The 1,153,433-nt window shown below is 35.4% G+C and overlaps 1 protein-coding gene, 1 long non-coding RNA gene and 1 pseudogene across 4 annotated transcripts; 2 read left to right on the forward strand and 1 right to left on the reverse strand.

Annotated features, from left to right (window-relative positions):
- Positions 1 to 304,427: 304,427 nt before the first annotated feature.
- LOC117081283 lies at positions 304,428 to 305,212 on the forward strand (annotated as a pseudogene).
- Positions 305,213 to 369,275: 64,063 nt separating this feature from the next.
- LUZP2 (leucine zipper protein 2) lies at positions 369,276 to 927,044 on the reverse strand. Of its 2 annotated transcripts, none has more exons than XM_033205374.1 (12): positions 926,345 to 927,044; positions 677,783 to 677,900; positions 675,435 to 675,505; positions 669,334 to 669,415; positions 644,057 to 644,119; positions 501,282 to 501,344; positions 491,059 to 491,121; positions 446,248 to 446,322; positions 440,755 to 440,922; positions 399,782 to 399,874; positions 374,167 to 374,244; positions 369,276 to 373,355 (listed from the first exon to the last, which is right to left on the reverse strand). In XM_033205374.1, the coding sequence occupies exons 1-12, from the start codon at positions 926,788 to 926,790 to the stop codon at positions 373,251 to 373,253; spliced, it is 1,425 nt and encodes a 474-aa protein (XP_033061265.1). In that variant the 5' UTR covers positions 926,791 to 927,044; the 3' UTR covers positions 369,276 to 373,250. The 2 variants fall into 2 exon arrangements, with proteins under 2 accessions (XP_033061265.1, XP_033061266.1); XM_033205375.1 differs by having other exon boundaries at positions 677,783 to 677,896; positions 926,345 to 926,593.
- Positions 927,045 to 1,121,823: 194,779 nt separating this feature from the next.
- LOC117080081 lies at positions 1,121,824 to 1,142,878 on the forward strand. Of its 2 annotated transcripts, XR_004435710.1 has the most exons (5): positions 1,121,841 to 1,121,926; positions 1,128,335 to 1,128,405; positions 1,133,108 to 1,133,166; positions 1,133,824 to 1,133,889; positions 1,141,478 to 1,142,878. It is a non-coding gene; the product is annotated as an uncharacterized LOC117080081 (long non-coding RNA). The 2 variants fall into 2 exon arrangements; XR_004435711.1 differs by lacking the exon at positions 1,128,335 to 1,128,405 and having other exon boundaries at positions 1,121,824 to 1,121,926.
- The last annotated feature ends 10,555 nt before the right edge of the window (positions 1,142,879 to 1,153,433 follow it).

Genomic DNA, 1,153,433 nt, shown 5'->3' on the forward strand with positions numbered 1-1,153,433 from the left:
CCTATAGAGTCATTTATAGTTCTAATGAGTACCTAGATCCTTCACCATATAACCAAAAGTTATAAATGAGCCTAGAAATGTCTGAGGATTCTATTCACATGGAACATTATTCATAAAACAGAACAAAGGAGCATTGGCATCAGAAAAGGTAGACGTCAGAAACAGTTCACAATCTTCATTCAGAAAAAAAAAAAAAACTTCTCTAAGAATAACTTATTTCTCTTTGCTATAAATTTTACTGACTTTATAAGAGCAATAACAATTCTTATGTTATCTTAGAAAAATTAACTGAAATTAGAAATAAAGCAAGTGTTTACTTGTCCTGAGTGCAGTGTTGAGCTCATGTTTTTAATTGACTGGTCTATTTTACAACTTTAAACTGGCATAGGTTAATATATAAATTTTAATCTAACAGAAATACTATGCTGGTTAACTTCGTGCATCAACATTAATATCATTAGACTTTGAAATAATCACATTTTCCTGTGCAATTTGGGTGGGTTTCATCCATTCAGTTGAAGCTTTCAATAGAACAGAGACTGATGTTCACTGTGAAAGAAAACATTTCATCAGAAGACTGCCCTTGTGTTCAAATAGGAACTCTTTCCTCGGTCTTCAGTCTGCCTCCCTACACTGCAGGTTTGGGGTTCACCAAGCCTCACACAATGTGTAAGCCAATTTCTTAAAATAAAGTTATATATATAAATATATATATATATATAAGTATATATATTTATATGTATATATATGTGTGTGTATATATACACACACAAATACACACTTCCTGTTGGTTTTGTTTCTCTAAAAAATTCTAACTCATGCAGATACCAGTTAATTTGGATAACTTTTCCAGTAGAATGGAATCCAACAGTTTAGTTTAATGTTTGTAAAACATTGATCAGATTTGTGTCTGACTCGAAAGGGATGCCCTCTCTCACCATAGTGTTGGAAGTTCTGGCTAGGGCAATCAGGCAAGAGAAAGAAATCAAGGGTATTCAGTTAGGAAAAGAAGAAGTCAAATTGTCCCTGTTTGCAGATGACATGATTGTATATTTAGAAAACGCCATCGTCTCAGCCCAAAATCTCCTTAAGCTGATAAGCAACTTCAGCAAAGTCTCAGGATACAAAATTAATGTGCAAAAATCACAAGCATTCTTATACACCAGTAACAGACAAGCAGAGAGCCAAATCAGGAATGAACTTCCATTCACAATTGCTTCAAAGAGAATAAAATACCTAGGAATCCAACTTACAAGGGATGTAAAGGACCTCTTCAAGGAGAACTACAAACCACTGCTCAGTGAAATAAAAGAGGACACAAACAAATGGAAGAACATACCATGCTCATGGATAGGAAGAATCAATATCGTGAAAATGGCCATACTGCCCAAGGTTATTTATAGATTCAATGCCATCCCCATCAAGCTACCAATGACTTTCTTCACAGAATTGGAAAAAACTGCTTTAAAGTTCATATGGAACCAAAAAAGAGCCCACATTTCCAAGACAATCCTAAGTCAAAAGGACAAAGCTGGAGGCGTCACGCTACCTGACTTCAAACTATACTACAAGGCTACAGTAACCAAAACAGCATGGTACTGGTACCACAACAGAGATATAGACCAATGGAACAGAACAGAGTCCTCAGAAATAATACCACACATCTACAGCCATCTGATCTTTGACAAACCTGAGAGAAACAAGAAATGGGGAAAGGATTCCCTATTTAATAAATGGTGCTGGGAAACTTGGCTAGCCATAAGTAGAAAGCTGAAACTGGATCCTTTCCTTACTCCTTATATGAAGATTAATTCAAGGTGGATTAGAGACTTAAATGTTAGACCTAATACCATAAAAACCCTAGAAGAAAATCTAGGTAGTACCATTCAGGACATAGGCATGGGCAAGGACTTCATGTCTAAAACACCAAAAGCAATGGCAAGCAAAAGCCAAAATTGACAAATGGGATCTAATTAAACTAAAGAGCTTCTGCACAGCAAAACAAACTACCACCAGAGTGAACAGGCAACCTACAGAATGGGAGAAAATTTTTGCAATCTACTCATCTGACAAAGGGCTAATATCTAGAATCTACAAAGAACTCAAACAAATATACAAGAAAAAAACAAACAACCCCATCAAAAAGTGGGCAAAGGATATGAACAGACATTTCTCAAAAGAAGACATTCATACAGCCAACAGACACATGAAAAAATGCTCATCATCACTCGCCATCAGAGAAATGCAAATCAAAACCACAATGAGATACCATCTCACACCAGTTAGAATGGCAATCATTAAAAAGTCAGGAAACAACAGGTGTTGGAGAGGATGTGGAGAAATAGGAACACTTTTACACTGTTGGTGGGATTGTAAACTAGTTCAACCATTATGGAAAACAGTATGGCAATTCCTCAAGGATCTAGAACTAGATGTACCATATGACCCAGCCATCCCACTACTGGGTATATACCCAAAGGATTATAAATTATTCTACTACAAAGACACATGCACACGTATGCTTATTGTGGCACTCTTCACAATAGCAAGGACTTGGAATCAACCCAAATGTCCATCTGTGACAGACTGGATTAAGAAAATGTGGCACATATACACCATGGAATACTATGCAGCCATAAAAAAGGATGAGTTTGTGTCCTTTGTAGGGACATGGATGCAGCTGGAAACCATCATTCTTAGCAAACTATCACAAGAAGAGAAAACCAAACACTGCATGTTCTCACTCATAGGTGGGAACTGAACAATGAGATCACTTGGACTCGGGAAGGGGAACATCACACACTGGGGCCTATCATGGGGAGGGGGGAGGGGGGAGGGATTGCACTGGGAGTTATACATGATATAAATGATGAATTGATGGGTGCTGACGAGTTGATGGGTGCAGCACACCAACATGGCACAAGTATACATATGTAACAAACCTGCACGTTATGCACATGTACCCTAGAACTTAAAGTATAATAAAAAAAAAAAAGAAAAAAAATTAAAAAAAAATAAATAAAGAGATAAATGACATGGAGTGACAGAACTAGAAACAGACCAGGAGATACCATTGCTCTATGAGATCACAAGTCAGAAAGAAGGGACTCGGCTGAAATAAAACGACAGAATACGTGAAAAAAAAAAAAAAAGAAAGAAAACTTATCCTAACATTACTTTATTAAATTGTGTATATAACACTTGTAAAAACACAGATAAATCTTAAACACATTATGTTAAGTGAAATCGGTGATATACAGAAGACTATTTTCACATGATTCCATCACATGATTTGCCAGAAAAGGCAAAACTATAGGGAGAGAAGACAGACCTGTGATTGTCAAGGTTTGGGAGTGGTAGAAGAAGACTGACTACAAAGACATGAGAAAATCTAAAGAAATGCAAATAAACCCCTGACTTCCACTTTTTGACAATAAAATTTTATTAGCTACTATGACTAAATGTTCGTAGTTTATTTATAGTGTTTTAAGGTGGCCACAACAGCTCATGGAAACGGCCTCACATCCTTGTATACTTTATGATAATTAATTTGGGAGCACTGGGAATATAGTGAGAATTAGCTGATTTAAATCTTTTTAAGGCAAATATCATCAGCTTACGGGTATGGGGTATGTCATTTGAAACCTTGGATAAGGACTGGTCTTGTAAATATCCCATTTGGCTTGCTAGTGTATCATGACAAGTTACAGTTACCTAAAATAATTATGAGGAAGATATAAATAAAGAACAATGTACCTGTTTGTATATTTCTATATAATGTAGACATATGTATACTATGTATTCTGTACACTGACCTCCAGTGGATTTATGAAGTTGACAAAGTTTGTCCTTGAGAATTTAACATCTACCTTACAGCTCTCTGCTTTCTAAGACTGTCTAACCCAACAGGCTCCATTTGTGATTTCTGTACTTTGGGAATTAAAATGTGTATGATAATTCATATTGCAATAATTTATTCCTCTCATAAAATAGAAAGTACCTTTAATCAAAATCTTTTCAAGGGCTAAGAAAGCTACTAATTATCCCAGGCCTGACTTGCTTGAGCCTTTGGGTAGTATGTGGCACTGCTGAAAATCTCCTCTCTGTCAAAATTGCTTTCTATGGGCAATTACTGCAGAAAACTTTGTTCTTCATTTATTGTGTTCTACTTATCTGAATGTTTATTTCTTTTTTTGTTGTGTTTTTCCCATTTATCTGCCTTATTTTGTGGCTCTTCTTACACTGCTCTGTAAAAAATCACAAGGATTCTTCAACGGCTGAGGTATTGGATTAACTACAGCTTCTTAGGTCATTTGTATTCACCTGTTTGCCCTTGACTAGACACCAATTTATTTTAGTGATTTAAGTATGTTCCAATTGCATGTGCTTCTTAAAACTCAAATTTCACTTCTATAAATAGATCACTGAAACAGAATAGAGAGCCTAGAGGTAAATTCACACATACTTGTACTTTTTTTTTTTTTTTTTTTTTTTTCCCCGAGAGGCTGAACAACAGAAATACACATGGAGAACAAATCGTTCAATTAGTAGTGCTGGAAAGATTGGGTATCCAACTGAAAAAAAAAGTGAGCCTATATGTTTGCATTATGAATAAAAATTAATTCAGAAGGATTACCAAGCTAAATGTTAAACCTAAAATTATAGTACTTCTAAAAGAATGTATACCAGAAACAATTTATTTTTACCTTGGGATACACAAAGGTTACTCAAATATGATAGCAAATGCAAAATTTCAGAAGAACAAACTGAAAGAGTATACATCAGATTTAAAACTTTGGTTCTTCAAAAGACACTGACAACAGAAAGGAAACATAAGCCAAAGGTCAGAAAAAAATTATTGCAAAGTAGATACCTGACAAAATATTTTTATCTAGTATATATACAGAAATCTCAATAGTCAACAGTAAAAACGCAAATAACTTAACTTTTTAAAAAGTGGGCAAATGTTTGAACAGAGAATTCACCAAAGAAGATATTGTTCAACATCATTAGTCATCAGGTAACTATGAATTAAACCACAATTAAATATTACTATATACCTGTTAGAAGGAGTACAATTCAAAAAGATAACCGTACTAAGTGCTGATGAGGATATAGAGAAACTGGGAAATTAGCACTCAGATAACAGGGATGTAAAATGGTCCAACCACTTTGTGAAACAGTATTTTCACAACTAGGTATTTACCCAAGTGAAAAGGAAACATATGTCTATACAAATATGTATAAATTAATGTTTATAGAATCTTTCTTTCTCTTTCTTTTCATTCTTTCTCTCTCTCTCTCTCTCTTTTCTCTCTTTCCCTCCCTTCCTCCTTTCCTCTCTCTCTTTCTTTCTTTCGAGCTCGAGTTTCACTCTTGTTGCCCAGTCTGGAGTGCAATGATGTGACTCTGTGCTCACTGCAACCTCCGCCTCCAAGGTTCAAGTGATTCTATTGCCTCAGCCTCCTCAGTACCTGTAATCATGGGATTACAGGTACTCACCACCACGCCCAGCTAATTTTTGTATTTTTGGTAGAGATAGGGTTTCACCATGTTGGTCATGCTGGTCTTGAACTCCTAACCTCAGGTGATCCACCTACTTCGGCCTCCCAAATTCCTGGGATTACAGGCATGAGTCACTGCATCCGGCCAAAGATTTGTTTCTAATAGTCTCAAACTGAAAACAACTCAAAAGTCCATCAGCTTATTATATAAACAAATTGTGAGATATTCATACAACAGAATATTGCTTAGCAATTATTATTGATTCTAAATGTATAAATGTATATTCTATGTATATATTCTAATTATATAGACCCTTTAAATATATTTCCTTCAAAGAACATTATACTTTCTCCAAAAAAAGCCTGACTAAACAAAATCATAAGTCGTAGATTCGTATGTGTGAAGTTCCATCACAATAAATACCATTAATTTCAGATTTATTTACTATTAATGAACTATAGTTGGTAAATATATTTCATTACATTCATCCTCCTTCATTCAATTTTTCAACAGATCTTTGTTAAAAAGCTACTGAATGGAAAGCATTTTATAAGTTGCCTACTATTTAAGCAGACATTGTTTACTCTGTCCTTTTATTTATTTCTGTACACCTTCATGTAGTATCATTCTTTATTTAGCTAAAAAAGAGACACCAAATACAATCTAAAATATGATAAAAGTCCCACGTCATGTAGGCTTCTTGAATATTTTTGTATTCACCACTAAACCTATGAATATGTTCTGTGCATATTAGTACACCAAAATATATTTTTAACATTGCACTTCAAGTCTCAGAAACTTCACATTTATTGGAATGTATTATCAGAGGAACTACCTTGATCCAAATGGTGGCCCTGTTCTTAGATGGATGATCTGTTTGCTTCAAAAAATAATTTATTCTCTTCAACAATTTTTGTGACTGAGTATGCCATAGTATATTAAAAATTCAACACCAGCTGGATACGGTGGCTCACTCCTGTAATCCCAGCAATTTGGGAGGCCGAAGCAGACAGACCACCTGAGGTCAGGAGTTCGAGACCAGCCTGAACAACATGGAGAAACCCCGTCTCTACTAAAAATACAAAATTAGCCGGGCATGGTGGCACATGCCTTCAATCCCAGCTACTCGGGAGACTGAGGCAGGAGAATCATTTGAACCTGGGAGGTGGAGGTTGCAGTGAGCCGAGATTGTGCCATTGCACTCCAGTCTGGGCAACAAGAGTGAAATTCTGTCGCAAAAAAAAAAAAAAAAAAAAAAAAAATCAACAACAAAGATATTGTGCACCAACCAATCATGAAACAATTGACTTTTATATTGAATTTTCACAGCAACCAAGTTAAATTTAGGATATGTCGGGATCACATCTACATTGATTTTTTTGTGTGTGCCTTACTCTAGGTAGTAACTATTTACAAGAAAGCCACTTTTGTCTTTGGTTCATTGTGCCAAACTCTTTCACATCTCACAGCCTTTACATGACCATGCTCCTTCTGCCAAAAAGGCTTTTAACCTACAGTGTCACCACCGCCTTCATTCTCAATCAGGAATATTTACTTGGCTAGTTCTCACTCATTCTTTAAATTTCAGCTGAAATTTTATTTTTCCAAAGATATCTATCTCTCATTATATTGACATAATTTTGGCATTAGAATTATGTTTCTTATAACATAATTTCTAACGTTTGTATTTTATATTGTTTATCTTTTAATTTTAATGATATGTTTTATAAGTACTTGTAAAAACAATTTTTATATTTAGATAAATATGATTTATAAAACATAATTTTTACATTTAAAAATACATAATTATGACACAGTGTTTATAATTATTTAGAAGGATAATTATATTGTTCTTCTGTATTAGTCCGTTTTCATGCTGCTGATAAAGATATACCCGAGACTGGGAAGAAAAAGAGATTTAATGGACTCAAAGTTCCACATGGATGGGGAGACCTCACAATCATGGTGGAAAGCTAAGAGGAGCAAGTCGTGTCTTACACGGATGAGAGCAGGCAAAGAGAGATTGTGCAGGGAAACTCCTTCTTATAAAAATATCAGATCTTGTGAGACTTGTTTACTATAATGAGAATAGCACAGAAAAGGCCTGTCCCCATGATTCAGTTACCTCCCACTGGGTCCCTCCAACAACATGTGAGAATTCAAGATAAGATTTGGGTAGAGAAACAGCCAAACCATATCACCTTCCATGTATTTTAACTGTGTTATTAAAATGTATAGCAAGTTCTGTGAAAACAGCCAACAACCAAGAACCAATGCTAGCCTTATGCTTAAGGAGGGTCAGAAGATCCTCTCTTTAGAGAATTATTGATAATTTAGTTTTTAGATCATGGTTATTTTAGGAGGATTCAAGAGAATGGGTCAGGATGACTCAAGTAATGTCTATTTATCAACTGCTACAGAATAATTTCATTATTTTAAGCATTCTTAATGCTATACTGGCACATACAGTTAAATTTCAGTCCTCCTTACCACAGTGTTTGTATGTCTTTTAACCTGTATTATTGTTTTGGGCCATCTCTCTCACTAGATAATATGCTCCATCACAATATAATCTGCTTTTGTTTGTAAAACCATTAATGTAGTTAGAGACGACTAATGAACAAATAAATTACTCTGCTGCTAATGCCAAGTACTCTACTATACACACTTCTAGGAAAAACAACTATATGAGATTCTGTATCCTGTTCCAATCACCCAGAAATATCATCTTCCAATTTGTATTCGAAAAGCCTCCGTTTTTGTAAGCAGGGACATTCTGCATAGTTGAGCACTTGGGAGAGCCTGAATCCACTACGTAATTGACTAAAGAATGCTCCTTTTGGAGCCATTATAGCCCATCACATAATTGACCTGACAGACAATGGCTGCACTTCATTCTGTCAGGCACAGGAATTGATGGTTTATTAAGAACAACCATGCTGAGGAGCTAGGGAATAAAATACATGACACAATTTTATAGGTGTCAGAATTACTAAGTGGCGAATATTTCCAATAGACATTTTTATCTAGTTGATTATGATTGAGTGTAATGGTCCTCTGTATTTGAGTGAACCCTTGGAAGCCTGGATGGAGACAATTTTTTGAGTGACTCTTCTAAAGTACAATAGCTACAATAAATGTTTGTTGCAAAAATCCTTTCAATTATTTTTGTTGTTGTTTAACAACAACAACAACAACAACAAAAATCTCTAAGTCAGTAGGTAACTACAATACCAAATATTAGGTTTTCAAATTCCTCATTATTCTAAAAAGATATTTTATTTAAATTCATTTTTCCTCAATACGTTCTTCTGGTATGTTGCTCAAAGTAAGTTATTGTTTATTCATTGGGTATAAATTTAGAATCAGTTTATACAAGACTTAATCAAAATAGAATCCAAAACTCTCTAAAATACTGGGGCCTCAGAAATGTTGTGCACCTAATTGAGATGGTCAAAGAACTTTTGAATCTATGCTAGTATTCAACATCTTACATGATTAATCAGTTATTATGTATCCATTTTTTAAAAAACACATATTGAATCTTATTGTATGCAAGTCATATTTCAAGCAGTTTACAAATATCATTTTTTATAACAGCACTACAAAGTAAGTATTCAAATTTTTACTATATTCATGGGATTAATGGAGGCTAAGAAAGATATCTAGTAAGCTATAAAACACAACTATAATCCAGTTCTTAATGTCCCCCAAATCCATCCTTATTTCTCTCTACCTTCTCATTTCTTTTATTATTATTATTATACTTTAAGATCTGGGGTACATGTGCAGAAAGTGCAGGTTTGTTACATAGGTATCCACGTGTCATATTGGTTTGCTGCACCCATCAACCTGTCACCTATATTAGGTATTTCTCCTGATGCTATCTCTCCCCTAGTCCCCCACACCCTGACAGGCCCCAGTGTATGATGTTCCCCTCCCTGTGTCCATGTGTTCACCTTGTTCAAATCCCACTTCTGAGTGGGAACATGAGGTGTTTGATTTTCTGTTCTTGTGATAGTTTGCTGAGAATGATGGTTTCCAACTTCATCAATGTCCCTGCATAGGACATGAACTCATCCTTTTAATTTCGGGATAGGGGAGGGATAGCATTACCCGGCCTAGGAGGCCTGCTCCATTTTATTTAATACTGCTGCTTACACTTCTCTCCCCTCTTATAGCATCTAGCTATCCTTGTCTTTTTTGTTTGTTTTGTTTTGTTTTGTTTTGTTTGAGACAGAGTCCCACTCTGTTTCCCAGGCTGGAGTGCAGTGGTGTCTCCGCTCACTGCAAGCTCTGCCTCCCAGGTTCATGCCATTCTCCTGCTTCAGCCTCCCGAATAGCTGGGACTACAGGTTCCCGCCACCATGCTTGGCTAATTTTTTGTATTTATTAGTGGAGATGGGGTTTCACCGCACTAGCCAGGATGGTCTTGATCTCCTGACCTCGTGATCCACCTGCTTTGGCCTCCCAAAGTGCTAAGATTACAGGCATGAGCCACCACGCCCATCCCTAGCTATCCTTATCTTATTATACTTCCTTCTTTCTGGAACACTTAACTTTCTAATATACCATATAAATAAGTTTTGTTTTCATCTGTTTGGTTATGAATCATTGCCTATCCATCCATCCATTTGAATATAAGATAGATCAAGAAAGACATCCTGGCTTTTTTATTCATTAATATATCATTAAACCTAGAACAGTATCTAACACATAAAAGACACTTTATATTTAGTTGAATGAACTGATATATTTGATTTTTACACTGTAGCATGCCATAGAAGACAACTGTAAGGTTTTGAAACATTGTCTCAAAAATCATTGTCAAAACATAAGCAGTAAATTAGTACTAGATATTAAATATAACAATTATTATTAAAAATATATGGTTTCATATACTACTAAAATTAGAGTGCTATCAAATTATTTCATATCTAGTTAACTTATTTTTGAAATGTATAACTCTTCTCAATTAATTTTCAATGTCTTTGAATTGTTAACAAAATTATGACTCTCTTAAGTTTAAGTACACAAATATCTAGTACACAAATATCTACCAATTAGCTATTTTAATTCAGTTAATATACAAATTATGGTCATTCAAAATGAATATACATGCTGAAGCCAAGATGGGAAGATTTTTTGAGACCAGGAGTTAGAGACCAGCCTAGAAAACATAGCAAGATTCCATCTCTAAAATATTTATATGTGTGTGTGTGTGTATATATATATATATATATATATATATATATGCATCCTATAGGCTGAGAATTTTCTTTTTTTTTTTTTTTTTTTTTTTTTGAGGCGGAGTCTCGCTCTGTCGCCCGGACTGGAGTGCAGTGGCCAGATCTCAGCTCACTGCAAGCTCCGCCTCCTGGGTTTATGCCATTCTCCTGCCTCAGCCTCCTGAGTAGCTGGGACTATAGGCGCCCGCCACCTCGCCCGGCTCGTTTTTGTATTTTTAGTAGAGATGGGGTTTCACCGTGTTAGGCAGGATGGTCTCGATCTCCTGACCTCGTGATTCTCCCATCTCGGCCTCCCAAAGTGCTGGGATTACAGGCTTGAGCCACCGCGCCCGGCCGAGAATTTTCTTTCCATTTTTTGGATATGATACACAAACCTGCAGTCACTTCTAATTTTAACTAAAATTGGTTTTGGACTAGAGTCAGTACAGTAAGGCTTTAGAATTTGTTTAAATTAATAGCATTTTGCCTAATTAGAGAATGGTGAAAGTTCATTTGATTCTGCAAGAAACTAACTCATTGCTTGTGCTATTGAATCAAAAACGTTCTTTGAAAAAAATTATACCAAGTGCAAAAATGAATTTTAAAAATTATACATATATATATATTCAAAAGCATCCTACTTTAAAAGTAGAAAATTGGCTAAAACTCCCATAAAGATAACAAAAATTTGTCTAATAATTATAAATTCACTTAAAATAACTATATGAATCACTTTCACTTGCCTCTCCAATCATTATTATTGAAATGGATAGAATTAAATGTATTAGAGAAAGGTAGAGGATAAATGTAAGAAGACAATATTTTCTGCATATATTTAATTTACAAATACAAACACATTTTAAGAAGTATATATGACAAGATGTTCAAGCGTTATGACTTTCAATCTTCAAAACAATTATATGGCAAACATTTTTTATTATAACCATTTTGAACTGGAGGCAAGGGAGCCTTTGCAAACTCACATTGTTTGAATGGCCTGAGTCAGATACTGTTATGTGGCAGATGCAGGACTAATAGGCTAATACCAAAGCTTTACCTAAATTACAGATCTGGTGTGATGATTAAATAAGGTAATAAATACAAAATAACTAACTAAACATTAATTAAATGTGCTAAATAAGAATGATTGATTTATCTTATTTTCACATTTTATATTGTGTTTTGGACTTAGAATATTCCAAATAATTGGGGAAAAAAAAAAAAGTCTTTCTCCATTCTTTGTAAGGAAAAAATATGTTTAAACATCAACAATGTGAATTACATAAATGTTACACCTTTATTTTCAACTATAGTTCAGCTTAAACATTAAGATTTAAAGAAATTTCTGATAGGTGCAGCAAACCACCATGGCACATGTATATCTGTGTAACAAATCTGCATATTCAGCACATATATCCAAGAATGTAAAGTGAAATAAAATAAAAGAAAAAAGAAAAAAAAAAAAAACAGAATCACATGAAACAAAAAATTGTAGTAAAATATACATAAAATAAAGTTTACTATCTTAATCATAAAAAAAGAAATTTCAGAGAAGGAAAGTCTACCAGGGCTTATTTACTGGAATTAGGGTATATGTACATATGACCAAGTACAAATTTCTTCACTATATACATTTGAAAAAGGGGGTGTGAAATCTCCCCTAAGACCACTAAATTCTGAATTTCATATTACTTAAAGAAATTAATTGAAACACATGTTTTAAGAAATAAATGAAAATTATGGATTTAATATACCACATTTATTGATTGGACAAGGAAATACCAAAATGTAAAAATTATACTATTATCCTAAAAGCAAAGTTTTGGTTTTTGTTTGCTTTTGTTTCATATCTTTAAAATTTTTTATTTTGTTTCTTTTTTCATTATTTTTACTGGACAAACAGTAATTGTGTATGTTTAAGGGGTACAATGTGATTTTGTAATCTTAGTATACATTATAGCAAGTTATAATCCAGTTAATTCACATGTCCATTATCTTATTAACGTAACTGGTTTTGTAGATCACTAAGGCTTATTTCCCTAATCTAACAAACTTGTATCCTTCGATCTTATACAAACATATTTTAAGGAAGAGTAAAGAAACATGAGTAATGACTCTGGTTCTGCGTCCAGGTATTTTCCCTGAAAGAGATATTAGTTCTTGCTTATTTCAATTCTCACTCACAAAGTGGGAGTAGATACTGACTGGGGCGGGGAGCAGAGCAAGATGGCCGAATAGGAACAGCTCCAGTCTCCAGCTCCCAGCGCCAGCAACACAGAAGACAGGTGATTTCTGCATTTTCAACTGAGGTACTGGGTGTATCTCCCTAGGGAGTGCCAGACAATTGGTGCTGGTCAGCTGTTGCAGCTCGACCAGCGAGAGCCGAAGCAGGGCAAGGCATCGCCTCACCTGGGAAGCACAAGGGGGAAGGGAATCCCTTTTCCTAGCCAGGGGAACTGAGACACACAACACCTGGAAAATTGGGTAACTCCCACCCCAATACTGCACTTTAAGCAAACGGGCACACCAGGAGATTATATCCCACACCTGGCCGGGAGGGTCCTACGCCCACGGAGCCTTCCTCATTGCTAGCACAGCAGTCTGTGATCTAACTGCAAGGCAGCAGCAAGGCTGGGGGAGGGGCACCCGCCATTGCTGAGGCTTAAGTAGGTAAACAAAGCCCTGGGAAGATCGAACTGGGTGGAGCTCACAGCAGCTCAAGGAGGCCTGCCAGTCTCTGTAGACTCCACCTCTGGGGACAGGGCACAGCTAAACAACAACAACAACAACAACAAAAGCAGCAGAAACCTCTGCAGATGCAAAGGACTCTGTCTGACAGCTTTGAAGAGAGCAGGGGATCTCCCAACACAGAGGTTGAGATCTAAGAAGGGACAGACTGCCTGCTCAAGTGGGTCCCTGACCCCTGAGTAACCTAACTCGGAGACATCCTCCACTAGGGGCAGACCAACACCCCACACCTCACACGGTTGAGTACATCCCTGAGAGGAAGCTTCCAAAGCAAGATTCAGACAGGTACACTCGCTGTTCAGCAGTATTCTATCTTCTGCAGCCTCTGCAGCTAACACCCAGGCAAACAGGGTCTGGAGTGGACCTCAAGCAATCTCCAACAGACATACAGCTAAGGGTTCTGACCGTTAGAAGGAAAATTAACAAACAGGAAGGACACCCACACCAAAACCCCATCAGTACATCACCATCATCAACGACCAGAGGCAGATAAAACCATAAAGATGGGGGAAAAGTAGGACAGAAAAGCTGGAAATTCAAAGAATAAGAGCGCATCTCCCCTTCCAAAGGAATGCAGCTCATCGCCAGCAACAGATCAAAGCTGAACGGAGAATGACTTTGACGAGATGAGAGAAGAAGGCTTCAGTCCATCAAACTTCTCAGAGCTAAAGGAGGAATTACATACCCAGCGCATAGAAACTAAAAATCTTGAAAAAAGAGTGGAAGAATTGATAGCTAGAATAATTAATGCAGAGAAGGTCATAAACGAAATGACAGAGATGAAAACCATGACACGAGAAATACGTGACAAATCCACAAGCTTCAGTAACCGACTCCATCAACTGGAAGAAAGAGTATCAGCGATTGAGGATCAAATGAATGAAATGAAGTGAGAAGAGAAACCAAAAGAAAAAAGAAGAAAAAGAAATGAACAAAGCCTGCAAGAAGTATGGGATTATGTAAAAAGACCAAATCTACGTCTGATTGGGGTGCCTGAAAGTGAGGGGGAAAATGGAACCACGTTGGAAAACACTCTGCAGGATATCATCCAGGAGAACTTCCCCAACCTAGTAGGGCAGGCCAACATTCAAATTCAGGAAATACAGAGAACGCCACAAAGATACTCCTCCAGAAGAGCAACTCCAAGACACATAATTGCCAGATTCATCAAAGTTGAAATGAAGGAAAAAATCTTAAGGGCAGCCAGAGAGAAAGGTCAGGTTACCCACAAAGGGAAGCCCATCAGACTAACAGCAGATCTCTCGGCAGAAACTCTACAAGCCAGAAGAGAGTGGGGGCCAATATTCAACATTCTTAAAGAAAAGAATTTTCAACCCAGAATTTCATATCCAGCCAAACTAAGTTTCATCAGTGAAGGAGAAATAAAATCCTTTACAGATAAGCAAATGCCTAGAGATTTTGTCTCCACCAGGCCTGCGTTACAAGAGACCCTGAAGGAAGCACTAAACATGGAAAGGAATGACTGGTACCAGCCATTGCAAAAACATGTAAAATGTAAAGACCATCGAGGCTAGGAAGAAACTGCATCAAATAACGAGCAAAATAACCAGTTAATATCTTAATGGCAGGATCAAGTTCACACATAACAATATTAACCTTAAATGTAAATGGACTAAATGCTCCAATTAAAAGACACAGACTGGCAAACTGGATACAGAGTCAAGACCCATCAGTCTGCTGTATTCAGGAGATCCATCTCACATGCAGAGACATACATAGGCTCAAAATAAAGGGATGGAGGAAGAGCTACCAAGCAAATGGAGAAGAAGAAAAAGTAGGGGTTGCAATCCTAGTCTCTGATAAAACAGACTTTAAACCATCAAAGATCAAAAGGGACAAAGAAGGCCATTACATAATGGTAAAGGGATCAATTCAACAGGAAGAGCTAACTCTCCTAAATATATATGCACCCAATACAGGAGCACCCAGATTCATAAAGCAAGTCCTTAGAGACTTACAAAGGGACTTAGACTACCATACAATAATAATGGGAGCCTTCAACACCCCAATGTCAACATTAGACAGATCAACGAGACAGAAAGTTAACAAGGATATCCAGGAATTGAACTCATCTCTGCAGCAAGCAGACCTAATAGACATCTATAGAACTCTCCACCACAAATCAACAGAATATACATTCTTCTCAGCACCACATCACACTTATTCCAAAATTGACCACATAATTGGAAGTAAAGCACTCCTCAGCAAATGTACAAGAACAGAAATTATAACAAACTGTCTCTCAGACCATAGTGCAATCAAACTAGAACTCAGGACTAAGAAACTCAATCAAAACTGCTCAACTACATGGAAACCGAATAACCTGCTCCTGAATGACTACTGGGTACATAATGAAATGAAGGCAGAAATAAAGATGTTCTTTGAAACCAATGAGAACAAAGATACAACATACCAGAATCTCTGGGTCATATTTAAAGCAGTGTGTAGAGGGAAATTTATAGCACTAAATGCCCACAAGAGAAAGCAGGAAAGATCTAAAATTGACACTCTAACATCACAATTAAAAGAACTAGAGAAGCAACAGCAAACAGATTCAAAAGCTAGCAGAAGGCAAGAAATAACTAAGATCAGAGCAGAACTGAAGGAGATAGAGACACAAAAAACCCTCCAAAAAATCAATGAATCCAGGAGCTGGTTATTTGAAAAGATCAACAAAATTGATAGACCACTAGCAAGACTAATAAAGAAGAAAACAGAGAAGAATCAAATAGACGCAATAAGAAATGATAAAGGGGATATCACCACCGACCCCACAGAAATACAAACTACCATCAGAGAATACTATAAACACCTCTACGCAAATTAACTAGAAAATCTAGAAGAAATGGATAATTTTCTGGACACTTACACTCTCCCAAGACTAAACCAGGAAGAAGTTGAATCCCTGAATAGACCAATAGCAGGCTCTGAAATTGAGGCAACAATTAATAGCCTACCCACCAAAAAAAGTCCAGGACCAGATGGATTCACAGCTGAATTCTACCAGAGGTACAAGGAGGAGCTGGTACCATTCCTTCTGAAACTATTTCAATCAATAGAAAAAGAGGGAATCCTCCCTAACTCTTTTTATGAGGCCAACATCATCTTGATACCAAAGCCTGGCAGAAACACAACAAAAAAAGAGAATTTTAGACCAATATCCTTGATGAACATCGATGCAAAAATCCTCAATAAAATACTGTCAAACCGGATTAAGCAGCACATCAAAAAGCTTTTACACCATGATCAAGTGGGCTTCATCCCTGGGATGCAAGGCTGGTTCAACATTCGCAAATCAGTAAACCTAATCCAGCATATAAACAGAACCAAAGACAAAAACCACATGATTATCTCAATGGATGCAGAAAAGGCCTTTGATAAAATTCAACAGCCCTTCATGCTAAACACTCTCAATAAATTTGGTATTGATGAGACGTATCTCAAAATAAAAGAGCTATTTATGACAAACCCACAGCCAATATCATACTGAATGGGCAAAAACTGGAAAAATTCCCTTTGAAAACTGGCACAAGACAGGGATGCCCTCTCTCACCACTCCTATTCAACATAGTGTTGGAAGTCCTGGCTAGGGCAATCAGGCAAGAGAAAGAAATCAAGAGTATTCAGTTAGGAAAAGAAGGAGTCAAATTGTCCCTGTTTGCAGATGACATGATTGTATATTTAGAAAACCCCATTGTCTCAGCCCAAAAGCTCCTTAAGCTGATAAGCAACTTTAGCAAAGTCTCAGGATACAAAATTAATGTGCAGAAATCATAAGCATTCTTATACAGCAGTAACAGACAAACAGAGAGCCAAATCAGGAATGAACTTCCATTCACAATTGCTTCAAAGAGAATAAAATACCTAGGAATCCAACTTACAAGGGATGTCAAGGACCTCTTCAAGGAGAACTACAAACCACTGCTCAGTGAAATAAAAGAGGACACAAACAAATGGAAGAACATACCATGCTCATGGATAGGAAGAATCAATATCGTGAAAATGGCCATATGCCCAAGGTAATTTATAGATTCAATGCCATCCCCATTAAGCTACCAATGACTTTCTTCACAGAATTGGAAAAAACTGCTTTAAAGTTCATATGGAACCAAAAAAGAGCCCGCATTGCCAAGACAATCCTAAGTCAAAAGAACAAAGCTGGAGGCATCACACCACCTGACTTCAAACTATACTACAAGGCTACAGTAACCAAAACAGCATGGTACTGGTACCAAAACAGAGATATAGACCAATGGAACAGAATAGATTCCTCAGAAATAATACCACACATCTACAGCCATCTGATCTTTGATAAACCTGCGAAAAACAAGAAATGGGGAAAGGATTCCCTATTTCATAAATGGTGCTGGGAAACTTGGCTAGCCATAAGTGGAAAGCTGAAACTGGATCCTTTCCTTACCCCTTATACGAAAATTAATTCAAGATGGATTAGAGACTTAAATGTTAGACCTAATACCATAAAAACCCTAGAAGAAAACCTAGGCAATACCATTCAGGACATAGGCATGGGCAAGGACTTCATGTCTAAAACACAGAAAGCAACGGCAACAAAGCCAAAATTGACAAATGAGATCTAATTAAACTAAAGAGCTTCTGCACAGCAAAAGAAACCACCATCAGTGTGAACAGGCAACCTACAGAATGGGAGAACATTTTTGCAATCTACTCATCTGACAAAGGGCTAATATCCAGAACCTACAAAGAACTCAAACAAATTTACAATAAAAAAACAAACAACCCCATCAAAAAGTGGGCAAGGGATATGAACAGACATTTCTCAAAAGAAGACATTCATACAGCCAACAGACACATGAAAAAATGCTCATCATCACTCACCATCAGAGAAATGCAAATCAAAACCACAATGAGATACCATCTCACACCAATTAGAATGGCATTCATTAAACAGTCAGGAAACAACAGGTGCTGGAGAGGATGTGGCGAAATAGGAACACTTTTACACTGTTGATGGGATTGTAAACTAGTTCAACTATTATGGAAAACAGTATGGCGATTCCTCAAGGACCTAGAACTAGAAGTACCATATGACCCAGCCATCCCATTACTGAGTATATACCCAAAGGATTACAAATCATGCTGCTATAAAGACACATGCACACGTATGTTTATTGTGGCACTATTCACAGTAGCAAAGACTTGGAATCAACCCAAATGTCCATCTGTGACAGACTGGATTAAGAAAATGTGGCACATATACACCATGGAATACTATGCAGCCTTAAAAAAGGATGAGTTTGAGTCCTTTGTAGGGACATGGATGCAGCTGGAAACCATCATTCTCAGCAAACTATCACAAGAACAGAAAACCAAACACCGCAATGTTCTCACTCATAGGTGGGAACTGAACAATGAGATCACTTGGACTCGGGAAGGGGAACATCACACACCGGAGCCTATCACGGGGAGGGGGGAGGGGGGAGGAACTCTATTGGGAGTTATACCTGATGTAATGACGACTTGATGGGTGCTGACGAGTTGATGGGTGTAGCACACCAACATGGCACAAGTATACATATGTAACAAACCTGCACGTTATTTACATGTACCCTAGAACTTAAAGTATAATAAAAATAAATAAACAAACAAATAAATAAATAAAAAGAAAAAAACTGGGAATAATAATGCTGTTCCATTTATTTGACAGATAATGCTAGTATTTGAGAAACAAGTTAGACTCTGTAAATATAACACAATTGATACACATAAAACATATTCTAGCCAAGGTAGGGATTTTTAAAATTAATTAAACTGTTAAAAACATATGATACAGTGAATGGAAATTTAAATTGTGCTTGTGCAGGGGAACATAATAATATTTTCAGTAATTATAATGACCTACTGAAACACATAACAAAAACTGATGAATCTCAGAAATATTATACTGAATGAAATAATGTAGGCCCAAAAGAGATTATATTTAATGAGCTCATTCATATGAACATTCTAGAACAGGGAACACTAAGCCATGGTGATAGAATCAGAAAAATGGGTGACTCTGGGATGATGGAAATATTTTATAACCTGGTTGTATTAGTCTTTATTTGGATTTAGACATTTGTCAAATCTTACAAAGTTGTACTCTCACAATCTGCATTTTTATATGTCAGACATATTTGAATAAATTTTAAATTAAATATGTAAACAACTGAAAAAAAAGAGAGGAAGGGAATATAAATAAAATTAGAAATAAGATATATAAGCTATAGCGGAACAATAGGTTTTCCTTCACTTGAATACTTTAAATTTACTTTTTCAGTGGTTAAAAATGAATTTACGCGGTGGCTCAAGCCTGTAATCCCAGCACTTTGGGAGGCCGAGACGGGCAGATCACGAGGTCAGAAGATCAAGACCATCCTGGGTAACATGGTGAAACCCCGTCTCTACTAAAAAATACAAAAAACTAGCCTGGCGAGGTGGCGGGCGCCTGTAGTCCCAGCTACTCGGGAGGCTGAGGCAGGAGAATGGCGTGAACCCAGGAGCCGGAGCTTTCAGTGAGCTGAGATCCGGCCACTGCACTCCAGCCTGGGCTACAGAGCGAGACTCCGTCTCAAAAAAAAAAAAAAAAAAAAAAAAAAAAAATGAATTTAATATTAAATATATTTGCCTTACAGGCTCTGAACACAACTTTCTCTGTGTCAAACAAGTTCTCTCAGCTGAGTAGTTCATGGTCTGTTTCTGAACATAGAACTTAAAACACACATAATTCACAATAAAATTGTCTCTAGCTCATCATGCACTCTGCACAGCCTGATAACAATCTCTGTGTTGTTTCATGCCTAAGAGACTGAGACACAACAAATAATCTTGTTCAATTTAGAATAACCTTTTTCAATTTAGAGCTGTGATTTTGGTTTCAGTACAAATGATTCTTCATAATTATATCCCCATTTATTGGCTTTATTGCTTCCCATCAGATTTCTGAAAGGTCTGCTTGATTTCCTCTGGCATGCTTCATCTGCCACTACCTTTTTCTTACAGTTAGAGAGGTTACATGCTTTGAAGCTATAGTTGTCAAAAGAGGGTCAAAATGTTTATCCAGCCAGTTCTTTTGTTACATCAGTTTTATCGTCTGCAGCCCCTACAGCAGTTAGCTTGTTCCTGTATTATGGCCTATAATTCCCGACCAGATAATAAGCAAACTTCTTCAAACTGAAATTGTTTTATTGAGCATAAATAATCAAACATTAAAAAAATTTAGTCTGGGTCAATTTGGTAGAGTAGACATTGCAAGATCCTAGAAAGTTCATTATTTCACTTCTTTTAGTCATTCTCTACTCATTTATTCATCGATTTCTTTACTAGTTTTGTCACTCATCAATTCAGCTACTTGTCAAGCTTTCCATTAACGCTTCATCTTCCACTTCTTTACGTAACTCCAATGCATTATCTATGCATCTGTAAAATTGTATATCCATGTGTTTACTGATTCAGCCACCATCCAACTTTTGTCTAGCCAGTCATCCATCTAACCCAGCTATCCACCCACTCAGCCAAAATTATTAAGACTGATTAAGAATTAGGCATCAATTTATAGCAGACATTTGAGAAAGAAGAGGGAGTAACGTTAAGCTTATCTCAGACAAAAGGGTAGAGAAGCTTGATTTCTTTTAGTTATATATTTTTTTAAAATAAAATGAGTTTCAAATAATTTTTTCAATGTTCATCAATTCATATCTATTTACGTAAATGAATATTCAAAGCAATGTGGCCACAAGAAAAAAAGTTATCTGGGCAATTTGAGGAAGATATATAGCTAAGCTCCAAATCAAACATTTCATTGTAGAATAATCAGAAAATTTGAACATTAGAATATTTTTATATCTTCACATGAATTTTGGTGCACAGCCAGCACTGAGAACCATTGGCTTCAGAGAGATCCTACAATATAGTTTTCATTTAGTAGAATGTTTCCATGGCATACTCATGAAGAACACAAATATTTTAAGTAGACATTGCAGAATGCAAATCTTATATTTTGCAAAACTAGGCAAAAACTCAGTATGAAACAAAATATTCAAAGTGTGAATAATTAAAAATAATTTCACACGTGTCAGTGAGGTGAGAAATAGTGCATTTTATAACTGACATCTATCAAAGAAAACAAAAAAAGCTTAGATTTCTTGATACATTATTCTTATGGTTTTATAAAGAATTCTTCTCCTCTTCCATTTTCTAGGAGGCAATACTATTGAAGATGTATTTCTGGATCCTCTCCTCACTATTTCTCATTAGGGAAGGAAGGGAGAGTTTGTGAGTAGGTGGATTGAGAGTCTAAAATCCATTGGTCTTTCTTTATCTTTTCATCGGAGTTACGACATTAAATTTCTGTGTTTTTTAGAGATTCCTCTTTATTCCCTTTTTTCCCCAGTCTCCTCTTCTGTGTATAATAAATGAACGTTCTTCACCTCCATAAGGTAAGAATAACTGATAGAGAATCAAAAGTCTTCTCTTCTAGAGTCAATTCTGGAGCCCATTTCTCTATTCTGGTTTCAAGATTTCATGAATATTAGGCTACAATGTGCTTTGTAGCTAGTCTGATAAATGTCTTGGAAACCCATTTCTTGTATGCAGATATGTATTTAGGATGCAAAAGAAAAAAAGGAAGAAAGACACACAATACAGGACTTTCATGAACTAACATTTTTTACCGCTGATAAATCTGGAAAGGAGGCCAGGGAATGATTTATGGAGAGCTTCTTATGCTATGCTAAAGAGATTGATCGTAAACCTATAAGTATTGGGAAGACATGAAGGATTAGAGGGGAAGAAAGGAAATATTTGCATTTTGGATGGATAACTACTCAGTTTACAGTGTGGAAGACAAGAAAGAGGAGAAGACCAAAGCAGAGGAACCTGTATGGCAGACTTCTGCAATGATTCAGAAGAGGTGATGAGGTCTGGAAAAGTAGAGTGGTTATGGGAATGAAGAATATTTGGGATGAGATATTTATTTTAACTTTGTGTCATCATAAAATAGATATGCAACTATTATTGAAATATCTCTTGATTCTGGATTCCAGAGTTGTGAAAGTATGATCATCTGATCCATTGCTTTGGAATTTTCCTATTATTAAAACAGCAGGAAGAAGCACAGAAAGATGAGGAAGAGATGCATATTGACATCTGAATAAGTTTCTAAATCTTTGAAACTGGCAAATGGGAGTCTATTCATAGAAATATGCTTCTTGCCAGTGGCATCTGGCAATTCTGCTAAAATATGTTTCCCAGGTTGCAAAGGACTTAAGATTTCACTGAACAGTTTTAAAAGAAAAATTCTTTTCGTATCACTGCTCCCAAGTAAGAAAAGAAGAAAGTTATGGTTGTATAAATCTCATTAAATTTGTTGTATCCATATTAAATTTTGATTCAAGTCAGAAAGCTAGTACCACTGATGATTAGTGAAGTTTAAGATCCTTAGCCTGTCATGCAAAAATCCCCAACATCTGTCAAGCTCTGCCAGGTCACCACTGATAACTTGCAATATTTGTCAAATCCCAGCTCTCCATTTTCTCTCATGTCTCTGGGCATTTCTTCATGCCATTGACTCTGCCTCAGTTACCACTCCCCAATTCCCACACCTAGATGACCCCCCTTCTCCTCTTTCTAAACTTACTTTAAGCTTTAATTTTTTACTCAAAATATATTTTATACTCCCCCAAAATTTCAGCTCCTTTATACTCTTCTCATAAGCTATAGTAAGTTTTCCAACTGGGTACTTTTCTGATTTTTGTTAAGGTTTTATGCATTTTAATATATACATACTCAGCAAATAACCATATCAAGTTTGCTTAAGATAGGCCCCCAAAAGGAATCAAATATTATAGCAAAACTCCTTACATATGTAATCAAAATTAGAGCATTTCTGTTTGTTATTCCCAGAAAAAAAGTTTATCAGCAGTTGAAAAGAAAAATGTAATTTTCGCATTTACTTCTCTAGACAAACCATAAAAGCTACAGTTAAAGAATCGCATTTAGTCCTTTCTCTCAATATCTGTCTTTTAACATAAATAGATGCGTGCAAATTTTATTTAGACAAATATTACAGTGATAATCTCACTTTTAAAAAGTTATAAAGCATTGGTTTTTGATAACCTAATGCATATCGAGAATATGAGCTGAGTCCTCTCATGAATGGCCTTGAAAAACTTTGCCTCTAAAATACTTAAATAAACAAAACAAAAGTTTTAGCTCAAGTGAAATAACTGAATTGCTCTCTCTTAGCTTAAAGGACAGTTATATAGCTAAAGGCAAGAAATTAACCTGTGATATAGTTTGACATATCCCAGAGATTAAAAAGTACAAGCTCCAGAGTTAAGAAGGTGCAACGTCTATCATGAAAAAGAAAAAAAAAAATATTTTTAAACTTTGAAAAGTGGTCTGAAAATTTGTTGACAAATGACCTTTTTGAAAAACGCATGGATATTCATTGGGAGTGGAGAAGGTGAATCTCAAATATATATCTTAATAAAATGTCTTGCAAATGAGTGAAAAAATAGTTGTTTAAATGTAAATACCCATATACTCTCACTGAGCCTCTCAAATTACATTGAAGTGCATATATTTATCAAATAAGATACCATTAAGTTATAAAATATTGTTTCTTCAAGATTTTTTCTTCTGTTCTTTGTAATAAGGCTCAGTCTTAGCCCTTGGGTAGTATTTTGTTATGGTGGCATATGGATTGCTTGGTTGAATGCAGGAAGAGCTGATATCAGAAAAGTGTTTAACAATATATAAAATACCAGTTTTACACATCAAGAATGTATCCATGACTACACTTGACTATTTGCAACTTCAGTAAATTTTAATACTTATAATTGTTAATGTGGGAAAAAGGTTGAGAGAGATATGCAGATCATAAAGTGGCAGATTACAAAGGAGAGATCATGAAATACAGAATAAAAAGAAAAAGGTATTGGGGAGGCCGAGACGGGCGGATCACGAAGTCAGGAGATCGAGACCATCCTGGATAACACGGTGAAACCCCGTCTCTACTAAAAGAAAATACAAAAAACTAGCCGGGCGAGGTGGCGGGCACCTGTAGTTCCAGCTACTCGGGAGGCTGAGGCAGGAGAACGCCGTAAACCCGGGAGGCGGAGCTTGCAGTGAGCTGAGATCCGGCCACTGCACTCCAGCCTGGGTGACAGAACGAGACTCCGTCTCAAAAAAAAAAAAGAAAAAGGCATTGGTAGTTGTATATTAAGATTGGCTTTGTTTTTCAAAAATCTGGCTGATTGACATACATTCAAGAAATTGACATGATCGCCATAACTTTCTTAAGTACACCACCCCTCTATTTCTACTTTTCTCATCTGCCTTTAATTCTATGGTTAGCCATGACATGATTTCTTTCCTCTACTGAATACACAAACACTTCTGTGCACAGAAAGGAGGTACACCATTCACTTAAATTCTCCTTCACAAAGGTGTTAGAGAAATTGAGCATAGACTAAAGAGTAGGTACTTAAAGATGAAGGACAGGTAAGAGAAGAGAAACCAAACAAAAACAAAAACAAAAACAAATATAGAAGAAAGAATAAGGGCAGGGGGAAGGAGGAGAAGAAAAAGATGAAGACTGCAAGGATAATACATGCCCACTTTATTCATTGACATGAGCCTATATTATCTGTGAGTATCTGTAAAATCAGTTTTCACCAGAAAAGAGAGAAGGATTTTCCAAATCATAGAACTAGGTAAGGAGAAAATGGCTTGATTACAGTATAGCATTCTCCCAAACACTGCCATTTATTTACAAGCAAAGGCCATAAATGTACTACTGGGCTCTATATCTTGCAAGTGGCTGAAATACAGGACCTTTTAGGATCCTTCCAATTGAGAGATTCTGAGTTCATGGAAACTTCTGAAAAAAAGAATATATATTGAGATATTGGATACTCTTTGACTCAGTTCTTTTTTGATATAAGTCTTTCTTCAAGTAGATCTCTTCTGTCACATTCTAGGAAAAAAAACTAGAGGTGTTGGCCAATAGTGCAAGAATTCTAGAAAGTATAACTGCAGATTCTTCTTCTTTCATGACTTTTAAATTTGCTTTGATAAGCTACACATTGTTTGAAGAGTTTTTTTCTTTACTTTTGAAAAAAAAATGCGCTACTAAATACTGTCTGTTTGTTTTAGTATTTGATTTCATTACATTAAGAGATACACAGCTTCTTGTCCTATTTTACTAGGTTAAAAAATACTCATGTGACTTAAGAATAATTATGCAAATAAATGAATAGAATAATTTCACAAATATGGTTTTAAAATGAATCCTTATATAACACCCAAAATACTTTCAGATAAAGAATATTATTCAGAGGAGAAAAATAACACGTTCTTGTTTTCTGAAATTTTAGTTGGCGCCACTAGTAAGGGAAAGCAGATGGAAAGTAAAACTAAAAAAAAAATTGTTTAATAAGTGAAATTGCTGTATGTTTTTTCACTGTCATTTCTTTTGATTTTGTTGGTAATAATACTCAATATTTAATACACAGATCAACACTGTAATTTATCTATATTTTCATTAGTGATAAGTGATTTTCTGTGTTTGTAATAAGTACCTGGGCCATACTTCCATAATGCTTAAGCATATTTTTACATGCCACACCTACTAAATTACTTGTATCAAAATATCACATGTATGCCATAAATATGTGCAATTGTTATGTAATTATGCATTCATACTTATATCTAAAAAAAAAAAAAACCTCTAAGATAGATTAGACCTTCTTAGTGTTGGCCATTAAGTTTGCTTAGGCTATTTAAATGATGCCCAACAGTTTAATTTAATTTAATGCTCAACAGTTGAATTCAATTTAAAGTTAGAATTTACATCCTAATAGAAAAATATTTTTAAATTGATTTCTTATTCCCTAGGCTATAAATATGGCACAGGCAATTTTGCCAATTATGTGTTTTCCTCTAAAGGTCTGATAACAGCTCCACTGGTGCTGTACATATTTCACTTAAGGATGTTTTTTAGCCCTAAACGTGAAATATTAGCTTGTGTGCCCCTTCTCAAAGGAATGCCAGCCATCAGTGGACCAATGTGTAGAGGGTAATATTGGCAGGGAAAGCAGGTGCTGTAGCATTCAACTTGCCTTCACAGGCGCAATGAAACATATTCTATGATGAGCCTAAACTTACATAACTTTGGCCTGATTTACACCATAAAAGTCCCACTTGTGTTCCATACTCTAATAGTTCTTCACTTTTGAACTAGATTTCCCCCAAATTTTTACAAATAAAACTAATGTGATTAACTGCCATTCACAGGCAATGTGAGCAAAGCCTGGTGGAGATGCTTTCCAGAAGATGAAGACTAGATGTAAATATATATAAATATATAGCTACAGCACATGCAGTGACACAAAAATGTTAAGTCTTGAGAACCAACTCATTCATTTTTAAAAGGTAAACATAATTCTCCATTGAAAGAAAACATTCTGAGACTGGGTCCTAGCTCAGTGAGCAAGAATGCCAGGATCCATTTGCAAGGTCATAATGGGTACATAGGCGGGTAGGACTTAAGTATATTTATACATTTTTAACATGTTTCTCATCACAGATTACACTAGCAATGTCAAGATATGTCATAACATTTGATTTTCAAATTTTGAATTGGTGATAAAATTTCAATAACATTTCATAGCATAAAAATCAACAAAGTACATATTCAAAGAAGACCTTCAACCAAATTTGTACTAACATAATCATCTGTTCCAAAATTTTTTTTTTTCTTCTTTTATTTTTTGAGACAGAGTCTCACTCTGTTGCCCAGACTGGAGTGCAGCGGGGCTATCTCGGCTCACTGCAAGCTCCGCCCCCCAGGTTCACGCCATTCTCCTGCCTCAACCTCCGGAGTAGCTGGGACTACAGGTGCCTGCCACCTAGCCTGGCTAATTTTTTGTATTTTTAGTAGAGATGGGGTTTAACTGTGTTAGCCAGGATGGTCTCGATCTCCTGACCTCATGATCCGCCAGTCTCGGCCTCCCAAAGTGCTGGGATTACAGGCGTAAGCCACCGCCCTGGCCCCAAATTTCAAACCAATAGCAAGAGTAGGAGCTAAAGAAAAGGTAGAAACAAAATAAGCACGTTTTATTTATGGAATATTGTTCCTTCCACTGGAGAAAGCTACTGGGAATGGCAGATGGGAGGATGAGGATCAATCTACAAAGCAATGTTTCTTAACCATCTTGGGGTTACAGATTCTTTAAAATCTGACAAATTATATAGCTCTTCCTACAAGAAAAGAAAAGATATACTTATGATACACTTGTGAAATTTTATGATCAAAAGTGTCAGTGGGGATTAAAATATTCCATTGACTTCAGATAAATAACTTTTGCTTGTGAGACTTACTCTGCAGGTCAACTAGAGAAATTACTTATTGGTGCCTAAGAGATAAGACGTATTCAGTAAATATGTGTGGAATGAATAGGTCAATGAATAGGTAAGCTATGAGATTTAGATCGAAGCTTTTTGATTTTATATAAACCTCTAAAACATTCCGGAAGTTTTAATCTGTAAAATATGTAAAGTGGACTATGCTATCTTAAAATCCTTTGAATAACTCATTGTTACTATTTCTGATTATTTAGAAAACTAACAAGATTTGTAAAGGAATATTTATGTCTGCTTAAAATTTCAGTTGGAATGTATTCTGATGAGAATTTCTTATTCATCTGTTCTTTTATCTCGTTAGTGACGAAAAATAACAACTGGCTTTGAGTTTTCAACATGGCACCAAGATACCAAGGGAGCCGTTTTGCCAAGTCCAAACAAATTGCTTTGATGAATCTGGTTTCTAGTCAGTAAGATATACTCTAAATCCTTACAAAAGGTTTCTAAAAGAGATAATATTAACCATAAATGTGTGTGTGCGTGTGTGTGTGTGTGTGTGTGTGAGAGAGAGAGAGAGAGAGAGATTGAGAGAGACAAAGAGAAAGACAGAGAGGACAGAGAGATGGGGATCTGGATAAATGGCATATCTCTTCAACTCCATTTAGAATGCATCACATAAGGGTCATATTTTTACGTAAAAAAATGGGGTCAGTTACAAATGGACATTATGCGTATTTTCCGTATTGTCAAATATTTGTTTGCAACACTGTATTTTTGGAAGATATGTATTTTTAACACATTTTCAAAGGTGCAATCTGTACTTGAGTTTATGCTTTATAAATCCATCTATTAAGATGAAAAGTAGAAATATACGTTAGAAAAAAATGAGAAATTAAGTTGAAAGACTAAGTTTAGCATAAAACTCTGTCATGGAGCAACCTATGACTTATGGAACTCTTTTGACAATTGTAGTCCTTGTTTTTTTTTTTTTTTTTTTTTTTTTTAATGAGATGGGGACAAAGCTTCACGCCCTATATGCCTCACAGGACTATTCTGAAACACAATGATAACAGGAAAAGGGAAGTGTTTTGACAACCTCAAAGCTTGTTCAAAATACAAGGCGTTATATTAGAAAATATTTCCCAAAGACCTTTCAAACCTTTTCTTCAAGGTACCTATCCTTTAGGGCTGAAACTCATTTAACTGGAGACAAAATGAGACAAAGTGAAACTTCTAACAAATGAATAAAATCGAAAATGGTTGTGCTCATTGAAAACTAGTGGAATATGTTGATATTTTAAGTGCAAATTAATATTAAAAAGATGCACAAATTTTATATTAAATTACACAAGGGTCTTAAAATTAAGGGACAATCTCTTGGCATCATTTTCTTTTAGAAGGCTCAAAGCATTTGGAAAATAAACTGAAACTGTTGATTTTCTTTCTGAGAAATGTCTGTGATAATGTCTCCAGTACTGATAGCAGGTAACAATGGGATACCAACTCAAACAGGCCTGAAATGGCTTCTAAATATTTGGAGAGAATTATCATAGAACCAGCATTTGAAACATGTGCCCCATTGTTGCCTGACACCTACACTCCAAATGATTGTGTCTTGTTCTATCACTATAGATACCAGAATGACAGAATCAACCTTTTAACCCAATGACACAAGTATATGCTATAAGAAAAATTATTAATATGATAACTATGATTAGAGCTATCAATGTCCAAGACCCTTGCTAAAGATACTTTGAGCAATGGTGTTCCTCAAAGTCAATTAAACTTTGAACAACATGTAATAAATAAACAACAACAAAAAATAAGTTAAAAAAAAGTGTACTTCTGGGGACTACCAAGAATGTTTTGTGGCTATTAGTAATAATTTAGATTCTATGGTCCTTAATATTCACCTACCTGTAAATATTGGTCCAACCACTTTTCTGCTTAATTTATAGGACTTTGGGGTCAGAATCAAGCAAGAAAAAACAGAAAACATTTTCTTGAGCAAGGATTATAAACATTTCTTCAATGGTCTCTTGCCCAGAAATTGCGTGAGAGCAAATATCGCGCTTTACTCACAGTTCTAACTGAAGCATCAGAACAGTTAATGCCACATATTAGAACTTTAAAGATTCTTCCCAAATAAATCTAAAATAAATTGTTATAAAACAAATGCCACCTAATTTAGATAATTTAAGTCACAGTACTTGTAAAACAAACAGTTAAATTATATCTTACACAACTAAACCAAAATATGGATAAGGCATTGAAGAAACCAGAAGGGCTAAACATTGGAACAAGAAAGTGGATCAGTAATACAATGTGTGGGCACTGACAAAGAGGTCATGAGTATCAGAAGACAGAGCAAAATAGAATGTTAAAAATCTAAAGCAAGGAATAATAACTGAGATGAGAAGCAATTGAGAGAACACAATAATAAAGAGGGTCAAATGATCAGACAGCCAGAAATCAAGGATGCTGTGGAACTACAGAATTAAGAATTTAAGGAAAGGAGGAGAAAGCATATAAGGCAGAAAGGAGCAGCAAAGTCAGTGATGCACTTTTTTTTTTTTTTTTAGACGGAGTCTCACTCTGTTGCCCAGGCTGGAGTGCAATAGTGCTATCTAGGCTCACTGCAACTTCCGCCTCCCAGGTTCAGCCTCCCGAGTAGCTGGGATTACAGGCACCCACCAACATGCCTAGCTATTTTTTTTTTTTTTTTAAACTTTTAGTAAAGATGGGGTTTCACCATGTTGGCCAGGCTGGTCTCGAACTCTTGACCTCACATAATCATCAGCGTCAGCCTCCCAAAGTTCTGGGATTACAGGCGTGAGCCACTGCACCTGGTGACACCCTCTTTTTGTGGTTGCAATGTCATTGCTGTGAATTGTCTCATAGGAGTAGTAATCAAACAGACTGTGGAATGTATATCCTTATGTTTGAATCCCAGTTCCTTTATAATCTACATGAGCTTGGAAGTTTAACCTCTTGAACTTAATCTCTCTTGTTTTAAAATTGGTATTAGTAGCTATATCATCACGGTGTTTTAAGGAGTGAATATATTAATCTACACAACAAATGTACCAAAAGGTTTAACATATAGTTATATTATAGATGCTGTCATTTGGCCACTATTTTTACAGACTTAACTGAATTTGTTCATTTGGATCCTCAGTCAATGTAGGGCCAAGTATGATTAGATGGGCAAGAGATTCTTTAGAGAAAATATTTGTGAAGAGAAAGAAGGAACAGAAGTAGGTACTGAGTGATTTAAGCTCAAGATCAGTTATGATGTTTGTGAAAGAGGGAAGGAAGGTGAATGAGGAAGAAAGGCAGGGATGGAGGAAGTGAGAGGGAAGAAGGGAGACATGCGTGAAAAAGTCCTATATCACAGTTATGATAAACTATTGGGCAGGCCAGTGAGATTTCTCCAAGAAAAAAGTTGCCAGTTAGGAAAGTTTGGTCTCAGGCCATCTTATACTCCTTTTCGGTGGAAGCAGCCCAAAGAAAGTGTGACATTAGCAGAATGTCATATTAGATAAAAGGGTTAGACAGCTGAAGGCTGTCAGTCAGTTGTTATCCTCACGAAATGTCCTGCTGAGTGTAAATGTGAGAGTGCATTCCTTGGCTTCTACAGTTCATCTCGGGCACTGCACAGATCCATGTATGTTCAGAGAGCGGTTTGTCCATAGTTCCCATGAAACTATCTTCTTCAGTAAAAAACTTAGGACATGAGGAAGAAGATGAATTACAGCACTAGTTACTGCTGTTAATCTTGGCACTATGAAAAATAACCTTTATTTCCCTCCTGCATAATCTATTTGAAATAATTCTTAGCATCAGCCATCCCCGTGGCAGAGCTTTATGGCTTATCTGGTACTATTGAGCAAACTTTCATTCCTGAGTTAACTGAGACTGGCTACTCTTCTCAGGAGGTGATTGCTCCAAGTCTCCTTTCATAGTTACAACAAGCAAGGAAATGCCCTAGAGAGGCCCAAGTGGATCCCCTTGGTTCTACAGATATCTCTGCTTGTCCCCATCATATAAATGTCTTAGTCTGTAATTAGTGTCAGTCACCATTGAGAAGATAGTAACTCTCCTTCTGGATCTTGATCACTGGATGTCAATAATTCAAAGTTCCTTTGTAGCTGCCATACCATGTAGCACAATGGAAGCTTAGTTGTATCCTCTTATAGGAGTGTTCTCCCTTTGGGGGCCAGCACATCTAAATGTGTAAACAAAACCACCTCTATAATATGTAGGGTCCATTGCAAGATCGAAATGTGGGGCCCCTTGTTTAAGAAAAATGAGCCATTAAACAAACTAATACATAAAGCAAATTTTTCTTCCATATCCTCTCTCAACATGCTATAAAGATTTCTTTATTTTGTTGAATTTGTTATTTAATGTGGTTCTACTTATGGAAAAATAAAATTTAAATAATTAGCATGAGTTTTTCCATTCATATTTATTCAGTGCAGTGCCAGTTTCAAAGGTAATATTAAGAGCCCTTAATTTGTATACAAAATCGCTGCAATTACACAATTCCTATTTTTGTAGCTTGCATATGTATATGCAATTTGTTCCCAGAAGAAGAGTGGAAGCACTGCACAAAACCAATTTAACTGTTTTTATTTCACTTCTTGATACCTGCACGTTCTACCAGAATGTTTCTTCATTTACAAGGAAGAAGCAATAAAAACAGGAGCTATGATTTGCCCTGTCTTTCCTTTGCCTTTATACTTTTAAGTTTAAAGGTTTGATTAATATAGGAAAGTAACATGCATGAGAAAGGATATAATGAGATTCCTTAAGGAGGGGACATGCATGCTTCATTGTCCCATAGGCCTTCACTTACCCAACATAAATAAGTTCAATGATATAATTATTACGAATTTTAAGGCTAGTCATGGTGGCTTGCACCTGTAATCCCAGCACTTTGGGGGGCCAACGTGGGCAGATCACGAGATCAAGAGTTTGAGACCAGCTTGGCCAACATGGTGAAACCCTGTCTCTTCTAAAAAATACAAAAAAAAAAAAAAAATACCCGGGTGTGGTGCGGGCACCCATAATCCCAGCTACTCGAGAGGCTGAGGCAGGAGAATCGCTTGAATCTGGGAGGCAGAGGTTGCAATGAGCCAAGATTGCACAATTACAACTCCAGCCCTGGTGACAGCGCGATACTCCATCTCAAAAAAATAATAGTAAATAATAATTATAATTATAATTTTAAAAGGTTGAGATCAGAATATTTTATCAAATGTGAGCCCCTTTGCAAATGCACAAGTTCAACGTCCAGGAACTCAATCCTGGGTGCAGAACTTGGATCACCTGAAGTGACACAAGCAAACAAGAAGTGATACAGAGTTTGAGAACTGGCTCACTCACTGACTGACAGGTAAGGAGGACCCAATGAAGTGAGATCTGATGGGCACATCTCCAAGGCTGTTATACTGAGACACAGGAAAGATAAACCAATTGCACAATATTACACAACCTGATGATAAAAAAAATAAAATTCTCAGGAATATTTAATGCTAGTCTTCAGCTCATTTTTGCATATGAATGTAAATAGGCACATTAATATATATAAGAAAGTAATCAGTGAAATTTTAAAAAAAGAAGTAGCATTTATGATTTATTTTATTTAGAAGTGATAATTTTAAAACCCATTGTTATTTTACATTCAAAGAATTTCAGGTCAGGAAATTATTATGTGGATCCGAAACTTGAAATTTCTATTCAAGAAGTTTACTGCTGAATATTTATTTGGCAGTTTGGGTAAATGTTGTAGTCTGTCTTGTTCATAGCTACAATTAGTGGCTCTGAATGCTTGGACACTGACTCTACTTCCACATTAGTCTTCCCACTAAACTCTTGGAAAGAGATGTGTTTTCTTGACACAGAATTTGGCTTAAGTTTCAGAGGATTCCTGAAAGAGCCCTACCAAGTATGGATTAAGTCACTGATAGTCATGTGTCTCTGTTAAGGACCATCAGGTCGACTGGAAGGTACTGTGAGATATGCTGAATAAATTTATAATCACTTTGGTCAATTCTTCCATTTAGTTCTCTATCCTTGTATAGCTAAGCCGAGGGCCTAATCTAATCTTAGGAAGAACGTATTGAGTTGTAGTCCTTCCTCTACTCAACCCGGTGTGAGATGACTTAAAAGTCATACTAAAGATGCTCTGTGAGATCATTTTCAAAAGCACAGGGTACACATGATACTCTTGGTCAGATATTCTTGAATACTGCTTTGATAAGTTTTGCTACCTACTTCATGACATATTTGTTAATTAATATAACATGTTTATTAAAAACCTTGACACTACTGATATGAGGCTAAGAAATCAGATAAATTATCTTCCCTCAAAAAACATAATTTGAGCAGCCACTGTTGTTTTCTTTCCCAACAACTATGACCTTCAGATGAGTAAGCAAAGTTCTTACAATTCATGGTCATATAATCCAGTTCTGGCCAATGAGATGCAACATTAGTGAACAGAATTTTCTCCTTGATGAAAGAAACATAAAAGACATTTGACTTCTCACTTCTTCCCTGCATTTGACATAACTGTGTAAAGACAGTGCCTCGAGCTGTATTGGGCATATTGCAACAAGGAAGAGATAAGACTGAGAACAAATCAATTCACTGACAACGGAGTAATAAAAAATAGAACAAATGAACAAAAAATCACAAAAGCCCAGAACAAAATGAAAGATGGAACAGGAGAGGAAGAAATCCGTGAGAGTCTCAAGATGTTATGTGGTGGTATGTTTGCTCACAAAGAGGATAGCATTTGTGAAGAAGTTTAAATAAACATAATTTTATTTATGTATTTATGTATTTATTTGAAACAGAGTCTCACTCTGTTACCCGGGCTGCAGTGCCGTGGCACTATCTCATGACAACATCCACCTCCTGGGCTCAAGTCATCCTCCCACCTCAGCCTCCCAAGTAGCTGGGACTACAGGCGGGTGCCACCATGCCCAGCTAATTAGTGTATTTTTTGTAGAGGGAAGGTCTGGCCATGTTGCCCAAGCAGGTCTTAAGCTTCTGGGCTCAAGCAATCTACCGAATTCAGTCTCCCAAAGTGTTGGGATTACAGACGTGAGCTACCATGACTGTCCTTTATACATATATTTAATACAAATTTCACAGCCAGAAAAGGTTATTGAATACTCATTGATACAGTTATAGGTGAATCATATGAGATTATCACAAAATCCCAATTTTTCTAAGCAATTTTAATTTCAAACATAGTGATATGAGAACTTCAGTGTTATCTGTATTTAAATTTCAAAGGTCACAGATCCTGATTCTTCACTTTAAGAAAATAAAAACATTAAATAAAATAGTTTGCTACAGTCACGTAAAAAAAAATGGTGGTGAAATAGGAGGCTGTATTGAGACAGTTCATTCATTAATTGAAATGTTATTATTTGGCAATACTTTGGGGCATCTTGACTCTCCCATTGATTCTACAGAGAGTACACAGTGAAGTAATCATATATTATATTAGAAGGCTTTAAACTCTATCACCTAAGTATAGTTTACAGTGTTTGAGGTTTTGTTACAAAGATGCCATAATTCTTAAATCACTGTCCAATGCTGAGAGCAACTCTAATTATCAATGTAAACAGATTTTCAGTGATTCACCATTGCATAGTTCTAATATCGAACAGGACATTCTCCAGAGAAATCTCTGTTGTTATCCATCTACATTTCCACATCTATTCAATCAATAATTTAATTAAGGAGTCTAAGTATCATAAAAGGGAACCACAGCTGTGACTCTTTTGGATGAGATAATTCAACTCCAGCTCCCAAATGCAGGAATTCCTGTTTCTTACAAACTAGTAAATGCTTTCCCTTTCCGTAAATAGGACTCCCGGTTTTCTTGATATGATTAGTAAAAGTGAAGAACAGAAGACAATGCCTAGGAAGACCAAATATCAGCATTGCCTCTCTCTGATGAATTGCTGGCATTCGAAAGGGAAGCCCCAAACTGGAGGGTTTTCACTTCTACTTTAATATCAGCTCTTCCCTTTCTGTCAAAAAAAAGAGAACTGAGAGATGCAACTCAAAAATTACTCAATAAAATGAGAATCTAGATCCATGCTCTCTGTCATTTTACATTCATTTTATCTCTGGGATAATTCCTGGCTTAAAGGACTATTATATCTGAATTACCCATGTTAGCACAAGAACCAATACTGTCATCTTTCTTTTTTTTTTTTTTTTTTTTTTTTTTTTGAGGCGGAGTCTCGCTCTGTCGCCCGGACTGGAGTGCAGTGGCCGGATCTCAGCTCACTGCAAGCTCCGCCTTCCGGGTTTCCGCCATTCTCCTGCCTCAGCCTCCCTAGTAGCTGGGACTACAGGCGCCCGCCACCTCGCCCGGCTAGTTTTTGTATTTTTAGGAGAGACGGGGTTTCACTGTATTAGCCAGGATGGTCTCGATCTCCTGACCTCGTGATCCGCCCGTCTCGGCCTCCCAAAGTGCTGGGATTACAGGCTTGAGCCACCGCGCCCGGCACTGTCATCTTTCTTTAACCATGCAAATTTGATTTTCATCATCTACTTGCTCTATCAATCTGCTGCCCAAGACTCATTGAACCAGGATAGTTGTGCAGAAAAAGAAAATGAATTCCGGTGTTTTCAAACCATCTCTGATATTTTTCTTTTAAGGGTACAAATGCTCATTAGGAAATGGGAGTTAACAAATATATGTAGGCATATATAAGATTCCTCATCTCCCAACGATAACTTGTACACTCAGAAAATTGGATACTGTAATGTCTTAAATGTAAAACAGGTTTATCTAATTATTTTGTGTGTCAATACTTATAAATGATTTTTATATTAAACATGAAAAGTCTAACGTTTTCTATTGAGTTTGTTAAATGTTAAAGTTTATTTTTAAATGCTAATTGAGATATTAAAATTTAATCATCAAATTCTAACTATAGAGTCATCTGAAAAACCTGGCCAATACTCCTCAAAAATGTCCTCACAAAATAAGAAAAATTTGAGATACGATTACAGCCAATATGTGCCTTAGGTTAGATGATTAAAAAAATGTAATAAGGTATCCTGAAGGAGATCATGGAAGAGAAAAGACATATTTGATAAACATTAAAAAATGTTAAATAAAATATGGACTTTAGTTAATAATGATGTATCAATATGGATTTATTAACTGTGACTAAACAATCATACAAACGTCAAGTGTTAATAATAAAGGAAAGTAGCTGGGGAGTGTATGAAAACTCTCAGTGCTATTGTCTCAAATTTGTCTAACCAAAAATAATTATAAAATAAAATTTAACAAAAATACAAAAAACTTCCACCCAGATTAGACAAAATGAAGCCAGATTTGTATGTGTGTGTGAGGTGAAGGGCACTAAAAATGATTTATTTTATTATTTACAACTTCCTTTAATGATGAATTTTACAAAGTAATTCAAAACATTTAAAAATATCACTCAATGATTCATTCAGAATGGATTATAATACCTGGACTTTTGTTTCAACATTAAATAATGATAGGCAGCTAGATTTCTTGATCATTTGTGTCATATTTAAATTTTTGGTTCTATTTTTCTGCATTGTCCCTCATTGTCACTTGCCAACTATATATTGAAAGTGTGTCTGCAAAGCATACTCCAGACTAGGTATTTTCTTATTGCTGCTTCTAATCTTCAATTTGCTGGTGAACAGATCTTATCTCAGCATTTGATAAGAAAAGAGACACAATAAAATAAAAATATCTACATTCCGAATAACGGCTTGTCTTTTTATAAAATGTGGATTTAAACCCAACCAATATTTTGTCTGCTCCTTTGAGTTTTTCACATTGTTTTGTACAAAGTTTTTTAGTCATAATCTTCAAACATCAGAGGCATTAATATAGATGGATTTTAAAGGATTTAAATATTTATAGGTTACTATGTTTAAATTCAGTTTACTGAATTGCCTGTTAACAGTTATAGACTTTTCCTCTTAAAAATACTATAATAAAGGTATTATGGCATTTCTTCACATACTTATTTCAATTTGGAATCCATCTTATAGTTTGAAATTATTTCTTTTTTACCTTTATCATATTAAAATAACATTTTCTTTCATAAAATATGCTGCCACAGAAAATGTTTTAAAATGACAATATCAGGTCAGTTCAGAGGAATTTTTAAATTTCATCTTCTATAAATTAGATATTTGGCCTCATTTATTTCCATTTAAATGAAAGATTTGGATTATATGTCTTCATAATTTTACCTCCTGCACCATATTTAGGAGTTACTAACTATAACTACTTGAATTGATGAATGAAATTCACCTACCAATTTCTTAGAAGTGAAAGAGTAACTTTCTTTCTTCAGGAGTATTGAACTCTAAATCTACTCATTAAATAAATAAATGGGTACCTAGGGCAAATTATTCAGTTATAATGAACCTATTGCCATACATTTTAATATTATGCAGCACTAATATGTAAGACATTTAGGCATTAATAAATAAAAATGCAGAGATGGTAAATACTCCAAGTTTTTAATGAAGGCAACATATAAGTTATTATTAAATCAAGAGTCTAAAAAGTACAGGGAAACCCAGATTTTTTTTTCTAAATACCATGCTAATTTCAATGCTCTCACATGAAAGACTGAACGAGTTGTAAAGGGTTTAATTTTTGTGGAATGTGATAGCAATCTATAAATAAGTGAATAAATGGAACATAATTTTAAATTAGAAATTTAACTTAGTTTTATATGTATATTTTACATTTCACATCTTGAGGGTTTTATCTGTTAAGAAAGCATAAAGTCTTGGTAGTTTGTTAAAAATTAAGTATTTTATCAGTTTTTGGTAGTAAAACTATCATATCATCAGAATAAAATCCCCCAAAAAGCTCTTCTCTGAAAACAAAATTGGCAGAATCTAAACAGAATAAGTGAGTGAGTTTTTACTTTCTAGCCTTAACTGGATGAAAGCAATGTTGGTGCTATCTATGATCAGAAAATAATTCATGTATTAATTAATTCACTCAGATATTCTATTAGTCCTCACTATAAGCTACATATTGTGTTAGGACCTAGATATAGAAATATGAATATTAGGGCCATCTGCACTTACAGACCTTATATGCTAGAGTATGGTGTGGTACAAACTGGGATAAAAAATGTAAGCCATTTGGTTTTAAATGTGTGTGTGTGTGTGTGTATACAAAGAAAACATATACACTAATTAAATATTGAATTATATCTGTAATTACTACTATTATTACATTCCTATATGAAAACATCAAGTTGTATACAAACATAGGGGTTATAATCCTCTTTTCAAAAACCAAAAATCTGTACATAAATGTCTATACATGTGCTGATTGGGATACATATTTCATTAAAAATGAAGAAAAACATACTAGTTTGTTAAGTATCATAAGATTGCATAAGCATCTGAAAAATAAAATTCTATCTGTAATTATAATTCAAAATTAGATATAAAGGATTGAACAGGCCTATGTTTAAGGACTAGAATGCAAAATGTGCAAATAAAAATCTCCACTTAATTAACTCAGATGATTATGAGTAATTTTCTTCACATATTTATGTTCTTATTCTAATAGAGCTTAATATAGCAACAGAGTTGCAATATATATATATATATATATATATATATATATATATATCTCTACAGATTTCAGAACTAGACTTACATATTAAAACAATTAAAAACACAATACATATGTCAATGTAAAATGATGTTAAAGATGCTGTTGGTAAAACATAAAGAAATAAATACAGAAAGGTTGAGATTTGAATAGATATTTTTATTGTTGTTGCTATTTGCATTTTGTACCTACCCTCCCAGTTAAACTGAAAACTCAAATTGATTTTTCTTTCGGTTTCTGATATGAAAGACAGTGCCCCACTTGTAGTTTGTGCTTAGCAAATACTTATTGAACAATGAGCCCTATACTAAGAAAGAACCTGGAAATCTACAGTCTCAGAGTGACAATATGTATTGTATTACTTCCCTTGACAACAACTGAAAGATATACAACCTCTGCTATCTTAATCCACATACAACTTCTTGAAAACATAAATGAGAAAATTTTGTCTTAAATTCAGTGAAATGGTATGAAGACATATTCATTTCCCTGACGTGTTGGACACTCCTAAAAACCCATAGTGCATTGTAAAATTCCATTGCAATGTAAAAAATGACCCAGGTCATTGTATTATTTAGGGACATACTCTATGATGGTGGTCACATTTCTTCCAAGTTAACTGAGCTAGCAGCCTGTTATGTTTACGAACTATCATTTCCTTCAATTTTTTCTTTTTTAATTCTTAGGGATATTCTCAGTGAACAGCAAAAATCAGGCATTCAACAAGAGTTATTGAAGTAATGAATTAAATATGCTATGGAATGGTTGTAAACTCAGCTAGAGGATCATATATCTCAAATGGCAAATATAGTAAAAAATATTCATATCACTGGCTACTCAAGGTAAAATGTACTCGATTGTCTCCTTAATACAGATAAATTCAAAATATTACCATTAAAGAGAACTATGAAAGATTTGTCTAAAAATATATTATTTTAGGGATGGAGATATCAAATGTGTTGTACATATCTCAGTAAACAGAATTTTAATTTTTCTCTTAAGATCTCTGTTAGAAAAGTGAATTAATGTATGAATATAATGACAATACTTTTGCTCTTCTTTTAAATAACCTTAAATGTATACAAAGCATATAAATCTTTACCTGAAGATTTTTATTTTTATATGCAGTTTTGTCATTACAAAATATCTTAAAATTGTATATTCAGGAATAATTTTTTTGCGATTATTTATTTCTGATAAAATTATTAGTTATATTACTCTGTAAATGAATAATCTTATCTGTTGATGTCAGTAGATAATGAGTTCCTAGTACCTCACTATGTTTAACTGATGTATGAAAACTGCCATGATGCAATTATGATGTGCCTTTAGGGTTCAACACCACTTTACTTATCACAAAATCTTTATTCATAAATCAGGGTTACAAAATTGATTAGATGAATTGTCTACTAGTCACCATTAAGCATCTGCTTAGTTTACTAACAATTATTCCATGTGGTAACCTTAACAAGCAAAGAAATAGTACTAATTCTGGATATATCTTCCATAAATATCATGTGGGAAATAGCTATTTCTAGCCAATCATTTGAGTAATATTCATACAGAATTATACTATTAAAATATAAATCATATAACTGGATCTTTTAAATGTCACATTGCTTCTTTATTAAATCTGCATGTATTATCTGTTTATTGTGTTGTTATTAAATTGCCACCATTTGCATTGATGACTACTTGTCCTTATTATCACAGCTATAGCCCAATATAATTTTTTTGGCTCTACACTTTTCTAATCCACTCTTAGGATCGTATTTATGAGTAAATATCAAAACCTTGTATTTAAAATTAGCAGTGTGTTTAGTATTCATCTGCTTCTTACATTTGGAGGGAATCTTGTATACTACATTGTCCAATCACTTTCATATAAAGAAAATATAATGAAAGTAATATTTAAAATAGTTACAGGCCGGGCGCGGTGGCTCAAGCCTGTAATCCCAGCACTTTGGGAGGCCGAGACGGGCGGATCACGAGGTCAGGAGATCGAGACCATCCTGGCTAACACGGTGAAACCCCGTCTCTACTAAAATATATACAAAAAATTAGCCGGGCGAGATGGCGGGCGCCTGTAGTCCCAGCTACTCGGGAGGCTGAGGCGAGAGAATGGCGTAAACCCGGGAGGCGGAGCTTGCAGTGAGCTGAGATCAGGCCACTGCACTCCAGCCTGGGCGACAGAGCGAGACTCCGTCTCAAAAAAAAAAAATAAAATAAAATAAAATAAAAAATAAAATAGTTACAGTCAAGATCTATTGTTATTTTATTCTACTGGAGATAGCTTTCTGGATATTGAATACTCTAGGTTGACTACCAAATTGGAATTTGCTATGAAAAATAGTACTTGATGGTATTTATCCCGTCTTTTTCCCACTATAACTGAAATCTCCTTGGCAACAGAATCTGCTATCTACTTCTGTCACTGTTATATTATCTTTACCACAGTGCCCTTTTGGAGAATAAATAATAAATAAATAAATAAATAAATAAATAAATAAATAAATCTATGAGGCACCATTTACTACAGATGATAATTTTGTGAAAGACACATTTCTTTCTTCATCAAACATTTATTAAGTTCTTCTATATTCCAGGAAGTGGGGCTATGGAGATAATGGGGGAAATTCTCCTGCAGGAGCTCATGATCTAGTGGAGGAGGCTGACATAAAGATCTTAAGCTCTGAAAGAAGTGTAAGATGTGATTAAGTGTCCCACTAGTATATGTTTTAGCCGAGAGTTTGTGTGAGGATTTCTGGCAGATTAAACAAATAGACTGAGGAGAGGAGAGAATAAGTACACAATCCCTGTTATAAGCTCAGTTTGGATTTACATGAGGGGGTGGTGAGAGGGATAAGGGAAGACTGGAGAGGTATCGTAGTGGGAGATACACATGAAAGTCTTTATGCCAGATGAAAGCAAAGTTTTGAAAGTATTAAGTGGAAATAACCTCATTATGTACACCTTTAAAAATACCAGTACTCTACATTCTGAATTCAGTTATGTATCCAGGATTGCCCTTGTGAAGGGATATAGCAGTTAATTTATGCATAGTGTTTATATAGAGATAATAGAATTATTCTGTCTATGATTGTTTCCTTTCAAAGAGATTTTAATAGATTGATTGCAAGTATGGACCTGAATCTTTCCCTCTGTATCTGTGCCCCTTTTAGTGAAATTTGCAAACCATCCTAAGAAGTGGAGTCTATTTCTCCACACTTCAAATCAGAGCTGGCCCTGTGACTTGTGTTGCCCAATAGAAAGCAGCAGAAATAATTGTGTACCAGCTCAAGTCTGGGCTCAAGAGGCCTTGTGCACCTCTACCTTCATTCTTAACCCCACATCTCTCCCATTAGCACCACTGCTAGGAGAACATGTACGAGATAGCATGCTGGATGATGGAACCACATGGAGCAGAGCCAAGTCATCCAAGCTAAAAGCATCTGAGACCAAGTGATCCCTCATTTTCCTGCCAACTAACCACACACTCCTAAATAAGCCTAACTGAGTTCAGTCATGTGTAGCCCAGATAACATCTGTTTTGAAGATGCATAGACTTGTGAGCAAATGTAAATTTGCTTATTGTTGCATGCTCATTCGAGTTTTTGTGCAATGTGGAATGCACAGTTTGATAAGGGGTAACATACATAGGCAGTACACAGTGTTTTAATACATTATTTTATCTGATGGTCATATGTACTCTGCAAGGCAAATATTTTAACCTGAGTTTTGTAGATGATAAACGTGAGGATTGAACAGTTGATTTTATTTCTTCATTGCCACACAAATGCTAAGTTGAAAAGCTGAGCTTTAAGTTCTGACTAATTATTGCTAAAATCCAGGCTCTTTGCCATCAACTATGTCTTTTAAAATTCTCCTTTTTGAGAAAAGATAATAAAGCCAAGTTCTTTAGGTCTACAGTGTAAGTGAAGAAATGACTTGACTCTCAATAAACAAAACATGTTTATCCAGTGATTTAATCATAGATGAGTTTTTATTTCCAGAAGACTGCAGTTTTCACCAGATAATTCAGCCCCCTACGCAGATAATTAAGTAATCACACTTTAAAAAACATAGTTGTTCTTAGAAGAGAAGCTATGAAAAATAATATATTGTGAAATCATTAGGAAAGGTTAGTAATTTCATCAGAATTACCGCTGTTGGTATTCTCACCCAGAACTACCCAATTACCGTAGATAGTGATCTCTGAGATTGAAAACAGATTTATTTCTCTTCTCTCAACTTAAGGAAAACAACAAAGACTTTTCTGCTTTTTTTTTCTTATATTATCATTTTTATTTAATAGAGACAGGGCATCGTTGTTTCACTCAAGCTGGAGTACAGTGGCTTGATCATAGCTCACCGTAGCCTCGAATGACTAGGCTCAAGCAATCCTCCCACCTCAGCCTCTAGAGTACCTAGGAGTACAGACGCACATCACCATGCCTGACTATCTTTTCAAAAAAAATTTTGTTGAGATGGGGTCTTGCTCTGTTGCTCAAACTCCTGGCCTCAAGCTGTGCTCCTGCCTCAGGCTCTCAATGTGCTATGATTATAGGCATGAGGCACTGTGCCTGGCCATTTCTTTTTTAAAAAACAAAATATAATTTCCTTTTCTTTGGCCCAGAATACAAAAACGTGATACATATTTTCACATTCACAGGAAAAAGGAATGCTAGCTGTGTAAGACATACAATGTGATGTGTTTAAACAATAATCTTGTGTTTGATCCTGCCAGTTGGAAAACAGGGTATAGCAAGAAAATAAGATTTAACTTGCTAGAGGAATACATTCACACTTGGTTAATTATTTTTGCATTAATTGAAGTTTGCCAAATATTTACTGCTGTAAACAACTATACATTTATTTCTAGTTAAAATATATTGTTATAGTTCAAATTCGCTGTTAAAAAGCTATTCACTGGTTTAGAAGAAATTTCCTATCATTTTTGTGTTTTATCTTTTATTTCAGAAGAATCATTTAAAACATTTTATTTTTTTCCCACCAGGATAGTTTTAAAGCATATTCTGGGGAAATATGTTCCAATCCATAATGTTTATTATTTCAATCCAGAATGTTAAGCCTATGGATAACAGTTTTGCATTTTGTATTTATTGGGGATTTGTTGGGATAGAAGTGTTGTTTGTTCAATTGCATAAATATGACATAATAAAAAGTTATTTCAAGGTGGCAAAAGCAAGTATATGCATACGTTTGTGTCTCTGTGTGTATTTCTTAACAAATCCTTCATTATTTTCCTCCATGATATACTTTCTCTCTCAACCATAGCTAGACAAAATTCACTTCACATATAGTTTTATTTTCTTTTTTTTTTTTTTTTTTTTTTTTTTGAGACGGAGTCTTGCTCTGTCGCCCAGTCTGGAGTGCAGTGGCCGGATCTCAGCTCACTGCAAGCTCCGCCTCCCGGGTTCACGCCATTCTCCTGCCTCAGCCTCCCGAGTAGCTGGGACCACAGGCGCCCACCACCTCGCCCGGCTAGTTTTTTGTATTTTTAGTAGAGACGGGGTTTCACCGTGTTAGCCAGGATGGTCTCGATCTCCTGACCTCGTGATCCGCCCGTCTCGGCCTCCCAAAGTGCTGGGATTACAGGCTTGAGCCACCGCGCCCGGCCTTAGTTTTATTTTCTATTATTTCAATAGCCATATTTTTCCCCAAACCTCAGTATTGTTTTTTATAGGACATAGTCATATGTTTTTTTCACTCTGGAAATGTTTCATATTCATTATTCTTCTGTTTTGAATGTTATTTCATTTGTGTTTTTGAGCTTCCTAAATATTATTTTGAAATATTGTTAACTTGGTCCATAGAACTGATTTTCCTTGCAGTAAATCTATGTCTGAGCTACTTTATTTTTTAATATTTATTTATTTATTTATTTATTATTTATTTATTTATTTATTTTGGCGATGTAGTTTCGCTGTTGTCACTGAGGCTGGAGTGCAGTGGCCCTTCTTTGGCTCACTGCAACCTCCACCTCCCGGATTCAACCTAGTCTCCTTCCTCAGCCTCCCAAGTACCTAGGATTACAGGCACCTACCACCATGCCTGGCTAATTTATTTACGGTCATTTTAAAAATAAGAATGTGTGCTTATATATGTATATATATAATATATATACACACACATATATATGAATATATATACATATATATATATATCTACATATAATATATATACATATATATATCTACATATATAATATATATACATATATATAATATATCTACATATATATATATAAGAAAATGGTTGAAAGTCTTACTTTGTGAGGAAGTTTTAGCTTGATCTCTTAGTTTTCTGTTTGATCCCTTAATTCTTGTGTCTGTCTTCCACTATGCTTACTTATACCTGTTGAGTGAGAATATGTTACAGTAGCTTGGTCCTGAGTTTCCATAGTCAAAATATATATTTTACTTTAGACTTTCAGGGATCTTTTTATGGGAGATATTGTGACTATCAGATATTCATTCAACAACATAGTAGCTTATCTCAGATACACATTAAATGCTAAAAATTTATCAAATGCATGAGTTGTTACCAGGCATGAAATTTGGGAGTATTGGAGATTATTTTATAAGTAGCAAAGTCCCAACATAGTCTTCATTTTAACCTATGAACTTGGCTCCAGTGGTATGTTGTCTAAGCATTTTTTCTTCTTGTAGTTATCCAAATCTGAATTCTAGTCTGCCCCTGATTGTGATAAAGTTCAATAAAGAGCAATCTTCTACTTTAAATTTTTCCTGCTTCTGTTACAAGAAAATGTTTATTTTGTGTTTGAGCCATGTATCTTTTTTGTCATATGTGCTTTGTTTTATTTTGCTTTGTTAATGCTATGTATTACATCACCAGGATCATACTGATCTGTGAGAGTATTGAGTCCACTATTAACTTCTGAATATTATTTGATATATGATATACACTTGCAAAACAGTTGTCTTTTTCTTCTTTATATCCTCAGATTTTTTCTAAATATTTTTGAAACAGTCTGATCGTATTATAAAATTTTCTTCCTTTATCAAATCAAATGTAATTTTCATGAAAGAGTAATCCCAAAATTATATGGATCAGAAGTTAGTGACCACCCAGTCTGTAGCTTCTCAAGTTTGATTATTTAGGTATTCCTAGAGAATATAACTTGGTTATTCTAATTAAATATTTAATATTTTAGTTATATTATCAGATTAGGTTCTATTTTTAAAAACTCTGACTTTTAATTGTCTAGCATAATAATATCAATTCCGTGGGCATCGTTTTCAAAAACATTGACTCTCTCCAAATGTTATTTTCACATTAAAAGTATTGTATTTGATAAAATCCAACAGAATTTCTCAACTTTTTGTGAAAGATAATATCCTGGAAGATGTAAGTGATACAGAGATGAGTACAACATAATTCTGGTAGTTAATCTCCTTATTTCATATACAGGTTCTTAAATAAGTAGTCCATAAATTATAGCACAAGAAAATATTATATATCAGTTTTATTAGTGTCTTAGTAAGATTAATTATTTTAAGGATATTCTCAAGAAAGATATTCTCATGCAAAAACCTATATTTATATGATTAGAATAAGAATGTAGAATACATTGTTGGAAAGAGAATGAACCCTGCAGTTATACATGCCTGACCTGAAACCTTGGCTCTATCATTTACTAGCATGTGATGTGACCATTCAAGCATAGGAGTCCTGATCATTGAAAGGAAAATAATAATAGTACTTGTCCCATAGAATTGATAAGAGTACTGAGATAATGGAAGTAATGCACCTAGAAAGTGTTTTGGGGGAAAAAAAGGAACCGGTTAATAAGGATCAGCTGACATTAATCATAATTATCAGTATAACTTTCAACAATTTTCTTATTCTGTTTGCATTTCCTCGCTTGTAACGACTAGCCTAGAATACCTAATTCTTTTCCTTCACTGTAAATATTCAAGTTGAACACGATCTTCAAGTTCATCCCAAATTCTTCTCCTTTTGAAACTTTTTACAGAACACCCCCATAAATGAACTCTCTTCAATTCCGTAGTCATATTTGTTTGCAGTTTGATATTCTGCTTTTTAAAATTATTTTTTAAAGATTGTTTTAAAAAAATAGAGTCCGTAAGGATGCTGTATGTCGAATAACGTCAAAAATTATGTTCATCCCAATTCCAGTTACATTTTTTTCCACATAGAGTATACTTTTTAAATTTTAGCTTCAATAGCTTCTCTCATCATGAGAGACCAGACCACCAAGTAGACCAGCACACTCCAAACAGATATCCAGAAAGAAGGCATTGAGAGTGGACAGAGCAGGGATACAGATGCTGAGCTGAAAGAGGAGGAAGCTGGGAACCCTTCACAGAGATGCTGAACATCAGGACTTATTCCTAGCCCTAAGCAGCTCCTAGAGAAGAAGTGCGTGAAATAAGCATGGAGTGGCCCACTCTTGTCATGAACCTCTGGGATGCTCACTGTGGGAGAACCCACAACACCCATGGACAACTGAGCTGACAGGGAGAACTCCTCTGAGAGTCGGCAGGGAGAGAACATCAACTTGCGTGTAGACTAGAGGGTTTGGAATGGAAATGGCTGCCCTGAGCACAGCCATAGGCACCCATCCCTCAAGGATGCCCATTCTCTTTAGGTGGCTCTAGCCTTTGTTGGCTGCTGAATCTGGAGAGAATAGAGCTCTCTTGCCCATGGGATAGGGCCAGTCTGATCTGAGTGCCAGCCATTACCAGGATCCCAACCTAACCACACTCAGGTGCACTGCAGCCTCAATTTGACAGCAGCCACTAGCATAGATCTTTCACCAGTGGATCCCGAGTAACCATCAAAACACTTTTGCAGATGGACCCCTGCCAACATGCATGCCCACAAGCAAATACCTGCCCATAGCCTTCCCCTTCCAGTGTACACTCACCTGCAGTCTTCCTCTGCCAGCGCACACTAGCCCATAACTTCCCCCCACCACCCCATGAGCACATATACACTAATGGAATCTTTACTACCCCACAGGTGCACACATGAGCAGGGACCTACTGCCACCCCACCAGAGTATTTTTGCTGCAAGTCTCTGTCAGAGTGGTGTTGTCAGCAGACTGGGAACACCTTGGCCCCTTCAGTGCAGCGAGTACTTAACCCCGAGAAGCCAGAGAATAAGGCCTGGTCCTGGGGTCCCAGGATTAGAACATGTAGCCCAGGAGCGCTGAGCTGAGCTGTGCCCCCCAGAAAGCACCACGAAACTAAGCCACTTGATTAAACCCAACTTATGCCAGTATCAAAGAATATAAAAGCAAAAAGCCCTACCTGAGGTATAGCAATTTCAAAAATTAAAGGAAAATCACCCACCTCAGATAAGAAAAAAATGGCAGAATTCTGGAAACCTCTAAAAGTAAGAGTGGCTTTTTACCTCTAAACAATCATACTAGCTTCCCAGCAATGGTTGTTAACCAGAATAAAATAGCTGAAATTACAGACACAGAATTTAAAACATGGATGGCAAGAAAGTTCATCAACATACAGGAAAAATTTAAGGAACACAGTAAAACAGACCAAGAGTTGAAAGACAACATAGCCATTTTAAGAAAGAGCCAAATTGAACCTCTTGAAGTGAAAAATTTACTACAGGAATTTCAGAACACAACTGGAAAAATTAACAACAAAATAGAGTAAGCTGACAATAGAATCTCAAAATTCAAAGATGACTCCTTTGAATCAACATGTGGAGACAAACATATATATATATTTTGTTCAAAAAAACAAAGAACCAGAAGCTGAACAAAATTTCTGAGAAATATGGGATTATGTAAAGATACAAAACGTATGACTTATTGCCCTTCCTGAAAGAGATGGAGAGAGAACAAACAACTTGGCGAAACATATTTATGGATATTTTCCATGAAAATGTTCCTAATCTAGCCTGAGAAGCTGACATGCAAATTTAGAAAATTCGGAGAACCCCTTAGGGATACACCAAAGATGACTATCTCCAAGATATACCATCATTAGATTCTCCAAATTAAATGCAAATATAAACATCTTAGAAGCAGCTAGAGAAGGGGGCGGTCATGTAAAATGAAATCTCATCAGACTGACAGTAGAACTTTCAGCACAAACCTTACAAGACAGAAGAGATTAGGGGACTACTTTCAGCATCCTTAAAAAAAATTCCAGCCAATAATTTCATATGCAGCAAAACTAAGCTTCATAAGCAAAAAGAAATAACGAGTCTTTCAGACAAATGCTAAAGGAATTGGTTATCACCAGACCTGTCTTAAGAGGTCATTTAGAGAGTCCTAAACATGGAAATGAAAGAACGATATCTGCCACCAGAAAAACATACTTAAGTATATAGTCCACTAACACTATGAAGTAATTGTACAATCAACTGTACATAACAATTAGGCAACAGCGCAATGACAAGCTCAAGTTCTCATATATCAGTATTAACCTTGAATTTAAATAGGCTAAACACCCTTCTTAAAAGAAACAGAGTAGCAACTTGGGTAAAGAAGCAAGATCCAACTGTATCCTGTTTTCAAGAGATCTATTTCACATGCAATGACATGCATAGGTTCAAAATAAAGGGATGGAGAAAGATATATTAAGCATGTAAGAAACCTGCATATATATCTCCGTAACATAAAATAAAAGCTTAGAAAGAAAAAATAAATTAGTTTAATACCCACAATCAAACCTGAGTGTATATGATAGTGTAATACATAAGTTGTACACATATCCACTTACAGATAATTTTCAAAATCCATATTACTTTCATATCCATATCTATGCCATCATATTCCTAACTGTTTTACTGAATTTGAGTCTAGCAAAATAAATTAGTCCTATTTATTAATGGAGTGTTTGGTTGGAATACTGAAGTGAAGCAAAATCTCAAAAAAAAAAATGTTGTTTGGTTGGAACAGTGAAGTGCTCCACTGAAATGAAGCAAAATCTCAAAAAAAAAAAAATACAGATGAAATTGTATTTAAGCTACTTGAAGATAAATTACAAGCCAAATAATTTCTTAACATTTTGCATGCTATTGAGTTACAATTAAATTAGTTGTTCCTACACATATATGAATGTAAAAGTTAAAGTAGGAAGAAATTCCCATTACTTAGTGTTTGCTCAAAGGATAACATGGTTTGAGATGGAAAAAATGTACAATCTATAGACAGGACAGGCCTCTCTGTAGATTGCAGATTCAAATATTTGTTTCATGATCAGGCCAAGTTTATATTGATTGAAAATCTGATTCATCATTAGAAACAATTTGGCATAATAAATATAATTCCCTTTTTTTAGGACTGTTATATGTCATTTATTGCAGAACAATTTTTGGATGTAGCTAACTTGAAAAATAGAACAACTGAGTTGTGTTACCTTTACCACTGGTTGAATGTTTTTAGCTTGATATTTGTTCAAATCATTCTTGAACTTAAGCAGAGTTTGTAGAGGGCTTTAGCATTAACTGTTTGGCATTTTCTATTAAACAAAACAATTTAAGGAATTTGGATAGGAAAGGCTGAAGGCAATATGACATTAAAATCAAGAGGCACCTTAAGTAGCATCATACTCCACTAGTATTCATCAACTTAAGCACAGGCTTGCTCATACCTGTATGTGTGCTTTTGTTCTTGAACTTACATTCTGTATGCTGCCAGTTTGTCTTTCTTTTTCTAGATCCTATCAAACTGCGTAATAGTATTCCACTAAGTGTATGGAGTGATCAGGCTTATTGTGAGGGGAACAGTGGTTGCCTCTGAGAAACATGTCATGCTATACAAATTTTCCCTTTTGAAAGTCAGTCATAACAATATAACCTTTCTGCATTGGAACGAACAAGGATTTTACTTTTTCAGGAAACATTAAGTGCCTATCCATACCATTACAGAAGATGATCTCTTACATGATGATACTTGAAACAACCGATTCTCAAGAACACTTCTCTGCATCTCTACCCTGGCCTCTGAATGCACCAAAAATGTCACCATTAAACTGTTTCAGTTATTCATCTATCAAGCATTCATTGAGTATTTCATCAACCACATATAAAGAAATAAGGTAAAATACTTGACATCGGCCAGGCGCGGTGGCACAAGCCTGTAATCCCAGCACTTTGGGAGGCCGAGACGGGCGGATCACGAGGTCAGGAGATCGAGACCATCCTGGCTAACACGGTGAAACCCCATCTCTACTAAAAAATGCAAAAAAACTAGCCGGGCGAGGTGGCGGGCGCCTGTAGTCCCAGCTACTCGGGAGGCTGAGGCAGGAGAATGGCGTGAACCCGGGAGGCGGAGCTTGCAGTGAGCCGAGATCGCGCCACTGCACTCCAGCCTGGGTGACAGAGCGAGACTCCGTCTCAAAAAAAAAATACTTGACATCAAAGATGTCATTGTCTAATGGAAAACAGATATAAATGATGTAATACACTAAATTATATTAAATTGTATATATTACTATTGAAACTAAAACATATTAAGTGAAATAAGCCTGGCACAGAAAGACAACTACAGCATAATCTCACTCATGTGGAATTTTAAAAAATTCATGTCATAAAGTAGAGAGTAGAATAGTGTTTACCAGAGGCCCAGAAGCATAGGTAGGAGGAAGAGAGAGAGTGTGATCAACAGCTTCAAAGCCACAGTTAAATAGGAGGAAGAAGTCCTATTGTTCCATTGCATAGTACAGTGACTTTAGTTAATAATAAGATATATATTTAAGAATAGCTAGAAAAGAAGATTTTGAATGTTTCTTACACAAAGGAATGATAAAAGTTTATGGTAATAGATATGCTAATTACCCAAATTTCATCATTGCCCATTGTAAACATGTATTGTAACATCACACGGTACCTGATAAACATAACAATTATTGTGTGTGAATTAAAAATAAAATATAACTTTAAAAACTTATTAAAAAAGCATATTCGACCTTCACATAAAATACATATTTTCTGAGGAAAAATGCTGAACAATATCTGGAAGACATAAATACTTAATGGGTAATAGAATATCATTACATTTAAATCACAATCATTTTATAAAGCATGTTTTTCTAAATGTATTAAGCAGATTTATTGAGATATAAATCATGTGGTTTATAATTTATCATTTCAAAACACAAAATTAAACATTTTTATATATTCATGTAGTTGTGTAGCAATAAGGACAAACTAATTTAAAAATATTTTCATCACCCTCTAAAGAAAGCTCACATACTGAGTACAAGGTAGTAGTTCAGCTATTTAAAACATTTTTGCAACATTTGTGCCATAAATGTACTTGTATACCAAAAGAAAGGGATAAATTAACAGGTAAAATGTATCATGTATTCAATACACCACAGAGAGATAATGAACAGCTCATGGTAACAGAAAATGAAAATCAAGGTATGAAATGTGAAGGCTTCTTTAGTAAGATTTCATCATCCCTTGTGGGTACATGGGATAAGTCCAAGCACAGGATTCAAGTCAGAGAGACTGAACATCAAGGAAATAAAACAGGTGTCTGTTTTGACAGGGTCAGGGGGCGGCTTGAAAAAATTCTTAGTTTATAGGGTAGAAACATCTGTGTGGGTGCCTGTGAAGATTTTCATTTCCGTGAATCTTTGGAACCATCTGAATCTGAAGGTGTGCCACAACCCTCCCTATTAAGTAGTAGCAACCATCTCTTCTATGATGGAAGAAAATATGGAGGCCTATCTCCCACAAAGCAATATCTGCTCTCTTCAGGACTTACCTCTCTTCTTCTCTGGTTTAGCAGGCCTGTAACTAGGGCTACTCATAGCATAATCCAACAAGAGACATGCTAGGCATGATGTCATGGAGGAAAACTGTATAATATTCCTAAGGAGTTGCAAGACCTAACCAGCATGTACAACACTTTATATTCCGCCACTACTCAACAGTATAGATCATCATGTATGTACACACAAATCTTCATTATCAGTCAGTCTAGGATGAGTTGTGCTATGCTAATAAGAAATGACTCTATAATCTCATAATCTAATTGACTTACCATACTTATCACTCATGCTGCATCCACCTAGGAGGAGCTACTACTACTCCCTGAATTCTACTGTGGGACTCAGTCTGATGGAGCAGGCCAAATCTGTGACAATGGTTGTCTTTATAGAGAAAATAGAGTCAGGATGCACTGACTCTTAAAGTCTCTTTGTGACATGGCACGTGTTATTTCTCCTCACATTTCATTGGCAAAGCAAGGCTTACAATCAAGTTTGCCATCAGTAGGGCAATTAAGTATTTTGGAATAAGCAGGAAACATTTTAAACACTAATACAATCTTCCACATCTAAGTATTTATTTTTAATGGCTGAAAAGTATCCCGTGGTATGAATGTACTCTAATTTATTTAATTATTTTCTTATTGATGAACATTTCAGTTGTCTCTGATGTTTCACCATTACAAAAAATCAGGGCTGAATGTGTATCAATACCTACATTATACTTATCAAGATATTATTTTTAATGTTATATTTAATAAATATAAACTATAGATTTTTTCAGATCTGTAGGTCTTCTGGTCATGCTATTTACCTTTTTTGTTACATTTTTTATTTTCATATTTTTATAAATAGCTTCATTATTTCAAAAATACCTGACAAAAGCTTTTCTAAAATGTTCATCATTTCAGTGGTGAGTCAGGGTACAGAGCCACCTTTATATTTGGTCGTCGGAAAATAAACATTTCTATGTGTAGCAAGGGCTATCCTGCCATGGAGAAAGGAGGTCTTCCATGTTCTGCCACTGCTGTGCTCCACATCATTTTATGTCTTTTCTCCTTCCAGACCCAGTTTCCACAAAGAAATAAATTATTTATAAGCTTTGTTACTACATTTTGTCTAATAGCTAAGTTCTGATCAACTCTGGGATATCTCCTTTTCTTCCATGTCCATCATAAATACTAACTTAGAGCTGATGCTTCCTGTTTGAATGCAATAATGTCATTTTTTTCCAATTCACAGAGCAAAATATAAAATCTGTGTAACATATGTATCAATACAGAGATTAGTTATACATATTTTTAAGCCAACATATTTACTTGTGACTCTGTTTAAATTTGATTAACAATAAATGTCTAAGCAATCTGATGTAATCACAGCTAGCATATAGGGTGAAATCACAGTTTACATATTCAAAATTAAACATAATATTTTATATTCTTTTATAAATAATATAGTTTTTAAAAGTTTTCAATCATTCTCATGAGTAATGATGCAATAAGAACTGAAGATTTGTATGCTAGAAAGAGACCTTAAATTAAAGACAATAGTTGCTCCATGAGTACTGAGGATGAGGGAAAATTAGATGGGTATTCTTTCTGGGCACATGTAGAGGAAATGTTCATATATAACAGTTGAAAAGCTTTTTCTCCTATCACAGGAGATGTAGACAAGGGTATAGGTTTAGATGCCGGCAGGTTTGGAGATGTGATGATCAATTAAAGGTTTTCAGATCGAATGGGCTAAGAATTGTAAAATGATATGTTTAAAAATTACAGTTCTGACATCAGGCACTGAAAGTTCACACTTGGGCTTTAATATCTAGGAATTGTTTGATCCTCAGCAAGGTACATCAACTCATGGTGCATCAATTATTTTTAGCTGTAAAATGGGTATAACAATAGAATGTAGACCAAAGATTAATAACAAAGATTAAATGAAATAATACAGGTAAATTAATTAATACAACCACAGATATAACTGAACTGTATAGGTTAGATACAATAATAATATTCCTCTATAGAATGAGAAGTGACGTCAACTACTATAATTGCTGAGGTGAGTGTTCAGGTGTTGGATCAATGTGAAAAAGGTTTGAAACAGCAAGTGGTTTTCTGAGAGGGAACAGGTGGTAGTGGAGAAAATCTGTCTCAGTAGGAGAAATATTTTGTTACTGACATTGTTTAGACACGTGGGAGAATACTAATAATAACAAAAGACTGACATTTAGCTGGCTTGATTTATTTAAAATTATTTTTAAACTCTGCACCAACTTATGGCCTGCAGCAGGAAGAGACTGCCCCCACAATACCAACCCACTCCATTCACTAGAAATAGCCATCATGGAAAGTCACAGACAAAATAGACAATAGAGCAATATGTTTTTCAGGAAGTTTTTTAAATTACCTGATTTTTAGTTATAAATTAATAATGAGTCAAACTATCCTCCAAGAGTGGTCACTTTCCTGATTTGAGGCATTGAAGAATACATAATTAGCTTCCCCTGGAGCAGAGTTTCAGCAGACTAATGAAGAGTTAGAAAACTTTGGATCATAAGACAGTACAGAATGATGAAACATTGAGTCTCATCCAAATTAAGAAGGAAATATATCAAGATGTGGTTGATATGTAATGAAACAGAAAAAGATATATGAAAATGATGAGATGGAAAATAGCCACATCCACTTCCGAATTGGCCCAAGAATTGTAGGGAGGTGTCTAGAGCATGTAGTTGCATGGAGCAAAACCACAAATCCCCAAAGCCCAGGGAGGGTAGCTTCTCTCAGAATGGAAGTAGGGATTGTCAGGTCATAGCAGTTAAGGAGTGAGAAAACACCAAGGAAGAGAAGAGATGGGCCATTAATTACCTATAAACAGAATTAAGCAAATAGGGGCCCAAAGATGGCAAATGTAATAGTGTATTAGGTAGGGTGAGTCAAAGTGGGGGGATCCAAAGACACACAGCTACACAATTTTTTCTGCTTCCCACCAAAATGGGATGATCTCATAATTTCAACATCACAAGGAAAAATAAAGTGTCAAAGCCACAGTACATTAAATCAGTAACACAAATTGTGAAAATATTTTACTATTTCTATGTAAAATAACCCAGTTTTATAGAGATTGAAAATACATATAAACAATTTTATAGAGATATTTGCCACTACCAAGTTTTAATTTTTTATACACAGTTTCAGAATAAAGACAAATAATTCTGCTGTGAGTTGTTATTTTTTTATCTTCCTCTGCTTCATGCATATTAAAAGAAAATGCACATACATATATGTGTATGTATTGGTTGCAGGGTTCTGACATACCCCTTTTAATTTTATCTTTTGATCAAATACTGTGGTGCAAGATTGGCAAGACCATTTGTTTTGATGTGGTTTTTATGTTCAGGATTGAATGCACAGACAGTGGCCACCACCACCAATGAGACTTTTTAGTTCTATAAAAATAATGGACTTAATCAGTAGAGAAGATTGAGAAATAGGACAGACATTGAAGAAGTCAGATATTCTATTTTCATATTTGTGGTGGGGAAAAACAGCTGAACTTCTTTGCTTGAAAAAAAATTGAATAAAATTGCCCAAAATCCGATAATGTGTGTGTGTGTGTGCGTGTGTGTGTGTGTGTGTGTGTGTGAACAATTGTTCAATTGCTCTGTAATTTGAGTCTTGGAGTATCATAAAAGAGCATTTCAAGTAATGGAAAAAATAATCAATTTACTAAAAATGTCTCAACTTAGTTCTTTAGTCAGTGATCAATTAATCTGATAATAGAGTTTCAAGGTCAAAATGATCTTCCTGTCCACATAAGCTTGTCATTCAGTTCCTTTGAGTGCCATATCTATCATCAGTTTCATTTTAGTGTCCTCTGATTGATTTTATAAAGAGATTTTTAAGCCTTTTCTCTTCTAGAAGTGATATTTATTTGCTTGTGTTTCAAGAATGGCTGTATTTTAAACATATTATAGAATATATTTTTTGTAGTTGTTCAGAATGCAGAATTTAAAAAGCATAACTAAATATCTTGCTAACAGAGCAATATATAGTGACTTACATTTTAGGGATAAAGAATTAAGAATAATATTTTTCCATTCTAAAGGAGGAATTTTTTAATCTTATTGTTGAAGAAACAGAACACATGACAAGGGTAAACACACTGAATTTGGGACCAAAAAAAGACCTTTGAAAATTTGACTCTTGCAACTGTTAGCTATATCATATTTGATAAAGTTATCCAACTCTCTGAACTGCAGTGTCCAGCATCGTCCTCTCAAATGGGACAATAATACCTGCCAAAATCTGGTTAAGCATCAAATAAATTATTCATCAAAATGAGAAATAAGATTTGACATGTATTTACTGTTTGCTGTGGGCCAGGCATTTGCTAAGCACATCAGATGCATAATATTATTAAATATTCTCAGCAATCTTAGTAAGAAGTTGGTATTATGATCTCAGCTTTACAGAAAAATAAACAAAATCAGGAATGTTGAGTAACTTGACAACACTCAGAAAGCTAGCATATGACAGATCTAAGAATTAAACTCACATTTATATGATATAAAACCTTGTGCTTTTATGCACTACAGTATAAGGCGCATAGGGTTTGTACATGGTAGACCCTCTATAAATATTTTCCAAGATTAAAAATATCACTGTCTCCACTTATCTTCACTGGAAATTTAAGTGCCATAAAAATATCAAAGAAGCTGGATCTCACAAACCCTGAACAACAGAAGTGCAGATGAAACCCCAAAAGAAATGTATTAATTCATTTCATCATCCATCCATATATTCAGCAAGTTTATTGAAAGCCCATTTCACAATGTGCATTGTTATCAGTGCTGGCCGTAGAGAAGTGACTAAGAATGAATGCATTCCTATCCTCTGGGAGCTTACAGTCCAGTGAGAAGGATTCATGCTAAGCATGTGATCAAAATCCAAGTGTAAAACAAAACAAGTTGGGGGGACTACAGGAATAAAATCATAATTGCCCTGGGGAAGAGATATTTTAAGTTGATACCTAAAAGGTGTGTAAGAACTAACTGTTGGATGAAGTAATTGAATTCCTATAAGACATTTCTCATCATAATAGACATTGCGTGGTAATAGAATCAATGTGACTAGTAAGAGGAGGAAAAGCAACAGTGATATACCAAAAAATATTTGCATATGTCAAAGATATGGATTTTGGAGGAAATGACTCTCTGTACAGTATTTTATAATATTTTATGCCAGTGTGGCAGACAGACACATTTTTATGAGCAATTTTATGTACATCTACTCTAATATATTGCCATCTTTAAATAAGTTCCTGGGCAAGAATTAACACACATTCCAATGAATTAGCTAGGTAACACTGAAAAAAAAATAATCTTTTTTAGTTTTCTTAATGGCAAGCATTGGGAATATATCAGAATTTACTTTTCAATTTAATATTTTTCACAGCTACATCTTGAGTTCTACATTTGGCATTGATATACGTATCCCTCTTATCTGTGGGGGATACATTCCAAGATCCCCAATGAATGACTGAGGGTTTTGACAGTGTCTAATCTGTTACACACTATGAATACACCTACGATAAAGTTTAATTTATAAATTAGACACATTAAAATATTAACAACAATAATTGATAGTAAAATAGAACAGTTATAACAATACAGTATAATGAAAGGTGTGTGATTGTGGTCTTTCTCTGAAACTATCTTTTTATACTGTATGTACTGTTCTTCTGGTGTTGATATGAGATGATAAAATCCCTACATAATGGGATAAAGTGAGGGGAGAAATGCAGGCAATGTGATAAAGCATTAAGCTACTATTGAACTTGAATGTAAGCACTGCAATATCACAACAGTCAATCTGAAAAAGGTGATGCATGTCTCAGACAGAAGGAAGTGGGATGATGCGAGACTTCATCATGCTCCACTACTCAGAATGACTTGCAATTAAAAACTTATGAATTGTTTGTATCTGGCATTTTTGGAACACAATTAACTGTGGGTAACTGAAACTGCAGAGACAGAAATTGCAGATAAGGGGAAGACTACTGTAGTATGTGGAGGTTGGAAAAGTTCAGATGCAAAAAGAGATTTAGGATGCAGAAAGATTAGTGAGGCTATTTGCATGAGGAACAATTTTAAATGTATGGTAAAGCATTATGAACATTAATGTATTTATATGTGTCAGTATTATATATACATTTCCCTTTTCCTTTTGCTTTTCTGTATTTCACATGCCCTTTATAATAAGCATAGGTTAGCTTAATAATATGGAAACTCCCTAAATAATCAGTTTGGTTTATGTTGGTTTGCATTTCTTGCAATTCATTGAATAAAAATGAAAGCACTGGAAAATGTGAGAGCTAGGAAATAACTATTTTAAAAGGACTAATTTAAATACCCAGATGATATTTGCTTTTCTGTGCCTATCTCATTTCACTCAATACAATACCCTCTAGATTCATCCATGTTGTTGCAAATGACAGAAATCCATTCTTTTTATTGCTGGATAGTATTCTGTTCTTTAAATTTACCACATTTCCCTTTTTTCTTTTTAAAAAAATTGTTTTAGATTTGGGAAGAACATGTGCAAGTTTGTTACATAGATACATTGTATAATTCTGGAGTTTGGGCTTCTATTGAACTCATCTCTCAAATAGTGAACGTAGTACTCAACAGAGGGTTATTCAACCCTTTCCTCCTTCCTCCCTCCCACATTTTGGAGTTCCCAGTGTCTGTTATTCCCATCTTTATGCCTGTGTGTATCTATTGTTTAGCTGTCACTTATAGGTGAGAATCTGTGGTTATATACTATATTTTCTTTATCCATTCATCCATTGATGGATACTTTAGTTTGATTCATACCTTGGTGAATGTGAATAGTCTTGCAATAACTATCAAAGTTATCCCTTTAATATACCAATTTTCTTGCCTTTGGATACATTCCTTGTAGTGAAATTGCTGGATATTCTCACTCATGTCTAGGAGCTTAAAAAGTTGTCACATGGAGGTTAAGAGTAGAATGATAATTACCAGAGGCTGGGAAGAGGTGGGCAGGGGTATGAAGAGAGATTGGCTAATGGGTACAAACACAGTTAGAGAAAGGAAATAAGTCCTAGTGTTCAGTAACACAGCACAGTGACTATATTAACAATATGTTGCATATTTCAAAAGAGCTTGAAGAGATTTGAAATGTTCTCAACGAAATGAAATAATAAATATTCCAGATGATGGCTATCTTATTTACCCTGATATGACCATTACACATTGCATGCAATATCAAAATATTACATGTACACCATAAATATGTACAATGATTATGTATCCATTTTTTTAATCCAGATGAGGTAGTAGTAAGTAAAGTCTGGTAATAATTATAACCATTATCAACAGCAATGTCATTGCTATCATAGCCAAAACCACAATTTATTGAGCATTTAATGCACACTTAAGACTGTGCTCATTGCTATATTTTTTACACTTAGTCCATAAACAACACTCTAGAATATATATTATTACTATTTACCTTCCACACATGAGCAATCCCATTTTCGGATAGGTTATACCACTCCTCAAATTATGTGACTAATAATTATCTATAATAACTCTGATCAGTCTGACTCCAAAGCTTGAGGTCACAATTGTTAATTGTTAATCATAATTAATTCCTGGTCATATACCAGGATAGATGGTGAGATATCAGGTGGCAGGGGAAGTTCAAGAAGTAGTAATGAATAAGTTTGGTATGGTTGAGTAAGTTTTGCTTGGTAATGCCAATATCTCAGGGCTATGATCTAGGGAAATGGGCTTTACAAATGTAGCCCTGAGAAATTAGGCAAGTGCAGTTCCAGTTTGAAAAGCAAGGACAGCAGAAGTCAAGGCTAAAGGTAGACTTTGAAACAGAGTTTAAGGAATGCTCTTCCAATGAAATGACACGTGGAGAATGAGGCAAGTATTAATAGAAGTAGCAGGACCACTACCGTGTCCCACAGTACTTCTCTGAGAAAAAAGAAAGTCACACTACTGCACCAATAATTTTACAACACTAGAAAAATGTATTTCAATATGTAAAATCAAGAACTTTCTTAGTTAAATTACAGATCTTAGTGGTTAGCAGTTATATAAAAGGTGACAATATATTATTTAAAGAGTTTGAGGCTGGGCATGGTGGCTCATGCCTATGATCTCAGCACTTTGGGAAGCTGAGGCAAGAGAGTTACTTGAGGCCAGTAGTTTGAGACCAGCCTGGACAACAAAGCAAACCCTGTCTCTACAAAAATAAAAACAAAATATTAGTTGGGTATGATGGTATGCTCCTGTAGTGCTAGCTACTCAGGAGGCTGTGGCACGAGGATTGCTTGAGCCAGGAGTTTGGGGCTGCGGTGAGCTATGATCAAGTCACTGAACTCCGGCCTGGGTGACAGAGTGATACCTTTTCTCTAAATAATAATAATAATATAAAAATTGTTATACTCTTTGCACAGGACCATTTATTCATCTTATTTAGTCCACACTACAAGCGAATGAGATAAGTTTTATTATTTATGTTATCTATGAAGATGCAAGCTGTGCAAGCTTAAAGACTGCCATATTTCAAATTAAGGACCCAAAGCCTACATTGTGTTATACAAATTGTTTCTCCATAATCACATACTTAGCCACATTATTTATTTTCCTAAAAGAGAAAAGGAGGCAAAACTCATGATGGAGGGTGACTTTTCTTTCTACCTATCTTAGAGATATTGACTGGCTATTCTTTGAGGAGCTGGACCATTTAAGACAAAAGCAGAGTAAGCAGCTTTTGATCTTATTCTTACATGATGAATGATGTTTGACCTTCCAAATTCATATTGGATTTCTCTGTCTGACATTATATAGAGAGAATGATGCTGTGGAAAATACGTGGAATTTGACTGAGACAGACATGAATTCCAATACCACCATTTATTTGTGATATTAAGTTAGGCAGCTGTCATTGACAGAGTGCCAAAATCTCTTTACGATCCTAATTTTAATTATTTTGGATATATATCCAGAAGTGGGATTGCTGGATCATATCGTAATTATATTTTTACTTAATTTCTATATCATTTTCCATAGCAACTGCACCATTTTGTGTTCCCACCAAAAATGTACAAGGGTTGTAATTTTCCACATTCTTGCCAATGCTTGTGAACTTTTATAAAATAGTATATTGGCATAAAAACAGACATACACGCTAATGGAAGAAAATGGAGAGCTCAGAAATAAATCCCCATGTATAAAGTCAACTGATCCTTGACAAGGGTGTCAGAAATGCACAATGGGGAATGAATAATCTGTAACAAACAGTTTTGAAAAAAGTGGATGTCCACATTCAAAAGAATGAAAATAAACCTTTATCTTATGCCATATACCATGCACAAAACCAACTCAACACATAAAGAATTAAATATAAGTCCTGAAGCTATAAATTGCCAAGAATAAAACATAGGAGAAAAGCTTTCTGTTACTGATCTTGGCAATTGTTCCTTGAATATGACACCAAAGGTACATGAAACAAAAAATGAACAAATGGGACTACATCAAACTGAAAAGTTCTGCAGAGCAAAGGAAATGGAGTGAAAAGGTAGACTATTGATACAGCTTTGTTCAGTGTCCCCATCCAAATCTCATCTTGTAGCTCCCATAATTCACACATGTTGAGGCAGGCGCCTGGTGGAAGATGATTGAATCATGGGAGGAGGTCTTTCCCATGCTGTTCTTATGATAGTGGATGGCTCTCATGAGATCTAATGGTTTGAAAAATGAAAGTTTCTCTGCACAAGCTCTCTCTATGCCCTCTGCCATTCATGTAAGATGTGACTTTCTCCTCCTTGCCTTCCACCATGACTGTGAGGCCTCCCCAGCCATGTAGAGCCATGTGGAACCAATAAACCTCTTTACTTTGTAAATTGCCTAGTTGGATATGTCTTTATCAGCAGTTTAAAAATGCACTAAATCAGTAAATCCGTACCAGTAGAGTGGGGCACTGCTGAAAAGATACCCAATATTGTGGAAGTGACTTTGGAACTGAGTAACAGGCAGAAGTTGGAACAGTCTGTAGGGCTCAGAAAAAGACAGAAAAATATGGGAAAGTTTGGAACTCTCTAGAGACTTGTTGAATGGCTTTAACCAAAATGGTGATAAATATATGGATAATGATATCCAGGCTGAGGTGGTCTCAGACGGAGATGAGAAACTTGTTAGGGAACTGGAGCAAAGGTGACTCTTGTTATGTTTTAGCAAAGAGACTGGTGGCATTTTGCCCCTGCCCTAGAGATGTGTGGAACTTTGAACTTGACAGAGATAATTTAGGGTATCTGGTGAAGAAATTTCTAAGCAGCAAAGCATTCAAGAGGTGACTTGGGTGCTATTAAAGACATTCAGTTTTATAAGGGAAGAAGAACAAAAAAGTTTGGATAGTTTGCAGCCTGAAAATGAGATAGAAAAGAAAATCCCATTTTCTGAGGAGAAATCCCATTTTCTGAGGAGAAATTCAAGCCTGCTGCAGAAATTTCCATAAGTAATGAGGAGCTGAATGTAAATCCTCAAGATAGTGGGGAAAATGTCTCCAGGCCCTGTCAGAGGTCTTCAGTGCCCTCTGAGGTCCCTCCCATTACAGACCCAGAGATCCAGGAGGAAAAAGTGGTTTTGTGGGCTAGGCCCAGGGTTCCCCTGCTGTGTGCAGCATAGAGACTTGGTCTCTGCTTCCAGCTGCTCCAACAGTGGCTGAAAGGAGCCAAAGTACAGCTTGGGCCATTGCTTCAGAGAGTGCAAGTCCCAAGCCTTGGCAGCTTCCCTGTGGCGTTGAGCCTGCCAGTGCACAGAGTCAGGAATTGAGGTTTGGGAACCTTTGCCTAGATTTCAGAAGATGTATGTAAATTCCTGGATGCCCAGGCAAAAGATTGCTATAGGCGTGGGTTGTTCATAGAGAGCCTCTGCTAGGGCAGTGCAGAAGGAAAATGTGGGCTGGGATCACCCACACAGAGTCCCTACTTGGGCACCACCTAGTGGAGCTGTGAGAAAAGGGCTGTCATCCGACAGACCCCAGAATGGTAGATCCACTATCAGCTTGCACCATGCAACTGAAAAATCCACAGACATTCAATGCTGGCCCATAAGGGTGGCCAGGAGGGAGGCTGTACCCTGCAAAGCCACAGGGGCGGAGTTGCCCAAGACTGTGGGAACCTACCTCTTGCATCAGCATGACCTGGACTTGAGACATAGAATCAAATGAGATAATTTTGGAGCTTTCAGATTTGATTAAACCATAAAAACCCTAGAAGAAAACCTAGGCAATACCATTCAGGACATAGGCATGGGCAAGGACTTCATGTCTAAAACACCAAAAGCAATGGCAACAAAAGCCAAAATTGACAAATGGGATCTAATTAAACTAAAGAGCTTCTGCACAGCAAAAGAAACTACCATCAGAGTGAAAAGACAACCTACAGAATGGGAGAAGATTTTTGCAATCTACTCATCTGACAAAGGGCTAATATCCAGAACCTACAGAGAACTCGACCACATTTACAAGAAAAAACAACCCCATCAGAAAGTGGGCAAAGGATATGAACAGACACTTCTCAAAAGAAGACATTCATACAGCCAACAGACACATGAAAAAATGCTCATTATCACTCGCCATCAGAGAAATGCAAATCAAAACCACAATGAGATACTATCTCACACCAGTTAGAATGGCAATCATTAAAAAATCAGGAAACAACAGGTGCTGGAGAGGATGTGGAGAAATAGGAAACACTTTTACACTGTTGGTGGGACTCTAAACTAGGTCAACCATTGTGGAAGACAGTGTGGTGATTCCTCAAGAATCTAGAACTAGAAATATCATTTCACCCAGCCATCCCACTACTGGGTATATTCCCAAAGGATTATAAATCATGCTGCTATAAAGACACATGTACACGTATGTTTATTGTGGCACTATTCACAATAGCAAAGACTTGGAACCAACTCAAATGTCCATCAGTGACAGACTGGATAAAGAAAATGTGGCACATATACACCATGGAATACTATGCAGCCGTAAAAAAAGGATGAGTTCGTGTCCTTTGTAGGGACATGGATGCAGCTGGAAACCATCATTCTCAGCAAACTCTCACAAGAACAGAAAACCAAACACCACATGTTCTCACTCATAGGTGGGAATTGAACAGTGAGAACACTTGAACACAGGAAGGGGAACATCACATACCGGGGCCTGTTGTGGGGTGGGGGAGGGGGGAAGGATATCATTAGGAGATGTACTTAATGTAAATGACGAGTTAATGGGTGCATCACACCAACATGGCACATGTATACATATGTAACAAACCTGCACGTTGTGCACATGTACTCTAGAATATTAAAAAAAAAAAAAAAAAAAAGATTTGACTGCCCTGCTGGATTTCAGAATTGCGTGAAGCCTGTAGCCCCTTTGTTTTGGCCAATTTCTCCCATTTGGAATGGCTGTATTTACCCAATGCCTGTACCCTCATTGTATCTAGGGAGTAATTAACTTGCTTTTGATTTTACAGTCTCATAGGTGGAAGGGACTTGCCTTGCCTTGTCTTGGATTAGACTTTGGACTGTGGAATTTTGAGTTAAATCTTAAACTATTTAAGACTTTTGGGGCCTGTTGGGAAGGCAAAATTGGTTTTCAAATGTGAATATATCAGATTTGGAAGGGTCTGGGGTGGAATGATATAGTTTAGCTCTGTGTCCCCACCCAAATCTCATTTTGTAGCTCCCATAATTCCCACATGTTGTGGGAGGGAACTGATGCGAGATGACTGAATCATGAAGGTGGGTCCTTCCCATGCTCTTCTTGTGATAGTGAATGGGTCTCATGAGATCTGATTATTTTAAATTGAGAGTTTCTCTTTGCAAGCTCTCTCTTTGCCTGCTGCCATCCACGTGAGACGTGACTTGTTCCTCCTTGCCTTCCACCATGATTATGAGGCTTCCCCAGTCATGTGAACTGTAAGTCCAATAAACCTCTTTCTTTTGTAAATTGCCCAGTCTCAGTTACATCCTTATTAGCAGCATGAAAATGGACTAATACACCTACAGAATGAGAGAATATATTTTCAAACCCTATAACTAAGGGGTTAATATTCCAAAATATATAAGAAACTCCAACTCAATAGTAAAAGTAAAAAATTTGAAAATCAGGAAATAATCCAATTATAAAATGAATACAGGACTCAAATAGACATCTATTAAGAAAAATATACAAATGCTCAACAAGTATATGAGATTATGCTGAACATCCTTAATTATCAGTTTTTGCAAATAAAAACCACATTAGATATCATTTCATAACCCGTTAAGACAAATTTATTTTTGAGTTTATCTAACTCAGCTGAAATATTTAAAGTGTCATCTGAATATTAAACAATTAAACAAATATTTATTATTCGTGATTCAATTCACCTCTCCTAGTTTCATTGATTTGTTTTTAAGCTAAACCCATCAGCTCGTGTGCATGACAATTTTCAGTAGGCCTTTTAGGAGATGGACAAGAAGTGGAATTCTCTTAACACCAAAAACTCTAACACCTTCTTTTGTGGCAGAGTGTATGGACCAGACTTTCACTGTATGTAAATCTGTTATTGATTCACCATGAAAGAGGGGAGCTTAGTATTTGCTGATTCATAGAAAATATCCATAGTTTCCCTAGGAAGCCCAGGAGGTCTCATTATCTTCTTTTTTGGACTGTGGAATGATTTTTTTCCTCAAGTGGATGGCAAATAAAATATATGGATGCATGTGAATAATGGCGGGTAACAAATAAGAGAAGGCATTTTAGAAAACTTGAGAGGAAAACATTATGTCAGAAAAAAAAAAGTACTCTGGTAATACTGTCCTCTGTAGTTGAGAGACAGCACTGGAAACATTTGAGTTAGGAATATGCTTTTTGAACAAGTCACCAGTGTTTCCTTCCTTCCCTTCCTTCCTTCCTTCCTTTCTTCCCTTCCTCCTTCCCTTCCTTCCTTCCTTCCTTTTTTTCTTCTTTCTTTGCTAATTAATTAATGTTTGTAGACACTATGTTGCCCAGGCTGAACTCAAACTCCTGGGCTCAAGTGATCCTCTTGCCTGGGCCTTTCAAAGTTCTGGGATTACAGGCATGTGCCATTGCACCCAGGCAAGCCACTAGTGATTTTTAGCAAATGTCATAAACCTTCAAGATCATGAAATGATAGAGTTTGTATCTGAGTCCTCATCTAAATCTCATGTTGAATTGTAATTCCCAACCTTGGAGAGGGGTGACTGGACCATAGGGGTGGATTTCTCATCAAAGATTTAGTAGCATCCTGTTGGTACTGTCCTTGCAATAGTGAATGAGTTCTTGGGAGATCTGGTTGTTTAATTTAAAGCACTCCCCCATCCTGCTCCCTTCTGCTCCTGCTTTCTCCATGTGATGTGCCTGCTCACCCTTCAAGTTCCTCCATGATTATGTTTCCTGAGGCCTCCTCAGAACCCAAGTAGATTCTGCTATGCTTCCTGAACAGCCTGACAAACCAAAAGCCAATTAAAACTCTTTACATTATAAATTAACAAATCTCAGGTATTTATTTAGAGCAATTCAAGACAGAACTAATATAAGGAGTATAAATTCTTATTTTGTCTATTATGATTGTGCCTATGGGGAAACTGAGCCTCAGATGTATCAGAGAGTAATAAATACAGGAGTTATCACTCTTGCTTGTTAAATTAATCAATAAAATGCCAGTGATAATGACAGATTTCTCTTTTATACGACTCATTCATTGTCCTCTTCTGGTTCTTCAATTCCCTTTCCACAATTTTTTGTCTCTTTTTATAATATCATTTATTTGCCAGACATGCAAGTAAATCAAGAAATATTTGGCTTGAATTTTAACTTTATCATATAAGCCATTGTTTCCTTTCTGCTTAAAATGAAAATAATAATGACTTTACAAGTTTGAATGAATCATAGAAGACAGTAGATATAATCATATCTATCATGATTTCTAGTACAATAAAGATACAGCACAAATTTCTTTCTTTTACTCTTTTCTGTATTGCAGTCTCTTGAAATTTGTAACTTAAGTAACATCAGTTAACCACTTTTAGCAAAAATTTACTAAGTTTTCTTACAATTGTTAAATGGATGCATGCTACTCTGAAAAGAGTACCAGGAAATAGTGAAATATCTTAATAAATGTCATCATGATGATAAATAACTTTTATATTTTGAAATTTTATTAATTTTATTTTATTTTTATATTTTATTTATTTATTTATTTTTATTGTGCTCAGACCATTCTCTGTAACAAAACTAACATCTTTTATAAAATAATATGTAAATTTGGTTTTAGGAGCACTACTTCATTTTATCATTTTACCATTTATTCTAGTGGGTATTTTTGCCCTAAAAGTAGATGGCACATGAAGATGAAGATAAACTTAATCCAAGACATAGACTAGTAACTGATAGAGTCAAGAAGTGAATCTAAGTGGATCTCACTCTTAAATCTTTGTTTTTAAGCACTGATATTTTAAAAAACCTAATAATGATTATACTGCACCTCACAAGGGTGCTGTGAAGATTCTCAATGCTTAAGTTGGTTATGACTCTTTTTTTTTTTTTTTTTTTTTTTTTTTGAGACGGAGTCTCGCTCTGTCGCCCGGGCTAGAGTGCAGTGGCCGGATCTCACCTCACTGAAAGCTCCGCCTCCCAGGTTTACGCCATTCTCCTGCCTCAGCCTCCCGAGTAGCTGGGACTACAGGCGCCAGCCACCTCGCCCGGCTAGCTTTTTAAATATTTTTTAGTAGAGACCGGGTTTCACTGTATTAGCCAGGATGGTCTCGAACTCCTGACCTCGTGATCCGCCCGTCTCGGCCTCCCAAAGTGCTGGGATTACAGGCTTGAGCCACCATGCCCGGCCGGTTATGACTCTTAATAGCCTGAGTTATTGAGTAAAAATTTAATCTTCTCGAGTTTCATGTTCTCAGGTGTAAATTCTAGATGATTTTACATTTGCATATTAGCTTAAACAGGATTACCATAAAGATGAAAATTACCATATGCCTTTAGAAATTTTAATACCTATATAGAAGGCAAGCTACTTTTACTCTTGACTGATAACTCTGCATCAATCCTAAGTATGTTTAGGAAATTTTACGTTTGCTGCTGAAGCACCACTCTATTAGTAATTGATGATAGGAAGAGAGGTAAAAGAAAATGAAAAGGCTGTTCAATTGAGACATAACTCTAGTTTTGATTGATGACATTTCAAATAGATCTTGAAGCATCCAGGGGAGAAATTTCATGTAACAATGCAGTACTTTCCTCAAAGACACACTAATTATATTTAGAGATATTAGGAGATAATTAAATGAAAACAGTAGCTACACTAATAACAGTATCATGAAAGCTTGTGTAGCCTGTCCACAATGATTTTTGACCTATTTTTCCTATTAGAATTAAATGCATGAAAAATTTGTAAAGTTCAGCCACGTGAAATACAATTAATATTTGTGTGTACTACAGTCATCCCTATGGAGATGACTGTTCATAACCAAAATAAATGGATTAAGGTGCCTTTTTTTTCATTGCCGACTACAGTGATTTCTCATTTTTTAATGCTATAGTGTTATTGTGATAACAGTTTAGAGAACTATGTTGTTGCTGTTGCTGTTATTTTTCCCAGACTGTATTAATGCTCATGTTGAACATCTTGCATAATGTGGCTAAAATTCCTGTATTTAATAAAGGATTTTCTATTTCTATGAACATGTAAGAGCTGCTAATACTATGATGAGGAGGAAGAAAACTTCTCTTCAAATGTTGTTTTGGTAGTATAGAGCTTAATGTGGATCTTAACATATACTATTTCTAACTGTAATATTCATATATTAACTCCTTACCATTGAAATTCTCATAATTTTGTATGGATCAATAAATTATTGATATCATTTTTTCACGCCATCTCATGGTACAATAAGATTAGTATGTAAGAAGTATAATGTGGTTTATTATTCCTCTGAAGTTTGCAATTCACCTTCAGATGCAATCAGAATCTCCACAGCACCCTTGTAAATTGTAGTATAATTATTATTATTTATTTTATGAAAGAGAAAATGACCAATTTTAAATGTAAAGTCACCTAACTACTCCCCCTCAACTAGTTATTATGTGATTACAGAAAATAATAGAGTTTAATGTATGCTGGTAAAGTTTTAGAAGGCTTGGAGGGGACTGTATCTATTAATAGATTATAAGAGTAGCAAGCATAAACTTTTAGATGGGAAAAGAATACATGTGAAAGCCAAAGGTAAGTTGTTGTCTAGAGAATATACCAGTCTAACTGTAACAGGGGATTCTTGTAAAGCATAGAGAAATAGTGGTGACATAATGACATTTAATCTTGATTGAATCAGTCGGGAATGCCAGAATTCAGATTTTGAGCTTCAGTAATTAGAACAAGTAAAAAGAAGTAAGGGCTGTGAGACTGGCACTAGAATGGACAATTGATGTAAAAATATCTCATTTAGTCTTTTCAGTATGGGATGGTTCAAATTATTTTGATTATTATTGACATATTTAGTGAGACCACTGGCAATTTGAAAGATAGAAATATTACCTATTAAGATTGTGAATTGGTTAAGAAGATCTATAGGCAGAATGCTATTAGCCTATTGTAGAAGCATGCAGGAAACTGTTAAGTTTGGAAGCATAATTTACAAAAAAAAAAGAAATATATTTATGTATAGATAGATAGAGATAGATAGATGATAAATGTAGGTAATGTCAGGACAATCTAAGTAGTTCAGTCAGCAAAAGAAATGTGTGAAAGGCAAAGACCAAATCTAGAGCACTGACAGTAAATTGTGGGCACAGGCTGTGATTATAAAACACTTGTTAATATATTTTAATAATTTATGTTGTCACTTCTCAGATGATCTCTTCTAGACAAAAAGTATTTCTATAAATTTCATAGCATAGAATAAATAATGTGGATTCCTCAGATAGATTTTTAACTGGCTCAAAGCCTTGCCTAATAGACAAATGATATTTTGTTACATAAGAAGTCCATAATGTTTTTAAGAGAACTGCCTCAGTTTGGACTAAAATAGTCATACATTGAAATTCTGGACCTCAAATTTCCATAGATAAAAAATAGGTTGAGAAAACTACTCAACTGAAAACACAGGCCACATCTCATGGACAAAGAAGGATGCCACAGAAAGCATGGTCCCAAACACAAAAGACAAAACCAGGAGCCACGTAGAACAATAAAACAAGGAACAGTTCCCCAAAAGGCTCTAATTAGAGACTACTCACTGCTCCTGGAGACAGCATAGTTGGTAATGTGTGCCTGACTGGTTTTCAGAATGGTCTCAGATATGTGATTGCTCTTTGCCTTACATTCCTCCTCTAACTTTTTGAAGGGGAGTGTTTATGGTAGCTCTCCTGTTCCTGTTTCAGCATTCCATGTTGTCTTTTTCAGATAGATAGCTCGTCATTCTCATTCGCAGGTTTTTAGACTAAGAGCAGAATCAAACTCCATCCACTTTTGGAACTGTAAAGCAGATTACAAGATCTTGGGGTTTAAGCATGATTCCATGATGGGATGAAACTCCCAAGGAAAGGAGTAACCATATTTTGTAAATGGAGAAAATACATATATATATTTTTTTTTCAGAGGGTGAATTTTGGCACACTAATTTTTACATATTTCTTAGGATGCATATGCCACTCAACCCATTAAGAGATTATATCATATTCTTGATTAGTCCCAATGCGAGTACCTGGATGTTTCAGTTGAAAGTGTTGTATTTATTCACCCCTTCCATTCCTCTCCATGAGGAACCCTAGCTGCTTCTAGTAGGTTATCTTGTCACTCACTTATAAGTGGGATCTAAATGATGAGAACACATAGAAACGTAGAGGGGATTAACACACAGTGGAGCCTTTTTGGGAGGAGAGAGATAATTAGGAAAAATAACTAATGGGTACTAGGCTTAATACCGGGGTGATGAAATAATCTGTACAACAAACCCCTTGACAGAAGTTTACCTATGCAACAAACCTGCACTTGTACCACTGAACATAAAAGTTAAATGCACACATACACACACATACATACACACACACACACACACCACACACACACATATATATATATACACACACACACATGTATACACATATGATAGTTCTGTGTATAACCTTTGAAAGACTTGAACTTTTTGGGTGTATGCTCTTAGAACTCAGATCATATAGAAAGGGTTGAACAGAGTCAATGTAGAGAATTGAAGTTCCCAAGCCAAAGATAAGAACCTATTGGCAGACATATGATGAGAACTTACCTTACACTCTCAGCCCGGCTGAATACTGTCACATAATGATTCTGATGATGTGACTTGGAACAAAAGAACAATCAGCTGAGCTCAGTCAACACATGAGACATAATACATTATTGTTGATCTAAGTCTTTACATTTGGGTTGTTTTCTTATATGACAATAGATAACTAAAATGATTTATTTGAAAAACAATGCATTTAAATGTAAAAAATTTAAATAAATGAATTTTATCTCTCAGACAATAGAGGTTTCCTGGTTTTTTTTTTTTTTTTTTTTTTTTTTTTGAGACGGAGTCTCGCTCTCTCACCCAGGCTGGACTGCAGTGGCCGGATCTCAGCTCACTGCAAGCTCCGCCTCCCGGGTTTACGCCATTCTCCTGCCTCAGCCTCCCAAGTAGCTGGGACTACAGGCACCCGCCACCTCGCCCGGCTAGTTTTTTGTATTTTTAGTAGAGACGGGGTTTCACCGTGTTAGCCAGGATGGTCTCGATCTCCTGACCTCGTGATCCACCCGTCTCGGCCTCCCAAAGTGCTGGGATTACAGGCTTGAGCCACCGCGCCCGGCTCCTGTTTGTTTTTTAAATGTCCACTGGTAAAAAGTCCTTATCTATCAGACAATAAACAATAATAATACTTTATTCAACTTTACAACTTCTATTTTAAAAATTTCAGTTATGAATTTGAAGTATATCTCTGCAAGTACAAATTATCGTATCTTCTGGTTCTTTGGCTAATCCTGTGCTAGCGATGAATGAAAAGGGTACAAAATTTAGTTTGAGTGGACATAACATTTTAATTTCAGGAAGGACTAGCCAATGGAAAATGCAAGTATCCTTTTACTTATGTTTGGATCCTAGTCTTAATCAAACAATAGAGACGTAAGTCCTAATCTCTGTCTCTAACATTAGGTTCCGTTTGTCAGTTTGATAACATTTCCTTAAATAAGGGTTTATTTTTAATTAAGAAGCTACGATGCTATGTCTTCGATCAACTGCAGAACCATCCCGAGGCTGGCAAATCATAGCAGTCAATTGGATACTGGTGTCTTTTCATGTTCTATATGAATGTTTATTAAATCATTGGTAATATTTAAAATAATGTTTAATGAGTAATATAATTTGTACTAAAAAATATACTTCTGCCAAGCGTGGTGGCTCTCGCCTGTAATCCCAGCACTTTGGGAGGCCGACGCGGGTGGATCACGAGGTCAGGAGATCGAGACCATCCTGGCTAACACAGTGAAACCCCATCTCTACTAAAAATACAAAAAAATTAGCTGGGCATGGTGGCAGGCTCCTGTAGTCCCAGCTACTCAGGAGACTGAGGCAGGAGAACGGTGTGAACCCGGGATGTGGAGCTGCAGTGAGTGGAGATCTCGCCACCGCACTCCAGCCTGGGTGACAGAGCTAGACTCCATCTCAAAAACAAACAAACAAAAAAAACAAAACAAAACAAAACAAAAAAACGTACTTTTATAAACCACTAAATAAAATAATAGTGGTTAAAAGTATCATCTTCAAATTCTAGCAAAACAATTGTAGTACAAAAACATACAACATATCAATATATACTACATAGGCTAATGTTTAGCTATGAGTGACAAAAATAAATAAGTATGGCTTAAAAATACTTATTTCTCTATCAGGTGTAATTTGGTAGCACCTCAGAGACTGGAATAGGATTCTACTCAGTCAGAGAATCTGGTTCTTTCTACTTTTATTAATCTATTGTACATGGACTCTATTTCTAAATTTACCACATGATCCACTTCCAATGTTATGCTCACAATTCACCAGAGGAGAGAACAAAAGACAGAAGAAAAAAATGTCCTTGCCCTTTGAAGAAATTTCCTAGAGTTTGCAAATGCCAGTTACATTTTATATTGTACTGGACATAAGTTAGTCATAGAATTACACCTAAGTGTTGGAGATTGGGATATATAGATCTTAATGATATTCATGCTCTTATTACCAAGAAGAAAGGGGAAAATGTATATTTGGAAATAACTATAGATTGAGTTATTATTTGAAATGATTTATTAATTTCTTTTGAATATTCTGCCTGCATACTACATGGATACCGCCTTTTAAACATTTCTGGCATATTTTTAAATCCAACCAGAGATAAGGCACATTCTTCACTATGTAAAAGATTTAACTACATGGTTATTATACATTTTAATATAACTATGAGCAAAATATAATCATTCAATCATTCACATGTGAAAATGAGCCTTTGGTTATTTGATAGATGATAGATACATACATACATGCATACATACATACACGATAAATAGAAAGATATTCTCAACACTCTTGGAAGATGCTCTTCTTGGAGTGACACTCTGGAATGTGAAAGAAGTACCTTTTGCAGTAGCTCAGGTACAAATCACAAAGGTATAGAAACCTTTATGGACAATGGAGAATGGCCTATTGTTTCCAGAAATTTGGCTTTGAGTAAAAAGATATGTAAACACAGTGGCATGTGACTTAGAAGAAGGCATCTTCTCCATGCAGAGACCTTTCTCTATGTCAAAAAGTATTTTTAGCATTCCACAAACAAACGTAGTCTAAAATATATTTTAAAAAACATATCCAACTAGCCCTAATAAATACATTTAATTTAATAGATTTTTTAGGGTGGTTTCATACTATTTTTCTTGCTTGTTCTAGGAAGAAAAGCTCTCATATTATTTTTTGTTACCATTTCACATGCTTCTACATTTTCTAGTTTTTAAATAAAAAGCAGTCTTTCTCCCCCTCCTCTCCTTTCCTTTTCACCAAACCATACATAGTTTCATGGTCCTTGTAGAGCTAAAACCAGCTAGGTGTAGGTTTTTTGGCTATGGCAGAATTCTTATGGGAACTGGCTCACAGAATGTTTTTCCTGATTTATTCATATATTTATAGACAAGGTCTTGCTGTGTTGCCCAGGCTGAAGTGCAGTATCACAGGAACCTCAAACTCTTGTACTCTAGAGATCCTCCCATCTTATCCTCCCAAGTAGCTAGTATTATATGTGTGTGCCACCATGCTGAGCTAATTTATTTTTATTTTTGCTATGTTGGCCAGACTGTTCTTGAACTCCTGACCTCAAGCGATCCTCCCATCTTGGCTTCCCAAAGCACTGGAATTACAGGTGTGAGCCACCTGACTTGGTCATTGCTAGATTTGAAGGTCTTGAAGCTTATTTCTTTAGCCCTAATCCATTTTCCTTGCCTTTTTCTGTTCCTCACATCATCATAGCATTCCTGAGTTATGTGTACTTCCTACTTTTCTCTTCCCACTAATACATGCAATCTTCAACAATCACTATTTGAATATTTGACCCATAATATCACTTAACTTGTGTCCTTAGTACTTCCTCACCATATTTTACAATCTGCAACCGCCAGACACCAATCAACAAGATAGGGCAACCCATTTCTAAATTCTGCTTCTGTCAGAAAAAATAATAATAATAATAACAAGACTTGGCATGTTGAAGAACCATTTACTTTGGGAAACCAAAGCCAAAAAAATTAAGAGTTGCCACCATACGGGATTTTTATCTTTAACTGTTCTTCAAGTTTTTATTTAGGCAACTCTTCTGATTAATCCTGATATGTAACAAATAATTCCAAACACATAGTGCCTTAAAACATGACTTTATTACATCTAGTATTTTGCTTGGGATAGAGGGTTTGGGAATTCAGGCTGAGCTGTGCTAGATGAGTTTAACTATTGCAGGGTGTCGATTAAAGTTTCTTGATCGAATTCAGCTGGAAAATGGTGTGGCTGGGAAGATCCCAGGTGGCTGTATTCACACAGTTGTTGCCTTTGCAGGGAGGGCCAGAAGCCTTGGCTAATCTGTATTTCTTGATCAGAGTGTTTACACATGGTGTTCTCAGGGTAGGCAGACTTCTTAAAGAATAGGCCAGTCCTTCCAGAGAGGGCTCATAGAGATGGAAAATTGAAGCTGCCAGTTTTTAAACCTCTGATCTCTAAACACTCAACCCTTCTTCCTCAGCATTTTATTGATAAAAGCAGTTTATAGAATTTTCCGAGACTAATGGGAGGAATAATAAAATTCAATTCTCAATAATAAAAGTATCAAAGAATACATAGTATTTCTAATCTAACAAAAAATTTTTATCTGGATCCCAAACTAGTGGGAGCAGCACAGTCATGAAGCTGATCAGTAGAGGCTATGAAAGAAATCATCATTTGCATGGGTTTTTTTTTGGCATTTAATATTGAATAAAGTTTCTGAGTGTTAGGGGTCATTTTCATTTTCCACAACAACATGTAGAATCTATGCCGTTGTTCTAAATGATGAAGATAGTTGGTCATGTCTAGGGCTTCCCTAAAGCAAAATGCTCAAGGAAGTTTAGTCCACAGGTTTCTGCTGACCTGGCTAGCATTATCCAATACTGTAAGAATGCTTTGCCTTAGACAGTCTAAACTTCCGGAAATCTCATGAACTCACTGCCAAAATGTACTTTCTCACACCTCTATGCATAACTCTCAGCATGTGTCTTCCGCAATATCATGTTAATATTTTTAAATCAAGGTTAAAAGTCACTTCACTTTTTTATTTTCATTCTGGTTTAGTTTTCAGTTTTCTGAGCTCCAATAGTCCATCATAAATACTTATTTTATCATAATATATTGAAATTGATGTTACCATTTCAGGTTCTTCTACGAAGCTCTAAGCGCATATGCCAACAGAGATTAAGAGTCAATTGTTTTCCTTTCTTAGCACAGCACTTACTATGATATAGGTACTCAATGAATGTTTGTTGAATGAATAAGTGATTGAACAAATGAGGTATATTTACTTTTTAAAAATATTTGCAACTACTAAATACCTATTTTTATCTACTCATTTACTATCTTCTTCCAAACAACAGGTAGTTTGCTCTCAGCTACTTCGTTTCACCTACCAGGGCTTCATGTGCACTTCCCTCTCTATACTGTGCTTCCATTTTCACCACACCACTGTTTAAAACACAATGCAAATCCTGCTATAAATCCAGGTTCACACAGGAGCCCCCAGACCTAGTTTCTAGTAACACAACTTCCTCCCTCAGTTTCTCAAGTCTAGGAACTGTAGTGGCTTCCTATTGTTTATCATTCCTGGGTTTTCTCTTCATCTTTGTTTGGCTCCTCAACTATCCCGTAACAAATTTTTAAAACTAAATTCTTTATCATTTTAAATACTTAAAGATGATTCAATTATCCTGTTTGCATCCAAATACAGTCTCAAAAATGACAGAATTTGTTGACATGGTCAGGGGTGTAGCAAAACTTTTGAGGACAGAATTTTTTTCTTCTTGATATACTGTCATGTGAAAATTACATGCTACTTTGAGAGCTAACATGATTCCACATGATAGGCTCGATTCATTTCAATCATATTGGCAACAATCATTACTAGTAATCCATGGAAAAATTTAAATCTTAGCAAATGGACATGACTATAATAAATGGACAATGTGGTTATAACTACATACACATAATCACTAGAACACCTTTTTATGTCAGTTTGATATCAGGGTTCAGCTATAGAGCTAGTATTAGTTCATAAATCTAGAAGCCTAGTTTCATTTTGTTAAACGGAACTTAATCACCATAATTTAAATGTTATTTTCTATGTTTACACCTATATTAGACATGCCTGGTCCATGTTTAATATATAGTATATTCATTTTAAAACAAAAAAAAAACTTTATTCATTAGAAATTGAGAAAAAAAATTCATTTTTAACAAATGTTTGTTACTAAAGAGTCACCTTGCTTCAAAATCTGTAACTGAATTATTCTCCAGTATTGGAAGCTAGAAAATAGAAATGATAGCTTCATGAGAATTTCAACTACCAATAATACCAATAATAATTATCTAGTAAAATATTTACTAAAGTTCTATAAGCAGTTAAATCTTTTTTTTCAACGCCAGGCTTGTGAAATACAATGGATGGCAATGTATATATAAAATATATACTTCACTAAACCTGTGCTTATTCTGAATATAACATGTTTAATGTTTCTAATTTCCTAGTAATGATTAAAAATGTAATTTATGATTCCACACAACACTTCTATCATGGTCATGTATCTACAGACATGCCCACATAATGATACTTTGGTCAACAATGGACCTCATATACAAGACTCGCCCCATAAAATTATATGGAGTTGCAAAATTCCCATTGCTTAGTAACATTTTTCAATGATCCTGATCCTGTGTAGGCCTAGATTAATGTGTGTGCTGGTGTATTAGTTTTTAATGAAACATTTAAAATGTAAACACATAATAATAATAAATAGAAAAAATAGTAGGCAGCTAAAGGAAGAAAATATTTTTGCATAGTTGTAGAATGTGTTTGCATTTTAAGCTAAGTTTTATTACAAAGGGTCAAATAATTAAAATGTTTACAAAATTTAAAAGTTATAGTTAAACAGGGATAATTGTTTCTCAAGAAAGAAACATATTTTAAAATATATTTAGTGTAACCTAAGTGTATAGGTTTTATTAAATTTACTATAGTGTACAGTAATGTCCCAGGCCCTCACATTCACTCATCACTCACTCACTGACTCACCCAGAGCAACTTCAGTCCTGCAAGCTCTATTCACAGTAAGTGCTATATAAAGATGTACATTTTTCTTTTATACTCAATTTTTACTGTACCTTTTCTATGTTTAGATATACACATGCTTAACCATTGGGTTCCTAACGTCTATAGCACTGATTACAGAAGATGCCGTACGGGTTTGTACCCTAGGAGCAATAGGCTATACCATAGAGCTTAGGTGTGTAGTAGTCTTACACCACCAAGACTTTTGGAAGTACACTCTACAATGTTCATACAATGATTAAATCACCTACTGATGCATTTCTCAGAATGTATCCCTGTCATTAGGCAACACATGACTCTCTCTCTATATATATATGTGTGTTCATATTGTTTTTACGAAAGTATATATATGTATATATTCATGTGTATATATATTTTACAAGTATGGTTTTGAACTCGTTTGTCTAAAAGCTATTTCTCCTTGGAAACTTAGACTTCTAAGATGGCTGACTAGAAGCAGCTAGAATGTGCTGCTTTCACGGACAAAAGAAAGAGTGGCCAGTAAACACCATCTCTTCAACTGGAAAATCTGGGTGGACACATTAGGATACGTCAAGGAAACAGCTTGACTCACAGAGAACAGAGATGAGCAAGATAGAACAACCGCCCACCCGGAAGTGGTGCAGAAACAGGAGGCTCACCACTATGGAGAAATGGTGAGTGAGTGAGAGTCCCCAAGGGCCCACACTTCTGCCATGGACCTTTGCAACCTGGAGCTCAGAAGATCCCCTGTGACTCCACTCAACCCACTGGAGCCTCTAGACTCACATAGAGAGCTACACTAGTCAGGCAAATGCAGGGTCCTGGGGGCCTTTTTTCCCCAGGCACCCTGGCACCAGCAACTGCAGCTCTGTCAATGCAGGAAGCCAGGTTCCCTTGTATACCCTCAAGAAAGGGGCTGAATCCACAGGGCTGAGCAGCAGATAGACAGCAGACCTTGCCTCCACAGCACTGTGGTGAACAAGTACCACTGGCATAGGACCTTAGCACAACCACGCCAGTCTAGCCTGAGCTCTCAGGCTGGGAGCAGCTCCTCACTTCCCTGAGATGGAGCCCAGAGGTAGCAGGCTGGTCCGCCATTTTTACAGCTCTGCAGCCCCAGCTCCTGCTGCCCTCAGGCTCAGGAGGAAGTGCAGCGATTATGAACTAATGCGGGCTTCCAGCATAGCGCAACTGCCTTATGGAAAAAAGTGGCCAGGCTGTTTTCCACGTTGGTCCGTACCACAGCTACTCCTCACTGGACAGGGCCTCACAATCTGGGACCCCAACCCCAGCTGTGGTCTCAGGCCAGTTTCAGCCCTGTACTTCCCTGGGTCAGAGCTCACAGAGGGAGCAAGCAGCCCTGACATTTTTGCTGCTCCAAAGCCCTGCTACTACTTCCCTCAGGCTCAGCAGACTCAGGAGGGAGCAAAGTGATTTAAGGACTAATGTGGACCTCCAGCACCATGCAGCTCCCTTACGAAAAAGAAGTCAGACTGTTTCCCACATGAGTCCCTGTCCCTGTTATTCCCCCACTTGGCAGGGCCTCTCGACCTGGGCCCCCAGAACAACTGCCCTGCCCCTGTCTGTAGTGACTCTGCCTTTCACTGGAGAGGAAATTCCAGCGACAACCCACACAGCCCCTCTGCCCTTGCAGCTGCCGTGGTACTTCCCTTACTGCCCTTGGTTGGGGAAGAAACAAACGGCCTGGTCGCTAAGCTGGCACCTCCAGCACATTGCAGTCACCATGAAGAGAGAAGTCAGTCCCTTTTTTTTCTGTGAGACCACACCGCACACTCTTCACCAGGCAGATCCACCCTGTTGGGACAGCAGAGCAACCCGCTGTATCACCAGCTGAGTCTTCCCTGTGGTGTAGCTCTGTGATTCCCTGGGGAGAGGCTCCCAGAGGCAATGGACAGCCCCCATCTGCCACTGCAGCAATTCTGGGGAAGGAACAAAGAGCCTGAGGGTTTTACTCATGTTTCCAGCAAGCCTTAGTAACTCCCTAGTCTCTCCTTCCTTGTGAATCCCTAGCCACGCGCTCTTCAAGAAGCAGAGCCCTGACTCAGGCCAGTAGCATAGCTTTCCCACCTGATGGTTGAACATTCTCATTAGCAGTGCTGCGTTTCTCTGAAGAGGAGCTCCCAGAGGCAATCAAAAGCCCCTTTGCCCCTGCCACTGCAATGGTACTGCCCTTGATGCACTCGGAGAACGGGGGAAGCAGCAAAGACCCTGAGTGTTTTATTCACAACTCCAGCAAGCCATAGCTGCCCTCAGGAGAGGAGGCAACAAGGGACAGGTCACCTCTAAGGGGGAACCCGATGTCTGAGCCCAAACCAAACCATCGCATCTCCTGTGACTTGCACGTATACGCCCAGATGGCCTGAAGTAACCTCACCTTCAAGGTGTACAATAATAAAGTAGAGGCAGCCAAGTAGCAATGTATTTCTGAGTTGCAATTTCTTGCCTCTACTGTGAGAGAAACCCCAGCCACATCTCCAGCGCACAAGAACTTCCAAATGCCTGAACCGCAGCAGCCAGGCGTTCCTCCGGGACCGCCTCCCCCAGGAGCTTGTTACAAGTGTCAGAAATCTGGCCACTAGGCCAAGGAATGTCCACAGGCCAGGATTCCTCCTAAGCCGTGTCCCATCTGTACAGGACCCCACTGAAAATCGAACTGTTCAACTCACCTGGCAGCCACTTCCAGAGCCCTCGGAATTCTGGCCCAAGCCTCTCTGACTGACTCCTTCCCAGATCTTCTCAGCTTAGCAGCTGAAGACTGACACTGCCCGATTGCCTCGGAAGCCTACAGGAACATCAAAGATGCTCTAGGTAACTCTCACAGTGGAAGGTGAGTCCGTCCCCTTCTTAATCAATAGGTAGGCTACCCACTCCACATTACCTTGTTTTCAAAGGCCTGTTTCCCTTGCCTCCATAACTGTTGTGGATATTGACGGCCAGGTTTCTAAACCTCTTCAAACTCCCCAACTCTGGTGCCAACTTGGACAACATTGTTTCATGCACTCCTTTTTTGTTATCCCCACCTGCCCAGCTCCCTTATTAGGCCAAGACATTTTATCTAAATTATCTGCTTCCCTGACTATTCCTAGGCTACAACCACACCTCATTGCTGCCTTTTCCTCCAGTTCAAAGCCTCCTTTGCATCCTCCCCTTGTATCTCCCCAGCTTAACCCACAATTACAGGATACCTCTACTCCCTCCTTGGCGACCAATCATGGACCCCTTACCATCTCATTAAAACTTAATTACCCTTACCCCGCTCAACGCCAATATCCCATTCCACAGCACGCTTTAAAAGGATTAAAGCCTGTTATCACTCACCTGTTAGAGCAAGGCCTTTTAAAGCCTGTAAACTACCCTTACAATTCTCCCATTTTACCTGTCCTAAAACCAGGCAAGGCTTACAGGTTAGTTCAGGATCTGCGCATTATAAACCAAATTATTTTGCCTGTCTACCCCATGGTGCCAAACCCATATACTCTCCTATGCTCGATACCTCCCTCCACAATCCATTATTGTGTTCTGGATATCAAACATGCTTTCTTTACTATTCCTTTGCACCCCTTGTCCTGGCCTCTCTTTGCTTTCACCTGGACTGACCCTGACACCCATCAGGCTCAGCAAATTACCTGTGCTGTTCTGCTGCAAGGCTTCACAGACAGCCCCCATTACTTCAGTCAAGCCCAAATTTCTTCCTCATCTGTTACCTATCTCAGTATAATTCTCATCACACAGGTGCTCCCCCTGCTGATTGTGTCCAGCTAATCTCCCAAACCCCAATCCCTTCTACAAAACAGCAACTCTTTTCCTTCCTAGGCATGGTTAGTGTGGTCAGAATTCTTACACAAGAGCTGGGATAGCGTTCTGTAGCCCTTCTGTCCAAACAACTTGACCTTACTATTTTAGCCTAGCCCTCATGTCTCCGTGCAGCGGCTGCCGCTGCTTTAATACTGTTAGAGGCCCTACAAATCACAAACTATGCTCAACTCACTCTCTACAGTTCTCATAACTTCCAAAATCTATTTTCTTTCCCCCACCATTGCTCAAGACAACACTCACGCTGATAAGTTAGCTAAAAAAGCAGCTAACGTTCCTCCAACTTCTATCCCTTATGGCAATTTTCCTCCTTCACATCGATCACTCCCACCTACTCCCCCGCTGAAACTTCCACCTATCAATCTCTTCCCACACAAGGTAAATGGTTCTTAAACCAAGGAAAATATCAACTTCCGTCCTCACAGGTCCATTCTATTCTGCCATCATTTCATAACCTCTTGCATGTAAGTTACAAGCCGTTAGCCCGTCTCTTAGAACCTCTCATTTCCTTCCCATCGTGGAAATCTATCCTCAAGGAAATCACTTCTCAGAGTTCCATCTGCTATTCTACTACTCCTTAGGAATTTCTCAGGCCCCCACCCTTCCCTACACATCAAACTCCAGATTTTTCCCCCACCCAGGACGGGCAAATTGACTACTCACATACCTCCAGTCAGGAAACTAAAATACCTCTTGGTCTGGGTAGACACTTTCACTGGATAGGTAGAGGCTTTTCCCACAGGGTCTGAGAAGGCCACTGCAGTCATTTCTTCCCTTCTGTCAGACATAATTCCTCGGTTTGGTCTTCTTACCTCTATACAGTCCGATAGCAGACCGGCCTTTATTAGTCAAATCACCCAAGCAGTTTCTCAGGCTCTTGGTGTTTAGTGGAACCTTCATATCCCTTACCATCCTCAATCTTCAGGAAAGGTAGAACGGACTAATGGTCTTTTAAAGACACACCTCACGAAGCTCGGCCTCCAACTTAAAAAGGATTGGACAGTACTTTTACCACTTGCCCTTCTCAGAATTAGAGCCTGTCCTCGAGATGCTACAGGGTGCAGTCCATTTGACTTTTATATGGATGCACTTTCTTGCTCGGCCGCAACCTCGTCCCAGACACCAGTCCTCTAGGAGACTATCTTCCAGTCCTCCAGCAGGTTAGACAGGAAATTCACCAGGCTGCTGATCTTCTTTTGCCTACTCCAGATTCCCAGCCATATGAAGCCAACCTAGCTGAACGATCAGTTCTTGTAAAGAATCCGACCCTTCAAACTCGACAACCTCGACGGACCAGACCCTACTTAGTCGTCTATAGCACCCTGACTGCCGTCTGCCTGCAGGATCCTCCCCACTGGGTTCACGGCTCCAGAATAAAGCTGTGTCTATCAGCCAGCCAGCCTAATCCCTCCTCTTCCTCTTGGAACTGGCAAGTATTCTCCCCTACTTCCCTTAAACTCACTCGTATTTCTGAAGAACAGTAATAACCCTTATGAGTCTAATACATTTCTTCATTCTGTTAGGTCTGTTCATCCTTACCCTACTTTTTGCAACAGGGTTTTACGAAGTCACCCCCACCACTTGGACCAAACTCCAAAAACTAGTCATCCCTACTATCTTCTGTCTAGTCATACTCCTATTCTCCATTCTCAACTACTTACAAATGCCCTACTCTTGTTTACACTGCCAGTTTACACTGTTTCTCCAAGCCATCACAGCTGATATCTCTTGGTGCTATTCCCAAACTGCCACTCTTAACTCCCTCTTAGAGTGGATAGATTATCTTTGCTGGGAGGGCACCCTCCAATACTTACACCCTGATGAAGTTCTGTTCTTTACTTTTATACTCACTCTTATTCTCATTCCCATTCTTATGCCACCCTCTACATCTCCCCAGCTATCTCCACCACACTATCAACCTTACCCATTCTCTAATCCTTCCTTAGCCAACAACTGCTGGCTTTGCATTTCCCTTTCTTCCAGCGCCTACACAGCTGTCCCCACCTTACAAGCAGACTGGGCAACATCTCCTGTCTCCTTACACCTCCGAACTTCCTTTAACAGCCCTCACCTTTACCCTCCTGAGGAGCTCATTTACTTTCTAGACAGGTCCAGCAAGACCTCCGCAGACATTTCACATCAGCAAGCTGCTGCCCTTAAGTACGTGCGGACACTTACTTAAAAAACCTTTCTCCTTATATCAACTCTACTCCCCCCATATTTGGATCTCTCACAACACAAACTACTATTCCTGGGCCCCTCCTTTATGTATCTCTCAGTGAAGACCCACTGGAATTCCCCTAGGTAATCTTTCACCTTCTCGATGTTCCTTTATTCTTCATCTCCAAAGCCCAACTACACACATCACTGAAACAATTGGAGTCTTCCAGCTCCACATTATAGACAAGCCCTCTATCAATACTGGCAAACTTAAAAACTTTAGCAGTAATTATTGCTTAGGAAGACACTTACCCTGTATTTCACTCCGTCCTTGGCTACCTCACCCTTGCTCATCAGACTCTCTTCCCAGGCCCTTGTTTACTTATACTCAGCCCTGAAAATAATAGTGAAAGGTTGCTCGTACTCAACGTGTTCTCGTACATCATGAAAATCAAATCTCTCCCTCTATGCAGTTACCCCATCAGTCCCCATTACAAACTCTGATGGCTGCCGCCCTAGCTGGATCCCTAGGAGTCTCGGTACAAGACACCCCTTTCGGCACTCCTCACCTTTTTACTTTGCATCTCCAGTTTTGCCTTGCACAAGGTTTCTTCTTCCTCTGTGGATCCTCTACCTACATGTATCTACCTGCTAACTGGACAGGCACATGCACACTAGTTTTCCTTACTCCCCAAATTCAATTTGCAAATGGGACCGAAGAGCTCCCTGTTCCCCTCATGAAACTGATAAGACAAAAAAGAGTCATTCCACTAATTCCCTTGCTGGTTGGTTTGGGACTTTCTGCCTCCATTATTGCTCTCGGTACTGGAATAGCAGGCATTTCAACCTCTGTCATGACCTGCTGACCTGCCGTAGCCTCTCTAATGGCTTCTCTGCTAGCATCACAGACATATCACAAACTTTATCAGTCCTCCAGGCCTAAGTTGACTCTTTAGCTGCAATTGTCCTCCAAAACAGCGGAGGCCTTGACTTACCACTGAAAAAGGAGGACTGTGTATATTCTTAAATGAAGAGTATTGTTTTTACCTAAATCAATCTGGCCTGGTGTATGACAACATAAAAAAACTCAAGGATAGAGCCCAAAAACTTGCCGACCAAGCAAGTAATTACAGTAAACTCTATTGGGCACTCTCTAATTGGATGTCCTGGGTCCTTCCAATTCTTAGTCCTTTAATACCCATTTTTCTCCTTCTCTTATTCTGACCTTGTGTCTTCTGTTTCATTTTTCGATTCATACAAAACTGCATCCAGGCCACCACCAATCATTCTGAGGAGTGGAAAAATACTGAATATCAGAGGTCAGAAAAGTCAGGAAACTCCCCTTAATGCTAAAACAACAAGGTTATCTGGAAAGTCCCTAGCACGGCAAGCGGCCGTTTGTGGTTTGGTCAAAGGGCGGGAACCAATGAACAACTGACTAATGTTTAACTTTAAATGTCAGCCAATTGTAAACCTACAACTGTAAAAGTCCCCAGTGACTCTGTAACTTGCTGTAACTTGTTTGTGTCTGACTATAAAAGATGGCTGAACACCGAGCTCGGGGTCTCTCCCTAGGATCTGATACCTAGCTGGAGGGAACCGAGTTCGAACTCGAAATAAAGTGATCCCTGCCGCTTGGCTTTGTCTCTGGACTCTGGTGGTTGCTTTCGGGTCATTGCAAGTCTGGGCATTACAATTCTATATGACAAATGCTTCTAACAACCTCACAATATCGCCTCTTACCACAAAATCTTCCTTCAGCTTAATCTCTCCCACTCTAGGTTCCCTCGCCACCCCAATCCCACTTGAAGAAGCCCTGAGAAACATCGCCCATTATTTTTCCATACCACCCCCCAAAAATTTTCGCCACCCAAACACTTCAATGCTATATATATATATAATATAAGAAGGCAGGAAGGTCAGGCCTCTGAGTCCAAGCCAAGCCATCATATCCCCTGTGACTTGCATGTATACACCCAGATGGCCTGAAACAACTGAAGAATCACAAAAGAAGTGAAAATGCCCTGCCCCTCCTTAACTGATGACATTCCACCACAAAAGAAGTGAAAATGGCCGGTCCTTGCCTTAAACGATGACATTACCTTGTGAAATTCCCTTTCCTGGCTCATCCTGGCTCAAAAAAGCTCCCCTACTGAGCACCTTGTGACCCCCACTCCTGCCTACCAGAGAACAAACCCCCTTTGACTGTAGTTTTCCTTTATCTATCCAAATCCTATAAAACGGCCCCACCCTTATCTCCCTTCACTGACTCTCTTTCCGCACTCAGCCCGCCTGCACTCAGGTGATTAAAAAGCTTTATTGCTCACATAAAGCCTGTTTGGTGGTCTGTTTGCATGGACGCGCATGACACCCATCAGGCTAACAGCAGACCCTTCAGCAGAGACCCTATAAGCCAGGAGAGATTGGGGGCCTATATTCAGCATTCTTAAAGAAAGAAATTCTAACCAAGAATTTCACATCCAAACAAACTAAGCTTCATAAACAAAAGAGAAATAAGATCCTTTTCAGACAACCAAATTCTAAGGGAATTCACTACCACTAGAGCTGCTTTAAAACAGATACTTAAGGGAGGAGTGCTAAATGTAGAAAAGAAAGGCTAGTACTTGTCACCACAAAAACACACAAGTATAGAGATCGTTGACACTATAAAGCAATCACACAATCAAGACTCTGTAATAACCAGTTAACAACATGATGACAGGATCAAATCAGCACATATTAATGTTAACCTTGAATGTAAATGGGGTAAATGTCCCAACAAAAAGACACAGACTGGCCAGTTAGATAAAGAAGCAAGACCCAACTAACTTATGGTATCTTCAAGAGACCCATCTCACATGCAATGACACCTAATTCATTTAAAGTAAAGAGATGAATAAAATTCTACCAAACAGAAAACAGAAAAAAAAAAAAAAAGAGAGAGAGAGAGAGACTGTTACTTTAATTTCAGACAAAACAGACTTTAAACCAATAATGATCAAGAAAGACAAAGACAGGAATTACATAATGGTAAAGGGTTAAATTCCACAAGAAGACATAACTATCCTAAATACATATGTGCCCAACATAGGAGCATCCAAATTCATAAAGCAAGTTGAGACCTATGAAGAGACTTAGATAACCACACATTAATAGTGTGTTTAACTCTTTTTGTTAAAAGTCAGCAGGCTGACTTCAGCACCTAACTGACAGTATTAGACAGATCAATGAGGCAAAACTAACAAATGTATTCAGAACCTGAACTCAATACTTGAACAAATGGGCCTAACAGATGTCTACATAACTCTCCACCCAAAACCAACAGAATATACAGTCTCCTCATCACCTCATAACATATATTCTAAAATTGAACAAAAAATTGGCCATAAAACCATCCTTTGCAATTTCAAAAAAAACAAAATCTTAGAAAACACACTCTTGGACCACACCATAATAAAAAATATAAACGAATATTTTAAAAAGTCACCAAAATGATACAATTATATGTAAATTAATCAACCAGTATCTGAATAATGTTTTGGTAAACACTGAAATTAAGGCCAAAATCAACAAATTATTTGAAACTAATGAGAATAAAAATACAGCATACCAGAATGTCTGGGACACAGCTAAGCATTTGATGCTATTTCTATCATACTACCAATGACATTCTTCACAGAATTAGAAAAAAAAAAAAAAAAAAACTATTTAAAAATGCATATAGAACCAAAAATAAAGAACCAAATGGCCAAGACAATCCTAAGCAAATAGAGCAAACCTGAAGACATCATGTTACCTGACTTCAAACTATACTATAAGACTGCAGTAACTAAAACAGCATGTTACTGGGAAAAAAAAAAAAAAAAAAAAAAGGACATTTAGAATGATGGAACAAAATAGCCCAGAAATGATGCCACACATGCACAACCATCTGACAAATGTCAAGAAAACAAGCAAATCACTGAAGTAAATGGAACAATAACCAGCAACGGGGAAAGGACTCCCAATTCAATAAATGGTACTGGGATAACTGGCTAGCCATAGGCAGAAGATTGAAACTGGAACTCTTCTTTAAACCACATAGAAAAGTCAAGATAGAGTAAAGAGTTAAACGTGGCCCGGCACAGTGGCTCATGCCTATAATCCCAACACTTTGGGAGTCTGAGGAGGGTGGATCAGGAGGTCAGGAGTTTGAGACCAGCCTGGCCAACATAGTGAAACCCCGTCTCTACTAAAAATACAAAAAAATTAGCTGGGCATGATGGCACACACCTGTAGTCCCAACTACTCAGGAGGCTGAGGCAAGAGAATTGCTTTAACCCAGGAGGCGGAGGTTGCAGTGAGCCAAGAACAGGTCACTGCATTCCAGCCTGTGGGACAGAGAGAGACTCCATCTCCAAAACAAAAAAAGGAAAGAAAAGAGTTAAACATAAAACATAACACTACAAAAACACTGGAAAATAATGTAGGAAATACCCTGCTGGATATAGGCCCCGGCAAAGTTTTAATGACAAAGATGTGAAAAGCAGCTGTGCCCAAAACAAAAACAGATAAGCAGAACCTAAACTAAAGAGCTTCTGCACAGCAAAACAAAACAAAACACCAAAACCCAAAAATCAACAACTGTCAAAAGAGTAAAACAACAACCTACATAATGGGAAAAAATATTTGCAAACTATACATCTGACAAAGATCTAATATCCAGAATCTATAAGGAACTTAAACAAATTAACAAGCAAAAACCAAACAATCCCATTAAAAAGTGGGCAAAGGACATGAACACTTCTTTTTAAAAAGAAGACATATATGCGACCAACAAGCATATGACTAAAAGCTCAATATCACTGATAATTAGAGAAATGCAAATCAAAACCCACAATGATATATCATTTCACACCAGTTAGAATGGCTATGATTTAAAAAGTCAAAAAATAAATGCTAGTGGGTATTTAAAAAAAGAGAATGTTTTACGTTGCTGGCAGGAATATAAATTAGTTCAGCACTTGTGTAAATCAGAATGGTGATTTCACAAATAACTTAAAACAGAATTATCATTTGACCCAGAGATCTTATTATTGGGTACATACACAAAGGAATATAAAGCATTCTCCCACAGACAGAGGCATGAATGTATGTTCATTGCAGCACCGTTCACAATAGCAAAGACATTAAATCAACCTAAATGCCCATCAGTGGTAGACTGCAAAAGAAAGTGTGGTACATATACATCTTGGAATTCTATGCAGCCATAAGAAGAATGAGATGATGTTCTTTGCAGTAACATGAAAGGAGCTGGAGTCTGTTATCCTAAGTGAACTAATGCAAGAACAGAAAACTAAATACTCATTGTCTCACCTATAAATGTGAGCTAAACTTTGAGAACACATGAACGCAAAGAAGCAATAAACAGATACCAGGCACTAGTTCAGGGTGGAAAGTGGAAGGAGGAAAAGAATCAAAAAATTTTCTATCAGGTACCATGCTTATTACCTGTGTGACAAAATAATCTGTATACCCAACCCTTGAGACATGCAATTCACCTATATGATAAACTTGTACATGTACCCTGAGCCTAAAATAAAAGTTAAAAAAACAAAACCAAAAACTATGTCACCTTGTAATAAGCTTTTTGTAATTGAAAAAAAATTTTAACAAAAATTGAACTTTAAAAGCTCAATTGATATAATTATTTTGTTCATGATTGTTTCTTTATCAATGTATTAATTTATATAAATATTATTTTATATATGATTGCACTATTCTTTAGTTAACTAATACTACATTGAGACCTTAACATGTGCCAGAAATTGAGTATGTACATAAAAAAAAGAGAGAGAAACTGATTTTAAGGGGTTCAGAGACAAGAAAACATATTTGGTTGGATTTTTTATTTGTTTATTTTGTATTTAACATTGTCATATTATCTTAATAATGGACATTTTGGAATCTGCAGATCATCAGTCATTAAATCATTGTATTAAACTATGCTTTTATTGTTGATGACATTAATATTTTATTTCTCTGTATTACATATAGATGTGTAACATAGATATAAAATAATTATGTATTGAATATTTTCCACATGATATACAGTGTATAATAAAGCTTTAGGTATATAGTAAAGCTTTACTTTATATATACTAGTACACACATATATATGTATGTATACATATACTAGCATTATGTAATACTAAAAATAGATAGTAATACTAGTATATATAGTATTTTTAATTCATTATATTTAAATACAATATTTATGTAAACACTATTTTTTGTTTAACAATGTATTCTGGAAATAGGATAGCTGGAACAAAGGCTGATCATTTTAGAACTCATGGCATTTGAAGAGGGACTTAAGAGATATGAGCAAGGTGACAATGGAGAGAGCTGGATGAAAAGCACTCTAGGTAGAGGGAATCTCAAAAGTCCTAAAGCATAGGCAGGCCTCACAAGTTACAAAAATCATGAGTTAACCAATGTGACAGGGACAGAGCAGTAGGGAAGAAGAATAAAAAGGAATGCAAAATGAGAGGTAGCCGACGGTAAATCAGGTAGTTAGCATTTTAAATCACTTTAAGGAGTTTGTCTTAATTTTAGGCAGAAGGGACCTTATTGCAAGGTTTCAAGCAGAGGAAGGAAACAATCTCAAATATATTTTAACAGAATTCCTTGGATATTTGGATGACTGTATATTTCGTGGTTAGGGAGTAGCAGAGGGATGAGTTAGTGCCAGAAAGCTATTAAAATAATTTAAGTAAAAGATGATCATGACTTGAACACTAGTCAAAGTAAAGGTGGCAAAAATTGTTTGATAGTTCTAGATTCTGGATGTATTTATAAGCAATAGTCAAAACAAATTGTGACAATTGGCAAAGGGATATGAGAGAAAAAGAGGCATCAAGAATGATTCCAAGATTTTTCAAATAAATGAGAAAAGTGAAATTGTTGTTCACTGTAATCATAAAGAATTCTTGCTCCGAATTTTCCTTATACTGCCCGTGCCCTAGAGAGACTTTCTATACTTTAAATCACCAAGTACAACCTCAGTTTTAAATTAGGAATATAGAGAGTCAATAATCATCTGAAAACTAGTATTTGAGGAAAATGTATATATAAAACAGATACTTATTTAACTCATCTATTCAGCTGAATTCTTGCAAAAGAAGAAATGTAGATTATAAATAAGTCTTTGTAGATATTTATTCCTTGAGATGTTAATAAGTGACATGCATGAAACAGCAATAACAGCAGCAGCGTTAACAGCATAGGGATTTGGTAGACTATTTGAAATCACCGATTAAAGAAGTATAAGCAAAGATATTTACTACAGGCCTTTTAAGAGCCTTTAACATATAAATATGCCCTGTAAATTTCCAAGAAAGACACATACTATATAACATTTCTCAAATGTATTTGATCATAGAATACAATTAAACCTCTTGGAAACATTAAAACTTCTTGGAAATATTTTTGGAGAACAGGTATCAAGCAGAAAATTAGAAAAAAGTAGGAAATCATGAAAAGTTTGGAATATAAAATGGAACAAAATCAAAAAGAGAAATGCATGAACCACCACATCAGCCTTTCTTCTGACTTAGAAATGTATACATAAAAGAAACCTTGCAATGTAATAAAATAACATTTTTTAGTTCTATTTTAACTGATTCGTTATTATTAAAAAGAATAAAATTACATACTATTGGAACTATTCTGTGAAATACTAGGAGATTTTGAAAAATATACATTTTAATAACAAATACATGCAAAAATAATGAATAAATACAGAAAAACGTTCATTTTAATAATATTTCCAAAATATAAAACCAAGAGGATTAGCCCTGGATAGAACAGGAATGCAGTTTAGCCCTCAGTTTGAATTTAATGAATTCAATGAACGTGCAGCTTGTTAATATATCTGAAAATGTTGTTCACACTTTCACAGCGATGCCCTAAATTAAAAATTAAGCACCATAGAACCTTGAACAAAAGAGGATTTTCCAAGCAAAATTCCAAGTGATGAAACATAGAGCAATGTTAAGATGTAGAAGTTAATGTGCCAGGCACTCTACGTAGGATCTTTATTTTCACACTTTCTAGGATTAGTATATGATTGTTATGACAGTTTGATGAATGATGGTGATTTTTTTTTTTTGAGACAGAGTCTCACTCTGTCACCCAGGCTGGAGTGTGGTGGTGCAATCTTGGCTCATTGCAACTGGGTTCAAGTGATTCTCCTGCCTCAGCCTCCTGAGTAGTTGGGACTACAGGTGCACCCCATCATTCCCGGCTAATTTTTTGTATTTTTAATAGAGACGGGCTTTCACCTTATTGGCCAGGCTGGTCTCGAACTCCTGACCTCGTGATCCACCCACCTTGGCCTCCCAAAGTGCTGGGATTACAGGCATGAGCCACCGTGCCCAGCCGATTATTGTACTTACAGTAACTGAATTTCTCTTTCTTTGGAGGAAATATACATTGGTGATTTTCTTGGGACTGTTAGAGTAAAGGGAAAAGGAAGAGGATTGGTGGGGAAAAGGAAGAGGATGGGTGAGGAAAAGAAAAGAAACAAAATGGAATGGAGAAGAAAGTTTTTCCTAGCTGTGTAAAACTCAGACGTATAACAACAGGGATGTTCTTTTTCACAGGTGTTTGTATGGTCTTCCTTTGTGTTGTCATAGCACTGGGCTGTTTAGGACCACTGATAGTTTTTACCAACTAATATAATAATCACATGCATCTCTTTCCTTCATTCTCCAGAGGGCTCTGCTCCCTGATTACAAAAGTATTCTAATCCATCTGTGTATCACCAGCACCTACCCTGGCACCTCTTAGTCCTAACATTAACCTTATATATTGATTCAAAAACATCAACAAAAGATGTGACCATGTATTATGTATCAGAAACTATGACAGTCATTGATGATACAACATTGACCAATATCAGAAGCGTGAGAACCTGCCCTCGTGGCATGTACAGATTGAGGAAAGACTCTAAAGAACCATAAAAAACCCCACATACTATGTATGCAAGAAACACTACCAAGCAAATTCGTAAAAGGACATCTTTGACAGGCTGCTGTAGTCACATAAGACATCACTAAGAAGTACGGTATTCCACTATTTAGGCAGTACTTACCTTCTATTAGTGTTTTTAATATGACAAATTACAGTGATCCCAGACCCGAGCTCTGTAATGAGTGATCATCCTGAACCCTAAAGCCTTTTCTCAGAGTACAATGAAGAGAATAAGATCATTTAGGGCAAATTTTTCCCCACATTGAGTGGTGACTTATAAGAAAGGAAAAGTCAGTGATAAAATTATTACATTTTAGAAATGATCAATGAAAGGTAGAATAAATGACAAAAAAAGCTTTAAACTAATTCTAATTGAATCATATACTTTGAAAACTTCACAAGGGAGAGAGAAGTCCATCTGTCACTGTCAGTTCATCTTTGCTAGAATCTGCCTAAGGCAAGAGAGACATGTTTTCAAATATATTTTCTGCCTGTCATATCCTGGATGATATTCATGACTCAATGCAGTCTTCAAATCAGATGTTTACGCTGGGACTCATCAAATCTCTCTGTGAATAATACAGGAGGATTTTGTGAGACTAACTTTGTGAAGTTCTTCAATTTTAGAAACAAGTACTTTAAATGTTGCTGAAACCCAGATTTCAATTCTCCTGAAATTTCTCTTTTTTTTCTATGTTGTTTATTACTTCCCTTTTCTTTTGGGGCTGTATTTCTGATATTTGGATGGTAATCACTTTTACAGCATTTAATAATGTACTTACCAATTATTTATTGAGCATTTACTATATGCCAAGTAGTTTTTTTTTTTTTTTTTTTTTTGAGACAGAGTCTCTCTCTGACACCCAGGTTGGAGTGCAGTGGTGTGATCTCTGCTCACTGCAACCTCTGCCCTCTACTGGTTCAAGCAGTTCCCCCACCTCAAACTCCCGAGTAGTTGGGATTACAGGAGCATGCCACCACGTCTGGCTATTTTTTTTTTTTTTTTTTGTATTTTTAGTAGAGATGGGATTTCACCATGTTGGGCAGCTTGGTCTCGAACTCCTGATCTCAAGCAATTTACCCGCCTCTGCCTCCCAAAGTGCTGCGATTACAGGTGTGAGCCACCTTGCCCAACTATTAAGCACTCTTTTAGGCACTGAAAATACACTGTTGAGCAAAACAGATCATATTCCTGTTCAAATGGAGCTTACATTCTGACAACAAAAAGTTTATCCAGACGTCAAATATGAATATTTCTAAGGACTAAGTTACTATTTATTATTTATAAGCTTTTAAAAGTTGGAATGAAAGCTAAGATGGACACAAGCATAGAAACAAGAAATAATTTTTAATGGAACAAAGCTAATTTATTGTGATAGTCTTATATTATCAAAAACTTCACAAATCTTTTTCTCGCATCCCTTATGAAAAAGTGCTGAAGTGACATACTAATAGAGAAATGCTTGATGTCAGCAAAACCCTGTGTCAAAAATGGTATCATTAATAATTTAAATTATGTAATTACTTTTACATGTAGACATATTTACAGAAAGTTTATATTAAGAAATCTTGGCCAGGTGTGATGTCTCACACCTGTAATCTCACCACTTTAGGAGGCTAAATCAGGAGGATCACTTGAGGCCAGGACTTCGAGACCAGCCTGGGTAATGTAGTGAAATCCTGTCTCTACAAAAAAAATTATCTGGACATGGTGGCACATACCTGTAGTCTCAGATACTCAGGAAGCTGAGGCAGGAGGATCACTGTAGCCCAGGGGTTCAAGGCTGCAATAAGCTATAATTGCACCACTGCACTCCAGTCTAGGTGACAGCAAGATCCTGTCTCTAGGAAAAAAAAAAAAAAAAAAATGTATCTTTATATCTCAAATTCAGTATTGTGTAAAGCACAACCTAAGAGATTATTTCGCTGCTCCATAAGTCGTCTTTATTCTACTCTTAGTATAGCAGGTAATTTTGCAAACAATCTTTTGTTCATCTTTCTGCCAACTACTCTAAAAGTATTGCTATCACTCAAAAGAGCATGAAATATTTATTGGAAACAATGACTATAACTCTCCATAGTGTTACCTGATTTCTTTAAAAATGAAAAACAAGTATTTTTTCAACATTCAGCAGTAGTTAGGTGAGATCTATTGTGCAGGTAGAATGGTTAAATTTAGAAATTTCCTCACTTTCCTTCTTGCTACCTAAAATAATTCTTTTATGCCTCGTTACACACTTTAACTCTGGCATTTCTACTAAGGAAACATTTTGAGAACAGAATCTTCTGCTTGCCCCAACTGTCTCTACTGGATTGCGTGTGGGTTTTATTTTTATTTTTTTCCTTTTTATTATTTCGCTTTGATCACTTGACACTTAATCACTGGATGACATGCTAAAATGTAAAATTAAAATAGAAACTATTTTTGTACTCTGTGAAAGCAATCTGTGAATGGCCAAGAGTACAGGAAACCAATGCAATTCTAATAGGATACAGAGGATTCACTGGAGAATGGTAAAAAGACCCAGAGTCTAGGGAAAACATCGTGAATTTCAGAAGAGCAGTACGAATAACTCAACATTTACAGATTACATCTTGTGTACAATATACAGCCCTGTACCATAAAAATAATTAACTGAACCACACTCACTCACCACCCCAAAACAACAACAAAACTCTGTAAAGCATATTCTATTTTCATGTATTTTAAGGTGCAGAAAGTGAAATCAAAATCAAATAATTTACATAAGGTCGCTCAGTTGTGTTACATGCTGGGCTGAGATTTAAAACAAATACTTTGGCTCTAAGAGGAACCAGTGGTTTTTACTTTTTTACATTAATGGTATGGATAATAGCAATGTCAATATCTGAAAGCTTAAAGTTAGAATGATTCCTATAGAAATTTGGCATTAGAAGGTTATAATTTTGTTTTGATCTGCCTACATATGAAAACATTAAACTGCCAGCACAATATTTTATGCAATGTATTTTTGGCTTTGATTTGTTGCTTTTGTTATTTTTTATTGTAACATTAAAGTTTATTGAATAATTGGTATATTGCAACATTCATTTTATATATCCTTAGCCTCTGTCTACACTACTCCTCAGTAAAATGCGTGATTGAGAACATCTTTTGGATATCTAGTAGTTAGGTAAAATTTTCCCAAACTTCCTTCTATATTCCTCTATAGGCTGAGAAGTAGTCTTATGTAGCTTAACTTCTTTGCTTGGAGGTAATTTTTTGATCATGTTTCCAAAAGTTTATTTTTCTAGTTGAACTCTAAGTAACTTAAAAGTAATTTTTCAAAGACACAATTAATAGTGATATTTTTGAAAGCTGTTCCTACTTATAGATTTGAATCTTTATTATTATTAATATTATTATTGTTGACTTTTTATTCTGTAGAGTGGTTTTATGTTCACAGTAAAATTAAGTGGAAAGTACCGTATGCCTATATGCCCACATCCCTTACACGTGCACAGCCTCCCCCACTAGTGACATCCTTGCGTTAGAGTGGTATATTTGTCATAATCTGTAAACCTACATTGACATACAATAACTCAAAGTCTATAATTTACACTAGGTTTCACACTAGGTGTTGTACATTCCATGGGTTTTGACAAATGTATAATGACACATATCTACCACTACAGTATCATATGGAACAGTTGTTTCATTGACTGTAAAAATCCTCTGTGTTCTGCCTGTTCATCCCTCCCTCTTCTCAAATCTCTGGGAACCACCAATCTTACTGTCTATATTTTTGCCTTTTATGAATGTTATATGGTTAGAATTATATGGTACACTTATTTCTCAGATTATTTTATTTCACTTAGTAACATGCATTTAAGGTAACTCCTTGTTTTTTAATTGCTTAATAGCTCATGCACTTTTAGCACTGAATAATATTCCATTCTGTGAATGTATTCCAGTTTATTTATTCACAGACTAAAGAACGTCTTGGATGCTTCCAAGTTTGGGTAAGTAAGAATAAAGCTGTTATAAACATCTGCGTACAAAGAATTTGTGGACATATTCTTTGACGATTTATTTGAGTCTGGATCTTTCTTCCATTCTCCAAGGAGCAGATTGCCAGATCATATGTTAAGATGATGTTTAATTTTGTAAGACATTGCCAAACTGTCTTCCAAAGTGGTTGTACCATTTTGTATCCTCATCAGTAATAAATGAAGGTTCCTGTTATCTCACGTTTGTACTAGCATTTGGTACTGTCAATGTTATTTTGGCCCTTTTAGTTGGTGTTTAGTAATATTTAGTTGTTTTAATTTCCCTAATGACATATGATATTGAGTATCTTTTCATATGCCTTACTTTTTAGTTAAACATTTTCCATTAGCTATTTCTTCATTTACTCTAGACCTTTTTTTTTTTTTTTTTTTTTTTTTTTTTGAGACGGAGTCTCGCTCTGTCGCCCAGGCTGGAGTGCAGTGGCCGGATCTCAGCTCACTGCAAGCTCCGCCTCCCGGGTTTACGCCATTCTCCTGCCTCAGCCTCCCCAGTAGCTGGGACTACAGGCGCCCGCCACCTCGCCCGGCTAGTTTTTTGTCCTCTAGACTTTTATCAAGAATACCGAAAATAAGTAGGTTAGAATATGACTTGCTTTTTTATATTCTAGATGTAATTTACATTCAAATACACTTTTATCTCTTATGCACTTCCACTACTGTGTGCTTGTTTTCCTTCCAATCTTTTATTCCTTTTACTTGTCTGTGTCTTTTATGTATTTTACCTCTTCTAACAAGGCTTTCATCTCTGAAGCTTTGAATGTTCTAACACACTTTTCCCTAGGTATCATTCTTATTTTTCACTTCTCTTTGTTTTCCTTACCATATTCTCTTTTAGAGGAATTAAAGTAAGAATAATTTTAAGACAAACTCAAGTATACATCTTAAAGGTGAAAAATAATTTAAGTGTCTGTATTTGCAAATTACATGATTGCTTATGTACAAAATCCTAAGGCATCTATAAAAACTAGTAAATATAAGTAAATGTAGTAAGAACATACAAGGAGAGGGTTCAATAATCTATTGAATTTGTTTTTATTATAAGCAAACTATTATTAAAAATGAAATTTAAAACATGTGTAATTATACCATCAAAAATGAAATTCAAGGGAGTAAATTTAATAATTAGTGCACAGGTTATCTACATTAACAACTTCAAAATGTTGCTAATGAAAATTAAAGAATACCAAAATAATTGGATTAATGATATATCATTCCTATTGATTGGAAGACTCAATATTTTTAAACCAAAAATTTGCCTAATAAGCACATAAACACAAACATGCATGCGCACACACCAATCTCATTTAAAATCACATTGTCATTTTTAGTAGAAACTAGCAACCTGGCTCCAAAATTTAAATAGAAATACAAATGAATTAGCTTCAATTTCCAAAGAAATCATGAGAAAGAGACACTGGGAAATTGGAACACATACTATCTGATTTTAAGACTATTCTAAAGTTTCAGCTATCAAGAAGACATGATCCTCTTATTAGTATGAATAGATGGAGAGATTAAGGAAGAGTACACAGAGCCCAGAAATAAATATACACATAAAAAGCAAATTAATTGTTTGAAAACATGCAAAAATAATTAAATACTTATCGAAATACACCATTGAAAAAATAAGCATGAAATTTGTAGACTGAGAAAAAAAATTCTCAATGTGTGTGAACATATATAGTTGCACGTATACATGTATATATTTGCATATGTATACATATGTGTGAGAGTGACAGAGAGAAACAAGGAACTGGTATCCACAACATATAAAGAATTTCTCTAACTTAATAAGTGAAATATAATTAGTAGAAATATGGTCAAAGAATTGAACACTAAAGGAAGATGTATGAATGACTATAAACTTATTAAAATGTACTCAACATCAGTAGTCATCAGTGACTTGTAAATTAAAGCTATAATGCCAGTAGTAGAAGGGCTCACATTTAAAATATTGACCACATCAAATTTTAGTGTGCAGGAGAAGTAATAAGAACTCTCATGTGGTTGACGGGTGGGCATGTAAAATATTGCAGCCACTAAAAAATCATGAAAGTTTCTTATAAAACTAAACATGTAACTTTATATTGACCCATGCTTGGAAGAATACATATGTCTGTAAAAATAATTCCACAAAAATTTTCATAGAAGCTTTATTCATCATAGCTGACAATTTTAAAAGGTTCAAATATTCATCAACAGAATGCAATACAAAGCAAAAGAAAAACCAAGTGTGATATATTCATAAAATAAATATTACTTACCAATAAAAAGAACAAACTATTGATACATGAAACAATATTAAGGAGAGTCAAAAACATTACTTCCAGTGAAAGAAGTCTTTAGAATATGCTAAATTAATCTTTGATGAAAATTGTTAGATGCTAAATCTTGCTGGTCTTGAGAGAAGTAAGAACTCATTGGCAAGGGCCAAAGATGCTTTTATTTCTTGGGGTGATGGTGATGTTCAATATTTTGATAGTTACACATGTGTACTCATTTTTCAAAACTGTTCAAATAGCATACTTAATATTTGTTCATTTCAGTAATTTTACCTCCACCAATACAAAGAAATATATATGTACATAAAACTGTTCATTGCTATGCACACTCAAGTGTTTAGAAGTGAGGTATACTGAGACTATAATTAGGGTCGAAATGTATCTAAAATATGAGTATTTTGTCCATCCACAAACAGATGAATGAATGGAGAAATAGCTAGAAGGATAGTTATATGTTATATGTTAAATCAAATATAGCAAAGTATTTATTATTGTAGATTATATTAGGTGTATACATGGTTCTTTCAAAAATCCTATATGTCTAAAAGTTTTTATAATAAATGTTTGTGGAAAACAGTGCGATAAATATGTTAGAATAAAGGATATAATTCTGTGAAAGCATTCAGTAATCCACACAGTTGGTTTCTAGAAAGTCCTTACAGAATCAGTTTTGATAATGCTGTGAATGTTTTACCTACCAGTATTGATTTTAATCAGTATCTGAAAGGCAATAAAATTGCCCTTCCTGCTAATAATTATGAATTGTGCTGATAAAGGAGGCTATCAATGTCCCTTTGGGCACAATAATTTAGAAACAATCCGGTTTTATGAAAATAGAAACAACTGACACATCGTTCTGAATAATAAGGCCCCTCATTTTGCATTTTACAACAATGATGTCAAAAATATTCAAGGACATATGATCTTTCCTATTTAGAGGAAAGGCTGTACTACATAACACTTGAAAGTATTTTAGAAATTGTCTTTACATAATACTCTTTTTGTTTAAATCTGACTTCCAGGATGGTTTTCTCGTTGAAGGGAAATAATTCAGATGTTTAGTCTGTATTTTCAGTGGATTATTTATTTTCATCTCCAAAGAGAAGATAAAACCAGCTCCATTATTCCTTTAGAATTATACAAATATACAATATAAAACTTAGAAAATCTTCAAGATTGTCTAGATCATTGCCTGTCACATTCTTTTCTGTGGAACCCTAAATGTGTATAAAGAAGCCTCAGAGTTTGACCGAGGAAACCCAGCCCTCATTAAAATTAGAGAAAATTGTCTTTTATCTGTTTTTTTTTCTTTCTGTTTATTTCAATCTTTAGAAAATAGCTTAACTTTCTCAACCAATAGTCAACTAAAGAATCACCAAATCCCACCTATGACTTATATAAGCCCTTCCCACCTCCTCTTGAATATGTTCTGCCTTTTTGTGCTGAACCAATGTATACCTTTCATGTACTGGTTTCTGTCGTTGCCTAGAACTCCTGCCTTCCTAAAATGTATTAAAAGAACTGTAACCCAGTTGCCTTGAGCATGCTTCCTCTTGTCCATGGTCATTCATACTTGCTCAGAATAAACCTCTTTGAAATATTTTACAGAGTTTGAATTTTCTGTTAACAATTAGGTTTATTGGGTCCGGACTCAGTAGCTCACACCTGTAATTCCAGCACTTTGGGAGGTTGAGGCAGGAGGATCACCTGAGGTCAGGAGTTTGAGATCAGCCAACATGGTAAAACTCAATCTCTACTAAAAATACAAAAATTAGCTGGACGTAGTAGTGGGTGCCTGTAATCGCAGCTACTCAGGAGACTGGGGCATGAGAATCGCTTGAATCTGGGACGTGAAAGTTGCAGTGAGCCGAGATAGTGCCACTGCACTCCAGCTTGAGTGGCAGAGAGAGATACTCTGTCTCAAAATAAATAAATACATTTAAAAAACACAATTAGGTTCATTTATAGCTTTATGGGCAGCAATCTACGGTTCGCATAACAAGCAGCTTCAAGAGACAATTACATAGCATAAGGAAGAAAGTAGCAGGTGACTGCTGTCTGACTCTCATGCCTTTCTGAGCCTGATGAGGTAAGAGCCCTTTAGAAGGCTCATATTCCTCAGATATAAAGTGTATTTTCTTTATCAAACTAAAGGCGTTGCCTACATTTGTCTTGCTGACTAATGTCAGTTTTTTGTCTGTTTGTTTGTTTGTTTGTTTGCTTAAGGAAGAAAATGTGCCAAAATATAATAGAGAAAGAACCTAGAGCACTAACTTACAAGTAATTATTACTCAGTAAATGTTAGCTAGGTTTGATGGATATATTATAGTAAAAGTCCTAGGTCACTGCTTTAGAACCCAGAATTAATCAGTGATATAGAGGATTTTGCCCAATAAGAAAAAATATATATATATATGAAGGGTCCATTCTAGGACATATGCCACATAGGCTGCTTTTCTGTCTATAGCCAGGATGGTTGCCAAATCACGTATTTCAAGCTTGGTTCATTAGGATGGATTATTAGCTTTCTAGGGCTGCTATTACAAAGTACCACAATAAAAACTGTGGCTTAAGCAACAAACGTTTCTCATATTACTGTTGTGGAAGCTAGAAGCTCAAGATGAAGGAGTCAGCAGGATTGGTTATTTCTGATGGTTGTGAGGAAGGATTTGTTTTATGCTTCTCCTTTAGCCTGTGGTGGTTTGACGAAAATCTTTGGGATTTCTTGGCTTACAGAAGCATCACCTTGATCTCTACTTTTATCTTCACAGGACTGTATCCCAATGTGTGTGTGTGTGTGTGTGTGTGTGTGTGTGTATCTCTGTACACATTTCCACTTTTATAAGAGCACTAGTGATGGGCAAAGGTTTTGCCTTAATGAGCTCGTCTTAACTAATCATACCTCCAACAACCATATTTCTTCATAAGGTCATATTCTGGGGCTTAGGACTTCACATTGAATTTTGGGGCCACATTTTTCAGCCTGTAACAGATGGACTGAAATATTCAACAAAGGATATTCTATATAAAAATTATCTCTTCATATACTGTTGCATTTGAAAAATATATCAACTCCCAAGATCAGTTTTTTCCTGAGCCATTGGATTTTCACAGGACTAGAAAAAAAATGCACACTTTTTGGATGAGTTTTCTTTTGAGACTTAATTTTTTTTATGATAGCCTTGAGTCTGATCTCTGCGTTTATAAGATAACTTAATGGACACAGTTGATTTCTGAAAAATTCCACATGGGTAAAATGAGAGTATTTATCTAAGTATAATAAGGAATATTTATTTTCACAAAGCGGGACAAGTTTACTATAAACTCTGCTAAATGGGTAAGCTAAGAAGAATTTTTAAAGTGCTGTCACATAATGTATGTAGATAAAATTTAACTCACACTACTCACCCAGGCAGCAAAAACATTTTTCTTAATAAACTTAGATTAAAGAATGAAAAGTACATTGAACGTTTGTGTTGTACAACCTTTCCTTCTGACATTTGATATCAGTAGGATCATAGTAAAGAACTGAGGGACACCAGATGTAAATGTGTTGCAGATACTCTAGATAATTTCCATTGAATATGGATGCCAGTAGCCCTATACTCAGTAGCTGTGATATGGCCTATCTGTATGCCATCATTCTTTCTTTTTATGTGTAATATCATGAACCTCAACGGGTCTCTAAAAATAGCTATAACATATAGGACAACGCTGGTTTAATTGAAGATATGAGCAGTTGCTTTACAATCTATCCATTACATATTTAGCCACAATTTTTAATGACTATATTGGAATTGCTATCCCATTCCTTTTATAATATTAACAGGTGCAATCACAATAATAAGAATTATAATCATTCTATAAAATTAAGATATTACAATTATTACCATTATATAGATAAGGAAACTTAGGCAAAGAGAATTTATGTCAATTTCTCAAGTACACATGCTTAGTGAGTGACAAAGCCAGAATTTGAAATCCTCAACCAATTCAGGCTAAAAGATTAAACTAAGTATTTTTCTTCCTACACCAAAAGTTAATTCCTTTAATTTCATTTAACCTTGAAATGATAATTCTACTAAAATATAAATGCTAATTTAAAGGGAAAAATGAACGCTTCCTTAATATTTTAACCATAGACAATTAAGGGCACTCATCATTCATTCAACAGAGGATTATTGAACATGTACTCTGTACTGGTAACTAGGTCAGAACTGGAGCTTTATTTGTGAATGAGCCAGACAGAAGATCGTCTGTCAGTTAGCTGAATTTGGGCTTAAGGGGGCTGGAAGCAAAAAGCAAATAAACAAAAATAAATAATAAATAAAATAAACAATAAATAGATAAATAAGTTTCAGTGCTAAAAAGCAAATCAAAGACAACATGACATAAAATACCATCTGTTGCAAATCAGCTGAATTTGGGCTCAAGGGGGATGGGAGCAACAAACAAGAAAGTAAACACAAATAAATAATAAATAAAATGAACAATAAATAAATTAGTTTCAATGCTAAAAAGCAAATAAAACACAACATGACATGAAATACCGAAGAACAGGGGTTGCATTTAATATAGTGGCAAAAATGTCCCTGAGAAGGTGATATCTGAGTGGAGACTTTGGTTATAAAACTTGGGTTATGAGATAAATCTAGAGGAGAAGTGCAAAGAGAGTAAAAAAAAGACAAAGAAGTAATTTATTTGCCTGGTGTTTGCAACAAATGTTGAAGAATTCTGCAAACCATCCAAATCTTGGGATAAATTTCTAAAGATTTTGTGTAATTGAAGACACAGGTTAGTTCTACTTCTTCTTCAAATGCCATGAGACAGTTCTTAAAAAGGTATAAATGGAAGGTCACCAGCTTGTGGTTCCACACCAATTAGAATAATAGACTTGCAGGGCTGTAGGCCTCCAGAGGCCAAACTCTACTTGAAAACGAAATAAGATGATTTCTAAGTAATCAATATAGAATGTGATCTTCCTTATTTAAAATATTTTAGGGTTTTTTTCTTCTTATAAACTAATGTGTTATATATAACTATACAATCTCTCCATGGATATATAAATATACAAAATAATTTTATTTTAGATTAACATATCTGTACTTTCAATCTTCCTTTATAATTTGAATATTTTTAGCATTATTATTTATAGATTTTTTTCCTTTTATGGAATATCAGCTTAATAAGTGCAGAGATAATTACCTATTTTGTTCAGTGATATAAAGTCAAGAAAAAAGCTTGTCACTTATTAGATATTAAATAGGGGAATAGATTAATAAGTAAATGAATTTAAAATTGTGTTCAAAAGCTAAAAATTCAAAGTGACATATGGCTTTTGATAAAGAAAGAGATCAATTTTTTAGAGTTTTGTTATTGAACCAGGTTAACACTTATTATGAGATTTAGCAATTCATTTTATGTTGCAATAATTTAAATTAATATCTACCTTTGATTACACTAAATGCTTACATAATAGAAATATATAAATAAATAAATATTTGTATATACAGTATAACATTAAGTAAATATTTTGTTAAATACTCTTCATTTTTCCTTTAAAATATTATTTTTTTCTTTTTGTAAATCTCTAAAATCTGAAGAGGCAAAAATGAATTAGCTTTATAGTTTTGGTATGAATTTCTTCTTTGACATTGCTAAAATGCTAGGGAACATAGATTTTAAAATTTCAGTTTACTTGGGTTGAATAAATTTTAAATTGATGAAAATTTATTTGCTTTATGTGCAAATACATATGGAGATACCAATAGATGTGATTTTACAAGAAGCTAGAACTATGCAGAAAGAAGCAAGGCTTTAGCATGATTAAACTTAGAAACTTTTATTTATAAGGTTAATACACAGTTTTTATAACTATACAAAAGAAGACTTTTTTTTTTTTTTTTTGCCTTCTAGGGTCACACACAAAGTAAATATTAGGTATTTTAGTATTAAAAATTTCCCTTCTAACATTGGACATTCATAAACACTATCAATTAAATATAATAAATTTTTTAAGTAAAAATATATAGACTTACTCTATACCCAAATTAAAAATTACAAGAAATAAAAATTTTAAAAAAAATAGCATTCAATGTGTTTAGAGGAAAAATTCTCCTTAAACCATGTTTTTCCTCTAGTCTCACACCACAGCAGTCTTCAACACAGAAGACTTCTGTGACCAAATGTAGGTGCATTTTTTTACCCCACACACCAAGCAGCAGGCTCCCGCTGGGGGTCTTTCAGTTTGGATACTACCTACCCGGACACAGTGTTGGATCCCAGAGGTTGAGGGCTCAGTCGCAAGGACTGTTCCCTCAAACACACAGTTGCAAGGTCTCCAGAATTTCAAATTAATGGGCTTCAAGTCGAGGTTCCTATCAGACCTCTGCCCCAAACTAAGCCATCATATTCCCTGTGACCTGCACATATACATCCAGATGGCCTGAAGCAATTGAAGATCCACAAAAGAAGTGAAAATAGCCAGTTCTTGCCTTAACTGATGACATTTCACCATTGTGATTTGTTCCTGCCCCACCCTAACTGATTGCGTTTGTGACAATACACCCTCCCCACCCTTGAGAAGGTACTTTGTAATGTCCCCTCCTGCCCTTAAGAAGGTACTATGTAATATTCTTCCCCACCCTTGAGAAGGTACTTTGTAATATCCCCTCCTGCCCTTAAGAAGGTACTATGTAATATTCTTCCCCACTCTTAAGAAGGTACTTTGTAATATTCTCCCCATCCTTGAGAATGTACTTTGTAAGATCCACCTCCTGCCCACAAAAAAAATTGCTCCTAACTCCACCTCCTATCCCAAACCTATAAGAAATAATGATAATCCCACCACCCTTTGCTGACTCTCTTTTCGGACTCAGCCTGCCTGCACCCACGTTATTAAAAAGCTTTGTTGCTCACACAAAGCCTGTTTGGTGGTATCTTCACATGAACGTGCAGGACATTTGGTGCCAAAGACCTGGGACAGGAGGATTTCTTCAGGAGACCAGTCCTCTGTCCTCACCCTCACTCCGTGGGGAGATCTACCTGTGACCTCGGTTCCTCAGACCCAACAGCCCGAGGAACATCTCACCAGTTTCACATAGGGTAAGCAGTCTTTTCACTCTCTTCTCCAACCTCTCTTGTTATCCCTCCACCCTTCAATATCTCCCTTCCTTAATTTTGGTTCCTTTCCCTTTCTGGTAGAGACAGAGGAGATGTGTTTTATCTGTGAACTCAAAACTCTGATGCTGGTCATGGACTTAGGAAGACAGTCTTCCCTTGGTGTTTAATCACTGTGGGGACGCATGCCTGATTATTCACCCACAGTCCAGAGGTGTCTGATCACCATGGGGATGCCTGCCTTGATCCTTCACCTTGGTGGCAAGTAGCACCTCCCACCTCCATGTGTCTTACTTCTCTTTTCTCTAGGCTTGCCTCCTTCACTATGGGCAATCTTCCACCCTCCATTCCTCCTTCTCCCTTAGCCTGTGTTCTCAAGAACTTAATACCTCTTCAACTCTTACCTAAGCTAAAACCTGAGTGTCTTATTTTCTTCTGCAACACCACTTGGCCCCAATACAAACTTGATAATGGCTTTAATGGCCAGAAAATGGCACTCCTGATGTATCCTTCCTACAAGATCTAGATAATTATTGTCTTAAAATGGGCAAATGGTCTGAGGTGCCTGACGTCCAGGCATTCTTTTACACATCAGTCCCTCCCTAGTCTCTGCTCCCAATGCGACTCATCCTAAATCTTTCTTCTTTCTCTACTGTCTGTTCCTTCAGTCTCCACCCTGAACTCTGAGTTCTTTGAATCTTCCTTTTCTACAAACCCATCTGACCTCTCCCTCCTCCGCAGGCTGCTCCTTCCCAGGCGGAGTCAGGTCCTGATTCTTCCTCAACCTCCGCTCTCCAACTCTATAATCGTTCTATCACCTCCCTTTCTCACACTCAGTCTGGCTTACAGTTTCGTTCCGCGACTAGCCCTCCTCCACCTGCCCAACAATTTCCTCTTAGAAAGGTGGCTGGAGCTGAAGGCATAGTCAAGGTTAATGTTCCTTTTTCTTTATCTGATGTCTCCCAAGTCAGTTAGCATTTAGGGTCTTTTTCATTAAATATGAAAACCCAGCCCAGTACATGGCCTGTTTGGCAACAACCCTTAGATGATTTGCTGCCTTAGTCCCAGAGGGGCCAGAAGGCCGTCTTATTCTCAATATGCATTTTATCACCCAGTCTACTCCCGATATTACAAGAAGTTCCAAAAATTAGATGCTGGCCCTCAAACCCCACAACAGGACTTAACCTCACCTTCAAGGTGTACAATAATAGAGAAGAGACAGCCAAGTGGCAACGTATTTCTGAGTTGCAATTACTTCCCTCTGCTGTGAGAGAAACCCCAGCCACATCTCTAGCACACAAGAACTTCAAAATGCCTAAACTGCAGCAGCAAGGCATTCCTCCGGGCCTTCTCTCCCAGGATCTTGTTTCAAGTGCCAGAAATCTGGTCACTGGGCCAAGGAATGCTCGCAGCCTGGGATTTCTCCTAAGCCATGTCTCATCTGTGTGGGACCCCACTGGAAATTGGACTGTCCAACTCACCTGGCAGCCACTCCCAGAGCCCCTAGAGCTCTGGCCCAAGGCTCTCTGACTGACTCCTTCCCATATCTGCTCAGCTTAGCGGCTGAAGACTGATGCTGCCCAATTGCCATGGAGGCCCCTTGGACCATCACGGACTCCGAGCTTTGGGTAACTCTCACAATGGAGGGTAAGTCCATCCCCTTTTTAATCGATATGGGGGCTAACCACTCCACATTACCTTCTTTTCAAGGACCTGTTTCCCTTGCCCCCATAACTATTGCATGTATTGATGGCCAGGCTTCTAAACTTCTTAAAACTCCCAAACTTTGGGGCCAACTTGGACAACATTCTTTTATGCACTCCTTCTTATTTATCCCCACCTGCCCAGTTCCCTTATTAGGTCAAGACATTTTAACTAAATTATCTGCTTCCTTGACTATTCCTGAGCTATAGCCACACCTTATTGTCACCTTTTTCCCCAGTTCAAAGCCTCTTTCACATCCTCCCCTTGTATCCTCCCACCTTAACCCACAAGTATAGAACACCTCTACTCTCTCCTTGGTGACTGATCATGCACCCCTTACCATCCCATTAAAACCTAATCACCCTTACCCTACTCAATGCCAATATCCCATCATACAGCATGCTTTAAAAGGATTAAAGCCTGTTATCAATCACCTGTTACAGAATGGCCTTTTAAAGCCTGTAAACTCTCCTTACAATTCCCCCATTTTACCTGTCCAAAAACTGAACAAGTCTTACAGGTTAATTCAGGATCTGCACCTTATCAATAAAATCGTCTTGCCTATCCACCCCATGGTACCAAATCCATATACTCTCCTATCCTCAATAGCTCCTTCCACAACCCATTATTCTGTTCTAGATAAATATAGCTGACCTCATAAATCCTAAATCCTTTCCCCACTCCCCTTTACATTTCTTAAAAAATAGCCCTAGAAGCTGTTCCCACACTAGTTCTCCCTAACTCATCGCAACCGTTTTCATTACACGCAGCCAAAGTACAGGGCTGTGCAGTCAGAATACTTACACAAGAGCTGGGACCTGGGACCATACCCTGTAGCCTTTCTGTCCAAACAACTTGACCTTACTGTTTTAGACTAGCCCTCATGTCTGCGTGTGGTGGCTGCTGCTGCTTTAATACTTTTAGAGGCCCTCAAAATCACAAACTATGCTCAACTCACTCTCTACAGTTCTTATAACTTCCAAAATCTATTTTCTTCCTCACAACTGATGCATACACTTTCTTCCCCCTGACTCCTTCAGCTGTACTCACTCTTTGTTGAGTCTCCCACAATTACCATTGTTCCTGGCCTGGACTTAAATCTGACCTCCTACATTATTCCTGATACTACCTCTGACCTCCATGACTGTATCTCTTTGATCCACCTGACATTCACTCCATTTCCACATATTTCCTTCTTTCCTGTTCCTCACCCTGATCACACTTGTTTTATTGATGTCAGTTCCACCAGGCCTAATTGCCACACACCAGCAAAGGCAGGCTATGCTATAGTATCTTCCACATCTATCACTGAGGCTACCACTCTACCCTGCTCCTCTACCTCTCAGCAAGTGGAACTCATTGACTTAACTCGGGCCCTCACTCTTGCAAAAGGACTACGCATCAATATTCATACTGACTGTAAATAGGCCTTCCATATCCTGCACCACCATGCTGTTATATGGGCAGAAAGAGGTTTCCTCACTACGCAAGGGTCCTCCATCATTAATGTCTCTTTAATAAAAACTCTTCTCAATGCTGCTTTACTTCCAAAGAAAGCTGGAGTCATTCACTGCAAGGGCCATTAAAAGGCATCAGATCCCATTGCCCAGGGCAATGCTTATGCTCATAAGGTAGCTAAAAAAGCAGTTAGTGTTCCAACTTCTGTCTCTCATGGCCAGTTTTTCTTCTTCTCATCAGTCACTCCCACCTACTCCCCCACCGAAACTTCCACCTATCAATCTCTTCCCACACAAGGTAAATTATTCTTAGACCAAAGAAAATATCTCCTTCCAGACTTAAAAGCCCATTCTATTTTGTCATGATTTCATAACCTCTTCCATGTAGGTTACAAGCGGCTAGCCCATCTCTTAGAACCTCTCATTTCCTTTCCATCATGGAAATCTATCCTCAAGGAAATCTCTTCTCAGTGTTCCATCTGCTATTCTACTGCTCCTCAGGGATTGTTCAGGCCCCCTCCCTTCCCTATATATCAAGCTCAGGGATTTTCCCCTACCCAGGACTGGCAAATTGACTTTACTCATATGCCCCGAGTCAGAAAAGTAAAATATCTCTTGGTCTGGGTGGACACTTTCACTGGATTGGTAGAGGCCTTTCCCACAGGGTCTGAGAAGGCCACCACAGTCATTTCTTCCCTTCTGTCAGACATAATTCCTCAGTTTGGCCTTCCCACCTCTATACAGTCTGATAATGGGCTGGCCTTTATTAGTCCAATCACCCAAGCAGTTTCTTAGACTATTGGTACTCAGTGGAACCTTCATACCCCTTACGGTCCTCAATCTTCAGGAAAGGTAAAAAGAACTAATGGTCTTTTCAAGACACACCTCACGAAACTCAGCCTCCAACTTAAAAAGGACTGGACGGTACTTTTACCACTTGCACTTCACAAAATTAGAGCCTGTCCTCGAGATGCTACAGGGTACAGTCCATTTGAACTTTTATATGGACATGCTTTTTTGCTCTGCCCCAACCTCATCCCAGAGACCTGCCCTCTAGGCGACTATCTTCCAGTCCTCCAGCAGGCTAGACAGGAAATTTTCCAGGCTGCTAATCTCTTGTCTACTCCAGATTCCTAGCCGTATGAAAACACCCTAGTTGGACAATCAGTTCTTAAGAATCTGATCCCTCAAACTCAACAACATTGGTGGATCAAACTCCACTTAGTCATCTTTAGTACCCCAATGACTGTCTACAGGACCCCCACCCATTAGGTTCATTATTCTGGAGTAAAGCTGTGCCTATCAGACAGCCAGCCTGATTTCTCCTCTTCCTCCTGGAAGTCGCAAGAACTCTCTCCTACTTCCCTTAAACTCACCCGCATTCCTAAAGGATAATAGTAATCTTTATAAGCCTAATACATGCTTTCATTTTAATTAGGTATCTTTCTCCTTAACCTACTTTTTACAACAGGGCTTTATGCAGTCATCCCCACTACTTGGACTGTGCCCCAAATACTTGTCATCCCTACTAGCTCTGTCTAGTCATACTCCTATTCACCATTCTCAACTACTCATAAATGCCCTGCCCTTGTTTACACTGCTAGTTTACACTTTTCCTCCAAACCATCATAGCAGATATCTCCTGGTACTATCCCCAGTCTGTCACTCCTGACTCCCTTTTGGAGTGGATAGATGATCTTTGCTAACAGGGCACCCTCCAATACTTTCACCCTGATGAAGTCCTATTCTTTATATTCACTCTTATTCTCCACCCTCTACCTCTCCCCAGCTATCTCCACCACACTGTCAATCTTACTCACTCTCTCCTAGCCATTTCTAGTCCTTCTTTAACAAACAATTGCTGGCTTTGCATTTGTCTTTCTTCCAAAATTGCCGAGGCCTCAACTTACTCATTGCTGTGAAAGGAACACTTTTAAATGAAGAGTGTTGTTTTCACCTAAATGGATCTGGCCGGATATATGACAACAGAAATAAACCTCAAGGATAGAGCCCAAAAACTTATCAACCAATAAAATAATTATGCTGAACCCCCTTGGGTGCTCTCTAATTAGACATCTTGGGTCCTCCCAATTCTTAGTCCTTTAATAGCTGCTTTTCTCCTTCTCTTATTCAGATCTTGTGTCTTCTGTTTAGTTCCTCAATGCTTACAGAACCGTGTCCAGACCATCACCAATCACTCTATACAACAAATGCTCCTTCTAACAACCCCACAAATCTTTCTTCAGTTTAATCTCTACCCCCAAATCTTTCTTCAGTTTAATCTCTCCCACTGTAGGTTCCCATGCTGCTCCTAATCCCACTCGAAGCAACCCTGAGAAACCTTGCCCATTATTTCTCCATACCACCCCCCAAAATTTTTGCTGTGCCAACACTTCATCACTATTTTGTTTTATTTTTCTTATAAATATGAGAAGACAAGAATGTCAGGCCCCTGAGCCCAAGCTAAGACATCATCATCCTGATGACCTGAAGTAACTGAAGATCCACAAAAGAAGTGAAAATAGCCAGTTCCTGCCTTAAGTGATGACATTCCACCATTGTGATTTGTTCCTGCCCCACCCTAACTGGTCAATTGACTTTGTGACAATACACCCTCTCCATCCTTGAGAAGGTACTTTGTAATATACTGCCCCCTCCTTAAGAAAGTACTTCATAATATTCTCCCCCACCCTTAAGAAGATACTTTGTAATATTCTCCCCACTCTTAAGAATGTACTTTGTAAAATCCACACCCTGTCCACAAAAAATTGCTCCTAACTCCACAGCCTATCCTAAACCTGTAAGAACTAATGATAATCCCACTACCCTTTGCTGACTCTCTTTTCAGACTCAGCCTTCTTGCACCTAGGTGGTTAAAAAGAGTTATTGCTCACACAAAGCCTGTTTGGTGGTCTCTTCACACTGACACACGTGTCAGTTCCCATGACACCCTCTCCAGGTTTGATTAATTTGCTGGAGCAGTTCATAGAACTCAGGGAAACACTTAAACATTTATCCATTTATTTTAAAGGATATTGCAAAGAATACAGATGAAGAGACGCATAGGGCAATGTATGGGGAAAGAGACACAGAGCTTCCAAGCCCTCCCTGGGTGTACCACCCTCCAGGAACCTCCACATGTTCAGTTATCCGGAAGCTCACTGAATCCTTCCTCCTGCATTTGTATGAAAGCTTCGTGACATCAGTATTACTTCACCCATAGGATGGGACTCTCTCATGGGAAAATCTTAAGACCCACAATCACAAAGAAGGGGAAACATAAGAGTCAAAGGAAAGCAAGAGAAAGTCAAGGACCTTCCCTTGAAGCCTAACACACACAACATTATAATAAAAGATTGTATCAAGGGCTGCGGGAGTTATAAGCCAGGACTCATGGACAAAACCCAATATATATTATAACACCACAATGTGCTAAATCATTAAGTTTTACTGCAGCTTGGAAACAGAAACTGAAACCTAAAATTCAACTCATGCCTTTTGGCATATTAATTTTGCTTTTCTATATTTTGTTTGTTTACAAAGGTGATATCAATAAATATTTTTAATAGAGTTTTCACTATACTCTACCCCTAGAGTAAACATTAAACCCAGAAACAAACATTATTATATTTCTAGATAACCTTCAATGACTTATTTTGAAAAGAAAAAAAGGATTCACAATTGAGAATGTATTTTTGAAGCTCCTTGCAATATTACAAATTATGTGAAGGTTTATTTACCATGATTGTGGTCAGCCTTATTTTTAGTAAGAAATATTTTAAAATTTAAAATGTTTTTATAGAATCTTACTGATTCATCAAGCAAAATAAAAAAGATGTAATTGAGTGAAACCTAATTTACTAACATATATATGAATATTATTAATAAAATATTTTGCACATGCTTATCTCAACTGATGATCAAATCTCAGTTTTCCAAAATGACTTGAAAAAAGAGCTAGCATATATTGAAGCTTACCTGAGACAAGCCCTAGGAACAGATTTTATAGCAGTTAGATATCACATAGATGACTCCAATTAGTACCCAAAATATCTGATAAAGAAAGTATAAAAACTTGAATTTTGTATGTGAAAAGATTGAAAATCAAAGAAAATTAGCAAATTACCCATAGCTACAAAGTGAGAAATATGGGCTGCAAATCAAGTAGACTCAAAATTAATAATCCTGCAAATCTTCTTTTTGTGTTGTGAGAGGTGAGAAAAGGGCCAGCAGAGATGGAACAGAATTTTGATTAAATAAAATTTTTGATTAAGTGCATATCTGACTTAAAATGCTTATTTTTCTATCAACTTAAAATATTTTTAAGCATTTAAAAATTATTTTGTATTTTTAAATTTATTTTGGAGATGGGGTCTTGCTATGTTGTGAATACAGTGGCTATTGATACGCATGTTCACGAACACTATACCCTCAAACTCTGGCCTCAAGAAGTCTTCCTGCCTCAGGCTCCCAAGTAACTTGGACTGCAGGTGTGCAACACTGTGACTAGTTTAAAAAATATTTTAAAAATATCTGTGCCTCTGTTTCTGACTCAATAAGGTTTACCAAGTAAATCATTATAATGAATATATTTGTTTGATGGCTGGAAATTTTGCAGAGCCTAAGTGATCCTTTGAGACTAGCACCTTTTATGTATTACCATGAGAAAACCACCACACATTCCGGTTTAACAATTATTACACTCTGCTTCTATATTTAAACTACTTTGAAGCAAACAAAACAACAATCTCTCTTGAAAGACTGCCAGAAACTATCATGAGCAATCTTAATAATTTTAAGCCAAATAGATCTTCTTTATATCAGCCTCTTTGTCCAAATACCAAAAGACCAAAAGGTGATGAGTAAAATCATGATTTTATTGTGTAGTGGCTAAAAGTGTACATTATGGAGTCACATTTTCTGAATTTTAATACTAGATCATTTCTTTAATAGCAACATATTTTAGGTAAGTTAATATACCTCTTGATTTTCCCATCTTTAAAATGGAGATAACAATATTACACAAATCTTCATGTTTTGGTGAGGATTACCTGAATTAGAAAAGACTTAAGTTGGAAGCCTACTTGGGTTTTTATTGTCTGTATACAGACTCAGAAAACATCTGGCAATTTATTTCCATGAGTCTAGACAAACGTCTCAAGTTTGTGACTCTGCAGGTCTCCATCTGCAAAATGGGAATGTTTGATGGAATCCTCTTTTAAAGCAGTGAGAAGATTCTCTCTCAAACCAAAGAAACCTTCAATTACAATTTAATACATCTATATGTATATATGTACATATACATATATACATATTTATTCATATTTAATAAAAATAAAATCTCCAAGAATTCACTTCCATGTGTTTCTTAAACACATGGAAAAGAGAATGTTTTTTAAAAAAAGATGTATCTTAGCATTGGAGACAGGTATTCATATCAGAAGGAAACTCACTGTATTGTTCCATTCTCTTGCTGCTAATAAAGACATACCAGAGACTGGGTAGTTTATAAAGGAAAGAGGTTTAATTGACTCACAGTCCAGCATGACTGGTAGGCCTCAGGAAACTTACAGTTATGGCAGAAGGAGAAGTAAACACATCCTTCTTCACATGGTGGTGGCAAGGAGAAATATGAGTGTCCAGCAAAGGGGGAGGCCCTTGATAAAACCATGTCCCTCCCATGACACTTGGGGATTATGAAAACTACAGTTAAAGTTGATATTTGGGTGGGGACACCGCCAAACCATATTTTTCTGCCACTGGCTCCTCCCAAATCTCATGTCCTCACAATTCAAAACAGAGTCATGCCCCCTTCCAACAGTCCCCAAAAGTCTTAACTCATTCTAGCATTAACTCCAAAGTCCAAGTCCAAAGTCTCATCTGAGACGAGGCAAGTCCCTTCCACTTATGAGCCTGTAAAATTGAAGGCACATTAGTTACTTCCTAGATACATTGGCAGTACAGGTGTTGGGTAAATACATCCATTGCAAATGGAAAAAATTGTCCAAAACAAAGGGGCTGCAAGCCTCATGCAAGTCCAAAATCCAGTAGGGTAGTCATTGAAACTTAAAGTTCAAAATGATCTCCTTTGACTTTATGTCTCACATCCATGTCATGTTGATGCCAGAGGTTGACTCCCATAGCCTTGGGCAGTTCCAACCTTATGATTTTGCAGGGTATAGCCTTCCTTCTTGGCTGCTTTCATAGGCTGGCACTGCCTGTGGCTTTTACAGGTACAAGGTGCAGGCTGTTGGTAGATCTACCATTCTGGGGTTTGGAAAACAGTGGCCCTCTTCTCACATATCTACTAGGCAGTGCCCTGGTAGGGACTCTGTGTGGAGGCTCCAACCCCATATTTCCCTTCTGAACTGCACTAGCAGAGATTCTTCTGGAGGATTCTACCCCTGCAGCACACCTTTGCCTGGACATCCAGGTATTTCCATACATCCTCTGAAATCTAGGCATAGATTCCCCAACCTCAATTCTTGACTTCAGTGTACCCACAGGCCCAACACCACATGGAAGCTGCAGAGGCTTGGGGTTTGTACCCTTTGATGAAATGACCTGAGCTGTACCTTGGCCTCTTTTAGTCATGGCTGGAGCAGAAGCAGCTGGGATGCAGAGCACCATGTCCTGAGGCTGCACAGAGCAGGGGGGCCCTGGACTGTTCAGAAAACAAGTTTTCCCTCTTAGGCCTCTGGTAGGCTTGTGATGGCAGGGGCTGCTTTGAAGGTTTCTAACATGCTCCGGAGACATTTTGTCTATGGTGTTGGTGATACACATTTGGCTCCTCATTACGCAAATTTCTGCAGTGAGCTTAAATTTCTCCCCAGAAAATGGGTCCTTCTTTTCTATCACAATGAGAGGCTGCAAATTTTCTACACTTTTATGCTCTCCTTCCTCTTGAACACTTTGCCACTTAGAAATTTCTTCCGCCAGATGCCCCAAATCATCTCTTTCAAGTTCAAGGTTCCACAGATATCTAGGGCAGGGACAAAATGGCATCAGTCTCTTTGCATAGCAAGAGCGATTTTTACTCCAGTTCCCAAGAAGTACCTCATCTCCATCTGAGACCACCTCAGCCTGGACTTTATTGTCCATATTACTGTCAGCATTTTGGTCAAAGCCATTCGACAAGTCTCTAGGAAGTCCTACACTTTCCCACATCTTTTGTCTTCCGAGCCCTCCAAGTCTCTAGGAAGTTCCAAGCTTTCCACGTTTTCCTGTTTTTTTTTCTGAGTCCTACAAATGGTTCCAACTTCTGCCATTACCCAGTTCCAGTGTCGCTTCCACATTTTCAGGCATCTTTACAGCAGCACCGCAGTCTTTGTGGTACCAATTTATGATGTTAGTCATTCTCACCCTGCTAATAAAGACATAACTAAGATTGGGTAATTTATAAAGGAAAGAGGTTTAATTAACTCACAGTTCAGCTTGAATGGGAGGCATCAGGAAACTTACAATCATGGCGGAAGGGGAAGCAAACATCCATTCCTGAGAATGAACTCTGTATCAGGGAAACAGGATGCGAGAAAGCACCCCCATGATTCAATTATCTCCACCTGGTCCCTCCCACATCCGATGGGATTTATGGGAACTACAATTCAAGAAAAGATTTGCGTTGAGACACAGTCGAACCATATCACTCAATGAGACTGTGAAAACTGACATAATTATCAAATTAACTTCTCTAATAAGAAAAGAAGCTGGTGTTTTTATGAATGCTGGGGATGGTGAGACACTCATTTTAAATCATTTTATTTTATATCAGCCAGAATATAAGACCCAGCTAAGTCTGTTTTTGCCTATTCAGAAAAGTCAGTTCTCAAATAAGTATAGCTCAGCATTATTTCAGACCTAATTTTTCTCTCTCTATATAAAAATGAATACTTACTATTCAAAAAAGCTGGCCACAATGACCCCCTTGTGAAATATCTGTGCCAGAATGGAAAATTTCATTCCCTAAAGATGCCAATGCAGGCTATCCACTGTTGGAAGTCGTTTGTTGTAGTGCAGCAGATATTATTCAAAAAGTGTCCATGAACAGGCAAATGTGGGGAAAACTGCATCAGGCAAAATTAAATAGATTTCTTTACTGAAAGGCTTATCAGAGCCATTGACAAATGCATGGAAACTATAATAGTGTGCCCTCCATTTATGGGAATACAAAGCAATTTACAGATGAAATCATACCATAGAAAATGAGTGTAAAAAAAGTCATAAGATATAATTTGGAATTTGCCCAATGTGAATTGAAGTTCTACTTTTGTCTTTTATAACCTTGGGGAAATTACTTATCACTCTGAGCTTCCATCTTCTCATCCATAATAAGAGATAGAAATATATATCTCGCATTTATCATTATTTTTATATCTCTTATGCAAAGAACTAAATAATACATGTATTTTTAGCATTCAGAATTGACTTATAGAAGATATTCTATCAACTTTACTAAACACTGCACATGAATATACAGGCTAAGATGGACTTATTTAATTTGACCGAAGTTCCTGCCTCTTACTGTGTTTCTTGACTTTTCTCAGGGTCTGCCCCAAAGCGATTCTTGCCTTTGTCACTACTTTCTTATTACTTCACTGCAAATGACTCATGAATCCACATCTAGAACTATACCTACTCTCTTGGTCTAACTTCACATTTCTAGCAACCTCCTCAACATTTCTTCCTGGTATGCTTACCTTCTTTAAGTCATTTAAACAATTTTTTTTTTTCTATATATCACAGCCTTCTATATAGTGAGGTTACCTTGAATATATCATAACTCGCTTGATATTTATTTATTCACTTAACAAATATATTCTGAGAACTGTAAATTAAAAAAACAAAACAAAACAAAACAAAACAAAAAACTACCGTAAATTCAGTTAAATGGGTTAAAAAGATATGAAACAAATGACATATCCACATAAAAGACACGGAAGATGGGAGTGGCTTCAAGATGGCTGACTTGAGGCATCGGTCCTCCTCTCCTCATCAAAGAAGAACCAAAATAGTAAGAAGAGAATCATGCTTTGAATAGACCATCTAAGAAAAAACACTGAAATTCAACAGAGAAGTGACCGGAAACACCTCCAGCAAAAAAAAAAAAAAAAAAAAGAAAAGAGAGGAAAGTTAAGTCACCTGCACAGCCAGGACTGGCTTTAAGCCCAGTTTGGCTCTCTAATGTACAGAAATGGTAAGTGAGTGAAACACGGTGTTGTACAGTCACTATAGACAAGTGTGAAGATTTCTCAAAAAGCCGAAAAGTAGAACTATCCCATGATACAGTAACCGCAATACTGGAAATTCATCCAAGGAAAAGTCATCACTATGTCAAAAAGATAACCTCCACTTCCATGTTTATTGCAGCACTACTCACAGGAACAAAGATATGAAATCCATTTAAGTGTCTATCAACAAATGAATGGATGATAAAAATGTAGTGTACATATGCAATGTAATACTATTTGGTCAAAAGAATAAAATTATGTCATTTGCAGCAGCATAGATAAAACTGAAGGACATTATGTTAAGTGAAATAAGTCAGGCACAGACTGGCAAATATTGCATGTACTCATTTGTAAGAGAACTGGAATAGTTGATCTCATTGAGGAAGAGGGTATAATGATTAATACCAGAGTATAGGAATGAGGTATGAGGGGCAGATAAAAAGAAGTTGGTTAATGAGTACCAACATACAGTTAAATAGAATAAATAGATTCTAATGTTCTGTAGCAGAGTAGGGTGACTATGATTAACAATTATTATATGTTTCAAAACAGCTAGAGAATAGGGCTTGGAATGTTCCCAACACATAGAAAGGATAAATACTTGAGTTGATGGACACTGCAAATACCCTGATTTGATCATTACACAGTCTATGCATATCTCAAAATACCACATGTACCCTATGCATATGTACAAATATCATGTCTGCATTAACAACTAAATATAAATATAAAGTAAAAGCTAAATCACAGCATACTTCTTTAAAAAATAAAAACAAATGGCACAGCAGAATTATGAAGACTTGGAAAGCGCCAAGTTTATATAAACCAATGAAAATCAGTAATAAGTATATAAATTATCCAAATTAAAAGTCTTTAATATTATTTAATAATATGTTATTTAATATACTAGTAAAATGCTATAGATGAATCAGCAAGGTGACTTAACATGGTCTGACCATTTGTTCTAACTACTTCCATTATTTTACTTCACTAAGATTTTCCATATGCAACAAACATAGAAAATTATTCAAAATATTTATATCTAATTCTGATCTTATCTAAGTTCAGTGTGAGTCATCCCTTTTAAAAATGAAATTCAGGTATGGTAGTGACTTGCAATGACCTTCCATAATTAAAAACAAACAAACAAACAAACAAACAATTTTATTCACCTCTTTATTGCTAACCCCTATAGGAATGTCTGGCATAATAAAGGTTCAATAAATCATTAATATGTAGCTTTTAAAGAGGATGATACATTTAAGTTAACATCATAGAGTAAGTTAAATGCATTATGCTAGCTGGGTTTATTTTGCCCTTATGTTGGTCAGAACTTTTGCTGGCAAATGACAGAATTCAAGTTTAAATTGACTTAAAGAAATAAAAATATTATTGGCCCATGTGACTACAAATTTACGGGCTAATTTGTTTGAAAGAATTACTGGTTTAAAGGACTCAAATTATGCACTTAGAATACAGTCTCTTTCTCTTGACTCTACTCTTTTATATGTTGGTTTTATTCTTACGAAAGTTCTAACTACAAAATAGCAGTGTTTGTCTCTGTTAGTTCTAGCTTTTTACCCTACCATCTTTTCATTCAGTTAAATGAGAACATTTCCATCTGAATACTTTAAGCAGAACTGCTAGACTTAACTCTAGCTGTCCTAATTTAGATCACAAGTTAATACTTGAAAAAACAACTTTGATTCTATTAGACTAAGCCTAGACTACCATAATTTGGAACATTTTTCTTAAAGATATACCTGGGTGCTTTAATGAGAACAATGATAAATGTTGAGGAGAATTATATGTATCTTTAACTTGCTAGGTAAAGTAAAATTCCTCTGTGTTGCTTGCATTAATATATCACAGAAGTAAATTAATTTTAGAAAATTATTGAATATCTTTTTATGAGTATATTTGGTTTAACAGTCTTAGAAAAAATATGCATTTTATTTATAGAATTCTTAATTTTCCATAAAAACCCTGAAGCTTGTTAAAATTTGAGACTATCTAGAAAATCAGAAATATATAATAACCATATTATAGATTACAAAATGTCTGTTCATAAATGCTGTGGAGTAAAATAAAGCACATATTGACTCAGTAAGCAAAGACATGTAATCTGTCTCTCTAGATTTTTCTGCTGGAGGAATATGAGTTTATTAGAGAGTTGACAACTAATGCAATGCAGACTGAACAGGGAATTGAATTCCATCACTAAAAGGATTAAATCAGTTCATTATCTCTGATAAGCTGAGATAAGGATACTGAGCTTTAGGTTTAGCAAGTAACATTTATCAAGTGTCTACTATTTACCATGCACCCTGCTCACCCCTGTAATGCTCACAATAACTCCATGCAATAACTATAACCATCAGCCCCATATTACAGCTGAAAATCTAGCCGTCAGACAAGTTAAGGAATACATATCAGATAATATAATTACACAGATGAATATGTGTTTCTTCCCTTTGCTTCCAGGATTATGACTAGAGTATCCCTTTCTGCTTCTTTCATTGGATCCTTGAATCAGACATGCTACCTGGCTTTCAGGAAAACGTGGTATAAATGTTAAATGGTGATGTAAATATGACTTACATATGGTGTAAATATCAGTAATCTGATCCTCTGCAGGACATTTTGACAGCTTATCTTATTTCCACATTTAAAACTTGCCTAGGATAACATTTAAAGTTGGGAAAAATTTGTATCTGAGGGTTAATTTTTTTTTTCCTTTTAGAATGTATTATACCTGACTTACTAATGTAATAATAATTTATGTATTCATCAACCAAGACCTTCTCTGTGTTAAAACCAAATAATTAGACTTTTATATGATTTTTGTTTTGTTTTAAAATTTTTAGGTCTTTTTTTTTTTTTTCTTGTGGGCTGACTTTCCAGCAAAGTAGATCTAAACTCTATTTTTGAAGCAGTAGCTTTAGGAAATTAAATCACGTTAAAATGATTCACTACTTATGCATAGATGTCAAACAGGTTTCAAATCTGAGTCAAACATACTTGAGTCTGCCTGTGTGAATTGCTGTACTGAAAACAAATCCAAGGTATTGGAGAACCCCAGTGCCACGACTGAAGAGAGATATCTTCCATAGGAATGTAGGAATCACAAGTGGAACTATAAAATCGAAGATCTGTCATATCTGATTTGTATAGCACATAATGAGTCAATACAAGTTTAGAGCTTGTCATATGGAAAAAATAACTTCTTAGTATTAATCCACAGATATGTTATCTGCAAATGTGTTTTGTTTTATAATATTTGTCAACGTAAACCTGTTTTCAATGAAATAACAGAAAGATGCAGAGATAAGAATTCGACTTTGGCAAATGGCACTATTATAGAGAAATTCTAGCTGTGATTTTTATCTTAGGAAAATTTTGATTTTTATTTCTTTTTATTTAATGCTTTTAAATAATAAATTTAAAAAATAAATTTAAATAAAATAAATTTATATATTGCTTATATATATATAAAATAAACTTAATATATGAATATATATTTATATATTATTTAAATTTATTATTACATATTATATAAATTATTATTAAATATTATATAAATATTATTTTAAACATATAAATATATTATTAAATATAATATAAATATTATATATTATTAAAATTTAATATATAAATATATAAAATACATTTAAATATTGCTTTTAAATAATAAATTGCTTTATTTTTGAGCAGTTTTAGATTATTCACACAAAAATTGAGTAGAAGGTATAGATATTTCCCAAATACTCCCTGCCACTACATATGCACAGCTTTGCCAACTATCAATGTATTGGTACCAGAGTGATACCATTGTTACAATCTATGAAATTTATACATAATTTATACATAATTTTCAGCCAATGCCCATAGTTTGCACTAGGATTCAGTCTTGGTGGTGTATCTATCATTAAGGTGCCCTAAAAATCCTCTGTGGTTCAACTATTCTTTTCTCCCTCTTCCTTAACCTCTGGAAAACACTGATCCTTTTAATATCTACAGTTTTGTCAGTAGCTGGAATAATACAGAATATACCCTTTCAAATTGTCTTATTTCACTTAGTGATGTGCATTTATGGTCTCTTTTTAAGTTATTTGGATAACAAGTAAGGCATGCTATTGCTGGATCATATGATCAGGAATGTTATTTTTAAAAAAGAACGTCCTCAATCTAAGAATATATCTGATAAAAACAGAGATTGTAACATAATAAAATGAGACTATTATATAATTTTCAGTCATTTGCTTTTCGGGATATATTAGAGAGTCGTGGACACAGGTTGTTTTCTGGCTTAGATTTCTGCTAGCGAAAGAGTATATCTACTTCACAGATGTGGTGAGTGTACACAGCTGACTTTCATTTGTTTCCTATTCCAGAAATTTTAGCACCCCATAGTCAATAACTGAGTATGAGAAAGTAAAATTTCCAACCTCCTTATCTGAAGATGTGGTCAAACCTGTGGTGTAATTAAAGCTCAAGAGTTGCCAATGGCATAAGACGCTAGCTGAGGTCCCATATTGCTTAACTCTGTTCCTTGCCCTCTCCTGCTTCCCTCATCCCCTTTCTCTTGAGAGCACTCCTTCAAGAAATCCCTTACACTAAAATCACTGATCCAATACTTGCTTTTAAAGAAACTGACCAAACATATCAAAAATTTTTAAAAATTGAATTAATATTAAAGGATGAGCTGGGCACGGTGGCTCACACCTCTAATCCCAGCACTTTGGGAGGCCAAGGTGGGTGGATCACCTGAGATCAGGAGATTGAGACCAGTCTGGCACAAAGGTGAAACCCTGTCTCTATCAAAAATACAAAATTAGCCGGATGTGGTGGGCACGTACCTGTAATCCCAGCTACTTAGGAGGTTGAGGTAGGAGAATGGCTTGACCCTTGGAGGTGGAACTTGCAGTGAGCCAAGATCGCTTCCCTATACTCCAGCCTGGGTAACAAGAGTAAAACTCCACCTCAAAAAATAAAAAATGAAAATAGAAAATAATAATATTTAAGGATACTGTATTTTAAATTAGGCATCATGGAATTTGGGGGAAATTCACTTAACAAAAACAATATATGACAAGTAGTAAAGATAGTTATGAAACTATAATCTGGAAGTATTGCAAATGATAGCTTTCAGTGTCATTTTATGAATCAACAAGCATATATACAAAAGGTTAGCAAGAATTATAAAGACTTTTACATATTAAAATGACTCTGGCAAAAAGAGCTTTGGAGAATACTGAAGCAAAAGAGTAAGACATAGATTTGGAGCGAGATAATTGAACTTGGAAATGCTCTGCCTGTAATGATTCAGTGACTCTTATAAAAATTTTATTCCAGCATGAAGACCGTTAGTGACCCAGTCCTTTCCCATCTCTTTGGCTTCCTCTCCAGTTACTCTAATTTAAAATAAATAAGCCTCTAAGCCTAGTTCATGCAGCCTACACACCAGGCATAGAGGCTTATTTACGTTATGTACCCCTGACACACAATCTTCATTTGTGTTTCTGTGCCTGATTTGTTACAGACTGCTCCATCTACTGAGAATGCCTCACCATTTTCTCTGCAAGAGATAACAAGATTAAAAATAATGAATAGAACCTCATGGATCTGTGAGACAATATCAAAAGTTATTACATATCTGTAATTGGAGTGCCGGAAGGAGAGAGCAGAGAGACTGGAAAATAATAACGTATGTTTGAAGACATTGCAGCTCAAAATTTCCCCAATACGGAGAAAGGTAGATGTTTACACATTCTAAAAGACAAGAAAATTATAAGAAGGATAGTACATGCCATAGTTAAACTGCTGAAAATAGGACAATAAAATATTTTGAAATCCAACTAAAAAAAGATGACGTGTTACATATGGGAAACAAATCCAGCGAATGTCCAGTGCTTATTGGAGAATATGGATACCAGAAGATTGTGTTTCAATAATGGAATGCTAAGCATAAATATTAAGAAACAAAGATATTGAACATGACATATAAATCTGAGTAAATATAAAATACTATTTTCCATCTTAATTTCTTTAAAAATACATTTGAATTTTGAAGCAAAGCGAAAATTACACTGTAAAATTGTAAGGAAGAGTATTATTAGATATGATACATATAAACATTATGACATAACATGGTATGACTGTAAAAGGGCCTATATAAAGCCAAAGTTCCAATACTTTATGTGAAATAATAGAACATTCATTATAAATAAGCTGCAAATATTAATAAAATATATGTCCCCAGAGAAGCCAGTAAACAACTTTCCAAAACTTATAGCTAAATACTCAATGCACGAATTATATTAAATTCTAGAAATTATTTGAATAATCTAAGGTTCAAAAAAAAGAACAATTTTACAGAGTAAAAAATAAAACCAGTAATAAAACGGTAAATTTTAATTTACATATAAATATAGCTCTTCAGAGAAACAGAGCCAAATAGAATATACATGTATTTGTGTCTACTTACAGATATTTATACTTATATAATGATGTTAATAGATACAAAGTAATTTATTTTAAAATATTAGTCATGCATTTGTGGGGGCTGGCAAGTACGAAATCCATTGGGTAGGCCTACGGGCTGGAAACTGGTAAAAGTTGAGATGCCTTTTTTGTTTTTTTGTTTTTTTGTTTTTTTGTTTTTTTTTTTTTGAGACAGAGTCTTACTCTGTCCAGGATAGAGTACAGTGGCACAATCTCAGCTCACTGCAATCTCTGCCTCATGGGTTCAACTGCTTATCCTGTCTCAGCCTCCTGAGTAGCTGGGATTACAGGTGCATACCACCACACTGGGCAAAGTTTTGTATTTTTAGTAGAGATGGGATTTCACTATGTTGGTCAGGCTGGTCTCAAACTCCTGACCTCATGATCTGTCCGCCTCGGCCCTCCCAAGAGATGCCATTTTAAGGCCGAATTTCTTCTCAACAAAATTTCAGTTTTTGTTCTTAAGGACTTCAACTGATTGAATGAGCCCAACCATAATTTCAACCCTAAACTCTTTCTTAAGTCAAATCATAGTTGGTGTTAAACACATCTAAAAATGTCTTTGCTGCAACACATAGATTAGTGTTTACTTAAATAACTGGGTACCAGATCTTAGCCAAATAATTACAGAAAATTATTCATCACAAATGAGTACAGTAAATATTATGGGACAAAACATTCCACCTAAAGATAGAGTTTGTCAACATAAGTTTAAAAGAAAAGCAAAGGTCAACGTCAATGCTATCTCAAAGATGTCTAATTTAACAATAATAATATTGTCATTTGAAACTATGGGCTTGAAAATGTTTTATAATGCAAAGGTCAATAATCAAATGATAGAATGGCATATTAATATCAGATAATATAGACTTTGAGAAAACTATATTGCTAAAGAAAAAGATGTCCATTTCTCAACAATTAAAAAGATCAATCAATCACAGTGACATAAAAAGCAAAAAACTGGTCTAATAAAAGAGCTTCAAGAAATATGAAGCAAAAATGTGGAATTCATATGGAGAGGAAATTTACAAATAATAGAAGTTTTACACTTGTTTCACTACAACTGTTAAAATAATCTGATGAAATATTAGTAAAGTCAACAACCTTGACCTACATGATAATCATTCAGCTCTATATTTACCCAGCAACACCAGAGTACATATTATTCTGAAATGTAAACAGTATGCTCACGTATACATTATACAGTGATCCTTAAAACAAATCTTATTAAATGTAAAATCTTTGAAATCATGCAGAATATTCTCTCATCTCAACAGATTTAAATTAAAATTTACAAACATATGCAGAGAGCCTTCCTGCATTTGATAAACAACAAATTTCTAAATAAATTATGAAACAACTAATAAATTACAAATAAAATTATAGATTTTAAACTGAAAACAATAAATATAAAATATATCAAAATCTGTGGAATGCCGTAAAAGCTACGATTTGAGGAAATATATAGCTTTAAATGCTTGTGTTAGAACAGACAGATATACAATAAACTAAAATTCTGCATTTAGGTTTTAAAAACAATATCAAAATATGCCAAATGTAGGCATTAGGAAAAAATAACAAAGATAAAACATAAATTAATAAAGTAAAAAATAATAAAAATATTAGCAAAGTCCAAAAATTGGTACTGTGAAAAAAAACAATATTGATAAATACCTTGCTAAATTAGAGAAGAAATTAAAAAGTGAAAAATAAAACAGACTACCAATGTCAAGAGGTATAAAGAGGAATCATCATTACAGATAATATGGAAAATAAAATAATCATAAGGAAAAATAGTTACAACTTAAAACCTATAAATTTGACAACATTTAAGTTGTCATTAAGTTTCTCCATTTAAGGAGAAAAATCATTAAAAAGTACAACTTATTGAATCAGACACAAGATGAAGCAGAAAAAATTGATCTTACATCTATTTAAAATTTGAATCAATTATGACAATATTCCTATAAAAAACCAAAAGCTCAGATAGTTTTATTAGGAAATTCTATTAAACAAGAAAGTCATAGAACAAATCTTATGAAAGTATCTTTCTGAAAATACCAGAAGAACATAGGTTTAGATATTACAAAAAAACATAAAGTAAGATAAAATTTTAAATTTCCCTCAGGAACACAGAAACAAAAGGTTGTAAGTATATTAGCAAATTGATTGCACCACTACATAAGAATATTTCATTGCAAAATTTTATTTATTCCAAGAATGCACAGTTTTTGTAACATTCAGAAACCAATCACTGTGATTCACTATACTAACAGAATTTTAAAAATCAGATGCTCGATAAGTACAGAAAACATTTTATAATGATAAAAATCTATTTATAATACAAGTTAGTTGTCAACTAGATATATAAGAAAGATGTTCTTAAACAGATAATGTAAAAACATGATAAGCCTACATATAGTCATACTTAATTTTGTTGCACTGTGGGAATTAAATATTGCAGCCGAGAATTGTTCTAGGAGCTTTCTTTTTTGCAATAAAGCAGAAAAAATAATTGATTAAAATATAAAAATCAGGAAGGATCCCTGTTGTCAATCAACAACAGAATTGATATGTAAACAGTGATATGTATTTACAGTGGAATTTTACTGTATAAGAATTGCTGTTGTTTCATATTCTCTCAACTATTTGTTATTATGAGTTTGCTAAAGGTCATAATAGGGCATTTACTGAGCAATTAAAAGGAGCTAATTGCACATGCAACAACAAAAATAAATTTCTTTTTTTTTAATTTTATTTTTTTATTTTTATTATACTTTAAGTTCTAGGGTACATGTGCATAACATGCAGGTTTGTTACATATGTATACTTATGCCATGTTGGTGTGCTGCACCCATCAACTCGTCAGCACTCATCAATTCATCATTTATATCATGTATAACTCCCCAATGCAATCCCTCCCTCCTCCCCCCTCCCCATGATAAGTCCCAGTGTGTGATGTTCCCCTTCCTGAGTCCAAGTGATCTCATTGTTCAGTTCCCACCTATGAGTGAGAACATGCGGTGTTTGGTTTTCTCTTCTTGTGATAGTTTGCTAAGAATGATGGTTTCCAGCTGCATCCATGTCCCTACAAAGGATGCAAACTCATCCTTTTTTATGGCTGCATAGTATTCCATGGTATATATGTGCCACATTGTCTTAATCCAGTCTGTCACAGATGGACATTTGGGTTGATTCCAAGTCTTTGCTATTGTGAATAGTGCCGCAATAAACATACGTGTGCATGTGTCTTTGTAGTAGAGTAATTTATAATCCTTTGGGTATATACCCAGTAGTGGGATGGCTGGGTCATATGGTACATCTAGTTCTAGATCCATGAGGAATTGCCATACTGTTTTCCATAATGGTTGAACTAGTTTACAATCCCACCAACAGTGTAAAAGTGTTCCTATTTCTCCACATCCTCTCCAACACCTGTTGTTTCCTGACTTCTTAATGATTGCCATTCTAACTGGTGTGAGATGGTATCTCATTGTGGTTTTGATTTGCATTTCTCTGATGGCGAGTGATGATGAGCATTTTTTCATGTGTCTGTTGGCTGTATGGATGTCTTCTTTTGAGAAATGTCTGTTCATATCCTTTCCCCACTTTTTGATGGGGTGTTTGTTTTTTTCTTGTATATTTGTTTGAGTTCTTTGTAGATTCTGGATATTAGCCCTTTGTCAGATGAGTAGGTTGCAAAAATTTTCTCCCATTCTGTAGGTTGCCTGTTCACTCTGATGGTAGTTTCTTTTGCTGTGCAGAAGCTCTTTAGTTTAATTAGATCCCATTTGTCAATTTTTGCTTTTGCTGCCGTTGCTTTTGATGTTTTAGACATGAAGTCCTTGCCCATGCCTATGTCCTGAATGGTACTACCTAGATTTTCTTCTAGGGTTTTTATGGTATTTCAAAAATATATGCTAAGCACAATCACAAACAAAAAGTACATATTGTGTCTTTGTTTGCATTTCCATTAGGCAAAACTAATTCATAGCAGAAAAATAATCACACACAAAAAAATGAAAATGGTTAGTCTTACAGACTGAGGATGGAGACTGTCTAAGTAGGGACAAGAGTGAACTATTCAGGGTGATACAACATTCTTACTTTGATAATAGTTTGAGTTCAGTGTATGCTGTTGTCAAATCCAGTCAATAGAAATACTAATTTCTTCATTCCAACTTAAGTAAATTTGATCTTAAAAAAAAAACTACATAACAGTGAATTCTGATTAGTGATGTGCATCAAGAGAATATACTAATATCGCCATTTTTCTTTTCAATATACTTAATTATATTTGATGGATTCATAAAGAGATGAGATAAAATGTTTACTAAAATGTTAATTATAAATCTAAGTGAAGAGTATAATCATAAAATACATGTGGTCACATATATACAATTATAATATTATATTAACTTCCCTATATATTTGAAGGTTTTAAAAAAAAAGTTGGAAAAAAAAAGAACACCAGAGACAGACTTGAAATCAGCCTGTTCTTTTACCATAAATAATATATTTGTCACTGCATATGTTTCTGAGGGCACGTAGTATGGAATGTTGTATGAGAAAATTAAGAATAAGAAAAATAGTATTGCCTAAGAAGTGACTTTTTAAATGTAGTCTTAAAATTCAATAAATAATTCACTTCAATTGAAATATTTTGAATTTGAGTTCCAAGGCCTCCCACTTCTATGAGCTGTTTCTAAGACACTTGAAGGGGTCTTAGCAATTATCGACACTGTCATATATTTTTGTAAAATTTTTAAAGAGGTGTTATAATTGTCTTACTTCAGGCTATTATATCACATATACCATATACTCGATGGCTTAGAGAGCAAGCATTTATTTCTTATAGTTCTAGAGGCCAGAATAAAACTGGTAGCAGATTTGATATTTGGTGAGGGTCTTTCTGGTTTTTTAATGGCTGTCTTCTTATTGTATTTTTACATGGCAGAGAGCACAGAAGAAGCAAGCTTTCTCCAGTCTCAAGTTGTAATAATATGAATCCCATCAAGAAGCTCCATGTTCACAATCTAATTATCTTCCAAAGACCCCATCTCCAGATATCATCACAATGGACTGTAGAGTTTCAACATATGAATCTTGGAAAGACATTCAGTCCATAGTAATAACTGTTTCAGACAGATGACTCTTTTTACATTGACTGATGTTTTCTGTTAAATGTCTTGTGCATGGCGGTTTAGGAATGAACATTCAGTTTGAGTCTGAGAAATAATTACATGACTAACACTTCTATCCATGTGTAACTAAGTTATTAATTGCTCCTCCCATGTATTAATGGTTTCTCAGAACAGCATTGCCAACCATCCACTGTGTCAGGTTACCCACTTTGGGACACAAGGGTGCAGGAAAGAAGGTTTATAGGAAATAAACATCAGTGCCCAATACTGCAAGGACTAAGATGGTAAAGCAAAAACAAAGCAGCTTTCAAAATTCAGGAGATAAAAGTTAGTTTGCCAAAAATTCTTCTAAATAAGTACAACTCATTTGTGAAAGAAACTAGGTAGAGAATTTCCAACATTAATAACAATCCAGTCATCTACACAGCATTTCTTAAAACTAGTCATGTATGTGATAGTTTTCTTATACGTCAACAACAAAATCTAGCAAATATTGGTTCATCATGCTAGAGAAAAATACACTTCTTTTTCTTCTCTCTGAAGAAAAATCATTAAAAAATCAGTGTAATGTATTGAGTATGCATCAGTAATAAAATTAATTAATAAAACATTGTCATTTTCCTAAATATTTCTATGCTAGTAGTATTTGTCAAGATTTTGCCATTGGTAATTTGTAGAGATGTATTTCTTTTTCCAAATTAAGTTACCTAAATTTATATTAACAATTGTATTGATATAATACCCTCAAATTTTAAAAGCATCAGTATTTACAAATTCCAGATTAGACCTTCTCCTAAGTCAAATATTTTCCTAGCATTTCCTCTGAAATTCTAATGTCCTATTTCTCACACTGTTACTTACTAGATCCTGTCTGATTTTGAATCCTTCTAATCTAAGTTATTACTCTATTCTAGGATGCATGAAGTAGACATTCAAAAATAGAGAGCCCTGTCTATGGTATAACCCAAAGAATATTTAATAAATGAACATTTTAAATCTTTTCTGAAAGATAGAACATTAATGTTCTAATCTAATTAATCTAAAATTAATCTAATACATAATTTTTTCCCTCTTTCAGGTAGTCTCAGGGTAACTGGACTATGTCTGGTTGATGGTAGAGACTAACTTAAGAGTTTGAATGTTATGTTTTGGCATTGATATATGTTTTCTCAGGAGAGGAAAGCAGCCATTACTGGACTTAAATGGCTTAGGCAATGGGAGGGGCTTGTAGCTTTGGTATTTATTGTGATTAGGGGTTAGTATTGCATAAGAGTTTCTCTTGCCTTCTGCCTGAGTTTACATGGTTTGACCTTCCCTGCTAGTGCCAAAGAAAGCACGTTCAATGTTTCTTTTTGGATTTCCTATATATGAGGCAAGAGGAAAAGAAGAAAGTATAGAGTGTGAAACGTGTCATGGATCTAACATCAAAAATGGAGTCAGACACTTTATTGCATCATATTTAGAAGCATTAATCTAAATTGAGGAGGACATTTCCGTAGTAAACAGAATAGTACAGAAGTATCATTTCTTTTGTGTTTGGGATGAGTCATATATAAGAAAAAAAGAAAGAAGAAAAAGGGGAAAAGTTGGTGAGAGAGTAGAAAGAAGATAATGTACATAAACCTGCTGCTTAAAATTTCCAAAATTGTGGTTATATTGTGAACACTCAGATAATCCAAAATAATCTGCCTATTTTTAAGTCACTTGATTAGAATCTTTAATTCCACCAGCAATTTTAATTTTCCTTTACTATGTAGCATGACATGTTCATAAGTTTTGAGAATTAGGATGTGGGTATATTTGGGGGATCATTATCTGCCTACCACAAGTGTACATGGAGTGACAGGGTCCGGCCATTATTCTCAAGGTGAGACTCCTGTAGGGGCAATTTTTAGGCTAGAGCTTGCCATTAGTATGACTGGAAGTTTCTCTGTGTTGCACAGCACTGTGAGGATTGCTCTTCCTGATCTTTCGTTCTCCCTGACTTCTTTCACTGTCATCAGATTATCATTGTTGTTTGAAAGCTTTTCCTGCTTATACTACTTTCTCCACTATCTTTCACAGCTGTTACCTTTTAATAAATGTCCTGTAATTCTAAATCTGTTTTAGCATCTCCTTCATGGAGGACACAGATTGACACAATGAATCTTTGAAAGATATTAAGACAAGAGAGAATTCATTGTTTCCACTCTGAAGAAGAATATTAATTATTGATTTAGGTAATACTTAATAAATTCATTTACTTAAACTTATTAATTAATACACATTTGATAATTCACCACCTCACATCAGAAACATGATGAGTTAATACCATTCACATTAAAATATTTGTAAAACTTAATCAGACTTGATAAAGTTAAGGAGTAAGTACTAACTGATAGAGCGTAGTGAGTAACAAACAGAATCAACTCATATCCATGGCACACAATGGTAGAAAAATAAATCTATTTTCTCTAAAATGTCATCCTACCAGAAGCAGTTAAGTTAATTATGAGGCACATTCTTACAGGCAATGAGACTGACTAATCTGTTTTGTTTCTTCCACTTTAGATTAAGGAGGCTCAAGAAATAGTAATTCAAGCTAAAATAAATTTAAGTTCAAGAAACACTGGGGGGCTTCTAAGAAACAATATATTTTAAATAAGAAATTTAACTTTATGAAACTCTTAGAATTGGCTACTTGTCCGTGTGAAAATTTCGGGTCATGTCCTCTGATAGGATCTGACTGTGATTGTTGTGGTTTAAGGAGCAGAGTTGTGGGTCTGCTATCTCTGCCTAACTAGAAAGTCATTTATAGTAAGCGACACCCTGGATAAGACTCTATTTAAATAGTATGTACATGCACTTGGGAGTTGAGAAGTGTGAGAACAATGGCCACACTTGCAGAGCATTTTTCCCTAGTGATTCGGTGCCTTTCCAGTGTGTAGGAGTCCAAACATCAGTAATGGAGCAAGGTCAGGTAGGTTATAGATGTCTTTATAAACAACAGTGACTTGGGAATTAAAAAAAATAATAATAAAGCTCTTGAACTGGTCAGTTCAATTGATAAAGTCTTTTTATTTTGGACCTCCCCCAAAATTTTTAGCTTAAATTCATCCATTGAAGTGCTGGTTTCTTGAAATAGACATATCACACCTGACTTAAAAGTTAGCTTATGACCTTGTCAAGAATATAACAACTACACTATAAAATGTGAAACAAATATATCTATGACAACAAAATTAATGTTTCTCTCAGGCTAAAATAGAGCAATACAAAAAACCCGTGTAAAAAAATTAGAAATGTTTACATTGTTAAGGATCTACTGGCATTACTATTTTCATTATTACTTGTACAATTACTGCTATTAACAATCACTTACATATGGCTGGTACTTAAAAGTGTATCAATCAATTTTAAACAATTAACTAAATGTTCACACCAACTTTCCGGAATCCAAGTTATGTTTATGGTACAAGCAAACCTTTACCTTTATCAATGGTTGATTTCACTAATCTCATTAACTATTTCTCAGTTTGTTAACTGTGCTTCAGTTCTTATCTCCATGAGCAGAATACCTCTAACTGGGTCATTGTGAGAGCTAAATAAGCTACAGCTCTGGCAGGCAAAGAGCAACTTCTTAATCAAAGATTATTAAGATTTATTGTTCTTATTATTGTATTTGAAGATGAGAATCTGGTGCGTATAATTGGAAAGGAATGGTTATTGCTATTCTGGGTCTCTAACAGAGGTATATGAATTAAAACAATACTTCAATACTTAGTTTAAAAAATTAAAACTAAGAAAATATTTCTAAACAGCATGAATTACGCTTCAGCTGCAGAAATTATCTATTCTTTTTTCTAGGAACTTTCTTTAGAAACTTCTCAACAGTGGTAATTGAGAGATTTTTATTTTCTTTAATGATTAAGCTGTTAAAGGCTATGGAAAAATACTCAGGTTGTGATGTATAATTTATTTTATAGCTGCTTATACTTTTAAAACTAAATTTTATATGTTTGTATAGTGACATAAAATACCTCTTTTCTGTACATTTATTCAACAATTCTATTCGCAGCTACAGAATTTACTACATGTAATATCTAAGAATATAAAAATACTATAACTATCCTCTAAAAGAGAATAAATAACTTACTAAACTTAAGCTATTTAGTTTTAATTGAGAATATTCTGATTAATTTTTCCTTGTAAACACTTCTCTTTAGAATATGTGAAAGAGCTTTATAGCCATACTATAAAACTATTTTCATTTATCAAAAAGCATTTATACTGATTTCCTTTACATGTGTCTTTGACTTTTCTTTGGGGATTTTTTTTTTTAATGTTAAAACATGAGCCAAGTTTCTCTCTTGCCACAAAACAGAATGTATAATTAGAACAATTTGTATAAATTAGTAACATTGATTATAGAAATATGCATAAAAGTTACTTGAGAACATAGAGTAAGTTAGATATTAAGAAATTATTGGGACGTCCAGTTCAAAAATGTTGGCCAAAAAGGATTGATATCACCCACGCTAACAGGAAATCAGAAACAAACATACAGTGGTGAGATTATGACCAGCCATATCTCAGAACTCAAACATGAGGATGGGAGAGGTTTCTGAGCCATAGAGAAGTGAAAAATCTCCAAGCAAATGATAAGAAAATTGGACTTCTATATCCACGATGTCTCTGTCCCCAATATATGCAGCACCAAGGACCTGGAAAATGTTTCCCTGACTCTTAGTTTCTACAGTAAATAAAAGTCAGATTGAGGTGGACAAGCAACTTCCCCACCATTTTGAGTTCCCTGGCAGCAGACCTATCCTTGTCTTCACCCAAGGGAAGCATTGGGAGTGCCTACAGAGATAAATATCCTTGAGGATATCCAGAGACAAAAGGGAAAGGAAGACAACCATTCCCAGCCCTGGAAACTCTGCTCTGTAACTTGGGGAAGGGAGATGCCAAAGCAGCACCACGCTGTAGAAAGTGTGTTCCACAGGCCCCCCTGGCCACAAACATCTAGTCAGCCCTCCCACACTACTGTGATATCCCCTTTGAGACATCTCCAGTTGGGACAGATAGCACTCTGATTTTTTTTGTTTTGTTTTGTTTTTTTGTTTTTTTACTAGAAATGAGGCATAGCTCGGCCTAAAGCATCATCAAATGCCAGTGAGGAGGTAGTGATATAATAGAAAAAAGTAACCAACAGGTAAATAAAAAAGAATCTCCAAGCAAATATATCAAAAAAAAAAAAAAAAAAGAAAGAAAGAAGCTCAAGCCAGATAGAGAAGACTAGAATAAATAACTAATGCAAAGACCTTCAATGCAAAGACTAGTTGTAAATTAACAAGAAATAATGCAAACAGAAAACCGTGTTTCTCCTACTTAAACTGACAAAGCTAGAAATAGTAACAGACCCTAACAAGACAGCAATATGTTATTAGCTCCCTGACGAAGAATCCAAAATAGCAGTTTTAAGGAAACTCAGTGACCTTGAAGATAACACAGAGAAGCAATTTGGAAACTAATAATCATAAAAATTAATGAAAAGATTGAAATAATTTTTAAAAATTAAATAGACATCTTGAAATAAATAGATTTGACAAACTGAAAAATACATTAGAGACAACAGCAGACTGGATCAAGCAGAGGAAATAATTAATGACCTCAAAGACAGGCTATTTGAAAATGTAATCAGAGAAGGAAAAAGAAAAAAGAATGAAAAGATACAAAGATTATCTACAAGATATAAAAAATTACCTCAATAGATGAAACCTAAAAATTATTGTTGTTTAAAAGTGAGTAAAACAAGAGTTAATAAGAAATATAAAGCTTATTCAAACAAACAATAACAGAAAACTATCAAAAAGATAAATAGAAAAAGAGAAAGAGATAAATATGTAGGTACAGGAAGGTCAGAAAACACACAACACTTTCAACCTCAATAAGACCAACACAAGACACAATGATCAAAATCTACAAGGCCAATGGCAAAGAGAGGATCCTAAAAGGAACAGGAGAAAATAAGCAAATAACATGTAAAGGAGCTCTAGTTTATTCGGCAAGAGACTTCTAAATAGAAAGTACACAGATCAGAAGAGAATGGAACAACATTTTTAAGGTACTGAAAGAAAAAAAAATGCCATCCAGGCATGCTGTTTTCAGCAGAGCTATTCTTCAAATATGGAGATATAAACTATTTCCCAGAACAACAACAACAACAACAACAACAACAAACTGAGAGAATTCACTAACACCAGCTCTGTCTTATAAGAAATTCTAAGTGAATTTCTTCAATCTGATGAAAAAGAACCACTAGCATGCAAAAAGAAAACATGCGGTATAAAACCCATTGGTAAAATATACACAGAAAACCCAGAATACTCTAACACTATAATTGTGTTGTGCAATCCACTCATAATCCTCGTATGAAGTTCAAAACACAAATCTATGAAAAAAAAAATACCTACAACAACCCGTGAAGCAATGCACAATATGAAAATGTGTAAATTGAGACAACAAAAAGTCAAAACATAGTGGAGGGGATGGAGTTAAAATGTAGAGTTTTTTTTTTTCTTTTATTCTGTTGTCATTTGTTTCTATTTTCTTTGCAATCTAAGAGAAGTTATAATCCTTTAAAATAACTTGTTATATCTAAAATATGTTTTTTGTAAGACTCATGGTAACCCCAGTGCAAAAATATGATAGATTCACTAAAAATAAAAATGTAATGAAATAAAACATACTACCATAAAAATTAGGCAAATGTAAGACTGAAAAAAAGGAAGAAAGAGAGAAGCTATGAAACATTCAGATAAGTGGCAACAAAACAGCAGTAGTACGTTTTTCCTCATCAATAATGACACTGAATGTAATTTTACTCAATTATTCAATTAAAAGAGATAAAGTAGCTGAATGAATTAAGAAACAAGACCCAACTATATAGTGCCTATGAGAAACTGACATCACCCATAAAGACACCCAGAAAAAGGAAGTGAAGGGACAGAAAAAGATACTCCATGTAAATGGAGACCAGAAAAATCAGAAGTAGCTATACTTATATCAGATAAAAGACTGCAAATAAAATACTGAAAATAGAGACAAAGAATGTCACTACGTAAAGACAAAGCAATCAATTTATCATGAGAATATAACAATAATAAATATCTATGCACACAATACTGGAGCTCCCAAGTATATAAAACAAACATTAATAGATTTAAAGGAATAGACAAACTATAATATAATAATAGCAGGGACATTAAAAAAAAAAAAAAAAAACTTCCATAAACCAGGAATGAATAATGAAATAAAAGCACAAATAAAAAATCTTCCATCAAAGAAAAGCCCAGGACATGATGGCTTCACTGCTAAAATCCTAAAATCTGCCAATATTTTTTAAAAACTATTATCAATTCTATCAAAATTATTGGAAAAAAATTAAAGAACAAGAAATGCTTTCAAATACATTCTATGAGGCTAGCATTACCCTGATGTCAAAACCAGATAGTGATGCAACAAAAAAAAAGAAAACTGTAGATTAATATCAATGATAAACATAGCTGCAGAAATTCTCAACAAAATAATAGCAAATGGAATTCAATAGCACATTAAAAATATCATTCGCTGTGATCAAGCGGGGTTCATCCCAGGAATGTAAGGATTGTTCAACATACGCAAACCAATAAACATGACAAATCACATTAACAGGTTTGAGAGCAAAAAAATTATACTTATTTCAACAGAAGCTGTGAAAACATTGGATAAAATTCAACATCCTTTTGTGATTAAAAATTTTTTTTTTGACAAGCTGGGCTAATAGAAGGAAATACCTCACAATAATAAAGACCATATATGACAAAGCCATGGCTAATATCACATTGAGTAGGAAAAAAAAAAAAAAATTGAATTCCTTTTCTCCAAGATCTGGAACAAGGCAATGATGTTCACTTTTATCACATTTCTGCAACATACTACTGGAAGTCCTGGCCAGAGCAATTAAGCAAGAGAAAGAAATAAAGGGCATCCAAATTGCAAGGAAAGAAACCAAATTAACCCTTTTTGCAAATGACATGATCTTATACTTAGAAAAACTTGAAGACTCCAGAAAAAACACACACACAAACAAAATCTGTTGGCACTAATAAACAAATTTCATTAAATTTGCAGAATATAAAAGCAACATACAAAAATCAGTAGCATTTAGATATGTCAACAGTGAACAATTTATAAAAGGAATCAAGTAAGTAATCTCATGTACAGTAGCCACAAAGAATATAAAATACCTAGGAATCCATTTAACCAAAGAAATGAAAGATCTACATAAGCAAAACTATAAAACACTGATGAGAGAAATTGAAAAGAATACCAAAAAAGAAGAGATATTACAGGCTTATAAACTGAAATAATTAATATTGTTAAAGTGACAATTCTGCCAAATTAAATTTACAGATTCAATGCAATTTCTAGCAAAACATCAATGACAATTTTTGCAGAAGTAGAAAAATAACTTCTAAAATGTATATGGAACTACAAAAGACTAGATAGCCAAAACAATTCTGAGCGAAGAGAACAAAACTGAACACATCAAACTAAGTGATTTTAAAATATACTACAAAGTTACAGTAACCAAATTGCATGGTACTGTCATAAAGACAGACACATATGCCAATGGAAATTAATGTAGAACTCAGAAATAAATACACACATTTATAGTAAACTCACTTTTGGCACAGATTCCAAGGATATATAATGGGGAAAAGATATCCTCTTCAATAAATGTTCTTGGTAAAACTGGGTAACCAGTTGCAGAAGAATGAAACTAGATCTCTGCCTCTTACCATGTACAAAAAAATCAAATGAAATGAAATTGAATAAAATAAATAAATATAAGACCTGAAACTATGAAATTACTAGAATACAAGATTGGGGAAATAATGCAGGACATTATTCTGGGCAAAGATCTTTTGAGTGTGACTTCAAAACACAAGTAACTAAATTAAAAATAGACAAATTGGGATTACATCAGGATAAAAAACTTCCATACAACAAAGGAAATAATCAACAAAATTAAGAGACAATATGCAAAATGGGAGAAAATATTTGCAAACTACCAATCTGATTCATCTAGGAATAATAGCCAGAATATATAGGGAGCTCTAATAACTCAATAGTAAACAACAGTAATAATAGTAATAATCTTGCCCCCAAGTCCTGAGAGAATTGCTATAATTTAGGGCCATATTAGTAGGGAATGTGGAATACCATGAGGCAATCTAACTAATGTTACCTAGTGCTATTCTCTTCTCAAAATTATCCTACTTGAGACAGATCTGTTGCTTACAGGGCACAGTAAATCATGTTCAAAACAATAAGCAGAGCTTCATATGACATGAATGACTATCCAAGCTACCCTACAGTGAGCCATGCTGCATTTCCACTAATTGGTGGACTATGGCTCATGCTCTGACCGTTTAGTAGGTCCAGGGGCAAGCCTCAGACTGGCAATAAATCAAGCCACTCCATTGGGATGAGGCATTTAAATAAAAAATGGTTCTGCCCCTGATAAGCTTTTTGTTACCCTGTGAATACCTACCAGAAAAAACCTCTACACTGATGAAAAGGAACAAAACCAAAGAACACTCTTGTCAGTAAAATACAGAAACTGAATTGTTTTCCATCCCAGATCAAGCATATGTGCAACTAATTAATTCTAGATCATCAAGAGGAAGTCTCCTAAGGATTCAGACACTACCTAGACTGGGTCTACACACATAATTGCCATTGCCACTAGAAAATGCTGAAACAGGATGAAAAATCGTCTCACCTGTCAGACCTTGACTAATGCTAAAAGTACTGCCTAGGATCTGATACTTCCAGCAAAGAGTCCAGGACATTCTTGGACTATAGATCATGTTTGGTCTATTATTTCCCCCAGGTGTTGCTGTTTGTCTGGCCCCACCAGATGCAGTTCCATGGGAAATATAAAAAATTGCAAAGCTGAAGCTTGTTTATTACATCTTGCTTATACTTTGGCTTTAAATACATAAAGGTTTGATTGCAATTTTTGATTTTGTTCATTGTCCTAACTGACCACTTTGACATCTTGTGGTTCCACGGTTCCCCGGAAAGATGATAAGAATAATCATTTCTTTAGATTCTAATAGTTTTCTAATAATCTTTCTAATAGTTTCATCAGAAAATCTAGTCACTCTTAATATTACTTCTCCTAAAAATAATGCTTTGGGACAGTTTGAATCCACATGGCCTCAAGACAGACTCTTCTGAAACAGCTTACATGTAAGATCAGAAACTATGAAACTGCTAGAAGAAAACATTAGAGAAATCCTACAAGACACTAGTCTGGCAAAACATTTTTTGAATAAGACCTGAAAAACATAGGGAACAAAAACAGAAATGAAATGAAATTGCATCAAGCTAAAAAGCTTCTGCACAGAAAATCAACAAACTAGAAAGACAACCTATAGAATGAGAAAAAAAAAAATTCAAGCTATTCATCTGACAAGGGATTAATAAGGAATATATAAGCAATTGAAACAACTCAATAGTAAAAAATAAAAGCACAAAAATCTAATTAAAATATGGGCAAATAATCTGAAAAGACATTTCTCAAAAGCAGATATACAAAAGGCTACCAGGTATATGAAAGCATCAATGTCACTAAACATCAGAGAAATGCAAATCATAACCACAAAAAGATATGAACTTACCCCAGTTAAAATTGCCTTTATCGGCTGGGCGTGGTGGCTCAAGCCTGTAATCCCAGCACTTTGGGAGGCCGAGACGGGCGGATCACAAGGTCAGGAGATCGAGACCATCCTGGCTAACATGGTGAAACCCCGTCTCTACTAAAAAATACAAAAAACTAGCCCGGTGAGGTGGCGGGCGCCTGTAGTCCCAGCTACTCAGGAGGCTGAGGCAGGAGAATGGCGTAAACCCGGGAGGCGGAGCTTGCAGTGAGCTGAGATCCGGCCACTGCACTCCAGCCCGGGCGACAGAGCGAGACTCCGTCTCAAAAAAAAAAAAAAAAAAAAAAAAAATTGCCTTTATCAAAAAGAATGGAAATAACAAGTGAGAATTTGGAGAAAGGAAAACCTTTGTACTATGGTGGGTTATGTAAATTAGTATAACCACTATGGACAACTGTATGGAAGTTCCTCATAAACCTAAAAATAGAACTACCATATGATTCAACAATCCAACTGTCTGGTATACACCTAAAATAAATGAAATCAGTATATTGAATACATACCTGCACTTCTATGTTTATTGCAGTATTATTTAGATTAGCCAAAATATGGAGTTAACCTTAGGGTTCATCAATGGATGAATGGATAATGAAAATGGAATATACAGTGGAATATTAGTCAGCCATAAAGAAACAATGAAACTCTGTTATTTGCAGAAACATGTAGAAACTGGATTTCATTCAGCATGAAAAGTCAAGTGGAGACATGTTCTCACTCTTATGAGGAAGCTATAAAAATAGATCTCTTGAAGATAGACAGTAGAATGATGGTTGCCAGAGGCCAGGAAAGGTAGGGGGAAAGAAGAGAAGACAGGTTTATTAATGGGTACAAACATACAGTTTCATAGATGAAATAAAACGTACTACTTGATGAACCAACAGGGTGACTGTAGTTAACAATAATATATTGTAAGTTTCAAGATAGTCAGAAGATAATAATTTAAATGTTTCTAATTTAAGAAAAGGCAAGGATTTAAGGTGTACTATGATGGAGAATGTAAATTACAAATTATGTTGATTTGAGCTTTATAATTATATAATGTTGTTACATAAAATTATATTGATTTGATCTCTACAAATTATATAAATGTGTCAAATTATCACATGTACCCACCAAACTGTGCATCTATTATGCATCAATAAAAATTAAAATAAAAATTAATGACTATGGTACAAATTGCAAGCATACCTTGGTTTATTGTGCTTCATTTTATTGAGCATCACTTATATAGGCACTTCTTACAAATACACTTGGTTATTCTAACAATATTTCAATGTTTTTATTATTATTATAATACCTATTATAATGATCTTTAATTAGTGATCTCTGTTACTATTGTAGTTGTTTTAAGCCACCATGGACCATGACCTTATAAGATCGTGAAGTTAATTGGTAAAGTAAATTGTGTGTGTTCCACCAACACACACTCCACCAACCAGTCACTTCCCCAACTCTCTTCCTCTCCTTGACCCTTCCTATTCCCTGAGAAACAACAATATTAAAATTAGGTCAGTTTATAATGCTATAATGGCCCCTACTTGTTGAAGTGAAAGAAAGAATTGCATGTCTCTCACTTTATATAAAAAGCTAGAAATAATTAAGCTTAGTGAGGAAGGTGTATCTAAAGCCAAAATAGGCTGAAAGCTAGGCCTCTTGCACCAAAAATTTAGCCAAGTTGTGAATGTAGAATAAAAAGTTATTGAAGGGAATTAAAAGTGTTACTTCAGTGAACACGCAAATAATCAGCAACCGCCTATTGCTAATACGTTGAAAGTTCTAGTGGTTCAAATAGAAGACCAAATCATACCCAGCATTAACTTAAGCCAAAGCCTATTTAAGAGCAAGGCCATAATTCTCTTTGTTTTTGTGAAGGCTGAAAGAGGTGAAGAAGCTGCGAAAAGAAAATTCGAATGTGGCAGAAGTTGGTTCATGAGGTTTAAGGAAAGAAGCTGTCTCTATAACATAAAAGTGCAAAGTGAAGTAGCAAGTTCTGATATAGAAGCTACAGTAAGTTACCCAAGAACTCTAGCTAATGGATGGAGGTTGCTACATTGAACAATAGATTTTTAATGAGACAAAACAGCTTTCTATTGGAAGAAGAGGTCATTTGGTACACGCATTTTGAGAGAGGCAAAGTCCCTGTCTGGCTTCAAAGCTTCAAAGGACAAGGTGACTATCTTGTGAGGGGCTAAATGCAGCTGGTGACATTAAATTGAAGCCAGTACTCATTTGCTGCTTCAAAAAAGCCCAAAGCCCTTATGAATTATGCTAAATGTGCTCTGTTTGTGCCCCACATGGAAAAGCAAAGCCTGAATGACAGCACCTCTTTTCTAGCATGATTTACTGAATACTTTAGGCCCACTTGTGGAGACCTACTGCTCAAAAATATATATTATTTTCAAAATATTACTATTCATTAACAATGCAACTCAACAACTCTGATAGAAATGTTCAAGGATACTATTGTTTTTTTTTTTTTTTTTTTTTTTTATGACTGTTAACCCCACATCTATTCGGCAGCGCACATATCAAGGAGTCATTTTGACTTTCAATTTTTATTATAATACATTCTACAAGGCTACAACTACTCTAGATAGTGATTCCTCTGATGAATTTGGGCAAGTCCATTGAAGACCTTGAGAAAAAAAAATCGTTATTCTAGATGCCATTAAGAAGATCATTGATTCATGGGAGCAGGTAAACATGCTAATATTAACAAGAGTTTAAAAGAAAATTGATTTCACACCTCATGGATGAATTTGAGGGATTCAAGACTTCAATGGAGGAAGTCACCACAGATGTGGTGGAAATAGCAAGAGAATTAAAATTAGAAGTTGAGCCTGAAGATGTAAGCGATGGAATATCATGACCGAAATAGATAAGGATGTGCACAAAAAGTGGTTTCTTGATATAAATCTTCCTCTGGTGAAGATGCTGTGAATATTGTTGAAATGAGAATAAATGGTTTAGAATATTACATAAACTTAGTTGACAAAGCAGCAGCAAGATTCGAGATGATTGAATCCAATTTTGAAATAAGTTCTACTGTGGGTAAAGTGCTATCAGACAGCATCACAGAGAATTATTTTTGTGAAATGAAGTTAGTACAGCAAACTTCATTGTTGTCTTATCTTAAGAAATTGCCACGGTCACCCCAACCTTCAGCAACCACCACCAAGGTCAGTCTATATCCAACTACATTGAGGCAAGATCCACCACTAGCAAGATATTTATAATTTGCTGTAGGGTAAGATGATTACTAGTATTTTTTAGCAATAAACAATTTTTAGTTATGGCATGTACATTGTTTTTTTCAGACATAATGCTATTGAATTCTTAATAAACTGGAGGATAGTGTAAACATAATTTTTATGTAAACTGGAAATACAAAAAAATCATATGATTCACTTTATTGTGATACATGCATTATAGTCGTGGTCTTGAACCATGCCTACCATATCTCTGAAGTGTGCAAATACTGTAAAAAAGATTATCTCAGTGGCTCGAGCCTCTTTTTTTTATTTTTATTTTTTAGGCAGGGTCTCTTTTACTAATGCTGGAATGCAGTGTTGTGATCGTGGCTCACTGCATCCTCAACCTCTTGGGCTCAGGCCATCCTCCTACCTCAGTCTCCCATGTAGCTAGGACTACAGGAGCACATCAGCACTAACGGATAAAATTTTTAGTTTTTGTAGAGATAGGGTCTCGCTGTGTTACTCAGGCTGGCCTCAAACTCCTGAGCTTAAGTAACCTTCTGATTTAGCCTTCCAAAATACTGGGATTACAGGTGTAAGCCATAGTACCTCGCCTTGAACCCATTCTTTAAGCATATAACCCCATTGCAATGGTACATACAAACCCTATATTCTGAGCTGTTTTTCTCTACAACTCATTATTTTCTCTACAGTTACCCTAAACTCTATGTTTTCTTGATCCTGCATCCGCTTCATCTCTCAGATAGTAAATCCACATTAAAGCAGGATTCTCTTTCCAAATATTTGTGATATCTCTTCTGTCTCTATGTACCCAGAGGGAGAATAAAGAGTATAGGTTAAGAGTTTTATTTCTGGTATCAGAAAGGCATGCATTTAAATCTTAACAAATTGCAAACAGAAATCATGATGAAGATGATCATGTTGATGACAATGATGATGATGTCAAAAAATGTAGTAGAAAAACTCACTAAGGGGAAAGCAAAATATCACAAGGCAACAATACATGAAATACCAGGAAGTGATTGAAGTCAACACATTTTAAAAGTCTTAAAATATATTTTGAAGAAGGTAGAAATACAGACAAATTTTAGATATTCAATATTAACATTAAAATTTAAGACTAACACTAATATAAAAATATAATCTATAACTTTCAAAACATTAATGACATAATAAAAATAACATCTATATGTCCAGGCGTGGTGGTTCGTGCCTGCAATCCCAGCACTTTGAGAGGTCTAGGAGAACAGATCACCTGAGGTCAAGAGTTCGAGACCAGCCTGGGAGACATGGTGAAACGTCATCTCTATTAAAAATACAAAAGAAATTAGATGGGCGTGGTGGTGCATGCCAGTACTCCAAGCTGCTCAGGAGACTGAAGCAGAAGCATCACTTGAACCCAGCAGATGAAGGTTGCAGTGAACAAAGATCGCACCACTGCACTCCAGCCTGGGTAACAGAGAGAGACATCATCTCAAAATAAATAAATAAATAAAATAACGTACATAATATATTATAAGGAATTGGCTCACATGAATATGAAATCTGACACATTCCAAGGTCTGTTATTGGCAAGCTGCAGATCGAGGAAAACTGATAATATATTTCCAGGTGAGAACCATGAGAGGCATTGATATAAATTTCAGTCTGAGTCTACAAATGTAGTTAGTTAAGTCTAACAAGAATAATGTTATATCTCTAACACAGCCAAGCAGAGAGAGAAAATTCTCCCCACTTAGCCTATTTGCTCTATTCATGCCTTCAGAGGACTTCAGTTAAATGAAATATTCCACATTGGGGAAGGCAATCTGCTTTATTTAGATTATTAATCAGAATGTTAACCTCATCCAGAAACACCTTCCAAGATTCACCTAGAATAATATTCTCAAAATATCTGGGCAACCCATGGTCCTGTCAAGTTGACACAGAACGTAATTGTTACACAAAGTAAATATACTATATCTTGATTTAGATGATCATCACACAACTGTATTCAAACGTTAAAAGTTACGAGGCCAGGCGTGGTGGCTAACACCCGTAATCCCAGCACTTTGGGAGGCCGAGGCGGGCAGATCACGAGGTCAGGAGTTTGAGACCAGTCTGTCCAACGTAGTGAAACCCCATCTCTGCTAAAAATACAAAAATTAGCCAGTTGTGGTGGTGGTCACCTATAATCCCAGCTACTCAGGAAGCTGAGGAAGGAGAATGGCTTGAACCCGGGAGGCAGTGAAGGTTTCAGTGAGCTAAGACCGTGCCATTGCACTCCAGCCTAGGCAACAGAGCAATATTTTGTCTCCAAAAAAAAAAAAAAAAAAAAACTGCAGACTGTACATTTAATATTGGTGTACTTTATGTATGTTATGCCTCATTTTTTTGTTTTAAATGAAATAGAAAATGAGAACAGAAATGGTACCAAATATCCAAAGAATCTTGGATGAACTTTTGTGTTTCATTATAACTGTACTTATTTTCACCAATATATTACTTTATGGATATATGTTCATTCCAGACCATCCAGAAGTCAGTCTGGTCAGTCATGCGTCTCTTATGTGTACTTGACTTTGCTTTTGGGCTTCCTCTCTTGATAATAGACACTTTTTTTTACACTACTGGGTAAATTCTTCTTCTTAGATTATGATTTTGGATGGTACCTATTTTTCAATTATTATCTAAAATATTGTTTCCCTTTTCCTGTTTTCAATTAATATTATGGAGATGTTCAGAGCTGAAACAATTTTACACATCATCTTAAATGAGATCTAATTCTCTTACATTAAAGTCTGTAAAATAAAATGTTGGCTTATATTTTTCCATGAGTTTTAGACATTAGATTCCAGGAGAACTGAAAACTGGAAGACAAAATACATCAGGTGCTTGCAATGCATGAGAATGTTAACAGAATATTCATTTTTGCAAAATGCTATTTAGTTGTCTAAGAATACAATGTGTGTCCTTTGTTTCTGAGCCTATATTCTGTTAGGAGTATATTAAGTTTTCTAGACTATTCAGTTTTAATGATAAAGGAAACAAAATAAATAAAATTATCTTCTGCAGTCCATTAAGTGTTCTTATCCAGAAGTTTGAACATTACTATATTATCCTTCTGAAGAAAAAAGATTGTCCTGGCAAAAGTCTGCAAAGTATCCTAAATAAAGAAAGAGGACTTTGGAAAATCAAAACAGAACAAAGAATAAAGATTGCAACTTCGGAGCCCTAAAGACATACTGCACAAACAAAATCCAATTGTCTGCTAACTATTCTGTTAAACTGAAGTTTAATCTTATTCTTTCCAATTATCTGATCAAAAAGTGTTTAATTTTTTAACCTCATTTTGCTTGATAACAAAGTGAGTAATTATAGGACTGTGGTGAGGAGTGAGGGTTCAATGCAAAAACTGGAAAGCACTCAGTGTACTAACTCTTGCAAAAAAAAATGGCTTAATAAATAGTAAATAAGCACAACATCACAAACAGTATCAATAACAATAAACAGGACAGAGGATATACAGAAAGGCAGGAAACTTATGATTTTGTCTCCCCTGCATTGTTTGCTGAATTACTATTTTATTCAGAACTCAATTATCAATCTTCATGTTTTGCAAAGTTCTCATTAAGTGCACTGGACAGAGATAATCTTTACTTTGTAAGAACGCATCTCTTCTGTATACTTCTTATGAATTTAGTATATTCCTTGATTTTTAAGCATTTTCCATATTGTGCTATAATTATTTGTACATATCTTTGTTTTTATCAATAGATACTAAATTCCGGGAGAATTGAAAACTTTTCAAAATTATGTTTGATCTCTAACACTTTAGCACATAATGTAATACATATAATGGCCAGAAGGGTAGGGTTTTTTATTTAATCTTCTTATAACTTTATTTGAATTAAACATAAAATATTCTTAAGGAAGATAATTACCAAGAAAATGCCATTGGATCAGACTAGTATATGACTTTATACCTGCAATATATTAAGAGTCAAATTGGAGTTCCACTCAATTCTACCTGATGTAGAACATCAACAATAACAACAACAAACTCAGAACAATTATGGAGCCACTGGTTAAAAACATACGGATAATCTTAAATTCACTTAATAAATGTGATGTATTTCTCATATACTGTGGCCCATTTGTGCATCACACACCCCACGTCAACTGACCCACCTGTGTAAATGTTGGCACTGTACAACCATGCCTTGACCAAGTCCTCAATAACCTTTACCAAGGACACATGTTTTTAAAGTCGGGGGCTGCCATCATTTCGGACACTTTCCTTATCTCTACATCTCAGAATCTTTTTATGAACTGTGTTCTGCCACATGAATTAAAATTACAAGTAACATTTGTAATTTGCAGTTTTTATATGTAATGTATACAGTTTTGCATAATTATTTTACTAGATTTTCACTTTGATTGAAATATGTATTATTTATCATTGTTCCTATCTAATAAGAATGAAAATAAAACATAGACAAAATTAATAATACAAAACAAACAAAAAACAACAAAAAAAATCAACAATAACAAAACGTGCCCAGCGTCCCAAAAATAGTAATCTTTATTTATTTATTTATTTATTTATTTATTTATTTATTTTATTATACTTTAAGTTCTAGGGTACATGTGCATAACGTTTATATCATGTATAACTCCCCAATGCAATATCTCCCTCCTCCCCCCTCCCCCTGATAGGCCCCAGTGTGTGATGTTCCCCTTCCCGAGTCCAAGTGATCTCGTTGTTCAGTTCCCACCTATGAGTGAGAACATGCGGTGTTTGGTTTTCTCTTCTTGTGATAGTTTGCTAAGAATGATGGTTTCCAGCTGCATCCATGTCCCTACAAAGGACGCAAACTCATCCGTTTTTATGGCTGCATAGTATTCCATGGTGTATATGTGCCACATTTTCTTAATCCAGTCTGTCACAGATGGACATTTGGGTTGATTCCAAGTCTTTGCTATTGTGAATAGTGCTGCAATAAACATACGTGTGCATGTGTCTTTGTAGTAGAGTAATTTATAATCCTTTGGGTATATACCCAGTAGTGGGATGGCTGGGTCATATGGTACATCTAGTTCTAGATCCTTGAGGAATCGCCATACTGTTTTCCATAATGGTTGAACTAGTTTACAATCCCACCAACAGTGTAAAAGTGTTCCTATTTCTCCACATCCTCTACAACATCTATTGTTTCCTGACTTCTTAATGATTGCCATTCTAACTGGTGTGAGATGGTATCTCATTGTGGTTTTGATTTGCATTTCTCTGATGGCCAGTGATGACGAGCATTTTTTCATGTGTCTGTTGGCTGTATGGATGTCTTCCTTTGAGAAATGTCTGTTCATATCCTTTCCCCACTTTTTGATGGGGTTGTTTTTTTTCTTGTATATTTGTTTGAGTTCTTTGTAGATTCTGGATATTAGCCCTTTGTCAGATGAGTAGGTTGCAAAAATGTTCTCCCATTCTGTAGGTTGCCTGTTCATCTGATGGTAGTTTCTTTTGCTGTGCAGAAGCTCTTTAGTTTAATTAGATCCCATTTGTCAATTTTGGCTTTTGCTGCCGTTGCTTTTGGTGTTTTAGACATGAAGTCCTTGCCCATGCCTATGTCCTGAATGGTACTACCTAGATTTTCTTCTAGGGTTTTTATGGTATTAGGTCTAACATTTAAGTCTCTAATCCATCTTGAATTAATCTTCGTATAAGGGGTAAGGAAAGGATCCAGTTTCAGCTTTCTACTTATGGCTAGCCAATTTTCCCAGCACCATTTATGAAATAGGGAATCCTTTCCCCATTTCTTGTTTTTGTCAGGTTTGTCAAAGATCAGATGGCTGTAGATGTGTGGTATCATTTCTGAGGACTCTGTTCTGTTCCATTGGTCTATTTCTCTGTTGTGGTACCAGTACCATGCTGTTTTGGTTACTGTAGCCTTGTAGTATAGTTTGAAGTCAGGTAGCGTGACGCCTCCAGCTTTGTCCTTTTGACCTAGGATTGTCTTGGAAATGCGGGCTCTTTTTTGGTTCCATATGAACTTTAAAGCAGTTTTTTCCAATTCTGTGAAGAAAGTCATTGGTAGCTTGATGGGGATGGCATTGAATCTATAAATCACCTTGGGCAGTATGGCCATTTTCACGATATTGATTCTTCCTATCCATGAGCATGGTATGTTCTTCCATTTGTTTGTGTCCTCTTTGATTTCACTGAGCAGTGGTTTGTAGTTCTCCTTGAAGAGGTCCTTTACATCCCTTGTAAGCTGGATTCCTAGGTATTTTATTCTCTTTGAAGCAATTGTGAATGGAAGTTGATTCTTGATTTGGCTCTCTGCTTGTCTGTTACTGGTGTATAAGAATGCTTGTGATTTTTGCACATTAATTTTGTATCCTGAGACTTTGCTGAAGTTGCTTATCAGCTTAAGGAGATTTTGGGCTGAGACGATGGGGTTTTCTAAATATACAATCATGTCATCTGCAAACAGGAACAATTTGACTTCTTTTCCTACCTGGATACCCTTGATTTCTTTCTCTTGCCTGATTGCCCTAGCCAGAACTTCCAACACTATGTTGAATAAGAGTGGTGAGAGAGGGCATCCCTGTCTTGTGCCAGTTTTCAAAGGGAATTTTTCCAGTTTTTGCCCATTCAGTATGATATTAGCTGTGGGTTTGTCGTAAATAGCTCTTATTATTTTGAGGTACGTTCCATCAATACCAAATTTATTGAGCGTTTTTAGCATAAAGGGCTGTTGAATGTTGTCAAAAGCCTTTTCTGCATCTATTGAGATAATCATGTGGTTCTTGTCTTTGGTTCTGTTTATATGCTGGATTACGTTTATTGATTTGCGAATGTTGAACCAGCCTTGCATCCCAGGGATGAAGCCCACTTGATCATGGTGGATAAGCTTTTTGATGTGCTGCTGAATCCGGTTTGCCAGTATTTTATTGAGGATTTTTGCATCGATGTTCATCAGGGATATTGGTCTAAAATTCTCTTTTTTTGTTGTGTCTCTGCCAGGCTTTGGTATCAGGATGATGTTGGCCTCATAAAAAGAGTTAGGGAGGATTCCCTCTTTTTCTATTGATTGAAATAGTTTCAGAAGGAATGGTACCAGCTCCTCCTTGTACCTCTGGTAGAATTCAGCTGTGAATCCATCTGGTCCTGGACTTTTTTTGGTGGGTAGGCTATTAATTGTTGCCTCAATTTCAGAGCCTGCTATTGGTCTATTCAGGGATTCAACTTCTTCCTGGTTTAGTCTTGGGAGAGTGTAAGTGTCCAGGAAATTATCCATTTCTTCTAGATTTTCTAGTTGATTTGCGTAGAGGCATTTATAGTATTCTCTGATGGTTGTTTGTATTTCTGTGGGGTCGGTGGTGATATCCCCTTTATCATTTTTTATTACGTCTATTTGATTCCCCTCTCTCTTCTTCTTTATTAGTCTTGCTAGCGGTCTGTCAATTTTGTTGATCTTTCAAAAAACCAACTCCTGGATTCATTGATTTTTTGGAGGGTTTTTTGTGACTCTATCTCTTTCAATTCTGCTCTGATCTTAGTTATTTCTTGCCTTCTGCTAGCTTTTGAATGTGTTTGCTCTTGCCTCTCTAGTTCTTTTAATTGTGATGTTAAAGTGTCAATTTTAGATCTTTCCTGCTTTCTCTTGTGGGCATTTAGTGCTATAAATTTCCCTCTACACACTGCTTTAAATGTGTCCCAGAGATTCTGGTATGTTGTATCTTTGTTCTCATTGGTTTCCAAGAACATCTTTATTTCTGCTTTCATTTCGTTATGTACCCAGTAGTCATTCAGGAGCAGGTTGTTCAGTTTCCATGTAGTTGAGCGGTTTTGATTGAGTTTCTTAGTCCTGAGTTCTAGTTTGATTGCACTGTGGTCTGAGAGACAGTTTGTTATAATTTCTGTTCTTGTACATTTGCTGAGGAGTGCTTTACTTCCAATTATGTGGTCAATTTTGGAATAAGTGCGATGTGGTGCTGAGAAGAATGTATATTCTGTTGATTTGGGGTGGAGAGTTCTATAGATGTCTATTAGGTCCGCTTGGTGCAGAGTTGAGTTCAATTCCTGGATATCCTTGTTAACTTTCTGTCTCGTTGATCTGTCTCATGTTGACAGTGGAGTGTTGAAATCTCCCATTATTATTGTATGGGAGTCTAAGTCTCTTTGTAGGTCTCTAAGGACTTACTTTATGAATCTGGGTGCTCCTGTATTGGGTGCATATATATTTAGGAGAGTTAGCTCTTCCTGTTGAATTGATCCCTTTACCATTATGTAATGGCCTTCTTTGTCTCTTTTGATCTTTAATGGTTTAAAGTCTGTTTATCAGAGACTAGGATTGCAACCCCTGCTCTTTTTTGTTCTCCATTTGCTTGGTAGATCTTCCTCCATCCCTTTATTTTGAGCCTATGTATGTCTCTGCATGTGAGATGGGTCTCCTGAATACAGCAGACTGATGGGTCTTGACTCATTATCCAGTTTGCCAGTCTGTGTCTTTTAATTGGAGCATTTAGTCCATTGACATTTAAGGTTAATATTGTTATGTGTGAACTTGATCCTGTCATTATGATATTAACTGGTTATTTTGCTCGTTAGTTGATGCAGTTTCTTCCTAGCCTCGATGGTCTTTACATTTTGGCATGTTTTTGCAATGGCTGGTACCGGTTCTTCCTTTCCATGTTTAGGGCTTCCTTCAGGGTCTCTTGTAAGGCAGGCCTGGTGGTGACAAAATCTCTAAGCATTTGCTTATCTGTAAAGGATTTTATTTCTCCTTCACTGATGAAACTTAGTTTGGCTGGATATGAAATTCTGGGTTGAAAATTCTTTTCTTTAAGAACGTTGAATATTGGCCCCCACTCTCTTCTGGCTTGTAGAGTTTCTGCCGAGAGATCTGCTGTTAGTCTGATGGGCTTCCCTTTGTGGGTAACCCGACCTTTCTCTCTGGCTGCCCTTAAGATTTTTCCCTTCATTTCAGCTTTAGTGAATCTGGCAATTATGTGTCTTGGAGTTGCTCTTCTGGAGGAGTATCTTTGTGGCGTTCTCTGTATTTCCTGAATTTGAATGTTGGCCTGCCCTACTAGGTTGGGGAAGTTCTCCTGGATGATATCCTGAAGAGTGTTTTCCAACTTGGTTCTATTTTCCCCCTCACTTTCAGGCACCCCAATCAGACATAGATTTGGTCTTTTTACATAATCCCATACTTCTTGCAGGCTTTGTTCATTTCTTTTTCTTCTTTTTTCTTTTGGTTTCTCTTCTCGCTTCATTTCGTTCATTTGATCCTCAATTGCTGATACTCTTTCTTCCAGTTGATCGAGTCGGTTACTGAAGCTTGTGAATTTGTCACGTATTTCTCGTGTCATGGTTTTCATCTCTGTCATTTCGTTTATGACTTCTCTGCATTAATTAGTCTAGCTGTCAATTCTTCCACTCTTTTTTCAAGATTTTTAGTTTCTTTGCGCTGGGTATGTAATTCCTCCTTTAGCTCTGAGAAGTTTGATGGGCTGAAGCCTTCTTCTCTCATCTCGTCAAAGTCATTCTCTGACCAGCTTTGATCCATTGCTGGCGATGGGCTGCGCTCCTTTGCAGGGGGAGATGCGCTCTTATTTTTTGAATTTCCAGCTTTTCTGCCCTGCTTCTTCCCCATCTTTGTGGTTTTATCTGTCTCTGGTCTTTGATGACGGTGATGTACTGATGGGGTTTTGGTGTAGGTGTCCTTCCTGTTTGATAGTTTTCCGTCTGACAGTCAGAAGGACTGTCTGTTGGTCTGTTGGAGATTGCTTGAGGTCCACTCCAGATCCTATTTGCCTGGGTATCAGCAGCAGAGGTTGCCGAAGATAGAATATTGCTGAACAGCGAGTGTACCTGTCTGATTCTTCCTTTGGAAGTTTCCTCTCAGGGATGACTCCACCCTGTGAGGTGTGGGGTGTCAGACTGCCCCTAGTGGGGATGTCTCCCAGCTAGGCTACTCAGGGGTCAGGGACCCACCTGAGCAAGCAGTCTGTCGGTTCTCGGATCTCAACCTCTGCGGTGGGAGATCCACGGCTCTCCCCAAAGCTGTCAGACAGAGTCGTTCGCCTCTGCACTGGCCCCCACTGCTTTCCCTATTGGACCTCAGCTGTGGGCTGTCCCCAGAGGTGGAGTCTACAGGGACAGGCAGGTTTCCTTGAGCTGCTGTGAGCTCCACCCAGTTCGAGCTTCCCAGCGGCTTTGTTTACCTACTTAAGCCTCAGCAATGGCGGGCGCCCCTCCCCCAGCCTCGCTGCTACCTTTCGGATAGATCGCTGCAGACTGCTGTGTTAGCAGTGAGGGAGGCTCCCTGGGCATGGGACCCTCCCGGCCAGGTGTGGGATATATTCTCCTGGTGTGCCTGTTTCCTTAAAGCACAGTATTGGGGTGGGAGTTACCCGATTTTCCAGGTGTTATGTGTCTCAGTTCCCCTGGCTAGGAAAATGGATTTCCTTCCCCCTTGCGCTTCCAGGTGAGGAGATGCCTCGCCCTGCTTCAGCTCACGCTGGTCAGGCTGCAGCAGCTGACCAGCACCGATTGTCCGGCACTCCCTAGAGAGATGACCCCAGTACCTCAGTTGAAAATGCAGAAATCACCGGTCTTCTGTGTCACTCGCGCTGGGAGTTGGAGACTGGAGCTGTTCCTATTCGGCCGTCTTGCTCTGCCCCCCAGTAATCTTAATTTAAGAGCATATGGTCTTCTAGGGCCAAATTTTATTCTTCTTTATAAATACCAGTTATTCTCACCTATATTTCCATGGCAGCTTTTACATATGGCATAGCAATTAGGATGTTCTGTTTTGTCTTATTGTCGAATCATCCTTATGTTGAATGCACATACATATCTCTAATTTATAAACAGCATGAGGAAGGGCGTATGTTGTTTCCATAACAGTTGGCTGAATGAAAACAGTTGACTTCATTTTATGAGATCATTTTCATGCTCATCATAATTTAGTTTAGGACTCATATGATAAACCTTTTGAGGTTGTAAGAACAAAGATCATCTATAAGACGCAAACTGCAAGGCAATGAATCTTGGACAAGAAAAAGGTTAACAATAATTGGATATTAATTCTAGGAACTTATGGCCAAAGGAATAAAAATACTGGGATTGAAATTTAGAAAAGAGAGACTAAGGTGTGCTGAAATATTTCAACCCATGAAGATTAAAGTGGATTAAAAGATGATCATAAAACAACAGAGAAGACATTTTGATTCAGGAAAGATGAAAAAAATTTGTATGTATTTTTGGACAGAAAAAAACTGTTTTCTCTGATGATTAATAACGAAAGAAGACACATTATGGGTATTCTCTTATAATTAATTATAGAGAAACATCATCGTGGAGATGCCTCAACATCTTTCAGAGAAGTGTGACAATGTAATAGAGTTGACCAGCACACTTTATATTACTAGGATATCGGGAATTATCATATTTTTTGTCCACTTATTATAACTCTTCCACTTTTTCAAAATTTGTTTTCACTATTGGATTCATCTCCGTTAGAATCTAAACATATTTAACTTCTTCCCATTATGAAAATTCAAAGTAAAACAAAGCACAAAGCTTTAATGTCTTCGCTTGGATGTCACTCAATGGGCCACAGTTTGGAACATATTTCTCTACTTCATATTGCTAAACTTCTTCTCTCCAGTGTTAATTTATTTTAGGTAAACTTTTCCAAAAAACAACCAGTTGCCCTAACTAGAAATTTGAACATCACCTGTGTATAAATCCCTCTCCCTCAAAAACTTTTGAACTCACCAATAACCAAGTGTTCTTTCTTTCATCTGTCAAATATTTATCAAATCTCTCAGCTTTTATTCCTGTTCACTGATTGCATATTTGTACTAGCCTAATAATTTCCTACTTGAAGTACTGATATAATTTAATCGATATAGTTCATCGAGATTTTCTCTCTGCAATCCATTTCCCACATTGCTAGCAGAGTAATATTTTTAAATGCCTATCTTATTTTTATTTTACCCTACTCTTGTCTCCATGATTTACCCATTTAATTTTCCTTCACCTGGCACACAAATCTATACTTATTTTTCCCATTTGTTAAGCTAACTTCTATTTGTAATTCAGGTCTCATTTTAAACACAATTTCTTCAGAAAACAAACTCTAGGTTCTTAGCCCCATTAACAATACTCATCAATCCTTTAATCTCTGTTGTTTTGTCGACTGTCTAGATAATGTGACAATAATCAGTATCATAAAATCTCAGTGTCTGTAAAAGCATATTTCTCACCCATATCACATATTCATTGGGGCTTGAGGGGCCTTTGGGAGAGCTCTCATTCAGATGACCACTCATAGACCCAAGGTGGTACAGACTATCCCTTTTAAGATGTAAAATCTGTAACAAAAAGACCCCTAGATCAACTTGACACAAAAAGGAAGAGCCTGTAGAAACCTTAAAGCTTATTGCTGCCTAAGAAGGCATGTACAACACTTCTTATTTTTTATTTTCTTCACCAGAGCCAATCACATATTGGGCTCAGCTCCAAAGCACCTAGTCAGTGCAGTCTTCAAAATGCCAGGATAGGGGAAGAGCTAAATATCATTGAGTACTTGTAACCTGTGTGCTCCCTGTATTATATTGTAAGCTACACAAAGGAAGGAACTTGGTCTATTTTATTCACTGCTATACCTGGTGCAATGCCTTGTATCATAAGAGGTTAAACCATAAACACATATTAAATGAATAAAATAATATCATATTTCAGTTGACAGCATTGATCATTGGTTCCAAACACCAAGCCTATCACTTACTAACTGAGGGATTTTAATCAAGTTAACACGTCACCTATGAAACAGAGATCATATGGTACCTACACATCAGAATCTTTACAATGCTATTGTGCTTAAAAAATCTTAATCTTTATAGGATTATGTGTGTTAGCCATTGTTACTACTTTATTTTTAACTGAAACTCAAATTACTAGTCTATATATAAATAAATACTTAAAATATAAACTTATCAAGTAATCATTACACATATTATCATTGCTAGTTGCCATTTTGAAACATCAATTTACATGGAATATTAGAACTAGTGCAAGCTTAACATTCTTATGTACAGATTAGGAGACTACAGCCAAAATAAGCGAATTAGTATCCCAAAGATTACACTACAAGTTAGTGGCAATGCCCAAACATATGCCTAAATTCCTTCTCTCTTTAATTTTTGTTTAAGATAATCCATATGGAAACTCACAAATCTAAACAATTTTAATGCAGATGAATTATTTAAGCAGGCAAGGAAATGCACCAAGATAAATAATAAAATGTTGACAGAAAATTATAACAATTTAGTCAATAATTCTATGACATAAAAATTTAAATTTATGATCACTTAGAAATCAAATATTCATCATACTCGGACTTTCACTCAAGAGCATTAAGAATCGTGCAATCATCTTGGAAATAAATATGTGTCTACAATGTTTTAAATAACCTTTCAAAATTTCAGCTCTCCTAAAACATTGTTTCATCATGTCCTTTGTTTTCTTTATGAAATAGCTTTATTATAGTTGAAACAGGAAAATAGACATTCAGTGTCCCATGACAAACATTCCCTTGCTTTATACAAAACTTAAAATGAAAATGTTATTTTCAACTATTGATCTTCATTAATAGTTTTGTATCTTGTACAGAATAAAATGACACTCAATAACTTCCAAGTTTTAGAATAGACAAAGAATAGTAATGAATAGACAGATAGATCAGTGAAAATTGCTTTGATTATTTCCTAGGAATGATAATTTATATACTCTATATAATATTCAAATCAATAGTTTCAAGAGAAGTGGCACACAATTTGTTTTATTAGGAGCAACTGTATAAAAAGGAAGAATAGACAGCATTTTTATCATCATTTTTATTCTACTTTTATGTTACACCACATGGACCACCCAGAAATAAGTATGTCTTAAGTATAATCTACATGCTCAAATTTGTACTTTAGAAATTTATAAAATATTAGATCTGTAATATAAGAGTATATTTTAACAGAAATAAATAACTGACTAAACCTAATTCACAGTTTTGTCACCAGATTTAATTTGTTAATTTCTTCTCAATCAAAAATCACTTATGATAAATGTTTATGGTAATATCTAAGATTGTCACATAAAAATTGATTTTAAAAAGTAAATAAAATTGAAGAATTGCAGTTTCTCTGAACATATCTTTAGTTCATTAATTTTTAACATGCAAAGAAATTAAGATTGAAGGCAGATGTTACAAATAAAAATCAACTTTTTTTTTTTTTTTTGAGACAGAGTCTCTGTTGCCCAGGCTGGAGTGCAGTAGCATGATCTCAGCTCATGCAACTTCCACCTTCTGAGTTTAAGCAAATCTCCTGCCTCAACCTCCCAAGTAGCTGGGATTACAGGTGCATGTCACCAGAACCAGTTATTTTTTGTATTTTTAGTAGAGACGGGATTTTACCATGTTGGCCAGGCTGGTCTCAAATTCCTGACCTCAAGTGATCTGCCCTCCTCAGCCTCCCAAAGGGCTGGGATTACAGGTGTGAACCACTGTGTCCTGCATCAAAATCAACTTTAAACCTTGGTCTTTCACCAAGGCTCTCTGGGTGCATGGTTTGGTAAATTTGATCCAACTGTCATATTACCTTACAATGTGACTTTACAGAAGCCCAGTGAGATAATTTTATAGTTTTTATTAACGTGCTTAAAAGTTTTTTTTTAATGAAATAAGTGGCAAAGTATGCTAATTAAACAAAATCCCCCAGTTAATATTTGCATATCGTTATTACAGGATGACAGAAAAGTACACTAAACATCCCCACACTAAAAAAAAAAATCTACAGAACAATTTTGGGGAGGAGATTTTCATGAAGAGGAAGTAGTATGTGCCAGATATGAGGGAAGGACTAAATTTTATACGCATTAGGAGACAAAAGATGGCCAGTGAGACCAAACTCAGAAAGAAATGTCAGGAGGTGAGAGGTGAGAATTGACAGGAAAGTGTCACATCATTTACGGTCCTGTAGACCAAAGTAAGAAATAAGATTCTATTTTAAGTGCAAATGGAAGCCATTGTAAAGTTTTAAAAATGCCCATGACGGCCGGGAGTGGTGGCTCATGCCTGTAATTCTGGCACTTTGAGAGGCCGAGACGGGCAGATCATGAGGTCAGGAGATGGAGACCATCCTGGCTAACACGGTGAAACCCCGTCTCTACTAAAAATACAAAAAATTAACCGGGAACGATAGCAGGCTCCTGTAGTCCCAGCTACTTGAGAGGCTGAGGCAGGAGAATGGTGTGAACCCGGGAGGCGGAGCTTGCAGTGAGCGAAGATTGTGCCACTGCACTCCAGCCTGGCCGACAGAGCAAGACTCTGTCAAAAAAAAAAAAAAAAAAAAATTCCCATGACACGAGCAATTTAGATCGTTAGACTGCTGTGTGGAAGATTAATTCTAAAAACTTGAATTGTGTTTTTATAAATATTATATATGTAAATTTAATAATTGTGCATTTCTATAAACAAACATGATCACACAACAGAAATTTTTGACATAAAGTGTTAACTAGATCTTACTCCGTTCTCCTTAAATTACATGTGCCAGTTTTATTATGGGCCTACCAGAATACCTGTTACAGAAGGGGGTTGCATACCCACTACACCACCTGTAGATAACAGAAAGCTGAATATATTGTTACATGGAGAACACCACTTTGGTCTAGCTCCGATCATGTCTCAGAGGTAGAAAGGTAAGATTTGAATTTATTGAGAACTTGAAATTTAGTTTAAGACAGTACTTTCAATATAAGGGTTTGTGGTGTGAGCTGTGGGGGTGGATTATGGGATGGGGCCCTATTTGGATGGAAAAGAGTAAAGATATAACAATGCCACAACCTTCTAGGCAAAGATCAGAAAAAACAAACTTGTAATTGCACAAGTTGAGTTAATTATGTGAGAGGCAGCACACACACCATGAGGATCCATGGGGTTTCTCAATAAGAGGATGTTAGAAATGATTTATTACAAGGTTTGGGCTGGTCTTAGGTTATTTGTGGACGAGTTTGAGGAAGAGGAGCTTTGTTCTGGATTGGAGGATTTCAGGTAGTGAGGGTAATTATGCAAATGAGTATTTCAATAATCTTATATAGGAAGAGAGCATAGACTGAAATTAAAACTGTAATTGATAAAGAAATGGCAACTATTCAGTTTAGCTGAGAAAGGGAAATATATAATATTTTATGCTTTGAATAATGTTCATGTTTTTGTTTCTTTTCAGACATGTTCCAAGTTGGTCTTGTTTTGTCTTAATCCATGCTGGTGACAGAGTGGTCTTTTATAAAAGTGATGTTCTGCATAGATGTTTATGTTCAGCAGGAAAACAGCAAATTCTCTCTGATATTACCAGGACAGATACTAGATATCAAAGGCTGTTTTTCAGTTGGTGAAGACTGATGGAAATATCGAAGTATAGGTTTTAAGATTTTGGATTCAGAAAAGTCTTAGAGCACACACAGTGTGTTAAGGCTCTCTATTCAGGAATTGGTGAATCTTTCGAGAAATCAGCATAATTAGCTGGACATAATTAGCAAGACACCTGGACAAGAGTCTCCAAGAATTGAAAAGCTACGACAATAAGACAGAAGAATACAAAAATCATCTCAATTATACACTAAGTTGTAGGAAAAAGGGGTACCTAGTTTTATTTTTAGTGTTCATGATAGATACTTTCGGTTTTTAATGAACAAGCTATACATACAAAATATAGAAGTAAATGCCACTAAATGCAAAGCAAAGGGAGAGTTTGAGTGGAAACTTAGCTGCTTATCCTTTTGAGATTTGGAGAGGCAAGAATACCATTTTTTCTGCAAGTTAGAGGGAAATTTAAAATGACCATGGTCAAATGGGATTCCTCCCCTAAGAAAAAACAAACATACACTACAGAAGTATATATGTGACATATGTCAAGAGTCTCAGAAGAGTTGTTCAAAGCCAGTTGGAGGCTGTATTACCCATCCCAGTGAATAGCATAATGCAAAATCCCCAAAGGGCATGTGCAGAATTGAGAAGTAAGAGAGTTTCCAAATAATCGAATTAAAGTTTTTTTTTTTTTTTTTTTTTAAATATGAGAGCAGAAGACAGAGAGAGACCGAGAGAGAGAGAGAAGAGAGAGAGAGAGAGAGAAGAGAGAGAGAGAGAGAGAGAGAGAGAGACTAACTGTATGTAAATATTGGCCACACCAGTGTCAGGTCATAACACTACAAGTAGTTAGTGGCTTCTTGTCTTATTTTGCTTACACTCTGCCCACTCCCTGCTAACTCCGAAAGAGACAGAAAAACATAAAGTCTAGAAAAGAGAAAGTGAAAGAAGCAAGGTGATGGCCTGATGAAGTAACAGTTTATCCCCCGACCCCTGCTGCCGTCTTTACAACAGTTCTAAATTGAGAGATCAATCTTCAGTTAGGCAAAAAGGAACAGTTTTAAATTCCATGAAATATTAAAGTTTTAATGATAGATACTTTCTAATATTTAACATCCATGATGAATTGTTAAAGTGCACGGAAGTGACTAGACAAAATAAGGAATTTTCCTGAGGATAAGAGAACAGAGATCTCACAGAGATATGAAGAGTGGTTAGCACAGTCGTGAGCAGAATAAATAGACACTTACTATTCTCTCGTCTATAATCTACTACTTCGAAAAAGACAATGCGACAAGTTAGTGTGCATGTGTTTGTTCACAACCACACCTTAGGAGGATGGGTCAATTATTGATAACAAGAATATGCATTGAAAGTTGGATTTTTTTACGGGAAATAGAAGAAGATTAGCAAGGTAGACAGGAATTAGTATAAATCAAAACTCAACACTCCAGAGGCAACTATAACAAGGTATAAGCCCTGTTTATTTGAAGTCTGCATCAAATGGTTTATTATTTAAAAATGACTGATAGAAATGATCTTTGTTCCACTGGTAAAAATAGTGGTATTTGAAAAATATATATTTACTAAAAATATAGAAAGGCATTCCTGCCTTACATGAACAGGATATAAAAATCTAGGAAAGTCAGATTTTATACTCCTAAGAAAGATTTTCTAAGCTTAGGTTCTATTAAGTCATCTTTCCACTTGCTAATTCAGATGCTACTTGGAAGCCTGACTGCAGGTAAGTGACAAATTGAATCCTGTCTCTAGACTATTACTGTGTTTATTTCTGGTAAATGTTTTACACAAGGTGCTGATGGAATGCATACAAGGACAGAGAGGTGGAGCTTCACCAAGTTTACAGAAGAGGAAGCATTGTTTTATGCTTTCATTTTTAAACATTTACTCCTGTTTGTTTTGTTTTAATAATGACCGAATTTGTAGCAGAATTTGGTCATAGATTTGGTTTCAAAATAAACTGGTAGAAGGTTGTGGGGAAAAGACTTATTGTATTTCCTTACTTCTAACTGTACAAAGCTAACAATATTTATTAAAGAATTCGATATCTGTATAAGACCAGTTTAAGTTTGTTTGTTTGTTTTTACAAAAAAAAAAAAAACAACAAAAAAAACCTCTCATTTATTTTACTGGGATGAATTGGTCTTGTTATGAGGCTAGAGGAAAGGTCTTTTCAACTTTTGAAACTCAAGAACATTGAACCTGTATTGTTCCCCCTAAAATTTCCTTGATGGCTGGTTTCTCTTTCCAGATTGAAATAAAAGCCAAGCTGCTCACTAATACTTGAAGCCTATCACAGTTTGACTCAACTTGTCCCACACAAAGCACAGTTTAAATACACGTTTTTCTTTTTGTTTTTTTCCTTATACTTTGATTCAACAATTTCCTGTTGAATATATACCATCGGCCAGATTCAGAGCTAGTTTTATCAGCAATTGCTCCAGCCTTGAAGACCCTAAAAGGCTGATGGGCAGAATTAGCTTCATGGTTATAGGAATAAAGTGCTTTAGGCATTTGGGTGAATGGTTGACTAACTCTGGAGGATTCTGGGACAATTTTTTCCCCAATTTTATCATGCTTCTTCATACATCTCTGAATTCACTCACGCTTTTGCTTTCTGTCTAATATCCTCCCTCCTGTCTGCTTTAACTTTCCGGCAAAAGTCTTCTCATTTTTAAGGATTTTGTTCAGATGCTTCCTCTTCTATAAAATCTTCCCTGATATCATTTTTCTCTTCTGGCAGAACTTGTTATTCCGTCCAGTGTAGTATCATCACTTTATTCACAAATCTATTATACACAGAGTAAATTACATGGACATTCTATATGTGCATGGTTGTCCCTGCAAATAGATGGTGAATCCTTTGATATGTAGAAGAATGTCTGACATGTAAAAGATGGTTTAAGGTTAGTAAAATCTTTGATAGATATTTTTAAGAAATTTCAGTTTCTGGCCAATCGCAGTGGTTCACACCTGTAATCCCAGCACTTTGAGAGGCTGAGGTGGGAGGATCGTTTAGCTCAGGAGTTCTACACCAGCCTTGGCAACATAGCGAGACCCTGTATCAATTTTTTTTTTTAATAAAAAGAAAATTCAGTTTCTGACTGTCCCTATCAAGACCCAATCAATTTTATGGCTCTGGTAAATGCTGGTATAAGCCCATCTCTAGGTGACAATATTGTGTCCTTCTACTTTATGTCTACAGGCTACCTACCAAACACAATCACTCCACAAATGAACACCAAACACACAAGGAGACACTAGAAGATTAAGTAGAAACAATCTATCTAAATTATTTATCACAACTCCAACATGTGTTCTATTGATGACCCTTATTTCTGTAATAATATTGAATCAAGCACTAGCCAGTACTGAAAGTCAGTAAATAACAAGACACAACAATAACTATTGTACTCATTTAATGCATGAGAAAGCTAAGACCCAGAGGAAATAAGTGATTTTATAAGCCTAATTATAAATGTTTGGGTTTGAAGTAGAGTGTACCTTTTAGTCTTAAAATACTTTCTTATTTCTATTGTAGCATCCTATTTCTATAGTAATGGTCTGAATATCTAAATTATTACTGTCATAAATCCTAATGAGAAGAAAGCACATTACCACAGTAAGCTTTGGAATTCACAAACTTAACTCTCATGATTTCTAATATATTAGACATTTCAGTTTTTTAAAATTAACCTCTCAAATTTTTTATCTTTAATTTGTGACTTACAGAGGCCTATATTAAATTGAATGAGTAACAGCTTGTGGTCAAGGCCAGATTTTATTCCCAATATGATAGTATGTTCTATTTATTTTTCTCTACTTATCATTAAACCCAGAATAACAAAAATATTTCTTTTGTAAGAGATGGCCATGTCAGAAAAGATATTGTGCAGCTGTTTCAACAAGCAACCAGGCAATATGAAAATTGCCAACAGAATAAGAAAAAAATATATAGTTATAGTTAAAAAGAGTTAATTTGTGGTCTGGATCTATGGTATCACATTAGAGACTTTTGAGGGAATTTTAACGCAGGAAAATGTATAGAGCTTTGTAAAAACATTCTCTATTTATGATTGTGGGGGTTTAAAAGGCCTTAGACATATGGTTTATGAATGCTAATTAGCTTTTTTTTAATTGAAAAAAGAAAAAAGTCAAAAGCTAAGGATATTCAATACAGGGTTGCTTCAGAAATTTATTTAAGAGAAAATATTCATGGAAAAAAGTATAGGGAGAGATAGGCTTTGAGTTTTGCATTCATTTATTAAAATATTGTCAATTTATACTTTATATTACAGAAAATGTACTAGATCGTAATACGTAATACACACACACACACACACACACACACACATACACACAACAGACCTAACCTGTATCCTGTGAGTCCAAAACATCCTTAACATTGTATACGTCCCTTTTCGAAACACACGTCACATGTGTGACGTGTGTTTAGCCTCCTGGTTCAGTAAAGCCAGGAACCACATTAATATTTATTACTATGAAATCTTCAGGACTTGACACAGTGCAAGCCATAGCATAGATGCTCAAATTTTTTAAAAAGTATATTAGAGAGGTACAAATACACATATAAAATAAAATTACAATTTTGTGTGATACATGTTATGACAGAGAGACATAGGACTCAATTTAAGTGTCCAACAACAAATACATAGATAAGAAAAATAGTATTCCATTGTATGTATACAAAAGAGAATATTATTCAGCCATAAAGGAGAAGGAAATCCTGTCATTTGCAAAGGCATGGGTTAACTTATAGAACATATGCTATGTGAAATCAGCCAGATACAGAAAGACAAACACCACGTGATTTTCCTCATATGTGGAATCCAAAAAAGTTTATCTCAGAGCAGTAGAGGTAGAATATTGGTTACTAGAATCTGGGAACGGTAAGGAAGGGAGAGAAAGTTGAAGAAGTTGATCAACCTACATGTACAAAGTTATGGTTAGCTAGGAGGAAGAAGTTCTGGTATTCTACTGCACAGTAAGTTCACCATAGTTAATGATAATGTATTGTATACTTCAAAGTAGCCTAAAAGAGAAAGTTTTAAATGTTCTCACTACAGAAAAATGATAAATATTTGAGATTATGGATTTGCTAATTACTGTGATTTGATCATTAAATGGTGTTCACGTGTGTGGAAACAGCACATTTACCCCCACAAATATGTACCATTATTATGTGCCCATTAAAAACAAAACTAAAAAATTACAAAATGTCTTACTGTTTATGTAAAGTTTCATAATAAAGAAAATTGAATTATTCACAATTTGAACATTATTAAATCTATGAATTCATTAATTCAATCACTTAGTTTATTTTAAAAACAATGATTGCTTGATGCACAGTGCTACGGTATTTGGAAATTTATAGAAAAAAATGCAACATGGGTATATAGACAAATAAAATTTGGTCTATTTTATGTGTTTTCAACCACTGAAGAAATTTGTTTTCACTGAGTTAGAGAATGCATGCTAGCTGGAAATCTATGTTTATTTATTATTACTAAAACATTTTTACAAATGTGTATGAAAGTACATTTGTTTTAGTGACTGCTTCTAAATGCAAATACATGCAATGGGAAATATAAACAGTATCCTTTAAATAGCCTATACCCCACTTAAAGTCAACTTACACATCACAGTTTCTCCAATTTTTGTTTTCATTTTTGACATAGTGTTGCCTGCAAATTTGGGGGAGCACTCTCCTTCCCTCATTTCACTATACTTATAAATTTATGTTGGAAGAAGGAAACCATCTGCGATTTAAATGTGCTTATGTCCCCAGCAGAATACAAGGCATTAAAAAAAGAAAAAGAAACAGCCTATATTAGTGCCTCTGAAGAAAATTTTCAGGATAATTTATATTCTAAACTTGAAAGAAAATGTTCTAGTTGTTTATTTCCCCTTATCTGCCATTTTCATTAAACTCAACCTATTTGATCTCTTTACTAACTCACCTCACTACCCAGTTTATCAAATTACCTGGACCAGGTGAATTTTCTATACTTATTAATTCTTATTAATTAAAAACAGCACACAATCTTTTAAAAGGTTTTGATTATAAAATGTAAAATTTTCATGACATATACCTCAAAAATAGTCACTACAATGCTGGCTTAGTGTTTCAGAATACTTCATTTTCTCCATTTATATTTTATCACCTAAAAATAGGTCTCTTTGTTGTGTTTTGGCTCTCATGGAAATTTTCTGTTAACTTCTGATTACAGACAAAATGTCCTTTCTTTCACATCCTCTCCATCCCCCTGTATCTTCATTGAGTTTTACCTTCTATATACAAAGGTCATATTACCAAATCAACATTCAAGCAAACAATATTTTCTTCTTTTATATGAGCCCACTTTACCCCTTAAAGGCTGACACAAAGCTATATAAAAGGATGACACTTTAGGCAAATCTTTTGAATTTCAGTAGTCTCATGGCTATTATATATAGCTTAGATTAATCCTTTCCAAGTTTACTTGATTGAAATATTTGTCTAGAGAATACAAAAAAAAAAAAAAAGACATTTTTTAGCCTCATCGAACAATTAATGAACAAGAAATTTCTGGCTTTGAGGCTGGCACAACAGCATATTTCAACAAATCTCTGTACAATCTTGTTTAGGAAACACTTAATTACATATTCAACAGTGCCTTTCTGTTATTTAAGATATACTGATAGAAAATTGTGGAGCCTTTGTTTGGGTTAGTTCCATAGCATTCAGTTTCAAGTTGGAAAAGATCTTAGAGGTAAATAATCTAAGTTTATTTTTTAATCCTCTTAAGTAGGTTTGCTGAAGCTAGCTGACCCTTTTAGATTTCCTCTTGAAAATATTCACAACACGGCAGCTGTGATGCAAATAAAACAAAAACAAACAAACAAAAAAACACTTAAACTTTTTTAAGATTCCGGTGAGTTTGGGACTTCAGGAAAAATCAAGCCAGCGCCAGCACCTACCAACCACCATTGCATTTCTTCACTTGAACAGCGTTAGTTACAGTCCAGATGGGGGAATTCTTATCTTGGAAGAAGTTCGTAATTATCATATGTCTTAGACCAGTGTAAAGAAACCAGCCAGTCACCACCTTGCTAAACCTATAAGCTTGTAGAGCCCATGGGGGTGGCGGGGAGGGAGGAAAGGAGGGAAGGGGGGAGGGTGGGAGGGGGAGAGAGAGAGAGAGAGAGAGAGAGAGAGAGAATGCGTTTATATATGGCTGGGAGAAAAAAAAAAAAAAAAAACCTTACATTCCAACGTTTCATACTGGTTACTTGGTTCTTTGCCACTACTTCATGGATGTTTAGTTCAGAACTATTTTGTCTACTCTCTCTGGAAGCCATAGGCAAAACTTAGTTTATAATTATTGGGGAATAACTGCTGAATTTTTAACTGTTTCGAGTTGATTCACACTACTGTACCACAACTCATTATGAAACAACTATTTAACTAATTTACTATCTTGTGAAAAGTATACATTGAAAATTTTGTTCATACTGCATTTATTATAATCAAAAGCAATAGATATTCTTGAATTATGTTAAATTATGATGGCTGTTATTGTCAAAATGTAGAGTATATGTTATTTTAAGAGTGATATATGCCTTTTGCAGTTTCATTTGGTTATTTTATTGCAAATGTGTAAGATTTATTAATTTAAGAGATTGTATGTGATATTTCATTATTTCCTTGTTTACATAAATTTTGAAAGATTACATGATTTCTTTGCAGCAATTCATCATGAGGCTGTGGAAGTAGTTTGAAGAACATATTATTAGTTTTCTTAGAATGTATAATGGTTATAGCCTATCTAACTTAAAAAAATGATTACATACTTTGCAATCAGAGGTCAATATGGTGTATTTTTCTAATTACAACTTTATTATTTTTTATTTTTTTTATTTTTATTTTTTATTTTTTTGAGACGGAGTCTCGCTCTGCCGCCCAGGCTGGAGTGCAGTGGCCGGATCTCAGCTCACTGCAAGCTCCGCCTCCCGGGTTCACGCCATTCTCCTGCCTCAGCCTCCCGAGTAGCTGGGACTACAGGCGCCCGCCACGTCGCCCGGCTAGTTTTTTTTTTTGTATTTTTAGTAGAGACGGGGTTTCACCATGTTAGCCAGGATGGTCTCGATCTCCTGACCTCGTGATCCGCCCGTCTCGGCCTCCCAAAGTGCTGGGATTACAGGCTTGAGCCACCGCGCCCGGCCTTAATTACAACTTTAAAAACTAAAAAAAAAAAACCCTCTTATTCACTTAGTAAAAGTTCAAGCCTGTATCTAGCCTAAATACAAGGGTCAGTGGAATTTGTTCTATTTATAAACAGAATAATTAGACACAAATCTAAAATAATTTTTGACTGATATTTAACTTTAATTATACTGATTTTTTCCTTTGATCAAAATGACTTTTGATCTCTAATCTTCACATTAGTCATTAGATTCTTTATAGTAAAATATTCAGATTTTGACTGTACAATTATTGTTCACCTATATTAAATGACAGTTTCTCACAATTCCATAACCAATCAAGCTTCTTCTATATTAGAACTCATTTCCTCCAAATTCAATAATCACTTGCTTAGGAAAGAGTCGTTTGACCTTATAAAAATACACTGTGCACATAGGTAATGTATATTCCCATAGTACTGAACATCGGCTAAATTTCTCAAAACAGTTTACAAAAATTAATTTATGAAAACCAATCCTCCACACAGTGGATATTTACAAATTCTAGTTTCAGTGAAACATATTTAAATTAGTTATCTTACTACAAGTTTCAGTAGAAAAATAATGGAAAATTATGTATATGGATATACCAGTCCTGTGAAGCATTCACATTAGCTTCACAACTCATCTCCTAGGGGAGTGCTAATTTTTTATCAAACCATGTCAACATTTCTCACACTGCATAACTATTATCTTAAAGTAAAAGTGCTCATTCAATAATAGAGGATTACACACTTGGGTGTTTCTGAAAATAAGTCTACTGTGAAGCAATCAACTTTTAAGAAAGTCACAATACTGTGTCCTGATTTGGTTTTGAATGAAAAGACTTTATGGAATATAATGACAAGAACTAAAGAAGAAGCACCTTTATATTCACGGGGCAAAGGCAATGGTGGCCATATTTCAACAGGATATTTCAAACTCCCAGTTTTATCTGAAGAAAAACCCTAGAGTATTGAGTCAGCCTCCAGGTTCATAAGGTTACGGAAAAATATGAATCCTAAAGTTCTCAGACTCAACATTTGCACACGATTTTTTAAAAGAAGTATTTGCATTGTGTATTTCAGTGGAGTGAATAAGATAGATGCCATATTATCAAAACCAAACAGTACTGTCTTTTGATATGAATGGCTAGATGATGAACTCCTTGTAAAACTGTAAATGGTGCCTAATGGAGAACTGAACCATAACACTGACCCAGGTGTTATGATGTAAAATAATGGCTTGTCACAGATTTCCTTGACTTCTATATACTCAGAAAGATTAGAAAAGAAGCACAGCAAAATGAAAATAGTAGACACTCTGGAGTCATTAAGATTTGGGTTTATATTCTGAGTCACAGTAAGGTGTTACATGCCTCCCAGAAATTAATTTGCTTTTCTTGGCTCAAATGTGTAAGATGTTATATTGACAAGAATGAGACCACCTTTTAGGACTATTTTGAAGATTAAGCAAGATAATATATTCAAATCACCTAGCATGGTGTCTAGCTCATGACCACCCACTCATTTGATGCTTGTATATAATAGACAATTTGCCAGGCACATCTCTAGGTATAGGTAGGACATTGATCATCAAAATAAACTTGCTGACTCCATGGAGTGTTTATCCTGGAGACAAAGATAGCAGAAAAATACATAGTGAAATACAAGCAGTGATGAACTGAACACTTTAAATAAAAGCAAAATAAAGAAAGAGAAATCACTAAATGGTAGTGAGGAGATGAGCATTATATATGCTTAGGCAAAGAAGCCTTCAGGAAGAGTCTATGGAAACAGACTGTGCTGGACAGATTTGAGGGTCAATGAACCTGGAAAAGATTGGACAAGGGGAAGACCATAGAGAACCATCACATGTAAAAATTTTAGATTTTTTAAACAGGTTATCTAGAAGGCAGTTTAGTATTGAAATCAGATAATTTGATTCATATATTGAACTACTATTATAATTACTGTGTGGAAATAGACTTTAGCGCTAAGAGCAGCAGCAGGAAGACTAATTAGCTGTCCAATTAGTAGTAGTCAAGGTGAGAGAGAAACATAAATTAGATAGAGTGATAGCAATGGGTGTGATGAGATGGATTCAATGATGTGCTATATTTTGAAACTGTAGTTGATAAATGTGCTAATGGAATCATGATGGGGTGTGAAAGAATTAAAAGGGTTAAAGATGACTTTAAAGTTTACAGCAGCTATCATTTTTGAGTGTTTATTGTATGCTGGAATATAAACTCTAAGAGGCAGTTGTAATTATTTTTATCATCTGCATTAGAGAGGTGAGTCTCTAGAGCCAGTACACTTAGACTCTATAATACAGTGCCTCAGCAGAACCAACATTACTGGCCAGTAAGTTGACCTTTTAAATATATGACAAAATAGTGACAACACATTTTGATTTCATGTGATACTTACATGTGGCAACTTTATGTTTAGAGAAAGGACCATGAATATTCTTAACTGTTTAATCTGCTCTCTCCTAAAGGATAATCAGAATGTTTATCTGAGTTACAAAAATTGAATAATATTATAATTATGTATATTTCTTCTCATTGAAAATTTGAACCAAGACTAAATTGAAGACTTTCTATTAACTATGTCTAATAATTTCAAAATGCAGATGTGACTGTGACTTACTAATTTTGCTTCAAATGACTGATAAGTTATTCTTACTGTTAATTAGCCTATGATCTCAGAATTGGTGTTACACCCATCTTATCAAAAACATCAGATTAAAAACATCAGATCATAAGTGCAATTACAAAAAGTATCCACTATTCAACAATGCATTACTATCTTTTAATTCTTATTAATTCAAATATATTAATGTAATTCTACTATTTTTACTTTTAAAAGAATTGATATTCTTATATAAAAAATTCTAATAATAAAATATACTATTTATTGTGCACTAACCAAAATCAAGTACAAAATTCAATGACTGGTATATGTTATTCACATATGTCAATTTTTGTATCACAACTTCTCCAACAACTCTATGAAATAGACATTGTTTATATAAATTTGCTACAGGAACTATAAAGATTAGAAGGTTAAGAAACTGATAACTGCCCAAACTGAGAATCATTTCTCCACTTTCTGGAATTCCAAAGCCCATGCTGTTAACCCATAAGCTCTGACAATTCCCATATCATCCCCGTGTAGGTTGTAAGAAGTTCCTGAGTAAATACAGAACCTGATGGATGTTTCTAATACTTTCATCTTACTTGAAAACTAATAGTCTTGTTTCTATACCTACATCTTTTTAATATATATGCAGTAGTATATGCATATATACACATACATTGTTATATTTTAACATACCCAAAGTTGGTTATCTTGTGAAACTCAGGCTGTTGATGCCTTAGTCGTGATGTTCTAGCAATGTGTTGATATTCTGTGTTTCTTTTAGCAAATACTACAGATTATGTCTAGCCTAGTTGCTCTCATGCAAAATATTTCTTCAAGACTAAAGTGCAGCTCTCTAAGTACAGACGTAACTTGAAATACAGAAGAATGTGCTTTTTCAGTTGGTTAATTTCTCAACAGTTTGGCTAGTCCTCAATTTGATTTATAGTAAATTCAGAGAAAGGCCAGTGAGGTCCTGCAACAATGTCTTGTAAAAAGTAGCCCTGCTATCCCAGGGCCTTTTCTGTACGCTTTGGATAATGAGCACTTCAGTTCTGTTTCCAATTCAAGGAATAAGCAGTTATGCAGAACTGGCGGCAGGCAAGAATATAGGTTCCTTTGCAGAGCTTTTAACCTGCAAGATTTCTCATGCCACATTATGTATTTAGAATGCAGTATCTTAAGTCTATCCATTGAGCTTCATAACAATCATAAACGTAGAGATTCTGATCCTCATTTAACATATGAGAGAAATGAGATCCACATGCCAAGATGAGAAACTCTGTCAGAGTAGCTAAAAGCTGCGTCTCTGGAGCAAGGTTTAAATCTTGTCCCCGCCACTCCCTAGGGTAACCTTGAAAGTTCTTTTTTGTCTTACTCTCAGTTTTCCCATGGATAAAATGAAAATAACAGTACTATCAACTTCAGATTTTTTCAATGAGGATTACATAATATGACAAATATAAATCTTAAACTGGAATTTCACAAGTGGCAAACTCTCACAAAATGCTAGGTTTTGCTCTTCAGTAAATCACCCTGATGCCACAATGTTAATAAGTAGTAAAATTAGATTTTAAATGTAGATTGTCTTATTCTATATCTAAAGTTTATATTCCCTCTATACTAGAGCTGATCCACAAATAACATGCTTTGTTTACTTTTAGTCTTACAATCATTATTTTATACAGGAGAAATTTTTTATTGTTACAGGGATTAAGAGACATTTTACTATGCCTCGACATTGTAAATTGTACTACACTAGGTACGTGCTCGGTCACTGAATGGAGTCAAGCTGCCAAAGTTCTATCCTGCTTCTATCCTGGGCAAGTAATGCCACAGTTTAACTTATGTTTAGACTTTCTAATTTATAGAATGGGAACAACGATCTCAAAGCCTTCTTTTCAGAATTAAATGAATTTGTTTGTATGTATGAATGAATACTTATATGTGTATATAATGGATGTATATATATGCATGTATATGTGTTTATTAAAATATAAACTCCATGCCATGCTTCACATATGGAACCTAACCCCACTTCTCTAGAAATATAATGTAGGAAAAAAAATCGAGTTTTTAATAGACATTGTATACTTTCTTTCAGTTATGTGTTTATCCTGTTCTTTTCTTGCTTTGTTTTTGAATGTGTTTGGGTAGTGTATGACTGTTGATTTCTTTCAAGATCTTACTAAGAGTTAGGCTTTTTATTGAACATTAATGAGCTATATAAATAAACATTCCTATAATTGATGAATTATACAAATTCAAAGAATGATGCTAAATTCAAGAGCACATATCTTTAGGTTTTCTTAATAAAACTTTTGACAGTAGATGTTAACTATTTAAACATGGCTAAAATTTCATATTCTAAATAAAATGTGCCTTTTGGCACATTATAAATTTTAGACTAACAGTTTGCTGCTTGCTTTCCTATGAATTTTTCTGGGTAATATTATCTTATTGCAGATATAGATACTGAGGTGTGTAACAAATAATATAAGATAATGGGTCTTAAATGATTGCTTAGAAACTAAATCTTATGCTTCTCCAAGTTGATCTAGTACTGTTTAACTATGTCAGAGTCAGTTACATATTTATATTACTGTTAATTGTGAATGCTTTTAATTCCTTTTATCTCTCCAAATCTACAATGAAGCCCTAAACAATGATTTCAGCTTAAATTGATTAAATCTTCTAATAATGTGGAACTAGGTTGAGTTTGTATCTCACCATTTTTAGTCACAACTATGGACAGTGCTTCCTGGTTAGATTACAAAGCCTTTGGGAGAAGGTCTCAACTCCTGCCCTCAAGTGACCTGCCCACCTCAGGCTCCCAAAGTGTGATTACACAGGTGTGAGCCACCGCACCCAGCCTATACCATATCATTTTGAGTGTGTTTCCCTGTTCGTAAAATCAGGACAGCATTAGTTTATCAAGTATCCAATATCAAGTTTAAAGCAAAACAAAACAAGAAGAACAATCATAAAAAACAGATTCTGTTTCTCTATTTTATTTACAATATAACCTTTATGATGAATCCAATCATTTCATCCTGTTTTGGGCTCTCACTTATGGATGTTCTGCCTTGCATGTGTCTGCTAAATTTTCAGGAAGTTTCTGAGAAATTCCTCCAATCTTTACTGCTTACACTTCATTGGCAAGAACTTGATACTTGACTAAACCTATCAGCAAGGGGTATTGGGAAATGTAGTCTTTATTCCGGTATGCTGTGTTCCCATACATTAATTTCAGCTTTTATTATTCTTGGAGAAAATACTGAATATTTCTCTACTATCTAATAGTTTTCTCCACAGTAGCATCAATAATAATATTCATAGTAATTGAATAGAATCAGTAATTATGAACAGAATTAACTTATACTTGTCATAAATTCATTTTTGTGAAATCAGAAGCAATTTCTCTTTAGTTACTCATTAACACCTTCTCTTACCTTTCTTATCTTACACTTAAATATTCTTTATATGCAGCAGTAGTCCCAAGAGGAACAGTGAAGCTAGGGTAGATTTAGGTTTTTGTATAATTTGACATTGAAGAAAGCTATTTTACTATTTTGAGTTCATCTGCTTAATAAATATGATGACATGTATTATTGTTCAACAAATATTCACTTATTTGCCCTTCCTTTGTGAGTAGAGTTTTACTTCCCCACTTCATTTATGTTGGCTTTGGTCATGTAACATGCTATGACCAAGAGAATGTTAGAGGAACTGACAGAAACAGGCGCCTGAAATGTGCTTAGCTTTGGTGTCCCAATCTGTCATGAGAATATGTCTTAGCTGCTTTTGGCCTGCTCAAGTGCATAAGACATATTAAGAAAATCTGAATTCAACGCATAACATGAAAGAGAACCATAGTCTGTCTCAATCACACCTCAACTAATCCAAAGATCCATGAAGTAAAAGTAAATATGTATTGTAAGCCTGTGAGAATTCTATGTTCACTTGTTGTATAGCAAAATACGATGGACACCACTATTAATTTATCTCATCCAATTTAGTAGATTTCCTTTTTTCTATTAATACTGCCATTTAAGAGGCACCAAACAATTCTATCCTTGGGACACACTTCATCAAAGCTCTCCTATCTGGATTAGATGTTTCTGCTTGGGCTTTTTCTTCTAGATTAATCCGTATCCAGTTAGGTTGTAACCGATAAGGCTGTAACACACATTGAAATGCTGAAGAACTTTCAATCAAAATGATACCGCAAGGCAATTTCAGTAAGATTACTTTCGTCGTTTAATGTGCTGAAGATCCAAGAAGTAATATAGCCACATAAATCTTCAAGGAAACTTAACATTTCCTTGATTTAATTGAGCATAAGACCTAGATTCCTGGTCAGCTGCAAAGCTGCCCTGCAGCTTTGCAGTTGGTGAGATGGTTTTGGTCTATCCCAAAGTACTTCAACCAGTACTTCCATACAAACATATATGTGTATGACAAATAAAATTTCTGTTACCCTGCTTTGTTTGAAACTAACTGATTTCTTTTCTTCAATCTTTATCTAGTTGATATATGAGCATAAGTTAGTTAATTCTGAAGAGTTATGAACACAAAATAACTAACAGTACCTCCTTTTACTTTTCCTGTGTTGATATCAATCTTCTTCATGGAATTAAATTACTATAGCATTATTAATAATTGATATTTTCTGAAAGATTTTTCCAATGCCAATCCAAAATAATCCTAGAAACATGGTTGTTTGAAAATTGTGCAGAGTGATTTCTAAGTATAAATTAAGCATACATTGATTGCCAATCAATAAATTGGATTTACCTGCAATTGAGTGAAACTTAAAGATTTTAAGCTTTATAAAACTGAAAACAACAAACAAAATTGCATAATTTAATCAAAGTTTTGAAAAACTACTTCAGAACTATAAACTGCCAATTTTGTTTCAGCAATATATAATTCACTGATTATTTCTTCTTCCTGTAAGGACAGATATTTGTTTCAAAACTTGTTTATGTACTTGAAAAAATTGCTAAAATCTCATTTTGTCCAATATATATATTTTTTAATGTTAAAACTTAAATCTCACCTCTGGAACAAATGTTTTACTTCAGGAAGGCAAGTTTTTTTAGTTCCAGGAAAGCAACTAAATTTGTTAAACATCAGAGGAAAACTAAGAACATTTTTTTCACCCTTTAAACTCCCACTGCATATTATTTTATCTAAAAATAGCTCATAAAATGTAAGTTAATAAATACCAATTTGGAAACTCTTGATAATTTCATTCTTTATACTTTGGAACTCATTACCTAATTTTGTCTACTTTGGTACAATTAAAAGTATGAAGACCTAGCTAAGGCCCAGTGCCTTGCTGGGTTTGAAAGCTACAAACGAGAACAAGAAAACTTCTCTACTCTCCACTTCTTCACAATGCAAAAAACTGCATTTAAGTGATGCAAGTTGATTAGTACTTTGTTTTACCTAAAGGGTTTGGATTTGCCTCTGACAAGTACTGAGTAAAGAAACAATATTGAGCCAGTAATAGTCAAAAGATATGTTTAGCTTTGCTTGTAATAAGCCATTATTTTTAAAGAAAGCTATTGTATTCATATATTTTTATTGTATTTTTTTAAAGGATATTTCAAATAAAGTTGGGAGCAAGAAAATTAAAATGTTTTAGACAGTTGATTCTAAGATTAGGAATATGGGAAATTTTCATTTCTTCTTTGAACTAGTTTTTGGTTCTTCAATCTTAAAAACAAAAATCCCAATGGAAAACATATTACTAAATTGGACATTCAGATAATGGATTATTAACATAGAAACATAAATATAATTATACCAATCTGAGTAGAAATGATGAGATTTTAAATGAAGGAGGTACACCTCCATTTAAAGTATACTTTAAATATATGCTGGAGGAGACCTAGTTTACCAGCTCACTTCTGTATTACACAAAAAGAGGATAAGGAGGAGAGGAAGGAGGAGAGAGAGGCGACAGATACGTTTTATAGATCAATCTTCTTTCTCACAGTGAATTGCAGGTTATTCTTCATGAATGTAGAGATAGTTTTGCCTTGAAATTTGTGGGTTTTGTTTGTTATTGTCAGAAAAAGTACAATATAACAAAGTCTGAATGAAACAAGTGTGATAACTACAAATTATCTTCTAGATTTTCGTAAAGATAATTATAAACTGGTAAACTACCATTCAACCCAGCAATCCTGCTACTGGGTATACACCCGAAGGAATATAAATTGTTCTACCCAAAATACACACGCACTCATAGGTTCATTGACACACTATCTACAATAGCAAATACATGGATTCAACCTGGATGTCCATCAACAGCGAACTGGATAAAGAAAATGTGGTATGTATACACCACAGAATGCAATGTAACCATTAAAAAAATAACAAAATCATATCCTTTGCAGCAACATGGATGCAGCTGGAGGCCATTGCCCTAAACAAATTAATGCAGGAACAGGAAAACAAATACTGCATGTTCTCACTTGTAAGAGGGAGCTACACATTGGGTATATATGGAAATAAAGATGAGAACAATAGAGATCAGAGACTACTAGAGGTAAAGAAGGTAGAGAGGAGGCAAGAGTTGAAAAACTACTTATGGGGTACTGTGCTCACTACATGGGTAACAGGATTATTTGTACACCAAACCTCAATGACACGCAATTTACCCATGTAAAAAACTACACATTTACCCCCCAAAAATAAAAGTTGAAAAAAAGAAAAAGAAAAGTTGATATTTAGAAAGTTTAAAGCTCAGTGTTGAGAGAAACCAATCTACTGTTTAAGCCCTGTATGTAATTATTGTTGGCAGTGGAGAGAGGAGGGTACTTATCAGGAAGCTGAATGCATGCAGAAATCCTCAAATCCGAGATTCTCTCATGTTCTCCAAACTGACAAAACCCAAGGCCTGTAAATGACTTACTGTTCATTCTGAAAATGAAGTTTCTTCAAAATCCTAAGTCACTGTGGTCTTAGTATAAAACTATGGCACATCAAATATAAAGACATCTTTCTGAGTGTGTATGGGTGGGGGACACAATTACACAAGCAATACTTACATGAATTTCTTCAAATATCATAAGTTAAGAGAGTGCATAGTTTGATACTAGCATTATTTATTTTGACAACATGAATTCTTTTTAGTAACATATTTTACTTATATAATATGTTCATGGAGAACACAGTACATTATATAAACAGATTTTCCTACTCTTTTGAGCCTCATAATACCATAAATATTTCAATTTTTTATCATTACCTAACTATTACAGTGAAAGTAAGCATACTGACTATAACTCACTGGCATTACAGAACCACAGCAAGGGTATTGAGTCACAGCATTTATAGTTGCTGGAAAAAGGAAGTAATCTCAGAAAGAAAAAGAACTAAAGAGGTTGTCCCAAAATTCTATTTGCCCATATTTCTGGCTTATTCTATATCAATGCCTCCATAAAAGTAACATTTGAAGAGATATACATAAAATTGCAAATAACCCATGTTATTCAAGGAAACAATATTCCAGTCATAAAAATTGCTCAGAAAGAAGACTGGACTCTGCCTAATTTGAATTGCAGAAAGGTTTGTGTGACTATTCAGAAAAGAAGTGGTATAGAGTGAAATCAAGGGACAGATGTGAAATCATTCATTGTGAAGTGGAGTCTTTGGATGATTTTGAACGCAATTTAATTTAAATTGTATGCATCCGGGTGAAGTTTAAAATATTTACTAAAGAAGATTTTTAGGAGTCTACTTCAATATTCCAGGCTATAAATGAAGGTTTAGTCTGAAGAGGCAATATTGGAAGCAATGGTAATTGATTGTATTCGTAAGTTTTGAACTTCTAGTATATGAACACAGTTTGAGAATATGAAATAGCAGACTAAAGTGACTTCAAATTCCAAATCTCCTTTCTCTTTAACATTGATTAATTCTGAAGTGCCATACTGGGAGGTGTTCAACAAAAGTTAATTTTTAAATGGTGTTTCTGTTGTACAAGTAAGTATCCAGAAAACTAAATCCTTGCTTATGTTACTAGTTCTATAACTATCTCCTATGTGGATTGCTTTCTTGATAATCCTAAATTTGAAAAAGAAACAAGTCTCAAATGAATCCATTATTGCCAATCCTTTATAAAAATATTATAATTTAATGTACCTTGCATGACTCCATCTCTTTCAGGAGTATACATGAAAGTTAAAATACCTAAGTATCAATGTGACACAATCATAAGGATTAAAATTATTAAATTAATACTTATTAAATTATTAAAATGAAAATATTGCTTATTTTAAAATCTATAAAGATACTGCTAGCAAAGTAATAATTTCTTAATTAAAAATAAAAAATGCCTTTGGATTGACACATTTTATAATTTAATGTAGTACATAGACAAATACTATGATTCCCTAAGGTAATTAAAATCATTCTGGCCGGGCGCGGTGGCTCAAGCCTGTAATCCCAGCACTTTGGGAGGCCGAGGCGGGCGGATCACGAGGTCAGGAGATCAAGACCATCCTGGCTAACACTGGGAAACCCCGTCTCTACTAAAAAACACAAAAAACTAGCCGGGCGAGGTGGCGGGCGCCTGTAGTCCCAGCTACTCCGGAGGCTGAGGCAGGAGAATGGCGTAAACCCGGGAGGCGGAGCTTGCAGTGAGCTGAGATCCGGCCACTGCACTCCAGCCAGGGCGACAGAGCGAGACTCCGTCTCAAAAAAAAAAAAAAAAAAAAAAAAAAAAAAAAAAAAAAAAAATCATTTTAACACTGTACATTTCCATGATTTATAATGTATAATTATCTTACAGATGTAGAAGGAATTTAAATAACCTCATTTCCTTATTCCTTATTATTTTGGATAAATCATTTAGAATACATATACTCATTCCAAGGTGCTTTAACTATTGAAATATTTGCAAATTGGTGAATAAATGTAGTGATAAAATCAACTTCATAGAGTTGTTGTTGTAAGTATTAGATATGATAATAAATATAAAGCTTTTACAACAGTGTGTGGTGCAAGATAAGGATTTAATACATATATTTTAATTATATTAGGTGTTTTGCATTTATATAAAATGATTTTTGTCATTGTGTCTGAATGAACTCACCAACTTTTAAAATTCTTTCCACTCAAGAGAGTATAATTTAATGGTAATAATAAGAATACAATGTAAAAATCAAAATAATAATAAGTCTGAGAAGTAACATTTCCTTTAGCCAGTTCTGTGAACAGCTTTTCCATATCAGAAAAAGTAGGATAATTCATACCTGAATTACTTCTCTATCTCCTTAAATTGCTTTAAGGCTCATATTAGTGATCATATAGTAAAGTATGGATGCAAACTGTTGATTCTGCTTTCATATGTTTCCACTTAAGTTATGTACTTGCTAATTAGAGTAAAAATCTATGGATACTGGACATTTACTAATTAAAAAAATCAAAATACAATGGTAGTAGTTGTTGAGTGAAAAGCACAATACGGTGAAATAAAATCGGAATTTGGAAATAAGACGATCTGATATGGGATATGTGGTTTGAGCTTGCTGAGTTGTAGGAGGATACAGTACAAAGAAGTGAGAAAATATATATATACTTGGTTTCTAGCTTCAAATATAGTACTAAAATTCCTTTACAAAGGTAAAATTTTATCTACAATCTTTTCTTTTAAATTTCCCCTTAAAAAGAAAAACATTTTCTTAAAGAACAAAAAAGATTTACACACAGATATATAGGGATGTCTTTATAAGATAATCACATGATTTCTAGGGCTAGAATGTTAGATATTATAGATTAATTAGCACATATCCTTGACAGACCTGAGGCCCAGGGAGGTCTGTAACAGTGTCCTTTTTTCACAGTTTTTCTACAAAGTTTATTTTTAATTGACAAATAATATTGTATATATTTTAGCATACAAAGTGGTATTTTGATATATGTATATATTTCGTGGAATGATCAAATCAGAATTAGCATATCCATGTTCTCAACTGTTTATCATTTCTTTGTGGTAAGAATATTTAAAATCCTCTCTTTTAGCTGTTTTGAAAAATTCAGTACATTGTTCTTAACAACAGTCCTTTCGTTGTGCCATAGAATACCATAACTTAGGCCCGGCACGGTGGCTCACACCTGTAATCCCAGCACTTTGGGAAGCCGAGGAGGGCGGATCACGAGGTCAGGAGATCGAGACCATCCTGGCTAACACGGTGAAACCCCGTCTCTACTAAAAATTTCAAAAAAATTAGCTGGGCGCAGTGGTGGGCGCCTGTAGTCCCAGTCTGGGCGATAAAGCGACACTCCCTCAAAAAATATATATAAAAAAGGAAAAATTAAGTGGCTCACTTTGGCTGTTCTATCAAGAATAACCCTCAAAAAGCTGATGGGGGAGCAGAGAAAATACTTAGGAAGCCATTGCAGTAATGAAGGTGAAGGTGCTAGTGCTTGAACAGGATGTTAGCAGGGAGGTGAAGAGCAGCACTCAATGGTCATATTCTGGATATACTTTAATAACAGAGACAGAACTTTCTGGTGGGTTGAAAGTGGCATTTAAGAAAAATATAAAAATAAAAAATAACTTGAAGTGTTATTAAAGAAAGGAATTGCTACAGTTATGAGGAGGTTGAAGGTGAAGCATATTTAAAAGGAGGATGAGAATCCCATGTCTAACAAGTTAAGTTTCTTAAGACTAGCAGACCATGCAGTTAAGGTAAACAGTAATCATGTGGTTATATGGGTCTAGTATTTAGAGAATAGATAAATTGTGATAGATAGATTGACAGTTACATGGACAGGTAGATAGATTATGGCCATTACGTATAGATGAGTTGTAAAACTTTGTGACAACATAAGGTACTAATGGAGTCAGTATGGTTTAAAAAGAGAAGAGTTCCCAAAATTATGTTCCAAAAACCTCCATTTGTCCAAGCCAAAAAAGATGAAGACAAATCAGCAAAAGAGAATGAGTGGTGTCAGAGTGAGAAGAAAAAACAAAACCAAACAAAACACAAGAGTATCATGTCTTGGAGCATAAAAAGACATTTCAAGGAGGAAGGCTTACTTGAAAGCTTTATTTTTCTGGTGATATTTTAAGCATAGTGAAGGGTGACAATTCAGAATTTTAATTAACAAGAGAGAAGACATTGAGATTCTAGACAGCAGTAAGTACAGTAGACTAGTAGCCTGATTAAGACAGGTAAAACATAGGAGCCAAGGAGATAAATCGGAATATTGAGATGTATGTCTATATCAATGTATGTATGTATCTATCTATGTATCTGTCTGTTATCGGTCTATTTGCAATACAGACAACCCTTTTGGGGAGGACATTTACTGTGAATGTTATGTTACTTAAAACTCACTGCCCTAAACAAAGGAGCTAATCTGAATTGTTTCCTTACTTTAGTCCAACCCCATAAGATTAATCTGCTGACCATACCTATTTTTGAAGACCATGTATTCCTCAAAAACCACAAATGTTTCTACATTGTCTTTATTAAAAAGCCCTAACAGGTCAGGTGGAGCAAGATGGCTGAATAGGAACAGCTCCAGTCTCCAACTCCCAGCGCAAGCAACACAGAAGACCAGTGATTTCTGCATTTTCAACTGAGGTACTGGGGTCATCTCACTAGGGAGTGCCAGACAATCGGTGCTGGTCAGCTGCTGCAGCCTGACCAGCGAGAGCTGAAGCAGGGCAAGGCATCGCCTCACCTGGAACTGCAAGGGGGAAGGGAATCCTTTTTCCTAGCCAGGGGAACTGAGACACACAACACCTGGAAAATCAGGTAACTCCCACGCCAATACTGCGCTTTAAGCAAACAGGCACACCAGGAGAATATATCCCACACCTGGCCGGGAGGGTCCCACGCCCACGGAGCCTCCCTCATTGCTAACACAGCAGTCTGCGGCGATCTAACCACAAGGCAGCAGCGAGGCTGGGGGAGGGGCACCTGACATTGCTGAGGCTTAAGTAGGTAAACAAAGCCGCTGGGAAGCTCGAACTGGGTGGAGCTCACAGCAGCTCAAGGAAGCCTGCCTGTCTCTGTAGACTCCACCTCTGGGGACAGTGCACAGCTGAAGACCAACAGGGGAAGCAGCGGGGGCCTGTGCAGACGTGAACGACTCTGTCTGACAGCTCTGGGGAGAGCCATGGATTTCCCAACGCGGAGGTTGAGATCTGAGAACGGACAGACTGCCTGCTCAGGTGGGTCCCTGACCCCTGAGTAGCCTAGCTGGGAGACATCCCCCACTAGGGGCAGTCTGACACCCCACACCTCACAGGGTGGAGTACACTCCTGAGAGGAAGCTTCCAAAGGAAGAATCAGAAAGGTACACTCGCTGTTCAGCAATATTCTATCTTCTGCAAACTCTGCTGCTGATACCTAGGCAAACAGGGTCGGGAGTGAACCTCAAGCAATCTCCAACAGACCTATAGCTGAGGGTCCTGACTGTCAGAAGGAAAACTATCAAACAGGAAGGACACCTATGCCAAAACCCCATCAGTACGTCACCATCATCAAAGACCAGAGACAGATAATACCACAAATATGGGGAAAAAGCAGGGCAGAAAAGCTGGAAATTCAAAAAATAAGAGCGCATCTCCCCCTGCAAAGGAGTGCAGACCATCGCCAGCAACGGATCAAAGCTGGTCAGAGAATGACTTTTTACGAGATGAGAGAAGAAGGCTTCAGTCCATCAAACTTCTCAGAGCTAAAGAAGGAATTACGTACCCAGTGCAAAGAAACTAAAAATCTTGAAAAAAGAGTGGAAGAACTGACAGCTAGACTAATTAATGCAGAGAAGGTCATAAACGAAATGACAGAGATGAAAACCATGACACGAGAAATACGTGACAAATGCACAAGCTTCAGTAACCGACTCGATCAACTGGAAGAAAGAGTATCAGCGATTGAGGATCAAATGAATGAAGTGAAGTGAGAAGAGAAACCAAAAGAAAAAAGAAGAAAAAGAAATGAACAAAGCCTGCAAGAAGTATGGGATTATGTAAAAAGACCAAATCTACGTCTGATTGGGGTGCCTAAAAGTGAGGGAGAAAGTGGAACCAAATTGGAAAACACTCTTCAGGATATCATCCAGGAGAACTTCTCCAACCTAGTAGGGCAGGCCAACATTCAAATTCAGGAAATACAGAGAACACCACAAAGATACTCCTCCAGAAGAGCAACTCCAAGACACATAATTGCCAGATTCACCAAAGTTGAAATGAAGGAAAAAATCTTAAGGGCAGCCAGAGAGAAAGGTCGGGTTACCCACAAAGGGAAGCCCATCAGACTAACAGCAGATCTCTCGGCAAAAACTCTACAAGCCAGAAGAGAGTGGGGGCCAATATTCAACGTTCTTAAAGAAAAGAATTTTCAACCCAGAATTTCATATCCAGCCAAACTAAGTTTCATCAGTGAAGGAGAAATAAAATCCTTTACAGATAAGCAAATGCTTAGAGATTTTGTCACCACCAGGCCTGCCTTACAAGAGACCCTGAAGAAAGCCCTAAAAATGGAAAGGAACAACGGGTACCAGCCATTGCAAAAACATGCCAATATGTAAAGTCCATCGAGGCTAGGAAGAAACTGCATCAACTAACGAGCAAAATAACCAGTTAATATCATAATGACAGGATCAAGTTCACACATAACAATATTAACCTTAAATGTCAATGGACTAAATGCTCCAATTAAAAGACACAGACTGGCAAACTGGATAAAGAGTCAAGACACATCAGTCTGCTGTATTCAGGAGACCCATCTCACATGCAGAGACATACATAGGCTCAAAATAAAGGGATGGAGGAAGATCTACCAAGCAAATGGAGAACAAAAAAGAGCAGGGGTTGCAATCCTAGTCTCTGATAAAACAGACTTTAAACCATCAAAGATCAAAAGAGACAAAGAAGGCCATTACATAATGGTAAAGGGATCAATTCAACAGGAAGAGCTAACTATCCTACATATATATGCACCCAATACAGGAGCACCCAAATTCATAAAGCAAGTCCTTAGAGACTTACAAAGAGACTTAGACTCCCATACAATAATAATGGGAGACTTCAACACTCCACTGTCAACATTAGACAGATCAACAAGACAGAAAGTTAACAAGGATATCCAGGAATTGAACTCAGTTCTGCACCAAGCGGACCTAATAGACATCTATAGAACTCTCCACCCCAAATCAACAGAATATACATTCTTCTCAGCACCACATCGCACTTATTCCAAAATTGACCACATAACTGGAAGTAAAGCACTCCTCAGTAAATGTAAAAGAGCAGAAATTATAACAAACTGTCTCTCAGACCACAGTGCAATCAAACTAGAACTCAGGACTAAGAAACTCAATCAAAACCGCTCAACTACATGGAAACTGAACAACCTGCTCCTGAATGACTACTGGGTACATAACGAAATGAAAGCAGAAATAAAGATGTTCTTTGAAACCAATGAGAACAAAGATACAACATACCAGAATCTCTGGGACACATTTAAAGCAGTGTGTAGAGGGAAATTTATAGCACTAAATGCCCACAAGAGAAAGCAGGAAAGATCTAAAATGGACACTCTAACATCACAATTAAAAGAACTAGAGAGGCAAGAGCAAACACATTCAAAAGCTAGCAGAAGGCAAGAAATAACTAAGATCAGAGCAGAACTGAAGGAGATAGAGTCACAAAAAACCCTCCAAAAAATCAATGAATCCAGGAGTTGGTTTTTTGAAAAGATCAACAAAATTGACAGACCGCTAGCAAGACTAATAAAGAAGAAAGGAGAGAGGAATCAAATAGATGCAATAAAAAATGATAAAGGGGATATCACCACCGACCCCACAGAAATACAAACAACCATCAGAGAATACTATAAACGCCTCTACGCAAATCAACTTGAAAATCTAGAAGAAATGGATAATTTCCTGGACACTTACACTCTCCCAAGACTAAACCAGGAAGAAGTTGAATCCCTGAATAGACCAATAGCAGGCTCTGAAATTGAGGCAACAATTAATAGCCTACCCACCAAAAAAAGTCCAGGACCAGATGGATTCACAGCTGAATTCTACCAGAGGTACAAGGAGGAGCTGGTACCATTCCTTCTGAAACTATTTCAATCAATAGAAAAAGAGGGAATCCTCCCTAACTCTTTTTATGAGGCCAACATCATCCTGATACCAAAGCCTGGCAGAGACACAACAAAAAAAGAGAATTTTAGACCAATATCCCTGATGAACATCGATGCAAAAATCCTCAATAAAATACTGGCAAACCGGATTCAGCAGCACATCAAAAAGCTTATTCACCATGATCAAGTGGGCTTCATCCCTGGGATGCAAGGCTGGTTCAACATTCGCAAATCAATAAACGTAATCCAGCATATAAACAGAACCAAAGACAAGAACCACATGATTATCTCAAAAGATGCAGAAAAGGCTTTTGACAACATTCAACAGCCCTTCATGCTAAAAACGCTCAATAAATTTGGTATTGATGGAACGTACCTCAAAATAATAAGAGCTATTTAGGACAAACCCACAGCTAATATCATACTGAATGGGCAAAAACTGGAAAAATTCCCTTTGAAAACTGGCACAAGACAGGGATGCCCTCTCTCACTGCTCCTATTCATCATAGTGGTGGAAGTTCTGGCTAGGGCAATCAGGCAAGAGAAAGAAATCAACGGTATCCAGTTAGGAAAAGAAGAAGTCAAATTGTTCCTGTTTGCAGATGACATGATTGTATATTTAGAAAACCCCATCGTCTCAGCCCAAAAGCTCCTTAAGCTGATAAGCAACTTCAGCAAAGTCTCAGGATACAAAATTAATGTGCAAAAATCACAAGCATTCTTATACACCAGTAACAGACAAGCAGAGAGCCAAATCAGGAATCAACTTCCATTCACAATTGCTTCAAAGAGAATCAAATACCTAGGAATCCAACTTACAAGGGATGTAAAGGACCTCTTCAAGGAGAACTACAAACCACTGCTCAGTGAAATAAAAGAGGACACAAACAAATGGAAGAACATATCATGCTCATGGATAGGAAAAATCAATATCATGAAAATGGCCATATTGCCCAAGGTTATTTATAGATTCAATGCCATCCCCATCAAGCTACCAATGACTTTCTTCACAGAATTGGAAAAAAAACTGCTTTAAAGTTCATATGGAACCAAAAAAGAGCCCGCATTGCCAAGACAATCCTAAGTCAAAAGGACAAAGCTGGAGGCGTCATGCTACCTGACTTCAAACTATACTACAAGGCTACAGTAACCAAAACAGCATGGTACTGGTACCAAAACAGAGATATAGACCAATGGAACAGAACAGAGTCCTCAGAAATAATACCACACATCTATAGCCATCTGATCTTTGACAAACCTGAGAGAAACAAGAAACTGCGTGGAAGATTTGGGGACTGCTGAGTATATCAAAGTGCTTTATTGTCACCAAGTGAACTGCAGCACAACCATCTCCTCTCCACAAGCCCTGAAGTCAGTACTGCCTGCAGGTGAAACCAACCAGCCCTGTGTTAGAGGAGGAAAAGCGATGATGACATGGAAGTCTCCAAGCCTGTGCCATCCACCTGCCAAGGAAAAGCACAAGGTGCTATCTACTTTTCTCTCTAGGATTTAGATGATCATTTATGTGCTGTTACATAGTGAAACCTCACCTGTGTGGGCGTGAAAGTTGGTTGGCATTGTTTTTGATTCAGCTTTTTGGATGGCTGATTGTTTTCACTGTGCTGCGGGAATGCCTGTTTTTTTTCCCCTCTTTGGCCATCTTTTTCTGAAAATAAAGTGATGGATCCTCCAAAAAAAAAAAAAAAAAAAAAAAGAAACTGGGAAAGGATTCCCTATTCAATAAATGGTGCTGGGAAAATTGGCTAGGCATAAGTAGAAAGCTGAAACTGGATCCTTTCCTTACCCCTTATACGAAGATTAATTCAAGATGGATTAGAGACTTAAATGTTAGACCTAATACCATAAAAACCCTAGAAGAAAATCTAGGTAGTACCATTCAGGACATAGGCATGGGCAAGGACTTCATGTCTAAAACACCAAAAGCAACGGCAGCAAAAGCCAGAATTGACAAATGGGATCTAATTAAACTAAAGAGGTTCTGCACAGCAAAAGAAACTACCATCAGAGTGAACAGGCAACCTACAGAATGGGAGAACATTTTTGCAACCTACTCATCTGACAAAGGGCTAATATCCAGAATCTAAAAAGAACTCAAACAAATTTACAAGAAAAAAACAAACAACCCCATCAAAAAGTGGGCAAAGGATATGAACAGACATTTCTCAAAAGAAGACATTCATACAACCAACAGACACATGAAAAAATGCTCATCATCACTCACCATCAGAGAAATGCAAATCAAAATCACAATGAGATACCATCTCACACCAGTTAGAATGGCAATCATTAAGAAGTCAGGAAACAACAGGTGTTGGAGAGGATGTGGAGAAATAGGAACACTTTTACACTGTTGGTGGGATTGTAAACTAATTCAACCATTATGGAAAACAGTATGGCAATTCCTCAAGGATCTAGAACTACATGTACCATATGACCCAGCCATCCCACTACTGGGTATATACCCAAAGGATTATAAATTATTCTACTACAAAGACACATGCACACGTATGTTTATTGCGGCACTATTCACAATAGCAAAGACTTGGAATCAACCCAAATGTCCATCTGTGACAGACTGGATTAAGAAAATGTGGCACATATACACCATGGAATACTATGCAGCCATAAAAACGGATGAGTTTGCATCCTTTGTAGGGACATGGATGCAGCTGGAAACTATCATTCTTAGCAAACTATTACAAGAAGAGAAAACCAAACACCGCATGTTCTCACTCATAGGTGGGAACTGAACAATGAGATCACTTGGACTTGGGAAGGAGAACATCACACACTGGGGCCTATCATGAGGAGGGGGGAGGAGGGAAGGATTGCATTGGGGAGTTATACATGATATAAATGATGAATTGATGGGTGCTGACGAGTTGATGGGTGCAGCACACCAACATGGCATAAGTATACATATGTAACAAACCTGCATGTTATGCACATGTACCCTAGAACTTAAAGTATAATAAAAAAATTTTAAAAAAATAATAAAATAAAATAAAATTTAGCAAATAGAAAAAAAAAAAAAAGCCCTAACATACTGAAGTAACATTTTGAACATCTTACAAGCAACACAGTCTACTTTTCTAGATGTATCATCTATCAATTCTATTCAAGTACTTAAAGTTTCAGCAGCACCAAACCTCTTCACTGATACAAACTGTATTTCTAATACCCATAACCCTCCTGTTATTCCCTTCCACAGTATTATTCTCACTGGTATTTCCATCTCCAAAAACCCAATTTTATCCGTCAAATGCTACATTCTTCTCTGAAACCATCTCCTTCTGCCCAGAAGAAAACTAACGTAGCCCTTCTCTGTTCACCCCAAATGCTTTGTTTCTCTGTTATGAAATAATTACTGCCTCTTGAGACCAAGCATATTGTAAGTTAAAGGAAACAGATATGTATTACAGGAAATAGGTAAGTTCTGGCATGTAAAAAGCATTTTTTATTGTTTGTTGATTTGTTTTTTATATTCAGCTGAAGTCCCTTGATTCTTCCATTCAAGGATACGCTAAAAGCAGGACTAGGGCAGCATATCAAGGTGTGACTCAAAAAATCTCTAAGATATTCCCAGACTTACATTTTCATCATCCCAACTAGAGCTCTTTCTTTTTAAAAATTTTTATCAATACATAATTGTTGCAGATAGGTATGGCGGTACATGTGATATTTTGATATATGCATACAATGTGTAATGATCAAATCAGGGTAATTTGGATATTTATCATCTCAAATATTTATCATTTCTTTGTGTTGGGTTGGGAATATTTCAGATTTTCTCATCTACATTTTTAAAGATACATAATAAATTCTTGGTACTTATAGTTTCCTTACTATGCTATCCAAAATTCAAAATTATTTTTTCCATCTAACTGTTTTTATACTCACTAACCAACCTCTCTTTGTCCCCGTTCAGCCTCTAGTAACCACCATTTTACTTACTACCACAATGAGATACACTCACTTTTTTTAACTCCCACATATAAGAGAGAGGATGGCATACTTGTCTTTCTGTGCCTGGCTTATTTCACTTAATGTGATGTCCTCCAGTTACATCCATGTTTCAGCGAATGACAGGATTTTATTCTTTTTATGGCTGAATAATATTCTACATATATATATATATATACACACACACACATATATATATATACAGTTTTAAAAAATTTATTCATCTGCTGATGGACACTTAGGTTGATTCCATACTTTAGCTATTGTGATTAGTGCTGTAATAAACATGGAAGCGCAGATACCTCTTGGATATATTAGATACATTATTTTTCTTTTTTTTTTGAAATATATACCCAACAGTGAGATTGCTGGATTACATAATAGTTTTATTTTTAGGTTTTTTGGTTTTGTTTTGTTTTGTTTTGTTTTTGAGAAACTACCGTATTGTTTTCCAAGATGGCTGTGCTAATTTACATTCCTACAACAGTGTACTAGCATTCACCTTTCTCTGAATTCTTCACAACTTCTGTTATTTTCTGTCTTTTTGATAATAGTCATTTAATCTGGGATGAGATGATATTTCATTGTAATTTTGACTTGCACTTACCTGATGATTAGTGATTTTGAGCATTTTTTGTATGTCTGTCAGCCATTAATATTTCTTCTTTTAAGAAATGTCCATTCAGCTCATTTGTCATTTTAAACCAGATTACTGTGCTTTTTTGTCTTTTTTGTTTTTTGTTTTTTATTTTTTTGTTATTGAGTTGTTTCAGTTCCTTATATACCCTGGTTATTAATCCTTTGTCAGACGAATATTCTTCTCTAATTCAGGAGGCTGTCACTTTATGTTGTTGATTTCTTCCTTTGCTGTGTAGAAGCATTTTAGCTTGATGTAATTCCATTTGCCTATTTTTGCTTTAGTTGTCTGTACTTTTGAGGTCTTATTCAAAAAACCTTTAGTCAGGTTAATGTTCTAAAATATTTTTCCAATGTTTTCTTCGAGTAGTTTATCGTTTCAGGTCTTACATGTACGTAATTTCTGAGTGGCATAGGCTATGTGGATTCAAACTGTCTCAAGATTTCATTTTTAGAAGTCATATTGCATTTTAACAGGGACTAAATTTTCTGTTGAAAATTATTATTGGCATCTTTTAAGGGAACTGCAGAGCAACAAGATATCAAAGTGGTCAATTAGAATCATGAATCAAATCAAAAAGTAGCAATTAAACCTTTATTCGTTTACAGTAACCGTATAAGCAAGATGTAAAAAGAGGCCTCAGCTCTACAGTTTTCTGTATTTCTCGTGGAAAGACATCTGGTAAGGTCAGGTAAAGAGGAACACATGGAGGAAATGATGGACCCAACATAATCTGTAGGTCAAGAATGCCCTGGGCTATTTCCTGGAAGGATCTGGTCCTAGGCAGTAGTTTTAGCATTGGTCAGGGTCTTGCAGGTGAGACAGTTTTTCCTGTTTCAGTGTTTTCTAATGGCAATGGCAATCCACATGTGTAGGCCCAGTCTAGGATGATGTCTGAATCTCTAGGAGACTTCCTCCTGTGAATCTAATAATTAATTAGTTGCACATATGTTTGATCTGGAATTGAAGACAATTCAGTCTTCATATTTAGTTGACAAGAGTGTTCTGTTCTTCTATTTTGTTCTCCTTCTGGTAAGTATTCACGTGTGCAACCAAGAGGTTATCAGAAGCAGAGCTGTTTTTTTATCTAAGTGCCTCATCTGCATTGGTGGGGGGGCTTGGTTTATAAGCCAGTCCAAGGCTTGCCATTGGAAGAAGTAAACAACCAGACCTTTAGCCATAGTCCATAAGTCTATGAAAATGTAATACAGCTCACTACTGGGTGGCCTGGGTAGTCATTTATACCATATGAAGCTCTGCCTATTATGTTGAACATCTTTACTGTGCTCTGTAAGGGACAGGTCTATCTGAGGTTGGATTACTTTGAGTAGTCAGTAGCATTAGACACCATTAGTCAGATTGCTTCAGGTACTCTACATATCCTACCAAAATTACCCTAAATTAAAGCAATTTCTTCGGGACATGGGGGTAAAGGCAAGCAGAACTGCACATATGTAAGGCATCCAATGCAGTCACTTATTCAGTAGTGGGGGAACATAACAATGGGGGTTTGTAGGGGCCCAAAGGAATTAATTCATATCTGGTCTCAGTAAGAGTCTAGGTTGTGGTAGCTTCAGATGTAACACTGGAGAGTAGTATCTGTTTTAACCTCTTCCTGGTGCCAGGGGATGGGGGAACACAGTCAACCATGTACTGGCATCCAACAAGCTCAAGAAATGCAATTCTTTCCTCTCTCCCCCTTGAACCCTGACCTTGACATAGGGACTTTGGTATTGCTTGGGGACAAAGGAACACTGGTCTAGTCTTATTAATGTTTTTAGTCTTATTAATTTTTAAGAGCTGAAAGGTCTGGGAAAAAGTTGACAGAGTTCTCTGATTCATCTCAAAACTCATTTGGAGTGGTGTAGGGAATAGCACTGACACAGCCATAGAGCCATCATCCCGAGGACTCTAGAGTGACTTCTGTTGGGATATATGTTAGAAGTGTGTGTGTGTGTGTGTGTGTGTGTGTGTGTGTGTGTGTGTGTATGTGTGTGTGTGTAAAGGGCATGATGGGGAACAGGGAGTAAATGAAGGCAGGTGTGGAAATCACAAGAAAAGGATTCCAAGAAGCCTGTGGTAGCATGAATAAAGACTGACTTTTTTACATAGATGTGAGTATGCACAAAAAAATAGGCTCAGTATGTATAGCAAAGATATTTTTTCTTTGGACAGAAGCTACCCTAAGGACATTGTTAAGCTATGATGCCAACATTACTGTTGTGAGCTTTACATACTAATACATTTAAAGTTTAATAAACCTTTGATATGTGAAAACAGGCATAAAATAAATGAAAATGGGCTCTGAACTTTGGGATATATCACAGAATTAGTCAGAAGCTTTTGAATACTATGTAGAGACAAGTAGAAGTATCTAAAAGCCTTCTTCCCTGCTTCTGATGAAACTGTCTCTGTTTTTTCACAATTTGCAAATTTATCATAGTCTTTTGAAACATATTGAAACATTTACAAATTAGTCTTCATTATAGAGCTGGACACTTTTATCAATCAAAATCTGTATCCTTTTCTGGAGCCATCCTCTGAGACTTTCTTGACACAAATAATATAGCCACAGTTAAAGTGAGAACTCTACCACTCTCCTCTAGTGATTTATCTTTCAAAATCTTCTCTGAAGACTTAATTTTTTCTAGCTCCATGTCCATGGGAGCTTAGTCAACTTTTCTGTGATATTTGCTATTTCAGTAATGATGACTCAGTGAATGCACAAATGAATGGGATTTACATTTTATATGGCTATAAAACATTTCATTTTTATTACTGCCTATATAAGATGTAATCAATCCTTTGTCAAACCATCCATTTGAATTTGAGGTCACTACATTTAAGGTTAATTTTTCCAGTACACCTCAGCATCAAAGGGTAGTTAACTTATTAACAATTTTGCCCGCTTTATTTAGCTTTTTGAAGACAACACATGCTCTAATCTGTTCATGTTTTTGTTGCCCAAACTGGTTTGCATGTCCAGCTATGAAGGATGATAACCCGGTGATATATGATATTGCAGATATGAGATACACCTAATGCTATTAAAAATTGAGTTATAAATGCTTTTACTCGACCAGGATATTAAGATTGACACAAAGGTTTCACTTATTTTGTTACTTTTGATAAATGAAGTCCAGGAAAATGTTTTGGAACCATAAACAATATATATTGACAAGCTGAGTCAAGGATGGTGGCAAATTTCATTATTTGCAAGCATTCATTTTGACCATTAATCATTTATTTTCTTTTACAGTTACCTAAAATATTCAGCATTTACCCCAAATGTTGGCAAGATTCTAAACTCTGAGCACAGGGGCAAATGTTTAAAAAGAACATGAAAATAAAACAACAATATGGATGATAATACTGTCCTGAACATTCCTTTATGATCTCGGGAAGACAGTAGTTCTCAATAAATATTTGAAATATTGGAGTTGGAAGCCAGAGAAAATGTCTCATTATTTTGTTTAAATTTTGGAGATGAGGTCTCTCTATGTTGCTCGGACTAGCCTCAAACTCCTGAGCTCAAGGGATTCACCTTCCTGAGCCTCCCATATAGTTGGGATTGCAAGTGCACACTGCCATATCCAGATGGACATCTTAAATATTTGAAGACAGTGTTTCCCAAAATCTAGAGATGGAAAAAAATCTAAAACACAGTTTCCTAGAATGTAGTTTTATGAGCCCCACTTGAGCACCTATAAACTAGATATTCTTGGGAATTGTAGTCAGGGAAGGCTACACTTTTTATTGAGGTCATCTGGAAAGTTTCTGTAACGTCCAAATTGAGGAAGAGTGTCCACATTAACTTATACTGGAAGAGTCACTCAAGTCAGATACCTTGCAAGGAAAGTTAAGAGCTATGGATCTGCTCTGATTGAGGGCAAGTTTGGAAGTCAGAGTGTGACCTACTCAGCCACCTCCTCAGTTCATGGTTCCCTCACCTAGCCCTTAAGGATCCTTAGGGCATACTTGATAAAGCACTACTCATCTCCCTCAATTATTCTATATTTTGGTACAATTACCGTAAGTTATAGATATATATAAAACTAGTGTGTCAGATGGTGACTCATGTTAGGGCTAAAAACAAATCAGGAAGAAAAATTGGGAATTTTGGAATTGGAAGAGTGCACTGCAAATAGATTAGACTTTGTAGAGTTTACCTTCAAAATGCTTTGATTCTCTCAACTAGTTTTAGAGAAAGGTCATCAGCTGAGAATGATGGAGGGCAGTTTTTGCTGGAAGTTTGGGGAAAGAGGAGAAATCAGAAACAGTCATCTAGGAGAATAGGAGAGAAAGCAGAAATGGCACTTACTGCATGGTCACTGGGCAGCATAACAGCACATTTGAGGTTAGTGATCATAGATTTAAAGTGCAGCTCTTCGGTATTGTTTTCCAGACGTGTTCAGCTGCAGTTTTGCGATCTCCAAATATAGAAAGAATTTGATTTTATGAGTATTGTCATTTTGTCAGGGGATTGAAAAAAATAATAATTTAGGATGAAATGTAATGTTTGTTGGGGTTTTAGCTGGAGATAGTGTATAGCAGGGATATACACTGCACAACTAAGTACAGGCTTCTCGTTTATCTGAAGTTTGTAAGCACAGATGTTCTTGAAATACATCTTTTACTCATTTTTGTAGGAGAAAAGTAATCGTTTTGTTTCTTTAAAATGTAGGATGCCATATTTGCTTTGATCCCCCATAATAGTCTCCATACATCTCCATCAATACAATCACAGCATCATTTTAGTTAATTATCCCTGTGCCTGTCTCCCCAATCCCAATAACCTGCCGAGAAATAAAAGGCAAGGCAATTGTCTTCTTCCTCAGGCACAGAGCCTAGTACATAATAAGGACTCAATCATAAAATATTTTGATTTTACTTGCTTTGAATTATGTCACCATCTTGTAAACCTTAAAATATTGCCATTGTATGTTTTGAAATTGCACATTATGCTTAATAATGTGATTACTTGCTGACCTTTATCTATGAACTGTTTAAAATGAATAGATTAAAAACAGGAACTTACCTGGAAATGTTAATTTTGCATATCTCTTCCTTAATATCTGTCCATATAAGTAATATTTTGGTTATCTTTTCAGGTTGCTTTTTCAAAATGTTGGTGTCAAGGAAAATAAATATTGAAATTTTCATAAATTAAGAAGAGAATATTTACTATAGCAATGATTATATATCATAAAAATTAAGGAACACAATATAAAATATAGTTAACTTTTTGTTTTTCCAATTGAAAAGCCATCAGAATCCAAGCTAGTTTCTTAACCTTATATGAACAGGGAGTTCTTTTCTTTCTGCTTCTCACTGCTATTATTTTTCACAGTACTTTCTCAGCATATTAAGTGTTTTGGGTTTTGCTTTTACATATTTTTACTGTCTCTTTTCTCAAATGGGTTGTCATTTTTATTTTTGGCTTCATTGTTCTAAATAACCCAACTCCATCATCCAGATTCCTTTTTATCAACAGGCTCTATGTTTTGATTGACTCTTCATTTGGTGAGTTTTCCACACCTAAATGAATGAGCTGGGAAGTGAGTCAAGACCTGTGGGTCGATATTATCAAAAGAAATTATGGCTTCTTTTAAGAAATGATTATTCAGATCTTTTGCCTATTGTTTGATCTAGGGGCTGGAAGGAGGTGAGGATGGTTAATGGGTACAAAAAATAGAAAAACAAAATGAATAAGACCTACTATTTGATAGTGCAATAGGGTAACAATAGTCAATAATAACTTAGTTGTATGTTTTAAAATAACTTAAAGAGTGTAATGGGACTGTTTGTAACTCGAAGGAGAAATGTGAAAACACCTTATGTACTTCATAAATATATGCACCTGCCATGTACCCACAACAATTAAAAATAATAATAAAAAAGAAATTATGATTAAGAGAGTCATTAAGTGACATCTGTTAATCATGCTTTCAAATGATAATGTATCATTGACTGACAAATATCATTCCACAGCTACCTCTGAATTTATTTGTTGTACCTCTGAATTATTGCAGCTAATAAAATGCAAGATGTTTCTATAAAAAGTTCTGGAGACTTATAATTAAACTTGGAGCATCACAAAGTATTTATCATAAATGCACTATTTCATTTACTAAATCTACTATATATCAGACTCTCTGCTAGGTACCTTTCACAAATTTCATTTTTATTTACAGTAGGATTTGTTCTAGTCAAGTCTTTGTTTACAATATTTAATGGGCTTAGGTGGGGCTAAGAACAGTGGGCATGACATAAATAATGGATACAATAGCTGGCCTCAATAGATGTAATTTTGATAATTCAATCGAATGTTATAATACTGATTCCTGAAAAAATAAGATGATAGAGCAATAGAAGACAAATACTAAATTCAGTTATACACCCTTTTATTGACTATGATTAATGTAAGTCTCCACCAATGGAGTTCCTAATCGTGTCATACTTGTGCTGAAGAGGTGAAAGATGTGAGAAGGATGTTGTAGATGGAGCAATTGAGCAGAGACAAAAGCATGGAGGTGGGGATGAATGTTATACAGCAGAATAACATGATGATGAAGACATCATTGTGATCAAACAATTTTCATGTTATCTACTCAATTCTTGGTAGAAAGTTTCAGATGGAAGTTACAATAGCAAAAGTGCAAATAAACAAGGGAGAATATGACAGCAATCTGTTTCACCATCTGCATTTCTTTTGTAATTAAATTCGAATACCTTGTAAAACAATTGCTTTTGTAAATCTCAAACCTGAAAAAGTACCATGTAAATGAGTATCTGTATAATGTGGACACTGATGATGAAGGGTAAAACATGGATGGATTTAATTTATTAATTTCTGTGATTAAATTATCAACAGGAACATTGCATTGAATTTACAATTGGTGTTTTATTTCAAATAGTGTAATACTGAATAATGAGTTTAATCTCACATTTCTTCCAATATGGGTGCAAATGTGATCAACTTAATGGCAACATTCAAATAATTATTGAATTTGTAAAAAATATCAATATGCTAAATGCTCCAATTTTGACATTCATTAGGCACATCAATTTTTGGAATAATAGTCTTCATAATTTTGCATAATGATTCTATTTGTCAGAAATAAATACACTACTGGAAAATTATGCATCCTTTGCTTCTATTTTAGTCTTTTATCTAAAACCTTTTTTATAGACCCAAGAGAAGCATGCTTTATTGTAATTTTAAATATATGTTGCTTCTGATGGGTCTGAGATCATCTATAGATAGATCTTTTGACTGCCAGAAATAAATACTAGAAAAACACATGCTAGGATTTTGCTTTAGTCTTTCATGAGTAGCCTTTCTCCTAAACTGAAGAGAAGCATGTTTTCTTTATAATTTTAAATATATATTGCAGAGGATGAATCTGAGATCATTTATACATACTTTTTGTTTGTGTTCTGAAGCATAGAAGAGATAGCTGTTCTTTGAAACCTGAGAATTATTACTGGAAAAAAAAATCTGAATACTAACCAGAATTTCTTATTCCTAACTCCATCTTCATGGGAAATTAAGGTGAAAAGGAATATGAGTAAGAGATGGCACTGGAAAGAAGAGTATAACAACAGGTGTTTATGTGCAAATTTGCCTACTTTTTCAAAAACGGAAATGTAAGAGATAGAAGAAAAATAATTATTAAAATGTATTTCCACTTATAAAGTTGTTTTGTATTGGAAAAGAGTCTGGAACTCCCATCCTACTCAGTAAAATAATCTTCAATAAGCGTCTTCAGAATTGATTGAACTAATAATTGAGTATTTCTGTATTGAAAACATGGCCAATAAACATCATTTTAAATATGACCGCTACTGCTGTCTCTGTGGTTAGAAAAAAATAATATTTTAAACCATATATATCACAATAAGAAACATACTTTGAGAAAATGGTCTCTGTTTCAGATACTACAGTATTTTACTAAAAATGTGTTTGTATGTTAAGGTGTTTTTCTGTTGTTGTTTTGTTTTGTTATGCCAAAGCACTACTTATGCCTAGGTCATGGTCCTAGGGTAAAGATTTTGTAGAAAGCCTGTCCATCATTTTCAGTTTAAATTATCTAAATATAAAAATGAAGTATTAACTGTTTTAGAAGCTAGTACTAAAATATCTAGTCCTGAGTGTAAACTGAGAGAAAAGGGCTCACTGGCGAATGATGCACCTCATTGTGTAAGAGGTAATCTGGGCATTTGTAACCAGTCTATGGCTCTGTAATGCCAGTGAATTACAATCAGTGTATTGACTTTCACTGGAACTAGTCAAGTAATTATTAAAAAATTGAAATATTTATGGAATTATGAGGCTCAAAAGAGTTAAAAAATCTCTTTGATCTGTTTCTATAACATACTGTATTCTCCATGAGCATATGATATAAATAAAGCCTGTCAAAATATGGTACTAAAAGAGAATTTATTTTGTTAAAATAGATGACGCTAGTATCAAACTATGCACTTTCTTAACTTGCAGTATTTACAGAAAGTCACGTAAAAAGCAAAGAACAATAAAATCCCCGCCAAGGTATTGCTTGCATAATTGTGCCCCCAACCCCCACCCCCCACAACACATACACTCAGGAAGATGCCTTTATGTTTGAGATGCCACAGTTTTTTATTAAGACCGTAGTGACATAGTGACTTAGGGTGTTGAAGAAACATTTTCAGAATTAGCAGTAAGCCATTGACAGGCCTTGGATTTTTTCAGTTTGCAGAGTGTGAGAGAATCTCAAATCCCAATATTTCTGACCACACTCAGCTTCCCGATAAGTACCCTACTTTCTCTACTGCCGGCCATGAGTAAGCAGTACAGGACACCACAGCGAGCACTCCCTATACACTGACAGCTCCAGACATGTCAAGAAAACAACACTCCAATATTGAAAAGACATCTGCATTCACATGCATATCGCATTACTATTCACAACAGCCGAAACGTGGAATAAAACTAAATGCCCATTAAGAGATGAATGAATAAAGAAAATGTGGTATATATGCACAAACGAATATTATTAAGCCATAAAAAAGAATGAAATTTCATCATTTGGAGCAATATGGATGAAAAGGGAAGTAATTATCAGATCTTACATTTATAGCAATCTGATTAACATCTATTGAGCACTTGCTCTGAATCAAGAGAGACAAACATCTCTCTATCTCTCTCAATTGTATATATATTACTGAGAATGGTATCTATAGATATCATTGAGATATATCAAGAAAGGATAATATAGGGAGTAGCACAGTAGTGTCTCGAAGAAGACAAACCAGTGAATTCTGTTTGGGTTTAAAGAAATAAACCTGTAATGGGTTGTATCAATCACAGTCATGGCAGAAAACAAATTACACACTCAAATTAGGCAATTCACAGAGAGTTGGTATCAAATATATATATATATATATATATATATATTTTTTTTTTTTTCCAAAGGTGTATGAAGGAGAAAGGAAAACCACAAGGGCTATTCACTACATCAGGGCTAATATCAACACGAGGTAGATACCATTACAGCTCCTATGGGTAAAGGAGGAAGCAGTTATCTGCATGGACATTTAGATCTGTGAATAGAAGGACTGTAGTCTTTGAGCACAGAAATACAGCTTCCTGAGGAGATCCAACAGGGGAGAAAGCTGTGGGAATAAATAAACTGGCCTTGTTATTTTCACTTAGTTCTAGCTATTGTTATTTCTCTCCATGGTCAAAGCAAATAGAACCAGAAGCCTCCGAGTGATTAGTGTCATCCACACCAGGCACCAAGCAGAGCAGAAAAGGGTAGAAGGTTTATCTGAAAAGATAATAGAAGATATCCAGTCCAAGGCTCAACTTCTGCCTTTAGGATTTATTGCATACATTGAAGTCGAAAATTGCCCAATCATCTACTTTTTTTCTAGAAATATATTAACAATAAATTCATAAAATACTAGAGGTAGTACATGCATATATTTTCATATGCCATAAAAATATCAGAAGACATGTACATTTGTTTATTCATTTATCACAGAAGCAAAACAAACTAATTGAAATTCTCCCATGGTTTCATGGACTCAACTTTGGAATCAACTCATTCTGTTCTTTTTTTTTTTTGAGACGGAGTCTCGCTCTGTCGTCCAGGCTGGAGTGCAGTGGCCGGATCTCAGCTCACTGCAAGCTCCACCTCCCGGGTTTACACCATTCTCCTGCCTCAGCCTCCCAAGTAGCTGGGACTACAGGCGCCCACCACCTCGCCCAGCTAGTTTTTTGTATTTTTTAGTAGAGACGGAGTTTCACCGTATTAGCCAGGATGGTCTTGATCTCCCGATCTTGTGATCCACCCGTCTCGGCCTCCCAAAGTGCTGGGACTACAGGCTTGAGCCACCGCGCCCGGCCTCATTCTGTTCTTATCACTCAGTTATTAGGCCCCTTTCAAATTGCAAGGTACCAAATTTTCTATAAACAGACCACTTCCTATTGCTTACATAAACAGTAATCATTACTGGCATAATTCTAAGTTTTACAGGAATATGAAACATAAAATGTCAAGAAAATAATGTGAAATTTCTTTAGTCATAATCTCAACTAAATCATGAATATTACATTTTATATGCTATAGACACAGCAGTATCAAAAACCGTAAGAAATTTGTGTTCAAATGTTATCAGTTACTTAATGCCATAAGTACCTCAGTGACTTATGATAGGAGAAAGCAAAGCAATCATTTATCAGAAGTTGTATGACTTAGAAAGACTTTGCTATGAAAATGCAATTTCACAAGATGTCTATGGCCACAAATGTTAGGAACCTCTTTTGTCAACATGAGTTTTGATAGAAAGAATTCATCCAAGAAAATAATTTGGTCATTTTCTTGCATCTGTGTTATGATAATTGTCATGGATTATTCTGGGTTATATACTAGAGTTGATTTGAACAAAAGCTCCAGACACAAGGAAATATATGGGGCCCATAGTGTAAGCAATTTTTAAGGAGTTCAGTTTTCTTTGTATTATTGCTAAAATAATAATCATTATTAATAATAATAAAGGAAATATATTCAAATCATATATTTATTTTTAATATTTAAATAGGCTGTTTTTCAGTTTTTAAGTATATAGGTATTGAATCAGAGGCCATGCTGCAGAGAGAATTTAGGAGAGAAAAGCTCAGGTTTCTAGATGTATAAAGGACAAATTGTTTAGAATGATCATAGAATCATTAAATTCCAAAAGTTTTCTGGTTCTCTAGTAATATGATATGTATAAAATGTTTTGAATTACTAGATTTTTTATCGTAGACAAACTCAGTAATAATTATAATTCTAGAACTAAGAAGAAACAGTATGGTGTAATGAGACATGTATTGACCTGAGAGTCAGGGAGATATAATCTAATTTCTGTAAACATCAGGTGGTTCAACTTCAAAGTGTCTCAAAACCTTATGGAAACAACAACCCAAGCATCAATCAGTCGATAAGTGGATTAAAATTATACAGTATATATACACAGTTGAATACTATTAATATTCAGCCTTAAATGCTGTCATTTGCAACAACATAGATATACCTAGAGGACATTATATTAAGTGAAATAAGCTAGGTACAAAGATACAAATACCATCTGTTTCCATATGTGGAATATAAAACTATCAAACTCACAGAAGTAGAGAGTAGAATGGTGGTTAATACAGGATGGGAGCTGGGGTAGATGGGGAAAGAGGGGATCTTGGTCAACAAGTATAAAGTTACATTGAGGAGGAATAAGTTATGGTATTCTTTTTTTTTTTTTTTTTGAGATGGAGTCTCGCTCTGTCTCCCAGGCTGGAGTGCAGTGGTGTGATCTCGGCTCACTGCAAGCTCCGCCTCCCGGGTTCACGCCGTTCTCCTGCCTCAACCTCCGGAGGGGTTTCACCATGTTAGCCAGGATGGTCTCGATCTCCTGACCTCATGATCTGCCCGCCTCCGCCACCCAAAGTGCTGGGATTACAGCCGTGAGCCACCGCGCCCAGCCGAGCCACTTAAATTATGAATCAAAGTTGTGTCAATCGTACATGCAAAACCCATCCATATTTTTCCATCTCATTCAAAATAAAAATCAAAGTCTTGAGAGTCCACAAAATCTGGCTCCAATTAACCTCAGAGCCCTGCTATTATTCTTCCCCACATTTGTTCAACTTGAGTGGCACAGGATTTGTTGCTGTCCCTCAAACACAGCAGACAGGTCTCAATTAAGCACTTTACAATTTTCTCCACTGGAGTTCTCTTCTCCAAAGTATTGATTTGCATTGCCCCAAACTCTCACTTCAGATTTTACACAAATGTGACGTTATGATTGAAGCCAACCTTGAGTTACTCTGTTTAAAACTTCATCATCTCTATCCGAAACCCATCATCATAATTTCCTGATTGATTGTTCTCCAAATACATATCTCTATTGTATAACTATAGTTTATATATAATTCGTTTATATGTATTTGTTGTCTTGTTTCTCTAGAATTTTACATTGTTAACTTCTGACATCCAGTAAGAAAATCAGAATCACAAAACCACCCATATCTACAGAATCAATATCTTCATTTTAACAAGATCCCTAGTTTATTAATGTGCACAGTAAAGCTTGAAAAGTATTATTCAAGAAACATCATGAGAATTCACATATTTATCTGTTTCTTTGAAGGCCTGACATAAAGAAAGTTCTCAATAAGTATTCATTAAATAAATGAATAAATGAATTTTACCCTTGATAAAGTCTTTTACACTTTCCTTTAACTGGTTAAGACTGTTTGGACTACGTCAGAATAGTATAAGTCAAAAGTGTATTCTGCACTGCATTTTTTTGTAATTTGAAGAAATTTCTTAACAGGAAGGCTAGACTGTGAGGATAATAAATTACGACAGGAAGTGAGATAAGTGTATCAAAAAATGGATTGATCTTGAGTACTGTTGACTTTGATGTGGGACATGTTCTCAGATGGCAAAATGAGAGAAAAATTCTAAAGTACAGCATTTCAAATCAACCTCATATCCTTTCACAGTCATTCCCATATTATTCCTTTGTAAAAAGTTTAAATTTGCAAAACTTATAAGCACTTGAACTGAAAAAGTTACAAAAATACATGTTAAAAAAATAAATTCATGTTGAAAACTCTAAGCTCAAAAGCAGCTAACCAACAGAAGCAAATTTTGATCTGTGCTTCAGTAGGCATTTATTGTTTTACATGTTCAAAGCTGAACCTAATTATCTTATAAATAACCATGCAAGCAATGGTCAACTTAGGCCAACATTAGAGTGTTTGAAACTCATCAAACTGAAATGAAAAAAACATACCCATAGGCTTATTTTGCAAAGGTGAAAACTTTCCATTTTTATTTCAATTAGTGAGTTTTCAATGTTTGTAAAATGTGTTACATCTATCAGTGCTGTTAATTTCAGCATGTTGATAATTTGCACTTAATTTTTATGAAGACTTTGCAAGTTGTGATGTGGATCAGACTAGGTGTTATATTCTTATTGCTGCCTCTTAGTATTATAAATAAATTGTCTTGTCTCACAGGTAGGGTCATCTCCATTTGGGCTGGAAAATAGTCCTACTTGACACTAACACACTCCTGCACTAGAGCTTTTAAAAATATTTTACTACAACTAATAAGAAGTGCTATCCTTCACAATTATTGACATATTTATAAAAATTTATGTAGTATTGGGGAAAAATAGATGAAGAGTGAATTACTAATGCCAAAAGTTTCCAGGATGTTATTTGAAACACTTATATTTACGTTTTGCTTGGTGTTCCTATCATCTAGAACAACAAAATTACTTTGAAAAGGAATAAAACAGAATAAAGAAAACAAAAATATCTGTAGGTTTGCACAAAACAGTAAAGAAAATAAAAAGATAAAAGTAGGACTGACAAAGAAAGGCAAATTATTTTTTTCTAAGTAATAGATCAAAGAGAATCATTGAGAGATAATTCAATTTTTTGAAAACTTAACAGAAATGGCAACCTGCCTGTACTAGGTCAGGATGTTATAAATTGAAAGTGTAGTCTCACTACATCTTTTATAGTTTGGAGAGATTCCTTACACAACTAGGTCTTCAGCTTCCTCCTATGTAAGATGAAAAATAAAATCTGTGCCATGAAACTCTTATTTTATCCTATAGGAGTGAAAAGATGAAACATGTAAAATCAGTATATAAAATTTCAATAAAGTTTTACCCTGTAAATTTCAACAATAGAGCTGTGGGAAAATATGACAAAATAATCTTATGGATCACTTGATTTGTACTCAGCTTCCTTCAAATTGCTCATGATCTTATTTTGATAATGTTGAAAAGCATAGCTTAAGAGGGGAAATTGTAATTATCATTTATTCCATCTCTGTTGTTACACAACATAGAAAATTATGCTCAAATGTATGCAATGGTTGCCCACAGTTGCACAACTAATTGGTATGAAAACTTGAACGGTTAATTTTATGTGTCAATTTGACTATGTCCTGGGCAGCACTAATATTTGGTTAAATATTATTCTGGGTGTTTCTGTGAGGGGGTTTTTGTATAAGGTTAACATTTAAGCTGGTAGACTGGGTAAAGCAGACGGCCCTCCCTAAAATAGGTGAGCCTTATGCAAGTAGTCAAAGGCCTAGAATAAAAGAAAAGGAAGTAAGGGGAATTTCTTCTTACTCACGGCCTGCAAACCAGGACATATGTTTTTTTCTGCCTTTGGATTCACACAGAAATATTGGTTCTTCTGGAGTTTCTAGCCTTCAAATTGGAACTATATCACTGGCTCTCCTTATTATCTCACCTTGCAGATTTTGGGACTTATTAGTTTCCTTAACTGCATATATCATATTTTATAATAAATCTCTCTTTTTCTTCTCTTTCTCTCTCTCTCTACACACACACACACACACATGCACACATACACACACACACGTATATGCAAACATACATATATGTATACATATAGTGAAGCTGTAAAGGTAAACTTACACACACTGCAAAAAGCTTCCCTCCTTTACTTCATGCTCTGAGACGTCTCTATGTGTCTTAGCTTAATAAAGATTAAAGGCTCTGAGAAATCTGTAAGAATTAAGTCTTTTTGGTGAACTTTAAAAAAAAATTTTACCAATCGACTTAACAATTGAATCACTTATTTCCAGATTATCACAGCTTAGTAACGCATAAATTAATGTTTTCCTTAACAATAGGAACATGCTCTGAGAAATGTGTCCTTAGGCAATTTCATCATTGTGTAAACATCCTACAGTGTACTTACACAAACCTAGATGATATAGCCTACTGTATACCTAGGCTCTATTGTATAAGCTACTGCTCCTAGGTTACAAACTTATACAAAATGTCATTGTACTAAATACTGTAGGCAGTTGCAATACACATTGGTAAGTATTTCTGAGTCTAAACACAGAAATAGTAGAGTCAAATACAGTATAAAAATATGAAATGGTGTATCTGTATAAGGCAGCTCGATTATAATCCTATGGGATCACCATTGTAGATGTGGCCCTTAATTTAACAAAATGTCACTATGCTGTGCATGACTGTACTATAAAAGCATACTACTCAATGTGTGTTTTGAGAGACTGCAGCAAATCCATCACCTGGAATCTAGTTAGAAATGTATGTCTTAAGTTCCATTGCAGGTCTACTCTATCAGAATCTTCATTTTATTTTATTTTATTTTTTATTTTATTTTACTTTTTTTGAGGCAGAGTCTTGCTCTTTTGCCCAGGTTGGAGTGCAGTGGCTCTGTGTCAGCTCACTGCAAGCTCCGCCTCCCAGGTTCATGCCATTCTCCTGCCTCAGCCTCCCGAGTAGCTGGTACTACAGGCACCTGCCACCTCACCTAGCTAATTTTTTGTATTTTTAGTAGAGATCGTGTTTCACTGTGTTAGCCAGGATGGTCTCGATCTCCTGACCTCGTGATCCGCCCGCCTTGGCCTTCCAAAGCGCTGGGATTTCAGGTGTGAGCCACCACACCCAGCCAAGAATCTTTATTTTAATAAGATCTCCAGTTGAGAAACATGGCTGATTCACTACATGTCTTCTTAAATACTAACTACTGTTTGTGTTAGCCTCGTTTTTCATTGCTAAGCACCACCTATTGTGTTAGATGACTTATGTAGCTTTTAATCTGCCCCCAAGGCTGCAGTCTCTGTATCCTCTTACTATACTCAGAATTTAAAATATTTTGTACTCCTGGAGGAAAAAGGAGATGTAACTTCTGTACTTTTTCAACACACACAATCTCTAAACACATCTAAATACTTCTGTCACTTCAAGCACTGAAATTTTTGTAATCAAATGGCTTGAATATAAAATCTTATTTCTGTAGTTCTTAGTCACCTTATCTTCATGAAGTAACAATGTAAAAAGTAGGGTTTTTATTTAAATCATTTCTTTGGTGAAGGTGGTAGAGAAGATATTTCACTTTGGGATATAGTATGGCAGAGATGTTCATGCCTGGTGCCTGTTATAAGCTGCTGGATCTCTACCTTGAGTAGTTGAATAGGATCTTCGCAGCAATATTTGCATGGTTTAATTTGAGAACTTCTATGGCTGCACCTCGACCACCGAAAAATATGGCATACTATCTTATTTACTCTTTAAAAAGTCTTTTGCTGTTTAAACTAGTGATAAGTTCTGGCTGTGTCCCCACCCAAATCTCATCTTGAATTTACCTCCTATAATCCCCTTGTGTCATCAGAGGGACCTGGTGGGAGGTAATTGAATCATGAGGATAAGTTTTTCCCATGCTGTTCTTTTGACAGAGAATAAGTCTCACGAGATCTGATGGTTTTACAAAGGGCAGTTCCCCTACACACGCTCTTGCCTGCTGCCATATAAGATGTGCCTTTGCTCGCTCTTTGCCTTCCGCCATGATTGTGAGGCCTCTCCAAAATGTAACTGTGAGTCCATTAAACTTCTTTTTGTTGATAAAATACCCAGTCTCATGTATTTCTTCATAGCAATATGAAAACAGAATGATACAATTAGTTAGTGTGGGACCTTTTTGTTAGCCAGTGCAACACATGACAGATTTAGAAACCAATATATTTTCCTAAATATTTTGAAAGTCAGTTAAAACTTTTTATTTAAGTGACATATATAAGAGTTTCTATACATTAAAAGTTGGATGAGAACAGTGTTAGGCAAACAATAGGAGACATATAGGTAATTATGAATTAATTGATATTATTACTAGATTGTGGACTCTTTATAAATATTTTATTTTGAAGTGTATCAGCAAAACAGTGCAGTAGAAAGCCCTAAGCTTACTTTCTCCCATAAATACACTGATTCAGCAACAAATTAGGAACAAATTCCCTTTGTGAGAAATCCAGAAAAGGATTGAAAGGAAAGAACCTGCACCCCAGGAAAACATAAAACCAGACTTATTAAAGCCAGTAGAGTGACTCAGAACAGCTTCTATCCAGAATCCCTGCCGTTGACATAGTGCCATATAATTGAGAAGAGACTTTTAGGCTCCCAGATTCTCCTAAGGGATGGACAGAGTTGACCCATGTGTCCAGAACCTCAACTCTTCTGCGTGTGCTCCTCAGACTACTGGCGTCTGACTTGCCAGTCTTAGAACAGTAACTTGATCAGCACAATAAAATTGCCTTAGAGAGAACAAAGACAATGTCTTGGGTCAGTAGTCACCATAACTACTTCTGACTACTCCGCAGAGGAAACATTTCAGCAATCATCTTCTCCCTTGAAAGAGGAAGAGAGTTTCTGCATTTGTAAGCCCTCAGCTTTACTGAGGACTGCCCGAGGAATTAGTTTCTGTATGAATCTCAATTAGTCTCAAAGTGCTGATGACACTTGGAATAATCTAACCATTTGGAGGCTAATAAGAACAGGAATTTAGCTTACAGTTGACAGGCCCTCTGCCCAGACCAATACAGAGTATGCACATTTAAGAAAAAAAAAAAAGGAAAAGGAAAAACTAGCTACCAACTTCTCTCTAAAGAGTAAAAGTGATGGATGGATCATCCTTTGGCCCAACTTTTGTACCAGCCAAAGAGCTAGCTTCATTATCATTTTCACTAGTGCAGTGAAAGGATTTGGCATACTTTACATATCTGGGTGGGCTGCAAAAAGACAAAGTAGATTGGACTAGGATGAAGGATTGAGAGGCCTGTAAAGTCTCTGGCCAAGCTGATTGGTCTTTTCTTTACAAAACCAGTCTGTAAAGATTGAGAGAGGTGGATGAATTAGATAATATTCAAACATCAGCACAGAGAGTAAAGGAAGAAGAAATAGGCAAATATGCTGCAAACAAAGGAATAAGATAAATATTCCGAAACTTACCTTAATGAAATGGATATAATTTATTTATTTGAAAAGGGTTCAAAATAAATATCATGAAGATGCTCACTAAGGTCTGGGAAACAATATGTAAACAAAGTCCGAATTTAACGAAGGAGATAAAAAATAGTATACAAGTACCAAAACAAATACACCTGAAGATCAAAATAATTCAACTAAAAATTCACTAGAGATGTTCAACAGCAAACTAGATCAAGTAGAAAAAAAATCAGTAAACTCAAAGATATGCCACTAAAAATAATAAGAGGAACAAAAATAGAAATAGAGTAAAAAAACTTAAAAGAATTATAGAAGATCATAAAGTAGATCAATCTATGCATAATGGAATTTATAATAGGAGATAAGAGAAAGGACTAGAAAACATATACAAGGAAATAATAAAAATTTTCCAAATCTGGTGGAAGAAATGGAAATCCAGATGCTAGAAGCCTAAAGGGCACAAAATAAAATAAGCCTAAAGGAATCCCCACTGGGACACATTCTAATCAAATTGTAAAAAATCAAAAGAAAAGAGATAATTTTGAAAGCCACAAGAGAAAAACAGCTTGCCACATGAAAGAAAAGTCTTATCAGATTATTAGTGAATTTATAAAAGAAAGCTTACAGGCCACAGGAAGTATATTCAAGATGACGAAAACATACATTTTTTTAAAAACTGCCAACAAACTTACCAATTATACAATACATAGCAAACTATTCTTCAAAAATGAAGAGATAAAGTCTCTTTAAAAAATAAAGAATGATTTAAAAGTAATTTTATAAGGACAACATTTCCTTGATACTAAAGCCAGGCAAAAGTATTGAAGGAAAATAAGACTTTGGTCCAATACTCCTGGTTAATATAGATGCAAAATTCTTCAGCAAGATACTAGCAAATTGAATTGAACAGCAGATTTTAAGGATTATGTATAATTACCAAGTGTGATTAATGCTTTTGGCACGAAAGTGGTTCAACTTCTAAAAATCAATCAATGAATGCATTACATTAGCAGAAAGAAAGGTACAACTTGTATTATTATCTCAATAGATCAGAAGCAGCACTTAACAAAATTTAACACCATTTCATGACAAAAACTCGACAAACTAGGTGTAGAAGGAAACTACTTTAAAAGAAGAGCCATATATAAAAATCTCACAGCTAACAACATACTCCATGGTGAAAAACTAAATGCTTGTCTTCTAATATTAGGAGTAAAGCAAGGATTCTCACTCTTCCCACCTCTACTAAACATAATCATGGACGTTATAGCTAGAGCAGTTAGACAAGAAACATAAATAATAAAAGTCAATTGCAAAAGAAGAAGTAAAGTGTCTGCTTGCAGAAGACTTGATCTTAGGTATAGAAAACACTAAAAACTCCATTAAAAGCAGATGTAATAAACAAATGCAGTACATTTTTAGAATATCAAAAAAATCCAAAAATCAATTGCATTTCTGTGCACTAGTAACTGTCTGAAAAGGGAATTAAAAAAGCAATCCCATTTATAATAGAGCAAAAAAGAATTCAGTACATAGAAATAAGTTTAGCTAAGGAGATGAAATACTTGTGCACTGAAAACTACCAAACATTGATGAAGGTAATTAAATAACACAAAAACAAATTTAAAAATCTTTGCTCATAGAAAGTGTAACGTTGTTAAACATGTCCATATTCCCCAAGATTATCTACAAATTCCTTGCAATTTCTATAAAAACATTAATGGCTTTTAAAAAAGGAAATAGTAAAACCAATTCTAAACACATATGCAACCACCCAAAAAAAAAAATCAAATCATTCTTGAGAAAGAAGAACAAAGCTGGAGGCATCAGACTTCTAATTTTAAAAATGTCTTAAAATCCATAGTGTTTACAACAGTCTAGAACTAGTATGAAGACATATGAACTAATAGAACAATATAGACAGCCATTCATATACTTTCAGTTGTTCTTCTACAAGTATACCAAGAACACACAATAGGAGAAGGAAACTCTTTTCAACAAGTAGTGCTATGAAAACTGGATATCCACATTCAAATGTATGAAACTGAACAGAAAAACAAATTCAAATGGATCAAAGACTTACACCTTAGACATAAAACTATAAAACTCCTTGAAGAAACATGTGGAAAATGCTTTCTGACATTGTGTTTTAATATAGGATCTTTAAGATGAAGAGCATCCCTTTAATGATTAAGAGTAACACAAGATGGAAATAAAGATTTTATTACTTATAGGTCCTGGAGAGTTCATAACATGTCCAAAGGCAAGACACGTGGAGCTCAGGGAGCTCAGGCAGGAAGGAAGCATAGACTTGGGGCACTTGCCTTCATTGAGGTCCATAAGCATCAGACAAGCGGTGTGGCAATTGCAGTTTATAGCAAGCACGTATGAAATTTGAAACAAAGAACATGAAAAACCTTTACTGCAAGGAGGTTTATCTTCAAATCAGGCTGACTTTATGACTGGGTGTGTGGATTTAGAGAGAGAGAGCAATCTGCCCTTTACTAGAGGAATTAATACTGAAACTCATTACCTAAGCTAGAGAGCCAAACACAAACTGAATATTGAGGCAACATATTTGCCAGAATTTTCAATACATATTGGTTTTTTCAACGATTTCATGAATATGATACCAAAGACACAGGCAAAAAAAGCAAAGTATACAAGTGAGACTGCATCAAGCTAAAACACTGCCGCATATCAAGAAAAAAAATCAAAAGCATGAAAAAGTGACCTACAGAAGGGGAAAAGTATTCGCAAAACGTATCTGCTTAGGAGTTAATTTCTAAAACGTGTAAAAAAAATTCTAAAACGCTATTGCATACTAATAACCCAATTTTAAAACATGGATAAAGGAATTAAATAGACATTTTTCTTTCGTAGAAGACGTACAAATGATCAACAGGTATATAAAAACATATTCAACATCAATAATCATAAGAGAAATGCAAATCAAAACTGCAGTGAGAAAGCATTTTACACCGTCAGAATAGCTAATAATTTTTTAAAAGACAAGTGTCGGTAAAGATGTTGGAACCCTCGCACACTGTTGATAGAAATGCAGCATGATTCATCCACTATGAAAAACAATATTGATGATCCTCAAATTACTAAAAATAGAACAACCCTACTTCCTGAGATTTTTTCAAAATAATTAAAAACAGAATCTCTAACAGATATTAGCATTACTATGCTCACTTTAGCACTATTTCTATTAACCAACGTACGGAAAGAATCTAAATGTCTGTTAACTGGTAAGTGGATAAAAAATGTGTGTACATCTACAATGGAAGAGTGTTCAGCCTTTAAAAAGAAGAAATTTTGCAATATGCAGGAGCGTGGCTGCACTTTGAAGTCATTATGTTCAGTGAAATAAACGAGTCACAGAAACACAGATACTGCACAAGCTTACTTATATGAGGTATTTAAAATATTCAAATACATAGAATCAAAGACCGGAATGGTGTTTGCCAGGGGCTGGATAGAAGAGAAAATGAGGGACAGCTATTTAATGAGTATAGAGCTTCCATCATGAAATATGCTACACAATACTTTATTATACACTTAAAAATTTGTTAAAGGGTAGATCTTATGCATTCTATAATTCAAAATTATAACAAATAATATTTTGAGAATAACATTAAATTTTCCTTCAAAAAATTCCTACAAGGTTATCAAGATCTACAACAAATAAAAAATGTGTCTGACAAGGTGTCTTAGTCCCCACATTTTTCCCAATTTTTCCCCATCATAACAGCCTTTATATCCCCTGATAGCAAAGTAAAAAGTTGGCATCATAAGTGACTGAGAGAAATAGCTTTCTCTCTGATGGTATATTTCCATTTTGCTGCCTGGGAAGTAGTTAATACAGCCATGGCATTCAGTGAGTTAATGTAATTTTAGTGCCCAAGTGGCACTATTTGCTTTTCAAGAAATAGAACAAAATATTTTCCCATTTAAATGAGTCTACAGCTTGCTTATCACCTAGCAAAGCTATTCATACAGAGTGCATGTGAAACTTTAGATCAGCAGAGCAGCATCCATGTTGAAATAACTCATCTTTAAGTTTTAGAGTTTGAAAACAAATAGGCTTAGTAGGTTTGGGTCTATATATCTGAAACCTCAGAACAGAAATCCATAGGATGCCACATTCTTGTCAGTATTGCCAGGTGGACAATTGTATGTGCAGGAAGGAAAGATGACTATGCTGAATGTAGGCTGTACGATTTTTTGAATCATTGTCTTTTTTTTCAACTTTTATTTTAGTTTCATAGTGAACATGTGTGGGTTTCCTGCATGAGAAAATTGCATGTCTTTGGGGTTTGGGGTGCAAATACTTTTCTCCCACAGGTAGTGCACGCAGTACCCAGGTGATAGTTTTTTGACTCTCACTCTTCTCTCACCTTCCCCACTCAAGTAGGCCTTGTTGTCCATGTGCCCTCAGTGTTTAGCCCCACTTACTAGTAAGAAGAAGCTTGGTATTTGGTTTTCTGTTCCCGTGTTAATTTGGTTAGGTTAATGGCCTCCAGCTGCACCCACGATGCCACAAAAGACATTATCCCAGTTTTTTATGGCTTCATACACTCCAGGCTGTACATGTACCATATTTTCTTTATTGGGTCCAACATTGATGGGTATCTAGTTTGATGCCATGTCTTTGCTATTGTAAATAGTGCTGTGATGAACTTAAAGTGCACGTGGGTTGTTTGTTCGTTTGTTTGTTTTTAGTGGAATGTCTTCTATTCTTTCAACTATATACCTAGTAATGAGATTGCTGGGTTGAACAGCAGTTCTGTTTTTAGCTCTTTCAGAAATCTCCTAACTTCTTTTCCCATAGTAGCTTCACGAATTTGAATCCCCACCAGCAGTGTATAAGTATTCCTTTTTTCCCACAAACTGACCAACATCTTTTTTCTGACTTTTTAATAATAGCCATTCTGACTTATGTGAAATGGTATCTCATGGTGGTTTTGATGTGTATTTCTCTTATGATTACTGACGTTGAGCATTTTTTCATATTCTTGTTGGCCACTTGGATATATTCTTTTGAGAAGTATCTGTTTATGTCCTTTGACTATTTTTAAATAGGGTTGTTTGTTTTTGTTGATTTGTCTATGTTCCTTATATATTCTGAATATTAAATCTTTGTCAGAGGCATAGTTTGCAAACATTTTATCCCATTCTGCAAGTTGTCTGTTTACTCTGTTGACAGTTTCTTTTTCAGTGCAGACTCTTTTTAGTTTAATTAGATCACACTTGTCCATTTTTGGTTTTGTTGTAATTGCTTTTGGAAGTTTTGCCGTGAAATCTTTGCCAAGGCCTATGTGCAGAATGGTATTTCTAGGTTTTCTTCTGGGTTTTTATAGTTTTATGTATTATATTTCAGCCTTTAATCCATCTTGAGTTGATTTTTCTGTATGGTAAAATGAAGGTGTCCAGTTGCAACCTTCTGCATATGGCTAGCCAGTTATCCCAGCACCATGTATTGAATAGAGAACGCTTTTCCCATTGCATTTTATTAATGACTTTTTTGAAGATTAGATAATTGCAGGCATGTGGAATTATTTCTGAGCTCTCTGTTTTGTATCATTGGTCTATGTGTCTGCTTTTTTAGCAGCACGATGTTGTTTTGGTTACTGAAGCCTTACAGTTAGAAGTCATGTAGTATGATGCCTCTGGCATTTTTTTTTTTTTTTTTCATAGGATTTGCTTTAGCTACTTAAGCTCCTTTTTGGTTCTATGTACATTTTAGAATAGGTTTTTCCAATTTTGTGAAAAATTCCATTGGTTATTTGATAGGATAACAGGGAATCTGTAAATTGTTTTGAGCAGTATGGCCATTTTAACATTGATTCTTCATATTCATGAACATGACATGTTTTTGCATTTGTTCTTGTTGTCTTTGATTTTTTTCAAGAGTACTTTCTAACTTTTATTGTAGAGCTTTTTCTCTTCCTTGTTAGCTGTATTCTTAAGTACTTTATTCTTTTGTGGCTATTACAATGGAATCACATTCTTTTTTTTTTTTTTTTTTTTTATACTTTAAGTTCTAGGGTACATGTGCATGACGTTATATCATGTATAACTCCCCAATGCAATCCCTCCCTCCTCCCCCCTCCCCATGATAGGCCCCAGTGTGTGATGTTCCCCTTCCCGAGTCCAAGTGATCTCATTGTTCAGTTCCCACCTATGAGTGAGAACATGCGGTGTTTGGTTTTCTCTTCTTGTGATAGTTTGCTAACAATGATGGTTTCCAGCTGCATCCATGTCCCTACAAAGGACGCAAACTCATCCTTTTTGATGGCTGCATAGTATTCCATGGTGTATATGTGCCACATTTTCTTAATCCAGTCTGTCACAGATGGACATTTGGGTTGATTCCAAGTCTTTGCTATTGTGAATAGTGCCGCAATAAACATACGTGTGCATGTGTCTTTGTAGTAGAGTAATTTATAATCCTTTGGGTATATACCCAGTAGTGGGATGGCTGGGTCATATGGTACATCTAGTTCTAGATCCTTGAGGAATCGCCATACTGTTTTCCATAATGGTTGAACTAGTTTACAATCCCACCAACAGTGTAAAAGTGTTCCTATTTCTCCACATCCTCTCCAACACCTGTTGTTTCCTGACTTCTTAATGATTGCCATTCTAACTGGTGTGAGATGGTATCTCATTGTGGTTTTGATTTGCATTTCTCTGATGGCGAGTGATGATGAGCATTTTTTCATGTGTCTGTTGGCTATATGGATGTCTTCTTTTGAGAAATGTCTGTTCATATCCTTTGCCCACTTTTTGATGGGGTTGTTTGTTTTTTTCTTGTATATTTGTTTGAGTTCTTTGTAGATTCTGGATATTAGCCCTTTGTCAGATGAGTAGGTTGCAAAAATTTTTTCCCATTCTGTAGGTGGCCTGTTCACTCTGATGGTAGTTTCTTTAGCTGTGCAAAAGCTCTTTAGTTTAATTAGATCCCATGTGTCAATTTTGCTTTTGCTGCCATTGCTTTTGGTGTTTTAGACATGAAGTCCTTGCCCATGCCTATGTCCTGAATGGTACTACCTAGATTTTCTTCTAGGGTTTTTATGGTATTAGGTCTAACATTTAAGTCTCTAATCCATCTTGAATTAATTTTCGTATAAGGGTAAGGAAAGGATCCAGTTTCAGCTTTCTACTTATGGCTAGCCAATTCTCCCAGCACCATTTATTAAATAGGGAATCCTTTCCCCATTTCTTGTTTCTCTCAGGTTTGTCAAAGATCAGATGGCTGTAGATGTGTGGTATTATTTCTGAGGACTCTGTTCTGTTCCATTGGTCTATATCTCTGTTGTGGTACCAGTACCATGCTGTTTTGGTTACTGTAGCCTTGTAGTATAGTTTGAAGTCAGGTAGCGTGACGCCTCCAGCTTTGTCCTTTTGACTTAGGATTGTCTTGGCAATGCGGGCTCTTTTTTGGTTCCATATGAACTTTAAAGCCGTTTTTTCCAATTCTGTGAAGAAAGTCATTGGTAGCTTGATGGGGATGGCATTGAATCTATAAATCACCTTGGGCAGTATGGCCATTTTCACGATATTGATTCTTCCTATCCATGAGAATGGTATGTTCTTCCATTTGTTTGTGTCCTCTTTGATTTCACTGAGCAGTGGTTTGTAGTTCTCCTTGAAGAGGTCCTTTACATCCCTTGTAAGCTGGATTCCTAGGTATTTTATTCTCTTTGAAGCAATTGTGAATGGAAGTTGATTCCTGATTTGGCTCTCTGCTTGTCTGTTACTGGTGTATAAGAATGCTTGTGATTTTTGCACATTAATTTTGTATCCTGAGACTTTGCTGAAGTTGCTTATCAGCTTAAGGAGATTTTGGGCTGAGACAATGGGGTTTTCTAAATATACAATCATGTCATCTGCAAACAGGACAATTTGACTTCTTCTTTTCCTAACTGGATACCGTTGATTTCTTTCTCTTGCCTGATTGCCCTAGCCAGAACTTCCAACACTATGTTGAATAGGAGTGGTGAGAGAGGGCATCCCTGTCTTGTGCCAGTTTTCAAAGGGAATTTTTCCAGTTTTTGCCCATTCAGTATGATATTAGCTGTGGGTTTGTCATAAATAGCTCTTATTATTTTGAGGTACGTTCCATCAATACCAATTTATTGAGCGTTTTTAGCATAAAAGGCTGTTGAATTTTGTCAAAAGCCTTTTCTGCATCTATTGAGATAATTATGTGGTTCTTGTCTTTGGTTCTGTTTATATGCTGGATTACGTTTATTGATTTGCGAATGTTGAACCAGCCTTGCATCCCAGGGATGAAGCCCACTTGATCATGGTGGATAAGCTTTTTGATGTGCTGCTGAATCCGTTTGCCAGTATTTTATTGAGGATTTTTGCATCGATGTTCATCAGGGATATTGGTCTAAAATTCTCTTTTTTTGTTGTGTCTCTGCCAGGCTTTGGTATCAGGATGATGTTGGCCTCATAAAAAGAGTTAGGGAGGATTCCCTCTTTTTCTATTGATTGAAATAGTTTCAGAAGGAATGGTACCAGCTCCTCCTTGTACCTCTGGTAGAATTCAGCTGTGAATCCATCTGGTCCTGGACTTTTTTTGGTGGGTAGGCTATTAATTGTTGCCTCAATTTCAGAGCCTGCTATTGGTCTATTCAGGGATTCAACTTCTTCCTGGTTTAGTCTTGGGAGAGTGTAAGTGTCCAGGAAATTATCCATTTCTTCTAGATTTTCTAGTTGATTTGCGTAGAGGCATTTATAGTATTCTCTGATGGTTGTTTGTATTTCTGTGGGGTCGGTGGTGATATCCCCTTTATCATTTTTTATTGCATCTATTTGATTCCTCTCTCTTTTCTTCTTTATTAGTCTAGCTAGCGGTCTGTCAATTTTGTTGATCTTTTCAGAAAACCAACTCCTGGATTCATTGATTTTTTGGAGGGTTTTTTGTGTCTCTATCTCCTTCAGTTCTGCTCTGATCTTAGTTATTTCTTGCCTTCTGCTAGCTTTTGAATGTGTTTGCTCTTGCCTCTCTAGTTCTTTTAATTGTGATGTTAGAGTGTCATTTTAGATCTCTCCTGCTTTCTCTTGTGGGCATTTAGTGCTATAAATTTCCCTCTACACACTGCTTTAAATGTGTCCCAGAGATTCTGGTATGTTGTATCTTTGTTCTCATTGGTTTCAAAGAACATCTTTTTTTCTGCTTTCATTTCGTTATGTACCCAGTAGTCATTCAGGAGCAGGTTGTTCAGTTTCCATGTAGTTGAGCGGTTTTGATTGAGTTTCTTAGTCCTGAGTTCTAGTTTGATTGCACTGTGGTCTGAGAGACAGTTTGTTAAATTTCTGTTCTTGTACATTTGCTGAGGAGTGCTTTACTTCCAATTATGTGGTCAATTTTGGAATAAGTGTGATGTGGTGCTGAGAAGAATGTATATTCTGTTGATTTGGGGTGGAGAGTTCTATAGATGTCTATTAGGTCCCTTGGTGCAGAGATGAGTTCAATTCCTGGATATCCTTGTTAACTTTCTGTCTTGTTGATCTGTCTAATGTTGACAGTGGAGTGTTGAAGTCTCCCATTATTATTGTATGGGAGTCTAAGTCTCTTTGTAGTTCTCTAAGGACTTGCTTTATGAATCTGGGTGCTCCTGTATTGGGTGCATATATATTTAGGAGAGTTAGCTCTTCCTGTTGAATTGAACCCTTTACCATTATGTAATGGCCTTCTTTGTCTCTTTTGATCTTTGATGGTTTAAAGTCTGTTTTATCAGAGACTAGGATTGCAACCCCTGCTTTTTTTCTTCTCCATTTGCTTGGTAGATCTTCCTCCATCCCTTTATTTTGAGCCTATGTATGTCTCTGCATGTGAGATGGGTCTCCTGAATACAGCAGACTGATGGGTCTTGACTCTTTATCCAGTTTGCCAGTCTGTGTCTTTTAATTGGAGCATTTAGTCCATTGACATTTAAGGTTAATATTGTTATGTGTGAACTTGATCCTGTCATTATGATATTAACTGGTTATTTTGCTCGTTAGTTGATGCAGTTTCTTCCTAGCCTCGATGGCTTTACATTTTGGCATGTTTTTGCAATGGCTGGTACCGGTTGTTCCTTTCCATGTTTAGGGCTTCCTTCAGGGTCTCTTGTAAGGCAGGCCTGGTGGTGACAAAATCTCTAAGCATTTGCTTATCTGTAAAGGATTTTATTTCTCCTTCACTGATGAAGCTTAGTTTGGCTGGATATGAAATTCTGGGTTGAAAATTCTTTTCTTTAAGAACGTTGAATATTGGCCCCCACTCTCTTCTGGCTTGTAGAGTTTCTGCCGAGAGGTCTGCTGTTATTCTGATGGGCTTCCCTTTGTGGGTAACCCGACCTTTCTCTCTGGCTGCCCTTAAGATTTTTTCCTTCATTTCAACTTTGGTGAATCTGGCAATTATGTGCCTTGGAGTTGCTCTTCTGGAGGAGTATCTTTGTGGCGTTCTCTGTATTTCCTGAATTTGAATGTTGGCCTGCCCTACTAGGTTGGGGAAGTTCTCCTGGATGATATCCTGTAGAGTGTTTTCCAACTTGGTTCCATTTTCCCCCTCACTTTCAGGCACCCCAATCAGACGTAGATTTGGTCTTTTGACATAATCCCATACTTCTTGCAGGCTTTGTTCATTTCTTTTCTTCTTTTTTCTTTTGGTTTCTCTTCTCGCTTCATTTCATTCATTTGATCCTCAATCGCTGATACTCTTTCTTCCAGTTGATCGAGTCGGTTACTGAATCTTGTGAATTTGTCACGTATTTCTCGTGTCATGGTTTTCATCTCTGTCATTTCGTTTATGATCTTCTCTGCATTAATTAGTCTAGCTGTCAATTCTTTCACTTTTTTTTCAAGATTTTTAGTTTCTTTGCGCTGGGTATGTAATTCCTCCTTTAACTCTGAGAAGTTTGATGGACTGAAGCCTTCTTCTCTCATCTCGTCAAAGTCATTCTCTGACCAGCTTTGATCCGTTGCTGGCGATGGGCTGCGCTCCTTTGCAGGGGGAGGTGCGCTCTTATTTTTTGAATTTCCAGCTTTTCTGCCCTGCTTCTTCCCCATCTTTGTGGTTTTATCTGTCTCTGGACTTTGATGATGGTGACGTACTGATGGGGTTTTGGTATAGGTGTCCTTCCTGTTTGAAAGTTTTCCGTCTGACAGTCAGAAGGACTGTCTGTTGGTCTGTTGGAGATTGCTTGAGGTCCACTCCAGACCCTGTTTGCCTGGGTATCAGCAGCAGAGGTTGCCGAAGATAGAATATTGCTGAACAGCGAGTGTACCTGTCTGATTCTTTCTTTGGAAGTTTCCTCTCAGGGGTGACGCCACCCTGTGAGGTGTGGGGTGTCAGACTGCCCCTAGTTGGGGATGTCTCCCAGCTAGGCTACTCAGGGGTCAGGGACCCACCTGAGCAGGCAGTCTGTCCGTTCTCAGATCTCAACCTCCGCGTTAGGAGATCCACGGTTCTCCCCAAAGCTGTCAGACAGAGTCGTTCGCGTCTGCACCAACCCCCGCTCTTTCCCCTAATGGACTGCAGCTGTGCGCTGTCCGCAGAGGTAGAGTCTACAGAGACAGGCAGGCTTCCTTGAGCTGCTGTGAGCTCCACCCAGTTCGAGCTTCCCAGCAGCTTTGTTTACCTACTTAAGCCTCAGCAATGGCGAGCGCCCCTCCCCCAGCCTCGCTGCTGCCTTGAGGATAGATCGCCGCAGACGGCTGTGTTAGCAGTGAGGGAGGCTCCGTGGGCGTGGGACCCTCCCGGCCAGGTGTGGGATATATTCTCCTGGTGTGCCTGTTTCCTTAAAGCGCAGTATTGGGGTGGGAGTTACCCGATTTTCCAGGTGTTGTGTGTCTCAGTTCCCCTGGCTAGGAAAAGGGATTCCCTTCCCCCTTGCGCTTCCAGGTGAGGCGATGCCTCGCCCTGCTTCAGCTCACGCTGGTCAGGCTGCAGCAGCTGACCAGCACCGATTGTCCGGCGCTCCCTAGAGAGATGATCCCAGTACCTCAGTTGAAAATGCAGAAATCACGGTCTTCTGTGTCGCTGGCGCTGGGAGTTGGAGACTGGAGCTGTTCCTATTCGGCCATCTTGCTCCGCCCCCCACATTCTTAATTTGGCTCTCAGCTTGGATGTTATAGGCGCTACTGGCTTTTGTACATTGAATTTGTATCCTGAAACTTTACTGAAGTTTTAAAAAATCAATTCCAGGAGACTTTGAGGAGAGACTATGGGATTTTCTAGGTATAGTATCATATTGCATGCCATGAGAGATAGTTTGACTTCCTCTCTTCCTGTTAGCTTGTCTTTTATTTATCTTTCCTGATTGCTCTGGTTAAGACTTCCAGTACTATGTTGAATATGACTGGTAAGAGTGAGCATTCTTGTCTTCTTTCTGTTCTTAAGGGTAATTCTTTCTGCTTTATCTTGTTTGGTATCATATTTGGCTGTGGGTTTGTCATTGATGTTTCTTATTATTTGGAGATATGTTCCTTCAATACCTAGTTTGTTGAGGGTTTTCAACATAAAATGATTTTGAATTTTACCGAAAGTCTTTTCTGCATCTATTCAGACAATCATATGGTCTTTGTTTGTACTTCTGCATATATGATAAATTACATTTATTAATTTGTGTATATTAAGCCCAATCTTGCATCATAGGTATAAAGCCTACTTTATCATGGTGGATTAGCTTTTATATGTGCTGTTGGATTCAGTTTGGGAGTGTTTTGTTGAGGAAGTTTTGGATTGTTTTCTCCACTATTCTCTATCTTCTTCCATCCCAGGAGTATAATTTTTTGACACATGTTACATGGGATTCATTGCACTCTGTCTTTTGTTTAGGCTTTATCCAATGGGAGGCCATAGAAGAATGTTGGAACATGGGAAAGAAGAGATGGAGGTATTTATGTCCCTGGTTCTGTCCATTCTGGGAAGTGGGTTGGCAGGGGATGAATTTCTTTACTGATGGACAAAGCTGCTACCTGCTGGTCCTTGTCTTTAGCTAGAGCTTCCACAATAGGTTCTGCTAATAGTTCTCAACAATTCATGTGTTTTTTTTTTGTTGTTTGTTTTTTTTTTCCTTCAGACCTTGTGAAGGTAGCTGCTTCCCATTCCTGTTGGCTTCAGTGATTTAACATGTCTTTTAGATTTTGTAGCCCTATTTGTCTCTTTATAAAGTCTCCTGATTAGGTTCTCTTTTATCATTTTCTTGCATGTACAATTTTTTTTTTTTTTTTTGGATGGAAGGATCCTAATTCACATGGTAATGGCTCTGGGAGGTAATCTAAAGAATAAATTTTAAAAATAGAAACCTGTGGTTGGGTTGATCATACTATTGATGAGTTCATGTGTATCTTTCCTACTAGATGAACTGAGTCCCTGATAAACCAGAGTTTGTGGTGGCACTATGATTACACACATTTTTCTTCGGCATGGATAAAAAGTGGTGTGAGTAGAGGTCAAGAATCTTGGAAATGAGGAAATTGATATTAAAGAGAAAAGTAGCATTGGGTGTGGCTTCTATTTAAAAAATAGAAAACACACACAACACAGAAGATAAATAAAATATTTACTATCCAACTCAAGACACAAGAGGAAAATTAAAAAGTCTGTATAACAGGTTTTTAAAAGTCTTCTATTTTCTTCAGGTACAGAGAAGATATATCTTGGTAGTCCAAAGGCCTGAATATAAAGGTATGAGGATTGCAGAACCAATTAAGTGTTCACAATTTATAGTTATCTTACTAAAATACAGCAAAGGTGAGGAAAGAGTTGGCTACTGAGAAATAAAATGGGGCTTTGAGAAATACATGGTTGAAAATATTGCTTCCAAAACCCACATATTTTATTAACAGAGATGTATTTCTCTTCATCTCTCATTATCACCAAATCCTTAAGGAGGGCTATATCTTGCATGGCTCAGAGCAGAAATGGAAGGAATTTTCTAAGAAGACCAAACTATTCAATATAATAGGGCATATGACTTAAATATGCAGACAATATATGGCATAGTCTCTCCTGTGGCTACTAATACATATGCACAAGTCAAGACGTGGATATGGGAGTAGTCATTGCCACTATTCATTTAAGAAATGTTGCTACTTGTTCTTATAAGATGAGCTATTTGAGTTTAGAAGACACACTGCTCTAGAGCTAAATCCTTCCACTACAAAAGATAGTCGTGGTCATGTGATATTTCTCATACATTCTGCTAACCCAAGTTACAGAAGAGGCAGTCATTCTACTTACCTGAGTGATTGGTATTGACTGCAAAATAGAAAATAAAATCCTGTTAGACTAAAAAGACTATCTAGAAACCAGAAGATCTAGTGGGTGGATTTTTTTTTTTTTTTTCTGAATGTGTGTTATTGCTGTGTATCTATGGCTTCCTACCATCTAAAATGCCAGTGAAAGTAATATTTCTTATATTCCTAAACAAGTTTAAACAGATATTTTAAATTTATGTATACAAATTCATTAAAATTGATTAAACATGCATGTATAAAATTACTTAAAACCTATGAAATATGTAAAATAAAATTTTAAAAATAAAACCAGTTAGCTCAACCAAAGAAAAACAAAAAAAAAAAATAAAAATTGTGTTTTTTTTCCCTATTCTAAGTGTGAATCTATTCTTCAGACTATATTAACAGCAATGCTTTAACAACTGAAATCATATTATGTCATACTTCAGCTCACTCTGTCTGAAATTCCTCCAAGACCAGGTATAATCAGTTGACAGCCTCTTTCTCCGACTTCGTATCCTGTCTCTCTTCCTCTTGCACATTCTGGTCCAGCCACACTTTTCTTCTTGCAATTTCTTGAGTATCTCCAGCTCATTTCCAATACAAGAGCTTAGTCTAAATGACCTTTCCCAGTCCTTTGCATGACATGTTCGTTAACCTAATTTAGTTAATGTTTAAAGGTTACTTGTGAAACATACGACTTAACTATTTAAATTACAAGCACTATCCTCATCATACTCTCTCCTATATTGCTGATTTATTTACTTTATAGTATCTATCAGTCTGAAGTATGACAGTTATGTATGTGTTCTCTTTTTTATTTCTTACCTTTCTCATCAAAATCTAAGCTCTGTGAAATAAAGAAATTTTTCATGTTCACTTCTGTATCTCCGACAGCTAAACCTGGCAATTAGTGTTATTGTTTTTTTTTCTTTTCTTGATGGGCATTTGAACACTTGAAGACTTTTCTCAGTTACACATTTCTTTGGTCAAAGCATTAAATCTCTGAACCTAGATTATTCTCTATGGAATTAAGAAAAATGATCTTCTTTTGATATCTATATTGATACATTGACAGGAATGAATAACAAACGTTTCACTTTATGTTTCTCAGTTATCTCAATGTCACTCATAAATACACTGCCTTTTAGTTAAGCCATAATATTCAATGATGTAGACTATTTATCCAATATACTTCTCTTAGTAAGCAGGATGATTTTCACCATGGGTACCCAGGTATTAGGTGCTGGTGCTCCTTAGGGTAAGTGCTATTGTTATAAAGTTTTTAATCACTGTTAAAATTGAGAGTGAACATTGTTGAAAATAGAGTTATTCTGTTCTCCCCAGTCCATCTCAAATCTGTACATTTGTAAATGTCTAATCTGAATTAAATAAATTTGTTAGGAAACAAGATTTTATGATTCACAGAGAATAGTTAATATTCTATTGTTTTGGTATTTGTTGATTTAAAAAATTAGCGATGAGAATGAAGGCTAAAACAACTGCATACTTAATCACCTGCTGAGACAAATTATAACCTTCTCTTAGGTAACAATGATAATGATTGCATTAATATAGCCAAGTAGAAAGAATTGATTAGAACATGCTGTAAAGTCAAACTTATTTTGTAATATATGCAATTTGTAATCACTGAAAACTGAAATGATATTTGATTACAGTTAAGAAAGGGTTTAGGTATTTTGAAAAGGGCAAAAAATAATTTTACGTTTATAAATTAGAGTTTGAATCTTGGTAGCCTTATTTTCTAACCATGATAGTGGTTAGGAGGGACACTGAAGGTTATCTGAGATAATATTGCAAGAGAGTTGAGCATACATTTTGACACAATAAATTGTAAAGTATAATGCCTTTTAAAAAGGGAAATGCTATTTTTAGATGATTTGATATTTGTGATGATTAATCCTCCCAGAATCTGCATGTAAAATATTGTTTAAAATAATGTCAGTAGAAACTTTTCCCTTTCTAGTTTTCTTACTAGAAATGTTTTATGGATAACCTTATTATCAGGAAAAGATAAACATGGAATAAAAGACAAAGACAAAGATAGCCTTTTGTGTATGTCATAAATGCCTAACTTCAGAGTAATTGCTTTAAGATAGTCTCATTGTTCCTGTGAGTAAAAACCTAAGATATTACACATGGTCCTAAGGAAAATAATTATATTTGCTATGATGGTTAATTATGTGTGTTAAGTTGACTGGGTCACACTGTACCCAGATAACTGGTGAAACATTACTCTAGGTGTTTTCATGAGAGTGTTTTGGATGAGATTAATATTGAAATCTGTGGAGTGAGCAAAGCAGATTGACTTCTGTGTTAGGTTGTTCTTGCATTGCTATGAAGACATATCTAAGATTAGGTGATTTGTAATTTGTAAAGAAAAGAGATTTAATTGGCTCATGGTTCTGCAGGCTGTACAGGAAGCATGGCATTGTCATCTGCTTGGCTTCTGCTGAGGGCCTAATCACAGCAAATATTAAGGGCACACAGGCATCTCACATGGCAAGAGCAGGAGCAAGAGAAAGAGGAGGTGCCACGTTTTACAATAACCTGATCTTATGAGAACTCACTGACTATCATTAGGACAGCACCAATCCATGAGGAATCCATCCTCATGACCCAAATATCTCCCACCTCCAACATTGGGGAGTGCATTTTAACATGAGATTTGGGCAAGGACACATATCCAAACTACATAACCCTCTCTAATGTGGATGGGTCTCATCTGATCAGTTGAAGGTCTGAATAGAACATAAGGTTGACTCTACCCTGAACAAGAAAATTCTCCTGCCTGATGGTATTTGGCTGGGAAATGGGCATTTTCCTACCATCAAACGCTGAAACAATGACTCTTCCTGGGTCTTGTGCCTCCAAGATCTTTCAACTGAAACAGCACCAACAGCTCTCCTAATTCTCAAGTCTTTGGATGCAAACTGGAGCTAAACTACCAGCTCTGCTTGGTCTCCAGCTTGCTAACACTGCAAAGTTTGGGACTTGCCAACCTCCACAATCATGTGAACCAATTCCTTATAATCAATCATTTTTTATATATCCATATATACGGTAAATACATTTGCCTACTTAGAAAATGAAATAATTGACATTTTGACTTTCTAAGACTTGAGATCATCCTCATTGTTATGCAATTAATAATAGCTGTCATAAGCTTACTGAAGATGTCTATTATGTATGTTTGATGTGCAACTTGACATACCTGGTTTCCTTCAATTTCCATGATAATTGTATTAGGAGGTTGCAACTACCTGCATGATAAAAATTAGGGTGCTGTTCAACAACCAGTGTTAGGGTATTCTGTCAGTAAGAAGGTGGATCCATATTTAGGCTGTCTTATTTGAGGAAAAAAGAAACAGTTTTTAGTATGCTATGCTTTTCTTCACGGCCTCTTGATTCTTAATAGTAATTTAGATGCAATCACAACGAATTAATCAATTTGTCTTTGGAATGAGGCCTTGTGAATTCTCTTTGCATGCTCCTGTGCACTTCTAGGAACACAGGTATTTCTCTCGAATACATAGATCCAAGCAAGGAATTAACCATTCATCACCTTCAGAAATACAAACATAATTGATTTGTCCTGTACTATCACTTTTTTTTTTTTTTTTTTTTTTTTTTTTTTGAGATGTAATCTCGCTCTGTTGCCTAGGCTGGAATGCAGTGGTGCAATTTCGGCTCACTGGAACCTCCGCAGCCTCCCAAGTTCAAGCGATTCTCCTGCCTCAGTTTCCCGAATAGCTAGGATTATAGGCACGCGCTACCACACCAAGCTAATTTTTTGTATTTTTAGTAGAGACAGGGTTTCACTGTATTAGCCAGGATGGTCTCCATCTCCTGACTTCGTGATCTGCCTGCCTCTGCCTCCCAAAGTGCTGGGTTTACAGGCCTGAGCCACCGCGTCCGGCCCACTCTTTATTTTTTAATCAGACACTTCTCCCATGTATGACATAATATTCTTTGCCATAAAAATGTATTCATTTGAGACCTATTTCCTGTATTTTTAGCATTATGTCATGTGTTCTTATACTGAGTGCCATTCATAACAATTTTGATTTTAACACCATCAAAGAGAGTTAAGTCATGATTCTTTAAGATTTCTTCAATTATTCCTTGTCAAGTGAAGATAAGTCACTGTCAATGCTTTCAATTGTAAAAATCAAGAGTATTATACTTTAGTGCAAGCAAAACTCAATTTTTTTCTGCCCTTTGTTTCATGAACGCCATTTTCAATTTTAAAAATATCCTGCAGTAAACATAAATCAGTGTCTGCCTTTTTGAATATTTTTTCCATTTTTCGTTTTTATTTCACCATTTGATTTATATTGAAAATCTAACCCTCTGTGAGATGCTATTTTGCCATAGAATACACTTATCAAGAAATTAAATAATAATCTATATTTACAGTTTTAAAAGTAGTTTCACAAAATTTTCACTTATAATTCTTTAACATTTATACATTCAGTAAACATTTATTGGGAATATAAGAAGTCTTCCCTTAAGTATCTCAAGCTAGTAGGAAAGACAAAGAGGTGAAAAGGGTAATTAAAAATCTAGTGTGGCGAGTGCTATTAACGCTGAGTTCTGCAGTGGCACATATGTGTGGTTTCTTACCCAGTTAAGAGTGGGAAAAATGTAAGAAAATTCGTGGGAGATATTACATCTGAATTGAAACTTGAAATGTGTCTATGCAGTACCTAGAGACAGATTCAGGGATAAATCCATTGGTAAAAGTATGGCAATGAGAAGATATTCAGACTAGAAGGGTAGTTAAAAATACAGCTCCTAGAGCCGGAAAGCACAGGTACATAAGCATTCAGTGGCTTCTTGGCAGTTGTACAACCTTGCCCCAGTTATTCACCTCTCTATAATGCAGTCCTCTCATCTTCAAAATGGAGACAATAATAGTATGTACTCCCTAGGATTTCTATAAGTATTTAACGTATCAGTATATGAAAAATAGAAATGACCTGGCACACAGTAAGCGCTCAGTAATGGTCATTATTATTTCTGGAGTAAAGGGACATATATAGTCGTTGAAAACATAAGGCTCCAAACAGGACAGATTTTGTCGCCTTTTCACACACAAAGTTGAGACTTAAAAAGTGATTTCTAATATTAGACAATCTTTTTGTTTTTTAAATTATGTATTATTTAATTTATTTCAGTTACATTTTGGATTTCCATTTTGTTCAAATGTATGATGTTTGTTATTATTTCATGTCATGATTTGTTCAAAATAAACTTATTTTGAAACATAATTTTCTAATAGATAGCCAGCCAAGTAGCACTATCATTGCAAAGAGTCACTTATAAATTCAATGCATGTCATCTTTCTGCAACTGTTTGGCAATGAAATCCAGAGCTGTTCAGCTTTGGCTCAGCTAACTCACTCTAGCAGTTATAGGCTCCTTTACACAGTATTAAAAATGTTATGCTAGCTGAACACTCCAGAAATCCTACCACTTACATATGAGAATTTCCAAGTAAAAGTCTTCATAAACAGGACTCACCTTCATAATAAACACAGTTCCATTTAAAAATGAATGTTTCCCTCCAAGTGGGATTCCAATACAATCTAGAAATGCTCCCTTTTGTTTTAGTTTTGTCACTAGTAGAAAACCACTTTTAAATTAGAATAGTTATCATTTTATGCTTTACAAATTTATCTAATCTTGCTGTTTCTCATACATAATATAATTTAATTTGGTGATAAATTTTTGACTCTTAGAATAATTGAAATCAAATTGAATACATTTAAATATTGGAGCATCAGTTATTAAATCAATATAAATCTGTGGGAAAAGATTTTAATGCTAGGTTTTAAAGAATGTCACAAAATTACTAGACTGGTACTAGCCCTAATGAAGACTATGAATTAAAAATACAATTAGTTATTAATCTTCAGTATAATGTAGAGGGTTTTCAATCTTCTTCTTTTGTGGTAGCTCTAAAATTTTTCACTCTGTAGTTCGGAAAGAAATGAATGAATTCAGTTCAGAAAGAAATGAATAAATGTGAATATTGAGTGTTGGAATACCTAACAAACTAATCTATCAGCAAAATTGCACCAGAAGGAAATCACAGGTGAGCATAAGGTAGCTATCCCAATTAATCTCTATGACATGGACTGTTATACCAGCCCCATCAAAGATAACTCTATCTCTGAGTGCATCAGCACATGCTGGAAATGCTTGGGACTGAATCACTCAGTTATAATTGCATTTATATTACTATTTGTTTAATTGTTTATGTGATGTCCATATATTTTAACTAGTCTAAACTCCATGAGGTTAGGGATTATACCACTCAGATTTATCTACTCATCTTTAGTGTTTAATAGGTGCCTGACTCATAATAGAATTATAATAAGCATTTCTGGGAGGACAAATAGATGAATGGATGAATGACCCCACTCAGTCTCTCTTCAACAGTTCTCAATCTCCTCTTCTTCAGGGTACAAGAACATATTCATCGTCTGAGTTTGTTTTGCTCAGCTTCCCTTATTTCTTTCAAATTACCTTGCAAAAGCAATGGTCTACAAATTCTACCATTTGTTTCCATTTACCTCAGCTTTTCTTTTTGTTCTCTGTGCATCTCTTCTTATTATTCTTGCTAAAGATCCCTAAATGATATGAGAGAAAGGTAAAATAACTGGAACATAATGTATTCTAGAATGTATTATAAAGATAAATATTTCAGAAGGGTTTTCTGTTTTTTCACAAGATAAGTATGCTATGGTTTGGAAAATTTCCCGACAGCTGTACATGAGGGCTGCAGCCCAATAGATGGGCTTTTGATGATAATAATCCTTATCTACCACTGAAAATTCATTCATTAGGTTGGATCCTCTAATACTGTTGTCAGTAAAAAGTGTATATATCACCTCATCTTTGAAAGGCAAACCAAATGAATTGCTAGGCATTGTGGTGAACCCAGATGAATTCTTCACTGTTCATTGAAAACAAAGGGCATAGATGTTTTAAGTGCACACACAGAATGGGATTTTAGACCATAAAAATGAAAGAGACAGAGTCATTATTCAAAGACACGATTGTCCCAGGTAATATCAAAGTTAAAGAGTGCCTCTGAAAAATACAATTAGTGGGCTGGGGTAGGTAACGGTCACTGTTTCTCTCTCAGGTTTTTTCTTTTATGCTAGAAGCTGAAACATCTAGCCCTGTCAAAGAGATGTCATCAATGCTTCTATGAATAAATTCATATTCTTTAGAGGGAGCAGAATACAATTCATATTTTATATATATATATATACATATATATATATATTTAAAATAGACAATTTCTGTGCTTGAAAATGAGAAAAAAAAAATGCCAAAACTTACAAGACATAAACTTGCCTTTTGTTCTCACTCTACGTTAAAATCAGGCTTAGTCTTAGGATTTATGTTAGCTACTTATGTCAGAAGACAGTTTATTGTTTTTCTTTGAATGATTTCATGCAAGTTTTGCTATAGTCTTACAATTTTTTTTTTCAACACAAGTCTTCTGTGGCTAATGCTAGACAACCAGCCTGATATTTTTTCTTCTTTTACTGAACTAGATAGGTGTGATCCGTCCTCAATGAAGGAGCATACTTGGGTTGGAAGTTAATGGGTTTTGGTTACTCTTCTATTTACCTGAGCAACTGCTTTCATTTTATTATTAGTGTAAATAAATTATGGGAGTATTGGATGGCATGTTTGTTATTACCTCCACACTTTCAGAAGCTTTTTCTTAGTTCATTTCTTGGTATTAATTACATTACTATTTACAGACAAACCACTGCATCATTTGTTAAGCAGACATATTTTTCTAAATTTCTCTAGCAAAATTTCTATCATTTTTGGGTATGGTTTTACCCTCAGTATGGAAATGCAACTGGCCTGACAGAATGACAAATATTTTGGGCCATAACACACAGCCTAATGTGAACGGCCTAATATGTTTCTTTTTTTACTTTCATACAATGAGGCACAAAGAAAGAAAAGGAAAGAAAGAAAGGGAAGAGAAAGAAAGAGGAGGGGAGCAGAGGGGAGGGGAAGGCAGGGAAGGAGAGCGGAGGGGAGGGGAAGGGAAGGCAGGTGAGGGGAGGGGAAGGGAAGGGAAGGCAGGAGAGGGGAGGGGATGGGAAGGCAGAGGAGGGGAGGGGAGGGGAAGGGAAGGTAGGGGAGGGGAGGGGAGTGAAACGAAGGGAAGGGAACGGAAGGGAAGGAAAGGGAAGGGAAGGGAGGGGAAATTTTTCTTTAGATCCTTTAAATTCTCCTGAGGCTTTTTTTTGATAATATGAATAGCATTAGCTTGAGGGTCCACTATTGTTTAAAATGTATTCTGTCCTAATTCTATTCATTATGATTAACAACAATAAATACTGAATTAGAGATATTTAGAATCAAACCTTCAAACTAGTTCCTTGGCTAATTTCTGAATGTAACGGCCAAGTAAAATTCATGAAGTAAAAGTCTTGAGTGAGATGAGGGAGTCTGCTGTATGAATATTCAAGAGTAGGCTTTACAGGCAGAGTAAAACACCTGGAAGGAGGCTGCTCATGTTTCATATGTTTAAAGAAAATCAAAGAATATTATACCACTGGAGGACAATAAAACAAGAGAAAAATTTTGGAGTGATCAGCAACATAAAGTCTTATTGACCATTGAAATAGCTTTGACAATGCATCTATTCCATTCTCTGAGCATTTAAAGTCTTTGTTGACCACATCTCTTAATTTAAGTGGTAGGCCTAATGATTTTCTTCCACCCATCCTACCTCAAAGGTGAGAGGAAGGACACACAGGTGACTCAATATTGATACAGGTTTTAGGTGGTAAAAGTTATCTCCTACTTGTGGTTCATCCACTTGTCTCTCCTGTGGCTAATACACTGGGGTTATGTGGCTGAATTAGTCTATTCTCACACTGCTGAGAAGAAATACCTAAGACTAGGTAACCTGTGAAGAAAAGAGGTTATTTGACTCATAGTTCCACATGGCTGGGGAGGCTTCAGGAGACTTACAATCATGGCAGAAGGCACTTCTTCATGGGGCGGCGGGAGAGAGAATGAGTGCCAGCAGGGAAAATGCGAGATGCTTATAAAACTACACAATTTCATGAGAACTCACTGTCAGGAGAACAGCGTGGGGACAACCACCCCCATGATTAAATTACCTCCACCTTGTCCCGCCCTTGACACATGGGGATTATTACAATTCAAAGTGATATATGGGTAAGGACACAGAGCCAAACCATTAGCAGTGGCTATACTTAAAAAGAATACTTTTTCAATAGTAATTACATGTATTTTCATGATCAAAAAGAAACAATTATTAGATTATCTTGTGACATATCTTAGATTATCTTTGCTCAGATGAAAGGAACTGATAAATAAATAGAATTGAAAATAATGAGACAAATGAAACTTAGAGTACACCATTAGAGTGCGTTTTTCTTCATTTCAAGAACAGTGATCTTCCAGTACATTAAGCTTCTGCCTTCCTAATTTTGACCTTGATGTCCTGGTTCTCAATTCAGTGGTCTTTCAGTGGTTTATCAGTGGTTTATGGATGCTATCTTAGGCACTGGCACTATAAAAATGAATCAGACATAATCTCAAAAAAAAAAAAAAACCTCACATTTACTCACATGTAAGTGCACATTGTAGCAACAGTGGGACAAGGTCATTTTAGATCTTTTTCTTTAGCTGTGTCATTCTATTTTCTGAATTTGATAAAGAAAAAACATATTGTTATTGTTTTGTTCCAAGATGGCAGATAAGAGACTTTTAGTATGCCTCAGCCACTTGGAAATAGGAAGATGGTGCATAAAGATCAACTCTGTGGGCTTTAATTCAGAAGGAAAACAGTAATCCACCAAAATTTTGAAGGATATTTCAGATTCCAGGGAGAAAAGCATGAACAAACAGTCCTTGTGACAGTATCTGGTTGATAAAAGTGAGTGAAGCCCTATTACATAAGAACACAAGAATTCTGCTCATAAAAATTTGAATGTAGTGGCACCACAAAAGGATTACACTAGCTCTCCAGCAATGGTCTCTAACAAAAATGGAAACTCAGAAACGACAGATAAAGTATTCAAAGCATGGATTGTAAGGAAGCTCCACAGGATTCAATACAACGTTGAAAATCAACACAAACTTCCAAAGCAATCCAGAAAACGAAGAGATGATAAACATCTTTTATTTTTCTCTGACTTATTCTCTTTTTTCATTTCAATAGTTTTTGGGGTACAAGTGATTTTTGGTTACATGGATGTGTTCTTTAGTAGTGATTTCTGAGATTTTGGTGTACCGATAACTAAACATATTCTTGGACCATAATGGAATAAACAGGAATTAATACCAATAATATATTCCATATTTACACAAATACATGAAGATTAAACAACTTGATCTGAATGACTGGGGTAGACAACAAAATGAAGGCAGAAATAAAAAAATCTTTGACCTAAAGGAAAACAGAAACATAGCATACCAAAATCTAAAAGAGGCAGCAAAAGCAGTCTTATGAGAAAAGTTTACAGCACTAAATGCCTATCTCAAAAATTTAGAATGATCGCAAATTAATGGGGAATTAAATTAACTAGGAGAATTAAAAAAACAAGAACAAACCCCAAAGCTAGCAGAAGAAAAAAAAATAACAAAAATCACAGCAGAACTGAATTTTGAATAAAATTTCTATGGAGGTGATAGTAAGGGAAAATGGCAAATAGGAGGTAAGACTAACTGTGCTTCCCACTTGGACTAACAGAACTGTGTTTGGAGACCCACACTGTGAACTTTTGCTCCAAAAAATTCTGCAGGAACATACCAGGAAAGCTGAGAAAATCCACAGCCCCTTTGAAGTAGGTGTATTGCCACAGCCTTTGTGGGACAGCCAAGGAACTGTGAGCCAGCTTGCTTTCTTGGCTCAGAAGTTTGTAGCCTGGGGCACATTCTCAGCCCTGCTCAACTGCTGCCTGAAAATAAACTTGGTGATATTGTGGGGGCATGGTGGAAGGGAGACCAGCCTTTCAGGCTGTGAACTGCTTGAGAACTGGGTGAGACCTGTGACTGCTGGCTTTCCACCACTTCCCTGGTGACCTGTGTGATACAGAAGTGGCAGCCATAATCTCCCTGGAAACATAATTCCGTTGGCCTGGGAACAAAACCTCATACCACACAGCAGCTCCAGCAAGCCCCACTCAAGGTGAGCCTGAGCTCAGACACATCTAACCCTGCCCCCAACTGGTGGTCTTTACCCTGGTAGCTGAAGAAAAAGAACATAATTTCAGGAGGTCTATAGCCCCACCCACCGTCTGATCCTCCCTGTACTACCACAGCTTATGTACTCTTGAAAATGCCACGGCCTGGCTGGAGGCCAACCAACACAAAACAAGCACACTTAACAAAAATACAACAAAGGACCCTCATAGAGTTCACTTCACTTCCCTGCTACCTCTCCCAGAGCGGGTGCTGGCATCCATGGCCGACAGGACTGAAGACAGGTCACATCACAGGACTCTTTCCAGACACTCCCCAGTGCCAGCCTGGAGTCTAGTAGCTCCACTGGGGTGACTAGATCCAGAAAAGAAATAACAATCACTGCAATTTGGCTCTCAGGAAGCCACGTCCCTAGGGGAAAGGGGAAAGCACCACATCAAGGGAGCTCCCCATGGGACAAAAGAACCTGAACAATAGTCCTTGGGTCTCAGATTTTCCGTGAGACATAGTCTACCCTAATGAGACAAAACCAGAAAAACAATTCTGGTATATGACATAAGAAAGCTTCTTAACACCCCCAAAAGCTCACAGTAGCTCACTAGCAATGGATCCAAACTAAGCCAGTATCTGAATCACAGAAAAAGAATTCAGAAGGCTGACTATTAAGCCAATCAAGGAGGCACAGAAAAAAAAGTTCAACTTAAAAAAATAAAATAAATGACACAGGATATGAATGGAAAAAATCTAGTGAAATAGATAGCATAAATAAAAATCAATTACAACTTCTGGAAATGAAGGATACACTTAGATAATTTCAAAATACCCTACAAATTCTCACCAACAGATTCGAACAAGCAGAAGAAACAATTTAGAGCTTAAAGACAGGCTTTCAAATTAACCTAATCTGACAAAGACAAGGAAAAAGACTTAGAACAAAGCCTCCAAGAAGTTTGAGATTATGTTAAACGACCAAACCTAAGAATCATTGGTGTTCTCAAGGAAGAAGAAAAATCTAAAAGTTGAGAAAGCACATTTGGGAGAATAATTGAGGAAAACTGTACCGGCCTCATTAGAGATCTAGACATCCAAATACAAGAAGCTCAAAGAACACCTTACAAAAAGATCATCAACCTAGGCACATAGTCACCAGGCTACCTAAAGTTAAAATGAAGGAAAGAATCTTAAGAGCTGTGATGTAAAAGCATCGGGTAACTTATAAAGGAAAACCTTTCAGATTAACAGCAGATTTCTTACCAAATACCAATAAGCTAGAAGAGCCTGTGGTGCTATGTTTAGCATCCTTAGACACAATAATTACCAGCCAATATTTTTTCCAGCAAAATTAAGCTTCATAAATGAAGGAAAAATACTCTTTTTCAGAAAAGCAAATGCTCAGAGATTTCACCACTACCAAGCCAGCACTACAAGAAATGCTAAAAGGAGCTCTGAATCTTGAAACACATCCTCAAAATACACCAAAATAGAACTTCCTGAAATCATAAATCTCACAGGACATATAAAACAAAAACACAATAAAAAATACCAAAGTATTCAGGCAACAAATAGAATGATATATAGAATAGCACCTCAAATCTCAATACTAACATTGAATATAAATGGCCTAACGGCTCTACTTAAAAGATACAGAATGGCAGAATGGATAGTAATGCACCAACCAAGTATCTGTTGTCTTCAAGAGACTCATCTGATACATATGGACTCACATAAACTTAAGGTAAAGAGGTTGAAAAAAGATATTCCAAGCAAATGGACGCCAAAAGCGCACAGGAGTAGGTCTTCTTATAGCAAACAAAACAAACTTCAAAGCAACAGCAATTTAAAAAGACAAAGAGAGACATGACATAATGATAAAAGGACTAGTTCAATAGGAAAATATTGTAATACTAAATATATATGTAGTATACATATACATATCATATATATGATATATATGATATAAATATATATATATGATCCTAACACTGGAGCTTCCAAATTTATAAAAATAAATTACTACTAGACATAAAAAATGAGACAGACAGCAACACAATAATCGTGGAAGATTTCAGTACTCTACTGATAGGACTAGACAGGTCATCAAGACAGAAAGTCAACAAAGAGACAATGGACTTAAACTATACCCTAGAACAAATAGACTTAGTAGATATTCTACAGAATGGACTTAACGGAACATTCTACCTAACAACTACAGATTATACAATGTCTTCTTCAGCACGTGGAACATTATCCAACATAGACCATATGATAGGGCACAAAACAAGTGTCAACAAATTTAAGAAAATTGAAATTATAGCAAGTACTCTCTCAGACCACAGTGGAATAAAATTGGAAATCAATTCCAAAAGAAACCCTCAAAAGCATGCAAATACTTAGAAATTAAATAATCTGATCATGAATAATCATTGGGTCAACAATGAAATCAAGATGAAAATTTAAAAATTCTTTGAACTGAATAATAGTGACACAAGCTATCAAAACCTCTGAGATAAAGCAAAACCAGTGAGAAGAGGAAAGTTCATAGCATTAAATGCCTACATTAAAAAGTAAAAGGGGAGAAATAGACAATCTAAGGTCACATTCCAAGGAACTAGAGAAACAAACAAACAAAAAACCTCAAACCCATCAGCAGAAACAACAACAACAACAAGAAAAAAACAAGATCGGAACAAAACAAGAAAAAGAAATAAAGACCATCCAAATCAGTAAAGAAGAATTAGAACTGTCACTATTTCCTTACGAAATCATCATATAACAAGAAAATCCTAAAGACTCATCCATCAGCTCCTAGAACTGGTTAATTAATTCAGCAAAGCTCTAGAACACAAATTAGTAGTCCTGACCAAGATGAGAATCAAAACAAGAACTCAGCTCCTTTTATAATAACTGCAATAAAATAAAATAAAATACTTAGAAATATACTTAACCAAAAAGGTAAAAGAACTCTAGAGAGAAAACTACAAAACACTGCTGAAAGAAATCATAAATGTCACAAACAATTGGAAACACATCCCATGCTCATGGATGGGTAAAATCAATATTGTGAAAATGACCATACTGCAGAAGGCAATCTACAAATTCAATGTAATTCCCATCAAAATTCCACCATCATTCTTTGCAGATCTAGAAAAAAAATCCCAAAATTCATATACAAGAAGAAAAAAAAAGAGCCTCCAGAGCCAAACCAAGACTCAGCAAAAAGAACAAATCTGGAGGCATTACATAACCTGGTTCAAACTCTATTATAGGGCTATAGTCACCAAAACAGAATGATACTGGTATGAAAACAGGCAATGGAACAGAATAAAGGACCAGAAATAAAGACAAATACTTATAATCAACTGATTATTGACAAAGCAAACAAAAACATAAAGTGGAGAATGGACACCCTATTCAACAAATGGTGCTGGGATAATTGTCAAGTCACATGTAGAAGAGTGAAACTAGATCTTCATCTCTCAGTTTATTAAAAAATCAACACAAGATAGATCAAAGACTTAAGTCTAAGACTTAAGAAGTAGAATAGGATATTCAAGATCCAAATTATTCACTTTATAACTCTGCAAGCCTTTAGCTGCCTAGGTATTAACTGGAAAAGCTAGAAAAATTAGGCCTTCATATTGAACAGCAAATCAAATTGGGCTTTTTTACTTTATCTAACTTTTTTCCTGGGGATTTTATAATCCCTAGTTAAACAGAAGTTATCAAACTCTTTGGGCAAAAATTGACCACATAACATCATAGGAAGATATTCAGGTAATACATTTGTTTACAGTCATATACTTCCCAGCTCTCCCCTGTTCTGACACTTCCAAATAGAATCATCTTCTATGTTTCATATCAAATCAGAAATTCATCAAGAGACTTTATAGACTAACAATTTGTAGTACCAGAGATTCTGAAACATAGGGATGATTGCCAAATGTATCATTTGGCATATTCATATCTGATGAATATGAATTTCAATTCATATCTGATGAAAGTGCCTTCACCCGGGAGGACACATTTCAGACTCCGAATGCTCCCAGTGACAGACAGCACTTATGTGTAGAAAATAAGGTAAATTCTAATAACTTTTGACACTTAAATGACTTTCATCCCTCTTTCTGGTGCCTTCATCAAAGTATATCCTATTAAAAAGGAAAAAAAAAAGCCGTCATTCTACATACCAGTACCTGCTGTTTTGCAGGAGATAACCAATATCCGTGTTAAATATATTTATTTATAATTAATTGAAAATACTATCTCTTTCCAGGTGTCTTTATTTGGCTCTCACCATTTATACATTTAATTATATAATTAAGTGTCAGATGCTATTTCATAGTGAAGAAAACAGTATATATATGCAGACATATTTTTATAAATTTGTATATACACAAAGGTTATACATAATTTTATGTGTGTGTGTGTGTGTGTGTGTGTGTGTGTGTGTGTGTAGATAATTGAGTATTAAAGATGAGAAGTTCAAGCTGTTTTAAGAGCCCAAAATAAAGACTAATTTTACTTGGAGTATAAACAGGTAGAAGTAATCAGTAAATTAATATTAATCAAATATCTGAGGAGGGCTAAACTTGGCCTAATGAAAAAACACAGGATGTCATAGGCAAAGGCCACTGTGGCTTCCACACATAGGAGAACCTGCACCAAAATAGATTTAACTAGTACATGGGGAACAAGTGGGAAATAGTCCAATGAAGGCAAATTAGACCACTTTTGAATCTCTCCAACTCCCCATCTTTCAAGCTTTATTATGATGAGAGTAATGATCTGGAAAAGTAGATATAATCATTATAATCCTGTACCCATACAGTGTTCCACATCTTCAGATTGTCTGTGAGATCAAACCTAAATTCCTTAGAATGGAAGCCAGGGCCCTTAGTAACAGCTCCATGCAGCCTGTCTCTTACATTGTGATTTAAGTTAGTATAAATTCCATAAATATACTATCATCAATTTGTTTCAAATAGCATTGACTGACTACCTATGATATGCCCCTGTGTTTAATTATAGAAAGACAAAGATAAATAAGTTAATCCCCCTGCTTTCAATGAACTGCAACCTACTGGAAATTGAGTTGTTTGGGAGTAGTAAAGGTGGTGGTAGAAACATAAGCACATAGTATCAAAACATCACATGTGGAGAGCCTGGATAAATATTTGTATATCTTACCAGCTCAAACTAGACAAATGGTTTTATTCCTACCTAGAGCCATAGAAAAGTCATGGTTTAGTTGACAACACCTGGTCTGAATCTTTGAAAGTTATTAGACTAAGTATATGATATGAATGAAGGCATGGAAGTATGGGACTTTTCCATATTTGTTAATATTTCAGTGTTTTTGAAAGAATTGCTTCAATTTTCTGGGGTGTCTCTGAAAAATCTACTTATATTTCCAAATGCAGGTCAAATATTCCTCCTTCTGTGACATCAGAACTAAAAATAAATAAATAATAGAACATTAACCAAATAGAATGCCTTACTTTGAGTTTTATTGCTTATTAGAATAAGAAATATAGAAAATATAAAAGAAAAGTCAGGCCAATATAACTATTAAAATTTTATGTATTCATTTGGCAAAAAATAAATATAATAAATAGATAAATAATAAGCCTGGAAAACTTTGTATTCTTGTTGATAGAAAAAGGTGTATTTGCAATGATACAGAGAGAACACCAATGTTAAGAAGAGAAAACAGATGGCTCAATTAAAAAATGGGAAAAGAATATAGGAAGATTATTCAAAGAAAAGTCCAACATCCGAAAGCCACATTAAAAGTAGATGGGAATATGTCAATTAAAATGACAACAAGGCAAAATATTTTATTAATTCTGGCAAAATCAAAAGAACCTTAAATCCTGATTAATGTTAGAGATGGAGATAAAACAATACTCTCATGTATTAGTTACAGAAATAGTTGAAAATATAATAGCTAATAATAATCTAAAACAGAAAATAAGCCAAAATAGAATAATTTAGTTTAGGTCAGAGGCTGTTAAAATTTGATTAGTTGAAAAGAGAAGTAATTCAAATTGTATTTTTAAATATACAATTTGGTGTATATCTCATGTATCTCGTCCCTTTAAACTTTAAATATAAATGTGATGGAAAATTTAATTCTGGCTATTATGAAATATGTAGATATGAAATAATGTGATATATAGATCAACTAGTGAAGAACATTCTGAAATATAAAAAATAACAAGATAATGATACTATCATCAGAATTTCAAAGAATGCATATGCTGGGTTTTCTTCCCTATTGTGGACATCAAATAGACATATATTTAAAGAAATACTCATTCACATATGCAAATATACACACACACAAACACACATACACACACTCTTTAACTACAAAAATGCAAGCTGCATCAGATTAAAAATATATGAAATACACTCAGATAAATTTTAATTACATGACTGCCATAATTCTGAAAAACAAAAAAAAAAATGGAGAAATAGCAGAACTAACAATTGATGTCCTATGATTGTGACCATGTGTATTTTCAGAAGGAAGCAATTTTTCTAGGGAATACTATTTTAAAAAATGAGTAGATATAATACTTTTTAATGGTAATTTGTGTTTTTTCTCAATTATCTTTACACTTCTGGTCATAATCTAGACTACGAACAGGTACTCTTAATAAACATGTGATAATAATCAGATTGGTGACTTTTCAAGCAAATGCTTGAGAAGTCACATAAGTATGAAAATAATTATAAATAGCTCTTGGTTCTGAAAAATATAATGTGGATGTGGATACACCAGAAAGGACCACTGTATAAAATGCATAATACTGGAAAATCTTCGGTCAGGAACTGGACTTCTACTCAAGCTGCAACCCAGATATCACAACAATTTTTTTTTTAGCTTTGGATATAAGGAAGCTAGCTTATGCTATTCTTCTGTTTGATTTCATTGTGTACAATATTTCTTCAAATATTTTTCAGCATTGTGCTTTCGATGAACCACTAGTTTAATACTGGTTTTGTGAAAACAAGGAATAATTGTACATCACATAAATTTATTGATTAGATGCTATCTTGACTTTCAAAAATTATAATGTAAGAACATGTATTTATTTAATACAATAATTCCCCTTTGAGCAAGTTAAGCATAGCAACCATAAGGGAAATTCAATTATGAACATAGGAAAACTAAACCTCATTTCCTGTAAGTGCCTTATCTAGATGGTTCTGAGATGCATATATGTAAGTTCGGCTCTACATGTCCTGCTGTAATAACTATTTGAGTATTCGTTGCTCCATACATTTATTATTACCTTTAAATTGTTCTTTTTATGAGTAATTATGGTTACCAGATGTGTTGTTCTAGGTGTGGTGATGCAGTAATGGACAAAACTGATAAACATACTCTGAGGAAGCTTTGATTCTAATAGTGAGAAACATAATAAACATGTAGACTAACTTTCAATGGTAATAAGTGCCATGAAGCAAATATAACTGTGAATTAACGGAGGGTTTCTGAAAGGAGATAGAGAAAATGTGGGCTCTACCAGATGAGCAGAGCTCTAGGAAGACTTCTACATGCCCAAATATAGTCTTGAGCTAAGATAAAGAACACAGAGAAGTCATCCATATGAAAACCTAGAAGAAGAATATCAGTACTGATAAGCGCAAATAGGGAAAAATTCACTGAGATGAGAGAGTGTTGGGTATATTTGAATAAAAAGATGGAAAATCAGTCTGACTTGGCTCTAGGGACAGGATGATATAATTTTTCACTGTACAAAATGTATAAAAAATTTTTTAAAGAACAAATTTTTATACAATCAAGAGATAATCATTGGTAGCATTTTGACATGTTAACTTTCAGCTTCTGTCTTGGTATCTTATTTGTTGGTTAGAGATTTAGGGGGCCCGAATGTCATTTTTTACGTGGACATATTACATAGTGCTAAAGACTGGGTGTTCAGTATAGCCAACATCCGAATAGTGCACAGTGTAGCCATTAAGTAATTCCTCATTCCTCACCATTCTCCCTTCTCTTGTTTCCACTCTTCTGAGTCTCCACTGTCTATTATTACATTCTGTATGACCATGTGTACATGTTTTTTGTTTCCACTTAAAAAATTAAACATGTAGTATTTTACTTTTTGTTTTTGAGTTTTTACACTTAAGATAATGGCCTCCAGTATTATCCACGTTGCTACAAAATACAGATTTTTAATGGCTGAATAGTGTTCTACTGTATATATCTACCACATTTTTAATCCAATTATCTTTTAATGGACACAGATTCCATATCTTTACTATTGTGTTTAGTGCTACTAGTGGGATTTCTGGATTGAATAGTAGTTCTACTTTAGTTATTTGAGAAATCTCTATACTGTTTTCCATAGAGGTTGCAATAATGCATATTCTCACCAATAGTGTGTGTTTTCTTTTCTCTGCATTCTCGCCCACATCTGTTATTTTTTGAATTTTTTATAATAGCCATTCTGAGTGATGTAAGATGGTATCTCATTATTTAACTGTGGTTTTAATGTGCATTTCTCTGATGATTAATGATGTTGAGAATTTTTTCACGTTTAATGGCCATTTATTTGTCTTTTTTTGTAAAATGTCTGTCCATGTCCTTTGCCCACTTTTTAATAGGGTTATTTATTTTTTGGTGTTGAGTTGTTTGAAATCTTCGTAGTTCTTGGTGTTATTCCTTTGTTGGATGCAGTTTGCAAATATTTTCTCCTATTCTACATATTATGTGTTCATTCTGTTGTTTATTTTATTTTATTTTATTTTTTTTTTTGGCTATGAAGAAGAATTTTAGTTTAAGTCCCATTTGTCTATTTTTATTTTTGTTTCATTTGTTTTTGAGATCTTAGTAATAAATTCTTTGCTTAGGGTATTCAGAATCATTTTTTTCTAGGTTTTCTTCTAGTATTTTTGTAGTTTCAGGTCCTATATTTAAGTCTTTAATCAATCTTGAGTTCATTTTTGTGTGTGGTAAGAGAGGAGTCTAGTTTTGCTCTGCATATGGCTATCCAATATTTCAGCAGCATTTACTGAATAAGGTGTCTTTCCTCAGTGTATGTTTTTGTTGACTTTGTCAAAGATCAGTTGGCTGTAGATATATGGTTTTATCTTTGTGTTCTCTATTGTGTTCCCTTGTAAAACTGAATGCCTTTAATAGCACCCAAGTCACATCTTGAATGCTTTGCTGCTTAGGAATTTCTTCCACCAGATACCCTAAATCAACTCTCTAAAGTTCAGTTTCACAAATCTCTATGGCGGGGACAAAGTGCCACCAGTCTCTTTGCTAAAACATAACAAGAGTTATTTTTGTTCCAGTTCCCAACAAATTCCTCATCTCCATCTGAGACCACCTCAGTGTGGACCTTATTGTTCATATCACTATCAGCATTTTCGTCAAAGCCATACAACAAAGTACCTAGAAAGTTCCAAACTTTCCCACATTCTTTTCTTCTTATGAGCCTCCAAACTGTTCCAGTCTCTGCCTGTTAGCCAGTTCCAAAGTCGCTTCCACATTTTCTGGTATCTTTTCAGCAACATCCCACTCCTGGTACCAATGTACTGTATTAGTCCAGTTTAACTCTGCTGATAAAGACATGTTCAAGACTGAACAATTTATAAAGGAAACAGGTTTAATGGACTTACAGTTCTACATGGCTGAGAGGCCTCATAATCATGGTGGAAGGCAAGGAAGAGCAAGGCATGTATTATAGGCACAAGGCAAAGAAAGAGCTTTGCAGGGAAACTACCATTTTTAAAACCATCAGATCTCATGAGATTCATTTACTATTACAAGAACAGTGCAGTAAAGACCCACTCCTGGCCAGGCGCGGTGGCTCAAGCCTGTAATCCCAGCACTTTGGGAGGCCGAGGCAGGCGGATCACGAGGTCAGGAGATCGAGACCATCCTGGCTAACACGGTGAAACCCCGTCTCTACTAAAAATACAAAAACTAGCCGGGCGAGGTGGCGGGCGCCTGTAGTCCCAGCTACTCGGGAGGCTGAGGCAGGAGAATGGCGTAAACCCGGAAGGCAGAGCTTGCAGTGAGCTGAGATCCAGCCACTGCACTCCAGGCCGGTCAACAGAGCAAGACTCCGCCTCCAAAAAAAAAAGACCCACTCCTATAATTCAATCACCCCCTATTGGGTTCCTCCCATGACACATGGGAATTGTGGGAGTTACAATTCAAATGAGATTTGGGTGGGGACACAGGCAAACTGTGTCATATAGTCTGTAATATAATCACATGGATATATAGTAAGTGTGTAGCTCTATAAGTGAGCATGTGGCCATGCCAGAGAAAGTTGAAGTTTTGTTAATAACATTCTAATTATCAATATATCTTTTATATATAACACATATATCTGTATAAATCTATGACTATCTGTGCATATCTATGTATCTACATTTTTCTATCCATCTATTCATCTACCTATGCCTATCTGTATATTCTTTCAGTCCAAGGAGAGTGTATATACTATGTTATATATATTTATACTAAATATATAAAACATAATACTTAAGTAAGTATTTTTTATGAGTTTTATATTAGTGCTTTGACAAAGTAGCACAAATGTAATGGCTTAAAATAGCATAAGTTTATTATAATAAATTTCTTGAAATCAGAAATCTAAAATAAGTCTTACAGAATTCAAATTAAGGTGTCAGCAGGACTGCATTGCTTCTGGAGACTTCTGAGGAAAATCTATTTTCTTGCCATTTCTAGGTTTAGAGGGCAACTGCATTACTCTGCTTATAGCCCCATCTTACGTTTTCAAAACTAGCAATATACCATTGTCAACTTTCTCTCTCTCTCTCTCTCTCTCTCTCTCTGACCTCTGCTTCTGTAATCATATCTCATGACTCTGACCCTTCTGCCTCGGTCTTTTATGAACCCTTGTGATTATATTGAATTTATCCAGATAACTCAGGTAATACATGTCTGCATTATGTTTAGAATTGGGCATTTTATTCTGATAGTAATAGAACTCCATTATAGTATTTAAGCTAGTTACTTTCAAAATATTATTTACTTTTTACTAATATATCTCTGTGTGCTGCATTTAAATGTAGTTTACCATTTTGACAATGTGTCTATTATGATATCTTAACAAAGTTCTATACATAGATAGGATAATTCTCCTATACATTTATCCTAAAAAGGCAACACATACGCAATTTTAAAAAATATTGTTGAAATTTATATGAAGCCATCTTCCTTCAGATGTTAATTTTAATCATGGAATTTAGGAGAAATAAAAATGTATGACAACAACAAATTCTTAATATGATACATTAAAATGCTTAATTCTACAACCATTACAGATATTTTTCAAGAATAGTTGAAGAATCTGGGGTTGATAGGTGCAGCAAACCACCATGATAACATGTTTACCTAAGTAACAAACCTGCATGTCCTGCACATGTATCCTGGAACTTAAAATAAAATAATTAAAAAAAAAAAACTAAATAAATAGAAATCTGGAAATTTTCATGAATCAGAATTGCAAAAGAAAATCAGATGGCAATACTAAACATGTTTGTATGTGAATTCATATTCTGAGTTCATTTATGTTGGGGCATATACATATAAACTTATATATGCCCTTTCTCTCTCAAAAAGAAAATGTATATATAGGAGATATGTATATATCTCTCATTCTCTCCTTGCATTATGTTTAGCGATGTTTGACCTCCAGTGGACTAGCCTATCGTTAAGATTGTTTCCAGAATTTGTTGGTATCATTAACTAACCTTCCAAATGTAGGTATAATCACATAGTCAAAGTAAATTGAACATTAAGGCAATCATCCAGAAAACACAGACAAATTATAAGAGCAGATGAAATATTTTGGACACTAAATGTTGATTACCTGAAGTACCCCATTCTGTAACTAGCAATGGTAGAATTGACTGACAAGAAGGAATTTTGAGAGTACACATGTATCCTTGGAAAATCAGAATAACTGAGTTTGGACCTCACTCAATTGTTATCAACGGAAAATCTTTTCTGTCCCTGGTCTTCCATCTCTTTATCTATATAGTAAGAAGTTGCATCTGCTGTTTTTCATGCTTTTCTAAAACACTATGAGCCTCACACTAAGGAAAGAACTATTTGATACTACAGTACGTATACACAGAGAGCAACTGTCCTCAGAATATACACCACCTCCACCACTACCACCATTTAAAGCATTTAAATTCAAGGAAACAAAACACTACATTATAGGAGCTACTTTTCTCCCAGGAATCAAGTTTTATTCCCAAAAATATTTCTAACAGAGAAATCATTTTTATCCTCCTATTGATGGCACACAATATTTTATGCAAGTTTTATATATGGGGAAAAAGAGACCCAGAAATATTAAGCCACTTGTAAGAATACACACCAACTGGGAGATGGGGAAGTTGAGATTTGAAGTTGGTTCTTCATGATTACAATAGGCTGAAAGTTTAGATCATCTAGAAGGATAACTGAGTTCTCTTAACATCAGTCTCCACTCAGCCTTGAAAAACATCACAAGCAAAAGGTGTCAGGACACACATTTACTAATATTTAGAATTGTTTTTTTCCAACTATACAAAAATGTATTAAAAGTGATTTGCCAGGCCAGGTGACAGAAGAAATACCTTCATCCATATTAGCTAGAAGACAAAAATTTTCTGCACAGGTGGAGATAGTTCCAAAGTATTAAGTACCATGAGTTGGCCTCAATGTAGGACTTTACAAGGGGTGTTGAATCAACCCAACTAGGAAACATAACCGGGGGGACATAACTGGCCCACTCCTTCAGAATATTTCTTCTGCATTTGCCTTCTATTATGTTGCCTTCTACTTAATTGAAGACAAAGAGGGCATTTAATTTTGGCCAAATAAAAATTATACTGCACACCAGTCAATTCTTAGGCACTCCTAATCCAGATATGTTATTTATTAATTTCCACATAAGTATTAGTCACTTTTGCTCTCACGATCTAGAAAAACAAGGAGAAATTATAAATGGATGGGAATATTCCTAACAGCTCAATGTCTCTCTTTATCATTCTTATACCACAATTCTGTAATTCTGCTCCTTTTTTATGTCTCATCCTTATTTTCTTCTCTCTTAATTCATGTTTTCCTGTAAACAGTGCAATCAGTTACACTCTAAAGCCAAATTCTATATTACTTATATTATGAAGTTCAGGAGAATTATATTCTGTCTATTTAAAAGGAATGTTTCAAGGAAATCATTGCATGTTTATATCCTTGACTTTGCCTTTTAAATGCTCATTTATCATATCTTTTCTCTTTAATTTTATTTTGCCTGTTAGTCATTTCAAATTTAGTCAATAAGACAGCTTTAGAAAATGAGCATCTGGCATCACTGAAGCTGTAAACACAATTTAAATAGTTTTGTTCTCCAACTGTCCCCATCATTTATCAAATATCACTCACTGTGACATGATGTGCCATTTATCCCAATGACTGTAACAGTGTGACAAGTAGAAATGCCAAACATTTTTTTTCTCTTTTAGCCTTGCATTAAATGAATAACTATCAAAAAAAAAAAAAAAAATACAATGCCTGAATGTAACCTTTCACATTTGGTATGGCAATTTTAAAACTTAAATAAATGCAAAGAAACAGTTATAAAAAACCTAAATGTAGATACACATTAAGAACTGTTCACTCTTGGGAGTGATCAAAGAAATGTTTATTAAAATAACCTTGAGGTTCTATTTTTGCACTAGGAACATTTTTAGTAAAAATATCAAAGTATGCATTACTAACAAAGTTTCAGTAAAATTGAATTACAAATTCAGTTGAATCATAAGTTAGCATTTGAAAACTGGTATAAACTTTTGAAAGCAGCAAAGTAAAAAGTCACTGTAATGTAGACATAAAGACATTCATGTGTAAATACATTGTGATCTAAACCCAGAAATGTATTATGGATTATAACTGAACAGACACAACATGCTAAGTTGTAAGAAGATATTTATTACTGAATCATCTATTATTAAAAATAAAAAACACATAAGACTGGATATAACTGAAAGGAAAAATTATGTTGAAGAGTTATATTAATTCATTGACATTTACATAGCTATTAAATGTATATTTACTATTAAAATGAAGTATGGATAAGGGAAGATTTTGTAATGTTACATAAAATAAAATATAATTATATTTCTATAATTATTATATGTTCATACATACAGGTTTTCTCAAAGCAAATACCTAGTGGGAACCTAAAACAGTGTAAGGAGTTATTGATAAACAAGTTTTTGTTCAGGTTGGACGTGTTGGCTCACTCTTGTAATCCTAGCACTTTGGGAGGCCAAGGCTGGCAGATCACCTGAGGTCAGTAGTTTGAGACCAGCCTGACCATCATGGTGAAACCCTGTCTCTACTAAAAATACTAAAATAATAATAATAATAATAATAATAATAATAATAATAAGCTGGGTGTGGTGGCACATGCCTGTAGTCCCAGCTACTTGGGAGGCTGAGGCAGGATAATCGCTTGAACCCAGGAGGTGGAGGTTGCAGTGAACCATGATCAAGCCACTGCACTCCAGTCTGTGTGACAGAAAATTTGGTAAGGTAGTTGGGGAGGGACCGTGTTCTTCATCTGTATTTTAACTCCTAAATATGAGTGATGGCCTTAATTTCTAAAACTCTTGAGCCTAACTCAAAACGATTTAAGACTTCAGCAGGAGCTTAAATGAAACTATTGTATATTTTAGTTTTTCTCCATCTCTGCCTGTTAGGGTAACCAGTAATCTCAACTGGCCTGGAAATTTTCTCCTTTAAGTACTGAAAATCCCAAATATCAGAAATATTCCGTCCCAGATAAACTAGGATAAATAGGCAAGTCTATTTTTCTTTTTTAAAAAAATCTTGTTGGAGTTCCACCTCATCCTTTGCATTGCAAGATTCCCAAACCCTTCCTGAATGGTAATCAATCTCCATCTGCAAATATCTTTGTCTCCATCTTTTCCCATATATTACTATTAAAGCAGAGGTAGGGTTTCTCTCATGCTGTATTTGTGGACCCCTGGAGTGGGAGTAGAGTGCTAGTGGAGCTGGTAGAGTTTGGATAATAAGAGTCACATTTTGGGGAAAAAAGTTATACGGGACCCTTCACTTTGTCCGTATCTGTTTTGTTCCATTGATTGCCTAAAACAAAATTGCACTTATATCCCAAGGATTTATTATTTCCTAAAATGTTTTCTGATCACCCACAAGTATATAGGAGAAAATAAGATTTTCTTATTCAAAAAATTTTTATTCTAATTTTGCTAAATTCATGTATTGATCTTCTAAGAAAGCACCCTAGCCCTGTCTCTGCTGATTGCTTCACTAACCTTTCATTCACTTGCAAATAGAGATCAGCCAAACTTGATATTCTAAGGCCAAGGCTAACTGAATGATTCTTTTAAAACCTCAAATCATGCAACTGCATCACTTCACCTTTGTAGACAATCTTAACTACTTGAATTAGCTGAATATCTGAAGATAAATAAATATGTTTCAAACATCACCAGTATGAATTCCATACTATCAGGTATACAGCGTCCTTAAACTAATTTCAAGACTAAATATTTTCTCTCTCTTCCTCCTCCCTTCCTTCTTTCCTTCCTTCCTTCCTGCCTTCCTGCATTTTCTTTGCTTTTTCGCTTCCTTCCTTTTCCTTTCTTCCCCCTCTCCCTCCTTCCCTTCCTCCCTCCCTCTCTCTTCCTTCCTTTCCTTTCCTTCCTTCCCTTTCCTTTCTTTCCTTTCTCTCCTTTCTCTTTTCTTTCTTTTCTCTTTCCTTTCCTTTCTCATTCATTTCCTTTCTTTCCTTTCTCTTTCCTTTCTTTTCTCTTTCCTTTCCTTTCTCTTTCATTTTGTTTCTCTTTCATTTCCTTCCTTCTCCTTTCCTTTCCTTTCCTTCTTTCTTGGCTGCCTGCCTTCCTTCTTTCCTCCCTCCCTCTCTTCCTCCATTTCTTCCTCCCTCCCTTCCCCTTCCTTTCCTTTCCCTTTTCCTTCTTTCTTTCTCTCCTTCCTTCCTTCCTTCCTTCCTTCCTTCCTTCCTTCCTTCCTTCCTTCCTTCCTTGTCGCATCTAAAACTTCACCTGACACTTCATGGTATATATGAATCAGAGTAGGGGTTAAGATATATAGGAAAGAGTGATTTATGCTATTAATGAAGTCACATAAACATAATAAATTACCTCTCCTTCTAAAAGCCAACCTTTCAAATATCAGAAATTCACCATGCTTTCCTGAACCACTCAGATTACATTTCATTAATAAACTATATTTCATGTGGTTCAGGAAAACAGGAATTCTGCACTTTAAGAGAACATAGACTTACAAATCTCAGCCCTATATATCAATTCTATTATGATACACTACGTTATTTATCTATATGAAATACCATGAAACATAATGTAGAAATAAGAAAAAGTAAACTGAATCCCTTCTAGAAAACAGAATCATTTTTCCTCTTCCTCTTTGAAATAGAAATTTTCTGCCCCAGTCATTAATTTCTCATTGGTTTTCTTAAAATGTTCACCATCTTTAAAAAGAAATAATTTAAAAGTACAAATATAGGTTCTTATTAATAAGATGTGAATCATTCCTGGTAAATTCATCTCTTTGATGAATGGCTCACCTTGCAGGAAATTTATACCTATAAATTATGTTTATTTTTCTCTTTTCTCTCTCTTGTAGCCAATTCAATACCTAAATGAAATATTCATATTGGTTCATATTTTGGGGAAATAAAGAACTCCTCCTCAAAATATCCTTTATTTGTTTATTTATTTATTTTTAAAGAGACTATCACTCTGTCACCCAGCCTGGAGTGCAGTGGTGCCATCATAGTTCACTGTAGTCTCAAACTTTAGGGATTAAGGAATCCTCCTTCTCACCAGCCTTCTGAGTAGGTGCCCAGTTTTTTTTTTTTTTTTTTTTTTTTTTTTTTTTTTTTTTTTTTGTAGAGACAGGGTTTCACTGTGTTGCTCAGGCTGGTTTCAAACTACTGAACTTAAGTGATCCTCCTGCCTTAGCATCCCACAGTGCTGGGATTACAGGCATGAGCTACCACATTCAGCTCAAATATCCTTTTTATATTATATATATATGGTGGAGGTGGGAGGAGAGCTAGGATCCATGGAAAATAACTGAGATTATAACCGTCTCTGATTGTGATTAGCTTCCAATAGCAATGACTAGTGTTTTTCTTGGGTTTTTCTAATCTAGTCCTGGTTCTTCTTTTTCCCACTTCTAATCTGCAAATATACAGGAAAAGTGGTCCTAGAAAATGTAGTTTTAGCATATGAAGATACATAACACCACTGAGACAGTTGTTTATTAGAAATTTATGATGGATAAAATCAATACTATCAATAAAGTCAGAAAAAAATCAGTCAGTTGTGGTGAATCATTTCTGGCCTATGTTGTGGACTAACTCAGGAAATGCTTTTCACGCAAGCAATTTCTTTATTCATAAATAGTGGAGGAAACTGGAAAGGGATCTCGTTATTTATTGAACATCAGAGTATATCAGTAACTATGTTAGAAGATTTACATGTATTTTCTTCTGTAAACATTCCAAAACACATGAAATTCATTATTATTATTACAGTTTTAAATATGTGGACACTGAGGTTTACAGTAATCTATGCATTTTGTTTCACTTTCATGTACCTAAAATTGGTGTTATATGTATAACTGCAATGTTAGTAAACACAAGACTTAAACATTTGAAATTTATACCACTAGTTGTCGAAAATCATCTTGCCCAAAATACAATAATAGCAATAAAATTGTTGTAACCATAGCCAATTATGTAATTCAATGACCTTTTATAGTGTTACCATATCATTAAGCCCTAGAGGCTGCTGGCTCTTATCTTCTGACAAAATTATACTCAAATTATAGAGTTAGACACATCTAAATTTGTGGCCTATTTGTGGCATACACAACTGTAGGATTTTGGGCAATCTTCTTCAACCTCTTGAAAGCTCTATTTGTTTTACTATAAAACAGAGAATATAAGAATACCTAACACACAAGTTTGTTCTGAGAATTCAATGAGAACATAATAAATTGACTATGCTTAGTAAACATTAAAATATTAAACAACAAATAAATCACAACTTTTATAACTATAAAGAGAAAAATTAGTATGTGTACAAAAATATGTGCATGTATAAAATGAAATATAAATATATCATATGATGTGGTGTTATATACATAAATTTTATATATATTTTATTTAACCTTGACTTGAAAATAGATCAGGAATAAAATCAATGCTGTTTCTAGTCACCACATGGGTCTAGTTTTTGGAGATAACAACTCTCTTATCCTCTGTACACTGAATTTTGTTTCTAGTTTATCCATCTTACTGAGTATGTCCTTTTATAAATTTCCTCAAACTCTTTATTGGGAAGATTCAGTTTAAATTTTCAGTAAAAATACATCTCATATGATATTATTTCTTAGATCATTTGTAACTTCCAATAAGTTTGAAATATCAGTCTGAAATCAAAATACTAGCTGCCTCTATATCTCTCTAAACCACATACATTCTAATGAATTATTTTGCATAGAGCCAAGACCAATTTACTGAATAGTACTTAGCTGTTTTTAATCATACTTCACCTTGCTTTCTAAATATGATCTTTGCAGCTTAAGCATATCAAAATTTATGCAATACTGTCAAGAGCTTCTCTTTGAGCAAGCTCAACTAAACCCATAAGAGATCCTGGATGATCTACTAGCGGTGATGAGAATTGCTTTTCATTAAAGTTAATGTTAGACAATATCTACAAGATTTGCAAGACTGACTTCATTCTCTATCATAAAAGTACATTTTTGCCTAATGTTTTCCAGTAAGTTGTGTAAAGTGGCTCTTTGTCTTTTAATGATGCAGCATGATGGAAAACCTAGAAATCAAATTTTATGACTGAGCTCCACAAAACCATTATACCTAATAAAGTACTGATTGAAGCAAGTTGAAAGATGGAGAAACAGTTAGGAATATTCCCAGGATACCTGAAAAGTTAAGTAGCATTATATTTAAATTTCAGCAAAACACACAGGCAATTCTCTTAAGAGTTGCTGTCACTTCATTTCAAGTTGTTCCTAGCCAAGGAAATAAAAATGCTGCCAAATGACTTGTAATAAGGAGCTCTTGGGAAAAGAAGTCAAAAGAGCACCAAATGACTCTTTAGATGATACTAGTCATTCATTTTTGCCTTCTTTTGTTTGGTTTTGTTTGTTTTTATTGCAATTTGTGAATAAAATTATGAAGTTTATGCTTATGCTTCTGTTTCTTATGCTATATACACTAAACAGCTAGTCTACCTGACCACAAGGTTTCACAGAACTATTTTGTTATCTGTACAGTTAACACAAATCAGAAATATTATATTAAAGATCAATTGAGCATAAATGTATTATGTAACAGTACTTAGCAGATTTCCAGTAAGTGATCACAATTGCTAAAATTAATTTTTCACTATTTTAGCATCTAACTATAAAGTTATTGTTTTCTACTACTAACTTCATATATACTTAGACCAGACCTGGAAATAAATTTATAAATTACTGAAAAAATAGAGATCATAATAATTTATCTTTCTGTGCTTTCCTATTACATAGTTAGTAACTATTTTCTAGTGTTTATATGCATAACATTTTAGAGTATGGTGGAAAATTGAACATACTACATTTATAGATATGAAACTAAATTGTTTTTCTAATCATGTAGTAAACTGATATTAGGAAAAGAAATAGAACCTCCATCTTCTGGTTCCTACATATTATATTATGGAATTTTATATATAGCTCATCAGAGTTTGCGCAAAGTGTTTTCATACAGATATTTATCTTATCTTTAAAATTGTTATCTTTGTGTCTCTGCTTTTCATGCCCTCAAGTTTTCTTGTCTTTGGGAATTACTATTCCCTTTACTGTATAACTCTTGAAAACTGCTTCCACATTTTATGAGAAGTTCAGACTTCAAAAGAATAGTCAAATCTATGTTCAATTTTATTACTTTCACATTTTGGAAATTATTCTATCTTGATATCTTTGTATTTACTGTTGTCTCTGACTGATATCAACCAGAATGTATATTTTCCTATAATAACCACAAATGCCATCACATCAAAGAAAGTGTGTTTTTTGTATTTTATTGAGGAATTTAGATACTACTATTATAGATATAATTTTGTAATTAGTAAGTCATATGTAGCATTACAGATACAAATAATATAAAATCAACATTTTATATCCTGCTATTCTTTCAGACATTCTTACTCCTAATAATTTTTTTATTATTATTTTTCCTTTTCTCTCTATTTCTCAGATATTTTTCTAGCTATGTTTGTGAGTCTTAACTGTTATTGATTGACTTATATAGTCATCTGATCAACAATCTGTTTTCTTCTTACCTTGCCTTTGATAATGCATGCTTACATTGCTATATTAATGTTAATTTTACTATGAATAAATAACTTGACACCGTCTCATAAAAAAGACTGCAAACATTTAAAGGTGGATAAAAATGTTATCTAGTGCCTAAAAAGGTAAAAATCATAAGACTTGACATATAATCAAAAATTATAAGACATAGAATCAGAAAATTGTGAGGCATAATGAGAAAAAAAAATTCAGCAAAACCAAGGACATAATAAATGATAGATTTAATAGAAAATAGTACTAGAACAGCTGATATAATTATAATCAACATATTCAAGAAGGTAGAAAAAAAGCATAAGTGTGACAAAGAGAAATATAGAATTTGCTATATTTCTGAATACTATACTCTGAATGTTTGTTTCCCCAAAATTCATAAGTTGAAGCCTTAATGCCAAATGTGACTAAATTAGGAAGTGGGAGCTTTCAGATGTGATTCGGTCATGGAAGCAGAACCCTCATGAATGGAATTAAAAGAGGTCCAAGCACCTCTCTTCTACAACGGGAGAGCACAGTTAGAAAGAGCCAACTATAGGTAAGAAAATAAATCTCCACCAGACATTACATCTGTCAGCATCTTAACCTTAGAATTCCCAACTTCTAGAACTATGAGAAATAAATTTTTGTTGTTTATAAACCACTCAGTTTGTGGTATTTTGTTATAGAAGCCCAAATGAACTAAGATAGAAAGTGAAAAAACAAAACAAAAAAATTCCAATTCAAGTATTATACAAAAAAAAAAAAAATAGAATGCATGCATTAAACAAATGTGTGGAATACTAAAAATTACAACAGATTAGATATTGCAGAATAAAATATCTTTAACTTGATGAAACAGCAACAGGCAATATAAAGAGCCATAAGATTAAAAAAACTAACAAACAAACAGTATTGTCTTAAGTTGTAGGATAATTTTAAGCAACCTAATAAGCATGAAATTGGAATCTTCAAAATAGGAAAGAGAGAAAGGAGACAGAAAAAAAACACTTAAAAAAATAATGGTTGGACATTTTTCAAACTTGATAAAACTGTAAATTCACAGATTGTAAAGCTAAATAACCCACCAATTTCATAAAAATGATAAAAACTATGTCTCAGAACATCTTAGTCAAATGAATTGAAACCAGTGATGCTTTAAAATTATCTTTAAAACAGCTACAATGAATGATTTATTATGGGCAGAGAAACAAAGATATTAATGACAGATTTATTGAATAAAATAATACATGCCAAAAAGGAATACATTAATATCATTAAATTGCTGAAAGAGTCAACTAAGACTTTCATACCAAAGGAAATTTTATTTTAAACCCAACGATTCAATTAATGGGTTTTTCAGATGTGCAAAAGATAAACAAAATCATCACCAGAACTAGATTTAAAAAATAATATAGTCTTTTAGGCAGAAGGGAATTTATACAAGACAGAAACTTGGATCTATGTAAGTAAATGAAGAGTACTGGAAATTGTTATTGCAGTAAATCTAATTGTTGTACTATTTAAGTCTCTTTAACAGATAATTATTAAAGGCAAAAATAATAACAATGTAGTGTGAGGTTTATTAAGACATACAGAATTAGAATATAAAATAATGATAATAAAAACTAGATATTTATACAAGACAGAAACTTGGATCTATGTAAATAAATGAAGAGTACTGGAAATTGTTATTGCAGTAAATCTAATTGTTGTACTATTTAAGTCTCTTTAACAGATAATTATTAAAGGCAAAAATAATAACAATGTAGTGTGAGGTTTATTAAGACATACAGAATTAGAATATAAAATAATGATAATAAAAACTAGGAGAAGAAAATGACTATTCTGGCCGGGCGCGGTGGCTCAAGCCTGTAATCCCAGCACTTTGGGAGGCCGAGACGGGCGGATCACGAGGTCAGGAGATCAAGACCATCCTGGCTAACACGGTGAAACCCCGTCTCTACTAAAAAATACACACACACACAAAAACTAGCCGGGCGACATGGCGGGCGCCTGTAGTCCCAGCTACTCGGGAGGCTGAGGCAGGAGAATGGCGTGAACCCAGGAGGCGGAGCTTGCAGTGAGCTGAGATCTGGCCACTGCACTCCAGCCTGGGAGGCAGAGCGAGACTCCGTCTCAAAAAAAAAAAAGAAAAGAAAAAAAAAAAAAAGAAAATGACTATTCTTGTACTCTATGTGAAATGGCTTAATATTATAGAATAAAAACTAAGATAAAGATTTTCGTTAGAAATGCTAAGGTAAACACTAGCAAAACAAAGGAATATAACTAGTAGGCTAATAAAGAAGATACAATATAAGAATACTTAAATAATCAAAATAAAGCAAAAAAAAAAAAGGAAAGAAAATTTAACAAAGCAGAAATGGGACAAATAGAAAACAAGAAAATACATTTATACCTAATCGAATTAAATGTAACTGTTCTATATCCCTACTTAAAAATCATAAATTGAGAGCTTAGTTAAAAAACAAAATCTAACTATATGTTGCTGATAAGAAACCTGATTAAAAGAGAAAGTAAAGGATTTAAAAATAAAATGATGGGAAATAGTATACCATGCTAACACTAAGCAAAAAAGTTGGAGTAATTATATCAATATCAGAAGAAGTAGACGACAGAGAAAGGAATTATACCAAGGTCAAAGAGAGTTGTTACACATTACTAAAGACTTTGATAGTTCGAGGACACAGCACTTCCACATAACAGAGCTTTAAAGAACATGAATAAAAAACTTACAGAGTGAAAAACTTACGGAACTAAATCAAATAATAGACAATTATAAGACTAGACAATAGAATTTTCTATCTTTAATACTTTTAAGAGAAGTATTGAACTTAAAACATTTAAGTAAAAAACTGACAGAACTGAAAAACCTGCAGAATGAAAAACAAATAGATAATTTTAAGAATAGACAATAGAATATTTGCAAGTATTCTCTTAATAATTTCGAGAGATTTCAGTGCTTCTACAAATTGGTAAAAAGGTAGACAGCAAATCAAAAAGGATATAAAATATTGAAAAATCTGTCAACAATGTGATATAATTGACATTTATAGAACACCACCCTCAAAATGGCAGAATACGCATTTTTATCAAGTTAACACAAAACTTTTAATAAGATAGGCAATATTCTGGACCACAAAATAAGTAAAATAAATTTAAACTGATTTGACAAACACAAAGTGTATTTTATGACCATGCTAAAATTAAATAAAAAAACAGTAATAGAAAAGTAGTTGGAAAATACCAACACATTGTAACTAAACAACACACTTCTAATAAACCATGGGTTAATAGAAAGGGAATATTTGGAATTATTTTATGATAAACAGAAAATTTTTAAAATACATATAAAATTTGATTCAGCAAAATAATGAAAATGGAAAAATTTATGGCATTCAATAACTATTACCTGTATTATAAAAGAAGAAATTTATCAACTTAATAAACTAAGCTTCTTTATTAAGAAATCAGAAGAATAGCAGTTGAAATCCAAAGCTAGTAGAATAAAATAATTGATAAAGATGAGGTAACAAAGCAATAAAATAAGAGGCAATAATAGAAGACAATTTATGATAGCAAAAGCATTTTATTTGAAAAATTAATACAATTTATTATTCTCTAGCCAGCAGACTCATCAGGGACAAAAAAGTTAGAAAAGAAAAATTTCCAATATCAAGATGGAGAGAGAGGACTAGAAGCATCTACAATGAGTCCTCTCCCTCCATCTTGTGAGGAGATATATATATACTAAGGAAATTACTAATGTATACTCATTTATTCAATTGTTGGATACAATTTATCTAATTCCAACAATTAGATAAATTCTTTAGCACACATATATAATGACCAAATTAGGTCTATCCCTGGATGGAAAGATTGTTTTAACATAAAAATATAACCAAAATAATTTATATCATTAACTAACAAAAAATTTTTTAAAACCTGCCTGATTGCCTCAGTATATACAGAAAAGGAATTTGACAAATTTAACATCTGTTGTTCATAAAAATTATCAGAAAATTACGAAGAGTTGAGAATATCATGAGGCTTGCACAGGGAATATAGTTAAAAACTCTACAACTTACCTCAAACTAAATAGTGAAAAATTAAATGCTTTTTCCCTTAAGATTAGAAGGAAAAAGACGTCTGTCCTAACCTTGCAACTTCTTTTCACATTGTAATGCATTTTCTAGTTTTTATTATAAAGTAAATACAAGAAATGAAAGTTCTATAAATTGGAAATAAAGACGTAACATACTTTATTCTTGAGGTTTTGGTCATCTTTGTAAAAAATGTGATAAATTCTACAAAACTACCCAAATTATCATGAGTTAACCAAGTTTGACTTACACAAGGCAGATATATAAATGTTAATTGCAAGTATATAACAATTAAACACATATATAACATATAATATTCAAGATAACAGAACTACAAGTTTTAAACAGGAGACTAAAAATTACTATGCATAGTATGAGAATTTTCTTGGAAAAGCACATTTAGATCTTATATGTAGAGAATGTTATACATCACAATGACTTCTGAGTGAGAATAGTCATTAGCACTTTAAAAAGTATTTTATGCTTTATGGTTTTACATCAAGAAATGTATTTTTTTAGTAACAAAAATATTTTTATTTAAAATTTCATTGCAATTTTATAACACTAATGAAACATCCAGAAATCTTAATTTTAATAACTTCTAAGTATAGTTCTTCCAAATGTGAAACACTTCAAAATATATGTGACAATAAGTATATGTTTTCTGTACACAGTAATCTATAGAACATCAGCAGAAGACATTTTTTAAAACTAAATAATGTGTTCTTATATCAGGTGACTAAATGTTGTTAATATGTAAATTTTCTCAAACTTATTCATAGTTCAAGTCAATATCAATTAATTACCTGCAGATTATGTTTTAGTAATTTCTCAGCCAATTATAAAATTTATGCTGAAATGTTCAAGACCTAAAACACTTTAGAAAAGAAGACATTGTAGAGTTTACATTGCTTGTCTTCAAAATTCTTGATAAAGCAAATAGCGATAGCATTTCTCATATAAGAATTTTAAGAATCTTTGCACAGGTGGTATAGAGACTGAATTTTGAGCAACCAAAAAGAACGTCAGCATTGTGTGAAAGAGGAATCCAGGCCAGACAAAACCAGAATCTTTTACTTGATAACACTGTAAAATGGAGATTTAGAGACCTACTGAATAGATTTTACACACACACACACACACACACACACACACACATACACACATTGATGTATAGAATACATACCAGCTACCCATAACTTTTAATCCACTTGAATACTTCCCAAGAGATCACACATGACCTAAATTATGGTTAAATTGAAATAAACTTCTAATTTTAAGTGGAAAATTAACTGTGATATGGTCAGTTTCCTAGCACCGGCTGAATCTAAGAATGAACTGTCTGTTGGAAACTGGACTGCTCATGTATGTTTTGGAAGAAAGTAGGCTGGGCTACATTCTATAGTACAAATGCCTGGTACATAGTAGGCATTCAATAAATACTATCTATGAAAACCATATTTATAGCTCAATGTTAAGAACTTTTTGTAAACACGTGGCTTGCACATTTGCAGTTTATTCTCTACAACCCATCTATAACTCTCTAGGCTCCTAATTTTGTACTTTACATTTGTATTTGGCTTTTTTACTGAATATATTTCTTTTAAATAGTCTCAGGCCGGGCGTGGTGGCTCACGCCTGTAATCCCAGCACTTTGGCAGACCTAGGCGGGTGGATCACCTGAGGTCAGGAGTTCAAGACCAGCCTGACCAACACGGAGAAGTTCCTTCTCTACTAAAAATACAAAATTAGCCAGGCGTGGTGGCTCATGCCTGTAATCTGAGCTACTCGGGAGGCTGAGGCAGGAGAATTCTTTAACCCAGGGAGGCAGGGGTAATGGTGAGATGAGATTGTACCATTGTACTCCAGCCTAGGCAACAATAGCAAAACTCCATCTAAAAATAAATAAATAAATAAAGTAAATAAATAAAATAGTTTCAAATTCTTTAGGATATGAAATAACAGTATATGAAATACACACATATACACTAAAAATATAGTTAGTCAAAAGCCTGAGTTTAAATTTTTTGATTGTTTTTACATTCTAAAAATCTTAAAGACTACGATGTAGAAACCCAGAAATAAATGGAAACAAATGAAAAAAAGGGTCTTAATGGAAGGTGACAAGAGTATTATCCCCAAACTCCTGACACATTAACTCCAACAAAATGAGGTTTCCATTTAAACTAAACGAAAAAGTAGATCTAAACAAAATTAAGACGGGAACAACCTTGGAGGCTAAATTATTATAGCCTCCACTTAAGGTCATAGTGAACAATATAACATCAAAAGTGAGACAAATTATTGTTTGTCAGAAATATATTTAGCTACAAGTAACAAAATATCTAACAGCTGCTTAAACAAATGTAGATGCATTTTTCTCATTATGAATATTTGCCATTGTTTATTCAAATGCCATATGGTGCCAGAAGAAATATAGCCTGTATCTTTATTTTTTCCCCACCATCCTTAGTGAACTGGCATTTGTCTTCCTTTTGTCCTTTAAGAGTCACAAGATGGCTGCTGAATCTCCAGATTTTCACGTGAGGGTTACAGGTACTAGCGATGGCTCTGCCCTTTTATCCGGAAAACAAAACTTTTCAAGACTCGAACCCACTCTTACTAACCGATTTCCAGTTAGATATCATTGTTGAGAACGTAGTCACATGGCCAATACTGAATCAAGAAACATAGTTGTTGAGATTGGATTTAACAATCCCATTACACAGGGAGGCCACACGAAAGGGAAATGCATTTTGTGCAGGATCCCCATAGTATAGACCATAATGATACTTGTTCTACAGAGTAATTGTGACAATTACATGAGAATGTGTGTCATTATCGGTCACAACCTCAGTGTTATTTGATTATTAGTACCATGATATCAGTTATGGCTGCTTATCAATCTAATCTATTATATTACATTTGAAGGTAGGAGCTATATTTAATTCATATATTATATCAGATACCTCTCACTATTTTGGACAATAAAAATGTAACCAATATTTTGGCAATTGTAGCTTTTTCACAAAAGCCTTTTCTGTTTTCTTTCTCCTTTTCTTTTTTTTTTTTTTCAGTCTTCTAGCTTGTATGACCATAACTATATACCAATCATTAACATTCATTGTAAACTTCATAATTAGACTGTAAGTTTTCTAAGCTTTAGCACTGTGGTTATTATGGCTTCAATTAACTCTTCAAATTACTAGTATTCTGGCTATCTCTTAACAAATAAACAAACATAAATTTAATAAGCCAAAAGAGTTGGTCAAGCACGTCAAAAAATCTGGCAACATTTGTCCTTGACATCTTTAAGGAAATGATCAATTTGCTGAACTAGATTCCCAGCTTTACATCTGCTTTATATTTTTCTTTTTTTATCTAAACAAAGCCTTTAGCTTCCTTATGGCCTAATAAAGAGCCCACCTGACTTCTTAACTTTTTTTTTTTTAAAATGGGTTATTTCTATGCACTTTCTCTGATCATTTGGAAAAAAAAAAAAGAAACAACTTTCCTTTGTATGTGCCACAGAGGGTAAGTAATTAATTACAAGGAACTTGACATCTTTTTGGATATCAGCAGGTAACTAAGAGCTACAACCTGTTTAGTATTTCTGACAAAGAATAAATCAAGGTAAAGGATATTATCAAAGTTACAACCTTGCTGCAATCAAACGCAGAAAATAAAAGGGCTTTGTGAAGAGAAAGAACTGGAAAAATAGGTCAAGCTATAACATAACCATACCTAATAGAGCCCTTTCAAGAATTCTGAAAGCCTTATCCATTGCATCAATGCCTACAGAGATCTTTATTTCTCATCAGAAAATTAGTAAAAGTGGTGAAAAAAGGCCCTTTCATTTTTGATCTGTAAAATCTATTAATATGTTAACAATAAGAAAATAGATACTTCTTCATTTGTTGTCTGGCAGAGAGTAGGCCTTCAGTAAAAATTATTAAATGTATTAATAAATTTTAAATGTGAAAATACCTAACTAAAATCTGAAAAACAAAGCCCCACTACTGGAGGATTAAGTCACTATTTTTCTATGCTTTGAATTATGAACATCCTGACAAGATTTCAAAGGCTTCAATATTTTCACATTTAAACTTTTCAATTTCTGGGAATTCTGCCAAACATATTTGGTGATACTACTTTATTTATATCCAGAGAACACACCCTCTTTATTTGTTCTACTCTAAGCTTAGATAATCACCAACAAACATTATAAACCTAGAGAAGACTCTGGTACAAACAAAAGACAACTAATAAATGCTAACTAGTTAACTGATTGCAAATATAAAGGCAGAAACTGAATCCAAAGAGGGTCAAAATCTTGTCTTACCAAGGTGATCTTCGGGTCTACAAATTCAGAATAAGTATTTAGGAAAGCACATGGGATTTTAGATAATTACTGGATTAGAGCTTATCACTGTAGAGATTGAACCTCAAACTCCAGCTTCTTCATGAAATTCTTCGAAAGCATTTCCCATCCCATTTGATCTTGCTAGAATTTTTTTCTCATCAGATAATTAAAGAGTTTAATCAACCTGTTTTTAACATCACTTAGTTCCATGATATTTGATCTATCAAAAATAAAGAAAACCAAAAGTTAAAAACTAAGAAGTAAACTTCAAGGAGGCTGTTAATTTTATTGATCCTCAAAGAGGTCCACATTTTTAGCAACACTTTTTCTCCCCAAGCTTCACTAAGGTATACTACAATTATAATTGTACATATTTATGGTGTACAACATGATATTTTGATATATTTGATGATATTTTGATATATTGCAAAATAATTAAATGAAAGTAATATATCAATCACCTCATATACTTTCATTTGTTTGTGGTAAGAAAATTAAAGGTCTAATGACATATCAATTTTCAAGTAGTGTGAAAATCGTGGTAGAGTTTTTTTCTCACTGATTGACTACTGTGTTTTAATTAGATGAGTAATGATTAGAGAGTTATACACAATGAATGTATCCAACATAAGCAATTGGAGTCCTGGAAAGAGGGAAAAGTGATTATGAAGATTGAAAACATTGCAAGAGACTTTCAGAATCTGATATAAGACAGGAATCCACAAAATAAACCTAAGGCAAATTATAAATAAAAATAAATCCACATTAAAACACAACATTATGATACATTAGTGAGCATAAGGACAAAGAAAAATTGTCAAAAGTAATGATAAAATAAGTGGATAATACATTTCTAAGAGCAATGAGTAGAGTTGCAGATGACTTTACAACATAATCGGTGGAGTCCAATAGATAATGCCATGATACCTTTCAAGTGCTTAAAAAACAAAACTGCTAGCCTAGAATTTCACATTTAATGCAAATGTACATCAAGAACAAAATACTGTTTTAGAAATTTTAAGAAAAAACTAGAGATTTTGCAACCAGCAAACCTGCACCAAGGGAACTAATAAAGGATATGTCTCCAGGAGAGGATTGTAATTTCAAATGAAATTTCAGAGATACAGAAAATAATATAACATCAATGAAGGGCTAATTATATGGGAAAATCTAAATGACTATTGACTATATATAATATTAATAGTAATATCTACTAGGGTTTAAATACTATAGATATAAATTACATGAAAAATAGCATAGATGTTAGAAAGTAGGTAAAAATATTTTTCTTATGCAGGAAGAAAAGGATAATATCACTCAACATTAGAGTTTCATAAGATAAAGATACAAGCTTAAACCTATGTGTAACCACCAGAAAAAAAAAAAAAAAAAACAGTAAATAAGTGTGTAACTTTAAAAGAAATGCAGTGAAAATGTAATATGTCTTTTAAGTGGTGCATCAAAAAAGATGGAAAAGGGTATATCAGTGATTAAATTTAGTTAAGTCACCTAAATGTTCTAATTACAAATAAAGAATGTCAGATGCATAAAAAAAATGCTATATAGATTAAAAGAGACACAGCCAGTTGAAATATAAGGATGGATAAATGCCGAAATGGGAATAAAGAAATAATATAGCAGCTGGGCACAGTGGCATACACTTGTAATCCCAGCACTGTGGGAGGCCGAACCAGATGGATCACACCAGCCTTGCCAACACTATGAAATCCCGTCTCTACTAAAAATACAAAAATTAGCTGGGCATGGTGGTTGTGCCTATCATCCCAGCTACCTGGAACGCTGAGGCAGGAGAATTGCTTGGGACCGGGAGGCAGAGGTTGCAGTGAGCCAAGATCATGTCACTGCACTCCAGCCTAGGTGACAGACTCTGTCTCTAATAATAATAATAATAATAATAATATAGCATGCAAAGATGCACACACACACATGCACACACACTATTTAATAGAGGATAAAATAGCCCTTTGTGTAAAAATCATTACTAGAAATAGATCATTTTACAATGTTTATAATGTTTAATTTCCCAGGAAAAGATAGCAATTCAAAATGAGTATCCTTAAATTTGTATATATAAATGGATGTAAAGTGGCAGGTTTTTATATTCAGGAAAAAAAGACCCTGAGTCAGATCTGTATGCCATCCCTATACTTTTATAAATAAGACTTTTCTGGCTGTGGATCTAACTTTTGTTTGTCTATTTGTTTCTTGTCTGATTAATAGGGACAATAACCATAATCTATTCAGGATCTCATAGTGATGAAATACAACATGTGAAAGCATCTAACACTACACACAATACAGAATAAAGTTAAACATTTCACATTATAAAATAGATTTCAAAAACTAGAGACATAAGTAGTATTTTTGATGGTGGATACTAGAGGAGAAAAGAATTGGTTAGGACTCTGGTTAGGACAGAATGCTGGAAGCTGGGCTATTGTCTTGCCTTTGCCATTGACTTGCCTGGTTGGAATACAATGCTGCACTGGGTCAACTCATCTGCTCAAGAAGTCTCAGACTTCCCAACTGTAAAGTAGTGCTAAAATGTGTGAGTCATTACCTTTTATTACTTTCTCTTTCCTGCTATCTACAACTGAAGATGTTATGAAGATAAAGTGAGGCCACCCCAGTATACAAAGATATGTTTTGTTTTGCCTTAGGAGAATACATCCTTTTCAATGATGTCAGCCCATGACTCACATGCAGGCTGGCCTGTATGTGAGGTAGCCCACACCATATTGTGGAAATTCCATAATCAGTTCTTTGAAAATACACTGTTTTTCCTCTACAGCTAGAATAACATTCTACTGATAGACTGTTTTATTTACCATAAAAATTGACTTTTTTGAGGTGATTTTATTTGTATCTCTATGACAAAGGGAGAAGATAACCATATGTCAGGACCCCATCACTAGATATTTTTTACTATTTTTGAAAGTTTGGATTTATTTCATTCAATGTTATGTATGTTTGGGTTATATTTAAATATTTTCTTAGGACAAGATTTCTTTCCTGACAAGATTTCTAGAAATTTCTTCAATTTAAACATAGCTTTTTATATTCAAATATCAGTGAAGCACACCTCTTTTGAAAGAAGATGGTCAGAATAATTGGAAAATATGTATCTCTAACTTTCAGTAGTTTCCTTGTTTGTTTCTTTTATTGAATGTCATTACAGTGCTGCATCACTGAAATTAATTCTAGCATTCTTTGCATGTTAATTAAAAATGCTATTCATATTAGCATAAGGTGACTATTACTTTCTATTAGAAAATAGTGGACTGAATAAAGAAATTCTAATCTGTATGCAAATTCTAATCTTTGTTAAAAATACATTTATACTTATTTTAATAATTTAAATGAAGACCCTAAGATTATTTAAATCTGAAAAATAATAATGCTAAACAACTAATGCATCTGTGTGCATGTGATCTTTTGTGAGATTATTCTTCAAAGTCAGTTTCATCTGGAGCAGTCAAAGCTGATAAATTATTAAGTCCATGAAGCTACAGAGTATGAAAGTAACTGCCAAACCCTCAGAAATCTTGAAATAGCTTCAATAACGCAATGAATATCATTTACATTCTGTAGCTTGTTAATAAAATTACCAAGAAATTATCCTCTGGTATTCTCAAATATATGAGGCAAATTCAATTTTGGCATTATAAGCCAGAAAATGCTTCCAAAATGCTTCCTGGCTACATCAAAAAGCACATCTGTTTCTTAATTTGTCAAAAAAATATGTATCCCCACAGATAAAATAATATAAATAAAACCATATGGTAAACGTCTCTACTGGAAGTTTATGAAAGAGCTTTATTCATCTTCTTTTCTTACACTTCCCCCAGCCCATGAACATGTTATCCTCAATTTTATACCTGCACATAGTGTTAATAAACATGTTATTAATTTATTGGAACATATATAGAACAAATGTTTAACTGTTTAAATTGTTATCTGTCAACTCTGAAGCAGTTAGATACCTAAGATCATGAAACAATATACTTTCTGCATATATGGCAGTAAATCAAACTTCTTTTAATCACACACAGTTTGGCAATTGAGTAAAAATTATGTATTCTTTCTTGTAGATATATGTGCTCTCTATTCTTGGAAAAAATTAACATGCAATAAACACAGGTAAATCACCACCACATAAATCTATACACCACTTACCTGAAATAGGTTAGAATTCCATGGCCTTCTAAGATCCAACCATGATCTCAAATTTAATAACCTCTTATGAAAAGAGACATCTTTTTGTTTCTTTTAGCAGAAGCCTAGTCATCCAATTTATCCAAAAGAAGTAGCATACTATTGCAAGTTGTTTTTTCCAGAATCTAACCATGAGATGGAGATGGGCTATAGGATGCTATTAGACACTGAATCCATAAATGGTGTGAAAACAGGATCAAACAAGAAGAAGTTGAGTTTTGAAATAGACTAAACCAAGCCTTCAAAAACCACGAAGGGATTTCTAGAGTGAATATTGCCTGTTAGAGTTGTCCTGAGACAGGCTGAATGGCAGGGCTTTATACCTCTGCCTCTGTAAATCACTGTCTACAAGCTCCCCTGAGAAGTACATGACATTGAGGGAAGTGATTATCTCCTGAATAGAATGACCCTAGGGAGCACACACCTGTGTACTGTCTGCTTACTTCTCTCCCCACTCTTGGACAGCAGCTACTTTCTTGAAGATGGATATGGTCAACGTAAGAAAGTCTACTCAAATCCACTTTTCTCTATATATTTGAATATCTGACCCTTTAGGGTTTTTGGTCCTCTTCCTGAGAGAAAACATGAAAAAGAAAGGTTATAAAAAAGCGACTAGAATTTTTCTCAGTGCTTCAGTTGACACACGGATTTCTCTCTTATATTCTCCATTTTAAATCCCCCTTAGTTGGCAAACACCTTTTGAAGTTCGTTATCCTCAAGGTATTTAAAGCCCTGTCTACCACATACTTCTCAAGCAGGCATGATTGTACCTGTTCATTTACAGTCATGAATGAATATAAAGGTATAAAGAGACAGCAATGGGTGAGTCTCACACACGTATTCCTCCTTGCCCCTACTATGAAATTGCAGCCCTGCTTCCTTCTGATTATTACAATCTATTTCCTTTACTAAGCAGTAGTTTCTTGTCTTGTTGGCTAATCCATTGATGCAAAATGTCCAAGAAGGAGCCATAGATTATAATCCAGGTTAGCACATAGCCTCTAGCAAAATTCTTCTTTCATTAGGGAATGACATTTATAGCGTTACACAATCAGAATTGCAGGGATGGGAGTACAATGATCCCAAATAGTTCACAGGAAATTATGGAGTGTAGGGCATTACTACAAACACCTGGTGGTTCCAGAATCCATATGTTTTCTGCACTGAGGAAACAGCACCCTATATCTTTCCTTAAATGTGTATACACATGCTATGTAGTGTCAATCCATCCTTAAAAAGTACTGCTTCTGATATTGTGGTTGAGTTTTGACTTTAGCAGGTTGTTACAATGTTTTATCAGGTCATCTGGTTTTGGTTGACATGGGACATGACCAACAGATCCCATGATCATGGACTCTCTCAGATCCCCTTTGCTGTAAAATGCCTCCTTGGTCTGGAGCAATATTATATCAGATCTCATGCTAGTGGATCAAAGACTAAATAAATCTTCAGATAGTGGTGCTACCTAGAAGCCTACGAGAAAGAAAGTTATAATCATATATGGAATACATGTCTATTCCTGAGGAAAAAGAAAAACTCTGGATTTATCAGAACTATTAAGAGACCCATATAATCAACTTGACACCAAGTGGCTGATGAGTCATACCAAAGAGAAGTTCTATATCAGAAGTTCAGCATTGGCGTCTATAACCAGTAGTTTAGACATGTGGAAGCAGCAGTAATTACATTAGCCTTGATAATAGGAAGTCATGCTTTTAGGCTCACATATCTCTTCAATCTCCACCATTTTGGTCAGTTGGTTCAGTTTTCTATTATGCTATTACTGGAATGGTCATGGGCACTGTGGCTGATACTTGGGTATTTAGTGCCTCTTTCACAGGAGATGCTCTACTATGGGCATTCATATAGGATACAAAGATTTTTATACTTTGTGCTCAAGCCCATATATCTATCCATATACCAATTTCCTGCACCTATTTGTTCATAATCTTCAAATATTTTTGTTTAGCCCCCTGACTAGCCAAGCAAGTTATTTTCCATGCATATGAGTGAGCATATATTCTAAATTTGGGTAACTTTCTCTTTTCACACAACGCTGAAAGACAAATGCAACATTTGAACTTCTGCCCATTGCGAAGAATTTTCCTTTTCACAGTCTTTCAAGACCTCCTTGAGTGTGATATGTGTTTTTCAGTTTGTACTCATGTATGGAATTGACTTATCTATAAAATTAGTTCAGGATTATTTCCACCAGGGGGATATTTGAGATTACCTATACATTATAAGTATAGATTGAAGAATGAACATTGGTAAGAGTGGTAAGTCCCATGGGGATCTGGGTTAGCTGCTCATATAGTTTGCCTCAACCTTCTGGTCATATGTGTGCACTATCTCAGGGATAATGTCTCCTTCTTACAATAGTTAGTGGCTCAGTCACAAAAGTTTATGAGTGGTTACAGCCACAAAGTCATTTGGTGTTTCAGGAGTTAAGTCTCTGTCAGTACTTTATAGCATAACAGGAATTGTTCTGCCAAAAAGAAAAAAAGTATTATTATTCACTCCAGATGGCATGGCTTTGTCTAGAACCCCATGGGTCAGCATTATAATTTTCTCATGGGCACTTTCCACAAACTCCACATGGAATATATTGAATTATATGTTATCTGCCAGACTGTATGGACTACATTTAGGACTACTTGCATCACAGTCTGGAGCTTCTGAATATGATTTTATTTTTCCAGGCCACACCCAAAGTTGGAAGCCTTTTATTTCACCCAGTATGTGGGCTACAGTAAGATCCAAATATGTGGAATATATTTTCCACAAAATCTAAAAAACTCTAACAAGCATTATGCTTTCTTCTTTGTAGTAGAAGGTGTAAAATACTAAAATACAAATAACACAAACATGTCTGTCATTTGTATGGGATGTTCTGACATGCCTCTGAACTTTTGGGCTCCTAAATGTATCAGTATAGTTTCTCTCCTACACACTTGAGTATTTGAGTCATAACAAGACTTTGAGGTTGTTAGCCATATCTTGCTCATCAGGCCAGATGAACATAATATTATCAATGCAATAAGCATATGTGTTATTTTTCAGAATACCAACTCTGTCATGCTCTGAGAGATAAAATATTGCATTTGAAATGCTATCTTGGTTAGAGGAAGTAGTTTCAGAGCCTTTTATTTGCCCTTCCCTGCTATGATAGATCTTTTCCAAAAGAAAAAGAGAGCAATGTTTGGGTTGCACCACCTACCAAATATGTCAAAACCAATTGTACATTTATGGATGAGGAAAATGGCCAATAGGTGGGTTTACAAACCCAGTAAACCCTTTACAAAGCATACCTTGTCTAGGATTCCATTTATTACCTGAATCTCACATGACTCTACTTTCAGAGAGATACCATGTTGACACTCTGAGTTTCTGAGTTTTGAATTCAACTCTGTCCTCACATCCAACATTACTTACAATGTCTAAATATTCCCTCTTCCCCTTTGTGCAATTAGCTGATAAATGATCCTAAATTCCTTGGAGAAATAACTGAGAAATTCATTATAATGTATACTTAGTCTAACAAATTTCTATCTCCTGGGGACATAGACATATTTCCATCATTGATCTTGGGTCCAATACTTACTCAGGATTGAGCTGTTTCTTTAGACCCTAGATCCAATGACTATATTAAGATCATTCTAATTGAGTTAACTACTATCAAGCTATTGGTTATTAATACTTGATTTTGTTTTACTGGCACAATAAGAGTAATACACTTAATGCTACCAATTTATTTTTCCCCTCAGGGGGCTGTGTCCATTATATTTCTCTGTAATTCTCTGTGGTCCACGACCTCTTGACTGTCACTCTCACCTTCCTGGAAATTGTAATAATTGTATTCACCTGAAGTATGTGATTAAGTGATGCCTCCTGCCCTCTATTGAGAGGGAGCTTGATTCTGTTACCTCCATTGCTCTCAGTAAGCCGACTTATCTAATAGCTCCTAAACCCATTAGTCCTGACCCACAGAAGAGAAACATCACTGAATTCCTACTGATACTTGTGCCTTCTCACCAACATATTAAATGGTTTTGGTAAATAACGTATAACCTAGGACTAGTTATGGAATACAACGTCTATTAGTTCTTCCAGAACATACATAGTACATTTATTCCAATATAAGTACCTCCATTAGCTTTCTGCTCCACTAATGGATATTCTAAACTTTCATCTCTTCTCAGTATAAGTCACTTGTTCCATTCTAGAAATGATCCTAATAATAGATTCACACCATTTTCTAGGTTTCTTGCCAGAGTCTAGGGAATCTTGGGACAGTGTAACCAAAACAATAATCTTCTCATCTAATGTTATGTTCCAACTCCCTTGATCAAGCATTTTGAGAATATATTATCAAGTGTATTGCATTGGCTTTTTTGAGGTACAGTTTTTTAACTTTACTATCAGAACCAGTCCACTCCATGCCAGGGTCTAATGCTACATAACATTATTTATTGACCTGACTTGTGACCAGGAATGGAGGGGGTATGGGTTCAGTTATTTCTTTGTGAAAGAAAAGTGTCTGTATTGTTAACTAACTAGGAAAACGTTCTGGCTTTCACTAGAGAAGAATGAAGACTTTTGTAGGTTAAAATTTTAAGGAGTTAAAAATTTAAGAAGTCAAAATTTTCAGGGCTATTCTCTATATCTCTGTGTCATATTCAATAGCCTAGCATTTCCCCAAGAGGGTCATGAGCTTGGAATATTAAAGCTGACTTTGTTAGGCATTTAATTTTATTTCATGTTCATTTTTTCAGAATGCAAATTCCTGTATTTGACTTTTGGCCTTCTCTACTTTTTCTCTGCAGGAGATTAAGTTTCTTCATAGGCAACTAAATGATGCTTTTTTTCTACGCCTGGCTTTCAATTGCCTGTTTCTTGCCCTCATATGTTTCATATCTTCTGTAAAGCATCATTGATGCTTGGCAGTAGTCACTTAATCAGTTAATTTATTGCTTTTTTTTGTTTATATAACTCTTCAGTGCCTGAAGTATTACATTTACTTGTGCATTTTCTCCTACTGGGATAATTTCAATTCATCACCACATTATTTTAACAATTTGACTTCAACTTGGAACTACCTACCTCCAGTGATGTGTTCCTTAATGCCATGCTAAAGGTGAATGATTCTACTCTGAAATTTCATCTTGAACTACTTCCTATACCAACTCTTTTAGGTTTAGAAAGGAGAAGTAGTGTAAGTTATCTATTAGGGACCAATACTTGAGAATGAAATGAAGAGAAAATCAAAAAATGGCCAGGCATCTTTAACATCACACCTTGATTACCAAATGTGGGTTGTCTTGAGAAGAGTATTGCCTTGGCTAAAGTGGCCCTCTACAAATGAGGACAGTTTTCAAAATACTGATAACTAATCTTCCCTGAAGGCAGATATGAACAGGAAATTTCTGTATCTTCCCAGCTCATAGAAATTTGTTTAAGTGGAAGCATTTTAAAAATAAAAAATATATATATTTACTTTTACTAAAATAAAAATTTGGAGATATGTCTAGTTTAATATCTTATTTAAATAGTGCTAACTTCTGTTAAAAATAAAATAACTTGGTCAAACATTGAGCAGAATGTGTTGCAGATATAATCAAAGATAACAACTGTCTTTCTTGCCAAGACCTTTGAGCTCTGGTATTGATGGGAGGAAATATGTACTAAAAAGGAAATCAAATATATGAACAGTTAAAATACATTTTGATAATTATAAATGCTGTATATAAACTAGAGGAATTTGAAATGTCTTTGAAAGGGTTTAGTAGATCAAATGGTCAAGAAATGTATTATTTTAGATGAGAAAGTGTTAGCCATGCAAAATTAGAGCAGAAGCTATTCCAGAAGGAAAAACAAACAAACAAACAAACAAACAAACAAACAAAAACACACAGGAACAGAGGAACTGAGGTGGGATAAGTCTGGAGGCATTTTAGTACCAGAAAGTGAGGCAATGTGATAGAATACAGTGAGCCTGGGAGTACATAGCTCAAAATGAGGCTATAGATAGAGGGAGCTACCAGATCATAGACAGTGTCACATAACATAAATGTTTACTGTCTTAAAAATCTGAACTAGGTAACTCAAAAATATGATCCTTTAGCAGTGGGAGTATTAAAAAATGAAGCTAAGAGACTATAAAAAAAAAGGTGTGTATATATAGAGAGCTGGTAACCATAGGAAGGCGAATGTGAAAACATCATTGAGAATAAAACATACAAGGAAAGAGAAGGCATGCAATATAAGGGGGTGATGGCTTCAGCAGTGAGTCCTTAAATCTACTCTGTGTCCTGAAATAACATTGGTTCCAATACTGGTTATATGCGTTTTTATCAGGATAAATACTGGCTTTCCTGATATAAGGCAAATGAATATGTAGACACGCACAGGTCTAGTCCAGGCGGAAAAACTTCAACATTTAGAGGGCCAGTGCAGTAGGGTCAGGAAAGCAAAAAATAAAAGCTGATAATAGAGATAGAAATAAAACTGGGAGACTGTATTATCATGAGAGCAAAGAGGAAAACAGTCACTTTAAATTTTAAAGTAAAAGTAAAATTATAAATATTTAAAGCATACCAACAAGATGTGGAAAAAAGACTAAAATCACCCAGGGATGGCTTCTGTAGATGAAGAGATAAAAAAAAGATGAAAAATAGTAAAGGAGGTGATTTATAACATAACCAGAAAGCTAAACAGCCTTGGATTTTAATTAGCAAGAAGGGATCACAGATTATTAAAATTCAGTGACGAGAATTTTTAAATATGCATTCTAAAATTAATCTGTTGTCTAGTATATCATCCAAGTCAGTGGAAGAGAGAGTTTTAAGTATTTAATGGTCATGAACTCTGTGCTAGGCAATTTGTAGAGCATAGGGGTTAAGAGCACAGAATATAAAACCAGACGTCCCATCTTTAAAGCCTAAGTTTCTGAATTAGCCACTGTGTGATCCTGGGCATTTTAAATATTCTCTCAATTTCCTTACTATAAACTGGAGATAAGAGTAATGCTTACCCAAAGTGAGCAACTTCCCACCATGGAATCATGCAATATTGGATGCAGGAAAACTGCCTGACTCTCCCAACCTCTGAAACTAAAATAGAAAGCTGCCAGATGGTGGGACAGAACTTCCCCAGGGAGGGAGCTTGTAACGGGCCCTACAGCCATTCTGAGACAAGGCCAAAGCAGGTAAAGCAAAACATCATTTTCAAACCTAGCCATTGGCAAACTACATGCTGTACTGGGATCCAGTGTCACTGGGATAGGGGCAATATGAAAAGTTGTGCTGTCAATTGTTGAGACAGAAGAACAAGCTTGGAATGAGCTAGGAGCATTCTGCAGCCAGGGCTAGGAAGCAAGAGAGACATGGGCAACACTGGCCAGTGACAGGAAGCAAGTGCTATTGGGATTTGAGATGAGGATGTGAGTTACTACTGGGACTTGGTTATGAGCTGGGCAGAGGTTCCTGCAGCCTGATTGTGTGTAAAAGTTAGGTGCAGGCTACCATCGCCAGACTGAGAGGCTGAAATATAAAGGGAAAATGTTTTCCCCACCCATATCTCAGGCTGTGGCAAAGGTGGATGGTCCCACCTTCTCCAGTAACAGGGCTTCTTCATGGCGGCTACTGCTCTTCACCTGGGCCCTCTGCTGGGGCCTGAGAATCACCTATCTCCTGTCCACCTGGACTGGAACCTGCTCTTATCATTAGGGTGCCTGAGGTGTAGTCCACCCAGCCTGGCTTTGCCCTTCCCTCCAAAACAGAGCACATAACCTGGGGTCCTGGGAATTGCCCAACCAAATCCATAATCGTAGGCACATAAGCACTCCTCTGAGGGGCCTGAGGTTAAGCCTAAGCACCTAGCTGCTATACCTCAGCTGGCAATTACTTACAAGCAGCAACTGCAGGCCTAAACACATGCCCACCCAGCTCACAGCGGTCATTGCAAATATCAATAAACAAGATTTGAAACCTATAGAATCATCCCACCCCTGCTACTGCCATCACCCATGCTACACTGGGTGCACAAGCGCATGAGAACCCACTGACCCACTAGATCTACCACTTTCACTACAAGCATCCAAGAAAGTCACCAGGAGCCCCAAGAATCAGCCTGCTACTAACAGCCAGTACCAGTGCCAGTGTATACTGTCCTGTGGTACAAAGATAGGCATACACAGCCCACCTCTGCCACAACTGAGGCCTGCAGACTGGCCTACCTGACATCCCAGTCCCCAGCACAACTTTAAAACAGCCTCCATTATTAACCAGACCCTTGCACACTGAGAAAATCACAGAGACTACTAATGCTATTTTTAGCCAACAAAATGATACAGAGATTACTCTATGGCACACACACAGAATCAAAGTCAAGTACCCCACCTAACCATCAGCACAGACAAATCTTCAAAGAAAAGTCTTCTTTTGAGAAATATCTGATCACATTCTTTGCTCACTTTTTGATGAGGTTGTTTCTGTTTTTTTCTTATAAATTTGTTTAAGTTTCTTGCAAATTCTGGATATTAGACCAAACACCACGTGTTCTCATAAGTCGGAGCTGAACAACGAGAACACATAGACATCGGGAGGGGAACGACACACACCAAGGCCCATCAGGGGGCAAGGGGAGGGAGAGCATCAGGAAAAATAGCTAATGCATATGGGGCTTAATACCGCAGTGACCGGTTGATAGGTGAAGCAAACCACCAAGGCATATCATGTTTACGTATCTAACAAAACTGTACATTTTGCACATGTGTCCTGGAACTTAAAGTAAAATAAATAAATAAATAAATAAGAATAAAAAAGAAAAAGTCTTTCTCTATGAGGGGAAATTCAAAAACAGAAAGAAATGACTATTACATCAGATGTGAAGATACCAATGTTAAGAAATAGAAAACATTAAGAAGCAGAAAATTATGACACTTTCAAAGAAATAAAATAATTATCCAGCAATATATCTTAAAAAAAAAAAAAAAACTTTCAAAATCCAGGATAAAGAATTCAAAATATTTATTTTTTAAAACTCAGTGAGATATAAGATAATTATGAGGAAAAATACAGAAAAATAGAAAACTAATTTAGGATATGACTGAGAAATCTAATAAAAAGAAAGGTAGTTTAAAAAACAACCAGAGGACAGGGTGTGGTGGCTCACACCTGTAATCCCAGCACTTTGGGAGATAAAGGCAGGCAGATCACTTGAGTTCATGAGTTTGAGACCAGCCTGGTCTACATGGTGAAAACCCTCTCTACTAAAAATATAAAAAGTAGCTGGGTGTGGTGGTGCACACCTGTAAACCCAGCTAATCAGGAGATTGAGACATGAGAATCGCTTGAACCTGTGAGGTAGAGGTTGTAGTGAGCTGAGATGGTACCACTGCACTATAGCCTGGGTAACAGACAAGACTCTGTCAAAAGAAACAAAAAAAAAAAGAGAGAGAGAGAGAGAGATTCTGATGAAATAACTCCGAGAACAGTTTTTGTATTTTACTTTGGCATTGAAAATCAGCTGGATTTGCTTCAGCCTCAAAGAGTATGTTTATGTAAAATTTAATGAGTACTGGCAGTGAGTTGTACCTTTTTTTTTCTAAATGAGAAAAGGCTTAAAAGCTTCAACAATAGACTGGATTAGATAGAAAAACAAATCTCAGAACTTGAAGACAGGTTCTGACTGAAATAATTCAGTCAGATAAAAATAAAGAGGCCTGGCACGATGGCTCATGTCTGTAATCCCAGCACTTTGGGAGGCCGAGGGGGGCAGATCACCTGAGCTAAGGAATTCGAGACCAGCCTGGTCAATGTGGTGAAATCCCGTCTCTACTGAAAATACAAAAATTAGCCAGTTATGGTGGCATGTGCCTGTACTCCCAGCTACTCAAGAAGCTGAGGCAGGAAATCGGGGAGGCGGAGGTTTCAGTGAGACAAGATTTCACCATTGCACTCCAGCCTGGGCAAGAAGAGTGAAACTCCATAAATAGAAAAGAAAAGAAAAGAAAAGAAAAGAAAAGAAAAGAAAGGAAAAGGAAAGAAAAGAAAGAGCAAAATCTTTTTGACATTTGAGATAACATAAAGTGACCAAATTTATCAATTATTGGTGTCCTCAAGGAAGTGGAAACAAAGAAGTGATTAGAACACCTAAGCAGTGAAATAATAGATGAGAACTTCCCAAGTCTATCAAGAGACGAGATTTAGACATTCACATACAGAAGGCTCAATGACCCCCAGGTAGATACAATGCAAAAATGTCTTCTGCAGAGCACATTATAATAAGACTGTGTAAAGTCAAAGATAAAGAGCGCATCCTAAAATCAAGAAAAGAAAGGTGCCTAATTACCTATAAAAGAAATCTTATCAGTCTAACAGCAAATTTCTCAGCAGAAACCTCACAGTCCATAAGAGAATGGAATAATATATTCAAAGTCCTAAAATAAAAGAACTATCCCCAATGTATACTACATCCAACAAAATTCTTCTTCATAAATGAAGGAAAAATAAAATGATTCCCAGATGATGAAATGTTGAGGGAATTCATTACCACTAGACTGGCCCTAAAAGAAATGTTCAAAAGAGTCCTAAACCTAGCAGCAAAAAGATGATGTTTATCCTCAAGAAAGCAAGCATAGAAACGACACTACAAAAGCAATCACACAAATGAGGAATAGAAGCTACTCAAGTGATACCACTACAGGAATACAACAAACCACAATCATGAAACATTAGCAAAAATGACAGGAATAAAGAATATACAAAACAAATAAGATAATTAATAATATAACAGAAACAAAGTCTTACATATCAATAATAATTTTGAATGTAAACAAGTTAAATTATGTACTTAAAAGATATGGAATGGTGAAATGGATTTTAAAAAACCCTACAACTATATGCTCCTTACAAAAAACAAAGTCACTTTACCAGTGAAAACACATATAGAGTGAAAGAAAGGGATGGAAGAAGGTATTGCATGAAAATGGAAACCAAAAATGAGCAGGAGTAGCTATCCTTGCATTGGATATATAGATTTTAACCTAAGAATAGCAAAAAAATAGTCATTATGTAATGATACTGAAATCAACTAGTGAGGGATTTCACCATCCCATTTTCAGCCTTAGACAAATCATATAGTCAGTAAATTAATTTAAAAAAATGGATATAAACTGACTTTAGATCAAATGGATCTAAGAAACGTTATGAAACATTCTATCTAAAAACTGCATGCATTCATACATATGCTAATCCATATAATAGCCCATATACCTAATATATGGGATATCCTGGAGAATGTTTCATGTTCATATACATTCATTAAATCAGAACATGATACATTCTCCAGGATAGCACATATGTTTGGTCACCAAACAACTCTAAGAGGATTTTTAAAAATTAAAACTGAATCAACTATCATCTCAACCTATAATAAAACAAAACTGAAATGAATACTGGTAAAAACTTTGGAAAATAAATATATATATGGTTTTATATATGTGGCTATATATTATATATATGGTTTTATATATGGCTATATATTATATATTAAATATATATGGTTTTATATATGGTTATATATTATATGTGGCTATATATTATATATATGTTTATATATAAATATATATGTTTATAACCATATGTATTTATATATGGTTATAATATATTTATATATGGTTATATATAAACATATGTATGTTTATATATAAACATATATATATAAACAACATGTTCCTGAATGACCATTGTGACAATGAACAAACTGAGATGAAAATGAAAAAATTCTTTGAAACAAATGACAATGAAAACACAACATACAAAAACATGCAGGATAAAGCAAAAACAGTGCTAAGAGGGACATTTATAGCAATAAATGCTTAAATAAAAAGGGAAGTTTACAAATTAACAATCTAACAAAATGTCTCAAGAGACTAGAAAAGCAAGAGCAAATATCACAAAATTAACAAAAGAAAATAATAATAGTCTGAGCATAACTATATAAAATATAAAGTAAATTCAAGACAAAAGATCAATAAAATAAAAAGCTGATTTTTCAAAAACATTAAACGAATTGATAAAACACTCACCAGACTTAGCAAGAAAAGAAGATCCAAATAAAATCCTAAATGAAAAAGGAGACATTACAACCAATACCGCAGAAATGCAAAAGATTATGGGAAACTATTATTAACAATTATACAACTGGAAAATCTAGAAGAAATGGATCTATTCCTGGAACCATATAACTTACCAAGATTAGATGAAGAATAAATGGAAAACATGAAAAAAATCAGTAATGACTAGTGAGTTGAAACAGCAATAAAACGTCTCACAACAAAGAAAAACCCAAGAACAGATGAATTCACAAATTATATAAAAAATACAACTAAGAATTAATAACAAGCCTCCTGAAACTATTTTCAAAAATAGAAGAGGAGGGAATTCTCCCTAACTTATTTAACAAAGCCAGCATTATCTTAGATACCAAACCTGGATGAGGACACAACAAAAAAGTAAACTACAGGCCCATATCCCTGATCAACAGAAACACAAAAATCCTAAACAAATGACTAGCAAACCAAATCAAACGGCACATCAGAGGATAATACACCATGATCAGGTAGGATTTGTATCATGGACTCAAGGAGAGTTCAACATACACAATCAATAATATGATACATCACGTAAACAGAATAAAGAAAAAAATATGATTATCTCAATAGACGCAGAAAAATCATTTGATAAAATTCAGCTCCCGGAATAGAAAAATTGACACAATAAAAAGGACAGTGTTGTTCAAAACAATCTAAGGATTCAATTTAATATTTATCAAAATACCAATGCAGTTTTTCACAGAATTAGATAAACTTATTCTAAAATTCATAGGGAAGGAAAAAAGAACTTCAATAGCCAAATAAATCCCAAGCAAAAGAAGAAAGCTGCTTAGTCGTTTGAGAGTTTTTAACATTAACAGACGTTGAAATTTATCAAAAGCCTTTTCTGCATCTATCAAGATAGGTATGTGTTGTTTTTAATTCTGTTTATATAATTAATCACAATTATTGATTTGTGTAAGTGGAAACAACCTTGCATTCCAGGGATAAAGCCAACTTGATTTTGGTAGATGAGATTTTTTCTGGCATTGAAGGAACATACTTCAAAATAATTAGAGACATCTATGAAAAACCCACAGCCAGCATCATACAGAATGAGCAAAAGCTGGAAGCATTCCTTTTGAAAAGTGGAACAAGACGAGGATGCCTTCTCTCACCCCTCCTATTCAACACAGTACTGGAAGTCCTGGCCAGAGCAATCAGACAAGAGAGAGAAATAAAAGGCATCCAAATTGGAAGAGAGAAACTCAAACGATCCTTGTTTGCATATGACATGATCCTATATTTAGAACACTCATAGTCTGCCTAAAATCTCCTTGATCTGAAAAACAGCTAGAGAAAAGTTGCATTAAACAAAATAGAAGTATAAAAATCAGCAGCATTCCTATATACCAACAATGTCTAAGCTCAAAGCCAAATCAGGAACACAATCCCATTCACGATTGCCACAAAAAGTAAAAAAGTATCTAGGAATATAGCTAACCAATGTGGTAAAATATCTCTACAAGGAGAATTGAAAACACTACTCAAAGAAATCAGAGATGACAAAAACGAATGGAAAGGTATTCCACACTCATGGATAGGAAGAATTAACATTGTTAAAATAAAGCTGGAGGCATCACATTACCTGACTTCAAACTGTATTACAAGGATACAGTAACCAAAACAGCATGTTAATGGTATACAAACAGACACATAGACCTATGGAACAGAATAGAGAGCCCAGAAATAATCATACCTACAACCATTTAATCTCCAACAAAGCTGACAAAAACAAGCAATTGGGAAGGGAGTCCCTATTCCACAAATGGTGATGGGATAACTGGCCGGCTATATGCAGAAGATTGAAGCTGGACTCCTTCCTTATACCACAAAAATCAAGATGTTTTAATGACTTAAATGTAAGTCATAAAACTATAAAAATATGCTGTAAGAAAACCTAGGAAATACCATTCTGGACATAGGACTCTGTAAATGTTTTATGACAAAGATTCCAAAAGTAATTGCAACCAAAATAAAAATTGAGAAGTAAAATCCGTTTAAACTAAAGAGCTTCTGCACTGGAAAAAAACAAACAAACAAACAAACAATCAACAGAGGAATCATACATCCTGCAGAATAGAAGAAAATGTTTGCAAACTATGCATCTGACAAAGATCTAATATCCAGAATCTACAAGGCACTTAAACAAATTTACAAGCAAAAAACAAGCAATCTCATTAAAAAATGGGCAAAAATCATGAACAGACACTTCAAAAAAGACATATATGTGGCCAAGAAGTATATGAAAAATGTTTTACATCACTAATTGTTAGAGAAATGGAAATCAAAACCACAATTAGATGCAATTTCACACTGATCAGAATGTCTATTATTATTAAAAAGTCAAAAATAACAGATACTGGTGAGGTTACACAGAAAAGGGAATGCTTACACACTGTTGGTCTGAGTGTAAATTAATTCAACCATTGTGGAAAACAGCATGACAATTCCTCAAATAGCTATAAGCATTACAACTCAGCAATCCCACTACTGGCTATATACCCAGAATAATACAAATTATTCTACCATAAAGACACAGGCACAAGAATATTCATTGTAGCACTATTCACAATAACAAGACATGAAATCATCCTAAACACCCATCAATGACAGACTGGATTTTTAAAAATGGTACCTCTACGCCATGGAGTACTATACAGCCATAAAATAGAGCTAGATCATGTACTTTGCAGCAACATGAATGGAACTGGAGGCCATTATCCTAAGCAAACACAAGAACAGAAAGCCAAATGCTACATGTTCTCACTTATGAATGGTAGCTAAACAATGAGAACATATGCACACAAAGAGGAGAACAAGAGACATCAGGGCATACTTTAGGGTGGAGGGTGGGAGGAGCGGAGATTTTTTAAAAACATACCTATTAGGTACTATCCTTATTATCTGAGCGACAAAATAATCTATCTGTACACCAAACCTACATGACATGCAGTTTACCTATATAACAACCCTGCACATGTACCCCTGAACTTAAAATAAAAATTGCAATAAAAATAGAAGAAAATAAAAATAAACTACACACACACATAAAAACAACAAAGCTGGGGGCATCACATTATCTGACTTCAAAATATAATACAAGGCTATTGTTACCACCACAGAATGGCATTGGAGCAAAAATAGACACAGAGACCGATAGAACAGAATACAGAACCAAGAAATAAACCCACAGCCAACTGATCTTCTACAAAGCTGACAAGAACTTACTTTAGAAAAAGAACTGTTTCTTTAATACATGGTGCCAGGAAAATTGGATAGCCATATGCGGAAGAATGAAACTGAAGCCCTGTCGCTCACCATATATAACAATCCACCCAAAATGGATTAAATACTTAAATGTAGGACCTAAAATTTAGAATACTGGAAAAAAACCTAGGGAAAATTCTCATGGATATTGATATGGGCAATTAACTTATGACTAAAACTTCAAAAGACAGGTAACAAAAACAAAAACAGACAAATGGGACTGAAACTGAAAAGTACTGTGGACCAAAGAAATAGTCAACAATAAACAGAAAACCTGTTGAATGGGAGAACAAAGTTGTACACGATATATGCAACAGGGGACTAATATCCAGAATATATAAGGAGCTCAAACAACTCAAAAGGAAAAATAAAATAAAATAAAGATCCCATTAAAATGTGGCCAAGGGACATGAATAGACATTTCTCAAAAGATGACATAAAACAGCCATCAGGTATAAAAAAATGCTCAACATCAGCAATAATAAGAGATATGCAAATCAAAACCACAGAGATATCATTTTCCTCCATCAGGATCACTTTAGTTAAAGAGACTAAAAGTAACAGATGTTGACCATAATGCAGAGAAGGGGAATTTTTATACACTGTTGTTGGGAATGTCAGGTATTACAGCCACTATGGAAAACAGTATGGAGATTTCTCAAAAAACTAAGCACAGAAGTACTAATAGATCCAGGAGCCCAACACTAGGTATCTTCCCCAAGGAAAAGAAATCAATATATCACAGGGATACTTGCACTTGCATGTTTATTGCAGCACTATTCACAAGAGCAAAGATAAGAAATCAGCCTAAGTGTTCATCAATGAAAAAATAGATTAAAAATGCAATATATATACCCGGTGGAATACTAGTCTGCCATAAAATGGTGGAATAATTTTGCTTGCAGCAACATGGATGAAACTGAAGTCCATTATCTTAAGTGAAATAATTCAGGCATAAAAAGACGGATATTGAATGTGCTCACTTGTATGTGGGAGCCAAATGTTTTGAACATGTGGAGGTAGAGAGGGAAACAGATAACAGAGACTTGGAAGGATGAGTCTTGGGGAGAAGGCAGGATAAAGATAAGTGAGTTAAAGGGCACAAATACACAGAAAGATAGAAAAAATGAGTTTGATAGCTGTGATGGTTGATACTGAGTATCAACTTGATTGGATTGAAGGATTCAAAATATCGATCCTGGGTGTGTCTGTGAGGGTGTTGTCAAAGGAGATTAACATTTGGGTCAGTGGACTAGAAAAGCAGACCCACCCTTAATCTGGGCAGGAACAATCTAATCAGCTGCCAGTGCAGCCAGAATAAAAAGCAGGCAGAAGAATGTGAAAAGATTAGACTGGCTTAGCCTCCCAGCCTACATCTTTCTCCTGTGCTAGGTGCTTCCTGCGCTCAAACATTTGACTCCATGTTCTTCAGCTTTGACACTTGGACTGGCTTCCTTGCTCCTTAGCTTGCAGACAGCCTCCTGTGGGACCTTGTGATCATGTGAGTTAATACTTCTTAACAAACTTAACATAGATATACTATTATTTCTGTCCCTCTGGAGAACCCTGACTAACACAATAGCAGTGTAGGATGGCTATACTTAAAAAAATATATTGTACCTCGTGATGGACATCCTAAATCTCCTTACTTACTATGTGCTATATACATGTTACAAAATTTTTCTTGTACTCCATAAATTTGTACAAATAAAAAGCATGTAATACTCATCCCATAGAGGTATTGTGAGATTTACATGTGTTTCATGAACACTTCATAGTTGATATAATGACACATTATTTAATCTTCACAGTAACTATATGAAATGAGGAGTATAATATTGTTGGCATTATACTGATGAACAAAAAAGGCTCAGGAAAGTGACTTTTGAAAGGTGTACTACTGGTTTATCGTAGAGCAAATATTTAAATCTAAGTCTTATAAAACTTAAGTCTCTCCAGTCTGTCTTGTAGTCAGAATATCATTGATATTCATACATTAACATATTTTTCATCTAAGGAAAGCTATTAAGAAATACTTAAAAAAGCAGTTCCAAAGATAGGCAAACCAAAATTTCCAAGCAATTGCTATGTGCACATCTGTATTAGAGTCTGCATGAAGATAATGCAAGCCAATAACTACAATGTGGTTCACACTGATTCAAAGTCAAAGCAAAACTTGGACAGAGAGGAAAATTGTTCTAACAACATTGCTGTGATTTTACTGCAATCCATAGTCTGAACCACAGTCCTTCAAATTTAGAAATAAAACTTTTGTATCACATTAAGAGTATTCTGGTCCAGGTAGAGTTGCTCATGCCTATAATCCCAGATCTTTGAGCTGCTGAGATGGGAGGGTCACTTGAGGCCAGGAGTTTAAGATCAGCCTGGGCAACATAGCAAAATCCTGTCTCTACAAAAAGTTAAAATAAGTAAAATTAGCCACGGGTGGCAATGTATCTGTAATCCCAGCTACTCAAGAGGCTGAGGTGGGAGAATCATTTGAGCCCGTTTGACACTGCAATGAGCTATAATCATGCCATTGCACTCCAGCCTGGCGACAGAGTGACAGCCTGTCTTTGAATGAATGAATGAATGAATGGGATTGATTCTGGCTTTCACAGTCAACTGCAGTTGACCAAGGCCTGGAAACACATGTAAAGTATCTTAATTCTCAAGGAATATTTCTCTAAGACAGTAAGTACATTTTAGTACACAAAACTATTGCTTAGGAGTTAAACAAAAATACGGGAGAGAAAATGCTAGTGTGATTTTATATTATCTTCCAGCAATTCCCATTTTGTAAGAAAAAGAAATTACTGTCAAGCTTTACTGAAAATTTGCATAACTAGATAGAACGCTTACATTTTTGTTTTTGTTTATATTTTATGTACCAAAGAGTTTTCAGAAAACCTCTCTTATTATGAGAGTTGCTGAGACAAAAAATAAAGAATTCCTTGCTTTATTTGGGTTTCAATCTCAGACAATAAAGAACTTGTAGGAAACTCTGTGTTGACTCTGGGTCTCAGTGCCCTCATTTCCAAGCAAGAGGGACTGTGCATACAGACTGCCTCTTTGAAAGGACAGCTTGAAGATCACTTAAGAATCATTTCCTTTATTAATTCAACAAGATATAAAACCTAAATTATCATTAAGAAATAGCAGAGGAGATGTCACTTTAGTAAAAAGGGAAGTCAAAGCAAAAACAAAAAAGCTTACTATAGTAATTTTTCTTTCACAAAAGGTTAATGTTTTTGCTAAAAGTAAAAACCACTTAAATAATTCTAATATGATTTAAAAATCAAGAACCTGGCATTCAAATGTTTCTTCTTCTTCTTCTTTTTTTTTTTTTTTTTTTTGTGATGGAGTCTCGCTCTGTTGCCCAGGCTGGAGTGCAGTGGTATGATCTCGGCTCACTGCAAGCTCTGCCTCCCAGGTTCACAACATTCTCCTACCTCAGCCTCCCAAATAACTGGGACTACAGGCAGTTGCCACCATGCCTGGCTAATTTTTTGTATTTTTAGTAGAGATGGGGTTTCACCATGTAAGCCAGGATGGTCTTGATCTCCTGACCTCATGATCCACCGGCCTCAGCCTCCCAACATGTTGGGATTACAGGTGTGAACCACAGCACCCAGCCTCAAATCTTTCTAAGAGACTGGCTGTTACCGGCCGGGCAACAAAAAAAAGTGGCAGACATTGACATACATTTATGTTTCATCAATGAATATTAAAATCAAGCACAAACACATATATCATTGTTTTATCACGGCTACAGAAATTAAAGAGTTATTCAAGCCTAAACATTTGAATGTTAAGTGCACTGTGTATGAAGAGAAATACTTATAAGGGATTGAAATCTACCAAATACTAGGCAAAATTTGAGGTACTTAAAATCTTTCACTTCATTTTTCATATATAGAAATACAATAAGTTCTGTGGAGAGAGACTCAAAATCAGACTCTTTCCTTTAGCACTACATTATTTGAATTTCTGGTGGATATAAATCATAATTTAACAAATCACATTGGAAAAAGCATATTTTAATCTGAAATGTCTGTCAACTGTTTTTAGATATTAACTAAATAATAATTTCCTAGAGGGACCACATTTCTAACAATTGACAGAAAAAAAATCGTTAGGTATATAAATATCAAAATGTTTGAAGGTTTTAGATTGCATATAAATAATTATTCTTAGTATTTTCTTTAAACAGATTTCATAATATGAACATTTTTTCAAACTATTTTCCTATTTTATTAGTTCTCTTACTTGAAAAACATTTTTAAAAGACAAATGACATGTTGTTTAAATCCTTATTTAAATAACTGCTTGGCCAGGCGCACTGGCTCACACCTGTAATCCCAGCACTTTGGGAGGCTGAAGCAGGCAGATCACAAGGTCAGGAGATGGAGATCATCCAGACTAACATGGTGAAACCTCATCTCTCTAAAAATACAAAAAATTAGCCGGGGGTGGTGGCACGTGCCTGTAGTTCCAGCTACTCGGGAGGCTGAGGCAGAAGAATCGCTTGAACCTGGGAGGCAAAGGTTGCAGTGAGCCGAGATCGTGCCACTGCACTCCAGCCTGGGTGATAGAGCGAGACGCTGTCTCAAAAAATAAAACAAAACTGCTTATAGAGGTGGAGCAAGATGGCAAAAATAGAAGCCCTCACTGATCGTCCCTTCACCACCCATAAACACCCACAAATTTAACAAAAATCTACAAAGAAGAAACATCTCCATGAGAAACAAAAATCAGGTGAACTCTCATAGTATCTGATTTTAACAAAGTGTCACTGAAAGAGGAAATGAAAAGATTAAAAAAACACTAGTCTTTAATTGGCTACTCAGCCCATGGAGTACCCATTCTTTTATTCCTTTACTTTCTTAATAAACTTGCTTTCACTTAAATAAAACAGTGTTTAATTGCCATTACCCTCCCCCAGTCATCCCCATCATGGTGGGAAGAGCATCTCTGTTTGCTGGGGGAAGGAGAACATAGCAATTATGAGACATTGAACTCAGTGCTGTCCTGTCAGCAGGAAACAAACAAACAAACAAACAAACCAAACAAACAGAACAAACTCGCCTGAGGCTTACTCAAAGAGGGAACATTTAAACCAGCTACAGCCAAAGGTGAATTGCTGAAACCAGAAGAATGAACTTGAGTTCCTGCAAACCTCCCCACCAAAGGCCAATCTGCTCTGGATCTGGGTCTCTAAGTAAACTTGAAAGGCAATCTAGGCTATAAGGACTGAAAATCTTAGTGGAGTCCATGGTTGAATGGGGCCAAGAAAAAATATACTGGAAAGGGGTGGGGAGTGGGGTGCATGTGACCCACTGAGACATCAGCTGGGGAAGTTAAGAAAGTGCTGGCATCACCCCTCTCCTAACTCCAGGTGGCACAGATTGTGGCTCCAAAAGAGACACCTTCTTTCTACTTGAGGAGAGGAAAGGGACGAGTAGGGAGGACTTTGTATTCCATCTTGGATATGAGCTCAGCCAAAGAGGATAGGGTACTGGTCAGAGTTGTGAGGCCTTATTCCAGATCATAGTTCCAAGACAACATTCCTAGACATACCCTGGGCCAATGCCTTCAAAGAAAAGTCCCACTCTCCTGACAGCTTTCATTACCTGCTATCTGAAGAACCCCTGAGCCCTGAATAACCAACAATGATACCTGAGTACTATGTTGAGGGCCTTGTGTAAGCCTATGTAACCTGTTGGCTTCAGGTGTGACTCAGAACATTATCAGTGTGGTGGCTATGGGGTAAAATTCCTTCTGCTTGAGAAAAGCAGAGGGAAAAGTAAAGGGGACATTGTCTTGTCTTCACTTTAGGTACTTTAAGATGTCCACAGGGTGGGGTATAGCACCAAGAGGGCCTTTGGAGTCACTTGTTTCGGGACTTCACTCTTGAGTAGCAACTCTAGACCTGCCTACTACATTGAAGGGTGAGATTTAGACTGGCCAGCATTCATCACAAGCTGACATAACAGACCTTGGGCCATGAGAGAACATCAGTGGTAGTCTGTCAGACTGTGGCGATGGTGGTTATGGAGTGCAGCTCCTCTGACTTTGGAAAAGGGAGGAAAGAGTGAGAAGGACTCCATCTTGTAATTTAAGTGCCAATTCAGCTGCAGTACAACAAAATATCAGGGGAAATTTTAAGGATTTTGACTCTAGTCCCTAGTTCATGGATAGCATTTCAGGACCCGTGCAAGAGTGAGGGATCTCATCACCCTGAAGTGAAGGAAACAGCCTGACTAGATTTGCCAGCTGCTGATTCTAGAGCCCAGGGGACTTGAGTGAAGACAGGCAGAAGCCAGGAAGTGGTTACAGCAGGCTTTGGGCAAGACCCAGGACTGTGCTGGCTTCAGGGCTGACCCAGTGCTTTGATAGTGGTGGTGGTCACAGGAGTGCTTGTGTCATTCCACTCCCAGATTTAGGTGACTCAGAACAGAGAGAGAGACTGTTTTGAGGGGATAAGGTAAGAGAACAGAGTAAGAATCTCCGCTCAGTAATCCAGAGAATTCAGCTGGATTTTGTCTAAGACCATCAAGAAGGTACCTTTAAGAGTCTGCAAGAACTGCAGCATTACTAAGCTTCCTAAAGCAGATACAGCTTAGATAACAACCCCCAGATCCTTTCAAATATCTGGAAAGCTTTCCCAAGAAGAACAGGTACAAACAAGCTCAGAAAATAAAGACTACACTAAATAGCAAAATATGCAATGCCCAGACACCAAAGAACATCAAGTAGCATCAGCACCATCCAGGAAAACATGACCTCATCAAATGAACTAAATAAGAAATAAGGACAAATCCTGCAGAAACAGTTATGTATCCTTCCAGACAGAGAACTCAAAATAGCTGTGTTGAGGAAAAACACACAGAAAATTAAGATAACACAAAGAAGAAATTCACAATTATATCAGATAAATTTGATAAAGAGATTGAAATAAAAAGAATTAAACAGGCATACTGGAGCTGAAAAATGCAACTGGCAAATTGAAGAATGCATCAGGGTCCTTTAATAGAATTAATAAAGCAGAAGAAAGATTTACTAGGCTTGAACACAGGCTACTAGAACATATACAGCTAGAGGAGACAAAACATAAAAGAAAAGAAAACAATGATGCACATCTGTAGGACCTAGAAAATAGCCTCCAAAAGACAAATCTGAGTTATTGGCCTTAAAGAGGAGGTACAGAAAAAGATGCGGTAGAAATGTTATTCAAAAAGATAATAATGGATAACTTTCTAAACTGAGTGAAAGCTATCAATAACCAAGTACAAGAAGGTTACAGAACACCAAGCAGAGTTACCCCAAAGAAGACTACCTCAAGGCATTTAATAATAAAATTCTCAAAGGTCAAAAATAAAGAAAAGATCCTAAAAGCAGAAAGAGAAAAGAAACAAATAACATACAATGGAGCTCCAATACATCTCACAGCAGTCTTTTCAGTGGAAACCTTACAGGCCAGGAGACAATGGCATGACATATTTAAGATGCTGAAGGAAATAACTTTTACCCTAGGATAGTATATCTGGAAAATATCCTTCAAACATGGAGAAAAAAAAGACTTTACTAGACAAACAAAAGCTGAGGGATTTTATCAACACCAGACCTGTCCTACAGGATATGCTAAAAAAGAGTACTTCAGAGAGAAAGAAAAAATTTTAATGAGCAATAAGTAATCACGTCAAAGGTACAAAACTCAGAAAAACACAGAATATGATAACACTACAACTGTGGTGTGTAAACTACTCTTATCTTAAGTAAAAAGAGTAATCAATGGACCAATCAAAAATAGTAACTACAACAACTTTTCAAGATATACACAATACAATAACATAAATAGAAACAACAAAAAATAAAGAAGTGAGAGGATGAAGTTAAGGTATACAATTTTCTTAGTTTTCTTTTTGTTTATTTGTTTATTCAAAAAATGTTAGGTTTCAATTGGTTGAAAATAATGGGTTATTTTGCAAATAATAGTATTTGTAAGCCTCACGGTAACTTCAAACCAAAAAACATACACTAGATAAACAAAAATTTAAAAAGCAGGTAACTAAACTATATCACAGGGTAAAATTACCTTCACTATGGGGAGATAGGAAAAAAAAATTAAGAAGAGAACACCACAAAACAACAAGAAAACAAATAACAAAATGTCAGGAGTAAGTCCTTACTTGTTAATAACAACATTGAATGTAAGTGAAGTAAACTCTCCAATCAAAAGACAGAGTGGCTAAATGAATAAACAAAAGAAAACCCATTGATCTGTCACCTACAAGAAACATCCTTCACTTCTAAAACACACAGACTAAAAATTAAGGGATGAAAAAGATACCTCATGCCATTGGAAACAAACAAACAAACAATAAAAGCGAGAGTCACTATACTTAGACAAAGGACAAAGACTCTAAGAAGAGACAAAGAAGGTCACTGTATAAAGATAAAAGGATCAATTTAGCAAGAAAATATAACAATTTTAAGTAAAGCATGTTAAAAATCAGGAAAAATTAAGATAATTCCATTTACAATAGCCACACAGAAAATTAAATAACTAGGAATTAACCAAAGAAGTGAAAGATCTCTATAATGAAATTATAAAACATTGATGAAAAAATGGAATAGGACACCAAACAATGTAAAAATACTCTATGTGCATGGATAGGAAGAATCAATATTGCTAAAATGTCCACATTACCCAAAACAATCTGCAGATACAATTTAATCCCTAAAAAATTCCAATGACATTCTTTACAAAAATAGAAAATAAAATCCTAAAATTTATATGGAACCACAAAAGACACAGAATAGCCAAAGATATCATAAGCAAGAAGAGCAGAACTAGAAGAATCACATTATCTGACTTCAAATTATACTTCAGAGCTACAGTAACCAAGACAGTATGGTACTGGCATAAAAACAGACACATAAATCAATGAAACAGAATAGAGAACCCAGAAACAAATCTACATGCCTATACTAAACTCATTTTCAACAAAGGTTCCAGAAACATATGCTGGGAAAATAAGAGTCTCTTCAATAAATGGTGCTGGGAAACCTGGATATTCATATGCAGAAGAATGATGAAACTAGACACCTATCTCTCACCATCTACAAAAATCAAATCAAAATTTATTACAGTCTTTAAGACCTCAGACTGTGAAACTACTACAAGAAAACATTGGGAAAAATCTCCAGGATATTGGTCTGGGCAAGTTTCTTGAGCAATACTCTACAAGCACAGGTAACCAAGAAAAAAATGGGCATATGGTATTATATCAAGTTAAAAAACTTCTGCACAACAAAGGAAAACAATTAGTAAAGTGAAGAGGCAACCCACAGGATAGGAGGAAATATGTGCAAGCTAAACATGTGACAAAGGATTAATAATCAGAATATATAAGGACCTCAAACCACTCTAAAAGAAAACAATTAATAATCCGATTAAAAAATGGGCAAAACATTTGAATAGACATTTCTCAAAAGAAGACATACAAATGGCAAAAAGGCATATCAAAAGGTTCCCAACATCGCTGATCATCAGATAAATTAGGCAAATCAAAACTATAATGAGATAACATTTCAACCCAGTTAAAATGGCTTATATCCAAAAGACAAGTAGTAACAAAAGCTGGTAAGTATGTGGAGAAAAATAGAACCCTCATGCCCTGTTTGGGGAAAGGTTAATTAGTACAAACACTATGGAGAGCAGTTTGGTAGTCCCTCTAAAAACGAAAAATATAGCTACCATATGATCCAGCAATTCTACACCTGGGTATACACCCAAAAGAAAGAAAATCACTATAGTGAAAAAAAATCCATACTGTCCTATTTTTTTGCAGCACTGTTTACAATAGCTGAGATTTGGAAGTAATATAAGTGTCCATAAACAGATAAATGAATAAAGAAAATGTGGTACATATACACAAGGGAATAAATACTATTCAGATTGAAAAAAAAAGAATGAGATGCTTTTATTTGTAATAACATGCATGGAACTGGAGATCATTATGTTAAGTGAAATAAGTCAGGCACGGAAAGACAAACATCACATGCTCTTACTTATTTGTGGGATCTAAATATTAAAATAATTGAACTCATGGGAATAGAGAGCAGAAGAATGGTTATCAGAGGCTGGGAAGAGTAGTAGGGGAATTAGGGATAGATGAGAATGGTTAATGGGTACAAAAAATATAATGACTAAGACATACTACTTGGTTGCGCAACAGTGACTGCAGTCAATAATAGCTTAATCGTACACTTTAAAATAACTAAAATTGTGCTGTATGATGTCATTTAGGACATAGGCACAGGCAAAGATTTTATGATGAACTCACCGAAAGCAATTGCAACAAAAGCAAAAATTGACAAATGGGATCCAATTAAACTAAAGAGCAATCAGAGCTAATAGACAACCTACAATGGGAGAAAATTTTTGCAATCTATCCATCTGACAAAGGTCTAATATTTAGAGTGTACAAGGAACTTAAACAAATTTACAAGAAAAAGCAACCCCATTAAAAAGTGGGCTAAAAACATGAACAGATACTTCTCAAAAGAAGACACTCATGAAGCCAACAATATATAAAAAAAAAAAAAATTCAATAGCACTGATCATTACAGAAATGCAAATAAAAACTATGGTGAGATATCATATCATGCAAGTCAGAATGTCAATTATTAAGAAGTCAAGAAACAACTGATGCTGGGGAGGTTGTGAAGAAAACGTAACATTTTTACACTTTTGATGGGAATGCAAATCAGTTCAACCATTGTGGAAGATAGTGTGGCAATTCTTTAAATATCTAGAAGCAGAAATACCATTTGGCCCAGCAAACTCACTAGTTGGTATATACCCAAAAGAGTATAAATCATTCTATTATAAAAATACATGCACACATATGCTCATTGTAGCAGGATTCACAAAAGTAAAGACGTGGAATCAATCCAAATGCTCTTCAATGATAGCATGTCCATCAATGATAAAGAAAATGTGACACATATATGCCATGAAATACTATGCAGTCATGAAAAGGAACAAGATCATGTTTCTTTGCAGTGATGTGAATGGAGCTGGACGCCAATATCCTCAGCAAACTAATGCAGGAGTAGAACACCAAACAACACATTCTCTCACATGTAATTGCAAGCTGAGCAGTGAGAAGATATGGACACAGCTGCGGGGAACAACACACAGTGGGTCCTGTTGGGGTAGAGAGAGCATCAGGCACAATAGCTGATTGCACGCTGGGCTTCATATTGAGGTGATGCGTTGATCTGTGTGGCAAACCACCATAGCACACGTTTACCTATGTAACAAACCTGCACATCCTGCACATGTACCCTGGAACTTAAAATAAAAGTTGGAGAACAAAAAATAATAGCTAAAAGAGTTTAATTGGATTGTTTGTAACAGAAATAATAAATACTTGAAGGAATGGATACCCAGTTCTTCATGATGTGACTACTTGACATTGCATGCTTATTTCAAAATATCTCATGTATCCCACAAATCTATACACCTACTATGAACCCACAAAAATTTAAAATTTAAAAAATAAGAAAAAAAGAACTGCTTATATATTATTTTTCTGTTCTGAACAAATCAATTGCTATCTTTATTTCTTGAATAGACATTGCCTATTGGCATCTACAGTGAATCATTCATAAAAACATTTTGCAAACCCAGACATCCTCTAAAAATTGTGAAACATTCTACTAAAGTTGACTGTCAGCCAAATTGATATCACCCTGGATATAACATTTTAAATTTTACTAACATTACTTGTGACTATATATACCAATTTATCTAAGTTATGTAACTTCCTTAAAAATGAGTTACTGTTATCTAAATTAAGTGATATCTATTTTTTGTCCCCTGATTTTGTTGTATAATGAATGACAGTGAGTTACATTTGTTTGGTTTCATGATTAACACTTAGTGGTTTAAAGATGCCCCTCATTTAATATACTACAGAGGATTTTATTAAATGTCACCAGGACAAGTAGTAAGGCAGTTAAGAGGAAAAGTCATTTATCATAGAGAATCATTTCAAAACATAAACAGACACATTTATCTATTTTATATATAGATACATAGGGATATATCTTATCTATCTATAGAAGACATATGTATCTATAGATACATAACATTTTATTTTAATTTTTAATATACAGAAGCACATTTATTTTGCACTTATTTGGTTTGATTTAGACAAAAGATTTTTCAAGTAAGTGTACTAATTGAGATTTTCTATCACAATAAATATACCTTTGAGTTCTTAATGAATAATTTAAACATATTAAGAAGAAATCTGCATGTGCAACAAAAAAGCACAACAATACTAATCATCAGGGACATGCAACTCAAAACTACAATGAGATATCTCTTATCCCAGTTAGAATGGCTATTATTACAAAGACAAACAATAATAAATATTGGTAAAGATATGACAAAAACTAAACTCTTATACACCATTGATGAGAATATAAATTAGTACAGCCATTATGAAAAATAATATGAAGGTTTCTCAGAGAACTAAAAATAGAACTACTATATGATCCAGCAGTCCTTCTACTACGCATTTATCTAAAGGAGAGAAAATCAGTTTATCAGAGAGATATCTACACCCCCATTTTTATTATAGCACCAGTCTCAATAGCCAAGATATGGAATCAACCTAAATGTTCATCAATGAATATACATATTTTTTAAAGCTGTGGTCTATATACACAATAAAATAATATTCAGACAAAAATAATATAATTCTATCATTTGTAGGAACATGAATGAAACTGGAAGTCATTATGGTAAGGGAAATAAGCCAGGCACAGAAAGACAAATGTTGCATGTTCTCACTTATATGTGGCAGACAAAAATGTTGACATCATGGGGGTAGAAAGCAGAGTGGTGGTTGTTTGAAGTGTTAAAGGATTTGGGATGGGATAGACATGGAGAGAGGCTGGTTAATGGGTACAAACATACAATTGGAAGAAGTAAGTTCTAGTATTTAATAATTGATTGTGGTGAATATAGTTTACAATAATTTATTTTATATTTCAAAATAGCTAGAAGAGAAGATTTAAAATGACCCAAACACAAATAAACTGTAAATATTTAAGATGATGAAAATCATAAATACTCTGATTTGGTCATTACACAGTGTATAATTCTATCAGAATATTACATGTATGCTATAAACGTGTACATATTATGGATTTGTACAAAAATCCACACAGAATCTATACAAAATAAAATAAAATAATAAAATAAGTCAAATAATAAAACAAAATAGTCATATTTCTACAGAAAAAATATATACTTTCATAATTTTAAAATTATACAATTGCATTTTCTACAACTGAACAAAATTATTTTAGCATCTTTTTTTGTATTATAGAACTTTCTTTTCACAATAACATTTTCACAAAAATATTATATTTAAATTAATTATATAATTACAGCAAAAAGCATAAATAGCATATACATTTTTGAAAACAAACAACCTAGTCCATTGGTGCAAAAGTGCAGGGATAGAGTGGCCCTGCTAGCATTAGTGGCTCAGTGACCATAACCACTGGGTAACTAACTTTATGTGTATAAAGAACTAATTAACTAAAATAATTAACACTTTAATGAATACTAATGTGGAGTGAAGGTGAATGAGTGTTTCTATTACAAAAATCACAGCAGTAAGAAGACAGAACAAGATGCCTGAAACCCTCCACTCCCCATAGAGACACAAACTCAACATTAATACAAGGATCAATTTTATCTATACAAAATCCTGAAACCAGTTAAGAAGCTTATGTACCTCAGGTGAACATAAAATCGCAACATCAGGCTGGGCATGGTGGCTCATGCCTGTAAGTCTAGCACTTTAGGAGCCCAAGGCAGGCAGATGGCTTGAGCCCAGGAGTTCAAGAGCAGCCTGGGCAACATTGCAAACCCTCATCTTAAAAAAAAAAGAAAAAAAAAAAATGCTGAGCGAGGATGGTAGTGTGTGCCTGTAGTCCCAGCTACTTGGGAGGCTGAGGTGGGAGGATCAACTGAGCTTGGGAATGTCCAGGCTACAGGCAGCTAAGATCACACCACTGCCTTCCAGATTGAGTGACAAGGTAAGACCTTGCCTCAAAAAACAAACAAAAAATTAGCAACATCAAAGCCTGTAAAAAAATTATGGCAATCACTTATCATAGTTCCTCCCTCCAACTAAGTCTATTGCAATTAGAGGAAAATTCTTAGCCCATCTCTTTTTCCCAGGAAGGAAAAGAGGAGACTAAAATATGTTTCCAATATTAAGACTTTTTGAAGGATTTCCCAATAAAATGATTTTTGTCTTGCCTGAATCTAAGCATTAACAGGAAGTGTACCAGGTTGATGGCCACTGAGAACAAAGGTCATAGCATAGAGCACTCACTTTCATAGTCCTTCTCCCTGGCTCAGCATGAAGCAAGTAGGAAATAACCTCCTACTCCTAACTTCTTCCTGGGAAAAGAAAGGGTTGATCAAATAATATTCAACATGGGAGCCAAGACTACATAATTGTGAATATAGAATTTCTTTTACAAATAATGTTGGGAAAACCAGATATTCACATGCAAAGGAATATAATTAAACCTGTATCTTATGCCATGTACAAAAATAAACTCAAAATGAATTCAAGACTTTAATGAAAGACCTGCCTGATTTAAAACAAATGGGTAAGGAACTTGAAGAAATATTTCTCTAAAATAAGACATACAAATTGCCAGCATGTATATAAAATATTCTTGAAACACTAATCATGAGCAAAATGCAAATCAAAACTGCAATGAGATATCACCTCATATCTGTTAAGATGAACATTTTTAAAAAATATTTCTCCATTGCAAGTAGGCCCAGGCACTATGACTCAACAGCATCTCACCAATAGAGATGGTGCCAGAAGAGTCCCTCAAAAACAGTAAGTGGCCACCAGAGTTTACCTCCAGATCTGTTGTACCAGTCGGGGGCTGAGAAACTGTGGGTTGGCACCTGAAAGGGCAAATCCAAGATAAGCCCTCAAATTTGTAATTATACAATGGGTTCTTGCCCATTGCACAGACAAAGCCAATTCACTGAGACCATGGTATTGCAGTAAAGAAAGAATTTAATTGTTGCAAGGCCATTCCACGTGGGAGATTGAGTTTTCCCACAAATCAGTCTCCTCCCAACTTTCTAAACATTAAAAATTTAGTGACATATTATAAAATAAAAAGGTTATATTAATATAAGATACACATGGTAGAAATACAATGCTTAATCCTGATTTTATAACACATACTAGAGTTTTGCCTCTCATAATACCCATAGAAATAATCAAACATATATTAATTTAGGGTACATATCCTTTCATTTTTTTCCTGGAAGATTTTGTCCTCCTCCTCAATCTCCCTCTTCAAATGGAATAGCCTAGCTTTTATTATATTATGTGATAGAATTTCAAGTAAGGTTCATGTAAGATTACCTTTAAAGAAGAAAAAAAACTTATTTTTATATTTTTTAATGATGGAAACTTACTGTTTTCTGGTCTTTTTTTTTAACCAGATGAGTGATATAAAGTCCAGAGAGGCTTAGAACGTACTCAAAGTCCCTTAGTTGGCGAATTGAGGTTGAACCTTAACTCAGAATCTTCAACTATTGAATTGTTTTCTACATATATATGTGATTTCACTTTTTCTACTGAAACAAAGTTGAACAAAACATTTGGAAAAGCACTTATTGTGACTCTCATATGTAATAGGGGTTATGATGGGTAGCCAGAATGATAAGTGAGACCTGTATACAGTTGTCAAAAAGTTCTTACTAACATAGTCTAATGGAGTTTTCTTAGTGTTTCCAAAAATATGTGATATGAAAAATTACTTATAACACAATATGAAACATTTATCCATATAGTTTCTGAAATATATATATAAAGGGATCTGGAAATAAATAATCATTTATGCCACAAAAGAAATATTCAGGGAATTCTTTGAAGAATAAAAGATGACATTTGAGTAGTACATAGATATTTAACACGAGATTAGGGAAGAAGACCATTCTGTGCAAAAGAAACGTAAACAAATATATGAAGGTGAAGAAAGCACATAACACAGTGGTGAGAATACACACAGTTTACAAGAAGTGGCTGAAGATTAGGTTAGTTAGGTAAGATGGGAACAGACTGTGATAGGAGGACCATGCCACTGTGAAGATGTTGAACATTCTTCTGTAAGGTAAGAGCGTTGTTTGCTTGTGTTTTGCTCTGATCAGGAACAACTTATGGAAATAAAGATGCAGGACTTTAGGGAAGCTCCAGTGCAAATAGCTACTATAACTAAAGATTCATCTTGAGCAACTCCAGCTTAGTTTTCAGACTATAGACTTTAGAGTAATGTAGAAGTGATGCAGATTGCTGGGCACTAGACCAAGTTTAATACATTCAATGCTTTAGGATTTATGCCCACAACTGTGGATTTCTTCTTAGAACCTCAGCTGTTTTTCATGGATGTTGAAGTCTGAGATTCTCTGTTTAGAGGAGTGGTTTTCAAATATTATTATGCCCAAGGATTGTCTGGAAGATATTGGATAACCTCATTCACAAAGAGTGTGATTCTGTACATCTGAAGGGATGCTGGGAACTTGACTTTCTATCATGTTTCCTGATGCTGATTCTGCTTGTCCCTGAGTTATTCACTCCCTATCAATACACATCAGATTGGTGCCAGGTTTAAATTTCGTATATACATCACAATGATGAAAAATAGACCTCCCTAAAAGAAATATAGGACAGAAACAAAATGACCAGGTCTATCAATTTTGTTTTACTATACCATCTATCAAAGAAGAATCTGCAAATAAACTGTCCATTTGTTTAAAAATGAAAAAAGAAAATAGAAACAAAAACAACAGAACTTTTGTCAGGAAAAGACAGAAAGCTTTTTTTCAATAAGGATGAAAATGCAATAATTGGCAGGAATATTTGCTCAAGTAAAACTAGTACCTGAAAATGACCTTTAAATTTACAAATTTTCATTACCTTTTGAGTTACCTCCTTTCGATCTTCTCTCCCACTACCACACTCATCCTCATTAACCATGATACTAATAATATTTTTTTCTTCTTTTGATAATTCAGTTATGGGAAATATAAATATTCTGATTATCTGGCATAGATGAGAAAATACAAAAATCTCTAACACAGTACAAAAATGTACCACAAGATCAGAAACAAAGAAAACAACGTGTTATTAACAATTTTGGCTTACTATGTAAAGAGAAGTTTGACACTACAGTGGTTAACTCTTGTTTCTAGTGCTTGGAAGCCCCCAAATACACAAAAAAACTTTTAAGAATATAAATACATTCACACAAATGAATATTCAGACATCCCCCTGCAAGTAACGAATACAATGTTTATATGTTTCGCTTTAACAGTCTCCTCCCTCCATCCTTTCCCTTCTCGTCATGCCCTTCCCTCCTTCCCCTCTCTGCCTCCCTCCTTCCCTCCTTCCTTCTTTTCCTGCTTTCTTTTTTCCCTCCTTTCTTCCTTCCTTCCCTCCCTCCTTTCTTCCTTCCTTCCCTCCCTCCTTCCTTCCCTTCCAACTACTTCTTCCCTCCCTCCCTTTTTTCCTTCCTTCCTTCCTTCCTTCCTTCCTTCCTTCCTTCCTTCCTTTCCTTCCTTTCCTTCCTTTTCTTCCTTCCTTCCTTTCCTTCCTTCCTGTTAATAACAGATTTATAAATAGGCATAGATATACCTATTTATAAACCTGTTATTAACATCTATCTCCTTTTTGGATGGATTATTGTGCCAAACTTTTTTCTTATACATGCTCACTTTTTAGTAAATTTTCTAAGATAACATTGGTGTCTTGGAGATGAACATTGGCAGTATTACTAAAATAATAAGCATTAAACATTCTAGATGGGTATAACCTCTAACTATTTCTAAGGGAGGAGTTCACTTTAATTGGCTGTCATTTTAGTCTGAAGTTAGTAGAGAAAAAAATGCACAGAGCCATCGATTTTGCATGATACACTAGAGATTGTTTAAAAGCAAGACACCCAATAAAAGTTTTTTTTTTTTTTTTCCTTCTTTCTAATGTAGTTTCTAGATCTACATTCACATATAAATTAACTCCCCTCCCCACTTTTTTCTTCTTTTGGGTTGCTTTAGTACATGACAGGCAATCTTTTCAGGTAAACATCATTGACTACATAGAGAAAGCTAGTGAGCAGAAGTCCTATCAAAAGCTGTTACATTTGTGTCTGCAGATTTTTCCAAGGCTCATTACTCCTCCAGGTAAGAGCTAGCACTATTTCTCATCACCTTCTAGTCATTAACATATGAGCCAAAAACAATCAATTCAAGTATGACTTCTAGTAAACAGAGAAAAAACACAAAATCTAACAAATTATTTATGTAAGTTAGAAAAATTCTAATAATTGTTATAACTATTGGCAATGGTACTATTAAAAAGAAATAAGAAAAAAGAGGTTATGAGCTTTGTTTAATAATCTTCAAAAATTTGTTCTATTGGGAATTGTGGACTGAAGAAAAATGTGTTCTAAATCATATAAGCAGCTATAGTTAGGGTTTACCTGGGATTGGGAACTTCACATATACCAACATCCTATAAAGTAAATGCTGTTTTTCTCAGTTCATAAATGAGCAAACTGAAAAACAGTAAGTGCTGTTTTTCTCAATCTATAAACAAGCAACCTGAAAACAGTAAGTGCTGTTTTTCTCAGTCTATAAACGCGCTCAGATAGGTTTAAAGTGAAAACAGGTTACACATTCATTCAGCCGGCAAACATTTTTGACTACCTGCAGAGTGCCATGCAGCAGTCTAAATTATGGGAATAATACGTGGAAAAAACACACAAGCATGCATTTGACGGTATGGGGGTGGTGGTGGGGGGCATGCAATAAATGAAGAAAGCAAGTAAAGTTTAGTAACTAGAGGAAGTTAAGAGATTTGAATAAATAAATAATAAGAAAATCGAGTTGGTAAGCATCTGGGTGGTCAGGGCAGCCATTATTTATAAGACAGCTTTTGAGTAAAGAGGATATGAGGGAAAGTTAGAAAAATAGAAGATAAAAGGTAATGAGGTCAGTTCATGTAGTGTTTTAGGCCTTTATAATGCTTTATATCTCAATTAAATACGTTAGGTGATTGGAATGCAAAGTTTGTTTGTTTTAAGTAAATTCAGGGGTCACCAGTCCGGCGCATGTGGTGTTAAGGGGCTGAGCCGCGTGCAGGCCGTTTACTCTGACCTGGACAACATGCCCATCGACACCACCTGGGCGAGCCAAAGAGGCGTGCTGAAGATGATAAAGCTTCTACAATGAAAATACCATAAAAAGGAAGAGGCTAACATCATCTATGATAAAGTTCAAGTTAAATTCAGCAAGGAATTGTTCATCCTTACAATACGTGCATTACTGATCTAAGGACTTCACATTGGGAAGAAGCAATCCAGGAAACAAAAGGTGATGCAGCCAGTAGAAAATCGGCTGAAGAATGCTACTTCCTTTGGAAATCTAAACGGTGACAGCATATGACACTAGCAGAAGATGTCAAAGCCATGTTCACTGAACTTCAAAAGGAGGTCCGCCTACTTCTATTAACAAATGGGGATAGACGGACTCAGAGGGAGAAGACCGAGGCTTGTGGCTGTGAGTCCTGTTTCGACACTGTTGTAGGTGGAGAACAGAAGGAGGAGAGCCAGCACCATCCATGTTTTATTACTGCTGCAATCCTCTCAGAGTACAACCTGGGGATTGAAAGCAGGATTGAAAACAACATTCTGGATCAATAAAAATGGAATAGTGCCACTGAAGTCCTACCCAGTTCCATGTTATATAATGTTTCTTCTGTGCTAGAGTTACCTGTTCTCTTACAAAGTATAGACCAACAGTATCTCTGCTTAAATCACATAAAAGAGCATGATTATGAATGTTAGAGTCAATTTGCAGAGTTTGAACTAAGAAAAGTTAAGACACTCCACTTACCAAGGTCCAGTTTTAAGAAAAATTGTATTTATGATTTAATGACCAATATTTTGAAGGTCTTCCCAACCTGGTTCCTTTTAAGTTGTAACAACAAACCACTGACTGGTATTTATTTCTGAAAATTCAGATTACATTAATACAAGTCAGTAGTACATTCCAGAACATTTGAGGAAATATATTATTTGTTAGTCTGTGAATGGAGCTTTTATAAATTATTTTATTAATCTTTTAGTATCTTGGCTCCATGATACAAAGCAGGATTGCTTACACATGGATGCACTCTAATATGATAAGTTTATAGGAAAATTGCTTCAGATATGAAAAAAATGTGTGTAGCAATGCATGTTCAACTTTTTAGAGTTATGTTTTGGGCATCAAATAATTGATTTGACATACACATATTGAATAAAAAGAAGAAAAAATAGAGACATGGCCTCGGAAAATTAAAGACTCAGTATGATTCCCCCACTTCATGTTATGTCTCCACTCTCTCGAGTATGGTAAATGCAATCTTTAGGCAGAATAGAGAAAATATGTGCAGAATGTGAGAGACAATGATGCCACTCAATTCTGCTTTCATTACTGGAATACCACATTTCAAATTGAGAAATTACATTTGATTCCCAATCATCAGAATGGGATTTAGATAGAACATCCAACATAGAAGAATAATTCCTTTATAAATTGAGGACTGACTAAAGGAATTGGAGGAAGAGAAGAGTAAGAATGTAGAACAAGTTTTGAAGTATGTAGTAGACTATTCTGAAAAAGGAATAAAACTCACTTTGATTGGCCCTAGGACAAGAATTTGATCTAATTGGATGCAAGAAGCAGATTTTTCCCTTCTTATGAGGAAGATCACAAACATTGAAGTTATCCACTATAAGGTAGCTTACCCTTATTAATTACCCAGTAACTGAAGATGTTGGACCTGGATTAGCATTTAGGGGAGATGTTGTCAGGACAGAATTTTCAGACTCCAATGTGTGCATGCATCAACTGAAGATCTTGTTTAAATGAAGATTCTGAAAACTTATGTGAGAGTAGGTTGTATAATTTTATTTTATTATTATTATTATTATTTTTTGAGATGGAGTCTCGCTCTGTCATGCAGGCTGGAGTGCAGTGGCATGATCTCGGCTCACTGCAACCTCTGCCTGCCGCGTTCAAGTGATTCTCCGGCCTCAGCCTCCTGAGCAGCTGGGATTACAGGTGCATGCCACCAAGTCCGGTTAATTTTTTTTTTTTTTTTTTTTTTTGTATTTTTAGTAGGGATGGGGTTTCATCATGTTAGCCAGGCTGGTTTTGGACTCCTGACCTCAAGTGATTTACCCATCTCGGCCTCCCAAAGTACTAGGATTACAGGCATGAGCCACCATGCCCGGCCAATTTTACACTTTTTAAAAGCCCCTAGATGATGTCCATGTTGCTGGTCAATTGCCAAAGTTAGAACAGCAAGTTTGTAGAGCTATTCAATATACTTATTTGTATCTTGAATCAAGAAATATAAATTTTCTTTCAGCCCTGATACTGTATTGTCTAATGTATGTCTAATATTGTCTAATAGCATCTGAGCATGCTATAAACAAAGCTCCTACATGATAATGGTTATCTCACTTCCTTCTCATCCTGTTTTTAAAATAAAAAGAGAAAAAGAGTAGCTTTTAAGGAGTCAGCCAGTGAAAATGATTGCCTTGTTTAAAGAGGGGGAAATCTCCAGCTCATTATACGTTAACACACATCCTACATAATCTCTGTCTTTTATATTGAGGTTTATGACTCCCAAAAAACGGTTAATATAAGCCTGTTCCTAGTCATGTAGCAGTATTCTTTTATTTTCCATTAGTCCTCTATTAAATTCTTTAATATTGTTGGAAATGAAACCATTTACCAACATATTTCCATTAGAGACATGCTGAATTTTCATATGGATTACAGAAAATTGCATGTGACAGCTGAAAGGCTCAAATATTTTTAACACCCAAAGTCTTTCACTGAGATTTTTATTTTTTACTTTTATGATTCAAATATAATAAGGACCAATTAAAACTTCAAATCCTTGGCTATAGATGGCAGCTGACTTGTGTAAATCTTCAGGATAAAAGTGAGCACAATATCTTCCTTTAAACATGGAAAATTTTAAACACTACTTAGTTTGGTCATAATTACATATTTGAGTTCCCTCAAGAAAATTAATGGTTGTTCTTTCCTCTACATGATTGATTTTAGTTGTTTATTTTACCTTTATAGAAGCAACATCAAGGAATAAAAAATAAACACTTAAAATAGTTTTCTAAACCTGACAGAGAATAGACATAACAACCAATTATTTTTTATTTCTCAGTACTAAGACTTCAAATAATACTTGATGGAAGTTTTTATTTCTATAGTGTAGTTTTTAACTGTTGGTGCTAGTATACAAGTTGACAATTCCAGGTAACTTCAAAGAAAAAATCTCTACCATTATTTCCAGAAAGTTAAAAGGAGAAAAATAATCTAAGAAAGATTTTAATTCTGACAGAAGTTTTCAGCATGTCTACTAATTAATAAGAGCAAAAAGAGAAAGTACATTAATTGGCTGCCTTTCAACTACATACAAATCATGATAAATTGAAGCAAGGAATTAAGCTTCAGGCTCCCTGCTCTGATTAATGAAAATCATTTTCCTACTTTTGATATGATAAAAAGGATATTTGACTTGGGAGAATGTCGGTGACAGACTTAACTCACCGTGTTGGGAGAAAATAAAACCATATTTCCTATAGGTTCAGCTGTCAATCAGTGGAAATGGAATCTTAGTAAATAAATAATATTGCATAATCTCATCTATTTATTTGCATGCTTTAGAAGGATACTGCCACAAAACCATTTTAGATGACCAATCAGAGACCAGGCCTGTGAATCAGAAGCACACAATAGTCTCTCAAAAACAGATTTTGTAGCAGAAGAGGTTTAAGCCTTATTATAAAGCTTGGGAAAATAATTTTCAAAGAAACAAGTGAAAAAAACATAGATATTCTGAAAAATGAATAAGACTGTATTTCCATATATACATATGGTCATGTGCCACATAATGACATTTTGGCCAACAATGGACCACATATTCAACAATGGCCCCACTGTATTATAGTCTCCTATTTTTACTATATCTTTTGCTATGATAAATCTGTTTAGATACAAAAATACTTACCCTTGTGTTACAGTTGCTTACGGTAGTCAGTACAGTAACATGCTACTCAAGGACAGCCTAGATGTGTAGTAGGCTATATAATCAAAGGTTGTGTAGGTACATTCTATAATGTTCATAAAATGGCAAAAATATCTCACAATACATTTCTTACCATACATCCCCTTCATTAAGTGATGCATGACTGTGTATGTGTTTATATATATATATTTATTTATATATAAACATAAACACAGACACATACATTCATCCATATATACATGTATACCTACATGTATACACACACACACACACGCGCGCGCGCGCCTGAATTTAAAACACTTGTTTTAAATGTTTGCAATGCATAACACCCATTGCACAGCTTGCCTGGTGCCTGCTTTTATTGCTTAAGATGAACTAAAAGGTAGGGACTGCTGTTAAACACACACACACACATACATGTACACAAATGTGTTTGTGAATAGATAGTAGGAATTATTAACTTGATTTTTAATTAAAAAGTTAAAAAGCAGAATGTAGAGATTGGCCAAGTGTTGGTACTCAATGCCAGTCAAAATATTAAATTATTCAGGGGTAACACAACTTATATTTTTGATCAAAATCCTGTGTTACTTGTGTTTGGATCAAATACAATAATGACACACTTAAACATCAGTTTATTGTTATGTCTCCACTTTATATTTTAAAAGTCTGTTATCTCAAAAATGTTTTAAATTCAGCATTAGCTGAATTAGTAATTAATTCATTTTACTCAACCTAACATCCATTGCACAGCATGCCTGATCTCTACTTTTACTGCTTAGGACTAACTAAAAGGTAGAGACTGCTGTTAAAAAGGTGACACTCAGAAGGCAGAATGGCTTACTTAGAACTATACCTAATGCTCAATGCAAATAGCAAAGCCTCCTCAGACCTGGCCCTGGGGAACAACTATATAGGTTGGTATATAACTGGTACCAAATACAAATTGAATATCTATATTCAATAGCCTGAGAAATATGGAGTTTGTAATTTTACATAGGATAAAATGTAGGATGATATAAATTTTTGGCTATTTTTCCTGCTAGTTATTTACTCTTAAAAATTATAGAACTGAGTTCTTATTTTCAGTTCCTCATGGGAACAGCTTGAATTTTGCCTCTTCATCCTTATAAAAAGGAAAAAGACGAACAAAGTAAAGAAATCAATATGTTTTATAAAAATCCACCAGAGAAGTGATGTCACAGGGCAAATCGGAAGCACAAAAATTCGAGATGCTCACCAGGTAGATAAAAGAGAATTATCACATACCAGAGTAGACACCTCCAGAAGAATCAGTACCAGGGTAGAAAAGTTTTAAATGTAACTGTCAAATTACTGGAGGAAAGGTTGGACAAGTCTGAGAGTTAAAATCTGTAGGAGGACAGAGTCATATTCAAGAGCTTGACCAAGTTCTCACAGTAAATATGGGAGAAAAATTCCCATCTCCTTCTAACAAATGGTAGGAGGAAGGAATCATTTTGACACATGCCAGAATTCCAGTTCCCAACAAGCTTCTCATATCCATCTGAGACCACCTCAGTCTGTACTTAACTGTTCATATCACTGTCAGAATTTTTGTCAAAGCCATTCAACAAGTCTCTAGGAAGTTCCAAACTTTCTCCTATTTTTCTTTCTTCTTCAGATCCCTCCAAACTGTTCCAATCTCTCCTTGTTACCTAGTTCCAAAGTCACTTCCACATTTTCAGGTATATGTACAGCAGCATCCCACTCCAAGTACCAGTTTACTGTATTAGTTCATTCTCATGCTGCTATAAGAACATACCTGAGACTGGGTAATTTATAAAGAAAAAGAGATTTAATGGACTCACAGACTCATATGGCTAGGGAGGCCTCACAATCATGATGGAAGGCAAAGGAGGAGAAAAGGCACGTCTTACATGGTGGCAGGCAAGAGAACATGTACAGGGGAAATGCTCTTTATAAAATCATCAGATCTCATGAGAACTCACTCACTATCATGAGAACAACATGGAGGTAACTGCCCCCATTATTGAATTACCTACCACCAGGTCTTTCCCCAACACATGGGGATTATGGGATCTACAATTCAAGATAAGATTTCGGTGGGGACACAGCCAAACCCTGTAAGTCAAGGATATTGGAAATATCTGACAAATGATAGAAAACAGTATGATTAATATACTAAGGTCTCTAATGAATAAACAGTATGAAGAAATAGATGTGCAATGTAAGAAGAGAGGTGGAAATACTAAGAATGCAATAAGAAGAAATGCTAGAAATAAAAAACAAAACAAAAACAAAACCAAAAAATACTGTAACAGAAACAATAACAAAAAATTTGATGAGCTTATTAGTAACTGAACAGAGGTACATAAGAGCACTATACCCCAAATAACACTATACTTATTATTTTCAAGTGTACATGGAACATTTTCCAGGAGGGACCATATGTCAGGCTACAAATTAAGACTCAGTAAATGTAAGAAGATAGGTATTAGGAAAAGTATCTTGTTCAACCCCAATAAATAAGGTCAGAAAACAACAACAGAAGCAAAACCACAAAAATCAATGATTTGTGAAAATTAAGCCATACACTCTTAACCAGTCAATGAATTAAAATAGAAATCAAATAAAAATTTAAAAATACTTAAAGATGACTGAAAACAAAAACACAACGTGGAAGTTATGAGATGTAGCAAATCAGTACTTAGCAGAAATTTATAACCATAAACACCTTAGAAAACAAGAAAGATCCCAAATTAACAATTTACATTTACAACTTAAAGAATTAGAAAGAGAATAGCAAACTACACACAAGGCTAGAAGAAAGAAGAAATTAACAAAAACCAGAGCAGAGCAGAGATTAATGAATATTAATGGAAATAAAAGTTGGTTATTTAAAAATATAAACAAAATTGGCACATTTTTAGCTAGATGATCAAACAAAAAAAGAGAAGACTCAAATTCCTGAAATCAGAAATGGAAGTGGTGACTAATCCCAATTCTATAGGAATAAAAAGGAATATACTAAAGTATTATAGAAAATCGTTTGCCAAAAACCTGGTTAACCTACATAAACAGACACATTTCCAGACACGAGAAACTTACTTAGACATGGTGACTCACACCTGTAATTCCAGTACTTTGGGAGGCCAAAGTAAAGAGGATATCACCTCAGGGCAGGAGTTGGAGACCAGCCTGGCCAACATGGTGAAACCTTGTCTCTACTAAAAATACAAAAATTTGCTGAGCATGGTGGGGTATGCCTGTAATCATAGCTACTTGGGAGGCTGAGGCAGGAGAGTCACTTGAACCTGAGAAGCGGAGGTTGCAGTGAGCTGAGATCGTGCCATTGCACTCCAGGCTGAGTGACAGGAGACTCTGTCTCGAAGAAAAAAAAATAAAAAAATAAAAAAGAAACCTACTTACATAAGTATAAACCTGTAACTGGAAGGAGACTGATTCAAAAACCAAAAATCTCACAATAAAGAAAAGCCCTCAATCTGATTACTTCGCTGTTGAATTTTCCCAAACATTTAAAAAATACATATCAATCTTTCTCAAAGCCTTCCAAACAATGGAAGAAAAGATAATGTTTTCAAATGTATTTATAAGGTTAGCATTGTCCTGATACCAAAGCCAAATAAAAGCACTACAAGAAAATAAAAACACAGTCCAATGCCCTTGGTTAATATAAATCCAAAATTATCCATAAAACTAGCACCCTGTACTTTCTACAATGTATGTATAGATGAAAGCATCACATTATACCCCATAAACATACACAATAATTATTTGCCAATTAAAATAAATAAATAAAATGAAATACCAATTCAAAATACTAGCAAACCAAATTCAACACCATATTAACAGGAATATACACCATGACAGTGTGAAATTTATTCTTAGGATGCAAGAATGGTTCAAGTTATAAAAATAAATTAATGTAATACACAATATTAACAAGATTTTAAGAAGCTTATTTTAATTAATGCAGAAAAGGTATTTGGAAAAAGTTGACATTCTTCGTAATAAAAACTCTCATCAAATTAGGAATAGAAGGAAACTACCTGAACAAAATAAAAATAGTATATAAAAATCACATAGTGAACATCATACATAGTGGTGAATGAATCAAAGTTTTTTCCCTAAGATCAGAGATAAGGCAATATTGCTTATTTTGCTACTTCTATTTAACATAGTATTGGAAGTATTAGCTGAGCAGTTTGGCAAGAAAAAGAAATAAAAGGCAACCAAATTGGAAAGAATGGAATAAAATTATTTCTGATCTTGTATGTACAAAAACTATTGAGTATACATACACACATGCAAAAAATATTATAAGTGTATTCAACAAAGTAGCAGGATTCAGTTGCATTTTATACAGTAACAACCAATAATGTTGAAATGGAATTTATAACAATTCCATCTACAATGGCATCCCAAAAATGAAATATTTGTAAATTATCTTAACCAGTGAACTGAAGACTTGCACAATAAAAACTATAAAACATTGCTGAAAGAAATTAATGAAGGCATAAATAATTGGAAAAACACCCCATGTTCATGGATTGAGTGACAATAATAAGATGGCAATACTAATCAAAGAGATACACAGTTTCAATGAAATATTTATAAAATTCCCAAACACATATTCTGCAGAAATGGAAAAGGTATTTCTAAAATTTATGTGGAATCTCAAGGGGCCGATATTATCTTGAAAAAATGTAAAGCTGAAAGAGTAACACTTCCTGAATTCAAAACTTACTGAAAGCTAGAGTAATAAAAAATGTAGTAATTGCATAAATACAGACATATAGATCAATGAACTAGAATAGAAATATCAAAAGTAAAACCTTACATATATGGTCAAATGATTTTGACAAGACTGAAAATAGCACTCAATGGAGAAGAAAAAGAATAACCTTTTCAACAAATGGTATTGGGAAAACAGCATATCCATATGTAAAAGAACAACACTGGATCCTGCCCTAACATCATATATAAAAATTAAAGTGGATCAAAAACCAAAATATAAGATATAAAACTATAAATCTCTTGGAAGACAATATATGGTAAAAGCTACAGGACTTTGGATTTGGCAGTGATTTCTTAGATATGACACCACAGGTACAAGCAATGAAAGAAAGAATAGACAGATTGGACTTCTTGAACATTTTTATAAAATTTGCATCTAAAGATATCAACAAAGTAAAAAGGGAATACAAAGAATGGGTGAAATGTTTGCAAATCATGTATCTAGTAAAGGATTGATATTCAGAATATATGGAGAATTGAAACTCAACAACAATAAAACAAACCACCTTATTAAACATTGGGTAAAAGACTTGAATAGACATTTCTTCAAAGAATATACACAAAAGACCAATAAACATGTGAAAAGATGCTCAATATTACCAATCAACAGAGAAATGTAAATCAAAATTACAATGATCTATAACCTCTCACTCACTAGGATTGCTAATATAAGAACAATCAAAAAATAAGAATTTTTAAGGATGTAGAGAAATTGGAACTTACGCATTGTTGGTGAAAATGTAAAATAGTATAACTTCCAGAAAAAAAAAAAACATGAAAATGTTCCTTAAAATATTATACATAGATTTCTATATGATGCAGCAACTCCACTTCTAAATGTATACCCCTATGAATTGAAAACTGGGTCCTGAAGAGATTTCCATTCATCCATGTTTATAGCTGCATTATTCACAATAGCAAAAACGTGGAAGGAATTCATGTGTCCATCAACAGATAAATGGATAAGCGAATTGCAATGTGCATGTACAATTAAATATTATTCATCCTTGAAAATGAAAAAAAAATTGACATATGCTACAAAATGAATGAATCTTGAGGACGTTGCATTGAGTGAAATAAGCTACTCAAAAAGGACAATTAATGTATGATTGCACTTTTATGAGGTGATTAGAGTTTTCAAAATCACAGAGACAAAAAGTCATATGGTAGTCGCCAGGGACTGGGTGAGAGAAAAATGGTGATCTTACTCTGTGCCATAATATACACCTTAACACATTTTAAACAATAGAAATCATATGATGTGTGCCCTCAGATCTCAACGGAATTAAACCAGGTAACAATAACAAAAAGGTAATTGAAAAATCCAATGGAAGGCATTATCCTCAGCAAACTAACATCTTCAGGATAAATAGCTAATGCATTCGGAGCTTAATACCTAGGTGATGGGTTGATAGGTTCAGCAAACCACCAGGGCACACTTTTACCTGTGTAACAAACCTGCACATCCTGCACATGTATCCCAGAACTTAAAATTAAATTAAAAATAAAATAAAATAAAATTGCAAGTATTTCTATGCACTAAAAATAAAAAAGTCCAAAAGATGTGGAGAGTAAACAATATATTTCTAAACAACATATGGAGACCAAATAAGAAATATGAAGACAAATGTAAAATATGTTTTAAACAAAATGAAAATGAAAACATGATTAAAATTTGTCAATGCAGTGAAAGCAATATTTACAATACATTTATAGCATCAAATGCATATATTAAAAATAAATATCTGTAATCTGTAAACTAAGCTTTCACATTGGGAAATGACAAAAAGAAAAGCAAATTAAATCCAAAGTAATTAGAAGAATACAAATTAAAGCAGAAATCAATAAAATTGAAAACAGGAAATTAATAAAGAAAATCAATAGAACCAAAAGCTGGTTCTTCAAGAAGATACATACATTGATAAAACTCTAGGCATGCTAACTAAGAAAAAACAGTGCAGACACAATTATTAATATTAGAAATAAAAGAGGGAGCATCACTACAGATACTATGGATATTAAAATGACAATAAAAGAACACTCTAAACAGTGCTATGCCTACAAATGTGTTACCTAGATAAAATTGACTAATTCCTTCAAAGACATGATCTGCCAAAATTAACATAAGAAGAAATAGACAATCTGAATAGACCTATGTCTATTAAATGATTAACCTTTCGAAATGGAAAGTAACAGGCCTAGTTGGGTCCACTTGTGAATTCTACCAAGTAGTTGTAAGAAAGTAATTATACAAATTCTTTACAAACTTTTTCAGAAGACAGAATCTGAGACTATACTTTCAGACTCATTCTGAGTCCGGCATTGCCTTTATATAAAAATCAGACAAAGACAGTATGTCTAAAGAAAACTACAGATCAATATCATTCATGAACATAGATGCAAAACTTCTCAACAAAATATTAGCAGATTAAATCTTACAATGTATAAAAAGAATTATATGCCATGACACAGTGAAATGCACAACAAAATATTAGTGCAGGTATTGAGAATTAAATATATAGATAGGAAATACACCCAGAATAGACAACACATTATTAGAAAGGAAGAACAAAGTTGGAGTACTGATATTACTCAACTTTAAGAATGTCTATAAAACAACAATAGTCGCTGGGTGCAGTGGCTCACGCCTGTAATCCCAGCACTTTGGGAGGCCAAGGCAGGTGGGTCACCAGGTCAAGAAACAGAGATCATCCTAGCTAACAGGGTGAAAACCCATCTCTACTAAAAACACAAAAAATTAGCCAGGCGCAGTGGCAGGCGCCTGTAGTCACAGCTACTCGGGAGGCTGAGGCAGGAGAATGGCGTGAACCCGGAAGGCGGAGCTTGCAGTGAGCCAAGATGGCGCCACTGCATTCTAGCCTGTGCAATAGAGCGAGACTCCGTCTCAGAAAAAACAGTAAGTCAAGACTGTGATATTGGTGAAAGTGTGGACAAATTGATGAATAGAAAAGAATAAAGGGTCCCTAAACAAACAAACATAAATATCACCAAATGATCTTTGACAAAAAAAGCAAAGGCAACAAAACAGAGAAAAGATAGTCTTTTCAAAAATGGCACTGAAACTACTAGATATTAACATGCAAAAAAAAAAAAATGAGTCTAAACACGGACTTTATATACTTAAACACACACACACACACACACACACACAACGGAAGGCAGATCTAAATTTAAAATGTAAACCTATAAAATTCCTAGAAAATAACATAAAAGAAAATCTAGATAACCTTGGGTTTGATGATGACTTTTTGCATATGACACCAAAGACAGGATTCCTGGAAGAAATATTTGTAAGCTGGATTTCATTCACATCAAAATTTTCTTCTCTTCAAAAGACAATGTCAAATGAATCAAAGAGAACTCACAAACTAGGAGAAAATATTTACAAAATATATACATAGTAAACAACTGTTATCCAAAATATGAAAAAAAAAACTCTCCTAAAATTAAACAAGATCACAATCTGATTAAAAAATAGGCTGTAGTCCTTAAAACACCTCACCAGAGAAGATATACAGCTGGCAAATAAGCATACAAAAAGATGTTCCATGATATATGTTATCAGAGAAATGAAGATTAAAACAGTGAGATACCACTATGCACCATTTAGAAAGGCCAAAATTCAGACCAATGACAATGCCAAATGCTGTTAAGGATGTGGAGTAGCAGGAATTCTCATTTATTACTGATCAGCATGCAAAATAGTCCGGCCACGTTGGTAGTTAACTTGATCCCTTACAAAAGTAAACATACTTTTACATATAAACCAACAGTTATGCTCCTCGGCATTTAACCAAAAGAGTTGAAAATGTATGTCTGCACAAAAATTAGCACATGGATGCTTATAGCAGCTTTATTCATAATTGCCATCACTTGGAATCAACTAACATGTTCTTCAGTTGATGACTGTATAAATAAACGATAGTGTATAAATGTAATCATATTATTCAGTGCTAAAAAGAAATGGGATATGAAGACATAAAAAGACATGGAGACAACTTAAATACATATTATTAAGTTAACAAAGACAATTTGAAATAGCTACATACTATATTATTCCAACTATTGACACTCAGGAAAAGGTACAATTATGGAGACAGTGAAAAGATCAGTGGTGCCAGAGATTAGGGCGTAGTGAGGGATGAACAGGCAGAGTACAGTAGACTTTAGGGCAATGAAAATACTGTGTGTGATACTATAATTGTGGACACATAAGATGCATTTGTCCAAATGCATAGAATACGTGACACCAAGACTGAATACTAATATAATCACAGATTTCAAGTGATATAAAATAGTAAAAAACAAAAAAAAACCGAAAAATTAAAATGTTGAAAAATATAAAAAATTATAAAATTGTAAAGAAGAATAAAATAAAACTTGACCTCTGGAAAAAACAAACTATAAATGTGTCAGAGAAAATTTTAATGAGGTCAGAGTACATGATTTGTTCACTGTATAGACTTCTATTTTTACACTGTAAATCCACTTATTTTTTAAGTTTTATATCTCTTAGAAATAATCTCTTTGACTCAACACTACACATTTAATTATATTTATAATTTTCAAAATATTTTAACTGATATATTTGATTAAGGTACTTTATTTTGCATGTTTTGATTTAAATAAGTAACTTAATTGTAAATTCATGTAATATAATTTTTGTTTTATTGCATCTAGTTCCCATTCATTAGTTTCAGATCAAAGTTTAAATTCCTTTTCTCATCAGCTTCATTTTTCATTTTTTAAAAATTATACGTTAAGTTCTGGGATACATGTGCAGAACATATAGGTTTGTTACATAGGCATACACGTGTCATGGTGGTTTGCTGCACCCATTAACCCATCATCTACATTAAGTATTTCTCCTAATGCTATCTCTCCCCTATTCCTCAAATCTCCGACAGGCCCCCAGTGTGCGATGTTCCCCTCCCTGTGTCCATGTGTTCTCATTGTTCAACTTGCACTTATGAGTGAGAACATGCAGTGTTTGGTTTTGCATTCCTGTGTTAGTTTGCTGAGAATGATGGTTTCCAGCTTCATCCATGTCCCCACAAAGGACATGAACTCATTTTTTATGGCTGCATAGTATTCCATGGTGTATATGTGCCATGTTTCATTCTTAGAGTCATTTACATTTTGATTTAGTATTTTGTTATCTCATATTTATAGAGACACACACTTCGAAATCTCTAGATTTGGGTGGTGATTTTTGTAAGTTTGTATTTGTTCCTATCCAGCATCCATTGCCTCTATCCCAGGCCCCAGGTGACAGAATAATTAGAATAGTGATTTTGTATTAACAATCCTTGTTTTCTTGTATAACCCATTATTGCATTCATTTGTGTTGCTTCTCTCAATGTCTTCAGCCATCCCTTCACGTAGACATAGATGTCTGTCATGTTCTATATAATCAGAATTTTTAACCTAGAAATTTAAATGTTGAATACATTGAAAACCGTAGGTCAGATCAATGCAACTTGTGGCACACTGAACTAATGAGAACATATATGATTGAGATTTTTGTTCATACTTTAATAGCTTTACTCTTTCTTTGAAATAGAAATCTGTATAGTAGGTCACATGATTACATGTGTATAGTCATATGACTAAATTCTAATCAATAGAATGTAAGTTTCACTGCTAGGTGCAACAATGAAGGAATTTCCTTAAAGGGAAGATCATATCAGATTGTGTTCTTCAAAATGTATACATTGAAATTCTAACCCCTAGTACCTCAGAATGTAACCATATTTGAACATAGATTTTTACAAGGTAAAGTTTAAATGGAGTTGCTAAAAATTATACGTTAAGTTCTGGGATACACATGCAGAACATATAGGTTTGTTACATAGGCATACACGTGTCATGGTGGAGAGAGGTCTCTGATTGATATAAACATTGTTAACATGGTTAACAGCTTGATCCTGAACTTGTAGCCTTCAGCATTAAGCAGCCATGAGATCATCAATTTAAATGAAAACTTATTAGCAGCATAGCATCAATGAATATTTTTTCTTTATTTTATCCTTCTAAATATACCATCACAAGTGAACAAATTTGGTTGCTTATTGAGAAGGCAATAAAATGAATAACAGTGACAATAGGGCACAGAATGGGAACTAGAAGCCTGGGGTTAGCCTCAGCTTTCTTATTGTGTTAAATCAGGTCCAAACTCCAGCCTCAGGCTTTAATCCAAATGTATTCTCTAAAGCTCTTTTCTACTTCTGGAAATTGATTCTAGGACCCATAAGGGAAGAGTCTTGCAAAAGGTGTATTGTGGAGACGAAAAGTACATCATTGCTTTTAGAGATTCTAGAAAACTATTGAAATATATAATTCTGAGCTGATCTGTTCTTTCCTTTCGTAAGGTCTCTCAGACTTGATCATTTCTAGAGAGAAGAGGGCTAAGTACTTAAATGGAGTTATTGATAAAGCCATACTAAAAATATAGGATTTGTAGAAGCACATAGAAATGTAGAACTACAACAAACAACAAAAGCCTTTTGTTGAGTAAGTCCATCTATATTAGAAGTGTTTACAGACATATGGCATACCTACAATACTAGCTTATGGGGAAACTGAGTTACGGAAAAATGATTGTGTATCATTGAATTTAGAAGCATCACTGGTTTCTAGACTAGAGAGAATTAAAAACAAACTGTCAAATCACTTGAGATATAGGACAGATATCATTTTGCAAGCAATGCAAATATCTAACTATATTGTCTTGAGTATTTCATTGCTTCTGTTTACTCTGCATACATGTGACTTATATGTAACTACCCAAAGATTATAGTCTGATTCAACATCATTCTCCTTTGACATCTACTATGTCACATCTTTGAAATAAACTGCTCTCTCTCTCTATTTTGTCCTTTTTAGGGTTAGCTGCTAATCTTTCTGTATTTCCATCTGCTACAATTTACTTGATAATATCAAAGGTTTCAAGTATTATATCAATATAATATCGATAACAAAGGAACATTGTTGGTTCAGTAAACAAACTGGAAAATGATTGTTAATATTCTTCCATCTTCAAATACTTTTGTGTCAGCATAATTGGGACTCATGATCCAGGAGGGGATTTAAGATTGTATCTTTTCTGGAAAATTATTGGCAACCAGCACAAGAAATATTAAAAAGTAGCTTTTGTCCATCTGGAGAAATGCCATCATCTCGCGCAAAATACTGAGCCTGAAGCCCCATGCATATACAGTTTTCTAATAATGGTACTATATCAAAATTAGTAAATTTATTCCACCAAATATGAAAAATACTCTCATATTGAGGGTACAGGTTTCTATAATTGATAGGAATTATACTATTTAACATATATTAAATGTTGAAGTATATATTTTATGTTACATATATTAACTCAAGCAATTGAAGCAACCACCCTATCATATTAGTGCTATCATCATTCTCATTTTACATATAAGAGAAATAAGAACCAAAGATTAGTTATCTAAGGTTTCATATATCATAAGGAGGAATTAGGATGTGGACAAAACCCATCTGTCTCTAAGATGGGCTGTTTCATCCACTATATTACTTTGACTCACTGACATGGAATATTTTAATCCTGCTCTTTTTGGTATTTAACATTTATCATCCATCTTCATGAAGCCATAATACACACGCAGTCCTGGGAAATAGGTATTGTCCTACCTACTAGAAAAGAAATAAGTTGATGAATTACTTCCTGGTTACTTCCTCGGTTGTATTGCTATCTGAAGCAATTCAAATATGGGTCTAATATTATTCAGGACAATTTTAATATACATAAATTCAAGCTAGCTTAAGCATATCAGGGAAGTTCTTTGAAAAATAAAAACAAAAAACAACAAAAAAGGAGTTTTGCATGAAGTCAGAGCAGAAATAAACCTCAAAAAAATGATGTTAGAGAATAAGTGATGAAAAATATTTCTTTTTCTCTAGACATCGCATCTCACAGCAAATCAGTTTTAGACCTATTTTTCTCATACTCAGGCTGGATTGATTTACTTTGCTATTGTGGTCCACAGGACAAATCATGATGTCTAACAGCTCTTGAGTTTTCAGTTCACAGGGAGAATGAAGCATCCTCTCTTGGTCCTAATTGCAATCACCCAGAAGACAGACTGCCATTGGCCTAACTTGACTTAGGGTATCTACCTAATCCAATAAGCTATAATAAGAGAGTTTATTGAGTAAAAATATGGCTACAGGAGATGATTTCTATGATCATGAGTTTGTAAAATATTTTCAGAGTAGTGCTATTATTGTATTAGCAGGCGCCATTAGTGTGGCATAATTCTTTAACACACAGACTATATTGTCTCCCTCATCATAGCAGGGAGCAGAGATCTACGCCATATCAATGTTCTTAAAGAAAAACCTGATCTGGTGTTTTTATCACTGCATTCTCATGATCCTTCCTCAAATTCTGTCACTACCATCAATTACTCATCCAAACTCTGGGACAGATATTGTTTCTGATACATCATTGCTAATCTGAGAAGTATGTAATCAAATTGAGAAGTGGGCTGTATTTTACCAATGTCAACTTGGTTAAGCTTGGAATTGTATGCTCCAGAATAACTTCCTTGTATGTTCTCATTTTGTAGTTGGCCAAAATAGAAGCTATCATAAGATGTGGAAGATACAAATAAAGCAGTGGTCAATAATCTCAGGTTTTCACCACCAGATGTCATGACAGGCAGATGCAAAGGGTCCTAGCCTATCCTTTCTCTTCTGTGCTGATGTACAGCTCATCTACCCATTTGTTGGCCTTATTGATGAACAATGGCCCCAATTCCACAACCAGACATTTGCATGCAGATCCACAGAGGTGGAATTAGCCAAAGTCAATATCTTCTCACACGCCTTTCCAAAGTTCACCCATCCAGTCCCATTTCATTAGCTGAATTAGCTTAGCTGATTAGATTTCCTGGGAAGTTCTGTCAATCCAAGCCTGTGCTTAAGGAAGTCAGGTTACTTACTCTTTTTCTGAATCTCCAACTTCTCCTTCCAGAGCTCTTTAAACAATTTTGTAAAAACTAATTTGTATAAGTAAATGTGTCATTACATAACACTCACAGTGACCCTGTGATCCTGGCTCCCTGACTGGAGTTTGACTAAAACAGTTATTATTGGTGAAACCCCATCTCTACTAAAAATACAAAAAATTAGCCAGGTGTGGTGGTGGGTGCCTGTAGTCCCAGCTACTCGGGAGGTTGAGGCAAGAGAATGGCATGAACCTGGGAGGCGGAGCTTGCAGTGAGCCGAGATGGCGCCACACTCCAGCCTGGGCGACAGTTCGAGACTCCATCTAAAAAAAAAAAAAAAAAGAAAAGAAAAGAAAAAAAAAAGTTATTATAACTGCAGAAGTGCTCCCCAGAAAATAGAACTTCAGTTACTGGAATCTGGAATTGGCTTATTGATTTAAGCAGATTCAAAGAGATAATAGATTCTAAGAGTGCTGGATCAGTAGTAATATAATCTTAGATCAAACTAATGTTGTTGATATAATTGCACTAATCAGTGTCTGATTTCCATGTGTTTGCTCAAGTAGCTGGGTGACCTATAGCAGTTTGCTTGGTTGGCTGCCTAAAATACAGAAAAAATATAATTGATGCCAAATGAAGTTGTGATGCCAGAACTATCTTACTAACCTATATATCTGTGCTTTGCAAAGTGATGGTATTGGATATATGTGGTTATTTGAATTAATTAGAGTTAAATTAAGTTAAATTCATTTGTTTAGTGTACTAGCCATATTATAAGTACTTACAAGTCTTTTCTAACCAGTGGTCACCACAGTAACATAGATATAAAATAACTCCGTCATTGCAAGAAGTTCTTTTGGACAGTCCTATTTTAGAGGAAAGGATCCACAGGCATATTGAGATTGAGATCCTGAGATGGATTGATATGGTTTGGCCTTGTGTCCCCAACCAAATCTCACCTTGAATTGTAATACCCCTAATCCCACATGTCAAAGGAGGGACAAGGTGGAGGTAATTGAATCATGGGGTGGTTTCCCCCCATGCTGTTCTTGTGATAATGAGTGAGTATCAGGAGATCTAATGGTTTTATAAGTGTCTGGTATTTCCCCTGCCTGCACTCTCTATTTTGCTTCCTTGCTTCTCCTTTGCCTTCCACCATGATTGCAAGTTTCCTGAAGCCTCCTCAGCAATGCAGGACCCTGAGTCAATTAAATCTCTTTCTTTTATAATTACCTAGGCTTGGGTATTCTTTTATAGCAGCATGAGAATAGATTAATACATTAATATATTAGGAAACATCTGCTTACTCAACCCCTAACTTTGTCTCTTGGAGGAGGACAATCTTTTCACTGAAGCTTTAAAGCATACAGTGATAAGTGGATCACTAGCATTCTTGAAGAACTCTGCAATGGTTGTTCTTTACAGGCCAGGAGTGACAGTAGAAATGGTTGTCATCAAATGAATTCCTGGAGTTAAAGGAGAAAGGTAGCTTGCATTTAACTGCCAAATACAAATTTTGTAACGGTTACTGTAACTGGCAGCATAGAACTACAGAGATTTTTGATTCTGGCTAATTTATTATGGTGTCCTTGGGACTGAAATCAGTGGTCAGTCTATTATTTTTTTTTAACTTGGAAATGCATGGTCTAATGAACACAAGTCTTATTTTAATGGCCAGGGTAGAGACTTCTGGACCGTTGATTATTTTCCTGGCTTGAATCATTTTTCATAGTCATAACCCTTACTAAAAAAGGGAGGATGAGTCCCTTTGGATAAAAGTGTGGGGAAATCCTGTCAAAAGTATATTTTATAAATCTTCCTTCTAGTTTTTCCCCCAGTAAATCTTCATTATATAGTAGAGTTATTTTGAATTGGTAAAGGGCACATAACCAGAGCTTCAGAGATTATTTTACATATTGACCTGAACTAACACTAATTCCTGAAAATAAAATTGCCACTGTGGTCCAACCTCAGTGCAGGGTGTAATGAGAGTCATGTAATTAATGGAATTGCCTCAGGTCCATCTCACAGTGGGAATAGTGAAACTCCAAACCCTTGGTATAATTATTTTCTCAATTCTTACATGCATAGTTAAAAGAGACAAACCCAACAACTGGCAGATACCCCACACTGGCTATCTGACAGCGAAATAAAAAAACTGTATGTCAAAAAAGGACATGTTGCTTTCTTAGAAAGACTAGGAGATTAGTTCCACAATCACAAACTTGAATTATGCAGGGTTAGTGATTTCAATCACACTCCAATTCCTCTTGCTCATTTTCTTGTGCCAAAGATAAATGGATCTTAAAGAAAGTGGGTTATTGTAAACTTAATCCTGTGGTAACTTCAATTTCAACTGCTGCTCCAGATGTAATTTCTTTGATGGAACAAATGAGCACATACCCCGGCACCTGATATTCGGGTATTTATCTGGCAATGTGTTCTTTTTTATTTTCTGCATTTTAGTAAGGACACCAGAAACAGTTTGCATGTTTCTGGCAGATCCAGTAATACAGTTTCATTTTCTTACTAAAGAGCTGTATCAGCTAACTATGTCCTAATCTGTCCCACAGGGAAATTGATCCCTTTTCCATTCCTCATATTATATGTACTCATTAGATTGATTATTTCATATATATAGGAGCTGATAAACAGAAGTAATAACAAGTCTAGATATATTGATGAGACATGTGTGTACTGAAGGGTGGAAAATAAATAGAGAAAATTAATGATTTTTCCACATTGATAAAATTTCTTTAAAAACATATGTCTGTATATATATATCATATATAAACATTATACATGTATTTTATAGATATATCATCTAAGGTGAAAAACAGCACCATGCTTAGTGAACCTTTTTGAATTTGAAGGACTGTATACCCTGTTTGAGCATGCTATTCAAGCCCATTTGCCAAGAAACCCAAAAGACTGTCTCATATAAGCAGGGCTCAAAGCAAGAAAATTCTTAGTAATAGGTCCTGGCTTCTGGGTAAGCTATTCCAGTACATGAACCATATTGACCCAGGAGGCAATAATGGCTTTTGAAGGGTCTATGATTAATAGGGGTGTTGTGTGGAACTTTTCCCAGGACTGTATCAAGTAATAACAGCACAGGATTTTGGAGAAATTCTATGTCATTCTTTACAGATATCTATTCTATGGAGCAGCAGTTTCTGGCTTATCTGGACTTAGGCAAAGATGGAAAGCTTTCCATGGTCCATTAAGTTATCACGTGGCTTGAGATGTCTAAGCAGGTGACATCTGATCTATGAAGATGTTACGTTGCACAGTGCCCAGCAATATTTTATCTAATGGAAGTGGTGTAAATGAGATCATGCTTGAGCAGGCCCCACATACATTAGCCACGGGCTGCATTTTTATGGTTGCTATTCCTGCTGTGTCATATACCCTCTTTGCACTTGATGCCTATGACACCTATGTCTCTAACCTGTCTTCAACTGTAGCTACTGCTGGTCTAATCTAGGTTGTCAATCACATCTAAATGATAACTGTGAAGAGAACTTATAGAAAGCTTGTGAGAGCACTACAGACGAAGCACAAGGTGCACACCCTGTTTATTCAACAGACCTAATTATAAATTAAGCATATGAAGAATATACAGAGTAACTCATATTCCTTTATACTGAATGAGTGTTTCACAATAGTCAACATACATCTTTGTTGTTCCACTTGTGGCCAAATGCTCACAGAAAGACAGTAGTCTTCTTTTCTTATAGTATATATGTCACTCATCCTCTCCTCCAGTTTTGCAAGTCTATATTTTCTTTGTAATATGGGTTAGATGCTTATACTGTAGAACTGAATACACACACACATGCACATGACACTAAATGTTCAAAACATAATCAAGTTTGAAACACAAACTATGACAGATTACAACACATGACATTAAATAAGTCACTTAACAAAGCTATTATTATATTCATTCAGTGAAAATATAACATCTAATATTTGTCTTCTAGATGGCAAACTGACAAAGATAAGCACTGTGAACCATCTTGTGGATGAAATTCCCGTTAACTCAGCAGATTATACTTTCATTCCCAACATTTTGAACAATGGTTCAGGATATTGCCTGAGAAGTAACCTTTGTCCTGGATTTTACTTCCAATCTCTCTCATCCAACTGTAAACACACAGGCCCAGTTTTCTAGAGTTCTGTGCAGTTATATATGGAATCAATATGATAAAACTAAATGGTATAAAGGAAATGGCTCAAGCATTTCTTTCATGGCAATCATGGCTAGGTCAGTAAGATACTGGATGTAGTCCAGACATTAAGAACTCCAAACTCATGCTATAAAGTGAATCAATGCAGGTATAGGTCTGATTATAATTTGGGACTAGAGATTTTGAGATCAGGGTTTAAAGTATGGCTATGATATCAGAGAAAGTCAAAGTCAGTAAACTAAAAGAAGGGGAAGAATTTAGAAATCATATGAATCATCCAATGTATAAATTGTTATTAAGATAAATATGGAAAGTTCAAATTAGGTGAAAGATTTTAAAGACTTATTCTTCCAGTGATATAAGAATGCCTGAAATTTTTACCGAGCTGTTTGTATCTAATGCTTTCCCATGAAAAGTTAACTAATTTCACCAAATCATCAAAACATGAAGTCTGATGCTATTCTTATTATCAACACTGTACAAGCAAGGTAATTAAGGCATAGAGAGTTCACCTAACTTGTAAAGGCCACAAACCTATATAAGCCTTGGAACCTAGATTTAAATGCAAAAATACAAGCTTCATTGCACTTAACCACTCTGAAATTCCATGTTTCACTACATTTTAGTGATTACTAGGTATGTCAAGTAGTTCTTTTTTGTTTCTACTAGGCATTATATGGCTGACACAAAGTCCCCAGAAGATAAAAAAAGTAATACATGATATAAAGTAGAAAACTCAGGGGCAAAGGAAGGAGATGGATGGGATGGGATTTCTCATAAAATCCAACTACAAATTACAGTCATAGTTTATGGAACATATTATTGACCTAATTTCTTAGGAGAAATTTTATGATACAATATATACATAACCACCATACAGATCTCGGTTGAAGTCTTATGTATATCTTCCAATACTTTGATATTGGGGACAACTAACAATTTTTTTTATTCTAGTAAAATAAATACAACCTAACAACTCTTGAAAATTATTTTCTTTCATTTTCAAGATGAGAACAAAACCACCTATCTTGCTTAATTACAATATATATAAAATGTTTCATAAATTTAATTATTTGAAATAATGATAATTCATTTTCTGTTTTGCAAGAATGCTTTCATTGAAACAATTACATAAATAAAGCTAATAAGAGTCTCCATATGAGCTCATATTTTTGTTAACATTCAAAAAAGATGCTGATACAGACATCAAAGGGGAAATACAAAAAGCTGTTACAGGCCTCTCTAAGTTCTACTGTTGGAAAGTAAATGGGCTAGTGGATGAAGAACTTTATTCTTGAGCATCAGTTTCAACTGCAGTGAAACAGAGGTAATAATCACTTTGGCTCTGGCAGTCCTGGGAAGATTGTTGACTCAAACCTTCTATTCACACAGATGAGAACATTGAATCCCAGCAAGTTTGAAAGAATTGACCAGTGTCTCACAGCTAGTCAGTGACAGAGGCAGGATTTGAACAACAATTCCAGAATGTATGTGATATGATTTTCCCCCTAAATACTCAGAGCATATAAAGATGAAATAAAAGCTATAATTTAAAAAGTGGAGAACTAACAAAAAATACACTAAATACATAAAACAGGAACAAAACAGAAACCAAGTTTCTTCATAATATAGGAGTATTTCAAGTGTGGAATTACTTACATAATCCCTACAGGGATTCATTTCTTCCATGGTGCCACAGCTTAATTAAGGTAATTTTTATCCATAAATATCTTTCTTATGTGACACTCTATCCTGATTAACAGCAACAACAATGATAATAATGGAGTTATCCTTAGAAAATAAGTCAAATCCTCAGAAAATATTTGGGGGATGAAATAATGAAATAGAACCATTTTTACTCTGAAATTTAAATAGTTTGAATGCCTCAGATTTTAAATATATTTTTATTCATTTGATTGTTTTTGTAGCATTCAGTTATCTTAGATGAATGAGATATCACCTGATTAAAATATTTCATAGATGTGAACTCTTTTGGTAGCATAGACCATTTGTGACTGCCATGACATTTGCCATTAGCAGTTACAAGTAGAGCTGACCATATTGTTTCTTACTTTAGAGTCCCCCAATAAATAAAGCAGAAATTCCAGGCCTGCTCATTCATTTTTACCTACCATGCTTAAAAATCTTAGAATGTATCTATGTTACAGCCTTCCTAAAGATTGCATACACTGGAAAACAATGGAGTCCTTTTACCACTTTCTGACAGCATTAAAAAGTTTTCTAATATGTTTTCAGGTGCATTGTCATTGCTTGCCACAATAACCCTGTGCAATAGTGACTATTGCCATTTTACAAGAGGAGAATCTGTCACCCGAAGAATTTAAGTAAGTAACTTATCCAAAGGCAGTAAATGGTAGAGATGATTTGTAAATCAACTCTGACTCCAAATTCAGTATTCTCTTCTCTATATGATACTGCCTCTATATTGGTTTGCAAACTGTAAATTTAAACGCTATCTAAAAAATGTAAATGTAAGTTATTATATTTCTTTCATGATTGAGTCAGAAAATTGAAACAAAAGATATTAAATGCCTAGTTTTATTTTATTTCAATTGCCATTTTAATGTTCAAGGACCTACAATTTATTTGGGCAAAGAAGGGCTTCCTCAAAATTATTTTCGACTTGATGAAAGCAATAATAAATTTAGAATGCATTAGATGAACTATTGAAAAATATGAAGAGATACAAAAATGGTATCTGGTGTGTTAAGGACTACATTACAATGTGTTTTGCTAATTGTGTAATTGCAAATTCACTTACAAAATATATACTTTCCATATGTTAACCGAAGTGCCTATTAACACATTTTTAAAGAATAAATAATCTCTATGTGCTATTCAGTAAAATCAAAATCCACAGAATTTCATTTTTATTGTTATTAATATTTTTCTCTAAGCAAGTTCTTTAAACCAATACAATCAGCAATTTTATGGGGAAAAAAAGGAATTGTGGAGCAACCAGCAAATTCTCTGAAGGGTTTTTTGTTATTTCAATTTGTAACAAGAGTCTGGAGGGTCCCAGAGATGCTTGAACAAGCCATCTCAGGGCCTTCTGGGAACAATTTAAGACGTCGTTCAGCCCCATTTTTCTTAGTCAAGGTAGTGCCCACAGGTTTTGGCAAAAGAGAGACTCTTAAGGAGTGAGCCCCTTCTTTACAGATAAAAGGGAAGACCTCCTTTTACCAAATATGTGCCCCTCATATTATCTTCCTTTACACCCTCCCAAGAAAACTCACAATTCACAACTCTCTCTCTGTCTCTCTCTCTCACACACACAGACACACACACAGCTTCCTTTCCAGTAGAGAGCTTTTAAGAAGAGTGTGTTTACCTTCACTATACAAAGATCTATCTGCAGGGTTACTAAAGAACACACTTTGTTTTGAGGTCCTTGGACTATACTCAGTTTATGCAGTTGTTGGACATTTCCATTGGCTTTGTCCTTGCACCTCAAAATTCTGGCATGGAAAATATGAATACGTTAACATTTTTGTCCAGTTAATTATATTTTTACCTCTCCAAAGCGTAACTAAGACAGCAAACTAAAATGGCCATAGCTAGTAACTCTGTTTAAGTAAGAAATTAGAAAGGCAAGGAAAGAAAAACAAACACAGGTGATTCAAACACCACTATATCCAGAAACTGTCAATGATGGTTGGTTGTAAGGAATCTGTCTTATTCCCTGCTGAGAGGCATTCACTACATAGGCATTCCCTACATAAGAACACGGTGTTTCATAAAATAATATTACTGGCCATCACTCATTCTAAAGTTTGTTGCCACTCCTATGTGACTCAGAATTTATAAAAAATATTTTGCATAATTTACTCTGAATCCTTGAATTCTAAACCTTTTCTTCAATCTTACTTCTTAAAATTAGAACCAACATGCCTACCTGTCAATGAGAAGAAAACCAGAATTTAGCACGAAAGATGAAGCAATTAAAGGAGATCTGGACTCAACACATGATAGTTTACAACAAAGTTGTGATAGTGAATTTAACTCAGGGATAGAGTTGGTAGAGGAATAGGCACAAAGGAATACGAAAGCCACACATCATTACTTTTATGTTAAAAACTTAGTAAAAAGTAGAAATTTACTTGATCACAATTTTTTTAACAAGAGGAATTCAAGTTTATTAATGTTTGTTTATTTTAATTACTTGTTAGTTACTATCTAAAAGTTGATTATTTTCTCTTCCCACCCTTAAGTAGAATTATAATTTGATTTTTCTCAAGCATTTCAACCTATTATTATAGATGCCTCAAATAATGTTTAGTCTCACATGTCTCATAAGTAAATAAATACCATAATTTAAAACATTGTTTGCTAAAAAGACAGGCTTATGACAAGGAAAAGCATCAGGGAGTTAATTTCTACTCTTCTAGTTATCTAGGTCTGAGGGTAGCAGAATAGCATCATAGGTAACAGGAAGATCACTTGAAAAATTGATATTAAGGTGATGGTAATAAGTATGGAGGAAGTGTGGACAAATATGACATCTATTTTGTAGGTAGATTTGTTTTTTTCTATTTTGAAGGTGTTCCACTGGCTTTTCCCAGTTACAGACTGGCAATGTTCTTTCAGTGTTCATAGTATTTCTACTTTAGAAATGTCTATAAGAGAAAGAAGCTGAAATGATTTGTAACTCCTCAAATAAAACAATGTCTGTGACCTTAATGTCACTGTCACACTTCTACCTGTATTATGAGGAGATCCTGTCTCTACAGGGCATATAATTTATTGAACTTCAAAAAGATTCACAAAGTCTATACTGATCGTTTGTCTATTTCTGAAACTCACAAAGTTTATCTCCACCTCATATTTTCCCCTTGCCTGGAACATTGTCTTCTCTTTTCATACATTAACTATTTATCTTACAGGTTTTAGCTTAAATTTTTTTTTACAAGATAAGCTTTCTTTCATCATGCAGAAGAGTATTTTGGCTATAAATTCTAACGTATCAGAAAAAAACTATACAAATATTGTACTCTAGTTGGAAATTTGTTTATCACAGAAATATTGATCTTCAGTTCTAAAACTAATATATGTTTATTCTAGGACTGAGCAAATTAAATATTGTCAATAATAAAAGTCATATTTCTCACTATTGGAGAAGAGTTGCACATAGGAAAAGCAGGTTAGTAAACTGTATAGTGGTGAATTTAAATTGGAAGTATCAGTATGAAAACATGGTTTAAAATACACATACACATGCTGATATAGAAGAATATATATATTTGTGTCTGTCTATTCACACATACGTTCTCTCCTACTCTCTTCTGAGAGAGATTCAAAGTAAAGACAGACACCAATATCAATGAGCAAGCACAGTTAGTACATAGATACTGTTTTCTAAATATCAGTCATTTAAAAAAAGTACTTTTTAAACAGATAGATTTCCTTAAAGGAACTGTTGACTGCAAGACCTGAGAAGGAAAATGAAAAGATTATCCTAGAAGCTCTCCTAGAACTAGAAATGTAGAAACATGCTTAAAAAAAAAAAAAAGATGTCAAAGGAGCATGCTAACAAATTGGGAAGAGATCCAAATGCCTATCTGGAATAAACTGAGAAATAAAATTAACGTTAACTATAATAACAGATTATGAAACATAAAAAATAAATATCTAGTACAGAATGATATAAACAAATGAACAATAAATAAATGGGGGAGAAAAGATGTTTTTTCATAGAATTCTAAATAATAAAATTAGGTGAAATTATCAATATAGAAATTCATAATTTAAAAAACACCTCTTTGAAAGATAGAAAAAAATTACCTTAATATACAGGATAACCACATATTCTTCAAGTATATTCTCATAAAATACTTTTTGACCATAAATAGAAAATTTTTAAGTTTACAATTCAAAATCCTAGAAGCCATCAACTCAACCAAGTAACTGAAGGTGGTTTCCTCTGTAATGAGATATATCAGCACTGTGTACCTACAGATAAGATGCACTAAGGCCTCACAATATATTTTGTGACATTTTTTGCCAAATACATGTTTCAACATGAATAACTACCAGAAAAACTCAAACTGAGAGCCATTCTAAGACATGTTAGACCAGCATTTTTCAAAAGTTTCAAGGTAAAGATAGATTAAGAAAGTACAAACTTTTCTACATAGGAGGAAGCTAAAGACACAAACAACTATACTTAAGGCGTGGGACCCTGAATAAAATCCTGGACCAGAAAAATGACATGAGTGGGACAATCAGTAAAAGTTGAATGAGGCCTGTGGATGTGTTAATAGTATTGTGTCAGCATTAGTTATCTCCTTTTGATAATTATTCTATGCTTATGTAAGATGTAATATTTAAACTATTTTTTGTATCTTTTTTGTAAGTTTGAATTATTTTAAAGTAAAAAAAAATTGTCATTTTGTGGTCTTTGTAGTTTTTAGATGCAAACAATAGTTAATCTAATAGAAACAGTCATAATACACAGTATTAAATATGAATTAAAATGTTAATTTGATTAGATATATGCATGTGAGTATATTTATTGGTAAAGAAAGATAAAGGCAAAGTAGTACTGGTGCACAATGTTTAGATACAATAAAAAAAGTATATTTTCAGAAAAGGTTTGAATTTATAATGTATTTTGTATATTAAATTATTATTTGCCTTTGTCTAAAGAAACATTAGCATATATATCACAGTAGTGCAAATTTTTGTTATTATCTCTATCTCCTTTTAGCTAAGATCACCTCAAAATGTAACCTTAAAAGTAGATATATAGATTTACATCAAATTATTTTTTCCTATTTAAGGGAGTTTTCAGAGACAATGTCACTTTTTACATTCATTACAAAGTTAGAATAAAATATACTAAGGACCAAGAAAGTCAAATAAACTGGAAATATGTTACTTACTTCAAGAATTCTACCACTAATATATTTATCAGACATATATTAATTTAGATAACATGAGTCATTTTCTCAAACTTTTAATTAGAAAAAAATGCTATTTTGCAAGCAATCAAAATCTTTGCTCAATTTGAGATTTGCAAAATACAAATATTGTGCTAGTGATATAATTTTTAATGGTGTGTGATATTTGAGAACTATGAAAGTACTGGGAAAAGAGATTTTTCTTGATAAGATTTTCATATTCTTCTAGAACAATTGATGTGTTGTAAATTTTATTTAGGATGAATTACTTGGCACCTACAATGGTTTCCTAAGGAATAACAAAATTAATTTAAAAATACTAGTATACCCAACATACCCTCATGACAAAAACTCTCAACAGACTGTCCGTCAAAGGAACATACCTCAAAATAAATAAGAGCCATATATGAAAAACCCCAAACCAATATTATATTGAATGGGCAAAAGCTCAAACCATCCTCCTTGAGATCTAGAACAATACAAGGATGTCCATTCTCACCACTCCTATTCAACATAGTACCGGAATTCATAGCTAGAGCAATCAGGGAAGAGAAAAAAATAAAACGTCTCCAAATAGGAAAAAAAAAAAAAAAAGAAGAAGTCAAACTATCTTTGCTGACGATATGATTCTTTACCTAGAACATCCTGGAGACTCTGCCAAAAGGCTCCTAGAATTGAAAAACAACTTTAGTAAAGTTTCAGGATACACAATCAATGTACAAAAATTAGAACTTCTATATACCAACAATGTCGAGGCAGAGAGTAATCAAGAACATGATCGCACTTACAATAGCCCCAAAGAAAAATGAAGTACCTAGGAATACAGCTAACCAAGCAGGAGAAAGACTTGTACAACAAAAAACACAAAACACTTCTGATAGAAATCAGATATGACACAAATAAATTGAAAAACATTCAATGTTCATGTATCAAAAGAATCAGTATTATAAAAATGGCCATATTGCCCAAGCAACTTATAGATTCAATATTATTTTTATGAAACTAATAGCATTTATCATAGAATTAGAAAAAAAAAAGGTTATAAAATTCATATGGAACCAAAAAAGAGCCAAAACAATCCTAAACAAAAAGAGCAAAGCTGGAGGTAGCACATTACCTGACCTCAAACTATACTATAAAGCCACAGCAATCAATACAGTTTGGTACTGGTACAAAAGTAGACAAATAGATTAATGGAACAGAATAGAAAATTTGGAAATAAAGTCACACCTACAAACCTCTGATCTTTGACAAGGTCAACTCAAAGAAGCAATGGGGAAGGGACTCCCAATTCAATAAATTATGCTGCGATTACTGACTAGCCATATTCAGAAGATTGAAGCTGGACCACTATTTTTCACCATATACCAAAATAAACTCAAAATGGATTAGAGATTTAAATGTAAGACATCGAACTTCAAAGGACCTGGAAGACAACCTAGGAAATACTCTTCTTGACATCACTCTTGGAAAAGAATGTTTGGCTAAGTCTCCAAAAGCAACACAAAATAGATAAGTGGGACCTATTTAAACTAAAAAACTTCTTCACAACCAATGAAACTATCAACTGAGTAAAAAGTATTTTCTTCTTTAATGTTTATACTGGTATTTGGGAGAAATATAAAATGGGAGAAGATATCCTAACTATGCATCTGACAAAGGCCTAATTTCCAGAATCCGTAGACAGGTTAAACACATCAAAATGTGAAAAACAGATAATCCCATTAAAAAAACGGGAAAAGGACATGAACAGACACTTTTCAAGAGAAGATATACAAGTGTTCAGCAAACATGAAAAAATATTCAGTGTTACTCATCATTAGAGAAATGCAAATCAAAACTGCAATGAGATATCATCTCACACCTCTCAGAACGATGATTACTAAAATATCAAAAAACAGCAGATGCTGGTGAGGCTGTGGAGAAAAGGGAATGCTTACGCACTGTTGGTAGAAATGTAAATTAGTCCAGCCACTATATAAAGCAGTCTGGAGATTCTGCAAAGGACTTAAAAACAGAGCTACCATTTGATACAACCATCCCATTACTGAATATATACCCCAAAGGAAATAAATCCTTCTACCAAAAAGACACACATGCTTGCATGTTCATCACAGCATGATTCACAATAGCAAAGACATGGAATCAACCCCAGGTGTCCATGAGTGGTAGATTGGATAAAGAAAATGTAGCACATATACACCGTGAAATATTATACAGGCATAAAAATAATGAAATCATGTTCTGTGGGAACAGTAGACACTGGACTATTAGAGGGTGAAGGGAGATGAAGGTGGGCTAAAAATCTATCTATTGGGTAATATGCTTACTAACTTAATGATGGGATCTATATTCCAAACCTTAGTATCATGCAATATTCCTATGTAACAAATCTGCACGTTACTTCCTGTATCTAAAATAAAAGTTTAAATTTAAAAAATATAATTTCTGGATAAGATTTCTGGATAAACATTGAATTAGAAAATAATTTCTACTCTAAAGGGAGGCTGAATATGATCTTTATAAGAAAGCATGCTTAGGCCAAGTGCAAAAAGTCTAACCTCAAGATATGTTCTAATAAGAATGAATTATTTAGCCAAAGGGTTAGCTATGTGTTACTAGTAATAAATTAAACTGTCTTAATAGTCACAGCATTTTAGAGGTGAAAGGAACCTTGTATGTCATCTCAACCACTTTGAATTTACAGAAAAGAAACACACTCAGAAAAGGTTTACTAATGTACCTAGATGGACATTAGAAATGTTGGCCTGTCATATCACGCAAAATAATATTTCTATTAGAATAATGCTTTCCAAAGATTTTCATCATGTCCTTTCCTTGCCCAAATTTTGTAAGTCAATAGATATTCTATCTGTCCAGTTTGGTTTAGGACTTATTTTACATTTTCTGAATAATGGATATAAAAGTTGAGATTTTATTTTAGAAATAGCAAGTATTAAATATGCTGTTTTAGATTTATGCAAATTAGAAAGGGTCTAAGGCTGAGAAAGATAAATTCCTTTTGTTCATAAAGGAGAACAGTGAGGTTAACTGTCAGCACTGACTTCTTTTTCAATAATCTAATATTTAAAGCATTCTGTGCTCTTATGGGAGACACAATTGTAAGATTCTGGTTGCTACTCTTTGCCTAAACTGACAAAAATATTTTAATTTCTCAATATTAAAACACATGTATCTAAGGATTTATTTTTGTGCCAATAAATGTGCTAATTGGTAGAGGTGTAATAGAGGCAATTTAAACAGAATATCTGCCCGCTTAGAGTGTAAAGTCTAGTAGGGATCATACACTAACACAATAATTGGTTACAATGTAATATAATTTATACTCCGGTACACAAAATATATTGTATTGTGATAGTACATAGGATGGGAACTGAAATTAGTTCACTCTTGCTAAAATAATACTGAATAACAAACCACGACAAAACCCTGTGCCTTAATTTTTATTTCTGTCTATGATGGAACTGTTCATATTAGACTTTAAAAAATTGTATTTTAGTATTATTTTCACTTTTCATAGATACAGGGTCTCATCATGTTGCCTAGGATGGTCTTGAACTCCTGGGTTTAAGAGATTCTCCTGCCTTGGCTTCCCAAAATGCTAGGATTACAGATATGAGTTACTGTGCTCAGCCTGCAATCGTTGATACTGAAGTAGCCCTCCCATTATAAGTGCCCACAAAATTGTATAAAAAATGAGAAATGAGACAAAGATTTTAATAAATTGGACAATAGTACCAAACTGTTAAAAGGTCCAAGGAGAACTAGAATTTGCATGTTGAATCTTCCCAAGATAGAGGGCCTTGGATAACAATCTAGGTTTCTAGAAATGTATCGTAACAAAACTGAAAACCAAGTATACACAATCTCAAGGTGACCAGCCAGTAAAAGAACTGCATATCATCACAAAACCAACCATCTTCAGAAGAAACAAACAAAATCTAGAGTTACTCCAATATAAACAAACAAGGTCCTGTGCACAATTTCAAAACATCAGTTATGAAGAAATATCAAATGTAGGACATATACACCCATCTTAAACAATTGAAATAAACAGGCAAAATATAGAAAATGTTCATTGTTTAGGCATTAGACAAGAGAAAGTATTGAGTGAAATTAAATTATCTGATGTTTATTATCAATGTTTTTCTGAATGTAGGCATTTTGTTATTCAATGGGAGGTACATTAGTTTGGCAGTCTTGCTGAAGTAAGGTGACAAACATTAACATACAAGGGCACTAGAATTTGTAGAGAAAATACTAAGTGGAGGAAGCTTCAGGGAGAAATAACTCCAAATATTTTCATGATATCTCTTGAGTTTTAGCTGAATTATACATTACACACTTACAGATTAAGATTACACAAGGCCAATCAAATATCAACTACTGGATTCCTCTAAAATGACCAGTTCTTAGAATATACAAGGCTAGAAGATGTTCACATCTCATGTAGGTGAAGTGGTGGTCGGAACCCCAGAATGGTCACATCTTGATTATAGGGCTCAACTAGTTCACATCTTTTAAAACAAATACCATAAATATGCTCAAGAATGCAAATAAATACACGAAGATACAAAGAAGAGAAATGTAATATGCAGAAAGGGAACAAATACTAAAAGAAATTACTTTAAAAATGCATATTTTTATTCACTGGATGTTCTTACCAATGAATAGAAACCTGCAGAACAAAAGATTAGTGAATTCAAAGATTAAAAAATAAACAAGGAATTGTCAGGTAATATTAAGCCGTATAAAACATATGTAACTGGAGTCACAGAAGGATATGACAGAATAAGAATAACAAAAAATGAAAAAATAACATTCATTTACTTTTTTTTCAAATTTGATAAAAACTATAAAATCGCAAATCTAAAAATATTCAACAAATTGAAGCAGGGTGATATGGTTTGACTCCATGTCCCCGTCCAAATTGCATTATTACATTATAAACCCCATTGCTGGAGGAGGGCTCTGGTGGGAGGTGATTGCATCAGAGCAGTGGACCTCCCCCTTGCTGGTCTCATGATACTGAGTGAGTTATCATGAGATCTGTTTTTTTTTTTTTTAAAGTGTGTAGCACTTTCCCCTTAACCTTCTCTTACCTGCTCCACCATGTGAAGATGTGCCAGTTTCCCCTTCACCTTCCACTATGATTTTAAGTTTCCTGATGCTTTACCAGACATGATTCCTGTACAGCCTGCATAACTATGAGTCAATTAAACTGTTTTTTCTTCATAAATTACCGAGTCTCAGGTAGTTATTTATAGTAATGTGAGAATGAGCTAACACAGAAAATGGTACCGGGAGAGGAGTATTGGTATAAAGATACCTAAAAATATGGAAGCACCTTTGGAACTGGGTAATGGGCAGAGGTAGGAACAGTTTGGAGGGTTCAGAAGAAGACAGCAAGATGAAGGAAAGTTTGAAACCTCCTAGAGAGTTGTTAAATTGTTGTAATCAAAATGTTGATAGTGATAAGGACAATGAAGCCCAGGCTAAGGTGGTCTCAGATGGAGAAGAGGAGCTTATTGGGAAGTGGAGTAAAGGTCACTCTTGCTATGCTTTAGCAAAGAGACTGGTGACATGGTGCGCCTTCTGTAGGATCTGTGGAGCTTTGAACTTGAGAATGATAATTTAGAGTATCTGATGGAAGAAATTTCTATGCCGCAAAGCATTCAAGAAGTTACTTGGATGCTTCTAACAGCATGTGGTCATATGCACGAGCAAAGATATGCTCTGAAACTGGAACTTAAATTAAAAGAGAAGCAGGGCATAAAAGGGTGGAAAATTTGCAGACTGGTCATGGAAGAAAAGAAAAACTCATTTTCAGAGGAGTAATTCAAGCCAGCTGTAAAAATGTGTAAAAGTACAGAGAAGCCAATTATTAATAGCCAAGACAGTAGGGGAAATGCCTCAAAGCCACTTCTGAGACCTTCAAGGCAGCCCCGCTCATCACAGGCCCAAAGATCTAGGTGGGAAAAAAAAATGTTTTCTTTTTTTTTATTTTGGCCAGACTCAGGGCCCTGCTGTCCTGTGAAGCCTTAGGACACAGCTCCCTGTGTCCCTGCTGTTCCAGCTCCAGCCATGGCTAAAAGGTCCCTAAATTCTTTTTTTTCTTTTTTTTGAGACAGAGTCTCACTCTGTCGCCCAGGCTGGAGCCCAGTGGCTGGATCTCAGCTCACTGCAAGCTCCGCCCCCGGGTTTACGCCATTCTCCTGCCTCAGCCTCCCGAGTAGCTGGGACTACAGGCGCCCGCCACCTCGCCCGGCTAGATTTTTGTATTTTTTAGTAGAGACGGGGTTTCACCGTGTTAGCCAGGATGGTCTCGATCTCCTGAACTCGTGATCTGCTCGTCTTGGCCTCCCAAAGTGCTGGGATTACAGGCTTGAGCCACCGCGCCCGGCCTAGGTCCCTAAATTCATATCAGACTGCTGTCTCAGAAGGTGCAAGTCAGAAGTCTTGGCAGGTTTCATGTGGTGTTAGGCCTGTGGGTGTGTCAGCAGTCTGTCTCCTGCTGTGCTAAAGATGTGTCTGCTTCCCCTTTGCCTTCTACCATGATTATAAGTTTCCTGAGACTTCCCCAGTCATGATTCCTATGCAACCTGTGGAACTGTGAGTCAATTATACCAGGGCAAGAATTGAGACTTGGAAGACTCCTTCTAGATTTCAGAGGATGTATGGAAATGCCTAGATGTCCAGGCAGCAGTCTTCTGCAAGGATGGAGACCTCATGGAAAATTTCTGCTAGTGCAGTGTGGACAGAAAATATGGGGTTGGAGCCTCCACACAGAGTTCCCACTGAGGCACTTCTTAGTGGAGCTTTGAGAAGAGTGCCACCATTCTCCAGACCCCAGAATCATATCCATCAACGGTTTGCACTATGCACCTGAAAAAGCCATAAGCACTTTAATGCCAGTCTGTGTAAGCAGCCAAGGGAGCTATACCCTATAGAGCCATGGGGGCAGAGGTACTCAAGGCCTTGAGGGCCCACTCTTTTCATCAGTGTGACCTGAATGTGAAACATGGAGTCAAAGGAGATTATTTCAGAGCTTTAAGATTTAATGACTGCCCTACTGGGTTTTAGAGTTGTGTGGTGCCTGTAGTCCTTCTGTTTTTGCTGATTTTTCCCTTGTAAAATGGATGTATTTAGCCAATTCCTGTACCCCCATGGTATCGTGGAAGTAACTAAGTTGTTTTTGACTTTATAGGCTCACAAGTAGAAGGAACTTACCTTGTCTCAGATAAGACCGACCTTTGCACTTTTGAGTTAATGCTGGAATTAGTTAAGATGTTGGGGGACTGTTGGGAAGGCATAATTGTGTTTCAAAATGTGAAAAGGACATGAGATCTGGGAGGGTCCAGGGATGGAATAACATGGTTTGCCTCTGTGTCCTCCCACAAATTACATGTCAAATTGTAATCTCAAATGTTGGAGAAGGGACCTGCTGGGAGGTGACTGGATCATGGGAGGAACCTTCTCCCTTGCTGTTATCATGATACTGAGTGAGTGGGTTCTCACAATATTTGGTTGTTTAAAAGTGTGTAGCACTTCCCCCTTCACAGTCTGTCTCCTGCTATGCCAGGTAAAGATGTTCCTGCTTCCCCTTTGCCTTCTACCATGATTTTAAGTTCCCTGAGTCTTCCCCAGCCATGATTCCTATGCAGCCTGTGGAACTGTGAGTCAATTAAACCATTTTTCTTTATAAATTACTCACTCTTAGGTAGTTCTTTACAGCAATGCAAGAACAGACTAATACACAAGCAAAAAGTATTACTTTTAGTAAGCACAAAGAACCATACCAAGGCAGTCTGTATGCAGATTGTTAGAATCCAATCATAAAAAGAATACTATAAGATCAAAAAAAATTATGTTCAAGGGGACAAATGTAAGAATTATTGCTCACATATATAAAGCAATGCAAGGGGAAATGAAACAAAATTTCTTTAACTTGCTGAAAGAAAAAAAATGTCAGTATGGAATTTTTTTCCAATTAAAAATAGCATTCACAGAGTTGAAAAAATACTAATTTAAACACTGCTGAGGGAATATGTTACTATAAGATTTGCACATTCATACATTTTAAAGAAAGAATCTCAGACTGAAAAATATAAATCAGTTGGAACCATTAATGTATGTAAAGGAATTAAGAAATTTAACACTGGAAGTAGAAAAACATATAACAATTTAAATATATATTTTTTTATTTCATTAAATGTATTCAAAATATAATTCAACAATTTCAAATTAATATAAATATTTCTGAGAATTTATGTCATATGGAATTTAGAAGTTTGATAAATCTTACTCAAAGGATGAAAAGATAAAATAAATTAACTATATTATTAGGTTCTTACATCATACATTAAATAGTGTAATGTAGTTTAAAAGTAGACTGTGGTAAGATAAAGGTGGATGTTTTATTTAAATCCTAGAGAAAGAGCTGGACAATAGCATAAAATTTATAGCTAATAAACTAATAGAGAGGGTAGAAGAAAGATCAAAATTATTGATTGATGCAATTAATTCAAAATTAGAAGAATGGGGAAAAAAGAACAAATGAGATGAATTTAAAAAACAAATAACGGGACTAAGATTTAAATGAAATCAATATTTATAGTAATTCTAAATTGTCTAAACACAACATATGTTTCTGTGCTGCTCTAACAGAAAACCTATGACTGGGAAATTTAAAAAGAACAGAAATGTATTTCTCACAGTTCTGACGCCTGTGAAGTGTAAGGTCAGGGTGCCAGCAGATCCAGCTGTGTAGTGAGGGCAGCAATCTGCTTCCTAGATGGTGCCTTCATGCTGCATCCTCTGAGAGGAGGAGCCCTATTTCCTCACATGGAAGAAGGTGGTAGAGCAAAATAGATTATCTTCTTCAATTAAGTTCTTTTCAAAGCGTACCTAATCCCATTTACAACCGAGGAGTCCTTATGGCTTAATCACTTCTTAAAGACCTCACTTCTTAACACTACCATATTGGCAATACCTGAATTTTAGAAAGGATGCATTAGCAACCTGTAACGACAAACTGAATAAAAATGTAACACAACTATATGTTGTCTAAGAGAGAGGCACTTGAATATAAATTCGAGGGTAAGTTAAGAATAAGAAGAAAAAATGTATGTATTATTATATGCATTATACAAATAATTCTCATGAGAAAACTTTAGTGTCTATATAAATATCAAAATTAAAATTAAAATTTATGCTCAGAGGCAATATCAAGAAAATGAAAAGATAACCTACAGAATGGGTGAAAATACTGTAAAATGTATGATAGAGGACTTTTGTTCAGAATATATAAAGAATACTTAAAACTGAATGCTAAAAAGACAACCCAATTTTTAAACAATGGACCAAGAATCTAAACACGCATTTCTCAAAGAAGATATTAAATGAAAAACAGCAGCAACACTCAGACACACATGAGAAAAGGAGCTTAACATCATTAATATGGATGGAAATACAACTCACACCTCAATGAGATACCACTTCACACTCACTAAAATGAGTGATAGTAAAACAAAACTAAACAGATTGATAATGATATGAGGACATTAGAGCCCTTGATCACTGCTGATGGGAATTCAAAATGCTAGACAGTTTGGAGAAGAGTCTCTGAGGTACTCAAATATGATAGAGCTATGATATGACCCAGTAATTCTACTCATATATACATACCCAAGGGAAAAGAAAACATTCTTGTACTATCACTAGTATATAAATGTTAAAGCTGCATGATACATAAGAGCCAAAGATAGAAATAAATGACATGTCCATCAGCTGATTAATGGATAAATATAATGTAGTATAAATATAAAATAGAGTATTATTTGGCCATGAAAAGGAAATGAAGTATGGATACATTCTACAACATGGACGATCCTTGAACACATGGTTAAATCAAAGAAAAACAATCACAAAAGACTACATACTGCATGATTACCTTTATACAAAATATCCTCTATAGGAAAATCTAAGGAGACAGGTGTTTGCCTGAAGCTGAAGTACAAGATGGGGGCGAAGGGAAAATTATAATAGTTAAAGGAAATAAAGTTATTCGTTTTTTAAGGTGATTAAGTGTTCTAGAATTGATGATGTTACCGCTACATTTATCTGTGAATATACCAAAAATAATTGAATTACACAGTTTAAATGAGTGAATTGTATGGTATATGAATTATATCTGTTAAATCTGTTAAAAACAAAAAATTTGACATTAGAAATTACTTCAGAAATGCAAACACACATAACTGAACAATAAGAAACACAACAATACTTTTCCTATTAAATTGTGAGAGTAAAATGACTTATAGTTCAACCATAAATATTATCTGCTATCTATTAATAGCAGATTATTAATTTTTATAGATATTTAATATCAATGTTATATGAATTATAATATTGGAAATTAAGGTATCATTTATACATTTAATAATATATGATAGATTATAACTTCTAAAACAAAATGTTAACTAGAAAAGAGAGTAACCACGTTAAAAGTCTATCTAGTAAAGAAAGTACCAACAAAGAAAAATAACAGAAAAACGACTTTTATATCAACCCTTCTCACCAGTTTCTAAAGATTTTAAATAATGTGACAAAAAATAAAATAAATTATGTAACATTGGAAATGAGATAATGAGTTATAGAATGTATGCTTGCCCTAACTAGTCACGAAAGACAATTGCAAAACTATGAAGTCATTAATGCAGAGTATCTCAAATAAGTATTTCCAAAACATAAAAGGAGAATGCCTGAATTCAAAAGAAAATTATAAAACATCTATGAATACAGTTGATAAAATTTGAAAGATCTATATAGAAATATGTCAGTTATATCCTTATTACAGAATGAGAATAGCTTACATTTTACTATTTATTTTATTTCACTTATTTTTTGAGATGGAGTTTTGCCATGTTGCCAAGACTAGTCTGGAACTCCAGGGCTCAAGAGATCGTCCTGCCTTGATCTCCAAAAGTTCTGGTATTACAGGTGTGAGCCACTGTGCCTGGTCTGTTTCATTTTTATTTTTAAATTAATTTATTAATTTAGAGATAGGTTCTCACTCTGTTGCTTAGGCTGGAGTACATAGCTCACTGTAGCACCTGGGTTCAAGTGATCCTTCTGCTTCAGCTTCCCCAGTAGCTAGGACTACAGGCAAGCTCCACTATGCGCGACAACTTTTTAATTTTTTTTTTTTCAGAGATGATGTCTCACCATGTTGCCCAGACTGGTCTAGAACTCCTGGCCTTAAGCAATCCTCCTTCTTGAGCCTCCCAAAGAGCTGAGATTACAGACATGAGTCACCACACCCCACCTATGTTCTACATATATCAGAACATTCCAATTAAAACTATATGTGAAATGTAGTTGAGTATACTAATTCTTATGATTAGTTTTCTTAAGTTTTATTATTACTTTACATAAGTTGTTTCTACACTTTACATGGATGAGCATGCTTAAAGATTACAAGAATCAAACTAAATGGCAAATTATATGCTCAATGTTCACCAAGAAAGTCTTTAAATCAAAGAAGGAATACATTTTCAAACTCTTCATGGCAAAAAATGAAAAAAAAAACGAAATTATATTATTCATGTAAGAGGAAGTATACAAGCAAGAAGTCCAATAAAATTATAAAAAAAAACTATCATGAATAATTTATATATATATAAATTCAAACAATCTAATATTTTCCATGAAATTATCAGTAGTTTTACTGATTCACATTCTTTTGGGATAACAGGACAGAAAATACATAAAAATATATTGGAAATATAAATTAGTGCAAACATATTAGTAGATAATTCAGTAAAATCTTTCAAAATTTTGAAAATGTGTATGCTATGATTTGAAATCTCATTTCTAGAAATCTGTGCAAAACAAATGAGTAGGCAAGACATGTATATCATAAAGTGTATTAGCATTTCAATTTTAGAAAAAGAAAAAGGAAATTAGAAGCAATCTAAAGCAGGAGTGTTCCATCTCTTGTCTTCCCTGTGAGACACTGAAGAATTGTCTTTGGCCACACATAAAATACACTAACACTAATGATAGCTGATGAGCTAAAAAGAAAAAAAAAAATCTCAAAACTCTCATAACGTTTTAAGAAAATTTACAAATTTATGTTGGACTGCATTCAAAGCAGTCCTGGGCCATGTGTTGGACAAGCTTGATATAAAGTTCATAACAGGTAAACTTGTCAATGGCATATTCATCAATCACTAAAGAAAAATAAGTACTAACCTGGAAAATTTCAAATATTTTTAAAACAAATATCAGAACTAAAGCACCAATACATTTTTAAAATATACCACTGTATGAAGGTATAACATTTATCAGACAATCATCGGGTTTCAAACTATATACATACAAATACGCACACAGGCTTACTCTTGCTGACATACACAAACACTATGTTGTTGAAACAGTTTATTTAGAGATTGCAGATTAGAAAGAATGCATGATTGACTAAATTCTACCTGGCAAATCTAATAAACATATTTTATTTATTTTTTCTCACAATATTTTTTATTTTTATTTTTTTTGAGACGGAATCTCGCTCTGCCACCCAGGCTGGAGTGCAGTGGCGAGATCTCAGCTCACTGCAAGCTCCGCCTCCCGGGTTTACGCCATTCTCCTGCCTCAGCCTCCCGAGTAGCTGGGACTACAGGAGCCCACCTCGTCGCCCGGCTAGTTTTTTTTTGTATTTTTAAGTAGAGACAGGGTTTCACCGTATTAGCCAGGATGGTCTCGATCTCCTGACCTCGTGATCCGCCCGTCTCGGCCTCCCAAAGTGCTGGGATTACAGGCTTGAGCCACCGCGCCCGGCCCTCTCACAATATTTTGTAAAAAAATATATAATATTTAACATAGTTTTTACTGAGTGCTCATTTGTTAACAAAAATTTCTCTTAACCACTAACTTTTACTCCTTAGAGTGCATAATATTCCATTACCTGAAGTACTCACTATTTCCTGTTGAATTTAACCCTCACAAATTTACACATGTATTCTATCACTTTAGCAGCTGAAGTCATGTGAGTTTTTGCAACCTGTAAAGCTTTGGAGTATAACAATAATTATATTATTTTTTCCACATGTCACAGCAGCAAAGCACGACCTCAGGAGGCTTTTACTTTTCCATCTCCATCAGATTTCTTGACAGTTTATCCTAATTAAAACTATGACTTAATCAAATGTAGTAACTTTATTCTGTAAAAGGGATAGACAAAAAATTATCCTAAATAGATCCGTGTCCCTGAGAACATCCCTGCTATAGAGACATTATGGATCTCACAGTGATTCAAGTACTTCATAATAAAAATTTTTTTAATGGACATTATAAAACCTAACCACACCTTGTATTATACAGCTTTTGGTTGCATCCAGCTTTTGTATAAGAATAATTAATGTTACTTTCCTATCACAATTACGGTTTTGTTGGCATATGTTTAAACATTCTTAATATTTTATCACTCACTGTCAAAGCAAAGAAAGCATAAAGCTACACAAAGAGTAGAATTGTTTTCTGATATATATTATGTATCTCTGAAAGCTTTAATTTATCACTCAGATTGTACTTTAATTAATATTGGCAGAGATACTGCAAATTGAATTCCCTAACTCGTCCATTTAATTATAACAAGTTCATACTATGAAAAACAGTAGGAAAAAGTGTTTTCTTATTCACATAAAAATGGATAGTGCCAAGAAAAACTGTAACAAGTTCTAAGTGTCTACTCTGAGAGCCAGGATTAAATGTATGTGCTCATATTTGTTCTCTACTAACATACTTCAAAGGGAAAAAAAAAACAAACATACCACACACATGCACACAAACTAATTTTAGTTCTTTAAAGAAAGATCCCACCAAAATTACTCTGCTCCCTTCTTTTGAACGTCTTGTGGAGGTGACATTTTTAAAATGCACTAGAGTAGTGGAACAGAATTAGAGTGGATCTGTGCAAAAGGTAAGGAAAGTAGGATGTGTTTTCAGTGGTATTGCTGAGAAATATGCCTCTGCATTCATTTAAATCTATTAACAAATTGGTTGGTAAATGTTTTTGGTTGTATTTGTTGTCATAGGAAGTGTATGTTGTCCTCTGCTTTTTTCAAATGTTTCCACTTTCTAGTACAGAATATATATTTATATGTGTATCATAAAGAAATAAGTATTATACATTTGCTATATGTTACATTATACACACACACACACATATTCTCTATATAAAGACAGGGAGATAAACTGCCTTTCAAAGGCCCTACCTCTTAACACAATGAAGTTGGGGATTAGATTTCAACATATGAATTTTGGAGAGACATAAACATTCAGTCCATAGCCATAACTTTCTATGTACTTTCATTACAAAGTACATTATTGTGATCAGAGTTAATTTTAAGATCAACAACTATGATTATAAAGATGTATTTCATATTTTAAGCAAATGTAGCAAAATTCTATTCACAAATCTATTTTTTCAATCTTTTAAAATTATTTTGCAAATTGGCCTCTAAGTGATATGGGCATTGGCCAGGCATGGTGGCTCATACTTGTAATCTCAGTACCTTGGGAGACTGAGGAAGGAGGATCTCTTGAGGCCAGGAGTTCAAGACCAGAGTGATAAACACAGGAAAACCCCATCTCAGCAACAAATATAACATATTAGAATATTAGCTAAGCATGGTGGCATACACCTGTAGTTCTAGCTACTTTGGAGGCTGAGGTAGGAGGAGCTCTGGAATTTGAGGTTACAGTGAGCTATGATCACACTATTCCACTCCAGCATGGATGACAAGAGTGAGACCCTGTTTCCAAAAAAAGAAAAAAATATATGTACATGTGTGTGTGTATACATATGTATGTATATGGGCATTGTATTCATTAACTCATAGTAATTCATATTTCCCTCTTTTATATTTTATTCAGCTTGATCACATATCTTAATATAGTTGGATATATCTGGATGACTTCTATTGTTTAAAAATATTCAACATGAAAGAATACACTTCTCAAAAAGTTTTATTATTGATTTTATATAAAGAAGTTAATATGTTTATACATTCATAACATATATATATTTACTATATATATATACACACACACATTTTTAAAATAAAGAATGAAAGGTGCTGACAGTTTTTACTACTGCCTGGATTAAGTTTCACTATAGTCTACCACTTAGATTATTACAATAGCCTTCTCAAAAAACCAAATAGACAAGTAGGACCAGATCCAACTTTAAAACTTCTGCACAGGAATTGGGGAGCAAGATGGCCGAATAGGAACAGCTCCAGTCTCCAACTCCCAGCGCGAGCGGCACAGAAGACCGGTGATTTCTGCATTTTCAACTGAGGTACTGGGGTCATCTCACTAGGGAGTGCCGGACAATTGGTGCTGGTCAGCTGCTGCAGCCTGACCAGCGAGAGCTGAAGCAGGGCAAGGCATCGCCTCACCTGGAAGCGCAAGGGGGAAGGGAATCCTTTTTCCTAGCCAGGGGAACTGAGACACACAACACCTGGAAAATTGGGTAACTCCCACCCCAATACTGCGCTTTAAGCAAACAGGCACACCAGGAGAATATATCCCCCACCTGGCCAGGAGGGTCCCATGCCCACGGAGCCTCCCTCATTGCTAACACAGCAGTCTGCGGCGATCTAACCACAAGGCAGCAGCGAGGCTGGGGGAGGGGCGCCCGACATTGCTGAGGCTTAAGTAGGTAAACAAAGCTGCTGAGAAGCTCGAACTGGGTGGAGCTCACAGCAGCTCCAGGAAACCTGCCTGTCTCTGTAGATTCCACCTCTGGGGACAGGGCACAGCTAAAAAACAACAGGGGAAGCAGCAGAAGCCTGTGCAGACGCGAACAACTATGTCTGACAGCTTTGAAGAGAGCAGTGGATCTCCCAACACAGAGGTTGAGATCTGAGAACGGACAGACTGCCTGCTCAAGTGGGTCCCTGACCCCTGAGTAGCCTAACTGGGAGACTTCCCCCACTAGGGGCAGTCTGACACCCCACACCTCACAGGGTAGAGTACACCCCTGAGAGGAAGCTTCCAAAGTAAGAATCAGACAGGTACACTCACTGTTCAGCAATATTCTATCTTCTGCAACCTCTGCTGCTGATACCCAGGCAAACAGGGTCTGGAGTGGACCTCAAGCAATCTCCAACAGACCTATAGCTGAGGGTCCTGACTGTCAGAAGGGAAACTATCAAACAGAAAGGACACCTACACTACAACCCCATCAGTACGTCACCATCATCAAAGACCAGAGACAGATAAAACCAAAAACATGGGGAAAAAGCAGGGCAGAAAAGCTGGAAATTCAAAAAAATAAGAACGCATCTCCCCCTGCAAAGGAGTGCAGCCCATCGCCAACAACGGATCAAAGCTTGTCTGATAATGACTTTGACGAGATGAGAGAAGAAGGCTTCAGTACATCAAACTTCTCAGAGCGAAAGGAGGAATTACGTACCCAGCGCAAAGAAACTAAAAATCTTGAAAAAAGAGTGGAAGAATTGACAGCTAGACTAATTAATGCAGAGAAGGTCATAAACGAAATGACAGAGATGAAAACCATGACACGAGAAATACGAGACAAATGCAAAAGCTTCAGTAACCGACTCGATCAACTGTAAGAAAGAGTATCAGCAATTGAGGATCAAATGAATGAAATGAAGTGAGAAGAGAAACCAAAAGAAAAAAGAAGAAAAAGAAATGAACAAAGCCTGCAAGAAGTATGAGATTATGTCAAAAGACCAAATCTATGTCTGATTGGGGTGCCTGAAAGTGAGGGAGAAAATGGAACCAAGTTGGAAAACACTCTTCAGGATATCATCCAGGAGAACTTCCCCAACCTAGTAGGGCAGGCCAACATTCAAATTCAGGAAATACAGAGAACACCACAAAGATACTCCTCCAGAAGACCAACTTCAAGACACATAATTGCCAGATTCACCAAAGTTGAAATGAAGGAAAAAATCTTAAGGGCAGCCAGAGAGAAAGGTCGGGTTACCCACAAAGGGAAGCCCATCAGACTAACAGCAGATCTCCCGGCAGAAACTCTACAAGCCAGAAGAGAGTGGGGGCCAATATTCAACATTTTTAAAGAAAAGAATTTTCAACCCAGAATTTCATATCCAGCCAAACTAAGTTTCATAAGTGAAGGAGAAATAAAATCCTTTAGAGATAAGCAAATGCTAAGAGATTTTGTCACCACCAGGCCTGCCTTACAAGAGACCCTGAAGGAAGCCCTAAACATGGAAAGGAACAACCAGTACCAGCCATTGCAAATACATGCCAAAATGTAAAGACCATAGAGGCTAGGAAGAAACTGCATCAACTAACGAGCAAAATAACCAGTTAATATCATAATGACAGGATCAAGTTCACACATAACAATATTAACCTTAAATGTTAATGGACTAAATGCTTCAATTAAAAGACACAGACTGGCAAACTGGATAAAGAGTCAAGACCCATCAGTCTGCTGTATTCAGGAGACCCATCACACATGCAGAGACATACATAGGCTCAAAATAAAGGGATGGAGAACAAAAAAGAGCAGGGGTTGCAATCCTAGTCTCTGATAAAACAGACTTTAAACCATCAAAGATCAAAAGAGACAAAGAAGGCCATTACATAATGGTAAAGGGATCAATTCAACAGGAAGAGCTAACTCTCCTTAATATATATGCACCCAATACAGGAGCACCCAGATTCATAAAGCAAGTCCTTAGAGACTTACAAAGAGACTTAGACTCCCATACAATAATAATGGGAGATTCAACACTCCACTGTCAACATTAGACAGATCAATGAGACAGAAAGTTAACAAGGATATCCAGGAATTGAACTCATCTCTGCACCAAGCAGACCTAATAGACATCTATAGAACTCTCCAACCCAAATCAACAGAATATACATTCTTCTCAGCACCACATCGCTCTTATTCCAAAATTGACCACATAATTGGAAGTAAAGCACTCCTCAGCAAATGTAAAAGAACAGAAATTATAACAAACTGTCTGTCAGACCACAGTGCAATCAAACTAGAACTCAGGACTAAGAAATTCAATCAAAACCACTCAACTACATGGAAACTGAACAACCTGCTCCTGAATGGCTACTGGGTACATAACGAAATGAAAGCAGAAATAAAGATGTTCTTTGAAACCAATGAGAACAAAGATACAACATACCAGAATCTCTGGGACACATTTAAAGCAGGGTGTACAGGGAAATTTATAGCACTAAATGCCCACAAGAGAAAGCTGGAAAGATCTAAAATTGACACTCTAACATCACAATTAAAAGAACTAGAGAGGCAAGAGTAAACACATTCAAAAGCTAGCAGAAGGCAAGAAATAACTAAGATCAGAGCAGAACTGAAGGAGATAGAGACACAAAAAACCCTCCAAAAAAATCAATGAATCCAGGAGTTGGTTTTTTGAAAAGATCAACAAAATTGACAGACTGCTAGCGAGACTAATAAAGAAGAAAAGAGAGAGGAATCAAATAGACGCAATAAAAAATGATAAAGGGGATATCACCACGGACCCCACAGAAATACAAACTACCATCAGAGAATACTATAAACACCTCTACTCAAATCAACTAGAAAATCTAGAAGAAATGGATAATTTCCTGGACACTTACACTCTCCCAAGACTAAACCCCGAAGAAGTTGAATCCCTGAATAGACCAATAGCAGGCTCTGAAATTGAGGCAACAATTAATAGCCTACCCACCAAAAAAAGTCCAGGACCAGATGGATTCACAGCTGAATTCTACCAGAGGTACAAGGAGGAGCTGGTACCATTCCTTCTGAAACTATTCCAATCAATTGAAAAAGAGGGAATCCTCCCTAACTCATTTTAGGAGGCCAACATCATCCTGATACCAAAGCCTGGCAGAGACACAACAAAATAAGAAAATTTTAGACAAATATCCCTGATGAACATCAATGCAAAAATCCTCAATAAAATACTGGCAAACCGGATTCAGCAGCACATCAAAAAGCTTATCCACCATGATCAAGTGGGCTTCATCCCTGGGATGCAAGGCTGGTTCAACATTCGCAAATCAATAAATGTAATCCAGCATATAAACAGAACCAAAGACAAGAACCACATGATTATCTCAATAGATGCAGAAAAGGCTTTTGACAACATTCAACAGCCCTTCATGCTAAAAATGCTCAAGAAATTTGGTATTGATGGAACGTACCTCAAAATAATAAGAGCTATTTATGACAAACCCACAGCTAATATCATACTGAATGGGCAAAAACTGGAAAAATTCCCTTTGAAAACTGGCACAAGACAGGGATGCCCTCTCTCACCACTCCTCTTCAACATAGTCTTGGAAGTTCTGGCTAGGGCAATCAGGCAAGAGAAAGAAATCAAGGGTATTCAGTTAGGAAAAGAAGAAGTCAAATTGTCCCTGTTTGCAGATGACATGATTGTATATTTAGAAAACCCCATTGTCTCAGCCCAAAATCTCCTTAAGCTGTTAAACAACTTCAGCAAAGTCTCAGGACACAAAATTAATGTGCAAAAATCACAAGCATTCTTATACACCAGTAACAGACAAGCAGAGAGCCAAATCAGGAATGAACTTCCATTCACAATTGCTTCAACGAGAATAAAATACCTAGGAATCCAACTTACAAGGGATGTAAAGGACCTCTTCAAGGAGAACTACAAACCACTGCTCAGTGAAATCAAAGAGGACACTAACAAATGGAAGAACATACCATGCTCATGGATAGGAAGAATCAATATCGTGAAAATGGCCATACTGCCCAAGGTTATTTATAGATTCAGTGCCATCCCCATCAAGCTACCAATGAGTTTCTTCACAGAATTGGAAAAAAACTGCTTTAAAGTTCATATGGAACCAGAAAAGAGCCCGCATTGCCAAGACAATCCTAAGTCAAAAGGACAAAGCTGGAGGCATCACGCTACCTGACTTCAAACTATACTACAAGGCTACAGTAACCAAAACAGCATGGTACTGGTACCAAAACAGAGATATAGACCAATGGAACAGAACAGAGTCCTCAGAAATAATAACACACATCTACAGCCATCTGATCTTTGACAAACCTGAGAACAACAAGAAATGGGGAAAGGATTTTCTATTTAATAAATGGTGCTGGGAAAATTGGCTAGCCATAAGTAGAAAGCTGAAACTGGATCCTTTTCTTACTCCTTATACGAAGATTAATTCAAGGTGGATTAGAGACTTAAATGTTAGACCTAATACCATAAAAACCCTAGAAGAAAATCTAGGTAGTACCATTCAGGACATAGGCATGGGCAAGGACTTCATGTCTAAAACACCAAAAGCAATGGCAGCAAAAGCCAAAATTGACAAATGGGATCTCATTAAACTAAAGAGCTTCTGCACAGCAAAACAAACTACCATCAGAGTGAACAGGCAACCTACAGAATGGGAGAATATTTTTGCAGTCTACTCATCTGACAAAGGGCTAATATCCAGAATCTACAAAGAACTCAAACAAATATACAAGAAAAAAACAAACAACCCCATCAAAAAGTGGGCAAAGGATATGGACAGACATTTCTCAGAAGAAGACATTCATACAGCCAACAGACACATGAGAAAATGCTCATCATCACTCGCCATCAGAGAAATGCAAATCAAAACCACAATGAGATACCATCTCACACCAGTTAGAACGGCAATCATTAAAAAATCAGGAAACAACAGGTGTTGGAGAGGATGTGGAGAAATAGGAACACTTTTACACTGTTGGTGGGATTGTAAACTAGTTCAACCATTATGGAAAGCAGTATGGCGATTCCTCAAGGATCTAGAACTAGATGTACCATATGACCCAGCCATCCCACTACTGGGTATATACCCAAAGGATTATAAATTACTCTACTACAAAGACACATGCACACGTATGTTTATTGCGGCACTATTCACAATAGCAAAGACTTGGAATCAACCCAAATGTCCATCTGTGACAGACTGGATTAAGAAAATGTGGCACATATACACCATGGAATACTATGCAGCCATAAAAAAAGGATGAGTTTGTGTCCTTTGTAGGGACATGGATGCAGCTGGAAACCATCATTCTTAGCGAACTATCACAAAAACAGAAAACCAAACACTGCATGTTCTCACTCATAAGTGGGAACTGAACAATGAGATCACTTGGACTCGGGAAGGGAAACATCACACACTGGGGCCTATCATGGGGGGGGATGGGGGAGGGATTGCATTGAGGAGTTATTCATGATATAAATGATGAATTGATGGGTGCTGACGAGTTGATGGGTGCAGCACACCAAGATGGCACAAGTATACATATGTAACAAACCTGCACGTTACGCACATGTACCCTAGAACTTAAAGTATAATAAAAATAAAAAACTAAAAAAAAAACTTCTGCACAGTAAAGAAAATAACAGAATGAGAAGGCAACCAAAGTAATGCTTTTAAATGTAGTTATGTCATGCAACCCTTTGCTCAAAAACATCTACAGTTTTCTATTTCACTCAGAATAAAAGACCAAAGTCATAATAAACAGCCTATGTGGCCATGCATTATTGCACTCATCATAGTCTTGGACTCTCATCTTTATGGCTCTCCAACTCACTCATTCTACTGTATCAAATTCCACCCCCATACTTCCTAGCTGCATTTCCAACTTCAGTTTCCACATATTGCTTACCACTCTTTGAGCTGCTATTTTTAACTTACGTACTTGCTGTGTGTTCTTCCCTATTTCTTAACATTCATCAAAGATTGTAAACTCCATGAAACCATTGACATCAAAACATTGTGATTATTATTTCCATTAGTGTATACCCAGTTAGAAGTGTCTTGCATGACTTGCATTTATCAAGTGTTAGGTATATGTTGAATGAACCGATGGAAGGTATGTGAATAAATTAATTAACATTTTAAAGTATTTCTGTTATGCTTCAGTATGCTGAATAATAAGCTCATTTTGGCTATATTACATACTGCTATTTGAAATAAGTTAATGGAAGAAAATGAATTAGGTTAACCTAGAATTTAAAAATTTTAAATAAATAATTTATAAGGGCAAGTAATAATAAGAACCTATCATTTTGTAATATTATAACCACTTTATACCTCTGATACATATGCATCTTTATGAGATGGGAATCAGCTGCCTGTTTAATTTAAAAATGGTCTTGCACCAGTGATCCTTGGTGAAGCCTACGTTTAACATTAGAAAAAAATATTTTTTAATAGAATTAATAATTAGTATCTTAAATATATATCATGGTATTAAAATATAGTAAGAATGTGCTGGTATTCTGTGTTGTGTAATAATACACTTTTTGAGGACATTGCCATTAAAATTGTGATTTCTTCTACATATTCCTGGTGTTTTATAATTAAGGTACTCACCTGATTCAGTAGCTTGATTTCTACGGGTCCTAAGAAATAAGATGTTGCCTTAAGATTTCATTACGTGCCAAAACTACTACTTATAAGATGTTCTAAGTTCTGGTTCTGTACCAGTTAGAGAGAAATCTTTATGAAAAGTGTCTGCTCTCTTAAATAGACTAAATTGTAATTTTTGATATTTCTTTTACCTAGTTCACAATAATTAAAGTGTAAATCACACAGAGCATGGTCCTATCCCTCCTCCATAACATGCAGGATGTAGTCTATCCTAGGTCACAAGCCAAGATGAACTTCTTATTTTACACTGAATTATTAATGCAGAATAAAACAGATACCATTATTTGTATTGCTAAGCACAACATATAAGTTTACTCAAGCCAGTTGGCCAAACTTAAAGACTGTAATTATTCTTAAACCACATCCTATAAGTAATAATGATAGATTTTGATGAACAATTGAACCACTAATAAAAATCCTTCACACCACTCAAATCTGCCCGTTTCTGTGACAACTAACCAAGCATTCAAAATCTGAAGATTAAGAAGTTCTGTTCTTTTTCATGCATAAGTTAGATTTGAAGTTAATAGCCTCTGTTTTTAGAGAAATGAACCAATCTACAGATGCGATAAGGCTTGGGAACCTCCTCAAACATATTTCAGAAAAAAATTCTGCACAGTTACTGGAAATGAGAAATACTTTTCCACAAGTACAGAACTTCTTCGAACCCAGTGTATTATTCTGTTTTCATGCTGCTATGAAGAAATACCTGAAACTGGGTAATTTATAAAGGAAAGAGGATTAAATGACTCACAGTTTTGCAGGACTAGGGAAGCATCAGGAAACTTGCAATCCTGGTGGAAAAAGGAAGCAAACACATCCATCCACCCTCACAAGGTGGCAGAAGAGAGAAGAATGAGAGCTGATTGAAGCAGAAGTCCCTTATAAAACCATCAGATCTCACGAGAACTCACTCACCATCAGCAGAAAACCATTAGGGTAATCTCCCTGCTGGTTCAATTATCTCCCACCAGTTCCCTCCCACAACACCTGGGGATTATGGGCACTACAAGATTGAGATTTTTGTGGGAACACAGCCAAACCAGAATCACCCAGTTTCTGTGACTTTACAATGACTAACTTAAGGCTTAAATGAGATAAACTACGGAACTGCGGGTAGAATTATAATTCATATCAAAGTGAAAAAATAACATTAGATATGTGATATGATTTGGATTTGTGTCCCTGCCCAAGTATCATGTTGAGTTGGAGGAGGGACCTGCTGGGAGGTAATTGGATCGTGAGCGTGGGATACCCCCTTGCTGTTCTCATGAGAGTGAGTTCTCAGGACATCTGATGGTTTAAAAGTGTATGGCATGTCCCTGTTCACTCACTCTCTCTCCTCTTGCCTGTAAAGAAGTTTCCTGCTTGCCCTTCACATTCCATCATGATTGTAAGTCTCCTGTAGGCCTTCCAGTCATGATTTCTGTTAAGTCAGTTGAACTGTGAGTCAATTAAACCTCTTATTTTTATAAATTCCCCAGTGTCAGGTAGTTCTTTATAGCAACGTGAGAACAGATTAATATAGCATGTCAAAGACAAAAACAAACAAACAAAAAACCTAAGAGAATTGACTTTATTATGGCTATTGCAATAGGGTGAGGATCCAGTGTCCGAAACAGAGTGTTTCTGAGGGTGGTTTTGCCTTATGCTTTTATAGAAATGAGTGTACAAGTTAAAGGAAGAGTGATGTGCAGGAGAAATTTCAGTCAGTCACTAAAGAGAAAACATTTATTGCTGTGTTCAGCTGATTCAGCTGGCTGTATTTGTCAGATCAGGCAAAATGGGAAAAGTCTGTTCTGCCTTGTCACAGGTAAACAGTGGAGTCATTTGTGAATCCTATGAGAGTCATGAGAAAGTGTGTCCACCTGTTGTATAAATCATCTGGAAAGCTATTTCCTGAAACACACAATGGTGGGGGATTTCATAACTACCCTTTTTCAGAAGAATAGGGTTCAGGTAGTGTTCAATATTGTCAGGTACACCATGCCCTTATTTCTATTATACATAAAATTTGGAAAACAATGCACCCCTGTCATGGAGATGTTATGATTGCACTGTGCCAAGGACATAGATAGCATTTTATATTATTTATTCATTATTATCATTGGGGCTATTTTTGTATGATTACTTTAGGAAATTAGCTGCTGAGTTAGCACCTCTTTTTCCTTCTGTTTGCTGATAGGGCAAGAAATAAACTCCTCGCTTATTTTTCTTGTGTGGGCAGAGTAGTGTCTTTCTGATAGATTCACTCATAGAGCTTCTATGACATGCAGTTGCCTGGTTGATACTGACCTACCAAATATGGGGTACTAGACAGTTGCCAAAAATCTTTAGTTCTCTGAGCACCCAAAGCTACTGAGTATAAGGCAGTATCTCCCCAGAACTTCATTTTATTGATCTGTGGCCTAGTAATTTACCCACATTTATTTCCCTAGGTGATCTGGTCTGTGAATTTGAAGTATGTATGTTACGAGAAATCCTGACTATGTAGAGTCAAGGAAATACATTAATAAGTAAATGCAACTCACTTTATAAATATAAATCATTATGATTCTGTTTGCCTGCACCCTATTTGCCTTTAGGTTGTCCAATCCAGAAGTAACATTTGCTTTTTAAACGCCTATGAAATTCAGGCTGAAATTACTCTGAAGAACAATTTTCTTTTAATAACTTTCTTCCCAAATAATATTCATCTTTAAAACTTCAATTTAAAAATAAATAATGTAACGTCACACATATGCCATTTTCTCAGCTGCAATTTTCAAAAGAATGAGTTTCTTAAAAATAATTCTCAGAAAAAGTGACTATAATTTGCAACAAATTAGCTTAAGCATAATTTTAAAAATACAGAGTTTAATCATTACCTGCCTTTTTATTGGTTCACCTGTGAAATGACATTTATAGCATCTCCCACTTATTAGACCTTCAGTTTCAGGGAATTCAGGCTCCTCTTTGGGGAATTATCATGATTCAAGACCCTCATTCTAACATAACCCTTAATCACAACATAGTAATGTGTATCAGCCCCACGATTACATACTAAATCATCAAATCACTTTCCAAGTAGAATTTAAGTATTTAAAGTTTTTCTTAAGATACAAAATTTTATTATACACATGAATTGGAAGAACAGCAGTCAATAATACATGTTAACTGTGAGTTGCGTTAAAACTAAACTGAAAATTGGAACAAGATGTTCTGCATTCAAGTTACTGTCCTGTCATTTACAGGTATTGTGACATTGGACATATTTTTAAGGATATTAATGTTGAAATATATGTACAAATATAAATAATAAAACATAATTATAATATGAATAGTATCAATGATGCTTGACCCATAAGAGTTGCTGCATAATAAATTTACCTTTCCATGGTGTCAGTAGTCACAAAATATATATTAATTCACTCTTTCATCCAACATATGGTTAATGAATATTACATGCCAAACAGTGCCCTTGTCTTCACTGGGTGAATTTATAAAAATACACTTAAAAAAGAATTATTTTGATAAGCAGCTAATGTCACATCTTCTGACACACTCTTAAAATTCTTAAGCTACTCTTGGGAATAAATACGAGAAGGGAATTGTGTATTATAAAGACAATATGGAAGATAGGACACATATATTGGATATGTGCAGAGCTGAAAGGAGGTTGAAACAAAAACACTTTGGAATTCAAAGGAAGTTTGAGTTGACTATCAGAATGTAAGAGGGTATAATAAATCTACATTTGTCTAAGAGAAGGCTAATTTTATCAGGTTATAGCATTTTTGTAAGCACTAGTGAACTCTGGCATGACATTGCCATGCATTCAGGTTAGGTTTGTATCCCTCTGTGTTTTGAAAGGAAATAGGATTTCTAGCTGCTGCTTTTGAACAGGGAAAGAAGCTACTTCATTTGGTCATGGATACTGTGGTAGCCACAACTATGGATCTATAAATGAATGTGGAGAAAATTGATATTTTTATTATATTGAGATTTGCAATTGAACAGAGTATGTTTCTCTGTGTACTTCAATGCTATTTAATTTCTTTCATTAACATTACATTTTTCAGCATAGAAATCCTGTACATACTTAGATTTTTGCCCAATTTATTTTGGTTTCATTGGAAATGTTGTTTTAAACATTCTATTTCCATTTATATATACAAAAATACAATTAACTTTTCTGTGTTGACATTGTTTTCTATAATTTTCACTTATTACTAGGAGATTTTTTTGTTGTTCCTTCATTTGGTTTGAATTGCCTACACAGACACTCATAATATCTGTATATAGAGTTACTATCATTTCTTTCTTTCTAATCTGCTTAACTTTGTTGTTGTTTTGTTTTGTTTGACTCGTGAAGATTTCCAGTATAATGTTAGAGTGGTAAATGTGGACATTCTTCTCTTGCTCCCAAATTTAGAATAAACAATTCACTTCTTAATTATTAAGTGTGATGTTAGTTGTAGCATTTTGTAGATGACATTTATCTATAAAATAATCGTTTCCTTGTCTTCCCAGTTGCTGAGAGTTTTATCATAAATATTGTATTTTGTGAAATGTCTTTTATGTATCAATTGATATAATCATTTTTTTTCTTTTTAGACTTTAGTATACAATATTAAATTGGCTGCTTTTCTTATATTCAATCGTCACTGTATATCTGAGGTAAACTCCATTTGAACATGGTATATTCTTGTCTGTGTATATTGTTACATTTTATTTGTTTCCATATTTTAGGGGTTTTGGTTATAATAATTTGGGATATTTGTCTTTTTTGTATTGTTTTCATCTTGTTTTTGAATTAGTGTTGTAATGGCCTCATAAAATGACTTGGCAAATGGTTCTGCCCCTTTTCTGAAATAGTGCAGAATTGATGTTATTTTACTTTTAAATCTTTGTACCTGATATGCAGCTGTTGAGCCAGAAGCCAGATCATGTATGGCATTGCGAACTTTGGTGAGAAGTTTAGAACTAGGTAATGGAAAAGTTGAGAACAAAGAGTGAAATATTCTGATTTGCATTTCATTCCCTTAGTTCCCATCTCCTAATTAAAAATTTAAGTTATTATCTTGACTTAGAGACTACTCAGAAAAAATAAATAAAAGTAAATGCTTGAATTCTTGCTGCTTGTTGAGGGATGCAAAATAGCAGCTTCCCTGAATCAGGCCAACTTTACTCTGTGATCTTTGAAAGCATGTAAGGGCCTGAGGCTAACACTATAATATATTCGAGATATGGGTAAGTTCAGGTTCCTTAGTGACCTACCCAGGAGCAAACTTGTTGAAAATTATTACTTTATAACCTCTTTTAAAATCATTGATGATAACCAACTTTTCACTTCACATCATTTATCGGATGATGGTGGAGGCAAAGTTCTAGCTCCAATAGTTTCTAGCTCCTTTATCCCTCTTTTCCTGACTATTGCCATAGATTTGTTTCTCTACTAAAAGATCTATGAAGGTTCCAGTCACATCGAAAATCTATCACCAGACTCGAAAGCACCTTATCCTGATAGGCAGGGAGATAAACTTACAGTTCAAAAGAAATGGAACAATGGCATAAAAATAATGAAACCAATAGCTTCCAAAAGGGGCTATTAGGTTTGGTACAAAAAGTAATTGTGTTTTTTGCCATTACTTTTAAAGGAAATTAAAATTATAGAGTTCCTATTACCATCAGTCTGCATGATAGTCAATTACATAATTCTTGTTAGAATAATTATTAGTACTATTAGCCACCAATTACCATGTTCATTATATTAATATATCCAGTGGAGAGGGAAAACAAAGCCATTACCTTGCCAATTTAGTGAGAGATTCTGGTCTGACATGCTGATTGCTATATAAGAAATAGTCAGAAATGGGGGAAAAAAGCAACTTTGCTTCACTACAGGCTGAAAAGCTGCAGTATTTGGGAGGTGGTAGAAAAATCTGTCATAATATCTGTGTACTACAATGAAGAACATTGGAACAGGGAAAATTTGCCTCATGAGGTAGATTTTATATAAGAGAAGAATTGGACAGCTATAGATGTTAATAGTAGTTATACAAGCAGTAAGTCAGGCATTCTTCAGTGCTTTTAAACCTAAGTTTGTGTAGGTTCATCTTAATTCTTATAAAAAAGTAGACTCCTTTGATCCAATATGAGAAAATCTGTTTTAGTGATTCTAGGGCATGGTACAGGAACTCTATTTTTGTTATCCTAACCTTGCTAAGATAAGGTTCAGGGTATACATTTAAACACTAGATGAGTAAGGCTGCACTGTCTTCCAAATTTGTATCCTAGTTCTGGTATCATGTACTTTGGATAAGTCACCTAAAGTATTGGGGTGATTGCATTCTTAATCTGGCAAACCAATCTACTGTAAAAATGAATTTTTATTTTGCTAAAAGTTACCATGTCATTATATATGACATAATGCCACAAAGTAATTTTAAACAAAGTAAGGGCAGAGTGATGAGGATAATGGTACCATTTTAAATAGAGTAATCAAGAATAATCCTTCTTATGCAGTGACATTTCAGTAGAAAACAGAGAAGGGTAAGCTGCATAAATATTTAAAGAAACAGCATCCCAGTCAGTGTGCAAGTACTAAGACCTTGAAATAAGAGCTTTTCAGCAAATGTAAGGTACAGCAAGGAGGCCAGTGTACTTAAAGGAAAATAAACCATTGGGAGAGTGGTGGAAAATGAGGCCGAGAGAGAGGCCAAGCACAGTAGGGCCATGATGAGGATTTCATTTTTTTAAGCATAGTTCTCATGAGATTAGAAACCATTTGATAATTTTAAACAGTGGATTGTCATGATGTAACTTTTCTTTTTTGAATCAGTATGGACACCATGTGGTGAATAGACTGTGGGGGCAAAGGTGTCACAGAATGACAATTGAGCAGAATATTAGGCTAGTTCAAAAGTGTAAAAACTTTGTATTTAAAAAGTATATTGGATATATAAATCTCAAACTTTTTGAGGGCTTTCAGTTCCACAAAGACCTCATCTCATTTACTCTCAAAAAGAATTTCCGGGCATATCTGGAAGAAGTCTTTTCACACATTTTTCTTTAATAAAGAAAAAATAGGAAAGAGGGAAGGCATAAAGAAGTCCATGAGGCTTTGAAGTAGGGATGAAGAAAGATTGAAAAGGAAAATTGATGCTTCTATTTCCCTGTTGAGAATCAAAATCTCATTTCAAAAAGTAATGAATGTGTGTAAAATTATTTCCACCATAAAATCTGAAATGAGGCTTGGTTTTGATTAATGTTTTATTAGTGTTTTAAAGGTCCCTGTAGAACTAGTACTAGACCAATGCATTTTTAAAACTTGGAAAGCAAAAAAACAATTTGGAATTTTCTATTCAATAAAAATATCATTAAATCTTATAACTTTTTTATTTCTATATCTACTCAATTTCTAATCACTTTATAGCCTATACTATATCTTACTAAAATTATATCATTGCAAATAAGGATAAATCAATTTGTCATTTTTCCACAGATGTTATTTATTATCACTTAAGATTAGATAAGAAAACAAAATTTAGAAAATAATTTATGCCAGAACGTAAAGGAAATGAAACATTCTTATAAAATATTGGGAAAAAATTAAACAGAATTCTATTCTCCTAATTAGTATTTGTAACTCACAACAGGAGACAAAATTAGATGTTTTTAGAAGAAAAAAAAGTGTGACAATATTGAGTACATAAGATGGAGAGTCACTTCATGCTACTACTCAAAGAAGATGATCATCATATCTTAGCTCTTTAATCTTAAGAAATATGAGTTCAACATAAGGATAACTAGATACTATCCAGTCATTTACTTTAGATAATAAACATTAATATAGTTTCTTTAGAAATAAGACACATCATATCTCCTGCTCGCTACATATAGACACCCTCCAACACACACACACACACACACACACACAAACACAGACAGACTGAACACATATCCAATTCCAAATGCATGATAATTTTCTTATTAGGCATTTGCAAATGCATTTCTATCTGTGTAAATACCCTTAAAACATAAATAATTATCATTTATTAAATGTTTACTGTGTGTCTTCATATAATCTCATTTAATATTTAAATGAAATAGTTATTATCTTGAGGTATGCTATCTTATTATTCCCAATCTACTGATGGAAGCACTGAAACACACAGAGATTAGCTAATTGAGAACACAAACATAAAAAGATGATTTAAAAATGTAATAATAACAGTCTACCTCCAAAGCATTTGCTTATAAACATATTTTACCACTTCTGTGGATAGTTGTGTGTACACTCCTCAAGGTTGAGACATATGTATGCAGCAAAGTAACCTATTTCAAGACACAGAATTGAGAGTCAAGTTCAGGAAGTCTTCTGAGTATTTCATTTAAAAGTCTACCACCACAATGTCCACTCTAGCCTTTGGCATAGGTTCATGCATCAACCTTTAGAAAAAATAATTTGGCCGGGCGCGGTGGCTCAAGCCTGTAATCCCAGCACTTTGGGAGGCCGAGACGGGCGGATCACGAGGTCAGGAGATCGAGACCATCCTGGCTAACATGGTGAAACCCCGTCTCTACTAAAAAATACAAAAAAAAAACTAGCCGGGCGACGTGGCGGGCGCCTGTAGTCCCAGCTGCTTGGGAGGCTGAGGCAGGAGAATGGCGTAAACCCAGGAGGCGGAGCTTGCAGTGAGCTGAGACCCGGCCACTGCACTCCAGCCTGGGCGGGGCAGAGCGAGACTCCGTCTCAAAAAAAAAAAAAAAAAAAAAAAAAAGAAAAAGAAAAAATAATTTGTGAGTTTGCATTGTTTATTCACATTTCATGGACTAGTAGAGATGTTAAATCCTATGATGTGTTGGAAAAAAATAATTATGTACCAGGTCACCTGGTAAAGTTGAAGTTGATAGAAACCAGATAATTTGAATCAAACAGACACATCTATCTTCTGTTTATCTGTGAAAATAAAATTATATAAAGCACATCACATCTTAAGTAAAAGCCCATTAACCTTAGCAATTCCACCATGGATTAATTAGTGTTTTATTCTGTACATTATAAACATGGATTTTATGGTAATTAACCCAAATTTCAAATAAAACACAGAAAGCAAAGTAACATAATTTTATTTTTTATAAAGACAATAAGACAAAACCTTAGCAATGTATTTCCTCATAAACAGACATTGACTTTCAAAAGTGTATTGATTTCAGGGTAAGCTGTGCCTAGAAACTTCTGCAGCAAATACCTGTCATTAGAACATTCTCTTATCAGTTAAGATAAATACCTCTCTTTCCTGGACCTTATGATTACATTCTTTTTTCTCTATCAGAATACTTTTGTTTCAGTACAGTCACAGTGGATATTATCTAGTGTAAATACTTGCAAAATTTTCCTCAAATAAAAAATGTTTTGGTAACAATGAAGATCATCTACAAAATCCATTTGAGATTACATGCGTGCAGAACCATGCCAAAAGGAATCCCCTGCTTTAGTCCATCCAGCAAATAGTTCCAAATATAACTCTCTGGTCTAGGTCTAAGTGTAGATGAATGAGAAAACATAAAGAGGTATATGAACGAAGCCTTTGTATTTGAGAACTGAGGATGGCTACCCTATCAAATAACTGAAGTGGTATGCTAATTTAGTGTGTTCACTTGCACAGCATGAATTAGCACAGTGTGCTCACTGCAACAGCATTGGACTCTCACTTAACTATAAATACACAGCTATCTACTATGCTCTTAGAATTCCTATGTTCAAATACTATGAAACATGTAAATGGAATCAGAGTATAAAAAGGTACTCAACTGATATATATATATATGAAATATATGCGACACATCTATCATAAATATACATATAGCGTATGTATATTTTGATGAATTAATACTGATGAACATCATGAAGGCATGTACATCCATGTGGAGAGATGTGAACCTATGAAGTTATTCATATGCTAAATTTACCATCCACAAATTAGAATGTGCACAAATGCCAGAGAGCACAAATGTGTTTGGAATCCCTATAATAATGCCTACAACAGGCATATGCAAACAAGAATATGCACAAGCACAAACAATGCACATATTTGTCCATAGGAGCATACATGAAAAATTATTAGGTTTCAGTTAATAGATGCCATGTCAATGGGTAAAACAAATGCATCATAGGAATATCTAAAACGTATTTGGAGACTCAAATACCAAAAAGCCTTTAGGTGCAAACTTCCTAAATGAAGTGATAATGAAAGAGGAAATGACAGAGTGTTTTTTAATGTTGTAGAGAAAGATCTGCCCTAATTCCTCATTCAAAAACCAGTCTATGTATTCATTGTGGAAAAAGTGAGCGTATCTCAGTGTTTATACTGCCCCAAACCTCAACCACCTTCTTATTCCTTTACTCATATTAAGTCGAATACTTACAAACAGGCTGTTTTTCCTTCAAAGAGAATAAAACTTGAGAAGGCGTATTCTCTTTCAAGGGTATTAGAATTAATTATGTCAACTTAATAATCTAATTTACTTTTTGGACACACCTAGCTGATCTCAAGTTCTGATGATTTGAAGAACATTTATCATCTATCTCATACTTTTTCAAACTTGTAGTTATTAATTCAGCTAATATTCATTAAAGTTCCTCCATGGTCAATGAGTAATGACTGGAAACACATCTAGTAAATAATTCATTTTTATTTATGACCCATCTACTTCAGCAAGATCTATCAAAATCACCCAGACTGGTCATTCTTAGTGGCTCTTATGTGCAGAGTGTCAGCATCACATTTTACTAATGACCTACTACAGGGTGTCTTCTCTTGTTCTCATCCTTGATAGAGATGTGGCCCAGGAAGGCACGCTCATTCCACAGTTAACCAGGTATAGAGGTCAACCGCTTCATTCAAATCATCCTGGATTTTCTGTGAACAAATATATTCTATGTTTTTCCCAAGATGCTACTGTGTCTACAAGCCAAGAAAGGAAATGGTGTTCTCAAAACAATTAAGGAATTTACGAGTGGGAGAGTGCTAAGAAAGGGAGAAAAGGGAAATGCATTCACACCACACTGATTTATGATGCAAATGCTATAACCACTCCACAGACAACTTCAATCAATAATTTTAATATTAAACTCAGGGTTTTTCAAAGAGAGGGAGAGAGAGAGAGAGAATACTACAAGTTTAAGCCCTAGAAATTAAGGTTTATGGAAGAATCCTACATTTCAGGATCATTTATACCTAATAGAGCTAGATATTATAGCTTGCAGGAAATAAGAAGCAATGATTCTACCATATGATGCTTTCATGTTTTTGCACAGCACTAATTAGCAAATACCTAATTATGCGAATTCAAGTTTGCACTTTCAAATATTGTTAGCTAGTATCTAATACCAGAAAATTTCCTTTTTGAAGGTTTGAACATCCATACAAATATCATATTTTTATTAATATTAGCTTAATATCATTTTCTCCATCAAGCCTGTGCACAGCTAAGACATTCAGATATTCCTGATTCTATGCTATGGCATCCTATAAAGAGAACTCACATTTGTATTTGTTGCAGTAATGCATTTATCTGTATGCTTCCTTCATTAATCATTGTCTCTCTTTTTTTAAACTTAAAGTTCCGTCAAGGCAGGGCCCCAGTCTTTGCAGGACAGCCTGCATGTTGAAGTCGTTAAATGCATGGATTCCGGTAACTCATTTCCAGGTCCATATCTCCCCTCTTCCTCTTACTAGCTGTATGATTTGGGGTAATTTAATTGCTACTTCTCTAAATTTCCTCAACTGTGAAATAATGATAACGGTAATGTCTATTTCAAAGAATCCTGAGAATATTTAATACATTTTTTTTAAATCACCTAAAAGAATGAATGGTGTAACTGAAACATACTGGTATTCATAACTATTACTTTTGCTTACATTTGGATCCTCAGTAACAAGTAGAATGCCAGGCACATATCAGAATCTCAAAGAATATTTATTGAATGATTGAATGGATGACTAAATTAACAAATAGGAAGGAGGGATCATACAGATCCTCTTGATCTGTGACTTTCAAATTACTTTAGATTTGGACACCCTTTCTCCAATAAAAGTATATGCACATTATATAAGCCCAACAAATAAATTATGTAAAATGATATTTTAGCTGAAGATGAAGGGATTATAGAATCCAGAGTGCTGGGCTGGGCGCAGTGGCTCACGCCTGTAATCCTAGCCCTTCGAAAGGCCGAGATGGGCAGATGACCAGGTCAGGAGATCGAGACCATCCTGGCTAACAAGGTGAAACCCCGTCTCTACTAAAAATACAAAAAATGGGCATGGTGGCGGGCACCTGTAGTCCCAGCTACTAGGGAGGCTGAGGCAGGAGAATGGGGTGAACCTGGGAGGCGGAGCTTGTGGTGAGCCGACATCGCCCCACTTCCGTCTCAAAAAAAAAAAAAAAAAAAAAAAAATCCAGAGTCCTATCCTCTTGATATTCATTTACCTCTCGGCAGCCCTAGAGTTATTTCTACTAAAGAGCTAGGGCTAGGTCTCTTCAGAAAGTAGAAGAAAATCTCTGTTTTAAGCCAACTGCTTAAGACCCAATAGGTTAGGAAACGAATGCTAAAATAAGTAACCTGTGCATTTCCAAGTGTGTGTCAGAAGTGGGTGTCAATTAAAGACTCATAAAGTCCACGTGAAATATTTCTATTGCATTGACCTACATTTCAAAATTTACCTAGGAGTGCCCTATCTACTCTGCTTAGAAAGTCCCAGCCACAGGCCTATTGCTAAATCTTTCAGGGGAAAAAAAAAAAAAAAAAAAAAGTTAAAAAAAAAAGATAGTCTAAGAACAAAATAATACAACAAACAAAACAAAATGCTTATTTTGGGTTCTTATGGTTCTCTGTTCTCATGCCAATACATGCTCCCTTGCTGCTCCCCTGCTTGTTCCCTTGCTGTTTCAGCCTCTAAATTAATTTATTCAACAAATGTTTGAGCATCTTCTATGAGGCAGCTAGCTCTAAGCACTTGAGATTAATTTGTGAGGTGATGGATATGTTAATTAACTTGATATAATCATTCCACTACTTGTGTGTTCATAGATAGAGATACATCACATTGTACCTATTACATATCACAATAATAATTCATAAATTAAAAATAAAAATTTAAATTAAAAAAAGACAAAATCCCTGTCACCATGGAACTCTATATTTTTTAAAGAAAGCACATGCAAAATAAAAGATTTTGGGGGCATTGGCAAAGAAAGATTAAAGAAAATTTCAAGATGCTATTTAAGAAAAGTTCTTAGATCCTGATACACAGAAGCAAGTACCATTTTTAATGTTCATATCTGCTTTTTCAATTAGTTTATGTAAGATAATATACATTGTATTCTTGTAACAATCTTTATTGAACAAAAATAGGCCATCTTTCAGCATCTTTTATTCTTCATCATTCAACTGTTAATATTATATAACACAATCCAAATGAACACATAGTTTGGGGAAATTTAGGACTATACACATGACTAAGAAAATGTCTCCTAAGTAAACAGTATGTGTTTTCTTCACTCTCTAGGTCTGGCCAGTTCAACCTACTCTATGGTATGCTATGGTGTCAATAATTATTTCAGCCTCTGCTGCAATTAGTGCTAATTACAATACCTGAGCTATAAAAATAAAAGATTTCATTATAGCAAAGTTCACAAATATTGTTTTAGTTCAGTTATCCACATTGCTCATCTAAAATAGTACATTTTCTTTACATATAGCTGTCTTAGACTTGTAATTGAGGATATTTTATGAAACAGATCTGTGTCTGAAACAGCACTACGATGCTAAACATCTGCATAAGGAATGAAAAAAGTTAGCAACCTAGTTTTTTCAATATTCAGATACTTGAGATTACACAGAAAACCACATCCAGATGATTGACTATATTATTCACTTTTCTTCTGAGAATTTTGGCATTGGATAGACACAGCACTCATTGAAGTTTAATGCATTTTAGGAACAGGTTCAGTTTACATATTTAATGCACATGAAAGAAAACACAAAGCCAAAAGAAATTTCTAATTTGGAAACAAATACATCAAATGCATAGCATTGATTACTATTTTAAAATAACTATAGAGAAATACAATTGTTGGTTCTGATTGTATCTCTATTAAAACAAGTTATTCCATTGGAAAATATCTTTTTTCTTAATAAGAATCAATTCCATATTTTTCAAAATGTAAGTAATCTTTCACTGCTTATCATTACAGGTACATAATAGAATTATACTCTCTATAGTCAACATTTAGGTTGATATTTTGTTCCATATGAGGATGGTTGGGATTTAAGTGTTAATTCCTTTAAAACAACATCTGTTTATTTAGTTGTTAATTAAAAGATGTAAGAAATGGCCCCTTTCTCATACACAAATTCACAAATGTAAGAGAAACATTTTTAACTTGTCTGATTATATTTTAAAGCAATTAGAAACTGAGATAAATAAAATGTATTCATTAAGGTACAGTCATAGAATATACTAAAAAAGAATCTCAAACTTAGCTATTAAAAGGAACTCCTAAAAATATTTTTAAAGGTCTCCTGCTACAAGTTTCTTTTTGTTTTTTAAAAGAAATGATGCAATTAATATAACATAGTAAACTTTGCTGGATGTATAATGCTATATATATTCAAAGGGAAAAAATACATTGTCCGGGTGCAGTGGCTCACACCTATAATCCCAGCACTTTGGGAGGCGGTTGAGGCAGGTTGATCGCCTGAGGTCAGGAGTTCAAGACTAGCCTGGCGAACATGGTGAAACCCCATCTCTACTAAAAACATAAAAATTAGCCGGGCATGGTGGCAGGTACCTGTAATCCTAGTTACTCAGGAAGCTGAGGCAGGAGAATCACTTGAACCCGGGAGGCAGAGGTTGCAGTGAGCCGAGATCACACCACTGCAGTCCAGCCTGGGTAACAAGAGTGAGACTTCATTTAAAAAAAAAAAAAAAAAATCATATGAATCCAAAGCCCACTTGATCAAGCCAGGAATAAAAGAAATTTAGAACATAGAGAAAATAAACAACTTTAAAATGAAGATTGATAAAAACATGATTAATATCAACCTGAGTTCTTACCATTCAACATGTTATCTCTCATAACAATTTCAGAAAATAACAGCCTGATTCTCCTTTTTTTTCATTCCAAAGATGCTTCAAAACATGCTGTGCTAGATGACATGGTGAATAACCTTCCATAGGGCCTACAAGGGAAGGTGGGCCCCAGGGTGGAGGTGGGAGACTGAACATAAATTAAAAATAAATGATCAGCTTCCCTGTCATGAAACTATGGAGATGGTTAGGGCCACTGAGCACAGTGGGAAAATTACAAGGAACAGGACTTGGGAGACTAGCAGTATTCTAGCTTCTATAATTATTTTTAGAAATATGAAGGAGTCAGCAGAAACTTCAGACCTTGATCTTTTATTTTATCCTGGTCAATTCATCTGAAAGCTCTATAGATCATCCATAAAGCTAATTATCTTTTTTTCTTGGGTAGCTGGTTTTATGAAAAATGTAAATGTCCCTTGATTTACAATAGGGTTACATACAGATAAACAAATCCCAAGTTGAAAACATCGTAAGTCTAAAATGCATTTAAGATACCTAACCTATGGAAAATCATAGCCCACTCTAACTTAAACCTGCTTAAATGTGCTCAGAACATATACTTCATCCTACAGTTGGGCAAATTGTCTAACACAAACCTTATTTTATAATAAAATGTTGAATATCTCGTGGACCATGTATCACTAGCCCTCCAAAAAAAAAAAAAAAAACAAAATTCAAAATTCAAAATATGTAGACATTATGAAGTTTTCACGGAATCATCAAAAAATCATTAAGTTGAACCATTGTGGTTGGCATCTCTCTGTGCTAATAAATGAAACTGAACTATTCTGAAAATAGAATTGCTACATAAATATATTATAATATTACTTTTACAGCTAATGATATTTTCAAGCTCTCCAAATCTTTAAATTTATTTAAATATGCCATTTTGATCAGAGGTATGCCATTAAATCTCAGAATGAGTTCATCTATTGATTACACATTTACCTTAATATATTTTTATTAATTATCTTCTAGGATACACTGATCCAAATGTATATATTGTGGTTTGACAGATCCATCCTGTAAAACCAATGGTTTAATATGCTTTCTACAGTTGCAAAAAGGTTCTAAACAAAAGAAATGACTTTTCAGTTCAGACAACTTCAACTGTAGTTATTAACTGAGTCTGCAACTTTGAACGTCCTATGAAATCTATTAACCAGATAATTATTCAAGGGTCAATTCCACTTGCTTGTGAGCTATGTTCCAATTATTCATGAGTGCATTTATTTGATTAGTGATATTCCTATAGAAAATCAGAACTCTTAAGGAGTAACACTGCCAAATTCATTTCAATAGCACATTTGTTTTCAAAAAATATGCATCTGGGTTTATTGAATCAACATGGCTATTGTACTTTCATCAAACCCCTGCTTTGTAATAGATATTACCTGCTTTCATATTTGTATTTTAGAACTCACTCTTCATTCCCTATTCCACTACTCAACTTCATACCAAAAATCCTGCCAAGTATTTCAGACAACTTGGTTATTAACTTGGAGTAATTGCAGTAGACATACATAAGAGATGTGTCTATAGAATGCCAGAATATTTAATCGTGTCAGAAATTTAGTCATTCATCCAAATATTTTGTCTATATGATGCCAAACATACTTAATGAATTATGTGAGCTGACAAAATTCTTGACAGAATTGTCTTAGCATTGTTTAGACAAAATGATTGTTAGTAGTTCAAAATAATACTAATAGCAATAAACACCATCAAAAAACAACCTATTTAGGTAGGCACAAATTCCAACCTTGAGGAAAGTGACTTCAGTTGGTTCATGTGGACTAAACCCTTATAGATATGATTTTAATTTGGATTCTAAGAATGCTGAGAACCCACAATATTTTATTATCCTCCAGTTGATTTTGACAACTACATCATAGAAGTACTAGATATCCAAATGAAACAGGAGAATTACATGTTAGATAGCATTTGAGTTAAACCAGACCAATTTATATGGGGCAATTTACTGATGACAACATTTTTATGACTGTGGATATTCATTTCAATTAGGTTATTGCTTAAGGATCATAATTTGTCTGGAATCTTTGAAAATTTGTAGACTACTTTATAAAGTTACATAAAATTGTGAAAAAGTTGCATGCTTTAGAAACTTAGTATTTCCATCAAGCTTGTGGTCTAAAAAGAGTATGAAGACAATAGCAAATGGACGTTTTTAACACAGTTTCTTAGTATTTACAGTATTTTTTCTTCTCTAGCTGCCATCCCTTCAAAGCTGGTCAATGGTTTTTCTGGGGCTTTTTTCACCTCACATTCAGAACAAGGAGGCATTTGCAATTTCTGTTAAACAATACAGAAAAGACAATTAAAAGAATCAAAAAAAATACATGTTAAGGTAAAAATTGAAAAATGTAACAGAATAAGAATGAAAATTCATAGATCTCAACAAATATCTTAGAGAAAATGAACACTGGACAGAAATGAAACAAATGTAAAGATGTTAATTATATTTCATAAAACTACAAAACAATATTTTGTCTAAAAAGAACAAAATGTTTCAAAAACTATTTTGAGAAAACTTTGCCCAAACCATTCAATGCTGTTTTAATCTAATTCAAAGTTTGAGAATAAGCTAAATCTAACTCAACGTTTTAGTATTAAGTTAAATAAATATTAAGAATGTCAATGATACAATATTTTTGGTTAAGTATAATAAATTACAACTAAAAATTCAGAATTAAACTCTTGACTTGTGTTTATTTTGTTTGCTTTTGTAAGCAATATGTACTTCTTTTCACCTCGTCTGCTTCCTCAAATCCTCTTTAATCTACTTTGTCCAAAAAGAAATATATGCCTGTTCGATCATCCCTGTTTATTTTTGTTTTATTTCCTGGTCTGTGAGAGGGAGGGTGCAAATGAGGGAGAACTCCCTTCTCCCTTGACCTTCTGAGGGCCTCACATAGTCAAGCCAAAAGCTTAGAAGAAAGCAGAGCAGCCTTGGAAAAGCCCAGGGGCACCAGGCGAAAACACTCTATAGTATATAGTATTAGCTATATAGTATTAGCTATAGCAAGAGCAAGAGAGAAGAATGTTAAATACAATGGATTCAAGAAGTGCTTTTTGACATAATCAAAATAAAACAAACATATACCTGTGGGATAGGCTTAGTTTCTGCAGTGGCATTACTTGGAGGACTTTCTTTGTGCGCCATTGAACAGGTTCTGCCTTCCTACAAAAACAGCAATTGAAAATACATCAGTGAAGTTAAATAAAGAAATGGGGGGGTGGTAAAAACACTCTCTTGAATTCTTCCTATTGAGAAGATTCTATCACTTTGATCCATACTGAAAAGGCAAAAGCTATGGACAAAAATCATCACCACAGCAGTGGGATTTCAAGGAGAGATCAAACATTTCTGGCTGGTGTGGGGATCACAGTGGTGCTTATGGCAGTCAGCTACTACAAAGAAGTACAATTCCAATGGAAAATTATTTCCCTGGAAAACATTTAAAAAGAAGTAAAAGATTATAAAACTACTATATCTGCAATGCATCCAGACTCTGTGATTCATACATGTCAATTATTTGAGTGCCTGCAGGAACATCAATATTGCAAGCTAGGAGGTAATGTAACTAATATGACCACCAATCTATCTTGCATAAAATCATCTTTCTTGAAAGATAATATTTCTGGAACTAAGATCCCAGGAATTTTACTGACCAGAATATCTGATCTTACTTATTAGCTTCACCAGTTTAAAGGAAGATGAAGTGTTAGCAATGAAAAAAAAAAAAAAGATCCACTTGGGCTTCACTTCCATTTTAACCAGGGTTAAAATATTCAGTCCTCCCTCCCTCCCTCCCTCCCTCCCTCCTCTCTTCCCTCCTCCCTTTCTTTTTTTTTTTTACTTACTAATTTTCCTCCTTCCTCTCTTCCTGTCTTCTTCTTTATTATATACATACTTTTAAGTTAACAGCAACATACGTAGTGTAAGAATCTGCATATGTGTGTGTGTGTGTTAGATTTCTCATAATCTTTTCCATGTGCAAGACAGAGCCTAACAGTTTAATAATTTGTGAACACTAGGCCAGGTGACATGGCTCACACTTGTAATCACAGCACTTTGCAAGGCTGGGGTGGGTAGACTGCTTAAGCCCAGGAGTTTGAGACCAGCCTGGGCAACATGGTGAAATATCTTCTTTCCAAAAACAAAAACAAAAGCAGCTGGGTGTGGTGGCACATGCCTGTGGTCCCAGCTACCTGGGAGGCTGAAGGGGGAAGATCACCTGTGCCTGGGAGGTTGGGGCTGCAATGAGCTGTGATCATGCCACTGCACTCCAACCTGGGCTACAGAGTGAGATCCTGTATCAAAAAAGAATATATATATAATTATATATAAAATTCAAGACCACTGGCCCACTGATATCAAAAAAATAAGTTTCTTTCCAAGCAATGAACCAGGGGATAGAGAGCTAAATTGACTTTAAACTCTAAAAATTCTGAGTAGAAGATAAAAAGGCCTACAGGAGATTAAACCTACTCTAATTCAGATTTTAAAGGTTATTTTACATGCTCCCTCTCTTCTCATATTATGTTGCTGTTAACTGAACACAAACCATGTATCTGTACATTTCTCTGCCCATGTGTGTGCTACCCCACTTCCTTCACTGCAGGCTCCTGAAAACCAACTACTCATTTCTGCCATATTTCATCTTTTCTACTACTAGACAGACTCAGTCACCCTTCTGGGCTCTAAAGGTAATGCTTATAACAACTTTAGCACTTACCGTTGATTTTATATATGTAATCATGCCTGCCTCCCCAAAATATTGTGAATAGCTTTAAGACAGAGACAACATTTATCTCCACTAGATCACAGCTAGATGCCTACCAAAAAGTGGTCAATATGTAATCTCTAAATAAATAATAAATAATTTTAAAATATTGGCCATGAAATAGTTCAATACTTTAGAATTTTCTTTTTTTTTTTTATTATACTTTATGTTCTAGGGTACATGTGCACAATATGCAGGTTTGTTACATATGTATAAATGTGCCATGTTGGTGTGCTGCAGCAATTTTCATAAATGCCTGCTTTCTTTGGCCACATTTAGGCACATTTTATATACAATTGGTTCTTCTTTTTTGTTTTGTTTTTTTTCGTTTTTGTTTTTTTTGAGATGGAGTCTCGCCGGGCGCGGTGGCTCAAGCCTGTAATCCCAGCACTTTGGGAGGCCGAGGCGGGTGGATCACGAGGTCAGGAGATCGAGAGCCTCCTGGCTAACACGGTGAAACCCCGTCTCTACAATTGGTTCTTCTAAATAAGCCTACAGTATACAGAAAAAGTGAGATTGTGACTATAAGACTAAGAATAGCTGAATTCTTAACTAGCTTATTCTAAATACTTTTTAACTACCTAATTCTAAATACTTTTTAAGTATTCTAAATACTATATATTCCTTTATATACATAGAGGAGTCTTCTACACCACCTAAGGAAAAATATTTTTATTTTTTCTTGTGGTATGGTATAATTTATAATTGGAACCTCACATTTCTCTGGGAATATTATAATTACTCTGTTTTGCTGTAATAAACTAACTGGCTGTTGTTTTTATTATTCTTGCATTTACCCTTTGAAAAATTAACTAATTGTAAAAAGTCAAGCTCAAAAAATGTGGTTCCTAGAGAAAGTCATTTGAATAGTGTAGGATTTCCCAAAATGCACTTGGTAAGAGTGGAGTTCATGTCATTTAAGTTTAGGGAAAATTGATTTCAACATTAAACAGTTGTACTTCTTGTAGTTCTTCTCAGAAACCTCAACATACAATATCTTAAAGTCTTGATCTTGAATGATCTGATCACATAATCACAGGTGGCGACTGCTAAAAAACCACTCCACGGTGATCATTCTGTCCTACAAATATGGGGTTTGCATTTTTAATTGGCATGCTAGCAATTCAAATGTACCTATGAAATTTGATATTCACTTCATAATGCACAATATGTTAGAAATCTCTAAGAAGGAGATATAATGTACATATTTCTTAAATATCTTTGACCTAAAACTCTTTATGTGTAAAGCTTCACTTGATGTCATTGTCATGAGGAAGACACTATAGGATTTGCTATGGAATATATTTCATTAATGTTAGCACAACCAACTATTTGAGATAAGCCTTTGATCATCTGAACAATGAAAACTTACTACATTTCAACATGAAAGAAAATATTTTGTGGCTAGAAGATAGCTGTAGCTTTTTCTGATACTTTCATCTTATACGGAATAGTATCTTTAAATTTACTCTTTCTGTGCTTCACAGGCATTGTGGAAATTTCATAAGATGGTTCATAAAATTGTTAATGAGTCTCAGAGAGACACCAGAGATAAGGCCACATTACTATACTGCATAGGTTTTGTGCTTTAATAAAGCCTTTTACTAGATTTAAAGCCTTTGCTGAAATAGAGCTCAATTTGGTGAGACACAAAGGGTGGGTTTCTCATAGAGTTCCCTTACTCTGTTGAAAACAGGATCTGGAATATCAAAAATTCCAGAGAACTGTTGTGAAGGAAGGCAGGACAAATTTGGCCCATTACCAACACTGTAGTATAAAAATAGTTTTGACTATTCATTAAAAGTGCTTTAGAGTGAAATAGACTTTGGTTTATGTTTTAGCTCTGATACTTATCCATTGATGACCAAGTTATTTTTCTCTGGGCTTCAGGTTCTTTGGCTGTAAAATGGGTCTATTCCTTTATGGAGTTGATTTAAGTGTAAAATTAGAAAACATAAACAAGTATTCAGCATAGATTAACAAATAGTAATCACTCCTTTTTTTTCTCCTCATTTGATTATTGTTATCACTATCATTAATGATTACAAGACAATATTTATGATCAGTTGACACTGACATTATTTTATATCACAGAATCAACAGTGATGCAATTACCAAACATAGAAAAATAAGAGGAAGGGTAGAGAGAAGAGAAGGAAAGGAAATGAAGAAAGTGCTGAGTAGAAGTACTGCAAAACATTTCTTACTAATGCTTCTCTTTAACAATAAAGGTAAAATATAACAAAAAAATTATACGGGAAATTAAAGAAAGAAAAAAAAACAATATTAAAAAGAGAAATAAGCTTTGCTGTATTAGGCTAATTTGTTTGAGACACAGCAATGGGCATAGTCTAGACCCGGGGAACATCTTGATAATACTATCTAAGAAGCCAGGACACAAAGGAATGTGCTCTGGAGACTCTCCCAGCACTCTCTCAACATAGCGAGAAGAAAAACAAATTTTCCTTTGTTTTATAATATGAGTTTATAGATTCTTGTTCTCTGTAACTAGTAACTTCAAGTATTTTGTTTTATGTAAAAAGTACAGAGAATGTCACAAGAAGCCTGAGCAGGCCTGAAATACAGCTGTCTAAGCACCATGTGAAGGTTATAAGATAAACCAGTGCAAGGCTTTTTAAAGCAAAACCTAGGTAACAGACATCTGGTTTGCTTGGCAATGGTCATGTGTAATCCTAAGTTATGAACTTGTCACAATTGAATTAATTGTTCTGCGTCTGTATCCTTGTTTTTGCTCAACTGTAACTGTAAGCTTGCTTCAAATTAGCCCACCTCCTTTTTAAAGTGTGTATAAAAGTCAAGTGCTGTCTTTGTTCTGGGCCTAGTGTTTGTATGTTAAATCTGCTGGGTCTGAGTGCACTCAATCAAGATCCTGCCGTATCCCAAGGTCTCTCTGATCCTCCTGATTCTGCAACAAATTCTCGATACTGTTTTGCTTTGGAAAGAAAAAACGTTTGAGAAAATACAGGTTTCAAGATGACACCAAATTGTGTTTATATATTTAAAGATTTATCCAATAAAACATGAGTTTGGAGTTATAATGGGAATCACTGAATATAGAATTAAATCAATGGACTTACTTCTAGGGAAGCTCCCTTGGAAACAACAGAATTTAATTCTTAAAAGAAAACCTCTTCATTTAAAAAATCTACACTACATTACACGGTAAGAGGTGGGGTCATTGAGAGAAAACAGGCATTTACTGCAACTACAGCTAAGATCTAAAGAGAGTAGCCAATGTTATCTAAAGAGTAAATATAATTTTATAGACAACAATTGCAATAACTTTTGCTTCTGCAAATGTAATTTTGTTTTTCCCTTTATGGCCACACAAATGAAACCTAGACAATCTAATAAATTACCTTTGCTATCCTTAAATTGCCTCAACACTGACAGTCAAATTGAGCTTCAAAAATGGTTCTATACTTTAATCATTCATTCCACAAACATTTACTGAGTTTCTATTATGAGCCAGGCACTGACAGAAAATAGAACAACAAAAACAGTCAAGGACTTTGATGTCAGTGGAGGTTATATTCTAGTGGAGAAAGCATAAATACATACATAAACAAGAACATATAAAAGAGAGTATCAGAGAGATTTAAGTATAATGTTGGAAGGTGCCTGCAGGTCACGTCCAGTGGCAACCTCTGTAAGAGGAGAGCACAGGCTTTGAGGTTGGGCATATCTATGTTCAAGCCCCAGTTCTTTCACCTACTAATTATCTATCAGGGGAAGTTCTGCAACCTCCTTGGACTTTAATTTCATCAGCTGAAAATAGGGATATTAATATCCATCACAGACAATTTCTATACATTTTAAACATAAATTCGATATGTAAGTGTATTTGTGTGACATATTTTAGATGCATAAGAATCATTTGTTTAATTATTTCAGGTGCCTAAAACCAGTTACATTTTTTTCTTTCCATTGCTTTTAACTTTATATGCTTTTCCATCATGTGTGATTTAACATGTAAAATAGACATACAAATATATATGAAATAAATTAAGGATGATAATTCTGTTTCAACTTAATTGCTGTTTACATATTTACTATAGATTATACCTGTGTTAAGTGATATCACACTTAAGGATATAACTGTGTTAAGAATACAAAAGAGGTATGTTTCATAAAACACATTGATCATACCTCAGTAGGTTCATAACTTATAAAATTGCATGACATGGCCATTGTTAATTGTGCTGAAAGTGTAAGATATACATGTCTGCTTTACCTGAAAGGTTTGGTGTCAGTTTACATGAATAGGTCTCTGTTTTTCATCAGTGGAATTTTTGGACCCTGCCACAAGAAAAAACTTCAAAGTCACAGCTAAAGGTGATTCAAAAGAAGGGAAACTTTCCATGATGTGAACTGAAGGGCAATAGGAAAGTTTGAAGGGAAATAGAAAAGTTTGAAGGGCAGTAGGAAAGTTTATTCTTTTTTATTTTATCAGGCAATTTATAACTTTAGTCTTCAGTAACACACACACACACACACATACATATACACAAATACCATTCATAGTCACTCACAATGCCATTATCAAACTTATACATGAACTTACATATCTGAAACATATGATCTTTAAATTATTTAATCTATGGAAAAACAATTATTTTACAACACATATTCTAAAAATTTTAAATGTTAGTGATGGACTTAACTGGGATATTTTGACAGGCAGGATTCTAAGATAGTCCCCGTGTTTCTAATCCACTGGTGTGCAAACCTTATATAACACCCTCCTCTTCAAAGGTTCTCACAGGCAGATCCTATGAATATGATGGTATATAACTTCTATGATCAGGTAGTTGGTTGGCATTTTAATAGAAATGGAGATTATCTAGATGGACTTGGTTTGTCAGTTGAACCTAGAAAGATAATAAGTATCTTATTTTTGCTTTGCCTTTGCTTTGATTATTAAACTGTAGTCTATTTACTGGCTCCACATTTTTTGAAGGTGGACACTGGATAATTTATAAACAAATACACTTCTGTGGGATGGGTAATATTTAAATAATTTTGTGAACATAACATATAGATAAATTTAGGTGAAAGGATAAGTTAATCTTTTCCTCATTTGTCTTTCTCCTTAAGTTATTTTTGCTACATATACTGCTGGCTTTTCATTTCTTAAAATTCTGTGTTTCTTAATGCTCTTCCCTTAATGTTTTATTATCTAATCACTTTAGTCCTCATGCAACTCAATCCCTAAATGAGTAGATTCCCATTTGGATGTTTGCATAGGTATGCAATTTTAGATTTTAGATATTAGATATTCTTTTAGATTTTAGAGATTGACATATAGACATGTATACCCTGTCACTTTTTATTTTCCTTTGTTAATTTTTTTCAGAATATTTATTTTCTATTTTATGTATATATTAGTTTATACACCCACACATACTGTCAGGCAATTTATAATTTATAATTGCCTGACAGACTGTGTGTGTGGGTGTATAAACTAATATATACATAAAATACATATATTGTGTATTACCCACTGGGATAACATGCTCAAGTGATCAAAGTTATTATTTCCAGGTATTGCATGTGTAGCTGGAGTATGAAAATTGAAAATAAATAAATGTTAATTTATGAATTAGTACACTATAACTTATCAGGTATCTGTTATGTATCAGATGCTATAATTGATTTGATATATATTTCATGAGATTTAATCCTCATAACAATACTCAGATATTTTTGTCTTTTTTACATATGAGGACAACAAGGTCAACAGAGCTACATAACATCCTCAAAGTCATAAAGTTATTGCTGTTATAATTGAGGCAAAGTCTCCCTTGCTGCAAATTTGGGATCTTGCAAAGATTCATATTTTCTTTCTCCCATTTTATTATTTAATTATATAATATTTTAGATTTTGACAGCACCTCACAGGTTGCAGTCTCAGGTAACAAGACAGTTTGTGACAAAACCAAAAAATGTTTCTCATAATATACTTTTGCAATATTCTACCAAGATCCCTAAGTAAATGGTTGGTACACATTTGGGCCTGATGAATCAGTGAGATGTATTATCCAGGAGAGAAGACGATATCACTCATGACTAATTAGGGCAATCATCGATTTCTTCATGAAAGAGGAACTCAGGCTTGAGTGATGAATAAAGTTTTTTGAGGTCAAGTCATGAGGACAAAAAAGCAGAAGTAAACATTCTGTAAGTGAGGGGGGATGCATCAAAGGTAGCAGTTTTGAGGTAAGCTGAAATGGGAAATACTGAGATGATTAGAGTAGGTACAGTACAGGAACTCTGAGGTAGCTCAAGCAGCAATGTTTATACTGAATCTGGCAGACATTAAGTGACAATTACATTGTAAATATCCTGCAGTAATATGCCTATGTTTCTAAGAAGTCAATGCTTCCTCTATGTTGGAATCTAAAGAGATTTATGAACAGCACTCTACAGTGATCATTACATACAATACTTGTCCAAACATGTCATCAGTACGACTCTCTTCCTCCAGTGAAAGATTTGTAATCTATATGATTTTTATAAGTATCCCTCTCTGACTTCCAGGTCTTGTCAAGGCGGCATAATTTTTCTTCTCCCACATCGCTGACAAGAAGTTGAAACTTGCCTACTTTTGTTAGAAGTTATGTTTTAATACTCAAATATTTGGAGTTAGAGTTCCAAAGATTATTTCATGACTCTATTACTAAATTAAATTATAAAACTGAAAGAAAAATGCATAAAAGTTCCTTTTTTTATTTTATTTTTTATCATACTGTAACTTCTGGGAATACATGTACAGACTGTCCAGGTTTGTTAGATAGGTATACACATGCCATAGTGGTTTGCTGCACCCATAAATTCGTCATCTACATTAGGTATTTCTCTCAATGCTATCCCTCCCATAGATGCCACCCCACAACAGGCCCCAGTGTGTGATGTTCCCCTCCCTGTGTCCATGTGTTCTCATTGTTCAACTTCCGCTTATGAGTGAGAACACGTGGTTTTTTATTTTCTGTCCTTGTGATAATTTGCTGAGAATGATAGTTTCCAGCTTCATCCATGTTCCTGCAAAGGACATGAACTCATCCTTTTTGTGGTTGCATAGTATTCCATGGTGTATATGTGTCACATTTTCTTTATCCAGTCTATCATTGATGGGCACTCAAGTTGGTTCCAAGACTTTGCTATTGTGAACAGTGCTGAAATAAACATACTTGTGCATGTATCTTTACAGTAGAATGATCTATAATCCTTTGGGGATATACCCAGTAATGAGATTGCTTGGTCAAATTTTATTTCTGGTTCTAGATCCTTAAGGAATCTCTACACTGTCTTTCACAATAGTTGAACTAATTTACACTCCCATCAACAGTGTAAAATTGTTCCTATTTCTCCACATCCTCTGCAGCATTTGTTGTTTCCTGACTTTCTCATGATCACCGTTCTAACTGGTGTGAGAGGGTATCTCGTTGTGGTTTTCATTTGCATTTCTCTAATGACCAATGATGATGAGCTTTTTTTCATATGTTTATTGGCCACATAAATGTCTTATTGGATTAAAAACTTAAACATAAGACCTAAAACCATAAAAACCCTAGAAGAAAACCAAGGCCCTACCATTAAGGACTTAGGCATGGCCAAAGACTTTATGACTAAAACACCAAAAACAATGACAACAAAAGCCAAAATTGACAAATGGGACCTAATTAAACTAAAGAGCTTCTGCACAGCAAAATAAACTACCATCAGAGTGAACAGGTAACCGACAGAGTGGGAAAAAGTTTTGCAATCTATTCATCTGACAAAGGGCTAATATCCAGAATCTAAAAAGAACTTAACAAATTTACAAGAAAAAAACAACCTCATCAAAAAGTGGGCAAAGGATATGAACACACATTTCTCTCAAGTTCCTTTTTAAAATGACTCAGTCTCTCTGTACCTAAAACTACATGTAATCAGAATATAATTAACTTCCCATACCAAAAATATAATTTTATTACTTCATGATAATGAATCTCAACCCAAAGGATAATAGACCTTCAGAGTTTTCCCTTTACATGTACTCACCAGAAACAACAAGAAGGACAATACCTTTTGTACTTTTAATTGCCATATGTAGGTTCAATATCTCAACTCAGAGGATTTTGAGGATTATGGTATCTCAGCTTTGAAAACGAAACTTGCAGATGATAAAAACAGACAACCTTTTTTGGGTAAGCTGTAAACAATTTTTCATGAAAACAATTCAGCACGTTATAGTCTCCCTTTCTCTTTCAAAGATAATGGCATTTACCCCTTTATTTCATTGCTGGATTTTTGAATTAGACTTTAAACTCTCTCTAACCTCACCTTTTTCCAACCCAAACAGATCAGCCTCCAGAAATGTCTTCGTAAAATGGATTTTATCATGTTAACTCACTGCGTAAAAATCAATTAAAACAAACAAGAAAAAAATGTCTCCCCCACACTAATATGTGACTTCCCATTGCCTATAGAATAAAGCATGAATTTAGTTAAATAGTACTCAAGATCATTCATAATATGGCTACACTTAGAGCCCCTTAGCAAATGTCATTGTCACAGGTTTTTACTTATTCTTCAAACTTGATGAGCAAGTGGATAACTTTAAATCTTTGCTCAGGCTTCTTTTTGCCCCCAAATGATTATAAAATATTATTTTCTAAACTCCCAAGTATCATTTAATAAGCAGTTCAAGTTATAAATATCCAAAGATGATAAATCTTGTGTTGAAAAGCTCTATGCAATCATTTTATACTCTCAACTCTCATGCCTCCCCTTTCCACTGAGAACATCACTGGACAATGCCAGAGTGAATGAAAATTTGACTCATCTTCAAATAGCCGTTTGGTTATGCATAAGTAATAGGAAGAGCTGGGAGATTTTCCAGTCACAAAAAAGAAATAAAATCCCCCAAGAAGACAAAATGTTGTATAACATTCTGAACTAGCTTCCCTAGAAATCCTCCTTCCCACAAATGCTCATTTGGAAATCTGGAAGGTTTTTATGGTGAATATAAAAAAGCAGATTCTGCCAAATTTTCATTGTTGTTCCTCTTACTATTTGTGTGCTAAGCATGACAAATGAAGAGGCAGACAGAGAAGATGGATGAAATTAGAAGGCTGGAGACTATTTTCTTAAACAAATAAGATGTGTCATAGAAAGTGGTCAACAGATTAACTTTGATGAATCACAGTGAAGGTGTATGAGTGAGCATGAAAATAATGAGTCTTTGCTTGTCACCTTCTCTGACTCATAGATAATCTTTTGACTATGGCTGTCAAATACATACACAAACACAAAAAGTTTTGTCACATTGATATATTCTTTGCCTCATTCCTCTACCTGGATTAATTACTGAAATTTCATTCTTTTAATTCTTCCTGGCAAAACCTGAAACGGAATTGTGACTCTTGGAAAGAGACAAATAGTGCTGTTTCACATAAGAGATTTCATGACAAAGAAGAATAAGGTTAAAACCCATGGGTGAAGGAATCTATGTTTAGTCAATATTTAAATTCTTAAATCTACTAGCTTTGTGGCCTTGGATTACTCAATTTTCCTCAATCTCAATTTTCATATTTTTAAATCGAGGAACAAGTTTGCTCATCAGTATTAGTAAGGAATAAATGAGGAAATATATTTAAAGCACCTATCTCAGTGCCACTCAACTCACTTTGATCTGTATTAGATATTGTAGCAGCAATAATAATGATGAACATAAGGATCAATATATAGGCAATTATGACAGCAGCAGGTAATGTTAATAAGGTTCATTCACTTTGCCCTTAATAAAGATGTACCAGGTGATGACTGTGTGCCAGGTGCTTTGTGGGACCCAGGTACATGGTAGAGAACAACCCAGAGACAATGCATGACCAAAATCATCACTGACTACAAGAACATTTGGCTCTTTCAAGCAGCTTTCCCGTAGTTTAAGATGCATATTTTGATCTCAAATATTTAAGAAAAAAATCACTAAGTGAATTATGTTTTGTAGGAAGTCAGAACATGTTTCTTTTTTTACTATGCCTGTCAATGTTATCTCCAAACAAAGCACTGATTTAGAGATTGGTCTGAGTAGTTGGTTATGATTATGGTTTTAAATGCTAACATATTAAGTCTCAATATCTAGAGATTTTGAGATTTTTATCTTTCAGATGAACATTAGAAATTTGTGAGGTCATAAATGTCAACAAATGGAGAATTAAGACGTACTATCAAATGTTTCAAGGGCTATCATGCAGGGAGAAGGGCTAGGCATATTCTGTTCCTTGAACGATGTGCCTAGGATAAGAGAGAGGTCAGACTGGGACAATGGAAAGAACAACATGTCTTAAATTGAGAGACAGTCCAAAATAAAATGAACTGGAAATGTTGATATGAAACCAAAACAGCCACAATCTTAGGCTATTTTCATGAAATGGATGTGTTCAGTCACCTCTGAGACCTACACCAAATTTGAAATTCCATGAGATTTTATGAAATACAGTAGGTATGTCAATTTAGTTTTCAAGTTTCACAAGTTAAGTATATTTTCTAATGCTTGACAATAATGCTTTATTTTTTTAAGTCTACATGAGAAGTTACTGAAAATTTGAATAAAGAAGTTTACATGCTACTTACATGTTTTTTAAGAGTCATCATTAACACATAAAGAGATAATAAAATTAATCACACAGGAAATTTGTATTTAACAAGTAATTATAAAGCAGTAGATACATAATTTAACATACACTATCTATTTAAATGTCAACACAGTTCTGTAGGGTGCATAATATTAATGGTGTTTTAAATATGAATGCCAATATAGATATTATCAGGAAAAAAATAATTGTATAATATGTTTCTTTTTCATCAAGGAAATCAATACAGGTGGAATGATAAGAAACAATAAAATAAACTATATGGTATATGAATTGAAAATGTATAACCTAGCGGAAAGAATATGTGCTTTGTATACAGGGAGACATGGGAGTATATTCAGGCTACATTTCCTTCATGTTTAAAATATATAAAGTTGAAGTAATAATGTTTATCTTACAAGATATTTGAAGATAAATTGAGTCCCTAAGCAGTGAGAGGTACAGGATCTGCATTCAGAAAGTTTAGTATTGAGTCTGACTTCTTCACCTGTTCTTTGTCTGACTGTCCTGTTCTTCATGTTTACCACTTATTTAATAGGGAAAGGGAATTGTATTCATGGAATTTTTGTGAGGGTTAAATAAAGACAAAGAACCTGGAATAAAGCTCCTGATACACATTACATGTTCAATAAATCATATGTATTTTTATTATCATGGAACACTCTCTGAAATTATATATTTAACAAGTGGTGATTGTTCATATAACGATTAATGTGGTCCATTCAGTTTTGGAAGAAATGCTGTTCTACATTAACTTACTCAGATGCATTTGCATTAATGCAATGCCATCCACATGACATTGAATAAAATGGTATGATTAAATTATACAAAAACATAGTAATTAAAATAATAAACTATTTTTCTTATAAAACATATAAATACACAAAAACTATACATTACTGTTGGCTATAACATGCTGAAGTAGACTCCTCTCTCTTCTCTTTCCCTTTCTCTCTTTTACTATGCTGGTGTGCAAATATATTCACATAGATATCTTGGAAAATACGGATAAATGGCTTTAAATATTTTCACAATTCAGTGTACAGTCATCCCTCAATATAGCTGGGGATTTCTTCCATCATCCCAGAGAGATACCAACATCCATAGATGCTCAAGTCCCTTAAATAAAATGATATTATATTTATATATAATCTACACATGCCCTCCCATATACCTTAAATCATCTCTAGATTAATTATAACATCTAATATAATAGGAATGTGATGTAAATAGTTGTTATACTATATTTTATTTATTTTCTGTTGTAAGTTTTTCCAAATTTTTTGATCCATGGTTGGTTAAATCCACAGATGTAAAACCCAGGCAAACAGAAGGCCAATTTTATTTTAATTTGGGGTATTTTCTCTCTGAAAAAAAATTACAAAATTTAAAACAAAACTAAATGAACAAACAAAAAAAGAAAATAAACTGAGCACTAAGAAGTATTCATTATGGGGATTTGTAAAACAGAAATAAAACAAGATATGGTCAAATAAAAAAGGTGATTAAATAATTAAAAAATAATATATTTTGTGGTCATGAAGACAATGTTTTTAGAATGTTTATTAATATAAAAATGCTTAATCTGGTATCATATAATATGAAATTATATAGAAAATATTACATTAATACAAAGCAAGAAATGTATATAAGACTGACAAAAATAAAATACATTAAACTCGGTATTGTCAAATGTCATAGCACACTGATAAAGTTGGAGAGAGAAAGGCACAGAATTTTATTGGTGTGCTTTGACTTTTTTTTGGTTTTCTTTCTCTTTCTTTCTTTTCTTTTCTTTTTTTTTTTTCAAGGTCTTGCTCTGTCACACAGGCTGGAGTGCACTGGTGTGATGATAGCTCACTGTAACCTCAACCTCCCTGGCTGCAGTGATCCTCCCACCTCAACCCTTCAAGTATCTGGGAGTACTGACAAATGCCACCACTTGCAGATTTTTTTTTTTTTTTTTTTTTTGGTATTATAGAGGCAATGTTTCAACATGTTTCCCAGGCTGGTCTCAAACTCCTGTACTCAAGTGATCTGCCTACCTAGGCCTCCCAGAGTGCTGGGATTACAGTTATAAGCCACCGTGCTTGGCCCTGGAGGTTGGTTCCAAAATAACACATAAAGCCTACCTATCTGTTTGGCCATTCTTGTAACTATCTATGTCTGTCTTTATCATTTCTATATCCACTATTTCTACCTCTCCCTCTCTCCCTTCCTCCTCCTCTCCCTTCTTCCCTCTCCCTTTTTCCTTTCCTTTCTCCTGTCCCCCTCCTTTCTCTTCTCCCATCCCTCTGTTTTTCTTTTGTTTTGTTTTTCCTTTCTTCTTTTTCCCTTTTCTTGAGGGGTATAACTGATATGTCACTTTCCAATGATATATTACTATCTATAATAATAACTGCTTATCTGTGTACAGCTGGCATATGGGGCAATATACAGGTTCATACAAATATAACATTTAAATTTGAAAGGTGCCTAAAAACTTAAGGTCTTCATTCCATATCCATTTCAAACTCAAATTGCTTTTCTTGAACTAGAGCAAAAGTTCAGATATAATTTCTCTTTATGCATGTACAATTAAAGAATATAATTTTACGTGGGAAAGAATGGACAGACATGTAATAAGTTGTAGTGAATGATGGATTAATTATTCAAAATAATCATTTTCTGTCAAAAAAAAGAAAAAATATCAAATATTAGTCTAGAGAATTATTTAAAACAATACAAAGAGTAGTACAAGTCTTCAACATACCTTCATCATCGCAATTAAGTAAAATTCAACCTAATTAGTAAAGTACCCAAGATCTGGAAATTCAAGTGATAAAATATGAAAATTATTCAGGAAAGAACACACAAATTCAACTGCTTCAATATGCAGTTCACCCATTCAATTATACAGGAGACCTAGGGAGAAACACATCTGGGTCTGTAAATTATAAAGTGGGATAAGCCACAAATACATCTATTAAAATGATTAAACACTGCCTCTCAGATACACATCTTCGCCAACACCTCTAGAATAACCTGTTTGTTTCTGTGATTTCTGGCAATAAACTGCCAACTGACACAATATTATCATATGACCACAAAAGCAATCATTGTAACAACAAAAGTATGTAGTTGAGACAAACCTTGCTAATTACATAATCTTTGTGTGTGAAAATGAACACACAATCACAATGTAGTGCAGGAGACTGTAATCCTATGATGTCTCTAGTTACAGTAAGGTAGGAAGAATAAGCTTTGGAGTCATGCACAAATGAACTTGAGTCCAAACTCTATTTCCTACTATTTGTGATAATGTGGGTAAGTTCATGAACATTGGTATCTTATTGGAAAATAAAATTAGACACCAATAACAATGAAATAGAAAAAGTCAAATTTTGACATTACAGAAAATGAATCAACAAAAATAGATTACTATATTTCAGCAATATTTCAGATAAAAAGTTTAATTTGAAAAATAGACAAAGGATCCAATGACAAAATAAATTATCCTGAGACAGAGAGAGAGAGAAATAGAAAAAAGAAGAGGAAGAAACGGGAAGAGGAATGGGAAAAAGAGGAGGATGAGGATAAGACAGAAGATAAAAGATTAATGATAAATCCACTAATATGTTAGTTATTTGGCTTTTTATTCTATATCACTTTTCTTTTTATTTATACTGTTGAAAACTTCATCACAGAACAGCATCTGCCTATGGCAAAATGGGAAATACCAATTTAATCTCATTTTATCTCATCTGTTAGATGATGATAATGATAGTTACCTTCAAAATGTTTATATCACAGTGAAATGAGATAATAAAGGTAATCACAGCAGTGTGAATAAAGAGATAGTCCATATTAGGTTAAAATTTGCTACTATCTGAATATTTATGTACCCCCAAAATTTATATGTTGAGATCCTAACTCACAAGGTGATGGTATAAGGCACTGGAGCCCTGGGGAGGTGATTAGGTCATGAGGGTAGAGCCTCATGAATGGTACTAGCGCCCTTACAAAAGAGGCTTCAGAGACATCATCTTACCTCTTCTGCCATGTGAAATTACAGTGAGAAGATGGCTTTCCCTAAGCATGTGGGCCTTACCGAACACCAAATCTGTCAGTGCCTTCAATGAGAATTCCCTAGCCTTTAGAACTGTGAGAAATAAATTTTCTATGGTTTATAAACCACCCAGTCTATGGTATTTTGTTATAGCAACTCTAATGAATGAAGACAAATTCTTTTTACCTTCATTCGTTGTATGAACTTGGGAAAGTTACTTCAACTTACTGAGGCTCTGATTCTTTATCTGTAAGCTAGACAAAATAATACCTACCTCAATCAGATGCTAGAAGAGTTGATTACATTTTTAAAAATCATGCAAAGGTTCCTAATGGAATATCTTGCATATATTAGGTGCTCAATGTAGGTTTTATCTTTCATCTCCCTTTTTCAGTTTTCCCTTCCTTCAATCAAAATTTCTCTATATTGGCAATAAGTTTGATTCCTATCATAATAGAAGTTCTGATATTCACTTAAGTTTACACTTCTGTGGTCAACATATTAATTCTGATCACTACAAAATCTTGACATTGCCAAAGAATTTATTGCTGGAGTTTTTCCCCCCAGTTCTCTGTTTCTCTTCCTCTCCTCCATTTGTGTTTATGATTTAACAGTGTAAGAAAATTGTGTCAGTAACCAAGCATTCATCCCGTCTTGAGTAACTTTTACCTTGAAGGATGACTTTTATTCTTTTTTTCCCCACTCAAAGCAGAAACATCAGCTCAGTCAGCCCATCTAATTTAACTAAGGCATTCAAATGCTTCAGAAGGTTTTCATTATGATACATGTATGTGTTTGCCTTCAGTGCAGATATCCCATTTGGGAATTATTTATGGAAATAAAGTAGTATATTTAGAATGACTTTCAAAAGGTCATGATGACTGAATTTATAATCACTGAAATGATTACAAAAAGATAATGTTCTCTTTTGCTTTATTTTATTTTTTTATTTTTATTTTTAATTATACTCTATTCCTGCGCTCAGAAATAAAGAATAAAACTTTAAGAATTAAAGCAGATGGAATACATTTTCAGAAATTCATTGTCAAATTTTCATTTACTTTGTATCACTGATCTTGTCAATTGCTATGACTTTGTTAGTGTTATTAAACACTTCTTTTTACTTTGCTAAAGAGATTAGTCATATCTCTTATGCTCTTACTCTAAAAGATTAAAATAACTCAGAATAATTAATGCAAATATACAACTGGTAAACTTGAAATTATACCAACAAAAACTATTTTTGACAAATACAAAAATCCAGTTCATTCTCCATATTTAAATAAGAGATGGGACAAGCTATAGGCTAAAAGCAAGCAAACTTTTTATAATATTACAAAAGAGAAAAAAAAAATAAAACTGAGTACCATGCTACTTAGAGACACCAATATGTTTTGGCTGAATTTTTCTGTGACACCAATTTATGTAGCAAATTGGTTCTTTACATTTATTACAGAAAAATGTTTTAGTGCTGGTTTAATATTTACAAGTTAATATTAAACGGAAAAGCAAGAAGTCAAAAGATTGAGAATGTAACATTAAATCAAGACAATGACTCCAAATTCAGTTGATGGAGCCAATGGTAGGAGTGGTCGACTGGAAGCGAGGCAAGTTCTGACATCAATGTCCCCCAAGCAGGTTCCTCTGGGCAAGTCACACTCCCTCTCTGAACCTTAATTTACAATACAAATATTATTATAGCCTTTGCCCTCAAATTACTTATCATCTGATTCAAAATGAGAACCTTATACAAATAATCAAAATACAAGGTGTACTGTGATAATGGACAAAATACATCCATCCAGCAAGGATGATGGAAACCCAGAGAAGGAAGTCCTTATGTGTCTCATAGGTAAATGGGAGGGGTAAAATAATTATTTATCAGATTATGCTTTGTGTTTTCACATTACTTTGGCCAGTGATTTTTATAATAAATATTAACATGGTTACTGGGTTACTTTCATTTACCATATTAATAGGTTAACCATTTTTCTTAAGCTTTCCATACTATTTATGGAAATATACCAAATTAGGTTAACATGTTTAGATGCTTAAATTAAGGTGTTAGACAAAAGTAAACATGGAGATTTATATGAATAAAATATAACATTTTTCCAAAGACTATTGGAAGCTATCTATCATTCCTATACTATTTGGAGGGATTCCTGCTTCTTCTTGAAAAAAATAGCACAGTAGGACAATAAAAAATGCTTTTAAAGAAGCCAACCTCTTCAGATGGTCTGATGGAATGTAGCCCAGAATGACAATGGTGTGTGGTTTCTAAGTCCAATTACGGCAGGGCATGACTTGCCTAGAAAATTATGTTAACCAAGCATTGGATCCACCATCAAATGGATCCAAACCATCAAATCCAAACCATCAAATGCCGCAAAATGCATGTTGGATATAATAGCAAACTAGATTTCTTATATCTCAGCCAAAATTGTTTTAACATGAAAAAGCTGGCATAATTTTCTACTTGCAGCTCTAGAATTTATTTTCTGCACATTTTCTCCTCTCATTTCCCTAGGCAATATTTTTCTGTTGAATAGACTCCCTTTGGTAAGGGACTTGCAAGCAGATGTAACGGCAGGAAATTGAGCTAGTGCTCCCAGTGCTAAACATAAGCCATCCTTGTTTTTCATTTCCTCAGCACAGTAAGAAAAATTAAATGTTTGCTACTTATAGGAGTCAGAAATATTGCAAAACACATTTACATTGAGCATTAACTCTTAATTCCTAAATGAAAATTAAAATACAATGTTCAATGTCTTTAATTCTTGATATGCTATTAAACAATCTGAGGCACATTTGCAAGCTGCAGGAAAATGGGATGGAGTAGATACATCCTTTGCTTTCTCAATGTGACTCTAATATTATCATTCAAACAAAGCAGCTTTTAGAGTAACTTGTACATACCTCAAAGTGATAGTCAAATATGCTGCTAAGAATTTAGCGATCCATTTCAAGTTTCTTAAGTCTTCTTTAAAAAGGAACAAGGAATCTGAGGGCCATTTCCTAAGTGACCTTGCCTGGTTTACATAGGGCATAGGCAGGAAGTGGAACAAAGCAACAAAGATATCTAAAAATAAGCATGTTTTATAATTTCAAGTTTGATTCTTTGGCCACAGAATATTTTGAGACTTTGAGTATTAAAACTTCAGAGCTGCTTCTTAAAAGGAACTAATAAGGATATCTATGATGTGGCTGAACATGACATATTTAATATCTATATATTTATATAATAATCATAATAAACCTGCAATAAATGAATAACAAAATTTCTCAAATTACAGTATCACAATCTCAGCTGACTGCAACCTCTGCCTCCCAGGTTCAAGCGATTGCCCTGCCTCAGCCTCCCGAGTAGCTGGGATTACAGGCGCCTGCCACCACAGCCAGCTAATTTTTTGTATTTTTACAAAAATACAAAAAGAGACGGGGTTTCGCCATATTAGAGCCAAGATGGTCTCTATCTCCTGACCTCGTGATCCGCTTGCCTTGGCCTCCCAAAGCACCGGGATTACAGGCATGAGCCACAGCGCCTGGCAATTTCTCAAAGTGTTTAACATTAAAAAATATTGACAGAAGAAAATCTACGTGAGATTATTACAATAATACACATTCCTGGGCTCTTTCCCTGACCAATGGATTAATAATACATGGGAATGGATCTTGAACATAAGCAGTTTTACTAGTTGATTTGGTGATTCTTAGTATGATAAAATTTGAAAAATCTTCATCTACTTTTTATTGATAAAGGGATCTGAATACAAAGTCCCTTCCCAGAGCAACAATGTTAAGAAACAGCAAAGTCAGTATCCACATCTAGGTTTTATGTAGTTCCCATGCCTTATCTTCTATGTTATTCAGTCTCAGGTATGACCAACAGGAATCAAAATGCATAATCTTTCTTATGTATTTACTGAGAGACTGCATGGGGTCCTATCAGCTGTCAGGGAGGTGAGGTTGCTGATAATTATAGAATCCTGAAATTGAAAGAGATGCTAACATGATCAGTCTATTCTTCCACACTAATGCCTCAATTCCTGACTATATTCCAGAATGGCTGTTTTTCATTATTCTATCACGTATTATAGTACTTCTGCCAACTGCTAATTCTAGTTTCAGATACTTTTCATAAAGAGTTCATTTTTATATTTGACTAAAATATTATTCTTCCTATAGCTGTTTCTACTAACTGCCTCTGGTTCTGCTGTGTAAAGTGGCACTGAATAAGGCTACTCATTACAAATACATTGCAAATACAATTACAGTGTTTAAGCTTGCTTTGGTCATATTTTAAGGTTTTTCATTTGATAAATTAATTAAAGTACATAATTCAAAATATTGAGGTTTTGTGTGAGATGTATAGCTTTGCCTAAAGGAATGGAAAGTAGTAATTATTGAGAGCTTGCTATGCTAGTCATATGCCAATTGTTAAGCTGTGCTATCTCACTGGATCCTTTGGGTGAGCTATATTAAGCAACAGATATTCATCTCTCTTTTTCAGAGGAGAAAAAGCAGTCTTAAAAGGGTTAAATATTCATGATCACACTGCTGGAAACTGGTTGAAACATAAATTAACACAAACCTTCAATTCTAATTTTTTTCTTCAGCCTTCTACCTCAAGCGTTAGAAAACACTTTTCATTCGTCATTGTTGAACCTCAAAGTGTTACTTCTAAAATGAGATAGGATTTATCAGCATAGACTGATAAGCAAAATTTGATAAGAGATTTGTCTCCTTTATTCTGGATGTAGCATCATAATTGCTTAAAATCAACATTGCAACTACCTATAGGTGATGTGCAAATCTTATCACAGTTTTACTCAGAGCTCACAGTCACTTAAAACTCCTCATTCTGATGGATCAATATACAAAAATTACCTGCATTTATATATACTAGCAGTTAACAATCTGGAAATGCAATTAAAATACTACATTTGCAATAGTATGAAAAAGAGAAAAGTACTTCAGAGAAATAAAGACAAAAGAAATGCAAGATTTGCACCCTCAAAAACTATCAAATATTGCTGAAAGAAATTTTAAAAGATTAAAGTAGACCAGGCGCAGTGGCTTATGCCTGTAATCCCAGCACTTTGGGAGGCCAAGGTGGGTGGATCACGAGGTCAAGAGATCGAGACCATCCTGGCCAACATGGTGAAATGTTGTGGTCAGTTATTTTTTGTTAAACATGCTAAAGAAATTCAATTAAAAAAAAGGTATTCCTTAAAAACGTGTTATAAAGATGGGGACAACTGAATAACAACATGCAAATAATAAGTGCAAAACCTTACCTAACACCATACACACACACGCACACAAAAAAATTGAAGTAGAATATTTATCTAAATGTAAGAAATAAAAGCAAACATATTATATAAGAAACCATGAGAAAACCAACAAATAAAAAAAACTGTGTGCTTAAACAGGTAAATAATTCTTTAGATATATAAAAAGCATGAAGACTAAAATGACGAATTGAACTTTATTGAAATTAAAAGCTTCGATGTTTCAGAAGACACGAATTAAGACTTCAGGTACTGCTCTGATACATAAAGGTCTTGGAAGTCTCCACTTGCACCTTCACAACAAGCAAAAGGCTGAACAGTCTGATAATTAATAACTTTTCTTAGATGTATCAAAGAGTTAATGTTGCAGAAAAATTATCACCCCAAAAACTGGGGACACAGTGAATACAGAGAACATAGACAAGCTACCTGAGTGAACGCTGCTGGAGCCAGTAGTTGATGGGAACATTGTTGTAATACCTTTAATAAATTTCTGGAGGCCAAGTGTGGACTACTAAGAAATATAAAAACTCCTACATGCTTAGTTTAAGGTAGGGTGAGCACTCACTACTGAGAATTTTACCTTTCGGAGAACCATGAGGTTTTAATGGTGAAGATGGGAGAATAGAGAAGCACCACTTGTGTTTGTTCAAAGGGGGAAAGATTGTACCAATTTTTCAGTATAAGCATAAACTTATAATCAAATCCAGCAATTCTACATCTAGGTGTCTACTCAACAGAGATTAAAACATATACAAAGTGGTTTATGCAAATGTTCACAGCATCATTTTTTCATAATAGCTGCAAATTTAAAATAAGCCAAAATACATCAACTGGTGAATGGATAAAGAACTGCGGTACACTATACAATAAAATGTTTTCCAGCAATAAAAAAGTACAAACAAATACAAAAAGAACCTGTGTTTGTGGTTGCCTGAGGCTTAGTGGGGACAGGGACTCATTGTTAAAAAAAAAAAAAAAAAAAGAAAAAGAAAAAAGGCATGTGGGATGATATTAGGGAGATGAACATGTTCTGAAACTGGATTATAGTCCTGGGCTCAGCAAATATGATGAATGATTGAAATATACACTTATATGGGTGAATTTTTATGGTATGTAAGTTGTATCTCAATAAATCTATTTTTAAAATTATATTTTTCAAAAACAATTAGCTTCACTGTGCCTTTTACTCATTCTAATTATTAACAGAGTACCCATCTCTTCTGTTCAGAAGTGAATAGAAAAATTGTTAACCAAAAATATCACCTACTCTAGTTTTCTTTCTTGATAATGATGATGCAATTATTTCAGTCAGTAAAACATATATTTGGGGCTCATGTTACTTACATCTTCATTTGATCACAGAATCCTGTGGCTCTCTTTTTGCAATAGACTTTTCATTGCTTGTTCCCAGTTGTTCCCGTGATTGTCTAAATTCAGGTTCCTATTTAATCTCACTTTAAGTATTTTTAAAATTTGCTAATTCAGTGGTTTTTGGATTTCTGAATTCATTACAACTGAAAATCAAATTAAAACAAGAAATAGGAATAAAGCTACTATCAATTTTATTAAGGACATTAAAAACAAAGTGAAACTACATTATATCCTACTTTTTGTCTTTGTATAAAACTAAATAGCATTCATTCAATATCTGATTAAAGGAAAGTCATATAAAGGCATAGGCTAAGATTCTAAAACACACCTCAAAATAAAATATAAAGGTAGAAATGTGATAAATAATTTTATTTTGTGATTTTGAAAAATGAAATTAAGTTCTGCTTTCTTATTCAGTTTGGACATTCAATAAAGCAAACCAAATTGGAGCTTAAGTATCTAGGTTGGTAGAGTCAGTATTTTTATATTGCTACATTAAATGGAAGCAATACATTTCACGATATTTAATGCAAATCAGAATATTATGGCTAAATTTAGACAAGGCAAAAAATAAAGTCTCTCTAGTTTTATTTATTAAAAATGCCCAGATTAATTGCTCAGAATCTGACTTTCTAAAAACCCCCCAGATGGTTCTTATGAATGGTGAAATCTATTATTAGTGAAAAATGACCTATATATTTGAATCATCTGGAGGAAAGACACAACTAATGTCTAGACCTTACCCACTGAGGTGCTGAGGTAGTTTTTCTGCAATGGATCGTGGGCATTAGTATTTTGTAAGTACTCTTCGGTTGATACTATTCTGGAGACAGAGCTAAGAAGTACTGGTCTAGAACCTGAAAACTGATGCTCATGCATGTCCCACTAATTCGTATTACTCACACCTGGTTTATGTCACTCATTATATTACTTTCTTTGTTATTATCTGTAACTGAATCTGCAGGCTCTGAATACTGAGCACTCTATGGACTAAAAGGTATAGCTTCTTAGGAGTAGAGACTCCAGTAACACAAGTCTAGAGGACAGAAGTCAGGTTAGTAAAAGAACATTTATGTTTGTGTTGGTGGAGGCAGCTTTTCGAAGAGCCCCCGATCCAGACTGAGACCAGAACAAGATAGTATCTGCTTCTGGAACTTACTGAGGACAGAAGAATTATCACTGACAAAGGAGAACAACAAAAGTAGAAGAGAGAAACAAATAATGTATGAATAAAACAATTTATGATTTGAAGCAGGCTTCAATAAGAAAAGTAGACCAGAATGTTGCTTTGGGGAATCCTAGCAAACCACACATAAATTTTCCATTTTGCCTCCAGTGAGAACATGTTTTTATGGAGTTTCAAAAATATATATCAAGAAGTAAAAATACCATCCTTAAAATTAACATCATGGTCTTATCACTCGATTGAATACAAGCATTTGAAAACCTGAACTAGCTCCCTAGTCCAAATCAAACTCAGCTTGGGAATCCAAGGCCCCTCACTCTCTAGTCTTCAGTGATTGTTGTAGGCACATATCCCACCATTTTGGGTACTATGTTTTTTTAGCCATACTGCTGTGATATTTTCCTATCTCTGCAAATTTGCTCACTGTCAAAGACCTATACATGCTTCAAACTACAGTAAAAATCTTCCTTCCTGCCCAAAGCCTTTTTGACTCTCTCCTCCTTTGGAAGTAAAATTCAAGTATTTTGTTTATACTTCTTATTAGCTTTATTTTCTAAATTGTACAGTTTGGATACATGTTTAAATAAACAAAGAGTTGAAGGCAAAACTGTTGAGTAATTCATTTTTCTTAATCCACTTTGGCAGCCAGAAGAGAAAAAAGAGATCACTTGTTTAGCTTACTTTTCTGTTCCTCCTTATCATTATTATATATTTTTAGCTGCAGCCTGATTTCTTTCAAGCATAAATAGTTTCATCAGACACTTTTCAAGTTGGATTGAAGCCTAATTTTGAATCTGTTCAACACAATTGCTGTCATTTGCTAGTTCTCAAATCTAAATGTAATAGATCCATTAGCTTAATTTTGCCAAAGTTCAAAACAAATAAAATTCCATTGCATTTTTAATGAGTGAAAAGACTAATTGAACAAATTCCATATTTCCTATCATTTGAAGGAAATGAATCTCCCTTCCTCTACCATGATGTCTCTGTATGCTGAGTGTATTTGCTTTACATGGAGAAATACAGCCTATCAGTTTTTTTTGTTGGTTTTTGTTTTTTACATATTAACAGCTTTCTATCATGTAACTGTGGGAATGACCACCTTGCTTAGCCTGTAGTCATCCTCTTACCTCTCTAACAACTCATATTCATAGTTGTCCTAAGAATCTGGTTGCAGTGCTTACTGGAACACCTATCTCATTCAGCCCAAAAGAACATTTAATTTCGTATATTTAAAAGAACAATCCTTAGATAGTAGATATTACATATAAGTAGTAAGTTTCATGGTGGCATAGATTAGAATTGTTAAAATGCTTATGCTTTGTTCTCATGTCTAATACTGTAAAAACCATCTTAAATTTTTCTTACATCTTGAGAGTCACAGGCAGTGGTACTCGGATTTCCTTCCTTTGTTGACTCAACTTGAGATCTCTCATTGTTTCCAGAAGCACTTTGTTGAGGCTTAGAAGAGACGAAAAGAGATAGAAAGAAAGAGATCGTTAAATACAAGAGAAATAGTTTGAACAAATAGATCCAAATCATTATTGTAACACATGATATAATATTGTAGTAACATTGCAATCAAAATAAAACAATAAAATGGAAATTTGTATATATCAGAGACCATAAAATATACCTTGAAAAATTCTCAACTTTGAAATTAAATAAATTATATTTAATTTTGCATTAGTGATGTCCATTGGGATTATTTTCTTCACTGAAAATATTTATTTCTTCCATGGTAAGATTTTATTTTAAGGATTCTAGTCCCTCACAAAGTATATATCCTATCCTTTTCTTTTTATTTTAACCCCCAGGATATGCAGAAATAATACATGAGAAAGAAAATAACCTGATTTTCTCGATAGGAAGAAAATGACTCGTAACACTTCATAATTTACATAGTGGATTATATTAACTCAAATTCTTTACTAACTAATCAAACTCTGCTTTTTATTTCTGGAAACTCTAAATATTATTGTGGAATTCATCTCTCTAGAAACATAATTGGAAAGAAAAGAAAATTAAAGAAAAGAAAAAGCTGTTTCCTACTTCTGGTCAGAGAAGGGTATACCCTAATTGCTGTATGTAAGTACCACTACAGATAGGTTTAAGATTATCCATTCAGATGTGTATGTGTTTCTTGGGAAGAGCTGATTTGAATATTAGCGTTACACTCAGCTCCTCAATCCACAAGGGTACTGTTTTAGGGCACAAAAAATAAACTAGTAAATGCTAATTTGCCTGAGTCTGAGACTTTGATCACAACACATCACAGGAGAGGAAGAAATTGGGTTTCTAACCATTAGGAGTGAAGGAAAAGTAAGACACAGTCTGGAGAGAGTACTCAAATTTCACCCAGGTTTTTTTTACCTGTACTACTTTCTACACAGCACTCTCCTGGTTTTTCACAGGCAAGTACATTCTTTAGCAGGAGAACATTTTTACAAAAACAATATCTTTATAAAACTAAAATCCAAGAATAGTTAATAAAGCTGATAGAATATTAAATGTAAAAAAGAACATGAATAAAGCAAATAGAATATGAGAAAAACAGTAGAAAATAAAGTAACTAAGTTCACTAAAATTGATCCTATATAAAGTCACCCAAATGCTGAGCTCTGGGTATAACAATAAATAAATAAATAAAAAGTAAATACATTCTTCTTTATTTATACCTAAAGAAATTTAACTTCATTAGGTGAAATCCAGAAGGCATTTAGTGTTTTCCACCTCCCATACTCCCTTTTTCTTTCCTGTCTTTCCTTTGTTTAGGAATCCTACGTCTGACCTCCCGTCTAACTTCTCTAGGATTAAAAAGAAATAATAAACAGGAAAACAAAACTTCTTCTTTCTAATCCTATTAAATTTATTCAATAAGCTTTGGAGTTGCCCTTTAAATCAAGCCAATGAACAAGCCAGTGTTCTGTGTCAGATGCCTTTAGTAAATACAAAGATGACAAAGGTAGCATTTGGGTCTTCATAGAATTCACCTAATCTGATTGTTAGTCACATAAGTAACTCTAATATAAAACTTATTAAATACAGGGAGGCAGAACAGACTTGTATATATTTTAAAAGAATGATGGTCAATTCCATTTGGGGTAATAAGAAAAGTTCTAGTGAAGAGGGTTATTTTTGAAGTGGGTTGCTGAATAACTACGGCAAGAATGAGGGAGGATATCCAGGTGAAGGAAAACATTTAAGCAAACAAACAGAATGAGACTCAGTTGTTGACTTGTTGTTCTATAGGGAAGAGGGAGCAATAAGCATGATTAAAAATCCTAAAAAGTAGAGAGGAGATCCCAAAATTAAGCTGCAAAATTTATACTTAATTTAGTAGCCAAAGGGGGGCTGGGTGCAGTGCCTCAGGCCTGTATTTCCAGCATATTGGGAGACAGAGGCAGGAGGATCTCTTGAGGTCAAGAGTGCAAGACCAACCTGGAGAACACCATGAGTCTCCTGTCTCTACAATTTTTTTTAATGTGGTAGTTTATACCTATAATCCCAGCTAATGAAGAGGCTGAGGCTGGAAGATGGCTTGAGTCCGGAAATTCTAGGCTACAGTGAGCTGTGATTGTGTCACTGCACTCTTGCCTGACATAGACTCCAACTTAAAAAAAAAAAAAAATACCCTAAGTTGGGGGTTCCCTTGGATATTTCAAATCAGAGGTATGATGTGGCTACAGCCCCTGTCAGAATGATATGGCAACAGTACACAGGCAAAAATGAAACAGAAGAACATGAGAGTGGGGAAACTAATACAGAAGCAATTAAAATGACCAGGTATATGACAACAACAGCTGAACTGAGATGTCAATCCTGGTGATAGAAGAGATTGAATAGTAATCGTATGTTCTGAACAAGGGTTAGAATATATGCCATTTGAAGAATTCTATGTAATAAAGAATTCTGAAATATAGAAACTGAAGAAAATGTATGTCTTTAGCAAGAAGGGTGATTTTATATTCCTAATCAAGAGTGTAAAGCACTTGCAACTCCTAAATAGGTAAGTATTATTGGATATCAGTGTTAAAAACAATACCATTCTTTTTTTTTTTTTTTTTCTGAGATGGAGTCTCGCTCTGTCGCCCAGGCTGGAGTGCAGTGGCCGGATCTCAGCTCACTGCAAGCTCTGCCTCCCGGGTTTACGCCATTCTCCTGCCTCAGCCTCCCGAGTAGCTGGGACTACAGGCGCCCGCCACCTCGCCCGGCTAGGTTTTTGTATTTTTTTAGTAGAGACGGGGTTTCACCATGTTAGCCAGGATGGTCTCTATCTCCTGACCTCGTGATCCGCCCGTCTCGGCCTCCCAAAGTGCTGGGATTACAGGCTTGAGCCACCGCGCCCGGCCCATTCTTAACAAGAGTCAAAACAGCTATTTATTCTAGCTAAGATATACTGAACATCCACCACCTGTCTTCCCATAGCCACCAACTTGCAGATGCTTTGAGGAAACAGGTTAAAAAGAACAAGAGTAATAAATAAACAATAATACTGGAAGTCTCCCCTGGCAGTCACAGCCAGAACCACAGCTGCAAAATCAAGAAGAATGGAGTGAATCACACTAACAGGCAGGGGACATTTTCAATGTATTTTGTTTCTAAACAATCAGATGACAGAAGAAATAGTCCCATAATTTCCTTGTAAATTTCTTTTCACATATAGTGGCATTAAAGGAAATTAAAAAAATAAAACACATCCATTATTCTAGCAAATCTACTTTTATTCCTGTTACCCTCCCAGAGTTGTTAATATCCACATGCATGAATATCTTACACAATCACAATTGGGCCCATGCCATTTTTATTCTGCTTTTACATATAACATGAAATGATGGTATATATGGTTTGTATCTATACCTTACAGGTCTAAAAAATTATAAGGATTTTTTTTTAATGTGTATTATAGTTGATGATTTTTGAAATTTTCTGTTTGGAGTTTTATAGATCATATTTTGGTGAATATTAATCTTCTTGATACTAGCCTGCATAACTTCTATCATTCTAATCACTGATCCAAACATCAGGCTATCATAGGCTTCGGGCTCCTTAAAGGAAGATATCCTGTGTTATTCATTGTTTCATCCTGGGAGCTAGTACATACTTTTTATTCATAATTTTTTGTTTCCTTCTTTTTCCTTTTCACCATTTATGATTTCTTTAGGATTAAGAGAAGGTAAAAATTAGGGTCAGTACTGAAGCAAGGGTAGTGGGCATGTTTATTGTTAGAGAAATCTTTCTAAAATGTAGCAATTTAAATTGTTTTTCCCAATATGAATAAACAAACATGTATTATGCATCCGCTGTACAACACTATTATGTTTAGAACGGAATGAAATATTTGAAACAGCTCTGTATCTCAAAGAGTTTCCATTTGCTCCTCAGTAGCTGCTCATCTTTCGTTTTACTTTCCTAATAATCCTTGACTCTTTTTTTTTTTTTTTTTTTTTTTTTGGAGGATTACTTTTCTCTCATGGTATGGTACATCCCAAGCATTGTTTTGTGCATCTAATTTCCTGACCAATTCAAGATATGGGCACATACATAATCCAAGTTAGGTCATTAGAAGCCTTGAAACTTAGCTGACCAGATTCAAGACAGGCTACCAATGGTTAGATATGTTAATTTCAGCAGGGTGTCTTCTACACGTTGTTTCTACAATAAAACCATTTTTGTGATTCATGTGTACCAATCTAATGAAGCAAAGTTTTTTTCTGCCTGTGCCCAGGCTTGTTTCTCCCATCTTCTTGCTAATACTATGAGTTATGATGGTCAACCAAGAAATCCCCTTTACTAAAATTGGTAAAGATCAGTATCTTTTGTATATAACCACAGAGGCCTGGATGATACAGGGAATCAAATCACTAAAGTAAAACTGACAACACAAGTTCTGAGATAGTGTTTCACCATAAAGACTACCAGAAGGAAAACCTAAACCAGTTAGGAAAGCTCAAAAGAGTAATAACAGGCTTAATAATGATAGAAATTTTATTTTAGCATAGGTATTCAATAAATCCTTAAAAATAAAACTATGTAGCAGATGGATTCTTTTCATGCTCATTTAATTATGTTTTCTCATGCAAATATCGTGCATTTATTAAAATGTGCCCAGATTTTGAAGGTAAGACTGAGGCAAATAATATATTGAAAATAAATTAATTATCATCTATCTATAATTAATTCTTGTAGGTCTTTGATATTTTAGATGGAAGATAAAAGGGGCCTCATTCACTATTAAGTTCATAAAGAGCAAAGAGAAAATAATGACAATGTAACTTTCCTATTCCATAAATTAATGAAAGGCTGCCCTTGTGCTCTTCTATCAGAAAACTGGATTGTCTGATTTACTACCTTTTTTATCAGTATTAATGCTATCTCATTTAATTTTGCTTTAAATCATGTATGTACATTAATTACTTCTTACAATAGGAAGAAAATATACATTTCTTCACCAGTGTGAGCACCAAAGCATGAAAGTTAATTTTTTTCATTCAAAAACCTAATATTAAATTAATGAACTGCTTGTTTTCAAAAATGATAAATATCATCCTTCATACATGCCTTTGCCATCAGTGAGATGGCTCCTTGTGGAAAGAAGCTTTATTGAAACTGATTAATTAACACCAGAATGAGAACTGAATTTAGAGAAAGATGATGTATTTTGGAGTCAAAGGAATGTGGATTTCAATTCTGGATCAGTATTTAAATAAAATATGTCTCACACTATCTATATCTATATCTATCATCTCTCTATATAGATAGACATATAGATATCTATCTACAGAGAGACTATATATAGTACATTTACAGCCTTAGACTATATATATAGTGTTTATATGTATAGTCGCTATATATCTGATATATAGATTGTTAATCTATATATCTATATATAAATTAACAGATTATATATTAACAGTCTATATGTATAGACTGTTATGTATATATGTATATATGTAGACTGTATAGTCTATATATCTGATCTATAGATCGTTAATCTATATATCATATAGATAATATATAGATTGTTAATCTATATATCATATATAGACTATGCATATATACATATAGACTGTTAATATATAATCTGTTAATTTCAGCAGGATGTCTTCTACAGGTTGTTACTACAATAAAACCATTTTTGTGATTCATGTGTACCAATCTAATGAAGCAAAGTTTATTTCTGCCTGTGCCCAGGCTTGTTTCTCCCATCTTCTTGCTAATACTATGAGTTATGATGGTCAACCAAGAAATCCTCTTTACTAAAATTGGTAAAGATCAGTATTTTTTGTACATAATCACAGAGGCCTGGATGATACAGGGAATCAAATCACTAAAGTGTAACTAACAACACGAGTTCTGAGATAGTGTTTCACCATAAAAACTTCCAGAAGGAAAACCTAAACCAGTTGGGAAAGCTCAAAGGAGTAATAACAGGCTCAACAATATATATATTGATACATATATATCCTGGACCCACAGGGGTCTTCAAAGTGATAATAAATTGTGTGTGTGTGTGTAAAACAATACATATTACATATATAAGATATATATCACTTTATATACATATATAATCAATTTGTATATTTCAGCTGATTGGTAAGCACTTTTAATGCAACATTTTATGTAATTGTCTTAAAACAGAATGAGATGGATTTTATTTCTGACCATATATTTAGTCTATATATCTGATACATAGACTATACATATATACATACTCTGAGACCCATTTTACAAAAACAAACCATCAAATAACAACAACAACAAAAGCAAAAAGCACACTGCAATTTATGTACTTTTTACATCATGTGAAAAATACATATATACATGATAAATATTATATACAGTCTGATATATATTTATATATGTATACATTGTCTGAGAGAGAGAGAGATATATATATATATATATATATATATATATATATATCCTTGCAGAACCTCTGTTTTCTGCATTTCTGTCACATGATGTAAAAAGTAGCTAAATTGCAGACTGCTTTTTGCTTTTCTTGTTGTTGTCATTTGTTTAATTGTTTGTTTTTAGGAAGGGAGAAATTGAATATGAAGTAGTGTCTGGCATCTGTTACACAGCTTTCACTTGAAGATGTATCATTTACTTGACTCTACTCTAGGGAGGTGTGGATAAAAAGAGACTGACCACTGTAGTGAGCTAAATGGTAGAATGTGGAGGCCCCCAAAAGATATGTCAATGTTCTACTTTATATGGCAAAGGATAGATGACATTAAGGCTATTAAGATGAACAGAATACCCTTTGTATTAGTCAGCTTGGTCTACCACAGAAAAATCAGACGGGGTGACTTAAAACAACAGAAATCTATTTTCTCCCAGTTCTGAAAGCTAGAAACCCCGAATCGAAGTCCAGCAGGATCAGTTTCCTAAGAAGACTCTCCTCCGAGCTTGCAGATGACCATCTTAGAACTATCCCCACAGCACAGAGAAAATATGTTCTCTGGTTTAGTTTCTCACAAGAACACTAATTCTACCAGATCATGCTCCCACCATTATGACTTCATTTAACATTAATTACTTTCACAAAGGCCCTATACCATGTTGGTTATAGCTTCACCATATTAATTTTGGCAAAACAGATTTCACTCCATAGGATCCTGGATTATTACGTTGGCCCTAAATGCTATCACAAGTGTCCTTATAAGATAGAAAAAGAGGGAGATTTCACACAGAAACATGGAATAGAAGGCAAGTTGGTAATGGGGCAGATATAAACAGCCACAAGCCCAGGTATCCCCAGATAACCACCAGAAGCTGTGAGAGGCATAGAAGGGATTATCCCCTAGAACATCTAGAGGAAGTATAGTCCTGCCAGATTTCACATTTCTAGCCTTTAGATATGTGAGAGAAAATATTTATGTTGTTTTAAGTCAGCAAGTTTGTGGTATTTGTTACAATAGCAATACAAAACTAAAACAACTACTTCTTCGAGTAATTTCTAATGTACTAGAGACTCATTTTCCTGGCTCTTGATTATATTTCATAATCCTATGCAAGGCAAAATACTTTAATAGTCCCTCATTAAAATATCCAAACTTTCTCTTACCTTTTCTGATAAAAAGTTTGAAGCCTACATCTTTTAAATGGTACTCAGAATTCACGTTAAACATTATGAAAACTTCAATTAAATTAACTGTTCTGTAAATGGATGAAATAAAACTCCCTAAGAGGATAATTGTAAAATCCAGAATTACAGAATAAATGAAATATATTAGTCTTTTTCTTGTGCCATTAAAAAATAGCATGCATATTACATAAGTCTCTTTTTTTCTAATTTAACTTGATTTTTTCTATAGTCTGTGCATATTTTTAATATATAACATGGGGAAATTTTTAAAAACTGATATATGAAGTTTTTTTCCTTAGTGGTGCAAATATACTCAAGTGGTGGTCCCCAACCATCTGGCACCAGGGACTGGTTTTGTGGAAGACGATTTTTCCATGAATGGGGAGAAGATGATTTGGGGATGAAACTGTTCCACTTCACATCGTTAGGAATTAGATTTTCATAAAAAGCACATAACCCAGATCCCTCGCATGTACAGTTCACAATAGGGGTTCCACTCCTGTGAGAATCTAATGCTGCCGCTGATCTGACAGGAGGCAGAGCTCAGGTGGTCATGCTTGCTCACCTGCTGCTCACCTCTTGCTGTGCGGCCAGCTTCCAAACAGGCCACGAAACAGTACCGGTCCATGGCTGGGAACCCTGTGCTGAAGAATACTCAAGGAGAGTAAAAGTGGCTAACATAGAAAAATTTTTTGATCCTGGACCCACAGGGGTCTTCAAAGTGATAATAAATTGTGTGTGTGTGTATAAAACAACACATATTACATATATATGATATATATCACTTTATATACATATATAATCAATTTGTATATTTCAGCTGATTGGTAAGCACTTTAAATGCAACATTTCATTTAATTGTCTTAAAGCAGAAATAGATGGATTTTATTTCTGACCAAGATGAAGTTACAATAATCACATTTACAGTAATACCCCTTATGTGTGGTTTCACTTTTTATGATGTCATTTACCTGAGGTCAACCAAGTTTTGAAAATATTAAGATATTTTGAGAGAGAGAGAGAAAGAAAGAGAAAGACCACATTCACTTAACTTTTATTATAGTATATTAATTGTTCTATTTTATTATTAATTATTGTTGTTAATATCTTACTGTGCCTAATTTATAAGTTAAACTTTATCATAAGTATGTATAGAAAAAATACAATGTATAGAGGATTCAGTACTATCGAGTTTCAGGCATCCAGTTGAGATCTTGGAAAATATCCCCTGCAGATAAGGAGAGACTACTGTTCTGTGTCACCTGAAACCATGAAAAAAATGAACAAAATATAAACAATGGTATTAAGAAAACTGACAACAGGTAAGGAGGAACAGTGGTTCCAGGGAGAAAGGACACAAATGAAGGGCATACAGCCTGTAGCAACTAGATGCCAGAAGGAGGGCAGTCAAGAGCTAAAACAGTGAGAAATGATGGGTACCAAAGGCCAACTTTGGTAGCAATACAATTCTTCCAAAGTCCACACATGCAGTGGACTCTCCAGGAGTCAAACCATGGGCGATAGTAAGGATCATGCAGATGAATGAAATGATTGGGATAGTCATTTTGTTTAACTGACTTCATTTAATTTCCTGGAGTCCTGACAGAAATGACATCATGAACTTTTTTAAAGGTAAAGATAATGCCCCTTACATCTCTACAACTCCTCACATTGAGCATTAAGGCTGACAAAAAGAAGATGCTTAAAACATCACAGAACTCTTGGGATATTGCAACTGAACTCTATGAGACAGATATTATTAGCTCCATATTCAGGGTGTAAAAACAGACTGAGAGGTCTACTGAGTTAGGAAAATCAAATAGCATTTGGATTATACAGCTAATTATTTAACCCATGCTGTCAGATTCCAATCAATTTGTTCTTTGACTTGCACCTTACTAGGTACTGTGATTTTCTACTTGTCTGAAAGTGGTTGACAGAATTTCTTACTGTTCACCCTAAGTTCCCTCTTGAAATCAGATTTATGTAATGACTTCCCTGGGGTATTCTGTGCTATTGGCAGAAAAAAAAAAATAGAAAAGAAATAAAAGTGGCTCTCTACAGAGAACTATGCATATAGAGTATAGTTTGCTAACGTATACTTTAATTTTATTAAAGCTTGCTTTATGGCCAAATAAGTAATTGCTTTGAGAAAATAAAAAACACATTTAATGGGCATGAAAATCAAGTCCTGTGTGGAGAATGCAAATGCTCATATGCATTTATCGAATTAAGTTTGCCAAATATATTATTTGATTCTCCTATAGATTTACTAATGTTGGTGTTTTAGAAATTTCTGTTAGTTTTATATATTTATAGGTTGTTACTAGATAAAATAAAGTCATATAGAGGGGTTATGAGTGTGGTCCACCCCGATCCTCCCAAAATCATCCCTTCTTTGACTTTAATTCATGCACATAAAATGAGAAAAAGTGTGATCAGAGAAAGTGTCTGTAGTGATATCTAAAAATTTTTTTTGAAAAAGATGACCTACAGTTCGAAAAAAAATGTAAAGGACAATACTCGTCCTTGCTCTACCTGCCTCTCTGTTCTCAGGGAATAGAGATTTGCTACAACAAATTTTTTTAAAATTACAAAATAAAAAAAAAACAACAACAACAACAAACTGTTCCAACTCTGAATGGTGCCTGGGGAAGATATGAGTGAAGCAACTGGGGGACTACTCACCTCACTGTGGACCTCTAGGATCTTAGTTGCAGGAGTCTCTATACCCCCATGGACATGTGAGCTGGCAGGGGGATCTCCCCAGAGATGAGACAGAGATGGAGCTGCAGCACACATGGATTTGGGGACCTTTCAGTATGGGTCAGCACTGGCAGAGCTGGGCCATAAGTGCCCTCCCACCACAGCTCCTATCTCCCTCTGAAAGGCTTTAGCCCCAGCTAACTGCCAGGGGTAAAACAGGGCCTGATTCCCTGCAGGATTGGGGCCCATCAGTCCTATAGGCCTACCTACCTACCAGGACCACCTAGGGCCTCTGCTTGGCTACCCCACAGGTGCAGGTACACAGTGTAGCCTCAACTGCACACCCTGGGTCCTTTGCTCCACCTGACTGCATTTTGGCAACGTGAAAGCCCTTTGGATCCCCCAGTGCACCCAAAATCCAACCTCAAGTATCCAGAGAAGGGAGCTGCAAACAGATCCTAGAACCCCAGGGCTGTGGCCACCAGCTCAGGTCCAATCCCCAAGGGAGCCCCATGGTCTGAAAAACCTAACAACAACAATAACAAAAATTGCAAGTACATTTCCAGTGACCAGAGGTGTCTTTCTCAAATCCCAAGACCAAGGAGCGGACCTGGTGAGGAGGTCACCTCTCTTCTATTTACACCACAGAGCACAGCTGCAAATGCAAGGATATGCAAAGACGCTGTGCCGCTAAGAGCGTATCAACCACCCATTGCTCTCAAGTATCATCTGTTTGATTACAGTCCAAATATAACACCAAAAAACACTTTACTAATTCTACTCCCTGCAAAACCAAGGGCAAGAATTCAGCAACAAAGACTCTGTACAGAGCTTTAGCCTTATGAAAGCTTCTAGAAATAAAGCCAACTGACTATATTCAATTTACACCACAGTTAAAGAAATGCCAGTCCCTCCAGAAGAGAAATAGTCAGAGCAAGAACTCTGGAAATTCAAAAAGCCAGTGTCCCCTTACCTCCTAATGAGCTCACTAATAGAGTTATTTCTAAATTAGAGACAACAAATAATTCCCTAAAAGTTGAATAGCTGTCTTGGTTCTTAACAAAATCTTGGATTTTTCTCAATTTTTTTCTTTGGTCTAACTTCAGGATAGTGGAATATAGTAAGGTAAGTACCATCATCAAAAATGAATGTATTGCATAAGGCCCTCTTGCAACTAACTATGGAAATGTATTATTTCCTGAATAAACCCTACACCATCCTTTCTGTGCTTTTATTCAATTTGATATTTCTCTTCCAATTTGCTTTCTTTCCTGACTATAATCATGAATTTTATCAATGCTATTTGCCCAGAGCAATCACCACCTTTATCTCTTATGTAATTAAGAACATGCAACTTAAGACCCAGTGAGCTACTATGTTATAGCAGATCAAAATTAAGCAAAATTTAAGGTTTAAAATAACAAGTATTGTTGAGTATGTGGAATGGAATAAGAGTGATCATCCACAATATTTATATAAATAAATTTTAAATAACTATTTTTGGAAAAAAATTGACAATTTTCTTTAACATTGATAAACGCATGGTCTTTGATCTTACAACTCACTTCTAGTTATATAATCTAGGCTATCTCTGTAGAGATATGAAATATAATGTTTTTAGCTCCTTTGTTAATAAGAGCAAAAGCTGAATTATCCTTTCTATCAATAGGAGCATAGAGAGAAATAAATTATAGTATTATCTCATACTTGAATTTGTTTTTTTTTTTTTTTTTTTTTTTTTTGAGACGGAGTCTCGCTCTGTCGCCCAGGCTGGAGTGCAGTGGCGGATCTCAGCTCACTGCAAGCTCCGCCTCCTGGGTTTACGCCATTCTCCTGCCTCAGCCTCCCGAGTAGCTGGGACTACAGGCGCCCGCCATCTCGCCCGGCTAATTTTTTGTATATTTTAGTAGAGACGGGGTTTCACCGTGTTAGCCAGGATGGTCTCGATCTCCTGACCTCGTGATCCGCCCGTCTCGGCCTCCCAAAGTGCTGGGATTACAGGCTTGAGCTTGAATTTGTTAATGAGAATTAATTGAACTACAACTACAAGTAACAAAGATATCATTGAAATAAATATTCAGTGAAAAATGTGAGTTCCAAAAATTAAAGAACATTACTGATTCTATAAAATTCAGGATAATCAATACTAGATATATTTCTTAAAGACAAATGTACATGGGAGAAAATGCACACAAATACACAAACACACAAGGACTGGGAATGATAAACACAAAATTTAGGACAAGCATTTTGCATGAATTCCCAACTAATGTCAGTAATCTTGGTAATGCCCCAACGGGGTTGTATTGGTTGGTAAATCTATGTGTGCTTGTTTTATTATTATATTATGTACACATCTTACATAAAAACAAAAAAATTAAATACTTGGTAGTTACAAAATATATCTATTGCCATGGCAATTATTTATACTTCTATAAAATAAAATGTATCACAAAACAACATACACAATAGTATCCTATAAAAATGTGTATATGTAAAGCAAATTTTATGAGAGAAAAAATAAAATGTAAGATACTCTTTCCCTTCTTGAAATAATTATACGTGCATATATATATATATATATTTCTTTTTTAAGACAGAGTCTCTCTCTGTCATCTGGGTTGGAAGGCAGTGGCTAAATCTTGGCTCACTGCAACCTCCACCTCCCGGGTTCAAATGATTCTCCTGCCTCAGCCTCCCAAGTAGCTGGGATTACAGGTACTGGCCACCATGCAAAGCTAATTTTTGTAATTTTAGTAGAGGTGGGGTTTCACCATATTGGCCAGGCTGGTCTTGAACTACTGATCTCAAGTGATCTGCCTGCCTCTCCTCCCAAAGTGCTGCGATTACATGTATGAGCCACTGCACCCAGCCGTTTATACATTCTTTATTTCTTTTTATTTTAAGTGTTCATATTTGAAGTTTTTTTTTTTATTTCTTCTTATTTTTTTAAATTGTGTGGGTACATAGTAGGTGTACATATTTATGAGGTACATGAGATGTTTTGATTCAGTTATGCAATGCGTACTAAGCACATCATGACAAATGCGGTTTCCATCTCCTCAAGCATTTATCCTTTGAGTAACAAAGAATTCCCTTACACTCTTTAAGTTATTTAAAGATGTACAATTAAGTTATGATTGAGTATTGTCACTGTCTTGTGCTGTCAAATAGGAGGTCTTATCTATTCTTTCTACTTTCTTTTTGTAGCCATTAACTGTCTCCACCTACTCCCTAGGTCCCCATTACCTTTCCCAGCCTCTGGTAACCATTTTTCTACTCTCTATGTCCATTAGTTCAATTGTTTCATTTTCAGATCCCACAAACATGTGAGAACATGTGATGTTTGTCTTTCCTTCCCTGGCTTATTTCACTTAATGATCTTTTAAGTTCTTTGTTGCCTTTTGCTTAGTTTTTGCCTGATATAGTATAGTTTGTTTCCAAATAAGAAAAATGATTTAAAAAATATAAAATACTGTGTGTAAGAACAAGACTAATTCTAGTCAAGAAAAATTTTAGGAATATGACAGAGGAATTGAGGCTAGAAACTAGACCCTAGGACTATCTTATGGATGAATTGGATTTTCAAATGAGACAGATCTAACTTAATATAAAATGGAGAGAAAATTAAAAAAAAAAAATCATGCAAATTAAAAATGGTACAAAATTCTACTCTACTGAAATTTAAAAAAAGGTACATGATTCTACTTTTTAATTAAAAATAGTACATAGAGTTCAATTATTTTAATTTTTAGCTCCCAGAAATAAATGAGAACATGCAAAGTTTGTCTTTCTATGCCCAGCTTATTTCACTTAATATAATATTCTTCAGTTCTATGTTGTTATAGATGAAAAAAATCTCATTCTTTTTTCTTTTTAATTAATTAATTAATGTATGTATGTATGTATTTATTTATTTATTATACTTTAAGTTCTAGGGTACATGTGCATAACATGCAGGTTTGTTACATATGTATACTTGTGCCATGTTGGTGTGCTGCACCCATCAACCCGTCAGCACCCATCAACTTGTCATTTACATCAGGTATAACTCCCAATGCAATCCCTCCCCACTCCCTCCTCCCCGTGATAGGCCCTGGTGTGTGATGTTCCCCTTCCCAAGTCCAAGTGATTTCATTGTTCAGTTCCCACCTATGAGTGAGAACATGCAGTGTTTGGTTTTCTATTCTTGCCATAGTTTGCTGAGAATGATGGTTTCCAGCTGCATCCATGTCCCTACAAAGGAGACAAACTCATCCTTTTTTAAGGCTGCATAGTATTCCATGGTGTATATGTGCCACATTTTCTTAATCCAGTCTGTCACTGATGGACATTTGGGTTGATTCCAAGTCTTTGCTATTCTGAATAGTGCCGCAATAAACATACGTGTGCATGTATCTTTATAACAGCATGATTTAAAATCCTTTGGGTATATACTCAGTAGTGGGATGGCTGGGTCATATGGTATTTCTAGTTCTACATCCTTGAGGAATCGCCATACTGTTTTCCATAATGGTTGAACTAGTTTACAATCCCACCAACAGTGTAAAAGTGTTCCTATTTTTCCACATCCTCTCCAGCACCTGTTGTTTCCTGACTTTTTAATGATTGCCATTCTAACTGGTATGAGATAGTATCTCATTGTTGTTTTGATTTGCATTTCTCTGATGGCCAGTGATGATGAGCATTTTTTCATGTGTCTGTTGGCTGTATGAATGTCTGTATGTTTGAGAAATGTCTGCTCATATCCTTTGCCCACTTTTTGATGGGGTTTTTTTTTCTTGTAAATTTGTTCGAGTTCTTTGTAGGTTCTGGATATTAGCCCTTTGTCAGATGAGTAGATTGCAAAAATTCTCTCCCATTCTGTAGGTTGCCTGTTCACTCTGATGGTAGTTTCTTTTGCTTTGCAGAAGCTCTTTAGTTTAATTAGATCCTATTTGTCAATTTTGGCTTTTGTTGCCATTGCTTTTGGTGTTTTAGACATGAAGTCCTTGCCCATTCCTATGTCCTGAATGGTACTACCTAGATTTTCTTCTAGGGTTTTTATGGTATTAGGTCTAACATTTAAGTCTCTAATCCACCTTGAATTAATCTTCGTATAAGGAGTAAGAAAAGGATCCAGTTTCAGCTTTCTACTTATGACTAGCCAAGTTTTCCAGCACCATTTATTAAATAGGGAATCCTTTCCCCATTTCCTGCTTTTCTCAGGTTTATCAAAGATCAGATGGCTGTCGATGTGTGTTATTATTTCTGAGGACTCTGTTCTGTTCCATTGGTCTATATCTCTGTTTTGGTACCAGTACCATGCTGTTTTGGTTACTGTAGCTTTGTAGTATAGTTTGAAGTCAGGTAGCGTGATGCCTCCAGCTTTGTTCTTTTGACTTAGGATTATCTTGGAAATGCGGGCTCTTTTTTGGTTCCATATGAACTTTAAAGTAATTTTTTCCAATTCTGTGTAGAAACTCATTGATGGCTTGATGGGGATGGCATTGAATCTATAAATTACCTTGGGCAGTATGGCCATTTTCACGATATTGATTCTTCCTATCCATGAGCATGGTATGTTCTTCCATTTGTTTGTGTCCTCTTTGAATTCACTGAGCAGTGGTTTGTAGTTCTCCTTTAAGAGGTCCTTTACATCCCTTGTAAGTTGGATTCCTAGGTATTTGATTCTCTTTGAAGCAATTGTGAATGGAAGTTCATTCATGATATAAGAATGCTTGTGATTTTTGCACATTAATGTTGTATCCTGAGACTTTGCTGAAGTTGCTTACCAGCTTAAGGCGATTTTGAGCTGAGACAATGGGGTTTTCTAAATATACAGTCATGTCATCAGCAAACAGGAACAATTTGACTTCTTCTTTTCCTAACTGAATACCCTTGATTTCTTTCTCTTGCCTGATTGCCCCAGCCAGAACTTCCAACACTATGTTGAATAGGAGTGGTGAGAGAGGGCATCCTTGTCTTGTGCCAGTTTTCAAAGGGAATTTTTCCAGTTTTTGCCCATTCAGTATATTGGCTGTGAGTTTGTCATAAATAGCTCTTATTATTTTGAGATACGTTCCATCAATACCGAATTTATTGAGTGTTTTTAGCATGAAGGGCTGTTGAATTTTGTCAAAGGCCTTTTCTGCATCTATTGAGATAATCATGTGGTTTTTGTCTTTGGTTCTGTTTATATGCTGGATTACGTTTATTGATTTCCATATGTTGAACTAGCCTTGCATCCCAGGGATGAAGCCCACTTGATCACGGTGGATAAGCTTTTTGATGTGCTGCTGGATCCAGTTTGCCAGTATTTTATTGAGGATTTTTGCATCGATGTTCATCAGGGATATTGGTCTAAAATTCTCTTTTTTTGTTGTGTCTCTGCCAGGCTTTGGTATCAGGATGATGTTGGCCTCATAAAGTGAGTTAGGGAGGATTCCCTCTTTTTCAACTGATTGGAATAGTTTCAGAAGGAATGGTACCAGCTCCTCCTTGTACCTCTGGTAGAATTCAGCTGTGAATCCATCTGGTCCTGGACTCTTTTTGGTTGGTAGGCTATTAATTATTGCCTCAATTTCCAAGCCTGCTATTGGTCTATTCAGGGATTCAGCTTCTTCCTGGTTTAGTCTTGGGAAAGTGTAAGTGTCCAGGAAATTATCCATTTCTTCTAGATTTTCTAGTTGATTTGTGTAGAGGTGTTTATAGTATTCTCTGATGGTAGTTTGTATTTCTGTGGGGTCCGTGGTGATATCTCCTTTATCATATTTTACTGTGTCTATTTGATTCTTCTCTCTTTTCTTCTTTATTAGTCTTGCTAGCAGTCTATCAATTTTGTTGATCTTTTCAAAAAACCAACTCCTGGATTCATTGATTTTTTGGAGGGTTTTTTGTGTCTCTATCTCCTTCAGTTCTGCTCTGATCTTAGTTATTTCTTGCCTTCTGCTAGCTTTTGAATGTGTTTGCTCTTGCTTCTCTAGTTCTTTTAATTGTGATGTTAGAGTGTCCATTTTAGATCTTTCCTGCTTTCTCTTGTGGGCATTTAGTGCTATAAATTTCCCTCTACACACTGCTTTAAATGTGTCCCAGAGATTCTGGTATGTTGTATCGTTGTTCTCATTGGTTTCAAAGAACATCTTTATTTCTGCTTTCATTTCGTTATATACCCAGTAGTCATTCAGGAGCAGGTTATTCAGTTTCCATATAGTTGAGTGATTTTCATTGAGTTTCTTAGTCCTGAGTTCTAGTTTGATTGCACTGTGGTCTGAGAGACAGTTTGTTATAATTTCTGTTCTTGTACATTTGCTGAGGAGTGCTTTACTTCCAATGATGTGGTCAATTTTGGAATAAGTGCGATGTGGTGCTGAGAAGAATGTATATTCTGTTGATTTGGGGTGGAGAGTTCTGTAGATGTCTATTAGTTCTGCTTGCTGCAGAGATGAGTTTAAATTCTGGATATCTTTGTTAACTTTCTGTCTCGTTGATCTGTCTAATGTTGACAGTGGGGCGTTGAAGTCTCCCATTATTATTGTATGGGAGTCTAAGTCTCTTTGTAAGTCTCTAAGGACTTGCTTTATGAATCTGGGTGCTCCTGTATTGGGTGCATATATATTTAGGAGAGTTAGCTCTTCCTGTTGAATTGATCCCTTTACCATTATGTAATGGCCTTCTTTGTCTCTTTTGATCTTTGATGGTTTAAAGTCTGTTTTATCAGAGACTAGGATTGCAACCCCTGCTTTTTTTTTGTTCTCCCTTTGCTTGGTAGATCTTCCTCCATCCCTTTATTTTGAGCCTATGTATGTCTCTGCATATGAGATGGGTTTCCTGAATACAGCAGACTGATGGGTCTTGACTCTTTATCCAGTTTGCCAGTCTGTGTCTTTTAATTGGAGTATTTAGTCCATTTACATTTAAGGTTAATATTGTTATGTGTGAACTTGATCCTGCCATTATGATATTTACTGGTTATTTTGCTCGTTAGTTGATGCAGTTTCTTCCTAGCCTCGATGGTCTTTACATTTTGGCATGTTTTTGCAATGGCTGGTACCGGCTGTTTCTTTCCATGTTTAGGGCTTCCTTCAGGGTCTCTTGTAAGGCAGGCCTGGTGGTGACAAAATCTCTTAGCATTTGCTTATCTCTAAAGGATTTTATTTCTCCTTCACTTATGAAACTTAGTTTGGCTGGATATGAAATTCTGGGTTGAAAATTCTTTTCTTTAACAATGTTGAATATTGGCCCCCACTGTCTTCTAGCTTGTAGAGTTTCTGCTGAGAGATCTGCTGTTAGTCTGATGGGCTTCCCTTTGTGGGTAATCCGACCTTTCTCTCTGGCTGCTCTTAACATTTTTTCCTTCCTTTCAACTTTGGTGAATCTGGCAATTACGTGTCTTGGAGTTGCTCTTCTGGAGGAGTATCTTTGTGGCGTTCTCTGTATTTCCTGAATTTGAATGTTGGCCTGCCCTACTAGGTTGGGGAAGTTCTCCTGGATGGCATCCTGAAGAGTGTTTTCCAACTTGGTTCCATTTTCTCCCTCACTTTCAGGCACCACAATCAGATGCAGATTTGTTCTTTTTACATAATCCCATACTTCTTGCAAGCTTCGTTCATTTCTTTTTCTTCTTTTTTCTTTAGACTTCTCTTCTCACTTCATTTCATTCATTTGATCCTCAATCGCTGATACTCTTTCTTCCAGTTGATCGAGTCAGTTACTGAAGCTTCTGCTTTTGTCACGCAATTCTCGTGTCATAGTTTTCATCTCTGTCAGTTCCTTTATGGCCTTCTCTGCATTGATTATTCTGGTTATCAATTCTTCCACTCTTTTTTCAAGATTTTTAGTTTCTTTGAGCTGGGTAATTCTTCCTTTAGCTCTGAGAAGTTTGATGGACTGAAGCCTTCTTCTCTCATCTCGTCAAAGTCTTTCTCCGTCCAGCTTTGATCCATTGCTGGCGATGAGCTGCGTTCCTTTGGAGGGGGAGATGCGCTCTTATTTTTTGAATTTCCAGCTTTTCTGCCCTGCTTTTTCCCCATCTTTGTGGTTTTATCTGCCTCTGGTTGTTGATGATGGTGACGTACTGATAGGGTTTTGGTGTGGTTGTCCTTCCTGTTTGTTAGTTTTCCTTCTAACAGTCAGGACCCTCAGCTGTAGGTCTGTTGGAGATTGCTTGAGGTCCACTCCAGACCCTGTTTGCCTGGGTGTCAGCAGCAGAGGCTGCAGAAGATAGAATACTGCTGAACAGTGAGTGTACCTGTCTGTTTCCTGCTTTGGAAGCTTCCTCTCGGGGGTGTACTCAACCGTGTGAGATGTGGGGTATCGGTCTGCCCCTAGTGGAGGATGTCTCCCAGGTAGGCTACTGAGGGGTCAGGGAACCCACTTGAGCAGGCAGTCTGTCCGTTCTCAGATCTCAACCTCCATGTTGGGAGATCCACTGCTCTCTTCAAAGCTGTCAGACAGAGTCGTTTGCATCTGCAGAGGTTTCTGCTGCTTTTATTTTGTTGTTGTTGTTGTTGTTGTTGTTTAGCTGTGCCCTGTCCCCACAGGTGGAGTCTAATTTTGCTAGCATTGTCAGATAATTATATACTGGTTGTTATCATGTTGTAAAGGTCAAAATATCTGATGAATTGAAGCCAACATATAGTGATTTCTACTGACAATATTCTGAATTATATTTCTGCCAATGGAGATATCAAAAAAAGTAAACTTGGAGGAATGTAGCCATAGTAGTTTTATAAATATACAAACTAAATTGATTCATTATTTCTCTATCAATTCCTAATCACTGGGCACCTAAATTGCAATTGCCATCTGTCTCCATTTAATCCTACTTTTAGGTGAGATCATTTAAAATATTGCCACATGTTCTCTGATATTCGTCTATCAGTATATGGGGTCTATGTCCCCTTTCTTTCAATCTGGGCAAGTTTGTGGTAATTTTGACCATTACAAATAATAAAAGGGACACTACCTGACTTTTAAGAAAAAGTAGTAAAAGTACATGCCATGCCATTGATGCCTATTTTCTGAAATATCCCTTTTGGAACCATGAGTTTGTCATAAAAGTAGTCTGACTAACCTGAGGATGTTATTATGTGACTAAGTCCAGATTGCATAGAGGGTATCTGTGAAAGTGTCCTAGTCAATAGCCCCAGAAAGTCTAGTCTTTGGGTCATCTCAGCCCAGTCACCACACATGTAATGAAGAAACCTCCAGATAGTTCCAACTTCCATTCAGTCATTCAAGTCTTCCTAACCAGGGCCCTAGTCACTGTGGATTAAAGACAAGCCAGGTTCAAATTCCTAACCTTCAGAATCCTTCAGTATATTAATTTGTTTTACACATGTAAATATGGGGTTGTTTGTGACACAACACAGAAAACCAGAACTGATGTCTAAGTACATTTGAGCTAATATAAATATAACACAGACTGGGTAATGTATAAATAATAAAAAATTATTTCGCTGAGTTCTGGAGGTTGAGAATTCTAAGATCAAGGCACCAGCTGGAGAGGACCTGGTCTCTCTGCTTCCAAGATGGTGTCTTGTTGCTTCATCCTCTGAAATGGAGGAATGCTGTATTTTCATATGACAAAAGGGATGGAAAGCGAAAAACTCACTTTGTTAAGCCCTTTTCAGAGGACACTTAATCTTATCCATGAGATGGTAGCTGTCATGACTAGATTACCTCCAAAATACCACATCTCTTAATACTGTTGCAGAAGGAATACAGTTTTAACATGGTTGTTGGAGGGGAAAAAATCAACAACATCCAAGGTATAGGGTCTGGGTAATTAGAAGATCCTGGCTTTACCAATAACCAACCCTGTAACCCAGAGAAGTTTATGTAAAGAAATAAGCCTGAGATTTTCTGCTGTAAAATGAGGTTAATCAGTAGTCCCTAAAAAAAAGATATTGGATAAATAAATGGGATACATCCATGTTTAACATTTAGCACTTTCCCTTCAAGTGGTAAAATATTCATAATGATGAAAAAGTGAATGCATTCTACTAGTAACTGGATCCAACATTGGTTTTGTTTGACTTCTCCAATGTATTCTAGTGGACCTGACTTTGAAGCTCAACAATTAGAAGAGATATGTGACAGTGATTCAATTACCTTGGGCTCCCTAGAGAGCTTGAAACATTTCCTTTCACATAGTAGGAGTCATTGATTTCTTGCTTAATAAATATAAAAACAGCAATATAACTTATCATCTTCTTTATACAGACAATAGCAAAATTTGAAATAAGGTGATTATGGACATTTAGAGACACAAACCATTTTTGTTCACGTTATTTTGTGAAAATATTTTGTGTTCTGAGTTATTTGTGACTATCCTTAATTTCCAGTTGCACATCACAGAATATCTACAAAAATAATATTTATCAGGAAATTAATGGAAATCTTTACAGAATTCATTTCTTATGACCAGAGCTTTGTATTTTCAAAAACATAAATTCACTAATTCAAAAATACTAGTTTCAAGAAGTAACAACATAATAATAAAAAAGAGAAACATGATTTTGAATTCCAATGTACATGAATTAGAGTTCATTTTAATCTGATAAAAAAAAAACTTGTGTTTTTTGGGGGGAAAACTGGTAATAATTACCAAACTTTGATGTAACAATGTCAATTTTAAATCAATGAATAATATTATAAAATATTTTCTACTATATAAAAAAACAACATAATTTTCATTAATAAATGAGAATAATTTAAAAATGAGTTTTTGGCAGTATTATAGATATGCTGAGAATGTCATCATATCTACATTCCGTTTAGTAGGGAATCTATGTTCTTCTATATAGTTAATTTTTTAGCATATCTTCATGCCCTTAGAAATCTTTTTAAAGCCTTTTAAAAAATATCTCCTGGAGTTCCACTGTGCAAATATACCTTTTTAATTAGACAAATGCTTGATTATTAGCTATGTGTTATAATTTTCTAATGAATATAGTTGCATACAAATATATGTTAATATGCTTTTTTTTATAATAGATTAACCCTCATTAGAGTCAAAAACCTCATGAAGTACATTATGGAAACATGGTTCGGTTGTGTCCTCCCTCAAATTTCATCTTGAATTGTGACTCCCATAATTCCCATGTTGTGGGAGGGATTTGGTGGGAGATAATTGAATCATGGTGGTGGGTCTTTCCCATGCTGTTTTTGTGATAATGAATCAGTCTCAAAACATCTGATGATTTTATAAGGGGAGTTCCCCTGCACATGCTCTCTTTGCCTGCCACCATTTAAAACGTGACTTTGATTCTCTTTCACCTTCGACCCATGATTGTAAGACTTTCCCAGCCATGTGGAACTGAATCAATTAAACCTCTTTCTTTTACAAATTATCCAGTCTGAAGTATGTCTTTAATAACAGTGTGAAAATCGACTAATACAATAAATCAATACCAAGCAGTGAGGCACTACTCTAAAGATACTCAAAAATGTGGAAGTGACTTTAGAACTGGCAGAAGTTGGAACAGTTTGGAGGGCTCAGAGGACAGGAAGATGTGGGAAAGTTTGGAACTTCCTAGACACTTGTTGAGTGGCTTTGACCAAAATACTGATAGTGATATGGACAATAAAATCCAGGCTGAGGTAGTCTCAGTGGAGATGAGAAGCTTGTTGTGAAGTGGAGTAAAGGTCACTCTGGCTACGCAAAGAGACTTGTGGCATTTTGCCCCTGCCCTTGATAGATGTGGAACTTTGAACTTGACAGAGATGATTTGGGGTATCTGGTGGAAAAAAATTCTAAGCAGCAAAGTATTCAAGAGATGACAGAGCATAAAATTTTGAAAAAAGTACAGCCTGACAATGCAATAGCAAAGAAAATCCCATTTTCTGAGGAGAAATCCAAGCCGGCTGTAGAAATTTGCATAAATAATGAAGGATCAAATGTTAATCACCAAGACAATGAGGAAAATGTCTACAGGGTATGTCAGACACCTTCCCGCAGCCCCTCCCATCACCGGCCTAGAGGCCTAGGAGGGAAAAATGGTTTCACGGGCCTGCCCCAGGGTCCCCTGCTCTTTGCAGCCTCTGAACATGGTGCCCTGCCTCCCAGCTGTTTCAGCTCCAGCTACGGCTAAAAGGGGCCAACATATAGCTCAGGTCATTGCCTCAGATGGTGAAGCCCCAAACCTTGGTGGCTTCCATGTGGTGTTAGGCCTGTGGGTACACAGAAGTCAACAAATGAATTTTGGGAACCTCCACCTAGATTTCAGAGGGTATTTGGAAATGCTTCAATGTCCAGGCAGAAGTTTGTTGCAGGGGTAGGGCCCTCATGGAGAACCTATGCCAGTGCAGTGTGGTAGAAAAATGTGGTTTGGAGCCCCCACACAGAGTCCCCACTGGGGTACTGCCTAGTAGAGCTGTGAGAAGAGGGCCACCATCTTCCAGCCCCCAGAATGGTAGATCCATCAGCAGCTTGCACTGTGCACATGGAAAAGTTACGGACACTCAATGCCAGCCTGTTAAAGCAGCCAGGAGGGTGGCTATGCTCTGCAAATTCACCAGGGTAGAGCTGCCGAAGGCCATGGCAGTCCACCTCTTGCATCAGTGTGACCTGAACATGAGACATGGATTCAAAGGAGATCATTTTGGAGCTTTAAAATTTGACTGCCCTGCTGAATTCTGGACTTGCATGGGCCCTGTATCCGATTCATTTTGCCAATTTGTCCCATTTGGAGTGGGTATATTTACCAAATATCTGTACCCCTTTTGTATCTAGAAAGTATCTAACATGCTTTCGATTTTACAGGCTTATAGGGGGAAGGGACTTGCTTTGTCTCAGATGAGACTTTGGACCATGGACCTTTGAGCTAATGCTGAAATGAGTTAAGACTTTGGGGGACTGTTTGGAAGGCATGTTTGGTTTTGAAATGTGAGGACATGAGATTTGGGAGGAGCCAGGGGTGGGATGATATGATTTGGTTATGTCCCATATCTCATCTTGAATTGTAGCTCCCTTAAATCCCACATGTCATGAGAAGGAACTGGTGGGAAGTAATTGAATCATGGGGACAGGTCTTTCCTATGCTGTTCTCATTACAGTGAGTAAGTCTCAGGAGATCTAATGGTTTCATAAAAAGGAGCTCCTCTGCACACACTCTCTTGCCTGCCACTATATAAGACGTCCCTTTGTTCTTCCTTCATCTTCTGCCATGAATGTGAGGCCTCCTCAGCCACGTGAAACTGTGAGTCTATTAAACCTCTTTTCTTTATAAATTACCAAGTCTCAGGTATGTCTTTATTAGCAGCATGAGAACAGACTAATACACAGAGACTGATACCATATATTTCTAAGCAATTTTAATTAAGGCTGTCACACTTTCTCTCTATCTGCCTCATTATCTACTATAATTTTTTACTGATCTAAAGATGTCAAAGTACATGCACCCCAGGGCAAAAGATAGTTATGTGAGATAAAAACTGCAGGAAGAGAAGTCTATGTTCACATAAAAATATGAATATTCGGCAGAATTCTTTGCAGTCATTCAAATGTCTCACATTTGAAAAAATATATTAAATTAAATGTATTTTTACGAAAATAGAAAATATTTCATCATTTTATTAAAATATAAATATATATTTTGTTTCATATATGTACATAGATAAAATTATTGAAAGGATTATATATAGCTAGATATGTATTTTGATGGATTACATATGATTTGTAACATTTTCTTCCTTTTTTTTTCCATGTGTCTTACACATGGTGACACCTGATAAATATTGAAAAAGGTGAAGAAAAGTGAAACTGAGGGAGGAATGGAGAAAAGAAGAACACAATTCTAAAGCCTAACAATTATTCTTCCTTTAATAAAGAACTGAAAGCCTGCATTTTCTAGAGGACCAAACTCTTTACATTTTGAAGACATCAGAGTAACTAGGTTGAGTATCACCAGACATAGTTGTGTATATATCACATATGATTAGCAATACTAGTATAGACAAAAAAACAAAAAACAAAAACAAAAACAAAACAAACAAAAAAAAAACTCTGATTTTAGAACTACCAGACCTTAGTTTAAAACTTGTTTTCTATTAGTTGGATGACATAAGTCAAATATCTTAACCTTACATTGTTTAGCTTAGTGACTTGAACAAATGGGCCAGCATATCTCTTTGAATATAACCTAAATGCCAGACATCTAGAAATTTCAGAAGCTCAGTTTCACCGTATCCCAGTTGTTCATATAATTCATTTTGCTTTGTTCCTGACTGAAAGATATAGGAAAAAAGTGTCAGCATCAGGATGGCTTTCACAGAGTCCATATTTGTCTGTTCTCTCTCTACACAGGAAGCAAGCTATACTGTCTGCAGTTAATGCTACACCTTTGGATTGATATCACGAGTGTCAGAGTTTTGCTATTCCATTAGTCTCCCATAACATTAGCTTCTTCAGCTATTAAACAAAATAAATAATGAAGATATCCTAAATTTGAAAGACATTATATTTCCTTGAGATGTAGAAGCCATAGTTTAGCAAGAAACTGACAGTCTTTAGGAATGTGAGATTTGTTCCAGCATAATGAGCAAAATACGGTCCACCAACATGGAACCTCTCAGATTTCCCACTGTGGGGAACATAATTGACTGAAAGCCTCATTTGCTAAGCTGTGACTTCCCCAGCATGTGATGCAACAGGGCTAGTAAGGTAGCCCATTCTCATAAAATATGGGGACTCTTCTGATGGGTGGCTTTTATTCAATGACTTCTCATTGACATTTGCCAAAGTTTACTTTTTCTTTTCTTTTTTTTTTTTTTTTTTTTTGTTAACTGCACAGGAATCTAAGCCTTTTTATATCCAGACCTTCTTTCTTCCCTCACTGCTCCAGAGTGATCAGATCTGCACTGGGGCCTGATGGCTCTTCCAGCCTCCTATGTCTGCCTCCCTATTTTCTCTCACAGGCATTTTCCCAAATAAACCTCTTACAAATCTAATTCTATTTTGTGTCTTCTTGGAGGACACAACACAATACAAAAAGCCTAGAAGATAACTTCTAAAACTCTGCTATCCAGCTTCTTGAATGTAAAAAAGATATTATCCTTACAGGTAGTTACAATAACTAAAAGAAATATAGCACACAAATCCCTAAGCAATGCTTTGTATACTCAAATTGCTTAATATATAGTGACTAAATGTATGATTCAGGAAAAACATATTCAAGTTTAAGGCCATACTGATGCTTATCAGAGTTGTTAAGATAATCTTATGACAATAAAATGCATAATCATGTCCTTTTTAACACTATTTCATAAAGGACCACATTACATAGTCATATTTTATATAGTTAATTAAATTACTCTTTGCATATAGTCATGGGGATTTTACATCCATGGATTCTTCTATCATTCGTAACATGTCGTATAATAAAGTAACAAGAACATTGGCTGTGAGGCCTTTAGAAAGTTGTGAGAAAACATGATTTTATCTCTGAACTACAACTTCCTTTGCAGAAACCTAAGAAATAGAGTTTGATTAGGGATATCTAGACATAGACTCTCTTGTTTCCCATTGAATAAAAATGTTACCTTCTAATGTTATTCATGTTCTTTCTTCCAGAATGGTATTATAAACTTTGCATATTAAAAGGAGGTTGAAAAAGAAATATTGACTTTAACACACACTTTGAGATCTTATCTCCCTCATGCATCCTTTCACATGGAGGATAGTTCAGGGGATGTTAAAAAATGAAGCAGATTTGTACAATTAACTTTGACCCTTGAACCTATGAAGAATTTGTAGATGTACTCTGTTCTCTTGGTTAGTACTTTCTTGGAGTTAAAATAAATGTTACCTTATAAAATTGTGATTACTTATTTTTGGAGACAATTTTAACGGAATGAATACTAAAGGAAAATGTTCTAATGTGTTTTACATGTCTTTCCAAGCACAAGTGAGTTGATGTAGGAACCACATCAGAAGACATGAAGTGATGATTAGATGCTCAGATACCAAAGCCAGATATATCTGACTCCAAGAGCTAAGTTGCCATTGATCTTGTTTTGAGAGCTAGTATGGATTCTAGCTTCTGTGAGCCTTGGTTTTCTTGCTTATACTGTCAGAGTACTATCAATGTTATCTCACAATGTTCTTGATTTTAACTGAGAAAACTTGTGCAAAGCCATTAGAAGTGAGCAAGGCATAAAATAAGTGCTCCATAAATTTTAACAGCATTATGAGAGTGTAAGAAATACTGCATATTTGTGTTCACTCCATTTGATTAGGAAATTTTTGAGAGTCTAACTAATGTTCATTTTGAGAGTGATTTGCTGTACCTGATCTGGAATAAGAAACCTGGGCTCTGCTGTGTGTGGTGGCTCACGTCAGTAATCCCAGCACTTTGGGAGGCTGAGGCAGGCAGATCACAAGGTCAGGAGACTGAGACCATCCTGGCTAACATGGTGAAACCCTGTCTCTACTAAAAATACAAAAAAAAAATAGCCAGTTGTGGTGGCACACCTGTTGTCTCAGCTACTTGGGAGGCTGAGGCAGGAGAGATTCCATCTCGAAAAAAAAAAAAAGGAAAGAAACTTACACTCAGTTCTAGTTTCTTATTTAATTAAAATCATTAGAGTAAGACCTGCTGGGTATGCTGTGATGATTCGAAACATCACACAGCAATTTTCACAAAAAACTATGTAAATGAAATATATTATTATTGTTATTGAGCAATTGGGAGGAGATAAACTATAAAATACAAAGTGTATGTAAGAATATATGGTATTAAGATTCTAAAAATATTACTTGCACTTTAAAAAAAAGATAATCCAAGAACGTATTTGAAATCTAGTTAATTAGGCTCTTCAAATTCTCCAAGATAACTTTTTTATCCTGAAATCAATCTTACTTATGAGATGAGATGCATAGTCTTAAGTCATGACTAACTGGTTTTTTGAACAAGCTTATAGTTGAATTTCTTTGCATTTGTCTTTCCCTTGGCATATGTCTGGAATAGTCCTCTCACATACCTACTATGTGTTTCAGGCGTTCTGCTCAATATTTGGCATACTGAGTTGAATAGTCAGTTTTTTAAAAGTCCAAGTTGTTCAGTCTTTATAACCAATCTGATAAGCCCTATGCTAGAGTTACATAAAAAATAAATCAATCACCAATTACTTCCATGAGATAATGGAAAGAGAATCCTCCTAAATTTGTACCAGAGCGATTGTAAATAGATTATAATTGACTATTCTATGAGTGACTATATGCTGCCAACCTGTTATGAATGTTACATTGTCTTCCTATTTATCTATATATAAATCATCTATCTATCCTCTCTTATCGTACTACAATAAAAAACAGTGACAAACTTAAAATTGTAAGCCTACATCTTAGTTCTTAAAAAAAAACTGAACAATATCCTGAAAGAGAGAAAAGTTTGCTTTTAGAGTATAATAGATGTGGATAACTTCTTAGGTTAGGTAGCTACAAAAACTCAGAAAATTCTTATTTTTATAAAGTGGAGATCAAAGAGAACCACATACGTCATAGGAAAGCCTAATACCAGTACTGTAGAAGACTCACACACACTGTTGTGATTTCACAAATTTCTAAATATCAGTATGTTCCATATGGTGATGAAAGCAAGGCTACTACTTCCAATTTTCTCTGAAACATTTAAATCCAACTCATAGTACACTGAGAGTGGATCAATATAACAAATAATTATCTGATCTTTCATCAGTTGTAGTATAAATATTATTCCTTTTTAGAAACTATAAAGATCTTATGTTTCCATATGTTTCCAATTGTTTTTGGAAGCTCTTTTATGAAATTTTTTTTTTTTTTTTTTTTTTTTTTATGAGATAGAGTTTTGCTCCTGTTACCCAGGCTGGAGTACAATGGTGCGATCTCGGCTCACTGCAACCTCTCCACCTCCCGGGTTCAAGCGATTCTCCTGCCTCAGCCTTGCGAGTTGCTGGGATTACAGGCAGGCACCACCATGCCCAGCTAATTTTGCATTTTTAAAAGACAAGGTTTCACCATGTTGGTCAGGCTGATCTCGAACTCCTGACCTCAGGTGATCCACCTGTCTCAGGCTCCCAAAGTTCTGAGATTACAGGCATGAGCCTCCGCGCCTGGCTATGAAAATTCTTTGGGTGAACGTTCAAATTATTTTCTTATTGTCAAACTTTATTTAGATCTTTTTGATGACACTTCCCTAGAGATGATCATACAACCATATAATATTAAATCAAATAAGTCCAAAATAATAATATTCAGTTCATCCTCATAAGAACACTTTGAGAAAAATGGTATTATCCCCACATTACTGGTGAGGAACTGGTTCAAAAAGTTTTCCCTTTTACATAGCTGATGAGTGGCAGAGTACAGGTTCAAACTCAGGCAGTTTGCCCTTAGAGTCTATGCTCTTAAATGCTGGACATACTACATATCTACAATCATGTCACAAATTTAGCACATATTCATTCTGGTTTCTTAGGCTTACTGTTTTGTATTGCTTGCTCTGTTCCACAAATGAATAATCAAAATTTCTAGTACAATTGTTCAAGTCATCATATGTGTATTGAATAATTAGAAATCAGGATTTGCAACTGGTCTGCTGAAATCCAAATTAGTGCTCTCACAAATAATTCTTGGCACTGGGTATCAGGTATTTTGCAACAGATTTTAACACAGGCCTCCAAGACAGTGGTGTTAAAGAGGGAACCCAACATACTCAGGGTGCCCACCTAATGGCACTTGCTAATAGCTCACAAGGACTATTGGAAATCAGCATAAGCCAGTACCAGATCTCTGTTTTGGTAGATGTGTAGTATTATTTCTGAGGCCTCTGTTCTGTTCCATTAGTCTATATCTCTGTTTTCTTATCTGACAAAGGGCTAATATCCACAACCTACAAAGAACTCAAATGTACAAGAAAAAACAAACAACCCCATCAAAAAGTAGGCAAAGGATATGAACAGACACTTCTCAAAAGAAGACATTTATGCAGCCAACAGACACATAATAAAATGCTCATCATCACTGGCCATCAGAGAAATGCAAATCAAAACCACCATGAGATACCATCTCACACCAGTTAGAATGGTGATCATTAAAAAGTCAAGAAACAGTAGGTGCTGGAGAGGATGTGGAGAAATAGGAACACTTTTACACTGTTGGTGGGACTGTAAACTACTTCAACCATTGTGGAAGACAGTGTGGTGATTCCTCAAGGATCTGAAACTAGAAATATAATTTGACCCAGCCATCCCATTACTGGGTATATACCCAAAGGATTATAAACCATGCTGCTATAAACACACATGTAGATGTGTGTTTATTGCAGCACTATTCACAATAGCAAATACTTGGAATCAACCCAAATGTCCATCATTGACAGACTGGATTAAGAAATGTGGCACATATACACCATGGAATACCACATAGCCATAAAAAAGAATGAGTTCATGTCCTTTGTAGGGACATGGATGCTGCTGGAAACCATCAGTCTCAGCAAACTATCGCAAGAACAGAAAACCAAACACTGCATGTTCTCACTCATAGGTGGGAACTGAACAATGAGAACACTTGGACACAGGAAGGGCAACATCACACACCAGGGCCTGTCGTGGGGTCGGGGGAGGGGGAGGGATAGCATTAGGAGATAATACCTAAAGTAAATAACAAATGAATGGGTGCAGCACACCAACATGGCACATGTATAGATATGTAACAAACCTGCACGTTGTGCACATGTACCCTAGAACATAAAGTATCATAAAAAATAAAAATTAAAAAATTAAAAAGTAATATATACTAACAGAAAAAAAAAAAGGAAATCAGCATAAGCCAATAACTGAAAGAAGTATTTTCAGCTTCTCTCTACATCTGCTACAATGCTATAAGGCAGAAAAGATCAGAGCCTATCCCTGTCTTTACGAAGATAGTTTTGGAATATGAGGCACTACTGAACTATATGTGAGTTCAATCTCACAGTTAATTTTGTTTACAAATTTAAATTTCCTTAAACATACATGAATGTATTAACTGTGTTTTGAAATTATTTTTAAGTTTTAATCCATATCATTTTATATATTTTTTTGCTTTTCTTTTGGTAAATTTTGTTTGAAGCAACCCTTCATTTGATTGGATCTCATGTCTCCTAAGCCCATCTCTTGAAGCAGCTGAAGAAGTGTATGTTCTTATATTCCTACCCCCTCCTCCTTGGATTGCAGAACAAAGCAGGACACTCATAGGCACGCTATAGAGGGGATTTAGAAATTGGACTAGGGTGAATGTGACAGAGAGAAATCCAGGTTTGCAAAGACATTTGTGGAGCATGTCAGGCTTCTTCTCCAGAGTCAGGAAAGCCCGAATTTTGACTGATAAACTAAAGGTCATGTGGTATCATTTAGACCTTTCCTCCATCTGCATCTAAATCTATCCATATCTTCATTCATCTTTACCAACTTGTCTTCATCTCAAAAGTTGACATGTCCCTACTCTTTTTCATGTCCAACCCCTCACCTTGTACTCTTTTATTTTCTTTTTTAGACAGAGTCGCTCTGTCGCCCAGGCTGGAGTGTAGTAGTGCGATCACAGCTCACTGCAACCTCTGCTTCCTACATTCAAGACATTCTCCTGCCTCAGCCTCCTGAGTAGCTGGGACTACAGGCATGCACCACCACACCCAGCGAATTTTTGTATTTTTAGTAGAGATGGGGTTGGTCAGGCTGGTCTCGAATTCCTGACCTCAGCTGATTCACACACCTCGGCCTCCCAAAGTGCTGGGATTACAGGTGTGAGCCTCTGCACCCAGCCATCATCTTATACTCTTCATATTTCTTGCTGTTGCTTCTGAAAATTTGCATCCTTATCATATATCTCTATTTTATGCCTTCAATATGGTCAATATATTTTTTATTCATCCCCTTTCTTATTTCTAAAATTATACTCAAATCTCTTTCCATTCTACAAAGAACCTCCCCTATTGCATTTTCCCACTCTTCTCTTCATAGCCAATTTCCTTAAAAGCAATTATGCAGTTTTCTGGCTGGGTGCCGTGCCTCACGGCTATAATCCCAGCACTTTGGGAGGCAGAAGTGGGTGGATCACAGGATCAGGAGTTCGAGACCAGCCTGGCCAATATGGCAAAACCCCATCTCTACTAAAAAAAAAATAATAATAATAATCATAATAAAATAAAACAAAATAAAATAAAATAAAATAAAATAGCTGGGCATGGTGGCACCTAGTCCCAGGTACCCGGGAGGCTGAGGCAGGAGTATCTCTTGAATCCGGGAGACAGAGGTTGCATTGAGCCAAGATGGCTCCACTGCACTCCAGCCTGGGTGACAGCAAGACTCCATCTCAAAAGAAAAAAAAAAAAAAAAAAAAAAATGCAGTTTTCTTATCTCCACTTCCTCGCAAATATCTCCAAATTTCATGTTGTTTGCATTTCTCTCTCCTTCCCCACTGCCACTCACTGTCTCTCACCAAGAATATACTATTTTCTCCCAAATTGTGTTTATTTATAGATGCGTTCACCTAGCCCTTTTCTCTATACTACTGCTGGATTTATCTTCTTAAAACTTTAGTCTTGCCAGCTTTTCATTGTTTAAAAAATTTTAGTAGATTCTTAGTAGCTTCAATATATGAAAATTTAAAAAGTAGGTATCTGGAGAGAAAAGAAATACTGAAAATTTACAATGACAATATTAAGTTTATTAAATTCCTTATAGACTTTTTTTGCAAGTATAAAAGGAAATATATCTGCTATAGATGGAGTTATTCAGGTTCAGCTGTAGATGGAGTTTTTCAGGTTCAGAACATTTACATTTGAAGAGACAAAAGAAGAGTTGAGTAAGAATTTCTAATGTCAAAACCAAAATATTGCTTTTACTGATAATTAATGGAAGGGATGTTGGGCTTCTTACCTATGAATAGGAGTAGAAAATAAAATATATTTTTAAAAACTTAATATTTGTTACAATGGAGGTGCCATAAAAGTAATTGCTACTTGATGAGCATCCAGGAAATTCTAACAAAAATATGGGAAATAAAAATAGAACCTGGTGAACATGCTTTTGTGACATAGAAGATATCAAATAATGACATTTTCTCTGAATTATAAATATGACTTCCTAGACTTACATAAAATAACATTCCCACCAAGAGTGTTTTGTTTAAATTTATTTTAATTTTAGAAGGATTAAATAAATTGTATCCTCAGGTCTCTAACAAATGTCTTTGGAAGTCATACATAGATATATGCAAGTAATCAAGGTCCATGACTAGTTTTTTTTTTTTTTTTTTAAATTAAATATGTATCAGGAATGATGAGTAAATGAAAACTTAGAAGGTTATTTCAGACCATTCCTAGATACAAACCTGTCTACCATTACTAAAAATAAAACAGTAGAGTCCTCATGGGCTCAATTTTTGTATTTACCAGTTTAAATACATTTTTATAATTCATAAGAATACAAATACTTATGTGCACATATAATATACATTTTAATATAGCAACATGTAAAATATTACACATTTCTACTTAAAATATTAATTGCCATGGAAATGCCACATATATTCGGGAGTAATTCAACCAGGCATTCAAATTTCCAAGGCCCCAAAGAAAATACAAACAAAATTTCTCAAATGTAATGTTATTTTGCAAAAATGTTTTAGACTGACACCTTTACTTTTATCTTCACAATAATCCTGATCATTGAAGATATAAAATATACATTTGTAGCACTGAAAGAATGTCCATAGGTGGTAAATATTGGAGATAACTAAATGATTAGCTATTGACGGACAGCAGGTGGAAAAACAGAACTGTTTAAAATTAATCACCTCTGTATTACCTGAGAAATCTCTTCTAGAAGCAGAGAAGTAGAGAGATAGGGCAAACTTACTTCTTAGAGTCCTCTCTCATTTCTAAAATAAAGATCTTACTCATGGTCAACCTTGGCTGTAAATTAGAATCATCTGAGGTCTTTAAAAAGTCTCCAAAACTAGCCTAAATGCCTGCTAAATTGTATCAGAATTGGGCGTATTGACACCCAGGTGTAAGCATTTTTGAAGCCCATAATCATTTGAAGATGCAGCCTAGGCTCGGCACCTTGGCTTATGATGATTCCAGGTGCATTGTTTTAAGGTTTTTTTTTTTTTTTTTTTTTTGAGACGGAGTCTCGCTCTGTCGCCCAGACTGGAGTGCAGTGGCCGGATCTCAGCTCACTGCAAGCTCCGCCTCCCGGGTTCACGCCATTCTCCTGCCTCAGCCTCCCGAGTAGCTGGGACTACAGGCTCCCGCCACGTCGCCCGGCTAGTTTTTTTTGGTATTTTTAGTAGAGACGGGGTTTCACCATGTTAGCCAGGATGGTCTCGATCTTCTGACCTCGTGATCCGCCCGTCTCGGCCTCCCAAAGTGCTGGGATTACAGGCTTGAGCCACCGCGCCCGGCCTAAGGTTTCTTAAAAACTACTTTGTAACAGCTTTTTGGCAGAAAAGAGGAAAAGAAAAATGTACCTTGACCTATCTAAACTTCCAGACACTAAGAAAAATTCAGCTTTCACTTGCATGTCTTTAAGCTCCTAAAGAGAGCCACATACTACTGCCCTGGAACGACTTTGGCATTTCCAACAAATTTAAACAAAAATTAACACATCATCCTTTTCCAATTAAGTAGACACCACAGTTGTGACCTTCAACAATATAAACTGAAACTAAGGCAGTGAGTTGAAAAGAAAAAGAAAAGAAATGGTAATAGCCTGGGATGGGGTGATATATGGGTTTTCATAGCACAGTTTGACTGCTGTTTGTCTGCATTGCTTATCTGAATCACTTTCCATTTCTGGTGTCTTTAAACATTCTCCTTTCTTTATGACATGTACTATTATGATCCCTGACACTAACTGGATTGTAAGGATTCTGCTATACTTTCATGCTAAAAATTGAAGTTACACTTATTTAAATTAATGTATTCTAACACTTGAAAAATAATACAATGTAAACAGTGTAACTTTATTTAAAGTTAAAGTAACATCCTACTTAAAATTTTCTTCAAGTGTTTTCATGTTTTCTTGGCTTTAAGAGATCCTATTACTTGTTTCACGTATTTATTGACTGCTTTGTATGTGTCAGGCACCACAGCATATGCTAATGTTTTATGTGAATTTTCGTATTTGATCTCCTCAACAACTTTCTCAGGTTGGTGTTGTAATTATCTCCCTTTAATAGACATGAAAGATGAGTCTCAGAAAAGTAATCTGATCAAGGCATTAAAATTAAAAAGTAGCAGAAAAGAGATTTTTACTTAGTCTGACTAATGAATCCTACCTCCTAAACATTCCATTATGCAAATATAAACACCAAACATATTACCGTGTATTAATTCATATTTTTTAAATTAAAAGTGGTAAGATTCTTGGTGATATGTTTTCTGTTCTTCCTCCTATATTTATTTTTCCAAATTCTATAAAGTATATATTTTATAAAAAATGAATATAATTAAGTATTGCAATAGTTATACAAAATGAGTTTTTTCAGAATGCAATTAATTACACAAGTTTTTTTGTCTATTAATTTGCCTTTTCTGAGCACTGCTATGCATCTAGCTCTACCACACAGCAGTAGAAAAAATGTTAGTCACTTTTTTTGTATATTATTTATAATGCCAATTAATCCTGTCTTAAAGTTACACACAGACACACAGACACACACAGACAGATACAGACACACACACACATACACACACACACACACACACACAGGCATGCTATTCTCTAGCTCTGCGGGTTAGGAGGATCCTAATTTATAGTGTTTGTTAATTTCTACATAAATATTATGAATTTGAATCTACTAACATTATGTCATTGAACACAAATTGCAAAGAGTTATGCAGTAATATACTATTATATAGTATTTCCACTATACAGATCCAAAATATACAATATCCTTAACAGCATAGATTATAGCACTACGTAGTAGCTTTGGTATTTACCACACTGCCATTGGTAGACTTTATTTAATTGTAAGTATATATAACATTTATATACCATATTAAACAGTTGAATAGTAAATTCTGTAAATTTAACAGTCAACATTTGCAAGCACGTATGAGCCAACTCCAACAGACCACTGGAGTATTTCTCATTCTAAATATACACGAAGAAATGCACACTCTATTTTTTTGCACTAGCAAAATAGGCATAGAAAAATCATGACTCTCAGCTTAAATATACATGAGAGAGTATCTCAGCAAAACAATGGGAATAAATGCACTTTTGTCATAAACATTCCATCTGTTAGCTTACACATAAATCCATACTCATGTTACTTCTTATGCGGAGTGTCTTTGCAGCTCTCACCTCTTTTCACTCCATACCGTCTCTTCAGGTAATTTTATTTATTTCCAACATTTAACCTTATTCATTGTGATGATATCTAATCTTATATCTTTATTCAGATGTCTTACCTCACTTCCAGATTTAAATACATAATCATCTACTGGATATTGGCACTTGGTATTATGACAGAAACCCAAAACACAGCAGGTTAAAAACAGATCAGTTTGGCTTCCCTTTTAAAACCTCCTCTTGCCTTTTACATCACAGTGAATGAAAGCAAGGACTGTTACTCTTGATTTCCTCCCTTCATGCTTTCCATTTAGTCACAAGGTCATGACAATTTTATGACTCAATAACATTTTGAATCCTATTTCCAGTGTCGGCGACATATAGTAGGTCACCATCCTCTCCTATATTGGTTACAAGATTGTCACGTGGTTTGTTTGTTTCTACTTTAGTTGGGGTCGTTTCATGCAAAATGCAGATTGGATCTCCTGGTTTCTACCTTGGCATTTATATATTTGAAAGAATATTATTTTCTACATAACAAACATATATCATAACAAAGACACAAAAGATACATCATCTCCTGTGTATTTGTATCCAGGTATCTAGAAAACAAAAAAGGAAATGAACAAAAAATAACCTGATCTACTACTAAGAACAAATCCTGCAGTTTTCTTGTTGTCTCTCACAGAAAATTAGGCTTCAATCTCCAAAAGTTGAGGGCTGTGTCACTTCAAATTTGCTGTCTTAGTTACCAGTAGAGTACTGGTACATAGAAGAAAAACAATGTAGTTTAATGCAAAGAACTAAACAAACAATAATATATAATTTTCTAAATTCCAAATAAGTAAAATTTCTAAGAAGAATGTATAAGAAAATTTATAAGAAGAAGGGCATATAACAAGTGTCATTTGAAATTTATAAGACAATTTATAAGAAGAAGAAGGGCATACCACAAGTATTTCAAATGAATTTTCTAGAAACATCATTCTGGACACTAAATAATGTTAAATAGATCAATGAGCTCAGCACAGTCATCTCTCTGAAGAAGGAAGACATATGCAGACATAACATTCAAGGGACGACCAAGGGCCAAGAATATTAAACACTCATCTTTCAAAGTAAGCACTTAGGAAAGAAAAAATAATTCTAACTGGGAGGGTAAGAAATAATTCACTTCAACTAGAGAGAAACCGGCACCTCGATTTTACAAAGGGCAACGATGAAAGGGTACCTGATAGGCTTGGTTGAAGATTCTCAGCAGAAACTTAAGCTGTAGTTCTAACAGTGAATGTAACAGATATGCACCATAATAAAAACAATAAATTTAAATGGTGAGGGTACTAATGTATTAATTATTTTTAACCTTTTTCTAATAAACCCTTGCAATTTTGTACTCCTCCCTTCGTGAACCTGTGACTTTCAAAATCACAATTGTATATATTTACATTATATAATTTTATATATAATCAAATATATATTTATATGTATTATATTTATAATACATAATATAGTATGCATATAATATATACTACAAATATATAATATTTGATATATAACACACATCACATATACATTATATAAAATTATATAGTATATGTAATATATTATATAAAACGTTTTATATAATATATAATATATTATATATTATATATAATATATAATTATATATTAATTAAATATGATATATTATATACATTATATATCATATAATGTAAAAATTATATCATGTATATCAAATATATAATATATATCATATCATATAAAATTATATATAGAATATTTGCATATATATGTACATATATAAATATATAGACACAAACACACACATATAAATATTGACACATTCATGCTCAGGAATAAAAAATTTGGCTGCATTACCCAATCTCCTAGAAGAAAAAACGAATAACATATTTTGGTCACTATGTTGTCTTTTTCTATACATGAGCTGAAAATTGCTTAAAATTGCATACTGGGAAATGTAAGGATTTATATCAGGAAAAAATAAGACCTCTCTAAATAAGGACTGATAATTATAAAAAAACAAATGAAATTAGATGAAGATGGCCAGATATTATGGAAAATTAGAAGAATTATTATTTTGAGTACTCACATCACAACAACACTGGGTTTGGCACTAAGGAAACTGAGGCACCAAGAGGTCCTGTGATAGGATTGTCTTACAACTCTCAGCAGGCACTGCATATCACTGTGGCTATTTTTACCCAATTCTGAAGAACTTGCAACCAGTCCAATATCCTCATTTACAAGTTGTCTTTTTGGATATACAGAATAATTATTCCATGACTGAAATGTTTATTATACACACCCATATCACATTATATTATTCAAGATTTTTAAAATATTATTTGTGAGGGTACTACTTAGGGATTAAGTCCCAAACATACAAAAAATACAATTTTACCACTATTAAAAAGATAAATAATATGAGCAAAACTTAAACAGCATCCAAACTTTTAATGGACATCTTTGTAAAACAGAACATTCTATAGTACATTAAATTAGACTTACTAAATTCTATCTTAAACAATTGACTTTCTTGTTATTTTTTTTTTAAATAGGCAATCACCAAACTATGGTCTTCTAAATGATTTTCTATCTTTTTTTCTGTGATAAGCCAAGATAAATAATAAATATTTATTATTTATTTCAAAGACAAGGCATACATTTATTCATAGAAAACCAGTTACAGCAACAACTAGGAATTTCCTCCACACATTGAGGGTCAAAAACAGTCTAGTTTTAATAATGACTTTAAACAGATATATTTTGAGTTGGAAACAAATATAATGTGCCCATAGAATGACAAAGCTGTTTTGTCCAAAGTCATGAGTCTTAATGAGACTGAACCTTTCCTCATCCTTTGGAGGCTTAACACTAAGTGGACTACGGGTGTGGTTTCCTGACAGATGGGTAAGGCTGTCTGCAGCTGTGCATTTCACCAATGACCAGTTTCAAAGAACTTACCCAGAATGTTTCATGATGAACATTAAAAAACTACGTTATCATGTACTTAGTTTGCCTGAGTTTTGTTAGGTAAACAAACACTTTGAATCTCTACTTTTCAGTGAAGAGGCAGAACAAAACTAATGAGAAAAATATTGGCTTTGAAATTCTTAGAGGTCCTTCAGTATATATAAAAACACAGACAATAATATAATAAAGTTAAATTATGTTGTTTTGAATAATTTTAAAAGAGAAACATTAATATTACATAAGGATCTCACACAGACTAAATCTTCTACCCATTTTAATTCAAAAATAGGAAATCTCAGAAATAAGCAGTAAGAAAGTCAGATGTAACACATCATTAGGTATTTGAATTAGTGGTTCTTAAGATTTTCTTCGCTCAACCCTTGAGATTTGCATTTAGAAGTCAGGCTGGTATCCATAGCACTCATTTGAATAACAAGTGATGCTCAGACAAGTGATCAGAGAACTAGATCTTTCCAACATAGTGCCCAAAACAAAACTCCTTTCTCCAAAGATGATTTCTGGCTGTCAGGATTTATTTCAATGTAGGACCTACAAATTTAAGTTTTTGAAGATTGAAACAGAAGCACCATTAAATATTCTTTGTTTTGTCTAAACTAGGTTGGTGGAGGGAATTTGGAGGAAGATTTGCGAGTTGTCGTTAAATGCACCTTAAAGTCCCCTGGGACTCTGAAAAATTACTGATAACGAGTCTAACACCCCCCTCCCCTAAAATCTAATTTAATAGGTCTGGGGAAAAAATTCCCAGGAGTCAGGCTTTTTTAATGTAAATACACTAAGCACACTTTAAAAAATATTTACACTAAGATTCTAATGTACAGCCAGTTTTGAGAGTTCTGAACTTAAGAAAAAAATAAATACTTTTCTGAAGATACTTATACCCCAGAAAATATTCTCCATATCAAACCTGTGATGTTTATTGCAATGTAATACAAGATATTTTCTTTTAACTTATTCCAATATCATTAGTTTTTGTTTTGTGTTAAACAGTTAGATGATTCTGCCTAAGAAACAGCTAGGTTCTCTATGAAAGAAAAGCTGCCTTCCAACATTCTTCTAGTGACTATGGACATTTTACAAGCTGGTATTACTACCTTCCACTTTCCTCCTAATCTTTCAATGAATTTGTTATCATACTTGAACCCACTCTGGTGATTATATACACTGGGCTTTAAAGACAACACATTACTTGCTGTTACTTTACAGAGCACAAATAAAAGGTAGGTACCTTGCTTTTGGCCCCTGCATCTGGAAGCTTAGAGGCAATATTCCTGGGTGGGAGTAACATCTGAGTGGGATTCGACGTGATTAAACTTAAAGGGGGAGGAGGCTGATCACGGAAAACGGATGTCAAGCAGAGCTGCACAGTCTCTTTCATTGCTTTCATCTGTGACTCCTACAAAACGAGGCATTAACATATTTACATTTAGCTATGCTCATCAATTATCTGCTTGCATTCTTCCTTTCCTCTTAGCCTAGACTCCCCACAAAAATACAGATCCGTTTTCAAATGTAATTGCCTAATATATAAATTTCTTCATGACATACTTTTTTATCCACACTCAGTCTGTTTCTAGGAGCTAATGCATTTCATGATATATTTTGAACACCAAAATACAAAGATATATCTTACTACTTTCTCTTGAGTTAACATGATTTCCATCACGATAATTTGCAGGAAAGGAAATATACTCTAGGTTACTCTGATGTAAAAAATACCATTTTTTGAAAGTTACCATCTTTATTCAACTTTTATTTTAGGTTTGGGGGCACGTATGAAGGTTTGTTAAATAGGTAAATGTGTGCCATGAGGGTCTGTTATACAGATTATTTCATCTCCCAGGTCTTCAGCCCAGTACCCAGCAGTTACCCTTTCTACTCCTCTCTACTCTTCTCCCTTCTGCCTTCCTCCACCCTCAAGTAGACCCCAGTATCTGTTGTTTCCTTCTGTGTGTTCCTAAGTTTTCATCATTTAGCTGCCTTGTGGGAGTGGTGGGTATTTCGTTTCCTGTACCTGCATTAGCTTTCTAAGGATAATAGCCTCTAGCTCCATCCATGTTCCTGCAAAAGACATGATCTCATTTTTTTTTTTTTTTTTATGGCTGGATATTATTCCATACTGTATGTGTATCACATATTATTTATCCAATCTGTCATTGAAGGGCATTTAGGTTGATTCTATACCTTTGTTATTGTGAATAGTGCTGCAATGAACCCTCACATGCATATGTCTTTATGGAAGAAAAATGTGTATTACTCTTGGTGTATACCCAGTAATGGGATGGTTGGGTCAAATGATTGTTCTGCTTTTAGCTCTTTGAGGAATTGCTATACTGCTTTCCATGATGGTTGAACTAATTTACATTCTCAGTAACTATATAAGTCTTCCTTTTTCTCTGCAACCTCACAACCATCTGCTATTTTTTAACTTTTTAATAACAGTCATTCTGACTGGTGTGAGATGGTATCTCATTGTGATTTTGATTTGCATTTCTCTAATAATTAGTGATATTGAGCTTTTTCCATATGCTTGTTGGCCAGATGTATGTCTTCTTTTGAAAAGTGTCTATTCATGTCCTTTGCCTACTTTTTAATGAGGTTGTTTGTTTTTCTCTTATAAATTTAAGTTCCTTATATATGCTAGATATTAGACCTTTGTCAGATGCATAATTTGCAAATATTTCAACCTATTCTATAAGTTGTCTGTTTACTCTGTTGATGAAACTTGCCGTCTTTCTTTCTGCATCTACTTTCTGTATTTAGAATCATTGCCATAGCAATGTAGTTTCTCATGTTTCTCAGATTAGCCTATACCTCTACTTGATTTCCCCACATAATGGAGAAAACAAATTTGTCTCTGATAAAACTCTCATTTCCTTTGGGCCTTGTTAGATAATAGTGTCAGGGATGTTTGAACCAGAGCAATTCCATCTTGAATAGGGGCTGGGCTTAGACCTACTGGGCTGCATTCCCAGATTAGGCATTAAAAGTCACAGGGTGAGATAGGAGGTCAGCACAAGATATAGGTCACAAAGACCTTGCTGATAAAACAGATTACAGTCAAGAATCCAGCCAAAACCCCCAAAACCAAGCAGGCAACGAGGGTGACCGCTGGTCATCCTCACCGCTCATTATATACTAATTATAACACATTAGCATGCTAAAAGACACCCCCACCAGCACCATGACATTTTACAAATGCCATGACAAGGTCACAAAGTTACCCTATATGGCCGAAAAATGGGAGAAACCCTCAGGTCCGAATTGCCCACCACTTACCTAATGCCTATTAAGTTCCTCTAACTTAACAGAGCCTATTACTCATACTCAGGTTTGACTTGACTCAGTTCCATGAGCAAAACACAGAGGATGATTTTATACCACGATGGCATTACATTTTTATTTATACTGTTAGGTGTCATTTGTTTTAAACTGCAGGCTACTGTTTACTTTGAAGTTTGCTAAAACAAGCTGTCACCTAATGAAATACTATGTAAACCATGTACAGTCAGACTTGTTTTTGCTCTGTCTTTCCACTCCCTGCAGCACACCACTTTTCCCACTTGTTTCAAAATGTGATAGTAAAATGCAAGTTCCTTAACTAAAATGTCCTGTTTATCACAATATCCTTTGTGTATAGACCCTCAAGCATCCTAAACTCATTTCCATATTACAGCCTTTACAAATGCTGCTTCCTCTGCTTGCAGAACCCTTCTTCCAAATACCCATATAGAAACTACCACTTAAAATATATGTATCAGCTCACATACTATTTTCATGGAAACAGCCCCTATCACTCTTTCCAGGAATGCATCTTTCTTAAAATTGTTATTATATTTTCTAATTTTATTTATTATTTAGTCCTTACCATCATTTCAAATTATCTTGTTTATATGTTTAACGTTCACTTTTAACAAGCTTTTTTGAAGGCTGATATCCTTTCTGTGGCATCACCAGTTTCTAACACATGTTTGTTATATAAAAAATTAAACAAACCCTCCAGAGAATACAGGTTAGTGCTGTTACAAGAGAAAATAATGAAATATTTCTCATTTTATCTTGTATATTAGAAAAGAAACTTATTTCATATATTAAAAAATACTACCACTTACACTGTATAATATGAAAAGTTTATAAGAAATTATTTCTCATATATGATCCTAAGATGGTGGAAGATTTAAGAGATAGTTTTTTTTGTTTTTGTTTTTGTTTTTTGGTGTGTGTTAGTACTTTTCTCAGAAGAAAATGCATATTGTCTGGGGAAAACAAGATATACATTGCAAAGACAACTGTGACCCTCATATCTAATTTCTACACAAATGAAACATTACAAGATATTTTTCATGTTACCTTAATTCGTTTGCATAAAGACACCAAGTCCTCAACTGCAGGCTTTGGAAAGACCACGAGAGGCTGTGAGGCCAAATGCTTTCTCCCTAACTTTATTTCTGCCATGAAATCAGCTCAGAGAGCCTGAGAAAGTCATTCAATATTTTGGGACCTCTGCTCCAGTGATACTTAGGTCCCGTGTATGTAGGATGACTAGAATTCTTATTCATTTAGGTCAGGTCTTTATTTTTAATTAAGAAGTATTTGTTATATTCCTGCTATGTGCCAGACACTGTGTGGTGGCAAAAAGATTTCTCATTCTGTTATTACTCAGTCATTGGAGTCTATGCAGGTCACCTGTTTTACCTATGTCATCTGTAATATGGATGTAATAATGTATGCTTTCCCGGGTGAAATTCTGTGAGGGACAGAAACTATACAAATACTTTTAATGTAAAAGTTTGAGAGATTTTTCTTAGCATAAGGCTTCTTTTATATTCCAGTAGCCGAGGCCAACTATATATAATTCATAAGATATTGCCAAATAAATAATTGATTGGAAACTCAAGGTTGATTCTTAGCTCTTGATAATATTATTGTTTATACTGAGATACTAAACAGACTTCTTTCATTAAATATGTCATACGAATCAAGTTGAAATGTTAAGAGTTTTTCATAAAATATATGAAGTACTTAAGATTATTTGAATTCTAGATATTATATTCTTGGGAACTAGATACTCTGAGAGTATTTTTAAAACCTCATATAAAGATGATGGAGAGAGGTGAAAATCCATTTCATTAAACTGTAGTTTTTATCCCTTTTGAAGTCAGCTAGCATTTCTATCTGACTTTATGGCTACAGTTTATGAGCCTCATGTGTATCTTACACATGATTTGTTAAAATCAGCCTCCAGTAATATAAAAGGCATTTACAGTTACCCAAAGGTGTGACAAGATCCCAAGGTTAAAGAGGGAATTATTATCACAGAGAAGCAGTCTGTGATCTCATTGAGTAACAATAATAACTTCTAAGCTTACTTACTGAATGTTTTCCAGGCATTGTACCTACTACTGTAATTTTTGGCTATGTGTAATTTTCTCATCACCATTATAAAGTTTATTGTTATTCCCAATGAGACATAAAGATTTTGAGGAATTTGAACATGATCATTCAGTCGAAGAGTCATGATTTGAACACAAGTAAACTATCTCTGGAGACCATTATTTAATCACTGCAACATCAGGCTTTCATCCTGAAATTTAGGGACATAATGACAGGGGTTAGGAGGTGGAATTGGGAGGAGAAGAGCATCGAATGGGTAAGGATATGTACAACTAAAGATGGAGGAAAAGCTCTACAATAACCCTGAGCTCTGTGACTCAGGCCAAATTCCAGTTGCAAAATAAAGTGTTTTGTGACTATACCGTGCCCTATGACCCACGGGTACTTACAAAATACATATATATTCTCTGTGCTTCTGTTGCCTCATGTCTCAGCATACAATTATTTCCTAATTTTTAGTGCTAAACAAAATTGTGAGAGATATGGGACCCAAGACCTTGTCTCATATATTTTCTATTTTCCATTGTACCTAGCATAGGATGGCCACAACAAAAAAGGCACTTCAAAACTATTTAGTCATTGATTGACTAAAAGGATTATGTGAGGTCAAATGGGAAAACATTTAATATCATGAAGAATATTCCAAGAGTCAGAGAGGGTAACAATTCAGAGAAGACCAGCCTGCTTCAGAATCATGGGAATCTAATGATCTTCTAGGATGTAAACCATATTGCAGCGATTGTGCATCCATTTATGTATATTTGTTAATATTATGTTTCAATTACTATTTCCAAATTTGAGTATAGAAAATATATAAAAATAGGTGCATTGATTATCTTACAGTAAACAGTTAAATTACTTCCAATTATTAATATAAACATTGCTATACTCAGTGTTATTGTGCATGTTTCCAAGCAAATATAGACAAATATAAATAAGATATACACATTCAAAAACTAGTTATAACAATTTGATGCCAATAATTAGTTCCTTTTGCTTCATAACTCAGTCACCCAGAGTTAATATATAGTGCCTTAGTTGATGTTTTAAAGCACGTTTATTCACAGTATTATGGAATAAATATACCAGTGAGGTGAAAAATGGAGCCATGAACTCACAAAAACTGAACCTTCAGTCAATTTACTGTAGCAGCAAAACAAAGAAATAATTGGATTCCAAAGAAGATATCAAACCTTCCTGAATTCTGTAACTATCTTATATACACAGCATCTGGAAACACATTAATAAATCAAGAAAAGCAATGAACATACTTTAACTTTTCTTTTGCTAAAACTAAAGTTGTAATGGTTCATGAATGTAGACTTACCCTGTCAAGAGCTGCTTTCTCCAGTTCATTTTTGGCTACAGCTAATTTTTGTTCCAGATCAGTAAGCTGCTGCGCCTGTAAAATAAGAGATAAATCTTCTAGATAAACTTTGTAATTTCCCTATATATTTTAAGCATCTGTCATATATTGCCAAAAAATGTAAAAAGAGAGAAGGAAAAAAAAAAAAAAAAAAAACAGTGTCCTGTAAGATTCATTTAGAATTCAGGTTAAAAATACTATATATAGGCTGGGCGCGGTGGCTCAAGCCTGTAATCCCAGCACTTTGGGAGGCCGAGACAGGCGGATCACGAGGTCAGGAGATCGAGACCATCCTGGCTAACACGGTGAAACCCCGTCTCTACTAAAAATACAAAAACTAGCCGGGCGAGGTGGCGGGCGCCTATAGTCCCAGCTACTCGGGAGGCTGAGGCAGGAGAATGGCGTAAACCCGGGAGGCGGAGCTTGCAGTGAGCTGCGATCCGGCCACTGCACTCCAGTCCGGGCGACAGAGCGAGACTCCACCTCAAAAAAAAAAAAAAAAAAAAAAAAAAATACTATATATAATGATAATTTGATGTGAAGAATATTTAATATGCAGAAAATGGGTTTCTGGATGAATATGCACTACATGCTTCACTAGACCAAAACATCTAGTTTTAAGGACCCAATTCAAGTCTCTAGGAATACTTGTGATTTAAATCCATCACTTATGTTTCTAGTTGGTATAGACTGAATTTTATCCCCCCAAAATGTATATGTTGAAGCCTCAACCCTTATTCTCACTGTATTTGGAGACAGAGCACTCTGGGGGTAATTTAAATTAAATGAAGTCACAAGAGTGAGGCCTTAATTCCATAGGACACATGTTAATGTAAAGAGAGGGAAAAAACAACGAGATACTTCTTTGCGCTCACAGGTATGGACCAAGTGAAGACACACAGAGAAGGCACAGTCTACAAGCCAGGAAGAGCCTTCACCAGAAACTAAACATATGGACACCTCACTCTGGGACTTCTAGCATGCAGAACTGTGAGATAATAGATTTTTATTGTTTAAGACACCTAGTCAACGGTATTTTGTTATGGCAGCCCAAGTAGACAAATGTACTAGTATGTACTCTAGTTTTATTATTGTTTTTTGTTTTTTAATCCCATACACTTCTCTATCCTACCATATCTCTATACCATTACAAGTGTCATTATTGTGCTATCAGAAGAGAAAAGCAGTACCCTCAGATTTGGAAGTTATATATTCAAATCTTGCCTCCACCATTTTCCAGCTATAGGATCTTGGGCAAAGCCCTTGACTTTTCTAAACTGGAAATGACAATACTTATTCTATGCCACACTAGCCAGGCTCAAATTAGGAATATGAAGAATTGGAAGTTCCATTATCTGAATACACAGAGCATTTGCACCGCCTTGCTTTATTTCATTATTGTTCCATTTACCCATTCATCCTTTGATTAATCTCTGTGTTCTTCACTATTTCAGGCATGGTGCTGGGCCATGAGAATTGCTGAGATTAGTTAAAACAACAACCACAACCACAACCACAACCACAACAACAGCCATAACAAATATTTTCTCTAAATAACCTACAAAATTATATTTTTAAATTGTTTACATCTTACAGTTGATTGTGGTATCTGTTGAGAGAAAGAAAAATAAAATGCATTTAATTTTCTATATGAAAGTTGCCATTTTATTAGGTATCAAAATTCATTCAATAATTTTACAATTCAGTAAATATTACCTATGTTTTAATATAAATCAAAAACCATTCTCTGAACTAATTATAGAACAATGAAGAAAAAGAAACCCTTGTCTTTAAAAAGAGACAGACTATATATATATAAAATCAGATAGTGGCAGTTGCTATAAAGAAAATGAAGCTAAAAAAAGTAATAGAGTGTGTGAGAGGTTACATTAATCAACATATTAATATTGTAAATATTTACAATAAACCCAGCTTACAGTCAAAATGTTGGTGGATCCCTAGAGTAATACTTCAACCCAGCCAAGATCACTGACCCTGGGCAACTCCCATATGAACATTTTCCCTATTCATTCGTTGATTTAAAAATAATATGTTTTACCATAACAATGTGCTACATTATTTTCTCCTTCTCAATCTTTCTTGATATACTGACCTTATTTTATCTCAAAAGTGCTAAGTTTATCTATATTGCAAGGTCTTAAAAATTCCCAGCATGATTTTCTTCTTCTCCTCATTTAGATATCTGCTAAAATTTATTTAATCATAACAGTATTCCTGATAACTCATATCTATACGGGTTAATTAGCTTCTATTGTGAAACAGAAACCCAAACTCAGAGGCTCAAAGAAATAAGAATTTACAAATTTTATATTTAAATCACATGTATTTCATTTTACCGGTAGAAACATTATCTGTCATAAATACATAGAACTACTTATGTAAAATTCCCTTTTCTAATGTGTGTAAGAAAATGCTAGTTCCAGCATCATGACAGAATCAAATTCACATATAACAATATTAATCTTAAAGGTAAATGGAATAAATGCCCCAATTAAAAGAAACAGAATGCCAAGGTTGATAGAGTCAAGACCCATCTGTATGCTGTCTTCAAGAGATCCATCTCATGTGCAAAGAGACACATGGGTTCAAAATAAAGGGATGGAGGAAAATTTACCAAGCAAATGAAAAACACAAAAAAGCAGAGGGCACAATCCTAGTTTCTGACAAAATAGACATTAAATCAACAAAGATCAAAAAAGATAAAGAAGGGCATTACATAATGGTAAAGGGTTCAATTCAACAAGAAGAGCTAACTATTCTAAATATATATGCACCCAATACAGGAGGACCCATTGTAATGTAAGTAAGAATGTACTTACTTACATTCTTAAAGTAAGTCCTTAGAGACCTACAAAGAGACTTATATTTCCACACGATGATAGTGGGAGATGTTAAGACACCATGGACAATATTAGACAAAGATAATTAGGAACTTAACTCAGCTCTGGATCAAGCAGACCTGATAGATATCTATAGAACTCTCCATCAAAAAATAACATAAGACACATTCTTCTCATTGCTGCATGTCTCTCACTCTAAAATTGATCACATAATTGGAAGTAAAACACTCCTCGGTAAATGCAAAGGAACTGAAATCATAACAGTCTCCCAGATTGAAGACTAAGAAATTAATTCAAAACCACAAAAGTACATGGAAATTGAACAACCTGCTGCTGAATGACTTCTGGCTAAATAATAAAATTAAGACAAAAATGAATAAGTTATTTAAAACTAATGAGAACAAAGAGACAACATACCAAAATCTCTGGGATGCAGCTAAAACAATGTTAAGAAGGAAATTTATAGCACCAAAAACCCACATCAAAAAACTAGAAGAATCTCTAATTAACAACCTAACAACACAACTTAAAGAACTAGAGAATCAAGAGCAAACCCCAAATCTAGCAAAAGGCAAGAAATAACCATATCAGAGCTGAACTGAAGGAGCTAGAGACACAAAATAACCTACGAAAAAATCAATGAACACAGGAACTGTTTTTTTGAAAAAACTAATAAATATATAGAATGCTAGCTAGACTAATAAAGAGAGAAGACACAAATAGACACAATTAGAAATGATCATGGAGATATCGCCATTGACCACCACAGGAATAAAAAAAAAAAAAAATCAGAGAATACTGTAAACATTTCTATGCACATAAACTAGAAAATCTAGAAGAAATGAGTAAGTTCTTGGAAACAAACAGCCTCCCAAGACTGAACTAAGAAGAAACTGAATCCATAAACAGTCCAATAATGTGTTTTAAAATTGAAGCAGTAATAAATAGCCTACCAACCAAAAAACCCCAGGATCAGACGAACTTAGAGCTCAAATATACCAGAGGTACAAAGAAGAGCTGGGAACATTTCTACTAAAACTATTACAAAGAGTTGAAAAGTAACGACTCCTCCCCAATGCATTTTATGAAGTCAGCCTCATTCTGACACCAAAACCTGGCAGACATACAACAACAAAAAAGAAAACTTCAGGCAAATATCCTTGATGAACATCAATGCAAAAACCCTCAATAAAATGCTGGCAAACCAAATCCAGAAGGACATCAAAAAGTTTATCCACCACAGTCAAGTTGGATTTACACTCAGAATGCAAGTCTGGTTCAACATACGCAAATCGATAAATGTTATTCATCACATAAACAGAGCTAAAGAAAAAAATCCACATGATTATCTCAATAGGCACAGAAAAGGCCTTTGATACAATTCAGCATCCCTTCATGCTCAACACTCTCATTAAACTAGGTATTGAAGGAACATACTTAAAAATAATAAGGACAATACGGTTGTCTTTCGCTTTAGAGAGACAGCAGAACAAAGATGGTAGGAGATGAACTTTGGAGCTCACATTGAAATTAGAGTACTAGTTTTTACCCCTTACTAATTTTCAATACTTAAATATTTAATATTCCCATGCTTCAGTTTCCTCTTCTTTAAAGATGAATAATAGTACTTAACATACAGGCTTATTGGGAGAATTAAATTAGTCAATATCTTTAAAATACTTATAGTAGTACCAGCTCAATAGTAATACATGACTATATGATAAGTAATATAGTCTATATTACCTGCCATAAATTCATCATAAAGGTACTAAATATAACAATTCAGGAAGCTTGTATCAGGGCAGGAAGAATAAATTTCAGCAAAAATAGCAAATTTGCATTTGAAAGTTTTATTGCCCTTCATGCCCAGGTTTTTTTTTTTTTTTTTTTTTTTTTAGGAGTCTCACTTTGCTGTCACCCAGGCTGGAGTGCAGTGGCAGGATCTTGGCTCACTCCAACCTCTGCCACCTGGGTTCAAGTGATTCTCGTGCCTCAGTCTCCCGAGTAGTTGGGATTACAGGTGCAGGCCACCACACCCAGCTAATTTTTGTATTGTTTTAGTAAAAATAGAGTCTTGCCATTGTGGTCAGGCTAGTCTCGATCTTGTGACCTCAGATGATCTGCCTGCCTCAGCCTCCCAAAGTGTTGGGATTACAAGCATGAGTCACCACACCTGGCCATGCCCAGGGTTTTCATAATTTACCTTTTCTAGGAAGTCACTCAACCTGTTAAAAATCCAGCCAAGAGATGTTGGGAAACCAGAGTTGAAAAAAAGAGTAAGAAAAAGTAATAAAAGGACTTGCAGATATCATCCCATATTGTAATACTTTGATCCTAGTTTGGAAAGGATACTGGATTAAATAATACAGAATAGTTATAATTTTTTTCATAATTTTTAAAAAATATTTCAACTCTTAGATACAGAGAGTACATGTGAAGATTTGTTATATGGGGATATTGCATGATGCTGAGGTTTGCAATGTAGATACCATCATGCCAATAGTGACTACAGTACCAAGTATGTAGTTTTTCAACCCAACACCCTCCTTCCACCCTCTAGTATGGTGGTCCCCAGCCCCTATGACACAGACTGGTACTGCTCTGTGGTTTGTTAGGAACTGGGCAGCACAGCAGGAGGTAAGCAGCTGGCAAGTGAGCAAAGCGGAACTCTACCTCCTGTCAGGTCAGCAGCAGCATTAGATTTTCACAGGGGCATGAACCCTATTGTGAACTGAGCATACAAGGGATCTAGGCTGTGTGCTCTTTATGAGAATCTAGTGACAAATGTAATGCACTTGAATAATCATGAAACCACTCTCTGGCCCCATCTCAGGTATGTGGAAAATGGTCTTCTATGATACTGGTCACTGGTACCACAAAGGTTGAGGATAATTGCTCTAGTAGACGACAGTGTCCACGGTTCCCATATTTACGTCTATGTGCATTCCATGCTTATCTCTTTCTTATAAGTGAGAACATGTAGCATTTAGTTTTATGTTCCTGTATTAACGTGCTTAGGATGATGGCCCCCATTTTCATCCATGTTGCTGCAAAGGACATAATTTCATTCTTTTTATGGCTGCCTATTATTCCGTGGTGTGTATGTACCACATTCTTAATGTAAATTCTTAATATACTTTATTAACAACTATGAAAATGTAGAACCTCAAATTTTTATAGACCATAAAAAGCTGGAGCTTAGTTTTGTTTCTGGCTCAGTTACTCCAAGTGTAGTGCTCCAACGGGGTATTACTTGTTATTTTTTCTCAGAATGAACCTTAAGTAGAGCTAGATTCTAAAGGATAGCACCAGTAATGTGTTAGGTGCATAAACTCTGTTTTCTTCTAGGAAACATTAAGGTATAACTATGTTGGATGAAGCAGAAAAGAAAAAGGATTTGAGGCTAGATGATTACATTTTATCTGAAATTTCAGTGAATCATTTTATAAAATTTTGGCAACTAGCTAAATTTGCAAAGTTCTAACTCATCAGTCATACATAAGATTTGTAATTCAAAGATTCTGAAGTAACTTATTGATAAAATTTTAAAAAATATTCCTTCAACCTTTCCATGCAGGTAAAATTATCCAGTTGTCTTTATTTTTTCTGATAAATTTCACTGAGGTTTATAAAATATAAAACTATACCTTACTTTCCTCTAAAAAGGATGTGAGACAATTTCACATTAAAAGTAATAAAATCTTAAAGATAAGTAAATCATATCAGGTTTATGGAAAAAATATATGATAATATGCTGCATGAATGTGATGTAAAGGTAGGGTAGGGGATGCAACAGCAGAAAAAAAGCACTGATAGTGGAGTCATAAAACTTCTGTCTTGGCTGAGCTTTGGCTGAGCTGAAAATTTTGTTCCAAGACTTCTGGCAGCCACTTGTAAAATGTAATGCTCTTGGCTCCAAAATTCTCACTATCAAAGACAGTAAAACCTACCAGAGACACAGAAGATTCAGAAGTTTTCCAAATAGTAGGTTCTAAAATAAACTTCTAACAGATTTTATAATGCAACTCAGCACACCATTTTTAAGGCGCTAAGAACATAAAGTACAAATTCCTAGAATTTCTCAAGAAAGAGAAAGTGAAAGTGTGTGTCTGTGTGTGTTCCCACAAAAACACAGAAAACCAGCTGAACAAGTCATAAGATGAACTTGCCTCCTAAGACGTGAGTAATAACTCCACTCTTTCTCATCCATTCTGCCTCACATTCTTTTGCAGCCATACACGCTAGGTGAGATCTCAGTGCTCACTTGCAAAGATGGAGATGTAATTTCTTAAAGCAATCACTCTATCTCAACTCTTAACTTTCCAGTTAAATAAATGAAATTATATTTAGGCACTTAAATGACTTTATACAGAAACTAGAATATATTTACTGATGTTTTCTGGAATAACAACTGTCTCTTCATCTAAGGGAAGATACAGTATATTATTTCTCTTTGCAGAGTAATATGAAGATGTTTAGGCCTAAACTCAAATATACATTATTGCTAGAATAAAAGAGAATATCAGGAGGCTATACTGTCCTATAGAATAAAATAAAACAAAAAAATAAGAAATAAATATAGAGCAGGCTTTGTTTGAAAAACCCATTCAAACTGTGCCTGAAATCAATGAACCCTGCATTTTCAGTTAATGTAAAGAAATACTTTTTACTTAAATTCTAGTTAGATATTTATATTTCCTGATATTTAAAGAAAGATTAGGCTATTATCCTTAGCAAACTAAAACAAGAACAGAAAACCAAATTCTGTATATTCTCACTTATAAGAGGGAGCTAAATGATAAGAACTTAGGAACACAAAGAAGGAAACAACAGACACTAGAGTCTACTTGAGTGGGGAGGAGGAGTAGAAAGGAGGGAAAGGAGCAGAAAAGATAACTATTGCATACTGGGATTAATACCTGGGTGAGAAAATAATATGTGCAACAAACCCCCAGGACAAGGGTTTACCCATGCAACATACATTCACATGTACTCTCAAACCTAAAATATAACTTAAAAAAAAAAGGATTCAAATTATCTGCCTCTAGATATGACCGAGATGACAGGGTAATCAATATCGGACTATCCCTCCTCCTATAAACAATTATGAACAATTGTGCCAGGCTATGAACTTTGAAATATAGAAAACTGACTAAGTAAGACCCATGACTGCACCAGTTTTCTGCCTGATGACAATTTCTTAACCAAGGTGCAAAGAGCAATGGCCCAAGAAGATCACTGTAGTTGTACTGAGCTATCGAGGTGGAAAGCAGAGTTTAGAACAGCTCAAATGGCTACAATATGTGGTACAGGGCATCAGAGAAGTATGAAGTGAGCAGGGGTGGGGCTCCCAAAAATCAGCTTGGGTAACAGGAGGAGTGTTCCTGTACATCCTTGGCTGAGAGTTGGTCTACACATACCAGGGTAATAAATTATACAAGGGCAATAATAGAACAAATTCTACATGGCTGAGAGGAGAGGACAAAAACTCAAGGTTAAGCACTGTAGAAGGATAAGTGCTCCAAAGACACCCATAAACTCTTAACACCACAGGCAATCAAAACAGCAGTCTTTAGATTAATAGCTAAGCACTAAAGAGTTGTTGGCAAACTACAGCCCACAGTCAAAATCTTGCTTACTGACTGATTTTGTATATAAATTTTATTAAAACACAACCACCTTTATTTGTTTAACTATTGTCTAGTTGCTTTTGTGCTACAACGGTGGAATTCAGTAGTTAACCATATGGCCTGTTCAGACTAAAATATTTACTGTGTGTTCACCTACAGCAAATGTTTTTTGATCTCTGCCCTAGAATAAGCCCTATTTTGAACATACCTTAAAAAAAAATCTAAATCAAACCTGGACAGGATTTTGGAGGGGTGGGGACACATCTTTGGAGGTTTAGCTCAATTAAATGAGAGGAGCTTGGGTACTACCTTGAACTTTTTAAGTATTGGCACTACGCAAAGTATAAAACAAATCCTACATGAATCAAGTTGATTACCAGTACTTTAACAGCATTCTAGAAAAAAAAAAAAATTGAAAATATTCACAAGATAAAATCCGGAGTCTCCATAATATATCAACCAAAATCTCCATCGCAACATAAAATCTCACTAGTTATTAATATAATATATATGTATATATGATCCAAAGTCACACACAAGAGTAAAGAATTATAACCAATATCTAGATAGTCTATATGTTGAATATAGCAGAAAAACACTTTAAGGCAGCTATTAAAAATAGGATTAAGAACTTACAGGTAATGTGTTTTTCATAAAAGAGGAAATCTTAACATAAAAGTTGCACACCATTATTTTAAAAAGCAAATGAAAACTCCAAAAAGAAAAATGAATCGGATGCACATTAAAAAATGAAGATGACAGAAGAAGAGTCAGTAAATATGACATGATATTAATAGAAATGATTCATTCTGAAGAGAAAAAAAGCTTGAAAAAAGATGAACAGGGTCTCAAAAATGCTCAGAATAATATTAAACACTTTAACATATGTACATTGGAATACTAGAAAGAAAAGAGTGTGAAAAAAGAGAAAAAATGAATTTCGAATTGTTAGGAAAAAATTTAATGAAGAATATGAAAAACATTTGTGTTGAAAATTACAAAATATTACTAAGACTAATAACAAAAATTTTAAATAATCAGAAAGATGTCCAATGACTATGAATTAAAATATTTTTTGCAATTGAATGAGATATTTACTATTCTTATGATATCTGATCTCCCTAAATTAATGTACAGATAAAATACAAACAGACTGTAATTCCCACAGGATAATTTTTGGTACATTTGTCAAACTATTTCTGAAATGTGTATCCAAAATCTTTAGAAAAGCACTAGCTGTAGGACTAACACTATTTGATTTTAAGACTAACTCTAAAGCTACATTAATGGCAGTGTGTCGTTGGCATAAGCATAGACATATATGACAATGGATCAGGACAGAATCTGGAAACTGACCCAAATATATGGTCAGTTGAAAACATACATAGTTATTTGATTGTTGAGAAAGACAAAGTGTAATTCAAGGCATAAAAATACTAAATTTAATGAATAGTTAGAAAGCAATTGAAGATTTTATCATATATTATATATAAATCTATATCTTATACATACTTTATACATGCATGCACATTATATATGTATACATCCATTATATCCATTATATATATAAACACATATTTTCATATTATATAATAGATATACCCAATCAATATAATGAATATATTATGTCCACTATATATATACAACATATAGTATAAAATATATATTTTGCACATGCACACACATATTATATGTATATATGTATATAAAATGTATATATTATAGTGTATAAAATATACATTATATATCTTATATATAAATATAATCTATTATATATTAACATAATGTGTGTGTGCATGTGTAAAATACACCCTGATCTTTTCCTCACACTATTCACAAACAAAAATTAGAAATGAATTATAGACCTAAGTGTAAAAGCTCAAAAATACATCCTCTAGAAGAAAAATCACTGTGACTTGGAGGTAGACAAATATTTCTTAAACAGACAAAAAAGCCCAAACATTAGAAAAATATAAATATAATTTATTATATACAAAATGTTGTTCTTAAATAGACACTACAGAGAGAATGAAAAGCCAAGTCATAAACAAGAGAAAATATGTATTAGTGAAAGGACTAGAATCCAAAATATACAAATGAAACTTACAGTTCAACAATAAGAAGACAACCATTACAAATGTTAAATAGACTTAGGTAGTAAATAAATTAAAAATACAAACAACCACATTTTAAAAAAATGATCAAATAATTGAATAAATGAAAAATGGTTTATTCATACATAAAATGGCTATATTCAAAATACAAAAATGCTCATGAAAATATGTTCAACGTAATTATTTATCAGATAAAGCAAGTAAAACTATAATAAAACACCACTTCTACTAGAAGACCTAAATGTACTATCTTGATTTATCTTTAAGAATATCTAAAAATTACTCCAGGAGAGATTAATGATCCATGAGTCACAGTTAATGCACAATCTTTGCGACTTACTGTTTGATCTCAAATTTCCTGTATGCAAAGTAAGAATTTTTGAGTAGATGATTTTTAAATGCTCTATCTAAAGGAATTAATAACTCCTCAGATGTTTTCTATAGTAATAGACACATCCAGTTAATGTACCAGAGTAGACACAATAACATGTGATTTTATTTCCTAATATTTATTTTTTAAATGAGCCATTTAATATTCTACATGCATTTCATATTGTTCCTTCTTTAAACCCTCTTGTTAAACTTCTCTTCAAATCAGTATTAATTTTAAAAATTATACATAAAATTATCATACTAGTTTATTAATCATTTTAATGACTAGACAGATACTTTTTAAATTTTATTAACCTATAACTTTTCTTCAAAATTGCTTTCAAAGTTTATAATCTCATGTTTTGTATTTCACCCAGAGAATGTTTTAAAAACAAATACTTTATTCAGCCTTTTTGTGAGTTATTGAAGCACAAACATATTGATTTCAATGGCTACCAAATTTTCTTGATATCCTTTCTTTGTAGATAGAGATATTCCAGAGATGCTTTGAATATGAATCAAGAGATTCATTGGCAGAGAGGGTTTTCTGTGGAGAAAACTGAAGAAATGGAGTTTTCAGCAGAAAACAATCTCTTTAAAATTTACTTTTAGGCCAGGTGAATTTCACCAAACATTTAGTATGCAATTCATAAACTTGAATTACATGGCTAGAATTCATAACAAAGAAAAATGGTGAAAATTATGCCAACAGAAAGGAAGAATGACAATTTTCACATGTCCACTCTTTATGATTAGAAATTGGATGATTGTTCTTTGAGAATTATTTTGTGTAGACGTCTTCCTATATAGACTTTTGTTCCTTATATTAGTCTTGGGAATCTTAATGGTACTTCTCAGCTACTTTACTGATACTCTACATGGCTTTTAAATCTTAATAAATAGGTTCCAGACTCTGAACTACACATCTAGAAATTGTACTTCCTGAAAATGTCTGAAACTTTTACTTACTCTATAATTAAAAATAAAATATGTTTGTCTTCATGAAAATGGGTATCAGGCATTTCCTTTTATACTGTGCATTGATAACAAGAAATTTCTGTAATATATTTGAACCTGGATTGACTATCTAGGTAAAGAAATACAGTGGGGAAAAAAAAGATGCTTTGAGATATAATCTAGAAGCATCTAATATTTCTTTACTATAGAATTTATTGACTTCATGAGGACAAAATTCTATCGAAAGTTACCATTAATCCATTTTGCCTTTGTCTACTTCAAGTGTTCTAGGAGATAGTAATTGCTTGGAGGAATAGCCTCATAGTATAATATACCCTGTAGTTATTAATTTGAAAGATATTTGAAAGAAATGAAGATTATCTGATTGTTCCTTACTTAGGCAGATATTATCAGCTCAATATACATATGCATCTTTTAAAATCCTAGATGAGATGTGGTCCTATAAACTACATAGGTAGTGTGCTGATCAATTATGAAAATTACTACTACCTTAACTAATGTTGGGCTGGGTATAAATAAAGTGAAAATCTTGCTGTTTCTACATTACTATATCTATGGTTTTCCCACATACATTTTGTTATCTAATAATGCTTTTAACTTGACTTTTATTCTCATTTTCTCTGCCTCTTTTGCTGAGATTATATAAAATAATCACCACCATTCTGTAATTACCAGCATGTAGCAGGTAAATGTGCCAGTTACCATGAATTAACAACTAAATATTCTCATTAATCCTAAGAGATAAGTAATTATCCTCATTTGACAGATAACAAACATTGGCAGGAATGTGGTGAAAAGGGAATCCTGGCACACCGTTGGTGGTAGAGTAAATTAGTACAGCCACTGAAGAAAAACATATGGAGGTTTCTCAAAACACTGAAAATAGAATTCCTGTGTGATCCAGCAATCCTGCTTCTGGGCATTTATCTAAGAGATTTGAAATCAGTATGCCCAACCGATATCTGCATTCCCATGTTTATTGAAGCACTATTTACAGTAGTCAAGTTAAGAAATCAACCTGTGTTCACCATCAAATAAAGAAAATGTGTTATAACAATGAAATATTATTCAGCCTTTAAAAAGAAATAAATTTTGTCATTTGTAACAACATGGATGGAATTGGAAAGCATTATGCTAAGTGAAATAAGCTGGGTAAGAAAGCCAAATACCACATGTTCTCACTTATATGTAGTCTCTGAAACAAAGCAGAGAGCTGGAGGGCAGTAAACAGGCTGGGAAGCATAGAGGGGATGGAGAGATGGAATCAAAGGGTACAAAGCCTCAATTAGAAGGAATATGATTTTTTTTTTCTTGGAGGTCTGTTGCACAGTATGATGAATGTAGTAAATATTATGATACACATCAAATTTGCTAAGAGTAATTTCAAATGTTCTTACTATAAAAAATGATAAATATTTAGAGAAACTGACAAGTCAACTAACCTGATTTAATTATTCTACATTGCATTCATAAATACTAACGTGACTTTGTATCTCATACATATATGCAACTATAATTTGCCAATTTGCAATTTAAAAAAGAATTAGTATCAAAGAGAATAAGCAAAAGATAACAGCTAGGTTTTGGTACCACATTTATCTGAATCCAAACTTACTATACTAGGCTACTTTCACTCCAATGGTTTAAAAGCCAAATTGAACAAGACAACAAGACGGACCTTTAGTATACCTACAAATTAAACAACTTCAGTCCATGGCACACTTTTAACATCTTTGCATTGTCTCCCATTGTAATGCTACCTTACCCCAAGGAAGAATTATTTTTTTGACTTCTGTGGAATATTACTTTAGCAAAAATGTTGGTGTTTGTATTCTATTCTTTTTTTTTTTAATTCCATGAATTGGAAATCACTTTAAACTAGAACTTCTTCAAGTATGGAAAAACCACAGGCCTCACCACCCTGGAAATTTGTGTAGCACGTGAAATAGTTGATCATCTACTCTTCTGGTAATTTTTTCATTAAGATTTCTCAACCATATCCCACCTTCTTTCATTTTTCATCTCTGTCCATCTTTTTCTCACTACTTTCCAGCCTTCTCTTATTCTTCTTTCTTATTTTCTACCCAAACGTAAAAAATCACCAAAATCTTTATTTCTTGTTACACCTATGACTTATTTATCAGTGTTATCTGCATGTTTTCCATGAACAGAATTCCATTGTGTTATTTTTTGAAAAATATTTTCACTCATCACATGTTTCTGATTCCTCCAAGGCAGCATGTATAAAATTGAAGTCAGGACTTTCTCTCTCACTTTTGATGTTACGGTCAATAGTAGATTATATTAGTTTCCTATGGCTGCTGTAACAAATCGTCAAGCTTACTGGCTTAAAACATTGAAAATGTGTTGCCTTAAAATTCTAAAAGTCAGAAATACAAAATATATCTTACCGGGCTAAAGTCAGGGTATTGGCAATCCTGGTTCCTTCTGGAAGTTCCAGGGAAAAATCTATTCCTTGCTTTTCCCAACTTATAGTGGCTGCCTGCATTCCTTGCTTCTTCTTTGCTGTTTTTAAGACTGACAAAGTTAGGTCTCTGTTTCCACCCTTGACTAGATTGCTGCAACTATCTCATAGAGTTTTGTGCAGTTTCTCTCTTTCTGTCTCTCCTTTCCCCTTCACAAAGTCATTCTGCATGTTCCACAATATTTGTTTTTCATGAAACTTTAACACATTTCCTCTTGACAAAGCAATTTTAGTGATTTCTTACTGTCTTTACAATACAACGCAAACTCCCTTACCTTCAGTTTGAGATTTTAAATAGTTTGTCACAATATTATCTTCAGAGGTTATTATGTTTGTCTGTCTACACAATCCACACCGCCCAAGCTACGCCAATAGTAATGTTGCCTTATATTCCTGGTCATGAAATTAGTGTAGAATGCACCCACGTTCTTTGTTCAAATTCCCCTGAGCAAGCCAACAAGAGATGGATTATTCCAGGAGGATTGTGTCAAGTCACATCACAAGTGTGTGTTGGTACTCTGGAATTTATATAAATTATTTCTATTTATTTATTATATTTTTCATTACATGAAATGTTTATTATGTCTTTCTCCTCTCTCATTTGATCTTTTGAAAGGCATTTACTGCAGGCCTAATAAATCCCAGCCATTTTATCAATTTTATACTCCTCTAAAATAAAAGACCTCCTTCTCTCTTTTTCCTTTCCTCCCTCTTTGAGTTACTTGTTTCCTTCTTTCCTTCTCTCATATCTTCATTTACCAGATGTTTTTAACATTCAGTATAAAGTCAGTTACAAATACAACTCAACATAAAGCAACATCCCTATCTTTATGAAACTTATAGACAAAATGGTCTTCAAATATTTTTTGTATTCCTCACTAAAACTATCAATATATCTCTTAAATAATGAGACAACAAAATTATATGGGCATTCTATTTAGGAAGCCTCAAAACTCTGTCTTTATGGGTGTAAGTACTGGTGTTTTGCTAGGCTGTCAGGGAGATATTTTGATCCACGTGTGCAGTATAATTTCTTTTTGACTTTCTTTATAGTTCACTGAATGAGACATATTCTTACATTCCTCACCATCTTCACATGTACCTGATCCTTCTTCCTAGAGTTGTAGAAAATTATTTGCTATCCTATTCTTTCTGGTCCATTCCTACTCCTTCCTCAGATCCTAGTTGAAATGCTAATTCCCACAGAAATTCATTTTTCACTACAAATATAATTTTAGCATCTATGTTATATTATCTTGAGGAATATCATATTTTTCTTCCTAGTACTTGCACACATCGTGATATTTGAAATATAAAATGATTGGTATGGTGTGGATGTATACCAATAGAATCCTACTCTTCCCTGAATGCTGGAGCAGGGTCCTGTTAGATTCCTGCTTTGGCAGGTTTCAAGCAGTTAAGCAGTCCCCAAGCAGCAGCATGGTGGAAGCTCCTAAGCTGACTTGACACAGTCTCATAGATTCAGCCAGAAAGGAGGCAATGAGTCCAAATATATTTGGACAGTTTATTACTCACAATGACTACATACGGAAGATCAGCATGGTGTTGGCAATCCACGCTCCCAGTTTTTGGATGACATCAGACCAGGGGTGCCAGATGACAGACAACACAAGTGGTAGGTCTCTCTGGCATTCTGGATCAAACTCTAAATTAAACCAAACAATTTCAGTCTATAGCTGTACCCAAGAAGGGGAAGAGGTGCACTGTGGAAAGTCTCATGCTTCACTAGCACAGGAGACAGATAAAATATTGCTTCATGGCAACCTCCTGTGAGATAGGGAGGTAGAAGAAAAACAGTCTTGTAACATCTCATAACAAAATACCTGTCCTCCTTTTTTTTCCTGGAGGATCACAGAATACTGTACAAAGACTTGTGTTAAAGTAGAAGTTATCCTTGCTATTGACCTATGTGAAGTCCTGCAAGGTTATCAGAGTGTTATGGCAAAGCCATTGTGCTGTAACAGGTGTTTGCCATGTATTACTGAGTGGCAGGGAAAAGTGAAAGGTTCCAAGAGATGGGTCAGGAAGACAAAAAAGATGGTTATTTGCCAGTTGGTACAGTAGTGCTTTAACAGTTCAATCATTTATTCTTATGGTTATATTAATAAATATTGTTTAACTTCCCTTCCTACTTATTATAGTTGTCATTTATCCATTTATTTGTCTGTTTAATATCTCATTCCGTCACTAGACAATAGAGATTTACATCTGTTTTGCTAATCATTGAATAAATAATTACCAGAATAGTGTTAGGTATATAGTGGATTCTAAATCAACATTGGATGAACAAATTAGCAAGTGAATGAGTTTGATGTAGGTTCCACATACTGTACAAAGAAAACGGGATTCTTACATTCTTCCAAAACACTTTTAAGCTTTTGTTCCTGGATTTGTACTGAAAAGTCTCTGTATTTACAAGTACTCTATATCTACGTAAATGTTTTGAGGTTTCAAGTCCTCTCTTTTAAAGTCCAAGAAGTATTCCTTTAGGAGTCTTTTCAGTCCATCCTCTAAATCTCTTTTTTCTGACAGTTAATTGACATGACAGACAATGGCTGCATTTCCTTCCAACAGGCACAGGAATTGGTGGTTTATTACTTTTGATGACAAGTGTGCTGAGAAGACAGTGGATACAATCCAGCATAAAATTTTGTAGATGTCAAGATTAAGTCAGTGGAAATATTTCCCACAGGTATTTATTTTTCCTGTGTGAATCTGCTTGAATATCATGGTCCCCTAGGGCTATTTGTGCCAATCTTTCTGCCATTTGAAGGCTGGATTAAACCAAGTGTTTAATTTTGTTACTGCCAAAGTACAGCAGCTGCACTAGATGCTTATTCCAAAAATCCTTTCAAAAATTGTTTTCTACTAAGTGAACTTTGTTGAAAGCAGCAGATAGTGAAACATCTACATATCAGCTTGTTAACTCCCTACTACTCTAAATGTGTATTTTTTTCTTAAATTTATTTTAATGTATTTTAGTAGAGATTTTTAATGCATTTCTGTAGTCTATTTCTCAATAGACTTTTTTGTTATTTTCATTTGAATGCATAAGTGGAGCCAAATGGCACAGAATCTGGTAAAGTTGCTTACAGGAGAAAGCAAAACTCTAAGAAATATTGAAGCCCTAGAAAGGTGAGGCCCACAAAGATGGGACAAAGAGCTCTTCAACCCATGTCAATATATTTCTTAGCACATTCTATTTTTAACAGGCATTAAATAACAATTAGTGTTACACAGCAAGTTCTGATCAATTTATAAAAGTCAAACAGTAGGATAAAAAGTATTATTTTCCTTACTTTTTTTTTTTTTTTGAGGCAGAGTCTCGCTCTGTCGCCCAAGCTGAAGGGCAGTGACGCAATCGCGGCTTACTGTAAGCTCTGTTTCCGTCCCGGGTTCACGCCATTCTTCTGCCTCAGCATCACGAGTAGCTGGGACTACAGGCGCCCGCCACCGTGCCCGGCTAATTTTTTGTATTTTTAGTAGAGACGGGGTTTCACCGTGGTCTCGATCTCCTGACCTTGTGATCCGCCCGCCTTGGCCTCCCAAAGTGCTGGGATTACAGGCGTGAGCCACTGCGCCCGGCCTATTTTCCTTACTTATTAGGTGTGCAAACAAAAGTCTATCAAGTCAAAGAAACATATATGCAGGTAACTAAAGGAAATAAAAGTAAAACTCAGGTACTGATGATTTCAAGATCACATTTTGGAATCTCTCACTTCTCAAACTCCTCACCTCTTTCAATTCTTGGGTCCTATTGCTCACTTAAAGAAGTCCATTCTAGACTCTAAGCATTGTAAACTGCCTCATTTCCCACCTGGAAATCCCAATTCCCCAGTCCTTTCTACCTTTTCTTTTTCCTATAACATTTAACTTTCTAATATACTACATATATTCTTTTCCTATTTATTGAATATTGCTTATCCCATTCACTTCAATATAAATTCTACCAAAGTAGGGAACTTTTGTTTACTGATAAATCATATAGGTGCCTGCAAAAACATGTGTCAACATTATATTCTCTAAAAAATGTTGGTTGAATTATCATTTTTATATTATAATATGATTTAGAAACACTTTTAAATGTGATCAAGATACATAGATGGTGGAAAGATAACAATGGCAATAACAACAAAAATTTATATTACAATTAAAGAAAGATGTTTTTTTTTATATAATAAGGCTGCTTCCACATTATTTAATATTTGTTCATCTTATTATCAGATTTATGATTCTCCCCAACCTCAGTTGCCAGTAAATACATCTGCTGAATTGTTAGCAAAATAATGACTCGCATTCAAATCAATTCATGTTGATTCCAAAAATATGTATCAATTATCTACCATGTGCCAGTCAATATGCAAATTGTGATAGTGATAAAGATACATAAGAGATCTCATCCTCCAAGAATGTATGCTGCATTGGATAATATAATGAATTGATCATTATTTCCCATTGTAAATAGAACATGTGCTATGATCAAGGATGGTGTAAAGCTTTTGCAAGAGTTTTCAACTTTGACATACTTTTATTACATTTAGAGTGGCAAGAAGGATGTAGATTTTCTTTCTCTTCAACAAAAAACTGCCTCCCAAATTGTACAACTGGAAGGGAAAGGCTAATTGAAAACCTACTGATTTCTAGTAGCACAAATTTTTTTATATATGTTTAAATATATTTTACTTTAGCTAATTAGGATAATGACTAAAGCCACAAGTGAGGATAAAATATAATTGGCTCCTAAGCACAAACATAGAACAACCACATAAACTTTGTTAACTCATGTATACAATCTTAAATGCTTATAATTAATTAGCTTCTTATAATTAGGGGTATTAGAAAAAGAACCCTAAAATATAACTTAAAAGCATTGTTCTTTTTCTATTTATTAGCTTTAAGCCAATGGACAAGGCCCTTATTTTCTCAAATCTTCAGTTTTTCAACTGCAACAAAATAAGAATAATAGTATCATTATAAGTTTATGAAATATTTATCATATGCCAAGAATTGTGCTGACATTTGAGTGTATTATCTGAAGTAATAATTAATACTGTTATAATCATTTAACAAGGAACGCAAGAGAAACTTGAAAAGGCTAAAGAGTCTGTGTGGCCCAACGTTGCTTTAATAGTATTTAGCAGTTGGTACCCATACACCTGATACCCAGCTTTCACTAATCAAGTCTACTCCTGCAAATCTACATAAGATAATGCACATTGTATTCCCAGTTATTATGCTGCCCAGGGCTTCATTGCCTCCCAAATGAGAATAAACTGAAATGAGACGTGAAACTTGTATCTTCCCTCTCTTATTGAAGGAAGACAAAAATGAACAAAAAATGTTGAAAGACAAATTGAGGATTTCAGCTGAGATATTTTAAGAAGCTACCACATACAACACAAAAAGAAACTAAAAAATGTTCTTATCAATGTCTTGATTAATGGATTTTTCATGTGACAGATGTGTCATCCTCTTAGAAACCTTAGAAAGATAATTAACCTAATTCCTCACTGAGATTTCCTTCTAAAAAAAAGTACTAAAATATTTCACTATGGCAAAGGATTGTTCTCAAGCTTAAATGAGGCAATAAATGCAAAAGAATAAAAAAAAAAGCAAAAAAAGAACTGATGCATTTTTTTTATTTGGGGTAATTATCAGGAAGTTTGAGCTATAACTTTTGTTTCAGAAAAAAAAAAAAAAAAAAAAGGTCTTTATAATGCAATTCATTAGCTGTATTGATTGCTTCCCTAAAGACAAAAAGAACTGCTAAATTTCTGTTGGTCTATCTCATATGTCACTAGCTTATCCTTACGGTTAGAGAGGTTGCATGCTTTATAATTGTATCTGTAAAAATAGAGGTCAAATATTTATTTCACCTAGCTTGGAGCTGTCATTTTGCTTCTTCAAAGTAGTCCCCACAGGTTTTAGTGTACATTCCTATGATCTAATTATAAAGAATTCACAACTGGATAATTAAAAAATTAAATCTCTTCTAAACTACACATTTTTTTTTTTTACTGAACATAGGAAATCATTTTTGGCGTTAATTTGGTAGATTAAACATTGCAAGAAGGTGTTAACATTTAGTTTCCCCCTTTTTTATACGTCTTTTATTCCTTCATCCATCCATTCATTTATTTACCTCACCATTCATCAGTCTAGCTCCTAGTCAAACCATCCATTCATCATTGATATGTCTACTCACTACCCTACATTCTATTATCCATGCATTCCTCCACTTACTTACTCATACATCTACCTACTTATCTACCTTTCCATCCATTCATCTCTCCCTCCATCTACCCATTCATCCTAGGTATCCACCCATTACTGCCCCTCCTAGTAATCTGACCAAATAGCTTAAAGACTCCATCTCAAAAAAAAAAAAAAAAAAAAAAAAAAAAAAGTGTACATTTGAGTTACAAAGAAGAGTTACATTAAGCTTACCTCAGGCAAGAAAGAAAAAAAGCTTGATTTCTTCTTTGTCAGAGAATTCAAAAAAGTTTGCAAACTAATGCCAAAGAGTTCTGATCATTTTTCACCTGTGTGTTTCTACACATTTAAATCATTAATCTTCATATCATTGTCACTGTGTGTGAAAATATCCACTCTCCAAGTCGAACCTTCTGAGACAGAATCTCAAGTGACTTAGCCTGGCTTCAGTGTTTTGAAATATCTATACATAAAATTTCATGCAAATCCAGTATTATGAACCGCTGCCTCTGAGGAAGCACACAGTATAGTTTGTATTGAAGATAATGTTTACTCTGACATGACTCAATAGAACACACACGTTCATTTATGCATAGCAAATAGTACACACTCCATATATTCTAAGAACAAAAGAAAAGTCAACATAAGTATACTCAAAATGGTTTATAAATTTTCTTGCTTAAATTACTTGTTAAATTAAACTAATGCAACCAATGGTGTTAGTGAAGAGAATAAAAATACAATTTGAAATTATGTTTGTCATAGAAATCATTTAAGTTTAAATCATTTAGACCATAGATAGATAGATAGATAGATAGATAACTAATAGATAAGAAGAAATAGAGGATGCAGGTAGACATCATCCAATCCATTAAGACCTAAACAAAACAAAGAGGGGAAAAGAGGAATTTACCTTTTTTGCATCTTGCCAGGCTTCTGAGCTAAAATCTATGTCTTTTCCTGCCATTTCACTGGGATTTATACTACTGGCTCTCCTGCTTTTCAGATGTTTAGATTCACACTGGAAATACACCACTGAGTTTTCTTCAGGTTTTTTTTTTTTTTTTTTTTTTTTTTAGTTTTAATTATTTTAATTTTTGTGGGTACATAGTAAGTGTATATATTTATGGGGAGGAATTACACCACTGGCTTTGATATAAACATCTATTTTCTATTGGCTCTGTTTATATGGTTCTGCTGATCTATCTAAATATATCTAGATGGATGGATGGATGGATGGAAAGATAGATAGAGAGATAGATAGATAGATGATAGATAGATAGATAGATAGATAGATAGATAGATAGATAGATAGATAGGTAGAGTTTCAAGAGGAAGTTGCTACTTCATTCTCCAAGAGTCAACAATGTGGAAGAAATACTTCTGGATCTCCTCGCCCCTGTTTTTCATTCAGAGAAGAGGAAATTTTACAAGCGGTGGATTCACAAGGTTCTAAAAGCCCATGAGTTATATTGTCTATATTCAGCAGGATTAAGAAGTGCTTCTTGTTGTCATATCATATATTTTAAAATAACAACAACAATAACTTTAGCCTGTGAATATCGTGCTTTAGGGAAATTAGGGTCCAGGGCCTGCCTTGAAGAAACAATTCTGGGCCGGGCGCGGTGGCTCAAGCCTGTAATCCCAGCACTTTGGGAGGCCGAGACGGGCGGATCACGAGGTCAGGAGATCAAGACCATCCTGCCTAACACGGTGAAACCCCGTCTCTACTAAAAATACAAAAACTAGTCGGGCGAGGTGGCGGGTGCCTGTAGTCCCAGCTACTCGGGAGGCTGAGGCAGGAGAATGGCGTAAACCCGGGAGGCGGAGCTTGCAGTGAGCTGAGATCCGGCCACTGCACTCCAGCCCGGGCGACAGAGCGAGACTCCGCCTCAAAAAAAAAAAAAAAAAAAAAAAAAAAAAAAAAAAAAGAAACAATTCTGGTGCTAACCCTGCCCTGCTTTTCAGACTCTATACATGTTTAAGATATACATGACATTGTAGCAGGGCATATAAATTACCTTTGAGAAAGCCCCGTGGTGGATATTGAAAATAAAGAATTTAAAAGAGTTATTATAAATATGTTCAAAGTACTAAAGAAAATAATGTTTAAGTAATTAAATGAAGGTATGATGACAATGTCTTAGCAAATAGAGAAGAGCAATAAAGAAGTTGTCGATACTGAAAAGGACACTATGAAAATTTTGGAGTTAAAAGTACAATAACCAAATGAAAAAAAAATTACTAATGATGCTCAACACTATATTTGACCTGGAGGAAAAAAAAATAAGGAAAATTAATAATAGATGAATAGAGATAATGCAATTGAGGAAACAGAGAAAAAAGAATTAAGAAAAATGAGCAATGCCTCAAAAAATTTGGGACACCGTTAAGCACACTAACTTAAGAATTATGGAATATCGAAAGAAAGGAATAGAAAATATTTTAAGAAATAACAGCTGAAAAATTCACACATATCCAACAAGATCAACAGTCTTCACATAAGAGAAATGCAAAGAATTGATGCTCAGACATATCACAGTCTAAGTGTTGAAAGACAATCATTAAAAGAACATTTAGAAAGCAGCAAGAGGAAAACAACTCAGCATGGACAAGAGACCACACCAAGAGTAACAACAGCTGCCTTCTCATGATAAACAATGGAGAGCAGAAGGTAGTGTGTTAAGATATTCCAAGTATTTATCCTTCAATATTTGGAATATCTTAACACACTACCTTCTGCTCTCCATTGTTTATCATGAGAAGGCAGCTGTTCTAAATGTAAATGTGGTCTCCAAGATGAGAGAGAAGAGAGGACAGGAACAAAGTTTGAAGAAATATGGCCGAAATTTTTCTAGATTTGTTGAAGAATATAAACATATAGATCTAAGAAACTCAATCAACTTTATTTATTTAAAAAAAAATATTGAAGGATAAAACAGATGTCACTCAACGATTTTATATACAGCAAATTTTTCAAAAATCAAGGCCAAAGAAAAGATATTCCCAGATGAACAAACACTGAGAATTTGTTGTGACCAGGTCTGCCTCACAAGAAACATTAAAATAATTTATTTAACTAAACCAATTAATGAAAGACAATAATTCAAATACACTTGGGAAAAAAAAAAAACAGCACCAGCAAAAGTAATAAAATAAGTAATATATAAAAGATTTTACAGTTAACACTTGAACAACATTGGTTTGAACTTCACAGGTTCACTTCTATGTGGATATTTTTCTAACATAAGCTAATCAGTGTGTCTGCCTCTACTGCCTCCCCTTCTACCTTTTCCTCCTCTTCCATCTCTGCCTCTAGGAGATAGGAGGACCAGCCCCTCGTCATCCTCCACCTACTCATCCTATTCAGTGTGAAGAGGAGGAGAAGACCTTTGTGATGATCCACTTCCACTTAATGAATAAGAGTAACTATATTTTCTCTTCCCTGACTTTCTTAATAATATGCTCATTTTTCTAAATTACTTTATTAGAAAAATAGTCTTTAATAAATGTAATATACAAAATATATGTTAATTGACTGTTTATATTATTGGTAAGGCTTTCAATCAATAGTAGCTTATTACTAGTAACTACTTGGGGAGTCAAAAGTTATATGCGGATTTTTGACCATCCAGGGGATTGGGGCCCCTAACTTCCACATTGTTCAAGGGTTAACTGTAATTGTATATCTCTCCTGCTGTCTGCTTTAAAAATAACTGCATCAAATTATACATGCATAAGTATGCATATATGAATATATAGATATATATGTAACTGATATATAGAAATCCAATATATTTGACAATAGCACACAGAAGACAGAAAAATAGCTAAATTGGAGTAACAAAATGACAATAATTTGTCATTTGAATTCACAGGAATAGGAGAAGCAGAAATTGTAAATGAGGTTAATAGAGCACATTCTAAAATTATGTACTTACTCTATATTCTCTCAGCTTCATTAGAAGACAAAAGATAACATACGTGGTCATGATACGTACAAAATATTAGAAAAAAAAAGAAGGATTGGGGCAAAGGAGCTATATAGGTATAAAATTTCTGTTCTTCACTAGAAATAAATTAGTACAAATCTGAAGTAGAATCTAATAATTTAAGAAGTATATTATAAGCCTTAGAGGAAGCATTAAGAACACAGCTCAAAACATATAATTAAAAAGAATTAAGGCCGGGCGTGGGGGGTCACATCTGTAATCCCAGCGCTTTGGGAGGCCGAAGTGGGTGGATCACGAGGTCAGGAGATCGAGACCATCCTCGCTAACATGGTGAAACCCCCTCTCTACTTAAAAAAAAGAAAAAAAGGAAAAAAAAAAATAGCCGGGCGAGGTGGTGGGCGCCTGTAGTCCCACCTGCTAGGAGGCTGAGGCAGGTGAATGGCGTGAACCCGGGAGGCGGAGCTTGCAGTGAGCAGAGATCACTCCACTGCACTCCAGCCTGGGTGACAGAGCGAGACTCTGTCGCAAAAAAAAAAAAAAAAAAATTAAAAATATTAGAAAGCATCACATTATACAAAAAAGACAGTAAAATAGCATCAGGGGAACAAAACAGTCATGAGATATATCCAAAAGAAAAATGACATACAAATCTAATTATATCAATAATTGCATCAAATGTGAATGGGCTAAACAATCAGGAAGCAGCAATTATCAGACTGAATACAACAAAACTCAATGATATTTGTCTTGGCACTATTTATATCTAAAAAGTAGAGGAACCTAATGTTCATATTCTAACAAACGGATAAACAAGATGTGTACATCCACCCAATTGAATATTATATGACATTTAAACAAACTGAAGTATTAATATATAACATGAATGAACTTTGAAAATATTACCCTAAGTGAAAGAAGCTAGTCACAAAATGCCAATATTGCATGTTTCTATTTATATATGAAAAGTCCAAAATATGAAAGTCATCAGGGACAAAAATTAGAATATCTTTTCCCTGGTTCTAGGGAAAAACAGGAACAGGCAGTGACTGCTAATGAATATGAGCATCTTTTTGTGATGAAGACAATTTTCTAAAATTGAATTCTAGTGACGGTTGTGCAAGCCTGTGAATATAATTAAAACATAGAATTGTACATTTTAAATGAATTGATTTTATGTTATGTAACATATATCTCAATAAAACTTGTTTAAAACAGTAAGAACTAGCAATGTGAAGAACACTTATAAAGACGTAGGAGAAAAAATAAAACACAAATATTAGGAAACAACAGAGATGAGAAATGGAAAACTATGAGAAATGTAAGACCTCTATTATCCAGTGTTCAATGTTGATAAGACTGAAGATATAGATAGAGGTTGTTCATAGAGAGCCTAGTAAGCTATACTAAGGAAACTGAAACTATTTCTATAAATACTGGAAGATGATAAAGGTAGGAGTGGAAAAAAAAAAAAAAAAACAGGCAAATTTGAATTTTTTTTTTTTTTTTTTTTTTTTTTTTTGAGACGGAGTCTCGCTCTGTCGCCCGGGCTGGAGTGCAGTGGCCGGATCTCAGCTCACTGCAAGCTCCGCCTCCGGGTTTACGCCATTCTCCTGCCTCAGCCTCCCGAGTAGCTGGGACTACAGGCGCCCGCCACCTCGCCCGGCTCGTTTTTTGTATTTTTTAGTAGAGACGGGGTTTCACCGTGTTAGCCAGGATGGTCTTGATCTCCTGACCTCGTGATCCGCCCGTCTCGGCCTCCCAAAGTGCTGGGATTACAGGCTTGAGCCACCGCGCCCGGCCGCAAATTTGAAATTGAAACAGGCAATGCTTCTTTGGATAGTGTGGAAGACAGCTTGGAGGAGAAGACTGAATTCAGGGAGCCCTGTGTGTGATTCGGAAGAGGTGAAGAGCCTGAGTTAACACAATGAATGTAAGAATGTAGAAAATATTTAGAAGAAAAATGTCACAATCACTTTTCTGTGTGGTTATAAATAAATGTGCATTACTGTTGGAAACATCTCTCTGTATCTTATTGTGGGCTTCTGAGTTCCAGAATAAGTAAGATCACCTACTTTATTTTTTTCAGGTTTTGCCATTATGAAAACAGCAGGAGGAGCAGAGAAAGATGCAGAAAGGATGCATTTCAACATCCAATTATATTGCTAATCTCTGGAACTGGCAAATAGGAGTCTATTCAGGGAAATGCGCTGCTTGCCAATAGCATCTGGCAATTAATGATGAAATGTGGTTTCCAGCTTGCAAAGAACTTAAAATTTTGCTGCACAGATTTAAAGAGAATTGGCACTCACTACTCTACTTCAATGTATTCAAACTCAAAACTATGCATAAATGTATGTATGAGCATATAATGTGCATTGAAGATAAATCTATTCATAATAATCTTTAATTAAATTCACCACAGCTTTTAAAAAATAGCACAGTTTAAAGCCTTTATCCTGCAACAGAAGGCATTCTAATACTTGACTTAGGCATATCTTTCAGCTCTGACACCAGGTCTCAGCTATTGCCAGGTCACCACTAGTTCCTTCCACTATTTGTCAAACTGAAACTCCACATGCTGTCTCATGTCTTGAGTTGTTTGACCATGCTACTCCATCTGCTCCCAAAGAACCTTCCCCAATCCTTGCTACTGCACTGATACTTCTCTTTCCAAACTGAATTCAAATCTCAACTTGTCTCCAAAATATTTCTTAAGTAACCCAACAATAACACCATGTCCCCAAATACCTCCAAAAGTGATAGAGGTTTTCCATTTTTTCTGCTCTCAATTGGGTATCAATTCTCACACATATTTCCAGTCTTTTTCTCTGCATATTTTATGAATATGTTTTATGTGTAAATATATATTTGTGCACACAAAAATTATACGCGTATGTTTAGAATTTTTATTTAATTGAAAGTTTTATAATGTATTGTTTGGGAGCATGGGATCCTAGAGTCAGAGTGCCTTAACCTCTCAGAGCCATGGTTACCTCATGGGAATACTGGGGTTGGTTATATTACAACTGACCTTAGAGTGGTGGTTCCCAAAACTGTTGCACATTAAGTTAACTGAGGAGCTTCAAAAAATGTTTATGCCTTTGACCCCTTCTCAGACATTTTTATCTAATTGATCTGGGGTATTGCCTGGGCTTCAAAACTTTTTAAAGATCTTCCGATGATTCTAAAATGCAGACAAATGCAGATACCATTGCCTTAAACAGTTATTGTAAGTATTAAAGGTGATCGTGTGTGTGTGAGTTAGCAGCACATTGCCTGACTATGTACATTTAAAATAATACTTGACATTATTATTTGTGGACTTCTTGAAAGCAGAAACCATACCATACCTTACTTATATTTTGTCCACAGTGCACAAGATACTTAATAGATTGTGGAACTTATTTATTTTATTTTATTTTTTTTTTTTTTTTGAGATGGAGTCTCGCTCTATCACCCAGGCTGGAGTGCTGTGGCCCAGTCTCGGCTCACTACAACCTCTGCCTCCTGGGTTCAAGCGATTCTCATGCCTCAGCCTCCCAAGTAGCTGGGATTACAGGCATGCACCATGACACCCAGCTAATTTTTGTATTTTTAGCAGAGACAAGGTTTCACCATGTTGGCCAGGCTGGTCTCGAACACCTGACCTCAAGTGATCTGCCCGCCTAGGCCTCCCAAAGTGCTAGGATTATGGGCATGAACCACCATGCCCAGCCATGAATATTTTACAAATAAAATAAGTTAGAATAAATTATTATTAGATGGACTTCCCCCATAATAGCAGCTTATAGTCCTATAGGAAAAGGAGACTGACATTCAGATAACCACAGTAGATCCCAGTATGGGACACTAGGCTCAGAGCACTATGGCAGTACAGAGAAGAATTAACTGAGCAAATACAGTTTTTTCCTAATAGAACCAAAGAGCTAATGAAGAAAATGAAAGGGAGAGAGAGAGAGGAAAAAAAAAAAAAAAAAAAAAAAAAAAAAAAAAAAAAAAAACAATAACAAGGGCTTACATTTATAAAGCATTTGCTTCTCTGCTAGGTTTGCACAAAACTATGAATTACCACAATCTAACAGATGAAGAAGCTGAAACCCTGAATTTGAAAAATTTTTCTCAAAAATTACTCTATTCAGTGGCAAACTCAGAATTAATTTCTAATTTTTTACATGTCAAATTCAGAGCACTTAAATATTGTCCTGAATTGCAAGAACAAAGAATCACCACACACTTTCAATCAAAGGAACTGTATATGGACTTCTCATGCAGAAATCCATGAAATAAATAGGATAAGAAGTTGTACACAGTTCAGGATATTTTACTATACCATCATTTGGTCGTTTCAGCTCAATTATTACTAAGTTAAAAATAAATTATGATGTAACTGACCATTAAATATTAATATAAAAAATGTGAAACCATCAACTCACATTTTATATAAAACATAAATTCAGGTAAATCATAAATGTAAACACAATAACCAACACATAAAACATCCAAAAGAAAACATGAGGACAAACTTTATGACCTTGTGTTAGAAGATCTTTAAATAGACACAGAAAGTTCTAACATCAAAGAAACAGTTATCATTTTGACTTTATCAAAAGTTTTTTTTTTCCCTTTGAAAGCTACATTTAAGAAAATGAAAAGCCAAGCCACACATTGGCAAAAAATATTTGTGAAATACATATCTGATAAAGAACTAGTATTTAGAATACATGAAGGATGATTATAACTTAGTTATTAGAAAATAAAAAATCCAATATAAAAATAAAACACATATTCTCATTAAGAAGCAAAACATGTGAACAGTCACTTCAACAAAGAGGATACTCAAATGAAAACCAGGCACATGAAAAGTATTCAACAACATTATTCTTAGGGAAATATAGGATATAACCATACGCTCGTCACGACTCATGCGCTGGAAAGACTGAAACTCAGGACTGACCAAACCAAGTATTGCCAGGAAAGCAGAATATGTGAATTTTTCATACATTGCTGGTGGGAATGCAATGGTACATTCAATTAGAAGATAATCGGCAATTTTTTATAAAATTAAAAAAAATTACATATACCCTAACTATTCTACTCTCAGTTTTTCCCCAGAACAAAATAAAAATTTGTGTTTATACAAAGATCTCTATGTGAGCACTCATAGCAGCATTATTTATAACAGTCCCAAACCTAAAGGAAGAAAATGCCAATCAGCTAGCTAGTAGGGAAACAAACTGTGGTGTATCTCTCTATGAAATGAAATTAGCATTAAAAAGGGAAAAATGACACATCAAACAATATATGTGAACTCAAGCATATTATGCTAAGTGTTTTTAGTTTGTGATGTTCTAGAATAGGCAAAACAACAGTAAAAGAAAGCAGGGCATGGAGAGGGAATTGACTGCAAAGTGCTCCATGGTCAATTTTTTTAAATGATGGCATAGTTATATATCTTGATTGTGGTGACAGCAACACACTATATATATTAATCAAAACTCAATAAATTGTCCAACTAAAATGATGAATTTTATTGAACATAAATTATACTTAAATATAGCTGACAATAAAAACATTAAATTTTTAAATACATTAAATTTAAATACATTAATTTTTTTCTTCCTGATGGGGATTCAGATCATGTGAGATGTTAGACTATGAAAACAGAGTGCCAATGATGGTGCTTTGGAGAGTGGGACACCACCCAAACTACTCAGTTTCTACCTATCTACATTAGACTATAAACGCCCTGTAGAAAGTGTTGTTATATTTGAATTGCTTCCTGATATATGAACTGCATCGAACACAGTGTCTGACACATTGAAGCTGCGTCATCTGTTGCATTCATCTGTTGAATGAATTGATTTCTGTTTGACCCAGCTGATAAACTCTAACTTGTAGACTAATTTTGCTGTTTTATATTTGTGTATTTAAAGTTTGTGATTTATATATTTTTCTCTAAATGGACCCATTAAAGAGGTGAAACATAAATAAACAATGATGACATGGTATATTTTATAAAACTTTCAACAAAAATCTACTAATGTTTTGGAAAAATATACTTAGTATTAGAAAGAAGTGAAACCCAACTGTGAAATGAGTTAATGTGTGTTAGAGTCACTAAGTATAAAGCATTGATAGCCAAAACCTTTAGATGTCACAGCACCTTCATATTTGCATGCTGAAAAGAAATTGACTTTCCACACTTTCCAGATAATGAGGGGACTCATGATGACTATGCCCAGTGGATTACCCCGAGAATTCTATTCACGCCACTTCTATCTAAATGCAACAGTAAATCTCAATCCTATTTCCAGCTTGCCTAAGAGCAAAATGAAAAAGAGGGAAAAATAATGTATTTTCCTATTTCTGTCTGCCTATACTAAATATGCAAAACAAAACAAAACAAAAGTGAAAAAGAAGTTGAAGGCAACTACATTGGGTGAGGGCCTTTTAGGTTGTAGATTCACACACCTTATCTCTACACACATCACTTCTATAAAGTAGTGATTATTTCTATTTTGCAATTGGGAAAATAGCTCAGAGGTTATGCAGCGCACTCAAGAATAGGAAAAGTTTAGATTGAGTTCAAGATTCTATCAGAACCCAAAAGAATTGGTTAGCAATATTAAAATCAAAAGAAAGTAAAACTGTCTCTTTTGTTTGAACAATAATAGCTAATATTATTGTGCACTTAATATGTGCCAGAAGCTATTATAAGTTGATAATGTATTTGTATTAACTCATTAAATTTACAAAATGACTGTATAACATAGAAGCTATCATTAATTTCATCTTACAAATGAGAAAAAAAGAGAAACATAAGGTTTACTTACCTTGCTCAAATTAATATTGTAATTGACAAAGTATTAAACACAGCAGGCTTGGATCCAGAATCTCTACTTTTAAATGCTACACCTTCCTGCCTTTTATATGGGTTGAATATAAAGCGAATGAGCCCAGTTGTGAATAAAACGCAGGCTTAATGAGTGTCTAAAACACGGAAGAGCCATCAAAGTGCTCCCATTTTTTTCCTTACTACCCAGAATATGTGAGTCTACTTTGCCCTTCACAGCCAATTAGATAACATTAAATTAGAAAAGTTTTTTACTCCATTAAGTAGCAATATAGTTTCCATTCTCATTAAATTGCTTATTAAAGAGAAATATGAAAGTAGTAGATTTCAATGTGTGTGTTTTTTGGGGGGACTCTGTTTTCTGGATAAAATACTATCTGTATCATTAGCCTCCCATTCTTTCTCCTTTTTTTTTCTATATTCACCTTAAAGTCAAAAGACATTTAAGGTGGTAACTAGTAAAAGAAAAAAAAAAAAAATAGAACCCAGAACCAATAGACCTGCTGATCAGTCAGAAGCACCTCCATGATACTAAGTTGTCACTGGCCAGTCCTCATTGGCTGAAAGGTTAAATCATGCCCAGGAAGCACAGGAGGAGAAGGGCAAATCTGAAAAGAAAGCTGATATCCATATTTACAAGCTAACAGGAGCTTGAACATTTTTTCCGACCAACAAAAAGAAGCACTATATATAAAATTACTGGCACTTTTTTCCAAACCTTGTTAATATCACCATCATTGACTCTCATGATTTGACAACAGCCTAATCTCCCCAGTCTCTTCTCTTGCCTCTCTCCATAGGTACCACATATTTCAGCAAGTTCCTATGACAATTTATTGAATAGTGATTCATGTCCAAATGCCAGTCCATTTGGTTAGACTATTTTATTAATAAATACTGCATTCCTCACTTAATCTCTGGAGTTTTTCTTCCTTTTTTCCTATGAATATTTAGTAAATACCTACCAAACACTGGTGCAATGCCTTCAAGGTCTAATCCAACTCAGTCTTCCATAAATCTAGCAGGAAGATACTAATAGGTTTACTGAACTTTGATCCTCCCCTCAATGATCCCTTCCCCCAAGAGTGGTAGATAAATACTTGTAAAACACTTACCATGTTGTATTAAAATTGATGGCAAACGAGTCCCTCTCCCTTACTAGACTGAGAATCTGAAAATCTGTCATTCAACTTTGTTTTTCCTACGCCTACCAGAAAATGTCAACTGTGTGTGTTGAGTGAACAAAAATAGTTAAACAAGTACGAGTGCCCTTTTTTAGAAGTCCATATACTTCTATATTTCTATTGGAAATACTAGGAAGCTAGTGAAATGACTAAAAGAGAACTGAGATAATTTGATTTCCAAATTCTGGTTCTTCCTACCACACCAATGTCTACAGAATTTTAAAATTAAAAAAAAAAAAAAGAGAGAGAGAGATCAAGACCATCCTGGCTAACATGGTGAAACTCCGTCTCTACTAAAAATACAAAACATTAGCCAGGCGTGGTGGCAGGTGGCTGTCGGGCACCTGTAGTCACAGCTACTTGGGAGGCTGAGGCAGGAGAATGGCATGAACCCTGGAGGCGGAGTTTGCAGTGAGTCGAAATCGTGCCACTGCACTCCAGCCTGGGCAACAGAGTGAGACTCTGTCTCAAAAAGAAAACAAACAAACAAAAAAAAACAGAGAGAGAAAAGAAAAAAAATCCTTTCAAATCTGATTAATAAGATTGCTATGCCTTCCAATTTAAAGTGTGGCTAGACCATTAGACTCAGCACCTTGGTGGGGCTTGTTTGAAATGTAGAATCTCAAGCCCTCTCCCAGACCTACTAAATCAGCATTTCCTTTCAACAAGATATACAGGTGCTTCCTACACATATTAAAATTGTCAAACACCCACAAAGCATCTTCATTCCAAGTAGCTAAAGCTAAGTATTGTTATTAAAACAGTCAGAATTGAAAAAAAAAAAAAAAACAGAATTGAACAGGCAACTCGTAAGACTATGTTAGATTGCTACTATACTCTTGCAGACTAACATTAAAACCCAAGCCACAAGCAAATAAAAGGGTTAAAACAAGTGAAAATATTAATATGGTCTCATCATTTTCCTCAATCCATCTAAATTAAAAACAAATTTAATACATGAAGAAGGAGGAAGTAGTGTAATATTGAGTTAACACAATTTCTGCTCAATTAGAAAAAAAATCCACAGAGCTATTTTCAATATTATTTTAGTAGACTTTACATATTTTAATGAATAAATTATCAGCATATCAAATTTGCCCAAGATAGAACAAAGTATAAAACCAAATTATTATAGCAAAGGTGTCTGATGCATCTAAGATTAAAGAGAATTTCTGACTATTATTCCCACAAATAATATATATGTTAAAGGCAGTTGAGAAGGACAATGTACTCTTTCAGATCTGTTTACAGACAAATGGTCAACTGCAATTGTGCCAAGAAATTATATTTAGTTATTGGCATCTGCATTTAAATATTTTCTTTAATTAAAAAATCTATTAAACAACTTTATTAGAAAAAAATATATATCTCAATCAATAATTCATTTCTAAAAATGATATTTTTTTACTTGATTCCCACAAAATACTTTAGTACTTGATTCCCACAAAAATACTAAAAATTAGAACCTGTGTTTTCTCAAGAATGTTCTTGAGATTTTTTATTCTCATTAATAAATACATTAAACAAATATATGTGCCTAAAATGAAAAAGATAAACTGATTTTCCCCTGGCTTCCAAGGTGGCTACATACCTTGAAGAAGAAGAAAAGGTGTGCAATGTAGTTTTACGTGTATCAGACGACGGAAACTATGAGGGCCTGAGTTAAGAACATATGATGTACTTCTTAAATGAGACTAAGACCAATAATTGTTTAGACTCTAAAAAAATAAGCTGGTAATTCCTGTGAAATAAATTTCCCTGAGGAAAAAATAAAACAATTCACTGATAATTCAGTGTGTCTAAAATACTTTGTACAATCTATTTGCATATGCCATCTCCTTTGATTCTGCTACATAACTTGAAAGTGTGTGTTTTTTTCATCTCATTCATATTTTACTGACGGGAGTTGATATCCAACAAATAAAGTGACTTTACTCGAACTTAGTTTCCAGGTAAGTGAAAGACTTACTAAATAAATTAGATTCCCTCTTTTCAACCACATTTTATTTTTACCACATCAAGCTACATCTACTAAGCAAGAAAGAATGAACAAAATATTCAGTAGACAATGCTTCTGTTTAATATAAATAATAACTTTTATATGTCAATTAATCAAAGTTGTAAAATAGTTTGTCTTAGAATTGCTTTTCTTTGTCCCTTGAAGCATGTAATACAGTCCTAGACCCCATGGTAAGTGCTTCTTATTTGTACTCGTGTGTGTGTGTGTGTGTGTGTGTGTGTGTGTTTCTCATTGCAGGAGACACTGATGGAACAAAAGGATTTGCCAAAAATATGAAAGCAGTTTTCATACATGACATAATATATATATATATATATATATATATATACCATATAGGTATTTGCAACCTTAATGAAGTTTTATACTTCTATTTGTGGAGGAGTAGCAGCAATGATTAAAGCAGGGTTGGAAGATATGCTAATTGTGGGCTTGACAAGAGTCGAGATTATGAAATTGGAATGAAAAATTAAAACTATATGTTGGTGATTGTAAATTTTGGCCTTTGACTAAATTGCACGAGTTCAGAGTACTGAAATGATTTCATTGCCCACTCAAATCCTGCACCACACAGATAGAAACAAAGACTACAGAAAAAAACGAATACAAGAGGACCGTGCAGGGAAAACACACATTACTTTATAGACTGAGGGCTGGCATCTCTGTGGGAAGCAGGTAGTATATAAAACAGCTATAATCAGGAGTGAGGGGGGGATTCTCCAACAGTCATTATTGTATAAGGAAAAAAAAATTGCCTTAGTCTTTTGTGAATGTTAAACACCGAATATTTATAATCAGAGGCAATGTTGTTGAGGAGATAAGCCTCTATTGAGTAAGATGAAAGAACACATTCCTCCATATATCACAGCCTTGAGCCCGACACATCACATCCCCCTACATGCCTCCACTTCCTGGGCCCGACACAAACACATTCCTCCATATATCTCAACTTTAGAAGAAAAACAACACCTGGAGAAGCTCCGATAAGGTTACAACCGTTTGTAAAAGCGCAGGAACCAATAAGAAGGCTGCTAAAAGTATAACTTAAAATGTAAACCAATTGTAATGCTGTAACCTAGAGAAATGCCTTGTTCCTCTGTAACCTGACAAGTCCTGTTTACCTCGAGCTATAAAAAGCAAGCGCACGCATTGTTCGGGGCCCTGTTGTATGTTGTAGAACGGAGGGACCGAGTTCGAACTTGCATTAAAGATCCTTGCCGCTTGGCTTTGACTCTGGACTCTGGTGGTCTTCTTCGGGGAATAAACGGTCTGGGCATAACAAAGAGACTGAAATTGCAGCTATTTGCCAGCTTTCCAATGTGAAGGTTCTAAGTCCTTGAAACTTTATATAATAAATTAATCTGACTTGTTTCTCAAATGGGATTTATTATGTCCAAATGACAATGGTAGGGGCTAAGATACCATAAATTTTTTATTTAAAATATATGTACAAGTAGTGTTGTCACTGGTAAAAAAAACTCCACAAGTTTATACCACTTAGGAGATCAGCCCTTGATTCCATGATCTCTACATTTCTTTTCATAAACTATAAAATTTGTTATGTTTTTAAAAAGTTGTTCTGAACTGTATCTATTGTAGCAACTTTCTATTCAATATCATAAAAGTTAAATGTCTTCTTCCCTTTGATTAGGTTAACCAAAACCCTTGTAACTCAGTAATAGTAATGAAATAAAGTGAGACAAATCAAATAAATTCACAAATATGTTTTGGAAATGTCTCCGTTCATGACAAAAAGAGAACATCTAAACATGTGGCCCAAAGAAGAAGTATTCAAAAGAGAATAATAATTTGCTCTTCTCTTCTAAAATTATATTGGCATCACCATTAGGATAAAAGATATAAAAAGGTACTTTTAAAAATTATAACATTTTATAACTTGGTAACCATTTTACCATTTTTTCCAAATTTTATCATTAACTCATGATTTAAAAAAAAAGTTATGATACGTTACATAAAACATTTAATATTATCTACATCAGGACTTGTAAATACATTAGTGAATTACTTTTTTTTCACTAATCTTTCTTTTTTATCTTACTTTCATAATGATTTTTTTTTTAGAAGAACAATACTACTGTAACTGTTTTATATTTTAATAGAGATGAGAGCTACTTGAAGACGCATTAAATCCCTGAGAAGTAATTCCAGGGCACTCAAATACAATTTTACCAAAATCCATAATTTTTAATCCATAATTTTAGAACCTAAAATGTCATCTGATCAGAAACATGTTTTATACTTTCTTTGTGCTCAGAAGAAACAAACATCTCAAAACTGAAAAAGTATTTTTTAAAAAGGTACTCAGTAACAAACTACTTAGTATTTAAACAAACCAGTTCACTGAAATATCAGTAGCCCAGGCAATTTCACAAAGGGAATGATTTTCCCCAAAGGACTCATGATTGCATCACTGTTCTATATTTACTATAAGCAAGGAAATATGCAAATCAGCTCTTCCTAGAATAAGGTTAAGGGACCCTCTCACTGTGAGTACAGCTGGCTAAGCCAAGACATACATGCACAACCTGTACGACATGATGCACAAGAAAAGAATATGTCAAGAAGGTCACCAATCCAATGCTCAACACACCCTCTCGGAAACAAGGAGAAATGTTCTAGAATTATTCTTTGTTTTGATTTTCTACACAAGCATCCTGACTTATGCCTTATTCTCGTACATTATTTAGCTTACATATACTGCTCTATAAAGTTTTTTTCAAAAATAACAAATAGCATTCACTGCCATAGTAAGACAATAGTAAACAAATTCTGGCGGAGTAGCTTTCTGGAGGTTGAAGACTGGCCACAGGCTAAATATTTTAAAACTCATTCAGAAGGCCAATAGGTTGTATCTTGATTACCAATGCTGAGAGACTTTTAGGAGCTACTTCAAATATGAGAATGAGAAAGAGTTTGAGGCTAGATCGAAACAAAGCAGTAGAGCATCATATAACCTATTAGCAAGGACTGAAATAGGCACAGGGTGTCAGACTGGGAACACACAAATATATTGATAATTTTAAATGTATTTACAAGTCCTGACATGTAACATTTTAAATGTTTTGTTTTCTTATGTAATATGTCACAACATGTTTTTCAAATCCTGATTTAATGATAAAATTTGATGAGAATGGAAAAACTTAAAATAAGAAAGATAATATTTAAATATGTTATTAAAGTTATAAAAATATTTTCTTCAAATTATTCCTAAACCTAAACCACAAGCCTGGCAGTTATAGAACACATTCAGTTTTCAAATAAATGAACAGAGTAAGAAAGGTAGCCCAAGCTACGCCATCATAACCCTTGTGACTTGCATGTATACATCCAGATGGCCTGAAGCAACTGAATATCCACAAAAGAAGTGAAAATAGCTAGTTCCTGCCTTAACTGATGACATTCCACCATTGTGATTTGTTTCTGCCCCACCCAAACTGATCACGCCTGTAATCCCAGCACCTTGGGAGGCGGAGGTGGGTGGATCACCTGAGGTCAGGAGATCGAGACCATCCCTGCCAAAATGGTGAAACCCCATCTCTACTAAAAATACAAAAATTCGATGGGCATGGTGGCGCCTGCCTGTAGTCCCAGCTACTTGGGAGACTGACGCAGGAGAATCACTTGAACCCGGGAGGCGGAGGTTGCAGTGAGCCGAGATCGCACCATTGCACTCTAGCCTGGTGACAAAAAAAAAAAAAAAAAAAAAAAGCCGGGGGAGTCGGGGTGGGGTGGGGGCAAGCAGTTGCATTGTTTTGAGGCTTTGATCAGCCCTCACTGAATCCGTATTTTACACGAAGACAGAGAGGGTAGAATAATAGTCAATGAGGTATTCACCTCCTTAGTGAACCTGCATTTTCATTTAAGATAAAGTAAACAGAGTAGAGGAAGCAGCAAAATATGAATTCATCTCAAGTGAGCTGAGAGATGATTCTCAGTTTTATTTTTGTCCCTTACCTGTGAAGATAAGCTATTTATTTACATTGTCAGAGTGAATTTCAACCATTTTAAGATAAAGACCTTGGGGCCCACAAGGAATTATCTTGTGAGCACATTGTGAGGGAATCCCCTGGGGAAGTTTGCAGCTTTTTTTTTCTTTTGAGACGGAATCTCTATCTGTGCCAGGCTGGAGTGCAGTGGCGCGAAGTTGGCTCACTGCAACCTCCACCTCCTGGATTCAAGTGATTCTCCTGCCTCAGCCTCCCAAGTAGCCTCCCAGGCATGCGCCACCATGTCCAGCTAATTTTTGTATTTTTAATAGAGACGAGGTTTCACCATGTTGACCAGGATGGTCTCAATCTCCTGACCTCAGGTGATCCCCCCACCTACACCTCCCAAAGTGCCAGGATTACAGGCTGAGCCACTGAGCCACCGCACCCAGCCGTCTCCTGTCTTTGTAGCTATCGCTTCAAGACAAAATGGGAGGCAGTTTAGAGCGACTCAGTTTTCAAGTTTGACTTTCTCCTTTGGCAAATTGAGTTTGGGGACCGAAGATTTTGATTTTTCTTTTACAAATGTTTGAGTACATTAGAAGAAATGACTTCTAAAAGATATAATCTGTAAATCACCTCAAAATACAAAGTAGAAATACAGCTGGGAAAAATGTGATATTGTGGAATTAAAATACTTCTATTAAGATATAACTATGCCACTTACTAGTCCCACAATTTCAGAAAACTCTTATAACTTCTCTGGCTCTTGGTTTTCTAATTCATAAGAGAACAATATTATCTTCCCTGTCTGACTCATATAATTATTTTGAGGCACAAATGAATGTGATTTGACAAGCTTACAGCTTCTGGAATCATGCAAGAAAATAATATTTTTAACCCCTCACACCTCTTTTGTAAGATGCCTACATTTGGCACCAAATACAAGTAAATGGCACTGAAAAGCATTTTGCTCATTAAAAATTAGTTTAACATGTGGATGACATAATTTTAAATTAATGAGACAGATGAACAAAAATTAACTTAAATTACTTAAGAGTTTAACAATTAAGGAGAAACGAATTTACAAAATTCCCTTATAGATATCTGAAATCATCAGGAAATAATCTGACACTCTGTTATACATACATGGAAATTCAGGTTGCAATGCCCCTCTCTTCAAGAGCAGATGACAATAGAGGTACCAAGTTAAAAACATCTAGATTTAGAGAAGATAATAATGATAACACAAGACACTGTGGTGTCTGAATTTCAGCAGGAATGAGTGCATCAAGTCTATCACCACACATTCCAGAACAATCCAATGATATAAACATATGCTATAGGGATAGTTATCAAAGGAAAAACTATAAAACCCTGCAAATGTACTTAATTCATCATGCCCCAACAGGTCAGCTCTACTTTATATTAATTATAAAGTTAATTATAAAAATTATAAAAATATAATTAATACCCATGGCGATAGCTTCACTCTGCTAGTAAATATGCTTTACAGGTAAACATTTTGGTGGCCACAAATATCAAATTTCTTTAGCTTTCAATTCTTTCATTGTGAAAGAGATCACATGAATGTTTCTGTCTCTTAGGGGTTGTGGTGAGGGTCAAATGAAGTGACACATTATAGACCTGAATAAAGTAAAAACACTAAATATATACAGTACTCCTTTGGTTCCACAGGGAATTAATTCCAGGAACTCCATGGACACCAGAATCTGTAGATGCTCAAATCTCATATTTAAAATGATGTATTATATGCATTTAATATATGCACATCTTCCTGTATATGTTTTAATGTCTAGATTGAATATACTACTAATGTAGGAGTTATTAAGGAATAAGTTTTAGGGAGAAAGTAAGGGTAAAGGTTCTCAGTGGAAATTTTCCTGTAATAAGAAGCAACCCCCAAACCATTTCTTTTCTAACAAAAAAGCAGCTTTAAAAGCCAGGCTGGCAAGCTTTAATAGGCAAATGCTGGCGATTAGAAACTAGGTCCACTCAACATGGTCAACATGGCAATTCCCGCCATCTCCTGGTTGCCACCTGTGCCAAGTATAATGGCTACCCCCAGATAACACCAGGTGTTCAGAACATCATAGCGACCCTCATTTGCATATTAAAGGACTAAAGTGGGAGGGTCAGGTTTCTGAAAGCTACATAAATGACACATCTGGTCAAACCAATCCCCTGGGACCTGTGCAAACCAAACACGGCCTCATCCAGCATCCCAATATAAGCAACCACTTTTCTGCCGCACATGCACATGGGGTTCCTCTTTGTTCTGAGCCCCCCTCCCTCTGTCTCTGTATGGGGGAACTCTTTTCTTCTTTCTTCTTTCTTGCCTATTAAACTTTTCATTCCTAAAACCACTCCACCTGTGTCCATGTCGTTAATCCTATCAGTGTGAGACCAAGAACCCTGGTGTTCCTCCAGTCATCAAAGCCATATCAATACCTAATACAATGTAAGTGCTATGTAACTATTGTGTTTTTACTGGATTATTTTCAATGGATATATCATTTTTATGGGTTTTTAAAACTATTTTTTTTATTTGTATACATTTAAGGGGTACAAGTGTAATTTTGTTACATGAATATATTGCACTGTGGTGATGTCTGGGCTTTCAGTGTATCCATCAGTCAAATAATGTTCATGATGCACATTAAATAATTTCTAATCTTCCAGTCCCTTCCTTCCCCACAACCCTTCTGAGTATTCATTATCTATCATTCCATACTCTATGGAATAGATAATGATTCATTATCTATCATTCCATACTCTATGTCCATGTGTACACATTATTTAACTTCCATTTTTAAGTGAGAACATGCAGGTTTTGTTTTTTTGTTTGTTTGTTTTTTGTTTTTTTCTGTATCTGGGTTGTTTTACTTAATTAAGATAATGGCCTCCAGTTCCACCCATATTGCTGCAGAAGACATGATTTTATTTTTATAGTTGAATAGCATTCCATATGTGTGCGTATGCCACATTTTCTTTATCTTATTATCTGTTGATGAATATTACAATTGATTCTGTGTATTTCGTACTGTGAATAGTACTGTGAAACCTATAAGTGCAGACAATTTTTGATTTAATTATTTCTTTTTTGGGGAGTAGAGACACAATAGTGAGATTGCTGAATAAAATTTTCTTCAAATATTTCTGATTCACAGTTGTATGGATGCAGAAACTACCAATACACAGGGCTAAATGTATCACTATAGTATATTTTTAATAACTGGACTACCAACTCCCTAAAGCAGTCATTTAACTAAGTCACCATTTTGTTTGAAACACTGAATGACGTGGTATTTTAAAATTGCTTTTATTCAATAAACAACAAAAACAATCACAAAACTATCAAAATGTCTGCCATTATCTATCTCAATAGAGAAATTGATAGATTGAATTTTTAGTGATTTGGGAGTACTTTAAGCATTGTTTTTAATTTACCCCCACCTCCCTATAAAAGTAAGCAAATAAAATTAAATGACTTAAATCTTTAAACCATCTGATAATAAAATTTATAATCAAAATAATCATTTTACTTTATAATCTCTTAAAGCAACAAAATTTGTCACTGTTGTGTAGCCATTATGCATTCACATAATTTCTTAGCTAACCAACTTATTTGTTTGTTTAATAAATCATCCAGTACAAAATAATTCTTAAATTCAATGTTTTTCTTGTTATTATTGTACTGATGGGAGAGTAAACTGTTATATTTCTTTCGAAAATCATCTGTACTAGGTAGCAATAATTAATATTTTAAAACAATTTTCATGAACTACTTGATATGTTTCAAAAAAACCATAACTCAAGTTAAAAGTAAGAAAGTATTTTTCATCATAATGTAAATTTAAATCATTATATATATGTATGTATATACATACCTGCACATAAGTGAAAGGTTAAGTAACCTTTGGCATATCTATATAATAGATTATTCATTAAATTTAGATAAAAAAATAAAGATTAAAAGCTATCTTTTTGTTTTTAAATTACAAATTATGAATATATATAAAGGATATATATATAGAGAGAGAGAGATGTATTGCAACTGAGATATATGTGCATATATATCATTCACCACACAGATATAATTCATACAAAGGGAACTAGACAGAAATATGAAATATGTCAAAATATTGTTTGCATTTGTTCTGAGTGATGGGATTTTAAGTTTTCCTTTGGCTTTATATTTTTTGACACTGTTTTGAAATTTTTCTTCAATGAATAAGTTATACTTAAGATTTCTTTTTTTTAAAGAAGTACATTTGTCATATCTAAAAAGAGCACTAAAATGGAGATTAGGTGTTCTAGAGAATATATCAGCTCCAAGTGGAATTAAGGAGGAAATAAAGTAACTCAAGTCTCTGGGCAACTAACAAGCAGTTAGGCCTCACTTCTATCTTTAGTGGAGGATTTCTACTTCAGCTAGCAGCCTCCCCCAAGTTAAATGCAGCTCTCAAGCATTAATAAGGGCACCACATTCATCACCATGCTTTGCAATTGCCAGCATGTGTCATTATTTTTAGGATGAAATGTAAATGCTTTGACAGCAAGCATTACTTCTTCAAAGTCTACATTTACTTTAAAAAAAAAAATCAAACCTATTCAAAATTGAACATTTCCTAAGAGGAAAGTACCTGAAATAGAATCTACAACTCATCTCAGGGCTCACCAGTTCATAGACTCATTTTCAAAGGTGCATGGGTGAATGTCTGTGGTAACAGGTACTTCAGTGCCATCACGTTGGTGCAAGAGTAATTGTGGTTATTGCCATTTTTTTTTTTTAATGGCAAGAACCTCAGTTACTTCTTGCACCAACCTAAGAGTTGAGTTTCTACTGTCTACTTCCTTGACACAACTATCTATCTATCTATCTATCTATCTATCTATCTATCTATCTATCCATCCATCTATCATCAACATACGTTTATTCAAGACTTAAACTGTGCACTGCTGATATATTAGTAGGTAAATCAGATAAGTGTGCTGCCATCAGGATGAGTGCATGAATACATTACAGCAGAAACCATCGGCTGCCTCCCACAGCAACTCCCTTTCTATTACTTATCTGCAAAAAAAAAAAAACAGTCTTTCACAATAGAATCTAAAAAATGCTAAGGTTTTACCTTTGCATGCATGCATAACCTAGTTTGGAGAACTTTCTCAAAAAACTCTGCTCCTTCACAAAAAATAATGACTTTGGAGGACAAAGGCCTCCTTTTTCTGCTTTGACTGTGTACATAGTTGGATGAAGACACAATATGTGTATCTTTAGTGACCATCATGATTCTATGAGGAAACAAGACTTAGAATAAGTCTTTAAGTTGAGGGTTGTTACATGGAGTGATGTGGAGGACAATGCAAAACAAATCTGAGTCTTGTTGACATTGTTGAGCTATGAAATAAACTATAACATTGTCATGCTTCTGGGCCTTTTGTTATTTGAGTTAATAAAAGTCCAATGATGGAACAGTTTTGGGAGGTATTGTATATACTAAAGGAATTCTAATTCATGCAACTTCATAGTCTCTTTGTATTCAGGTCTCCTGATTTCATAAAATGTAAAATGACATGAAATAGCAAGGTTTACATATAATATATCTCACATTTTAAGTCATACAAATTTTCAACAAGTCCTGATCTTGGTAATATCTGAAAGTTGATGCTTTACTAATCTATATTCAACTGGTATATTACATAGAAGTAAAACACTGAATATTGCTGAACTGTCTAATTTTCTTCCACTAACATTTCCTTCTAAAACTCTGATTTGAAAAATAAATTTAAAAGATTCAAAAGTCCTTGTATGATCTACTTCGCATAAATCTCTCAGCTCAATATCTGCAACTCGTGAACTCTGGGGAAGCAGGATTAGTTTTATACACTCCTAACCTGCTGGAATGAGGTATGCTTTTCATTAAGAATGAATGTAGGAAATAATATTTCCACTTATCTCTAATTAAGTAGGCAAGAAAATAAAAGTATTTCTAAAGCAGTCAAATGCAACTCAAATTCATGAGAAATTCCAGAAATTAAATTTAAGCTAAATAATGTGCTTGATATTTTTGGTATTGGGCTAGCAAGTTTCAGGGAAAAGAGAGAAAAGATTCTCACCTTAAATAATAAATCCTTCTTCCCATAACGAAGCTCCTTCAGCTGGGCTTGGATTTTTTTGGACTGTAAGACAAAAACATGGATAAGTTGTGTAACTCATTTATATTTTCAAACTTGAAGATTAAAATACTTTCAGACTTCACAGGAATACATTTTGCAGCCAAGCAAAGCACAGTCCAACTAGTTTAGAAGTAAAACAGAAAACCTTAACTCTGATGAGAGTTAAATTCTACTCAAATACATTTTTAAAAAAATTTTTATTATACTTTAAGTTCTAGGGTACATGTGCACATTGTACAGGTTTGTTACATATGTATACCTGTGCCATGTTGGTGTGCTGCATTCAGTGACTCGTCATTTACATTCGGTATATCTCCTAATGCTATCCCTCCCCCCTCCCCCGACCCCACGACAGGCCCGTGTGTGATGTTCCCCTTCCTGTGTCCAAGTGTTCTCATTGTTCAGTTCCCACCCATGAGTGAGAACATGCGGTGTTTGGTTTTCTGTTCTTGTGATAGTTTGCTGAGAATGATGGTTTCCAGCTGCATCCATATCCCTATAAAGGACATGAACTCATGCTTTTTTATGGTCGCATAGTATTCTATGGTGTATATGTGACACATTTTCTTAATCCAGTCTATCATTGATGGACATTTGGGTTGGTTCCAAGTCTTTGCTATCGTGAATAGTGCCGCAATAAACATACGTGTGCATGTGTCTTTATAGTAGCATGATTTGTAATCCTTTGGGTATATACCCAGTAATGGGATGGCTGGGTCATATGGTACTTCTAGTTCTAGATCCTTAAGGAATTGCCACACTGTCTTCCACAATGGTTGAACTAGTTCACAGTCCCACCAACAGTGTAAAAGTGTTCCTATTTCTCCACATCCTCTCCAGCACCTGTTGTTTCCTGACTTTTTAATGATCACCATTCTAACTGGTGTGAGATGGTATCTCATTGTGGTTTTGATTTGCATTTCTCTGACGGCCAGTGATGATGAGCATTTTTTCATGTGTCTGTTGGCTGCATAAATGTCTTATTTTGAGAAGTGTCTGTCCACATCCTTTGCCCACTTTTTGGTGGGGTTGTTTTTTCTTGTAAATTTATTTGAGTTATTTGTAGGCTCTGGATATTAGCCCTTTGTCAGATGAGTAGATTGCAGAAATTTTCTCCCATTCTTGTAGGTTGCCTGTTCACTCTGATGGTAGTTTCCTTTGCTGTGCAGAAGCTCTTCAGTTTAATTAGATCCCATTTGTCAATTTTGGCTTTTGTTGCTTTTGGTATTTTGGACATGAAGTCCTTGCCCATGCCTATGTACTGAATGGTATTACCTAGGTTTTCTTCAAGAGTTTTTATGGTTTTAGGTCCAATATGTAAGTCTCTAATTCATCTTGAATTAATTTTCGTATAAGGGGTAAGGAAGAGATCCCATTTCAGCTTTCTACATGTGGCTAGCCAGTTTTCCTAGCACCATTTATTAAATAGGGAATCCTTTCCCCATTTCTTGTTTTTGTCAGGTCTGTCAAAGATCAGATGGTTGTAGATGTGTGATATTATTTCTTAGGGCTCTGTTCTCTTCAAATACATTTTAATTATCAATTTTTCCTTCAGGTGATCATGTAAATTTATTTATTTGTGTGTGTGTGTGTGTGTGTGTGTGTGTGTTATTGGTTATTGGTGAGTTAAACCTTAACTCTGAGAGTCAGACCTCCAAACATCCTAGGCAGAAAGAGAAAAACCAAAGCTTGTTTAAAATACGTTATTTAAAGAAAGTTGAGTATTGTTCTTCCCCCAATCCACAACTAAACACAAAGAATTTCTGTCACCCAGGCATGACCAACAATCTAATTGTAGATGCTAATTACATCTGTGCATATTTATGCCTCATTTTTCGCTACTTATTTTCAATTACTTTTTTAAATTAAATGGGAGTAAATTTGAATTTGACATATGTCCAAAGTAGAAGCAAATGTGACTGGAAGCAAGAAAAGTTGCTACAATACTAATGCTGAGCTGAATGTTATTTGCACTTTAGAGTAATACACTTTTTAAGAGGGCCATCGCAAATAGGAAAATACTTAAAAAGAAAATCTTTCTCAGTAGTATGCTTTGACTACCACAATTAATTACGGTCCCTTAAGTCACTGAATGATGATCATGTATTTTGAATTTTTCAGGACAGTCCCAATTACTAAAATTATAATATAAGGACTTCAGATTATTGTATGTCTATACCTAAAATTATAGCTTCTGATTCTTTACTTAGGAAAAAATTAACAAACAAAAAAAGAAAACCACCATCACCAATAACCAATAACAATACACACACACACACACACACACACACACACAAATAAATAAATTAGCATGATCACGAGAAGAAAAAATTAATAATTAAAATGTATTTGAGTAGAATTATAAATTAGTATCATCACGGGTAAACTGGCATTTTCTGATAAAATTAAACATATGTACACTGCATTACACTGCAGTATGTCCTAGGTAATTACTCAAGAGGAACTATAATGTATACAAAAATATTTAAGGCATCTTTATTCATAATAGCCAAAAGCTAGAAAGAGTACATATGTTTAATAAGCAATGAAGAGATAAATTGTAGGATATCCATGACATGGAGCACTAGAATACTGTTGAGCAACTGAAAAGGAATGAAGTACTGAATCACGGAACAACACAAATTTCAAAAGCATTATACAATATGAAAGAATCCAGTAACTAGAAGCTATATTTTGTATAATTCAATTTGGATAACATTCCAGAAGGCAAACAAACAGGGACAGAAATCAGTTTAGTAGTTGACATGGACTAAGGGTTGGGGTAAAGTTTCAGTGTAATATAGCAAGAAGACATTTTGGAGGGTAATGAAAAAATTGTATGTTTTGAATCTATACATTGGTCAAATCCATCAAACTGTACACTTAAACTAGATAAATTATATTGTACTATAAATTATATCTCAATAAAATTAAATTTTTAAAGAAGCTGGCTACAGTAGGTAATGAACACATGATCCTTATGTCACTATTACAGCCTAGTAAACTGTGTTGATATAAAAGTCCTCTTTAATAAAGAACATCTGCCTATATTGTAGAAATATAATTTTCCAAGCTTACAACGGAATATGAGTTGTCCACTGAACCAACTGCAGGTTTATTATGATTCGGTTTTCTAAAATATTAAGAATTTTTTTTTTTTTTTTTGAGATGGAGTCTTGCTCTGTTGCCTAGGCTGGGGTGCAGTGGGACATTCTCAACTCACTGCAAACTCCGCCTCCTGGCTTCTATCAATTCTCCTGCCTCAGCCTCCTGAGTAGCTGGGACTACAGGCGCACACCACCATGCCAGGCTAATTTTTTGTATTTTAGTAGGACGGGGTTTTACTGTGTTGTCCAGGCTTGTCTCAAACTCCTGAGCTCAGGTAATCTGTCCACCTTAGCATCCCAAAGTGCTTGGATTACAGAGGTGAGCCACCACATCCAGGCCCAGAATATTTCTAATTATGCAATGTACTCGATTTGTGAAGTGGTAGCTGTGTTATAATGACACAATAATTTTTCAATTGTTGTTCAATGCTATAAGTATGACTGATTTAAGTGGAAACTTGAATGTGTTGTCAATGATACACTACTACAAGGTTCTAATATCAGAAACACAGTTTTTCACAGATATTTCTATTATAAGTCACCTGCATTTCATGATCTATTGAATCAGGAAGTTAATAAAAAAGAACAAAAAGAAAACAAAATGAAATGAAATTTAAAAAAAGAAAAGGAGACAGGAAGAGAAGGAGAGGGAAAGGGGGAGGTAAAGAGGAAGTAGAAGAGAGGAAAAGAAGGAAAGAGGAGGAAAGAGAGGAAGGAAGAGAGAAAAGGGAAGGGAAGGGAAGGAAAGAAAGGAGGGAAGGAGGGAGGGAGGGTAAGTTAAGAGTAAGAGTGAGATATGTTAATAATTCTGTATCACTTAACTCTGTACAAAGCAGCAGCAAGAATTTATGGTTTCTCACAGGGTAGTTGATTTTTTTTCATTTCCATAGAAAGTCACCTTTCTTTTGATATGGATAGTGAAGGTGAAATGCATGATGCATAAGAAGAATAAAAAGACATGATTTACTATACCTACTTGTTAATGGCTTTTATGAATACAAACTCACATTGAGTCCTCAGTACCTTGACTTTATTCTTCTACTTCAGAATCACACTTATTACATCATTGTCTGTCCTCACACAGCTTCCCATGTGACTCAAAATAATATTTCTTTTTTTTTTTTGAGACGGAGTCTCGCTCTGTCGCCAGGGCTGGAGTGCAGTGGCCGGATCTCAGCTCACTGCAAGCTCCGCCTCCCGAGTTTATGCCATTCTCCTGCCTCAGCCTCCCGAGTAGCTGGGACTACAGTCGCCCGCCACCTCGCCCGGCTAGATTTTTGTATTTTTAGTAGAGACGGGGTTTCATCATGTTCGCAAGGATGGTCTCGATCTCCTGACCTCGTGATCCGCCCGTCTCGGCCTCCCAAAGTGCTGGGATTACAGGCTTGAGCCACCGCGCCCGGCCCAAAGTAATATTTCAAGTACAGCATCTATGTCTTATTATGTTAATTTACTCTCTGTATTAGTCTGTTCTCACACTGCTATAAAGAAATAGCTGAGACTGTGTAATTTACAAAGGAAAGAAGCTTAATTGACTCAGAGTTACTCAGAGTTCTGCATGGCTGGGGAGGCCTCAGGACACTTAACAATCATGGTGGAAGGCACCTCTTCACAGGGCAGCAGAAGAGAAAGTGAGTGCCAGCAGGGGAAATGCCAGATGCTTATAAAACCATTGGATCTCCTGAGAACGCACTATAAAGAGAACAGCATAGGAGAAACTGCCTCCATAATTCAATTACCTCCCACCAGGTCCCTCCTATGAAACGTGCAGATTATGGTATTACAATTCAAGGTGAGATTTGGCTAGGAACAAAAAGTCAAACCATATCATTCTGCCCCAGCCCCTCCCAAATCTCATGTCCTCGCATTTCAAAACAACCATGCCCTTCCAACAGACCCCAAAGTCTTAACTCATTCCAGCATTAACCCAAAAGTCCAAGTCCAACATCTCATCTGAGACAACACAATTTCCTTCTGCCTATGAGCCTGTAAAATCAAAAGTAAGTTAGTTACTTCCTAGATACAATGGGGGTACAGGCATTTGGTAAATATATCCATTACAAATGGAAGAAATTGGCCAAAACAAAGGGGCCACAGACTCCATGCAATTCTGAAAGTCAATAGGGCAGTCATTAAACCTTAAAGTTACAAAATGATCTTCTTTGACTCCATGTCTCACATCCAGGTCATGCTGATGATAGGAATGGTGGACTCGCATAGCCTTGCACAGCGCCACCCTGTGGATTTGCACGGTACAGCCCCCCTCCTGGCTGCTTTCATGGGCTAGGATTGAGTGCCTATGCCTTTTCCAGGTGCACAGTGCAAGCTGTCGGTGGATCTACCATTCTGGGGTCTGGGGGATGGTGACTCTCTTCTCACAACTCCACTAGGCAGTGATGCAGTGGTGACTCTGTGTGGAGCTCCAAATGCACATTTCCCTTCGGCTCTTCCCTAGAAGAGATTATCCATGTAGCTTCTGCCTCTGCAGGCAATTTCTGCCTGGACATTCAGGCATTTCCATATATCCTCTGAAACATAGGCGGAGGTTCCCAAACCTCAATTCTTGACTTCTGTGCACCCACAGGCTCAAAACCACATGGAAGCCACCAAGGCTTGGAGCTTGCACCCTCTGAAGTAATGGTCTGAGCTGTACCTTGGCCCCTTTTAGCCTCAGCTGGAGCTGAAGCAGCTGGGATTCAGAGCACCATGTCCAGAGGCTACACAGATCTGGTAGGCCCTGGACCCAGACCGTGACAACATTTTTCCCTCCTAGGCCTCTGGGCATATGATGGGAGAGGCTGCCATGAAAGTCTCCACATCCCTTGGAGACATTTTCCCTATTGTCTTGGTGATTAAGGTTGGGCTCTTTATTACTTATGCAAATTTCTGCCTTTGGCTTGAATTTCTCTTCAGACATTTTTTTTTTTTTTTTTAATTGCATTGTCAGTCTGCAAATTTTCCAAACTTTCATGCTCCACTTCCTCTTGAACACTTTACTGCTTAGGAATTTCTTCCACCAGATACCCTAAATTATCTCTCTCAAGTTCAAAGTTCCTCAGAATTCTAGGGCAGGGGCAAAATGCTGACAATCTCTTTTCTACAACATAGCAAGAGTCACCTTTGCTCTAGTTCCCAACAAGTTCCTCATCTCCATCTGAGACCACCTCAGCCTGGACTTCATTGTCCATATCATTATCAGCATTTTGATCAAAACCATTTGATAAGTCTCTAGGAAGTTCCAAACCACCCCACAACTTCCTGTTTTTTTTCTGAGCTCTCCAAAGTGTTCCAACCTCTGCCTGTTACCCAGTTCCAAAGTCGCTTCCACATTTTCAGGTATCTTTACAGCAGCACCCCATTCCCTGTGGTGCCAATTTACTGTATTAGTCTGATCTCACACTGCTATAAAGAAATACGTGAGACTGCGCAATTTACAAAGGTAAGAGCTACATTGACTCACAATTCCACATGGCTGGGGAGGCCCTCTAAGATAATTCTGCTTTACATGGTCATCATTATTTTGTGCTGCTGATTTGAGTAAAGGATAATTTATGATATCTCTCACAATTTCAAATGCACAGTTGATTGGCATTTTCTGCCTGCTGTTCCAATCTGCTGTCCAGGACTCATTTACAATCAGGTTTCTCAGGAAAATAGACTTTCTTCTTTTTTTTCCCCTCTCATACTAAAGTTGGTGAATATCAATGGAGAGTGGGAGATTACTACCACACACGGTGCACATGATTTGGCAAACTGCATGTCAGTTCTTCCACATAATTGATGCTCTATCTTTCAAGTGTCAGAATGGTTGCCTTTCAGCTATTTGAGGTGTTCATTTTTAAAACATAATTAAAGTGTATATTCTGAATGTACAGAATATCATTTAAAATTTTCCATGTTACTTGGAATTATTATCAAAACATCAATTATTCAATGATTCATTCAGGAACTGCAATAAAACCTTCTGCATTGGATGGCCTTGAATCACTATATTTTTTGAGCTTTGCTATCATAATATATATATTAAAAAAAAGTTTTAGGAGTTTTCCTCACAGTTACTCATCTCTTGGTTTCCAGCACTCTGGTAATTTTCAGTTAAAAAGCAAAATCCTGACTGGATGTGGTGGCTCATGCCTGTAATCCCAGCACTTTGGGAGGCCAAGGCGGGCATCTCACAAGGTCAGGAGATTGAGACCATTCTGGCTAACAAGGTGAAACCCCGTCTCTACTAAAAATACAAAATTTAGCCGAGTGTGGTGGTGGGTGCCTGTAGTCCCAGCTACTCAGCAGGCTGAGGCAAGAGAATGGGGTGAACCCAGGAGGTGGAGCTTGTGGTAAGCCTAAATGGCGCCACTGCACTCCAGCCTGGGAGACAGAGCAAGACTCCATCTCAAAAAAAAAAAAAAAAAAAAAAAAAGCAACTTCCTGTCTGAGGATTTCAGGCAAGATTATGCAAAGAATAAACACATTCTGAATGGGTACATCTCTTTTTTATAACGTATATTAATTCAAAACCCAGCTAAAACTTAGACTTTTATTTACTTTGTTAGCAACATTTTGAAAAGTTAAAATTATCAAAAGGAGAATCTTCAAACAATTAGTGATTTTAAATACAGTTCCAGATGTTGGTGCCTGTGAATCATAAAGTTCTCATAAGATTTCACAGCAAAATTAAAGTTGCTAATAATGATAATGTTGTCTGTAATAAAATGACAAGGAAGATGAAAAAGTAGGCAGCCATGATAAGATATTTTATCTCAGCTTTGTTATCCCATTTAGGAGATTATCTTTCAGACTGAGATTTTTGCTTCCTATAATTTCATGTTCAAACAGCATTTCTTCAATGAAATAGGAGTGATGATTTTGGTAGACGGTGTTTATAGTAGCTTCTCTTGTTAATGTTATCCTCTGGCAAATGAAAACAATGGCAATCTTCTGGGTGTCAACAGGATTTAGATATTTTATTCTTCTATGAATACTGACAGTTGAGGGTCACTGATCTAACAGGCAATCTCCATGTTAGCTCCTAACCAAGACAATGTATTAGTATTTTGTTTATGGTATAGTGATGGTGAATCAAATAATTAAATTTGCCACCATATTGTTTTGAAGTTGTATTGTGACAGACAAAAACACACGCCTGTCCCATTACCAAGAATGTTAAGCTCTAAATTTATTCTATAAATACATAATGACATATACCAAATAAATTGCAATGAACCTATTACAATACTTTTCAATATTCGGCAACACTAATACGTGAAGTATCTAACAATTCAGGGATAATATATTCTCCAAGGCATTGAGATGAAGAAAAAATATGAATTATTCTTGAATTGACAGACTAAACAATAAAGGTAAGCCCATTTTTACTTCCATGCACCACAGATATTTCTCATAGGAGCTTCCTCTCTTTCATATACATGAGTGTCATGTGAACCCTGAACACATATAAATTATCTCAGAATATAACTTCAATCTAGATCTTTCTTTTTCAAAACATCATTCCACCTGGTTACCCTCTTGTAATACAACCTGCACAAACCACATTTATATTATTTCTAAAACCTAAGAAATATAAACAATGTATAAGTCTATTTGTGTTCAAATAGAAAAATACAAAGAAATGAAACATTACACTAGATTAGATCTACAAACCATTTAGGCTAATTTTTCATCTTCTGTAATACCATCTTTCAGTTTTTCTGTATTGAACAGTTCTAATAATGCCATATATAATATTACAGGAAAGATATTATAAAATTGATCGTTATATTGCATGTTAGACTTGAATGTTTGTATTTATGTTAATGATTTTTTCTTGTTTTTCAAGGAGAGTTTTCACTTTCTTTAACAAATCTCAGTTTGGGCTAGACACAGGACCACTAACCTAGTGACATTTTCCAGACTCTCTTCAACTTAGCTCAGCATGTGACCTAGTTTTAGCAAATAGGGTACAATGAGATAGAAGAGACTATTTCCTGGGTGGACTCCTGAAAAGCAATGCTCGTGCTTCACCAGGTTATCTGCCCTTTCCCTCTTGCTGGGAGAGGATAGTGGCAGAAAAAGATATTTTTGAACCAAGGGTCATTCCATAATTTAAAGACAATAGAGCTGTTTTAGAAGCTCTTCGCCTTACTTCTAGACAACTCTGAGACAAAGGGTAAACTTGTTTTAACTTGTGTAATCAACTTTTCTCAATGCATCTGAAACTTCTTTCCTTCCCTCTGCTTCATAGGTATAAGACATTCATCATGATATGAAGCCACTCATGACTGTCCCTTATCATTCAGAGGCTATTTCTTGAATAGATTTCTTACACATTTAATATATCTTTGTGTGTGCTTCTTGGAGGATGCAACTAAAACAGTGAATCTTGTCTCCTCTCCTTGAGGCATCAACAATTATTTAGCATGACAGTATCATTACTATTTCATTGCTATTACTAAGGCTTATATGAGCTACATTTTCACATTACAGAGATATAAGAATAGATTTGGAGATGAGAAATATAGAAAACTGATTACTTTAGTTAAATCTATATTAAGCAGAATGGCATATGTCCCCCTGAGAAATATATGAGATGATTTTACTACACAGCCTACACAGCAAATAGAACCAATGAATGTATTTATTTCATATGGTTTATGGTCAACCCCAGAATCTTCACTCTGACAGTCAATTGCCACTGCAAAACTTTATAGACATCACATAGAAGGTACAAGAGAGGGGAAAAAAAAGGAAAATTTTATGGACTTCCAGTAATTTGCTATTAAGGAAATTCTGATAGTCCAGATAAGGAAGAAATCCAGGAAAAAAAAAAATCTACAAAAGTGACCATTACCTGCCTTTGCTAATTTTTTTTTCCCCTTTTGGTTATTGCAATGTTAAAACACAAAGATACCCAAAGGTTTAAAATATATTTTATTTTTCTATTTAAAAATTTGCATTTGTATTAGGAGGAACAAGAGTTACCAGATGTCTGAGTTGAACAAAAATCTGGCAATAATACTGTTTTTATCTGGTTAAAGTTAGAAGAAGCAAAAATTTACTCACCTCTTCTGCGTGAATGCCACAGAGCTTGTTTCCTGACAAGAGTTTGTTTTTCAAGCTTTTATTCTGAGGAAGAAAACATAGTTTTATTGCAAAGAAGAGACAAAATATTAAGAATTTCTTCAATTACGTCAGCATTACTGCTTTATGTTCTGTCCAAAAATTAGACCTTCATAATGTAAAATGTAATGGATTGGTGTAAAACTGAATCAAATCTGTAATTTAAAAGATTGTTTTTTATTCAGTTAAAATTTGGCATATTAGCATTAACACATTCATTTAAAAAGGTAATTTCCAGTTTTATTCTATTGTGGGCAGAAAAGAGAATCGATGTAATTTTATTTTTTTTTAAATGTTATTTGTTTATATATTTATATATGTGTGTGTGTGTGTGTGTGTGTGTGTGTGTGTGTGTGACCTAAAATACAGTCTATCCTGGAGAACATTCCATGTGTATGCTATAACTGTTGGGCAAAATGTTCTGTCAATTTCCATGAAGTCTGTTTTGTCTAGAGTACAGTTTAACTCTGATGTTTCTTTTTTTTTATTTTTATTTTTTGAGATGGAGTCTCACTCCATTGTCCAGGCTGGAGTGCAATGGTACAATCTCAGATCCCTGCAACCTCTGCCTCCCAGGGTTGAAGCTATTCTCCTACCTCAGCCTCTCAGGTAGCTGGGATTACAGATGTGCACCACCATGCCTGGCACCATGCCAGTTAAAATACAAATTTTTTTGTATTTTAAGTAGAGACAAGGTTTCACTATGTTGACCAGGCTGGTCTTGAACTCTGACCTCAGGTGATCTGCCTGCCTTGGCCTCCCGAAGTGCTGGGATTACAGGTATCAGCCACCACACCTGGCCTTACTCTGATGTTTCTTTGTTGATTTTTTGTTCGGATAATATGTCTAGGTATGAAAGTGGGGTATTAAAGTACATTACTATTCTTATATCACAATAAATATCTCCATTTAGATCTGTTATTATATATACATATAAAGATGCTCCAGTGTAGGATGCATATGTAATTGCAATTGTTATATCCTCCTACTGTGATGACTCTGTTATCATTATATAATGACCTGATGTGTCATTTTTTATATCATTTTTTACTGAAAGTCTATTTTATCTGATGTAAGTATAACAACTTCTAATCTGCTTTGGTTTCCATTTGCATGGAATATCTTTTTCCATCCATTCACTTTCAATCAATGCATGTCTTTACAGGTGAAAGAAGTTTCTTATAAGCAGCATATATTTGAGTCTTTTTTTAGTCCATTTAACCACTTTATATACTTTAATTAGATTATTTAGTTTATTTATAGTCAAAGTTACTATTGATAGGTAAGGATTTACTACTTCTGCACAGCAGAAGAAAATAATACAGTGAAGAGACAACCCGAAGGATGGGAGAAAGTATTTGCAAACTACTCAGCTGACAAAGGGTTACTATCTATAACAAACCAAGAACACAAAAGCAAAAATCCAATAATATGATTTATCAAAAATTGGCAAAATAGGCCAGACACAGTGGCTCACGTCTGTAATTCCAGCACTTTGGGAGGCTGAGGTGGGTATCTCACAAGGTCAGGAGATCAAATCCATCCTGGCTAACACAGTGAAACCCCATCTCTACTAAAAACACAAAAAAATTAGCCAGGCCTGGTGGTGGGTGCCTATAGTCCCAGCTACTTGGGAGGCTGAGGCAGGAGAATGGTGTGAACGCAGGAGACGGAGTTTGCAGTGAGCCGAGATGGCACCACTGCACTCCAGCCTGGTTGGCAGAGCAAGACTCCATCTCAAAAAAAAAAAAAAAAGTTAGCAATATATCTGAATAAACATTTCTCAAAGGAAGACAAATGTCAATAGATATACTAAAAATGTTAAACATTACTAATCATCAGGAAAGTGCAATGAAGCAATGAAATACTACTGCACTCAGGTTAGGATGCTTATTATCAAAAAGACAACAAATAACAAGTACTAATGAGGATATGGAGAAAGGGGAACTCTTATGTACAGGTGCTAGGAATGTAAATTGGTACAGCCATTATGGAAAACAGTATGGAAGTGTATCAAAAAAATTAAAAATTGATTACTATGTAATCCAGCAATCCCATTACTGGTTATATAAAAACAAATAAATGAAATCAGTATGTTGAACTCCTTGATTCTCAGAAGCCATTTCTTCTTACAGGCCCGAGAGGTATACTCTTTCTGTGGTGTGTGAACGAGTACACACAGATCTGTTACCCTTTAAATATCTCATAATTGACATAGTTCAAAGACAAATGCTTGTTCCTCTGACACTTCTTAACCATCTGAGTCTAACCCCTCATGGCTATTTAATTGTATCTGGTTTATTGCACTCAGGCTTTTCTGTCTTTTACCCCAATAACTGAAGAACATGGACTGTCTTTAGATGGGCAGGTTAAAGGAGAGCAGATAACTGTAAAACCCACAGGATTCAGACATCATACTGACTCTCTAGGAGTAGATAATGTCTTGATACAAATACATATTATACATGATGACTCTAAGGAGGGTCAACTGGATAAGCACCAGGAGCAAAATGAGCATTTAATGCAGAGTGAATGAACAAATACATTAAGTTTAAGAGTTCCCCACTTAGAATTCCAAGCTAATTTTAAACAGGGTTTTTTTATTTTGTTTTCCTATCATGGAGCGAGGGGGTACAGTTGTTCCAGTTTGAAAGAATACTTGGTGTTTTCCTCTTTAGCTAAAATTTGGAAATCTAAAAAGCTCAGTTAGAATTTCAGTACCATGAAATGTTTTACACAAATGGGAGGAAGTTATTCTGATTTATTCGAGTAATGTCTTTTTCCAAATATTTGCACTGATCATACAAGGTACAATATTAGGGTCCTTTTTGTAAAGCTAATCTGATATACATTAATTTCATATTTGAAGAGATGTGTATCCCTAATAAAGGGATATATACTGGTATGTTCTGGCTCTGCAGTGTTGCTCAGATTGTAGCAAAATAAAACTCTTTAAAATGGAGATAAAATAGGGGATGTACATCGGATAGGAGTATTTATGTCCTACCAAAAACCACTCACAACTGAGAAACATTATTAGAATTAACTATAAATTAATAAATAGCATATTTAAAAGTTGGTGTCTGTAGTATATACTATTTAAAATTTGCATCTCCACTTAAAGCTATTTTTTCTTTCCTCTGTTCATTTATGTACCTATGTTTGTATTCATTTATTATTATTATTATTTGTTCATTTATTAATGCTGCTAACACTCAGGGGAAATTTTGAATGTTGATCTGAATGATATATATTATAACAAATACTAACTTTTATCCTTCAAAAATTATATTATTTTATATTTTTTTTTTCTGAGGAGGAAACATACCTGTTAACTAATATATATAACACAAGACTAATTTTTAGCATACTATTTATTTCATTGGTTATCTCTGCTTATTACACTGATTTCTCAGAATAGATTATTCCTTAATTACTTGGAGTAGGCTTTTCAATGATCAGGATGTGCCTGTCAAGTTTATAGAATAGCAAGCAGTGTTAAACATTCCACACCATTAGTGAAGCTAGAGTTTTGATAAAGATGTTCCACAGAACCATTTAACTTTCTTCAATAATATTTACTCTCCACTCCCCCCAAAAAGATTAATGCTATGATACTATGAGTTGAACAATGTTAAAAAGATTTATTTTCTCCGGACTTCTCAGGGTCTTTTATTAGAATACTGAGCATCATGGACACAAAGAGGGGAACAAGAGACACTGGGGTCTACCTGAGGGTTGAGGGTAGGAGGAGGGAGAGGATCAGAAAAAAAAAATAACTATTGGGTACAAGTGTTAGTACCTGGGTGCCAAAATAATCTGTACAACAAACCTCTATGACATGAGTTTACCACTTTACTTTTATAAAAAAACCTGCACATGTACCCCTGAACATGTACTCCTGAACTTAATTACTATTATTAGATGTTTTAATAATAGAATTGTGTTTAATATAAATGATTTTCCTAAATTTGATTGACAATGAAACACTTTGGACTAAATAACTCATCTCATTACTAGAATTTGAGAAATAAAGCTGCAAGTATTAACCTATGTTTGATTTTATTAAGGGAGACCAAAATATTACACTGCTATATTCTACTGAAGTTCTAGTTTTCATGTTTACTAGTAACATGATAAGAAAGGTTTGATTCAGGACTTTTGAAAAAATGTCAAGGCTATTGAAATAAGGGAGAGAGATGGGACTCAACTCTAAAAATAGCAAAAATATAGCAAAGACAGCTGGGGATTTCTAGCCGATGAGCAGAATTATGGAGGTCAATGGATAGACAATTACTAATAGGAGCGATCATGGGTAGAGGGATTCTTGCTAAAACTGCCTAATAGAATCCTTGCTGAAAGCCATTTGATCAGATTTAGATATCAAGGGTGTGGGGAGTCTCAGGATCCCAGCTACAACTGGACTAGAAGAGTCTAAGACAAGACAAGACAAATCTAAGACAAGGCCCATTTGATAAGTGAACTCAGAGGAGTCTGTCTAAAGTTTGGTCAAGAAGTCTTTGGGAATAGTGCTTTCTGTGCCCTAAGAAATGTTTGTTTACTTCAAAGTCATGAAGAATTTTTTCTCAAATAGTTTTCTTAAAGTTTTATAGTTTTGGGGTATACTCTTTTGTGTAATCCTCTTTAAGTTACTTTTTTTTTTTTTTTTTTTTTTAATGAAGTGAGGTAAGGGTCAAGGTTCACTTTTAGTTTTATTGCAAACATCCAGTTGCTTGTGCACCAATTGTTGAAGAAGTGCTCCTTTGTACATTGAAATATCTAGAGCCTTTGTCAAAAATCAATTGAGAAAATAACTCTTTTAGCCAATATGAAGCATCTGGCCTCAGACAAGCCCTCTTGCCATAAAGAACTAGATAACTAGACAGAATATAATAAAACAAACGTTTAAGACAGCAGACAACCACTACTGCCAGACTACTGTACTAAAGAGAGGAGAAGTAGGCAAGAAATCCCTGCAGTTGCTCTTTTTTGTTTGTTTGGGTTTTGTTTGTTTGTTTGTTTGTTTTTCTCTGGAGGCAATTTATGAAGTACCATACAAAAGAAAAACCCAAGCAAAATGCAGAAGTTTTGGTTAGTTGGGAAGAGTTTAAGATTAGGGGAAGGTGATCAGGTAGAATTTATGTTACAAAACAGCAGAGGCTTTGAAGCTGTTAAAAGGAAAACCTTAGACAAATTAAATTTAACAGTTTAAGCAAAGAATGATTTGCAAATCAGCAACCCCTTAACCAGAATAAGTTCAGAGACACTCCAATGCAGCTATGTGATCAAAGATTTATGCACAGAAAAAGTAAAATGACATACAGAAAATGAAAGTGGGATACAAAAACAGCCATGCATTGGTTACAGCTTGGTGTTTGCTGTGTTTGTACATGGTTTTCACAGTCGGCTTCTCTTGATTGGCAAAAACTCAGTGGCTGGCACAAGTATAGGTTACATTCTGCTTAACATACAAGTTAGGTTATACTTCACTATGTTATAGAGAAATCTTTAGGCCAAACTTAAAATGTGTAAGAAGGCAACTTTGGGCTAAACTTAATTTAAGAATGCAATGTAGAAAAAGAGTACAGCGGATTTTCAGGGGTCTTCCCTTATATCTTCAGATGAATGGAAATCTGCATATGCATAAGCAAACATGCTGCAAGACCAGAAAAGATGTAATTGAGCTTTCTCTCAATTAAAGTATTTACATGAAACCACCAGAAAAGAATTGCAAGGTAAAAAATTAGTAGAGCTCACCTAGACATTCAATTTCCAACAAGTCAGAATGGAAAGACTTAACCACTAAGATATTTAGTAAAAACCTTAGAAAGATCTGTCTTACAAGCAGGGTCAGAACAGTCCTGTAAAGGCTCATTTAGACCAAACTTATAAAGCTTAAAAACAAAACCCAAAATAATCACCCTAAACAATTACTATCTACTAGAATAAACTGTAATACTCTTAGAAGATCACAAAATCCAGGTGCCCAATAATGTAATATTTATAATTCAGCATTCATTCAAAATCATTAAACACAAGAATCAGGAAAATGAGAGCCTTAAGACAGAGGAGGAGGAAATCAGTCAATAGAAATAGCTATCATCGGCAAAGATGGTGAAGTTCATTTAGAAATAACATTAAGTACATATAACAAAAGAGACTTTCATTTTCAGCACTGACATATAAAGAACTTGAAAGTCATTAGATTTCCAATTTCTACATCTTCACGGAATTTTCTCTTTGTTCTATCTATTAGCTTGAAAGGAATATTAAAATATCCAAAAGTCATTGTGGATTTGTCTATTCCTTTGTTTAAGTCTGTCAATTATTGCTTCATGAAATTTGAAGCTTTTTTAGGTTCTTACAAATTTAAGAATTGTTATGTCTTTTAGAATAAAGGATTGCCCCTTTTAACATTATAATATGCCTCTCTTTTTCTCCGGCAATTTATTTTGTCATGGCTAATTTATCTAATATTAGACTTGCTAAAGTCTTTTCTCTTGGAGTTTGCATAGCATATATTTTCATATTTTACTTTCATCTTTCTTGTGTCTTTGTATTTAAAGTGCATTTTAATAATTGGCAAGTATAATTTGATTGTATAGTTTTATACAGTCTGGCGATAGCTTTCTCTCAATTAAAGTATTTACATGAAATTTAATATAATCAATATATATAGCCAGATTTTGTTTACAATCTCACAGTTTGTTTTTCTTTCACCTTCTTGTTTTTCTAGAGTCTATTTAGTATATTTAGAAGTCTATTTAGAATTGATATTGTACCACTTCAAATGTAGGAAGTGGTATAATATCACTTCAAATAGCCTACATTTGAAACAAAAGATCACACTCTACCATACATAATTACTAAATCACACGCTATAAGATACATAATATATCTGAAGATGAGTGGACAATTATAAAATTATAAAGGATACATAATTTGGAGTAAATGAATCAAAAAAGGTATCCCTGATGAGGTCATTACACATGATCAATAAATGTAAGTGAATAAGTTTAGACATTTCTAAACTTTTCAATCTTTCAAAGTATGAAAATTTGATAGTTTCTTTTTACATCACTGTATCTACTTTAGAGAAAGTGAAAGAAAATTGCCAATATGTGTATGTTCTTTTCAGAGAAAAATAAGTTAGTAAAACTACCAATCTCTTAAACAGGTAGAAAAGACAATCTTTGGTTTGTTTGTTTTTATTCTGTCTCAGGAAATGATTTGATAAATGTCTCTTGACTCAGAGTTTAACGTTAGTCCCATCTAATAGAAAACTGTACTATTTTGCCTTCATTTTCCACCTACTCTTTCCAGAATTCCAGTCCATTTCCAAGTACCTCACACGGGTTTTTGGGTTTCACCCCAAAAACACTGGCAATAAAAATTTGTAGTTTTCATATGAGACTGGAAATGTATTTTAAAAAGCTTACATTTATACAAGAAATTGGCACGTTTTATAGGTATATGTGCATCCCTCTGAACCATCCTGGTTTTCAACTCTTTTTCTTCTTTTTTTTTTTTTTTTTTTTGAGATGGAGTCTAGCTCTGTCACCCAGGCTGGAGTGCAGTGGCACGATCTTGGTTCACTGCAAGCTCTGCCTCCCGGGTTCACACCATTCTCCTGCCTGAGTAGCTGGGACTACAGGCTCCCGCCACCATGCCTGGCTAATTTTTTGTATTTTTAGTAGAGATGGGGTTTCACCGTGTTAGTCAGGATGGTCTTGATCTCCTGACCTCGAGATCCGCCCGCCTCGGCCTCCCGAAGTGCTGGAATTGTAGGCATGAGACACCGCACCCGGCCTTAAATTCAGTTTTTAAAGATGATGTTACTGCTATTTGACCAGAGTACCTGAAAGCAGATACAAGGATCTGACATACTTACCTGAATTTTTTTTTATAATTGTCACTCGTAAGTAAACTGGATGTCTTAGATATGCTTGACTCTTCCAATTTATGTAAGCTCTTACATTTCTCTTTATGGATATTTTCTCACAGATATCCATGTCAATGGATATTGTGATATTTATACACAAATATCTGTGATATTTATACACAAATATCACAGATATTTATGTCAAGTATAAAACAGTATGAATAGGAGTGGTACAATTTTGAAAATACATTCCAGTTTTTTTTCCTCAATAGCAGAATCTCCTAGATCCATTTAACTATATGTTAATAGGCATCTGTTAAAACTGAACATATTTATATATAAATGTATATCATAGAGTGTTATACAAATTTCAATTGCCAATGCATTTTTCTTTTTTTGAACGGCAAATTTCACTATATCACTCTCTTTCAAAAAAGGGGAGGAATCCATGTTAAAGGCAAGGCAAAAGGAAGGGGACAGAGATGTAAAATCTGTTTGAGAATCTATAAGAAAAACAATTAAACAAGAAAAAAATAAATAACCCCCTTAAAAAATGGACAAAAACATAAGCAAATAATTTTCTAAAGAAGTCATACAAGCAACCAACAATCATATGGAGAAAATGTTCAACATCACTAATCTTCAGAGAAATGCAAATCAAAATCACAATGAGATATCATTTCACACCAGTCAGAGTGGCTATAGTTAAATAGTCAAAAAACAACAGATGCTGATGAGGGTGTGGAGAAAAAGGAATACTTATACAATATTGGTGGGAATGTAAATTGTGAAGCCACTATGGAAAGCAGTTTGAAGATTTCTCAAAGAACTTAAAAGAGAACTACTATTTGACTCAGCAATCCCATTACTGGCCAAAGATCCAAAAGAAAACAAATCTTTCTACCAAAAGACACATGCACTCACATGTTCATTGCAGCACATTAGCAAAGACATGGCATCATCTTAGGTGCCCAACAACGGTGGATTGAATAAAGAAAAAATGTGGTACATATATACCATGGAATACTATGCAGCCATAAAAAGGAGGAAATCTAGTCCTTTGCAGCAACATAGATGCAACTGGAGATTTTTATCCTAAACAAATTAACACAGGAACAGAAAATCGAATACCACATGTTCTCACTTATAAATGGGAGCGAAATATTGGGTACTCATGGATAGAAGATGGCAACAATGGAAAATGAGGACTACAAAGAGTGAGGAGTGAAGGAGGCAGGCAAGGGTTTAAAAACTCTTAGGTACTATGCTCAGTACCCGGGTGATAGGATTATTCATGCTCCAAACCTCAGAATCATGTAGTATACACAGGAAACAAACCTACACCTGCACCCCCGATTCTAAAATAAAAGTTAAAAAAAGGATAAATTTTTAAAAAATAAAATCTGTTTTTCTTGCAGTTTTTTTTTTTTTTTTTTAAATATATGTAATCATTCCTAAAGTTTTTATCCTCTTGTTCTTCCTCTAGCTTGACTCCCACTTGCTGGGTTCTTCGAAGAGCTAATTTTCTAGCCTACTCTAAGGTTCACTGTAACTCAACCTACTTAACACATTTATTTCAGGGTAAACTTCCTAAACTTCCTAAAATATGGTGAGAATCTTACACCACCCCACTGAAAATCTCTCATGGAGTTTTATACATTACAAACAGACTGAATTTCAACGGATTAAAAATTTGAGAATCTCTCACCAGTCTTCCGTCTTACCTACATAAACGCTTTGCTGTAACCAAGATAGATTCGTTATTTTTTCCTAAGTCCCAAGAACTTGACTTCACCCAGCCATTATCCTGGTTTGTGTTTTCTCCTCCTCATTTTCTATGTGTCTAATAACTATTTTGATTGTAGTGACTGTTTGCTTCTGAAAGTTTTTTGTAATCTTCCTATTTACTCTAATAGACATCCCATTCTCAATTGCCCCCAGTTAACCTCTATCGTATGTAAAGTCTAGAGAGTATAATTTTTTTTAATGAAAAGATTCATTCTTCAGAAAGCTCCAAACTGCTTTCCACAGTGGCTAAATGGAATAGGAAACCAAATGTCACATGTTCTCATGTATAAGGGGGAGTTAAACATTGAATACACATAGACATAAAGATAAGGAAAATAGATACAAGGGACTATAAGATAGGGTAGGCAGGGAGTGAGGCATGGGCTGAAAAAAAAAAAAAATACTGGGTACTATGCTGACCTTCAGCATCACACAATATACCCATTTAACAAACCTGCACATGTACCCTTTAATCTATAATAAAAGTTGAAATTACTTGGCTGGGCACAGTGGCTCATGCCTGTAATTCCAGCACTTTGGGAGGCCGAGGCGGGTGAATCACCTGAGGTCAGGAATTCCATACAAGGCTGACTACCATGGTGAAACCCCATCTCTACTAAAAATACAAAAATTAGCCGGGCATGATGGCAGGCACCTGTAATTCCAGCTACTCGGGAGGCTGAGGCAGGAGAATTGCTTGAAGCTGGGAAGCAGAGGTTGTAGTGAGTCAATACCATGACATTGCACTACAGCCTGGGCAAATGAATGAAATTTTGTCACACATACACACACACAAAAAGGAATTATTTTTAAAAAGATTCATTAAAAAGTTTCATTTATTCATGCATATTCTGTTTACTCATATTCATTGACTTCTCTGTGGTAGACTCAGCGTTAAATCTTGAGAATACAAATATAAAACGAGTTATCTGCTTCTGAAGAGCTCACCTTCTGAGTTAGAGTGGGCTACAGATATGAAAATAAACAATCGAAACACAGAATGTACAATGAAAATTATATAGCTATCAAAAATCTCTACTAATTGTAAAGCAGATTTATAATTAGTCTCCTGGATGGATGTGCATATTAAATTGTTCTTAGAGGAAAACAATTTGCAGGGAAATGTCTAAAACTATGACCAAAAATTTAAAAAGTAATAATCTGTGTGTGTGCGTGTGTGTGTGTGTATTTGTTCATGTGTTTGTATGTCAGCATGAAATCGGATGGCAGTGAAAAAAATACATGTCAGGGCTTTAAAGAAGTATTGTAATATTGACTGAAAATGTGGAAAATAAAATGTTATCCATATTGTGAGTCTAAATGTGTAAAGCTTAAATGTGTATATTTAAAACTAGGAGACAAGATAAGCAGATAAAAACCTTCATGCTATTAGGTGATGTATTATGTGTAATCTTCTCCAAGGATCTCCGTTGTTATTTTAATAAAATGTAATATTCCTAAAGAGTTTTCCATGCAAAATAGCATAATAAAAGCGGTATTATAGGGTGTGAATGTGTGTATGTGTGCATGTGTATATAAATACTCTGCAGAATTTCTGAGTACTGAGTTTTGCTACTTTTGTTTTTTTCTGTGTTTTGATTTTTTTTTTTTTTTTGCTATTTATATTCTGTTCCTTCTTCTTCATCTAAACAAAAAAATGAATCTGACTTTTCTGTGTGTCCAGTGCTGAAAACATCATTCAACTTGTAGTTATTATTTAATGAATGTGAAGGAATAACATTCATGAACGAATAAATGAATAATGCCTGATAATGAGTATTATGTTATTGCTGAGGATTAAGCTGGAAATTCATTGTCTCTGTGACATTATTGTGACCTATTGCTTCATCTGACAAAAGCTGAACATCTTAAACATGTATCTTGGCCGGGCGCGGTGGCTCAAGCCTGTAATCCCAGCACTTTGGGAGGCCGAGACGGGCGGATCACAAGGTCAGAAGATCGAGACCATCCTGGCTAACACGGTGAAACCCTGTCTCTACTAAAAATACAAAAAAACTAGCCGGGCGAGGTGGCGGGCGCCTGTAGTCCCAGCTACTCGGGAGGCTGAGGCAGGAGAATGGCGTAAACCCGGGAGGCGGAGCTTGCAGTGAGCTGAGATCCGGCCACTGCACTCCAGCCCAGGCGACAGAGCGAGACTCCGCCTCAAAAAAAAAAAAAAAAAAAAAAAAAAAATGTATCTTTAAAAATATTTTTTCTACCTCTTAGTCTACATTGTGCTTCTTGGAAACAAAAAGGAAAAACAATTATTCATATGTGACAAAATTAGGTGACGTACATTTTCCTATAGTCTTGGGACTCCTGAAAACCAGTAGAAAGTTTACAAACATCATTCTGTTCAGTATTTGCAAAACATCATTTAGTGTCAAGGAATTCTGTGATATTTCATATTTCTCCTTTACTCATTAACTTGTCATCTCTTTCAAGTTTAAAAACTATTATTCTTATGTTGTTATACACTCAGAAATGTCCTCAATTAACAACATGAGGTAGATGTTCAAAAGAGTTAGTGAAAATAATGAATTTAATAACCCTTGAAAAGATTGTGACCTCAGTCTGTAGCTCTTACTTATAAAATAAATGAAATATACACATTACTTGTTTCTCAGGATACATCCAGTAGTTGTCTACCTAATTCAGCTTCATTCAAAAGATTAGCACTTGACTAGAAATAGCAGAGGGCTTATCTATAAACAGAATGTTTTAGAGAATAGAAATATTAGCAAATAGAGTTTTATATATATGCTCTATTAAAGAGAAATAGGCTATTCTTAATATATTTTAACTTTTTTTGGATGGTATAAACATTCTATTATAAATTTTATTTTTATAATAGGTACTAATCGAGACATCATTGGGTATAACTGAGAGTTGTAAGAACTTTCACTACTCTTGTAAATGTCCCCAAAATGCTTTATATTTTTCTATATGTGATTTTAGAAATTTCTGTTAACATATTCATATAAATATGTACATATATTTTATTTGCACAATTTTTCTTTATGTATTATTAAACATGTGAATCTTACCATCTATGAAATAATGTATTTCAGGATAAAGATGAATAAATCCAGATTATGTGACTATCTCAAACAACCAATTCATTTTATGATGCCAGTAGGTAGAGTTCCTAATACATTAGGAATTCATGTATAAGAACTTTGGATGATCCTCTCTAATGCTTCCCCACATCCTTAACTTCAGCTTTCACAGCCGCAAAATTCTTATCCATAAATCAAGCCTACGAGATTGATTAGAGTGAATGACTGCTAGTCAGTTACCCCAAGCAAATAACTAGTTTTAAACTGTGATACCACTTAAGAAATTGTATCTGCAGAGCTGAATACTGCCAGAATATCTGAAAACATCTATATTCTAGATTTTTTACAGGTTCTGCTAGAATTTGCATTAATCATGTCATTATTGTCATGTGCTTCTTCTTTCTGTCTTGTAATTAAGTTTGATAAACAGTAGAATAATTATTTTGATGACTACATATAATTAGTTTGTTATCACCTCTGTATTAACAGAATTTGAGACTCCGTATCTTTTCTCCCTGAGTATATGCTTGGTTACAATTTTTATAATATATTTGCTCATGTATTAATTCACAATTGTATGTTACAGATTATACACTTCTTAGGGGGAAATTTGTATATCATGTAATCTAATATCTATCTGAATACATTGATTTCCATGGGGCTGGGGGAGAACAACTATTTCTTCACTATAGCAAAGAAAATTTCACTTGAATTTCCTTTTGTTTATTCTGTCCAATGTTAAGGTGTTAAAGCAGAGAAATGAACATCATTTTAATTAAAACATTTATGATATACTTCTACAATGCACCTGGATGAGCATAGGAAAGGCTGTCACTCCACAACATAGATATCTTTGTGGCCATCCATAAATGGGCAGTGATTATAATGTGTGTCCATAATTTATTCTGGCAGTTGGTAATTCTGGGCAACAGTGTAAAGAAATGTTTCCATAAAGCTAAATGTCATTGCCAGAGTTTAAAAATTAGAACATTTCAGTATTTTGAAATGTGTCCAGAATCTGGGGATAATTAATTACAAGCGGCCTCAGCTGAGCCAACTGTGGGGCACAGGGGAGACTCTCCTCAGAGACCATACTGAGATTGTTCTCAGATGACATGTTCTTCAAAAACATGATGGCACAGGACACTGAAAAGGGAATTCTGATCCTCAATTTACCAATTTAACCTTTTCACTTACAATATGTGATCATTCTTATTTCTGAAACAATTATCATTTGACATTACTTAGGCATTGAAACAGATCACATAGTTTATCTGAGAATATATTTTACTTAGAAAAAGAAGACCTGAATATGGAGAGAAAAATTTGGAACCTGGTAATGATGTGTTTGCCTCACCTCCTCACCTTGATAAAGGCTTGTCTTAGTGCTAGTATAGCCTAGTTTTTTAGTTATATGCCTCCAGTACGTGATTGATATCATGCTTAAATATTTTTGCCCCCCACCCACATGTTATACATAATCACATAGTTTTGTCACTTTCTTATGGTTAAGAACAGCAAAGAAGAACATTCAGGTAACTAAATTTGTATTTTAGGCTAACGCCATATTTTACCAGGGTGTGAGAGAGAAAATATCCATCCCCTTTCAGCTTCTGTAAGTGGAAGGTAGATCCTGCATACCACCTATTTAGGGAATACCTCTCAAATGGATGGTGTATTAGTCTGTTTTCTTGATGCTATAAAGAACTGTCTGAGACTGGGTAATTTTTAAAGGAAAGAGTTTTAACTGACTTACAGTTCAGCATGCCTGGGGAGGCCTCAGGAAACTTACAATCATGGCTGAAGATGAAGGGGAAGCAAGGTACCTTCTAAACAAGGCGCCAGGAAGGAGTAGTGCCGAGTGAAGTGGGAAGAGCCCCTTACAAAACCATCAGATCTCGTGAGAGCTTACCATCATGAGAACAACCTGGGGGAGACCATCCCCATGATTCAATTATCTCCACCTGGTCTCTCCCTTGAGGCATGGGGATTATGGAGATTACAATTCAAGAGGAGATTTGTGGGGGCGGGCACAAAGCCTAACAATGTCAGATGGTGTTCAGGTGTTGGGTAGTTTAAAAACAAATATTCCTACAACTTCTAGGGAACTCAGCATACGGATGTGTCAGATCTGCCTAAAAATGTCGTGTAATATTTCTCACTGCATGTGCGATAAAAACCCACATTTAAGTCAGAGAATGACAAAATATTTAATATAATTATATCCTCTTAATCTCATTTTGATTTTTGACTGGAAACTTAAAATATCATACTTGCAGCATAGCTTACACATTAACTCAAATCCAAAAAAAACAAAATTTTTAGCTGTAAAACCTAAAAGATCATAAATCCAGCATACTTTCATAATCTTACTATATATTAATTGGAATATAATCATACCCAATAATGACAAAATCATGCATAAATAAATTTATTGGAAGGACTTTGTACAGAATAAAGAAAAAGCGTATGAATAAGGCTCAGAAAATAGGCAAGAACCAAGTAGGGAGAGGCATCTGCAGTTGTAAGACAGGAATACAGTTCTTATGACAACTGAATGAAGGCTGTAAATCATCGTGCTTAATTATAAAGTGGAATGATAAGGCCTCAATGATTTTTCAAGATGAAAGTAATGGTCTGGGACCATTTAAAATTGCCAAATACAATAAATTATGTAAATGTGCTTAATTACATTTTGTAGACTTAAATAAAATATACCATTCTGGCCAGGCAGCTGAAAACATGCATTAATTTGTCCAAAGTGCAATTAAATTTAAACCAAGAGAAAAAACACCTGCAGCAGTACCCAAACTAAAACCAGAGATCTCTGTGTCTCACTGTGGAAAGCATCTACTATTTTAGAACTTCCTAAAACTGACTGTGCACCACTTTATATGACTGCCTGAGGTCCACATTTGTTTCCGTTTAAATGTGTTTTCTAAATGACTAGAAAATGAATTTGCCCTTTTAAATATGTCATTTTACAATGGGAAATCTTATATCCTGTGCTAAAGAGAGCAATAGGATTTAGAAAGTAGTGTATTCTTATAATTTTATGTTGCCTCTGCATCCATTTTGAATACAAGTTTAACTTTCTCATATCAGAACTAGGGCTCCATTACCTTTGGCACAATTTCCAGTTCTATACGTCACCCAAATGGTTCAAGTCAATGGCCAGAGATAACAACTTACAGGCACCATTTTGCCTAGCAGACTGGGCTGCCTGCTTTTCTACCACTTCCTTTAAAGAGATCATTCATTGCCAACAAACTTAAAATGACCCACACCTTATTCCCTTACATATACATTAGTACCTGTTGCCACGTGCTTGTATATACATTAGTGCCAGTTGCCATGTGCTTGCTCTCTGTCTGACCTTTCATTCCTGTCTTAACCTAGAAACAGAAGATTGTCCTCTAGACTCATTGCACATCCCTGTCAAGGATATGTAAATAGAAAATCTTTTGAATTGTTTATGCTTTGATGGTGTATTATATTTGTGCCTTCCTTCTGAAAAAATAAGAAAAATAAAATAAAATAAACCAGGGGCTTCCCAGGCTGGGTTTTCCCCAGGACGCCAGGAAAACACAAGGTCCGTAGGGTTCCCAGCAGCACAGTAAAGGAGGTCAGGAAGGCATAAACAGGTCAGAGAAGAACCAACAGGGCACCTGCTAGTATAACCAGCTCCCATGGGAGGAAACCCCTGGTCACAGGTCAGGGAAATACACATTAGGACATCCACCAGGTAAAATAAGTTTTCTCTTAAAGAGACACTAAACACCCACATTCAGCACCCCTTCATTTTCCATTAGTGACCTAATCACCTCTCAAAGTTCCCTGCCTCCTAATACCCTCAACACTGGTGGTGAGGTTTCTACATGTGAATTTTAAGAGAACACAAACTTTCAGGTTATAGCATCCCTTACTAAAGAAATCTTAGGAAAATGGATGGCATTCTGGACTAAATCTAAACCATGTGTGTTTATTTCAACAATTCTTAGATGCACAATTTTTTACTTTTTAATGTTTCAGGAATCAGTATGTGTTCTCCAGACTTACGTATATTTCTTTTAGTATTTACGGTTTCTTCCCCTTAAGAAATTTAATAAATCAGACTAATGCATTTTAAAATTGATATATCCTTACAATTTAAAGAATATTCTCACAAAATAAAAGGCAAAAAGGTAAAACAATGGAAATATTTTTTTTCTCCCAGCTAGAAAGGATTGGCAGTAGACAAACTAGGGGAAACATGAGAAACACATACATGGCATTTCTGTATTTTCTTAGCTATATCAAAATAAAAAGTAGACTTCCAACATGAAAGGAGCTTAAATTATCTATAGAATTGTTTCGAGTTAATAATAGAGAAAAAGACCAAGCTGAATCAGCCATCTAGAATACGTTCAGAGCTTTTGACAACTGAAATACCTTTGGTCAAAAACTAAAATATATTATCTTTAAAATTATAGAAAAACATAATATGCAAGTCATGAGAAAGATAATTAGTTGAAACCAAATATTTTTACTAAAAATTAGTTTTCAAATCATTCCTTTGTTTTAAAAAATTATGTTTTTAATATACATACAGATTATTTTCTACTTTAATAGTCATATTTTTACAAAAAGATATAGAATTGAGCACACATGAATAATAATTTAATTCTATAAATATTAACTAAAGCCACCACCAGACAGCCATTGCATTATCCTACTGGTGGCAGATGTCCCAGTTGAGTGTAGACCTTGCCAACTTAAATTTTAAATTGGTTGCAGATGTAACAAAAGTTTTACAGCTACTCAAATATTTGTTTAATGAAGTTATCTCAGACAGGGAATAGAATATGAACTTGGTTCTGCTTTATAGGAAATTTTAAGCATGCTTTATGAGGTTTCTATTTTCACTTAGAATCAAACCAGCTCAAATATCTAGTGTTAGTTCCTTATCTCCCATAGACACTCAGCATCCACATGTGTGAAAAAATTGAACATGTTTAGATAATCTCTTAGACTACTTGCAGCTTCATGACTATTGTACCACCATTTAGGGAGATGAGAAACATGAGATCATGACTTTTCCTGATGTCAGGTAAGACAAAATTGCAACACATTTCAATACACTGAGTGAACTGATTAGATATTCTGTGTGTGTTAATTAGTCTCATCTCACCCATACAATATCACCTTCCACATAGTAGGCATATAATACAGCATAGTGACTAGCTTCTTGGATCAGGACAACTAGACTTGGGTATGATTTCCTATAATCTCTATGACTTTCAACACATTTTTTTAACATCCTGAGCCCCGTTTTCTCTTTCATAAAATGAGGAAAATACGACCAACTTCAAGGGGTGGTTGTATTAAATAAGTAAAACTTGTATATAAGAAGCTGGCACAGTGTAAGCACTCAATAAATTTTAGCTCTTATTATTACAATAAAATTCATTTCATTTTGTAAAAATAAAGAAGAGTCACCTTTTTTGATGATTAGGACAACTTCCCAAGAAGGTTGAGGTCTTTGACATCACAATTTATAAGGCATTAATATTTTAGTAGACTGAGGCCGGGCGCGATGGCTCAAGCCTGTAATCCCAGCACTTTGGGAGGCCGAGACGGGTGGATCACGAGGTCAGGAGATCGAGACCGTCCTGGCTAACACCGTGAAACCCCGTCTCTACTAAAAAATACAAAAAACTAGCCGGGCGTGGTGGCGGGCGCCTGTAGTCCCAGCTACACGGGAGGCTGAGGCAGGAGAATGGCGTAAACCCGGGAGGCAGAGCTTGCAGTGAGCTGAGATCCGGCCACTGCACTCCAGCCTGGGCGATAGAGCGAGACTCCGTCTCAAAAAAAAAAAAAAAAAAAAAAAAAATTGTAGTAGACTGTAGGAAAGTTTCTAGTTAATGAGTCCTCTAATTTCTCTTATAAAGAAGAGTTTATCATAAACGTCATTTCACATGACGATACTTCTCTCTGTCTGATTTGTTCTTCCTCTAAAACAGGCACTTCTTTTTGAAACAGAATCTGCTTCTTCTGTTATTAATAATTCCCCCTCCTCCTTTATCAGAGAGCTCTAATTCTGATAGGTTAAAAATGTGGCTAAACATATGGAATAATAATCACCCTAAAATCAATTTTGTGAGAAAAATACTCATATTCCTGTCAACATTTATAAACACCTTCTATGTTCTGGGAATGGGGCAAAAACAACCCATTTCTTCAAGGAGTTCACAATCTACGAAGGAGCCTGACAGTAACACTACACGTCTCTGGAGAGGCACCTATTCAGGAAGTGACACTGAGCTGTCTTTAGATGTGTAAAGGAGCTGGACAAATCATAGGAAATTGCAAGAGAGGGAAAAGCTTGTACTAGTTCTAGTAGTTCTAGTTCTTGTAGTTCTACAAGATACTCAGTGAAATCATGCATAAGGGACTGATGGAAGATGAGAGATTAAACTCAAAAGGTGCAATGAGACTAGCCATATAGGATCATAAGATGTGTTATGTAATTCACATGAATTATGAAAAGTTCACTCCAATATAGGGTAAGTGAGTTTAGTTTTAGGCAGTATTTTATAGGGAGAAAAAATGATCAGGTGACCAATGCATGTCTGTTTCAACTAGCATTTACGGAGTGTTTACCTTGTGTCAGATATTCTACAGTATGCTTTATATAAATGAATTCATTAAATCCTCAATGCAGTACCATAAGGCAAATTTCTTAATCAGTTCCATTTTAGAAATGACAGACTTGTAGTTTCCTTTATTTAATCTGTTTATGGTCAAAATGTGCATATACATAAAATTTGGCTTTGAGTTTCTAATCCCAGATACATATAAATTTCAACAGCCAGTCCAATACCACCAGGCAAGAAAATAATTTATGGTTTATAAAATAGCTTTTCCCTTAGAGTTCCAACTGCGCAAAATAAATTTGCTATAAAATCATTAGGAAAGATCAGTTTATTCACCTGTAATTACTCCTAAGGGTATTCTCACCCTGATCTACCCAGCTAAGACTTGAACACCTGCCACTCTCTTTTTGCAATTCTACTGGTAATTGCCAGCATCAATAAAGCCACTTGATTCTAGAAACACAGTTGAGGGACTACAGTAATTAAGAGCAGATCTCCCACTTTTTTCCACTTCTTGACAGAACCAAATTCTACTTATGGAGTTTCACCAAAGTGTGTGTTAACATTCTTTAGGCACAGGATATAAAAGAGTTCTACATATTTCCAAATTCAACTGTAAGTTCTACAGGTACATAAGACATAGCAGAGCTGTCATTTAAGACAAACGCTATTAACTTTAAAAATTGTTTCATTCAATGTTTGCTAGTCAGTAAATAAAACACACATAATGACTGAAGGACATAAATGCTTTCTTATAAGAATAAATTTAGACCTAACTTCTTATTTATGAATTAATTGAAGCTTGCCAAATATTGACTGTAGTGAGAAATTTCTTCTTAAATTATTGCTAATGAAAATTTCATATTGCAGTTCAAGCCAAACAATAAAGTTTAGCTGCTATAAATTTCAAAGAAAGATGATTTCTTTAATACTTGAGTTTTGTTGTTGTTGTTGTTGTTTTATCCCAGGATCATTAGAAAATTCCCATGGAGTGGCAGAAAGAAGAATATGCTCATCATTTGCTTTTTTGTTCCAAACGCAGGTAAGTGATCCCTGCTGACAGTCATTTTGAGTTGACTGGGGCATTGATAGAATAAACATTTTGTTTTACTGTTACCATAAATCTTACTCCACTAATAAGGGGCATGTCTTGTCACAGTGAAAAAAGAGACAAAATTTGTTTCATACGTTCTTAGCCTACATTTAGTATGAGATTCTGCGCGTGTATGTAGCCGTAAAAAATAAAATGTACTTTAAAAAAAAGTTTGCTAACTTTGAATAATGACCTCATTGTTAAATCCATGGGAAATCCTTGATTCTTGTGTTTCTTGTCTTACCATCAGCATTTGACATAGTTGATCATCCTTGAGATATTTTCTCACTTGTCTTAGAAGACATATTTTCTCTTTCTTCCCTTTCTTTCTCCCTCCCTCCCTCCCTCCCTTCCTTCCTTTCTTTCTTTCTTTCCTTTTTCTTTCTTTCTCTTTTCTTTCTTCCTTTTCTCTTTGTTTCTCTCTCTCTCTCCCTTCTCATTCCCTCCCTCCCTCCCTTCCTTTCTTCCTTTCTTCCTTCCTCCCATTGCACTAAAAAGCAGAGTTACCTAGTCATGAGAAGACATGGATGGATTATAAATGCATATTACTAAGTGAAAGAAGCCAATCTGAAAGGGTACATGCTTATAATAATCTAAGTATACAACATTTTGAAAACAGCAAAATTTACCAAAGATTAAGAGGGAGAAGGAATAGATATAGCAAGGAATTTTTATGTTAGTGAAACTACTATGCATACTACTGCAATGATGAATACATGTCGTTATACATTAATCCAAACACACAGGATGTACAGAATGTAGAACACCAAGAGCATATCCTAATGTAAACTATGGTTTTGGGGTGATAATGACGTTTCACTGTTGATTTATTGATTGTAACACATGTACCACTCTGGTGTGGGATGTTGAGTGAAGAAGATGTGAGTGTGTGAGAAAAAGGAGCATATAAGAACTCCGTAATTGATTTTTCTGTGAACCTAAAACTGCTCCAAAAATGTTTTTAAAAGATTGTGAACTTTAAAAAATTCTCATCTCAAAATCTACAGAACAATAGACAACATATTCACTATTTAAAGTATGTTGGACCTCTCATGTAAAATATGTATTCATTGAGAAGTGATATCACTATGGCTGAATATAGAGGTGGATATTAATAAAAATATTTTTTAAAAATTATAATAAAACTACCTTTAATTACATGAAGTGACCTCATACCAATGAGAACTATCTGAAAGCTCCTAAAAGGGCAGATTCATGGTTAAGAATTTAAGATCTAAAAATAGGCCGGGCGCGGTGGCTCAAGCCTGTAATCCCAGCACTTTGGGAGGCCGAGACGGGCGGATCACGAGGTCAGGAGATCGAGACCATCCTGGCTAATACGGTGAAACTCCGTCTCTACTAAAAAAAAAAAAAAAAAAAAAAAAAGATCTAATTAAATAATGAATCGAGTAACAGATCACAAATAAAACTATGGATACTCATTTTGTTGTTTGCTATAATAAAACAAATAAACACATTAAATAAATAGGTTATTAGAAATGATATATATATATATATATATTTTTTTTGAGACGAAGTCTGGCTCTGTCTCCCAGGCTGGAGTGCAGTGGCCGGATCTCAGCTCACTGCAAGCTCCACCTCCCAGGTTTACACCATTCTCCTGCCTCAGCCTCCCGTGTAGCTGGGACTACAGGCGCCCGCCACCTTGCCCGGCCAGTTTTTTGTATTTTTAGTAGAGACGGGGTTTCACCGTGTTAGCCAGGATGGTCTCGATCTCCTGACCTCGTGATCCGCCCGTCTCGGCCTCCCAAAGTGCTGGGATTACAGGCTTGAGCCACCGCGCCCGGCCAGAAATGATATTTTATATGTACATATTTTTACAAGTATACATATTTTTAAAAAGTAAAATTTATATGATTGTATTTTTCTTTTATGGTCTTTAGAAAATTTTTATAAAATCTATTCACAGCAATTTTAATATTATGCTTGCAAAAATATTTTGTTTTATTGAAAATATCATGATTATTAACAAACACTATTCCATTTGAATTTGTATTTCTGTTGAAATTTTTGATGATTATTTGCATTATATGATCCAACATTTGGACTTCTACTACTAACATTGTGTTCCCAGCCAGAAGTGGTGAGTAAATGTTACTTTTCTCTGAATATTTGAATAATCAGAATACTTTCAACTTCCTCTGATTATTCAAGTGAGTATTCATTATTCACATCTCAGGTAGACAAAGTCATGAGCCTTAACTTTGAGCCTAAAGATCTCATGAAAAGGCATACATCTATTGTCCCCCTTTAGACATGATTCATCCATCCTTGAGGATGCAGAGAAATACTCAGATCTAACTTTCTCTCTATTTCATTATCAAACTCCTCTTGCTAAGGTGAATGTTCTGACTCCATTTTTTTTTGACAATTACTCAGTCTCTCCTTTTTATTAAAATCTTTATCAAGCATGACTCTACTTTCCTTCAACTAAACCAAAGGTCTCTCAGTTGAGTGAAAAATAATATAATTTCACTTTAAATGCACTGGCTTGTTAAAACTTGAAATAACCTAATACTTCAAATAATTAAACTCATAAAACATAGAAAGATTAAGTGAATCTCTTAAGCTTACATGGCAGCCAAAAAACAAAGCCAAATTTCAAAACCTGTTCTCGACCCACATCAGATCTCTGTCTCCAAGGCCCAGGTTCATACAAATTGAATTCTTGTCTTCTACCCACAATTGCATCTGTGCAGCAATTATTGCCATGCTATGAGTCTGCAAAGTGCTTTCCATAGTACAGATACATTTGAAAGGACATATTACTGCCTGCAATAGTTCCAGAGGGAAGAAGAAGAAAATAAAATAAATAAATAAGTAAATTTGAAGCAGCTAATAGGTATCCAGCATTGGGTAAAACATCTGAGTTCCAAAACACAAACACACACATACACACACACATACACACACACACACACACTCTTCGCCATCTAGGAATTTATAATCTAACACATGTGAAGAGAATTGGAGACAGCCTACAGCCTTAAAGATATCTTAACCCACAGCAAGTTTGCTTATCTAATAAATTCTACAGAGAGTTTTTTCCTCTAAGCCAGTGGATCTCAAAATTTGTTCTCTGGGCCAATAGCATAAGTATCACCTCAGTCCTCAGGAATGCAAGTTCTAGAAAAGGGACAGAGCAAGATAGCCAAACAGGATGCTCCACCAACTGCCCCCCTAACAAAGACACCAGTTTAGCAACTCTCTACACAGAAATTCACTTTCTTACCAAAAATCAGGTGAGCATTCACAGAACCTAGTTTTAACTTCATATCACTGGAAGCGGCACTGAAGAAGTAGGAAAAACAGTGTTGAATTATCAATACCACCCCTCTCCCATGCCCTGGCAGCAGTCTCATGGCGTGGAGAGAGTCTGTAAACTTGGGAGAGGGACAGTGCAGCAATTGTAAGGCAATGCACTGAACTCAGTGCTGCCCTGTCACAGCAGAAAGCGATACTAGGCTTAACTCAGCAGATGTTCACCCATGGGGGAAATATTAAACCACTCCTAGCCAGAGGGGAATCGCCTATGCCAGCAGTCTAACCTTGAGTTTTGTCAGGTATCACCACCATGGGCTAATGCGCTTTGGGGCTCTAAATAAATTGGAAAGGAAGTCTGAGGCACAAGGACTACAACTCCTAGGTGAGCCCTATTGCTGAGCTGGGCTCAGAGACAGTGGACATGGGGAGGAACATGTGACATACTGAGACACCAGCTGGGGTAGCTGAGAAAGTGCTTGTGCCATTCCTCTCTCAACCACAGGCTGCACAGTTCAGGAGTTGAAAAGAGACCCTTCCTTCTGTATGAGGAGAAGAGAGGGTAGATTAAATAGGACTTTGTCTTGCAACTTGGATACAAGCTCAGAAGAAGGCACCAGTAAAAATTGTGAGGCTCCCTTTCCAGTCCTATCAAAAAGTGGGCAAAGGATGTGAACAAACACTTCTCAAAAGAAGACATATTCATGGCCAACAAACATATGAAAAAAAGCGCTCAACATCACTAATCCTTAGAGAAATGCAAATCAAAACCAGAATAAGATACTATCTCACGCCAGTCAGAATGGCAATTATTAAAAAGTCAGGAAACAATAGATGCTGGTGAGGCTGTGGAGAAATAGGCATGCTTTTACATTGTTGGTAGGAATGCATATTAGTTCAACTATTGTGGAATACAGTGTGGCGATTCCTCAAGGATCCAGAACCAGAAATACCATTTGGTACAGCAATCCCATTATTGAGTATATAGCGAAATGAATATAAATCATTCTACTATAAAGACATATGTACATGCATATTTATTGCAGCACTGTTTACAATAGCAAAGTCATGGAATCAACTAAAATGCCAATCAATGATAGAATGGGTAAAGAAGACATGATACATATACACCATGGAATACTACACAGCCATAAAAATAAATGAGATCAGCCAGGCACAGTGTCTGACACCTGTAATTCCAGTACTTTTGGAGGTCGAGGCGCTTGACGAGGTCAGGAGATGAAGACCATCCTGGCTAACATGGCAAAACCCCATCTCTACTAAAAATACAAAAAATCAGCCGGGCATGGTGGTGGGCACCTGTAGTCCCAGCTACTTGGGAGGCTGAGGCAGGAGAATGGCGTGAACCCAGGAGGAGGAGCTTGCAATGAGCCGAGACTGTGCCATTGCATTCCAGCCTGGGTGACAGAGCAAAACTCTGTCTCAAAAATAAATAAATAAATAAATAAATAAATAAAAATATAAATAAATAAATAAGATCATGTCCTTTGCAGGGACATGGATGAAGCTGCAAGCTATCATCCTCAGCAAACTAACACAGGAACAGAAAACCAAACACGACACGTTCTCACTCAAAATTGGTAGTTGAACAACGAGAACATATGGACAGAGGGAGGGGAACAACACAGACCAGAGCCTGTTAGGGTGTGGGGGGTAAAAGGAGGAAACTTAGAGGATGGGTCAATAGGTGCAGCAAAACACCATGGCACAGATATACCTATGTAACAAACCTGGACTTTCTGCACATGTGTCCCGGAACTGAAACTAAAATAAAAATAAAATAAAATAAAAATAAAAGGGATAATAACCGAGAACTGCTTAAACTTAGGGAAAGATATCAATAGCTAAGTACAAGAAGGTTATAGAACACCAAGTAAAGTAAACTCGAAGAAGACTATCACAATGTATTTAATAATCAAACTCCCAAAGGTCAAGGAAAATAAAAAGGATCCTAAAAGCAGCAAGAGAAAAGAAGTAAATAACATACAAAGGAGCTCCAATAGATCTGGTGGCAGATTTTTCAGGGTAAACCTTACAGGATAGGAGAGAAAATATACCCAGTGAAAAATATCTTTCAAATAGGAAGGGGAAATAAAGACTTTCCCAGACAAATAAAAGCGGAGGGATTTCATCAACACCAGACCTGTCCTACAAGAAATACTAAAGAGAGTTATTCAATCTGAAAGAAAAGGGCATTAATGTACAATAATTACTTGAAGGCACAAAATTGACTGGTAATTCTAAGTTCACCAAAAAAAAAAAAAACCCAAAACACAGAATATTATAACACTGTAACTATCATGTCTAAGTTCCTCTTATCAAGTAGAAAGACTAAAAGATGAATTACAACTGAAGTGTCCATCAACAGATGAAGAGATAATGAAAATGTGGTAGGTATACACAATGGAGTACTGTTTAGCCACGAAAAGTATGAGATCCTGTTATTTGCAGCAACATGGATGGTACTGGAAGTCACTATATTAAGTAAAATAAGCCAGGCACTGAAAGACAAATATCACATGTTCTCATTTATTTGTGAGAACTAAAAATCAAAACAATTGAACTCATGGAGATTGACAGTGAAAGGATGCTTACCATAGCCTGAGAAGAGTAGTTAGGGATGGGGGAGTGATGTGAGAGGGAGGCGGTATGGTTAATAAGTACAAAAATATAGTTAGAAAAATTGAATAAGACTTAATAATTGACAGCACAATGGGGTGACTATGATCAATAATAAATTAATTGTATATTTTCAAATAACTAAGAGTAGAATTGGTTTGTTTGTAACACAAAGGACAAATGCTTGAGGAGGTGGATACTCCATTCTCTATGATGTGATTAATTTATGTTGCATGACTCTATTAAAACATCTCATGCACCCTATAAACGTATATAGTTACTATGTGTGCATAAAAATTTAAAACATAAAATTAAAAAGTACATGTTTTTAAGAGTCTCATTTAAAGCTTAGAGTTGGAGGTTGACTTTTTTCTTACACAACTTCTTCTACATACCTTAGGATATAAAACGATCTTTATCAGAGAGTTAATGACTACTCTCATGAATAATGATTTATAAAATGCTCACTAGTAGTATAAATAAACACAAGACTGTTTACTTGAAAAGTTGCAGGAATTTTTATCAGACAATTTTCCTGCATATTTATCCCTTGTACTTCTTCTAAATATCTTATGAAAGAGATAGTACAATGATCATTTTGCAAGTATGATAGCTAGGGCTCTGCACTTCACATTATAGTATTCCATATATCTAATCCTGGGTGTTTATTTGATGCTTTTATTAGTTAGAATGAAATGGATTTAGTTATATGTGACAGAAACTCCAAACTCCAAACAGCAGAGTGTTAGAGTAAATAGGAATTTCTTTCTTTCTCTGAATTTCTGACATAAAAGCCAGGCGTTGTGACTCTGTTACTTGAAGGTGTTAAGAACCCCTTCTCAACTGATGCATTGCTACCTCTGTGATCTTGTCCTTTCCTGTTGGGTCCATGATACCCTCATCTCTATGTCCATGCTCTACTACCAGGGAAGGAGAAAAGAAAAAGAGGAGTGTAAATGCTTTTTCTTTATGGATACAAACTAAAAGGGGCTAGAGTCTCCTCTGTTTATACACCAGTAGCCAGAACTTAGGAACATGACACCAGCAAGCTTCAAAGGAAGCTGGGAAATATTTATCATGGTTGATAATTTGCTCAGAAAAAAGTAAAATATCTTTTTAGAATAGAGAGAAGAGCTATTTTGGGAAAAACTATCAATCTTTGCCACAGTTCATCTCTTTTTTCTCATCCCAATTCAGGACCTGGATCTTAACTCTTAAAATAGAAAATGAAAAGGGGTAAATAACACATTTTCAGTAACAACGTTAATTAGCAGAATGCATGAGAAGCATCTTTTCCAGCAGCTAACATTAGTTTAACAAGTGCCCTACACTCCATGAGCCTGCAAGGAATCAGTTAAGAACTCTTGTGTTGTTTCCAAGGCACTTATCCAGGTGATAAGAAAGTACTTGTATCACAGATGAAGGACTTAGTCAATATTTCTTATTCTGGTTCTGTTAGGGAAATGGCTGTGCTGCAGTCAAGTGTAGGCTGAGGTGAACATCCAGTGTGGCATGGCACAGCAGGATTGGGGTGCAGGCGCACAGTCCCGTGCATTATATAGTCAGTTATGTAACCATGTTATGGGTGGGCTCATCACCTGACTCTGAGCCACTATTGCCTGTGAGGTCCATAAATGTATCATCGATACTGTGAGAGGTAGCATACAATAAAGCCACGTCTCACCTGCGTACAACCCCCTGAGTGTTCTTTCAACCACCCACCACCCATCTACCAACTCCCTTTGGACCCCAGTTCAGACTGGAAACTGACAGGGGCCCTCAAATCACCTTCCCAGGAAGTAACTAGGGTACTTGTTAATAAATCAGAACCTTGGTCCCAGGTCACATTGGGCAAATGAGAATCTCTAGCCATGTAGTCCCAAAACCTTCATTTTAGCATTGTTCCCAGATGAGTCTTATGCACACACAAGCTTTAAAACCACTGTAAAGCTGGAAGAATAAATGGAGAAAAATTAATTATCTCAGAGTCCATCTAACTATATCTCTTCCCATTAATAGTTATTCTGCAGTATGTGCAGGTTCGTTGATCTTGTTTTTTTCTATGGTTGCTGATCCCTGTCAGGTGTTAGAGCTCACGAGGAAGATCTACAGAATCATTAAAACCAGTTAAGCTTTCACAGTTACTATCTTATACAATCTTCTTAACAGCCCTGCAAAAAAGCTAGCAAAATGTAGTTTTTCTATTTAACAAACAAGTTAACTAAACTGACACTCAGAGAAGTCAAGGGACTTGTTCAATGTCACACAGCTTTTCAAAGGCAGAGATAAAATGCAGATCATTATCTAAACCAAGGCCCTGGGCTCTTTCTCATCTTCTTGCAATTGTCTCCCAAATAATAAGGAGTGTGAGAGCATGGCCTCTAGCATTCAGTTTCAGCGGACCACCTCTGACCCATGAGGATGTTTATTTTGATACATTTCTCCTCAGTGCCTGCAATTTATCAGAGAAGGTCCACTAAGCTATTTTTAACGAATCAAATAATATCTGAAGTCAAAGGGTTATCTGAAGGAAAAAGAGAGGAAAGGCATACTTAGCAAATGGCAGCTCCAAACACTGAGCAAGGCTTTTCATATAATGCCAATGCAACAATTCACAGAGACTCCAAAGAGCAACATTTTTGTCACCCTACCATTCTGACTTATGCTGGGCTTATTATGTATAAATGATCTGTGATCCTGAATGAATTTTCTTCTAATTATTTCAAAAATTCAAAAAATATTTACTACACAAGGAATTCATGATAGATATAGGATTTTGAAATGACTAACTACCATTTCACTTTCAAAATTCTGCAAGACTTACAACTTGCTCAATTCTTGTGACCACATTTGATTCTTCTTGTGTATGCCTGCTGTGATCTGTGCTTTTAGACTAGCCCTGGGGTTTGAAAGCATTAGAGTCTGTGAATGCGTTGTTATCACATCTGTCTTAATTGCATTTCCATCTGCTCCTGTGGTGTGCACCTGTACATTGCTGATTAGACAAGAGCAAGAGAAATATTTTTTTCTAATAGTGTTTCTCCTTACAGTCAAAATCAAGGCATTTTCAATTTTTGTTTGATAGAGTGTTATAGAGGGGAAAATGTAAAATAGAATTCACAAGATGTATGTTCTAGTCTAAAGTCTCCCATTTACAAGCTGTCACCATGGGCATATCTGTACCATGACATTTCCAAGCCTTGGTTTCTCCATCTGCAATGTATGCTTCTTGACTATGTTGCTGTGGGAATAAGAGGAAACAAAGAATGTGCAAATGCTTTGTAAATAAAACAAAAAGCAAAATTTTGCATATGCCATATAGTCATATGTCACGGATATTGGAATTTAAACTAAAACCCACAGGGTGTAGGATTTTCCTAAAAATATTAGGTTGGTCACTTGATTTAAAAAAAAATCCATATGTGCTTCTACTCCTTCCATATGCCTAAAATGCTCTCCATTTTGTTGAGTTTAAAATGGTGGATGAAAACACACAGGAAGAGAGGACTATTGAAGAATTGATAGGTAATTAACATTTTAAATATGCTCTTTAATCTTCCAAAATGTTTTAATCCCCTTGAATGGTTTAATAGTTGTACTACTGAGCTGCTATAACCAGGGCAGGGAACAAAGCTTTTAGATTAGGGAATACAGCTGAGATTGCAGCAAATAGAGCAAGCAAATACAGCGTGAAATCATTCCAGATGGATATAAGTACCCATAATTAGTAGCAAACACTGCACAGAGCATATTAGAGGAACAAATCTCCTTCAGCACACTACTGAATTAGACTAGCACTGGTATATAAGGTGAGTTTGCAGTAATTATAAGTAAACACTGAGCAAAGTTCAAAAATAAGAATAACTAATATAAGAAATGGATAGCCCAATGTAGAGAGATACTGAGAAGGATAGTGTCTGACACATACAAGGAAATCAGAACAACATAGACAATATACTTAACATGTAGGGAGAAGTCAGAGGATGGGGATAACAGGTGGTGTGGGGATGAAAATAGAGGGGAATGAGAGACACGTAAAAGAAGATAACCATATATGACCAGAGTCAAATGGAACTAATATTTTACATTAGTTCTTTAGCAAGTTTAGATTACAATTGGAAAGATAATCTTATGCAGACATCACTGTATACTATTATAGTTTGGGGAAATTATTTCCTAGGGTAACTGCATGGCATGTTGTACATATAACTCATTTCAAATGTGGGTCATTCTTAGAGAAATGTTTTTACATTAACTTTACCAAATTTGGTATTAAAGATTTTTCTCCAGATGCTGGTAAACTTTTTTTTTTTTTTTAACTGTACGTTATAGAGAATACTGGCTCTATGAAAGATTCATAGAAATAACATCACAAACAATTCTGTGATTAAATACATTTGGAGAGTCTTGCTCTTTGCTGAAGGATATCTCAGAAGTTGACTTAAAGACAGCCTGACGAGTCTTCAGAGGCAGACCAGAAGTTGCATAACTTATAATAGAACTCAGAGTCCCCAGAAAAGCCTTTCTCAATTAAATCAAGACTGAAGTGGCCAGGGGGGAAGAATTCAGGTTTATAGCAAAATGTACAGAAGAGGAATTTCTGGAATCATGTAAACGTGATAACTGGCTGATGGTAGCAAGTTGGTAGGAGAGATTACAGAATTGGAAAAACTAGGATGGGAAAACCAGATGAAGGAAAACTATCTTAGTGATTTAAGATCATTAATTAACCATTTCCATAGAGGAAATTGTGATGGTTGACAACTTCATTAGGGATAAAAGTAATTCAAATTCAAAGAGATATAAATTTATACCAAATTCATTTTTTAAAAATTAAGTAAATATACAGGAAAAGTGATGGGATATTGAAAGGAATTTTTTAAACACCACTAAAAAATTATAAATCTGTATAAACCTTTTGGAAAATAATTTTACAACATATTTAAATATTTTGAATTGCACTCAGATAGCTCAGAGTTACCACTTCTTAAGAATGGACCTTAATATAATGTAGAAAGCAAGAATTCCAGAAAAATGTTATGAAGTATTTTATACTACAACAAAATATGGAAGCAAAAAAAGGTTCTACCAAAAAAGTGGTTAATTGAATATATAAACATTCACCCAATGGACATTTTATATCCCCATTGTTCTCCTTACATTTAGCTTATGATCTGGGACATCAGTAGAGAACAACAGCTACTGGATTTCTTACAACAAAATGATTAGAATGAAGATCCGTAGAATGAATCTTGTGTTTTCAGTAAAATATTTAGCCAGGAGAAACCCCCTTAAGGCTTTTGTATAAGTAATAGTCTGTGGCAGAAAGAAAAATAGACTAAATTTCTTGAGTAATTTTCAAGTTAGCAGCATCAAAAGCCCAGAGACTTTAGGATACTTTTGCAGGATTTATTGCAAGTTTCTTTACTCAAGTCCTTACTCTAAAACCTGGGAATTACACATTTAAGAGACAGATTTCTTTGTCACAAGTAATAGAAATAATGCTGTCTGTCTCACAAGAAAGTGTGTGTGTGTGTGTGTGTGTGTGTGTGTGTGTGAACTGGTGTGCTCATAGATTTCAATATGTACAGAATGACTGGAGAACCAGGATTGGAAAACAGGAAGGACTCATGGAAACTCAGGAGGCTGGGCAGAGAAACAATACTTAGGATTACACTGAAGCTGCTATTAATGGGTCCTCCAAAACATTTCTTAAGCATTCAGAATTCTGGCAAAAAATGTATGATTGGGAGGTTTAGGCAATGTGGTTGTGCAAGAGGAAAAGGGACAGAAATTTTGGAACTCTCTCAGCTTTCCTTAACCTCATGAACTCACCTCTGATAGCTCAAACTTTTCCTTTACAGTTTCATTCTCTTTCTTAGTCTTTACAGAATTGAAGAGAGTTAGGGCCTTAATTTAGAATAGGCTTTGGCTTAAGGGAATGTTTTGGTGGGTTAGATCTTCTATACAGACCACTAAAAGTTTCTCCACATCAGCAATAAGGCTGTATCACTTTCTTATCATTCATGCTGTAGTAGCACTTTTAATTTTCTTTAAGAGCTTTTTCTTTACACTCACAACTTGGCTATGTATTTAATGCAAGAAGTCTAGCTTTTAGCGTATCTCAGCTTTTGTCTTCATTTTCCCACTAAGCTTAATCATTCCTAGATTTTGATTTAAAGTAAGAGACTTGCAACTCTTTCTTTCATCATAGGGTATTACTATAATTGGCTTAATTTCAATATTGTTGTGTCTCTGGTAATAGGGGCCCCTGATGAGAGGGAGACAGATGGGGCAATGGCCATCACGGACAACGTTATTTATTGTTTACCATCTTCTCTGTATACAATTCATGGCTTCCCAAAACAGTTACAATAATATCATCAAAGTTCACTAATCACAGATCAGTATAACAGATATAACAATAATGGAGCCTGTAATCCCAGCTACTTGGGAGGCTAAGGCAGGAGAATCACTTGAATCCAGGAGGCAGAGGTTACAGTGAGCCAAATTCATGCCACTGCACTCCAGTCTGGGTGACAGAGTGAGACTCCGTCTAAATAATAATAATAATAATAATAATAATGGAAAAGTTTGAAATAATGTGAGGATTCCCAAAATGTGACACAGGGATATAAAGTGAGCACATGCTGTTGAAAAAGTGGTGCTGGCCGGGCGCGGTGGCTCAAGCCTGTAATCCCAGCACTTTGGGAGGCCGAGGTGGGTGGATCACAAGGTCAGGAGATCGAGACCATCCTGGTTAACATGGTGAAACCCTGTCTCTACTAAAAATATAAAAAATTAGCCAGGCGTGGTGGCAGGCGCCTGTAGTCCAAGCTACTCAGGAGGCTGAGGCAGGAGAATGGCGTGAACCCCAGAGGTGGAGTTTGCAGTGAGCTGAGATCTGGCCACTGCACTCCAGCCTGGGCGACAGAGCGAGACTCAAAAAAGAAAAAAGAAAAAAAGAAAAAGTGGTGCTAAAATACTTATCAGACACAAGGTTTCCACAAACCTTCAATTTCTTAAAAATGCAGTATCTGTGAAGGTCAATGAAGCTAAGTGCAATAAAACGAGGCTATGTCTGTACTCTTCTGCTTCAAACACACTGTCTAATTATTTGTTCTTGTTCAGCATCAATATTGTTTCTCTTTCTGTGATCTAAAATGTCCTTGTTTGGACGAACAGAGGCAAGATGGCGCAGTTCCGGGTTCTTCACTGTCAACATCCCCCTGCCCGGGAAAGACACAGGTCCACTGCGCAGGTGCTACCCGACCTCCGAGGGAGAAAAATCGGAACCCGCCTAGCCGTGCCTACCGCCGCCCCCAGCCCGCCTATGTCCCGCCCACTGCCCTCCCACTCCCAGGCCCAGGACATAAAAGCTGCTCCCTGTGGGCGCCCCACGCAAACTTCCTCAGACCCCGCTCCTGTCAGGAGTGCATTAGGAACCTCGCGGAGAGCTCCACCGGGCGACTCCCTTGGCCTCCCCTGCCAGAGACCTACGGACCTCACCCCTCCTCCACAAAGCTGGCTGACCAAAAAATAAATTCGCAGTTTTGCTCCTAGCCTTGCCTACTCGCTGGTCCTTTAATACTCGCCTTGGTGAGCCTAGAAAGCAAATCAGTTTCCTAGAAAGCGAATCAGTCCTCTCATTTGCTTTGCTGGTATATATCAAGCAGAGTGTTTTTAATTGTATATCTGCTCAAGTCATCCCACTGGCTCTCAAAACTCCTGAAGGAAGACTCTGTCACAGAATGCAAAATCTCTCCCTTCTTTGAGGCTGGTAAGGTCCAAAAATGCCTGACAAAGATCCAAAAGATACATAGCCAAAATATATTAATTACAGTGAGAATAGTCTTGGAAGTCTGCTTGTTCTCTCTCTACAATTCTATTTTGTTGCTCTTCCATACTGTTGGTTACATACAGGAAGAATCTTTGATTAGGAAGTCATGATTTTTAATACCTGATTGTCTTTGATATGGATTATGTAAATATGCTTGGGATGAGTCCTCATATAGCAAGAGTTGGAAGCAGAGAGGTTTAAATGTGGCTTGTAACTCCCTGTCACAAGTAATACTAAAGCATAAAATCCTTTTGGGGGAGATTTTTAATTTATGTTAAAATTGCTACACGTGGCCTAAAGCAGGTACTCATGATGCCACAATATCTTTAGTATTTCACTATAGATTATTTTGTTTTGTTAAATTATGAGGATGGTGTCAGGGAGGAAATATGATTTCTTCTTAGCCCTCGTAAGTTTGTAGTTTGGATAGACTCCTGCAACAAAAGACAGACTAACAAGAGAAAAGCACGCAAGTTTATTAACACATGCAGTGCACATCACACAGGAAAAACATTAATGATGGATGACTCAAAAGCAGCGACTTATAACTCAGGCTTATATAGCATCTTTGACAAAGAACAATATATTTTAGAGAGGTGACAAGAATAAGGAACGCAGTCTTATGCTTCCAAAGGCAGAAAATTGTAGGAAGGTAAATACACAGGAATGAACTAATGAGGTGAGGTTTGTTTCTTTTGTGCCATATCACAGCTAAGAGTTGTCTCCAGTAAGGAAGAATTTATATCTCTGTCTTTACACAGGAAAGGAAGGCGAGGATAGAAACAGCCCTTTCTCTACTGCTTCTTAATTGTTTCCACCTTAGCAATATTTATGTCAACAAGCCATATTTTGAGGTGTAAAATGCTAGTTTTCTTCAATGGTCTCAGAGGTGTAGTAGGAGTACAATAAGAAATGTTGTGTTCAAGAGATGGTTGAACAAGGTCTAATGAGAACTGTGAAGATGCTGGCCACAGATCAGAATAAGAAAACTTACATTCTATATATGTATTTCTCAAAATACATCATCTTTAAAAAATCATCCAAGGTTTTTGTTTACACTGATATTCAACTAAATTTTTACATCAGTACTCACAATTTGTAATATTAGGAAATATTGGACAAAATTTATGTCTTAAAAAGAACTCTTAAGTGGATTCATTTGCACCATAGTTTGACAACTACTGATACAGGTAAGTAGAGAAACAAATGATGCCTTTCCTCCCTCTAAGTGTAAGTGTGAAAACAACTTCTGAGTACAAAAACATCAAATTTCTGGGAACTTTCCACTGTGAATTTGTCCCAGGTTTCTTGACAAGCAAATATAAGGAGAATCAGGAGCAGTGAGACCCTGTTTCATAGGACATCTGAAAATAACAAAAGTATTTGTAAGTCTCCATGAGAGGTAAACAGTCCAGCCAAAGGAACCCCAAGGAGCTTGCAGCCTGAAGCCACACCTAAAATAAACTTAAACATCAATGGCTAGGGTAGGTCAACTGCAGCAGTTTCTGAACAAGAGAACCAGAGGCAGAGTGTGATCAATAGCAAAATGACTGGGAGAAAGAGAAGGGAGAGAAAGACAGCCAGAGAAGCAACTTCAGAGTCATGATACACACTAAACTTAATGCCTTTTTGAAATGTTGCCAAAGGAACAATATGGCAAAGTTTAAGCACAACTATTAACCCAGACCACCATGCAAGTTAAAATTATGTCTATATCCCTGGAGGGCTCCAAACGTAAAATCCTACTCTGGAGTCTTGTCTTACCATGAGATGAGAATGCAAGGAGTTACTGTGGGATCATAAAAGGAATCCTTCCTCCTTGCTCTGGTGGGAGTGCACCCTTTTATTAATTTATCTCTTGAAGAAAAAGAAGAAAGACTCTGGTCCATGATTTATACTCTATCACTTAATTGGGTTGCCTGCTAATGCTTCAAAGGGCCTTTTGAAGTCAAGTTGAATTACTCAGCTTTTATCAATGTCCTGCTTTCCTGGGAAAAGCTTTTAAGACTGGAATGGATGCCTTTAGCAGTCCTTGCTTACCGTTGTATGGCCTCAGTCTATCTCCAGACTAATTTCCCACTGAACTCCTGTTATGGTGACTATCTCATTTTCTGATTAATCTGAATATTTCTCAAGCCTAGTGATTACATTTTTGCCATTTCCTCCCATTCTACACTTCAGCACTAATTAAAATCCTACCAAGTCTGCAAAGTCTAGCACAAATGTCACCATTTTTATGAAGTCTTTCTGTATTTTCAAACTTCCAAACAACTTTCTTAAATTTATCATGCTGCATACTATGTTGGCAGACCAATCTGCTATATATGTTAAAGAGAGATAGTAGTTCTTGTTTTGTTCTGTTCCTCTCTGCATGTAGCACAGTGCTTTGCACATTATAGTATTTGATCACCTTTTTCTACCACATTTCCTTTTTCAAATAGGATTGCTATTTTACAAAAAAAAGTTTTATATATGCTACTAAATGTGTCAGTAAATTTGCAGATGTCATTTTGTTTCTGAAAGAAACTTGAGCAATTTCCCTTAGAAAATCTTATTGTAGGCTGGTTGTCATGGTCAATAGAATATTGAGATAGTCACTGTGGATTTCAACAAGAAATATGTTCAGTTTTCCTCCCTGATGGGGTAGTTATACAGAAAATTATGCCCATGAGATTATTCAGTCTTTTTCTGTCAGCCATACTCATAGATAGTATGTTGAGCCCTTTAGTCATAATTTTATAAAGATATCAGTAGAGATAAGTGGACTAAGGAATGTTCATGACGATTTGTAAAGAGGAATATTAGGGACAATTAAAAAGAAATGAAATATATACATGTGTGTATCATTATATATACACACACACACACACACATACATATACATATATATGAGATGCAGACCATTTCATATATGGCCTGCAGTGGCTCACACCTGTAATCCCAGCACTTTGGGAGGCTGAGGCGGACAGATCACTTGAGGTCAAGAGTTCAAGACCAACCTGGCCAACATGGTGAAACCCCGTCTCTACTAAAAATACAAAAATTAGCTGGGCATGGTGGTGCACATCTTAGTCCTAGGTACTCCAGAGGCTGCGGCAGGAGAATTGCTTGAACCCAGGAGGCAGAGGTTGCAGTGAGCCAAGATTGCACCACTGCACTCCAGCCTGGGCAACAGAATGAGACTCCATCTCAAAAATAAATAAATAAATCATATACACACACACACACATAAATATATATATATGTACACACACACATATATACATACAAACATAACATATACACAACACACACACACATATGTATTTGGTGAAGACATTTAAGGGGAATGCTGTCAAATAACTATCTGAGGGAAAAACGAGAGAGGGAGTGAGACAGACACTAGCAGCAGGAGATGACCATGGTAATCCCATAATGTTAACCCATGCCACTCCTGCTATGCTCACATAGCCTGTGCTGGATAGGCAAGACAGGGATTTTTAAAAGGACTGAAAAGAAGCAACACAAAACTTGGCCTCTTTAAGTTTCAATCTTAAGAAATCATTTACTAAATCTTTGCCATAAGCAAATTAACCAGGACAAGGATTTAACTGTACAAGACTACTTGAACTTCTCAACAAATATTTAGATAGATTCAATTATCCCACTTGTAACATAAGAAAACTGAGGCAATATTATTAACAAAAACAAAAATAGTGGTTAACATTTACTAAGCACTTTCCAAATTCTATGAATTATGCTAAGCATGAAACATCAGTTTTCAGCTGACATTACCTGAGAGGGGATAAGTCACATTTTTGAAGCCACAAAAGTAGTACATGGCACAGCTGTTTTTCAAACTCAACTTGTTCTGACTCTGAATATTGACTTTTTAATCTCATGCTATACACTAACCTTAGTGTGACGTTTGTGCCTCAGCACTCATCATGACCATATCTACCAGCATCAATACTTCACAGTAATAAATGTAGAATATGAGGAAGTAGACAAGACAGGGGTGCAAAGTGCTGTATTCAAGTTCTTGTTCTACCAATATGCAACTGTGGGATGCTGAATAAATCTACAATTCCGAGAACATCAACTCCTTAAATAAAGGAGAGTCAACATTTGTTGTTTATGGATCCCATATTCAACTCCCTTTCTTGTGGAAGCAGCTCCAATTGCAGATTGTGGCATCACATCTTCATGACTCTTAGTTATCCCTATCTTGAGGAGTGGGACTTACGAATCAGCACAAACTAATTCACATACCACATTGCCATGGATAGAATCATAGATTTATGAGCAAACTTATCATTAGTGTGAATCTCCAGACTTTATAGATAATGGCCTTTGTTCTTTTTCACTAACATGGAATGTAAAATAATCACCTAATGTATCTGATCAAACAACTTGCAACCATGCGGACACAGCCTGTTGGAGAATGGAGTCACCACACAGAAAGCCAAGCCCAGCAATGAAAGAGAGAAATCAGTTCAAATGTGATCATTGAGCTATATGCCTAGATTAACTTAAAAACTAATCTATTGCCTGAAGTTGATTATCACAGTCTTTATTTCTTTATTTCTGAGTCTGTTAGAATGTTTTGCCACAATTATAAACACTGTAAATACTATAATTATATAGGCACAAAAAATCCCTGATTTCTCTTTGAGCTCAACATTCTATAATGTCTTTGTCATCGATTATTAATTTGGATTTTCACTAAATATTGTTCCATGTCAATAATCCTCCTTCCTGATGAAGACATTATAAAGTCTACTTCATAGGTACTTCAAACATGTGTGTATCAGGCTTAGTGTAATAACCAACACATAAGTACACAATAACTACACTTATTAGTAGTAGCACTATTATCATTATTGGGGAGCAAACATTTAAAAATTATTAATTTTCTTAATTACAGTATAGAGAAATTAAAGTGAAATCATTATTTTGTGATACGCCATTATTTCTTACTTTGGCACCCTCTAAGTTACCCATTGTACACTAATTTTGATTATTTTTTCCACTAAAATATACTTTAAAAATTCAGAAAATAATCCTGTTATAATTACAATGTGTTTGATTGTCTTAAAAGAATATTCAACAATTCAGATGTGAGGTATCATTATGAATCTCAATTATGACAGATAAATAATCTTCAAGGCACTCAGTCTTTTTTCTTTTTTTTTTTCTTTATTATACTTTAAGTTCTAGGGTACATGTGCATAACGTGCAGGTTTGTTACATATGTATACTTATACCATGTTGGTGTGCTGCACCCATCAACTTGTCAGCACCCATCAATTCATCATTTATATCATGTATAACTCCCCAATGCAATCCCTCCCTCCTCCCCCCTGCCCATGATAGGCCCCAGTGTGTGATGTTCCCCTTCCCGAGTCCAAGTGATCTCATTGTTCAGTTCCCACCTATGAGTGAGAACATGCGGTGTTTGGTTTTCTCTTCTTGTGATAGTTTGCTAAGAATGATGGTTTCCAGCTGCATCCATGTCCCTACAAAGGACGCAAACTCATCCTTTTTGATGGCTGCATAGTATTCCATGGTGTATATGGCACTCAGTCTTTTATGTGCAACAATGATTAGCAATATCAGGCTGCTGAGGTTGAGTGAAGAATGAACATGAATGCTTTTCTCCAATTCTTCTTGGGACATGTATTTATAACAGCTTTATTTAGATGTAATTTATATAACATGAAGTTTAATCATTTAAAGAGTACAATTCAGCAGGTTTTATTATATTTGCAATTAAACAATTTTCATTATTATCTACTTTTAGAATTGTTTTTTCACTGCCTCGCCCACCAAAAAAATCTCAGTATTCATCAGCAGTCATTTCCTATTCTTCCTACTCTCCCTACTGGGGAGAATTTGGAAACTTCAAATATACTTGTTGTTTGTATGCACATGACTACTCTGGAGATTTCATATGAATGGAGTAATAAAAAATATGGTCTCATATGAATGGATTCTTTCACTTGGATCATGTTTTCAAGGTTCATCCATATTGTAGCATGTCTAGTTTTTTTTTTTTTTTTTTTTCCTTTTTATTGTTGAATACTATTTCATTTTCATGGCAAATGTTATTTGTCATGGACAAATAACATTTTGCTTGCCTATTTATCAGTTGTTGGACATTTTGTTTGCTTCCACTTTTAGGCTATTTTGAAAAATGCCACCATGAATAATTCATGTACAAGTTTTGATATGAAAATGGGTTTTGATTTCTTTTGCATATATATTTAGGAATAGAGTTGTTGGGCCTTATGGTCATTCTAAATTTAACATTTTGAGGAACTAATAAACTATTCTCCAAATCAGCTGAACCAGTTTAAATTTCCATCAGCAATAAATGAGTGTTCCTACTTCCTCACATCCTTACCTACAGCTAGTATTGTTTGTCTTTCTAATCCCAGCTCTCCCTGTGAGTGTAAAGTGGTTTCTCAATGTGGTTTCAATCTGCATTTCTCTATTGAAAATTACATTAGCACCTTTTCTTGTGTTTATTAATTGTTTTCTTAAAAAAGCTTATTCGAAGAAAGCCTTATCTATTGCCCATTGCTGTTTTGGTTATTTGTATTTTTGGATTGGAAGATTTCTTTATATATTCTGAATTCAAGTTCTTTATTGGATATAATTTGAAATAGTTTATTCCATTTGGCAGACTGTCTTCCTACTCTATGTTTCCTTTAAAGATAAAATTTATTTCTGATGAAATCCAGTTTATTTTTCTATTTCTTAAATTTTCCTCCATCCCATAATTCTGAGCCTGTGTGTGTCTTTGCATTGAAGATGGGTCTCCTGAATACAGCACACCAATGGATCCTGACTCTATCCAATTTGTCAGTCTGTGTCTTTCAGTTGAGACATTTAGCCCATTTATATTTAAGTCTAGTATTGTTATGTGTGAATTTGATCCTTTCATCATGATGCTATTTCGTTATTTTGCACTCTAGTTGATGCACTTTCTTCATAATGTCATTGATGTTTATATTTTGATGTGTTTTTGCAGTGGCTGATACCAGTTTTTTCTTTCATATTTAGTGCTTCCTTCAGGAGCTCTTGCAGGGCATGCCTGGTGATAATGAAATACCTCAACATTTGCTTGTCTGGATAGGATTTTATTTCTCCTTTGCTTATGAAGCTTATTTTGGCTGGATATAAAATTCTGGGTTGAAAATTCTTTTCCTTAAGAATGTTGAATTTTGGCCCCCAATCTCTTCTGGCTTGGAGAGTTTCTGCTGAGAGGTCTGCTGTTAGTCTGATGGGCTTCCCTTTGTAGGTGATGTGGCCTTTGTCTCTGACTGAACTTAACAGCTTTTCCTTCATTTTGACCTTGGAGAATCTGATGATTATGTGTAGGAGATCGGTCAGAGTGATGGGAGAAACTATAGGGAAAAGAGCAGGCCTTCTGAAAGGTCAGAAGCTGAATAGCTTCGGGGGAGAATAAGCTGAAGGCAGCTGTTCTCTGACCCTGAGGCAGAGGGCAAGGAGTAGGTACAAGGAAGTGTAGGGGAATTTATCATAAACAGGCTTGTTTACTTATGTTGACCAGAAGCTGACCTTTGATCATGGGTCCTGTTCCCTGTGGCACCAAACTATGTGAGAACCTCCAACAGGCTTGTCAGAAACCCTATACAGGAGCAATCCTATTGTGACTGCTCCCTGAAAGGGAAACAATAATGTTAATTACCCACAGACTGTGTTTGCTCCAGACTTGCAGCATTATGTCTGTACTGAATAAAAACAAGCAGCTCCAGCTGTTTAGGACTGCTCATTCTTCGGCCACTAGTGGCGGGCAGTCCCCTAGCTGCTCTTACACTACATACCTATGTCTGAGTACTCCTTTCATCCGTTGCTTAGCCAGGGTCTGCGAGACAGACCCAGCAATTATATGTCTTGGAGTTGATCACCTTGTAGAGTAGCTTAATGGTGTTCTCTGTATTTTCCAAATTGGCATGTTGGCCTGTCTTGCTAGGCTGGGGAAGGTTCCCTGAATAATATCCTGAAGTGTGTTGCCTAGCTTGTTTACATTCTTACATTTCCTTTCATTCTTACATCCTTACATTTCCTAGCTTGTTTACATTCTCCCCATCTCCTTCTAGTACTCTGATCAATTGTAGGTTTGGTCCTTTCATGAAGTCCCATATTTCTTGAACACTTTGTTCATTCCTTTTCATTCTTTTTTCCCTATTCTTGTCTGCATATCTTATTTCAGCAAGGTGGTCTTCAAACTCTGATATCCTTTCTTTTGTCTGGTTGATTTGACTGTTGATACTTGTATATGCTTCATGAAGTTCTCGTGCTGTGTTTTTCAGATCCATCAGGTCATTTATGTTCCTCTCTAAACTAGTTATTCTAGTTAGCAATTCCTCTAACCTTTTATTGATGTTCTTAGCCTCTTTGCATTGGGTTAGAACACGCTCCTTTAGCTCAGCATAGCTTTTTGTTACCCATCTTCTGAAGCCTACTTCTGTTAATTCGTCCATCTGATCCTCTGTCCAGTTCTGCACCCTTGCTGGTGAAACGTTGTGATCATTTGGAGGAGAAAACTCACTCCGGCCTTTTGGGTTTCCAGCATTTTAAAAATTATTCTTTCTTATCTTTGTGAGTTTGTCTAGCTTCAGTCTTTGAGGCTGCTGACCCTTGGATGGGGTTTTTGCAGGGGCCTTTTGTTGTCATTGTTGATGCTGTTGTTATTTTTTTTTTCTGCCTGTTTGTCTTTCTTTCAATAGTCAGGTCCTTCTTTTGTATGGCTGCTGCAATTTCCTGCGGGTTCACTTCAGGCCCTATTCATCTGATTCACTCGCACACCTAGAGAGTTTACTAAAAGAGGCTGGAGAGTAGCAAAGATGGGTACCTCCTCCTTCTTTTGAGACCTCTGATCTTGAAGGGCACCATCCTGTTGCCAGTAGGATCATTCCTGTATAAGGTGTCTGACAACCACTGTTGGAGGTTCTCACATAGTTTGGTGCCACAGGGAACAGGACCTATTTAATGAAGCACTTTGTCCTTCAGTAATGGGGCTGTGCTTCACTGGGTGGGGGGAATCCACTCGTCTGGGCTGCCCAGATTCCTCAGAACTACCAGTAGAAGAGGCTAAGTCTGCTGGTCTGCAGAGGCTGTAGCCACCCCTCTCACTAGGGGCTCAGACCCAGGGAGATCAGATTCTGTCCCTGAACTTCTGTCTGGAGTTACTGGAGTTCCTGCAGGGAAGCCCCACTCGGTAAGGAAAGATGGGACAGGGTCTGTCCTGATGAGGCACTCTGGTAGCAGACGAAGACAGCCAGTTTGTTGGACTGTGAGGACAAGTCTTGGGACTAAGCCTTTCTGCCTTCCTGGCTCCAGCAGGGGAAAAGCGCAGCCTGGAGTTACAGAGATGGGTGCTGCCCTTCCCCTGCACGGGGATTTAGGCAGTTGTGAGTCCCAGTGCTGGTTGCTACCCCTCCCCTAGGTGCTTAAATGACTTGGACAGTAGGCAGCCACAGCTATTTCTTGTTGCCCCTCGCTCTGGGAGGTGAGTAGGCTAAATCAGTTTCCAGCTGAGAGGCTTAAGACTGCATGTTCTGGGGTTGGGACACGGGGCCCCAGTGGCTTGGGTTTACGAGTGGGATCTTCCGATCCACGGGTTGCACAGTTCAGTGGAAAAAGCACAGTTTCCCGGCTGGGTAGTGTGCTCACTCATCGCCTCCCTTGGCTAGGGGGAGGGGGTTCCCCTGTCCCTTGTGGCTCGCAGGTGGGCTGCTGCACCACGCTGCTCTTCCTTCTCTCCTTGGGTCATAGTAGCCTTCTTAGCTCATTTTGATGAGAGAATCTGGATACCTTGATTGCCGGTGAAGGATTTCCACATTTGTTATGGTTTTTCCAATGGAAGCCTCCGAGCACCATGCTTCTAGTTGCCATTTTGGCCCCACACCTCCAATTTGTCTATTTTTCTTTTATTAATTGTGCTTTTAGTGATGTACCTAAGAAACTGTTGACTCAACAAAATTCACAAATATTTACTCCATTTTTAAAATTATATAGTTTTAGGTCTTACATTTACATCTGTGTTTCATTGTGACTCAATATTTGTATATGGTCTAACTGGATGAAATGCGGTGGCTCTTTTCAGTGTAGGATGAATGACAAATTTAGGCTTCATAAATAATGATGAGCTGCTACAATAAGTCAAGACAAGCTCAATTTCTTACTCTTTCAGTATTATTTTATGCTTAATGAACTTATTAAAATTTGAATAATTTGAATTAATAAAATAAGATGACTTCATATAAGTTATATGTGATAATATAACTATTGTTATACTATATTATTCTTATATTGTTATATAACTTACATTAAGTCATCTTCTTCTATTAATTTCTCTTTTGTTTTGGGTGCCTCAGCCACTAACTTAATAATGGGTGAGTAAACAAATCTTTCCTGCCCTATACTGGCTAATTTGTGGACTTGGAGCGAAGGAAATAGATACAATATATCAGTAAATGATAACAAACTGTGGAAATGTGGTTGAGTTCAGCTGTTGTGATTGATTAAATGTGTTATATCTCTGAAGAACACTGGATTTCAAAGTGGAGGTGGGACTGAAGAATAATCCCCAAATATAAATATGCAAATTTTGGCAGAGCCTATCTTGCAAGGTTTTGTTTATTTCTTGTATTTGTGGCTGCTGCTGTTGGTTATTTGCACCCTTTCTTCAAATAGTGCCAGTTCAGCACCACTGAAACTACACCTTGTCCTGCTTTGCATATAAACGTTCTTCTGTACTAAAGAACTATCATTGTTCATAGACTTATCATTCAGAAGGCAATGGTATAGTAATATTTTCTAACTCTTTATGGATCATTAGGTTTCTTTGGCAATAGTTCTTTTATTGTCCCAAATGCTCCTGCTGAAAGACTCAACACTGGTAGAAATGCAGAGAAATGTAACATTATTTTACATTCCATTTTCCCTAGGTGTCATGTTAGCAACTGCTTAGAAATTTTCTCCCCCAGTGAGAAAGAAGAACAACTGTGTTCAAGTAAGTTACTTGGGTTGCCTTGGAAACCACTGTGTTGTTGGAATAGAATAGTTTTATCTTTAAAGAGGAATAGCATCTCTCAATATAGTGGCTACACTTTATCAGGAAAAAAGAAGAAAAACAGAAAAATAATTATGTTTTCCATTCTGTGATGAGAACAAGGCTTAGATCACAAAATTCAGTTTCAGGAAGTCAAGAAAAAGATGCTTTATTAAGGAAAGGCTCTTACAAGTATGCTCAACAATTATTCCTGAAGAATGAGTCCACAGAGGATTTGCTGAAGCTACTTTAGACACAGCGTATGTGAAAGTTTGTGCTTTATTTTGAGGGGGCGGACAATTCTAGTCATTGGATGCCAAAGACACCCTAGTAAGTGTGATGATAGCTATCAGAGTCCTCATCCGATTTTAAAAAAATTAAAATAAAGAAAGAAACTGCACAAAAAATATGCATATAATTATAGGGGCTGAAGAAATCACTTGAATTCCATGTGTGAATTCTGGATTCAAAATACATGAACTGGGTGCACCCCAGTGAAGATAATTGTAATATTACTGCATCTAAGCAAGGTTACATGAAAATCAGTTAAGCATATTGAAAACCTTAGCTTAAAAAATGTCAGACTTATAGTGAAGGGGTAGGAATCAGGGGTGGAGGTGGCTGGGAGCATGCTAAAATAGTTTTAAAAGTTGGGAGGCCGAGACGGGCGGATCACGAGGTCAGGAGATCGAGACCATCCTGGCTAACACGGTGAAACCCCGTCTCTACTAAAAAATACAAAAAACTAGCCAGGTGAGGTGGCGGGCGCCTGTAGTCCCAGCTACTTGGGAGGCTGAGGCAGGAGAATGACTTAAACCCGGGAGGTGGAGCTTGCAGTGAGCTGAGATCCGGCCACTGCACTCCAGCCTGGGTGACAGAGAGAGACTCCATCTCAAAAAAAAAAAGATAAAAGCCTGCTAAAGGGAATTAAAGTAAGTTCACCCTCTGTCTGCAGATCAAGATGGTAAACAACCATGGCTCACTTTTTCAAGTGTTCACACTGTACCAGGTACTACTCTAAGTGTTTTACATATATTAGCACTGATTTAACATTCACAGAAATTCTAAAAATAATAATAATAATAAAAGACTTATTTTGGATATGCACCTGAAAAAGGGCTTTGCTAGGATTCCGAGCAAAAGAATTTGGGTTAAAGAGACTAAAATATTGTGGCACTGTGAATCTATGTATAATTAAATTAAATAACAAATGAATGTTACTTGCTTATATAAAAATGTTTATTACATGTCTGTAATGTATCTTCCACTACACTCAGTACCTGACATAATTTTGTGAAAAACATATATATTATATATATATATATGTTTGTGTATGTGTGTTTGTATATATATATGTGTGTGTGTGTGTATGTATATAACCCTGTGAACCTTATATTCTTCTGGGTAGGAGAGTGGGGATATGTGGACCATAAACAAGTAAAGAATATGAAAAATAATGAACAACCTTGTTACCTCCAATGAAGAAAACAAACAAATTGCAGTGGTAACTAATTATGATTTCAATATGAGAATCAGCTTCGAATGGATGGTCCTTTTAATTATTTGTATAAACGTAAGCGGTACAAGGAGAGTTTGTTATGTGGATATATTGCATAGTGGTGAGGTCTAGCTTTTGTGTAACCATCACCTGAATAATGAATGTTGTAACCACTAAGTAATTTCTCATTCCTCAACCCCCTCTCACCCTCCTACCCTTCTGAGTCTCTACTATTGTTCCACACTCTGTGTCCATGTGTATACATTGTTTAGCTCCCACTTATAAGTGAAAACATGCAGTATATAACTTTCTGTTTCTGACTTATTTCAGGTAACATAATGGCCTCTAGTTCCATTAATGTTGCTGCAAAAGACATAATTTCATTATATTTGTGGTTTAAGATAAGTCGTTAAGTTATGTATTCCATGGTGTGTACATAACACATTTTCTTTTTTTTTTGAGACGGAGTCTCGCTCTGTCGCCCAGGCTGGAGCGCAGTGGCCGGATCTCAGCTCACTGCAAGCTCCGCCTCCCGGGTTCACGCCATTCTCCTGCCTCAGCCTCCAGAGTAGCTGGGACTACAGGCGCCCGCCACCTCGCCCGGCTAGTTTTTGTATTTTTTTAGTAGAGACGGGGTTTCACTGTGTTAGCCAGGCTGGTCTCGATCTCCTGACCTCGTGATCCGCCCGTCTCGGCCTCCCAAAGTGCTGGGATTACAGGCTTGAGCCACCGCGCCCGGCCGACACATTTTCTTTATACAATTATCCATTGATGGAAATTTCTATTGATCCATATCTTTACTATTGTGAGTAATACTGTTATAAACACACGAGTACAAGTATCTTCTTGATATAATGATTTATTCCTTTTGGGTAGATATCCAAGTGTAGCTGGATCGAATGACAGTTCTATTTTCAATTCTTTGCAAAATATTTTAAGTTTTCTATAGAGGGTATACTAATTTACATTCCCAATAAAAGCATATAAGCATTACCTTTTCTCTACATCCCTGCCAATAACTTTTATTGACTTTTTAATAATAGCCATTCTGACTGGCGTGAGATGGTATCTCATTTTGGTTTAAATTCACATTTCTTGATGTTTAGTAATGTTGAACATTTTTTCATATGCTTTTTGTACATTTGTATGTCTTCTTCGAAAAACGTCTATTCATATCATTTGCTCCCTTTTAAATGGAGTTGTTTCTTGTTGTTGTTAAGTTCCTTGTAAATTCTAGATATTAGTCCCTGTTAGATGCATAGTTTGCAAATATTTTATTTCATTCTGCAGGTGTCTGTCACTGCTTAGTTTTTCTTTTTCTTTTCTTTTCTTTTCTTTTTTTTTTTTTTTTTTTTTTGCTGTGCAGAAGCTTTTAGTTAAATTAAGTTCCATTTGTCAATTTTTGTTTTTCTTACTTGTGCTTTTGAGTCTTAGTCATGAATTATTTGCCTATGCCAATATCCAAAAGAGTTTTCCTAGATTTCTTTCCTAGGATTTTATTTTATTTTATTTTATTTTTTTGAGATGGAGTCTCACTCTGTCACCCAGGCTGGAGTGCAGTGGCGCAACCTCAGCTCACTGCAACCTCCGCCTCCCGGGTTCACGCCATTCTCCTGCCTCAGCCTCCCGAGTAGCTGGGACTACAGGTGCCTGCCACCACATCTGGCTAATTTTTGTATTTTTAGTACAGACAGGGTTTCATTGTGTTAGCCAGGATGGTCTTGATCTCCTGACCTCGTGATCCACCTGCCTCAGCCTCCCAAAGTGCTGAGATTACAGGGGTGAGCCACCACACCCAGCTTCCTAGGATTTTAATAGTTACAGGCTTTATATGTAAATCTTTAGTCTATTTTGAGTCAATTTTTGTATATGATAAGATACATAGTTTCATTTTCCTGCATATGACAATCCAATTTTCCCAGCACCATTTATTGTAAAGGTTGTCCTTTCTCCTGTGTATGCTCTAAATTACTTTGTCAAAGATTAGTTTGCTGTAGATATGTGGCTTTCTGAGTTTTCTCTTCTCCATTGATCTATGTGTCTATTTTTACACCAGTACCATGCTGTTTAAATTACTATAGCCTTGTATTATAATTTGAGATGAGGTAATGTGATGTCTTCCACTTTGTTCTTCCTGTTTAGGATTACTTTAGTTGTTCCAACTCTTCCTTTAGGTTCCCTATAAATGTTAAAATAGTATTTTCTAATTCTGTGAAGAATAATCTTTGTAGTTTGATAAAAATAGTATTGAATCTGTAAATTGCTTTGGACACTATTGCTATTTTAACAATTCAATTCTTCCTGTCCATGAGCTTGAAATACTTTTCCATTTGTTTGCATAATCTACAATTTCTTTCATTAGTTTTGTAGTTTCCTTACAGAGATGTCTCACTTCCTGGGTTAAATATATTCCTAGATATTTTTTGTAGGTATTATAAATGGAATTGCTTTCTTGAGTTGTTTCTCAGCTTGTTTGTTATTGCTGTATAGAAATGCCACTGATTTTTGCAGGTTTATTTCGTATCCTGAAATTTTACTGAATTCATTGTTCACATCTAGGAGTCTTTTAGAAGAGTCTCTAGACTAGTTTCCTAGGTTTAATTTCACAGAAAACAGAGAGAATTTGACTTCCTCTTTTCTAATTTAGATCCCTTTTATTTCTTTCTCTTGTCTGATTGCTCTGTCTAGGACTTTCAGTAGTATATTGAATAAGAGTGGTAAGAATGGAAGATGGCCAAATAGGAACATCTCTGGTCTGTAGCTCCAAGCAAGATCAATACAGGAGGCAGATGATTTCTCCATTTCCAACTGAGGTACCCAGCTCATCTCACTGGGACTGGTTAGACAGTGGGTGTGGCTCACAGAGGGTGAGCCAAAGCGAGATGGAGCATTGTCTCACCTGGGAAGTGAAAGGGGTCAAGAAACTCCCACCCCTAACCAAGGGAAGCTGTGAGGGACTGTGCCACGAGGAACAGTGCATTACAGCCTGGATATTATGTTTTTCCCATGGGCTTTGCAACCTGCAGACCCAGAGATTCCCTTGGGTGCCTATACCACCATGGCACTGGGTTTCAAACACAAAACTGGGTGGCCATTTGGGCAGATGCCAAGCTAGCTGCAGGAGTTTGTTTGTTTGTTTGTTTGTTTGATTGATTGTTTTTCATACCCCAAGGATGCCTGGAATGCCAGCAAGACAGAATCATTCACTGCCCTGAAAAGGGGACTGAAGCCAGGGGGCCAAATGGCCTAGCTCAGTGGATCCCACCCCTATGGAGCCCAGCAAGCTACGATCCACTGGCTTGAAATTCTCGCTGCTAGCACAGCAGTCTGAAGACAACCTGGTATGCTCGAGCTTGATGGAAGGGGCGTCCACCATTACTGAGGCTTGAGTAGGTGGTTTTCCCCTCACAGTGTGAATAAAGCTGCTGGGAAGTTTGAACTGGGTGGAGTCCACCACAGCTCAGCACAGCTGAGTGCCTCTCTAGATTCCTCCTCTCTGGGCAGGGCATTGGATCTCAGCACAGTGCTCGAGCTCTACCAAGGGACAGACTGCCTCCTCAAATGGGTGCCTGATACCCATGACTCCTGACTGGGAGAGATCTTCCAGCAGGGGTCAATAGACATGTCATAAAGGAGAGCTCTGGCTGGCATCTGGCAGGTACCCCTCTGAGACAAAGCTTCCAGAGGGAGGAACAGGCAGCAATCTTTGCTGTTCTGCAGCCTTTGCTGGTGATATCCAGGCAAAAAGACTCTGGAGTGCACATTCAGCAAACTCCAACAGACCTGTAGCTGAGGGGCCTGACAGAAGGAAAACTAACAAACAGAAAGGAATAGCATCAACATCAACAAAAAGGATGTCCACACCAAAACCCCCTCCGAAGTTCACCGATATCAAAGACCAAAGGTAGATAAAGCCATGAAGATGAGGAAAAAATAGAGCAAAAAGTTTAAAAATTCCAAAAACTAGAAAGCCTCTTCTCCTCCAAAGGATCACAACTCCTTACCAGCAAGGGAACAAAACTGAACACAGAATGAGTTTGACAAATTGAAAGAAGTAGGCTTCAGAAGGTGGGTAATGACAAACTCCTCAAAGCTAAAGGAGCATGTTTTAACCCAATGCAAGGAAGCCAAGCACCTTGAAAAAAGGTTAGAGGAATTGTTAACTAAAGTAACCAATTTATAGAAGAACATAAATAACCTGATGGAGCTGAAAAATACAGCACAAGAACTTTGGGAAGCATACACAACTATCAATAGCTGAACTGATCAAGCAGAAGAAAGGATATCAGCAACTGAAGATCAACTTAAGGAAATAAAGCATGAGGACAAGATTAGAGGAGAAAGAATGAATAGGAAATATGGGACTAAGGGGGCGCAGCTAGATGGCCGAATAGGAACAGCTCCAGTCTCCAACTCCCAGCGCGAGCGACACAGAAGACCGGTGATTTCTGCGTTTTCAACTGAGGTACTGGGGTCATCTCACTGGTGAGTGCCAGACAATTGGTGCTGGTCAGCTGCTGCAGCCCGACCAGCAAGAGCTGAAGCAGGGCGAGGCATTGCCTCACCCGGGAAGCACAAGGGGGAAGGGAATCCCTTTTCCTAGCCAGGGGAACTGAGACACACAACACCTGGAAAATCGGGTAATTCCCACCCCAATACTGCGCTTTAAGCAAATGGGCACACCAGGAGATTATACCCACACCTGGCCGGGAGGGTCCCACAACCACAGAGCCTCCCTCATTGCTAGCACAGCAGTCTGTGATCTAACCGAAAGAGCAGCAGCAAGGCTGGGGGAGGGGTGCCTGCCATTGCTGAGGCTTAAGTAGGTAAACAAAGCCTCTGGGAAGCTCGAACTGGGTGGGGCTCACAGCAGCTCAAGGAAACCTGCCTGTCTCTGTAGACTCCACCTCTGGGGACAGGGCACAGCTAAACAACAAAAGGGGAAGCAGAAGAAGCCTGTGCAGATGCGAATGACTCTGTCTGAAAGCTTTGAAGAGAGCAGTGAATCTCCCAACACGGAGGTTGAGATCTGAGAACGGACAGACTGCCTGCCCAAGTGGGTCCCTGACCCCTGAGTAGCCTAACTGGGAGACTTCCCCCACTAGGGGCAGTCTGACACCCCACACCTCACAGGGTGGAGTATACCCCTGAGAGGAAGCTTCCAAAGTAAGAATCAGACAGGTACACTCGCTGTTCAGCAATATTCTATCTTCTGCAACCTCTGCTGCTGATACCCAGGCAAACAGGGTCTGGAGTGGACCTCAAGCAATCTCCAACAGACCTACAGCTGAGGGTCCTGACTATTAGAAGGAAAATTATCAAACAGGAAGAACACCTATACCAAAACCCCATCAGTTCGTCACCATCATCAAAGACCAGAGGCAGATAAAACCACGAAGATGGGGAAGAAGCAGGGCAGAAAAGCTGGAAATTAAAGAAATAAGAGCTCATCTCCTCCTACAAAGGAGCGCAGCTCATTGCCAGCAACAGATCAAAGCTGGTCAGAGAATGACTTTGACGAAATGAGAGAAGAAGGCTTCAGTCCATCAAACTTCTCAGAGCTAAAGGAGGAATTACGTACCCAGCGCAAAGAAACTAAAAATCTTGAAAAAAGAGTGGAAGAATAGATAGCTAGAATAATTAATGCAAAGGTCATAAATGAAATGACAGAGATGAAAACCATGACACGAGAAATACGTGACAAATCCACAAGCTTCAGTAACCGACTCGATCAACTGGAAGAAACAGTATCAGCGATTGAGGATCAAATGAATGAAATGAAGCGAGAAGAGAAACCAAAAGAAAAAAGAAGAAAAAGAAATGAACAAAGCCTGCAAGAAGTATGGGATTATGTAAAAAGACCAAATCTACGTCTGATTGGAGTGCCTGAAAGTGAGGGGGAAAATGGAACCAAGACGGAAAAAACTCTTCAGGATATCATCCAGGAGAACTTCCCCAACCTAGTAGGGCAGGAAAACATTCAAATTCAGGAAATACAGAGAATACTACAAAGATACTCCTCGAGAAGAGCAACTCCAAGAAACATAATTGCCAGATTCATCACAGTTGAAATGAAGGAAAAAATCTTAAGGGCAGCCAGAGAGAAAGGTCAGGTTACCCACAAAGGGAAGCCCATCAAACTAACAGCAGACCTCTCAGCAGAAACTGTACAAGCCAGAAGAGAGTGGGGGCCAATATTCAACATTCTTAAGGAAAAGAATTTTAAACCCAGAATTCCATATCCAGCCAAACTAAGTTTCATAAGTGAAGGAGAAATAAAATCCTTTACAGATAAGCAAATGCTTAGAGATTTTGTCACCACCAGGCCTGCCTTACAAGAGACCCTGAAGGAAGCTCTAAACATGGAAAGGAACAACCGGTACCAGCCATTGCAAAAACATGCCAAAATGTAAAGACCATCGAGGCTAACAAGAAACTGCATCAACTAACGAGCAAAATAACCAGTTAATATCATAATGGCAGGATCAAGTTGACATATAACAATATTAACCTTAAATGTTAATGGACTAAATGCTCCAAATAAAAGACACAGACTGGCAAACTGGATAAAGAGTCAAGACCCATCAGTCTGCTGTATTCAGGAGACCCATCTCACATGCAGAGACATTGACAAACTCAAAATAAAGGGATGGAGGAAGATCTACCAAGCAAATGGAGAACAAAAAAAAGCAGGGGTTGCATTCCTAGTCTCTGATAAAATACACTTTAAACCATCAAAGATCAAAAGAGACAAAGAAGGCCATTACATAATGGTAAAGGGATCAATTCAACAGGAAGAGCTAACTCTCCTAAATATATATGCACCCAATACAGGAGCACCCAAATTCATAAAGCAAGTCCTTAGAGACTTAGACTCCCATACAATAATAATGGGAGACTTCAACACTCCACTGTCAACATTAGACAGATCAACGAGACAGAAAGTTAACAAGGATATCCAGGAATTGAACTCATCTCTGCATCAAGCGGACCTAATAGCCATCTATAGAACTATCCACCCCAAATCAACAGAATATACATTCTTCTCAGCACCACATCACACTTATTCCAAAATTGACCACATAATTGGAAGTAAAGCACTCCTCAGCAAATGTAAAAGAACAGAAATTATAACAAACCGTCTCTCAGACCACAGTGCAATCAAATTAGAACTCAGGACTAAGAAACTCAATCAAAACCGCTCAACTACATGGAAACTGAACAACCTGCTCCTGAATGACTACTGGGTACATACAACAAATGAAAGCAGAAATAAAGATGTTCTTTGAAACCAATGAGAACAAAGATACAACATACCAGAATCTCTGGGACACATTTAAAGCAGTGGTAGAGGGAAATTTATAGCACTAAATGCCCACAAGAGAAAGCAGGAGAGATCTAAAATGGACACTCTAACATCACAATTAAAAGAACTGGAGAAGCAAGAGCAAACACATTCAAAAGCTAGCAGAAGGCAAGAAATAACTAAGATCAGAGCAGAACTGAAGGAGATAGAGACACAAAAACGCTCCAAAAAATCAATGAATCCAGGAGTTGGTTTTTTGAAAAAATCAACAAAATTGACAGACCGCTAGCAAGACTAATAAAGAAGAAAAGAGAGAAGAATCAAACAGATGCAATAAAAAATGATAAAGGAAATATCACCACGGACCCCACAGAAATACAAACTACCATTAGAGAATACTATAAACACCTCTACACAAATCAACTAGAAAATCTAGAAGAAATGGATAATTTCCTGGACACTTACACTCTCCCAAGACTAAACCAGGAAGAAGTTGAATCTCTGAATAGACCAATAGCAGGCTCTGAAATTGAGGCAACAATTAATAGTCTACCAACCAAAAAAAGTCCAGGACCAGATGGATTCACAGCTGAATTCTACCAGAAGTACAAGGAGGAGCTGGTACCATTCCTTCTGAAACTATTCCAATCAATAGAAAAAGAGAGAATCCTCCATAACTCATTTTATGAGGCCATCATCATCCTGATACCAAAGCCTGGCAGAGACACAACAAAAAAAGAAAATTTTAGACCAATATCCCTGATGAACATCGATGCAAAAATCCTCAATAAAATACTGTCAAACCGGATTCAGCAGCACATCAAAAAGCTTATCCACCATGATCAAGTGGGCTTCATCCCTGGGATGCAAGGCTGGTTCAACATTCGCAAATCAATAAACGTAATCCAGCATATAAACGGAATCAAAGACAAGAACCACATGATTATCTCAATAGATGCAGAAAAGGCTTTTGAAAACATTCAACAGCCCTTTATGCTAAAAACGCTCAATAAATTCGGTATTGATGGAACGTACCTCAAAATAATAAGAGCTATTTATGACAAACCCACAGCCAATATCATACTGAATGGGCAAAAACTGGAAAAAATCCCTTTGAAAACTGGCACAAGACAGGGATGCCCTCTCTTACCACTCCTATTCAACATAGTGTTTGAAGTTCTGGCTAGGGCAATCAGGCAAGAGAAAGAAATCAAGGGTATCCAGTTAGGAAAAGAAGAAGTCAAATTGTCCCTGTTTGCAGATGACATGATTGTATATTTAGAAAACCCCATTGTCTCAGCCCAAAATCTCCTTAAGCTGATAAGCAACTTCAGCAAAGTCTCAGGATACAAAATTAATGTGCAAAAATCACAAGCATTCTTATACACCAGTAACAGACAAACAGAGAGCGGAAATCATGAATGAACTTCCATTCACAATTGCTTCAAAGAGAATCAAATACCTAGGAATCCAACTTACAAGGGATGTAAAGGACCTCTTCAAGGAGAACTACAAACCACTGCTCAGTGAAATCAAAGAGGACACAAACAAATGGAAGAACATACCATGCTCATGGATAGGAAGAATCAATATTGTGAAAATGGCCATACTGCCCAAGGTTATTTATAGATTCAATGCCATCCCCATCAAGCTACCAATGACTTTCTTCACAGATTTGGAAAAAACTGCTTTAAAGTTCATATGGAACCAAAAAAGAGCCCACATTGCCAAGACAACCCTAAGTCATAAGAACAAAGCTGGAGGCATCACGCTACCTGACTTCAAACTATACTACAAGGCTACAGTAACCAAAACAGCATGATACTGGTACCAAACAGAGATATAGACCAATGGAACAGAACAGAGTCCTCAGAAATAATACCACACATCTACAGCCATCTGATCTTGACAAACCTGAGAGAACAAGAAATGGGGAAAGGATTCCCTATTTAATAAACGGATCTGGGAAAATTGGCTAGCCATAGTAGAAAGCTGAAACTGGATCCTTTCCTTACTCCTTATACGAAGATTAATTCAAGATGGATTAGAGACTTACATGTTAGACCTAATACCATAAAAACCCTAGAAGAAAACCTAGGTAGTACCATTCAGGACATAGGCATGGGCAAGGACTTCATGTCTAAAACACCAAAAGCAACGGCAGCAAAAGCCAAAATTGACAAATGGGATCTCATTAAACTAAAGAGCTTCTGCACAGCAAAAGAAACTACCATCAGAGTGAACAGGCAACCTACAGAATGGGAGAAAATTTTTGCAATCTACTCATCTGACAAAGGGCTAATATCCAGAATCTACAAAAACTCAAACAAATATACAAGAAAAAAACAAACAACCCCATCAAAAAGTGGGGAAAGGATATGAACAGACATTTCTCAAAAGAAGACATTCATACAGCCAACAGACACAGGAAAAAATACTCATCATCACTCGCCATCAGAGAGATGCAAATCAAAACCACAATGAGATACCATCTCACACCAGTTAGAATGGCAATCATTAAAAAGTCAGGAAACAACAGGTGCTGGAGAGGATGTGGAGAAATAGGAACACTTTTACACTGTTGGTGGGATTGTAAACTAGTTTAACCATTATGGAAAACAGTATGGCAATTCCTCAAGGATCTAGAACTGGATGTACCATATGACCCAGCCATCCCACTACTGGGTATATACCCAAAGGATTATAAATCATGCTGCTATAAAGACACATGCACACATATGTTTATTGTGGCACTATTCACAATACCAAAGACTTGGAATCAACCCAAATGTCCATCTGTGACAGACTGGATTAAGAAAATGTGGCACATATACACCATGGAATACTATGCAGCCATCAAAAAGGATGAGTTTGCGTCCTTTGTAGGGACATGGATGCAGCTGGAACCATCATTCTTAGCAAACTATCACAAGAAGAGAAAACCAAACACCACATGTTCTCACTCATAGGTGGGAACTGAACAATGAGATCACTTGGACTCGGGAAGGGGAACATTCCACACTGGGGCCTATCATGGGGAGCGGGGAGGGAGGAGGGATTGCATTGCGGAGTTATACATGGTATAAATGACGAATTGATGGGTGCTGACGAGTTGATGGGTGCAGCACACCAACGTGGCACAAGTATACATATGTAACAAACCTGCACGTTATGCACATGTACCCTAGAACTTAAAGTATAAAAAAAAAAAAAATAAATAAAATAAGATGAGAAGTAGATTCTTAAAAAAAAAAGGAAATATGAGATTAAATGAAGAGACCAAACTTGATTGGTGTACCTGAAAGTGACGGGAAGAATGGAACCAAGTAGGAAAATACTCTTCAGGATATTATCCAGGAGAACTTCCTCAACCTAGCAAGACAGGCCAACATTCAAATTCAGGAAACACAGAGAATACCACGAAGATACTCCTTGAGAAGAGTAACCCCAAGACACATAATCGTCAGATTCACCAAGATTGAAATGAAGGAAAAAATGTTAAGGGCACTCAGAGAGAAAGGTTGCATTACCCACAAAGGAATGCTGATAAGACTAACAATGGATCTCTGCAGAAACCCTACAAGCCAGAATAGACTGGGGGACAATATTTAGCATTCTAAAAAAAAAAAAGAATTTTCAATCCAGAATTTTATATCCAGCCAAACTAAGCTTCATAAGTAAAGGAAAAACTAAATCCTTTAGAGAAAAGCAAATGCTGAGAGATTTTGTCACCACCAGGCCTGTGTTACAAGAGCTCCTGAAGGAAGCACTAAATATGGAAAGGAGAAACCGATACCAGCCACTGTAGAAACATACCAAATTATAAAGATCATCAACATCATGAAGAAACTGCATCAACTAACGGGCAAAATAACCAGCTAGCATCATAATGACAGGATCAAATTCACACATAACAATATTAACCTTAAATGTAAATGGGATAAATGCCCCAATTAAAAGACAGACTGCCAAATTGGATAGTCAAGACCCATCAGTGTGCTATATTCAGGAGACCCATCTCACATGCAAAGACACACATAGGTTCAAAATAAAGGGATAGAGGAATATTTACCAAGCAAATGGAAAGAAAAAAAAAAAAAAAAAAGCAGGGGTTTGCAATCCTAGCTTCTGATAAAAGATTTTAAACCAATAAAGACCAAAAAGCAAAGAAGGGCATTACATAATGGTAAAGGGAGCAAAGCAACAAAAAGAGCTAACTATCCTAAATATATTTGCACCCAACACAGGAGCACCCAAATTCATAAAGCAAGTTCTTAGAGATCTACAAAAAGACTTAGACTCCCAAACAATAATAGACAGAACAACAAAACAGAAAATTAACAAAGATATTCAGGACTTGAACTCAGCTCTGGACCAAGTAGACCTAATAGATATCTACAGAACTCTCCACCCCAAATCAACAGAATATACATTCTTCTCAGCACCACATTGCACTTATTCTAAAATTGACCACATAATTGGAAGTAAAACACTCCTCAGCAAATGCAAAAAACGGAAATCACAACAAACCGTCTCTCAGACCACAGTGCAATAAAATTAGAACTCAGGATTAAGAAATTCACTCAAAACTGCACAAATCCGTGGAAACTGAACAACCTGCTCCTGAATGACTACTGGGTAAATAACGAAATAAAGGCAGAAATAAATAAGTTATTTGAAACCAATGAGAACAAAGACACAACACACCGGAATCTCTGGGACACAGCTAAGGCAGTGTTTAGAGGGAAATTTACATCACTAAATGCCCACAGGAGAAAGCAGGAAAGAGCTAAAATTGACACCCTAACATCACAATTAAAAGAACTAGAGAAGCAAGGGCAAACAAACTCAAAAGCTAGCAGAAGGCAAGAAATAACTAAGAAATAACTAAGAGCAGAACTGAAGGAGGTAGCAACATGAAAAATCTTTTAAAAAAATCAGTGAATCCAGAAGCTAGTTTTGAAAAGATTAACAAAATAGACATACTGCTAGCCAGACTAATAAAGAAGAAAAGAGAAGAATCAAATAGAAACAATAAAAAATGATAAAGGGGATATCACCACTGATCCCACAGAAATATAAACTACCATCAGAGAATACAATAAACACCTCTATGCAAATAAACTAGAAAATCTAAAAGAAATGGATAAATTCCTGGACACTTACACCCTCCCAAGACTACACGAGGAAGAAGTTGAATCCCTGAAGAGACCAATAAGAAGTTCTGAAATTGAGGCAGTAATTAATAGCCTACCAATCAAAAAAAGCCCAGGACAAGATGGATTCACAGCCAAATTCTATCAGAGGTACAAAGAGGAGCTGGTACCATTTTTTTCTGAAACAATTCCACACAATAGAAAAAGAGGGACTCCTCCCTAACTCATTTTATGAGGCCAGTATCATACTGACAACAAAACCTGTCAAAGACACAACAACAACAAAAAAGAGAAAATTTCAGGCCAATATCCTTGATGAACATTAATGCGAAAATCCTCAATAAAATATTGGCAAACTGAATCCAGCAGCACATCAAAAAGCTTATCCACCATGATCAAGTTGGCTTTATCCCGGGGATGCAAGGCTGCTTTAACATATGCAAGTCAATAAATGTAATCCATCACATAAAAGAACCAATGACAGAAACCACATGATTATCTGAATAGATGCACAAAAGTCCTTCAATTAAAACTCAATGATAATAACTCTCAATAAACTAGGTATTGATGGAACATATATCAAAATAATAAGAGGTATTTATGACAAACCCACAGCCAATACCATATTGAATGGGAAGAAGCTGGAAGCATTCCCTTTGAAAACTGGCACAAGACAAGGAGGCCATCTCTCACCACTTCTATTCAACACAATATTGGAAGTTCTGGCCAGGACAATTAGGCAAGAGAGAGAAATAAAGGGTATTCAGATAGGAGGAGAGGAAGTCAAATTGTCTCTGCAGATGACGTGATTGTATATTTAGAAAACCCCGTTGTCTCAGTCCAAAATGTCCTTAAGCTGATAAGCAACTTCAGCAAAGTCTAAGGATAAAAAAAATCAATGTGCAAAAATCACAAGTGTTTCTATACACCATTAATAGACAGAGAGCCAAATCATGAGTGAACTCCCATTCACATTTGCTACAAAGAGATTAAAATACCTAGGAGTACAACTTACAAGGTATGTGAAGAACCTCTTCCAGGAGAACTACAAAACACTGCTCAAGGAAATAAGAGAGGACACAAACAAATGGAAGAATATTCCACGCTCATAGATAGGAATAATCAATATTGTGACAATGGACATATGGCCCAAAATAATTTATAGATTCAAGGCTATCTCCATCAAGCTACCATTGACTTTCTTCACAGAATTAGAAAAAACTACTTTAATTTTCATATGGAATGAAAAAAGAGCCCATATCGCCAAGACAATCCTAAGAAAAAAGCACAAAGCTGGAAGCATCATGTTACCTGACTTCTAACTATACTACAAGGCTACAATAACCAACACAGCATGGTACAGTAACCAAAACAGATATATAGACCAATGGAACAGAACAGGGGCCTCAGAAATAACTCTACAAATTTACAATCATCTGATCTTTGACAAATCTGACAAACACAAGCAATGGGGAATGGATTCTCTATTTAATGAATGGTGCTGGGAAAACTGCCTAGCCATATGCAGAAAACTGAAACTGGACCCCTTCCTTACACCTTATACAAAAATTAACTAGAAATGGAATAAACACTTAAATGTAAGACCTAAAAGCATAAAACTCCTCCTAGAAAACCTAGGCAATACCATTCAGGACATAGGCATGGGCAATGATTTCATGAATTAAACACTAAAAGCAATGGCAGCAAAAGCCAACATTGACAAATGGGATCTAATTAAACTAAAGAGCTTCTGCACAGCAAAAGACTCTATCATCGAAGTGTACAGGCAACTTACAGAATGGGAGGAAAATTTTGCAATCTATCTATCTAACAAAGGGCTAATATCCAGAATCTACGAAGAACTTAAACACATTTACAAGAAAAAAACAAACAACCCCATCAAAAAGTGGGCAAAGGATATAAACAGACACTTTTCAAAAGAAGACACTAATGCAGTCAATAAACATATGAAAAAAGCTCAGCATCACTGGTCATTAGAGAAATGCAAATGAAAACCGCAATGAGATACCATCTTATGTCATCACTTAAAATGATGATCATTAAAAAGTCAGGAAACAACAGATGCTGGAGAGGATGAGGAGAAATAGGATCACTTTTACACTGTTGGTGGGAGTGTAAATTACATCAAACATTGTGGAAGACAGTGTGGTAATTCCTCAAGGATCTAGAACAAGAAATACCATTTTACCCAGCAATCCCATTACTGGGTATATACCCAAAGGATTATAAATCATTCTACTATAAAGACACATGCACACATATGTTTATTGCAGCACTGCTTACAATAACAAAGACTTGGAACCAACCCAAATGCCCATGAATGATAGACTGTATAAAGAAAATGTGGCACATATACACCATGGAATACTATAAATACATAAATACTATAAATACACAAATACATAAAAGGACAAGTTTATGTCCTTTGCAGGGACAAGGATGAAGCTGGAAACCATTATTCTCAGCAAAGTAACATGGGAACAGAAAACCAAACATCACATGCTTTCACTCATAAGTGAGAGTTGAACAATGAGAACAACACATGGACACAGGGAGGGGAACATCACACACCAGGGCCTATTGAAAACTGGAGGGCTAGGGGAGGGATAGCATTAGGAGAAATACCTAATGTATTTGACAGGTTGATGGGCGCAGCAAACCACAATGGCAGGTGTACACATATGTAACAAAGCTGCACGTCTGCACATATATACCAGAACTTAAAGTATAATAATAAAATAGATACATCAAACGAGTATCCTATCACAGAAACTAATTTTTAATAATATTTTTAAATGAAAAAAAAAGCTAAGTAGCAAAAAAAAAAAAAAAAAAAAACAGTGTAGTGAGAATTGGCATCATTTTCTCGTTCAGGTTTGTAGAGAGATGGCTTTACACCTTCCTCATTTAGGTTGTGGGTTTTGCTGTAGGTTTGTCATAGTAAGTTTTGGTAAAACACGCTTCTAAAATCAAATGGCCCTGTTTTGTTTTGCTTTTTTATCTTTGAGAGCATTATAACTAATAACTCCGTTTCTTTAATGGCTCAGTTAAATAACTGTGTGATTTAGTCAGTTTTGGTAATTATATGAATGTATATATTTGTATAAATTATAAGATATATTATCATACAGTTTTTTCACCGTATTCTCTTGTTTTATATTTTAAATATATTTCGACATTTGTACTTACATCTTCTTTTTCATTTATAATATTACTTATTTTAGTCATTTTTCTTTGGTTCAATAGATTCAGAATATATTTTATTAGGCTTTTAAATTTATTGAGGCTTATTTTCCTTGTTTTCTGTTTCAACAATTTATTTTTTTCTCTATTACTTCTTTCCTTGGGTTTAATTTGCTTTTCTTTCCTAACTTTTGAATTCAGATCCTTGGATCATTAATAATTTAGCTATCCTTTTTAATATAAGAATGTAAAGTCACTTTCCCACTGAATTGACATTTTAACTTCATTATCTATAATAAGATTACATATAATCTTAAAGCAGCATTTTCATTACAGTTAAGTTTAGGTAATTAAAATTTTTAGTATTATTTCTTCCCTGACCAAAGAGTAATTTAGAAGCATTTGCTTGTAAACCACAAGAAAAAGAAATATTATTGATTTCTAGCTTAAGGGTTAGAGAACATTGTCAGCAGGCTATCAATTTTATTTCGTTGTTTAAAAGAGGGTGTATTGTATAATTGTTGAGTTCAGAAGTCAACATTTGCTTACTGAATTAACCTTATTGGTTGTGTAATTATAGTGTACATAGGTAAAGACTTTTTTCCCTGACTGACCTATTAAATACCTAGGTTCACATTATGCCTCTCAAGCTCCAATAGCTGTTCTGCTTCATAAATCTCAAAACTATCTTATTAACTCATATATGTTTAGAACTATTAATTCATATATGTTTAGAACACATTAGGAGGTAACATATTTAATTTACTATATAAATTATTTAATAAATTATATATTATGTATTATGTAACATATTCCTTATAATATTGAACATATTTAAATTATGAACTAATAATATAAATATAATTGAAAATTTTTATATTAAATAATGCTCCACTGTGTTAATAATAATTTTTGTCTTAAATATTATTTTGTCTAATATTAATATATTACCATGAATTAAAAAAATGTCAGTATATCTTCAATTCATATTTTTACTTTCAATATTTTTGCATATTATATATTTATATTTTTAAACTGAACTAACAATACCTAAGTAATTAAAATGGATGTTTCGGTCTATTTACACTCATGGTGATGTATGTGAGTTTTCTCATACTATGCTAATATTTATACGCTACAAAATTTTAGGGGAGACATTTTTATTGTCATCATTATAACATTTGTTATAATCCAGAGACACTGCAGAGGCAGAAAAAAATGTCTTATTTGTCCCTTTGCTTGCTGTCAGTCTATATACTTGCACCATAAGTACAGATCGTTTTGGCAGGGAGTTAAATTTAGCAACTCTAACTTGCTAGGGCCCAAGGCCAAGAATATCTATGTGCCAGTTAATCTTGTGTGTGGCATTTGCTCCTAGGATATACTTGACTTCAAGTTCACTTAACAATTTTATTTCACTTATTTGTTTGCCCTTTGGAATTGATTTTCTTTCTTGAGAAATTAGAAAGCATTTAAAGTTATATGTGTATAATTTCTGAAAATTTAAATGTATTGAGACAGAAAATTTTATTGCATATATAACTTGTCACTCAGCAGGAAGTAGAATTCTATCACTACCACTTTACCTTTCTTTGAATTCTTACCTACCATACCTGCTCCATATAAAGACCCTTACCACTTGCCCTAGTTTGGGCTGGTGTAACAAAAATACCAGAGACTAGGTGGCGTAAGCACAAAACATTTATTTCTCACTGTTCTGGAGGCTGAAAAGTCCAAGATCAGAGTTCTTACAGATCACTGTCTAGAAAGGGCACTTCTTTTTGCTCGTAGACAGCCACCTTCTAGCTCTATCCTCACATGGCAGAGAAAGCAAAAGGGCTTTTTAGTCTCTTTTTCTTCTTATTAGGGCACTAATTCCACCATGGAAGCTTCACCCTCACTACTCCAACTAGACCTAATTACCTCCCAAAGGCCTCACCTCCTAATACTATCCCATTGGACATTAGGGTTTTAACATATGAATTTTGGGGGACAGAAACATGTAGTCCATAACATCACCCCAAAGTCATTTCATTACTGCATACTACATGGTTAATAATGAGAACATACAATGGCATATTCAATTAAATGATTAATTCTAAATAAGTAATCTATATACTTCTATTTGTTTCAACAATCATATTCAGGTTATATAATGCCTCTTATAAAGTTTGAGAAATGTTGAGCCTTTTTGCTAGCATTGCACATTTTAGATGGCAAATTTGTGGCTCTCCTTAGATAGAATGATGCTGATAACTCAATGCATTAAAAGAACATAAAATGAGCCTTGACCTAAATATCCAGTGCCCTAAATATGGAGATATACTTTCTGTATTATAATTTATGCAATACTTTGGTAACCTTGGAATATTACTTACCCCTATCAGCTTAACTTTACCCATTTGAAGCACTTGTGGATCTTAAAAAATAATTCTAAAGCCCCCATCTCCAGATATTCCAATTCATTTGTTTTCAGTAGAGTTATGGATCAGAATCTCTAGGGGAGAGTGCTGAGTATACATATATTGCACAAGCTTTACAAATTATTCTTTTGTCAGCAGGACTGAAAACTACAGACTTAAGAAACTTATTTAGTGCTTTCCCATCTACAAAAGAGGACCATAAGCACGGTATATGAAGATTTATTTCTAATCCTTGCAGACGTTTTATAATCTGAACAAAGATCAGAATAAGAGATTATCTGATGGCAAAGAACCATCTGGAACCTGTCAAATGTTTCCTTTATAAGGAAGGCTATGCCTTTTTCTAGTGTATTTCTGTTGCAGAACCTGCTGACATTAGTCTTAAACTAGGATAAATGTTACTATATTTTAAGCCTAGGAGTGGGAGCTGTAGACATAAGAAGAAAGGGTTGAGGAGAATAAGAAAGAAAAGTATTAATTGAGTTTAAAATAATCAGTAAGCACACAGTCTACAGCCCCTGAGCTCTTAGCACTTGATGCTTAAAAATAAGATTGCCATTTAGATACAGAGAATTTGTCCCCACAAAATGTGCTCTTAAATAAAATTTAAAAATTTTTGTATTCTTTACCAATTAATTGGTATTATTAAAGGGGAGCAGCAAACCACTTTTCCTCTTCATGGCAAAATATGACCAGGGCTGGATGTCATGATATGTGAGCCAATAATCAATACAGAAATGTTAGAGTATTACTTATGTGCAGGAATATTCTAATTGCATTACCAGACTGTATATCAATATCAAGAGTGAGAGTTAAGCCTTATTTCCACTTATATTCTAACTCACTATCATTTTGATTATTTCCTCTGAAAGACCAGATAAGAATAAACTGAGACAGCTATAACTTAACTTTGACAAATGCACCCCAAGAGTGTTCTGTATCTTAACTATTTTGCTATTTTCATGGTTATGTATATTCTTCGAAAAGGAAATGTGTTTTAACGGTAAGATGCCCATGAGCAGATAAGTCATCAGGCTTTCTTCAGGAACATTTGCAATGATCATTTAGCAGTGACAAAGGATTCCATAAAAACAAAAGGCCAGGGATTTTTCTCCTCATCAATATTGAATTGTATTAAAGTACTAAATTCAGTAGCACATGCAATTTTGGATGTTAATATGTGATAAATTGACTTGATTATATTTAGCACTATTTTTATGCTATCTCAGTCACTACAATCTAGAAGTTTTCAATTCTATACAAAATAGATTGTTTTCTAACAAAAATGATTTAAAAAAATAGAACAAAGAGATTTAACCATTGACATGGATCTAGTTCTAAAACTAGCACACTATCAGTGAAATCAGATTAATGATTGAAAACCAGACTTGCAATAAAAGAGAGTTTTCCACAGGTAAGAAATACGCATATGGGGTTCCTAGAGTATCATTTCTAGACTAATTGGGGTCAACTTTTTAAAAAATTATATGAAAGAATATGTACAAAACATGAAAAACTATTACAGGGAGAATGCAGATATTGTAATTTTGGGAAACATGCTCATGAGTATACAACCTACAACTTTATTTCCTCATACATAAATTTGAATTTATAATTATAACCATCTCATATGGCTGTTATTAGAATAAAATACCAAGTATAAAGTTCCTGGAATGTAAATGCTAACAGTTAGTGGCAGCGACGGTGATAAGGTTGTGAAAGGAAAGTGGTTCTTAACTTGGGAATGAAACGTGAGCTTCATGGAGCATTCAAAATGCATGAATTAAGACTTCAAAATGCCTGAGTATGTATAAAAACCATTTTTTTACATACATAGTTTTTTTCAAGGAGAGAGTCCAAATCTTTCATCATGCTCAAAGTGCCAGTGGTCCCAAAATATTAAAAATTCCTTGATACGCTACCTCATGATACTATATGAATGCAGTTGAGAATAGAAGATAAATATATACTTAAACTGTTTAATATCATAACCTGGGGAAAACCTTTTTTAAAAACATCTGAAGGCCAAATAAAACTTCAAATTATTAGACCCAGAAATGAACTGAAATTCTCTTAGATTGTTCCCTAAGGACAATGGTCAAATGCTATGTTATTACTCCCACAGCGTACAATATGTGAGGTTTTAGCAAGAAAAACATTGATAATCAATATATGCAGAGAGAAAAGTGCAATGTAAAGAACGCTATGTTTAGAGTCAGACAAACTTTTCTGTTTCCCAACTAATTTATAATCATCGACAAGTGACTTATTTGAATTTAAATGTATCTTTAGAAAACAAAGTTAAGATAAACTGAGACACATCTTCTTCACAAGGTTGTTAAGTATACAAAAAGAGAACATATATGAATATTTTATTAAAAGACTAGATGCAGTAAAATAGGAATTATTGCTATGACTATTAATGGCAAAATATATCCATTTATTTACAGTAAAGCCAGTAGTGTGTAATATTTCCTTGATTTGTGGGTATCAGATAAATGCAATTTTATCTTGACTGTACTACATATCAGCAATGTGATCTTGGGAAAATTACTTAAACTTTCTTCTAGGCCTTAGTTGGACCACATATTAAATGAGAAAAATAGTAACATATAACAAATAGAGTCGTAGAATACGAAGGGCTAACAGCGATGTCAGATATATATACACATGTTTAATACATATTAACTGTTATTAGATTCTCCTAATACAGAACCATCATGCAACCATATGTGAAATATAATTTGTTTATCTGGGAGAAGTCAGGTTTCTACTCACAAGAGTATTGTGAAGATCCAACTCAGTCACAGTGATAACTAGAAAGTACAATGCTAAGATGGGGAATAGTAAAGGGAATTATAGTATATCAAGCATGTAGAACTACAAATTCCAAAATGATTCCACACGCTAAGTCTTTTAGCCTTAAAACAACCCCAAATATATATATATCCATTTTACAGAGAAGGACATCATAATGATGACAACTGAAACAACTTTATAAATCTAAGTCTTCATAAGTCTGTCTTTCTGTCCTCAAAGCCGATTCTATCCACTGAAAGAAACCACTGCATGTTTTCCATGTCGATTGTTTTTCCTGAATTAGATATTACTTTTCCACAAGTCATTTTAAAAATGCAGAGCAGTTGTCATTCTGATACATTTTATCTATAGCCATAATCACTATCTCATAAAATTGTAGTGTTTTCTGGATTCTGAATCCCTTTAGTTAAAGATCACGCCATTCAGAAGCTTCTTCAGGGCTCAATCAGTGAAAAAAAAAAAAAAAAAAAAAGAAGGTTCATGTTGGGTTCTATCTGTTCAGAGGCTTTAGACAACACCCTATTCATCTAACTACTACCTCTTGTCCAAGTAAACCTTCAAATCTGTTTTGTGTTCTTAGACATCAATCACTTATTTAACATAGTTTAACAAGTCAATGAATTGGAGTTCTATATGTTTATTCCTGCAAAAGAAAAGTATAAAAAATATTGAATAGGACATATAAGTACCACATATCTTCTAATATATGTCAGAAATGACAGGGAAAAGGGTAAAAGGGTAGGACACAGAGGAAATTACATGGGATGAACATTGAAGGACATAAATTCTACTGACCATTCTTGAACAGTTCCAAGGTTGTCAATAGCTCGTGTTTTTGTTGTTTTTGTTATTACTGACTGAGACTTTAAAGGGTGAGGAAAATTAACAAGTAGAATTAAAAGAAATTTTTATTTTTCTTGAGCCACTTGAGATTTGTTAACATGCTAATGAGGATCTCCTCAACTTTAATACTTTGATTTTATCGAAAGCATCAAAATCAAGAAATCAACACTGATGCAGGGCTACTAGCTAAACTTGGACTCTATTCAACTTTTCATGTGTCTCAATAATGTTTATTATTGTTAAATGTTCCAGACTAGAGCTATATTTTGCTTTTGGTTGTCAAAATTCTTTAGTCTCCCTCAGTCATTCTAAGCCTTTGTGTGTGTGTGGTTTTCATAACCTTGATATTTTTGAAGATTACAAATCAGTTCATTTGTATAGTATCTCTTATCTTTGGCTGTTGTGATGTAGCTTCTTGATAAGGTTCAAGTTATGCAACTTTGAGATAAATACCAGAGAGATCATTCTGTGTTTTTCTCACTGTATGCTATCAAATGGCACATGATTTTTATCTATCCCCTTATTGGTTGTTATAAACTAAATGTGTCTCCTCCAATATTCATATGCTGAATTGGTATAACCAGCTTCAACCTCCTTTATTTCTACCAAGTGTGATATATTTCAATTTCTCTAGTTGGAAAATCAGGGGTTTTTTAAATAACTACATTTTCAATGTGTTTAATATTCCTTTAAATCCCATTTGGGATAAGCAAATTTTAAAGACTTGATAATTATTGATAAAAACAGTGATGATTTAATGAGTACTTGCTCTATTCTTGAAAAAGAGCTAGACTCTTGCTATGAATTTTTTATCTATGAATTTTTCTCACTTGCTCAAATCAGATATTGTTGCTGTTATTGCTATCACTATCATTACTGTGCATGTGCTAATGAGAAAATTCAGGTCAAGAGATTTATGCATGATCATTATAGCCCAAACTTTGAAAGTGAAACAGTCAGAATTTCTTCTCACTTTGACTCCATAGTCTATGCTATTAACCACTGAAATACTGGGTACCATATGGCATCTGCATTCCCATCAGGAAATCAGTATGACTTGATTAAATTTGTTTATCTTCCTTCAGAATTTAGCAGCAAAAAATTTTACGAGTAGTTTCTTGATAACTCATGAAAATGCTTGACAAACACAAAATGGTAAGATTTATGATAGCTTAAAAGAAATAAACATCAACAAATTAAACATTACTTTGTCAGTTCAATATGTAGAAATATTATAAGAATATGCATTCTATATTGAGGAAATAAGGAGACTGAGATTGCTAATACCAAATTTCTTAATAATTATAACATTTCTCAGCCCCTTCTGTGCCAAGAATACAATATGAAATGAAATAGGCATCAGGAAACTTGAAATTTCATCTAGCTCTATTTTTTTCTCTTACATTAAACAAGCCATTTTTTCCTCTAATCATTGATTATCTTATCTGTAATATGAAATATTTGAATTAGATTATGAGAGTGTACTGTAGCTTTAAAAATCCAACTTTTCTGTAGGTTGCCTGTTAATTCTGATGCTAGTTTCTTTTGCTGTGCAGAAGCTCTTTAGTTTAATTAGATCCCATTTGTCAATTTTGGCTTTTGTTACAATTTCTTTTGGTGTTTTAGTCATGAATTATTTGCCCATGCCTATGTCCTGAATGGTATTGCCAAGGTTTTCATCTAGGGTTTTTATGGTTTGGGGCTTTACATTAAGTCTTTAATCTATCTTGAATTAGTTTTCATATAAGGTATAAGGAAAGGGTCCAGTTTCTGTATTCTGCATATGGCTGGCTAGTTTTCTCAGTGCCATTTATTAAACAAGGAATTCTTTACCTATTCCTTGTTTTTGTCAGATTTGTGGAATATCAGATGGTTATAAATGTGTGGTGTTATTTCTGAGGTCTCTGTTCTCTGTTCTATTCCATTAGTCTATATATCTGTTTTGGAACCAGTATCATGCTGTTTTAGTTACTGTAGCCCTGTAGTATAGAGTGAACAAGCAACCTACAGAATGGGAGAAAATTTTTGCAATCTGACCATCTGACAGGGGTCTAATATCCAGAATCTACAAGGAACTTAAACAAATTTGTAAGAAAAAAACAAACAACCCCGTCAAAAAGTGGGCAAAGGATCTGAACAGACACTTCTCAAAAGAAGACATTTGTGCGGCCAACAAACATATGACAAAAAGTTCATCATCACTGGTCATTAGAGAAATGCAAATCAAAACCACAATGAGATACCATCTCACGCCAGTCAGAATGGCAATTATGAAGGTCAGGAAACAGTAGATGCTGGCAAGGCTGTAGAGAAATAGGAATGCTTTTGCACTGTTGGTGGGAGTGCAAATTAGTTCAACCATTGTGGGAGACAGTGTGGCAATTTCTCAAAGATCTAGAACCAGAAATATCATTTGACCCAGCAATCCCATTGCTGGGTATATACCTAAAGGATTATAAATCATTCTACTATAAAGACACATGCACATGTATGCTTATTGTAGCACTATTTACAATAGCGAAGACTTCAAACCAACCCAAATGCATATCAGTGATAGACTGGATAAAGAAAATGTGGCACATATACACCATGGAATACTATGCAGCCATAAGAAAGAATGAGATCATATCCTTTGCAGGGACATGGATTGAGCTGGAAGCCATCATTCTCAGCAAACACAGGAACAGAAAACCAAGCATTTCATATTCTCACTTATAAGGGGGAATTGAACGATGAGAACACACCTACACAGGGAAGGCAACAACACACCCCGGGCCTGTTGGGGGGTGAGGGGCAAGGGGAGGGAGAGCATTAGGATAAATACCTAATGCATGTGGTGCTTTGAACCTTGATGACAGGTTGATAGGTGCAGCAAACCACATGGCACATGTATACCTATGTAACAAACCTGCATATTCTGCACATGTGTACCGGAACTTAAAGAAAAAAATACCATATAGAAAAATACAAAAAAAAAAAAATCCAACTTTCAATAAAATGTAACAGTTTAGTAATTATAAAAGAGGTGTAATCCCAGCACTTTGGGAGGCCGAGACGGGCGGATCACGAGGTCAGGAGATCGAGACCATCCTGGCTAACACGGTGAAACTCCGTCTCTACTAAAAATACAAAAAAAACTAGCCGGGCGAGGTAGCGGGCGCCTGTAGTCCCAGCTACTCGGGAGGCTGAGGCAGGAGAATGGCGGGAACCCGGGAGGCGGAGCTTGCAGTGAGCTGAGATCTGGCCACTGCACTCCAGTCCGGGCGACAGAGCCAGACTCCGTCTCAAAAAAAAAAAAAAAAAAAAAAGAGGTAGCTCTCTTAAGAATTATAAATGTGCATTATTAATGCAAATAATGAGCTTTCCTTCTTTATTGGATAATAAGCCAGACATTTTCCTATGTTTCTCACCACAAGGAAATGCTAAGGTAGAACACAATAGCTGTCTCCACCTTCCTGGGTTTGGGGAAGGAAGTGAGATAGGTCAATTTATACCTAAATTTAACCTTTTCCTCTGAATACATTAAATGCTTACATGAGGAGGAGACAATAAGCTTGCAGGTTTTTCTCTTTGTCTGCACAATGGAATCAAGTGTGTGTGTGTGTGTGTGTGTGTGTGTGGTGGCGGGGGTGGGGGACATGATGTGTGTAAAAGCTATGGGTGTCTGAGCTCCACTACACTGAAATTCTGATTCAATTAATCTGAGTGGAGCTCAAGAATGAGCATTTTTTAATAAAATTTGACCTGATAATTCTGATTGACAGCCAAGGTTGAGAACCTCTGGGTTACAGCTAAAGATCTCTCCTTGGGTATGTCTAACTTGTAATCCTGACTAAGAGTCTCAGCCTGAGGGGAATTCTTACAATGTTTCAAAGCCCCAAGAGAGAAAATGCACAAATATTTTTCTCAACAAACAATAACACTTACGAGAAACCAATTTATTTCTCAGCAAAATTAATAGCGGTGATGTTCTGATTTTAACAATCCCAATGGTTTTTGGGAATACTATCTTTCAGAGTTCTACCATTACTGAGTGTTTCCCAGTTCTCCAATTTGAAACATTGTTACAGAGATAGATATGAGTTTACAGCAGAGTTCAGTTATTACCCTTCTAGACAGTATGTCTTTTATTGCTTTTTTATTTTAAGTAACTATAATTTGTTTCAGAGTATTCTATGCCATTGCATGCATTCATCTCTTGCTGACTATGGTTGTAAATACAAAATCAAAGTAGATTTTTACAGAATGTCATTCAGGAAACCCCTTCATCAACTGCTTAATTTTACTTCATTTTAAAGTCAGGGAAGCCCAAAGAGGTTGGGTGATTAGTCCAAAAGTATCCACAAAGTTTGTCAGACTAAACATGGAATTGAAATCCAGACCTCTGGCCTCCAAGTTACATAATAAATCATGCTCATTATACAGGGGACTAAAGTAGAAAGTATCCATTTTATCTATCCATCCATTTATTTTTTATTTATAATAAAAATATGAAGTAAAACATATATTCCATTAAATATTGTCTTCCTTCAGCTCTGACATTAATGCTATTGTGAATATTTAAAAACTTCTCTTTTAGAACTTACAGTAAGGCATTTTCAAAGACACAAAGGTATTCTAATTTTTTTTATTTCTAACTACATTTATATATATATGCATACTTTTGTTAAAGTATGTCTCAAACTTTAATTACTAAGGATACTAGTGATTTTTGCATGATTTGTAATTTTTGTGTATTTTCTAAGTTATATTTCACAGTTTCAGAATGACAAAAGAACGGATCATTAACAATATATTATAGAAAAGTACATTCTGGTATCTAATAATATATTTTATATTTATAAAGCAACTTTTTTGAAATAAAATATACCCACTTGGAAAAATAAAACCTGTTATATTTATAATAATATCTATTTTATTACCTTAAAACCATATCAGTCCCCTGTAAGCAGGCAAGACTATTATTTTATTTTATTTCTTTCTTGCTCGATGATCAGGGCTGTTACAGAAGATAATGTAATCATTTAATAAATATAGGCCAAGTCAAGTGATAACATTAAAATTTTCCAGTATGAAATCTCTTCTCATATTTTGTTCTATTCATTTTTCAAGGTCCATTTTCTCAATAATGGATGTCATTATTTTACAAATAGATTTGATTTCTCTTTTCTTCCATTATAGCAAGTACCCTGTCTTATTATACACAATTCTATAGAAGTAAAAGTTTGGGGGGATACTTTCATATTTTACTGTTGAATTCATTTATTAATTCTACACATATTTATTTTGTATCTAATATAAATCTGCCACTATTCTAAATACTAGAGATATATCAATAACTATATTGACATGGTCCTCATGGAGACTATCTTCCACTGGAGATCTCTTGGTCTCTTCCTTGAATCCTACAGATGAGCATCACAACACACACACACATTTGTATGAGAGATTTATTTATTAAAAATAGTCCTTTAGCAGACAGGAAAAAAAAGAAAACAGAAACTATCTCTTTTACTTTAGCCTTTCCAACATTTTAAAAGATTTTCTCTTCTCACTACTGTTGGTGTGCTTTGCTTTCTTTGTTTAAAAGATAATATTTTAAGTCTACATAAATTAAACACTTTCTGATATTCATTAAATGGCATGCTACAATGTTCATAGCAATCAAGTTTGTGTTTGCCTCCTATTCTTAAGCTCTTCCTTATATGTAATTTTAAGAGACAGTTAGTAACTTTGTAAGTTTCTAGAATAGTGAAGATCATTCATAATATATTTCATACGTTTTCTTTTCTTTTCTTTCTTTTCTAAAGATTATTTGTACTATACAGCCTGTGTCTTCTTTCAAAGCTCCTTTAAAAGCATCTCATTCTGATTTTCTAAAGAGAGCTTCTGCTTCCAAAATGTTAATGTAAGACCCTAATCTTTTTCAAGAAGAAGGCCTACAGCAGTGACTACATACTGATTACATGAGTTGCCTGTATCTCTCTGTAAAACTTCCCTGGACAAAGTGTACAGCTGACTATCTCTACTCTTTGACATAAAGAGCTCAAATCATGAGCTACACATTGTGCTCCAAGGAAACAAGAGATATAAGCAAGACATTGTTCTTGAAAAGTTTCTACTGCTAGAGATGATACATAAACAAGGTCAATGTAATACGATAACTGCTAGATAGTCAGCTGTTTGTGTTTCTCATTTGAGAGATCGTACAACTTAATCGTTAGGAACACTCATCTGGAAGCAGAACTCTTGAGTTTGACTCTTAGTCTTGCTTCTTACAAACAGCAAGATTCTAAAAGATGACTAAATTCTACTTTTTCATCTCTAAAATTGGGGTAATAATACTACCTATTTGATATATTTATTGTATTAAGTAATTTAATCTATCTAAATATCTCATATTCATATCTGACATTTAATAGGCTTTCTATCCATATCAGCTATTGCCATTCATTAAGTATTTTTTGTGTGTCTTTTGTGTGTCACTCATGGTGCCACGTTTTGGGGACAGACCAGTGAGGCCTAGTTGGCTTCTGGCCTTCAGGCAAGTTGGCATTATAAGCAAATAAACAGCCGCTTACAACCTGATAGGGCATATTGTATATTAGGAGAATTATATAGATAATAAAGATATAAAAGAAGGAAACTTAGCTAAAAAATGGGGAGGTAAGTTGGCTACCAGAAAATTTTTGAGAAAGAAGTGACAACTGATATGTGACCTGAAGGATGAACCAAAGTGCTTTAAATGTGAAATATAACTTGAAAGTTTATGTGATGGTAGTTTTGATACAGATACTAGTTCTGATAGTAGTAATTTAGAAACTAAAGTGATTATGAAGGTTTTAAGTGTTTTTTTTTTTTTCTCTGACAAAATTTGTATTTCAATTATTTAAGTAGTATCAATAATCCTTGACAAACAAGATTTTCTTCCCTTGTGTTTAGGTTTATAACTATTTCACTAAGTCTTTAAATCTACTTTGCATTAAACATCACTTTTACCCTATCACTCATGGATGGACCAACACAGATAGCGGGGGATACTGTAAGTAAAAATACTTAAAAGTAGATACAAGTTTCTTTTATCCACAATCATGTTTTGCAAGAAGGCATTGTCAGCTGTTAAACCTGGACTTATCAAATCACAGTCACTTAGAAATCAGGAAAAAATCTTTTCAAAGTCAACTTCCCAGTCGAGTAACATACATACTTTCTAGAACCTCACAACATACTCAAGTTTCTCTCTGGAAAATTTAAAAAAGACATCAATTTAACATTTTCCTTCCATTTTATTTGTGCAATTTATCAACAATTTACCTTGATAGATATGCATTTATTCCAGTACCCTTATCACAGCAATGCAGCAATGGCTATAGCCAATTAATGCTAAGATGTATGCATGGGTATATACATATATAATCATATATATTTCTCCCACAATCTTTGAGCACTTGTTACATATCACTACAAGATGAGCAATTTCAAAATACTAACTTTTGAAAGTAAAGTTCTATGTGTGTTTGCAGAAAGCTGTGCTTCATCTTCTGTGTGTGTGTGTGTGTGTGTGTGTTTGTGTGTGCACGCACATTTTCCTACTCTGGAGTTTTTCATTTACTTCTCTTCTGACTTCATTTTGTAATGATCCCTGCCCACACCCAAAACTCTTTATTTTTGGCTAAGGTCTTGCTAAGCATTCTCTCTTCCCTTCATCTGTCTTACTTCAGTACCTTCTCTCCTTTGTCATTCCTTCATTTCTTTTTTGTTTGTTCTCTGAAGCAGGTTATTCAGGCATATCTGCCTCCTCCTGTTTATCTTTTCAGAGGGAATAAAATAGTTGGCAGCAGAAGTGTTCTTCTCTCAGCAGTTGGCTAGTTTTTCCTGAAGGAAACTAACAGGGTTTCATCATGCCAATGCCTCCATTTGAAAAAGGCACAGGAGGACATGTCAATGTCCTTGTTCTCCCTCTGTGATTTAAAGCTGGAACCCAGGGTCACTCCCTGGTCTCTCTCCTACCTGCAGAGATCTCAGAGTTCCATTTCTCTCCTGCTTGTGGCTCTTTAGAAATCCTAAGTTAAAACTGCACACAGCCAACTAAGAAGAAACTAAAAGCAAATTGACTTTTCTTTGTGGCCCTCTTGACTTTGATGCCTGTCCACGTTTTTTCCAGCCCAGCTTGAAGGTCTCTGAGAAGCTGCCACTCCTCCATCTCCAGCTTACAGAATGTAAGACTAGGCCAGCACTGAGACATCACAGTTTCGAAATTTTGCCTTGTCATTCACCCAGGTTATGACATATCATTCAGAAGTTGATCAAAAAAAGAATCCACTGAGCAATACGGGTAATATTAGTAGACATGTTTTTTTTTTTTTTTCTGCCACAGGGATGGTAGCTGTGCAATGAATCTGTAGTGCAGGAGATCAATAACTGGGATATCTGTGATTTTTTTCAATCACTAACTCAGAATTTTATTATACTTTTTAAATTCTAAATATTTTTGCATAGGAATTTTTGCATGTTCAATGGGTAGTAAATATAGTGAATTTTTACAAATGCAATTTAAAATAGGTTTAAACTATCTAAAGTAGGCTCTAAGTTGCTTGTCTGTGAACATTAATGAAATCAGTCATTTCATCAATATTTATGTGTTAAGATGCAAATACCCCATCACTGTGAGAGATTAAAAGAAAATGTGTCCTCATAGAAAAGCCAAAGTGAAAAAGTCACTATTAAATTCTGGCCTTTTGGTAAGTTTTATCCTTCGACGTCTTCAAAATAAGCCACCAGAATATCGCTCACTTACCCATCTTTCATTGTTTTTTCTATATTTTCCTTCTTTAATTCTTTTTCCTTCGTGTGTGTGTGTGTGTGTGTGTGTGTGTCTCCTAAAGTTTGTGGAGCTGGGATAAAACCTATAAGTTGCAGATCTACAGCCAACTCTAAATATCATTCAGCTTGGTCTAGTCTAATGCACGTATCTCTGTGGAAATTATCTGTTGTCTAGAGTGACATTCATTTCCATCCCTCTCTGGTTGTGCCTTATGATCATGGGTTATCCACAATGAATCCTGTACTTCTAAAGACAGTCACTAAGAGTTGTTCATAGGCCAGTACTCTCGAACATTAATATGGTTAAGAACCACTGGAACGTTTTCATAAATGCAGAGCCCCAGGTCTCATCCTCAGAGATTACTGATTCAAAGACAGAGTTGACAATATGACCTCAAGCCCTTGCCTGGTCTACTTTCCACTTACCTCTTCAGCCTCAACTTCCATCACGCCCCCACTTCTCTTCTATTTGAGTCATATTGTCCTGCTATAATTCTTTTCACTTAAAATGTTCCCTCAAGTTTCAAGACCTTTGAATGTGCTGTTCCTTAAGAATAGCATGGTATGCTATTATTTAGTTAACATCTGATTTCACTGCAAGATTGCAGTGACCTTTCAGGTAGAAATTTTGCCCTCCTCATTGTGTCATCAGTGTTCAATAAATGTTGGTAATAAATTAATAATAAAAAAGAATATTGCTTAAGATTCCTTAATAATCTTTTTGTAGTTTATCTACAAATAAAACTTTGAAAAGATATTATAAGTTATCTTGTGCCTGAAGAAAGAAGAAATATGCCTTGTTCCTAGGGATAATCCCTGAATTCTGACCCACTCTGGTTTGACAAGTAACTGTAACTTCTAGCAAAGTTACACTCATTGGTAATTAAATGCTACAAATCCAAGGTCCCTCAACTGAATATGCCATACTGCATAGATTTAAAATTGGCCATTCAATCTTATACATAATTGGTTTTAGAAAGTAACAAAACCCATACTATGTATTTCTTTTGCATAGCTGTATCCTTATTGGAGATTTTTATCTGTCTTATTTTTTTAATTGAAAACCCAATGCCATTAAAATTTTAATGTGAAGGATTCTATGAGATGTTAATAGTTTTTTGTTGTTGTTGTTGTTATGTCCGGATGTTTTTATTCATTCTGTGTTGCATATTATGAACTCCTCATTTAAACACCAGCATGAGAAATCTTGGTGGCCTAGGACTGAGAATACTGCAGCTTTCTGTAGTTCTGCTTTAAATCATGTGTATTATTTTGCCTTTAATTTTAAAATAAACAAGGTAAACTTCTCAGAAAAGATTTTTCATTTACCGCCTTAGAATACTTTTTACTGTTCAATTATTTAAGGGTTGGGTCTATTCACTGTAGTATATCTTCAGTGAAACTCTAGACCTTTCCATTTGTGGGCAGGGAAGTGTTCAGAGTGAATTCAAAACTGTGAATATTGCAGTGGCAAATTGGTTTGTCTTGCTTTTTTATTTAAGTTGCTGCTGATATACCAGTCATCTTGTGAGGGTGCTGTTAACACTGTTTTGGAAGGTCAGTGAAATTAAGAGAAAAAAAGAAGTTTAATACTCTCTAAGAAGAAGAGCTTTCTAGTGTTCTGTGAATTTACAACTCTGAGGAAGGTTTGACATAGTGTGTGTCTTCTGTATGATATTTGATAGAATAGAAGTAGGGTAATCTCCCAATTCACTGACAGTCAATTGGTTTCATTTTCTTTTAAGCCATCCCTGAGTCTCAGAGGCACAACTACCATATCACAGTCAAGATCTATAAGACAATAATTACAGAGCGTCAGTTTAGTAACACAAGCAAGATGTAATGAAAGATCCAAAAGTCCTATACTGTTCCCTAAAATTAACTTCTTTATAATTTTTAAAAATTCACTTTACTAATAGTGGAGTTGCAAACTTGCAAACTATATTTCTAATCAATAAGGAAAATGGAATCTATTTGAAAATATGTGGCAGTCTTCCAAAATATTGAACCCATTCAAGAGGGAGAAAAATCAGGGAATGAGGGAATCTTGCGGGATTTCTGTGAAATAAGTAAATAAAAAACTATCATATTTTAAAATTCATGAGCATGGAAAAGGTCAAAAAGTCCTCACCCAAGACAAATTTATAGTTTTTCTTAAATATTCTGCTTATTTTTTGAACTAGATAAAAGTCTACTTTCTTTCACCTTGAGACCCTACTTACTTTATCCGAAATAGTTGTGACTAATGTTATTTCAAGACCAAGAACATTGTCAAGTCTAGCGTGTTTATAAAAAGATCATTGTGTACAAAGACACTGAAGACCAAAGTAAATGCAGTTTTCTGAGGGAGCAAGTGGGGAAAACAGGAGGAGAGAGGATCAGAAGAGGGGAAAATGGGAAAGAGAGGAAGATGGATTAGAAAGTGATTGGGCTTTCAGTTTGGGAGAGTTGATATTGATATTGGGATAATCTTGGGAAAGCTATATTGTAACAATACAAGTTTTCTTACTAAATTGTTACCTTTAATGGAGTAAGAATATACACTTTCTCACACCCTTTTTAACAGATAGTTCATGGAAACATAATTTTTTTAAAAACTGAGTATAGGCCGGGCACGGTGGCTCAAGCCTGTAATCCCAGCACTTTGGGAGGCCGAGACGGGCAGATCACAAGGTCAGGAGATCGAGACCATCCTGGCGAACACGGTGAAACCCCGTCTCTACTAAAAAAATACAAAAAACTAGCCGGGCGAGGTGGCGGGCACCTGTAATCCCAGGTACTCGGGAGGCTGAGGCAGGAGAATGGCGTAAACCTGGGAGGCGGAGCTTGCAGTGAGCTGAGATCCGGCCACTGCACTCCAGCCTGGGCGACAGAGCGAGACTCCATCTCAAAAACAAAAACAAAAACAAAAACAAAACAAAACAAAAAACTGAGTATATACATTAGAATTTAATACATTGAAACACTAGATGTCACCTTAGACTAAATATCTTGGATAAAATTAATAAACATAAACATTCTGTCTTGAAGTGGGTGTGTGTACACACATGTGTATACACATTTGTATACACAAATGTAGATTTGCATATATATTTGTGTTTATATTTTCCAAGCATCAGATCTAACATTGTTTCAATAGATAAAACTCATGTGAAATATAGAGCCTATAGTTTCATTAACAAATGATTAATATATAGTAAGCAAAAATTTTATTTGGCATAAAAATGTAAAACAGATTGTAATTTATTTTGTCAAAATTTTAGTTAATAATTGATAGTGATGTATTGTTCAATAACATGCTATCATGCATGAACACAAAATGAGATTTTTGAAAGCACACAACTCATGCATTAAAATATCAGAAAAAGCATATTTTTAATTTCTAAGAAATGGATGATTATATAAAATAAATATTTGTAGGACTTTATTAGAGGAATTTGTAATTTATTCAATTTTTTAATATTATAAGACTTTAGATTTGGAAGCAAATTCTACAACCATGTAAACAAGTTCACATAATGAAACTAAGGTCAGTATACTTTTGTGACTTACTTCTTAGCTCAGTGTTTATTAAGACAGAACAAGAACCATGACTAACATCTTCCTAGTTGTCTTGATGGTTCTTTCTCAAATATTACATATTTTCCCTAAGAAAAGTACCTCCAAGTTCTTCCTATCACAGTAAATGGTACCACTCATTTTTTTTTTTTGAGACAGAGTTTCGCTCTTGTTGCCAAGGCTGCCGTGCAATGGCATGATCTGGGCTCACCGCAACCTCCATCTCCCGGGTTCAAGAAGTTCTCCTGCCTCAGCTTCCCTAGTAGCTGGGATTACAGGCATGTGCCACCATGCCCAGCTATTTTTTTTTTTTTTTTTTTTGTATTTTTAGTAGAGATGGGGTGTCTCCATGTTGGTCAGGCTGGTCTTGAACTCCTGACCTCAGGTGATCCACCCACCTTGGCCTCCCAAAGTGCTGGGATTACAGGCATGATCCACTGCACCCGGCCCAGGTACCATTCATTTTCTAAGCCTACAAACTTAGTGAAAATCATTAATTTATTTTATATATCCCTTCAATATCTGCATTATAACTATGGATTCGATCTCAATAATACTGCCAGTTTTCTTCATCTTCACTATGGCTGACCTAGCCTAAGGCACAGTCTTTCTCACCTGGAATATTGCTGAAGTCACCAACTTCGACCTATTGCATCCCCTACTGCCCCTCCATAATCCATTCTTCACAAATGAAGTGATTCATTTTGTTAATGTAAATTTGATTACAATACAGGCCTGCTTACAATTCTTGAATACTTTATATTACACTCAATATAAGGCAAAATTTATTTCTATGACCTTCAAGGTCTTCTATGGCCCAAATCTGTCTTTTTTTTTTTTTTTTCTGAATTAATTTATTTCCTATTCCCTTTTTGTCCACTACTCTCCAATCACAAAGACATTCCTAAAACACACCAATATTTGAAACCTCAGTGCCTTTGGACTTGCTTTTAATTCTTCCTGAAACTCTCATGCCACAAATTTCAATATGTTTACCTACTTTTCATTATTTGGGGTTCAGCTAAAACGTTGCTGCATTTTAGAGAAACCTGCTACAACCACTGGTCCCACTGACTATTGTCTATCACATAACCTTACTGTATTAACCTCATTGCATTTATCGACACCTGAAATTCTTGTTATAATATAAGCCCCATGAGACCAGAGACATTGTCTGGCTAGTTCTTCATTGTATTTCCAGTTCCATAATAGTGCCTGATACATATTGGAAATACATACAAATATTTGCTGAATATGTGAATGATTATTACTACATTCGTGCAACAAATGAGTAATGTTTAATTTAAAGTTTTCTTCACTTATAGAAAAAATGAAGAAAATGAATCTTGTGGTGTAAATTTTAAAGCTTGCGTATAGGCAAACAATAATTACGAATGTCATATTAACCACCATTAGTGCCACTGAAAACATCATTCACCTAAATATAGGAATTTATTTTTTAAAACATGTTACAGAATTATATCTCAAAATGAATGAAAAGCAGTATTGAGAAATACTACCCTAGATGGAAATCCAAACACTAGGTAAACAAGTCAGGGAGGCAGAAATGCTGAGACCCTGGACAAAAAAGGTCATCCACGAATAAACGTCATTAAGGAAGAGAAGGCAGCACTGGGTTCCTGCAATTTAAGACCCTAAAAGAACAATAACCATCACAAAGAATGGGGAAATGTGTAAATGACATTCTTAAAAAACAAAGTAAAAGCTAACACTCTTAAGTAAAATGAATGTCATTTAAAGAAGGTCTTTCGCTTAATGTTCACACACAAGGAACACACATCCACACCCACACACCAGTGATGAGAATACGTCACAAAAGGATATATGCAAAATAAGCAAAGAGGGAAATCTAAGAGAGTGGTTCACCTACTTATGGGATGTCTGGTGCTCAGAAGGCTAAAAGTAGCAACAAAAGGATCCATTCAGCTCAGGATGGAAGAGAAAATGAGAGTCAGTGATAAATATTAGCAGATCACAGAAATGAAAAATAGAATAAAAAAGACCATCATTTGACTTTAGACTTCTATAGTAGAGGAAATAATCTTTCAGTAGAGAAATATTATCCACTGAAGATTCACGCTATACTACACTGCACAAGGCATCTGTACAATGCTTTTCCATTTAATTCTCATTTCAGTTTCACAAAGAACATATCCTAACCCAATTATTCAAAGGCCAAAAGAAAACCTTGCATAATATTAAGTAAACTGTCAATAGTAACACAACAAAATCACCATTATACCAGGTTATGAACAGAAGTTAGTTTTACTACAGAATTTATATTCTATTTTTCTATTATTAATATATCAGAAGCTTTTCAATATATATATATATTAAGATTTCTGGCATATAATGTCATCATTTTTAATATGTGTCATCTAGTGAAAAAGGTTTGGAAGGACTGCAGTTTACTATACCTTTTTATACCTCATCTACAGTTCCCATCATTTTTTTTTTAACTGTTTTTCATTTATACATTCAAAGTATCTGAAAATATGTTCTTTTTTTTAAACCTTTCATCATGCTTTTTAAAATGTGCAAGAAGAAAGTCTGCATTGAAAATAATTTTACCCCCAAGGAGGCCAGTAACTGACAGAAGACAGAAATCAGCTAGGTCCACATAAAAACTACTCAAAGTTATGTTTACTAACATGAATCTTACTTAACAGCATGAGGCAAGATCCAGGGTCAAGATGGGTTAGAGAATAATGTGATAAGAAGGTAATATACAAGCTCACTATCAGCTGAAGCTATAATGAAGTGAGTAAAATAGTTAATAGATATATATACTAAATTAATAAGGTGTTAATGTTTAGAACTCAAAATGCCGTTGACTAACTGATTTGAAGATAGCATCTGGAGAACTGAATGTACTTACTCCTTTATATATGCATCCATTCATTCTACAAGTAGTAATTGAATATGCACTGTGTTCCAGGTACTAGTCTAACGTTGAGCAATATGTATATTTGTGGGTACCACATATCACAAAAATGCTAATTAACAGGACAATTAAACTAGCTAAATATTTGGTATATAGCCCCTTACCCCACAAGAAGACAGTTACATAAAGCAAACTATATGCTATCTGAGTTATATTTGCATTTTAAATTTTACTAATTTTTAAGACTGCATATTCTTAAAATATGAGACAGTGATTTTGATAAATCATTTTTCCAAATTACACTCTTGAAAAAGACATTCCAAAATATTCTATATTCCAATTTGTTGTTTTTCAGATCCATTGATTATCTGCAATGTGAAACATGATTCTGACTGTTCACATATGTTGCCCAGGCTCAAATCATCCACTGATGTCACCACTAATTGTTGAACCTCAAAAAAGTCTCTCTATCATGGAATAGACTACAGCATGTGAAGAGGAGACCTGTCTAAGTGACTTCCAAGTCTTCTTCTTATACTATGCCTTCCACATCATCAGGCAGGCTCATCTTAATATGCTTCCTATGGTCTTGGATTGTGACATAACACCATACCACCCAAATCCAAAGATTTGAGCAATCTCTGAATCATTTTTGCCCCCATTTTCCACATTTCCTTTTCCAGTGAGTCATTAAAGTAGTCTTGGACATGACTTTCAAGTCCTTATATTTTTCACTAATCCTACTGTCAGTTATCTACATTTATCATTTTTCAGGTCTCATCAGTAGTTTCTTTTCCCTTTAATCCATCTCCACATGAGTATGAAATTACCCTTTCTAAAATAAATCTAAACAAGGGCATCCTTTATGCTGAAATGTCTGGTGGATTTATATAAACTCTGGCTCAAAATTAACTCTGTGTTCTCATTTCTTATTTCGTTCCTGAGACTCCTTGAACCGGTGTCTTTCCCCACCATACACATCCACACAAATACATCCTCAAAGCTTCCTTAAAAGTGACATGGATTTTCACTTGCCCATAGTGTCAAACATGCTCTTCTCTGTTGTTTCCTTTCAGGCTCTGAATAATGAGATCCTGTGAGTGCCTATGACATGGCACCAGTGCCACCTCCCTGAGGAAATGTTATCTAAAGTCCACAGACTAAGTGCTCTTCTGTCACTATATGCATTCATCTATTATAAAAAAATTTTTCCACACGTTATTTCAAATATTTTTTCTCTTTGTCTCACTAGGCTAAAAATTCCTTGAGAGTACATACAGATTGTTACTTTTCTTGTATATATCAAACACTCAGTAAATGTCAAAGAGTGAATTAGATTCACTCTCACTCTCAACTGCCATGACTCCTTCATATAGCTTTCCTCTCCAATGAATAAAATGCATGAATAATTGAAATTTAATGCCTATAACATAAAGTAAGGAATTGTCACTTTCATTTTCTGTGCCTAGTATCTTTTCTCAAGCCTCATTGTGAGAAAAATTATTACTATAGAAACATTTAAATGTACACAACTGTGAAACTTAACTCTCCAATGTATACTATTGCTTCCTAAAAAATAACTAGCCTATTATAAGTTATTGTGAGAAAAAAAAATTATTTGATGAATGTGTGAACGGAAAACCCAGCCTTCAGGTGATATAAATTTGATTAACAGATGGAATCACACTGTATACCATGAATGTTTTATGGTTTGTAAAATGTAAAATGTGAAAACTAATTCAGAATGGTGAATTGATAAAGCAGTAAACAAATACATTTCAAAAAACAGAAAAGTTTTAAACTTCAGGCATAATTATAAATGTGTATTCCTATACAGATTTCTGGGCATATATGTCAACAGAAATGTCTAAACCACTAAGTCATCCCTAAGTCATCCAAATATCTCAGGCATAAAATGTGGATATTTGAGGCTACAAGTAGCTGTTCACTCAAAGGTCTACTACTAGTGTTTTTCCTCACATGGAAAATAAATTGTATCATTCTCTTGCTTCCAATTCCTCAATATCTTCCCATCAACAAAACACAAATGAAAATTCCTTAGGTATGATGGAGGGCTTTTCAAAAGCTGGTTCCTAACACTGTCTAAAATCATTTCCTGGCAAGCTATACCTCACTCTGTGATAGCTTGCAATTTTCCAAACATGCTGTGCTAGGTGACTTTCTTTCACTTCCCATTATATTTGCCTCCCTTCCCTTTTCTTCTCAGTAACAAACAAATGCTTTCTCAGAGTCACTAACCCCATGAAGTCTTGATATTCCCAGGCACCCAGATTGTGTCTTCCCTGTATATCTATTATACTTTTAAACAAAATATCATTAACCACAAGATTAATAATATTTCAAGTTTTTAAAACATTATTTTCATGGATGCCTGTTTAATGTATTCAAAAAATATTGAGCTCCTTCTATGAACATTGTAGTTAAAGAAATTAGCAGAATAGATATGGCTTTTGCTCTCTGCAAACTTACAGATAATTGGATAAGATGGATATTATGGAAGTAACAACAATACGATGTATGATTAAGAGTTAAAAATCTATAAAAATATATTGCACGGGATCAAGACAAGTAAGGGGTCATGAAGGCTTCTCTGTGAAAGTGATGTTTAAGTTGAACCTGTATAGATGGGCAGAAGAAATATCCTTTGCATAACACAGAACATCATATATAATAATCTCACAGTAAATATTTGTTGAACAAACAAATGACAAAGTAAAACTTCCCATAATTTTTCATATAATTTCTGCAAACTTCTGATATTTTTTAAAGACATTTAAAGTTTAAAGCCTCCTATTTTTGCTCATAAAGATTAATACACATGCTTTCCACATAGATAATTTATTGGAATTGCAGCCCTACTGTGCTTCACATTCCACCTCTAGGACACTGCTTATTCACGTCAGAAGAATAGGTGACATGTCCAGTTTCCAGGACCACGCCAATGTCTAAAAACCAATTTCTTAGCTACGGTACAGAAAGAAAATGTGCCCAGCAGTTTTCAACTGGGCTAATAATTAGACATTCTCATAAAAGCAAAGAAAATGTTCCTATTTAAACCTTCTTACAGAGGAAATCATTTTTGTTGTCTTCCTTCTTGATGCAAGAAACCTAAACATTATCTACCTAAAAGACAGATCATCCATCTTGTGATCCATCTGCAAAGATATTTTTTGAAAACATTTCCACTGACAGCTTACTTTACTTTGCCAATCTATTTAAAGATACAGAACCAAAGTTGTTTTAAAAAAAATCAAGTTGCTGCAACTCAAAGAGCTTGAGGAATTTTCTAGCCTAGTATCTAAATATTTTATTTGATTATAAGATGGCCCATGCCTGCTATATTTCTAAAGAACTAATTCATAAGCACATGTAATCTGCCAGTGGCACCAAAAATCTTAATAAATTTTGTTATCTACATATTTGCAAAAATGAGCTGGAAGATATATTCATAATACATGAAAATATTACACAGTGTATGACAGGCTACCTCTGGGAAAGAGAATAGTAACTAGTACAAGAAATTGTGATACACTTGGTAATTCCATTTCCCGAACAATTATTTTTACTGCATTTCACTGTGCAATTGGACATGACTGTCATGTCTTGTCTTGGCTGAGGACAGATCTGCATCTTGAACCATAGATTAGAAAAAAATACCAATCCCTCTTTTCATTCATCTACTTTGAGGAAAGTAAATTCTCACTATCAGAGAAATTTGGAAAATTAATTCTGTTTTTCAAAAACTTGTATTCCTCATTCTTGTAGATTATTTGGAAAATGCGTAGGCATTGAAGTCCAACAGATCTGTTGAAATTCAGATTTCAGATTCCAACTCACTCATCAATTGTATAATTTTCATTGGGCTCTTGTATCTCTCTGAGACTGCTCCTCATTTGTAAATTAGGGATGTTATATACCTTCAGCATCAACTAATTCATGAGCCAACTAGAAATACTATATACTTTTTGTATAAGTTTCAAGAGTATTATACAAATTAGAGTTTTTGCATAAATCTTTCTAACACCTGGTCTGAAATATCTTAGTTATTATTACACTTTGATGCATCTCTAGATACATGTTTGTTGTTACTAATGACAGCATTCATTTATTGCTCATAATAAAGCAGATGCAATTGATATATTATTATTATTTCCATTTTACAGATGATGAAAATGATCCTCAGAGGAACATTGTTAATAATCAAATGACCAAAGAATGATGCCTACTCTGAATCCAGATGTCTGACCCCACAGGACAAAACCACTGAATTTACTGTTCTCAAATTATTCATTTTAAGAATTTACCCTTCTAAATTTAATCCCTGAGTGTCATGGGTTATGTCTTAAAATATGAAATGGAACATTAAAATATGAATTCTTTCTTACTTAGTTTTGCCCAAAATGTAAATAAACTGAATATCAAATACTAAAACAAGTTTCAAATATACTGCCCAGAAAAAGAATGTGAATATCACTCCAAAATCTGAGTTACCTATATGTCTTGTATGTCACTTGCTATCTGCAAAATGGAAACAGTAATAGTACCTACATCAGTAGCTGTCATGAGAATTAAGTGAAATAACTAATGTTTTTAAATCACTTAACATGGTGCTTACCAGATTACTGAATGACAAAGAAAATCCTGAATCCAGATATCTGACCTTATAGCATCAATTAAAATAAATATTTGGCTGGGGCAAGATTATATATTAATATATTAGTACATATAATTAGTATTATTAAATGATATCAAAATATTTTTCCAACATTTCAATTCTGTAAGTACCACTAAATTTCACTTGAGCTCTTATCCTGGATAAGCATGACTATACTTTTTCACATCCTAATTGTGCTTTAAGGAGCTTAAAAACAGTTTTTATCACCTAATTTATCATGCATTGCTATAATCTAAACGTTTACTGTTGAGATGACACTATCAGAGAGATACAGAATATTAAAGCTGAAAAAAAAGAGGTTTTAGAGATAAGATGGTCTAGTCATCATATTACAGAGGAAGAAAAGTCTCATTGAGAAAAATGACTTGTTCAGATCATTCTAACTACCATGTGGGATGTGCTTACTGCAGGCCAGGCATGGGACAAGGAGATTCACAAAATTATTTTTATCATTATAAAAGCTAAATATAATGTCCTTCTTATATAAAGAAAACTAAGACTTATAAAGTTTACTTGAGTTACCAACCATGCAAAAATGGCACGGTCATAAAAGTCATTATTTGTTTTCTCAAAAAAAGAAGATAAGAGATGAAAGAGATGCACTAATACAAACCAAACCCACTCCTGAATCAAGACTTCAGCATTCCCACCTGGCACTTGTTCCACTGCACTTCATTTGGTGATTAAACAGTTTAAGTACATCTGAACTTCATCCTATGGCTCTGATTGTTGCTCATTCTGGGACGGAGACTGAGATCACTACTCTCTTTTGTAAGGAACACTTTGACAAGCTACTTTAATGACACTCAGAGGATTTTACTCTTGAAAACCCATGATGAAGAGATATGTCAGCTTTCCGAGGAAGCTGATTCCCTGAGCAAAGTGGAGGCTGAGAGGTCTGGAGGCTGAAAACAAACCCAACCCATCTGTTCTTATTTCAGGAGAGATACTACTGCTTTAAGCTGCTAAAGGCTGGTCAGGAAAAAGCAAGTATCTTCTAGAATCAGTCTACTTTCTACTTTCTTATTTATATGTCCCCAGTGTCTTGGAGACTTATTAAGGTAGATGGTTTTTATTGGTAATGTCTTAAAATTTCTCACTAAAGACAAGTATTAGGTATTAAAACAACCAATGCCATAGCCACTCTTCAAAATGCCTAAAGCTAAACTCCTTATCTAAACTTTTGATTATCATCTCAGATTTAATTTGTAAATTTCTTTCAGTATGCATCATAGTCAATATAAAAACATAAAAACATTTTAGAAAGAGTAAGATCAATATTGCATATAAGAATTAAAATAGATGATTCATTCACAGTACTATTATTTAAATTTGTAATAAATTTGCATTTTGCAATTACATTACAAAAATAAAGATACAGATTCATTTATAGGAAAATTTGTGTATGGGGGTTTAATTATGAAGAATTGAACACCCTATTTTAAATTAAAACCAACATTTTAACAACACAGATTCAGTTTCCCATTCTCACCCTAGCAAATCAATATAGTATAGGACATTCTACTTAATAATAATCCAATAATAATCAATTTTACTTTCATATTGATTCTTTAATAACACTGAGAAACTCCTAACACACTAGGATTTAAATCTCTTCTTGTGAGCATACTAAGCTGTAACGACCATAAGCCATCTGGGACTTTAGCTCTGTGGGTCAATAAAGAAACCATTTGCAAGAGGGGGAGGACTTTCTCTAGAAGTAAAACTTAAAGAAAAAGAGCTGTTCTCCATAGAAAACTCATTTCACAGCACAAGGAAAGAAAGCATTTACATATATCAGACGGAAGACTCTTTCATAAAGCCCTCAAGGACCACATACATACTCTCTAGGAATAAAGATGAAGGCTTCTCTTTTATCTTTCTTTTTTTTAATGGTAGAAACCACTTGATCTCACTTGCCATTCATCCCTTCAATACATATTCATGAAGTATCTCTTATGTTCTAGGATCTACACAGGAAAAACAAGGATGAAGAAATAATTTTTCACAGTCCAGTGAACAAGGCAGATACATAAACAAATTATTATGTGTCAGAATTATTTTCTACAATGGAAAAGATAGGGCAAAAGAGGAAGTTATTAATTCTCCTGAAGATAAGAAGAGAAAGATGTTGGGAAAGTTTCTACAGAAAATAAATAAGCAAGTTTTAACTTACACAAGGTATCAATTGGAATTGGGCAAATATAATAATGATCGCTAACACTACCAGTCGCTCACTGTGTACACGGCACTGTGTTAAGTGCTTTACAAACATAATAATCTCACTTAATTCTCATGACAGCCACTGAAGAAGGGTGTTGTTATTATTTCCAGTTTGCACATGACAAAATGAGGCACAGGGAAGTCCTGAACTTTGCTCGTCATCATGTACCAGACGGTTAGGATTTGAACATAAGCTTGTGTGATCATTGATCACTATTCTATCCTGCCCCCTAGGTAGAGAAGGGAGGGGCAGCCGGGCGCGGTGGCTCAAGCCTGTAATCCCAGCACTTTGGGAGGCCGAGACGGGCGGATCACGAGGTCAGGAGATCGAGACCATCCTGGCTAACACGGTGAAACCCCGTCTCTACTAAAAATACAAAAACTCGCCGGGCGAGGTGGCGTGCGGCTGTAGTCCCAGCTACTCGGGAGGCTGAGGCAGGAGAATGGCGTAAACCCGGGAGGCGGAGCTTGTAGTGAGCTGAGATCTGGCCACTGCACTCCAGTCCGGGCGACAGAGCGAGACTCCGCCCCAAAAAAAATAAAAACTAAAAAAAAAATAATAATAAAAAAGAGAAGGGAGGGGCATCTCAGACAACAAACATTCAAAAGGTAGAGGTGCATCACCACATTGAGTAATTTAGCATGTCCGGAACAAAGGCTCTGATATAGTTTGGATATTTGTCCTCACCCAAATCTCCTGTTGAAATGTAATCTCCAATCTTGGGACCTGGTGGGAGGTGTTTGGATCATGGGGGGTGGATCCCTCATGAATGGCTTGGGCCATCCCCTTGTTGATAAGTGAGCTTTTGCTCTGAGTTCACAAAAGATCTGGTTGTTTCAAAGTGTATGGCACAACCCCTGACTCTCTTTTTCTCTCTATCTGTCTCTCTCTCTCTCTTGCTCCATTCTTGCCATGTGATGTGCCTGCTCCCCTTTTGCCTTCTGCCATGACTGGAAGCTTCCTGAGGCCTCCCCAGAAGCAGATGCCACTATGCTTTCTGTACAGGCTGCAGAACCATGAGCCAATTAAACCTCTTTTCTTTATAAATTACCTCGTCTAAGGTAGTTCTTTACAGCAATGAAACAACAGCCTAATACAGGCTCTATTTAGGAAGTGGCAGGAATATAATTGAGGAGAAGAGAGAAGTACCAGACAAGAAGGAATTTGTATTCTGTGCATACTGAGGAAAGAATAGGGAATGATAAGACTCTTGTTCAGGAGATCAGATGGGAGATGATCACCTAATTTTACATGAGAGAATGATGTCAGTCTGAAATAAAACAGTATCAATGTGGACAAAAGTAATTACCAAGATTCTTAAGAGGAAGAGTGGATAAATTTTAGAGAAAGACTGAATGTGGTGAGTAAAGAGGGAAAAGACTAGAGTGACCCCCATGCATACGGCGTGAGTGGCATGGTATTAAGTGCGCCACAAACCAGGGCAAAAATGAAAGTTGTTTTCCAGGGAGCCAGATCCTCAGGTTTTCTGTACTTAAGAATTCCATGTGCATCTTTAAGATGTGAATATGCGTAGTGAGCCTGTATGAAAGCATCATCTATTTACTGGAGATTTCTGTGACAGTGGCTGCCACTTTCCTTAATTCCTTGGTTAGGCAACAATATATCATTTGGTTCTCTTTTGCAGTCCAAGAAATAAAACAAACAAACAAAAAACACAAAGCAAAACACACATAATATCTCCCTTCATATCTAATCCTTGCAAACTCACAGGAAGAATCTATTTTCATCTTTTTCTAAGACATTTAAATAGCTTTATTTATATTATCTTACCAATATTTACATTATGGCATGTGATAAGGAATAATTCAGCTCTGTTTTTAAAGGGCAAAGAGAGGTTAAGTGGCTCTTCTGGGGAATCTAGAAAGAAAATCTCAGTCTAAAATCAGTTCTTTATGTGTAGAGCAACTGGCAAATTGTTATTGATGTTTCAGGAGACTTGAGTTGTTAGAATATATATTTACTAGTAAACAGTGAGCTGAGAAGCAGAAGGGGAATTGAAGAAGTTTTGTGTTTTGTTTTTACCAGACAGGCCCATGTGTTTCTTAATTCACTGTTAGCTTTTGGACTGACCTGTGTTTTCAATAAATAAGGATCTCAAGATGATATTGAACATCATTGGGTTATTCATAGAAATATGGATGAAAATGTTTGTTGTGTAAAATTTTATGTTTACATCAAATATTATTCTGCAATGCATCCTCATAACATAAAAAAAAAATATTTTATACATTTCTACCATCAAATACCATAGGGAAAGTGTCTAATATACATTGATTTTTATACCCACGTGAGAAATTCTGATGAAACGTAACAGCCCATATTGTTGATGAAATAATTTTTCAATCATAGGGTGAGATGGCAAATGATCACTTTCTCTTCCTTCAACCACCTTTTTTGTTTGTTAGTTTTACATAGTTTCTCAGGTTCCCAAACTCACTTGAATTTCTTCCCACCCTCTGGTTATTCCTTCTCAGTTTCCTTGGCTCCATTGGCTGACCTTTGAAAACTAGGGTAGCCCTTGGATTTCTTCTCTGTTTTATCTATACTTACTTCCTACAGATAATCTTATCTAATCTAATCTAGGAAGGACATGATATCTAATCTAGGCAGGACAAGATAGTTTGGGCTAGAGTGAAATGCCTTGGAATGCTGCATACTGAATATATTTTAAAGGTAGAGAAGCAGAATTTCCAGAAAGATAGAATATGGGATGTGCTTCAGATAACCATTCAGATTGAAAAAAACTACCTATCAGATACTATGTTTATTACCTCAGCAACAAAATAATCTATACATCAAACCTCTGCAACACATAATTTATCGATGTAACAAACCTGCACATGTACTCCTGAAACTAAATATAAAAGTAAAAAAAAAAAAAGGTAGAAAGGATTACTCCATGATTTTTGGCTGAAAAAGAAGGAGGATAAAGTTGACATTAACTATGTCAGATAAGACTGCGATTAGCAAATCTGTGCTAGAAGCGATATCAGAAATTCAGTTTGGATATATTACATTTCAGAGGCTATTAAGGGTGAGGATTAGTGTATTCATACTGAATTTAAAAAGCAAAACCAGTTCAAGTGATATGGAATATGGAATGAATTGTGTAGATTAAGCCTTTCAGGATTCTGAGGGCTAGTGGAGACATCTATGGAAGTCTATCACTTCTAAATTTGGTGGCTAACCTCAAATCACAGTAGGGCAGAAGGGCTGGCAGTCAGTAAGAAAAACTGGAAGCAAAACGGAGTGAAGCAAGGATAAGATAGAATCTTCAATAACAACCTGAAATCTATGAAAACAAACTAGAAGACACGAGGACAAACTGAGGCCCAAGTTTATTTCTTATTTTCCATAACCTCAACAGTTCGTCATCAACTCTCAGTTGAGGACTCAGAGAAGTTAAAGAGAAGACCTAATGGGAGCTGTAGGAGCTACAACCTTGTTACTGACGTATCTCCAAAGGCTGAGGGCAAATCAGTGACACTGAGCATACACTGTAACAGCAACATTTGGTACCTCTTCAGAGCATAATGGTGGCTGTTTTTCTACAGACGGTATCACGGCTTACCTTTCACTTCCTTTATGACCTTATTTATTCTTCTGAGGAATTCCCAGATTATCTTTTAAAATTGTAACTATGCTCTTGACAGTAAATCATTTTTCCCTGCTTTATTTTTGTCCATACCACCTTTTATCTTACAATACACTATATACCTATCTTACTTGTGTATCTTAACTTCTATCTCACCCACAAGGAAGTAAGCTTTATGAGAGCAGGTACATTAGCTGTGCTGTTAAATATTGTTTCACACGATAGACAGTAATATTTGCCGGACTGAATGGACAAATTCCAGTTTTGCAATTAAATAAAATGGCCTAATGTTTTAAATTATTTTAACCAGGTTATGTGGAATACCCTTCAGAAAGAGTGGCTATTATCTTTATATAGATCCTTGACAACAGATGTGTTTATTTCTTCAATTAGGTCGAGCCATATGTAATTGTTAATCTTTTATTCTTTCTAACCTACAAAAATGGCAATATTCTATGGCTCAAACTTATATGCTAAATATGACAAAAAAATGCACAGCAATCTGGGTAAATATGTGTATAAAATTTACCTGTGTATGCGTATGTATGTATATGTGTGTCTGGGTATACTGATTTCATTTCTTCTTTGACTTCCTCAGGTTTACAACTATAGTTCCAAATTCTGAAATCTACAAACTAAATGGATACCAGTTACTTCAGTAAAACAAACAAAAAGAAGGCTGTTAACTACCTGGACCACAACTACTCATAAACCTAACTGTTCCTCTGCAGCTACATGGAGGTTGAATGCTGTTACTCACTCCTTTAGTGGGGAAAATACACCTCTGGACTTCACTACACTTTTGTAGCATTATGAGAAGATAATTATTTAGTAGCTATATTTACCTATTATAAAACTATATAAAGAAAATTATAGATAATGTCCCAAGTATTTTTCAGTAGTGAGTAAAGTTTTTCATTTATACCTTTTTATCATTGTAATTCATTTATATAGTGGTCTCCTAAGCAAATCCAACCACTTCATAATGGAACACACACACACATGTGTGCACACACATACACACACAAATGCATAAGGAAAAAAAATTTATCCCTTTGTATAGGTGAAAATAGAGAAAAAATGTTATTTAAAAACATTGTTTAGGCCGGGCGCGGTGGCTCAAGCCTGTAATCTCAGCACCTTGGGAGGCCGAGATGGGCGGATCACTAGGTCAGGAGATCAAGACCATCCTGGCTAACACGGTGAAACCCCATCTCTACTAAAAAATACAAAAAACTAGCCAGGCGAGGTGGCGGGCGCCTGTAGTCCCAGCTACTCGGGAGGCTGAGGCAGGAGAATGGCGTAAACCCAGGAGGCGGAGCTTGCAGTGAGGTGAGATCTGGCCACTGCACTCCAGCCCGGGTGACAGAGCGAGACTCTGTCTCAAAAAAAAAAAAAAAAAAAAATTGTTTAAATTAGGGTTTAAAAACTCCCTCATTTTCAGAAAGTTCATTCTCACACACTTCTCTTCCATTATTCACTCCTTCCCTACATACATTAAGACTTGGCTATGCCATTCTTACGAAGTCTATTTCTCCACAAACTTAAAGAATGTTCACACTAAGGCAAAGTGAGACTTGCACTTATAGGAGGTATGATGAAGGAGGAAACATGTCCTTGGAATCTGAGGTGACAGATTTAGGTGAGATGCTGAAATGGGAATAGAATGGGATGCTGAAAGAGCATGCAGTAAAAAGGAAACTAACTCAATGATCATCTGTGACACTTCAACAAGTTTGTTTCTGCAGGAATTCCGCAAGATAAGGTTATCCCTTCCCACTCCACATGTGAATAACTTGAGATTAATAAAATTACCCAAGCTAATATACATTGTATTTATTATTTATTCATTTGTTAACTTATACTATTTGTTTATATTATTTGTTTTGGCAAAGTGATATGAAACAGTTTTAGAATCATACATTTAATCAATTATAGAGCTTACATTGGAATACAGATCTCTTTTGTTATATATTATACATTTCCATATTGCCAGGTGAGCCATGTCATATGTTCTTAATATGAAAATACGACAGTGAACACATATTAATAGCATATTAACAATTCTTGTTTTCCAAATGAACTGACTTCACCTATCTTCCAAAAGAAAATTAAATAACTATAAGTTATTTAAATGTTTAACTTAAGCCACAGTAATTCTAAATTGATATAAACTATTGGTTTTTATATTTTAATAGTATTTGATGAATTGGTTACATTATAGCTATTGTCATTTTATATAATGAGTTGCCTAATACTGAAACACACAGATAGAATTTAAGCTAAAAATATTTTTCCTAATTTTAGAGTTGATAGCTGGGATTTGTTACATGTGACTCCAGTACACCAGGGGTTAAGGACTATAGATATTTAACTACATGTTGCGTAGTGCAAAAGGTGGAGACCAACTTGTACAGTAAACACAATTAAATTTTACAATAAGCCCATGGGCCAGATAGATTTATTTCTGCAATGTGCATTATAAAATAATTCTATATAAGAACTATAAATAAATCAAAGTATAAAAATTTTAACTTAGAATCTTATAGTTTATCTATACTGGAGAATATAACATTGGGCTTTGGAATATGAAGTTGGATTCAAAAGCTTGTTTCTTCAGTTCTACAGATTGGCAGAGAAAAGATTAAATTTTCTCAGCCCCATTTTATCAGATAACATCTACAGGAAAGGTTGTGTAAGTATTGGAATTTGCCAACCTTCAGAATCGAGTTCATTGCAAATCCAGTCAGAAGCTTAAACAAATAAAAGAAAACATGTTAGTGACCTTCACAGAAACATGAGCTAAACTTTATTAGAATTTACACTGTCTAAAACCCAAAATATTATTTGAAGTTGTTGAGCTTAAGGACATGATGCTAGCACCTATATTGTTATGATCTGCTTAAATTAATTGTTTAAATGAACAACTAACTCATCAATTTAAAATTGGAAGTAATCTTATAAGTGAAACTGTTGTATAAACTCTAAAATATACATTATTGTTTTTATTTCTATTACTATTATTTACATTTTATTTCCATTGTGATCAATGTTTCACAATTCCTAGCAATTTGACAATGCAGAATGTAAGTCTCCAACAGAATCACACCCCAAAATAATTAAGAAATGATTTGGATTCTATTTGATAGTGATGCTTTTATTTCTCTTCTGATCTCAGTTCTATCACAGCACAGAGTACAATACCCCCAAAATATGTTACTATGGCAACTAAGAAAGCCAAAGAGCAAGATGATCTCCCTGACCTTCCTCCACTTTTTTATGGGAAGCATGGCCATAAAAAAATTCTCTGACCTAGCTTGCCTGAAAGTAGGTCATAAGACCCTCATTCTAGAGGAGTTCTTTCCCTTACTTGGAAAGAATTAATGCTACACAGAGAGGCCAATATGAATCTGAATGAACAGGACTTGCTGAATCTCTCCACACACCCACAATTCATTATCGTAAGCCACCCTTTCTTTTTTGTCCAATCACATTTCTACGCAACTATCCATTCTTTGTCAAACCCAAGCACAAAAACAGCTTTCCTTGGGTCTTTATTTCTGTAGCCTCCTGTGCTATGTAAAACTTTGTTAAATAATTTGTTTAACCTGCCTTTTCTTTTTTTTGACATGGAGTCTAGCTCTGTCACCCAGGCTGGACTGCAATGGTGCGGTCTCAGCTCACAGCAACCTCTGCCTCCCGGGTTCAAGTGATTCTCCAGTCTCAGCTCCTCAAGTAGCTGGGATTACAGATGCCTGCCACTACGCCTGGCTAATTTGTATTTTTAGTAGAGATGGTATTTCACCATGTTAGTCAGGCTGGTCTCAAACTCCTCACTTCAGGTGATACGCCTGCCTTGGCCTCCCAAAGTGTTGGGATTACAGGTGTGAACTACTGCAACCGGCCTTAACTGGTGTTTTAAAAACCAGCCATGATCCTTACAATGGGTGAGGAAAAGATATTACTTTTTCCTCCCATTGTAACGACCTATAATCAGAGGGTGCCATGGTCTGAAGTATCTAGACCATACTGCTCCTTTTTTTTTTTTTTTTTTTGTGGATGTTCTTTGAGGTATAGTAAATAAATTGGTTTGCCCTCTGATGTGATTGATAAAACTGTTAATAAACTAACCCTTTCTACTTCATTTTCTGATTTTTTGATGTTGTTTTTGTTGGCAACCCTTCTCCTCCAACCAACTTATATATGATTCCATAGAAGTCAGTAAAAGGAGATTATTTTATCAGTTATCCCTCTGAGGAGAGAACTAAGGCTTTTAATAGTTAAAGACTGTCTGAGGTACACTCTTCTGTATTCAAAAGTCTTGTTTCAGGAAGCAAAAAGAATAAAAACTGTTGGAATAATTGATAGAAATAACAGGAGAACTTTATCAACAGGATTGTAAATAACTGGGAACTAACTATTTGAGTCCACATTGACTTACCTCTTTTCACATACAAATTCCAAGTTTACCTTCCCAATCTCCTTTTTCTTTACAGTGAGAATTTTATTTTTATAAATTTACTACCAACATGAACTGAATGTACCTCACTTGTGAAAATAAGCAATTGGGTTTTATTGGTGAATCCCACATAGAACACTGATCCTATAAAATGCTTCAGTAATTTAAGGGTTGATGGTGAGTACAGTTTACAAAAATGGTGAGTACAGTTTACAAAACTGTGCACAATGTTGGTAATGAACTAATAAATAAACTGGCAATAGTGGAGGCTGGTTAGTAACATATATCAAATTCTGTGATATAAATACTACTATAATGCCGAATTTCAAGCTACCATCAACTTAACAACTGATTCACAAAATTCCCGAATATTTAACAATTAACATTTACCGAGTGGTAAAAGCCAACCTCAGCACATCACTGTATGTTCCTACCCTGAAGCTACACATTTACCAGTGATAAAATAAGAAAAGTCCTAGAATGTAACCTGACTTTTTATTCCAAGATTTTTGACCATTAAATACTGTTTATAGACTAATATCAATACAATATACTTTTACAAGTAATATTCCTGGTCTCTTCATGTCTTCCAACCCTAGTATTTCAAAGCAAGCCAGGCCGACATCTAGCTCCTGCATTTCTTTGCAACAGGCTTTCTGCCAAGACACACTTTTCTTGCTTATGTTGCAGGACAGAAATGTGGAATCAAAACTCCTGCAATAAGCCTTCAGCCAATATTTAAGAGGAGTCTTACAATGTCATCCAAAAATTTCTGTAGGATGATTAACCTCCACCATCCTTAACTGGCTGCCTTCCCTTTCTCGTTTTACTTCTCCATTACTCTGCTGCCGTGAATTCCTTTTCCCAAACTACTTAGTTTGAATTTTTTGTCTCAGGGGAAATCCAACCTAAAACAAACAGTTGAGAAAACGATGGGCTAGAAAATCTCAATGACCACGCAAGGCTCTAATTTTCAAAGATTAAGATACTTCCAGTGATATTTCTGACATTTTCAGGCTGAAAACCTCCAGTACCATTTATGATGCTTAGCTTACGTAAATCAACAAACAGATTTCTGCTGAACAAATTTTTAGGGCAAATCCAAGAGAATGATAGCAAAGGAAAGAGTGTGAAGTAAAGAAGGTGCTTCTGGCCAGGCACAATGGCTTACGCCTGTAATCCCAGCACTTTGGGAGGCAGAGGCAGGCAGATCACTTGAGGTTAAGACTTTGTCACCAGCCTGGCCAACACAGTAAAACCCTGTGATATGGTTTGGCTGTTTCCCCACCCAAATTTCATATTGAATTGTAACTCCCACAGTTCCCACGTGTTGTGGGAGGAACCCGGTGGGAAGTAATTGAATCATGGGGGTGGGTCTTTCCCGTGCTGTTCTCGTGATAATCAGTAAGTCTCACCAGATCTTATGGCTTTAAAAGTCAGAGTTCGCCTGCACAATCTCTCTTTCTTTGCCTGCCACCATCCATGTAAGATGTGACTTGCTCCTCCTTGCCTTCTGCCATGATTGTGAGGCCTCTCCAGCCATGTGGAACTGTAAGTCGATTAAACTCTTTTTCTTCCCAATATTGGATGTGTCTTTATCAGCAGCATGAAAACAGACTAATATACCCTGTCTCTACTTAAAAAAAAAAAAAAAAAAAAAAGTTGGGTGTGGTGGCACATGCCTGTAATCCCCGCTACTAAGCAGCCTGAAGCAGGACAACTGATTGAACCCAGGAGGCAGAGGTTACAGTGAGCCAAGATTGCACCATTGCACTCCAGCCTGGGCAACAAAGTGAGACATCATCTCAAAAATAAGTAAATAAATAAAGAAGGTTCTTCTCAGAAGATTCAGGACATGCTACCCCAAAATATATCGCCATGGCATCTGAAGAGACCGCAGAAGCAAGAAGGTCCCTCTGATCTTCACCATCCCTTCTCCCCTGAAGCAGGCTATAAAAGAATTTTCTGACCTTTCTCTAAAACAGGTCATGAGACTCATTTCAGAAGTAGCCCTCCTATATCTGGAGGAAATGAACATCTTTATTCTCTAAGATACAGAGATGCTAAGGTGAATCTGAACAAACAGGCCTAAGTTTACTCCAATTTGCTACCATTTTATCTATATTTGTCTTCCAATCATACTTCTGCAGGGCTGTCTATTCAAGTAAACAAACCTCTCTTTTTCTTTGGTTCTTTGTTTATGAAGGTTCCTGTGTCAGTAAAACTTATTAAATAAATTGGTGTGTTTTTCTCTTGTTAATATGTCTTTTATTATAGGAGTACCTTCCATGAACTTCAGGATGGGTTAGGAAAAGATACATTTTCTCCCCTAAAATTTATATAACATTCCTACCTTTGGTGGAGTAACTAGAAACGTAGGCTTTATCTGAATTTCCTAGATGGCTACTGCCTCCTCAATTTGTGAATACTTAGCCTGTTTTTTTGTCTTAGTGAATTTGTGATATAATAAGAAAAATGTATTTGGTCTTTGTGCCTGATTCCTGGCACAGAGCATCTAAGAGATAAATTAGTGTGAAAATTGAAATAAATTGTAGACACTTAGTGTCCGCAGAAAATTAGAAAATTGCTAGTGGAAAACCCATATATTTGGTTTCGCAAGTGTTAGGAGTAAAGAAGCAGTTATTCCTAGTTTTGTTTTGTTTCCTTTCTGGCACTTGCTTGTTTGTACTTCAAAGCCTCACTGCCTTATTCTAATCTCTTGATGTTTCCGGTTTGATCAATATCTAAGAAAAACTCACCATAAGTTCTTCCAATTCACCTTCAATATAAGAAATAAATACTTTTATATAAATCCAGTTATTGTACCACTTACTGACAAGTTACCATACAGTGTGCCAGTCTTCCATATATTAATTTAGTGCATATAAAAAGTTTGGGATCATACTGGGTTTGTCTTTTCATAACTGGCTTATTTAACTTAGCATAATGTTCTCTAAGTTCATCATGCTGCAGCATATGTTAGAATTTCTTTTCTTCTTAAGGCTGGATAATATTCCACTGTATGATATACTACATTTTGTTTATCCATTCATCTGTCAGTGGACACTTGGGTTGTTTTCACATGTAGCTGCTGTGAATAATGTGCTATAAATGTTGGTGTATGAATATCTTTTTGAGACTCTGCTTGTAGAAAATTTGTATCATTTGGAAATTCTATTTTTAGAATATTTTCCACAGCAGCTGTACCACTTTAGAGTGTGCAAGGACTCCAATTTCTCCACATCTTGGCTAACACTTGTTATTTTATGTGTTTTCTGTTGTTCTTTTTTGTTTTTGGTAGTAGCCATCCTAAGGGATGGCTAATGGGTATGAAGTAGTATCTCATTTTGATTTGTATTGTCATAACGATAAGCATCTTCTCACCAGCTAGCTACTTAGCCATTATATATCTTATTTGGGGAAATATCAATTCTTTTGCCTATTTTTAAATCAGATTTTTGTTGTTTGAGTTTTAGAGAGTTCTTTATATTCTAGATATTAATCCCTTGTCAAGCATATAATTTGCAAATATTTTTTCCCATTCTGTGGGTTACTTTTTTACTCTGATGATATTGTCTTATATGTGGTATGTCTTAGTCTGTTTTTGATGCTATAACAAATACCACAGACTGGGTAATTTATAAATAATAGAAAGTTATTCCTCAGAGTTCTAAAAGCTGGGAAGTCTAAGGTAAAGGATCTAGGAGATTCAGTGTCTGGTAGAAGAAGGAAAAAGGATGAGGATGATCCCACTATGAAGGAGGAGTACTCATGACTTAATCACTGTCCAAAAAGCCTCAACTCTTAAAACTGTCATACTGGGTATTAATTTTCAACATGTGAATTTTACAAACTCACACATTCAAACCGTAGCAAGGTACATACAATAGTCAAAATCATAGAGACAAATAGAAGAGTGGTGGTTGCCAGGGACCTGGGGGAGAAGGGGAATGGAGACTTAACTGTTTAATAGGCACAAAGTTTCGGTTTTGCAAGATGTAAGAAATGATGAAAATGAATGGTTGTGATGGGTTCACAACATTATGAGTATATTTAATATTTATGAACTGTGCAATTAAAAATGATATACATGGTAAATTTTATCTTATGTGTATTTTAGCAAATTTTTTAAATTAAAAAAAAAGTGGCAGTGATATCTGTTAAAACAGACAATAGAAATCCAACATAAATGTGTCTATACAGTCACCAAAACTCATGTAGTAGAATGTTCTTCATGGGAGTATCTTTCATAGTCCCAAACTGGAAGCTACCCAAATACCTATCAATAGAGGAATGGATAAATATGGTATACACACAGGATAAAATGCTATGCAGCAGTGAGAACAAGCAAACGATATCATAGCTAACCATATGGCTGGATCACACAAATATAAATGCTGAGTGAAAAGAGCCAGATATAAAGTACTGCATATTGTATGAGTCTAATTCAATAAAATTTGAAATAGGCAAAATTAACCTATACTGTTAGAAGTAAAGATAGTGGTTATTTCTGGTGAGTAATGACTGAAGGGAGGATTAGGGAGATGTCTTATTTTGGTAATGTAGTAATGTTTGGAATATATGCACATTACATGAATGTCCTCAGTTTCAGAAAATCATTAAACATATGTACATATGCGTACTCTTCATACGTGCATATTTTATTCAAAAATTCAGTTTAAAAATTTTGAGATAGATGTTATTAAACCCATTTTCAAATGAGAGAACAAGCTCATAACTGTTTAGTAATTTTTCAAAATTGGGACAGCTACTAAGTGGTAGAGCCAGGTATGTCCCTAAAATCTAGGATGCTGTCATTAGATTACACTCTTCCTTATATTAAAAAAATAAATAAATAAAGTTAGGAAAGTTTTGCCTACATCCCATACTAGACTATTATTGTCTAAATGATAATACTATTAGACTATTATTGTCTAAATCCTTATAAATTTCTTTTAACAAACATTCAAGGTAGCATTTTCCTAATCTCCTTAGTGAAGCAATATGGAGTCATGATAAGAATTTTCCTAGATCTCTTTTTCATTAACTTTGTTTCTTTGGATCATACTAAGCCTCATTTATAAAATAATAATCACAATAAAGTAGTAGTAATGTCATGTATTTCATAATATTATAGCATTCACATAAATAAATATCTTTAAAATGGTTAACACTATTTCATTCGAACACAATACATCACCAAAACCTGGAAATTACTATTATTAGTGAACATCTGACCACTGGAAAACCTGAATAAAATGTGTCTTTAATGAAGCATTCAGAAAGCTTTGAGAATGAATTGAGTGTTGGGGTTGCAGAGTTAGGCAGCTTGATTCCCAGAAAAAGGAGATGATATTCCCTCACCGACAATGATTTTTAAATTTACCCCTGCAGAGAATATTTGTAGAAATTCTTTTATTGGCACCTCTTTAAAGTGATGGGTTATACGTTGATTCAGCAGGATACACATTCCCCCGTGCTACTTGAACCCTGAGGGAAAATTTTTTTCAAAATTAAGGTCATCTTAGCAAATTTCCACTTTTGAGCCAGGCACAAGTAAGACTGACAAAAACAGACTTCATGATGTAACATGAAATGGAAGAAGTTTAGTGAGGTTAATCTACTCTGCACTTGCGCTACAAATTAAAAAGAGTTTGTTCTGGTGGAAAATGCAAATGGAATTCATAATAACTTTTGGACATACATTTGCCACAAAAGTGTACAAATAAAATAGGTTCCAATGAAACAAAAAAACAAAAAATGCCATTTGCAGGGTTTTAGAAAAAATTCTAGGGAAAGCAAATGCGAAGGATAAATTTGTTTATCTTTCTTATGCTTTCTTAACTTTCAACCTGACCTTATAGTAAAATTTACATGATTATCCTAGTGTGTTTTAAATAAAGTTCCAGACAAAAAAATCTTGCCCAGCGCTGCTCAGTCTCCCATTAGACACAAAAAATTAGACATGCATGAGGAAGATGAGTGAGGATATGATCTGGAAAGCAAATACACTTTCACCCTCCCTGAGTTTTACGGGTTTTTTTGTTTCTGTTTTTTTGACTTAAATGATACCCATGTGAATGTAATGCGGGAGGTTGACCTGACATTCATCAGAGATATATAAGCATGTATCTCTGAACATGCTTATATAGGGAACTCAGTAAACTCTGCTCAAACTGTTGTCCTGCATCTAATCTGTTTTGCAATTCTGCAAGAATATAGTTGCAATTGCAACTCAATAGTGACAATGTCATATACCCAGGTGGTGTTGTTGACTCTATCAAGTTTCAAGTTAGTGCTAAGCTATATCACAGACACCACAGTCCTACAGAATGTGACACACAGTCTAGCATGGCAAGGCAGGAGGAGAGGGCCACAGAGTCTTTCACGAGACTCTCCCAACTAAGTCTCGCCAAGAATTCTGCAAGAGAAAAAGCTTGTCCGTTATCACCTTCAGATATTCACTTGTGTGTATAGAGAGTGTATAGGAGAAGGAAAATGAAATTTTCTCTCTTCCCAGCATCCAACCCTAGAAAGACAAGGGTGGGGGTGGGTGGATAGCAAATTATGGGGAGGAAGACAAAGGACTGAGAGAGCTGCTGAAATGCTCTAAAATGTAATTAAAGAGATCAAATCTACACTTTGCCTTGCTTTACTTCCAATGATGTTTAGGATTGCTTTGTCCTTTAGCTAAAAGAATTAAGCACTTTTATTAAAATTATCATTTATTGCAGCAATCAATCAGCAAGATATTCTCAATGCCTAAACTTAAGGGAACATTAATTGTGATTAATTTTTTTTCTGATAGAAAAAATACTACTACTATTGAAGTATTACTTTTCTATTCTAGTAGTAATTTCCACTGCCAGGAACTAAAATCATTTCCCCATAGTTGATTTAATATCTACAACATTACTAGCAGATAGCTATTATTATTTATCACCTTTTTCGGATGAGGAAACTGAAGCTCAAGATGCTAGGTGAGTTTACGCTAGTTATGAAGTTGGTGTTTAGCAGACCTAACACATGAACTCACTTTTGCCAGAACTAGAACAAAGAGCTAGAACCTCTCCAGGGAAAAAATGTGAAGTCAGATGTCCTGGTTTGCTTTTTTTTTGAGACAGAGTCTCGCCCTGTCACCCAGGCTGGACTGCAGTGGTGCAGTCTCGGCTTACTAAAACCTCTGCCTCCCAAGTTCAAGCAATTCTCCTGCCTCAGCCTCCAAGTAGCTGAGATTACAGGTGCCTGCCACCACGCCTGGCTAATTTTTTTTTTTTTTTTATTTTTATTTTTAGTAGGGACGGGGTTTCACCATGTTGGCCAGGCTGGTCTCAAACTCCTGACCTCGTGATCCCCCTTGCCTCGGACTCCCAAAGTGCTGGGATTACAGGCATAAGCCACCACGCCCGGCCCGTTTGAATTTAATAGCTGTAGAAGTTGTACTGGTTTCTTCCTCCTACGTGTTACTCAGTTTTCTCTACATATTAAGGTAGTACTTTCTTACCCATGGGAATCCTTTGATAACTGCATGAGCACATGTCTATTCATCAGCACATAATGAATAATGTGCTAGAACATCAAAGGTTTTCTTGTTTTTTTGTTTGTTTGTTTGTTTTTTGAGGCGGAGTCTCACTCTGTCCCCCAGGCTGGAGTGAAGTGGCGGGATCTCGGCTCACTGCAAGCTCCGCCTCCCGGGTTCACGCCATTCTCTTGCCTCAACCTCCCGAGCATCTGGGACAACAGTCACCCGCCACCTCGCTGGGCTAATTTTTTTGTATTTTTAGTAAAGATGGGGGTTTCACCTTGTTAGCCGGGATGGTCTCGATCTCCTGACCTCATGATCCACCCGCCTCGGCCTCCCAAAGTGCGGGGATTACAGGCATGAGTCACCGCGCCTGGCGTAGAACATCAAAACTTTTATTTAGCGTCACTTATGTTCAGTTGATGACAATGATCATGGAGGAGCAGAAAGAGAAAATGACAGTGAGACACAGTGTTTCTAGTATAAAACAGCTTTCTCTACAGTGAGTGAAGCTTCCACTACCGTAATAAAACTGAGCTTGTAAATTTTGTGTGCCTCAAAAACTCCTTTTCTCATGGTACCGATGTTGAACACACAGTAAGGAAGCTCACCCAGCCAAAATAAATCCAACTATTCTGTGAATTCTTTGCACTGGTGGCACTGCTTTGGCCACCACTGCCCAATGCACACAGCATTGTGTCTACAGGAAATACATCTTGAGTTCACTCCAAAAGCCAGCCTTGCAGCTGCTCCTTTCCCTTATGTCAACTCTCCCACTGGCTCTAGGGAATCCCTTCTCCTCTCTCAATGGCAAGCAAGGGGAAGCAGGAAGTTGACCATGCAAGATAGACAGTCCTAGTCTCCTACAGCCTATACACCTATTTTGCAAAGATAATTCTGCGCTTTCCATCTGATGTCTCTAGACTAAATGTCCCTTGTGCACTCTGATTTGGTATTGCACACAAGGCAGATGGGAACTTAGTGGGCTCCTCCCCCTTGTGGCAAAAATATATTGCTAGTTTTTCAAATTAAACTAATATAAAAGGATTGTAGTGACTCATGCCTGTAATCCCAAAGACTTGGGAGGCTGAGGTAGGAAGATGGCCTGAGGCCAGGAATTAGAGACCATGCTGAGCAACAATAGTGAGTCTCTATCTCTAAAAGCAATAAAAACATTAGCTTGGCATGGTGATGTGTGCTTGTAGTCCCAACTACTTTGGAATGAGGTGGAAGAATCAAGACTGCAGTGAGCTATGATCTTACCACTGAACTCCAACTTGGGCAAAAGAGTGAGACCCCACCTTCCAATAGATAAATACATTAAAAAATAATAATAATAAAAATATATATAAGATGTCCCTAGCTTGAAAGAAAGAAGCTAATTACATTTCAAATTTAAAATAAATACATAAGAAACCAAGCAAACAAAACATAGTATTGTGCATTTTACAGAGCATAAGAGCCAAAAAAGGACCTCCTTTTAAAAACACAAAATAAAAGAAAATTAAAATCAAACTCGATCATTGTATATTTGGAAAATTTTTCCTTTTCTTGAAAAATTTTTTCAAGAAAAATTTTTCCTTGTATTTTTCTTAGTATCATGTCAGACACAGTCTCTAATTATTTTCTCTCACAAATAGTGAAGGTTTTTAAATTTCTTGAAAACAGTAAATGAGGAGAAATTGCAGCCTGGTAAAGTGTACTCAACTTCTGTCCATAACCCACATTAGCATCTTGCCAGCAGATTTATAAAAGAACTTTGTCAATAAATAGAACTCTCAAACTATGTCAGCTGTTTCATAGATTTTTCTGGCATGAATCCTAAAAGTTGTTGTTATCTTAGCAATAGGAAATTGAGGTGCTAGTGACAAAGTGCTTTTCCCTAAGCTATCCTGTATGAATAGATGGGGAGCATCTTTATTATAGACTGGCAGGTTTATCACCAGGAGGCAGGTTTTCTGTGGTCTGAATCTGGCTTAGATACTCATTTGCTCTGTGACCTTGTACATCATTCTTAAAGTTCTTGAGTTACAGTTTCTTCACATGTGAAATGGGAGGGATAATTATCTCCCTTGCAAAATTGTTTCTAGGATAAAATGAGATTATTGACATAAAAGCAAATTCATAGTGTTTGCCAAACATTAGTTATTCCAGAAAAGGTTATTGTCATCATCATCTTCCTGACATCACATCAATTGTGGTTTTCAGAATTTCTACCACCCTTGGATAATGAAACCTAATTATAAATCCTGAGTCAAATCACTCTTATTGCAGGATATCATGTGTTTGACTATTCAGAATGCTTCTTTATTACATATCATAATGTGATAGTGATAAGGGCTAACAGTTATTCAGTTCTTACTATCTTATGTGTTTGATACATATTAATTCATTTAATTCTGACCACAACCCTACAGATTTAGTACTCTTACTCTCTCCCTGTTATTCATGCAGGATTGAGGCTGGCAGCATTTGAATTACTTGCACAAGGTCACACAGCTAGGGAATGATGAGCCAAAATTTGAACACAGATGTTCTGACTGGAAAGCCTGAACCTCTGTCCACCATGCTTTGTTGTCTCCAAACTTAGCCCTCCTTCCTTAATATAGGGATTATTCACTGAACAAAATAAAACATGAATATGCAAAGAGTTTCCACTGTTAATAAGGGGGATTTATTTTATCTGTGTATGCATATAATACATTAAGCTAAGCTTTGCTAGATTTGTACTTCAAAACCAACAAAAACTTGTGTACTATCTGAAACACATCAAGTGTGAAACAATACTTCACTTAAAAACTTATTATATGATCTGCATTTTTAATTTTTAAAGACGTTCAGTCGAATTAGACCACAAGAACATTGAATCTGACCAGAGTTCACCAGTAGTCTTATCACAAGCCAGCCCTGCTGTAAACCTTCTGAACCTCTTCTCTCACTTTATTATTGTTTTCTCTTTGACTTTTTCCTCTATCCCTTGCTCTGGCACACACACACATGCACACACACACACACACATACATACACACACACACACACAATTATTGCAACACAAAATTATAATTGTAGTTTATATGACTTTTTTACGAGCAACCTATATAAATTAAAAAAGGCAATTACAAGTTGTTTGTGGTTAATAATAACGTTACGCCTCTTGCCAACAAAACCAAGAACACACTATAATTGGAAGAGTGGCAGAGAATAGAGGAAAGTAGAACATGCTAAACATAGAAAACTCTAATCAAGTTATTCAATAGGACTAACCCATTTGATTTCAGAAGAACAGAACTTGCTCTGCATATGCCATTTGCTTAAGGTCTTGAAAGCCTTGAAAGCCCAGAGCAATTTTACCCCTAAAACGTATACCCTTGCTCGTTCAGCATGTTATTCATCAAATTGTGCTTCAGATAAATTCTGGCTGGGTCCAAAATTCAAATTTCACTCAAAAAAACAAAGTTGTTTGTTTATTTATTTATTATTAATTTATGCTACATTTGAGAACACTCAAAATAAGTTTATACAGTATCTAAAGATAAAACTGTCATCTGTGGAAGGAAACGGATGACCTGAGAAGTTCTTGGATAGTAGAGTAGGGAGTGTGCTTCATAACCACTTACAGTCACTGAAATAAGATCACAGTAACTGCACACCAGTGCTCTCTATTGATAGCTAGGATTAGCAGGCAAGTGCACATCTCAGTGAGGTGCATAACAGTGAAGTACTTGGAACCAAGAGATTGATAGCAAGTCATATCATCTTACTATAAACTACGGTTCTGTGTTTTCCTTTAGCTCCCTAATCTCAAGACTAACCCCAAATTACATAAGAACTCTCTAAAAACAGAAGAGAGGAACTGTGGGATACTGACATGCTAACAAAGCAACAGAGGAGAATCTTGTAAAAGACTCATGTTTAGGAGTTGCATCTGCTTTAGTTGTGAGATTTGTACTAATTTCCATAAATTCTCAGGGCCTTTGTTTCTTAATCAGTGAAATGAGCCCAGTACCTTAATTTTTGCATGGATATTAGGAGAATCATATGTAATAAAACTCATTAAAATACTCTAAAATGCATTCCCTTCACAGTTGTTCATTATTAGTGCTATTTTCCTTTTCTTTTTATTTCTCATACTGTTTTAATGCTGTAGGAATCAGATATAGTCAGTGAATAATTAGTGAACTTTCCAAACACAAAGATAAATATTGCAATGTTGACAATTTGCCAGTTTTTCTCTAGGTGGAGTAAAAAGTAAACAGAAAGGAAAAAAGTGTTTCTGAAGATCTAAAATCATTGATACATAATAAGAATAATGACAAATTATATAAAATGAAAAAGGTCATTAATAATGCTTTAATCAATACATGTATATTGTCCATATGATTACTATGTTAGTGGTTATGAAACAAACATAAATAATTATGAGCCATCTTATCAGTAAAGTAGAATATTTTGGAAAGTGAAATGGGTTAAGAAGTTAAGGAACTATGTTTGAATTCTACTTTGCAAGTGAGTTTTAACAGTACTTAACTTTCATCTGCCCTCTATCTTCAACACAAATAAATACCAAATTAAGATGTTATTCATGGCCAAATGATCTCAAATTCACTTAAACATGAAAGCTTATAATTCTTAAAATTAACTACCTTGTTAACAAGGTTATTTTGAATGTCATATTTATTCTTCTATTTGATTGATCATATGGTATCTTATATCTTTTATTTGCAAGTACATTTTTCATACCACACTTCATTTCAGTCTTGAAAGAAACTTATGAGAAAATAAATTTGAAAATATTATTTGTATTATATGTAAAAGAAAGGCAAACTTGACAAAATCCACAAAAGGAAACCTTTCATTTGTCCAACTGTAGCACACAAAATCATTTTAATCCATAACCAATTTATATAGCCACAGCTTCTGTCTCATTCTGAAGTGTCAGATATCAAAATATGTACAAATACTTAGCTTATGTGTTTTAATAAGCTAAATATTTGCAATGGCTTAGGAGTCTGAGGTTGGGGTTTTAATTTTCTTTTTGTTTGCTATATCTCTTGATTCCACATCAAGGAATAGAATCACAGCCATTCTGAAATGCACGCTATTGGACACCACCGGGATTAGGCGTAAAGATGAGCAGAGACTGCACACACTCGTTCTCCACTATTGGAATACAAACTTTAAAAAGTAAGAAACTCATCTCTGCACATAAAGAGTAGTATGCCATGTGCGAAGGACGTGGAGTATGTAGAATCTCACAGTAGAAAATGTGGAGTATTACGTTGTGCAATGAACCCCTGGATTTGTGTTATCTGCTTGGTCAAGGCTTAATGGCACTTCCTTCTAAAATCTATATAAGTTAGATAAGCAGATCTGACAAGGCTAACAAGGCCAGGTTCTTTAGTTAGATTCTTAATGTTCTATTTAGGATCAGTTGGAGATTTTTACATTTTAAAGGCATTATATTTATCTACCTGTTACTTGAAATGAGAAACACAAGGTCAGGCTAGGGAACATATATCCTAGTATCTTCTCAGACTCAATGTTAGAAAGATTACTTTTCTGACTTTCTATTAATAATTGGTTAGTCAGAATACAAAAGATAAAGAAAAACGTATGTAAATGTAACTCTTTTGTGAGTAGGTTTGAAAAAGATAAAATCTCTCATGACAGCTAACAGAAGCATGTTAAAGCAGTTGCTGTTTCCTAAGAGCTGCTTAATAGGTGAGACTAAGGGAATGATACAGAAAAAGACTTATGAGTAATTGCTAGTCTCTTACAAAGACATTGACCAAGACTGCCTGAATATTTACCTCATGACTAACAACCCGCCTGTCTTTTGTTTCAGCAGAGTTGAGATCAACTTTGTTCTGTCCTCTCCCTTATCGTGGTAGCCTCAGATAAAGAGCAGTATAATTTTGTCTGGTGCAATTTTTCTTTGGCAAGATTTAGTCAGACTTTTCTTTTTTCCTTTACAGCTGAGCATCAAGAGAATCCATAAAAGTCTTCTCACTGCAAAGCCATCTGAGAGCAGAGTACATCCACAGATGTTTGCAGGTGGTGACATGAACGGAGTGTGTTTATTTGTGAAGGAAAGATCCACAGAGTGCAGACTCAGGCCCATGGGATTACCCAGAATTATTTAGAAATAAGTCACAACAAAAAAATTCTACATCAAAGAAACATATCATTTATGATGCATCTACAAAGCTGAATAGTGCCATATTTTAACGCTGAACTTTGACACAAGGAAAGGTTGAAATAACAAGAATTAGTTCATCGGCAATCATACAGGGAAATTCCAAAAAAGGCAACCTGACCTGTTCCAGCATGGAAATTAGATGAATACGGGACACTAAATTCTCTACTAAACATTTAAGTAAAGTGTATGAAGAAACAAATCCATAGTTAATAATTTGCTCAGTTAAAATTAAAATGCAGATCTAACAGAAATTCACCTGTTATAGCAAGGAGAGACAATGAATCCAGAAAATAAATCAGATTTCCAGGAAGCTAGAAGAACTTTTGGTGAGAAAATGGGGGAAAAGGAATAAAAAGTACAAGTCATAGAAACTGCCTAAAGGGAAACTTTCCATTCCAGTTCGTGTACATCTTTGGCTGAATCAGGAACAAATCCCAATCCTGACACCAAGTTCATACAGGGAGAACCAGGGTGTGGACTGAGTAAGAACAACAACAGTAGAGCTTTCATTGTGAATGGGAGGGAGGAAATTCAGGGTATAAGAAAAATGCACAAAAGAAAATTTTTGCTTAGTGGTATATCTGGATTTTAAATCCCAATGAACCTTACCTCAAATGCAGTCTCTCCTTTTTACTACTTGGATAAAATTAGGTATATGAACTTCAATGAACTTCATTACATTTTCCTGTAGGTCAGAGATTATAACATTGTTGTACTAAGTTCCTGTAAAGAGATGTGACAATATATGCAAAACAAAACAAAACAAAACAAAACTAACATAGCATTCCACAGAGTACGTGTCCAATAAATGGTACAAAACAGTTTCATCGTATTACATAAAGTTGTATTTCTTTTTTTTTTTGGTTTTTTGAGACGGAGTCTCACTCTGTCGCCAGGCTGGAGTGCTGGAGTGCAGTGGTGTGATCTTGGCTCATTGCAATCTCCGCCTCACGGGCTCAAGAGATTCCCCTGCCTCAGCCTCCCAAGTAGCTGGGACTACAGGTGTGTGCCACCATGTCCAGCTATTTTTTTGTATTTTAGTGGAGACAGGGTTTCACTATGTTGGCAGGATGGTCTCAATTTCCTGACCTTGTGACCTGCCCGCCTCCACCTCCCAAAGTGCTGGGATTATAGACTTGAGCCACTGGGCCTGACCACAAAGTTGTATTTCTTTGAAAATAGAAATGCGGCCGGGCGCGGTGGCTCAAGCCTGTAATCCCAGCACTTTGGGAGGCCGAGGCGGGTGGATCACGAGGTCAGGAGATCGAGACCCTCCTGGCTAACACGGTGAAACCCCGTCTCTACTAAAAATACAAAAAAAAAAAAAAAAAAAATAGCCGGGCGCGGTGGCAGGCGCCTGTAGTCCCAGCTACTCGGAGGCTGAGGCGGGAGAATGGCGGGAACCCGGGAGGCGGAGCTTGCAGTGAGCCGAGATCGCGCCATTGCACTCCAGCCTGGGCGACAGAGCAAGACTCCGTCTCAAAAAAAAAAAAAAAAAAAAAGAAAATAGAAATGCAAGATAGGTAGGTCACAAGAGCTAAATGCATTTTTCTATACATGGAAGAAATGATTGGATAATTTTTAAATGAAGAATTCCATTTCAAAGCTCTCAAAGTTTAAAAAGAAAAGGAAGAAAGAAACGGCTATTTGGAGTGAATGGAAAAAAAAAAAAAAAAAGACTCTCACTAAGAAAGGGGCCTGAGCAACTGGAGAAAACTCTTGACATTTACAGTGTCAGAGTCTGCTCACTTTGTTTACTGCTTTCACTGTTTGAAATTCGTACCACAGAAAGAAAGTTCAAAGTTTCTGTTCAAATGTTTCTGATAATTGCAAAACTCTGTAAATAACAGGTCTACAATTTGGAAAGATCAAAATGTTGATTCTTAAATAATTTCCTTCTGTTCTATAAAAGAAAATAACTGGTAAGTTATTTATTCAAAATAATCAAAGAACTAATTTAACACTTTTTCATACCTAATAAAAATTTAGTTTATAATTATATTAATTATACAACATGTTGAAGAGATGAAAATAAAATATACAAGACACTTTACATGCAAGTAGTGATATTCAGAAAAAGAATAAAAGCTTTTAAATTCTCATACACTTTAAATAGAAGTCGTACAGATTGAAACAAACAAAACATTTAATATTGTTAACATATATATATATATATATCAGCGACTCCTAGAAATTATCATATATAAGTACTAAAGCTACTCCACTCCATCAGAGCTCCACTGAGAATGTTCTCCTATTCCATAAAAGGTATAACTTTAAAGCTAAATTTATAATGGGAAAAATTGTTGAAAATATGATATTCAAATGCATAGGTCAGATTTATCTGACTTTGAATAAAATTTGCTTATTCAGCTAACATTAACAACAATGAAAATGGTAGATAGCACAAAAAGTCATCAAAATAGTTGCATCTGTAATATTTTATTATTTCTTTTGTAACATTAAGAAGAATTTCAAATGTGGGGTATGAGAGAAAGAAAGGTGTCAACGATGGTTACAAAGTGTTTTGTCTCAATAACTTCCATATATGAGAGAATCAGAAACACTGATGTTGGATGTCCTTAGTTTGAGATACCATTTAAACATACAGGTATGTTGAGTAAGCACTTCCACATAAGTATCTGGAGTGGTCTGAGCAGAATACACACATATGAGACGTATACATTGATCAATGACACAAACTTAAGACAAAAAGGATCACTTTTACAGTATGAATAAATAGAAAAGTGAAAGGTTTGACGACTGAGGTCTGGAACACTTGAACAATAAATAGCTACAAATTTAAGAAATATCTAACAAAGACAATGAATAAAAGGATCGGCTGGGTGTGGTGGCTCACTTCTGTAATCCCAGCATTTTGGAAGGCCGAGGCAGATGGATTACCTGTTGTCAGGAGTATGAGACTAACCTAGCCAACATGGTGAAACCCCGATTCTACTAAAAATACAAAAATTATCTGGGCATGGTGGTACATGCTTGTAATCCCAGTTCAGGAGGCTGAGGCAGGAGAATCGCTTGAACCCCAGAGGCAGAGGTTGCAGTAAGCGAGATCGTGCCACTGCACTCCAGCCTGGATGACAGAGCAAGACTCTGTCTCAGAAGAAAAAAGAAAAGAAGAATAAAAGAAGAATGATCAGTGAGATAGGTAGGAAAAGACCCTAGAAATATGGAGTTACGAAAGACAAGTAAAGCAAGTGTTTAAAAAATGTGAACATAATCAACTTTCCAATACTGCTAATAATTTAACATGAAAACTGGGAACTATCATTTTGACTTGGCAGTAGGGAGTTACTGATCTTAAACAGAAAAAAAGTCTTCTTTTTTAAATTCACATTCAATGCAAATATGAATTTGGAGAATAAAACTATATATAAGAATACATACTATATTTCAAAGCATTTTACTATAAAAAATGACACAGAAAAAGGTAGTAGCTGTGTGCAATGTCGGCTTGAGTACTGATATTTCAAATATGAGTGATACAACAGCATATATTTATGAAAGAGAGTGAAATTTATGATACACGAGAGAAGGAATGATTATTAGATATTCTTGCATATGAGTGGAGTATAAATTCAAAGTACAAGTAGGGGGACTGACTTCAGATAAGAACATGAATAACTCATCCAGTATAAGGTGAGGAAGCAGAGTAAATGGGTAGTGCTATGGTTGAAATGTTTATATCCCCTCGAAATTTATATGTTGAAATTCTAACCCCACAATGTCATGGCATTAGAAGGTATAGCCTTTGAAAGATGATTAGGTCCTGAGGATAGAGCCCTCATGAACGGGAATAGTGCCCTTATAAAAGAAGCCCAAGGAGGTTCATTTGCTCCTTCCACCATGTGGGGACACAGCAAGAGGTGCCATCTTTGAGCCAGAAAGTGACTCCTCATTAGACCTCACTGCTGATATCTTGATCTTGGAATTCCCAGCTTCCAGAACTGTGAGAAATAAATTTCTGTTGTTTATAAGCCACCCAGTTTATAACATTTTGTTATGGCAGCCTGAATAGACTAAGACGGGTAGCAATGCTGATAGATTGGGAGATGTGGCTAGAAGCATGTGAAAAATTACTTCATATGATTTAATCAGCACTCCATCAGGAAACAGATGAAGCAATCAAAATAAGACCAAATTGAGCAAATTTTATTGAAAAACTATTTGCTAACATGTAGGGAGTAAAGAGAAACTACAAGAAGTAATCCAGTAGCTTGGATTACTTAAGTAATGAAGGGAATAGACATGAATTCAAGAGAATAAAGTTATACAAAGAGACACAGCTTGAGAGAAGCTATGCACTTTGGCTGAAAATCCTGGCATCCCTAGTTGACCATATACAGAAGATAAATGTACACTGACCTCACTTACTAGCCCTCTTCCATCTGTTGCCAAAGATTAGTATTGAGGAAACTCAAATGAAAGCCAAATGACAAAAGAATAAATTGATGTTGTCCACAGAAAGTACTAATTCCTGGGCACACAGCAGAGTAATAATGGGTGAAATGCACACCACAAAGGGTCCATGAACACTATGCAGCATGGAAGCCTTCTATTTTCTTGATGAAATAAAAAGCAGGGTGTAATGGATAGGTTTATGCATCAATTTGGCTGGCCACAGTGCCCAGATGTTTGATCAAACATTATTCTAGATGTTCTCATGAGGGCGTTTTTTGAAGAGATTTGCATTTGAATTGGTGGCTTGTAAGTAAAGAGATTGCCCTTCATAATGTGGGTGGGCCTTGTCCAAGCACTCAAAGGGCTGAATAGAACAAAATACAGACCTTGCTGGAGCAAGAAAGAGCAAGAGGGAGTTCAGCAGCAGATGGACTTCAGAGCTGAACTGAGTATTAGCTTTTCTCTGGGTCTTCAGCTTGCCTGCCTGCCATATAGATTATGGAATTGTCCACCTCCAAAATCAAAGAAGCAATTATTGAAAATAAATAGTGTGTGTGTGTGTATATATATATGTCATGAACATTATAATATATTTATATGAATATATATTTCCAGTTGGTTCGGCTTCTGTGGATAATTCTGATTAATACACAGGAATATCAACTGATAGTGTGACTTTAGAAGGCAAGGCAGAGTTTTCAGTTTGAGGACAAAAAAGAAGGTATGAAATAGGCATTTGGGCTGGGTGCAGTGGCTCACGCCTGTAATCCCAGCACTTTGGGAGGCCAAGGCGGGTGGATCACGAGGTCAGGGGTTCAAGACCAGCCAGGCCAATATGGTGAAACCCCATCTCTACTAAAAATACAAAAATTAGCTGGGTGTGGTGGTGTACACCTATAGTCCCAGCTACTCAGGAGGCTGAGGCAGGAGACTCACTTGAACCTGGGAGGCAGAGTTGTAGTGAGCCGAGATTGCGCCACTGCACTCCAGCCTGAGTGACAGAGTGAGACTCAGTCTCAAAAAAAAAAAAAAAAAAAGAGAAAGAGAGAAAAATAAGAAAGAAGTAGGCATCTGTAACAGTGAGAGAATATTAAGGTACTGTTAAAGGTACAAAATTTCAGGATTGCTTAGAAGTAGTAAGGGCCCAATTAAGATTATTGATTATGAATTTTTGTTTTGTTTTGTTTTGTTTTGTTTTTTGAGACAGAGTCTTGCTCTGTCGCCCAGGCTGGAGTGCAGTGGCGCCATCTCAGCTCATTGCAAGCTCCGTCTCCCAGGTTCAGGCCATTCTTCTGCCTCAGCCTCCCAAGTAGCTGGGACTACAGGCACCCGCCACCACACCTGGCTAATTTTTTGTATTTTTAGTAGAGACGGGGTTTCACCATGTTAGCCAGGATGGTCTTGATCTCCTGACCTCGTGATCCACCTGCCTCAGCCTCCCAAAGTGCTGGGATTACAGGTGCAAGCCACGGCGCCCGGCCGATCATGAATTTAAATAGAGATGGATTAGCATGTTTATCTGAGTTTCACAAGGCAATGATGTTTTACAAAAAAGTTTATGGGGACAATGCCCCAAAGAAATTAGCAGTTTTCAAATAGAAAACTTGCTTTAAGAAAGGATAAAACAGCCAGGCTTAGTGGCACACACCTGTATTTCCAGTGACTCAAGATGCTGAGGCAGGATTCCTTGAACCCAGAAATTCAAGACTAGCATAGGTCAACATTGTGTAACTTCTTTCAAAAAAGAAATAATAATCGTGTATATTGCATTGAGGACCTAGTTTTGTGAATTATAAGAATGACTATTAAATATGAACTTGATTCTTCTGTTGGTTTTTAACACACCATAAAGAAAATTAATGTGGGAGAATAAAAAATCTTGCATAGAAAATAAATGGAGGTGAGTGCTGGAGGTAGAATCATGAAAACTGTGACTAAGTGAAAACAAATATAGCAGAAATACAAATTGAGTTTAATTCTACAGTCCATCACTGCCTCTGCCGATTGCTTTACTAGGTGTAAATGAAAAACAATCACTTGACAACAGGAAACAATTTTATCCAGTTTACTATTAATTACCAATGATAATAATAATTATGGTCATTGCAACTAACATTAATGAGATTCTAACACTGTGCTAGGGACTATTCTGACCTCTTAGTTTTCACAATAAATCTATGTAGTAGATTTTATGATTATGTGTTTGTTATAACTGCAGGAAATAAGAATATGCTGCCCCAAATTTTTGAACTTATAAAATCAGTTGACATTCAGCTCTATCCTTTTTTAACATCATTAGCTTGAGTCATGGCACAATACAACTGATACTTCAGTGTTCAGTTTCAGGCTCTTGATGATTTGAAACATTTAAATAAGCTTATTTTAATTTAAAGAAATTAATTGTCTAGTGTTTCAGAAGGGTACCCAAATGTAGCTGTTGAAATAATAAGGTCTTTTTAAATCATTTTAGGAGATCAAGGAGCAGGGAACAGAGATTTTGTCACTTGACTAAACAGAAAGATTCAATTAACTCAAACACTCATTCCTCAATTAAATTGATAACTGGGCCTGAATTGGGCAAGAAAAGTTGTCAATCCTGCTGTTTTAGTGGTAGTTATTATTTTTCAAGTGTACAATACCTACTAAAGAATTCACAGATAGCATCATTCTATTTACTGATATAGGACTTTCTTATTGAAAATTTGGCTTTGTATAAAAATACCTGAAAGAAAACATAGGCAACTATTTAATTCATTCCTGGATAAAGATAGTCTTTCTAATCATTAAAGCAAAGGTGGGAAAATAAAACAACACAAAACAATGGCATATATATGTATATAAATACATAATATATATATTTATCTATTATATATCTACATGGCATATAATATAGAAATGCATTTATTATAATTTATTAATATTATATAATATAATGCAAATATGTATTTTATATATTATATAATTATACATGCATGTTTATATATTATATATTTGCATATATACAAATATAGACATATTTTATTATTCACATTAGGGGTAGGTGTTACAAATAGGCAGCTGTTTTTTTTTTTTTTTTTTTTTTTTTTTTTGAGGCAGAGTCTCGCTCTGTCGCCCAGGCTGGAGTGCAGTGGCGCAATCTCGGCTCACTGCAAGCTCCGCCTCCCGGGTTCACGCCATTCTCCTGCCTCAGCCTCCCGAGTAGCTGGGACTACAGGCGCCCGCCACCTCGCCCGGCTAGTTTTTTGTATTTTTAGTAGAGACGGGGTTTCACCATGTTAGCCAGGATGGTCTCGATCTCCTGACCTCGTGATCCGCCCGTCTCGGCAGCTGTTAATATGATATTTACTCAGAATGTTTGGTACCCTGAAAAACTTGTATCTGTATAGTAAATGGAAAGAAAAACATCCCATATTATTTACATAGAAGGGTCGGGACTATATTTATTAGATATGCCCATAAATTCTGACTACATTTTTCCCATGGTAAAATAATAAAACATACTATTTTCTCTGCTCCTGTATTTTATAATTTTTATATCAAACATGCATGCATGCAATTACAAAGGGAAATTAAATTAACCTAAAAATATAAAATTATAATATATAATATGCTTCTTGGTTTTAGGCTTCCCTGAGACATATATTTTACAATGCTTTCATAACTTTGAGGGATTTGTGACAACCTAAATTAAAAATGCAGTCACACACCAGGTGCCAGCCGATGACAAATGTGCCCACCAGCAAAGATGAGTTTATACATTGATGTACTCCGTGCCCCAACTCTGGGTACCACTTGAAGGGTCAAATGTAAAGCTTGTAAGTACAAACTCAAATAATTACATTTGGTGACTGCTTGTAGGAATTCAGATCTATAGTTCCTGCTAGTTATAACTGGTGCCAATTTGGAACAAAGTATTTTTAGGAAGAAACAGAGCAATTTCCCAGAGTCAGCATAGCCTCTTGAAGCCTGAAACTTTTCATCTGTGAGAGAAGTGCAGGTTAAATGCTGTCTGAAATCTCTTCTGTCTCTAACAGTTTATATAATAGCACATATGTAGCATCCTAGCCATAATTGTATTGTTTGATATAATGATTTATCTTAACTGGGTTTTTTATTCTCCTTCATTTTAATCATATTATGATAACATATTATTATTGGAATTGACTACCAGAGTCATCGTGTCAAGCTCATTAAACTTCCTAAAGAAATGTCAGACTCTTCTATAAATATGCCATTAATACTCTCAAGTAAATAACAATGTCTTTACAGGTCACAGGCTATTTAAATGACTCAGTTAAACATTTCCAAGCAAGGTCCATAGTTTATTTACTAATTCACATTTTGACACTTGCAATAGAAGATGACATACCTTTTTAACACACCATTAATCAAAAATCCACCTGTTATTTTGTATTTAAGCCTTAGATTGTTAGTTTATTCTTTCCTCCTCTCCTTTTTCCTCTGAAGAACTTAGAGTATAGTAATTCCTCCGAAGAACTTAGAGTGTAGTAGATAAGACAGCCTCATTAGTAGAAACTAGCCAGCAATCTGGCAAAAGCCACAATATAGATATGCGTACTAAATACGATGGGAGCAGATGATAAAGTCAATCAGCTTATGCAAGAGAGGTCGGAAAAGGCATCACAGAAGAGATGTCTTTCAAAGAGGAATTAGCATAAATGGTGTAACTGCAGGGAAGAAGCTATGTGTGAGGTATGGATCCACAGAAATGTGGATGGGGCTTTACACTTCCACAAGACTGTGGCATTAATATTGGGATCAAGTTTAATTGGTTTCCCAAAAAGCTAATCCCAAGTGAATTCTAATATCTGGATACTTACATATGTGAATGCATATATTTACATGTACAGCATGTGTTTAGGCATAGAACATATGTGCATAAATGTATATCATATACATTACATGTCTAATCATAAACAATATATGTTCCCACCAATAATAACACATTAGAAAATAGGAGTGACACAAAATTAAACTTTTGTGCAGATTCTACCTTGCTATAGTTAGCAGCATGTAGAGCAAGAAGCATTCTTTTCATATTGTCACCAATTCACTATTGCCTTGCTTTACTGGAGGACTCACTCTTTGAGTGAACATGAATGGGACTCCATAGCATTTGGGAAACATACTTCCCTTGCAAAACAAACAAAAATGAAAACAAAGACAGATGGGAAATTCGAGTAATTATTGCTAGACAATGAATATATCTTGTTTTTGAAAAGAAATAGGTAAGTGATTTACCTTTTCGTGACAGAATCAATAAGCAACTTCCAAAGGATGGAAGAAAAGAGTATTTACAAAAATCTTCTAATAGAATTAACACCATTAAATAAACACACTGATGACAATGTACCCTTATAATTTATTGGGTATCATCACCAATTTTTTTTAATTTTTAATGATTCTTAATTGTACAGTAAGTGTTGGTAGTATTTTTCAACATTAATGGTAATAACAAGATCTAAGGTTATTAGCTATATAAGAAGAAAACAAAATAGAATAAAAACATGATAAATTTCATTTTCATTTAAGGGATTTAACTCTTAAAATGTTTGCCTCTGACATTACTGAAAAAAGGAAGTTCTGTATCTGTTTACATAATAGTTGTGCCATATTCTATTAATTCATAAGATATTGAACATGAAGTGATGCATCAATAGTCCAAACTCAGTGTCTAGGGGTATAGTTAATTAAGTCACACAAAAAGGCCTAGGAGTTGCACAAATGACACTAGGTTCAATTGAAATTCTTAGTAATTCAGGAAGTCTCCTTTCTACCCAAATAGGTGTCATCATTCATTTCCCAACAACAACAACAACAACAACAACAATAAAGATAGACCTTGAGAACTCAGATTAGGTATTCGTTGGGTTACTCAGTAAGAACTTACTATGTATCATGCGCTACTGTTTAAAACTTGGAATAAACAGAGAACAAATAAGTACTCCTTCCCCTCGTCAACAGAGAAATGCATTGCAGTGTGATAACTTTTGAGTTATAAGAAGGGAAGTGCACTGCTGGAGCAAACAGAAGAGGTCAGTTCTCTAGCTCTGACAAGGAGTTTTCAGTTGCTACAAGAAAAGATCAGAGTCCTCCAAAAAAGTTGAAAGTTGAAAAGTTGAAAAGATCAGAGTCCTCCAAAAAAGTGGAGATGCATATATGAAGGCAATATTTTGCCTTATTTAAGCAAAAGCATAAGAAACAATAAAGATAATAAAACCTCTTAAGGCATGGGACAAATCTTAAAAGAAAAATTTTGGATATAAAGATTTTCCACAGTAAAATATATATATATATTATATATATATATATTATATATATATATATATATATTTAGTCATAGCGAATAAATGTTAACTAACAGCAGTTACCTGTTATATAGTTCATCAGTTCATTAGTTATCAGTTACCAGTTAATTCATAACTTAGTGGAAAATAATTAAATATATGTAGTACCTAAAATTTTGCTGATTTGTACAGACACTTACTCAGAGTTTTGCCCATACTTATTGGCAAGAATATAGTCATGTAGCCCTGACCAATTGCAAAATATACTAGGAGGCTAGTAAATATAGTCTCTAGCTAGGTAGATATAAATTTCAAGCCAAAACTCATGTTATATTACCAAAGGGAAGACTGGGAGATGAATAGTAGTCAACATATGGCTGTTTCTATCAAGCTAACATATTTTAAACTCAACTGGAGACCAGGGAAGGCAGTGAGTGGCAGATAATATGTAAATGGCATACATACATTAAAAGTACAATACATAATATTTGTGCCCTTAAACCTCAAAGATGTATGAAATATATGAGTCTCTGAGGTTATCTAGAAGCATTAGTTTGAGACACACAGTTTATGAAATCAAATTTGTTGTAAACAAGTTATCTTTCAGTAGCCAAGTACCCAATTATTAGTGGTAAAAGAATTTAAAATGCATACCAGAGTAATCATTTTGATTTAAATTCTTGTTCCTCTAATTTGGGAAATTTTAGAACCTTACTTGGAAGAAACAAATTGATAACTGAGGTTAAGAAAAACTTTTTATCTCTTAAAAATAAAAATAGGTTTAATTTTTAAATTATAATTAGCAAATACATTTACCAGGTAAGTTTGAGTTGTGAGCAAATTTATAAAATTGTGTTGTCTTGGTTAGAAAAAAAAAAAAAGAGTAATTATATTGAAAGTCCCTAATTGCAGTTTTCTACTCTGTCAGCAAAGGCATAATCATATCTAGAAAAGAAGAAATGCATGGAAATGTGAGAGCTGTAACATCCAACTTCACAAAATGCTTTACAAAGAATACAAAGAGAAGTTTATTTTCTTGCAGCTCTGACAAGCATAGTGAACTTAGACAATGGACATGTGCTTGTGATAGTTACAAAGATTAAAAGAGAGTTATTTATGTGGTTGATGTCACCTTTACTTCAAAGTCTATAGTCATGAGGGTTGGGGAACAGTAGGTATAATAAAAAGCACCTGAAAAGCAAAGGAAAATCTGAGTGCCTCATTCATTCTCTAGTCTCATCTGCCTCTTTCCAAGTAAGCAACTTGGAGAGCCCCTAAGATTTTGTTTTTTTATCTCTTCCTTCCATTTCATTTCAGAATGTGTTCTGACTGATTTACTGAATTGTGCAAAGATAACTGAAATTATATATATAAAAGGCTCGTCATTAAGAAGTGAAATTACACAGGTAACATTTTAGGACAAGAATGGCAGAGGCAGAGCTTTTATTCCCTTTTTGATGAGTTATTTTTATTGTAAAAATATATCAAGCTAGCAATTAGTCAACAAGTACTTGCTGAGTACCTACTATTTGGTAGGCACTGTGTTCCTCAATGATAGCGACAGTGGTGACAGAAAAGGAAAAATAGGGAAAGGAGGAGGAAGAGGAAGAGGAGAAAGTGAGAAAATATTAAAGCAAGACAGTTGTATAGTAAGGGACCAGGAGCTTATGTGTTTCAGAGCAGCGCTTACCGAATCTGATTTTTTTTTTTTTTTCAGATGCTCTATTTTCTGTGGTTATAAAATTAAATCTCTGTTATAGTATACCAGGACCATTGGTTGCTTTGCAAATCATCATTGAGTCCTGGCAGCACCCCCAAATTTAGTATTTGGGAAATTATCTCTTCCTCATAGTACAGAGTTTGAGCACACCATTTAATCAGTGGTCCTGCTCTTCCTTGTCTAATAAATGTGCATGAGGCCCAATATAGACTGTGCTATATCTTCACAGCTGCCCTCTGACCATACTTCTAATGCTACAAAAGTTACTCTTGAAAACTTCCATCACCAGCACTTTAAAGTTACTCAGTCAACAGATTTGCCAGACTCTTCTGTTAACTCCTCAGTTGTACAATCAAATCTCTTTTACCTAAATTTAAGGAATGCAGATTGCCAACCTCAAGTCACACCTGATTCTGAATCTCTAAACAGCTATTAGAAATCTATGTATTAAAGAAGCTCTCTGAATGATTGTTAGTAGCCAGTCAGCACCTGTCCATTCAGCAGCGTTTGACAAGCACTTACTTAGAGTCTTGTTATCCAAACTGTGGCATATGCATTGGTTTTGTTGGCATCACTTGGGAACTTGTTAGACTCTCAGGCCCCATTCCTAATTAGAATATTCATTTTTTGTAAGAACTCCAGGTGCTTCTCATACATATTAAAGTTTCAAAATCATGGGGGCAGACATCTATTTTTTTTAATATATTTGGTAAGGAAGATACTATAAATCAATGTGAAATGCTAAATTTAAATCATGTGGTTTCTAGAGGCAGAAGGGTTCTTAATGTATATTAATAAAACCTCCTTTCTATAAAATTACAGCTCATTTGCAATTTCTTAATATCAGTTTTAGATTTCTAATATCACCATGATGTGTTATGAGGTCTTTTTTTTTTAAAGAAAATGGAAAATGGTAATGGAAATGAAAGTTTCTCTTACCCGTGTCTATAAAACATCATGAAACACAGGTCTTCATAACTGATGGAGAAAATTACTCCATCTAGTGTTGCCTTCTACAGCTTTCAGACATCAGGTAGGAAAGGACCTAATATTGTTTTGAGGAGCCAATTAGTGCAGAGTCAACATATTTGAATAATGGTAAATAGTGCAGTAAGAAATATCTCTGAGGTTAAACCAAACCTACGATTATATTATCATATATCATATTGTCAATCTATTTTAATGATATCAACATGAATAGATTATTTACAGGAGAGAGGGGGAAGAAAAAGGGGGCAAAAGGTGAAATGTCTCAGTTGATGGTTGAAATTACATTTGAAAGAGGTAGAAAGTAAAACACCATGGCACATGTATACCTATGTAACAAACCTGCACTTTCTGCACATGTACCCTAGAAGTTAAAGTATAATAAAATTTTAAAAAAGAGGTAGAAAGTTTAAATCTTCAATTAGGCTTAATGCAAAGTGATAAAGATTGAACGTGGTAACTTGAATCCACTTTACAAGATTTGGTTAAAAGGAGAGAATATTAGCTTTTGTGTTAGACAGTCTGGCATCACACTCCAACTGTATGATTGACTATATGACTTTTATTTCTCTTTCCATCTACTTCTTCACTTAAAAACTGTGAATGAGGATGCTGAAAAGGGATTTTTGGCAAGGTCTAACTAGCTCACATTTAAGTTGCTGCCTTTACTAGTGTTCTTAAAAATAACTTTTTAAAAGATTAAAGACTGTGCAAAACCAATATTATATGATGAAGATGTGATATACACCAGAGAACCACAGATAATGACTGATTAAATTCTGTGCACCTGTAGGAATTCCATTAAAAATGAACAGATAAACAAAACAGTTGTTCAAATTGAGTGACATAATGCATGTAAAACTCTTGGTAATATGGAGCCTGGCCCTGTCTAGTATCACAGAGTAAATACTGATAAAGTGTTAGCTGTTGTTATTACGATCATCATCATCATCAACCGTCATTATCACCTTCATCATGATTGGTATGTTATTGTTAATATATCCCAGTGCTAGCAAATTTCCTGTTCAATAGTTTTTGTGTGAAGTAAATGAATATGATGCTTGGCTCCTTGTATACATTGTACAACTATCATATGTTTATTACATGTTTAAGAGGTCTTTTCCACACAAAGCAAAGGTTGAAAACAAGGCATGGAAGATCTTATTGATCTTATTTCCTCCCTGCGTAACATGGTGCTCAGCACTCAGAAGTAGTGTGATAAGTAACAGTTGAAGATAAAACACTTGGGTGCTTTACAGTCATCTATAAATTCTATCCAATGGTCAAAAGGGAATGCTTGCCAGAGTTTCAGTTCAGTTTCAGAATTAATGCCTGGAAATGGAATCCACCATCATAAAACACACTTAAGTAATTAATGCTAATGATAACCTGAATACTTGCTCTATTTCTTCCCCATCTGTGTTAGTTTCCTAATTAAATTACCACAAATTGAGTGTTGCAGAACAACAGAAATGTATTATTTAACAATTTTGAAAGCCAAACGTCAGAAGTAATCAGCCCAGAATCAGGAGCAAGCAGTGTCAAGCTCCCTCCAGATGTCCTGGGGGAGCATATATCCCTTGCCTCTTGCATTTTCTCATGGCTGGTGTAATTCCTTGGATTTACACCCACATCCACATCCCTCCCATTATCAAAGTCAGCATCTTCAAATTTCTCTCGCCCTGTCTTCGTATCAATTCCTCCCCTATGTGTGCGTCAAATCTCTCTCTGCCTTTCTCTTATAAAGACACTTGTGATTACATTTAGGGTCTACAGAAATTACCCAGGATAATCTCATCACCTCAAGATCCTTAACTGTATCACATATACAAATGCATTTTTGCCTTATAAGGTTGCATGGTCGTTTCAGGAATAAGGACATGATTTCTCTGGGTTACTTTTCAGCCTATTACATGTATTTTCCATGGAAGAGCTGAATAAAGAATATGCCATGAGCAATGTTTAGCCTTGACGAGCCATTAATTAACACTTTACATTTATTATGAAAGAACTAGGAGGGGCACAATGATAGTTATTCTTGTAATTATTATCTCTTTTTACCCTCACAACTGTGCTGGTCAGTATTGATGTTTCTATTTCAATGATAGCTTTTAAGTATCTCAAATGTTAAGTGTGACCCATGTGATGAAAAGCTGGTACAGATACACAGATTTTTTGCAAACTATGTCAACTTTCTTACTACCCATGACATTTACTTTTTGTCTTCTAAGCACTGGCATTTTCTTATGTCTGAGGGAGAAAATAGTTGATAACTGCTTAAGTGATTGTTTCAAGAATACTTCCAACACTTTGCAAATGTGCACACTTGCTAGAAATAACCCAGAAAATAATGTTTTATTTTTAAAAAATCAACTTCTTTTAAAGTTAACATTTTACCATCATAAATATAAGTGCAATGATGAAAATTTCTTAAAATAATCTTGGTTAACTCTTCATGGTGTATTTTTCTATGGCATGTACTAGAGAATGGCATACTTTGACATTTAAAAATACACACAAACACACACACACACACACATTTCTGAAATGCACAGAAAATCTCTGGGCAAATCCAAACACATTTGAGAGTTACTTGTTTGAAATACTAATGACCATTCAGTTGGAATTTACATTGAGTTTGGTACTCAGGTATTACTGATGGTATCAGTTGATGTGCTATTTATACTTTTTGAATTGTGAAGATGAAATTTAAAAAATCATGGGGATCATTTTATACAAACCCTTTATTTTACCAGTGATATTCACCAAAGTTGTGACTTTTCCCTGATGACGCAGTAAATAAGTCTTAAATGCTAGAAAGAAATCTTCTCTTCATTCTCAAAAGCCGTTTCTTTTCTCATCTTTCCTTCCTTTCTTTCTTTTTATGTTCTTTCATTTACTTTCTTTCTTCTTTCATTTTTTGTTTCTTACATACTTTTATCCTTTCTTTCAGTGTAGCATGTCACAGTAACCAGGAGTAAAATATCTTGCCTTTCAGCCTCTTCTGTAAAAATCTAAGAATTCAAGTTTTAGCTGGTTCTAATCAATATGAGATTTTCTAATTTCTATATTTTTAAGGTTATTATGCATTTTATTTATTTGTTTATTTATTTATTTATATTTGAGACAGGATCTTGCTCTGTTGCCCAGGCTGGAATGCAGTGGTGTGACCACAACTCACTGTGGCCTCATTCTTTTAGGCTCAAGAGACCCTTTCACTTCAGCCTCTAAATAGCTGGGACTACATACATGTATCACAATGCTCAGCTGATTTTTTTAATTTTTTTATGTTTTTTAATTTTTGCAGAGACAAAGAAAGTCTCACCGTGTTGCCCAGGCTAGTCTCAAATTCTTGGACTCAAGCATTCCTGTCACCTCAGCCTCCAAAAGTGCTGGGATTCCAGGCATGAGCCACTGTGCCCAGCTTATTATACATTTGATTTAAGAAAAACTTCTCACCATTTTGAGAACTCTCATTTCTATGAGTTATGGATAGTGGTCCATTATATGATACTGATAGAAATATAACATATTCAATGAATATTTATCATTCACTCAACAAATGTTTATCAAGTGTCTACTATATTACAGAAAATGTGGAGAAGATATAATATTAAAAAAAGATAAAGCCTTTGCTCTTGTAACTTCAAGAAAATAATGCTTGCATACTGTATTATGTACTTTAAATATATTAATGGGAGAGAGTTCACGTTATATGCTCATTACCATACACAAAATAATTAAAAACCAAACAGAAGAGAAGAATGAAAATGAACAAGTATATCAATTAATTATGTACTATAATATCAAGGACTAGTAACTGCTGTAAAGAAAATAAAGTAAAATGAAGTGTCCAATTTTTCTATTACACATGGCTTTTATAATAAGACTATAAGTTGTGCAAAAATTGTATAAATTTTATATAGAAGTTAAACAAAAGTAAAACTTGTATACTTAGGATTAGTATAAATATGTTTACTATTTTGTCATTGAAACAGTTACCAATTTTGATACATTAGATTTTCATTAGGAATCCACTAGGATAATATATGTGTATTTTATTTTTATAGTTTTTATAGTAAGTCTTAAGTATATTATTTGAATTTGTTTGTTCTCTGACTGTCATGAAAGCAGCATTCTTTCTATTTTTTCAAATTGTTTAAATGGAGCCCCCCAAGGATTTACTTTTTTCACACATCTAACAAGTTGTAGCTCCTTACACTTCCCAAACCCAATCCCTATGCTTAAGTAAAGACTACTTACAGTGTCACCAAGGGGATGGAACCCATGTCCTGTTGGGAATGACGGCTGTATAGGCATAGAAGTTCCAGTCATAATGCTGGACACAAGAAGCACAAAGTGGGGTGTCAAGTACATGCAATGAAATGATGAATCTCTGAGGACTCAAAAGAAAGCAGTTCTTCCATTTCCTTCCAGGTACAGAAATGGAGATGATCATTTACCTACCATCATATGACTAGAGCTTTTTTTTTTTTTTTTTTTTTTTTTTTTTTGAGATAGAGTCTTGCTCTGTCGCCCAGGCTGGAGTGCAGTGGCCGGATCTCAGCTCACCGCAAGCTCCGCCTCCTGGGTTCACGCCATTCTCCTGCCTCAGCCTCCTGAGTAGCTGGGACTACAGGCGCCCGCCACCACGCCCGGCTAGTTTTTTGTATTTTTTAGTAGAGACGGGGTTTCACCGTGTTAGCCAGGATGGTCTCGATCTCCTGACCTCATGATCCGCCCATCTCGGCCTCCCAAAGTGCTGGGATTACAGGCTTGAGCCACCGCGCCCGGCCGACTAGAGCTTCTTTAGTGCCATTTTATGGAGTATCTGAATGTAGTAAGTAAATATAGAAGATGAAGAATGAAGATCCTCAATATGTTTAGAACAATGGTAGAATTATAGCCAAGGGTACATTACTAACAAATATATGGCAATGTGAATACATCACAAATGACTTGGGACCAGAAACAATTACATTATACTACATTCTATGATCTGAAGGATATTAAGAAAAGGATTGAGAATGTCAGGGAGTAGTAAAAGTAGTTGATAGTTTTCTGGATATATTTAGTTATCAGTCCAGGTACTCTTCTATAATGAACTCTTCTTTCCTGTGGGAAATCTGTGTTTTGAGTAGGGTAAGTTTCATCCAATGTAAGAGCAGAAATGTGACTCAGGCTTAGCAATTAAACTGCCCATTTCCCTGACCATGGTTGTTGACTCAGGAATGTGATCAATTCAGTATCTTCTCTGGGATTTTTCTGCTAGTCCAATTTGAAAAGGCTTTCTCCATAGGCTATTGTTTCTAAGTAAAATATGAATTGCACAGTTGTTAGTCTTCTTGTCTGACATGTGGAAAGAAATACTTTGAGAGATGAAATGAGACTGTCTAAAAGTGAGAAATAGAGTCCTGTCTTGGTATTCTTCTTAATAAGTTTAACTTATAGTTCTAAGTTATAAAGTTGTTGATTGGCTGATTTTTAGAACTTAAGAAGCTTTTGACTGGTTGTTTGATTTTTAGAACCACTGCTAAGCAAACATTTATCTGTACATAACACTGCTTATTGATGAACTAATTTTACCTCAGAACCCAATAACAATAATGGAGGATGATGATAGTTTCCATTTGTTGACAGCTTAATATGTACTACATGTCTAACATGCATAGTTTTCTCATGTACTAAATCAACCACATTTTGAGGTACATAAAATAATGTTTACAAAAGACATAAGAGTAAAGAGCTAAACTTTCCCCTTTACTTGAAGCCTGTTCAGGGAACACTAGCTATCTCTCCATCAGAAAGCAGAAAAAGCGACCCAGATGCAACCAGGGGTAAAAGGAGCGTGGTTTCAACCGAGTCACGTCTAAGATTGCATGCAATGTAGTTATCCTAGCTAACATTCTGCTGCAGGAAGTTACTGAGTGAAATTAATTGATAAAAGCAGTAAATAAAATGAAATTTAAAGTAGGCTGCAAACTTCCATAAGACAGCCATCCTGCCTTACTGCTGTAATACTAAGTAAAAAATCTACAATACCCTTGAGAAGTAGAAAGTTGGCTGACGTATCAGCTAAGAGAACTTTTCAGATTTATGTTTCTTTGTATTATGCTTTGGCTGTAACAACTGGATTGGCTGTCCCAATGTCTTTTTACAACAGATACTTACAGCATTGATTTGGGAACTGCAAATACTTTCTTTGCAAGTAAGCTGACCTGAAGTTGGATTCCACTACAATGCACTATCAAAATGAACTACTTTATGCACATTAATAAACTAACAATTTCTTCACCTACAAGGGGACTTGTGAGGTATCAACATTTTCATGTTTACTTTCTTTGTAGTGAGCAAATAGTCATAAATTCAAATTATTTTATACTTTTCAAAAGCTATCCCCTTAGACGAAGCCTTCAGTAGACATTACACCTTTCTGGGTTATTATCATCATCTTCCCCCTTTCCACATTATATTGTAAAACGCTCATTTCCATGATTTTTATTGTAGTTGTTTTGTCCAATTTTAGTGATTAGTATTGTATTTTATATTATATGGCAAATATCTCACTTGTTATGTAATATTGCTAGAGTAGGTAGATAGCCAGAAGTGAGCAGGCAAGGGATCCCCCTGGGAAAAGATCCCCCTGTGCACTCCTCCAAAACTCACCGGAGAGTAGCCTTTTGCTGATCATAATAGTAAAGAACATACTTCTAGGTGGAGATTTTAAATGCTACTGAGACATGAGACATGTGTACTAGCGTGTGCAACCACAGAACATGTGCACCCTAAGGGACCTCCAAAACCATGAATAATTCACACTCCTTCATGAATAATTATATAATATTCCCATAGTAAAGTAAGTCTCCCAACCCTGGCTGCTGATGGCTTATTCTTTTGAGCAGCCCACACTGTCTCGTCCTTCACAGTGTACTACCTGTAAGTAAACACTATTACGACTATTTTTCCAACTAGACCAGCCTGGAGTTATTTTCTACACCTCTCTAGGAGTGTACTTTATTTTCCTCCAATAAACTCTGCTACTTAAAGTTTGCTATTCATCTCTTGGCTGAATTCTTTCTTCCAAGTTAGACAAGAACCAAGGATTTCTGTTCTTCTCAGTAACAATATTAAATGAATTACATTAAATCTTTACATTTCTCATGGTTAGAGATTGTTTTACTTAATTTGATTTTAATAATACTTGTGTGCCTCTCGAATCTAGCACAATGTTGGGACAATATTGGGAATTAAGTAATATATTCCAGAAATAAATATACAGATAAATCTTACAATATACATTTAAATAAGCAGTTTTAGGATACTTCCATAGATAGATTTATACCTAATAAAATGCTTTCTGCTTGCCTTTCAAAAAAAAACAAAAACAAAAAACTACACTGTTTATGAGGAATATACAAAATGCCACAGATGGTGAAGTGGTTTAATAGTATCATCCCAAAATTCATGTCTACCTAGAACTTCAGAATATGAACTTATTTGGAAATCAAGTCTTTGCACATGAAATTATGTTAAAACAAGGTCACACTGGATTAGAGTGGGTTCAAAATCTAATAACTGATGTCGTTATAAGAAGAGGAGAAGACATGCAAAGACACAGAGGCACATGAATAAGAAGATCATATGAATACTGAAGCAGAGATTGGAGTGAAACCACTACAAGCCAAAGGGCGTCATGGATTGCCAGGAGATGCTAGAAGCCAAGAAGAGGCACTGTTGACACTGTAGATTGAGACTTGTAGCCTCCAGAATTGAGAGACAGGAAATTCCTGTTGTTTTAAGACACATACTTTCTTATAGTTTTTAATAGTAGCCTTAGAACCTTATATGGACAGTTTATAGGAAGCTTCACATGCTGGATACAAAATTAACCAGAGCAATCAGTTGACCAACATTTCACAGAAATCATTACTTAAGAGGCAAATCACCAGGAATAAAGTGAAAAAAAAAAGTTATAATTAAATGACTTAAAAACCTCTTGGGTACATACTGTACGCAGTAAATATTTGACTCAAACTCTTACACCTATTCATCCGTTGGCAGGCATAAGAATTCATGTTCAGAATGGTGACCCTGAACCACTCTCTCATGTTATGAAATATCCCATCACCTTCACTTCAGTGTGTTTACTGAGGCAAGAAGGTAGAATAATTTATTTAAGAAAGATTTACAACCACAAGAGTTGAACCCAAGTGAGTTTTCTTCTTAAAATTTAGAGTTTCCTTTAGATCATTGGTTATTAACCTTTATTGTTTTTTTGATTTAGTCAAGGACTCCTTCTGAGAATCTAGACCCTCTTCCTTGAAAAATACCACACATATACCATTTTTCTGTATCATTTCAGGATGGCCAGTGATTCTCAGATATCAATCTTTAAGCATCCCTATGAAGGAAAATTGCTAATTAGGAATTGTATTCTCCTCTTCTCGTGCTGCTAATAAAGACATAACTGAGACTGGGTAATTTATAAAGGAAAGAGGTTTACTCAACTCACAGTTCCACATGGCTGGGAAGTTCTGACAATCATGACGGAAGGTGAATGAGGAGCACAGTCATGTCTTACCTGGTGTGAGGTCAGGCAAGAAGAGCTTGTACAGGGGAACTCTCATTTATGAAACCATCAGATCTCATGAGACTTATTCACTACCAGGAGAACAAAGTGGGGAAAACTGCCCTCATGATTCAATCATCTCCACCTGTCCCCCACCCTTGACACATGGAGATTATTACAATTTAAGGTGAGATTTGGGTAGGGATGCAGCCACATCTTATCAGTATTTGAGCTTTTATCTTCTATTTTGGAGGTAGTGTCTTTTTTTTTTTTTTTAATTCATGTAATTCATTAGTACTAGCAAGAACAGACTTGAATGTGGTCTTAATGCATTTCCAATGCATGCAAAGTCTTGGCCCTGTGTTGTTTTTGTGAAAAATGTGAATTATGATGTTGTATAGAAAGTAGGTTTCTAACTTCAAGGAATTTGAATCATGTTAAGAAAATAATTCTGACAAACACAAAGTTAAAAATCACAAGAATAGATAAGATGTCATGTATATACATAAGATACTATAACATACATTCACACAGTATTGAGTACTCCATCATTGGCACTCAGAATTTGTTTCTCACTGATTCAACAGCCTTCAGTGATGGCCTACTATATACTAAAGCTGGTTATCATGGACTACAACTCTTTATTAAGAAAATTTATCTTTAATACACAGGTTACTAATTTATGAGGCCTTCTTTCTACAATGTGAAAGCTTTCTATAGTATCAAATCTATATTTCCTATGAAAAATTAAAGCAGACAAATAAAAATAAACCAAATCCGAAAATTCATTGTGGCTCTAGGGTAGATATGACTCAGGCTTCACTATTCAGACATGATCCCTGCAATACGTGGATAGAGAAATTTGTTACTTGAGAAAATAGACTAAATGTTATCCATCCTCTGTTGCAGAAGGTCCAGGGTGGTGTGGTGCTGGAGCCTGCAGTGGCAGGGCAGCAGTCAGGCTGGCAGCTTCCTGATTGAGGCAGAGGTAGCACTTTTTCAAGACAGCCAAATCAGTGGTGTGTTTGTTGAGTTGTTTCTAAGGTACAACCTAGAAGCTGTATTTTTAGCTCTTCCAACAATTTCATAAGGTATCTATAGGAATTAATAAATTCCTTTCTCAAAAGAATAAATTTTGTTATAACCAAGAATAGTAACTGCTTCACTGCCCCTAAAAACAATGTTTTATTAATCATATTCCTGGATATGTGTCAATGGCTATTTGGAACTATTTGAGAATCCAGAAATTGGCCAGTGACTTGAGTTATGCAAGATTTTTCTCCCAGGCGCTTATAACAATGGCATTAACACAAAATATAAAACGACATTAAAACAGTTGATAACAGGAGCTGAAGAAGACGTATTAATGAGCCAGAATTGTGGTAAACTATATGGTCCATATAACAAACAGATGAGCAAGATAACTGAGAGACTGAAAGAGTGGAAAATAGAGACATGAAATAATAAAAGGAAAAGGATGCCACCAAGATAGAGTAGCTGGATTAATTTCTGATTTCCACCACTGAGCAGAATCAAACCCACTTTTATGATTACTGATCCAATTTAAACTAAAGATATTTGTCCCACTGCCTGATTTGTCTAATAATTCCTAGACTTATATTATCCTACTCATTCCCGATCCTCTTTTATATCTCAGACCATTACAGACAAACTGATTTTATGCTAGAAGTAAAATAATTACAATTCAAGAACATTGCAAATGATAGTACAGAAAGTGTATTTTGGAAGTGAAAGAATAAATTCTGAGCTTTGAGAATTTAGTGTCCAGGTGCAGTGGCTCACACCTGGAATCCTAGCACTTTGGGAGCCTGAGGCAGGCAGATCACTTGAGGTCAGGAGTTCGAGACCAGCCGGGCCAATATGGCAAAACCCCATCTCCACTGAAAATACAAAAAAAGTAGCTGAGTGTGGTGGTGCACGTCTATAGTCCCAGAAATTCAGGAGGCTAAGACAGGAGAATCACCTGAACTCGGGAGGCAGAATTGCAGTGAGCCAAGATCATGCCACTGCACTCCAGCCTGGGTGAAACAGCAAGACTCTGTCTCAACAAAAAAATAAAAAGAGAGAGAGAGAGATAATTTAATGTGATTTCCTATTTCATCCTTACCTTGATCTATCAAATGAGTCTCAGGAAACCAATTATAATCCAAAAAAAAAAAAAAAAAGAGAAAAAACCACAGACCACCATAGAAGAAAGTAAGGAAAATACATCTGCCCCATCTTTTCTATCTTTCCCTTCTTTTACATATCTATCTACTCACTAAACCAAGACAGAATGTGTTTTTCATTATTTTATCAAAAACAAGTTCAATTTTTTTAAGTTTTTTGTTTTATTAGGTTTTTAATTGACATATAATTGTACATATTTATCAGGTGCAATATGATGTTCAATACATGCATAGATTGTGTAATTATCAAGTCTGGGTAATTAACATATCTATCACCTCAAACAGTTGTTATTTCCCTGTGGTGAGAACATTCAAAATCCTCTTTTCTAACTATTTTGAAATACATAATACACTGTTGGTGACTACAGTGATTCTACTGTGCAATAAGACACGGAACTTGTACCTGTTGACCAATCTTTTTGCATCTCCTTCTACTCCCTACTTTCTCCAGCTTCTGATAACCACTATTCTCTCTAGTTCTTTGAGATCAACTTTTGTAGATTCCTCATATGAGTGACATCATGCAATATTTGTCCTTCTGTGCTTGGCTAATTTCACCTAACACAATGTCCTCTAGGTTCATCCATGTTTGCACCAATGACAGGATTTCACTGTTTTAAATAGCTGAATAGTATTTCATTGTTTATATATGCCACATTTTTATCCATTCATCTATAAACACATTGATTCCATGTCTGAGCCATTGTGATAGTGCTGCAATAAACATGAGTATGCAGATGTCTCTTCAACATATTGATTTTGTTTCCTTTGGATATATACCAAGTAGTTATATTATTGGATCATATGGTAGTTCTATTTTTAATTTTTTGAGAAATGTTCGTATTGTTATTCATAATGGCTGTACTAACTGAAGTCCCATCACTAGTGTCTAACAGTTCTTTCTCCACATCCTTGCCAGCATTCCTCACTTCTTTTTTGGATATTAGCCATTTTAAGTGAGGTAAGTTGGTATTTTGTCACAGCTTCAACTGGCCTTTTCCTGATGATTAGTGATGTTGAGGGTATGTTCTTATTTACCTGTTGGGCATTTGTAAATCTTCTTCTGATAAATGTCTATGCAGCTATTTTGCCCATTTTATCAGATTATTTATTTGCTATTTAATTGCTTGAGTTTCTTATGTATTTTAAATATTAACCCCTTGAACATAGACTGTTTAAATACTAGCGTCCATCAAGTATTTCCAGCTATGTGATTCTTTAAAAAGTCCTGAATATTATCCAACTAACAGCTTTATTTAAAAATTTTGGCAGGGCGCGGTGGCTCATGCCTGTAATCCCAGCACTTTGGGAGGCCAAAGCGGGTGGATCATCTGAGGTAAGGAATTAAGACCAGCCTGGCCAACATGACAAAACCCCATCTCCACAAAAAATATAATGCCTGTAGTCCCAGCTACTTGGGAGGCTGAGTCTGGAGAATTGTTTGAACCCAGGAGGCAGAGGTTGCAGTGAGCTGAGATGGCACCACTGCACTCCAGCCTGGGTGACAGAGTGAGACCCTGTCTCAAAAAAAGAAAAAAGAAAAAAAATTCAACAATTAAAGATGCTTGTACCAAGGCCTGATTTGCCTAATATTTCCTAGACTTACATATTATCCTACTCATTCTTGAGCCTGTCTTATATCTCAGACCACTACAGACAAATTGATTTTATCTTAGGGGTAAAATAAATAAAATTCAAAAAAATTGAAATGATAATGTAGAAAGGCTGTTTTGAAAGTGAAAGTCAGAATAAATTCTGAACTCTGAAGCATGTGAGACTGACTACATGATGAGGCAGTTGCCATATGTATGGAAGTTAGAGAAGGGAGGTTGAATTTTTCATTTGTTTCCTTGTTGTGATTTATTTTATGGTGCTAAATTGTATATTTTTTTGCAACCAAACAGTATTCAAACACAAAATGCAAAATAAACATTGAAAGCACAAACATGTGTTAAAGTAAATTAAAATGGAGATGAGCCCTGAAGAATCCTTGAGCAGACAAAGCCAGTTGGGCTTTGTAAGTGACCTAACGTTGCTTGATTTGCAAACGTGTGAAAAACTTAATGTGGACCACTGTAAATAAATGCCTGTATTAAAGAAAAACAGACCTTGCGCTTAACCACACAGAAGAAACAAATTTGTAATTTTATAACTAGAGATTTTCCAATGAGATAGACCAAATACAGCAACTGTCTAACTGTAACTAAACAAATATTTTCTTTGCTTCACTTCGATTTTAGTCACATAAAAACTTTCCACTATATTTCCTTAGTGAAGCTCCTGAGCCACTTCTAGTTCAGAATAGCCCAATTTATGCACTGTTGTTTGCTCAAATAAACTCTTCGAAAATAGTACTATATCTCAGTTAACCTTTTAAACAGAAAGATTACACAAGAGAGATTAGAACTAGAGACTTAGATCAGAAAGTTACTGAAAAACTGGTGATATATCAATTATAAGTCCAATTTTGCATATAGGAAATCTTATATTCTACAAAATACACAATAAAAATATAAATTTCGGAGGGAAAATGGGATTGGGGAAGACCATTTACTTGTAACATTGTTACCAGAGCAAAAAAACCAACAAGCTGGGTATAGTGATTTACACCTATAATTCCAGCACTTTGGGAGGCTGATGTGGGTGGATCACAGCTGAGGTCAGGAGTTAGAGACCAACCTGGCCAACACAGTGATACCCCATCTCTACTAAAAATAAAAAAAGTAGCTGGGTTTGGTGGCACATGCCTGTAGTCCCAGCTACTCAGTAGGCTGAGCCGGGGGTATCACTTGAACCCGCGAGGTGGAGGTTGCAGTGAGCTGAGATCATGCCACTGCACTCTAGCTTGGGTGACAGAGCGAGACTAAGAAAAACAATAACAAACTACTAAAAGTGTAAATACAATTTTTTAAGCATTTATCTCAAACATCATAGTCATTTGATTCTTTGCAGCTTTATATTCAGGATTTAGTGTTCTTCTTTTGGGATGCAGATCCTGAGGGAATTGACTTCTAATAAAGCACACTATAATCAAAATTAATATTTGATGCAGACTTTTCATAAATCTCTTGTTTCACCGCAGAGGAAAAGTCTTAACAGAAACTTCTGTATTCATATCTTACCTAGCAAAAAGCATAAGAGTTTTAACACAATAACTATCACTACAACCACTAAAAGGAAGCCCTTTTGTAAGTTTTCAATCTTTTTCTTATGTCCTTGTATTGATAACAATTTCTTTCAAATTTGAAAAGTCCTTTGCCTGACTGCTTCAAAACTCTACATATTGGAAAGAAAAGCAAAATGATTTTTAAAGCTTTGCTAACATTATTTTACCCCTTGTTAATTGTTAATATGATCATTTGATGCAAGGAAATACACACTGTTGCAGAATAGATTTGACTTGAACGTTTCAAAAAAAAGAATATAAAGAGAAAACCAGAGGGCTAAAAACTGAAACTTAGAGACCACATCAATCACAATAGAGCTTTTGTAAGTCACAACAGTACAATTCAGAGGTTAAAAGTGGCGCCCATGAGAAGATATAGGTAGCTGGAGATAGATGAAATAAAAGTGCTTGAAATACTCTGATTGGCAGGGCATGGTGATTTACACCTGTAATCCCAACATTTTAGGAGGCTGAAGTGAGTGGATCTCTTGAACCCAAGAATGCAAGACCCACCTGGGCAACATAGAGAAATCCCTTCTCTACAAAAAATGCAAAAATTATCGCATTGCTGTCTATCCTATTTCTTAATATATGTGGTCAATAAATGTGGCAGATCACATAAGCAGAATTAAAAACCAGACCCATATGGTTATCTCAATAGATGCAGAAAAAGCATTTGATAAAATCCAGCATCCCTTTATGATAAAAACCTTCAACAAAATAGGCATAGGAGGGACTTAGCCATCATCTTTTGGTACTTCCCTAATTCCCTCACTCAAAAGTTACCACTTACAGGATTTCAAACTTTTTCAAGAAATTTATTTGTATCTGTTTTATCTCCTTCACCACTGTATTTTGTTTAATCAATTTACCTGTTTTTTCCTTATGCTTGAATTAAAAATATTCCAAATAGTGCCCATATAACTTCACTGTACAGTGTATATGCCAGTTATTTCATTAAATAAATCTGCCTTAATCTCTACGTACATACTGCTCTACATACATACTGATTATTTGTTAAAAATAAAATAAATCAATATAAAAGAGTAAAATTGAAAACATTGAATTGCTAATATATGTTCATCATTAGGTTTTGTAAAAAGACAAAAGCTTTTTTGGTTATCAACTTTCATTTCGTAAATTCTCAATCGTATCAAAATGAATAGTAGCAAATTTAATTATAAAATTTCTATTTAGCAGATCTTACTTCTGTAGGGTTGTATTTCTTTCTGAATTATTCCAGTCTGTGTAGTTACCAAAGTACAATTTCACTATGAAAATAACCTCCAAAGACAAAGTATTTTGTTACTTGTTTTAAATAATTCATAGTTTTGCATTTATTTATTTATTTGGTAGAGATGGAATCTCACTATGTTGCTTAGGCTGACTTGGAACTCTTGGCCTCCCAAAGTACTGGGATTACAGGCATGAACCAGCTTAGTAGGTTTTTGCTGTTGTTTTAATTTTTATTTTTTTAATTTATTTTTATTAGAGACAGGGTATTGCTCTGTTACCCACGCTGAAATGCAGTGACATGATCTCTGCTCACTGCAACCTTGACCTCTCAGGCTCAAGCAATCCTCTTGCCTTAGCCTTGTTAAAAGCTGAGACTACAGTTGGGCCACCACTCCCAGTTAATTTTTTTTTTTTTTTTTTTTAAGAGATGAGATCTTCCCACGTTGTCCAGACGGGTCTCGAACTCCTGGGCCCAAGCGATCTTCCCACCTCAGCCTCCCTAAGTGCTAGGATTATAGTTATGAGCCACTGTGCCCAGCTTAGTGGTTTTTTGAAATGACTTTCTCCTTAGCTGAATTCTAGATTTTAAGAAGTTATCTAATACTAAAAGTGAACTGATGATACTTATACAAAGATAAAAATAAAGTTGAAAGTCTCTTATAATCATACAACTGAGTTCATATTGCCGATTGTGTGTGTGTGTGTGTGGTGTGCGTGTGCATATATAAATGTACTCCCTATCCTATTTTAAAACTGACTTTAATCTTGTTCAAAATGTTTTCTTTGTTTTACATGGTAGGTGAACATTTTTTGATTTGAGCAATCTGGCTTTCTCACTGAGCCCTAAATGACCCCAACAAACAAATATTATCCATTACACCCAGTAGTCTGATAACTCTGGTCTGTTGATATTTTATATCATAATCAGGATTCAAAATAAACCATAATTAGTGAGATTGATCAAGGAAGACTTATCATGAATTAGTCATGTCTCAATGGTCTTAATTGCATTTAATAAAAAAGAAATGAAAAGGTGGAAATAGGTAATGGAGAAATTATAAAAAATTAAAGTAGCTGTATAACAAGATAAAGAATCAAACAGGAAAAATGTATGCAGTATTTAATAGGATTCTTACATTTTAAAGGCTATCATGAAAATGATTACAACTTGTTTATGTTTAAATTTGCATTACTTTGAGATTATCCTTAAACACATTTTTCATTCTAGTTTGGCCCTTTCTAACATGCAGCCAATTTCTAGCTAGCTTTCTTCTTTAGTTCCTGTAATGTCATTTATTAAACAAGTAAATTTATTCAATGAAAATTGATTTTTAATATCCTAAGCAAAATATAATTAGAAAGAAAAATGAACTAGAGAAGTTTGGACTAATGAAATTATTGAATATATATAAATGTAAGGATTATCTACTTTTTGGAATTCTTAACCTTACAATTTCTCTACATCAGTTTATAACTGAAAATTATAAGTGCATGTGTTTAACACTCCTAACTAGTGGCAAATTTATATGTGCATTTATGTATATTATTTGATTTATATAAAATGTATCTAAGATGTAATAAATCTTACCTCATTCTGGAGGTCTCGGATCATTTTGCTCTTTCTTTCAACTTCAGTCTTTAAAAAATTAATCTGAAAATGAATAGACTATTATGTAGAAACATTCCAAACTCATTACCATGGCTTTCATTATTTTGAGAAATAATACATTATTTATTAACAAATATTGAAAAAGAACAAAGAATTACACTATTCCTTCATCAAAACCTTCATTACTAAATTTATACATATATTCAGCTATTATATTAAAATATCTTTTTTTCATTTAACAAACTATTTAATTGAGAAACCCTACACTTTATGACTGTGATTCTCTTACCTGGATAAACTTCATTTCCTTTTAAAAATGTGGTTCTTTAAAAAAAGAAAAAATAGATTCTAGAGTTGAACCTAGGAATCTCTATTTCTAAAACACTCCAGGTAATTATGACCTGTGGCCAAGTTTGAGAGCAATTGCATAATAATATCCCTTACCTCAAAACGATGGGACCTTAAAAATAGTTTACCGAAGACACCATGATGTTTCCTTCTAAACAAGATATTGTCAGGATCTGTCACCTTATGCCACTTATTCCAACTGTATTTCCTAAAAGTAGCATTACCTGCCCCAAGTACTTTGTAAAAAAAGGTAGCATAGTAAGTGGTAAAGACTTTTATAGAATTTATAGTCTTTATAATCCCTGAGAGTATATTAGTCACTGAGACTTTATAGTCACTGAGGGTGCCCCATAATAAGAAAATAACTGTGATAGTAGATGAAACATTTAATTTATCACATTTTCAATTTTCTTTTAGTCAAGTTTTTAAATAAAGTAATGATACAAGGTAAATTTAATTTTTCTAACACTCAATTCAATATATTGAAAATATTGAAAAATATGGATTATTCATGATATAATTTACATTCTTGTTGTGTTATATGCCTTTAGATTTCAATGTGTGTTTTTTACGCTTACAGAACATCTCAGTTTGGATTAGTCCTATTTCTAACGCTCAATAGCTTCATACATGGAATAATATATTCTTAGAGATTTCTTGAAATGACAGAAGAGACTCATGATCCAGGTTGCCTCTAAAGATAGACTGAGTCATTGGGTTGGAAATCAAATTTAGGAGGAAGGTTAATTTTTACCACATACACAACTTTAAAAAATATTTAGTTCTGAAACATTTCAAACATGAAGAAAAGAACAAGAAATAATACGTAAAATGCCTATGGGCTAACCCTAAACATTAACCAGATATGATGTTTTGTCCAATTTTCTTCAGACCCTTTTATAAATAATATATTTTTATTTATCATCATTTATTAGTAAAGCTTCAGCTGACTTCTAGTCCCTTCTTACCCCCCACCCCCCAGGTAATCATTATACTGAACTTACATATTTGTCTTATGCATATTTTGATACATTTTATTTATTGTGTATGCTCTCATGAAAAATAAATACTATCACTTTATGTTAAAGTTTGCCTAAATTATGAGAAAATCAACTTTATGAGATTTATTCATCTTTATTTTATCTAATACCAGTTAATTTATTGTAGTTAGTAACCACAGTTGAAGCTAAACAATTACTAAATTAATCAAAGTGAAGAATAATAAACTATAACTGACATATCCCTAAATACAGTGGTTTAAATGAGATAGATTTTTCTCTCATAGAGCTGTATATAGGCGTCTGCAGCCTAGAGCCCAACGGTGAGTGGCCCACAGCCTGCATACAGCTTTGGCATTAGCAATCATCCTTTGAATGATTCTTCCCATTATCAAAATGTTCCAGTTACTGGATGATATGTCTTGGGTCTGTGTTCCCACCCTAATCTCATGCTGAAATGTAATCCTTAATGCTGGAGGTAGGGCCTTGGGCAGGTGATTGGATCATGGGGCTGCTTTCTAATGGTTTAGTGTCATCTTAGTGCTGTTTTTGTAATAGAATTATTGTGAGATATGATTGTTCAAAATTATGTAGCATCTCTCTCCCTTCTCTCTCTTCCTCCTGTTCTGCCCATGTGAAGATGCCTACTCCCAGCTTTGCCTTCTGCCATGAGTAAAAGCTCCCTGAGGCGTCCCCAGCCAAGCTTCCTGTACAGCCTGTGGAACCGTGAGCCAATTAAACCCTTTTTCCCTACAAATTACCCAGTCTCAGGTATTTCTTTATAATAATGCAAGAACAGATTAATACACAGGATATGGAAAGTCCAGGGTAAAGAATAAGTATAACTAAATAATTCTGACTCTAAAATAAAATCTGGGCTGTTGGATCTTCCTTGGGAGGTTTGAACTGGGAACCTCCAGAGAAAACTGGCTAGTTCTCAGCTGAGATAGATTAAGGATGTCATAAGGTACTATTAAGGCTTTGTTAAGTGTTGCATAAATAATACGCAGAGGAAGTCAGTTGTTACAGAAATAGAAACAGTCAATAGGAAGCTAGCTGAGTCATTTACCTAGAGGACTACAGAACGAAAATCCATGGATTCCTCTTTTTGACGTCTTCAAGAGCTGCAATAGTTCCAGTACCACCTAACAGCCTCATCACATTTGACTCCTGGGCTTGACTTTCCATAAAGTCCATCAGAAGTTTTACAACACCTGTTAACACTTTTTTCTTTCAGGCCTTTATCATTTCTTCCAGGCATTACCATTTCCTCAGTTGTTACTGAAACCCCAAACCAAACAATTTTTATGGCAAAAGAACACATAATACAGAAAGAGAAACTTGAGAATTAACATGTCTAGTGTTTTAGCCATATTAACTTTCAAAGTAAGCTTGAATTTTGAAACTACTGACAGTAACCCCAAAACACTAGTCCTCATTGTCCATTAGGTAGATAGTTGAAGTTGATAGAAAAACTAAGCTATCACCACTGGAACCCAAAAGTAAAATTCTAAGTCCTCCTAATCAATTGAATGGACTCCTCCACTCAGCCAACAACATTCCAAAGTTAACCTGAAACACAAATTCAGTCCATTATGGGAATTTAACATTAAAACAGAGACTTAGGCCGGGCGCGGTGGCTCAAGCCTGTAATCCCAGCACTTTGGGAGGCCGAGACGGGCGGATCACGAGGTCAGGAGATCGAGACCATCCTGGCTAACACAGTGAAACCCCGTCTCTACTAAAAATACAAAAACTAGCCGGGCGAGGTGGCAGGCGCCTGTAGTCCCAGCTACTTGGGAGGCTGAGGCAGGAGAATGGCGTAAACCCGGGAGGCGGAGCTTGCAGTGAGCTGAGATCCGGCCACTGCACTCCAGTCCGGGCGACAAAGCTAGACTCCGCCTCAAAAAAAAAAATAAAATAAAATAAAAAATAAAAATAAAAATAAAACAGAGACTTAAAGATAATCTATTTGCTCTGAAACCTGCTGCCTGGAGGCTTTATCTGCATAATAAAAACCTTGGTCTCCATAACACAACGACTTATCTTAACCCAGACACTCCCTACTATTGATTCTAAATCTTAGATAACCAATTGCCAATCAGAAAATCTTTACCATTTGCCAATCAGAAAATCTTTGAAATCAACTATGACCTGGAAGCTGGACATCCCACCACCCTACTGGCTCCCCACCACTTCAAGTTGTCCTACCTTTCTGGACCAAGCCAATGTACATCTTACATGTATTCACTGATGTCTTATGTCTCCCTAAAACATAAAAAAACAAGCTGTACCCCGACCACCATGGGCACATGTTCTCAGGCCCTCCTGAGGCTGTGTCACGGGCATGTCTTTAACCTTGGTGAAGTAAGCTTTGAAATTGATTGAGATCTGTCTCAGATACTTCTTGATTTACACCAAGTAGAACTTAACCCCATTCAAAATTAAACACCTATGCAGAGTAACAGTGTATCCCCCACAAAACAGCTTTTACATTCTTTTCTATAAAAGCATTTTATTAGCCCCAGAAAATTTTGCTTTGTACACATTTGTCTTTAGTTATGTCACAAACTACTTAAAACCATATTACTTACATTAATAACCTGTTCTTTCACTGATACTATTATTTCCCCCAAATCCCCATATATGGGTGCTGCACATGTTGTTCATACTTAACAATTAACTTTAATTAAAGTATAATGAAAATACATTACCATGTCAACACTACAATTATTAAATGTTAAACAAGGACAGAAAAACTTGAGAATGCAATACTTAAATATTCAAGACATAAAATATATTCTGAACATTTAAAATGTATTAGCATTTTAGGTCCTGGGTTTAGAATTCCAACAGGTTTTTCATACCCCTGAAACAATAAGCATTCTTACTGATAGTTATGAAATAATTCTCAGAAACAGAAAATACATTCTATTTACTGTGAATACGATTGAAAGAACATAGCAACTCTTTATATTTAATGAGATTCAAAGCTTGAAGCTAAAATTCTTGCATTAGACTAACGATGTCTCAGGACAAGTTAAGCCATAAAAATTAACAAGTGTAGGGAAATGCATTCAATAATCATTAAAATCTTTAATTAGCCTGGTCACACCTGAGAGCTCATTCTTCATTGCTGCCTGTTAGGGTTTTCCATTAGAGTCACAGGTTTGAAATATTTGCCATTTCATTATTTGCTTAGGTATAAACATAAATGTTTGTATTTCCATAAAGAGTATTTTTAAACAGAATTAGATCAAGAAAGATATAATGTTTTTTAATTTAATTTTTCAGATATATATCTTTTTTCATGTTTTTAAAATTCAATGAGAAAGATCATCTTTTTTGAATCAATGAAAAAATGATAAATAAATCAATGTTTCATAGCATTTTACTATAGACTTACCAAATGTTGTGGGTATTTGCAACATATGTGCATAAATAAACAATCTCTTATTTTGATGGAAAAAAAGCCTTATAATTTGATGTTTAATCAAGGACAATACATAAGATTATCTGCTTTTAAATCTAAAATAGCACAACAATATTTCTCTAATCAAATCCAAAATTTGCCCCAATTTGAGATCTTAATCTTCCTTATTTATCCAAACTTCAGTTACAACTATAGTCTTCCTTTCAGTGAAAATAATTAGTGGATGATTTATACAATAAAAAAGCTATACATATGTGTTAATTTAATCCTTATTTAACCTATAATCTTCAAATAGGGAGAAAAATTACAAAGGATTTTATTTGAATGTTTACCAAAATTTGTAAGTGTTGACTCTATTGATATTAATCTTTCCCTACATTCCAACATCAACCAGATGCACATTATAAAATAAAATATTCATGATATACACACAAACACATGTACACACACATACGCATATACACACACACATACACGTCATTCCCACATTAGTTAAAGATTCTGTCATCTCTTTATAGTTTCTGAGTTAGAACGTATCACTCTTTCAATTCAAAACATAGAACACATTTTCCTGAAGAGATAAGACATGTTTGCATTCATTGATCATGCCACATATTTTGTTAATATACTCTTAGATTTGTTTATTCAGAATTTTTACATCTACATTCATTAATGAAATATGCCTATAAGTTTATTTGGTCATATTGTTATGAATTGATTTTCAATAATAAATGCATATGGTCACATAATGAGATGAGAGTTATTTATTTTCCAGCAAATACTTGCATTTATTAGGAATTAATTGGTCATTGAAAATTAGGTAAAAGTCATCATTAAAATCCTTCTTTGGAATTTGGGGAAATAGATGCCTTTTAGTACAATAAAATTCCAAATGCATTGGTCTCTTCAAGTATTGTATTTCTTACTGCAGAAATTTTGGAATTTCATATTAATGAAACTTAGGACTTTCGTTAAGAATTTAAAATTAATTAGTGGATAGTTGCTGATAATACTTTAAATTGTGAATATAACCTTTTTCTTTTTTTTATTTTACATTTTAACACTTGAGTCTTTTAAGTGCCAAGTATGACAATGTGTTTGATCATTTCTCATTAATCCAATGGTTATTAGAACATATTTTTAAACAATAAATTATTTGACTGCTTATAAAAATTATTTTTACTTTTATTAAAATAGAGTTTAATAACATGCTATTAATAGTTTTAAATTTATAGAACTTAATTTATGTTTCAATACATATTTTATTTGTATATCATTTCTGTAAATCTGGGTGTAGTAAAAAATATAGGCAGTTTGTTGGAGATTTCTCACTATATACTAACAGTTTAAAACTGTCAATTGTAGAGCTTCATGATATACACACAAACACTTGTTCTCAGGCCCTCCTGAGATGAGCATGCAGATGTTCCTGGAGGGTATCATACCCAGGGATGGCATGGAAGCCCCATGCCCCTTCTCCTATACCTTGCCTTACCCATCTCTTTGTATACTTTTTAATTGCTTTTATAATAAACTAGTAAATGTAGATGTTTCCTCAAGTTCTGTAAACCACTCCAGAAAACTAATCAAAATCAAAGATGTGGTTATGGGAACCTCAACTTGAAGCCAGTGGGTCAGAAGCTCTATAGGCCCCGACTTGAGACTGGTGTCTCAGCAGCAGAGGCAATCTTAGTGACTGAGCCTTCAACCTGTGGGATCTGACACTATCTCCAGCTAGGTAGTGTCAGAATTAAATTGAAAGACACTCAGCTGGTCTCTGCTATGTCTTAGTGGAACAAATCCCCACACATTTGGTCTGTGTTAATTGTTGTGGTATGGGAGCAGAAGAAAAACATAGTTTGACAATTTTTCCCAAAACAACTGGTGTCAGGGGAATGAGATCTGCTAGCACTGCTTAGGCTCAGGGAAACATACAGTTCGGGAAGAGAAAGAATAAAAGAGCAGGGGGTGAAGAACCTTTGATTCCTGGGTGACCACATGGTCCCCCATGGTATATAATTGCAGTTATGCTGCATTTGGTTACTCAAGGTAAAAGCTACCAGTGCAATTTAGATATGGATGCATAGGGAAATGCAAACTGTTGACCACAAAAGCCAAAGTTCGTAAAATATTTGAAAAGATTTATTTGGAGACAATTGTGAGGACAATGGTTCTTGACACAGTCTCAGGAGATCCTGAGAGCATGTGCCTGAGGTGGTTGGGTTACAGCTTGCTTTTACACATTTTAGGAAGACATATGGAATCAATCAATACATGTGAGATACACATTGGTTCGGTCTGAAAATGTAAGATATCTCAAAGGTGGGAGAAGATGTGGCTTTCTGGTCACAGGTGAATTTAAAATTTTGCTGATTGGTAATTGGTAAAACAATTAAAAATTGCTAATTGGTAAAACAGTTAAGCTTTGTCTACGATTGAAGCCAGCAGAAAGAAATGCTTGGCATTAAAATAAAGGGGGTGGTAAAAGCCAAGGTTCTTACTATATAGATAAAGCCTCCACAGAAGCTGACTCTACAGAGAATAGAGGGCAAACGTCTCTTATCAGGTCTTAAAATGTGCCAGGGTCACAGTCAATCTCCTCAGGATTGGAAGGCTTGGAAGGGGAAAGATTGAGTTATATCAATAAAGACTCTTTACAGATTAAAAAGAGCCATTTCGAAGTATAGTAAGAAAACAAATTTTGTTGTGAAATAATTTGATTTCCTTCTTTACATGCCATGTGATGTTACACCAAAGTCAGGCTCGAATTTTGTTTCTTAATTGCCACAAAGAATCTGTTTTGTCAGTCTTAAGATCTCAGTTTTAATGCTAATGTTAGTCAGTTGTGATTAAAATCCAAAAGAAAGAGAGTATAATGAGGCATGTGTGTCACCCTCTTCCTGAACTAGTTTTTCAGGTTTCTTTGGAATCCTGTTGGCTGAGAGGGGAGTCCATTCAATCCACTGGGGGGCTTAGAATTTCATTTTTGGTTTATGAAACTAATAAGAGAAAAGCACCATGTTCAAACCCTTGGTTATTGTTATCTATAATAGCTAAAATAAAATTTAAAAAGAGTGCTGAGGCCTTTAGGCTAAACCAAGCTCAGATACGAGTCTGTCTGAGCTCAGACCACTAGCCTCAAAGCTACCCACAAAGGGGAATATTATGTCAGGAAAACAGAAAGCACTTCTGAGACCTTTGGTCACCAAGAAGGTGGTCAACGTGGGAGAAGGGCAAAAACAAGTAACTATTGAAACTTAGTATAATGTGAAGGAATGGTTCACTTTGTACATTGATATCATCAGCTCTCTGAGGAACCTTTACTAAAATGGATAGTGAAAGTAACTAATTTGAGAGTAGTGTCTTTGTTTTTTCTTTTTCTGTTTGTTTGTTTGTTGCTTTGTTTTCTTTTGAGACAGAGTTTTGCTCTTGTCACCCATGCTCGAGTGCAGTGGCGTGATCTTGGCTCACTGCAACCTCTGCCTCCCAGCTTCAAGTGATTCCTCTGCCTCAGCCTCCCTAGTAGCTGGGATTACAGGCTCCCACCACCATGCCCAGCTAAATTTTGTATTTTTAGTAGAGACAGGGTTTCACCATGTTGGTCAGGCTGGTCTTGAACTCCTGACCACAGGCAATCCACCCACCTCACCCCCTCAAAGTGCTGGGATTACAGGTGTGAGCCATCGCGCCCAGCCAGTGTCTTTCGTTTTAAATGATGCAGAGTAGAAGAACATGTTTGCATTGATGCAGGACCTACAGGTCACTACTGAATATTGCAGATGTGTATATATCATCTAGATACACAGGAATTTATTCCTGAAGAAATGGCCAGTCTAGTGGGGTGGATAAAAGCCACTATAAAATTCTGAAGGGGACTCTCTGACTCCACCTATAAGTGTCAAGTGGAGCACCCCACATGAAGCAGTTGATATGCTTCATATGCAAGCCATATAGGATTGCTCTTATGATGACAGGGATAGCCACTGGCTATATATGCCTGTTACTCAGGTCACGGTAAGTGCTGTGGTTAAGGGAGCACCATTTTCATGAATCATATAATGCTGTTGATACAAAACAGAGACAGTCAGAGAAGCCTTATCAAATTTGTTGTCTCAACTTCTCCTCATAGGTCACTACAGATGCTAATAAAACATCAGGTAAATTAACCAGAGAACAGTGAAGGGTAGTGGGGAGAGTGAAATAACTCATTCCATAAAGCTGAAAATTTTTAAATAATTAACAAATAAGATGAACAAAGGAAACATCGGCAGAGCATGATGGCTCACACCTATAATCCTAGTACTTTGGCTGGCCAAGATAGAAGGGTTGCTTGAGGCCGAATTTCAAGACCAGTCTGAGTAACATAGTGAGACCTACAAAAAATTTAAAACAAACAAACAAGTAAACACAAAAACACTGATGAGGTGAAACTACAAAGAAAAAGAAGAGATAGTCATGGGATTCATCTCAGTAAGGTGGAAATCTTTAGATGATTATTAAAATACTAAATGAATAAAATGGAAATTAATGGGGTTAAAACAAAAATCTAAATACAGCATGATAAAAGGCTGAGTAGACCAAAGGGAGACTCGGCTGGCCCCCCAACATTAGAGGGCCCCAAACCAGTTTGCTCTCTTTCCCCCAGTCTGAATAAATTTAAAAAGTCAGAATATTTTAAAAGATTACAATGAGAAACCCATCCCTGGCATTGTCTGGGGTAATGGCTATGCTCATTAGTGAAGATAAAGATTGACGGCAGGGCCAGGTTCCCTTTGCTTAATCCCTGGCTGAGGGCCCAAAGTCTTTTGCACAAGAGACCGTAAAATGGTCTGCAGGAGAAGAGAAGTTTCTGGGATGAGAACTTAAAAATGTAAAAATGGATAGGATTATAAAAGTTGATACATTGGAACACACTTCATGTGAAGCAGTTTGATGACTTTTATCCGATTGTATTATGGGAATGAGCATTGTATCTGACTGGGAAATTCATCGACCTAGTACTGTAAAACAGAAGGTGTGTACATCTGCCCCTCAAGCAATTTTAATAACTTGTACTAAATGGGACTCTAATCTTTCCCTGTCTTGCAGTTTGTGGGCCATAAAACTCTCATTCTAAAGAGAATCTTGCCCTATACCCTGGAGGGCATAATGCTGAAGTCATGAAGCTTCCATAAAAACCTAGGACTGGGTTCCTACATGGATAAACACTGAAGATTCCTGGAGGGTGGCATGCCTGGGGAGTGCATGAAAGCTTCTTGCCCCTTCCGCTATTCGTAGCCTTAGTCATCTCTTCCTCGGTATCCTTCATTAACTCTTTTATAACAAACTGGTAGATGTAACAGAAAATAAAATTATCAATTGCATTTTTAAGATATTCTGTGTATCTGCTTATGTTAACGTTCTATTGCTTATTGATTGATGAATACTGAAGCTACACTGTTAGGTATATACTTATTTATGATGCTTTTACTTTATTTTATTTTGTATATAATGTCTTCCCTTACTATATCTGTTTCTTAAATTCTATGTGGCAGACATTAATGTGGTTGACAATTCTTTCTTTCTTATTCTTTCGCATATATTTTCCTATCTTGCTTATGTTACATAGGCAATATTTTTAATTTTTAAACTTAGAACATTTGAATATATTCCTACTCTTTTAATTTTAGATATTGTCTCATTTAAAAAATTAAATTATTAAATTTAACCCATTTTAATTTTTTTGTGATTTCTAACACATTGGAACTTTAGCCATCTTGACTTTTTTGCCTTTTTTTCTTTCTATTATATAAATTAATTTAATTTTTTCATCTTAATTTTTTAATTGAGTAAATCAAGTTTTTCTGCATGTGAGTTTCAATATTATACACTCTAATTTTGTTCTCACCATAATTGTTTCTAAGTTAAAATACAGAAAATGTATAATAGCCTTGCTTATTTACTATATGTCCACTTGTTGCACTGCCTCACCCCAATCGCATTTCCCCCCCTTTGGCTCTGTTTCCTAAAGGAAAAACTAAATTTGCCAAGGTATTTGTTCACTATCAATCCCCACATCACGAGCAGTCTGCTGTTTATTCTGCTTTTCGGGTACAGTATTTCCTCCAAAAGGATTTTCAAAATGGAGCTTTCTCTGACAACACTTCCAATACCTTATATGCTTTAACGTTTGAATGCCAGTATATATGTATAGAACAATTTAGAAGCAGTGTATTAAAACATTGCTTTATTGTCTTCTTAAACTCATTAACACTCTTAAGTCTGATACCTATCTGATTATTGCCCTTTTGTGGCTGATCTATTCTTTCCTTTGGAAAATTTTGTAATTGTATCTTTTATTTTGATATTTTAAAATTTCGCAATGGCACGATAAAATTCCTATGTATTTATAGGTGTGCTTTTATTTTGTGACTCACATACTTGGCAATGTTACTCTAATTCTCCATAGCTTTTAATGCATATTTTATATTTTCTGTCTCTTTTTTTGTTGTTCCCTGATACTTTCTATAAATTTGTCATTATTACTATTTTCTTTCCTATACTTACACCATTTAGTATATTCTTTATTTTACCTATCAGGTACTAGGTATTGTCTACAGTTAATATTTTCAAGTAGCTCTTTTATATGATTTTTTTGTTTTGTTTTTCTACATGTTATTAATGTATATGTTAACTGCAAATTGTTAGTTTATCTACTCCGGTAATTCTGCTTCAGAATGTGTGTGTAGTCCAACGTGTAGTCTTTCTTTTTAGTAGCTCTATACCTCAAATATCTTGTTATTTTGGCCCTTATCTCATTTTTTTCTTTGAATTTTTAATTACTCTTTATGGTAATGGCTGCAGGAAAAGGGTCAGTGATGGCTGCTGTCTGGGGAGAAAAAGAAAAAAACCCAGGACAGAGAACCTTGAAAGCACAGAATGTTCTTAGGGGATCTGAGGGAGATTGGGTGGGGAGTATGACTCCTCCCTTCCTCACTCCCATTACTTCTAATTCTAGCAGGGCTTTTGCACTGTGCTGATGTTACCATGATAACAGTAGAGGCCTGAGCTGTTGCTATTGATTTCTAAGGGGAAGAGACAGATGGTTATACTCTCAAGGAAGAGTGCAGAAAAGGAGAGCAGAATCTATAGATGACCTTCAGCCTAGTCTTGCATGCCTTGTACTGCAGCCACCTGACTAAGCTAATAACAACGACCTCTTCCCAAGATATATATATATTCATTTGTGAGTCATCTTTCTTCCCAGGAATCACTCATTATTTTATTTGTTGGATTTTTCACACTCTTCCTTTTTAATACTTTAGTTCATATCTTCCTTTAACTGCTATCATTTTTTGGAGTTGATTTTGGAGGATGAGTTAGCAATGGCAACAGTTTGTCATCTTCATAGTAATTCTACAAATATACATTTAATAAATGATTCTGATGATGATGAGTCAAAAAAGAAAATGGTTTATTCCAGAATTTCTAGTTCTTAGTGAGGGTAAATAAGTATTCATGGAATGAATGATAAGCTGTAAGTTTCTGTAGAATCATAGCATCAAACATGGTCACTTTCCATATATTTTGATCATAAAAGTGTAGGAAGTTAAGAATATCATTTAAAAATAGATTAGAGTAGAAATTATGAATGCATATCATGCACAAGAATACTATGTCACTTACCCTTTTCTCAGTTGATAGTATATAGAAACATTAATATACTTATATAAGTATGTGTATATTGTACTGGATGTGATTAAAATACATTTCTACAATACATGGTTCTAGTAGGTATGCAAGAGTTAAGTAGAGAGAAGAGAAAGTTGAGGGATATTTTTAACTTCTACTCATAATAAAATATTGTCAAACAACTGAAAATACATTTTATTTAAATAGTCTTTCCTTTTTTTTTTTTTGAGACGGAGTCTCGCTCTGTCACCCAGGCTGGAGTGCTGTGGCCGGATCTCAGCTCACTGCAAGCTCCGCCTCCCAGGTTCACGCCATTCTCCTGCCTCAGCCTCCCGGGTAGCTGGGACTACAGGCGCCGCCACCTCGCCCGGCTAGTTTTTTGTAGCATTTAGTAGAGATGGGGTTTCACCGTGTTAGCCAGGATGGTCTCGATCTCCTGACCTCGTAATCTGCCCGTCTTGGCCTCCCAAAGTGCTGGGATTACAGGCTTGAGCATCGCACCCAGCCTTAAATAGCCTTTTCAAGGAATGACTCCAAAGTGAGCCTATTTGGTATTTTGTCTTCAAATTGGTTTGTGAATATGTTATTATAAGTTGTCAACTGGCAGAATATTTGAGTAATTATAATGATAATTATATTTTTAAAAAAATTCATTTAATATCAGCTGTGTTTTATAATATGAAGATACACTATGGTTAAAAGATTTTGCTTCTACAACAGATTTTAAAAATTTAGTTCATTCTTCTCTCTTTACCCTACTGGAAGATATAAAGAGGCAATTATAATGCAAATGATGCAGTACTCATGGGGATGCCTGTGTTACATACACAAATATTCCCTTATGTGTGTGTGTATGTGTGTATATTTATAGATACCTACATATATAAAGATATGCTGATAAGTGATTTTTAAATTATTTTTAGAAGTTGGCTGGGTGCGGTGGCACATGCCTATAATCCCAGCACTTTGGGAGGCCAAGGGGGCGGATCACAAGGTCAAGTGATCATGACAATCTTGGGCACCATACACAAAGGTCCTCCTAGGAAGATACTAAGTCTCTGGAAGTCAAGAAGGAGACTCAAGAGATCTCTGTGAAGTCTTTAAGAAAAGTCTCATTAAATGGCCCAGTATTAAGTAAAAGAGTGGGCATTCGTCTGGGTAAGAAAGGGATAACAATCTATTTTCTAGTTCTGATGTTCACTTCCCCAGGTTCTGAATAACACTCAGAGTATTCTGACAAGTCAGATAAAGTTTTTACAGTCTCTGGGTCTAGAAGATTCCAAGTAGATAATGAGTTTAAGGGGCTGTATTAGGGTTCTCCAGAGGGACAGAACAGGATACATGTGCACACAAAAGGGAGTTTACTAGGGAGAATTGGCTTACAGGATCACAAGGCGAATTCCCATAATAGGCCGTCTGCAAGCTGGGGAAGACAGAAGCACTAGCAGCTCAGTCAGAGTCCAAAAGCCTCAAAAGCTGGGAAGCTGATAGTGCAGCCTTCAATCTGTGGCTGATGGCCTGAGAGCCCCTGGCAAACCACTGGTATAAGTCCAAGAGTTCAAAGGCCAAAGAACCTGGAGTCTGATGTCCAAGGGCAGGAGAAATGCGAGGAAGAATCCAGCCTAGGAGGAGATGAAAGCTAGAAGGCTCGAGTCTGTCTATTCCTGTTAACTTCTAAAAATAATTTTGAAATCACTTATCAGTCCATATTTATATATGTAGGTATCTGTAAGCCAGCTTATCCTACCTTCCTCTGCCTGCTTTGGTCCAGCTATGCTGACAGCTCATTGGATGGTGCTGCCTACACTGAGGGTAGGTCTTTCTCCCGCAGTCCACTGACTAAAATGGCAGTCTGCTCTGGCAACACCTTCACACACACCCAGAAACAATACTTAAACCAGCTATCTACGTATCCTTCAATCCAATCAAGTTGACACCTAATATTAGCCATCACAGAGGCCTATAACCACATAACAAGAAGAGACTCCTAGTGGGAAAACAAGGCTTTTTTGACTTTAAAGCTGTTTAAATGTGCTCACTTCTTCTACTCTTCCTTCTCCATTCTCTCATCTCCTTTTTTATCTTCTTACGGCAAAGACCAAAGACTACCAAAGTGGTCTCTTCAGATTTGCACCTTGTGCCAGCCCAGGTCCAATTCCCTTTGAAGTTGGTCACTTGGAAGTTTTGGACTCTACTATAAGCTGTTTCTATAGTAATACATACATTTTCTAACTACATCATCCAAAGGGGGTATGGCTATGTTCATTTGTTAACTTCAGGAAAGAGTGAGATGTGCCCTCTGGTATTACTTTATATCAACTATTTATATCAAGATTTCCATTTCTAATTGAAGGGTTACAAATTATATGTAATTTTTAAAATGTTTTAATTTTCTAAAAAGTATAATGGAAAAAGAAGACTCCTGATATATTATTCTTTTCCTCTCTCATTTTCCTTACATAAAAACATACACAAATATTCCTTTATGTGTGTGTATGTGTGTATAGCTATAGATATCTACATATATAAATATATATTGACAGGCGATTTTTAAATTATTTTTAGAAGCTGGCCGGGTGCCGTGGCTCATACTTATAATCCCAGCACTTTGGGAGGCGAAGGGGTGCGGATCACAAGGTCAAGAGATCACGACCATCCTAGCCAACATGGTGAAACCCCATCTCTTCTAAAAATACAAAATTAGCTGGGCATGGTGGTGCACACCAGTAGTCCCAGGTTGCTAGGGAGGCTGAGGAAGGAGAATTGCTTGAACCTGGGAGGTGGAGGTTGCACGGAGCTGAGATGGTGCCACTGTACTCCAGCCTGGCAACAGAGCAAGACTCTGTCTCAAAAAAAAAAGAAAAGAAAAGAAAAGAAAGTTAACAAGAATAGACACACCCTCTGAAGGAAGCAAAGTGCTCCTGCAGAACTTGGGAGACACCCCAAATACTTTGAGTACCTAAACTGCTGAAGTGGGAAAGGGAGACCCTCAGCTACTGAACACACACCACGACTGGGGAAACTGAAGGAGCAGTTTTCAGGAAAGGTTTCCAACCTTGCCTGGAGCTGAGTCAATTTAGATTGCTGAGTAAAATACAGGGATAGAGGAAGCAGTGTGAAAGGCCCTGAGAGCTCATTTGGTTCCCAAGCAGGTCATTCCTGCCTGGCATCACAGGGAACCTTCAGGAGGGGTGTCAGGGGAAAACACCACAGGAATTAGGAAGTCTCCAGTTGAACTCTGTAATAATTAGAATCGGGTGAGAAGCCTCCTGGCCAGAACACAGGGAAAGGTGCAAATCCAGCTTGCAGACTTCACAGGCAGGGGAAGAACCAAGCCTTTTTTTTTTTTTTTTCGAAGCTGGAAGGTGGGTAGCCTGGGGTAATTTCTCAAACTCTGCTCGCCTACCACCTGGAAATAGACTTAGGGCTATTAGAGGGGACATGGTGGGAGTGAGACCAGCCCTACAGATTGCATGGAAGCTGGGCAAGGCCTGTGACTACCGGCTTTTTCCCGCTTCCCCGACAACTTGCATGACTCAGCAGAGGCAGCCATATTCCTCCTAGGTACACAACTCCAGGGACCTGGGAACCACATCCCCATATCCGACAGCAGCCACAACAAGACCCACCCAAGGAGAATCTGAGCTCAGACAAGCCTAGCCCTGAAGCAACCTGAGGGTCCTTCCCTATCCACCCTGGTAGCCTGGTAGCAGAAGACAAAGGGCATATACTCTTGGGAGTTTTAGGGCCCTGCTCACTGCTGGTTCCTCTCTGCACTACCACAGCTGATGCTGTCTGGAAAGCGCTAAGTCCTGGCAGAAGGCTAACCAGTACAAAAATGGAACATGAAACCACCAGAGCTAAGAACCCTCACAGAGTGCGTTTCACCCCCAACTGCCCCTTCCACCAGAACAGGTGCTGGTATCCACAGTTGGGAGACCCATAGATGGCTTACATCACAGGACTCTGTGCAGTCAACCTCCAGTAGCAGATCGGAGCTGGGTAGACTTGCTGGGTGGCTAGACCCAGAAGAGAGATAACCGTAACTGCAGCTAGGCTCATAGGAAGCTACATCCACAGGAAAACAAGAAGAGTACGACATCAAGGGAACATCCCATGGAACAAAAGAATCTGAACAATAACTTTCAACCCTAGACCTTCCCTCTGACAGAGTCTACCAAATGAGAAGGAATCTGAAAACCAACACTAGTAATATGACAAAGCAAAGATCTTTAACACCCCCAAAAAATCACACTAGCTCACCAGGATCCAAGCAGACATCCCTGATTTACCTGAAAAAGAATTCAGGCGGTTAGTTATTAAGCTAAGCAGGAAGGCACCAGAGAAAGGCAAAGCCCAATGCTAGGAAATTCAAAAAGCGAGACATGAAGTGAAGGGAGAAATATTCAAGGAAATAGATAGCATAAAGAAAAAACAATCAAAACTTCAGGAAACATTGGACACACTTACAGAAATGCAAATGTTCTGGAAAGTCTTATAATAGAATAGAACACGTAGAGGAAAGAAATCCAGAGTTCAAAGAAAAGGTCTTCCAATTAACTCAATCCAACAAAGTCAAAGAAAAAAAAGAATAAGAAAATATGAACTAAGCCTCCAAGAAGTCAGGGATTATGTTAACAACCAAACCTAAGAATAGTCAGTGTTCCTGTGAAAGAAGATAAATCTAAAAGTTTGGAAAACATATTTGGGGGAATAAATTGAAGAAAACTTCCCCAGCCTTGCTAAAGACCTAGACATCCAAATACAAGAAGCACAAGGAACACGTGGGAAATTCATCACAAAAAGATCATCGACTACACACATTGTAATCAGGTTATCTAAAGTTAAGATGAAGCAAAGAATCTTAACTTTGCTTTTGTGAGACAAAAGCACCAGGAATCCTATAAAGGAAAACCTATTATTTTAATAGCAGGTTTCTCAGCAGAAACCTACAAGCTAGAAGGATTGGGGCCCTATCTTAAGCCTCCTCAAACACAACAATTATCAGCTAAGAATTTTGTATCCAGTAAAACTATGCATCATGTACGAAGGAAAGATACAGTCTTTTTTGGACAAACAAATGCTGAGTGAATTCGCCACTACCAAGCCACCACTACAAGAACTATTAAAAGGAATGTTAAATCTTGAAACAAATCCTGAAAATGATCAAAACAGAATATTGTTAAAGCATAAATCACAGAGGACCTATAAAACAAAAATACAAGTTAAAAAGCAAAAACATAAAACAAAAAACACCAAGTACATAATAGCACAATGAATGAAATGGTACCTCACATCTCAGTATGAACATTGATTGTAAATGGCCTAAATGCTCCACTTAAAAGACACAGAACTGCAAAATGGATAAGAACTGGCCAGGCGCAGTGGCTAATGCCTGTAATCCCAGCACTTTGGGAGGTCAAGGCTGGCGGATCACCTGAGGGCAGGAGTTCAAGACCATCCTGGCCAACATGGTGAAACCCCGTCTCTATTAAAAATACAAAAATTAGCCGGGTGTGGTGACATGTGCCTGTAATCCCAGCTACTCAGGAGGCCGAGATAGGAAAATCGCTTGAACCCAGGAGGTGGAGGTTGCAGTGAGTCAAGACTGTGCCATTGCACTCCAGCCTGAGTGACCGAGCAAGACTCCATCTCAAAACAAAACAAAACAAAACAAACAACAAGAACAAAAAACTTGTCAACCAACTATCTGCTGCTTTTGGGAGACTCATCTAACACATAAGAACTCACATAAAGTGGTAGAAAGAGGTATTTCATGCAAATGGACACCAAAAGCAAACAGGGGTAGCTATTCTTATATCAGACAAAACGAACTTTAAAGCAACAGTGGTTAATAGAGACAAAGTGGGACCTTATATAAAGGTAAAAGGCCTTGTCCAACAAGAAAATATCACAATCCTAAACATATATACACCTAACACTGGAGTTCTCAAATTTTTAAAATAGTTACTGATAGACCTAACAAATGAGATAGACAACAACATAATAATAGTGGGGGACTTCAGTACTGACAGTACTAGAAAGGTCAAGACAGAATGTCAACAAAGCAACAATGAATTTAAACTATATGTTGGAACAAATGGACTTAACAGACACATACAGAACATTTCATCCAACAACCACAGAATATACGTTCTATTCAACAGCACATGTAACTTTCTCCAAGATAGACCATATGATAGGCCATAAAATGAGTCTCAATAAGTTTAAACAAATTGAAATTATATCAAACACTCTCTCAGACCACAATGGGGAAAAAAAAAAAAAAAAACCTGAAAATCAACTCCATAAGAAACCTTCAAAACCATGCAAATACATGGACATTAAATAACCTGCTTCCAAAGGAGCATTAGGTCAAAAATGAAATCAAGATGGAAATTTAAAAAATCTTCAGACTGAATGACAATAATGACACAACCTATCAAAACCTCTGGGATATGGCAAAGGTGGTGCTATGAGGAAAGTTCATAGCCCTAAATACCTACATCAGAAAGGCTGAAAGAGCACAAACTGACGCTCTAAGGTCACACCTCAAGGAACTAGAGAAACAAAAACAAACCAAACCCAAACCCAGAAGAAGAAAGGAAATAACAAAGATCAGAGCAGGACTAAGTGAAACGGAAACAAAAAACAACCAATACAAAAGTTAAATGAAGCAAAAAGCTGGTTCTTCGAAAAGATAAATAAAATTGATAGAATATTAGCAAGATTAACCAGAAAAGAGAGAAAATCCAAACAACCTCACCAAGAAATGAAACAGGAGATATTACAACTGACACCACTGAAATACAAAAGATCACTCAAGTCTACTATGAACATCTTTATGCACAAAAACTAGAAAACCTAGAAGATATGGATAAATTCCTGGAAAAATACAACCCTCCTAAATGAAATCATGAAGAACTAGAAACCCCAAACAGACCAATAACAAGCAGCGAGATTGAAATGGCAATTAAAAAATTACTAACAAAAAAAGTCTAGGACCAGATAGATTCACAGCAGAATTCCATCAGACATTCAAAGAAGAATTGGTAACAATTCCTTTGGCACTATTCCACAAGATAGAAAAAGATGGAACCCTCCCTAATTTATTCTATGAATTCAGTATCACCCTAATACCAAAACCAGGTAAGAACATAACCAAAAAGAAAACTGCAGACCAATATCCTTCGTGAACATAGACACTAACCTCCTTAACAAAATATGAAATAACTGAATCCAACATATCAAAAAGATAATCTACCATGATCAAGTGGGTTTTATATCAGGGATGCAAGGATGTTTTATCATACACAAGTCAATAAATGGGATACACCACATAAACAGAATAAGAAACAAAAATCACATGATCATCTCAACAGATGCAGAACAAGCATTTGCCAAAACCCAGCATCCCTTTATGATTAAAGCTCTCAGCAAAATTGGCATACAAGGGACATACCTCAATGTAATAAAAACTATCTACGACAAACCCACAGCTAACATAATACTAAATGGGGAAAAGTTGAAAGCATTCCCTCTGAGAACTGGAACAAGAAAAGGATGCCCACTTTCACCACTCCTCTTCAACATAGTGTTGGAAGTCCTAGCTAGAGCAATCAGACAAGAGAAAGAAATAAATGGCATCCAAATTGGTAGAGGAAGTCAAACTGTCATTGTTTGCTGATGATATGATCATTTACCTCGAAAACCCTGAAGACTCCTCTGAAAAGCTCCTAGAACTGATAAAATAATTCAGTAGTTTCCAGATAGAAGATTACTGTACACAAATTAGTAGCTCTTCTATACACCAACAGCGACCAAGTGAAGAATCAAATCAAGGATTCAACCCCTTCTACAATAGCTGCAAAAAGTAACATACTTAGGAATACACCTAACCAAGGAGGCAAAAGACTCCTACAAGAAAAACTACAAAACACTGTTGAAAGAAATCACAGATGACACAAACAAACAGAAACACATCTCATGTTCATGGATGGGTAGAAGCAATATTGTGAAAATGACCATGCTGCCAAAAGCAATCTACAAATTCAACACAATCCCCATCAAAATATCACCATCATTCTTCACAGAACTAGAAAAAAACAATTCTAAAATTTAGATTGAAACAAAAAAGAGCCTACAGAGCCAAAGCAAGACTGAGCAAAGAGAATAAATCTGGAGGTATCACAGTATCTGATTGCAAACTATAAGGCTACAGTCACCAAAACAGCATAGCACTGGTGTAAAAATAGGCATATAGACCAATGGAACATAATAGTGAACCCAGAAATAAACCCAAATACTTACAGCCAACTGATCTTTGACAAAGCAAACAAAAATATAAAGTGGGGAAAGGACACACTTTTCAACAAATGGTGCTGGAATAATTGGCTAGCCACATATAGGATAATGAAACCATCTTCATCTCTCATCTTATACAAAAATCTACTCAAGATAGATTAGGACTTAAATCTAAGACCTGAAACTATAAAAATTCTAGTGGATAACACTGGAAAAACCCTTCTTGACATTGGCTTAGGCAAGGCTCTCATGACAAAGAACCCAAAAGCAAATGCAATAAAAACAAAGATAAATAGTTAGGCCTTAATTAGACCAAAGAACTTTTGCACAGCAAAAGAAACAGTCGGCCGAGTAAACAGACAACTCACAGATTGGAAGAAAATCTTCATAATCTACACATCTGACAAAGGACTAATATCCAGAATGTACAACAAACTCAAACAAATCAGTTAAAAAAAATCCCATCAAAAAGTGGGCTAAGAACATGAATAGACAATTCTCAAAAGAAGATATACAAATTGCAAACAAACATATGAAAAAACACTCAATAGCATTAATAGTCAGGGAAATGCAAATCAAAATCAAAATGTGATACCACCTTACTCCTGCAAGAATGGCCATAATAATAAAAAAAAAATCAATAAACAGTAGATGTTGGCATAAACGCAGTGATCAGGGAACACTTCTACACTGTTGGTGGGAATGTAAGCTAGTACAGCCACTGTAGAAAAGAATGTGGTGATTCCTTAAATAAGTAAAAGTAGAACTATCATTTGATCCATCAATCCCACTACTGGGTATGTACCCAGAGGAAAATAAGTCATTATATGAAAGAGATACTTGTACACTCATGTTTATAGTGCACAATTCACAATTGCAAAATTGTAGAACCAACCCAAATGCCCATCAATCAACAAGTGGAAAAAAAATGGTGATATATATATATATATATATATATATATATATATACACACAGTTAATTCATATATATATGAATATATATATTAAAAAAATGGAATACTATTCATCCATAAAAAGGAATGAATTAACAGCATTTGCATCAACCTGGATGAGATTGGAGACTATTATTTTAAGTGAAGTAACTCAGGAATGGAAAACCAAACATTGTATGTTCTCACTGATATGTGGGAGCTAAGCTATGAGGACGCAAAGGCATAAGAATGATACAATGGTCTCTGGGGACTTGGGGGAAAGGGTGAGTCGGGGGCAAGCGATAAAAGACTACAAATAGGGTGCAGTGTATACTTCTCGGGTGATGGGTGCACCAAAATCTCACAAATCACCACTGAAGAATTTGCTCATATAACCAAATACCACGTGTACTTTAATGACCTATGGGGAAAAAAGTAATTAACAAGAACAGTGAATAAAAAAGAAATAGTCTGCAATTAAGAAAATGCAAGCCATTGGTGAAAAACCTCACCATCTAGTAGTTTTTAATAATAGAAAAACATCACTGTGTTGCCCCTGATCACTGATACACAGGTAATATGCCTGATTCCCATAAAGATATCATTTGTAAGTCTCTGGGAACCTGAGGTCACTCTCAAACATTTCAATGCCAGCTTTTAAGAATAGCCATTGAAAATCCATGTGGCAGTATTCAGAAATTGCAAAACAAAACTATTTTGAATAGTAATGTAAATAGAGTTGAGGAAATAGAACATCTTAAATTATGAACAATGGAATAGATTTATTTAATATTCCTTTTACTAGGTATGCATTCTTAGGTAATCTCTGATAATTCTTACCATGATATTGTCATATAACAAAGGTTTTAAATGGTTAGAAAGAAAAAATACTAATAATGATGATGATGATATCATACAATTTAGAGGTTGCTCACAATTGATTATGTCTTCTGCTCAATCGTGTATGCATCATCTCATATAATCACCAAATAACCTGTCATATAAGTACCACTGGCATACTTTTTAAAATGAAAAAGCCTCGGAGAAATCAAATGACTTGCTTATATTCACTCAGCTAAGCGACTAAGATGAAATTAAAATGGGAAGCACAGAAGGAAAGGGGAATGACTTTAGTTTAATGTCTACTATCCACTACATGCCAGATATAATTTTAGAGAGATTACGTACATTAATTTAATGTGAATAACCCCTTAAATGTGATAATGAGGAAACTTGCAGAAGTTCAAAAGCTTAATCAAGTCTGATAATGAGCTGGTAAATTTACAGAACTAGTAAATGGCCTACTGGAAATGTAAACCCCAAACACTCCTACTCTGAAGCACGTACTAAGTTATGAGTTTCTTTAGGAAGTTTCTGGTTTAGTGAAGACTTTTGGGGGAAAACAGAAACAAACCTCCCCTCAAGATTCAATGTTCAGCCATAAGGAACACACTGCCAGTGTGCTGAGATGAAGGCAAAGGTGACTCAGTCTACATTATTTGCCCACGACGTTTTTCATACTTGGATATTCTAACTTTGGTTTGTGCCCTTTCAAAAGTTATAACTCTCTTCTTTTTGGATCTCAGATAGTTTGCATAATCTACTGAAATAATTGTGAGTTCATGCCTTAGATCCTCTGCCTTATAGCTGTGCAAATGCAAGCTAGAAACACCTTATTTGAGCTACTATTTTTCAGTAAAGAAAAAAACAATGTAGTTTTATTATAAGAACCAGAGAAAATAGTCTGTGTGAGCACTTCTATTCTTCTCTACCATTGTTTGTCATTAGGCTATTAAGAAACCCAGATTAAATATGATTAGTCACGGCAGATATGTGATTGCAATTAGGACCATTCAGTAAGCTAGGTCAGGTGTTGGGAGGAGGGATCAACAAGCTGATGATAAAAATATGTCTATTCTTTTATGTAACATTTGGTATCCAGTGAGCCAGACTTTAGGCCACATTTCAGGTGAGCAGTGAGAGTTGCCATGGTATAACAATGAACCAACATGCCCATCCTAACAGGTGAACAGAACAGACAACAGTGAATCCTTAACATGAAACAGTTCTGTACTTTGAAAAGTCAGCAATCATTATTAGAAAGGCTGTTCCTGAAATCAGGTGTTGCAGATGACAGACTGGCCTGAGTTTCAGAAGCAAAACTTCACATTTCATTCAAGGTTGTTAAAGGAACTTTTGTAAAAGAAAGGCAGGCTGACTGTATTTAGAGAGCCTAGGATTCCAGGTAATTGACCTAAATGGAGATTCAGGCTTCACCATGGTTTTAGCATCTATAAACTTGATGCTTTAACATTTGTTCTTCCTGGATGTGCTGGATCAGCCTTGTTCAGAACAATTCAATCATATGCTTGAGCCACCCTGCCTTAGCTCTGGGAGTCTCTCATTGCTGCTCCACCGTCTCAGAGAGGAGAAGTCCTCCTGCCAGAGACACACTTTTCAAATACAACAACCAATCAAAAAACAACACTGGCAACTGCCCCCCTTTTATTATCCCAAGCCACTGTGGATTTGCCCTAATCACCTTAGGGATAGGTTGCAAGTCAGGACAGCTGCTATGCCCCAGAGTCAGCCAAAAATCACTCAAACTGGCCAATCCCAAGCCCACTTATCCATCCCAACCCCACTTATCCTGCCTCACTTGTTCATTGCCCCAGAAACCACAATAAACCTTTTACCCACAGTTTCCTCCTCTCCCTCTGCCTTGTGAACAGCCTGGGTACCTCCTCGTGTGGCCCCGTTATGGTGTACCGCTAGAATTGTGAGAAATAAGCTATGTTTTCAGTGGTATTCTTTTCCTGATCTGTTGACTTTACCATACCTCATACGTTCAATTAACACACTATATTTTAAAACAGACTCAGATCCTGAAAACAAGATGTAAGGTCCAATCTCTATACATGATGCATAAGGTGGCTTTGGGAAATACAGTAGGAACCTAGTTTTCAACACGGCTCTCAGGAACACCATCCCTCCTGCCTATAGTAAATATTCATAGTAAGAGCTGAAACGGTGGGGTCAAGGGAACATCATTTCAGGTGAGAAAATTTGTTTCACAGTTTATTTCTCATGGTTCTTGCTGTCACGAGAGGAGTTTGATTCATCAACTTTGGGATGCATTAGAATAACCCATGGGATGGATTAAATAGGCAGATGCCTTGGCCCTGCTCCTGAGAGATCCTTATTCAGTGGATGTGGGGTGCAACTCAACCATCACTTAGCTTAATTTACTTCACAGTCAGTGACAACCCACGATCTGAGAGCCACTGATGAGGCCCTGACACCAGAACCCTTGCCCCATTCTGTCCTTCAGTTTCTCATTCTTAAAAGTAGGCTGGGAATTAGATGACCCCCTAATAATGAAATAAAACATTAACCTTTTCCAGAAATGAATGCTGACCAAGTACTATTCTGATGACATTGACTGATGCTTCTTTTATTGTCTTTTCACTTTTATTTTTATAGGCGTGTTTGTTCCATAGTGATTTTGGAAAAAGAAAGTAACAATGTCCCAGCCCTAAAGCAAAGGGCACAAAGTAAAAACACACTTACAGTAGCCTGATGTTTTTCTGCTTTCTCCGATGTCTCTTTAAGTTGATTTTGCAGGGCCTCCTGAAGAGATTTCATTTCTTCTCTAGTTTAGTAGAAAATAGAGCATAAGAGAGAAAATAATACAGTTCCATTATTTTCTGTGTACATTATAAAAGGAGGCTTTGCTGTATACATTTAGGACACAGACAACTAGAATTCCATAAAGTCACAGTTAAGCATACAGGATGTGTCTAAAGATTCTGGTAATAAAAGTCTTTTTCTTCCATGCAAATACTAAAAGCAAGTGGAATTTTTTAAAATTACCTTACTATTATGCTTTATAAAAATCCCACTGTTTGAGTCATCTGTGAACTACATGATGTGTAAAAGCAAAGCGATATATAATTCAAGTTGAAAAGATAATTTCCCTAACAGCATACTGGGATATGAACATGCTGGTTAGAAAAAGTCACCATAGACTTGCTGATACGATAAAATTACTGTTCTCTTCTGATGCTCTTAATTAATTAATTCTAAAGTATTGGGCTTTATACATCCTTTGTAAAGCCTGAGACCTTTTGTAGAAACAGGGAAAAGAAACTTTTTCTAACTTAAGGCCTCTCTCATTTAATGAAGATAATTAAAAATTGCATGCATATGCATATATACTCATTGTGTCTCAAGCTCAATAGTACATAAGGATCCTGTATCCCTTTTTTAAAAGGAGTGATATTTCCCTAAATTTGCATTTCTCTTAAAGAGTTAGGATTTATTGATTTATAACACATCATATTATTTATATTCATTTATTTATAACACATCATATTATCTTTCTGTGCCTTGATTTTTTTTTTTTTTTTACTCAAGCTATCACCTCAAACAGATCAGATATTAGATAAAGGCTAGTGTACAAAAAAATAGAAACCTGTTTGAGTCTTACCAGTACCTAAACTAATTTAAAACTTCCAATCTAGTGCCAAAAGACTAGCTCTGGATATTTGGGCAGGTGACACACCATCTCATACTCAATTTCTTCATCCAAAAGAAGGGCACAATGCTAGAACTAACTAATAGGTTTGTGCTCATATTAAGATGACATAATGTAAACAAAGTGCTTAACACAATGCCTGTAAAATAATTACTTAACAAATGTTAGGTCATGGCAATAACCACTGACACCACTCCACACTCCTATGTTCATTCTCTGACCACAAAATTCTGTACAATCACAAGCTGCTCTTTCACCCAGCAGGACTTAATGGGGCAGCCAGAATAATTAGTCTTGAGACTGATGTGCCAGTCCCAATTTCAAGAATTAGAAAGAAAGTCTGTCCGTTTTTTGGATCATTTTGGACTTTGGTTGACAAATCAAAATATAGTGAGAACAAGTTATAGAATAATTACAGTCACTTTGTTTTTTTAATGATTTATGCTTCTTGGGTGATGCTTTTAATGTGCTTGAAGTGGATTCTAAGTGACAGCTTCCATCACTGTCTCAAACTGGTTTCATTTATCAGACTTGTTTCATATATGGACATATAAAATCTGGGCTTCCATTATTATTTCTGATATTTTCTACAGAGTGTTTGTAATATAATATAATATAATATAATATAATATAATATAATATAAACCTACATATATTGTAGGCTTACAATGTGCAAGATACTTTTATAAACCCCACACCAAACTATGACATCATATTATGTTGGATAACTAATGTATAGAGGGGTAGTGAAATTGTGTTTTAGTGTCTATATGTTCAAACTATAAAGAGTTACTATACTATCTCTACTAAGAAGGAAGGAAGGAAGAAAGGAAGGAAGGACCTACATGCTATCCCAAACACTCAAATTTTCAACAAGCACTGAGTGAAGCACAATAAAATTATATTTCCTACTGAAAATAGTTATAATTAAAATGACAAAATAATAATTTTTAATATATTTTAATTTAAAATTCCTATTTTTATTTTTAAAAGATGGTTGTAAAACACTTAACAAAAATTAAATAATAAAGTATGTTTTATTAAAATAACAATGAGTATATATATTTAGATAGATAGATAGATAGATAGATAGATAGATAGATAGATGATGTATGTGTGGGAGTAGGTATCTATCCATATGTTTCTTCCAAAAAAAAAATTCCCCCATTCTGACATCTAGAGGCAATCTAGGGAACAGGACAAAAAACAAATTGTAAAATATGGAAAAGGTAGAGAATTCTGAATATTTTCCTGCCAAAGGACACTATTAGGCAGAAAGGTAAAGTAGACTTTTTGTCTTCTATATCTCATTTCTTCTGCCTTCCTTCTAGGCATATGTCTTCACATGCTCACTGCTGTAGTGCTTTAGCTAGCTATAGATTTCTGCTTCACAGACTTACTAAGTTATCCTCCTAGGGAGGTGATTCCAGACTTGCCTCTGCACCAACTGAGATTTGCTCAATCTATATCTGCTACTTTAGGGCTCTATTTGGTACTAAACTGAAACTTTAATTCTAAAAAAGTTCTAAAAAATTCATGGCTCAAGTGACACCTGTAATAGATAGCTCAAATACTGAAATATTTTAGCATAACATTTTGTGTTACAAGGAATTTCAAAGGGCCATCATTTCACACCTCTTTCATCCCAAATTATAGCTATAAAAACACCCTCAACTTAATCACTCTACAGAAAGGTATTTCTTTCTAGTGACTACCAGCTTATATTAGAGATGGAGAACTTGCCACAATTCTAGCAACTTTTTTTTTTTTTTTTTTTTTTTAGTTTTCAGAGAACATGATTGTAAAGTACTTGAGTACACTGAGTCCAAAACTGCCTTCTGGGAATCTCTACCAACCAACCACCTTAAAGAATAAAAGGTTTTATTCTCTTTTGCTCAAGGACATTTTCAAATTTTCAGACATTTCAGGGTCCTGTCCTATTCCCTATTATCCTTGTTGTGGTTATATATTCTCAGTCCTGACATGGTATGGTTTAAAATCTCCCCATCCACCTGGGGACTCTCCTGTGAATATTATCTAAGCTGTGTAAATATTCCTGAAACGTGATACTCAAGCCAACACAAATCTCATTTTCTCACTCCTTCTCTCACATAAATGCACGCACACAAACACACACACCTTTCTCTGCCTGTCTTGTTCCAGAGACACTCTGCTGCCTCTCCACACAGTTGTATGTGGCCACAGCATATACCCTGAATGTACTTACAGCCTAGTTCCAGCTACACAGAAAGACTTACTAGTTGCCTCTATATTACAGTTCCAGAGGGAGAAACTAGTTGATTCATTTTGTTTGGGTGGCCACCTCTGAATCATTAGCTATGACTAGTGGTTTCAGAGTCACATAAAAGAAGCATGGCTTCCAGGGATCACTAGTCCAGATGAAGCCAGATGACAAAGATCTGAGGACAAAGGATCCAGAAAACAAGGTAATAATTGAGAGCTGGATATGTGACCAAATGGCACCTGTAAGCACACTGCACTCTTTCAAACTCAGAGAAGATGTTTAAATTTGCAATAAATTAGTATTTTTGATAACCAAAGGTGATACTTTTTCTCTTTTAATGTTTACTAATAAGTCAGATTTTTAAATGAGATACACAGTCTCTTTTACCATAATATACACACAATGTTTATATTTCTCTTTTTAAGTAAACAGCAAAAATCAAATGCAATACATCTTATATCCTTTTGAGAAGTTACCTTTTATTATAATTTATTGGGTCTTCCATTCTAACTTTGATTGTATATATAATACAAGTTATGCATTTTAAACAAGTTTTTAATTTTAGATAAAACTATGATTTAGTAAGACCAAAATATTCTCCATTTTATCCTCTCTTTGAAAGGCTTGTTCTACCATCTGGTAGTTTATATACTTTACCACATGTATACCTGATGATTAAAATTCTTAAACACCTATTCACATTTTTTTCCTGATTTTTGCAGTGTTTTTGGTATCATGTGAATCAGCCATAGATATTTTAAGAAAATATCAGCAAACTAAGGGAATAGGTTTTCATTCACATCAGGCACAAGCCTGTCTCCTCATCTGTGTCCCTCCAGTGGTAAAGAAAGGCTGACTTTATTTTCTTTTACTCCATGGTCCTCACTCTTGAGATCTCCCTGTCCTTGTCTCTAAGTAGTGTTTTCTCGCCCTGGTCTACATTTTTCTTTCTACTCTGAATGGTTTTGACAGAATAATTTCTCTAAAAGCCAGGAAATAACACAGTATTTCCCCTAAAAGATTTCTTTAATTATATTATTTCTTATAGAGCTACCAAAAAGAGGTTCCCTATTTATTGTCACTGAAACCCAGTATGTGCCACCCTTTAGCCATTTTTATTTTTGTCTTTACATACAAATTTATTTTCTAATCTTCTCAAACTCACTATATCATCTTCAGTCTCTTACTGGATGCTGCACATATATTGTGTAGAAATCAATTTTTGTTTTTCTACTTTTGTTCATTCTCCATTCCTAACCTGAAATACTCTATAAAAATAAAGTAATCATTTTCAGCATCTCTTGGTCTCTTTTGATGGGTTATTTTTTAATTTTATTTTCTAAAGGATATAGTATATTATTAACTATAGTAATCATGTACTCACTTCATCTAACTTATTTCTCTTCTCCAACTGAAATTTAGTGTACTTTAGCCAATATTTCACCACCAACACTCTCTCCAGCTACCTCTGACCCTGGTAACGGCCACTCTAATCTCCACTTCTTTTTACATCAACTTTTTTAGATTCCAAATAAGAGTGAGATCAGGTGGTATTTGTTTTTCTGTGTCTGGTTTAGTTTCCTTAATATAATGTCCTCCAGGTTCATCCATGTTGTCACAAATGACAAGATTTTCTATTTTCTGACTCAATAATGATCTACTATTTCTATTCCAAATGTTGCTTATATCCTCTACCACTACTTCACAGAGACACAAATACTTGTGTAATACTGAGCATGATTTATTTCAAACCAATGCAATGATTAAAATAATATGGTTTTGGAAACATGTTCGGTTTGCTTTTTTCAAGTTTTTCTTAATATTAGACTTTGAAGAGAATTTCACATTCAAGAAATAATAAACATCACTATAAATAATAAGAGTCAATGTAAAACAATTGATTTTATATTTTTAATAGATATTATCAACTCAATCCAAACGCATGTCAATAATAGAGTTTTGAATTAAGAACCAAGGTCAGTGGAGGACATATAGGCTGATGAGAAGGGACTTAGAATCTACTCCACATGCTATCTTGTGTGTAAACTTTTAAACAGTTTTTTGCATTGCGATCAGTGAGCCAAACTGGAAAGGTGGGGCTGCGGGGTAAGACGGAGCAGATTTTAAATCTAAATTTCAATTAACATGATTCTCGGCAATTCCACTAAGCACTCTGAGCAACAATTTGCCATCTACAAAATGGGAATAATAGCCACTTCACAAGGTAATTGTGAAGATGAAACCAGAAAATATATAGAAATCTGCTAGAAGAGCTGCTAGTAAGTGTGTGGCAGATGTAAGGTTGTTTCTGTATTAAAATACTTGTTTTTCTTTTTTTGACTTGGAAAAGCAATTTAAAAATCACATGGCTTTTATAATGTATACAAGTATATTTCATAAAATACTTCTGTCAAAAACACGCAAACCAATACTAATAATATTGTACTGATTCTACTTGTATTGTTAATAAGATTATTCCATCCCTTACCACCACATCATCATTACCATAATCAAGTTTTGATTTTATTAAATATGGTCCACTTAGGTCAATATTATCAAATATGTCTATTGATGGGCAGACTTACTAGGGTACATCTTACTAACTGAGGAAAGTATTATAGCTCCCTAACATTCAAATTGTGATTTGCAGACAAAAAGTAAAAGCATCACCATCACCAAGGAGCTTGTTAGAAATGCAGAATCTCAAGCCCACCCCAGTTGTGTAAGAATCTGCATTTGAACAAGATTCTCAAGTGAATCACATGCACATTTAAGTATAAGTGAAAAGATAAATAGGTTCATGTATTTAGAATCAATAAAATTTGTGAAGTTTCTGAATGTTGCTTGACACTATGGCAGAAGTAACTAAATAAAAAAGAAAAGTCTTACCTTTGTTGCTGTCCTAATTCCAGAAGTTTCTTAACATCAGTTTTGGCAGATTGCTCATCATTTTTTAAAGACTGATAAGAAAGTGGAAAAAGGAAGTTTTATTCAGTTGATAAATTGAGGCTCACTTTAACTTTGGTTTTAGAGTACTAGATAGGACTGCACACATGCCCTGGAACAAGAATTAAAAATAAGTTCATGATGGTCCTCACGGCTCTAAGGATGTAAATAGAAATTTATGACACCAACTACACAATGGGTGAAAGGAATTGAGCAGTCTTGGCTTTTAGAGGTTTGATGGGGGAGAAACTACTCTCCAAATATCAAAATATAAAGAAATAAAGGTTTATTTATAAGTGAATATAAAACATATCTTCTATTCATTCTTTGAAGTTTTACTGTGTTATCTACAGGAATGTTAAACCAGGTCTGGTACAGCTTCTACAAATACTAGGGAACATAGCAAACCTCCCTGCACACGCCAGGAAATAACACAATTCAAGATTAAGACAGTCAAAGGGCATGCACCTGTTAGGTTTTGTTGATTTCTTATTTATGAGTAACACATTAAGACATACAAAAAAACAGGGCCATGTGAAATTGTAACTGGTCTCTACAGACAGAATATTAACAATAAGTTATGTTTACTACTTCAGTCCTTAGTGTTTATATGCCTCTAAGAAGGTGCAGGTTTCTTGATATTCTTCCCAGTCTATTCACTTGGTGAATTTTCACTTAACCACAGGTCAGGCATTGGTTTCACCAGAAATCAGTCTGCACTTCTTTTCATCCTTGTGAATGTTTCCCTGATGCTCTGTGCATGCTTCCATCATAACACTATGATTCCTGCAGTGTTATCATCCTGCTACCATCTCTGTGTCCTGCTGGGTTGCCTATGTTTTTTTTTGTTTGTTTGTTTGTTTTTGCTCTTGTTTCCATCTTCTCCACATGTAACACATCTTCTGGAAGAAAAGCTTAGATGTTGACTTTAAATACTAGCTCTGTCCCTTGCTCTTAGTTTCTTAACCTTTCTCTAACTCTGTTTTCTCAACTATGAAATGTGACAAATAGTCTTCATGTGAAAATTAAATACAAATTAGAGAAAGAGTATCTAGCACTGGACCTTGACCATGTTCAGTAAGCCTCAGTGTTTACTAATACCACCACCACCACCATCATCATCATCTTCATTATCATTATTATCATCTTAATGGGATTAGGAACCTAAGGAGAAGGGTGTAGACAGAAGCAACTCCACGTGGTTTAAAAACATGATTCAGCTCAGTAACTAATAATCTCTGGAGCTAGACCGTCTACATGTAAACTCTGGCTTCTTTTGTAACATTCAAAAATAACATATCTTTCTTTTTTTTTTTTTTTTTTTTTTTTTTTTTTTTTTTTTTTTGAGACGGAGTCTCGCTCTGTCGCCCAGGCTGGAGTGCAGTGGCCGGATCTCAGCTCACTGCAAGCTCCGCCTCCCGGGTTCACGCCATTCTCCTGCCTCAGCCTCCCGAGTAGTAGCTGGGACTACAGGCGCCCGCCACCTCGCCCGGCTAGTTTTTTGTACTTTTTAGTAGAGACGGGGTTTCACCGTGTTAGCCAGGATGGTCTCGATCTCCTGACCTTGTGATCCGCCCGCCTCGGCCTCCCAAAGTGCTGGGATTACAGGCTTGAGCCACCGCGCCCGGCCAATAACATATCTTTCTTAAACATTCTCTCTCATGTGTAACAAGGAATATCACAATAGGATCTACCTCATAGATACGTTACAAGAATTAAACCATATGATACATACAAAGCCTCTAGCATACAGGAGATAATAAATGCAATGTTTATGTCAAATATTGCAATATATTGCCAAATATTTATGAAACTATGTTTACCCTGTGTAGAATTTTTTGAAGATTTCAGTATGTTAAGACTTTTTTTTTACAGTTGTCTTTTAAAAGTATTTGCCTATTTTGGTAATGCGGTTTATTAAAGATTCTTTAGAATTATCCCGTGGGGAATTTAAAATTCTCTTGTAGGTGTCATTCCTATATTCACTTAACTCTTGAGCATAATTACTTTGTCCTTTTATAATATGAAAAATACAGGGGTCAAACTGATCTTAGAAGCTTGAGGAACTGATGACTCTGCCAAGCACACAATTTTCTCATTTCTGTATTTGTTAAACACAGAATCCTAGAAAATATTTCAAATTACATTTCTGTTTAAAGTGCATATAATAGTAAGTAATAACTACCATGGTCCAGCCCCGAAACACATTAAAAACTGTTTAAAAATGCATGTTAATCCACTCAGAAAATCAGATCATCTTTTACTGCTCGGAAAATGAGTTTTTATCTCACCTGAAGATTGACTTTAATTCCATCAAGTTCTCTTGATGTCTTTGTTAGCTGACGAAGAATGGTGCTCCGCTCCTTAAAGACTTCTTTCAGCTGCTTTTCTAGCTCTTCATAGTCCTGTCTAACACAGAAAGAACAGGCATGAGAGCCCCCTAAATGGTCCCACTTGGCATCAGTCATAATCAGTAACACTCACAGTTTTAGTAAAATCTAGGGAAATTAAAACCTCAATTACTAAGATGCTTTTGTTGTCATGATTTCATATAAAAGGGGAAAATTGAAAACCCCATTTTATACAAAAGTTTTGTTTCCCAGTGAGGACTATCTAGGCTCATTGGAGATACCATAGATCTCCAGGCCAGAGAGAGGTTCCGGGACAATATTGTACCTCTTTTGTATGTATAATATAGTTTATCAGGTACATATTTGAAAATAGGTATGTTTATTGATACCACACTTTTCCCCTCAGGTCTTTACAATTTTACAGCAAGAGATATATTTTGGAAAAATACATCTAAGAAACATAGACAGGTTCTGATATTGGGAGAACAAACTTTGAGGTAGAGCCAGAACATAAAGTCGGAGGCTTGCTTCTTCTCTGGTTTATAGAGAAGGCAGCCCATCGAAAATGCAACACCTTCCAAACTTAGCTAAGAATCCCTATCCCTATTGCTATTAAAAAGGTATTGGGAGAAGCAAAATCTCTATGACAATCAGTGAAAAAAATACAGTAATTTCAGTGAATTTTGAACAAACTTGTTAATAAGCACCATGAAAGAAAGACTTCATTATCTGTGTCACGCATGTACACATCCTTTTTTTTTTTTCCTATTTTTTTCATATCATCTTTCCAGGAAGTTGAGAAAGATATTGCAATTTGTGTTGTGCAAATGTAAAAAAAAAAAAAATCTAGGAGATTAAGTTACTGCCCTAAAGTTCTTCTTATTAAAATAAACAATTAGCAAGTAGTGAGTGTGTGCACCTTTGTGTATATGTGTGTTTGGCCAGTGGGAGGTAGGTGGTTTGGTGGCAGGATGAGGAAATTGACAATTTCCAGCACAGCCTAACAAACTGATGGGGAAGCGTTAATTAAAATGATGAATTGGACACATAGGACAGCTGCTAATCCAGGAAAGACTTCTAAGAAAATAAATATAAAATGTATAAGAGGTGCTTTGAAAGAGAAATAGAAATTAGTCACATGAAAAGAGAAAACACGTGTAGATACTGATATGGTCTGGCTGTGTCTCACCCTAATCTCATCTTGAATTGTAGTTCCCATTATTCCCACGTGTTGTGGGTGCGTCCCTGTGGGAGATAATTGAATCCTGGGGGTGGTTTCCCCCATACTGTTCTTGTGGTAGTGAATAAGTCTAATGAGATCTGGTGATTTTATAAGGGGTTTTCCGTTTGGCTGGGCTCTCATTTTCTCTTCCTTGCTGCAAGCAAGACATGCCTTTCATCTCCTTCCATGATTGGGAGGCCTCCCCAGCCACGTGAAACTGTGAATCCATTAAACCTCTTTTTCTTTGTAAATTACCCAGTCTCAGGTATGTCTTTATCAGCAGCATGAAACGGACTCATACAGATACTAATGAAAATAAATGTTGAATTTTTCAAAAAGTGAATAAATGTCAGAAGGTTTGGGGTTCTAATTGGGGAGTAAGAGCTTTGTTACTGAAATGTGAAATGACTACTTATTTCACAAGACCGTTAAGTGATGATTAGGAATCTGGGCATTATTTTGAGGACAAATGAAAGTAAATGAGAGGTTTTAGGCAGTAAATGACAAGATCAGATTTATGTTTTGGAAAAATTTTCCTGGTTGAAAACTCAGGAGTGAATTGGACAAGGGAAAAAAACAGGAAAACAGGTGCCTGTTAAGAAAGTTACCATTGCAATAGTCCAGACAAAAGATTATGCTGGCCTATCTAGAGCAGAAGCAGGGGAGATAGGGAAACTTGGACTGATTTCAGCAAAACATACAAAATGGAATTAATAGTATACTGTGTCTGTATCTGTATCTATGTGTGTGTGTGTGTGGGGGGGGGGTGTTTACATTTAATTATTTTGCCTGCATGCTGTGGAATGAGGGTGGGAGGGAGCTATTTAGTAATGATGCCATGTTGCTGGCTTAGGCAATTTTTGGACATAGCCCTTCACTGAGAGGGAAGTCAGGAAGAACAGTGTTTTTATTAAAAGATGGGTCGACAAGTTAAATTGTAAAATTGTAGGAAAATGGCTCAAATGCTCTCAGCTTTGGTTGAGAATCTATAAAATTTTACATTGAACTTACCCACATTTTCATGTGTTAAATAGAGTAATTTACGTAAAGCATTGAACCCATGATAAGTAATTAATTCAAAATATATACATATATAATTCTATAACTAAGAAATATCATGAATTTATAGTCATTCTGCAGAAATATAAAGGAACTAAGTCTCCTAATGGCCTTAGTGATGATTAATAAGTGCATCTCATCTAGAATAGACTTCTATTACATTTTTTTTTCTTTTTCTCATTTGCTAAATGTAGGTCTCTAGCACTCTTCATATTCTTCTCATTAAAAGGAAATTGGAATGGCCCATTGCTAAGAACTACAATATTTCTTGCTGGCCTTTCGAATTTCACTGATGAACAGTAATCAGCCAGTAATCAGACAATTATTAATGCTCCAAATTTCCATTCAGTCTCACTGGCAAAGTTAAATACTAAACAGAAAGCCAAATTTTTATTTTCTTCCAATGTTATAACATTACTTTATGCCTCAGTTTGTTTCTCCTGAACAATAAACATATCTCCCAAATCATCTTGTGACCAGAATAAATCATAATAGTAGATCATATGTATTGATAGCATATTATATACAAGATGGTGTTATGCACATCATTTCATTTACTCCGCAGAAGAATTCATAAGAAAAGCACTATTATTAACTCTATTTTATAGGTATGGAAATTGAGTCACAAGAGTGGTAAATAACTTCTAAGGACATGCTATAAAGAAAAGTGGTATATCAGTCAGTCTCCAAGGCCTAATATCTTAACCACAATTTTGAAAGAACATACTGATTTGGCTATTTATCAGATAAATGTTCACTGCGTCCTTCAAGAACTGATTGTATATTACTTCTTTCTTCTCTATTACACAAATAAGTTTTAAATGTTGATTTTATTTACTATATTTATTTTTAATTAAATTAAATATAAATAACATTTCCTTTTTTATAATATATAACATCATTTAATTTCATCTTCATATCTGATTTCCAAATAATGTTATGAGGAAAACAGAACCAATTTAAATCTCTCTATTTTCTGGTAAATACATTAGGAACCATGAAGAGGACACAAATTATCAGAAAAATATTGGCAGAATTGTTAATTAACGGCACTAGTTTAGACGGAAACATTTAAGGTCCTTATGTAAGAGGAAATCAAATTACACTGCAGAAGTAACCATAATGAAAGTATTGACTAACATTTTATTGGATTTTCTTCCATTTTCAAATGAGTGCATGCTCATCTTCTAAATAATGTTCTCTTGCATACATGAAAAGTAAATATGACCCTCCTACACTCATGTTCTGTAACTGGCTTCATATGTCTTAGAGCACTTTCCGTGTCTATATATGTTACTATCCATTTTGGTTGTACTTGAATATATTTTTACCACTGAGACCTTATGGTGTTTCCAATTTTTTCTTTCTCTCTTAAAAAGTAATAAAGTGTATATTTGTGGGCACAAAAGAATTCCCTGAGTACTTCTGTGATACAAGTTTCTAAAAGTGTAAATATTTCACTAAAAGTCAACATGTTAATATTTTTTTTGGGGGGGAGGTCTGACTTTAGTGCCCATATCTTGTATTTATGTATTTTAATTTTTAATTTTTGTGGGTATTTAGTAGGTACATATATGTATGGGATACATGAGATACTTTGTGTTAGTTTCGATAAGTGCTGGTAAATTGCCTATCGGCTATTCTAGCCTATAATTTTCTTAGTACATTCTTATGTTCTTCACACCTTCACCTAAACCAGACATTATCTTCTCTCCCTTTTTCTTAAAAGAAAATTTGCTAATGGCATGAGTGAAAAATGGTACTCTCTTTCTGATGTAATTTGTATTTGCTTTATTAGAGATTGATTATATTTTCATAATATTACCACTTGTATTTCTTTCTCTATAAATTATCTGTTTATGTCTTTTGCCTATTTAAATTTTGAGTTAGTTACTTATTAGTTTTCTAGGGCTTCCATAACAAATTAACTAAGACTGGGTAGCTCAAACAATAGATAGTTTGTCTCACAATTGTGGAGGCTAGAAATCCAAAATCAAGTTGTTTGTAGGGCAGTTTCCTGTGAGGGCTGTGAGAGAAGGATCTGTCTCAGGCCGCTCTCATTAGCTTGCAGATGGCTGTCATCTCCTTATGTCTCTACACAGCATCTTCCTTCCAGGTGTATCTCTGTGTCTAAATCCCCCCTTTACATAAGAATACTAGCCATATTGGTTTAAAGTCTGTCCTAATGACCTTATTTTAACTTTATTACCACTGAAAAAACTATCTCCAAATGAAGTTACATCTAATGTACTAGAGATTAGGACTTCAACACACAAATTTGGGGGCATATATTCCAACCATTACATTTACCTAATTGATTTGGAAGACTCTTGTCCACTGTGGGTTTTAGTTCATTGTCATTATATGGATTTTTTTTTCATACTTCTTATTGGTATTTACATTTATCCCTCTCCAATTTCTTTTAAACAGTTTATGTAGATAAATCCTTCTCTCTTTATGGCATCTGGACTATTCTTAAACAGTTTTCTCCAACCCATGTTATTTAAAAGTTTACGCACATTTATAAAAATGTATCAGTTTTTAATTTTTAATAAACTATCCAATTGATTTTTGTATCTACATATATACAAATATACAAATATATGTGTATTATAAGAAGGGGGAATATAACTTAAATATGGATAGTCAGTTGTCCTAACACGATTGGATACAATACATCCCCTGCTTTTAATATGGCACTTTTTGATGTAACACATTATTTTTACTAAATGTTTTGAAATTCTGTATTTGGATTCATTTGCTGTCTTCATGACATATCATGATTTAATTATTAAAACTGTGTACAACATTTTGATACTTCTTAGATTCATCCCCCCTATTGTTTTTGTTCATAGTTTCATTGGCAAATGTTGTCTTTTGTTTCTTCTGAATGAATTTTAGAATGAGCATGTCAATTTTCTGAAAATTCCTGCAGGGAACTTAACTGAAATTGCATTTGTATTATAATTATATTTAGGGAAATAGATAACAATCACATATTTTTCCATCCAGAAACATAATCTCATTTATTATGCCAGTATGTTTTTATAATTCAGAAATTCTTTACATTTACTCATTTTTTGTTAGACTTATTGATATTGTATCTGGAATTGGTTCCTCCAGGTGGGTTCTTGGTCTCACTGACTTCAAGAACCAAGCCACGGACCCTCGTGGTGAATTTTACAGTTCTTAAAGATGGTGTATCTGGAGTTTGTTCCTTCAGATGTTCAGATGTGTCCAGAGTTTCTTTCTTCTAGTGGGTTCGTGATCACGCTGACTTCAGGAGTGAAGCGCAGACCTTCGCAGTGAGTGTTACATCTCTTAAAGGTGCTGTGTCAGGAGTTGTTCATTCCTCCCCCTGGGTTTGTGGTCTCACTGACTTCAGGAATGAAGCCGCAGACCCTCACAGTGAGTGTTAGCGCTCATAAAGGTAGTGTGGATCCAAAGAGTGGGAACAGCAAGATTTATTGCGAAGAGCGAAAGAACAATGCTTCCACATTGTGAAAGTGGACCCAAGTGGGTTGCTGTGACTTGCTGGGGTGGCCAGCTTTTATTCCCTTATTTGTCCCTGCCCACCTCCTGCTGATTAGTCCATTTTACAGAGTGCTGATTGGTCCATTTTACAGAGTGCTGATTGGTGCATTTTACAGGGCGCTGATTGGTGTGTTTTTACTGAGTGCTGATTGGTGTGTTTACAAACCTTTAGCTAGACACAGAGTGCTGATTGGTGCATTTACAAACTTTTAGCTAGACACAGAGTGCTGAATGGAGCATTTATAATCCTTTAGCTAGACAGGAAAGTTCTCCAAGTCCCTACCCGGACAGCCGGTTTCTCCTATCACTATTATTGTGGATGGGTTTCTCCATTTAATTGTCTAAATAGATATTGCTAGTCATCTTTAAAGTTACTGTCTGTAAGTTGATTTTTATTCCAGATACCTCATTGAACATTATTATTAGTTGTCATAGTTATTCAGTTTATTCTGTTAGCTTTTTAAAGTGGTAGCAATAACTTATTTGAATTGACCAATCATCTCTTTTTCTAAGAGCTATAATTTTATTTCTTTTTTTTTTAACTAATCATGTTACCTAAGGTATTCAAAACAATGTTGAATAGAGGAGGTGATAGAATACCTTTTATCTTGTCCTAGACTTAATTAATTGATTGATTTTTTGAGAGAGGGTCTGGCTTTGCTACCCAGGCTAGAATACAGTGGTGTGATCTCGGCTCACTGCCACCTCTGCTTCTTGGCTCAAACCATCCTCCCACCTCAGCCTCCCAGGTAGCTGGAACTATAGACACATGCCACTACCCCCAGCTAAATATTTTCTATTCTTGGTAGAGATGGGGTTTCTCCATGTTACCCAGGCTGATCTCGAACTCCTGAGCTCAATCAATCTGCCTTCCTCAGCCCCCCAAAATGCTGGGATTACAGGTGTGAACCACCAGGCCTGGCTTGTCCTTGACTTTAAAATAAAAAGTTATGCTTCTTCACCGAGTACAACATTTGTAATTTTCAAGCGATGCTATCTTTCTTAGTCTATTATTTTAAATATAAATTGTATTAAGATACAGCATTCATGCGGAAAAACAAAAATCCCAAGGACACACTTGAAGTATTGCACACTAAACACATCAGACATTTAAGAGAGAGAAAACTAACCTTAGAAGGTTTTCTTTGACTGCACCCATGCATTACCTTTACCCTCCTCCCAAAATATAATCAATATTCAGACTTCTGTGACTTAAAATTGTTTATGTTTGAAATTTATACACATATAAATCATACATCAAATGTCTTTTGTTTGCTTCATTTAATATGATATCAAGTTTGTAAAAATTTTTCATATTTTATGCAAAGTTTAATTTTTATTAATTTTTATTTTTTATTTTTCATAGATAGGGTCTTGCTTTCTCACACAGACTGGAGGGCAATGGTGTAATCAGCTCACTGCAACCTCAAACTCCTGAGCCAAGCCATCTTCCAACTTCAATCTCCCGAGTAGCTGGAACTATAGGCACACATCACCACACTCAGGGCTAAGTTTTTACAATTTTTTTTGTAGAGATGGGGGTCTCATGATGTTTCCCAGCAGGGTCTTGAACTCTGGACTTCAAATAATTCTCCTGCCTCAGTCTCCCAAAGTGCTGGGATTATAGGCATGTGCCGCCATGTCCAGCCAGTTTATTAATTTTTAATACTGCATAGTGTAGTGGTGAATAACTGTACAGAATTTTTTTCTAGTGTTGATAGACACTTGTGTCTTTTTCCAGTTTTTGACTATTATGAGTAATGCTGCAATGAATATTTCATATGCTTTGTGGTTAACATATAAACACATTTATGCTGGGTATATATCTAAGAATGGAATTGCTGCATTATAAAGCACGCATATGTTCTACTTTAGCAAATAACAGACAAAAAATTTTTCAAAGTAGTTGCAGAGTAGGGGAGGTAGAGAATTCCAGTTGCTTCATATTCTTATCCACAGTGGTGTCATTAGTATTTGTTTTTAATTCCGTAACTCTGGTAGTGGTGTAATAGTGTCTCATTTTAGTTATAATATGAATTTTCCTGGTTGGTGACTCATAAAGGGAGGATGTTACTAAAGGTGATTTTTATATATCCTTTATAAAATGACTGCTCATGACTTTTGCCCTTTTTCCATTAGTTTGTCCGCTGCTTGTTACTGATTTGTGGGAGGTACTTATATATTCCACACATGAGCCCTTTTATGATAAAATGGATTAAAATATAATCTCCTATTCTGCTGCTTGAATTTTCAATCTCTCTCTCTCTCTCTTTTTATTGTTTATTTATTTTTATTTTTATTTACTTTGTTTTTTTGATATGAGATCTAACTCTGTCGCCCAGCTTGGAGTGCAGTGGCATAATATGGGCTCACTGCAACCTCCGTATCCTGGGTTCATGCAATTCTCTTGCCTCAGCCTCCCAAGTAGCTAGGATTACAGGCATGAACCCCCACGCCCAGCTAATTTTTGTATTTGTAGTAGAGATGGGGTTTCACCTTGTTGGCCAGGCTGATTTTGAATTTCTGACCTCAAATTTTTCGCCCACCTTGGTCTCCCAAAGTGCTGGGATTACAAGCATGAACCACTGTGCCTGGCCCTGAATTTTCAGTCTCTTAATGGTATATTTTAATGAAGAGTTGTTGATAATAAAAATATTGATATGGTTTGGCTGTGTCCCCTCCCAAATCTCATCTTGAATTGTAACTCCCATGATTCCCACATGTCGTGGGAGGAACCTGGTGGGATGTAGTTGAATTATGGGGGCAGGTCTTTTCCATGCTGTTTTTGTGATAGTGAATGAGTCTCATGAGATCTAACAGATCTCTTTCTTTGCCTGCTGCCATTCATGTAAGACGTGACTTGCTCCTCGCCTTCCACAATGATTGTGAGGCCTCCCCAGCCCGTGGAACTGTAAGTCCAATAAACCCCTTTTCCTGTATAAATTACCCAGTCTCAGGTATGTCTTTATCAGCAGCATGAAAACAGACTAATACAAATATAGACCAAATTAATATTTATATCAAGATTTGTCCTTTTTAAACCTATTTTAAGAAATGTAAGCTGGCTTACTGTATTGTCTAGGAGGCTATGTATTAAGTAGTTAGTTAATTCACTTATTTCACTGTTCACATTTTAGATATGCAAACAACCTGGAATTGTTTTATTCTGTATTACATGGGAACATATAATTAAATCCCAATATTTTGCAGTGCCATTTTTATAAAGTTTCTCAATAAAAAGGTATCTGTTTTTATCTTATTTAATCCATCAAATTGAAATATTTGTTTAACATTTTGTTAGAGTCACTATTTCTTATTTATTACAGCTTTATAAATATATATATATATACATCCAACAGTCTAAAAATTTAAATTTTGTTATTTTCTTCAAGATTGTTTTGCTTCTTCATGGTTGAGTGCATTTCCATATACATTTTAGAATTGGTTTGTCAATTTCAACAAGAATAAAACCTTGTTAGGGTTTTGGGTGACTATATTGACATTTTAAAAATGTTGAGTTTTCCACTTCATAAATATTTCATATACTGCAATTTATTTAGAGATTGTAACATTTTATCTTAATAATATTGTATAGTTTTTAGTGCACAATCCCTTTGTGAATCACTTACATTTGTGCATCACTTACATTTAGAATCTTTTGAATTTACTATATACATAATAATACTTTCTGCAAGAATGATAGTTTTTCTTTTACATCCTAATTTATTATCAAGAGTTAAAAACCTATTCTACAGTGCTCAACAGAATTGATAATATAAACATCTTTGTCTTATTCCAGGTTCTAGGAGAAAAGCTTTCAATATTTCACCCCAAATATGGTATTTCCTATTGGATTTTTGTAGGAAATATTATTATTCTTTTTCTTTTACATGATCAGATGTAAAATGTTCCCTTTCTAGTTTCTTAATCATTAAATCATGAATAAAATTTAAATGTTACAAAATGTTATTTGCTTCATTGTGGTAGGTGTTATTATTTACTTACAATTCCTTTCTCCGTTCCCACATTTACTATGCTGCAAATATAAGCAGAATAGAAATCCCTATGTCATTCATTTGGTCATGTGATGCTCCAAAGGCACGCTAGGGGACATGACTTATCAGAGACTTTAAACGTTGTTTATGTTATTTTTCTTAGCTTATTGTTCTCCTGCTATGGGCCATGTGAAAAAATAACCATAGGTAACTGCTTCAACTCGGGCTTCTTCAGTAAGAAAATAAAGAGAACAGGTCTGAATTTGATCCATACTCTGAAGCAGAACATTTGCAGTAAGCTCCCAACATGAACTTGAAAAATAAGTGCTTGTTTTTGTAAGTCATCAGGCTTTTGGAGTAATTTGTGATGTACTATCAGTATAGCAAAATTTTGTCTAATAAATGCATTAGTTCAAGTGATCACATATATTTTTCTTTTATACTATTAACATACTTCATTGCATTGATCCATCTTACACGTATGATCAATGATTACATTATATTAATCTCATACTATCAAATATTTCACGTATAGTTCTGCTAGATTCAGTTTGCTAATATTTTGTTTATCATTTTTATATTTATTTTTATAGACAAAATCTTCTGTAAATGTCTCATATTCTTGTAAAGCTTGATATCTAAGTTATGCTTAACTCATTAAAAAAATTGGGCCAGGCGCAGTGGCTCAAGCCTGTAATCCCAGCACTTTGGGAGGCCGAGACGGGTGGATCACGAGGTCAGGAGATCGAGACCATCCTGGCGAACACGGTGAAACCCCGTCTCTACTAAAAAATACAAAAAACTAGCCAGGCGAGGTGGCGGGTGCCTGTAGTCCCAGCTACTCGGGAGGCTGAGGCAGGAGAATGGCGTGAACCTGGGAGGCGGAGCTTGCAGTGAGCTGAGATCCGGCCACTGCACTCCAGCCTGGGCAACAGAGCGAGACTCCGTCTCAAAAACAAACAAAAAAAATGGGTAGTATTTTTTTTCTTTCTATTATCTGAAAGAATTTGTGTAAGACTGATAACCTTTATTCCTTGAATGAGGAGATTTCAGCACTAAAATAATATGGCCTGCAAATATTTTGTGGGAAATCATTTAGTTAGTCAATGCTTTAATAGATATGTAAATATTCAAATATTCCATTTGTTCCCATTTCAATGCCAATAAATTACGTAATTTTTAAGAATATGTCTATTTTATTATCATTTATTTACTTCATGATTCTGTGTGTTAGTCTGAGCTAGATGGGCCACTCACTTGGTTGGGCTTATTGTTGTATTTGTGATCTTTTGTTGATCAGCCAATGACTCCACTTCTATGGTTGACTTGCTGTCAGTTTAGCAGTGAAAGCAGCTGGATCTCGCTTTATCAGCAAGCTAGCCTAGAGCGGATCATCTACTAGTTGGTCAGGGATCTAAGAGAATTAGCAGAGGTCAGGGAGTATTTTTCAGGTTTAGAGTGAGATTTAGAATAACATACTGTCAACCATATAGTATCAGTTACAAAGCAAGTCACAAGTTCAGGTCAGATTGAAGAGTCAGATAAATATATTTTATGTCTTCATGGGAAAAGCTTCAAAGTCATACAGTAATTGTACATGGATATAAGGAGAATAGTTATGGGCATATTTGCAAACAATGTACTACATAGTGCCAAATGCTGTGTTAATTTCTCTATATTTTATTTCTCAGAGATTGGCCATTTGAGTACTTGTTACCTTGTGCATTGATAGTTCTCCAATGCCTTAAAAGGAATTATTATTTTGAATTTTATCAAATTTTTCTGTTGCTTTCAGTAGGAAGATTGGTCAGCAGTAAGACTGACAAGTTTGTTCAATTTCACTAAAGATGGACATTTTGGGGCCATGATTTAACTAATTATTTTCTTTAGCTCTCAAAGATAGACTTTCGCTCAATCAAATCCCATCTCTTCTTCAATTCTAAATATTTGAACATTTTTATTTGACTCTACCCAATCTTACTGTCCTAGTTCGGGTTCTCACTATTTGAATGTTTATATAATAGCATTATATGAATTGATTTTCTTTTTTGTTTGTTTTTTGCTTTTCTAATCCATTTAATTCAAATTATACTTTTTAACTTAAAATTCTAACTGGATCAACTTACAGTTCAAAACATCAGTGGCCCCTTCAGCCATGTCAAGGTCAAGGCCATCTGCCCTGGGGCTTGAATCTGTCTTTATTCTCCTTCAGTTTCCTTTGTTCAGCTTTCATCTATTTCCTCTTATATACCCTGTACTCAGTTAACTAATTATCAAAGAGAATTTCTTGAAGATATTTAAATGTGTTTTGACTATTTTAATTTCTGTGGATAAACTAGATCTAAGATTAAAATGAATTCCCTAAGGAATCATTTGTTTAAATTCTTCCTAGTATTTAAGAACTTCCCACACACCATTGTACTCTGTAGAGCCTTAACACTTGATTTCACAGCACAAAATCTCCAAATACGTCATCAGTCTCTTCAATCCTTAGTCTTCTGTCAAAGTTTTCTGTATTCTCCATCTCTCTTTAAAGCTTTCTAGTATTATAATATTATATTATGTGTATGTGCCTCACCACAAAATTGAATGCTTTGACTGCAGAAAGGTTGTTTGACGCTAGCACAGTGTTTTGTACTCATAATGTTGAATGCATCTCTGAGCACTGTGCTTCCAGAAATCACCAATGGTTAAGAAATTCCCCACACCTTTTATGTCTCCAAAAATGCGATACTGCAAAATACTGTCCTTGCCATATGAGTTAGATAAGATTCATGGATGACATTCTTATTTACCTGTTATGATGTCACTCAGACACTCCAACTTCCCACTCTTTCTCTCATAATGATTAGCTAAACTTTTGCTTCACTGATTAATCTGCACAAAAGGACTGCTAGCTTCATTTGACCAGAGTGGTCAAGCTTTTTGGTCTAGCTTCTCACCTTCTCTCACACCTGTGAACGCTGTCTCACCTTGGGTTTCAACAAGCATTATGAACTTAAGGAAGTATTGGAACATGGAACACCACCTTAACAACCACTCTGAGATTAGCTTTTACACCATTAATTAATTGGCTTATGGTTTAAAAATATTTCCTGTTCAATTGTTTGGTCACACAACCTGCTCACTCTTTTCCCCACAGCCAGGTCTTGATAGTCCTTTTTCCTTTCTCTCTATAAAAGAAAGCCTTTACTCTATGACACTTAAAGATTGTGTGGTTGACATTTTCTTTCTACTGTAACAGCTTTTTGAATAAATTATTTTCTTACTTAAGACTACATTATGACAGATTGGATAACGAAAATGTGGTATATAAACACCATAGAATACTATGAGGTCATAAAAAAGAATAAGATCATATCTTTTATGGGAACTTGGATGGAGCTGGAAGCTCTTATCCTTAGCAAACTAACACAGGAACAGAAAACCAAATACCACATGCTCTCGTTTATAAGTGGGAGGTAAATGATGAGAACTCATGAACACAAAGAAGGGAAAATGGACACTTGGGTCTGCTGGACGGTGGAGGGAGGGAGGAGGGAGAGGAATAGAAAAGATAACTATTGCGTTCTAATACCTGGGTAATGAAATAATCTGTACAACAAACCCGCATTGCATGAGTTCATCTATGTAACAAACCTCCACATGTACTGCTGAACCTAAAAGAAAAGTTTTGTAAAATTAGAAAAAAAAATTAAGACTACATTGTTTGTATTCGATAGCACATTGTGAGATGCTTAATAAATGTAGGTTAGCAGAATAAATTTTCACTACTAACCTTTGCTTGGTTACATCATCCTAGAATTCCTTTACCTACTCTCCTTATCAATCTAGTTAGAGAAAGTACTTCATTTCACCTCTTCCATGAAATCTCCTCCTAGAACTATAAAGTTCATGCCTCTTCTTAATAAGGGTGTCATATATTCACTCTACTTCTTTATTTTATAATTAATCATTAGTTTTACTTTTTAAAAAATGATTGCACAACAGCCTTTATAGAAAATGAGTTTTTAAAAGCATGTACTTCTTCATTTTTTCTAGTAATAAATGTTATTTTATATTAAAATTATTTATTTATTTATTTATTTATTTATTTAATTTTTTATTTTTTATTTTTTTTGAGACGGAGTCTCGCTCTGTCGCCCAGGCTAGAGTGCGGTGGCGCCATCTCGGTTCACTGCAAGCTCTGCCTCCCGGGTTCCCACCATTCTCCTGCCTCAGCCTCCCGAGTAGCTGGGACTACAGGCATCTGCCACCACGCCCGGCTAAAAATTTTTTTAGATGTAGTCTCACCCTGTCACCCAGACTGGAGTACAGTGGCGCAATGTCAGCTCACTGCAACCTCCGCCTCCTGGGTTCAAGAGATTCTCCTGCCTCAGTCTCCCAAGCAGCTGGGATTTCAGGTGCCCACCATCGCACCCAGAACGTTTTTGTATTTTTAGTACAGCTAGGGTTTCGCCATGTTGGCCAGTTGTTCTCGAACTCCTGACCTCAGGTGATCCGTCCACCTTGGCCTCCTAAAGTGCTGGGATTACAGGCGTGAACCACTGCCCCCAGCTTCTAGTAGTTACTATTTAATTTCATGTTTACATTGTCCTTGTTTGGACTAGCAGAAGCACTGAAAAACAGGCTCCTGTATCCTGTGACTTGTCCTTCTCATTCTTGGAACCCTTCCTGACTCTTTTCACTCCTTTGATGTCTGTCCTGCCATAACTGATATTTCTAACTGTTTATTTTAAATGCAGATACAATAGACTTGCTTATCATGGAATAGTGTTTCAATGTTTCAATTTTATTTGAATGTTTTTTTATTTTTACTTTTTTATGAAAAGATCCTCCAAGAGTATGTTGTATGCCTTCTTTGAATAGAAATTTCATAAAATTCAAAGCTCTGGAGTAGTGCCGTGACATCTCAAGATTTAGTTTTCCCAAAGAAATAGAATATCAACAACAATAATTGTAGAAAGACAAACTTCCATTCAGCCTGTCTTCAACATTTCTGCCTACTTTTAAATTATTACTTATTATAGCAAGAATAACTACAGCTTCATTTTATTTTTTATTTTTAAACAATATCTAATATATCTAGTATATATCAGACAGGTGGTAGACATTTCACAATATCATTTAATTCTCACAATCATTCAGAAATATAAGTGTGGTGAGCATTCTACAAGCAAGAAAGTAGATTCATAATTTAAGTAATTTTTCCAAAGACAGAGATAGTAAATGATAAAAATAGTCTTCAACCCTAGATATCATTGATGAAAAAATACTAGATTATGCAGTCCGTCTATAAATAATGAAGTAGTATATATTTTATTGGATCCTCCTACATGGAGGGCTCTTTGAAAATATATATATAAACATGAGGGAATGAATTGTCCCTAATCAAGTGGCTCAAAATTTTATTTCTGTAATATAGAACAAAGATTGAAATGAGGATAATATATGACAAAATGTGGTAAGAGTAAGACGTTAGAAGAAATTACCATCAAGTTAAACAGTCACAGAAAATTTCATGGAAGAAAATATCTTTGTGTTAGGCCTTGAATGATGCAGAGGATGATGAAATATCGTAAAGGCGAAGTAAGTCTAAGCACAGATAACAATATGTAAGTAATGACAATGTAAATGTGAAAGTGCTGTGTTCATGCAAATTATAAATCAGCAAGCAATAGAGTCTAAGTTGCATATAGAATACTCCCTGAGCTCTACTAAGTAAGGTAAAATCTAGAGAAGTTGGTGAGGTTCAAATTATCAAAACTCTTGAAGGACATAGTCAGAAATTTGAACTACTTTCTACAGAATATGGATTTCTCTATGCATTGCTCTTCATCAACCAAGATATATTTAGAAATACACACACACACACACACACACACACACACACACAGTTGTTCCTTGGATTGGATACCATAATCTGCAGATGCTCAAGTGCTTTATATAAAAATGACTAGTATTTGCATGTAATTTATGCATTTTCTTCAAGCACTTACTTTTATTGGTTATACATCATTTTTCATTGTTCACCCTGTCCACGTACGCACAGATATACTAGCACTGTCAGTAGAGGTTAAGCAAATGTAAGTTACCTAAGCAACTCCTCAGGTCCTGCTTGTGTCTCTCAGATGTTTAGAAGATAGAAGATATTCTATTTCTCAAAAGGCTGATAGGCTGAGAGGCTTTAGTTAAAGTGTGCAGAGGGGCCTGTAGACTCTTTAGGCTCTTCTGACAGTTAATATAAACTGTTGATCTTATGGCAAGGGCACAGCTTTCTGCATCAGTCTCTCTGGTGGAGATCTAAAACGTCATCAGGGCTGTGCAGAGAAGGTGATGCCTCCAAGGGCACTCCATCTCTACTAGTCAGCCTATCGAGTTTCTCAGGCTGCCCTTTAGGCTGCGTGATTGTCTCTTAATGTTTGAATAATTGAATCATTTTGGCAGAAAATTGGAGGACTCATGAGCATGTCAAAATCCGGCGACAAATATTTTAGATAAACTCCATGCCCATACTTCTGCTGTTGTAGATGAATGTATGGGTTGTGGTTGGGGGGTGCATGCAAACCATGCTGATGAAGGTTTTTACTATCATTTATCTGAAAGAGTTTCAGAAAACAAGGTTTCCATTTCTAATTATGGATAGAATAAGCAGTTTAATATTACTCAGTACCAAATCTTTGTTCTTGGCATACACTTTCCCACCATCCCCAAGCAGATCAATTGATTCGGATGTCTGGAGGTGTATTTTGTCATGTGGCTATGAGAAGGCAATGCAACTCAAAAATCATGTATTTCTTCAAATATAAAGAAAAGCATATTTTCTTTTTTTTTCCTTTTTTTATTTTACTTTATTTAAGTTCTGGGACACAGAACATGCAGGTTTGTTACATCAGTATACATGTGTCATGGTGGTTTGCTGCACCTATCAACCCGTCATTGAGTTTTAACTCTGTATGCATTAGGTATTTGTCCTAATGCTCTCCCTCCTCTTGCCGCCTGTCCCCTGACATATGTCTTATATACTTTAAATCATCATTATAATATACAATACAATGTGTAAATGCTATGTAAGTAGTTTTTATACTGTATTGACTTTTGTATTATTTTTATGGTTGTAATTTTTTCTTCTTTTTTTAAAAAGACAGATTTGGCCAGGTGTGGTGGCTCATGCCTGTAATCCCAGCACTTTGGGAGGCAGAGGAAGGCAGATCACCTGAGGTAAGGAGTTAAAGACCAGCCTAGCCAATATGGTGAAACCCTGTCTCTACTAAAAAAAAAAAAAAAAAACAAAAAATTAGCCGGTGAGGTGGCGGACGCCTGTAGTCCCAGCTACTCGGGAGGCTGAGGCAGGAGAATGGCATAAACCTGGGAGGCGGAGCTTGCAGTGAGCTGAGATGTGGCCACTACACTCCAGCCCGGGCGACAGAGTGAGACTCTGTCTCAAAAAAAAACAAAAAATAGCCAGGCGTGGTGCTGCACACCTGTAATCCCAGCTACTCAGGAGGCTGAGGAAGAAGAATCGCTTGAACCCAAGAGATGGAGGTTGCAGTGAGTGGAGATCACGCTATTGTACTCCAACCTGGGTGGTAGAGCAAGACTCTATCTCAAAGAATAATAATAATAATAATATAAAAGACAGGTTCTCACTCTGTCATCCAGGATAAAGTGTAGTGGTGTATAGTAGTTCACTGTAGCTCGAAATCCTGCCCTCAGGTGGTCTTTCCAACTTGGGCTCCCAAAGTGCTGGGATTACAGAGTGAGCCACAGCATCTGCCCTGTATTAATTTTTATTTTCTATTTTTTACCATATTTCTGATCTTTGGATGGTTGAACCCATAGATATGAAGGACTCACTATATAAGCACATTTTCAATCTGAATACACATCAAAAAGAAAGATTTGAATTGATCTCCCCACAATTGACAAAGGTATTCCAAGGTGTAGAATCCTATTAATTCAGAATCAAGGAGATTGAATAAGAGTGACTTTAATTTGGTTTCGCTAGGATATTAAAATGATGACACAGGTAGTTGTTTCCTGGGAAATATTTGCAATACCTGCCCACAAGAAAATCATAAAACTATACAATTTCTGTGACTTGGAACAAAGTCATAAGAGTGCTATCTGAAGTCACTCTTTTTTAGATACATTTCTGATACATTTCTTTGTTTCAGAGCCAACACTCAATGTGACCACCCAGATATTTGTATATTTTTCTTTCAAGGTCTGTTAATGCAAACAAAGAGAATTTCCCAGAGACACTGTAGATGTGTGGCAGAATTAGTTGCGTCCCTAGGTAAAGATATCTAGAAAAGTCTCTACCAGGGAAGTCAGGTCTCTCACATATGTACAGTCAAAGATTGTGGCTTTAGAGGACTTTTGACAAGATGGTTTCAAATTAAAAATATATATATATAACTCTTCCCCTACCAATCCCATACCTAGGAATCTATCTGTAGAAGTTCTAGTCCTTAATACAAAAGTTTAAAGCAGCATTAATCATAGATAAAAATGTTTGGAAAGAAAATAAGAGGCTTGAATAAATTATGCTGAATACATTGACAAAGACCGTCTTCTTGGCCAAATTTTAGTCAGGCTCCTCTAAGTCCCCTTCTCAGTTATGTCCCAAATATGGTAATCCATCTGTCCATGGCCTGCATTGCCTAGTCGTAAAAAAAAATCTTGCTAAGTCATTAACCAGAACCGCCACCCTCAATATTTGATCACCCTCCATATCTGATCAAATTTCTTATTCCCCACATCATCCAGGGCATATCTAAGTGCCCTGGTAGGTTAGCCAGAATCCCTTTTAATCCCAATGCTTTCTCCTTATAATTTTGTATCACAGATCCTCATCCTGTTCCTTAGCTACAAATCCTCACTTGATGATGATGTGTTGAAAATTAATCTCAATACCTTTTTTTTTTTTTTTTTTTGAGACAGGATTTTGCTCTGTCACTAAGGCTGAAGTGCAGTGGAGTTATATAGCCTCGATTTTCTGGGCTCAAGCTGTCCTCATGCCTTCACCTCCTGAGTAACTGAGACCACAGTGCATGCCACCATGCCTGACTAACTTTGCAGTGATGGGGTCTCACCATGTTGCCCAAGCTGGTTTTGAATTCCTGAGCTCAAGCAATCCACCTGCCTCAGCCTCCCAAAGTGCTTGGATTATAGGTGTAAGCCACTGAATCCAGCCAAATTAAGCACAGTTCATAACAAGGTCTCTTTTCTCCTATTTCAATAGGTCCTGAATATCATTTGTTTTTACCTCTTTAACTGCTATTCTGCTCTGATTTTCTTTGACAACATGGCATGGTATACTAAGGTTAAATAATACATCAGTCAGAGTACACCATATGACTTGGAGGAATTTCTATGTGGCACTTTTGAGAGAGAAGAAAAAGAATCAAAAGTGTGATGCATTTTTAAAAACTAGTCATAATGAATAAGGTTCTATGAGTATATGCATTTGTGTTTGTGTATGTTTATGTCTATATAGAATTATGTTAGTAAGGAGAGAAATTTGAAAGAGAATGATTTAACGGGGGCAGAGAAGGGCTGTAAATAGAGGGAATTTATGAGAGGGAAAGACAAACAAATAAGGGAAAAAGCTATGCTGCTTTCATAAAAAGTTATGTGTTGTATGTGTGATGGTGTGTATATAAAGAAATCAAATTGCAAACTTTAAATAATAACTAAAAAGGGAATTTCTCGATTTTTAAATGTAAACATGCTCAAGAAGAGATATGTTGAGCGGGACAACTCCATCTGCATAATCATCTTTCACAGCCAGGCAGCCACTACATGACTCCCCTGATGTCTATACCTAAAAAAGAAAATCCTTATTAAAGCAATGCTTTCTGTATTAAACATGTGGGAAAGGTGTTTTTATTGTTGTTATTTTTTTTTTCAAAAACATAGACTGTGCTGATGCATATTTTAGCATATTAATTAAATAGGATATTTAAAAATCAAAATTTGAGTTCCAGATTTTGCCACTAAACTGCTAGTCAGGTATCGGGAAAGTCATTGTAGCTTTCTAGGCCTCAGTTCTACAATCTATGAACTAATAGATTAAATTTAATTTTACAAATTGATAAAATTTATGAAAGTAGATTTTTTTTTTAGTGTAAAGTCAAATAGAAGTTAAAAGTAAGAGGCGTCATTTTTCCTGCTGAATATAGGGAAGAGACCTTCTTTCCTCTTTCTTAAAGTTCTTACTTTAGAAAATTTTAAGTTCTTTCTCTGTATTTTACAAATATATATAATCTAAGTAAGTCTCTTGCCAACTTTAACACCCAAGAATTTCTTTCTCAGTGACCTCTGATCCATTTTTTGAAAACATAATCATGCTGGAGGATAGCACTCCTATCTCCCTATTTCTGAGGGACAGTAAAAGCCTAACTTCAAGGGCACTTCATTTAATATAACAAAACTGTCTCTTGTCATAAAGACAGGAGAAGTTTATTTTTCCTTTGGATAAAGCCAAAGCCAAATAATAAACATAGATAGTCACCCAAAATACCAAATAAATTTATAATAAACTATGGTGTGTAACAAATGGTGCCCTCAAGTCCTCTTACTTGAGGACTACTTATTGTTTACATTGAGGACATGCTGTGATAGGGGTTGCTTGGCTATATATATATTTGTGTAAAGTTTCTTTTTGTCTTTTCAAACTCATGCTGGATTGCCTGTGACGCATGTCACATTTTGGCTCAATATCCATTTAGTAATAAAATTATCTTCTTACTCTTTTATCTTTGTATAGATATTTTCTGGGTTGAGAGAATATTTCATTTATAATTGTATTTCCCCAATAATAGTCACATAACTTTATTTATTTATTTATTTATTCATTCATTCATTCATTCATTCTTTGAGATGGAGTTTTTCTCTGTTGCCCAGGTTACAGTGCAGTGGTGCAATCTTGGCTTACTACAACCTCTGCCTCCCGGGTTCAAGTGATTTTCTTGCCTCAGCCTCCTGAGTAGCTGGGATTACAGGTGCGTGCCATCAAGTCCGGCTAATTTTTGTATTTTTTTAGTAGAGGTGGGGTTTCATTATGTTGGCCAGGATGGCCTCGAACTGCTGACCTCATAATCTGCCTGCCTCGGTCTCCCAAAGTGCTGGGATTACAGGTATGAGCCACTGCACCCGGCCATAACTTTTTTAAAATAGGAAAAAGACAGCGTGCGAAAGAATATAATAGTGCTAGTAATTATTCTTGCCATTTATTAAGAGTATGCCTTGGCGGAAGTGTGAAATGGGAAGCTTTATGACTCTTACAATGTAAACATTATGTCATGCTGTGTATGCCTTTTAAAATAAAAACAACCTCCCCCCATCCAATGGTAAGAGTTCTAAACACAAGACATCAAATTAATTTGTTAATCCATCAAATAAATGGTTATCTTTTGAAACCAAAACTGAGAATAAAGAAAAAAACGCTATCTCTATTAGACTAATTAAAAGAGGCATTCTATTTGTATGAAAGTTTCAGGGAAATTCAAGGGAATAAAATGCCTACATTTTGCCTTACGTCCTGATTTCAGAGTTTGAATGCTTCTCTTCACTACGGTAGTTCACAAGTAGCAGTTGTTCAGCATTTAGGGGTTAACAGCCACTGTGATATTCTTATGAAATTATAAACTCTACCCAGAAAAATGTCCACATACTTATATACTTAAAATATTTTATATAAAATTTCACAAGGCACAAGAACCCACTGCCGGAAATAGACCTCTTGAAGACAATATGGACACTTACTAACAAGCTATAGTCTCCTTGTAAAGAACCTCTGCTCTAAAAGGAGAGAGTCATTTAGAATTTTTAGCTGCTCTTTCTTTTCCAAATCATCTTTAGATATAAAATGATTCTTGGAGTCAGTGATGATTTACCATAGAAGTAAAAAAATTGCTTACACTTATTTTTTCCACAGTAGGTTAAGAAACACAGCGGCAGAGTGTCTAAAAGTCTGTGACATGCAGGTACAGTGTATCCGAGGAGAAGAGAGAATGGTCCCGTTTTGATCTAGATTGTTTAAATGCTCACAGAGTAGAAAGGTTTCCCTTGCTGATTTCACTGCAATGTAATGAATGCTACTTAATGACCAAAGTAGAAGAAGTTAACAACTATCTAACTCTTTAGGAAGAAAATAAAATACCACCAGTTATTTAAGTATAATTGGAATTTCGGCTTGCCCTTAAAGGATATGTAGCTATTTTATTGCCGGTTCCCCCTTTAAATCCACCATTTCTTCCTCCCCTCCCGCCTTCCCTCCTCTCCTCTCCCCTCCCCTCCCCTCCCTCACTCTGTCCCTTCCTTCGTTCCTTCCTTCCTTCCTTCCTTCCTTCCTTCCTTCCTTCCTTCCTCCCTTCCTTCCTTCCGTTCTTCCGTCCTTCCTTTCTCTTTCTCTCTTATTTCTTTTTGCCAGCTTTTGAGCTATGCTTGAATATCAGAAATGACTAAAACATTGTTCCTGACTTCATAGAGGTTTTTGTTTAAAGTGTGATAGAAACAAATACATAACTGCAATAAAATGTGATACATTTACACTGAAGACATGTATTAAGTTCACTGGTTACAGGATGGGGGGTTGTGATATATAATACTCTTAATGGATAATTGAAGTCGTAGAAATTGGTTGTGATTAAAGAAATTCATGCCAGAGAAATTGCATCTAGGCTACTTTCAGAAAGTAGTGGGAAATTTCAGAAGAGCTTGCTATTGTATTGGCACAGAATGTGAGACCATTAATCACAGAGAAAAATAGCCCTGTCAATATACCATCAATGTGTTAGGTTTCTAATTAACTTCATGTATCTGTACAGAAACCCATTTCACTAGGGGTACAAGAATCCATGGCTTTGCATTCTGTTTGATGTGTGAAATGAATCTTGTGCTTGGTGACTGATAGGAGTTATATTGATTTTGCAAGTCTTTTATGCTGAGTGGTTTCAGATTCTGCCATTCTGCAAACTATATCTACTCAGAGAAAAACTCTAAAACAAGGGGAAAAAGCTCTAAGACCTACATAACATCTCTGATTCTACAGAGGGCAACTCCAGAGGCCTCTTTAGAATAATAAAATCACCACCTCTCATTCATGTGAATTTTTTTTCCTTTGAGGATGTCACCGTGGTTCAGAAATTCCACCCCACTGATTTTCACTTTCACTACTGAAGACACTGACAAGGGCTTATTAAAATGTTAAGTGGGTCTGGTTCTAGCAAATGATAATGATAGTTAAGTTGAGGGCAAATAAAAGGGATCTCATCAGAGGAGCACATTTCTATTACTTTCCAAAGTAGGAGCATATAACAGGAAGATTGAATCCTGGTTCATATTTATTTAAATTTCTCATGTTCTAAGGATCTGATAAACAGCTGAGAAAGGCAGATACCAAAGTAAGTTTTTCATCGATGAGCTCCTGTCTACAAACTCCCTGCTGGTGAACAGAAAGAACCGCCTGATTATATTATCCCTGCAATTCCTGGTTTATCTTTTTTGATTGCTTTTGAGGCCCCAAATATGAACACGATGACACTTGCAGAAAGAATAAAGGTGTAATGAAAGGCTGTATGCATATCTTTTTATCAGTAGAATTATGCGCTATATCAAATAATTATTATTTATTGAGATTCCATTTGCAAATAAAGTTTATATCCAAAAAGAGTTCTAATTATTCTTGGAAATTTTGAAATGGAATTCCTCAATCATAGCCTTAAATAATAATTTTAGCTGGGCCCGGTAGCTCACGCCTGTAATCTCAGCACTTTGGGAGGCTGAGGCGGACGGACCACGAGATCAGGAGATCAAGACCATCCTGGCTAACACGGTGAAACCCCATCTCTAGTAAAAAATGCAAAAAATTAGCCGGGTGTGGTGGCGGGTTCCTGTGGTCCCAGCTACTCGGGAGGCTGAGGCAGGAGAATGGTGTGAACCCAGAAGGCGGAGGTTTCAGTGAGCCGAGATGGTGCCACTGCACTCCAGCGTGGGCCATAGAGAGACTCCGTCTCAAAAACAAAACAAAACGAAACAAAAAAAAAAACAATAATTTTGTACTAAATAGGCATATGATAAGTACAAAATGTAAATACAATTACCAGAAATTGTATTTGCCCTTTCTCTTTAGCTTCTCCTTGACAATTTCCTTCCATATATTCTGTAGTTCTATCAAATCCACATGTTTAAAAAATATCTTTTATTCCATTTTCTGAATACTCTGTATTCTTTTATAACCCCATGTCTTTGTATACACACTCCTTGAGAATGATGTTTAGGCCCAATTTAAACAAACATATTCTCTTTTTATTTTTCTATAATATTCTGAGTATGGTTGGTAACCTAATCATTAGCCTTATTCTTCTCCCTTACTGGTAGAAACTGTACACATTACTATTTGCAAATGCCACATATATAATTTCTCATCTTCCATTGCAGCAAGAGACAGTCATGTCATGTGATAAATCCAGACCATAAAAGATAGGAAGAAGTCTCCCATGTGTTCAGGAATGTTTTATTCTCTATCACAAATAGAGATAAAGAAGGAAATATTTTGCCGACTTGAAAATCCTCTTCTTTGCTTAACTCTTTCTAATTCTAGATATGACAATCATTTTAGAAACATGACACACCAATCCCTAAGATAGGTGATAGCTTGATGGAGCTGGGTAATTTAAAGTATGAAAACAGCTTTGGTAATTAATGATAGAGCTGGGCCGTGGACCAGCTCTAAAAGCTCCAACATGCAGACTTTTTGTTATGTGATCTTATACAGGGTTGTTAATTTTAATTCTGTCAGGCTTTCAGGTAATTACATCTGAACTCATCCTAATTATTGCAAAGAACATCCTCTAGAGCACTGTCATTCATCATGCGTTCTGAGTTCCAGCAGTATCATCCTTGTCTGAGAACTTGGCAGAAATACAAACTCTTGAATCATACTTAGGGCTTCTGAATAAGGATCTCTTGTGGTGATGAAGAACCAAGAAATCCAGGTTTTCATAAGCATTTCAGGTGTTTCTTAAAGGCCTACAGGAAGTGCGTCTGTGAGAGTGTGTTTTACCTTTGCACTGTACTCTCTGTGCCTAGTATAACCCTGCCACGACCATGTGAGACAATTCTCATCATATCTAAGAGTTCTAGTGTCTCTGGAGTACCTTAATACCCCCTAATTTTTTTTTTTTTAGTTGTCCATCTAACAGCATTTGATAACTGTTAAGCTTTTCTGTGTTTTTCACCTGATATCTTTAAGACTGGTAGTCTTCATGATGCATTTGGTCTAAAATATTATAAAGACACACACACACGCATGCACACACACAGACACACACACACACACACACAGAAAGAGAGAGAGTGAACTCTGGATTTACAAAATAGATTTGAATATAAGCTTTGGAACTTACTAGCTCTGTGACTTAGGCTGCATAATTAACATCTTAGAGGCTCATTTTTGTATTTGAAATATAGAGGTATTTCTAAATTTCAAATATAAAAATCAAAGGACTGTTATAAATACTTTAGTAAAATGGGACAAAGAAGAAGAATGAGTAAGTAGTTATATATATATATTTTCTTCTCTCTTTTCTTCAGCTCTCTTTTTTTTTTTTTTTTTTTTTTGAGGCAGTGTCTCGCTCTGTGGCCCGGACTGGAGTGCAGTGGCCAGATCTCAGCTCACTGCAAGCTCTGCCTCCCGGGTTTACGCCATTCTCCTGCCTCAGCCTCCCGAGTAGCTGGGACTACAGGCGCCCGCCACCTCGCCCGGCTACTTTTTTTTGTATTTTTAGTAGAGACGGGGTTTCACCGTGTTAGCCAGGATGGTCTCGATCTCCTGACCTCGTGATCCGCCCGTCTCGGCCTCCCAAAGTGCTGGGATTACAGGCTTGAGCCACCGCGCCCGGCCTTCAGCTCTCTTTTTTCTTTTTTTGCAAATGCTTTAAGTATTTGGATGTGTAAAGATGAACCCCAGTTCACAGTGCTAAATAAACAAATGGTGCTTTAATCCATTTACTTATTTCCAGAAATCAAGAAGGAGAAGACAGAGGTTCCCTGAAGGAGTTATTATGGTGGGGATGAGAGAAAAGGGAATAAAAAATAAAGAGCTGAGGAGGGAAATATATTACTCAGCAAATTGCAAAAACCAGGTATTAATGAAAAGAAGCTTGGGACATGGGAAATATCTACCAGTAGACTAAGATAGAAACGTTCAAAAATAAGGCTGGCTCCTAAAGTATTACATTTTAAACGGGATCTCAAGTTGCACCTTCGCGTCCCACTCTCATCATTATCCATCAATTCCTACAGCCATTTTGTGGTGGTTTTAGGCTGCGCTTTAATCTGGGCTCTCTACACAGGAAACAGTAGACAACTGAGAGAAGGCCACACAGGGAGAGAATGGAAACAAAGGCAGAATGCAGCATTTGGTTGGAAAAAGGAATTTTAACAAACATTCTTAGCCAAGATGGAAGACCTTAAGGAATGCAGGTGCTACTAAAAGGAAATAGACACTGCATTTGCTTCTTCCCAGAGGGTGAGATAGAGACTAAAAAAGTTTTAAAAAACACATGTGAAAGACAAGATGAGCGGTCTTGTCATGTCCCACATAGCTGGCATTTTTGTTATAACAACGTAAGTAACAAGTTCCTGGCATTCAATAAATGTTACACAGTTTCATCATTTTTATCCACCCCCACACCTAGCCAAAATATGAGAAAAGATTGTAATTATCATCTTCATTATTATCTTCTTAAAAGCACATTATAAAACGGAGGCATCAGCTTCAAGATAATTTTATGCACCTTAAAATATGACTATTCTTTCCTTGATCTGGGAAAGAAGTGTCAAGTACAAGTCATTGCACACTTCACAGTGAAAATTTTTTCATTGTCCTCATAGGTAGTCTCATTCTCGGCATTACAAACCCTAGTTTAAGCTGTCACTCAGTGCTTTCTAAATAGGCAGGGAGAAGCTTCAGGCACATCTTTTTTTTTTTTTTTTTTTTTCTTTTTTCTTTTTTTTGCGCTATGAGCACATATTTTCCATTGCTGGAAGTTTGAGTAGTCGGTTGGTCATAGTTTCAATTTGCATGTCATTTTTATTTGAAATATGAGAATGTCTATCACAGATTATGAATTATGTTTACACAGATTAAATTAATAGCCAATCTTGAAAATGTAAAATGTCACTTTTTAGCAGTCCAGGCACTGTAGGAAATGTTTATTCATCAAGGTGAGTTGTAGTGGCTGTGGGCAGCATTCCAACTAGCAGAGGTCATTTGCAATATGGTAATTGCAGTTGTTCCACTTCTGTCCCCAACTTCCTGTTCTGAAGCCTGGGAAATACACATGTCATCTTGTGTCACCAAATTGCTACTTCAAATTGGTTTTCAACAGGCACAGCTGCTTTCTTTATTATCAATGTGCATCAATAAATGTACAGAGGAAAGTCTAATTTCAATAGCATTGAAATCAAATCCCCCATCCTCACATCTTCTTAGAACACTATACACTGTTCTGGAATTTCACAAATCTTATTACTTGACTGTTAATCTTAAAATCTGGATTGATTTTGTTTTCTACCAAATAATAATCAAGGTTGGGGAAAAAATTAAAGGAAAATAAAAGGTGATTTTGAAATGTTTCCCTACACATCCTCTTTCTTTCTCCTTCTATTTTTCTCTTTTCACTTCTCTTTCATGATTTTTTTTAAAGAAGCAAGAACCTTTTAGAAATAGAAAATATGAAAAGAACAAACGTAGTTGTAGGAAGGTAGGTTTTAAAAAACTTTACTCTCTTTGGTAATGGAACTCAAGTGAAGATTTTCTTACTAAATCAACTTTTTTCAAGAAGAAAAGGAATGAAAAAAAAAAAACAAAAACAGAAGTGTCTTGGATGTACACTAAGAGCTTTTACTTTCAAGATTTATTATTTAAGTAAATATGTGTGTGTGTGTGTGTGTGTGTGTGTTCATATTTGTAGACAGACATGGCTGCTCATTCTAAAGATGTATGAGCCCAAGGCATATGTGGTAATCAAACAACGTAAGCAGTAAATCTGCCTGAAGGTTTTATTTCAAGTTTAATATATTTGTAGAGATCCTGGGACTGCAGATAAGTCACATCTGTACTATGAGTGCTACTTTAGAGTCAGCTTTAACTTTTCGTTTTCAGAAAGTTTACAGAATTAGATGACTCTTATGTCTCTCTATTCAACATAAAATTTGATAGACTGCAATTTTGCAAATATAGCTTTTTGAAATGTTAGTGTATGTATGAATTTGAACTTACGGTTATGTAACAACAGTTATAATATCATGAAGCACTTATTTAAGTTCTCTCAAATATATATTTTTGCATATATATGTATATACATGAGAGAATTTAAATTCCACTCACTGACATATTCCTGACTCTAATTAAGGTAATATAAGTGCAAACTAATTAATGCCATGACACATATACAAACAAAAATATGTTGAAGCACGTTACTCCTCCATAACCTGTTTTTTTCTTTTTTTCTTATTTAGTGTGTTTAGGAACTTTGTCCAGATACACATGGAAATTATAATTTGGATAATGCTTTAACACATAAGAGAAAAAGTAGCTAAGGAAAGAAATATTTTTAATTTGTAGAAAAGAGAAAATCATTCAATATTGCATTGATTATTACCATATTTTTAGCAAAATATAGTTAAATATAAGTTTAACTCTGTGCTTGTTCAAAAATGACCATATCATGTTGGCTTCATATGTTGTCCCTTTCCCCTCCAAAGATGCTAAAGCAGAGAAATATCCCTGATGATCTAGTGTTCTTGTGTTAACATATGAGAGAAAGAGAGAGAGAAAGAATGTGTATATGTGTTTTGTTGGTGGATTAGACAAACACTTATCTAGATTAAGACTTTTTTATTTTATTAAGTTTTATATTAGTTCTAAAATGTCAGTTGGTTTAGAAAATTAAATCATTCCTTTTTCTATAATTCAAATTATGTAAGCCTAATAACTTACATCTATGTGGCTCTTCCCAAGGGATTTAGCTTTATAGTTATAGTTAGACACATTAAAATATTTTGTGAATCATTCTTTTTTTTTTTTTTTTGAGATGGAGTCTCACTCTGTTGCCCAGGCTGTAGTGCAGAGGCATGAACTCGGCTCACTGCAACCTCCACCTTCCAGAGTCAAGTGATTCTCCTGTCTTAGCCTCCCAAGTAGGTGGAATTACAGGCACACACCACAACACTCAACTAGTTTTTTTTTATTTTTAGAAGAGACAGAGTTTCGCCATGTTGACCAGGCTGGTCTCGAACTCCCGACCTCAGGTGATCCACCCGCCTTGGCCTCCCAAAGTGCTGGGATTGCAGGCATGAGCCATTGTGCTTAGCCATGTGAATTATTCTTTACTCAAGCATAATGAAGCCTGAAAACTCCCTGACAGTGTCTATTTTATATCAGGGGAACACACCCCCAGCATTTCAACGTAAGTTCTTTCTATTTTCCATAAGTGTCAGCCTGCTCAGAAATAAAGAGAAAGAGTCCAAAGAGAGGAATTTCACAGCTGGGCCTCCAGGGTTGACATCACATATCGTTAGGACTGTAATGCCCACCTGAGCTGCAAAACTAGCAAGTTTTATTAAGAATTTCAAAAGGGGAGGGGGTGCAAGAACAGGGAGTAGGTCACAAGATCACATGCTTCAAAGGGCACAAAGGAGAACAGAGATCACATGCTTCTGAGGAAACAGGACAAGGGCAAAATTAGAAACTCCTAATAAGGGTCCAACAAAGATCACAAGGCAAAGGGCAAAAGCAAAGATCACAAGGCAAGGACAAAAGCAGAATTACTGATAAGGGTCTATGTTCAGTGGTGCACGTATTGTCTTGATAAACATCTTAAACAACAGAAAACAGGGTTTGAGAGCAGAGAACTGGTCTGACCTCAAATTTACCAGGGCAGGGTTTTTCTCCACCCTAGTAAGCCTGAGGGTACTGCAGGAGACCAGGGTGTACTTCAGTCCTATCTCAACCACATAAGACAGAGACTCCCAGAGCGGCCGTTTATAGACCTCCCTCCAGGAATGCATTCCTTCCCCAGGATATTAATTATTAATATTCCTTGCTAGGAAAAGAATTAGTGATATCTTCCCTACTTGCATGTCCATTTATAGGCTTTCTGCAGAAGAAAAATATGGCTCTATTTTGCCTGACCCTGCAGGCAGTAAGACCTTGTGGTTGTCTTCTCTTGTTCCTGAAAATCGCTCTTATTCTGTTCTTTTTCAAGGTACACTGATTTCATATTGTTCAAACACACGTTTTACAATCAATTTGTACAGTTAACACAATTATCACAGTGGCCCGGAGGTGACGTACATCCTCAGCTTACAAAGATAAGAGGATTAAGAGATTAAAGTAAGACAGGTGTAAGAAATCATGAAAGTATTATTTGGGAACTGGTAAATGTCCATGAAATCTTCACAATTTATATTCCTCTGCCACGGCTCCAGCTGTTCCCTCCATTTGGGATCCCTGACTTCCCGCAACAATTTTGGTAGTATTTTTCATCATTGTTCTGAATGAAATCTAAAATCAGGCTCTTCAGACTTGATGTTTCCCTTCCAAACTCCACATCACTTTCTCTCTGATTCTATATTAAACTGCTATGTCTCTGAGAATAACCTTCAGAAGTAAGAGTCTACCCAGACCATGCATAATATATGCACAGACTTTTAAGATGTACTTTGCAACCATTGGTTGTTTTGCCTGGCTACTCCCAGGTTAATTGGATACACTGCAAGCTTATGAACTGATACAGAGGTCAATAGGAGTAATCTTCTTAGGAATGTGATAAAAAGAGATGATGAACAGTAAGATAATGGCTAAGGATTGAGCACATGAAAATAATGTATTTTGTCTTTTCACTGCCACAATTCTTTGACTTTATAGCAAGGTATTGTTCTTGACACTCATAACTTTTTCAATCTTTCAGTCTCCTCTGTCTTAACTTGACTCCTTGACCAACACAGATTCCATGTTTTTGTTTTATCATTATAATTACTTGTGAAGAAAAGATATATATGTAAATGCTTTTAACATCCCTCAAGTTTTCTCCATTTAACTAGCAAAATCCATCTAGTTGAATAGGCATTACCTTCTCTTTGATTGCACTCAAGCAACATAGCAAAATTGGTGATACTGACATAAACAGATTGACTCTTCACATTTTAAATTTGAAATGACAATACTCACATAGAAAATCCACATGGCTTGGCCACTGATATGATTTGAATGCTTGTCCCTTCCAAATCTCATGTTAAAATGTAATACCCATGTTGGAGGTGGGGCATGATGGGAGGTATTAGTTTGTAGGACCACCATCCCCTTGGTGATAAGTGAGGCCTCACTCATTTAGTTCCTTCAAAATTTGGTTGTTTAAAAGAGTATGGGGGCTCCCCCTTTTGTCTCTGGTTCCCACTCTCACCACATGACAGTGTCTGCTCCTGCCTTGCCTTCTGCCTCAGTAAGCTCACTGAGATCTCACCAGAAGATGAGCAGATGCCAGTGCCATGTTTCCTCTGCAGCCTGAAGAACCATGAGCTAATTAAACCTCTTTCCTTTCCTTTCTCTTACTTTCCTTTCCTTTTCCTTTTCCTTTTCCTTTTCCTTTCCTTTTTATTTCTTCTTTCATAATTGAAATTTTATTGGTTATATTGAGGATCAGTCCACAGACATTTCAATTCAATTTGTGCACAATTCTTTTTTTTTTTTTTTTTTTTTTTTTTGAGATGGAGTCTCGCTCTGTCGCCCAGGCTGGAGTGCAGTGGCCAGATCTCAGCTCACTGCAAGCTCTGCCTCCCAGGTTTATGCCATTCTCCTGCCTCAGCCTCCCGTGTAGCTGGGACTACAAGCTCCCGCCACTGCACCTGGCTAATATTTGTATTTTTTAGTAGAGACGGGGTTTCACAGTGTTCGCCAGGATGGTCTCGATCTCCTGACCTCGTGATCCGCCCGTCTCGGCCTCCCAAAGTGCTGGGATTACAGGCTTGAGCCACCACGCCCGGCCTGTACACAATTCTTAACACATATAGGAAAAGTCTAAAAAGCCATGTATTGTAATTATTTTTTAAAGTTATTCCTGTGATTTTCCAGGTTAAAATTTGGAGTCAAACTTTACTGTCAAGTTCCAACATCTTCACATGTTGATAAGCTGTTACATAATCACCAACAATTCACAACTGGATAGTATATACACTACACACTCAGATTTTCAAGATTTCACAGCACGTTAACAATATTATTAGGAAAACACGACTACCAAAACCAAAGATGTTACAGAGGGTGCACGATACTGACAGGGAGAGCTAAGGTTAAGGAGTGGTTTTCTTTAGGAAACAATTCAACTGAAAAACATAATGGGTATAGAAGTAATTTAAAATGTTCAAGACAATTAAATGCAGAACTGTGACTCCATGTTGCCATTTAGTATGCTTTGTATTAGGTTATAAAAACTAATCCCTTCTATGGAATGTTAAGGTGACACCTAAGATGGTCAAAGCCTCCCATAATTCAATATTCCACAGTATTTTCTGGTTGTACCAAAAAGTAAACAATTGATAAATAATTTCACCTCTTAAAAAATCACTTAAAGAATGGAATGAGGCAGGATTCCCTCCTTCCTAAAAATGAGAGCTACTAACAAACTTTCATTTACAAACTAGTTGATAAAAATATTCTTCTGGTTTGTACAAGAAGGAATACAGGAAACACTGTTGAGACACTATATATAATATTAATCAGACTTGATTTCTTTGTCTCAGGTTGCATCCGATGCTGGGTTCTCCATGGTTTTACTCTCTTCATTTTCTGCTGGTAAATCTTTTTTAGTTTCTTAGCCACTTTTGCCTATTTTCCCTTTGCTCCTCCCCTTTTCTCCTTTACACTCTTTTGTCAAAGATTTATCCTTTCCTGCTGCCTTTTTTGGCTTCATTTCCACTTTTGCAGGAGCAGATTAAGCTGACAACCATGAAGATCTCCTCTTGAGTTATTTCTTTACTACCCTTTCAGCTGAACTGACCTTCCTCTAGGGCATATGGGCAGCAGGGATAGTGATTGGCAGATGCCTGCCTGTCACAGCACACCAAGAGCCTTTGCAAAGCTGGACTGCCTGGTCTCTGCTGTTCCTTCTGCCAACTAAGCTCCTGAGATCCACGGAGGGGCGATAACCAGGTGGAACAGGATTTAATCTCTGTGCCTTATAAATTACCCAGCCTTTGGTATTTCTTTATAGCAACACGAAAACAAACTAATACAGTCATAACCACATTTTGCTTTTAAGTCTTATTCATTGGATTGACTGGTAAATCGGATTTTTTTCTTCTTTTTCCCCACAAACCTAACTCTTGCTTTACTCACACAAAGTTGAAAGCCTCATTGAGGAAATTAAAGATATGAAGAAAATTCCTCATCTTCCTCAAGTCAAATCTATAACCCTTACACTCATCATATATATATATATATCTTCTAATTTTTATTATAAAGATATTTTATTACTCCTGTCAAAGTTAGTGTCTCCACTGATTGTAATGGCAGAATTAACCCCAACCAAATGCACAGTCATTTCCCCAGCTTCCATTCTTTCACAAAACCATTTAAATCTTGTATCAATGTCCAATAGTCCAATAAAATTGCTCTATTCAGCTTCACAAAAAAAAAAAATTACTGTACATTATCAGTATATTTAGCATTGATTTTAAGTTTGGAGGATATAGTAATTTAAAAAAAAAACACAATTTCTTCTTTCCTTGGTCATATATTCTTATGGCAGCAGAACATTTTATAAATAACTCAGTGAAATACATATGTTAGATTTTGCTAAGTGCTAGAAAGAGAAAGGCACAGGAAGTGTCAGTATTGGGTGTGGTTGATTTGAAATTAAGTTGTCTAGGAAAGTATCCCTAAGATGCTAATGCTTGAACTATGACTTAAAAAGTTCAGGAAAATAAGCTGGGCATGGTGGCTCATGCCTGTAATCCCAGCACTTTGGGAGGCGGAGGCAGGTACATCACCTGAGATCAGGTGTTTGAGACCAGACTGGTCAACATGGTGAAACCCTGTCTCTACTGAAAATACAAAATAATTTGCCGGGAATGGTAGAGTGTGCCTGTAATCACAGCTACTGGGGAGGCTGAGGCAAGATATTTGCTTGAACCTGGGAGGCAGAGGTTTCAGTGAGTGGAGAATGCACCACTAAACTGTAGGCTAGGCTATAGAGCGGGAGTCTATCTCAAAAAAAAAAAAAAAAAGTTGAGGGAAATGGGCATAAAGTAATCTGAAAAAGAGTTTTCTTGGGAGAGGGAGTGACAAGTACAAATTTGAAAAGTAAAATTGTTCCTGGCTCTATCCTCCCTCCATGACAGGTCCTACCCTCTTCTGTTGTTGTTGGCTCTTACTCCAAACAGACTCTGTATATTATAATTCCTCTGTGTTCAAAACTCTTCATTTCACCTTTGCTTTCTCCCTTGGTGGCATCATACATTCCTATGAAATATCATCTCTACTCTACTAACTCCCAAATTATATATTTATATATGATATATATATAAATTATATGTATAAATATATATAGCACCTAAATATATTATATGATATATATGTGTGTGTATGTATGGGGGTGTGTGTGTAGATACATATGTGTGTGTATATATATATATATAGCAAAGGCTATTCTTTTCAGTTCCATATCTATACATCCATCTACCTTCACATTTTTATCCATATCTTAGACTTACCATACCCCCCAAAAAAACTTCTGTGTGTTTTCCTTATCTCATCAGTAAAACAACCTTCCTAGTTCTCAAACAAGATACTCATATCTGATATATTCATTTTTCTATCTTTATTATTCAGTGCATCAGTAATTTCTGTCAATTTTAATTCCAAAATTTATTTCAAATATGAAGAAACTTCAAAAAGTTCATGAAAAATATGAATTATGAAAACAACTATGCAGGAAATTCAAAAGTTTTGCACCAAAAATGTGTTGACCTCAGTTTGAAAAGGTCCCCTATCAAAGCAATATGAATTCTAGTAAAATTGAAGCAAGAACACACATAAAATTTATGGTGAAGCTTGGGTGGAAGAATGGTTAAATCACTGATGCTTTATAGAAAGCTTATGGGGACAATGCTTCAAAGAAATCAGCAATTTGCAAATGAATAGTTATTGTTTGTTTGTTTGTGTGTGTGTGGGGGGGGGGTTGTTTTGATTTATTTATTTTCAGATACTGTCTTTCTCTGCTGCCCAGGATAGAGTGCAATGGGGCAATCACTGCTCATTGTAGCCTGATCTCCCAGACTCAATCAATCCTCTCATCTCAGTTTCTAAAATAACTGGGACTACTGGTGTGCACCACCACACTCAGCTAATTTTTGTATTTGTTTGTAGAGACTGGGTCTCCCCATGTTTCCCAGGCTGATCTCAAAGTCCTGAGCTCAAGTAATTCACCTGTCTCAGCCTTCCAAAGTGAGAGGATTACAGGTGTGAGCCACCACACCTGGCCTGGATAACTAGTTTTAAGAAGGGATGAGATGATGTTGAGGATGAAGCTGGCAGCGGCAGACCACTGCATCAAGTTGCTAGAAGAAACAAATTCTCTATTTGTGTCCTAATTGAAGAGAACCAACAATTATACAGCAGAAACACTAGCCAACACCAGCTTACACAATTCTGACTAAAAATTGAAAGTTGAGCAAATTTTTATGCAATAGATGTCAAAACCATTGCAGACAAGAGCCAAGCTTTCAATGAATATTTTAAACAAAAGAAATTAAAATCTTGAAGCACTTTTTTGAAGAACTGTAAAAGGAGATAAAACATGGCTTTGCCAGTGTGATGCTGAAGACAAAGCACAATAACAGCAATGGTAACCAAAAGGTTGAAGTGTTCAAGTCAAAGAAAAAGTGCATCAGTTAGGAACAAAGGTCCTGGCAACAGTTTTCTGGGATGCTCAAAGTATTTCATTTAATTAATAATGTAAAAATACAGCATTAATATGGATAAAATTTCAGCACCCTCATTTTTGGAGGGTCTGCTAAATTTCTGGTTTTATCACTTACAAAAGTGTTTTTTTTTTTTTTTTTTTTGAGGCGGAGTCTCGCTCTGTCGCCCGGACTGGAGTGCAGTGGCTAGATCTCAGCTCACTGCAAGCTCCGCCTTCCGGGTTTACGCCATTCTCCTGCCTCAGCCTCCCGAGTAGCTGGGACTACAGGCGCCCGCCACCTCGCCTGGCTAGTTTTTATATTTTTAGTAGAGACGGGATTTCACCGAGTTAGCCAGGATGGTCTCGATCTCCGGACCTCGTGATCCGCCCGTCTCGGCCTCCCAAAGTGCTGGGATTATAGGCTTGAGCCACTGCGCCCGGCCTACAAAAGTGTTGTTACAGCCCCCTGGTTCTTCTTGCCTACTGCACAGTTAAGCCAATACACTGAGACAGCAGTGTTGCACCAAAGAAAGAGTTTAATTATCCCAAGACTGCCAAATGGAAAGACAGGAGATATTTCTCATATTCACCTTCATCCGTAGCCTTGAAGCCTAGGATTTTTTAAGGACAATTTGGGAGGAAGGGGTCTAGGGAATGAGTGTTCCTGGTTGGTTGGGGATGAAATCATAGGAGCATCAGAACTGTCTTTGTGCACTGAGTCAGCTTCTGGGTGGGGGTCACAGGACCAGTTGAGTCAGTTCCTTAGTATGAGTCACGGATCCAAGTGGATCCGTGACACCAAGTGGTGTCATTCAGTTTACCAGAATGCAAAAGTCTGAGAAATATCTCAAGACCAATCTTAGTCTTTTTAATAGTGATGTTATCTATAGGAACAACCAGGGAAGTTACAAATCTTATGACTTCCAGCCACATGACTCTAGAGCAGTAAGCAAACTAAGAAACAATGGCTGATTATTCCTGAACTGCATTAGCAGAATTCAGACCCCTCTCAGAATTCTAATCTTGTCATCTTTTATTAGTTTTACCAAGACAGTTTTGGTTCCCAAATGAAGAGGGACGTAGTTTTGAAAAGGAGCTATTATCACCCTTGCTTTAAGATTAAACTACAAACTAAATTTCTTCCATGGTTAGCTTGGCCTAGGCCTAAAAGTGGTCTAAGTTAGTTAGCTTTTGAGGTTAGAGGCAAGATAGAGTCCACTGTGTCAGACTTTTTACACTGTAATAATTTTTGCAAAGGAAGTTTCAGTGTCTTGAACTTCGTGGAGCATATGTTAAAAAATGAAGTTATACTTATTTTTAATCTTGTCATTCCATCTTTCTACAAACTTTTTAAAGCTCCCTTATATACACAGATCTCTTAACTTGGCCTATTTACACTGTAATTCACCTTCGATAAAGCCATAACTTCCTAACTGGCTTTTCTGCTTATGATAATGACACCCCCTTCAATCAATTTTTCACAAGTAGCCTGGTTAATTTCTCTCAGAAATGTTAATGTTAATTTGTTTCCTTTTGTCAGTTTGTTAATAGTATATGATGGTATCACAATCCGTGGAAAACAAAATCTAAAGTCTTTTCCTTGACTTTAACAGAGCTTAATCATTTAGACCTTGCCTGATTTCATATTTAATCCATATATTTATCCTAGTTTATGTAACTCTCGCCGTACTAATATTTACCAAGCCCAAGGTAACAGGTTTTTCTTTTACTCAAATTCTTTACTGCTGTTTATATATCTGGAAATGATTTTCTTCATCCATGCATAGCTAGTTCTCTCATACATTTTAGATAATAGTTTGGGAATTATCTCATCAAAGAGATCATCTACAACTTACCCAATCTCATGTGTTTTTTTCTCAAGATTCTGTTAACGTTGTTTATAAAAATTTTTATAATCTAAACTTTCTTTTTTAGCTTTCTGCATTCAGATTGTTCAAAACACATATCAAACCTGATTTGTTTTTTCATTGTCACATTTTGTATCTTCCCAACTGAATTCCAAATTTATACATTTTTTTAATTTATTTTTGTCATTTCATTCCAATCCCCTTCCAGAGTCAAGAATTCATAGCAGGTGCACAGTAATTTTTGTTAAATATATAAACAAAAAAAATGGATGAGTATGTTATTATGAAGTAATGAGAAATAACATTATATATGAGAGGGATGAAAGATACAATTTTTGAAAGCATTAGAGTTTGATTACATATAGGTAATTGTGGCAACTCCCAACATTATGCTTGTTCACATTCTATTGTAAAGATAATTGAATTAACATTGTATGATAAGCTATAAAGGAGAAAAATAACAAATGAGCAGAAATCTTTGTTTAATGAGTTTAAAGAAACCCTTTCTGTCTGGTGACTCAATAACTTCAGAGACACATCATTGTCAGAGGATTTTTTTGACAAATTCTAACCACATCTGGTTGAAATAGGGAAAATGATTTAGCCTTGTCCTTCCCCAAATGGTCAATCTGATTTTCTTTAAACACCATATTTGGCAAGACACTGGCCTGTTTAAATACCAAGACCACTTTCCCCATGGCTTTCCTTTAACACAAACTGAAGTATCAAATCCCAAGCCTTGTGTGCAAGGTCTATGACTGTCCTTCCCAGATATAACCTCTCCACAGTCCTAAAAAAGTTTCTGTTCTCTGTTGAACCCATACATATACAGATCCCCAAGTAATCTCTACTTCTGAACATATATTGCAATATATCCTTCTATCTTAAATGCCCTATTTTCCCATTCTTTCCCTAGCACAAAAACTTTTTTTTTTTAGAAAAGTGCATGGATATTTTAAATTTTCACTCAAATGCTATCTCACCCCAAAGAAATTTGGCTTTCCTCTGAACCTGTCAAAATCACTCATTTATTATTTATTTTAGCATTTAAAAATCATACATCATTGTATTCTTATTGAAAATAAGTCATACAATGTATGCATTCTCCTTCACATTTGCTTTCTCTCATTTCCCAAAAGGTAATGACTCATTAATTTGGACCACATTTTTAGAAAGCATAAAGTTGAAAGGAAGATACTCCCATCTCTTCATACAAATTAAGAAAATGGATAAAAAATTACAGTTAGATAGATGGATAAGTTCTGATTTTCAGTAAGGTGACTATAGTCAACAGTATTATAGTACATATTTCAAAGCAATTAGAAGAGAGAATTCTAAATGTTCTCACCACAAAGAAATAATCAATCTTTGAGGTAAATGATATGCTAAATACCATAATTTTATCATTACATAATGTATACATATATCAAAACATCACACTGTATCTCATATAGATGTATAATTATGTGTCAATTAATAACAAAATTTAAAGATCACATTTTACTTATTCTAAAATTTGCTTTAGTCACTTACCCACATGTCTTTGGTATTATTTCATGTGAGAATGTATAAATGTTCTACATTTATTTAAATCTTGCATAATATTTCCTAGAAATGATATGACAATGGCTTGTACCGATAGACATTTAGAATGTATCCACATTTTTTTATTGCTCAGCATTGTTGAAATAGAGAAAACTTTTTGGACATAGACTTCTTTTTTTTTTTTTTTTTTAATTTTGGGATATATGTACTGAACACACAAGTTTGTTACATAGGTATACATGTGCCATGGTGGTTTGCTGAACTTATCAACCTGTCATCTATGTTTTAAGCCCCACATGCATTAGGTATTTGTCCTAATGCTCTCCCTCCCCTTGCCTCCTACACCCCACCCCGATAGGCCCCAGTATGTGATGTTCCCCTCCCTGTCTCCATGTGATCTCACTGGTCAACTCCCACTGATAAGTGAGAACATGCAGTGTTTGGTTTTCTGTTCCTGTGGTAGTTTACTGAAGATAAAGGTTTCCAGCTTCATGCTTCATCCATGCCCCTGAAAAGGACATGAAGTCTTTCTTTGTTATGGCTGCATAGTATTTCATGGTATATATATGCCACATTTTCTTTATTTAGTGTATCATTGAAGGGCATTTGGGTTTGTTCTAAGTCTTTGCTATTGTAAATAGTGCTGAAATAAGCATATGTGTGCATTATAGCAGAATAATTTATAATCGTTTGGGTATATACCCAGTAAAGGGGTTGCTGGGTCAAATGATATTTCCACTTCTAGATCCTTGAGAAATCATCACACTGTCTTCCAAGTACGTCTATTAATTTGATAAATATTTGCTAAAGTGAGTTCTAGACACCTGAGATAAATCATTGAAAACAACAAACACAAAAGACTGACATTACAGTGTTGAGTAAGGTAGTCAAGGTAAGTCTCTTTGAGACAATAAGATTTAAGCAAAGGCCAAAGGAGGTGAAGAAGTTAGCTGAACAGATAGATATATGGGGAAAGAACATTCTAAACTGAGAAAACAAAATAAATCCTTAAACAGGAACAATGTATTGGAAGAATATCAAAGAGATCTACATGGGCCAAGCAGTGAGCAATGGACAAGTAGGAGAAAATGTCAGAAGGTTCAAGAAGCTTAGAGCTTTTAGAATATTTAAAAACTGGTGCCTTTTACTTAGAGTGAAATCTGAATTCGCTGCAAAGTTTTGAAAAGAAACAAAAATAATTGAAATTTCCTTATGGACACTTGATGTTTTTCCAAATTGCTCTCTGAATTTTACATCATTTTACATGTCCACCAATGATATATATGAAAGAATCTCATTTTCCTCATCCTAAATGGATTTGGGTTATTATTGATCATTTATTCTTTTTTCTTTTTTTTTTTTTCTTCAAATCTGATAGCTCTGCATTGCCTTTTTCTGATAATTGGAGAGAATAGGCATGATTTTGTATAATTATTAGTCATTGTTATATCTTCTCCATCTGAACACCTCTTTCATATTTTTGCTATTCAGCTTTTAAATGTATTCATACATCAACTCTGAAACATTTATAGGTATAAAGTACAGTGATTGTGTCTTTTGTCCCTGCTTTTCTTTGATAAGTTCTACACTCCACTAAAGTCTAAGCTGCTTATATGCAGTACAGAAAATATAAGTCTTTGTTCAAAGGATTAATAAGTGAAGTACATAGTTTCTTTTTATGAAAAACAAAGACCTCTAGCTTTCACTATTTTATTGTTTGGTTTTAAACTTTCTTTGTGTGAAAATAAAACTTCCTGTTTGTGTCTTTTTAATAAACATATATTTTATTTCCTTTTATTTGTAGCAATAATCATTTATTTTAATTAAGATAAAATACATGGAAAACAGTAACTCAATTCCTTAAACCATATATTGGTCCTTCTTAAGTAATCATCTTTAAAACACTCTATCCTATCATTTATGCAAGTTTATTCCTTCGATAGTCCTGTGAAAAAGATCAGCTGCCTCTATGATCTATTATGTTAAAACTCACAGAAAATATTGCCATTCTAGTGGCAAAGTAGTGCAATAAATCACCCAATGCTGTATAAAAACCACACTTAAAAACAACAACAACAACAACAACAAAATGATATTATTGAACAAGAATAAAGAATGCAGGAATACAGAAGAATGAAGAAAACTGGAAGAAAAATCAAAGTGTAAAAATTAAACAATATACTAAATAAGAGAGAGCCAAGACTATGAATTCTTAATCCGTTATTTCAATGGTATCTTTTACGGTAGCAAAAATACAATTTTGCTCACTTTTAGTGAAGAACATATAATCTAGGCTCATTTTGTAAAATCCAGGGAGAAACATAAAAAAAAAAAATAAAAAATAAACCTGTCAGTCAAAAGTGAGGTAATGTCAAAGAAAAAAATGAAATAGCAGCTGCGAAAATCAAATAGACTCCCATATGCAGTTATTTGAAGGGAAAATGCCATATGTTTTTTTCCTTAAATGTATTTTCCTTGTTTGTGATTTTTAAGGTAATAATTTAATGTTCTCCTAAATTAGGAATTAAGAGTAACAGTTTAATTTGGGTCAACTTTTACTTAATTATGTATGGTACAAGAAAAAAATCACGTATTTTTTTTCTCAATATGTAGCCAAATGGCACAATATGTGCCTGAAAAAACTTGTTGACTTTTTAGCTATGTACTTTTATGATGAAGAAAGTGGGCTGAATGTAAAATAATGCCACTAAATATGTTGCAGAGACATCACATTTATTTCAATTTTTTGGTTCTACACTTAATGTTACAGTGTAACAAAAAAGTGTTTGCTCTTTTGTTTTTTACAGTGAACTGAAAACTCATATTTTGGTTACTTTTCTTACTTTGAAAACTAGGGTTTGAAAAGCTTAATTTCATGCTAAAAAGATCGTACATTCTTGGGATGGCCTTTACTACTTTCCTTGTTTTTACTTGTATCACCTGCTTGTGATTTGTCTATTTTGCCGGCACTTATTACCAAGTTGCAGGAAGGTAGAACCTGATAGGGCCATTTTTCAGCACTCTGTGGTTCTGCATAGGATGAATTGGGACCATTTGGGTAACCTGTAAAGCTCTGTAACAACAATTATTTACTCACAACAAAACTCTTTCGATCTCAGTAAAATATTAGATTGCTTTGGAATTCCACCATCCCTGAAGAAGCTAATGCACGAGTGGGTGATACCAAATATCAATAAATAAGAATAGAAAAAAAACATAAAATGCCATGTAAGCATGCATATAACCTACTTAGAAATAATCTATAGGTGATCATTTTATCTATGAAGTTTAGAAAATATATAATATTTTAATTACTTTTCCTATATAAAAATAATTTTATAATTAATGTAGTAAGAATATTCCTATTTTATCATGAATCTACTAAATGAATCTTTGGACTCTTTATTCTTGTGAATGCTGGCCTTGTGAATCATGACCCCAAGTCACAAAAAATACATGAGTAAAAGAGTTCCATTTGGTTGCTCACAGGTTGCTACCCATAGAGTTAACATCAAAGAATGTTCCAGGCCAGACATCATATATACAAATATTTTTCCAGGATGGCTGAATAGGAACAGCTTCAGTCTGCAGCTCCCAGTGTGAATGATACAGAAGACGAGTGATTGCTGCATTTCTATCTGAGGTACCGGGTTCATCTCACAGGGGCTTGTCAGACTGTGGGTGCAGCCCAGGGAGTGTGAGCCAAAGCAGAGAAGGGCATCACCTCACCTGGAAATGCAAGGGGTAGGGAATTCCCTTTCCTTGCAAAGGGTAGACGCAACAGAGGGTACCTGGAAAATTGGGAGACTCCCACTCTAATACTATGCTTTTTCAACGGCCTTAGCAAATGGCACACCAGGAGATTATATCCTGCGCCTGGCTTGGAGGGTCCCACGCCCATGGAGCCTCACTCACTGCTAGCACAGCAGTCTGAGATCAAACTGCAAGGCACCAGTGAGGCTGGGAGAGGGGGGCCTGCCATTGTTGAGGCTTGAGTAGCTAAACAGAGCTACTGGGAAGCTTGAACTGGGTGGAGTCCACCACAGCTCAAGGAGGCCTGCCTGCCTCTGTAGACTCCACCTCTGGGGGCAGGGCATAGTTGAACGAAAGGCAGCAGAAACTTTTGCAGACTTAAAGGACTCTGCCTGACAGCTTTGAAGAGAGTAGGGGTTCTCCCAGCACGGAGTTTGAGATCTGAGAACAGACAGACTGCCCCCTCAAGTGGGTCCTTGACCCCCAAGTAGCCTAACTGGGAAGCACCTCCCAGTAGGGGGCGACTGACACCTCATATGGCTGGATGCCCCCTTGAGATGAAGCTTCCAGAGGAAGGATCAGGCAGCAACATCTGCCGTTCTGCAGCCTCTGCTGGTGATACCCAGGTAAACAGAGTCTGGAGTGGACCCCCAGTAAACTCCAACAGACCTGCAGCTGAAGGTTCTGACTGTGAGAATGAACACTAAAAAACAGAAAGGACATCCATACCAAAATCCCATCGGTATGTCACCATCATCAAAGACCAAAGGTAGATAAAACCACAAAGATAGAGAGAAAACAAAGCAGAAAAACTGAAAATTCTAAAATCAGAGCATCTCTTCTCCTCTAAAGGAACGCAGCTCCTCACCAGCAATGGAACAGAGCTGGAGAGAGAATGACTTTGATGAGTTGAGAGAAGAAGGCTTCAGAAAATTGGTAATAACAAACTTCTCCAAGCTAAAGGAGGATGTTTGAACCCATTTCAAAGAAGCTATAAACCTTGAAAAAAGATTAGATGAATGGCTAACTAGAATAAACAGTGTAGACAAGTCCTTAAATGACCTGATGGAGCTGAAAAGCATGGCACGAGAATTAAGTGACACATGCAAAGCTTCAGTAGCCTATTTGATCAAGTGGAAGAAAAGGTATCAGTGATTGAAGATCAAATGAATGAAATTAAGCAAGAAGAGAAGCTTAGAGAAAAAAGAGTAAAAAGAAACAAACAAAGCTTCCAAGAAATAGGAGACTATGTGAAAAGACCAAATCTATGTTGGATTGGTGTACCTGAAAGTGATGGGGAGAATGGAACCAAGCTGGAAAACACTCTTCAAGATACTGTCCAGGAGAACTTCCAAACCTAGCGAGGCAGGCCAACATTCAAATTCAGGAAATACAGAGAATGTGACAAGGATACTCCTCAAGAAGAGTAACTCCAAGACACATAATTGTCAGATTCACCAAAGTTGAAATGAAGGAAAAAATGTTAAGGGCAGCCAGAGAGAAAGGTAGGGTTAGCCACAAAGGGAAGCCCATCAGAGTAACAGCAGATCTCTCAGCAGAAACTCTACAAGCCAGAAGAGAGTGGAGGTCAATATTCAACATTCTTAAAGAAAAGAATTTTCAACCCAGAATTTCATATCCAGCTAAACTAAGGTCATAAGTGAAGGAGAAATAAAATCCTTTACAGACAAACAAATGCTGAGAGATTTTGTTACCACCAGGCCTGCCTTACAAGAGCTCCTGAAGGAAGCAGTAAACATGGAAAGGAACAACCGGTAGCAACCACTGCAAAAAACATCCCAAAATGTAAAGACCATCAATGCTGGGAAGAAACTGCATCAACTAACAAGCAAAATAACCAGCTAACATCATAATGACAGGATCAAATTCACACATAATCATGTTAACCTTAAATGTAAATGGGCTAATGCTCCAACTAAAAGACACAGACAGGCCAATTGGAGAAAGAGTCAAGACCCATTAGTCTGCTGTATTCAGGAGACCCATCTCACATGCAGAGACACACATAGGCTCAAAAAAAGGGATGGAGGAAGATCTACTAAGCAAATGGAAAACAAAAAAAAAGCAGGTGTTGCAATCCTAGTCTCTGATAAAACAGACTTTAAACCAACAAAGATCAGAAGAGGCAAAGAAGGCCATTACATAATGGTAAAGGGATCAATTCAACAAGGAGAGCTAATTATACTAAATATATATGCACCCAATACAGGAGCACCCAGATTCATAAAGCAAGTCCTCAGAGACCTACAAAGAGACTTAGACTCCTACACAATAATAATGGGAAACTTTAACACCCCACTGTCAACATTAGACAGATAAACGAGACAGAAAGTTAACAAGGATATCCAGAAATTGAACTCAGCTCTGCACCAACCAGACCTAATAGACACCTATAGAACTGTCCACCCCAAATCAACAGAATATATATTCTTCTCAGCACATCACACTTTTTCCAAAATTGACCACATAGTTGGAAGTAAAGCACTCCTCAGCAAATGTAAAAGATCAGAAATTATAACAAACTGTCTCTCAGACCACAGTGCAATCAAACTAGAACTCAGGATTAAGAAACTCTCTCAAAACTGCTCAACTACATAGAAACTAAACAACGTGCTCCTAAATGACTACTGTATACATAACGAAATGAAGGTAGAAATAAAGATGTTCTTTGAAACCAATTAGAACAAAGACGCAACATACCACAATCGCTGGGACACCTTTAAAGCAGTGTGTAGAGGGAAATTTATAGCACTAAATTCCCATAAGAGACAGCAGGAAAGATCTAAAATTGACACACTAACAATACAATTAAAAGAATTAGAGAAACAAGAGCAAACACATTCAAAACTAGTAGAAGGCAAGGAATAACTGAAGAGCAGAACTGAAGGAGATAGAGACACAAAAAACCCTCCAAAAAAATCAATGAATCTAGAAGCTGCTTTTTGAAAAGATCAACAAAATTGATAGACTGCTAGCAAGACTAATGAAGAAGAAAATTGAGAAGAATCAAATAGACACAATAAAAAATGATAAAGGGGATATCACCACCAATGCCACAGAAATACAAACTACCATCAGACAACACTAAAAACACTTCTATGCAAATAAACTAGAAAATCTAGAAGACATGGATAAATTCCTGGACACATATACTCTCCCAAGACTAAACCAGGAAGAAGTTGAATCCCTGAATAGACCAATAACAGGTTATGAAATTGAGACAATAATTTATAGCCTACCAACCAAAAAAACTCCAGGACCAGACGGATTCAGAGCCGAATTCTACCAGAGGTACAAAGAGGAGCTGGTACTCTTCCTTCTGAAACTATTCCAATCAATAGAAAAAGACAGAATGCTCCCTAATTCATTTTATGAAGCCAACATCATCCTGATACCAAAGCCTGGCAGAGACACAACAACAAAAAAAGAAAATTTTAGACCAATATCCCTGATGAATACCGTTGTAAAAATTCTCAACAAAATTGCTGGCAAACCGAATCCAGCAGCCCATCAAAAAGCTTATCCACCATGATCAAGTCGGCTTCAACCCTGGGATGTAAGACTGGTTCAACACATGCAAATCAATAAATGTAATCCATCATATAAACAGAATCAAAGACAAAAACCACATGATTATCTCGATAGATGCAGAAAAGGCCTCTGACAAAATTCAACAGCCCTTCATGCTAAAAACTCTCAATAAATTAAGTATTGATGGGAGGTATCTCAAAATAATAACTATTTATGACAAACTCACAGCTAATATCATACCGAATGGGCAAAAATTGGAAGGATTCCCTTTGAAAACTGGCACAAGACAGGGATGCACTCTCTCACCACTCCTATTCAACATAGTGTTGGAAGTTCTGGCCAGGGCAATCAGGCAGGAGAAAGAATAAAGGGTATTCAACTAAGAAATGAGGAAATCAAATTGTCCCTCTTTGCAGATGACATGATTGTATATTTAGAAAACCCCATCATCTCAGCCCAAAATCTCTTTAAATTGATAAGCAACTTCATCAAAGTCTCAGGATACAAAATCAATGTGCAAAAATCACAAGCATTCTTATATATCAATAACAGACAGAGCGCCAAATCATGAGTGAACTCCCATTCACAATTGCTTTAAAGAGAATAAAATAACTAGGAATCCAACTTACAAGGGATGTGAAGGACCTCTTCAGTGAGAACTACAAACCACTTCTCAATAAAATACAAGAGGATACAAACAAATGAAGAACATTCCATGCTCATGGATAGGAAGAATCAATATTGTGAAAATGGCCATACTGCCCAGGGTAATTTATAGATTCAGTGCCATCCCCATCAAGCTACCAATGACTTTCTTCACAGAATTGGAAAAAATCTACTTTAAAGTCCATATGGAACCAAAAAAGAGCCTGCATTGCCAAGACAATACTAAGCCAAAACAACAAAGCTGCAGGCATGATGCTACCTGACTTGAAACTATACTACAAGGCTACAGTAACCAAAACAGCATGGTACTGGTACCAAAATAGAGATATAGGACAATGGAACAGAATAGAGCCCTCAGAAATAATACCACATATCTACAACCATCTGATCTTTGACAAACCTGACAAAAACATGAAATAGGGAAAGGATTCCGTATGTAATAAATGGTGCTGGGAAAACTGGCTAGCCATATGTAGAAAGCTGAAACTGGATCCCTTCCTTACACCTTATACAAAGATTAATTCAAGATGGATTAGAGATTTAAATGTTAGACCTAAAACAATAAAAACTCTAGAAGAAAACCTAGGCAATACCATTCAGGTCATAGGCATGGGCAAGGACTTCGTGACTAAAACACCAAAAGCAATGGCAACAAAAGCCAAAATTGACAAATGGGATCTAATTAAACTAAAGAGCTTCTGCACAGCAAAAGAAACTACCATCAGATAGAATAGGAAATCTACAGAATTGTAGAAAATTTTTACAATATATCTATCTGACAAAGGGCTAATATCCAGAATCTACAAAGAATTTTAAAAATTTACAAGAAAAAAATCAAACAACCCCATCAAAAAGTGGGCAAAGGATATGAACAGGCACTTCTCAAAAGAAGACATTGATGCAGCCAACAGACACATGAAAAAACGCTCATCATCACTGGCCATCAGAGAAATGCAAATCAAAACCACATTGAGATACCATCTCACACCAGTTAGAATGGCAATCATTAAAAAGTCAGGAAGCAATAGGTGTTGGAGAGGATTTGGAGAAATGGGAATGCTTTTACACTGTTGGTGGGACTGTAAACTAGTTCAACCATTGTGAAAGACAGTGTGGCTATTCCTCAAGGATCTAGAACTAGAAATACCATTTGACACAGCCATCCCATTACTGGGCATATACCTGAAGGACTATAAATCATGCTTCCATAAAGACACATGCACACGTATGTTTATTGTGGCACTATACACAATAGCAAAGACTTGGAACCAACCCAAATGTCCATCAATGATAGACTGGATAAAGAAAATGTGGCACATATACACCACGGAATACTATGCAGCCATAAAAAAGGATGAGTTCAAGTCGTTTGTTGGGACATGGATGAAGCTGGAAACCATCATTCTGAGCAAACTCTTGCAAGGACAGAAAACCAAACACCCCATGTTCTCACTCATAGGTGGGAATTGAACAGTGAGAACACTTGGACACAGGGTGGGGAACATCACACACTAGGGCCTGCCAGGGGGTGTGGGGAGGGGGGATGGATAGCATTAGGAGATATACCTAATATAAATGACGAGTTTACAGGTGCAGGACACCAACATGACACATGTATACATATGTAACATACCTGCATGTTGTACACATGTACCATAGAACTTAAAGTATAATAATAAAATATATATATATATTTTTCCCAAAGGTATACAAGTTCCCAAATAACAACTTGTTAAGCCTCCTTCCACCAGTCCATGTTTCTAATACAATGGTACTCTTTGCTCTTTTTTCTTATTTGTTCATAATATTGCTCTCATAAAAAAATCTTATTCCATAAAATCCTGAAATATTCCAAATTCTAGGCTTTATATACCTGAAGGAGACAATTTACCTTCCTATCTGTATATTTTAGGAGCAAGTTCAGATTTGGTGGGTATTGAAATACAGGGATTACATTAAAAAAAAAAAAGAATATGAGGGAAAAATGGGTTTTCATTTGAAAGAGAAAAACAATCATTTACCAGTTTTACAAAGATAATAAAACCACAAGCATTTTCAAATTTATGAAAGTAGATAATATTTTATTAATAAATTACTTAATATATCACTATTTTTGCTATTAATATTAGCTTAGATATGAATATATAAATTTTTTTAAGGGAACACTACTTTTGTGAGGTAATTTCTTTGCATTGTAGGTAACTTCTCTACAGTTTTGACTGAGATTTCCAGATATCTTCATGATAAAATGTATCAGGTACTGAAAAAATGATCTGAAACAATGGATTGCTTAGAACATGTGGCAATACACACGTTGTTTGTTGTATTGTTACAGATTTTTTGCTGTAAAATACATAGAAATTCTGATAAATTCTATTTCCTGACATTCTCATTTTAAAAATTTAAGAAAATCTATGATATGTTTATAATCACGAAAACTGCATTATTTTTAAATAGAAAACAACATCTATGTTGCCTAGGCATTGAGAAAAAGTGAATTATCATCTTAAAATTTTTGCTCTTAAATGAAATAATTTACAAAGGCCATTTTCTGGTGCTGTATCTTTCAAAAATTATTTCTCTCCCATTATGATAAATTTTAACTGTTGAGCATCTAGAACATGTTCAGTTACTGGTTAGTCTACTAGCCTTGTACCTTTCAATCATAACCCCAGAAGCTGGTACAGTTGGTGATAGTAGTATACTATTCTCACTACAGTTGGTGGAGAGTAACATAATTGACTATGAGCTATATACACATATCCCATTATATAGCCTCAACTCAACTTCTTTTAGATGGATTACCAAAATTCTATTGCAAAAATAGTATTAGACACAAAAGGAAACAACTTTGAAGGATATCAGAGTGGAAATAAATTGTAATCATAACCAAATGAAGTTTAAATATTTTACTTTTGTAAATATTACAAAAATCCAAGAACATACGAACACATTGATAGGATACTTCTCAGGATTGTAAAATAAGTTAGTGCAACAGGAGGATCCAGAGTTTAAATATCATTAATTTCGCTGGACATCACCTTCTATGAGCTTCTGTAAAAGTGGAATTTAAACAAAATCTAGAAACAAAACTGCTTTCAACAAACAAATAAATCCTGGTATGCAGAGTCTATTCATTAAAAGCCTTCATACCTTGAAGACTTGTAGCAAGTTCTTGGAGAAGAGACTTTTTTTTCTCAAAAGTTTGAGGTAGCTGATATTTTAATTAAAAATAATAATGTGGTTATTAATTTAATGTAATATGATGATGCACTACAAAATTAAAATCTTATAAAAATTAAACATAGTTATTATAGTGAGGGGAATCCCACATCACAGAGATATGATAATTGATTTCTCATCCAATCTATTTCTCCCATTAGGCCAGTGTCTTAGCATCCTTGCTAAAAATAGAGAAACACATGTGTAAGAAAATGGTTAAATATCTTTTCCAGACATTCTTAGATATTCTTTAAGAATACTCACTACCCTTATTTTTACAGTTTATAAAATTCTGGAAAGAAAATTAGTAAAGGGGTTTAGAAGTAAGAATGGTCTACATAGGATACAGAGAGAAATATTTTAAAAATCAGGTAGCAATGGAAAGCATTATGAAAAAGAAGTAAATGCTTAAGAAAGAGCAATTTTGGGTCAGGAACACAACTCAGTTGTAAACTGTTAAAGATAAAATAATTATATCTATAAGTATATAACATGGGGGAAATTAAAAATAAAGTTAGATAAAGATCTGTTTGTTAAAGTTGGTAGCAATTCAGACATGAGCAAGACAAGAGAGGCCTCCCCCACCCCACCCAGTCTCATGAATGTCAGGCAACCATCAAGTGATGGTCAAGCAGTTGTTAAACTAACTCTCTAAAATAGAAATTGGTCACAGCTGGTGCCAGGAGAAAACAGTTTCCCAATAGATAGAAAGCTGCTGGAGTTGGCTATCAGCACCTTCCAAATAAGCACTCAGGAGCTGGGTGAGCGGGCTCAGGCATACACACTAAAAGACAAGATAACAGCATCTACTGGGTATAGAATCCTCAATGCTCAAGTGGTAAGAGAAAAGTGCTTCAAGTAAGGATGCACACAACTTGAGTAAATACACTGTGCATGCAGTTCCTTCCAAATGCTTGCAGGCCACTGTACATGTGGACAGCCTGCTCCAAGGGAAGAATTAGGGGGAAAAAATGCAAACCTTGGAACCATGCCATTGTATAAAAAATCCCCAAGTCAAGGGTTGGACAGGACTTGGATCTCTCAAGTCACACACTTGGCTCTCTTCCAAGTGTACTTTACTTCCTTTCATTTCTACTCTAAAATGTTTTAATAAACGTTCACTCCTGCCCTAAAACTTGCATCAGTCTCTCCCTCTGCCTTATGCCCCTTGGCTGAATTCCTCCCTCCAAGGAGACAAGAACTGAGTTGCTACAGACTCGTACAGATTCACCACTGGTAGTATGTTGACTACAGTGAGACAATACAGGGAGGCAAGGGCTGAGATCTCTAACTAAATCTTCTAGCTGGGAGAAGGGTTAGATCTCAGAATGGGATAGCAGAGCCTACCTCAGGTTGTATAAATGGCTACAAAGTGTGGTACCCAAGAGGTATGATGACACGTGAGACATGAACTCCCAGTAATATAAATGATATTAGGGCTCTCTTATGTGGCTACAGATTTCTCAATAAATAAGCAAAGCAGGAAACCAGGTACTAATTATATGCAGTGATCTACCAGACCATTGGGTCAATAGTGGTAAAAGTGTCAGCAAGTGGTAAGTGCCAGTTTCTGAGCCTGAAATAAGATTTTAAGAGATCCATCAAAAAGTGAATGCAAAGGTCATAACCTGGGAGTTGGATAGTAGCCTGCTTATCACGATATTTATGACAGAGGTCCACTTGTCAAAATCAATTATAATGCAAAGACAACAATCTCAAATGTCTACTTGAACTCCAATTATCAAACTTTCAGGAGAGGCACAGAATTTATAACAGAATGCTATTCTTGACCTTCTCACAGTAGTTGCTCAGTGCTTCCAAAACAGTCTTCCTGAGGGTAAATCCTGATCATACAATTCTCTAGCTACATAGCATTGGTCCAATGCTTAATTTCTCTGTATTTGTTTCTCTTATTAGTAAAATGACGATCACAATGGTAACTAGGTTCTTGTGAAGACCAAATGAGATTATGTACACAAAGCATTAAGACAGTGTAAGACAGCATGTGACACTTTGTAAACATCATTGCATTGAATGCTTTTTATTGTTTATCTTTCAGAATGTTTCTCTTGTTATTATCATTATAAACTTAATTTCCTTAAAAAGAGAAGATACCTGACCTTGACCAGTGAATAGCCCAAGGGGAGAATGACATTATTTGGCAGAGACAGAGAGAGACAGAGAGAGAAAGAGAGACAGAGAGAGAGAAAGAGAGACTTAGTGAAACCAGGCTCCAAGCAGAAACTTGTCTCCAGGCAGAAAACTAAGTGGGTGCTGTGCCCAGGAAGAGAGCTTACACAAGTGAGGCTTGGGTAAGCTCTTCTTTTGAAAAAATATGTTAATGCCTACCAGGTTTTTAGTGATTTATTATCTCAAGCACTAATCTAATTGATTCAAATATATTTAAACCTTCAGACCAGCTCGGGGAAAAGGCATTCAGATGTTACTGAGTCTTAGTTATGCCTGAACATGAGTGGAGAAAGTCGATGCCAGGAAATAGGATGGGGTAAATCAAGACTAAACTGGCACAATTACTCCAAGTAGGGGTGCCACGTTTGCAAATAAGTTCTGCCTTTTGTAACATTTTGACTTAACAAAGATATCATGATCACAGTTAAATCCTACCAGTGCAAACTCTGTCTCTGCTTCTTAGCAGCTCTGTCACCTAGGACAAGTGACACCACCTCTCTAAACCTTAGTGTGTAAAATGGACCTGATAAAGTTACCATTCTCACAGGTTTATTGCAAGGAATAAATTCATTTAATCCTCATATTTAAAACAGGATCCAGCACATAATAAATTCTATGTAATTCTAACTCATACATTGTTTCTCAAGAATGATTTTTGCCTATGACAATGATTTTCCTACTTTTGAAATTCAAAGACTGATAAAATTCCCTAAAAGTATATTTAGTAATCAATGTAAGTTTCATAATTTTTTATTTTGTCACACAACAGCATTTAAAAATCAATGATCACTTTATACATATGTCATTTTATAGACATATGTCCCATATGTCTATAAAAAGGACATTTTAAATCAAAACATTAGGAACCTAAAACTATAGTAAGAACAGGTATCTCTATATAAATATATTTTTTTAAACAGACCAAATTTAGCTGCATGGACAACTCTACAGTGTAATGTTTTTCTTTTCTTTCCTAATAATATCTCAGACACTTAAAATATTAATCATAATTCATTTTATGTGGCACAACACTGCTGATCGCCTTGGGGCACCAGTGACCAAGTGGTCTTTGGGTGACCAGTGGTCAAATGATTGCTAAAAGTAGCTGGGAAGTTTCAAACATAAATTTTCGTGTTAAGTTAACAAGCAACTCTGGGGGAAGCAGCATGAGCAAGGTCAAACCTTTAACATAAAATGTTGAAGGGCAGTCATGAGGTGAGAAACTTAAAACATAGGTAAGTTAATAAGAATTACATAGTATTCACCTAAAAGTGGCTGAATTTTGAAAGTTGCTGTTCTTATTAGCACTGGACAATTTCTACTGCCAACAGAAATAGACACAAGCATGAGAGAAAACAAACTCCTAAGAATTAGTAGGTATTCCCTTTATAAATAATAGATGTGAAACTATTTAGGTGGGCTGCATAGAAGAGATTGAATGGTGTTGCAAATGTAGATGAATCTTGAACAGATATACATTTAGGATAAAAACACAGTAAGAGAGTGATCTTAAAAGATGCATTTGCTGGGATGTTTAAGTGTACCAATGGGGGACAGGGTCTTCTGAGGACATATTTAAGGTGATCTTTTCATTGTATTCTATTACCAGCATGGAAGTATCCCAAAGATAGCTATGAATTGCTTATATCATGGCACTGCCTTATGAGCAACATGCTCCAAGCACTAGTTGTCATTACAGTGACATGGAGAATATGACCTAGAGGAGAGAATGTTAGAAACTGCCACAATACACTACAAATGATAAAGTAAGCAACTTAGCCAAATTTTTTTTTTTTTTTGCATAGTTCACTTTTTCCTTCAAATTCTATCAAAAACATGACTATAAATGCCTTATAAGATATCCATTCACAGTATTTTACTGAATACTGAAAATATAGCTTAAGATAGATTTTCCAGTCTCAGTAATTGCCAGCATGTTTGACTGACTTAGTCCTTCGAGAAAGAAGAGTGAAATGACTTCTTAAATTTGGGAGGAGTGATTATAACACTATATAAGAGTGTCAATCAAGCATGATACTCTTCATTTCTAGTTCAACTAAATATAGGATGATCAAATATTGTCTTGATGCTTCTTCAAAAATATCTGGGAGTAGGAAAAGAAGGACATTAGGTGGCCAAGACTCAGAGTTACATTTCTTAGGAAACAATTTATTTATTCATTCGACAAGCATGTATTATTCTCTACCATAAATAACATAAACAATTGTTGTAGCACTAATGACACATTAGTGAACACATCATAATCTCTGTCCTGAAATATTTCTTAGTTTATGATATTTCATAGGAAAACCATGACAAGAAGTCATTTATCATGATCAATGCAATGATTGAGACATAACCCAGATACTGCAGGAGTGGAATGAGTAGATTCCCAAATAGGCTTTGTTGGATGGGTGGTTACAGGGATTTCTAGGAGGAGAATGTTTGATATTAGTAACAGTGTGAGAGAGGAGTAAATGTTCACCTTGTCATAGCCAGAAGACATAGCACATGCAGAGGAACAGCAGGAAGAACACGTGGTATCTGCAGGTTTGCAGGGTCATGCTAATGTTTCAGTGTGCTGTGTGAGGAGGGTGTATGTGGGGTAGAGGTAAGAGATGAGAAGGGATAATTAGGTGCAAGATCATGAAGATCTAAGGGCTTTAACTATCGGGGGAACCAGCTTCCAACGAGGGTTCTTTTCTATTTTCCCTAAGTGTCAGCTGGTCTGAGAAATAAAGAGAAAGAGTACAAAGACAGAAATTTTACAGCTGGGCCTCCGGGGGTGACATCACATGTCAGCAGGTTCCATGATGCCCCCTGAACTGCAAAACCATCAAGTTTTCATTAGGGATTTATTAGAGATTATGAACAGGGAGTAAGTCACAAAGATCACAGACTTGAAAGGGCAATAAAAGATCACAAGGCCAGGGCGAAATTAGAATTACTGATGAGGTTTCATGTCCCACTGGGCACGCATTGTCTTGATAAACATCTCGACAGGAAACAGGGTTCGAGAGCAGACAACTAGAATTTGCCAGGCTGGAATTTCCTAATCCTAGCAAGCCTGAGGGCACTGCAGGAGACCAGGGTGTATTTCATCCCTTGTCTTCAACCACATAAGACAGACACTCCCAGAGTGGCCATTTTCGAGACCTCCCCCTGGGAATGCATTCCTTTCCCAGGGTTATTCCTTGCTGGGAAAAGAATTCAGCGATATTTCTCTGATTTCCTTTCTTCAAGAAGAGAAATAGGACTCTGTTTTGCCCAGCCCCGCAGGCAGTCAGAACTTACGGTTATCTCCCTTGTTCCCTGAAAATCACTGTTATCCTGTTCTTTTTTAGGATGCCCAGATTTCATATTGTTCAAACACACGTGTTTTACAAACAATTTGTGCAGTTAATGCAATCATCACAGGGTCCTGAGGTGACATGCATCCTCAGTTTACGAAGATGACAGGATTAAGAGATTAAAGTAAAGACAGGCATAGGAAATTATAAGAGTATTGATTGGGGAAGTGATAAATGTCCATGAAATCTTCACAATTTATGTTCAAAGATTGTAGTAAAGACAGGCATAAGAAATTATGAAAGTATTAATTTTGGGAACTAATAAATGTCCATGAAATCTTCACAATTTAAGTTCTTCTGTCGTGGCTTCAGCAGGTCCCTCTGTTCAGTGTCCCTGACTTCCCGCAACATTTAACATTTGTTTTTTGTGGCAGGTAGTCACTTGCCATGCCCCGAGAATTCATCCTCAGCATCAATCTGTAATGTGTAAAGTGCTTTTCAAAACAAAATCAGATAAATTTGGTTTTCTCAATGGCAGCTTTGGTAAGAAAGTTGGCTTTGGAAGATAGGTAAGCCTAAGTTAAGAATGGGTCCTAGAAACTGTGACAAGAGGCCAGGACCCTAGGAGAAAAAGCAGCCAATTAGTGGCCCAACAATTAGACAACTCTCTCCCATAGAGAAAACTTGGATATATAGGGAAAACACACACACACACACACACACACAGCAAAAAGTACAGTAAGTGGTGACACTTTAAGAGAAGCACATAAGCATCCCTTTTAAGAGAAGCACATAAACATCCAAAATGGGGGAAAACACTCCCAGCTACCGAAATCCAGGAAGGCTGCATGGAGGTGACTTTTAAGAATAACTATTGCTTTATGTTAGCCCTGATACAGGATCTGATACGAATCATTTATTTGAGTGGCGATCCCATAAATTCCCAGTTGGGGAGCTGGGAAGTGAGACAGGAAGAAAAGGAAATCGATTAAGTTGACTTAAGGAGAAGATTGACATTGTGAGCAACTGGAGAGCAAGACAGCTGGAGACCTCAATTTGATGGCAAAACAGGCACTTCAGAGTTGTCCTCCCTTAAGGGCAAGAAAACCAGGATACTTTTCCCTCCAATTTCTATCTGTTATTGGTTGAGCACTGTTCCTATGGCCTCAACTCCCTGAAGCTTACAGCACACCATCAGTGTGCAGTACGTGAATAATGAGTGTTCAGGGCACAGAAGAAACATTATCTTCTACAGCCACAAAATTTGGACTAGGCCTAAGGAAACCAGAGGGAGAACTCTATAGGACAGAAGGAACATTAGAAGCAAATGCACATCCATGAAAGAGCTTGGGAGAAACCAGGGACAATATGCAAATTAGTTGTTATGAAGGCTAAAGGAAGTAAAGGAAAGTTCAGGTGAAACAGGATTGAAAAATGATCATCTAGAGGTCTAGGTTAAAAAGTTTGTTTTTTTTCCTATGGGCAATTAGGATCAAAAGATAGTTTTGAGGAGTAAAGTGATGCAAACAAATTAAATATTCATAAAGCTCAGATTGGTGATTAGGTGATGAATTAAATAGAAGGAAAAGGGATCTGATTAGGAGGCTTATTAGAAGGCTATTGAAAACATTGTAAAGAGAACTTTTGAAGATCGGACTTGAGATTGAAGCAGTAGAAATTGAGGGGAGGATAATAAAGAAGAGGTAATATACAGGTATATTTCACAAGGTTTGACTAATATTTTGACATAGAACATAAGGCAAAAGAAATGATTACTATGTAAGACTGTCCCCTGAGATCAAGAGCTCAGTATGGAATCTAACATACTTATTGGAGGTAACAGTAAAGGGATGGTGGGTTATGTTTTGGTTTTCTGTGTTTGCAATGTCAGTTGAACCTTCAGACAAACAGCATGAACTGAGATTTATCCTAATAGACCTATTAAAGGAAGTGAGCTGAGTCAGTTTAGGGGCAGTGGTAAGTACAAGAGGCACTCCTGGTGAGTAGGTGATGTGGAGGTGCCACTGAGGAGAAATATAAATTATGTCCATGAGAACAGGTAAACCAAATCTCCCTAGTTAAAGGCAAATGTCTCTAATGAATGAATTGATGGAATAATGAGTATCATGATTACATATGCTATGTAAAGAATGATCTGGAAGTCATCATCTAATTTTGAAGACTGGTGTAAAAAGAGCAGAAAAACAAATTACGCAAATTAAGAATCTTATAATTCTTATATTTATATAAGAATTTATATCAGATTATATTCTTAATCTTATAATTAATTATATTATTAATGATATCTTAAAATTATTACCACTAAAAGTGAGTAGAAATGAATGTTGAAATACAAAGTGAAATTAGATTAACATGTTTCCAGTAAATTGTCAGATTATCAAAGGACTTTTAGGAAATCAACATTCCTAAATAAACAAGTCACCTAAATCAGTCAAGCTGACCTTCTCTACTACCTACTGATGTGTGACGAGAATCATGTCATCAATTCAACTCCAAAATAATCCTTTAAGTACTCACAGTCTTTAATTTAGTCTTTGCTCAAGAAGCTTAGAAATGACTAAAATATGTAGCGAAATGAAGCAGCATAAGGTTCAACACTTCTCTTTGTTTAGCCTACTGGCCTGTCTTCTAATAATTGAAGACAATTCTGTAAATATCAGTTACAAAACCAAATTACGAAAACAGAAAAGCTTAGAAAAATCTTTAAGCTGCCATCTCTGGAGTAGTTAAGAGCTGGTATGATGTGAAATGAGAGCACATACTTGGCTTTCCCACAATCACTAACATTCTTTTCTTTTTCTTTTTTTGAAACAGTCTCACTCTGTCGCCCAAGCTGATCTCGGCTCACTGCAACCTGTGCCTCCTGAGTTCAAGCGATTCTCCTGCCTCAGCCTCCCAAGTAGTGGGGACAAGAGACGCGTGCCATCATGCCCAGCTAATTTTTTATTTTTAGTAGAGATGGGGTTTCATCATGTTGGCCAGGATGATCTCGATCTCTTGACCTCATGATCCACCCGCCTCGGCCTCCCAACATGCTGGGATTACAGGCATGAGCAACCGCACCCAGCCAGTAACATTCTTATTCTTAGTTCTTAGTCATCATACACCTTCCTTAATATGGATTACACACACACACACACACACACACACCACACACACACACACACATATATACTGAACCCTACTGAATTTGCATTTTTGCTCTATTTGTTTTTTTACAAGGTGGAGTCTTACTCTGTAGCCCAGGCTGGAGTGCAGTGGCACAATCTCAGCTCACTGCAACCTTTGCTCCCAGGTCCAAGCCATTCTCCTGCCTCAGCCTCCTCAGTAGCTAGGATTACAGGCACCTGCCACCATACCCGGCTAATTTTTGCATTTTTAGTAGAGACACTGTTTCAGCATGTTGATCAGGCTGATCTCACACTCCTGACCTCAAGTGATCTGCCCACCTATGTCTCCCAAAGTGTTGGGATTACAGGTGTCAACCATGGCGCCCGGCCTCACTCTCCTCTTTTAACATATAATGTATTAGTTGCACAGTCATTACCACATTTACAGTAAAAGTTGTTGAAGGTGGAATATCTTAGAACTATATTTAATCGTCATTAACTCAAGACTGTTTTTCAGATATACTGAGATAGACACCTCTGCTTATTATGAGATAAACTTCTTAAAAGGTTATGTAGATAAGGAAAATCCATGGAAATAATTTGTAATAGTACAATAACTCTTCTGTCTGGCTAAAGAAAACCTACAAATGTTTCTGCATGCATGTAGATGTTTTGCATTTTAACCAAAGTACCTGTTAGCTTGGGGTGATTTTTTTTTTTATTTCAGAAATGCAATTTATTCCTGGAAAAATGCCATAAAATCTAATTAAATTAGATTTGTGATACTTGCTGAACTAATGTAAATAGTGTATAGTACAAAATAAACTGAATTTTGAGGAGAGAAAACTGAAGTTTATAACATTTCATATTAATGTAAGCATTGCAAATATCCAGTCTATTAATTCAAGGTGTGTTAAAAATGAAGTTAATTATCCTTGTTGTAAACTAGATAGCTCATTTCTTTATAATGAAGGAAAGACATCGACGAATCCAAAATACATTTAAGACTACAATTAGAAAAGATATGTTAGATAATTTACTGATATGTTATACTGAAAATCTAATATCTATTTTGTTCCTACCACTATCTCCTATGCATGAGGAAAGAAAGGTAAGGACATTATAAATATGGCTCCTATGGGAGCCATAAGAGTGAGAATTTCTAAGATTTGAAAAGCTCAAAAGAAATATCTCCTCTTACACTTTTAACTTGTGTAATTATTAACCCTCTAAGTCTTTCTTAGAATGTCTCTATGAATGAATGTCTGAGAAGGCTCCCAAGATCACAGAACGTTAGAAACATGATCTTAGAGAAATAAGGAAATTAAAGACTCATAAAGAGTGTCCAAGTTCAGCTCCTTTATTTTTCATGACAGCTGTTATAATAGTCCAAAGTTTGAGACGCATCTTTACAAATGGAAAACATATGGATTTTGAAGTCAGGTAGATTTTCCATTGACCTTGAGCAAGTCAATTGCGTTTAGATTCTGAGCCTTGATTCCCATATGTATAAAATGAAGATAATAATATATTTCATAAGGAATTTGTTAGTCATATTTAGGATCAGGTGTATGCATTTTCTGGCCAGTCGTTATAATTGTACTGAATATAAAGGACTGTTATTACTGGCCCCACAACAAAATTTTTCCAGCTAATGATCTCTAATCACAATGAAGAAATCTAACTCATCAGTTCTGCAGACAGAAAATAGAGGAACTGAAGATGTTTCTGTCATTCCCTGGATGACATTGAGACACCTACCTTCAGTCCATTGATCATTTCTTTCCTCTTGTAGGAAATGAAGTGGTTAAAGGGACACTGGGACACTGAGAAGTCTGTGTTGGATTAGACAAAGCCTTCCCACTGAGGAAGAACATTCAGGGTATTGTTAATCATGCTTTGTGGAGAGCACTTTGGGCAATCTTTTTTAAAAAATATAAAAACCTTCTGACATGTTTGCCATCTAAGCAAGTCTAGTGCTGCTACAGAAACAGCACAGGCAAGCTAGGAGCAACTTTAGAAAGTGTGAAACTAATAAGCCTTGCTCCTTTTCTGCCAGAAGGACATTAGCAACTCTGTGCCTTTCTTTTTGCATGGCTCAAGGGGAGAATTTACACTGGCCACTATTTTTCTCCTTTTATTTTCTTTTATATAATGTTTTAATTTTTTTCTCTCCCTTACCTTTTATCCTTTTCTCCTTGCTCCTCCACTACCAGTCAAGAGGTATGAATTGATCACCTACTGTTTGTAAATGCCAATGTCTACAAAGAATGGGGCTGTTAATTTCCCTTTTCTCCTGTCAGCATCTTCTAGTAGAAGGTAGAGTATCCAAGGAATAGCACTTCATCGCTCAGCACAGTGAACAGCAATCCATTCATTCGACAGTTATCCAGTGAGTGTGTATTATGAGTATGTAACAGCAAATAAGGAAGACACAATTCCTATAGCTAGCAGTTTATATTCTAGTGGCAGATGCAACTGAACTAAGGATTGAAGTCTTAGTAGGTAAGGATTATGGTGAGTAATTACAGGTCCCAACAGGAACACATTGGAGAGAACCCGATATTCCACACTTTTCCTACATGTTCCATGATTTTCTTAAACGTAGGAGATAAATTTTAACTATTGTATCACTTGAAAAAGAGTGAGAATGATAATATTGGAAAAGTTAAATATTAATCTTACCACATCTTTTAAAAATAAAGGATTTTTAATAGTTAATTTGAAAAATATTAAAGTGGAAGCAATAGAAAGTAAACTCCAAAAAGGAAAACAATGCTGTGGTTTTATTCAACAATTTGTACCTAGCTTAGTGTCTGTCACACAGTAAGGTCTAGTTAATATTTTTTAAGTACACAATAAATAAAATAAAAAATAATTAAGAAAATATACTGGCCGGGCGCAGTGGCTCAAGCCTGTAATCCCAGCACTTTGGGAGGCTGAGACGGGCGGATCACGAGGTCGGGAGATCGAGACCATCCTGGCTAACACGGTGAAACCCCGTCTCTAATAAAAAAATACAAAAAGCTAGCTGGGCGAGGTGGCGGGCGCCTGTAGTCCCAGCTACTTGGGAGGCTGAGGCAGGAGAATGGCGTAAACCTGGGAGGCGGAGCTTGCAGTGAGCTGAGATCCGGCCACTGCACTCCAGCCCGGGCGACAGAGCGAGACTCCGTCTCAAAAAAAAAAAAGAAAATATACTGAAATTTTTACATTTTCATATCTCAGTTCTGTGATGTTTTGTGAAATGTAACTTCTCTACATTATTATTGTTCTTGTTACTTGAAGTAACCATGTGTTGAATACGTAGCATGTAATGACAAATTTTAACACATTATGAGAAAGGTATGCCCTTATGTATGAGTAAACAAAGCAATAAAGGTCAGAGCTGAGATACGAACTCTTATCTATTTGACATTGATGAGGCTCACCGTATTCCTATGACATAAAGCTTCTTTAAGGAACTAACTGAATTATTTCTACACATATTTTACTTTATGACCCAGTGAATATAAACCTGCTTAGCAGTGGCTGTCTCCATATAAGCTTACTGACAATGTTATTATAATCAGAAGTTAGAAATGAAAAATACCCTCACAACTCATTTCCTAGCTAGAGGACATAACACTTAGTCTAAGTGCCAAGGATTGTTCTCTTGCGGTGCAGGCTTGGATGCCTGGATGCAGCACTATATCTTATTTTGCAGAAAATAACCTTTCAAGAAAGAATAAATGCTTCTCAATGATGATATGAACTCTCTTACAAATAAATTCACCCCTCATTTGTCAAGCTTAAATTAACATTGGGCGACGTGCTGTGCTTTCCAGAGGGACTGAAAGTCATACCTTTGAGACAACCTTGTTCTCTTCTGATATATTCCAAAGTTAATAGGCATGTATTAAAGTGAGAATCTACCTAAGGACCTGCTTTTATGTCAGATACCTGGGATATTTTTCTTAAAAGTAAATTATGTCTAAAATTGAAGGCTGCTATTGAGTAGCTTAGAAGTAGTTGGGAACATAAAACGCAAGACACAATCTCAGGGTTTTTTTTGTTGTTGTTTTCAACCTTTTTTCCTTGTTTTCACAGGTGTTTAATTCAGAGTGTCTAATTAAATATTTGATTTAGGACACATAGTAAGCACACTGGAAACACAGCAAAAGGGAGAGACTAAGGAAATGCTATACAAGGATACGGAAATTCTGCTGGGGTTTGTGGCCCATCCTTGCATAGCAGAAAGGTTTGGATTGGAATTCTCAAGGGTTGGTTTATCATCACCTAATGGTGTAAATTAAATATGCATTATTTTATTCATTCCTTCCATTCATTCATCCACAGATAATACAAAAATATATTGAATGATTTCTATGAGCCATTGATTGTCCTGGACATTGGATACATTTTAGTGATTAAAATATCCAGTATGGTCCTTGCCTTTATGGAGTTAGCAATGGTCAAATAAAAAAAGTCAAAAACAACAAAAAATAATATACATAGCTACGTAGTAATCCACCCCCTGCCCTTTCTCCTTCCCTCCCTTTCCTTTCTCTCTTTCTCTCTCTTTCTCTCTCTCTCTCTCTCTCTCCCCCAACCTCGTCTCTCTCTCTCTCTCTCTTTTTTTTTTTTGACAGAGTTTTGCTCTCTCACCCAGGCTGGAGTGCAGTGGCACGACCTCCACTCACTGTAAGCTCCACCTCCCAGGTTCACGCCATTCTCTTACCTCAGCCTCCCGTGTAGCTGGGACTACAGGTACCTGCCACCACGCCCGGCTATTTTTTTGTATTTTTAGTAGACATAGGGTTTCACTGTGTTAATCAGGATGGTCTCCATCTCCTGACCTTGTGATCCACCCGCCTCGACCTCCCAAAGTCCTGGGATTACAGGCGTGAGTCACCACATCCAGCCCTCTCTCTGTCTTTCTTTCTCTATTTCTCTTTTTAGATAGAGACAAAGATATACACACATATATATGAATGTGTAACATGTACATGTTTCTATGTATTTATAAATTGTGATAAATAATCTAAAGAAAATGAATAAAGAACAATGAGAAAAAGATATAGACAGACCTACCTAGAATAGTCAGGGAAGATGTTGCATAAAAGCGACATAAGGAATCGTAAAGAATATGAAAATGCCTAATTTGCAAAGAGCAGGAGCTTTGGAATTCCTGACAGAGGGACAAGAATATGTGAAAAGCTCTGAGATCAGAACAATCTTGGGTGTTCATGGACATTAAAAGATCTACCATACCTACAGAAAGAGAGAAGTAGTACAAGACGAATTGGAAGATCAGACAAGAACAGGGTCATGCAGGGCTTTATAAGAACAGGAAAATTATTTGTATTTATTATCGTTTCATAATTATTCTTTATTATAAGTGCAAAAATGTTAACATAGAGACAAATTTATTATTTCAAAGATTTTGATGGATTATAAGTGAAGAATGGTTCAGAGGAAATAGAGTGGAAGCACGAGGGAGACTGTTATAGTAGCGCCAGGCAGCTACAGATGGAGGTTTTCATAACAATTGTCAAAGTGGAAATAGACAAAAACTGATATATATATATTTGATATATACATTAGGAGACAGAAAAGGTAAAACTACATATTTTATTAGTCCGTTGCTTATATTCATCATGAAATTTTTAAATTTTATTTAGAATTTTTTGTGGAGTTATAAGTTCTGTAAAAGCTATGAGAGGCTTGACTGGGCATGGCGGCTCAGGCCTGTAATCCCAGAACTTTGGGAAGCTGAAGCGGGCTGGTCACCTGAGTTCAGGAGTTCAAGACCAGCCTAGGCAACATGGAGATACCCTGTCTCTACTATAAATATAAAAACATTAGCCAGACATGACGGTGAGTGCCAAGTAGTCTCAGCTACTTGGGAGGTTGAAGCAGGAGAACCACCTGAACCTGGGAGGCTGAGGTTGCGGTGAGCTGAGATCACACCACTGTGCTCCAGCCTGCATGACAGAGCAAGACTCTGTCTCAAAAACAAACAAACAAACAAAAATAAACTATGAGAGGCTTAATCAAGGATATTAGAATATTACATACCACTAAGAAAAGTTTAGTACCATTTCTGCATTAAATAAAAATTGTCTGATCCTATTTATAACAGGCAGGTTTATTCACATTTTTCTCACTTTTCTCATTTTAATTTATGTTACAATCTCTGGATTGCTGCACTTTAATGATAGTGTTAAACAACTTTTATTGGAAACATTTGGATTATATTCTAACTAATGCTTCGAGATGTGGAGAAGAAATTTGTAAATATACCTGCTGTAGGAGGGTTTCTTTAATTAACCACGTATACATTATTTATCTGATTTTTCAGAAGCTACATCAATGGAGTCATTTGGGCTTTATAGAAAAAATTTCAGCCTATAAACATTACCTCTCTTTCAAAGCTCTTTCATGATCTAATATTATTTTGTGGATTTCTAATCTTTTCTTTCAATTTTGCCACATAAGATAAGGAAGAGTAAAATCTGCCATTAACATTGTGTTGATTTTTCTATGCTTTAAGAAATATGAGGTTGGGCATGGTGACTCACGCCTGTAATCCCAGCACTTTGGGAGGCTGAGGTGGGCAGATCACTTGAGGTTAGGAGTTTGAGGCTAGCTTGACCAACATGGTGCAACTCCATTTCTTCTAAAAATACAAAAATTAGCCAGGTGTTGTGGCACACACTTGTAGTCCCAGCTGCTCAGGAAGCTGGGGCATGAGAATCACTCCAATCCAGGAGGGGGAGGTTGCAGTGAGCTGAGATCGCACCACTGCACTCCAGCCTGGGCAACAGAGCAAGACCCTGTCTCAAAAAAAAAAAAAAAAAAGAAATATGAAAAATAATTAGGAGATTTGTAGGGCAGAAATATTAATAGTAATAATAAGGACCAATCAGGCTTTTCTTGAATGTATCATTCAAATAGTGAAAATTTTTTTTCTTATTGTTACTGCTGATGTTCACTAGAGAGCATTAATAGAACAATTTTTATTCAAATGTAGGGCTTACTTTATTCAAATGCACAGCAAATCTTATTCAAATATAGAGGTTGAGTAAGGAAATAATATTCCATTTTTACCCATGATGGTTCTATTTTGAAAGTACTCTCTGACAAGCTAATTTTCTGTTGAGCAATTCTGCACTTACACTGTGAATAATGTGAAAGCTCTAAAATTTAACAAATAAGCAAAAATTTGACCATCTAATTTGTACCAAAAACCCAACATCATCTATAGTCTCTAAAATTGCCATAAAAATTCTCAGAAAAAATGAGATTTTTCTGTTCCTTTAATAGCAAAGAGATGTTTAAAGTGTCCTACTACAAAGTTGAGAAATGCCCAGTGTGTTTCATTCTGTAGGTCTGTTAGAGAGAAAATAGGGTCTAATTTTCACCTAGATGTTTGTCCCCGGTTTAAAATTAGTGTTCGAAGAACCCAATTCCACTTCAAGGGGTTCATTGATTTATCTCATACCCGAACCACAGTCTGATTTGAACCACAGTCTACTTTTCTAAACTTCAATGTCACATCTACTGTAAAAATGGGACTGAATCACAATTTCTAACCAGGTTTCAAAACATTGGCTAACTTCTTAGAAACTAGTTTAAAAGTACAGTCAGGCCATGATATATGTGCTACACAAACAACATTTCCAGGTAAAAACTGAGTTTAGATTTTCAAGTTGAAATTGCAACATTATAGTTCCCTTGCACATTGGCAAAATGGGAAGATATCTAACATTTCTGAAATTCCTCTTACCCAACTCCATCTGTGGGGAAATGGCATAAGAGGAAATGCCATTGCATATTACATATGGAAGTGTTAAATGGGCAGGGAGGAGGCAGGAGAGGAAGAAAAGGGGAAGAAGGAGGAACAAAGATGTAGACAGGAAACCTCACAGACTTTTTTTTTCTCTGTGTCCATGGGCAGTAGCATTTTGTTGCTTAGGAATATGGGGGAATAAAGTTTGGGACAAAGGTTGCATATAAACATGTGACCTTCTTTATGCACTAAATAAGACAATAGAGGGGAAGAAATGTCACTGTGAATATCTTAAATTAGTGAGAAAACAAAGATCATGGCAATTGCCATGACTTCCTATTTACTTTATAGTTTTTTCCTTTGCCATATTTTTGTGTTGTTGGTTGTTATTCTCCTGGTGATGCCCAGTAAAGTGACAAAATGAAAAGGTGGGACACTTGTCTGGGAGAGCTTCATGGAAGAAGCAAATGAAGTTACTGTATTTCATCCTGCAACCAGAGTATAAAAGTATCCAAAGGATGAAAGAGACGTTGGGGCTAGCAGAAGGTCACAGACTGTCTCCTGAAAGTGGCAAAGGGAAATAAGAGGGGAATCACAGAGCCTGGATCCATGACAAGCATTTGAACTGAGAAAAGGTCGAGTAGATTTCAAGAGGCCCATGGTAAAATGAGTCTAATAGTTCCCACTCCACAGTTATTAAAAAGCTTAAAAATATGTAGAAAACAATGTCCAGGACAGTAACCAATACATAGTAAGTTAATGATAAATGGCAGTTCTCATTCCTAAATTATCTTATAAGCTGTGGCTGTATATAAAATACTTTCATTAATTGGAAGATGATTAGCAATGTTAAATACTTCAGAATTCAAAAGACAGAGGCATTCAAGGGATTTATCAATTTGAAGTTAAATGACAATGTTAATGATAAATGTCAGTACTAACATAGTCATAGAAACCAAATTTAGATGGTTTAGGAAGTGAATGTGTGTTAAGAAAATGAGAACAGTAAAATAATCCTAGATTTCAAGAACCTTTGCTTTAAAAAGAAAGAGCTAATGCCTTGCCCTCAACTGTGGGCAATTTTGCCCTACAGGGGACATTTGGTAATGTCTAAATCATTTTTGATACAGCTGACATGTGTACATGTCACATCTGTTAAACATCCAGCAATGCACTGGACAGGCTTCCCCAACAAACAATTATCTGTCAATATTGCTGAGTTTGGAAACCCTGAGCTAAAACATTCAAGACAGTTTGTCAATTTTAGGAAGCAAAGAAAATGAAAGTGTCTTCTAAATTACAAATACAGGAGAGAGAAAGTTTAGCTAAAGAAATAAATCAAAGTATAAATCTCCTAACACCAGCAACCACCCCTGCACCCTGCAGGGACCGTCGAGGGCCCTTCTAGTATCAGATGTAAGGACTAAAGCTGGTGTAGAGAAGGGTTACGGACTGGTTTCTGAAGCCACATTGGACTTCACGAAGTCAAAAATAGGATATATAGTCATGTACCACATGACATTTTGGTCAACAACAGACCAGATATAACCAGATATCTGACAGTGATTCCATCATATTATAATACTGTATTTCTACTCTGCCTTTTCTATGCTTATATTCACAAATATTTATCATCATGTTATAATTGCCTAAAGCAGTGGTCCCCAACCTTTTTGGCACCAGGGATTGGTCTCATGGAAGACAGTTTTTCCACAGATGGAGCGGTCGTGGGGTGGTGTTGGGAGGATGGTTTTGGTATTAAATTGTATCACCTTAGATCAGCAGGTGTTAGATTCTTATAAAGAGCATCCCTTGCATCCCTTACATGTGACGGTCACAATAAGGTTCACGCTCTTATGAGAATCTAATGGCACGGCTGATCTGACAGGAGACAGAGCTCAGGCAGTAATTTTCACTCACCCACTGCTCACCTCCTGCCATGAAGCCTGGTTCCTAACAGGCCATGGATTGGTACTGGTCTGCGGTCCAGGAATTGGGGACCCGAGGCCTAAAGTATTCAATAAAGCAACATGCTGTACAGGTTTGTAGCCTAGGAGCCATAAGATACACAATATAGCTTAGGTGTGTAGTTGACTATACCTTCTATGTTTGTGTAAGTACAGTCTACAAGTTTTGCGCAAGGATGAAGTCCCATGAAAATGCATTTCTCAGAACATATCCTCATAGTTAAGGATGTATGACCATATTTCATTGAACACAGAAAGTGAAGACAATAGATTTTTTTTTTTTTAATGGTACCTAGTGGGGTTTTCAATGGAATCTTGGATTATGCTTTTTCATCTTAAGGAGCCTTATCTCAAAAATGTTTTCTGAGCTGTTGAATTTATACAATACAATGAATTAAATATAATAGCATATGCTAATGGATACAGTAGTTTTGTAATAAATATAAATTTACTTGTCCAAAGATTAAAATTAATTTACTGTGACTTTCCCCTACAATTTTAAGTATCTTTTGATGTTTAGTGCTATATTGTACTCAGGGAGTCTAAATTTACAATACTGGTCAATTTGTAACTACTTCCAAAGGAACTAAATGTTTCAGTAGAAAATTTACTTCAGTAAGCAAGCAAAAGTTGAGATTATAACACAATTCAGAATACACAATAATATAATTTTTTTTCCTAGCAGTGTGGAAGTGGGTTCAATACTTATATAGAACTAAGTTGTGCAGCATTTAATAAATCATACATTATGAGAGACATCTCTCAGTTACTAATGCAGCTGTGCTGGAGCCCATTCCCTCACTACATTTATTGTCAGTCTATTAATAAGCTCTATGCGTGGCAAATTGAGTGTTTTCTTTCCTACTGAGAGCAAGCAAAAAGAAAAAGAAAAGGAAATAAACATCCCTGAATATTACTTTGAAAACTAAATTAAAATATGTGTCCCGTACTCATTTAGCCTATTGATTACGTGGGCTACCTTTATGTTTTACGACCATTGGTAAGGCCATACTGTTTTGGAAGATTTAGTACACGTTTCAACTAGGTTGGTGTAATGTTCAAGGAATGGGACTCTTCGTAGATTCTCTTGCATAAAAATGCCATCTCTCTAGTGTGTCTGTTAAAGTTATCCCATGTTGAATAAGACATTCATGGGGGAACATCAGAGTCTACTTGTAAGCAGTATCCAATATCTGAAATATTTGTGGAAGTGTGTGTATCTGAAATATTTGTAGAAGTGTGTGTATGTGAGAAAAATATTTAGATGAAAGATTATTTGGCCGAGAAAGAGAGAGAAATCCTTCAGATTTTAATACCCAGCATTTTGTTATAGCTGTTTGAATAACAACTATTTTAAAATCAAGTTTAAATGGGCAAATATGTTCACGGCAGTGTTATTTACAAGAACAGAATTTAGAAGTTAATATATGAATAAAATGGCAGCTATGGGAATTAAAAAGTTGTGGGAGGGGAATATTTTCAGTTCAAGGAGAAAACCTTTAGATAAAATTTAATTGCTAAAACTGCTATAAATAAGTAAAACAATAATAAGATCTATAGGAAGAAAAAATCTACATAGATATAGAAGAGTTCTTAATGCATGCAAATACAAATTTCTTTCTTGAATGAGACTCACAAATATGTCATTTATATCAAACCTAAATTAATAATATAAATTGAATTGATACTAATTACCATTTGATAATTCAAAAATTACCAAAATTTTTGAAAATAATTCAGAAAATTATTCTAACACTCATTAGGATAAAAATATATACAATGCCCAGGGCATCTTTGAGAAAGAATAATAATAAAAGAGAATTAGCTTTAAAAGAAAATAAAAGTGCATTATGAAACTACACTCATTCACATCATTATCAGATTAATTACAGATAGATAGCTACATAGAAACTAACTTATTAAAAATCAGTAGGAGAAATCTGAATTATTTTGTCAGGAATTCTAGAAAAGGTTTCTCTTTTTGAGAAAAATATAAATCTAAATGCCAACTTTACATAAACTAAAATGAATACTTAATTGGGTTTTCTGATGAAATAAAAGAAAATCTAAAATTTGGGGAATTAAAAAATAACATATAAGTTAATAGAATTTCTTGTAAATTAATTAAAAACTCTAGAAGCCGAAACCGGTTAGAAATTTATCAATATAGATACCAATATAGATATCAATATAGAAAGAACTCCAAGGCAGCAATTTGGTAGGTGATGTAAATGCAACTAAAAGAATTGCCATTTGGTGTGATAAATCGGACAGGTTCAAAACTCACATCCTGAGGTAAACCGGGCCTAAGTTTATATACTTATATAACTAATCTTTAATATTTAACTCTCTGAAGCTTTATTTCATCCATAAAATGGATGAATGACAACATTATAGGATTAACTTTTAGTGGCTGTGACTGTGATTATGACCATAATAATCCTTACACAAGAAAAAATAAAATAATTGCCATTTAAAAAAATACTCAGTGCTAACTAGAGTGAAATGACTTATCCATGGTCACAGAGCTGTCAATACCAGAGCTGTAACTTGAGTCTTGTTCTCACTCCAAGCTCAGGTGTTGCTTCTATGAACACTATATTTTTAACTAGAAAATAAGACTACATTAAGCAGCTTATCTAAGGAGCATTAACTAGACTACGTTATACTCCTTCAATGTAAATTTATTACATTGTTTTTACCTGAAGTTATTCATTGGAAATATATCACCATAGTGAAATATGTTTTAGTGTTTTTTAAAAAAATTTAGAATGTAGCCAAATACACAATTTATTGTCATCCCTAGATGCGTAGAGTCCTACCATTAGCTATTTGAAGTGAAATGTTCATAGCCAAAGATAGTTAAAGGAAATTTGATCATAAGGTAATAAATAGAAATTCTATTTCTCCTCTCTTTGCGTCAGGACAAGGTTTTTCAAGATTCATGACCGAAGCCAAAAGAATGCACCTTTAAAAAATCTAGAAAGAGACCAGGTGCCTATTTTGCATCACAGTACCAAATCACAGTTCCTCAAATACTGCACGTGAACATCCTGTCAAGAAACCAATGAGGTGTAGCTACTGGAAGTTTCTACAAATTGTACCTGCTTAAAATAATCCAAATAATGTGCTATCTTCTCCTCCACAAATCTAAATATGTTTAAATATCTGAGAGTGACCATTTTCACAGCCCAGAACACAGAGAAGAAAAAAAAATAGAAAAGATTCATTGGCAGTTTCCTCTAATGGTTTAAAACAATTGTAGCATTAATTGTAATCCCCAAAGCTTTGTTCTATAAAAATGAACAGCTCATTTAAAAGCAAATCATTAATACCAATTAAGAAAGCATTCAGCAGGTCCAGACAGAATTTATTTTTTACTCCAGGAATAAGATCGAAAAGTACTGGGTGATAAAGTATGTTTGAGTAACACTGAATACAACTAGACACAAGAATAATAAATAATTAATTTGGAAGACAAAAAATAATTCATTTGTAAGAAGGAACAAACTACTCATTTCACTTCTGGATAAACCTGGGAGCACACACATTCCTTTTGCTAATTTTCTCATTTTACTGATGAGAAAGCTAAAGTAAAAAGAACATTTTTCCAATGTCACAAGGTAGTTACTGTCAGACCTGGATCTTTAACTTGGTCCTTTTGATTTCCCTTTTTGGTGTTGCACCCTGCTGCCTGTCTAGTAGCAGGTTAGTAAGATTTTATTTTACTAGGTGCTTAAACCCAGACTTTCTGGTTGAAGGAAAAAGCAGTTTAACGAAAAATATAGAAATTCTAGTGCAAGTTTGACATTTTCTGCAACATTTTCAAACCTATGTTTGGAAAATGGTATATAATAAACATTTAAATGGCCAGGAAAATCTAGTACTTACTCAGATTCTACTTGGGTAAAGCCACACTTTGATCCTTGCCTCCATTTTCTTCTAATCTACTTTTTGTATATTTCATTTCTTATGAGAGAAGTTGAGTTTCAGAATTAAATTCTTTATAAATAATAGAAAGCGAGGGATATGCAGTGTAATAGACACTTGTTTTGTCTATTCCCCTTCTAGGAAACAAAGACACATTTCTTTATTTAGGGAAGTCACTCTTGTATGACTCTTTGCCATGTGGAAAGTTGATCATTTGGAGGATTTCATACTTTTGGCCACAGTAATTCATTCAGTGATGGATACATGGTCCCAATTTGCTCAGAGTGTCCCAAAGCTTTGCAAGCAATAGTGAAGTAAAATGGTATTCTCTTTACATGGGTTGCTAGTTTCTGAATATATGTTTCTAGACCTTTGAGCATGTCATTTGTCTCCACATAGAGAAAACGACACAGAGAATAAAACTATATGGGGAACAATCATACATAAAGAAACATGTATCAAATTCCAAGGACATTATTTGACATCCTGCATCTAGCCATGCCTGAAACCCAGACATTTACCCTGGAATCTTCAGTGAAACTCGTAAATTCCCTTTATGCTTCAGTGTTGGAGATTAGTTTGTTTTACTTGCAAACAGAGATTCCAGGTAAGTACCGGCATATGAAACCAGATTAAAGAAGTAAGAAAACCACACGTTTTCTGTAATAATTCAATCAAATTTTCACTATGCACTATGCAATCACTTTCACTTTGCACTATGCAATAATGAAATCAAATTTGCACTGTCAACTTTTGAGGTCAAGATTTTCTTTCCAGTCTGCTATAGTCCTTACTACAGCACTTGCCATCCTGTCAATGATATCAGTTATTGCCAGTTTTACTGCTTTATAGTTCTCATTTCTATAAAAGTGAATTAATAAACTCCAAGAGAAAAAGATCTGTCACATGAATAACCCTCATTCTTTTAGCTTTTGCATTAGATAATTTATGTCTCTGAAAGGAGTCAGAAGACTTAAGTTTTGGCGGACTTGCGCTGCTGAGGGTTCAATTCTGCAAAGGCAATGCAAATAGAGACATTCTCCACGTCGTTGCTGAATTCCAAGAGTCCATAAAATTCTGTTTACCCAGATGGTATATTTTATATTTTTGACTAAGCGTATTTATCACTTGCTATATTTGCTCATGTCCTTGGGTTTTGGGGAGTTGAATGTTCTTAGAAATCTGAATTGCAAGTCAGAAATCTCAGGAATAAACATCAGCTCTTTCAATGTACAAACTCTGCTTTCTCCCCACTCAGCTCCCTTTTACACAGAGTGCATAGTTTAATCCCTTTAACATATTTGCATTCAAATCGCATGTTTAAATCTACACATTTAAGAACATGTGGCCGGGCGCAATGGCTCACGCCTGTAATCTCAGCAGTTTGGGAGGCTAAGGACGGTGGATCATGAGGTCAGGAGTTCGAGACCAGCCTGACCAACATGGTGAAACCCCATTTATACTACAAATACAACAGAAATTAGCCTAGCGTGGTGGCATGTGTCTGTAGTCCCAGCTACTCAAGAGACTGAGGCAGGAGAATTGCTTCAATCCGGGAGGTGGACGTTGCAATGATCTGAGATCACGCCACTGCACTCCAGCCTGGGTGACATAGTGAAACTCCATCTCAAAAAAAAAAAAAAAGAAAGAAATTGTATATTTGGGCTGTTGGAGGACTGTGTATTTTGAGCATAAAATAAAAAGTCAGGAGGTTTCATGGGCATTATTAGTAATGTTTAACATGTATATAGTACTGTACTGTTATTAAGGAATGATTCTCTAAATTACTATATTCCCACAAACTATTTCACATGAAAACTGATGATGGGGTGAGAGGGTTAAGTGACATATACAATGCAAAAGAATAAGCGAATAATGGAGGGAGACTAGAAAAATAAAAACAGAATTATAAGTCAGTTGATATATTCTGTCCACCATGCTTTGCTTCTTTTTCAGATTTTTCAGCAAGATCCTGGTTCTTCTTTAGTTTGGGGTTTTGGGCTAAAACAATTCTTCATCACCTATTTAGTAATAACACTAAAAATCATCTTAACTTCCAAACTTTGACGATAAAAACTTCTTTTAGTAATGAACTCTGTTTCTGTGTGTACTGCCCACCTATGATTAAAATCTTGAATCTATCTCTGGAGGAACCTCTCTTCCAGATGAGAAAAAAAGATTCAATTATATAACTTTCTCTTAATTTCACAGCTTTTATAGATAATGCTAGAAAATGAAATCATCTCAGAATAGTGCCTGCATTCATTCTGATTTCATGCTTGAATCTCAGGAGCTAGTTTCAATGGAGGTCTTATCTATTTGTTTCTTTCCATCTTTTCAAATGATTAAATGTTTCTTTAGAAACTTTCACTTCTCTAATATAAAGGATATAGTATAATTTTCTCCTCAATGGTTCATGTTTTCTCCTCATAAAATCAATGACTAAAAGCTGATGAGAAAGGAGTTAACTACAGGCACCCATATATTTCTTCTGTGCTCCGCCACTGGTTAAGAGGATTTTCATTCCCTGTAGTTCCCCATCTCTATCTGTAGTTCTCAGCCTTTGATATTTCCCATTGATCAATTTTCCTTATTAATAATATATTGCCCCAGCTCCTGAGTTCAGCTTCCACCTCATTTTATAAGCAGACTTCCCCCATTTCTAGCTCTTCCTGTTTGTGAAGTATGAATACTTCATACTTGCTCTGAATGTAAGTCAGTAAAATTCTTCTGGAAAATAATTTTTTGAGTTTCAAATGTTTGATAAATGATCACACAACCTGCATCAGTAAAATTACACACAGAAATCTATCTAAAAATGACTTGAAAAATTATGTATAATGATGATAATTACATACATGTAGTAGTAAAAAATGGAAGCAAAGGAACTAACAAATGATAAGACTATAATGAATTACTACTGTAATTAGTTCACTTTCACACTGCTATAAAAAAAATACCGGAGACTAGGTAATTTATAAAGGAAAGAGGTTTAATTGACTCATAGTTCCACGTGGTGTCAGGGCAGGGGTACCCAATAAATTTATAATCATGGCAGAAGGCAAAGCAATCATGTCCTTCTTCACAAGGTGGCAGGAGAGGGAAGAATGAGAGCAAAGCGAAGAGGGAAGCTGCTTGTGAAACCATCAGAGCTCATGAGAAATTTTTCACTATCATGATAATAGCATGAGGGGAAATGTCCCCATGATTCAATTACCAGGTCCCTCCCGTGACATTTGGGGATTATGAGAGTTACAATTCAAGATGAGATTTGTGGGGGAGGGGCATAGCCAAAGTATATTATTCTGCCCCTGACCACTCCCAAATCTCATGTCCTCACATTTCAAAACACAATCCTGTCCTTTCAACAGTCTTCCAAAGTGTTAACTTATTCCAGCATTAACTCAAAAGTCCAAGTCCAAAGTTTCGTCTGAGACAAGACAATCCTTTCCACCTATGAGCCTGTAAAATCAAAAGCAAGTTAGTTACTTTCTAGGTATGATGGAGTACAGGCAATGGGTAAATACACTCAATCCAAATGGGAGAAATTGGCCAAAACAAAGGGGCTACAGGCCCCATGCAAGTCCAAAATCCAATAAGGCAGTTATTAAAATTTAAAGTTCCAAAATGATCTCCTTTGACTCCATGTCTCACATCCAGATCGTACTGATGCAAGAAGTAGGCTCTCATTGCCTTTAGAAGCTCTGCCCCTGTGGCTTTCAGGGTGCAGCCATGCTCCTGACTACTTTCTCAGGTTGATGTTGAGTGTCTTTGGCTTTTCCAGGTATACCGTGCAAGGTATCAGTGGTTGTACCATTCTGGTGTCTGGAGGATGGTAGGCCTCTTCTTATAGCTCCACCAGGCAGTGCTACCATGGGGACTCTGTGTGAAGTTCCAACCCCATACTTCCCTTCTGCACTGCCTGAATAGAGGTTCTCCTTGAAGGCTCTGCCCCTGCAGCAAACTCCTGCCTGAACATCCAGGCATTTCTATACATCCTCTGAAATCTAGGTGGAGGCTCCCAAAGCACAGTTTTATACTTCTGTGCACCCACAGGCCCAACACCACATATAAGTGCCAATGCTTAGGGCTTTTATCATCTGAAGCAATGATGTAAGCTATATATTGTCCCCTTTTTGCCATGGCTGGAACTGAAGCAGCTGGGATTCAGGGCACCATGTCCAGAGGCTGCACAGAGTAGGTGGGCCCTGGGAGCAGCCCAGAAAACCATTTTGCCCCTCCTAGGCCTTAGATCTGTGATGGAGGGGGTGCTGCCATGAAGGATTCTGGCAGGTCCTGGAGACATTTTCCCCCTTGTCATGGTGATTAACATTTGGCTCCTCGAATTTCTCCAGCTGACTTGAATTTCTCCCCAGAAAATGGGTTTTTGTCCTTTATCTCATTGTCAGGCTGCAAACTTTCCAAACTTTTATGCTCTGTTTCCTCTTGAATGCTTTGCTGCTTAGAAATTTCTTACACGAGATACCCTAAATCATCTCTTTCAAATTCAAAGTTCTACAGATCTCTAGGGCAGGGGCAAAGTGCTGCCAGTCTCTTTGCTAAAGCCATTCAACAAGTGTCTAGAAAGTTTCAAACTTTCCCACATCTTCCTGTCTTCTGAGTCCTCCAAGTGTCTAGGAAGTTCCAAACTTTCTCACATTTTCCTGTGTTCTTGTGAGTTCTCCAAGCTGTTCCAATCTCTGCCGGTTACCACTTCACTTCCTGTTCCTGTTCCAAAATCACTTCCACATTTTGTTAGTATCCTTATAGCAGCACTGTGCTACCTGGTACCAATTTACTGTATTACTTCATTTTTACGTTGCAATGAAGACATACCTAAGACTGGGTAATTTATAAAGAAAAGAGGTTTAATATCCTCACAGTTCCACATGGCTGGGGAAGCCTTCAGGAACTTACAATTATGATGGAAAGAAAAACAAACATGTCCTTCTTCACACGGCATCAGGAAAGAAAAGAATGAGAGCCGAGTGAAGGGGAAACCTCATGTAAAACCATCAGATCTCCAAGAACTTACTATCCTGAGAATAGCATAGGGAAAACTGCCCTTAAGATTCAATTACCTCCCACTGGGTCCCTCCCAGGACACATGGGGATCATGGGAACTACAATTTAAGATGAGATTTGGGTGGGGACACATCCAAATCTTATCAACTACATAGCTACTCAGAGAAATGAGAATTAAATGTTACAAATATTTGAAAGAGAAAAGATTTTTAAAAGTTGTAAAATGCATTTACTATGGGAAAAAATACAATCTTGAAAAGAAAGTCATACTACACAGTTATTGTATTCGTCATTCTCACACTGCTATAAAGAACTACCTTGGACTGGGTAATTTATGAAGAAAAAAGTTTGACTCACAGTTCCACAGGCTATATAGGAAGCATGGGTAGGATGCCTCAGGAAACTTGCAGTCATGATGGAAGGCAAAGGGGAAGCAAACATGTCTTACAACGATGGAGCAGGAGAAAGAGAGAACAAAGGGGCAAGTGCCACAAACTTTTAAACCATCAGATCTCATGAGCACTTAATCACTCACTACCACGAGAACATCAAGGGGAAAATTTTCCCCCATGATCTAATCCCCTCCCACCAGCCCTCCTCTAATTTAACATGAGATTTTTGCAAGGACACAAATCCAAACCATATCCATTACCTATAAAATATAATTACTAATATCATAAATATATGCATAGGTAGATGGCTAGATAAAATACATCAAAATGTTAAAAGTGATTACCTTTGGAATGCAAAACTAAAGTTTTATTATTTGTATTATTATTATTTATTTAGTTTAGATGATTTTTTTCCTTTCCTATTTTTCTAAGCAACTTAATCATTTTAATGAATTTTTTGTATTTATTTAAAGGATTAACTGTCTCACACTTGTATCTTGATGTGGATTTAGAATTTTAGGTAAAAATAATTTTTGTTTGCCACTGAATATACTTCAGCATTATCTTTTGCCAGAGATTACCATTTCGACAAATAATTTTAATTAAATATTTTTTCCTGAAGCCACTTTGTTTTTATTTTCCCAGAAATGTTTAAGATCTTGTATAATTTTATTTTTTAGAAATGTTTCCTGTTATCTACAAATGAGTCATAATCATCATCTTGCTTAGCTGCGTATGAATTCTTAATTTATGAAGATTAGAGATTTTCATCATTATTGGAAATTTTAAAAACATTATTTGTGGACTATTTTACATCCTCATTATCTTTTTTTCTCTAGAAAACTTTATAGAATTATGTTTTGATTTCAATATCCATCACTTATCTCAAACATTTTTCATTTTTGTTAACTAATGGGAGAGATATTAGTCTGGACATTATTTTATAAATTATATTATATTTTAATTCCTTTAGCTATTTAGAAATTTTTATATGATATCTATTTATTTTGAAATCTATGTAATTAAATGTAGGCCTTTTAATATTTCTTTACATATTTTTCAAATAATTATTTAAGAAATTTTCGTGGTCTACAATTGTTGATTTTTTTTCACAGAAGACTTGTTTTATGGATGTGATGTTTTATCATGCCTTTGAAGCTAAGAACAGTGCTTGTTTTGAAGTCTCTTATTTGCTTACTAACTCTTTGTTTAAGTATTTATATTTTGGCTTAACATGTTGATGCTTCTCATATATTGTTCTAATGTTTATTTTCATTTCCCAGAAATTTTTGGTGATGGTTGGTTTTCTGCTTGCTTTTGCATTTGAAATTCTCTGTTTGCCTATCAGTGGCATTGTCTCACTTTATTATCAAATGCACCTGGTGATTGTGGAAAATGTGCATAAATTACTGTGGAGAATTAAAAAGCAGGTATTCCATAAATTAAGGTTTCTCTTAGAAATAGGCTGCCTTCTCTCTCCTTTGTGGTTTATGTCTACTTCAGGCATTACTCTTTCTCTCAAGAGCATTAATATTATTTTTAATTTATTAACCAACTGCAAATAAAAGTTAACAGAATAGTGTAATGAATCTGCAAATGCCCACTACCTAATTTAACAAATGGTTACTATTTCACCATATTTATAAAAGCTTTATTTCAGAACAGTATAATGAATCTGCAAATGCCCTCTACCTAGGTTCATGAATGGTTACTATTTCACCATATTTATAAAAGCTTGATTTTAAAATGTTATGGCTAAATCCCAAATCATAGGGAAATCTGAACCTATATTTCATCAATCAAGAAATAGAATATCTAGAATAAGATGGATTTCAATACAAACAAAAACTGAGCTCAGTGATTCTAGAAACACTCAAATTCAATGTACTGAAAATTACTGCTGTGCTGACAAGTAGAGAAGAATGGAGCAGAAAGGTTCATGCTGACTCTGCAGCCCCAGCTGTGCAAGGGCGACATCTGATCCAAGCATCTGTCTGCAGCCCATTGAACAGATCCCACAGAATCTAACAAAGATGATAATTGTTTTAAAAAGGCAGCAGGTGCTGAGTGTGTTTCTAAGTTGGCACAATCCTCACCAAGTTTTGTCCTACCTTGTATGCCAACATTGGATTTTTTTTTCCAGTTAGCAATCACATAACAATGAGGCAGAATAGCTCAAGTTGCATTTCTCCTGGGATTTAACATTTTATTATCGAATGGATTAACAGATAGAAAAGAACATTTCTGAACAAATAAGGTAAAAATACATATTGTATTTTTAGAGTATTAGAGTATAAAATTTCAAAGAAATATAAAAAGAACAATGTCAAATATTTCTGGTTTAAAACCCACCTACATATATGAATTGGTAGCTACAGTCAATGTTAGAGATAACATGCTTCTTTCAAAATGATATGCCTTCAATGCTTTTGAGAGAGTAAAATTACTGAGCAATGTATGGCTGTCATCCATGCAGAAAATACATTTCTTCAAGATACAAGAATGTAACTTTTAAGTGTCTAGATTTCTGATAAATCTGTGACCCACATCTCCCAAACATATGAATCTGCAATTTAAGTCTTTACATAAGTAGTATTATTTCATATCTTTTATAATAAGAAGCCCCAGTGTTTTACGAAAGTGGTCTAAGGAAAAAACAATCAGGTTTGGAAAAATCACCTAATTGTTTCACTTTTTGCATCCAACAGGTTAAAAAAAAAAACATCCTAACTAAAAGTAACTCTGCTTAATTGAATGTTTTGGGGTAACTGAGGATCATGGTGAATGCATTTTCTGATAGTTTATAAAAAGTCTTTCTAAAAATATTTCATGCACATCTTTCTTTACTCAGGAAGAACATTTATGATCAGGGGTTCTTAACTTTAATACAGACCCTCTCCCCAGGCAATCTATGGGTAGAATTTAAGATATCAGTGAATTCAGTTGGAGAAAACTTATATTATTATTTTTATTAATCCATAACTAAAGTTGGTATTTTTATCCATCAAAAATGCCAGAAATAAGTCATGATAAAAGTTCTTGTGACTTCATTACAAATAGAAAACAAAAATATTTTTACATCACATTATAGTTTTAGCAGATAATCTAGAAATGTAGCTTATGCTCCTCAGCACCTTAAAATCATGAAAGTTGCCAGCCCCGTTTTTTGATTTCTTTTGCTACATAACACATTTACTACAAACTAATTGGTTTACAACTACACGGGTCAGATGTCCTGGCACACTTTTACTGGGTCCTATGCTCACAAGGTTGTCATCAAACCAGGTTCCTCTGGATCCTTTTCCAAGTTTGCAGGGTGTTGGCAAAATTCACCTTTTTGCAGTTGTAGAATGCATGGTTGCTTCCTTCTTTAAGGCTGGCAAGAGAGTGTCTCTGCTGCTTCCGGTCTCTGACCTTTAGATCCTCTTTCAAAGGGTTTGTTTGATTAGACCAGGTCAACCTAGGATCTTTTTGATTACTCAGAGTGAACTGATTATGGACCTAATCACAACTGCAAAACTCCCTCTCACATTTGCCATCTAATCTAATCTAATCACAGGAATGACATTCATATTTCATAGACTTTGCTCATATTCAAGGAGAACAAGTTTATATCGGGGGCAGAAATCTTGGGACATGTTAAAATCCTTCCTACCATATTATATGCAATTCACTAATAAAGAAGCATATATATTACAACATCACAATTTTAAAAATATTTCAATAATTTTATTTTAATAAATCAATTTTTTAAATCTTATGCATATTTTATGTATTTAAAAATATATTGTGAAAGGAGTTCCATAGGCTTGAATGGGCTGCCAAAATGATGTTTAGAATATAAGAAGATTTAAATCCTACTTCTAAAAGTACACCATTTACTCAATTTCTCAGTCCAAATTTAGAACTCATTTGGCCTCTACTTTTTCTAATAATCCACATTTAATATATCAATGTGTCCTGTCAGCTCTCCCTTCAAAATATGTCTTAAATTCAAGCCCTGCTATAACTTCTAACATCTATTCCAAATTATTCCCCCATTATCTCTCTACATGACTATTACAATAGCCTTCTAAGTAGGTTTCTTGCTTTTATTCTTGTTTTTTCTCCACATATGACTATCTTTCTAAATAATGTAAATCAATTCAGGTCCCAGGATATCAAATCTGAGGAGCAAAGACTTTTATTATCAGAACATTACCTCCATCCTGCCCCCTAGTTCTTAGTTTCCATGCCTTAATCCTCGTTACATGGCAAAAGGGACTTTATAAATGCAATAAAGCTACAGACATTAAGTTAAAGAGATTAGCCTGAATTATCCGGGTGAGCTCAATCTAATCATGAGCATTTACTGGCAGAAAACTTCCTCTGGCTGAGGAGAGATGAGGCAGACACCAGCCACACGAGGAGATCAGAGGGGCTCAAAGTGCAGGGAGGACTTGGCTTGCTGTTGCTGGGTTTAAAGATGGAGAAAAGGAGTCTTAAGCAGAGGAATACAGGTGCCCTTTAAAATGGCACTCAGCCAACTTCCATCAAGGAAACAAGGACCGCAGTTCTACAATAGCATAAAACTTAAATATACCTAAACCCTGAAGGAGCTTGGAAGAAGATTCTTTCCCAGAGCCTCCTGGAAGGAATGAGTCCCTGCTGATACCTTGATTTTAGCTCACTGTGACATATGTGCCAGACTTCTCACCTACACAACTGTGAGAAAACAAAATGGTGTTAACTTTAAGACACTAAGTTTGTGGTAATTTGTTACAGAAGCAATAGAAAACTGATACAATAATCCATATGGACTTCAGTAACCAAGCCTCTATCTGCCTATGGCTTAGGTAACAAAGCCTCTATCTACCAACCTAAACTGATTACCAACTCAAATATTCCTCACTTACTCTACTGAGCCACATGGGTCTTTTTTCCTCTTAAGCCTATAAATAAGGGTTAATGTATTACATAGCAATAGAAAATTGATACAATGGAGATATTTGTTTTGACGTTATCTAGTACTCAATAAATACTTAACAATGTATTTGTCCTAGACAATTAAGACACTCCTAAGCAGCGCTGAGAATCTGATACTAATAGATTTAACTTCATTTTGAGTTACCTATTTCTCTTTGAGGAATGATACAAACTTTTAAATGAATATGTTAAGTTCTTAGATATTTGCCTTCATCCCTTAGATAAATGAATAAAGACTTTGAAGTCCAACAGAACTTTGCTCAAATCGAAACTTTGTAACAGTAGGCAAACCCTTTAAAATTCCAGTGTCACTAACTTCATTTGTAAAACAAGGACAATCTTTAATGAGGGAAGTAGTTAGGGAAAAACGGAGCTATCATACTCATATCTCACTTACCACAATGCCCAACATCTAGGAAGCACTCACAGAGTGCTAGTTTTTCTATCCTTATCCCACAGATTGGTAAGAAACGTAGTAAAGGGTTGTAAAAAGTCACAGGATGAAAATATCACTTAGATACAGCAGACTCCAGTGGACAAACAGGCTGGTCACTAAATTTCAAACACTGACAATTCCCTCCAGCTTTTCATACCACACATTTGTTTTCTTTTGAGATGTCCTATGTAATATATAAATTCAGCAAGGTATTAATCCACTCTGCATGCATTTCTTTATGATCTGAAATGTACAACATTTTACCTACTATTTTACCAATTTTCATGTTATTACCATTTATAATACCTTCTTAAGTACCTACAATCTAAAGAGATTATGATCTCTAGCCTCTCAATGTTCAAAATCACCATGCAATCCATCCCTCAGTTGCAGTTTATTTCCCAAATGATCCAAAATATTCCCTGCACTTCTGGTTATTAAAAAAACTGTATGTTTAAAAAGCTTAACTCTTGATATCACTACATCAGGATATAAATAGACAGCTGTTTCTAAACCTTCTGGTTTTTAAGGTGCTTGAAGTAATAAAACCATGTATAATTCTAATTCTAATCATTTTCATACCTTTAACAAATGACCAATTTTTGTCTTAACTTGTAACAAAAGTCCCCGTTGGCACAAATAAACCTAAAGTCTTAATTACAGTAGTGTAAAATAGAAATAAAGATGTTTCAATGAAAGCATCTTTTCTTTTGCATGGTTAATTGCCACTTCACAATAAAACAACTAATATCCAAATGAATCATAAACCTTATTTTTTCTGCAGCACACTATGCTTTCAATGCAATAAGATTATATAGGGCCTAGATTTTTAATGTTTAGTTTTTGGCCCATTTTATGTTTATTATTGGAACTTAGTCTAAGAATCCAAACAAAATAAGAAAAAAAAAAAAAAAATAGGGTCAATGCCAAGGAATATCTTTATTTTTCTGGAAAAAAATCTTTCCATGAAATTCTCCACTCATATAACATTCAAAAAGTTATGAAAAAAGTAGGTCGGGCGCATTGGCTCATGCCTGTAATCCCAGCACACTTTGGGAGGCCGAGGCGGGTGGATCACCTAAGGCCAGGAGCTCAAGACCAGCCTGGCCTCTTGAAACCCCACCTCTACTAAAAATACAAAAATTAGCCAGGCCTGGTGGTGCACGCCTGTAATCCCAGCTACGCAGGGGTGGGCGGGGTGGAGGTCGGGGTCTGAGGCGGAAGAATCCCTTGAATTCAGGAGGTGGAGGTTGCAGTGAGCCGAGATCACGCCACTGTGCTCCAGCCTGGGAAACAGAGGCTGAGGTAGGAGAAACACTTGAGCCCAGGGTTGAAGGTTGCAGTGAGCAGAGGGCGTGCCACTGCACTCGAGTTTGGGCAGAGAGTGAGACCCTGTCTGAAAAACAAAATGAACAAACAAGCAAAACAAAACAAAACAAAAAGAAAATGCGTTTGTTTAATAAGTTAAACCATCACTTCTAGGAAATTACTAAGGGTGAGAACAAAGTTTCAGCTAACAGAATATTTAACAGAACGTTTTATAATAGGGCAAAATATGAAATTATTTATGTAAATAAAATATTGGGGATATTTTATTGAATATTAAGCAGACACTGAAATTCAGGGAATTCTCATAAGTTCTTACCAGTTGGCTTCTATATCTTTATATTGTCATCCTTCCAGTTGCCATGTGTGAACTTTCTGGCTTTCTATCTTGGTGCTGAGCTCTTTGTATGTATATCTTTCTACATTTTGTTCAATGACACATAATTACTAATAGAGATAAGATTATATCCAGAAATTACTATAATTGCTTTAAAGTCTTTATTCAAACTCCAATTAACATAGTTACATTTCAAAATGAAGTAGGTAAATGCCTTAGTATCTGATATTCTGTTCTCTTTTTGTGGAGTTTAATTATCCAATTTCTTCCATGTCATGATTTTTCTGGATACACAAGCTTACCATAAAATGTTTGTCATTAAAAACTCTCTTGGACTCACATAATCATGTGGCTATTGTCTAATATCTCTGATTCCTATTCCAACAGTATTTCTTCAAAGAGTTATCTATACTCCAATAACTTTTATCCTACTCTCTTTTATACTTACATAGTTTACACTTTTATCTACACTGCTCTTTTGAAATAAATTTTGTTAAAGTTACTAGTGACCTCTTGACTACTAAAACCAGTGGTAAGTTTTCAGTTATATCTTAACACATGGACAGTATCCTACACAACTGAAATTCTTCACTTGCCTTCTGGGAACTGACCACTTTTGTGCCTCTTTCTGTCTCAGTGTGCTTTACTTTTGAACCTCTGTTGTATTTTCTTCTCACATACTCAACCCCAGTGGCAGGTGCAGTAGGAATGCCCCAGGTATCAGCTAGAGGAATTCATCTCTATTCTGTTCACTCATATTCTCTCGACTATCTCAGCTAATCTCATGAGCTATAAATGCCATAGCTAAGCTAAAGACACCCAAATTAGTATAAATATGATCTCTTCACTGAATTCAGACTTAGATAGGGAAGTGCCTACTTAACACTGGGATATGCTATAGACATACAAAACATTACATATCCAAGATCAAATCCCTGAATGTTCTGCCTTCCCCAAATCTGCCTGCTTTTCCCTCGACAGTCCTTTTTTGGGTAAAATGAAAATTTCTTTTTTAACTATCCAGACCCAAAAAGAAATTTTATGGTTTCCTATGACTTATCTCTCCCACTCCCAACATTCAATTAGGCAAAAAATAGTATTAAAGCCACTTAAAAAATACATCCAGAACATGATGACAAATATTGCCTGCTACCACCATGGACCAAGCCAGCGTCACTGATTCTTGCCTGCCATATTGCTCTAGCTTCCCAACTGGCCTCTGTGCTCCTTCACTTGTCCCACTGAGAGTCTATTCTCAGATAAGTGCTTACCATCTTAGAGTAAAAACTAACACCTTATTTGTCACTAAGGCCCCACATACTTTGTTCCCCACCACCACTACTACCATTCTGACTTAGCACCTTAATTCCAACCTTTGACATAATTCAAAAATTTCCACATTAAACATGTATTTCCATTGTAGCAAAAATAATCCAACAAAAGTTACTTAAATTTTTGATATTTTTGCTCTTTTCCCACCAACTGGCTTGAACCCTATTACTTATTGAAGTTTCTGATGCTAGATTATTTGCTACCTATCAAATAATGTGGCAGGCATAAAAACTGTCAAAATGCTTACAGCATCATTCAAAACATAAATATTTACTACTATTTATTATATAGGAATAAATGTGAAGGTATTGTTGACATCTGAATTATTTTTCATGAAAAATCAATCACTTCAACTGTTTCTTATGAGATTATTATGAATCTCTTAGTTTAGGTATCAATTGTCCTTCATCTAGAATACTGAATATTATTCTAGCATTATTTCCTACTAAAGTAAATGTTTTTTCATGTGTCTTTCACTTTGCATGAGGACATATACATAGTTTCTTAAATATTATCTATAGATTTTCACATTTAATCTTTTCTCACTGTTTCCTACAAATGAAATATTATTTCTCTCTACATATATGTGAACCTAAACATTCTTCATAGTCCATCTAAGATTGTAGCGTCTCTACTGAATTCTCCAATTTTGAATAACCTTTCTTCTTATGACCCCTTTGTTAAAATTGATAAGTATTTAACATGTATCTTCTTAAATTATAGCTATGTATATTCATAGCTCCCAGAAAATAATGGGATGTTTTAAAGGAATCTCTATGACAGAAGGTGTAATGCAAAGAGCTTGAACTTTGGTTTCAAAAAACACTTCAGTTCAAATCTCTTCTTTGCAGGTAAAGTACCCTAGTAGTCAGCATTCTCCAGAAGAATAGAATCAACAGGAAATATACATACACACACACACAAACACATAAACACACATATGCAATATGTACACACACATATATCTATATATACACTCATACACACACATATACGCAAACACACGGAGAGAGAGAGAAGAGAAAAATATTAAAGAACTGGTCGAGGGAATTGCAAAGGCCTGGCACATCCAAAATTTACAAGATAGACTGTAGGCTGAAGACATAGGGAAGAGTTCTCATTCAAGTCCAAAGACAGTCTGCTGGTAGAATTTCCTCTTCCTCAGGAGACCTCAGTCTTTTTCTATTAAAGCCTTCAACTGATTGGATGAGGCCTACCCACATTATGGAGAATAATCTGCTTTATTCAAAGTCTACTGATTTAAATGTGCATCTCAACTAAAAATATCTTTATGGAAACATAGAAAAATGCTTGAGTAAATATCTGGCCTAGTCAAGTTGATATTTAAAATTAATCACCACAAATACTATATGACTTTGGTTACCAGCTAATTAAAATTTTTGGTTTTCTGCTTCTTCAAAACTTATTTTCCCTTGTTACTGGGAATATTTGAATTTGTAGCATATGCAAATTATCTGGCTCAGTGAAAAAACAGGCACTCAACAAAAATCACCTGCCCCTTCTCCCTTTAGGAAACAAGTATTGCTTGGTGTCTGTGTGTGTATATCTGTGTGTATTTGTGTTCGTATGTGTTTAAGCTCTTTGCTAACTGTTCATCTCAGTGCTGGGCACTTGGCAGAAGATAAAATTCTTACTGTCAATTAACTAATGAGTTCTCAAGGAATGAACTAATATGCTGCATGTAAAAAACAATCTATAAAAAGATGCCAGGTTGAACATGATTGCCTATTATTCAAGGGTATAGTTTATGGGCCAGTTGGTTAGTATCAGCAGAGTAATGTTATTAAAGTACAGTTTACAAAATAAATAAAGCAAAATCTGCCTGGGCTTATACATTTGGAATTGTTGGAAAGCAGAATGGGAAAGGAAAGTATTAATACAAAGTAAAAAAGCTGAGGACAAAGCCTGAAGGTGAAATGGCTTTGGTGTATGACAACAAGAAGTAGAGGAAGGCACTAACAGTTATTAAGTACCTGTAGAAACTGTGCTGGGTACTTCACAAGTTATTTTTATTTTTGTAAGATATGAAGAAATTGAGACTTACAAAAGTTCAGAAGTTTGCCTAAGGTAATACATTTAAAAAGTCCATGAACAACTTATGATGCATATTAATGCAAAAGTTTCCAGGACTCCAACTTACAAAGAAACAAGCTCTCATTTTATCAGCTTCCTCAAAAACAGAAATATGAGTCAAAAATATCAGGTTACTTTACTTCAACAGTTAAACACAAATTTTGTTAGCTCTAAATCTCATGGGGTTATGTAGGAATTCCAGGCCTTTACAAAGAAATTTTGAGTAGTTATTAAACCACTAAGAGATAATTGGTGAGTGTTCATTAATCATGGTGGGATGCATTGCTTCTGGCCTCATGAATCTGGATTCTGCCACAGCTGGCTTCTGCCATTTCAATTTTGTACCACAGAAGATCTCCCTCCAGTTACTGTTATGATGGCTCTTCGGAATCTTTTAAAATGTAAATGAAATAGTTGTCCACTTTACTTTGATCAGTTGTCTATTATTAGTATGCATGTGTGTCTGTGTGTGTGCACACATATGTTGGTGCAGTGCTAAGACACCGTAGTTTGATGCTTTAGAAAATCATTATAATTTTGCTAGTTTTTGATGGGATATGATCCTACAGGAGGATTTTAGGTAATTTAAATAAAATAATATGGATATTTTTGGATCACCAGATATTTTAGACTCACATTTCTGTTCATGAGGAAGCTCTCTGGGATGACTAAAAATCTGTCTACAGCATTTATCTGTATATGGAAATATTACCACATCTACACTACCACAATTTGGGGAACAGCAAGGGATTTTGAATGGATGAAATTTTGCATTGTTTCAAGAAGGCCTTAGTAGCTTGGAACAGATATAGGATGATCAGCAGATGTAAGAAAACATCAAATTTCTCTCTCTCTCTCTCTCTCTCTCTCTCTCTGTGTGTGTGTGTGTGTGTGTGTGTGTGTGTGTATAAAGCTTAGAGGTGATTTTTGTAATTCTTTAACGCTACAAATTTCTTTCTTTTTTTTTAATTTTATTTTATTATTATTATACTTTAAGTTCTAGGGTACATGTGCATAACGTGCAGGTTTGTTACATATGTATACTTGTGCCATGTTGGTGTGCTGCACGCATCAACTCGTCAGCACCCATCAACTCGTCATTTGCATCTGGTAAAACTCCCAATGCAATCCCTCCCAACGGTACAAATTTCTAAAAATAAATGAACTTAATTCTGAAGAAGGACAGACAGTGGCCCAAGATTTCAGCAAGCCAGAAATTAATAATAATCCTATTTTCCCATCTTGAAAATATCATTAGCAACTTGAGATGATATGTGAGGATGTCCTTTTGCCTATGATAGAAATGGTCTCTTATTGGAGCTGTAGTTCCACCACCTGGCCCCCAGAAATTAAACTCCTGACTGAGGTTATAACATCTATGACTATTACTGAAGGTACAGTACAAAGGGTATTGATGGAAATTGCCTAAAGCCAAAATTTATTAGTGACTTTTTGAACACCAGAAAAGATCAGACTTCAATGTCATTAATGCTCCTAAATAGTGCTTCAGTGACAACTTTGTTAGAAAGAGAAAATGACTTAAAAATCACACTGGGGGGTCCTACACATCTGACCAATTTCAATTACAAATTTAAAACTCACGTGGACTTCATTGACTAAAAGCCTCCCTTACTCCCTAACCATTCAGGAGGTTTGTACAGACTGAAAATATGTTCCAAGTTTGAATGAGCAGCACTAATAAAAATTACCCTCTTCAAGGGAAATAGTTTAACAAAGAAGGTAAAAGAGCCAAGATTCAGATTGTTCCTACTTACTTATTTGGGATCCCTGGAAAACCATTACCCACTTAGTTGAGATCTTCAACATTTATGGGACATATTCTACTGAGGAGCCTCCCTCCAGCCACTCACCAAGACCACGATTTCCAATAAAGAGGGTAAGGCCCTCCATTTGCTTTGCTTTTTTAAAAAGACAAAGCATTAAATTGTGTATGTTTTCTCCATATTTTGTCTTTCCCTAATTTAAGCAGAAGTTTAGGCTTTGTGTTTGCTTTTCGTAGGGAAGAATAGTTACAGGATGAGAAGCACATGCACTAGAATACCCTTATTGGAAAAAGAAAATCCCAACAGTAACTGAAAATTAATTCCTTACTGACTTGATAGAAAATATTTAGAGGGGTCCACTAAAGAAAATATTAGATTAGTGCAAAAGTAGTTGCAGGTTTTGCCGTTACTTTTAAAGCAAACTGCAATTACTTTTGCACCAATCTAATAAACAAATTGTGGAATATTTCCTGCTCATCTGAGTGTGTAGAGTAGAATAATTTAGTAACATAGTCATTTAAATGTATGCATATAGCCCTTATAGTTTCCTTTCTAGTATTCACACAGTTCTCAGGATCATTACTCCATTCTGATTCACAGCCTCCACTGTGGACTCCTACTCTTGAATCTAACTCCTTTGCCATGGTTCATTGATGTGCAGTGGCTTACAGTTCCACTTGTACTTTAGCTTCTGGAAGAAATCCTCCGTCCCAGGTTAAACATGTAAGTCAGAATTTATGTGTTAAATAGTTCATGTATCAGTTTCACAAGATGTTAAATATGTTTACACAAAGTATTTGATGCGTAGTAGGAAAACAGGCCATTGGCTAGACAAACCCGAGCAGGTGAATTTTACAATGAATTCCCTAAATATGCAGTATATATTAGAGAGGGTAGACAGGGGTAAGAGAGAGGTTAGGGAAAAAGAAATTAAGAGCTAGAAGTCTGAGAAACTAGAAACAATTTGCAGTCAAGATAGACAGAAGAGATGAGATACTTATAATTACTAGGTTGTATGCTTAAATACCCACATGAATAGATGTGCTGATAATAGAAATTTAAGAGCCAGGGAGGTATCTAATTTATAAAGATAAGGCAAGGCAAACTTTAGGAATGTTGAATTAAAGATGGATATGTATTTAAACAGCATTTTTTTTTTTTTTTTGCATCAGTGGTGAACATGAATCTAACACTTAGAAAGAGATCAAAATTTTACAGAATTAAAGTCAGGCTAGAGGAAAACAGGGACTAGCACAGCACGTGAAGAAAGAAAGTTCAAAGGGAAGACTCCAGTGAGTAATGATGGAAAAGAGGACAAATGGCTTGGTAAGATCATTAGTTTCATCCAGGCACCTTATTTCATTACAATAATTGGTGGTAGGGGTACTATATAGCTCTGGAATACCAGGATATTCAAAAAGAGAGAGAGTGATATTAAAATGGATATAGTTATTTGATAATATGCTATAATAAGAACGTAAGAACAAAATAATTGAAGCAGGTAAAAATTACAAAAACAAAAATCAAGTATTTCAGAAATGAAAGATAATCTTGATGAAGGCTATCAACCTTGAGATAAATTAAACAAAAAAATAAGTAGATCTATAATTCTATTTGAGAAAGTTAGCTTATAGTATAAAGCAATATACCCAAAGTGGTGTTGATTTTTGTTTCTCTATGTGTGAGTGATTTCCAATTAGTAAAATGTTTAGTATATGATTACATTTCACTTGATTTCATCAAGTTGAGCAGACTACTTTCTCATGAAAGGAAATAATTTCCAGAAATTATTTGAGATTGTAATGTTTTGTCTAGGTAAACACTTTTTGAAAAAGCAGTGCTATTCATTTTTGTCATTTGTATTCAGTAGGAAGTTTCTTTTTCTTTTCTTTTCTCTTTTTTCTTAAGATAGGAAAATCTGAGTCTTTCTTAAGATAGGAAAATCTGAGTCACTGAGCAACTAAACCAATGTCAATAATAGTATTTCTCCTGACTTCTTGTTTATGTAGGTGAACTAAACAACATGTGTTAAACTTTGTTGTTTGGAATTTTTTTGATGTTAAATTTAAAACTCTCTTATATTTTGAACAGTAACAACTGTTATAAGCATTTGTAGAAAATGAAGAATTTGATTTTTTGAAAATCAAATATCTAATATCAGTTTTACTTTCTCATTTTTACATGCACACTGTACTTTTGCTCAGTGTACATAAACACAGAAAGCAACATTCATGGAGTTCTTATGAGTAGTCAGGCTAAGACATTAAAGATGGTCAAATAATCACCTTAACAACTCTTTGAAGCTGGTATTATCAACATTCAAATTTTATAAAGAATCTGAAATTCAGGACTGTAACCAACCTAAGACCACACAACTCATGAGAGGTAGAGTGAGGTTTGAACAGAGGTTTGCCAGCTTCCAGGCTCCTATTTCTATCATTGTTCAGAAGACTTTGATTCCTAAAATGAATGATCTATTTGATTACACAAGGATTGATGAAACAAGCTAATGAGATTTTATGTACATTTTAAGGATACACACACACACACACACACACATTCTTAATATATATGTCCAAGTTAAGTATTTTAGTTTACTTTTTGTAGCTGTCTACATAATAATTACGCACTCAGGATATAACTACAACACTGTAACAACATGCCAAATATTACTGCAGTTGAAACTGAAAATGGCCAAATAAGATACATGTTTAATTTTTTGTGAAAGCTATTTTAAGATAAAAATTACTGGCAGATTGTTAACAGCAAACTAGCAGGTACTCTGCTAATTAGATAAATTGGACACAGCATGCTTCTGTTTGTTTTGGAACCAACATTTGTAGAAACATTTGAACATGATGATGACAGCTGTCAAGTGCTCCTCTTGAGTTAGCGGTTAATCCATAGCTATGGCATAATTCTAGTGTCTTTTATACTCAAGAAACTGATGACAATCTATATTTAAAAGGAACATGAGTGGCTATAGGACTGCATGTTCAATACCATATAATTCAATACCATATAATTATGCAAAGCACTAATTTGATAGAAAAGGGCCTTTAAACAAATGAGTTAGTTGGACTACAATATGTTAAAAATAAAACTATCTTTCTCTCCCTCTTTCTCTTTTTCTTCAATGGAAAGGGAGATGGGGATTGTTAAAGACCTGATTGTATTGTCTCTGGTCTCTGTTTTTAAAAACATATTTCCTTTCTTTCTCAAATTTGCAATAGGCAAAATAGTCTGATAGAAAACTGATAATTCAAGTCATTATTAGACACAATGCCAGTGTTTGGACGAAGGGAGGCAAGATGGTGCACTTCCGGGTTCTTCATCCCCCCCCCCAACTTTTCCCGCGCGCGCGAGTGCGCGCGCGCGGAAATGCAGCCGGCGACCCGGGAAGGTGCAGACCAACTAGGCATGCGCCAGGTGATGTCAATCCGAAGAGACCAAGATTTACCTGGTCGCACCTGCGGAACGCCCACTGACACGCCCGTGCCCCGCCTATTGCCCTCCCACTCCTAGAAAAGCCGCTCCGGAGGGACGCCACGCACGGCCTTCTCACAGCTCCACTCCTGTCGGGATGTCGGGACTGTGGGAACTCCCTCCTAGAGCCCCACCGGGGGACTCTGTCGGCCTTCTTTGCCGGAGGCCGACAGACCTCTTCCCCACACCTTAGGTGACCAAAATAAACTTGGAGTTTTGCTCCTACACTTGCCTAGTCCCTGGTTCTTTTGTGCCTGCTCTGGTGGTCTTAGAAAAACAAATCAGCCAGAAGGTTGCACAATAACTTACTATTTTCCATGAACAGGATTGGAATGTAAAATAAACATTTAAATTGAGTTAGACAAAAAGACACAAAGAAAAATAACAAAAAGGGCATTAGAATCAGGGTCTATAAAGTGATTTACATTAGTCACTGCTGAAACTTCAGCCTCATAAATATAAATATGTGCTCTATTTTTTCCCCACTTGCTTTTTTTATTTGAAATGCTTTGCCAACAATGATGATCTTCACTTTTGTGGTTCTCTTTATACTTAGTTGTAGCAAAATTCCATTCAAATAACAAGCAAATAAAATTAAGAACCCAAAGCAAACTAATTTTAAAAATAAAGAAATGTATATGCTAACATAGTTAAGAAGTCCGTTGTCTTCATTTCTGATTGGGTTTCCTGTGATCTGCGACTTGTTGACTTAGCTGCCTCCAACACTGGCATCAGTGTTGATGTTGCATACCCGCCCCTGCTTGAGTCCTCTAGTTGATTGCTCTTGCATTTGCTTTGTGATCTACATGGAGGATAAACATGTGCATAAAACAAATGATCCACAGCAAATAAGCTTGTTATCATTTTAGACATTTATTCTAGCTATAGTTGGGGAGTTGTGAAAAAAAAGAGAGGTTGGAAAGGAGGAGAGTGTGTATATCATTCTACTTGATGCAGCATGGACAGGAGGAGAGCAGATGAGGATGTACTCTTGGTTGCACAGTTGTAAACAGCATCAGAGTGGGCTGTACGGATGTGTAGGGAAAGCAGACTTTGAAGGACTCCCCCTCACGCTGTTCTTGTAGGCCATAACCGAAAGCTCCAACACAGCGGTGTGCATGCAGATCCAGCTGGCAGCAATTGACATTATGGAAACATAAGAAAGAGTCAAGCAGCCTTTCCATTCAAACAGGATAATGAGAGTGCTGGCTAAAGAGTGTGACTTTCTAGGAGTATGGTAGACTAACTGTAGCACTTTCAATGGAAAACAACAGAGAGAAAAATTAGTTACCTGAATATTCGGTCCTAGGATGGGGATTATTCAACCTACAGAAGCAATTAATAGTCATGGAAGATATATGTGAAAACTTCCTGTATATTTGGAAGTGGTGTCATATGAAAGAGAGAATATAACTTGTTCTGTGTGGATCTCAAGTTTAGGCTGACCTGGCATTAATTGTATCAACATCATTACATTATGAATAAAGGAAGAATACTCTATTAATTAGAATTATCCCAGGATGAAATGCATAGTTATGTAGTCAAGGAAAACAGAGAATTTCCCAATACTGGAAGTCTTTATGAAGAAACTCATATAAAGATAGTGTACAAACTATTTCATTTTTGGTGTATCTTTCTTTTTCAATAGGTAGTGACTAATTTGCGCACTAAATATTAATTAAAGATGATGCCACTAACCCACTTTCTCCTACTTGACTTACAAAGCAAGTGCTTGGGGTCGTTCAGGATAATTTAACACAACTTATTATTGATTAATCCCTGTAATTCAAATTCAATTAAGTGATGTGTAGGTCTTACATAGCCGGCATGAAGCAGGAAGAAGTTTTAAAGGGGAAACAAAATTTGTATTGCACATTGGCAAGGAAATTAACATTTCCCTAACAGTAGTTACATGGGATAAGTAGCCATATTTTGTGATCTTCTGGAAAGAACTGATCCCTAGTTCTTGTTCTACAAATAATTCTTATACTTATTTTGCTTTCTCCAGTCTTAATCAGCCATGAAATCTTCCTGGTATAACTTTTGAAGTATTTCTCAAGTCTTCCACTCCTTTATCTCTTCTCTACCCCCCAAACCCCCAGACAGATATGCCATCATGCCTAGCTAATGTTTTGTTTTTTTGTACTTTTAGTACGATGGGGTTTCACCATGTTGGCCCAGGCTGTTCTTGAACACCTGACCTCAAGTGATCTGCCTCCTTTGGCCTCCCAAAGTGCTGGGATTGCAGGTATGAGCCACTGCACCCAGCCTTAATCTCTTCTTAATCTCTATTTTCAACTCTGATAATTGAGGCTCTCATCACATTTTGTCTAGAGTTTAGCCTTCACAATTTTTTCTACCTCTTGAAAGAGACTCTCCTCTTCACTATACTTTAGTCAGGCTCCTCTACATCCTTTCTCAACTAGGCTCTCTCCTTAGGTCTTATCTTCCAGGACAACAATCCTGCTAATTCACTTTAGCAAGAATCTCCCACTCAGATCATCCTGACTGGCCTCCAGCAATAATCTTGTCGAGTTGATTTATCCAGAATCCTCCCTTACCCCTGATATTTCCTCTTAGTAATTTTCCATTCAATAACTTCCACCCTGCGACTTGACCAAAAAATCCCACTTTCTCTTATATGGAGAGTTGAGCCCAGTCTGTCTCCCCAATTGCAAAATTTCACTGCAATAGTCCCTTTAATAAAGTCCTCCTTACACTCTCTTTAATAAATGACAGAATAATTTTTCTTTGACACTCCTCACTGTGTAAACCAAATGAAATATTTAAACTCAAATCTGTGCATATAATGCTTTCACATAAAATTATGTAAGTTTCCCCACTTTCCAAGATGGATTCTAAACCTTTCTAGATGTAAAATAAGTTACTCAAGTAAAAAAGGATTGGGAAGTTTAGTGGGTTGGGGGAGGACTGAACATGTAGGACAAAGTATAATTTTGGGGGATATGATATTAAGTATGATACTATAATGGTATACATATGATACAGTGAATTTGTCAAAACTCATAGAGTTTTATAGTGTAAAGAGTTAACCTTAATATAGACAGCTTTTGAAAAAAAAAAATCAAGACATCCCAGGACAAAATTCAGAATGTGACAAAACAGTCTAATTGTAGTGTTAACTCTGCTAAAGATGAACATTTATTAGCTAAAAATCATATATCTTAAAATATTAAATTCTGGCCAGGCGAGGTGGTTCGCGCCTGTAATCCCAGCACTTTTGGAGGCCAAGGCTGGTGGATCACGAGGTCAAGAGATCGGGACCATCCTGGCCAACATGGTGAAACCCTGTCTCTACTAAAAATACAAAAGTTAGCTGGGTGTGATGGTGCACACCTGTAGTCCCAGCTACTCGGGAGGCTGAGGCAGGAGAATCACTGGGGGGAGGCGGAGGTTGTAGTGAGCCAAGATCGTGCCACTGGACTCCATCCTGGTGACAGAGTGAGACTCTGTCTCAAAAAAAATAAAAAATTAAAAAAGAATGCTTCTATTTGATTATAAAACTACTGAATAATTCATTTGAAAACTATTTGATTTTGACATTTTGAAATGTGTTATCCCAGATAACAATTGCAATTGCAATTTTATGCCAATTTATTTATTCAATGCAATTTGTATGTATCTTCAAGAAAACCCAGATTTTCAAAGATAAATCACTGTGAATGATAATGCTTATGGCATTTGTAAGCTAGAAGTAGCAGGATGGCCTTTAATTAGACTAATCTGGAAGTTTAAAAAATATGTCTTTTAATATGTCAATGTTGCCTTACTAGTTTTCTCTAATTAGTAAATATTCAATTTGAAGGGAGTTGAAGAATGAATTCTTCAACGAATTTAGATGAGGTACCTTTCTAAATGCATCTTACCACCTTTTGATGTCCAACAGTAATATTTTAAAAAATCTCAGATACTACATTTTTTGTCTTTTTCATAAATTAATACACAGTTTTAAAAGTCAAATTGTCCATTGAGACTACACATTCTTTTAATGCCCTTAAGGGATTGTGTACCCCTATGCAAAGATGGTAATGTTGCAATAAGAATCATTAAATTAAGATCATTCAGATTGTTAAAAATATCAACTGCAAGTTGTTGATATCGTATTATATTTTAGAATTGTTTAAGCTGTGATTTTTTATAAGAAAAAATATGGTGACATTAGAAAAAAAATCTAATTAGAGAACATTGGCAGGGTGAGGTGTCTCATGTCTGTAATTTTAGCACTGCGGGGGGCTGAGGTGGGAGGATCTCTTGAAGCCAGAAGTTTGAGACTAACCTGGGCCAAAGAATAAGATGCTCACCTTCACAAAAAATAAAAAAAAAAATGGCTGGGCATGGTGGCACATACCTGTACTGCTAGCTACTTGCGAGGCTGAAGCAAGTCAAAAAATATATATATATATAGATATACATATAAATATATATATGTATATCTATATATATATATGTAAACTTTTAAGCACCAGCTTTCCTTAGGACAAACAGTGTACTTTAATAGAAGAAAAGAAATTGTGTAAACTGTGTTTCATTTTGCTAGAAATAAATTTAGGAATGTCAGCAATTTAAAAAAAGTAAAATTCACAATGAGCTATTATTTAATAGTTTATAACTCTCATCGTCATAACTCCTAATGCTTATCAACACAACATCCCATGAATCGTCAAGCAAATTTCAGTAAGGATTTTAATATGACCCAGCAATCCTAAGATTTTCTAACATGCTTTTTACACCATTGATACAAATAACACAATATTTTTCACAATTTAGTTTATGTGCCAAATATTTATCTAAATAAATACAAGTATTTTATCTTTTGTACACATGACATGTTTTTATAGATAGAAAAAAGTCATGTAAATCCTGATTTAACCAGATAAATCTCACAAAAATCTAAGTGCTCAAAGCAAACCATCAGATATGTTAGATGCACAACCGAATCTATATAATGTTTGTTCATTGTCTTTCTCTTGGGACAGAGGACCCTTATATAAATTCACAGCTTCCCCCAACTAGTCATCTGGTTGGTACCAGTCATCTGTCCTACTGTATAATATTGCACATTTATTTGTTTACATTGTTAGTAATGACCAAGATACCCTTAACCTCCCCCACAACCACCCCAGCTTGATTAAACATATACAGGAGTCTTTTTGACTTCTTTTAGAAAATGTAATTTCGAAAAGGACCAGTTGTAAATTCTTTCTTTAGCTCTTTGAGATTTACACTTATAACCTGGAGGTGACTTTCTTAAGGACTTGGGAATCATCCCTTTGAAATACAGATGTCAAAAAGATAACTTCCTTATGCCCCTTCTCTATGGGAGGGTAGGAGCCTGTCTTCAATAAGCAACATTAGCAAAAACAATGGATAACTTTTTAATAAGATATTTAACATAGTATCAGAACAAAAAGCAAACCTATTCCTTTAAAGAAAGTCTTCACAGAGCTGGAACTGAACTCTTCCGTTCCCTGATTGCATTGAGGTGCAAAAGAAAGGACACATAGGGTAGTGAGGAGAGGAAGGTAGAGAGGGTTCAAGAAAGTGCAAATGCAGTGGGAGAGAATGTACACATATTACAGGAGAGGAAAGAGATGGTTCTTGCAGAACTGCTCACATAAAACAAAACATAAGGCCGGGCGCAATGGCTCACGCCTGTAATCCCAGCACTTTGGGAGGCTGAGGCAGGCGGATCACCTGAGGTTGTGAGTTGGAGACCAGCCTGACCAACATGGCAAAACCCCATCTCTACTAAAAACACAAAATTAGCCGGGCATGGTGGCGGGTGCCCGTAACTCCTTCTACTCGGGAGGCTGAGGCACGAGAATTGCTTGAACCCAGGAGGCGGAGGTTGCCACGAGCTGAGATCTCACCACTGCACTCCAGCCTTGGAAACAAGAGCGAAACTCCATCTCAAAACAAACAAACAAAACAAAATGTAAAACAGACAAGTAAAGGGTAAATAAAATATAAGAGAAAACATAAAATAGAGAGAACTACATATCTATGAGCTGAAAAAATTTGAAGCTGGAAAATATACAACACAATAGAAAAATATAATGTATTACAAAATGTTGCTATAAAAATGTAATGAGAAAATCACTATGACCCATCACAGAAATGCAAAGGTAAAAACAGGAAGAAATATGAAAATGTAGAATGCTAAATTAAGAAAACAAATAGAGAAAATGATTCTACTTTAGTGAAAATATATAAATTAAAATAAGCAACTAGTGACATGATTGAAAATTAATTTATTGCTATGAGAAAAATTTTCATATTTCAATAAATGAAGAAATGTCCAAAAAGACTGAAGATTTGTAGACAAGAGTCTTGAGCTTTTAGTATAACAGGTCTTTGACAAGTTTTTGAAAATTTTATCTTTTTCCTTGTGGCATTTGGTGTATTTAGATTTTTACAATTTTTATGTTAATTATTAAAAATATTTTTTTCTGGGAAAATTATCTGTTTTTCATAAATTTATTATAATTAATTTTCTTTTGTTAATATTCATTTTATTTGATATCTGTGATTGATTTCCCATTCTCATCCCTAATATTATACCGATATTTGTTTTATTGATTAGGCTAGTTAATGTATCTATTAATTTTATTTTTTTAACAATCAGCTCCTATTTTTAAATTATTTTAATTATTTCTACTTTATATCTCATTAATTTCCACTTTCATTATCAGAAATTATTTCTTTTCACTATATGCCCTAATTTCTTTTTTTTTTTTGAGACGGAGTCTCGCTCTGTTGCCTGGGCTGGAGTGCAGTGGCCAGATCTCAGCTCACTGCAAGCTCTGCCTCCCGGGTTTATGCCATTCTCCTGCCTCAGCCTCCCAAGTAGCTGGGACTACAGGCGCCCGCCACCTCGCCCAGCTAGGTTTTTGTATTTTTTAGTAGAGACAGGGTTTCACCATGTTAGCCAAGATGGTCTCCATCTCCTGACCTCGTGATCCGCCCGTCTCGGCCTCCCAAAGTGCTGGGATTACAGCCTTGAGCCACCGCGCCCGGCCTATGCCCTAATTTCTTAACAAAATGCATGATTTTTTTAAATTTCCAATTTAATCTTCTTTAAAGGCTATAAATTATAATAGAGTTTATAAGTATTTTATTGACAATTTTAAAGAAAGTCTATATTTGATTGTAGGTTTTGGAAGTTAATACATTACATATTAGAGATGTATCTTTTAAAATGTTACTTTCATATAGTTTTGTTTTGTCATGAGCTAAGTTAAATAGCAAGATTTTCTTTTCTTTTTTTTTTTTTTGAGACGGTGTGTTGCTCTGCCGCCCAGGCTGGAGTGCAGTGGCCGGATCTCAGCTCACTGCAAGCTCCGCCTCCCGGATTCACGCCATTCTCCTGTCTCAGACTCCCGAGTAGATGCGACTACAGGTGCCCGCCTCGTCGCCCGGCTAGTTTTTTGTACTTTTTAGTAGAGACTGGGTTTCACCGTATTAGCCAGGATAGTCTCGATCTCCTGACCTCGTGATCCTCCCGTCTCAGCCTCCCAAAGTGCTGGGATTACAGGCTTGAGCCACCGCGCCTGGCTTAAGATTTTCTTAATACTTTTATATTTCTAACACTCTGCTCATCCTCTACAATTTTTGTTTTATAGATTTTTAAGATTTTGCATTTTATACCAAATGATTATATGTTAATATAATATCAAGATTTCCCCTTTTTAAACTATTAGTCAATATTTTTAGCTTTCTATTTTATCACCTTAACACTATAATAGTTTTTAATACGTATTCTGTAATTTTTAGATTTAAAAATTCAATTGAAGCATCTTTTTTATAAGCAAAAATTGGCTTATATCATTTTATTTGTTGAAATTTCATGTATGTTTGCCCTCTGTTCTTTCATGTTACCTCATGTAAACAATTTTATTTTTAATCTTGCTTTATTTTCTGTATTTTCTTATGTCTCTGGTTATGTGTGTGTAAGCTGAGCTCTGATGAATTATTTGAAGGGTGATAGGCAAGAAGTGTAGAGACCATTTTAATAGTTTTTAAAGTATGTCAGGCAAGTGAAGATTGTGGGCTGGATTAATGTTAGTTGTGGACAATATTAGTTGTGCCAATGGAGAAAATATGATATGTATTTTTGTGTGTAAATCAACTAAGGATGAATAACACCCTGTGGTGGTCATTGTTTGAAATACTTAACATATATTATCACATTTTATACTCCCACAATGATATGAGCTAATTTTTGCCCCCATTTTATCAAAGGGAAAAACTGGCGTGCAGAGAAATCACTCACTTTATAACAGACTGCTCTGAATTTCAGCCCCAGCAGTCTAGGTTCAGAATCCACCTTCTTAATCCCTGTATTATAAATAAGCATGCCATCTATGCCTTAGCTCCAGGTTGATTCTATTCAATTACTTATTGCTTTTGAATAGGGAATGTTTTGACCAGTCTAGGTATTTGTTGAAAAGTAGTATTGATAGAGAACTGAGAAATATGCTGTGGCTGAACCTGTCTCCAATTTGGGATGATGATGTGACTCAGAATGTCATCATGCCATAAATGAGGCAGGTAATGACCCGTGTACTCTTACAGTGTTGTAGTCCCATTAGACAAACAAAAAAGTCTTCCTGGTTCCCAGACAGACCCCACTTTTCAGGTTATTTATTTTTTACAGGTGATTGAGTCAATTTATTTTTTCTCAACTGACAGTAATTAGAAGTTCCAGAGTAGACTGCCACCCAGTGTGATTTCTTCAAGCCACCACACTGACAACATGTAAGGTTGGCATGTGTCTGCAGTATTTTTCCCCAGTTCCACTTTTCCTATATTCCACAGAGTCACCTTGTGCTTAGATCGGCTTGCAAAGCCTACCTGCACCGCAGGCCTTGTATTTGGAGTCAAGTATTGCTGTGGAGCCTCTTAAGGCATTGAGATCCACTTTTAGTCAGCGCTGCCTGTGGGTCTCAAATGTTCTACCTGGCACTCTGTGTTGATTTCTTCCAAGTTTCACAGTGTCTGACAGCTTCTCTTCTCTCCAAATTTCATTAAAGATGAGTTTTTAAAATATATAACTTTGTTTTCAATTGTTTTATAGAAGACGGTGAGATAGAAATGCCTGTATTCTGACATGTTTATCCAAGTTATTTTTAGTTTAATTTAATTTAATTTAATTTGATTACTTAAGGAGAAACAGCATGCTTTGCATGGAAATGTACTGTAAATGACATTTGACTGTATCTAGTTTGATGACAAAATATATGTTAATGTAGATTGAAATGTGTTTATTTCTTATGGCTTGTGAATACACACACCCACACTCTTTTCTAATTTGATGTTTAAAATGTTACATATTGCTTATACCATACTATTCAAAAATCAATTTTTAATGCCAATTATTTTTATTATTTTAATGTGAAGATGAGATCAAGTGTTTGCATTTTTTTGGTAATGCTCCTACACAAATTATAAATAGTGTCATATTTCTTTTTATTTACAAAAATAAAAAGTAAAATTGGTAGAGTTATTTCATTATCTTTTAGAATTATTTTTTATTTGTATAAATTTAAGGGGTACAAGTACAGTTTTGTTACATGGATAAGTTGACCAGTGGTGAAATCTAGACTTTTAGTGTAACCATCTCGTTAATATTGTATAATGTACCCATTAAGTAATTTCTCATCCCTCACCCCCATCCCACGCTTCTTGGTAAAAGGTAACAAGGATATCTTCAGGTTATGTTTAACGTTATTATTATTACTAACAGAGATCAAATGAGAGACTGATCTATTTTGAGCTGAGTAACAAGTGTGTTCATCTATTCTCCAGTACAGGTCATCCATGCTTACTAGATTCATACTGAGAAGTTTGTATCTGTTCCAAGTCAAAGAAAAAAAAAAAGCAATTATTCTATTCGATGTGTTTTTAAAAAATGATAACAAAATCCAGTACCGCCTTTAATTTTGTGAACTCAAACCCTTTCAGCTTGCACTTGCAAACTCAAATGCCTTGCCAGGCTCATAATGCAAACTAGTAAACAGAATCAGCTGCAAAACAAACAGCTCTATCATCAGTTCATGGCTCATTTACTAGTTTTTTGAAGTTATAAATCCAGAAAAAAAAAAAAAACTTCAAAAAAGCAATAATGCAAAACACTAGGAAAACTTAAAGATGATACTTAGTTACAGTATGAGGGAAATAATAGGGAATGAGATCTTGAAAAACCAGAAAGCAAATGCTTGATCTTTCTGTATTATTGATAGCTGGCATATCTTGGTTTATCTTCCGATATGTAATTTTTAGCCACTACATCAATTAAAATAAACTATGTGGACCAATTCTGGGATAGCCAAACAAAGCATATCTAGATGGGAGCTACCAGCTTACCTCCACTATAATGTTTGCATCTGATTATTGTGTATATGACCACCCTTGTAATATGGCATAGCACTTCCAGGGTATCTGTGTCACATTTGGAAAATTACGCTGTTTTTATTGCCATGTTTCATCAATATTTTGTCTTTAAGTTCTTAGATTTTTTTTCTAAGTCATACATGAACTCATATAATTCTCACAAAAACTCATTTATGTCAGGTCTCTGAGTCCAAGCTAAGCCATCATATCCCCTGTGACCCGCACGTATACATCCAGATGGCCTGAAGTAACTGAAGAATCACAAAAGAAGGGAAAATGGCCTATTCCTGCCTTAACTGATGACATAACCTTGTGAAATTCCTTGTCCTGGCTTATCCTGGCTCAAAAGCTCCCCATCTGAGCACACTGTGACCCCCACCCCTGCCCTTCAGAAAACAATTCCCTTTGACTGTAATTTTCCACTACCTACCCAAATCCTATAAAACGGCCCCACCCCTAGCTCCTTTCACTGACCCTCTTTTCGGACTCAGCCCGCCTGCACCCAGGTGAAATAAACAGCCTTGTTGCTCACACAAGGCCTGTTTGGTGGTCTCTTCACAGGGACGCACATGACATTTGGTGCTGTGACTCAGATCAGGGGACCTCCCTTGGGAGATCAATCCCCTGTCCTCCTGCTCTTTCCTCCGTGAGAAAGATCCACCTGTGCTCTGGTCCTCAGACCAACCAGCCCAAGGAACATCTCACCAATTTTAAATCCGGTAAGCGGCCTCTTTACTCTCTTTTCCAACCTCTGTCACTATCCCTCAATATCTTTCTCCTTTCAATCTTGGCGCCACACTTCAATCTTTCCCTTCTCTTAATTTCAGTTCCTTTCCTTTTCTGGTAGACACAAAGGAGATGTGTTTTATCTGTGAACCCAAAACTCCAGCACCTGTCACGGACTCAGGAAGACAGTCTTCCCTTGGTGTTTAATCACGCGGGGACGCCTGCCTGATTATTCAATCACGTTTCATTGGTGTCTGATCACCGCAGGGACACCTGCCTTGGTCATTCACTCACATTCCCTTGGTGGCAAGTCAATTGCAGGGACACCTGCTTTGGCTGGTCACCCACATTGCAGCCCAGGGCTGCTCACCCAACCCCTTCTCTCCGTGTCTCTACCCTCTCTTCTGTCCACTTTCCTGGGGGGCAAGCACCTCTCACCCTTTCTCCACTTTCCTGGGAGGCAAGCACCCCCCACCCCTTCTCTCCGTGTCCCCACCCCTTCTCCAATTTCCTGGGGGGCAAGCACCTCCTACCCCTTCTCTCTGTGTCTCTACCCTCTCTTTTCTCTGGACTTGTCTCCTTCACTCTAGGCAACCTGCCACCCTCCACTCCTCCTTCTTCTCCGTTAGCCTGTGTTCTCAAGAACTTAAAACCTCTTCAGCTCACACCTGACTTAAAACCTAAATGCCTTATATTCTTCTGCAATTCTGCTTAACCCCAATACACACTCAACAATGGTTCCAAATAGCCAGAAAACAGCACTTTCGATTTTTCCCTCCTACAAGATCTAGGTAATTATTGTCGTAAAATGGGAAAATGGTCTGAGGTACCTGATGTCCAGGCTTTTTTTTTTTTTTTTTTTTTTTTGAGATGGAGTCTCGTTGTCACCCAGGCTGGAGTTCAGTGGCACAATCTCGGCTCATTGCAAGCTCCACCTCCTGGGTTCAGGCCATTCTCCTGCCTCAGCCTCCAGAGTAGCTGGGACCACAGGCGCCCGCCACCAAGCCTGGCAAATGTTTTGTATTTTTCGTAGAGATGGGGTTTCACCATGTTAGCCAGGATGGTCTCGATCTCCTGACCTTGTGATCCGCCTGCCTCGGCCTCCCAAAGTGCTGGGATTACAGGAGTGAGCCACCGTGCCTGGCCAAAACCTAATCACCATTACACCGCTCAATACCAATATCCAATCTTGTAGCATGCTTTGAAAGGATTAAAGCCTGTTATCACCACCTGCTACAGCATGGACTTCTAAAACCTATAAACTCTCCTTACAATTCCCCCATCTTACCTGTCCAAAAACTGGACAAGTCTTACAGGTTAGTTCAGGATCTGTGCCTTATCAACCAAATTGTTTTGCTTATCCACCCTGTAGTGCCCAACCCGTACATTCTTTGTCCTCAATACCTTCCTCCACAACTCACTATTCCATTCTTGATCTTAAAGATGCGTTTTTCACTATTCCCCTGCCTCCCTCATCCCAGCCTCTCTTTGCTTCTACCTGGACTGACCCTTATACCCATCAGTCCCAGCAGCTTACCTGGGCTGTGCTGCCACAAGGCTTCAGGGACAGCCCTCATTACTTCAGCCAAGCTCTTTCTCATGATTTACTTTCTTTCCACCCCTCTGTTTCTCACCTTCTTCAATATATTGGTGATCTTCCACTTTGTAACCCCTCCTTTGAATTTTCTCAACAAGACACCCTCCTGCTCCTTCAATATTTATTCTCCAAAGGATATCAGGTATCCCACTTCGAAGCTCAAATTTCTTTGAGCTTCCTACCTCGGCATAATTCTTCACAAAAACACATGTGGTCTCCCTGCAGATCGTGTCGGACTGATCTCTCAAACCCCAACACCTTCTGCAAAACAACAACTCCTTTCCTTCCTAGGCACGGTTGGATACTTTCACCTTTGGATACCTGGTTTTGCCATCCTAACAAAACCATTTTATAAACTCACAAAAGGAAACTTAGCTGACTCCATAGACCCTAAATTCTTTCCCCACTCCTCTTTCTGTTCCTTGAAGATAGCTTTAGAGACTGCTCCCACACTAGTTCTCCCTGACTCATCCCACCGCTTTTCATTACACACAGCTAAAGTACAGGGCTGTGTGGTTGAAATTCTTACACAAGGAATGGCACTGTACCCTGTGGCCTTTTTATCCAAACAACTTGACCTTACTGTTTTAGCCTAGCCCTCATGTCTGCGTGTGGCGACTGCCGCTGCCTTAATACTTTTAGAGGCTGTAAAAATCACAAACTATGCTCAACTAACTCTCTAAAGCTCTCATAACTTCCAAAATCTATTTTCTTCCTCACCTGATACATACTTTCTGCCCCCCCCCGCCCCTACTACCTCTCAGCAAGCCAAATTCATTACCTTAACTCAAGTCCTCACTCTTGCAAAAGGACTACATGTCAATATTTATACTGATTCTAAATACGCCTTCCATATCCTGCACCACCATGCTGTTACATGGGCAAACAGAGGTTTCCTCACTACGCCAGGGTCCTTCATCATTAATGTCTCTTTAATAAAATCTCTTCTCAAGGCCACTTTACTTCCAAAGGAAGCTGGAGTCATTCACTGCAAAGGCCATCAAAAGGCATCAGATCCCATCACTCAGGACTACGTGTATGCTGATAAGGTAGTTAAAAAAGCAGCCATCAAAAGGCATCAGATCCCATCACTCAGGACAATGCTTATGCTGATAAGGTAGCTAAAAAAGCAGCCATCAAAAGGCATCAGATCCCATCACTCAGGACAATGCTTATGCTGATAAGGTAGCTAAAAAAGCAGCCATCAAAAGGCATCAGATCCCATCACTCAGGATAATGCTTATGCTGATAAGGTAGCTAAAAAAGCAGCTAGCTTCCAACTTCTATCCCTCATGGCAGTTTTTCTTTTTCTCATCTGGCCACTCCCACCTACTCCCCCACTGAAACTTCCACCTATCAGTCTCTTCCCACACAAAGCAAATGGTTATTAGACCAAGGAAAATATCTCCTTCCAGCCTCACAGGCCCATTCTATTCTGTCATCATTTCATAACCACTTCCATGCAGATTACGAGCTGCTAGTCTGCCTCTTAGAACTTCTCATTTTCTTTCCATCATGGAAATCTATCCTCAAAAAATCACTTCTCAGTGTTCCATCTGCTATTCTACTCCTCAGGGATTGTTCAGGCCCCCTCCCCTCCCTACACATCAAGCTCGAGGATTTGCCCCCACCCAGGACTGGCAAATTGACTTTACTCACATGCCTCGAGTCAGGAAACCAAAATACCTCTTGGTCTGTGTAGACAGTTTTACTGGATGGGTAGAGGCCTTTCCCATAGGGTATGAGAAGGCCACCACAGTCATTTCTTCCCTTTCATCAGACATAATTCCTCGGCTTGGCCTTCCCACACGTATACAGTCTGATAATGGATCAGCCTTTACTAGTCAAATCACCCAAGCAGTTTCTCAGGCTCTTGGTATTCAGTGGAACCTTCATATCCCTTACCATCCTCAATCTTCAGGAAAGGTAGAACGGACGAATGGTCTTTTAAAAACACACCTCCCCAAGCTCAGGCTCCAACTTAAAAAGGACTGGATAATACTTTTACCACTTGCCCTTCTCAGAATTTGGTCCCGTCCTCGGAATGCTACAGGGTACAGCCCATTTGAGCTCCTGTATGGGCATTCCTTTTATTAGGCCCCAGACCAACTTGGACTGCACCCCAAAAAACTTGTCATCCCTACTATCTTCTGTCTAGTAATACTCCTATTCACCGTTCTCAACTACTCATAAATGCCCTGCTCTTGTTTACACTGCCGGCTTACACTGTTTCTCCAAGTCATCACAGTTGATATCTCCTGGTGCTATCCCCAAACCGCCACTCTTAACTCTTAAAGTAAGTAAATAATCTTTGCTGGCAGGGTCATGCTGAATCTCCTTGGGCACTCTCTAATTGGATGTCCTGGGTCCTCCCAATTCTTACTCCTTTAATACTTGTTTTTCTCCTTCTCTTATTCGGACCTTGTGTCCTCCATTTAGACTCTCAATTCATACAAAACCGCATCCAGGCCATCACCAATCATTCTATATGACAAATGCTCCTTTTAACAACCCCACAATATCACCCCTTACCACAAAATCTTCCCTCAGCTTAATCTCTCCCACTCTAGGTTCCCACGTCATCCCTAATCTCGCTCGAAGCAGCCCTGAGAAACATCGCCCATTATCTCTCCATACCACCCCCCAAAATTTTCGCTGCCCCAACACTTTACCACTATTTTGTTTTATTTTTCTTATAAATATAAGAAGACAGGAATGTCAGGCCTCTGAGACCAAGCTAAGCCATCATATCCCCTGTGACCTGCACGTATACATCCAGATGGCCTGAAGTAACTGAAGAATCACAAAAGAAGGGAAAATGGCCTGTTCCTGCCTTAACTGATGACATTACCTTGTGAAATTCTTTCTCCTGGCTCATCCTGGCTCAAAAGCGTCCCAACTGAGCACCTTGTGACCCCCACCCCTGCCTGCCAGGAAACAACCCCCTTTGACTGTAATTTTCCACTACTCACCCAAATCTTATACAACGACCCCACATCTATCTCCCTTCGCTGACTCTCTCTTTGGACTCAGTCCCCCTGCACACGGGTGAAATAAACAGCCTTGTTACTCACACAATGCCTGTTTGGTGGTCCCTTCACATGGATTGGAGTGAAAATTTACATATAAGATGACTGAAGTAGAGGGTTAAGTAATTTGCCCAAGATCATGCTTCCAGTAACTTTGATTGCTATAGAAAACCCAATAATTCTGTCTCCAGAGTCTGAGTTCTTCACTTATTTGCTTTAATAGTTACGCAGGTTTGGACTTTATTGTCCTTTAATAGACCATATATATATATATATATATATATATATATATATATAGAATACACACACACACACACACGTGTGCTAGACTAAAATAAAAAATAAATTTTACTTTTTTTTCAAATTTGAAGGATGTTAAAACTGATGATTCCAAAGCATAGGATTCTAATTAATGTATATCTTTTATATCAAGTTAATGGTTCATTTTATGAGCAGACAATAAATTCATGTAGTTGCTATATAATTGTATAAATATAAGCAACCACCTCTTGAGATATTAATTCATTCATTTTGAGATAGAAAACATCATACTCAAATATATAAAATAGGTCAAAATTAACAATATATATTTTTCTCTATAAAACTTTTAATAAAAGTAAATTGTTATTATTTTAAATATATTTTATTCTGAATTGTATTACTTGCCTAAAATTTTGAGCTTATACCATCAAGAATTTCTTTGCAATGATAAAATATACTAAAATACAACTGAGAAAAACACATCATTTTTTCCACTGCTTTTTCTTCTCAATTATTGTAAACTTTTAAAGATTCTTATTGATTTTCATGGAGTGGCTAAGTAACTCACATGTGAACTTGACCTTTTAGAAAATTATTTTAAAATGTTTGGCCTAATCTGTATATCCTTCGCTAAGAGCAAAGTGGCAGCCAAAGTCAACCTTTATATATCTGGATTTGGTTCAAAATAACCTGCATATCCTCATCTTATTTTTAAATACTTGAAAGCATTGTGGCAGATCTGTTTCATTGTTTCATTGTTTTTGAATGGAATGTTTTTTCATGTCCTCTACTCCCAAATGCCTTTGAATGTGAGTGCAAAATAAGTGTAAATAAATGTGCAAAAATGCCACATACCTATGAAGATAATTTTACACATGGTCATCATTAAGGGAACAAGAAACTCCCCCAGACTAGAAAAGGCAATTCATGTCCAAACAAGATAATCTATAACTCCTTCGGTTCAGATTTCCTTTCTATATCCTATCATTCTTCAAGGTCTCATCTTTCCTTAACAAACAGGAGCTCAGCATGTTTTACTCCTTTGATATCCATTGATTGCAGTCCATATCATTTCTTAAAACATTACTTGGCTAAAGGAGTTTGAAATGGTGTTCTCTCAAACAAGATTGGGTGAGTACTAATATCCTCATAATGCCTGCAAAATACATATATCTGAAAACTTCAGGCTATCTCATCAGCTTCATTTATATTCTGCGTGGCATCTTGCATTTCCTTATATGTTGGAACAATCCAGTCTCCTTTTGAGGTTAAGTTCAGTCCACTGTGATTGTTTATGTTTTTCACATATGCGAGGGAGGACTTGAGATTTTAGAGCACATTTATTTTAAATGTTTGTTGGGGATGCTGTTAGGATTGCCCTGATGAGCCAACAGTAATTTTCACATGCCAATTAATGGAGATTTACATACAAAAAACTCTGTGATTGCTACGTGAGATTCCTAAAGCCATACATTAAAAAGCATACTCGTAATACCTGTGCTGATAATAGAACTCACTTCTTGCAGTGCACCAATTGTAATATGGGGGTAGCTAGTTAAAAATTAAAAACCTTTTCATCTATATGCAAACTTTATTAGACTTCTGTTTAATTTTCTAGGTGACATTTGCTCCAGATTGTTTCAAATTATTTGTGTAAAAAATATATATTGGATCAGAAAACAGCAAGGTCTTTCACAATGCTATCAAATGCCTAGGTTTTATGTCCCTGAATATACCCAAATATATGAATAAATATTCTATTTTGAGTTTACACAACGGCATCCTGATACCCACACAAGTTCCTCTAGTTTTGTGTTCAATAGTAACATACCTATCTTTTAGTTGTTTAGTGAGTTGGTAAGTATTAACATATTCTCAAATATGAAATGACTTTATACCGTTATTCTGAAAATTAATATAGAATCCTAAATACCTATAAATGCCCCACTTCCATAGTAAAAAGCAAAAGCCTATCCATATTACACTTTTATTATGGGTCACTTCCAATGCCAGAAATAGGCAGCAGGAGCAGGCAGTTTGATCAGGTTTGGTAATTGGTACATTATATTCATATGTCCTCTTTGCTGTATTAATTTGCATTCTCCAAAACCTGAACAGACCACTAATGACTAGAGGGATTGAATCAGTAATAAAATATTTCTCAAAAAAGAAAAGCCAGGACTAGATAGATTCACAGCTGCATTCTACAAAACACATAAAGAGGAACTAATACCAAGCATCCTAAAGCTCCCAAAAATCAAGAAAGAGAAAATTATCTCTAGTTTATTCCATGAGGCTATTATCACCCAGAGATCCAACCAGACAAGCACACACACACACAATTAAAGACCAATATCCGTGATGAACATACATGTAAAAATCCTCAATAAAATACTAGCAAACTGAACCAATAGCACATCAAAAAGGTAACACACTAAAATGAAGGGATGCAAGGATATTTCAACATATGTAAATGAATAAATGTTATGCATCACATAAACAAGATTAAGGATAAAAACTATCTGATCTTTCTATAGACACAGAAAAAGCATTTTATAAAATTCAGCACCATCTCATGATAAGAAAAGAAAAAACAAAAACAAAAACAAAAATAAAACAAAAAAACACCTGAACCTACTAGGCATTTAAGGAAAGTACCTCAAAATGATAATGGCCATATACAACAAACCTACAGCCAACATCACAGTAAATGGATAAAAGCTGAAAACACTTTTTCTAAGATCTAGAACAAGACAAGAATGCCCACTTTCACCATTCATTTTCAACATAGTAATGGAAATCCCAGCCACAACAATCAGGAAAGAGAAACAAAGAAAAGCTTCCAAATCAGAAGAGAAAGTCAGATTATCGATGTTCCCTGATAATGTGACCTCATATTTAGAAAATCTTAAAGATGGCACCAGAAAACTTTTTAGATTTAATGAACAAATTTGATAAAATTGCAGGATACAAAATCAATGTACAAAAATAGTAGTACTTCTATACACCAGTAATGATCTAGCTGAGAATGAAATCAAGAAGGCAATTCCACTTACAATAGCTACAAAAAGATACCTAGACATATATTTAACCAAGTAGAGGAAATATCTCTGCAAAAAGAAACTTATAAAGCACTAATGAAAAAAATTGCAGGTGACAGCAACAAATGAAAAACACCCCATGCTTATGGATCAGAAGAAATAATCTCATTAAAATAACCACAGTACTCAAAGCAACCTACAGATTCAGTGCAAACTCTATCAAAATAACAACATCATTTTCATGGAATTTTAAAATATCTCAAAGTTAGTATGGAACCAAAAAAATAGTCTGAATAGCCAATGCCATTATAAGGAAAACGAACAAAGCTAGAAGCATCATATTACCTAACTTCAAATTATGTTACAAGGCTATAGTAACCTAAACAGTATGGTACTGGAATTAACACAGACACATAGATTAATAAAACAGAATATAGCACCCAGAAATAAAGCAACATATTTAAAGTCAACTAATCTTTGACAAGGTCCACAAGAACATATATTGCAGAAAAGATACCCTTTATAATAAATCGTGCTAGGAAAATTGGGATGCTTTATGCAGAAGAATAAAACTGGACCCTTATTTCTCACCATAAACAAAAATCAATTTGAAATGAATTAAAGACAAATGGAAGTCCTGAAACTATAAAAGTCCAAGAAGAAAACACAGGAACAACTTTTCTGGACTTTGGCCGAGACAAAGAATTAATGACTAAGACCTGAAAAGCACAGACAACAAAGACAAAAATAGATAAGTGGGACTTAATTCAACTAAAAAGCTTCTGTACTGGAAATAAATAATTAACAGAGTAAACAGACAATTTACAGGATGCAAGAAAATATTTACAATCTATACCCACCAAGGGACTAATATATGGAATATATAAGAAACTTCAACATCTCAGCAAAAACAACAAAAAGCAATCCCATTAAATAGTGAGCAAAAAAAATAGACATTTTTCAAAATAATACATACAAATGGCCAACAGGTATATGAAAACATGCTTAACATCACTACTCATCAGAGAAACGCATATTAAAACCACAATGGTATATCATCTTACCCAAATCAGAAAGGTTATTATTAAAGACAAAAGATAACAGATGTTAGTGAGGATGTGGAGAAAAGGGAACACTTATACCCTATTTTGGGGAATATAAATTAATACAACCTCTGTGGCAAACAGTATGAAATTGCTCAAGGAACTAAAAATAGAACTATCATTCAACCCAGCAGTCCCACTACTGGGTATCTATCCAAAGGAAAAGAAATCATTTTATCAAAAAGATACTTGCACTTTTATGTTTATTGTAGCACTCTTGATAATAGCAAAGATATAGAATCGACCTAAGTGTTCATCAATGGATGATTAAAGAAAATATGGTGTATATATATGTGTATATATATATATGCAATGAAATACTGTTTAGCCATAAAAAAGAATAAATAAATTTTGCAGCAATATAAATGGTGCTGAATGCCATCATTTTAAGTGAAACAATTCAGACATGGAAAGACAAATATGGCATGTTCTCATTCATAATTTGGAGCTAAATAATGTGTACATATGAACATAGAGTATGTAATAATAAATAATAGAGACTCAGAAGTGTCACAGAGTGGTGCAGTGAGTGATGACAAATATTTAATGGGTACAATGTATGTCATTTGGATGATAGATACCCTTAAAGCTCTGACTTGACCACAACAAATCTAAGTATGTACCAAAATTGCACTTGTATCCCATAAATTTATACAAATAAAAAGATCTAATTTCTATTATCAGCTGATAAGATAAATTTATCATAGAAAGCTTTGCATTAACTACCTTGTTTATTACATTGCTTTTTAATATATAATATACCATATATTATGTACATTATATATATAATCTTTTACATTAATTCTGCTACATGCATATCTATATGTGTATATGTATGTATTCACACACACAGATTCGCTTATCTTTATCCACCTATATAAAGGACCAAGCAGGCCAGGCACGAGGCCTCATGCCTGTAATCCCAGCACTTTGGGAGGGCGAAGTGAGTGGATCACTTGAGGTCAGGAGTTCCAGAACAGCCTGGCCACATGGTGAAACCCTAACTCTACTAAAAATACAAAAAATAGCCGGGCATGGTGGCATGCTGCTTTAATCCCAGCTACTTGGGAGGCTGAGGCACAAGAATTGCTTAAACCAGGAAGGTGGAGATTTCAGTGAGCCAAGATGGCACCACTGCACTCCAGTCTGGGAGACAGAGTGGGACTCTATCTCAAAAAAAAATAAATAAATAAAATAAAGGACCAAACAGTATGAGGTAATTACTTAGAAAATGCTTTTGAAACTAATAAATCAGGACTCAATTGCACCTAACTTGGGAAAAGAAAAAAAGCATCTTAAGGATTAAAGCTGTGATCTCATTTGAAGTCTTAGATCTGTAAGTGGGCCTCTATAAATAACAGAGAAGGAACCAATTCTCATTTCCATGGCAATCCATAGGACATTGTTACATTTTTGCAATGTTTTGAACAAAGCAAAACAGCATAAATGATCAAAGATCAGCATGTTTTTTAATGATAAACATAAGCTACAGGCATAGATAGACATGTTTCCCAGGTGTGTGTGTGGTGTGTGTGTGTGTGTGTGTGTGTGTGTGCATGCAAGTGAGTCATCATTTTACAAGAATTATCTGTGTTCCAAAATCTAAAAGCATGCAAGTTAAAACAGTGTTCCATGCAACCCTGCTCCTTCCAGAGAATAATTTACTTTATAACTGCTTCATCATGGATGCATTGTCACCAGCTCAACATGGTGCCAAAGACTGAAAATGCCCCAGACAGTAAATATTTCAGGGTCTAATTTGTTTGGCTAGCTCTGATTATGATTAACCTATTTAAAATATGTGACAATAATTAGTAAATGTCAGTTGAATATATGCACACATTGAAGGGAGGGGTGTCATTGTCTGTATTACATTTGGAGAAGAGTAAGCTGGAGATGCTCTGAATAGTGACAAGAAACACTTCCTGTCATCCAATGGGTGTCATATGTGGCATTACCTTGTAAGGCTACCTTATTCTAAAGCCTGTCTCTCAGGCCTGCAGCTTCAAACACTGGAATTGTCAGTACTTCAGAGAGGTTCCATTTTGCAGGAAAAATTCAAGTTGAGAATCCTCTCGGAGGTGGGTTTTGCAAACAGAACACAAGTTATTCACATACTGCAAGCGAATATCTGGATTTCATGTTCTGCCTCTACATGGTAAAGCAAATTGCTATCTGAATGTTCTTGGCCTTCCTAGGATCACAGAAAGAAAGTCAGTTATAATAGTTAAATATCTGATTTCTAAAAACATGAATTTGGATCTCCATTTTTGGTATGTCAATAGACTTGCCACTTTGGAGAGACAAGCTAGTACTAAAGAAAAAGATTCGTCCCCCACAACAGTGCCTGAATGAGCACTGACATTTCTGGCCATCAATAAGCTTTCTTTCCATAGCTGAAAAACCTTCTCCTTTTTCTGAGTACATTTTGCCAATATTCAATTATCTGATTATGGTCAAATTTTGTTGACTTAGGATATATTTAACAAATCTTTGCCTATGTCTGCTTTGAGGTATTAAATATTAATTCCAAAGTGTGTTTCTCATAAAGAAACATCTTACATATTTTTGTACTAAAGGAGCATCTCCCTGTATTATCTGTGTACTCACATCTTGTGTTAGAAGAGTTTTAAACAGGCTGATTTATTATTGTCTTTCTACTCAATCAAAAGTGTTTATTAACATTTTCTCCTTGTTTTAGTTTAATAGCATAAAGACCAAAGGCATTCCAAAGCATACAGACTTGCCCTGTAGATTGGAGTTGGCAGATCCCTAATATAATGAAAACTGGAACATGTCATTTCAAATGTCACATGGAGTAGCATCGTACTTTTTGTAGTATTTTGTGACATACCATCTTGGACTATGAAGCAAGACCTGATTTTTGTTTTAGCCATTATAAAGTGAAGCGGACTCTCAATTTTATAATATCTATTATTTGGTTTAATGTGGATCAGGTTCAGAAAAATAATACTATCTTCTCAGTGTTGATTTTAAGTCATTTTGACATTGATTAGCCTTCATTGTTATGTTAGCACGAAGAGTTGATTCGCAATAGTATTTTCCTGACAAATAATTGGCTGAAGTTCAGTAACAGATGGAGATTATCAAATTGGCTATGTCATTTACAAAGTCTGTGTGTTTCATTGATTGCTGGTCTCCCATCTCATCTTTACAACTGGCTGAAAGGTTACCTTGTCATTGATGAAAGTCAACCAGCAGACAAGGCAATAGGAACTATTGATGGAATATCTAAAGGAGGAAAATGTAATTGTGATTCATTGTGAAATTACACTTAGGAATGTATTTTAAGACGTCACAGTTGAACAGTAGATTAATTTATTTTCTCCTGATTGTAAGCAGGTGTTTTGAAGCCTGCTGCTTGCTAAGGATGCTGCAATGATAGTTTTTGCATTTTTGTTTTGCAGGTAATAGGATGGCACAATTGAGACAATATAGGCTCTTCCCTGATACTCCTTGCCTTAGTGAAACCTGATTCTCCCTCAGGACCATTTTCAGTACCAGCTTTTCTCACTGGAAGAAGATAGTTGAGCTGGCTACCATTTGTTATGAATCACCAGTATTCACTTCTCTGTTTGGCATTTCATGGAAATTGACTCATTTATCAGGACAATAACCCTCTGAGGTTGACACTTTATATTAGAAGACACAGAGACTCAGAAAACCTTAATTAAATTATAGGAGGCAGGAGAATGGCGTGAACCCGGGAGGCGGAGCTTGCAGTGAGCTGAGATCCGGCCACTGCACTCCAGCCTGGGCGAGAGAGCCAGACTCCGTCTCAAAAAAAAAAAATAAAATAAAATAAATAAATAAATAAATAAATAAATAAATAATTTAAGGTTAAAGAGTTAGTAAGTGGCAGCCCTTATATTACAAATCTCTAGTTCATAATTATTTATGTTCCTACTCCCTGTACACTTTAAGACCAATGGATTAGAAACATTGATTTTTTTCCCAGATGTTTTCTGGAAACATGCTGGACTCCTGTTGGTCACCACATTTCCACCGTCCTGTACAAATATATTCTTTGAATATCATGCCATTCAGCTAATCTATTCTATTTATTTATCAATGTCTTTTGTGGGTCTAGTTATTCCCTTACTCCAATTGAAGGCTCTGATTCTGGTTTCTGGAGTAGGAAAACTTTGATTTTTTTTTTTTTTTTTTTTTTTAGATAAGACAGTCATTTTTCAAACTAATATTTCTTAAACTTTTCCTCAAGGACTTTTTTCTTCACCTCAACAAACAGAGAATGCATTTGAACTTGGTAATTTCCTGCAAATACTCCACTTATTAAATATGTTCTAAATTTATTTTTCAGTTTTATTGGAGGTATAACTGAAAATAAATAGAATTATATTTAAGGTGTACAAATTGATTTTTATATGTATACATAGTAATAAATTACCACAATGAAGCTAATTAACATAATTTCATCTTACATAGTTAGCATTTTCTTTCTCCCTCTCCTTTCTTTTTTCTTTTCCTTCCTTCCTTTCCTCTTTTTGAAATGAGAACACATAAAATCTCTCCTCTTATCGAATTTCAAGTATACAATACAGTATTGAAACTATAGTAACCATTCTGTACACTAGCTCTTCAGAATGTATTCATTTTGCATGTGTGACATTTTGTGCCCTTTGACCAACATAATCTCATTTCCCCTTCCCCAACCCACCCCTGGAAATCACTATTCTACTCTATTTTCACGAGTTCAATTATTTTAATTTTCATGTATAAGTGAGGTTATGCAGTATTTGTCTTTCTGTGTGTGGCTTATGTCACTTAGCATTCTGTCATCCAGTTTCATCCGTGTCCGTGTCATTTGGGAATGACAGGATTTCCTTCTGTGCTCAGCATGTGCACTAATTGCTCCCTCTCTCTCACTTCTTCTTCATATTTATTCTTTTTCTCCTATCCTCCTATCCTTGATCTCTTCATTTTACTATGGTCTGTCATCTTCTTTATCAATTTTACTTCTCAAATACAGCCTAATAATAACAATAATAAAAATAAGCACAATTATAATAATACTATCATTTTTGAAAAGCTAGGTATGAGGTACTTCACAAAGCACTTTATATTATCACATTTGGAGCTCAGAGAGGAGAAGTTAGCCATCCATAGACTACACAGCCAATAACATAATAGGATAAAAGTGCAGGTATGCCTTTCCTATTCCAAAAGTCCAAACACCTTTCTTTAGCTATACATTTACACCTCCATAACTTAGAACCATTCAATACACCCCTGTAATAAACTCTCACCATTACCAAGAGCTTTCTTATCTCCCTATCCTTCTTCATCCTTACAGTGATTTCAGGGAAATAATTATGGAAAGCTCAGTTCTTACATATAAGTATGACTTTATATATATTTTATATTTTGACTTGCAGTTTAATATGCTCTTGAAATAATAGACATATACAAATGTTTAACCAGTTATTTTTGACTTAGAGTTTTATTTCATTTCATTTCATTGTAATAATTGGCTTATTTTTCTGTCACTGCCTCTAAAATATGAGTTCTGAGGACAAAAAAAAAATCATTATTATTTTTATTGCCAGAACCAAGTACACACAGGATACTCATGACCATTATTTACTATTAGTTATGAAGAGACACATATCACATATTAATGAACATTTACTGATCAGGTTATTAAGTGTGAAATTCTGGCATTGTGATTAGTATTATTCTTATAAGAGCTGAGAGAACCTGGAAAATTCATCTTATTTATCTGATTCTCAGTTTTCCTCTCTGTAAATTAAAAATAATATCACCCTATTGTTATTCTTAAGATTAATGATATTTGAAAGATATTTATAAGATGAAATCAAGTCGTGATTATGAGCATACTATATGAACGATAAATATTCTAAGTTGATCAGCAGCTTGTATTAGATAAATTTGTCTCTATCATCATATAGAAGCAAAAGCAAATGGATGAATGTAAGACAGCAAATGTTTAACAAGTAGTTATTGAACATTAAATAGTTTTTCAAAATTTTCTTTAATTTTTGAGATGGAGTCTCACTCTGTCGCCCAGACTGTAGTACAGAGGTGCGATCTTGGCTCACTGCAACCTCCACCTCCTGGATTCAAGTGATTTTCCTGTCTCAGCCTCCCAAGTAGCTGGGTCTACAGGCACGTGCCACCACTCGTGGCTAATTTTTTGTATTTTTAGTAGACAGGGAGTTTCACCATGTTGGCCAGGCTGGTCTCCAACTCCTGACCTTAGGTAATCTGCCTGCCTCGGCCTCCCAAAATGCTGGGATTATAGACGTGAGCCACTGTGCCTGATGTGTTTGGCAATTTTCTAAGTGATGGGGACATAGCTGTGATAAAACATTTCCAGCTCACAGGGAGTGGACCATCTACACAAAGTAGATCCTTGTGTTCTTGTCACTAAAGCCTGCAAAATTCCATTCAACTTCTATATGAATCTGCGTCATGTCAAAAAAATGACAAAAAGAAAACTTAAAAAAAATACTTTTACTATGAGTAGTTAAGCATACTGACATTCTTCCTCAAGTAATCCTGATTTTGTTATTTTAAGCCACCATTGGCTTAGAGTTTTGCAATCCTCTGTAAATCTTGTAAACTTTTTTTTTCCCTTTTCCTATGAGTTTTTATGAGTACAGCCTATACTGAGAATGTGGTGGGACTTTTCATTAATAAAAGGAATAGATTTTACGTTGTTTTGGGGGGAGTTCTCTCTCTCTCTCAATCTGTGTGTGTGTGTGTGTTTCTCTCTCTCTTTAAAGCACATTTACAGTATGAAGCCTGAACATTCTTTCCTCCATACCATTGGAGTGGAATGGAAATTGATGAAATGTAATATTTGCATCACCAAAACTTTGCAAAACAGTTTTGCTTCTACTTTCTTATAAAGTGCAATGCTGATTTTAAAACAGTTCCACATATATTTAGAAAGTGAAAAAGACAGTTTGCCTAAAAATTATTTGAGGATAGAGATGGGTAGTTTTGTAAAGTGAAAGGTGTGTGCGGAAAGGATAATTATTTTCTCAAAAACTTGATCAAGTAAATTACACATATTTCCAAACTCTGTCTTCAAAACAATCCTAGGAAGTGGGTTGTATTATTCTTCTTAGTTTTTATTACCAGATGAGTAAATGGAGGCTCAGTTGGATAAAATTAATTGTCCAAGGTTAAACTGTAAATAAGCACTGTAGTTAGATTTTAAACTGAGAATTCTGTTAGTTTTTAACTTAGAGACTAGATCCTGAGATTATCATTGTGATAAGACCCTGTTGTTTCCCAACCTAAAAAATCTAGCTGACTAAAGTTTTTGAGGGGGTCTGGTGTGGTGTCTCAGGCCTGTAAATCCCGCACTTCAGGAGGCTACGGCCGAGACAGGCAGACTGCTTGAGCTCTGAAATTCGAGATCAGCCTTGGAAACATGGTGAAACCACATCTCTAAAAAAAATACAAAAATTATCTGGGCCTGGTGGCACTTGCCTGCAGTCCCAGCTGCTTGGGACACGGAGGTGGAAGGATAGCTTGAGCCCAGAAAGCAGAGGTTGCAGTGAGCTGAGACCATGCCTCTGTACTCCAGCCTCAGTGATAGAGTGAGACCGTGTTTTTTTGGTTTTGTTTTTTTTTTTTTTTTTTAAGATGTGCGTGGAAAAGAGTGTTTTGTAGTGTTGACAATAACCTGTATGTAAAGAGAAAAAGAAGAGAAATTTTAAAAAATAGAAAAGGAGACTACAAGATATACCAGAATGAATTAACACGCATTTTTCTTTTTGCAAACTTAAGCAAGATTGAGGCAGTAAAGAACAAGAGTTTTGAAGACAATGTTCTATTAAGAGGAAGAGAAAGCAGATACCAAATCACTGTATTTGTAATTCTTCTATGAGAATAATGGGAATCATAAAATGCTTGAAACAGCAAAACTTTAAGGAAAAATATAACATAGATACAGAAAATAGCTAGTTAAAGTGAAGACAGAATCATAAAGCTTTCACAAGTAAGAATCTCAGGCTTTTCAACTAATGACAGAGAGAATTTAGGAATTCAGTGACATTTGAATTTGATTGCTAGGTCCACAAGAGAATATTTGTTGCTAGTGTTCTCATGAGATGAGCTCCTCAATTGAAAGAACCAAATCAGAGATTAATAGGACCTGCTCAGTGAGTCATTAGTACTCACTGACTTAATGGAAAGAATAGATTTACCTGTCTCTACAAATGCAATGTGATATTGCTGCAAGCATAGGGCTTCAGAGTCAAACAGACTCCAGTTCAACTACAGGCAGTATTGGTATGTGACCTTGGCAGGTTAGTGTCTTTTTCTGACTCTCAAACCTTTGTCTTCTAAAAACAAGGAATTAACCAAGATAAAATGTTAAGAGTCAAACACAGAAATTGTTATAAATTAAACTTCAATGTACTAATTTTGCTTATGTATTCATTTGTGACACTGTGTAATAAACTCAAGGGACAGTTCCTACTCTAAGGATGATAAAATTTAGAGAGAGTGCAAAGCACCAGTATCAGATTAGTATCCATGAGCCTCTTGCTCCCATGCTCATGGAAGCTTCTCATGACACATGTGTTAACCCTTGGGAGTTTTAAGGGGAAGAACTCCAGGGAAGGGGTAAAGATGCCCAGGGAGGATCAACATGTGGAAGGCTATTTTCAACTGGTAAAGACATTTTTTAACATTTCGGAGCATAAATGTTAAAAATGTAAAAAAATTAACATTTTTAACATTTCGGAGAACATATTTAACATTTCGGAGAATGATAATCTTTTTTTTTTTTTTTTTTTTTTTTTTTGAGATGGAGTCTCGCTCTGTCGCCCAGGCTGGAGTGCGGTGGCCTGATCTCGGCTCACTACAAGCTCTGCCTCCGGGTTTACGCCATTCTCCTGCCTCAGCCTCCCAAGTAGCTGGGACTACAGGCGCCTGCCACCTCTCCCGGCTAGTTTTTTTTTTTTTTTTTTTTTGTATTTTTTAGTAGAGACGGGGTTTCACCGTGTTAACAAGGATGGTCTCAATCTCCTGACCTCGTGATCCGCCCGCCTCGGCCTCCTAAAGTGCTGGGATTACAGGCTTGAGCCACCGCGCCCAGCCAAGAATGATAATCCTGTATGTTCTCACTGGACATTAAATCTGGATTTATGTGAATTGACTGGTAAATCAAGTCATGACTTAATTGCTTTACTTACATTGTAGCAATTCAATATCCGCACTCCCACCGTGAGTGTATGTGTGTGAGTGTGTGCATATGTGCATATCTGAGCATGTACTTATGGGCGTTTCTAACAGGACTTACTTTGCAGCCACGCACAAATAGGTCAAATGTTCAAACAGTGTATGCTACATAATGAAATGAAATGTATAAGAATTTAGTGATTCTGGCACCACATTCTGGTACCAGGTCTGGCAACATGACATTTTAAAAAGGAACCGCCCTTCAACAACATGCTTTAGAATTTTGACGTGTTCAAAGTACTTTTGCAGTATTTGATCTACAGAACAACATAAAAGAGTAAGCAGTGTAGGAAGCTGATAACTTACTAATTATTTTCAGGTGATTTTCCTCAGTTGCAAATATTACCACTGATAAAAAAGGAGCAGGTATGAGAATTACCTCTTCCTTAAATATTAGAAAATTTAGAAGTAGAAAGATATAATACCTTGACAAAACTTAAAATGAGGCTCAATACTCAGTACCGAAAAAAAAAAAAAAGTTTACTTGAACATAACATTTTAAAATAAAAGATCTTTCATTTGTTGAGTTAAAAATTCTTTTTGCAATTTTTATAGCAAAAATCTGTAAAATATTATTCCCTAACAGTGGGAAAGTACACAAATAATGGAATGAAATTCTCATCCTAAAAAATTTACTTCAGCTGACTGTTTTCTGTGGAACTACAGATAATTAGATTTTGGCTTTGGAGTCACTGACTAAAATGTGTATATTTAATTAAGCTTGAATCCACAAAGTACCTCTGGCATTAGAGAAAACAATGGCAAGCCTTCCAAATGAGACAGAGAAGAATAGAAATAGAAATAATGCTTATGTTAGCCCGTACAGCTCCAAAATGCTTAAACAATTTTTAAGAATTACTACCTATTTTGAATATACAGTTGGCCTTCGTTATCTGCAGGTTCTTTATCCATGGATTCAACTAGAAGAGGATTTTAAAAAAATTTAAAAATTGCATCTGTACTGAACACGTATAGACTTTTTTTCTTATCATTATTCCCTAAACAATGCAGTATAACAAATATTTACATTGTATTAGGTATTATGTAATCTAGGGATGATTTAAAGTATAAACTATAATATACATAGATATATGCAAATACTACATGATTTTATATCAGGGACTTGAGCATCCTTTGATATTGGTTTCTGTGGAAGGTACTGGAACCAATACACGTAAATACCGAGAGACAACTGTACTAACTACAATTTTTATACTACTACTTTTTCGTATGATGTGGTCTAAAAAGCGCTAGCATTCTTTTCATGAGATTAAATGTCAGGAAGCCCAAATAACTTATTTATTCAAAAAAATGTGCCAGTGTCTTTCAAGTATAAGGCACTGGGATAGATATTTTAAGAATAAGCAAATTCTGGTCTCCTTTCTCAAAGAGCTGGGAGTCCAGTACAGCAGATGCTACAAATGTATGTAAAATAAATCTCACTTAAAATGCTAAATTGGCCTCCGGCAGGGTGACATACACCCACAGTCCCAGTATTTTGGGAGGCTGAGGCAGGAGGATTGCATGAAGCTGGGAGTTTGAGACCAGCTTGGGCAACATAGCAAGATACTGTCTCTACAAGAAATAAAAAAAAATAATTAGCCAGGAAGGGGTGGTGTATATCTGTAGTCTCAGCTACTCAGGAAGCTGAGGCAGGGGGATAGCCTGAGCCCAGGAGTTTGAGGTTACAGTGAGCTATGATCATGCCATTGCACTCTAACTTGGGTAAAAAAGCAAGACCTATCTCAAAAAAAATAAATTAATTAATTAATTAATTAATGCTAAGTGGTTAGAATTACAAAAATAAATAAGAATTTTTCAATAATATAATGAAAACTTCTAGCTAAGCATGATGGCAAGTTTCATGGAGAAAGTTTCATTTTATGAAATGAAAAATTGCATAAATAACCCAAAGATGCTCAATAATCAGTGGTATAAAATTAGGTATATTCCGTTTCCAAAATATTGGAATAGATGTCCTTGTCCCTGTTTCTCCCAATAAATACAGCTAAAAGCCCTGGACATTATATATAACACAAACACAAAACTCTGAAAGGTGAAGGGAGGAAAGCAGACTGACTGATGAATCTAGAACTCAAGGAAGTAAATGCTGCGTAGTTGTTTAAGCTTTCTTTTTGTCTCATGTATCTCAGACTTGCAACTGGAGAAGATACAACTTAGAAACTTGTAATATACAGACAAATAGAAGCTCCAACAGAAGCATGGTGTCTCCTGTCAAAGGATTAGAAACAAGGGGAAAGTCTAGAAATGCCAAAAACATAGGCAACCACCTCTCTACTCTAGTCAAGCATAGCAAATAAAAAATGGTGGCTCCACTCCAACTCATGCCAACAAAGGCCCAATGGGCAGTCTGACCTCTACTCTCGTGAGGCACCCTAGATATCAGAGAAGGCTAAGTATGGAGTTGGGACTTTCACCCCTATAGGCACTGATAACCTCTCCTCAAGGTGTTAGTGAGGACTTTCTGGAGAGCCTGGACTTACATCCTATCCAGCAGTAACGAAACACGTCTATTCTTGGCTGTGTTGCTTCCACCTGTGGCCTAGTGGAGATTCGGGACTTTCACCACTGCCCACAGGTTAAAAGGTTACATTCCCCCATCCCCTGAGTGTTATCAGTGTAGGCCACATTGATAGTGAAAACCCTCACACATGTCCAGCAATAATGAGGAGTTCCCCTCTTCCCTAGGATGTCGATGGAATTCTGCTGGCAAACTGGTACCTCTTCCACTATCTGGCAGTAGGAATAAGGCATTTTCTCTTACCCTGCCAGAGTAGTATCAGAGGAAGGCAGTTAAAACAGATGGTTTAAATAAAACTAGAGTTTCATAACATAATACCCCAAATATAAATATCCAGGTGTTTTTTGTTTTGTTTTGTTTTGTTTTTTGTTTTTGTTTTATTTTATTTTATTTTATTTATTTTTTTTTTTTGAAGGCAGAGTCTCACTCTGTCACCCAGGCTGGAGTGCAGTGGCGCAATCTCTGCTCACTGCACTGCAACCTCCACTTCCCAGGTTCAAGCGATTACCCTGCCTTAGTCTCCTGAGTAGCTGGAACTACAGGTGAGAGTCACTATGCCCAGAGAATCTTTGTATTTTAATAGAGATGAGGTTTCACTGTGTTGCCCAGGCTGGTGTCAAACTCCTGAGCTCAGACAATCCGCCCGCCTCGGCCTCCCAAAGTGCTAGGATTACAGGCATGAGCCATGGCCCCCAGCCCAACTATCCAAGTTTTAATACCAAATCACTATTGTACTAAGAAGCACTGAAATCTCAACTGAATCAGAAAAAGAATTAATGCCAACATCAACATAACAGACATTAGAAATATCTCACAAAGATTTTAAAGAAGTCATCACTAAAATCCTTCAATGAATAGTGATGAACATACTCTAAACAAATGAAAAGAGAGGAGGTAACCGCAAATTTGGTGAAAAATACGGAAAAATTGGATTTTTATAACTAAATATACAGAAAAAAACAAACTTAAAAACTCAACAAATAGGCTCATGCAGAATAGAAAGTACAGATGGAAAAAAATCAGTGAACATGAAGATTGACAGAAATTATCCAATTTAAACAACACAAAAACAGAATGAAAAAATAGCATAGCCTCACCATGAACATCAGGAACACCTCAGCATATGATAAAACATCTACTACCTCTGTTTAACAATTGATAGAATTAGTACACAGAAAATTTACAAGAATATAACATAGTTCAATGTTATTAACCAACCAACAGGAACTAATCAATATTTATACGACACTTTACCTAACAAAAGCAGAATACATTATATTCAAGTGCCCATGGAATATATACCAAGATTTACCATGCAGTGTGCCATAAAACAAACCTCAACCAAAGATTGCAGTTCTCTCCAAATTAATATACCAATTTAACAAAATCCCTATCAAAATCTGAGGAACATTTTTATAGAGGTAGACATGCATATGGAAAGGCAAGAGATGTAAACTAGAACAAATGATACTGAAAATAAGAATAAGAATAAGGTCAGAGGTATCAGTCTACCAGATTTCCAGACTTAATATACAGCTATGTAATAAATAATGTGTGGTATTAGTAGAAGTACAGACACATAGATCTGTGTAACAGCATAGACAACTCAGAAATAGACGCAAACAAATATGTCCAACTGCATTTTGACAAAGGCGGAAATGAATTTCTATGGTGGGAAGATAGTCTTTTCAAGAAATGGTGTTGAGGGAATTTAATATCCATGGTCAAAACATTAACACACATAAACACACACACACACACACACACAATACCACCAAACAGCAACAAAAAACGTTAAAAACTGCCAACTTAAAAGCCCATACTTTACTCAAAAATTAACTCACAATGGGTCACAGACTAAGTGCAATATGTAAAACAATACAGCTTGTGGGATAAACAAACAAAAACATACGGAAAAAGTAGGGGGAAATCTTCTGGATCTATGGCTAGGCAAAGAATTGGCACCAAAACTATTATTCATAAAAGAAAAAAAATGGTAAATTCTCTTTAACAAATATTGAAAATTTTACCTCTGTGAAAGACCTTGTTAAAGGGGTGAAGAGGGCTGAAAACTACATACTGGTATATAGGGGTGAAACTATATACGGGTATAAAATATTTGCTAACCACATATGTCACAAAGGACTTGTACCAAGAGTATATAGAGCTCTCAAAACACTACAATAAAATTAAAAAAAAAAAAGGGCAACCAAACTAGGAAATGAACAGAAGAAAGACCCAAAAAGACACTTCACTAGTGGAGATATACAGATGGCAGTTAAGCACATGACAAAATGTTCATCATTATCCATCAGGGAAATGCAAATTCAAAGCATAATGAGGTATCACTATATGTCAGAATGGTTGAAATATTATATATATAATATACATATTATATAAATTCAAAATGGCAAGGATGTGCAGAAGCTGGATCACAAATACATTGTTGATGGAAAGGTAAAATATTACAACTGCTCTGCAAAATGTTTGACATTTCTGCTGAAACTAAACATGCTACTACTGTACAACCAACAATTACATACTCCCGGGCATCTATCCCAAATAAGTGAAAACTTATGATCACATAGAAACTTGTTCAGAAATGTTCATAGCATTTGTATTGGTAATAACTCCAAACCCGGATTAAAAAACACGTATCTTTCAACAGATGAATGGCTAAACAAACTGGTGCATCCAAATTCTCAGCAATAAAAAGAATAAACTATGATTCAAGCAACAATTTGGATGAGTCTCCAGAGAATTACACTGGATAAAATAAAATGTCAAATTCAAAAGCTTACATACTCTGTTATTGTATTTATAAAGCATCCTTTAAATGACCAAAATGTAGGCATTGAGAAGAGATTAGAGGTTACTAGGGATCAAGAAGTGGGTAAGGTAAGTGGGTATGGCTATAAAAAAGCAACAAAGGATCATTGTGATAATGAAACTGTTCTGTATCTTGATGGTCTCAGTGTCAATATCCTTGTGATGCCATAGTTTTGTGAGATGTCATTATTAGAGAAACTGGGTGAAGGTACATGGAATTCCTCTGTATTACTTCTGCATATGTGTATATTTACAATTACCTCAAAATTAAAAATAAGATTTAATTAAATAACTAAATCCATAAAATATGTTTTAAAATCAATAACAAAATTACCTGTGATTTCAAAATTGAAATTTTAACCTTTTTTCTTAATGACAGGCTGTAAACTTTAATTCTTGAATCTGGAAGAGGTTTAACATATAAATCTCTAGTAAGATTATATTTCATTAGTACTGTTCTAGATGCTTATGGAGAATCTTCTTTAAGATGGGTCAAGTAATGACTTTCTGAAAATACAGAAGACTGGGCTATGTGTCCTTCTCATGGAAGAGTTTTCCCAAGAGAGGGAAAATGCAGTACAAAGTTCTAAATCAGGAATAATTTTTATGCATTTGAGACATAGAAAGGTCACTGTGGGTATAATAGAGAGAACACAGAAATTGGTAAAAGGCAACATCTGAGAGATAAGCCATACTGATACACAGAGCCCTATTTTCCAGACTTAGAAATTTAAATTTTTCTATTAGTGATAATGAAAGGCTTTTCAAATAACTTTTAGGGGGTTAAATGAAATGATATAAATTGAATATTCCAAAATGTAAGAAGATTATAGGTGACTCAAGAGTGAAAGTGAAAGCATCAGTTAAAGTAATACAGAAGTTCAGATAAAGATGGTTATAGTTTGAATCATAATAGCAGAAAGAGCAGAGGAGGAAAGAAGTTGATTAACAATATGTTTTCTAGAATAGAGAAGACTTACCAAAAATGGAATGGACTGGATGATAGGAAGAAGGAGGATTCAAAGATAATTCCTTCATTTTTGTTTTTAGACAGCTGTGTAATAATTATTTTAAAAGAAAGAGGTTTTAAAGGTAGAACTCATTCAAAAATCTATTCACCAAGCATCTATTATGAGTTATTAAGTCAATCATATGACAAGTGCTCTGGTACTGGACAATGAATGAGTTTAGAGTAGCAAGAGATGCAAGCTCATAAACACAGCTGATGGAAATTTACCACAAATGTAAATAGAACACACATCAAAGAGTTGGCAGTTAACTGTGCCTAGGAGATTAGGATCAGTTCTAAATTCACTGATAAAATGTTTTCATTGGATATTTAAGATGCACAGCTGTTTTGCATATGCAGAGAGGGCATTTTTGAAAGATATAATATACAGCTAGTTATTCTGGCAGAATAAGAAATATTTTCTGAATGATAGTCCAGTGAGTGAGCATTATCCTCTTTGAATGTCTCTTTCATTCCTTCCTTTTTTTAAAATAATAAGATCATGTTATCTTTCAAAATTTTAAGTCATTAATACTTATTGTTCATCATCACGTTTTCTATATTTGGATTTTTTTTTTTTTTTTAAGAAATGGAGATTCAGCTAATTCTAGGCTTTTGTTGCTTCCTCCCTCATACGTTTCCAATTCAACATGCCCAGGTCTTCTTTCTTCCAGAAGAATGTGAACTGGGACTTATTAATTACAAAATGTTCCCACATTCCAAGCTGAAATAATAATAATAATAATAATAATAATAAAAGTTAAATGTAGTGACTTTTAAAATTTAACTACATATACTCATTATTTTATTTTACCCTGTGTAATTTTTTATTGTATGGTTTTAAAATTACCTATGATAGTTTTAAATAGATTAGGAAAAGAAAGAGAGAAAGAAGTGTGTTTGTCTATAAATTACCTTGGGCAGTATGGCCATTTTCACGATATTGATTCTTCCGATCCATGAGCATGGGATGTTCTTCCATCTGTTTGTGTCCTTTTATTTCATTGAGCAGTGGTTTGTAGTTCTCCTTGAAGAGGTCCTTTACATCCCTTGTAAGTTGGATTCCTAGGTATTTTATTCTCTTTGAAGCAATTGTGAATAGAAGTTCATTCATGATTTGGCTCTCTGTTTGTCTGTTACTGGTGTATAAGAATGCTTGTGATTTTTGCACATTAATTTTGTATCCTGAGACTTTGCTGAAGTTTCTTATCAGCTTAAGGAGATTTGGGGCTAAGACAATGGGGTTTTCTAAATATACAATCGTGTCATCTGCAAACAGGGACAATTTGACTTCTTCTTTTCCTAATTGCCATCCCCATCAAGCTACCAATGAGTTTCTTCACAGAATTGGAAAAAAACTGCTTTAAAGTTCATATGGAACCAAAAAAGAGCCCGCATTGCCAAGACAATCCTAAGTCAAAAGAACAAAGCTGGAGGCATCACACTACCTGACTTCAAACTATACTACAAGGCTACAGTAACCAAAACAGCATGGTACTGGTACCAAAACAGAGATATAGACCAATGGAACAGAACAGAGTCCTCCGAAATAATACCACACATCTACAGCCATCTGATCTTTGACAAACCTGAGAAAAACAAGAAATGGGGAAAGGATTCCCTATTTAATAAATGATGCTGGGAAAATTGGCTAGCCATAAGTAGAAAGCTGAAACTGGATCCTTTCCTTACTCCGTATACGAAAATTAATTCAAGATGGATTAGAGACTTAAATGTTAGACCTAATACCATAAAAACCCTAGAAGAAAACCTAGGTAATACCATTCAGGACATAGGCATGGGCAAGGATTTCATGCCTAAAACACCAAAAGCAACGGCAACAAAAGCCAAAATTGACAAATGGGATCTAATTAAACTAAAGAGCTTCTGCACAGCAAAAGAAACTACCATCAGAGTGAACAGGCAACCTACAGAATGGGAGAAACATTTTGCAATCTACTCATCTGACAAAGGGCTAATATCCAGAACCTACAAAGAACTCAAACAAATTTACAAGAAAAAAACAAACAACCCCATCAAAAAGTGGGCAAAGGATATGAACAGACATTTCTCAAAAGAAGACATTCATACAGCCAACAGACACATGAAAAAATGCTCGTCATCCCTGGCCATCAGAGAAATGCAAATCAAAACGACAATGAGATACCATCTCACACCAGTTAGAATGGCAATCATTAAAAAGTCAGGAAACAACAGGTGCTGGAGAGGATGTGGAGGAATAGGAACACTTTTACACTATTGGTGGGATTGTAAACTAGTTCAACCATTATGGAAAACAGTATGGTGATTCCTCAAGGATCTAGAACTAGAAGTACTGTATCACCCAGCCATCCCATTACTGGGTATATACCCAAAGGATTATAAATCATGCTGCTATAAAGACACATGCACACGTATGTTTATTGCGGCACTATTCACAATAGCAAAGACTTGGAATCAACCCAAATGTCCATCAGTGACAGACTGGATTAAGAAAATGTGGCACATATACACCATGGAATACTATGCAGCCATAAAAAAAGGATGAGTTTGTGTCCTTTGTAGGGACATGGATGCAGCTGGCAACCGTCATTCTCAGCAAACTATCGCAAGAACAGAAAACTAAACACCGCATATTCTCACTCATAGGTGGGAACTGAACAATGAGTTCATTTGGACTCGGGAAGGGGAACATCACACACCGAGGCCTATCATGGGGAGGGGGCAGGGGAGAGGGATTGCATAGGGAGTTATACCTGATGTAAATGACGAGTTGATGGGTGTTGACGAGTTGATGGGTGCAGCACACCAACATGGCACAAGTATACATATGTAACAAACCTGCACGTTATGCACATGTACCCTAGAACTTAAAGTGTGATAATAACAACAACAACAAAAAGAAGTGTGTTCGTGAGAGTGTGTGTGCACCCATGCACACTCACACACACCTGCATTCACAAGTACAATCTGTGTATGTTTTAACATCCTTTCCTGGTCAAATATAAAAGCATCACCTCCATGTTAGATAGAATTCACCCCTTTACCAAGTATCTGAAATTTCATTTATTCTTTAGAATCTGTAGGACAGGAAAACACTACCAACAATGCAAGTAGATTCACTATCCAGTAGCTGTTTTGGCGCTGAGATACAGGAAAGCGTTTCTAGGTAACTAAAAAGGAAGTTAGAGAGGAAGAAATAGCTACTGAAGAAGATCTCTCTAAATGTTTATTGTGAAGTTCTGCATAAGAATTGGCATGGGCATTTGTTTCCTGTGGATTCTTCACAAAGATGCTGTAACTGCTTGTTTGCTAAACATTTGTTATTACCACTAGGGTTCCCTAAGAGCAGGAAGCAAAGATCAAGTGAAAGAACTTCGAAAGTGGATAAATGTCTACTGGAGAAAGGAAAAGATGCACCTCCCTGAAGAAAATTAAAGAAATGTGTCCAATGGACACTTATCTATCTTTACAATAATATGACTTAAACTGGCTCTTATAATCTGTCTGCACAGGGGAAATTAAACACAACTAATCATGTAAAGAAAATTGATTAGATTATGAACAATGTTATTATCCATTTTACACCCAGTAGAAAACATATGAATTAAATATTCATCTATTTATATTCTGCTAATCATCAATTATCTTTAAAAGTAAGGTGAGGCTAGCCCTATTCACAAAATTGTAAGAGTGTGTGAGCTAAGTCGAGATCTAAGTCCAAACCATACTTCAAAAAGAAAAAACTGGCACCAGCTTTTTCTATTAGAATTATAAACATAATTCTAATAGAAATTAAAGTAAATCACATTTAATGGGAGCATATCATGGCAAAATGATTCTTCATTCCAAAGAGTATGAATTTATAAAGTCATGATTTGGTCTAATTTTTCAAACAAAGAAATCTTTAGTCAACTCTAGAATTTTGTTTTATTCCTATATCACAAATATTTAAAATGCAACATTTTCAAAACTAAAATTAACTTCCATCAAACCTGTTCCTCCACTGCATTTTCTATCTCTGATAACTACGCCATCACTAATTTGTCCAAGTGTAAAACTATATAATCCACATTAATTTCTCTCTTTCTTTCCCTTTAACCCAGTGCCATCCAAATGATCATTATATCTGTCAATTCTCTGCTAAATTTAATTGGGTTTGAATTTATTTCTTTCTAGCTTCATAGCTACTCACTATTTCAACTCCCTTCCTTCCTTAGAATTTCATAATTTTCTCCTAATTGGTCTCTCTTGCTCACATTATTTTAGTACATGATCTTTTGAAAACATAAATCCTAAAATGCTTCTTCCTGAAATCATTAATGACATGTTTTTCAAAGTTTAAACTTCTTGGCATAACATACATTGTCTGACTCAAGACTACATTTATATTATCTCCTGTGATTATTTTAATATTCCAACCATTTCCTACATATGCCATGCTCCTGTGAGAGTCAGTTTATATAAATTACAGTTATGTCTCTTTGTATCCCCTTTCTTATTTGTATAATGGTGATAAATGTGGTAGCTATATCTTGGGTTGGTGCAAGGAGTGAAAGCGTTAATATCTGTCACTTAATACTATACAGGACACGTGTTGAAGATGGGCTCAATAAATGATGATGATGATGATGAATGATTATGATGAGGAAAAACATCTCTATAGTCTCATAAATTCCATTTTTACTTTCCAGGAACTGCCTCCCTTTCCACCATAGTTCCATAATTGTCAAACTGTGACTCAATGTATCTTTCACGCAATCTAACGAGTCCTGTCTGAAATCACCTACATCTATTAGAGTGTATATCACATTGTAACATGAATATTTATGCTTTTATTAGTGTGCAAAATATTTATATCTTATATCTCTGTATGTATGTATATATAATGGGGTAAATGGTATTTATCTCAGTGAATTTTATGAAGATCAAGTGAATTAGATATATACATTCCTTTGAATAGTGGACTGTAGAAGGATTTTTGTTATTATTTTGCTCCCTTAAGCTTTGAGTTGCTTGAGGGTGAATAGAGGCATCATTACAGTCTTAGCAGCTAGCACAACCTGGGCACACAGTAAAAGTTGAATATTTTTGAATGAATAATATAAACATTTTAACTTCAAAAGATTTAGACATGTAATATAAATAAAAGTCACTTATATATTACTTCAGATAGCCAAAAAAAAAGAAAAAAAAAAAAAGCTATGTTAAGTAAGGGACATTATAATAATTTAAGACCTAAAACATACCATGTAGGTGCAATCCTGGTTTAATCATATTAAAAAGGAGTCTTAAATCCCCAAAATATCATTAGAAGTTATTCTTCCTGGCCCAAGCTGGAGTGCAATGGTACAACCTCAACTCACTGCAACCACTTCACCTCCTGGGTTCAAATGATTCTCTTGCCTCAGTCTCTTGAGTAGCTGGGACTAGAGGTGCTTGCCCCCAAGTCCAGCTCATTTCGTATTTTCAGTAAAGACAGGGTTTCACCATGTTGGCCAGGCTGATCTGGAACTCCTGGCCTCAAGTGTACCACCTGCCTCACCCTCCCAAAGTGCTGGGATTATAGACGTGAGCCACCGCGGCATGCCCGCAAATTCTTGAAAACTAAGAATACAGAAAAGTTTACTCTTTAAGTGGAACCACTCACAGAGCATACTTAGAATCACTGGATTCTGTGGGGTGTTATTTTCTTGAATATTCTCTTTGAGCCACCATAAACAAGGATCTTGTAGGGCCAAAATGCATGGCTGGATGGCTTCATTCACTTATTCATTCAATCATTCATCATATGCTTACTTATTCAGCAATGTTTTCTAATCACAGTTCCTTAATGGAAAATGTCTTTGTTATATCTGACATCTGGGCCTCTCAAAAGGCAGTTTCTGCTGCCTACAGTTTTTTTTCTGTGTAAGTTACCTTTTTCTGTTTCTTTGCATGTGTCATAATGTTTTGTTCAGTCCTAGATGTTTAAAATAATTTATTGTAGCAACTTTGGATACTGATTTTCCCCCACAACCTCCAGCACTGATTAATGTCATTATTTGTGTCTCTATTCGTTTAGCACCTTTGCTGGCCTATTCTAGCAAAGTCTGTTTTTCGCCATCACATTCCTATTCTAATGCCATTCTTCAGTCAGTGCAGACTTGGGTATTTACACAGTTATGTTGGAATGACAAGTGAGTTTATTTGGGTGATTGTTTCTTTGACTATCTCTTTCTTGATCTTTCTGTTAAGTTGTCAGCCTCAGTTGTTGTTACTCCCAGGTGTTAGCCTTAGCTAATTGCCAGCTGATTGCATTGCATAATTTTAGTTCCCGGGGGCATAAATTGCTCTACAGTCTGATGCAATGAAATCTGGGCCCCTTTAAAGAGATAATCTTTAATGCCAGTCTTTTTGGTTTGCTGTGACCTCCAGTGGGCTCTTTGCCATGCATTTTCCTTAGTTCTCTGATGAATCTAGCTGGTTTACAATTTAGCTTGCTGCTCAAACGATCCTTCCTTCCTTCCTTCCTTCCTTCCTTCCTTCCTTCCTTCCTCCCTCCCTCCCTCCCTCCCTCCCTTCCTTCCTTCCTTCCTTCCTTCCTTCCTCTTGCTCTGTCATCCAGGCCTGAGTGCAGTGGCGTGATCTCAGCTAATTGTGATCTCAGCTCATTTTAACTTCCGCTCTCCGGGTTAAAGCAATTTTTATGCCTCAGCCTTCCAAGTAACTGGGATTACAGACACGTGCCATCATGTCCCACTAATTTTTTTTGTATTTTTAGTAGAGACGGGTTTTCTCACTATGTTGGCCAGGCTGGTCTTGAACTCCTAACCTCAGGTGATCCACCTGCCTCAGCCTCCCAAAGTGCTGGGATTACAGAAGTGAGCCACTGCCCCAGTTTTTTATTAATTGCTACAATTTATGTTTCCTAGAGCACTCAGTTGTAGCTTTCCTCCCACACTATTCCAAATAAAAGCAGCTGCTTCTTCTCCAATTGTGGACAGTTTCAGAGTTCTTTGTTTTCACAGTCTGTCAACTTGGCAAACACACTACACCACTGCTACAGAGCTAGGATTGGGGTTCATCTCTCAGAATTACTCCTTCTTTACAAGTAGGCACCAGACTGGTAAGGTAGCCTTTTTTTTTAAAAAAAAAAAAAAAAAAAAAAAAAAAAGCTTGCTTGTATCATACAAATTCTGCCTTACTCATTAAGTGAGGCTATGGTGGTCAGTGCCTCGGTCGTCTACTAAGCCTATCACAAATGGGATAGTTTCCAACCTACCAGTCGAGGCTGGGTAGGATGGTAGGGAACCCTCCTAGATGATGTTATCTGGATGTTACGTTACCATTTCAGAAGTCATCTCCACTTTGAATTTTTAATAATCTCCTCTCTCATCTATGAAAGGCTTCCATCTATGGCAGCAAATACCACTAGATATCTAAACAAAAAGTATTTGGTTGGAGAACTCCTGTACATATATATTTGAAAAATGAAAATCTGAAAGAAGTTTGACCACTTTCCCTCCTCAACATTTTTGCTATTCTATAATCTAATTACTTGGAAGATAATTGTATCATACTGAAATACTTTTTTAAAAAATTTAAGTCTATAGTTTGTATTAGTTTTATTATAATGTTTGTTGATCAAGGTTCACAAAAGTATACAAAAAATCCAATTTGTGTGTGTGTGTGCATATGTGTAAATTGAACATCCTCACTTCAGGTTATTTCCTCTTGAGTAAATGTACAATTCCAACTCTTCCTTGGAGAAGCAAGCAGTTCATGCTCCAACTCTAAAAATCTTAACTTTTTCTTCTTACTTCTCTTATGTCTTTCAAAATGTATTCACAAGATTGTCTACGTTTAAAGAGAGTTTGTTATTGTTTTACTTCCTGTCATTGATCTTTACCAGGAGAAATAAAAGTCTACCCAAAATAATTTGCTAAACTATTACAATTCACGGTTCATTAAATTATTACTTTAAACATCACAGAAATCAAAAGTTTTATTAAAACCACTATTTCTATGCCATATAATTGTATAGTGTCTGATGACCTTCTGTGTCTGCCTTGTTGAATTATACTCATTTTGTGTTAAATTGGTAGTCAATGCTATGAATTCTGTAAGTAGGTGTTGCGGTTGGGTTGGGAGGTGAATACAGGACACAGATTATTAAATTTTGTATTTGCTGGCTGTACCTTAATACCTCTACTAAATAAAATAGAGATAGATATACCAACAGATGTACCACAATGAATTAAGTAGATATATTTTAATTAAAAGAGAAATTTGTAAAAACAGAATCAATGCTATGAAAAAGTCCATACTACCCAAACCAATCTACAGATCCAATGCGATCCTTATCATGCTCCAATGGCATTTTTCACACATGCACAAAAATCCTAAACTTTGTATGGAATCACAACATACCTGAGCCCTTAAAGCAATTTTTAACAAGAATAACAAAGGTCAAGGCACCATACTTTCTGATTTCAAGTTATATTTAAATGTGATAGAAATCAAAACAGTATCACACTGGCATAAAAGCAGACACATAGATCAATGGAATAAAAAAAAAAAGTCCAGAGTAAAGCCATGCATGTATGTTTAACTAATTTTTGATAAAGGTGCCAGGACTGCATAATGGATAAAAGATAGTCTCTTCAATAAATGGTGCTGGAAAAACTATATCTACATGCAAAGAAAAAAAGAAAAAAAAGAAAAAATATCCCCATTTTACACCACACACAAAATCATCTGAAAATGGATTAAAGGTTCAAACATAAGACATGGAGCTATAAAATAATTGGAAGAAAACATAGGAGAAAAACTACTTAACATTGTTTTTGGCAATGATTTTTTTTTTGATCTGACATCAAAAGTCTAGGTAAGAAAATCAATAAAAAAAGGAGATTGGAAGTATATTAAACTAAAATGTTTCTGTACAGTAAGGGAAACATTCAGCAAAGTAAAGTGTAAGCCTATAGAGTACAAAAAAAATTTTAATTGATAAGGGATTCACATCCAAAATATATAAGGAAATCATACAATTCAGGAGCAAAACAACAACTACAAAACCTAATAAAGAATGATTAAAGGACCTGAACTCACATTTTTTGTAGGAAAACATACAAATGGCCAATAGATATATAAATATCTACTCAATATCAGTCATCACTAGGGAAAAGCCAGCCAAAACATCAATGAGATATTACCTCACATCCCTTAGGTTATTAATAAAAAGTCAAAAGATAACGTATGTGGAGAAAAAATAAGTTTTACATTGTTTATGGAAGTGTAAACTGGTACAATCAATATGAAAAACAGTATGAAGTTTCCTCAAAAATTTAAAATACAACTATTATATGATCTAGCATCTCAACTTCTGGGCATATATACAAAGGAAATAAAATCACTATCCCAGAGAAATATCAGAGATATCCTCACCCCCATGTTCACTGCATCACTATTCATAATAGCCGAGATGTGAACACACCTGTCTTTAGAAAGATAAATGAATAAAGAAATGTCACTCATATGATAGTGAGTATCTGTGTGTATATATACACACACACCTATAGGTTCCTCAACTTACAATGGGGATACACCCATCCTAAGCTGAAAATAATCCAAGACAAAAATGCATTTTTACAAAACTTCATAGCTTAGCATAGCCTACTTTAAATGTGCTCAGAACACTTACATTATCCTACAGCTGGGCAAGATCATTTAACCCAAAGCCTATTTTAGAGTAATATATAATAACACTATATTGAAGTATAGTTTCTACTGAATGGGCATTGCTTTTGCAGTATCATAAAGTCCAAAAATTGTAAGCTAAACCACTATAAGTCAGGGATCATCTTTATGTGTGTGTGCATGTATGTGTATCCACATACACACACACATAAATATGTGGTGCGTATATATATATATATACATATGCATATATATGTATAAATATATACACATATATGTACACAGTATAGTATTCAGCTATAAAAATATGAATTCTGTCATTTGTGACAATATAAATTCAATTGGAAGATATTATGCTAAGTGGAATAAGACAGACATAGACAAATACAGCATGACTTCACTTAATATATAATCTAAAATACTTGAATTAACAGAAAAAGAAAGTAGAAATGTGGATCAGGGGTCAAGGGTGAAAAAAATGGGAAGATGCTGGTCAAAGGGTACACAATTGCAGTTATAAAACGAATAAGTTCTGGAGACCTAACATACTGCATGAGAATAAAAATGTAATGTATACTTGAAATTTCCTAAGAGAGAATATCTTTATGCAAATGTTTTAATTATCTTGATTGTGGAACTCATTTTACAATGAATTCAAAATTCAAAACTTCACTTTAAATTCCTTGAATATATACAATTGTATTTTGTCAATTTTATTTCAATAAAGTTGAAAAATACTGTAAGAAAACTGTCAATGTCCATTCAATAAAATAACTATTTTTATTTTATGCCATAATTCTTAAGAGAAATAAAAAAAACATAAGAAAAAACATTGAGATATCTTCATTGTTTTATATAAGTTTATTGTCACATTTTTTTTAAAAGGAAACAAATTTGGGGTGGGTTTGTTTTCTTTATAAAGAGCTTAGATTCAAGGCATTGTAATACCCCAAATAATATATCCTCAAAAGTTTTATGTAACAAAGTTAATATTTTCAGAATGTTTATCATTCTTTTATTTGTATTTAATTTCTTGAGTTTAATTAGAGAACATGTTTACTTTTCAAAAGGAACTCTTTCTGTAAAACAGCTCAGATTAATATCTACATCAGAAATCTCTAAAACTCAGCATGGTCCTAAAACACTGATGTCACTCTCTGTGAAATATAATTTCAAAGTCACCATTAATAATCAGAACTCATTAGGAAACGTTTACAATGAAGAGGCCTAATTTCTTCTTTGCACCAATGACAAATTTATAGGCTGGTTTGGGGGATGATTAATAACAATAATTGTTATTACATATATGATGTTCAGTATATCCAGCTGTGTTTGGAAGATCTTGATCTTTCCCGCTTGCTCATGATGGAATTTCTATAAAGAAACCACTCCCCATGAAAGAGGTAACTATGAATTTTTTAAAATCTCATAAAATAGTTCTTTTGCATGTTAGACATAGCACACCAACTGGGTGCTGCTTCCACCAAATCACAGCGGGTATTTAGAGAAGATCTCTCTGAATATTAGTGCATGGAATTCTTGAAGAAAAAAGTCAAACAAGTGAACATTCTCATGAATGATGATCTGAGAAATATGTTAAGTTACTCCTTGTTTGCATTCATTTCATTACTTTGAGAAAACTAAAAGACTGTAAAGTTAAATACACCAGACAAAGTCAAACAAATGGTAAATGACAGAGCTAAAACTGAAATCCAGGCAGTCAGTGTCAGAGGTCATACTGTTGTCCCCTATGCTTTCACTGTAGGCCACCGTTTATGTTTTGTTTTGTTTTGTTTTGTTTTGTTTTGTTTTTCTAGTGTCTTTACTTTCTCAATAGCATAACATAATATGAGAGAAAGCTAAAAGACGTTTTAATATTATTATTAATTTATTTTTGTTTGTTTATATCTTGAATCTCTCAACTCAGGAGTAGAAAGAATGACTTCTGTATTGCTTAACCTTGTATTATTAGCACATATCACAAATTGGATCATATTATATCTTCAAGAAATATCTGTTGAATGAAAACATTTATCCATCACATAGTAATGTGCTTGCAGGATAATATGCAGTGGGCGATGAAGGATAAAAATATGAATCAAATAATTTATGCTTTCTACACACATTTTAGTAAAAAAGCAGACTATGCTGTTAAGATATGGTAGAAAATGCAAAATAAAACAGAATATAGTATGCTGGGGGTAGTCAGAGCGATAGTTCTAATTTTATTTGATCCTAAACTGGAGGGAAAGCTAAACTAACATTCAATTATTGCATTGTAAGTTACACAGAATTTTGCAAATACAGATCTAATTTATGCCCACAATTGAATGTGCTGTAGATAATATCTTTTGAATCTTACTCTAAAATTTTTAAAACTCAGGCCTGAAGAGGTTATATAATATAGTAATGTGGATAATATCACAATAATAAAAATAAATGACAATAACAGGATATGAGTTTTACGTGATTATAAACCCTGTATTCCTGTATTTTTTTTTTTCTTTTACTGCCTCACAAGAAGGTTTTGTACAAAACATGTAAGATGGACAAGAACATAAATTCTTTACTTAGGCAATACTTATCCACATGTTCTGTTAATAAAGTGTTTTGTAAATTAGATCACACCTTTATTTCATTAGGCTAAGAACAACAATGCATATATACATACAGGATTGTATACTTATATGTATCTAGATATTTGAAGTTTTCCCTTCTATATCTCTACATTTTATAAAATATTTCTTTGGAAAACTATGGTTATGAGAAAAATGGTGTTCTATATTTTCAGAAACATAAAATTTCTCCTGAATTTACTGTTGTCATTTCTGTGTCAAATTTCTGGTTCTCACTTGGATGATATTCAAATATTTCAAAAAAGCATTAACATCTGGAAGGCTTAGATAAAGATTTCTTTGACATGGAAGTTAATGAATTAAACCTTCTCCTAGAAAATTGTCTTCTCTTCAAAAAATGAGTCAAGCTGAGTCTTTTCGGGTCATTCAGAAATAAGTTTTGAAACAATACATTGTGGAGTCAGATGCAATGGCAGGATGGAAAATCTTACCTCATGAAAACTTGATAGCCTCTCTGCTTGATCCTCATCTTGTGATTAATTCTCAGGACCTTGTTTTTTCCTAAAAGAAGCTACCTCTCATATCATTTGAAACCAAATATACTGCTTTTCATAGACTGTTGGGACCTGAATGTGCCATAGCCATATAGAACCTATACAAAAATAGATAATAACTACATTTCACTTTAAAAATTTGGAAATCACAGTAACATGTGTACATTATGAAACTTAGATATTCTGCCAATGTTAAAGATTTTAATATAAATACATTTATATTGTTTCACCCTAGATAGTTATTCTGCCATACAATAGTAATTTTCATTCTTTGTGAAAGAACAGGAATAGACTTCCACCTTCCCTTAATCTCACTTTACTTCTTCCCTCCAGGAATAAAGAAAAAAGTTATCAAAGGGGAAGCCATATCGATGAGCAAGCATGACAACAGAGGAAATGAAAAAGAACCTGACTGTACCCATACATCCAAGGTGCTTTACAGTTTGGCATTTTCAATCATAATATAATAATAATAGAAATACGTTGATATTTGCATTTTCTGCTTATATTTTTTACTTGATTCTAGGTTAGGGGAATGAAATTGTCACTCAAAATTCAACACATGATATCTGAAATAAAGCATTTGTGAGACAAAAATCCCCTTTCAAAATTCTGAGTCTAAATCTTCTAATAGGAAAATGCTCATTTAGCATTTTAATTTATTCAGATTATGTCCAATTTTAACTGTATTAAAAATCACATGTGCCCATAGTGCATTTATTTCTTTTCCCCATATTTGTAGAGCTGTGTGTGTGTGTGTGTATGTGTGTGTGTATATACATATGTATACACACATATATATACACACATATATACATATATACACACATATGTATACAGCGTGTGTATATATATACACCTGTTTATTTGTGAGAAACTATATCTAAACAGTCTTGTATTGCTGTCATGGTCGAGAACTAATATACTTGGCTAATTCAGAGAAATTCTAAGAGATTCTGAGGTGTTGCATCTTGGTTACTGATAAATGTTAGCAGTAAATGGAATTTATTTAATTTTTGCTTATATTATGCACTGAAACAATTTAAAATTTTACATAGTGTTTCCATAAAATATATTGGGCAGATAAAATTCAAATTAATTTGGATAGGCTATCTGATAAAATAATATATGAATTTTCATATTCAAATTCATTAGAAATATATTTGTTTAAATCAACTCAAAGTGTGGATTTAATCTATTAAGAAAGCTGGTAAAGTAAAAAGATACAGAGAATCAGAACTATCATCTTTATTCTATCTTTACATAGTTATATGCATTAGTTTTCTACTTCTGCCTAAAAAAAAATATTAACTCCACCAATTTAGTGGCTTAAAATAACATACATTTGTTATCTACAATTCTATAGATCGGAAATTGAGTACCACACAGCTGACATTTCTGCATGGGATCTCAAAATATGAACAATAAGAAATGAATAAGAGTAGTTTGAGAAGGACATATTTCCAAATTCATTCCATTTGTGGGTAGAATTTGGTGTCTCAAGGTTGTAGGACAGAGGTCTCCATGTCTTTGATATTTGTACCTCTCCATTTTCAAGTCAGCAATGACAAATTCACTTTTTCTCATACTTTAAATCTTTCTGACTTCCCTTTATGTCTTCACCTGAGGAAAAGCTCTGCTTTTCACCTAAGAAAAAGGTTTATTTGGTTAGATTGGGTTCAATCAGGTCATCTAAATAAACTCTTTCTTTTAAAGTGAACTGATTAGTACTCTTAATTACATTTGTGAGGTCTGTTTTGCCATTTCAGGTAACATATTCATATGAGTAACACCAAGGTGAAAATCCTTCCAGTGACATTGTATAACCACAGTAATTTCACTTTTTGGATTTTTTTTTCACTGAGTCTAGAGTGTCTACCTTATTTTTAAACAGGTACAATAGGTAATGCAAATGCATACCATGAGCACATCCTTCTCTTTGCTCCTGTGCTTACATTTATACTACATTTCCTTAGGCCTAGCTAAAGCACTAGGCCTTGAAGACACATAATCTTACTTAATACTAAAAATGCTAGGAAGCAACCATGATCTTTATGAACAGAAGCGAGCTAATTTTTAGTTAGAATTTGATAATTTGCTGAAAAGTACAAATCTTCCAAGTGAAATTACTAGAATTTGAACTAGGGTGTCTCTGAGTCCCAAACTTTCCTCTCTATGGAAAAATAACCAGAAATGGCAGCAAAACTCTTTTAATCTGTACATTTCCTTGCCCCCTCTGTTAGTTTCCTGTTGCTCTATAATAAAGTACTACAAACTAGGTGACTTAAAACAACAGAAATTTATTCTCTCAAAGTTCTGGAGGCTAGAAATGTGAAATCAAGCTCTCTCCTAACTTGTGGTGGTGGCCAGCATTCCTTGGTGTTTCTCTTCTTGCAGCTGCATAATCCTGATCTCTGCCTAGGCTGCAATAGTGCTTTCTTCCTTGTCTGTGTCTGTGACTTCACATGATGTTACCCATTGTCTGTGTGGTGTGTGTGATCTAATCTGCATTATATATCCTCTCATTTACTAAAGACACCAGTCATTGGATTAAGAGCCCACTTTACTTCAGTAGGACCCATCTTAATTTACATGAAGACACTATTATCAAGTAAAGTCACATTCACAGGTACCAGGTGTTAGGAATTCAACATATCTTTACAGGGAACATTTTATAGCTGCTGCTTTTAATAATATGCGTTTACCTGAAAGCAAAGAAGAGCACTGAAATGTGTTCCCCACCAACAAAATGTAACCCATGCTTATTTGTGAAAATGAGATGCAAAGAACTTTGAGTCATGAAAAATTCAGTGTTACACAAGCCGTATGAATGAAGAAAATCTTGTTTTTTAATGTACTTTTCAAATTTAGTAGTTTCACCAAGATAGTAAGAATATTATTGACAAATATCTCAGTATGTCTCAGATGTAGATATGAGACATACAAATATCTCAGTATGTCTCAGTATGTCTTCGATGAGACTCTCAGATGTTTCTGTATTTTAAAGGCAACACAGAAAAAAACTGTGAAATATGGGAACTGAGGAGAAAGAAAAGACGATAAACAAAATGACAACAAAAATACTACAGACGTGAATAAGGTCAATTGATCATTAGTTGCTTAGTTGGACAGGTGTGATTGATTATCTATGATTGCTAGACTTGAATTGAGGAAGATAATGTGGCAGAACAATGACTAGGAAATAGGTGGGGATGCAGAGGATACATACAAGGGTTGTCAATTGCAAATAAAGTAAGAATTTTCTGACAATTGAATTGGCCCAAATATGAAGGAATTCTACTTGAGCATGAGTGGAGAATAAACTCTCAAGAATGATGATCAGATGATCTCGGGGCAGTGATGGTATGGTGGGAATTCACTTACAAATTGAGTCAGAACTGGGATGATGATACATTTCACACTTGAGAATCTATAACATCTATAACAAATCATCTTCCTGGTTTGACTCTAGAAAAGTAGTTTCTGTTTAGAATCTCTTTGTTAATATCTTTTCTTAAACCCAAGTGCCTCAAGACCTAAAGCATGACTATTTTCATGTCTTCATCGCTTTGTTGATGAAGAAAACATTTTCTAGCTCCAAGGGAGGTTCAGCATTTAACAGTTAAGCATACAGTACATAATCCAATGAGTACAACACCAAGGAAATTTTGCCCTCTGTTATCTACCTACATTACTGACTTAGAAAAAGGTTCCCACATGTACTGAATGGCTTAGAGAATGAGAACAACAACAAAAACAACATTTGGCCATTTGAACAGACCTAGAGATTTCACCATAATTACTACACCAACCTCTCATTTGTCCCTGACTTTCTGGTGTCAGCAGGCTTGTATGTTGGCAACAAGCCTATCTTTGGAATTGTTTTTCTGGAAGCAAAGACATCCCATTGTGCTGTCAACAGCTGCAGCCTTTCCATCTGCCATAAAGATTTGCTTTAGATAGACACTAAACTAAACTGATTCCTGACTATTGCGAGCCTCTATTTTTGAAGATGGCATAATAATATGCCTTGGAGTCTTTATTAATAATATCTCTTTCCTCCGGATATGATTAGCTTATTTTCAGGGACCATATGAAAGCATCATTTTTGTTTTTTTTCTGAACACAGTGAGATACAGATATCTGCACATAGTCCCTCCTCATCTTCACTTGCACCTAACCTGCTGATGTACTTACATTTTTTATCCATCTAATTTTGCTTAAAAATCTAATTCATGCAGCAGCTTCTATAGAAGCCATCTATTACATCTTCTGCCTTTTCTTCTCCTACTTTTAGGAAACTCTCCTACATTTAGGGAGTTTCAACAGATAAAGTTTTCTGACAAAATAAGGCTCTTATTTTTCTTTATATTGTACAGAAGCTTTTCTTTTACTGTACAGAAGCTTGTATAAAAAACATTTCAATTGCTTATATTTTACTAATGAGTCTTATTTATGTAATTGTCTCTCACTTCTTAGGGGAAGTAACTCTCATTTTCCTTTTCTCGTTCTCAAGGATGGTCCAACAATTCTGTCATCTACAGGGCACAATCCAACAATTTTGTTATCTACAGGGCACAAAGCAGGTGCTTGATAAGTATCTCTCTCTCTCTTTTTTTTTTTTTGAGGTGGACTCTTACTCTGTTACCCAGGCTGGAGTGCAATGGCGAAATCTCTGCTCACTGCAACCTCTGCCTCCTAGGTTCAAGTGATTCTCCTGCAGGTGCCTGCCACCACACCTGACTAATTTTTGTATTTTTAGTAGAGACTGGTTTTCACCATGTTGGCAAGGCTGGTCTTGAACTCCTGACCTCAAGTGTTTCACCCGCCTTGGTCTCCAAAAATGCTAGGATTACAGGAGTGAGCCATGGTGGCTGGTGATAAGTATCTCTTATATGACTAAAGAATAAGTGAGTATAACTCCTTACACTGTAAACTGATTTCTAATGTGGTACCATATAAGGCCGATGGGAGACAGATGCAGGAGTTTAACACTTAAGTAACACTGCAAGAAAAATGCACTTTTATTGCTTTATTTATCATAGGATCTAACCATGAACTACAAGGGCAATCCTATCATTTATCTAGAATCTGATGTTTAGCTAATTTTTGTAACAAAAGGTGATTATTCTCTTTTGGAAGTATATCATGTCTTATTCTTTTCAAAAATCTAATTACATTTGCATGCACAACTTATCTGCACTCAACAATCTTTAAAACCACAGCACCCAACATACCTTGGGCAACACTGAACCTTTGAATATATAGGCTGTATGCTGACTGCGAGTTTTGATTAGAGAAAATTAAGGTGTGTTTTATCCCATATGGAACGACTTTGAGGGAAGACTTACTGTATAGCAATAGAGTGTATCACTGTGCAGGAGATTCCTGTATGCATTGAATCATAAAGTCAAATGCACATATGAACAGTTTACTGTATAAACTGTTAAGACAAATGCTAATAACTAAAATTTTAAAAAGATAGGCATGCATATATCTATACACATGCTTATACATATAGTCTACCTATTTAATATTTTTACACTTCACTTTATGTCTGCCCTTAATAACTCTTTGGTAACGCGCAAGTGTTGTTTTTGACACTAACCATTTTATCTTTCTAATAGCACTCATAATAATGACACTCTTTTATTGAAATTACCACTTCATCCCTGAAACAAGCTATAAACCATGGTCTCATTTCTCCTTAATCACAGCATAGCATGATCACATAGACCAACTGGACATAACCTCTTCATATTTTGACATTTTAGCTGAAAAACAGATTAAAAAATTGCTGGAGTTCCACTTATTCAGAAAAGGTATACTTTAATTTTTTGCAGCATATTGTAGCAATCAATAGCAAACCATTCCTGTAACTGTATATAGTTTTGGTTTCTACATTCTACTCCTTGGAGCTCACCTAGTTCTTGATGATTCCTGAGCCAAGAACTGTAGTTTTGTTAGACTCTCTGAGGCACTAAATCCTACCAAAAAATTCTGCTTTTGATTAACACAGAATTAGAACCTATTGCTTACAGCCACTGTCTTTATGGATTCCTGACTAAATGTCTAGATGTCATTTTAGGCACTCTGTTATAAGGCACCAGTTTACTTTAACCAAACTCCATTAACTTGCTAATAAACCACTCGATCTCAGTAATAAACAGTATATTTGCCTATATATTCACTATAATCTATTATCGTTGATTACAGCGCTGCTGTTCCCTAAACTGGAAATACTCTCCTTAGATCTTATTATTGCATAAAAGTCCTACAAATCTCTCATTAGGTTTAGTTCAAATGAAACACTCTGTATGAATTTTACCTATTCTTCAGTAGCGTTAATCTTTTCTTAATTTACCCACAAAACTTGAATGCTGATTTTACAGCTTATTCTTTCTTTATTTGTAGAAACCTAGGAAATAGTTTTAAAAGTACTATATTGTTTGACACAGAGAGGAAAAGTAATGTACAAGACAGGTGGGAGGTTACTGAATTGACACTTTGAGAAATATAAAACTGGTGCCTTGAGATTGTATTCCTGTCTGTTGTAACATTTGAAGCTGCAATGGATAAAAGGGAGATATTTCCCAGTATTCCATAAGGTTCTACTACTGTAGCCTAAAACTTCTCCATGAAATGGATATAGCTGAGTCACTTTGGCATGTAGAGGAGGAGGTATGAGTAACACTTCCATATGCACATGGAGCTTGCTGTCTTAGAAAAACTGAGATAAATACGTTACTAAACATTTCTCAACATTCTTAACAATCAAACTTATCAAATTGACTTCATGTCTCCGTCTGGAGCCAGGGTGCCCCAGGAGCAGAGCCTTGTCCTATGTTGACTGTAAGCTTCTTGAAAGCAAAAGCAATAAATATTGACTGGCTTAAATTTCAGTGTCAGTCTCACTTGCCATCTCTTCATTGAATAGGCAAAGCGATAATCTGTTTTACAGTCCTGCATCATCTCTACAGAGGTCTCTGGAATGTTCTGATCCTAGCTTCATTTGTTTATAAATGGCCATGATCTTGCTTTTGTAACTGGCTATTGTGAGGCATAACCTCATTTCCTAAAATCCGGTATTTGAACATTGAAGTTAAATATCTCAACGATGTATAACCTCTAAGGTAAAAAAGTTGACAGTTGTACTTTGCTTTTGATGTGCACATACAATCCAGCAGAACCTGGACTGCATCCAGTCCTGATTTCTCATAAAGCACTTCGCCCCTGAAGAGAATGAATTTGAGTTACTACTGACCTGAGACTAATGTAAACCGCTAACCTAGAAAAGCTTCATGTCCCAATACCAATTAGTTCCCCAGTGCCTGTGCTCCTTTGCTGCTGCTTGGAACACCTGACATTTTAAAGCAATTAGAGAGCATCCGGATCTGTAAAATATACGTTATGTCGATATTCAACAGAGCTGAACTTCTGTGCTTTGGCCCATGTAATAAAAACCATCAGAGCTGCTTGCAAACTGTGACCTCCACTTCTTTTTTTTTTCAGAATCAAATAGAGTTGGATTTATATATTGACAAAGATTAAAATTGCCTCTATGTAACAATTTGAGAAGCACAGCAATTCCCAGGCCTGAAAAATATCTTCTAAGGCTCTGTAAGAGTGGCCAATGGGCACGGTGGCTCATGCCTGTAATCCCAGCACTTTGGGAAGCCGAGGTGGGCGGATCACAAGGTCAGAAGTTCAAGACCAGCCTGACCAATATGGTGAAATCCCGTCTCTACTAAAAATACAAAAAAATTAGCTGGGCATGATGGTGCATGCCTGTAATCCCAGCTACTCAGGAGGCTGAGGCAGGCAAACTTCTTGAATCAGGGAGGCGGAGGTTGCAGTGAGCTGAGATCACACCACTGCACTCCAGCCTAGGCGACAGAGCAAGAAACTGCTATATTGAATGCCAATTTTCTGTGTTAAAAAAATATCAAGGTCAACGTTTCAGTATGAATATTTACTTAGGAGACATAAACACGTGATATAATTGTGAATCATTGACAACTAAGTAATATTTTATTTATAGAATTTGGCTTTGGATTTCTTCCAGTTCATTTGGAAAAATAACATCCAATATATGTTGAGTAAGGCAGAGAAAAGCCGTTTATCTACAGGAATGACTTGTCTTACTGGGTCATCAAAGTATGGATCCCTGAATAACTTGAGAGTATGCTTTTTTGCAGGGCATCAAAAGAGTGAAACAAAATTCTAAAACAAAAATGGTGGCTCCCTGTTAGTCTAATTTTTATTGATTCCTATAGCTGTAGATGCACAGATAGTTTACTGCCTGAGTTTCTTAAGAGCACTATTAGTCAACTGCCCTTCCAAACACTACCTATTATTCTATCAAAACACTGACCAAGATCTGAAGTCATTAACAGATTCCTGAATGCTCAGCATGGATCTTGGAATAACAAATATGGATTTTCTCTGGGATATTTTCCCTTTGACCTTCTTTCTGTCTTGATCCAAATTTTTCACTTTCAACCATGTAAATTAGGCAGTAATCCTTCACAAATCAAGTAAAATGTATTTTTTTTAAATCCAAGTAAGAAATGACAGTGCATTTAGGGTAAATATATTTTTGTTGTCTTTATTTTTCAGCACTTATCCAGTGTTTACTAAGTGCAAGGTACTCTGGCAGGTATATACAACAGCAACACAATGTTAATTAAATCCTGCCCTCTGGAAGATTATGTAATACATGGTTTGGCAGGATGTGTCTTCCAAAGGTGACCGCAACAATATTTCTCATTCCAATGACTCTCCTGAAATGTGACCTTGCCACTCCCTCTAGGTGGACTGTAGTTCTCCTCTTGAGTTGAAGCTGGCCTTAGGAATTTGTTTGCCTAATAACACGCAGCAGAAGAGATGTCATGTCATGTCTACATTTAGGTAATAAAAAGCCCTGGAGCTTCTGTAAGAGCCTCTTGGAACATCCTCACTGTGGGTACTGTTCTAAGGAACTTAAACTCTAAGCTGTGGGAAGTTTTAAGCTGCACTGGGTGACTAACCGGCAAATTGTGTCCCAAATTATGAGGGTTGCCAGGACACGTGATTTTGAGTGCTAAATTTGAGATGTCCTGGGCAAGCCAAGACAAATCAGTCACCCTAAAGGAAAAGCCAATTGCAGTACTCTGGACCCGAGGCTTAGCTGAGTTCTTAGCCAATTGACAGCTATGTGAATGAGCTCCAGCTCTCTTGAACAGCCTTCAGTGGACATCTGATAGAAATCTTGTGAGAGGCCTTAGGGAAGTACTATGCAGCTTAATCATCAAGTGTAATATTAATAATAAATTATTGTTGGGGAAGTTTGTCACTCAGCTAAAGACAATGGGAATAATGACACACAATGACAAAAATTAATGATCGAAGTTTACATTTATAATGTAAGACATTTACAATATAAGATAGAGAGTAATAAAATTCTGTATTAAAGACAGAAATACAGTGTTAGAGAGTTTGGAACAGAGGAAAAGTTGATTTTTACTTATGGGCCAAAAATGGACTGTCTAAGCTTTTGGGAGGAGTCGTACTCTCTTAAATGCTTAATGTGTGGAAATTGAGAACAGACAAAGAATGTAAAATATTGCAGGTATAGTGTATGGGGAAAGAAAGAATTGAGGTGTCAAATAAACAAGAACATGGTAGGAATAAAGGAGCTGCAAAATAAGTCTGTAAATTAATTTGAGAATCATACAATGAAAGACCTTGAATGCCCTTATTTAGAAAGCAATTGGGAGGCAGGCAAGTTTTAGAAAGGTTACTCTAACAGCAGTGTATAGTGTGGATGGGAACCAAGAGAGAAGCAGAAAGTCTTACTGGCAGAGCATCGCCACCATCTCTCCCTGACACTTGCTGAGTGTGAGCTATCCTTTAGAACTTTGCACAGGCCTGCCGTCCCAAAGAGAATTTCGTATCTATTCTATCTTTTCCATTACATTTTGAAACTAAGAAAACTAGCCTATTAAAGCAGTTGCATATTCAACATTGTTTAAGTCTTACAGGATAAAAGTGGAAGTTTATTTGAGGAATAAACTAAACCATTTTGTATCCCTCCAGGGGGACATTAAGGAATGGTTATTATTTGACTTATGTGTATCACCAATAGATGTCTGTAATGGATTCTGTTCTTACAGTTACAGAGCATTCTACTTAAAGACTGGCCTTTTTTCTTTGTAATTTTAGTTTTTATTGCCTATCCCTGTAATTATATGGCTCTGATTTTTAAATAAAATATTTTACTATCTCTCCTGACATTAGGTAATACCTTCACTGCCAATAAATTTATGTCATTTCAATTGTGTTCTATTTCAATCAAGAGAGTGATACCCAGACATTCAGACAAGTTATTTTTTTTTCCTTTTCTTCAACACACACCCATGACATCAGTAGGATCACACAGGCTGTGTTGCATAATGGATCTCATGTTAGGGTTCAGCATTCAGAAGACTATTCAGAGAAAATCAATAAGGCTGGGGAAAGTCTTCTAGTTATATATTAGGTCATTCATAACGTAAACAACCATATTGAGACAATGAGAACTAAGGAAAATGTAACTAGAAAAATATCATGTAACAGGCAACTTCCATTAATCAGTATGCCACATGCTGATTTTGCTCATATCATTTTTAAATAAACAATTGCATAAACAATCTGTCTTTTAAATAAACAATCCGTCTTTTCAATAAACAATTGCATAAAATATTAAAAACACTTTAATTCTGACAGTACTCCTGCTACCAGACTGCTGAAAAAATCAAAATTTCAAACCAAATGTAAAATGTTCCTCAAATTCTAATTACCAAGATTCATGAAAGGAGTAGATCTAATTGAATGAAACACGAAGACAATTATAGCATGGCATATTAGGAATGCCAGTTGTCAGGCAGAGAAATCTAAAGATCCTGGAACAATATTCCAGTTAAGGTAGCTAGTATTTGCTTAGAGGAAAACCAGTACAACTCACAGTGAAAAGTGTTATCATCTGAAAGGCACCCACACACAGAATGTGCCCTGGTGGGTTTTTCCATTTCCTGCCAACACCCTCACTGTACAGTTCATTTTCCCCAATGGCTCTTTGTTAATCTGCACAAAATATAATAGATCTATTATAGGAAAGTCATCCTTGGCTGAGATGGACTGTAATAAAACCTGGCAGACGTTTGCTTTTAATTAAAGGACAATATACCTTGGACAATAATTGCTCCAAATATTTTTAGTGAATATCTTGGAAATGCCTATTTTAAGAAGTTATTATTACTTTTCATTTTATTGAATGCCATAACTCTCTCTCCCAGAGCACAGCCTGCCTTATGGAGGTGACTGCATTCAACTTCACAGAATGGTGTTCAGATGTTATCTATTATTATCACAATTTTTCAGATGGCAAAACAGTAATTCTGCTAGGTTACATGACTTGCTCAAGGTCGTAAAATTGATCTGAAACTGTGGCCAGGCTCTAGCTTTTAAAAGATTTCACATTTATTCTGCTTCAAGAAGTAAATTAACAGGCAAAGTCAGACTTTGAGCAAAGTTGACTCTGAAGGCCATTCTCACTGCAGCTTTCTGCTACCATAAGATATTTGTATTTGTCTGCCCAAAGGAATGCAGAGAAAAAGCAATTATAACTATGATATAATAACTTCAGAAGTTAGAGAAGTAGAAGATAATTGAATCCACTGTTATCCAAAACTATCAATACATAATCCTTGACTTCCGAAAGGCATCAGTGGTGGGATATGAGAAGGGCATGGCCTTTGGTGTTGGGTGGACTAGGGTCTCATTGTAACCTCAACCTCCTGGGCTCAAGTGATCTCCCACCCAAGGGCATGGCTCTGCCCTTCGACTGGTGTGTGATCTTCCTAATGAACTTGCTTTTTACCCACTTGGATGTTTTCACATGAAAATATTGCAACACTGACAATTATGAAGAACAAAGGATATTGTTTTCGTATTTTAAAAACATTTTATTCTCACTATTTTTTAAGGGATTGGGGTTTGCGCTGTTACCCACACTGTAGTGCAGTGGCACAATTATAGCTCACTGTAACCTCAACCTCCTGGGGTCAAGTGATCTACCGTCTCAGCCTCCAAAGCACTGAGAGTACAGGTGTGAGCCACCTTGCTAGGCCAGGATTTCGTAAATCTATTTGCTAGCGCAAATAGTATCAGTGTTCAGAAAACAGTTACATTTAATATTTCGTACATGTCAGATCTGTACATAAATCAAAGGAGAGTTGTTACTATAAAACTCTACATGTGCAATCCATGATGAAAATAAAGGAAGATAGTGACAAGATATTCATGGGGGGAAAAAAACACGTATTTCCTGAGATTGATTTTAGAAGGCATGGAAATGATTAATGTACTTTCTATTCTGTATTTGCTATATTTTTGAAGTGCTGCCTTAATGATACCTACATTTAGTATTAAGGCAACACACTTAATTTTTTAACACCATGGATATCTTTTAAGCGGCATTTTATAAAGCGAAAGAGGACAAATCTTTACAGATTAGTAAAAAATTATTAGTCATCATACTTTGTCTGTATCTCTAAAAGTGATAATAGTGTCATTACTATAAAATTCAATTAAAACCATTAATAAAAATGAGCAATCCCATTTCTAATTGAGGGATTGCTCAGTGCAACAAAATTGCTAGCAGAGAGGCTTTTGAATGTTCTCTCCCCAGAGAAATGATAAATGCATCAGGTAATAGATAAACTAACTACCCTGATTAATTATACAACACAGATACATCAAACTGTACTCCATAAATATGTACAACTGCAATGTATACATTTAAAAAGTAAATAATTTCAAAACACTATAGTTGGTGGAGAAATGCAAATGTGTGTATAAGCATAATATATATTTTCTTATTAAGAATGACAAGTCGGCCGGGCGCGGTGGCTCAAGCCTGTAATCCCAGCACTTTGGGAGGCCGAGACGGGCGGATCACGAGGTCAGGAGTTTGAGACCATCCTGGCTAACACGGTGAAACCCCGTCTCTACTAAAAAAATACAAAAAGCTAGCCAGGCGAGGTGGCGGGCGCCTGTAGTCCCAGCTACTCGGGAGGCTGAGGCAGGAGAATGGTGTGAACCCGGGAGGCGGAGCTTGCAGTGAGCTGAGATCCGGCCACTGCACTCCAGCCCGGGCGACAGAGCAAGACTCCGTCTCAAAAAAAAAAAAAAAAAAAAAAAAAGACAAGTCACAATTAGAAACTGTGACAGTTATGCACCTTTAAGTATTGATTCAAAGGTGTGAGGAGATGATTCTACTGTAATAATATTATATAAAACATTGACATGTCTTGAAGAAGGATTGAATACCAAGTACACATACCAGAAGTGTTAAGTTTTTATACTTGTGAATCAAAAGAGAAAATAGAATAATTTTAAATACACATACATTACACAAAATATAGTCCATATATTGAAACCATAACTGTAATATTAAACTTTAGGATAAAGCATTCAACTTTTTTTTTCAAACCCCAATTACTTCCGTTGTGAAAATAGTTGCTGTCACTTCATGCCTAAGATTCAGTGTGTTAGAACTGAAAATGTTCCGTTTGGGATCAGATGAGCTGAAAAGGTCTTTGTTCAACATCCAATTATAAGCCAAATTGAAGAAAAAGAAATGAGGCAACAGGTCAAGGTTAGAATGAGAAGAGAGAATTTCTCTGTTATATATAATTTCAAGCAGTGGCCTGACTTCTTTAATGCTAACCTATAATTATGTATCTACCGCACATGGTTTGAAGAAAATTAAAAGAATTCCTTAAAAAATTGTAACCTAAGCACCAGTTTGAGAATAAGTTAGAGTCTTTTGAATTCCTTTGAGTGTATTCTATGCTCCCTTCAGTTTATACAATACCTGCTAGAATCTGCCTTAGCAATAATCTAAGATATTAGAAGTCTGATATCAGAAATACTTTGCACTTAAATTGCAAGTTAATAAATCACAGATAATGAAGTCATGGAGCCACAGGAACTTTAAAGAATATCTGGTTCAAACCTCTTTCAGTGAGGAGGAAATTAAGGGTGTTAAATTTCTAAAGCACTTTTGTACACATCATCTCACTTATTCTCACAGCCACTTTGTGAGGTAGGAACAAGGTAACTAGGGAAACCACACAGAGGAGGTATGTTGTGATAAGTCAGTGGAGGAAGCAGAAGACGTGGGGCGACTGAGATCTCAAAGACAGGAACAGAAAACGCAGGTGTCTTTGGTGATGAATTAGAGATCTAGGGATAACTAGAAAGCTAGAGAACACTCCCAGAAAGCAGTCAGAGGAGTTGTCCAATAGCTATGACATTGTGAGCTCTGAAATTGCTGGGGGTATAAATTCGTTCACACCAAGTGGGAGAGCAGAATGAGATGGCTAAATTGCAAAACTGATAATTGACATCCTGGTTAGCCTGGAAATACGCCCCACCAGCAAGAAGAGAAGCAGACTTGTTTGCTACTTGAACCTTAGCTGAGACCCGAGGTGGCTATGAAACAGTCATTACATGCATTTCGAAGCAAGAATAACATGGAATATGAAGTGAGGATCTTCATTTTTTTAAATGATTGAGACTTTAGGAAAGTTATTTAAGCTCTCTAGGCCTCAGTTTTTTCATCTGTAAGAGTAGCCCCCTCACAGAATGGTAAGACTTCAATAAGAAAAGTAAAATTGTTATTAAGGAGGGCCTAGATTCCCATAAATGCTCAACACGAAGAAGCTATTATTCATATTAGTATTACTATTATTATTTTAAAATATAATCTCTTTTTGAAAAATAATTCTTTCTTTCTTTCTTTGATTCTAAATGAGCCTAAGCTTGGAATTTAGAGATGGGTAATAGGCTGAGATATTTCCCTGATGGTTTAAATGTTTTATCCAAGGTCATTAGAGACAGACTAGGAAGTGAGGTTCTAGTCTCAAACCTATACTTTTGCCTTTATCCACATTTCTTTGCAATCATTTTTTAATAAAAAAAAAAAAATCCATTGCTCTTGACACTTTCAAAGGACTAGTTAAATGAAGACACAAGTGACCACTCAGCCCGTGCATTGTGGTCAATCTCAGTTTCAGAGAAACTGCCATTGCCCATGGCAAGATTTATAATTCACTGACAAGCAGGAGGCTCTCATTTACTTCTATAATGCCTGACTTTCTCTTCTGTGTAAACTGCATTATCTATGAGTCAAGGATGACTCAGAAAACTAAGGGATAAATGTTGAGTCATCTAATAAGGTGATTTTTCTTCCTTCAAGGTAAAGTAAGTGACTAGAATAAAAATACAATTAAAGACAAGAAAAAACAAAGATGTAAATAGATTTATTTAAAAATACCAAAATAATAAATTGGCTAAAAATTAAATAAAAATATATCCTCTATCTTACCATACTAAAGTTTTCTATGTTTCTCTACATATCAGACCTTGAACTAATAGGGGTTGTCAGGGGTGATCATCTCTACTGGATGATCTCTCTCCATTTTCTAAAAGGAAAATAAAATGAATCTATAATGTCCAGCATCCATGAAACATTTTGAAACCCGCCCCCTCTGACACATCTGTACAATATGCCTTGTTTTTTTCCCTCTCTCCCCACAGCTGTTTGTCTTAAACACATATATTTCATTTACTTAAAAAAAAAAAAAAAAACTGTCTAGACTGAGAAACTCGTAAAGGCAGAGATTGTGCCATAGTTGTTTCTATATCTCAAATGTTAATCCCAGTGCTAGGCAATGACTAGGCACTCAAAAAATAGTTATTGATTACGTAGTCATCACAAGATGTCTTGAGTTTTCAAAACGATTCTAAAAAATTTCCAGTAACCTTCATATTGTTGTATCTCACAGCTGGCTTCGTGAAACTGAAAAAGACTATCACCACCAGTGATAGGACTTACAGATGGAAAAGCCCATGGCATAGGCTGATCACAAACTTTCTCTAAGAATCAGAAGCCTAAGAAGAAAATTTTCCATCCAGACATTGTGCTCCTTGATCCCTCCCCATCTCTCACCTTGGAAGAGTGGTTGTTCCTAGCAAAAATAATAAAAATAATTCCAGATAGGGAATTCTGCATTGAGATATTTGTGTGAAATCATCACTGGATTCTCCTTTGTACAATCCCAAATTAATACTTCCCACTGAATCTCTCTCCAAGGCTGTCTGAGTCCTTTCACTGGGAAAATATTTTGTATATACTGTCTATGACAGGGCCATGAGAAAATATATCTGAGCCTGAGTAGAGATCCTACATATGTCTATGTTTATGTTAATTGGATTACAAGGTAGAAATTAAAGAATCAGACTGTATATGTATTGCCTATTTAGCCAATTTTCTGCAAGGAAAGTAGTCATAATAACAATTGTTTGCCTTACAACAGAGGAAAATCTCCCTAGTAATTTTTTTAAAAAATTATTTGGGACAGTTAATAAAACTGTGTTCTTATTTCTATTTCAGCTACCTACCTAAGAGTAGAAACTTTTGATAGTACAAACCTAACACATAATTTGCCTTTAAATTAATATAATGAGTTTTGTTATATAATGAAGAATCTGTTCTGGCATTAATAATATTCTAGAAAAGAAATATAAAAATCATAGGCCCCAAAAACACTTTTGTAATTCAGTCTCTCTATGTAGATAATACAGAATTGGGTTTATTATTGTCTGTAAATTTCATGCATTTGAATTTTAACACTAAGGGCATCATGCTTGTCCCATTTGCAGTTTTCCATCTAATTCAAAATGGAGTACTTAAACTTAATACTCCAAAATAAGGTCACTTGTATTTTATTAAGCATGAGAAAATCAAGATATATTTTATTAAAATGTATGACTTTTTAATGATCATGACTTTTTGAAATTTAGGTAACAAAAACTAAGATAATAAGTTGATCGGGAGGTGATCTGAATGCATCTGAAAAAGAGTCTTGTTATTTCTGAGAAAAAGATATATTTTCCTTAGAATTTATTTAGAAAATTAAACTTTTCAGGTGTCTTAGTAGAAAGCAAACATGTGAATTTTCTAAAAATAAAAACTACAACTCTAAAAAACACAACAAAATGAAAAACTAAAACAGAAGCATAATGGCCTCAAGAGCAGATAGCAAAGGTGAGAGAGATGGGGTAATGTGATATGTAATTTTGTGTTTGAAATTGAATAGGAAAAATTTAGATTCTTTGCTTCTACAGACTAGGATTAAACATACAAGCTTCTGTTGACTTGCTATTCCATTTGAAATACAGAGAACTGCTTTAAAACTTTGCCTCCTTCTCACGTTAATTCTCTGTGGTTTGGCCTCTCTTTAAAATGGTAATCAAGAAAGAAAAGTGATTGGAGCCAATATTGTTAGATTGGGGGACATATTTTAAAAAATGAAAGGAAAATTTAATATACATGGTAAAATATAGGTCAATACAAAAAATGCATTTATAAATTCCCTGTGGTTCATTTCTCTGCCCCTGAACAAGACTAATTATAATTTGGCTAATTTTTGTCTTCATTAACTATCTAATATTCAGCGTTAGAATCATCATTCTGAAATCATATTACATTGGTTTAATTTCTTGTAAGAGTAAGACAAAAACTTTGAATAAAATAGGCATAGATTTGTCTGAGAGTGGCCCATTGAGAGTTTTGTTCTCCCCTTACCTGCATGTCACTGCTATGTTCATCAGTCCGTCTCTTAAGAAATGTTTTTTCTTCAGCAGACCCAGGGAACACAAAAGAACAGAAATGGCTGTTGTTCTTGTTGTGGGTTGGTTTGTTTTTTAACATTTTAAATTTTAAAGTAGAAAAATATGTATCATTGATTTAAAACAGAGTGTGATAAGTTAAACAACATATGAAGTGCAAACATGAGAGCAGACAAAAAAAAAAAGCTAAGCTGGAAAAATATTTTGTGTTGGTTTAAGCAATGCACTGAAACATAAAGTGATGATTCACAAAACTAAAAGATATAAAATTCACTTCGGACTTGACACCAGCTATTGATTTACAAGCAAGTCTCAGTTCTGAATTCTGGCTGATGGCAGCTGGACCAGTCCAGCCAAGTGGATGTGTGCTTGAGAACTTTTTCATTAAAAACAATAGTGAGGACCTCTTACTATGTTTAAAAGCATGTAAGTCAGTTAAATAAACACTGAATAGAAGACAAGGCAGGGAAAGAGTCACATATTTTCTCCATTTTTCAGTAAATCTACCTATGTTTATACTGTCGTTGTAATTTTTTGGCACTGAGGATACCCAGAGAGAACATCTAAGTGTTCCATGTAGGTGCTGAACACAGAAAGCAGGAGTCATCAACCTCCACACCCAGGCCCTACCACTTTCTGGGCATGACTGTGAGAAAATAATTCCTTATTGATAAAAGGGAATAATGGTATCTACTTCAAAGAACTTTCAGAAGAATGAAGTTAGGTTATGTAGGTGGAAGGCACCCAAGTGCTTAGCTCATTTTAGTTTTCTGTTAGTGGTCGCTATTTTTCTATCTGGAACTCTAAATGTGGTTGTGAAGTTACTGGCCAGTTAAGATCAAGTATTTATGTACTTTCTTGGTCTTCTCAATCATAGTTTTGAATTCTCTAAGTTTTCCTTAAAAGTTGTACTTGTTTTAAAGCCATTTTCACCTTTCTGTAATTGCAGGTTGGAGGGTAGGTGCCATGGATACTAATGTCACCACCAACCTTGCCATCAAGGAGCTCACATTCACACACACTCCAGAGCACAATAAATTACCAATATAAAGATAATTTCATTTAGTAACTTATCCTAAGAGAACTAAACAACTGGGAAAAACCCACTACTGCAACAAAACTTTACTGAGGGCTCTCTGAACGTGAGGAATGAAGTCATTTATCTATATTTAACTACTTTGGGAAGCAACAGATCAGATATATAATTACAGAATGGAAAGTATCCAACAGTTTATTTCTTTGGTGAACAGAAATAAATGGTTGACAATTTCAGCACAAGAACTGGTAATTAAATAAAAAGAACAACTCTCAAACATATCCAATACTGGAGGATAATTAGAAGTTATGCTAGAATTTAGACTACTAAGTGATTGACGTGGAGTGGAGGTGGGATTGAAGAGAAGACCACAGAGGATGTGAGGTTTATGCGTGGGGGTAGAACAAATACAAAGAAGCTGGCAGGCTTCATTTGGTCTGTCCATACAAGTGCAGAGGTTGGTATCTCGATAAGGCCACTGCAACAATGGCAGGACTTTTGTTTTTTCACTAACTCATCTTTAATCGTTAGTATCTAGAATATGATAGGCACTCTATATAGATATGCATTTGAATTAATGAAAGAATAAAATAACAAAATTTAAAACAATTTAAAAACAAGATACACCTTGACCTCCCCTGGTTACTTCACTTAAAATTACAATCTGCTTTATATTTCTTCTAAACAAGACTAAATATGAGAAAGATGAAAAGTGTCTACTTTCTCTTATGAGGGAAACAAAATTTAGAATTAGGGTTTGGGTGTGCTGGGCATGGGGTGCCAAATAGTCTGGTTATTTGGAATATTAAAAGTTATGTTATGACAACAAGTGATAGCATTTACTTACTGATAGGTTCCTCACACAACCCAGCCACCTCTCAATGTCCCTGCTCTTAACCAATAAGCTACACTGTCTCTTTAAGTTGACCTTCTTTTCAGAATCCACATCCCTGTGTAAAAAGAACAGAACCCATTGGACTAGAAGAGAATAAAGGGACAGAGTGTAAGTCGGTTCCTGGCAACTGGCTAAGAAATCATATTGTTTGATGACTTGTTTGAATGCTAAAATAAGTTAAAATCGACATAATATAAATATATATAATATGAATATACATATTCATATCATATTATTGATATTACATATGATATGTGATATTATGCATATGTATATATGTGTATGTTAGAATGATTATATGTAAATAATTACAAAAACTATACATAATTCATTACAAAAACTCTATGAAAGACGAAGAAAGGGCTGAATGTTAATGAAGAGTTTACTACAGAACAATCCATGAAAGCACCTTGTTAATATCTAGGCTAACAAATGGCTGCATATAGTTTGCTGTACATAATTTGTCCTATTCTCTCTTCTAGACCCTTGTCCCAAATGTAAATCCACTTGCAGTATCTACCCTAGTTATGTATATTCCTTTCTATTCTCTCATTTAAAAAGACATAATTAGCCTGATTTTCATACTTATAACTCTTTATACAAGATGAGACATACGTTCAAAAAATTTTTAAATTACCAATTACCACTGTAGCCAAAAAAAAAAACTGCTGGAACCAGGCACACATTTCTTCTAGACCTATATGATGAGTGATAGTTGCACATTTCAGAGAAAAAAACATAATTGAACTGTATACACTGCTGCTGGGTACCATTTATAAGATTTTAAATGAGAGCAGGAGGAAATAATATTTATTGAGCTCCTATTATATGAAAAAACTTGAGATATACTCTTAAGATTTATTTTGCTTTTACTTGACATAAAACATAAAGTTGAGAAAGTAGAAGATATTTTGATTAGTCTAATTCATTTTTGAAAATCTTAAGTTTACATTTTATAGTAAAATGTGCGACATACATCCTCCTATGTGCTGTGGCTTTAATAGGTTTGCATTTCTATTCAGCTTTCAAATGTCTCCCTCAGCTAAAAAAAACAGCTAGGGATTACAGAAAGCCACACTCCTGGTTTTAAAAAATATGAGGTCTGTCTCAGACACATCTGGAAAAGACTTTTGCAAAAATAATATTTTTATTACATACAAATAAACTATAACCAGATTATGTTAGATAAACACATAATTCTAACATAATTGTAGTTAGAAGAAATCAGAACTTGCTTATTCTTTATGAACCATTTCACTAACATTAGGTGGTAGAAGAGCACAAATTTTGTATCGCCCAAAATGAAATTATTCAAAATAGTATCATGGCTGCAGTGCAGAAGGAAGCATGTCCAGCATGGTTTAGAGAGGGCAGCAGTGCTTAGGAGGACCAACGTGGGCTTTGGAGTCAAACTGAACAAAGCTCAAATATTTGCTCCATCAATGACTTGATGACTATCAGGGAACATGAATCAACTCTCTGAGCCTCTGCTTCCTCTTAGTGAGATGATACGATAGCACATAACTTCTAACTTTGTTGTGAGAATTAAATAAGGAATGTGCATTAAGCGTATAAATAAAATCAAGTAGAAAATAAATCCTCAGTGAAGGTCAGCACATTTATATTTATACTTATATTTATATTTTAGACAGAGTCTCACTCAGTCACCCAGGCTGGAGTGCAGTGGCATGTCCACGGCTCACTGATGCCTCCACCTCCCAGGTTCAAGTGATCCTCCCACCTCAGCCTCCTGAGTATCTGGGATTATAGGAGAGCACCACCACACCAGGCTAATTTTTGTATTTTTAGTCGAGATGGTGTTTCACCATGTTGGACAGCCTGATCTCAAACTCCTGACCTCAAGTGATCCTCTGGCCTTGGCCTCCCAAAGTGCTGGGATTACAGGCGTGAGCCACCGCACCAGGTCAGCAAATATTTGCATATTCCCTTTGTCGTTAGATTAGTGTACCTGTTGCCATTTAAATGAAATGTAGAGTTTTGGAAATGCACAAACTAGGATCATTGTTTTTGTTTTGTTGTTGTTTGTTCCTTTTATGACAGAATTTTATTCAATAATAAGTGGTGAGAACTTTGGTTGGTTTTTTTCTCGTTTAGCCAGTGAAAGAGTATACATCCAAGGATTGAGAAATTCTTTCTTTCTTTTGAAGAAATATTATGGTGCTAGGCTTTGTAAACATAGGGATCTAACTTGCTAGAACTTTAGATTATGCTGTACAAGATTGAGGTGGACCAAAACTGCCTCAGGGCTTTGAGAAATAAATATGTATAACTGGATTCTATGAGATTGTTCAACAAATGCAATCTAGGAAAAAATCTCAAATCATTATAGCAAAATAATTACCTTTTTTCTTATATTTGGTTCATAATATATATGGCAGTAAAATGAATAATAGAGATAAAACTCTTTTTATAGTGGAAGAAATTGTTTATAATGCTAGAACAAAATTTCCTGATAAATTAAAAAAGAGCTTTCCTTATTAATGACATATAGTATATTGACGAATGCCTTTTGCTAATGAACACTTTTCAATTCATAAACATGGAATAAAATTTATTATGCGGTATGGAAGTCAAATTAGAGAGGCTCATTAAGTCTGCAGAACTAATATTAAGTATTGGATAATTCATCAGCTATTTAACACATTTGCAAAAAAATGCAAATTTCTTTTACTACTGAGCTCATTTTAATTTTTTTATTGTTTTGTGAAAGGATTATACTTTTTTCAATGTGAGACTCCAAAAGTTTAATTGTAAAGTGATTAACATGGAGCTTTTGCTAATTAAATCAGCAGAAGATTTAGGTTGACACTATGCTAAGTGCTCAAATTAAAGGACTGTCCCGTTGTATTAAATAGAGTGCGTTTATCCCAGGTAAACCCTCGGCCTATTTCATATGACAGCAACAGAGAAAGAAAAGGAACGTTTTCAGTATTGTAGGCAACTGATACACAGCTGTTTTACTTCTAATTGCCTGATCTACAACTTTTGAAACAATTAGAAAGGATTTAAACATTGTTGTCCTTAAACACCACCAGAATGTAATAAAATCTAAAGTTCCTTTTCAGTAAGTTAACTGGTCTCCCAGAACTGAATTTAAAAAAGACTTGCAGATGTGTGCATAAACATCTGTGGATTACATTGTAACATCTTTACACATCAGGGAACTACGGATATCTTAATCCTATTAAACAGAAAATAACAACAAGGCTACCCTGTACTTCTTTTAAGAATCATAAAAAACTGGATATTTAAATAGTCTTTAATCAATTCATTTTACTAAATTTGTTAACTAATTCATTCACACTTATTTTATCCCTGTTTCACACTGACCACTAAGGTAAATTCCATGAACATAGTACAATTACCATAGTTCTTGCTTAGATATACTTTGCAGCAAATATTTTCAGCAGTTTCTGGAAATAGGACAAGTCTTTATCAAGTTAAAAGACTACTGCCTAGTATAAAATATGTAGTCAGTTAGTATTGGACATGAATAGATATATGATGTGATAATTTTTTTAAGGTTTTTAATGCATATATCTTTGTATTCTGTGTAAATAACCAACTCATTTCTAGATGACTCTTAACTCTTAACTACTGCTCAGTATACCTCATCAGTGTATTATCTGAGCCACTTGATTTTCAGACATGGATTAAGAACTACAATTCACATGACCATGATCACAGAAGTATTTTATTTTTACCATAAATCAGTAGTCAAATAAATTGGTTTATAGAACAGGTATTTGTAGAGCAAAGAATCAAATGTTGAAACTATAAGCAATTTGAGTAGTAACAACAATTTTGTCCTTTGCAATTGTGCAGAGGTGGGCTTCTATGCTCTATAAAAATAGAAGAATGGAAATCGTCAGAAATAAAAATTGCTGTAGTAGTATTTAACATTATTCAAAACCTGAAGTCAACTGTCTCATACCAATAGTGTGTATATATCTCATATTCTTGAGGTTTCAAAATAGGTTCTATTTATAATAAATTACAATTCACTCAAGAACATTTAATATCTTTTTTAAACTAATTGTTTAAATTAATTGTAGATATTTTGTGGGCACTGTACTGTATTAATTATATTTAAGGTTTTAAATGGCGCTATATACCAAGGAAATGAAAAAATTTTCTATAAAATAGAGATTAAGATTTCTGGATTAGAAATCAGACAAATCAAATTTCTTTCTTTTTTAAATATTATCAACTTTTGTTTTAGATTCAGGGGTATATGTGCAGGTTTGTTACCTGGGTATATTGCATGATGCTAAGGTTTGAGGTGTGATTGAGCCCATCAAGAAACTACTGAGCATAGTACCCAATAGTTAGTTTTTAAAACCTTGTCCTCCTCCCTCCTTCAGCCTTCTAGTAGTTCCTAGTTTCTATTGTTGCTGTCTCTATGTCAGTAAGTACCCAATATTTAGCTGCCACTTATAAATGAGAACATACTGTATTTGGTTTTCTGTTTCTGCATTAATTTGTTTAGTATAAGGCCTCCAGCTGCATCCATGTTGCTGCGAATTTCATGGCTGTGTAGGATTTCTTTTTTTTTTTTTTTAATCCAGCCCACCATCAGTGGGCATCTAGGGTGATTCCACATCTTTGCCATTGTGGATGGTGCTGCAATAAACATACGCATGCATCTGGAATTAGAAAAACCAAGTTTCAAATCCAACCTTTGCTTCTTAATAACTATGGATAAGAATTCTGGTTACCTGAATAATATACATTCACATTTTTCTTTATCATAAAGTATTATGATATTGTTGCTAATAGCAAATTATGAAAACAAATAGTATATTATGAACCATATGAAATATTTCTGAACAATAAGATATAAAAGGAAGATATCGCTTAGGATTTCTAAGAAAGCTTCTTAAAAGTAAGAAGAAGCTCTTTAATTTTAAGAAGATTTTTACTCCTGAAGAAGTAATTTTAAAAAGCTGCTTAAAATTAAAAAGTAAGCTGAGAAATCTTTTTAAAATCAAGGAGTAAAATAACAGCATTTATGTTTTCAGTTTTTCCATTTTCTTTCTTCTGGTCTAGAAGGAAAACACTGTATGAAAGATTTTATTCTGAGGATAAAAGCACACGCTGGGATGGCTGAACTCTTAGAAAGAAAGAAGTCCAGAACACTGGTGGCATCATGAAGCCATCGTCCTGGGCCTGAAATGACCTTCTCCAGACTTATCATCATCTGTGCAAAATCAAACTCCTTTTATTAAAGCCATCATTTCTTAAATTTCTTACTTGCCACTGAATGCAATTTCTGATACACTTAACTGTATCATCACAGCTTGACCATGAATTAAAATACCTCTGAATTTCAGTTCCGTTATCTATAAAGTAGGTATAATAGCAATAATTAGTTCATAAATCTGGGGGGGTTAAATTAGAATAAACATATATATATGTAAATTACTTATTCTAATGCCTGTCACAGAATTTAAATTTATTTCTTCTTAGATGTTACTTAAAAGTGAGGGTCTTTTTTTTTTCTTTTTCCTCTTTTTATTTTACATCTGACAGAACAAAGTAAACATTCAGATACTGGATAATTTAATTCAAATATAGCATTAATCCTGTATTGTTGCATTTTTATCCTATTTTTAACTCTAGTAATACATCTAATCATGAAATACAGAATTTACAAGGCATGTTATGCCTCTAGCATATGGGGAGGGACACAGAATGCATTTGCTTGAAAGGATTGTTTCTTCTAGAAATTGCTCTGATTCTACAACCTTGAAAAACCACAAATTAACATCTCTGTTCATTTTTAAATATATAAAATAATGTTTGCATTTAAATAAGGCACACTACAGTTTTCATGAAATCATAATTATAAAAAATAAGAGTAATATAAGAATTCATACTTATAAATGAATAACACTTTGATTTGTGTAAGACTCTGAGAAAGGACAGAAGTGTTATCATTTTAGGCAGCAGCTGATTTTTGTCAGATAAACAGTTAATTATAATATTCACCATAGTAAAATTGTTAATGATTTCAAGATGCAAATTTAAGTAAAAACGACTTAAGCAAGTAAATAGCAAAAGCATGGACACTTAAATGTTCTGTGAAAAGATAAAGCATCTATTCATTGCTTACAGGATGTTTTTCTTTAAACAGACCCATCAATTTCTTCTAATTGAATATATAATTCTTTTTAAAAACTATATTTATTTCAATTATATTTATAAGTAGCCATGGAAGTTAAAAGTAAGTTTATTGTAATACTTATATCTAATATGTCAAACAATTTCTCATATATAACAAGTAACTTGATGGTTATGTGCATTTACCACATTTTCCTTTAATTTCAACTGTTCTATCAATTCCTCTATTTTTGCATATATACTCTAAAAATTAATTATCTGCAATTCATTATAAAAGAAAATTATGAGACTTGGTCTATTTGGACACCTAGTTTCCAATGCAATTTAAGTACTTTTAAATTTTCACTTTGTCAATTACCTCCCAAAACAGAATGTTTGGCATTGGCAGTTAGGCACTGCCTGTACACATGTGTGTTTTCTTTAACAAATCTTTATGAAAACCTCAAATTTGTTGATCACTCATTCCCTACCTCTCCTAACTATGTAAGTTAACTTTTGTAATATCAGGTAAATATTTTAGATTATAGAAAAAAATTGACCTGTGTCAAATCTGGCTTTAGAAGTTAGACAGTATTTTTTCCTTTTTTTTTTTTTTTTTTTTTTTTTTGAGACGGAGTCTAGCCGTGTCCCCCAGGCTGGAGTGCAATGGCGTGATCTCGGTTCACTGCAACCTCCGCCTCCTGGGTTCAAGCGATTCTCCTGCCTCAGCCTCCTGAGTAGCTGTGATTACAGGCACGTGCCATCACGCCCAGCTAATTTTTTTGTATCTTTAGTAAAGACGGGGTTTCACCATGTTGGCCAGGTTGCTCTTGAACTCCTGACCTTTTGATCCGCCCACCTCTGCCTCCCACCGGGCCAGGTCTCCATTTTTTAAATTAGAAAAATGTAATAAAGTAATTAAACTCCTTTTAGGTTAAGTAGAGTTTCATTTACTTCATTCATTGATTCAATTTGTTGCATACATATGTAACAAATTACATGTATGATATTGTGCTAAAATAAAGATGAAGATTTTCAATTATTTGAATGCAGGCTATCTGTCCAAATGAACTTTAAATCTCCAACTTCTAGAATATTACGGGGAAAGAAATAAAGGTTACAGAGAAAATAATGGAGGAAAATAGAAGGAAATAAAGAGGGAGGCAGCACTTCAGAGAAGAGAGAAAGGCAAAAAACAGGGGAAGCAAAGATGTGGTTGTTGTATGGGGATGAGAAGCATGATATGTGGTTGAAAAGAAGCCTGATCTGGAATGCAGCCTCTCATTTTAAGAAACTATGTGATCTTTACATCTCAGTGTCTCATTTTCTCATGCGTATGACTAACAACAGAATGTGCTTCATTGAAGACTTCAGGGATTAAATAGATTATCAAGCTAAAGTGCTTAATATGGTGTTTGAAAAAGAAAAAAACACATAGCAATTGCTAACATTTGGCAGAATATATCATAGGAATCATGACTCTTGATGCACATTCCATTCTAAATCTATGCTGATAGCATGAATAAATAAATCAAGACCAAGCCAGTGAGATATGGCAATGATGTCACATTAAGTGAGCTTATTGTTATAAATGCCACATAATTTCACCTAAAATATGTAGACCAAATAATGATTTCTAACATAGGAAGCGACCAAGCAAATATAGGAAAAGAAACAACTGACCAAAGATATCTCGAAGGAAACACATAGAGTCTTCATGGGCAATAAGAAAAACAGAATTAGAAAGGACTAAGAAAATGCCCTGAAAATTTACTCTTCCTTCTTTTCTTCTGTCATTTTGCTTTCTTTCTTTTTAAGTATAGTCATGCTTCAATAAAATTCAGTTTTCTATTTGGTCAACTGAATTTTAAAATGAAGTGAAATTTGAAACGGTCAAAGCTTAAAAAGGTAAGAGAATAATGGAAAGAAGTTTATGAGAAAATGACAGAAGTATTTCAAATTGTTTTACTTTGCAAAGAGTAATCTATAAAGTAGTGACCAAGACAACCTCAACTCTCCTCTCAAATTGACTAAACATTACATCAGTTTCTTTCTCACTGTAGTCACTTGATTGCCCCTTTTTAAGAGGATTACTTTACAAACTTGCAATTTAAAATTTTTTCTCTACCCTTTTAAAATATAAATTTTCTATCAGCATCTAGTCAGTGTTACAATTCAGCAAAGTCTTTACCAAAGAATTGGAAGCTGTCGTTTTGAAATGCAATCATCAAGAAAGACAAAATCCCCAACTCCCAGTCTCTGTGAGAGGATAGGATAACTTTAATAAACACATATTGTTTAATTACACTGACCAATCTCCCTGCTAACATTCTCCAGTACTTTTTCACTTACTCACCCCAGTGCTTAAGAAATGCCTGGCTTTGACTGGATTAAGAAAATGTGGCACATATACACCATGGAATACTATGCAGCCATAAAAAAGGTTGAGTTCATGTCCTTTGTAGGGACATGGATGAAGCTGGAAACCATCATTCTCAGCAAACTATCACAAGAACAGAAAACCAAACATCACATGTTCTCACTCATAGGTGGGAACTGAACAATGACAACATTTGGACACAGGAAGGGGAATATCACACACCGGGGCCTGTTGTGTGGTGGGAGGAGGGGGAAGGGATAGCATTAGGAGATATATCTAATGTAAATGACGACTTAATGGGTGCAGCACATCAACATGGCACACATATACATATGTAACAAACCTGCACGTTGTGTACATGTACCCTACAACTTAAAGTAAAATAAATAAATAAACAAATAAATAGAAATGCCTGTCTTTTGTTTTAGAGGGAGTTCTGTTCAATCTCTCCTCTATTGCAATAGTTTTAAATAAAGTCTCCCTTGCCTGTTTAACTTGTATAGTGTAATTTTTCTTTGCATTATTCTTAGCATTATTGATTTTCCTGGATAGCAAAGTGTTTGCTTAGTTTCTAAGTCACACACATACTCACACAAATATATTAACAAACACACAAATACATACACACCAGAGAGAGAGAGATGAAAGAAAGAAAAAAAGGAAGGAAGGAAGGAAGGAAGGAAGGAAGGAAGGAAGGAAGGAAGGAAGGAAGGAAGGAAGCGAAGGAGGGAGGGAGGGAGGGAGGGAGGGAGGAAGGAAGGAAGAAGGAAGGAAGGAAGGAAGGAAGGAAGGAAGGAAGGAAGGAAGCGAGGGAGGGAGCAAGGGAGGGAGGAAGGAAGGAAGGAAGAGGATGAAAGAAAGAAAGAAAGAAAGAAAAGAAAGAAGAAAGAGAGAGAAAGAAGTAGAAAGAAAGAAAGAAAGAAAGAAAGAAAGAGAAAGAAACAAAGAAAGAAGAGAAAATTGAAAGGAGGAAGGAGAGAAGGAAGGAAAGAGAAAGGAAAGGAAGAAGGAAGGAAGGGATTAAGCAAAGGACAGAGGAAGGAAAGAAAGGAGAGATAAGCAAAGGAGAGAAGGAAAGAAAAAGAAAAGAGCTCAAGCACAAATTAAAACAATAATTCAATTAGAGTTTTTAAAAAGATTCTCTTGTGTAATAAAATATTGGAATAGGTAATCTGTGTGCTTTTTAAAGTGTCTAGGCCTGGTGAATATGTATCTTTTGGAATATTCATAAGGAAGCAAAAATTATTTTGTCTTAGATGGCTTATACCATGTGTCTTTTATTTTATGCTAAATTATTTAATGAAAATTCTCAATGCTTCCTAATCCTAACAGCACACACTAATCGGGCACTGAGTATGTAAAGTACCAGGATTTAACTACTCTAAATATGGAGTAAACCTAGTATTTCTATTAGTATAATAACATGCAACTGCCAGATAATAATAATAATAATATCTGCTGAGGACCATTTGCAGTATTCTTTTCACAGTAAGTACTTTAAATGCATTTTTAAAAGGTATTCCTCATGAAAACTTTGGGAAGCCCTGACTATCATTGACATTTTAAAACTTTAAATAGAAGTTTAGAAATGGGCAAAGAGCTAGTAATTTGCCAAGCTGGAATTAAAATCCAGGTGACAGTGATGTACAAGCTCTGAGTTAATATACAGGCTTTGCAATCCTTGTAAGAACCATGAAGAAGCATATTTGAGACTCTTAGGTATTGGAGAAGTGTGAAAGAATGAGCATTTGCAAAATGTGAGGTGTTGATTGGGCTGCTTTTTTATTCCTACATACCAATGTTTATTACTTTGACATCTCCCTGCTTTAAATGCTATACTTAAAAAAAAATCGTTTCTTTTTAATTTACAATAATGTCCTTCATTTATCTGTTTATTTTTTACCCACCTATCACGGTCTCATGCTGTTTTCTGGTTACATATCAGCTGGAAGTCAAATAAAGAATATTACAGTCTTTCATTTGGAATTAACTACTTATGAGAATTGTATGTGATATCTAAACTTGAATTCCTCAAGTTCAGTTGCATCTCTGGGACTGAATCACTCAGAATCCAGAATGAAAAAAACAGATTTTTCTTCTTTACTCAGAAAAAAAATAAAATAAAATTTTCTGCACATTCGCAAGTTTCTGAAAAACAGAATATTTTGTCTTTAGATAATATAAAATTATTGTGCAGATGAGCAATTAGACCTTTTTAAGAACTACCCAGTCTAAATTATGAATGATTAGGCACTGAGGATATTTTAATCCAAAATCCCTGATGCAGAGAGACATCAAGCTGTCTCACAGTTTCCAGGCTTCACCCTTCAGTTTTGTTTCCAGCTTTTGTATGCCACTATCCTTGCACACAGAATAGGTTTACATATGTGGTGATAAACTGTGAAAAGAAAATTGGCTGTCCATGGTTTGTGCATTGTCACATTAGAAATAGAATTCTCCCTTTCCATTCTACGTTGAGTAGTACTATATTTACATGAAGAATAATGAACTCCATATTTAGATATGGCAAAGCCAAACTCTAACGAGTCTTTAGAGTAAAATGTCTTCTGTGACCAAAAAAATATATAAACTGAATTGCTTGTGACCTGTATTACTATCATGGTTTATACAATAGGATTGAAATAGCAAGAAGGTTGGTAAAGTCTAAACTAACAAACTGAATCTGTAGATTATATCTTAAATAAATTAATAAGAATAAAAATAAATTTTTACAATGTTCTAAAAATTGAAATGATGCAGTTTATTTAAGATAGTTGGAATTTGACAATAAATCTTACTACATGCTTATTCTAAGCAGAGTAAGCATGATGGCCTGACATCATCACTTTACTATTTATTGGGTTTCCATCCCATATATCTGCTCTTGATTATGGTTTTTTATTTCATCCAATGATTATTTTACGCTCCACATACACATAAATCTCGAGAATCCAGAGTGAAAATGTACATCATTTTTTCCAGCTTATTAACATAAAATTATAAGACAATCTTGCACAATTTCACAGAGAAATATGGAAAGAGTAACACAAATAGAGGATGTAGAAGTACATCATCTTACTAGGAAAGTTTGGGGTTATATAAAATCATAGTAATCACAAGCTTTAATTTCCCTATATGAATAAATAGGTGGAGAAAGCCTAAACCTGGTAAAAATGAGAAGATACAAAAAGACGTAGTAGTCATCCCTTCTCAAGAAATTAAAAAGAGAATTTTAAAGTTCAAAAATCACAGAGTTAAAACAAATACATTTCAAAGGCAATTTTAGATATTCTTAAGCGATTAAGTCATTTGACCATGTTGCTTTTACCACACACCAAATTACCTATTAATTTCTTTATTGATTTACATCAGTGATACTTAATAACTGGATTAAGGAATTTTACTCTTCTTTTTGAACTCAAGAAGAGAGTAAACAATGAGAATTATTAATAATACAACTCTCAAGGCATCCACTAACTCCAATTTGGAGCTGGCATTTGAGTTAAATTTAGTTGCTATGAGAAACACAAGATTTAGGCAGGGAAAATATAAAGATACTAATATTTATGATACATACATCCTTTTCCTAGGACATTGTGGGAGGGTAAAATGTATTCATCGGAAGAAAACCTGAAAGAGCTGTCTGGACAAGGAGCACAAGGACACATTCTAATTTGCTTTTAGCAACATCTTCCACAGCCAGGAAAGCAAAAACTAAAAAAAAAAAAAAAAAAAAAAAAAAAATCACTTTCTTATACCTAATAAATTACAACCTCTTAGAGCTGGACTGTTCTTAAGAGACACTCCATCTTTCCTTTGATCAAGTGCTTTCATCTCCTCTGTATCACCAGCAACACTGCCTTTCTGGATTCTTTCTGAACATCCCTATAGCTGGAGAAATCGCTGCTGCCTGTGGCAACCCATCTGATCTTCAGGCAGCTTAAGTTGCAAGGTTATTTTTATGGACTAGTAGTCTATTTTTCTATAACATTCATCTTCCATCCACACAGCATTGTTGTCTTAGGATATTTCATTGAACAACTTCTAATACTTTCATGTTAACTTTTTCAATATTTTAACATAGGTTATTTGCTTTCCATATTACCCTTCATTTCTCTGCTAGCTGTATGATTTCAGATAAATCATTTCTTCTCTGGCCTTAAGTTTTCTAATTTATGAAAAGTTCAAAAGCATTTATTCATAGAATGTCTTACATATGAAAAGTAGGTAGAAAATTTAGAAATCCACCTCTTGGCTTCCCATTAGCTGTCTTAGACACATAACATCTATGGAAGTTAAAGCTCCATAGAAAAAGAGACTGCAAATCATAAGAATATGTGGATGCTGCATATTCTTCCACCTGTACATTTCTGTACTGTTTCTTAAAGTGGAATACCTGTTTATTAAAGCTGTTGCTGAAGATGACTGTAATTCTGCTCCCTCTCTTCTGGACATGCCCCAGTGTGTTGAAATGGAGGCTTAGTCTTCAATAAATTTCCCAGTTTAAAAAATCAGTTAACTTCAAAATTGGAATCAAGATGTACAAGCTATTTTACCATGAAGGCTATTTTGCTACTTTTTTTTTTTTTTTTTTTTTTTTTGAGACAGAGTCTTGCTCTGTCGCCCAGGCTGGAGTGCAGTGGCCGGATCTCAGCTCACTGCAACCTCCGCCTCCCGGGTTCACGCCATTCTCCTGCCTCAGCCTCCCGAGTAGCTGGGACCACAGGCGCCTGCCACCTCGCCCGGCTAATTTTTTTTGTATTTTTAGTAGAGACGGGGTTTCACCGTGTTAGCCAGGATGGTCTCGATCTCCTGACCTCGTGATCCACCCGTCTCGGCCTCCCAAAGTGCTGGGATTACAGGCTTGAGCCACCGCGCCCGGCCTATTTTGCTACTTTTGTTACAGGAAATAAATAAATAAATCTATGATACATGGTTAATGCCTTAATAATACAGTAAACGCTACATGTTCAATTACCTGAGCCATGACTGATGCAAATATCAGACTCATCAAAACATTTATTTTTGCATATAAAAAATAAATTTGAAGACAAGCACTTTCCTCCTCAAATCTCAGAAAATTCTATGAAATAGCAACACATCTCTTTATAGATCCTTCAGTGTTATTGAATGAACCATGTACCATCACCATCTTCTCATCTATGATTCAATAAGAACAGTATATACATGGAATTTTGCCCTAGTTTGTTTTTCCTTATCTGATATGTTTCAAAATATCTGAATAAAGAGTAATTTGAATACAACAAAAGTTATGTTCTTCTTATTGTGAAGAAGTGTAGTAGTCTCCAGATAGAGTTGTATCAGGGTGGTAATTTTAGTTATGCTTTAGTAATTTGTCAGGATGTAAATGATTTGAGAAAATTTTGAAACACTGAGTGAAAATTTGTGTAAAATATCTTATTTGTGGATAGAGTAAAACATTTATTTTGATGTCTTCCAAAACCATGAAATAATGACTTGTAAATATTTTTAAGTTTTTTAAAAAGTCATTATTTACACTGACTCTCCATACTATTCCATTTTTCTTTTTCCAAGTGAAGTAGTTATGTCAGCAGTTTAGGTGCTCATTCAGCATCTATTATTTGTTTATAAGCTACATTCTAATATTTTTTCAGCATGTGTATGCAATTAATAGTCTGGATATAGAATGTGAAATTAGAAAAAGAAAATAAGTAAACATGTCTATGATCAGCATTACAAACAACTATTTTCTTCTGCTACATTTTAAATAATATGCTATTTTGCCTATTTTCCTGTTTTCATTGGCATATAGAGGAGTGAGTTATCTGATGAAAAATAATTGTTTATAAGTATGCTATTCAACATGTGGTGTCAGAGTAGCAGCATCAACATTACGAAGAGACTTCCTGAACACACAGGATCTCAGGCTCCTTCCTAGACTTACTGAATAGAAGTCTACATTTTAAAAGGTATCTGTGTGATTTACAACAACAATAACATTTCAGAAATAACCAATAGATTATTTGTCAATATAAATAGGATTTAATATATCATTTTTATTTTGAGTTCCTGCTTGAAATACTATGTGCTCAATTAATTTTTGCTTTTGTGTTTTGTTTTGTATAACAAGGTATTTATATAGATAGATTAAATGTAGATATAGATATGAAAGCAGATTTCCTTTTTGCATTTAACCATAATCATGCTTCTTTAACAGGCTCCCTTAAAGAAAGATAATTTAATCCAAAGGTGCTTTAATATGACATTTAACTATTTTACTTTTATTGTAATAGTTAATGCTTTTCTGTCATTTTGTTTATTGATTTTAGAAATTTTAACTTCTGTTTTCTTTTGTCTTTTTAAAACCTCCACTGCTATGCATGTTATATTTGATTTTATTTATTTTTCCCTTAAGGTTTACACATTGGTTTTCATTCTAATTATGGTTGTCATTAAATTTAAAAGAAAACATATGTATTACTATTTCTCTTAGGTTAAAATTTCAAAGAAGCAATGGCTATTTACCATCTCCATCAAATAAAGAAAATTAACAACTTTAAAGTCATCCTACCCTTCCAGCTGAATTTGCATAGGTTTAAATTTTGGACACAGAAAATATTACAGATCTTTCTTTTTAATAATTTAAGAAACATTTGCATAATAACTTAGAATAAAACCTATTTGTAAATGCTTGAGTAATACTTTTCATCCTGGTAAAATAATTATATTATAATAATTTTCCTATTCTTATTTTATGCTTATTTTATTTTGCCCATTATAGCATATTTCTAAACTGTAAAGTTCTCCCTTCAGTTCTGTTCATTTTTACCTCATAAATTTTAGGGCTCTGTTTTTAGGTGTATACATATTTTTCATTGTTATATCTGCCTAACAGATTAATTTTTTATCGTTATTAAATATTCTTCATCTCATGTTACAGTGATTATCTTAAAAAGTCTATTTTGTCTCATGTTAATATAATAATCTAGTCCTTTTTTTTTTTTTTTTTCTGAGACAGAGTCTCACTCTGTCAGCCTAGTGCAGTGGCACAATCTTGACTCACTGAAACTTTTGCCTCCTGGTTTCAAACACTTGTCATGTCTCAGTCTCCCTAGTAACTGACATTACAGGCATGCACCGTCACACCCAGCTAATTTTTGTATTTTCAGTAGAGACGGGGATTCACCACCTTGGCCAGGATGGTCTCGAACTCCTAGTGCTTTTTGCAATTGCAATTTGCAATTTGCAACATATTCTATCTTTTTAATTCCAAACTATTTACATTTTGGAATCCAAAATGTCTACTGTAGACAGCATATAGTTGAATTTTTCAAAATCCAGTCTGACAATCTGTGCCTTTTGATTCGATTGTTTATATATTTTATTTTATGCAATTTTATTAAGTTGGTGAGAAGAAAGAAAAAAATATGTCTCTTACCAGTGTTCTTTTGTGTTTGTGTGGATTATAATTCCTGTATTGTATTACTTCCTTTCATGCTGAAGAACTTTCTTTAGGATCTCTTTTCAGGCAGATCTACTAGCAACATATTTTCTCAGTTTTGGTTTATATAAAGTATCATGTATTTTATCTTCAATTTGGAAACAAAGCTTTGTTGAATATAAGATTCTTATTTGAGAGTAGTTTTTTTTTTTTTCATTCAACAGTTTGAAAGTCTTTTCATACTGCTTGCTGGCCACCATTGCTTCTGAAAAGAAGTCTTCTTCTGTTAATCTTATTGGGGTTACCTTATACGTGAGGAGCCATTTTTCTGTCTCTGGTTTCAGCAATTTCTCTTTAACTTTGGCTTTCAGTATTTTGACTTTGCCGTATCTGGGTTTGGATGTATTTGAGTTTATCCTACCTGAAATTAATTGAGCTTAGTGAATGTATATACTAATAGTTACATCAAATTTGAGAGGTTTCTGTTAATTATTTAAACAAATCTGTTCATTTATTCTACTTTTTGGTAGTTTCATCATGTGCATGTTGGTGTACTTACTGATGCTCCAAATTTCATTAAGCCTCTGTTTATTTTTCTCTATGCTTTTCTCTTCTCTGTTATTAAGATTGTATTATCTCTGTTTATATTTAACTTTGCTGCTTTTCTTCCAAATCTATTCTTTAGCCTTTCTAATCAATTTTATTTCATTTAGGTCATTGTACCTTTCAACTCCAAAATTGTCATTTGTCTTAAAAAGTAATTTTTTGGCTGGACATGGTGGCTCACACTTGTAATCCCAGCACTTTGGGAGGCCGAGGCAGGCAAATCACGAGATCAAGAGATTAAGACCATCCTGGCCAACATGTTGAAACCGTGTCTCTACTAAAAAAATATATATATATATACACACACACACACACACACACACATATATATGTGTATATACATACACACAAATTAGCTGGGCATGGTGGCACATGACTGTAGTCCCAGCTACTCGGGGGGCTGAGGAAGGAAAGTCGCTTGAACCCGGGAGGTGGAGGTTGCGGTAAGCTGGATCACGCCACTACACACCAGCCTGGAGACAGAGTGAGACTCCATCTCAAAACAAAATAATATAAAATAAATAAATAAATAAATAATGTTTTAATCTTTATCACTAGTCATTAGTTAATGAATTATGGTCATCATACTATTCTTTACTTTTTTAATACAGTTACTTTTGTTTATTTGAACATATTTCTAATAGGTTTTCATGAAGTCTTTGTCTTCTATGCACAATATTTAGGCCTCTTGAAAAACAGTTTCTGTTGCCTGCTTTATTTTCCTGTGCATAGGTTGCATTTTTTCTATATGTACATGCCTTGTAATTTTTTTATTATTGTTGTTAAAAACTGGATATTTTCTATCATTTATATTACAAGGATTGTGTATTATATTTCTGGATACTGATAGCTGAATTGTACTATTAATACAATTTTTAAAATGTTATTGAACAATTTCACTAGCTATAGAATTATTGTTTTAAAAACTCTTCCCCTTAAAAACCATAATTTACAAACATTCTGTGTTTTAATGGTATAAAGAAACCACCTAATATTAGATTGTTGCTTCTTCACTTATAAGAAGATAAGATGTTTACTTTTTTGTTTATTTTTGTTTTGTGATAAAGTCCTTTTTAGTATTATCTTGCTGTTGGCATTTTCTTTTCTGTGTATTTGTAATCTTGTGTATTCTTGATATTAAAACTTCTTCCAGCTGTATTATCAGTTTGATTATTTAAAAATATTTATGTGGCAACCGGTGAAACCTTTGGAATCACAGCTTTAACTCAGTAATGTTAGATTTTATTACACATGTGATAATGCTTTCTATTTCCTTTGTTTTAGTGCCCTTTTCAAGAATAAATGGTCATAACAGATGCCTTTTTGGTACTGAACACAAGTGTTCCTTCTAGCCCATCATAAATTTTCTCAGATTAGACTTTGTTTTGTCCCCACCAGGCAAATATTTACCTTCACATCCCTTATATGCTCATAGGACATTGAGTAGAATTTTCTCATTTGCACTCACTGTCTGCAAGGTGTGTTTTGGTTCTCTTTTGGGTATTACTAAATATAAAGAACAATTCAAAAATAGTTCCTGTCTTGAGGCCATTTCTTCTACTTCATGTATCTGCTTTTCTGGGGGCCAGTATATACAGCAAGCCTTCCTTACAGTCAGTCCTACACACAAAGTCCTGAGGGTTACTATATCCAGCCTTCCTCATGTTCATCTGCCTGGTACATCAGTGACAATCCCAATTTTTTGGTAGGAGTGGAATTCCTTGTCATTTAAATAATTGATCTTACTAATGCACTAAGGATATCCCCATTAATTACTCCATGTCTGTGTCTATCCCCAGATCTGGGATCACTAAAGATGGTTTTCGTACAGTTTTTCCAGGGTTCTTTAAGGGATCCATCCCTTTTTGGATTACTATACCTAATTTATCTCAAATATATACTTTTTCAAACTCGTAAGAATCAACTAACAAGGTTATCTGTGGTAACACAAAATTTAAAATGACTCATGATTACTCAGTCTCAGAAGATGTTATTAGCTGACTAGATCAAATGTTATTTTTTTAAAAAACTGTGAGAGACTTTCTGCTGATTACAAATATAATTGTTGATCTGCTTGTTACCTAAAGGCAAAGCTCTTGCTCCCCTCAAACACTTTATCAACAGTAGCTTCTAGAAATGTAAGACTGACCAGCTATGGAAAATTGTCCCAGTTTCACTTGGGCTTCTGGCTTGGGGCATGCAAATGTGCTGTTCTTTTTGATGGCTTACATAAAACTACAGTGAAAAATTCCATATCAAAATATGCCTGAAAATATCACCTTGAAAAATGAATAATTTGTATGCTCCATTAAGATTATTTTTGCATTATCTTAATAGTTCAAGAGGAATAATGTTATTTTTGTGATAGTAATTTGTCTTATTTCTATAAGCCTAAATTATAATTTTAGTTATATTAAAAACAAATTTAACTGTATTAGTGATATATTTTGAGTTAACATCCTAAAACCAGATCACCAGAGGTCATACAATATCGGTTTTACTCTTTAAAAGAGATAGAAAAAAAACTTTCAGAACCGGGATATTTGTGTTTTAAAGTCTTCAGAGTGCATGGCAAGGAGTTCACAGCTAGAATACAAAGCTTGGTTTTTATTTGAATACATGTGTTTGAGAAGGAAGATTATATAGTCAAACAACATCAAGCCCACACACTTTAAAATCATGCAGTAAAATCACACGAGTGTCAAGCAGGTAATGGGGCAGTTCAGCGAACTAAGAGACAATTTAACTGAAATATTTCTTGGCTTTAACTGTAACTCTGACCTTAGGCAGCTAACTTACTTTTCCTAGGTTTTAATTTTAACTTCTGAGAAAAAAGTAGAGTTGATTTGAGACTAAGATATATTTCATTTAATTATTACTCTGCTTCAAAAATCCCTCTAATTACAGTGTAGTTATAAAACACATAATAAAGTGATAAAAATAAAATAAAATGAAGAAATAAAATGAAAAGCAAAATTATATAAAGCAGGAGTGATTTGCCTTAATTACTATGCTAGTTTTTTTTTTGAATGTTTGTATGTTCACATACTATTTCTTTTTCCTCATCTTCTTCCACTTTCCTATGCTAAGAAAGATGAATCAGTTTCTCTAAAATTGAGGTTGAGATCAACTAACTACCAGGAATCCATGTTAACATTTGACTGTGTCGACAATCAAAAGGATAGAAAGGACTACAAAACAAAGAAAGCATGATGTAACTAAACTATACAAAATCTGACAGAATCCTACCTAATATATCCAATAACATAGTAATTTTATTCTTAATTAGCAATAGAAGAAATGAAAACATACTAACATGAAAGATCTATGAAAGCAGGGTCTCTTAAGTTTGCTTTTGTATTAAATTTTGAATTTAAAAACCCTTGCAAATAGTAATAATCAATTAATATATATTTAATCAATTGATTTTACATGAAAATTCTCAATGTCATAAAACATAAGCCAACATTTTGTCCTCTTTCATGGAACGAAACTGCTTGGTTCTTAATACGAAGCATGTTTTATAAATTGTGTTTTGGTGGTCCCTATACATTCTTCACTTGCTATTCTGACTTCTCAATGATTACCAGTTTCAAATAGAAAGAGGAAATTGTTAGACCCATTCTTGTTCGTACCTTCCAAATGCCTTGTCCTCTGCATGGGTGAAGCTAGTTCATTTGCATATGTAGTTTCATCACATTTCATGTTTCCAAACACAAATGTTTTATTCAAAGCTGATTCATCAGCTACAGTCAATATGTCCGCCTTCTATTCAAGTCTTTTTTGCAAGTAATTTGCAGGAATTCAAGAAGCCTAGTTGCTTACCTACTTCCTAGGCCCTACAATCTTACCCTTTCATCATTCCTTATCTCATGACCCAGTTATCAATTATAAACTTTCTCTTTTTTTTTTTTTTTGAGATGGAGTCTTCTTCTGTTACCCAGGCTGGAGTACAGTGGCAGGATCTCGACTCACTGCAAGCTCTGCCTCCCAGGTTCACGCCATTCTACTGCCTCTACCTCCTGAGTAGCTGTGACTACAGGCACCCGCCACCACGCCTGGCTGAATTTTGTTTGTTTGTTTGTTTGTTTTCTTTTGTTTTGTAGAGACGGGGTTTCACCGTGTTAACCAGGATGGTCTCGATCTGCTGACCTCGTGATCTGCTCGCCTCGGCCTCCCAAAGTGCTGGGATTACAGACATGAGCCACTGCGCCCGGCCTATAAACTTTCTTTATTGCCCCTATTTAATGGGTCCTTGCCCTGATACACTTACATCTGTCTCAAAATTCTCTTATACCTGGGTTTCTTTTCTTTCTTTCTTTTTTCCTAGGACTCATTTTTGGGAACAGAATCTACTATTGAAATAAAAATTAGAGTGAACTATATTCCTTGGGGTGCCTTTCTTATCAAACAAGTAGTACTTTCATTCAGAAATTATCATTAAGTTACAGTCTAGAATCTTGACCCATAAGACAAGATGCTATAGTTTCAATTTTCTGTTCTTTACCATAATTTACATTGTGGTATAAGGGAAGCCCTTCCAACGTACATATATAAGGGTAATGTCTCTTAGCGTTTTAAAAGGCTTACAAGAAAATATTTATTGTCCGTATTTTTAATTTTTTCTGGTACCACTCTGTTAATCTTTGCATTTTTAAACCTTTTTCCATTAATCATTGTCAAAAACTAACGTAGATACCTCACATAAAGTCGTCATCGCCTAACATTCCCTCACATCTCCACTTATCATTTTTGAGCATTGTCCCACTTACATTGCTTTCCAGCCACACATAGTTCAAATTATTTGATATAAAAAAATCTACTTTCTTTCATCTTCTAGGTGACCTTTCCTATCTGTCTTCATTTGGCAAATTTTATGCATCTTCCAAAACAAAATTAAGATTTCTTTTTTTAAGTGCTTGTATCTACATCTAGTGCTTTCCTTAGCGTAATTCTTTATTATTATTATTGTTATTATTGTTGTTGTTGTTGTTGTTGTTGTTGTTGTTATATTTTAAGTTCTGGGGTGCATGTGCAGAACGTGCAAGTTTGTTACATATGTATACAAGTGCCATGGTGGTTTGCTGCACCCATCAACCTGTCATCTACATTAGGTATTTCTCCTAATGCTATTCCTCCCCTATCCCACCACCCCTTGACAGGCCCCAGTGTGTGATGTTCCTCTCCCCGTGTACATGTGTTCTCATTGTTCAACTCCCACTTATAAGTGAGAACATGAGAACATGCAGTATTTGGTTTTCTGTTCAGTATTAGTTTGCTGAGAATGATGGTTTCCAGCTTTATCCATGTCCCTGCAAAGGACATGAACTTGTAATTCTTAAGAACAGCGAAAAGGAGCAGAGTTTGAATTCTGTTCTTGTACTGCGATGCTGGGCTTCAGTTTCCTTATACGTGAAATGAGATTCTAATACCAATTTCATAAAAATTGTATACAATAATTAATAAAATATTTCTCATAAGTTATTAGAACACTGTGGACAAAAAAGGAAACTTGTCAACTTGTGGCTCTAATGCAGTTTTTAAAATATCTTTGATATGATACCTGCAATTATTATTGTCAATTAACATGACATTAAAATGACCTAATTTAATGTCTGCTTTCCTAATAATGTTATAAGCTTTTCAAGACAGGGAATGTGTGCTATCCATCTGAATATCTCCAGAATCTAGCACAGTACCTGAAATATACAATAGGCTTTCAACAAAAGGTTTTAGAATTTTTCAACATTGTTTGTCACTTTTGAAGTGAGTGTATTTCCTTTAGAGCGGTGCAGTTTATTTTTTCCTTTGGAAAAATGTCTCTACTCCAGATAGTTGTAATAAGCTCATAGCCCAACTCTACACTCTTCCTATTTTCTGTGATTCAGGGAATACTCTTACCAGTTATAGATGTGCCCAAGCTAGCATCCTAGACTCCATTCCTATGCTGTCCTCAATAACCAATTAAGCTGCTAACTATGTCTTAACTGGTCTTGATATCTCCAGCTTAACTACAGTTATCTTAGTTCAGGACATCGTCAGTTTTTCAACAAGACTGTTGTAATACTCCCTTAAATTAGTATTTTTCAGCTGTGGCTATGCTCGAGAAGCATATGGGAGAGCTTTTAATTATACCTATTCCAGAATCCTACACCAAACTATTTAAAAGAGAACCCTATACCAAACGATTTAAAAGCAAGTCTCCGGGGATGGGGCGAAGAACTCTATTTTTCAAACTACCTATGTGTTCTTTAGTGCACCTAGAGTTGAATCTGACCTGTCGTGCTGCCCGTTTTTCTTGTCTCTCATGTTTTCTTTACACAACCATAGTGAGTTTTCTATAATATAAAGCTCACCTTGTCTCCTTCTATATTCTTTTAATGGGGTTCTTTGCTCTCAGAACAAATCATGATATGTCACATATTTAATTGTTTGGCCCCAGCTTAACCCTTCACATCAAGCGTCATTTGTATTCGCTTTATACAATATGTTTTAAAAGTAGAGTCATAATCAGAAATTTTGCTTATTTTATTGGATCACTTCTCTGGACCTCCATACAACCTTTTCATCCATTGTAACTCAACACAGAAACTATTTCTTGGCTAACCGCTGTACCATCCTTCACTATGGCCCATCATTCTATACCAGGTTAAGAGCTTCTTTTATGTAGTCTGGCAGGACTGTCTGCATAGAGTTAATCATAGCACTCATCGCACTGGGGTGCATGTGCAGAACGGGAAGGTTTATTACATAGGTATACACGTGCCATGGTTGTTTGCTGCATCCATCAACCCATGATCTATATTAGCTATTTCTCCTAATGCTATCCGTACCCTCTCCCGCCACCCCCACAGGCCCCAGTATGTGATGTATCTACCTCCCTAAAGAGTCAGTCTAAGTGGTCTACCTCTCTGAAATAAACACTGGTCTTAGAAACAACTACTGTGTCTCATTCTTCACTGTTTCCCGAGCATTTTGTAGTGACTTACACAGTAAAATCCAGACGTTTATCCCTTCCCATAAGTTTAGAGACATAACATTGCTCACACTAAATTCAACTATCATCTAACACTGTAACTCTGATTTTTTACTTATTCTGCTCTAAGGAGAAAATTTTGACTTTCCATATTCATTTTTCAGAAAAGTCACAAGATAATTGCATAGCTTTTCTCATGTATTTAAACCTATTTTATGTACTTTAGGTTATCACAGCAATTTATCATAAAAAAAAATCACTTGTAGGTAACTTAGCCAGTAGCATGGCTCAGCTCAAGTTCAAAGGCCTCAGAACCAAGCAAGTTGACAATGTTAGGCTCAGTCTAAAGCTGAAATCCCTAGAATCCTAGGAGCCACTGGTGTGAGCCCCAGAGTCTAACAGGTGGCGAACCTGGAGTTTTGACATCCAAGAGCAGGAGAGGAAGGATACCCTTGTTCCAGAAGAGAGAGCAAGAATTCACCCTTCCTCTGCTTTTTTGTTGTCTTGACTTCCAGCTGTTTGAATGTTTCCTGTGCATATGGAGGGAAGATTTTCCTCCACTAAGTTTACCAAGTCACACACCAATCTCCTCTGCAAACACCATCACAAACACACATGGGGCAGCTTAATTATTTGAATGAAATGCCAAACGCCTTGGGTTTTCCTTTCAGTAGAAGAGAAACGGGCTCAGAACATACTGAAGAATCAAGCATATAGTGTTTTATTAGCTATCTGAATATCCCTAATCCCATAAGGTTGACATTCAGATTCAGCCCTTGCACTATCTAAATATGCAGCACAAACTACCATGAAAAATGCCACAGATTTATTTGAAAATTTACTTATAAATATCAGATATAACTTAGACATAGACATTATAATTTGATACCCTGATGGAATAAAATAAAGTGACAGCCTTGTTTTCTTCTCAGGTTTTGATGATGACTTTTTCTGATCAAGATTTGGAATTTTATTATGTCTTTTTTAGTACTTAATACAAAATAACTCTTTCCCGTCCATCTGCATTACTTACTTATTGTTTGTCCACTTATTTTTGCCTCCTATTTGCTTCTATTTGACTGAAATTCATAAGAGATGTCTATTCAGTCAATCTAAGCATAATCATAACCGAGCAACTGCTTTACATATGGCAATAATGTCATTCAAAACCATAATTATCCTGCTCCTACGCCACTGGTCTTGAATAGGATATATTTACTTTCTATTAATTCATATTTTGGCAAGATGCTGACATCTCTATTACATATTAACTCTTCTATTCATGGATTCAATAATGCATATTATTATTTGTTTTTTAGCAACCTTAATGCTGAATTCTGGAGGCAAGAGAGATAGGACTCAGGTTATCACAGCACCTGCAGTATGAAGGCAAATAAAGACAAGTCATCAACTGTAGCACAATGGAGTCAATGTGCTATTGTGGAAATTCAGGATAGTATGGAAATACCTGAAGATTCATTAGGTAGGACATGAGGGAAGGCTTTTTGAGAGAAGTGGTAGCTAGAATAATCCATGGAAATAGAGGAAATTAATTAATAAATGGTAGAGTACATGGCCTGGATGAAATACTGAACATTTCAGGGTAACAGATTAACCAATCAAAAAGCCCAGAGGCCAAAATGATCTTGGAAGATTTAGGGAAGTGAAATGAGTACCATATGGCCAAAGAGCCTATGTGTGTGTCATGTATGCTTGAATGTTTCTGGGTATGTTAGTGTTGAGGCTGCAAGAAAAAAAGAGGTAAAAAATAGGTTTGGAGAAAAACCCTTCTGGGCTTTGGAAAATATGTATAGGACAGAGATGATCATGACCTAAATATTATTGAAGAAATCTGATAATTGCCACTATGCTATTCGTTTTCCAGGCAAATAAATGACCTGTAGTCTACTCAAGGAAAAACATTTGGTGGGAATACTATATACTCTTCTGCCTTTCTGGAATGACCTCTCATGCTCTGCCTTACTCCACACCTTCCTTGATGTCTTTTCTTCACATATACCACATCCTTCATGAAGTCTTTTTTTTTTTTTCATCACTAAGTAAATACAGTTTCTCCTTTTTCTAAATCTCTATAATGTTATTTTCCTCTAACATAATATGTCAGAATCTTCCTTGACATACAGATATTTGTAAACCTAGCTTCTCTCACTGGATCAGATCTTTGAAGGAAAGTAATTAGATAATAATTTTAGCATCCTTTATGACAGTTTCATTAAGTTGTTAAATATAAGAATATTATATGCCACAATGGAAAATTAAGAAAGTGAATGGCATGGTTCTTCACAAAACTTTCAACATAATAAAAACATATACACAATGAAGTATTATTTCACCAATTTTCAATCCTGTGTGAGATGGCAGGGTGGAAGTATATCCACAAAATTTTTAGTATTTAGCTGATGCCACTGAAACTACAATTCAGGTGTTTTTCAGTTGAAACAGCATCATCAGTCACTCATGTAGAAACTAAAAAAAATTATACTAACTGGTAGGTGAATCAACCATAAAAACAGGATCAGAACGGGGTAGTGGAAGCTAAATTCAGATAGCTTTTTTCTTTTTTCTTTTCTTTTTTTTTTTTTTTTTGAGACAGGATCTTGCTCTGTTGCCCACATTGGAGTGCAGTGGCACAATCATGGCTCACTAAAGGCTTGATCTCCTGTGCTCAAGCAGTCCTCCCAGTTAGCCTCCTGAGTAGCTGGGACTACAGGCATACACCATTATGCCCAGCTAATTTTTTTTTTTTTATTCTTTATTTGTAGAGACAGGGTCTCACTACGTTGCCCAAGCTGGTCTTGAACTCCCGTACTCAAGCGATCCTCCCACCTGGCCTCCCAACATGCTGGGATTACAGGCATAAGCCACCATGCCCAGCCTTGGATAGCATTTACTTCTTAGAACAATGATTTAAGCCAGTTATTTGAATGAATATCTTTGGACTGAGTGCATTGATTTCATGCAATGTCTCTGAGTTTGGTCCTTCTGTGTAATTACGTGGTAAGAACTAAACTAGTCCATGACAGTTAGCAGAGGTACCAGAGAGAGGTTGAGTTCAGTTCTCTAAAACTTCTGCTTATTACTTCATCTGCAATGTGAACACAGCATATTTGTATAATAAAGATGGCTGATAGGTGTTGCAGAAATTTGCTAGAGATTTTTCCTTCATGAAATTGTAAGTTTGTTATAAAAGCACAGAAACAATAAGCGTATTTATTGAGGATTTACTCCATGATAACCCTTTAAGTGTTTTATGTCATTATTCTTTCATACAAAAGCCCTGAGTTATGTATCTTTACTATTCCACTTCTGCAGATGAGAAAAATCTACTTCTGCATACTATCTTCTAATACTTGCGGCTTTCTTCCTTATCACTTCTAAATCTTCCATATTCTAGGCTAAACATGCTCAGCTTTTCCATCAAATATTTCTCAAAATAAGCTGTTTAAAATTGCCTGGGGGTCTTCACTGGGCTCGATTTTGGGTTATCAGCCTTACAAACAAGCAATCAGATCTACACAGTGCATCAGTGATAGTTTGGCCAGGCAAGTAGGGGTTTTATTTCCCTTGACATGAATGCAGTACTTCATGCCTTCATACCTCATGACACCATAGTAGCTTTTTGGGAAACCAAATTGTATTGATATCTTACTACATTTATGACTAAGATTATAAGGATGGTTCCCCTCACCTTCCACTTGCAAAGTTGCATCTTCCCAATTTTCTAATTGAGCTACTGTTTACACCACCATTACAGGACTTGAATGAAATAAGCTTTAAGGATAACTTTACAATTGATCCATTTTCAATATAGACTGTTGTACACTTTCTAGGTTTTAATCTGGTAGTCCTTACCAAACAAAACAAAACAAAGCTTAAATAACCAAGGATAAGTCTACTGCCTTCTACCATACAACCACATACGTCTTAGTGGGGTTTCATATAATTAATCAATAATGATCATTCACTCATGAAATACATTTTAACAAAAATGTTGAGAATTTTATCAGATAGAAAGAACATCTAAAGATTACATATTATTTGCAAAGAATTTTACAACAAGCTGCATTGAAAGTGGGGAAAAATAATTTTCTTATGTTATAAAATCGAAATTGAAGTTTTAAGATTATAGGTACAACTCATAGTATATTTCAGAAAGTCATGTTAAATATTAGCATGTATAAATATGAAAACTAGCATTTTATTACTTTCATGCTAAAGACACTTAATAAAATTACATATTTTATTCTGAACACATAAGACAATATTCTCTTTAGTTCCGCAATGTACCCTACAGGTTTAAAATCATATCATACATATATTCTCAGAACAACGAGGTAAGAAAGCAGCTCCTTAGAAAATCAGAATGTGTCTACCTAGGAGATTTCAGTTTTCTGAAGTTGCAATTTTCAAATTATGCTTTTCACATCTTCTCTCTTAGCACCATAGATGGGATATGGAAGCTAAAACTTAGCCATCAGCTTTTCAGCTTCACATTTACAAAGAAAAGCAAACATCAAACTCCCAGTCTTCTGTGCAGCAGAGAGCAAATGTGCCAGGAGGAAAATCTGTTTCCCGGCCCTCACGTAGGCTGCACAAAGGCATTCTTTCTCGGAACTCTAGAGATAAATACTTTCAAAGTCTTTTTAGCTCCGAGAGAGCTTAAGGACATTCATGAAAATGGCCGTTTTAGTCGTCTTTTCTCACAAATAGGGAAGTTGCCTCTAAAAAGATTGTCCTGCCCATGTAAAGCATGTATGAAAATAAAATTTTAATTACAAAAATATAAGGGAGAAACGCATGCCAAAGATGATGTGGGCACAGATACGTACCATAGCTTGGCTCAAGAGTGAGCTTTTTCTCCTGCGTCTCTGGTCTATAACAAAACTCACTCCAAGGGAAAAATTGAACCCTCAAGAAGGAAGAGAGAAGGGTCCTATTTTAAACATCAGCTTATCATTTGAGAAGTGGCTTTATATGGATTCTTCCTCATAGGTCCTGTGGCTATGATTTATCTAATTTGCCAATGTATATTCAATGTGTATTCTTCTATTCTAGATATAAATTTCTAATTGATTTTAAACATTCAAAATACCTTTTTCCATTCTATCAGCTGTCAACTACTCACAATTGGTTTAGCCTTTTTTCAGCTTTTCTTAAAGAAATATTTTATGCTCTTACATTACAAAATACTCCTCTACATTTACTTTTTACCCATTAGTTTTTAATCCATGTAGGTTCTGAATTATTATGCTGTGTTAGAAAGGAATTCAGTGTTATTTATCTTCATGGAAGCTACTTTTTCTAACAAACTTATAAAGAATGCCACTTTCATATTGTTTTTGGCCCCTTCTTTCTTGTGTTTTGAATTATTTAACACACACAGAAATGTGTGTGTAAACATACACATATATACATATAATTATATATACAGATACACTGTCTAAATTCTCTCTTATTTCCCATTGACTCAATTGTCTTTGCGAAAATAACACAACAGTTACTATTGTGACTTCAAGGTCTACAGTATGTGTATGTCTTAACATCTGGTAAGGCACATTTCTTTAATGTAGCTAGATATTTTAACTAAGTATTTTTCTTTTATATATAATTTAAAATCTTTTTCTTCATTTTCATATTTATTTATAATTTAAAATAAAGTATTAATTTTCAAAATACAATGAAATATGTATTGGTATTTCATATAATTTATAGATTATTAGTATAAAAGGCTTTTTTATCTATCATATTATCTGACAGCATATAGATCATTTATGGTCCTTGTCAGGGATTTAAATGTTTACCCAGAAGGCTTTGTTTTCGTGTTTGTTTTATTTGATTGCTTATTTCCTAGACATTATAATTTATGTTGCCATTGAGAGCGGTTTATTATTTCTATTGCATTTTATGTTTGCTGTTATAGAGAATTGCTCTTATATCCAGCTGATGTTGTATATGTGAACTTTGCTGAATGCATTTAGTAGTTCTTATAGTTCATTGCTTTAGAATTTGTAGGTAGATGATCTTTTCAGCTGCAAATAATGACAGCTTTGTTTCTTCTCTTAAAGTACTGAAAGTCTAGATAATATTGTTTATTTATAGCTTTGACTGTATCTTCTAAAGCTATATAAAACAGTAGCCATGATGGTGGGCTTATATATTTGCTTATTTAATGCTTATTAGAATGTTTTGACAAAGTTTTATCAAGTTAAGGAAGTGTTCCTCTCTTCTTAATTTTGTGAGAAATTTTATCGTTAAAACGTTTTTGAGATGTATCAAATTATGTTTCTGCACATGAGATATACTTACATCACAAAATAGTTTCACATATCTAGGTTAAACACTAATTTGATTGTGATACTTTCTTATTTTTTATAAGTTTAGCTGATGTATTATTCAAGATACTGCATCTACATTTGGAAGAAAATAGGCCACAGTTTTTCTTTCTTCATGTCTCTATATCATGTTCTGTTCACCATATCACACGAGCCTCAAAAATTAAACTGATTAGTTTTTGTGTTTTTTCCATTCTCTGGAGGGGCTTATATAAGAATTACTTGTGTACAGTATTATGGAATTTATGCGTAGGGCCAGTTGGGCCTGTTGCCTGAGTTTTGTTTATGTTGTAGTTGTTCTGTTTGTGTGTCTGTATGTGTGTGTGTTTAATGGGTATGGGGAGGTGACACGTGATTCCTATTTTAAAAATTTCAAATGTATTTATTCAAGATTTTTATTTCTCCTTGAGCTAATTCTAGTATTGCATGTTTTTGTAGGAATTTAGCAATTTAAAAAAATAACCTATTTTGTTGTTGCTATTACCTATTTTATTTCTTCCATACCTTTATTACATTTTAGGTTTGTTTCTTTGATTTTCCTATATATTTCCAATGATGTGTTACTATGACTGTGTCAAATTTTGATATATATTTTGCTTTTGTTGTCCTTGTCATTTGGGTTTTTAAAAAGATTTTTGAAATACATTTCACACACCATTGTATTCACTCATTTAAAGTATAATGGTATTATTTAGCATAATCAGAGTTGCACAATCATTGCCATAATCTAATGATATAATATTTTCAACACCACTAAAAGATACCCTGTACTCTTAAATAGTTATTCCCCATTCTCCTTCCCCCACTCAAGCCACTGCTGCCAGACAAATCATCTTTTTATATTTTTATGGACTTGGCTATTGTAGATATTTTCAAAAATGAATAATACAATATATTGTCTTCTATTACTGGCTTCTTTCACTTAGCATAATGTGTTCAGGTTCATCTATGTTGTAACATATGTCAGTATTTTATTCTCTAAATTAACAAATCATATTTTGTAGTATGTATATATTACATTTTGTCATTTAGTTTTAAAATTTCAAATTTTTACGACTTTTATTTTATCTAAAAGTTATTTAACATATGTTATAGTTTCCAAACATAGGCTTAAAACACTGTTTTCTTAGGAATAAATATATACTCACATGTAATATTTGAGTGTACATGAAGATATTTTTCCTCTCTTCTAAAGGTATAAATTTTATTGACCTCCAAATTTACATACAAGCATATCTGTTATTCTGTAATTAAAGTATAAAAAACATACATTTTGTGTGTGTGTGTGTGTGTGTGTGTGTGTCTGTTTTTGAGACAGGATCTTGCTGTCTTGCCCAGAATGGAGTGCAGTGGCCCCATCTATCATAACTCACTGCAGCCTTGAACTCCTGGGCTCAAGTGATTCTCCCACCTCGGCCTCCCAAACTGTTGGGATTATAGGAATAAACCACTGTTCCTGGACAAGTACTATGCATTTTTGGCAGAGAGTTAAATCATTTGGAAGGTCAATGTTCCTTTCAATTGCAAACATTTAGACAACGACGAAAAAAGAATGTTACATTGAGAGTAAGGTACATCCATTCCTGTTCCAAAAGACAAAAATAGATCCATTAAGGAAGGACATCTACAGTGGTGACCTGTTTTAACCCATTAGAAAGATTCAAGTTGCTAATATCTGGAAGTTTTCAATAATAGAATATATTTCCTGCCTCTATAAGTGATTGGATTGCCTGGCCATCTGGTATACATTAAAATACTTCAAAAAATAGTTGGCAATTTGAACTCTAAGGTATTTAATTACTTTTTCCATTGTAGAATGTAATATTTTGTTAAGCAGTTCTAACAACCAATCCAGTTAATAGATTGAGTCTCTCTTTTATAATTGTATTAGTCAAACTTGAAATAGTTTCAAGTTCAAAATGAAACTTCAAAATTATTCTTTAAATTATGCCTTAGTTTTATGTTTTTAATACACAAATGTGGCAGCTTCTATTTTAAAATATTTCTAACACACTGTCATTTATAGCAATTAGTATCAGAAGAGCTAGCACATTTAGTCATTATAGTGAGATTGACATGTTACTCTATACAACAGTAAAACAGATTCATAAATGTTCTCAAATCTCAAGCCATGTAAAGATTTCACATAATTGTAGGAATATTTCTAAGAATAGTCACTCAGGACATATTTTTGGAATCCGATTTCAGAAGAGGGTGGTGGGTTTTTTCCTGTTTATATGTACTAAAAAGGTTTTTCTAGCCTAGGACATGATGGCCGCCTCTTATTCCTCCATTCTAAAGAGCAGTGGTTTTGTTTCTTTACATTTTACTGAATTTTCCAATTCATGTCCAGAAAGGACCATAGAAAGTAACATGAACATTTTGGTGGCTTTAGTTAAAGTTGGGGATATTTAAATTTATACAATTTGTCCCATTCAAAATTATCTATAGTCATTCACAACAAAATGACATTTTAACCAATAACAGACGGAATGTATGATGGTAGTCTCATAAGATTACAATGGAGCTGAATAATTCCTATTGTCTAGAGAAAATGTAGCCTTTGTAACTTCATGGTGTAACATGGTATAAGTAACATTACTTACATGTTTGTGGTGAGGCTGGTATAAACACACCTGCTTGCTTCCACTTGTATAAAAGTATTGCACATACAGTTATGTATAATACATAATACTTGATAATAAATGACTATGCTGCTAGTTTATGTATTTGCTATATTATACTTGTTAGTGTTATTTTATATTGTGCTCCGTAGACTTACTTTTAAAAAAATAGTTAAAAGTAAAATGACCTCAGGCAGGCCCTTCAGTAGGTATTCCATAAGAAGGCATTGTTATCATAGGAGCTCCACGTGTGCTGATGCCCATGGAGACCTTCCAGTAGGACAAGACGTAAAGATGCAAGACAGTGATATTGATAATCCTCACCCGGTGAGGGCCTAGGCCAATGTTGTGTTAGTGTCTTTGTTTTTAATTTAAAATTTTAAAATGTAAATAATACATTAATACATAATAAATTTTAAAATAGAAAAAGGTTATAAAATAAGGGATATAAAAAATTTCTGTACAGCTGTACAATATACTTGCATTTTAAGCTGAATTTTATAACAAAAGAATCAAAAAATTAAAATTAAAAGTGTATACAGTAAAAAAAGTCATAGTAAGTCAGGTTAATTTCTTATCAAAGAACAAATTTTGTAATAAATTTAATGTAGGCTAAGTACAGTATTTGTAAAGTCTATAGCAGTATACATTAACGTTTTAGGCCTTTAAAATTGAGAAGAAAAATATTTACCATGAAATATACACAATAAATTAACCAATTAGCAAAAATCTAGTTCTAGAATATGAAATACCTCTCATATCATTTGATATTTAATTTTGGGCATTTTCCATGTTTTTATATTTTACAAAATTTTAATAGACATTTTAGTATATTTTAAAGACTTCTCCTTTCATATTGTTTTCTTATTTTTATTTTGTTAAAATTTATTTATTTCTACTTTTATTTTTGGCTGAGGGGATAACTGATCAAGTTTGGTACATGAATAAATTGTGTGTCCTGTGAGTTTGGCACTAGGATAATTTTGTCACCCAGATAATAAGCATAGTACCTGACAGGTAGTTTTTCAATTCTCACTGTCCTCGCACCTCCCACCCTCAAGTAGTCACCTGTGTCTACTGTTCCCTTCTTTGTGTTCCTGTGTACTCAATGTTTAGCTCCCACTGATAAGTGAGAACATGTGTTACTTTGTTTTCGCTTCCTGCATTAATTCTCTTCATCCATTAATTCCAGTGCCATCCACATTGCTGCAAAGGACATGATCTCAGTTTTTTGTTGGCTGCATAGTATTCCATGGTATGTATGTATCACATTTTCTTTATCCAGCCCACCATTGATAGGCACTTAGGTGGATTCCATGTATTTGTTATTATGAACAGTGCTGCAATGAACATATGCATGTGTGTGTCTTTATGGTAGAATGATTTATAATCCTCTGGGGATATACTCGGTAATGAAATTGCTGGGTCAAATGGTAGTTCTATTTTAAGTTCCTTGTGAAACCTCCAGGCTGCTTTTCACAGTGGCTGAGTTAATTTACATTTCCACCAGCAGTGAATATGCATTCCCCTTTGTCTGCAACCTTGCCAGCATGTATTATTTTTTGATCTTTTAATAATTGCCCTTTCGACTTGTATGAGATGATATCTCATTGTGGTATTAATTTGCACTTCTCCAGTGATTAGTGATGTTGAGAATCTTTAAATATGCTTCCTGGCCACACAGATGTCTTCTATTAAGAAGTGTCTGTCCATTTTTTAATGAGGTAGCTTGTTCTTTTGCTTGCTGATTTAAGTTACTTTAGATTCTGAATATTAGACCTTTATCAAATGCATAGTTTGCAAATATTTACTCCCGCTTTGTAGGCTGTCAGTTTACTCTGTTGATAGTTTATTTTGCTTTAGTTTAATTAGGCCTCTCTTGTAAATGTTTGCTTTTGTTGCAATTGCTTTTGAAATTATCATGAAGGCTTTACCAGGGTCTATGTCCAGAATGATATTTCCTATGTTTTCTTCTAGGGTTTTTAATAGTTTTAGGCTTTACATTTAAGTCTTTAATCCACCTTGAGTAGATTTTTGTATTATATATAGTAAAAGGAAGGGGTCCCATTTCAATCTTTTACATATGACTAACTAGTTATCTCATCATCATTTATTAAATAAATAGTCCTTTACCCATTGCTTGTTATTGTTGGATTTGTCAAAGATCAGCTGGTTGTAGGTGTAAAGCTTTATTTCTGGGTTCTCTAACCTGTTCAATTGGTCTATGTGTCTGTTTTGCACCAGTACCTTGTTACTGGTGCCTTGTAGTACAGTCAGGTCGTGTAATGCCTCCAGCTTTGTTCTTTTTGTTTAGGATCGCTTTGACATTTTGGACTTTGGCAATTTGGACTCTTTTTTAGTTCCAAGTGAATTTTAGAGTAGTTTTTGTTTTTGTTTTTGTTTTCTAATTCTGTAAAGAATGTTTTTGAACAGATTTATAAATAACCAGAGAATCTTATGAACACCTTTAAGAACACACAGTAGGAAATCTAGAAGAAACTGATAAATTCCTGGGCACATACACCCTCTGAAGACTGAACAAGAAAGAAAGAAACTGAAGAATCCCCGAACAGACCAATTATGGGTTCTGGAATTGAATCAGCAATAAGTAGCCTACCAACCAAAAACAACAACAAAAACACTAACAAACAGGACCAGATTCACAGCTGAATTGTATACTAGATGTACAAAGAAGAGCAGATATCATTCCTACTGAAACTATTTTTAAAAATTGAGGAGGAAAGACTCCTCCCTAACTCGTTCTATGAGGCCAGCATCATTCTGATACAAAAACCTGGCAAAGACACAACAATAAAAGAAAACTTCTGGCCAATATCTTTGATGAACATTGACATAAAAATCCTCAACAAAATACTGGCAAACTGAATCCAGCAACATATCAAAAGCTTATTCACCACAGTAAAGTAGGCTTTATCCCTGGGATGCAAAGTTGGTTCAACATAAGCAAATCAATGAATGTGATTCACACCACATAAACAGAGCTAAAAACAAAACCCACAAGATCATGTTAATGGGTGCGAAAAAAAAAAAGCTTTTGATAAAATTCAATTTTTTAATGTTAAAAACCCTCAAGAAACTAGTCATCAAAGGAACACATTTCAAAATAATAGAAGTCACTTATGACAAACCCACAGTCATCCTCATAGTAAACTAAAGGGAAGAGCTGGAAGCATTTCCCTTGAAAACTGGCACCAGACAAGGATTCCTTCTCTCACCATTCTTATTCAACATTGTGTTGGTATGTTTTGGCCAGAGCAATCAGGCAGGATAAAGAAATAAAGGGCATCCAAGTAGGAAGAGAAGAAGTTGAACTATCTTTATTTGCAGACAATATAATCCTACATCTAAGAAACCCCGTAATCTTGGACCAAAAGCTCCTTAAGCTGATAAACAACTTCAGAAAAGTCTAAAGATACAAAATGAATGTACAAAAATGGTAACATTACTACACACCAACAACAGTCAAGCCAAGAGCCAAATCATGAATGCAGTCCCATTTCACAATTGCCCAAAAAGCATAAAATACCTAGATATACAGCTAACCAGGGACGTGAAAAATCTCTACAGGGAGAACTTCAAAACACTGCTCAAAGAAATCAGAAGTAACACAAACAAATGAAAAATCTATGCTCATGGATAGGAAGAATCAATATCATTAATATGACCATACTGTCTAAAGCAATTTATAAATTAACTATTACTATCAAACTACCAATGACATTCTTCATAGAATTAGAAATAACTATTTTAAAATTCATAAGAAACCAAACAAGAGTCCTAATAACAAAAGCAATCCTAAGCAATAACAACAAAGTAGAGGCATCACACTACCCAACTTCAAACTCTACTATGGTGCTACAGAAACCGAAACAGCATGGTACTGATACAAAAACAGACAGGTAGACAATGGAACAGAATAGAGAACCCAGAAATAAGACTGCACACCTATCTGATCTTTTACAAAGCTGTCAAAAAAACAAAAAAAAAAAACAAACAAAAAAACAAGCAACAAGGAAAGGACTCCCCATTCAGTAAATAATGCTGGGATTGCTGGCTAGCCATATGCAGAAGATGGAAACTGGACCCCTCTCTAACACCACATATTAAACAAGAATCAACTCAATATAGATTAAATATTTAAATGTAAAACCAAAAACCAAAGAAACCCTGGAAGACAACCTACGCAATACCACTCCAGAAATAAAAATGAGCAAATAATTCAAAACAAAGTCTTCAAAAGCAATTATAACAAAAGCAAAAATTGACAAATGATATCTAATTAAAGAGCTTCTGCACAGCAAAAGAAAGTGTCAAGAGAGTAAACAGACAACCTACAAAATGTGAGAAAAAATTTGCAAAGTATGCATGTGGCAAAGACCTAATCTAGTATCCAACTTGTATTAGGAACTTAAATCAGCAAGAAGAAAAAAAAAAGAAAGATTAAAGAGTGGGCAAAGGACATGAACAGACATTTTTCAAAAGAAGACATACATGTGTCCAAAAGTCACAAAAAAAAGTTCAGCATCACTGATCATTAGAGAAATGCAAATCAAAACCACCATGAGATATCATCTCATACCAGTCAGAATGACTACTTTCAAAAAGTCAAAAAATTACAGGTGCCGTTGGGTTTGCAGAGAAAAAGGGATGCTTATACACTGTTAGTGGGAGTATAAATTAGTTCAGCCATTGAGGAAAACAGTGCAGTGATTCCTTAAAGACCTAAAAACCAGAACTACCATTTGACCTAGCAATCCCATTACTGGGTATATAGCCAAAGGAATATAAATTGTTCTACCATAAAGACACATGCAGGCAAATAGTTCTTATTGCAGCACTATTCACAATAGCAAAGACATGGAATGAAACTTAATGTTAATCAGAGGTAGACTAGATAAAGGAAATATGGTATGTATATACCATCAAATACCACACAGCCATAAAAAATGAGATCATGTCCTTTGCAGGGACATGGATGGAACTGGAGGCCATTTTCCTTAGCAAATTAACATAAGAACAGAAAACCAAATTCCACATATTCTTACTTATACTAGGGAGCTAAATGATGAGAACTCATGGACACATAGCAGGGTTCAACAGATACTGGGACCTACTGGAAGGTGGAGTGTGGGAGAAGAGAATGGATCAGGAAAAATAACTAATGGGCACTAGGCTTAATTATATCTGAGTGATGAAATAATCTATACAACATACCCCCATGACACAAGTTTACCTATGTAACAAACCTGCACATGTACCTCTGAACTTAGCATAAAGGTTTATTTTTATTTAGAATGTTAGCCCACCACTATCAGGCTGAAATCAGGATGATGCAAACTGGACCTCCGGACAAGCAACTACTGAAGACGGTCATCGGAACAAGACACACAGACCTGTACACTCCTGCATCACCCCAAGTTGTTTCTCACACCAAGTTTTCCTTCTTAGATCCCTTCCCTCAGCACCAAAAGTTGGAATGATCTTTTAAAGGCATGAGCCCGGCCATATCTCAACTGCTACCAGTTGGCTAAGGTTGCATTTTTTCCATCACACCTCACATCTTGGGTTTTCAGTCTGAGTGGCAAGCAGTCAGACTTGAGACAGTTATACAATGATCAAACTACTTAATGATGCACTTCTCACGATGTACCTTCATCTTTATGTGAAACACTTTAACAATACCTAAATATAGCTACCCAGAAATACTGCAGTCCCTTGATCCTTTTTTTTTTTTTTTTTTTTTTTTTGAGATAGACTCTCACTCTGTCACCTAGGCTGGAGTGCAATTGTGCTATCTCGGCTCACTGCAAACCTCCACTTTCTTAGTTCAAGAGATTCTCCTGCCTCAGCCTACTGAGTAGCTGGGATTACAGTCACACACCACCATGCCTGGCTATTTTTTGTATTTTTAGTAGAGATGGAATGTCACTATGTTGACCAGGCGGGCCTTGAACTCCTGACCTCAGGTGATCTGCCCACCTCGGCCTCCCAAAGTGCAGGGCATTGATTCCATTTGTCTCTACGTGCTCGCTCATAGCAATACAAACTATCTGTATGGCTCATGGTCATATTTCAAATGGAACGTTGAGAAGCCCTGCATCTTTTGGGAAGCCACCATAAAGTTTTGGGATAATGCACATAGTCTGAGACAGCTTTTTTCAGAGAGTTGGTCACATAGACACAATCATACCAATTTAAGAATAAAATAAAATTGCATTCATTGGGAGGCCGAGACGGGCGGATCACGAGGTCAGGAGATCGAGACCATCCTGGCTAACACAGTGAAACCCCATCTCTACTAAAAATACAAAAACTAGCCAGGCGAGGTGGCGGGCGCCTGTAGTCCCAGCTACTGGGGAGGCTGAGGCAGGAGAATGGCGTAAACCCGGGAGGCGGAGCTTGCAGTGAGCTGAGATCCGGCCACTGCACTCCAGCCTGGGCGACAGAGCAAGACTCCGTCTCAAAAAAAAAAAAAAAAAAAGAAAAAATAGCACAGTATTCTTTCAAGGAACCTATGTTCTATAGTTGTTCTCCCATAGAAATATGACAGGGTTGCTAAGTTATCTGGAGTGAGTCAAAGTATACCTTTCACAGATGCATTATTTATAATTTACATACACCAACACATTTTCTGGTTCTTAAAGTATCCATTTTCTTATATGCAAATCGAAACCACCTACTATAATTATCTATCCTGCAATTAAACATATGCACATCTGAAAATAAATAAACCAAATCTCCCCCAATATTTAATGTAATATTTTCCCCAAAGTGTTATGAACACACTGGTAATAGAAATTCCTTCTTTTATTTATTTTAATTTATTTGTAGTAAACCTTAGTGCCTTAGTGCTTCAAATGTCCTCATTTCACCTTCAATTCCATTCTAAATTTTTCTAGTTTTTTTTTTTTTTTTTCTGTGTGTGTGTGTGTATGTGTGCTGTTCTTTTATTCATTATTTCAAAGAAAAGAAACCCTATAATACTTTGGAAACCATAGCTACAGATTTACTTTCTGAAGTGTCATTGATAAATAAATGTAGTCTTTTGTATTGATTGTCACCAAAAAGTGACACAGTCATTCATAAGCATAAAAGAACATCTATTTTTCTGAATAAAAGTGATTATCATTTATTGTTAAACTAGCAAACTAGCATACTGCCAAATTCGTCTATGTAATTATGGCTAGCACTCAAATAAAGACTTTTCCCCAGTTTTCACCCATATTATTTTGTTTCATTGATTATGACAATTGAAGGTCTACTCTACACTCCTCATAATAGGAAGAAGTATTTTTTTTTTTTTTCACACACTGGAAAATTCCCCAAATTCATTTAACATTCAGTAATAACTAAGTTGGGTATATGTTATACAAAAAGATTAATTCCTGAAGACATTCTTTGCCTTTTTCTTGTGTCTTAAGGGCCGATCTTGTCTAAAGCATCAGGTGTGGGCATCACCTCATGACCTCTGAAATCCAGCAGTGACTGTCATACATGTTCTGTTCTCTGATGTGTGCTGGGTTCCTCCATGATTCTGAAATGTAACTCAGAACCTTTCTCTTCTACCAAAGAGAATGTGTAGTGTGTGTATGGGGGGTGGGGATGGTAATACTGTAGTTCCTTTGCTGTATCTCATCTTTAATTTTCTCTGTCCTCACTCTTTCCTTTATTAATTTTAATTTATGTTCAGGTTATCTCTAGTTTCCTAGCAGACTCTCTTTCCAATATACATCACTGTTAGGAACACATTTTTTTGGCATGGACATCTGACATGTTTATGACACTAAGCTCAATAGAAATTCATCTTTTTGGTACACTATTAATTCCACAAAACATAAATCCATTCTGTCTCAGAAATGTGATTATAAATAACAGAAATTCTTATTATGGCACCAAACTAACAGGTGTTTGTTTTCTTATATAAATAGAAGTAAAAAGTTATGCCAAGGGTGGTTATGTTGCTTAATTTTAGAATTTTTGGAATTTGAGGCTGTACTTATCTTTATTTATGCTTTGTCTTCCTGAAAGCATAATTCTTATCCTTATTCTTGTCACTGTAGTATCAGTAATCACTTGACGTTTGAGATTACATGGCATAAGGAAGCATTTGAATAATAAATGTTTTGCTTTTAGTCTTAATGGTCTCCCCCAAACCTGCATCCAAAGCATAGTTTCCATGTCTTCAGTAATCAACATAATCAATTGTTTGTGAACAAATATATAGGCATGTGGAAACCTCAAGCTGAGAATTAAACAAAACACCCATACACATTAAACATAAAGGTTAGACTGAAAATAAAGATGGTAAAAGATGAGAAAGTGACTACTTCTTTTTCTCAGCACCAAGGATGTTCTCGCAGTGGATCTAAATTAAGTTTATAAATAGAATATAGGATGCCAACCGTCACCAGGTTAACTGTCAGGGACACAGTGCCAAATTATGATTAAGATGTACTTACTTAATATTTCTCCTTCAAGCAGCCAGCAATGATGTTATATCTAATCCTTTGGGCTGAAGAAGCTGTAGGCGGATGCCATCACCTCACTTTGTTTTTTTTTTCTTTTTTTTGAGACAAAGTCTCTCTCTTGTCCCCCAGGCTGGAGTGCAACGGCGCGATCTCAGCTCACTGCAACCTCGGCCTCCTGGGTTCAAGCAATTCTCCTGCCTCAGCCTCACGAGTAGCTGGGATTACAGTGCCTGCCACCACGCCCGGCTAATTTTTGTATTTTTAGTAGAGATGGGATTTCACCATGTTGGCCAGGCTGGTCTCAAACTCCTGACCTCAAGTGATCCACCCGCTTCAACCTCCCAAAGTTCTGGGATTACAGAGGTGAGCCACCGCGCTCAGCCGGCCATCACCTCACCTCTTAAAGTGTCATGTTTACATCTTTGGAATAGCTAAGCAATTATTTAAATTATGTGTTGTCTATTTTGTTTCCATTTTTTTTTTTGTTTTGTGTTATTTAGGGATATGATTATATTAAAAGTCTGTCATAACTGCATCCATTATCAATAACCATTATTCCATAAATATCAGCATATAAAAATACTGCTGGTGGCTGAATAATTTTAATCTGCAAGCATATCCTCCCCCATTTTCCATCTTTCCTGAGTTAAATTAGTACCAAGGTAAAAATTATTTTAGGATTCTTCTAAAGGACAGTTGGCATGCTATATTAGTCTGCTCAAGCTACCATAGTAAAATACCACACACTGAGTGGTTCAAACAACAGAAATTTATTTTCTCACAATTCTGGATGCTGGGAGGTCCAGGATCAAGCTGCAGGCTGATTTGGTTCCAGGCGAGAGCGCACTTCCTGGTTTGTTGGCATCTTAGTCTTGGTTCTTGCTGCATCTGCACATGGCAGACAGAGAGAGAGCAAGCGATCTCTCCAAAGTCTATTCTTATTAGGGTATTAATCCTATCATGAGGGATTCCCCTCTAATGACCTTATCTAACCCTAATTGCCTCCCAAAAGTCCCATCTCCGAATACCATCATATCAAAGGGATAGAGTTTCAGTAAGTAAATTTGAGAGGGACATAACAAACATTCAATCCATAACATTTCACCCCACTACTTGTGGGCTTCTAACGTTATCTCAAGAGTCATAATTGTAAGGAGAGACATGGTTTAATTAGTTTTATGCTGTGATATGCATTTATGTTTCCTTTAAAAATATGAAAATCCAAAATGGTATATTTTTCCTCACAATGCAAGTTTCATATGGTAATGTTAATAAAAGTTTCAGACTTACGGTAGGTTTCTATTAAATTTTTCTAAATAATTATTTTAAACCATACACATCACCCTAACTTGGGAAATGCTAAATAATTCATGTAATGATAATATATATGTTGTCTATGTACACATGTTTATATACATGTCATACTAATGGTGATGAAGATGAAGATGAGACAATGAAAGAAAGTGACAGCAGAAGCTGGTATTTATTGATTCATTTAATATGTGTCAGATACAGCTCTTAACATATTTATATGAATGAATCTGAATTGAGCAATTTTCAGAAAGTAGTTTCTAAATGTTTAGGCATTTAGCTGGTGATCAAGGTAATACTTTATCCCCCAAAATGGTGGTTTAAGTAACAGCAAAACGCATTGTAGGCTAATAAATATATTGACTTGCTTCCTATATATATATACTTTTGTCACTATTGATTACTTGTTTTTCCCCTTAAGTTCATAGATAGTTTAAATAATATTCAATGAGTTTTTGAGAGTGATGCCGGAATATTTACTTCCTGGCCAATATTTTCCTCAAAATTGGTAAGGGGAGGAGGAGAATATTTACAAAAGCAAAGTGTACACTTGATTTGATACTGCTTAAACTGATCCTCCTGCCTTACACATCTGCACTTAGAGAAGATCAGATAGGATGTGGATTTTAGTTATTATAATTAGCATTACTATATAATTTATTATCAAAACTAAAATAATTTTGAGAGTGAAATGGAGAGTTATTCATAATTATAGCAGATAGCACATATAAATTCAAATTATCTGTGGCAATGAGGACTTATTAACACTGTTAAAGCTCTATTCTATTATCACAAATAATTGGAATAAAAGACTTACAGGTAGAAATGAATAATCAATTCTAGAACAACAAAGGCTTGTGTTCTAACAAGAGAAGAACATTTTTTGTTCCAGATCCAATGTTTTAAAATTATACAAAAGCAGATATGTGCACATTTAAAAACTAAATGTATAGAACATATGATATTAAAAGTAAAATATTTTCTCCTCATAAAACTAATATTATACTGAGATAAATGCCATTAACAGACTATGGCATATACTTCTGGATATTATGGGTAACTGCGTGTCTATATGTCTACTGTATACATTTATTTTTAATGAAAAATTATATATAATCTTCAACTTATTTTCTTTCCCTAATATGTATCATGAACACCATCTAGGTGAGAACCTTTAGAGTTACTGATTTTATGAAATTGTTATGTCCTTTGAATGTGAACAACACCATGTATTTAATCAATTTCCACTGATGAATATTTCATCAATCGCTTTTTGTTTGCTAAAAGTGCTGTGAAATCATTTACTTATGTGATTTTGCTTTATCACAATTACTTTTGCAAAATAAATTATCAGAAGTGGACTTATTTTTTCAAAGTTTTACGTGTGCGTATATATATATATACACACACACACATACACATATATAAAACACAAAGTATGTATATATATATATATATACACTCACACATAAAACATAAAGATACGTTATCAATTAACAAACTGCCCTCTCCATGTCATACTTATTTCTGGTCCCTCAAAATTCTGTAGAATAGTTCATTTTAGCTTACCAAAAAACGTTATTAAAATAAAATATACATACCAAAAGGTAATATATTTTTTTTTTTTTTTTTTTTTTTTTTTTGAGACGGAGTCTCGCTCTGCCGCCCAGGCTGGAGTGCAGTGGCCGGGTCTCAGCTCACTGCAAGCTCCGCCTCCCGGGTTCACGCCATTCTCCTGCCTCAGCCTCCCGAGTAGCTGGGACTACAGGCGCCCGCCATGTCGCCCGGCTAGTTTTTTGTATTTTTTAGTAGAGACGGGGTTTCACCATGTTAGCCAGGATGGTCTCGATCTCCTGACCTCGTGATCCGCCCGTCTCGGCCTCCCAAAGTGCTGGGATTACAGGCTTGAGCCACCGCGCCCGGCCCCAAAAGGTAATATTTTTAAAGTATACAATTTAGTATATTAATATTTAGAAAACTTTTACCACCCAGGAAGAAAGTATGTTCCCAGTAGCAGTCGCCCTCACTTATGCTTTTTATGTCCTAAGAAACCAGTATTTAACCCAAGGTCATGAAGATTTATTTCCGTGTTTTCTTCTTATAATTTTATAGTTTTATCACTTATATTTATGCTTATTAACATTTGGAGCTAATTTTTAATATAGTGTTATATAGGCCAACTCCATTATTTTATAGGTATATATCTAGTAGTCCATTATTACTATTTTAATTTTCTCATCTTAATAGTTGAAAATCATGATCTTACTCCTTTCATTGGGCAATATAGATTGGATAAGTTTATGTATATATTTATAAGTTTAATTTCAGCTTTAATATCTTCATCTATGAATTGCCTATTCACATCTTGTGGTGTGTGCATGTGTATTTGTGTAAAGTTTGAGCTCATGGAGGAAATGTACTAGTTCCTTCTCTTCAAAGAAGTGGCCGTATAAAAACCTCATTGATTATAAGTAATTAGTCTTAAGAAAAACAAGCTACACAAATAGCTCAATACTGTGTCTCTGCCAGCTAAGAGAGCTTGGCCTATTTACTTTTTTTATGAAAGCAAGATGGTAAAATATAGCATATGTACATAAAGAGGTAAAACATTTATTTAAATATAAAGCTCTTTTTGGTAGTTTTTGTCGTAGCAAATATCCAGATTCTTGCATTAAAATGTCATGATAATTAATATATGCAAAAAGTGTCTGTGAAAATTTGTAAAAGCCTTTTAATTTTAGTTTCACAGACAAGACTGAAACTAATTTCTAAAGTGACTTTTACAAAATTTAACACACGTTTTGCTTCAGAAGTGGTAAAAAACTATAAAAAGGGGGCCTCTATTAGTCGTCCCTATAGTTCTAAAAAATAAAAGAACCTTTGATTTGAATAGATACGTGTTTTATTTAAATGTAGCACATACATTTTAGTATAGAAATCTTGAATTCAGTTCATTATATAGTTTCAAGATTGTTTGTTTAGAAAACACTACAAGAATTTCTAAACATTCTTATGTGATTCAAGTGTTTTATTGTATTTAGATTAGTAGGCTTGTATATGTCAACATATTAACTTGTTTGAAGAAGCTTTGTACAAAGATACCAGTTTTATTCTCAAATACAGGCATACCTCATTTTATTTCATTTTGCTTTATGGCCCTTCACAAGTGTTGCATTTTAAAAAAAATTGAAAGTTTATAGCAACTATGCATCAAGCAAGCCTATCAGTGCCATTTTACCAAGAGTATATGCTCACTTCTGTTTGTGTCACACTTTGGTTAATTCTCACAATATTTCAAATTTATTCATGATTATTATATCCATTGTAGTGATCTGTAGTCAGTGATCTTTGATGTTACTATTGTAATTATTTTGGGTTGCTGCAAACCACACCATAGAAAACTGAATGCGAAATTAACTAACAAATGTGGGTTTCTGACTGCTTGACCAACTAGCTGTTCCCTTGTCTTTCTCCCCCTCCTTGAGCCTTCCTATTCCCTCAGAAGCAATAATATTGAAATTAGACCAATTAGTAATCCAACAAAGGCATCTAAATGTTCAAATGAAAGGAAGTGTCCCATGTATCTCACTTTAAATTGAAACCTAAACATGAGCAAGCTTAGTGAGGAAGGCATGTCAAAAGCCTAGTTAGACTGAAAGGCTACTTGTGTCAAAGAGATAGCAAAGTTGTGAATGCATAAGAAATGTTCTTGAAGGAAATTAAAAGTGCTACTCCAGTGAATATACTAATGATAAGAAAGTGAAACAACCTTATTGCTGATATGGAGAAAGTTTTAATGATCTGGAGAGAAGATCAAACCATTCACAATGTTCTATTAAATCTAAATCTAATCCATAGCAATGCCCTCACTCTCTTCAATTCTATGAAAGCTAAGAGAGGTGCTGAAGCTTCAGAGGAAAGCCAGCAGAGGTTGGTTCATAAGGTTTAAGGAAAGAAGCCATCTCCATATCACAAAAGTGCAAGGTGAAGCAGCAAGTGCTGTTTGAGAAGGTGCAGGAAGTCATCCAGAAGATCTAAGTAAGACCATTGATGAATGTGGCTACACTAAATAACAGATTTGGTGACTTTAAGTTGAAGCCAATGTTCACTGACCTTTTTAAACATCGTATGGCCCTTAAGAGGTATGCTAAGTCTACTCTGCCTGCATGCTAAAAATACAGCATTAAAGCCCAAATGACAGCACATCTGTTTATAGAATGATTTCCTGAATATGTTAAGACTTGTGTTGTGAACTACTGTTCAGAACAAAAGGTTTCTAGCAAAATATTACTGCCTGCTCACCCAAGAACTCTGATGGAGATGTACAAGGAGAGTAACATAGCTTTTATGTCTGCTAACACAACGTTCATTCTGTAACCCACGGATCAAGGGGTAATTTTGACTTTTGAGTCTTATTATTTAATAAATACATTTTATAAGACTATACTTGCCATAGACAGTGATTCCTCTGATAGATATGAGAAAAGAAAATTTTAAATCTTGAAAGGATTCACTATTCTGGATGCCTTTAAGAATATTTGTAGTTTACAGTGGAGAGGTCAAATTATCAGGAATTCTGTAAAATACAAAATATACCAGAGTTTGGGAGAAGTTTATTCCAACCCTCATGGATGTCTTTGAGGAATTCAAGACTTTAATGGAGGAAGGTGTGTCAGATGTGGTGGAAATTGCAAGAAAACTAAAATTAGAAGTGGAGCCTAAAGATGCAACTGAATTTGAATCTTTATGATAAATTTTGAATGAATGAAGAGTTGCTTCTAATACATGAGCAAAGCAAGTAATTTCTTGAGGTAGAATCTACTCCTGTTAAAGATATTATTAATATTTTGAGATGATGATAAAGGATTTAGAATATTACATAAACTTAGTTGATAAAGAAGAGGCAGGGTTTGAGAGTTAACTCCAAGTCTGAAAGAGTCTTTACTATGGGTAAAATGTTATAAAATAGCACTTCATGTTAAAGAGAAATCTTTTGTTACATCAATGGTAAACTGACAAAACAAACTTTATTGTTGTTTTATTTTAAGAAATTGCCACAGCTACCCCAACCTTTAACAATCACCACCCTGATGAGTCAACAGCCGTCAACATTGAGGCAAAACTTTCCACTAGCAAAACAGGATTTAGGAATTGCTGAAGTCTAGATGATCACTACCTTTTTTTTTTTTTTTTTTTTTGTTAAGCAATGAAATATTTTTTTAATTAAGCCTACATATTTTAGACATAATAATATTGCACACTTAATAGACTATAGTAGAGCATTAATATAAGTTCTATATGTACTGGGAAAGTAAAATGTTCATGTGATTTACTTTATGTCAATATTCATTTTATTGAAGTGGTCTGGAACCCAACCCACAATATCTCCAAGACAGGCCTTTAAGTTTACGGTGGAAGATCTCTAAATGGGCTCTTGGAAATTCAAGTTTTAAAAGTTTCAACAAAGGACCTGCATTGCCAAGGATCATAAAATAGTCACATTATCATTGTAAATATTTTTTTAAGGACATTGTGCGCGGCATCATTCAAAACAACTGAAGAAGATCTTATATGACAATTGCTCTTCTAACTAAAGGCTGTAGAAAATTCTCTTCCTCTTCAGAGAATGATGTGTTCCTCCTTCTGGTAATTCTGCTAAGGAATTTAGGTGGAATCTCTATTTTTCCTACATACAAGAAACTTTAGAAACATATTCAATATTAAATTATCTTCTTACTGGAGACTATTTACTTTATCCTTTTGAAAGTCTTTACACTCTCTCTCTATATATGCTTTCTATATATTTACATACATCTCTCTATAGATATGCTTTCTATATGTATATGCATTCTATATATGTACATACCTACATAATATCTTATGCTCCATCTTTCTAGATAGAGAAATGTATATGTAATCTTTCTATATGTAGAAATCTTTCTATATGTAGATAAATGTATATGTAATATTTCCATATGTAAATATATAGAAAGAGCTTGTTGCTCTTTCTATATATGGAAATATACATGTATTTATGTGCCCTCTATGTATGCATATTTATGCATATATATCTCTTTATATGCATGTATATGTATACATAGTTTAATTTGTTTTTCATCTCAGAAGTGTTCAAGAAAGTGGTAGAAAAAGAGGAACATATCTATTCTAAACATCAACTTGATGAAACATCTTAAAACTCCAACACTCACCTGGCATTAAGACACTGAAAAGATTTGAAGATCTGGATTCAACAAATTGTAAATACAAAGGGAAACAATTTATTTATCATTTCTACAGAGCTTATTTATTTAGACCTAGAGAAGGTTTATTGCTGTATTTTATCTGAATAAGTGTCTATTTTTAAAGGAGCCTAAGGAGTGATTATGGTCCTTGTGGCTTTCACAACACAGTGCAGCAGAAAGACACAGGGTTCATGTTAGGGAGATAGAGAAGAGGGGCACAGATATGTTAAATGACTGGGTTATCCATCTGTTATTTAATATATCCTAATATTCAGCAGGGAAGATATTATGCTGGATTTTTTAATATGTGCACACGGGGAATCAGACAAATAATTTAAAATAAATTGTCCCAAATATCTGGTAAGTGGCAGCACAAGAACTCATACAAAAGAAAATTATTACTGTTTTACAAAGTATTAAAAGAGACTCTTGCAAGGGGCCCTAAGAGAATAAAGGAGGGAACAGATAAATAGGATATGTAACAGAAGTAGCAAGGACAAGTTTTATTTTCACATGCTTTGTATCAGGAGAACAAAATATTTTCAATTCCAAGCATATTCTTTTGAAAGTACATCAGAAAACAATATAAGAAAGCAGTTTGAAAGGCAAATAAAATGATTTAGGACTTTGGAGGTTTCATGTTTAAGTGAAATCAAGAATAAGACAACCATGCAAGTATTATTTTGGTAAATAAATAAGTGAATATGAAAATATCAATTTTACAGCAACGTAAAGGGAGTTGAATTGGTAAGATATACCTCTTTAGTACAAAATTATAAAAGATTCAATACTTTTAGAGTGGCTAATCAATGCCTGAGAAGACAAAAGAAAAATATGAGAAACTTTCCACATGCAGAATTGAATCAAGCTTCTTAAAAGACAATTAACAACCTGGCAAGGCCATAGGGAAAAATCTTGCTTTTGGTGTGTGTGAGGGAGGGGGTATCCAATGGAAATTCACAGACAGGAGAAAATCATTGAGTGTACATATTCTACACATACAGGTAATATGAACTCTAGAATTTAAACTGGAAAGTTCTGATTATATAACACTGTCTTTTCTGTCTGGTGATGTTAATATTTTTCAAGTTAGATATACAGAACAAATTGACTAGAAAATGTAGCCCTCAGGAAATCTATTTTTATTAAGAAAGTAAAATGTCAGCATAATTAAGACTGTATTAAGATATACATTTATCAAAACTTGTCTGATGCTATTTCTTGACAAAAGATTTTATCATATAATTTATTTGATAATATAATTATAGTTAAAAATTCAAAGGCATGATTTAATAATCTGAAGTATTTATATAATTAGGAAACCTTACTATTTTAACTTCTAGAACAGAGTCATGTCTCCTATTACTCAACTTGAAACTATAGGAGATCAGTTATTACATTTTAACTGCCTGTCATGCAAGTACCACCCCACCTTAATTGCCTTCTAAGCAATTTATACTATATTATAGAAAATTACTATGTAAGCAAAGAAGTTATAATAAAATATAAATACAGCAATAGAATTATATACTAGCTGTAGTGACTTTTTGGGTTTTGATGAAGGATGGACGTGAGGGAAAAAGGGTTCATGGTGCATATAATTGAGATGGTTCTTAAGATCTTAGCATCTCACTGGCAGTTATTTCTTCAATAGCTTATCTTTATGAAAACCCAAGAGCTGTGGTGGAACTCTTACAGTTTAAAGAATATGTGACAAATGTCAGCTAATTTTAATGTTTAGATTTTGATTTAAATAAATCATTAGTGATATTTCTCAATCAAGGAACTTAAACACAGATCATATATTAAATGATATAAATGAATTATTAATTTTTTAAAAATTAGTAATTGCATTATGTTGTGTTGAAGTTCCGAAGTGTTAATGGTTAGAATCATAGTATGTCTAGTAATTAGTATAAAATATTCCAGTGGGGAAGAAGGGGTGGTACACAGGAAATTGTGGAAAAATTTAAAAAATGCTAAATATTAATAATGATTAAAGAGAATGGTGGCTATAATGAAGTTAATTATATTATTTTCTCACCAGATCTGATTGTTTGATAGTGTTCATAATCAATATTAAAAACAGAATTCTTCAGTTAAGAAAACTGCAGTGACTTGGATTAGGGTGGTAGCAGTTGGAATTAAGAGAACTATATGTATTGGAGTGATTTTGGGGAGTTAGGTTAAAGAGATTTATTTATGGATTAAATATAAAGGTGAGAAGGAGGCAAAGTTACCAAGGATGACTTCCAAGTTTTTGTCTTAAGCTCATCTGTACACGTCATTGCAATTTACTGAAAGAACCACTATTTTGGCCATGGTAATTTTGAAATTTCTTGTGGGCATCCAAGTTGAGATGTTAAGAAGTTGTAGTATGTTAAATGAAATAAGCCAGCATAGAAAGATAAATACTGCATGTTCTCACTCATGTGTGAGAGCTGAAAAGTTCTACTCACAGAAGTAAAGAGTGGGATGGTGGTTACCAGAAGTTGGAAAGGGAGAGGGAAGGGAGGTTAGACAGAGGTGGGCTAATAGAGACACAAGTACAGCTGAACAGGAGAAATGCATTCTCGTTCTCTATAGCACTCTAGGGTGACTACGATAAACAACAATTTATTATATATCTTCAAAACTAGGAGAATGAATTTTGGATGTTGTCAACACAAATAAAGATAAGTGTTTGAGATGATATATTTGCTAATTATCTTGATTTGATATTTACACATTATATACATATATTGAAATATCACACTGTACTCAGATATGTAGAATTTTTATGTGTGAATTAAAATAATTATTATAAAACGTCTTAAAATTAACATAAAAGTGACATACTTTAGACCAACTATAAAATTAGACTTTAATTACCGGAATGTACATTGTTTAGGCTTCATTACCAGGTTCTCATATTTTAAAATTGTGAATACTGCCCTTCTTCTTATTGAGAGAGAAACAAGGATAATGTGAAACATACTGCATTATGAAGTTGCTCTTTTATGGTAATATTAAAGTTAATTCCACTGGCAAAATAATAATAATAATAATAATAAAGGCTAAAGTAATAAGCCATCTGTGGCTAAGGGAAAGTTTCAGGTAAAATTAAATTCGGAAATAATTAGAACACAGATGTTATAGAGGGACATGTAATTGGATTCATTGGATTAATTCAATTAAGAAAAATGCTGAGACATTGAAAGACGAAATAGAAAAGGAGGAACCAGCAGTGAAATGAGAGAAGCCAGACATTTAGAGGCAAAACCAGGAGAGTGTGGAGTCATGAAAGTCAACCCCAAACCCCACCAAAAAAAAAAAAAAATGTAAAAAGAAGGAATCAGTCAAATAGGTTAACAGCTGCTGAGATACACGTCAATATGAAGATCAAAAAATGAAAATAAAAAGGCAAAATGTAAACAACTGACAAACTTGTAAACAGAAAATTGTATATAATGAAAGTGAGGCAAGCCGTATTGGTGTTGGTAGAAAAGAAAGGAGAGATACAGTTTATAAGATCAAATACAGATTCTCATTTTTAACAATAATTTTTAGTGTTGTAAAATGGTGACAATAGCTACACAGATTGTTGAGATAAAAGCAGGGTGTTTAAGTTTACTACAGATAATAAAACATTTAGATTTCATATATGTATATGTAGGTGTGTATATAAGTGTGTGTGGGTATATGTATATATAATGATCAGTCTGCAGCTTAGCATATTTCTGATAATTTAATCAAAAACAAATTGTGGACTTAACAACTATTACAGATGTTAAGCAGAAAAATTGTTAAGTTAAATATGCTAATATTGAAGTTATGCATTTAACTTTCCCTGAATCCCCAAAGAAATGAGAATAATGTAAATCTCCTCAGTGAATTCATAATCATGTACATTGCATTTAAAATTTTTGGATATTTTAATGTTAGGAACAGAGTGCTTTTCATTGAATTAAATAAAGGCATTAGTATGAAAATTTGCAACCAGAACATGGAAACAAAAAACACAAAAAATAAAGAATGTTAATACCCAAGTTTTACAGGACATTTCCACCAAAGCTTCCACAATAACTAAAGTCTAACCTAAAAATGAAGTGTTTATTTTCTTTTCAGGGCAAACTTTAAAACCTCAAATGTGGCTTCTCTGTCCTGAGTACTTCGGGGATTGCTAATTATAACATAAAATAGAGATATCTATTAACAACCTATATTACCTATTAGATATATGCAAACAAATATCGTTAATTACTAAAAAGAAGATAAAATTTCCAAAATGTAAAAATGTTTGATAGATTTTATTTATATAGTTTTTGACGGGATATCTATATTTAATGATTGACATCTAATTTTGTATTATAGGCTAACTTAATAAAACAATCATATTCTTTTGCTCTATTAAGTGGGGGGAAACTTCACTACTTGTGGAGAAATGCTAGAGTGTCACCAGTGATCTTAAACAAAATATTTTTATTTGCTTACAATTTAATATGAGGTATTTAAATGTCTTATTCTTATTGATTCCTAACCCTGATTATGTACATATTAGCATTTCTATGAAGAAAGCAATTTATTGTCAGAAATAACATATCTTCCTAATGATGAATGCTAAATATTTGTCTTTATACTCTAACGTGATCCCTTCTCAGAAATCCCTACTTACAGATTTTTTTCTCTATAGCATACACTTTCAGGAGGACCATGATTAGTACTTATGATTAGTACTTATGTTTTCCCCTTGGAAAGCTAATACATCATGGTTTGTTGCTACATGGTTGATCTCATGAATTAAATACCCAGATTAAGACAATATATATATGGATACATTTATTTATTCATTAATTTTCATGATTTGATAGCTACAATGCACCTGTTACTGTGCCAGGTTTTTTTTGTATAAGGATATAATGATCAAAACAGACATAGACCCTGTCTTATGCAACTTACTGTCCAATAGAGGGTGACGGGAAGCACATCAATAAACAAATACACACTTAGAGACTGGAATAAGTTCTATGATGTGGAGGATGACTATGCTATGATTAAAGAAAAGAGAGCAAATGCCTGATTTGTATTGCAAGTTTGGAAGGGGTGAGAAAGAGAATAGGTTTTGTGCTAAATCTAAGAAGATTGGTTAGGATGTTTTGAAGCTTAATTTAGATTTAACCCAGCATTCTACCAACTGATTATATATATATATATATATATATATATCACTAAACTCAATAAAGAGAATATTAGTAATATGAGATAACACTTCTATTTTTCAGGATTTTATACTGGCAGCAATTATGAATTATTTAATGATTTTAAGCAGCTAGAGAAGCACAACCAGAAAAGCCTTGTAAGATAATTTGTCAACATTTAGGGGTTTGAATAAGTGGGTGATGTCCTCAACACATTTTAGTTTGTCTCTGTAGAAAAGAAGAATCTCCAAGTTGCTTTGTTATGGCCACTCCACAGAAAATGATCAAATGAACTGGAATATTTTGATGAGGATTAATGAAGAGTGAGCATGTCCTCAGACAAGTCACTACTTATGTCCAGAAAAGAGATGCTTCTCCTGGTGAGAATCACCATTTTAAAAAGTATCTGTGCCATCAGCATTTACAACAGCACTTTCTAAAATATAATCCAAATAATCCTGCTCCCCTGAGATGTTCTTTGGTGACAAATTTGGTAATTTTTGTAAATTTATCCACTCTTTAGAGGTCCTTGTACCTGAGTATATCCAAGATTATAGAAATTCCTGCAGTAAGGAAACTTGTTTAACTTTTTTTAAAGCCAGTGCTTCTCCCAAGAGGATCATTTTGTTTGTTGATTGCCTATTAATGTCTACTGAACCTAGTATCCCTTGAAACATGATGGGAAATCTGCTTTTGATTATAAATAATTATTTACTTCCTTTTGTATTTTCAATTATCCATGAAATTTTATCAAAGGGAACTTTTATACTTCATCAAAAAAATGCCTACATCTACTATGAATAGAGGATTGAGCCATATTCTCAAAAATAGTCACTTGGAAAGACCTCTGCAAAGACATCTAACCAGGAATGGATGTCCAGCCCTGTGAATTTGCAGTTTCCTCCTTGTTAGGATGCTGATGTCTATGGTCACAAAACCAAATCCTTTAGCACTACCAATTATAAATCGCATTCTATTCAGCTCCATTTGTATCCTGAGCTTTGGGTTTGAAAGATTTTTAGGACATTTCTCTGGGAAATTTTTAAGCTTTAAAGGAGAGTAAAGCATTTGCAAAGAAAATGAGGCGATGGCCCAGAAGCTGACTGTTGAGTGACCCAATTTATAAGAAAGAACATGCTCCGTGTAAAGTCTGATTTTCTCAAGGCTGGATTAAGTAGAGTTTGTGTGTGGGAAGCAGGGGTGGAACTAAAGAATAAAGAAACTGAAAGAACACAAAGAAATTTCTAGAAGATGCCAAAAAATAAACTCTGTGTGTGTGTGTGTGTGTGTGTGTGTGTGTGTGTGAGTGAGAGAGAGAGAGAGAGAGAGAGAGAGAGATTCTTATTTAACAATACTAAAAGGAGATTCTCACACTTTAGTTAGCATTAACCTACTATGGCCTGAAATATTTAAAAACATATCCAGATGTACAACTACTTTTCAGACAGAAAGTGATTGTAAGTCTTTACTCTTGACTCTTAGAACTGGAATATTTTAATAAATAAAATTACTTTTGAACTATTTATAACAAACAAAATCAGTGCCATTTTGACTTCCCTTATAGAAATTCATTACAATCTATACATTTATGGAGACAATCAGAAAAGTTCCCACTATCGTCTCTTCTTTTTCATCAACATATGTGCCTCTTTTAAGAAGATAAACCATATTGAGAAAGGAACAAAAAAGAATTATCTTCAAAATATATTGCTAAAAGCCTATCTGAATGGCAATTATGCTAGTTCTTCCCAGTGTCAAAGAAAAGAAACTTGGCTAAGAGAATCCCAAATGTGATGAGTTATAATGGAGGGTCACCATTAACTCATTGTTTGGATTGGAATAAAGATAATAAAAAGCATCAAAATTGGATTCCTCACAGAGTTTAACTATGGGCAAAAATCTCTGGGATTACCTCCCCCTTCTTCAAGCAAGCTAGGATAGTTTATGTTTAAGACCTATTAGTGCACTACCTTCAAACAGAGAGTATGAACTCTGCATTTTCTGAATATTTCTGCTTTATGATGAGAACAATGGGACAGAGTAAACTCTAGACTGGTCCAATTTCCTTGTGGAAAGAAACTTCTGCATTAATAGGACCAAAAAAAGATCAAAGAAATGTCTAGCCCAGAAAAAATGAAAAGTGTACTTAGTTTTGACAGGTTCTTAAATAGAAACAAAACTCAGGTTAAAAATGAGCATTTAATATATTATAGTAACTGTCAAGCACTAGCACATATTACAATAATCTGGCTGAATGCTCTTAAAGCATCAGATGTTTTAACAACGTCCCATGGAACATAGTTAAATGAAAAGAAACATAATTTTGTGATCATAGATCCAGACTAAATAAACATTTATAATTATAATTGATATCTCAGTTGCCTTTCCACATTATACTGCATTAGATATATTAAAAAAAAGAGTAGGGAGTAGGATTAAAATTGCATCCCAAATCCAAAGTTTGATCCTGTACTTTAATCATTAACTGTGCCAGAATCATAACATTTGATCAATGAATCACAACTGAATAAAATTTGAATGAATTAGGTTTTAGTTAGAAATGCTTTGTCAGCAGAAGTAATATGCACTCTCGAGCTTTTTTTTGTTTGTTTTTTTGCCCCCTAGTGTCATGAGTTATATAAATGATTAATTGGTGCTAATTGATTTATTAACTTTGGAGCCCTGCAGATAGTGGAGTACTTCATAGCAGAATGATGGCTTTAGCAAACAGAAAGAGAAACAGATAATAACAGACAGACATTTATCTTAAAATGTCATTCATACTCTGCAGAAAGAGTGAATGAACAAAGAAAGCAAATTTTAAGTAGAAAATATTGAAATGACCTCAGTATTTGGTAATGTATGCTATTTTGGTCAGGTGTCTTCACTAAAATCATGGATTATAAGAAGAATATTCTATAGATCTGTCTATCTATCTATCTATCTATCTATCTATCTATCTATCTAGAACATTTCCTTTATCCATTCTATCAATGATGGGCATTTAGGTTGATTCCATGTCTTTACTATTATAAATAGTGCTGTGATGAACATTTCTTTTGATTTTTATTGTCTGTATTAGGACATCACAACAGGGCCCTCCTAATACCATTAACAATGCATCATGCCCCCCAGTAATGGTTTTGTAGCTGAAGTCTAAATAGTTTAAGTGCCCTATCTTATTCATTTGTACATATTCAATATCTATAATAACTACTATTTTCTGGACACTAAGATAATTGTTGAAAATACAGTGATAAACTTCAATGACCCTATATATACTGATTTGTACACTGTCTTATCTCCTGTTTCAGTTACCTTCTTTAAACCTTGTGGCTATATGACACTAATCAAAGCAACCAAATTTGTAATAAATAGCATCACAAAAAAAAGAAGAATATTCTATAGATGTATCACAAAAGCAAAATTAAAGAGTAAGTAAGACTGGCTTTCACAGTTTCAAAGCACCTCCCTTACATGCTTGTATTCCAACCACTTCCTTCCTTTTTAAATCCAAGTTTTTACTTTATACATGTTCAACTAATGTATGTCACAAAAAAGATAACATAAATAGGATTTTCTAAAGGCCTTTCTCAAATACACATCTTATGCTTAGGAGGACTGTGTGTGCATGTATCTGTGTATATATATAGAACATATTAGAGAATTTGCAGAAGAAAATCTTATTCTAATTGTGTGAAAATCATAAAAAAGCAGTATATTAAAATCTATTGTTATTATCTGTCCCTGGTTTCACTAATACCAACCTAAATTCCAGTTTCTCTGCATCACATTGAAGGACCTCTAATCTGATCCTACCCCTATGACAACTTACATTTTCTTTATGCTACAGCAATTTGAACTCAATTTTGCTTCCAGACATTAAAGCCAATGTTGTCACACACTGATCTCTCTCCCTGGAAGTTAGCTCAGAGTTAAAGTCAGGTCTGCAAAAAGACATTATAACAAAATTATTATGAAATTAGATTTTTCAAGTAAGCCTACTACATACCTTCTAGGATTATGTGAAGTAGGCAATTTCTCTATCTTTGTAAACAAAATGTGGCATCATTTTCATACGTGCCTAACGCTTTTCTCCATGAAGCATTTAACCCATTAGCAGTATTTAAAAAAAATAAATATGGGAAAAATATGTATATGGAAAATGAGTATTTCAGACAGAGCAGGACATAATGAGAAATGATAAATAAAGCAAAATGCTCAATAATGGTGAAGAAAAATATTCAACAAGCAGAGCCAGCCCTGAGACAAGACAATATCTGAAAAATTGGAGAATCATAGTCCTGAACATTGATGAAAGAGAAATCCATTAGTGGCAAATATGTTTGTTCACTTTCTTTAATGTTTCTCTAATTCTTTTCCCAGTTCCCTCCTTGCATTTTCTACTCACAGTCTGTCTTAGGCAGTGATTGTGAGAGAGAGGCTGACCAAGTCCCACTGTTCTGTCATTTCGTCTATAGTACATTCCCCTTAAGCCTCATTCATAACTTAGAGAGAGGAAGTGGAAATAGTAGTGACTGGAATTTTGGTCCTACAAGTTGATTTGGAATGAATTTAAATGAGATGACGTTCAAGGACAGAACATTCAAATATGCCTCAGTGTCCTAGCACACTATTCTCATTTTAAAAAATTGCTATTCAATATCTCATGATTAAGTTAATCATTTCACCTCATTAGAACTGGACTATTGGTTGCTTCTGCCACAGACACTGTGTCAAGGGATCTAAAAGAGTTAATGGACTAAATTATAAACAATGATGCTCTTGCTCAGTAAAAATTTCTATGGTTTTCAAAAGACTTCAGGGAAAGGTTTGTCTTTACCTAAACTTCCTCTAAGAAATGTGAGCTCTGAATTAGAAGAAAAATAACTTTTTCAACTACATGCCTCAGAGTCAATATAACGGAATATTTGTAAAGAAAAACACTTATTTATAAAGGAAAGCTCTTGCAGTCAGCATGTTTTACCAAAACTTACATTCTCATGAGGATATGTTATTCCTATAATTAGACCATTCATTTTTACCTTAGTCACATTTTACCACCTTTAGATAACCAGTGCAAGAGGCTAGCAGCTGATTATGACTTGAATTACAATGTGTAGGCAATAAAAACTGTTTTATTAAAAAATATTTTAATACATTATTTTCTGTAGTGAAATACAACATTTAACTTCTTTATCATCTATCAGAAAATGATAAAACTGGCCAGCTCAATTTCTGAAACACTTCCAGTATCCACAAAAATTAGTTTGAGGACTAGACTCTTATTCTATATCAAGCATCCATTCAACATCCTAGTTTAAGGTAAATTAAACTCAGACTCATTCAGGAGATAAATGAATGGGAAGATCAATTCAACCTTTCACTGCCCTTAGGCCTCACCTGACCTCAAGTTTTTCAAAGAGGCTGGACACAGAAAGAATATAATAAGATAGCCTTATTTTCTCTTTATTTAAATATAAAAATAACATTTTCACTTTTATCTAATGCTTCATGCCCCAATGCCTCTAAGGCCTAAGATGAAAGATATTTTGTTGGGATCAAAATTAATATATTACAATATAATGATGTGGGCTTATAATAAGAGCCAAGATCATTGAATCCTTACCTATCCAGAGAGATTAGGTAGGACCTCAATTAAAATAAGATTGTTATCTCCTATGGCTCATTTACCTTTGATTACTGTTATCAGGCTCTTGATTTAGAGCTAAATAGTCAATCTAAATGTGCTGCCTGACAAAATGAGAACCACTACCAATGTATATATTTATCTAATATATATATAATAGATTCTTATTTGTGAATTAAGAAAATCAACTAAGTATTCTTTTTTGTAAAAAAAAAAAAAAAAGCTTGATATTTTAAGTGAATTAGCATGGATTAGTTTATTCACTAAACACAATTAAAACTTACTATACAGGATCTCTGACATATAAAGGATTATAAATCATGCTGCTATAAAGACACATGCACACATACGTTTATTGTGGCACTATTCACAATAGTAAAGACTTGGAATCAACCCAAATGTCCATCAATGATAGACTGGATTAAGAAAATGTGGCACATATACACCATGGAACACTATGCAGCCATAAAAAAGGATGAGTTTATGTCCTTTACAGGGACATGGATGAAGCTGGAAACTATCATTCTCTGCAAACTAAAACTATCCCAAGGACAAAAAAAAAAACACCGCATGTTCTCACTCATAGATGGGAACTGAACAATGACAACACTTGGAAACAGGAAGGGGAACATCACACACCGGGGCCTATTGTGGGATGGGGGGAGGGGGGAGGGATAGCATTAGGAGATATAACTAATGTAAATGATGAGTTAATGGGTGCAGCAAAACAACATGGCACATGTATACATATGTAACAAACCTGCATGTTGTGCACATGTACCCTAGAACTTAAAGTATAATAATTAAAAAAAAAGAATTTACCAAAAATGTTAAAGGTATAATTGAGTAGAGGATTTTTCTTTGCATTTTTTTTAACATTTTCCACATTGTCTATAAATATTTTTCTTTTTACATTAAACTTTACATAAAAATAAGCTACTTCTTTGAGCCCCAAATTTGAGCAGACTGGGTAAAATTAAGCATCGCATACAAAGACAAAGAATGTGAAGAACATTTAGATTTCTTATACTGAAAAGCAATTAAATGGTAGGATATAATAAAAGCACATTCCAGAAGAATTCTCACTGTAGAACCAGATGCTGACAGGAAGCAAGTCAGGGAAGGTTTATCTAGGAATAACTTGTCAAGGATTATTTTTTTGAAACCATGAGATAAAATAATTGTTGAAACAACAAATGTGAATTCATAGAGAGAAATTTAAGGAAAGATTTTCACGTTAATATTACCATATGGGTAAGTCAACAAGGTAAGGTACAAAAGTTTGGGGTAGTTCATGTTAGAACAGTATTTTTTTTTTGAATGTAGATATTGGAAGTAGAAAGATTAAACGTTTTAAAGGGTCTTTACTGACTACTTCAAATCATCAATATAGAATATCTTTACTATGTAAATCTTTTTTATTCATAGTCCTTCTGAGTAACACCAATACCCCAAATCTGATATAAAATACCAAGTTTCTTATTGTCAAAAAGATGATTGTATATTTAATTTCACACTCTTTCTGAGTGGATTATGTAAAAGCCAATATAGAGTGCTTTAGGATTGGCAATAAGATTTTAAGGTCACCTCAAATGCAGAAAACCTGACAATTTATCAAACTACATACTGATTCAGCACATGGCCTGAGCTTTTGACAATGAGCTATGCGGGATACTAAGAAGCCTGAGACTCACATCCTGTCCTCAAAGGACTTTCAGACTAACTGAGAAGCCTCTGTTTGTTCACACATGCAAGACTTGCTTACAGATGCACTTAGATTCCAAAGTTATATTCATATCTTTGCATTGCATAATTCGATGAATGAAACAGATTTTGCTTCTTTCAGGAAAATATGCCCAAAAAAGCAAGAAAACAAAAAGAAAAGAAAAGAAAAAAAAAAAACAGCAATCTAAGACAGAAACTTAAAAAAGAGATGGTTTTTAGAATTAGTTTCAGAAATTATGTGACTATTTATGCCAAATGCCTGTCTTCTGCCACAAGGTGCTAAATATTATTATGAATTTAAAGAAAAAGACACAAAGAAGGTAAATCCTACTGTGAAAGCATCAGGGACACCAAGTTGGTTCTATAGCTTTCTACCATAGTACTTTATTTAAGTTTTTCTCCATATGTTCTCAATATATCCTCCTATGAAAGGCAGCCATTTTTATTTGTTTGAGAATCTCCTGGTCAGTTATTGCCAAATGTTAAGCTATTCAAAACAGGTTTCCTTATAGTTTCTAATTCTTTCCACTGATTCAAAAAACATATATATATATTTCCAGGATTTCACTTGGTGAAGGTTACAAATCAGTGGTCAAAGAAAAAAACGCATGTTTGCTATGAAACATTTCTAACATCATTCCTCCATAAACATGTTTTATGACATAGAAGTCGTAACATCATAGCATTGCTGGTATTCAATGGATATGCCTTTTTTCAAAACAGGAAATCTAAATGGAAAAAGAAAGGCACCATCTGTTTTGAATTGCAAAGGAGCTGCCCCTTCACTATGATCTGCTTCACTGTATCTAGTTATTAAACTTCTAATACCAAATATATTTCCTCTTTTTTTTTTTTTTTTTGAGATGGAGTCTCACTCTGTCACCAAGGCTGAAGTGCAATGGCGTGATCTTGGCTCACTGCAATCTCCACCTCCCAGGTTCAAGCAATTCTCCTGCCTCAGTCTCCCTAGCAGCTGGGATTACAGGCATGTGCCACCATGCCCGACTAATTTTTGCATTTCTAGTAGAGGCGGGGTTTTACCATGTTGGCCAGGCTGGTCGAGAACTTCTGACCTCAGGTGATCCGCACACCTCAGCCTCCCAAAGTGTTGGGATTACAGGCATCAGCCACCACGCCCAGCCACACAATTTGTTTTCCTAAAAAACTACACCAAATGGCAACACCCATTCACAGAAATATTTAAGTATAGAAACACATATCTAGGGAACTAAAAATAAGCATTGTCCTATTTCCCTCTGGAGCTAATGATGGTGCAGACTGAGGCATCATATCCACTCTCTTGACTTGACTGTAACCCTGGAAAACCCTTGGTTGAGTTTTTGATGGTTGGCCTAAGGATGATCCTTGCTATTCCCCATGCAATGGGAGTCCTCTCTTGGGACTGGTAATCAGTAAACCTGCTTTGCACTGACAAAAAATAAGTTTCTACTGTTTCACTGCTATGGCAATTGTTTATGTAAATGTACCATTAAGGTTTCCTAAGCCTAGTCTGGCTCGGGTATTGATTCCTGTGTAAATAGCAATTATGCTGGCCTATGCATCATTCTACTTTTCCTGCCCCCAAAAAGGATAATTAACATACTAACACAAACATGGAAATAAAAGACAAGACCACATTTTACAATTTCCTTTCCCTTGCTAAAGTTTAATTCAGCAACTTATTGAAATTTAAATTTACATGAGAAGATTCTTCTGTACAAATGCAATAATTATACAACCTTTTTATTATATGTGTGCTTTCTCCAGAAAGAAAAACAGAAATCACATCTGGTTTCTATGGAAGGGGTTCCTTCAAAATGATGTCCAAATGCAATTATAGATATAAGTATTTATTCCAGTCATTTTTTAAATCCTTCCCTGTTTTCTGTGTTGATAACAGTTAAATTTCCAAATATTGCTTTTTGGTCATCAACTATTGAGTTTTAGAGTAAATATTAACTTTTATTGTAAAATATGCTTTATTCAATTCTGCTGGTAATAATTCCATTGCATCTTGACAGCTGTCTTTCTACCTGATTTCCCCTTTTAAGAGTACACAGGTCAATCTTCAAAATCCTCGCATTCAAAATTCTCCAAAATTAAAGATCTTAGGGATTTTATGCTTTATTATACCATTTTAAAATCACAAAACTATGTAGCTTCTGAAATCAAATAAAAACCCAAGGAAACTAATGAAATAAAAGAAATCAGATAATGAAAATAAATAATTTATAATAGTAACTCATACCAATATTTGCTGATGTTGTTATATTTAGTTACCAGAGAGAAACGAAGGTACTGTGCTGTCAACAAGTATCTTCACATCTAAAGATTGTCTGAACTAAAATTATGAAAACTATGTGCAATCTCAAATTAATCATGAACCAAAATTATTTTGAAAAAAGTCTTTTTAAAAAAATGCATATCATCATTAGAATGCAACTATGTTGAAATGGCAATAATTTACTAAAATCTGTAGTGCAATTGTTCACATCAAAATAGTAAACAAAATGAAATCCAAGTTAACCAAGACATGAGAAGACAGCAAATTCCAGTACATGTGTAGAACTGCCTCACTGAAGCTGTATCCTGGATGACTGGCAAAATTCTTTCCCAGGCACTTTTCACTAAGATAGTTTTGGAGAAAGATATAGTAGATCTGCTCTTCTAATGTGTTCACAATACAATTTCATTTCTCGAGATCTTCTACTTCTTTTCTTCAATTGTTTAATTAAGCACAAAATATTATAAATATAACTAAACAATAAAATCTCAAAGAATGAATCTTACGTTCAAAACTTTGTCCTTTTCCCTAAAACTACATTCAATTTCCCAGATAGTTCTAGATGGCCTGCTGTATTCTCCATTCAAATACAGGAGTCTCCAAAGCTCAAGACTCATTCTAGATAAAGTTAGGTTGAGGGGTACTGTTAACAGTCCTTACATACAATCCTAATAGTCTGAAGTCAAAGTAGAAAATAAGGTTTGTAGTCAAAATACAAGGAGGATGGTATGACTGTGAGAGCAAACTGGTTAATGAAACTGTAAACCTGAAAGAGTCAATCCCTCAACATGAATCCTGAGTGGATAACAGTGTCTAAGTTTAAAATAGACCCCAAAGGCCATTTACTACCTAGAGCTCACACATGTACTCAGTTCCAGAAAACCCACGTCTACTTAACTTGGGACTTTCATAGCTGACTGTCCTTGTTCATGTCACCTGAACCACTGAATAGACTGTTACTTGCATCAAAATAATCGGAACTCAGCTATGTCAGTCAATCAACACTAAGCAAGTTTGAATCCTTCATATGCATAAATAGACTTGATTGGGAACTTGAATAGAAACTTTATCTATAAGAACCAAACCCTCTTTGTTCTCTGGAATGCCCCTTTGCTTTATGCAGTCTTCCAGTTTGCAAACTGTTGACTGGAATAAAGTCTCTTTCCTCCAAATTCTTTTTCAGAGAACTTTTGATCACAAAGCCATGTTCTGCTTATTGACTAACTTTGAATTAGGCACAGTGAAAAAAAGAAAAAAAGACAAGAAGAAAACAACTCTAATAAATGTGCATAAAAACCCACTATCATCTTCTGATATTTCAGTCATCATCTTAACATTCTAAAAACTATTTATATATTAAGGACACTCAGTAACTATACTCCTTCATAACTTGTAACAGTTTCTCTTCCATTTGTTTTAAGAAGGAGGAAGAGATTTTTCATTTAACATTTATAGAAAGAATAATACACTCTCAGATAGCTAGTTATCTTGTTAGTCCAGACTGTAAATATACAATGCTACAAGGGGAAAATAGGCATATCAGATTAAAAAAAAAAAATCAAAGATTAACAAACATGGCTAACGTTATAAGAACCTAGATGTTAGTTTCATGCAGCTCTGAGCTTAAATTCTGATTTCACCATTGGCTCATGGATTAGATGAAGCAAGTCTCTTAGCTAAGCTTTAAATAAGTTAAATTATCTCATTTATATAAATTATCTAACTTAACTGAGGTCATACCTAACACATAAGAACTAATTTTTTTTTATTTGTATGAATTCAACATTATTTTATTCATTAGTAACAGCTGATGAATTATAGGCCTTTTAGCCTCTCCCTCTCAAAAAATAATTTCTCCTACATTTCCATTTCATTTTCCACATGAATAGAAACTTAATGGATAGTGTTAGATAAGCATCCAATATTTCAAAAATAATCCCTGGAATATGTCATTTTAAAAATCAAATAATGAAAAAATTTATTATTTTATGGGAGGAAAATTGTTTTCTCAGTGATTAAAAGAAAGGAATTTTCTATAATTCAAAAGAGCCTGTTATATACCATAAACGTTAGAAACAAATGTATTTTTTTTTTCTTCAGACACAATATAAAAATTACCATGGGAAGCAAAACGGTGTCATTTTTCAATAAGTCAAGATTATACTCTCATTTAACACTTCAGACTATCTGATAAATTCAACCTTCTAAAATGGATTTTTAAGAAAGCAAATTATGGATATGGGCTCCACAATTTACCATAATCAGTGATGTGACTGATGCCCTCACTGAAGTGATTAATGTTTTTGGAGTCATTATTTAGATATATGAAAAAATAGAACATTTTTTAAATATAAAAAAATTACATAAAATTTAATATGTACCTACAATATTCTTAACCTTTAGTAATAGTTTCTTGGACAGGTGATATAAGACTATCTTATTCATATTTCAATTAAGAGCACAAATAAGATTTCATGCATATCTTTCCATTTAGAACACAAAAAATATGATAAAAATCTTCACATTTTGTATTAGGAAAGGTTAAAAGAGAAAAATAACAGATGGTTATTATCAAACCTGGAAATAAAGCCACACACAGAGCTTGGCACATAGATTGCATCACAGACTTTATTCTTTGGGTATGTAAAAATAAGTAATTCACAATCTAAGCTGTTAAAACTAAATGTGATAGCCTTAAGAGAATGTGATTATGGGACATAAGTCACATAAACAGGCAGCTGTTACCTAGGCAGCTGTAACCTAGGAAGCTGTAATTTTTGTTTCTCTGATTATAGATTTGCCTTCTTCCTTACCTACATTGTTTTGTAAAATATTGCAAATGACTAAACAGCACCAGGAAAGACCTCTTCTCTCTTCACCGTTGATCTGCGTTTTAGATTAACTTCTCTCTTACCTTTTCACACAAAAACTTCACGCTGTCATATTGTCTTAAGATGGAATGTTAAATGTACACTTTTAAATTGTAAAGAGAACAAGTCACACAAAAAAGAAAACAAACTTTAACCAACTAAATTGTTGTTACTCGTAAATCAGCCTTGTGTCGAAAATGCTGTAATCCTGCTTTATGTCTTTGTTTTCTTCCTATGTAAGCACAACTTTAACTTTTAGCTTCGGAGCACTTATCCCATTTCTCTGGAGTCCCTGAAACCTGGGTGGCTATTCCCAGACTTTTACTTGAATGAACTAATTAAAACTGGATTCTGATTATTTCAATTATTTCAGATTGACAAGTGGTCATAGAATTTCATATTCATGTAAGACCTACCCAAAACCCACACAAATAATTTTAGGTTTTACATTCATTTCCATAAATTAACAGTAAAGAAAAGTAGCATATATTAATCAAGTATAAGTGTCAGGTCTTTAAAGTCTGTGACCTGTTAATCTTCAAAACAGGACTTCAAGATTGATTATTTTCCCAATTAAACTGAAAAAAGCTATCTACGATAAGAAATTTTCAACAGCCCATCCAAGATCACATAGTCATGTGGAAGACTGGGATTCAAATCCAGGTGGATCAGCCTCTGTCTCAGGTCAGTTCACAGAAGCAGAGCATAATCAGGGCCTCCTTTGGAAAGTTGATTTATCAGGGATAAATGAGAACTTTCATAAGAAAGGAAAAAAACATGATAGGACCAAAAAGTTCAGCAAGGAAGTGGTCCCAGCAGAAGATTAGCTTTACCCTGTCCCTAGGGGAGTTCTGGAACACAGGTTGTACCCCAGAGGTAAACCCACTCTGAGGCACAGAGCCTGCTGTTTTTACATACATATTAGCCAGTACTTGTTCACTACTGGGGAGCCTATGATTAGTTCTGTCATTATTATTTTATTTTAGCACCTTTCACATTGCTATTCTCTTCCTGGAATTTGTTTTCCCAAGCAAAAATTTTTGGCTAAAAAGTTCCCTCTATGTTTTGAAAGCCATAGGAAAGTCATTACCTCTGTGACACCTTACACAGCTACTCCCAGAGCTGGGAAACTTTACTCTTTGCATCTTCTGTCTACCTCTCCTTCTATGAAGGATATATTTTATTAATGTATCTGGGCTACCAAGCACTTAACATTATTTCCTGGCATATTCCCTGATAGATATCAAGTTTTTAGTGAATATTAGTTGAATTAATTTATATGTCCTTAAATGCTATAAACCAACCAATTGCCAAATTCTCTCTCTTGCTGGTTGTAAAAAGTGTCATTTACACTTTTCTTTCAGCTCAGGATGGGATCTTTCAGCTCAGGAGACTAAACTTCTGTAGGAAGGGAGTAAGTTACAGAGGATGTGTAGTCTCCCTAGAATACCACTTCCCTCCTCTTACTTACCTCATACAGGCTAGGCACAGTATATATAGGCACAGTTTTATAATCTGCCTCAGGAAAAAATAAAAATAACATTCTAGATGAATGTGTAACTCCTACAACAGAGGACTTGGTTAATTTCCAAGAAGTTATTATGAACTTTCTGGTTCTAATCTCTGCCCTGAAATTGGGGAAATGGTAAATAATAAACCTTCTAGCTCCTTCACTTGCAAACACTAAGAACTCAAATCAGCAGAGATTTTTGTTTGGATGAACGGAGGCAGGATGGCACACTTCGGGGTGCTTCATCACCAACTTTTCCCACGCGCGCGAAAATGCAGCCTGCCCCGGGGAAGGTGCAGACCAACCGGGCATGCGCCAGGTGACGTCAATCCGAAGAGACCAAGAATTACCTGGTCGCACCTGCGGAACGCCCCGACACGCTGGTGCCCCGCCTATTGCCCTCCCACTCCTAGAAAAGCCGCTCCCGGCCAGGGCGGGGCGCGGACTTCCCAGCCGCCACGCCTGTCAGGATGTCGGGACCACATCAGGAACCCCGCCGTAGAGCTCTACGGGGCAACTCTGTCGGCCTCCTTTGCTGGAGGCCGACAGACCTCTCCCTCCCCCCACACCTTAGGTGACCGAAAAATAAATTTGCAGTTTTGCTCCTACCCTTGCCTACTCGCTGGTTCTTTTGTGCCCGCTCTGGTGGTCTTAGAAAAACAAATCAGTTTTAATGTCAATGATTGTTCACCACAGCCTTTGGTCGTACTCATAATAATTCATTTACTCTGCTCTTTAGGACCGCTGACCGAAAGTCATGTAAAAGGTCTACTCTAAAGAGCTTGATTCTGTACCAACCAGCAGTTTTGCGAATTTAGCTTTCCTTGAACGAGGCCACTTTTACAGAACAGCCCTCACCTCAAGGACTAATTCTTACTGTATTTCTTTCTTCAACACCAATGGGGAGAATTCTTTTAACAATTGCCCTGATAAATAGATTCATGTAATCTTATTGCTGTGTTGTCATAACCTTCTTTTGTCATACTTGGAAATATCAAAAAGAAAAAAAAAACTAATAAATTAAGAAAATTATGTTAATAAAGTTTATTTACATAAACAAATAACATACATTCAGTTGGTTGTATATGAAGATGGTACCCTGCAATTCCCCATAAAGTGAAATTTATAATCATTCCATTGACAAGTAGGCTTGACAGAAGGAGAGGCATGATCTTACTATGTGTTTTCCCTTAGTACTACAATATACCTTCCTTATTCCTTGCTGTAATCCCTCAGGATTACTCTCCTTCTCAGCTGCTCTGAGATGTGGATACAGTTTATTTGCTCAGGGTCACTGAGTTGTAAAACAAATTACTTATTCTGAAACCATTCTTATGCTAGAATGCTCTCAGTTTCACCATGGATGAGGAACCAAAGACTGATCACCATCTATTTCTCTTTCTCTCTCTCTTTTTCTCTGTGCCACTTTGTCTTGAAATTTGTTATTACGAGAAAAGAAAAACATACAAACACACACACACACACACACACACACACACACACACAAAACCAACTAGTTACTCTCCGCATTCAGTGGAGGATGTCTCTCCCATCAATTAAGACTCCTCTTCCACAGCCCCTTGCTGAATGCCAGGCATATGCCACGTGCGTCTATTTATGGGCACTGTTTAGGGTGTGCTACTCATCTTTAAAATATTTTATTTTCCAAAGGTCTGCTTGTGTCCCTAGCCAGATCAGCTTCTTATAACAGAATATAGCCAGGGAATCCTAACTATGCTTGCAGAATGCACTACACTTGGACACTTCAAAACATTAAATCAGTTCCATGCTTATGTGGTCCTCCACTTAGCATTCTGTTTGGCAACTCCTATTTTCCCAGCCTATCACCTTTCATCACTTCTTTGAGATTAATGCTGTCTACATTCAGCCTCTGAAAGGTCACAGGGAGACAAAAGGTGGTGATCTCCTAAAAGAGTAATTTATTCATTTCTACCAGCATTTAGTGATTACTTGCTGTTAATGGAATGAATTTACTGATCTTCCATGGTACACCCCAGCCTTTAGAATCAGAGTATAGCGCCCAAAGCATGGCCCTGCAACTTTTTATAGCTATACGTAATGACAGTCAGAAAGTAGACACAGGAAAAATCATATGACTCATGTATTATATAGATCCTAAGAATATTCAAAAAGAATAATATTTACCCTCCTAATTATTTAAAGAGACAGTCAAAATAGCAACACAATTTTAAAGTGGCTATTGATATTTTAATATTTTTATAATATCTGAAAATAGTTTAAAACATAGTCATTTTCCCACGACAAATTCATCTATATCATTCTCTTGCTTCACTGATTATAAAAATGAAATAAATCCTTACCAATGATTGCTAAAGGATGAAGGCTAACAATCATATGACTCTGTAGCTTTTCTTTCAAATATAGATGTTTTTAGCGGAGATATGATCGAGTCTTTTGTGAATCCAAAAACAGGCAAGGGGGACTTAATTTTTAGCTATTTTGCATGTTAGCAAATATAATTTTAATTATTTTATTTTTAGGAGCAATTTGTGATATTAGCTTGTTTCCATGATTTGAAAGAAACATAATTTTAAAACATCAACACCATTTATTTTCTTAAAATAATAGTAATTAAAAAATAGAGACTGAAAGTAAAACTATGTTTTTACTTTCATATAGAAAAAAATAATTTGCCAGGTGCGGTGGCTCATGCCTGTAATCCCAGCATTTTGGGAGGCCTATTCAGGTGGATCACCTGAGGTCAGGAGTTCGAGACCAGTCTAGCCAAAGTGGTGAAAGTTGGTCTCTACAAAAAATACAACAACAACAACAAAATTAGCTGGGCATGGCAGCATGCGCCTGTAGTCCCAGCTACTAGGGAGGCTGATTTTTCAGATATTATGAAAACATTAAAATATCAAGGAGAATTGCTTGAACCCAGGAGGAGAAGGTTGCAGTGAGCTGAGATGGTGCCACTGCACTCCAGCCTGGGCGACACAGCGAGACTCCGCCTCCAAAAAAAAAAAAAGAAGAAAGAAAGAAAAAAAAACATTAAATTCAGGGATTAAAAGACCTATTCTAACAAGCCAAACTACATTTAGTATACAAAAAGTAATGTTGAACTTTGTATTAAGTGTTAGGGATCGAATAACAATGTAAAATCATGGCTGCAGCACACCAACATGACATATGCATACATATGTAACAAACCTGCAAGTTGTGCACATGTACCCTAGAACATAAAGTATAGTTTAAAAAATTAAAAAATAAAGAAGAGGAATTAGGTTCCGAAATATAAAAAAAAACCACTTCTTTAACATTTAAATTTACATTAAGAATGATTTAGATATTTGAAATGAAAACCATCATAATTTTTCATTTGTAATTTTTCCAAAAAGCTTTACATAGTTATGTAACCTCATGATTATGAAGAAGTTCTCTCAATTTCTTTGAAAGACTGATGCTGATTCAGCAATAAAATATGTAATGTATTATTATATTTGCTTTTTATCCCTTGTCTTGGTTGTCCTATTAAATATTTGTATCACTTTGATGAGTTATTTGACATCTATGAACCTCAATTTATTAAAAAAAAAAAAATGAAGGTTTGGAGTAGATATTAAAGACTTACTGAGATCTGAAATGTTAGAATTCTAAGATTGTTCTTAAGGTAATTTACTACCAATATTCTACCACCACTGCTATTTGTTTTTGTTTTTTCAGCCTGTGACCACCACCACATTCTTCAGCCCCTTCACTTCTTCCTTTGCCTCCAGCACCACCTCGGTTTCACTTCTTCCCCCGGTCAGCCTAATATACATCATCTGTTAATCACTCTGTTATCATAATCATGGCATCCCTCTCCCAGTTGGACAAAAGTATACAGAGAAATTCCTTCAACTTTCTTTATTCACTATCCCCCTGACAGATGTTTCCTGCCAAGGAAGAGTATTTTGGAAAATGCTAGTCTCTGATAATATAAGATCCAAACCTAAATATATGTGGATGCTAGTGAATATTATCACAGTGCGATTCTGAAGTTAGCCTAAATAACAGACACACTTCGCTAAGACTTTGCATAATTCGCTTAAATTCTTAAAAATCATCTATATCGTATTATTTAAGTATTTTCTTTTCACTCATCAGAAAAATTTCAAGAAAGAACAACAGAGCAAAATGTTGTATGATTTAATCATTTGGTAAATATTTAAGCACATAGTTAAATACTTCATATGTCTAAACCACAATATAAATCATAAAATACATATGAACTTTACCTTTAGTCACCTCCAGAAAGCATGCCCTAAGTTCAACATTCAACCATTTACTGATACTATTTTATCATTGGTAAATATCTAGTCACATAAAGATTATTACTTATAAATACTCCTTTTAAGTGCTATTCCCTAGCTCTGTCCCTATCTGTCCCTATCTCCCAGCAAATATCCAACTGATGTAAACTTCTACCATCCTTGTAAGCTAAAATAATGATTCTAATCCAAAAAACTTGCCATTGTATTGTTTTCTGTTTATTTTTTAATTATTTAAAAAAATTCTAGTGACAGGCACCAGCTTTCACATCACTGTACAGTAAGTTGTCATGTAGAACAAAATGATATTTTTTCTCACCAACATCAGAAAGGACTTTGGAGGAAACTTGCTACACATCATTTCACATAAGTTATAGTTTCCAAAAATCTATGAAGGACATTAAATAAGGACTTACTATACACAAAAAAGACAACTTCTTTTGGAGCAATTGAATCGATTTACATAGCAGAGAATTACATAAACAATCAGAAGGGAAGGCACAGACAGTATGACAGAGCTTCCAATATGTTCTTAACTGAATATACGGCAGAGGTAAGAAGGCTACAAGTCCCAGACTCCCTTTTATATGGGAATAGCTACTCTACTAAGACTGGCAAACGGGGAGTGTTCATAAAAGGAAAGCAGTGTGCCCTTCATCCATGCTGCTATTTAGAAGGATGATTTGAGATCTCGTGGCCATCTTGGATCATGAGGGCAAAGACCTCAACAGAGCAACAAGCTGGAAGGAGCTGGGATCCTTGCTGACATGGCTAATTTATCCACTTGGCACAGCAGCACAGAGTCAATGGCCAGTGGTCCACAATATATTTTTTGTCCCACAAATATATATATATCTTTAATTAGAACTAAAAAATGAATTTTTAGCTTGAGGTAGATATGTAATATTGACATTTTAATCTTTATATCAACACAGTCACAAAACAATATGTTATATAATATAGATGTGGTATATGTATATATATTTAACAGAGTAAGGGTTGATGAAGTTTAAAGTACCTGAAGCCCATAAAGTTAGAATGCAGCTCTCTTTGCTCACTTGCTGACTATGGAGAACCAGCCAGTCCTGGATTTCCTGCCTGTAATATACCTCGTGTGTGAGAGAAATAAATTTATATCTTCTTTAAGGCATTGTAATTTGGGATTTTCTCATGCATACCGAAAAACCTGAATCTCAACTGATTAAGGTGGCAAGTGTTACAGGTAGGTTCTTACAGGAACTTATGAAATGCACCCAAGCCAATATAGAACCAAAGCCAATATGGCAAAACATGCCAAACATTGCATAGGCACTATCTTCTTTAGTCCTGCCAGGCTGGTAACTGTGGCTTCATCTTCCAAATATATAAATGGGTAGCATCACAATTTAAATCCTCAGTACACTCTGCTCTTTCCTTTTACTTCTTTAAGGCATAAGAGTTAGCCATCCGGTAACTCTGCCTCCTTTGCACCCCAACTTTTAAGGTTCCAAAGCAACTTTGGTCTTGTGAATGTGGAATTCAGAGCCCTGGGATTAAGCTACCTGGGTGCCATTACTAAAATTCTCTTCATCTATAAAATGAGGTTATTACAAATTGCTACATAAGATGTTGTGAGGAGTTATGAGCATGTATAACAATTAAAATTAAAATATTATAAAAATGCCAGATATTATGTCTCCCTCACACATTGCCCACTACCTGTCAAGGCCGTCTTTCAGAATTAACTTAATGTTATGTCACTTGAGTAAAATAATATATAGGGGAAATGTATACATTATTAAACTTGCAAGTCTATGCTCTTTTGAGAAAAAGGTAGACATAGAAGAAACACTGTAGTGATTACTGGAATAAGCTAATGATAGTGTGTTATCAAATAAGCCTACTTTCAAGGATAAGTATTCAGAAAAATGCAAGATATCTATGAGCAATATGTTTAAAATATTTATTAAAATATGCATACAATATATACTACAGGATATATGTACATATTATGTATATATAACATATAAAATATGTTATATGTAGCCCTATTTTTAAGGATAAGTATTCAGAAAAATGTAAGATGTCTGTGAGTAATAAATGTATTTATTAAAATATGCATATATGTTACATAATACATATATACTATATATTATATACTATGTACACTACATAATATATACAATACCACATACACAATATATACCATATATTATTATATACTGTATATATCATGTAGTACATATTATATACTCTTTTTAGATACAAATTTCAAGGTGAATGTATCAGTCTATGAATAAGTTAATTCTAGAACAGTTATGACTGTACTATACTTCACAGTGCCATCTTCTGATTACCAGTGGAAGAACAGTTCCAGCCAAACAACTTCCTAAGAAAAATCTGGGTGTTATTATTATATGGTAAGGCTCTCAGGACAGACCAAATGTGAATGTTGAGTTTGTTGCTTTTCACATCTCTAAAACCAAAGGTGATACTGTTTCCTATATGGAATGTCTTGAGAGTCAGCATGCAAACAGGGGGCAAGAACCTACTGTGCACTGTACCTTGAACTCATCGCACACATCACGTGTGTATGACACAAGTCTTTTGTCCCATAAGTCTACATGTAGTCCCAATAGCTCCTTAGTTTCTGAGTTACTTCCCAAATGTCTGGCCATCAAAAATTTTATTGCCAACATTTATTGTCTCAGGATTCTGATGTGGAATTAGAATTCTGAGTCTTATGTCTATTAAATCATGGGCTCAAGTCTCATCTCTACCCCTTTTTAATTTTATGACCTTAGATATGTTAACTTCTGTAATCCTTAATGTTTCATTCTGTAAAGCAAGCACTTCATAAGGCACTGAAAATCATTAAATAAAGTAAATTTAGACAAATTTGTAGTACAATTCTTACACGTGGAAAACAAGCAGTAACTTTTAGCTACTGTTATAAATTATTTTTAAAAATTAAATTATGAGTCTGAGGAATTGAGACAGCTACCTGGAATGACACAAGTAGAAAATACCAAGCTATAATTAGACCACAGGTCAGTTTGATTCCACACACTTGTTCCTAAGCCCCACAATTAACACTTGGAAGACATCTGGAGCCAGGCAGTAGAAAACTGTAGTTCACTGGTATTTTTTTAGAAAACAACCTCCACACATAAAGATATTAACATGCTAATATATGATTATTTTTCTTTTACAACAAAAACAAAATAAACATTTTAGTTAGAACTTTAAAGAAAGGATCTTCTGTCACCTTTAGTTGTGAGCTTACCTGAGAAAAAGTAACAGTTTGCCTTCCTTCTTTAACTGTATATAAAATGTTGGCTACTTATTTATTTGTGGAAGGGCATGCAACTAGAACCCATAAATGAAGCCAAAACCAAAATTTAAGGCCATTCCAGAACTTCACTTTACATCCTAGGAGGCACTGTAGTACAGTGATTACGAATGAATGTTCTAGGGCCACTGGCCTTTGAATTTAGACTCCACTGCTTACCATTTATAATGTTGGCCAAGTAATCTAATCTCATATGCCTTAGTTTCTACAGCTATAAAATTAGGGCAACATCAATCATCACCTCAAGCTTTATTGTAAAGATTAACCTGGTTGATGGTATTATATAATTGCTAAGCATTATTCATTTATATTATTATAAATATTATATTATTATTTATATTACCTTTTGAGCCTTTTTTCACTCTAGGAGAATTAACTAACGATACAGAGGTTAGGCACTAGGGAAATATGACTGGCATAGCTGCATATTCTATTTAATGCACACATTTCTCTGAAAAAAATTATTTAACATCATGCAAAACCAGCCACCATTTATGGGGAGTAGAGAGAAGATGATCAAAACATTAATTTTTACCAGGTAAATATTACTTCTCCTCATTTTGAAAGTTCAGATTTCCTGTCCTAAGTAGACTAGAACAAGCATTTTTATGGCTTCATGTGTAGGTCTTGTTTTTTCGCCTCTTTATTACACAACTTGCAGTGATGAAAGCTAGGGAGGGAGATAAAGTTAAGTTTGAATTATTTGTAGTTTATCTCAGACATTTCACCTTTTGTTACATATTTTCTAAATACAGTATGCACCCTGATAAATCCATGTAAATATTTTACACAATTTATTTGAGCATTTTCTCAGCCCTTTAAAGAAAGGTATGTGAGGCAGATAATTATTTTCGTTTAAATTGACTGATAAAAACAGCCTGGTGCACAATGACATCCTCATTTACTAAATGTAGTTATACACACGGGTAAAAGTGTGACTTTTGCCAAAACATCAGCATCTTCCCATTCTCCTGACTTCAGCTACAGTTTGCATGTTGAGTAAATGGCAAAGAGATGAAAGTATACTAGACTTTATAGTTCTGAAATACTAGAGCTGTGGTTTCTAAGCTCTCATATATATAGGAAGCGCCCCAAGTTCCATATTAAAGTGAAAATTCAATGTCTAGGGTAGGAACTGAAACCTGTCTTTTTAAGGATCCTCACAGGTAATTCTCATTCAATTAGAATGAGGCGCATACTTGGAGAAACTCTAAATTGAGAACATGTATCACCTGGCAAACTTTTGTATTTCTAATAAAGGCTTTACTTGGCTGGTCTTCAAACTAATGAATATTTTAGTTGATTTATTTTAAGAAAATGTTTAATGTACTCTGTCTCACCTACTGAAAACATGCAGCCATTTGCCAGTATGGTTTAGCTTCTGCTTTCTTATTTGTAGTACTGATTATTACTTTTCTTCACTGTACCTTTATACAGAGATGAGATTCTATATAGGCAGTCCTATAGTTTTATTCATAAAGCCATTCTCGGAATAATAACCTAGCATCTGACCAATTTCTAGCTGGGGGAATATGGGATAGTCATTTAATTAGTGCAAAACTTAGATGTCCCTAGTGATGAATATGAATATAATTATATGAATATAATATTTTGTCATAGGTAAGGATTAAGTGACAAAGAGTAAGTAGCTAGCACTTCTAGAGACATGATTAGTCCTCAGAAATCTTAGTCTAACCTGTAGGTTATAATTCTATAAAATGGCCAACTGAAATAAAGATATATAGAGAACACACAAAAGGGATTTGATATATTTCAATATCTTTCTAAACTGTCATGTCAGAAAAAGAAAACAAATCCCCTCACTTTTTATGTGAACTTACATGCAGAAAGAGCTCACATTTTTCTCCGTGGCATCTGAAGGCAAAAGCTACAATATAAAGTTGCAGCCCATATCTGTGTCTTCCTAAGATGTTACTCCAATTTTTCACATTTTCTTGTTTCTTTTATAATTCAGAGACTTTCCCACCTTTTCCTGCCCAATGCTTAGTTTACTGCAAAGGCCAGGAATAAATGACTGCAAGTGTTAAAAAAAGAGAAAATTATATATAAAGTACAAGCGGGAAGGCTAGTGAGTGGGGCTTTTCCTTCCACTCATATAGTCTCTTTCCAAGCACACTACATTCCAGTAGCTCAATTGTGCTAAGTTTCTCCTTCCTTTCTACAATCCCAGTCCCTCTTCTGGAACATTCTCTGCAGGTCATGACCAAACTTACCCCATTGTAGGATTACTTAATTTTAGAAGTCCAGGAGCTTCAACTCGTCAATTGTCTTGTTAATGTTATGCTGCCCTTGTTTTATGATTTACACATTTAGTCCTGCCACCTGTAGGTAAACTTGAACAATGAACCCTCTTTAAAATAATGAATATGGAAATATAATTGTAATAATTATTTTATACCTATATTTAGTATTTAACCATATGAGCAACATAATTTGGAGCTTCAGGCACCAGATAGAAACCAGGTCAGGTAATACTGACTTTCCTTATTTTTTCCTCTTAGAAGTGTTACAGGTGTTTAAATTAGTGTTCCCAACTGAAATTGGTTAAGATAATAGAGAACTGGCCTCCACATTAGCCCCAAATTAGCTGCATGTTCTTGAAGGAAAAACACCATTTTATTTGGTTTTTCAGTTTGTCATAAAGGAGGTTAGGTGTGAGCTCCACAATCTCTTCATCAACAATTCTAACTTGCCTATGCCACATGAGGTTTTCTCAATGATCTCTTTTGCTGACATTCATGTACAATCTGGTAGGGTAAAACTTTAATTAGATAATGTAAGACTGTCAACATAGTGAGCTGTATTTCTCTGTGCTGGATGCTACTCTTTATACATTAGCTTATTCAATCCTCTTGATGTTTCTATAAGAGAGGCATTGTTAAATATGGCTAAGAGATATTCATTGACATTTCTAAATGCATATAACAAGTAAGTCTGATTCAGAGTCTCCATTTAAGCTCACAGTCTTTTGGATTTAACCTCATGCAACACGACAAACACCTCTTGTCATCTCCATTCCTCCCCTACACTCCCTGACTCCATTTATCAGCACTCACTGAGTAAGTGATTCTAGATGGTAGCAGTATGTTATGAATCAGAATCTGATGGCCAGAAACCATCATAACTCTCTGCAGGACAGGCAGGAGGAAGTCAGAAGAAGTCACATCCTCCACAGGGGACATGAGATGAAGGTCCTAGGACCTGATTCAGCCCTTACCGATACCTTAACTCGTTTCTGAGAACTGGTTTGGAAGACAGTGAGTCACTGCACACTTTTAGTCTCATTTATTTTCTAAACAAGAAAGGAAAAAATGAAAAGAGGAAACTGAAGATGAGATGCCAAATGCTTATGACCTTCACTTATTTAATTATCAGCAAGGATTAGAAATTAGAGTAAAGCATTTTCACTTTAGGTATTCTCTAAAGTGCATTCAGTCACAGAAATGGGTAATGTTTCACATCTTCATGAAAGTCATTCATTGGGTTAGTTCCCTACTTGCCCTGGCCCCAGGAGAATCTTATTAGAAAAAAATTATAATTTTATAATTTTGGCTATATTAGTATAGAACTATGAAATTAAAGGACTTCATTTATTTTGAATTTTAATAAAATTATTAAATTACATGTTGATTGCTTGAGCTGTTCTATATAAAATAAACATATTAAATTATCATATCTATGTATACTAATAACAAACATGTCTTAGAATTTTCTGAGGGACTACAAGGCACAGTTATGTGCCCTGAGACACAATTTGAATACATTTGATTTAATCTTAATGGCCCTAAATGTTAGATGTTATTATTTTACTTTTTATAGAGGAGACAATTAAGTTTCAGAATGGTTAAAGAACATATGAAAGGTGAAGAGCTTATAACATATGCAGGTAGAATAATCTACAACCATCTGCAACTAAAAATATTATATAGCTATAACTATATCATCCTCACATAAGCTATGATGAAAGTGTAGAGAAATGTAAACCAAAGAAAACGTAATGTCATCTTATATTAAAGCCGGGTATGAACATATTAAGGAACACATCTTTCCAAGATAGTTAGCACGCTGCCCATTGAGAAATAGCACAGTTTCAGCATAGATTTAACAAGTGAGATTTATATGAGCAAATGCCTAAGAACTATAGTTATAGGAAATACTTTCAATGGAAAGATCTCAAAGGCACCAAAAATATCACCTTACAATACAACTGAAAGGTCAGTAGGAACCATGATAGATATATCTTTTGGGAGGTAAATTATGTGCAATGATGAGAACTCATTAATGACTCTGCTTTGAGTTTTGAAGATGACCTAGAATCTTATTTATTCTAGCTTATTCTTCAAAAATCTACTGAATACAGGATATTCAACTTCTTATTACTGTAATTCCCTTTGTCTTATGGCCTGTTGTTTTATCATGATTACATGTGGTGAGGTAATTTATTTTTAAGTTACTTTATACTCCATAATAACTAGAATAGTTCTGGATCCTTTGTAGGTACCAACTAGACACATGTTGCTTAATTACAGAAGAGCTATATCATAGAGAACATTCACATAACAGAACAGAATGAATATAGTGGAAAGTTCTGGGTTCTAGTTTGTTTCCCTTTATGACCTTGGGCAAGTCTCAGTCACCCTGGGTTTCAGTTTTCTCACCTCTAAATTGTAAGGCTTTGGATTGAACACAATCTTGTGTTCACAGTGTGTTTCCCAATAGTAGGCTTTTTAAAAGTACACTTAAAGAGATTAAGACACTAGAAAGCAACACCAAACAATTCAGACATAATTGCAATGCAATCACTACCTATGGCATAATTATGTCTCCTAGGGTATGAAAGAATCCTCAGAGCACACTGTTTACTTGGGTGATCTTCACCTTGTGTCTTCATACTCATGAAGCAAAGTTCTTAGAAGTCTTAGTAAATATTTGCACTTTCTCTGATGCAAGCTTGACATGATCTGTACCTTTCATCTACTCTTAGCGGTAAAGTACACCCTTTTCTATGATCCACTCAGTTGGCAGATATCATTGTCAACACATTCACATTCACACAGTAATCTATAGCAAAACAAAGAGAAATATGCTGTTCATGTAATCGTCAGAATTTTATTACATAACTGTGAAAAGTTTATGATAATGTATGTACAAACTAGTTGAAGCTCAACAACCACTAAAGCTATTTAAAAACTGACTTAATATAAGGTCCCTTTTATATAGTCGTTTTTAAAACTATAATAGTTGGGCTTCCTCTATATCAGTGGTTCTTAATTTGTTCTCCATAGTAGAAAAAAATGTCAATACTATCTTTTATTTCTTTATTTTTTCTAAACATTTGTACCTTTTAAATGTTGCTGGTAAATGATGAAATCAATGAAGAAGTAGAAAATAAAGTCATAAAAACTTTCAAATCTACCCTACCTATATAGTTTGAAAACTTTCACTTTTATTCATTGACACTTGTACTCATAGCTTGGATTTCATATCAAAATTTATAGCAATTACATTTTAATTAGGTATACAAATGGACAAATATTCACTTTTATGCTAAATCTTATTCTAAGTCATTAAGTTAAATATTCCAGATCTTCATGGTATTCACCAAAGTGCACAGCACCATCAAAAACACTTTGGAGGGGCCAGGCACGGTGGCTTATGCCTGTAATCCCAGCACTTTGGGAGGCCAAGGCGGGTGGATCATGGGTTCAAGACCAGTCTGGCCAAGACAGTGAAACCCCATCTTTACTGAAAATACAAAAAAATCATTCGGGCTTGGTGGCAGGTGCCTGTAATCCCAGCTACTCAGGAAGCTGCGGCAGAGAACTACTTGAACCCAGGAGGCGGAGATTGCAGTGAGCCGAGATCACACCACTGCACTCCAGCCTGGCGACAGAGCAAGACTCCATCTCAAAAACAAACAAACAAATAAAGAAACAGTACACTGTAGAGAAGAACTAGCCTAATAATCAAATAACCCCCGTTACATCTCTGACTTCCTCTCTTCTCTACCAATCATTCTTTTTTTTTTTTTTTGGATGATGACTATGCTTCTTGTTAATTTCATGTCACCTAATCGATTTGTATCTATATAATTTTTTCTTTTTTCTGCTATGGCCAAATCAATCACAAAGATTTCATGAAAATAACATCAATAGTACTATAATAACTGTACAGGCTAACCTCTGTTGAGTACTTACTGTGTTCCAGGGAATATGCTAAACTCTTTTCATGGATGAACTCCTTTAGTCCTTACAATTGAAGACTGTTACCTTCTCAAGTAGGTGTTACGAGAAGGTCTGTGTTCTACATCAGAAAACTGGATAGAGAGGATAAGAAGCTTACCTAATAACATATAGTAAGTGTGGCAGGATATTGAGGTTGATTACAAAATATTTTTCTTCTCAATATCTTTGGAAAGTAGAAGTTGCCCCAGACACCCCTTAATTGGCATTAATTACTCTTTCCTTCATTCACACTTAGAAATTTGTGTAAAATTTTGTTATTTACCCAATTTTGTTTTACATACAATGATTTGTGTATATGACTAGATTATGGATATATACAACTAATCTATTGTTGTGTTGCCCTGATGATTCATGCAATAACTGACTGCTGGCAGGCACATTCTTAATGTATGATAATGAAACATCAAAGACATGTCTACAGGGATGAAGACAAGTTTAGAGAGTCTTTTTGGATTTCTCAGAAAAGGAATCATAATTTTAAACAGTACCCGTTTAATCGGGTTACTTAAATGATTTAGCACCATTTGTAAAAGGGATTTTAGCAAATCTTCTAGAAGTCACTGAGAAACAGCTGCACACATAGTTTCTTATAACACACATGAGAAAACATTTTTTCATTAGAATCATGCATTCCTCAGTGGTTTCAGTTATCTTTGCTTCCTGGTTAGAAGGTCAAGTTCTTCCTTTCAATTACATGGAGTTTGGTTAAGTACAACTGTACAGACAAATCAAATATTTGAGGTGTCCCTATCATTAGTCATGGAGAAAATTCAATCCACAAAGATAATAACCAGATAAGTCATTTTTTAAAACTGCTATTGGAAATAAGCAACTAAGGTCCAAAACTGCAATTTGAGAAGTCAGAATATTTGTGTGTTAATGTCTTCTTAAGAATGCCATTCCTCTATCTCATTTACATGGAAGGTACAATTTTTATCACAAATAAAGGAATGTAGGTAGCATCCTATAAAATGTCATGTGTGGCAGACACTGTGCACAGGACTTAGGAAAGAAACTCATATTATCTCAAACTATTTCAGGAGGGTTAAGATAAGACTGCTTCTTGCATCAAATTTATTTGGGTGGAAATATTTGTTGTGTGTTCTCATTGTGTTTATTGTGATTCTTGTCCTTTATTCTACAAATGAAGTTGATCTTGAGGTTAGTTTAATTCATGGAACAAATAATCTGGGGCATCTTCAATATATAGTATCATCTAAAAAGATTCCAAAATAAACATGTAGTGTGACTGCTGATCAGAGGGCCCAGGAGAGACCTCGAAGGTGACTCCTATTGGGAGGACTATAACCGATCATGTCCTCAAAGTTCTTGCTTCATGGAAAACCACCAGAAGTCAGTAGACCTTCACTCCTCCCCTGCCATGTCTCTCTCCCTATTAAGTCATTTAAAAGTTAACAATCCAAAGGCATCGAGAGTATAACCACAGCATAAAGGAACAGAGGTTCAGCAGAATAAAGCACACTTCTCCAGCACTCCATGGGTTCCTTTTCACCAAGAACTTCTAAAGAATTTTTCACCCTACCATTACTTTCAATACCTATACTACTTCTTTCTGAAGTCAATTACTGGCTATCTTGGAATAGCAATTTGATACTATACAAACAAGGCTATCTTAAAAGTACAGTCATTCTTCTCCAAAGCTATTAAACCAACATGCTTGCTTTCTTTGACCACATTTATTTGCGTACAGTTTAAATGAGTTTCTGTATTAGTTACATCATTCACATCATTAACTTGATTTTTTTGTAATTTATATGCACTTTCTAAACACGAGAGACCATATGCCAGGAAATTAAACAGCTCTTTTTCTTTTTTTAAAACTCTATGGGGTTTACCAGTAAAACAGAGAAAAATACTTGGCTTTTGTGTAAAGTGAACATTGTGTTTTCTTTCAGGACAAATACATTAAGTCTGATTGGGGGCCATTGATATTCGCTGTGATTAAATTATGGGATTTTGTGCTTCAGCATCTAAAGTTGCTTCAGAAAAGGTGAGGAGGAGGAACAAACAAGAAGAGAAAGCTATTCAAAAATGTCTATTTAAAAGGTAGCATTATTTTCTATTCAAAAACGTCTATTTAAAAGATAGTTGCTGTGGGCTAGATACCATTAGACCTGTTCACAGCACAGTCAAAAGACTGCCTTTTCACCTGCAGCGTTTGTTTCAGTGAACAAGTTACTTTAAAATACAACTGAACTTCAGACCTATTGGAAATAAGATAGCAAAGTATTAAGGCAATGCACTCAGAGAAAGATAGAATGAAACAAATCTCTATTTTTTTCATTAAGAGTCTCTGCTCTGTATTACCTACACTTGGGCAAGAGTTTGACAATAAAAGACAGGTGAGATTACTCAAAGGCTATAGGAAAAACTAGCAATTGCCACCCACTGCTAATGTCTCCATTCATGATCTAGACCTGTGAAATACCATTTGCTTCACATACACGACTACTGACTAAGAAACGAAGTTAACAGAAGTCTTTGGCGAGAAAACCCACTGTCACAGGTGGCCATGGCTGAACCACTCAGCTTTTCCCAGCAGGACAATAAGCTCATCCCTACTAACACAACTGTCTTGCAAAGCTGCTCAGTTTAGGTTCTAACCTACACTTTAAGCATGTGCCTATAAGAACTGATAAATTATACAGAGAATGACCTTCTGTTAGAGATCTTTAAAACATAGTCTCTTCTTTGCAAAATGACGCTGATAGCATCGTATTCCTTTTCAGATTTGTTCAGTATCACAGGGTATTCTGGGTATCCAGTAAAATGAATTGCTACAGAGTAATCACACTAATAAGATATGCTACTTATTATGAACATTTCCTTTTTTTTCAAACCCAGCATTCTCTTCTGGTAAAATTTAATAACCAGTCATAGTTTTCACATACCACAAGCATTGCAGAAGTTTCAAAACTAAAGTGAACTAGATGATTATTCCAGGTTTTGTTGCAATAAGTGTGTTAACTATTTTTAAAGAAATGTATCCCTATCAAAATCAACACTTTCGTGCAAGGAAAAGATAATGGTTTTTTGACCCTGCATTAGATAATGAACATGAAAACTTTGGAAGCTAGAGACTATATAGCTTTTTCATAATTATAGTATCTTAAAAAGCAAATGTACTTTTGGAACTCTAGTGATGTTCACAGTCTAAAACCACTGTGGGCTGGATTTTTATTGTTTAAATATTTACCATTTTATGCGTATGTTGACTGGCATTGACTTAAGTGTCTAAAGTTAGAAAATTTCCTTTCTCTAGAAGACTAAATCACAACATTAGAGTGAATGGCAAGAATTTAAAGAATAACTGTGATGCATAATTTGTATTGAACTGTTGAGAGCTAACCAGAAATATTAAAATGGGCTCTGTATTTAGAGCAACTAATCATAATACTGGGACACAAACTAGCGTTCTTTAAAACCATCTGCACATCATGACTTGAAGTGACAAGCAAACCTTAGAGAAAATGAAGAATGAAACTCACATTTCATTTTAATCTGGAAAAGTCACCTGGGTTTTGTTTGCAAGAAAAGACTAAATTTATCAATTATTGAGAGTAAATGACATAGTCTCTACACTAAAAGGAAAGTTTGGTTACACAGGCCTGAAAGAAGGTGTGTAGATTAGGAATGGAATCAAGAATTTTACAGACTTGGTTTGTAAGAGAAAGTTTTTTTCACCTTTTTCCATTTCAGAATTAGAAACAACCCTATATCCCCACGTTATTTGCCATCAGATGCACAATCAAATAATGTTTCTATTCATGTAGATTTGAAAGGATCTTCATCCTGTGTGGGTTATTTTATTTTACAGTGGCCAAGGGAAAGAGGTTGCTGCCAATATGATGCTAAGGGCATGCAGAATAAAGACTCAGTCCTGGGCAACTAAACAGTCCACCGTTGTGCTGCGCTTGTGGAAGAAAAAAGCAAACCCATCACAACTTTGGGACTTGATCAACAGTGGGGAGTCACAAAACTCTTCTCAATCTCTGCATTTTAAGTCTCCACTAAAAATAGTTCCTCTGTAATGGGGCTTAAAGTCCCATCCATGCCCAGTGATGGAGTACAGTACTTAATTGTTTCTGACTAAGGTCTCTGCATCAGCACTCTGAGAGTGTGTCTTCTAACTTTTAATCGCCTTCTGTGCTCTTTAATTAGACCTGTTCACAAGACAGTAAAAAGAAAACGCCTATCACTAGGCTTATCCAAGACGTTGAAACAGGCCATTTTAGGAGTCCAGGAACTTTTGTACAAGTCTTAGCATCTTCCAGGATTAATCTGTTTTCTCTGGTTTCCACTTCCTTAAATCAGGCACACTTGGGGGAAGGGAGAAGCTCTATGGCTATTAAGACAACTTCAATGTAAAGACACTGCCTGGTGGTAATTCCCTCGTCTATTTCCGTTCTTTATTTTGTTCTTTTACCGCGTGTTATCTGTTGGCTACTAATAGGACCGGAGGGTAAAATGTCTTTCCTCTCCTTCTGAAGAGAAAGCTTTTGATCCCTCACTGAGAGCAATCCTAAGACTTTCTCCAGGGGCTGGGATAACTAGAAAAGGGCTCTGCTCTCTCAGAAGGATGTCAGAGCCCAAACCATACAGCGTCCCTCTTGCTTAGGCGGGAGATGCAAACAGCTGAAGTGCCTTAGCTCCCACTGGTGACCCACAGTAGGACCAACCTCGCCCCGGCAGCGCCCCTGGGCTCAGGTCACTCACGCTCCTGGACTCACCTGGTGCTGAGGACCAGCGCGGGCAGGAGAGGCAGCAGGTAGTGCGCTGGGCTGAATTTCATGCTGCTGCCTGCCGGGGTCCTCCTTCCCTCGCTGCCTTCGCTCTCTCTCCTCCTCGGGATCCTGTCGCTCCTCGGTGCCCGGCTCTGTCCCCAGCCAGTGATGAGCGCTCTTCGGCAGCGAAAAGGCGGAGATCGACACACGGACGACGCCTGGGGAAGGCAGGCGCTGGGAGCGAGGACTATCTTCAGGAGTGATGTCACCGGCGAGGCGAGCCCTGCCCGGGATTGTTCGGCGTCGCCGCTCCGGAGCCCGGAGGGCGCGCTGTCACTCGCGCTGGAGGCGGCGCGGGGAGAGGGAGGGGGCGCCTCGCGATCGCCCCGCGCGCTTCGGTCACCGCGCTGCGCTCTGGCCAGTCGGGTGAGCACCGGCCAGGGGCGGATCATTTATTCCCGCTGCTCCCCAGGATGGCGCGGGGCGGGGCGCGGAGAGTAGAAACCAAATCTGCCAATAATTGAACTTGCGTACTCGGCAGGAGATGAGACCCAATTCACTGGGAGAGACTTCCTGACGCTTAGGGTCCTAGGCAGGTGTCTCTCGCCTGCTTAAACCGTGTTTGGAAGAATGTCGCTCTGGAGAGAGTGTTTAGAACATTGTTCTAATTAGAACTGCATAACGATTTGCCTGAAACAGATGGAAGGAAGCGGGAGTAAGCAGCGTCCAGAAATGCACCCTCAGCCCGTCATGGCATTGCAAGCGTCTTAACCCGTGAATGTTGACTGCAAAGAACCTAAGAACGTTTCGGGACCGTTAAGACATCTGCTGCTCTGGGTTTTGAAGATTTCTGATCTCTCTGATTTCAGTCGTCTGTACCAGCAACTGCCAATGGGGTTGGACCTAGTGGCTCAAGTTCACACACCTGAAGGAGTCCTTTTCCTCAGGTGAAACTCATCAAGGAGACCTAGCGGACAAAAGTCATTAAGATGTTAACAATAATCAACTCGGAATGATGGTACTGGAAGGTAGAGGTTTTGTAGGTCATTTTGTTTTCTATATTTTTTAATGTTCTAACCTAAACATCCAATATTTAATAGGCTCTATTTAGAAAATTTAATTAGAAAAATTAAATAGCACAATTCTAATCCAAAACACCATTTTGCAAAAGCAATTCTGAGAAATAGAACTACTATCTCTGCTACTGAGATATTCAATTCTAGGATCTTTATAACATGATATTGCGTGTGTGTGTGTGTGTGTGTGTGTGAGAGAGAGAGAGAGAGAGAGAGAGAGAGAGAGAATGAGAATTCCATCGGGATATTATCCTGGTTATATAACTGTGTATAAAGCAATCTTCGTACATTATTTAATCTTCACAAGAGCCATCCTAGTGAAATAGATGTTAATATCACTATTATAGATATAAGCAGACTGAATATCATCAAAATCTGACTATATATATATAAAAACAAAAACAAAGAATTGGTTCTACTAAGTCCGAAGAAAAAATGCCTCAAACATCACACCTAGCACTCCTAGCCCAGTGTTGGACAAAAAGTTGTGTTCAGTAAAGGGTGAGGTGCACCAAAGTCCCAAAAGATAATGGACAGCTGTATCCAGGAATTCCTATCCAAAGGGTTCAGGTCATGTTCCAATTATTTCAGGGTCAAGTTCTTTATAGAAACATTTAGATGATACATCCTCTTCAATCTCATTTTCGAAGACATTTGTAGGAAAAATGCATTTGCTGTAAAGCTTGATTTTAAAGAGGATGCAAGTCTAAAAGGTTAACCATCTAATTTACTTTTTTTTTTATGGGATTGAAGATTAACACATGCATATAATACAGATTTGCTTCAAAATCTTGAGCTGCTAAACTAGATGAGTAATAAGTTTTGAAAAGTGAATATTAGCCCCTTGGGCAATATTAATAAGATCCACAACATTATGGATCTTGTATATACCTAATAAGTAGGCATATACAAACAAACATGTGAATTGCATATCATTTACAAAGAAAAAAAAATGACACCACACTTTTCTAAAACAGAACTATGATTCCAAGTAAAATATAAACTCTAGTTTGCTCCTGCCAGGGTTTTCTAACAATAGATTCCCTGCTCACTTTGAAGGAGATTACTTGAGTTGTATACTCAACAAAGACATAAGGCTACTTGGTACTTTTATTTAACTGTGTACAACAGGAAATAACACTCATATTTGTAGAACACATTTTTATATAACAACTTTGCACCATTATCTTATGTCCTAATCATAGAAACCAAATGTGGTAGTTATTTCTATTATTTTTATCTTTTCCAGTTAAGATGACAGGTTCAGAGTAGTTAAGTAACTTGCTCAAGGTCACTCAGAGACTTATATAGTGGTGATGGCATTCAAATTCAGTCTACAATACTTCAAAATGTATTCTTATTTGGGAAAAAAAAATACACATGTAAGAAAAAACTTTCCCCAACCTAAGTTTTGTTACTTTCAACTAGACATATAGCATAAAACAATCAAATTACCTAATGTCAATGAATAAAAAAAAAACAGAATGAACTTTCTTTACACTGTATCTATATTGTATATCTATAAAGAACCACAACGTTTGTTGACCTTTGTGCATTTACTGCAAGTTACAAAGGAAAATAAATTTCCCCAAAGGACATCTAACTTGGAAGGGCATGAGAGTAACATAGTAGGGAAGTACATCTTAAACAGTGAGCATAAGTGAGACTCTGGAAACTCCCACAGATTTAGAGAATTGAAGTATTATTTTGAATTCAAGTACAGATGTGTCTCTCAGCAGAAGTCTTTTCTTCTAGGAAAATTACAAAACTAGGAATCTCCATCACCCATGACATTCTGTCCACATTGTCACATAAAAGCTTAAATTCAGAATAAATTTTGTGGCGTTGGAGAATTGGTAAATGAATTTTAAAGATATAGCAGTACAGATAGCAATTCTCTTATCTTAAACTACTTATCCTATGCTGAGCCCTAACACTGGAGTCAGCAAGCATTGTTTGTAGTAACTGTACCCAAGTCTGATAAAGAATATCAAGAAAAGCCAAGCAGTTGTGCTGAGTCTCTATAAAGTGCTAGGATTAGGAGATATAGAAGTTATTTTAAAAACAGCTTTATTGATATTTAATTCAGGTACTAAAAACTTCACCATTTTAAAGTGTGTAATTTAGTGTTTTTATACACATCCACAGATTATGAAATCATCATCATTGTATAATTCCAGAACATTTTCATCATCCCCAGAAGAAATCCTGTACCTGCGAGTAATCACTCACTCGTCCCCACTTTATCCCTTCTCCTGACCCTCCGTAGACACCAATCTAATTTCTCTCTTTATGGATGGACCCAAATCTTGACATTTCATATAAATTAAATCATACTGTATCTGGTTTCATACGACTACTCTCTTTCACATTCATGTTTTAAAATTCATCTGTATTATAGCATATATCATTACTTCATTTCTTTTTATTGCTGAATAATATTTCATTGTATGGGTATTCCACATTTTGTTTATCCATCCATCAGTTAATGTTTATTATAGTTGTTTTCATACTTTTGCTATTATGAAAAACTCTGCTATGATCATTCAAATAAAAGTTTCTGTGTGAACATCTGTTTTCAGTTCTCTTAGATATATACCTAGAAGTGGAATTCCTGGATCATACAGTAACTCTATGTTTAACATTTTGAGAAACTGCCAAACTCTTCTTCAAGATAGTTGCACCATTCTACATTTTCATTAGTAATATATGAAGATATCTATTGCTTTACCACCTTAAGCTTGTTATTTGCAATTATTTATCTATCATTATAGCCATCTTAGCTGATATGAAGTCTTATTGTTTTTATTTGCATCTGATAATCATGATCAACATATTTTCATATGTGTACCAGCTATTCAAATACATTTTTGAAGATACATTTATTAAAATTTTTTTTCAATTAATTTTTGAGTTTTATTTTTGTATAGTAAGAGTTCTGTCCATATAATGGGTATAAATCCCGCTTAGATATGTGATTTGCAAATGTTTCCTAATCCATGGATTGTCTTTTTACTTTCCTGTTGGTGTCATTTGCAGCACAAATATTTTTAATTTTGATAAGGTCAATTCACCTACTTTTAATTTTAGGATTATGCTCCTGCGGTTGTATCTAAGACAGCTTTGCCTCACACTAGGTTATGATTATGTATGCCTTTGTTTTCCTCTAAGATTTTCACTGTTTTAGATCTTAAAGATAGGTCTCTGATCCAACTTTTGCGTATTTGTGAAGGAGGGGCTCAGCTCCATTGTTCGCATGTGGGTATCAAGTTCTCCTAGCAGTATTTGTTAGAAAGGTTATGTTTCCATAATTTAATGGCCCTTCTATTTCATTCCTCACACAGTAATACATTTTTTCTTATTTCTGTTTCTTTTCTGCCCTCATATTCTAAACTCTCATGTCCCCTAGAGTTTCATCCTTGATCCTCCTCTTTGAAAATTCTATATTTTCTTCCCAAGCTGAACTTATTATTTTTATGGCTTTTACAATTTTCAATATGGTATGAATCTTAAAATTTGCCCCAGCCTAGACTTCCTCACTGAGACTTTACCTGAGTTCTATATGAATACCTCAAAGTCAAATTCAATCACACTGGACACTTCTTCATTCTTCCTCTGTCTGACCATCCTTCGGTATATCTCCTTATACTTCCATCAGCTCAGTCACACAAGTTTAAACCTGACAGTTGTCTATTACTTTCACCTCCAGCTTCTCCCACATATAGTCAACCACCATGTCCTAGAGATTTTACTTACTAAGTATTTATTTATAACAATTGTCCCACCTCTATATGACACCTGTCACCTGGGCTTTAATTACAGGTAACCATCTCTTGATTCCGAGTGTACTTTTTACTTTAAGATGGATTTTCCTAAAAAAATCCCCCTTGTATAATCTATCTAATATCTTTATAACCTTAAATCTCCTAGAAAATTACTCTCAAATAAGAAAACGAATACATGCCTCATTTTTTCTCTGTTTAACTTTCATGTTGCACTGTAAACACATTAATGGAAGTTTGCCTTGGTGTGTCTTTAAAATTTTTCATGTTATTCCTTCTTTATGAAGTGTTGTCTTACTCAATGTAGTCAGATATTTACTTTAATCATTTAAGACTCATCAAGGACATCACTTCTTTCTAGAATGCTTTCTTGAGTCCATCTGCCACCACAAACTTGGTGAGATCTTTCTTTTCTGAATTTCATGACCTGTGGTAGATTGCCTTGAGTTGCACTGATAATATTATATTGCAAGTAAATTTTTATGTTTTCCACCACACTATAAATATTTTTTTACTTTTCTTTGTGCTAAAGATAGTAAGGGTATTATATAAAATTATACTCTTATTTATATATTTCCTAGGATAATTATTAATTTTATTCAGATACCTGTAGATCTAGGCATTAAAGAATAAGAACAGAAAAAGATAATTTATGTGATTTATTAAAAATTTGTTTCATTTTTTCATACTCACTGTTTGCTCATTGCCAGTTAAAACTACTTACAAGGTAATTTCTTCTAGTAAGGCCAATTATTCATTATTTAAAAGACAGCTGCCTCCTAAAAGAAAAAAGAGAAATATAGACTAATACTAGTAACTGTGCTTCATACAAAAGTAAAAAAAAAAAGTTAAACAAAATACCTTCCAGGTTTTTTAATTTTTAATTTTTATTAATATATAATAGCTGTACATATTTATGGGATAAATGTAATATTTTGATATAAGCATGTAATGTGTAATGACCAAATTCGGATGATTGGGATGTCCATCACCTCAAACATTTATCATTTCTTCGTGTTGGGAAGATTCCAGATCTTCTCTTCTGGCTATTTTGAAACATGAAATAAATTATTGTTAACTATAATTTCTCCTCTATACTGTTGAATACTTTAACTTATCCCTTCCATTTAACTGTATTTTTGTATACATTAATCAAACCCTTTTCCATTCATATTTTCTCAATGAAGAGATGTCTGCAACTCCATTTTACTGCAGCACTATTCAGAATAGCCAAGATATGGAATCAAACTGAAGTTCAATCAAAAGATGAATGCATAAAATAAATGTGATACACACACACACATTCAGCAATAAAAATGAATAAAATCCTGTCATTTTCTGTAACATGGGTGAAACTGGAGGACACTATGTTAAGTAAAATAAGCCAGGGACAGAAGGACAAATATAATGTGTTCTTACTCATATATGAAATATAAAAATATGATCTCATGAACATGGTACTCACTAATTATTTTGAGCTGAGATCTCTCCATTGAATGAATTTGACCCATTAAATTCCCTACTACCTTCTTTGTAAGTCATGCTACTGGTTTACATGATGGTTAGAAGTTTATGCAAGATCTCTGGAACAGGAATTTTTTAGGAAGAAATATAGGCTAAAGGATCTCGCTCTTTTTTTTTTTTTTTTTTTTTTTAATACGTATTACTAGGGAAAGAGTTCCATGTTATTTCTTTGTTAACATCACCATGTGTCAGGTATCCTGGGACTAGGTCTTTTCTCTTGGAAAAAGAAATAGACAAACATAGTAATATCTGTATGGATTTGCCTTATTCTTGACATTTCATATAAATTGTTCTCCTTCTTTTTATCCAGAGGCAGGAGATACATTGTAAATATGCTTTCAGAGAACATTTATACTAGGAATCCACCACGGTATTGAAATTTCAGTGAATCATTTTATACCTGTGTTTTCAAGTCTTTCTTTTTCCATTTTTAGTATTTTCATATTTTTCAGTATATTTACAAAGGAATCTGGTCTGTCCAACTGATTCATTCACTGGATCAGTTAAATTCCACCTAACTTCTAAACTTCATGACATCTCTTTTTTTTCTGGGATTTAGTGTAGGCTTCCCTTTGCCACATATGTTTGTATCTCAGTGAATCTATTGGTACAAAAATTTAAGACACAATTTAGTCCCTCTTCTATAATTATTTATCATTATAGAACTACAACTAAACCAAAATTTTTAGTGCATAGCTTCTTCTTGCTCACTATACCTGACATTAGACATATGATTTTCGAAGACCACTTCTTATCCACCATTATATTCAGCTCCAAATATAATTAGTAATAAAATTTCTGTTTCTGAGCATGAATAAAAACAATTAGTGTCAGATTTGCCCTCTTTCTATAAACAAAAATTTTGAAAAAAATAATGGTGACTGTTTTCAAAAATTGGTGAATAAAAATAACAGGATTATGGGGGAAAAAAAGAAAAAAGCTCATGCTTTTTTTTGTATACATTATACATTATACCAACTTTCTAAAGAGGACCATTATTGACTACCATGGTACTAGACGGTAAAGCCCAAAGCAAACCATAGTCTTTCTGAGCTGAGGAGGCAGAAGTCTGAAGATTGAACTGCTAGAGTGCCCAGGGAAAAGGTAACAGAGAAGAAGAAACTTTCCAGAAACCCCACAAACACATGCATGGGAGTTCACTATGAGTCCCTGGCCAAAGACTGCACTATATAGACAGGAAGACTCTGAAAGGCTTAGTTTGGTCAACCTGTGGTTGCAATGAGGCTGAGAGTAGAGTAGCGGTACCAGAGTTCTTCCACTACTATGAAATACTGTAATTCTCATTTAGCCAGAGTAGAATAGCCACAAGAACCCTTTGCAAACACCTCAAGCATTTGGCTGAGACTAAAAAGAAATAACTCAGGCTTTTAGAATAAGAGCTACGCTTTAGTGTAAGAGATGTATCTTAGGACTAAGCTTACAAATGATATAGGCTTATCATAAAAATATTTATTTTTAAAGTCTGACAACATCAAAAAAGTTTCAGTATTTTAACTGCCTACAGAAGAGAATTCAACATTCATTAAAAGACAGCGGTGTATTCAAACATCTGCAGTGTAGTCAGCACAATGTCGAACATGCAATCAAAGTATGAGACACATGAAGAATGGATTATACTCATAATCAATTAAAAAAACAGTTAATGACAATAGAACCCAAAGTAACACAGAGTTTTAAATTAGCAGACAAAGACCACTGAGAAATTGAAACTAGAAAAATATAAATAAATGAAAATTCTAGAACTGGAGAGTACAATATATGAAATTAAAAATGCTCAGCTTGAATATTGAAGAATGAATACTGAAGAATGAAGTTAAAGACACACAAATATAAATAATCCTATCTTAAGGAAAAAGAAAATAATTGAGGAAATATATAGATAGGGATTTAATCAACTATGATATCATATCAATTTGTCTAATAAGCACATGTCTGAATTTCCAGAGGGATAAGAGGAAAATATGAGGACTTACAAATTATACAAAGAAACATTGAGAAAAATACCAAATATGCTTAAAACACAAAAATTTTCATTTTCAAGCAGGCCCACCAAACTTAAGCAGGAATGAGCACAACAGTTTCAAAGTTAAACATATCATAATCGAACTGCTGAAAATAAAAGATAAAGTGAAAATCTTAAATAAGGATATTATATACAAGGGACTTTCAATCTTCATGACAACTAGATTCTCAACAGAAACAAGGAAGTACAAAAGACAATAAAATAGAATATTTAAAGTAATGTGAAACTGTTAATCCAGAAGTTTATATTGATCAAATATATTCTCCAAAAACAAGGACAAAATAAAGATATTTCCAATAAATAAAATCTGAAAGAATTTATTAACAGCAAATTTGTCCTGGCACAGATGATAGCTAATGTTCAGGTTGAAGACGAGTGATACATACATGACAATACAAATTTCTAGAATAAAATAAGGAGTTCAAAAAGTAGTACATATTGGCTATCTTTTCTCCTTTTTTTAAAGACAAAAATAAAAAAGAAACTTTATATTATTGGTATTAAATATGTAGAATTAATATAGGACAGCAGTAGCACAAAGGATAGGAATGAATTGAATTATGCTTGAAATAATCTTTGCTTTGTTACAGTTGTAAAGCATGAACCTTAGGCAGAATACGAAAAATGTGAATGTATAATATATTCACTAGAGTAAACACTAAAACAAATTGCAAAAATCATACAGCAAATATTCCAAAGTGGAGGGGAAAAAAAGAATAAAAAAAAAAACAACACATTGATCCAAACTGAGAAAAGAGGAACAGCAGAACAACAGAATAAAGAAAATAGAAGGTGAATGGTAAAATAGTAGATATAAATGAACCATATCAATAATTGAATTAAATGAACCTAAAGAATGTCAATTATAAATGAGAGACTGTCAGATTAGATAAATATGCAACTAAAGTCTATCTACATGAGATATATTTTACATATGAAAACAAGCAAGGCAGCTTTCCATAAGAAAGATGGAATGGATAAATTATAAGTGGAAAAAAGATTTCATGACACAATGTTACTTGTGATAAAAAGGGACATTTTATAATGACAAAAATGTTAAATTATCAGAAAGCCATACAATCTTAACTGTCTATATACTTAAAAACAAAATTTTAAAAGAAAATCCTCAGAGAATTCAATGAAAAGGAAACCAGTATATTGAAGAGATGTCTGCACTCCTATGTTTGTTTCAGCACTGTTTACAAAAGCTAAGTTTTGGAAGCCAACTAAGTGTCCATCAACAGACGATTGGATAAAGAAAATGCAGTGGATATACATAATAGAGCTACACTCAGCCATACAAAAGAATATCTAGTCATTTGCAACAGCATGTATTGAACTGGAGATCATTGTGTTGAGTGAAATAAACCAGCCAGAAACACAAACACTACACGTTCTCACTTATTTGTTGGATCTAAAAATCAAAACTCATGGAAATAGAGAGTAGAAGGATGGTTATCAGAGACTGGGTAGGGTAGTGGGAAGGTTGGTGGGGAAAGGTGAGAATGGTTAATGGGTGAAAAAAGAAAAGGCAGAAAGAATGAATAAGACCTACTGTCTGACAGAACAACAAGGTGACTACAGTCAATGATAATTGTACATTTTAAAATAAAGAGAGTAATTAGATTGTTCGTAACTCAAACGACAAATGCTTGAGGGGATGGATACCTCATTCTCCATGATGTGCTTATTTCACATTGCATGCCTATATCAAGACATCTCATGTACCCCATAAATATATACACCTACTATATGCCCACAAAAATTCAAAATACATAATAAATAAACTATTTGGGACCATTAAAAATAATAAAAACAAATGCAATTATAGATGAATATTTCAAATTGTTATTTTCATAATTAATATATAATTATACAAAATAGTTAGAATATAAAATATTTGAAAAATACTATTAACTAATCTGATATAATTAACATTTATAAACTAACTCACCCAAAATTCAGTAAACACATTTTTCTAGATGTAAGTGGAACATTAACTACAACAGATAAAATGTTTATAATATAACTCTCAATGCATTAAAAAAAATTGCAACTTCCAAAATATTTACTCTGTCCCAAGCAGAATTATATTAAAATTTTTATGTCTAAATTTCCTGATATTTTAAATAACCAATGAATCAAAGAAGAAATCATAATGAAATTGGAAAAGATTTCTAATTGGATGATAATAACAATATAATAGGTAAATGACTATGATACAATTAGAGTGATGATTAAAAGATAAATGCTTATATTAGAAAGAATAGATATTTTAAAAGATTTATCTAATATTTATCATAAGAAGCTGGAAAACAAGAGCAAAATGGACTGAAAGTAATTGCAAGGAAGGAAATAATAAGAGTAAGAGAAAAATCAATAACATAGAAAATAGAAACAAAGAAAGAAAATAAACACAGCCAAAAATGACTCTTTGGAAAATTTAATAATATTGATAAATCCATAGCAAGTTTAAGGATACAAAATAGAAAATATGTAATACCAATATCATGAATAATAGACAGTAATATAGATCTCACAGATATTAAATACATGGTAGGGGTATATTACACTAATATATTTGACAACTTGGATTAAATGGAATAATTCATGAAAAAGTAAAAATATAGCTTACCAAAAATAACCCAAGAGGAACTAGAAAATGCATATAGTCCTACCAAAATAGTTTAAATAATAGTTCAGAAAATTTCATTGGTTTTCTTTCTTCTGAGACACAAGGTCTTGTTCTGTCTTCCATTAATCACTGATGATAAGAGGATTGTTGTGAAGCTAAAATTGATGTAAACAGGAAATCACAAAATAATTATATATTTACTGTGAAAGGGTAAGTGAAAGATACTATTCCACTTTTGGATTTAAGGAAACTTCTTGGCGAAAGTAACACATGTATATATCAAAATAACACAAGAGGGCATTTACTAGGCTAAATAGACTGTCAGCATTGATTCATGGACAAAATAGAGCTCTGGTTCTAGAAACAAACTGCTTCTATTTGAATAGCACATTTCCTGTCATTAGTTCTAAGACTCTGGGAAGTAACCCGATTTTCTGGAAAATAATAGTACTTACACTATTTAATAACTAGGAGGATTAAATATTGTTTTGGTGGTCCATTCTATGACTATTTTCAAGTTCACTGATTTGCCAGGACTCACAGACCTCCACAGTAGATTATGTATTCATGGCTAAGATTTACTACAGCAAAGAACAAAACGTAATAGCAACAGGAAAAACATATTTATTGATGAAAGTTAAAATGGGTAAGGTGAAGGCTTTCAATTCCTTCCCTCTCCAGAGTCCCATAGGACCCACTTTCTCTCTAGTAGAGAACTACAAAATACAAGTGAGAAATCTTTGCCTATTGAAGTGCACTGAGTCTCAAGGTTAAGGCTTTTATGGTAGACTGGTCATACAGGCACTTTTTCATTATGCAGTCAGCCATGATTACTGAAACTCAGGACCTTAGCATAGATGCCAGATGTACATCATAAGTCTTGCTAAGCACTCCTGACAAGCAGGCACATTGGGTCCCATTGTTACCCAGGAATAGAATATAATATCATCAATCACCAACATAAAGAAAATTTGAGGACCGCATTCACAGGCATCAGCCAAGTGTAAATCATGATTCTAGTTTGCCCTCGAAGCAGGCAAGGATTGAGTAACCATAACTGCTGTTTATTCTTTTCCATCTTAAGACCTTAAACACTAACAGGATTCTCTAAAAAATAGTAGTACCTGTATCACAGAATTACCATGAGCATTAAATTTCTTCACACAAAAGGACATAAGAAGTGCTCAATAAATATTAGATGTGATAATAATGGAATGATTTTGTCTTTATTATACTATTTTAATTAAGAAACAATGAATACTTTATGTTCTAAAGTGAAGAATACTGCAGTAGTGGTTACAAGAACATGTTTAAGTGGGTGATAGGATGTGAGATATAAGACTGGAAAGGTAGGAAGAATCAGTATCATAAAAGCTTTGATTGTCATAAATTAATTTAAACTTGTCTAAATTAAAATGTTTGCAGTGAAAAACATTCACAGAGCATTTTCCCCATTCTGTCTGTTATCAATTTTATTAAAACTGACTATTTTGGATGATTTGGGGGAAAAATATAGTAGTGAAAAACCCAAAGTATTGAAATTGCATGCTATTTTATCTTCCTATTGCTAGGAAGTTCCCAATTTCCTATTTCCTACTTGTCTCAGTCTTTCTTGTTTATTTTCCATAAGACCCTTTTAGTCGTGCACTTTACCGTTGTTTATGGCATTTTTTTCCCAAAAAGCTAGACCAAGAAATTTATCAGTTCTCAGTCATATTGGCTAAATATGACATCTCATCCATCAGATAGACAATAGGCCTCATTACATACTACCGAAATCAAATATGAATTTCATATTAAAACCTCACTGGTAGGGTTCAGTGGCATGTGTCCCAGCTACTCTGGAGGTAAAAATGGGGAGGATTGCTTGAGGCAAGGAGTTTGAGGCTACAGTGAGCTAAGATCACTATTTTGAATAGCCACTGCACTCCAGCCTGGACAACACAGTGACACTTCATCTCAAAACAAAAATTAAAAACAAAAATCCCAGCACTTTGGGAGGCCGAGGCGGGTGGATCACGAGGTCAGGAGATCGAGACCTTCCTGGCTAACACGGTGAAACCCTGTCTCTACTAAAAATACAAAAAAAAAAACTAGCCGGGCGAGGTGGCGGGCGCCTGTAGTCCCAGCTACTCGGAGGCTGAGGCGAGAGAATGGCGGGAACCCGGGAGGCGGAGCTTGCAGTGAGCCCAGATCGCGCCACTGCACTCCAGCCTGGGCGACAGAGCGAGACTCCGTCTCAAAAAAAAAAAAAAAAAAAAAAAAAAAAAAAAAAAAAAAAAAAATTCTGAACTGAACGTGATTTTGAGTAGAGTTAATGACCATCAAATATTGTTGCTTCAATACTTTTTCAGAATAGGAAATAAGTGACTGTAGGTATTACATTTATTAAATAAAGTATGCAACATATAAGAGTGTACAATACATACACGTTTATATGTAAATTCATATGTAAAGACAAACATAAATCCATATGTGAAGATACATACATGTGTATATATATGTGTCTCTATATATGTTTATTTTTTATTTATGTTTATATTATATACTTATATTCAAATCTTGGAATCATTTTCATACTTAGTGGACGTTTGCTGTTTTGTCTGCCTGCTCTGCCTCCATTTTCCTACTGCTGTAAATACACATTGATTTTCCTTTGGAGAAACACCTCTGTCTTTTCTCAGTTTTGGTATAAGTTGGGCTGATACTACGTCCTCGTTTGAGAAGTGAGTGCACACCTCAAGGCTGCTAACTAGCATATTCTTTACTCTGGTCACAACATTGACTTGAGGATGGGCTATAATGAGTACAAAGACACCATGTATATAAATTTATAACAGACCAGCCTATTTCAAACATCAGTTTTTTAGTCTTTCCAGAGTACATTTTAACATTTATTTTACTTTATTTTTCTGCCTTCTGTGACATTCAAAAGTAATGGTTATTGCCAATTTCGTTGTGGTTCCCCTCCGCTATTAGCAAATCGTTTGACACATCTTTTGTGGAAGATCTTGTTTACATTCACTTTCAACAGCTCTTAAAATTTATTTCCCATACTGGCTCCCTAAACTTTCACTTATGTTTTCTTGCTTTTTGTTTTAAGGTTGGAAAAATTGAGATTTCTATACTATGCATTGCCTCATTGGAATTATCTGAGGCACATTTTCCTTCCCTGTGTTTTAGCACATCAGCTTCTGAATGTTAAGGTAACTTGTAAAATCCATGTAGCATTTAAGTCTGCATTTGGTTCAAGTCTCTCTTTTTCATTTAATAATTTATCTTAAGCTCACATCCACTGTACTTCATTCCCCTGTTGTCTATGGAAATCAGGCTGCCCAAGAAACAGCTACATGGATTTATGCTGAGATCTCAGCCATTCACTGCAAAATCAATCAGATTCAAATGGAGAATGTACCTTTTTGAAAGAAACTGATTGCATAAGTTTTTGGTTACAATTGCATAAAAATGTAATTGGATAATAAAACTTGGTCGTTGCAGTGCTCTGAAACTCTCAAAGCATGGAGGAAATAAAAACAAGTAGTACTATTACAGTGAATAAAGAAATGAAGCACTGGGAGGTAAGTGACATCCAAGGTCACCCTGGATGCTAATAAACTATCTGGAATTTTTGATACAAGACATAAAATACCAGTTTATTATCCTAATTTTTATTGTCATCCCCCAGTTATTTGTAATTGAGAACTAGCACTGCTAGGCATTTTGTTGGGTATGGTGAAGAATCCAAGGATTGATAAGACGTAGCATCTCACATGCTAGATGGAGCCTAGAATCTCTTGCTAGTTTTCTTCCTTTGCTAATTTTAATGTGTATTGAGTACCATTTAAAAAAAAAAAATGAAAAATAAAGTTGCCTACTTTATTGAAAGGTCTCTCATCCTCTATTTCAATTTAAGAAATAGCACATTATTTTAAGCAATGGATTTCAGAATCTTCAGATAATAACAGGAAAAAATCCTTTTCTCAAAGTGACATTGAAAGTTCTTAATGTAGGATAAGGGGTGCTGAAGAATTTGAGTTTAGCTTATTTGCTCATACAGGATGAGATAATTTCAGTTTTATACAGGATAGAAAGGGTAGGAAAGGAGAAATGGCTATTTACTATTCATAAGCCCTCTTCCAGAATTATATCTCAGGTATGAAAGGTGATCTGGTAGTTTTAGACAACATGAAGTATACTCAAAGTCACTGATTTAATAGAGTATCACTTTTTTGTTTTAAATTGATTGGAGATCTTCATTTTACATTTTTTTAGAAAGAAAATACTATGCTTTAAGGAGACACAACTAGAACTAATCTCTTTGAGTTAGATAGGTATAAAAATAAACTGTATTCAATGCATCAGGCAGTATATAAAATTCTCCATATTTAATGTTGCAGTTAGTTTTCTGTATTCTGTCCAACAGCCAATTTGAAGATGAGGATACATCTGTAAAGTTTCAGAGAAATTAAGGTACTTGTCCAGCCTTACTCATCTTGGGAATAGGAAGTTGAGTGTAGAGAGGCAATATAGAACGGCGATTGAATGCAAGTGACACTTGTGCAGTCATGGGCAAATATTCTCAAATTAATCAATTACAAAATGAGGACAATATTAATATTCACCTCTTAAAGTTTCAATGGCTGAATGGGAGGATACACGTAAAGTTCCAAGTGTAGTTCCTGATACAGGGTACATGCCTAATGAATGTTATTGATGGTATTGGATGCTAGCGTGCTTTATTGAGAACCCTTCATCAAGGCCCACGTATTCACCATCTCTCCTGGAAATGTCAGTTGCCATTGTCTGATGATGATTTCTTTCAGGGGGAACTCCCCTCTACTATAGAGGACTGCCTTGTGCAAAGTTATTCCCCATTCTAGGGATTGTCTTTTTCTTAATGAGAGGCTCATGTGCAGATACAAAGGCTCAACCTTCTTACTTAATTGGAAAACCCTGAAGGTACATCTCTTAACAACAAAGCCCACCAAAATGGCCTGCTGAGGCTTCAGCTGCAGCTGCATCACAGGTCACCTTCTCTTCCTGCCCAGGCTGTCTTCCTCAATTCTTTCAGGTATATCTTCTGAGAGCTCTTTCCAATAAACCTACATGCTACACTTTGTCTCAGGGTCTGTTTTCAAGAATTCTAAGACACTGATAATGATGATAATAGTGTTGTGTGATGTAATGTGATGAAACTTACTCTAAAGTTACCTCCACTAATTCCTACCAAGGATCCCAGGTCACACAGCATGAGAATTAAATGCATAGTATTGGAAAACACAGGCTGCCTGTAATTGCAGCAAACTACTTGAGTCACAGTTTCCTGATCTGTAGAATGGGGATACTATTAGTTCCTAATACCTGAAGGTTTTTTACTTAACTTTTAGAAATAAAGAGATACAAATTTTAAAAATTCCTGTATTAAATACTAAATTCAGCTATTAATCATTATTCTAAGTCTCAGTACATTTACTTGAAAAATGAGAATAATTATACTACCTTCTAGACTTCTGAGAGATCAAATGATGCAATATAAGTGACCAAATTTTTACTAACTACAGCATAATTATAAAGCATTTTTCTGGTCACTACTGTATCACACAGAAAGGTGCCAAACTGGACCTAACTTTTTGTCTTAGGACTTGTTTAAATGAGAGTAAAATCCTGGTTCAAGGACAGTAATTGAGAAGGGATCTTGTCTCATATAAAATCATATGACAAGAAAACTGAAAATAAATTAACTCAAATCTGTGTGTGTGTGTGTGAGAGAGAGAGAGAGAGAGAGAGAGAGAGAGAGAGAGAGAGCTCTATGATGGGCTGGATCTGCGACCTTGCATAAGTCACCTAACACTGCTGAGCTTCAATTATTTGCTATCTACTGAAGTCCCAGATTGTATAATAAAGAGGTACTGAGATAGTTAATGGTATAACATTTGTGGAGCTCTTTGAGAGTCTTTGATAAAGGATGTCACATAAAAAAAAGCATGATGTCACTGCTATTTAGCAAAAAATAGTATAAGGTGGCTGCTCAGTCAGAATACCTAAGTGTAGAAAATAAAATCAAGGTATTATATTAATTTTCTCGACTTTTTCTGTATAGTCAAGTAACACAAAACTGGCCCTTTCTAAAAACTCGTAGAGCAGTTTTGACTAAGCACCCATGTAAGCTGTAAGTACATAAAGAGAAACTGCACTGATCACAAAGGCTTTGTATTTGTAGCTTATTTTATAGTTTCAACATAAACATAGAATTATAGCTAAAAGCTCACAATCTGGTGCCAACTGCTATCAAACTCTGGCTCTAAAATATATTAGCCATGTAACCTTGAGTAAATTACTCACCCCTTTCTCTTTGCTTTTGTTTCTTTATTGGTAAAATAGAAACAATAATATCATAAACTTTATAAAGAGGTGGGGGTTAAATAAAATAATTTAAACTCTTGCACATATAAAAATTACTTACTGTAGGTTAGTGATTCTTATTACATGTAGCCTCATGGGGTCTGAAAGTTGACAAAGGTCAAACAGTCTTGGACAAATAGTGTAATATTTTCAAGACAGAAGAGGGTTGCACAATACTGCAACAGAGTCAAGATTCAGTATTATGAAACGGAGTATCAGTTTCTCTCATGAAGAGCCTCCCCAAATGATGTCTAGAAGTCATAGTCAAAGCAGGCACCCATGATTTAAATACAACTAATGCAATCAGATGACTAGCGCAGGGTCACGGCTTAGATCTACTGGGCCTTGTCTGTCATCTGAAGCAGTATTTAATGTACCTCATATATTTATGTAAACTTCTGCCAAAAGTTGACTTAAAGACACCACTTAGTTTCTCACAAAACTAGACATTTTCAAGACAAGAACCATATTCTTTCTGATCTGTAATAGCTATCTCTTTCAAAGGAAATAAATAAATTCCACACAGAAAATTGTACTAGAAAACTATGGTGATGCCAGAAGCAAATGAGAATTACTGCCTAAATTCTTCAGCAAATTACGATCTGTTTCTAGGGAAAGTAATCCTAGGGAGCAATTATCCTAAACCTTAGCATTAATCTAATTTATCTATATAAATTTTATATATATATATGTATATATATGTGCCCAGTCTGTCTTCCTCAATTCTTTCAGGAATTTTTTCAATTCTTTTCAACTTTAGAATTAATCTAATTTATCTTAAATCATATATATATATATATATATATATATATATATATATATATAAAACACTGAAATACACTAAAAAAGCAAAAATTGCTTGAGTCTATTTATACAGCATTTTCTCTAATAGCTAATATAATGGTACTGCTAGTTCAGTTCTCCCTAGTACATAGGTGAGAACACCATACTATACTACATAGGAATTCATCAGATGCCTTTAGTGATTGAAAAATCTAAGAGAACCAACATGTCCTTACCCAGTAGGGTGTTAGACACAGATGCCATTCTAGATCCTTAATGACAGTTTTTCAATAAACTCCTTATTTCTGGCTTTACTTCGGAATCACTTGACTAATTCTTTATTTTTCTTTAGGGCTTAAGCTTCCTAAACTCAAAGTTTGAATTTATGTGAGGTACATGCTAAGTTACTGTAGCAAAATGACCACCAAATACAAATGTTGAGATGGAAGTTAGGGTGCAAGAGACTGATTAAAAAGTATGTTCAGAATTAAAATTATGAAAGGAAAGGGAGGCAGCATGGTTCAGCAGGGGGAGAAGTAGAGCCATGATGCAGTTTAATGGAACCCTGTGGGGAGTTTTGAAGATACTGATGTAGTTTGGATATTTTGTCTCCTCCAAATCTCATGTTGAAATGAGACCTCTGGTGCTGGAAGTGGGCCTACTGGGAAGTGTTTGGGTCATGGGGGTGGATCCCTCGTGAATGACTTGGTACTGTCCTCATGGTAGTGAGTAAATTCTCACTCTGTGAGTTTACACTAGATCTGTTTTTTTTTTTTTTTTCTGTTTTGTTTGTTTGTTTGCTTGCTTGCTTGTTTGTTTTGAGACAGAGTTTCCCTCTGGATTGCAGTGGTGTGATCCCAGCTCACCACAGCCTCCGCCTCCTGGGTTCAGGCAATTCTCCTGCCTCAGCCCCTCAAGTAGCTGGGATTACAGGCACGTACCACCACGCCAAACTAATTTTTGTATTTTTCATAGAGAGGGGTTTTCACCGTGTTGGCTAGATTGGTCTCAAAACTCCTGACCTCAGGTGATCTGCCTGCTTTGGCCTCCTAAAATGCTAGGATTACAGGCATGAGTCACCCGCCTGGCCTAGATCTGGTTGTTTAAAAGAGCCTGGCACCTCCTCCCCTGCTCTCTTACTCCCTCTCACAATGTGACATACCAGCTTCCCTTCACCTTCTGGCATGACTGTAAGCTTCCTGAGGCCCTCACCAGAAGCAGATGCTGGCAGTATGTTTCATGTACAACCTGCATAACCATGAGACAAATAAATCCCTTTTTTTAATTTTTAATAAATTACTCACGCTCAGGTACCTCTTTATAACAACACAAACTAACATAGAAAATTGGTACTAAGGGGTGAAGTGTTACTATAAAGATACTTGAAAATATGGGAGCAGCTTTGGAACTAGGTAACAGTCAGAGGTTGAAAGAACTTGGGGGTCTCAGGAGATGACATCGGAAGATAAGAGAAAGTTTGGAACTTCTTAGAGACTTGTAAAGTGGTTGTGACTATAATGATGATTGAAATATGAATAGTGAAGGCCGGCTGATGAAATATTAGAAGGAAATGATGAATTTATTCAGAACTGGAGTAAATGTCATCTCTATTATGCCCTAGGAAAGAGTTTGGCTACATTGTGTCCATATCCCAGCACTTTGTGGAAGAATGAACTGAAGCATTATTACTTACAGTATATGTCAGAGGAAATTTCTAAGCAGCAAACCATTCAAGATATGGCATGGCTGCTTCTAACAACAGCTTATGATCAAATGTTGGCAAGAAGAAATGACTTTGAAGTTGGAACTTATATAAACAAGAAAAGCAGAGTGTAAATATCTGAAAAATTTGCAGTATGGACATATGGTAGAGAAAGAAAACATATTTTCAGGAGAGAAATTCAAGAGAGCTGTGGAGTAATCACTTGCTAGAGAGATTTGTGTGACTAAAAGGAGCCAAGTGCTAATATCCAAGACAATGGGAATAGTGCTTTGAAATAATGTCAGAAGTCTTTAGAACAGCACTTCTCATCACATGCCCAGAGGCCTAGGAGGAAGAAATGGTTTGAGCAACAGGCCTTGGGCCTCACTGCACTACACAGCATCAAGACACTGCTCCCTGCATCCCCACCACTTCAACTCTAACCATGGCTCAAAGGGCCATCAGTACAGCCTGCACCACTGTTCTTGAGGGTACAAGCTATAAGCTTTGGTGATTTCCATGTGCTGTTAAGTCTGTAGGTGTGCAGAATGCAAGATTAAAGGAAGTTCTTGGCAGCTTCCACTGAGATTTAAGTGGATGTATCAGAAAGCCTGGGCACCCAGGCAGAAGCCTGCTACAAGGGTGCCTCCCTTGTGGTGAGACGCTCCTAAGACAGTACCAAGGGGAAATGTATAATTGGAGCCTCCATACAGAGTCCCCATAGGGCACTGCCTAGTGGAGTTGTGGGAATGGGGCCATTGACTTCCAGATTTGAGAATAGGAAACAGCTTGTACTCTGTACCTGGAAAAGTTACAGGCACTCAACTTCAACCTATGAGAGTAGCTATGGTGGCTGTACCCTATAAGGCCACAGTGCAGAGCTGCCCAATGCCTTGGAAGCTCACCCCTTGCCCCAGTGTGCCCTGGATAGGGGACATGGAGTCAAACAAGATTACTGTGGAGCTTTAAAATTTAATGACTTCCCTCTTGGGTTTTGGAGTTGCCTGAGGTCTGTTGCCTGTTTCTTTTGACTGATTTCTCTATTTGGAAAGGGAATATATACCCAGTGCTTCTACCACCACTATATCTTGGCAGTAAATAGCTTGCTTTGATTTCGCAGGCTCATGGGTGGAAGAAAATTGCCTTGAATGTCAGATAAGACTTTGGACTTTAGACTTTTGAGTGACGCTGGAATGAGTTAAGACTTTTGGGAAATATTAGGAAGGGATAATTATATCCTACAATGTGAGAAAAGTATGAGATTTGGGCAGGGGGCAGGGATGAAGTAATATAGTTTGGATGTTTTCTCTCCTGCAAATCCCATGTTGAAATTTGACTTCAGTGTTGGAGGTGGACCTAGTAGGAGGTGTTTTTGTCATAAGGACTAATTCCTTTTGAATGGCTTTGTGCTATCCTGTGATAATAAGTGAGTTCTTGCTCTATGCAGTCACGTGAGATCTAGGTGTTTAAAGGGCCTGCCACCTCCCCGCTTGCTGTCTTACTCCCTATCTCACCATGTGACACACTGGCTCCCCTTCAGCTTCTACCATGATTGTAAGCTTCCTAGGACCCTCACTAGAAGCAGATGCTGTCACTATGCTTTGTGTACAGTTTGCAGAACAATGAGCCAAATAACGCTTTTTTCTTTACAAATTACCGAGCCTCAGGTACTTCTTTATACCAATACAAACAGACAAACACAGATAGTATGATCCTTCAAAATTTTTCAGGGCTTTTTTCAATATTGAGTGAGGAGAGTCTTTTATACACTACCTATCAATCAGTATTTGCATGCAGGACACATAGGATAGGGAACCTGATCTTAGCCAAGGTAGTGGCTTACTTCAGAACTAGAAGCAATCCCTAAGGGGTTGACAACTGAGAGCTGTCAGCCAGCAGCGCTCCAAATAGCTGTCATGACCCATCTTCATTCTGGAAGGTGGATCTTGGCAACATATTATATCATTTACCATGTTTATATTGTACTTCCAAGATGGAGTCTTTGAAATATTTATGTTCAATTCTAAATGTTCTTTCATCTGTTGTTTTAGTTTTTGAATTATCTACTCATTATGTCAAAATCTAGCCCAGTAACGACTTGTTTTTCCCTTCTTCATTCTATCCCCTGTATTGTTTTATCATATTATCACCTACATGTCCTCAGCCTGAAATATAAACCTGGAGTTCAGTCTGGCACCTTGTATGCTTTACACTGTTAATCTTGTTCTCCTTTATAGCTTCATGACCTGTCCTCTCAGGATGAAATATCTCTCAGGTCTACAGAACTACTTGTGGATCATGAAACACAACATGTGTACTCTAACTTTTCTGTCTTCACATATTCAGGTTTCTCTGACTGACTACTTCTCTTTTTTTGCAGCCTAATTAAATCTTACATATATGTTAAGTTTAAGCTCATGTATTACATCATCCATTATGCCTTTGCTGATAAACGCATCCTTTATTCCTGCCTCTTTATTATTTTGTATGTATCTTTTAATAGTTTATATTAAACTGTATAATAATTGCTAGTTCACTTTTTGGAACTTCCTCCAGACTGGGAACTCTTTCTCTATGTTTCAAACATGTATCAAGATATCTGGCCCCAAAGAGACTTTTAACCACACAATGAACACATGTTAAATGAATGTTTAAATATGTCTGTCATAATACTGCAAACTGAAAGAGGACAAAGAGGAGACAGTCTTTCTATGACAAGCTTCGTTTAACTAGATGTAAGTGCTCAATCAAGAAATGAATCTTCAGCAGTATTGATAAAAATTGTAATGGCTTGAAGATTTCCTGGTTCCTACCAGTTATGAAATGCAACAGTTCATTAATTTTACATATCAATACAGTTAGAGAGGAAAACCAGTGGAAAACTGGAAAAGAGCCTTGTTCCTCTATATTTCTATTTTTAATTTTAGTTTGATTTTTCTCTGCATTGGAACTCTAAAACTGGCCTATAATTTAAAACACCAGTGAGTATGGGAAGCTTGTGGTTCAAGAACTAGCAGTGCCTTTTTCTGATCCTCATTATTTTTATGTGTTTGCTTTATGTATGTAGGTCAGCATAAACTCTAACATCTAGATATTTTCTGTAATAGTCTTGATAAACTATAACTGCAATACAAATATAGATCATGCTTTCCCTTAAAACATGTACATCTAGATCATAGTTTGCTCTATTCACTGTCCTCAATACTAGAATGTTGTCAATGAACGAGACATATCTATGTTCCTGGAAACTCAATGAAATAATCCAACAAATGAAAGTAAACAAATATATATGTCATATATATTTACCTCATGTATAAAATAGTTGATAGTGAAAGTAAAATATGACAAGGGGCATGAGACTGAAGGAACTAATGTACAACTTCATATTTATTGATCACATATGTAATATACCAAGTAATCTAGGTAATAACTATTTTATCAAACTTTAGAAAAATATAGTAAATGTTTAAAATATTTTTCTTACATGATCTTTGAAATTCAGAAATGTTGTGAAACTGTCTAATCATACAGGAAGTTACTGGTGGATATTGCAGTAAATACTAGATATTCCTAGGCCAAAACCCAAGACCATTGAAAAAAAAAAAAAAAAAAAAAAAACCTTTCAATTCTGCAATTTTGTTTCCCCATGAATTTTTAGTCCATTTTACTATTCCCTGTAAGTACAACTCAAGGGCTCCAATATCACTAATGACTGAAACCAAGAGTGCAAATGGAAACGAAGAGAGATAGAAAACTTTTCAAGAGCAGCAATAAAGTCAGTGTCTAGACGGTAGGAAGGCTTCTACCACAAAGTAAAAAGCAAGTCTTATGTTTCCTCAGGACTTTAGTAGTAGGGTAGCAGGAAATCAAAGAGAAAAATGAAAAGAAATAAGTTTAAAAGAAGAACGACACATATCATCAGCTTTTTATTTACATTTTAAAAGTGAATTTTTAAATTCACTTATTTCCAGGAAAAGTGAACAAATGTTTCAGACCTGTTCTAGGAAACACATGCTCATAAACCAAGTTCTTTAAAAAAATTATATATATGCATAGGGCAAAAAAATAACACTCCAATGTTGTAGTGGTTTCGTGAAAGCTAACAGCAAAGCACTAAACATTGTCTAAACTTGCCTGTAACTGCTTTGCATTTATATAACACTCAATATATTTGAAAAACATATTTTTACCATCACTGAAGTATGCCACCCTTGCAAACCTTCTCATTTTACAAATGAATGATATCACACAAAGAAACTTACTGAATTTTAGATGGAGAAGAGACTTAAAGCTTTTATTCAACTCAATGTTCCTATTTTATGGATAAGACAAGTGAGTTTCTGAGTGAACAGCTGATTTGCTCAAGGTCACAGAACTATTCATTGGCAGAAATTCACCTAATAGCAGTGCCTTTTTATCACTAGTCCAGTACATTTGCAGCTGCCACTACCATTACACAAATGCAACACAAACATTAAACGTCTATTGGATTCCAGACTCACAAAAGCCTGACAAATAAGATGACCTCTAAACAAAATGTTTCATGAATCAGTTTCGATCTTTCTTTCTCATCTCCATATCTCCTTCTTAGTTCCCTCTATGGCTTCAGAAGGGGACGGCTTATATATTGGAATACTTGGATCTGCACCCTTAAATCCTCTTCCTCATTGTTAACTGCAATGGGGTGGACCCCAACCAAATATATTATTCATATTGGTTATTCTAAATTTTAACACAGAGAGATAATATTTTATGTTAGACATGGCTGAATGAGAATGATTGATCAGGATGGGCCACTTACATTTGGTGCCTGGCAAATAGAGAAATAGATAAAACTATGGGGGGGAGGGTGGTTAAAATTAAGCAGAAGCCATAATTCCGGCATGTTGGGAGGCTGAAGCAGGAGGCAGGAGGACTGACTGAGGACAGGGGTTTGGGACCAGCCTGTCAACAGAGCAAGAATCTGTCTCAAAAAACAAAAACAAAAAACTAAGCAGAGACATTGAAGCATATTCACAAGTGAATAGTTATCCAGACAGAAAATAAAAATGAAAACAGCAGACTTGTAGAATGCCACAGACCAAATGTACCTAACAGATGTACAGAAGATTTATTTCAACAGCAGCAGACTCACATTTTTCTCAAGTGCACACAGAACACTCTTCAGAATAAATCACGTTGGGCCACAAAACAAGTATTAACAAATTTAAGAAGATAGACATCATCTCAATATCTTTTCTGACCATAATGGTATAAAACTAGAAATCAATAACAAGAGGAATACTGGGAAATTTCCATTTGTGTGGAAATTAAACAGCACACTCCTGAAAAACCTGTGGTTAAAAGTTTAAAGAGAAAATGAAAAATGTATTTTGAGGCAAACACACACAACATGCCAAAATTTATGAAATGTAGCAAAGGCTGTTCTAGGAGGAAAGTTTATAGCAATGAATGCTACATTAAAATAAAAAGAAGAAAAAACCACAAATCTGAAATAAACAACCTAAAATCACACCTCAAGCAACAAGGAAAAGAGAAACAAATTAACTCCAAAGTCAGTAAACTAAAGAAAGTAATGAAGATCAGAAATAAATGAACTAGAAATTAGAAAGATAATAGAAAATATAAAAACAACTCAAAGCTGTTTTTATAAAAATATAACCAAAATGGACAAATAGACCTTTACCTAGACTAATCATGAATAAAAAAGAGAGGATTCAAATAAATAAAATGGGAAAAGAGACATTTCAACGAATCCTACAGAAATACAAAGCATCATTCAAGAATACTATAAAATTATATGCCAACAAATATTATAAAAGAAATGTATAGAGTCCTAGAAACATACTACTTGAAAGATTGCATTATGAATAAATAGAAAATCTATACAGACCAATAATGCATAAGAAGATTGAATCAGTAATTAAAATCCTCCAAACAAGGAAAGCTGGAGACGAGATGGCTTTTCTGGTACATTTTACCAAGCATTTAAACAATAATTTACACCAATCTTTTTCACACGATTCAAAAAATTAAAGAGAAAGAAAAAAATTAAACTCATTTTATGCGACCAGAATTATTCTAAAACCAAAGTTGGATAAGAACACTGTAAGCAAAGGAAATTACAGGGTACTATCTCTGATGAACATCAATGCAAACATTCTCAACAAAATACTAGCAAACCAAATTCCACAGCACATGAAAGAATCATTTACCATGATCAAGTAGGATTGATCCTTGGGATGCAAGAATGTTTCAAAACATGCAAATCAATAAATAAGATACACAACACTACATTAACAGAATGAAAGATTTAAATAATATGATCATTTCAATGGATCCAGAAAAGCATTTAATAAAATTCAAATTTTTTCCTGATAAAAATTCTTAACAAACTACATACAGCATGACTGTATCTCAATATAATAAAAATTATATTTGAGGTCCACAGCTGATATCACACTCAACAGTGCAAAGCTACAACCTTTTTCTCAAAGTTTAAGAACAAAACCAGAGTGCCCACTCTCATCATTTCTACTCCTCTATATAGGATTGGAAGTCCTAGTCTGAGCAATTAGACAAGGAAAGAACAAGAAAAGGCATCCAAATTGGAAAGGAAGAATTTAAACTGGCTCTGTTTGCAGATAGCATAATCTTATCTATGGAAAACCCTAAAGACTACACCAAAAACCTGTTAGAATGAAAAAAAAAAAAAAGATTCAGTAAGCTTGCAGGATACAAAATCAGTTTACAGAACTCAGTTTTGTTTCTATTTACTGACAACGAACTTTCCAAAAAATGAATTAAGAAAGCAATCTAATTTACAGTAAAAAACTAATAAAAAATTGGGAATACAGATCGTCAATAAAGTGAAAGATCTGTACACTGAAAGCTGTCAAACATTGATGGAAAAAGATGGAGAAGAGACATAAATGGAAATATATCCTACGTTCATAGATTGGAAAATTAATATTGTTAAAATGTCCATATAACACGGAGCAATTCATAGAATCAATGCAATCTCTATTAAAATTCCAATAACAGTTTCTACAGAAATAATTTTAAAAATAATAAAAGTGGAATGAAACACAATATTGAAAGTAATCTTAAGAAAAACAAAGCTAGAGATATTACCCTTTCTAGTTTCAAAGTATGTTACAAAGCAATCAAAACTGTATTGTATTTGCACAAAAATGATACATATTCAATGGAACTGAGTAGAGAGCTAAGAAATATATACACTCGGCCGGGCGCGGTGGCTCAAGCCTGTAATCCCAGCACTTTGGGAGGCCGAGACGGGCGGATCACGAGGTCAGGAGATCGAGACCATCCTGGCTAACACAGTGAAACCCCGTCTCTACTAAAAAAAATACAAAAACTAGCCGGGCGAGGTGGCGGGCGCCTGTAGTCCCAGCTACTCGGGAGGCTGAGGCAGGAGAATGGCGGAAACCCGGGAGGCGGAGCTTGCAGTGAGCTGAAATCCGGCCACTGCACTCCAGTCCGGGCGACAGAGCGAGACTCCGCCTCAAAAAAAAAAAAAAAAAAGAAATATATACACTCATACATGGTCAGCTAATCTTTCACAAGGGCACAAAGAGTATACACAAGAAAAGGATAATCTTCTCAATAGATTATGCTGGGGAAACTGAATATCCACATGCACAAGAATAAAACTGAATCCTTGTCTAATATTATATACAACAATTAACTTCAATTACTTAAATATAAGGTCTGAAAACATAAAACTCCTAACAGAAAACAGAGAAAAACACCTTGATATTGGTCTTGGCAATATTTTATTGGCTATAACAACAAAAGTACAGCCAACAAAAGCAAAAATATACAAGTGATACCGCATCAAACTAAAAAAAAAAAAAAAAAAAAAAAAAAAAAAAAAAAATTCTGCACAGCAAATAAACAAAATGAACATTAAACCAAATAGCTCAACTACAAAGTGCTCCAAAGGCCTGAAAAGATATTTTTCAGAAGAAAATATAAAAATGGCCAACAGGTACATGAAAAGGGCTTAACATCACAAATCATCAGGGAAATGCAAATTAAAATCACAAGGAGATATCACCTCACACTAGTTACAATAGCTATTATCCAAAAGAAAATGGATTGTACATTATACATTAAACATGATATATAAACCTTTATACATTGATGTATGAACCTTTGTACATTGAAAAGGTGTTAGTAAAGGTGTGGAGAAATGGAACCTTTTCACAATGGAAACTTTACCAACACTATTTGGTGTTAGTAAAAGTATGGATAAATGGAACCTTTGTACAATGTTAGTAGAAATGTAAATGGATACAGGCATGATGGAAAATAGTATGGAGGTTCCTCAAAAATTAAAAATAGAACAACCACGCAACCCAGCAATCTCATATCCAGGTATACATTCAAAGAAATTGAAGTAAGTATCTTGAAGACATATCTGTACTCTCATGTTTGTGGCAGCATTATTCACAATAGCCAATATATAGAAACACCTAGCTGTTCAATTGTTAAAGAAAATATGGTGTAGTGGTATATTTGTGTGTGTGTGTGTGCACAAAAGAATATGATTCCACGATTAAAAAAGGAAATCTTGCCCTTTGTGACAATGTAAATGAAAGTGGAGGACATTACCCTAAGAGAAATAAGCCAAACACAGAAAGGCAAATACTCTGTATGAAACAGAGATACTATTTAATTAGGAGAATCTGGTTGTGATGCACAGATCATTGTCTGCCAGCTCATTACCTTAAATCCAACTTCCATGACACAACACTAAGAATTCAAACTTATCTGTAGATGGAATATTAAAAAGTCAAACTCATACAAGCAGAGAGTAGAATGGTGGTTACCAGAGGCTGGGGTAATGGACATGAGGGGATGTAGGTTAAAAGGTCAAGCATTAGTTACAAGGCATGTTCTAGAGATCTAATGTACAGCATGGTGACTATAGTTAGCAGTACTGTATTGCTTGCTTGACATTTGATAAGTGAGATTTTAAGTGTCTTCACCACACACAGACTCATACACAAACGCATATGCACAATCAAATAGCAACTGTGAATGGTCATGCTGTGTTAATTGACTTGATTATGGTAATCATTATACATATGTATATGTATAATCACATCATCACATTGTGCACTTTGAATACATACAATTTTTATTTGTCAATTGTACCTCAATACCTGAGAGGACTAATGAAACAGAGATACTATTTAATTAGGAGAATCTAGTTGTGATGCACAGAACATTGTCTGCTAGCTCATTACCTTAAATCCAACTTCTCTGACACAAGACTAAGAATACAGTAAATCACTGGGAAGATGGAAAATGGTTGAGTCTTATTAATGGCAATCAAAAGACAGTCAAGCACCCAAAAACACAGTAAATAATTATACTGTAAGAATTGGTATGTTGACATAGTTTTAGGTAAAATATATGCATTCGTCTACCTGACCCAGCAGTGTCTAGTCACAGAACATTATGTGGAAACAATTTAAATTGTACCATGTTTGGGTAAAATCAAAGTTGTTTACTTTGTACACATACACAAACCTACAAAGATGATGAAATAACATTTTTGGATACTTTATTGTGTAAATAATTAATTAGTAAGGGTGTAATTGTACTTAGCCTTTGTTTTTTCCTAAAATGTTTTCTATGCAATGACTATTTTTAAGTGTAGTCTGAATGCATAATTTTTAGTTCTAACAAGTTTAAAAAACAAGTAAAGATAATTGTTCATAAAAAAATGCCCATTCCATAGATTACCCCTCAATTCTGCTTCTACTACCAATGACACATTCTCCTCTTCCTTCTTGAGCAATAAAATATTTATACCCCATTATACTGCATCTTCTTTACAACTGTCCATATTGATAATGTAATATTATTCCCCATATAAACTGGTTTTTATTGTGTGCTTGTTACATTATTATATTTACAAAAGAAGTGTTTGAATTTCTTAGGCTGAGATGTAATGCATCATATTTCTTGTCAAAATTATTGAAAATAATTTTTCCATTCATAATAAGAATAATTTGTACTGGACAATATTCCCAGTGTATGGAAGTTCTGCTCTAGATTAAGAAAAATGTAAATCATACAAAGTTTATAATAAGAGGGATAAGAATACCAAGAAGAAATTAACATACCAACAAGTCAAATTCAGCAAAGTAAAGAAGTAGAGCTTTGAAAACAAGAGGTTGGGTAGATTTTTGATTAACTGACAATTAAGATGAGGAATTCCCATACTGAGTTATTCATTTGATAGATGTAAACCTAAACATAAGCACAAAGGAGTTGCCGTTTATGGTAATCACTGGACACTCTTACTGCAGTGAATAGTTTGTGTTCAGAATGAATAGAAGTTTGGAAGTTTGGAAGGCACAATGAATATGTACATTGTGTGTGTGTGTGTTTGTGTGTGTGTAACATAAAAAGTGTAACATTTATATTAAAAAGATAAAATTCCAAACAAAAATCCTCAAGTGTAAATCTGCCAGGATATTCTGAAATTCCTTCCAAGTGCTCCTATGTCTTTCTGAGTATAGCCTAATGCACTCACCCAACTCATTTGTTGGAGATGATGTTTCTAAATTTTGACATATTCCAAGAGAATCTTATGGGAGAAGATGGTACCTCCCCACTCTAGGAGGCCTTGATTATTAGCCTCTCTGATAGAAGCTCCTAGATAAGAAATAAACAAATGGCTTCTGAATTCTTCTCTAGGAAACTCATTTTCCTTGTTAGCTCATTTGAAGACACAGATGAGCTATGGTCTTGACCCCTATCACATTATTTGTGAAGTGGAAATATGCATTGGAAAGCAGCAAGGCTAAAACCCTCTGACTGAATACCATTTGCCATTTTTAAGTAAATGTGGGATTCTTGTTAAAGATGATTTTGGGGTGAAAGTGCGGGAAAGGCCTATGGCTAGAATAAAAGTGCGAATAATTCTGTGCCTACACATATCATAGTAGGCCATCTGTCCCCTTTGGGAAATAGACTGATTGCAAAATCTTCAAGTTTCTATTATAATATTTATTACAGCCTAGTTTGCAGTAATTTTATCTGGCCTGCAGAAACCGTATTATGGGCAGTTGTGCCTCACCATCAGTAAAATCTTAATGAGGACAAAATTGATCTCATCAATTTACCATCACTACTCAGCTCACTATATCCAAAAGCTGCTCTTTAAAAACTTTCTGTCCTGGGAGGACCAATCACGATGCCTGTTTTGCTTGCAGATTTTGTCAGAAGAAAACTTCCAGGCCATATCCCTAGGAGAGGGAATAGCACATACACATCTTTTGCTGACTTACCTCTTAACAACAAATACAACAGCTCAGACCAGTGGAGGACATTTAACACAATGATGACCAAGCTATTATAAAATTTAGCCAGCATGTACTATTTGCCTCCCAATATCTGTTATGCTTCTTCCTTTGTATATAAAAAAAAAAAAGAAAAAAGAAAAAAAAAAGAAAAGAAAAACCTCAATTTTTAACTAGGAACCTTGTTACCCTACTAAATGATTACATTTCTTTTGCAGTTTAGCATCACTACTAAGTTACTAAGTACTGGCTAACAAAAAGAAGAAAAAAAATTCATAACACTTCTAAACATTGCTTTTTTATTTCTTCCCTCTGACACCTGGAATTTAAACACAATAGCTGAAGTATTATAACCATGATGTGACCCTGGGAAAAGAAGCCACACTGAGAGAAGTACCGCTTCCTTAGAACATTTTCTAGACTGTTTTACCCTCAATGTCTTTAACAGGAAATAAATAAATTTCTACCTCAGGTCATCATTTTTTGAGACTCACTATTCTCAGTCTAAAATTAATCTAACAAGTATTATTGGCTAGTTGCCTGGGAGGCAGAAGTGACAGCAAAGATGGTGAAGTACAAAATGATTCCCTCATTTTCTGTTGTAATTTTGGGCGGAGGATCATTAGCTTGTAGTAGCAACTGTAATAAAAGCTGCACCGAGACATGTAGTAACATAACGTCTGTGTCATGTTAAATCAGAGTCCTAAAATGAGTATCAACAACTTCCTGATGCATCAGGTCCAATGCTGATGTACAGCATTGGATCGTGAATATTCCAGTTTTGATAAAATCTGAAAGTATGAAAATCCCTGGAGTCTTGTTAGATGTTAGTTCCTGGGCCAGACAAGGTAGCACACATCTGTAGTCCTGGCATGCTAGAGGCTGAGGAGGGAGGATCACATGAGGTCAAGAGTTTAAGGGTAGCCTGGGCAACATAGGAAGACTCTGTCTCTAAAAAAAATAAAAATAGAAATAAAAAATAAGTTAGTCGGGCAGTAGAATCACTTTGAGTTCCTTGTGAGCTGTGATAGCACCACTGCACTCCAGCCTGATCAAAAAAGATTTGTTAGATTGCAAACTTTCTTACCGTCCTGTATATTATTATGATAAACCTTCAATTGCAGGAGTAAAATCTAAGAACAACAGGTTCTTCACACATACTGTTTTCTTTTCGTGGCTTTTTTAGTGTGCTGATGGATGCACCTAGTTATTCTGTCTTCTCCATATAATTGTTTGTCAAGACTGAAGACTCTCACGTCATAGTATTTGAAGAACATATCCCTTTTTTCCACTTCTGTTGAGATAAACTCTAATCAGATACTCACTGTCTGCTGCCTAAACATTTGACATTGAGTCTTCCTAACATCTTACCCCTCCACATCAATGTCAAGGTCATGCCGATACAGGACATGGAAATAAATTATTTAGGCAGATAATGAGGGCAAAAGAGTCCTTGGCAGAACTTCCCTTCTGACAAGAAGCAGCCCAAGAAAACATCTCTTTTCTAACAAAGAGCAGCCTGAAAGATTGAACAGCAAACATAGATAAGGAAGTTGGAAGCTTGCACGGGGCGATCCTGGCAGCTGCACCAATAGAAAAGGGCTACCTGGGTGCCAGGCATGTCCACCATGGGGGATTCTCATTCCTTTTTTTTTTTTTTTTTTTGTTAGCATGCGTACAGTAAGAAAGAAATAATTAACATGGTGTAGCTACCTGCCTGCATAATAAAAGATTGAGGGGGGGAACTGGCAGAGATTTGTGCCCTGTGCAGATGGCACTTCTGGTCCTATCCAGTTTTTTGCACCCTATGTAGATCAGACATTTCCTCCCCACTAGCTCATCGGTAAAAACCCCTGCATTTCACCTCAGATTGGCAATCCATTTTTCTGGGACCTCTCTCTGTAGTAGAGAGCTATTCTCTTTCTTTCACCAATTAATTCTCTGCTCTTAACTGCACCTTTGTGTGTCTACATACTTGATCTCCGTGGCCGTGAGACAAAGAACCTTGTGTGTCACCCCAGACACCATATCTTCTTTGATGTTTTATGGGCCTAGAAAATGTTGCATTATTCCCACTTGGTTTAGTGTTGTTTATTCTATAGAAACGACTCTGTACTTTTTTAATGTTGAGCTACTCCATCTCCAAGCTAACAAAAAGCCAAAGACATTCCTCAACACTTTCTGAAAAATTATACCCAAAAACTTCAGTTTCACATTCATCATAGCCTTACTTTACACTAGTCATCGTGTTCACCTGCTCTAGACCTATAGTCAACAGTGCCTCATTTTGGAGCCTCTTCTGTATCTCTGTCTTTGCTTGTGTTTATCCAACTGACAAGAATGTCTTCTATTATCCCATGAACCCTTGTACTTTTGCTAAAACCACCATTGTTTTGAACTGAATATTTGTATCACCCCCAAATTCACAGGCCAAAGCCCTTACACACAATGTGATGGTATTTGGAAGTTCATCTTTTGAGAGGAAACTAGATTTAGATTAGATCATGAAGGCAAGACACTCAAAATGGGTGTGATGCCCTTATTAGAGGAGGAAGAGCAATCTCTTTCTTTCTCTCTCTTTCTCTATGCACACACACAGAGGAAAGGCCATGTGAGGATACAATGAGAAATTGGCACTCTACAACTCTAAAAAAAGTCCTTACCCGAACCCAACCATACTGGCATCCTAATCTTGGACTTCCAGCCTCCAGAATTGTGAGAAAATAAATGTCTGTAGTTTAAACCACCCAGTATATAGTATTTTGCTACGACAGCTCAAACAGACCAAAACAGTCATTTTTCAAGTCTCACATCAGATTATCTCCTAAATGGAGCGTTCTTGCTTCCTCCTCAATCTTCCCACCAGATATGAGCTTACTCAGCTATGAAATCTGGTAATTTCTTATTTGTAACACTTGGTATAATAGCATGTAATCCCAATTTACTATATGATTTTTTTCTTGTGGAAGACAAGGCCTGGGTGATATGGTTTGGATCTGTGTCACCATCAGATCTCATGTCAAATTGTAATATCTATTGTTGGAGGTGGGACCTGGTGGGAGGTTACTGGATTATGGGGGTGGAGTTCTCATGAATGGTTTAGCACCATCCCCCTTTGTTACTATATAGTAAGCAGGTTCTCATGAGATCTGGTTGTTTAAAAAGAGTAGTACCTCCCTGCTCTCTGTCTTCCTCCTGTTCTGGCCCTGTAAGATGTGCCTGCTTCCCCTTCACTTTCCACCATGACTGTAAGTTTCCTGAGGCTTCCACAGAAGCAGAGGCAGCTATGCTTTCTGTACAGCCTGCAGAACTGTGAGTCAATTAAATCTCTTTTCTTTATAAATTACTCAGTCTTAGGTATTTCTTTATAGCAGTGTGAGAACAGACTAATACATTGGGTCTTTTTCTTCTTTGGGTTACACAAATATTATTTGCAAATTTAATATGTGTTCAATTGAATTGAGTGTGTTTCTATTGACTTAGTTAAAATTATTTCCCTGGAACAAGGTGGCAAAATCATACTGTTTAGTTTCCAATCAGCTGGACTAACTTCATTACCGTATCTTACATAGCCAGGCAAAATACAAGGTTTGTAAAGAATGCATCTTTTGAAGTTCAACATTTATAATTAAAAATTACAGTTTGGGTGAAGAAGGAATATATACATTGAGTTATTTAAATTGTATGGTGGCTTAAACATTATGGATAAATTCAGCTCCTTATTCTTGATCAATACTTAAGATCAAGTAGACTCATTTCCTATCCTTTGTTGATTCTTCAATTTTTTTTTTTTTCCCTAAAAGACAATTAGGGAATTTCAGAACACTGGAATTAAAGAGAAACAAAAGAACAAGTGACTCACCTATTAACTCCTAAAACCCTCTTTGTTGAGAATGAAAATTAAGAATGGGGGGAAGCGGGGAGATACAATATAGTATTTTGATTAATAAAACAGATTTCACTGTTGGATCTGAGTTCAGATCTTGACTGTGCTGCTTGCTGAATATAGAACTGGACAAGTCACCAAATCTCTTTCAAACCCCTAGATACCCCATAAATGAACTGTCTAGCACTTTCTACTGGTGTCTGTGGGATTAGGGGAGACAATGAATATGGAGAACTCATTTTCCATTATAGTCACATAGTTGCTATTCTATAAATTATTGTTTTTCGATTAATTATATCTGTGTATCCTTTGTCTTGTGAACTTATTTAAAATAAACGAGATCTATGACATGTATTGTCATTAGGGTTACAATTTTAAGTGCCCCTCAATTTTATTTCTAGATAAAGGCATTTTTTCTAATCCTTTTTCAAATATTCTGCCAATCCTACTATATTTCATAAGGAAATCAAATCACAGTAACCAAAGTATAGAGAGCCAATGAAGTTATGTTCCATAATGTTTGCCCTATGTTTTGTTTTGTTCTTTTTACCTCTCAGCTTTAATTTTCTGAACGTTTTCAGGGCAGTAATACTATCACTCTTGCTTTTAGTAAGTTTGTCATGTAGCTGGAAGTGTTAAGGAGGTGTTAAAAACGGAGAAAAACAATAAAAAGAAGCAGGGATAATTTTCTAAACAGGCTTTAAAAGCACCTCTGGTCAATTAACTTTCTTATTTTAAGAAAAAACTTAAGTTCACATTAACTAAGAATCTTATTTTACCTACAACTTCCAGGATCTTGGTATCTATATTCTTCCCAAATCTTTTGTCAGAAGAGCAATTTCTCATCTTACAGAGCCATCACACTTGCAGGAATAAGCACCCTTTCTTGCAACTTTCAAAAGGCACCTTTAACCTCTCTTCTCTGAATGAAGTAAATAATGATAAAAATCTAAATGTCAAAGTTCCTTCAAAACATATCTGGTGCAGCTATTTAAAATTATGAGTTAGAAACTTTTCTGTGTAAATATTTTATAGCTGTAAAGGATCTACAGTATTATTGCACTCTTAAGTGAATGACAAATACTACTGTCAGACTGAATGAACAGCAATCTTCTTCGACTGCTTTTAAGTAATGGATACCTTTTAATGTACTGTTTTCTGTTAGCCATTCCCAGAGGTGGTCCAGGTTTACAAGCATATTCTCAGTCTAGAGAGTCAAAGTTGTGGGAAAAATATACTAAAATATTCTCCTTCTAGCACTCCACCCATAACTCTGCTACTCTTCTGTTGTCAGTACAAAGTAGGAGACAAGAGAGAAGCAGAAGAAAGATAAATGTCCAGTCTCTTCAGCCTACATGGAAGAATATAGCTACACTCAGTTCTAAAGAGTTCTTATTATGCGAGGAGATCATAACAATCTTTTTACATGTTTAAATCCCTGTCTGTAAATCTTTGCCCTCATCCTCTTTACATAGCCCTGTCTTTTATTTAAATCTCTCAGAGACTGGACTTCAAATGAACCAGCTTGAGTAAGGTGTCTACTCATCATTAGACAAACAGTATCTGGCAGTAATGGTGTGACTTTAGAGGGACACCTTTGTCAACAGTCCTCAAGGGGCAAGGCAAAACTGTCAAAACCAATAAGATCTCCACAACAATGAACTCAGGGGCTGTGGTGTAACTATCAGTTTCCAAAAACCTATACATATACATAATTTGAAGCACCATTCACTTATCCTGAAAAAAATTGGTAAAATATACTTTTTTACTATTGCTCTAAGTATAACTAAAAAATTTAGACATGAGATATAAAACAAATAAAAGAAGGATCTGAAAAGTGGAGAGAAGAAGGCAAACTAACTAGAGACCTGGGAACCCAAGGAACAATTGGCTGGCGAGTGCAGTGGGTTTTCTTTTTGTCCAATTTATTCTACACTTGGAACAGGAGAAGTTGGTAACCCACAAACGCCAATAACCATAGGGGGAAAAGGCCTAACAAGACTAGAAAGGGGCAGCCTCACAACACACACAAAAAAATTAGACATTGCTAATGTTAAGATGAATAGAGTCAGGAAGAAAACTGATCCTTAGAGGAGTAACACTAAGGACTATCTCTCCATACATATATAATTTTCTTAAACATTTTCTGTATACACATTTTGAAACATGAACAGTGATATAATCTTGCTTCAACTGTCAAATATAAATTAGAAAACACAAGAGGAGAAGGGAGTCTGTTTTTTAATTCACATTATTGTTTAGCATGTTTTGTTTTTTTCTAAGGTTTCAAGACCTATTCTTTATTGTTTCCTTTATATTTAAAGAGCTTCTTTTAGCCATTGCACCAGCAAAGGAAATTTTCATTTTTCTTCATTTTAGAATGTCCTTATTTCCTCTCTGATTCTGAAGGGTATTTTCTTTAGATATAAGTTTCTGGGTTCGCACTGATATTATTTCAGCCCTTGAAAAATTGTTCTACTTCTTTCAGGTCGCTATAACTTCTCATGAGAAATTCACTTTCATTTAAATAGTTTTTCCCTTTTTAGTAAAGTGTTTCTCTTTTGTGGGTTTCTGGATTTTTTTTTCTTTGTTTTCCTATGTTTTAAATTACATATATGTATAGGTACTTGAGAACTGATGGTTGCACCACAGCACCCAAGTTCAGATCTCAACTATAAAACTTAAACCTACAAAACAGAAATGAAACAGATCAAAGAAGATACAAGTAAATAGAAAGATATATTGTGTTCAGGAACTAGAAGACACAATCTAGTGAAGATGTAAATTATTTCCAAACTAATATTCAAGTTTAACACAATGACTATTAGAATCTAAGCAAGCTTTCTATAGATATAGACAAAATTATTAAAAAATTTAATTTAAAAAGCAAATAAAGTAGAAGAACTAAAAGGTTTTTGAAAGACAACAACAAAGGGTGGACTGCATCTACCTGTTGTTAAAATTCATTATACAGCAATAGTAATAAAGACTGTGTGGTGTTGGTGAAGAGTTAGATGTATAACTCGAAAAAGCAGAATGGATTTACCAGACATAGATACACACAAATATGTCCAACTTATTTTTGACAAAATTAAATAATTATTGAAAAAATACCCTTTTCAGCAAATGATGCCGGTATAATTAGGCATCTATTGACACAAAGTAAACCTTGTCAAAGTCTCAAAGCTCACACAAAAATTAACTAAAAATGGATGATGGACTTCAATATAAAACAATCTATGGAACTTTTTGAAAAAAATAGGAAATCTTTAGGATTTAAGATTTAGTCAAGAGCTCTTAGACTTGAAATCAATAACATGATATATACAATGAAAAATTGGCTAATTTGACTTTGTAAAATTTTTGTTTCAAGTTTTGCTTTATGAAATTTTTGTTAAGAAGATGAAAAGACAAGATACAGACTGCAAGAAAATATTTGCAGACCAAGTACCACAACAAACTAGTATCTAGTATATTTAAAGGACTCTCAAAACTCAACAATAAAAAAAAATCAATTAGAAAATTGACCAGAGACAGGAAAATATCTTTTGTCCACTAGAATATATGGATAGCAAATAAGCACATAAAAAATGCTCAACCTTATTGGCTATTACAGAAATGCAAATGAAAACATAATGAAATATTACTACATATGTATCACAATTGTTGAAATATTTTTAAGTACAAAAATCTAACCCTAGCAGGATATATTTACTTGTATTTCTAATTTTACTTTAAGGCTAGTCAGATGAAGCAGTGGGAGTGGAGAAAGACAAAGAAATCTGTAACTGGTTGTGATCAGTTAGTTGTAAACTCCTCTGCACTCAGACCATCCCTTAGCAGGATCTAAAGAACATGAATCACTCATGAACTGTTGGCTGGTGAGAATGTGAAATGGTATAGCGAGTCTAGAAAACAGTTGGCAGGTTGTTAAAAAATTCAATGTTCAACTACTGTATGGCCCAGAAGTTGCATTTATTCTAGACATTTATTCCAGATAAATGAAGACTTATGTTCACATAAAAACTTGGGCACACGTGTTTAAGAAAGGGTTTTCTTCTTAATAGACTTAACTGGCAACAAACCAGATATTTTTCAAGAGATAAATGTTTAAACTGTGGAAGATCTACACCATGGAATACTACTCGGTATAAAATAAAATAAAAAAAAAAAAACTATTCATATACAGAATATCTTGGATAAACCTGCAAAAAAGTGCAAAGTGAAAAGAGCAAATTTCAAAAGGTTGTATGATTCCATTTACATAACATTACTGAAATGACAAGATTATCAAAATGGAGAACAGATTTATGGTTGCCAAGGGCTTTCCAGGGTCGCAGGTGGGAGGAAAGTGAGTGTGGCCATCAAAGAGCAACACGAGGGAATTTTCTGGTGATGGATGGAAATGTTCTGAATCTTTGCTGTATTAATACCAATATTTTAGTCTTTACATTGTACTTTTTCATGTTGTAGTTTTTCAAGAAGTTGCCTTTTGGAAGAAACTAGGATAATGGTACACACAATTTCATTGTATTATTTATTAAAACTTCATGTGAATCTATAGTAATCTCAAACAAAAATTTAATTGAAACAAATACCATGCAAAAGTACTACAAAACAACATAAATAAGAAAGTTATCAAATAAATTAAATAGAAATGCAAAGAATGAATTTATTAACAATTTTGGACAGACCTTCTGTCCTTTAGTGATCCACAGAAAGGGGAAATAAAATCTTGAAGAGTAAGTCACTTTAAAACAAAAAGCAGGGATGAAATGTATCCCAGGTAGAGGGACATAACTGGCTAACACACAGAAACAGTGATGTGCTTGGCATGTGGGGTGACGTATTGGGTCATTGCATAGCAATAACTGGCTGGATGAATACATCATAAAATCAAATCATCCAACCTAAAGTATGCACCTTATTTTTCTGCCACAGTTTACCAAATTAGGATATAAAATTTTGTGTGAAGTATCAGTTGCTTCCCAAAGGCTCATCATTCATCCAATAAGAACTTCAGCATCTCATTCACCTCCCAGAATATTCTCAAAATCCCAAATCTCTAACAGTCTCCATTCAGTAACACTTCATCATGACATGTGATTTTTTTTTTTATTTTTTTATTTTTATTTTTATTTTTATTTTTTTTTTTGAGATGGTGTCTCCCTCTATCGCCCAGGCTGGAGTGCAGTGGCCGGATCTCAGCTCACTGCAAGCTCCGCCTCCCAGGTTTACGCCATTCTCCTGCCTCAGCCTCCCCAGTAGCTGGGACTACAGGCGCCCGCCACCTCATCCGGCTAGTTTTTTTTTTTTTTTAGTAGAAACGGGGTTTCACAGTGTTAGCCAGGATGGTCTCCATCTCCTGACCTCATGATCCACCCGTCTCGGCCTCCCAAAGTGCTGGGATTACAGGCTTGAGCCACCGCACCCGTCCCGACATGTGATCTTAAATGTTTTACCTTAAGAATCTCATTAACTAGGTAGGATGCGGTGGCTCACACCTGTAATCCCAGCTCTCTGGGAGGCTGAGGCAGACAGATCACCTGAGGTCAGGAGTTCAAGAGCAGTCTGGTCAATATGGTAAAATCTTATCTCTAGGAAAAATATAAAAATTAGCAGGACATGGTGGCATGTGCCTGTAATCTCAGCTACTGGGGAGGCTGAGGCAGGAGAATTGTTTGAACCCGGAGGTGGAGATTGCAGTGAGCCGAGATCACATCACTGCACTCTAGCCTGGGTGACAAGAGCAAGACGCTATCTCAAAAATAAAATAAAATAAAATAAAATAAAATAAAATAAAATAAAATAAAATAAAAAAAGGAATGCCATAGACTAGAAGTAATAGTTCCTGAAAGTTTTAGTGAGTGTAATTGGATCTTCTTTCTGACAAAAAGTGTTAAATTCTCCCATCCCACCTCACCCCAAGTACTGTTCAATTAATCTGTCTCTAGACCTCCCCTTATTGTGACAGCTGGGATATTCTTTGTTTTTGAAAAGGGGGCTCTTTTTTTCTTTTAGCCTAAGGAAAGAATAATTCTTCAAAGTTGCATGCATACACATATAAAAAGAAACATATTAAGAATCTACCATGTGAATAGAAACATTGAGAGGGATGAAGGACTTGATTGTACTCAAAAACCTACTAACACATCTCACTTTGAGGATGCAAATTTTCCTGAGTCCAGCAAAAGTAGCAACAGTTGACTTTCTTTAAGATATACTTACTTCTAGTTACTTTTATTCTTCACCAAGTGGCTATCACCGTGATAACCATTGGCTTATGCAACATAAGTAATTTATATAACAACATTAAAATTTGTTATCAATTCCAAATAGAGTCAGATAATATTTAGTTATATGACATTAGGATGCTTTTCTTTTTTTTACTTTGTTTTTCCCAGGCAATAGATGAGTTATCGTTAACTTTTAAAATGTTGCAATTTTTTTCAAATTTAGCCTAATAATCCCCTACGTCTAAATATTAAATATAACTTCTCAGAGTTTTATCATTTATAGTGTTTTATTTCTCCTCCAAAAAACAAACAAACAAAAAAAGTTTTACCAGAAAGGAATTAGTCATCACATTTGATAGGTGATGAATGGGGAACTGAGCTAGAGAGAGGATTCCTTAATCTCTAAGGTCTAACAGCCGATGCCAAAATTTGGCAAAAAACTATAGTCTTATGTAGAAGACAGGGGAGGAAACAGGTATTTATTGACTATCTACCATAAGTCAGCCACTGTGGTAAATACTAGAACCAAATTTTATCTCATTTTACCAAAACAAAAGCCCAGGGGCTAATGTTGTCCGTACTTAGCTCATACATAAAGAATTTGTGACTCAGAGGGACAAATCAGCTTACCAGAGGACGTTTTTCTACCATGAGAGCTGGAATTTAAATTTACACTTTCTGACTACCAGTTCCAAAAACCTGTATTGTTCCCGCTGCTAACTGGAAACAATGGCAATATAATCTAATATATATTAAATATTTGATATATGTCAAGCATTGCTTTAAAGTGGTTTTTTTTTTTTTTTGGCTAATGTTTTACTTTTTGTTTTTTGTAGAAAAATCTTTGCTCTCCTTAAGTTAATAAAAAATGTATGCCTTCATTCCAATCAAAATACTTCCCCAGCATTTTTTAAATTTTTGTTTTATATTGGAGCTGACAGAAAAAAACCTTTTCCCTCTCTGATCATGCAGCTATCTATGTCTGGGATTAGGCAGCCAGCTCTCTTACATAATGGAGAATTTTGTCTGATAGAACTAAGACAACATTCAGAGAAAACAGATTTAGAAGAGGCATTTTTTTATTTAAAATTCCTGTTTCAAAGACTCCTACAATCCCACATCCAGATTTACTGCTGCTGTTCAAACTGTGGTTTTTACATATTCACTAATTATAAGGCTTCTTACTTGTGTTCTGTTTTTGCAGTTGCTTTGTTATTTTACTTAAATATACCTTTACTGCATGAAGACAACTTTATACACATTGTTTCATTCAATCCTAGAATCAACCATGTTAGATCATTCATTCATCCATTCAATATTATTGGTCTTATACACCATATACTGCCCTAGTTGTTGAAGCTACAACAGTGAACAAATCAAACCAAGTGTCCTGCCCTCATCCATATTATAAGGTGAAGCAATTGAAGCACAAATAATTGAAATGTCTTATATGAGATTTCAGCATTAGTAAATGGCAAAGGAAAAAACTGAAACGAAGTTGATGTGAAGTTCATATCTCAAATTCTCATTATTTGAGATTCATGTTAATGAGAGCCTCTTTCTCCCTTTCATTTGCTCTCTTGGGAGATCCAAAAAATTGAATTTAAGTATTAAGTTTTATTTATGATTGCTTAAGAGATGAATACTACATGGCTTGAGGGAATGTCTGGAATCAGGAAATTATTTCTTATCAATTGAATGTTTCTTTTGCTTAGTCAACGTAGACTTTGCTAAGTTTACTAAGATGGATAGAGTTAAGAGAAAAATTGATCCTCAGAGGAGTCACACTAAGGACACTTTCCATATAAAAACAAACATCTTGTTATAGGAATTCTTACTCACAGAGTGATATATGTCTAAGAAAATCCTATTTCAGAAACTTTCTTTTCCTAGAATTTAGAACTCATGAATCTAGTGAAATGGTTAAAAGCCTTGCTGAGAAATCCAACAGTTTTGCAGTCAAACTTCTGGATCTTTCATGAATTTATTTAATACAAAATAATTTATGCAATAACTATTTTGAGTATTTTGCATCCCTGCCGTTTTAAAATAAAAGCCAGCTTAAAATCGCAAACCAGTCTGCCATTCTACCACTTTGAGCCCTACATGTCAACCATCTGAATCTCAGCTGTTGTCTGAATGTTTCTTGTGCTCATGTGTCTCCACATCCTTGCTCATATTTCTCTGCCTAGAGACTTTCCCTTTCTGTCTATATTTTCCTTTGCTTCATTTCACACATCCCTCTTGCCACTACCAGCTCACATTTTCAACTGAAGAGCTTCTTTTCATTATTCAAGGCCTAGCTCAAAGTTTGTCTCTACTAAGCATTCTCTCTTAATTATCCTCTCCCTTTTCAATTTACATAAAACCTTCCCTCCTCTCATTATTGTTCCATTCACATGTTTATTCTAGTGTGTCGTGCCCCCAGTAGTCTTTTTCTATTATGTTTTTGTTTCTAATTTGAGCTCTGTGAAAAACAGAGCTGGATTATTTTCTATATTTATTCTTCCAGTGCCTAATTTAATGCTTAGTTAATATTAAAAATCAGATAATTATTAATGAGTTAAAGTTGTTTTGCTGAATAGTAACAGAAACAATGTTTTATTATCAGAAAGATAATAACTAAAAAGATGGATTGATAGATACCTGAAATTCATGGATTTTATATAAGTGGAAATATTATATTAACAGCTTTCACCAGAATTTCTCTTTGGGAATGAGGAAAGTTTGTTTAAGAAGACAACTTGAAGTGTTTTGTGGGTACAAGGTAGAACAAGAAAGCTTGAGTCAGCCAGCATCAGAAAGTATGAAGCCAGTGAAAGAACAAGGTGCATCACCAAAGGTAATATAATTAACAAAAGAGAGATCAGGAGAAAGGTATTCTTGAAAAGAATCAATGGATAGAATTGGTTGTGAGAATCACTACCAGAGGGATGGGTGAAAGCTTATTGTACGTTGGTAGTACCTAGCAATCCAGTTGAAACGTAGTGCACATCTGCACTGTAAATCTCTTTTCAGAGACTTCCATTTCTAGAAGTAAATGATTGCTCTCCACTATCTTTTAAAACAAAATTCTAAAAATTCTGTTTAATGTAAAGTAAACAGATCTCTAAGTTTATACTTTTGTTTTCAAAAAAGTAAGGAAAATTCCCAGGGGATGAAATGTAAAAAATAGGCTAAAACTTAGAGCAAAAATGCGCTGGGTGGACTAAATCCATGTGGCAGTCTTAGTGATCAAACGGCTTCAGTTTTATTGGATAAGCCATGTGGATAGAATAAATCATAGCCTTGTAGTTACATAAAGGAGATTTGGAACTGACATTTCCTCATATAGCCTCCTCCTTGAAGGTCTCAATGAAAAGGGTGAAGTAATAAAATACTTGCACCTCTATAGAGGGAGAAAAGATAGATTGTCTGTACCCTGAGACTGAGTAGGAAAAAAAAGTTTCCCCTAAGAAATATTTTTAAATATCTCCCCTAATTAGTCATCAAAGTTTAATTTATATACTGTGTAAAATCTGTAAAAATTGCTGGGGTGGATTTAAAATAGGCTCTCTAATATTGGCTATTGCTTCTTTTTAGAAGCTGCAGTTAATTCTCTTCGTTTGCCTGTGGGCTAGGCTTAGTGACTCATTCATAATGAATAGGATATATCAGAAGTACAAAGTGTGGCTTTTGAGGCTAGGTCACAAAATTCATTTCAGCTTCCTTCTAGTTCTCTCTCTTCTTAGTCATTCATCATGGGGGAATCTCCTGCTATGTTGTGAGGACACATCAAACAGTCCTATGGAAAAGTCCATGTGAAGACAAACTGAAGCATCCTGCCAACAGCTAGCAAGGATTCAAGGTCTTCTCTTTACAGCCATTTGAGGGAAGCAGATCATCCTGCCCCACTAAGGCCTTTGGAAGACTACATCTTTGACCAATGGCTTATCTATAACCTCATGAGAGATCCTGAGCCAGAACCACCTAGCTAAGGGGCTCCTAAATTTATGACACACAACAAAGAAACAAACCTCAACATTTACAAATGTTATAATAAATTATAATAAATAGTTTTTGCTTAGAATTGCTGATTGATGGTAATTTGCTACAGAGCAAAATATAAACAATGCAGTCTTATACAAATAATTTAGTTGGAAATCTAAGACCAGATTGACAGTAACACTTTGAATTCTGAACGAAGCCAGTCCACACCCTGTGTGAAAAGACAAACCCTCAGATAAGACCTTATATTTACAAAATTCTCACAGTGAAAGCGCAGATGAACACTATATTTGTCCATTTTCATACTTCTATAAAAAAAACTGCCTGAGATTGGGTAATTTATAAAGAAAAGGGGTTTAATTGATTCACAGCTCCCCACAGCTGGAGAGGCCTCAGAAATCTTACAGTCATGGAAGAAGGCAAAGGGGATGCAAGGTATGTCTTACCTGGCAGCAGGAGACTGAGAGAGTGAGGTGGAAAGTGCCACACTTTAAAACCATCCGATCTCATGAGAACTTACTCACTATTACAAGAACAGCAAGGGGGAAATCTGTTCCCATGATCCAATCACCTCCCATCAGGTCCCTCCTAAGACACACGGGGATTGTAATTTAAAATGGGATTTGAGTGGGCACACAGTGCCAAATCATATCATCCTCCCCCTTGCCCCTCTCAAATCTCATGTCATTTGCACATTTCAAAATTAATCATGCCTTCCCAGCAGTCCCCAAAATATTAACTCATTCTAGCATTAATATTCCCATCAGATTGACTCAACTTTAGACATCATTCTTTCTGACTACAGGCTCCAGAGCTTTAGCTTTTTAGAGAATTGAATTTTGTTGTTGATGTTGTTGTTTGAGACAGAGTCTCACTCTGTCACCCAGGCTGGATTACATATTGAATATAATATAGACTACCAAAGTTAAGTAAAATAATGTTCAGCTCTCGAAAAAACTTGTGGCATAATGAAGGTAGGAAAAAAAAGGGTTAAGGCAAGCACATATATAACAATAAGAAAAGCAAACCTATTTTAGATCCTGAAGGTTCGATAACAATGGATTATTGGAATATGGAGCAAGGAAAGATTATATCCTTTTGTTATTAGAGGTCGGAAAAATTTCCTTTAAAAGGATGTTTGAAAGCAATGGTGCAAGGGACATGGTGAGCTCTAGGTGTACTGAACTGCATGGCACAGTTACAGACGGAATTCAAAGGCCTGCACTGCAGCATCAGAAAACAGGATGCAGCAAAACTTGAGATTTGTAGAGTCTCAGTTGTTTGACAACGGGCAAGTGCCTTTCTATCTCTAAGCCTCATTTTCTATTTCTCTAAAGCAAAGGGTTTGGATTCAGTGATTATAAAGATATATTTCTGTTCAATAGAAATTACATAAATTTATGCTATATTCATAGCTTATTTAAGAAACTCTGAGCCAGTATTAATACTTGCTTTTACTTACGTAAACAGTTATTTACAAACATATATTAATCAAATCTTTTAAAAGAAGGACAAATTTGAAAGTTTTTTTTTTTTTCTTTGTATTCTAATAGCCAAATGGCACCACATTTGGTTTCATGGTTCAGTGGATCTGAATACACTGACATTTTCATTCATTCTGGTCTAGCCAATTCTGTGTTAAAAGCCACTAAAGTGTTCTCCCATGGTACTGAAATTGGAGCCAAATGGCTCCTTTTACTTGTGACATTAAAAAAAAAAAAATCTTTGTGCTAATGGAAATGAAGAAAAAGAAAAGATTATGCTAATTCTCACTTATCCCACTTATTAAAATAAAAGTAATGTCATTTTCAGTGTAGGAGGTCCTAGGATAAATTTATGAGGACTCACTTTCAGTGGTGCTTTCTTGTTTGGGTATGCTACTATAATTTCATTGACTGAGTAATAATGGGTGCAATTAACCAGACTGGGTATTAAGTACTTGACCCCTAAATTGAGCCTGCAAACAGTCCTTGAAATTTGGCATCTGAAAACAATTGCAAACAGAAAAATGTTCTCATAAAGACAACATTTGGTGGCCAAACTGTTTTGCAGCTTAGCTTTTGAAATCAAACTAAGTAAATCTGACTGGCACTACTATAGCACTTTTCTTTTTAAAAAATTCCCACACTAGCAATGCATTCATTAATGATCTCTGGAATTGTTACATAATTAATTCGCTGTTTAACCACACATTAAGTCCATTTAAATTCCAAAAGAAGGCCAATGCTTGCTTTTCATATCTTACTAAATTCACACTGTCTAGGGAAAATAATTTCAGGATCAAAGAATAAATAAACTATGACATGTCACATTAAATATAAATTTGTATCTATTAACTTTCCACAAATATAGTGTCATGCTCTGGAATGAGTCTTGAGAAAAATGTATTCAAATATGAAGCTTAATCATATCTGATGTATTCTCGCTATCCTTTTGACTGGTCTTGGTTTGCATAGGTAATATTCATGACAGAACTGTCAGAAAAGAGAACATTTTTTGCAGCTGATGTTTGATTATGAATGCAGCTAAGCACCCTGTTTTCTTACACGTGGGAAAAAGCTCAATAAAGCCAACGCAACTGTGGTATACTCAGAAGAATATCTGCTCTGGTGGTCAAAAAGTGCACAGTCTTTAAATGGTATCATTGTAAACCCTTTGGAGTCTCATTATTATCTGAAGAAAGTTAAATAAAAATTAAAAGAACAAATAATTTATAACCTTCTGGTAATCACACTATAATAGATATCAATAGTGCAAGTACAGGCATTTTAAAATTATTATGTAAGAGTTGTTTTGTTGTAATTCCTGAAACTTTCTTCTTTTGGTCTAGTGTAAAACATTTTGAAAGCTCTGTGGCAACTTTATTGGGTTAAAGCTATTGCTATGTGAATGCACCTGTATCAAAGAGAAGATTAACTTAAGACAGGGAACAAAGTGTTACATGAAGGGTCACATCCATCATTCCTGCTGTCAGTCATCTGCAGAAAGGGTTTTTTTTTTCCCCCCCCTCATTTATTAACAAAATTTAGGACTCACGTTTAAAAACGAAACAGAACGGAGGTAAAGAATACACTCCATGAGGATGCTTGTTGCTCCTCTTGAGCCCTGGTGAAATGGAAAAAGGTCAGAACCAAAGCAAGCTAGGGAGGGATTATAAAGTTATTTTTCTGTATTAAGAGGAGTATGCCTTCCCTGCACTTTGGGAGGCCAAGACGGGCAGATCACCTGAGGTCAGGAATTAGAGACCAGCCTGGGCAACATGGCAAAACCCCATCTCTACTAAAAATACAAAAATTAGCTGGGCTTGGTGGCGGGTGTCTATAGTCCCAGCTACTCAGGAGGCTGAGGCAGGAGAACTGCTTGAACCCATCAGGCGGAGGTTGAAGTGAGCCCAGATCTCACCACTGCACTCCAGCCTGGGCGACAGAGCAAGAGTCCGTCTCAAAAAGAAAACAATCAACAACAAGAAAAAAAAAGTAAAAAAAGAGAATATGCTTACTTGTAATGTTGTATTCTTTGATATCTTGTAGATATTTCTAACAGACTGAGGCTATACCCTAGTTGCGTCATCCATCTCTCAAAGACCAATAACTTAATGGAAAAAAATTGAAAGAATATACCAAGGAAAATACGCATAGGAAGTCGAATTAATGCCATGAGTATATTTGCAATGCCAAAATCTTCTTTATTTTTTGTGTAAAAACCTAAGAGATTGTAGGTTTGTTTTTAAAGCAATTACATTCTATTTCTAATTGGGAACTCATTCCTCTAATTTAAACACCGTTTTTAAAAATCACGAATACAGTGAATTGGCTGCTTAGATAATTCTAAACTTTCAACATCATTACAACTTTTGTGAAGTCACACTACAAGCAGAATTGTATAGATAAAAATTAGAGGTGAGATCTACGAATCCTAACTTGTACATTTAAGAAAAAAGCCACAAAAATGCTTAAGTCAAATTCTACAACATATTCAAGAAACAAATAATTCATATTATATATTCCAAAAAATATAAAAGAGAGATTTCCAAAACTATTTTAGGAAATGTTTAGAATATTGATATCAAAACCATAAAAGGAGACTATGATGAAGAGACATTATAGAAAATATTTTGATAATAATTACAAAAATTCTAAATAAAATACCCAAGAAATAACTATCATGAAATTAATATATGTATATGTGTTCTGTATCTATGAATACATACACACACAAAAAGAATTTGATAAATACCTTTTAGGGACCCCGATAGTAAGAGAAACTGCCATTCTCAAACATCCTAGGAGTATAAATTGGAGCAATCTTTATGGAGGACAGTTTGTCAGTAAATATCATTATTCCAAATGCATCACCCCTTCAATAAGCATTTTTATCTCTTTTCCAATAAAGACTTATACATGTGTTAATTACATGAAATAAACAAAAAATAAATAAAGCAAGATTATTTATGATAAAATATTTAAATAAGCTCTATGTTCTTCAGCAAAAATCAAGGTCAAGTAAATTGTAATACAGCAATCTAATGGAATTCTGAAGAACTAGTAAAATGAATAAGTTAACTTAGATTTACCAATATTTAAAAAATCTCAATATATATTGTTTACTAAAAGGCAAAATGCATTATTATGTACAGTATGCAACTGTTTGTGCAAATGCATGTACAGTTACATATACTTAAAAATGTATAGATTATTTCTGAAAATAAAATTATTAATTTTTCACCTCTTGAGAAGAGAAATGTGTGGTTACAGAAGGGAGATAGAATATTAATTGTGCGTTTATATTTTCTGTATTTCTAATGCTTTGTCATGTAGGGTTTTGCAGACTCTGGAAAAACAGCCCCTCCCAAGGCTAGCTAATTCCTAGAGCCAGTAAATGACTTGCCTGTGAGCCCACCTTTCATATGCAAACCAACCAATCCAGAGCCTATGTCCCAACTACCTACTTTATCTTGGGGGCTTTTATACTCTTGGCCACTATTCCCTTACCCTAAGTAGTCCAAGGTTAAGTACAAGACAATCAGGGCAATTTTTATTCACAAAAGTCCCCCGAAATTATTCAAACTAGCCCATCCTAAATCTGCTTACCCCACCACCTTCCCATTGAAATCACAATAAAGGTTCTTGCCTATGCATTACTCCTGTTCCCTCTGCCTCTTGACCTACCCTGGTGTTTCCCTGTGTGACTCTCTCTGGTGTGATGTGCCCTCTCCTCTTGAGAACTGTGAGAAACCAACTAGCCTTTTAACATCAATCATCTCCTGTTCTGTAGACTCACCATAACTGAACAATAACAAAACCAACATTGTAAAACAGAATCAGAGGAAAACTTATTTTCTATGGCTTGCCTTTCATCAGTTTTATGGCTATTTTACTCTTTGTAAATATTATCTATTTAAAATAAATACATTATAAAAGAAGCTAAGTGCCATGATATAATCTCAGCAATTTCTGACATATACTAATAGAAGCCAAAATCTCAAAATAAATACGGTTACTGAAAAGTGAAGAGCATAATATGTTCTGGAAAAATCCAGAATAAATTGTTGAACTATATGTTATTACATATTCAAGATGCAAATACATCACTGTCAATAGCAATACAAGAGAATTTTGTGGCGGAAAAGTACAAAATATGAGTAGAGAAAATAAAATATCTGAACAAATGGAAAGATATACAATGATCATATGTATGATAATGTGGCAAAGAAACTGATTTTCCCCAAATTCATCAATAATTCAATGCAATTCTAAGTAAAAATTTTACCTAGTTGCTTCTAGAATTCATAGAAATGTTTAAAAGACCAAAAAGCCACACCAATTTTAAAGAAGATGAAAAAAAGACCCAGCACTTAGCATTAAGAATAATTATAAAACTAGAAGAGTTAAAAGGGTATGAGGGTAGGCACAAAGACAGAGTAATTTAATGATGAAACTGAAGAGGGAACCTAGAAAAAACCTAGTACATAAGGAATCTTGTATAGGAAAGTGGTAGCCTTACAAATCAGCAGAAGAGAATGCACTTTAATAAACAGTGCTAGTAAAATTATTTGTCAATAGAAAATGTGATGGAAAATTACATCTCTATCACACAGCATTCATAAATAAATCCCAGAACTTATATAAGCTAAATATGATGAACAAAACTTCTCAACTTTTACAAGAAAATGTTTTTGAAAATTTTGATCATATTGAGGTGGCACAAAAAAAGTAAAGAAAAATAATAATAAAATTCTGAATTGATAGGCTCCATTTTCACTCATCTCCTTGGAAAACTTTCTTCAGGACTTTGGGACTCAAAAGAGGACAATCTTTACAGTAGACAACTTTGATTTAATGCAAAAATCTCTTCTGATTTTTATAAAACTTCCACAAGGGAGGAAGACAGAACAAAATTTTCCTCATTTTATAAGTGAATCACTGAGACATAGAAAGAAGACTGGTATTTTTCCAAGGCCATACATGGCTGAAAATGAACAACTTGAATAATTCAATGATTGTAATTCTTATAAATGAAACTCATATTGAAATATATAAAACATGTCAATCTCTATACATTCTGGTATTGTAAAGTACTAAAATTATTATCTAATCTTCCAAGATTTGTTTGCTGTCATTTTAAAGCGTGTACTTATTTCAAAAATCATAATATTTTGCTTCGGAAATCAGTATCACGTGGATTTGGAATAAAATGTGAGTGTTGCAACTTCTCTAAACATCAAATAGCATTTTCAAATTTGTGTTAGCACCAGCAGACCATGCGTCGTACCAACATTGGTAAGAGCTACATCTCCACATGGGATATCTTCAAAGCATAATTAGATCAAATGTTTTAAATAATATGAATGAGACTAAGGTTCTGTCTGGACTTACTGGAGTTATAAGCTGTCTTCTATGTTCCTAAACTTTTCCCCTGTTGAATAGAAAATGCAGTCAAAGCTACCACAAATATTTCTTATTAAAGAATATGATGACTGAAGCTTTGATAATGGTTTAAAAGAACAAACTTGCCTTCTCATATTGATTTTTCTTGTAAATAAAGCACAGTGCTTAGTACAGGAGTGGTTCAATCACAAATACCCTTCAACCAGCTGGTTAAGTGCTTTGAAAAGCATTTGTATACCAAATTTTCCAATCAGAATTAATTTTTCCATACCAAATACTTTAATTATTGTGAATTAGAATATTGATATTAAACAAATCTAGTTTATAGATTACACTGAGTGCTGTGAGGGAGGAGGTTTTTCGCTACTACTTTTCAAATTGCCCATTACTGTCTATAGCCTTGATGCATAACAGAAGTTCAAAAAGCATGAAATTTTTATGTACTAAGGAACCGTACCTTGCGGTATAGATATTGCAAGATCGTTTTTTCTTTTGGCCCTTTTCCTAAAGATTTTCTGAATTTTTAGCAAAAAGATACTTTGCTATTTGTGTTTATTAATGTAACATTAAAATTGTAACAACTACTTGTGTAAGCACCCAGCATATTTCAGGGCCTGAGTTACAAAATTATTTATAGATGCTATATAATTTTCCTATGATGCAGATATGATTTTTTTTTAATTTTTACGCGAGAAAACAGAAATGCAGGTAGGTTAAGTAGTACATTTCCCTAGTTCACATAGCTAGTAAGAGTTAATACTGAGATGTAAACCTTTTCTTTATTAATTTGACAATCATCATGCTAAATAGAGGAGTTCTCAGTTATACAGTTGTTTGCTGATATTTTAAACACTTTTATTTTTTTAAAAAGCAAAAGTATTGGATTTTCAAGTTGTGAGCTACTATATACTTGCTATCTTAAGTTTCATACATCATTTTTTCTTGTATTCTTTTTTTTTTTTTTTTTTTAAATAGAGTCTCTCTCTGTCGCTCAGGATGGAGTGCAATGGTGGCATCTCTGCTCATTGCAACCTCCGCCTCCTGGGCTCAAGCAGTTCTCCTGCCTCAGCTGATGCCTCAGGCACCCAAGTAGCTGGGATTATAGGCACCTGCCACCACGACCAGTAAATTTTTATATTTTTAATAGAGACAGGGCTTCATCATGTTGGCCAGGCTGGTTTCAAACTCCTGACCTCAAATGATCCACCAACTTCGGCCTCCAAGAGTATTTTTTTCTTGGACTCTCAAAGCATGTTTTTCTTTTTTTCTATCCAGTGGTTCAAGTATCTCAGACATCATCACAGGAAAAAAAAAAAAAAAAAACTTTCATATTTGTTAATTAATCAGGCTTCCGCCGTTCTCATCAAGTTTATTCTCAAAGCCATTTGTAATCAGTGCTGTTGCGAAATTAAACTTAGAATTCTAATTATGAGAAATGAACATCAGCATGCTTTTAATTATTGTATATTCAGTGCACTCTTATTTGTTTGGTTGGTTGGTTGAAGGAAAACCTATCTGGATAAGCAAACTAATAAATTGCCTATTCATTCTGAAATATCATGATTTACATGCACTGCAACGTTTTTCTTTGAAATTGATTTTGTAGCAGAAGAAAAATCTTTTTTTCAATCCTTATATGTTCTAAGTTGTAACAGACCCCTGAAACAAAAGACAGATAAACAAGAGAAAAACAAATAGAAGTTTATTAAGAGGTTTGTTTCATACATAAAAGGGAAACAGGAAATGAGTAGTTCTCAAAAAGGTGGCTTTGAATTCCAATTTATATAGTAACAAAGAAAGGTACAGTTTTAGAAAAGTGACAAGACAAAGGAAATGGACTTTAAATCTCTAGGGGCAGCAAGTTGTGGGAAGGTAAATAAATGGCAGAGAAATGGGAGTTGGTAAAGATTGTTAATGTAGATTGCTCTGGTACAATTCCCCAGGCCAATAAGGGTCTAACGGTTGTCTTCAGTGGTTAACCTTTGTTCTCCCTGGTAGAGAGTGAAGGCAGAGTACCTTTTGTCCTTGTAAAACTATGTACAAAAGGCAAAGAGCTTTTCTGCATCTGCTGCTTCTTCTAAATTGCCTTTAGCTCAACTTCATATTGTGAGGTGGTACATTGTACTCTCTCACAATTCTAAAAGAGCAGATGAATTAAGCTGTATACTTTTTAAAAGATGAGATGAAAGAAATACTAGCTAAAGATTGTTTAAATCTCTATATATGTATAGGGATACACACAAATACAAAACTAAAATGTCATATATAACAAATCAATGTAACATGTATTTATAACTGAAATATATACAACTCATTTGTATTTATGTGTATTAACTCATATAATTTATATATGTTAACTCATATATGTGTGTGTGTATATATATGTACACACATACACACACTCAGAGTATATGTGGAAGTAAATCTTACCTCATCTATTTTGAGTGGTACAGTTGTCAAAGATTATTTAAACTGGTAAAAAGTATAAATGACCATTACAATAATGGTTTGCCTATGATCTGAGATAACCATTTTTTTCTAGGATTTTCTTTTTGCAAGTTGCAACTTTTAGTTAAGATCTAGAATTTAGAAATTAAAGAAAAGTTAGCTAGAAGAACAAAGAAAGAGTCAATAAAATACTTAATAAGTGGGCTCATTTTATACAAGTTTCAATAATGTTTTTAAAAAACAACTATCTATTTGTTCTTGATGTGTTTCTCCAGAATTATTTATCTCTCACAAAAAAAAAATATATATATACAGAGCTTGTCATAACTTTCTTGAATTTTTGGTGCACCAAGTACTTGAGGAGTAAATCTCTAAAAATTAATTTGATATTTTGTTCTATTTTATAGCATTTGGCTTTCAAGTACTGAGATAAAAGTTTTGTCATTAAAAAGTAAAATCCGTTGAATGAAAATATTTCAATTTTAACAAAATTTGAAGCTGTGTTATATTGCAAATTATCTTTTTAAATGGTATCTTGATACTTAAAACATTTGATACTTACAAAAATACTTTCAAAATTTGTATGGCATGTGCCCGTAATTTCTGTAGTTCATGAATTATAGGAGTTAATTATTGAGCTGAGACAAGAGTATGACTTGAGCCCAGGAGTTTGAGGCCAGAACCTAGGCATCATAGCAAGCCCTATCCCTAAAAATAAAAAAAAATAAATAAACAAAAATAAATTAATTAAGAAGTACTTTTTATTTGGCTAAGGACTTGCATGTATTAACTCTTCCAATTCTCATAACAACTCTATATGGAAGTTAATATGTTTGCATTATAGATTAGGAAATAGAAGTTGAGTAGTGAGTTTTGCCCATAAGGTTACCCACTGGCAAGCCTAGAATTGCCTTTAATTTATAATCAATAATTCATTTATCTAACAAAAAAATTGCCTAACACCTACTATGTGCACTTCGGATGTGGTAAGCAATTAATTGTCAATTCATCTACCCACCTTTTTTTTGTAGCAAACATAAGTGGTGGCACTGAACCTATGCCTAGCTCCAGTAATTGCACTGATTGGCCTTTCCAATCAGCAAAATCCTTTCTCCCTTTTGATTGCTCGTGCTTCACGCAAGGGCTTCTAACTCTGGCTCCAGTCAATCAATTGCTACAGTGACTGGCTTAACAGTAGTCACCTACGTTGTTCAGTGAAGGCTGGAGTCAGGACTCTTCATTTAATGTTCAAGAAAGAGATTCTTTCAATTTCTCAGAATATGAACAGAGAACAATGTCCTGTCCCAGCTGATGTGAGCTGTCAATGGAAGTAAAAGGGAGCAAGCTGACAATGAAGAAAGCAGAGTGGTAGAAAGAATGAAACTGGGTTCTTAGATGTCATCAGTTCTGGATCATAGTGATGCTGACAGTAATCATATTTCTAAATATGCAAGTCACACGGACTAGTTTTCTCTATTGTTTAAGCCTCTTTCTGTTGTATTTACTTTTATTTAGAACTTAAAGAACAGTCAAATTCTAATATTATGTTACCTTCTCTGCTTAAAAAATTTGCTTTCTCTTGTGTACAAGAAAAACATTGTCTAATTTATAGTCAGAAGGTATTTAATTTATAAAAATGGAGTGTTCTCTGTTGTTTTATTGACTTTATTTAACCATGTACCTTGTTACTGATTTTTTTCTTCAGACTCTTTGCATTACAAGACATGATAAACAGACTCCTTTCTCAAGTAAGATTGTGGTAGATGGTGATAACATTTCCAAGTGCACCTTGTGCTGTGATTAAGGACTAGAGATATGCAAGACTTCAGTTCCTGCCAATCACTCTCACAGATCACAGCTGAAAATACCTTTGTCCCAAGGCAGTTGTCAGCCTGAAAATTACCACCCAAAACAGAAGACAGTAGTTTGGATTAATGACAAAATGATTGATTGTAGCTAGTGAAATGCATACTTGGTCATGTTTAAAAGAAAATACACAAATAAACTTTACTGGGCTCGACAAAATGAGTAAGTGAGGCAGGCAGCTGAGGACATAACCCTTCACAAACAGGTTAAAGGTAAATAAAAGCAGAAGTGACTTGTGTTTCAAATGGCACTCTTGGACCTATCAACATAAACTTGGGACCGGAAAATTTCAGAATGTCAGATTACAGGAGAGAAATTTGGATCTTTAAAATTGAAAGGTAATAAGCTTTTAATAATCAAGTAAACAGATGTCAAATCTAAGCAGTGATGCACATATGAGTCAGAATGCAATCTGCATATAGGAGAATCATAACAACTTGAAAAGGCAAGGTTTGAGAAACTTTGGAAGATATATATGTAAGCCCTAGATAACGCTATCATTTAAGAAAGACTTGAATCTCATCCTTCCCAGTTTGTTTCTTATGGCCAATTCTAATCTATGGAACCATATTTTCAGTATCTGATACCCAGTACTATTCATTCTCCTCCTTTGTCATTCTTTACTTAGAGTAGGCATTCCCGCTTCGCCCCTTAAGTTTTAGGCTGTGATTGCAATGATCAGGTAAGGACAGAAGTGATTGAGTGAATGTGGGTTGCAGTATCATGTTATTATCTCCAAAGGTACCTACATAGTATTTTTTCCAATTAAAAAAATTGCATGCAGTATAATTTACTCTTTTTATTATATAGGTTTTTATTTATCTAGGAAAAAAACACCTACTGGTATCCAAAAACAACCAAAAAGATATTTCATCACCTTCCAATAATAGTCTCTAATGCTACCCCTTTTTAAGCAACTACTCCCCTCCCCATCTAACCAAAGCAGCCACTGATTATTTTCTGTTTTTTGATTCTGCCTCTTCACAATTTCATCATTTTTTCCCCAAAATTTCATATAAATGAAAGCATATAGCATGCAGCCCACTGAATTTGGCTCATTTTATTTAGCAAAATATGATTGAGATCCACCTATGCCATTGCATACATCAATGGTTTATTCTTTTTGATTGCTGTGTAATAGATCAAACAGTTCAAATGTCTTTTATTTTATTAATATACCTTATTTTGTTTGTCTGTTCCCTAGCAAGTGACATTTGGCTTGTTTCCAGTTGGGGGTAATTTTGAATATAGTATCTATACACATATAAACTTTCATGTTCATGTTTTTGGGTGAACATACATTTTCAATTCTATTAAGTAAATACCTCTAAATAGAATTACTTGGAAATGTGGTAAGTATATGTTTAATGGTATAAGAAACTACCAAACTGTTTTTCAGGATACCTGTATGATTTTTTTTTATTCCCCGCATCAACATACATATCCTTGTCAACACTTGTTTATCCAGTTTTTTTCTTTTGTTGTGTTTTATTAACTACTCTATTAGGTATGTAGTGATATATATTCATATGCTTATTTGCTATCTGTATGGTCATATAGTCAAATATTTTGCAAATTTTTACTAGATTGTTTGTTTTCTTGTTGAGCTTTGTGGGTTCCTTATATATTTTGGATACAAATATTTGTTGAGATTTTTTACTTGCCAATATTTCCCTAAGTCTGTTACACGTCTTTTACTTTTCTTAACAGTGTCTCTTAAAAATTAGAAGCTTTTGATTTTGATAAAGTTCAATTTATCATTTTTTTTTTAATTTAGTGGATTTAGATGTTTTATCTAAGAACTTTTTGCCCGAGTCAAGGTCACAAAGATTTTTTCTGTGTATTCTCCCAGGTGTTTTTCAGTTGTTCATTGTTCACTTATGTCTATGATCTATTTGGAGTTAATATTTCAATATAAGGTACAATATTTAGGTTGGGGTTTGTTGCTTTTTGAATAAACATATTCAAATGTTTCAACATCATTTCATTATTGAAAAAATTGTCCTTTATCCATTGAACTGCCTTTGCATCTGTGTCAAAAATTAATTAAATCTATTGTGTTCTTCTATTTGTAGATTCTATAGTGTGTTCCATTTATCTTCCAAATTAGTTTTTTTTTTTTCTTTTCGAAGTTGTCTAGTGTTACTTTATGGCTCTTCGACAGGCAATTTTGAATTAGGTCGTTAATGTCTACTTAACATATATCCATATAACATAATTTACATATAATTTTCTTATGGGAATTTGGTTGGATACTATGAATTTTGCTATTTCTTCATCCAAGTCTATCAATTTTTTTCATCTATTTTGAATTACTGTTGTTAGATGCATTCATATTTAAGATCATAATGTCCTCTGTGAATTATCTGTTTCATCATCATATTATGGCCTTCTTTATTCCTTGTAATATTTCTTCTTTTGAAGCTTATTTGGTCTGATATTAATATAGACACTCCAGCTTTCCTCTGGTTAGTAATCACATGGTATATCATTTTCCTATTCTCTTGCTTTTGATTCATTCATCACTTTTTATTCCTCATAATAACCACAAAGCAAACAATCTATAAGAGATAAACAAATGTTGAAGAGAAGGACACCAAAGCAGCAGTACAGAAAATAACCAAATCACAAAGATGAAAAAGAGAAACAAAGGAATGAAGGATACAGACAAAAACCAGAAATAATTAACAGAATGTCGTTCATCAATCCTTATACATCAACAGTTACTTTGAATGTAAATTAATTACATTATCCCATCAAAAAAACAGGGTGACTGAATGAAATAAGAAAATACAAAATCCAATTCCATGCTGCCTATAAGACCTTCTGATATTATTTTCCTTTGCTTGAATAAGTACCTTTAGTATTTCTTTTACAATAGGACTGGCGATGAAGAATTATTTTATTTTCCATTCATCAAAAAAAATTTATTCAGCTTAATTTCTGAAGTATATTTTTCTTACATATAGAGTTCTAAATTAAAAGTTATATTTTTTAAGTACTTTAAAGATGACATAGCACTGTCTTCTGCATCCAACCATCTCTGGTGAGAAACTGACAGTCATTTCAATCATTGTTTTCCTACATGTAATATGTTATTTTCCATAAATACTTATATGATTTGTTTTATTTTCCATTCTTTTTTGTTTTCAGTAGTTTATTACGTTGTATCTAGGTTTTTTTGTGTGTTCATTTATCCTATTTGAGACTCCCTGAGCTTCTGGAATTCCTAAGTTTAAAGGACTTTACAGATTTGGGGAAATTTTTGTTTCTACTTGAAATGTTTTTTCTGCACCAATCTCTTTATTCTTTCCATCTGGGATAGCCATGCCATAAATACCAGACCTGTTGATAATGTCTCACTTATCCCCGAGGCTGTCTGTGCACATTCTTTTCAATCTTTGTTGTTTTCTCTTTATAAGATTGAATAATTTTTATTTATCTACATTTTATTTCATTTTTACTTTTTGATCTTTATTCTGCTATGAGTACATGCAGTGATTTTTTCCCCAGATATTGTAATTTTATTATTCCTACAGTTACATTTGGTTTGTTCTTATATTTCACTTTTTAACACTTCTATATTTTCGCTCATTTAAAGTGTGTTTACTATCTTACTATATTTAATAATAATAAATGATTGAATTAAAATAACAATAAATACTTATTTTTAAATTATCTTATTATTTTTACATCATAATAGCAATTTTAAAATTTTGCATAAAAATCTTATCATAGATCATCCAAGGATAATGATATGTTTATTTCCTATTCCTTAGAGAATTGGTCACTTTTTAAAATGTTTATTAATTTTTAATTTGGTCTTAGATGCTTTATTTTGTCATGAGATACTGAGTGTTTACAGTATGCTAATACTTTTGGAATATGCTATGTTTCCTTTTTTGTTTTGCTTGTTCAGCAGGTAACAAACCAGCACATACGTGACTCAAGATTTACTCTGACTTATGGGAAATGTTTTGCATTGACAAGTCCTGGATTATTTGCTATGCTGCTCAGGGTCTCTCTGTCCCCTACCCACGACATAACTAAGGGTAAGCCAAGCTTTTGTGCTGGTTGACACTCAGAACTGGGGGTTTCTTTATTCAGTCTTTTTTTCTACTAGAATTTCTCCCATAACCTCCAGCTTTACAGAACTTATTCTCCTGTCTACTGCTGAGAAAAGGAAGGTTTGTCTTGAAGATTTCACTGCCCTCACAACTGTGTGACTATGAAATTTGGGCCTGCCTTCAGAAAAAGACAGTAAGAAAAGAGAAAGAAAAAAATAACCACTGTATTCACTCATGCCTGAGTTCTTTTTTAAAGTCTTAATCCCTTTAAGATGATTTAAGAGCACTGGATCTTGACTGGGGTTCTGCTCACACCCAAAACTTCCTGATCTCTACCTCTTACATTCTAACACATCACTGGGCTGGTGCTTGCTTGTCTGACTAAAATCCACAGAGGACATCTTTTGATTCATCTTAAAACACAAATACATCTAAGAAATGTCAATTTGAGCTCTTGGATTTATTCACATTTTAGGGTGCAGGGGACTCTGAAGAAAATTGATGGAGAATGGCAGAAGGGTAGTGCAGATTAAAAAACTGCCTACATTATCATTTTGCCTTAATTGAAACATATATTCAATCTGCATAGATGTAGAGTACTCAGATACCCAGGAATTTCAAGTAGAGTACAGACAAGTTCATAGACAATGATCTAGAATGAACTATATTAATAATTCAATGAAGATCTTTCTCGGGACAGACAGTGCAGTAGCTCCCTTGTTATCAGTGGTTTTGTTTTCTGTAGTTTCAGTTACCTAAAGTCAACTATGACCTAAAAATATTAAATGGAAAATTTCAGATATAGACTATTCATAAGTTGTAATTTGCATGCTACTCTGAGTAACATGATGAAATCTCACACTGTCCAATCTCTTCTGCTGGCAATGTAGTCACCCCTTGGTTCAGCCTATCCACACTGTAGGTGTTACCTGCCTGTTAGTCATTTAGGAGACCTCTTGGTTATCAGATTGACAAATAACAAGAGGAAGAAAGGTGAGTAAACACCAACAACATATTTTGAAAGAAAGAGAGAGATAACACAATCATATAACTTTTTGAGAGAGAGAGGGGATCCATGTTCACATAATTTTGTTACAGCATATTGTCACAATCGTTCTGTTTTATTATTAATTTGTATTAACTTCTTACTGTGTCTAATTTATAAATTAAACTTTATCATAGGTATGTATGCATTGGAGAAGAAATAGTAAATATAAAGTTTGTTATCAACTGGAGATCTTAGAATTTCTTTGAAAACATTTTAATACAAATACCTGAAGATCAAATAAAAGCCACATTTGCTTCCTATAAGGTGAATTAATAAAAGAAGGAAATATCACCTTCTGATTTCTGCCAAAACTTTATTTTAGCAACAGACAAACTGGTAATAAAATTAAAAATAAAAATGTGTAGAATTGTGACTACACAATAAATTGTGACTACACAAGCTGGTAATAAAATTAAAAATAAAAATGTGTAGAATTGTAGAATTCAAAATAAAAATGTTTGAATATTTGTTGACTTATGAAAGAAATGTCATTAAAAGGAGTTTATTCGTGAGAATTTTACACTCTAAGAATAGGAAGTATTAAGATTTATATAATATTTAAAAACTAATTCAGTGGATAATCATGATAAATTTAGTGAGTAAATGAATGAGTCGTGTGGTAGCATTACACTATGGCCCCCAAATTCTTTGAAATTGCTCTTATTGTGAGATGGGTCTATATCTTCTCCCCTAGTACCTTGGCTATATGATTACTTGATCAATAGAATATGATAAAACTGATTCTAGGGCAGTTTCTTGGCCAAGGTCTTATGAAACTGGTAGTTTCTTTTTCCTATATTTTGGGACAATCTCTCTTAGAACCTGTCTACAATACTATGAGAAATCCAATCTAGGGAGATACTTAGATGGAAAGAAATCAACACCCAGCACTGATTTACCAGTCATGTGAGTAAGTGATCTCAGAACGAGATCTTCTAGGCTAGTTGGGCCACCCCAAATGATACAGCATAGAGCACTGATAAACTATGTCCATTGAATCCAGCTCAAAACTAAGACTCATAAGCGAAACACCAATGATGGTTTATGAAGCCACTACATTTGAGGTAGGTTTTGAATGCTCAATTGGTAACTAAAATAATCCCTGCTCAGATCTGATCTCTATGTTAAAAACATTTGGGGTCTTCGAAGAGTTTCTATTTTCAACAAAATATGCTTAAATGACTAGATTAGAATCATTACAAAAACGTATCTTGGAAAAATACCATTACTTCTTTTAATAACTTAAACACAAAAATATTTCATGATTTTTGGAAGTAATGAGAAGCCAGTATTTAGAAAATGGTGTCACAGCATGTGTTAGTTACTTTAGGGAAAGGAAAAGTGCAGTCTGGGAACAAAAATGCATATCCCATCTGCCATATAGCTCAATAAATACCAAACCAAATATGTCACTCTGTATTATCATAATAAAATATATTCTGATAATATTTCCAGGGTAATATGTAAATAATCAATTCTGTACATTTGTAGTGTTCTCTACTACCAGTTACAGTCATTGATGTCTCTCAGTTTTCTCCAAAGAATAAGCCCTTCGGACCTATTATATGATAGTGTATAAAAGCCATGAACTTGGGATTCTTTTCTCTTTGTTCTGTTAATGAATGCCCACTGTTTTCACATTGTACACAAGGGAGTCCAAGTTCCTCTGCCCACTCCACACCGTGTCCAAACCTTATACCTTTAGTCACTGGGGAGGTAACTGTCACAAGACAAATACCACTGTGAAGTGGTATTTAAATAATGTTTTGTATTATCTGAGAAATACACTTCCCATATGTATTTCAAGACATTAAAAGTAGTTACAATTTTTTGTTTAAAATATTATGAAATAAATATAAAATCATAATGATTATGGGATTTTGATACCTCACAACAACACTCTTTCTAAGCGTACTACCATCATATATCTTAAATTCTGTGGTAAATCTCCTGTCTTAAATAGCTGTCCTATTTCTCCATGAATCCTGAAAGTGTCCTAGAAATTCTGTAAGTTTGAAACTTCAAAAATATATGTCTTACACTTTTTATTTTACTCAGAATCAGAATAAAATAAAAATAATCTGATATCACATTATCACCACTTATTTTGATATAAGAGATAAATTATTTCTGAAATCAGTAGCTTCAGGCCATTTGCCTATGAATGGGGTCTACAGAAGGCCTTTCTTTCAGTGAAAATTGTCTGAATTTAAAATAAAGAATTAAAAAGTAATCCAACATTTAGCACTCAATTGGCAACTCATATAAAGTTTAAATCATACTCAGATCGATGATATTTTGGTGACCATCATGACACTTATGTTACTAATAATTATATCAACTCTATTACCTCATGTAGGAACATATAATTCTAGAAATATATAAATTTAAGTTTAATTTTTTCTATAACATTGCACCTATAATAGGCATAAAATCAAGAGAATACAGAACTTTACTATGCTGTTGTATAAAATCTATTTGTATAAAAAATATTATCAAATCTCAGGTTTCTTAATAAAAGGCAGATGTCTCAGGACTAACATAAATTGAAAGACTCTAATTATGTGTGTCCTTAGAATTTCCTTGGTCCTTGGCTATAAAACTATCAATGTTTCAAGACAATCATCTTCTCTATATGTGGACAGTAAGCTGTTACCCTTGCTCATCTCTTTTCCTTCAAATACCAGGTTCTTGATAGTAACTTTATCCTACTATGTTTTTGCCACTTTGAGTCATGTTGATACATTCAATGCCTAATGACAGCACTTTCTACTCTACTGATGTTGATAGGCTGGTGTAGATTCTTGCATATGGTACAGTCCTGCCCACATTTAGCTTCAAAATCACTCTTGATGAGCCATTCTCATCTAATGTTCCTGAAGCAGAACAATCTTGCCAAGAAAACTATGTCTATAGTGGCACAGTCTTGAAATAGATTCTTCCAGCATCAAGATCAGTCCTTATGATAGCCACCTAGATGGCCATAAATAATCTTTATCTCCTAGTGGGTTAGTCAGTTCTCACACTGCTTGAGACTGGGTAATTTATAAAGAAAAGAGATTTAATTGACTCACACTTCCACATAGCTGAGGAGGCCTCAGGAAACTTACAATCATGGCGGAAAGTAAAGAGGAAGCAAGGACCTCTTCACATGGCAGCAGGAGAGAGAAGTTCAAGAAGGAGAAATACTAGATGTTCATAAAACCATCAGTTCTGGTGAGAACTCACTCAGTATCATGAGAATAGCATGGGGGAAACCACTCCCATGATCCAATCACTTCCTTCCTTCTACACATGGAAATAACAGGTCCCTCACTTGACACATAGAGATTACAATTTGAGATGCGATTTAGGTGAGGACACAGAGCTAAACCATATCACCTAGTACTCACATTCTCCAACATTAAATCAGAAGCAGCATGTGTTACCATTATAAGACAGCAAAAATGATGCTGTGTGACTTCAGAGGCCATAAAAGCAATAGCGCTTTCTGTCTTTGACTTTTGGACAGCTTGTTTTTGGAAAATCTGGCTACCCTTCCATGAGGACACTTAGCAGCCCTTAAAAGATGATCAAATGGAGAGGAACTGAGAGTCAAGAAGTCCCAAGGTAAAGATTAAATTAAGGGTGTAACCATTCAACAGATGTCAGACAGTCTTAAAGCATCTCTCTAATAAATAAGAGAAGGGGAGAGAATTACAAGGTAAAAAGGCAAGAAAAAAAGTAAAAACAAAGAAACAAACAAAACCCACTTGGTTTTATGTTAAAAAAAAAAAAAAAATCATGAGTCCATAATAAAAACTCTGGGAACTCACTTAGACAAAACAAACTCTTCAGTCCCAAATTTTCTTTAAGCAGAAAGACAAGCTGAGAAGACTGCACTGCTTCTCAGAGAGAGTTTTGTTTTTTAATGTCTACTTTATAGGTGGGCAAGGTAGAGAAAGGTGATAGGAAAAAATTCTCACAAATAGTAGTAAAAAGTCAGTAAAAAGACAGTAAAAAGTCATGGAGGGAAATGAGTTGTAGAAAGCAAAATCAGAGGCCAGTCATGAATTTTACTCACCACAAGAGTAGAATAGTCTGGCAAACATCTTTTGAATAACCTGATTTTCCATTTTTGCTACAGTTCATGTATCAAGTCAATCACTGATAATTATGGGACTTGGCTTTAAGTTGTGAGATATTTTATGTGAAACATAAGTATTCCTGCTCAAAGAAATTATTTACTGCAGCCTCAAATTGTCTTAAGAATGATTGCATTTAAGAATATTGGTATTTCAATTAATGTAATCACTGATTGCTTTGAAATTCCGGCAGACTGGCAAAATACATTTTTAAACAATCAATCTATTTAAAAATTTAAAATGTATTTAGTGTGTTTAAAGTAATAGCAAAACAGGATATGGTTTCTCTCATGGTTATGGCAAATCTTGAATAATTAGTCTAGAATAATTCAGTCAGGAGAAAGCCAGTTTAGCAGATCTACCTTAATTCAAGCAACATTTTTAATTTGAGGATCATTGGGGGTAGGAATAAAAAGGTTGAAAAATAATACTTTCACAGTTTACATTTTTTTATCATTGCCTTTTTAAATGTATCAAAAGTGCAATCCTTTAGTTTCACTTTTCGTTCAAAAATTAAAAGCAGAGGTCATGTTTCCCCAAAGCTGTTTTCTCTTTATCTGTAATTTTAAAAGTTGATTTTTAAGGGTATCTTTAAAGTCCTTTACCCTCAACATTCACAAGTGATCAATTAGACTTTCCTTTGGAATCTGAAATTGAGTAAGTGTATCATACAGATGAGTTATAAAAATGGTTATCTTAATGTGTCCATTCACACACAATTCCTCTCATTTGATTCGAAGACTTTTTCACAGAGAGCTTGCCTAATGTTAGCAGATGATCTCATTTTCTGACCATGGTTTGTAATAAAAAGATAAAGGATTTAATATTTTGTAAAATCAACAAATGTCATGATTTTAAATATTTTATACCATATAAAACTCTCTCTGTAATTCAAGAGATCTTAGGTATTATGATTCCCATTTATAGAGGTAGCAACTAAGGCCCAAACAAATTAAGTGAGTTGCCCAAGGTTAAATAACAATTACATTCCCACTGCTTAAACTTAAAACCTTTGCTCTGTTGCCTATTTCATGCTGCTCCTCTCAATATAAACTTTGATACACGGAAAGATAAATCTGTCAAAGCTATGTGGCAATGGCTTCTGATAAGAGAAAAGACTAAGTTCAGAGCACACCATTGTAGTGCCCTGATGCCTTGTCATGAAACACCGGCATTTGTCCATGTACAGGCCTATAGACTGTAGGGTAGACAGGAGAGTCTTTCTTAGATATTGCAGTGCACTCTTGATGTGGGAAACAATAAAATATAATTAAATTTTTATTGTCATCCATTTAACTGTGTATTATTATATCTTTGGATATGATACCCAGAACTTTGTACTACCAGAACAGATTACCTTCTGGAAATTGTTCCCGAAATAGACTAAGGATAGTGTCCATGCTCCTAGTCTACAATGCATTATATTGGCATACAATTTGTGTATCCACTGAAGGGATTGTTACTACTAAAGTCTGCAGATGTTTGCAATAGCAACTTCTTTCTGGATCTTTTTGCAACACCTTTCTAGTCTCTTATCTAAAGGGGCTTGGACACAGTGCTTTGATCTTCATAGTGATGATTTTCACTATAGTTTCCTGCAAGGGTTGAGACACTTCACAAGCAAAGTTTAGGTTAAAGTCAAGTTTGTTCTTTTTTATCTTATTACTTTTTTTTTTTTTTTAGAGAAAATATGTTATGTAAGAAAAATTGGGATTATAAATAACAGCTAAAAGTAGAGTGGCTAATTTGAGAAATTGAAAAGCTGAACTATTTTAATTTTTCTGGACTTTTTAATCTGAGATTGATAAAATGTGGCTTGCCATGAAGTGAAGGATTGTAACTTTGTTTGAGTTTGCTGCAGGTAAAACAGGTATACGCCATTACTAACAACAACAACAAAAAAAAGTCATTGGTAGTATAAAGCATGCTTTATTCCTGTGATTTAGGGATACAGAGTACAATGAAGTAAAGGCTATTGCTATGCAAAGAAAATTAACAAATATATAACAATTACTTTAGTGGTTGTTTATCCAATTCCAGAGAGCTGCTTGATACACTTTGTAAAAATTTTCGTGGATAGTGGATACATCTTCCAGCTCATTTTTTCAAATGTGTGGATAATTCAATTTATCATTGTATTTTTGGTCCCCAATTACAAATTATAAACTCTCACTGAGTTAGTGCTTTAGTGAATGACAGACATGGGACACACTGCGATCATACTAAAATATTTGATTCAAAAGCTCTCCAATGTTTAAAACTTAACTGTCTAAACTGATGCTGGCTCCGTTTTCTACCACATAGATTAACAAAATAGAGTCATCTGTCACAAAAAACGTTAAAAAAAAATTCTGCCAAGCTGAGGACTAAAAGGATGATCATGATCTGTCTTTCAAATGGGTGCTATTCAGTGTCTTGACATTTATAAGGCAGATGCCACAAGTGACTGATTTTTCTATAGGCCAAATGGAAGTTTCTTTTCTCACATTATTACCTAAGTGGAAAAGAATCACTTAGAAGTGTCTGCTTTAGTATGAGCACAAACCTGTTCATAAACCCGACTAGAGGGACATTACCTGATCCAGCACATGTTCATCTGGAATTACTAATGAAAGTCTTAAAATCAAAGGCCATAAATGAATATGTTTTATTCATCACCGTTTCCCTTGTTTCTAGTGTCATGGCTAGCACGTAGAAGGTTTTCATTTTTAAAAAATAATAGGTGGAAACTAATGAAAAATAATGATTATTATTTTAGTGAAACTTTAAAATGAATTTAATAGAAAAGTCTTCATGTGGAATAGAAGACCAATATGAGATTTGATTTGCTGGAAGACAAGCAATGCCTAGTAGGTGTAAGAGCATGTACCCAGGAATGAAGGTCTGAAATAATAGTGAGTTGTCACACTACATGCAGTGGAACATGGCTGACACATAACATGTGAGTCGTAGATGGCTAGGACATGACTTTAGACAGGTGATAGGAATTCTTTTTTTGAAAGGCTTCCTATATCACATTAAGGAGTTTTCATTTATGTCTGTATGCTGATGAGGAGGCACTGAGCAATTATAATCAGGAGAGTGACAGGGTCAAATATTGTGTGAAGAAAAACATATTTATAGTGAATTTAAGGGTGGGCAAGAGTAGCTACTGCCTCTAGCCTCAAATGCCAAACACCATTTACTTGAAGTATGTGGACAGCATAATCAAACCAATTTTATCTCTCTGGTGAAATATATGGATAGAAATGGAGTTATATAAATTTATAATTTGCCTGGAGTTCCAAATTGTTCCCAAAAGTTCTTTGGAACTTTATCTAGAGTGCTTTATCAGTTCACAATTTTATACCACTTTTCACAGTTTAATTGTAAATTTAAGCCTATAAAATTCTAGGGCATATAGTATGTTTCTGTTCATTGATTTGATTAATTTAATCTTCATGGAGATAGATTTTTCTTCATATATTTATCACAAAGATTTTGAAAACAAATCTTATTTTGGATATAAGCATACAGTAAGCACTTACTTTTTATTAAGCAACAAGATACATATGAAAGTAAAGTTTTATTGGTAAACATAGATATTTCGGTGGTGAAAACATTTCCCAAAATAAAATATCTGTTCTGGCTGCCAATATGAAACAAGACAAAGATGTATATTAAGAAAATTAAATCATTTACTCTTTGATATTTGTGATAGCTGTTAAGTTAAAATTCATTTCACATTGAATTCCTTGAAAGTGATGTGTAGTTGAAAGAACTATGGCATCATTGTGTTAAAATCTAATTCACTTGTGTGACATTTCTTGTCTGATATACACAAATCTATCTTCTAATTATTATAGAGTTAGAATGAGAAAAAGAAACACATTGTATCACAAAAAAGACAAAGGAAAAATAAAATACAATTATAATAAACATGATAACTTTTGTAATAGATAAGTGCACAGATTGCCACAAGAATACTTAGTTTAGAAAAAATCCCTTCACTGAGGAAACATCTGTGCCAAGTTTGATGCATGAATAGGAGATCATTAGACAGGCCTAAGCAAGCAAAATGGCAATGAAGTTAAGGAGAGATAAAAATAAATGACACGTTAAGGGTAGCACAAACTGTGTGTTTGTGTATGTGTGCCTGTGCACATGTATGCTTCAAAGCATCAAAAGAAGGAACTGATGCTTTCTTTTGAAAGCATCAACAGAACTGAAAAGTTACGTTGGAGCCAGGTTGTGAAGAGTCTTGGGTGCCTTGCTTCAGGTCAATTCTAGAAATACTAATTTAATACTCATAAGAGAAATAAAGGACAGGATTTGAGTTGATTTTGATAATTGACATTTTTTATATGTGGGGATAATGGGAGGGAATAGAAGTAAAGATAGTGTCGAGGTCAAGCCCAAATTGTTGGTGACATTGTAATTCAGGACCTCAGGGATTATATTTACAGAGCAGATGAGATAGGTTAATAAAAAAGACCTTAGAAATAAGTGAGGCCAGACTAGCTTTCTCCAGATTCCTTAGTCCATTCTACTGGAAAACTGTTATTGAAGTTGAACAAGTAGATTTGAATGGAAAACTCCAAGCCTAGAAAACAGATATGGGCAGTTAGACTTAAGTTACACTCTGTAACTAAATGAAAAATATGCAAACCAGTAAACCAGAGTGGAAGAAATAGTGGTCAGTCTTTCAAATAGTGGCATGGATAAACGATCGCACAAAATTAGACACAAGGGATACCATATAAAGAGTGACTAAAATGCACAATGCAAGTACTTTGTTAATATGGACTGTTTGGTGATTCTTATAATTCGACATGGGACAGAAAATTAAAACAAATTTTTCATATGTATTAATTAACATTTCTTCTGATATGTGGTCCTTGTAACTGTACATAGTTCAGAGTGTTATAAAATACATAGTATTTGCTCAATAAATATTTGAGAAATCAAAGAACACATGACTGAATGAGTCTGGTGGCCCAGATGTTTTCTGCAAACTGTAGAAAGTTGTCAACATTCTGAAGTGTACAGTTTTTTAAAATGCAACTGACAATTATGTTAGTCACTTTAATAACTACATTATCCTTTCAATTATATTAAGCTTATAATCAATTAGAGCACAACATTAATGACTTTAATATTTCTCTTTAAGGTGATACTTGCCAATCACTGATCAGCTCCAATACTAAGTGTTCAAGACTTATTGCATTGCAAGTGTCAATGGGGAAACTGGTGTCTTTGCTGTGTTTCCAGCACTGTCTAATCTGAGCTACAAACTCATAGATTTCAAAGAGGTCATAAGTTCCCTGCTTGCCAAGAATAAAACTCACCTAAATGATGTGACTGTACCTTCAACATAAAAGCCAGAAGCTAGTAGCAATTCTCTCGCAGTTGGAGGCCTGGGTTTGTTACAATCAGACAAGACTTTGTAATAATTGGGGAATTCGATGCCATGGTGTGTACAACCTGATGACTTTGCTATAAGAGGTTATGAAATGTAGTAGAAATAACATGAAAGTGTGAGCTACTGAAAACCTGTGTTTGCTTATATCCTGGTTCTGCCACTTACCAGATTATCATTAGATATTCACTTGTTCATTCATTCACCAAATATTTCCTGAAGGCCAACTAAGTGCCAAGTGCCACTCTATTTTCTAGACATGCAGCAACAAATAAAACTGACATACTCTCTGCCTTCAAGGAGCTTGCATTCTGGTGTAAAAATAATAGATAATGAGCAGTTTAAAAATAATTTCAGAAAATAATAATTTTGAATACAAATGATAATGTGATAGACATTGACGCATGTGGTAGAAGGAAGCAATATATAGAAAATTGGGCAGGCAGCATATGAGGCAATATGATAGAACTGCACATAAAATGTTTGTCATTGAGTAAGGCAGATTTCTTTTGAGATAATATCTGAATGATGTGAAGTCAGCTCTATGAACTGAACAAAATGATTGTGTTTCTTTCCCTATAAATTTGGAATACTAATACCTACTTTGTGAACGAGTTCTATGGGTTAGAAAAAATAGCATGTGGGAGGTGAGCATTGTAGATTGGCACATATTAGGACCTTAAAGAATGCAGGTGGTAAGGTATTGTTTGTAATAGTGGTTGATAATAGCAGTAATATTAATCATACTTTTAAACATTAGCTCTTAAAATGGTATTTGTTACTTGGGGAAGTAACTCAGGGAGAAGTTTATTTGGAATAGTTTCCTATAATTGCTATCCTCTTTTTTAGAGGTTATCTGCATTTTTGGAACCTCATAAACACTTTCTGCTCTCAGATGACACCTGTTTGTTTTATTATGTTTTCACACCCTGTGCTAACCTGATGAGCTACAGATGTGATGACTTTGTTCTGCCACACTCTGCATTAGCCTGACTCTGAAGAGAATTTATGTTACAGAACCACCCGTATTATTGAAGCCTAGATTATTAGTCTCTCGAACCATTTATTGGTCTCTTAATAGCAAGCTTTAAATACAGAGTATCTCCATTTTTATCTGTAGTTCATTCTGTTTGTTATCTGTTCCACACTTTTTAGGCTCAAAGGGCAGTCTAGGGCAATAGAGATGGCCCATCCTTGCTATTACATGAATTGAATGCCCAATAAAAAAGAAAAATAAAGGAACATTATAGACACTCCAAGTGGAAACTGCCTGGTAAAGTACAGTGCAAAAATCCAAATAAATGTTTGCCTTACACAGTGCACTTGATAATATTAGGTTCGTTCAAATGTAACTATGGCTCCAGGTTATGAATTTTAAATCATTATAAATAGGTTCAAATATTTAGTAATGAAAATAAAAATACTACAATCATTGAATTTTTGCCACCACGAAATGTTTGTTTATTCCTGTAGTATAAAAATCCTTGCTTCAGGACTCGACAAACTCTTGGAAAGCATTGTCTGCATCCACTAGTTGTGGAAGCGTTTTCCCTGCAAAAAAAGTTGCAGAGATACTTGAAGAAGTAGTAGTAGGTTGGTGAGAGGTCAGGTGAATATGGCAATGAGGAAAACTTCATAGCCCAATTTGTTCAAGTTTTGAAACACTGGTTGTGCAATGTGCAGTCGGGCATTGTTGTGGAGGAGAATTGGGCCCTTTCTGTTGACCAATGCCGGCTGCAGGCGTTGCAGATTTCAGGGCATCTCATGGATGTGCTGAGCATACTTCTCAGATGTAATGGTTTTGCTGGAATTCAGAAAACTGTAGTGGATGAGACCAGCAGCTGACCACCAAAAAGTGACCACATTTTTTGGTGTAATTTTGGCTTTGGGAAGTGCTTTGGAGCTTTCTGTCGGTCCAACCACTGTGCTGGCTGTCGCTGGTTATTGTATAGAATCCACTTTAAGTCGCACAACACAATCTGATTGAGAAATGGTTCGTTGTTGTTGCACAGAATAAGAGAAGTTGACACTTCAAAAGAACAATGTTTTGGATTTTCTCTCAGCTTATGAGGCATCCACTTATTAAGCATTTTCACCTTACCAATTTGCTTCAAAAGCTGAATGACCGTAGAATGGTCGACGTTGAGTTCTTCGCAACTTCTCCTGTAGTTGTAAGAGGATCAGCTTCCATAATTGCTCTCCACTGTGAAACAGGAAAAGTTCCCTTATCTCCCTCACAGCTCATATAGTGGGGGTGTGGCTAGCTTCTTAGGTGCCCTGCTGCTAAAACCTCTGGTGGGAGCATGCAGACGGGCAGGTTGTGGTTGTGGGCTCCAACCCCAGGACAGTGTCTAGGGGTGAATGTTTAGAGCCCCAGAGGGCGTTTTTTACGGTGTGCTCTTTTACTTTTGCTGTCTGTAGGCAGTTTGAATTCATCAGTTTAATTAGACCCTCTCCTTTATAGCAAGGACAAAGGGTTTTCTGTATCCCTGGTTCTTCCCCTAGTGTACTGGAAAACCTGGATCACACGTGGGCTTGGAGAATGAGTGTGAGGTTTTATTGCATGGTGGAAGGAGCTCTCAGTAGATGGATGAAGAGCCAGAGGGGGATTAAGGAGGAAGTTGGTTTTTCCCTGGAGTTGGGACACTCAGTTGCCAGGATCTTTTCTGACTGCCCTGGCCAGTTCCTCTAGGCATCCACATCGTCCCACTGCTAGATGGCCTGCTGGTGTCTGCTGGGGCCTGTCAGTGTGCCCTTCTGCTCCTCCATTCCTCTCAATGTTCAGCCGCCTGCGTGCTCTTCTGCCAGTGTGTTCCTCTCGACATCCAGCCACCTGTGTATGTGCCCTCTAGGGTCTTGGGGTTTTTATAGGCACAGGATGGAGTCATGCCGGACCAAGGTGGTCTTGAAAAATGCAACACTTGGGCACGATAACAAGTCGGGAACCCCCCCCTCCTTTTTCTACCCAGCACTTCCCTGTCCCCCTCCCATATGAGTTGGTCCTTGTCAACTTCCAATCGCCGGCCGCTATCCTACTCATCTTCAAGGCTCTCATCTCCTTTGCAAAACTTCTTGAATCACCACTGTACTGTATGTTCATTGGCGGTTCCTAAGTCAAATGTGTTGTTGATGTCGCGAGTTGACTCCGGTGCTTTACGACCCATTTTGAACTTGAATAAGAAAATCACTTCAATTTGCTTTTTGTCTAACATCATTTCCATTGTCTAAAATGAACACAAAATAAACAGCAAGCAAAATGTAATTCCCAGAAACGTAAAGCTAGAAATGCCCATTAAAATGAATAACATAACCACATTTATTTAAGAATGTATTCCAATATCAAATAGCAAATTTCAACAATGCAAAAACCACAGTTAGTTTGAACCAACCTCATACAGTGATAATTAAACAATATGTATAAAGAGGTTTAACATTATTAAGAAAAACAAAAGAGGGCCAGCCTGGTTAATTGTAACTTTTTGAAAAAAATAATAAGTTCTTGGCCTTCAATTTTGGAGTATGAGGTGAATTACTCAGGACAAGAGTAGCTTAAGTTCTGCCTGCAACGGGCTTGCACTGGAGCATATGCCCTCTACCATCCCGACATAGTGTGCCGTTTGCTTACAAATCATATACACATTTTCAAAAGTATAATTTTAAGGAAGACCAAAAGGACTAGTGGCTTGCCCATTAGGCTTATATTTCAAGCTTAAAAATCTAACTATAGATTATCCTTTATTAATGTTTAGGTAAACTGAGGATAAAACTTTCTAGTTCCAGTGAAACCCAGTTAAGCCAGTATCTCCTTGATTTGGGGCAATGGCAATTGATGATTCTGCCTTCTTCATTATTGCTTATTCCTTACTCCAATAATGGTGCCTGACCCCTAAAAGGCAATCAGAATATAGGGTGTGTTATCGTGAAGTAGTTAGAGCAAAAGTGAGAATGAAATTTAGTTAGTGTAGCATCACAATAATAAAGAGTGAAGTTTGTAAGTGACTATTCATGCATTACAATCTTTGAAATGTCTAATTGTTTTCAGGAAAAAACTTCTTTGGATCAATCATTTGGAAATTGCTTCAATTATTTTCTTCACTTTCTATGCGTGCACAGTATGTATGTGATAAGATAAAATTATTCTAAAGTTTAGAATAAATATAATTTTTGACCCAAATCACATGAAACTAAAGAGAACATTTCCAAAATTGGAAAACATTTAAAAAATCTTCTCCCTGGATCTTAGCCCTGCTTGCTGCCAGCAGATATTCATACTTTTGTGTTTCAATTTCAGATTCTTTGGTATCATTCATCTTTTTTGTTTTGTTGCTGTTATTGTTATTGTTTTCTGCTTACTTATTTTTCAGCTTTATTGAGGCATAACTGGCAAATATTGTATATATCAAAGGTATACAATATGATAGTTTGATACATGTGTACATTGTGAAATGATTACCAAAATCAAGTTAATCAACAAACCCACCACTTCACATTGTGTGTGTGTGTGTGTGTGTGTGTGTGTGTGGTGAGAACACTTACGAGCTACTCTCTTAGCAAACTTCAAGTATGCAATATAGTATCATTTGTTATAATCACCATGCTTCAAGTTAAATACCCAGAACTTATTCCTCTTACGACTGAATGTCTGTACTCTTTGTTCAATATTACCCCATTTCCTCCAGCTCCAGTTCCTGGCAATCATCGTTCTACTCTCTGCTTCTTTGAGTTGAATTTTTTAAGATTTCTTATATCAGTCAGAGTATATAATATTTGTCTTTCTGTGTTCTTTTTGTTTCATTTAATATAACATGTTATGTCCTCCAGGCTCATTCATTTTGTCACAAGTGACAGAATTCTCTTTACTTTTTAAGACAAAATACTATTTCTTTGTGTAAGAATAACCATTTCTTTATTAATTTGTCTGTCAACAGATGCTTAACTTTGTTTTTATATCGTGGGTATTGTAAATAATGCCAGATTGAACACGGGAGTTCAGATATATCTTGAGATAATGATTTCTTTCTTTGCCTGTATGACAAGTAATGGATTCCTGGATGACACAATAGTTCTATTTTTAGCTTTTTAAAGAAACCTGCCAACTATTTTCCATAAAGGTTTTAACAATTTACATTCCCACCAAAAGCGTACAAGGGATCTCTTTTCTCCATACCCTCACCAATATTTGTTATCTTTTATCTCTTTGATAACAGCCATTACAACAAGTGTGAGTGATATCTATGCATGTTGTAGTTTTGATTTTTATTTTCCCGTTGATTAGTGATGTTGAGTACCTTTTAATATATCTATTGACAATTTAAAAATCTTCCTTGGAAAAATGTCTATTGAGATCCTTTGCTCATTTTTTATTCTGGTTATTGGCTTTGTTTGCTGTTAAGTTTTATGAATTCCCTACATATTTGGGATTTTACCCCTTAACAGATATACAATATATGCTTTGCAAATAGCTTCTCTCATTTCATAGGTAGCCTTTTCATCTTGTTTACTCTTTCCTTTGTGGTATGAAAGTTAAATTTGATGTAGCCTCACTTGTTTCTGGTTTTGCTTTTAATTTTATTGTTGTTTTTACTTTTCCTGCCCACATATTCGGTGTCATAATAAAAATAATTATGCCTCTGTCAAAGGAATAATATACCAAATCTACAAAGAACTAAAACAACACAACAAGGAAAAAATTCCCATTAAAAACTGGACAAATGACATAAACAGATATTTCTCAAAAGAAGAAATACAAGTGGCTAAGAAGCACATGAAAAATGCTCAATATCACTAATCATCAGAGAAATGCATATCAAAGCCACAATGAGATATTGTCTTGCTCCAGTCAGAATGGCTACTACTAAAGAGTCATAAAACAACAGATACTGGTATGGATATGGAGAAAAGGAAATACTTATACATTGTTGATTGGAATGTAAACTAGTTCAACCCCTATGGAAAAGAGTATGGCGATTTCTCAAAGAACTAAAAATATAACAACCATTTAACTCAGTAACCTTCTTACTAAGTATCTACCCAAAGAAAAAGAAATCATTATATTAAAAAGACACCTGCAAGAAAGAAAGAAAGAAAGAAAGAAAGAAAGAAAGAAAGAAAGAAAGAAAAGAAAGACACCTGCAATTGTGCATTCATTGCAGCACTACTCACAATAGCAAAGTCATGGAATCAAGCGAAGTATTTGTGAATGTTTGACTGGATAAAAAAATGTGGTATATATACACCATGACATACTGCACAGCCATAAAAGAAAATGAAATCATGTATTTTGCAGCAGCATAAATGGAGCTGGAGGCAATCATCCTGAGTGAACTAACTCAGAAACAGAAAACCAAATACCACATATACTTACTTATAAGTGGGAGCTAAACAATGAGTAAACATGGACATGAAGATGGAAATAGTAGACACTGGAGACTTTTATTTAGCTTTCATAGAGAAAATATTACTCATAAAATATTTTTCTTCTGGCTGGCAAATATACCAATGAGTGCTGCTGTTATCAAGTTACATTTTAGTATCATGTAACATATCCCTGCAGAGGAATTTTAAAAACATACTGCTGGGTAATGTTGAGTAAAAATGTCAAGGCGCAACTACTCATATATACAATATAGAACCATTTATGTACAGACTTAAAAATAAGAAAAAAAGATTTTTAGTTTTCATGGACATATATGTATAGTAACTCTGTTTTAAATAGAAAAAAGATTGATTAAAAAAGTGAAAAGCAAATTCAGGATAATGACTACTTTCTGAATGAAGAAGTCAATAGAACAAGATGGAATCAGGGTGCTTATTGGAATATTCTTTCTTAAATTAGGTAGTGGCTCACAAATACCTTTTTAATTATAACATGTGTCAATTATGTATAGCTATGCATATTCATATATATATATATATATGTAAGTGGCACCGATGCAATTTGTTTTCTTAGTAAATGTATTATTTTGATAACAGTATTTTATAATTAAAGGTAACAAATTATATACATAAAATTAAAACATGATCAAAAATTATCTGTGCATCAATACACACTACAATAATGAAAAGATACTTTAATGATATATACGTTTGCTAAGGAAATTTCTAATCTGGAGACTCAGAAAGTACATCTAAATTAACCTTTTATATATCAATATTACTTGTGTTTCAGTGTCATAAAATTAAAGAGAAGCTTAATTTCTACATATTGGAGATTTTTGTCCATGTAACAACAAAAAAAGTAAGAAATCACAAAAATGTACTGTACATATGAAAAAACATGCTTCCTTTTTACATGCTTCAGTTTTTACTTTCAAAACTATTTATCTTTATATTTCTTCTAAAAGCAAAGTTGTAATTTCATTATTAATAGTTAATAAAATGGACAGCAGATGTAAAGACACAGAATTAAGCTTTTAGCTCTGAAAACAGTTTGATTTCAGAAATAACTCAAGTTCTCTGACTTTCAATTATTATATTTTTAAAAAGAGAAAGTTGGGTAATAGAGTTCGTTCATTTCTAAAGTTTTATGTTGTACGCTGGAAAAGTTCCCAATTTGATATCTGGTCTTTCACTCTCTCTACATATTGATGCAGTGTTTTACGGAAATATATATCAATGTTTAAGCCCTGCTTTCCAGAATAAACCAAATACCATCATTGCATAGCTCCAGGTGACATAATGTTCTCCAATCACATCTCGTACTGATGTAAATGTCTTCTTTAGTTCATTAGCTGGAGAAACTGAATAACCAGAGAGTGACTAGAGCAAAGATCAGACTCACAATTCATGTCTATGTTTTTTCTCTTCATCTTCTTAGTCTCGTATTTTCAATAGCATCATATACCTATATATATATATATATATATGGCCTACTAGTTATTCCTGTACAAGGCACTGTATTTCGATCATACTTTGCCTTTTGCATAACGTGAGACAACTTTCAGTTAGAGTAAGACATCATTGTAGGCATCACTAACCATGATCATGTCTTTCTTTCTTTCTTTTTTTTTCCTTTTTCTTTTTTGAGACACAGTCTTGCTCTGTCCACCAGGCTGGAGTTCAGTGACATGATCTCGGCTCACTACAACCTCTGCCTCCCGGGTTCAAGTGATTCTCGTGACTCAGCTTCCCAAGTAGCTGGGATTACAGACATGCGCCACAACGCCCAGCTAATTTTTTGTATTATTAGTAGAGAGGGGGTTTCACAATGTTGGCAAGGCTAGTCTCAAACTCCTGACCTCAAGTGATCCACCCACCTCAGCCTCCCGAAGTGCTAGGTTACAGGCATGAGTCACCATGTCCAGCCGATAATTTCATAATGTAGGATTGCATGTCATATTTTACTGGGAGGGATATATGTGGGTGTGTATACATATGCATGTGCCCGTATCTCTGCATGCCAGCAGCAATTATGCAGATGGAGAGCAAAACAGTATTATTTGACGAGACATTAGAAATGTATGTACCAAATAATTGATATGAGTGATGCAAAATACAACAGATAGTCTCATAAAATCATAAGATGATGAGCTATTCTCTCATGTTCTCATAAGTTTTGAATCTAATATAAATAAGGAAATAGTCCTTAAAGAGAGTCTGCTACTCTCTTGTAAATCTAAAAACCAATTAATATTATTACCAAGAAAAACAATGTAAGGCTCTGCAGTGTAAGTACCTTTCCTGTGGTCACAATTGGTAGTGACAACAGTTTCTTGAATTCAGGTCTGAATCAAAAGTATCTGCTTTCCCACTGAACATGGAAGCAGCCCACCAACTTTAATTCACTACACAGGGCCCTGTTCACATTACTTTTAGTAGTACCTAAGTGAAATTTTAATATTAAAAAGTTTAATATAAATAATTAGTATAATAACTTCCACTGAAACTATTTCTTAAATCAATGCATTGTATATTTCCTTTATACCTAATGAGTACGCACTGCAATTCCAACAAGTTGTCATTTTTGATCTGAAAACTTGGATAATATTCCTATTTGTGCTAGAAAATTATCTGTGACCAGAAGACACATTCTTGGAAGTGTAATGTTTACCTTTATCAACATATCAGACAAGATTGACTTTCCCAGCTCTAAGAAATATTGTGGTAGCACTGATATTGACAATTGAGCTAGTAGTACAACCAAAATCTAATGGTTTTGATACAAGCACTCTTTTCCCTATACCCCTCATCAAATTGTAAGCCCCTCAAGGACAGAGACTATGTTTCTTTACTCTTTTTGGCCTATGTGCTTGAACATTGCATGGAATATGTTAGATGTCTAATAGATACATGATGACTAAAAAGATATTCCTGAGATAGTTTCACACATTAACTTGATTGAGGGAACATTATATTACTCTATGTAATGATAAGGATTAGTATTGTGAAATTAGCCAATATTAAGACTTAGTAGCAAAATAAAATATTAGGTGATAATTTAATGTTATTTGGTTTATAGTTTCCCATTGTTCTGTGCAACATTTTTCAGTTGCCACTTCCCTGCTGTGATGGTTAATTTTATGTATCAGTTTGTCTAGGTTATGGTACTCATGGTACCCAATTTTTGGACAAACACATCTAGATGTTACCGTGAAGGTATTTTTAAAAATATGATAAACATTTAAATCTTGGACTTTGAGCAAAGTACATTTCCTTCTATAATGTATGTAGGCCTCAACCAATCAATTGAAGGCCTTCAGTGAAAAAGACTGAGGTCCCTGAGAAAGAAAAATGTCTGCCTCTAGACTACCTTCAGACTAGAACTGCAGCATCAACTCTTCATGGGTCTCCAGTCTATCCACCTGACTTGTAGAGTTTGGATTTGCCAGCCTCCACATCACAGGAGGCAATCCTTTAAAATCTATCTCTTTCTGTCTATGTAGGTAGATACATAGATCCCAGTGATTCTGTTTTTCTCTGGAGAACTCTGAGAAATACACTTGCTGTGGAGGAAATATTTTATTAACCTTAAGCCATGTTCTTTCTTTGCCCTTCATTTGGGACAGGGGTAGTGACTCTATCATTATACCTGTTTCTTTCCTCCTTAGTATGCCTGTAATCCTGAAAAAAAAAATCTATCTTTTATTTTCCCATAGTGTAATAGGTATGAAAGGATTGTATTCTCTAAAGTACTCTATTATAAATAAAACAGATCAGAATTTGAAGACCAGCTCTCTCACTCACTAGTAGCATAGCCCTGAGTAAAATAAGCCTCTGTTGGGTTATTTATGAAATTAAAGGTAATGCATGGGAGATAAAGTCCTTAGCACAAGGTTAAAAAATGATCAATATTATTATTAGCCATTTCACCCAGTCAAGAAAATAAAATGTCAATGAAATATTTTCTTGTGTTTTATTAATACTGCTACAGATATACTTGCTAAAAATCGATTGCTACTAACATTGCTGATTCATTTTACATTGACATTTTTTCAAATGTATTTATTAAAGATAAAATAAGATTGGTAACTCAAGTTTAAGATTATTTATTGCAGCAGATAATATGCCAGAAGAGTAAAATATCACAAAGAAGTTTCTACTGAGTAGGAATTACTTCTGTCCAACCAATCCCATTTGCCAGGTAATGAATTACAAACTATGTTATGGGCATTGGTATTGACTGAGGACTTCCTGCACTGTGGTAAATTCCATTTTAGATGTTATCCTGAAGCCATCTATTTTAGCAGATATCCCAGCAAGTCGGCAGCACTTTCCATGTTTCAGTCAGAATAGTTTTCAGCTGAATCCCTCTTTCTTCTTCTTTAACATTTATTACTGTGGGCCACATCTCCACAGGCTTATCAGTGCAGAGTGGCCCAGACAAAGCAACGTTTATATTTGCCCTTGGCTCATTCGTCTCCACATGTGTGCCCACCCCTTCACCCGCCATGATCCAAGAGCTTGCAGAAAAATACACTGGTATGATTCATCTCCTTCATGTGGATGTCTCAGCTCTGCTGCTGCTGTGATAACCCCTGCCTCATATTATGAACTGAATATGGTGAAAAGAAGCAGGAACAAAGACATTTATCTCAGATATTAAAGAGCTTTACCTTCAAGATTGAATCATTACAACTTATGTCATTAGTCACAATAAATATAACCTATTTTCTGAAATTTGAATTATGTTCCTAAACTTTTATCACTATTTCTGGCACTGTTTTGGAAAGAATTTGCTTCTCTCAACCTTAAGGAAGTCATGCTATCTATCCAAAAGATAATAAGCACTGTCTTTCTTCTTCTTCTTCTTTCTCTTTTCTTTTTTTTAAATCAGCACTGTCTTTCTTGCTAAATGAATACAGATCTCATTTGGGTCCTAAGAGGTCAGTCCCATGGCATTTACTAGTGATTTTTCTAGAGGGGTTGGGACACAAAGTGAGATGAAGGAACATCTTCTTAAGAGATCTAAGAAAGATTTCCTTTCCTGTTTGCAATGGAGAGTCATACAAAGAGAAGTCCATTTAATTCCTGTTCTTTTATTTCCTATTTGATATTCTGTCCTTGTGAGGCTATAATGCCTGGAGATAGGACTGAAATATTGGAATTATGAGAAGAGATATTGCCAACCTTCTTTCCACACTGTGGATAGATATGATGTGTCTAGTTTATTCCTGATACTGTTAGTTGACTGCACAAAATATGAAACATTCTTCATACAGATTTCATATTTAATAATATAGCATCTATTTTTCAGGCTATTTTAGTTGGAGATTGTATTCCTTGCAGCTGAATGCACTACATACAGATTTCATATTCAACAATGTAGTATCTATTTTTCAGAACTATTTTAGTTGGAGATTGTATTCCTTGCAGCTGAATGGTATTTGCTGGTAAGTATGGGATCTGGTTCCCTCCCTCCTTGTACTTTGCAAAGGAAAGGGGAATTGGCTGTGAATTGATACGTAGCTTAGTCAGAAAGTGCTGAGTGAGGAATAAGTGAAAATCTAAAGTGCAAAAGTCAGAAAAAAGTTATTGGAAAGTAAGTGTCATCTTAAATCATAGAAATTTCAAAATTGTAAGCGAAGGGAAAACTATGTCTTACTTAAAGTCCAAAGGGTACATTTGAGTCTATGTATAAGAGGCAAACCAAAGAATCTCAGAGAACCTCCCAAAAGACTCCCAGAACAAGGGTAAAGAAAGAAGGTTAAACAAATGCCATGAAGTGGCTAGGGTGCTCATAGCTAGTGTTTTTAGAACCAATCTGCCTTAAAAGCCCGGATTAAGAGCTATGGGTGCGCTCATTTTTAAAATCCCACCATCATTTCTATGCCTTTTTGCCCAAGTTCCATGCTACACACACCATCTTGTGTTAGAGAGGGACTTATAAGCACTGATAGCTCCAAATATGTCATTTTCTGATTTATTTTCTAAGATAATCAGCCAAATCAGCCTTCTTGTTTTGCAAAATATGATACCAAGAATATGCCATTGATATTTTCACATACTCTGTGGTATAATCTGAATTACTATGTTCCCTCCACAACTGATGTTGTAACTTCATCCCAATTGTGGTACAATTAAGAGCTTTAGGAGTTAATTAAGTCCTGAGGGTGAATTGGGTCATGAATGAGATTGGTGCTCTTATAAATGAGGCTTCAGGAAGCGTTTTTGCCTCTGCCACAGAAGGTGGCACCCATGAGGAATGGACTCTCGTCAGACACCCACTATGCTGGGGACTTCATTTTAGACTTCCCATCCTTCAGAATTATGAGCAATAAATCCCTGCTTTTATACATTAGTGAGACTAAAATATTTGATTATAGCAGCCCAAGCCAACTAATATTCTGAGACCAAAAAATCTCAGGAAACATCCTGAAAGAAGAGGAGATGCCAGAGCAGGAGGCACGAAAGAAAGTTACATAAATTCCGGGAAATGGCTAGGATGCTCAAGCCTGGTATCGTTAAAATAAATCTGCTTTAGATGCACAGATTAAGAGATACGGTGAATTCATATTCTAAAATCCCACCATCCTTTTTAATTCCTCTTGGCTTTAGAGAGTTGAGTTAAAAAAAAAATCTTTCCTGAGAGTCTTCTATGAGCTCAGTCCTAGATTTGTTACCATCTTTAAGGAATGAAAATGTCATAGTTTATGTTTATTTTTATATAATCCATACAGATGTGAAGTAAAGGACACCCTTTCCCTTAGGCTCCTTATCCCTTTAAAGATGATTTTGTACATTCAGATTCAGTAGTTGTATCTTTTACTTGATATGAAATAAACTACTATCTTTTTTTTTTTCAGAGTGTAGTCATTATTAAAGTTTGGTTGGCCTTTCCAGAGTAAAGCATTAAAGTCTTCTCTCAGAAATATATTAATAATCATCTCTACATTTTTTTCAAGAACCCCTGGAATAGCTTAACATATACATTAACTGCTGCATCAGCCAGGGTTATTAGTTTAAGCAACAGGAAACAACTCTAGCTAACATAAATAGAACATTTATTCAAAGGGTATCAGGCAGCTCTCAAAATCTCTATGAAGGACATAGAACCAAGGTAGGAACAAATGCAGCAGAGGAACGAAGCTCCAAATTATGGTTCAGTGTGGCCCCATTGTAGATACCACTATTGTTGCCGCTGGGCATGTGCACTGGCACTTAACTCTACTGATGTAGACCAGGATGCCACCTTTGGAATGGTCACAACTTTTGCTTCTGGAACCCAATAAAGCTAGGGCTGCTGATGTCAGGCTCAGCAGAAAAGATTCTGGATAGTTCTTAATTATTTGCATCAATAGCATATTATTCAAATTTTGAGGTGGAGACATGTGATTGGGGGACCCTGGGTTATGTTAATTGGCCTTATTCCCAGGGATACTAGGAGAGTGAATATCTGATGTTTTATATTTTAATAGAGGGTTTGTGTTAGACAATTTCCTATACGTCACAAAGAAATCCAATTCTGGATTGAAACTCAGATTGGATGGCCAAAAGAATGGCAAATATCCATATAGCAGTTGATTATCTTTTTCTACTTCCTTTTATTGTCATTGTTCCATCACTGTTGATCATTTGTTTCAATTCAAATTTTCTGTCTTTTTTAAAGAAAAATAGCATGAATATATAAATTTGATATGATCAACTGAGTATTAATAAGGAAACATATCCAGAGAGTGGTTAATTTATCCAATAAGCAGTAGAACCTTGATTCCAACTGATGGAAGACCTCCAAACTTATGTTATTTCCACACTGCCTTTTATGACATTTGAGATTTAAGAAACACATTTAAGATTACTGATTATGATTATGAATAGGGCCTAGATATAATATACAACAAATGGGCAATGAACCTATGTCCTAAGTTTGTTAACCTCACACTGATAACAGGATGAGTTAAGTGGATGGATACTAAATCTAGATTCCTTTCCTCCAGCTAATTTCTCAGCCCTCTTCCAGGAGAACCCCAGCCAGAGATTCACATGCAGCTGATAGTAATGGGTTGAGTAGAAGGAATAGCTTATCATTGTAGGATGGGCTGTGTTTCTCCAGACCAGGGATTGAAGCAGCAGTGACAATCAGAATGGGATACCACTGCAATAAGATATGGAAATCCATTAGGTCAATCAATGTCAGTGAGAGGTAGAAGAGGTTATGAGATAGTCCGGAAGACTGCATTTGAGAACCCATATGTAAGAGTAGCCACGGACTTTCTAAACCAGGGTGTAATAAGAAAGCCTTTCTCACAGTGTTTTTGGTTATGGCATAGTACTCCTTTTCTCTCTTTGCTGATGTAAGTAAAATGCCCCCTCTCTTCTCTCTCCTTTACATCTTACATTAATTCTGTACAGGGTTGGCTACATAACTTGTTGGAGACAGTGCAAAATGAAAATGCAGGACTCTGAGTTCACAAAGCAAGGAAAATGTGTGGCTAATGATATTAAAATATGGAATGTTTTTCTTTCTGTATCGTCTCTCTTTCCCTTCACTTTTAAATTTCTATTTAGTTGTATTCTAATTAAAGAAAAACTAAATTTTTAAATTATAGTACTGAAATTTACCATTAACTCTTATATTGTACAATGTCAGTTTTAAGTGCCTTACATTTAATTTTAGATTTTTTAATGTTAAAAATTCAAATACTAGTTTTAAATAAGAACAATTACCTTATATGCAGAATCAGTGAAATTACATAACTGATATTTCATAGCTCCTGCATGAATATGTATTTTTTTCTTACCAGAACAGCAGAAATGCACAAATTTAACTAGGCTGTTTTAATTTTAATTCTCAATAAAGGCACATTTGCCAATACTGTCTACCTTCAGCTTACTAATGAATAAAGAAGTACTGAAAAGAAAATAGACTACATTTTGCCCAATCTTTCTCTTTTCTTTCTCCGTCATCATTTCTCCACCACTAATTGTCTCATGCAGGAGAAGAAGATAAGTAGGAATAGCTATGACAGGGTTATTTCATCATTCTTATTTCTTTGAATGACATTGCTTTCTTCCTGGGTTTGAAGCAAGTTTACCCACTCCTTACGTAAGTATGACATAACACATTTACTTTGAACTGGCTTTGGGTATCGCGCAAAAACTTGTGGGTCTTGTATAATTCTGGGCTTATGAGCATCATGAATTACATAGGCAAAGGAAAGCAACAAGAAAGTAGGGCAGGGGGTCACACATATCGTGCCCATCTCCTCTGCCCACGTGCATGTCCTGTTGCTTCTTCTGACATCAGGGAAAAAAAATACAAATTCAAAGAAAGTTGTATGAAAAGTTTCAAGATCGCAATGACAGAGCAATAAATCAAGTTGCAGGTCCTTCTGAGTGTGGAACGTGTGCTCTTCCACACAAAGCTGGCTGTGACACCACTGTAGGAGATTCCTAAGGCAGGAGGTTTTGTGTTCACGTTATTGTACTGACATATTAGTCATGTATTTAATGCTCCCTCTCCCTGTGTCTCTCTTCCTCATATAGATCACACTGACATAAGTTCCTGGATGGGGAAAATAGTGGGGAGGAAAATCAGGAAGAACTAGAAAATAGTGAAAACAACAGATTCTCTTGAGTTCGCAAAAATCATGCTCTTCTCTCACATCAACTCCAGTTTTGGCCAAAGCTTATATGATATATAAGATTAAAAGCATATTTTTAAACTCTCAGTATCTCCTTGGTATCTCTTACTAAGAAACCCTCAGAAGACTCAGCCAGCCAGAATTCTATAAATTCCCTGATACGCTGCAAATCTGTGGAAGACAGGGAGCTCTCTTCACTCTGGTTCTCTTGTCTCCCTCCCTCGTCAGGCCCACAGTCACAGTCAAGATTGCATATGTGTACTATATATATATTACATATATTTCCTTGTAAAATGATAAGGATCATTTTCTAATACACTCTCCTTGGGCATTTGCAATTTAAATTTATAGAGATTTTTCTGTACATAATTTTTAAAATAAGCAAAACATAATTTATACTATGCGTATCTTTTACTATACTTTTCATATTTATAATATAGTACACATATATGTATACTATATATATGTACACACACAGAAACACACACACAGACACACACATATATAAGGTGACAAATATACATGTGTGTATACATATATAAATAACATATATTTGTGTGTGTGTATATATGTCGTTTACATGGCTGCTTGTTCACCTAGATTTCACTTATCTCATAGACATTTTCTGTACAATTTTTATTACATAAAATAAGCAATTTTTCTAAAACAGAAATTTTTAGACTAGAAGATAACTTTTAATTTATGGGTCTATAGCACATACTAATTTTGGCATCTTGAAGAGACACATATGATGTGTGCTCTGGCAAAGTTCCACACGAAGCAAAATTTTACAAATTTGGTTTGAAGTGAATTCAAGAAATGTGTTCACACCTGTAATCCCAGCATTTTGAGAGGCCGAGACGGATGGATCATGAGGTCAGGACTTCAAGATGAACCTGGCCAACATGGTGAAATGCCATCTCTACTAAAAATACAAAAATGAGCTGGGTGTGTTGGCGGGTGCCTGTAATCCCAGCTACTCGGGAGGCTGAGGCAGGAGAATTGCTTGAATCCGGGAGGCAGATGTTGAAGTGAGCCAAGATCACACCACTGCACTCCAACCTGGGTGATACAGCAAGACTTTGTCTCAAAAAAAAAAAAATTCTTTAGTGCATTTCTTTGTAAAGTGATAAGGATCATTTTCGAATACATTCTCTTTGGGCATTTGCAATTTAAATTTATAGAGATTTTTATGTACATAATTTTTAAAATAAGCAAAACATAATATATACTGTGTCTATCTTTTACTATACTTTTCATATTTATAATAAAGGCTTGTAGTTAAAAGTTGTTGAGTTTTAACAGGTGCCATACACAACATATTGCATAGATTATTAATTATACACTTTCAATATCTGATGAGGTAGATATTACCTCCAGTTTCGAGATAAAAAACCAAGGCTTACATGGTTTAAGTGATTTCGCAAAGTCACACAAATAAGTGATAGTCATCCTACTCAGCTCTCTTAATGCCACACCTAAAGTCTCAGGCTGTACTATATTTATTTGTTGTTGTATTTCTGTAAATAGGTCTAATGCATTTTGCATCTTACCTACACTGAATGAGTTATTCTGATAGAAAACTGAGCATCATTCACAAGCATTTTTAATATCACAAATGTGATTGTGATAGAAATAATAGATACATTGTAAAGGAAAATGCTTCTACTGACAAAGTTTTTTTTTTTTTTTCTGATAGATGTAACATATTTGAAAATGTATGGATAAATTTAGGGCATCTATTTCAGAGAATCATTGCAAATTTCTAAAACTATGCACGCATTTGAAAATGGATATTTGAAACCACAACAGAAGACTACAGTTTGCATGGTTCAGAGCTGCCTGATTGAAAGCAAGTCCAGATGCCAGCCTTTGTACACAAATGACAGTGTTTCTCAGACAGTATCATTCATTTTTTGTTATCATTTTTTAGGCAAATGTAGGCTTATTTGTAAAGCTTTGCTTTTTTTTTTTTCCAGTTGGTTTTTCTCGCCTTCTCAGTCTAACCAAATATATACTTTTTTTTTTTTCATTTTCAGTCCTGCAATTAAAATTTCAAAATTCAGTTTTGAAACTTCACATGTTAGTGATGTTTATTTATTTGTATCAAGAAACAGAATATTGAAAAGTACAGAGTCAAGTTTTATATTTTCTTAACATGCTTAATGTTGCATTTTAGAATTTATGAGCATTTTGCTGAGATTTATTGTCATATTCTTGTTTCAAAATACTTTAAAGATTATTCTGTGTTTATTAACAATACTTTTGAAAGAGATTGGTTCTTAGAGATGACAAATAGACACCATCCACATCAAAACACTTTAAGACCCAGAGTTTTGAATGTTAACAGTGCCGGGGGTGGTGTCAATGTTGGTGGTATTGGGTATGCTTGAAAACATGCATGTTTGTATGTGTGTGTGTTTGAACAGAGGTATTTTACATTTTTAATTCCCAAGGTTTATATTTTTCAAAATTATCTTCCATTAGATACATAACCTAAAAATATCCAACCAGACCTTTACATAAGCCCTCATATTGCATGAGAAATTTTGTCTTTGTTTTGATTCCAATATGCCACAAGTTGTAAAAACAGCACTGATTTATTAACAGGTTTTACTTTCAGAGAAAATAAACATTACTACACTGAAAAACTCATTTAGATTTTAGAAATATTCAAATGTGGAAAAGAATGACTATTCTTAAATTGAAAACATTTAATACGTATTTATCTCCTCAGTGAGCACCTTGAGGCAAAAAAATGACTATTTTAATTTCCTTTCATTATTTTAAGACAGTGAGAAAGTGGATAAATCATTACTAATAAAAGCTATATGCGCTGATTTTTTAAAAAATGATTTTATCTTGGTTTGGTTTCTGGTGGCTTTTAGTTTTGGATTTTACTGAATGGCTGTTTTTGGTTCATTATCCGTGAATCTGAAATGTATTGGGTGAATGCATCTAAAGAATTGCTTGCTGTGGACACAGGCCCATCTTGCTGATATATAGCTGTGGCTGAACACAGCACTGAGAGGAAAGTGGTTTTAATCTCAAATCTCAATGACCCTTACAGCCTGGAACAGGCACCTGCATTTATGAAAGTGGCAGATCCCAAGGCACAGGACTTAGTTCTAACTACATACTTCAGACATTTCTGCAGCAGTAGAATAAAATCCCTTGGAATATCATGGTGGCAGCTGTTTCATGCAACCTTTGCCTCTGTCACTAGTCAGGGTCTATGTAGCATAGTGGCTTTTTCCGGAAAAAAAAAAAAAAAAAAAAACAAATTCAGGTGGCAGGAGAAGTTTTAGAAACCTGCATAGTAAAGGGACATATTTGAGTTCTGAGTCAATACTGGTTCTTTTTCATGAATAAGTATTTATCTTTGGATAGGGAAAGATGCATGAGGTGAAAGGGCTAACAATGTGGGTGTGAGTTTGAGTGGTTTCAAGTGCTGCACTTCAGAATGTTAAACAGAAGACTGCTATTCACATCCTAAATTATAAGTCAGATGTTTCAGTCTTCATGTATAACGTACTTAATTTTCACTAAAATTTTATGTGATGCCTAAAGTACTATTATTATATTGCTTTACAGATGATGAAGCTTTAAATTAGAGAAGTTCAGTAACAGGCTCCACATTATACGCAAAAGTGGTAGCTTTGAACCCAGGTTCATCTGTCCTTAAGTTTTGATCTTTTAATCACCATGTTTTACTGCTACCCAACCATCATTGTTCTCTGTCCTAAGGGACATGGAGGGAATGTCTCAAATTTGAGTGTTGTATCTACTGCCTTTGTCTCTCAGTGGTATTTTGGGAGTATTGTCTTCCTAACTTTTACCTTAGATTTCCACAAGGGGGCATCCTTAGAACTCTAAGGAAGGATCTAATAAAATTAACTCAGTGAGAGGAAATCCAAGCTTTTCCCTTTAGACCGGTGGTTCTCAAAGGGTATCCCCAGAACAAGCAGCATTGGCACTACCCAAAAACTTGTTTAAAGTAAAAATTATTGAGTTGCTCAGAGGATATACTGAATCAAATTTCTGGCGGTAGAATCCAGTAATCTGGGTTTTAAGTCTTTCAGTTTATTCTGATGCATAACAAAGTTTTAGAACCATTGAATTCTTGGTTTTCTTACAGTAAATATTTTTGTTGTTGTTGTTCAGGAATATTAGATTATTAATTAAAATTCCCACACTGTGACAGCCACAACCCTAGAATAGATCATTGTCTCAAATTGAGAGCCAGGACTTATTCGTGAATCACAAAATCAATTCGATGGGCCCATAGAAAGAACACAGATGAGAATGCCAGAACACATTACTTTTAGTAAGAGAGAAAGTTTCTTTGTGAAAGTTTGTTTTAAATGGATCATGAGGTACAATGTATATCATACTGTGGGCCATGGTCAAAAAGCCATTGTATGGTTTGAAAGCTAGTGAGATATACTCTCAACAACATACAATATTCCCTCAGCATTGCTTCAGCTGAGTAGGGTGAGGGGAACATAGAGGGAGTGGTCATCTTAGGACAGTAGTGTAGAAAGAATAAACTTTGTCATAGAATCCAATATTCTAGTAAGGAGAATATCATGTTTGGAAAAAACAAAACAAAGAAGCAAAACTAATAAATATACAAACAAACAAATAACCCTCAGCATTCTGTAGGCTAGCAAGGAATTCTGTGCCCGTCGACTAGAAGATCACTGATTCTCTGAGACCTTAGGAGAAATATTATTCCCAAACTATTATAACTTGGGGTTACTGAATACATGTCTGATAGAAAATTTGCCCACTTAAGTATCTCCCTGATGAAAAGGTATGGCCTGCATCAGGGCCTCAGATTTTATGATTATTAAGAAGGAATGAATCCCATTACAGTTAGCAAAAAGTGGAATCCTGGCTTATTTGTTTCTCTGATGAGTTTACTTTGGGGAATTCTACTACTAGAAGATAATGTATTGCATGTGGAGAATAAGAACATCATAGTTTCCGAGCAGGAGAAGCTCATTCAGGTTGTAATTCCCATTAATCAGCTGAGATGCTACACTTAGGACTTTTTTTCTCTCTCTTCCTCAACCCTGGTCACTGACTGTTACTCTGTAAGATCCCCAAACAAAACATTACAAGACAGGCTACATGATACAAGTTTAGACATGCTTTTCAGAAAGAGGCTAAAAGGATCAGGATAAAGGTGGTTTCATACAGATATAAATATATATATATATATATATATATATATGTATACATTTCAATAAAAATCACAAGAGCACAAGTTAGAGCCATAGAAAAATCATGAAAATCAACTTACAGCTGTCTAATGTTTAGCAGTCCCCTGCCAGCATGGAATGAAATCACCTGATGCTATCAGATCAACATGCATGATGATGTCATCTAACAACAAACGAAGACACAGAAGCATGCTTTTCTTCTTAAATGTGAAATCTGTGACATTAAGATACCAAATAACTGAATACTGACTCCAATATTGGGTGAATGCAGGATTTAAAAGAAAAAAAAATCACTTCACCTTTTAATTCTCAACTTTAGTTTCTACAAAATGCAGATTGGGAGCATTTGGGAATAACAATTTATGAATGCAAAGAATTCATGTAGAGGTTAAGTGAGATCCATGTAAAGACCTAGGACCATGCCTGAAATATAGTAAGTCCTCAATAGAAGATTTCTACCTTTAATATTTCATTCTATAGTAATTACAACGAGAACATAATCACAGCTGTAAACCCCAGTGCTCCGGAACTTTTTAATTCATTTTTTATTTGCTTATTTATTTTTGTACATCTACTGCATGCCAACTCTAGGTATTGGGGTGAAAGTATGAATCAAACAACCTTCCTATCTTTCAGGAGCTCACTTTCTACCAAAGGAGAAAGACATGCAAATGAATAGCTGTGATTAGTGTGACAGAAACTCCCATATGCCATGTAAAATACTGTGTGAACACAGATGGAAATCTTAAAGCTCCAGAGAGCAGCAACGTCTTGGCGCCACTTCCACATGCACAAATGGAATTGAAGACATACAATGAAAACCCTGAGCAAACAAGGTGGAAGACCAGATCATAAGGTTTATGGTTCTACTTTTATTTTCCTCAGCTAGTAACTTCTTATGTCTTGTTAGAAACCATTCATGATTTTGGAGACAGGAGGAAGCAGCTTGAAGAATCAAATATCTATTTACCTTTTAGAGCAGGGTTTAAAAAAATTGGTTAATAGACCCCTGAGAATCTTGTAAGGGGGACTTTAAGTTAAAACAATTTTTCTTGGTAATATTAAGATGTTATTTACCTTTTTCTCCATGCTTATATTTCCACTGATGATATAAAAATAATAATGGGGAAACTGTTGGTGCTTCAGCTTTAGTCAAGATAATGGCACCAGATTATACTAACAGTCATGGTATACTTCACTTACGCTTTGCTTAAGAAGCAGTAAAAATATTAATCTTATTAATTCTTGACTTTTTTATATATATTTGTGTATTAAAATTGAAAGTATGCAAAAAATACTTCTATTACAAATCAGGCTATGATGGAAACATATCCAGTTGGACTAGCCACATTTTCTTGCTAAAAATTCACAACATTTTTACTTGAAAAAACCATTAACAGATAACTATGGTTATTAAAAATTGAATGTGGCTGGGCGTGATGGCTCACATCTACAACCCCAGCACTTTGGGAGGCTGAGGTGGGTGGATCACGAGGTCAGCAGATCGAGACCAGCCTGGCTAACACAGGGAAACGCTGTCTCTACTAAAAATACAAAAACTTAGCAGGGCATGATGACACATGCCTGTAGTCTTAGCTACTTGGGAGGCTGAGCCAGGAGAATTTCTTGAACCTGGGAGGCAGAGGTTGCAGTGAACTGAGATCACACCACTGCACTCCAGCCTGGACAACAGAGTGAGACTCCCTCTCAACAAAAAAAAAAAAAAAAAAAAGAATTGAATGTTCAGTGGACCTGACTCAAGGTATTATAAACTGAGTATGTCATGTTTAATGTGGGTAGAGTATATTCCTAAAGATACATGTATGTGTCAGACAAAGAAAGGAAAGGAAGTTTGAGGTCAGATTACACAAAACCTTGCTGATCAGATTGAGGAGATTACAGTACTCAGTAGGAAAACGTGAAAAAAAATATTTTTATCAGGGCAGATATATAATCCACTAGATGCTTTAAAATAGCAACTTACTGCTGAATATGACAGTATGGAAATGTTGAGGACTGGGTCATGAATTAGAAGGCTACTGCTATTCCAGATGCAGAGTGCGAAAGGACTGCAGGAGACATATGCCAAGTATATGACAGGCCAAAAGGACAATATGATATAGCAGCGCTGAATTTTACCACAAGGGGATAGCCATAGCTTGTGTTTAATTTTAGTTTTCTAACTTGAAAAAATACTGCAAATGCTTACATGTTAACACAACAAGGATAATTGAGAGTTGCATTACAAGAGTTATACAACTGATTACATGCACTGTTATCTTTCTTACTGTATTGTGTTTGAACTGTTGTTTGTATTTTTATTTCTTTTTTTCTCTTTGGGACTACTTCTTGTGGTGATGTTAGAACATTTAGATGGGCATAATATATAGGAAAAGCTATGCACTATATACACAAAGACACACAGATACTCAGAATTTGAATTCCTCTGACCTCTATCAGGAAGAGATGAGACACTCAAAGTAATGTAACTCAAGAAGGTTTACTTTACATAGAAGGAGTTGGAGAAGAAATGCATTAACCTTACTCCTCTTTCTCCTTACAAACTTCATTTTTGGATCCCACTGGTGAAATTCCAAGAAAATCTGAAAGCAATTGATGCAAGTCAGCACACCAGGGCAGAGAGGGAGGCAACAAAGTGTTGAGGCAGATCCAAATCGGCAAGCAGAAGATACTGGCATACACGCACACACATACGCCAGAAACATGTTCAAAGCCCACCCAGGCCGAGTTGCGATTCCTTGAATGCAACAAGTAAATTTTCTGTCAACAACAAAAAGCTGAATTAGGCAAAGCAATGGTTTATTTGCATTTTAGTTCCATAACGATGACTTCAGTTGAGAGCCAATGAGATACAAAACAAAACAAAATGAAAATCAAAAATAGAAAACTAAGCTAATTTATTTCTGTAATGTTTGACTTTGAAAAAGACAGTATCAGAAGAGATGTTAGAACAAAAGCCTTAACAAAGTCACTTTCTGTAAAAGTCTGCTTAGAGCCAGCAGTCCCAGGGGCTAAGATGCTGAATTGAATGACCAAAACCAAAATATCCTTCTAGAGCAGTTTCTTAACTTCCACACTGTTGACATTTTGGGTAGGTTAGTTCTTGGTTATTGAAACTTTCCTGCACATTGTACAATGGGAGCAGAAGCCCTGGCCTCTACCTTTGGGATGTCAGTGGTGCCTCACACCTGCTCAGTTGTGATGACCAGTATATCTCCAGAGATTCTCAGTGTCCCCAGTTGGTGGAGGGCTTCATTGTGCCTTATGGAAAACTACAGAACTAAACCTTCAGTCTAGGCTTCCAGAGATGCCTGGTTTGTTTTGTTTTGTTTTTTGTTTTGTTTTGTTTTCTAAACATAGATAGGGTATATTCCTTTCAACACATTTACATGAGTATATGTATTAGTCCGTTTTCACACAGCTATAAAGATACTACTGGGGACTGAATAATTTGTAAAGGAAAGAAGTTTAATTGAGTCACAGTTCTGCATGGCTGGGGAGGCCTCAAGAAATTCACAATCGTGGCAGAAGGTAAAGAAGAAGTAAGCACTTTCTTCGCGAGGCAGCAGAAGAGAGACAGAGAGCAGGGGAAACTGCCGCTTTTAAAATCATCAGACTGCATGATAACTCCCTCACTATCACAAGAACAGCATGGGAACAACCATCTTCACGATCTAATCACATCCCACTGGGTACCTCACTTGACACGTGGGGATTACAATTCGAGATGAGATCTGAGTGGGGACACAGAGCCAAACAGTATCAGTATACTAAAATGAGTTTATTTGTATAACAATTGTATTGAATGTTGTACAGAACAATTAGCCTGGTTAATTTCAATATGCTTCCAAGTATGTTCAACTACATAATCCCTACGTCTAAAACAATAATGACATTAGTTTTATTCTGGATATCACATAAAGGTGTGTGCATGTGTGTGTGTGCATATATGTCTGTGTTTTGTATGCATGGATATTCATATTTATGTATATATATGCATGTTCATTTGTTTTGGAGTTGAAAACATAAGGTTTTAGTCAAGAGAGCCATCATTTCAGAAGTCATCATTAAAAACAAATTCTGGGCCAGATACAGTGGCTCACGCCTATAATCCCAGCACTTTGGGAGGCTGAGGCAGCAGATCACTTGAGGCCAGGAGTTCGAGACCAGCATGGCAAACATGGTGAAACCCTATCTTTACTAAAAATACAAAAATTAGCTGGGTGTGGTTGTGCTTGCCTATCGTCCCAGCCACGTGGGAGGCTGAGGTATGAGAATTGCTTGAACCCAGGAGGTAGAGGCTGCTGTGAGCTGGGATTCTGCCACTGCACTCTAGCCTGGTTGACAGAGTAAGTCTCTGTCTCAAAAATAAAATAAAATAAAATAAATTTTATTTCACTGTCATTGAAGTTTTTGACATTATCAAGTGGATTATTAGAAAAGTCTAATATCCAGCATTGCACTGTATTTGAAGATGTCAGGAACAACATGGTAGTTTGAAGTGGCTGTGGCATGTAGGGTATTGATGTTCCTGAAACCAAGCCCCGGGATACTTTTGAAGGGAGAAATAACTTTCAGTTCTGCCTCCCAGACCAAAGTCCAAGCTCCCAGGTTATATGGACATCTCTCCTGATTCTGGTCCGAAGAGAACATGACCCTGCTTTTTAAACCAATAGCACGATACCTAGTCAGAGAAAAGAAAGAAATCCTTTGACCACAGATGGACTGATCTTTCAAAACAATGCAAAAAGAAGGAAGCACGGGATATTGGGGGAGGGCAGAGGGGACCGTACTTAAGCTTTACCCTGGATCCCATGAACATTTATGTGGCTTATATCTTCTTTGCTGAATTCTCAGGTCACTTTCTTCAATTCCACATTTCTGCCATATTCTTATGTAAACCCTTTTGTGGATCTGCAAGACCTGGTCTTTCCTACTTGGTAATGGCCAGGGTGCCTGTGAGGTTGCACCCTTGTGACTCCAGGGAGATCTAGAATGTCCTAATGTTCCTCAGATTTAGCCATTCTCATGTTAACTTTATAGTTTAAACTTTATAAAATACCACCCAAACTATTATTTACTAACTAGTCTTTAAAATGAATGGTTTTATATAGCTGAGACTTAGGCAGTCATATCCATAGCATAATTATTTGATATGTCAGCTATGATCCTCAACTAAAAGGCACAGAGTAGCAAGTTGGATAAAAAAGCAAAACCATCCTTTTTTTTTTTTTTTTTTTAATGCCCAGTTGTACATCCAGCACACCTTAGTAAACATTGGTCCAATCTGCAGCTTCATGCATTATATGCATGCACTGGTAATAGCTTTAAGAAAAATTGTTATTAAAGGAAAAGAAAAAAAATCTACTTACAAGAATGTTCTTTTAGGGAGGGGTTTTCTTAAAAGATGCAAAATTAAAACTAGATTGGAGGAGTAAGTTCTGGTGTTCTATACCACTGCAGGATGACTACAGTTAGCAGTAATAATACTATGTATTTTCAGAGGAGTATACTGAATGTTCTCAACACAAAGAAATGATAAATATTTGAGATGATGGATATGCTAATTATCCTGATCTAATTGCTTTATATTATATATATCAAAATATTACTATGTACCCATAAATATGTATGTACAATTATTATATGTCAAATAAAAATAAAAAGAAACAGTAAAAAACATACTAAATTCAGCTGACAGGCTCATTTTCCCTTTTTTCCTCTGCTTTCTCCTGTCTGTGTAATATCTGGCTCTGGAGGCACAGCAGTCATTTTGTGATTATGAGGTAAAAATCTTGAAAACGAAAACCTGCATGATAAGGTTAAAGTCTAGTGTGCTTTTATTTGGTTCGCTATGTCATGACTGCACTTCTTTACTGGGCTAGAATCCTTATCCTTGATTTTCTCACAGAAAGAGTTAAACTTTTTTTTTTTTGGATGTTAAGACATTATTTGTTGGATTTTAAGGTATTTGCAGCAGCTGAGCACATCCATACCTGACACAGAGAATGACTATCCATAGGATGAATTGATCAAGAGACACCTAAATATTCAGACCAGTGGTAACTCTGAAAACGTGAACTCATGGAAATTTATAGAAATTCCTCAGTGGTCACTGGACTTTCCAAAACCAAACAATGGAAGATAAGTTGAGTATGTTGAGGTCTTAAAGTGTAGAGTAAATATACCTCTTATCTGGGTTATACATATTTGCAGTTTATTCCATATTCATTTTATGAAATATACATAATAAAAAAGATATTTACTTCACTGGAATATAGTAGGAGGACAGAAAGGAAAGGAAAATAGCTAGCATGTTTTTAGCACTATGTGCCAGAAGTTTTAAGACATACTTTATAAGCACTACATCTTTTAATCTTCACAGAAATTGTTTTAACATATGAATAATTATCTCATATTATGGAGGAGGAAGCTGACATTTATAGAGGTTAAAAAATGTGTCCATGGGTTTAAAATTAGCAAAGAGCTGCTCACACCCACTCTCATCAGATTTTTTTTTCTTTAACATTTCACGGGAATTAACATTGCCAAGGTCCATTGACCTACACATTGCTAAAACCAATATTTAATTCTCAGTCCCCACATTGACTTCTCATGAACATTCCATGCACTTGTTCACTTTTGCTGCCTGAGATCCTTCACCAGGCTTGTCATCACAGTCACCTGTTTCATTAATCTTACCTCCTGTGTTGCTGCTTCTTAGTTTACTTCGTCAGTTCATTGCTACTTTTACAATATCCAAAAGTTGGAATGACCCAGAGCTCAGGTTTTGGATCTCATTTCTATCTTCACTCACTCCATTTGATGGTTTTCTTCACTGTCCAGGCCTTAAATGCTATTTAAAATGGTTACCAATTTATCTGTCGAGCCCAGATTCAAGAAGGAATAACATAAAAGTATTTACTCTCACTACTCATGGTCCAAAAGCAATATCAGTAGAAGCTGAGGATACAGATTATGTTCTGCTACTAAAGAGTGTTTTCTGCTCTGCTTTCTTAGAGTGAAATCACAAATTTGAATGGTTATTTGACATACTCACTTGGATGTCTAATAGGCATGTCCTCTACCCGCTTCTTGCACATTTTCTCCATTTCAATAATTGGCAACAACTTCTTTCCAGTATCTTACTCAGTGTCATCATTGACCTTCATCTTTCTCTCTTACAACTAACGTGCAATTCATTTGTAAATCGTTTTGATCCTTCATTCAAATTACCAAAGAGTATTTACAATTCAATAATGTTATATCAATTGTTTATTATCATGTTAAGTCAATCCTTTATTATTTTTTGAAGTAATACAGTAACCTCCAAATTTATCTTCCATGTTAATGTCTTTACTTCCTGCACCAGCTTCCTGTGGCTGCTATAGCAAACTGTCACATACTTCATGGTTTACACAAACACAAATTTTTAATCCTACATTTCTGAAGGCCAGAAGTCAAAATAGGTCTAAGTGGGTTAAAATCATGGCATCGGCAGGGCTCACAGTCTCCCCTGGTGCTCTACGGAAGAATCTTTTCCTTGCCTTTTTAAACTTCTAAATGTCACCTGCATTTTTTGTCTGTGGCTCCCTCCTCCATTCTCAAAGCCAACAGCATAGCATCTTCAGATCTCTCTTTGATTCCTACCCTCCTGCCTCCATCATTCACTTATAAGTACCCTTATGATTACATTGGACACACCTGGGTAATCCAGGCTAATCTCCACATCTGAAGATCTTTAACTTAATTGCATCTTTAAATTTTTTTTTTTCCGTTTAAGGTGACACGTGGGGGGGCATTATTCTGCTTACATAGTCCCTACAAGTTATTCTTCACACAGCAGTCTGAGGTTCCTTTGTATCCTCAGTGCTTCTTTACCATTTTATTTCTTGAATGTGCCAAACTCCATATTGGCTGTTTTCTCACCTGGGATCTTACTTGTCCCAGGTATTTCTATGATGTTTGTTTCTCTTACCTTCTTCAGGTCTTTGCCAGAATGAGAATTTACCGAGATCTCCCTCCCCAGCCTCATCCCCAGCAGTTCCTTTTACATTTCTTTGATTACTTCTACTCCAGAGCACTCATCTGACATTCTATATATTTTACTTGTTTTTAATCTATTTATACCAATTCACATGTAAGTGAAATGAGAGTAGAGATTTTTTTGTTGGGATTTGTTCACTGCTCAACACTTACAAGAGTGGCTGAAACATAATGTTTAAATATTCAAAAGGCTCAAATTATTGTTTTACTTAACAAGTAAACTATTAAATCTAAATCTTTTGACTTGAAAACCTATGTTCTTTCTATTCTGTGTGTAGTCTTCAAATGGTAGTTTATGATCCAGCTGCATTAAGATCACCAGGGTGTGCTTAAAATGTCAATATTTGTGACCTACATAATATATAACACATTTGAAATTTCTTGGGATATAATTTAGAAATCCACATTTTAATAAAAAATTCCAGGTGATTCCTTTGCATTCAGAAGTGTGACAAACAATGAACTATACAGAAATTATGGGTAACACATTTTTTGTAACATTTTATTGAGCATTTGTGGCCATAATAGATTCAAGAAGGAATAACATATAAAAGTATTTATTCTCACTACTCATGGTCCAAAAGCAATATCAGTAGAAGCTGAGGATACGGGTTATGTTCTGCTACTAAAGAGTGTTTTCTGCTCTGCTTTCTTACAGTGAAAGAAATTTTGGTGAAAGAAATTTTTACAGAGACCTGAATCATACCTGAATTACAGAACCAGCCTCAAAACATGTTCTCTATGAAGGCCAGATAGTAAATACTCTAGGCTTTGAAAGCCATATACAGTCCTGTCCCAGACAGTGTATTGAGTTTCTTCTTTCACGACCTTTTGAAATGTAAAAAAAAATCATTCTTATCTCATGTGCTGTCAAAAGAAAAAAAAAGCAAAAACAAACCAGGTCATGAGCTGAACTTAACCTATGGTTGTAATTTGCTGACTCCTATAGTAGAGCATTAAACTTTTTGGTGACTACGGGCATCTAGTCTATGTGGATAATTCTATCTCATCTTTCATTTTACTTTCAGTGATTAACTCACCACTGTTATGTTTTGAAATATCCGTTTTATGCGAGAATGCCTCATAGATGTACTGGGAATTTATCTATGTGGATTTCCTCAAACTTTTATTTGTTGGAGATCTGGCATAGAACTCTCAGAAAGAGTTAATAAAGTTTAAGATGGTCTATTAAATTGTCTGATCCAGTCTTCTTGACAGTCAATCACTATAAGAGCAGGAGAAGGTCAAATTTGTACTTCCTTCAAACGTTATCCTTATGTCTTTCTCTATATCACTTTTAGAACTTGTCTCCTAGACACTTCAAAATTTAATACCACTAAGTTGGTATCTCAGTGAGTTCTTGTCATTTTATTTATATTTTATTTATCACTGCCTAAAGAATAGCTGGCTCTTATTGAAAACAAGAAGCAAGACTATGGGTGTATGTGTGAACAGTTTTCATAAAAGGGTAAGGTAGAGATAAATAGATAGATAGAGAGAAAGAGAGAGAGAGAGAGAGAGAGCGAGAGAGAGAGAGAGAGAGACATACTGCCCATGTATATCCTGTGCTAAAACTGTCCCTTTCCTGGCTGGCATGCCCATTCCCCAGTTGCTGTCAGCTTCTGATGGCTCACAGTGTCCTTCCTTCTCTAGACAATGGCCCTTCACTGACTAGAGCTTTTTCTTTATTATTATTATTATTATTATTATTATTATTATTATATTTTAAGTTCTAGGGTACATGTGCACAAATGTGCAGGTTTGTTACATATGTATACATGTGCCACATTGGTGTGCTGTACCCATTAACTCATCGTTTACATTAGGTTTATCTCCTAAAGGTATCCCTCCCCCCTACCCCTACCCCATGACAGGCCCTGGTGTGTGATGTTCCCCTTCCTGTGCCGAAGTGTTCTCATTGTTCAACTCCCACCCATGAATGAGAACATGCAGTGTTTGGTTTTTTGTCCTTGCAATAGGTTGCTGAGAATAATGGTTTCCAGCTTTAGCCATGTCCCTACAAAGGACATTAACTCATCCTTTTCATGACTGCATAGTATTCCATGGTGTATATGTGCCACATTTTCTTAATCCAGTCTATCATTGATGGACATTTGGGCTGATTTCAAGTCTTTGCTATTGTGATTAGTGCTGCAATAAACATATGTGTGCATGTGTCTTTATAGCAGCATGATTTATAATCCTTTGGGTGTGTACCCAGTAAGGGGATGGCTGGGTCAAATGGTATTTCTAGTTCCAGATTCTGGAGGAATCGCCACACTGTCTTCCACAATGGTTGAACTAGTTTACAGTCTCACCAACAGTGTAAAAGTGTTCCTATTTCTCCACATCCTCTCCAGCATCTGTTGTTTCCTGACTTTTTAATGACCGCTATTCTAACTGGTGAGATGGTATCTCACTGTGGTTTTGATTTGCATTTCTCTGACGGCCAGTGATGATGAGCATTTTATCATGTGTCTGTTGGCTGCATAAATGTCTTCTTTTAAGAAGTGTCTGTTCATATCCTTTGTTTACTTTTTGATGGGGTTGTTTGTTTTTTTCTTGTAAATTTGTTTGAGTTCTTTGTGGGTTCTGGATATTAGCCCTTTGTCAGACGAGTAGATTGTAAAAATTTTCTCCCATTTTGCAGGTTGCCTGTTCACTCTGATGGTAGTTTCTTTTGCTGTGCAGAAGCTCTTTAGTTTAATGAGATCCCATTTGTCAATTTTTGCTTTTGTTGCCATTGCTTTTGGTGTTTTATACATGAAGTCCTTGCCCATGCCTATGTCCTGAATGGTATTGCCTAGATTTTCTTCTAGGGTTTGTATGGTTTTAGGTCTAACATTTAAGTCTTTACTCCATCTTGAATTAATTTTTGTATAAGGTGTAAGGAAAGGATCCAGTTTCAGCTTTCTACGTATGGCTAGCCAATGTTCCCAGCATCATTTATTAAATAAGGAATCCTTTCCCCATTTCTTGTTTTTGTCAAGTTTGTCAAAGATCAGATGGTTGTAGATGTGTGGTATTATTTCTGAGGACTCTGTTCTGTTCCATTGGTCTATATCTCTGTTTTGGTACCAGTACCATGCTGTTTTGGTTACTGTAGCCTTGTAGTATAGTTTGAAGTCAGGTAGCATGATGCCTCCAGCTTTGTTCTTTTGCCTTAGGATTGATTTGGCAATGCAGGCTCTTTTTTGGTTCCATATGAACTGTAAAGTAGTTTTTTTCCAATTCTGTGAAGAAAGTCATTGGTAGCTTGATGGGGAAAGCATTGAATCTATAAATTACCTTGGGCAGTATGGCCATTTTCACAATATTGATTCTTCCTATCCATGAGCACGGAATGTTCTTCCATTTGTTTGTGTCCTCTTTTATTTTGTTGAGCAGTGGTTTGCAGTTCTCCTTGAAGAGGTCCTTCACATCTCTTGTAAGTTGGATTCCTAGGTATTTTATTCTCTTTGAAGCTATTGTGAATGGGAGTTCACACATGATTTGGCTCTCTGTCTGTTATTGGTGTATAAGAATGCTTGTGATTTTTGCATATTGATTTTGTATCCTGAGACTTTGCTGAAGTTGCTTATCAGCTTAAGGAGATTTTGGGCTGAGACGATGGGGTTTTCTAAATATACAATCATGTCATCTGCAAACAGGAACAATTTGAATTCCTCTTTTTCTAATTGAATACTCTTTATTTCTTTCTCTTGCCTGATTGCCCTGGCCAGAACTTCCAACACTATGTTGAATAGGAGTGGTGAGAGAGGGCATCCCTGTCTTGTGCCAGTTTTCAAAGGGAATGCTTCCTGTTTTTGCCCATTCAGTATGATATTGACTGTGGGTCTGTCATAAATAGCTCTTATTATTTTGAGATACATCCTGTCAGTACCTAATTTATTGAGCGTTTTTAGCATGAAGGACTGTTGAATTTTGTCAAAGGCCTTTTCTACATCTATTGAGATAATCATGTGGTTTTTGTCTTTGGTTCTATTTATATGTTGGATTATGTTTATTGATTTGTGTGTGTTGAACCAGCCTTGCATCCCAGGGATGAAACCCTCTTGATCATGGTGGATAAGTTTTTGATGTGCTGGTGGATTCGGTTTGCCAGTATTCTATTGAGGATTTTTACATTGATGTTCATCAGGCATATTGGTCTAAAATTATCTTTTTTTGTTGTGTCTCTGCCAGGCTTTGGTATCAGGATGATGTTGGCCTCATAAAATGAGTTAGGGAGGGTTTCCTCTTTTTTTGTTGATTAGAATAGTTTCAGAAGGAATGGTACCAGCTCCTCTTTGTACCTCTGGTAGAATTCAGTTGTGCATACGTCTGGTCCTCTACTTTTTTTGGTTGGTAGGCTATTAACTATTGCATCAATTTCAGAGCCTGCTATTGGTCTATTCAGGGATTCAACTTCTTCCTGGTTTAGTCTTGGGAGTGTGTGTGTGTCCAGGAATTTCCCCATTTCTCCTAGATTTTCTAGTTGATTTGCGTAGAGGCATTTATAGTATTCTCTGATGGTAGTTTATATTTCCATAGGATCGGTGGTGATATCCCCTTTATCACTTTTTATATTGTGTGTATTTGATTCTTCCCTCTTTTCTTCTTTACTGGTCTTGCTAGCGGTCTATCAATTTTGTTGTTCTTTTCAAAAAGCAGCTCCTGGATTGATTTTTTGAAGGATTTTTTGTGTCTGTATCTCCTTCAGTTCTGTTCTGATCTTAGTTATTTCTTGCCTTCTGCTACCTTTTGATTGTGTTTGCTCTTGCTTCTAACCCTGGAAGTTACAATGTCCTCCTTTCTTTGAATGACCCATAACCAGTGATTGATTGCTACAGGTACATAAAGGGGACTTCCATGCCTTCAAAGAGAACAATACTGGTGGTTAATTTATTGACAGATGTCTCTCCCTGAGAATTAAGACAAAGGTAAGCATTTCTTGACATTGTATTGTTCCCCAGCATTTTTTCTTTGTTGTTGTTGTTTGTTTTACTTTCTTGTTTTGTTTTGCTCTCTAACTTAAGGTTTTGTTTTTCAGTCCTCCCACCCCCCAGATACCTCTACTTATAAAGAACTTTTTAAAAAATCTGATCTTTACCTCTGTCTCTAGGAACTTTATTATAAAAGAGTTGATGCCACTTGTGGCCCCATGGAACAGACTCTAAGGATAAGATCAAATAAGTAAATCATTCAACAAACAGTGTTAATGAGGGTATCATTATTGGCAGTAAATGGAGTTTTGTAAGTCCCTGGAAAGCTATAGCAATGTATTTGCCAAGATGTTTACCTGTAGTGAGCTTAGATCATATAAAGAGTAAAGGGAATGCCTGGTTAGCTATTGTCCCTGGAAACTGAGAAGCATGGGAGAATTCGTAACTATGGTGTAGTCTGGGATTTAGTGATTCTTAATAAGTGCAATTAATTCACTGAAGAGAAAATGAGAGTCTCAGCCCTGCTGATTCACAATTTAAAGCAAAGTGTGAGAATTGGAGAGCCTCATCTGTAACATTTAAAGGCACACTCATCTTCTTCAGCTTCAGATAAGATAGATCTAAAAACCCAGAAACACAACCTAATGGAAGACTGTCAAGGTATCAAAGATGGATTCTTAGTTGGGGCATATACAAGATGGTAAAATCAGAAAAGTAGTAGGGAAATAGTGGGACCTTAAAACTTCAGATGGTGGAGAATGTGTACAGAGAAACTTGAGAATATTCAACTCTTAGGTAGTTTTATGTCCTGTAAGCTACTGCATTATATGGGGTACAATTTATGCAATATTCAGCAAGATCAGAATGGCAGCCAAGTATCCTCAGCCACAGGGTTTTTTTTGGAGATTGTTAATAAAATATGGAGAAAATAATGGATCTAGGAAAAATATAGGTAGAAAAAAAGGATTGCTGCTCTTGTATGAGACAGTACTTTGATAGAGATGGAGTGCCTGCCCTAACATCTCAAATGACTATGTAGTCTGAGTAGGCCATTATGAGCTGGGTATTGTTACCACCAACTCATAAGGTCTAAACAGCCCTACAGCAACAGATTGTAAAATAAAAGTGGTACATACGAAATTGAGCTTGAACGGATCTGCAAGTCATAAGGAAGTTCCATGAACAAGTTGCTCAGTTCCCTATGTCACCTATAATCCCAGGGTCAACGTCTCTTCCTCAGTTCTTACCTATTTTATAATAAGATGTTTCTTATAATTCTCTTTCAGAAGTAAATCCCAAAGTTGGTTCAGACATGAATTATCTACCATACGAAAGTACAAGCCCCAAAATGAGCTGCTGTATCACTAAACTCTTACTGTGGATGATACTAAAGAAGATAGTAAGGAAAAAGTCTTCCTATAGACATACTTGTTTATTGTAATTGATTGTACACCTCATGTAGAAAAAAAGGAGCTAAAGTTCATAATATAATATTAATTCATGAATGGGAAAAAAATGATTTTGTTGATTGTTCTAGAGCCAAAGAGAAGGAAAGTTAGATTAGGGACAAAAAAGTTGGTGAAAGAGGTGTATGAATGGATCTATAATAGTTGGCCAAAAGGATGTGCATCTTTGGATCATAACTCTTCCTAGTAGAGAACATTCATTGTGGCAAAGTTACCACATAATTAAGTGGAAAAGATTACTCCTCCAGTTGACATCAGCCAATTTAGTAAGGGAGATTCTGTAATTGTGTAATGGGATAATGAATGAGGCAGCCCTGGTGGCAAATACAGAAGTGATGCATTATCTCAACTGCATGGAACCCTTCTCATCCAAACTGATCTATCTATTGTCACTGCTGAACACTCAACTTGTCAGCATCAGCTGTTAATTTTGGCTTTCATAACTGTATTCTCATCCCACAGTGAAGCTTTGGTCCACAGTTTAAAACAAAACAAAACAAAACAAAAAAACAAACAAAATCCAAGCAGGACTGTGTGCCCCTTCAGTGATTGCTGTTTCCCTCTGTTGTGGGGGAATATATGCTTAGGATTCTTGCCACTCGTTTTTCTGTGAGCACATTTTGGGGAAGAAATACATATATTTTTTAATAAAATGCATAAATCTTTCCTATATCTTCGGCCCAAGAATTCTGCATTAACCAGCTCACATCTTGTCTTACAGTAATTAACTATGCTAGTTGACTTATTCTCTTTGGTGTCTGGCCACATGTGCTCAGGTAAAAAATTACTTCTCAGCTCTCCCTGAAGTAATCTCTCTCTCCCTCATTTACAAACGGCTTCAGACTAGATAATTTAAACAGATTTGTTGTTAGGATGTCTCACACCAAAACATAACTAGGAGATGGTGGTTTACTTTTATCTGTGGACTATATTATTTAAGTTCTAGAAATTGTGGTTTGTGTGGCTAGTACAACCTCTGCGGATACAAATTTCTAAAATATGATAAATACATCCATAGCAATAAACCTTTTTTAGCAACTGCAGAAGTAATACAGGAAGAAACCTTGAGTACGACTAGACATCCAGATACGATTTTGAGTTTCACTGAGACTTTAGGGTTTTACTTTATGAGTTTCCAAATGCATTATTATATTTCATTGATTTCCTTGTTTCTTTGTTTTTTCCACAAATGTTAGATAATCTCTGAGCTTTATTTTGCGCTTCTGCATACGTAAGTGTTGCTTCACAAAGTTTTGTGACAGGATTATAGTTAATCTCTCAGAATTTATAGAATATTAGAGTTTAGATGAAAGTAGTTAAATAGTACCTTGCTCTATATTTCTTTGCCTGGATAAGATTTCATTCACTATGTTGTTTGGCTATAAAATACACTCTTGACCAGATAATGTTATAGGGCTTTAAAAGATATTATAATTCTGGTTAATGAGAAAGACTCTATTAATGTTTCTGCTTTTGAAGAGAGAAGAAGAGACAATGAACCAAGGAATGTCGGTGGCTTCTGGAGATTGAAAACCATCTCCAGAAAACAGCATGCAAGGAAATGAGGACCTTAGTCCTAGAACCATGTGGAACTGTTTTCAGCCAACAATTTGAATGAGCTTAAATGCTAATGCTCTCTAGAGATGTCAGTAAGGAAAACAGTCCTGTAGTTTCATGCTTTTAAACCAGTAAGACTGGTGTAGAAATTCTGATGTTCGGAACTGGGAAGTAATAAATTTATATTGTTTTAGATGACTTATATTGTGGTAATGTTTTACAATAGCAATAGAAAACAGATACACACATGCATATGCATATGCTATGTACATATTTGTAGCCACCTTGTATATTTCTGTTTTATAAAATGAATAAGACTTTTCTCTGTGTCTGTGAAACTGTAATTTTTAGTATTGTGTTTTTCTTTATTGATATTCCATAATTCACTATGGCATTCTCTTATTTATTTATGTTGTTTCCTATTAATATGTATATCTGTTTATCATTGTTTTGTATTGAAAAATAAGCTTATAATAAACTTGCAGCACATTTCATACTCATACACAAAAATACAAAATACAGAACCAATAATAGTATGTGTCCATATGGCTTGGCTGAGTATTTTCTCATTTTTTTCTGAAGAGATTACATTAATTTAAATAGTGTCTTTAAAAACTTATATAATGCTGGAGATATCAAGAGCATATAAAAATCATTTTGTTCACATATATAATCTGAGACTCCGGCTCACTGTTAGCATATTAGAAAGCTACAGAAGTGTTTGTTAAAATTTTGCTCTTATATCATTTATCTTTTTAGAATCATATTTACAAATCCCAATCTTTGAACATGGGTTCAAAGCTTTTAGTTCTCCACTTTTTAAATTATATGTAAAACATATATTACAAAAGAACCACTGAAGGGATTGAATTTAATTTCAAACCCTCAGATATGTTAGAATATGTTAGATTCTAACATATGTTAGAACGGTGTTCTGGCCACCATTTTGCATTTTTTATGAATATAAAAGTGAAAGTAAAACAATGAATCTCTATTTTATATATTCATAAAGAGAATGAAGGGGTATCTGTTTTGTACCACTTGAATCCTTTGATCGACTTCTGCAATACTAATGGATTAAGACAGAAGACAAGGATAGTAGTGAGAGATTTATTTAGAAAGCTGCTTTTGTGCTGTAAGTCTCTAAAGAGAAAGAGTCATAAAGGAGCTGGCCCCAAGTTTAGTGACAAGGCTTAAAGGAGTAAGGAGTTCAGATATGTAAAATGTGTTTCCTACAGTGAGACTCACAAGAACTGATGACTGACACACATCTGAAAAAAAATTAAAACAGGAACTTGATTTACCTTCAGCCCTGATAAATCAAGAAGGCAAATATTTTGGTAATAGTTCCTAGAAAGTAAGGCTGTGTTAGGATTACCTGCATTGCCTGAATTAGAGAAGGCAAGGTTTGTCTGCCTCCAGATTTAACACTCTAGATGCTATGCTACTTTGCCTATTTGAAGTGTTGGGTGTGAAACAATGTTAAGATCATGGACAGATTAAACTACACAAACAAATTATGTAAATTTATAATCAAAACAACATGTTCTGTCTGTTAAACTGCAGGAGCATATTTGTAACAATTTTAGTAGTAAGAGACATTTGGGGGAGTTGACATACATGTACACAGAGCTAGATTAAGCTACAAAATTAACAGTTTAGAGAACAATCAACATGGGAATTTTGCAAGACCTTTTTGATAGAGACATTTCACAGTGTTTCCAGGTTTCTTTAGGATCTAATTCCCTCTTTCTCCCCTCAAAAATTAAATATTATATACTTACACATAAGTTTAATTATATCTTTTTTTAAAAAATAAGCAGACACAATTTTTATCAGGTCATGAGATTTGCTGTGAATTAAACAGGAAATAAAATCTTTCGAATTTGTTTGCTGGTCATTTACCTAGGCTGTCTCATTGTTTAAAGATCCACTCCCTCTACCATCTTTAGAGCATATGATTAAAATGCCTAACTCACCAAAAATTCAAATTATGGTTGGCCTTGGCCAAGATGGCTGATTAAAAACAGCTATGCTCAGAGGCTCCCACTGAGAAGAACAAAAACAGTGAGAGAATCCTGCACTGGCAACTGAGTATCCAGGTTCTCTCACTGGGACTGACTGGGTGGTTGGCGCGACCCCCAGAGAGAGAGGAAAAGTAAGGTGGCACAAGAGACCACCCAGGAGCTGTATGGGGCAAGAGGAGTTCCCACCCCTAACCAAGGCAGGCAGAGAGTGATTGGTGCTACCCTGCTTGGGAAGCCATGCTTTTTCCTTGGATCTGTGCAACCCACAGATCAGGAGATCCCCTCGTGAGCCCATGCCACAAAGGCCGTGGGTCCTAAATACAATGCTGTGCATATTCTCAGTGGATGCTGTGCTGGAGACAGCTTAAGACTACTGACTTGCCAGGGGGAGGGATGGCTGCCATCACTGCAGCTGCCTGCTGGGTAAGATGACTGAGCTCCGTAGAGAATGGGTGGCAGCCATTACGGTGGCTGCCTGATGCCTAAGATGACTTAGCTCCTGGGGAGAGTACTGGCTGCCATCACCGCAGCTTCAGTCTGCCATTTTCCCCTGCTGGTGTCAGGGAGACTGAGAAGTTTGGACCTAGGAGGAATTCCCCACAGCACAGCACAGCAGCTGTGGCAGATCGTTGCCAGACTGCCTCTTTAGGCCAGACGCAGAGCCATCTCTACTCACTGCGTGGGATCTCCCTACAGGAATTTCAGCAACTCCCTAGAGCTAGGGGTTTATGGACAGAACTCCGATTTCCCAGGGACAGAGCCCCTGCGGGGAGGAGCAGTCATGGTCTCTGCAGATCAGCAGACTTAGTCTTTCCCCCTGCTGGCTCTGAGGAGTCTGTACAGTCCAGACCAGTGGCATTCCCCTCCAGCACAGCACACCCCCTCTGCCAAGAAGCAGCCAGAGTGCTTCATTAAGTGGGTCCCTGATCCAGTGCCTCCTGACTGGGTAAGACCCCCAACAGGGGTCTCCAGACACTTAATACAGGAGCACTCCCGCTGGCATCAGGTCGGTGCCCTTTGGGGATAGAGCTCCCAGAGGAAGGGGCAGGCAGCCACATTTACTATTCTGCAGCCTCCACTGGTGACAACTGCAGGTGTGGAAAGGACCCAGGTGAGTAGGGTCTTGAGTGGACCCCCAGCAAACTGCAACAGCTCTACAGAAGAGGGAGTGACTATTAAAAGAGAAACAAACAGAAAGCAACAACAACAGCATCAACAAAAATGTCCCCATAAAAATCTCATTCAAATTCAACATCTTCAAAGATTAAAGCTAGATAAACTCACAAAAATCAGAAAAAAATCAATGAAAAAATGCTGAAAACTCAAAAAGCCAGAGTGCCTCTTCTCCTCCAAATGACTGCAACACCTCTCCAGCAAGGGCACAGAACTGGGCTGAGGCTGAGATGGATGCACTGATAGAAATAGATTTCAAAGTTGGGTAATAATGAACTTAACTGAGCTAAAGGAGCATCTTTCTAGCCAAATGTGAAGAAACTAAGAATTAAGATAACACATTACTGGAATTGTTAACTGGAAAATCCAGTTTAAGAACATAAATGAGACAATGGAGATGTAAAACACAACATGAGAACTTTACAATGCAACCACAAGTATCAATAGCTGAACAGACAAAATAGAGAACAGAATTGAAAACTTGAAGACTATCTTGCTGAAATTAGACAGGCCGAGAAGATTAGAGGAAAACAAATGCAAAGGAACAAACAAAACCTCTGAGAACTTGGGATTATGTAAAAAGACTGAACCTATGACTGATTGGGGTAACTGAAAGAGATGGAGAGAAAGGAATCAAGTGGGAAAACTTACTTCAGGATATCATCCAGAACTTACCCAACCTAGCAAGACAGGCCAACATTCAAATTCAGAAAATCCAGAGAATGCCAGTAAGATATTCCATAGGAAGATCAACCCCAAGACACATAATTATCAGATTCCCCAAGGTTGAAATGAAGGAAAAAATGTTAAATGCAGCCAAAAAGAAAGGCAGAGTCCTACAAAGTGAAGCCCATTAGGCTAAGAGTGGACCACTCAGCATAAAATCTACAACCCAGAAAAAACTGAGGCCAATATTCAATATTCGTGAAGAAAATAATGTTCAACCCAGAATTTCATATGCAGCCAAGCTAAGATTCATGAGTGAGGGAGAAATAAAATCCTTTTCAGATAAACAAATGCTAAGGGGAATTTATCACCACCAGGTCTTCCTTGAAAGAGCTCCTGAAGGAAGCACTAAATATTAGGAAAAACCATTACCAGCCACCACAGAAGCATAGTGAAGTACAGAGACCAATGCTAATAGAAAGGAACTACATCAACAAGTCTGCGAAATAGCCAGCTAGCATCATGATGACAGGATTAAATTCACACATAACAATATAACCTTAAATGTAAATGGGTTAAATGCCCCAATTAAAATACACAGACATGCAAATTGAATAAAGAGTCAAGATCCACCCATGTGCTGTATTCAGGAGATCCATTTATAAAGACCCACATGTAAAGACACACATAGGCTCAAAATAAAGGGATGCAGGAATATTTACCAAGCAAATGAAAAGCAGAAAAAAGCAGGGGGTGCAATCTTAGTTTCTGACAATACAGATTTTAAAACAACAGAAATTAAAAAAAGACAAAGGAGGGCATTACCTAATGGGAAAGGGTTGAATTCAACAAGAAGAGCTAACTATCCTAAATATATATGCCTCCAATACAGAAAATCACAGATTCATAAAACAAGTTCTTAGAGACCTGCAAAGAGACTTAGACTCTCACAGCATAATAGTGGGAGATTTTAATACCTTACATTAAATATTAGATCATCAAGACAGAAAATTAACAAAGATATATAGGACTTGAACTCAGCTTTGGATCAAGTGGACCTGATTAATATCTACAGAACTCTTCAGTGCCACATGGCACTTATTCCACAATTGATCACATAATTGGAAGTATAACGCTCCTCAGCATTGCAAAGCAACTGAAATTATAACAGTCTCTCAGACCACAGCAGAATCAAATTAGAACCCAAAATTAAGAAAATCACTCATAACAACACAACTATATGAAAATTGAACAACTTGCTTCTGAATGACTCCTGGGTAAATAATGAAATTAAGGCAGAAATCAATAAGTTTTTTGAAACCAATGAGAACAAAGAGACAATGTACCAGAATCTCTAGGATCTAGCTAAAGCAGTGTTAAGAGGGAAATTTGTAGCCCTGAAAGCTCATACTAAAAAGCCAGAGAGATCTGAAATTGAACTAGAAAACCAAGAGCAAGCAAACCCCAAAGCTAGCAGAAGACAAGAAACAACTCAGAGCAGAAGTGAAGAAGATAGAGATATAAAAAAAAATTAATAAATCAATAAATCCATAAGCTGTTTTTTTAAATTAATAAAATAGACTGCAAGCTAGACTAATGAAGAAAAGAGAGAAGAATCAAATGGATACACAAAAGTGATAAAGGGTATATCACCACTGAATCCAGATAAATAAAAACAACCATCAAAGAATACTATTAACACCTTTATGCAAATAAACTAGAAAATCTAAAAGAAATGGATAAATTCCTGGACACGACACCCTTCCTTGACTGAACCAGGAAGAAGTTGAATCCCTGAAAAAACGAATAACAAGTTCTGAAATTGAGGCAGTAGTAAATAGCTTACCAACTAAAGAAAGCCCAGAACCAGACAAATTTACAGTTGAATTCTACCACAGTTTCAAAAAACAACTAGTACCATTTCTTCTGAAACTCTTTCAAATGATTGAAAAGGTGGGACTCCTCTGTAACTCATTTTATGAAACCAGCATTATCCTGATACCAAAAATTGGCAGAGATACAACAACAACAAACTTTGGGCCAATATCTCTGATGAATATCAATGCAAAATCCTCAATAAAATACTGGCAAACTGAATCCAGCAACACGTCAAAAAGCTTATCTGCCACAATCAAGTTGGCTTATCCCTGGAATGCAAGGCTGGTTCAACATACCCAAATCAATAAATGTAATTAATCGCATAAACAGAACTAAACACAAAAACCACATGATTATCTCAGTAAAGGCAGTAAAGGCCTTCAATAAAATTTAATATCCCTTCATATTAAAAATTCTCAATAAATGAGGTCTTGATGGAATATACTTCAAAATAATAAGAGCCATTTATGACAAACCCATAGCCAATATCATACTGAATGAGCAAAAGCTGGAAGTGTTCCCCTTAAAGAACAACACAAGACAAAGATGCCCTCTCTCACCACTCCTGTTCAATATAATATTGGAAGTTCTGGCAGAACAATTAAGCAAGAGAAAGAAATCAGGGAAATTCAAACAGAAGGAGACAAAGTCAAACTATCTCTGCAGATGACATAATTCTATATCTAGAAAACCCCATCATCTTAGCCCAAAAACTTCTTAAGCTGATAAGCAACTTCATCAAGGTCTCAGGATACAAAATCAATGTGCAAGAATCGCAAGCATTTCTATACACCAACAATAGACAAGCAGAGAGCCAAATCATAAATAAACTCCCATGCACAATTGCTACCAGGAAAATAAAATAGGAATACAGTTAAAGGGGGAAGTAAAGGACATTTTCAAGGATAACTACAAACCACTGCTCACAGAAATCAGAGCAGAAACAAACAATTGGAAAAACATTCCATGCTCATGGATAGGAAGAATTAATATCGTGGAAATGTCCATACTTCCCAAGTAATTTAAATATCCAATGCTCTTCCCATTAAACTACTATTGACATTCTTCACTGAATTAGAATAAGACTAAGTTTCCAGCCTGGCCAACATGGTGAAACCTCATCTCTACTAAAATGCGAAAATTAGTTGCTACTAAAATACAAAAATTAGCTGGGCATGGTGGCACACATCTGTAATCCCTGCTACTCAGGAGGCTGAGGTGGGAGGATCACTTGAGCCTGGAGAGTGGAGGTTGCAGTGTGCTGAGAACACACCATTGCACTATAACCTGGGCAACAAGAGTGACACCTTGTCTCAGAAACAAACACTAACAACAACAACAACAACAAAAGAAAACTACTTTAAAATCTATGTGAAACTAAAAGTCTGTATAGCCAAGACAATCCTAAGCAAAAAGAACAAAGCTGTAGGCATCATGTTTCCTGACTTCAAACTATACTACAAGCCTACGGTGAAAAACAGCTTAGTACTGGTACAAAAAAGACATAGATTAATGGAACAGAATAGAGAACTCAGAAATAAGACTGCCCATCTACAACCATCTAATCTTTAAGAAACCTGACAAAAACAAGCAATGGGGAAAGGATTCCTTATTTAATAAATGATGCTGGGAATACTGACTAGCCATATGCAGAAAATTGAAACTGTACCCCTTCTTTACACCTTATACAAAAATTAACTCAAGATGGATTAAAGACTTAAATGTAAAACCCGAAACTATGAAATTTCTAGAAGAAAATGTAGGCAATACCATTCAGGACATAGACACAGGCTAATACTTCATGATGAAAACATCAAAAGCAATCCCAGCAAAAGTAAAATTAACAAATGGGTTCTAATTAATCTAAAGAGCTTCTGCACAGCAAAAGGAACTATCATCCAAGTGAACAGACAACCTACAGAATGGGAGAAAATTTTGGCAATCTATCCAACTGACAAAAGTCTGATATCCAGAATCTATAAGGAATTTAAGCAAATTTACAAGAATAAAACAAACAATCCCATCAAAAAGTGCACAAAGGACAAAAACAGACACTTCTTAGAAGAAGACATTCATGCAGCCAACAAATGTGAGAAAAAGCTCATCACTGATTATTAGAGAAATGCAAATCGAAACCACAATGAGGTAACATCTCACACCAGTCAGAATGGTGATTATTAAAAAGTCAAGAATCAACAGATGCTGGCGAGGCTGTGGAGAAATGGGAATGCTCTTACTGTTGGTAAGAATATAAATTAGTTCAACCATTGTGGAAGACAGTGTGGCAATTCCTCAAAGACCTAGAATCAGAAATACCATTTGACCTAGCAATCCCATTACTGGGTATATCCCAAAGGAATACAAGTTATTCTGTTATAAAGATCATGCACACATATGTTCACTGCAGCACTATTCACAATAGCAAAGACATGCAATCAACCCAAATGCCCAACAATGATAGACTGAATAAAGAAAATGTGGTATATACACCCCATGGAATAATATGCAGCTATACAAAGGAATGAAATTATGACCTTTGCAGGCACATGGATGGATCTGGAAGCCGTTATCCTCAGCAAACTAACACAGAAACAGAAAACCAAATACTGCATGTTCTCACTTGTAAGTGGGAGCTGAATAATTAGAATGCATGGACACAGGGAGGGGAGCAACACACACTGAAGTCTGTGGGTGAGGGCAGAGGGAGGGAGGGCATCGGGATAAACAGCTAATGCAGGCTGGGCTTAATACCTATGTGATGGGTTGATAGGTACTGTAAAGCATCATGGCACACATTTACTTATGTAACAAATCTGCACATCCTGCACATATGTTCTAGAAATCAAAATAAAATGAAATAAAAAATTCAAATGGCTACAGGCAAAGACTGCTTGCAAATAATCAAATTATGTTCGTAGAAAGTATTCCTTTTGCCTGGAATAACTTTTGCTCCCCAAATAAACCCTTTTCAACACAGCTACTACTTCGTTGAGGAGATATGTATAAATCCTATTTTAAATATAAAGATTTAATTATGAGAAATTGGCTCACACAATTAAAAAGGACAAAAAGTCCCACAGTCTGCAATCTGCTAGCTGGAGAGGTAGGAAAGCCTGTGTTGTGATTCAATCTGATTCTGAAGGCCTGAGAACCAGGTGAGTGAACAGTGTAAATGACAGTCCAAGGGCAGAAGACTGATGTCTCAGCTCAAGCAGGCAGTCAGAAAGAAGAGTTAAATTCCTGCTTTCTTGGCCTTTCAGTTCTATTCCTGGCCTCCACAGATTGGATGATGTTTACTTACATTGGAGAAGGCAATCTACTGAGTCCACTGATTCAAATGCTCATCTAATTTAGAAACACTCTCAAAGACACATGCAGAAATAATACTTAAACTGAGAAGCTCCTGACGAAATGAAGTTGACACATACAATCAACCACCAGAGGCTCATACACTAGATAGTGTTTCAAGACCATCACAGTCATCTTAGATGGCCCCTTTTGGTGACCTGAAGATACTCTCTACATACACTTATTAGAACTAACTATAATGTAGCTGTTGGTTAATTTCACTGCTACATTACTGGACTGTAAGTTCTGTGAAAAGAGAGAATGGTTTATTGGGGTTGTACCCTCTTGTCCATTTTAATGCCTAGAACATAATGGATACTAAACATTTGTAGATAAGGAAATGATATAATCAACGAACTAAGTGGAGATTTATTAATCCAATAATAAAGACCTCACCTGTAAATCGGTACATAATTATACTGCCTGCCTCATATAATATAAAATCTTACAAGGATTTAATAAGTTAACATGTGACAAATTTTGAGAGCAGTATGTTATACAGTATAAACCGTGTATAAATGCTATTTTTCAAAATGAGTATTAAAATTAAGAATATGGAACATTAATAATTATTATTGCAGAATATACATCTAGATTTAGAAATTCTGGACTCGAGGTGAAGATACCAGATGATGTTAACTAATGAATTAGAAACATACAGATATGGACAAAATCTGCTTTCCACTTCTGTAATTGATATTAACATCAAATTAACTCAAAACAACTGTTGATCTTCTTAGTTGGCACACTTATAGGGGAAACCGTGATAAAATTGTTAACTTTGCTGAGTGTGATTATGTAAAATCACCGAAATCCATGGGCCTGGTCCAGAGATGACTCTCTAACCCATAATCTGAATATTTCCTACACAACAGAGTCCGTATCATTTGATGCTGATATCCTGTGCCCCCATACTTGTTTCTCTATCAAAACAGCATCATTATAAAGATAAAATTGTTAATTTCTGGAAAGAAATACGTTATGCTCTACTTATTGTTTTATCTCAGTATCCAGCACCATCAATTCTCATATCTATTTGCATTCACATAGAAAGTGTACCCTGATATCATTTGTCGAATGGTGTAGACATAAATAAGACATTAATATTCATAAATATGCTATCTAGCAAGAATTGGCCAAAAGGCTAAATTGCCCAGAAAAAAAAAAAAAAGAATGTACAGATTCTTGAATTGTGTTGCTTTGTACATTTATTTCTAATTTTTTCCTTGATAAATTGCTCTTTGAAGCTTGTCTAAATTTCACTCTTATTGCATTTTCTCTTAAGAGTCAGATTTAGCAAATTCCAATATGGGATCAAAGTTTTATTTGAAGCTAAAAAAAAAAGCAAAACAACAACAAAACAACAACAACAAACTTTAAATGAATTTTTGACAAAATTATAGAAACAAATTTGATACTGTTAACTATTCTTTTCTCTCCAAGCATATAAATAGACCTTCTAAATGTTGCCATCAAATTGTGTTCATGCTACTACGAAGTGTAATATCTCACACTGGAAGAAAAATTTATTTTGACCACTGAAAACAAACATTTCAAAAATGGTCTTTTGATTAGCATTTAGCCACATCAGTTTTGAGGTTGCTGTGATGAAACTAGTAAGTTTCCAAATTTATTCATTTGGTGGGTAATGGTGGTGGTGAAACATTAGTCACACCGTTATATCCAACAAATCAAATATTTGTTGAAATTTTTTACTTTGTAATTGTTTCTGGCATTAATCACAACTTACACAATAAAACAATATAAATAAGAAGAATTTCAGAAATTGATGCTAAAATTCTACAACTCTCTGTTTTCCTAAATGTTTCTTTGAATAACCGAATATGGCCCACATACATTGTTCTCTTTTGTCTTTTACTTGACATAAAAGTGAAACATGCAGATCATCTTCTGTTTATCTAAACATCCTCATTCTAGGGACTGTATACACATGCCATGAAGTGGTAGACTGTGTTTCCCCTTTCCCCTACAGAAGTTTATTTTTATTTATGCACTGTTGTTGGTTTTCTACTTCCTTTTTTGTTTGCAGTGCCAAATGGCAATAAATATTCCTTGCCTGTTATTGATAAAAAACAGAGAGTTTTTTGAGGACATATATCATAAACTAAATATCTTCTGACCTACTAGAAAGGATGAGTTGCAAAGATCGAAATTTAGGAAGACAGGTGTCCTTGCATGTCAGTGCAGTGGTCTCTAACTAGACTGCTGAGCTGAATCTAGTAATAGCCATTTGCTGAAAAGTACACTTAAAAGGCACAAAAAGTTGAATTCTGATTAAGCATTCCAGTTTGGCTTCTCCCTATACGATTGGGATGTTTTTAAGAGACTTAGCTAGCTATGACAAGTGCTTCAATTTCACTGTTATAAAATAATGATTTTCAAATTAAAAAGCTATCAGAAATTATCACATAGCAAAGTTTTTAATGGAATATAAAAGGCTGCTAATTTTTTTCTGTATTAGCTTTTCCTCTTCCCAAGGCATACAGCATTCATCTTCTGGTTGGATCTGTAAAGTAGTACACTGTTTACATTCATGCATGACTAGGATTTTCAAAACTCAGTTTTTAAAATGGAAGTATTTTAACTTTTAATTAAAAAATAATTATTTTTGTATTGGAAGTTCTACTTTTGGTAAGAAATTATGATTTTTACTATTGCATTTTCCTTCTTATTTTTTCAGGTTAGTTTTAGTATAATATATTTGTTTCCTAGTCTTCATATCTGCCTGCTAACATAAAAACTAATATAACATTGATTTGTTAACAGTTATGCCTATTTTGAAGTTGGAAGCATTTTTGGCCCAATCATTATGTTGTTTCTTCACTGTGAGACACAGTTTAAGAGAAATTTCTAACTTTGTGGCATCACTAGAAAAACTTTTGCTTCCTTTTATAAAAATATAATGAAACCAAAAAATATATGGAGGGTATTTCAGAAGGAAAAGTTTCAAAATCAATAATTAAAAACTTCCAAAGAAACTTGTATCAATGTGTTTCCTTACATTTAACAAAAGGTTTGAGACAATGGTAGTAGGTGGAGAAAGGCTGAGAAACCAGAAGTCGATTACAGCTAGGTCTACTGATTTTAGATGCACTACCAGTTAAATGACACAAGAGTTACCTCATTATTCTTTGATCATGAGCTTGCATCTCCATTCTCAACTTTGAGACTCTCCTGCGTGACGTTAACTCATAAAATACCCGTACAATAAAATATAGTTGAGGGGATAAGGTAAAGTATTTATTTCCTCAGCTATATTAATGCTAAAATTGTGTGTTCTGTTATTTTCATCCATATACTTTATACTGTATTTATAGAAATAGTATATCATAAAGGATAGGAATGTGTTTGTCAAAAATGATGAACCTCCAATATTTCCAAGTACAGAGCAAGAAAAGACAATAAATAAAATGTTGTCTTTCCTTCTACCATGACTAATGTCTTCATAATGACCTGGGTTTTAATTATCAGTTCCTGGAAACCATAGTGTTCTTCCCAGGGACATGGTAAAAAACAGAAAAATTGATTGCAGGCCTCTAAGCCATGGCCCATCCATTTCTTCCTAGTTGTCTATTCCATACTGACCAGGAATGGCCTCAAGTGGACATTTGTAAGTCTTTCAGCTTGCATATTCAAGCTCAACTTGCATACCCTCAAAAGCCAGCTTTGGTAATTCTTTGGACCTAAAGTTTTGCACACCGTAGGTATGATCAACTTTTGGGAACTGGGGAATAGGCTTGAGCAGGCTATATAAGCAGGCATGAACCTTGTGTGCAGAACCTTGTAAGTCTGAGTACCGGCGTGGGGGATCCACGAGGTTTAGGAATGGCTCCTAGGTGAAATGTGCCCTTTAATCTATGGATTTATTTATCCATGGAGAAGAATACAACGGAAGCAGGGTCATAAGAGAACCTTGTGAAATTTGGAAGTCAGGACAGGGGACTTTCTTGACTGAGTCTGAGGGCAATATTACAAATAGACCTCATATTAGTATTCATTTATTTTAAATTATTAACTGCTTGTCCTTGGTTAATGTCTTAACCATTCTGATACCTACTTTAAAGCCAGGATGATTGCATTTGAATTCTTACTCTACCACTTAACATGGTGAAAGTTTGAGCAACATTTTTTAACCTTAGCTTCAGATTCTATCTACAAGAAGTGGTTGACAATCACGTTTACATAGAAGGTTGCAATAAGATTAAAATCATATTTATGAAGTGCACAGTGACTTGTACATGGTAGCATTATAAGTATTTGTTTTAAAAAAAAGTTTTATACCTGATCATAATCTTATATTCCTCTTGAGATAGTTGCAAAGATTAAAAGTAAATAAAACACTGTACCTAAAATATGCGTCATAAGAATAAAAATCACAGGTGTTTTATTTTTTACATTTTTACTGTTGTGTAGCTTAATTGTATATTGATTTATTACTTTAATAGTCAATGATACTGCATTTTACCTTGGGCTTGCTGGTAAGTTACAAGATGTGATACTTTCCTTATACTTAATTTACATTGTTTTTCTTGAACATTAATCTGAGTGAATGGGAAGCCCTTATTAATCTTTTCACTGGAATCCAATCCACTTATTCAGTGTGAACATTTAGCATATATTCAAATTAGGGCGAAGGTATGATGAAGTTTAGAATAGCACAAGTTAAATATATGAGTCAGATTTTTTAATTGATTTTAATTTTTATTAATGCGAACATAATAATTGTACATATCTATGAGGTATGGTGTGATATATATCAATAAACAGATATGTATTAATAGATAAATAGTTCTTAGAAACAAGGTCTCATGCTGTTTCCCAGGCTGGAGTGATGTGATCATAGTTCATTGCAGCCTCAAACTCCTGGTTCAAGCAATTCTCTCACCTCAGCCTCCCAAGTAGCTGGTACTACAAGCCGATGCCATAGTTCCCAGCTATTTTTATTTTTAATTTTTTTTTTTTAATAAATGGGGTTTCTTTATGTTGAACAGTCTGGTCTTGAACTCCTGGGCTCAAGTGATCCTTCTGCCTCAGTCTCCCAATGTGCTGGGATTAAAGGCATGAATCACCACACGTGGGCTTTCATCAAAATGGTATTTTGATTCATGTGCACAACATGTAATAAAATAAACATAATTAGCAAATTCATCACCTCAAACATTTATCATTTCTTTGTATTAGGGACATTCAAGATACTCACTTCTAGCTATTTGAAAATATACTATAAATTGTTAACCATAGTCACCCTACAGTGCTTTGGAACACTAGAAATTATTCCTCCTGTCTAGCTGTAATTTTGTTTCCATGAACCAACCTCTTTCTATCTTCTTCCCCATATTTTTCCCAGCCTTTAGTAAGCACTATTCTACTCTCTACTCCTATAAGATCATCTGTTTTAGCTTCCACATACATATGAGTAAGAACATGTGCTGCTTATGTTTCTCTGCCTGAATTATTTCACTTAACTTCCTTCAGAATCATTCATGTTTCCATGAATGACAGGATTTCATTATTTCCTTGGCTAATAGTGTGGCATTATGTATATATGTCACATTTTCTTTACCCTTCATCTATTGATGAACATTTAGGCTGATTCCGTATCTTGGGTATTGTGAATAGTGCTACAATGAACATGGCAGTGCAAATATCTCTTCAATACACTGATTTCCTTTGGATATGTACTCGTTAGTGGGATTTCTGAATCATATGACAGTTCTATCTTTAGTTTTGTGAGGAACCTCCATACCATCATGACTGTACTGATTTACAATTCCACTAATGGTGTTTAAGAGTTCTCCTTTCTCCACATTCTAACCTGCATTTGTAACTTTCTTTTTGATAATTGCCATTCTAACTGGGTTAAGATGATATCTCATTGTTACTTTGATTTGCATTTCTCTGATGATTAGTGATGCTAAGGATGTTTTCATGTAACTGCTGGCCATGTCTTCTTTTGAGAGTTGTCTATTCAGAACATATGTCCATTTTCAATTAGGTTATTTGATTTTTTGCTGTTGAGCTGTTTGAGTTTCTTGTCTATTCAGATGAATGGTTTGGAAATGTTTTCTCCCAGGTTTTTTTTTTTTTTTTTTCAGCCTGTTACCTTTGCTATAAAAAATTGTTTTGCCTATTCACAGCTTTTTGTAGTTTCAAACACATTTTAGATTCTTTTTGTCTCTTCTTGTGATAAATATCATTGTTACTTTGAAAGAGATTGCATTGAATCCATAGATCACTTAGGGTAGCATGGTCATTTTAACAATATTAATTCATCCAATTTATGAGCAAGAGATGTCTTTCCATTTTTCTTGTCTGTTTCAATTTATTTTAACAGTGTTTTATAGTTTTCATGGTAGAAATATTTTATCTTGTGTGTTAAATTTATTCTTAGATTTTTTTGTAGTCAGTGGAGATAGAATTGCTTTTCTAATTTCTTTTTCAGTTAGCTCATTATTATTATGACTGATTTTTGAATGTTGATTTTGTATTTTGTAACTTTAGTAAATGTTCATTTCTATGAGTATTTTTGGGGGATTCTAGGTTTTTTTAAATATAAAAATCATGTCATCTGCAAACAGAAAATTTGACTTTCTCCTTTTCTCTTGAAGCCATTTATTTCTTTTTCTTGCCTAATTGCTCTGGCTACAACACCTAGTATCATGTTGCATAAGAGTCATGAGATTAGGCATACTTGTATTGTTCTAGTTTTTAGTAAAAACTTTTAGCTTTTCCCTATCCAGTATGATGTCAGCTGTGGGTTTGTCATCTATGGTTTTTATTGTGTTAAGATATGTTTCTTTTATATATATTTAACTGAAAATGTTATTTATAAAAGGATGTTGAATTTTGTCAAATTTTTTTTTTCTGCATCTATTGAAATGATCATATGTTTCTCCTTCATTATATTGATGTGACACATCATGTTTATTGCTCTGCATATGTTAAACCATCCTTGTATCTCTGGGATAAATCCCACTTGATTATGGTTTATAATATTTTTGATGTGCTGTTGGAAGTGGTTTGCTAGTATTTTGTTAATTTTTTCACCTATGTTCATCAGCATATTGGCTGTATTTTGTTGTTGTTATTACATCAATACTTTTGATGTGCTTTTGGAAGTGGTTTGCTAATATTTTGTTAATTTTTCACCTATGTTCATTAGCATATTGGCTGTATTTTGTTGTTGTTATTACATCCTTATCTGGTGTGGGTATTAGGGCAATGCTGGCCTCATAGAATGAACTTGGAAGAATCCCTTCACTTTCAATTTTGTGGTAAGGTTTGAGAAGAACTGGTGCTAGTGCTTCTTTGAAAGCTTAGTAGAATTTAGCAATGAATTCATCCTGTCTTGTGGATCCAGTGGGTCCATCCTGGACTTCTTGTGGGGGTTGGGGAGAGACTTTTATTACTGATTCAATTCGTTACTAACTATATATCTGTTCAGGTTTTCTATGTCTTTTTGGTTCAATTTTGGTAGATTATATATTTCCATAATTTATTCACTTACTTTAGATTTTCCATTTTTTTTGCATAAAGTTGTTCATTAAGCCTTGTATTTTTGTCTGAAGCAATATTCTAGCCAGAGTGACAAATATGTAATTAATTAATGTTATCTTCATAAAACAAGTGTAAGTCATATTAAAGTAATGTATTAAAGTACATGTCTACTGTATTTTCCTGAAAGTTACTTTAGATTAGAACTTGCAAATGAATAAGTTTCTTGTTTTTTGTATTTATTTATTGTATTAAAACTGAAGAGAAATTATCCCAGATTTAAAGTTAGATTGGTGTATTAGTCTGTTTTCATGCTGCTGATAAAGGCATACATGAGACTGGGCAATTTACAAAGAAAGAAGTTTGAGGTTTATTGGACTTACAGTTCCATATGACTGGAGAGCCCTCACAATCATGAAAGAAGGCAAGGAGGAGCAAGTCACATCTTACAGGAATGGCAGCAGGCAAAGAGAGAGCTTGTGCAGGAAAACTCCCATTTTTAAAACCATTATACCTTGAGATACTCATTCACCCTAAGAAGAATAGTGCGTGAAAGACGTGCCCCCATAATTCAATCACCCCCACTGTGTTCTTCCCATGGCAAGTGGGAATTGTAGGAGTTACAATTCAAGATGAGATTTGGGTAAGGACACAGCCAAACCATATCAGTTGCTGCAAACGTAATGCAATTGTGGTTTTCACCTTTAAAAGTAATGACAAAAACCAAAATTATTTTTGCACCAATCTAATACAACAGAAGATGGCAATCAGTCACCTGAAAATTTTCAACGTTTTCTGTTTATTTTAAAATGAATATTCATAATATAATTTGTAAAGATACATGTGATTTTGGAAATATACTCACATTATTGAAAATCTTAATATTAAATTATAATACATAATTTATTTGACAGAGATAGAGGTATTATATTCCCACTTAAAAGCTATTTTTTTAAACAAAGCATAACCATAAAAATGAATTATGCATATGTCCAATGGTTGCTGATGTGTTTAAATGATTCAGCTCTGTAAATTATTAGTAAGCTTATTTAATTTATTCATTGGGGATCTATATAGATATGACTATGCTTTTACACTTAAAGTATTTTCTAACTATTCACAGCATAGTAGTCTTGATGCCAAATGCTTCCTTAAGACCCTTATAACCTTGTCCCTGATATGAAACCTGTACATAGAGCAAACTCCAACTTCCTTCGAATATCATTCATCAAAAAGCACATGAGCAACAGTTGAAATATAAAGATCTCTAAAGCGGCAAAAATAAATTTGAGACGAAAGCTCTGTGTTTGACAAACAAGGATTTGTTTGGATCTCAATATAGTACTTTATAAAAAGTTAATCTTCAAGAGTTTCAGGAAAATATTTAAACAATCTTTTAAACTTTTAGTTACTTTGAGACTTAAATACTTCTCTAATATCTGATTGTATAGTATTTCTAAATATAATTTTATCAATAAAATGTGATATCACACAGGTAAGAAAAAATGTTGTGTCGCATTTCTCATTGGCAAAATAGGATTGCAATATTTCTACAATATATTTTATACTAATTAAATATAAAAGTTTAAAACACCCCTACCTAATACATGCCTAAATAAAATGCTAATTCCCTCTATTCCTTCTAATCTGTCCACTTTCTAGTAGAACCACCTTTTCTCAATGTTTAAGTACTCATATGCTTGTGCTTTCTCTCTCTCTTTCTCTTTCTTAATGAAAAAAATTAATTATATCTAGATACATATACATATAAGATCTAGTAAAATATATACAAAATATATAGATACCCACATATCACACATATAAAAGATGCAGAATATATTACTATATTATATGTTATATTCTTCATTATATATTACATATATCTGCATATAATATATATTATAAATATTCAGAATACATAATTTATATATGCACACAAACATATGAAACAGAAATAGTCTCCCAATTAAATCTTGATTCGTATAAAACTTAGACACTATCATTGTTTAGAAACAGGAAGGGGAACATCACACACCAGGGCCTGTTATGGGGTAGGGGAAAGGGGAAGGGATAGCATTCGGAGATATAGCTAATATAAATGACGAGGTAATGGGTGCAGCACACCAACATGGCACCTGTGTACCTATGTAACAAACCTGCACGTTGTGCACATGTACCCTAGAACTTAAAGTATAATAATAATAATAATAATAATAATAAAGAAAATGTCTGCTCATTTTCAAAGAAAGATGCCTGCTTTATTTTCTTTCTTTCTTTTTTTTTTTTTTTTTTTGAGACGGAGTCTCGCTCTGTCGCCCAGGCTGGAGTGCAGTTGCCGGATCTCGGCTCACTGCAAGCTCCGCCTCCCGGGTTCACGCCATTCTCCTGCCTCAGCCTCCTGAGCAGCTGGGACTACCGGGGCCCACCACCACGCCCGGCTAGTTTTTTTGTATTTTTTAGTAGAGACGGGGTTTCACCGTGTTAGCCAGGATGGTCTCGATCTCCTGACCTTGTGATCCACCCGTCTCGGCCTCCCAAAGTGCTGGGATTACAGGCTTGAGCCACCTCGCCCGGCCGCCTGCTTTATTTTCTAATGTAAAATAATAGTTGCCTATTAAGATAATGCCAGTATCTGTAAAAACAATCCCCAGACATATAATAGCTCAAATGTAATGAATGTGTATTTTTTACTCACAGAAAAGAGAAATGATTCTTCAGCTGGCAATTCTCCAATTTGTCATGTCACTGTCTTTAAGTGACTTGTACTTTTAAAGTGTAAGTTTGTATTAAATTCATGATTGGGAATAATATCACAATTTTGGAAGTTTTCACCAGCCAGGGCTGTAAGTGGCTCAATCAATTTTCTCATAATCCACTGTTTAGAATTCAATCACATTGCCATACCCAACTGCAGAAGAGGATACGTAATGGAATTTAGCTGTGTGTCCAGGAAGAAGAAGAAAGGAGTTGAGTTTCATTGACATTGAAAAAAAAAAAAAAAAAAACTCTCAGGATATTTTATTTTATTTTATTTTTCTATTTTTTGAGATGGAGTTTTGCTCTGTCGCCCAAGCAGGAGTGCAATGGCACAATCTCTGCTCACTACAACCTCCACCTCCTGGGCTCAAGCGATTCTTCTGCCTCAGCCTCCCAAGTAGCTGGGATTACAGGTATGCACCACCACACCTGGCTAATTTTTGTTTTTTTAGTAGAGATGACGTTTCATCATGTTGGTCAGGATGGTTTTGAACTCTTGACCTCAAATGATCTGCCGACCTTGGCTTCCCAACATGATATTTTAAGGTAAAAACCTACTGTTAAATGAAAATGATTGTTAGTGAGTTACATAAAGATAGTCTAATAGTTTTCCTGAGCACAGGTCAATACCTGTGAAAATAAAAATAAAGAGTGATAACAAAATTTTTATCTATGATTTAGGGGTAGTGATTTGAAAAGTAATGATATTTTTATAAACAGATAAAAGAATATGCTAGAAAGATTATCACAGTGATTGGGAAAGACTATAAGATAATACTATAAGGGATAATAATTGCTCTGGGGAAGATTCTACTTTTACTAGACATGCAATAGAAATGCAAGTAAGTAATTGAGCTGATCACAATAAACTTTAAAAAAGAGAAAGCTAAGAAAGAAAAACCTTTACACATAGTGTGGTTAAAACAAAGGTCAGAATTTTTGTTTGTTTGTTTGGTTGGTTGTTTTTTTCCAAGATAGTGGATTGGTGACATTGTGAGTATGCCTTTCCCAGTTAGATGAGCAAAACAGTGTGTAGAGATTCATGCTGTGAACATTTTTCTAAGAAGTGACATAGAAAATTAACAGAGAAACTGAAGGAAACCATAGACTTTTTGAAAGAAGTGATAGACTGAAGCCTATGCTGTGAACCAGGCAGAAAACTGTAAGACTCCAGAATGTGAGAAGGGAATAAACTGCCTCCAGGGTATACACTGCCACTGGGAAACCTGGCAAGCTAGGCCTTAACCCTACCTAGTGCTGGAGTTGATTGAGTTAGCAGGAGGAAGTATATGAGAAGGAGTGTCACTGGGGCATGCTTTGTATGCAAACCCAGTTAGCAGCAGGCGTAGAGGAGTCATTCCCGATCTTACCTCACAGGGGGCTCACAGAAGTCTGCCAATTAACTCAGGCAGCTGTCAAAGGTTGAAAAAAATCTTCCAACTAACATTTGAAATATAATTTTGAGTAGGGACAAACCCCCTTGGCCAGAACACAAGGGCAAGTAAGAAGTGTGCTGTAGTCAAGGGCACAGGAGCTGGGTGCCCCTGCTTCACTGGTAGACTGGGAGGGGCATGGCCTGAAAGCCATGGTTTCTGTCTCTGCAAGAAAATCTTTGGTCTGTGGCAGTTTTGAGTTCTGACTACAGAATGCCCGGAACTTAGCTAGGTGCTGCTAGTGAAACACAGTGAATGTCACACCTGCCTTGCCAAGTGTGTGGAAGCTGAGTGAGGCTAACTGCCTCCTGCAATTCCCTACTACCCATGCAGACTCTTCTGTTTCAGCGGAGGCAGAACTGCTCCTCTCTGAAACATTACCTCAGTGGGCAGAGAACTGCCCACCAATCCCCACTGGAGCCACTGCTCGTGCCACACATGAAGAGCCAGAAAGAAGTCTTGCCTGGCTCAGGCCCCACCTACTTTTGCCCCCTACTCACCCTGGTAGCTAAACACAAAGGACAGAAGTTTTTGGGAGCTCTATGGCCCCACTCATTGGCTGAGATGCCAGAGCACCTTCCTTGGGTAATATAAAGCAAGCAGAAATCCCATTACTACTGCCACAGCTGGTGCTTTATTGCAAGCATCACCTCCTAGATGTAGTCCAACTGATGAGGTCTATTACAACAGAGATCCCCAACCCCCAGGATATAGACTGGTACAGGTCCCTGGCCTGTTAGGAACCAGACTTCACAGAAGTAGGTGAGCAAGTATTATTGCCTGAGCTCCTGCTCCTATCAGATCAGTGGTGGCATTAGATTCTCACAGGAGCATGAACACCACTGTGAGCTGTGCATGTGAGGGATCTCAGTTGCATGCTCTCATGAGAAGCTAATGCCTCATGATCAGAGGTAGAATAGTTTCGTCCTGAAACCATTCATGTCCCTGGTCTGTGGAAAAGTTGTCTTCCATAAAACAGGTCCTTGGTGCCAAAAAGGTTGGGACCACTGCATTACAACATCTGCAGGCAGAATAACACAGTGCTCAGGAAGGAGAAAACTTTTTCATGATCTCAGCTATCACCATTGCTTGCATCGCCCTGCCTAACCAGGAGGTCCTGAGTCTGTCCGCATGAATAGTTTATTATTACTATAACTGGCATTTAAGAAAGCCCACACACTAAGGCTATTTATGCCAAGGAAACACAGAGTCTATTTTACTCCTCTGCTACCCCCATCATAGCTGGTGCTCGTATTCACTGCTGGGAGTCTTGATGACAGGTCACATAACTGAACTCCTTAGAGACATTCCTCAGCAGCAGCCTGGAGTGTGGCAGTTCCAGTGTCTGGCTAAACCTAGAGGAGCAGCAGGATTCACAGTACTCGGGCCCTCAGGTACTCCTACTCCTAAGAGAAGATGGAACGTACCACATCAAAGAATCCAGGTGTGTGGTCTTGAGTCTCAAAACTTTCTGCTCGTGGGAGGTTTCTTTCAGCAGTGGCATAGTGCAGTGCCAGACTCAGCAGGGAAAGTCTACTGCTCTACCCCAACAGTCAAGCAGCCCTAGTGCTTGTAAAGGGTCTTGGAGAAGGGGATTTCTTCTTCCCCTCACCCACCAGTACAGACAGAGCTGGGACTTCTCCCACAGGAACTTGGCACGGGTGCACCTGTAGACAGCCTTACTGGAACACTTCAGTGTGACTGAATCCCCACAGGAGGAGAACCCTCCTAATTCAGGCTTGTACAAGAGGTAGAGTTTCAGCGCTACATCAAGCATTAGCATTCCTGCGGAGGAAAAGAGGTGCCTGTCTAATCTGAATGGCTGGAACACTGAGTCAAGACTGTGACTGGAAGGTGGATCACTTTCCTGCTGGCCTGGCAGGTCAGCTGTGGTAGTTGTCTCCCTTCTCCCTGAAAAGACTTCAGTGTATTTCACTGAGAGCTTCCAAGCCACATCTGTCAGGGATGAGACACCTGCCCACCAGTGAGCATTGCATTTATCTACTTTTTTTTTTTTGAGACAGAGTCTCACCCTGTAGCCCAGGTTGAAGTGCAGTGCCACAATCTCGGCTCACTGCAACCTCCGCCTCCTGGATTCAGGCAATTCTCCTGCCTCAGCCTCCTGAGTAGCTGGGATTATAGGCACCTACCACCATGCCCAGCTAATTTTTTTATTTTTAGTAGTGATGGGGTTTCACCATGTTAGCCAGGCTGGTCTCGAACTCCTGACCTCAGGTGATCTGCCTGCCTTGGCCTCCCAAAGTGCTGGGATTACAACCATGAGCCACTGCACTCAGCCACCTACCTGCTTTAGCCACAGCTGGCCTTTACCTATAGACACTTTCCTTACTGGCCTAAATCCTGAACTGTTCAACCTAGTAAATTAAATACTGGAGGAAAAATTAGTAAATAAAAATGTGCATAGCACTGAGGAATGAGATAAGCTTCAGGACACTTCTGCCATTCAAACTCCAGAGAAGACAGTGAACCTGCTCACACACTGAGTACATTGCTGCTACAATTATCATCTGGGAAAGCCATCATACAAAGGGACTCTCTATAACCAAGGAACTCATACAGAATCTTCACCCATGAAAGTATCCAGAGCCAAATCAGGGTACAATAAACAGTAAACATTAAAGTCATATCCTCAAGGGAAAAGAAAAACAGAAATAAAGAAACACAGTTGAATCACAAATAAATTAAAAAATAATTAAAATAGCCTATCCAAATGAGAATAAACCAGAAAATTAATTTGAAAAATATGATAAAACAAGGTTTTCTAACACCCCCCAAAAATCTCACCAGATCACCAGCAATGGATCCAAATCAAAATGGAGTCTTTGTAATACCACATAAAGAATTCAGAAGGTTGATTATTAAGTTATTCAAAGAGATACAAGAGAAGTATGAAAATCAACATTAAAAAAATTAAAAATAATTTAGGATATGAATAAAAATTTTCTAAAGAGATAAATATTTTAAAGGAAAACTAATCACAACTCTTCACAGTGGAAGGCACATTTAGAAAGTTACAAAATGCAGTGTAAAATTTGAACAACACACTAGACAAAGTAGAAGAAAGAATATCGGAGCTTAAAGACAAGGCTTTTGAATTAACCTACTTAGATAAAAATGAAAAAAGAATAAATTAAAATAAACGAACAAAGCCTCCAAAAAACATGGGATTATATTACATGGCCAAACCAAAGAACCATTGCTGTTCCTAAGAGGAAAAAAGTTTGGAAAACTTATTTGAGATAATAATGGAGGAAAACTTCCTTGGTCTTGCAAGATTTAGACATCCAAATACAACAAACTCAAAGAAGTCCTGGGAAATTCATTGCAAAAAGACATCTCCAAGAACATCACAATATAGTATATTGAGCTATCTAAAGTCAACCTGAAGAAAAGAATTCTAAGAGCAGTGAGACAAAAACATCTGGTAACATATAAAGGAAAACCTATCAGATGAACAGAAGATTTCTCAGCAGAAACCTTACAAACCTTACAACCTCAGAAGGGACTGGGGTTCTATCTTTGGCCTTCTTAAGCAGAATAACTATCAACCAAAAATTTTGTATCCAGCAATACTAAGTTTCATAAATGAAGAAAAAATATTTTTCAGAAAAACAAATGCTGAAGGTTATTGTGACTACCAGACCAGCATTATAAGAAATAGTTTTAAAAGTTCTAAATCTTAAAATAAAAGGTTGATATGCACCAGAATAGAACATCTTGAAATAATAAAACTCACAGGAATGATAAAACTATAACACAATGAAGAAAATAAAGTTTTTAGGTAGCAATCATCATAATGGCTAGAACAATACTTCACATCTCAATACAAATGTTGAATGTAAATGATCTAAATGTTTCAATTAAAAGATACAGAATTACAGAAATGATTAAAACAATCACAAAACAAAATCTGCTGTCTTCAACATATTTACCTAACATGTAGGGATTTGTACAGACTCAAGGTACAGAAGTAGAAAATGATGTACCATGCAAACGGATACCAAAAGCAAGCAGTAGTAACTATTCTTATATCAGATAAACCAGACTTTAAAGCAAAAACATTATAAAGTAAAAGGACATAGAAGGTCATTACATAATAAAAAGATCAATCCAACAAAAATATATTACAATCCTAAATATATGTGCACCTAACTCTGGAGCTTCCAGATTCAATAAACAATAACTACTAGTCCTAAGAAAGGTATAGGCAGCAACACAATAATAGTGAGAGATTTCAACACTTCACTGATAGCACTAGACAGATCATTGAGGTTAAGTCAACAAAAAAAACAATCGATGTAAACTCTATTCTAGAACAATTTGAACTTAACAGATATTTACAAAATACTCTATCCAAGAATATACTCTACTGTAGAATATACATTCTTCAGATCAGCACATGGAATGTGGTTTAAGATAAGCCATATTGTAGACCACAAAACAAGTCTCAATACATTTAAAAAAAATCAAAATCATATCACATATCTTCTCAGATCATAGTGAAATACAACTAGAAATCAATTGCAAAAAGGAATCATCAAAACTGTAGAAATACATGCAAATTAAACAACTTGTTCCTGAAATATTTCTGAGTTAATGATAGAATCAATAAATGGTGCTGGGAAAACTGGATAGCCACATGTAGAAAATGAACCCGGATCCCTATGTTTCACCTTGCATAAATCATCTCAATAAATGAAAGACTTAAATCTATGACCTGAAACCATATAAATTCTAGAAGAAAACGTAGGAAAAGCTCTATGGATAATGGTCTAGGCAAACAATTTATGACTAAGACCCCAAAAGCAAGTGCAACAGAAACAAAAAATCAATGGGACCTAATTAAACTAAAAAAAGCCTGCATAGCAAAAGAAATAATCATCAGAATAAACAGACAACTCAAAGAATAGGAGTAAATATTTGCAAGCTATAAATCTGACACAGAACTAATATCCGGAATCTATAAAAAAACGCAAGTCAGCAAGAAAAAAAATCCCATTGAAAAGTGGGCAAATGACATGAATAGACATTTACCAAAGAAGATATACAAATGGCCAATAAACATACAAAAAAAAATACTCCACAGCACTCATCATCAGGGAAATGCAAATTAAAGCCACAATGAGATACCACTTTACTCCTGCCAGAATCATAATTATTAAATAGTCAAAATATGATAGATGTTGGTGTGTATGCGGTGAAAAGGGAATGCTTATACGCTGCTGGTGGGAATGTTAATTGGTATAACCTCTCTGTTATGATAGGAAGGAGGACCATTAATTTCAACCCACCAAATTGCCACTTTATTATATATGTATGTATATTAACTCCCACTTATTTAATATGAGATTCTATATTGAAAACTTTATATCTTCAAAAATTTTAATAACCTTTGCCAATATTCTTTCTCAAACTTGACTATTATTTTTCCTATTTTTTTAAATTAAGTTTTTGTAGTAAAAGGTATCTTGTAGCATGATATTAGAGAAAAATATGGGTTTTAGAGTTAGACCAATACGAGCCTCAATCCTGCCACTCCAAACGTATTTCTTATTAAAAAATGGCCCAATTATCCAAACCCTGAAAGCCTGTTTCTTTATTTGTGACAGGGAAATTGTGTGCCTCAAAGAGCTACTGTAGGTATTAAGTAAAACAATGAACCAATGAATGCAAAATGTTTTCTTTAATGCCATGTAGATGATAGATGTGTAACAGATGTCAGTTCTCTCAATTCTGAATTTCTTTAGTGGAAATGTACCCTCTTTTTATTCAGAACCAAACTAATGGAGTTATTTTCATACTTTTTTTCTTTCATATTTAGTCCAATAATGAAACCAGTGGTATTTTCTTAAACCTATCTATTTTCATAATGTCCTATTTTTTCCTTTTTTATTGCTCCCAGCTTGATTAAATTCTTCAGACCTGGAGTATCTAGCCTTCCTATCTTTATGCCTTATTTCTCTAAATCCCCATTTTCTTCAACTTATTGCATTTCTGCTGGGTATTGCCATCAATTAAACTTCATCAAACATTGCTTTTATAATTTTACTTCCCTGATCAATGACCCTCAGTAGCACTGTGGTTCCTAATGGCTCAATGTCTAGTTATATTTTCTGTTAATAATTATGGATTTGTGGACCTGGATAAAGATATTTTAGTTAATTCACACGTATCCACTTCCCTTGTGGAAGGCAATCCTTTTGTGGAATAATTTTTCCAACACTAATTCCATTCCCAAATCGTTTTCTGAATTTGGCCCAGAACACCTTTGTAGACTTTCCTGCAGCACACAAGTAACAGAGTAAAGGAGAGAAGCTATGAGACAGCCTTCTTTTGCTCTCCTTACAGTTTCTTACAAATTATCAAGCTTATCCTGGCTTTTGTCTTCAGTCAGGCTTGTTAGTTATAAAATGATCAGAACCTTTTTTTCTTCACTTCTATCCATCCAAACTCTAACCAAAATCTTAGGCCTTTTCTGGATTCCGATAAAGTTTGAGATTTGTACTACTCCAATTAACATATAACAATGACAAATAATTTCAGTTTAACCACTTTGAACCCTATGTGACTTCTACTTTATCCAACAGTAACCTATTTTGGATGAACAGTCAGTGCTCTTGTTATGTATTTCCTAAGTTCTACTCTGGGGATCCAACATTCTTACTCATTCCCATAAGGCTTATATCTCTAGCAGTAGCTCTGTTCCTTTCGTTTTGGGGATCCCTGAATAGTCCTATTGGACCTGGTTTTATAAGTTGCATACCCAAACTGCAAACATATTATAGTTTCAAACAATATTCTATGGTGTGGTCTTTACTTCTGAAATCTGCCCAAGATGATAAACAGGGTTTCTATTTAACATCAGCTAACATTTTTATCCATTCCTTTAAGAAATAATAATACCATGTGTCAAGTTATTGGTTCTTTTCAGTGAACAAAATAGACAAAGATTCCTGACCTCTTGTAACTTACACAATAGCTGGGAAGCTGGGGAAGGCAAGGAAGCCAAACCATAACGTAGTTGAGCTTGCTTCTCATATAGATATAGGTTTGAGTTTTCATCCCTCCAACAGTTATACTCCCTAAACAGAGGACATGGTAGAAGTTCATACTGCCATAAATGGAGTGTTTGTGTCTCTCTGAGCCCTGGAGATCTTCATTCATGTACTTCCCTCAACAGGGATGCTTGATAGACATTTGTGGACATGGTAGTATTAATCTGCTTAACATACAGGTGAGGAAACTGATCATGAGAGAGTCTACAGAACGTGTCTGAATTTACCCTGTTACTGCTAATAATATGAGGTTCAAACCTAGATTGTCTAACTCTAAGTCATCTCATCTTTTCATTAGAGCCCTTTGCCCTAAAACACACTTCATTATCTGTTTATTATTGTTATAAATATACATTTCTCTTTCCAATGTTACTTTCTTAGGGTGGGCAATACATATAAATATATACATACTGTCTTCAGGTACATTCCTGTGAAATAAGACTATAGTAGATGCTCAATAATACATGTCCTTGGATATTCTCACTTAGATTTTAATGTAGGAGACATTTTTGGGACATAGAAAATATGCTTAGGTTGCAGTGGAAAGTTTTAAAAGGCTTATTCTATATTAATTCTGGGAGCTAAATCTTCATTGACAGATATTGCCATTTCTCTGCAATTTTATTTTCCATTAACTAGAACAGTTTCTTCTGCAAGCATATGCTCATTGGTACAGAATAGCTACTTGTGTGTGTAATTACCAACTCTGAATGCACCAATGGATGCACTGACTTCAACTTATATGAGTTTTAAAATTCGTTTGGCTTTGCTCAACTGTATTTTCTTTGTCTTCATTTTAATGCTGTGAACCGAGTAGACAGAATTGCTTTGAATATCCTCCTAATTGGCCTGCACTATGAACTCTTTGATTAAATGGTAGCTGAATCTCTTGTGCACACTCTGTCTCATAGATAGCATTTTACTCTATATGTTGCAACAAAAAAAAAATTCACAGCCAGAATAATTTTTATCTGCCTATCCGACCTACTGTGGTACTTTACTCAGGGAACAGAAAGTTATTGTAGAGGAAGAGGTGGAGAAATTGAAAAACATTTCTCTAAGTTTTCAAGGTCTCCAACCCCACCCAAAGAGTCTATAGAAACAAACTGGTGTTTTACACATTTATGGTTAAAACCTCAAGCTTTAATACTAAAACTAATCTTATTTTCAAATTTTTCACTTTAATAATTACAGTAAATATGATAATACAATAAAAAACAGAAGGGTGCTCTGGGGAAGAATTAAGACTAAACGTTTTAGCTTTAGAAAATATTTGCAGTCCATGTCTTGAATTGACATGTAATTATCAATCTTATGAAATACTTTATATAAAAGTTCATTTCTGAAAAGGAAATCATTACAGGCAGTTGTCAGAAAATTATCAAGTACAATGAAAATTATGAATTTCTATATAATAGAACTCAGATAATTTTTCGAGTAAGTTTTAATATTGACTTGATGTTTTTGACCTACTTTGCTCATAAGGGTGGATTTGTTAAAAATATGCTTTTGGGCCGGGCGCGGTGGCTCACGCCTGTAATCCCAGCACATTGGGAGGCCAACGCGGGCTGATCACGAGGTCAGGAGATCAGGATCATCCTGGCTAACACGGTGAAACCCCGTCTCTACTGAAAATACAAAAAATTAGCTGGGCGTGGTGGCAGTTGCCTGTAGCTCCAGCTACTCGGGAGGTTGAGGCAGGAGAATGGCGTGAACCCGGGAGGCGGAGCTTGCAGTGAGCCAAGATCGCGCCACTGCACTCCAGCCTGGGCAACAGAGTGAGACTCCATCTCAAAAAAAAAAAAAAAAAAAAAAAGAAGAAGAAAAAAGAAAAAAGAAAACGTGACTTAAATCTAGTATTATTTTTAATCACAACTCTTACTAATATGTGAAAGAAGACATGGACAATATGTTCACTACACAACGGTTTATAATTTAAAAAACTGAAAACTTTCTAATTCTCCCTATATAGGAGAATGAATTAATAATCTGGTTTATTTATGCAACAAAATGTGTACATTAAAATGCAGAAATTGCATCAATATACATATATTTGTCTATATCTCAAAAGCATAAAGTTAAGGAAAACATATGCAAATGAGAAAAAGCAAAGATATCATAATATTGTTCATAAAACATTATAAAACTCACAAAAATGTATAGAATATTCCATATTTCACCAATATTAAGATATATATTTTATATGAATATCTGGGTAAATTTTATAATCAATAACATGTCAAATTAATTTAGCATAGTTTCTTCCTCATAGATACTTAACTAGAGCTAAGTTTAATTCTAAATGAAAATGTCTTAGAATTGATGATGCCTTGGTAAATAGGACCTTGAAACCTGCAGAACTCAGAGTTGCAGAAACAGAAAGCACAAATTCCCTGAGTCACTATGATTAAGGTAAGTGGAGCCACGCCTGCTTCCATTTTTGTTCCTGTACATAGCACTACATAAAAATTATTGATTTCTATAATCCCAGCACTTTGGGAGACCGAGACGGGCGGATCACGAGGTCGGGAGATCGAGACCATCCTGGCTAACATGGTGAAACCCCGTCTCTACTAAAAATACAAAAAATTAGCCGGGTGCGGTGGCAGGTACCTATAGGCCCAGCTACTCGGGAGGATGAGGCTGGAGAATGGCCTGAACTCAGGAGGCAGATCTTGCAGTGAGCCGAGATTGCGCCACTGCACTCCAGCCTGGGCGACAGAGCGAGATGCCATCTCAAAATTATATATATATATATATATATATAATATATATATATATATATATATATATTCTTGATTTAACATTTTTTTCTAAGTTCTTGAGTAGAGCAAAGTATTCTAGCCAACTATTAATCCAAACAAGTGCTTTATCTTTACCTTCAAAAGGCAGTTCCATTGATTTATGAAGTTGGCTGGCTCTAGGTTGTGGATTTGTGATATGACCAGTAGTTCCCTAATCATATGCCCACTCCTGTATATTGTTTACTATGAAATGTAGCTCTTGGTTTTATACGGTGCTTTATGGGCTGTCATGCTAATAGAACAAATACTCTCTAATCCCTCAACTAGTGGTCCTGATTGATACCAAATGGGCAACAAGATTGTGCATCTATTTCTTAGGAATAAATTGTTGCCTCTTCTTGGGTGCAAGGGAGGTCAATTTTCCACTAAGTCACCAGTTGATTTTCTTAAGGGATGACACCATTTGAGGAACTCAGACTCGATACTGTTGATGACAGTAAGTCAGCATCTGGTAGCTAGATCCACCTTCCTATGTAGAATTCCATGCAATTTGGCCTACGACAATCCCCCACACTTGACACCAGAGCCACTTCATTAACGTGCCAATTGTACCAACCCTGAGTGGTTGACAAGAGAAGGTGATTGACTGCAACTGACTAAGTCATATAATCTATTTGGTTTTTGTGTGCCCCTTCTATAGTGCTTGCTTCCAATTAGACATTACTATATGATATAAAGATCTAAACAAGTAATATGAGCATTTATAGAAAGGTTACCAGAAATGTATAAAAACAACATACTCACACAAAACTACACAATACAATTTTTTCCTGCATAATGCCATTATTCAAAATAATAGACAACTGTAGGAAGAATGAGACTATCTTCCATGGGATTATATGCTATAGTTTTCTGTTTGTTAATTTTTTTCATGAATAGATTTATCCATTTATATTTTCATGTATGTACAAGTCAAACTTAGCAATGAGCATTAATTTTTTATTGATTTGGTATTTACCAGGTAGAGTTTGAGTTTTTTCTAACAGTCTTAAATTAATGAGGTTTTATACCTTTGAACAGGATCTGAGGATGTCTGTAGGCTGATAATTAAAGCTAATAGGATTGAACTTCATCCATTTTTAAAAAGGTGAAAGTTAGAAAGGTAAATAATAATTGTTGCTATAGTATGAAGAAAAAATATGTTATGAAGGTTAAATGCTAAACAATCTACAAATATTTTGAACTATGTCATTTTCACTTGTAAAAATCAATTGAAAATATATGTGTGATAAACTTTTCTGTAAGTATTGCTAATATAAGCTGTCATTTTTCGATAGATGTGTTTTGGCAGTCAAATCTTATATTTCTTTATAGTATTCAAGGAAAATCTGAATAGCCACTTACTATTTTAAAAATTCTGTCAATTAAATTATTGAGACAACCAGGTGGGAGGGGGTCCCTGGAGCAACCTGCACATCGGGTTGGAGCCACAGAAATACATGCCCTTTTGCAGTGGGCAGGAGCAGGGCTTCTCCTCCTCCTGGGTGGAACCTGGAATTCGAGCTGCAGGAGGGAAGCGCTCTAGCAGGGGACCCTGGCCTAGCGAGAGTCCCTGTTTCCTCCTTTTCTTCCTTTTCATCTGATAAAACCCTATCTTACCATTCGAATTGTCTGCGAGCCTGAATTTTCATGGCCGTGGGAAAAATAACCCTGTCTTTAGCTGAACTAAGGAAAAGTCCTGCAACATTATGTTAGAGGCTGTTTACTATATATATATTTTTTAAAGTTCTAAGGTACATGTGCACAACATGCAAGTTTGTTACATATGTATACATGTGTCATGTTGGTGTGCTGCACCCATTAACTCTCCATTTACATTAGGTGTATCTCCTAATGCTATCCCTCCCCCTCCCCCCTCCCCACAATAGGCCCCGATGTGTGATGTTCCCTTTCCTGTGTCCAAGTGATCTCATTGTTCAGTTCCCACCTATGAGTGAGAACATGCGGTGTTTGGTTTTCTGTTCTTGTGATAGTTTGCTGAGAATGATGGTTTCCAGCTGCATCCATGTCCCTACAAAGGACACAAACTCATCCTTTTTTATGGCTGCATAGTATTCCATGGTGTATATGTGCCACATTTTCTTAATCCAGTCTGTCACTGATGGACATTTGGGTTGGTTCCAAGTCTTTGCTATTGTGAATAGTGCCGCAATAAACATATGTGTGCATGTGTCTTTATAGCAGTGTGATTTATAATGCTTTGGGTATATCCCCAGTAATGGGATGGCTGGGTCAAATGTTATTTCTAGTTCTAGATCCTGGAGGAATCGCCACACTGTTTTCCACAACGGCTGAACTACTTTACAGTCCCACCAACAGTGTAAAAGTGTTCCTATTTCTCCACATCCTCTCCAGCACCTGTTGTTTCCTGACTTTTTAATGATTGCCATTCTAACTGGTGTGAGATGGTATCTCACTGTGGTTCTGATTTGCATTTCTCTGATGGCGAGTGATGATGAGCATTTTATCATGTATCTGTTGGCTGTATGAATGTCTTCTTTTGAGAAGTGTCTATTCATATCCTTTGCCCACTTTTTGATGGGGTTGTTTGTTTTCTTCTTATAAATCTGTTTGAGTTCATTGTAGGTTCTGGATATTAGCCCTTTGTCAGATGAGTAGATTGCAAAAATTTTCTCCCATTCTGTAGGTTGCCTGTTCACTCTGATGGTAGTTTCTTTTGCTGTGCAGAAGCTCTGTAGTTTAATTAGATCCCATTTGTCAATTTTGGCTTTTGTTGCCATTGCTTTTGGTGTTTTAGACATGGAGTCCTTGCCCATGCCTATGTCCTGAATGGTATTACCTAGGTTTTCTTCTAGGGTTTTTATGGTATTAGGTCTAACATTTACGTCTTTAATCCATCTTGAATTAATTTTCATATAAGGAGTAAGGAAAGGATCCAGTTTCATCATTCTCTATATGTTTTTATATAGTCTCAAAATTGTAACCGTTGCTATAACTTACATTAAATTGTTACATGATTTGAAGCTATGATTGTAGCACTTTAAAAATATGAATATTAAATATACTGAAAACCTGGCAAATGACAAATAAAGGGTACAAATAAAAGTAATACTAGTGATTTCACTTCAGATTGTACTTAATAGCTCTGGAGTGTTTATAGTGTGTGTGTGTGTGTGTAATTGTATTTGACACAGAATAGTAAAACACACAAACTCTATTCTCTAAAAGATTATAGTGAAGTGGCAGAGAAAATACATTTTCTTTCTTGATTTCTTTCCTTTCTTCCTTTCCTGTTTCCATTTCTTCTTCTTCCTAATATTTAATGGTTACTGGAGGGTTAACAAAAATTTTTATATTGAGAAATTACTTTGGATTTGGACAGAGGCACCCATTTGTCTGGTCAGTGGATCAATCAGGCCTTTAGCCTGAGGTCTGAGCTCTTTTGTCCTGGCAACAGAAGCCTGGTATTCATACAGTTCTTGAGCACTCATGGCGTCTTCTTCATTAAAAAGAGAAAGACATGTATTTAGAAAGAGTCTGAAGTGAGAATATAGTGGTGAGAAAAAGTGAAAAAGACCTAGATAAATAGAAGGATACCCATGTTCATGAATAAGAAATTTCAATATTTTTAAGATATCAATTTTCTTCAAATTGGTTTTAGGTTTAACATAATCCCATTCAATATATCAGCAGGATTTTTTACTAGGTAATGATATGTATAGAAATGCAAAATAGCTTGACTACCTAAGAGTATTTTATAAGGCAAAAATGTAGGGCTTATAATTACTGGTATAAAAGTAGATTATCCTATAATAATTAAGACAGTATGAGCTGAAGACAGAAAAAAATATATCAATAAAAATAAAGAAGCCAATTGACAGCATTTATGGTCAATTAATTTTCAAATTTATAGTAAATGCCTTACAGTTTGGGTGGATCCCAAGTCTGCCTTCAGATTTAATAATTTGCTACATGGACCCATAGAACCCAGCAAAACTGTTATACACTGGAATATGGTTTATGACAATGAAAGGACAGAGATTTAAATCAACAATGGGAAAAGGTACATAGGGCAGGGTCCAAGAGAGTTCCAAGTGCAAGCTTTCCATGGTCTTCTTCCAATGGAGACACAGAGACTGTGCTTACTTCTATCAGGATGAAGTTTCATCACACAGAAAAGCTCAGCCAACCCTTCATGTCCACAAATTTTATTTTATTAGAGGTTATTTTATGCATACATGACTGACTACCAGCAGAAGTGATTTTAGTCTTTAATTAGTTTAAAGGTCTACATTATACCATGTGTCCCAAGATTTCCACCATAAATCACATTGTATGGACTATCTGGCGTGATCTAAGTTCTGCAGGTAAACAAAGGTAGTATCCCTAGGTAAACAAAGATATTGGTAGTATATACCAAGGGCTTAGTGCTTAGCCTTGAGTCTTTGGGCAAGAACAAACCTTTTCTCTGTTATACTTAATTCTCTACTGTACAATGCCAAAATAATTAAGTGGAAAAAGAAAAGTCTGTTTAACAAATAGTACTAGGATAATTAAATATCCATGTAGATGGAATAAATCCTGACTCATACCATAAAAAAATTCTAAATCTACTGTAAATACAATATAAAGGTAACATTTTACAATTTCTAGGAAAAAAAGAAAAAAATAGTGATTTTGGGGAAAGCAAACAAAATCAATAAGCATATAATTAAAATGATTGAGAACTTTATTTATTTATTTATTTTGAGAAGGAGTCTCACTCTGTTTCCCAGGCTGGAGCGCAGTGGCGCAGTCTCGGCTCACTGCCACCTCTGCCTCCCAGATTCAAATGATTCTTCTGCATCAGCCTCTTGAGTAGCTGGGATTACAGGCACACACCACCACACCTGGAAATTTTTTGCATTTTTAGTAGAGATGGGATTTCACCATATTGGCCAGGCTGGTTTCGACCCCGACCTCGTGATCAGCCTGCCTTGGTCTCACAAAGTGCTGGGATTACAGGTGTGAGCCACTGTGCTTGGCTGAGAATTTTATTTTTAAAAACTTCATCTTCAAAGTAATTGCAAATAAAATGAAAATCACAAAATCATAAAAATACTTGCTGTATATATATTTTAAAAGCTATTTGTATCCAGAATACATTTAAAAATTACAACTCGAATAATCTAAGAAGATAAACATACCAATCAAAAACTAAAAATAATTTTAAAAACTTGAACAGGTCTTTTTTAAAAGAATACATAAAAATGGATAATAAGACAATTAGTTATTAAGGAAATACAGAATAAAACCACAATTAACAAGCAACAGGAATGTCTAATACATTGCTTATCAGAGTTAAAATTGTACGAATACTGTGGATAAAAATGTGTTTCTTTTGGAGTTAAACATACACTGACTACATGACTTAGTAAGTCTTATTCATCTATAAAAATATATTTGCATCAAATTGCTTTTGCAAAAATATTTATAGCACTTTAATTTGTAAAAATCTAATATTAGAAACAAACTACATTATCATCATCAAATGAATAAATATGCAAGTTTAGGTACCGTGATGGTTAATATTGAGTGTCAACTTGATTGGATAGAAGGATGCAAAGTTTTGTTCCTAGGTGTGTCTGTGAGGGTGTTACCAAAGGAGATTAACATTTGAGTCAGTGGACTGGGAGAGGCAGACCCACCCTCAATCTCGGTGGACACCATCTAATCAGCTGCCAGCATGGCCAGAATATAAGCAGGCAGAAGAATGTGGAAGGATTCGACTTGCTGAATCTTCCAGCCTTCATCGTTCTCCCAGGCTGGACGCTTTCTGCCCTTGAACATCAGACTCCAAGTGCTTCAGCTTTTGGACTCTTGGACCTACAACAGTGGTTTTCCAGGGATGCTTGAGTATTTGGCCACAGACTGAAGGGAGCACTGTGGGGATCCCTACTTTTGAGGTTTTGGAACTCGAGCTGGCTTCCCTGATCCTCAGCTTGCAGATGGCCCATTGTGGAAGTTCACCTTGTGATCATGTGAGTCAATACTCATTAATAAACTCCCCTTCATATATACATCTACTCTATTAGTTCTGTCCCTTTAGAGAACCCTGACTAATATGGGCACTTTCAAACAATGGAATATGGCATGGCAAATAAAAGAATAAGATATTTTAATGCAACAAAATGTTTGCATCTCAAAATATTTTGTTTACTAAAAACAATGTTCTGCGCCAAGGAAGGTGAACTCAAAAAGTATACATTGTATGGTATTTTCACATGATATTCTACAACAGGAGATATTAATAACAGAAATAAGAGCAATAATTTGTTTATTTAGTGGGTGAGGAAAAGCAGCAAAGGGCTATGACAGAACATTTTAGAGTGATGAAAATGTGTTGTATCTTGATTAGGATGATGATTGATTGAGTGCATTCACCTTTCAAAACTTGGTGAATTGTATACTTTAAATGTGTACATTTTATTGAGTCCAATTTTTACTCAAATACATTTTAAAAATAAAGAATGAACAAATGAACAGGTGATGATAAATATGAGATACATACAAATGAATTTAATAGTTCTGTTCTCTTAAGAATTTGTTAAATTCTTCCTCCTTGATATCTGAATCTCTCTCCATAGTCTCTACTTTTACTGGAGGGTGCTGGTCCCAAAATGTGCAGTCAAGAATCAGAATAGGAAAATTTCCACAAAAACTATTATTAAAAAAACTTCCAAATCCAATTTAATACATAGCAATGCTACTTCCCCTTTCTAAGTGTAGGGAAAAAAATGAACTTCATAAGGGGATTTTGAGAGCAAATAATTTGATGGATGCCTGAAGAACAAAAAAATTTGAGTATTTGCAGTAAGGAATCTGCCTTTGAGAAGGCTGAGTTCTATGGTGATGGTCAGGCATGAACTAGAAAGATGATTTACAAATTTCCAGGAATCAATAATGGTTGTTTTATGAAGTGGTGGGGAAGCTATCCAAGCTTAATGATCTGAGAACAGAAATGATGCTTTATAAATGTTTATAACTTTTTTAAGGTTCCTAACTGATACACGGTGTTTTCAGATGCAGCAATCATTTGAAGTAAGTAGAACAAATATTTCACAATTACTATTCATAATACATAAAAAAGATATAGAACCAAAATGAAATAAATTGTTTTCAGGATTTAAGTAAAATATAGGCAGACGAAAACTGATTAGAGAAACAGATATGCTAACTAATGTATCCTATCCTCTCTGCTACCCCTTCCCAGTCTCTAATACCCACAGTTCTGCTCTCTACTTTCATGAACGCCAAACTGTTTTTGAGTTCCCACATATGAGTGACATCTTAGAGCTCCCAAGATGGGGCGGGCCTCTCACAAGATGGCGGCAAGCCCTTTGTTCTCTGACCTGGGGTTCTTGGCCTCAGGGAGTCCAAGGAATGGAACCTTGGGTCATGTGGTGAGTGTTACAGCTCTATTAGAAGCAGTGAGTCACAGAAGAGAACCGTGGAACCCAGCGACTAGTGTTCAGCTCCATTAGGAATGAACCCAGGCACTTAGCCACTCAGGAACAATGGCAAGCCTCTAGCCCAATCAGGAGCACAATGGGCACCTCCCTGGATCAGGAGCTCAGCAGACACCCTGCCGGGTTCAAAAGGGTGGAAGTCAGCGGCAGGTGTGCGATGGCGCAATCACCAGTGGTGGACTGCGAGGAATAGCTCAGCTCCAGCCAGAACAAACATGGACCAGAAGAGTGTGCAGTTGCAAGATTTAATAGAATGAAAACAGAGCTCCCATACAATGGTAGGGGACTCAAAGGGGGTTGCTACTGCCTGCTTACATTCCTGGGTTTATATCCCAATCACTGTCCCTCCCCCATGCTCTCAGGTGATAGATGATTTGACTATTTCTTTACCTCCTGTCTTTAGCCTAACTGGTATTTTAATATGCCATCTTTACTACCTGATTGGTCAGATGTGAGCTGAGTTACAAGCCCCGCGTTTAAAGGCGGGTGCAGTCACCTTCCCCAGTTAGGCTTACGAATTCTTAGTTGGCCTAGGCAAACCAGCTAGTCCTATCTCACTAGGATTAGGCACTGTGGCTCATGCCTGTAATCCTAGTACTTTGGGAGGCCGAGGCAGGTAGATCACTTCAGGTCTGGAGTTTGAGACCAGCCTTGCCAATAGGATAAAACCTCATCTCTCCCCCCGAAAAATGCAAAAATTATCTGGGTATGGTGGTGCATGCCTGTGGTCCCAGATAGTTGGGAGACTGAGGCACGTGAATTGCTTGGACTCAGGAGGAGGAGGTTGCAGTGAGCTGAGTTTGCGCTACTGCACTCCAGCCTGGATGACAGCTAGACTCTGTCAAAAAAAAAAATTGCACTAGATAGGATGAATGACATTTGTTGTATATTTTCAAAGAGCTAGAAGACAGAATTTTGAGTGTTCACAACACAAAGAAATGATAAATGTTTCAGGTGATGGTTATACCAATTACGCTAATTTTATCATTATACATTGTATACAAATACTGAAATACCACTCTCTAGCCCATAAATACGTACAATTACTACTGTCAGCTAACAATAAAAGGTCAAGGGAAGTGAGGAAGAAAGCGTGAATCCTCCTAGACACAGATTATCTTTTTATGATGTATGAGTGAGCACCACAGGCACATTCCTAATTATAGTGAGAAAATATTTCAATAGTAACTATTTCTAGATGAAAATCATCTTTAGCAAATATCTTTCATTTTGGTTATTGGTTCTATCCAGTGTCAACCATTATTATGTCTCTTATCCACTAATTCATGCAGAAGCTAATTTGGTTAGTGCTGTGACTGGCTCTGAGGTGAGGGACTCCACAGAGGTGGCTTCACTTTGCAAGTAAAATCTAGAAGGAAAATGCCTTTGCCTTGGCACTATTAACCTTGTACTTAACCACTAACCCCCATATTACAAACAAAATTCCTGTATTCATACTAGTTCATTGTTATCCGTTTTCCACTTTACTAAATTTTAGAGTAGGTATTTTGCACATAATATAAACTTTTACAAAGCACTACCATTTTATGTTATCTTATTTCAATTTTCTTGAAAACAAATCATTCTGTGATGACTTCAGTGTTTTGTTTCCTAAGAAATAATGTGAAAAATGGAAAAAAAGGAAAAACAGCAATTTGGAGATATCTGTGTGTTATTAAGTTTATATTGCCATACTATCTTTTAAACATTCTGTAACTTCTACTGTCATCTGAAGAAGAGAATATACAGACCTACATTATTGACACCAGAAACGTTGCTTTCTAAAAATCAGAATTTTTTTATATCATGGTGATATTTGTGTTGGAGATTCCAACTTTATTATAGAGGCTTGTTTTTATTTTTATCTCTGACCATGTATACCCTTTAAAATTGTTTAGGAAGTGCATACTTAGTTGCATGACATTAGGAAAACCAATGTGTGTAATTCTGCCTCAATTAAAAAATAATTTGAAATAATTTGTTTGTATCTAATACAACAGTATTAAAAGTTAAATTCTAAAAAAAAAAAGTATAAAAGGATGAACTCGTAAAATATATACGTGAGATACATGCTATTGTGTAATTCTTGTATAAGAGCTTGTATAAGTCTTGAAGAAAGCAAGACATGCAGGTGTTTTTTCTTTTTGTTTTTTTCTAAAGCAAAAGAAATGCTGCGTTGTTGCTTTGTTTTGTTTTTGCTTTTTCTTTTGTATTTTTTTCTTGCCAGAGCAAAAGGGAATTGTTATCAATAATTTCAGTGTTAGATAAAGAGGATGAAAAACATTCTTGATATTGAAACCTGAGGAATCTTAATTGTTATTAAAATAAAAGTGGACATAATGAATTGTTTTGGAATCTATCCTTAATAAATACAGTAAAGACATTAGTAAATTTCCTAGTTGTTTCGATGAAAAACATTCTTGATATTGAAACCTGAGGAATCTTAATTGTTATTAAAATAAAAGTGGACATAATGAATTGTTTTGGAATCTATCCTTAATAAATACAGTAAAGACATTAGTAAATTTCCTAGTTGTTTCTTAAGAGAAAACAATCCAGGGGGTCCAGCTAAGCCAATTCTATTATATAAAAGAGCAAAATAATGTATGTTTTAATGTATAATTCTCAGATGGTTTGATTATTTCATAGATAAACTTTAGACCATCGAAAGTGTGCTTCTCAATATTGGTTAAAAAAGACACTCAACAGCTAAAATAAAACCTGCAGCAGAACAAAGGAGAAGAAGCAAACTGGGTACAAACATCCAGTCTCCTTCTCTTTTACCATCTGACTCTTCACTCTACCTCTGGTATTTTAAATTACAAGATAATCTCTTCAAGGTAACTCCCAAATATATCATAGTAAATTAGTCATTCTTTTAAAATATACACTGATAATGCAGATTTTGAAAAAAAAAATAGTTAAAATTGAACAAACCTTTAAAGGAGGAAAAAAAAAAAAGCAATCAAAATCTTCTTTCAAGTTCACATTCTCACAGGATGGCTATGTCAGTATCTTAATCAAAACCCAGGATATCTGTACAGCCTCCACTGAACACTCAATGTTTGAATACTTGGTTGTCATCTATGGCCGTACCACCCTGAACACGCCCGATCTTGTCTGAATACTTGGTTGGTCTTGATCAGTATTAGTTTCTACCCAAGAATCAAATAGTCATTTGTTAAAATCTCCTCTTTTTTTAAATATCTCACATAAACAAATACTCTAAATCTCTACCTAGGGAAAGGAAAGATCAAGGATAATTTACAAACTTGAAGCTTGGTACTGAAAAAGAGACAAAGACATCTTTAAAAGTCTACTACTCGCACAATGTACAACTTTGGCCCTATTTCTTCATTTAAAAAAAGATGAAAACAGTGAGTGACTTCCAAAACAGCGCTATGTAAAACTGTTAATATTCTGGAAAGTAGCATAAAGTATATAAAAACATGTATTTGGACAAATGTTCTTGCAGTCAATTTTCTCATTTGAGAACATTAACCAGAGATGTATCTGTTGATTTTATTACAGCTGTAACTTTTCCACTGTATGAAGTATTAAAGTTAAAAGTTGGCTTGCTGTTTCAGTGGTCTGGAAAAAGTATATTGTATATCACTGGACTGCTGTAAATTTAAATCCATTTCCTCCATTTCTCAGCTCATCTTGGCAGAATAATTCTAACTAAAATGCAATAAACTATATTGTCATACTTCAAAAAAAAAAAAAAAAAAAAAAAGACACTCAAGAAAATGGCATGCAAATTTGAAATATTGTCTTTTAAAAAAGCAATTCCTCATTAAAATAAACATCAACATTGATATTATAGAATGAGTATGTAAAATTATAAGAGTGTTAGAGAGAGAAAGAAAGGAGGGAGACAGCGAGAATGACAGTAGAGAGGAAGACAGGGAGGGAGAATGAAAATCAAAATAAATTAAGATACTGGCCAGGTACAGGGGCTCATCCCTGTAATTCTCAGCAATTTGCGAGGCTGAGGTGGGCAGACCACTTGAGATCAGAAGTTCGAGACCAGCCTGGTTAATATGGTGAATCCCTGTCTCTACTAAAAGTACAAAAATTAGCTGGGGGTGGTGGCATACTCCTGTTATGCCAACTGCTCGAGAAGCTGAGGCAGGAGAAAGGCAAGGCAAGATAAGGCAAGGCAAGGCAAGGCAAGGGGGAGAGAGGGAAGGAGGGAGGGAGGGAAGGAAGTAAGGGAGGAAGAAGGGAGGGAGGGAAAGAGAAAGAAAGAATGAGAAGGAGAAGAAGGAGAAGGAGAAGAAAGGAGAAAGAAGAAAGAAGAAAGAAGAAGGAGAAGAAGAAGAAGAAGAAGAAGAAGAAGAAGAAGAAGAAGAAGAAGAAGAAGAAGAAGAAGAAGAAGAAGAAAGAAGAAGAAGAGGAGGAGGAGGTGGCAGTGGTGGCAAGGAAGGAAAGAAGGAAGGAAGGAAGGGGAGAAGAGGAAGAGAGAAAGAAAGAAGAAAGAAAGAAAGAGAAAGAAAGAAAGAAAGAAAGAGAGAGAGAGAAAGTGAGAAAGAAAAGAGAGAAAGAAAGAGAAAGAAAGAAAGAAAGAAAGAAAGAGAAAGAAAGAAAGAAAGAAAGAGAAAGAAAGAAAGAAAGAAAGAAAAAGAAAGAAAGAAGGAAGGAGGAAGGAAGGAAGGAGGAAGGAAGGAAGGAAGGAAGGGAGGGAGGGAAAAGAAAGAGGAGGGAGGGAGGAAGGAGAAAGAAAGAAAAGGAAGGAAGGAAGGAAGGAAGGAAGGAAGGAAGGAAAGGAGGAGAGGGGAGGGGGAAGGGGAAGGAGGGGGAAGGGGAGGGGAGGGGAAGGCAGGGACCCCTACCCCATGCTCCTCATTGCAGCATACCTCTTTGGGCTTTATTATAGACCCACTGAGTACTAATTTACTCTCCTCTTACTCCTTTAGTGTTACTTTAGTGAAATGTTTGGAAATTACAACTCTGTAGAAATGAAATGAGATTCTACAATGGTGCATGGTAGAACTGGCTCATACTGGTCCACAGGAGGAAATTGTTCAATTTTTAGGAATTTTGTGAGACAATTAAAAAAAAAATGCTGTTACTATTATTTTACAAAAACCTACAATAAAATATAATAAAAGCAAAGATAACTACTTGAGATATCCCTTTCTAATTATTTTAATCTATGATTCCATCATGTATGCTCTTGAGATTGTTTATGTCTTTTGTATCTGTATCTGTATGTAAGCACAGCTTAAAATGATGTGCTACTGCATGTTTCTTCCCAAACCCACATGCGCTGACGTCACATTGGTAGCTGAAATTAGTCCTGGTTGCTGTATTTACACTACAGGCATTTGTGAGTACTACAAACCAGAATTTGGTGGTGGTGGTTGCTTCAGAGATGAGTTTTTAATCTCTTTAGAATACATTCTATGTGGCTCCAAAAATTAGGCTCCATGACAACCTACATATCGCTCCTAAAGCCACTACTGACTCTAACCTCTGTTCCAATACCAGCAGAGTTCCCATAAACATGATGATAATGAGGCTAGAGATAGGTAAAATAAGTATAAAATAAAATAAAATAAAATTCCCTAAACAATTATTTGCAGTGATGAGAAACGTGGCCTCAGATTCTGGAGAAAACAGCATAAACTCCCAAGTACATAAACTCCCAAGTACTGTACCCAGTACAGTCATTTGGAAAAACTTACTTCTTCCAGCAACAAATCATGACAACACCCGATAAGTGTTTTTCTACTAGGAAATTTCATGGTAGTTGTTTTTAGGCTTGTAGGTACATAGCACTAAAACAGTTACTCAAGCTCCAGACTCTAATAAGGAAAGAAGGTTTTCACCATAAATTGCAGCATATGAAATATTCAGACAAGATTGGTTGGATTCAGTGTGATATGGCTGTAGAACATATGAACTATTCAGACAAACTAGTACAGAGTGTTCAAGACCCTCAGTATGCAAACCACTATTATTACAATATTCCAAGAGTTTAGTTCCAAGTGCCAGCCAAAGGCCAGTCATGAAAACAAGCCCTTCTTGAAAATTGAACAACACAGTCCTACTAACTGTTTCCGACATCTACTAACTATCATGTTCAGAGAACATACTCTGTATGATTTTTATTCTTTTCAGTTTATTAAGGTTTTCTGCTCTATTTTGGTGAACGTTCTGTGAGTGTTTCAAATGCACATGTATTCCATTTTTGTTAGTTGGAGTGTTCCATAAGTGACAGTTGGCACCTGTTTGTTATTTAATTTTTTTATAACATTGTGGCATTTCTGTCTAGTAGTTCTGTCAGTTGCTAAAAGTAGTTTTGAAGTAGCCAAAAATAAATGTGGATCTATTTCTCCTTTGATTTCTATACATTTTTGCTTTATTTTGAAGCTGTTGTTTGCTGCATAGACATTTAAAACTAATGAGATTTTTGGTGTATTGATTCTTTTATCATTATGTAATGTAACTTTTCATCTCTTGAAATTTTCTTTGCCTGCAGCCCACAATATGTAACATAAATACAGATTCTCATGATTGTTTTGATAATGTTTGTCATTTTTCTATTTTCTTTTCCTTTCAACCCACCTATACTTTTATGTTAGAATTTAATAGACATGATAGAATTGGGTTCTGTTTTTATCCACTCTATGAAATCTCTACCTTGCAAATGGTGTTTTTAGACTAATGTAATTATACATAATATATATAATTACCATTCAATGTAATCATAAGTTACAGATTAAAACTGGCATTTTATTATCTATTCTATCTTTCATCTTCTATTGCTTATTGCACTGTTTATTTTTCTTTGGCTTCTTGCGGATTACTTGAACATTTTTTAGAGTATCATTTTAATTTATGAATATATTGTTTCTATGGATTTCCTAGTGATTACTCTCCGTGTGTGTGTGCATCATAAAATATACAGATGTCATACCCTACAGGTGTTACCATTTTACTACTTAAAAGTAGTAAAATTACTTACTTAAAAGTAATAAACTGTATTCAGCTTATTTTCCTTTTGAATCTCTTCACTTTCCATCTACCTTTTAAAGTATACTTGTATAACATATAATTGTCTATTTCCTCACTCTTGCTGCAGTAAAATGAAAAAAATATATAGGCAACACAATATATTTAGTGAGTTCCTGGACTGAAACTGCGTTCCTTTCTTTCTGTAAACTTTATAATAAATTTATACAATATACCATTTAGAGAGGATTAAATTTTGTATGCATTGTTCCATCAATTAAAATTAGGTATTAGATGCTTATATCTTTGACTATGTAAGGGATAAACTGATACTTGTGTTAAGGTAATTTTTAGAGCAGTTTTGTTTCACATCAAAATTTAGAGGAAGGTACAGAGATTTTCCATATACTCCCTAATTTCACAAATACGTAGCCTTCCCTATTATCAACACGTACCCAACAGAGTGGCACATTTGTTATAATACAAATGATGAACTTACATTGACACACCATAATCACTCAAAGTCTATAGTTTAATATTTGAGTTCACCGTTGGTGTCGTAGATTCTATTGCCTTGGACAAGGGTATAATGATATGAACCCATTATTATAGTATCACACAGTGTATTTTCACTACACTAAAAATCCTCTGGTTCTGCCTATATATCCCTCCTTTTCTCTCTCATCCACTGGCAATCACTAATTTTTTTTCATTGTCTCCATAGTTTTGCCTTCTCCAGAGTGTCATATAGTTGGAATCATACAGTATGCCAGCTTTTCAGATTTTTTTTTTTCATTTAGTAGTATCTATTTAAGGTCTCTTCATGTCTTTTCATGACATGGTAGGTAGCTCATTTCTTTCTAGCACTGACTAATATTCCATTATCTGGATGTAACACTGTTTACTTATCCATTCACCTACAATAATATGATTTTATTTGCAGCATTATTTATTTCAGTAATGTCATATCTAGTTAAATGTGTAGTTTATCTATATTGATCTGTCTCAGCCTGCTTATGCTGTAATAGCTGAGTATGAAGGAATAAGCTTGTAGGTTTTCTAAAGAGAACATACAACGTTCTAGAATGAATATAGACAACACTTTCTACATTAATATATTTTTAAGCATTACCTCTTTGGTAGCCACAAAATAAATATTACTTTGTTTAATTTAGATCATATATTCCTATGTCAACCCCCATGTATTGGTTTCCTTTTGTGATTTATCCTTTGCACTATGATAAAGAATATAAAATATGTTTTTTAAATGTATCAACATAAGACTCAAATAAATATAACAAGAACTTATTTGGCACTGGACTTGGTTCACAGGCTTTAACAGTAAACCTTTCCTTGATTCACTGCTATCCTTTCCCCCTCAATGGGTGTTGTTATTTTAATTCTCTGTGTCCTAACAGTTACTAATGCATATGTGTTGTGTTTAGTACATAAAGCTGAAACACTTATCAACCTAGAAATGCCGAGCAAGAGTGAGATTGAAATGTTATAAACAATATCTCAGAAAAAAGAAAAGGTAGCTCTCTTTATCAACTAGCAACAGGAATAGAGTCTCATATGTGAAGATACAGTGCAAGTGGAGTCACAAAGGAAGGATCACCTGGGAGAGTGAGAGTGGGAGGACAGGGACATTATAGCAAAGAACTCACCAAAGACATAATGTCTGAGCTGTATCTTGAAAGAGGATTTGCTTTTTAGACAAAGCAGAGTAAAGTGCAGGGTCATAGGGTAAATGGAGAAAACCATGTACAAAAGGAAATGCCTAAGTAGAAAGACAGATGAAAGATGAAAAGCTGAAACACAAAGCTATGTGTAGTAATTTATGTTTTCAATTACCATCACAATGGAAGCAAATGAAGCTACATAAAGTCAAATGTTAGATCAGGAAGTGGGCCTATCCTTAAATGTTACCCATGCACAGGACACAAGAATGCCTATATGCTTTACATCTAAAGTTTTAGAAGTTATAAATTAAATTGTTAATGACATGACATATACCTTTATAATTGTCTGGCAGGATAGACTCAAATTTAGAAAACTTCTTAAACTTCTTTACCAGAATGCCAGCAAGAAGACAGCTGGCCCCTTGGTCTGCCTCTCCTCTTTTGCCATACCTAGCTTAGCCTTGCACAATAAAAAACCTGTCACTGATGCCTGCGGCCACCCTGGCCCACAAGCCAAACCATACCTCCCTAAAACAGGTGCCGCATACATATTCCTAAACTATAGCTCCTTTGCCACACAGATTTCTCATCACTTGGGTGAGGATGTAACCAGAAGGGAGCTGGAATGATGCCGTCCAAAGCAATGGACCCATGGCCTTATAATTATAATAATTTGAACATTATCTTGCAAACTAAAGTGAGTTATTGAAGAAGTGAATATTATATGTGCATTTTTACTTTTAACATAGCTATAAATTAGGGCAAAACATGAATAGGAATACTTTTTCTTACAAGGAAAAGCAACATAATACTTACATTATCAATCTTCTTCAAAAGACTTCATTTATTAAAGTACTGTATAAGAGAATTGTCAAGCAACTAAATAAAGTGTACACAACCATTTGCCATGTGTAATACTCCATGTACTTCAAGTACCTGAAATAATTCTGCTAAACTGTGAATTTAATGCTGCTAATGAGACATTCCAAACAATAGGAGTAATAGACTTCCTTTAAATAAGACTTGCATATCTTTAAGCTAAAGCTTATACCACCACTGCTCTGGAAATCCTTTGATCACCATGTCATAAAAAGAGCAGGAGGAAGGAAATGGGAAGAGCATTCGAATGTGGACCTGGAAGTGGAATGTGGGAAACTGGTTTTCAAATGGCATTATCCTTTTGTTTTTCATCTACCCATGAAGATTGCAGGCTGAAACTCCAGAATTTTTTTTTTTTCTGAACATTTGTTCATCCACACTGTGAATCACAGACTAAATAAACATGAGAATGATGACAAATGAAGGAATATCTTAAAGAGAATGCCAAACACATTAACATTGATTTGTCTTAAAACTGCTGTACCTAAGGTTGTGAGGGGGAGGGAAGAGAAACTCATTTAATTGAGAGGCCAAAAACTCCAATTTTTCATTAATTTTTCATCCAATAGGTATTGTTTTGACCTTTTGACCACAAGAATACACACACACACACACATACATTTTTTTGAGATGGCGTCTCACTCTGTCGCCAGGCTGGAGTGCAGTGGCATGATCTTGGCTCACTGCAACCTCTGCCTCCTAGGTTCAAGCGATTCTCCTGCCTCAGCCTCACAAGTAGCTGGGACTACAGATTCGTGCCACCATGCCCAGTTAATTTTTTTAATTATTAGTTTTAGGAGAGAAGGAAGAATCTTTATCACAAGGTTCGAGGAGGATAGTTACCATCAGTGCTAATTGTGTTGATGGCAGTGGTTTTCCTGTCATTCTGTGATTCCTGGTCAAGTAGTTGTTGGGTTAGTGGAGCCTTTAAGGTGGAAAGAGTTAAAGAGGTGGTTGTACCCGGGTTCTAGAATACTCATTTATATTACAGAGACTATGGGAAAACTTGTTATTTGCAGCACAATAGAATTTGAAAGTTCCATTCTTGTGTGAACCATAGGTTTTAGTGAGTTCTTCGGGTATGTGTGAAGGATTTCTCTTGACTATGTTGGGCATCTTAAGTGCCTAGTTCAAAAGTGGACCCCCTTAGTCCATTTCCTTCAGAACAGTGGTGATTAATTTTGGTTGTCAATGTCTCTTTGAAAATGTGATAAAACCCTGAATTCCCAACTTAGAAAAGCACACGTAGCCACTCAAAACTTTCCATGCAATTTCAGGCAGTTCCTGACCCACTTTGAGCCCACACATGGGGCCTCTTAAGTGTTCTGGGTCTATTTCCTCCAGAAATCATGGGATCCAAGGTTTCCTAACATAAAATTACCTGCATTTAGTTGGCATTTAGTAAATATTGCATGCTTAAATACTAGTGTTTTTGCTTTTTTGGAGATGAAAATGGAATCAATGGTTAAATATTTCCTAAAAACTGGAAAAATTACTTTTCTACAAGGAACTGATTTTCCAGGACAAATGTTCAATTTACTTAAATAATTCAATTTAATGAACATATACTGTGCAACAAATATCTTCATATATACATGATGTCAACAAACATATTTATGTACATAAAAGTATATAAAAATAATGTTTAAGAGCATAAGCTCTGATGTCAGATGGATTGGTTTTGAATTGTTAAGACTCCTTGTACTTAAGTTTAATAAAACATAGAACAAATTAACATGTGGTATATATGGTTGTTATTTCAATTAGACAAAGCATATAGAATGTAGCAAAATATCTGACATAACAAGTGCAACTAGTACTTAGTTGTAATTACTATAAGAAGAAAGTTTATTATGCAAGAAAAGCTCTGTCCAGATATACACTTCATAAAAAGCAACTGTTAAGAAAGTTTGTGTCATATAAGGAGCCAAAATTTACTGTTGTAACTGAAGTAAACACTTTAAATAGGTTATTTGACAGACATGTATTGCTTTATGGTTTATCCTTTGAATTATTGTAAAGAACACAGAAGAATTTTTTTAACACATCAAGATAAAATTGTAGTGCAGCCATATCAGCCCTCTTGATCAGTTCTTCTTTCTCTAGACAAGGCAGTCAGAGTAAGAAGAGTATAGGAGAGAGAAACTGTAGGTTGACAGACTTAGATTAATTTGGGTTGAGTAGCAATTCCATATTTAAATTTTTGGTCCTTAGGGAGAAGATGTTAGACTATTAAAAGAACCTGCACAGATTCTTTCCCTTTGAGATAGATTACATTTCACACTTAAACATACACTTAAAATGAATGGGGAAGGAATATAAAACTTGCCAGTAAATTTGTGGATGATGTGATAGAGTTAAAGTGTTTATAGAATAAATCTCATGCTGGAACTTATTCTGCTATTTATTTTCCAAAAAAAGTCATTAATTTTGTTTTGTTTTGCTTACTACTAGAGAATTATGTTTTGAGAGAACATAGTCACTATATATTTGAATAGCTAACTATTATTCCTGTTTCAATACAATTGCACTGAATGTGCAAACCTACCATAATTCAGCCTACCATTTGTGAACAGCTTGAAAATACAGATAAGGGAGTGAATGCAGCTCTGGGTTTTATTTTATAATCTAGCTAGGCATGCAGGAGGCAAAACATTACTTTTTTTCTACTTCATTATCATTGCAAAGTACCACAAGGGATGTGCAGAATTGTCTCTATTTTACAGAATGTCTTAGGGGATGGAGGTTACAAATCCTGTCCGCTACAAAACAGTGCTAACTTTCACTGCCAACATAGTCCAAGCAGATTTATTAGAGGGAAGCTTGACTCTGTACTTATTTCTTCTGATTCTGTAAATTATAGTGTCTGCCGAATAGATCCCCAGGGAAAAGGAATCCTTCTCTTCATTTCTACTTGTCTTGGAGATAAAAGTTTAACAGATTCTACTTCCTGTACAACTGTAGTCTAGAAGACAATTTCCTCATAAACATTGACTACATCCAATAGCCAATTTTTTATTAGTCCCTTGGAATAACGGTACTAGATTCAAAATTTCACATTTTTACTCACATTTTTTCACACTTGAAGTGATTTTTCACTCCCTACATTTACAAAAATTCTATTTGTGATTTAAGATGTTGATAAAACCTCATCTACTCCATAGTCTTCCTTGACCACTAGATATAAAATAATATCTTGTTTCTTTCTATAGCATATGCTCTCTGTGACTTTCTTTTAAAATGTATAACTTCCTGCCTCAGCAAATGTGCATTTAGTTATTGTATGTAATACTCCCAATGAGCTTGTCAACTCTTCTAAAACAGAATCATATCACATATATGGAAAGTAGTCATCCCTATTCTTAGATCCAGAGTCCACTAGAAGACCTTGTTCTTGCTTGGGCCTCTGCCAAGTATTCCAACTCCAATCACAGGCTAAAACATGGGCTGGGAAATCACATTTCATGTGTGAAATCTTGTTGAATGCTTCTTTTTTTTTCATAAATAAAGTTTTATTGGAACACAGTCACATCTATTTGTTTACTGATTCTATGGCTGCTTTGTTGCTGGCAGAGTTCAGTAGTTACGACAAAGATCATACAGCCAACAAAACAAATTATATTTACTATTTGATTCTTTATGGAAAAACAACAACAAAAAAAAATTAGACAAACCCCATGCTAGAGACATAGAGTGCTAGAGACCTTCTCTCTCTTTACCCTTATTTTGAAGCTGTGGTAAGGTTAATGAGCTGGCAGCATTATCTTTGTTATAACCTTGCTCACCCAGTCCCCTCCTTGCTCCAGTAAAAATCTGCCTCATTCTATCCCATCCATCTTCTGGACTCTACATTTGAACTTACAGAAAAGGCTTATGTTAGACACTGCTCTACTTCCTGTTTGAAAGCCACTAAACCCAGGCATCATGACCTGCTTTTCTATCCTCCCCATGCTCTAGGAGCTCAGGAAATAGAAGAAAAGCAGGGGTGTTCTGCTTTAGCCAAATGAGAATCACTCCAAGTGCATTTAAAATACTAGAATTGGCTGGATGTGGTGGCTCATACCTGTAATCCCAGCACTTTGGGAGGCTGAGATAGGTGGATCATGAGGTCAGGACATCTAGACCATCCTGGCCAACATGGTGAAACCACATCTCTACTAAAAATAAAAATTGGCCAGGCATGGTGGGGGGCACCTGTAGTCCCAGCTACTCAGGAGGCTGAGGCAAGAGAATCGCTTAAACCCATGAGGCAGAGGTTGCAGTGAGCCGAGATCAAACCACTGCACTCCAGCCTGCGACACAGAGCGAGATTCCTTCTCAAAAAAAAGAAAAAAAGAAAAGAAAAGAAAAGAATAGTGCTCCATAAGACTTTTCCCTGGGCAAGAAGCACAACCTGCATTAGAAACTACAAAGAGAACTATGGACAGGTTTTCAATAAAAGGTTGTGAACTTGGAAAACAATTTTTCTAAACTATAATGATAAAAACTAAATTTCAATCAACTACTTAGAGGAAAGACTGGATCATCTTTCTTTTCTCTCCATAGAGAATCTTATTACAGAATTCTTGTGAGTGAGGTGGCCTAACAGTATACCACTAAAAATGTAAGCCAAACAGGGTTACAGAGGTAAGTCATTCCTCTAATTAAATGCTTCAATTAAGTTACTTTGGGGGAGGAAGGTGCCCAAGATGGTCGAGTAGGAACACCTCCAGCCTCCAGCCCCCAGTGTGAGCGACACAGAAGACAAGTGATTTCTGCATTTTCTTTTTTTATTATTATTATTATACTTTAAGTTATAGGGTACATGTGCATAACGTGCAGGTTTGTTACATATGTATACTTGTGCCCTGTTGGTGGGCTGCACCCATCAACTCGTCAGCACCCATCAATTCGTCATTAATATCAGGTATAACTCCCAATGCAATCCCTCCCCCCCTCCCCCCTCCCCATGATAGGCCCCGGTGTGTGATGTTTCCCTTCCTGAGTCCAAGTGATGTCATTGTTCAGTTCCCATCTATGAGTGAGAACATGCGGTGTTTGGTTTTCTCTTCTTTTGATAGTTTGCTAAGAATGATGGTTTCCAGCTGCATCCATGTCCCTACAAAGGACGCAAACTCATCCTTTTTGATGGCTGCATAGTATTCCATGATATATATGTGCCATATTTTCTTAATCCAGTCTGTCACAGATGGACATTTGGGTTGATTCCAAGTCTTTGCTATTGTGAATAGTGCCGCAATAAACATACGTGTGCATGTGTCTTTGTAGTAGAATAATTTATAATCCTTTGGGTATATACCCAGTAGTGGGATGGCTGGGTCATATGGTACATCTAGTTCTAGATCCTTGAGGATTCGCCATACTGTTTCCCATAATGGTTGAACTAGTTTACAATCCCACCAACAGTGTAAAAGTGTTCCTATTTCTCCACATCCTCTCCAACACCTGTTGTTTCCTGACTTCTTAATGATTGCCATTCTAACTGGTGTGAGATGGTATCTCATTGTGGTTTTGATTTGCATTTCTCTGATGGCGAGTGATGATGAGCATTTTTTCATGTGTCTGTTGGCTGTATGAATGTCTTCTTTTGAGAAATGTCTGTTCATATCATTTGCCCACTTTTTGATGAGGTTGTTTTTTTCTTATAAATTTGTTCCAGTTCTTTGTAGGTTCTGGATATCAGCCCTTTGTCAGATGGGTAGATTGCAAAAATTTTCTCCCATTCTGTAGGTTGCCTGTTCACTCTGATGGTAGTTTCCTTTGCTGTGCAGAAGCTCTTTAGTTTAATTAGATCCCATTTGTCAATTTTGGCTTTTGTTGCGGTTGCTTTTGGTGTTTTAGACATGAAGTCCTTGCCCATGCCTATGTCCTGAGTGGTACTACCTAGGTTTTCTTCTAGGGTTTTTATGGTATTAGGTCTAACATGTAAGTCTCTAATCCATCTTGAATTAATCTTCGTATAAGGAGTAAGGAAAGGATCCAGTTTCAGCTTTCTGCTTATGGCTAGTCAATTGTCCCAGCACCATTTATTAAATAGGGAATCCTTTCCCTATTTCTTGTTTCTCTCAGGTTTGTCAAAGATCAGATGGCTATAGTTGTGTGGTATTATTTCTGAGGACTCTGTTCTGTTCCATTGGTCTATATCTCTGTTTTGGTACCAGTACCAAGCTGTTTTGGTTACTGTAGCCTTGTAGTATAGTTTGAAGTCAAGTAGCATGATGCCTCCAGCTTTGTTCTTTTGACATAGGATTGTCTTCGCAAAGCAGGCTCCTTTTTGGTTCCATATGAACTTTAAAGCAGTTTTTTCCAATTCTGTGAAGAAACTCATTGGTAGCTTGATGGGAATGGCATTGAATCTATAAATAACCTTGGGCAGTATGGCCATTTTCACGATATTGATTCTTCCGATCCATGAGCATGGCATGTTCTTCCATTTGTTTGTATCTTCTTTTATTTCACTGAGCAGTGGTTTGTAGTTCTCCTTGAAGAGGGCCTTGACATCCCTTGTAAGTTGGATTCCTAGGTATTTTATTCTCTTTGAAGCTATTGTGAATGGAAGTTCATTCATGATTTGGCTCTCTGTTTGTCTGTTACTGGTGTATAAGAATGCTTGTGATTTTTGTACATTAATTTTGTATCCTGAGACTTTGCTGAAGTTGCTTATCAGCTTAAGGAGATTTTGGGCTGAGACAATGGGGTTTTCTAAATATACAATCATGTCATCTGCAAACAGGGACAATTTGACTTCTTCTTTTCCTAACTGAATACCCTTGATTTCGTTCTCTTGCCTGAGTGCCCTAGCCAGAACTTCCAACACTATGTTGAATAGGAGCGGTGAGAGAGGGCATCCCTGTCTTGTGCTAGTTGTCAAAGGGAATTTTTCCAGTTTTGGCCCATTCAGTATGATATTGGCTGTGGGTTTGTCATAAATAGCTCTTATTATTTTGAGGTACGTTCCATCAATACCGAATTTATTGAGCGTTTTTAGCATGAAGGGCTGTTGAATTTTGTCAAAAGCCTTTTCTGCATCTATTGAGATAATCATGTGGTTCTTGTCTTTGGTTCTGTTTATATGCTGCATTACGTTTATTGATTTGCAAATGTTGAACCAGCCTTGCATCCCAGGGATGAAGCCCATTTGATCATGGTGGATAAGCTTTTTGATGTGCTGCTGAATCCGGATTGCCAGTATTTTATTGAGGATTTTTGCATCGATGTTCATCAGAGATATTGGTCTAAAATACTCTTTTTTTGTTATGTCTCTGCCAGGCTTTGGTATCAGGATGATGTTGGCCTCATAAAATGAGTTAGGGAGGATTCCCTCTTTTTCTATTAATTGGAATAGTTTCAGAAGGAATGGTACCAGCTCCTCCTTGTACCTCTGGTAGAATTCAGCTGTGAATCCATCTGGTCCTGGACTTTTTTTGGTTGGTAGGCTATTAATTATTGCCTCAATTTCAGAGCCTGCTATTGGTCTATTTAGGGATTCAACTTCTTCCTGGTTTAGTCTTGGAAGAGTGTAAGTGTCCAGGAAATTATCCATTTCTTCTCTATTTTCTAGTTAATTTGCGTAGAGGTGTTTATAGTATTCTCTGATGGTAGTTTGTATTTCTGTGGGGTCGGTGGTGATATCCCCTTTATCATTTTTTATTGCGTCTATTTGATTCTTCTCTCTTTTCTTCTTTATTAGTCTTGCTAGCTGTCTGTCAATTTTGTTGATCTTTTCAAAAAACCAACTCCTGGATTCATTGATTTTTTGGAGGGTTTTTTGTGTCTCTATCTCCTTCAGTTCTGCTCTGATCTTAGTTATTTCTTGCCTTCTGCTAGCTTTTGAATGTGTTTGCTCTTGCCTCTCTAGTTCTTTTAATTGTGATGTTAGAGTGTCAATTTTAGAACTTTCCTGCTTTCTCTTGTGAGCATTTAGTGCTATAAATTTCCCTCCACACACTGCTTTAAATGTGTCCCAGAGATTCTGGTATGTTGTATCTTTGTTCTCATTGGTTTCAAAGAACATCTTTATTTCTGCCTTCATTTCGTTATGTACCCAGTCGTCATTCAGGAGCAGGTTGTTCAGTTTCCATGCAGTTGAGCGGTTTTGATTGAGTTTCTTAGTCCTGAGTTCTAGTTTGATTGCACTGTGGTCTGAGAGACAGTTTGTTATAATTTCTGTTCTTTTACATTTGCTGAGGAGTGCTTTACCTCCAACTATGTGGTCAGTTTTGGAATAAGTGTGATGTGGTGCTGAGAAGAATGTATATTCTGTTGATTTGGGGTGGAGAGTTCTATAGATGTCTATTAGGTCTGCTTGGTGCAGAGATGAGTTCAAATCCTGGTTATCCTTGTTAACTTTCTGTCTCGTTGATCTGTCTAATGTTGACAGTGGAGTGTTGAAGTCTCCCATTATTATTGTATGGGAGTCTAAGTCTCTCTGTAAGTCTCTAAGGACTTGCTTTATGAATCTGGGTGCTCCTGTATTGGGTGTATATATATTTAGAATAGTTAGTTCTTCCTGTTGAATTGATCCCTTTACCATTATGTAATGGCCTTCTTTGTCTCTTTTGATCTTTGATGGTTTAAAGTCTGTTTTATCAGAGACTAGGATTGCAACCTCTGCTTTTTTTTTGTTCTCCATTTGCTTGGTAGATCTTCCTCCCTCCCTTTATTTTGAGCCTATGTATGTCTCTGCATGTAAGATGGGTCTCCTGAATACAGCAGACTGATGGGTCTTGACTCTTTATCCAGTTTGCCAGTCTGTGTCTTTTAATTGGAGCATTTAGTCCATTTACATTTAAGGTTAATATTGTTATGTGTGAACTTGATCCTGCCATTATGATATTAGCTGGTTATTTTGCTCGTTATTTGATGCAATTTCTTCCTAGCCTCGATGGACTTTACATTTTGGCATGTTTTTGCAATGGCTGGTACCGGCTGTTCCTTTCCATGTTTAGGGCTTCCTTCAGGGTCTCTTTTAAGGCAGGCCTGGTGGTGACAAAATCTCTAAGCATTTGCTTATCTGTGAAGGATTTTATTTCTCCTTCACTTATGAAACTTAGTTTGGCTGGATATGAAATTCTGAGTTGAAAATTCTTTTCTTTAAGAACGTTGAATATTGGCCCCCATTCTCTTCTGGTTTGTAGAGTTTCTGCCGAGAGATCTGCTGTTAGTCTGATGGGCTTCCCTTTGTGGGTAACCCGACCTTTCTCTCTGGCTGCCCTTAAGATTTTTTCCTTCATTTCAACTTTGGTGAATCTGGCAATTATGTGTCTTGGAGTTGCTCTTCTGGAGGAGTATCTTTGTGGCGTTCTCTGTATTTCCTGAATTTGAATGTTGGCCTGCCCTACTAGGTTGGGGAAGTTCTCCTGGATGATATCCTGAAGAGTGTTTTCCAACTTGTTTCCATGCTCCCCCTCACTTTTAGGCACCCCAATCAGACGTAGATTTGGTCTTTTTACATAATCCCATACTTCTTGCAGGCTTTGTTCATTTCTTTTTCTTTTTTCTTTTGGTTTCTCTTCTTGCTTTGTTTCATTCATTTGAACCTCAATCGCTGATACTCTTTCTTCCAGTTGATCGAGTCAGTTACTGAAGCTTGCGCATTTGTCACGTATTTCTCGTGTTATGGTTTTTATCTCTGTCATTTCGTTTATGACCTTCTCTGCATTAATTATTCTAGCTGTCAATTCTTCCACTCTTTTTTCAAGATTTTTAGTTTCTTTGCGCTGGGTATGTAATTCCTCTTTTAGCTCTGAGAAGTTTGATGGACTGAAGCCTTCTTCTCTCATCTCGTCAAAGTCATTCTCTGACCAGCTTCGATCCGTTGCTGGCGATGAGCTGTGCTCCTTTGCAGGGGAAATGTGCTCTTATTTTTTGAATTTCCAGCTTTTCTGCCCTGCTTTTTCCCCAACTTTGTGGTTTTATCTGCCTCTGGTCTTTGATGATGGTGACGTACTGATGGGGTTTTGGTATAGGTGCCCTTCCTGTTTGATAGGTTTCCTTCTAGCAGTCAGGACCCTCAGCTGCAGGTCTGTTGGAGATTGTTTGAGGTCCACTCCAGACCCTGTTTGCCTGGGTATCAGCAGCAGAGGTTGCAGAAGATAGAATATTGCTGAACTGCGAGTGTACCTGTCTGATTCTTACTTTGGAAGCTTCCTCTCGGGGGTGTACTCCACCCTGTGAGGTGTGGGGTGTCAGACTGCCCCTAGTGGGGGATGTCTCCCTGTTAGGCTACTCAGGGGTCAGGGACCCACTTGAGCAGGCAGTCTGTCCCTTCTCAGATCTCAACCTCCATGTGGGGAGATCCACTGCTCTCTTCAAAGCTGTCAGACAGAGTCGTTTGCATCTGCAGAGGTTCCTGCTGCTTTTTTTGTTGTTGTAGTTTAGCTGTGCCCTGTCCGCAGAGGTGGAGTCTACAGATACAGGCAGGTTTCCTTGAGCTGCTGTGAGCTCCACCCAGTTCGAGCTTCCCAGGGCTTTGTTTACCTACTTAAGCCTCAGCAGTGTTGGCGCCCCTCCCCCAGCCTCGCTGCTGCCTTGCAGTTAGATCGCAGATTGCTGTGCTAGCAATGAGGGAGGCTCTGTGGCCGTGGGACCCTCCTGGCCAGGTGTGGGATACAATCTCCTGGTGTGCCCGTTTGCTCAAAGCACAGTATTGGGGTGGGAGTCACCCGATTTTCCAGGTGTTGTGTGTCTCAGTTCCCCTGGCTAGGAAAAGGGACTCCCTTCCCCCTTGCGCTTCCCAGGTGAGGCGATGCCTCGCTCTGCTTCAGCTCTCGCTGGTCGGGCTGCAGCAGCTGACCAGCACCGATTGTCCAGCACTCCCTAGTGAGATGACCCCAGTACCTCAGTTGAAAATGCAGAAATCACCGGTCTTCTGTGTCGCTTGCGCTGGGAGTTGGAGACTGGAGCTGTTCCTATTCGGCCATCTTGCTGTACCCCCCCGATTTCTGCATTTGCAACTGAGGTACTGGGTTCATCTCAATGGGGCATGTAGGACAATCGGAGTGGTCAGCTGATGCTGTCCGACCAGTGAGAGCTGAAGCAGGGTGAGGCGTCGCCTCATCTGTAAAGTGCAAGGGCAGAAGGTAATTCCTTTTCCTAGCCAAAGGAAACTGAGACACACAACACCTGGAAAATTGGATAACTCCCACCCTAATACTACACTTTACCAAGAGTCTTAGGAAATGGCACACAAGGAGATTATATCCCACACCTGGCCCGGAGGGTCCCATGCACACAGAGCCTCCCTCATTGCTAGCACAGCAGTCTGAGATCTAACTGCAAGGTGGCAGCAAGGCTGGGGGAGGGGTGCTTGCATTGTTGAGGCTTAAGTAGGTAACCAAGCTGCTGGGAAGCTCAAATTGGGTGGAGCCCACTCAAGGAGGCCTGCCTGTCTCTGTAGACTCCACCTCTGGGGATGGGGTATAGCTAAACAAAAAGAAGCAGAAACCTCTGCAGATGTAAATATTCCTGTCTGACAGCTTTGAAGAGAGCAGTGGTTCTCCCAGCATGGAGGCTGAGATCTGAGAATGGACAGACTGCCTGCTCAAGTGGGTCCCTGACCCCTCAGTAGCGTAACTGGGAGACATCCCCCACTAGATGCAGACCGACACATCACACGTTACACGGCTGGGTACACCTCTGAGACGAAGCTTCCAGAGCAAGAATTAGAGAGTAACACTTGTTGTTCAGCAATATTCTATCTTCTGCAGCCTCTGCTGCTTATACTCAGGCAAATAGCATCTGGAGTGGACCTCAAGCAATCTCCAACAGACCTGCAGCTGAGGGTCCTGACTGTTAGAAGGAAAACTAACAAAACCAAAGGACACCCACACCAAAACCCCATCAGGACGTCACCACCATCAAAGACCAAAGGTAAGTAAAAACACAAAGATGGGGGAAAAGCAGTGAAGAAAAGCTGGAAATCCAAAAAATCAGAGCACATCTTCCCCTCCAAAGGAATGCAGCTCATTGTCAGCAATGGAACAAAGCTGGATGGAGAAGAAGGCTTCAGTCGATCAAACTTCTCCGAGCTAAAGGAAGAACTACATACCCAGCACAAAAAAAAAAAATAAAAATCTTGAAAAAAGAATGGATGAATGATTAACCAGAATAATCAATGCAGAGAAGACTATGAAAGAATTGATAAAGATGAAAACCATGACACGAGAACAATGTGACAAATGCACAAGCTTCAGTAACCAACTCGATCAGCTGGAAGAAAGAGTATCAATGATTGAAGATCAAATGAATGAAATGAAATGAGAGAAGAAGTGTAGAGAAAAAAGAGTAAAAAGAAATGAACAAAGCCTCCAATGAATATGGGATTATGTGAAAAGACCAAACCTACATCTGATTGATGTGCCTGAAAGTGATGGGGAGAATGGAACCAAGTTGGAAAACACTCCGCAAGATATCATCCAGGAGAACTTCCCCAACCTAGTAAGGCAGGCTAACATTCAAATTCAAGAAACACAGAGAATGCCACAAAGATACTCCTCGAGAAGAGCAACTCCAAGACACATAATTGCCAGATTCACCAAAGTTGAAATGAAGGAAAAAATCTTAAGGGCAGCCAGAGAGAAAGGTCAGGTTACCCACAAAGGGAAGCCCATCAGACTAACAGCAGATCTCTCGGCAGAAACTCTACAAACCAGAAGAGAATGGGGGCCAATATTCAACGTTCTTAAAGAAAAGAATTTTCAACCCAGAATTTCATATCCAGCCAAACTAAGTTTCATAAGTGAAGGAGAAATGAAATCCTTCACAGACAAGCAAATGCTTAGAGATTTTGTCACCACCAGGCCTGCCCTATAAGAGATCCTGAAGGAAGCACTAAACATGGAAAGGAACAACTGGTACCAGTCATTACAAAAACATGGTAAAATGTAAAGTCCATCAATGCTAGGAAGAAACTGCATCAACTAATGAGTAAAATAACCAGCTAATATCATAATGGCAGGATCAAGTTCACACATAACAATATTAACCTTAAATGTAAATGGACTAAATGCTCCTATTAAAAGACACAGACTGGCAAACTGGATAAAGAGTCAAGACCCATCAGTCTGCTGTATTCAGGAGACCCATCTCACATGCAGAGACATACATAGGCTCAAAATAAAGGGAGGGAGGAAGATCTACCAAGCAAATGGAGAACAAAAAAAAGCAGGGGTTGCAATCCTAGTCTCTGATAAAACAGACTTTAAACCATCAAAGATCAAAAGAGACAAAGAAGGCCATTACATAATGGTAAAGGGATCAATTCAACAGGAAGAGCTAACTCTCCTTAATATATATGCACCCAATACAGGAGCACCCAGATTCATAAAGCAAGTCCTTAGAGACTTACAGAGAGACTTAGACTCCCATACAATAATAATGGGAGACTTTAACTCCCCATTATCAACATTAGACAGATCAACAAGACAGAAAGTTAACAAGGATATCCAGAAATTGAACTCACTCTGCACCAAGTGAACCTAATAGACATCTACAGAACTCTCCACCCCAAATCAACAGAATATACATTCTTCTCAGCACCACATCACACTTATTCCAAAACTGACCACATAGTTGGAGGTAAAGCACTCCTCAGCAAATGTAAAAGAACAGAAATTATAACAAACTGTCTCTCAGACCACAGTGCAATCAAACTAGAACTCAGGACTAAGAAACTCAATCAAAACTGCTCAACTACATGGAAACTGAACAACCTGCTCCTGAATGACGACTGGGTACATAACGAAATGAAGGCAGAAATAAAGATGTTCTTTGAAACCAGTGAGAGCAAAGATACAACATACCAGAATCTCTGGGACACATTTAAAGCAGTGTGTAGAGGGAAAATTATAGCACTAAATGCCCACAAGAGAAAGCAGGAAAGATCTAAAATTGACACCCTAACATCACAATTTAAAGAACTAGAGAAGCAAGAGCAAACATTCAAAAGCTAGCAGAAGGCAAGGAATAACTAAGATCACAGAAAAACTGAAGGAGATACAGACCCTTCAAAAAATCAATGAATCCAGGAGCTGGTTTTTTGAAGATCAACAAAATTGGTAGACCTCTAGCAAGACTAATAAAGAAAAAAAGAGAGAAGAACCAAATAAATGCAATAAAAAAATTATAAAGGAGATATTACCACTGACCCCACTGGAATACAAACTACCATCAGAGAATACTATAAACACCTCTACGCAAATTAACTAGAAAACCTAGAAGAAATGGATAATTTCCTGGACACTTACACTCTCCCAAGACTAAACCAGGAAGAAGCTGAATCCCTGAATAGACCAATAGCAGGCTCTGAAATTGAGGCAATAGTTAATAGCCAACCAACCAAAAAAAGTCCAGGACCAGACATATTCACAGCTGAATTCTACCAGAGGTATGAGGAGGAGCTGATACCATTCCTTCTGAAATTATTCCAATCAATAGAAAAAGAGGGAATCCTCCGTAACTCATTTTATGAGGCCAACATCATCCTGGTACCAAAGCCTGCCTGAGACACAACAAAAGAAGAGAATTTTAGACCAATATCCCTGATGAACATCGATGTAAAAATCCTCAGTAAAATACTGGCAAACCGGATTCAGCAGCACATCAAAAAGCTTATCCACCATGATCAAGTGGGCTTCATCCCTGGGATGCAAGGCTGGTTCAACATATGTATATCAATAAATGTAATCCAGCATATAAAGAGAACCAAAGACAAAAACCACATGATTATCTCAATAGATGCAGAAAAGGCCTTTGACAAAATTCAACAGCCCTTCATGCTAAAAACGCTCAATAAATTCGGTATTGATGGAACGTACCTCAAAATAATAAGAGCTATGTATGACAAACCCACAGCCAATATCATACTGAATGGGCCAAAACTGGAAAAATTCCCTTTGAAAACTGGCACAAGACAGGGATGCCCTCTCTCACTGCTCCTATTCAACATAGTGTTGGAAGTTCTGGCTAGGGCACTCAGGCAAGAGAAAGAAATCAAGGGTATTCAGTTAGGAAAAGAAGAAGTCAAATTGTCCCTGTTTGCAGATGACATGATTGTAATATTTAGAAAACCCCATCGTCTCAGCCCAAAATCTCCTTAAGCTGATAAGCAACTTCAGCAAAGTCTCAGGATACAAAATTAATGTGCAAAAATCACAAGCATTCTTATACACCAGTAACAGACAAACAGAGAGCCAAATCATGTATGAGCTCCCATTCACAATAGCTTCAAAGAGAATAAAATACCTAGGAATCCAACTTACAAGGGATGTCAAGGCCCTCTTCAAGGAGAACTACAAACCACTGCTCAGTGAAATAAAAGAAGATACAAACAAATGGAAGAACATGCCATGCTCATGGATCGGAAGAATCAATATCGTGAAAATGGCCATACTGCCCAAGGTAATTTATAGATTCAATGCCATCCCCATTAAGCGACCAATGACTTTCTTCACATAATTGGAAAAAATTGCTTTAAAGTTCATATGAAACCAAAAGAGACCCCGCATTGCCAAGACATCCCTAAGCCAAAAGAACAAAGCTGGAGGCATCACGTTACCTGACTTCAAACTATACTACAAGGCTACAGTAACCAAAACATCATGGTACTAGTACCAAAACAGAGATATAGACCAATGGAACAGAACAGAGTCCTCAGAACTAATACCACACATCTACAGCCATCTGATCTTTGACAAATCTGACAAAAAAAAAAAAAAAAAAGAAGAAAAATGGGGAAAGGATTCCCTATTTAATAAATGGTGCTGGGAAAATTGGCTAGCCATAAGTAGAAAGCTGAAACTGGATCCTTTCCTTACTCTTTATATGAAAATTAATTGAAGATGGATTGAGACTTAAATGTTAGACCTTAAACTATAAAAACCCTAGAAGAAAACCTAGGGAAAACCATTCAGGACATAGGCATGGGCAAGGACTTCATGTCTAAAACGCCAAAAGCAATGGCAACAAAAGTCAAAATTGACAAATGGGATCTAATTAAACTAAAGAGCTTCTGCACAGCAAAAGAAACTACCTTCAGAGTGAACAGGCAACCTACGGAATGGGAGAACATTTTTGCAATCTATTCATCTGACAAAGGGCTGATATCCAGAACCTACAAAGAACTCAAACAAATTTACAAGAAAAACACAAACAACCCCATCAAAAAGTGGGCAAAGGATATGAACAGACACTTCTCAAAAGAAGACATTCATACAGCCAACAGACACATGAAAAAATGCTCTTCATCACTCACCATCAGAGAAGTGCAAATCAAAACCACAATGAGATACCGTCTCACACCAGTTAGAATGGCAATCATTAAAAAAACAGGAAACAACAGGTGCTAGAGAGGATGTGGAGAAATAGGAACACTATTACACTGTTGGTGGGACAGTAAAGTAGTTCAGCCGTTGTGGAAAACAGTGTCACGATTCCTCAAGGATCTACAACTAGAAATACCATTTGACCCAGCCATTCCATTACTGGGGATACACCCAAAGGATTATAAATCATGCTGCTCTAAAGCACATGCACACGTTTGTTCATTGCAGCACTATTCACAATAGCAAAGACTTGGAATCAACCCAAATGTCCATCAGTGACAGACTAGATTAAGAAACTGTGGCACATATACACCATGGAATACTATGCAGCCATAAAAAAGGATGAGTTTGTGTCCTTTGTAGGGACATGGATGCAGCTGGAAACCATCATTCTCAGCAAACTATCACAAGAACAGAAAACCAAACACCACATGTTCTCACTCATAGGTGGGAATTGAACAATGAGATCACTTGGACACAGGTAAGGGAACATCACACACTGGGGCCTATTGTGGGGAGTGGGGCGGGGGAAAGGATAGCATTAGGAGATAAAGCTAATGTAAAAGACGAGTTAATGTGTGCAGCACACCAGTATGGCACATGTATACATATGTAACAAACCTGCATGTTGTTAACATGTACCCTAGAACTTAAAGTATAATAATAATAAATAAATAAATAAATAAATAAATAAATAAATAAATAATAAATAAAAGTTACTTTGAGGGATTTTAAAATAATTTGACACTTGCCAGATCTTTAAATTTGATAATGTATTATTTCTTTTTTACAGTACTTTATAAGTATTCCATGTGTATCTAATTTTGTAATCAGAGTTATATATTTTTCCCTTTAAGTGGGCTCTCAAAATGTAGATCTACCCCGTCAGAAAATGATTAATTGCCATATACATCTGGATATTCCAAAGGCACCACATATTAAATATGAACATAGCAGCTTCCACAGACTCTAAACACTAAGGCCAGTGCTCCTCCACGAGTATTTCCCTAACCTTCCTTTTCCCAGGTTGAGTTAGTTATGAGAACTCTTTTTCGTTATCATAAACTCAAGTCTTAGTAAATCGAGCAAATCCTGTTTAAAATGCAGGTTTTGTAATAAACATGTTGGGGCAAAGATGATTAAATGAAAAGTGGTTTACCATATTTATACAAAGGAATCATTCAATTAAGTTTTGCATATCCTCAGTTTTTTTTTTTTTTTTTTCTCTCAGAAGCTGAACTAAACCATTGCGAATGCTCTCTAGTTGATTTAGCATCTCTGTAGTTTGGCATGCTTCTGAATTTTCTTTTTTCTCATAAATATTCCTAACTGTAAAGAACCTGGAAATGGTTTTCACAGATTCATTAAAGTCAGGTAAATGCAGTACTGAATTGAGACTGAGAACAGAAGGAAATGGAGCAAGATGGCCAAATAGAAGCCTTCACTGATTGTCCTCCCCACAGGAATGCCAAATTGAACAACTATTCACACACACACACACACACACTCACACACACACACACACTTTCATAAGACCAAAAATTAGAATAGTAATTATAGTACCTAGTTTTAATTTTATGTTACTGAAAGAGTCAATTGAGAATTGAACTGCTGACATTAACCTCCTTCATCCCCCAGGAGGGGCTGCATGGCACAGAGAGACAATCTGTGCACTTGAGGAAGGGAGAGTGCAAGGATTGTGGGATTTTGCATTGGGACTTAGTGCTACTCTGTCACAGTGGAAGGTAATACTGGGCAGAATTCAGCCAGTGCCCACAGAGGCAGCATTTAGACAAGCCCTAGCTAGAGGGGAATTGCCCATGTCAGCAGTTGGAAACTGAGTTCTGGAAAGCCTTACTACTGTGCTATAAAGTGCACTGGGGTCCTAAATTATCCCAAAAGCCAGTCTAAGTTACAAGGACTTCAATTCCTGGGAAAGTCATAGTGCTATGCTGGGCTTGAAGCCAGTGGACTTGGGGTGCATATAACCCAGTTAGACACCAACCAGGGCAGCCAAGGAAATGTTTTTTCAGCCCTCCCCCAGCTACAGGCATCTTAACAAAAAGAGAAAGAGGTATCCATTTGTTTGGGAGAAAATAAGGGAAGAAAACAAGAGTCTCTGCCTGATAGTCCAGAGAATTCTGCTGAATTTTATCCAAGACCACCAGGATATCTATAACAGTCTGTAAGAACCACATTATTACTGGGCCTGGGGGACTTCTTAGGAAGATATAGCTGTAGTGACCAAAATCTTAGATCACAATCCCTAAGTCCCTTCAAATACCTAGAAAGCCATCCCAAGAAGGATAGGTACAAATAAGATTAGACTGTGAAGACTATGGTGACTGCCTAACTCTTCAATGCCTAGATACTGACAAACATCCACAAGCATCAAGACCATCCAGGAAAACATGATCTCACCAGATGAACTAAATAAGCCACCAGGGACTAATCATAGGGAAACAGAGATATGCGACCTTTCAGAAAGATAATTTAAAATAGCTGTTTTGAGGAAACAAAATAAAATTTAAGATAACACAGAGAAGGAACTCAGAATTCTATCAGATAAATTTACCAAAGAGAGTAAAATAATTAGAATCAAACCAAAATTCTGGAGCTGAAAAATGCAATTGACATACTAAGGAATGCATTAGAGTCTCTTAGCAGAACTGATCAAATAGATGAAATAATTATTAAGCTTGAAGACAGGTTGTTTGAAAATAAACAGTAAGAGGAGACAAAAGAGAAAAGAATAAAAGATAAAAAATAAAAGATAAAAAAAGCCTATAAAAATCTAGAAATAGCATCAAAAGGGCAAATCTAAGCATTATTGGCCTAAAAGAGGAGGTAGAGAAAGACAGGAACTTATTCAAAGGGATAATAACAGAGAGCTTTCTAAACCTAGAGAAATATGTCAGTATTCAATTATAAGAATGCAATAGAACACCAAGCAGATTTCACCCAAAGAAGACTACCTCAAAACCTTTACAGACACTCAAAGGTCAAGGAAGAAGAAAGGATCCTAAAAGCAGCAATAGAAAAAATAAATAAATAACATACAATGGAAGTCTAACATGTTTGGCAGCAGAAATATCCGTGACACCTTACAGGCCAGAAGAGAGTGGCAAGACATATTTAAAGGACCAGAGAGAGAGAGAAAACAAAAACAAAAACAAAATCAAGAAACTTTAATCCTAGAGTAGCATATTCAGCCAAAATATCCTTCAAACACAAAAGAGAAGTAAAAACTTTACCGGACCAAAAAAAAAGCTGAAGGATTTCATCAACCCCAGACCTGTCTCACAATAAATACTAAGAGGAGATCTTCAATCTGAAAGAAATGTGTATTAATGAGCAATAAAAATAACGTGAAGGTACAAATCTCACTGCTAATAGTAAATTCATGGAAAAACACAGAATATTATAGCACTATAATAGCAGTATATAAACTATTCATATCTTGGGTGGAAAGGCTAAAAGATAAACTAATCAAAAATAACTACAAGTTTTCAAGACATAGTATAATAAGATATAAGTAGAAACAACAAAAAGGGAAAAAGCAGGGGTTTGGATGGAATTAAAGTGTAGAGTTTTTGTTAGTTTTAGTTTTGCTTGTTTGTTACTTTATTTCTTTGTTTATGCAATCAATGTTACGTTACCATCAGTTTAAAATAATAGTTTATAATATAATTTGTAAGCTTTATGGTAACATCAAATCGAAAAATACAAATTAGTACAACCATTATGGAGAGCAATTTGCAGGTTCACCAGAAAGCTAAAAATAGAGTTTCCATATGATCCAGAAATTCCACTGTTATTTATATACCCAAAAGAAAGTAAATCAGTATCCTGAAGAGATTGCTGTACTTCTGTGCTTATTGCAGCACTATTCATATTAGCAAGAATTCATTATAAGATTTGGAAGCAACCTAAGTGTCCATAAACAGATGAATGGATAAAGAAAATGTGGTACACATACACAATGGATTACTATTCAGCCATAAAAAAGAATGCAGTTCTGTCAATTGCAACAACATGGATGTAACTGGAGTCCATTATGTTAAGTGAAATAAACCAGGTACTGAAACACAAATTTCACATTTTCTCACTTATTTGTGGGAGCTAAAAATTAAAACAATTGAACTCATGGAGTTAGAGAGTAGAGTGATGGCTGCCAGAGGCTGTGAAGAGTACTGGGTGTGAGGGTAGGTATAAGTGGGGGATGGTTAATGAAAATATCATTAGATATAATAAATAAAATCTAGTATTTGATAGCAAAGCAAGGTGACTACAGTAGGCAATACTTTAATTGTGAATTGAAAAATAACTAAAAGAACATAATTGAATTTTTTATAACACAAAGAAAGGGTAAATGCTTGAGGTGTTGGATACTCCATTTCCTTTTATGTGATTATTATGCATTTAAGCTTGTATGAAAATGTCTCATAAATATACATACCAACTGTGTTCAATACAAATTAAATATTATTATTTTTTAAAAAGCCTAAGAATGGCTATTGTTTTTTGTTGCATTCTGTTGTGCAGTGATTGGACAGGTCCCAGGTCACAGGTCATGCTAAAAGATGTCTCAGAGAGGCAGAGCTGCTACCTGTGTGTATTTGTCCTGCTCTGCAACTCATATCATTGAACATGGAATTTTGAGATTAGATGGGTACCTTGAGGTAATCAGTTCTTTGAAAGGCTTAGTGCCAAGAAAAGAGATGAGTAGAGGGGATTCTAGGAGTAGTGGACAGAATTTTAAGAGCAACAACTCTAAGTTATCAAGGAATTCAAGAGACTATTGCCTTGCCCCCAGAAGGTGTTCAGTAAACTTTTAATGAATGTAGATATGAAAATTGGATTGTGAGAATGAAATTATAGAGCTCATTTTTTTGTGAAGGGCTAGAATTCAAATCACTTCATCAGCTTATAGGGAACTAGGCTGAAATGGAAAGAGTATATTTCCTATTAATCTTAACAATTCAGGATTCTGCAACTCAGTGATGCATCTGAAACTTGACTTATTCGATGTAGATTGTTTACCTGAGTAAAAGATATTTGATACATATGTGTCTTTTAACAAATTGAATCCTGTGATACTTAAGTATTGTTTTTAAACCAGGTAGATCAGATCACTAAAAAGTTTATTACCAATACATATGCGTGGAACCTGCACCCTACATATTTGTATTCATCAGATCTGAGTTGAAAGATATATTTATTTGTTAGATGCTTACCAGATAACTCTAATGTATTTTCAGCATAGGATACCATTTCAGGAACTCAATCTGCCAACCCAATCATCATTACAGTGCTTCGGAGAAGTCATTTGCTACCATGTTTTTGAATTCTTATGATAAGAGCTCACTATTTTTTCAAGATATTTTTACAAAATACTTTACTAGTTCTAGAAAACCGTTTTCAATATAAAGTTACAGAGAATAAGAATATCTGTGTATTAAGCAGTGTCATAAGTGCTATTAAACATAAAACGCATTGAAACAAAGTGTTTTGGGAGGGTGTTAAATATAAATTTGCATAATTTAGAAAATAGCCACAGATTGGTCAACTAATCTATACTTACTTAGATACAATAATAACAACAATGAATACTTTAAAATGTGTTTAAAATTTAAAATATTTTATTTTTCAAAAACATTGTTTTTGAAAATTCAAGTTTATGCTCTTTATTCTCTTTATATATACTATCATTTTGGGAGGATCAGATCAAATTAATTTCAGATAAGTATGTCCAATTGTGGATAGACAGTGTCCTTTCGAAATTTTTTGGGTACACTGGATAAAAGTATCCTATTAACAAATATTTGGCTAAGTGCTGTGGCTCATGCCTGTAATCCCAGCACACTGGGAGGCCAAAGGGGGTGGATCACATGAGGTCAGCACTTCGAGACCAAAATGGCCAACATGGCCCAATCCCATCTCTATTAAAATTACAAAAATTATCCGGGCATGGTTGTGGGTGCCTGTAGTCCCAGCTACTCGGTAGGCGACCCCTAACTACTCAAGTAGTCCCAGCTACTCCATTAGGTAGCTACTCAGTAGGTTAGGATAATAGCTTTGAAATCGGGAGGTGGAGACTACTGTGAGCCAAAATCGCGCCACTGCACTCTAGCCTAGGCAACAGAGCAAGACTTTGTCTCAAAAGAAAAAAAAAAAAAAAACACTAAGGAATCTAATAAGTAAATTACCTTTCAAAATTACTACATAGTCTTCTTAGTCCATTTTTAGGAGTCCTTTAATATTGTGTTATCCTGCGAATAGAACATGAGACTTCTTTGTATTTCTTAAATGAGATTTTATTTCCCAAAAGTAACTTAATTGTTTTCAAAAATAATTTCACAGTGCATTTCCTAGAATCATCAACATCCCTGTTCTAATCATGGGAAATCTCAATGTTAATGGATACAGAGAAATAGAAGGAAACAAAATATATTTTGGTTCACTTTATAATTTCTAGATAGGTTGACATCTCGAAATGTGGCTCTTGCCTTAATATACATTTTTGGTTATTTAATACTGCTTATCATTTTCATAACCCCATAACCCCATTAACAAAGGTATTTCAAGAAGATAATAGATATGATCAATGAATAAATTCCCAAGTCAGACATATTCGCTTATTTCCTTATGTCTAGGATGGCATTTATGTTTTGTGCTTATATGATTAAATGAATTCTAGTTGTCTAGGTACTTGGATATATAAAGGAGAGTCTAGTAGATTATTTTCTTTCCCCATCCCCATCAGTCTTATGCGAGGAATAGAACATGTTTTTCTTAAGCTTTAAAGAAATGATATTTTCTGAATTGCTATTTTCTAATATGAAGATAGAGTAATTTCAGATGTTCACCTCCATGACACCAATATTTTAAAGTTCCTATACCTATGGAACAATTTATTTCTCACATCTCTTTCCTTGTAAATTAGTCCCATTAACTGTCAGAGCTTATTTGCCAGAACAACCTTCATCAGCTCCTTTAGAAGTAAACCTACTTGGCCGGGAGCGGTGGCTCAAGCCTGTAATCCCAGCACTTTGGGAGGCCGAGACGGGTGGATCACGAGGTCAGGAGATCGAGACCATCCTGCCTAACACGGTGCAACCCCGTCTCTACTAAAAAATACAAAAAACTAGCTGGCCAAGGTGGCGGGTGCCTGTAGTCCCAGTTACTCGGGAAGCTGAGGCAGGAGAATGGTGTAAACCTGGAAGGCGGAGCTTGCAGTGAGCTGAGATCCGGCCACTGCACTCCAGCCTGGGTGACAGAGTGAAACTCCGTCTCAAAAAAAAAAAAAAAAAAGAAGAAGAAAAGAAATAACTAGAAGAAAAACATTTACTTCAATAAAATTAATATATCATGGTCTATTATTTGAAAATGACTTTTTGAAGATTTGGGGGAAAATGTGACACTTCTTCACTTTATCTATCCTGATACAAATGTCTTTTATTGAGACTTTATATAAATAATTTGATAAGCCCTTAGATAATTGTATCCTACTCCTTGAATGTATATTTTATCATATGAGCTGGGCAATTGTTGGTAAATAATTGAAAATAAGGAAGTAAGTATGAGAAGGAAAATGGCAGGAAATAGTGATGTTAAAACATGATTTTTTTCTTCTTTTTTTCAATGTAGCATTTATAGAGGTGACAAAAATTCAAAGAAAAGTACAATTGCCACCTCTTAGAGGACAGAACTGTTGAGGAATTGATGGAGAGTCTAGAAAGTAGTTAGGTTTTGTGGTCCTGGTATGAAGTCATGGCGGGTGGTGTTACATTTATATAATTTTGTCTAGTGTGGAGAGAGGGTGAGTCCCACCTCAGAATGCATGAGGGAAGCATTTCTCAGTTGATAATGCCCACTGAATAAATAAAAATATTGTTAAACGTTTCTTTCTCTAGAATTGAAACTTCTTCTTATGAGTGGAAAGTAACATATTATATTTTGCCATTTTTGTTGTCTTCCTATATCAGTCAGAGTACACTGAGGAAAACAAAAGCCTCTCTGGAATGTTTAAAGTGTGAGAGATTTCACACAGGAAATGAGCTATTTGCAAAACAACTGAAAATGCTGGAGGAGTGGTCAAGGTATCTCACCACTAGCTCAGACTTGGTAACAGAATCAGGAAGTTGCTTTTGTTATAGGTGGAGAAGCTGTCCACAATGTTCACAGTGATCTGCAACACTGCAGAAAGTGAAATTCACACAGAAGGCCCAGAAGCTGGTCCACAATCACATGCCTGATAGAGCCCATGGCTGCCTGCTATTGCTAAAGGAAATACTTCTGCTTCCCACGTTTCCTTGTGAAATTGCCTATCATTGGTGCACTCTAATTTGAAACTTTCTGCAGAGAGATTTTGAAAAATATAGTTCTTAGACCCTGTGATAGAATGGAGAAAACTAAAGGGGATGGAATTGACTCTGAGTACGGATAATCTGACAGAGTTTATTTTCCTTAGTTGACATTAAGGACATGAATTCTTATGAACCTTTGTGACAATTATCTCTTCTCTAGAATTTATTTAAAAAGAGCATTTGTTCTGGCATTAGCACATATAACATACTGTGCAATACATGGCAGAATAACATATGATTAATAGCCACTGTTCTCTGCTGAATATGCAAACTATTGGCTGTAATATGAAGAAGATTTTAGTAGGGCAGAATTTGAATAGTAAATGGTTATTAATAATATGATTATTTTCAACTGTGGCACAGTCCCATGGGGGAATCCAAGACCTTTAGAAATACAAATTTGAATTATAGATCCATTATTTATTAATTTGCATAAAGTACACTTAGCATTTTCTGAGCTTCAGTTTTTTCCTACATTTAAAAATGGGGATTTATAATGCACTTTCAAAATTGCATGAACACTAAATAAAAATATAAATAAGAACATATCGGCTGGGCGCGGTGGCTCAAGCCTGTAATCCCAGCACTTTGGGAGGCCGAGACCGGCGGATCACGAGGTCAGGAGATCGAGACCATCCTGGCTAACACGGTGAAACCCCGTCTGTACTAAAAAATACAAAAAAATAGCCGGGCGACGTGGCGGGTGCCTGTAGTCCCTGCTACTCTGGAGGCTGAGGCAGGAGAATGGCATAAACCTGGGAGGCGGAGCTTGCAGTGAGCTGAGATCCGGCCACTGCACTCCAGCCTGGGCGACAGAGCAAGACTCCGTCTCAAAAAAAAAAAAAAAAAAAAAAGAACATATCTTTACAATACTTGTCACACAGTATGTGCCAACTAATTAAAGGAAAGTGGCAACAGAGCTAGGACAAAGCTTAATATTAATCAATTGATGAAGAAAATGGGAGAGGAAGAAAGACTCCAAGCCACTTTAGTTTAAAATTTGAGTTAAAAGATAGATTAGTGTCTACTCTCTTAACAAAGGTATAGAGACTTAAGAAGCATCTTGCTATATGAAAAATTGATTGCATTAATTTATTTTATAAATTTAGTGTTATTTTTCTTTAGGCAAGAATATCAGTTGTGAAATAATGCAAGTTTTTAACAGTAAATTAAGAACACAATATCATAATTTATGTTCCTGATTTATGATTAAATACAGCTGATTAAATCAAGATTTCTTTCCTTAATAACAGTCTGACTGTGGAGAAATTTGCACATGCTAGGAAGTAATAATAGAACTCAGTTTCTAGAACTCTCATAAGGATTAAATAAGAATATATATATATATATATATATATAGTGCTTGTCATGGAGGCTGATACATATCAAGAGCTCAATAAATATTTAAGAAATGAGTGAATAAGTATATTAGTCCATTTTCACACTGCTATAAAGATACTATCTGAGACTAGATAATTTATAAACCAAGGAGCTTTAATTGAATCACAGTTCCACATGGCTGCAGAGGCCTCAGGAAACTTACAATCATGGCAGAAGATGAAGGGGAGGCAAACAACTTCTTAACAAGGGGCCAGAAGAGACAGAAAGTGCAGGGGAAACTGGCACTTTTAAAACCATCAAGTCTCCTGAGCTCTCCCTCACTATCACCAGAACAGCATGGGGGAAATTGCTCCCATGATCCAATCACTACCCTCCTGGTCCTTACCTTGACACATGGGGATTAAAATTTGAGATTAAATTTTGGTGGGAACACAAACAAAACCATATCATTCTATCCCTTGCCCAAAATCTCATGTCCTTTTTCTATTTCAAAACCAATCATGCCTTCGCAACAGTCCCCCAGTGTCTTTACTCATTCCAGTATTAACCCAAAAGTCCAAGTCCCAAGCATCATCTGAGACAAGGAAAGTTTCTTCTGCCTATGAGTCTGAAGAATCAAAAACAAATGAGTTACTTCCAATATACTGAGAGGTGAAACTGGTTGGGCTTCTGGGTCAAGTGGGGACTTGGAGAACTTTTCTGTCTAGGTAAAGGATTGTAAACACACCAATCAGCACTCTGTGTCTAGCTAAAGGTTTATAAATGCAGCAATCAGGACTCTGTAAAAACGCGCCAATCAGCGCTCTGTGTCTAGCTAAAGGTTTGTAAATGTACCATCAGCACTCTGTAAAAACGGACAAATCAGCACTCTGTAAAATGGACCAATCAGCAGGATGTGGGGGGGGGAGCAATTAAGGGAATAAAGCTGGCCACCTGAGCCAGCAGCGGCAACCTGCTGGGGTCCCCTTCTATGCTGTGGAAGCTTTGTTCTTTTACTCTTCACAATAAATCTTGCTGCTGCTCACTCTTTGGGTCTGCACTACTTTTAAGAGCTCTAATACTCACTGGGAAGGTCTGCACCCTCACTCCTGAGGTCAATGAGACTACGAACCCATCTGGAGGAACAAACAGCTCCAGACACGCCACATGTAAGAGCTGTAACACTCACTATGAAGGTCTGCAGCTTCACTCCTGAAGTCAAGCAAGACCACCAACCCACTAGAAGGAATAAACTCCAGACACATCTGAACATGTGAAGGAACAAACTCTGGACACACCATCTTTAAGAACTGTAACGCTCACCGTGAGGGTCAGTGGCTTAATTCGTGACGTCAGCAAGACCAAGAACCCACTGAAGGAACCAATTCCAGACACAATAAATTTGGGGTATAAGTATTAGGTAAATGTTCCCATTCAAAATGGGAAAAATTGGCCAAAATTACAGGCCCCATGCAAGTCTGAAATCTGCTGGGCAGTCATTAAAATTTCAAACTCCCAAATTTGCTTTGACTCCCTGTTTTACAGGTCACATTGTTGCAAGTGGTTGGCTCCCATGGCCTTGGGCAGCTTTGTTTCTGTGGCTCTGCAGGGTACAGTCCCTGAGACTGCTTTCAAGGGCTGGTATTGAGTACCTGTGACTTTTCCAGGTATATGTTGCAAGCTGTCAGTGGGTCTACCTTTCTGGAGGATGGTGGCCCTCTTCTCACAGCTCCACCAGGTAGTGCCCCAGTGGGGACTCTGTGTGTGGGTTCCAACCCCACATTTCCTCTTTGCACTGTCCTGGCAGAGGTTGTCCATGAGGGCTCCACCCCTGCAACTGACTTCTCCCTGGACATCCAGGTGGAGGTTCCAAAAGCTCAATTCTCATCTTCTGCGCACCCACAGACCCAATACCACACAGAAACCACCAAGGTTTTGGGCTTGCACCCTCTAAGGCAATGGCCCAAGCTGTACCTTGACCTCTTTTAGCTGCAGCTGGTGCAGCTAGGATGCAGGGCACCACGTCCTAGGGGTGCACAGAGCAGTGAGGCCCTGGGCCCTCCTCACGAAACCATTTTTCTCTTAGACCTCTGGGCCTGTGATGGGAGGAGCTGCTGCAAATATCTCTGGTATTTGCAAATATCACAAATTTCCCCAGTCATGGCTATTAACATTCAGCTCCTCATTACTTATGCAAATTTCTGCAGCCTGCTTAAATTCCTCACCAGAAAATATGGTTTTCTTTTCTACTACCTGACCAGGCTGTAAATTTTCCAAACTTCCATTCTCTGCTTCCCTTTTAAACTTAAGTTCTGATTTTAAAGCACCTATTTGTGCATACATATAACTGAATGCCTTCAGAATAAGTCAGTTTACCTCTTGAATGCTTTGCTGCTTAGGAATTTTTTTCTGCCAGATATCCTAAATCATCTCTCTCAAGTTCAAAGTTCCACAGATCTCTAGGGCACGATCAGTCTCTTTGCATAGCAAGAGTGACATTTGCTCCAGTTCACAATAAGTTCCCTCATCTCCATCTGAGACCACCTCAGCCTGGACTTCACTGTCCATATCACCATCAGCATTTTGTTCAAAACCATTTAACAAAACTCTAGGAAGTTCCAAACTTTCCCACATCTTTCTATGCTCTTATAAGCCCTCCAAACTGTTTCAAACTCTGCCTGTTACCCAGTTCCAAAATTGATTCCATATTTTTGGTTTGTCTTCATAGCAGTGTCTTACTCCAGGTACCAATTCTCTGTATTACTTAATTTTCACACTGATATAAAGATACTACCTGAGACTAGATAATTTATAACAAAGGAGGTTTAATTGACTCACAGATCCACATGGCTGGAGAGACCTTAAGAAATTTACAATCATTGCAAAAGATGAAGGGGAAGCAAGCACCTTCTTCACAAGGAGCCAGGAGGAAGAGAACACAGGGTAAACTGCCACTTTTAAAACCATCAGATCTCATGAGAATTCGTTCACTATCACAAGAACAGCATGGGGGAAACCACTCCCATGATGCAGTCACCTGCCTCCAGGTCCCTCACTTGACATGTGGGGATTAGAATTAAAGAATGGAGTGCAGTGGCATGATAATAGCTCACTGCAGCTTCAACTTTCTGAGCTCATGTGATCCCCCACATCAGCCTTCCAAGAAGTTGGGGCTACAGGTGTACACCACTATGCCTCGTCAATATTTTAATTATTATTATTTTTTTTTGTAAAGTCAGGTCTTACTATGTTGCCCAAGCTAGTCCAGATGGAACTCATAGTCTCAATGTGATCCTCCTGCCTCAGCCTTCCAAAGTGCTGGGATTATAGATGTGAGCCACTGCACTTGACAATTATCATCTTTTTGGATGATTAAACAATAGCATGGATTTTAACAAGTTTATAGAATAATAACATAGATGAGAGTATAGAGTGTTTTGGTGACTATATGTGGATTCTGGCTAGAATAAGTTGGAGATAGAATAGAAAGAGATTTCAAATGATTATTGAAGAAGATATTTTAGGAATCACAGGAAACTAGAGTACTGTGTCTATATGTCTTGATTCAATGGTTCTTGACTAATTAAAATGGAGCAGGAAAAGTAAAAAAAAAAAATCGAGTTTATATCCTTGAATGTTTTTGACAATTATATACTATTTATCTTATCAGTATTATGAACACTCAGAAGATTAAAAATGTATTTCACAGTATATTTTTATATCTTGTAAAATGTATTTTACAATACATTTAAAGGGACTTTCTAAGAATATTGACAACTGGTTGGGAAATCATTTGATTTTCATTTCTATCAGTTGGTAAATATTAGATATAAGAAACTATGTTATTTTTCCAAATATATTCACCCCAAAAACAAAATGAAAGGAGCACAAATCCTGTCTCTGAAAACATTATTTAGAAAATACAATAAATATTGGCCTTATAAATTTTCATTTTGAATATAGTATTATGAATAATATTTTAAACGATCTTCCAGTGCTTTGGTTTTATGGACTTATTTGATGTGAACATTATTTCTTGAAGTTTAATTAGAAATGTAGTCAGTTCTGATGTGCCTGAGCTAAAAATTAAAAGTGGGTATATGGATTTTTTTCCCATAATAGCTGTTGCATTTCTTACTTTACCTGAAAAATCCCTAATTCTACACCTTTATATGAGGTACTTTGAAAAAAATGATGAAAAAAGCACTTGTGATACATGAAACAACAACAACAACAACAACAACAAAAATAAACACTCTTCTTGGTATCACTAAGGTACTGTAGCACTGTCAGTCATTCCACTCAGAAATTCACAGATGCACACATTTTATGTAATTGTCACATAAACCCCAAGGGGTAGATCTTATTTTTACTTTTTAGGTAAGAAAACCATGGCTCAGAATGGTGAAGGGACTCATTTAATGTTACACAACCAATAAATTACAGAACTGTGATTTGTTCTTCCTGATACCATCTCCTATCTTTTTTTATACACAGATTTGGCCCAGAATATACATGATGAATTGGAGTCACTTCAGAAGGTAACAAAAGAGTGAACATGCTGCTTAGAGAGGCTCAAAGCTTCTTTCTGTGTACTAGCAATACAAGAACGGATATCTGAGAACTAAAAAGAACAAAAAAAATACAGTAAGATAAAATAAACATAGTCCTCAACTTTCTTATTGACAGATTTGTTTTCTGTGTTATTAGGGACTAAAGAATAAATAGGTATATTCACAATAGCTAAATAAAACTAGTAAGTACTAAGTCAATTGTATATTCCAGAGGAATAGAACATAGAACCTCTGGTTGCAGTCTGTAAAATACTTGGGGTATTTATAACAAAAATGGCCTATTGCAAGAAGAATAAAACAAAAGTGGAAAGATTTTCCTCATCATCAAATTTTTAAGCCTGTGAAAGATGACTATTTGACCATAAACTGAAGTAGTTTGCCAGCTTAATCTACTAGTCACTAAATTAATATAATGAAATATGATTTGATACCAAGTGAAACATTTGACTCTGTGCAAAGTGTACTCTAAAATATTCTAAATGGATGAATATCACATGTTACATATATTTCTGAGTAGAGTGGTACATTTAAATTATCCAAGAATAGTCCCCTAAAGATTGGCTTCCCAGAAAACAAAAATTTGGCTTATTAAAAAGGTTAATTAAAACAGGCTCCATGCCCAAGGCAATCAATTTTGGTCAAACACAAGGCTTGGTTTTTTGTCTCCTCATTATTTCAGAGAGAATCTGTTTTCAATTGTAAATGCTGAGGTTAACAGCTGAGGCAGTAGCCAGTGTTCTGTCATGTCACATTGCTGCCTTATCATGGCTATTACCACATCATGGCATATGCTGGTGCTTCCCCAGTTACGTTCTACAAATAAAGAATGAGGGACCCTCTCTGGATTCTGTCTCTACCAATCACTATACACTGCTCCCAAATGATGGGTCAATGAGGAAAAGACATGAATTTTCTCCAACAAAAGGGGCTCCAATGGGACCAATATACATGCTTTCTGGTATGTGTATTGTTCTACACAACACAGACAATTCATCTCTCACAGAAAAATAGTCATACAACTTAATGTCAACACTCAATATCAGGCATTAGTCAAAATCATGGTAATATTTGTGTTACTAAATAATGAAGAAAATCAGAATTACGAGCTTCAGATAGTACATCAAGGTTCTGGAAGAAGAAAAGTCTTTCCTAATTTTTTCCTGAAGTTTTCAACTAGGAATGTTCTTTTAATAACTCAAGTTTATTTATCATAATTTTGACTTGGAAACACGAAATGAAACAGTTATTTACTAAATATAATTTATATCCTCAAATAATTATATGTTTAGTTTTAGATAATGAATCAATAATTATAAAATACTTGGATTGCAGATTGAGAGATATTTATTGATAATTTATATCTTGGATGGATTTAGTATATGGTACACATACTTGCATAACAAGATGACCTATCTGCATAACTGTAGAACCTGAGAAATATATGAAGAATACAAAACAACTAATGCAGAAAAATAAGACATTCATGAGTTTCTTGATGGGATTTTTAATTAATTAAGAAGTTTGATAGATATATAATGAAAACACTTTATTATAAATATTTTTGGTAGTGCTGCAGCAATTCATTCAGATATACTACTAAATGTAATATTTATTATATATAATAAGGCAATATAGAAAACATTTGTAGGTCCTAGATGTTTCCATTTTTAGCCTAATTAATGAATCTTGACAAATTAACTTCTTAGAGTTTTATGCAGAAACCTAAATTAATTATAAGTTAATTATATCTACTAATATCTAATTTTACATATACAAGCATATATAATACATATAAACATGTTATATGTTTATATAACATAAATTATGTTATACATATGCTTATATATTTATACATGCTATATATAAATTTATATTTGATATAAAATTTATACATTAGATATAATTGGATAAATATATAGATATGGTGATATCTAATTATATAAAAATTATATGTAATATTAGATATTCAAACATATAGATATTTAATATTCATATAAATATTAGATATATAGATACATTATAATTTATATTATATTTGTACATAAATATTTATCCTTAAATTTTAAATTTATTTTAATATTAAAATGAATTTGCAAATAGGCATATAACTGGCTTTTTCTTGGGTTGGGGTATCAATTAAATTTCTAATGAGCAGAATTTAAATATCTATATATAGAATTTGTTTGCTTTACTTTCAGTTTTATTCAGTTATAAGTTCTAGAGCATTGTAAAATAACCTAAGACAACAATACACATGTGTTTCATATTATTTGTTAATTTTGAAGGTTATATGTTCAATCTCTAAACCTCGCTCTAGTATTCCAGTGTAAAGATATTCAAAATATCCTTTACTTATTCCAAAGTCTTAAAATTTTTCTTACAGTCTTCAGAAAGAACAAAGGCACCCAGGAAAAATATATATAAATATAAAATGCCAATAATTAGACAGTAGTTACCTATTTCTATGTAATACACAAATGTGTTTAATTTTTAACATTGATAAAGTAATCATGACGGAGTTGGCAAGAGTTCACAAGAAAAGAAAAAAGGCATTTTGGGGAGAAACACTGGACTTAGAAATGTAGTAGAAGAAAATAAAAGTTATCTCAGATTGTGTTAACACAATTTGATGTATATTTTTTGACATTGCACACCTCTTAATGGAGACAAAGACATTAATAAACCACTTGCTAATGGTCAAAATTAAACAGATAAAATCACAAAAGGAACATAATAATAGGTAACACTAATAAAACATTTACATGTTATATAAGGAACTGCTCTAAATCATTCACATATTTTCATTCATGTAAGCCTCTTAATAGTACTGTAAAATTCCCCCATTATACAGATTAGAAAATGTATGAAGTAAAATTGATAAAATCTATATTACAAAAGTAACTTGTTCTTGAATCAAACCTGCCCCTCAGGTCAGAGTCAGATCTGTCCCTCCTCCTTTACATTGGAAAAATATTTATAATTCATGTAAATATGAGTGAAAGGAATACTGTTTTGAGTTTAGTACTCACATTGCTCTTCCTTGAAGAAACTCTTCACTTTTCTATGATAGTGAAGTTTACTATGCTACTATGAAACTACAAAAAGGCTTTCCTTTTGTGGTTTTCTCAGCTGTCCCATGATACTTAACAGAAAGATCTCAGAATAGTTATAATTATCATCATTGTACATTTATGAAGCATAAAATTGTTTAATGCACATTTTTGATAACGTGATATGCTAGTCATTCAGATAGGTATTTTAACAGATGAAAAGGAATATAATATCTAAATATAGATACAAATCTACAGATTGAGAACAGTATCTCACAAAGCTTTGACAATATGTCTCATGGGGAGAGAAAAGAAAACTATAAGGTCAAAAGTTAGCTGCAAATCGGAGGTAAAAAAGTTGCATTCAATGTGGCTCTTTCAAAGGAATGGCTTGATTGGGATTGATTCAGAATTATGATACAACAGTCCAGGTTTAATGGAAACCGTAAAGTAAGGATCTTGAAGCAATTCAAAGAATTGTGGAAAACAAACTGTCTATTAATGTTTTCCATTGAAGAGATGGCGGCCCTTTCATGAAGTTCCCATAATAAACAACCAAACTACTTGCTTTACCAGGATAGTGTGGAAAGAGCAAAGACATGTCAGTGGAGAAGGTGGAATAGCAAAGTCATGTTAATGTACAGTATGGCGTGGTTTTGGTTCTCAGTATCCAGAGGGTAGAGGTAGACAGATTTTGGCTTTCACTACTTTAGAATCATGTAGAAGAGACAGTTACAGGAATAAATAATTCCAATAAATAATTGTGGACAGTGCTACATAGTTCAGGAGAAAACTTCCTAGAAGGTAGATTATGGAAGGTAAGAATGTAGATTATAGATCATCTAGGTAAAATGCCTTTAAGAATGTATGTTCTTAATATGTTGAATCTCCATCTGAAGTTTCGACTGATTGTATAGTCTTCTTACTGACTTATTTTATAATGTATTCATACATTATATAAATACATTATATATTGTATAATATATACAATATTATATTGTAGGTCCTACCAATATATCTATCAGAAGTGTTTGTTTCTTAAGAATTTCTGAGGACTTGCTGTACTACCCCAACTTTAATTTCAACTTTTTTTTTTTTTTTTTGAGATGGAGTTTTGCTCTTGTTGCCCAGGCTGGAGTGCAATGGTGCCATTTCGACTCACCGCAACCTCCGCCTCCTGGGTTCAGGCAATTCTCATGCCTCAGCGTCCCGAGTAGCTGGGATTACAGGCATGTGCTACCACGCCCAGCTAATGTTTTTGGTATTTTTAGTAGAGATGGGGTTTCTCCATGTTGGTCAGGCTGGTCTCGAACTCCCGACCTCAGGTGATCAGCCCCCTTCGCCCTCCCAAAGTGCTGGGATTACAGGTGTGAGCCACTGTGCCTGGCCAAGTTCAACTTTTAAAATTAACTGATGTGGAATTCTGTGATTCATGTCATCTTTGGCTATACAGAGGAAATGAAACAGCCTTGTCAACAGACACACACACCCACACACAAACCTCTCTGTACCAATATGGAAGAGAGAAAGAACAAAAATTATTATAAAGTAAGCATTAACAGATTTATGTGCATGTAAGTTAGCATGAGAAACTGATTATGAAATTCAGCCAAAACCAAATATATTTTATAAAGCAAAGCACAACTTTTCTTATCTTCTTGAGACAGAGAACTGCACCTTGTTGACAGTCACCTGTATATCTCATGAGTTAATTCCAGAGGTTCATTTTTACATTTTTAGAAGTCATCTGACCTGGACCTTGGTGATATCTATACATTGTAAAAACTGATGATGGGCCCCATCCCTAGAGAGGTTCATCTCTATTCCAAATGTTAAAATATGGACTCGGATTCATTATGCCTCTAAGGAAACCCTTGTGAGAGGAGAGAAGAGAAAATGGTCTCCTTGCCTTCTACAACCAGAGAATGCCATTTTAATTTTAACTTTTTACATATGATTCATTTATAAGTAACTGTCAGATATCAACACAGGCTTTTAAAAGCTTTTAAATATAGTTATGAAAATGTGACTAGATACACGGGCTTTGTAAGCAGAAGAGTAATCAGAATAAATTTAACTTGCTTTGTGTTTTTGCCCTGTGTCTTGCTTGCTTTGTTATGGATTTCCATATATGTGCTCTAGGTAGAAATTATTTTTGATAGGGGAGTAGGATAAAGAGGAAATGATAGAATTACAAATAGGAAGAATGAATAGCAAGCATGGGGTTATTCAGAGCAAATCCCTGCTGGGAAGAGATTTGATGATTTGATGACAACAATTTTGAGCAATTCTTTGCCAGGCTAATTTAATTTTCAGTTTGTCACCAATGTGTGGCTGTACCATGATTTGCTTATGTTGTGCTCCTTTAAATCCTAGCTGAAATTTCTCAACAGTTGACAAATAATTTGAGCTGTTTAAAAATGCTTATGTCACTTTTATGCTTATATAAAAGCATGCATCATTGAAATGATCAATTTATATTATTGTGCTAGCCAACGACCAGTAGGATTTATTTATCTTTTGTTTAATTTTAGCTCAGCACAGTGGGTGGCAATTGCTAGGCTTTTCATAATCACACCTATTTATCAGTATCTGCATTCCACCCCTCTGAAATCTAAAGATGCTCTTTGTCAGGTATATGATTTCTGAACCCCAAAATAATAACAAAACTTTAGTATAGTGCCTTTAGAGATATTTAAAATTCAAGGCCTGTTCTCCATTGATGGTAATGCTTAAATTGCCTGGCTACACATACATTTTAAGAAATTATGATAAGTAGAAATTCAAGTTATATATTTCAAATAACTCAAGTAAACTTTAGTACATTTCCTCTTTGCTTTATTAAAGCAAAAGCAAATAGGCCACAGGTAGAATATAATTTCTTCAAAATCAAATAGGCCACATATCATCCATTATTCAACTTGGGGATCCAGAGCATGATGGATACCAGCTGTGGGCTCTGGAGATCCAGGAAACTATATGCTGCCTTTTCAATTTTCCATTACATAAAACAATATTAGCAAGAAAATAATCATTTGAGAGTAAAAAGAAGGTTGATATATGTCACAAAAATAATTTGTGCCAAATATGTAGGACTGAAAAAATGAGAACATCTTAAGCAAATGTTTATAAAAGAAGATAATTATTCTAGTTCTGATAAAATATTATGAATTTTAAAATATTAAGATGTGTCTAGAATTTTACAGAGGGGAGTAAAATATTTTGTTATATTTCTTAATTTTATAAATTGAATAATAGAAGTTTGTGTATTAAACATAACATCTTTCTTTTCCATTTTCCCTGTTTATCTCCTTCTTTATCTACCTGCCTTTCTCCATTTTATTATTTCTCTATTTTTTCTTCTTTCTTTCAAGTAAAAGTAAGCATTGGTTGAATGAAAAAGACCAATGTACTACTCTCCAAAATAATTGGGGAGGATGGGGCCGGGCGCGGTGGCTCAAGCCTGTAATCCCAGCACTTTGGGAGGCCGAGACGGGCGGATCACGAGGTCAGGAGATCGAGACCATCCTGGCTAACACTGTGAAACCCCGTCTCTACTAAAAAAATACAAAAAACTAGCCGGGCGAGGTGGCGGGCGCCTGTAGTCCCAGCTACTCGGGAGGCTGAGGCAGGAGAATGGCGTGAACCCGGGAGGCGGAGCTTGCAGTGAGCTGAGATCCGGCCACTGCACTCCAGCCCGGGCGACAGAGCGAGACTCCGTCTCAAAAAAAAAAAAAAAAAAAAAAAAAAAAAAAAAAAAAAATAATTGGGGAGGATGGAATAAAAAAAAAACAAATTTTATCATAAAATAAAGCATACAGACACCATATTACAAATATAGAAAACATAAAATATATGTGCTATAGCATATGTATATAAATATGGAAACTAATATATTTTTAAAATGTCACATCACACATTAAACAGTTAATATCAATACATACATTACAGTTTACAATATATTAATAAATTTAAATAAACAATACCTCATTAAAAGGGAATAATAATAACCACACATTCATACCAAAAGACTTTAAGCAACCAAAAGAGTAATAAAGTTTAAAAGAGTAAAAATGAAAATTAAAAAATAAGAATTTTAATTAATGACTTTCCCTCATTCCAAAACCTAATCCAGAGTAAGGCTCTAACTTTCTTCAATTCTAGGAAAACCGAAAGAGGTAAAGAAGATGCAGATGTTTGAAGGTGGCAATGAAAAACAAGTTTAAAATTGGGTCAAGGCCAGGCGCGGTGGCTCAAGCCTGTAATCCCAGCACTTTGGGAGGCCGAGATGGGCGGATCACAAGGTCAGGAGATCGAGACCATCCTGGCTAACCCGGTGAAACCCCATCTCTACTAAAAAATACAAAAAACTAGTCGGGCAAGGTGTCGGGCGCCTGTAGTTCCAGCTACTCGGGAGGCTGAGGCAGGAGAATGGCGTAAACCCGGGAGGCGGAGCTTGCAGTGAGCTGAGATCCGGCCACTGCACTCCAGCCCGGGCGGCAGAGCGAGACTCCGTCTCAAAAAAAAAAAAAAAAAAAAAAAAAAATTGGGTCAAATAAGTTAGTCAATTCCTCACCTTTCAAATTATCTGGTTTTAGTGATGTATGTACTGCTGCTATTATTCAGGATTAGGTTGACTGAGTGTATTTATAGGGGATGGGACAATATTGTTTCATCCTGATTTCATGTAAGAGATATTAGGCTCTAAATTAGTTTTATTAGTTAATGATACTAATAACATTTATTCTGTAGAGCTTTTTACATATATTATTTTAATTGAATGATACTTTTTTTAGAAGTCTTAGAAAAATCATTTAATCCCTTTTGCTGAGCATGACACTTTTCTAAACGTTTAAATTAAGGTATTTTGTTTGGCACTATCAATAACATCCTTGTCTAAAACATTTGTTATAATATTTCAAGGCTAGGAAAATATGTGTTTAAAAAACAAACATTTGACAAAATTTGGGCATCCCTGAGTGAGTCAAAGTAACATCTGGATGATTCTCCCTTAGTTATATTGTCTCTACTGAGTTTACTATAATAAGCCCAGTGCTTGCTCTGGGCAAAAATGTCTAGTTTAGGTCCTCAGCCTGTCATTCAAAGTCCTTTACATTTTGTCCCTCCATTCTTGTCCTGCATATATTCATCAAGCACCTTGGATTTTGTTTTGTTTTGATTTGTTTTATTTTTAGCTTTATTGACTTACAAGCAGTACTCGAAAATCACAGATTCCTCTTTCGTGCCCCTAGTCCATGGCATAAGTTGCTCAATCTTCCTTGCCCTTGTATAAACCTAAAGAAAAATAAGGATTTTCAGGGTCATTTCAAATTCTGCATTAAAATACTGTTTGGGTACATAGCCTCCCGTGTACTTCTGTTCTTTCATAATATTTTCTTTTTCACATTCTACTATTTCCAGTACTACCACAAAAGAGTAGGAAAACAAATATGTGAAAAATAATTATAAAGTATAGGTGTGTAACTGAGCTATAGTCCCCGAAGACAGCCATACACAGTTATCTTCCTCTCCCTTTCATCGAGTGGAAAAGTTCATTTTTCCTTCCCTGGGATCTGGACTGGCTTCGCCTGCAGTCCAGATTGACCTTGTGATGCGGTTCATCCAATAGAAACTTCAGGTCCATGCTCAGCTCTTACAAGGACTGGCAGCTTTCACTTTCGGTCTTTTTTTGAAACCAGCTGCCACATAAGAACTTCAACTTTCCTGAGACCAACAAGCTGTAAAGAAGCAAAGCGCCCATGTAGAAAGGCCTGGTGGAATAGCTCTGTAAGTGAAGCCTTCTTGAACCTTTCAGTCTGGTCTAGCTATCACCTTAATGCAGCTGAATTAATAACCCCATCTGATGAAGCAAGGAACTGAGAACCACTCAGCTATCCATAGTCATTGCATAAAATCATGAGAAATAGTTTTGTTTTATGCCATTAAGTTTTGGAAGATCTATGATTCAGCAGTAGATACTGAAACAGTGTCTTAAACTGCTTAGCAGAAAAATAAATATGCAGTGAGGAGATTTGAAATAGAGCATAAACCATTTGAGAATCATCTTTGGATTTTTCTAAGCTGTTTATTATTAATTTTTTTTAAAGTTTATTAAATGGAAGATTAAACATTCTGCCTTCTCTAGTTGTTAGCTCTAGGAAGTTGGCCACATTAATTTCTATGTACCATCATATCACTATCATTAAAATGAAATTTTGTCCTTTGAGGTATGTAAAGAGTTTATAATATAATGTATGTGAAGTGCATAAAACAATATCAGCCATCAAGTAGGAATTCGTAAGTGTTGTAATTATGATTATTGCCATGATTTCTAATGGATATTAATTTCAAAAGTGTTAAAAAATTTCAAGAAAATTGTAACTTATTAAGTACCAAATAGAAACATTTATTTTACATCGAAGTACTATAATATAAAGTTCACTTTGGTTAGTCTAAAGAACTAACTTTTTTTTTCAAGCTGCTTCTTTTTTATTAAGAAACTTCAAAAGCCAATTTATGTTTAGTAATTGCAAATGTTTATAATATTCAATATAATATTGAAACTAATCTATTTCTTCTAACTTTTCTTCAAATATCAATTTATATTTTCAGTAATCATAATATTTTAATTCTTATTTTGTGCTTATTTTATGTATTTATTATAATTTATTCATCAAATATACTGACAGCTAGTATATTCAGTGTTTTGTACTAAGTACTAGAGATGTAAAGAAATTAAAATGGCCCCAGCGCAGCAACTCATGCCTGTAATCCCAGGACTTTAGGAGGCTGAGTTGGGCAAAACACCTGAGGTCAGGAGTTTGGAACGAGCCTGGCCAACATGGTGAAAACCCGTCTGTACCAAAAATACAAAAATTAGCCGGGTGTGGTGGCACGCACCTGTAGTCCCAGCTACTCAGGAGACTGTAGCACGAGAATTGCTTGAATTCAAGAAGGGGAGATTGCAGTGAGCTGAGATCACACCACTGCACTCCAGGCTGGATGACAGAGTGAGACTTTGTCTCAAAAAAAAAAAAAAAAAAAAAAAAAAAAAACAAAGAAATTGAAATAAATATAAAACTAAAAGGCAGAAAAAAATTCCTGGACTTGTGAAACTTACAGTTTTATCAAGGAGACAGACAATGACAAAAACCACAAGTTAATGTAATATTACATTAATAATAAGTAATAATAATTGCAATACTCTGATGTTTGGTGCTCTGGGGGACATTTAACTAGATAATATGTTATTTAGAAAAATGAAACAAAAGATCCCTTAATATGTAACAAAAAGCTCAATTCTTTAGGAAGAGAAGATACCGAATGAATGGTGTAGGCACGTGTGTGTCTGTGTGTGTGTGTAACTCAAAGTGTACAAAGGTATACAGGAGTCAATGAGGCTTCAGAGGTAGGTAGAGGTAAAATACACAGGCCTTGTGTTTTGTGGGTCAGAGGTTGAGTCAGGTAGATATAATTGGGTTCAAGCTTGAAAAAAATCACAATGTAGATAATAAGTAGAAAAACATGGAGATGTGTCAATTAAAAAGCCTGAATAAATTTCTGCTCACTTAACCCAGGAAATGTTTTGTAGTCATTGAGAATAATGAATTAGAGATGTATAAATTAATTTGTAGCAATACCTACATATTATTTAGGAAAACGCAAAAATGTAATATATAATTTTATATGGTAAATTTTAAAAGAACACTAAAATTAAATATAAATACTTCTAAAGTATGCATGAATGTTTGTGTGTATAGATATTTAATTTTGCATGGAAAATGACATGGAAGGGTGCAATATGTACTAGTTTTTTAACATAGGCTACATGAGTAGAGTGGAATGATGTGGATTTAGATGTAATAAGAGAGGGAGTATGGAGAAAAGCAAAGAAGAAAGAAAAATAGACTGTCAAATCATATGGTGTAATTACACATTTAAAAAATTACATATATGTTTACACATTTTTAAAAAACAGCAATTATTAAGTGAAAACAAAAAAATTGCTGGCAACACTGTGGAAATTGTGCTGATTAGGCTGTAGAGTAAAAGAGTGAGACTATTTAATATGATAGTACCATGATCCAGGTGAGAGGTGACAAGTTCTTGTGTTAAAGTAGTGGAGTATTCTATAAATCTTGTAAAACTGATGAAAAAAATGAAAAAAATAATGAGGTAGTGGAGTAAAAAATCAGATAGATGTTTAATAATTAAAGTATCTGATATTTTATGGTGTGCTAGATATGGAGATTTCAAAGTCGACTCCTGGCTTTTTAATCTGTACAGTGGCATTGAGTGATACATAAAACAGTGAAAGAGAACCAGGTTTTCAGGGAAGTGTTTTAGTTAAACAACACTTCATTTACATGCCTTTGAAGTGGAAATATTTGATGCCGGAGTGGAAATATTAATTGAATGTTTGGATGGCTGGTTTTGGAACTCAGAGGTAAATTCTGGAAATCAAATTTATGAGTAATCAGTATATAAGATGACAACGTCATGAAAAAGGTTGAGATTACCACCGAGTTAGGTAATAAAATGAACACCCTTTCTACCTGTTGAAAGGAGAGAGATCGAGCAGAAACCACATTCAAGAGAAAGATCTGTATGCCTGCATTTGCATCTATATAGGGTATGTTTAATTTAGTAGAGATTTGAATATATGTAAATGTCTATTGGATGAAATTTTGGGTTAAAAAATGAATCTCAATATTGTGCCAGAAGAGACAAAAGTGAATGAAATTCTAGATTCTCAAATCATTTTGACTCACAATGCAGACTAGAAATTAATTCATAGATTACCTAGCTCTACCTAAACTTTCAATGGTAATGTGTTTCTATTCCAGAAATGATTCCAATTTATATAATTCAACTGTTGTTTATTTTTCTTCATTGAATGAGACATTTACAATGCTATTGTAAATTTTAATTTTTCATGCATGGGCTAGTCAAAGGAAGTAGTGTGCATCACATAATTAAAGACTATTTTTAATTTGATTCATTAGGAATTTGTTCAATTTATGTCTTTCGCATACCATATGCAAATATGAAGTAAAATTTCAAGTTTGTTTACATACCACATGCGAATAAAGGTTGTTAGTTTTCTTGATCACAAAAATTGGCATAGAGAAATATTCTACAAGATTTTCTTATTAAAATACTGTTGACAATTATATATCTAAAAGTTTCTATAAATATGTTTTTGCTATTTTAAATATAGTTCTTTGAATACATGTGAGGCATCTTTGAAATAAAGTTGTATATAGAGGCAGTAGTGCTATTATTAGTCAAACATTATTAATTTCTTAAACAGTCATATTCAACTCCAATATTATTCCCATTTTATTTTATGAATGTTAGATGGCTATTCCCATGATAGCAACTTTCTCCAAAGCTTTTGTTCTTCCAAATGTAGAATATTATTCAAAAGGAAAGGCCTCACTTGAAGTCATGGATTTCAGTTTCTTTCTTGCCATACCCCTCTGTTGCATCTTGGATATGTCACTTACTGTTTCTGAACTTCTGTTTTTTCATATACAATATAAGAGGAGAAATGGTTGTTTCTAAAATGCTTTCTAAACTATCTTCAGTCCTATTAATCAATGCATAATTTTTTCTAAGTCCATAGTCCTCATTGTTAGCATCTTGGCAACGATTAAGGAAATAATCTCCAGAGTTAATGCTGACCATTAGTAAGAATATTAGTGCCATTTGTTTTCAAGAGTAAAAGTTTGTGTATGCTCCTTTAGTTATTCCTTGTTTTCTGGAGATTGCTTAACGTTTTCTACAGTGAAAATTTTGTTGCATAATTTGTTCTACTTTCTGGCATTAATGTGCAAAAATCTGAAGCATTCCTATACACCAATAACAGACAAACAGAGAGCCAAATCATGAGTGAACTCCTATTCACAATTACTTCAAAGAGAATAAAATACCTAGGAATCCAACTTACAAGGGACATGAAGGACCTCTTCAAGGAGAACTACAAACCACTGCTCAAAGAAATAAAAGAGGACAAAAACAAATGGAAGAAACAGTCCATGCTCATGGAAAGGAAGAATCGGTATCATGAAAATGGCCATAGTGCCCAAGGTAATTTATAGATTCAATGCTATCCCCATTAAGCTAACAATGACTTTCTTCACAGAATTGGAAAAAGCTACTTCAAAGTTCATATGGAACCAAAAAAAGGGCCTGCATTGCCAAGACAATCCTAAACCAAAAGATCAAAGCTGGAGGCATCACACTACCTGACTTCAAACTATACTACAAGGCTACAGTAACCAAAACAGCATGGTACTGGTACCGATACAGACCAATGGAACAGAACAGAACCCTCAGAAATAATACACACATCTACAACCATCTGATCTTTGACAAACCTGACAAAAACAAGAAATGGGGAAAGGAGTCCCTATTTAATAAATGGTGTTGGGAAAATTGGCTAGCCATATGTAGAAAGCTGAAACTGGATCCCTTCCTTACACCTTATACAAAAGTTAATTCAAGATGGATTAAAGACTTAAATGTTAGGGACTAAGTCTGAAAGAAAGTTGTAACAGCATTATGCTCTCTCTGAAGGTTCTAGGCATTCTCTGTAGAGTATGCTTTAACATCTTTTATAATATGGATAGGCTGGAGATTTTTCAAATCATCAAATTCTTGTTTCTTTTTATTTAATGGTGTGTTCCTCAATTTGACTTTTTCTGCTCACATTTTACTAACAGCAGCAAAGAGAAAACAGAACATATTTTTTCACAGATTGCTTGGAAATCTTGTCAACTAAATATTCAAATTTTAATTTTTACCCAACACTGTCTATTAATTCTGCCAAATTTTCTGAAAGTTTTTAACAAGGATTGCCTCTTCTCCGATGTCCAATAACATGCTACTCATTTCTTTCTGAGAACTCACCAGAAGCACCCTTAATGTTTGTATTTCTAGAGACATACTGTTCTTGATGATGTATGTAGTCCCTAAGAAAATTGGAGATTTCCTTACTATCTTCACTTTCAACTGAGGCCTCATCAAAATTGCTGGTTATATTATTCATATAAATTATATTATTCATATATATATTGTTCATATAAATCAATGGTTATATTTCTGACAATAATTTCTTCAAGGCAATATATACTTTTTCCAGCATGCATCTCAAAATTCTTTCAGTCTTTGCCATTACAAAATGCCAGAACCAATTAACCATGTTTAGGTATTTGTTACAACAGTACCCATGACTGGTACCAAAATCTGTATTTGTTGCTTGGGGTTTCCATAACAAAGTACCACAAAGTAAATTGTTTAAGACAATAAAAGTGCATTCTGTCACATTAGGGTAGACTAGAAGTCTTAAGTAAAGGTGTCAGCATGGACAAGCTCCTTCTGTAAGTCCTATGGAAGAATCCTGTTTCCTCTTCAGCTACTCATGGCTCTTAGCAGTCTTTGACTTTTCATAATTTCAATATTTAAAAAACTTTATGGTGAGAGTTCAGTTGAATTTACTTTGTTTATATTTCTGTATTAAAATATCATCTTATTTACATCAATGAACTTGGATATAAACTTACAAACATAAAGCCATAATGCAGAAGTTTCTTCACTTAGACTTTCTGAAATAAATCAAAACTAAGAATAGCGTTCCTACATTCCAGAGTGAAAACTTTACCATTTACTACCCATATTTTTGTGTTATGAGTCACAGGAAATATGCAATTTGTTTTGAAGATAGTTTTGAAACTCATTCACTAAAAACAAATCAATGAACAAACTGATAGGCCTTAAACTGTGTGATTATAGAATAATACCTGGTTGATGCTTCATCTCTTCCTTGAATAAAATTTGTACTTTTTTGGTTATATTTTTGTTATTATATTTTCTGCTAGTCTTAGGAACCTTCTTCTTAATTGTAGGATAGTCTCAGTTATTGCTTATGTATTTGCTTCTAGTGAAAGCTTTTAAGAGCCCACTTTCTTTCTACAGGTGATTTTTCTCCTCTGCTCATTGTTTACTGTCTGATTTGCTGGTTAATGGGGTTGAATTAATGTTACTAGCACATTTCCTTCCCTCTTTCCTTCAATTCTAGTTCTGAGATAGTACTCATAGCATAAGTCCTTCTACTGGACCTAGCATTTGGGTGCCCCACTGATTCTGGGGATGGACTGCACACTTGCTTTAATATTCCATTTGTTTAAGCAGTAAGAAGAGACTTGAGTACGTGTGTTTAAGCAGTAAGAAGAGCATTGAGTACCTGTGTTGCCTAATAGGTGGTAAGTTTCATTGTTTTTCAATCTGTTTGTTCTCATTCTTGTCTCAGATGCTAGGTCTTTATTTTTCCTACCCCAATATTGCTGAGTAAAATTACATTGCCTATTGCCAAAGTCCTAAATATTATAATTGATTATCTGAATTATTCCTTATAATGCTTTGTTATGCAAGAGAATCCTTGTGACAGTTTTATTTTTATTTTATTTATTTATTTTACCAACTATGAACACAACACATTGGAATTTTGGTCTGCATGATTAGCAGATTTTATTAATTAAATAATGTTTTCCCCACGCATAATCTCACTCCAACCCATGGTTCCTGTATGCATTTTGAATTTTCAATGTATTGTTTCAATATACAGGATGTTAACTATTAAAATATAACAAAGAAAACTTGAGTTTTCTCTTCTGAGAAGTAAGTCAAAGCAAGAAAAGAGTCCCAGGTTTTTTCTTTTGCACTAGACAAATGCTGTTAAGGCAGTTTCATCTCAGCAGAACTTACGCATTTTTCTAAACTAACATTCACACTCATTGAACTATTCAATATTTTACTGAGGTCAAGCTCCAGAGAAACTTTATATACAAAAAAGGCTTTATTTTAGCATATATATTTAAGTTTCAACCCCAAGATATCCTAAGAAGTAAGTTTAGCAAATAAGTTTTTTTATAATCATTGAACATAATATGGTCTCTGGATCTGCAGTACATGCAATTTGTTAAAAATGCAAATCCCAAGGCCCACCTCCAGACTTACTAAATCAGGAACTCTTCAGAGTGGAGCCCAGAAATGTGTGTTTTGACAAGCTGTGTTGGCCAAGGAAATGTTCCACTCAGATCTCCTGTTGTGGGAGCAAGGTTAACTGATGGCCTCAACTGTTCTGCTTTTGCATCCGGACTCACTTTTGCGTAAGGACTACTCCTACCCAATGACTGAGTAGAGCAGGTGTACTAAAGGAGGCAGATTTCTTCAAGATGCAAGACCTTTAACAGGCAATTTTGGCCCACTGTAATACTTTGGCCAAAGCATTTTAGAACTCTGCTGCAGTCTGAGACTCTTCATATCAAATACTTCCTCACCTCTACCCCTCACTGGGGTCACTCTTACATCTTAGTCTGAATGCTTCCTGCCCCTCTTTGACTCTCTGTTCTTCATCTGTACAGCCCTTTCCTTCAATGTCTATTTTGTACCTATAATTTCATTTTAACATCAGTTCACTAGAAGACCCTAATTAACCCATGTAATGCAAGGAATGGTGCAAGAAAACAGGAGGTATGGATGGATATTTTGGAGAACTAAAACTAACATTCAGTCTTCTCAAGCATTCTGATGCACATCAAAGTCTGAAAACCAGTCCTACAGGTCTTTACCATTTTCACTATAGCTATCAGTATTTAGCAGATCACAGTTCTTATATTGAGGAAATTATCAAGTGCTTTATCCTTCTGTGTATCGCTTCTTAGACGCTAGCTGAATTCAGGGGAAAATTGGCAAAAAACGACATTTAACCATCTCAATGAAATTTCTAATTAAACTTAAAGAAAATTGAAACTATTATCTAGCAAAAAGACACATACTGCTGCAGAAACTTATAGGTGGCAAAGAGAATAAACGAAGATAGAAAATAGCTTAATGAGAATAAATGAATTCTGTGAAATGATGAAAACAAGTGTATTCTTGTATATCTTATACGATCCTCCAAAATTTGATTATTCTGGATCTTTATTTAGTATATTACTCCACAATTGCAAGTTGTGGTTATTGCATCCACAATAAGGTAACTGCCAGAATTATACAACATTCTAAGCGTGAACACATTCTATTGACAAGCCCCGGAATGATTGATCATTGACTAAAAGTGAACACTTGAAATGGGTACATTGTGTGATGCTGAGGAGTGAGCACAGTATCAGATAGGAAGTTTTTAAGCCCTTGTCCTTTCCTTCTCTCCCTACTCTAGTGCTCCCTCATGGCTATTGTTAACACCTTTATGTCCACGAGAACCCAATGTTCAGCTCCCACTTATAAGTGAGCATATGTGTTATATGGTTTTCTGTTCCTGTGTTAATACACTTAGGATAATAGCCTCCAGCTGCATCCATGTTGCTGCAAAGAACATAATTTCATTCTCTTTATGGCTGCATGGTGTTCCATGGTGTTATGAAACACATTTTCTTCATCGAGTCCACCTTTGATGGATACCAAAGTTGTTTACATGTCTTTGCTCTTGTGAACAGTGCCGTTAGAAACATATGGGTGCAGGTGTCCTTTTGGTAGAATAATTTATTTTCTTGTATATATATATATATATACTCAATAATGGGATTGCTGGGTTCAGTGGTAGTTCTATTTTAAGCTCTTTTAGAAATCTCCAAATTGCTTTCCACAGAGGCTAATTTACATTCCCACCAGAAGTTTACAAGCATTTCATTTCTTTTGTAGCCTTGCCAGCATCTGGTGTTTCTTGATGTTTTAGACGTTCTGATGGGTAGGAGGTGCTATCTCATTGTGGTTTTGATTTGCATTTCTCTAATGATTAGTGATGTGGAGAATTTCTTTATATGTTTGTCAGTTACTTGTATGTCTTCTTTTGAAAAGTGTCTGCTTATGTCTTCTGCCCACAAATTAATGGGGTTGATTTTTTTCTTGTTTAATTGTTTAAGTTCTTTATAAATAAATTCTGGATATTAGATGCTTGTCATATGCATAATTTGTGAATATTTTCTCCCATTCTGTAAATTGTCTATTTGCTCTGTTTCTTCTGATGTGCAGAAGCTCTTTAGTTTAACTTGATTTCACTGGTCAATTCTTGTTTTATAGCAGTTGCTTTTGAAGACTTAGCCATATTTCCCAAGGCCAATACCCAGAATGGTGTTTCCTTAGGTTTTCTTCTAGGATTCTTACAGTTTAAGGTCTTATATTTAAATCTTTACTCCATCTTGAGTTAATTTTTGTATATGGTAAAATTTAAGGATCCAGCTTCATTTTTCTGTATACAGCTGGGCCAGCTCTCCCAGTATCATTTATTCAATAGAAAACTCTTTCCACATAGCTTATTTTTGTTAACTTTCTGGAAGATCAGATGGCTGTAGGTGTGCAACTTTATTTGTAGATTCTCTCTTTTGTTTCATTGGTTGATGTGTTTTTAGACCAGTGCCATGCTGTTTTGGATATTATAGCCTTATAGTAGCCTCCAGTTTTGTTCGTTTTCCTGAGGCTTTGGTTATTCGAGCTCTTTTTGATTCCACATGAAGTTTAGAATAGTTTTTTCCTAATTGTATAAAAATGACATCAGTAATTTGATATGAATAGAATTTAATCTGTAGATTGCTTTGGAAAGTGTGACCATTTTAATGATATTGATTCTCCCAATCCACGAACATGAAATATTTTTCCATTTATTTGTGTAATCTATTATCTCTTTCAGCAGTGTTTTGTAGCTCTTCTTGTAGATCCTTGGTTAGATATATTTCCAGGTTGTGTGAGTGTGTGTCTTTATTTGGTTCCTAGCTTGAAAGTTATTCCTGTACAGAACTGATGTTTTACATTGATTTGTTTTATCCAGAAACATTACTGAAGTCTTTTATCAGTTCCAGGAGCCTTTGGTGAAGATTGTAGGATTTTCTATGTATAAAATCATATCATCAGTGAAGAACACAGTTTGAATTCTTTTCCTATTTGGTTGCCTTTTATTTATTTCTCTTGACTGACTGCTGTGGCAAGGAATTCTAGTAGTATGTTGAATAGAAGTGGTGAAATTAAGCATACTTGTCTTGTTCCAGTGAATGAGGGGAATGCTTCCAGCTTTTGCCCATTCAATATGATATTGGCTATGGGTTTGTCATAAATGGCTTTTATTATTTTGGTGTATGCTCCTTCAACGTCTAGTTTGTTGAGGGTTTTTAACATGAAGAAATGTTGGATTCAATCAAAAGCTTTTTCCACATCTATTGAGATGATAATATGGTTTGCGTTAATTCTGTTTATGTGGTGAATCATATTTATTGATTTGTATATGTTGAACTAAACTTACACCCCAGGAATAAAGTCTATTTGTTATGAAATAATTTTTGATGTGCTACTGGATTTGATTTGCTAGTATTTTGTTGAGGATTTTTGTGTCCATGTTCATTGGAGATATTGACCTCTAGTTTTTTTTTTCTTTTTTTGTCATTTCTCTTCCAGGTTTTCATATCAGAGTGATGCTGGCTTCATAGAATGAGTTTAGGAGGAATCCTTCCCCCTTAATTTTTTGAAATAGTTTCACTAGAATTGGTACCAGCTCTTTTTTTGTGTGTATCTTGTAAAATTTGGATCTGAATCCATCTTAGAAATTTATTTACTTTTCTCCAGATTTTCTAGTTTGTGTGAATAGAGGTGTTGTTAATAGTATCTGAAGTTCTTTTATATTTCTGTGGGCTTGGTTGTAATGTCACCTTTGTTGTTTCTGATTGTGCTTATCTGGCTCTTCTTTATTTGTTAATGTGTCTAATGATCTGTCAATTTATCCTTTTTAAAAAAGAAATTTTGATTTCATTGGCTCTTTGTATGGAGTTTTGGTCTCAATTACATTATCTTATTCTCTAATTTTAGTTTTTTTATTTCCTTCTGCTAACGTTGGAGTTGGTTTATTTTTCATTTTTAGTTTCTCTACATAACAATCTTAGATCATTAATTTGAGATCTTTCTAATTTTTTGCAACAGGTGTTTACTACTATAAACTTTCTTCTTAACACTGCTATGACTACAACCCAGAGATTTTGGTATGTTGTTTCTCTATTTTCATTTATTTCAAAATCTTTTTGTATTTCTTCCTTAAATGTGTTGTTTACCCAAAAGTCACTCTGGGGCAAGTTGTTTAATTTCCATGTAATTGTATGATTTTGAGAGATCTTTTTGGCATTGATTTCTATTTAAATTCCATTATGGTCTGAGCATATAATGGTATAATTTCAATTTTTTTTGAATTTGTTGAGACTTATTTTATGGTCCATGTGGTCGACCTTGGAGTATGTTCCATGTGCAGATGCGAAGATACATATTCTGCAGTTGACGGGTTAAGTATTTTGTAGATGTTTATTATGTGCAATTGGCCATGTGTTGAGTTTAAGTCTAGAGTTTTGTCATTAGTTTTCTTCCTCAGTAATATGCTTAACACTATCAGTGTGTTGAGATCCCTCACTATTATTGTGTGGCTTTCTAAGTTTTTCTGGGGTCTAGAAGTACTTGTTTTATGAATCTAGGTTCTCCAGTGTTTGGTAAGTATATATTAAGATAGTTAAGTCTTCCTGTTTAATTGAATATTTTATTATTATGTAATACCTTTCTCTGTTCCTTTTCACTATTGTTGGTTTAAAGTTTGCATCATCTGATATATGCCTTTAATTTTTTTTTTTTTTTTTTTTTTTTTTTTTTTTTAGTGTTGACCTTGGACAGTCTGGTGATCATATTCCTTGGTGATGTTCATCATATATAATATCTCAAAGGTGTTCTCTGGATTTTTTTGTATATGGATGTATACTTATCTAACAAGATTTTTTTTTTTGAATAATTCCCTCAAATATGTTTTCTAATTTTTTTACAATTTCCTCCTTCTGTCAGAAATGCCAGTAATTCATAGATTTGTTCATTTTACATAATCCCATATTTCTCAATGACTTTAATGTTTTTAAATGTTGTTTTCTTTATGTTTCCCTAACTAGATTAGTTTGAAAGATTAATCTTCAAGCTCTGCAATTATTTCCTCTGCCTGTCCTAGTCTATTGATAAAGCTTTCATTTGTATTTTGAAATTTCTTAAGTGAGTTTAGAAAACTCTGACTTTTTAATTCCAGAAGCTCATCTTTTCTGTTAAGATGTTTATTTCTTCTGTCATTTCCTGAATTGCTTTAGAAATCTCTTTGTGTTGATTTTTAACCTTTTCTTGGATCTCTTTGTGCTTCCCTGCAACAATTCTGGTGGGTTCCCTTTTCCCTTTTCATATCTTTATGCACTATCTTGCTATTTCCAAGTGGCTGATGCATGCTAAAGGCCTCTAATTCATCACCTTGGAATAAAAAAAAAAAATCATTTTTTTCCACATTAGAATGTATTGCATCATCTTAGTTAACCATTACCATTTTTGTCTTGTTTCACAGCTTTATATTTACACTTGTAAAAATTTTAAATTAATTTCTTATTTAAAAGTTTTACGGGCGGAGCAAGATGGCCGAATAGGAACAGCTCCAGTCTCCAACTCCCAGCGCGAGCGACACAGAAGACCGGTGATTTCTGCATTTACAACTGAGGTACTGGGGTCATCTCTCTAGGGAGTGCCGGACAATCGGTGCGGGTCAGCTGCTGCAGCCTGACCAGCGTGAGCTGAAGCAGGGCGAGGCATCGCCTCACCTGGAAGCGCAAGGGGGAAGGAAATCCGTTTTCCTAGCCAGGGGAACTGAGACACACAACACCTGGAAAATCGGGTAACTCCCACCCCAATACTGCGCTTTAAGGAAACAGGCACACCAGGAGAATATATCCCACACCTGGCCGGAAGGGTCCCACGCCCACGGAGCCTCCCTCACTGCTAACACAGCCGTCTGCGGCGATCTATCCGCAAGGCAGCAGCGAGGCTGGGGGAGGGGCGCCCGCCATTGCTGAGGCTTAAGTAGGTAAACAAAGCCGCTGGGAAGCTGGAACTGGGTGGAGCTCACAGCAGCTCAAGGAAGCCTGCCTGTCTCTGTAGACTCTACCGCTGCGGACAGCGCACAGCTGCAGTCCATTAGGGGAAAGAGCGGGGCCGCTGCAGACCCGAACGACTCTGTCTGACAGCTTTGGGGAGAGCCGTGGATCTCCTAACGCGGAGGTTGAGATCTGAGAACGGACAGACTGCCTGCTCAGGTGGGTCCCTGACCCCTGAGTAGCCTAGCTGGGAGACATCCCCGACTAGGGGCAGTCTGATACCCCACACCTCACAGGGTGGCGTCACCCCTGAGAGGAAACTTCCAAAGAAAGAATCAGACAGGTACACTCGCTGTTCAGCATTATTCTATCTTCGGCAACCTCTGCTGCTGATACCCAGGCAAACAGGGTCTGGAGTGGACCTCAAGCAATCTCTAACAGACCAACAGACAGTCCTTCTGACTGTCAGACGGAAAACTATCAAACAGGAAGGACACGTATACCAAAACCCCATCAGTACGTCACCATCATCAAAGTCCAGAGACAGATAAAACCACAAAGATGGGGAAGAAGCAGGGCAGAAAAGCTGGAAATTCAAAAAATAAGAGCGCATCTCCCCCTGCAAAGGAGCGCAGCCCATCGCCAGCAACGGATCAAAGCTGGTCAGAGAATGACTTTGACGAGATGAGAGAAGAAGGCTTCAGTCCATCAAACCTCTCAGAGCTAAAGGAGGAATTACGTAGCCAGCGCAAAGAAACTAAAAATCTTGAAAAAAAAGTGGAAGAATTGACAGCTAGACTAATTAATGCAGAGAAGATCATAAACGAAATGACAGAGATGAAAACCATGACACGAGAAATACGTGACAAATGCACAAGCTTCGGTAACCGACTCGATCAACTGGAAGAAAGAGTATCAGCGATTGAGGATCAAATGAATGAAATGAAGCGAGAAGAGAAAACCAAAAGAAAAAAGAAGAAAAAGAAATGAACAAAGCCTGCAAGAAGTATGGGATTATGTAAAAAGACCAAATCTACGTCTGATTGGGGTGCCTGAAAGTGAGGGGGAAAATGGAACCAAGTTGGAAAACACTCTTCAGGATATCATCCAGGAGAACTTCCCCAACCTAGTAGGGCAGGCCAACATTCAAATTCAGGAAATACAGAGAACGCCACAAAGATACTCCTCCAGAAGAGCAACTCCAAGACACATAATTGCCAGATTCACCAAAGTTGAAATGAAGGAAAAAATCTTAAGGGCAGCCAGAGAGAAAGGTCGGGTTACCCACAAAGGGACGCCCATCAGAATAACAGCAGACCTCTCGGCAGAAACTCTACAAGCCAGAAGAGAGTGGGGGCCAATATTCAACGTTCTTAAAGAAAAGAATTTTCAACCGAGAATTTCATATCCAGCCAAACTAAGCTTCATCAGTGAAGGAGAAATAAAATCCTTTACAGATAAGCAAATGCTTAGAGATTTTGTCACCACCAGGCCTGCCTTACAAGAGACCCTGAAGGAAGTCCTAAACATGGAAAGGAACAACCGGTACCAGCCATTGCAAAAACATGCCAAAATGTAAAGACCATCGAGGCTAGGAAGAAACTGCATCAACTAACGAGCAAAATAACCAGTTAATATCATAATGACAGGATCAAGTTCACACATAACAATATTAACCTTAAATGTCAATGGACTAAATGCTCCAATTAAAAGACACAGACTGGCAAACTGGATCAAGAGTCAAGACCCATCAGTCTGCTGTATTCAGGAGACCCATCTCACATGCAGAGACATACATAGGCTCAAAATAAAGGGATGGAGGAAGATCTACCAAGCAAATGGAGAACAAAAAAAAGCAGGGGTTGCAATCCTAGTCTCTGATAAAACAGACTTTAAACCATCAAAGATCAAAAGAGACAAAGAAGGCCATTACATAATGGTAAAGGGATCAATTCAACAGGAAGAGCTAACTCTCCTAAATATCTATGCACCCAATACAGGAGCACCCAGATTCATAAAGCAAGTCCTTAGAGACCTACAAAGAGACTTAGACTCCCATACAATAATAATGGGAGACTTCAACACTCCACTGTCAACATTAGACAGATCAACGAGACAGAAAGTTAACAAGGATATCCAGGAATTGAACTCATCTCTGCACCAAGCGGACCTAATAGACATCTATAGAACTCTCCACCCCAAATCAACAGAATATACATTCTTCTCAGCACCACATCGCACTTATTCCAAAATTGACCACATAATTGGAAGTAAAGCACTCCTCAGCAAATGTACAAGAACAGAAATTATAACAAACTGTCTCTCAGACCACAGTGCAATCAAACTAGAACTCAGGACTAAGAAACTCAATCAAAACCGCTCAACTACATGGAAACTGAACAACCTGCTCCTGAATGACTACTGGGTACATAACGAAATGAAAGCAGAAATAAAGATGTTCTTTGAAACCAATGAGAACAAAGATACAACATACCAGAATCTCTGGGACACATTTAAAGCAGTGTGTAGAGGGAAATTTATAGCACTAAATGCCCACAAGAGAAAGCAGGAGAGATCTAAAATTGACACTCTAACATCACAATTAAAAGAACTAGAGAGGCAAGAGCAAACACATTCAAAAGCTAGCAGAAGGCAAGAAATAACTAAGATCAGAGCAGAACTGAAGGAGATAGAGACACAAAAAACCCTCCAAAAAATCAATGAATCCAGGAGTTGGTTTTTTGAAAAGATAAACAAAATTGACAGACCGCTAGCTAGACTAATAAAGAAGAAAAGAGAGAAGAATCAAATAGACGCAATAAAAAATGATAAAGGGGATATCACCACCGACCCCACAGAAATACAAACAACCATCAGAGAATACTATAAATGCCTCTACGCAAATCAACTAGAAAATCTAGAAGAAATGGATAATTTCCTGGACACTTACACTCTCCCAAGACTAAACCAGGAAGAAGTTGAATCCCTAAATAGACCAATAGCAGGCTCTGAAATTGAGGCAACAATTAATAGCCTACCCACCAAAAAAAGTCCAGGACCAGATGGATTCACAGCTGAATTCTACCAGAGGTACAAGGAGGAGCTGGTACCATTCCTTCTGAAACTATTTCAATCAATAGAAAAAGAGGGAATCCTCCCTAACTCTTTTTATGAGGCCAACATCATCCTGATACCAAAGCCTGGCAGAGACACAACAAAAAAGAGAATTTTAGACCAATATCCCTGATGAACATCGATGCAAAAATCCTCAATAAAATACTGGCAAACCGGATTCAGCAGCACATCAAAAAGCTTATCCACCATGATCAAGTGGGCTTCATCCCTGGGATGCAAGGCTGGTTCAACATTCGCAAATCAATAAACGTAATCCAGCATATAAACAGAACCAAAGACAAGAACCACATAATTATCTCAATAGATGCAGAAAAGGCTTTTGACAAAATTCAACAGACCTTTATGCTAAAAACGCTCAATAAATTTGGTATTGATGGAACGTACCTGAAAATAATAAGAGCTATTTATGACAAACCCACAGCTAATATCATACTGAATGGGCAAAAACTGGAAAAATTCCCTTTGAAAACTGGCACAAGACAGGGATGCCCTCTCTCACCACTCCTATTCAACATAGTGTTGGAAGTTCTGGCTAGGGCAATCAGGCAAGAGAAAGAAATCAAGGGTATCCAGTTAGGAAAAGAAGAAGTCAAATTGTCCCTGTTTGCAGATGACATGATTGTATATTTAGAAAACCCCATCGTCTCAGCCCAAAATCTCCTTAAGCTGATAAGCAACTTCAGCAAAGTCTCAGGATACAAAATTATGTGCAAAAATCACAAGCATTCTTATACACCAGTAACAGACAAGCAGAGAGCCAAGTCAGGAATGAACTTCCATTCACAATTGCTTCAAAGAGAATAAAATACCTAGGAATCCAGCTTACAAGGGATGTAAAGGACCTCTTCAAGGAGAACTACAAACCACTGCTCAGTGAAATCAAAGAGGACACAAACAAATGGAAGAACATACCATGCTCATGGATAGGAAGAATCAATATCGTGAAAATGGCCATACTGCCCAAGGTGATTTATAGATTCAATGCCATCCCCATCAAGCTACCAATGACTTTCTTCACAGAATTGGAAAAAACTGCTTTAAAGTTCATATGGAACCAAAAAAGAGCCCGCATTGCCAAGACAATCCTAAGTCAAAAGGACAAAGCTGGAGGCGTCACGCTACCTGACTTCAAACTATACTACAAGGCTACAGTAACCAAAACAGCATGGTACTGGTACCACAACAGAGATATAGACCAATGGAACAGAACAGAGTCCTCAGAAATAATACCACACATCTACAGCCATCTGATCTTTGACAAACCTGAGAGAAACAAGAAATGGGGAAAGGATTCCCTATTTAATAAATGGTGCTGGGAAAATTGGCTAGCCATAAGTAGAAAGCTGAAACTGGATCCTTTCCTTACCCCTTATACGAAAATTAATTCAAGATGGATTAGAGACTTAAATGTTAGACCTAATACCATAAAAACCTAGAAGAAAATCTAGGTAGTACCATTCAGGACATAGGCATGGGCAAGGACTTCATGTCTAAAACACCAAAAGCAACGACAGCAAAAGCAAAAATTGACACATGGGATCTAATTAAACTAAAGAGCTTTTGCACAGCTAAAGAAACTACCATCAGAGTGAACAGGCAACCTACAGAATGGGAAAAAATTTTTGCAACCTACTCATCTGACAAAGGGCTAATATCCAGAATCTACAAAGAACTCAAACAAATATACAAGAAAAAAACAAACAACCCCATCAAAAAGTGGGGAAAGGATATGAACAGACATTTCTCAAAAGAAGACATCCATACAGCCAACAGACACATGAAAAAATGCTCATCATCACTCGCCATCAGAGAAATGCAAATCAAAACTACAATGAGATACCATCTCACACCAGTTAGAATGGCAATCATTAAGAAGTCAGGAAACAACAGGTGTTGGAGAGGATGTGGAGAAATAGGAACACTTTTACACTGTTGGTGGGATTGTAAACTAGTTCAACCATTATGGAAAACAGTATGGCGATTCCTCAAGGATCTAGAACTAGATGTACCATATGACCCAGCCATCCCACTACTGGGTATATACCCAAAGGATTATAAATTACTCTACTACAAAGACACATGCACACGTATGTTTATTGCGGCACTATTCACAATAGCAAAGACTTGGAATCAACCCAAATGTCCATCTGTGACAGACTGGATTAAGAAAATGTGGCACATATACACCATGGAATACTATGCAGCCATAAAAAAGGATGAGTTTGCGTCCTTTGTAGGGACATGGATGCAGCTGGAAACCATCATTCTTAGCAAACTATCACAAGAAGAGAAAACCAAACACCGCATGTTCTCACTCATAGGTGGGAACTGAACAATGAGATCACTTGGACTCGGGAAGGGGAACATCACACACTGGGGCCTATCATGGGGAGGGGGGAGGAGGGAGGGATTGCATTGGGGAGTTATACATGATATAAACGTCATGCACATGTACCCTAGAACTTAAAGTATAATAAAAAATAAAAAAATAAAAAAAAAATTAAAAAAAATAAAAGTTTTACTGAATAACTCACTTAACAAGTAACGTTTTTAAATAAAGCCAGGTTTACTTTATTAAACATACTTGAATAAATATTGAATTTTCAAAATATATTTAATAGAATTGGCCAATTGTATCCTATATCTCAATCCTGACCTCCTTAAAGTTATCAGATCAATTTTGAGAAGGAATAAAACATAGGAACGAAGAGTTTAAGGATTTAACTTTATATTTACATCCTCACTGTCACTTAGCACAAATGCTGTCAGACTTTTTAAGTGAATTTTTCCGATACATATTAATGGAATAATGTTAGTATATATACTGAAAAGGTTCTCATTTTAATACTATCACTGCAGAAAGTTTGTGGGTTAATGAAAAATTACATAAGTGAGAAAATTTTAAAGTGACATACATGTCTGAAATAAAAATATATTAAACAGATAAATATGTGTTCCAATATCAGTAAATGGTACTTGAACTGGGTTCTAATAAATGATGTTCTGAAGTTATTTCATAAACCATAGACATATTTTCTCTGCTGCAAATAAATGCTCTGTGAAGCAATATGAAGAATAATTTTTCTAGAGTATGACTTTCTACCAATCATTTACACTTGCTCCTCCTCTGTTTGCTTCACAAATTTTTATGCATCTCTTATTTGTTAAGTTTGTTGAATGCACTGAGAAAAGTTTTCATATTGAATATTTATACTTTTAAAACTTTATGTATTACTTCAACCTTTTTTTCTTTTTCTTTTTTTTTTTTTTTTGGAGACAGGGTCTGGCTCTGCCACCCAGGATGAAGTTCAGCAGCATGATTTCAGCTCACTGCAACCTCCGCCATCAGGGATAAGTCATCCTCCCCCCTCAGTCTCCTGAGTGTCTAGGACTATAGGCATGTGCCACCATGTCTGGCTAATTTTTCTTTTTTTGGTGGAGACAGAGTTTTGCCATATTGCTCCGACTGGTCTTGAACTCCTGGGCTCAGGCTATCTGACCGTCATGGTCTCCCAAAGTGCTGGGATCGCAGACATGAACCCCTGTGTCTGGCTGACTTATTTTTAAATAATTTCTGAAAATGCACAAAGCTTAATTATGTAGCTTGGCATATTTTCAAAAATGTATACACTTCTGTAACTATTACCCAACTCAAGATTAAAAAAAAAAATTCTTTCGCTTCTGAAGTCTCCCTTATATTTCTTATATTTCCATTTTATGCCTTTGTCCCAAAGAAGTAATCATTCTTCTATCAGTACAGGTTAGTATTTTTAGCTCTGAACTTTATATAAATGGAATTACACAGCATATACTATTTTGTGTTTAGTGTATTATCCCACCAGACATAAGTCACCAAAAATCTATTTTTGCACTATTTTTATTAATTATTGACAATTTAAGTTATATAGTTATAACAACAAGGACCAGTAGCAAAAATAGTTATATCATTAAGTGCAGATGAAATTTAGCCAGCACCTATGACTTAGGTTTATTTGGATAATGAGATTTGGAACATTTTGAGTTGATGATATTTAGATGAGATTTTGGAATTAGCTAAAAAAAAAAATGGGGATGTTAGGATTAGGAGAATAAATTTGGCACATAAGCAGATACAAATTTTGGGAGAGACATAGGGATGACTACAGTAGGTTGAATAGCACACTCCTCCAAATATTATGTCCACACAGAACCTTAGACTATAATCTTATGTAGAAGTAAGGTTTGTGCAGATGTAATCAAGTTAAGATTGAGTCTTACTGGACTAAATTAGGCCCTACATCCAATATGTCAAGTGTTCTTACAAAAAGAGGAGAAGAGACACAGACGTAAACACAGGGGAGAAGGCCATATGCAGATTGACACAGAGATTGGAGTAATGCTAATGATTGCCAGGTATTGCTGTGAACCAGCAGAAGTGAGAAAGAAACAGGGAAGAATTCATCCCTAGACTCTTCATTGGGAGCATGGTCCATGGACACCTTTATGTCAGACAGCTAGCTTCCAACACTGAGAGAATAGACTTCTGTTGTTTTTAGCCACTATTTGTGGCAATTTGCTATGGTAATCCTAATAACTAATACATATGTTTTTAATTCTGTTTTTAATTTCTTTTGCCTTTGCTACTCGTGATGCTTTATATCCCAATACAATTTAAACACTGTCAGAAAAGTTAGTGTCTTTCTAAAACATCTGTTTTGAGAATAACTTTATCTAACTTAAAAGCATTTCATTTCTTTTTTTTTTTTATTATTATTATACTTTAAGTTCTAGGGTACATGTGCATAACGTTTATATCATGTATAACTCCTAAAGCAAAGTTCATTATTTTGGAGCAGTCTTTTAAAATCAGGAATCAATCTACTGTGTTATTCTCATTCCATCATTTACCTACTTCTCACTAAATCTGTATCTTTCGCTTACCTGCTCTCTCCCTTTCCTCATTGCTACCTGTGCACATGCTGATTATCTGCCCTGCTACCCATCTTACTTTTCTATACCAAGGCCCAACTTCAAAACATCTATACCATGAAAGTTTCTCTATCACTTGCAATTGGTTTTAATCGCTTTGGAATTTCTGTTGTGATTTACACATGTTATTTCAGCAGCTGCTATATTGCATTTTAATTTTTTATGTAGCAAAGCAGGTTTCTTTATTCTTTATTTCTGCCAGATCATGGTATCTGCTGAGATTAAAGCAACCTAGTAGGCTTTGTTATTTAACTAAAGACACACTGTCTCTGCTTTTTAAAAATCATATGAAGTTTCAATTTACTAGCTATGCTAGTAGGAGCGAAAGTTCTGGGTGAATTTTTACACAGCTTCCCTCAAGCAAGCCCACTGGGGTCACACAACCCTCCTTCAAGCTGTACATCTGAAAGGTTGTCCTGCATTCCTTTCTCCCCCATCCCTGCCCAAGATCAGAATATGACTATCACCCTCATGTCCCATTCTCCTAGGTTTTTATATGTGCATTATTCAGCCTCCTCAGACTCTCCCTCGTAACTGTAAACATAGAAATATTTTCATAACTATCAGTTATTCTACCAATGACGTTCTCATGAAGACCTCACCCAGGTTTCTGGACTACTCTCACCTGAATGGGTGACTGATAATATCCTCCTCAGAGCTGATGTCCTTGGATTTTCTTTTCTACATCTTCCTAGAATTTATACTTCATGTCTCCCTATCTTGAATTCCCTGTTTCTTGGGCCTCTGCACATTCTAGGAGCTCATTAAGTTCCTGGCCAAAAACTTTTTGTGTATTTTTCTCATTTAATTCACACAGTGCAATCGTATAGTAAATTGTCCTGTTATCACAATTTTACAGATGAAGAAAATAAGGCTTATATAAGAGCCTTAATACTTTGCCCAAAGCCACACAGCCAGTACACTTGGAGTTAAATATAAATCAATTTCACTTCAATGTAATGCTCTTAGTCACTATAATTGTATTAATAACAATAGAAACACTCTCTAAAAAGGTGTTTAATTTTTAAAATTCATACTGTCATGGTAACTTAGTGAACTATGCCAAAAAATAGTTCAGGTACAAAGAAATCATGACCCAGATTCAAACATACCAATGAATATAACTTCAGCTCTTTTCTAGAAGACCTATTGCAGAATACTTATAAGAATATGAAAAAATGAGAAGTTGCTAATTTTATAGCAGTTTTGGCAGCAAAAAATGCAAGACTACATTTTTTATAATTTGCTAAACATGTTTGAATGTTTATTTTTTTGTTAAAAATATTAATGTCAAAATACCATTTCTAAATCATTAAATTCCTTGAAAGCTTGAGTAATAAGTAAAACATATTTAAGACTGAATTTGCTGTTGACATTGTCTAAAAATTTGAAACATTTTGCTTATATGAAACATTATTTTTACTAATACAAAAATCCATTTTTGTTTTAAACTGTAGGACTAAAGTTTGTTCAGATTGAGATGTAAAAATAAAAAATAATGCATATGAAATGTATTTTTTTCTAAACAATGATAGGTCTTGTATAGTAATCCAATAAGTGATACATTAACTGGAAAATGCAGAGAAAACGAAATATTAACCTATAAAAAATTACTCCACTCAGTAGAAACATGTGTTTTATTACTTACCTTTCTATTCTTATTTGTGTAGAATGGGAAACCATTAGAAGACTATATGTGCTGTTGTCTCAACATTATAGGCATCTGCATTTCCATCCCAGATGTGTATCTATCAGCTGTGTGATCTTGGTCATTTCAACTCTTTGCATAGGCTTTTTATGTGTCAAATAAATGATAACTACTTTTTTCAGGGATGATAACTTTAGACTGCAGTAAAATAATAGTGAAATTAACAGAGATCATGCAAGCAGAAATTTATTTTTCTCATTTACAAATTTCTAGAGGTATGTCTTCAGACATTATAGCAGCTCTGCTCTATGATTCCTGGTGTGTGACTCCAATTCTCACAGTCCAAAAAGGTGGCCTCCACATTATATAATTAATTGTGAAGATTTCATGAGTAATAGCCCATAAAGTATATATTACATTAAATGAGTGTCAATAAATGTTAGATTTTTATATACATATTAAAATTCCAACTTGCAGTAATCTACTTATTAATGTCAGTTGTTAAACACAATGAAGAATTTTTCTTCTATAAAATAACCAAATGTGTGTCACATTTTAAAAATATTTTGTTTTTCAAAAGGCCGGTGAAAACATCCTTGATCCTCCATTGACCCTTTGGCCTTTGGGAGCCACCAAAATAGACCAATGAACCCCTGATGATATCCACAGATGAATTCTATTTAATTTTTATTCACTATAAAATGTACTGTTAATTCTGTATTTTTATTCGTATAATAATCTATAGAGAGATTATATGCTAGAATTTTGTAAATATATCTAATAGAGAATGTGGGCATTTTGTTTACATTCATGATTACATTCATATTAAGATATATCATGATTTATGTGATGGTTAATTTTAGGTGTCAATGACTCTATTAAGGTACCCCCAAGTAGTTGGCAAAGCATTATATCTGCGTATGTCTGTGAGGGTCTTTCCAAAAGCAATTGTCATTTGAACTAGCAAACTGAGTAGAAGACCCACCTTCGGCCTATGTGGGTGGGTACCATCCAATCAGCTGAGAGCTCTGATAGAACAAAAAGACTGAATAAAACAAAAAAGGCAGTGGAAAGGCTAATTGTCCATCTGTCTCTGGAACTGGGGCTCTTTTCTTCCCTGCCATTGAGAATTAGAACTCCAGGTTCTCTGGCCTTTAGTATCCACAACTTACACCAGTGAGGTGCAGAGTTCTCAGGCCTTCAGCCTCAAACTGAAAGTTTGATCATCACCTTCCTTGTTCTGAAACATTCAGATTTGGACTCAGTCACACTACTGGTTTTCCTGATTCTCTGGCTTGCAGACAACGTATCATGGGATTTCTCAGCCTTCATAATTTTGTGAGAGAATTCCCTCAATAAATCCCTTCTTATCTATCAATCAATCTACCTATCTATCATCTATTATATATTTCTCTATCTATCCTCTATATATTCTATTGGTTCTGTCTCTTTGGAGATCCTTAACCAATACAATTGGCAATGATTTTACAACAGTTGAGCTAGATATTGCAAAGGTGTATGTATACCCAATTAAACAAAACAAAGACAACTCTCTTGTTCTATAGCACTCAAGCCAAACACAAGCTTTGAGATCTTGTTCAAGTTATATAATTTCTATATGCCTCAGTTTCCTCCAAAATAAGGATAATAATGTCTACCATATGAATTTGTAAAGCAAAGAGAACAAGTTGATATGTTAAATGTATAAAAAGATGCGTTTTTTTCTTCTTATTTAACAATTTGCTTTACTCCATCAATTGTAGTAATTGTGATAACAACGCAGACATTTTTTTATTATTGGTTCTCAATGGACAGTTACATATGTTGTAATGCTAACCTTCTCTCACAGAAAAAAACAGCTTTAGAGTGTTACCAAGACTTGCCTACTTTACACAAGCATTTGCGACTGCTCTCTGGGAGATTTTAAAGTATGAGCTATCACTTCCTAAAACGTAATTATTAGAAACCTTATTCTCTGCATCATATTGAAGTCATAATAGAAAAATATGTTTTCTATATAATAGCATCAGAGACTTTGTTTATATATTAAAGCAAAGCAAAATTGTTTATCATATTAAAATATCAGTATGAAGCTTATTCCGTGCTAGTTTTGCTAGTACTTCCCTCTTATACTGAATTTTTAATACAAATTGTATAATAAGTAAAATATTAAGGAAATTATGCTGTAGTAAATTAAATTTTCTACTCCCAGAAACATATTTACAAGCCTTAACTCTCAACACCTGTGAATGTAACCTTATTTTGAAGTAGAGTCATTGCAGATATAATTAAGGAACTTGGTATGTGATTATCTTGGATTTAGGGTGGACTCTAAATCTAAAAAACAGAATCCTAATAAAAGAAAGAATAAAGATATTTGAGACAAATCAGGACACAAATTAGAAAGCTATGTGAAGATGCAGATGAAGATTGGGGTGATGTATCTATGAGCCAAGGACCCAGGAATAGTAAAAGCTATTAGCAATTAGAAAAGTGTAAAACACATTCTCTCTTAAAGACTTTAGAAGAAACTAACAATGTCAATACCTTGATTTTAGACTTCTGACCTCAAAACTGTGAAAAAAATAAATACATATTATTTTTACGTCACCAAGTATATAATAATTTATTATGGAAACTCTAGTGAACTATTACATATATCTAATATATATTAATATTTATTTATTTTTGTGGTCATAATTCAAATTAACACTGAACATTGTGATAATTTGTTTTATGATGATTAAATGCAGACCATCTTTTAGTTTGGGAATTACTGGTATGAGTAAAAAAGTACTTCTGGAAAATGTAAAATGAGAAATTATAGTAGGCTGGAAGAGTGGAAAATGGGGCTGGAAGGAACCTGGAGAACATCTCTTCCAAACTTCTTGTTTTATAGATAAAATATGCAATCAGACTTGGGATATGATTGGTTTTTACTTTACTGTCACTTAATTTGCATGGTCCCCTGCTTACTAGCTCCGAAGAGAGGTTAAAAAACTTAAGAAGCAAAGGAATGGAGTGACTGTTTAATCCATAGACTAAATAGTTTCTTCCTCAATATATCAGTTTAAACCATATCTTAATGATCACAGAAATCATTTCTTCAAAGTTTCCATAACATACAAAACTGCATTTTAAAAGAAGCAAAACAAAAAACCAAACATCTTCCTTGTCACATCAGAGGTTGCTAGATACAATATAAAAAGATCACTAATTTTTACTTATAGCCCAAAAATGCTTGTGACTTTTGTAATTGGTAAAGTTTTCTTTATTGAGATCTTTGTACACATGTGTTTCTGAAAGAAAAGATATAAGGAGAGGTATTTTACAGTAGTTTTACCCTGTAATACCCAAATACTCTGTTACTCCATGGGGTACTTCACCAACATTTTCATTTTTTGTCTTCATTTTTTGTCTTTATAATTGATCTCCAGGCTAGTTGATCTTGGCACTAATGCACTGTGGAGCACGGGTGGTTGGTTGCTAGGCAACCTCACTTGAAACAGCAACATTGTTGGGCCTCTTACCTATGAGAGTCTTGTTTGGGGAGAATCTAAGGCATTAAACTACTTCTAATGCTTTTCTCCTTAGGTCTCGAAACAAAACAAACAAACAAAAAACAGATTTGATGAATATTGAAGGTATTTAAAAAGGATTATCATGATTTTGTTATAACTCAGAATATTAAAGTCTTATTCTCAAGCGTTAGGTGAAATCTTTAAAAACTTCCTTTGGCAGTTTTTAAATATCAGATTAATGTTCTATTAAGTTCTCAAAATACAAGCTAAGAGAATTTTTTTCTACCCTATATTCAAAGAGTTCTTTGAAATAATGTATTGAACAAAACTACTTGCTCATTGTGAATGAAAATAAAATAGTTCTATTGAGATAAAATAGTTCTATTGAGATAGAACATGCCCCATAACAGTGTTAGTAAATGATATTAATGTAAAATATAGTATAATTTACTATATTTAAGGAACAACACATTTGATTCTATTTTGGAGTTTCACTGACTATTCTAAACCACATCTTCGTAATTGTTTATGTAAGTGTTATACATTCAAAGGCCATTGTGAATATTAAGAAATATTACAGGGCTGTTGTAGCATTTTATGATTCAATTTTATCGCTATTTCTATTAGGTAAATATTGATTATGATGTAGTCATGGGGAGAGAGGAAGGCTAAAAATTTGCCATTAGATTTTGTTCATCGTGAAGGTAGTAAACTTTTACTCTCAATTAGAAGAAATTATCTCATCAAATAGGAGATAATTCCTCTGGGAACACATGGACACGATTTTATTTTCTTTAAAACCATTGTGCATTTCCTCCTCTTCTGGTGTCATCTCAACATGAGAGTGCTGATTTGCTAGGAAATATAAAACAGCTTTTTAAAATGTAGTCTGCACTACTAGAACAATTCCCTTCATTAGTGTGTGTGTGTGTGTGTGTGTGTGTGTGTGTGTTTTCTTGGAATCCAAGGAGGTGATGAAGAAACATTCACTATTTACTAGTAATAGTAAATCATTTACTAGTGATAGTAAAAAGTATTACCATTTATGAGTAGCAGCAAAGATCAAACAACGGTACATATGTGATTCTCCCAGGGCTTTCCCCAGAAGGATATGTGTAGATAACAGACAAACACAATTTTGTCTATTTATATAGCATGTATTTTTTTTTCTTGTGCTCATATGTCTTTTCATACTCTGTTAAACTTTTGCATTTTTGTTGTGTACATATTTGAGAGTAGCCTTAAAATCTAGTTTATTAATACTTGTAATGGAAAGGTAATATGGGCCCTTAGTAAAGACATTTGTTGTGGGGAAAATACTGAACTAATTATTTAATTAGAAAAAAATTCTTAGTTTTCTTTTTTAAATTTTTTTTTTTTTTTTTTGCATTTGGTGGATCAGTTCTATTCACTGAACCTGTTTACATAACTAAGGCAAGTGGAAGGAATATGGAATGGACTACCCTAGCAACACCAGCCTTCCTTTCTGAATATATCATCCATCACTTTCTTAATTAAACACTCCAAAAAAGGTCCATGATAAATATGGTAATCATGATTTCCTTAAATATAATAAATTATAATATATGTTAAATTAATGTCATTTACTAATGCTGTTATGGGGCATATTGTGCCCCCTTAGAACTATTTTATTTTTCTTCACAGTAAGCAGGTAGCTTACTTTGTTCAGTATGTTATTTCAAAGAACTCTTTGAATATAGGGTTGACATGAATTAAAATTAGAAAAGTAAGAATTTTCTTTGAAAACTGCTTTGAAACACAACACACAAACATAGTCATATACACATGAATAAATTTATTTTAGTAAGAAAAGTACATAATGTCCCTCTTAATATAAATCTTGAACTTTATACTGTAAAGGAACAAAGCTGGCCTGTATCAAAGTGTTAGTGATGCTCTGAAGCTTAGGACCGTTGTTGTTGACAATACATATTATGAGAAAATAAATTATTCTAAGAGCTGGAAATCTTTTTTATTTCCCAACCATTAACAGAGGTACGGAACACTCAATGGATATAAAGAGCTATAACAAAGCACAGAAGAAATTATGTTTGAAAACTATCATTTAATAACATTGCATTTACTGTTTCGTTATCTCCTATGCATATTAATTCAAATCTCTAGAAACAAAAAACTCACCAAATTTGTCTTTGCAACCTGAATGATCCAAATGAATCCCGTCCATTAATAGAACTTTACTTGATCACCAGACTGTTATCTAAATTTGTTAAAGTTCCTGGGTTTTAAATTATAAGCAAGATGATGCAACATTTCATGGTTTAACAGTTGAATAGTTCTAACAGATTAAGCACATTATATGATTTTAGTGATATAATGAGGAAAGAATAGAGTCATTTGTGCATCAGAAGCTGAACCCATAAATGCCTGGTCACCTTTAATACAAAACAGCAACTCTATTGCAGCTTTGCGGGGGAAAAAAAAAAAAATCTTGAAATAAAATAGAAGAGGTGGGTGTGGAGAAATGCACATATGTTAAATATTTAAGTGAAGAAAATCTGTAAAGATTAATGATACACTTGATGGAGGATAAGAAAGGAGGGGTTATAAATGATGACTTTTAAGACTATGGGTTAAGAATCTTTGACATCTTAAATAAGGAATTCATTATGTACACACACAAATATATTTTACATGAGATCTGTCTTCTTAATTCATGTTTTCTGGTTATTATGCCTGTTTCTGCATTTTCGTTTTATTCTCTACCATTTCTGGTTTAATTACGGTTGTTCTTTCAAATTTCTATTTCTATTTGTATTTTCAATTTGTGGATGATCAACTTTATATTTTTAACAAACACTTTTAAATTAGTCTTTGATTACTTCTCTATTTGACAAATTTTACTGACACAGCCTCCCTTGCTGAAATTCCAAATCTGCTGAAATCTAGAGTTTTTATTCCAGATTTGAATTTTATTATTATTATTATACTTTAAGTTCTAGGGTACATGTGCATAACGTGCAGGATTCTTACATATGTATACTTGTGCCATGTTGGTGTGCTGTATGCATCAACTCGTCAGCACCCATCAATTCGTCATTTACAACAGGTATAACTCCCAATGCAATCCCTCCCACCTCCCCCTTCCCCATAATAGGCTCCGGTGTGTGATGTTCCCCTTCCCGAGTCCAAGTGATCTCATTGTTCAGTTCCCACCTATGAGTGAGAACATGCGGTGTTTAGTTTTCTGTTCTTGCGACAGTTTGCTGAGAATGATGGTTTCCAGCTGCATCCATGTCCCTACAAAGGACACCAACTCATCCTTTTTTATGGCTGCATAGTATTCCATGGTGTATATGTGCCACATTTTCTTTTTTTTTTTTTTTTTTTTGAGGCGGAGTCTCGCTCTGTCGCCCGGACTGGAGTGCAGTGGCCAGATCTCAGCTCACTGCAAGCTCCGCCTCCCGGGTTTACGCCATTCTCCTGCCTCAGCCTCCCGAGTAGCTGGGACTACAGGCGCCCGCCACCTTGCCCGGCTAGTTTTTTGTATTTTTAGTAGAGACGGGGTTTCACCGTATTAGCCAGGATGGTCTCGATCTCCTGACCTCGTGATCCGCCTGTCTCGGCCTCCCAAAGTGCTGGGATTACAGGCTTGAGCCACCGCGCCCGGCCGTGCCACATTTTCTTAATCCACTCTGTCACTGATGGACATTTGGGTTGATTCCAAGTCTTTGCTATTGTGAATAGTGCCGCAATAAACATACGTGTGCTAGTGTCTTGATAGCACCATGATTTATAATCCTTTGGGTATATACCCAGTAATGGGATGGCTGGGTCATATGGTACTTCTAGTTCTAGATCCTTGAGGAATCGCCATACTGTTTTCCATAATGATTGAACTAGTTTACAATCCCACCAACAGTGTAAAAGTGTTCCTATTTCTCCACATCCTCTCCAGCACCTGTTGTTTCCTGACATTTTAATGATTGCCATTCTAACTGGTGTGAGATGGTATCTCATTGTGGTTTTGATTTGCATTTCTCTGATGGCCAGTGATGACGAGCATTTTTTCATGTGTCTGTTGGCTGTATGCTTGTCATCTTTTGAGAAACCTCTGTTCATATCCCTTGCCCACTTTTTGATGGATTGTTTTATTCTTATAAATTTGTTTGAGTTCTTTGTAAGTTCTGGATATTAGCCCTTTGTCAGATGAGTAGATTGCAAAAATGTTCTCCCATTCCGTAGGTTGCCTGTTCACTCTGATGGTAGTTTCTTTTGCTGTGCAGAAGCTCTTTAGCATTGCCAAGACAATCCTAAGTCAAAAGAACAAACCTGGAGGCATCACGCTACCTTACTTCAAACTATACTACATGGCTACAGTAACCAAAACAGCATGATACTGGTATCAAAACAGAGATTTCGACCAATGGAACAGAACAGAGCCCTCAGAAATAATACCACACATCTACAACCATCTGATCTTTGATAAACCTGAGAAAAACAAGAAATGGGGAAAAGATTCCCTATTTAATAAATGGTGCTGGGAAAATTGGCTAGCCCTAAGCAGAAAGCTGAAACTGGATCCTTTCCTTACTCCTTATACGAAAATTAATTCAAGATGGATTAGAGACTTAAATGTTAGACCTAATACCATAAAAACCCTAGAAGAAAACCTAGGCAATACCATTCAGGACATAGGCATGGGCAAGGACTTCATGTCTAAAACACCAAAAGCAATGGCAACAAAAGCCAAAATTGACAAATGGGATCTAATTAAACAGATTTGAATTTTTAAAAACAGCTTTCTTTTCAAAATCTTTTCTTGAAAATTCAGTGAGTCTTTATGATATAGTAATTGAAAATATTTTACCATAATTTTCTTTTATCTACATTACATAATTCTTTTTTCATATAAAGTTGTACATCTCCTCTCCTTGTTTTTTTCTTTTTTTGACTAGAGTGATTCCTTGAGTAGTTGTGTGTTTTTATTCAACTAGAAATGGCAAGATTCTATAAGACAGAATCTTTGTTGTAATCACAATGGTGATAAATATAACAAGCCAAATAACTGGTACATATTAGACCTGTCAAACTTGCTTAAATAAATTTGTGAAATAAAG

The sequence above is a fragment of the Trachypithecus francoisi genome, unplaced genomic scaffold (genome assembly GCF_009764315.1).
Source record: "Trachypithecus francoisi isolate TF-2019V2 unplaced genomic scaffold, Tfra_2.0 Lachesis_group8, whole genome shotgun sequence".
NCBI lineage: Eukaryota > Metazoa > Chordata > Mammalia > Primates > Cercopithecidae > Trachypithecus > Trachypithecus francoisi.

Coding starts and splice junctions, on each gene's coding strand:
- LUZP2 (XM_033205374.1), bottom strand. CDS start 926,790: ATGATCCGCCCCTGGCCGGTGCTCACCCGACTGGCCAGAGCGCAGCGC. Junction 669,416..675,434: donor GAATTAGGACAGCAACAAAG/GTAAGACTTTTC, acceptor CTACTAAACTAG/AGAAGAAATGAAATCTCTTC. Junction 374,245..399,781: donor CTGCCTGTGACTCTCAAGAT/GTAAGAAAAATT, acceptor CTGTTTTTGTAG/GAAGGCAGAACCTGTTCAAT.